This window comes from Capra hircus, chromosome 3 (genome assembly GCF_001704415.2).
Source record: "Capra hircus breed San Clemente chromosome 3, ASM170441v1, whole genome shotgun sequence".
NCBI classification, from domain to species: Eukaryota; Metazoa; Chordata; class Mammalia; order Artiodactyla; family Bovidae; genus Capra; species Capra hircus.
This window is the reverse complement of record NC_030810.1, coordinates 74,125,641-75,279,073: the sequence shown is the minus strand read 5'-3', so window position 1 is coordinate 75,279,073 and position 1,153,433 is coordinate 74,125,641. Positions and strand designations below refer to the sequence as shown.

The window sequence follows — 1,153,433 nt, the reverse complement described above, 5'->3', positions numbered from 1 at the left end:
TATTGAGGGACTTATGTCATATGCTTCTCTTTTTCACTGGGTTTCTGTTGTACATCTCTCATCATACCTCCTGCACGTTGACACTGTGATTTGTACTTTATTAGCTGTTTTGTGTATGTCAGTTCTTACCAATGAAGTCAAGATTATATTCCATCCTGGGTTTATAAACATATTATTTATTCTCACACTGTTTCCTCTAGAGGGCCAAAGAACACGGTTTTAAAAATGAAAGATAATATTTATAATTCTTTCATGAAACTTTTAAGAGGTCACCAAAGAAAAACTTACAAGTGTTTGAGTTTTATTTTTAAGTTTTCTAAAACTGTGAATGAGTTTATTTAAGAATGGGTTAAATTAAGAAAAAGGTAAGCTATTTTTACTACATATTTAGTATCATAAAATATTGATTTTTTCAGTTCCTTTCAGTCACTCAGTCGTGTCCAACTCTTTGCGACCCCATGAATCGCAGCACGCCAGGCCTCCCTGTCCATCACTATCTCCCGGAGTTCACTCAGACTCATGTCCATCGAGTCCGTGATGCCATCCAGCCATCTCACCCTCGGTCGTCCCCTTCTCCTCCTGCCCCCAATCCCTCCCAGCATCAGAGTCTTTTCCAATGAGTCAACTCTTCCCATAAGGTGGCCAAAGTACTGGAGTTTCAGCTTTAGCATCATTCCTTCCAAAGAAATCCCAGGGCTGATCTCCTTCAGAATGGACTAGTTGGATCTCCTTGCAGTCCAAGGGACTCTCAAGAGTCTTCTCCAACACCACAGTTCAAAAGCATCAATTCTTCGGTGCTCAGCCTTCTTCACAGTCCAACTCTTACATCCATACATGACCACAGGAAAAACCATGGCCTTGACTAGACGGACCTTAGTCGGCAAAGTAATGTCTCTGCTTTTCAATATGCTATCTAGGTTGGTCATAACTTTTAAGTCCTGATATATAATACTTAAAGGATATTTTATTCTTTGATTCTTGACAAATTCTTTTCAATAATGGGTTACTAACATTATTCATAATTACAATGACCAAAAACTTATATGAATGAATAAAAATAAAAGTTTATCCTAGTATTTTATTTATAGCCCATAGCTCATTCCCTCAGTATAGAACATTGTTTCTACTCACAGACAGCATTTTACCTATTGTAACACCTCATATAATCAGAATGATCTCTTTTCTTCAAAAGATTACAGGCATCAGAAGGCCAGAATTTATATCTATCTTATTCATTTCTTTACTTCCATACCTAGATCAGTGTTTAATGCAAGATATGTGCTCAACAACTATCTGCTGAATGAACAAATAGAAGAAAATTGTATTACTGCCTGAAGTAACATGCTAGTTCTTTGAAGCCTTTTCAGAATACCCATGGAAGTCATTACAACATGAAAAAACAATCAAGAAAAAAAAAAAAACCCTCCAGATTCATAAGAGCTGACATTTGAATCTAGGATGCTATACTATCTACTGTAAAGCATGGACAAGTCAACCTGAGTACCAATTTCCTTATCTGTAAAATGGGAATAGCACCATGAAGCTCACAGGATGGTTCTGAGGGTTAAAGCAGATATCCACATAGGGTGAGTATTTTAGATCTCTAAAAATTCTAATCTAATCTATTTGTTCTTCTGCAGTGGCAAATAAGGAAACAGTCTAAAGGGGCAGAGACGTAAGGAAATGAAGGAAGGCGTTAAACATTTCTGTTGACGGAATAGCTTGTATTGGTCTGAAGCATGAAGATGAAAATTCAAAAGGAATGCCATCACTAGTAGGTCATTGACCCATGCCGGTAATTTCTCTCTCTCTCTCTCGACATCATCAATATTTTCCTTTCTAATCTATTACTCTCATCACTAGATAAACCTAATAACATTCTTTCCTCATATCCCCTCCTAGTTTTCATTCCATACCTCTCCTCCCCTTTTCAACACAACTTTTAGAAGGTATTTTCTTTATTGAAATGTCTCCTTTACCAAATATGATGATCGATTTATTTCAGAGCTTATCTTAGGAATCTATTAGTATTTGAAAAAGCTCATCCCTCTCTCCCTCTTCCCTTTAAAAAAATAAGATTAAAATATCAAAGAGATTTTTATTTAGTACATATTTAAAACACCCACTCCTATCTCCATTCCTAGCCATCTGCTTCCATATCTGCCCACCAAAAACACTTTTACTATTTTCTTGTATATATTTCCAATGCTTATGATGTATACACCACTGTAGGTTTTCTTGTTTCTTCCCTTTAATAAAGATAAGCTTTTGTTGTTCAGTTGCTAAGTTATGTCTGATTCTTTGAGACCCCATGGACTGCGGCACACCAAGCCTCCCTGTCCCCCACTATCACCCAGACTTTGCCTAAATTTGACCTATTATAGATAAAACAGTGTACTATATATACTTTCATTTAATAATACAACATGGAATCTTTTCTTCCTAGTTTATACATAGAGAATTTCTTCATTATTTTCCAGAACTGCATAATATTCCATCATGTCGATGTACTATAACTTACACAGCCAGCCTACTTTAGATGGATCTTTTGCTATAACATAAAATGTTTCACTGAATACTCAGTATTCATACATAACTACTCATACATAATTGTGTTATAGAAAGTTTAAGTTCCTGAAAATGGGAGTACTGTGCTGAAAGATAAATGCATCTATAATTTTTACAGATATGGCTAAGTTGCCATCCAATACAATGGATGAGAAACAGTAGTCTTATTTTGCATTGCTCTTATTATAAGTCACTTCATTCTTATTGAAAAACAGTCTTCACTAGGCTTTCAGGGGACAGTTCTCTCCTGGTTGTCTTCCTCAGTCACTGGCTAATGATTCTCTTTCTACGAAGGCCCATCCTCTAAATGTTGGCATTGCTTACTGGCTCAGCCTGCCAAATCATTTTTCTTCCTAACCTTACTAATCTCTAGCTGAGCATTCAGGTTTATAGATTAGAAAACTATCTATATATTGACCACTTTCAAGTTTAAATAATCTAGCTAGGACCTTTCTCTTAAATTCTAGACTCATGCATCCAAATGTCTACTGAATACCTCAGAATAGTATAATATATAATTCAAATATAATGTGCCTCAAATCAACTTCTGATTTCCCTTCCACACCCAAACTTTTCACATATCATGAAATGAAAATGACATCCTTTCAATTGCTTAGGGGAAAAACTATTGAGATCACCCTCAAATTCTCTGTCTCTCAAATATCCTACAAACTGTCATCAAATCCTTTTGGACATATTTTAAAAATAAATCCAGAATGCAACCACTTCTCTTCACTTCTGTGTATAACTTTACATTAAGTTACTACCATTTCTAGCCTGATTTTTACAGTAGCCTCTTGAATGGTCTTTCTCCTTCTACCATTGCCAACCTGGAATATATTTTCAGCGTAGCAGCCAAAATAAATCGAGTGTGTCTCCTCTCTGCCCAAATCCATGCAATAATTCCTATCACATTCTGAGCAGCCAAATCCTTCCCATGGCCTATGAGGCACTAAACCATAAGAATCCCCACCCCCTTCCTTATTCATCTCTGACCATGTCTCCTACTCCTTCTTACTTATTTGCTTCTGCTCCACTGGCCATTTTTTTTTCCTGCAATCTCAGAATCGTATTTTTTTTTAATATAAATTTATTTATTTTAATTGGAGGCTAATTACAATATTGTATTGGTTTTGCCATACATCAACATGAATCAGCCACGGGTGTACACGTGTTCCCCATCCTGAACCCCCCTCCCACCTCCCTCCCTGTACCACCCCTCTGGGTCATCCCAGTGCACCAGCCCCGAGCATCCTGTATCCTGCATCGAACCTGGACTGGCGATTTGTTTCATATATGATATTATACATGTTTCAATGCTATTCTCTCAAATTATCCCACCCTCTCCCTCTCCCACAGAGTCCAAAAGACTGTTTTATACATCTGTGTCTCTTTTGCTATCTCGCATACAGGGTTATCATTATCATCTTTCTAAATTCCATATATATGCGTTAGTATACTGTATTGGTGTTTTTCTTTCTGACTTACTTCACTTTGTATAATAGGCTCCAATTTCATCCACCTCATTCAAATGTATTCTTTTTAATGGCTGAGTAATACTCCATTGTGTATATGCACCACAGCTTTCTTATCCATTCATCTGCTGATGGACATCTAGGTTGTTTTCATGTCCTGGCTATTATAAACAGTGCTGAGATGAACATTGGGGTACACGTGTCTCTTTCAATTCTGGTTTCCTCAGTGTGTATGCCCAGTATGCAACTGCTGGGTCATAAGGCAGTTCTATTTTCACAATTGCAATCTCAGGACCTTTTAACTTGCTGTTTTCTCTGTTTTCAATATTCTCCTTCACTCCCATCTCTACCCACCCAAATGGTCAGATCACTTGTTCCACTACTTTCCACAATTCTCTGCCCAAGTGTTATCTTATCTGACATTCTGAGACACCACTCAGTAGAAATAGTTACTCCCACCCTCAGCACATTCTACCCTTTATATTACTTCATTTTTCTCCTTAGTATCTATCATTACTATATACATAATATTGTATGTTTTCCCTATGTAAGCAATATAATAGAATAGCAGGGGATTTTATTTTCTCCAATACAGTGTACACAAAATCTAGAACAGTTCCTACCATAAAATGTGTGCCCATTAAATATGTGTGGAATCAGTACGGTATTTTTAGAATTCGATCCCCAAGAAACCTTGCAAAGTAATGAATAGTGATACCATTCTATAGATGAATATGCTAAAACTTAGTAAAGTTAAATAATTTGCCAAAATCCACTGTAAATGAGAGTGTCTGAGTATGAACCTAGGCCTGCCTGATGAATCCAAAGCTAAAAAAAAAAAGAAAAGTGGAAAAAGTGATAGTTACAAAGAAAGGTATTTCAACAATATCTATGATGAGCAAAACTGTTAACATCTAACATGAGGAAATGTTTAAATAAGCAAATATGAACTTGACTGACTAATGGATTCATTGAAATGAGCATCATAAGTCTATATGGCAATATGGACAATTCTGATATATTGTTAAATTTTGTATCTACATTATGATTATGAATGATTATGTAATTAAAATAGTATTTCTTTGGTGAGAAAGATTAACAGTGAATTTCTCCTTTATATTTGATTTCAGTGATTATAAAGTGATGCTTCTAGACATATATTAAGAAAATAGCAAAACCTTTAAGTCTGATATAAATATATTCATATTAAGATAAGATAGACTTCTGAATAATTATAGTCTTATAAAAATCTTTAATTTTAAAGGAAAGAATAAAGGTTGAAATCAAAATATAAACAAAACATGTCATTGCATATATTGTTAAATGTTTAGCAGATGTTGGCTTAGAGTTACCTGACAATTAACAACCTTAAATTGTAGGTCACATCCTATAAAAATTTTTAATGAATAATCACAACGTTATGTAATAATTTCCTTTGCTATCAAAAACAGATTTTTTGCCTTCATGGTTTCATTTAAACTAGCTTTAATTTGGCATCATTTTCTTCATCCTTTAATAGAATTTTCCAAGAACATAAAATAGAGCTTCAGTTGTTATTTAACTTAAAACTCTAAAGTTTTCTAAACTAGCAAAAAACATCTAGCTATTTAGAAATTAGTGATGATATCTGTTGTAAATCCACAATTTTATATGTATATCTCTGTTCATATTGTTGTTAAAATATAGCAGAGTGCAGATGGTGATAACAAAACTGATATTATCTGACATATATATATTTGTCAGACAAATATATATTTGTCAGACAAATGTGCTATCTCACACTGTATTCTATGAAATAGAGGAATAAACTACAGAGATTTTAATCCAATCAGCAAATGTTTTTAGAGTTATTAATCTCCAGTAGAGAATCAAAAAATTCAAATATTTAAACAAGTTTGAAATCAGTATGTTTATATGTTCCAAAATGAATCCAGTAAAACTGAGGAGAATGCCACTTTTCCAGAACTTGGCTTTTGAATGACACATAAAGGCAGCAAACACAAAAACTTAGACAAAAATTGACTCTGGCCAAATATCACCAAACTTCTCTTCCTTATTTTGTGTCTTAAATAATAATGGAAAAGACTATGGTACTAGAACATGGAAAGAGCTTAATAACTAAGGTAAAGACTATCTGAGCATAATTGCTTCATGAAACACCCAGTGCAAATGAGGTCCTAAAGAAACTGATGTTTTTCTACATCTTGAAAGCGATCCCATTATCTAGGCTCAAAATACTCTCCCCTCACTTCCTGAGAGATCTTGAAGAATGTTCATCCTCTCTTTATCTTGCATCTTGGATCTTTCCTTCTCTATGGGCTCCTCCTCCATGTTTCCAAACGTGCATGCATCTTCCTCATTCGGAAAACAAAATTCATTTCACTCAACCTTTTTAACTCTTTTAAACTATTAATAAACCTTTCCACAAATTTTCACATGAATCACTTGCATTCTATTCTGAATGAAAAACACTGGTGAGATTAAGCAACATTGCGTCTTTTAATTAATATATTTAACACTGGGCAAGATATTGCAATTTTTATATTCATTAAAGGAGGGCAGTAGCCTACAACACCTCCCCTTCCTTACTGGCTTCTTTAAACAATGCATCAGTTCTCAAGGCTTCTTATCTCTAAGTTTCCATTCTAACTAAAAATTGTTTGTTCATGCCTCATCTCTTCAATGGGCTTCCCAGGTGGTGCTACTGGTAAAGAATCCACCTGTGCCAATGCAGGAGACACAAGAGATGTGGGTTCCATCCCTGGGTTAAGAAGATCCCCTGGAGGAGAGAATGAGAAACAGTCTAATATTCTTGCCTGGAGAATCCCACAGACAGAGGAGTGTGGCAGGCTATAGTCTGTGGAGCTGCAAAGAGTCAGACAGGACTGAAGTGATTTAGCAGGCCCACATACACATACATCTCTTTAAATACACTTCACTTTCTTTTATAAAAAGAATGCTCTCCTGGCTGTCTTCCCCCCCTTTTTTTTTTTTGGAGTTCTAGTTCAAGATTACTTTCATTACTCTTTTTTCAGCTCTATCTATGGGCAGATGCCTCCTAAAATTTATCACTCTTTTCCCCTAAGCATTTTCTCTTGTGGAAAACTCATCCAGTCTCAAAGATTCTCACTACCAATTCATTCTGTGAACACTATAGAGTGCTTACTCTATTCATGTGCTGTTCTAGGCAATGGGTTCACAAGTATGTCTAAGGCAATGTTCTTGAACTCGAGGAGTTTAGAAGTGAGTTGGGGAAAAGACAGAAAAAACAAAAACAAAAACAAAAACAGGCACAGGTAGGACAGTGAGTCTAGCAGAGGAGATACTGGGATACCTGAGTCATAAGTCAGTAAGAAATAGTCAAATGTTTAAAGGTACACATACATACATGCACACAAACATATGATATATCTAGTATATAATAAATAACGTAAGGGCATTTCAGAGCGCAGAAGCAACACACAGATAAGAAAATTCTTAATTCTCCATAAGCAAAGCAGATTTTTTACACAAACTTAAACCTTTTCAATTTTCCCTAAGATTCCACTTAGCTGTCTTTTCACCACATTAAACTCAACAAGCCTAAACATACTTAAAAGCAGGGCTGTCTAACAGAAGCATAATGACAATCACATATAAATTTAAAAACATTTAGTATCTACAATTTAAAAAGCAAAAAGAATCATGTAAAATTAACTTGAAAGTCTATTTTACTTAAACCAATATATTCAAAATATTATTTCAAAGTATAATCAGTGTAAAATTATTAAAGGGATATTTTAAGTTCCTTGTTTAACTTTTTAAAATCCAGTGTGCATTCCTCAATTATTTTGTTGTTGTTGTTGTTCAGTCGTCCAGCCGCATCCTACTCTTTGCAACCCCACGGACTGCAGCATGCCAGGCCTCCCTTTCCCTCGCCATTCTTCAATTATAGCACAACTCATTTTATACGAACCCAATTTTGACTGCTGGTCACATGTGGTTAGTGGCTATCCTACTGGATAGCACAGCTCCAAGGAAAAAGTAAAATATTAAAGTATTGGCACATGAATTAACAGACAGATGAAATAAAAACAACCACAAAAAGCACAAATATAGACCCAAAGAAGAAATGTCACATTGCCATACTATTAACAGTTATCTCAAATCAGTGAGGAAGAATGAAATTTCTAACAAGTGACACTAAACCAAATGAATAGGTATCAAAAGACAACTTAGACCCCTACCAGATAATCTCTAAATTGATTAAAGATGTAAATGTAAAAGTAAGATCATAAAATTATTAGAAGAAAATATGAACAAACTTCTTTATAAGCTTGGAGGAGTAAATTCTCTACAATTCTGATGCAAAAAATCCAGAAACAAAGAAAAAATTAATATGCTATATTTCATTTTTTTAAAGGCACCATAAATAAACGCACACAAAAAAGGATAAAATGGGAACAAAAATGTCAACTGACATTAGAAACAAATAATTAATCCATTAATAAGTAAATGGCTTCAAGACACAGAGAAGAAAAACACCAGTAACACTATAAAAATTAGGCAAATGGTGTGAAAAGACAGACCTCAGTAACAGGAACAGAAACAGTTGTTAAGCATATCAAATTTTCTTACCTATCATTTCCTACCTATCATGTTAACAAAAATGCTGAAGTATGATGATATACTCTGTTGTCAAAGCTACAGGAAAACAGGCATAATTCTCATATACTGCTGATAGGAATATAAAGTGGTACATGCCTCTGGAGGGTAATTTAACAACACCCATCAAACTTACTAATGCTTTACTCTTTAACCCACTTATAGAACTGACTCAGATACCCTTTCACATGAACAAAATGGGCAACACACTAAGATATCACTGCAGCATTGCTTGTAGTAACATAAAGGTGGATTCAGACAAAAGTCCTTCAGTAAAGAACTGTCAACATAAACCTTGGTACATACATTCAACAGCATGCTAAGCAACTACTGAAAAAGCAAATAAGCAAACCAAAAGGATGACAATTTCTGTAGAGAGACATGAAGAGAAAGCTGAAACATATTTTGAATAAAACTCAATATGCAGAAAAACATATGTATATGTATATGCATATGTATCTTCCAGGAGAATCCTCTTTCTCTCCAAAAATATTACATATAGGTATATGCAAACATATATATGCATGCACATATATATATATACAAACATAGATATACAGATATATATAATGTTAATTCTTTGTGTAAGAAAAGGAGACAAAATATTTGCTTTTATTCACATATTACTGCATAAAGAAACCCTGGAAAAATGTCTACCTAGAGTGAGTAGGAGGGAACGGGGCAGATGAGGAAGGAGTTTTGATTTTTACTTGAAACTATGTCAATGTATCATCTATTCACATAAAATAACAAAAATGTCAAATATATATGCGCTTGTACATATTTGTACATGTGTCTGTGTATGTGTATTTGAGATAGTAAGGAAATGGAAATAACTTTTGACAACAAGGAAAGTTTTGCTGTAAGCCTGGCTCCTCTGCGATTTGCTACGTTATATTGCCTCCAACTTTTATTCTTGATTCTACTGAAATAAATATATATTATATCTTTTAACATTGTTATTATAGTAAGGTTATAACATTTTGTGTGATTATAACTTAAGATAAAATTAGAAATTTTAGAGTAAATGTAGGTAAAGAAAAAATGAGAATAAAGACATAAAGGAAGTAGAGGGTATTTGAAAGCACTGATGTGAACAAAGGGAGAGGGTGTTCAAAAGCAAAAGAGTGTATTTCTCAAAAACATTGAGGGTCCATTTCAAGTTGGTGACCATGAATCTGCCTAGTTGTGTGGTTTTCACTGTATTTGAGAAAGTGCATAGATAAGGTTTCCATTGCTGTTTTTGCTAGTCAGAAAAAAAGGAACAGGGAAATGGAGTATAGAACTTGATTAGAGACTGGCTGAAGTTTTTTCACTAGGGAAAGTAAGCTGAATGGAGGAGGGTGTACAGTGAAAATCAGGATTAGTGGAAAGCAAGAAAGGAGAGGGCCAGTGATGTCACTGAGTGAACTGGTTGTAAAGATAAAGGTTAGAATAAAGACTAGGTATGGAAATTTTTCTTCAATAACATATCAAACATGATGAGTTTTCCATTCTCCAAATTTCTACACTTCCTACATTCTACACTCCAAAAGTCAGGCTTGATTTGCTAATCCCAGACATTCCTGCTGCTCACGCTTCCTTGGTTGAAATTCTGGGTCTACCTTGGTGCCACTGGAAAAGCTAGTTAAACTTCTGTGTTTCAGTTACATCACCCGTAAAAGAGAAAAATACTGAGCCACCTGCTTGAGCCTGTTTTCATCTTTATCATTTTGAGTCAAGGACCATTAAACAGTTAAAACATGATAAAATGCTTTCTTACTAGTTGTAAGACAACTTCTGATTTCAGAGATGTCATGTGAAAAAAATACACACCTTGGATTTCATTCTTGAGTTAGTTTGTTCCTTTTCACAATGGAACCTAAGAATTCTAAATTAATATTTTTAAGGCCAGAGTAAAAATTTAGTATAACAAAATTATAGCCCATTAATGTTCATTACCAATCCACATTCCTCTCAGAAGTTATTCTGAAACAGTGATATAAATTGACCAAATTGTATTCTCTGAAAAGATATTTTCATGGTTTCTTTAGACAATACTTATTGATAAATATTTTTAGTAGAAAAATTACCAGTTACAATGTGCACTGCATTCTTTGTTTTTATTAAATAACTGTAGCTTGGTATGCCTGGTTATTATGACCCTTACAACACTGCAGGAAAATTAGGGATAATGATGTTAGTATTCCGCAAATCAAAATACTGTGTGTAATAGAACAAAATAAGGATTTGAATTCAAGCTTCTCTGTATCTTTTGTTATTTTATGTCTGTACAAATTTGGATAAATTACTAACCTCAAACTCTCAGTTTTCTAATTTGCAAAATGGGTATAATAGTACTGTTTAATAGAATTGCTGTAAGGATTAAATAACATTTTTATTTATTAAACATCTAAACACATTAGGCTTGAATATTTGTCCCTATCTATCTACATTGCTTTCTGCTCTGGCATCTCTAACAGCAGAAGGTTAAATAACAAAGGAATGCTTAGAAAGTTGGGCCCATTACAAAACAGCTCTACAATTACTAAGATTACTCTCCCCTTCTTCCTCCCTAGCCCCACACAATTTAGTCACTTCCTCTTTTTTCAATATTCCATTAAAAATAGCCTTATTCTCTTTAGTTTATGATTGATTATCTGGGAAAGGGCTGGTTATGCTCTTTGTGAATAAGCTACATATTGAATTGAGAACAAAATAGCTGAAAACAGTCTGAGGCAGTTGTAGTTGGCACACAAATCAATTATAGATCATCATTTAACAGAAACCAAAACACAGACACTCACTAGAGAATCAATTTTGCCCTCAACCTCTTCCTGAGAAAAATAAGAAATATGTATATGTATTTATAAGAATGTCAATCTACCCCCACTAACTTGTAGTAAGGGAAAAAATATCTTTAAAATACCAATATTGTCATTATTTTGAGTCAGAAAAACGTTGTCTTTACCCTATGTAACCATACAAGTTCTCAGTAAAACAAAAATAAATAGAAATTAGATTCTCTGCACAGTAAAGTATTATTTCATGTAAAATATGTGAAAGATATTCCTAAGAACTTTTGGCGTATACAGTAACCCATGGACTATAGCCCCACCAGGCTCCTCTGTCCATGGAATTCTCCAAGCAAGAATACTGGAGCAGGTAGCCATTTCCTTCCCAAGGGGATCTTCCCAACCCAGTGATCAAACCCAGGTCTCCATCATTGCAGGCAGATTTTTTACCATCTGAGCCACCAGAGGAGCCCAGTAACACAAGTTGAAAAAAAAAAAAAAAACCAGGAACGGTGCATAAATGCCTATTGTTTCTATGCACATGCAGTATCACTTTGCTGTTCCTTCCAGCAAAAGGTAGGGTCAATTTCTCTCCCTGCTTATGGGCCTTGTGACTCATTTTGATCAGAAAAATGTGATGAGCTTTATGTTATGGAGAGTTCCAAGTCTATGCCTCAGGAACACTTACAGCTTCCATTGTCACCTCTTTGCAAACCAACCACCATAAAAAGAAGCCTGAGCTAGACTTCTTGACATTTACAGGCTAAGAAGAGAGGAGTGGAGGGATTCCTATCAGCAGTCAGCTGTAAGACCATCTTAGGTCATTTCTTCTAGTAAGCCTCCATATTACTTCATTCACAAGAATGACCTCAAGTGAGACCCACAGAAAAGCCACCCAGCTGATCCCAGCTAAAATTTCTGAACAAGAAAATGAGGAGCAAATAAAATGATTATTTCAGGCTAGTAAGGTTTTTGCTCTAAGTTTCTCTGGAAAAAAAAGTGGCATATTTTAATGATTCTCAAAAAAATTCTCCCAAAGATTAATAATACAAGTTTAATATACATTATGAGCAATTATAACTTTAGACACAAGGAAAGCCAGGCTGTATGAAAATGAGTTAGCATCCCCTGATTCATCATCCATAATTAGCTGTACATCTTCTGCCTCTGCTGGGGCATGTCTTAAATTCTATTTTTCTGAGTAATGATTGGACAAGGGTAACTAGCAAAGGACTTTGGCATTTCAGGTATACAATGCCTTCTTCAAATTTTCTAGAGGTACTTCCTCTTCTTACAGAGTTGGCCATACTCTAGTTTCTAACAATTCCTTATTGTGGTCATAACTTCATGTCTTATTTTGTCCTGTTTTTTCTGATCCTACTTCAGAAGAGTCTTCTTCATAAAAGACAAAAGAAGCCCCAAATTGTTGCCTAAATATCTGGTTTCTTTCAATTCCAGTCTATATCTTTACTTTCATTTGTGAAAGCAATCAAATATGAACTAAAGAAAATATTTCTGATCCCTCTAATGCTAAATATCTGCTTTACCAGAGAGGAATAAAATGCCACAGCTGGTGTGGGGAAACATAAGGTCCTTCTCTCTAAAACTGGTTTTAATAACTTCAAATTGGTAGGGTTCAGGGTATTTTATGTTTGAATAAGCATATTTGATATGTAGTTCCAACTAATTAATGTTGAATCATTTCCCTGGTGAAACAGAAATTGAAACTTACCAATCATACATTTTACTTATTTGCTGTTGTTCAGTCCCTAAGTCATGCCTGACTCTTTGTGACCCCATGAACGGCAGCATACCAGGCTCTCCTGTCCTTCACTATCTCCCCGAGTTTGTTAAAATTCATGTGTGGCCTAGTGACTTACAGACCAGGCAGACAACTAGGAAAGAAGTCTTTACACAAATTGAAAAAGCTTTTTTCCATTGTTATGCAAACTTATCGTTGCGACAGAATCACTGACTTAGCCTACAACAATGGGCACAGCTTCCCCAAGCCACCATCATATTGGGTGATGTGTTATACAGCAAGAGACAACTGATACTAATCCACCAAGATGGAGTCACCAGATTTCAGAGAAAGAATGTTAAATAGAAAGACGGCACTCTGTCTTCAAGTCCTGGTGGCACCATGGATTAACCGTGTAAAACTGGATGAGTCTCTTAACCTCTCCAGACCACAGGGTCTTCTTGTGCAAACAGATTTCATTAGATTTATCTTTTAAGTCACCTCAGCCATAAAGTTTATGCTTCTGAATTACTATAGCTGACAGCATTTCTACAATTCAGCAATTACAAATTAACGGAAGCTTTGGTTTCAGAATACTGCTCATAACTGACTAGAGAGCCCAGATTCTCACCTGCTAAAGGAAGATGACATCTGTTATCTCTCTGAAAGCAATGATTCTGCCAAAAATCTAAGAGAATTTTCTATTTGGGGAGATGATAATTTTCTTTTACGAGTTGAATAAATGTAGTATGATCAGGTGAATAGTACTCACCTGTATCTACAAACCTAACATGAAATGTGAACTTACAGAACTTTGTAAATTTTTCCTATTTCAAAGCAAAGTTTTTTCTAAAAATCCTTAGCCACAGCAATAAATCTTAGCTAGAGGAATCTTCAGAAATACAGAAATATTTGACCGAAAATGCTGCACCAAATTTTCAGAGTTCTCATTTCTTAACGTTCTCATATCATTTATGTAGCAAGAATCAAAAATGAAAATTTTGTACTATCCAAAATTCAATTCCACTGTAGATAGACATCATTGAATCTACTTATTCATAGCCAGCTAAACATGAATCTAGTGTTTTAAGTGTAAACATTTCTCAAATAGACAAAATATTTGTGATTAGCCTCAGGAAAGGCTACAGTATCAGTAAAAGCGTGCCCTTAATCTGGAGCCAGATAGTCACAGTCCAGTCCACAATCTGTCCCTTAGTTGTGTAACCCTGGACAAACCACTAACTTCTCTGAGGTATAGTTTCTTCATCTATACAAAAGCAATGATGATACACCCAAATTGACCATTTCATAAAGATATTGTGAGAACCAAATCAGAAGCTTCAATGAAAAGGTTTTTCAAAATGCTCCATGGCTAATACCCAGAGGAAAGGAAAAGTAAGAGGCCTAGGCAATTCTCAATTCAGTGCAATGCCTGAGGTCTGCTGTGTGTACACAAAACTGTAAGGTTTTGGATAGGAATGATTAACACCAGAAGGAGGCTCTGTGTTTTCTTTTTTACAATCATTTTCTTTTGTCAGTTGATTTTTTTTTCCCCCATTTTCATTTTCTGCCCTTTTGCTTCTCATACGATGTGGCCTTCTCACTAGCATTCAGTAACTCAATCAACAAACATTTACTGAGCTCCTAGGGAATATGGAAGGCAAAGATGGTCAAGATTCGACCCCTAATTCCGAGAAGCTGACATTCAAATGGAATGTCATATAAACAACTCATCTCAAGGCACTAAAAACTGTAATAACAAATACATGGCCTAAACACTAAGAAAGCACAGAGGAAGAACAAGTATCCTTTCTGAGGTGTAGAGAAAGGACACTCTGGACAGAAAGAATAGAAAGGATACTCTCAAGGGAAGTGGTATTTGAGCCATATCTTGAAAGATGAGAATTTTTCTAGGCAGACAAGGGACATTTGAGGTAAATCATAATATCATAACATATGCTAAGAGCTGAAATTAATTATGATTAAAAAAGTAATTTGGAGAGCTAACATCTATCAAGCATTTGTTACATACTAAGGAAGGAGTTTGGACTCTTTATTTTAAAGGAAAGGGAAGATAACTGTTCATACTGTTTAGAGTATTTCACACATCAAATATTCAATTCCTGATTTTTTATTTACATAATATTTTGGCAAATTAATGCCTCTAATTGGCACCTCAGCACCATAAAGCCCTCCAATAAAAAGCTACCTCAAGGCTAAGATGCATTTAGTAGTTTTTAAAATGCATCCTTTAGTTTAATGCAAAAAAGAACATAAGTGATGATTAATTATTAACAAACAGAAGTCATAATTAAATAATAATACATTCTAGGAATCTAGTCTTTCTGTTTATAAGGTGTTTAATCTTTCAAAAAATTGAAAATAAAACTAGCTGTTGGAACCATATCAATTTAACTTGCTCTTTCTCTGACATCAGTGAAAGGGTATTATTTATCACACTAAGTATATATTATAATCTTCTGTTGATAGTAAAAGATCAGAGATTACCTTGCATCAAACAGAATTATGATGCCATAACATTTTATCTTGTTACAGCTGATATCAATCACTAGGTGACAGTGAGCCACAGAGCAGAGTTTTCAGTCAATATCCCTGACATGCTCAAACATCTAAAATACAGCAACCAACTTCCATGTGCTTTGGTTGTGAAAGCGAAAAATGGAGCATAAACAAACAAGTGATTGTAAATATCATATATGTTGCTCAATACCACTTGGTTTCTGAGCACTTAACTGGTATTTTTACCTAGAATTTCATCAAAGGAGAGAAAAGTCAGTGTCAATAAGAGAAAGCGGAGCATTGTTTTAAATGGAGACGTAAGAGTGGTAATATCTTCAATCACAAGATTAGGGCAAAGACTCCTCCTGGTGTAACTCTCTGGAGACACATATATTCCCACTGTTTCATCAGAGAGCTATACAAGGCCCTGGCTGAAGTCACAAATCTCCCAAGTAAATCCTCTTTCTCAGGAAGGGTCACAGCCTCTTTCCTGCATCTATTTTGAGTTATATCATGTGTTCATGCAATGGGTAATCTGGGCCAACTTTCCCCCTTCTTTGTGGTTTCGTAACTGTAAAAGACTATTCCTCCCTTCTCATTATGTTGGTGCCTTTGCTTTTTTAGAAAAAAATAATGCAGGGTCCTTGAGTTTTTGCAATGCTCAGTGTGCATTCAGTGTTATCAAATACTTAAGCTAAAGAAAGGAAAACACCACATTTGTAAAATCTTTGTTCATCTTCATGTGTAAATTTTGTAGCATGCTGATTTGTGTCAAAACTCAATACTATATTCATTAATCATACTAGCTTCTTAATATTTCTTTAACTGAAATGGCAGAATAAGAAGAGATTTATTGTAAATACCAAACTTTAACCTTTCCAAGAACCACTGTATAGTTTACTACATTCTTTAGAATTTAGTATTTTTATATTATTTAACACAGCAGTTGTTTACTCTGTGAATTATAAAATCATTTGCTTGAAAATTTTCTTTTCTCTTTTCTCCTGTGTTGAGATGGTCACACACTACATCACAGAGAATACAGCAAAATCCTCCCAAACTTGCAAAATTATTGGATGGGGCATTCATTTTTATGCAAGCTATATGCATATTCATACAAAACAGTCTGAAAAATGTATCTGATATAATTAGCATGTTTATGAATCTATTTGCTCTGCTATTAAGCAACAAATTTGTAGTAACCATGGCAACTGCAACATCACAAGCATAAGTTCTATTTTTGTAATAATATGACTACCTTACTTAAAGCAACATTCATGCTCAAGCTCCACATTTTAAAATTTTAAAAGAACAGCTTTTAAAATATCACTTCATTTTTCATTATATAACAATACATTTTGATTTTATTTTAAATTAAAAGCTGTTTCTTTTTTGTTGTGTGTGTGTGTGTTTGTGTGAGCACCAATAATACCTTTTAAGTGTAAAGGGAAAAACATGAATATTAGGCACACATTAACACAGGTTATTATAAGATCATTAACTTTTAAAAATTCCACTTCATTTGAAACAGTAAAAGCATAACAGTGTTCCAAATTTTTAAACGTCATATGTGGATTTCCTATTTGATTTTTATTTAAATTTTCGCCAGTACCTGGTGGTCTAGTGTTTAAGATTCAGCACTCTCATCTCTGAGGCCTGGGTTTGATTCTCGGTCATACCTTTCTTCTTCCTCTGCCCCTGTCACCTACCAACCTCTGATATGACCATATCACCCTTCAGGCTTCCCTGGTAGCTGAGCTGGTAAAAAATCGGCCCGCAATGCAGGCCCCTGCTTCAAATCCTGGGTCGGGAAGATCTGCTAGAGAGGAGATAGGCTATCTGCTCTAGTATTCTTGGGCTTCCCCGGTGGCTCAGATGGTAAAGAATCTGCCCACAATGCAGGAGTCCTGGGTTCAATCTCTGGGTTGGGAAGATCTGCTGGAGAAGGGAATGGCTACCCACTCCAGTATTCTGGCCTGGAGAATTCCATGGACAGAGGAGCCTGGCCCATGGGGCCATGGAGTTGGACACAACTGAGCAACTAACAATTTTATTCAATCTTAATAATTATCTTTTCAAAATGTAAGCAGTAACATTTTTCTCTCTAGTCAATTTGGGGAGGTGTTTTAGTTAACAATTTTGTTAAAAGTAATTAACTGAACTATTATTTGTTTTTATCATCTAAGTACTAACACTTCTAGAAATGTCACCTTGGGCCTTTTATGTGGCCATTTCAAACCTCATTTTGCTTCCCTATAAAATGGAAACAATAATAATACCAACATTATTGGATTCTTGGGAAGGTAAAATCTGAAAATGCCAGTATGATGAACATTCTCTGCTGTTCTTTTGAAATTACAATTTCATATTCAGGTATATTTTGTTATAAAAATCATATCTAATCCTGAAATGAACAGTTTCAAATAATACAAACCCTACAAACATTGGATTTCTGCATTTTCTCAAAAAGTGGCAAACATATAACTGATGTCTGAAGAGTTGGGATGGTGGGATTGGGTATAGAGGTTGTATGAAAGCAACTCTGACCTTTTTAAAAAATTTTTGGCATGGGTTTGAGCTCCAGGTCAAACCTCACCAAGACTCATTTCCCTCAACTATATATGGAAGAGTAATATCTATTTCCTTGTATTATTACATGCATAAATATAACATAAAGCAGCCATCATAATTTATGACATAATATGTCAATGAAAGTTGTTTTCTTAATCCACATTTCCTTTTAAAATTGTATAGACTTGAGAAAATTTACAGTGTTAAAGAGAAACTAAGAGTTGAGCCTTTCTAGAAAAAAACTGGAAGGGAATTTCTCTCCACAGACCCTGGTGGAGCTAGGACTTAGTTGGCTTTGAGAAGAATGTCTACAATTTGAGCTGAAAAAGTAACACTGTTGCTGGGAAGGAAAGGTCCTGCTCACCCCTAAGACAGGGGAGGGGCCTCAGAGTCAAACTAGAAGGTAAGAGGTAAGAGCAAACTGTAGACACAGGTCAGTGATTTAGAACTCTGGCTAGCAAGGGAAAGGAGAACCCAGCACAGAGAGAGTCTGTACATCTGTAATTGCCCTCATCTTACCTCACCTCCATGTTCAACACCATCATGACCATTCAATTTAAAAATTTCATCCCCTATTTAACAATCTTGTTTCCCCTTACTTTCTTGTTTTCTTCATCAGTTCAGTTCAGTCACTCAGTCATGTCCGACTCTTTGCGACCCCATGAATCGCAGCACACCAGGCCTCCCTGTCCATCACCAACTCCCGGAGTTCACTCAGATTCACGTCCATTGAGTCCATGATGCCATCCAGCCATCTCATCCTCTGTCGTCCCCTTCTCCTCCTGCCCCCAATCCCTCCCAGCATCAGAGTCTTTTCCAATGAGTCAACTTGGCATGAGATGGCCAAAGTACTGGAGTTTCAGCTTTAGCATCATTCCTTCCAAAGAAATCCCAGGGCTGATCTAGGACTTACCATATTGAAACATGCTCTAAAATCATACGCAGTGTCCATCTCTACCCTCTGAGATGTAAACTCCAGAGACTTGCAGTTCTTTCTTCACTACTGTGTGCTCAGTACCTGTCAGACCCTCAGAAAATATTTGCTGAATGCGTGTTGAGCATGATCTTTGGCACCCTGTCAGCACAGTCAAACCACAGAATACACATCTGTCATTACTACTATCCTCGTGTGTGTGCTAAGTCGCTTCAGTCCTGTCTGATTCTTTGTGACACTAGGGACTGTAGCCCTCCAAGCTCCTCTGTCCATGGGATTCCCCAGGCAAGAATGGTGGAGTGGGTTGCCATGTCCTTCTCCAGGGGATCTTCCTGACCCAGGGATTGAACGCATGTCCCTTGTGTCTCCTACATTGGCAGGCAGGTTCTTTACTACAAGCACCACCTGGGAAACCCACTACTATACTTATTCTTTGTTTTTTTTTTTTCCTCAAAATGCCTAAAAATAGTCTTCCTAAAGCTAAAGATATTGGAAATAATGAAGATCTACCTTATCCTTTTTATGACAAAGAAACTAATTTTGGTTAGATAAATCACTAACAAAAGATTCTAACATAAATAATAACCTAATCTTTGAAAAGACTATAGTCCAGATTGACAACAAATTAATCCATTAGATTATCTGATCAATTTACTTTCTTAAATCAAAAAATTATACCTGATTATCCAAACTGGATGATAGTTTGCTAAGATGAACATCATATTTGCTATTTGTTTGGATACCATACACATTTTATCTCTCTATAATGTGTTCTTTATTCACAAAAAACAAATAATTTGAAGTTTATCTCTTTTGTTGTATAATAACTTCAAGGCTGAGTTGCTTACTCTAGAATAGGTATACATTTTAACTGATTTGTTATCATTTAGAAATTTAGGGAGAAAATTAATGATGATGGTAAGTGTGATTAAGTCTAATTTATCTCAGCCAATGCAGTAGACATAAATTCTCTCTAGTCAAAGTCAACATTTGTCAAGCTGACCTACCTTGTCTTATTTTCCGTATTTCAGAGGCATAGAAATAGAAGTAATTTGCTGAGCAATAATGTAGTTAGTGATGTACTAAACAGGACTTATGATCTTCTTAATGACAGAAGATGCAGGCTGTGAATAAAAGGGGGAAGGAGCATTGCCCGTATCTCATGAAGAACTGGAAAACTGATCCTGTGGCAGGGTGCACTCCTAGCAGTTGGTGATACAGTTCAGATCCGACTGTAAGGTCAGTAAAACAACAGGACCATAAACCAATTAGTTGTATTTTGGTAGACTCCTTATAGGAAATTTAGAAAATAAAGTTGTTCCCTCTCTCTCTCTCTATATATATATATGTAGATAGATAGATAGATAGATAGATAGATAGATAGTTAGATAGATAGATATAGATACAGCAAAGGGCATGGGAAATGTCTGGATGCTTACAGAACTGTTTCAATTCAGACAATTCAGTTCAGTCTCAACAAAGTTAGGCACTGGCTACAAACCATTTATCATGATAGTTGAAAAGAATTATGTTTGGTTATACTGTATAGTCAACTGTTCTGATAAAAAAATATTTCAAATGCATCATGTCTCCATTTAATGTTTATTCCCTCCTTTTAGAAAAAAAAATGTGTTGGTTAAGGTTAAATTAGATAGCAATAATATAAATTATAAACAATCAATGGTTTCAAAATAAAGTTAACAAATGAAAAATCAGAGTATGAAGGGCCTTACAGATAAGGTAGAGAAATTAGTTTTAATTCCTTCTCATGCTGTGTTGAAGGCTGTCCTTAAAAATTTCTACCCTAGTAACTCCATTTTATCCTTCTTCTCCCTTGCCTTTAAATGAAGTTATTGCTGTGAATAAGATATGCTACTTCCAAGCTTCATCCTTGAAGTTCCCTAAACCAGCCCTCTAAGTTCTTCCCTCCATCCTATGGGTAGGAATGCCAATGACCTCAGATATCATGCATTTATGATGGTATCGTTGTTAACAGCCTGGATCCTCAAATGATATTCATTCATTCAACAAATATATATTGAGTACTTCATATGTGCTCTGTACTATATTTTTCTAATAATTTTCAAGATTATATTAATCAAGATGATAAAAATGTTTCAATAATTGAATGTCATCCAAAAATGTGATTTTATAATGTACTTAAGATGTGAGAAATGAATGTGATAAAGTTTAAACTCAAAAAAATACAAGACTTAATAAAATACAAAGTTGTCTATATAGTGTAATTCTAATTTTGTTTGATATTAATAAGGGTTGAATAGGCTTTCTCAGTGCCCACTCCCTTCAGTGATAGAGGTTCAAAACCTAAAAATGACCTGTTCCGTACCTTCTTGCAGCTTGGTTTCTCTTTCACTTGAAAGGGAGTTATGAAGTCAGAGGGAGAGGTAGGGCATGAGGCACCCATTCTGGCCGCAGGTGTGCATCAAGGTAGCAGCAGGGAGATGGCAGAGCCAGCAGCCAGGAGGAAAGCTTCCTTAGTGTGCAGTTTCCTGAGCTTGACACATACAGCAGTTCTCTTGGTTCGCCTCTGGTTTCAAGCCACTTCTGAAAGCTTAGACTAGAGGCTTTTTTTTCGCCTTCCAAAAATTGTGTGATCCTCCTATACGAAATGTGAAAGTGTGTCTGACTCTTTGTCACCCCATGGACTGTAGCCTGTCAGGCTCCTCTGTCCACAGGATTCTCCAGGCAAGAATAATGGAGTGGGTTGTCATTTCCTCCTCCAGGGCATCTTCCAGATCCAGGGATTGAACTCATGTCTTGTGCGTTACAGGCAGATTCTCCACCAGGAAGGTCTTTCTATGTTCTCTAGAAAAGTATTTCCTGCTTAAACTAGCTAAAATGGCACGTGTGTGTGTGTGTGTGTGTGTGTGTGTGTGTAGAGTTATTTATGAATTCTTGGATTAAGGATTTCTTAAAACAATTTTGTAGCCTAATCCATAAACTCTTGGCATTTATCATTATTTTGATTACATACAAAAGGCTCATTCTAAGTATGTTAACTACAAATTTAATGTCTTAATTGTTTCTGAAATTATTCTGTAGTCTTAAACCACTATTTTGATAATATGGAATTACTGAAAGTCTAACTTCACAGAAAATGTTGTAACATAAAATATTTATATTCACAACATTAACTACACTCCAAAAACATGTAGCTATATGCTTTACACTTTGAAAGTCCTTAACAAAAAGCATTAACACTAACTGTAAACTCCAAAGACTGGGTCTGGCATTGGTCCAGTGAAGTCAAATAAATTGACACTCTATAAATAATTTTATTTTTTATTAAAATGATAATTTTAATAACAATCATCCAGAAACCTTTCTAATCATATGTTTAGATATTATATGTGCATGGTTTTATAATAAAATTTAGTACTCTTGCCTGGAAAATCCCATGGACGGAGGAGCCTGGTGGGCTGCAGTGCATGGGTCGCAAAGAGTCGGACACGACTGAGCGACTTCCCTTTCACTTTTCACTTTCATGCATTGGAGAAGGAAATGGCAACCCGCTCCAGTGTACTTGCCTGGAGAATCCCAGGGACGGGGGAGCCTAGTGGGCTACTGTCTATGGGGTCGCACAGAGTCGGACACGACTGAAGTGACTTAGCAGCATTCTTATTAAACAGACATTTGTCGTGCCTAGGTCACTTATACCGTCAATCTAAACTGAAAATGTAATGGCTATCTTAGCACAATTATAGGCAGACTTCTTAATTAATACTTACATCATGCTAATAATATACTCGATTGGTATTTTCCTGTTAAAAATTGACAGGTGCCCCAAAGAGTAAATAATAATAACAATAATAATGATGATGATGACCAATTTCTTTTGAATAAGAAACAAAACCTCCGTACTATTTCTATTCCCATAATTCTATCACCAGCTTAAAAGAACTGATGTTTTAGGGGGAAAATGTTATAATTCATGATTATATAAAATATTGTATAACTAGAGTTACAACTATTCTATGTACATTTATTCGAATAACTGTCATTTGTTTAATCACTGATTATGCATTGATTGTTTATTTTGAACCTGTCATTTTGCCCTGTACAGGTTATACAGTGGTGAAAAAGACAGATACAGATTCATGGAGCTGACAAGCTAGATGGTGAGATGATAAACATGTAACAGGTGAATGAGTATCTACTTGCAAGCTCAGAAAATGCAGACATGATGCTGTGATAAAAGGAAACAGGTCAGGATCTACTTAGACAGGGTGACCGGGAAAGAGCCTCTGGGGAGATGAGACATTAGCCTGACGAAGACCTGAAGGATGGGTAGGAGCCAGCAATACAGATATGGGAGGAAATCCTGCAAAGGGAATTGACCTTATGGATTCTCAAGAATGAGTTAGCTTGAAGGGTTTGAAGAAATAAAATGCTATGTTATTAAATTATAAAAACAGGTATGGTTATTGTTGTTGTTGCTGTGCTCAGTCATGTTCAACTCTTTTGTGACCCCACAACTGTAGCCCTCCAGGCTCTGCCATCCATGGAATTTCTCAGGCAAGAATACTGGAGTGGGTTGCCATTTTCTACTCTTGGGAATCTTTCCGATCAAAGGATCAAACTTGTGTCTCCTGTGTCTCCTGCACTAGCAGGGGGATTCTTTAAGACTGGGCCACCAGGAAAGCCCCTATATGGCTATATATGTATACAGAATATACATCATATAATACGAAATGTTTGACCTCTGGTGCAAAATTTCCACCAACTCCAAAATGCTAAACTTGCATGAAGAATGTAACTTTCCTTGCCTATAGGCTTACAGGATAGGTTACTGTAGTTACAAACAAAATCTCAGAGTTAACTTCTCACTTTACCTGTCATGTATATGTGTGAGAGATGGTATTGGAGGGAGCTGAGGGCCTTGCTCTTCATCTCCCTCACTCTAAGACCCAGGTGAAGAGAGAAGTTTCTCAGGCAAAAAGTGGGGTGCATTGCACTCTGGCTCTTAATATTTCCATGGAGAAAGACACACAGCACTTTTGCTCACATTTCCTTGACCAACATAGATATCATGGTCACAACTACTCCATGTGCCCAAGCAGAACAAGAGATGCTTGGTACACAGCACTGGTAAGTCTGAATAACAGAGAGAAAAAGGGTGGGAAAAGATTGATTTTCATCATGTTATCAGAAAGCTCATACTTAAGAATAAAACATTAGGCTCTTCCATTTAAGGAGAAATACGTAGCTCTGAAATGAGATGAACAAAAATTCTCAATAATATAAATTTACAGTCTTACATTATCAAATTTTCTAATGGTCAGCAGTTTAATTTAATTGTGAGTTTGCTAATTTTGTTTCACTTTAATTCTCTAGAACTCTAAGAAAGCTCAGAACTCTTAAAATACCAGCAAATCAAGACTGATAGCACCTGAAGGATATCCCCTTTTTTATTTACTTTCAATTTACTTTCATCATGCTCTTTTGAGGGAGAACAATGTCATAATTCTTGTGACACATTTGGAGTAATTATCCAAACTTTCTAAACGTGTTTGTAGTCATTGTTGTGCAAATATTTTGCAATATAAAGCTATCTACCTTCAATGAATTTTATTTCCTTTCTTCCATAAACATTTCCTTTTCTTTGATTGAAAATGCTTAGAAAAAGAAGAAGGTCATTGATTACTGCAAATGGTTGTGATATACACCCTTTATTGCTCAAACAGGACCTGCTTCATCCAGACACACAAAATCAAAAGGAAAGAGATAAAGTGCATAAGACCAGTAACAGTAGTCTTGGGAAAGCACCACTTTTGGAAGTAAAGAGATCTCCCTGGAGCTTGAGGGTGTTGCAAAAGAAGCAAGCAAGAGATGGAAGTTAAAGGGCCTGAACAAAGTTACAAAATCAGAAGACAAATCATCCACCTCTTCAAGAGAAAAAAAAATGAAACCAATGAAAGAAAATTAATGCTATCATATCAGAAGAAGGAAGTACTCTTGAACTAGTAAGTTATCTATCTCCTTTGTCTGCATAAAACTTACCTCTGGTCTAAGAAAATCAAACACATTTAATGATGTCCCACAACATTCATACAAAACTACTGTATGATACAAGGAAAATGGAAAGTTCAAATCAAAGTAATTCAATTTACATTCTCCTTAATGAAACTACAATAAAGCAGAAAGAAACTGAATTAAATAACCTTAAACAAATTTACAAAATTTTTTAAAATTTAAATCATAGTTTATAAACTTTAAAACAGACAAAAAAAAAAGCATGAAGTAAAAACTGACAAACTCAAAGAAATGATACTTTCAAAATTACAAAAATCATCTTATAAATAAAAAATAAATTACAAGGTTCATAGGGAGAATGGACAAAATAATAATAATAATCATAAATGATATTAAAGAAATGCAAACATAAAGCCATATCAATGAAAACAAAAGAAATCAGAAAAAATGGAGAAAATGTAATGATATATAAAATATAAAACATTTAACATAGAAATAATCTGATATCCAGAGCATTTTAAAAAATAATGAAATATAATATATAAAGTGACAATCAAAGGAAGAAATTCTGGTAATAAAAAAAGATCTGACTCTCATATTAAAAGGACCCACTGTAACTGGGAAAACTGACCCAGATAAACTCTAATAAAACTAGTATTTTTTAGACTTTATACTCTAAAGGTGAAGAAAACTCCTCTGGGCCTAAGAAACACACACATATAACACCCACTCACCCACCCAGTCCCCCCCCACACACCTATCTCTCCATCAATCTAAATAGAAACAGAAAAGTAAATAAACAAAACATTACATGGAACATCCCTGGTGATCCATTGGCTAAGACTCTGCGCTCCCAATGCAGGGGGCTTGAGTTCAATCCCTGGTCAGGGAACTAGATCCCACATGCTACAACTAAGATCTGACACAGCCAAATAAATAAATAAATATTAAAAACAAGAAAATGCTTACAAAATGTTAATGATCAATGAACCAAGAACAAAAATATATGAGTGTCCACTGAATTATTCTTTCAAATTCTCTTTAAAAGTGAAGTGGCTCAGTTGTGTCCGACTCTTTGCGACTCCATGGACTGTAGCCTACCAGCCTCCTCTGTCCATGGGATTTTTCAGGCAATAGTACTGGAGTGGATTGCCATTTCCTTCTCCAGGGCATCTTCCTGACCCAGGGATCGAACCCAGGTCTCCCACATTGTAGACAGACGCTTTACCGTCTAAGCCACCAGGGAAGTCCCAAATTCTCTTTATGTTTAACTTAAAAAAAGAGAAAGAGAAACCATCGCTAGTAACAGAAAAAAGACAATGAATAGTTTTTATACAAGTAATTTCCTAATTTCCTACATAATATCATTATTTTAATGGCTGCATAATATTTTATAAGGATTATTACACTGCTTTTTATAAACCAATAACCCTTGTTTGGCATTTAAGATTTTTTTCAATTGCTGCAAATCTTCAAATTTTGAATATCAGTTAAAAATTTTTAACAAACTAAAAAGAGACCAAAAAGTAAAGACTAGCAGAAAGTAATGAGAATGACTTTTGTATGCGAGACAGTAAAAGAGACACAGATGTAGAGAACAGACTTTTGGATTCTGTGGGAGAGGGACAGGGTGGGATGATTTGGGAGAACGGGCATTGAAACATGTATACTATCATGTAAGAAATGAATCGCCAGTCTAGGTTCGATACAGGATACAGGATGCTTGGGGCTGGTGCACTGGGATGACCCAGAGAGATGATATGGGGAGGATGATGGGAGGGGGGGTTCAAGGTTGGGAACTCATGTACACCCGTGGCGGATTCATGTCAATGTATGGCAAAACCAATACAGTATTGTAAAGTAAAAAACATAAAAAATAAAGAGCAAATAAATAAATAAATAAATAAAATAAAACAATTCCAGAGGAGATGATCCTAAAAAGTGTTTTAATGATGTCAGCATGAACAAGATAAATATGATCATTTTGAGAGATAAAATTATATTTGCTGTGCAAATTTCATAGTTTTTTAAATGTTTAAGTAAGAAAAGAACAAAAAAGTTAGGAAAGAGAAAACATCACTTTATAGTCACAAAAAAGCAGAAAAAAATGATAGAATTATGGATATATCTGAAACGATATCACTACTTCCTCTCAGCTTACATTTTTTTAGGAGACAAGTACATATATATATGTATGAAGTGAAGTGAAGTCGCTCAGTCGTGTCTGACTCTTCGCGACCCCATGGACTGTAGCCTACCAGACTCCTCCCTCCATGGGATTCTCCAGGCAAGAGTACTGAGAAGGAAGTGGGTTGCCATTTCCTTCTCCAGGGGATCTTCCTGACCCAGGGATCGAACCCGGGTTTCCAGCATTCCAGACAGACGCTTTAACCGCTGAGCCACCAGGGAAGCAATATATATAATGCAATATAGGTAACATAGGCATGTACCTAACATCTATAATATAGGTAATACAGGCATGTATGTAACAGTTATAAAATAGGTAAAGTGTGATATATACATAATAGCAACCAAGAGAGTGATTGCGTTAAACTTCTCAGAGGGCTCAAGAACAGTGACAGAAATAGTTTCATAAATGAGGTAAGGCTGGAGACAAGCCTGAGGTGAGAGAAGGGCTTTCCCAGGGAATTACAGAAAAAGTCAAAAAAGAAAAAAAACAAGGGTCAGAGGTCTTTGAGAATTAGTGGGTGGATGCAAGACAAATATGTGGCAGCAAACATCCATAAAGTTATTGAAAAAAAATATTTATTGAGAATCCCACATGGTGAGCATTGATTGACATGCTCAGGACCCTGAAACTTGTCCTTAGAAAATCAGGACTATCGAAGGCTTTAAAACAGCTTGTAATGGTAATGTGATGGTCATGCAGAGGTTACACGGCAGATGAGGACCTGGTCTCAGTTCAATATCAAATGTCAAACCCTGCCTTGACTTTGTATACTTGATATGCCCAACTAGAGTATCTCTCACACCTGTGGCAACATGGCTACTGCCTTAAACACTCATTTTCAATCAAAGTCATAACTTTTCCTACTTTATACAATTATCCCTAAAGAACATTCCAATCAGATAAAAGCTATTAAAATATACAAATGAATGCTGATAAAGGAATGAACTGTCTTCTAAATAGCCATCTGTTAGTATAGAGTCAATTAATGCCAGTGATAGAGAAATGGCTCAGTTATTCTTTCTTCTTCTGTATGTTTGGCTTAAGAATGTGCTCAGGGCCAAAGGTTTCTCTAGGCTGCTAAAACATTCTGGATAAGCCTGGCAAAGATATTCACTTTGTCTCATATTTCTTTATCCCTTTCATTCTCAGGAATGAAGATAGTGTACTACGTCAATAATCATGACTTTATTGGAAGTAAACGTGATTTCTGGGTCTTCTGTAAAGTACTATATATTTAGTGGCTGTGTTTACATGATTTCAATTTGAAACCAACCTTTGAATGAATCTTCTCGAGCTGAACTGCTTTTAGTTTAGGCCTCATTTGATTTAGGCAGTAAAAGAAAAATCATGTACAGAAACATAGAGCCAAATTTTCTGTGCACAGAAGTAGAGCTGTTGCCCTGTTCTTCCTAAGGATTAAGTGACAAGGTACAACAAACACTAGATTGGATCAGGGACACTTGGGTTGCAATCTTAAGTCTGCCATTTTAATTCATTCACTCATTCATTCAATAAATATGTATTGAGCTTCCTATGTACAAAACACTGTCCTAGGTGTTGAATAGAACAAGATGGTATAGTATTGACTTTGGGGAAAGAACCTAACTTATTCGGAGCCAGTTAAAATTTTTCTATGTGTGACTATCTGAAGCGATAATCTTAAAATGATCTGAGGAGCTAAGTAGGGAATGTGTGGAAAAAAGATGAGAGTATGGAGGAAGTGGTGGTGAGGGTCAACGGTGTTCTAGGCAATCTATGCCCCACCTATAGGCATTCAAATCCCATTTTTCAAAATAAAATGTAATGGGGAAAAACCACACTGTGGGCCCTATTTGGAGGGCCTCTTGTTTCCTACCCTTGAACTATATGATCTCTAGGACATTTTCTAGTCCTCACATCTCTTTCATACTTTAAAGCAAATGAATGAATGGGTAGTTGAATGCACAACTCTAAGGAGTCTATTTCCTCAGAGTCTGACTTCCATTCCATTTTCTAGACTTCTCTACTTAAATTCACATTTTTGGCAGGAGTAACTTCTCCTGATAATTTGTTCTTTGGAAACAGGAAACATACTTGGGGGAGGGATGAAAATAGGAATGAAAAGCCACTAAAAACACACTTGGCCCACTTATTGATAGCATATTTGCTTTAGGTGACCCTACCTACATACTTCCCCACTTAGCCTAAATGCAGAAGTACCTTTTGAGTCAAAATTCTTGTCTTCCGTCTATGATTTAGGTTTGGTGCTAAAGAAGATACGTTTCACACCCTGTAAATTACTAAGGACAGTCTGCAACGTGGTAAATGAGACTGTGAGTATACACACAGCAATGTATATAAGAGCCTTGCCTCCCACGCAGAACTTGGTTTGAAACCAATTCTCACTTCTTACAGATGGGTGGGCTTGAACAAGGCATTCAGTCTTGTCTCAGTCCTCTCAGAGCACCTCCACATGGGGCTGCTGTAAGACACAATGGGCTATGTCACGTTTCTAGCACAGCGCCTGGTACTTAGCAAAAACCAAAGAAGCAGTGGCCATCTTGTCAGGATTCATAAAGATGCTGCTTTCTTTTTTTAATTCTCATTTATCTTTTTGTAAATTGATATATAAAATAATAGCACATTATTAAATATGCTATAAAATTATTCTAAAAGAAGGAAGCCTTATACACTTTAAAAATTATTTATACACTTTAAAAATTATTAACATATTGGATGGCTCTATGAAGAGTTAAATCAAGGCTTTATCTTTCATAAGCCTAGTGAAAACCAAATGGCACAAGGATCAATATGAAACTTAAAAAAAATTTTTTTTCAGATGGAAAATCTACAACTATAGTTCAGGCACATTTTACACATCAGTGAAGGTTCCAATCAATATTCCTGAAACTTGTTGGCTAGCATAGATTTTCTTTATAGTTGGAAAATTGTGAAATGTTTAAACAAGGGGACAGAAGTTGCACTGATATAAAAGCAAATAATAACATTCTAAATCTCTGTCACTAGCCAAAATTCATCATCTTTGTTCTTACCTGAATTTAGGGAAATGAATTTGGTTATTATAAGTACTATCTGCATGCATTCAGTATTCACATTCTATTCATTTCCTAGAAATCAAGTAAGGATATTTTATCCTTATGTGTGAAGACATTTTCATCAACAAACATGCATCACACTACCAATATTTTTATAAGTATCAATTTAAAACATAAAATTCTGTATTTGCACATTGTACGTTTATTTACTTCTATTTTTTAAAGCTTGGTTATGGCAGAGCAAGATCGTGTGTAGCTGATTCCTTTAAGCTGAAGCTTTTCATGATGACACCAAGGGCTGCTCACCCTTTCCTCCACCCTATCCATACCAATCATTGCTGTGCCTCAAAGCGATTTCTTACATGAGTAGCATCTCTTCAACACACTCTTTACCTAAACCTTAAAACTAAACACTGATAGTAAAAATAATCTCTCAACATTAAAAAAAAATCTTCACAGTGTCATAACGATAAGGGAAGACCTCATCTCACCCTGGATTTTATTTAACTTTATTCTGAGATGATGCTTTTCACAGTAGAAAGCAACTTCTCCTTTGGCAATATTCTAAGGAAATGACTTTATTTCAGTTATATAAACCATAAATAAACAGAGATAAAAGAGATTGATGAGCACCAGTACAACTGAGTGACAGTCATTAACTACAGTTTTGCTTTACTGAAAAAACTCTGAATTTTGCTCCATTAAGGCTCTATCCTAATTATCTCAGTTTCATTCTGCCATTAATAACTTTATTTTCTTGGAAACAGTACTGATGGAGGAGTTTTAAATCATACTCTCACAAGTAAGGCAGAGTACAATCAAGAAAGGGGTTCCCATGTACAGTTCTGTGGGAATACATATGAAATGATCACATTTCCTAAATGGTCTTACACATCAGACTTCAGCTAAATGTAGTACTCCATTATAAGGGACAGGGGAAAAAATTGAATGTTGGAGTTCAAATTCATATAATAATTAGAAGGGACATTTATTTCAAAATGTGGAAGACTTGACAGTAAGAAAATGACAGAAATTCAGCTCCACAGTGAATTATAAATGTCAAATTACTGGTATGCATGTAAAAAAGTATGTAGCTATTAGAAACCAGACTCTACATTCACGTGCAGTGCTTCTGCCTTTATCAGCTTCTTATATTCCTCTAAGGTGTTCTGTCATTCACTGTCATATTTCCAGTGTAAGATTATAAGACATACGTCAGATCAATGTCCAAAGCTTTCCAGGTTCTGGACACACCAATGCAGTCCCATATTTTACAAAATATTAAGTACATTAAATAGGAAAGCTGCTCAGTTATTAGGAGTCAGTTACAGAGTGTACTCTAGCATGTGATATCATCTACTCTGAGGAATGCAAAGTGCAGAGGATGGGGGAGCAGAGTGATTCTATATTGTGTGTGGACTCATGATGCTGTCAGAGTGTCAGCAGGATGAACAATGAAAAGGATGTTAACTAAATTTTGATGTGCAAGAACATGTGTTTAATTTGCAAGATGCTTTGTTTAATTAAAAGGTAAATACCATTTGCAATTCCTCTTGCAGACAAATCTAGAGCAGCAACAACACCTACAGAGTGTTCAAATTGCCGGCAGAATTTCTTGGATGCATCTGATCAATTAAAAGGGTACACATTTGGGGAAAAATAATTATTTTTTCCATTTGTTTTCAAATAGAAATGGCTTTATTTTCTATAAACAGATTATTCCTAGTGTTTAACGCCTAGCTAAGTATGGATTAAAAGATATAAAAACTATATTATCATATACCTAGTGCAGGGAAAATAAACCTGAAGTCTGAAAGTTTCTCTTGTCACTCAACCCCAAGTCAAAGCATTTTCCCCCTTCTTCCCTTTTTCTTTTTCCTTCCTTTATCTTCCCTTTTCCCTTCATCTCTCCATTACTTCCTTCCTTCTTCTCTCCTCCCTCCACCTTTCTTCCTTCCTGTCTTTCTTTCTACAGAGAGGAGGCTCCAAAAGTTGAGTGTTTCACAAAGACCTTTTCACCCCTCCAGAAAGATAACCTCAGTCACATCACTTGGGAGTGCCAACATAACTATTCCATAAGCTTACTCAGATCTCAAAGCAGATAAAAAAGGTCTGAGGTCTCATGTTTTCCTTTATTTAAGATTTGCTACTTTTTTCAGTGATCCTAGAAGAGGAGGATGCTATTGCTTCTTCAGGTCTGTGGGCAGAAAAAGTCAGAGGTTCAGAGCTCTTTAGTTCTAACTTCTAATCTCGGTGATAGAGGTAGTAGAGATAAAAATTCAACCATTTATCTCCAACACAACATTTCATGTAGTTGTAGTGTAATCTTGGTTACACTTGGAGGCAGGAAATAGATCAGCAACTCTCTGGAGGATATAATGTAATCATTTCCTTGGTTGATACCAACACGTGGCACCCAGGCAACAAGAAAGAGAAATTCTCCAAGAGTTCCTCGACAGTTCACAATACACTGAATTAGATTTCGGTGACCCTAACTATAGGGCTTCCCAGGTGGTGCTGGTGGTAAAGAACTGCCTGCCAATGCCAGAGACGTGAGAGATGCAAGTTCAGTCCCTGAACTGGGAAGATCTCTTGAGGAGGGCATGGCAACCCACTCCAATATTCTTGCCTGGAAAATCCCATGGACAGAGGAGCCAGGCAGGCTACAGCCCAGAGGGTCACAAAGAGTCAGACACAACTGAAGCAACTTAGCATGCATGCACAACCCTAACTATGAAATAGTCATCCAATAGTTCATTTTAGCCAGTCTTGCCTATCACATGACTAACACATAGATTGCCGAAATGTTAAATAGCCAAATTACCCTATTACTAATATATTACACTATATTATTAACTACATTACAACTAATGTGTTATATTATTGCTTTATTGGAACTGAGAACAAATACAAATTAAATTGGCAGGGAAGGGCACAAAAGGATTTTAGTGGATAAATGTACTTTTTCCCCTTGTTTTACCAGACAAAAAACTCTCTTTTCCTACCCCATCTTCACTCCCTCCAATTACTGAAAGCTCAACTCTGCATACCTGTCAAAAAAAAACCAAAAACCTTCATTTCATTACTAAGCAAAATACAGTAAAACCCTGTGGGGGGGGAGGAAGAAAAACCTTCCCCTCACTAGTGGTAAATGAATGTGGACATGAGACAATTGGCCATTGGTCTTCCGTGTCTAAACTCTGACAAGCAAAATTCTTTCAGGGGAAGCAGCTGGGAAGGGATTTTAGGAAGCTGCTGTATCTTCATCAGTCGGTAAATTTTCATTTCAACATCCAATGTATGTTTTGTTTGTAATGGTCTGTTCTATTTTCTGAAAAATATTTTTGATGAATCTCACAATGAGATCGAGAATTTTACAGGGCTGAACTTTTTCTACCTTTCCCTCCTCAGTTATTCCATGGTAGGTTTGAAGGGGCTACTATATATCATATTCTAAAGAGGAAAGTTGAGTTTATCACAAAAACCAACCTGAGGTTTTCTGCCTTAAACTCTCAAGATAGCACCTTCCTGGCCCTTTGCTTTATCTGCTAGGGCATCTAATATACATCCAAAAATGTGTCATTTTTAAAAACATCTTCTGAATAATTTCCTCTTTAATCTCTTTATTATTTCTTTCTCCCAGCTCCTGCACAAGTCCATTGGAGAAGGAAATGGCAGCCCACTCTAGTGTTCTTGCCTGGAGAATCCCAGGGACGGCGGAGCCTGGTGGGCTGCCATCTATGGGGTCGCACAGAGTTGGACACAACTGAAGCGACTTGTCACCAGCAGCAGGAGCACAAGTCCGTGCTATCTCACAGGCAAGGAATCCCAAATCACAAGAAGATTCTGGAAAAGTTTACACTTTACCAGTGAATGGATCACCTGAAAGGGCAGTGCCTACTTGGTTACAGTGTGCTTTGTCCACTCGCCAATTTCTAGTCCATTAATTATTTGGCACAAAGGGCATCCCCAAATTTCTTATACAGGAAATGTGTAAGAATATCAGCATACTTTTGCTGCCATACACATTATAACACATTAAAGGTAACTTTAAGAAAAATGTCTTTCCATAATTAAGATTGGCATTTGATTCTACCCACCATTAAAATATAAATTTCAACAAATTTAAGCCTTTTTTCTGGATTGTTTTATTTTTTCTTTTGTTGAATTTCTAATGCCTAGGAAAGCTGCCAAATTCATGGCAATAACTAGTTGTTGAATGAGTGACTGAATCTCTGACAATCAAATAAAGAAGGAACATGGGAATGTAGGAATGCACTTTCCTTAGAGGCTGAATGCAAAAAACCTGGGTTCCATTTCTCATACTTCCCTTAACTAGAGAGTTGACCTAGCAAATTCTGAATTGCCTCTCAGGACATCAATTTATCCATCAGTAAAATAAAATGATTAGACTAGATAATTTCAAAAAGCCTTTCAAGTCTAAAAATCTGTGAAAGTGTTTACGGTACAAATTCACACAGACAAGCAAGTTTTATTATATAACATAATAGTTCCAAACTGATATTGATAGTAATGGTTTTAATGAGAGGTAGGAGAGAAAAAATTCCCAACTTGACATTAACAATCATATTCAACTAAATTAAACCTTTGGAAAAAATCACAGATTCCCGATTTGACAGGAGGCCACACGGCCAAGTAATTTGCACACAAATGACTGAGAAAGATGAGACATATGGGCTGCAGTCCAGTCAGTGACTTAAGGCAGTTCATCTGGCTTCTTCTGATACTTTGAGCCCTACTGAAAATGAAGGAACCCTAAGACCATTTTATGAAGCACATTCGGTACTTGAGTTAACTTTACAACACAGAGTAAATCAGTTCTACACAATATACTTCACTACATTGTAAGTGTGCCTTAAAATGTGGATGCCAATCTAAAATCTCTTGTGAATTAATTTTATATATGTTTGTCATTAAAGTGGCCACCCTAGAGATCTGTTTTGACATTTTTACTGTAACCATTCACAGAACAAAGAAAAAATATATGAATGGAGATGAAAAGCACCAAAACCTTGTGCGTGTTAAATTCCTTCATGAACAGAAGCTAGCAGAAATGTAACGTGGAATGACTTAAGTGGGGTAGTAAGATATGTCTTGCGGGGTGGAGAAGACTAAAATTGTACTCAGGTCTTTCCGATATCATTTTAACTGCTTTTCAAGTAAAGCTGATGTAGTTTTTATCTCATTTAATTCACCACTGAGAATAGCACAATTTCTACACTTGTATCCTTTCAAGTCTAAAAAGGTATTCACAATTAAAGTGAAAGAAAGCTTACTCACTAAGATATATAGACTCTGAGCTGTCTATGATTTACTGTTCAGCATTTTGAGAAAGACCAAGGCTCTTTCAGTGTTTGGACAGTGTGGTTAAGTAGAAGAAATTGAGGGGCTGGAATCAGAAAATCTGGTTTCCAGGCCTGGCTGTGCACCTTGCCAGGGTAACTAAGTTGATTCATTCTCTCAGTTTTCTCATATGAGATAGGGATAGGGGATTGATGACCAGAATTTTTTTTCAACAAGTACTCCCATTTTATCTAGTGTTTTCTTTCCAGAAAAGATTATCTTTTTTTATGAAAGACTAAAATGTAGACCAAAAATATTAGTATATTACCAGCTTGAACTCAACACAACAAGCATCATTTCTCAAGCTCTCTCTCCTACTGCCTACTTTTCAGATCCCTGTTCTTCTGATGACCACTTGTTGTCTCCTTAGTCAAATAAAACTTTCCAAGCTTTACTTTCCTGTTCTATAAAATGAGAAACTGTAACTGGACCTTATCCATAAGGCTGTAGTGAGAATTAAATGAGTTAATGAAGGTAAAGGCTGCAACTTAGCACCTGGTAGTAAGTAAACACTCAACACATGTTAGTTTTTCTTTTCATTGTCATTGTTATCTTCCAGAATTCTAGTCCGCTACGACCTGCTCAGATCTTCTGTATTGTTGGCTATAAAAGAGGTACCAGATCCCAGTTCAAATCAGCCTTATTCCCTTTCCTATTAGCAGATCAAACATTCTGTCATCCATCTGAAAATACAAAAACTAAAAAACATGTACCATTTCAAAAGATACTTTCCTAGATCTTGCCTACTATAAACTAGTCTCCAGAGACAGTCAAAATCCTTAATTCTCCCCTCCAAAGACTGTGTGAAGAAAGAAGCAAACCGATCTTTTACTGGAGTTGTAACTATTATTTGCTTAAACTTATATAACAAGTTTTTTAAACTCTGCTCCTTCTCCAAAGACACTAGACATCCGGAGGCAACAGACATTACTGAAAGTCATAGAATAAGACATTAAGCCCATCTCTAAGTCAAGGCTGCCTGAATAGAGAGAAACATTATGATTTCTAATAACCTGTACCTAAGCACAGAAAAATCTGCCACTCAAAGCATAGAGCCTATTTCAAGGTTAAACTAATTTCAAAACACCATACAGAACTAAGTCATGAATTGTCTAGATACACAAAACACACACTTCCCCCGTTCTCTGGTGAGGAATGGGAGCAGGACACAGGAACTTCCCCCCCCCAACCCTCCCAGAAATGGCTGAATCTCTCTCTTCCTCCTCAGTAGAAGGATGAAAACTTTCCTGCCCACGCGAGGACTTGGGACTGAGAACAGTACTCACGTCCAGGTAGGATTAAACTAAGGGGAATCTTTCTTCCCCTTCCCTCCTCTTTCCAATCTATAGAATTACTGGTGTTGCCTACAACCTAAAGAATCAGTAAACGTTTCCTTCAACAGCTAATGAAGTGTTTCCAGAAACATGCACATCAGTAGCCCTCTTCCGGACTGGTAAGTGTGGGTTTGGTCGAGGGTGTGTATGTGTGCGTGTGTCTGTATGTGTGTGTGTGTGTGTGTGTGTGTGTATGTGTATGCATGTGTTGTATCTTGTTTAATATTGATGCTTGCAAAACGTGCTTTCAAAAGCAGCCATGATCTTGGGGGGGGGGCGATATGTGTGTGTGTTGGGGGGAAAGTCGCCCCTTTGTCTCCCCCAGATCTCAGCCCAGAGGACCAGAGGGAGGGTCAGAGAGGGGCGTGGGAGAGGCTGGACTCACACTTACCTTCAAGCAGTAGACGAGGTGAGAGTGGATTTTGGCGCCGTGTTTGTTTTGTTTTGTTTTCTGTTTCTTTTAACGCGCCCCAGCGCTGGGGGCGCAGAGGGTCGCAGCGGGGCGGGGCGCGGCGGGGCGGCGGGAACCGGGAGCGGGTCGCCGCGCTGCCGCGTCCGGCCAGCAGGGGGCCCCTTCGCTCTGCCTAAAACCGCTCTACCGTCGCCGGATCTCATCCCGCGCGGCCGGGGACCCCGGGAGCGCAGAGGATCGGGGGAGAGGAGGAAGGCGAGGGCTTGACAGAGACCAAACGGGGTGAGCCACATAGTGGCTTTCCCCGAAAGCTCGCCTTCTTGGAGCTTCTTGACACTTGACAAATTCTGGAGAAGCCGAGCGTTTTCAGGAACGGGGTCCGCGCCTTCGCCTTACTCCGGCTCCCGAGCGCCGCGGCGCCGTCTCGCGCCGGCCTCCTGCCCAGGTCGCCTTCGGCCCGGGGCAGCCTTCCCGGCTAGGGTGTGAGGGGGCGAGCCGACGTAGCCGGACGGGGCGCGGGAGGCCCCGGAGAGCGGTGGGAAGGCGGCGAGGGCGGCGATTCCCTCCACCCTCGTCTCCGCGCGGATCGCACCTGGCGCTCCTGGGGCTACAAAATGCAGGCCGACTCGACCCAAGAGGCAACGGTCTGTGTATCTTGTCCAGTGTAGCCACACCTTGGTTTGGCTTCCTTTCCTGGATCTGAGAGCCAGAGTGGAGGTGGAGTTTTCGTTCCCTTACCGTCCCCCAGCAGGCCCGGGTCCGAGCCAACGATGCAGGGCCGCAGCTGCTGAAACTAGAGTGGAGGCTGCTAAAACGATGCCCTCGTCCCACTCCGGGGCGTCGGGGAAAGAGAGCCGAGCCCGGCCCCGGGCGGCTGGCCTCCCTCGGCGATGGAGCACCGAGCCTGCCGACCAGCGCTCTGCCCTTCACCACACGAGAGTTGAGCCCCCGGCCGCCCGCGGGAACTGGCCTCCGGAGGTCTTCGGGACCCTCTCTACAAACGGCGCGAGTAGCTGGCCTCGGTCTAGAGGAGGAAGATACTGTATCTTTCTAAAGTGTCTCTCAGATCTACCTTGTTTTGATCTGCAGCAGAAGTGATGCCCTTGAATTTGTATAAAGTTACTGCCTGAGACACCCTCTCCCCAAATCCCCTCAACCCACACACCGCGCTCCACCACCGCTCCCACCACTCCCACTCTATTTGCATTTGAAAACCTCTGGAAACAAGCCCTTTCAGGATGAACACACACACACACACACACACACACACACACACACACACACACACACACACACACACACACACACTCCAGCCCGCCAAGTGAAAACTGAGTTGAGTCATAGGATGCAAATAAGTCAGGTTGCCTGGCCTTTCGCTTCTGAGGAAAACAATGACCAATAACCCAAGATTCCGGCAATAACAGAACATAACAAGGTTTCTAGAACCCTGTTCGGATCCTTTAGAAACAATTAGAATAATAGTGGTGAAAGTAAGAGGAAAAGAGTTGTGTTTTCAGGACACTTGCAGGCCATCTGCTGCATCGTATGGGGAGAACTAAAAATTATTGCCCTTGATTCAGACCCACAGGTCAAATGGCACCATCTCTCTTCACAGGAGGATAATTAAAAGCATCTCCATCCATAGAAATTTAATATCAAAATAGTTAAAAATTGTTCGACTCAATAGCAACGTGTCTACATATAAAATCATGTGTAATCATATCAAATATATGAAATGTAATTTTTAAAGAAAGGTAAATTTTCTTTACAAATATCCACTCAAATACAGCTAGATGTGTCAGCTGTAAGCAACAAGTCACTATTTCGACTACAAGTTATGCAATAATAGTCAAACAGTCTAGCCCAAATCCTCTCTTTGCTTCAAGAGTATTAATAAACTATAGAGGGAAAGACCTTAATTAAAGATGTAGTGTCCTTTTGAAATTTAACAAGCTTTAAAAATGTGATAAAACATGGATACGTTTTCAGGTTTTTTGTGTTTTTGGTTGATTGGTTGGTTGCTTGCTTGACTAGTTGGTTTTGCTTTTAGATTTGTTTAAGATATAACATAGTCATCACTGGTTCCTATCCCATGTTTTTATTCCATAGGGTCTGAAAAAAGTACCAGTGAGTAGGGTAAAAATTTCTCAAAAAAAGCCCTGAGTCTTGCCACTATCCTCATCTAAATCTTTTGTGTGAATTTCAGAATAGTTCTAGGATAGCAGAATGCATTTCATATTTCTAACTACTTTGACAAAATGTGTAAATAATACTTCTAACATTTGACTAGGTATAATTCTAATTATTGCTAATTTGGCATTAAAATTAATGATATTTTGCATAATGATATGTCATTATTCAATAAGACATGTATTTAAATAATAGGGAAATACCATTGCAGGGTTCTTTACAACTCAGTGTAAGTAGCTATATCATGACTTCAAAAACATAAAAGAATCCTCCCATAAACCTTCTGAAATCACTCTCATAAACCCGCTCCACTTTCTAACACTGTGGAAAAGTTGATTTAACTTAATTTCTATTCTGCTGACATTAAGTTTATTTCATCTTGGAGAGGTGCCTTGTTTGGAAAAAGTTGATTGTAAGAAAAGGAGGATACGGTGGCAGGAGCATGAACACTGAAATAACTTTCCATTTTATATCCAAGAAAAACAGTGTAATGCCCCATCACATCGGTAGTAGGAAGACTCTGAAAGGGTTTGATTCAAAGGCACTTCATTGAGTGTACCAAGAGCACACTGATATCAAGTAGTAAACTACCCAGGATCATTTCTTTATTGTTGAGAAATCATAATTCCAGTTCGGTTACATTTGTTTTTAAGTTTTGCTGGAGCCTGTGGGAAAAGGATAAGGAAAGAGAAAGAAACTGTACTGAGTTCATCAGGGTACTTCCTTCCTGTGTGACGACAAAATAGATAATCTGCTCCACCCAGCACTTCTCAGAAAGAAAACCCAAACCATCTGTCTACAAATATCATTTCAGTTTTTCTCAGTTTACTAGCTATTTCTAAACAGTTTAAACTATGGTATCAACAAACTTAAAGTTAATAAGTGGACTCTGCTTAAGTAATGGGAGAGAATGAGTAACATGACTACCATAAATTTACCAGAGGTGGCCAAATTCTGCCTGCACTTTCAGCCTAACCTGCAGGGGGCAATAGCTTGACACGAATAAGAACAAAGGCTGCTAAGCTATTAGACTTGGATTTCTGACTGTGACCCTGGAATGTTGTGTAGGTTGGAAAGAGTGCTTAATTAATGTATATTGAAACAAAAGATCAGGTAAATTGTTTGATTTGTCTTCAAGCTATATTTTTAGACTAATCTAATTCATAACTGTTAGGGTTTCTTTTTTTTTCCTTAAAGAGATTATCAAAGTTTCAGAAGACATTCAGCTATCTCAAGAATTATCCTAAACACTAATTGTTTACTATGAATATATGTAATTTATGTTCTCAAAGGCAGCCAAATCAAAATAAACACAGCTTTCAATATTCAAATGATGACAAAATTAAAGGAAACATAGATTATTTGGATATAGATAATAAAAGAATGTCACATACATAGATAATAAACTCTAGATTCTTTTTTAATTTTAAAATATAAATGGATAAGGGATAATCACTATTGTTTGCACTATTTTCTTTCCACACATAAGAGATTAATTTTGAAAACTGGTTTATATTTAAATATCATGGTAAGCAATTAGTAAGTGACCTCTTTTATTGCCATAGTTTTTTATTACAGATAAAACTGAATTTACTGGTTATTGATAATCCACAGTCTTCCTCCTCCCTTTCCACACTCTGACCCCATATCTCCACTCCCTCCCCTTCCCTATACCTCCCCCATCAGCTGATCAGGAAAGACTGGAAACCGACCAAAAGGAGTTTCAGCCAGAGGGAATAATTGTAGAATTAAAAAAGAAAACTCTCCCTATCTCCTCACTGCAATCACACTTAACATTCATTATGTCAATTTTCAATGATGCAAAATGTCTTGCCCAAGAGGCATCCTGCTTTCAGGAAGTCAAAAGGGTACGTGGCATTAAACAACATCCAGTCAATCCTGGTTGGATTAACTGGGCTGAGTTTCTATATGCTGCACATGCTATGGATCTACTCTAATTGCAGTAAGGAAAAAAATATGATAATAGATTTTTTTTTTTTTTTAGAATTGCTGCACAGAAGTGTTCCGTTTCTTTTATAAGGCAGAATTTACTCTTGATAAAAATCTTTTAAAACATCCTTTTTCTTCCACTGTGGTAAAGATATGGTATCTATTTTTGCATTTCTTTAAGGAAAGAAGATCAGGTTACTTATACTGAGAAAGAAAATTTTATTCTCCAACACCCACCCCCCCATTTTACTAAACCGTTTTAGTCGACATATGTTTGTTATCAGAGAGAGGTGCTGTGAACACACAGCCATTTTCTTAGCAGCTTTTTTGACTGTATGTTACCATAGTCCCACAAGGCATTGGTCCTTTCCCATTGGGAAGTCATGAATAAGAGACTATGAAGCTTGCACGTCAGATCTTCCTCAATTAATCCACCATTAGCATGTTTGGGATCCACTACTGGATGGCTAACAGCAGCTTTTGTAACTGTACGCCGACCATATCCAATTATGCTCTGCTAAAAATGAACTCTTTGCAGACCAACCCTCTCGGGTTGTCAGTGTTTTCCGTTTTCCTATTTTAACGTTTGTGTATAGTGGCAGGCGACAGATGGTGTAGATCAGATCGATTTGATTGCATTAGATGATTTTTTTTTTCCCCCTTCCCCACTCCTTTCTGGAAGCTCGCATCAGCTGAAGGCTACCGCCTGGGACTCCTCGGAAGCGTGAGCAAGCCGCCACCACGCGAAGGCACTGGGGCACAGCCAGCGCAAGGCACCGAGGTCCCTTCCCAGGGCTTGTTAACACTGTAACCCGGCAGTCCGAGGGAAGCAGCTCCCACTGCCCAGAGCTACCTCACTGCTCATCAGATGACTCTGGCTTCTACACACAGTTGGAGTTCCGCTTGAAACCTGGATTTAGAGGGTAAGCACTTCAATCGAGATGGATTTGTGACAGTTACTTTGCTATACCGCAAGACAAATCTCAGCAAACGGTAAAGGATGTAGGGTGTGTGGAACAGGGAGACTATGTTTACATCGATAAATGTGTTTCTTTTTGTCTGAGAACGAGAGTATTATTCAGTAAAGATGTGTATAGTGTTTTTCCATTGATTCTAAGAGTCGATGATCACACTCCTCCCGATTTTCTCCCTCTCCTCCGTGTTTCCCCCTTTCTACTTCAGAAGGAAAGAGAGAGGGTGAGGGAGGGAGGAAAGGGGGAGGAGGGGAGAGAGAAGCATTTCTGCTTTAGCTTAATTGGCTTATTTCCTCAAACCGATTGCTTTGTCGCGTTTCTTTATGTATATTTGGTTGCAAATTACCAAGCGTTTGCCTGGGATGGGTGTTGGAGTGTGGGGGATAGGGTGGGAAAGTAGTGGGGACTGCCATCAGTCGCGGTGGCCTTGAGAGATCAAAAGGTGCTGAAAGCCCTTGCCCTCAAAACACACCTCTAGTTATTGGGGAGCTAGGGAAATGTAGATTCTAATAAATATGGCTTGCAGGAGTCGATGAACAAAGGTACTTAATGCAGACCTAAGCCTCCGTTGATATTGCTCCGCTAGCAGTATCTAAATATTCAAAAGCAAAGTGTAAGTTGATCAACAAACGCCCTGGTGGTATTGGGCTTTTTTTTTTTTTTCCCCCTCTCTCTCTCTCTCTCCCTCTCTCTCTCTCTCTCTCTCCCCTTTTCCGTTTTTGTGTAGAGGGTGGAGAAGGGGGGGAGGGTGGATGGGTGGGGGAAATCCGACAGCTTAAGGAGGTTTGAATTGAATATGCACCCAGCGGCAGTGGTCTCGTAGGAAATGGTGTTCTCGTAAGTCAGGCTGCCCCGCTGAAGCACGAGAGAGCTTTGGTTAGAGCTCAGAGTCAGCTCTGCTACGAGTGCTGCCGGCAATCGGCCCGAGCTGAGCTGTCCACTCGTCCAGGTGCTGAAACTGGCAGAACATTTGGGTAGGTAGGAAAGGGCTGGCACTGGCTACTTGGATAAAAAGAAAGCATATTGACTGCGTTGTTGTAGTTTCTTAAAGCGTGTGAGTCTGTGGGTCAGTGTGTCTGTGTATGTATTATTTCAACTGTGAGGAAGCAAAACTAAGATTACTAGGAAAGCACTGAAAAGCTGTGTAGGTATTTATGCTGTGATTCTGATATGCCAGGTATTGTTGTGTATGTACATGTGTATGTATGTATATGTATATATGTATGTGTGTGTTTGTGTGTGTTGTGTATATATGTATATGCCTTGAAAATCCTTTAATTCAAAAAGAATGCTCTATTTACTAAATCAAAATCTGTCTGTATACCGTGTTTCTTATTTTCCTTTTAATGTTAGTTGATTTTAAATGGAAGAGTTCAGGAACAAATGTACACTTTGCTCATAGACTATTGCATTACTTTCCCTAAGGGCTTTTGTTTCTAGGAGTTCAAGCTGAAGAGAACCTGTCAGCTTCCTGTGTGTGTGTGTGTGTGTGTGTGTGTGTGTGTGTGTGCTTGGTTGTAGCACCCCCAGAGAAAAGCTTCACTCTATAGCAATGTTAGGTAATGGCAGAAAATAGCACTTATTAATTTGTTAATTGGCATCTGTCTTTTTGTGAAAGGTGCACTTAAAAGTCATCTGAAAATACTGTAAAATAGGCTAATAATTGGGCAATGCTGCTTTTCTTTTGAGTTATTTTAGGCATCAGACATTATATATTAAACAGTTGTTCCTAAAACCTAGAATTCATGTTGATTTTTCTATTTGTAAGTAACATGTCAGGAAAATGATGAGTTGGTGTGTCTGAAGAAATAATATATTTTTAAAAAATATTAGTAATAGGAGAAAGCATGACCTAAATGCCTTAAATTGCAACCAGGTCACTTAGAGATGAGTTGTGGTAGTGGGAGAGATTCTGTTATATAATTACCGCTTGATGAAGAGCTATTTGCACTTACATAATTTGAGGAATCATAATGTCTATTGCCATGTTTCCATATCCCCTCCCTATTCCACTCACATGGATGTACTTCCATGTATTTGAGAGTAACAGGGAAAGGAAATTGAGAACTTTCTAATGGAGCTACAAAATGTCTTGGGTAGTGACGTTGCACTTGTTCATTTTATTTAGTGAACAATAAACCCCTATTATCAGAATATTCACTGCAGGATCTTAAGACAAAGCTTTTCCAATAAGAGCCATATTGATCATCAAAGAATCACAGAGGTTCTCTTTCTGGAAGCCAAAATTACAGTCACTTTGCAAATGAGTTTTTATTGTTTTTTTTTCTTAAAATAATTTTTATGAAGACAGAGCTTCAAAGGTATTTCTGTAGAAGTGTTCACAACAACTGCACAGCAATGCATCTATACTGTATATTTGAAAGGTGGGCTATGAAATTACACACTGTGGTACTACAAAACGATGCCTAAATCATAGAAACTCTACCAGCTTGTCAGCTCAGTGAGTTCTGATACTGTAGAAAATGAGTTTAATTATTTTGTGCTTTGAAGCTTTTTTTTTCTCCTTTAAAAATCATTATGTTACATAGCTCTAAGGCCTTCAAAGGAGAGGTGCCTATTTTTGTAGATCTATAAGTATTTGATTTCAAGTAGTAAATTGAAAGAGTGTTTATTTTCTGTGATCTTGGGCTTGAGAAAATGCATTTCCAAAACACACTGCTGAAAATTTCACCCATGCATGACCCTATCTTTATTTGAGCCTCACTTCTTCTTAAAGCCGTCTAGGCAAATACATCTGTAATATTTGTGTGCTTAACTATGCATGTCTCTTACAGGGCTCTCTCGCTGCCATGACACTCAATCAAAGCACCTAGAGTGGGCTGGCCAATACCAGAGGGGGTACCAGGCAGAGCAAGGACAGAGAAAAGCACTGGGAGAGCACCAGGTAAACTAAAGGTTACTTGTCACGCCCACCCTGTGCCCTAAGAGCCTTCCCACATCCTCCTTCCTTACTGGGAAGAGAGCACTCTTCTGTGTTAAGTGCTTGGTTTTGTGATTTGTCTTTCAGAACTGGAAATAGAGCAGCCATTTGGATTTGGGCAGGAAGCAGCCGTGCACAGCTTTGGATCCTTCTTTAGGGAAATCGAGTTATGGATTTATGGTCCCGGTCAAGCTCAGCCCAGCCCCAGCCAGGGGCGGGCTCAGCAGCAAGAGTTCTGGTGGCGGCGGCGGCGGCAGTAGCGGCGGCAGCGGTAGCAGCGGCAGCAGCAGCTTGGTCCTCTGACTCTCTTCGGTGACGGGTATTCTTGGGTGGATAATACGGATTACGTTGTTATTGCTTAAGAATACGCGTAGTCGAGGAGAGTACCAGCGGCAGGCGGGCAGCGGCCGCCCCTCCCAGCCCACCAGCTGGCCTGTAAACGCCTGTGGTTGCCAAGGTAGCACTTTTTTGATCTTTTCCTTCCCTCGGTGTTTTCGCTCCGGGTCGCGTGTTAGGTGATTACAAGACACATCCCACCAGAAAGGCAGTGCGCACCGCGCCTCTGGTGACCCGGGCTGTAGAATGGGTGCGTGTCGGAGGGCTGCAGTCGAGGCGGAGGGGAGGGGCGGGGAAAGGATGGGGTTCTGTTCCAAGAAGCCTGCGGGGAGTTTCGGGGTCCCTGGCCTTCTAGTCTTCTCGTCTCCTTTCCCCCGTGGGCTCCGGCTGCAGGGAACGACACGGACTGGGCGAATCTCGAAAGTTGGGAGTGATTGAAAGGCCTTGAGCAGTTTGGCAGCGCTGCGAGTGAGGAACTGGCGCTCAGCAGAGGGTCGCTGGGGGCTGCCTGCGCAGAAAGGGCGTGTCCGTGGGCGAAGGTGCCCCCGCAAGCAAGCTGCGGAAGCTTGTGACTTCGCGAATCCCGGGCTGGGGCGGTGCCGGAGCCCCACCCCCAGCAGTACCACTCGGCTGCCAGACCTGGCTGCCGGGTGTGGAGCGGGCGTGAGGCCCGGGCCTGGGTCCCCCGGAACTTCCAGACTGGAAGTGTGGCGGGTCTCTCAGGGCCCTATATTTTCTTTTCGGATTCTCCGCGAAGGGGTGGAGAATCAGGATGGGAACTGGATTGGTTGCCGTGTGGCACAGAACTGGAACCTTCCTGAAAGTGGTGGGGCAGGCAGGGACTGTTCAGTCGTCCAGTTTCTTTGGGACATCTCTTCAGCGCTGTCCTCCCTGCCTCTGCCGTTAGGACGAGTATCAAACATCAACAAACCCAAGGCACGTTCCCTCTCTCAGGTCTGCCGCGATGGGACTAAAGGAAGAGCGAGCCTTTCCCTCCTTCTACGTCCAGTTGTTGTTTTGTTTGCTTGCTTCAAATATTAATGGAAGATAAAGCCCTACGGATCTGTCTAGGATAGAAAGGATCCTGGCGAAGAGCATTCCGCCACTCACCGACCCCCTCCAGCACACCGGGCATCCTGAGGACCACCGGGTGTGTCAGGGATTGAGATGCCCAAGATGATTCTGGAAAAGATGATCCAGCGGAGAAGGCGCGGGCCAAGGAGGCTCCAGCTCTCAGCTCTTGTGAGCTTAAGACGCGGCTCTGCGACTCTCCTTTCCCTCCAGGGAGGCGCCAGGACCCGCCCAGTGGCGGCGCTTCAAAGGTGGAAGGAGAAAATGCTGGGGACTAGAACTTACCAGGCACCCAGAAGGTTCCACGAGGCTCACCAAGAACCTCCTGACCCTAAAACCAAGTTTCCTCCCTGCATGGTGGCTGTTGATTGTGCACGGGCTGCGAAGACCACATTCCTGAGAAGTCCAAGCTGCGGGGGTAGGGGGATGGGGGGAGTAAGAAGCCTACAAAGCGTCTACCTCGCAGCGCTTCCAAACCGGCTCTAAGCCGAGCGACGCCCCAGACACCTTTTCCCTTTAGAGGATGGGCCTTTCCTGGGCGCAACTATGGTGCATGTACCCCGTTGACTTGTTGCCCAGGAGAGCAGCTCTGAGCCCTAGAGACGTTAAGAGCAAAGTGCCCCGTAGGAGGCAGGCACATCCTCACACTTCAATGTAGAATCTCGCCTTTCTTCCAGTACTTTGGATTCCTGGTGATGCGTGCACTGTGCCACTCCTATACCTGCCCCTATTCCTACCACGCCGCATCTGATCCCACAGTTACTTTCAGGGTATCAGTACTCACGGCTTTTGAGCTCAGGGAAGGTGGTTTGCAAGGCAAGTGAGTGGGGGCCCTTCTCAGAAGCTCCCAGGGCTGACAAACCCGTTTTAAGAATGAGTCTAAGTAGAAAAGGAAACACAGATGCTGTCTTTGCACTCGGAATTCTATCACTAGCAAAAGAATTTTGAACCACTGTTCTTTCCTTCATTGTTTCCCTTTCTCTAGGAGTCACTATTTGGTGTTTAAGGGCCTTTAAAGATTGCCTTTATTAATGTATTTAACAAAATTCAATATGTCTGCTGGTTCCCTGGTTTCATCTGGAAATTGGCAAAGTAGGGAGAAGCTACATAATCTAGTAATTTGGTGAGCTTTGAAAAGTTGGACTCATGCTGTTTGGCTAAATAAGTGTATGAGATTTTAAAGGCAGAAAAGCAACTGAGAACCCAGTGAGAGTTTGCAAGAAATGAAGGATGTAATACTCTGGCATTTGTTGAGAGAATGAGGAAAACTTCTGAAAAATAAGCTATTTCATTTAGTTCTTTACCACTGGTACTTTAGCTTATCATTATGATCGCTTCATAAGTGGATAATAATTTTTAGAGTGGAATAACTTTAAATGCTAGTGTTGAAATCTAGAGGAAACCTCTACTCATCTCATGGCCAGCAGAAGTATTTGGCGTTCTTGGTTCAAGTGACTTACATACTTATCTCATTGCTTTCTTTCCTTTGCAGAATTATCTCTTATAAAAGTTTCCATTAGGTGTCAGTCTGACTGAGCTGGCTCCTATTTAAATTTAGAAAACAAACAAAAAAAAACAAAAAAAATTATGGGTTTTATCATACTTTATCTTTTTAGATAAGGAGGAAAATTCCCAAATTATTAAATTGAAATTACTGTAGTTAATTGTTACTGTTATAAGGCAGCTTTTTTTCCCCCTCAGAAAACAGAATTTTAAATTACATCAGAACTAGCTTTTGCCTAGTTCAAAAGTTCTCACTTTTGCCATGTTGGTATCATCCATACAGACGAGATTAAAGAAGTAGGAAGTGATAGTGTGTTTTTTTCATGCTAGATACAAATGATTGTAAGTAATAATAATATTTGGATTGTTTTTCAATTGATGTCCAAATATTAGAAGCGTATGCATCCTTTTTCTAAAATTTGGTTTGCTTTACAAAAGTGACAGAATTTTTTTCCTGAGAAAAGCATATGGATATTTGACAGTAATACTTGAGGCACATGGAAGAGAAAGGAGAAAACTTGTGAAAATTGCCTTTGTCTGCTATTTTTACCTTAGTTAATTCTGCCTAAGTATTCAAAATTTTATGAACACAATTTATGGCTTTTATTAGAAAATTTTTGTTTTCTCATTGAAATTTATATGTCTACGAACACTCAAATTTATATTATAATGTGATATTCATTAATAGGTGTAAGAAATATCATCTTGGTTGATGGTTTACTACTGAGTCTCAGGTAAGGAGATTGACAGAAACTGAATTTTACAAAGAGTTTTCTGATTTTATTTTTTGTTTATGAATCACATTCTGATATTTTTGCTCAACTAGAACTGTAGGGAATGGCAGTTTTCACGGTTAAACATCCATTGAGTATCATGAAAACCTCTGTATAAATACAAAAAAATATTACTGTATAGATGATTCTGACCGAGTACATTTTTAAATTAATAATCATGTCCTGGAGCCATTATCTCTCTCAACATCCACTGTTAGCCCTAGAATGACGTGGTTCTTGGTGTCACAGCAGTGCCAGTCTAGAACTAGAATTGTCAATGAATGTCCAGGCAATGGAGTAGCATTTTGATGGGTAGAAAATTCCATAAGTCATATTATCATTTTTTATTAGATTCCACATCAGTACTGGTAAATTTTCAAGTATAGAAATAGACAATTTTTTGTCAGGGTGCAGATGATAGGCATATTTGGGAGTATTTTGTGTGTTTATGTAGGGCAGAGGAGGACTAAGAACACAGAAGGCAATATAAGATGATCATGATTATCCACCAACTTTTCAATACTGTACAGTGTCAGCTGTCACTGAATCGCAGAAATGACAGGATGACGTTCTTGCTCTTAGACAGTAGTGTAATCTGCATTTTAGACTTACTATTTGAAAGTAAATTTATTTGATGATAAATATTCTCAATAGAAACAAAACATATTAATGACAGAATACTTAAAGACTTTTGTTATTATATTTAGCTATTACATTTAGTTACTGGTAGTTATACACCCATAAACATAAATGCTCAATATGTTTTAAATGAGTTTTGTAGTACAACTTCTTTTTCAAATGTTTTGAGATTTTTTTTCCTCTGGCACCTGTACTTTAAATCATGATGTAGAATATTTAAATATAAATTTACAAAGCATTTCCTGTGAATATTTATTATAAGCTTTATATTTGAGAAGACTTTACAGTTCATCCAAAAAATGTAAGCCAAAGAGATGTGATGACATTTTAAGTTTCTTGAAATATGTTTAGTATGATTGAGTTTGCTGAGTATAGCTTGATGGTAGAACCAGTATGTCCCTAATATTTGTATTGTTGTCCCAAATTACAAATATGTGACCAGCTAAATCTTTTGCATTCTGAATTCTGTTATAGTCTGGTTAATAATGAGAGCTAAATAAGACAAAGGAATCTCTAAAAATCAATGAAAAGTATTATACCATGTATACAAGTGTAAACACATTTTCATTTGCTGTGTTTGTGGAAATGCACTTTGAGGTTTAGTAACAATCCACAGTATCTGAAAATTTATTCACATGTTACCTATAGCTAGAACTAAAAGTTTCAAAAGCTAAGAATAAACTATAAATTATAAAATACTGAAATGATTTTAAATAAGTTTTCTTATACATTTTATTAGCTTCAAAACAATACTGAATCTCAATTAAATTTCAAACTAGAAAAAAATTTATATTGCTGTAGTCCATTTACTCATACTATGTTTCTGGTTAAACTACAGTTTATATCATAGTACACTTGTTCCCCTGGTGACTCAGACAGTAAAGAATCTGCCTGCAGAGCAGGAGACCTGGGTTCGATCCCTGAGTCAGGAAGATCCCCTGGAGAAGGGAATGGCTACCCACTCTAATATTCTTGCCTGGAGAATTCCTTGGACAGAGGAGCCTGGCAGGCTATGGTCCATGGGGTTGCAAACAGACACGACTGAAGCGGCTTAGCACAGCACACAGCACACTTTTTTCAAGTTGACAGTTGTATTACAATAGTAGCATAATTGCATACTTTGAAATTAGTGTCTGTTTTTTAAACTTAAAATGTCTTAAGAGACACTGTTTCTAAAAATTTCTTTTTGTAACATTGATATAATTTAACTGGAAAACTGATATTTGTTGCAACTTAAAGAAATTTATATCCAAAACACAAGTAGAAATTGTTTGAGGTCTATTTTTATCTCAGTGAGCAAATGTGGCCAATTTTAAGAATTGCTTCAAAAAGGCCCAAGATAAACTATAGTTAGTTATTTAAGATTGTTTCCACATATCTGGCAAATATTCCATTCATTTTTTGGACCTCTAGAAGAATGAATGGATGAGTGAGTGTCATGCCTAATATTCTGTCAGAAGCATACATGCAAAAATATCTTTGATAATAACAACATTTTAGGGTAAAACAACAAATATTCTAGGAAATTTTATGCATAAATGCTAGGGAATTAAATTTAAGAATGGTTATTTTATGGGTCGAGTTTCATGCACAGTTTGTTTCCATAAACATTTTTTAAAATATGCTTTCACTGTTTACAAAGACAAAGCAAATTAGAATTGAGGCAGTTATATGGAAAAATTCTGAATCACCTGCTTTCCTCAATTATATGATACTTAATGGAAGAGAGTACATCATATGGTAGAAAAAACTTTGCAATAAAGGCTAGAAAATCTTATTTTGAGTACAGGTTCTGTTGTGAATTGTGACTAGCCACAGGGCTTGGCTGGCACTCAGTGTCTCATTTACAACAAGGAAGCCTGGATTTGCATTCTCTCAAGGCCTTCCTACCTCTTAGGAATTCCATTTCCAAAATAACCTTTTTGTTTTGGCCTGAATTCTACTCTTTATTTTAATGTGTAGATCGTGAGAAAATTGATACCACAACTAAGAAAGCAGCTTTTAAAAAATACAGGGGTCTTCCAAAGGTATTCACCAATGTGTTTTACCTTGATATGAAACAAGAATTGGTCTTCAAGCTTTTACATTCTTAAAACAAGCACATGGAAATATTTTTGTCACTTCTTTACCCTTCGATTTTTATTTTAAGTTTTAGTAGGAAAGAAAAGCACCACCAAAATGACTTACCAATTCATCTTAATGTGTTTTTGTGGGAATGCATGCATGTGTATGTCTCTATATATACGTGAGGCTCTCAAACCCTGGACACATCTTAGAAATATTTCAACTTAAGAACAAGTCACAGACAACTCTTTTCAAAGTCAGTGTATATGATAATTGTAGGTAAAGAATAAAACACTGGACCTTTTAAAATGTTTATCCTGTGTGTAAATGTTTATGCTATTAAATTTAATTACAATTTTTAGAGGAAAGGGGAAATTACTACTTTTCATTCTGTGAAAAAGAAAAGAACTAATACTAGTCTGGATATTTAATCCTAAAATAGCATAGCAAAGTACCTTTTAAAATACCTAGTCCAGTGCCTGGCATGTGGACTGGCTTAAAAATATTTATTAATTTAGTGAAAGCAACTATATTCTTTCAGGACATATTAAGGCAGAATTTTACATTTTTCTGTAATTAATGTCATTTTCAAAACTAGCTGTTGAACTGCATGTATTTAAATTTAATTTACTGTTAATGTAAACTCTAATTCTCAAATTTGTTTAATAGTAATTTATTCTGTTTTAAATTGTTTAAATTCAAGTATAGTTGATTTACAACATTGTGTTAATAGTGCTCTTTTATTCTTTGCAAAGATAAAAATTCATTTTCTCTGATTCTCAGGTGTAACCCCTAAATAATTAAAAAAACCTATGAGAACATTTAACTTGGTATTCTTTTTAGAACTGCAAATAACTATTTAATCTAGACTCATTTAAGTCCATGTGAATTTTGATGCAGAAAATGCTAATATATTTTATTTAATATTAGATCTATAAATACCTAAAAAATTCTTTAAAAATTTAAACAAATAATATATGGGAACTCACTTTTTTCAATATAATAATTATTGTAATAGATATGTTTATTTAAGGTCAGGATCTGTGTAATGTATTTTTTTCATTATTTACTAGCAAAGAAAATTTAGACCACAAGCAAACTTAATTTATACTTTTATTTGAAAGGTGTGACTCTCCTGGATGGTCCACGTATAATAAATATAAAATCACAAAAGGATACACCCATCCTCTTAAAATTAAAATATGACTTGTCAGCTATTGTTTTAACTAGACAACTTACGTAATGTTTCATTCACAGTTTAATGATCGGCATGACACATCATGTCCATTTAAAACTTTGAGAATAGGTTTAATAAAAGTTCTATAAAGCTTTCAAAAGCAGTGATTTCTGGTGATAAGAGTGTGAAGTTCAGAAGCCATATATTTTACACTTCAATTAAAATTTCTCATATTCCTCTCTTTTGCTGGATGTAGTTGTCCAAAGTAGTTCTGTGATTGTTTAATATTGTATATTAGAACAGAGTCAAAATATGAGGATTCTTGACCCCAAACAAACAGATTTTCATTAGTTGTGGCTGCTACATTAAGAATCTTTGTTGATGTTAAATTTTTTAGACAGTTTAACATTTAGATCCAGTGATTTGTGCAGATAGCAATTGGATCTGACAAGAGACACGGGACAGTGATAGCAAGTAACCATATTAAGAATGTGGACTGTGGAGAAGATTGTGCCGTTCTGGGTGATGTGTTAAAGAAACAATAATAAACTTATTTGTGGCTGTTTTATTGGCAGATCTAATAGCTAGTACCAATACACATTAAACAAATACCAATTTTTAGGAAACTTTACAAGAAATCTTGTTTATATAGTGTCTTTTTCCCAGTATATGGGAAGTTGACAATACTGATTTTATGTAGTGTACTATATTATAGGATTTCTTTCCTAGTAGTCAAAAGTTCTTGCTTTTATTTCAATAGAAAATCATGCTCTAGTTTGGAACTGGTGTAGAATCAATTAAAATAGAAATAGTGTCTGAGTAGAATGGTCCTAACTTATAGGTAGAAAACTGAGAAAGGCATGAAATCTGGATGTTTCAGAGGTCAAAAGAAAGAGCATCAATCTGGAAAGACAGACTTGTGGACAATTAAGCCTAAGGGGAACATGGCTTTAAAATGCCTTTTTAATCCAGTTTTCTATTGGAAAAGGCATATTATATTTGAATTCCCGCTTTAGAAATAAAGTTACCTAAGGGGGTTTGTTTAAAACTGTATTAGCAGTGTTTGTCAATATAAAATACAGACACTGGTGTCTAAGAGTCTGGCTTTTCCTCTTTATTGCAGTTTAGCTATTAGGGAGGAGGACTGTTTGTTAATTAATGATGGTAAAGTTATAGCAGATTGACACACTTGTTATTGTCTGGTTTGGCTCTTAGTGTCCAAAGACGTTCCCATTTGATCATTGGTTTTCTCTTGATGTAATTATTTTCCAGTACATATCCACACAGAATACAAAATTTCATGAGTCTTGGATAAGCTTACAGTAAATTCTTAACGATATATAGGTGTCATGATAATCTTCTATTTCAGATCCATTATTTGGTGTATGGTCATAATTCCACATTTTATACGTGAAATCCTTACAACATAGAGAATCTAAGTAAATTCCCCATAGACACCCAGATAATATTTAGAACCCATTTTCTAAGTCCTCAGGATATTTTCTTTCTAACACATCCAGTAAAACTTCAATATTTCAATTTTTCTTATAATTTTACTCTTCCTGGTATCTGACAATACTTATATTATTCTTATCATATGAATTCAATGATTCATGTGATTTAAACTTTTTCAAGCTCAAATATTGTAAATATAGACATGAATGTGAAAATAAATCCTAAAGGTCTATAGTGTACTTATACATAGATTTTTCTAAAAAATTAGGAAGATTTTATAGGCCAAATTAATGTTAATGCAGAGACAAACATAAATCATAATTAAAGTAATAGCTTGAGCTTTTGCCCAAGTTGCAGAGTTTCAGTAAAACAAGGAAAAATTTAATCTCAATTAAGTCAGGTCAATTTAATAAGCTCCCAGATGAAAATATTGGCTAAAAGATTGGAATGACAAATATTTGTCACATAGTACATTCAATGGAAAATTTTAAATAAGATTAGTAAATATTACTGAGTGAGTGATTTTCACACACCAAAGAATAGAAATCAAATCACATCTTTAGTATATTTAATACAAATTAAAATTGTATTTACTTTCTTTTATTTCAGCTTTTAAGTATTCAAAGCTATATTGAATAAAGAAAGACAGAATGACTCTTGAATTAGAATAAAGTCAAAGTAAAAGTCTCGAGTTTACTAAACCCTTGTCCACTGCTGTTATGATTTTTATGTAAATTGTGTGTAAAACTAGCCATTTAGGACCCCGAGAGGGTGATTTCTCACTGTGTAGTCACCCAGCTTATCAATCAAGGAAATATACTTCTTACACTTGAAGGATGACTGCTCCCAAATCAGACCTCACACACAGCACTGAGAGTTCACTTGAAAAATGGTATAAGTAACTATTACGGTCTTACAATTTACCCTTATAGAAACATATCTGTTGACCATTATGTTCTCATCAAAAGGTTTTCCTTTTTCATTAACCATAAACAGTAACTATAAATAATTGTGCTCATTATTTTCCTCAATTTTTAAAAACAAAATGTAGAAATAACTCTAAGAAAATAAAGAGTTGAAACATGGAGGAAGGAAAGTTAAAGAGGGAGAGTGGGAGAAGGAGGAGAGGAAGGGAGAAGAGGGAGAAGGGGAAAGAGAAAAAGAGAGCGAGATTTTCTTCTGATCTATTTTGGTGCGTAATTCAAGGTAATAAATAGAGTGGCAAAATTGACTCTGAGAAACCATACTGAAAATAATCAGCATTTTGTCCAAGGAAAGATGTCTTATAGATTCACATAATTTGGTCAAGAACAGAAGGCTTTAAAATTTGTAAAGGATAGATTTTAATCCTCAAAGTAGCTAATTAAGCTTCCTCTGTACAACATACAGTTTTAAGTTAACAGTAATTAATATAGCCAGCTTGGAACCTAAGGAAGCTAAAGCCAGCAAGTGCTTTTTGGTTCACTCGAGAGGATGCAGTTTGATTGCTGGCGCCAGTAAACAGGTTGGGAATTGTCAACATTGTAATTAGCAGCAAGTTTCTGGATTCTCAGCCTGCCAGACTAGTGGGCTGATGCTTGGAGCAGTTGCCCCAGGGGGGAGAGGGAAAAACAAAGGAAGGGAATTTGAGCAACCTTGCAATGCTCTGCCAGCATATGCCACTGGACCAATGTTTTTCTTGGCAAAGGTCTATTTTAAGACATCTAGCAGTGGTTTCCACAAAATATGAAACTCACCATAGCAACCAAAATGGCAAGTATCTCTAGGAACATTTCCTTGATTGGATATCAGGTCAAAATTGTTTTCAGAGCTACATTGCCTAATGCACAGTATAGGCTATGCTCTGCAAAATGTGGTTATTAGCAGTATGATTAAAAGGGTTAAAATCTGTTTTGGCAGCAATCCTGTAATACTCTGATGTAAAGCAGTCAAAGAATAAACTTATGCAAACCTTATTAACCCTTCATGTAGTACAAACAGAAGGAAATGTCAACCTTAATACCACCAAGAATTCAATCTTCAGTACGAAAATGATAATTTAAATGTAGTTTTCTTAGTTCATAGCCACAGGGTTGTTGTGGAGAAAGGTTGTCAGAGATTTAAATATCCAAACAAGGTCTGTTTGCAGGGGCTCTGAGACTAAAAGCTACATTAATAAAATTTATGGGTACTTTATAACCCAAATGAACAAAGATTAGACTAGCTTTTAGAACCTACTTGATAAAAGTTTGTGTGTGTGTGTAAAATTTCACTAATCATACAGCAGAATAGGATTTGAAAAGTGAAACTGAAAGTCACTCAGTCGTGTCCGACTCTTTGCGATACCATGGACTATACAGTCCATGAAATTCTCCAGGCCAGAATGTTGGAGTAGGTAGCTGTTCCCTTCTCCAGGGCATCTTCCCAAACCAGGGATCAAACCCAGGTCTCCCACGTTGGAGGCAGATTCTTTACCAGCTGAGCCACCGGGGAAGCCCATACAAGTAACATACATACTCTGAGTAGTCACAGAATAAGTAAGAAAGCTATCTATCTACCTATCTTGTGACAAAAGCATAATAACAAACACTTTTACTTTTTCTTTAAAGCAACTCTGCAGTGTATTAATTTTACCTTCCAGTTGAAAAAGGTCAAAGTTGCTGAGCGTTGCTAAAATATACTTTTTAATTTCACCCAAAAAAATGCTTGGAATCATTTCAGGGATATTTTTATTGTCACTTTCTACCTTTGCCAAAATAGAAGGAGACTTCAGAGAGGTAAACAGGATATAGAGAAACGACAAAATAGCTTTCTATACTGTAAAAAAAAAAGTCTCAAATGGATCAATGTGCTATATTAAGCAATTGCCATGTGGCAGTTTCTGCAGGTGGATTATCAAAAGGGCCCAAGGAATGGCTGTGTCTATCTGGCACCCAGGTGTCTGGCGTTACATTTAACAGATCTTTTGTAGAAGGAAGGATTACTCATATTTGTTGGAGAGAGTACAATTCTCTAATCCTCCACGACAGAATCCGTATTGGAGTCAACCAGCAACGCAGTTCTTAGCCACTTTCCTCTAGACTCACAGAAATTTTTCACAATTATTTATTATTTTCAGTGGAATTAGATGCCTACAGGTGGCCCCGTCTTACACCTCCTGGCAGAGAACCTGCTATAAGTTTTTAAGTTACTTTAACTTAGCAGTGTGTTGTCTTACAGCAACAGTTCGTTCAGTTTGTGAGGAAAGGGAGAAAGAAGCAGAGTCTGTCGTGTTAAGCAACATTACAGTCCTTTCCCCCTTTCGAAGGTGGTAGAGAGAGTTTCCCAGAAGCAGCCCTGCTGGCACTGGCGTGTGCGCGGGCCCCGTGTCTCCTCAGAGAGTCAGAGGGAGTGTCACAGCCAGCAGGCCTCAGTACTGTGTCCGGGGACTGGTGTGTTGAGTGTCAGTTTTAAAAAATAGAAGCAGAACAGTAGGACTTTTCCTTTTATTTCTTTTCTTTCTTTCTTCCTTTAAAGAGAGAAAAAGCCTTGAAATGACCTCTGTTATGAAAGTGTTTTGTCTTCAGTGGTTTCTCATAATGTGTTAGAAAAAATTAGCTCAACCTTATTCAGGCATTTGGGTTTATCAGATGTTATTGCAATTTCTCCCCTACCACCCATCCTATACACTATAATTGTTTTTCCTGGGCTTTTTGGTTACTAGTCAGTGAGAGGAGAACAGAACTCCTTCATAACTCTCTAGTCTTTGGGTTTCATGCTCATCTTTTCTTCACAATGATGTAATTGTCATTCGGTGTATTCAGTTAAATCCCCTTGCATATGCTGGGGTACAATTCTCAGAACTGAGGAAAAAACAAAGATAATATCTGTGTTACAATAATTACACTTTAAAAGCAAAAATTATATTAACATTTCAGGGGATATATACAGGTCTATTTAAGCCTCAGAAGTCCTAATTCTAGGTTATAAAACTCTTTTTCACAGCCAGAAAATCTGGTTTCCACCATTCTAGTCTCATTAAAACTGTAGCTTATACCACTAGCAGGCTTCCCAGGTGGCGCAATGGTAAAGAATCCACTTGCCAATGCAGGAGATGTAAGGGTTTGATCCCTGGCTAAGAAGTTCCCAAGGAGTAAGAAATGGCAGCCTGCTCCAGTATTCTTGCCTGGAGAATCCCATGGACAGAGGAGCCTGGCAGTCCAGAGGGCTGCAAAGAGTCAGACACGATTGAGCACACGCACACAGGTACTACAAGCAACAATGATAATATGTTTATTTTGGATATATTTATTTTGCTTGTCCAGAGTCATAGATGCTGTGTTAAAATGAGAACTTTTTAAATGTAGAAACAGGTTTTATTGTAATGCTGATAGCGTAGACATGGGCAAAATTAGTAACTGAAAGCTAATTTGACATTTATTAAGTCATCTGCCTTAATGCAAGGATATTTAAACCATCCCATGATTCATTTTACAACTTCTGACAAACACACTGAGATGAAGCAGCTTGTATAGTCAAAAGAGTAGGATGCCTGTCCAAATAAATTGGTAAATAATCTATCTTGCATGTACTCTTCATGAGGGATGTATTCAGGTCTATCAGCTTTTATTAAGCATCTACTTATTACCTGGCATTCTTCTAAATGTTGAAGTTACGTTGTCCTTAAACCAATCATTTCTTATGGAACATCTCACAGTTCAGGGTCTTAAGGTCCCTGTGGGGATTCAAAAGAAAGTAAAGTAATATCTTACTTTTCAAGAAGTTAAAAGATTGTGGTTGACATAATGAATATTACATTGTGCAAAGGTGAATGTTGCACTAAGTCGTTACCATTGTATCTATTCACCAGAAGACACTTACCCATCACAGATACTAATATAATAATCATCATCATCCTTTCTAAAAGGATTTTATTCCCTTAGCTTATAGACTACTTTTTAGAACCAGAGACCAAGGAAGCACCTGATAAGAAAAAAATTAAGTACACATTTTTTAACCTCAAAGCAATAGTTACTTTATTACCATTTCTAAGTTATGATAATAGCATTTATAACTACATAATTATATTGTCCTAGGAAAAATTGTTAGTGTATCTATGGTTATCAGAAAATTTATTTTAGTAACTATTAGAATAATATTGAATATAAGCAATTCCCAAATCTATTAATAATCTTAAGCTTCACAGTCAATAAATGTCTTTTGAGACTGTGATGATAGGCTTTCTCAAAGAAGGTGCTAAAAGTACTCTGCTGCGTTCAGATCAGTGGTTCTCAAAATGTGGTCTCTTGGTAGGTAATCTCAGCATCACTTGGGAACTTGTTAGAAGCACAGATTCCCAGATGGCATCACAGGCCCACTGAATCCAAAAATCTGGAGGTGAGGGCGTGCTAGTCTCTGTTTCAACTAACATGATTCTGATGCCTGCTAGAGCTTGAGAACTACTGCTTCCTATTCCTTAAAAATAATTCACAATTGAAGTCAGGTTCTATGCAACACTGACTCAAATAATTTAGGCTGTGTTTTAGATTTATAGTAATGATTTAATATTAATTACTGATTGTAGCAGATATTTAAATTCAAAATTCAGACTTCACCCCACTGGAAAATTCTGTAACTTTTGGGAAATATTTTAGGTTCCCAAATATTCCACTTTATTTGGAGATCCATTTATATAGAGCATACATAGTACTCTTATTAGTACTATATAATTCTCTTAATAGTACTCTTATTGCTAATAGATTTATAATTATGATAATACATTTTGAAGTGAGTTTCCCCCAAATTTAAACCTTTCTTTTGATATAAGTTATTAGCATTGTAGTAATTCCAATAGCTGCCTAAATTTTCCACTGGTATTAAATTGTGTCCTAGTCCCGAAGCAAGGAGAATCAGCTTCATTTTGTAAAAGACATAAAGCACCAAATAAGACCTTTAAATGCTGTTTGTGTGTGTTATTGTCCCGTGGATCATTGCTAACATTTTCTCATTCACCAATGACACAAAGAATTTTCATATAAGTGAACTGCCTGATCAAATTCTTTGAGCATTCACAAAACGTTCCAGTAAGTAATAAAATAGTATAAAATAAATTTCCTAAGTATATTTATTATAACTGCATTTGTTTACAAATTTACTTAGAATATAGATTATTATATAATAGTAAAAAGAATGTTACTGATTAAGCAACTAGATTGTATCAGTTCTCATTATGCCAATTGGAGACTTTCATAACAGCATGCTTGGGGCTGGTGCATGGGGATGACCCAGAGAGATGTTATGGGGAGGGAGGTGGGAGGGGGGTTCATGTTTGGGAACGCATGTAAGAATTAAAGATTTTAAAATTTAAAAAGAAAAAAAACTACAATATGTTTTTAGCTTGTCAGACCACAGCTTTTTAATCAAGCTTTCATGGAAATACTAGAAATTTAAAGGCTAAAATAATTCTGCTCTAAAGTGCAAGGAGTTTTTTCTGTTTATACTTTAAATTCAAATTAAAAGGACAACGATTAAACTGTATCACTCTGGATTGTAAGACCTGGAATAGTTCTCTGATACATTAAAAGTCGGCTTTTGCATTTAACACAAAAAATAATTTCAAACCACCTTTGGGTTAATATTAACTGACTGGCAATAAAACTTGAATTTGTCTCAGTTTAACATCTTCCTTCTATTAATAAGACGGTGTACTGGCTAATGACAAAGTATAAACTTAATCATATACATTATAGGATACCAGAATATATGATGAAGAACTGATGATAATATTTCTTAGTAGAAATACAACTATTACTAATATATAAAGAGAGAAGGTGATAGTTAATATCAAAAAAATTCACCTAGTGGAGAATATGTATAACATCGTATTTTACTTTATAATTTTAATGCAGTAATGTGTTCTATAGTATCCTATTTTCTCAAAATAATTTCTACAGTTGTTCCATTACTTGATAAAATAATAGAACTTTCTGTCTCTAAAAGTACATTCTGACTATAAGCAAAAGACTATAAATTCATTTCAGAACATGATCTTGTTTCTTTTTCACAGTAGAGATGAGCAACCCTGTCCAGACTTACACACTGGAGTTAAGAGAATCTTAGTGGTGGAACAATTTATGCACACCCAGTTTGAATAGAATGATTGACGAGATATGTTAGAAATCCAAGTTATTCTTATGGAGGAAAAAAATCCATTATTTTGACAGTTAACATTTTAAGATAAAGCACTTCAGACTAACTAGAAAGGAAAATGAAATCATTTTAGTGAGTCTGAAGTTTGATGGATTTAGTTATTAAATTAAATAGGCACTAATTTAAAGGTTAGTACTTTAGTCCTCAAAGAAGTTTTACTGTAAAAAGGATGCAGAATAAGTACCAAGTAACCTACATGTAGGCAGAAATGATACTGACAATACAGAAATGTCAAAAACAGTTTATTTTTCTCTTGTATTTTTATTAAATGTCTCAGCTTATTGTTGGTTCTAGTTCTTAAGTTATGGGGTATATTCATAGGTGTTCAGTTATTACATTGTTGATGTTTCACTCATTCATTTTTTAGGCAGCAAATCTAAACATTTTAAAGGAAAAATCAGTTTGAAAATTTTGTTAAAATTATAAAGCCCATAACAATCTTTCTCAAATGAGTATACAGATTTATTTTTTAGCCTACATCTCATATGATTTATTGTGGGCCTACGCCGCTGGTAATCTTACCACTATGGATTTATTCTTGGTATAAATTAATACATTGATAGCTGGAAACTAGCGGTTTAACATCTCTATTCTAAAATGCTTGAATCCTTCTGCAAAACTGACTTAGTCATATCTCTTGACCATTTCATTGCAAACTGCTCTCTGATGCTACTTAGAAAGTTTTTTAATATGCTTACAAAAGTAGGTCTCTGGAGAAAAATTTAAACAATTATTTACCTGAAAATATGTTTAGTTTTTGAACTCTAATTTTTAAATATGGAGAAGGCAGTGGCACCCCACTCCAGTACTCTTGCCTGGAAAATCCCATGGACGAAGGAGCCAAATAACGTATGTTTTAAAGTTTGTAGTAAATAAAATTTTACATTTATAAAAACCTAAATATTTAATATGTTACCATTCAAAAGTGAATGATGAATTCCATTTAGAACTGTTACTAGGATTTTTATTTATAACAGGAAACTATTGCAATTAAAATTATGTGGTAACTGTACACTTATAAAGTAATTATTAAGACTGTCTTAAAACTAATTTTAATTTTTAGACACTGGTTTCTAGAATAAGAGTTCACAGTCTTTCTGACATGAATAATGTTTTTTCTCCTAAAATACTCAAATGTTTGTGTAACAAAGATTTTCCTTTAAAGAAGATAATGTGATGTTTTTAGCCATACAGGAAAAGATACTAAGGAAATAAAAGTGAAAGTACACTTTGGACATGTATTAAGTCCAGGTATTAAAAGTAACATATTAAAATAGGAACTATTAGGTATAATATGTGTATTAAATTGAGTTATTTCAATTACCCATGCTTTCTGTTCTTTCTTTTTGATATATATTGATTTTAATGCCATGACTGGATCACTCACAAGAAGCCAACCAGATCACAATTTTAGCTTTTCCCTCAAATTACTTGAAGATAGAGTCCAAGAATGACTTACTGCAACATGGTCTATTTTCTTGGATCAAAATGAATTGTTGTGGATTATAAATCATACTCGATGATGTTTTTGTAATGATTCATGAAACTACAAGGCTGACATTTTAGTGCAAAGATTGCCACAGAATGCTAATAAAGCAGGAAAACTAATTGCAAAGTACTTCTAGATGATGATAAAGCAAAGTATTCAAATAGTTTAAATTCCTTTCTCTCACTATATATAATGCTTCTTAAAAATCTATAAATATAAGCCAAAATATTTTGGTGACTAAATTAATAAGAATTTTTGCTAATCAAAGCTAGGCCATTATAAAAGACCATCGCATGATAAAATTGCTTTTACATCTCTTTGAAAAACAAAACCACTTACCAAATGTCCAGTCTTTAATATGATTCAGTATCTTACTCTACTGTAGGAACAATTGTAATATATAAAGTTATCATTTATATCCTCTTAAAATTGTGCTTTATTTTTCTTAAAAAATCTTTATATCAAATATAAAATTATGTTCTGATTTATTAATTTTTATCCTAATTAATCTTGGTTTCTTAGTCTTTAGAAAGGAGTCCTATATATCTCACAGATATATCGTATCCATTAGTTAAATTTATGTAGATACATTTAAAAATGTAAAATAATATTTTAATAATCCTCACTTGTTAGTCATATTCATTTATTTGAAAAAACTAGGCTATTGTGTTGAGGAAGACACTACTTATTTTCAATCAAGAGATAAAAATCAAATTTGACTTAAAAGATTCTGAAATGATTTCCCAAAATGATATTTGGAGAATGGTGATTACTGTTTTCATCTTCCTCTCTTTAACTTTACATGTTGTTTATCAGCAGAAAGGACACTTACAGTAAAAATACATTTACAAAAATTTGTTTTAAAAGAATTAGCTTCATGCAATTTCTCTCCACTTTTTAGTAGGATGGATATTTATATGGGTTTGGTGTTTTACATTCAGGACAGGCATTTCCTTTATTTTATTTTCATTTTGCAATATACATTATTTCCTTCCTGTAGTAGATCCATATGGCTACAGAAATTAATTATTTTGAAAAAACACGTTAAATTCTAATGTTTTAGGTTCCTTTAGTAGTATATTTTTAATAACTATGAATAATTAAATGTTATACATACATATCTATATATTTGATTTACATTAATTTTTGAAGATTACTGTGTTTCCAATTTGTCTTTACTGTATTATTTTATTTTCCCCTAAGATATCTAATTTTAACCAGAAAAGTGATTTGTCATTGTGAATTTCTTGGTATAGCAAATTTAAAATTTAAACTACAAATAGAGGTAGATGGAAGTACATCTACTTCGTGTTTAATGTGGTCTTAATTTCTGTGAATTTCATGCTCTCTTATCCCCTTCATCTCTTTCTGCAAGTGACCACTTTGTCACATGCTTTAACTGAAGGAGAACAAAAAACTGTAATAAAAGACCCACCATCAGCATAAAGTGAGGCATTTTGAGCTCTGTGGTGCAAAGTGAAAGTATAATATTCACTGCAAAGAAGACTTAGAGTTCTATTATCCTGTCATTTATACTTAAAGGCACTTCGATTTCTAGAGTACGTTAAACAAAGGAAGTTTGGAATGGATGTCTCTCTTAAAATTTTGTAGAATCGGAATCCTGAGGCTTGAAGACCACTGAATACTTTCAGCCATGCTCCAAACAACATGGACAAGATGTTCCAGACAAGATGTAACAAGCTATAAGTGTCAAAATATGTGAGGAAAAGCAGGGAGCTGATTTTGTGATTTTGCTTATATCACAGCCACTGAGGGAATGGGTTAGTTAGTACGCTGCAACTTACTCCCCAGTTCTGGAGAACTGTGCAGTTCTGCTTCTGGCCTTGAAACTGGGATTTCCTGCTGAAGTGAAAACTAGGTTTATGTTGTCTTGAAGGGTCAGGAACAAACTAGGTTGTGATTATGGAAGCAGTATCTCTGGGCTCAGTCCTAAATCCTCTGATAATCTTGGGCATTGATTTGATTGATAAGAGGAACCTCACAGGGTGGAACATCTCCCCTCAAGCCTCAGTCCTGATGGATTCTGGGTACATGTACAGGATGAAAGACTCTGTCTTTGAATTAATGATAGAATAGTTTTCACTGTTTAGAGCTGAAAGAGACTTAAATGGTCATTTGTACAATCACTCGTTTTAAAGATGAGAAAATGAGCTTTAGAGAAATTACAACTTCCCATTTTAATACTGTTTTCTCCAAGAAAAGTCCTGCCGATAGTAACAACTCCAAAGTCGTGGATCAAGTCTAATCAACACATATGTGGTTTAACCTGGGCTCTGATCCCTGGTGGCTCAGATGGTAAAGAGTCTGCCTGCAATGCTGGAGACTTACGTCTGATATCTGGGTTGGGAATATCTCCTGGAGAAGGGAAATGGCTACCCACTCCAGTATTTTTGCCTGGAGAATTCTGTGGACAGGGAAACCTGGCATGCTACAGTCTGTGGGGTCAAACCTGCCTATATATATATATATTTAGTATCAGGAATTTAATCAGAAACCTGAAATGGAACCAATTGACTCACAGTGAAATAACTACAAAGTAAAGCAATGATTTCGGCTTGAGTTGTCTGGTTCAGTGGTCTGACAGAATGACGCAAACAAGCTGCTGCTGCTAAGTCGCTTCAGTCATGTCCGACTCTCTGCGACCCCATAGACGGCAGCCCACCAGGCTCCCCAATCCCTGGGATTCTCTAGCTAAGACATTGCAAACAATGGTTTTCTGGCTGTGACCACTGGCTGTTACTCCTAACATAGCAGAATCGTCTTGGGGGAATGGAAGAAGTGAGCACCACTTCTTACCACGTTCTGCCTCATACTGCCAGTCTCCCTCTGCCCCTGTGCTGGACGTAGCAGAGACCATCCGCCAATCAGACCAGGGAGGGTAGGCCAACAGGGAGGGACCAATCGCTATGTTCAACTACAGCCGGATTCACCCCCACAGCAGTTCCTGCAGCTCTAGCCTGGACTCCTGTACGGGAATCTGGCAGTGGCAGCTGGAGAGGGTAATAGGACCTTCTGCTGAATGAAGTTGGGTGAATGAATGGGTGAGCTGCAGGGTCACTTGCAAAGGAACCAAGAGTGATAAGGAAACAACTCAATTCAGGCATATGCTTCTAATACCTGACTCCCAAACTTGCCTGTGGCATGAGGGATGCCATCTCCCATGGGAGAGAAGAGTGCGAGTGCGGGAGGCCTTATTCTTAATACTGAGCCTTTCTAGGAGCCAGGGCTTCAAAGCACAGGCTCCTGGCTCCTTCTCTCCACCACTCTTTCTACTCTCCACTCTCACTCCTTGTGCTTCTTGCGCTGCTTTTTCTTCTTCTTTGCTGCCTTGCTGTCCTTTGACATGTGCCTTGCCCTCTCTCCTGCATCACTCTCAGAGTCTGAGCCGTCAGGATCAGATGACTTCCTGTCTCTATGTTTCTTTTACTTCTTTCCTTTTCTAAAAGAATTTCATGTGGGGTCAGGCTTTTCAAACTCTGCTGATTTTGCCTCTTCCTTCTCCTCTTCCTCATTGGGTATCAGAGAGTACTGGGTCCCACGTGGTTGCATGAAACAATCCCTTGCAAAGTGGCCTTTACAGCCACACTTCTTGCAGGTAGTGTTCAGGACAGACTCAAGGGTGATCTGTCCAGTGTAATCCTGGAAGGACAGCCTCTGCCTGTCTTCTTTCTCATTGATAACCTTGTTGGGATCAAGGTCCTTCCCAGTCCCTTGGTTGACAGCCTTCAGGGAGAGGGATACTTTAATCCTATCATTTTCCATCTTTTGGCCGATAAGCTTCACCCACACTTTGGCTCCAACATCTACTATCTCAGAGGGCTTATCCACGTGACAGGGTAAGTCTAGTTTGATGGACTAGACCTTGCTTCCGACAGCCTGGGATTTTGATAAAGGCTCCATAGTCTGTGAGCATAGCAGCCTCTCCTTGGAAAGTAGTGTAGAGAGCTGGCAAGTTCTCCATGGTCTTGGGTCTTCCTGAATTCATCCTTAATGTTCTGTGGTTCCTCCATTTCTCCCCTGCTAAAGCTAATTGAAGTGTTTGAGTGTCAGCCTCTGGTTTCACCTCGCAGCACTGCACAAAACACCAAAACCCAATCAAACCTGCCAATATTTCTATGATCATCTCTATTATTGTTACAAAAAACTGCTTCCTCACATAGTTTATCCTGATTGTTCCATTCTTTACTCAATCACTGAGTACTTTTCTGAAACTTATTTAGTTTATAAGCTATTTCTATGCCTTTATTTGAAGTGAAAATACTGTTTCAAACGTATCATGACAAATGAACATGGGATTTTTTTCTCTTTATGAAACAGAGAGACTAGAAAGACAATTGATATTTGGTTATTACTCTCAATATTTACATTAACATTAAAAATAACTGATTTTCACATTCAGCACATCTCATTGGCATTCCCATGATGGAACATCCCCTCCTTTTCTGTGTAAATCTGATTAAGGGGCTGTTCCTGCTGTCAAAACTTCCATTCCATTTCAACAACAATCCTATTTACACAAGGACCTCAAGGTTGAACATCGAAAGTACCTAACCATTACTGAATATTGAATCATTTCTCTCCACATAAAATTGCAAATATGGTCTGAGAGCCAATTTCCCGATTACCTTGGTTGAGTAGGACTAATTACTTCTAAACTGGGTGCAGCCACGGTCTGCCAAAGCAATGCTGGATTCTTCCAATATCAGGAGAGCTCTGCCCACCCAGTGATTGTCTCATACTGAATGCTTTAAGATTACTCATGCTCATAGTAATGCTTCACTTTTAAAATAATGCTAATTGCAAATAATCATAATAGTACAATTTATTTGAATGCCTACCACATGGCAAGCATCATATTAAGTACCTATTATCTCGTTTCATTTACTTCTGAAAATGTGGCAGGTATTATTATTGACACTTTATAAGCAGGAAAGTTGAGTTTCATAGGTATTGTCACATACCCAAAGCCACAGAGCTAATAAGTTCAAGAGCCTAAGGCTATTTTATATTGATGCTTCACTACCATTTCCATGTTTTCTTAAAACAACCAGTGAAGATAAATGATGCCTGAGAAGAGCATCAATTTGGAAATTAGTAGAACTGAGCTCTGTTCCTACTTCAGCCACTAGCTGAAAGGTGACCTTAAACCAGCACTTTCTCATTTCCTTCATTTGTAGATTTAAGTGATAGAACTAGCTTTAGCCTTCTGTGATTTTAAGTAATCTCAGAGAAATTTTATTATTTTTTGTTTGTTTGTTTTGAGAAAGAAAATTGGAAAAAAAATCATTCACAATAGTAATGCCATTGAACAATATTTCTCTGGTAATTCCAGTTTCTCATCTGACCTCATGGCTTCAATCACAACAGTTTTTTTCATATAAAAAGTCCATGTTCTGACCAGATCAGTGAAGCACAGAGGAAGACATGGAATCGACTTATCATGGGTTAGACTCTTACAAAGTTTGAATTTAGCTTCATGCACTTATTATGCAGCATATATAAAAAATTGAATGGATGATATGAAGCAAGGTGGGAATTTAACACAAGCATAAAGAATATTTACAGTATGTGTGATGAAGCATAAAAATACATTTATCTCCCTCCAAAAGCAAAATGTTGGATATATTCATGTGAAACACCTTAGGCTATATCAAGAACACTATACTTAAATACATTTACATACTATTTAAGTACATATATTGACTTAATCATAGCACCTCTAGGGATTCATGATAAGCTACAGAAATTGTTTTTCAAAGATAAGTGAATAAAAATTAACTATAGCACATCAGCAATTTTAGACACATAAACATACCACTTTGAAAATCTGTGCTCTTGAAATGTTAACAGTTCCTTATGTGTTTCTCACAATGATGCATCCATATCACACATACAATCACCTAAACATATTGTATTTTTCTAAGAACATCAAACATCATTATGTCCCATGTCAATTTTGTAATATTTTGAAAGAACAAAATATGGTATAGTTAGCTGACATATTTCCCTTCATTGAAATATTCTTTTGTATGTAAACTCTTTACAGATTTTTCTCACCATTTTATGCTTTTCTGAAGTTGATAAAAATGTAAATGATGGCAAAGTGGAAAGAATTATCATTTCTTTCAGCAGTTATTACTCTGTGCCCTCATGTTGGTATTGTGTAAATATAGACAGAATGCCACAATTTTGTATTACAAATAACAATAAATAATTGTTCCAATAATTTGCTACAAGAATTTAGAACAAATAATTGTTTGTAAAAAATAATTGTTACAAGAAGTTGTAAGCAACTAGAACAACTTCTTGGAATGTATGATTTTCACACACACAAAAATATGTCACTTTAGGCTATTTTTAGTTAGTAGACATTCTGACCAAACAAAAAGTGTGGTTAAGTTGGTTTCACTCATTTATTTATTTAACATGTATTTATTTGAACTCCTACTATGTGTCAGGCACTGGTGGTAGGAGGTTTTTTGCTAAAAACACAAAGCTGATGCTTACCCAAATCTCCCAATACAATAAGAGAGACCAATAAACAATTAAACCAATAGTTCAGTTCAGTCTCTCAGTCGTGTCTGACTCTTTGCAACACCATGAACTGCAGTGTGCCAGGCCTCCCTGTCCATCAACAATTCCTGGAGTTTACCCAAACTCATATCCATTGAGTCAATGATGACATCCAGCCATCTCATCCTCTGTCATCCCCTTCTCCTCTTGCCCTGAATCTTTCCCAGAATCAGGGTCTTTTCCAGTGAGTCAGCTGTTCGCATCAGGTGGCCAAAGTATTGGAGTTTCAGCTTCAGCATCAGTCTTTCCAATGAACACCCAGGAATGATCTCCTATAGGATGACTGGTTGGATCTCCTTGCAGTCCAAGGGACTTTCAAGAGTCTTCTCCAACACCACAGTTCAAAAGCATCAATTCTTTGGTGCTCAGCTTTCTTTACAGTTCAACTCTCACACCCATACATGACTACTGGAAAAGCCATAGCCTTGACTAGATGGACCTTTGTTGACAAAGTAATGTCTCTGCTTTTGAATATGCTATCTAGGTTCATCATAACTTTCCTTCCAAGGAGTAAGCGTCTTTTAATTTCATGGCTGCAATCACCATCTGCAGTGATTTTGGAGCCCCCCAAAATAAAGTCTGACACTGTTTCCACTGTTTCCCCATCTGTTTGCCATGAAGTGATGGGACCAAATGCCATGATCTTAGTTTTCTGAATGTTGAGTTTTAAGCCAACTTTTTCACTCTCCTCTTTCACTTTCATCAAGAGGCTCTTTAGTTCTTCACTTTCTGCCATAAGGGTGGTGTCATCTGCATATCTGAGGATATTGATATTTCTCCCGGCAATCTTGTTTCCAGCTTGTGCTTCCTCCAGCCCAACGTTTCTCATGATGTACTCTCCATAGAAGTTAAACAAGCAGGGTGACAATATACAGCCTTGACATACTCCTTTCCTATTTGGAACCAGTCTATTGTTCCATGTCCAGTTCTAACTGTTGCTTCCTGACCTGCATACAGGCTTCTCAAGAGGCAGATCAAGTGGTCTGATATTCCCATCTTTTGAAGAATTTTCCTCAGTTTATCATGATCTACACAGTCAAAGGCTTCGGCATAGTCAATAAAGCAGAAATACATGTTTCTATGAAACTCTCTTGCTTTTTCAATGATCCACCGGATGTTGGCAATTTGATCTTTGGTTCCTCTGCCTTTTCTAAAACCAGCTTGAACATCTGGAATTTCATGGTTCACATATTGCTGAAGCCTGGCTTGGAGAATTTTAAGCATTACTTTGCTAGCATGTGAGATGAGTGCAGTTGTGCGGTAGTTTGGTTATTCTTTGGCATTGGAATGAAAACTGACTTTTCCCTGTCCTGTAGCCACTGCTGAGCTTTCCAAATTTGCTGGGATATTGAGTGCAGCACTTTCACAGCATCATCTTTTAGGATTTGAAATAGCTCAACTGGAATTCCATCACCTCCACTAGCTTTGTTCCTAGTGATGCTTCCTAAGACCCACTTGACTTCACATTCCAGGATGTCTGGTTCTAGGTGAGTGATCACACCATCGTGATTATCTGGGTCATAAAGGTCTTTTTTTGTACAGTTCTGTGTATTCTTACCACCTCTTCTTAATATCTTCGGATTCTGTTAGGTCCATACCATTTCTGTCCTTTATTGAGCCCATAAACCAATAGAGAGAAAAGTAATTACAAATTGTGAAAACTTCCACTGAGGAAATTAAAACCTTGAGGAGACAGAGATTAACTGTAGGAAGTCAACTGAGATAAGGTGAATTTCTGAGATCATGAAAGCCAGGAATGAAACCAGTGCTTGATGAAGAGTGTTCTAAGCCAAGGCAGGATCAAGTGCAAAGACACTAAGACCTGTCGAAATATTTTAGGGATACATTTTCTGCTTTGTCCTTCACTTTCATTAATTACTATGATTCTCAGGAAAATTCCAGCTCTCTGCAGAAAGATTTGCTAAAGGGAGATGTTTTTTAAAAGTTGTAGTAATTTAGAAAAATGAAATTACTCCTAAAAAACAGCTTTAAGTGGGTGGATGAAGTACTGAATACCTAAAATATTATTACTTATTAGATGTTATAGCTTTAAGAAACATATCCCAGAGCAATGATCTCTGCTTGAACTTTCTGCTAACAATAATCTATATGAAAGATTTGGGTCTTTCCAGGTGATGTGACGTTAAAAGAATCCACCCACCAATCTAGGAAGTTCAAGGGACACAGGTTCGATTCCTGAGTTAAGAGGATCCCTGGAGTAGGAAATCGCAGTACACTCCAGTTTTCTTGCCTGGAAAATTCCATGGACAGAGGATCCTGGTGAGCTACAGCTCATGGGATCACAGAAGAGTCAGATACAAATTAGTGACTAAACAATGACAATAAGATAGATTAATGTGCTTTTACAAAACACGAAACTTATTCTGATGATTTTCTGGCACTAGAGGAGTAGCTGTTCTTATTTGTTACTTCTTATTTACAATGAATATATTTGAGTCCCAAATACACGCCATATTTGGGGAAGACAGAAGAAGCAAAAGGTTTTTATGAAAAACATCTAAAAATATTTTCATGTGTACTCGTTGTTTCAGAGAAAATACATGAACTATCTCAAAGATTGGTTTACTACACTATCCTGTCATTATATTATACACATACATGGTTGCTAGAGAGTGTTTTACTTTATTTCGAAATACATGGCACCACCAAAAAATTAATTAAATACATTCAATAAAATAAGTATAGATGTTTTTATGAAAATGAATTTTAATCAATTTTACACATACATTCATGATGATAATAACATATCTACTCAATGCCAAGACAATTTGATACAAAGTAGCAGAAAAATCAATTAAACTGGTTTCGTGTACAAAATATAAAGACTTCCCTTTTTTGTGATCATTCTGAAATTTGTGTAGGTCCAAATGTTCCTAATTGACTAGTACAAAGTGACAGTAATTAAATAAAAAATTGAATTAGTTCACTAATTTTACATTTCTCTATCAAATGATAATGCCATTTATTTAAAATAAATTAAAACGGGTATGTAAATCTTTAGCCTAGTAGTTGAAGTAAGCATCATTCAATCTTCAGATTATTTCTGATAATTCTCACTTAAATTAATTGTAAAACATAGATATCAGTTAAATTTTATTATTCAATCAATTTTAAAATTAAAACTTAATAGGGACTAACACATCTTTTCTGATATTAAAGAACAGTATCCAGGTTTGAAGAAGGGTAAATTCTAGAGCAAGCCTTTTGTGAAAGTCAAAAATACCAAGAATTTCTCAGAAAAGCTCATAAAATATGACGTGACAATCTTAACTAGAGGCAAAAGCTTGAAAGTCGAAGTTAAACTCTTGTCCCATTATAATATAAAACTTTACCAGAAGAATGAGTAGACACTGGGCACATGAACATGGAAAAAAAATGAACACGGAAAAGAAAGAGGGAATGATTAATTCAGAAATATTTTACACATGTATTACAGACATGAGGCAGATACGTTGGAAAGTATGTTTCAATTTCAATTGCAGTTTGCTTGTTAAGGTTTTAAGCTCACTGCAATTACTTCCGTTCATACAACAAATGATGTCATTGAACATGCTCCAGTAAATATTGTGTGAAAGATAAAATAAAGCAAATACTTATGCACAGATAGTGATTCAGGAAAACATGAAGATATGTTAATCTGGAATCCAACTATAATAACAATTAAGGGGATTTCTGTGGTTTCACATTTCACCTTCTGGTACTCATCATTCTTTATTGTAATTATTGGTTCACATACCATTTTTTCTTTCCCTCCTCACTAAGAACTGCCTGAGTGATTTTCTCTAAATCATCTGTTATCTTTCCTGAATCTTCGGTAGGTATTCAGTAAATGTAAAAGGAAAGGATAAATGAATGAATGAGACGAGAGAATGACAAATGTAACCAAGATGAAATTAAAATCAGCTAAGGGACTTCCCTGGTGGTCTAGTGGTTAAGAAATTGCCTTCCAATGCAGGGGACCTGGGTTTGATCCCTAGTCAGAGAACTAAAATCCCACATCAGTTCAGTTGCTCAGTTGTGTCCGACTCTGCAGCCCCATGGTCTGCAGCATGCCAGGCTTCCCTGTCCATCACCAACTCCCGGAGTTCACTCAAACTCATGTCCATCGAGTCGGTGATGCCATCCAACCATCTCATCCTCTGCCAACCCCTTCTCCTTCTGCCATCAATCTTTCCCAGCATCAGGGTCTTTTCCAATGAGTCAGTTCTTCACATCAGGTGGCCAAAGTATTGGAGTTTCAGCTTCAGCATCAGTCCTTCCAATGAATATTCAGGACTGATCTCCTTCAGAATGGACTGGTTGGATCTCCTTGCAGTCCAAGGGACTCTCAAGAGTCTTCTCCAACACCACAGTTCAAAAGCATCAATTCTTTGGTGCTCAGCCTTCTTCACAGTCCAACTCTCATATCCATATGTGACCAATGGTAAAACCATAGCCTTGACTAGATGGACCTTTGTTGGCAAAATAATGTCTCTGCTTTTTAATATGCAGTCTAGGTTGGTCATAGCTTTTCTTTCAAGGAGCAACCATCTTTTAATTTCATGGCTACAGTCACCATCTGCAGTGATTTTAGAGCCCAAAGAGATAAAATCTCTCACTATTTCCACTGTTTCCCCATGTATTTGCCATGAAGTGATGGGACCGGATGCTATGATCTTAGTTTTCTGAATGCTGAGTTTTAAGACAACATTTTCACTCTCCTCTTTCACTTTCATCGAGAGGCTCTGTAGTTCTTCTTCACTTTCTGTCATCTGCATATCTGAGGTGATAAAGCAGAAGTAGATATTTTTCCAGAACTCTCTTGCTTTTTCATTGATCCAGTGGATGTTGGCAATTTGATCTTTGGTTCCTCTACCTTTTCTAAATCCAGCTTCAACATCTGGAAGTTCATAGTTCATGTACTGTTGAAGCCTGGCTTAGAGAATTTTGAGCATTACTTTGCTAGCATGTGAGTAGCTAAAGGCAAAGAAGAACAGGAAAAATATACTTATTTGAATGCAGAGTTCCAAAGAATAGCAAGGAGAGATAAGAAAGCCTTCCTCAGGTATCAGTGCAAAGAAATAGAGGAAAACAATAGAATGGGAAAGACTAGAGATCTCTTCAAGAAACTTAGAGTTACCAAGAGAACATTGCATGCAAATATGGGCACAATAAAGGAAAGAAATGATATGGACCTAACAGAAGCAAAATATATTTAGGAAGAGGAGGCAACAATATACGGAAGAACTCTACAAAAAAGATCTTCATGACCCAGATAATCACAATGGTGTGATCACTCATCTAGAGCCAGACATCCTGGAATGTGAAGTCAAGTGGGCCTTACGGAAGCATCACTACAAATAAAGTTTGTGGAAGTGATGGAATTCCAATTGTGCGATTTCAAATCCTAAAAGATGATGCTGTGAAAGTGCTGCACTCAATATGCCAGCAAATTTGAAAAACTCAGCAGTAGCCACATGACTGAAAAGGTCCATTTTCATTCAGGTCCCAAAGAAAGACAATGCCAAAGATCTCACATGCCACACCGCAATTAGAGAGTCCAAGCACCACAGCTACTACAACTAGTGAGAATCCTGTGTGCTGCAATGAAGATCCCAGGAGCCATAAATGAGACCTGCTGCTGCTGCTGCTAAGTCGCTTCAGTCGTGTCCAACTCTGTGCAACCCCATAGACGGCAGCCCACCAGGCTCCCCCGTCCCTGGGATTCTCCAGGCAAGAATACCGGAGTGGGTTGCATGTCCTTCTCCAATGCATGAAAGTGAAAAGTGAAAGTGAAGTTGCTCAGTCGTGTCTGACTTTTAGCAACCCCATGGATTGCAGCCTACCAAGCTCCTCCATCCATGGGATTTTCCAGGGAAGAGTACTGGAGTGGGGTGCCATTGCCTTCCTAGTAAAGCCAAAAGTAACATTTAAAAATAAATGAATTTTTAAAGAAACTGTTACAAAATAAATTTGGGGGAAAAAAATCTAAGGTTTATTAAAAAAAATCAGCTAAGCATAAAATAGAAGTTGGTTAGAGAGAGGTAAAAACAATCTTTTTATCTCAATCCTATTTACAAAACGATGGAGAAATGGAACATGTTGAAGAATAAATTCAGAAACTATAATTTTTTGATGTTTCAAAATGCCTCAAAGATTTTGAATGTTTTGGTACGGAGACAGAAAAGGAGGTTGACAAACCAGGATCTCCCTTAGGCACATTTGTATTCACATAAAATATACATATAATTTCCACACATATTTACACTCTTGCTTCATATCACAACATAATGGTGTCATTGTGATCTGATTCCATTTCTGTTGATTGATCCTTGTAGTTCTGTGGGTCTGCCTCATTGTTGTACAGAAACTTCGTCTCATATGTTTCTTATTTTAATCGTTGTCCTTCAAGGAATAAAGATGGGATGTATGTAAGGATGCTGTTTCCACTAAAATGTCATCTTAGCCAGTATAGAAGGGTAAAAATAGAAACGATTTTGGATAACCAACAGTAAGAGTAGCCATCTGTTTCTCACAAAGATATGTGTTTTCCTGTTTCTTTCTTTAAAATAATTCATAAGATTGCATTCCTAAAATCTAAAATTATGATATTTCTCCAGATAAAACTTATAGTTTATAATCAAATAATTAACTTACAAACATCTTGGCTAAACTTTAAATAACTCATCAAATACTGTTGATGTGTACTTTACACAACTGATCCAGCAGCCATTTGAAGACCTGCTGAATGACTGAGCTACTGTATTCCAGACTGAGGAAGTAATCAAAATGAGGAAAATGGGAAGAGAACCATACCAAATGGTGTTCCAACTAAACAGTACAAGTTGGTACATAGCAAATAGTGAATAATTTCACCACTTTTCCAAATCCATATGGACATGGAAAGAGAGATGCAGACATCCGAGGAACACCTATGTCTTTAAAGAAAATGGAAGAAGATAAATTAGGATACTAAAAGCTACTGTGTTAACTGATAGGAAGTTACACTTAAATTATACTAAGTTCTCTGTTATCTAAAATAATTTACTTTGGGATATTATAACTATAACAATGTCCCATAACCTCATAAAGTGAATGAGATAATAGAATAAAAATAGTCTATAGAATATGTTGAAATACATTGAATTGATTTCAACTGCATTTATTCTTTTTTCAGGTCAAAGTTAATAAAAATGCAAACCTACTCCAGGTATTATCTAGTATTTCTTTATGGTGTAAATCCCACAATTTTATACTGAGGTCACAGTTGCTTTTTAAAATTTCAGTAGAGAATAGAGAAACCTAAAAATTTTTTTTAAAAACATAACATTTAGAACTTATTTAAATTATAATATTAGGTCACATACACCTGCTTCTATCATTGAGAACAATTTTAATCTCATAGAAATCTATAGAGAGATTTTGTGAGTATGTGTGTATGTGTGTGCAAAATATAGCAGATGATTTATCTGCTATTATCACAAAAAATCCTAGCCAATTTCAGACAAAGCAAGGTATTATATTCTTGCATGGTTTAGACCTCAGAAACATGTCAATGCCAAGTTTACTAATTGTGCACCCAGTACAAATATTGGAAAGCTCAGCCAAAACAACAGAAGTACAAAGTAAATGTATACATAAAGAAAAAATATTAGGGCAGGTTTAGATTTTTCCTTATCTATGTTAGCTACTCAACATTTTATTATGAAGCTGCTTGGTGGTGGTAGTGGTGCTTAGTTGCGTCTGACTTTTTGCCATGCCAAGAGTAGCCTGCCAGGCTCCTCTGTCCATGAAACTGCAGGCAAGAATACTGGAGTGGATTTTCATTACCTACTCCAGAGGATCTTCCTGACCCAGGGATGGAACCCACATCTTTTGCATCTCCTGTGTTGGGAAGTGGAGTCTTTACCACTAGTGCTAACTGGGAAGCCCCCGCTTGGAATATATAGTAATATAAATGATACATAGAGATAACTCCGATGATAATTGAATCAATGCAACTGTTTAAATCCATGCTGACTTTTGCAGAATATTATAGCATGCAGAGCTATATCTGTCTCCTGTCTCCTCTACACTGGTGTAGAATACAAGCTACAGGAAACAGAAGAGACTTCTAGACATAATTTTAGAAATAGTATCTTAGAAACGTGTATAAGTGGTTGTTCAAGTGCAAGGCAAACAACTGAAATTCCATATTTAAGTTTGCAGGGAAGTCCGAAACATGTTCTGTCCTTAACATTGTCTACATTTCTTAAAACCAACACTCCACAAACAAATTGCAAGTAAAAATGTCAAACTCCAGAGTCTTAAAATTTACCGACCAATTTATTTTTAAACCGAGACTACCTCAATTTTAACAGCATTGCTATAATACTGAAAAGGTATGGGGCATTTTCTATGTGTCAGGCACAGTGCTTAGTTGAAATGAATTCTTTTATTTAGTTCTCACAGCCACCCTGTGAGATAGGCATTATTTTTTCATCTTATGGATAGAAAACGGGCACAGAGAGGTTAAGCCATTTGTCCAAGAGAAAACATTAGCAATGTCAGAAACGGGCTTTAAAAAAAGCAATCCGACTGAAGAGCCCTTTCTGAAATTTATTACCATGCTTTGCTGCTTCTCTTAGAATAATCTACCTGAAACATTCTGGTACTTCTTATTTTAAGAAAAGAAGAAAACTCACAACATTTAAAAGGAGTTCTCTGATACTAACATCAAGATTTAGTTGCTTCAAATGACTTTTGATATAGCTGTTTTTTCCCTAAAGGCTTTGGTAAAAATTAATAGGCCAAGAAGTCTTGATTAATGTAAATCATTTTATCAGTTCAGTGAAAATTAATGTTACTTTTGTTTATAAACTGATCAATACATTTCTAAGATATTTTACACTTCACATTTAGCCTTTCTTTGTAGGAGAAGTATTGATAATGCCTTAGCCTGTATGAATAACTCATTTTGAAAATCAGAAAAACCTGTTTCAAGTATCAGTGTCAGTTGAAATTCTGAAAATTAATCAAAATATTGGCAATCACGAATATGTAGGTGTTTAATTCTTATTTGCTCTACGTTCAAATGGATGAAATCACTTATTCAAGTATTAAATCACCCTTTTCACCTGGAGAGCTAAGTCTCAGCTGTGAATGAGAAAGGCATACATAGATTGGATGTAGTAAAATTAATATGTTTATGCTGAGATATTATTACACTGATGAAATGAAAAATAAATTTATAAGCTACAACTATGAAGTAGTATACTTTTTTAAATTTATGGAATCTAGCTTAGGTTGAAAAACTGAAAACCACTGTGTTTTTAAAAAAAAAAAACTTTTTATTTTGTATTGGGGTATAGCAGATTAACAATGTCATAGTTTCAGGTGAACAATGAAGGGACTCAGCCTTACATATACGTGTATCCATTCTCCCCCAAACTGCCCTCCCATCCAGGCTGCCACAAAACACTGACCAGAATTCCATGTGCTAAACAGTAGGTCCTTGTTGGTTATCCATTTAAATTATATAGCAGTGTGTATATGTCCATCCCAAAGTTGTCCCTGTCTTTCCCCTCATCCTTCCCATAAATTGTTCTCTAAGTTTTAATTCTCCTGATAATCACTTGTTTCATATCTAAATATTTTACATGGAAGTGTCATAGGTCTAATAGACTCTACCTCTCCACTTGTGCCTGTGTGGATATCTGCAATTGTCATTCATGAAAACAAGGAGGGCACAAGTGTTAAACCTGATTGCTGTCTCATATCCTCACAGCCAATTCATCCTCAGCATGTAAAGTTACATAATGGATGTGTTTAGGGCCTTTATCTCCCTCCCTCAAGTTTCTATTATACATGGATCTCCCCAAGATCACATAGGGGAGAAAATTCTTACATGTTCTATGTAACAGTCCAATTTTCCTAACCTATGAAAATCAGAAGACTGCTTTTCTTTGTAGCTTTTCCCCTTCCACTTCTGGTTGTAAGGTTTATAAAAGTAGCCTGTTGGAGACGTAAATAATATACTCTAAATTATTCTTGACACCTATTTCCTTTCATGATTAACAGGTAAATGTTGTTGCGATGCTTGGCTGCTCTGTCAGGTGGTATACACATGTTAAATAATGCTGTTTACACCATTTACGAAGAATATGAATACATATAACCAACATCTGCTGCCTCTTGTAGACACACTTTGAAAAACTCTGAAATATATATTCACATTTTGAAGGTTTTTCAAATTTTCATAATTATGTATTTCACAGTTACAGTAATTCAAGTTCAATAACTATTTCAGATGACTGGTTAAAAAAAAGCCTTCCTCCCATTCCACTATAATGTTGATTTTAAAATAAATGATCAATTACTTCTATAATGGAGCTTATTTTTTCAAAACAAAAAAGCATTTGAATATTTTAAACAACCCACAGATTTTTAAATTTTGTATGTATATATATATATATATATGCATTCTTTTTCAAAATTGTGATAAGAAAACTTGACATGAGTTCTACCCTCTTAACACAACTTTACAATACAGTATTGTTAACTATAGATACATGTTGTCCAGCAGATTGCTGTAATTTATTTGTTTTACTTACTGGGACTTTATACCCATGGGTTAGCAACTCTTCATTTCTCCCTGTTCCCATTCCCTGGCAATGACCATCCTACTCTTGGCTGTTGTGGGTTTGGCTATTTTAGACACCTTATATATGTAGAATCATGCAATACTTGTTCTGTAACTGACTTATTTCTCTTGGTATAGGGTTCTTTTATGTTGTCACATATTGCAGAATTTCCTTCCTTTTAAAGCCTGAGTAATATTCCACTGCATGTATACACTTTATTTACTTTAAACATTCATTTTTAAATGGACATTTAGGTTGTTTACACATGTAATGAACATGAAAGTGCTAGTAATTGTTTGAGACAAGATCCTGATTTCAGTTCTGCTGGATAAATACCCAGGAGTAGAATGCTGGATCATGTTATAGTTCTATTTTTAACTTTTTGAGGAACTGCCTACAGTTTTCCATAGCAGCTGTACCTTTTTACATTCCCACCAACAGTGAATAAGGGTTTCACTTTCTCCACAATCTTCAGCAACATTGTCTGTTTTAAAATAATAACCATTCTAACAGATGTTAGGTGATATCTCATCATGGTTTTCTTCTTCATTTTCCAGATGATTACCTGTGTATATTTTAATATACCTGTTGGCCATTTGCATATCTTCTTTGGAAAAATGTCTATTCAGGTCATTAACCCCTTTTAACAAAATTTAATTATTAGACTTTTTTTGCTATGGTGTTATAGGAATTTCTTATGTATTTTGGAAATTAACTCCTTACCAGATACATATTTTGTAAATATTTACTCCCATTCCATAGTTGCTTGTGTTATTTTTGTTCCATAAATACACACACACAAAAACCTGTTAAACTAAGAACAACTATAGTAAAGTTGTAGGATACAAAATGAACATAAAACTCAGTTGCATTTCTATACACTAACAATAAACTATCTGAAAAGGAAATTTGGAAAGTAGAAAATACTTAGAAATAAACTTAACTGAGGAGATTAAAGAAGTACACTAAAAACTACAAAACATTGATGAAAGAAATTAAGGGATGAAGTCACAAACAAACGAGGAAATATTCTGTGTTAATGGAGTAGAAGATTTAATATTGTTAAAACGTCCATACTACTCAAAGAAATCTACAGATTCAACACATCACAATCAAAATCCCAATGGCAATTTTTTTTTAGAAATAGAAAAAAGAAAAAAGCAACTCTAAAATTTACATGGAATCTCAAAGGGTCTACAAGAGCCAAAACAATCTTGAAAAGATTAACAAAGCTGGAGGCATCACATTTTCTGATTTCAAAGTATATTATAAAACTACAGTATGGTACTGGCATAAAGACCAGTGTATCAACCAAAGGAACAGAACAAAGAGCTCAGAAATGAATCCACATGGTAGTGTATAGATGAATGTGTGCTCAGCATGTCAGTGTAAAGCAGATACCTAATGAGAAGCTGCTGTATAGCGCAGGGAATTCAACTGGGTACTCTGTAGTGACCTAGAGGAGTGGGCTAGGGTAGGGGATAGCAGGGGGGCTGAAGATGGGGGGATATATGTATACATATAGCTGATTCACATTGTTGTACAGCAGAAACTAACACAACACTGTGAAGTAATTATTGTTGTTGTTTAGTCACTAAGTCATGTCTGACTCTTTTGCCATCCCATGGACTGTAGCCCACCAGGCTCCTCTGTCCATGGGGTTTCCCAGGCAAGAATACTGGAGTGAGTTGCCATTTCTTTCTCCAGTGGATCTTCTCCACCCAAGGATCGAACCTGAGTCTCCTGCATTGGCAGGCAGATTTTTTACCAGTGAGCCACCAGGGAAATCCTAAAATAATTATATACCAATTAAAAATAAATAAATAAAAAACATATTAGAGATCCAAAAGGAAAGAAAGAAAGAAATGAATCCACGTGTTTATAGTGAACTGATATTCCACAAAGGTACTACGCATGCATACTAGGCATGGGATAGGCTCTTCAATAACGGTGTTAGGAAAACTGAATATCTATATGCACAGGAATGAAATTGGACCCTTATCTTACACCATGCAAAAAAAAAAGAAATCATCTCAAAATGGGCCTAAAGACTTAAATGTAAGACCTGAAACTGTAAAACTTCCTACAAGAAAACAGCAAAATCTTCATGACATTGATCTTAGCAATGATTTCTTTGATATGCCACAAAAAGTTCAGGCAACAAAAATATACAAGTGGAAGTACATCAAACTGTATATGCATATTCTGAACATATATATAAACATATATATTCCTAATTTACATAATGGGGTACCATTGCCTTCTCCCATATATTTTTAAATGTGGTTTTACCTGTAGTTATAGAGCATTAATGCTGTGTTTATGCTTAGAGTTTGGCAAGCATGTAAAGTGATATATAATCAAATTATGTTCTCAAATATTTTAAAACATGACCTCTATTACAAGGATTAGAAAAACAGGTCTTTAAACTTACCCTATAATCAAATAAAATCGCTCCTTTTTTTTTTTATTAACGTGAAGTAATTAGCTTCAAGTGTAAGATGTATGATATGTGATTAATAATTAGCTGGGCCTATTTACAACCACTTGATCACTTTTTCTATTAATATAATTCAAATATTTTCATACATTCTTACATACATATTTAGCATATGTAGAGCATTTAGGTAATATGAAAATAAAAATTACACAATATAATTATAAATTTGGAAAGATGCATTTCTTGAGAATTTCAAGCAGAACTGCACCAAAGTAAAAGTTATGAAAGTATTGTTTTATGACAATGAGGTTTATATTTTCATTTCTTAGGGAACTGGGGAATCCTGGAAATAGTGTAGTTTTATGGGAGTACAACTTCTAGGCCAGAAAAATCTTCAGATTATAGTCATGACTCTATTGCAAGAATAATTAATGAGGGGTGAGAGAGAGAGTGTGTGTGTGTGTGTGTGTGTGTGTGTGTGTGTTAGTTGCTCAGTCATGTCCTACTCTATGCAACCCGATGGACTATAGCTTGCCAGACTTTTTCAGTCCATGTAATTCTCCATGGAAGAATACTGGAGTGGGTTGCCATTCCCTTCTCCAGGGGATCTTCCTGACTCAGGAATCAAACCCAGGTCTCCTGCATTGCAGGCGGATTCTTTAAAGTCTGAGCCACCAGTTCAGTTCAGCCGCTCAGTGGTGTCTGACTCTTTCCAACCCCATGGACTGCAGCTCACCAGACTACCCTGTCCATCACCAACTCCTGGAGCCTGGTCAAACTCATGTCCATCGAGTCAGTGATGCCATCCAACCATCTAATTCTCTGTCATCCTCTGAGCCACCAGGGAAACCCCAATTAATGGTTTAATCTCTTTGAAAAGTATGTTGATCTAGGTGATCTAATATCACTTAGTTTGCAGTTGAAATTTTACTTTAATATGTGAGATTAACTCTTGCTCCTACAAATGTTTGAACCTTTTGGATTATTCAGAAAAGATTTAAGAATCTGATATAGCAGTTTTAGGAACAGGAATGGAGTATATAGAACTTTTTTCCTCTCTCTGATTCATACTTTCAACTTCATGTTCAGTGTGGTTTAACATTTTCTGCCCTGAGTCATTTGATGTATGGAAATAGTTACAGAGGCAAAGTTGAATCTCGGTTATACTCATTTGCTGTTAATACTTAATTGTTCAGTCCCATGTCTTGGTACTCTCTTGCCTAGAATTCCCTTCACTTCCTTTTGAAACTGAAGAGTGAAAGTGTTAGTCACTCAGTTGTGTCGAACTCACCGTGACCCCATGGACTGTAACCTGCTAGGCTCCTCTGTCCATGGAATTCTCTGGGCAAGAATACTGCAGTGAGTTGCCATTCCCTTCTCCTTTTATTTATCCTTGAATCTCAGCATCATCGCCACTACATTTTTATCAAGGCTTCAAACTGATACAAATGCCCTCCCTTCTCTGCTTTCATAGTGCTTGCATAAAGCTCTGCTGCTGCTGCTACTAAGTCGCTTCAGTCGTGTCTGATTCTGTGCGACCCCATAGACGGCAGCCCACCAGGCTCCGCCTTCCCTGGGATTCTCCAGGCAGGAACACTGGAGTGGGTTGCCATTTCCTTCTCCAATGCATGAAAGTGAAAAGTGAAAGTGAAGTCACTGAGTCATGTCCAACTCTCAATGACCCCATGGACTGCAGCCCACCAGGCTCCTCCGTCCATGGGATTTTCCAGGCAAGAGTACTGGAGTGGGGTGCCATCATAGTTCTTAAATACTGGCATTTTCTGTTCCTGTGTGTTTCTTCTCCACTTGATTATTAAATGTTCAAAAGCAGGAGATTTTTCCAAGTAATTTTGCTTGTTCCGGGGCCTAGTACTGTGCTCAGATGTCACAGCCTTAGATGAAAAAAGATAATGTTTGATCATAAAGTTATTTTATACAATCTGTTTTTCCTTTCCTTAAGGAAAACCTTGATTTAAGTCATATCTTCAGGTAAAAATGAATAAATAGGCCTGCTTTTTGGATATGTTGTCAGTATAAAAGATTCCTAATTGTAAAAATCAGCATTTTTCTGGGAATAATCTTTGTAAAAATTCTGAAAGGAGGTTAGACAAAATTAAGTAATTCTTTGTGAATAAAACAGTATGTTAAAGACCATTTTGTGTCAGGAGACAGAAATCACACTAAATAGAATAAATATAAAATATTTACATGAGACTCGAAGAGAGATATTCCAGATTGAATTCTTGCTTCATCAGAATTTAATAATTAGAATACTTATCAAACTAAAAAGAATTGTCCACATCTGGTATCTATATTATTTAATAGTATACTAAGAAAGCATGTAAGACCATGAAGACCATTAAAAGATAAATTACTGGCATACAGTTATAATTATATTTTTGAATGCATAGACACATAAATCACATATATGGTTGAATTTTATAATTTATGAATCTCTCAAGAAGATATTTTATTTGCAATTTTTAAGTTTAGAACATTATTGCATTATCCTAAATGTTTTATTTCCTCTGGATATGAAGCACATCTGGTTGAATCATTTTGACAAAGTACTGCCTGGTAGGCTCAGAATCAAACCCAATCATATGGTCATTGAACAAATGGCTACTGTATTTCTTGGATTTGATGCAAGTTTATTCTCCCGTGTAGTTGCTCTTTTCTCATTTGGCAGTGTACTGTCAGCTCCCAATTAACTGCACATTGATGCTCTGTGTATACTGAATACTGCTGCCTCTCAGCTTTTTCTTCCTTCCAGAACTGTATCACCTTACCTCATCATCCCATTCTTCCATATGGGCTTTTTTTCTCCATCTGGTTCTCCTAACTTTATCAGAAATTAAGTGAATGTTTACTTTCCTAGGCCCTTTGATGTGCACTAGGGACACCCACTAATTGAAAAAAAAAAAAAAAAAAAACCACGATCTGACTCCCTAATAAGTTAAAGTCCTAGTGATGGAGATACCAGCATAGACACAAGCACATAAATGGACAATCTCATTACAATGGGAAATGTCCTGAGAAATCTGTATAGGGTGCTGGGTAGGCTCAAGAAAAGATACTCAGCTCTCCTCTGCAATGTTTCATGGAGAAATAATCACCTGGCTGAGTCTGGAACAAATATAGCACTGAAGTATAGAGATCATTTAAGGGCAAATAAAAGGCATAGGCTAAGACACAGCAGAATGAAAAGGAAAGTGAATAATCAGAAGACCATACGACCAGATGGAGAAGGAAATAGCAACCCACTCCAGTATTCCTGCCTGGAAAATTCTATGGACAGAGGGGCCTGGCTGGCTACAGTCCATGGGGTCACAAAGAGTCAGACAAGACTGAGCCACTAACACTTTCACACGTTCACTATATGACCAGAAATAGAAATAGAAATCCAGAAGGATAGGAATATCTTTGGAAGGAAACCTGTTTGTAACAATGCTTTATTTTAATTTGTTAATCCCATAATCTGCATAAATAGGCATGCAGGGAGTATTTGTTTGTTTGACTGAATGAAGATTAAATTGACCTTTTAGCAAACTCAAATGTGTACATTGTTGAAACTAAGAGAATTGGTATTAAAGGGTATACCAAAATGGTGGTAGACTCCTGATATCTTTGATTTTTGAAATCTGAGGTTTCCAAATTTACAAACAGGGATACTGCTTTCAGTTTTGGATTATTTTATTTCAGAAACCCTTTCACCAGAAGTTAATCACTTTTATTTTTGACTAACTCCTCTTCTCTTTTGAAGACCTGTTTCTTTCCACAAATAAATAGTTGTGTTTTTTTTTTAACCATCCTAAGTGAGATGCTTTGTGTGGAGAGATTGAGAACAACAGACAGCATTGATGGCCAGTGCTTAACGAGGTTCATACTAGATGAGTGATTTTCTTCAAATTACTAGAACTGAAAAGAAAATAATTCAAATTTTCAGATTTGGAAAAATGATCAGTTTTTTAAATGTCAAACTTTTGGTGCAGTTTGTGAAAATACAAATTTCAAATGGTGAATCGATAAATGGCTAGATTCATAATAATGACAATGTTCACATTTTCAGTCTTCCTAAGTATTGGTTCTCTTGTTACCTATTTATCAGAATTATTTAATCTCTCAGTCTTAAAGACTGCTGAACCAGAAAGAAAAGTTCTCAATCCGTTACCCTATTTTTTGAGCTACTCTTGTTCATACTTCCATTAAGCTAAATATCTTAAATTAACTTAATTGCAATACCTAAAGGTAAGTTTGCAGTATGTGAAGGTGCTTTGGGGAAAAAAAAATGAAGTGCTCTAAAATTGCCAAGGCTGCTGAAAGATGAGTGACACATCAAAGAAATTTGAGCTGGCTTTTCATATAATTTAAGGGACTCAAGGTCCTTCTAAATCAAGTCAGTCCTGTAATAATACATCCTCTGGTCTAAGACTCAGCAAAACACTAGGAAAAGTGTTACGTTTATTAGCTAACACAAACAATTAAACCATAATATAGTTAATTTTTTTCTCATGTTGAAACTTCCTTCAAGGTCCTATAGGACTATAAGGATTTAGAATAACTGGAATACCATAACCTACTAAACCACTTTAATAATACTAGCATCATCATCACCAGATTGAAAAGACTAGAAAACAAAGAATTGTAAACTATGATGAACTATGTTTGTTCATTTATGTTTTGCTTGTTTATATTGTTGTTTCTAATTACAAGATGATATACAAATTTAATGATACCAAAATAATGAAAATAAAAAGAAAATTAATCTTCATTCCAACTCCCTCCTGCCTTCTTTCTTATAATCAAGATTAAAATTGCATTTAATTGTGGATGCCTTATTCACTGAAATACTATAGGGCTTCAGGATTTGGTTTCATGCTCAGTATAGGGTACTTGAATTCCATGCTGCTTGGTTGCTACTTGCAGAAGTAATTTTCCTTTGACCAACAGGCTAGAATTCAAGTCTTTTGCTTCTCTATGGTCAAAAGTATTTGCGTCCAGACACTTAAACATGGATTTTTATATTTATATAATTTTTGGAGTCACAGAAGCCTCAGTGGCTATCTTAAAGTGTATATATATCTCTAACAGACACTTTAGAAGGGGTGATTTCATTTTGCATTGTAACACATGATGCATCATTAAAAGTAACAGTTTCCTATAAACTTTAAAAATCTTCATACCAGTCTTCTGAGGTTACAACTACCAACAGGGGACAGGCAGGTATGGTAAATGGGTGAGATGGGTCTGCTGGGGGCTATGCTAAACTGGATAGTAGAAGTCCTATGTAGAGGGAACAGCTGCTGTTCAGGTCTAGCCAATTGTTTCCACATGCGGATATGGGCCCAGTGTTGTCAGAGCCTCCAAATTTCAAGAGAAGCTGTAAACCCAGAAATTCATGTAAAAAATAAATACCCTGGTGTTTAAATGCTGTCTTAAATTTTTAAAAAATATCATGCAGAGCAAACAACATTATTTATGGGTCAAATTCAGTCCATGAGCAGCAAATTTGCAATCTCTGCTATTCATAGAAAGCACATTTTTCATTTTTTCCACTGACTAATTTATAATTCACATGTTTGAGCATCAATCCAAGTATGTCTAGGAGTGATCTCAATAATCTGGATCTACACATTTCCATTCATGTCACCTGTTTGCCAATGCTGCTCAGTTTTCATGATAAAAAGTAATTTGCTCTACTCACCTTGGTTGTGGAGATATGTTTTACGTTTCTTTTAAATCCTAAACTTACTGAACTGTCCAGATAAAAGCTTGTTTGAGTAAATAATACTTTGAGAAACTCATGATAGGATGCTAGGATAAGTTTTGTATAGTTCATAACAAGCTCACTCTCCAATACGAAGAGAAGTAAATATTTTCTAAGGAACATGTCACTACCTTAACCCAGTGATTTTATTAACTTTATTCTATTTTTAATTGGAGGATAATTACTATCCAGTATTGTGATGGTTTCTGCCATACATCAGCATGGATCAGCCAAAGGCATACATATGCCCCTTCCTCTTAACCTCCCTCCCACTCTCCTCCCCATGTCACCCCTCTAGGTTGTCACAGAGCATCACCTTTGGGTTCCCTGCATCATACAGCAAATTCCCACAGGTGATCTGTTTTACATATGGCAATGCATGTTTCAATACTACTCTCTCAAATTGTCCCACTCTCTCCCTCCCCAACTGTGACCAAAAGTCTGTTCCTTACATCTGCGTCTCTGTTACTGTCCCGAAAATAGGAACATTAGCACCAATTTTCTAGATTTCATATGTACGTATTAATATACGATTTTTGTCTTTCTGACTTATTTCACTCCATAGAACAGGCTCTAGGTTCATCTACCTCATTAGAACCAACTCAAATGCATTCCTTTTTATAACTGAGTAATATTCCATTATGTATATGTACCACAACTTCTTTTTCCATTCATTTGTAGATGGACGTCTAAGTTACTTTCATGTCCTAACTATTTTAAATAATGCTCCTATGAACATCGGGATACATGTGTCTTTTTCAATTATGGTTTCCTGAAACTATACAGGAACTACATGGCATACACTACCAGGCCTGGTAGTGTAACCCAGTTTTTTTCAAACATTGTTTCATGAAACATAAAGGACCTCAGTTTCCTTAGAAATTGCATCATGAAGACTCTGTAGGTTATCATTTTAAATGAAGATTTTACTTAAAAATGAAAAGTTGCTAATATTTGTTTATCACATTATAGAATTAAAGGGGTGCTCCCTGATGGCTCAGATAGTAAAGATTCTGTCTGCAGTGCAGGAGACCTGAGTTTTATCCCTTGTTTGGGAAGATCCCCTGGAAAAGGAAATGGCTCCCCACTCCAGTATTCTTGCCTGAAGAATTGCATGGATGGAGGAGCCGGGTGAGCTACAGTCCATGGGGTTGCAAAGAGTCGGTTGCAACGACTGAGTGAATAACACTTATGTATCAAGAATTGATGCTTTTGAACTGTGGTGTTGGAGAAGACTCTTGAGAGTCCCTTTGGACTGCAAGGAGATCCACCCAGTCCATTCTAAAGGAGATCGGCCGTGGGTGTTATTTGGAAGGAATGATGCTAAAGCTGAAACTCCAGTACTTTGGCCACCTCATGCAAAGAGTTGACTCATTGGAAAAGACTCTGATGCTGGGAGGGATTGGGGGCAGGAGGAAAAGGGGACGACAGAGGATGAGATGGCTGGATGGCATCACCAACTCAATGGACATGAGTTTGAGTGAACTCTGGGAGATGGTGATGGACAGAGAGGCCTGGCGTGCTGCGATTCATGGGGTTGCAAAGAGTCAGACATGACTGAGCGACTGATCTGATCTGATCAAGAATTAAAAATCTATTTGTAAGGAAAGGTGTTTTATCTTCAGACCAATGGATTCAGAAGATCGATGAGCTACATGATACGGAAATGGACTTGCAAATTGTACTTTTAAAATGGCTTTTATCACATTCTTATAGGAATCTGTGAGCCAACAACATACGATATTTAGCATAAATAATTATGTGTGTTTGAAAGCATGGACTCTGAAATTAGACCTATGTAAGTGGTTCATCTGGGCTTCCCCAGTTGCTCAGCGGTAGGGAATCTGCCTGCAATGCAGGAGTCACAGGAGACACAGGTTTGATCCCTGGGTTGGGAAGATCCCTGGAGGAGGGCATGGTGACCCACTCCAGTATTTTTGTCTGGACGCACACACACAAGTGGTTCATCTAGGACTAATTGCAAATTTTTAACCCTCAGTTTTTTCATCAATAAACTGGGACTAAAATAGCATCTACCTTATTGTATTGCAATGAGGTCCAAATGAAAGAAGCAACATAAAAGGCCCAGTACAATGCTTTACATATAGGAAGAACTCCATAAACATTATTACTTTTGTTCTCCTTGTTATTATTATTTAGCAAACTGAAACTCATATAGGAAGGGTCATAAGAAATTAACATTATCGTATTTGTAAACAAAGTGATGCTGAAGCACAAAAGGCAGAATGACTATTTCTCCTGGATAAGTCAGTGTTTACTTTCAGAAGATGTGCCTTTTGATCTCAGTCTTAAAGATGAATAGGAATTTACCAAGAGAAGAGGTGGGAGAAGACATTTCCAACGAGAGGGCAAGAACAGTTTGAATAGACATAGAGCATTCATGGCGATTGGAGAGCTTGGCAAATGGTGAAAAGGTCAGTACAACTAGAAAAATATAAACCAGGAGTGGACAGGCAGGAAAGGAGATTAGAGAAGTTGACTGCAGTTAAAATATCCATGTGAGTTTAGTTTTTAAGCAATATGACTGCTTAATGTTATCATGAAGATTTTCAACAGGAGAATTTGATCAGAATGTAAAAGAAGATAATTCTAATGGTATTTTCTGGGATACATTGAAGTGAGTGTGTAAAAAATATTTGTATGTGTTTAATATATGCCAGGAATTGTGTTATATAATAATTTTCTCAACAAATTTGAAATGTTCATATAATTATTTTATATCATACATGAGAGACTGAAGCTTGGAGTAAGTAGTTTGCTATCCAAGATCACATAAATAGTCAGTGGTGCAGCTGTGCTTTTAATCTTTTTGAAAGATTCCAAAGCCCCTTATGTTTCCACCAGTCTACATGGCAGAGAAATGAGATATGAAATTATTGCCATTCATCCAGATGAGAGGTGTTGTAGGACTAAAATAAAGTGGCAATGAGGAATCAATATTCAGAAACCATTTCTGAGGAAAATAAGCAGACTTAAAAAAAAAGATTCAGTGTAAAAAGGGAAATGGAAAGCACTAGTCAGTAGTGTGTAAAGGTTATGAGACTGGTGAAGAATCGACACAGGTGGCAACATTCAAGACCAAGAATCTAGTAGACGAACAATGACTTTTTTCTGGTAACTAAAGTATCATCGGTTCAGAGAAAATTTAATTTGTGATGCGTTGAGTTTTAAGCGTCCAGAGGATATCAAAGAGAGAGGTCTAGTAAGGAGTTGGATACACAGCTGTTAGGTAAGTGTCAGGGATGAGCAGCACACACTATAACTGAGGTCTTGTGGATCAGTGAGATTATTTGGGTAGAGTATGCAGAGAAGCGAATATTGACATAATTCAGTTAGAAAGATATGTTTACACACTTTCTTCACTATTATAGGCCATGGTCTTTAGGATAGTGCCTTCATTGTAGGTACTTCTGAATACCTCAGAGATTTCACGCTGAAGTATACACAGTAAATGCTTCACAAATGTTCTTTGTATAAAGGAGAAGAGCATAGAGAAAGAGAATCTAAGGAATGGGAAAAGGAGAGGGACCCGGAAAGGAAATGGAGAAAGCCTGGTTAGTGATGGAATGAGAAGAGAAGGAGGACGGAAACCAAAGGAAAAGAGTGTTTCAAGATACAAAGAACTGTCCCACAGATTGAAATGCTTCAGAGACATGAGTTGGGACAAAGACTTAAAATCAGCCATTAAATATGACAATGAGAGAACACTAAAAAATGTGTTTCCTATTCCCAACTGATTGCTAGAACTATATAATATTTCACTGGTATTTTGGAATACATCCTTTGAAGCCTTGGGAGTCGATGTGTATAAAGAAGATTTCCAAACTCACAATTTAGCAACATAACTAGTAGTACAGGAAGTGTAAGAGACTAACAGGCAATTAATTGTGCTGATTTTCATTACAGGTGTCCTAATTTAAAATTCTTCCTGCTGATAGCACAAGCTAAGCATATATTAAAGGAAAAATGAAACAAAATGTATTTCCATTGTAATTCTTTAATAATTAAAACCCCCAAACACATTCATACTGTTTCAGAATGCATCGATTTGCCTAAAGATTTCAAAAAATTTGAGTCAGTTAACAACTTCTCACAATGAAAAATTGTGAGAAGTTGTTAAAACTAAGAATGCAAGAATAAAAGTATCACAATTCTTTGAGAAAAATCAGATGCCTTTGAACTGCTGTTTTTATGTATCATGCTTCCAGTGCTTGTATCTTTCCGTGACAAGCAAACAGCTATTTAACAATTCAGCCTAATAAAAATCAGTATGTTGTTTAGAGAAAATTAAAGACTCATAAGTATGCTCTACCTTCCTGTAACTCAAATATTTTCAGTATTCCTCCTAATCTGGTGCACTTTTTGGATAATAAGTATACAGACATATTCAATTATGTATGATATAGTGCTATTATAATATTTCATTGGAATGCTCTGGAAGAAAGGCACTGAAATATTAATAATCATTGTATTTCAATAGTTTGGGGGCTTCCCTGGTGACTCAGACAGTAAAGAATCTGCCTGCAATGTGAGAGACCTGGGTTCGATCCCTGGCTTGGGAAGATCTCCTGGAGGAGGACATGGCAACTCACTCAAGTTTCTTGCCTGGAGAATCCCATGGACAGAGGAGGCTGGAGGGCTACTGTCTGTGGGATCGCAAAGAGTCGGACATGAATGAGCAAATAAGCACAATATTGTTTTAGTGTTAAAAAATAATCATAGAAAAATAAGTATAGTTTCTTTACAAAAATTGGAGTAGGTATCCTCTGAGCATCAGATACAATTTTATTTAGGCAATGTTTTATAAAGTCTAAAAATAACAACTAAGATTTTTTTAACTGACAAGAGAATCTGACACCTCTGAATTACTGAACAATCATTGATCAAGAACTAGCATGCCCTCTTACAGCACGTAATAGCTAATGGGAAGTATAGCTATAGGCTATAGAGTTAGGGATTTTAAAATGTCAAGCAACCCTAATAATTCATGCATCTTGGGACCATAAAGCCAGTAGCATGTCAATAATAATGACCTGCTCTTTGGAAAATAGGTACAATTAATATGCTAGTGTTTACAAAATTTTGATTATAAAAAACGTATTTTCTCTGGCATAGAAGGTTGCTGATTTGTGTTTTCTGTGTTGTGGCTACTTATTATACCTCCTAGACATGTATCCCCAACACAAGGCTACACATACAGTCAGTTGACAAAGGGCCTGACATGGCCTAATAGCAAAAGGTATAGGCAATATACAAAATGGACAAAATAAATGTCAATACCTGAACAAATCATGTGCACTAGGGATTTCATATGCAGAAAACATTTAAGAAAAGAGATGATACAATAATGCAAGGTATCTTTAGAAAGCCTACTCTTTTGTTAAAATTTGCTGAGATTTGTCAGTTTTAGTTTTATTATTTCAAGACAGCCTATTTTAGAAGCCACACAACGCTTAGAAGCAACACTTCAGTTCCATGCCTTAAGAAGCTACTTGGCTCAACTGTCTTTCTTTTTTTTTTTTTTTTTTCCCCCATGGCATTTATTGTTGAAAGAATTCTTAAGAAAACAGCTGCATTTGAAGAAGAAGGGAGTACCGGACACAAGAGAAAAGGGAAATGGTGTTTTATTGAGCGATTTTTTTTTTCTCACCACTCTGGGAACCAAAAAAGTGACTATGTCTATCAAATAAGTCTCCCTCAAAAAATCTTTAGATCAATCTTTAATGAGAAAGAAAGGGAGGGGGAAAAAAAGATGTTCACCCAGGTCTTATGTTATGCATACAATTCTGTATCTTTTCCTAACTCATCAATACACTCATGGTTCTTAAATTTAGTATTTAAATTAAATGCCCAAGAGCCTTGAATGACATTCATCCATCCATTAAAAGATATATAGATCAATTATATGGCATCAATGAAATCCTTGATGTGATTTGCGACCCTTTAACTAACAACATTTCCTCCAAAGTGACAAAATCACAACAAAACATAAAAAAAAAGAGCACCTCATTACAAAGGAACCCGCCATACATTATTTAAATCTTTCCCTCTGAGAGGAAGAGCTAGAATGCATACTGAGTAACTGCTACTCAACATGAAATGATTCTTTTTCATGAACCCAGAGTACTGATTTCTGACTGGTCATTATGAGAAAAACAAATACCGTCTGCAAATAATAATTAGAATGTAATACTATTTAAGCTTCTGAAAAGAATATAAAATATGTATATAGAAGCTCTGAAGCTAATAAAAATATAATGTAGATTACTTCAAAGCATTTCACATTTATGTTGCTCAAGCACTAATAAAATGAAACAATGTTAAATCCACTTTCTTTAGTCCTATTAAAAAATCTCTCAATTGAATCAGGAATGGTTCAGCTCACTCGAAGTCACAGCCTGGTTTAGGAAAATTGCATTTTACTGCTCTTCTATTGATTTTTAGCAAATTTAAATCTGTCACTATCTGCTGATTCTGCTTATCTTTGAAATTCAAATGTCCACACTATTTACATAGTATTGAAAAATTACTGTTTCAGCGTATTGTATTTTTAATGCAGCTCTATTTTGTGGTTTACATAGCTAGTTTGCTACCAACAGGACACTTTGATATCATACTCCTTTTTCTCATACAATGAAATTTCATATATTTCTTTTATCTACAATGATATGATGATTGAGAAATAAAGCCATTTCTTATTTACTTCGTTTACCCCCACTCCTTTTTTTCCCCCAATGATCAATGTTTCAATTGTTTTGCATTGTAGTTTCAATAAAACTTGTATTTAGTATTACTGGGTAATTCAATACTTTAAAATTATTTTCAAATACATCTTCATCTTCAAATTAACCCAAGCAGAGATATCAAAGTTTTAAGTAGTTTCTTAGCTTACTGGGAAAAATTCTACCCAAAGATAAATATATTATTCAGTTTCTGCTATCTGTAAAACCACATATATAATAAAATATACGTAAAACTCAAATCACAAGGCATTTGCTGAATGCTGCTCCCATCAATTATGCTTTCTTTCCCTATGTTTTTGCAAATGATTTATTCAGAAGATGAAGTTGGGGGATGCTTAAATATTTTGGTAAACAGTGTGTATCAATCAACATAAAAACCAGAATTTTTTCTAACTCCTATTGAATTGATTTTCTTCCCTAAAACACACATTAACAAACAAAAGCTTTAGATTCAGTTGCTAAGCATCCATTAAAAATGTAATAGCCCACATTGATGAAAGTCAGATCACTATGACAAAAAATGAAATTTACATTCTTCATGCAAACTCATCCTGATATGCAGCTCTCAGCAGTACAACTGTAGGAGCCTATCAATAATTTTATTGTAATCATGAAGCTATATAGGGTTATTATTTAGGCATATATAAAGATTTCTACTTTCCAGAGATTGTAACTAAAAACCATAGCATTTTATCCACTCTTCAAATTTACTCTGGAGATTTAAAAATTTTCTTAATAAAATAAATTTAATATCACTGGGTTGTACACTGATAAATACATTTTTGTTTGTTTTAAATTGTTTTTAGCAATATGAATGAAATCTTCCATGCCACACTGCAGACTTGAATTTTTGACTCACCTATCAGTTAAGGAAGAAACAGTGATGACGGAGGAGTTCAGGGTTCATTAAATGCCTATCATTTATTCATTCATTCTAGGTTCTTTTCAGCTTGTTTCTATTGTGTACAAAATGCTGTGCCACAGCATGCCTGGTGCAGAGTAAACTTCATACATGTTAACTTGGTGCAGTTCATTCATAAACATTTTCCCCTGCCTGTATTTATTCGGTGAAACAGTGCTGAAATTAGGGGTGTTAGCTGTGCTATTTATCATGAACAAAAATCATCTCATAGCACCATTATTCTTCCTCAGACTTCTGTTACCAGGACAAAGTTAAGCTATTGTGCCTATTTCCAATTTATTCTTGTCCTATGACCATTCTTCCATATCTGTAGTTACCAGCTTGGGGGCAATATAACAAAACATAGTAATCGTTAGTATTATGACAAAGATCCTTTAACAACTCTAAGGCTTGGTTTTGAAATAATCAAGATAAAATAAACTCCTATTAGTTTGTAAACATTACAGACTCAAGTTCTCTAGTCAAAAGACACTTAAAGTATACATTGAGATCATCTCCTTAGTAAAAAATTAATTTTATGGTATATTTGGTGAGTTAAAGAAGTCTTGTTCTATATGATTTCTAAATGTTTTCTGTTATTATTTTTGCACTTTCTTTAGAGTTTTAGAACTCTCAATTCACCCTTGTTGTCTTACACTTGAAACGGGGAAGAATTAGAAATTCTACTATACATGAAGGTACATGCCTCAGTTATTAGTAATAATTATACAAACTGAGTTATCAAGTATATCCCAATTTGTCACCCATGAGTAAGTGAAGGGATGTTTCAGCATATGGGGACGATCTGATAGTATCTTTTTGTGCTGTCAGGGACACAGCAGTTGATGAAGTGCATTTTTTCTCCATTATTAGGGGTTGTCTATTTTTTAAAATAATAATTTTGTGATTATAAAATAGTATCTAATTTTATACAATTTTGAAAATGTGCAAAAGTGTAAAGAAATTTTAAAAGACACACAGAATGTTTCATTATCTCCTTAAGGAGATTTCATTATGCATTTTAAATAGTTGTTATTTTTGTTTGTCAAAATCATATCTGACTCTTTGTGACCCCATGGATTGTAGACAGCCAGGCTCCTCTGTCCAAGCAATTTCCCAGGCAAGAATCTGGAGTGGGTTACCATTTCCTTCTACAGGGAATCTTCCCAACCCAGGGATTGAGCCCGGGGTCTCCTACAGTGGCAGGTGGATTCTTTACCACTGCACCACTCGGGATGTCCATTTTAAATATAGTTAAGAAAGAAAAATGCAGAAATAGGTACAAAATATAGATATGCACATACCATTCAGATACAATTCCTCATGCATTTATGTAATCCTTTTTTTAGCAGTTTTTTTCAATTGTCATTTTTATTTATTTTAAAGCATTTCCAAAATTATGAATAATCTTATAAATAATTTTAGTTATTTGTACTCTCTTTTCCCTATATGAATGTATTATAATTTACTTATCCATACTTACCAGTAATTTACTTACCCAGTAACATTGTGTGGATGTATAAGTTATTCCCATAGTTCAATATCACAAATGTCACTATCATAAAAACCCTTCAATACAACTTTTAGTCAGTATTCAAATGATACAAATATTTTAAGGTTCTGGATGTATTTTTAGCCAAATTGATTTTTGGAAGGATTATCAATTCATTCCCACTCTTCCTGTTTTAAAATGTTGATCCCACTATACTTATATTATTTGTATGTTCCAAATTCAATAAACCACTTCTCTATTGATAGCCAGGAAATGGTATCACATGTTCCTTAAATATGTATCCTCCACCAGCTGAAGAGGAGGCCAGCCAGACTGCATTAAAGATACAGGCTCATGGGAGATGGTGGGGTCCCACTGGTGATCTGACCTCGCTAGAATTTCTCAAGAATAAATATGTAACTATACTTCCAGGTGACGCTCAGGGGTAGACAACTCCGGGAATTTTACACAGCACATGTGTTGGACTTGACCTCCAAACAAATGCCCTCTTTGGGGGTAGAAAGTAAAGAACACCCAAATCCCCTTTTGTCTTCATATTGTCTTCATATTGAAATATACTCATAAATTTATGGGTGAAGGAGATTCTTTGGTAGCCAACCAAAGACATAACCTTTCTATTTATGTTGTAGTAATAATTTTAGATGTAAGAGTAATAATTATCCTTGCAAAATGAGGTCATTCAAAATAGCAGTTTTCTAAGAAGTTGATGAATCATTTGGAAAGAACCTCCTGTGAATGTCTAAAAACACAAAGCTTCACCTGTAACTCTACTTTGCTTTATACAGTTTTAACTATAGAAGCTGGAAAAAGCACATAATAGTATCATTAGCAATCAGATAAAAAATAAGGAAATTTTTGACTTTTATACTTTCTTATGAATAACATTTTATTTATTAGTCCGTATAGTTGGCTATGGGCATTAGCTAATAAAATGGGTGAATGGAGCTACATTTCTGAAATTAAATTTTATTATCTAAACAGAACTCACAAAAGATAATTTAGACTTATTCATATATTGCAAAAATAAATGAAATTGGTTATTGAATTATAGAGAAAACTACCAAGTTCATATAAAGATAGTATTATAATTATTAATAGCTGATAGTTCAAATCAAGAATCTACAAAAAAATAGCAAAGTCTGTTTGAAGGAGTTAGGAAATATGTTCAGTTAGTACTTGGTAAGAAACTGTTATAGAAGAATCATAACTCAGAAATGGTATAATTTATATCAACTCAAAATTATAAAATGGTTTAATAGGAAACATTAGTTTAAAATGTTCTGGAAGTAAATTTAATGGTCACATAAATGTATTCATGAGTGAAAGATTTTTTTTGTGTGGGCATCTGGAAACTGTTTCTCTAACCAGAACTCCAGAGGTTACACATACATAAAAAGACTCCCTGCCCCAATCCATTGGTGTTCAGGATTTAATTAATTATCAAATTGGAAAAATATAAGAGTAAGAACAATTTCTAGATAATAAGTGAGATAACACCAACTCACTTTATCTTTTTGTCTAAATACTATAGAATAACAATAGTGTGTATTCCCTATGCATTTAATAATATTGGGACATTTTTACTGTGTGTAAATTCGAATGCTTCCAATAAAACTCTAATGAATAGTTAACATACTGGGTAAATTTAATACATTATATGTACAATTATTGAAGCTCATCAGAAACGTTATAAATGCATTAGAGATAGTTGATACATAGTTTTGTGTCCTTTGCATTTCAAAATGTCGAAAAAATGGATCCATTGTGCTTGGTAAAGATGGGGAAAAGTCCAGTGTTATCCATTTGAAGCACAAAACAAAAGGCACTGCCAAGGGACACATATATTGAAACCAACAGTTTCTCCAGAACTTTCTAGAAGTATGACAAAGTTCAAATGTACTTCAGTAAGTTCCTCAGAAAAGATTTGATGTTGAATAGGATTCTTAAGTTATTTCAAGTACAAGAACTGCCATTAAGATGTCTGAGACAAATAGTTACAGATGGTATTTTTCTGTAATTGTGATCCAATTTCACACTGGTTTTAAGGTCACAAAAGCTCAAAAGGTATTCCTGGTACATTATCTCGATCTCCAGAAGATGAGACAGCTCTCATGAGTGCATGCTACAATGAGACTGTCTTCAAAATGGAAGAGATTATTATGGAAGTATGAGCAGGATAGTGTGTTGGGAAATATACAAATGATTATTAATAAATCAAAATGAACATAGGAATCAATTGCTTAAGTGTCACAGGCTACTGACATCATCATAGTGACATACAACTTCTTTTAGACTTCACTTATGGTTTTAAAAGCTTTTGAAAGAAATACAATTGATGTAATCAGTCATGGGTATGGACTCATGATTCTTTTCCCTAGGACAAGAAGGCAGATTTTTTCTTTAATTTTCCACTATTGGACACTATTTCCAAAGTTTTAGGGCTTTAGAACAAGTGGAATAGCTTTCATTTTATAGTTGTGTCACAGTTACCCAATCACAGTTGTAGAGCTGGTATTTCTTTAAATTCTCTTGCACTCTTGGGGTCTTCTGCTCTCCAAGACATAAAAAGAGAAAATGAAGTTACACTGTAGTAGAAGAGATTAAAGCTACATATAACAATTTCTAGACAGAAAGAACTGTTAAATTTTGAACACACAAAAGGAAACTGATGAATCACTCTCTCTCCCCTCACTTTCTCTTACTCTCATCTATTTAACTGTGTTAAAGACATTTCTTTCTGAGATTAAGCTGGCTAACATGCTTAATTTTTTTTAGTGATTATCATTGTTATATACAATTTAAATGAAAAATCTTGTATTTTAAACAAAAGATAAAAGAAAATAAGTCAAGTTACATAGATATGCCACCTTAGTCTTTTCTTTCAAACCATTAATAATTACATTAGAAAAAAAGTTGCTTAGCAATCAATTTGCTACTTTGAACCCCAACTTTTGATTGAAAATTTCAGGAGAAAATAAAAACCCAAATCACTACAGATTTACATTTGCTAATTGCATTTATTTGAGACAAAACTCAAGTTCTTACTTATCATCATCTTCATCATTTTGAATATTGGAAGCAATCTAGTCCAGCAGAGAGAATAGAGAAATATTCCTTGCTAAAATTTAGGCTCAAGAAAACAGAAAAAAAAAGAATACATGGTCTTTTTAATATTACCATTTCTTTCAAACCAAACACAGAGCTCCCCAACAGGTATGCCAATCTACCCTGATGTGTGCAAAAGGGCTGCAATTGTGCCAAATAATGATGCCTGCAGCCCGCAGGGCTTCTGGGTTGGGCCTGAGGCCCATACCTTCCCTAGTTTTTAGGCTCTACTGGAAGAAGCCTTCTTCTTCTTCTTTTTTTTTTAACTTCAGTGTGCTATACAAATGCTACTTCCAGTGAGTGTTATGATGTGGAAAAAATTAAGAAACTCTGCTGTATAACATACATGGTACATGGTAATGTCAGTGGTAGTGTTGGGAATTATCCTAATTACAATGGTAAATGCATAAATGTGGGCTTAGAAAACCCCTGGAAGGAAAAGAGGTAGCTTCTCTTTTTAATCTCCTAGTTTTTAAAGTGATTTGTGTTTGATACCATCATCTTCAAAAGGTCCCAGGGAAATGTGAACAGTAAAATAAACTATTAAATGCTTTGACTTTCTTAAATTTATCCCTCAATCTAATAAACAAAAAGTCAGTTGCAGTATTCCAGAGACTTCAAGATCACTGCTAATACAGACTATTTCTACATGTTTTATTTTTGCAACTACAAGTGGAATTTTAGGGAAATTCTAAAAGTAAGGTAGTTCTTTTTGCTTTTTGGCAGGTGTATTATCTGTGTAAGAGCCCATGTTTCTTAGTTCCCAATTAGTGGCCAATATATTGCTTCTGGTCTTTTAAAATACACTCACAGAAATCACCATACCATTACTGACTCTTGTTGAAAATTCTTCCATTTTTCAAAGCACCTACACCTATAAAATTGTTTTGATTAAAAACAAAAACCCAAGCCCCTATGCTTATTATTTTGTTTTCAGTTTTTGTATTTGCAGTTGTATTTTTAAATTGAACTTATCTCAATATGGTCTTTTATTGTCTGTAGATCTAATTCAGCAAACCTTGTCTTTAGAATTTCCTTGTGAAAATTATACACTTTAATTGTAATGTTACCACAGAGAAATGAAGTACCAAGAAATCTAATCCTTGACTACCACACAGGATTTTAATAAATAGTAAGGTAGAGAGCACTGTCTCAAGGCCATCATTTTAACTTACCATATTTCATAGAAATATTATGTGTACTAAAAAGTTCATATTGTTTAAAGACACTTTTACTATCATAAATAAATAGTTACAAATCATCTTAGGCACCTCAAACTTTGGTTTCCTAACATCTTGTAAAATGCAGATAAATTACATAGTAATTTTAATGTATAGCTATTAATTGCTAATCAGTATAATACTCTATAACTCATTTCACAGCCTGTGAGGTAAGTACTAGTCTCCCCACTTCCATCCTGCCTCTAGAGCTTGAAATATTTATAGGATTTCAAAGTGAGCAGAAAAATGCCAGCTTCAAAAGATAAAATAAGAAATATGGTATATTTTTGCTTAAGATTATAGGGCACTTAGTAGTCAGAGACAGGGCTAGACCTAGAATAAACTCTTCAGTCAAGATATAAACAGGTTTCATAGCGTGAAAAGTTGTGGGTGATAACTGATTCAATACTTACATATGTATAACTGAATCGTTTTTCTGTATACCTGAACTAACACAACACTGTAAATCAATTATGTGCTTGTGTACTAAGTCACTTGAGTCGTGTGTGACTCCATGTGACCCCAGAGACTGTAGCCCGCCAGTTTCTGGGGTCCACAGGATTCTCCAGGCATGAATCCTGGAGTGTGTTGCCACGCTCTCTTCCAGGGAATCTGCCTGACCCAGGGATTGAACCCATGTCTCTTACGTTTAACCTGAATTGGCAGGTGGGTCCTTTACCACCTGAGAAGCCCAAATATTCCAATATAAAATAAAAAAAGTTTTTTAAACACACCTGAAATAATTTTTTTTTTTTTTACTTTCCTAAAGCATACATCTACAGTTTCAAATAGCTCTATTAAGAAACTTCTATGAACAAACTTGCCTGCCTAAATTTTGGCACAAGTGGACTATATGAGCCATTTTCATTTATTCATTCATGCAGGGTTTATTCAGCTATATATAATGAACATCATATGTGGAGCACTTCAGGGGAAAAAATGAAAAGACAGGTCTTTTCATATACTCCTGGAACTAAGTCTACATAAAATAGCCCTGAAATCTAGATTCACTGCGGAGTAAAGGGCAAGGATTGAAGAATTCAGAGCTTGCATGTGACATAATCAGGTTTGAGCGTTGGAAATATCACTCTGAGAGTGAAGTCAGACATAGAGTGGGTGGGGATATTGACTTATGTCAAGGAAGCAGTAAGAAGATAATTTCTGTAATCCAACCAAGAGAGGACGAGAACATACATTGGAATGAAGCATTTTAGATAGGAGGACGGCACAGTTTCAAATTCTATCCAATTTGAGAAAATGAGAATATTAGACCCAGATCGTCAATCACATTCAAAGTCATGTTTATAAAGGAAATAAGTAGATATTAGCAAGTATGTACCATTGATAAGTTATGCCTGTAGTCACTGCTTCAGAAACATGAATCAAGTACTAAGATGCTTTTGGTCAGGTCAGAGATACAAAGATGCATGCAATGCATATGATACAAACCTTAGGGTCCACTTTCGGCAAGAGAACCACAGTTATTACAATACAGTATTTAATACAAGAGCTATAATGTTATCATTTAAAAGTACCATCACATTAAAGAAGGGAGTGCATTTAATATCTTAGAGAATATTTATGTAGGACATACTGAATAAATTTATCCTTTCCGAAACTGTCATTAATAGTCTTCTGTAAATTATGGGAATTTTCATAGATTTATTTACAATCCATTCTCTGAAAAAGAATGGTGTGTGATCAAGTGATATTTCTGGTCACATAAACAGGGAGAGGTACAGAACTGCACCAGTAAAATTAAATGCATAAAAAGCACAGAAGACTTCCCAGCATATTATTTACAAAAATCACTATGTTTTGGATCAAACTTCTACTTAAAATTGCTTTTCCATATTACTCTGCTGAGGCTTCCTACTTAATGAGATGTCTGGCAGCGAAGATTTGGAGAACATTTATTTAAAATGCTAGAACTGCTTTCCGCTTTGCTAAAATGCTAGCAAGAAACTTTGAAAGTGGCAACACATTTGTGAGACATCATTGTCAAATTTCCCCTAAAGGAACAATGTGAAGAGATAGGAAGAGAGCCATGAATCAGATTGTCAATGCCAAGCTTATGCTATTGAATTTCCACGAACATGTCCCTAATTTTGCAATCACTTCTCCATTTCAGGAGTGGATTCCACTTCTTAAATTACTGTTTACTAATGTTTAATCCCATGTGACTCTTTATCATATCATTCATCACATTCTATCATTTGTCTTACTACTAGATAATATGTGTGTAAGGAATTAAAACAACCGAAAGATTAGCCAATCCAACACAAAAGTTAGTAAAACAAACTTGCTTGGCAACAATCAGAATGCATTCGAAATTGAAGCAGAAATTACATACATTGTCTGCCAGACTGCATTATCGACTGGGCTAGGTCGTGTCTCAATGACTCTATGTATTTCTATGATAGATCTGACTGCTCTATATTGGTGTTTATCTGTTTCCACATCCACGTATGGATGTATTTTGGAGGAGACTTTCTTTCATAATGGAGTATGTGATTTTGGAGAATTACTGTATTTATTCAACTATGTATCTACAAAAATTCTTGGCACAAGTTTATGCTGTCCATACTGTATAAATGGATGACTGACTGACTACCTAAAAAATAAACTAATGAGATTCTTCTCTAACAATTTGCATTGGGCTTATGCTCTTCCATTTATATTATTTATTTAGTTTTTAGATTGGCATAAAATTTAATTTTGAATTCTTTAAACATATATGTCTGCTGAAAGCCATGATATAAAAATAAGTACTATATTATTTTTTCATTCTAAAAATGAACACATGTATTAATCATTCTGAATTTCATGAATGTTTAATAGATAATATTTATTTGAATACTTGCACACTCCTGGAATATTTTTTCAAACGGGAAGATAAAAATTGCCAGATATAAAGCTTGAAAAACTATCATAAAAATGTAACCTAGAATAAAAATATGTGAAGGTAAGAGAAAACCATTGTTGACTTCCAGAAACCATATAATCAATCATCCCTTTCCAGTATTCATCTATTTGTTCAACTGCATTGTCTTCCAGTGTTCTTTGGGGGGTAATTAGGTGAATACTTAGCAGTCTCATAATAATAATAATAAAGGTATTCTGCTCAGAGAAAATAAACAATCCAACAAAAGAAAGAATGGTAAAGAAAAGAATAGTCATTGCAGATCTAAGTGGAGAACAAGCCTAAAAAAGCAAATAACTAAGCAAATAACTAATAAACTAAGAATTCAGAATGTAAATCAGTGGAAAATATAACTGTACTTTAATCTATAAATAAGACGATAGTCTAAGCTAATTTGTACTGTCTCTCCATGATCCCTGTTATTATTTGTGCTGAAAATAATGCTATATGAAATATTGTTGTTTATATATGAGGACAGTGCTATGGCACATCAATAAAATCTAGAGAATTGCTTTGTTTCGGGAGCAGGAAAGGATTGTCAATAAATTCATTCACACTCTTCTCTGGTCCTCTGTGAGCAATGGTGTTCATTGGCAAGTTGAAGTTACAGCTGCAGCTGGAGAGTCTAGAACCAGTGAGTGAAAAATTAATCAGATTGTAATTAGTACATAAGGGAGATTGAATACCCTAACCTGACATACTAGGACCAAATTCTGACCAACTAAGCTTGAATATCCGTATGGAGTCAAATAATACAGATACAGTTAGTCCAGTTTTAAAAATAAACTGATATTGGTATACCCTGATGCATTTCAAAAAGCATCCCCAGTTCCTTTTTATTGTATGGGCTTCAGCCTGTGCATTCAAAATAGAATGTCAGCAACAATCAACACTATAAGAAAGCAAAAAAGAAATGCTTTGTATGTCTCAAAATTTTTGGTGGTGAAACAACCCAAGAGATATTTTGAGTGGTCGGTTCCGACAGGCTGGGCCAATCACTGACAGGTGAGTTTGATGTCCCCACAAAATAAATGAATAGGGATAATTACATTATTGGACTAACTGTTTCATTAGAATATTGTAAGAAGGTGTGTTTAAGTGATATAAGTATTATCCAGCACAGGTTTTATAGCTAAGCAAACAAAAAAATCTATCACTGACCCAGAAATTACCCTATGCCATGTGCTATACAGTTCCCTTGAATTGTACATGATCCTGAGACTAGACTTATGTGATAAGTATCAACTTCATTTTCTAAGTAAGAAACTAAATCTTAGAGTAAAAAACTTGTCCAGAGTCAAAGATAGTGAAAGTTTCAGAATTTGGCCACAAAAAACTTCAAAATACCATGATCATTTTATTTAAAATAATATAAATATAACCATAAACTTGATAGAATTCAGATAATTTGTATTATTTATACTAACCAATGAATATGACTATTTGACCTAAAAATCCAAGGGGAGAACATGGAGTTTCAATAACTATAATTTGTGGCCAAGGGTTTTCTGGCTACAAGACATATTGAAAGAAATATCCTATTTTCTCAGTTATTCTAGCTTTATCTTAAAGACTTTGCTAGATTGGCAGAATTCCTGGGTAGTTTCAGCATTCCAGTGATTGTAATGTTTTAAGAGATGGTTATAAGCCAGAAACTAAACATCTGTTAGGCTAAAAATAAAAGCATTTCTTTTGTTAATTTATCCAAGACTTTTTAAAATGCTACTATCAGCATGGCTTATCAAGACCCCTATAAATATAGATAGCCCAATATTTATTGTATTAACCACATGTTCCAAGTCTAATCAAAGCAATTTTAATTTACCATTCTCTATGAAGTTTTTCTGTTTGAACATACTAGGATCATTATTTTATTTATAGGTTAGGTAGCAACTGAGAAAAAGTAAAGTTATATACTGTATATGTCTATACATAATGTGCAAACTTTCAAATAATTGATATGCATGTATGTAAGTGAATCACAGCAAAACAATAATTTCAAAACTAATTAGAAGGTTGGCTTAAAAGCTCTCCCTCTGCATTTCCAGGACTGCCTATGAATTCTGCTATATTACTGAACATGCTGTACTGTCCATGCCATTCTTCATAACCAGAGTATGATCTTTGTAAGGTCAGAGACTGTGTCTTTTTTCCTAGGATCACAATGTATAATGCAGTTCTGGTATTCAGTATTTACTTATTGAATAAATAAATGCATAATATAAAGTAAAACATCAAGTTACATAATGGCAACACAGGTTAATCCATATTTGCATCTATGGAAAGATCTGATTTCTTCTTGAATGCTTGGGAATACATCTTTAGTTCACCCAGGCACAAATTTTATAGAAGAAAGTTATATTTAATCATGTATAGATGAAATAGAATTATTACTCAAAAGCAACAGAAGCCACCTATAGTGCCCGTGACAGAAACTGAAAGGAGTTGACTTTCCTTGAATTCTAAGCAATTGTTGCATGCTGGTCCCTGGACAATAGCATAAAGCTGGTAAAGTTTGTATCTGAGGTGACCTTCACCCTGCATTGTTTGAACTTCTTTGACCTTTTACCTCTGTTCCCAGGCATCCAGAGTCTTGGGATGTGCTCTGACTGTCAAGACTCTGATGTTGGGGAAAGAACATAAGCTCTGCCTCTACTCAAACTAAGTAACCAGCTTGGGTGTGAGTTAATGTCTCTGACCCTTAGTCCCCTTAGTGTAAATTTAGAATAATAATGATGTTATCATGGAGAAAAGGTTTGGGCCTTATGAGAGGATGCAATAAAGAATACTCTGTGAATTATATGACATTGAGTAGACATTTAATATTATTTAAAATAAACTTAAAACAGGAGAATTTTTGATGTCCACTCTGCTCTGAAGTATCTATGACCTAAATAACTTCATTCTCTCCTCTCTCCAAATTCTCATCTACCAGTGCAATTCCTGGGATAAAAGCAATCTGATTGCTGTCTAAATTTATTCACTTTAACCTAGATACCTGATAAACATAAAACCACCCCAGCTTGTTGATATTATTAAATAGGAGACTGAATCCAGTTATTCTAGAGACTGCTGGGGACAAGTGCCACTTTGGTCTAATCTGATTGTTAATCCCTACCCTAAGACATACAGGGGTCAGAAAGGTGACATCCTAGAAAGAAAGGCTATTCATCTCAATTTAAGGCTCCAATACATAAAGGATGGTAATTTAATTTCCTGAAATGTACTTGTCTGAAAGTATAATTAAGACAAACCAAGTCACTAAATAGTTTTTATCAAATATATAGGATAGTGGTATTAACTACTAGATGACTTATGTTTCTATAGTGATTGTTAAAATTATATTTGTAAAAGAAGCCAAGTGTAACCATTTTAACAATTCTAAAAAGGCATACTCTAAGAGGTAAAATTAAAATTAGGGAAAATGAGGCCATTTATAATGGGTCATTATGACTCTGAATAACGATGATTATTGGTTCTGGTTAATAAAACTGTCATCTAACACAAAATAGATATTAAGCTAAATTACATTACATTATCATTCTATGATGCTACAAAATTCACTGCAAAGCTTTTTCAGAAAATAAATCCTCAAGAAAAAAGACTCAATATTAACCTTTTTTACCTATTTGCAAATGGTTTTAATTAATGAAGGAATCCATGTAAAGAATATTTTTAAATGTATGCTGTAAAATGTCCACTCTTTACTAGAGCGAATGATCAAACATTTATTATTTATGTATTTTTTTAATGGATGGAGCTTTGGTATAATATTTGATGAGGGTGGGATCAACCATTCTCAAATTTTTCTTCTGTTATTCAGCTTTATTGCGAAAGTCTTCTGTCCACTGTCCTTTCTGCTAACTAATTCATGTACAGGAATCTTTGGTCTAGTCAAAGCTATGATTTTTCTAGTAGTCATGTATGGATGTGAGACTTGGACTATAAAGAAAGCTGAACATCGAAGAATTGATGCTTTTGAACTGTGGTGTTGGAGAACACTCTTGAGAGTCCCTTGGGGTGCAAGGAGATCCAACCAGTCCATCCTAAAGGAAATCAGTCCTGAATATTCACTAGAAGGACTGATACTGAAGCTGAAACTCCAATACTTTAGCCACCTGATGGGAAGAACTGACTCATTTGAAAAGACCCTGATGCTGGGAAAGATTGAAGGCAGGAGGAGAAGGGGATGAGGGTGAGATGGTTGGATGGCATTACCAACTCAATGGACATGAGTTTGGGTAAGTTAGCACTGGCAATGGACAGGGAGGCCTGGCATGCTGCACTCCATGGGGTCGCAAAGATTTGGACACAAATGAGCAACTAAACTGAGCTTATCTGAACCTATACCACCATATCTAAATCTAATGGCACCCAGGTAATATGTCTCTAAATACTTTCTGTATTCCCAGAATCAAAATTAAATATGTGAAAATACAGACTTTTAGATATTTTCCAAACTTACCAATTCAGAAACTCTGTTGAGAGGCCTGTAAATCTGCATTTTAATTTTCCCCAAGGTATTTAAATGTACATATACGTATCTCTGGTTTGAGAATCGTACTTGAACCAGGTTTCCCAAGTGGTGCTAGTGGTAAAGATCCTGCCTGCCAGTACAGGAGACGCAAGAGACCCAGTTTGGATCCCTCGATGGGGAAGATCCCCGGGAGAAGAGAATGGCTACCCAGTCCAGTATTCTTGCCTGGAGACTTCCATGGACAGAGGAGCCTAATGAGTTATGGTCCACAGGTGCACAGAGAGTTGGACATGCATGAAGCGACTTAACATGCATGCATGTACTTGAACCAGGAATAATTAGAAAAGAGAACCTATCAGTGCTAGAATACGTTATTGCTGAGCTCAATTAACACTTCCGTTCAGTTCAGTTCATTCGCTCAGTTGTGTCCAACTCTGCGACCCCATGAAGTGCAGCACACCAGGGCTCCCTGTCCATCACCAACTCCCAGATTTACCCAAACTCATGTCCCTCGAGTCGGTGATGCCATCCAACCATCTCATCCTCTGTTGTCCCCTTCTCCTCCTGCCACCAATCCCTTCCAGCATCAGGGTTTTTTCAAGTGAGTCAACTCTTTGCATGAGGTGGCCAAAGTATCAAAGTTTCAGCCTCAGCATCAGTCCTTTCAATGAACACCCAGGGCTGATTTCCTTTAGGATGGACTGGTTGGATCTCCTTGCAGTCCAAGGGACTCTCAAGAGTCTTCTCCAACACCACAGTTCAAAAGCATCAATTCTTTGATGCTCAGCTTTCTTCACAGTCCAGCTCTCACATCCATACATGACCACTGGAAAAACCATAGCCTTGGCTAGATGGACCTTTGTTGGCAAAGTAATGTCTTTGCCTTTGAATAAGCTATTTAGTTTGGTCATAACTTTTCTTCCAAGGAGTAAGCTTCTTTTAATTTCATGGCTGCAGTCACCATCTGCAGTGATTTTGGAGCCCCCCCAAATAAAGTCTGACACTGTTTCCACTGTTTCCCCATCTATTTGCCATGAAGTGATGGGACCAGATGCCATGATCATTTTCTGAATGTTGAGCTTTAAGCCAACTTTTTCACTCTCCTCTTTCACTTTCATCAAGAGGCTTTCTAGTTCCTCTTCACTTTCTGCCACAAGAGTGGTGTCATCTGCATCTGAGGTTATTGATATTTCTCCAGGCAGTCTTGATTCCAGCTTGTGCTTCTTCCAGCCCAGCGTTTCTCATGATGTACTCTGCATATAAGTTAAATAAGCAGTTTAACACTTAGCTATATTTAACCTACACTGTAAACATTTATCAATTATATCCACTTTGTCAGGCTGTTTATTAGATACTAGGGCTACTAAAATAAAGATATATCCTTTCTCTCATGCATCTTGTAGCTTAATCCTAAGGTTTTCCTCTCTGGAATTACTATCTCAATATCTTGGCATTTATTTATTTGAGAAGTAAAGTATAAAATTCAGAGTTCTCAGCTTCCACAAGTACAAACCAAAAAGCATTTCAATCAAATAAAACAAAGTCATTGGAATAAAAGAATAATAGAAAGTATGTAAAGTAGACTAGTCATAGATGGAGAGAAAATGAGTGAATAGGAAGATTGAAGTATGCAAAATACAGCACAGAGAGAGATAGAAAGAAAAAAAGACACTAAAGAGAATTAAAAGAAAAGGAGACAAAAAACAATCAAGAAGCTCTGACATATGTCTAATAATAATTTCAGTAAGAATTAATAGTGTTCATAGGGATGGGGAAATAGTTGAAATGTTGGTTGAAAAAAATACTTTGAATTCAAGACAGAGATGAGTCCTCATATCCAAAGGTAGATAAAAATATACTTACTTAGTTTGTAGGGGATTGTAGAACATCAGGGACAAAGAGAAAAATCTTGGAATCAAATAGAGATAAAGGAGAAATAAGTTCTTTATTTAGAAAGGTATAATCAGACTGATAGCAGACTTCATCATCATTAGAGGCTAGAAGAGGATGGGGTCATATCTTCAAAGTGCTGAGGAAATAATATGCAAAGTAAAGCTAACATTTTCAAGGCAGAGTAGAATGAAAAAGGTTAAAAGCATACAATGACACACAAAGTGTGTCAATGCAAAGAAATACTAAATAAAGAACATATGTCATTAACAAACAAATCCATAAAGATTTAGGGAGCCACTGTGCAAATAAGTGGGTAAAGCATATTGTTAAGTCTACATTTTAGGTAGAAATGACAATAAAATTACAAACACTAAATTTTATTCTTTAAATAAAAACTGAAACTAACTGATGGATAATGCAAATCTTTCTTAACAAGGGATTTATAAAAATAGATTTCAATAGGCAGTAGTATAGCTTAAAGTGACATCATGAAGCACTTGAATTAACATTAAATGTGTAATCAAAAATCAGTTTATTTTCCTTTAAAGCATCAATTCCAGAGCAACTTCAACTCTATGGATTTCAAAATAGATTTTGTTTCTACTAGTTAAACAAAAGGATTGTTTTGGCTTAAGCAACAATCAGTTCTGTTACATAGTTTTGAACGTGTAAAATATGTTACACATGTAATTGCTGAATGATTAGCTCCTTGCAAAGAATGAAGACTCGTCTTAAAAACTGTTCTACTTATCAGAGACAGTCTGGTTTTTCAACTCATAGATATTATTAGCTAATATCTAATAATTTACTATTTAGAGTAAATTTTATCAACAAAAAGAGGATTCCCTGGTGGCTCAGTGGTAAAGAATCTGCCTACAGTACAGAAGACACAGGAGACGTGGGTTCAATCCTTGAGTCAGGAAGATCCCTGAGAGGAGAGCATGGCAACGCACTCCAATATTCTTACCTGGCAAGTCTCATGGAAAGAGGAGCCTGGCAGGCTGCGGTTAAAGAATCGGGTACGAGTGAAGTGACTGAGAACAGCACAGCAGCACACCAACAAAAAGAAGTGGCCTATGTGGTGGGAAAAGAGCAACTTACATAATGCAGATTTCTTGTGGAGTTGGAATGTACTGCGTATCAATAACTCTCATCTATATAGTAGCTATATTTTTAAAAATCATTTGTTCTTTTATTTTTTCACTCTTAATATAGTGTTTTTATGAGAATTAACCACCACCACAACAAATTTTTAGTAACAGTTCTTGGTAAAGTCAAGGAGGTAAGTTTCTTTTTTTTCTCTCTAAGAGATGTCCGTAAGAGTTTTTTCAAGAGTACAAGAAGGAAATAATATGAACTTTCATATTTAATGAAAAATTCAAAAGATAGTCTCAGTTCAGGATTTAATCACAAAAATTGTGGGCATGACTGACATCAATACACTGTCTATGTCCACTAAAAGTTATCAAACATTGTTGGTTCACTCAATCAGGAAAAAATTAGTTATTCAATTCACTGAAAAAATTAACTGCATCATTTTGGTGTGGATAATGCTTTTTGAATTTTTTGTGTAGAGAGTGTGAAAATACATTGATTAAAGTTTTCTTTCCTCTACTAATTGTTACAGAAATACAATTTTCAGTCTTTTTTCCTTAGGTTTTCTTCCTACTACATTTCCATGTAATTAAGAAAATGATCCATTTATTTCTCTCTCCACAATTAATGGGTGCGTTCTTCTTTGAGACTCCTCAATCTTATGTCCCTGATAAGCAGCCCTCCAGTTGCGCCACCACGACTTCCATTCCTGACTGCAGGTTGTAATTATGAAGCTCGAAGAGAGAAGTGTCCCTTTTATTTCTCATGCTGCAGCTCTGGGGGATTTTTTCTCTACAATTAAAAGGCTAGAAATACATGAAAAGCATGAACACAATTAGCAGAAAAACTACCATGGAAAATACAAACATTCTACACATAAAATTCTCCAAAGAATCCCCAAAAAGCTGCTATTAGTTGGGCTGCATAAAACGGAAGAAAACAGGTCAGTATAGCTTTGGGGGTCATATGCAGCCCTTCTTGCAGTAATCCAAACATATTAAGTATTATAATGTATCTACAGGAATCTGTGATTTCAAGCATCTAAGGAAAGAAAGAAAAGAAATTGTGGGAAATTTGAACATGCTATATCATTTTATGTGGAAGTAAGAAGCTGAATGGAAAAAGAATTGAGAAGTGCTGGGAAAAGTTAGAGAACCTGAAGAAATAGGAAAAAGAGAACAAGTAAAGGGACTCCACAGTGATGAAAAGGCATCGCTCAGTTTTGTTTATTTAGTTAGTTACACATTATCTCAATTTATCAAACCAGAGCACTCCCAATTTTTAAAAACCTGTGTTTGGTATAAATCTTAAAAAGCTATTTTCTTCAAATGTGAAATAATGTTTACACTGTTAGCATCTTCTGGTTAAATTTTATGTGAGCATATGTTCTAATATGAGCCTAAGATCACACACTGCCAAATTCATATTGTATAAAGAAAATTTCAGAAATATAATCAACTAGCTTGTTATTCGTTCATATTTGCTTACAGGAAGATAATATTGTAACTTGCCATAGTATAGGAAACTTGAATAGTGCATTAATAAGAAGGATTTTATCACCTACATAGTACCTACCATATCTAGGTAGTAACCATTTGTTATATCATTTATGCTCATATCTAGAGAACATGAGAAAAGAGATTAAATTTTAAGCACTATAGGGAAGTTTTCTCATAACATGTATTGTTAGTTGTTTATAAAATAATAGATATTTATTTTAGGTGGTTTAAGGATTTTTTTCTTCTGGAAACAGAATTTTAAACAGGTGGACTTATTGAGGTTAGTTTAAACCCAATAATTGTGCATTTGACAGATTTTCAACTGCTTTTTACTAAAACAAAAAAACAAAAAAGTTTTCTAAGTAATGATCACAGTCAAAAATTCATCACCATTTATAGTATGATTTCATTTTCACAGTAAGCGTAGCATTTTGTCAAATTGAAACCATATGTGAAACTCATTACATATTAAGATGATCTTTCATTGCAATAATTTTGTAATAAATTGTTGACATATAAAACTTCTGATTTAGTGTATTATTAAAGCATTTATTTTTCTCATCAAACATAAAATTCTTTTTTGAGGACAAGGGTAGACTAAACTGGACCACAGTGAATGGCTGTGCAGGTTGCCCACTGTACAACCCTAAAGGAGACATTCACATTGTACGCTCTGCAGGTTTAAGTATTTATTGCAAAATTTTTCTGCAGATGGCAGTATGATGGCTTTTTAAAATGGACACAAAGTGTTTTGAGTAAGAATGTCTTTTTCAAACTGTACAATAATGCTGTATGAATTAGTGACTGTCAGCCCTGTTAGACTGCTTAATGCTCAGCACACAGGAAACACTGGAAAAGTACTCATACGACACAGATAATTTGTTAATTTATTGAAGTATAGTTGACATGTTAGTTTCAGGAGTACAGCATAGTGATTTGATATTTTTGTAGATTAAATTCCATTTAAAGTTATTATAAAGGATTTGTTAAATTCCCCATGCTGTACATTGCATCCTTATATCTTATTTATTTTATACCTAGTAGTTTGTAGCTTGTGTCTCTTGATCCCATTCCCCTACCTCACCTGTTCCCCCAGTAGTAACCACTAGCTTGTTCTCTTACCTTGGAGTCTGTTTCTGTTTTACAATGTTCACCAGCTTGCTCTATTTTTTAGATGCCACATAAAACTGAAAACATGCAGTATTTATCTTTCTCTGTTTGATATATTTCACTAAGCATAATACCTCCAGGTCCGTATATACTGTTGCAAATGGCAAAATTTCATCCCTTTTATTGCTAACATTCCCTTGTATATATATTTATACACAACCTCTTCTTTATCCATTCATCTGTTGATAGATACTTAGGTTGTTTCTGTATCTTGGCTATCAATAAAGATAATTTGCATACAAGGCTTTAACCACAATAAACTTGACTGAGTTCTTAATAGTATTTTACATTATATGTAGGTATGACATTGTGACTAATATTTATATAAATAAATAAATCCACTGAATGCAAACACATTTTAAGTGTAATCTGACTGCTATAATGATAAAATTAAAGCTTGAAGATATTTACACCCATTTATACCATTTGTATTAATGAACACTTGGATAAATGTAAACTATCCTTAACTCTCACTTTCCATCGCGGTAAATTTCTTAAGTCACCACATACAGTTTGCTATTAGCTGGGTAGAGCATTTGATAATCAAACGGATTATAATAAGAAAATGAAGTTTTTATGGTGGCAAACTCCCCATCTATTGAGATGCCTCGCTCAATAATAAGTTGGGAGAAAGACTACTATGCAAAATAAATTACATTTGCTCTCACAGAGGAATGGTCAAGGAGAGGTAAAGATTGAGGGTATAGTGAGGAGAGTGGGGCGAAGTGGACACTGTGGACCAAACTCACTTGGAAGGAAGCCACGATCAGCCTCAAACTGAAGACAACACCTGAAGTGAGCCTTAACAATAAGTTTTTTCAGTAAAATAAGACAAGAGGTGTCAGATAAAGCAGAGGCAGTGCTGTGAACAATCATTAAAGATCCTGACATTTCTAAAATGTCTTATTCTTATACTGCAGACCTCGATTATGCTTCCAGAAATCACTGTCTCCCTCTGTCTTAGCATTTGCTATTTTCATTGAAATAAATATTTATAGCTTCTTCCATGGAGTATGGTATTCTGCAGGTCAGAAAAAATGCCCCCAATAGCTGGCACATCGCCAGGTGTCAGTGGCTGTTGAATGGGACTGACCTTTGCTATTGCCTCCTTCACCACACCCTCCATAGTCCCATTTCTGCCTTCCCTTAATATCTAACACATTTCTTGTAGAGCACGCATCACTTGGTGTTAAATTATTAATATGCTCTTTTCCTAATTAGACTGTGAGATCCTTGAGGGAAGAGATTAGATACTATTCAATTTATGATTGTCATTGACTGCCTGGCACGTAGCAGGATTCCTGTTTGTTTGTTTAATAGTGAACTCTCCTTGGTGATGGACAGGGAGGCCTGGCGTGCTGTGATTCATGGGGTCGCAAAGAGTCGGACACAACTGAGCGACTGAACTGAACTGAGCTGAACTGATCCTTAAGTATTTCTTTTTCTTTTGCCCACACATGTGGCATGTGGCATTTTAGTTCCCTAAACAGGGACTGATCTCATGGCCCCTGCGTTGGAAGTGTGGAGTTTTAACCGCTGGACTACGAGGGAAGTCCCTATCATTAAGTATTTCACTATTACTAGAAATGACTCTCCTATAGGTAGGAGTCAGAGGAGGGAAGATGAAAAAACTTAAAGTCTGTCAAAATAGGGGGATATTAATTTTGGGGATTAACTGATTAAAAATGAGAAGCCCAGGATGACTCCTATATTTCACATGAAGATAACATTTGCTCAGATAAGCAACATTAGAATAATAAGTTGGGGAGATAATAATGAGCTATCTACAGAACATCCAGGCATCTACTAGATGTATCTAATAGATACCTGTGTCAGTGCTCAAAATATTGGGAACAAAGACAGATTTAGGCATCATGAAGAGGCAATAAAGAGTAATAACAATCAGTTCAGTTCAGTCACTAATCATGTCCGACTCTTTTGCAACCTCATGGACTGCAGCACACCAGACCTCCTTGTCCATCACCAACCAGGAGTTTACTGAAACTGATGTCCACTGAATCAGTGATGCCATCCAACCATCTCATCCTCTGTCGTCCCTTTCTCCTCCTGCCTTCAATCTTTCCCAGCATCAGGGTCTTTTCCAAAGACTTAGTTCTACCCATCAGGTGGCCAAAGTGTTGGAGTTTCAGCCTCAACATTAGTCCTTTCAGTGAATATTCAGGACCAATTTCTTTAGGATGGACCGGTTGGATCTCCTTGCAGTCCAAGGGACTCTCAACAGTCTTCTCCAACACCACAGTTCAAAAGCATCAAATCTTCAATGCTCAGCTTTCTTTGGAGTCCAGCTCTCACATCCATACATGACTCCTGGAAGAACCATAGCTTTGACTAGACAGACCTTTGTTGGTAAAGTAATGTCTCTGCTTTTTAACATGTTGTCTAGGTTGGGCATAACTTTTCTTCCAAGGAGCAAGTGTCTTTTAACTTCACGGCTGCAGTCACCATCTGCAGTGATTTGGGAGCCCCCAAAAATAAAGTTAGGCACTATTTCCACTGTTTCCCCATCTATTTCCCATGAAGTGGTGGGACCAGATGCCATGATCTTAGTTTTCTGAATGTTGAGCTTTAAGCCAATTTTTTCACTCTCATCTTTCAATTTCATCAAGAGGCTCTTTAGTTCTTCGCTTTCTGCCATAAGGGTGGTGTTATCTGCATATCTGAAGTGATTGATATTTCCCCCAGTAATCTTGATTCCAGCTTGTGTTTCACCCATCCTGGGCGTTACTCATGATGTACTCTGCATATAAGTTAAATAAGCAGGGTGACAATAGACAGCCTTGACGTAATCCTTTCCTGATTTAGAACCAGTCTGTTGTTCCATGTCCAGTTCTAACTGTTGCTTCTTGGCCTGCATACAGATTTCTCAGGAGGCAGGTCAGGTGGTCTGGTATTCCCATATTTTGAAGAATTTTCCACAGTTTGTTGTGATCCACACAGTCAAAGGTTTGGTGTAGTCAATAAGGCAGAAGTAGATGTTTTTCTGGAACTTTCTTGCATTTTTGATGATCCAATGGATGTTGGCAATTTGATCTTTGGTTCCTCTGCCTTTTCTAAATCCATACCTTTTCTTGAACATCTGGAAGTTCACGATTCACGTACTGTGGAAGCCTGGCATGGAGAATTTTGAGCATTACTTTGCTAGTGTGAAATGAGTACAATTGTGCAGTATTCGAGCATTCTTTGGCATTGCCTTTCTTTGGAAGTGTAATGAAAACGGACCTTTTCCAGTCCTGTGGCCTTTGCTGAGTTTCCCAAATTTGCTGGCATATTGAGTGCAGCACTTTCACAGCATCGTCTTTTAGGATTTGAAATAGCTCAAATGGAATTCCATCACCTCCACTAGCTTTGTTCATAGTGATGCTTCCTAAGGCCCACTTGACTTCGCATTCCAGGGTGTCTGGCTCTAGGTGAGTAATCACACCATCATGATTATCTGGGTCATGAAGATCTTTTTTATATAGTGCTTCTGTGTATTTTTGCCACCTCTTCTTATTATCTTTGGCTTCTGTTAGGTCCCTACAATTTCTGTCCTTTATTGAGCTCATCTTTGCATGAAATGTTCCCTTGGTATCTCTAAATTTCTTGAAGAGATCTCCAGTCTTTCCCATTCTATTGTTTCCCTCTATTTCTTTGCATTGATCACTGAGGAAGGCTTTCTTATCCTTCCTTGCTATTCTTTGGAACTCTGCATTCAGATATCTATATCTTTCCTTTTCTCCTTTGCCTTTTGCTTCTCTTCTTTCACCGCTATTTGTAAGCCCTCCTCAGACAACCATTTTGCCTTTTTACATTTATTTTTCTTGGGGATGGTCTTGATCACTGCCTCCTGTACAATGTCATGAACCTCCATCCATAGTTCTTCAGGCTCTCTGACCATCAGATCTAATCCCTTGAATCTATTTGTCACTTCTACTGTATAATCATAAGGAATTTGATTTAGGTTACATCTAAATGGTCTAGTGGTTTTCCCTACTTTCTTCAATTTAAGTCTGAATTTGGCAATAAGGAGTTCATGATCTGAGCCACAGTCAGCTCCCGATCTTATTTTTGCTGACTGTATAGAGCTTCTCCATCTTTGGCACAAAAGAATACAATCAATCTGACTTTGGTATTGACCATCTGGTGATGTCCAAGTGTAGAGTCTTCTCTTGTGTTGTTGGAAGAGGGTGTTTGATATGACCAGTTCTTTCCCTAAGCAAAAACTCTGTTAGCCTTTGCCCTGCTTCGTTTTGTACTCCAAGGCCAAATCTACCTGTTACTCCAGGTGTTTCTTGACCTCCTACTTTTGCATTCCAGTCCCCTATAATGAAAAGGACATCTTTTGGGGGTTTTAGTTCTAGAAGGTCTTGTAGGTCTTCATAGAACAATTCAGCTTCAGCTTCTTCAGTATTACTGGCTGGGGCATAGACTTGGATTACTGTGATACTGACTGGTTTGCCGTGGAAAGAAAGAGAGATCATTCTGTCATTTTTGTGACTGCATCCAAGTACTGCATTTTGGACTCTTATTGACTCTGATGGCTACTCCATTCCTTCTAAGGGGTTCTTGCCCACAGTAGCAGATGTAATAAGGGTCATCTGAGTTAAATTTACCCATTTCAGTCCATTTTAGTTCACTGAGTCCTAAAATGTCAATGTTCACTCTTGCCATCTCTTGTTTGACCACTTCCAATTTGCCTTAAATCATGCACCTAACATTCCAGGTTCCTATGCCATATTGCTCTTTACAGCATTGGACTTCATTTCCATTACCAGTCACATCCAAAACTGGGTGTTGTTTTTGCTTTGGCTCCATCTCTTCAGTCTTTCTGGAGTTATTTCTCTACTGATCTACAGTAGCATATTGGGCATCTACTGACCTGGGGAGTTCATCTTTCAGTGTCCTACCTGTTTGCCTTTTCATACTGTTCATGGGGTTCTCAAGGCAAGAATGCTGAAGTGGTTTGCCATTCTCTTCTCCAGTGGACCACATTCTGTCAGACCTCTCCACCATGACCCCTCTGTCTTGGGTGGTCCTACATGGCATGGGTCCATAGTTTCATTGTGGTAGACAAAGCTATGGTCCGTGTGATCAGATTGGTTCATTTTCTGTGATTGTGGTTTTCAGTCTGTCTGCCCTCCGATGGAGAAGGATAAGAGGCTTATGGAAGCTTCCTGATGGGAGAGACTGACTGAGGGGGAAACTGGGTCTTGATAGCTAGCTTGGTAATAACAATAAGTAACCATTAAAGTACTTAGACCTGGTATTGTTCTAAATGCCCTACATATGCTATCCCACTTCAATATTCACATAAACCCTGGGAGACAGGCATAACTATCCCAGTTTTATAAATTGGAACCTGAGGCACAGACCTATTAAATGGTTTACCATGGGCCACACAACTCCCAGCCAAATAGGATTTAACCCAGGTAGTCTGGTTCTAAAAACCACACTCAATACAAATCCGGGGTGGAGATTCAGATTTCCAGCTTTTCCTTTCCCACCTACCAGCTATGCAACTTTAATAATGCTATCTACTCATTCTGCGCCTCAGTCTTTTTTTAATTTTTTTATTTTTTTGCAAAATGAAGGTAAAACTTCCATCTCCAAACAGTGTCTGGCATAGTGTGTGTGTGTGTGTGGGGGGGGGTGTACTCAGTCGCTCACTCTTTGTGACTCCATGGATTGTAGCCCGTCACAGCCCTTGTCCATGGAATTTCCAGGAAAGAATACTGGAGTGGGTTGCCATTTCCTCCTCCAGGGGATCTTCCCAATGCAGGGACCTGCGTCTCCTGCGTCTCCTGCATTGGCAGGCAGATTCTTTACCACTGCGCCACGTGGTCAGCCCATGTCTGGTAGCACTCAATTAAGTCATTATTTTCATTAGCCTGTCAACGAATGTTGGAAACACAGAAGAAGGAGAGACTGGGTTAATGTGGGGAATGAGCAAAGGAGAGGGTCCTTGATCGTTTAAGGTGTTGTTGGATAGATAGAAGTCTACTGTGGAAGCTGTGTGATCATTCCAAGAAGAAATATGAAGCTTCTGGACCGGGAGCCAGGAGAGAATCTCAGAAATCCGGTCCAGTGTGGCGGCAGTGTGTGCGCTCCACTCATTAGAAGCACTGTTAGGTACTGAGAAGATGAAACAGGAGGATGCCAAATTAAAACCCTGCTATGCCATCCAAGAGTATGCTCCACGTAAAGGGATTGAGCAAAGAAAGCTAAAGAGATCAGGTTAGAAGGTAGGAGGTAAAGAAGTGTCTTAAGTAGGTGGCAGAATCTTTCTAGGAGGCCTGTGACCTTAAGTGTTGGTCAGAAGAGAGCTCTTAAACACAGTGGTGTCACATGAGCCGAGTTTTGAGAGAATAGTCAAGATGGTAGGAAGGAATGAGGATGAAGCAGCCTCACAGAGCCAAGGGAGGGAAAAGATGTGACGTAAACAGGTGGGGAGCTGGGAGGTTAGAGCGAGACCACATCCTCTCGAACTCAGTTAATTCCAGCCACATTTTTATGAGGTAGGTACTTTATCCCCATTTTTTATAGTTCAGTAAATTAGGCAACACAATCATCAATATCTAGCCTGGGGTCACACAGTCAATGTGCAGAGCTGGGATTTGAGTACAGGCGGTCTGGCTCAAGTCCATGTTATTTCACACTCCTTACTCTTGCCTGCTGCACTGTTTCAGGCGGCCCACTGAATTTCATCTTTCCTAAACATCTAATGAGAGAAAATCTCTTTATGTCATTTCTCCTCCTCTTCCTTCATGCCAAACAAGCCTGGAAGTGGGTAGGGGGCACAATTTTAGTTTTCAAGGAACTTCCCTTTCAAATATGTACCTATATTCTGGGTCCTCTCCATACCTCCTCCAAAGGCTTTGATTTCTTTGTAATCAATTTCAAAATAAAAGAAAACCAAACTAAATATTTGTATGCATTTACCTCTGTATTATTCTGAAATAGTAACAGTTTTGGAGCAGAGTTAGGGTAGAGAAGGGAGAAAAATGACACAGGAGAAAATTATTAAGGAAAAAATTGGCTAGCATTTTAGAACTAGTTAGTGAATTACTGAGTCATCAATGGTGGTGTTAAAAACAACTAATTTCTAAAACAGTAAAGGTTAGATAAACAATACTGCTTAGCTGCTTGGTGGTATCTAAAATGTAAAACATAGTGCCAAATATGTGTCATATCTGTATTTAAAGAGAGTAAGGCAAAATAAGGGAATAATAACTCAGAAATGATTACATACTCTTGTCCTCTTTAAAGCTTAAAGGATTCAAAACACCCAATGAGCCTGAAGATCTTACCAGGGTCCCAGTAACTCCAAAGAGAATCAATACTGTTATTGATTACATATGATATTAGGCTTCCCTCATTGTTCAGGTGGTAAAGAATCTGCCTGCAATTCAGGAGACCCAGGTTCAACCCCTGGAATGGGACAACCCCCTGGAGGAGGGAATGATTACTCTCTCCAGTATTCTTGCCTGGAGAATTCCACGGACAGAGGAGCCTGGCGGGCTACAGTCCATGAGGTCGCAAATTGTCAGACATTAGTGAGCAACTAACATTTTCTCTCCTCTTTTAATGATGTATTAAGGATCAATAAACTCTAGAATTTAAAACAGTCTGATATGAAATTACTTCTATACAAATGAAAATTGCAATTATAAACAACCAAAACAGCTGAATTTTAATGTTGGTTGAATAAATAGATCACTACATGAATAGAAGAAAAGGCCCAGGCATAAATTATGACGGTTTACTTTCAGGTCTTGTAACATACTCTTTATGAATAGTTTAATCTCAGGTAATTACCTATAGATTTTAAAAGTCTAATTTTCTATTAAAATGAATTCCTTTTTCTATGTATATTTCCATTAGCTGTAGATTTATTAAGTATCAAAGACAGTGAAAGGATTCATTTGGGTGGATTTTATTGTCGGGGTAAATATAGTATGTGAAAATTAACCTTAAACTAAATTCAAAATTCCAGTTTCCCCAGCCTACACTTACTCTCAAACTCAACGGTTTTCATCTCTGAGCATACTTCAGATTGCCTGGGGAATGTTTAAAAAATACCATATTACTGAATCCCATCCAGGACGATTAAATGAGTGTCTGGAGGTAGAGCATTACTGTTTCTTACATCTTCCCAGTGATTACAGGGTATATCCAGGGCTGTGACCCACCACTCTGGCCTTTTTATTAGGTTTGATCTTAAGAGAATTCTATTGCTCATCTAGAATGTTAGAATTTCCATGATGAAGAGGTGGAGGGTAAAAGCTACTTCATTCATTTATTCATTCACAATGTATATTGAGATCCTAGAATACAATGTTGTTTGAAGGTTTAGGGGACATATAGTCAAATAACAAATAACCAAGCCCTAATTCTGAAGAAACAGTCTATTGCAATGGAAAAAAAAAAAAAAGGGAAAAGTATCATCTTAAAAGATACAGAATTTTCAAAAAAAGCTAGGCAAACATATTTGGCCAAATAGTCGAAGTTACTGAAATTTAAAAACAAGCAGTTTAGAATTCTCATAAAAATCATTGGAGGTTTACTGAACATGATCCGAGTTATGTTTTACAAGAAGGAAGTGAACATAGAAAGTCTAGTTATATAATTAATATTTTAGATCAAAGTTAGATGAGAGACTAATAGCAAAAATGAAAGTCCTGAGGGGGAAGCAGATGTTAGGAATATTGTGAAGGCAAAATCTACACAATTTCTAAACTTAAGACATTTGGTGAGGATAATGGGGTGGGGAACCAGACCCGAGTGCAATATCCCCGTCTGGTTTTCTAAGGTTATGGTCCTGCTACCCAAGAAATAGGAAAGTGTGTGGAGAGAGGAGAGAGATGTTTTTGGGTTTGAGGTACTGGTGGTACAAAAAGCCTCACAAAGATTAAAGTAAGGAGAGACAAGAGCTACAGTCCACAGAAGATTAGAAAAGTAAAGGGGAAAAAGTCTATCTTTAGGAAAAACTTGCATTCCAGGACAAAAACAAAACAAAACAAAACAAAACAAAAACCAGAGAAAGGTAAATTGCTAGCGTTAAAAGAAGTCAAGGAAGCCAAGAGAAATACATTTTAAGATGAGAGTGATCAATAATATAAAAAAGCCAAAGGTGATTCATAATTAGTTCTGAGGAAAGGAGTCTTGCTGTCTTTAACAGAAAAGTTGGGATACAGGATGCCAAGCTGAAAAGTGTGATGCGAAATATGTGGTGAAAATCATAACAGTGAGCACTGGCCATCCTCTGAGTCATAATTTTTAAAGACAAAGGTAAATTTTTATATTATATGTTATATGAATATAATATTTTTAAATTATAAGAGTAAGTCTAATTTCTTCTTTGAAGAGAAGTTTATGGAAAGGAGAAATTAGAATAAATGGAAAGAAAATAAAAGACATTAGCTGACTGACTCAAAATCATTCAACAACCATGATCTCACTACATCTTTTCCTTAGAAGGGGCCTCAGGTGAGGCTTAATTAATACTGAACTTCAATCGGGCTTCTCTGATGGCTCAGACGGTAAAGAATCTGCCTGCACTGCAGAAGACCTGGGTTCAGTTCCTGGATAAGGATGATCCCCTGGAGAAGAGAATGGCTACCCACTCCAGTATTCTTCCCTGGAGAATCCCATAGTCAGAGGAGCCGGGTGGGCTACAGTCCATGCGGTCAAAAAGAGTCGGACACTGAGCAACTAACATTTTCACTTCAATTGGGCAGGCAATTAATAGACAAAAATGATAAGGCTGACGCTGGATAATTTATTTGAACATTGTTAAAAAGTAATAAAAAAGCGTAAGTTAGTAGTTCATGGTGGCTCAGAGGGTAAAGCGTCTGCCTACAATGAGGGAGACCTGGGTTTGATCCCTGGGACGGGAAGATCCTCTGGAGAAGGAAATAGCAACCCACTCCAGTATTCTTGCCTGGAAAATCCCCGGACGGAGGAGCCTCGTAGGCTACAGTCCATGGGGTCGCAAAGAGTCGGACACGACTGAGCAACTTCACTTTCACTTTAAAAAGTAATAAAGAAGCGTAAGTAAGTAGTTCATACAATTCAAAGATAAACATTTACAAATACATTACAAAGCAAAATCAAGAAGAAAATATTGTTAATTTTTAACACATGGATATTAAACATAATTGTAATATAAATTTTCAGTCACTTAGTAAAAACATTATTAAAACACTTAAAAATGAAGAAATTTTAAGACAAATTGAAAGCAAATAAAATTCTTTGGCTTTATAAATTTGTGATCTTCAGTGGCAAAATTTCATTCTACCCATTTTGTATTTTTCTAACTGATTAGTAATCTCTTGCCTTATCTGTGGGGTCTGGGAAATGCTGCAGAAAAAGTTATAAACTATTTCTTCATATTTTCCTCTAATTTTTCATTTTCAAATAATTCTACCTATTATTTGATAAGTTTAAGATCTTTTAAAATTACCTTTCTTTCTTTCCAGGAACAGCAGTTTTAAAATAAAGATAGAACTGTAGTTTCATTTTCTTTTGTTTAAACATTTTCAGTTTGTCTTTACCATCTGTAATTTTATTTTATGTACTCGGAAATTCCTATACAGAGTTTCTCTCTCACTTTCAATAGTGTCTTATATGCCACCAGAGCAGGATAATGCTTACAATACATGTTTGCAGCAGCTTGATGTTTTTGCTCATTGTATTATGCTGTGATCACTTTAGGACTGCAGATTACTTTTCAGTTTGTCATTTTTGTATAAATTTAACAAATTGTTCACTTTAATCTTATAATGTAAAAATTTCAGAGTGAAAATAAAACAATATTATACAAATGAAGTTACTGTTATCTTGGTACTTCAAATTGGTGTCATACAGTTGAATGTGAAATACCAAAAGCCTGTATTGGAATCACTACATTGCTAATAATACATTAGTTCTTATGTTTTAAAATACTGATATTCATACTTGATGGATTTTGTAAGTGAGACACTATATGTTCAGTGGTTCAAATTTACATGATGCTCTGTAATATTCTGTAACTTAATTATCATGACCCTATTGTAAAGTAATACAATTGCTAAGGTAATAAAGCTGCTTATTAGGGGAAGCAATTCTGCCATTCAGTTTTTTTTGTTGTTCTTTATTTTAGACTGATATGAGATGTCCACAGGAAATTTTACTAATATTTTAATAATTTTTGTATTCTTTGTATGGTTATGGGTTTTAAAAAATTATTTAAAGTATTCTGTTTCACTTGAAGATTATTTGTTAAATTATTTTGCATTTTTAATGTTTGCATTTAATGTGTTATAAATGACATGAATGTAAAAGCAATTCTATTCAAGCATTCCCATTTTCATAATTTAATATCATGTTTCATGTGGGGAAAACTACAAAAAATTAAGATAGCCTTTGCAATTTAATGTTTAGAGTTTTGAGTTTTATTTATTTTCTGTTTCTAATTTCACTTATTTTCTGACATTTATCAATCTATTTACCCACTGGAACACCCATACATATTTACATACATATACATAAATGTTCTGGCTCTATAGTTCTGCTTGAAAGTTTTGTTATAGCTAGAATAATCTAGTTTGCCCTTCCCAGGTTTTCACATCTCATTATTCTTTAAGATACTGTACAAATTCTGTCTGCTCTATACATTTTCCTTAATCACAATAGCATAAAATCCTCTCTTCTCCCTTTGAATATCGTTGGTCTTTAATATTTATTCCACTAATTTGTTAAATATGTACCACTCTCTCATAGTTCTTAAAATGTTACACTGCTTAAATATTTTTGCTTTTTATTTATAATTCACTAAATTGTACAATTATTGAGAACAGGATGTTTCCTGTAAATCTTTACCAATTTGATCTCTGATTGCTTTCTTCAAAAACTAGCAAATACAAGATAAACAAGCAATGAAATCTCCACTGTTTCCATATTTTATACTTATATGGGAAAGTTACTCTATATATATATATATATATATATAGAGAGAGAGAGAGAGAGAGAGGTATGTAGAAACTTTAATAACAATAAAGTATAATAACAATTCTGATTAATCTATTGGAACTTTTCAAATTTATTTTCACGTATTACCTTAAGTGTCAGGAAAGTCAATTTCCTTACAGAGGAGGCTTATATTTGGATGACTATAATATGACTGCAAAGATTTGATCATTATTACTCAGTGAGGGGAAAGCCATATTTAGAACCTAGGAGCCTTCTAATCCAGTGCCTTTCAAAATATCTGCAGTGATACGTGAATTTATCACCCACTCTCAATCTGTCACATTATTTTTTAATAATATAAGTGAATTATTGGAAAAACAAACAAAATGTATACACAAATCTAAATTTTTTATTATTGGATTCAACAGCCATCAAACGACTTTGGGAAATAGCTATAAAAGTTCTAACATGGTTATCCTCAATGTGCTTGTCATTGGAGAAACAAATATCACAAGAACTAGCCCCATCTCTGGACCACGCTTTGATTACTGTCTGTGTCAGTCATGATATATTCCTTCTAAGAGAATCATTTTCATCCAGAACATCTGCCACCTAAGTGAAGATGTTTACTCACAAGTGATCTCTGTTTTCCATCATTTACAGGTGATTGACTTGGGACCAAAGGCTAGACTGGCCAGCAATCTATGAACAGTGGCCCGGCTTGAAAAGATGAGCTGGACCTTTTTTTTTTTTTTTTCCTCTGGATTATATCTAATAAGTGAAAAAAGGATGTTCTATGGTAGTCCGTGATTTTGTACATGCTTGTAAGAGAGGCAGGCTCAGTCCCTGGGTAGGGAAGATCCCCTAGAGGAGGCAATGGCAACCCATTCCAGTATGGTTGCCTGGAGAATTCCATGGACAGAGAAGCCTAGCAGGTTACAGTCCATAGGGTCGCACACAGTCGAACATGACTGAAGCCACTTAGCATGCACACACAAACTATGAGCTACTAGAAACTCTTAGTAAACTGTAAAAGTTGAATTAGGATAGAGAAGAAAGAGGAGGAAGTCAGATACAGCTGAGTCATATTAATAGCAGCTCACTAAACATTCAAAAACCACTGATGCCAAGGTACAGAAAATTGCCATAACTCTAGAATTGCCTTTAACTCTAATATCCCTCAGCCCCAGGCATAAAACAGCATTTTCTCTTGAATGTCCTAAGATTCAGATCCCATATTTTTGCGATTTACATATATAATCTAGCTGGCATAAATGGGTCTAAATTATACAGGAAACTTAGCTTATCAAAGACAAGTCCAAGGTTGTTTCCTTTATTTCAAATAAGCTCATTTCAAAAACAATAGATGCCATATTTGGAAGACAGGTTGTTAGTGTACATGTCTCTAACTGGCCAGTCTGCAATGAGATTGTAAGCCAAACTGGATTGGTCTGATGAAGCTTTTATGTTTGCTCTCTAATATCTATCTCCTACGTAAATACTTTTCAAATTCTTTGTTTCCAACATATTCCCTTCAAAAGATTGTTTACAACATTTTCCATAGTTATTTATAGTCTGATTTTTCTCAAGGAGGGAATCCTTTAAAGTTAATATTAAACTATTTTAGTAATAGAAGAGCCTCCATAGCTTACTTGTCTTCTGTAGGCCCTCTGATTTGCAGAGCTCTCAGAACCAGACCTCTGTCTAACGGACCAGGCACGTGCTTTTAGTTTGTATGAATCCAGACACATATCATTTGGAAAAGGAAATAGCAACCCACTCCAGTATTGTTGCCTGGAAAATCCCAGGGACAGAGGAGCCTGGTGGGCTGCCGTCTGTGGGGTCGCACAGAGTCGGACACAACTGAAGAGACACAGCAGCAGCAGTAGCCACTTATCATGTGCTAGCGGTTTCTGGAATCATCCCAGAAATCAAAGCTGTGGGTTTGAGATTGAGTGCACAGTGATTCTCAAAACATGTTTTATTGCCGTGATGCTTGTTGCTGTTGTTTTTCAAATTAATGCGTTCAGATTATTTTTAACTCCTTAGCTACATTAAAACAGCATACTTGCTTTGTAGTAAAGAAGTACCTTTTAGCTTAAAAATGGAAACATATCTTCTTTTATTATTCTCCAATAAATTCTAAATTTTAAATTGCTGCTAAATGTAATGCCTTATATCAGAAGGCAACTATGGGGTATTATATTAAAACAAACTCCATGTAATCTTATCGAGCCAGTAGGACACAGAAATAAGAGAAAATGTGTTTGAATCACAGGAGAGAAAGCATGTTGGATAGATCTGTAAAATGCTTTCTGTTGTGGTATCAGCTGATTGATAGCAGCGATTCTCAGAAGGGTTCCAATATTATGCCTTTTAAAAGCTGGAGATTAGTGCAACCATGGTGAATAGCACAGCGACACTCTGGCAAAGAAAAAGGGTCAGGGCTGGCAAAATGTGGCAGGTGTCAAAATAAAAGGTTAGGCTCTGTGCCTGGGGACCCATCTGTCAGATAGAAGTATGATAAGGCAATTAATGTATTTATTTATATTGCTCATGACAAATCATGTACTCCATAAAAATGGTCGATTTAAACAATCTCTACTGTTCTCTAGAAGTTCAAATTAATTAAAAAAATATCATTCAAAACAAAAAGCGAAGTCAAATAGTAAAATGCCTTGTTTATATAAATAAAGGTTTGATGAATTGTAGTAGTATACACTGAAGGATAAAAACCCGTACATATAACATCTCTTTTTAATACTTGGGTATAGTTGATTAATAATGTGTTAGTTTCAGATTGTCGACGAATTGATTCCATTATACATATATATGAATCCATTCTTTTTCAAATTCTTTTCCCATTTAGGTTGTTACATAATATTGAGCAGAATTTCCTGTGCTATACAGTAGTAGGCTTAGTTGGTTATCCATTGCAAATATGGATGTATGTACAGCATGTTAGATATAACATCTTGACAATACAGTGTTTATATTTAGGATAATACAAGATCCATGTTTATGTTGCAAGATAATTTCAGTAGTATTCTTTGTAAATTCTGCATAGTTATTATTCCATTAGGCTGGATTTCATAATCTAATAGTAAAATGAAGCTCAGAAAAACCATGAGGAAATAGAAATTTAGAAATCCAAGATATGTCTTGCATTTCCTTTAAATGTTTTGTTCACAACCTTGTCATTATTAGAGCTTTCGTTTTCACTTTGTGACTAATGCTGACTCCTCCTTAACTTATTATTTATTTAGCTTTCTCACTACTTCTGCTTTGCAATCTGTTTAAACAAGAATATGTTTAGATTCAATATTCATCAGTGATACACTTTTACATATAAAATAATTTATCATAAATATTTTAAATGTCATGCTATTTTACTAGTCAACAAAAATCTAACCCATGATTCTGAGAAAAATGAGACTTACTACAGTTCAAAGTATTATGCAAAAACTGACCCCCCAGATTTTCCTCTAAATAAATTTCTCAATTATCTTACTTAAATAAATGAAGCTCACACCTTATGGTAATATCAAAATTTGAAGAGAAATAACATGTAAGTCTATAGTATAATATGCTATACATAGAGGGAAAATTCAAGTTATTTAACTGTAGAAGGAAAACATGCCAATATTACTATATTACTGCCAAGTTGCACATTATGTCTGCTAAGCGATGAAATTTAACAAGTAAAGCCATTGGAATAGCGAAGAGAATCATTTGGCTTTGGAAAGAACAGAGATATTATAGTCACTAGATTTATTTTCTTCATGTCGATGCAGCATTTTTGCCCTCACGAGTACTTTTCATTTATAAGAAGGATATTGGTTAAATTTTGAGTCAATGATTTCTCTCTCCAAAATTCTCTTCTAGCCCTTGACATTATTGCATTATTAAACTACTTTCTATGAAACTTGGCTTTCCATAGTATGACAGCAATGTTAGAGTAGGGGTTGAGGGAGGAAAAGTAAATTAAAAGATATAAACACAAAGTTTTTATATTTTCCACTTAACGTTCTGATACATGATTTATAAGTTATGTTTGAAGTTTAATTGTAGTTAACCAGTACTTAAAATTGAATTCACTTATGGCTTCATTTCCTGATTCAGTGTTGTTCCTATTGCCTGTTTTATTTTTATTTTTTTGAACCTCAGTCTTCTTAATAAGCTCTGTTTCCTATCCATTTTTTTTTCATTTGCCTGGATGTACTTGAAAATGCATCAGGTCAAAAAGTTCTTATTTACCATTCTGTACACCTCTTCAAAACTCTAGGGTATGCTACATGATAAAATAATAATTTCATCAGAAAATCGTGATATCACTGAATTTTGCTATGGAGTAGCAAGAAAAATACATCAAACAGAAGGTAAGATTTTTGTTTTACTACTAGACAGTGAGAATTATCCATTTTAAGTTTGTTCTTTTGCAGCATATGTTCTATCTTTATATAAGAAAAAATATATAATGGAGGTCATTTTTTAAAAAGAAAAATCACCTTTATTTTTCTACAGAAGTATATGAAAAAAATTTGCTTGGTGTCCATTCACTTCAATTCATTTATTTGAATAAATTATGAAAATTCTGATGTTTTAAAATTCTCGTTTTCTCCAGCATGGTATAAAGATTTATTTGGTCTATCATCACAGGTATGATTTCATAAATTTCCTCTTACCCATCAGATACAAATTAATACCAATTTGAAACATTGTTTTCTCCATTTTTCATAAGGCTTAACACATATAAGATTATTTGGGGGAAAATTCATTTTTTTATCTGTCATTCTTTCAACCCATGGTAATAATAAATAGTATTCACGTGTGCCTTAATTATTTTAACAAGGATGTAATTTCTTAGTATAAAATCTGTTATACCCAAGTGCGCTTTTGTTTTATATTAGGAAAAAAAATACTATTGCTTTCAAAAGGTTTTTTGTTTACAGTCTTCGAAATGTGTTCCCACTAAACATTAAACATCAGCATAAAATGATGTTGGAGCTCATCCATTCTCAAAGCATCATCCTACCCCCCTCTCTACCCTCCATTTTTGTTCCTCCTATACTTCCTTGTTGGTTTGTTTTTTAAATGATCAACCGCTCATGCATCACGAGGTCTGTTATTATCCCCATTTACAGATGGGGATACTCTGGTATAAAAAAATTCTTTAAATGTGAATCCATCACATTTTAGTAATTAGATTTCTATCCATCTACTTATTCAAACAAGGAACGCCAGAATGTTGAAGAACTGAAGAACATAAGTGTGAAAGTTACACCATAAGGTAAGAAAAAATGTAATAAACTATGAAAATTAAAAAAAAACCATCCAACAGTCTGAAACAGCAAAAGAACTTGGGGGCCAAGCATAGGGATATTACGATGAAAAGTGGCAATGAAATATGGATAAGGAGCAACAGTGGCAAAATGTGTAAAAACCAAGATAATGGAAAGAGATGAATAATGGAAATGGTGACGGAGGAAGCATACAGCTTTTCTTTGCCTCTAACATGATTATTGAATAATTCTGATAGAATATTGCCTGTATTCATTTCAATAGAATAGAGAATAAAGAAGGATCTGTGTTTCTGGAATTAAAAATATTGTGGACGTCCCTTCATGATTTTTTGTGATTTGTCAGGTGAATAGTTTATTATGTCAGAAGGCATTATTGTATGATGGTGTAAAGAATGGACTTTGGAGACAGCCAAGAGCTCAAATCCTGGCTCTCCAACTTCCTATTATGCTTATGATCTTGGCAATGAAGTATCAGAGCCACCTCCTACTGGCTCATGATAGCTGATTATGTGCGCCTCTTCCCAACATCATGTTCACTGACATCACACTGGTAATTTGAAATCAGCCAAGTTGAGATTAGTTACATTGCAAAAACTGGCAAACCATAAAAATCAGGGCTTTTCCCCTCAATGTTCCAGCTTATCAGCACACCCCTGGACCTTGGGCAATTCCCTAATCTTTCTGAGCTTTAGTTTTTTCATCTGAGAAGAAAAAATAAATATGGCAAGTCCTCACAATATTCTGCAGACCTTTCCATGGGTGATATATTTCACATGATGCCTGGTAACTAGTATAAACATCAATAATGGTAGCACTCTAGTAATTTAATTCAGCCTGTTACACAAAACACTGAGCCATTTTGCCTTTCTAACACACTGGAAAGCATTTCAATTAGTTCATCAAAATTCCAGGAGAGAAGTATTTATAAAAATTATTCTACTGACTTTACAGATGGAAGGATTTATCCTATATGTTTTTAGATTTTGTAGAGAAGACAATTGCTAATAGTTACTTAGTAAAATTTCTTCTGTATGATAAGTTTTAAAAAGTTACTTCTGTTTCCTACAGTGACTTATATCTGAAGGGTGTCCTTTGGGGTTTTAGCCCACCATCCCCTAAATTAGATTAAATTCATGGCTTTAGCTCTTCAAAATTTGTTGATAAGGTAATATAAAGACTGATGTTGGTTGTATACCCCACTGTTTGGAAAGCTCAAACAGAAAATTCTGAGCCACAGGCCACTATGTCTATCAAGATGACAGGCAGTATGTATACCTTGAAACTTTGAAGGTAGGCACTGCAGGAATAAGGAATTTAAGAAAAGATTAAACAGCCTAGAGATAACCCTGCTTAGTTGCCTACTTAACAACTCTCTCATCTTGGTAGTCTTCAATATGGATTTATTCTTAAGATCTTTGCTTCATTTCTTCGGCCTCGGAATATAATTCTTCATAATGTTTTAAGATAAGTTATATCTACCCTGTTTCCACTATAGCCTACAAAGTATGAAGATCATTTTCCTATTAAAGTTATTAAGTTGAATTGTAATGTCCTTTAGTATTTCAAAGACTTCATGGTAAATTGCTTACAAAGATGACTAAAATAATCTCTCCCATCCCTGTCTGCACACACATTTTGTGCTATGATTTTGCTGTTTCTTTCATCAAGAGCTAAAGTTTCTCTACCCCTTCAATCCAGGCTTTGTCAAGTGGCTTGCCTTGGCCAATAAGACGTTAGAAAACAAGATGAACATAGAAATTTGACAAGCACTTGTACATCTAGGCTTACTGTTTCGCTGTCCTACAACTGACACATGAAGAAGCTTGAGCTAGCGTCCTGGAGGAAGAGAGACCACAGGATAGAGATGAGCCATGCCAGCTAAGGTTCTCTAGACTCACCAGCTTCTAAAGAGCAGGAAAAATGTGCAAGGCCATTCTATATTATGTAGCCTTAGATGACCTCTCTGCTAACTGGATAATCAACTTATCATTGCACAGAATCAGAAGCAAAATAGAATAGTTGTTGTATGAAGCCAGGGGTCAGTCAAAAAATGCATGCGTTTTTTCAGGGTCAATAATCTCTTTTATGGCAAAAACAATACCATTTCAGTTTGTATTTCTAAAGTACAATTATGGGCACCGCTAGCTGTACATCAATATTTCTTTTTCCCTTTTTTTCCATAGTAATACATTTGGTGTCAGGCTTAAAGACACTCTGTCAGAGATTACATCCACGAGCCAGATTCTCAGTTGTGTGTGACCAAAGGATGACGTTTTCATTTCTGAACTATGAATGAAAATGATGTATGTATTTACTGAGCTTTCTCCATGCTCCTATTTTCCCTTCCTCTTCCATTTTCCCAACTGGATCCTACAGAAATCTGATTAACCATGCAGACTAATGCAGCAGATTAATCTTATCTTAACTAATAGAATAGTTTTGTGCAATATATTTTGATACCAAAAATGATTTAGTTGGTAGAACATTGGATATTGGGTCAAAAAATCTAGGGGGCTTTGATAAACTTTGCCCCAATTTTTGGAACTGGCCAGAGGCTAGTCAGTCACTTACAGGAACTGTAATTTTGTCTCCCTAGATAACAATGTATAATTCCAGATAGGCTAAGCAGGAATTTTGAAAACTGACCTTACTAATTCCTATTTCTACCAAGTAAGAGGGCCACAGTAACTGGCGATTGCTCTTGGCATGTGTCATTTTAGTCCCAGGAAATGCTTATATACCAACAAAGTGCCTTAGGTAACATAATGGGAAATAATCAGGTGAGCTTTTGGCACTTGGACAGCTAGGGATAGTTCTCCTTGAAAACACAAATATACTCCATTTCGAGGTATTGAAATTAGAAGAAAACTGGGAAAGAGGATTTTAGTTACCTTCTGAATATACATTCAATGATGGTAGCCCCAAAGTCTCAAACTTTGCTGTGTGTGAGGGGGATTGTTAAGCAAACATATTTTAATACTCTCTTCCTCTCCTCAATCTCCCAGAGGTTATATTTCAGTAGCACTAGGAAGCTTGCTTATAATCTCCATATTTAAATACTACCGTTAAGTGATTCTAAGATAGGAGGTCTGTGGCCCTTTAGGAAACTACAGCCATAGCAGAAATTAAATTCATGTATTTATGTACTAAGATTCAGTTCCAGGAAGTGTAGAAATCTAGATGTGGCAAGTAAGTTCTAGAGAAGATGAGTTACAGTTTTCAAAAAAAAAAAAAAAAGATCTAGTTGTCAAATATTCTTTTATGAATGATTTTGTTAAAAAAAAAAAAACAACTAATGGGGAAGAATTACCAAACACAAGTATAAAAATGAAATTGCCTCACATTGCCTGTGAGTTTCCTACTCAATGTTCAATGTACGGTTTGAAAGTAACCACCTTTGGAAGTTACACTGGGCTTCCCTGATGGCTCAGATCATAAAGAATCTCCCTGCATCACAGAAGATCCAAGGTTGATCCCTAGGTCAGGAAGATCCCCTGGAGAAGGGAATGGCAACTGACTCCAGTATTCTTGCCTGGAGAATCCCATGGACAGAGGAGACTGATGGGCTACAGTCCATGGGGGTCGCAAATAATTGGGCACAACCGAGTGACTAGCAAATGGAACTCATATTAGTTCTCTCTGTCACGTGCCTTCATCACACTCCATCATTTCTGGATCAGAGCAAGAATTGCATTGGGTTTAGTTGTCTAGTTTATGTCTTCCCCAGTGGACTAAATGCTCCTTAAGGGAAAAATATTGTCTCTTCCTTGGTCACCAAAGTATCCCCAGACTTATCCGGATGCCAGGAATATTCCAAGCACCTAACCAATATTTATTAAAGGAATGAATCCCTGTATAGAAAATAGCTGGTTGATTTTACCAACATAGGAAATGGACATGAACTATAATGAGACAAGGTGGAAATTGCCTAAAGGGTATGCTTATATTAAATAGATATCTACTTAAGCAGTATAGACACAGCAGAGGTATATTCAGAAGATAATGTTGAGCCATGTCATGTTGAGGACATTCTAGCTTGGAGAAGGGAATAGATTTTAGTGCAGGTTCAAGCACTGGAGATAAAAATCCTTATTCATAAGAGCAACCTCCCTGTAAAAATGACACATAGTTTTGGGGTATAGACTGAATCACTTTGATTTTCTATTCTGTTATTCAATAATTACTGTGGTTATTTTTCTATGTGATTAAATACCCTTTTGAGTCATGCTGAGGATGGTATGCTTGTAAGGAATGGAACTGTTGGTTAGACACCACAGCTAATTAGAGAAGTAATCATCTCAGATATTAGAATACAAACTTTAGCAAAGAAATGCACAACTGAAATGTGCATTCTGAAAAATTCAGACTCATAGAAACAGAGTGGAATGGTGGTTGCCAGAGGCTGGGTGGTGGGGAAAATGAGTACTGTTGGCCAGTGGGTACAATGTAAGTTGAATAAATCTTGAGGTATCTGTTGTACAGCATGGTGACTATAGTTAATAATACTGCTCTTGTATACCTGAAGTCTGCTAATAGAGTAGATTTTAAGTGTTCTTACTACAAAAAAAAAAAACAAAAAAAAACCTATTTTAGACAATAGATGTGTTAATTAGCTTGATTGTGGTAATCATTTCACAATATATATCAAATCAGTACATCTTACACCTTCAGTCAGTTAGTCAGCTCAGTCACTCAGTCATGTCCGACTCTTTGCGGCCCCATAGACTGCAGCACGCCGGGCTTCCCTGTCCATCATCAACTCCTGGAACCTATTCAAACTCATGTTCATTGCTGTGGTGATGCCAGTCAACCATCTCATCCTCTATAGTCCCTTTCTCCTGCCTTCAATCTTTCCCAGCATCAGGGTCTTTTCAAATGTCAGTTCCTCGCATCAGGTGGCCAAAGTATTGGAGTTTCAGCTTCAACATCAGTCCTTCCAATGAATATTCAGGACTGATCTCCTTTAAGATTGACTGGTTGGATCTCCTTGCAGTCCAAGGGACTCTCAAGAGTCTTCTCCAACACCACAGTTCAAAAGCATCAATTCTTTGGCGCTCAGCTTTCTTCACAATCCAACTCTCACATCCATACATGACCACTGGAAAAACCATAGCTTTGACTAGGTGGACCTTTGTTGGCAAAGTAATGTCTCTGCTTTTCAATATGTTATCTAAGTTGATCATAGCTTTCCTGCCAAGTAGTGTCTTTTCATTTCATGGCTGCAGTCACCATCTGCAGTGATTTTGGAGCCCAAGGATATAGTCTCTCACTGTTTCCATTGTTTCCCCACCTTTCACCTTAAATGTATATAATTTTGTTTTGTTATTTCTATCTCACTAAATCTAAATCTTACCCAAGGGGAAGGAACCACAACTGACTTAAAACATAATCCATCTCTCCAGATTATGCTTTGACAGAATTATTTAAATTTAAGTAAAATATATTATTTGCCTGCTTTAAAATTCAAGTTTTAACTTTCTGTGTATTCCAAACATGACAGAGAAAAAAAGAAGACACAAATACTTGAGAGAAGAAAAAGAAAGAGCTTGCCAAAAAGATACAATTGCAGTCTGAAAAGAGTGCAAGCCAATCTCAGCAAGCAGTTGGCCAGCTGTATGAAATGGAAATAGTCACTTAACCTCTTCTCTACCTGAATCTCATTAGTAAAATTAGGAGAAAGAATGAAATAATTTATAAGGGTGCTATTAGCTTTAAAAATTTTATGAGTTCAGAGCCTTTAAAAACTTGGTGCCCTCAGCAAAAAAATAGCACTGAGAATTTTTTTTCAATATTCCTTTTATCTATAATGGAAACAAGTTAGAAATAATAGGCCTAATGTTCACAAATCATTAAATATTTACTGGTTACTCTCTTGATCACCATTTTGATTCAACAAGTATGTATAAATCATCAATATTTTCAAAATTCAAAAACATGCACAAAGGAGCTTTCTAGTTTCTGTGATGACTTTCAACTAAAGTAGGATAAACTTTCTTGTTTGTGTAAGTGTTTTTATGCTTATCATTTGTCAATAAGCCCTAGAATCTAAGCACAATATTATATATACATGTTAAGTGCTTTGTTTATCATTATAATTTTCCTCTTGAGTTACGAATTGCATAACTTTTCTAGTTTCCTCATTTATTTTTTAAAATGTTAGTGTCCAGGTACTAAAACAAATAAAAGGAGCTTCTCCAAACCATGTGATATGCTAATACTGGAAATAAAATGAGTGTTCACTCTCCTGGCTGTGTGCTAAGTTACTTCAGTCATGCTTTGTGACCCTATGGACTGCAGCCTGCCGGGTTCCTCTGTCTATGGGTTTCTCCAGGCAAAAATACCAGAGTGGGTTGCCATGACCTCCTTCAGGGGATCTTCGCAACCCAGGGATCGAACCCATGACTCTTTATGTCTCCTGCATTGCAGGAAGGTTCTTCACCACTAGCTCCACCCAGTAAGCCCTGTTTCTCTTGAGGGAAGTATTACTAAGGATAAAAAAGAGATAGATAAGGACATTTGTTTATACACAAATAATGTGATAATTCTATTTTATAATTCTATACACTTCTCTTATTTTAATTGAATCTATGTCCTTAGTAGTACTTTTGCTTTTTTTAAATAAAGAAGTATTACTTGTTTTTCTTCGTATGATATACTGCTATCTTTTTTTAACTTTCCCCAAATATTTATAAAATAATCCTCTATACTAGATATTGTACAGTGAATATTTGTTGATTGATTAACCTTCTCAGTGCTCCTTCCAACACCTCCTTTCCATCCTCAGTGTTACAAATACTGTCACTACCTACCTTCACAGCTCGCATCCCCACTTCTTCTAAGGATATGGGAGGCTGTTGTGGCCAATGAGACACAAGACAACATCATCTTGGAACACTATTTTTAATACTTTTCACAGAAATGAAAGAGACGCCTTTTCATTCAATCTTTGAATAGTATTTTGAGAAGCTATCAGAAGCTGCAGTTGCCTTCTTGAAAGGCTGGAGAGAGTAAACCGACATACTTGAGGATGGCAGAAGAGAGAGATTCTAAAACAACCATATAGGACCACCCTACATCTATAAAGAATTCTTGAGAGGTGACATAATAAATTTTCCTTATTGTTTAAGATACTTTTAGTTGGGTCTTCTGTATATTGTATCCAAAACTGATACACTCATTCCTTTATTTTTAATCTCCATAAGTATAAACATGATCTTACAGAACAAAGCTAGTGGAGGTGATGGAATTCCAGTTGAGCTCTTTCAAATCCTGAAAGATGATGCTGTGAAAGTGCTGCACTCAATATGTCAGCAAGTTTGGAAAACTCAGCAGTGACCACAGGACTGGAAAAGGTCAGTTTTCATTCCAATCACAAAGAAAGGCAATAGCAAGAATGCTCAAACTACCTCATAATTGCACTCATCTCACGTACTAGTAAAGTAATGCTCAAAATTCTCCAAGCCAGGCTTCAGCAGTACGTGGACCATGAACTTCAAGCTGGCTTTGGACAAGGCAGAGAAAATAGAGATCAAATTGCCAACATCTGCTGGATCATGGAAAAAAGCAAGAGAGTTCCAGAAAAACATCTATTTCTGCTTTATTGACTATGCCAAAGCCTTTGACTGTGTGGATCACAATACACTGTGGAAAAGTCTGAAAGAAATAGGAATAGTAGACCACCTGACCTGCCTCTTGAGAAATCTGTATGCAGGTCAGGAAGCAACAGTTAGAACTGGACATGGAACAACAGACTGGTTCCAAATAGGAAAAGGAGTACGTCAAGGCTGTATATTGTCACCCTGCTTATTTAAATTCTATGCAGAGTACATCATGAGAAACGCTGGACTGGAAGAAACACAAGCTGGAATCAAGATTGCCGGGAGAAATATCAATAACCTCAGATATGCAGATGACACCACCCTTATGGCAGAAAGTGAAGAGGAACTAAAAAGCCCCTTGATGAAAGTGAAAGAGGAGAGTGAAAAAATTGGCCTAAAGCTCAACATTCAGAAAACAAAGATCATGGCATCTGGTCCCATCACTTCATGGGAAACAAATGGGGAAACACTGTCAGACTTTATTTTTTGGGCTCCAAAATCACTGCAGATGGTAATTGCAGCCATGAAATTAAAAGAAACTTACTCCTTGGAAAGAAAGTTATGACCAACCTAGATAGCATATTGAAAAGCAGAGATATTACTTTGCCAACAATGGTCCATCTAGTCAAGGCTATGGTTTTTCCAGTGGTTATGTATGGATGTGAGAGTTGGACTGTGAAGAAAGCTGAGCGCCGAAGAATTGATGCTTTTGAACTGTGGTGTTGGAGAAGACTCTTGAGAGTCCCTTGGACTGTAAGGAGATCCAACCAGTCCATCCTAAAGGAAATCAGTCCTTGGTGTTCACTGGAAGGGCTGATGCTGAAGCTGATACTCCAATACTTTGGCCACCTCATGGGAAGAGCTGACTCATTGGAAAAGACCCTGATGCTAGGAGGGATTGGGGGCAGGAGGAGAAGGGGACAACAGAGAATGAGATGGGCTGGATGGCATCACCAACTCAATGGACGTGAGTTTGAGTGAATTCCAGGAGTTGGTGATGGACAGGGAGGCCTGGTGGTATGCTGCGATTCATAGGGTCGCAAAGAGTCGGACACAACTGAGCAACTGAACTGAACTGAACTATGTCCTCTGAGAAAGCAACTGGTCACAGGTGTAGCCATTATCTCAGCTATATCATAATTACAGTAGTTTATAATTATTGAGTACTTTCAATGAATAAAAAGGGCATTGTTCTATGAACTTCACATATTTTATAATCACAGTAAACCTTTAGATTGGGGGATAATATTATTCCTATTTTTTAAATGCAGCAAATGTGGCAGAGAGATAATAAATAACCAAGAGCTAAAAAGTGAATAAACTGAAGGTCTGTTTGGAATTAGCTAGTTATAATTAGTGTCCCTTACTACATGTGTATATTTAATATAAGGGATACATATGGGCTTTTGGTAGCACGTGGGAATAAAATGAAAAGACTAGTCCATCATCTTGGTGTTCTCTAAGCTTATCACTTATATCATGGCACTGTGTACAGACTGAGCTATTGATTTGCAGGTACGGGAGTGGGTATTTAGCACAGTATGTATAGAAAATATGTAATTCAAGGAAGAATATTTAAATGACATTTAATATCACTGATGGGCTTCCCAGGTGGCTCAGTGGTAAAGAATCTGCCTGCCAGTGCAGGAGACACAACGTGGGTTCGATCCCTGGGTTGGGAAGATCCCCCAGAAAAGGATAAGGCAACCCACTCCTGTACTTTTGCTGGGATAATCCCAAGGACAGAGGAGACTTGTGGGCTACAGTCCATGGGGTCGCAAAGAGTAGGACACGACTGAACAACTGAGCATGAAAAGCGCACACAGCAACACTATTTCTCTATATTAAGAAAATTTTATATGTTCAGCGATAATTTCAAAGTTACACATCACTGAACAAAATTAGAAAAACATGCTGAATTTCCCTGGTCATCCTCTTATACCTCTTCTATACTGAAAGAGTATCAGAGTGAATTGGAAAGCAGACCATTAAGCTGAATCAAAGTTTATCATTTTAACAATTACTCTTTTATTGACTTTGAGAATCTAGGAGACTCACAATATAAAGTATGACTTCTTCCTGAACAGACCACAGTTCAAGGTTTCCAGCGACTAAAATTTAGTAACTAAATTGTTAAAATTCATTTTCTTAAATAATTTTATCACTAAATAATGATACATTTTGCTCTACTCAATAGATGTGATCTTTAACTTTTAAATTTTATATATTATTTTATTATAGAATATGTGATATATAAAATTAACATTTATCGATAGAATATTTGAGATATAAAAATTATGACATATGAAAATAAAACCGTCATGAACCTTCCAGCCAGCTCTGGAAGTAGTATATTACCCATGTCATGCAGGCTGTGTGTGCACTTTCCTTCAAATTCTATCCCCCTCCCAATCCCCAAAGGTAACCAATATCTTGAATGTTGGTTTTATGCTTATTTTACTTTTCAAGTAGTTTCTGTCATAAATATATCTATTTTTAGATTTTGAATGTATGTCCTGTGCTGTGGTGTGCTTAACTGCTTAATCATATCTGACTTTGCGACCCCATGGACTGTAGCCCACCAGGCTCTTCTGTCCATGGGGATTCTCCAGGCAAGAATACTGGAGTGGGTTGCTATGCCTTCCTCCAGGGGATCTTCCTGACCCAGGGAACGAACCCAGGTCTCCTGCATTGCAGGTGGATTCTTTAACAGCTGAGCTACCAGGGAAGCTCTTTGAAGTGTGTAACACGATTTTATTATCTTCATGGTTTGCAACTTGCTTTTCTCATTCAAGGTTATGTTTCTTAGATTCATTGTGCTGCATGTAGCTGTAGTTTGTTCAAGACTACATGATTTTTCACTAAGTGCCTATATAGCAGTTCTTTTAAAATCCAGTCACTTAAGAAGGCATATTTTGATTTTTTCTAGTCTTTAAAATTGCTACTAAAAACATGTTGTGTGTTCAACCTTTTTCTATTTTTAAATTTCTTTCCTCTTACTGTATCAATAATTGAAAGGATGACTGCAAGTCTCTCTCTATGACTGAGGATTTATCCCTTTGCTCTTGTTTCAACCATTTTTGTTGTAGACGTTTTAAAGATGCTTTACTATGTGTACACAATTTAATTATTTAATATTTCTGGTATTTTTTGTCATGTATTTGGGCCCTTTATTCCTAATTATGCTGTTTTATCCATTAAAGTATATCTTTTAAGTCTTTGATAAAACTACAGTACATTTTTAAAATTAATATTTGCCTGTTACATATTTTTCTATATTTTTTCAACTTTTTCATGTCCTTATGTTTTACTGGTGACCACTTAGAAGAAAGACTCTAAAAGTGCCTTGCTAGTTGATGTTTAGTTCATGTCTTAAATAAACTTCCCTAGAAAATGCACCTTGAGGTAAAAGCTTATGTGGTATGACTTTCCTTGGGATGCAATCCCAGAGAAGCAGGAGTGAAGGAAAAGTTTAGTCTAATAAAGAGTGTGTTTCTGAGTTGGTCACAGCTTTTGCATCACAGTTGGTTGTTAATTGTTGCATTATATCCCAGAAGAGGTATGTGTAACTACTGTAACTTGAAACAGTCCAGTGCAGAGAAGGCAAAGCAAGCCGTTTATTTGTAGGATCCTTCTGTTTTCTGTATGCCCCATGCAGTAATAATGCCCTAGTTTCTGGGTCATTGACCCAGGTATACGCTGGGGAAGCCAAAGCCTCCAGACATCCAATACAGCCCACGATGTAATGTCTTTATCAGTTGGTGCAACATGTAATTGTTTCTAAATTTGTGGCAATGAAGGTGGCAGTGGCAGTGTCCAGGGCTTCATAACCAAAAAAGGTGTGAGTGTTTGCTAGAACCTCTCTCTCTCTACCCCAAAACTAGAGAAGGAAGTAGCTGAGGTCTGGAGATGTGGATGGTTTCAAAAAGCTCTCAGGTACTGCAAAACCTGAGCTCCGTACCATTCATCCATGGCATTGCTTGAATCAGCTTGCAGTCAATCTCGTTTGAGTGTAAGTGCCCATACTTTCTCTGAAAGCTGACAACGTGCAAGTCCAATCTGTTTAGGAGGTAGTGAATTGTAGGAAAATGAAAAAATTCTTACAGACTTTTAGCAAATCATAGTTATGGTCCTCACTGCTGCATCTGGTCCAGGGCTATAATTAGAGGATTTAAGGAATTCCCTGGTGGCTCAGATGGTGAAGTGTCTGCTTACAATGCAGGAGACCTGGGTTCGATCCCTGGCTTGGGAAGATTCCCTGGAGAAGGAAATGGCAATCCAGTACTCTTGCCTGGAAAATCCCATGGATGGAGGAGCTTGGTGCAGGCTACTGTCCATGGGGTCGTAAAGAGTTGGGCACGACTGAGCGACTTTACAAAGGAATAAAAAGTGCAGTGAGTAATAGAAATGTAGAGAGACAGAAGATGGCATTATGCTAGGTTTAAAATATTCAAAACTTGTAAGGATTCAGAGTTTATATCATCTCTAGTTTTTCTTATTTTCATGCCCCTCCCACTTGCTAGATATAAAATATTTTTCTTGAAATTATTTGTTCTAGTTCTGTGAAAAATATCGCTGGTAGCTTGATAGGGATTGCATTGAATTTGTAGATTGCTTTGGGTAGTATACTCATTTTCACTATGTTGATTCTTCCAATCCATGAACATGGTATATTTCTCCATCTATTAGTGTCCTCTTTGATTTCTTTCATCAGTGTTTTATAGTTTTCTATATATAGGTCTTTAGTTTCTTTAGGTAGATATATTCCTAAGTATTTTATTCTTTTCATTGCAATGGTGAATGGAATTGCTTCCTTAATTTCTTTTTCTACTTTCTCATTATTAGCATATAGGAATGCAAGGGATTTCTGAGTGTTGATTTTATATCCTGCAACTTTACTATATTCATTGATTAGCTCTAGTAATTTTCTGGTGGAGTCTTTAGGGTTTTCTATGTAGAGGATCATGACACCTGCAAACAGTGAGAGTTTTACTTCTTCTTTTCCAATTTGGATTCCTTTTATTTCTTTTTCTGCTGTGATTGCTGTGGCCAAAACTTCCAGAACTATGTTGAATAGTAGTGGTGAAAGTGGGCACCCTTGTCTTGTTCCTGACTTTAGGGGAAATGATTTCAATTTTTCACCATTGAGGATAATGTTTGCTGTGGGTTTGTCATATATAGCTTTTATTATGTTGAGGTATGTTCCTTCTATTCCTGCTTTCTGGAGAGTTTTTATCATAAATGGATGTTAAATTTTGTCAAAGGCCTCTGCATCTATTGAGATAATCATATGGCTTTTTTCAATTTGTTAATGTGGTGAATTACATTGATTGATTTGCGGATATTGAAGAATCCTTGCATCCCTGGGATAAAGCCCACTTGGTCATGGTGTATGATCTTTTTAATGTGTTGTTGGATTCTGATTGCTAGAATTTTGTTGAGGATTTTTGCATCTATGTTCATCAGTGATATTGGCCTGTAGTTTTCTTTTTTTGTAGTATCTTTGTCAGGTTTTGGTATTAGGGGGATGGTGGCCTCATAGAATGAGTTTGGAAGTTTACCTTCCTCTGCAATTTTCTGCAAGAGTTTGAGTAAGATAGGTGTTAGCTCTTCTCAAAATTTTTGGTAGAATTCAGCTGTGAAGCCTTCTGGACCTGGGCTTTTGTTTGCTGGAAGATTTCTGATTACAGTTTTAATTTCCGTGCTTGTGATGGGTCTGTTAAGATTTTCTATTTCTTCCTGGTTCAGTTTTGGAAAATTGTAGTTTTCTAAGAATTTGTCCATTTCTTCCACGTTGTCCATTTTATTGGCATATAATTGCTGATAGTAGTCTCTTATGATCCAAAACATTTCTCCAAAGAAGACATACGGATGGCTAACAAACACATGAAAAGATGCTCAACATCACTCATTATTAGAGAAATGCAAATCAAAACCACAATGAGGTACCACTTCACACCAGTCAGAATGGCTGCGATCCAAAAATCTGCAAGCAATAAATGCTGGAGACGGTGTGGAGAAAAGGGAACCCTCCTACACTGTTGGTGGGAATGCAAACTAGTACAGCCACTATGGAGAACAGTGTGGAGATTCCTTAAAAAATTGCAAATAGAACTGCCTTATGACCCAGCAATCTCACTGCTGGGCATACACACCGAGGAAACCAGAATTGAAAGAGACACATGTACCCCAATGTTCATCACAGCACTGTTTATAATAGCCAGGACATGGAAACAACCTAGATGTCCATCAGCAGATGAATGGATAAGAAAGCTGTGGTACATATACACAATGGAGTATTACTCAGCCGTTAAAAAGAATTCATTTGAATCAGTTCTGATGAGATGGATGAAACTGGAGCTGATTATACAGAGTGAAGTAAGCCAGAAAGAAAAACACCAATACAGTATACTAACACATATATATGGAATTTAGAAAGATGGCAATGACGACCCTGTATGCAGGACAGGAAAAAAGACACAGATGTGTATAACGGACTTTTGGACTCAGAGGGAGAGGGAGAGGGTGGGATGATTTGGGAGAATGGCATTGAAACATGTATACTATCATGTAAGAATCGAATTGCCAGTCTATGTCCGATGCAGGATACAGCATGCTTGGGGCCAGTGCACGGCGATGACCCAGAGAGATGTTATGGGGAGGGAGGTGGGAGGGGGGTTCATGTTTGGGAACGCATGTACACCCGTGGTGGATTCATGTCAATGTATGGCAAAACCAATACAGTATTGTAAAGTAAAATAAAGTAAAAATAAAAATTAAAAAAGAATCAAATAAATAAATAAATAAAATATTTTTCATATATTATGGAATTGATCTTAACATTTACCTTTTAGTGAATACTTCTAGAATTAAAAAATGCATTTTAAACTTCTAAATGAAATGAGAATGGATTTGTTGTGTAATTTCTAAACTTGATTCTCTGAATGGGATTATGAAGTTAAGCCACCATACAAAATGTAGAAACAGAACAGACTGTTCTATACCTAAGAGTACGTATTTAATGCAAAAATTTTTTGAAAGTTAACTAAAAAGTTTCCTGGGTATGACTTGATGTGATGCAACTCAATATTGGGATAGAGAGAAGGATAAATATATTTTTAAAAGTTTATTAGAAGGGATTCAGTTCAGTTCAGTCGCTCAGTTGTGTCCGACTCTTTGCGACCCTATGAATCGCAGCATACCACCAGGCCTCCCTGTCCATCACCAACTCCCAGAGTTCACTCAAACTCATGTCCTTTGAGTCAGTGATACCATCCAGCCATCTCATCCTCTGTCGTCCCCTTCTCCTCCTGCCACCAATCCCTCCCAGAATCAGAGTCTTCTCCAATGAGTCAATTCTTCGCATGAGGTGGCCAAAGTATTGGAGTTTCAGCTTTAGCATCAGTCCTTCCAAAGAACACCCAGAACTGATCTCCTTTAGAATGGGCTGGTTGGATCTCCTTGCAGTCCAAGGGACTCTCAAGAGTCTTCTCCAACGCCACAGTTCAAAAGACTCAATTCTTCGGCACTCAGCTTTCTTCACAGTCCAACTCTCACATCCATACATGACCATTGGAAAAACCATAGCCTTGACTAAAACCTGGACATTTGTTGGCAAAGTATTGTCTCTGTTTTTTAATATGCTATCTAGGTTGGTCATAACTTTCCTTCCAGGGAGTAAGTGTCTTTTAATTTCATGGCTGCAATCAACATCTGCAGTGATTTTGAGAGGGTAGGGCATAGCATTTTATGACAAAAAGATACTCCACACATATGTGGAAATCTCCAATTTTTGGAAAGAACAGAGGAATCAGGAAACAAGGGAAAGAGACAAAAGAAGTAAAACCTTTGGAGAATTTTGTAAAGAATTATCCACCTGCCTATATATAAAAAACAAAACATGAGTTTGACAAAATACATGCAGCCCAGCCCAGATATGGAAGCAACTTTTGTGACCATCGGCAGATAAATGGATAAAGAAGATGTGATACACACACACAGACACAAATACTACTTAGCCATAAAAGTGAATGAAATTTTGCCATTGGAAGCAACATGGAAAGACTTAGAGGGCATTATGCAAAGTGAAATAAGTCAGACAGAAAAAGGCAAATACTGCATGATGTTACTTGTATGTGGAATTTAAAAAATACAACAAACCAGTGAATATAACAAAAAAGAAGCTGAATCACAGATATAGAGAAAAAACCAGCAGTTACCAGTGGGGAGAGAAAAGGGAGAAGGGGCAATTCAGGGGTAAAGAAGTAAGTGGTATGAACTATTAGATATAAAATAAGCAAGAAGAATATATTGTACAACATTGGGAGAATATAACAAATACCTTATAATAGCTACTGTTGTTGTTGTCGCATAGTTGAGTCTGACTCTTTGTGACCTCATGGAATGCAGCAGGCCAGGCTTCCCTGCCCTTCAACATCTCCAAGAGTTTGTGCAAACTCATATCCATTGAGTCCATGATGCCATCCAACCATCTCATCCTCTGTCGTCCCCTTCTCCTCCTGCCTTCAGTCTTTCCTGGCATCTGGGTATTTTCCAATGAGTCAGCTCTTTGCAAAAGTATTGGAGCCTCAGCTTCAGCATTAGTCCTTCCAATGAATATTCTGGACTGATTTCCTTTAAGATTGACTGGTTTTATCTCCTTGCAGTCCAAGGGACTCTCAAGTCTTCTCCAACACCACTGTTCCAAAGCATCAGTTCTTCAGCGCTCAGCTCTCTTTATGGTCCAGCTCTCACATCCATGCGTGACCACCAGAAAAGCCATGGCTTTGGCTCTACTGAAATTCGTCAGCAAAGTAATGTCTCTACTTTTTAATATGCTGTCTAGGTTTGTCATTGCTTTTCTTCCAAGAAGCAAACATCTTTTAGTTTCATGGCTGCGGTCACTGTCTGCAGTGATTTTGTAGCCCCAAAAATAAAGTCTGTCACTATTTCCTTTGTTCACCCATCTATTTGCCATGAAATGATGGGACCAGATGCCAAAATTTTAGTTTTTTGAATGTTGAGTTTTAAACCAGCTTTTTCACTCCACTCTTTCAGCTTCAAGACCCTCTTTGCTTTTTGTCATGAGGGTGGTGTCCTCTGCATATCTGAGATTATTGATATTTCTCCTGACAATCTTGATTCCAGCTTGTGCTTCATCCAGCCTGGAATTTCATATGAGGTACTCTGCATATAAGTTAAATAAGCAGGGTGACAATATACAACCTTGACTTACTCCTTTCCCAACTTTGAACCAGTCTGTTTTTCCATGCCTGGTTCTAACTGCTGCTTCTTTACCTGCATACAGATTTCTCAGGAGGCAGGTAAGGTGGTCTGATATTCCCATTTCTTTAAGAATTTTCCACAGTTTGTTGTGATCCACACAGTCAAAGGCTTTAGTGTAGTCAGTGAAGCAGAAGTAGATAACTATATATAAATGGAGTATAAATTTTAAAATCATGAATCATTACATTGTACATCTGTAACTTATCTAGTGTTGTACAACTATACTTCAATTTAAAAAATAATTGAATTAAAAAAAAAAGATTTCCCTTGACACTCTCTTGATAAACATTACATGAAAGCAAGGCACAGGGTTTGTTAAAGAAAAACTTCATCTAACTAACTGAAAAGTGAAAATGAAAGTCACTCCATCATGTCTGACAGTATAGTCTATGGAATTCTCCAGGCCAGAATACTGGAGTGGATAGCTATTCCCTTCCCCAGGGGATCTTCCCTACCCAGGAATTGAAGTGGGGTCTCCTTCTTTACAGGTGGATTCTTTACCAAACTGAGCTAACTACCTGAACTCTCTCCCATGTTACTTATATTGATAATAAATGTATACCTAGAAGGATGCCAGGAAAGCAATGAATTAGAATTTCTGTTATTAATTTTCCTAAAACATAGAAAAACCAATTGGTGATACCAAAGTGATAGGACAATTAGAAAAATCATGACCGTGTAATAAACATGATTCTTCTCTATTTGCTAGTTTCTGCGTGTATCACTGACTGCTCATAGTTTCCTTTCCCAGCTAAAAACAAACTCTGAGGGCAATTCCTGTGTTGAAGTTGTGTGAGACAGGCCTGATCCACAGGACTAGGGTGAAATTTCTTTATAGATTGTAGAATATGGAGTAGAGAAACACTGGAAAAGTCAAGATCCAAGGGCAAGCCTGGGATCAAGCAAAATACTGTATTCTTCATCTGAGGAAGATGAACTGAAATGTCGAGACTGAGACCAAGTCTACACACCAGGAAAGTGTGTCCCAGCTAAAGAGATTTTTGAGAGCACTTCTAGAGTCACTGAGCTGGGAAAAGTTCACTTAGCTCTACAGATAGTAGCTGCTTCAAACATCAATCAATTCAAATTAGATTCATTTTTGGATTTTATTCTTTTTCTCTTCTCTTATTGCAAAATAAGTCATTCCAGTGATTTGGTGAATATATATACTCTGTTCTATTGTTTGTATGTCTAAAAGTAGAATTGCTGGTAGTACATATATGTAGCTTTAGTAGATATTTTCCAACCATTATTGAAAATAGTTGTACTAGTTTACATTCACGCTAGCACTGTATGGAGTTTCCGTTGTATCATAATCTTACCAACACTAGCAATATCTGTAGTTTTCATTTTACTTATTCTGATGGGTGAGTAATGGTGTCTCAGCCTGGTCTTAATTTGCACAAACTTGACAATCTATGAAATTAAGCATGTTTTATCGTATTCATTGGCCATTTGAATGTCCTCTTATGAGAACTGTCTATTCAAAACATTTGTCTGTGTTTCTCTTGGACTATATGCTTTTTTTCTTATTGATTTGAAGATATTCTTAGTATATTCTAGGTAGAAGTCTTTTGTCAGATATCTATCTATCCATCACCTATCTATAACTTTTACCATTGTGTTTTGGTTTTGATTCTATTAGTAGTGTTTTTGATATGTGGACATTCTTAATTCTATGCAGAACATTACATACTTAAATATTATCCAATTAATCATTCTTCCTTTTGTGTATTCTTAATTCTGTGTCTTGATGAAGAAATCTTTGCCTTTTCTAAAAACAACCAGAAGACTCCATTATACCTTCTCTTAATCTTTGTTGTTTTAACTTTAATGATTGGATCTACAATTCTGAAATCTACTTTTCTATATGTCATGAGGTAGTTATTGCATTTATATATAGTAACAATGAAACATCTAAAAATGAAACAAATAAAAGTATTCCATTCACAGTAGCATCAAAAACAATAACATTCTTATGAATAAATTTAACCATGGAGGTGAAAGATCCAAACACTAAAACTACAAAACATGGATGAAGGAAATTGAAAAAGAAGAAAAAACAGGAAGATACCTATATTCATGGATTACGAATTGATATCTTTAAACTATTTGTACTTCCCAAAATCATCTATAGATTCAATGCAGTTCCTATCAAACTTCCAGTGGCATTTTTGCAGTTATAGCTAGAAATTCTAAAATTTGTATGGACCCACAAAAGATCCCAAATATCCAAAGCAGTCCTAAGAAAGAACAAAGGTAGAGACATCATACTACCTGATATTAAACTATACTACAAAGCTATGATAATCAATACAGTATGGTACTGGCATCAAAAATAAACACATAGACCAATGGAACAAAATCAAGAGCCCAGAAATAAACATTTTCATGTTTGTTCAACTATGTTTCATAAGGGAACAAGGAATACTCGGTGGGAAAGGATAGTCTCTTGAATAAATGGTTCTGGGAAAACTGGATAACATTATGCAAAAAAATGACATCAGACCCCTGTCTTATACCACTCACAAAATTAATTTAAAATGGCTAAGATTTAAACATAAGACCTGAAAGTGTAAAGCTACTAGAAGAAAGCATACGGAAAAACTCCATGACATTAGTCTTAGTAATGATTTCACAGATATGACATCAAAAGCACATCAATGAAAGCAAAAAATAAATCAGACTACTGCAAACTAAACAGCTTCTGCACAACAAAAAAAAGTGATCAACAAAGTGAAGAGACCCGTGGAATGGGAGAAAATATTTGCAAATTATATACCTGATGAGTTATATTCAAACTATATTAAAAAACTCACACAATAGCAACAATATCAATTAAAAAATGGGTAGCGGAGCTAAATATTCATTTTTCTAAAGAAGACATACAAATGACCAACAGGCATGTGAAAAAGTACTGCAAATCATTAATCATCAGAGAAATGCAAGTCAAAACACAAGAGACATCACTACATACATGTTAGAATGGCTTTTATCAGGAAGACAAGAGTTAACAAGTATTGTTAAGGATATGGAGAAATTGAAACTCTTGTACACTACTGATGGGAATGTCAGTTGGTATAGCCACTAGGGAAAAGCGTATGGATGTTCCTTAAAAACTTAAAAACAGAACCAGCATATGATCCAGCAATCCCACTTCTGAGTATATATCTAGAGGATATGAAAATACAAAAACTGATTACTGATATCTGCACTCCCATGTTCATCACAGTATTATTCATAATAGCCAAGATATGGAAACAATAAATGCTAATGATAAATGAAGATATGTGATATATAAGATATGTCATATATATAATGGAACATCATTCAGCCATGAGAAAAAAGATTATATTGCCATTTGTGACAACACGGATGGACCTTGAGGGCCTTATGATAAGTGAGATGAGTCATACAAGGAAGGCACTGTATGCCATCAGTTATATGTGGACTCTTAAAAAGCTGACTTTTAAAATAAGATGAATAAGTTCTGGGGAGCCTAATGTGCAGCACTGCAATTATAGTTAATAATACTGTATTATACACTTGAAAGTTGCTGGGAGAGTAGATTGTAAATGTTCTCATCATAAAAAAGAAATGGCAATTATGGTGCATGATGGAAGTGTTAGCTAACACTATCATGGTAATCACTTTGCAATATATATCGAATCACCACACTGTACACGTTAAATTTGGAGAAGGAAATGGAAACCCACTCTAGTACTCTTGCCTGGAGAATTCCATGAATGGAGGAGCCTGGTGGGCCACAGTCCATGGAGTCACAAAGAGTCAGACACAACTGTGTGACTAAACAAAAACAACAAATCATCATACTGTACACCTTAAATTTACACAGCGTTCTGTGTCAAGTATATCTTAATGAAGCTGGGGGGAAAAGCATCAGTTTTTCATATGGATATTCAATGGAAGCTGTACCCCTTACACTCACTAGCCTGCAGTGTCATCTTTGTTATACATAAGAGAATCACGTGAGTGTGGGTTTGTTTCCCAATCCATTTCTTTTTCCTTTATTTTGCCAGTACCATGTGGTCTTCATTACTGCAGCTTGACAATAAGACATGATAACTGGCACTAGAAGTAAGTTCTTCCACTTTATTCTTCTAAAAGAATCTTGGCTATTCTTGGGCTTTTATATTTTGATACAAATTTTAGAATAAGCTAATCAATTTTCAACAAGAAAAAAAACTCTTCTGGGGTTTTTAGTTGGAATACGTTGACTCTATAGATCACTTATAAGGAAGAGAATAGTTAGCTTATACATGATTGTATCTTCCAATTCATGAGTATACTGTATCCTTTCATTTAAGTCTTTAATTTCAACAATGTTTTGTCATTTCCAGGATACAGAATTTTCACATATGGCAATCTATTCTAGAAATAGATTTATTTCTAGATACTTTATGTTTTGAAGTGAAGTGTTAGTCACTAAGTTGTGTCTGACTCTGTGATCTCATGGATTGTAGCTCAGCAGGCTCCTCTGTCCATGGAATTCTCCAGACAAGAATTCTGGAATGGATTGCCATTCCCTTCTCCAGGGTATCTTCCTGACCTAGGGGTCGAATCTCTTATGTCTCCTGCATTTTCAGGCATGTTCTTACCACTCACTTGGGCTTCCCTTTTGGCTCAGCTGGTAAAGAATCCACCTGCAATGCAGGAGACCTAGGTTTGATCCCTGGGTTAAGGAAGATCCCCTGGAAAAGGGAAAGGCATTTCTGCTTTATTGACTATGCCAAAGCCTTTGACTGTGTGGATCACAATAAACTGTGGAAAATTCTGAAAGAGATGGGAATACCAGAGCACCCGACCTGCCTCTTGAGAAATCTGTATGCAGGCCAGGAAGCAACAGTTAGAACTGGACATGGAACAACAGACTGGTTCCAAATAGGAAAAGGAGTCCGTCAAGGCTGTAGATTGTCACCCTGCTTATTTAACTTCTATGCAGAGTACATCATGAGAAACGCTGGACTGGAAGAAACACAAGCTGGAATCAAGATTGCCAGGAGAAATATCAATAACCTCAGATATGCAGATGACACCACCCTTATGGCAGAAAGTGAAGGGGAACTAATAAGCCTCTTGATGAAAGTGAAAGAGAAGAGTGAAAAAGTTGGCTTAAAGCTCAACATTCAGAAAACGAAGATCATGGCATCTGGTCCCATCACTTCATGGCAAATAGATGGGGAAACAGTGGAAACACTGCCAGACTTTATTTTGGGGGGCTCCAAAATCACTGCAGATGGTGATTGCAGCCATGAAATTAAAAGACGCTTACTCCTTAGAAGAAAAGTTATGAGCAAACTAGATGGCATATTCAAAAGCAGAGACAACTGTGCTGACTAAGGTCTGTCTTGTCAAGGCTATAGTTTTTCCAGTAGTCATGTATGGATGTAAGAATTGGACTGTGAAGAAGGCTGAGTGCTAAAGAATTGATGCTTTTGAACTGTGGTGTTGGAGAAGACTCTTGAGGGTCCCTTGGACTGCAAGGAGATCCAAGCAGTCCATTCTGAAGGAGATCAGCCCTGGGTGTTCTTCGGAAGGAATGATGCTAAAGCTGAAACTCCAGTACTTTGGCCACCTCATGCGAAGAGTTGACTCATTGGAGAAGACTTTGATGTTGGGAGGGATTGGGGGCAGGAGGAGGAGGGGATGACAGAGGATGAGATGGCTGGATGGCATCACTGACTCGATGGACGTGAGTTGAGTGAACTCCAGGAGTTGGTGATGGACAGGGAGGCCTGGTGTGCTGTGATTCATGGGGTCATAAAGAGTTGGACATGACTGAGCGACTGAACTGAACTGAACCCACACCTGTATTCTGGCCCGGAGAATTCCATGGAATCAGCACAGTGCATGGAGTCACAAAGAGTTGGACACGACCCAACAACTTTCACTCACTCACTCTTTACTGCTAGTGGCACCTGGGAAACCCCACTGTAAAAGTTATCTTTAACATTTTTTATTTTATATTTTCTGTAGTTGGTCGTTGGTATATTGATCTCGTTTTTAGTGATCTAGCTGAATTCACTTATAAATTTTAGTAACTTTTCCACATTTTTTATTTATAATATATGTAATTATATTGTTTATAATTGAGGACAGTTTTATTTCTTCCTGTAATATTTTGATGACTTTCATTTCTTTTTTCAGATATTTTTTCAGACTGAAACTTCCAAACAATCTTCTCCCCTTCCCAAACTCTGAAAAATGTTTTCGATAAAACAGAAGATCCCATCTGTTTCCAACTTAAAAAAATTTTCTTTTCATGAATTGTATTTTATTTTTCTTTACCTACTGATAAGATTGTATGTGCTTTCTCCTTTTCTTCCATTAATGCCAATTACATTGACTTATTTTTGATTGCTAAAACACCATTACAATTCATTGAATAAAACTGACTCATCTTAACATTCTGTACTGTTTGGTGTAGGATTTTTGACATCTGTGTTCATGTAAAAAATTTTATCTCATTTAAATTTTTTATAATATTTCCAGATTTTCTGGAATTATGCAGGCCTCATAAAAAGAATGGGAAGTGTTTCTTGTGCTTTTTTAAGTCTTTGGAAGTGTTTGTATAGAATTCTTGTTGTTTCTTCATAAACATTTTGAGGCATTCACTAGTGAAATTAACTTGACAAAATTTTGGGGGGGGGAATTTTGAATGGGTTCAATTATTAAAATAGACACAGAATTAATTTTCTATTTCTCTTCCTAACATCTTTAGCTGGAGAAGGCAATGGCACCCCACTCCAGTACTCTTGCCTGGAAAATCCCATGGACAGAGGAGCCTGGTGGGCTGCAGTCCATGGGGTCACGAAGAGTTGGACACAACTGAGCGACTTCACTTTCACTTTTCACTTTCATGCCTTGGAGAAGGAAATGGCAACCCACTCCAGTGTTCTTGCCTGGAGAATCCGAGGGACGGCAGAGCCTGGTGGGCTGTAGTCTATGGGGTCGCACAGAGTTGGTCACAACTGAAGCTATTTACCAGCAGCAACATCTTTAGAAAATTTTGTTTTTAAAGGTGTCTATTCCTTTCATCTAAACTGTCAAACATATTTGTGTCAAGTCATTACCTTTCGGATATTGATACGACCTACAACAGTGTTGTGTTTGTTCCTAATTTTGACAACTTGGTTATCTCGGTCTCCATCGCTGTGTGTCCCTCTCTTTCTCTCTTTTTTTCAACTTGATCAGGCCCATCTGTGGTTATCAATTTTATTACTTAAGACAACTTTGCACTTTGTTTTTTTCCATTCTGCATTTGCTTTCTACTTCACATATTTCTACTTTTATTTTTATTATTTCATTCAAACTATTTTTCTGTTTTTAATATGTTGTTCCTTTTTCTACCTTCTTGAGATGGAAACTTTGATACTGATTATTAGCCCTGTCTTATCCAATATAAGAGGTTAGAGCTATGAATTGTCTCTAGTGAATATCGCTGTAACTAAGTTTTCATGTGCTATATTTGCTTCCTAAGGCTTTCTGATCACTGTTGTGGTTTTTGTCTTTCAATCATGCGTACGATATTCCTTAACTTCCAAATGTTGGAGATTTTCTGGTTATTGGTTATTATTTTACTGCTTAATTTAGCAATGACCAGAAGCCTATATTTTGTATTATTCAAGATTTTGAAACATTTTAAAAATTATTTTTATGGAATTTGCTAAATTTAGGTTTTGGAATACATTCAATATGCATTTAAAGATAATGTACATTCTATCATTATAGTATGTACTGTTCAATTTATGCCGATAAGTCATTTGTTGTGCTGTCCAAATCTATATTCTTAAAATTTTTTGTCTGTTTTTCTATCAGCTATGAATAGTAGTGAGTTAAACTCATATACTTTGTATTTGTTTAATTATCTCTTTACTGTATCAACTTTCACTTCTATCTATCTGTCTGTCTGGGCTTTCCCGTTGGCTCAAAGATAAAGAATCTGCCTGCAATACAGAAGACTCAGACCATCCGGGGTTCAACCCTTGGGTTGGGAATCTCCTGGAGGAGGAAATGGCAACCCACTCCAGTATTCTTGCCTGGGAAATCCCAAGGACAGAGGAGCCTGGCAGGATCACAAGGAGTCTAACATGACTGGGTGACTGATCATCTGTCTAGTTCAACAGCAATGAGTTTGCCTGCAGCGCGGGAGACTTAGGTTTGATCCCTGGGTTGGGAAGACCCTCCCCCAACCAACCCAGCCCCCGGAGAGAGAAATGGCAGCTCACTCCAGTATTCTTCCTGGGAAACGGGCAGAGAAGCTGGTGGGTTGCATGGGCTCACAAAAGAGTCAGACATGACTGGGCGACTAAACACAACAAATATCTTCTATCATAACCTATATATGCTATGTTATTTGGGGTATACAAATTTACAGTTGTACACACCGTTGTTAATTCGACCTATAAGTATGAAATATTTTCTTTTTCTGTATGAATTCTTCTAGCCTTAAATTTTAGTCTATCATATTAATATAATACTCAGCTTCCTTTTGAATATATCCTTATGATACATCTTTTCATATCCTTTTATAGTCACGCTTTTTGTGTCTTTATATTTAAGATGAACCTCTAATAAGTAATATAGTTGTTTTATTTTTTCAATCTTTTAGTCAATATTTAATCCCTTTATATTTAATATTGTTACTGATAGAGGGTTGATAGGTATTATATTATTTCTTTCCTATATAACCCACATGCTTTCTATTTTATATTATCTCTTAACTTCTTTAGGACTAGTTATATTTTACTATTCTAGTCCCCACTATTTGTTAGTTCGCTATTTTTTTCTTCTGTGATTGCCATAGTTAACTAAAAAATGATCCTTGAGGATAAATGATTGCTTTTTCACTGCCGAGATGATTCAAGGATCTTGAAATGATTTTCCTCAATTTATTCCACTTTACCTTTTTAGGCAAAATTGTGGTATAAATAAAATTATAAGGTATTTAAAGTGTGTAGTGTTATGATTTATGTATGTATTATGAAGAGATTATCCCCATTGAGCTAATTTTTCTGTTACTGTTATGAGGCACTTATATATACATTGTAAAGCCCTCAAGACAGTACTATGATTACTTAATATTCATTTATGTTTACTCATACACTTACTTTTTCTTAATTATTCTTTCCTTATGAGATTATTTTCCTTCTGTCTGTCGACTTCTGTTTCATTTTTTTTTTTCCTTTTGTTTTTATGAGTTTAACTCTGCTAGGAACAAATTCTATCAGTACTGATTTGTCTGAAAAACTTTATTTCATCTTAGTTTTAGAAGAATTTTCTCTGGAAATAAGATTCCCTTCCAATACTTGGGAAACCATTTTGTTGTCTTCTGGTTTTCTTCTTTAAAGAATCTGCTGTCAATCTTGTTGCTCTTTGAAGGCTTTGTGTTTATTATCTTGATTGTTTTCATAATTTTATTTCTGTCTGTAGATTTAAGCAGTTTTACTGTGGTTTCCTTATGTGTGTTTTTGGCATATAGCTTCCCCAGATTTGGAAAAACTTCTGAACTGTATGGCAGATAGGATATCGCCCATTATTTTTAGAAAAGGTGGCTCAGAGGTTAAAGCGTCTGCCTCCAATGCGGGAGACAGGGGTTCAATCCCTGGGTCGGGAAGATCCCCTGGAGAAGGAAATGGCAATCCACTCCAGTATTCTTGCCTGGAGAATCCCATGGACGGAGAAGCCTAGTAGGTTACAGTCCGCGGGGTTGCAAAGAGTCGGACACGACTGAGCGACTTCACCTTCACCTTCACGTGACCATTTTGGGGAAGGCAATGGCACCCCACTCCAGTACTTTTGTCTGGAAAATCCCATGGATGGAGGAGCCTGGTGGGCTGCAGTCCATGGGGTCGCTGAGGGTCAGACACGACTGAGCGACTTCACTTTCACTTTTCCCTTTCATGCATTGGAGAAGGAAATGGCAACCCACTCCAGTGTTGTGGCCTGGAGAATCCCAGGGACGGGGGAGCCTGGTGGGCTGCAGTCTATGGGGTCGCACAGAGCCAGACACGTCTGAAGCGACTTAGCAGCAGCAGTAGCAGCAGCAGCAGCACCAGCAGTAGTGACCATTTTGGATTCAGTTATTTCTGCTTCCCTCTTCTCTCTCTCCTCTCCTTATGAGAACAAATATCTATATTAGACATTTCTATTATATCATCCTTTCCCTTATGTTTTTCTGGGTTTTCATTTTTTTCTGAGCTTCAGTATGCATGACTTCATGAACTCACTTTGCAGTTCATTATCCTCTCTGGTTCTGTGTCTAATCTATCATTGAGCCCTCTTTAAAGTTCTTGATTCATTATTTTATCTTTAGTTCTAAAATTTCTATTTATTTTTACATGTTATAATTCATTAAAATTCTTACTATTTTCTCCACATTTTCTTCCATTTAGTTTGAATCATATTTATACTTAAACATTCTAGCCTGGTAATTTCTAATATATTTTTAAATCTATTGTTTTTTTAGTGTTTTTTTTTTTTAGTTTTTATTCCTGTGTTCTTTGTCTTCTTGTATGTATAGTAATTTATAATTGAATGTCATTCTTACATTTTTGATACTGTAGCATCACCATATGATATTATCTTCCTGCAGAGAGTGTTCATATTTTCTCTTGCCAGGTAGGGGAAAAAAAAAAAATGAACATTTAATTTAATCAGGGACTGGACTAAGTCAATATTAGGTGTAACTTTAGTATTATTTTTTCCTACTTCTGGTTTGTTTATCTTCTGTATCATCTATCTACTATTTCCAAACTAGAAGTTAGTTTATTCATTTGGATTGCTTTTCCTGTTAGATCCTGAAATATTATGTTCATCTACTCATTTTGACAAGTGTGCCAAAACTACCAGTCGGTTTTTTAAAAACTACTTATCTTCCCAGTTCACACTGGTGTAGCTTCAGAAAGAGGCAAATATCCTGCAGGGAAAACTTGCCATGTAATGTGCAAGTTTTCTACCCCTCCTTTCTCACTAGGCTCCTAGCCCCATAAGTCCCAAACTTCATCTTTTAACCACCTTGCTAGTCTTAACTTTCCCTCTGTCCAAAACCTTGTGTCTCCCTAGTCCTGTTTACACCTGCAGTTCACCAGTACTTCTAAACACAAATATATATTTTTAAAGTAACAGACTTTATTTTTAGGAAATTTTTAGGTTTACAGGAAAATTGAATAGAAAATATGCAGAAGTCATATGCATTTTGAATAGCTCTTTTGATTTTTCTCAACAGGAATGCTGGTCCACTGCAAGATACTCTATCATACCAACAAGTGCATGTACCTCAAAACCAACACTTCTTGAAGGGATCAGTATGTTTAAAAAGAAGCATTAACTTAATATCCATGTTGTACAAGTTCTCCATGTTGTAAATAATATACTTATATATTTAAATAAAATACTGGGAAAATATTTTCAGCAAATATAAAAAGGCTGACTACATTTTACAAAAAGCTCATAGTTGGTAACTGGAATAATACCTCAGTAACTAGCTGGATAAAATTTATAAAAGTTTTAATGAGAAGCTAGATTTAACAGATTAATGCTTAATTTCATACACCTGTGGTGGATTCATGTCAATGTATGGCAAAACCAATAGAGTATTGTAAAGTAAAATGAAAAGAAAAAGTAGAAAAAAAAAGAATATTTAAGTCTTAGAACATTGCCTAATTTTGATGTGTGAATTTTCAAGTTAATCAAAAAATAAAAATAAAACCTATAAAAAATTTAAAAATAAACTGATTAATTTATCAAAATTAAAATAAATATTTTTTGTCCATTAAATCAGTTTTGGGGGCTTTTCTGGCAGTTCAGTGAGTAAGATTTTGCCTTCCAATGTAGGGAGTGTGGGTTTGATCCCTGATTGGGGAGCTAAGATTCTACATGACTTGTGTCAGAAAAAAAAAAAGCATAAAACAGAAGTAACAGTGTAACAGATTCAATAAAGGCCTGAAAAAATGGTCTACATCAGAAAACATTTTTTAAAAATCTATCTTAATAACTGGTACATATGACTTTGCAGGAATTGGATCCTGACCCTTAATGCTAGATGTTAGGTGGATTTTGCTTTAAACTGGAAAATGCTGTCTTCAAATCCTGGTGCTTCTATGGACCTGACTACAGGAATACCACCATCCTGAAATCCCTGCTGCTCTGCTCCAATCCACCAGCTTATATTTAGATATTATTATCAGAACAAATCAAATGAGCCTGACATGACATATCCTCTTCAACTATGATTTGGTTTCCTCACTACTCTCCTTAGGGCCCACCCAGTAATCAAATGAATTCCCTTATGCTCTTCTCCATTCATGACTTTCTTCCCTTTCTATACCAAAGTCCTATTATTCCTATGATTAAAGTATATATAGGTTACAACAATATCCACCATTTAAGAGGAGGAGGTAAAAATCCCAATTTCAAACATCATTAGTGTCAAGCAAGCTATTAGGCTATATTGAAAGTGAAAGTGAAAGTTACTCAGTCATGTCTGACTCTTTGCAACTGCATGGACTATACAGTCCATGGAATTCTCCAGGCCAGAATACTGGAGTGGGTAGCCATTCCCTTCTCCAGGGGATATTCCCAACCCAGGGATCAAACCCAGGTCTCCCACAGTGCAGGTGGATTCTTTACAGTCTGAGCCACCAGGGAAGGCTTATAATGAAAGCTACTAAATGTTAAAAAATAAGAGAATAGTTAGAGAAATTATCACCTTATATATTCTTATACAATCAACACATTAGTACATATACTATTCTAAATGGCTTACAAAAATTTGAAACATCAGGAGTTTAATAAACATTAAAATCAAACAAAAACTACCTATGGAACGAAGGGGAAAGAGTGGAGGGGAAGGGATAGTTAGGGAGTTAGGGATCAACATGTACACACTACTAGATTTAAGATGGATAACCTACAAGGACCTATTGTAAAGCACAGGGAACTCCCCTCAATAATATATAACAAGCTTAAATGGGAAAAGAATTTGAAAAAGAATAGATACATATATGTATAACTGAATCACTTTGCTGAAATTAATGCAATATTGTTAGTCAACTATTCTCCATTATAAAATAAACAGAAAAGTCAAGCAAAAACATTTAGAAAAAATAAAATCAGAGATAAATTTACTACCAAAAAAAAGCCTGAATTTTACAGGGTTTTAGAAAAAAAACTGGACTCTGTTTTTTGAGTTTCCTATAAAGCCAAAACTTTGGCTGCCTGATGTGATGAGCAAACTCATTGGAAAAAAATCCTGATACTGGGGAAGAGTTAAGGCAAAAAGAGAAGGGGGCAGCAGAGGGTGAGATGGTTGGGAAGGATCACAGACACAAATTTCAGCAAACTCTGGGAGATAGTGGAGAAGAGAGGAGCCTGGTGTGCTACAGTCATGGGGTCATAAGAGTCATGGCTTAGCGACTGAACAACAGGCCAAAAAGAAGAGAACAGTCAATTCCGAGACCAGTGTCTGAAAGATAAAAAGCAAACCAGTTGATTGGAAACAATATGATTTGTTCTGAGATCTGAAAGAAGCTTCTGCCTTAGGTACCTTCCCTCTTACCTAGATGCAATAATAAAAAAAAATCTTTTATATCAGTAAACTGCTTTTTCAAAAGAAGTTTTATACAGATCCCTGCTATTTGAAATAATAAACTAGATTAAATGGGACTGATTAGATACAAGGAACTTGGTGAGATTTTCCTGGCAAAGAGAAGTCTTAGAACCAACAAAGGTGCAAAGCAGTGGAAGGAATAGAATTTTTCAGGTTAAGTAGACTAACCTGTACAGATACCATTTCAGTCATTAAGGTTGTGTGACTGAACAGACTCCTATTGTTGGTGTTTATTTGCTCAGTCGTGTCCGAGTCTTTTCAACTCTAGGGACGGCAGCTCACCAAGGTCCTCTGGCCATGGGATTTCCCAGGCAAGCATACCAGAATGTGTTACCATTTCTTTCCCCAGGGGATCTTCCCAACCCAGGGTTCAAACCCACATCTCCTGCATTGCAGGTGAATTCTTTACCAGTGAGCCACCTGGGAAGCCCAAATAATTCAGGCTTGATATAATTTCATGGCATGCATACTCTCGCTTTACCCCTCTAAAACCAACCGCAGACATCACTAACGATCATGGCTCCTTTCTGCTGGCTCCCTACATGTCCTACTCAGCAGTCGTCTAGAGTCACCATCAAGCAGCATGTTTCTTGCCTATATAGTTCCTGGCCCAACAGCTGTAGTATATCATTCATAAGTGGGTTGCTATAATAGTAATCCTTCCTTGAAGGGTGAAAGTGTCATATCCAACTCTGTGACCCAATGGACGGTAGCCTACCAGGCTCCTCTTTCCATAGGGTTTTCCAGGCAAGAGTACTGGAGTGGGTTGCCATTTCCTTCTCCAGGAGATCTTCCCAACCCAGGGATAGAACCCAGGTCTCCCACATTGTAGACAGATGCTTTACCATCTGAGCCACCAGGGAAGAACTCATAGGTTGCTCAGTCATATCCAACTCTGTGACCCCATGGACTGTAGCCTGTCAGGCTTCTCTGTCCATGGAGTTCTTCAGGCCAAAATACTGGAGTGGATAGCCATTCCCTTCTCCAGGGAATCTTCCTAATCCAAAGATTGAACTGAGGTCTCCCGCATTGCAGGCAGATTCTTTACCAGGGAAGCCAAAGAATATAGGAGTAGGTAGCCTTCCTTATAAAGTAGTGAAGCTTAACTAAATGAGAAAAACAATGTAAAGTATCTGGACTATGGAATGCACTATGAAAATATCGATTTCCTTCTTCTCCACTTCATATTTCTAACATCTTAATGTTATTATTATAATAGATTGATATGTTAATTACTTTACAAAGAAGAGCTTTTTGTAAGCTGCTGCTGCTGCTGCTAAGTCACTTCAGTCGTGTCTGACTCTGTGCGACCCCATAGATGGCAGCCCACGAGGCTCCCCCATCCCTGGGATTTTCCAGGCAAGAACTGGAGTGGGTTGCCATTTCCTTCTCCAATGCATGAAAGTGAAAAGTGAGAGTGAATTCACTCAGTCGTGTCTGACTCTTCGAGACCCCATGGACTGCAGCCCACCAGGCTCCTCCACCCATGGGATTTTCCAGGCAAGAGTGCTGGAGTGGGGTGCCATTGCCTTCTCAGACTAGGGCCTATTAACTAATGAAAACTAAGGTCCTAATACCTGTGTCAGGTGCTTTGCTAGGCCCTGTGCTAGGTGATTATACACGCTTATAATTATAAATCTTCCTTGTATCTGTGATTATACTCTCTCTTTCATACATAATGTAAAGGGCTTGCATCTTCCTTTTTTATTGACTTGCATTTTCTGCAATTTGTCACTTTTAATGGTCTTTTGCAGTGCCAGCATTTACATTTATTTATCATTCTACTGTTTTTTCTCATTTATAAATTATTAACCTACAGTTTTTATCTTTATTATTTTTCCCTGCTTTACTTATACTCATTTTAAAGAATTATTTCTAGCTTCTTCACTTGAATGATTAATTCATTATTTTCATTTTCCTTGTTTAATACAAGATCATTTAAGCATTAAATTTTCCTCTGAGCATAGGTTTAGCAGCATCCCATCAGTTTTAAACATACTATAATTATAGTTTTGATTTCATCTTTCATCTGAGTAAAGAAAATATTTTCTTTTAGATTGACCAAAGCTATTGATTGCCTGAACATTCTAATGGGCTTCTCTGATGGCTCAGCAGTAAAGAATCTGTCTGCAATGCAGGTGACCTGTGCAGGAGACATGGGTTCAATCCCTATGTTGGAAAGATCTCCTGGAGGAGGATAATGGCAACTCACTCAAGTATTCTTACCTGAAATATCATGGACAGAGGAGCCCAGAGGCCTACAGTCCATGGGGTTGCGAAAGAGTTGGACACAACCTAGTGACTAAACAACAAATAAACAAACAAGCAAAATCCTAATAGCACTTCCTGAAAAGTGAAAAAGTTAGTCACTCAGTTATATCAGACTCTTTGCAGGTCCATGGGATGTAGACCGCCAGGCTCCTCTGTCCATGGGGTTCTCCAGGTAAGAATACTGGAGTTCATTGCCATTTCCTTCTCCAGGGGATCTTCCCAAGCCATGGATCAGACCTGGGTCTCCTGCACTGCAGGTAGATTCTTTCCCATCTGAGCCACCAGTGAAGACTACTATTTCCTAATTGCTATTGAAGTTAAGTGTCACCATGTAGCAGTTCCACACGGAGATGTGAGTGAATGTGATGCAATGATGAAGTGATTTAAACTCTCCCTCTGAAAATGAAAGTGTGTGCCTTCATTTTCTCAATGCCTGAAATCTACACATGAAAGAGAGAGGAGCTGGAGCAGTTAACTTGGACCACGTTGTGGAAGCGAAAGGTCAAGGTGTATAGAATAAGCAAGTAGAAGATGCCTGGGTCCCTGAAAACATGAACTGCCTATCTACCTTGCTGGGTGATTCTGGTAAACAGAATTGTTTACGGGACAAAAATAAACTTATAATTCATTTAAGAGCTGTTGTTTTGAGGCTCTGCATCAGCAGCTATAGTTATATCATAACTAATACAATTAATAATTTTTAGTTTCTTTGCATTGGTAATAAGAAATGTAGAAAGTATAATTTCTGCCCAGAATATGTTGAAATATTTTCAGTTGCCTAATAAATAAATGATCAAGTTTTGTAAACATTTTCTGTATTTTTTTAGTCTTCAAAGCTATGTAACTGTATGTGTATAAGTTTTGCTTTATATTGATGTATCAATCAACTACTTAATCATATTACCGCTTTCCACATTATGCTCTATAGAATACCACTTCTGTGGAATATTAATGGGTTCATCTTAAAATAAAATGTTTAATGGCCCCTATATGCCATGTTTCCTGTCTTTATTGTAGCGGTTAATAATATAGACTCTGAACTAGATTGTTTGAATCCTAGGTCCCCTAGGCTGTGTGAATTTACTCAAGTTATTTAATCTCACCTTTCCTTCCTTTCCATGTTAGTAAAACAGGAAAAATAACAGTACAGTACTTATTGGATTGCTACGAGGATTGTAAGATGAATATATTGAATATTTAGGACAGTGTCTGGCAGAGTAAGCATTTTTTAAAATAGTTCAATATTGAAACATTGGGCTTCCCTGGGAGTTCAGTGGTAAAGAAGCTCCTTGCAATGTAAGAGACGCAAGTTGTATCCTTGAGTAGGGAAGATCCCCTGGAGAAGACAATGGCAACCTATTCCAGTATTCTTTTTTTTTTTAATTTAAATTTATTTATTTTAATTGGAGGCTAACTACTTTACAATATTGTATTGGTTTTGCCATACATCAACATGAATCCGCCACGGGTTTTTGGACTCTGGGAGAGGGAGAAGGTAGGATGATTTGGGAGAATGGTATTCCAGTATTCTTGCCTGGAGAATTCCATGGACAGAGGAGCCTGGTGCACTACAGTCCCTGGGGTCACAAAGAGTCAGACAAGACTGAGCAACTAACACTTTCATGAACTAGATTATTCAGATGCACTGCCTAAGGGGAAATCTTCACCTTAATGTAAGGTATGTGAATGCAGTTTGGGAGGTCTTTAAATTGATGAGTTTTAGGGGTATATGAATGTGTACATGTTTCTGGGGGGAAAATCCATGGAATTTATCTTATTCTCAAATTTCTCCACATGCATATTGCTCAATTAAAACACTAGACACTAAAGTAGCAAGTAATTTTCTACCATTTTATTCTTCTTCTATTTCTTATTTGACTCAAGTTTATCATCATTAAGTTTTTTGAGATATCAATGGATTTTTATTCTTTTAATATAATTTAAAATTTTTAATTTCTTTGCAATTCTTTCTTAAGTTATTCCTTTACCATTTCACCTGAACATTGTCGCGTTCTAAATGACTTCTATTGTTTTGTAAGAGACAATGATTTCCTGCACACTTTTCAAATGCTGATTGTCTTCTAATATTTCATTCTGGTTCCTGAACAAATCATATTCAGAAACAAGGCCCTTTCACCATGTCATCCAGATGATACTTCTTCTCCATTGTCTTATATTGTTATTTCATATGTTCAGCTTTGGCTTTTATTTTCCGTATTATTAAACAGATAATATCTAATCTCACTTCAAATGCATCAGTTTAGATAGTAAACTTTCTTATTCCAGCACATTTTCCAACAGTGATTTTGAATAATCTTTTAAGATGTAAAGCTAATGGGGAGTTATATATGTAATTTATATAAAACTATATATAGAAAGAATATATATATAAAGAGTATATATTCTTTACTCACTGACCCACCTGGGAAAGCCCATGACTGAGCACAGCATATATAGATGTATAGATAGATAGATACTGTGTGTGTGTACCTTAGCTGCTCAGTCATGTCTGACTTTGTGACCCCATGGACTGTAGCCTTCCAGGCTCCTATGTCCATGGAACTCTTCAAACAAGAATACTGGTGTGGTAGCCATTCCCTTCTCCAAGGGAACTTCCTGATCCAGGGATCAAACTCAGGTCTCCTGCACTGCAGGCAGATTCTTTACCATCTGAGCCACCAGGGAAGCCCATACATCTCATACATTTCATAATTTCTATTAGATTTTGTCTATTATTCCTCCTTCATTTGAGAGAACTTTTCTATACACACAATTAATAGTCTGATACTTTAAAATAATGCAAATATCTTTACATAAAGTATAATTGAAGTAACTCAGTTTATTAGGTTGGCATTGCTCTGCCACACATACCAAACAATAACGTCGTAAGAATTTAGACATAGACCTCATAAATATGAATCTAAAAATGTGTAACAAACATTAATTACTAACATCTTTATTTCTTTTTTCTGTCCTAATATTTATTTGATTACACAGCATATATTTCAAGCCCTGCAACATGACCTACCATTCATTCTATTATTGTCCTAGTTCAGATCCTTAAGATGTATCACCTGGTTTATAAGAGTAACTTTCTTACCTGTCTCTACGCTTTTACTTTATTCTTTTCATTACTCTCTATCAGAATTTTCTTCCTAAACACTATCTTATCATGTTACATCAGGATTTGAGGATTGAAAGAGTTAAAATAGTTTTACAGATTTATTTAATACATTTAATACCTCTTATCTCAACATTTGAAATTCTCCATTACTACAGTCAACTAATTTTTTAAGACTTTTATACCACTATCTACATGGCTTCCCTGGTGGTTCAATGTAAAAAAACCTGCCTGCAGTGCAGGAGACCTGTGTTGGATCCGTGGGTGATGAAAATCCCTTGTAGAAAGGAATGGCTACCCACTCCAGTATTCTTGCCTGGGAAATCCCATGGACAGAGGAATCTGGTGGGCTATAGTCCATGGGTTTGCAAGCGCCAGACATAACTTAGCAACTAAACCACCATGACCACCATCACTACCATTATACAGGCGGTGCGATCAGTTAGTCAGCTCCACAATCTTCCTCATCTTTCTAACGTTAGTACCTTTGCTATACTGTTCTCTCTACTTGGAAGCTTAGTCTATTAAAATCCTATTTCCTTTTCTCCAGTTTTAATCTCTTCACCTATCATGCTCCCATGATACTTGGTTTTAACACTCAGCAGATTCCTCCTTCTATCATACCTGAATATAGCACTTATTATTTGTTACACATATCTGGAACACAGCAGATGATCAGTTCAATTCATTTGCTCAGTCACATCTGACTCTTTGTGACCCTATGGACTGCAGCACACAAGACTTCCCTGTCCATCACCACCTCCCAGAGCTTACTCAAACTCCAGTCCATAGAGTCAGTGATACCATCCAATCATCTCATCCCCTATTGTCCCCTTCTCCTGCCTTCAATCTTTCTTAGCATCAGGGTCTTTTCCAATGAGTCAGTTCTTCCCATCAGGTGGCCAAAGTATTGGAGTTTCAGCTTCCGCATCAGTCCTTCCAATGAATACTCAGCATTGATTTCCTTTAGGGTAGACTGATTGGATCTCCTTGCAGCCCAAGGGACTCTCAAGAGTCTTCTCCAGCATAGCAGATGATATCAGATCTTATTTTCATCCTATAGGTATTTCCTGGATTTCTAATAAGATTGGAAAACTTAAGGTTCTTAACTTATGTCTAATGATTCTCTGTCTTCTCATCATCTAACCTAATATTGTACACACATAACTGTTAGATTATTAGTATGTACTTAATGATGGTATCAGACACATTTGGTGGCATATTACAGAGTAAAGCCTGAAATGCCTGCCCGTTCTTCCAGAAGCAAGCCTCGTTTGGAAATATTTGAATTTGTTTCTTTTCTGTTTAGCAGCATCTTTTAAACTAAAACTAAATCACACATGTCAAAATGTGTGGATTTTCTGCTTCTTGATTCTGTAATTTTCTTGTCCAATGAATAATAAAAGTATTTTCACACTTTTGGTTAGCTCGTAGCTATTCTTACTTCTATCCTTGTTCATCTTTGACCATTTTTTTCCTCACTCAACTCCAAGCTTGCTGGGGGCATTGCTTCTCCTATTTAGTGAAAGAACTTCTTTAATGTATATAATCATACTATTGATTTGGAGTATTTAAGGACATTTTCCCCATCTAATTCAAATACAGCTTGGGGCACTAAAAATTCTCTTTCAGCCACAAGAATTATAATTTATTTTTCAATTTATTGTAAAATATACAGAAAACTAACACATATACATACCTACTCATATACACAGGAGCAACTCATTTTAGTATAATCTTTATGCTGCCTAGAAAATTCTTAACTTTAGTTTGAGTAGATATATGGCACCCCACTCCAGTACTCTTGCCTGGAAAATCCCATGGACTGAGGAGCCTGGAAGGCTGCAGTCCATGGGGGTCACTAGGAGTTGGACACGACTGAGCGACTTCAGTTTCACTTTTCACTTTCATGCATTGGAGAAGGAAATGGCAACCCACTCCAGTGTTCTTGCCTGGAGAATCCCAGGGACAGGGGAGCCTGGTAGGCTGCCATCTATGGGGTCACACAGAGTCAGACACTGCTGAAGCGACTTAGCAGCAGCACCAGCTTAAGAGATACTCCTCTAAACATTTTATTTAATATTTAGATATTTGTACTTTTCCTTTTATTGCTCAGTTGTACATTTTATTTATTTATTTATTTTTTCAGTTGTGTATTTTAAAAACACATGTTCAAGAGGCTCTACTGAAGAGATCAAAGCATTTGATATGCATACAAAAATGCCTTTAATACTTTCTAGGAATCAGATATTTGTATATTGGAAATATAAATATTGACTCAGAATGCTTCCAAGACACAAATTTGCTTCATAAAATCACCAAAAAAGGCATCAACACTTATATCTGTTTATTGTGTCTAATCTATAAAACAGAAAAATGAACCGAAGTTTTAATTAAATTCTAATAATGTCATGCTCAAAAGATTCATAATTAGTGGACATATTTGCATTTAGCACTAATTTAAAAAATATTTATTGAGTACCTACCATTTGCCAAGCATTTTGAAGCAGAGGATGAGTGTTTTCTTAGCAAAAGATACCAACAATTTCAGGGTAATTTTAAAGAGAATACTTTAGTGGGAAAATGTAATCAATAGTTTGTCTCAACCTCAGAACAATTAAGTTGTCCCTGTTTCCAAATACCCAATTGGAGGGTTTCCAACTTTCCTACGTCTCTATTGTACAATGAATAATGTTTCTAACTCACTAATTTTACTGCTAATCAAACACTAAAAAGAGATTCTTTATACTTTCAGATATGCTTTGAAAAAAAGCCTCCCAATGTATGCACAAGGGAATTATAAGTTCATTAGTATACAGCTTTTCAAATCTTAGATTCATGGTTCATTATGTTACCTTAGAGATAAAAATACAATTTTACACTTATATGACAGTAAAAAGAATTAGCATTAACAACTGATTATGAGTTTTAATCTTTGAAGTTAATATACAGGCATCTCTAATTTAAATATCTCAAATCAAAAGCTACCTTTAATATTTTATCACAAACAATATTAAAACCTAAATTAGATCCACTTAGAGTAATACTTTCCAAAAGCATGCAGTATTTCTAGATTTTAAAAGAATTTCCATATTTTACAGTATAGGTTCTAATATAGACAACTCTAAAAATATATGTAGGCTCAACAACAAAAATATATGTAGCTAAAAATATATGCATTTTAGCAACATTTGCTATGCTTCTTATTCAACTCATTCTTCAATCAGTTATAGTTTGTGGCTACACATTTCAATGGGAAATGGATTATCTGGAATCCAGTGATACAAAATAACAGCTTAAATCAAAGAAGTACATATCACATCATTTATGGCCAAGGAAATGTCTCAAGTTTATTATTACATGTCACTAAAGCTTAAATTGGCTCTGAGACCAATCCAGGAAATTTAACTAAATATTTAATACTAAGCCCTCTAAAAAGCTTTACATACTTTGGAAAGGCGGAGATGGGAGGGGGGTTCATGTTTGGGAACGCATGTAAGAATTAAAGATTTTAAAATTTAAAAAAATTAAAAATTAAAAAAAAAATTCTACGAAGTTGTACAGAATAGAACGTTTAGGTTGTGTGTTAGAAAAAACTCTAACATAGCTTATCCTTTTAGGAATATAAATTGGACAGACCTTACAGACCTGCCTTTCTAGCACGAGTTCTAGCCCTAACTGAATATTGAGCACAAAGCGTGTCCTTTAAAAAGTGTTTGCGTGCGTGCTCAGTCACACCTGACTCTTGTGACCCCACGGAGTGTAGACTGCCAGGCTGCTCTGCTCAAGGAATTTTTCCATGCAGGAATACTGGAGTGGGGTGCCATTTCCTCCTCCAAGGGAATCTCCTGCACCCACGGATTGAACTCATGTCTCCTGTGTCTCCTGGCAGGCAGATTCTTTTACCACTGGAAAGCCCCCTTTGAAAATTATTTTTGCATCAATAAATTATTTGGTTACAAATTTTATAAGGGTAATAAATTCCAACAAGATGTCTGTCTCAGTTCTTGTGATACTCCCTATACAATCAGAAATAATAATGTGAAATACAGTTATATATTGGATAGGATGATCTAAGATATTCTAAGAGATATTTTGAACTAAATTGAGAGCTAAGGGGAACAATTTTTCATTTTATTTTTCATCCTGCCTCAATTACTTCTTCAGAACCCAGCTGAATTTCTTTGTCTTGAACATCTTTCCTCATTACAAGAAGATACATTCACACTTATTTAGTGACATTTAAATGTGTAAGAAAATGTTCTGCTATTTAATGTTCTGACAAAATATGAAAAATCATGTCCAGAAAAAGAGACCAAAAGAAAAATATGTATGAAGTTTCTAAGGAAAGTCAATATAAACAAAGTTGCACCAGGATGACAATGTTCATGGTTGCAAAAACTATTATTGCCATTGTTGTTTAGTCACTAAGTTACGTCTGACTCTTTTGTGACCCCGTGGACTGTAGCCCATAAGGCTCCTCTGTCTGTGGGGTGATCCAGACAAGAATATTAGAGTGGGTTGCCATTTCCTTCTTCAGGGGATCTTCTTGGATTAGGGATTGAACCCTTGTCTCCTGCATTTCAATTAGATTCTTTACCACTGAGCCACCTGGAAAGCCCTGCAAAAACTAGACATCTCTTTATTTATAGTATTATGGGACAGCCCAGGGTGATCATTAATTCGTATGACCAAAGAATTAACTCTTTGATCAAGAATATATGACTGTCTTTCTAATTTGTTGTTACTCTGACATTGTATGAAAGTATTTGAGTAAAGTACAAAAGTACTTATTACTATTTATTGCAATTATTTTATATTTCTGTTAAAAAAACTCGAATACTAGAGAAAGTTTATGAAAATACTAGATGTCAGTAAGAATTTTCATGATTTTGTCAGACACCTCCCTCTAGTACTCTTCAGAATTGCTACCAATTTCCTAAGTCTAAAACATGGCATCATCATGTAATTTCCTTGCTATGTTACCTTTGAGTAACTTCTTAGAAATTCTCTTAACCTATCGGTATGATTCTAAACCAAGTCCTTATGTACCTTCTGAGACACATCTTTGCCCATACTGCTGTGTCTCTGAGCATGTCAGACCTCAGTTAGAATGTCTGTCTTGTTCTTCTACACCTGCCTCACTCCAGCTGTTTCCTTCCTATCAGTTCTGGATACCTAAGTGGCTTGCATCTTTCTTGAACTGCTCAGGCAGATCCAAATTTCTCTCTTTCCTGAATTACTGCAATAGCTGAAAATTTTACCTAGAAGTACTGTATGTGATAATATGGATGCTGCTAAGTTGCTTCAGTTGTGTCCAACTCTGTGCAACCCCATAGACGGCAGCCCACCAGGCTCCCCCATCTCTGGGATAATACCTAGTAAATTAATGTATTCCAAAACTTCATTTATAAGCTACTTATTAGAAGATGAAGACTTATTCACCCACAACAATCCTAAATATAATTGATATTCTGTGCTCTACGTTGGAAAACCTAAAATGTAGCTCAAATACATTACTGACAAAAAGTGTAATTTCTAAAAATTTCAGTGAAAAGATGGATACTATACTCAAGACTAGGGCTTCCCAGGTGGCACTAATGGTAAAGAACCCACCTGCCAGCGCAGCAGAAATAAAAGACATGGGTTTGATCCCTGGGTTGGGAAGATCCCTGGAGGAGGGTATGGCAACCCATTCCAGTATTCTTGCCTGGAGAAACCCAGGGGAGCCTGGTGGGCTACAGTCCATAGTGTTGCAAAGAGTCAGACATGAGTGAGAAACTTAGCATGCACACACACACACACACACACACATACACACACACACACACACACTCAGGAGTTACTAATCAGTAGGCATAGTTAGGCAATATGAACAAGTTCCAGAGATCTGCTATAGAACACTGTACCTATATTCAACAATGCCATATTCTACACTTAAAAACTGTTAAGAGAGTACATCTCTGGTTAAGTGTTCTTACTTCAATAAAATAAAATTTAAATAAAATAAAATAAACCTGGAAGCCAAACTCGCATCACTCCATGATCTATTCATGTACATCCTCAGCAAGCTATGCAGTGTCAGATATTTAGTAGGTGTTTTTCTGGTTATTCGTTGCTTCAAAACTAAGCATCTCAAAACTTACTGGCTTGAAACAACTATTTCGTTTGCTTACAAGTGTGTGGTTTGGGCTGGGCTCAACTTCCAATTCTTCCGATAGTTCTATTGCTGATACTTTAGTGGATGAATTCAGCAGGCAAGTCAGCTGTGGGCAGTAGAAAGTTTGAGAAGGCTAGGCATCTCTCTCTCCCATCTAGCCTCAGGGCCTCTCACTTTCCCTGATGCTTCTTCTCATGGCCTTTCTTAAAGCATAGCTGAATTTCTTGTCCAGAGGCTCAAAGTTCCCTTGACTGTAAAAGTGGAAGCTGCCCGACTTTTTAAGGCATAAATTGGAACTGGCACAGTCACCTCAGACCTATTCTTTTAGTTAAGCATATTATTTTTTTGTTGTGTAGTCTCTAAGTCATCACCTACTCTTTGTGATCCCATGGTCTGTAGCCAGGCTCCTGTGTCCATGAGATTTTCCAGGCAAGTATATTGAAGTGGGTTGCTATTTCCTTCTCCAGAGGATCTTCCTGACCCAAGGATCAAACACATATCTTCTGCATTGGCAAGTAGATTCTTTACCACTGAGCCACCTGGGAAGCCAAGCACATTATTAGTCCCGCCCATATTCACAGGGAGAGAATTGAATAAGGGGACAATACCAGCAGACTGATTATCAGGGGCCACCAACAGGATAGACTACCACATGGCTTAATCACTACTTATTGCAATGGCTGCTAGTAATATAAAACAATGTATTCCAAGCTCTAATCACTAGGAGGAAAATGACTTCCCCATTTGGTAATATGCAAAATTTAAATATGTGGAAATTAAATTCTTTAGTGTGTACAGAATTATTCTTCTGACAAAGTTCTACTTTAACCACAACTTAAGCTATAATCTCCAAAAAAAAAAAAAGAAAAGTGAAGTCGCTCAGTCATGTCCAACTCTGTGACTCCATGGACTGTAACCTACCAGGCTCCTCTGTCCATGGGATTCTCCAGGCAACAGTACTGGAGTGGGTTGCCAATTCCTTCTCCATAATTCCTACCAATGGCAATTAAATAGGGTTTTCACTTTTTTCTATGTTGATTCATGATTTATAATGTTGAATACATTACTGAAATATTAAGCTTTCTAAAATAACATGCCACACAGTGTGAGTAAGCTTGCAGAGTACTGGCTTTTTTTCTCCTTCCCAAATATTTGATGAGACTGGCTTCCATTTCATAATTTTGAGTATTCTCAGAAACCAATTTCGTAGAATCACACAGAAAAAAATATAAGTAATCAAAGTAACCCAAATAATGAATTTGCCATATTAATATTTAAAGATATCACAATTACTTGTAATGTTTTAACCACATGCAAATATTAGTCCTAACAGCTTGTAATGGATAACTTCAGAGTAAAGTGGACCTCATTCTTCAAATTCCAACCCTTTTCACATCTTTATGGAGAAGAAAAAATGGTATGTTAGTTAGCAACTCCTGATTGCAAAACCAGACACACACTTATGTAATCTACATAATCTTAGGTGGTCAAGATGAAGACATAAAATATAAATTAAAAAAAAAAAACCAAGAATCTCAAAGTGGCCTTGGGATCATCAAATGGGGACTATTTGTCCTCAGAGATGACATGACTCAAGGCATCTCTACGAAGAAGATCATATCACCTCTCAGTCCCAGAAAGTTGTCTTTAACCACTATTTTCTTTCCCTCAGTTGCAAATTTTGAGCTCTACTTCTCACTTTTCTCAGCCATCTGGTTTCTGCTGACTCATATGGCTGGCTGTGTTTTCATTTGAGATGTTCAGTGGTATCTGAGATGGGGTATTTCTTAACTGTGTAATGCTCTTTCGCACACTGCACTACATTCATTGAGCCTCAGACAAATGCCCGCAGCACATACTGGTCATCGTTAAAGCAAAGTACCCCAACAGTCTGCCAAGCTCTGCAGCAGGTGAAATATCTCCTTCCCACACTCAGGAAAGAACAACACAGGGTAATAGGTATTTTTTCTCTCCCCTCTAGCTAACAAATGGCTAGCTGCCATAGTCTATAACAGGTAGGAGTTTTTCCACAAATATCCATTGCAATTCATACCTATTTGGTTGAATAAAAATAAATACGCTGTAGTCTTAACACAAAATCCAGCAATAATGCCTCTAGGTATCTGCCAAATTAATTTGAAAACTATGCTTATACAAAAATATGCACAATGAAGCACAATAAAATATGCTCAACATCATCAGTCATTAGAGAAAGGGAAATCAAAACTCCAGTAAGATGCTACCCCATACCCCTTGCTGCTGCTGATACTAAGTCGCTTCAGTCGTGTCCGACTCTGTGCGACCCCATAGACGGCAGCCCACCAGGCTCCCCTGTCCCTGGGATTCTCCAGGCAAGAACACTGGAGTGGGTTGCCATTGCCTTCTCCGCCATACCCCTTAGATGGTTATAATAAAAATATTGGATAACGACAAGTACTGGTGAGGATAGAAAGAAACTGAAACTCTCATACATTGGTAGGGGGAATTTAAAATGGTATGACTACTTTGGAAAACAGTTTGGCAGTTCCACAAAGAGAAAAATATAGAGTTAGCATATGACTCAGCAATTCCATTCCTAGGAATAGACCTGAAAGAAATGAAGACATATATTCATATAAAAATTGTGCATAAATATTTCAAGCAAAACCATTCTTAATAGCCAAAAAGTAGAAACAACCTAAACATCCATCACCTGAAGAAATGATAAACAAATATGCTATATCCATGTAATGAACATATGTATATATATGTGGATATATACATATGGTGGAGAAGGCAATGGCGCCCCACTCCAGTACTCTTGCCTGGAAAATCCCATGGGTGGAGGAGCCTGGTAGGCTGCAGTCCATGGGGTCGCTAAGAGTCGGATACGACTGAGCAACTTGACTTTCACTTTTCACTTTCATGCATTGGAGAAGGAAATGGCAACCCACTCCAGTGTTCTTGCCTGGAGAATCCCAGGGATGAGGGGAGCCTGGTGGGCTGCGGTCTATGGGATCGCACACAGCTGGACACGACTGAAGCGACTTAGCAGCAGCAGCAGCATATACAAATGGATATAATGAACATATGGATATATACATATAATGAACCATTGTTTAGACATAAGAGAGCGATTAGTATTGATCCCTGGTACAACAGGGATGAACTTTGAAACATTACAATAAGTTAACGAGGTCAGGAACAAAAGGCAACATATTGCATGATTCTGTTTATTCAAAATGCCAGCTAGAATAGACAAAGCCACGGAGACACAAGTTAGATTAGTGGTTGCCAGAGACTAGGGGCAAGGGAGACTGTGGAGTAGCTTCCGGTACAAGTTTTCATTTTGGGGTGGGGAAATTATTCTGTAATTAGGTAGTAGTGATGGTTACACAACACTGTAAATGTACTAAAAAAACTTAAATATACATGCATTTTGTGATGTGTGGATTAGGTCAAAATTTTTTAAAGTAAGATAAAGCTAAAAGTCAATAGTACATATAAATGTTTCTAGAAACTTTATTCATAATCACTAAAAATTGGAAGCAATGAAGACGTCTTTCAGTAGGTGAAAGGTTCAAGAAACTGCAGTATATCCAAATAACGGAATTCTATTCAATGATAAAAGGAATGAGCTAGCAAGACATAGAAAAATATGCATGAGTCTTAAGTGTGCATTACTAAAGGAAAAATGTCAGTCTGAAAAGGCTACATACTGTGTAAGTCCAACTATATGAAATTCTGGAAAATGTAAAACTGTAGAATGGGTAAACACACCAGTAGTTACCAAGGGTTGCAGAAGAGGAAAGGTTTGAATAGATGAAATAAATAGGTATTTTAAGACAATTAAGCTATTCTGCATGATACTAATAGCATTTGAACTTTCCAACACAAATAGTAAACCTTAATGTACGCAAATTAAAAAGAAATTATTTAGGAAATCAAGAGGTCTCAAGATAGAATGCGGATTGTGACAAGGAAATGTAACTGTATTCCAAAGCACAAAATAACCTCACTGAAGGAAGTGGGGGAATAGGTGCTTACCAAAGCAACTTTGGAAATTAGCAGAGTCTGCAAAACTAGGCAAAAGTGACCGCAACAGTTTGCATTAGAGTTGCTTCTCACTGAATTGTGGGTTAGCAGTTCTCGGACTGCTATAAATGTACACTGAAATTGAACAATTAAGTAAATTGATGGTGGATGGTGGAAGCTATGTCTCTTACTATTGGAACAAGAGGTTACACAGAAGTAAGGGGAGAAGTTTAGATGATCAATTTAGTAATGGATTATAGTTGAAGATTTCAATATGAACTGATATTTAGTTTCATACAGTCACAGATGGATACACAGGAAGTATTTATAGATATTTATCTACATGAGAGTTGGTATTCATACACATGTTTTCTTGCTCTTTCTGCTGAGAAGGCCTAGAAGCAATGGTACTCCAGCAGCAGTAAGCACATCTACTGCCCAGATCTTGGTTAATATCGTTCTCCAATAAAGTGAACCAGGGCTCCTTGGAGAAATGGTTGCTTTCAGACTGTGCAGGAAATAAACACGATGAGCTTGCAGCATGTGTAGCGCCAGAAAGAAAGTGCTAAGACACACGCACACACTGTTAGGAACTGAATGTATCTCCTCCAATTGATATGTTGAAGCCCTGAAACCCAGTTTGGAGATGGAGGCCTTGAGATAATTAGGTTTAGATGAAGGTGGAGCCCACGTAACAGGATTAATCAGAGCTTGCTCTTTCTTTCCCTCTCATTTTCTATTTCTCTCTCTCTCTCACTCTCCACCATGTGAGCATACAATAAGAAGGCAGTCATTTGCAAACCAGGAAGAGGGCCCTTACAGAGGAACTGAATGAGTCAGCATCTTGTTCTTGGACTTTCAACCCTTCAGAACTTGAGAAATAAATTCCTGTTGTTTATACCATTGAGTCTACGGTATTCTGTTATAGCAGCCTGATTCGACTGATACGCACGCATGTGCGTGCACACACACACACACACACACACAAATGGAATTTCAAAGCAACACATAAGCCAATTGAAAGAGCTCCCAATGTTTAAAGTTGGAATAATTTGAGCAACAAAATAAAGTTGTATTGGATTATAGTCTAAAGTATTAAATAAATATCCATGAGTCCGTAGGAATATAAATAAATTATTGAATAAGTAAATACTTGGTAAAAAAATTTTAAAAGCTCCCTTGCAAAGCTATGGATTTCCCAGTAGTCATGTATGGATGTGAGAGCTGGACAATAAAACAGGCAATAAAGCAATAAAATGGGACAATAAAACAGACAATAAAACAGTACCAAAGAACTGATGCCTTTTAACTACGGTGCTGGAGAAGACTCGAGAATCCCTTGGACTGCAAGGAGATCAATCCAGTCAATCCTAAAGGAAATAAATCCTGAATACTCATTGGAAGAATTAATGCTGAAGCTGAAGTGCCAAAACTTTGGCCACCTTATACAAAGAGCTGACTTATTGAAAAAGGCCCTGATGCTGGGAAAGATTGAGGGCAGGAGGAGAAGAGGATAACAGAGGATGAGATGCTCGGATGGCAGCACTGACTCAATGGACATGAGTTTAAGCAGGCTCTGGGAAATGGTGAAGGATAGGGAAGCCTGGTGTGCTGCAGTCCATTGGGTCACAAACAGTCGGACACAACTGAGCGACTGAACATGATGCAGAAGAATTCCAGGTATTTAAACAGATCCTTAGCCCTCAAGGAGGAGGGAGCATAACTCCTCATCTTCTGTTCCTCCTGCCTATCCAAACCAAGCTCTGTTTCAAAGCATAGATCACACTCAGTCTCTTCCGATACATCTCTACTTATTCATTCTTACCCACTAACCACTGATCTATTTTCTAAATATCAAGTATGGACTTTTATAGTGACTTCATCACTCCATGCTGGCCCCCCACCACCAAATACAGTAAGGAAAAAGAGAGAAAAAATGTAACTTCACAATGGAGAAACTTGACAAATACTATTTCAATCAAATGATCAAGTTTACTATCAAAAGTGATGTCAGATTAATAACCTATACTCTTGATACTATGTAATGAGAATGGCACTTTATCACTGTGATCTCTGTTAAAATAATAAAAAAACAAGGATTTCTGAGAAACTATCAGAGCCAAGAAGAATCCCAGGAGACATGTCAACTAAATATGAACATGATATAGTGGATGGGGTCTGACAAAAGTTAAAAAATCATGTAAAAACTAAGAGAAGTTGAATAAAGTCTGAACTTTAATTAGTAATAGTGGACCAATATTGGTTCATTAATTTGATACATGTACCAGACTAATTTAGGATGTAAATAATAATGAAAACTAGACATGAGATACTTGAGAACTCTCTGTACTACCTTTGCAACGTTTCTGTGAATCTAAAATTTTTCTAAAACAAAAGACTTATTTAAAAAAATAAAGAAGCTGTTTAGAGTTCATGTAATGTCACCTAATAATACACTTTGACCTTTCACTGTATGCTGTGTCATTTTTATCAGAATTCCTGCGTAGACAGCATAGTGCCTTTGATGACTGTAGCTCCACAAAAGGTCAGCCTCTACTTTATCTGGCTTAGCTGTGGAGGACATTTGCCAGGATCCTAAAAACCTTGAAATTGAGTGCTCAGTCTTTCCAGGAACTCATGGGAACTTCAAGTTAAAATCCTGCCTATTCAGAGGGCCTCTACTCTATGGAAGCTGCACTCTCTTTTCTTTTTTTTAATGCACTTTCCTATTTCTACTCAGGACTGAAGGGCAATTCTCATTCTCACGCCACTCCCAAAACATGAGGCCTTTACTATCCCTCGCCTCTTCTTTCTTAACATATGAATTCATATCTCGAAAAGGGCCTGTTCAGCCAAAAATCTCTCTACCAGAATGACAACATCATCTATTTATCTAACTTTGGTTGATGGGCAGGGGGACTGGAGAATAATTCCTTAGAAACAAGACAGAGCTTCCTTCCCATGAGCCAGATGAAGCAAGAGGGGGAATTCACAACTAACTTACAATTAATGGATTCACATCCACAACTAATGGATCTCCCACCCACAGTGATAGACAGAATGTTCCTTCTAAAGCAACAATCAACCATCAAATGAACAAACAGCAACTATTCCTCATTTCACTACCGCCACTTCTAAAGATATATAATAAAATTTATTCCTGGGAACACTTGAGAGTCTAAGTAAAATTCTAATGTTGAGAATATGATTGAGCCACAAGATATTACAGGAGAATTTTGGCTCTAGGATCCCAAATAAACACTGGACAGTCAGAATTTATTAGATAACATAGCTGCAGGTGCAGACCATGGCCACCTTACTTGGAAGAAACCAGCTATGTGTACTTGGTCAGCAGATGACAATATAACATTTGTAGGTATTTTTCTTTTTACTTTCCTCATTTTTTTTTGTCTTTCCTCCATTTATTTGGTTGGATTATAGCCTCAAATAAGGGTTGTAAAAGATGAGTGCTGCTGCTGCTGCTGCTAAGTCACTTCAGTCGTGTCCGACTCTGTGTGACCCCATAGATGGCAGCCCATCAGGATCCCCCATCCCTGGCATTCTCCAGGCAAGAACACTGGAGTGGGTTGCCATTTCCTTCTCCAATGCATGAATGTGAAAATTGAAAGTGAAGTCGCTCAGTCATGTCTGATGAGTAAAACGAGTCAAATTTTATCTTTTTCTTTTAAAACCTGAGATCCAGGAACAAGGTTATGCTACATCATAATATCTGGGAAGAATATGTGATCAATTTCTATATTCCTTATCTTTCCTATCAAGAATGAAAACAAGAGTCACTTGTGGGTATCTGAGAAAAGAACCTGAGCTCTACCTCTTCTGCACCCACCCTCCCCCATCTCATCCCTGACACATTCCCAGTGTGGCTACAGAAGCAGAACAATGTGGTCCTGTTTGATAGGAGCACAGCAGTACCCGAGAGAGAGCAGATGCTTTGGAGGCCTTGTCTTCAGGAAAGAGAAGGAAACTTCCATGTATGGACAGTGAACAGAATAGATGATGGTCATCTCATTATTTGTCACAGAGAAACATAAAAATGACTGTGGACCAGGTGCCCACACTCCTTACTAGGCTGCTGGCCCTTTGTCAACTGCCTAGAATTTAGAAGCAACTCTATTTGAACGGGAAAAGAAATTTTACAGTGACTGAGATTTTGGTTTTGCCATTGACTGATTAAGAAATCAGAATAAAAACAGTTCTATTAGAGAATAAATTGAGCTATATTTTTGGTGAACCCAACTAAGTGTGAAGTCAAAGGTTAGTACCCACTACATTTTTATCAATGTTTGAAAAAAGAGAAGAAGGCCTTTTTTGATAATCATAACTTTGAGAAATCTTTGTTAAATACAAAACTGAAGGAATTATATTAAAGGAAAAAAGTGAGGATTAGTTATATAAAAATATGAACATAAATATATGTTTCCTTACACTTTTCAGCCCCCTTGCAATTAGAAGAGTAAAATAAACTCTTTTGGCTGTTGGACTATGAGCAGAAACTGATGTCTTATTTCTGGTTTAGGTATTTAATTGCTTAGATGAAAACTTCCTGTGTCTTTTTAAAGTGCTGCATGACTGAGGAGGTCACATAGTCCAGACGAGTCAACCAAAAGTAAGTAAAATCTCTGACAGCTAGGTCTCAGCGTGACTGTATGGAGCAGAGGTTCCCTGTACATGGGAAATGTAGCATGAATAAGACATAAACCTCTGTGGTTTTAAGCCTCTGAAATTTCACGCATAATTTGTTATCACAGCATAACCTAACCTATGCTTACTAGTGTATTATAGAACATTCAAAACACAGAATTACATGAATCGACTAAATATCATATTTTGTATTAAGTGAAAAAAAAAATCAGGTCACAAACCAAAGTCATTAAAACAATTACAACTGTGTAAAACAATTGTATAAATTGACATAGATTAAAGCATTGATGATGGAATTATGTGTTACATATCTTCTCCCTTATTTTCTTTTACATTTTTATTATTACATATTCAGAAAAAAATAAATTAGGAATAAAAAATGATCACATATCCCTTAAAACATCACTAGTGGACTGGATACTGTCTTTGGAACCTAAGTAGGAAGTAGGATACATTTTTCTTTCAAATAAAAAATTGCAAATAGAATTGCCATATCACTCAGCAATCCCATTGCTGGGCATACACACCGAGGAAACCAGAATAGAAAGAGACACTTGTACCCCAATGCTCATTGCAGCACTGTTTATAATAGCTAGGACAGGGAAACAACCTAGACGTCCATCAGCAGATGAATGGATAAGAAAGCTGTGGTGCATATACACAATGGAGTATTACTCAGCCATTAAAAAGAATACATTTGAATCAGTTCTAATGAGATGGATGAAACTGGAGCCGATTATACAGAGTGAAGTAAGCCAGAAAGAAAAACACCAATACAGTATACTAACACATATATATGGAATTTAGAAAGATTGTAATGATAACCCTGTATGCGAGACAGCAAAAGAGATACAGATGTATAGAACGGACTTTTGGACTGTGAGGGAGAGGGAGAGAGTGGGATGATTTGGGAGAATGGCATTGAAACATGTATACTATCTTGTAAGGAATGAATCGCCAGTCTATGTTCAATACAGGATACAGGATGCTTGGGGCTGATGCACGGGGATGATCCAGAGAGATGATATGGGGTGGGAGGTGGCAGGGGGTTTCAGGATTGGGAATTCATGTACACCTGTGGCATATTCATGTCAATGTATGGCAAAACCAATACAGTATGGTAAAGTAAAATAAAGTAAAAATAAAAATTAAAAAAAAATCAAACTTTGCAGGTTACGAACTTCTAAATTTTGTACGTTTATTCATTTTACTTGAATATCAGCTATAAGCACTTGGTGAATACTTATTCAGTGCCCAATAATGTGTTATGTGTTTTCTAAGACAAAAAGGAAATATATGTCACTTACTGGATTATTATACTCAACATCTATGGAGTAAAGACTTAAACAACCAAGAATTGGTTCACAATGGCTCATAAACATACTTCTCTTTGATTTCACCACATATATTAAATAAAGCACTGAGTTAAATGCATATGCTTAGTATTTCCTTGAAGCAAACTTGATATATTGTGGTAAATATCACTCTGGACCTTAGATGCTTAAATAGATGGATCAAATCACAACATATTAGAATTTGAAGACATTATGGGCAATACTAATGAAAGAAATGGTCTGTGAATTTGGAAGTACCTGTGTTCAGTCTAAAACTTTGATATTTCTGGCAATTTGACTTTGGTCAGGTACTTAAACTCCTGAAGGCCCAATTTCCTTCACTATAAAATAAGCATAATAATATTTCTTGAGATAGACTTAAGTATTGAATGAGTTAATATACATAATGGACTCAAAGCTCTGTCTAACACAGAGTAATTTCTCAACAAAAGATGGTTACCTGTATTACTCAGTCCCACTATGTGGTTTTACTCTGGTAATAAATATAGAAGTTAAAGAATTGGGGGATAACATCATAAGGCTATATGAACACATACTGTACTTGAAATGTAATATTAAGTGCACTAAAAACTCCAACAAACATATGACTCTAGTAAATATAAGAAAATAGACTATGAAGGGTAATCAGTATGTAATTTTCCAACCAGGGATGTTCAGAAGGTACCTACACCTTTTGATCTCGCCTCATGATTGACACTTTCCGCCTACTTTCCCCTTCATCTACTTTATCATGTCAAAGGGATGGGGACAGGCCTGGTTATAAACTTTTATTGTACCTTTCATGGCTTAGAGCAGATAGTACAGCAAGTTAAGATAGGCAAGGCAAACTAGGGGCCCCAGAACCTGAGTGAGGAGCCAGGTAAGATTTTAGAGTGAGAAACAGGCTATTGCTCCATGGGATATGGCTGATTAAGCATAGTGGAAGCTGGAGGAGGAGAAAATAGAGGGACAGAGAAGTTCAAGAAGAATTATGGGAATGATGGCATGTATTCGTCCACCTATAACAGTGTTACTTATACTGGTATATTTCTCATCAGGTAATGGATACCAAGGAAGGTTAAGAATGAGAAAATGAAAATAATAACCCTAGGATTATTGGGAGAAGTATTATGGAGAGGGAGAAGGAATGAGCTGAATGACTTGAAGGACTAGATTAGGTACAGTGAAAAAATGGACGATTCAGAAGAGGGCAACACACGAGAAAAGGAAGACTGAGACAAAAGGAGACTGGTCTGCACTGGGATAATGAGGACACTTATTAGTCCTTCTAGTCTCCTCTATGGAGAAGGCAATAGCACCCCACTCCAGTACTCTTCCCTGGAAAATCCCATGGACAGAGGAGCCTGGTAGGCTGCAATCCAGGGGTCGCTAAGAGTCGGACATGACTGAGCGACTCCACTTTCACCTTTCACTTTCATGCATTGGAGAAGGAAATGACAACCCACTCCAGTGTTCTTGCCTGGAGAATCCCAGGGACGGGGGAGCCTGGTGGGCTGCCATCTATGGGGTCACACAGAGTCGGACACAACTGAAGTGACTTAGCAGCAGCAATCTCCTCTAGAATTGTCAACACTGTGGCAGTTGAGAATAACAGGACTAGCTGTTTTATAACAAATAGACTTGACCACAAAGAAATGAACTTGAGAGTATTGACACAGTTTACATACGCCACAAATAATCACCTTCGGTCAGTGACACTACCCAACTGTACTGGACTCAAACAGATGACCTTGGGGTGAAAGGTTCTATTATCACAACATTTCTGATCACCAAGCTTTCCATGTTTCTTAAACTCCTTTCCTTAATATTCTACAGTGTGTTTATTTTTATGGCTATAAAGCCATCCTCAGATTTGCAATATTTACCACTATATTGCAGAGTATTTTAACTGATGTTAGTTCAAATCAATTCTGGAGAAACTTTCCAGCCAAGGGAATTGCACGCTAGCTGGTTGACATTGGAGGTCAAATACTCCAGGGTATGGGTCTCAAATCACTTAATTCTTCACAGCAAATTAGAAATGGGACTCCAGCTGGTGCTAACACGTAAGACAGACTTGCTGTATAAGGACTAGCTGCTGCTTGGATTTTAAGTCTTTATATTCCTAAAATAAAAAATATGAGACTCCATTTCCCTCCCCCAATCTCATTCTTTCAGGGTAAAAGCTTTCTTAGCAACAGCAAAAATCTGGCCAACTGATTTCAATACATAAATCTTGCCAAGGTATAAAAATAAAATATGATTTAAGCAGCAACCTGTAATCTCCTGTTGACGACCAGCTGTGCCTCCTATTAGTATTAATGGAAGTTACACAGGCATAATAAGAAGGAGGGGAAAATGCCACCTTATGCTTTTTGCACACCTTAACATTTTTATAGCAAGTCTGATTACAAGGGTTTACTTGAGCGGCAATTAAACACTGATTGATTACTAAGTACAATTTGTATTCCAGGCAACATGCAAATGGCAATGAAATTCTCAGATAAGGAATGGAATAAATTCTTCTCACATCTAGAGAGAGAATCACATTTTTTAAATAGCAAGTGTTTTCTAACATGGAGAAAAGTTCACTGTAATTTTTTTTTTTAACAATACATTTTTACCCAAAGACAATAAGCCTTGATTCATTTTAGGAGGAATAAATGATACAATTTCTGCAAATTATACTTCCCAGTTCACCTTTAGACCTATCTCTAAAGAAAGCTGTCTTGAACTATAGTACTCATGATAAAGGAGAAACTGACACTAAACAGGTATACAAACAGATATAACATCAGTGGGCATAGAGCAAAGAAAAAGTTCAGGAAAAAGACGGACGTTGCTGTGTATGTCTGTTTGTGCAAGTACAGGGGAAAATGACAGAAACGGAGCATTCAGGGCTTTTCACTGACTGTTCCCCGAGTGTGAAATGCCCTGATCCAACATTGTTGAGTGATTACCTGCTCAGCATCATTTTGGTATTAACCCAAAGACAAAGGCTAAGCAGAGCTAAGAAGTTGGTGTGCTGGATAAGTACAGAGTGGGTGAAGTGGTGTGAGCTAGAGAAGAATGAGAAGAGGTAAAATCAGAGAAATAGAACTTCAGATCCTGAAAAGCCTTGTAGTCCATTCTACAAAATGTGGATTTTACTTTAGTTTTAATGAGAAGCCATTGATAGATTTTGATCAGTGGAGCGTTACGATTTAACAATATTTTTCAATAATCAATCTAGTTTCTACGCATATGTAAAGAATTCATTTTAAGTGCATACATAGATCCCCTTGAAATCTGTATTTTTCCTGAAAAACTGGTTCACTTTATAAAACTGCTTTCACTTCTTGACAATGGAATGTAAAAGAGAAATGGCAGTTAACAGTCTTATAATCAGAAGTGTTTAAAAAGAAAAACCAGAAATTGTTACTGCTTAGGATATTGTTATGAATGGCAGGGAGAGATAGAAGAAAAGTAAGGGAATGAGTTATGATGTTTATAAAACAAAAGCTTTGAAAAGGCCGCTTGAGATCTTGTCCAGTAGCTTGCTTCTGGGCTTCCCTGGTGGTGCGGTGGTAAAGAATCTGTCTGCCAATGCAGAGAACACGGGTTTGATCCCTGGGTCAGGAAGATCCCCTAGAGAACGAAATGGCAACCCACTCCAGTATTCTTCCTGGGAAATCTCATGGACAGAGGAACCTGACAGGCTACAGTCCATGGGGTCGCAAAAAGAGTCAGACACAACTAAACAACTAAACAAAAGCAGCAAGCTTGCTTTGAGGGTCAGGATAGTTGTTTATGTTCTTTGTGCAGATTTCCAAGAATAAAGACTTCACATCCTCCTTAGTTGTTCATTCTAACATTTCATTACTTTGGCATAAAATTTATTTTCCTTGAAGCCAATTAAACTCTTCAGTAGTTTGTTAAATTCAATTCTTGATCTGATGTCACAATAGAAAACTGTTCACTATTCTTATAAAAAAAACATTTAATACAATTGTTTATTCAAATGTAGCAAGCTTTACCTTCTCTAGGCTAAATGATCCCAAATTCATTTATCTTTCTCTGTTTTTTGTTGCCTTAGCCATTTTTTTTGCTAGTCTCAGAACAATCTACTTTAAAATATGAATTACTTTTTGTATCATCGCATCATACGAGTTGTTTTGAAATTTGTGTTACACGTGTAGCAATCTAACTTTGTGCAAATGATGTGAGAAAGATGATAGAGTATTTAATATATTATGTTTGTGAAAATTTGTGACAGAGCTCATCACATAAGCATAGATTTATTATATATATATCAACTGCAAATACATATATTTACAGGGGACGTGGTTGACACATATATCTATCTTATATATTTATTTCTTGTTGTAGCACAGAAAAGCCACCATTTAGATAATATAATTCCCCAAACATCAGCATTATTATAGGTTACAGATAGACTAGAATAGAACCAAATAGAACTGAATAGAATAGAATAGATATATAATTAGGAAAATAGGTAGAATCTGCAGGGGGATGCCGCTCGAGTACTCTTGCCTGGAAAATCCCATGGATGGAGGAGCCTGGTAGGCTGCAGTCCATGGGGTTGCTAAGAGTCGGACACGACTGAGCAACTTCACTTTCACTTTTCACTTTCATGCATTGGAGAGGGAAATGGCAACCCACTCCAGTGATCTTGCCTGGAGAATCCCAGGGATGGGGGAGCCTGGTGAGCTGCCGTCTATGGGGTCGCACAGAGTCGGACACGATTGAAGCGACTTAGCAGCAGCAGCAGCTGCTGCTGCAGGGGGATGTCACTCCAGTACTCTTGCCTGGAAAATCCCATGGACGGATGGAGAAGCCTGGTAGACTGCAGTCCATGAGCCTGTGATGAGTTGGACACGACTTCACTTTCACTTTCACGTTTCACTTTCATGCATTGGAGAAGGAAATGGCAACCCACTCCAGTGTTCTTGCCTGGAGAATCCCAAGGAGGGCAGAGCCTGGTGGGCTGCCATCTATGGGGTCGCACAGAGTCGGACACGTCTGAAGCGACTTAGTAGCAGCTAACCAGGGGGATGTAGGTTACTATAACTCTATTTCAAGATGAAAGAGGTATTGAATGAAGGAGTCTTGGGCAAGAACCCAGGATATACCTAGATTCAGTCTTACCCTTACAAAGACTCTTTTCACTGTGATAATTAATATAAAGATAATTATATAAAGAAGCACTTTAAAAGTAGGTATCATTTTCCTTGAACAAGACTAAAAATGCACTTTATAAATTATAATGCATTTATAACAAAATCCACAAATTTCTAACATTGCTTTAATATCTCCTATCAAAAAAACTAATTAACAGAAATACCAATAAAATACATAAGCATCAGTTTCTCTATAAACTCTGATTGTTGTGATGATTACATCAGAAATTATATGCAATGTCCAAGGTATACAGTAGATGATGAATAAAGGCAGGTATTTTTATTAGCTCTAAGTAAAATTAATGACTAAGCATGCATGGTTCAACAGAGGACACCACACAGCAATCGATGATAGTTAAGACTAGTACAGATGGGAAGGTGGCTCTGTCCACACATTCTAGTCATTCATTGTCCAGCAACAACAAGTGTGGGCCAGGAAAATCTTTCCTTTGAACAACAGTGGATGCCAAGATTCTAACCGTTCAATACAATCTCTCAAAAAGAAACATTTGGTGGCCTTTAAATAGAAAGGATGATGCCAAAAGAATGCTTTTGGTTCCATATTTTTTAATCTCCAAATTACAAACAGTGGTGTTGAAAAATGTTTCTTGACTGAAAGATATATCATATTCATTAGGGAGCCAAAGTCAATCCTGAAATATGTTAATATTGTTATATCCTAATGATGGGGCTGAGGGTGACAAAAAAATAATCTAAAGACCTTAGGAAACAAACTTTTGTGTGTGTATGACACAGATGGTTGGAATAAATTATGGGACTCAATAAAAAGCAGTTTAATTTACTTAGTTTTAAAATCCATTTGGACACTTATCAAAGATCATGTTGTGAAATGTATTTGTGCTACTTGGAAGAGTCATGCTGATCAGTCTCCCTCAACTTCCATCTCTCATATCCAAAAAAAAAAAAGAAAATAATAGGACAATATTTAAAAGAAAATCTTTTAACTGAAGTCTAAAACAAGATAGCCAAGTTTATGAGTTCACCAATGACTAACCTTAAACAACTAATCTAAAACATATACTGACTGATAAAATACATCTATATACGCACAGACACATGTCACATACAATGGCACAAACATGTAATAACTAGTGCTTCTAAAAGGGAGTTAAAACACTTAAGGAGTAATAATTCTGCCTATGACACAAACTGCTGTTAGGTAGGAAGAAATTTTCCCCTCCCCTCCTAGGTTCTTCTGGATGCCTTAAGAATTAAACTGACATGAGACAGATTAACAAGAGAAAACCAAACAAAAATTTTGAACATGTATACATGGGAGAGACCCAGAGAAACTGAATAACTCTCCCAAATGGCTAAAGCCCTCAGCTTAAGCAGCATCTTCAACTAAGGACAAAGGAGGATGTTGAGGGTAAGGGTGTCAGTTTTAGGAGGTTATCAGGAAAAGCTTAGTAAGAAAAGTGATTGTGATGCAGATTTAAGTCACTACTTTCTCCACTGATAAAATAGTTGGTTATCCTCTTCCAGGCACAGAAATAGGCACCCTTAAAATGGACATTCCTCTTATAAATATGTTTCTTACAAAAGGGCACCTACCTGGTTTTCGAGCCCTTTTCATGTCTGCTGTTTCTCAGAAAATAACCAATTTAAAATAATATGCCAAAGAGACATATTTTGGGGTGGCAAATTCTGCTCTCCAACACTACCAAATAATTGTTCTCTTGCATTCTGCAAATTGGATGCAATTTTTTAAAAAGTATAATCTGATAACATTTTCAATAGATGGAGAAGAAACTATTCAGGATACCCGACAAAAAAAAAAAAAAAAAAAAAAAAAAAAAACTAATGAAACTTTTTGAATTGTTAAGACATGAAATAAGAAAATGAACAATATTTTCAAATGTACTGAAAAGACTACTCTAGGTACTTTATACATTGACTATATTTATCAAATATTCCCAAGTAAGTTGCTAAGGCAAAAATGAGAACAGGAAACATGTTTCAGAGTAAGCTACTAGCCTGGATTTTCTGTGATTGCCATGCATGATAAATTTCAACTTTTAAACGTTTAACGAAGTAATGGGGCAAGTGCTACTGGAAAAATACACAAACATGCTGATTTTCAACCCATTTATGCATTCGATCAACACATATCTGGGTGCATCTACTTATTTCTAGACACGTTATATAAGCTAAGGATTCAGTGGTTAACAAGACATAGTCTCTGCCCTTGAATAATTCTCTCTGATGGGTAAGATAGAAAAATAGATGTACAATATCAACATTAAATGCTAATACAAAATAGGAAAAGAATGAAAAGAGACCATAAGACACTAGTTGTATCATCCATTCACATGAAATATTTGTGGAGCATATACACTGTGCTGGGCAGTTAGTCCAGACAACGGGGGAACATCAGTGAACAAAACAACCTTATAGAACTTAAGGTAGATGATGAATGGACACATAATTAAAATAAATAGAATACCAGTTTACAATAAAGTAAGAAAAGAGGTATAGTGAATGGGACAAATGAGAGCTGCAATTTAAATGTAGTAGTCAGAATAGATCTTACCAAAAAGGTGAACTTTACGTAAAAGCTTGAAGCTGATAAGAGGCTAGCTGTTAAAACTGCTGGTAGAATATCACTACAGGCACAGCGAGTAGAAGAGCTGGAGTGAATAAGAACATCAGGAAGTCGGGGAAGAGGAATAAATGAGCTAGATCCCTGATGTCTTATAGGGCACTATGAACTTTACTGAGTAAACTGGGAAGCCATAAAGGTTTTGGAGCAAAAGTCTGACTAAGTATCACTTTAAAATTCAAATAAATCAATGCATTCAATTAATTATGTTATAATAGGATATTATTCAAATATTCAAATTATTTTGTCTTGTTAGATGAGACTTCCCTGGTGGCTCAGATGGTAAAGCGTCTGCCTACAGTGCGAGAGACCTGGGTTCAGTCCCTGGGTCGGGAAGATCTCCTGAAGAAGGGAATGGCACCCCACTCCAGTACTCTTGCCTGGAAAATCCCATGGACGGAGGAGCCTGGTAGGTTAGAGTCCATAGGGTCGCAAAGAGTCGGACACGACTGAGCGACTTCACTTTCCTTTTCACTTTCACTTTAAGTAGCGTTCACTGTGTGTCAGTTTCTACAATTTGGACTGCAAAGAGATGAAACCTGTCAATCCTAAAGGAAATCAATGCTGAATATTCACTGGAAGGACTGATGCTGAAGCTGAAGCTCCAATACTTTGGCCACCTGATGAGAAAAGCTGACTCATTGCAAAAGACCTTGAAGCTGGGGAAGATCGAAGGCAAGAGAGGAAGGGGACAACAGAGGTCAAGATGCTTGGATGGCATCACTGATTGAATGGATGAGTCTGAGCAAGCTCTGGGAGATGGTGAAGGACAGGGAGGCTTGGTGTGCTGCAATCTATGGGGCTGCAAAGTCGAACATGACTGAGCAACTGAACTGACAGAATGATAAAACTTGAAAATTGTAGCCAGGACCATGATATTATAAATCTATTTGCCAGTTTCTATAACTAGTACAAAATTTTAATTCAGGACTATGATATGAATAGTTATTTTAATAGAATGGGCTGTAGAACATTATAGATACTTTTGCATGTGTGCTAAATTGCTTCAGCCATGACTGACTCTGCAACCTTATGGACTGTAGCCCACCAGGCTCCTCTGTCTATGGGAATCTCCAGGAAAGAATCCTGGAGTGGGTTGCCATGCCCTCCTCCAGGGGTCTTCCCAACCCAGGGATCAGACTCACATCTCTTCTGTCTCCTGCACTGGCAGTCAGGTGTTTTTTTTTTTGTTTTGTTTTGTTTTTTTACCATTTTTAATGTAAAATATGAAAATTACAGTGAGCCTAACATGTGTCAAGCACCATGGTAGAAGTAAGGAAGGTCTTTCTTTCATGCACACACACAAATTTATAAAAGATATATGTGCTTATAATGCAACAGAGTTTTTATTTTTTTATTTTTATTTTTTTTAATTTTTTAATTTTTTTAATTTTAAAATCTTTAATTCTTACATGCGTTCCCAAACATGAACCCCCCTCCCACCTCCGTCCCCATAACATCTCTCTGGGTCATCCCCATGCACCAGCCCCAAGCATGCTGTATCCTGCGTCAGACATAGACTGGCGATTCAATTCTTACATGATAGTATACATGTTAGAATGCCATTCTCCCAAATCATCCCACCCTCTCCCTCTCCCTCTGAGTCCAAAAGTCCATTATACACATCTGTGTCTTTTTTCCTGTCCTGCATACAGGGTCGTCATTGCCATCTTTCTAAATTCCATATATATGTGTTAGTATACTGTATTGGTGTTTTTCTTTCTGGCTTACTTCACTCTGTATAATTGGCTCCAGTTTCATCCATCTCATCAGAACTGATTCAAATGAATTCTTTTTAACGGCTGAGTAATACTCCATTGTGTATATGTACCACAGCTTTCTTATCCATTCATCTGCTGATGGACATCTAGGTTGTTTCCATGTCCTGGCTATTATAAACAGTGCTGTGATGAACATTGGGGTACATGTGTCTCTTTCAATTCTGGTTTCCTCGGTGTGTATGCCCAGCAGTGGGATTGCTGGGTCATAAGGTAGTTCTATTTGCAATTTTTTAAGGAATCTCCACACTGTTCTCCATAGTGGCTGTACTAGTTTGCATTCCCACCAACAGTGTAGGAGGGTTCCCTTTTCTCCACACCGTCTCCAGCATTTATTGCTTGCAGATTTTTGGATCGCAGCCATTCTGACTGGTGTGAAGTGGTACCTCATTGTGGTTTTGATTTGCATTTCTCTAATAATGAGTGATGTTGAGCATCTTTTCATGTGTTTGTTAGCCATCCATATGTCTTCTTTGGAGAAATGTCTATTTAGTTCTTTGGCCCATTTTTTGATTGGGTCGTTTATTTTTCTGGAATTGAGCTGCATAAGTTGCTTGTATATTTTTGAGATTAGTTGTTTGTCATTTGCTTCATTTGCTATTATTTTCTCCCATTCAGAAGGCTGTCTTTTCACCTTGCTTATATTTTCCTTTGTTGCGCAGAGTTTTTAAAATATATTTTACTTTTTCCTATAATTAACTAATTGTGCTTGTTACTTATCCAAGTATATTCAGGCCATATAATCTCATATGTTCTTTAATATACTGTCAGTGCCCTTCACTGTTGGTGAAATTTAACTGTATCCATTCAATACAGTTATTGATCAGTCATCTTTTGTAGGACATTTATGATGTTATGTTTTTGCTTTTGCATAAACAACTTTGGAATGAGCCATACTTTATATATATTGTGCATAGAAGTATAACTTTTTTAAAGACACAAATATATCCAAAATGAAGTTGGAACAAAGATAATACACATGTTTAAAATTTTAATGAGGGCATGTTCATTCACTTCAGTCCTGATTGGCTCTTTGCAAACCTGTGGACTGTAGCCCACCAGGCTCCTCTGACCATCCATGGTCTCCAGGCAAGAATACTGATGTGAGTCACCATGCCCTCCTCCAGGGGATCTTCCTGGCCCTGGAGGAGGGTCAGGGAACCTCCTGCATCACAGGCATATTCCTTACCCTCTGAGCCACCTGGGAGGCCCTAAAATCTGGGTGTGTTTTGCTAAACGGCTCTAACTATATACCATGCAAAATTTTAGTAATTATAGAGTCTTATGAATCCGGTAACTTTCCAACACCTTGACCACTCCTTATATTTTCTTTGCCAGTCTAATGGGTGACAAATCATATCTCATTATCATTTAAATGGAATTTCTTTGACTACTAGTTTGGTTGATATAGTTTCACTTTTCTTTATCATCCACTTGTATTCTTGTGTGTGTGTGTGTGTGTGAATTGCCCATTATTACCCTTTATTTATACACTTATTACTAGAAATCTTTTCCTCTCAGGTTTTCTGTTTCCTCTGTCACATTTAGAAAGTAATGAAGTGAAGTCGCTCAGTTGTGTCTGACTCTTTGCAACCCCATGAAATGTAGCCTACCAGGCTCCTCCATCCATGGGATTTTCCAGGCAAGAATACTGGAGGGGGTTGCCATTTCCTTCTCCAGGGGATCTTCCTGACCCAGGGATCGAACCCAGGTCTCCTGCATTGCAGGCAGAGGCTTTGCCATAATTAATACTAATTTGAACATATTTGTATGTACTATTACTAGGTACTCTTTTAGGCATGGAGGATGACAGGATAAAACACACTCAAAACTAACAAGGACTTCACACTATAGAGGAAATGGTGATCATGAAAACAAACCAAAGAACAAGAATAGCCTGTCATTCGTTATTCAGAAGATTAAAAATGGATCTTTACAGTTTCATATTGGAAAGCAGAAAGAGAGTCACTGATTGAGAGGGGTTTGAGCTTTTCTTTCCAGACTTTGATTAAAATCATAGAGATTTTTTTTCCCTCCACATATAAGCAATAACATACAATATTTGTTTTTTCTATGTCTGACATTTCATGTAGCACAATGTCCTTCAAGCCCTTTTATGTTGTTGCAAATGGCAAACTTTCACACTTTTTTATGGCTGAAAGTGATAGTCACGCAGTCATGTCTGATTCTGCGACTCCATGGACTGTAGTCTGCCAGGCTTCTCTGTTTATGGAATTCTCCAGGCAAGAATATTGGAGTGGGTTGCCATTCTCTTATCCAAGGGATCTTCCCAACCCAACGATTGAACTTGGGTCTCCTGCATTGCAGGCAGATTCTCTACCACATGAGCTACCAGAGTGGCCTGGTAGCTCCCTGGCTACTCATGGCTGAATAGTATTCTATTCTATATATACATATATGCTTCATATTTATTCATTCATCTGATGATGGACAGTTAAGCCACTACCATATTTGGCTATTGTAAATCAGGCTTCTATGAACATTAGGATACTTATACTTTTTGAATTTGTCTTTTCATTTTCTTCAGATATATACCCAGGAGTGGAATTTCTGGATGACATGGTAGTCTAGTTCTAAGTTTTTGAGGAACCTCCACACTGCCCTCCATATTGGCTGTAATAAGTTACAAACCTACCAACACTGTACACGCTTTCCTTTTCTCCATGTCCTCACCAACACACGTTATTTGTGGTCTTTTTGAAGATAACCATTCTGAGAGGTGTGAAGTGATATCTCATTGGGATTTTGATTTTAATTTCTTTGATGATTAGTGATGTTGAGCATCTTTTTATGTGCCTGTTGGCTATCTGTATGTGTTCATTCAGCCCTTCTCTGCCTTTGGAGCCTTCTAGTTTATTTACATTTAAAATAATTACTGATAAGTATGTATTTATTACCACTTTCCTAATTGTTTGGGGGTTGTTTATAGCTCTTTATTGTTCCTTTCTTCTTATTTTCTTCTTTTATCTTGTGTCTTGATCACTGTCTTTAACGTTGTTTGCGGATTCATTTCTCTTTCTTGAGTGTGTATGATAGATTTTTGGTCTGTGGTTAACATGAGATATTTATCCATCTATCTAGATATATAATACATACATATAGTTTTTTTCAGTTGCCCATTTTTAAATTTCAAGTATTTTAACAACCCTGCATTTTTACTCCCCTCCCCCTCACTACTACTGTATTTAACATCATATTTTAGAACTTTTTGTTTTGTGTTCTTAAGCTCTTATTGCAGACATAGATGATTTTATTACTTTTACCTTTCAGTCTTCTTACTAGCTTTATACATGGTGGATTTACTACCTTGATTGTATATTTGCCTTCATGATTTTCATGTTTCTTGGTTTGTTTTTTTTCTTTTTCCCTCGGAGAAGTCTCTTTCAACATTTCTTATAAAACTGGTTTGGTGGTACTAAACTCTTTTTCTTTTTTCGTTGTCTGTAACACTTTTGATTTCTTCATCAAATCTGAAAGAAAGCCTTGCCAGGTAGACTATTCTTGGTTGTAGATTTCCCCCCTTGATCACTGTATCTTAGACCACTTCATTCTGGCTTGCAGAGTTTCTTCTGAAAAGTTGGTTGATAGCCTTCTGGGAGTTTCCCAGTACAAACCTTGTTGTTATACCCTTGCTGTTTTTAAAAATCTAGCCTCTTTTTAAGCCTTGCTTTTCATTCTAATTACAATGTGTCTTGGTGGGTCCTCTTTGAGTCGATCCTGTCTGGGACTCTCTGTGCTTCCTGGACCTGGATGCCTGTTTACTTTCCCAGGCTAGGAAGTTTTCAGCTATTATTTTTTACATATCTTCTTTGCCCTTTTATTTCTCTCTCTTTTCTTATGGGGCCAGTATAATGAGAATGTTACTATGTTTTATGTTGTTCTAGAGATCTCTTAAACAGTTGTTTCTTTTCATTCTTTTTTCTTTTTAGCTTCAGTGATTTCCACTCCTCCATCTTTCAGCTCACTAATTTGTTCCTCTATCATTTACTTTTGATTCCTTCTAGTGTATTTTTCATTTCAATTATTGTATTTTTCACCTCTGGTTAGTTCTTTACATTTTCTAACTTTGCTAAAAACCTCTGACTTCTCACTCCATCCATTCTTCTCCTGAGTTCTTTGTTCCTTTTCACGGTCATTACTTTGAACTCTTTATCAGGTAGACTGCCTATCTGCACTTCACTTAGTTCTTGTGGAGTTTAATCTTGCTCCTCTGTTGCTTCATTTTGCCTAAGTTGTTGTTTTGATCTCTGTGTATCTGATAAGTTGTTTATACTTCCTGACCTGGGAAAAGTGGCCTTTTATAGAAGATGTTCTCTGATTCCCAGCAGGCCCTCCCCTCTCTCTGGTCACTAGAACTGCATTTCCAGAGGTATTGCTTCGGCTTGCTGCATGAGTACCTCTGTGGTGGTGGGTTGTGGGTGGCTGCTGTCAGTCAGACCAAAGCATTGCTAGGCCCTGCTTTGTGTGGAAGCTCCTGGCCACCCTTTGGTGGGTTCAGGTCATGAGAAGCTGACTGTGGAATCCTGGGACAGGGGGTCCCAGGGTTAGTGCTGTTTCGCTGGCTGGAAGAGCCAGGTTCTAGGGTGAGTGGTTGGAAGATCAGAGTTCCCAAAGGTAGTGTTGGCCTGCTGGTGGGTGGGGCAAGTTCCTGACATGGCTAGCTATGGGTTCTATAGTATTCCAAATTTGGTGCCTGCCTGCTGACGAATAGGGATGGATCCTGCGACAGAATGAATATAACAAACAGAAAAAGACTCACAGATATAGAGAACAAACTAGTAGTTACCAGTGGGGAAAGGAAAGGGGGAGGGGCAAATAGAGGTAGAAGATTAAGAAGTACATAGTACTATGTACTATGAATCACTATGGCATACATCTGTAACTAATATTATAACTTCACTACATGTCCATGGGAAAAAAAAATACAGACCTGCTTTTTAATTGTTAGAAAATAATAAGTGAAAATGATATTGATACATGGTAGAAAACTCACTGTTTTGGTTTCCATGACAATGGTGACTATCAGCCAGGCTAGCATGTGGAGGAAATGACTGAGCCCAGAAATCACTGGCCTTTGTTGATTTTCACACATTCACCCAAGTGAGTATATGAATATGCAATTACACATATACTGCAATCAGAGTGATACTTCAAAATACATACATTTGATCATGTCATTCCATTGCTTTAAAAAACTTCCATGATTTCTCATTTCTTATAGGATACAATTCAAAATCCTAAACCAAAACTAAAACAGTGCAGGCCATTCTTATTTCTACTGCTTCCCTCTGGGATACTTCCCCCCCCCCCCCCCAGCTTCTTGATCTCCAGATATCAGAGTCTTCTTTCCCTTGTAATAGGATAACACTGCTGTTGGAGTCTTTGCAGAGATTACTTTCTCACCTGGAATGCTTTTGATCTCCTCTTTTTTGCCTTCTTAGGGGCTCCCCTGGTGGCTCAGATGGTGCAGAATCTGTCTGCAGTGCAGGAGCCCCAGATTTGATCCCTGGGTCAGGATGATCCCCTAGAGAAGGGCATGGCAACCCACTTCAATATTCTTGCCTGGAGAGTTCCATGGACAGAGGAGCCTGGTGGGCTACAGTTCATGGGTTGCAGAGAGTTGGACATGACAGAGCAACCAGTGCTTTCACTTTCAATACTTTTTGCTTTCTTAACTCCTGTTGTTCTTCAGAAATTAGCAGCAAGGTCATTTACTGAAGCTATCCTTCACTGATTTCCCAGTACTTCGGATGTAACAATTCTCTACATTTTTTGATATTGTTATTCATAGTAAATATATTTTTGTGTGACTACTTGACAAATGTTCATTTCTCTAACTTATCTGCAAACTGCATGAGCAGAAAATTCATTTCTTTTTTGCTCATCATATCTCTATTTTTTCACTATACCTAGTATATATTAGGCATATAGTTATTTGTGATATGAATAAATATATAAACAAATATAGGAATATCTCAGTATATGGAAAAAATTATGAGACTTTATTATGTGAGTCAGTTTTTCATGTCCGGACGTGTGGATAACTAAGTACATTTAAATACAATTTATTTTATCAGTGAAATAATGTACAGCAGTGATAATGCTGCTTAGGTCCCCTGGAAGTGAACCTAACAGAAATGTATACACAGGAAGTTTATTTGTTGGGAAGTGTTATCTGGATAAGGACCTGTTGGAGTGGAGAATGAAGCAGGATGGACAGAGGAGGCTGAATTCTTGGTAATTCCAACACGTGTCTCAGATTATCCCATCAGGGACCTCTGCAGTTGGGATGGCCAAAGATATCTTGAACTGAGGCAAGTGCCAAACCTTTATGGCCCTACATCAGTTATTGGATGTGCATTACCATTGGAAAAGACCCTGGTGCTGGGAAAGATTGAAGGCAGGAGAAGGGGACAACAGAGGATGAGATGGTTGGATGGCATCACTGAGTCAATGGAGATGAGTTTGGGTAAACTCCAGGAGTTGGTGATGGTCAGGGAGGCCTGGCATGCTGCAGTCCATGGGGTCATAAAGAGTCGGACATGACTGAGCGACTGAAATGAACTGAACTGAACCAAAGAAAGAGGCAGGATTCTCAGGTGAATTAGTCTCTTTAGCCAGGGGCAGTTTCCAGAGTGACTCAGCATAGAGCTATCAACCACCAGTAAGCCCAGAATGAATACCTTAGTCTTAACTTGCAGGGAAGGGTGGGAACCTATGGGGCACATGAGATGTCCATTGCAGGCAACCAAAATAAACAGTGAATAATTTCAGCAAGGTTCTGTCTCAATCCCAAATATAAACATACTTAAAACTACAAAAGAGTAAACTCTCAGCAAGAAAACCAAGAGACAGCTTTTTAACTGCCAGCTGCTGGAATTATGGTAAATTTTGATTGTGAGAGAGAAGCAACAAGCAAGAAGAAAAGGCTTTGCAGTAATGAGAGAAATTCAGGGACTATTCATTCTAGAGGATATTTTTTCCCTACTTTAAGTCAGCTAAGTCTATAAACCTCCTACTCACACTGCATTTTACCCTAAATCATTCATAGTCAATCATACTCCAAAGGTGTATTTCCAGAACATGAGCATTGGAGAACATATCTTTAAATACTTAATGTGTAACATTGCATGGCATTTTGCAATTTACAAAATACTATCATATACATTGTCATTTAACTCTCATAATAACCCCATTCATTTAAAACACTTACTCAAAATCATTGTGTGACAGTATGAGTTTCTGAACCAGTGGCTTAATTTTTGTGATGACAAGAAAATTGTCTTTATTATACACTGAGGTGTCACTAATGCCGACCTCAGTGTCTGAAACAGTAGCATTCAATAACTAATCACTGAATAAATTTCTGACAGGGATTTATGTTTTCTCTGTTATCTGTATTTTTTATGCCATTACATGATATATACGTATATATGTAGCACCCGCATGTATGTGTATGCACAAGCAGGTTTGTATAGAATACATGATACATGTAGTTGAATAAATTATACCATGTTTATTCCATAAAATAGGGCTGATATTCACTCCAGTATCCTTGCCTGGAGAATCCCATGGACAGAAGAAGCTGGCAGGATACAGTCTATGGGGTCACAAGAGTTGGACAAGACTGAGCAACTAATAAGCACACACACACATACATATGTATTTAGATACATAATTACATTTTTTGAGCAAGTATATTAGAAATATTTGAATCCACTGATTTTCAGTCATTATTCTCTTGGTAAATTTGGATAAGAGTTAATCTGGCTTTAGAAAATCAGAAGGGGAAGAAAAGTTTTATGATAAATCAGTCTCTAACGTTTGGGAGAAAATCACTCCCCAAAGAATTTTTTTTTTAATTGGAGGCTAATTACTTTATAGTATTGTGGGGGGTTTTGCAATACATTCATATGAATCAGCCTTGGGTGTACATGTGTTCCCCATCCTGACCCTCCTTCCCACCTCCCTCCCCAATCCCATCCCTCAGGGTCATCCCAGTGCATCAGCCCTGAGCACACTTCCTCATGCATAGAACCTGGACTGGCAATCTATTTCATATGATGACATATGATAATATACATGTTTCAATGCTATTTTTGCAAATCATCCCATCCTTGCCTTCTCCCACAGAGTCCAAAAGTCTGTCCTTTACATCTGGGTCTCTTTTGCTCTCTTGCATATAGGGTCATTGTTACCATCTTTCTAAATTCCATATATATGCCTTAATATACAATACAGTGTTTTTCTTTCTGACTTACTTCACTCTGTATAATAGCCTCCAGTTTCATCCACCTCATTAGAACTAATTCAAATGCATTATTTTTAATAGTGATATTCCATTGTGTATATGTACCACAGCTTTCTTATCCATTTGTCTGCTGATGGACATCTAGGTTGATTCCATGTCCTGGCTATTATAAACAGTGCTGTGATGAACATTGGGGTACACGTGTCTTTTTCAATTCTGGTTTCCTCTGTGTGTATGCCCAGCAGTGGGATTGCTGGGTTGTATGGCAGTTCTATTTCCAGTTTTTTTAAGGAATCTCCACACTGTTCTCCATAGTGGCTGTACTAGTTTGCATTCCCACCAGCAGTGTAAGAGGGTTCCCTTTCCTCCACAACCTCTCCAGCATTTATTGTTTGTAGACTTTTTGATAGCAGCCATTCTGACTGGCGTGAGATGGTACCTCGTTGTGGTTTTGATTTGCATTTCTCTGATAATGAGTGATGTTGAGCATATTTTCAAGTGTTTGTTAGCCATTTGTATGTCTTCTTTGGAGAAATGTCTGTTTAGCTCTTTGGCTCATTTTTTGATTGGGTCGTTTATTTTTCTGGAATTGAGCTGCAGGAGTTGCTTGTATATTTTTGAGATTAATTCTTTGTCCATTGCTTCATTTGCTATTATTTTCTCCCATTCTGAAGGCTGTCTTTTCATTTTGCTTATAGTTTCCTTCGTTATGCAAAAGCTTTTAAGTTTAATTAGGTCCCATTTGTTTATTTTTGCTTTTATTTCCATTACTCTGGGAGGTGGGTCATAGAGAATCCTGTTATGATTCATGTCACAGAGTGTTTTGCCTATGTTTTCCTCTAGGAGTGTGCACTTGAGAGAAAAGGTGAAATTCATTGTTTTGGGGTGAAATGTCCTATAGAGATCAATTAGGTCTAATTGGTCCATTGTATCATTTAAATTTGTGTTTTCTTGCTAATTTTCAGTTTAGTTAATCTATCCATAGGTGTGAGTGGGGTATGAAAGTCTCCCACTATTGTTGTGTTACTGTTAATTTTCCCTTTCATACTTGTTAGCCTTTGCCTTACATATTGCAGTGCTCCTATGTTGGGTGCATATATATTTATGTTATATTTTCTTCTTGGATTGATCCTTTGATCATTATGTAGTATCCTTCTTTGTCTCTTTTCATGTTCTTTATTTCAAAGTCTATTTTATCTGATATGAGTATTGCTACTCCTGCTTTCTTCTGGTCTCATTTGTGTGAAATATCTTTTTCCAGTCCTCCACTTTCAGTCTGTATGTGTCCCTAGGTTTGAGGTGGGTCTCCTGTAGCCAGAATATATAGAGGTCTTGTTTTTGTATCCATTCAGCCAGTCTTTGTCTTTTGGTTGGGGCATTCAACCCACTTACATTTAAAGTAATTATTGATAAGTATGATCCCATTGCCATTTACTTTGTTGTTTTGTGTTTGTGTTTATAAACCTTTTTGTGTTTCCTGTCTAGAGAAGATCCTTTAGCATTTGTTGAAGAGCTGGTTTGGTGGTACTGAATTCTCTCAGCTTTTGCTTCTGTAAAGTTTTTTATTTCTCCTTCATGTTTGAATGAGATCCTTGCTGGGTACAGTAATCCGGGTTGTAGCTTATTTTCTTTCATCACTTTAAGTATATCTTGCCATTCCCTCCTGGCCTGAAGAATTTCTATTGAAAGATCAGCTGTTATCTTTATGGGAATCCCCTTGTGTGTTATTTGTTGTTTTTCCCTTGCTGCTTTTAATATTTGTTCTTTGTGTTTGATCTTTGTTAATTTGATTAGTATGTGTCTTGGGTGTTTCACCTTGGGTTTATCCTGTTTGGGACTCTCTGGGTTTCTTGGACTTGGGTGATTATTTCCTTCCCCATTTTAGGGAAGTTTTCAACTATTATCTGGTTAAGTATTTCCTCATGGCCTTTTTTTTTTTTTTTTTTTTTTTTTTGGGTCTTCTTTTTCTGGAACTCCTATGATTCAAATGTTGGGGCATTTAACATTGTCCCAGAGGTCTCTGAAGTTGTCCTCATTTCTTTTCTTTTCTTTTTATTTCCTCTCTGCTTAATTTATTTCCAGCATTCTATCTTCCACCTCACTTATCCTATCTTCTGCCTCATTTATTCTACTGTTGGTTCCCTCCAGAGAGCCTTTGATCTCATTTATTGCGTTGTTCATTATTGATTGACTCTTTTTTATTTCTTCTAGGTCCTTGTTAAACTCTTCTTGCATCTTCTCAATCCTTGTCTCCCTACTATTTATCTGTAACTCCATTTTGTTTTCAAAATTTTGCATCATTTTTACTATCTTTATTTTGAATTCTTTTTCGTTTAGACTCCCTATCTCTTTCTTTTTTGTTTGGTTTTGTGGGCTTTTATCATGTTCCTTTACCTGATGAATATTTCTCTGCCTTTTCATCTTGTTTAGGTTGCTGTGTTTGGGGTGGCCTTTCTGTATCCTGGAAGTTTGTGTGGAGTTTCCTCACTGTGGGTGGGGTTGGACGAGTGGCTTGTCAAGGTTTCCTGGTTAGGAAGGCCTGAGTCGGTGTTCTGGTGGGTATAGCTGGATCTCTTCTCTCTGGAGTGCAATGAAGTGTCCAGTAGTGAGTTTTAAGGTGTCTATGGGTTTGGTGTGACTTTTGGCTGCCAGTATTTTTGTGCTCAGGGTTATGTTCCTGCGTTGTTGGAGAATTAACTTGGTATATCTTGCTCTGAAACTTGTTGGCTCTTGGGTGGAGCTTGGTTTCAATGTAGGTATGGAGGCTTTTGGATGAGCTTTTGTTGATTAATGTTCCCTGGAGTCAGGAGTTTTCTGGTGTTCTCAAGTTTTGTATTAAGGCCTTCTGCCTTCTGACTTTTATTCTTATAGTAGCCTCAAGACGTCTCCATCCATACAGCTCTGATGATAAAACATCTAGGTTAATGGTGAAAAGATTCTCTACAGTGAGAGACACCCAGAGAGGTTCACAGAGTTACACAGAGAAGAGAAGAGGGAGGAAGGAGATAGAGGTGACCAGGAGGAGAAGAGAGAGAATCAAAAGGGGAGAGAGAAGTCTAGCCAGTAATCAATTCCCTATTTGCTCTCCACAGTCTGGAACACTCAGAGAGGTTCACGGAGGTCCACAGAGAAGAGAAGAGGGAGGAAGGAGATAGCGGTGACCAGGAGGAGAAGAGGGGGAATCAAAAGGGGAGAGAGAAGTCTAGCCAGTAATCAATTCCCTATTTGCTCTCCACAATCTGGAACACTCAGAGAGGTTCACGGAGTTCCATAGAGAAGAGAAGAGGGAGGAGGGAGATAGAGGTGAACAGGAGGAGAAGAGGGGGAGTCAAAAGAAGAGAGACAAACTAGCCTCTGATCAGTTCCCTAAGTTTTCTCCACAGCCCAGAACTTCCAAAGAGATTCACAGAGTTAAGTAGAGAAGAGAAGGGAGAGGGAAGAGATAGAGGTGACCTGGGGGAGAAAAATGAGAGTCAAAAAGGGAGAGAGCAATCAAGCCAGTAATCACACTCCTAAGTGAAAATGGGTACTGAAGATTGGATTGTTAAAGGTACAGAATTGATAACAAATACCAACAAGCAAAGATTAAAAATCTAGAGGTTAGACTCTCAAAAATACAATATTTAAAAAAATCACAATAGTTATATAAAAAAATGAAATTTGCTTTTAAAATAGGGTCTTTTTTTCAAGGTAATAGTAGGTTTTAAAAATGAAAATTAAAGGAGTAATAAAGAACTTAAAAAGAATTTTTAAAAATTAAAAAATGATAATAGTCAAATATATCTAGGAATTTCTCTGGCACTGTTGAGGGCAGTGTGTGGTCAGTTCAGTTTCAGGTTGTTCACTGTTCCACCTTATACTTCTTCTCAAGGTCTATAGGTCCCTTTCAATGTAGCCAGTGCTAACTTCAGGGTTTTACTCTGTTGCCCCTGTCACTTCCAAAGCGGTTCCCTCTTCGTTTATTTTGGCTTCCTCTGTTTGCAAGTCACTTCAGTATCTAACTTCTACCCTGACACAAGGGGGTGAAGGTGGTCATTTATTTAGGCTCACTTGTTCAATTGTGCTGCAGGGAGGGAGGAACACTGCAAACAAATATCATTGGTGTGTGTGGGGAGTGCTCACAGTGTCTGGGCCACACTGGGTTTGCTCCCGCTCACGGCATGTGTGCTTTCCCAGTCTACACTGCTCAGGCTCCAGGTTGCTCTGCAGCGGAACTGTCTAAGGTGGGCCCTGGGTTGCGTGCACTTCTACATCTACACCGCTCATTTTCAGGTTCTCGGGTACTCCACAAAGGCACAGACTTCAGCTGGGCCTGAGTTTTGTGCCCTTCCCAGGTCCAAGCAGCTCAGGCAGCCAGGTGCTTGGCAAGCGCACTCTTCCCAGCTGGATGGTGCGTCTTATCACCTCCCTGGTCCCAGCCTCTTCGCTTCCTGGCTGTGCAGCGGGAGCACTGTCTCAGGTGTGCCGTGTGTCTCTTCTGGGGTGCTGATCTCCGGCTGCGACCCTCCTGATGGATGTCAACCGTTCAGGATCTCAGGAAGACTTGGTTGGCAACTGGAAGCCTCACAGTTTGGTAGGGGGTGCCGTCTCTGGGGCCAAGTTCGCCCCTTTCCTTTCGGCTCTGGCTGTTGCCCACCTGCCTCCCTGCCTCTGGCGGGGGATGGGCCGGTCTGCAGCCAGCTGACTCTCCTTTGGTATGGCTCAGTTCTTTGTTCTGTGAGCGGCTGGCAGTGTCTTAGGTTAGAGCTTTCCATGGGAAAGTTCTCTCTCTCTCTTTTTCCTCTCTGGCTATCCCACAGTTTGGGTTGCTATCTCATGTTAGCTCCCTCAGATTGCCCTCAGGGCATTCAGGCCCAGTCCTTACCCTAAGCAATGCAGCCAGCACCTCCCTGTTCAGCCCCCACTTGCTGGTGGAGGACACAAGCGTCTGGGCTACTTCTCCGCTGGGAGTTGCAGTTAGGCACAAAATCTGTGGGTTTTATTTATTTTTTCCTCTTAGTTATGTTGCCCTCTGAGATTCCAAAATTCCCCACAGACCCACTGGTGAGAGGGTTTCCTGGTGTTTGGAAACTTCTCTTTTAAGACTCCCTCCCTGGGATGTGTCTCCATCCCTAACTCTTCTGTCTCTCTTTTTATCTTCTATATTTTGTCCTACCTCCTTTTGAAGACAATGGGCTGCCTTTCTGGGTGCCTGGTGTCCTCCCCCAGTGTTCAGTTGTTTTGTGGTATTTGCTCGGTGTTCAAATGATCTTTTGATGAATTTGTGGGGGAGAAAGTGGTCTCCCCGTCCTATTTCTCTGCCATCTTGGGACCGTCCCCCCAAAGAATGTTTTAAAAATTGCTTAATTTTGGGGTAAAGCAGGGACATAAAAGCACGTGGAAATCTACATGTTTATTGTGTTTCTAAGTTTGTGGTACTGAATAACTTTCCAGAAATGAAAGATGACTCATAAGCCTTCCGTCTATAGTAATAATAGTAATATTAAATTATGTAATGTAAATTGTTAGGCTGAGATGCATTTTGGTAAATTTGCACCTTATTAGATGAGCTGTCTCACCAAAGCCTACAAAAAAATTAATGTGGAACACCTGATATTTGACTGTGTTTCCAGATGGAGGGACAGCTTGACAAATGCCATCATAATTTACAACTTTAAAAAAGTGTACTGTGAATGCATTTGCAGTAAGCTTCAAACAGCTTGTATTATTTACAGGTACAACTGTGTTTAATGTGGAATTTCAATGGATTTAAAATATTATTAGATTCAATCACTGATCATGGAGTATAGGTGTGGCATATGAGCAATGTGATTATATGCCTTAATTAAATATCTCAGAATAGAATACATCTGTTTGGTGAGGTTGAGGAAATGGTAAAATAACATTTAAATTTTATATTTGATTATTGAGTATCACTGAAGAATCTCTCATCTTTGGAAAGATAGCATATTTGGGGCTTATCCTGTATAGTGGTTTAGGAGAATAATAGTCACATAAAATAAAAATGGAAATACAGTTCTAACTCTTACGGATAACTTGGACACTTATACCTGTAAAACAACCAAAACAGAAGTATGGATTGCTAATTGATAAGATCTGTATTAGTGTGCAACCTAAAAGAACACTTAAATCTATATCTCTGTGGTCAGGACTATTGAAACTTTCTGGTTAACCTGGAGAAGGAATCATATGTATTACAATTATATATATGTCATATGTATATATATGCACACATGTGTAAATCCTCTTTATCTCTTTCTAAATATATGTACAATATATGTATGTATGGGCTCAGTGGTAAAGAATCTGCACCAATGCAGAAGATGCCAGTGATGCAGTTTCGATCCCTGTGTCGGGAAGATCCCCTGGAGAAGTAAATGGCAACCCACTCCAGTATTCTTGCCTGGAGAATCCCATGGACAGAGGAGCCTGGTGGGCTACAGTTTGTAGGGTTGCAAAGAGTTGGACATGACTGAACATGCACCACTACTATCCATATGCATGTATACATTAAAAAAAATCTCCAAGAAAGAGGATATAGATGATCTGGTGGTAAGTAGAGTATGATTGTAGGGAGATGAAAGAAACCTGACTTCGGAAAATTACTCCAGGAAAAAGAAAGTGGTTTGACACATTTTAACTAGAAAGTCGTTGATAAATACTATGATTTTACTTCCCAGGAATAAGTAGAACATTGAGAAGAATACATGGTAAAGTGAAACTACAGCTTCTGAAACAAACTGCTTAGTGTGTGAATCTACTTCAGGATCTACTGAGTTCATTCAGTCACTCAGTATTTCTCTCGTATGTTTCAGTCCTGGCCTAGAAACTGAATATTCAGTAAGCGACCAAGCCAGATATGGACCCTCACATCCTGGTGCTTACATTCATAAATAGATGCCACATATATTAAATCACACTCAAATAAATAGGCAAATAAAATCTGACAGGGCTATGGGGCTTCCTTTGTAGCTCAGTCAGTAAAGAATCTGCTGCAGTGCAGGAGACCTGGGTTTGATCCCTGGGTCGGGAAGATCCCCTGGAGAAGGAAATGGCAACCTACTCCAGAATCCTTGCCTGGAAAATCTCATGGACAGAAGAGTCTGGTGGGCTGCAGTCCATGGGGGTCATGAAGAGTCAGGCATGACTGGGCAACTAACACTTACTTACTTACTTATGGAGAAAAAAATAGGGTGCTGTGAAAGGATAACAGAGACAGGGTGGGTCTAATTTTGTTGGCGGTGGGAATGGGTCAGGGAAGGTTTCTTTGAGATCTAAAGTACCAGTGGAATGGAGGATATGTACAAACGGAGAAAACTGGTAGAAGAACCTAAGATTACTTTGTAACTGGAACACAGTGACTCTTGGCAAGAGAAGCCCTAGGGTGACGCTGCAGAAGAGGGGAAGGGCTGGTTATTCAGAGGTCACTATGAAGTTTGTATTTTCTTCTGAATGTAGTGGGAGTCACTGAAAGATTTATTCTGTGTGTGTGTTTTATGAGCCAATTAATACTTTTTAAAGCTTAATCTGCAGTGAAAAGGAGTAAGAATAGAAGTTGGTGGCTCTTGGTGGGTTCAGTGAACATGGAGAAATGAAGAAATGTTCCAAGATGTACTTAAGAGGTTGAATTCTGAGAGCTTGGGGATGCTCATTAAATATGGGAGAAAAGGGGAGTCAAGAAAGATTTCAAGGTTTCTGTGTAACTTTCTACCTTCTCTTAATACACTATTTAAGAAAAATGTAACCATCTCCTAGTAAATTCCAGGTTATGGAAGGTAATCTGATGGTTTGTTTAAAGAAATCTTCCCACTCACTCATGATAGTGAGCACTCAGACCCCATTAATTCTGCCCTAATCCTTCTTTTACCTTCCAGGCAGGCATCTCAGTCTCCTATTAGTTTGCTCATTTCCTTACTCTGAGTAACTTCCCATGATAGTGATGTTTCTTCTTGAAGACTATAGCCAGAGCACCTAACATAGCGTTTGGTAATGAAAATGTTCAATAAATATTTATTGAATGAAATGATGAACTAATGAAAGAATAATGATGAAGAGGAAATACTAGAACCCAAGGTGCTCACTGTCTAGCTAAGAGATCTAAGAAGTGTGATAAAATCCTTAACAGAAGTAAGCAAGACGTGTTTCAGGAGAAGAGAAGACGACTGAGGGAGACATCGGGAATACAGATATACTCAGAGGTGAGGAGAATATTTTCTGGATTGAAACCATCTCCAAATGAAATAGCTCCCTCCCCAGCAAGCTCTAAAACAAAACTTAAAGAACAACTCTTGACAAGAGCTTCACGTTTTAGAATCTTTTTTTTTAAGGCCATTAGAATGGATTGTCCTGCAAATATACAACCTTGATTCTGTACCACCTACAGGACTTACTGCTTGCAGCTTCTGATTGTAGAAATTTTTGCTCACCTCTATTCCTGGCCCCTCTTCTCCTCGACCCGCCTCGCCTCCGCCCCTAGGGACCGTCCATTTTCAGAAAACTCTTGCCCTTGCCAGTTCCCGCCTATTTGCTGAATGCACGGGGGAACATTTACTACCTTATCCCTGAGGAATTCTGAAGATGCAGTTGCCAAAAGACAATGTTTCTGCACCTCGCAGGGCTCCTGCGGAAGGAAAGAAAAGGAATAATTTGTTACTTAGGGAGCAGATTGTTTTACCTTTAATCCTGCGGCTCTCTCACATTTAGCCCCCACCTACTGCCTCGAACAGTTATAGAGCAAAGGCCAGTCCCGAACGCCAGTGCGCTCTCTCCCTCCCTTCCGGCTGCGAGTAGCAGGAAAACAAGCTGCTAGGTGGAGGGGCGGGGGCGGGAGCCGGGGCCGGGCTCCAGTCCTCAGCTCTGCCCGCTGTGCGGGGCTAGAGGAGCCGCAGGGCCCCGCGCGCAGCCCCGCCCCGGGGGCGTCACCGCCTGGCGCCCGCCCCGCCTCCGCGCCTCCGGCCCTCCGCTTTCTATTTCTAGGGGCGCTCGGGCAAGCTGTCACTTTCGTCTCTGGCTGAAGCCTGAGGACGCGGAAGGGTTCGTGGCAAGGAAGCTCCAGGCTCTGGGCATCGCCATGGCCCCTGTGCTAAGCAAGGACGTGGCGGATATCGAGGTACCGACTGCGCGCGGGCTGGCGAGGGGAGGGCGGGGAGCGCAGCTGGTGGGTGCCTGAAAGGCCGCTGCGGCCACCGCCGGGCCGGGAAAAGAGTGGGAGACTCGGGAAACTTTGCCTCCGCGGGAGGTCTGCGGACGAGGAGGAGGAGCAGCAGAGGAGCCAGCGCCCCGCGTGGGCTGGCGGGGAGAAGAGTGGGAGTCCTCGGCTGCAGGGGTGTCCTTCGCGTTGGGACCTGGCTGTTTACTTCGGAGTCGGGGTCCGAAGTTTCTGGGTGGCCGTGACTGAAGCACTAGAAGAGTTCGAGGGAGATGGACTTTACAATAAGGGCGTTCATTTCGCAGTCTATCGCGCACCTCCTCTTTTGCCCTGTAAGCGTTTCGGGATACCTGTCTGCTACCCCCACCTCCAGTCGCTGAATTTTGCCCATTTGCAAAGGTGGAGGATAGAAATAATGGAAATCTATATGTAAGCTACAGCAGCCACTGCTAGCCTTAGTATTGCTTATGAAAGTAACATAGGGAAGAAGGAGATAGGATATTGAGAACATGAAAAATACAGTGCCTTCAGAAATACAAAATAAACTGTATATTCCTCTTCTCAACAGTTTTTTTTTTTTTTTAAATTTTCTCTTGCACTCTGTCTCTGTAAAAATGTCATCTTTCTTCCTGTGAATAAAGCCCACCCTGAAGTAACATGACCGTTTCCTTCAATTTCTCCCTAGGACCTTTTGTATGCGACGAGAGAAATATAATTACAAGCCGTGATTTTAGACATACTAATCCAGTGTTCATAGTTCTGAGCTAAAATAAACTGCTTTTTAGTCTTCTGTTGTGTTTTGCTTGGGGCTTTTTTGCGCATGCCTGTGTTTTCTTAACAAATGACATTTTCCTTTCTTCCATCCTTTCAGTCTGTGGCTTAAGTAAAACTTTGAAAACCACCTGTTTGCAAAAGAGCTGCTTTGGCCACTGCGTTGCCTCTAACATTGGTTGTAGGAACTTGGTGTTCTGTTTGGGGGATGGTAGTATTGTTTTCTCCAGACTCCATACTTGGTTTGAAAAATCCATCGCAGTAATTAGAGCCAAATTATGACTGAGCACACACGCGCAAGCTGTGTGTACATGTCTACTTAATTTTTCTTGTGGTTTCTCTTGTGGATAGTTTACTTTTTCATATTGATCAGTGTGATATATTTAACCCAATATTTATTCATGCACAAAGTAAAAGATGATGGGTTAATGTTGTCCTTTTTGGTCCTTGTTACTTTGACTTAACCACCTCTCGCCCCCCCCCCCCTTTAAGCTAACTCAAATAGTAACCTTCTGACAGCATTCACGTAGTACTGATGTACTGATTTCAGAGTTAAGAATGTCAGAGGGCTGGCGGCTTTTGGAGTTTGAATTTCTTTATTGGTAGCTGTTTTGCATTTGTCCGTGAAATCAGTTCTTAACCACATTACACTAAGGAAAAGGTGCCATTGACACATTAATGACCAGTTTAATTTCACGAATTGTTTCAACTAATACTGTTTAAGAAAGTTAGACTCTTATATTTACTCACCTCAATCTAACCTTAGTCAGCCTGATATTACTTGTAATATGGAACAGTGGTATTTAAGTTTTTTCAGCTTTTATGTAGTTCACACATGCAACACACTTTAATCAATAACATCTTTCATCACACATAGTTATTTTCTTTTCCCTCAAAGTAATATCCAGGATTCCTGAGCTAGAGTACCATGAAAGAGCATGAAATTCATCATTAAAATATAATGCAATGTGGAAAAATACATTAAGTCTAGAGGAATACATTCAAGTGTAGATGTCTCAAGTGATCCTATTGGTTCACCAAAGTTCATTTTTTTGAATGAATTATGAAGGCTCAGTTTTCTATCAAATTTGAATGCATACATTGGATTTAGTTTTTTTGAATGAATTCATTAAAACCATTGTCTAGAAATTTATCTGCTTGTGACCATTGCCTTAGTCTCAAATATGTGAAGCACACCATCTTTAAAAAAAATTATCAGTGTAAAACAGAGTACATGTTCAATTGATAAATGTGAAAAGAACAGAAGGTGATAGTGACAACCCACTTAATTTTCCCCTTAAGCTACCTGCAGAACCTCAAGTTTCAGTGAAGCAGCCAAGAAATATTTTATTTCTGGGGCAAAAAGTTATTGAGGTTTACAGAGTTATTTTGTGTGCTCACTCCATATTTCTAACCTCAATCCAATATTGCATCTGGGTTTGAAGGGCTGAGAGCGTAAAAACCAGTCAGAAGGTCACGAGACTCCAAAACGAAAATATCCCTGGGTAGGAAGATAGGGATAGCAAGGACACAGTGGTAGATAACAGGTACTCGGCAATAGAACCTAGCTCACAGGCTCAAAAATTATTGTCATTATAGAAGATGTATGAGAAATCAGACATTTTTCCAGATATGTTAATGTGGTTCAGGACCACATTGCTTTGGAATCTGGCGCAAATTGCCTATGGTTGGGGTCTATTTCCATGCCTTTTTAGACAGGTGACTTTGTTCAAATACCTAACTTCTCTGTGTCACATTTGCATGATTTGCCAAGTAAGGAGAATAATCAGACAAGATAACATGTCACACCACATCTTCTCAAGAGAAGAACAAAATATGATAAAATGAAAAATTTTGAACAACTAAGGAAAATCACTGCCTATGAAATAACTGTTATTTTAAAGTTCATTAATGGTAGCTATAGACTTTTAAAAGATATTTTACTTTGTGGGCTTACTTTTAGGATACGACTGAATTTTATCAAGAATGACTTTTGAATACAGATTCTTTGGGGAAGGTTTCAAAAAAGGTGACTATCAGACATTGATCACTTTCTCTGACCTCAGCAATACCTTCCCAATAATTCACTTAGTTTGAATCGACAACTGGTCTAATGTCAGTATCTGTACTTTTAAAAGCAACTAAGAAGGATTTTGGAAGAGTTCACTTTTGTTCAGTGTCTTGTTCCTCTCCACTGACATGGATAATTGAGAATTTACTATAAAAGTATAGCTGAAGAAAAATGTGTGCAGGTACAGTGAGCTTTTAATTAACTCTTTGGATATTAATAATTCTGGTAAGTATTTATAACTGAACTGAATTTCTATATACCACTCTACTGTTTCCACAACCCCAAGTCAAGATTTATTCTTAGAATTATCAGTTAATGACTCTTTGGTAGTTATAAACTCATTTCAAATTTACTGTGAATTAAAAAAAAAAGATTTCAGTCCAGTATCCACAAAATCATAATACTTTTAGAGTTAAATAGAAATGGTCTTTGAATAACTGATCCTATAACTTTTATTCATTTGAGAAGACAGTTGAGAATTTTGTGTTTGTTAATTAAGAAAATAAGATAATAAAGTGATGGCTTTGGGAAATGGGAGTATAATGGTAACAACTTGGAGAAATTAAATTTTTAGGAGAGTTTTGAAAAAAGGCTAGTTAGTTGGTAGAGGTGGTAAAAGATATTGCAAGAATGCGCTTTATTATATCTGCTTTTGTCCCTGGGGAGGGAGGAGGTAGATCCCAAGAAGAAAATATGGACTCAGCTTTGCAGAAGGTATGCATTATTTATTTATATAAACCTAATTTTTTTTTTAAGTCCAGTTTTGTTTCCTTGATTCTATTGATTGGGTGTCACAAATCTCTGGGAATGCTATCTTGATTTGCTAAGGCTTTTAAAGCATTAAAACTAAAATTTCATTTTTAATTTGTTTTGTGAGTTTGCATTGTTAAAAATATCCTTGTTCTCCCTACTTTAAGCTGTCCTGTGGACAATACTTAATTTTAAAGTATTTCTCCTTTCTAAGGAATTTAGCAGGGCAGTAGGAAAATGCCTGATTACGTGATTTGGAAAGTTACTCCAAATTTGGAGTTATTTCAGTGGAAGCTCCTTGTAGCTTTAAGGTACTATACACATTTCTATAGTTAAGAATGGTCATATATATATATATTTCATTATAGTTTTTCTTCTAAATTCTGCCTCCTACACATGAATTCAGATGACTCGCTTTCAGTGATTTAATTAAAAACTGAGATTAATGACTAATGATGAATCTATCACTAGGGAGATTTTTAGATTGGATCTGCTTAATCTTAATCATAGCAGATAGTGTTGACTGATTGCTTAATTGTAAAAATGTGCTAAAATTCAATAGCCTCCTTTCTTATATTGTAGAATGAATATCCAGTTTTGGAAAGCTCCACCTTTGCAGTGAGGAATTAATAAGAATACTATGAAAACCTCTAATCAAAATGCTGAGATAATTGGATGATCATTAAGCAATCATATCTTTCCTTAACTATTTGAATACAATATTTTACCATACTCTGTATATGAACTGGCAACACAAGAGCTGAAAAATAGACCTTCCTATGGGATAAACAGGTGTGGTCACTTGTGGGAGAATTCAAATAATTAGCATAATGTTATGTCACAGTATTAGAAATACTAAAAAAGACAATGAGACTGAAAAATATTTCATGTCATGAAATAATGTGACAAAGAAGCCATAAGACGTTTGAGATAGTCTAGGCCTCAGTGTGGCTAAAGAGATTGAAAATTAGAACTGGCCAATTTGCCTTTCTGCTTCTTAGCTAAATGGACACAATGATAAATAGTCCTTAAAACTGTAAAGAAAATTCTGTGTCATTTATATCCTACCTTAATTAAAAAATACTTAATAAGGCATTCTAAGATTGTGAGTTTATCTCTAATCAGGATTTTGATTTTCAAATGTGACATGCTTGCCTTCTGGACTTCGTTTCCTCTTAATCCTCCATATTAAGACAGAAGGTGTTTTTTGGCCTCAAACATCAATAATGTGGGTGTTCACAGATATCCTGGAGCCAGTTATACTACTGATAACTCTTAATAGGATTATGTCTTTCCTGTGGTTTATAATTATTACTGCATCCATTGCTTTTAATTAAAATGTTATACTAGTAGATATGAAACATCTGTATTTAATTCAGCATATAACTTTTCTTTCAGACTCTTCACCATAGTTATCTATATATTGATGTTAGGAACTCATTATATTTATATAAAATTTTTGATTTTGTACTTCACAAAATTAAGCTTCATTTCATGGTTAGTTTAAAAAACAAACACACTGTGTTAAAACAGGTCTGTGTTCACATCCTGCCACCAATATTATATATATTTTTATTTGTAAAATTGTGGTCATTTCCTAAACTGTCATTTCTTTCTTGGTCAGTTGGATTTAATCTTAATTTATTTCATGTGCTAGATATAAGGATTAATTGGAGTCATGTACATACAATGACTCAGCATCTGTCACTTGAAATATATATCTCTTGAATAGTAGTAGTTGTTTTATATATTATTAATTGAATGTATGTTATACATATGTGTTATATAAATGTCATTTGGTTAGAATATTGTCCAACTCCAAGAATTAACTAGTGTTATCAAAAGCTGTTAAAATATGTGAGGAAAGATAGAGTTAAGGAAGTTAGAAGAATTATGAGAGAGGCTTATTATAGATTAAAATATGTTGGAAGACATGACTTATGAGTAAATTCCTGAATTATTTTTGTCAGTATTAACAATGAGATGGGGGAGTTTTTCAAATTCAGGTCAAATTAAAAGGACTGTCTTCATTTTGCTTTTTATTTCTATTTAAAAATGTTTTTAGTACCCGCTGAATAGCAAGCCCCAAAGTGTAAGCTGTAAAAGATTTAGAGGAAGTATGTGGTGAAGGCTTTTTCTATGCAGGATTGTCCACATCTAATACACTGTGGCAGAGAGTCAAATGTAGGAGTCTTTCTGCTCCTAACCCTTGCTGTTTCGCTGCCTTTGTACACGTGGATTGAATTGTTGGTGTTTTTCTGAATGTTTTTATGACTAGTTCAGGTCAAACCATTGGTGAAATTTACTTCTTGGCATTCTCAATGATATTCAGAAGGAATTATTGTTATTCTTCTGTGAAAAGAGATCCTTATGTATCATTATTTTAAGAAAAAGTGTCCAGCTCCATATCTCTTGTGTTTAACTGGACTAAACTTACAGTTTCTTTAAGCCATAATATTAGCTTCAAAGAAAGTTTTTCCTGGGCTTCTAAGCATCCTTACACACACTATATTTGTATAGTATTTTATACTATATTATATATTTATATATTATATATTTAATATATATGTTTAATATATATTATATACTGTATATTACTGTATTATATACTATGCAATATATATATAATATTATATATTTTGTAACTGTTTTATGTCCAAGGGAGGAGGGAATTGGAGATCAACCTATTTTGCACCAGGAAAAGGTAAAGTGTGCCTTTTCTAAAGGATGACTCAGATAATAAACTTTTTGCATTACATTATAATAATTTAATTTCTTTGAGGATTTCAGCTTGGTTGTGTAATAGCATTCTCACTATCCTCTACCTCTATCATAATAATTAAAGAGACAATCTGTGTTCCTACCTCCCAGGTGCTTGGAAATTGATATTATGAGTGCTTATGAATGTCCCCTTGAGGCAATCCTGACTAGGCCACTTTGAAGAAAAATCTCTTCATCAATAATGAAGCCCCGAGGGCCACTTCTCAGGGGACCAACACAAAATTACATGTCAACTCCAGGCCTGATTTATACAGATGGTGCTCAAGGATGGAGCCTGACTGCACTTCTCGCTCCCCCAATATTTTATTACCTCCCACTCTCTGCTCATCCTCCCCATGCCCCTTCCCACTTTCACTTCTCTCCCCAAGCCTCAGCCTCCAGTTTCACCTTGTTTTTACCTACTCAAGATTGACTCCTCTAAGTAGACCCACTTCTTTAGTCCTTGTGAAATCCTTTGAATGATATTAAAAATTGGCCGTAGTAGCATGTTAAAGCTTTAAAAATCTGAGTATATTTAATTAAAGGCCAGGTGAAGATCTTCAGCAAAACAATAGAAGATAATGTATATTTACTCTATGTTAATGAAAATAAGCATACTGGGATAGGGGCCACGGCTGGGCATATTTTTGCTCCACAAGTCAGATCTTTGCGTCTGACCTTGTGGAAGTCACTCAGCCTCTGAGAATAGCCTGCTGATTCCTCAACAAGTTTGTTATTGATCAGTCTTTCAATGATGGTTTGTAATAAAATATGGGATTGGTGAAATTGTTTGGAAACATGACCTGCTGGGTGATCATATTAAGGAAATGCAAGGTGGTGGTGTCAGAGCTAGTGTATTTTACATGCTATGTAGGATTAAGTGCACCATTTATACCAGCTGTGTGGATCTGATAGACATCTGATTTTTACTTTTTTCATGCTTGCATGCTTCCTTTTCTTTTTTAATCAAATAAGTCTAAATCTCCCCTGAGCATGCAGAAGAAGTCTGATTTTTCTATATATGGCTGGAGTTCTGTGAAGGTGATCTGGAATTCATAGATTCCTATTTTGTATGTCTGTAGGACGATGCTGTCTTTAGGGATTAAGAACAGAGATTCCAAAAAGGAATCATTTTGATTGATAACTGTCAGTGGAAATTAGAGTACAAATAGCTGGGTCCCCAGGCCCACAGAAATACAAGTTACTTTTCTTGGACTCTGCACCACAGTGTCTTCAAAATTTTGGGGATCTGCTGCTAAATATTCTTCCATGACAGATTTTGGGGAATGCTGGTGTAAAAGCTGCTCAGTAATTCAAAGAGGAAGTTATTCAGTTCTCCTTCACAGATCCCTGGGAATAAATCATGACAACTTTCACAGCAAAATATTCTTTTTGAGGGGTTAATTTTAATTAAAACATTTTTTCATTTCTCTAACTTAATTTAAAAATTATTTTTAGTGATCATTATAGAAGATTTAAAAGATACAAAAAAGGGTGAAAAGAAGACCCCAAACATACAGTCACACCACATAAAACAGTCATATGCTAATAGTAATTTAGTAGTATCCTATACATGAGGTTTTTTTCCCCTAAATATTTTAAGCATATACAATATTTATGTATTTATTGAGGTGTAGTTAATTTATAATATTAGTTTCAGGTGTACAATATTATGATTCAAAATTTTTGTATATTATACTCCATTTCAAGTTATAAAATATTAACTATATTTCCTGTGCTATACAATATAACCTTGTAGATTATTCATTTATACATAGTATTTTGTATATCTTAATCCACTACCCATATCTTGCCCTTTTTTCCTTTCTTCTCCCCACTGGTAACCACTGGTTTGTTCTCTGTATCTGTGATTATGTTTCTTTTAGATATTTTCATTCGTTTAATTTATTTTTTGATTCCACATATAAGTGTTAACATGTAGTGTTTGTCTTTCTCCATCTGACTTATTTCACTAAGCATAATACCCTCCAGGTCCATCCATTTTGTTGCAAATGACAAAATTTCATTCTCTGTTTTGACTGAGTAGTATTCCAGTGTGTGTACACACACACACACACACACACACACACGGCCCCATCCACCAGCAAGCAGGCTGCCTTAAGATCCCTTGAACACACAGCCTCTGCTACATATGGCTCTGTCCACCAGTGGGCCTGGGACTTGATCCCATGCATCAGGGAGCAGGCACTAGAATTCATATCCCTAGGGCCCTTCAACCAGAGACTCCAGAACCCAGGTCTTCCCTCAAGTGGGCAGGCAGTAATCCCAGAACCCGGTGAGTTCCAGCCCCATGTGCTAGTGAGTGGACGCCAGTGCCAGTTTTGTTACAGCTTGGTGGCCTGCCATGGCAGGGTTCACCTTACTTAGCAGCAGGCCGACACCACTCTGAGAAACCTTGGCCAGCTGCCCCAGGTTCTGACTCAGCAGTGAGTTAACACAAGCCTTTAGATGCCCTGGGGCCATACAGCCAGAGACCCCGGAAACTGGCTCTGCCCAGCAGTGAGCTGGCACTAAGTCTGGGATCCCATGGACCCTGGCCCCGGTGTCCCATGGAGCCCACCAGTGTCCAGCACCAACGTCAGACTCAACCAACCCTGGCCCGACCCACCAGCAGGCCAGTATCAGTTCTGAGATATCATGGACTCCTCAGCCAGTTGCCCTGACTTCCAGCTTCACTTATCAGCACCAAGTTTGGGACATCCAGAAACTCATAGCTTGCCATGGCAGGAACAGGCGTTATCTACCAGCAGACAGACACTAGATCCAGGAATCTTAACCCTTCACCCACCCACTCCAGAACCAGCTCTGCCTACCAGTTAGCCAGCACAAGTCCTGGGACCTCCTGGGGTTCTCCAGCCAGCTGCCTTGTGACCTGGTGCTGCTAACCAGTAGCTGGCAGCCTCTGCACAAGGCAAGACCTGGAAACCAACTGGACGAAGGAGCAGCCACATCTACCAGACCACCCACTGTAGTCAGCCTGCTGCAACAGACGTACCCATGCAGCCTTCATAGGTGCACCACTGAAGCATATAGCTCTAGTGATCCGAGGGGACTATACTGCTGGGATGCATAGGGCATCTCCCACAGAAGGCTGCATTTCTCAGGTCAGGAAATGCAACTAACCTGCCAGATAAAGAGAAATAAAAACAGCAATTTAGACACAATGAGGCGACAGAGGAACATGTTCCAAAGGGTCAAGGTAAACCCCCAGAAGGAAAACTAAGTAAAGAAGAGATAGACAATCTACCAGATAAATTGTTTAAAGTAATGATTGTGAAGATGATCAAAGAACGTGGGAGAAAAATGGATGAACAAAGTGAGAAGTTAGAGGTTTATAACAAACAGAAAATATAAAGAGAAACCAACTAGAGATGAAGAATACAGTGGTTGAAATGAGAAATACACTGTAAGGAATCAACAGTAAATGAAATGATAGGAATGGATCAGTGAGCTAGAAGAGTAGTGGAAATCACTGATGCTGAACAGAAAAAAAGAATGAAAAAATGAGGACAATTTAAGAAACCTCTAGGAAAACATAGTAAAAACTATCTCATAAAAACATAGTAACATCTGCGTTATAGTTGTCCCAGAAGAAGAGAGAAAATTAAGAGAACAAGTTTGAGGGTATTACAGGTGAAAACTTTCCTAGTCTGTGAAAGTACACAGACATCTAGGTCCAGGAGCCACACAGAGGCCCAAACGGGATCAACCCCAAAAAGATAATACCAAGATGTATTGTAATTGAAATGGCAAAAATTAAAGAGAGAGAATATTGAAAGCGGCAAGGGAAGAGTGATGAGTTACGTGGAATGGAGCTCCCATAAGGCTATCAACTAACTTTTCTGCAGAAACTCTATAGCCATGGTGTACTTAAAGTGATGAAAGGGAAAACCTACAACCAAGAATACTCAACCCAGCAAGACTTTCATTCAGATTTGATGGAGAAATCAAAAGTTTTTCTAGACAAGCAAAAGGAAAAAGAGTTCAGCACCACCAAACTAGCTTTACAAGAAACATTAAAGAGGCTTTCCTAAGCAAATAAGAAAAGGCCAGAACTAGAAACATATATAAATTACAAAAGGAAAAGCTCATTGGTAAAAGCAGATACATGCTAAAGGTAGTAAATCCACCTCACACAAAGCTAGTAAAAAGGTTAAGAGATGGAAGTAGCAAAATCATCTATATCTGCAATAGGAAGTTAAGGGCTACACAAAAAGATGTAAAATATATCAAAAACATTAGTAGTGAGGGAATGAGGAATAAAACTGCAGGATTGTTAAAATGTGTTTGAAACTAAATGAGCAACTTAAGAATCACATACATGTATGTATGTATATACATACATATATAGTTATGTATAGGCCTCATACTCAATATTAACCTCAGACCCAAATCTATAATATATACCACACAAAAGAGAGAAGGAATGCGGTCTTACATTGGCCTCTTTATTCTGTCAGAAGCATTTCCCTACATTCTTACTAACTTTTTAAATAGTTTTAAATAGCGGCATGATTCTCTGGGAGTGGAGATAACACAATTTATTGAAGATAAACTTCATTATCTTGTCATTCATGCTTTTGATCTGTGGTGGTGGAGAAGATTCTTGAGAGTCCCTTGGGGTTCAAGGAGATCCAACCGATCAATCCTAAAGGAAATCAGTACTGAATATTCATTGAAAGGACTGATGCTGAAGCTGAAGGTCCAATATTTGGTCATCTGATGTGAAGAATTGACTCATTTGAAAAGACCCTGATGCTGGGAAAGATTGAAGGTGGGAGGATAAGAGGACGACAGGATGGATGGCATTACCGACTCAATGGACATGAGTTTGGGTGGACTCCGGCAGTTGGTGATGGACAGGGAGGCCTGGTGTGCTGCAATTCATGGGGTCACAAACAGTCAGACATGACTGAGTGACTGAGCTGAAACTTTATTATCAGACATTTATTTTGTTTTTAGCATAGTTATGAAAAGTAATGCTTCAACAAATTTTTTTCTTAAAATACTGTAAATATTCTTGAGAGGGAGGCTTTAATGGTTTATAGCACATTTCAGTTACACTTACAATGATTCAACTGAATTAGCAACTTTAAAAGTTATATTTAAAATGGAAAAGGGGCTCATTATTGAGTGCAAAGACAGAAGGGACAAAATGGAATTGGAACCAATTACTCATTTGCTTCATCCTCATACCACCAATACAAGGCTATGAAATGACATCAGGCATCTGGAGGTCATTTCATTTGATGTGAATATGGTTTGATTTGGACTCGGTCCTGACTGATGCTTATTTTTAGTTTGTGGCTTTATTGCCCAATGATGGTTCCTTATTTTTTCTGCCCTGGGATAACAAGATAAGTAAGGGGGGGGGGTGTCTCAAATTGTTATTTTGAATGGATAAATCTCAGATTGTCATCTCGAATGCATATAATACCAAATGTCCCAGTTTGTGACTAAGGATAGAAACTCTTATATGGAAGTCCTACTACCAAAATCACTCTACCAGTCCAGATTCTCAAAGGATTCTTTCCCCTTAAGTCTTTACATCAAAAAATGAATAATATGTGTGTATGTGTGTGTGTGTGTGTGTGGGAGTGTGTATATATACACAAGCACATGCATGCTTGCACTTTTTCCCTTTTTCTTTTTCTTGTAGTACTCAAGATGAAAGGGGCAATTAGTGTAACTACTTTTGCCTCAACACAGTTGTGTCACAATGACAAATTTAATAAAGCAAAACATTTTTCTTCTGTCCTAGGTGTTTTAACCAAAATAACTTTTTAAAGAACATTTCTTATCTTTTTTTAATTTTTAAATTTTTTATCTTTTGACAATGCATCCCAGCATGTGGAATCTTATTTTCCCAACCAGAAATCAAACCCACACCCCCTACATTGGAAGCATGGAGTCTTAACCACTGTACCACCAGGAAAGTTCCAAAATAACTTTTGATTCATGCTTCACTTTAAAGCTGAAATTTACTTGCAACCTGAACTCTGAAGATTGGTATTCTTAAGCCTGTATGTTTTTTGAAAGAGATAAAGCATTCATAGAAAATTCTTAGACGGTTCATGAAAATTACTGCCCATCCCCTCTTCATCCCCAAGCTAGATGGTACGAGTTTAAGATCACATTATCATGAAAGGATGCCAACTGCAGGTAACCTATTGTAAGGATTTGAAATAGTTGAAAACTGTAGTAGAGTTTTATATGGCTACTACCAGTGTTTGAATGTGTAAAAAATGATACCCTTTTAAGGTTAATAATGATTTTTAATTTTTATTAAATTTTTAAATTAAAAAAAATGATGAAAACATCAAATGGTTTGATTCCTGGGTCGGGAAGATCCCCTGGAGGAGGGCGTGGCAACTCACTCCAGTATTCTTGCCTGGAGAATCCCATGGACACAGGAGCCTGGTGGGCTACAGTCCATGGGGTTTCAAAGAGTTGGACGTGATTGAAGTGACTGAACACACCTAACTGAAAAATGTGGGCAGTAATAGTAACATACCATAGGATTGTTGTATGGTTGAGGGAGACACTACATATTTAATAGTTTTGAACACTTAGTAGCTGTGCAATTATCAGCTATCAAAATATCGATGGCTACCAATTATTGTTTTTATTCTAAGGGGTTTTTATCCCTTTGAAAATATGGAATGGAGGGGAGGGAAAGAAACCTCAAAGTTAAATTTTCACTGAGTTTGGGCAGAGGGCAGTGTGGTAATCAAGGGGTTGGTACCCTGAGAGGAACATAGAGTTACAAGGAGTAGAATACAGAGGAAAGATGATGTGAAGATACATGAGAAAAGATTGCCTTATGACTACACAGGCTGAGATGGAGTGAAGCGTCTACATGCCACGTAATGCAGAGGATTGCCTGCAAACACCAGAGACTCCACAAGACACAGTTCCAGAGGAGACAGGGCAGTTGACACTTTAATGTCAGACTTACAGGCCTCAGAACTGTGAGCCTGTGGTTTTACACCACTCAGTTTGTGGCATAGTTTTTTAATGACAACCCGAGGAAATGAATACAGATTTTAATATGAATTGCAGAAAAGCAGGGATATTTGTGGAAGGAAGGAAGAGAAGGAGGGGTGAAAGTTTGGAAATAGAGATAGTGAGGCTAGGGTTAAGCTAAAGTTTGTAACAGGAGAGAGCTTTATAAATTCACATTATAGCTTAAGGAAGTAATTAAGGTCAAATGTCATAATATATTTTAAAGAGCCCTAAATATGCTATTAAAGTCCTGGTTCTGCCACTGTATGGCTTTGTCAAATTAGGCTAATTTCTGTTCGTAAAATGGAGATCATGATCCTTTTCCTGTCTACCTCACACTATAATTGATTGGAACAAATGAATTAAGAACAAATGCATCTGTAAGCTGGATTATCATGAAGTCATTTGACTTACAGACATGTACATACTTGTCTGAGGGAAAAGTATGTTATTATCAAATATGATAACCAAGTAGATAAATTCTAAAATCTACACAGAAAATTAAACATTTTTTTCAAAGCTAAAGTTATCAACAAAATATGTATCTTCATTCAATTTTATAAGTAATTGTTAAGTATCTGCTATATCCTGAGTGCTGCATTAAGTATTAATAAGATGTGGGGGCTGGCTAAAAAGATTAATGTGTCTTTCCTAAATGAGCTTATGACATCAGAATGCAATTTGAAGCAAATTCACAAATAAGTATAAATCAAGATAGAAGGTGAAAAGTGCTTGGGTATGATGGTTCAGAATTATGGTGTTAGAATTAAAGTATGCATATTATAAATCCACTTTCATACAGCTTGATGATTTAGTTTCACACTGCTATTTTCATTTTATTGAATAAATGATAATAGATTCATGTAAGCTTTGATATAATCTTCTCCCACATTCACTACAATCTCTTATAATTCAAGGGCCAAAAAATGAGTTAGGTGTCTGTTTCTAGGGATAGATAGAGGAGGACTGTCCTGACTGAATCAGGTCAAATGTAAGACAGGTGTTAGTGCAGGAGCTGGTAGAGTTAGTGGTAAGAGGGTGAAATGTGGGTCTGTGTACTCACAACACTTTTTCCCCCCCACCTTACTTAAAAGCATGTTTCCAACCTTTCAAAGATACATTAGTTTCAGAAGGGATGAAGCCAAGGGCATAGAAAGGTTAAATGGTATGACTATAGGCAGTGGTGAGCTGGAAACTAAAATCTATGAATATGAGCCAGTTTTACATTGCTCTTTATTTAGACATTAAAAAACATGACATGAAAATGAGGAATCAAAGTAGTATAGGAGTGAGGAGTCCTTCAGATGTTACCTCATTTTTTCCCACTGTATGCATTCACAAAATTTCTCAATAAGATGTTTTATATTCAGTTCTTCAAGGAGTCCTTCACATGTGTAAATGAAGCAAAGTATGAATGGCTTCTAATCCACAGACCAGATGGTTGCAGTGGAGGGAGCTGATGAGGCTTCATCAATCACTTCTCAACATGGTGTCAACTGACCAGTTTTGCCCTTTGCCAGGCTTCTTTGACCTCTGACAGGACACAGTCCTTATTTGTTGGAGAAATTAAGAAAAATCGGCAAAATGGACAAGAAAACTGGAATTGGTTTTGATTCTAAATATATATGATATATATGTTTTTTTTCTTTAGTTTCTGTGTATTTAGACATATGTTATAAAACTGATTCACTGGACCCCTTGATGGAGGACATTATTCTTTTGCAGTTCTACTTTATAACAGTAATGATGCCGCTGTGAAGACAATCACTTCATATTTGAGAATTAGAAAAAAAATGCATTACAAGGGTGTGAGCTGTGATTAATTTATATTAGCCTAACCATTGCCTCTTTTGTGTCTTTAGTACCAATACGATTTTGATTTAATTATGCTACAATGGCAAATGCTTAGAGGTCCATATTGTGTAATTATAATTTGCTCTACAATGTTCAAAACAAGGCAATTTGTCTAGTTCTCAGTTAATCTGAAAATGAAATAAATCAGGAATCTATGTAATTATTTCATTTCTCAATTTTAAAATAATATGCCTCCATAAGAACCTTTGGTTTAAAAATATAACCTTTGGGTTTGATAACCTTTATTCTTTGAGTCAACTTTTCTGGGGATATTAAATTACATTGACTAGTTATGCAAATTCTCATGCTATTACTCAAGCTCGCCAGTGCCTTTTAATACCCATGGGAAATACTTTGGATTAGAATGGACCTTTGAGTTCTTTCCATTATTATTAAGGTATTGTTGCTGAAATGTTATGATTACCTTGCTGCCCAGTGAATCCTATGGAATAAGCTCTGAATTATCCCATTGTTTTAATAAAGGCATCTTTAAATATAATTTTTTTATTAGTGTAACAAATGCACAATATAAAGATAAAAAATAAAGAAAGCTTTTAATGAAGTCAGTGGTTCTCTTTACTATTCCTCCCAGTGACGGGGGATTGGCAAACAACTGAGTGGGAGTGGGGAGAGGGGGATGGGAGCAGGGAAGCCATGATTTGCAGTGTTTGCTAATTACTAGGTCATAGGCACATTCTCTGTGGCAGACTTTAAACCCTAAAAACATGAAGTTGGGAAAAAAGAAATGTTAACTGTAGGCTCTCCAGTATCCACTGGAGCTGAGTCCAGCACAGCACTGACTTCTCAGCCGTCCTCCCATCGCTCCATTCCTTTTCTAGAGGCAGCACTTTGAGCTGTTTCTGTTTTTAATTCACCCACTGAGTCCAGTTTCTATTCATCTGTCACATTTTGGGACACTTTTCACTTTTTCTTTGGCTATTTGCCTAGCAGTTTTAGAAAAGTACAATATTTTAAAAGGCTGCCTAATGGTTAAATCAAGATTTTAAAACATTAAATATTTGAGTCTCTGGGTTCCTCTAATAGAGTTGAAACTACCAAATAACGGGCTAGAAGGTAGAAAACAATGAATTGTAAGATAGTTTCAAGGAAAGTTTTCTAAGGAATAATTTTTAAAAGCTATTGGTCCTAAACATATTTCCAGGTTAATAATAGAATTAATTTAATAACTATAGGAAATTTCTACAGCCTTGCTCATGTTAAGTATTGATTGATTTGCTAGACTAGAATGTTTTGTCTATTTCAAGATTCTGGTTATGGCAGAAGCTCTACTTTAGAACTGATTCATGAATTATGAGAAACACCATATATATATTTTTTAAAGTTATCAAATAATTTACTGCTGCTGCTGCTGCTAAGTCGCTTCAGTCGTGTCCGACTCTGTGCGACCCCATAGACGGCAGCCCACCAGGCTCCTCTGTCCACAGGATTCTCCAGGCAAGAACGCTGGAGTGCGCTGCCATTTCCTTCTCTGAATAATTTACTAGGAGGGTTCAATTTCATTTTAATGAAAATTTTTACTTTCCTGATAAAAATTATGTTCAGTGTGAAAAAAAAAGGCAAAGGAATCTGAGATCTCATCATCTGTGATAATGTTAAATAACTTGTTTCTAGTCTTTTAAGTTTTTATTTCACTTCATAATAAATACTACAAGAGATGTATTAATCATCCAACCTTGGTTCCTTAAATCTTAACAAGTGTGTAAATACCTTGACTGTTGCTCACAATCAATTCTGTCATTTAATTATGTAACAACCTTGATAATTTCCATCACAGTCTTCATTTAAGTCAAATTCTTCTCTATGCCAAAATAATAACCTTAATTACAAGTTAATATCCATCATTTTTGAGGAAAATGTTTATACCTTTGAATGAATTTAAATGCCAGGAAGGCTTATAGAATGTATGTGGACCTATACAGTGATGGGAAGTGCCTTTTATCAAGTACCTGGAAGTTATTATAGATATTTAGATTGAAACAGAGAACAATAGCTGATTGTTTCCTAGTGATATGCCCCATTTTAGAAAAGTCTTAAAAGTTAAATGGTTCTGTTTAGTTTGCTCTTTTTACAAAAATATTCTATGAATAAAATAATAAATCTCACTAGAAGCTGAATGCTACTAATTTGATAAAATTATTACTCATTACACAGCAATCTAACTCTGCTTAAAATTTATTTTCAGTTTGAATCTGTAATATGACAGCTGAAGTGTAAGAAGCTTTGTATTGAAAGTGATGGTGATAATTTACTCATCCTGACATGAAGAGTTATTATTCCATTGGCAATGGAAAACTTTTAATGCTTAAAGAATTGTTTAAATATAGGGATCGTGTAATCTTTCCTGTGGAAACAAAAGGAATCTAGTTTTATCCAAAAATTATGAAACACTGAACTTCTGACCTAGTATGCCTCTGTCTGGTCTTATTATTTATACACTTGATTGATTCTTGCTCCATTTCTACCTTTTTATATGGCTTCTAGTCAGACAGAAGTGACTGGGTCAGAGGCAATATGAAATAGTGCATAACTCAAAATATTTGGTAATAATATTCCTATAATATTATTATAATTTATAATATATTCCTATATGAATATGGTAATGTAATGAAATCAGGAGACTTGGTCCTAATCTTGACCACCTTTAACTTGGGGTGTCCTTTCACCTTCCTAGGTTCATCTGTAAGTGGAGGAGCCTTACAGCTCTAATATTCTAAGGAGGTGCAATTCAATTCATTGTAAACCTCCTTTATATTATGTCTACACAAGGTCTTGAAGACACTGAGATGACTCACAGCCAGTCATTATATTCATTATGGGCAGACAGGCACATAAGTAGACCATTTTTTACAGTGTGGATTTTACAGTGTGGATTTTACAGTGTGGATCATTGGAACACATGATCTAATAATACATGTAAAATTTTTTTTTATAAACTGAAAGTGTTAAGCATGTAATTTCTATTATAATGGGAGTAGTGTTATTTGGCATTTCTAAGTTGTAAACTATATTTTTGGTACCAGAGCATCTGTGATTTCTTCACAATTAAGGAAGCAGCTTTTCAGATAAGATGTCTGGACTTAATTCAAATTTAACAATTGAAAGGCACTGGTAACATGCTGTATTTCACTGTCAATTTTTTTTTTTTTTTTAGCTTATATGTCATTTGTAAGATGACACCAAAACTCAAGTGATGTGCCAAAATAAATTGAGCACTTTTTCCTAAGCCAGTTCTGTATCCTAACTTTTATTTTCTGTGGTTATCCTTTCCTTATAATCACAAATTGTTGTCAAGGGAAATAGACATATTTTTCCATTCTCTTGACAGTGTTCATTCATTGTCATCAGCTCCTTCCAGAGCTTCCTTAACAATATTTCTAAGATTTGCCTCTTTGTCATCATTTAACCCCCAAACAGGTAACCAGACATTTTGGTAGATGCTGTGGCTAACAGATAGATGATAGGTTTTTCTATAAGTCTGACTTATTTCATGTCTTGTTTACATTGTTATATGTCCTAAGGCAAAGTTCATTTTATTATTTATGATGAATATGCAGCAATCTTTGAGTTGTATACCTTAAAAAGAAATATGAAACTAATATTATTGGTGCCCATGGAGGAAGTACAGACTAGTGATTAACAGCATAGAGTCTAAAGACAAAACACATGTAGAATCTGTCACTTTCTGGGCGAGTTATTCAACCTATTCACAGGTTTGTTTCCTCACTTTTGAACTGACAATAATATTAGTAAGGGTGTCATAGGATTATTGTGATGATCAACTTTAAAAACACTTAGAAAAGTGCCTCACAAACTGGAAACTCCTATTTAGAATTAGCTATTACAAACAGTCATCCAGTGCAAGAACACTGGGAAAATGAATTTAAGTATTTCTTCAAATAAGAAACATTATTAAATTTTGAAAAAAATGAGTTAAACTGACTTCTTGTTTGAAATATATATTAGGCTGAGAATAAATCTTGAAATTAAATCAGAAAATATTGATAGAGATAGTGTATCTTGGAGCACTGAAGTGTGTAATCTACTACAGTCTGGTAAGTTGGGTTTAACACATCTTGGTTGGGAGTGTATATTGAAGGCAGAGAGTGTACAAATGATGATTATGGAAGGTTTCCAGAAAATAGTTTCTAAAGGAACATTGGGTAAATTTTTATTCACAACATCGTGCCATGCTGTAAAAAATTTATGTCCGTTAAAATGGAGAAACCTATTAACAGTCAGCCAATGGAGATTAAAATGAATCTTTTTTTTTTTTTTTCTGTGTTGGTGCAACAAAATTTCCATTGATCACTTCTTGAAGTGAGTAATTTTTGGTTTAGGAGTTTTGACACTGTGATGGATGTCAAGAAAAAGAATAACTTATGCTGATGTGATTTCCCATTTTTCTTTTAAGTACATAAGCCGAATGCTTTCATTTTCATGTTTATAAATATTCTGACTCTGGATATTTTGCTTGTTGATGGGCCTGTCAGTGCTTCCCATACCTGGTTGGCCAGCAGAATCACTGTGGGTGCTGCAAGAACCAATTTATGAGGCATATTATAGAAAAAAATGAATAAAAGTGGCTTAAACAAGACAGTGTTTTATTTCTTCCCCGTGTGAAGAAGCCAGAGGTACATTGTGCAGGGTGTGCAGTGCCTTTTTCTCGTCAACAGGTCTCTGTCTTTATACTCTGATATCCTCAAGTCCACCTCATGGTTCAGTTTGGAAGTTCAAGTTTCCAAAGGAGGGAGAAAGGGAAAAATAAAGGTGCACCCGTCCTTTTATTGAGACTTCTTAAAAGAGTCATATTTCTAAATACGTCTTACTGGCTGACAATTAGTTGAATATGTAAGTGGAGAAATCACTTTATTGCCATTTTGAGAATTTTTCTTTGTTTTTTTTTCTTGTGGTTTTTGTCAAGATGATTTAGGAAGTTAAGTGATGTGGGAGACAAAGTGAAGTAAAAGTGAAAGTCGCTCAGTTGTGCCCGACACTTTGTGACCCCATGGAGTGAATTCTCCAGGCCAGAATACTGGAGTGGGTAGCCTTTCCCTTCTCCAGGGAATCTTCCCAACCCAGGGATCGAACCCAGCTGTCCAACCCAGGTCTCCTCTTTACCAGCTGAGCCACAAGGGAAGCCCAAGAATACCGGAGTGGGTAGCCTATCCCTTTCCCAGCAGATCTTCCTGACCCAGGAATCAAACCAGGGTCTCCTGCATTGCAGGGGGATTCTTTACCAACTCAGCTATCAGGGAGAGAGTGGTCATTAAAATATGGTGTCTGGTCTGTATTTCCACTTCTGCTCAAGGTGGAGTATTAATACAAGGGTGTGAGTTTACCTTTTGTGTCAGAGGTCCCCACAACCACTCTGGCTCATTAATTCACTAGAAGTATTCACAGAACTCTGAAGTTACTATATTCATGATTACAGTTTATTATTTGAAAGGTATATTAGGATCAACAAAGAGAAAAGGAACATAAGTCAAATTCAGAGGAAACCAGGCAGAAGCTTTGAGGTGTCCTCTCTCAGTGGAGCTATGTGAGATATGCCTAATTCCCCCCATTACAATGTGTAGCAACATGTGTGTAGTGTTGCTCGCCAGGGAGGCTGACCCAAGCCTTAGTGTCCAGAGTTTTTATTGGGCATTAGTCACAGGGGCATATGGTGCTGCATGGCTGACTTCACTTATTCAAGCTCCAGACCACCAGAGAAAAAGCAGATGTTCATTATTAATCACATGGTGAGCTTAAATTATCTAGTCAGTTTAGCGTAGCATGGCCCAAGGCCTTAGGCATACAGAAATGCTCTGGTCAGAGCATTCTCAGCTTGGTTCCCAGGAGTGGGTCAAGGGCCACTTCTGAAAATAGTCCTTTTCTGGGACTGTGCTGGATTTGAGCAACTTAGGCCTACTGAATGAACCCATTCCTGCACGTATTCCCACCTGACAGGAAAAATAAATGAAGCATATGAAACAATGTTTTTAAAGAAACTAGCTATCAGGCAACAAAAGATGTGATCTCTGAGAGACAGAAAACAAAGGAGGAGAACCCCCCAAATTTCCCCAGCTTACTCTATTGAAAGAGTTTTTAAGCTTTAGCTTAGGAAATTGGAACCCACCCAGAGCCTGGTGGACTCTGGGGATCCCAGAACACTGGGCTTTGTAGAACAGAGTAACAGAGGAGAAAGCTTCTCAGAAGGAAAATCAGAGCCCTGCAGGGGCTTCCCCCTGAATCTTCCACAGAGGAATGATCAGCACATGAATGTGAGAAAAATTACCCAAAGCTGGGTAAAGAACAATCTGAGAGAACTAGAAGGAGTTCTGACATTTAATCTGGTCTGGGAAGAGTGCCTGCTCCCATCCAGCAGGACTGGACCGCTTCATGTCATAGAGCATTAGGTGCCTGCCTCAATAGTGAGAAACAACCCTGGACTCAATACTGCTCTGATACCACCTCTCAAAGCTTAGAAGCAAGGATCAAGGGGATCAAACTGTTTCCACATGACTCAACTATGTTTTAGAACAAAACTCAAGAATATATATTGGAGAAGGCACTGGCGACCCACTCCAGTATTCTTGCCTGGAAAATCCCATGGACCGAGGAGCCTGGTAGGCTGCAGTCCTTGGGGTCACTAAGAGTTGGACATGACTGAGCGACGTAACTTTCACTTTTCACTTTCATGCATTGGAGAAGGAAATGGCAACCCACTCCAGTGTTCTTGCCTGGAGAATCCCAGGGACAGGGGAGCCTGGTGGGCTGCCATCTATGGGGTTGCACAGAGTCGGACATGACTGACGTGACTTAGCAGCAGCAGCAGCAAGAATATATATAGGAACACAGGAATATCCCAACAAAGTGTGTCCACAGTGCTTGGCATCCAATTAAACTATCAGGCATTCTTAAGTAGGAAAATGCAACTCATCATGAAGGTAAAATGAATGAATTGAAACAAACTCAGAACTGGCACAGATGTTGGAATTAGCGGAGGACATTAAAATAGTGATAACATATTCTATGTGTTCAACAAGTTAAGTAGAAGCACAGAAGATAAGACAGAAGTGTAAATTGAACTGTAGAAATTGTGCCTACTATATTAAGATGAAAGATACACTGGATAGGATGAAACACTGATTAGATAGTGCAGAAGAAAAGATAGTGTAATTGAGGACATAGTCATGGTAAACATCGAAAATGAAGCACAGAGAGAAAAAAAATGAGCTACAAGTTGTGGGACAACTTCAAGTGATCTAATATGCATGTACATGGAATCCCCTAAAGAGAGGAGTGGAGGTGGGATGAGAAATCAGAAAACAAAAATTGTGAAAATAAATTCATAGGTCCAAAAAGCCCAATGAAGCCAAGCAGAAAAAATACAAAGAAAACCACAGTAAGACGTATAATGAAACTGATCAAAACCAATTATAAGGAGAAAATCTTCAGAGCAGCTAGAAAAAAAAAAAAAAAACAAACAGGCAAATTATGTACAGATAAGAATAAAGATAACAAAGATAAGAACAAAACAGATTTCTTCTTGGAAACAATGCAGGTGAAAAGACAGAAGAACAACAAATTTAAAGCACTGGGGAAAAAGCATACAACTCTCAAGCTAGAATTCTATACCCAGTGAAATCAGCATTCAAAAACTAAGGTGCAAAAAGATCAGTATCTGAAGAGAAGCCATCTGCACCTCCTTGTTCATTGCAGCGCTATGCACAATGGGTAAGATACAGAAACAGCCCAAATGATGAATGAATACCAAAAATGTAGTACACACACACAGGCACAACGGAATATTCAGCCATAAAAAAAGAAGGAAATTGTCTCATTTTCAATGTCATGGATGAACTCAGAGGACATAATGCTAAAAGTGAAATAAACTGGGCATAAAAAGACAAGCTAGGGGCTGGAAGGTGGGGGAAATGTAGAGATGATAGTCAAAGGGTACAAAGTATCTGTTACATAGAATGGACCTGTTCTGGAGATCTGGTATGTACAGCATGGGGACGATAGTTAACATAATTTTGTATTTCTTGACATATTCTGAGAGTAGACTGAAAATATCCCTGCCCCCCTCCCCCACAAACAAAAGGTTACTGTAAGGTGATAGATATTTTAATTGTGGTAACATTTCATGATGTATATATATATCAGAATCACATTGTACACCTTAAATAAAGTCCTATATATATACACATATATATAATATTTGTCAGTTATGCTGCAATGAAACTGGAAAAAAGAACAGACAAATCTGTAGTCAGAAAGTAGATTAATCATTGCTTGATGCTGGGAATTTGGGGGAAATGTGAAGTGACTGCTAATGGGTATGGAATTTTGGGGGGGAGGAAATTGATGCAGTGTTCTAAAATTGATTTAGATGATGATTATACAACTCTGTGAAAATATTTGCTTGCTTGCTAAGTCACTTCAGTCGTGTCCGACTCTGCGCGACCCCATGGACTGCAGCCCACCAGGCTCCTCCATCCATGGGATTCTCCAGGCAAGAGTACTGGGGTGGGTTGCCATTGCCTTCTCTGGTGAATATACTAAAAGGCATCAAATTGTATACTTTAAATGGGTAACTTATGTGGTAAGTGAATTATATCTCAATAAAACTATTATAAAGGTTACTTGAAAATTTTAAAAAGGGACAAAATATGAAAAAATAAAATGGGACAACAGCACAAAGAGAAGTAATGGGCAAATTCTTTATTATCAGAGACTCGAAAGAGTGTTTCTAATAGTGATAGGAACAGAGACTTATTTGCAATGGAAACCCAGGGAGTGGCTGAACATATCTGTTAAACTGAAAATATATATGCATTCCTCTGTGAAGTGTTTATGTCTGTTTTGTATTTTATCTTTCAGCATTTCCTTTTATTTTAAATTCGTGTGAGCTTTATATATGTTACAGACTAACCCTTTGTCATATTTCTTTGATAAATTTGATATAGTTCAAATGCCAGCAAATTTGGAAAACTCAGCAGTGGCCACAGGACTGGAAAAGGTCAGTTTTCATTCCAATTCCAAAGAAAGGCAATGCCAAAGAATGCTCAAACTACCACACAATTGCACTCATCTCACACATTACTTAAGTAATGCTCAAAATTCTCCAAGCCAGACTTCAGCAATACGTGAACTGTGAACTCCCTGATGTTCAGGCTGGTTTTAGAAAAGGCAGAGGAACCAGAGATCAAATTGCAAACATCTGCTGGATCATGGAAAAAGCAAGAGAGTTCCAGAAAAACATCTATTTCTGCTTTATTGACTATGCCAAAGCCTTTGACTGTGTGGATCACAATAAACTACGGAAAATTCTGAAAGAGATGGGAATACCAAACCGCCTGACCTGCCTCTTGAGAAATCTGATTTCTTGAGAAATCAGGAAGCAACAGTTAGAACTGAACATGGAACAACAGACTTGTTCCAAATAGGAAAAGGAGTACGTCAAGGCTGTATATTGTCACCCTGCTTATTTAGCTTCTATGCAGAGTACATCATCAGAAACGCTGGACTGGAAGAAACACAAGCGGGAATCAAGATTGCCGGGAGAAATATCGATAACCTCAGATATGCAGATGACACCACCCTTATGGCAGAAACTGAAGAGGAGCTAAAAAGCCTCTTGATGAAAGTGAAAGAGGAGAGTGAAAAAGTTGGCTTAAAGCTCAACATTCAGAAACCAAAGATCATGGCATCTGGTCCCATCACTTCATGGGAAATAGATGGGGAAATAGTAGAAACAGTGTCAGACTTTATCTTTTTGGGCTCCAAAATCACTGCGGATGGTGATTGCAGCCATGAAATTAAAAGACGCTTACTCCTTGGAAGAAAAGTTATGACCAACCTAGATAGTATATTGAAAAGCAGAGACATTACTTTGCTGACTAAGGTCCATCTAGTCAAGGCTATGGTTTTTCCTGTGGTCATGTATGGATGTGAGAGTTGGACTGTGAAGAAGGCTGAGCGCCAAAGATTTGATGTGTTTGAAGTGTGGTGTTGGAGAAGACTCTTGAGAGTCCCTTGGACTGCAAGGAGATCCAACCAGTCCATTCTGAAGGAGATCAACCCTGGGATTTCTTTGGAAGGAATGATGCTAAAGCTGAAACTCCAGTACTTTGGCCACCTGATGCGAAGAGTTGACTCATTGGAAAAGACTCTGATGCTGGGAGGGATTGGGGGCAGGAGGAGAAGGAGACGACAGAGGATGAGATGGCTGGATGGCATCACTGACTCGATGGACGTGAATCTGAGTGAACTCCGGGAGTTGGTGATGGACAGGGAGGCCTGGCGTGCTGCGATTCATGGGGTCGCAAAGAGTTGGACACGACTGAGTGACTGAACTGAACTGGTTTTTGGAATAGGATTTCTGAATTAGGATGGGAAATATTAATATCTAAAGTCCATTCCAACTCTAATGTACTAAATTCTAGATACCTTGAGAAGATGCAGAGAGTTCATTTTATTTATTCCTGAAAGGAAACCAGTTTAGGTCAAGTAGATACTACATTTTTTGTATGTTTGAGATGTCTGTATTGTGTAATTAAATCTGAAGTTTTGACCCTAGAACATTTTGAGTGGATAACAAATAATTCATTTGTTTTCTTGTCAGAAATTGTTGCTGATGTTATATTACCACAGATTGCAAGGTTCAGTTCAAAGTGTTTCATTGCTGTTTCAGCTAGTGAGTTGCATGATTAATCCTTCCAATGAAAGTCTGAAAACACTAACCTCCCATTTCTGAGTAGTTAATGATTATATGGCTTAAAAATCTTTGTGAGTGCTGACAAGTACTGAATGGTGTTCTTTGTCTTCTGCAATAGAATGAACACTAATAAGAAAACAAAATTGTTTGTTTTGCCGGTATTAAAGTCCATTCTCCAGTGGAAGTTTCTTGCTGCTTTTTCTGACTGTTCTTCTAAAGAATTATATATATATATATATATCTAATTGGAGGATAATTACTTTACAGTGTTGTGTTACTTTTTGCTGTACAACGTAAATCAACTCTATGTATCCCCTCCCTCTTGGATCTCTCGATCCCACCCATCTAGGTCATCACAGAACACTGAGCTCAGCTTCCTGTACTTTATAGCAGGTTCCAACTATTTTACACATCAGTTCAGTTCAGTTGCTCAGTCGTATCTGACTCTTTGCAACCCTATGAATCACAACATGCCAGGCCTCCCTGTCCATCACCATGTCCCGGAGTTCACCCAAACTCATGTGCATTGAGTCAGTGATGCCATCCAGCCATCTCATCCTCTGTCGTCCCCTTCTCCTCCTGTCCCCAATCCCTCCCAGCATCGGAGTCTTTTCCAATGAGTCAACTCTTTGCATGAGGTGTCCAAAGTATTGGTTTCAGCTTCAGCATCATTCCTTCCAATTAACACCTAGGACTGGTCTCCTTTAGGATGGACTGGTTGGATCTCCTTGCAGTCCAAGGGACTCTCAAGAGTCTTCTCCAGCACCACAGTTCAAAAGCATCAATTCTTCAGTGCTCAGCTTTCTTCACAGTCCAACTCTCACATCCATACATGACCACTGGAAAAACCATAGCCTTGACTAGATGGACCTTTGTTGGCAAAGTAATATCTCTGCTTTTTAACATAGTATCTAGGTTGGTCATAACTTTCCTTCCAAGGAGTAAGTGTCTTTTAATTTCATGACTGCAATCACCATCTGCAGTGATTTTTGAGCCCCCCAAAATAAAGTCTGACACTGTTTCTACTGTTTCCCTATCTTTTTCCCATGAAGTCATGGGACCAGATGCCATGATCTTTGGTTTCTGAATGTTGAGCTTTAAGCCAACTTTTTCACTCTCCTCTTTCACTTTCATCAAGGTTCCTAAAAATCTGAAAGTAAAACTACCATATGACCCAGTAATCCTACTACTGGGCGTATACCCTGGTAAAACTATTTCAAAAAGACACATGTACCCCAGTGTTCATTGTAGCACTATTTACAATAGCCAGGACATGGTAATAACCTAAGTGTCCACTGACAGATGAATGGATAAAGACAATACGGTACATATATACAGTGAAATATTACTCAGCCATAAAAAGTACTTTTCTTATTAGCAATTTTTTGTTTTGCATAATTTTACTAATGAAAAATTATGCTTGGTTTTGAGGATAGGAAAATATATAAATGACATCATTGCTTTTGAGGGTTTTACAGAGCAATTTGATAATAGAATACATATATATTAATAATTACTTGATTTCTTATTTGATATGTCCAATGATAGTGTCAATAGGATATCTTGAAGTTCACGGGTATGAGCTATATAGAGGAAGGGACAATTTTTCTTAATTTTTGGAGAAATGGATCTTAGATTGTAAACGAAAACTAGCATTTAAACTAACATAAAGAAGTTCCATCTTAGAAAAGTTATATGAGCAGAGGTGTAGATGTAGGATTGTACATGGACTCTATAAACAACAAATAAGGTGAGAGTGGAAGTAGTCTGGAGTGGTAGGTTGTACCACATTGAACAATTAAGTGGTAGTTTTTATTGTCATTAAGTATAAAACAGACATGTAAGCTTTGTCGTCTGTATATGTGTATGTGCACAAGCATTTATATGTGTGTATGGAAGATGTTAGTTATATAGGAAAGAAAGAAAGTACAGAATTGAGGTGAATAGTTTAATTAGGAGAGTACCATTATATCAGGCTTCCCTGGTGGCTCAGCGGTAAAGAATCCTGCAATGCAGGAGACACAAGTTGGAACCCGGGGTGGAGAAGATTCCCCTGGAGTAGGGCATGGCTACCCACTCCAGTATTCTTGTCAGGAAAATCTCATGGAAAGAGGAGCCTTGTGGGCTGTGGTCCGTGGGGTAGCAAAGAGTTGGACATGACTGAGACAATTAAGCCTGCATGCACACGCTATGATATCATGATCCCAGTGAACTGTAATAGGATCTGCAATAGTTTGTAGATGCAAGAAGTACAAAAGGACAGGCCAGATGTGAGTAACATTGACTGGCATTGTGTGACTTTAAGGAACAAAAAATAGTAGTTGTAGATTGACCACATGTGAAGTTCAATTTACTAGAAAAGTCGTGGTATTATTGACAGAAGTCAAATGGAGTTAAAAAGTGGGGGGGGGGGGGCGAAGAGAATGCATTGTTTTTTGATGTGAAGAAACTGAGATAATGATGGAACATGCAAATGGGTTATTTGGCATTCATTGAAGTAGATCACTGTAAATGAAGACAGAGAACTCAGGGTTTAGAATATAGGTAAGACTCAGTTGCAGAAAAGTAATCATTAGTAGAGGGGCATGCAGGAAAGGTCCAAGGACTCTTTATTTGTGATCAAGAGGGAAATAGAAGTCACAAAAGTAAAAATAGTCAATACAAAGGGAGGGCTCAAAGCTCTGATGTCAGGGAAATCAAAGAGGATATGTTTCTGGATAGAAGAGCCAAACAACAGTACTAAACACTGCAGAAAACCCATAGAGAGTTGAGAAGCAAACTAAAACATAGCATAATAATAAAAAATGTTTTCAAAAGTTTCATTTTCTTGATTTTAAATAGTTCATCTTCCCAATTGGCCATATCCTTGCTCCACTCCTATCCTTCTCAGTTGTTACCAGACCCCGCGTGGATCGGTTGGACTCCAGTTGAGTCCTTTCCATGCCTGCTGTTGCTTCCACCAGTTGAAGAAAAGCAAGTTCCTGCCAAGCAGAGCAGGAAATTTTATTTATTGATTAAAGAGTGAGGAAGGGAAAGCTCCATGCTCTAACCATCCCTTCTTCCTGGGGGAGGCAGGCAAGAAAATGTCAAGGGGTTACAGGTGAGTACGTCATCAATTTGAGAAAGGGGTGGAAATTTCCAGAAATAACCAGAGCGTGAGTAGCCCCTTGGGCCCTTTTGAGCACACTGTGTCTTGCCACGTGCGGGTCCCCTCTTTCGGTGGAGATCTTAGCGTGATAATGAGGCAAAGGCGACTTTCTCACACTTTGGCTCTTATCTACCGAGGTGCTGCTGTCGTGGTCTGGCTGCAGCCAGTTCAGGGCCGTGTGTTGCCATTTTAGCCCTTTCTGGTTCAGGCTGGTTCAACAGTTTAACCTTAGTTTATATTTAACAACTACAGCTGTGGTGGTTGGAAAAAAGGTTAGTCTCTGCACAGGTATTAATAAAATCAGGAAATTAATAGGCCATTTCTGATATAAATCACTTGCTATCCCACATGTTTTCTTTTAGCTGTTAACCATGTAAATGAAGGGCAACTAGTCAATCCTTGATTTATTATGTTATTGTGAACCTGAAAATCATGCTGCTTGCTCAATATAGTTAATTAAAAAAAAAATCTAACCTCAATTAACTAACTAAAGTTCTCCTCCTTTCTTTCCCTTTAAATCTTGTTTTTGAGCTTTCTCATTTGCTCATCAGTATGGCTTTATTTTTAGCATGCTGGTGGACACTTAGCCTCTCTTGAGCTAAAATGACCCTTGATCTTGTAAACACAGCTCTTTTAGGGGACAATGTGTCTTTTATTCAATAGTTAATAGGTTAAAGATAAATTGTAATAGTTTTCGTATTTCTTCAAGAGTCTGAAAAGCTGATTTTACTTTGAGGCCAAAAAATTACTGGAAAGCAAGTTTTGAGATAAAGTTACTAATTTTACTCGACTCTAAAAAAAGTATAAATTCTAGAGTATGAATTTTCTTAGTTATCAGTGAACTGATGAATATATTTTTGGAAATGTAATAATTCTCTTTAATTCTTTTCATTCATAATTTTATCTTTGGTTTCTGTCTATGCACTCATATATATATATATACATATATATTTCAGCTCTTGCAAACATCAGATATTTTTTAACATGAGTTTTCATAGTTATTCCTTTTTCAAATAAATATGGGTTATTTGAATATATAAAGCACAGATGCTTTGCAATAATATATTAAATGGAAAAATAGTTTATAAAGTAATGAAATTGTTTAATAAAATGGCTATAATACAGGTTCTCATCTTTTAAAATATTTTTGATACCTCTCAATAAGAGTTTGCATGTGATACTTCTTTTTCTCAATTCTTGTAAAAATATATCACTATGTAAGTTGGTACATATGCTATACAAATGGTTTAAGGAATAAAGATATATAATTAATGTTTAATATTAATTTCTTTGTTAATATTGTTTTTATTTTTTAAAATTTAAGCATACCATGTAATATCTCTTTTATTTATTTTAAAATTTCTTTTTGTCTTGATAAAATAGAAATATAGACTCAATATAGTACCATTTGCAATCTAAAGAGAAAAGTATCTTTTAAAGTAATGCCCTGGATTTACAGCATCTGCATAATTTCACAGACAATAGAATCCTTTCCATGGCTATTATGGACTGAATGTTTTTCCCTCTTAAATTTTGTGTGGTGAAGTGCTGACTTTCAATGTGATAGTAATTGGAGATGAGGCCTTCTCAGAACTGTGAGAAAGAAATGTCTCTGAGATTCCTTAATAGCAGCCCAAGTTGACCAATACAGAGTCTAAGTCAGAGTCAATCACCACCTTTGGGATGCTCCGTTCTGTGTTAAGAGTTACTAGAGTAATATCAGATGTATAAGTTAGGGTTCCTGTGTTTGAATTCTTAATCTTTTCTGAAAAACATTAAAAGTCATTTTTCAATTAGGGAGCACTTAAGTACCTAGTATGTGATATGTGTTCTGTAAGTGAAGGAGAGTACACAGTGGACCTTGCAAATACAGACAGCAGCTTCACGTAGAAGATCTTTGCTTGCTGAGTAGGAGAGTGCCATGATGAAGTTTTTTAAGATATATAAACTGTTTTATTTGTGTTACCTATGGGTTCAGTAGAAATAAGTCAAATTTCCCATGCAATGTAACTAGCGTGTGAAGGGGTTCATTCATTTCTAGTTGATGTTTTTTTTTTCATTTTTTATAAATTTGTAACTTTTTACTTGTCTTTCTTAGGAAGGAATTGTAATGTCAGTTAACCTAAACGTGTTAGGACCAAAGGTCCATAAGTTACATATAGTTATATGTGTTATAAAATGATATCTACATTGCTATATACATGTACTGGAATTTAAAAATCTATATTTGAATTTCATGACACTTCCACACTGCCATTTTAATTTGTGTAGAGCATATTGCATTTTCAGACAAAGTGCCTTTGAAATTGCAGGCTTAGGGCAAAAATAACTTCAGGAACCAATGATTTGGTTTCATCTGAGAAACATCTCTACTTACCATCTCTTTACAGTTACCTTTTCACCTGTTTTCTTCATCTTTTTCTATATTCCTGTACTTTGGGCTTCCCTGTTGGTTCTGATGGTAAAGAATCTGCCTGCGATGTGGGAGACCTGGGTTTGATTCCTGGGTTGGGAAGATCTCCTGGAGAAGGGAAAGGCTACCCACTCGGTATTCTTGCTTGGAGAATTCTGTGGACAGAGGAGCCTGGCAGGCCCATGGGTTTGCAAAGAGTCAGAGGACTCAGTGACTTTCACTTTTGCTTGTTTTCTTCATCTTTTTCTATATTTATACTTAAAAAAATGATTCATATATATATGTATTCAAAATGAACAATACAAGAATATGAATGCAGATTGGTTCAGTGGAGTCTAAAATCTAGATCCATCACATACTAATTGATATCATGTGTTAAGCACTTTCTGCATGGACAGTTCTAAGTTTTATATGTCATCCTCAAAATGATCTTATGTGGTAGGTACTATGACTAATCAACAGTTTATAGGTGAAGAAGTAGAGGGATAGAGAGTTTAAATAACCAGCAAAAAGCAATAGAGCTAAAATCTAAGCCCATTTAACCTCTAACACTGTGCATATTGTTTAGTAAGTACTTAGCACAATTAAAGTTGTAAAACTTAAGACTGTTAGAGACTCCATCCTTCATCAATTATGTATTAATAATAATGAATTAGTCATTGTGCATAAAGGAGAAAATATTCTTTGAATAGAGTTAATCAAATGAAAAATGTGGAAGATAAGTTATTTGGAAAGGTAGTACAGTCTAAAGGAAAAGAAATCTAAGCTTATACAAAGAATGAAAGTGCATTCAGTTCAGTCACTCAGTCGTGTCCGACTCTTTGCGACCCCATGAGTCGCAGCACGCCAGGCCTCCCTGTCCATCACCACCTCCCAGAGTTCACCCAGACTCACGTCCATCGAGTCAGTGATGCCATCCAGCTATATCATCCTGGGTCATCCCCTTCTCCTCCTGCCCCCAATCCCTCCCAGCATCAAAGTCTTCTCCAATGAGTCAACTCTTCACATGAGGTGGCCAAAGTACTGGAGTTTCAGCTTTAGCATCATTCCTTCCAAAGAAATCCCAGGGTTGATCTCCTTCAGAATGGACTGGTTGGATCTCCTTGCAGTCCAAGGGATTCTCAAGAGTCTTCTCCAACACCACAGTTCAAAAGCATCAATTCTTCAGTGCTCAGCCTTCTTCACAGTCCAACTCTCACATCCATACATGACTACTGGAAAAACCATAGCCTTGACTAGATGGACCTTAGTCGGCAAAGTAATGTCTCTGCTTTTGAATATGCTATCTAGGTTGCTCATAACTTTTCTACCAAGGAGTAAGCATCTTTTAATTTCATGGCTGCAATCACCATCTGCAGTGATTTTGGAGCCCCCCAAAATAAAGTCTGACACTGTTTCCACTGTTTCCACATCTATTTGCCATGGAGTGATGGGACCAGATGCCATGGTCTTCTTTTTCTGAATGTTGAGCTTTAAGCCAACTTTTAAATATAGGAAAATCTGAGAATTCTTGACTAGGACTGATTGCCATGACTTTTCAAGGTTTTCAGACTTCAAGGTTATTTATATTGATCTCTTAAGTGTGGGTGTAAGGTGCAAAATTGAGGCTGTGTTCTCTCTTCTACTCCCAAACCAGCTGGAGTTCTGAGCTTATCCAAGAACCAAAGGCACATTTGTAAATTCTTAAGTTACTTACTTAAACTGTCCTTACACTATGATCAGTGATAGACATGGCATAGGGTGGGGCAATTGGCTGAGACTGGGGTTTATAAGCAAGAGACGGTTAAGCAAATGAAAAGTTCAGTTCTCAACTGCTAAACATTTGTTAGATTGTTACCTGGATGAAGCAAGAGATACTTAACAAAAGGTTTAAGCAACAGCTATTTATTTTTCTGTTAACCAGGAGTATTTATTGAAGAAAAAATGCTGCCACAATACATTTTATTGAAATTAACATAGTTATACCAAATAATGAAAAAATGAGAGAAACAAGTTTTAAATTTTATTTACTTATTATTTATGTTTAACCAGGAAAAGTAGGAGACATTTACAAAGCACTTAGGATACATCATCAGAGACAAAATTTAAGCATAATTTAAATAAGACAAAATTTAATGAATTAATAAGTTCAGCTTGTAAATTGAAAATGTTGGTATATGTGTATTATGTTGTATATATGTATAATGGCTCAGAATTAAAGTAAGTAATGACCAGTACTGAAGAGGAAACATTTGCTTATAATTTAAAATGCAAAGGATGGAGGGAGCTTGCTGTGCTGTGCTGTGTTTAGTCTCTCAGCCACGTCTGACTCTTTGTGACCCCATGGACTGTAGCCCACCAGGCTCCTCTGTCTATGGAGAATCTCCAGGCAAGAATACTGAAGTGAGTTGCTAGCCCTCCTTCAGGGAATATTCCCAACCCAGGGCTCAAACCCAGGTCTCCCGCATTGAGGGCCTATTCTTGACCATCTGAGCCACCAGGGGAGCCTTAGAATACTGGAGTGGGTAGTCTATCTCTTCTCTAGCGGATCTTCCTGATCCAGGAATCAAACCAAGATGTCCTTCATTGTAGGTGGATTCTTTACCAGCTGAGCTACCAGGGAAGCCTGGAGAGAGCTTAATGGTGCATTAGGTTTGAATAATTGATACTGAGATGTAAAGCAAAGCTATGCTTTTAGAAAGAGAATATATTGGCCAAATGACTTTCTGCAGTTGGAATTCAAGATCTCAGCACTCAGTTCCAGTATTTGGGGGCTAAGACTTACTGCTTTTATTTGTGAACTGAGGCCCTGTGATTGTAGTCAATAAGAGCTCCTTTTTGTGTTCTCTATGGTAGTAGTACAGAAGGCCACTTCTCAGATGCAGGATTCTAGTTTGTGTGTTGTGGCCTTCTATCTGCTTCCCAGACAAGAACTGACAGACAGCACAGGGAAAACACATGCCTCTGATTTGATGTCGTGTGTGAATCCGTCTTCTCATCATATTCTGTCATTTCTTAACCTAAATAAAATTAGTGCAGTGAAATTCTCTCAGTTCTGTTTTTTTCCCCTCTAGAATCACCAGTACATTTTTATTGAAGTGATTGGGGAAGCCAAAGGCCAAATTCTTTGCATGGGAGAAAATCTTCCTTTATAAGTAATATGCCTTATTTCTGAAAGGGTTAATGGGTCTCTTAAACTGCTCAATTTATCCAGAGAGGGGACCTTGTGACCCTGTTAGGACCTGGCTTTGGTCATTTCTTAGGAAGAATGCAATTTAGAACTCTCCTATATTGTTCTGCCAGCTGCTTAGTTATTGATGATATTGACTTTTAGTTTCAAAAAGTCTTGCTTTGGAAAATTGTTTTTAACAGCTCTCAACCACTCATGTCTTGTATTTTTATTTTATATCACTTTTCATTTGGGATATTATTAAGTCAAATCCTTGGTAACCATTCTCCACAATCCAATTTATTTTTACCCAAGATCCATTGAATTCAACTCACTGCCTTTTTGCAAAAGGTTAACCCAATATTTCATGTTGTGTTATACTTTCTACTTATGCTGTGCAAAAGAAAAGTTACTGTGATAAGCAGCCAATAAATTGCATTCAGAATGTTTATTCTTAAAAGTTACATTACTGTGCCAACATAGATAAACATAATCATTTATCACAATATGAATTGTGGAAGTAAAAACTAAATGAAATACAGCTATCTTTCTCGCATATTATCTAGTTCTTTTTTTTTTCCTTTAAATGTTGGCACAATAACTACTTTAAAAAACGTCATCTTCTTATTTATCAGCTTGAATTAATGTGTGAGATGACTAATGGTTCAAATAGGATAACTAAACAAACAAAATTGCTTCTGTTTCATGATAAAAAAGGTTTTCTATTTTTTTTGTATATAAATAGGATTACTTAGTTTTCTATCGTTGGCTCTTATTACCAGGTTGCTTTGGAATTACTTAATCATGAGGAATATATTATTTAAACCTCATAGATTTATTGTACATTTGTTGTCCAGAACACAGATATCTAAATTGATCGACTGAAGAAATATCATGTCTAACATATATAGCAATTACTCAAAGTAATCTTCATTTATGTTAGGCTAATAAAATAAGCCCCAATAATGTTTATTAGAATGAATGCAGTATTCAGTGAAATTCACTGAATGTAGAATTTACTGTGTATTACTAATACTATTATTTAGTAACAGCTTTATTGAGATATAATTCACATACTGTACAGTTCACAAATATAGAGTGTAGGATTCAAAGACTTTTATTGTATTCATAGTTTGCTACTAAGACCGTGATCAGTTTTCATCTACGCAAAGAAATCATATACCCTTCAGCATTCATGCTGCCTTTGCCCCTAATCCCCCAGCCCCTGGCAACCACATCTACTTTCTGTCTCTATAGACTTCTCTATTTTGGACATTTTATATAAGTGGAGTAATACAGGATGTGGGATTTTGTAACTGACTCCTCTCAGCACAATGTTTACTATGTGCATGTTTCTTGTTTGTAAATTTCCCAAATTTCCTTCTGTTACTGACATCTGTATTCATTCCATTATGGTTGGATAGCTGCTTTGTATGATTTTAACCTTTTTAAATTTATTAAGGTTTGGCTTATGGCCTAGCATCTGGTTTGTCACAGAGAATATTTTGTGGACACTTGAGACATGAAATTAAAAGATGCCTGCTCCTTGCAAAAAAAAAGCTATAACCAACCTAGACAGCATATTAAAAAGCAGAGACATTACTTTGCCAACAAAGTTCCGTCTAGTCAAAGCTATGGTTTTTCCAGTAGTCATGTATGGATGTGGGAGTTGGACCATAAAGAAAGCTGAGTGCTGAAGAATTGATGCTGTGGTGTTAGAGAAGAATCTTGAGAGTCCCTTGGACTGCAAGAAGATCCAACCAGTCCATCCTAAAGGAAATCAGCCCTGAATATTCATTGGAAGGACTGATGCTGAAGCTGAATCTCCAATAGTTTGGCCACCTGATGCAAAGAACTGACTCATTGGAAAAGACCCTGATGCTGGGAAAGACTGAAAGCAGGAGGAGAAGGGGACGACAGAGGATGAGATTGTTGGATAGCATCACTGACTCGAAGGACATGAGTTTGAGCAAGCTCCAGGAGTTGATGATGGACAAGGAAACCTGGCATCCAGCAGTCCATGAAGTTGCAAAAAGTTGGACATGACTGAGCAGCTGAACTGAACTGAGAAGAATATGTATTCTGCAATTTGATGAAATGTAGCCATTATTTATTAGGTTTAGTTGGTTTACAATATTCAAATCCATTTCCTTTTTGTTCTTCTGTCTTGAATATAGTATTCTTGGTTGACAGTTTTTTTTTCTTTTAGTTCATTAAAAATCTTATCCTGCTTCTCTTAGACATCTATTGTTCCTGATGAGAAGTCAACTGTTAAACTATTGGAGTTGTACATTTGAGTATTTTTCTCTTGCTACTTTCAAGATTTTCTCTTTGGTGTTGACTTTTAGCTCTTTTGCCAGTGTGTCTACGTGTGGATCTTTTTGCATTTATCCTACTTAAATTTGTTCATCTTACTGAATATATAGTTTAATGTTTTTTCTTTTTTTAAAAAAAAAATCAAAATTTCAGTCCCATTATTTTTCTTATATTTTTCACCTCCTTTCTTGCCTTCCTTTCTGAAATCGTGCTACAATATCTTGGAGCACTTAACTGTGTTGGAGAAGACTCTTGAGAGTCCCTTCTACTGCAAGGACATCAAACCAGTCAATCCTAAAGGAGATCAGTCCTGGGTGTTCATTGGAAGGACTGATGCTGAAGCTGAAGCGCCAATACTTTGGCCACCTGATGCAAAGAGCCAACTCATTACAAAAGACCCTGATGCTGGGAAAGACTGAAGGCAAGAGGAAAAGGGGACGACAGAGGACGAGATGGTTGCATGGCATCCCTGACTTCATGGACATGAGTTTGAACAAACTGGGAGATGGTTAAGGAGGACAGGGAAGCCTGGGGTGCTGCAGTCTAGAATTGTAAAGAGACAGACATGACTGAGTGACTCAACAACAACAAATTGTGTACCATATATCTTTAAGGATGTGTTAATTTTTTGAAAAATATTTTTTGTCTTTGTTTTTTGGACTGCATAATATCTCTTGAGTTCTCTTAAAGTTTGCTGATTCTTTCTTCTGCAGATTAAGATATACTATTGAGCCCTTCTAGTAAATTTTTTATTTCAGTTACTATAGTTTATTATCTCTAGAATTTTAAAAATAATTTTTATGTCTTTATGAGTATTCTATTGGTGAAATATTGTTACCATACCTTCCTTATAATGGCTGCTTTGAAGTTTTTATTAAATGTTACACCTGAAACCTCTGAATGGCAATATCTGTTACCTGCTTTTGTTCTTGCATGGACCATATAATCCTGTTTCTTTGAATGTCTTTTAATTTTGTTTTAATGGAAAATGGAACATTTCAGATGATATAGCGATTCTGGATACTAATTTCCCTCTACCCCATCCCAGAGTTGGGGGCTGGTTGTTGTTAGCCTGTTTATTTAGTGATTTGGCGGACTGCTTTAGATATGTCTGTTTCCCTGATTTTTGATAGCACTCACATAGGGTGAGGCCATGGGCTTCAGTAACTGTGGTATGACAGTGCTTTTAGTGGGACTCTCTGTGCCTTCTCTTTGGATTTCATTGTTAAATGGTCCACCTCTGTGGGTATCACACCCAGTTCTTAGTCTCTTTGATTACTAGTTGATTGCTCTGTTGTTTTTGGCAATGCCTTGGGATGTATTAATAAATTACTTCACAGTGTGATTCAGTTAAATTTGGGCCCCTTTGCAAGAGTAGTTTTTAGGTGAGTCTTTGAGATTTCTTGTGGCCATACAGGAGCCATTAGGTATTCTTTCTGGTAAACTGTCTGCCTTGTGATTTAGTTTATTGCTCTCCTGAAGCTACGTCCTTCCTCTTAATTGCCTGGCATTGAAATCTTTACTGTTTTTGAGAGTACCCTTGGCCTTGAACTTCCCATGTATTAATATAAATGAAGTCAGTTCTTCTGTTTGTCTGGCCTCTTTCTCTGGGAAAAAAACCTCTGCCACAGCTCCAGATCTAGGGGTAGTTACAGTGGCCTGCATTTCTGGGAGCCACACTCCTGCTTTATGAGCAGGGCCCTGGTATAGGCAGTAACCTCTGGTCTCAGTTTGCTTCTCCTGGTTTGCTAACTCTAAGCCATGGGCAAGCTGATATAATGGTGATCAGGATCCTGTTATAGGCCTGTTGCTCCTGAGACAGAGCCTTTCTTCTGTGAGTGGATATGGGAAAAGCAAGGCGCTTCTGACTTCTCAGCTACACTTTCTGGTCTTTACTTGCTACATAGCTGGTAGACTGGGGAGAGGGGGTTAGGTATACTAATACCCTGCCTTTCTTTGGGAGATACCTCAGTGTCACCTAGAGGGTGGGGGGAGGGTCAGCCCTCTGTTCTTGGCTATATTCACCTGAGGTAGAATTCCTGCTGAACTGGGAGCCTGGAGGAGGGATACAGGACTGCACTTCCAATGCCACAGACCCTCGCCATTCTTACCAAGTTTTAGTAGGTTTTTTTCGATAACAATTTCTTCATTTGCTCTTTGACTATAAGAATTTCTGGGGACTTCAAAGGATTCTTATTTTCACTAATTTTTATCAGTTATATTGTTCTATTAGGGAGTTGATCTGCAGAGGTCCTCATTCATTCTTTCTGGATGAGTCCCAGTGGTCATGTTTTAAAGCCTTGCTTAAGACAGGCCTTTTGAATTAATTATTTCTTTAGTTATTCAGGTGCTGCTTTACACATGTGTTTAAAACGTTTTCTATTCTATTTTATACCTCAAAAAGTCACAATAAAATGTAGACTCCATCTTTGGATAAATTCACATGTAAGTCCGACACTCAAGAACTGAATTCTGATTCAATCGCTTCCACATGTTAATTATTAGATCTTGAACAGGTTACTTAACCACCCTGAATTTATTTCCACATCCAAAATTTTGAGATAACAGTAGCTATTTGTACATTAAATAATACATGTGAAAGCAATTGGTAAAGCTCTAAAAACTTAGTGGAGATTATTATTACTAGTTTAAATCACGTCTGTAATGAAGTGTCTGCCTCTCTTTTCATTCTTATTTAAGAATACTATTTATAAAATTTATCTTAAATTCAATTGTTATATTTTACATGTTTTTGAACTCCTTCATGTTATCATAAATAAATATTTGTATAAAGTGAACTGGGATATCACCTAGGAAATGATTTCTTTAGATAAGTTTGTTGTGGAATTACAGTAGTAGAAGGGGAAAACAACATTTTTAAAATACATCTTTGGAGTATGTGTGTGAAATCATAAAATTTTATTTTTTAAAGTCCAGCATATTTATGCTTATATTTTGTCTATGTTATCTTCAGAGTATCCTGGCTTTAAATCCTCGAACACAGTCTCATGCAACTCTGCGTTCCACTTTGGCCAAGAAATTAGACAAGAAACATTGGAAAAGAAATCCTGATAAGAACTGCTTTGTAAGTACCACTGATACATGGTTTCATGCTGAAAATTATCTCATTCTACACTGTAAGACATGATTTTATATATACTTAGAAATATAATTAAATATGTGTAAAATATAGCAGTAGTTTTTTATATTTAAATATTTTATATTTGAATCTTCTAAAATATGTGATTAATTTTCCTTCTTAAAAAATCTTTTGAAATAGATTAAAATCATATAAATTTAGTTTGTGCCAAATTTTATTTTTTGAAAATGAATAAAAACCTCTTAAAATAATTTTATAATAACACAATGATATAGAAGAGTTTCCAAATTTCAGACATAATTCAACTGAAGAAGGGTATACTAGTATACACAAACTGTTGTTAAATATTCTTTTGGGGAACATATAAACATTAAGTGTTCAATATGAACATCTTATATTTCCAGATGACATGCAGGTGGAAAAATCTGTGATTACTGACTGCTAGAATGTTATTTAATTGGGTCCATGAAATCATTATAGGGCTGGGATTATTAGGCTATAAATGGGGATTAAGTAAGTACAACTTTGAAGGCAATATTTAATATGCCATTGTATGAGGTATAAATATTTGTTAGGAGAACAACTTCCTTTTCACCTGATTTCCTGAAATTAATTTCTCCAAGGACTTCTCTGGTGGCTCAGATGGTAAAGGAATCCACCTGCAATGCAGGAGACCTGAGTTCAATCCCTGGGTTGAGAAGATCCTCTGGAGAAGGAAATGGCAACCCACTCCAGTATCCTTGCCTGGAGAATCCCATGGACAAATGAGCCTGGTGTGCTACAATCCATGGGGTTGCAAAGAGTTGGAGGAAAATTAATTTCTCCAACATTAATTTTCTCCAAGTGATTAGTGAGTGAGCCATTTAATAAGTATAAACTTATTTAACATTAGCTCTTTTGATACTTTGTGTATATGTTCTTTTTAAAACAATGATTTTTAGTTCATTTTTATGTACTTCTTAACTACATATAAACTCTTTTAGAGTAGGAATTGAGGGTATTTGTACATGTACATTTGTATTTATCTGATTTTTAATTTTTCTGTCACTGACCAACCAGCAAAGTTTTTTAGATTAAAAAAGAGAGATAGAAATACAGGGAAACAACATGATTTGCAATGATAACACAGCCACTTAACTAGAAGATTTGGATTTGTAATTCAGTTTTCCTTGCTCCACTTCTGTGAGCTTTGCATTCTACCATGACATCTCTCATAGAGGTTTCTGGAAGGACACTAGTGTGGTCCAAATTAGATCAAGGAATGAATCAGCTATCAGTTGTGATCCTGTATAATGATATAAACAGTTGAAGGACATTGAAAAAATAATCATGTAATTTTCAAACTTAGAAATCCTTTAATGATTATCAAGTCTCTCTCATTTGAAATGTGTGAGAATTATGATCCAGATAAATTAAACTCTCTAGGGTTTCCCCTTTATAGATTATTATAGAGATACCAAGGGAAAATTTTATGCAAAGATGGGCTCAATAAAGGACCGACATGGTAGGGACCTAATCGAAGCAGAAGATATTAAGGAGACGTGGCAAGAATGTACAGAAGAACTGGACCAAAAAGATCTTCATGACCCGGATAATCAGGATGGTGTGATCACTCACCTAGAGCCAGACATCCTGGAATGTGAAGTCAAGTGGGCCTTAGGAAGCATCACTACGAAGAAAGCTAGTGGAGGTGATGGAATTCCTGTTGAGCTGTTTCAAATTCTGAAAGATGATGCTGTGAAAGTGCTGCACTCAATATGCCAGAAAATTTGGAAAACTCACCAGTGGCCGCAGGACCGGAAAAGGTCAGTTTTCATTGCAATCCCAAAGGCAGTGCCAAAGAGTGCTCAAACTACCGCACAATTGCACTCGTCTCACATGCTAGTAAAGTGATGCTTAAAATTCTCCAAGCCAGGCTTCAGCAATACGTGTATCGTGAACTTCCAGATGTTCAAGCTGGTTTTAGAAAAGGCAGAGGAACCAGAGATCAAATTGCAAACATCCACTGGATCATTGAAAAAGCAAGAGAGTTCCTGAAAAACATCTATTTCTGCTTTGACTACACCAAAGCCTTTGACTGTGTGGATCACAATAAACTGTGGAAAATTCTGAAAGAGATGGGAATACCAGACCACCTAACCTGCCTCTTGAGAAATCTGTATGCAGGCCAGGAAGCAACAGTTGGAATAGGACATGGAACAACAGACTTGTTCCAAATAGGAAAAGGAGTACGTCAAGGCTATATATTGTCACCCTGCTTATTTAGCTTCTATGCAGAGTACATCATGAGAAACGCTGGGCTGGCGGAAGCACAAGCTGGAATCAAGATTGCTGGGAGAGATATCAATAACCTCAGATATGCAGATGACACCACTGTTACAGCAGAAAGTGAAGAGGAACTAAAAATCCTCTTGATGAAAGTGAAAGAGGAGAGTGAAAAAGTTGGCTTAAATCTCAACATTCAGAAAACTAAGATCATGGCATGCGGTCCTATCACTTCATGGCAAATAGATGGGGAAATAGTGGAAACAGTGTCAGACTTTATTTTTCTGGGCTCCAAAATCACTGCACATGGTGATTGCAGCCATGAAATTAAAAGATGCTTACTCCTTGGAAGGAAACTTATGACCAACCTAGATAGCATATTCAAAAGCAGAGACATTACTTTGCCAACAAAGCAGTCAAGCCTATGGTTTTTCCAGTGGTCATGAATGGATGTGAGAGTTGAACTATAAAGAAAGTTAACCCCAAAGAATTGATGCTTTTGAACTGTGGTGTTGGAGAAGACTCTTGAGAGTCCATTGGACTGCAAGGAGATCCAACCAGTCCATCCTAAAGGAGATCAGTCCTGAGTGTTCATTGGAAGGACTGATGTTGAAGCTGAAACTCCAAAACTTTGGCCACCTCATGTGAAGAGCTGACTCATTTGAAAAGACCCTGATTCTGGGAAAGTTTGAGGGCAGGAGGAGAAGGGGACGATAGAGGGTGAGATGGTTGGATGACATCATCACCTCAATGGACATGGGTTTGGGTGGACTCTGGGAGATGGTGATGGACAGGGAGGCCTACCGTACTGCGGTTCATGGGGTCGCAAAGAGTCAGACATGACTGAGTGACTGAACTGTACTGAGACTGTTTATTTAGAAGGGGAGACGTTCAGCATTATTATTGTTGTGTTTTTATTATTCTTATTTTATGAAAAATTAGTATTTTCATTCCATAATGTTAGCTTATAAATTGAGTGTCTCATATTTTCTTTTTTTTTTTTGGTAATGGACCAGGATACAGTAAAATAGGTTTTCTGCATTAAATACATATTGGCACAGATTTCTAGGAAAGCAGTTTGACAGTGTCTTTGTCAGTATCTTTGACAATATTTGTTAATACATGTGTTAGTTTTCTAGGACTGTTATAAAAAAATACCGCAGACTGGGTGGCCTGAAGAACAGTTTATTTTCTCCATGTTCTGGAGGCTAGGAATCTGAGATCAAGGTGTCAGCTTGGTTGATTTCTTCTGAGGCATCTCTCTTGATGATAGGTGGCTGCCTTTTCACTCTTCTCATGGTCTTCCCCCTGTGCGTGTCCAAATATCTTCTTATAATGACACCAATATATCAGATAAGAGGCATTCTGATGACCTCATTTTAATTTATTTACCTCTTTTAAGACTGACTCCAAATACATATACATTCTGAGATACTGGGGTTTAGGCCTTTGACAAATGAATTTGAGGGGATTCAGTCCATAAGAATATCTTTAAATTATCATACACTTAAACCTAGTAATTCATCTTCAGTAAACTATCTTAAGGAGCAAATAAGGAATGTAGGTAAATAATTAAATAGAAAGATTATCCCAATACTGTTTATTTGTAGAGAAAAATGTGGGTGGGAAAATGTGGGTTATAGCTAAGTAACTCAGGGCAGAATCTATTTGGTAGTAAACGGTGCAGCCATTAAACTACTATTTTTAAATAAAATTACTTTTGAAGTAATTAATAATCTGAAAAAGACTTATAATTTATATTATTAATTTATGGACAAGGTACAGAACAACACTATATTTCAGAATGGTTGTATATAGTTTTACAGAACCACACCTATACACGTATTCATACAGAAAAAAATGAAATGTTAATAGTAATTGTATTTGTTTTCTTAGCACTTTTGTATATTTTAGATTTGCTATAATGGCAAGTGTTAGAGGAAAAATGAAAGTTTTAAAGATATGTTAGTATTATCTCAATTATAAGATCAGATTTATTGCTCTGGATATATACTTGAAAACTCTATGTATTAACTGTATATACTGTATTAACAAAGAACAGTGAAACATGTTTCCAAAGAGGGAATATGGAACTAGAGTTGAAAGTTATCCTCAGTGTCGTTAAAGAATGCTGTTCTTCTCCTTTTCATTATTATTCTCTTTGTGCTTCCATGAAGACTTGAATAAAAGCATTACCACACGATATGATCTATTTTTTAATTTATAGATTTTCATACTTGAGTTTTATAATTACTCATCTAAATTAAAAACATGCATAAAACAAATATGAGAAGATTCTCTAAGGTGTAGAGAAGGCTAATTAACTAGGAATATGGAACCTGAAACATGACAGAGTGATGAATTCCCTGGGTTTTCTTTTTTTCTGCGTATATCTTGGAGCCTTGGAGCCCAAGAAGTTAGAAAACCAGAAATGTTAGCTGATACAGACACACACACACACATACCCCTCAACAAAAGTCTGCTCTTTCTAGCCAAAATATGAAGAAATGAACGGTTTCTTTTCTGTTCATAGTAAGACGAAAGACATTTAGATAGTAACAGCTATACTCTAGCTGAATACAGTAAACAACAAAAAGGTGACCTCATCCCAATGTATTCACAAACGCTGAGCAGGGAGCCTGGACTTCAGTCCTGTGATGAGATGATGAGATGCTCCAACCCCTCTGCTTGGTGAAAGGAAGGGAGTCAGGACTTTCATGCTCACCAGCTACTTGGTAACCAAGGCAGCCCACATCCCAGACCACTGAATTTCTACCTTTATCAAGAAGAGAAGAAACAGGCTGAGGCTGAAAAAAATACCCCAAAGGGATATAACAGGTAAAAATGTCCTAAATTTAGCAAGAGACACAAATCTACAAATTCAAAAACCTCTGTGAAACACTAGGGAATCCATATCAAGACCTATCATAATTAAATTTCTGAGAACTAAATACAAAAACAGTATCTTGAAAGAAGCCAGCCTGTTTCCCTTAAGGCGAGGGCAGCTCCTATGGTCAGTTGTGCTCCAGACCCTTGCCCTATGGCTCTAAGACTAGACACTATCACTGGCCCATCCTTGATCAGTGTTTCCTTTTCTACCCTGCTTCATCCCTCCTGTATTGTTATTTCCTGAAGAGCACTCACTCCATAAATCACGTTTCAAATTCTGCTTTTAGGGAAAAGTGGAAAGTGAAAGTTGCTCAGTCGTGTCAGACTCTTTGAGACCCCGTGGACTATACAGTCCGTGGAATTCTCCAGGCCAGAATACTGGAGTGGGTAGCCTTTCCCTTCTCCAGGGGATCTTCCCAACCCAGGGTCCGAACCCAGGTCTCCCACATTGCAGGCAGACTCTTTACCAGCTGAGTGACCAAGGAAGCCCAAAAATACTAGAGTAGGTAGCCTATCCCTTCTCCAAGGGATCTTCTCGACCCAGGAATCAAACTGGGGTCTCCTGCATCGCAGGCAGATTCTTTACCAACTGAGCTACCAGGGAAGCCTTTGCTAACTGAAGAACCAAACCTTGCTGTTAAGTAGCAGCAGCACTTAACATAAGCAGTCACTTTCTCCTTCCTGCAATTTTTCTTTTCACTTCCCTTCCAGGACCTCAAAGTCCTTTTTTCTTCTTTCCTCATTGGCGTCTTCTTCTCAGCCTCTTTGTTGGCTCTTCCTCATCTTCTCACTCCTAAATATTAGAGCACCCAGGGTTCAGATCTTTCTGTCTTTCTTTAAAGACTCAGTAAGTTGTTGATCACATTCTCTCTCCTCATTTTAAATACCATCTATATAGACTGATGGTTCCTGCCTTTATCTCTCTTGCCTGGGCTACTTTCTTTAATTCTAGACTTCTGTAACCAAGTGCCTAATGAATGTGTATTTGCACTTAGTTGCTCAGTCGTGTCTGACTCTTTGCAACCCCATGGACTGCAGCCTATAGACTCCTCTGTCCATGGGATTTCCCAGGCAAGAATACTGGAATGGGTTGTCATTTCCTTCTCCAGGGGATCTTACCAGCCCCAGGGTCTAGTGAATACCTTCACTTAAATCCCTAACAGGAATTTCAGTGTTCACATGTCAAAAATCCAAATTATGATCTTATATCCAAGATCTATTGTTCCTGGAGTCATCTCTATCCATCACTTTCTGAGAGCAAAATATTGAGTTTTCAATTTTATTTGTCTCTCCTCCCATACTTAATTAGAAGATCCGTTGGATATACTTTCAGTTCTATTAGCTAGAATCTGATTATTTCTCATCACTTCCACCACTTCCTGCCTTTCTAAACCATCATCATTATTTTTCATCCGGATTATTTTAGTTGGTTTGTAATGGTTGCCACGCTTATGCCCTTTCCTGGTAGAATATCTTTATAATAATACATCTTACAAATCCTTTTAATATTCCTGTGCTCAGAAAGTTTCAGTGATTTTTCCAGCTTGCTTGGGAGTTTGCAGAGTTTCCTTTGTCCACCTCAGCAAGGCTTTCTCCGGCCACTCTGTTTAAAACTCTAGCCTGCCACCATACTAAGCTCTTCTTAGACTTTGCACCCATCACTGATATATTGTTTTCTTATTCACTGATTTGTTTATTGTCAGTTTTTTCCCACTGCTAAGTCGCTTCAGTCATGTCCTACTCTGTGTGACTCCATAGACAGCAGCCCACCAGGCTCTGCCGTCCCTGGGATTCTCCAGGCAAGAACACTGGAGTGGGTTGCCATTTCCTTCTCCAATGCATGAAAGTGAAAAGTGAAAGTGAAGTCGCTCAGTCGTGTCCGACTCTTAGCGACCCCATGGACTGCAGCCTACCAGGCTCCTCCATCCATGGGATTTTCCAGGCAAGAGTACTGGAGTGGGTTGCTATTGCCTTCTCCATTTTCCCCACTAGCATATGAAATCCAGGTGGGCATGGATTACTATGTTTTCTTCGTTGTATATTTTGTTTCATAAGCTGTGTCCCCAGCATCATGAACCCTTGGTAGTCACTAAAAATGTGTTGAAAGAATTCAACCCTTCTTTTACATAGTCTTCACATGCTAGATGTAAGGATGACATATTTTTTTGGTATACGGTTTCCAGACTACTGCTGCATATTGTGTTTGATTTTAATCATGATTTAAATGAACAACCCAGATTTGTTTCTTCATTTTACTGACTATGCTGAAAATATTAAATTATTTACTTTAAACTCATTAAAATTACTTAGTTTTATAGCCCTATCTAGAATTCTGGTCATCTGAATCTTGTGTGCCTTTTCTAGTGTTTTGCCTCCTTAGAAAACATGAATAAGATTATTAGAAAATAGATACTTCAAAGTTAAGGAAAATGCAGATTGTAATGGTTGTTGCCATTACATTGAAGGAATCCTATAGCATTTATGAAGGCAGCTAAAGAGGTCACTTTGAGCCAACTCCCTGACTATCGAATGTAAAAGCTTGACATGTTTGTGTTTATTTTGTTTTATTTTCTAATTATTTTGCATTAACTTTACAATTTTCTATTTTAATTTGACTCAGATAATCACTGCCTTATCATTCTTAGCAAATCTACATTGGGGTCATGGTTTGGCTTTATTTGATTAGAGTTCTCTCTCTTTCTTTCTTTCCACTTTGGCCCTTGAAATAACCATATGTGAGGCACTGTAGTAATGCCACTCAAAGGTAAATAAAATATGCAAAATAATTAGTTTAAAATTGTCTATTAAATTAAATCACATTTAGTTTTAATAAACAAATATTTGTTTTTAGGCTTTATAGAAATTCTGAAATTTTTTACCCAGGAATTTCTTTCCTTGCCAAGTTAATATGATTCTAGTGATAATTAGAAATTCTGAATTCAGTAGGGGATTTAAACTGGCAAATGTGTTTTTACTGGTTAATGAAGCACAAAGCAGTTATTTCCAGTATCTGTTAAGCAGGTGTTCCATAACTGCTGTTTATTTTTGCTGTTTTTTTAAAGTGTTGAACTGTCCTAATTACATAAATATTTTGTACTCCTTTTCCATTAGCAATTTTTGAAGACCAGAAAATGTTACAAATCAGAAAATTTATCCTGGGTGAAAATAAAAAGGAAAGGCAATTAAAGACAGCCAGTTATTTGACATGATTTTAGAAATTTTAGCCAATTTATTTAAAATTCATGGCATGTAGTAGGTGTGCTCAAAATGAAATAATAAAAATAAGAATAAACTGTTATATATATTAAGAATTACTGAGTAGTTATATTTCAAAGTGCTTTTTGTGAAGTAACCCATTTAAGCCTCAGAACCACCCATACTATATTTTATCTTCATTCATAGATGAAGGAAGCTTAAGAAACTTAAGAGTCTACAACTAAGAGGCTGAACTTATGTAGTATGGTACCAGAGCTCTTTAAGCAGACTTTTAAAAATAATTAGATAAAAATAAATCATTGCCCTTTTTCTTCTAGAAAGTAACTTAAGTAATATATAAGTTTTAATAACCACTTTTTTTTCCCCTTCACAGTCTTAGTCACTGCTTTGTTTCTTCATTTATTGCCTATTTACAATGGGCCAGGCATGGTGCCACTCAGAACTCTGGAATGAAGATGAACATGATACAGGCCCTTCCAAGAAGGTTTCATGTTTTTTGGAAGAAGACAGCCAATTAATATGTAGTACTCTTTCAAAGGATGAACCATGAAGGAACTTTAATTATCAGTGTGAGTTGGTCAGATTTGCCTTGAGATGTATCAGTCTATAACTTTCAGTGTGGAAGCTTGGTTCAGTGCAGAAGGGGTGAAGCAGGGTCTCTGAGAATAATGTGGAAGGCTGGAAGACAAAATCATGAAGACCAGGGCCAGTGGGTATGTAGAAGAGAGGACAAGCTTGAATATAGTTAGGAGGTGTCCTAGTCTGTTTGGGCTGCTATAACAGAAATATCACAGACTAGGTGGTTTAAACGATAAACATTTATTTCTCATACTTCTGGAGGCTGGGAAGTTTAAGGTCAAGGCACTGGAAGATTTAATATCTGCTGAGGGCCTGCTTCCTCATTCATAGATGGATTTTTGCTGTGTATTCTCATGGCAGAAGGGATGAGAGAGCTCTCTGAAGCCTCTTTTACGAAGTCACTAATCCCCTCTATGAGGGTTCCACCCTTATGATCTAACACCTCCCAAAGGCCGCACCTTCTAACACCATCACACTGAAGTTTAGGTTTTTCAGTATGGAAATTTTGAGGGAACACAAATATTTAGTCCATAACAGGACATAAATATGATTTGGGAGTTGACTTTATGTGGACATTTTGTTCTGTATAGGATAAATTGAGAGAAATCTTGAATTCAGTTTGAGATCTTTTGAGTTTCTTGTACCTCTGGGACATCGTGTTTAGTTTAAAGCTTGTAGCTAAGTAAAGGGGTCAGGAATGCAGATGAAGAGTTTTCAATAATCAGAATACAAGTGGGTAATTAAAAGCCTGTGGGTAGAGATACCCAGGAAGGGTATGTAGAATGGGAAGAGTGTGGAGGTTAGACTTCGCGGGCTTCGCACGGGAATTAGGGAGAGGCGGGTTAGGCATTGGCCTCAGGTGAAAAATGTAAAAGAGGCACCAAAAGCCTCAGTAATCAAGGTAAATAATACAAACATATAGATCATACAAAATGTATAAATGATGCAAGGGTGTATAAAACACATATGTGGAAGCACATGCATGCATGCTAAGTTGCTTCAGTCTTGTGCAACTCTTTGAGACCCTGTGGATTATAGCCTGCCAGTCTTCTCTCTCCATGGGACTCTCCAGGTAAGAATACTGGAGTGGTTTGCCATGCCCTCCTCCAGAGGATCTTCCAGACCCAGGGATCAAACCCGCGTTTCTTACATCTCCTGCGTTGGCAGGCAGCTGCTTTACTGCTAGTGCCACCTGAGACGCCGTATGGGAGCACATTTCTTTCCTTTTGCCTCAGTCTCCAGAGTGGCTCAGCTTGGCACTGATAGCCAGACAAGGGCAGGCAGATGAGAATCTAGCCAAGAAGCACTGTAATGGGTGAGGTGAGGAACACAGAGCTTGGCGAGAGAGTTCTTACAGGAAGCAGGGCTCAATGTGCTTTTCCTGTAATCCCTGATTAGTCCATGTGGTTATTTTTTTTGTACTTCGAAAATTATCCTTCTAGTTTACCTTATCTGCTGAGTCCATTTTTCCATCTCAATTTTATGTGACTGTTAAGAGATGAAATCCAAGTAGTTAATAAAGTTATTTGTTAGCGAATCTCTTTCAGAAAGTGAAGGTGGAAGCTTGAATCCCCGGCTCTGTTAAACGACATGGGGTGCAGGCCCCAATATTGCTATTGTTGTTTTTATTTACTAAGTCGTGCCCTACTCTTTTGTGACCCCATGGACTGTACTGCCTGCTAGGTTCCTCTGTCCATGGGATTCTCCAGACAAGAATACTGGAACGGGTTGCCATTTCCTCCTGCAGGGGATCTTCCTGACCCAGGGATTGAATTTGCGTCTCCTGCACTGCCAGGTAGGTTCTTTACCACTGAGTCACCTGAGAAGCCCTAGGTCCCTAAATTGGTACATATCAAATTCACAATACGAATTTTTATTTTTAATCTCCAAAATTTAATGAGTTCATGATTCATAGTGAGAAAGCAATCTGATTCTGCCCTGGCCTCTTCTTAAACCATAGTTTGAAACAACTTCTCAAGCTTGAGCTTGCTTTTCTGATTGCTGACAATAGCTTTCTTCCCCAAATAGACTCAGTGCCTGAAGGAGTTTCTGGAATAAAGAAGTAACTGAAACCAAGATTCTTTGTGACTTAATGCCTTCTTCAATAGGTGAAAAATACATTGTTTGTGTGGAGAGTACAAATATCAGACTAGAAACTCAGGCATGCAAGAAATAAAACCTCCTTTATTTTTCTGTAACTAAACAATTTTTGTTTTAGAGTGTTTTTAGAGTGTTCTAAAATTTTTGTTTTAGAAGTTTTCACTTCTCTCAGAGTGAAAGTTTAGTCACTGTCACTCTGAGAATTCTTTTTTCTGTGTTCATAGCCCTCCCCCCTTCCCCCATTTCTCTGAGCTAATACCTGAGTTTCTGAGTATTTGGTGGCAAGTGTAGTAGGTGATCTGAGCCCAGCTGATGCTTCATAACATCTTTCTGCTAATATCGATCATGGGGAATGTGGAATCATCCTTTACTCCCATTTATCAAGTCCTTTCCTGTCCCTTACCTCTCTTCGACTTTGATGTCACTCTTGAACACATGATAGTCATTCTTAAGTTCTTCTCAACATTGGCGCTTGGAGAACTTCATGGTTCAGTTGCCTCTTCCCAGGGCTTCATCTAGTGAGTAACAGGTTCTCAAGCTCGTGATTTATATGTACCTTGCTAAAGTTTGTCATTCCCCCTGTCCAGCCTGAGGAACTGATCTGCTTTCTCTGGATCTAACAATATTTCTGGACTCGTCTCTTTCCTTTTGATCCTCATTTTGTTTCTCCATTCTTAAAATACTTACATAGCTTAGATGCAAAGGCAGGAGTGGAGGATAAATTTTGCTTTTAACTCATCACACATATCCTCCTAAACCCACACTGTCAATCACCCAAGTTCTTTCAGTTTCCTTGAAAACTTGACTTCTGAAATTTGAAATCTCGTAGTAAATCTCTTTGTGCCAGTGCTTTCTGCACTTGCGTTCTTCCCTTTAAGAAATGAAAATCAATGGCCTAGTTGGGAACATGTATCAACTTTAGAAGGAAGGAAACAAAGTTACAATAAAACATTCCTTATCCCACAGAGTCTGATTTTGAATTTAGATTTAACAGAATTGATGATTATCTCCCATCCTCCATCCAGCAGAGTCTCAAACGAGATCTGTTGGTGTGGGAAGATAGGGTAGGGTAAGTTCCTACTCTGGGTCGGAGAGACTATGAAATAAGGGATCTTAGCCTGACCCTTACTTTGGGTTAGACTAACTAAGACTAAGAGACTAAGAAAGAGGCCAGGGAAAACCTTTCAGAACTCTCTCTTGGGAAGCTGAGATGGTACTTGCGGGACTGTGAGAGTGACTGTCTCCTTAAATCTTGTGACATAGACCCCTCACTTACATCACCATAGCACTGGCCCTGAAAAGAGCTGCCAACCAAAGGGCTTCCACAGTCCTAGAGGCACCAGCCAGCCTGGGACACAGGAATGTTCTCATGAGTGTTTAAACTTGGGTAACAACTGCGAACCTGCAGCAGGGACTCAGATGGATTTGGATGGCACAAGTGCACCCAGAACTCCTGGCTGGCTCACTGAGGGGCTTCCCTGGCTATTACACTAATTTCCCAGTAATGCTACTGTATATAGTATGCATTGTGGGGTTTTTTTTTTTTTGAAATTATTAATCTGGTATAGTTTAATATATTTTAAGAACATTTCTCCTGATGAATTACTCTGTTGAGAACATTGTAATGAATTAGAAAAATAAATTTGTTTTTGAATGGTATATTTTAACTGATCTTTATTGGACAGTCTCTTGCATACTTCTAACAAGTTTAAAAATTATTACTGTATAAGTTTAGTACTTGATTTTATGTTTGTGTTAGGATAGATATTAACTAGAAAAAACTAAGTGATCCTTCAAAGAAAATGCAAGTTTAAAAGGTTAGCAGAGGCAAAAATTTGCAGTTAAAATATACGGTGAAATGTGACTACCTAAAAATTCTGTCAGGATATACATATATACAGGATATGAAAATTGTCCGGATATACAACTTTAAGAACAACAGGGATTCTGGGCCCAAACTCTTGCTGCATGGTCATTTGGACATATTTAGACCTTGTTATTTTGAAATTGGGATGAAGTCTTCTGCTATATGAATTCTGACACGCAACCAATATTTACTTTAATATAGAAGCATACTGCTTATGGGAAAGGCATTTTGGTAGAAGTCAAGGTGAGAGTTTCAAAAGGAGAATTTTGGGAAATCTCAGTTTCTTTAAGAATACAAAATATACTCTGAATTTGTAATTAAAATAGGAAAGCATTGGTTGCTGTCCGTTGTCTACATATGAAATATGAATTCCAAAGAACATCTCCTGAAAATTTTTGGGCATTAATCCAATGACTGGAAATATTTTCTATGGCAGTGAACTCTCTTAGATAATATATTGCATTGTGCTTTCCCATATTTATAAAACACTGTTACAGATAAATTATTTTACTAAATATTTATAGTATATGTGCTTGAAATCTGAGTTGTACAGTTTAATTAATTACCATATATTAATGGAAGGCCTAATATGTGTCCACCAATATGAAAAGTGGGGAAAAGGACAGGTGCTTTTCTTGCCCTGACAGCTTACAGTCATTGGAACAAGCATTAAACTCATTCACGACCAAGTGTTACGCATATAGCCAAGCAGGGGCGTTATAGCTGAAGTAGGTAACCTAGTTTCAGGATTTAGGGTTGAACTTGCCTGAGGAAACAGAATTTAAGTTGAAAATATAGATGAAGGAAGGAAAGAAGATGAAGAAGGATCCCACCAGAGTACAGACTATATATTGCAAACACTCAAGATGGGGAAGGATATTGAACTAAAGGTACGTTAGCAGCGTTAGTGCTGCATGCCTGAAGTGCAGAATATTGGTGGAAGTACCAAGTGATGAAATAGAAGAGGTCAGAGAAGAGTAGCACAAGTAACAATAACAGTGACAATAGTAATAATTATGTTTATTGAAAAGTTCTATTTTTTGATGCTTTCATTAAGAGACATTCATGCCATCTCATTAAGAAAGCACACTGAGCTACCTGCTATAATTTAGAATTTTGCAATATATCAAGTTCTGTCTTTGAAAGTATCTATTTTCTTGGTGCTTTATTCCACTCATAGAATAGTATTATCAGAAATTTATTCTCCAGGCAAAGTATGTAATAAAATGTTAATTGACTAAAGAGAAGAAAAGTGTTAACTCTTGATTTCCTGAGGCTGTTACAAGAAAGCTTTGCTTTAATTATTTATTTCAGACTGATCACAACTTTCTTCACGTCCATGTGACATACAAATTAAACTCATTTGTAATTGTCAGCCATTAGCCCTGTTGCTTTTATTTTGTTCTTCTTTAGTCTGAAATTTTAGAATGGTTAAGTGGTGGTTCTGCTTTTTTTTTTTTTTTAAACCGACTTTACTGTTGATTAGAATGCAGTGTACTTGTCTAGTCAGGGTTTAAACTGAACTGGAAAAAACTTCCTCTAAGTCAGGTGGGTTTCAGCTAGCTTTATGAGCAAAAGAAAGAAGTCTTTCTATTTAAAGCTAGCTTTCTGTTCTTTGAGGTTGGGTTTTTATGAAAGAAGACTGTGAAACCTGAAGGGATGACATATCAGCAGAAAGGCTGGTATAAGAATGAGTTACAGAGATAAACTAATTGGGTTCTGTTATTGGTTCTGCAATTTACTAACTGTGTGACCTTGAGTAAATTCCTTTATCTCTTCCTACCTCCATTTCCTCTTTTGTAATTTAAGGATAATAATAGCATCTACTTGATATAGTTATTGTTGGGATTAAATGAATCAATTTGCATACTATTCTTAAAACAGTTCCTGGTGCAAATATATATAAATCCTCTGTAACTGTCACTGGTTTGCACTGATGGATTGATGTTCCCAGGTCTGTTTCTGTTACTACATATGTAGGTCCATAATGACAGTGGGTACAGAACAGAGTAACTAAATATGGAAAGAATGTGGAAAGAGACAGGAAAATATTAAGGATGGTAATGGAAAACAGAACAGACATTTCCTGCATTGCTCAGAAATTTCTTAGCAGAAAATTGCATGTGTGTGGCCTCTGTGTGTGTATGTATGTGAGAGAGAGAGAGAGAAAGAGAGAAAAAGAGAGAGAAACAGGGAAACAGAGATACAAGATTTTTGAGCTCTGCCTAATATATGCATGGAGTTGGAATGAATTATCTTCCTGAGAATTTTTTTTTGCCATGCTTTGGCCTCTCCAAAAAGCTTCAGTATGACATCTTGGTCCTTCCCAGTTTCATTAGTCTATAGCTCTTCGTTGTCATGGGGACTTCACCGTGGTGGACACTCTGTTGTGTGAGTCCCTGCAGGGTACTAACTGTTAACTTGAAATGTTTCCCTCCCTTAAAAGGGCCAAGAGAGAGTGAAACATTTCCTCTAAACATTTGACAAGGAAGTTTCTCTTCGGAGAATTTGTTCATATAGATTACATATTAATCCAAGAATATTGAAAAAGGATCCTAAAAATCTGAAACCAAACTGATTTGATATGTTTATACAGACATTCTTTGCATAGTCATAAATACTAAACTGGAATTACATGATGCATTGTAGGTCAATAAGTACTATATAATAAAGCAGATGTATTAAGACTATGTCTGTGAAAACAGAATATGTATATTTTAAAAGATATTAATGAAGCATATTACTGTATTTGCAAATAAGAAATATCTTTGCATATGGGAAAATAGAATGCTCTCAACAAAAGAAATCAGCTGAATTGTCTTTAGAGCTTAATGGTATATTTTACCTTTGCAAAACATTTATTTGGTGCTCATAACAAATAAATATGCGAGGTTTGCTGTTTTCCCGAATGGACATACAATGGCAGCTGTCTTTCTAATCGCTCCCCTATTCAAACACTAATCGGTGGAACCCACGTAGAATGCTAGCCGCCTGAATAGGTAGACAATGGCAGCAGCGTTTTTAATCACAGTCCTATTCAAGCACTAATCGGAGTGATGATTAAGGGACATTAGAGGGAGCACTTTGACATCTGATCCTTTGAACTGGCGTCTGTGCAGGCTGCACTCCACAGAGCTCACTTGGCCAGACTGATTTCCTTAAATAAAGTGCAGTGATTTCCAGTGTAGGAAATATTACATTAGAGCCTATTGAAATGATTAGGAATTGAGGAGTTTTTCTTTCAGTGAGGATTTGCTGTATGCTGTATACTCACAAAACTAGAACATTAATATTGCATGTACTCTGGGTGTCAAGCACCGTAGAGACATAGCTTGAAAAAGGTCCTTCTGTAGTCACACACTTAAAATTGAATCTGAATGTGGAACTCTCGTATCGTAGTTCTCCATTATGGAAGTTTCTTTGAATTTTTATCTAACTCAGTCAAGATCAGAACATCCTAACTGCATTGCATTTTTTTTTTTTCTGTAGACCAGGGTATTTTATTGTTACCTCTCTTGAGTTGCTTTAATGACAACAAAAACAAGTATTGTGTTATATTCTATGCATGGTTATGTCTTTAATAAGACAGAATGAAATGTTTCTATTTTTACTCTCTCAGAATTTCTAATATCTATTTAGATTTTACTAACCGATTCTCTAGAACATTACATATGATTGATCCTGAAAACGTTAATATCTATTCAAAATTTGCAGATTGGATCAGTGGTTAACATTTCAGCACCAATATTTGAAGATGTAGCTTTATATATCTATATATTTCTATGTCTATCCATATTTATAATTTATGTTGAAAAACCTTTTCTATCATTTTATGTTCAGTGTATGAGGACTATGAATTAAACTGACAAAACACATTAATAGAATAAAAAGCATGCACATTTTATTTGATGTTAATACTTTATTTTTATGTCCATAAAGCCTTCATAGGAAAAAAGTGAAGACTCAAAGAAGCAGGTAGACTCATGGGCTTATATAGCATTTTAACAAAGAGTGGTGTATTGTGGGAAAGTGACCAGACAAAAGAAAAGGAGTTTGACTTCTAGGTGTGGTTAATTGTGGGAAGGTGAGTATATGGGGGAAACTAATGGATGAGAAGATTTATTTTAGTAAGGTTTGTTTGTTCATCTTGGTGTCAACTTTCTGTCTTCAGTGATAAGGATTGTTCTCCTGGTACGGCAGAAGGGGGGAGAAACACTTTCACAAGGGGAAATTTATGTCCTGCTTTTAGACAGATAGCAGAGGGCAGAGAGCTCTTTGTGAATTTGCTTTGTCTTAATTGCCTTCAGCTCAAAATAATCTTTCTGCTGAAGTAGTATATTTTGGGATAGCATACTCTGCCTTCATGTGCAGCCTCTTAGGATTGAACTTGCTGTATTTTTTTTTATGTTCCTTAGTTATAGGATTCTTTTTCTACAAGAGACAAATATGTATCATACGTTCTGGAAAAATATAATTGTGGTGTACACTTTTGAGGATATCTGCCCCCCAGTTTACAGACACATAGTGCGGGCCCTTGAATTTGTTCGTGCACCATCTGACTCTGAGCTCATTCTAGAGTCAAATTCTGAATCTGATTGAGAAAACTGATCCAACCCAGGAAAAGCAGATTCTCTCTTAGAAATCTGGGACAAGAGATGGTATTTCATTCTAGGCTCTTTGTGCAGAAAAAATATGAAACCTGGATGTTGTGGGGTGGCCATTTTCCACCTGACAATTATATTAAAAGAAGAAAAAGCCAGTCTGAAGAGAGAGAAGATTGAGGCAGATGTAGATAAAAAAGCTGCCTGGGTTACTCATGGCTTTTCATCAGGAGAGTTTTGCAGTTTTGTGTTTTCTGATATATTCTTGTACCCCAATATAGTCATCTTATTTTGGCTTAAAGGCGATGGCAATCCACTCCAGTACCCTTGCCTGGAAAATCCCATGGACGGAGGAGCCTGGTAGGCTGCAGTCCACGGGGTTGCACAAAGTCAGACACGACTGAAGTGACTTAGCAGTAGCAGCAGCAAAGTAGGTTTTAAGTATAGACAACCAAACAATCCTAAGGTGCACAATATGACAATTTCTCATATGTCAAATTCTAATGACTTAGAAAAAGATGTTTAATTTTTAGGGCATATACTAAACTTACAATTAAAGTAGGAAAAGAAAAACAGAGTAAGTAGTAGTGAAATTTTACATGTTGAGTGAAACAGTAGAGTGTAATGTGATCAACTCCTGCTCAGAGACAGACTGTGCGTGTGCTAAGTTGCTTCAGTCATGTCCGACTCTTTGAAATGCTGTGGACCATAGCCCATCAGGCTCCTCTGTGCATGGGAGTCTCCAGACGAGAATACTGGAGTAGGTTGCTTAGGTGAAAATCGTTTCTCTGCGTTTACTGACTTGATCTTGGATACAATTCTTCACTTCTATCAGCTAATTCCAATTTCCTTCAATAAAAAAGGAAAATACTAATAATTAGAGTAATCTAATTAAATTATTTTGAGAATTAAGTGAACTAATAAATTTAAAATGGTATAATACAAACATTGCGTGCATGCACACCAAGTCTCTTCAGTCATGTCTGACTCATTGTGACCCCAAGGTCTATAGCCCTCCAGGCTCTTCTGTCCATGGGATTCTCTAGGCAAGAATACTAGAGTGGGTTGCCATGTCCTCCTCAGGTGGATCTTCCTGATCCAGGGATCAAACCCACGTCATTTGTGTCTTCTGCATTTCAGTCAGATTCTTTACCACTGAGCCACTGTGGAAGCCCAATATAAGCTTAGCACCCGGTAAATGCTCACTAAACAATGTTATTTTATTTTTATGTGCATATGGGGAGTATCTCAGGCTCAGATGGTAAGACCCTTATCTAGTGTTTCTTTGAGGAATTGTATGTCTTCAGTCTTGGTGGTTGTTCCATCCCTACATTGTGTCTGACTCTTTGTGACCCATCTGCTATAGCACGCCAGTCTTCTCCGTCCTTCACTGTCTCCTGGACTTTGCTCAGACTCATGTCCCTGCAGTCAATGATGCCATCCAACCATCTCATCCTGCATTGTCACCTTATACTTGTGCTCTCGATCTTTCTCAGCAATGGGGGCTTTTCCAGTGAGTCGGCACTTTGAATCAGGTGGCTAAAGTATTGGCGCTTCAGCTTCAGCATCAGTCGTTCCAATGAATATTCAGAGTTGATTTTCTTCAGGATTGATCTCCTTACAATCCAAGGGACTCTGAAGAGTCTTCTCCAGCACTGCAGTTCAAAAGCATCAGTTCTTCAGTCATAATTTATAGATATTAAATATTGAGAAAAGCGATAGTACATTTATCTTGTGTGACTTTATTTTTCAAATGTCACATGCTTTTTTTAAAAAATGAGGTAAAATTGGTATGTAACATTATATAAGTTTCAGGTATAAAACATTATAATTCGACGTCTGTACACAATGTGATTACCACCAAAGGTCTAGTTACCATTCATCACTATACAATTGACTCCCTTCATCCATTTGGATATTTGGTTAACAAATTCAGGTTAATATAACCAGATTTTTATGACTAAATAGACCTTCTATCATAAACTCAGTGTTCTTTATTTTGTAAAAGACAAAACATACCCAGATGTAGTATTTTTAGTTTGTTTCCATGTTACATGAAGTAATTGTAGTTGGTTATTTTGGATTACTTGCATTTTTTCCTTTCAATAAGAATATAGGTAGTATTTATGGTATGACTTTGCTCTTATTATCTATTGGTTCATCCTATCCATATGCTTTTAAATTGCCACTCATGTGTTTTGAGAATTGGGATCTGTATCTATACCTCTATATGAATGTATCTCTCTTTATCTCTATCTATATGCCTTCTTTTAAAAGTTATACTTTCTGGCTTTAAAGCTAGTAGCTTTTTAAATTACAAATCAACAATAATCTACCAAATCTTTTCCCCACAGCACTGCCTAAAGTAGTTTGACAGTGTGGTTGTTTTTCTTGCACATATTTGGAATAGCTTTTATATTATCCCTGGGCTCTTGCCATCTTTTGTTTTAGTAGGACAAGATTTAAAAGAGTGAATAAAAGGAAGAGAGCCAGGAGGTCCAGCAAGGAGAACAGAGGTTTGAATGTGGAATATGCATAGTATATTTGGGAGACAAAAATCCAATAGATAATTCAAACTTGAAAAGGGATTCATGTCTGAGAGCAATAGAAGAAGGAAGCGTGAAGATGGAAATGTCTAGAAAGGAAAACTGTATTGAGCTTGTGAAAACAATTAAGTATACTTTAGGGATTTGGATGTTTCCCTTAGGGTAATAAGCTCATGATTTTGACTACAATATGGCCATCATAAAAGTAATGTTTTAAAATTAATGAGTAATCTTTAGAATATTAATTTGCAACTTTTTACTTACGAGCATCAATAAAGGTGGGAGTTATGGGAATAGAGAGAATGGGATTATAGATTCTTCAGATATTGTGAAGATTATTTAGAAGGAATGAGCAGCTCTCTACATTGGAAAGGGATGAAAAAGTTAAATAAGATGCCATTTATCATTCAATAAATATATACTGAGTACGATGGTGGTGGTTTAGTTGCTAAGTCATGTCCAGCTCTTGCAACCCATAGACTGTACCCTGCCAGTCTCCTCTGTCCATGGGATTCTCCAGGCTAGAATATTGGAATGGGTTGCTATTTCCTTTTCCAGGGGATCTTCCCGACCCAGGAACTGAACCTGGGTCTCCTGCACTTCAGGCAGATTCTTCATAGTAGGGGTACAAGAAGGTACCCATATTTTTATTAGGGAGAAACAGACAGGAGTGGAATGTAGCACTGATGTATGGTGAGAAGTACCAGCTGCCTTGGCCCATTGACTGGCATAGTGCCTGGCGTATAGTGGGCACACTCAATGACTGCTAGCTGTTATCTTTGTTCTTGATAGATCTTGATATCATTGCTGCTGATTTTTTCTTCTTATTGTTGTTATTACAGACATTCAGTGGTAAAATCACTTCTTTCTGATTACTGGTGATATTATACCTTCTGTGGTTCTGGCTGTACCACAGTTGCCTCTAGGCAGAGATGAAAAAAAGAGCGAGTGGAAGAGAAGATAACTTCCCTCCAATCCAGAGAAAGGCTGATAGAACTTATCAAGCCTCAAACTTTTGGGTATATATTAGACAGGTTATCTGCAAGGCAAAGTTTAGGCTTTATCAGATGTTCTAAGCTTTATTACATTGAATATCATTTACTTGTAATTTTTTCACTGAAAGTGTTCTTTTGAAGAGTCTTACTTATCTTCCCTATAAAAAGCATTATTCCTTTTTACTTCATCTTATACCCTCTTGGAAATGTTCACAGTACATTTTGTCTAGCATTGAAACATTGCTTTCCTTGTGATGAATGTCATCATAGTAATCTGGTTTTAATCTTTTGAATGGGAAATATTATGAATCAATTGAATAAATGTTTAATCCCTCAAAGACAGAAATAAATGGAAATGGTGGCATTTCAGCCTTTTCATTCATTCAACAAACTGAGTTTGGACTGATGGTAAAAAGATAAATATGATTTAGTCACTGAGTTGTGTCCGACTCTTTGCAATCCCTTGAACTGTAGCCTGCCAGGCTCCTCTGTCCATGGGATTTCCCAGGGAGGAATACTGGAGTAGGTTGCCATTTTCTTCTCCAGGGAATCTTCCTGACCCAGGGACTGAATCCGCATCTTCGGCATTGCAGGTAGTCTCTCAATTGAATAAATATTTAATCCCTCAAAGTGAAAGTGAAAGTGAAGTTACTCAGTCCTGTCTGACTCTTTGTGACCCTATGTACTGTAGCCTACCAGGCTTCTCCGTCCATGGGATTTTCCAGGGAAGAATACTGGAGTGGGTTGCCGTGCCCTTCTCCAGGGGATCTTCCTGACACAGGGATCGAACCCAGGTCTCCCACGTTGTGGGCAGACGCTTTACCCTCTGAGCCACCAGGGAAGCCCTTAATCCCTCAAAGATAGAAATAAATGGAAATGGTGGCATTTCAGTTTTCTTTTCATTCATTAAACAAACTGGGTTTGGACTGATGGTGAAAAAGAAATGAACAGAGAAGGTCAAAATAGAAAAAATTATATTTTAAAGATAAATCTTGAATAGATAAATTCTAAAACATAGAAAGATTCTAGAACATTGGATAATGCTGGGCATTCTATCAATATTTGTGAAATAAGTAACTGGATAATTACAGAACATTTACCTTTGCCAGGAGGGAGTGCAGTGAATAATTGGAGAACATGATGGATTATTTGAATCTTGAAGATGTAGCAGGCCTTTAAGCAAGCTAAGGAAAGAGAAGGGGGAAAGGAAACAATACAAGCAAACAAATGTCATGTGTAGCCTCACAGATTTATGGAACAGTGACATATTTCCAATGAACTGCAGATAACTGTACTATTACTAGAACAGACAGATAATAAAGACCAGCCTATGAAGGGCTTCAATTGTATGTTACTGTCCACCCATTTAGAAGAAGAAACTAAATAGCACTCACTTCATTTTCACAATAATTCAGTGATGTTAAGTACTAGAGTTGTCCCTATTTAAAGACAAGGAACAGAAAATTAGAGATGTTAAGTTCCTTGTCCAAGTCACATAGCTAGTAAGTAAAATATTTAGCATCTAGGAATGAAATTGACACCTTTAAATCCTAGCACACTTCAGAATATATAAAAATATATATTTTTTACAGGAAAAAATTAAATGTTTGGAATATTTTGTACTAAACTGAAAAAAGACAGGAATAGCTATTACATTTCTCTACCTTTTAAAGTTGTTTTTGTTACCAGTTTTTCATTATGCAAGTTTTACTGGGTTTTCCCAAAATTCAAATCAAATTTAACTAAAAAAAATCTCATTTCAAAAGAGTGCTCCAAGTCTACTCAGCGGCTTGATATCCCTGACAGAAAACTGTCTCAAAGCAATAATGTTATTGTACTGTCATGAAAGCAGTAACGGAAAGAGAAATAAAAACACTTTATTATGAATTAGAAAATGGAAACATATTTTAATAATGGGAATAAACATCTAGAAAATTACATGTGAAAGATCAGTAAAATTCAGTAATGTTGAAAACAGTGCTGAAAATAGTGATTTTGGTGGAAGAAAAAAAGTGTTTTGAGGTTTGCGTTGTATTTGGGTCTTACATTGGCAATTAACACAATGTTGTCATCAGGAAAGAATCTAGACAGGATATATACATTTAAGAAGTCATTTAAAATCTATCATGAATGTAATATCAAGACAGCAATTTCAGTTTGCATTTTTAGAATGTTTTCCTCCAAGGAAGTCAAAGCACTTGACATTTATCTTATTTCCATGGTGAAGTATTTCTGTGGTAGGTATTATTGTCCTGTCATTCCTCTCAAGAGAAAATACATAGAAAGTGTCAGGAGGTTTTTTAACAGTTACCTAAACTTTTTTCTGTTTAAAAGCCAACTATGTCTCAGTGAACGATAACTTTATCCACTTAATTCCTCTGGCCAAAAATGTTGAATTCCTTATTTCTCATTTTCTCCACACATTGTTTCTAGTCTGTTAAGAAATTAACTCTACCTTCAAAATACATACAGAAAAGGCAACTTCTTACCTTCTCTGCCTCACGAGAGCTTCATTTAAATTGTGATCGTGTGAATGGTTTCTCCTAGAATTTTGTGTACAGCTGCACAATCATATCTGGTCTTCTAGTTGTTACACTTGCTTGGACATTTGTTTGGCTCAGGCAAGAATACAAATAGAGGCCCACAGCCCTTCTGTCTGAATATTTATAGGCTATAATGCAAGACCAAAAAGTGTTAAAAAATTATGTTCTAGCATCCAACTTTAACAAATACATATTCATAATGACAATGTTGAAAAATATGACTTTTATTCATGTCTGTTCTGTTGGTGGGCTGCTGAGACTTAGATGAGTAATAAACATATGTATTGTTTAAAAATCATTATATTTATATTATGAAATTTATTTTTTCTTGCTTTTGTTTCAGCAGAATTCTACAAACTGTTGTGATAACTGAGGATGTCGTATAATTTGTATTCTAGTGACAATAATGTTTTAAAGAATTAAACTATAAATGCAATTTAGTCAAAACGTACAAATTTAAATATAATTCATTAAAATGTAAATGAAAGTTTTTAAACTATTTAAACATTTACAGACTATTTGCATATATTTAAAATTTATTTTTCTAAAATATTCCAATTATGAGAATGACATAATAAAATAATACAAACAAAATTATGCAATGAAGTAATATACTTTATAATTTTTAATGTCTCAAATTTAAAATGCAGATATTTAAATGAAGTTGGAATTTATATTCAAATTTTTTGTAAATATTATCAAATATTAGTATTTTGGTAAAAATAAATTAATTTGAATATAAACTTTAGCTTTCATGTATATGGTACTATAAAGAATTATGTTTCACATATTCTATCTAGATCTATATAGGCATACAAATTTAAGAGTAATATGGATTATTTAATATTGCAAGTTATTCTTTGGCTGCCAGAAGCAGATTTTTGTAAGGATTATGTAGATGGGGGTTGGGGGGGATGGGGGTGGGAGGAGAAACGCATTCCTCTCCAGGCCCTGCTGAGTTCCCTCTACCACACAGCACTTCCTTGTACTACTAGTAAATGATACATGAAGTATTGCATATATGCTATCTATAGGGAAGGACATTAATATTATGTTTATTATTTAGAGGCTTCTATGACTCACTTCTTCCTTTCATTACAAAGCAGTTTTGTCTCATATGTCAGTAATGGCATAACTCAAACTTGTTCATGTTGTCCTCTCTTTTTGAAGGAGCTGGGATGGAAGATGTAGAGAAATGTTCTCTGAAGTCTGAATGGTTGATTATGATAATGGATGTATAGAATTAGGAGAGAGGTTAGACCTGTTTCTGCTCCTAATATCAGTTTCAGAATGACAGAAGCAGCCATTTGTTCTTCAGTAAGTTTATTATGGGTGTTTATGTTTGAAATATAGAGATTCACCAAAGTGACCATCTCTTGCCCTGATCTAAAGCAACATTGAACTTAATGTATTCTCCTTGATAATCTTGTTTTCCTCTTGTCCTCAGCCATTAAAAAAAACCCCAAACCCCATATTATTTTTATCTTGAAACATAAAATCCAGCATGTCTTCTCACTGTCTTCCCATCACACTCAAGATAAAATGCAGTATTGTAAAACTTGCAACACTGTCCTTCTTATTCCAAGTTTTGTTGTTCTCCCCATGACGTAACTCTGTGGGATTGCTGTGTCATATGGTAGTTCTGGGGCTTACCTGGTGGCTCAGTGGTGAAGAATCTGCCTGCCAGTCCAGGAGATGTGGGTTCGATCCCTGGGTTAGGAAGATTCCCTGGAGAAGGAAATGGCTACCCACTCCAGTATTTTTAGCTGGGAAATCCCATGGACAGATGAGCATGGCAGACTACAGTCCATGGGACTGCAAAAGAGTTGGACACAACTTAGCGACTAAACAACAACCAGATCGTTCTAGTTTTAATATCTTGAGGAGTCTCCATGTGTTCTTAATATGGCACTATCAGTTTACATTTCCACCAACAGTGTGCGAAGAGTTCCCTTCTCTCATGCCTTCTCCAGCATTCATTATATTTTCTTTTTGATAATAGATGTTAACGTGTGATGTGGTTTGCATTTCCCTGATAATTAGTGATATTCACCTGTGTATGTACATGTTGGCCGTTTGTATGCCTTTGGAAAAATGTGTAAGTCCTTTGCCTATTTTTTAATTCAGTTATTTTTGCTATTGAGTTGTATGTGTCCCTTGTATATTTCATATATTAACCCCTTATCAGATATGTGGTTTGTGAATCTTTTCTCCTATTTCATAGGCTGCCTTTTTATTTTGTTGATGGTTTCCTTTGCTTTGCAGAAGCTTTTCAGTTTGATGTCGGCCCGCTTATTTATTTTTGCTTTCGTTTTTGGTGTCAAGTCCAAAAATTTTTTCTAAGACCAATGTCAAGGAGCTTTTCTCCTTTGTTTTCTTCTAGGAGTTTTGCATTTTAAAGCCTTTTGTTTAAGTTTTTTGTCAGTTTAAAGTTGATTTTTATGTATGGTGTAAGATAGGGGTCAAGTTTCATTCCTTTGCATGTGGCTTGTTTTCCCGTGATAATTTTCATTGCTTTGAAGTCTGCTCTCTCTCAAGTTAATGTATCTACTCTGGGTGGTGAATCTGACAGTATTTTGGAGGCTTCCCTATTATTGGGTTGCCTGGAGTTTTTCACTGTCAGACTTGTTCACATTGAGCCCCCAACAATTTATCAATTACAGTTTATCTTTTCCTACTCTGGTACTGCTTCCCGTGGCAATTTCCTCTCCTTAGTCTTTATGCTGGTATACTCTGACTCCCTGTGTGCACCTGCCTCTCCCATCTTGGGAAAATGCATTGCTCTGGGTCCTCCCCTCTTTTCCAAGTCCAAGAAAAGCTGTTGATTTTTCAGCTTGTTCAGCTTTTTACTTTTTGTTAAGTTGCAGTGGTGACTTCCAATCTCTTTACTTGCAGAACCAGAAACTGGAAGTATGCCTCCTTAATTTTTTGTGAAACCTCATATAGCTTCCTGCTTCATGGCATTAATCTGAGATGCTGCTGCTGCTGCTGCTGCTGCTGCTGCTGCTGCTAAGTCGCTTCAGTCGTGTCCGACTCTGTGCGACCCCAGAGACGGCAGCCCACCAGGCTCCCCCGAACCTGGGATTCTCCAGGCAAGAACACTGGAGTGGGTTACCATTTCCTTCTCCAATCTGAGATACTGCTTCCCATATATCTGCATAGCATACTCTCTAACTTCCTTCATTTATCTGTTCAGATGTGATCTAACTGGCAAGATCTTACTTGAGACTGAAAGTTATAATAGCAGTGTCTCCCATTCCAGCATTTCTTTTTTCCTCTGTTGTTCTGTCTGTCTTTCTATTTCTTATTATCTCTATTTACACTTAATTTTTCTCTATAGCATTTGTTATCACCTATATATTTGCTGATATTTGTTTGTTGACTTTTTCCTGCTCTAGAATACAAGTTTCTTGAAGGCAGTGGCTTAGTCAGTTTTGTTCACAACTATGTCCTCAGGGCTGAGACAAATACTTGGCAAGAGTACATGCACAAATTAATGAAACAAAAATTCCAGAAACTAGACCATGTTACTATATCAGATCTAATGAACAAAACTTAAATAGTCTCACATGTATCAAAATTGAAGTTCAAATTTAAAATTTGGTTTTCCAAATTCATTTGCCTTTGGACACCAATATTTTCATCTTGTATACATTTTGATGGATCAGAGTTAGAAATATTTAGCCCCAAGTGTACTCAATAAAAAGGTCTGTAGTAGAATGCCCAGTTATTTCTAACCATCTCTGACAATATTTTTAGTGAGCAATATGATTCTCAAGTTCTATAAGAATGCTATCATCCTGGCTTTTAACTGAAAAAACTATTTTAGGTCATAAGAAGAGAAATGTCAGATAACTTATATCTTTGGATTATTATGATGATAAGTTTTTATTTTTGTCTGGAATTATTCTCTAAAAGGACTTGAGGAGGAGCATTTTATGCTTTTTCTGAGTTGCCCAAATGAAATCAGTAATAATGGTTCTTACTCTGATGCACTTAAGACCTGGACAACTTATGAAATTGTGAGATCCTTTGAGGCATACTTTGTAATATTGTTTATAGGTTAAAATTTCACAAACAGAATAATCTAGCTGAAGAGAGCACCACTACTGTAAAGATAGGCCACTTTTTCCATCATCACAAATTGAGTAATCATTTAGTACAGCACTTTCCAACCTTTTTTCTTTATTTTTCTTCTGTTTTAGAACACCACGGCATGCATAGAAATATATACATGCCACAATGCAGTATCAGGGAGTATTTGGAGATGTATAAATGGGGCTTGCTAAATGAGTTAATTGCATTTCTGGATATATGTTAATTTATGTAAATAAAAGTTTTGTGTATAGGTAAATACAACATATAACATAAGTATGTCATTATATATAAAACATAAATATGTATGTAAACAGTAGAATGTAGTAAAAATCAAGTACAGAAAGAAGATATTAAATGTTTATAATTTATTAAAAACCTTTCAAAGGTTTTTAATATTGGTGTTTTTGAAATATATTAAGATCAGAAAGGTAACAGACAGACCTATATAGTGTTCAAATATGTTTTCAGATGTGGTAAATTCTGAATGCGTACAGATGACTCAGTTTTTATCATATAAAAATGCTATCACTTTACATCCATCAATATGTCTTGCCACACTTCTAAGCCACTCTCAGAGGCCGGTTAAGAATCTCCCTATGGAAGACATACTGAGTGCCAGTTGCCTGTGTGATTACTCTACATTTACCCTCCTGTGGCATCTTTTGATTGAATCATTCAAAGTTGGCAAGGTGATTTGGAAAGTAAGTGGAAAATAAAGGTTATTTTATATATCCTTTTGGAAATACTTCTTGAAGTTTCATCCTAGTTTTAAGGAAGGAAGATTTTATCTGTGGCCATGTAGCTGTGTGTTTCCCATGACTCCTGTTACAACACTGGAGATGACTCGAGCCTCTCAGTGACGGGTCTTGTGTCTTAGCCGTCATTGGTTCTTCTATGTGTGTGTAACCGCTTATAGCGCAATAATGAAGAATTTTAAAATGCAGTAATCACATTCCCAAATATTGTCACTTATATTAAAAAAAAATACAATTGCCAATTGTTACATTATAATATGGTCTTCTTCTTCTAAGTCACGTCAGCCATGTCCGACTCTGTGTGACCCCAGAGACTGCAGCGCACCAGGTTCCCCCGCCCCTGGGATTCTCCAGGCAAGAACACTGGAGTGGGTTGCCATTTCCTTCTCCAATGCATGAAAGTGAAAAGTGAAAGGGAAGTCGCTCAGTCGTGTCCGACTCTGAGAGACCCCATGGGCTGTAGCCTACCAGGCTCTTCCATCCATGGGATTTCCCAGGCAAGAGTACTGGAGTGGGGTGCCATTGCCTTCTCCATAATATGGTCAGGTATTTAATAATTTTGTAACTGATTTTAAAAGGAAAAGCAATGTACTTATATTGGTGTCATATAGGTTAATTTCTGGGTTACTTTTGCCATAAATTTAAGTAAAACAAAATAAATGCAATGTTATTGACTCATGCTCTTCTGAAGTCTATCTCATAATGCTATAATATTATTATTTATTATATTATATTGTCAGCAAATATTTCCTGACAATTAACTGTGGAGAGAATGGAACAATGTAAATAATCAAAGAGTGAGTGAGGATGGCTAGAAAGAAACAGAAAAAAATAAAATGAGAGAATGGTGATGATGAAAATTCTATGGTAATTTTTCATACTATAAATGAATGACTTTCCAGTAATCAATAAGTAATGAATTTTAGGTCTCAGTTATTTTATATTATTTGCAATAAACCATTTTTAGATATCTGCAGAAGTATTTTGATATTTTCACAAATACTATCCTAGAACACCAAAAGCACAGAGATATATAAGCTTGAGTACACTCCTGGGGAGAAAAACTAAATGCATTTCATGTAGTTCAGTCAACACGCTTACTTTACCCGTTAAAAATGTTTATTTTTCTTTTCACATTCAAATGATAGGCAAATCTTTCTCCCAACCAACCAATGTCAGTAAATAATCTTATACTGTTGAATTCTCAAAGTTCCTGGTCAGCATGTCTAAAAGCCTATGGAAGGAGCTAATTTTTTGAGTACAGTGCATGTTTTTCTCCCTCTGCCTCTGCAGCAATATTTCCTCTTCCACAGACAAACACAAAGCCTAAGCTTGTCACTTAAAAATAAATTGTTGAAGCATATATTATAACTAGAGGTATTCACAGATGTAATCAGATAAAGTTCCTTTTCTCATCCAGACCTCAAAATCACTAACCCATTCTCTGGAAAAGCCAAACACTCATTTCTCTTTTATTCCTAAAGCCTCCACAATTTAGTTTCTACTTCCTCCCCATAATGAAATTGCTCTCATCATGGTTACAAGTGGCCTTGTGTTGCTAAGTCCAGTGAACATATTTCCAATCATTTTTTTCTTACTAGAGCTCTCTGTATAATTTGATATATGTATCAAATTCTATCTATCTATCTGACATCTTAACCTGGGTTATCAAACAGGAACATTAGTTGCAAAATAAAACAATATTTTCACAAAAATCAGTTCCACTTATTTGTAAGAAGTCTTCTATTTCTTTGGTCAAGGACCAAAGATAACATCACACCATTCAGATATATTCATTTAATTCAACCTTGTTTTTAGGTCTCTTTGAGGTTTTATATCTTCTCAGAAACTTTATCTGATTAGTCCCTACTCAGTATCCTGAATCTACCTCCAGTGTGGCCCAACCTCCCTCCTTTCTATTTTGCCTTACTTTCTCTCCCTTGCTTTATTCAATTAACTAATCTGTTGAGAATTTATTAATTCCTTGGTACCACTGTAAGCATTTGGAATACAACTAGACAAAAATGTTTTCTTCAGGGCACTCTTACTCTAGTCATGGGAGATAGACAATAAAAGCTTACAAATAAGAAAATTATTTAGAAATTACTTACATTGTATTTGCATTGCTTGTTTGCTTGTCACTCTTTCCAATGATACTATAAGTTCTTAAACCTACTAAGTGTCCAGCATCTTATTAGATACTTCCAATTTTTATTGACTCTAAAATCTGCCTTTCCCACTAATTGGTGAGTTTGTTTCCCAACTCAATTAGCCTAGCCTTCCTTACTATATTCCAGGGTCTTATATCAATATAAATTAACTTTAGAGTAATGCCACTTTCAACCTTCCCTGGTGGCTAAGAGGTTAAAGCGTCTGCCTCTAACGCGGGAGACCTGGGTTCTATCCCTGGGTTGGAAAGATCCCTTGGAGAAGGAAATGGCGACCCACTCCAGTATTCTTGCCTGGATAATCCCATGGACGGAGGTGCCTGGTGGGCTACAGTCCATGGGGTCGCAAAGAGCTGGACATGACTGAGCAACTTAACTTTCACTGTCAATTTCAATGCCACTTTCATGCTTTGCTAGGACCCTAAAGAGAAGAAGTTCTCTTTGAGCAGATCTATACTACTATGTTACATGCATTATTATTTCCCTTTTATTCCAGTTTGGGTGTTTATGTGTTCATTGATTGCTTTCTAGAAACTTACTATTGTATGTACTCTTATATAACATTGTAACTTAAACTGTCATTATTGGATTGATTATAGGATTATAGACTTTTAGGAGAGTTAGTTGCTACATATAAAAACAGATTTTCCTGAATCCCGGGTAGTACACATTGATCTACTTCATTAATTTTAATGTCTACATAATCAGTTCAGTTTAGTTGCTCAGTCGTGTCCGACTCTTTGCAGCCCCATGGACTGCAGCATGCTAGGCCTCCCTGTCCATCACCAACTCCTGGAGTTGACTCAAACTCATGTCTGTTGAGTCAGTGATGCCATCCAACCATCTCATCCTCTGTCGTCCACTTCTCCTCCCACCTTCAATCTTTCCCAGCATCAGGGTCTTTTCAAATGAGTCAGTTCTTTGCATCAGGTGGCCAAAGTATTGGCTACATAATATTCTATTACATACACATGTAATTGCGTATTTAATCATCTTTTTTTTAAAGACTTATACCACTTCCCAGTTGTATACCATTACAAGCCATGCTGTAGTGAAACTCCTCTGTCTACCTTCTTTATGTATATCTGCATGTATATCTACATGTTTCTATAGTGTAGAGTCCTAGAAGTGAAATTGCTCGTTCTAACAATGAATGATGAAAATTTTTCCTTTATAAAGGGTTTACCAGTTTATACTTCCCCTAAGAGTCCTTTGGACTGCAAGGAGATCCAACCAGTCCATCCTAAAGGAGATCAGTCCTGGGTGTTCACTGGAAGGTCTGATGTTGAAGCTGAAACTCCAATACTTTGGCCACCTGATGCGAAGAGCTAACTCATTGGAAAAGACCCTGATGCTGGGAAGGATTGAGGGCAGGAGAAGAAGGGGACGACAGAGGATGAGATAGTTGGATGGCATCACCGACTCAATGGACATGGGTTTGTGTGGACTCCGGGAGTTGGTGATGGACAAGGAGGCCTGGTGTGCTGTGGTTCCTGGGGTCACAAAGAGTTGGACATGACTGAGAGACTGAACTGAATGAACTGACTCCCCCTGAAGTATAGATGCTGTTTCCCTTTCTTCTTTACAAGTCTTTCATCTCTGTGTGTGTGTATGTGGTGTGTATATGTGTGTTTTATTTCTGCATCTTCTGGTGATCATATAGCATTTCCTTATGAAGGGAAGGGGAGTTTGCCCTTTAATCTGTGGTGTAGGTCTTCTGTCTCTGCTGTATGCCCTTATAGCATGCTACATCACATTTCATCCTAATTATAATACCATTGCTATTATATTTTACTTTTTAACTGTTATTCTTGTTTCTTAACTTCTTCGGTTAAATATATCATTAAGGCTAAAAAATAATAATTATAACTTGGATAGATCTTTAGTATGGAGTTTTTTAGTTTTGCATATTTAGAACAAGTTTTTTTTTCTTTTTTATTTTTACCTAATATATGTTGAGAGAATGAAGGGTTCATGCATTTTCAAAATGATCATAGTTTTCTTGTTTTGCTATCATTTTCGGTTTATGCTTCATAGTAGTAAAAAAGCCTATATAAAAATTGGTTTCTAGAATTGACTGTAAAATATATTTTTAAATTTGTATAATATTCAGTTCAGTTCAGTTCAGTTGCTCAGTCATGTCCAACTCTTTGCAACCCTATGAATCACAGCACGCCACGCCTCCCTGTCCATCACCATCTCCCGAATTCACTCAAACTCACGTCAGTCGAGTTGGTGATGCCATCCAGCCATCTCATCTTCTGTCGTCCCCTTTTCCTCCTGCTCCCAATCCCTCCCAGCATCAGAGTCTTTTCCAAAGAGTCAACTCTTCACATGAGGTGGCCAAAGTACTGGAGTTTCAGCTTTAGCATCATTCCTTCCAAAGAACACCCAGGACTGATCTCCTTCAGAATGGACTGGTTGGATCTCCTTGCAGTCCAAGGGACTCTCAAGAGTCTTCTCCAGCACCACAGTTCAAAAGCTTCAATTCTTCAGCACTCAGCTTTCTTCACAGTCCAACTCTCACATCCATACATGACCACTGGAAAAACCATACCTTGACTAAACGGACCTTTGTTGGCTAAGTAATGTCTCTGCTTTTGAATATGCTATCTAGGTTGGTCATAACTTTTCTTCCAAGGAGTAAGTGTCTTTTAATTTCATGGCAGCAGCCACCATCTGCAGTGATTTTGGAGCCCCAAAAATAAAGTCTGACACTGTTTCCATTGTTTCCCCATATATTTCATATGCAGTGATGGGACCAGATGCCATGATCTTCATTTTCTGAATGTTGAGCTTTAAGGCAACTTTTTCATTCTTCTCTTTCACTTTCATCAAGAGGCTTTTTAGTTCCTCTTCATTTTCTGCCACAAGGGTGGTGTCATCTGCATATCTGAGGTTATTGATATATCTCCCAGCAATTTTGATTCCAGCTTGTACTTCTTCCAGCCCAGCGATTCTCATGATGTACTCTGCAAAGAAATTAAATAGCAGGGTGACAATATACAGCCTTGACGTACTCCTTTTCCTATTTGGAACCAGTCTGTTTTTCCATGCCCAGTTCTAACTGTTGCTTCCTGACCTGCATACAGATTTCTCAAGAGGCAGTTCAGGTGGTCTGGTATTCCCGTCTCTTTCAGAATTTTCCACAGTTGATTGTGATCCACACAGTCAAAGGCTTTGGCATAGTCAATAAAGCAGAAATAGATGTTAGGTTACTTTTAATGTCCTAAGAATAATTGAAAGTAAATTATGTCCCCTTATTATGGGCTATCAAGTGAAATTTGATATATATTTATTAATTTAAACTTGTTGGTTATGTTGTTTAAACAACACCATCAGGTTTCTGTTTAAATGAGACTGATCATATGGTGTGTACAATCTAGTTAGGAAAGATCAACAGTAATTAAACAGATCAGAATTTTGGCTATTATAGATACATTGTGGTGAATATAAATAGAAATGAGAGGAAATTGAGAGAGTCAATTCCTAGGCAGGTTGATAAAAAGTTCGGGGTCCCAGAGGAGGAGAAAGGGGTCTGGGGCTCTCAGAGACTCAGTCTTGTCCGATTGTTTGTGACCCTATGTACTGCAGCACGCCAGGCCTCCATGTCCATCACCAGCTCCTGGAGTTTACTCAAATTCATCCCCATTGAGTTGGTGATGCCATCCAACCATCTCATCCTCTGTCATCCCCTTTTCCTGCTGCCTTCAATCTTTCCCAGCATCAGGGTCTTTTCCAATGAGCCAGTTCTTCGCATTAGGTGGCCAAAGTATTAGAGTTTCAGCTTCAACATCAGTCCTTCCAATGCACAACCCAGGACTGATCTCCTCTAGGATGGACTGATTGGATCTCCTTGCAGTCCAAGGGACTCTCAAGTGTCTTCTCCAACAGCACAGTTAAAAAGCATCAATTCTTTGGTGCTCAGCTTTCTTTATACTCCAACTCTCACATCCACACCTGACTACTGGAAAAACCATAGGTTTGACTAGATGGACTAAAGTAATTGCTAAAGTAATGTCTCTGTGTTTTAATATGCTGTCTAGGTTGGTCGTAACTTTCCTTCCAAGGAGTAAGTGTCTTTTAATTTCATGGCTGCAGTCACCATCTGCAGTGATTTTGGAGCCCCCCAGAATAAAGTCAACCACTGTTTCCCCATCTATTTACCACGAAGTGATAGGACCAGATGCCATGATCTTAGTTTTCTGAATGTTGACCTTTAAGCCAACTTTTTCACTCTCCTCTTTCACTTTCATCAAGAGGCTCTTTAGTTCTTCTTCACTTTCTGCCATAAGGGTGGTGTCATCTGCATATCAGGAGAAGACACTGACAACCCAATCCGTACTCTAGCCTGGAAAATCCCATGGATGGAGGAGCCTGGTAGGCTGCAGTCCATGGGGTCTCTAAGAGTTGGAAATAACTGAGTGACTTCACTTTCACTTTTCACTTTCATGCATTGGAGAAGGAAATGGCAACCCACTCCAGTGTTCTTGCCTGGAGAATCCCAGGGACGGGGGAGCCTGGTGGGCTGCTCTCTATGGGGTCACACAGAATCCAACACGACTGACAGGACTCAGCAGCAGCAGCAGCATCTGCATATCTGAGATTATTGATGTTTCTCCCGGCAATTTTGATTCCATCTTGTGTTTCTTCCAACCCAGCATTTCTCATGATTTACTCTGCATGTAAGTTAAATAAGCAGGGTGACAATATACAGCCTTGATGTACTCCTTTTCCTATTTGGAACCAGTCTGTTGTTCCATGTCCAGTTCTAACTGTTGCTTCCTGACCTGCATACAGATTTCTCAAGAGGCAGGTCAGGTGGTCTGGTATTCCCATCTCTTTCAGAATTTTCCACAGTTGATTGTGATCCACACAGTCAAAGGCTTTGGCATAGTCAATAAAGCAGAAATAGATGTTTTTCTGAAACTCTCTTGCTTTTTCAATGATCTAGCATATGTTGGCAATTTGATCTCTGGTTCCTCTGCCTTTTCGAAATCCAGCTTGAACATCTGGAGGTTCACAGTTCATGTATTGTTGAAGCCTTGCTTGGAGAATTTTGAGCATTACTTTACTAGCATGTGTGATGCGTGCAACTGTGGGGTAGTTTGAGCATTCTTTGTCATTGCCTTTTTTGGGGATTGGGATGAAAACTGACCGTTTCCAAGGAGGAGATAGGGATCTGAAATTTTCAAGGTGGAGTAAAGAACATCATCTCTTTTCCCTCTATATTCCTTAGTCTTAGTTACATAAAATGTTTTTTGTTTTAAGCCTGGAACTGATGATTCTACAACAAATAACTCAGTTTAAACTCTTTACTAGGGATTATATAACAACAGTGTATCCCACTTGAGGACTGTTCCTCCTTCCTGAAAACCTTCTGACTAATCCTGATATTTTAGAATGTATATTATGGGAATGGGTCTGGTAAGATCTTTCTATTGTTAAACTCTAATCCTGTTACCTTAAAATGTAAATCGTGGATGTGAGTCTGGTGACATTTTTACAACTTTGAGACATTCTATTGATTTATTGCAATGACTAATTTAAAAAGTATGTGACTCCTTTATTTAGACTAGTGAGGGATCACTCTCTGTCCCTCTTCTCATGTCTGTGTCAGAGGCTTTCTCTGTCCCTTTTCACACTTTAATAAAAGTCTGCTACACAAAAGCTCTTAAGTGAGCAAGCCTGGTCCCTGGTCCTGAAGCTGAATCATCTTCAGAGATCAAGAATCTGACACTGTTCACTGTAAACTATCAAAATGACTAAAATGACATTGGAAATGAGAGGAAATGACTAAAATGACAGGGAATTTAGGTTGGATGACCTCTGAAGGGGTAGCATTTAAATTAGGCAGCCATATATTTTATCATGTGTTGAAACTCAATTTAAAAGTTTTACTTTTGCATTTTACTCTGTTAGTATGATTGTTAGTATATTATTGTAGCTGTTTTGTTTTTGTTTGCTTACTTAATATATTTTTGTCCATGCTTTTATCTTTAAAAAGTTTTCTTTTTTTTTTCTGGCATGTTTGGTTTTGGTTTCTCCTAAATAGTATGTTTGGATTTAATTATAATTCAAGGTCAAAAAACTTTGTCTATTATTGGTGAATACAAATAATTATAGATGATAAATTTGTTAAACACCTTCTATGCTGTGGTTTGAGAATCTTTTAACTGTTTTCTGCCTTTTAATGCATATGCTAAGCTATATTTACCTCTGCCTTCTGTAATATTTGGGTAGGAAATAAACATTTATTGGGGAAAAAGGGTACTTTAAAAATTGTATCTATACTGACACTGTTCTAATTTTAAAAGTCAGTAATTGGGTAGTAGTAGGAATGCTAGAGGGCTTCCCCAGTGGCTCAGTGGTAAAGAATCTGCCTGCAGTGTAGGAGAGGCGGGTTCCGTCCCTGGGTGGGGAAGATTTCCCAGAGCAGGGCATGGTGCCCACTCTAGTATTCTTACCTGGAGAAGCCCAGGGACAGAGGAACCTGGCAGGCTACAGTCTACTGGGTTGCCAAGAGTCAGACATAACTGAAGCGACTTAGCAGACAAGGATGCTAGAACCTGTAATTGTTTTCTAGCTATAAATATTTTAAAATGTGATCTCATAAAAATATTTAAAATTTCTATTGTCTTTCATAACTATGAGAATCTAAGATATCTTATTTAACCTACCAGAGAAAGATTGAAAAAAAAATTGTTTATAAATACTGTATTAATAGTGGAAGAAATCTTTGTCATTTCTATCTTTCTGTTTACCAGTGAGTCAATATATAGTGAAAGAAAGGTTTTCCATAGATTACTAAGGAGATAGAAAGGGAAGGAATCCTTGTTACTGCTCTGTGTTTAAAAGGGCAGTGGATAATGTTGCTAGACCATACAGAATTCCAATAGAGAGCATTTTCTTTTAACCTTTAATTTTTTCATTTAGAAAGAGTAATGCTTAGTGTCCTCTGGGTAATAGGCAAGCAGATTTCAAGGTGAAGAATAAAATACAGATAACAAAAAATAAATTGTTTGATATTTTCAAAATCAAAGAAATAAATCATCCAGAAGGGGGACAATGATTAAAAATTACACTGTGGTAATATGTTTATAAGCAAAAAAAGTCCAGTAAAAATTTAAAAATAGAAATAATTTCTAACTAACTATAGATCATTATACATGTGTAGAACATACAGCATATATTTTGATTCAAAATTAAGAACTGCTGTCACATAATATTTGTCACATACATTCTGCATTTGGCATTAAAGATTTCATGTATATATTCATTAAGCATATATTATGACTAGTATTAAAATTGTTCTGACCGTAGTTTAGATTTGATAATTCTTAATTGAAGTACTAGATGGCAATGCCTATTTTTCTTTCCTAAAGCCTAGATTTTTGGTAGTTTAGATTTTTTAAACCAGGTTTATTTTAATAAACTTGCTGGTTTCACCAATGCATTAAATTTAATAGCTGGTTATAGATGTAAGTTTGAGTTTCAAATGTTTCCATCACAGGGTATTCCTGGTAAAACTCTTACTACAGTTAAGTTAGGGAACACTTGTAAAACAGCAAAACAGAAATACTGCCTTTATACCATCTAGAAACAGAAGAAAACAAGCAATGTATCCCTGACATTCACTTTTCAATAAACTTCGTATATAAAACCTTATCCTAAGAATGGTAATTCTATAAGGTTTCCATGATCGCTTAAGTGATAGCCATAAAAAAGGGACAAATCCCAATTATTATTGAACAAAGACAAAAATACTTGCTGTGTTTCTGGATTATTTCAGTGGATTTAAAAACAAAAATACTGTAATTACAGTACCTACAAGCTGAATAAAAAGAAATCAATTTACTTATTCACATTTAAATTATACACAGTTACAGAACATTTTCCTATCGATTATAATCCTATGACGGAGAAGGCAATGGCACCCCACCCCAGTGCTCTTGCCTGGGAAATCCCATGGACGAAGGAGCCTGATAGGCTGCAGTCCATGGGGTCGCTAAGAGTCAGACATGACTGACCGACTTTACTTTCACTTTTCACTTTCATGCATCGGGGAAGGAAATGGTAACCCACTCCAGTGTTCTTGCCTGGAGAATCCCAGGGACGGGGGGAGCCTGGTGGGCTGCCGTCTATGGGGTCACACAGAGTCGGACATGACTGAAGCGACTTAGCAGCAACAGCAGCAGCATAATCCTATGAAACTTTCATTTGAGTCAGATCTTTTAATTGTAAAAATTTGAAAGAAAAAAATCAAAATTCCTTTAGTAGAGGGAGAAGAAAACCATCTTGCCATCTTCTGGATCTTCAGAAAGAGCTCGTGGGAATGTCAGATGAACTAGGAAATTGATTCATATCTATTTTCAAGCTATGTGATTTGAAGACAAAATTCAGTGCTTGGCATAGAGACCATTTTTGTTGTCAGGGGAGGATGTACTGAGTGAGGGAATTTCTTCAGGGGATTGGATGCTTCAGGAAGTTAATTTTCACTTTACAGAACTGGAGGAAGATCAAGAGTTCTTCTTCTTAATCCTGTTCCTGAGCACCCCTTTGTAACATCTGACCTTTGACAAATAGACCCCCGGAGTCTAGACTAGCAACTCCAAGTCAAATGGGAGAGTTGAGCCTAACGAGGGTCCAACAATTCTATGAGTGCAAGGTCAGTTTCACTTATTCAGGACCTGCTCTGTCAGAAGGGAGTTGGCTTGATGGAAGGACTGCTCATGTGGCTCTAATCCTGGGCTGGGGCAGGTGGTATCTGGTCTGTTCTGGAGTTGAAACTGCATCTGCACAACATCACAACTTGATCTCCTCCTTCCTCAGAGATCTGTTTATCTAGAGCATTTCCAGGTAGTCCTCTTTGGTCTCTGTTAAATGCCCCATTTGGAGTACTGAGGACGTTAATATAGTCAAAGCTATTGTTTTTCCAGTAAGCTTGTATGGATGTGAGAGTTGGACCATAGAAGGCTGAGTGCCAAAGAATTGGTGCTTTGAATTTATGGTTCTGGAGAAGACTCTTGAGTATCCCTTGGTCTATAAGGAGATCCAGCCGGACAATCCTAAAGGAAATCAACTCTGCGTATTCATTGGAAGGACCGATGCTGAAGCCGAAGCTCCATTACTTTGGCCATCTCACACGAACAGTTTATTCGTTGGAAGAGACCATGATGCTGGGAAAGACTGAGGACAGCAGGAGAATGGAGTGGCAGAGGATGCGATGGTTGGATGGCTTAATCAATTCAATGGACATGAGTTTGTGTAAACACTGGGAGATAGGGAAAGACCGGAAAGCCTGGTGTGGTACAGTCCTTGTGGTTGCAAAGAGTTGGACATGACTGAGCAACTGAACAACAGTATACTTTCAGAATATTTGATTTCTTAATAATTTGTCCAATGTGTAGGGATTTTGTTTTCTTATGTTATCAGGGCTTTTCCTCAGCTCAGTTCAGTTCAGTTGCTCAGTTGTGTCCAACTCTTTGTGACCCCCTGAATTGCAGAACGCCAGGCCTCCCTGTCCATCACTAACCCGAGTTCACTCAAACTCACGTCCATCAAGTCGGTGATGCCATCCAGCCATCTCATCTTCTGTCGTCCCCTTCTCCTCCTGCCCTCAATCCCTCCCAGCATCAGAGTCTTTTCCATGAGTCAACTCTTCGAATGAAGTGGCCAAAGTACTGGAGTTTCAGCTTTAGCATCATTCCTTCCAAAGAAATCCCAGGGCTGATCTCCTTCAGAATGGACTGGTTGGATCTCCTTGCAGTCCAAGGGACTCTCAAGAGTCTTCTCCAACACCACAGTTCAAAAGCATCAATTCTTCGTTGTTCAGCTTTCTTCACAGTCCAACTCTCAAATGCATACATGACTACTGGAAAAACCATAGCCTTGACTAGATGGACCTTTGTTGACAAAGTAATGACTCTGCTTTTGAATATTCTATCTAGGTTGGTCATAAGTTTCCTTCCAAGGAGTAAGCATCTTTTAATTTCATGGCTGCCGTCACCATCTGCAGTGATTTTGGAGCCCCCAAAAATAAAGTCTGACACTGTTTCCACTGTTTCCCCATCTATTTGCCATTAAGTGATAGGACCAGATGCCATGATCTTCGTTTTTTGAATGTTGAGCATTAAGCCAACTTTTTCACTCTCCTCTTTCACTTTCATCAAGAGGATTTTTAGTTCCTCTTCATTTTCTGCCATAAGGGTGGTGTCATCTGCATGTCTGAGGTTATTGATATTTCTCCCTGCAATCTTGATTCCAGCTTGTGCTTCTTCCAGTCCAATGTTTCTCATGATGTACTCTGCATAGAAGTTAAATAAGCAGGGTGACAATATACAGCCTTGACATACTCCTTTTCCTATTTGGAACCAGTCTGTTGTTCCATGTCCAGTTCTAACTGTTGCTTCCTGACCTGCATACAGATTTCTCAAGAGGCTGGTCAGGTGGTCTGGTATTCCCATCTCTTTCAGAATTTTCCACAGTTGATTGTGATCCACACAGTCAAAGGCTTTGGCATAGTCAGTAAAGCAGAAATAGATGTTTTTCTGGAACTCTCTTGCTTTTTCAGTGATCTAGCATATGTTGGCAATTTGATCTCTGGTTCCTCTGCCTTTTCTAAAACCAGCTTGAACATCTGGAAGATCATGGTTCACGTATTGCTGAAGCCTGGCTTAGAGAATTTTGAGCATTACTTTAGTAATGTGTGAGATGAGTGCAATTGTGCGGTAGTTTGAGCATTCTTTGGCATTGCCTTTCTTCGTGATTGGAATGGAAACTGACCTTTTCCAGTTCTCTGGCCACTGCTGAGTTTTCCAGATTTGCTTGAGTGCAGCACTTTTCCTCAGCTAGTAGATCTTTTATCTGAGCTTTTGTGATAGAGAATAAGTTGCCTTATATAGTAGCCAATGATTTTTTTGAAATTTTATTCTAAAACACTTTGGCAGAAATTTTTTAGATGTCTGTCTCTTTAAATGTGTGGCTGATCTTTCCATCTCTGTTGGGAAGATTGTCCTCCATCTTTACGGAATAAATTCACTCTAAACTGGATACTTTGTGAAAATGCATTTTTAAAACTTCAGTTCAGGAGAAACTTGAAGCTTCCGTCTCCTTTTCACTGTGTATATGTGTGTTTCTCTGACTGAAATGAAACTTTGCCGATTTGGAAAGTTTTGATTTAACATTTAAGAACATAAATTTTCTTATCTCCTTCAGTTAGCTTGCTACTGCTGCTGCTAAGTTGCTTCACTCGTGTCCTATTCTGTGCGACCCCATAGTTGGCAGCCCACCAGGCTTCTCTGTCCCTGGGATTCTCCAGCAAGAATACTGGAGTGGGTTGCCATTTCCTTCTCCAAGGCATGAAAGTGAAAAGTGAAAGTGAAGTCGCTCAAGTCGTGCCTGACTCTTAGTGACCCCATGGACTGCAGCCTACCAGGCTCCTCGGTCCATGGGGTTTTCCAGGCAAGAGTACAGGAGTGGGGTGCCATTGCCTTCTCCAAAATTTTTGTGTTATTTTCAAATGTACAACATAGTAATTTGATATTTTTATAGGTTATACTCTATAGAAAGTTATTGAGAATATTGACTATATCTCCTGTGTTGTACACCTGAATCCCTATCTGCTCAGAAACCACTAGATTTTTCTGTGTCTATGAATTTATTTCTGTTTATTTGTTCTTTTTTTTAAAATTTTTTAGACTCCACATATAAATGAAAACACACATAATTTGTCCTCTGCTGTCTGACTTACTTCACTAAGCATAATATCCTTCAGGGCCATCCATGTTGACAAAATTGGCAAAATTTCCTCCTTTTTATGGTTGAGTATTGGTCCTCCGTGTGTGTGTGTTTGTATGTGTGTATGTATCACATCTTATTTATCCATTCATCTGTTCATGGACACTTAGGATCTAATGCATTCTTTATATTCAGTTCCTATCTATTTTATCTTCTCCAAGAGCAGAAGCCCAAGCCCTTATTTTTATCTAGATCAACCCAAGACTTGAACTTTCTTTATCTTTTAAAAATTGTTTCATACACCCTTTAGAGTTTTCTAATGTTTTATTTTGTTTAATAAGTTTGTTCCCTTTCCCTTTCCATTCTCTGGCTTCTTGTGAAAGCAGTTTTGTGCTTCCCTGAAGATTGAAATTTTTATCTAATGCACTATTTACTGTTATCTGAAGTTCTTAATTCTTCTGTTGTATTTTGAAGGCTGTTTGATTGCAGCTACATGAAATTGACTATGTTTTGATTTGTTTTCTAAAGACTGAAACTATCTTGGAACTTCAGCTCCCAGCTTAACATATTTTACACTTAGATTTTTCTTCTGTCTTTTCTAAAAGGAACTTTCCAGCTGTTTATTAAATATTTTTAAGTGTACATATTTTTAATGATTTGTTCTTATATCTGATTTCTCTTAAAATTGATTCTAGTCCTCCAAATTTCTTGAGTCAGATTAATTTTCTCATAAATTTGTTCTTTCCTCTAGAATGTTTTCCCAGAAACAAACATTGTAATTAAGAATGTTTTCTCAACTTTATTATTTCCTGCTATTCTTTTATGCTTACAATTTTTGTGTGTGTGAGGATAAGACGTTTGCTCCCATGTGGCCTGGTTTGTTCTTATAACTTGGATTTTGAAGACAGTTTCATAAAGCAAATCATTGCTGGAAAATGGAAATAGACTATTCTTGCTAATTGCTCAATTTTAGATGAGTCATGTGACTCACATATTTTCTGATGCTTTCTTTGTATCTGATGACATCCTTTATGTTCACTTTCTAATAAAAGTGTATTCTGAAAATAATTGAAGACTGTGTATAATATATTTTGAAAGAAAAATTAAATGTTAAATAAATGATGGCTGTTAATTTATTTATACAGTTTAGTACATTTATTAAGCATTTTTACTCAGATAGTATTCTTATTTAGATTCTAGGCTAGGTGTGGTATAGTATGTCATATACTTGGATAGGAAAAAAATGAGCCTTGAAATTGTACTCAGAAATTTTATAAAGGTTACTGCTCCTCAGATGTGCCCACATTTGGCAGGAGAATCTTAATTATTCTTTTCAGAGTGATTCACCTAGTTCAGAAACTTAAGTATGACAATACCCAAGGATTTTATTGAGTCTAAAGTTGTGAAGACTTCACAGGACTGAACTAATAGCATGGAAGTTCCTGAAGAGTTGAATTAAATATAAATCAATCATTAATTAATCCAGTAAGTGGATATTGAGCACCTACTATTGACCAAACACTGGGTTATACATGAACTTTTAAACACAGAGGAATGCTTAGTCAAGTGAGAAAGAGAAACCCATTAATAAAGAACTGTAATATAAGGGAAATAACACGACAGACAGATGCTCAAGTGCTGGAAGGTGCTTCTATGGAATCATTAATCCAGAATGGGATTAATGGGTTTTAGGGAGGCATATGCCTGTAGGTGATGTCAAGATACAAAGAATGCACTGTGGGATGTGGGTATTGATGAACAGTTGGTTCTTACTAATAAGCTGGTCAGTTATTTCTGAGGGAAATATATGGGACTGGTCCTTGCTAACTTTCTGTGTACCAGTTTATTAATTTATAATGAGGAAAGTAACTGCCTGGGTTATGTTCTGCCTGGGTTTGAGCTACATGGGCTATTAAGTCATCATCAGAATTATGTTCTTGATTTAATTTGAGATGTCATCACCAGTGAGAAAGGAACTCCGTTGAAAGTCAAATAATAATCAGAAGGTTGCTGTGTGAGCATCAGGTCCATTGAATTTCAGTAAGATGAATAAAAAGTTGTCGTTCTGTGTAGCAGTTTCACAATCTTTTTCTAAAAGATTACCTTGTAGAAAATGCAGATGCTCAGTGCTCATTGGCTATAACTCTGCTTTTACAATTTGGATAACATTATCATTAATAAACAATAAGAATTATTATAATGCATTGCATTTAGTATATTGTGTTCTATTTTAAAGATGGGGAAATTCAGTTTAGAAAATTACTAGCTCTGTAAAGGATTAGGCAATGGCACCCCACTCCAGTGCTCTTGCCTGGAGAATCCCATGGGTGGAGGAGCCTGGTGGGCTGCAGTCCATTGGGTCGCTAAGAGTCAGACACGACTGAGCGACTTCACTTTCACTTTTCACTTTCATGCATTGGAGAAGGAAATGGCAACCCACTCCAGTGTTCTTGTCTAGAGAATCCGAGGGACGGGGGAGCCTGGTGGGCTGCCGTCTGTGGGGTCGCACAGAGTCGGACATGAATGAAGTGACTTAGCAGCAGAAGTAGCAGCTCTGTAAAAAATAAAAAGAAAATTGCTAGCTCCCTGATATTAGGGAGGTTATTTCCACTGTCTGGTGCTCAGTTTCTTCTTCTATAAAATGAAGATGATATTAATTTACACTAATATTGATAATACTAATAGCATATAATAATAATATTGTTAGCAAATGTGACACCCTATTGCACATAGAAAGCACCATGTAAGTCATAATAATACTTAGTGAGTATTATTATAACTAAGAGAAAACAGAAAGAAAATGAAAATAGAGCATTAGTTTTTAATGTGAGAATTGCTAACTTTAAGAAGCTAGCAGATAGTTTAGTTCCTAATTTTGATCCTTGAATGTTTGTTAAAACTGGCCCAATTTCCTCTTAATTTCTCCATTCTTCCATTTTTCCTTCAGTAGTACTTCCTGACTGATTCGGATATGCAAACTTTAACAACTGTTTCTTTCCAATATGCAGTTCTAGTGTACCTGAATTAAGCACAAACACACACACATGTAGACATACAATTCTTAGCAACAGACAGTTAAAATTATAGAAAGCCTTCATATTCATGTGTTTGTCCCCCAATTATATTTTTTTTCCTTGCTGCTGATACCATTAACCACTGTGAAATTTATAAAAGTAGGTATGGTCTGGTTTGATATTTGCAGAGTTTTGTGGACTAGAGTTGAATATCTAATTCTGATTTAGTCTCAGAAACTTTCTGTAAAATAGTGTAAATATATGTATATATATATGTCCAGTTCTAACTGTTGCTTCCTAACCTGCATACAGGTTTCTCGAGAGGCAGTTCAAGTGGTCTGGTATTCTCATCTCTTTCAGAACTTTCCACAGTTTATTGTGATCCACACAGTCAAAGGCGCTGGCATGGTCAATAAAGCAGAAATAGATGCTTTTCTGGAACTCTCTTGCTTTTTCAGTGATCCAGCAGATGTTGGCAATTTGATCTCTGGTTACTCCGCCTTTTAAAAAACCAGGTTGAGCATCTGGAAGTTCACGGTTCAGGTACTACTGAAGCCTGACGTGGAGAAGAAGCACTGTAGAAGTGAATAATGTCCTAATAGATAGTTTTAAACTTCATTTTCATAACTAAAATTTTAATTAACCTTAACTTACTTTGTTAATGAATACCTACTTTGCAATTTAAATAACAGAGAAAACTGGAAATTTACCATGCATTTTACCGTTTGTAAGAGAAGAAAATATTCTGTATCAGTTGTAATCGCGTGTGACTTTAATCAGATATTTGGAGGTCTACTTCAATTGCCTGCAGTGTTAGCTTTTCAAACTCAAAATATTCTGTAAGATTCCCTTATAACTTGAAAATCAGATGACTCATTTCCCTTAGATAGCTCAGCTTGTGCAGTTTTAGCTGTGGAGAATGGGCTGTCCATTACGCTTTATCACCATTCTCTGCTGAATGCATTTGCTCTTTCTTCCTTTCCATTGCTTGTGTTTGTTTATCTAATTTGGATTATTAGCATGCCATAATGGTCTGTAATTTTTCCCCTCAGTCATTTACTTCTCAGGCAGGAAATTTCTTAGTGCTCCTGAGGACAACGAGAACACGTGATTTTTTGTTGTTGTTAAAGGAAAGTCACAAAATTAAAAGTTTGGAGGAGATGCCTGTCTTTAAGAAAAGCTTTATTCAAACATTTCTACAGAATATTTGTCCTTTTTTTTTTTTCCCTGTAAAGATGCATGGGGATAGAACTGAGCTTGGTGATAAATGCAAGCATGGCAGTCTTTATATTCATCAAGTTTGTTCCTTTTAATTTTTAATATAGCTATTATAATGCCTTGAGAATTATAGAAGATAATTCTGTTCTTATTTGTGGAATGCTTAGTGTATAGCTCAGGATTTGATACCATACTTGTAAGGTTCAGATCTGAGTGCTGTCAGTTTCTACCTAGGAAACTTTAGGCAAGTTATTTAACTCCTTTACAACACTTCCCCAATCTGAAAAAACAATTTAGTAATGGCTTTTTTAAAGGGAGATGATAGGGTTTTAAAAAATTAAGCCATAAAAGAACTTAAAACAATATCTGGTACCAAACAAAAACTCAGCAAGTGTTAGCTATTAAAGAATTTTTGATAATGTAGAGAATTTTAGGAAATACATAGAACACAGAAAAATGGGATCACTTGAAATCCTACCCCTCAGAAATAAGTTCATAAATATTTTGGTGTGTTATTCCAGTCTTAGTTATCGTGAAGTCATATTATACTTCTAGATTTTTACGAAATATGGGATTATTTGTTTTTCAGTCGTTCAGTCATGTCCAACTCTTTGCGACCTCGTGGATCTCATGAACTGCTCTGCACCAGGCTTTACTTCCTTTACCATCCCCTGGAGCTTACTCAAAATCATATGTATTTAGTCAGTGATGCCATGCAACCATCTCGTTCTCTGTCATCCCCGTCTCCTGCCTTCAATCTTTTGCAGCATCAGGATCTTCTCTAATGGGTCGGCTCTTTGCATCAGGTGGCCAAAGTATTGGAGTTTCAGCTTCAGCATCAGTTGTTGCAGTGAATACTCAGGACTGATTTACTTTAGGACTGACTGGTTTGATCTCCTTGCAGTCCAAGGGACTCTCAAGAGTTTTCTCCAACATCGCAGCTCAAAGGCATCAATTCTTAGGCACTCAGCCTTCTTTATAGTCCAACTCTCACATCCATACATGATTAGTGGAAAAACTATAGCTTTGACTAGGCGGACCTTTGTCATCAAGGTAATTTCTCTGCTTTTTAATATACTGTCTAGGTTGGTCATAACTTTTCTTTCAAGGGGCAAGTGTCTTTTAACTTCATGGCTGCAGTCACCATCTGCAGTGATTTTGGAACCCAGGAAAATGAAGTCTCTCACTGTTTCCGTTGTTTCTCCATCTATTTGCCATGAAGTGATGGGACTGGATGCCATGATTTTTGTTTTCTGATTGGTTAGTTTGAAGCCAACTTTTTCATTCTTCTCTTTCATTTTCATCAAGAGACTCTTTAGTTCCTCTTCGCTTTTAGCCATAAGCATGGTGTTATATTCATATCTGAGGTTATTGATATTTCTCCCAGCAATCTTGATTCCAGCTTGTGCCTCATCCAGCCTGGCATTTCATATGATGTACTCAGCATATAAGTTAAATAAGCAGGGTGACAGTGTACAACTTTGATGTACTCCTTTCCTAATTTGGAATCAGTCTGTTGTTCCGTGTCCAGTTCTAACTGTTGCTTCTTGACCTGCAGACAGATTTCTCAGGAGGCAGGTTGAGTGGTCTGGTATTCCCATCTCTTTCGGAATTTTCCACAGTTTATTGTGATCCACACAGTCAAAGGATTTGGCGTAGTTAATAAAGCAGAAGTAGATGTTTTTCTGGAATTCTCTTGCTTTTTCAATGACCCAACGGATGTTAGCAATTTGATCTCCTGTTCCTCTGCCTTTTCTAAATCCAGCTTGAACATCTGGAAGTTCTCAGTTCACTTACTGTTGAAGCCTGGCTTTGAGAATTTTGAGCATTACTTTACTAGTGTGTGAAATGAGTGCAGTTTAGTGGTAGTTTGAGCATTCTTTGGTATTGCCTTTCTTTGGGATTGGGATGAAAACCGAACTTTTTCAGTCCTATGGCCACTGCTGAGTTTTCCAGATTTCCTATTCAGTGCGCATTTATGTAATTTTTTTAACAACTGATTATCAATTTATTAAAAAGGTTGATTTAGGCATCGGCAGTGGTGACTCCCACCTTGACTTCTGTCTCAGTACTGAAGGAAGTGATCTTCTTGACAATTTCAGAAGGGCTGTGCAGGTCAATAAGTCACTTGTGGATCATCGTTTGGAATCGAGCCCAAGTCTTAGAACCTTCACCACTAGGAGTTTTCCTTGTAGTTATTCTCAGAGTCTTGGTAGGCATCCGAACTTGTCCTTTCACTAGGAGATTCTTTTCCTTCACTCCTCTGATCAGGTCAGCACACACCTTCTCCAGAGACTTCACACTGCAGCTGGTGAGGGTGATCCTAATCCGGTGAATGGCCATGCCGGCTCCATGGGAGTCTTGCCAGTGTTTTTAAAGGCCGTGGCTGCAGTGCAGCTTCCTGACTGGAGTGTTCCTCCACGAGAACGAACAGCGGTGAGTCAGGAGCAGGAGTGGGCCTCAGGGAGTTCAGAGCAGTGGCAACAACATCTTCCTCAAAGAGCATTTTTTTTTTTTTTTTGCTGTTTCAATATACTTCTATTAGCAGTCATTACATCAAAATTCACATGTACAGAATCCGAAGGACTGTCTTAAAAATTCTAAAGTGTGTGTAATTAGATATATGTAATTGCACTCGTAGCAAGTCTATTGAGTATATGTAATTAGGTATATTGAGTGCAGCACTTTCACAGCCTCGTCTTTTTGGATTTGAAATAGCTCAACTGGAATTCCATCACCTCCTCTAGCTTTGTCATAACGATGCCTCCTAAGGCCCATTTGACTTCAGACTCCAGGATGTCTGGCTCTAGGTGAGTGATCACAGCATCATAGTTACCTGGGTCATTAAGGTCTTTTCTGCATAGTTCTTCTGTGTATCCTTGTGACCTCTTCTTAATATCTTCTGCTTCTGTTAGGTCCATACCATTTCTGTCCTTTATTGTGTCCATCTTTGCATGAAATGTTCCCTTGGTATCTCTAGTTTTCTTGAAGAGATCTCTAGTCTTTCCCATCCTGCTGTTTTGGGGCCAGGACCTTACAATAGTGAGAGGAATTCTTTCGTATTATTGTTCTCCAGTTTGTAGGTCGCCCCCCTGGTGGGTATGGGATTTTATTTAAACTCGATTGTGCGCCTTGTATCATCTCATTGTGGCTTCTTCTTTGTTTTTGTATGTGCAGTATCTTTGTTTGATAGGTTCTAAGGTCCTCCTGTAGGTGTTTCTTCAGCAACTAGTTGTGATTTTGGTGTTCTCACAGGAGAATATGAGTGCACTTCCTTGTATTCCACCATTTTGGTTGTATGAATTAGCCCAGCTCTGAATTTCTATTAATAAGTTGGAAATATAGCACTGATTCTAAGAGATATATGAGTGGTGCAAGTTAGATCTCAGGGTGGCTAACTAAAAGTGATGACTAGGATGTTCATTCATCCCTCCCTATTTATTCATCTTATTTAATTTTACAAGCTAAAAGGTCATTTATCTCTTGTGCAGTATTTTAGAAATCTGTATTTCCTGATGAATATGTGTATTCTAGAAGAGCATGATGAATTGATATTTTAAGAAGTTACAAAATTAGTAAGGAAAAATAATTAAAGAGGACAAAGGATTATATGATGATTTTCTTATGCTTTTTAAACAGTGATGCTGATTGTTTCCCCGTGTTCATGTTGTAGTTCCAGTAGATTACAAACTCCTTACCATAGTTTAGCAAGATTCTTTATGATCTGAGCCCTGTCCACCTCAACTGTTGTAATCTCTACCGTTAAGCACAATATCAAACTTAAAAGAACACTTTCTTTTACTTAGAGCTAGTCAAGTTCATAGGCATCTCAGAATTTTTGCAATTCCTTTTTCCTGTGTCAGGACCTTAGAAATTAGGCTATCCCTGACTATTCTATTTTCCCTCGGTCCCCATTTCCCTCGCTATCACATTGCCATCCTGTCTTTCCCTGAAGAGTTTAACAGTATATGAGGCTAACAGTATTGACATTTGAAGTGTGTAATTTACCATATTTTAAATAGACATTTTGAGTATATATTTATTTCATTTCTCTATTAAAATGTAATTTTTACAAAGCCAGAGAGCTAGAACATATAGGATAAACTCTAAAGATATTATCAATTTATTTCTAATAAATCTATACCAATAAAATACATATAAATGACTTATGTATGCAAATGTTATGATGTGTCTGTTTCAGAGTATTGCTCACTCAGTAGTGAACATTTGACTTTTTAAGGAGAGAAATGTGGATATAATTTAATCTAATTAATAAACTAAGCAAGGTAAGCCTGATTATATGCTATGATAAGTGTTTAAAAAATCAAGTTTCCAGTTCCACTTAGCTGAGGAAATAAAAGTTCTCATGTAGCAGATGTATTGTTCACTGGGGATTGTCAGAAACTTCCATGAGTAATGAATTTGGGGAAGAGGATGGAATTATTCAAATCCACCATGTAATGGCACATAAGTGTCACTTTTTACTTTGTTTTGTTGTCTTAAAATTGTATTTAGTTTACATGTAATCAGCTTGTGCTGAGGGAAATTGTGATACAACTCTATAGAATATACTGAAGAAAAACACATTAGTTACTATGAGTGAAAACAGCTTCTGCCACTAAGTCTGTAAGTTCTAGTGGGTCAAAGTATCATTTTAGTTCCTAAGAGCATCTAGATCAGCCTGTTTGAAAGGGAGTTATTGCTGTAGTAAGAAGCTCTAAAGCAATATTTTGTTGATTATGTTCAAAATTGGTTAAATGCATAGAACAGGTTGTCCAGTTTTGAGCCCCACTGCTAAGACGGAAAGTTGAGAACTGAAGTGGATTCCTGAGATAAGCACGTGTATAAATTGAGAGTTGGAAACAAATCAGAATGATGAAGCAAGGCTAAAGAATTGGATTGTTCAAACTTGAGACTGTAAGAGTAGGGAGTTAATAACAGTCTTTGAGCATGAAGGGTTCTTACAAAAGAAAGATGACTAACTGTTTTCCATCTTAGTGAGTGCAGAACAAGAGGATAGAGTTTAGCAAATATTTATTGAACATTTCCATTGAGGACAGAACAAGAGGATGGGAACTATAAGGGCTTTAGATTAGAACTAAAGAATATCCTAAGAGTGAAGATTTTAGTTCCTTGAGAGGTTGTGAGTTTTTTTTTTTTTTTTGGGAAATCTTTTAAACAATATAGATTTTTACTTTATAACTACCAATAGTCAGTAGTTTCAATTCAGCAAACATTTATTGCATTTTCAAGGACCTCTCCAGTTCAGTAGTTTCAGCAGCAGTCTGTCAATGAATATTAATAGAATATTGGGCAGATCTTTGTAGAGTTAGTAACATATAACCTACTTAAGACAGTACTAACCACCATCATGAAAATTATGATAATAATAATCCCATAAAATAAGTAAAAGGTATTAGTGGTATCATTTAGTGGAGAATTATACCAAGTAATTTCCTATATGAATTGTAGGATATGTATAGGTGTATGTATGTAATACATGTGCATGTAATATGTGTATAATGCTTAACTGAAGAATTAAGATAATTTGACAATTTAAATACATAGATATCTTCTAATAGAAATAAATAATAGAGAGGAAATCATTTGTTTCAGCATAATATGATTTTCCTTAAAAATTTCCATTTGAGAATTAAGCTCTAAATAAATTTTTCATTTTTTGCAATTTTAACATTGTCACTGATAATATTATTATACTTCTTATTCTATTATTTTAGTTCAGTTCAGCTCAGTTGTGTCCAACTCTTTGCGACTACATGAACCACAGCTTGCCAGGCCTCCCTGTCCATCACCAACTCCCAGAGTTCACCCAAACTCATATCCATTGAGTTGGTGATGCCATCCAAGCATCTCTTCCTCTGTCATCCCCTCCTCCTCCTGCCCTAAATGTTTCCCAGAATCAGGGTCTTTTCAAATGAGTCAGCTCTTCGTATCAGGCGGCCAAAGTATTAGAGTTTCAGCTTCAACATCAGTCTTTCCAATGTGCAACCCAGGACTGATCTCGTCTAGGATGGACTGATTGGATCTCCTTGCAGTCCAAGGGACTCTCAAGTGTCTTCTCCAACACCACATTTAAAAAGCATCAATTCTTCGGTGCTCAGCTTTCTTCACAGTCCAACTCTCACATCCATACATGACTACTGGAAAAACCGTAATCTTGACTAGACAGACCTTTGTTGACCAAGTAATGTCTCTGCTTTTTAATATGCTGTCTAGGTTGGTCATAACTTTCCTTCCAAGGAGTAAATGTCTTTTAATTTCATGGCTGCAGTCACCATCTGCAGTGATTTTGGAGCCCAGGAAAATAAAGTCAACCACTGTTTTGACTGTTTACCCATCCATTTGCCATGAAGTGATGGGACTGGACGACATGATCTTCGTTTTCTGAATATTGAGCTTTAAGCCAACATTTTCACTCTCTTCTTTCACTTTCATCAAGAGACTCTTTAGTTCCTCTTCACTTTCTGCCATATGAGTGGTGTCATCTGTATATCTGAGGTTACTGATATCTCTCCCTGCAATCTTGATTCCAGCTTGTGCTTCTTCCAGCCCTGTGTTTCTCATGATGTATTCTTCATAGAAGTTAAATAAGCAGGGTGACAACATACAGCCTTGATGTACTCCTTTTCTTATTTGGAACCAGTCTGTTGTTCCATGTCCAGTTCTAACTGTTGCTTCCTGACCTGCATACAGGTTTCTCAAGAGGCAGGTCAGGTGGTCTGGTTTTCCCATCTCTTTCAGACTTTTCCACAGTTGATTGTGATCCACACAGTCAAAGGCTTTGGCATAGTCAATAAAAGCAGAAATAGATGTTTTTCTGGAACTCTCTTGCTTTTTCAATGATCCAGCAAATGTTGCCAATTTGATCTCTCATTTCTCTGCCTTTTCTAAAACCAGCTTGAACATCTGGAAGTTCACAGTACATGTATTGTTGAAGCCTGGCTTGAAGAATTTTGAGCATTACTTTACTAGCGTGTGAGATGAGTGCAACTGTGTCCTAGTCTGAGCATTCTTTGGCATTGCTTTTCTTTGGGATTGGAATGAAAACTGACCTTTTCCATTTCTGTGGCCACTGCTGAGTTTTCTAAATTTGCTGATATTTTGTGTGCAGCACTTTCACAGCATCATCTTTCAGGATTTGAAATAACTCAATGGAATTCCATCACCTCCACTAGCTTTGTTCGTAGTGATGCTTTCTAAGGCCCACTTGACTTCACATTCCAGGATGTCTGGCTCTAGGTGAGAGATCACACCATTGTGATTATCTGGGTCATGAAGATCTTTTTTGTACAGTTCTTCTGTGTATTCTTGCCACCTCTTCTTAATACCTTCTGGTTCTGTTAGGTCCCTACCATGTCTGTCCTTTATCGAGCCCATCTTTGCATGAAATGTTCCCTTGGTATCTCTAATTTTCTTGAAGAGATCTCTAGTCTTTCTCATTCTATTGTTTTCCACTATTTCTTTACATTGATCACTGAGAAAGGTTTTCTTTTCTCTCCTTGCTATTCTGTGGAACTCAGCATTCAAATGGGTATATTTTTCCTGTTCTCCTTTGCTTTTTGCTTCTCTTCTTTTAACAGCTATTTGTAAGGCCTCCTCAGATAGCCATTTTCCTTTTTTGCATTTCTTTTTCTGGGGAATGGTCTTGATCCCTGTCTCCTGTACAATGTCATGAACCTCCGTCCATAGTTCATCAGGCACTCTATCAGATCTAATCCCTTGAATCTATTTCTCACTTCCACAGTATAGTCATAAGGGATTTGATTTAGGTCATACCTGAATGGTCTAGTGGTTTTCCCTACTTCAATTTCAGTCGGAATTTGGTAATAAGGAGTTCATGATCTGAGCCACAGTCAACTCCCAATCTTGTTTTTGCTGACTGTATAGAGCTTCTTCATCTTTAGTAGCAAAGAATATGATCAATCTGATTTTCATGTTGGCCATTTTGTGATATCCATGTGGAGTCTTTTCCTGTATTGTTGAAAGAGGGTATTTGCTATGTCCAGTGCGTTCTCCTGGCAAAACTCTATTAGCCTTTGCCCTGCTTCATTCTGTACTCCAAGGCCAAATTTGCCTGTTACTCCAGGTATTTCTTGACTTCCTACTTTTGCATTCCAGTCCCCTCTAATAAAAAGGACATTTTTGGGGGGTATTAGTTCTAGAAGGTCTTGTAGGTCTTCATAGAACTGTTCAACTTTATCTCTTTCAGCATTACTGGTCAGGACATAGACTTGGATCACCGTGATATTGAATGGTTTGCCTTGGAAACAAACATCGATCATTCTGTCATTTTTGAGATTGCATCCAAGTACTGCATTTCAGACTCTTTTGTTGACCATGATGGCTACTTCATTTCTTCTAAGGGATTCCTGCCTACAGTAGTAGATATAATGGTCTTCTGAGTTAAATTGACCCATTCCAGTCCAGTTTATTTCGCTGATTTTTAGAATTTTGATGTTCACTCTTCCCATCTCCTGTTTGACCACTTCCAATTTGCCTTGATTCCTGGACTTAACATTCCAGGTTCCTATGCAATATTGCTCTTTACAGCATCAGACCTTGCTTAAATCACCAGTCACATCCACAACTGGGTGTTGTTTTTGCTTTGGTGCCATCCCTTCATTCTTTTTGGAGTTATTTCTCCACTGATCTCCAGTAGCATATTGGGCACCAACCAACCCAGGGAGTCCCTCTTTTAGTGTCCTATCTTTTTACCTTTTCATACTGTTCATGGGGTTCTCAAGGCAAGAATACTGAAGTGGTTTGCCATTCCCTTCTCAAGTGTACCACATTCTGTCAGACCTCTCCACCATAACCTGTCCATCTTGGGTAGCCATACATGGCATGTCTTAATTTCATTGAGCTAGACAAGGCTGTGGTCCATGTGATCAGATTGGCTTGTTTTCTGTGATTGTGGTTTCAGTTTGTCTGACCTCTTATGCCCTTTTTCTGCGCCTATCGTCTTACTAGGGTTTCTCTTACCTTGGATGTGGGATACCTCATCATGGCTGCTCCAGCACAGTGCAGCTGCTGCTCCTGACCGTAGACCTGGGGTATTTCCTCTCAGCCGCTGCTCCTGACCTTCAAAGTAGGGGTATCTCCTCTCGCCTCTCTGTTGCTCCTGCGCCATGGAGCTGCCTAATAGCAGCCAATTCCTAATTATTCTAAGTATGGCATGAGCTACTGGGAAGCTACTCAATTTATCAAGTTTAAATATTAAATATTCTTAATAGAAATATTAGTCCCTCAAACTAATACTTAGTTACTCAGTTGTTTCTGACTCTTTGTGACCTCACGGACTGTAGCCCACCAGGCTCTCTGTCCATGGGGATTCTCCAGGCAAGAATACTGGAGTGGATTACCATGCCCTTCTCCAGGGGATCTTCCCAACTCAGGGATCAAACTCAGGTCTCCCTCATTGCAGGCAGATTCTTTGCTATCTGAGCCACCAGAGAAGCCTGCAATAAGAGAAATATTAGTTTATAATAAAATAAATAATGTACTATATTATGTATTACTAATAGTCATTAAAAATGAAATTAAGATATGCTTATCATCTTCCCCAGTTTTTAAGAACTGTATCAGTAAAGTAGTGCTTATTAAATGAGCTACTGCATAGTAAAAAAGGTCTGGCCCTTTAGCCCAGGAAAAATATCCATGAAGTCCTTCTTTTGTTTAATTTTAATACTTATGCAAATCTAAAGTTCTACATATAATGTGATTTTTATTCATTCATTGAGTGCCTGTTATGGTGAGGTACTGTTTAATGCCCTAGGAACACAGCAGAGAACAAAATATAGGAAAATTCCTTCTCTTGTGGAAATTACATTCTTGTTTTAATAAAAGTAACAGCAAACAAATAAAAAGTAAAATATGTAGTATGTCAGGTTGCTTTAAGATTCATTCATTTGGACATTAAAATATTTGAATTGCTTATTCCAAGGAACAATATTTTTTTCCCCAGCTATTCCTTTTGGGTAACCAGTAGAATGCTATTTCAGTGATCCTATCAGTGTTGGGAAGTTAGTGTATTTAAGAAGTACTTATATCACGCATTCATTTCAGCAGTGTGATTATTATTCTTTTTTAACCTTCTCAGCATTGGCAATTTCACAGTTATGTAGGGGAGAGATGCCATCACTTTCTTTTCTTCATTGCTTGCTAGGTACATCCAGATAATCACTAATAAGAGAGATCCAGAATCAAGTCAAAGAGGCCTTGCAGTGCAATATTTTCAGACTGTGCTGATGGAAATTTTGATAAGTGTATTTTCTGATGACAAGTTAAGCCACTTGTGGCTTGTGATGAGATGAAAGGGATAAAAGGGTCACTAATCTTTTGGTCCATCTTCTCTTGTCTCTGTGATAATCTCATAAAAGGACTGATTCAGGGAAATGTGATGATTGATAATGCCATTAATTTGAAAACGGATACTGTAATTTTCATCACATGTAAATTATCTGAGCCTTGCAATCTACATAATCAACACTCTTCATTCAGTTTTCAAATTTCATTTTCATTGCAGTACTTTGGTTATGTACCATAAATATATATTGTTTTCCTTATAATTTTTTAAATGAATCATCCCCAAACTTGTAAAAATGTTTAAATAGGCCAAATTTGCAAGTCTCCATGTTAGAGTGAGCAGTGAATTCAAGTGAATTTACCTTATTTCAGTTTTTAACCTCTGATGGAGCAGCATTTTTCCTTCATGAAGAAAAATTCGTGAACCAACACTTGTCTCACCAGAGAAAGCCAGCTATACACATTCTTATCTATTTTATTAAAAATTATCAAAAAATACGCTATTGCTCCTTCAAACTTTTAAATAGCCAAAACTATTAATAACAGTTTTACTGCTTAAGCCAGTCAAGAAGAAGAAGCAGACAAAGTATAAATTGAGAATGAGGCTATAACTCCTGGAGCATTCAAAGTGGCATAGCCCAGATGCATATGAATCTTCTTACCTTTCATGGATTTGGCATCATTGTACACACGACTCCGTTTATTTTTTCTAATTAATACAATATTAAAAAATAATAATAAAAAAAGGAGAAAATTCAAATAGTCAACTGAAAATTTCTCAACTGATTATTTTATCTTTAATGTTTGGAAAATGAACACATCATCATAAATAAAAGGGAGAAGTGGTAAACATGGAAAAATAAGGAAATTAGTAATGTTCATGCTTTCATTAAAAAAAATACAGTATTTTGTTCATCTCTATTCTCAACTAGTTATTCAGATGTTATTTGAATATATAAATGTTATAGTTTAAGCATAAATAACAAGCCTGTTTTCTTCTTCAGTGCTTCCTTCTGACCCAAAGCAGATCCAGCCAAAATATTGCAGTGCTGGGCTTCAAAAATTTACCCATTTCATCAGACAAGTGGGGAGGGATTCTCTTTTCTTTTTCTCTGTTATGAATTGTTCTGAATACTTTATAATTATCAATGTTTATGATTGTTTCCTATGTTATTTCTTTAATGCTATAAAATTTTCCCTAAAAATCCATTTTAGCTTAATCTTATAGATTTGGTCATTTTTTGGTCATTATTTTTAATGTACTTTAAAGACAAGCAACAAATAACAGAGAATGATTGTGTGGAAAAATGTATCCTAAACAAGCCAAAGATAAGCAATTATCTGGGTATATGTTTATAACATAAGTGATTAAGAAAAATGTCAAAGGATATGAATAGGTAATATCTACAAGAGAAAATATAAATAACAAGTAAACACATGAAAAGATGCTCAAAGTCATTAAGTGTCAGGTAAATGTGAAATGATTTCCAGTCTTAAGTTGGGAAACATATATGAGGTTAATAATATCCAGCATTAACAAAGTTTCAGGTAACGAAACACTTTCATATACTGCCAGTGAGTTGTGAATTGGTACAAACTTTTGGTGAAACATCTAGTTATGTATATTAAAATGAAAATAAGTCCTAACATTTCCATTATGAAGATATTTATCCCATAATAAGAAAAATTGTCATCATCACTCTTTTACAGTAGTATTTGTTTGTAGCAATAAGATACTAGGATAGAAACTGCATTTCTCTCATTAATAAAATTATTAAAATTATGAAATTTGATGTAGTTTTTGGAATTTTAGAAACATGTTTATTGATCTGGTAGGAGATCTACATATTCATGTTATGTGAAAAAAAATTACTGACTTTCTAAAAAAGTGGCCTCTAAAAAATACTCTCCACACACACACAAAAACTACAGCATCAAAAAAAAACAAAAACAAAAACTACAGCATCAAGTATATGTTTCTGTGAGCATGAAAAACTCTATAGAAAGATAGTAATTGTGCTTAAAATGGCTAGTACAGAAAATTACAATAGATGTTAGTGTAGGGTTGGAGATTATTAACTTTTATATAACTATTTTTAAAAATTTTACAAGAAGCATATATTACTTTTTCAATTGAACATCTAATTATTAACATTTGAAAGTAAAGAAATATTCAACTTAAAGATACAAATTCACTTATCTGCGGCATGTTTTTTAATTGAGCATACTGAGAAAGGACTGAGGCATGATAATTGTTTTTGTTCACTAGCTCAGTCATGTCCAACTCTTTCCGAGTCCATGGACTACCCCACACCAGGCTTTCCTGTCCCTCATCATTCCCAATAATTTGCTCAAACTCATGTCCATTAAGTTGATAATGACACCCAACCGTTGTCTGTTGCCCCGTTCTCTTCCTGCCCTCCTCCTTTTCTCTATCTTAACAATGTGTATTACTAAACATTTTTAAGGTAGATGTTGATGTATTTTGTGGTTAAGAGTTTTATCTGTTGATTGGTTTAATTGATGAAGAAAAAAGCCTGGTATCTAAAGTTATAAATTTACTTTTTAGGAAATTGAATCATGAGAATCTGCTGAAATCACTGGTTCAAGCTTCTACATTCTTTGGGCTAGCAATGGTCCTGTTAATCTGATGTGGCTGCAGGGTTTATAAATTTAAATTCAGTAATAATACTCAATTCCCATTATTTATCAATTACTTAACATTTTTTCCACTCTGAGATTTCATGGAAAGGACATAATATTGAATAAAATGGAAAATGTGACACTGTTGGTTCTAGTTTGATTAGCAGAATTTCCAAACATTTTCCTAAGATATCATTCATACAATTTATGTTCCAGGAAAAGATATCCCTTTTTCAGTAGTCTTTGAATACTCACAACTTTCAGCCCATGCCTTTAACTACTATTACAGCCAGTCATTTTGGTAAGTTATAGCATTGATGTATTCAGAGAACTTTAATTTGTATGTTTCTAATTCTGAAATGCTTGCTATGGTGAGAAATGCACTAAAACTACTCTCTGGTATTAGCTATTAATTAAGTGTAATGATAACTATCTAAGACTTTGGTTTCTGTTATGGTTACAAGCTAGGCTTATATCAAAACTTCATCTTTTAGTCCAATTTATTTAATAAAAAAATTAAAATGTGTAATTTACAATTATTGGAAGAAAAGGAATTTATTTTTCATTTTATACCTTCTGAAAATGAAGATTATATTTTTTTTACAAAAAAATAGAAAAATCATATATTGACAGATGATAGAAACTTGATACATATTTCAGATACACAATTACTGTCTTTCATATGTCTCTGGTGTTGAAATAAAAAAGGATATATGTCTTAGAATTTCAATGCAACTTTATACCTCTATGTGCCTGTTATCTGCTGTGTTAGAATTTTACCTAATCAGTATTAAAAAAAAAAAAAAACAAAACTGTTATCACATTCAAGTGCTTAGTTCCTGAGGATGGAATGTTCATGAGTACTGAATTTATGCTTTCCATATTGATCTACTTTTACTGATACTTAAAATTTTAGGACTGGTAATCACTTATTTTCTGGGGAATATAAATTATTTAATCAGTTCCAAACTTTTGAAATAATTGTCTGATGTTTTAGAAACCAGAAACAAAGATTATAATAGGAATTTAGACTATAATATATTGCTGCAAGGATAATTATTAAGGGAAAACACAGCTGACATTTTCTGATTTATGCACACAATCAGAGATGGAGTCCAAGGACTGTGACATAATTATCTTCATGCTAACAATTTTTGTAAATCTCTTGACAGAATTTTAGCTAATTTTAAAATGCCTTCTGAAGATTAGCACTTAAAATTGTTGGGGAAAATAGCACAATTTATTAGCAAGGGTATAATTGTAAACCTTCTAAATACTCATTGTGAATATCATTTAGACAGTAACTCCTGCTTTAGCAGCTGGTATATAAGACACCAGTTTATGGAGTCTTGAAACAACAGAGAGTGGAATCTAATTAAAGAGGATTACATGCCAACGAAAAATTATTAAAAACAGACTAATAGACAATTGTTATGAATTTAAAAGTCTCTGCCAACTTCTCTTTTTGATACAAATTTATGTAAGTAACTGTCAAGTAAAAGGCTTTATTTCTTCAAAACCAAAAGGATGTTAGAAGGTTTTATCTTTGTGACTTAAAAATGACTGCTTTTCTGAATTTTAACTTAATGCAAGAACTTAAATGATTCTATTAATCTTTTCTTACATATTTAAGATGAACATGTGCTTTTAAGGATAAATGATTAGAAATACTGTCTTAGGGTCTTTTGTTTGTTTTTTTGATATCTATCTAGCACTAGGCATTTTGTGTTCATAGAGAAATCTTAGCTATATATTTTTATAAGCAAAACTCAGTTTATCAATTTAGGTACTGTTTATGGAGACTTTTGTAGAATTGGATTGAATATTTTTTTTGTAATGTTCATTTAAAAATTTTGATGCACTGAAGGTTGTTCAGTTCCAGCACTTCCATCTACTGAATTTCTCCTTCCTGTTTAAATTGACTTATTTTGCTCTGACCTCAAGGGGTTTTATTCCAAACAAGAGAATTGAGATAGTTTAAAATGATACATAGGCAGCTTTTAATTATTGTTAATAGAATTTTAAAGTAACTGGTCCTTGTTAGCACTGGAGAAGAGTATGTTTACATCTCTTGAGTTTACCTGATGTCTAACTTTACATTTTGAATTCCCCATATGGTACTGTTATAATACATCATGCATTGCCTTACACAACCATATGGTCTGTAGATTTTTATAGACTTCTATAGATTTTGACCAAATTAAACATATTAAGGATTAAATGCTAAACCCTGAGAATCATGTGTTTTCTATGTAATTAATTAGTGCATGAATAAGCATATTGGATTCAGTAAATGAGAGCATCATTTACAATTTTTTAAAGTAGATGTTATTTCTAAAAATAATCCTCCATGTGAAAAGCTTAACTATCTAAAATTGTCTTTGAGATCTAGAAAATCACCATTGATGCCAGAGTAGTAACAATGGAGTTAATCCACTCCCCCAGTGCCATCAACCCTGACCTCAGAGTTTTCCTCATCTACCCAGATACACCTATTTTATTGTGTTCATAGACAGAAGATCACTCACTGCTTCAGAGATAAACTTCACAAGGAGAAGGGATTATTTAATTTTAAAGCCTCCAGACTACATCGAATGTTTAATTTTGAATAAGATTATTATTGTATACCCCTAAAGGAAATGACAGCCCACTCCAGTATTCTTGCCTGGAGAATCCCATGGACAGAGGAGCCTGGCAGGCTCCAGTCCGTGGCACTGCAGCACGGACACAGCTTAGTGACTAAACCATAAGCCATTATTGTATATGGGCTTCCCTTCAGCTCAGTGGTAAAGAATCGCCTGCCAATGCAGGAGACACAAGAGGGGAGAGTTTGATTCCTGGGTTGGGACGATCCCCTAGAGTAGGAAATGGCAGCCTACTCTAGAATTCTTGCTTTGAAAATTCCGTGGACAGAGGAACCTGGTAGGCTACAGTCCATGGGATCATGAAGAGTGCATGGACACACATATCCTGCATAGAACAACTGTGTGTCTGCGCCTTTCTAGTGGTGGTACTTACTTTAGTGGAGGCATACCAATGTTAGTAAAACTATTAAATAGTTTAATTTCAAGCTTCAACATGACAAAGGTAAATAGCTGTTTGATCATGTGGTTGATGGTTATTTTAATGCAGAGACCTTAGGCTATCCTTCTCTTTGATAAAAAAATCAGTCAGTATATAAAGTGCTTGGTACTCTGAACTTCCTAGTATATGAAATGCTGGGTATTATGAATTTATTAATATTAAGATAATGAATTTAATTTTGTCATTTGGTAGAAATACTTGTTTATTAAAATTAACCCATAAATATGTAACACTTATAGAACTTTGGGACATTTCTGATCTTCTTGGAATTAGGTTTTTCCTGTTGGCTTCATGAAGCATATCAGGGTTCAAAATATCCTCCAGAAGGGTATTTGAAGGTATATAAGGTTCTGTTATTCATTTGAAGATCACAGCAAGAAACTGCCAAAAAGGAGCTAATTCATGGTGAGCCGTGGTCTGCATGCACTCCAGTGCTAAAGAGGTTTTTAAATATGAGTGCACACACTCTGGCTTAGGAGACAAATATGGTAATCATAGCTTCTATTCCTCTGTAGCATTCTATCTTCCACTGTATCACTGAAGACAGGAAGGTCAGTTTGGCCAAGGAGTTTTTGCCATTCATCAAAAAAAATAATTATATAGCCATGCTATTTAGTAAGTATCATAAGTCTGAACTGGCTGAGAGTGCTGGAAATGAACTAGGATTGAAGTAGTGTTTTGAGAAAATGATACAAATGTAGATTATAATTTATAATTCAACTTTTCCCCCATTTATCTTATTCTTAGCAGACCGATTCTATAAACACCATCAGTTTCTGGTACTTTCAGTTTTTTTCTCATCTTTTTTTTTTTGCTTTCTCATCCACCTCCCCACCCCGCCACTGTTTTAGCAAATTATTATGCACCTAATTAGAAGTCCTTGTTTTCTTACTATGGTGACTTGCAGGTAGCTTTCTTTTTGATTTATGTTTTGGCACCACACAGAGCATTTTGTTGTGACTTAGGAGCATGTATATTAAAAAGTTATCTTACAGAATTCCAAGATTCATCTGGCAGATGAAGAGTTGTTTGGGTTAACCCTGCTTACATGTCCATTAGTATAATCATAGGATAAGATAAGTTGCAAAGCTCAACAAGGGCAGTGTCTATTCATGTCAAATAACATCACTGGTATGATCTCTTTGGGGAATGCAAGAATGCTCTATGCCATCTGTTTTGAAATAAATAATACTTTTGAAAGTCATTTCTTTTCATTAGAATCTGTGCTCACTAACAAACATTGATTTTTATATGCCATTCCATATTGAATTTCCTGAGAGTTAAATTTTACTCCTCATGTTCTCATAATAGTCTCATTCATGTAACAGTTTCATGTAATAAATGAGTGCATTTGCACTCTAATTTTGTATCTCTGTTTCTATTAACTTGGCTAATGTGAGATAGAATAAGAAAGGCAAACTCATTGTCAGGACTGACAAAATTAACAGTTAGTTTGCCAAGACTGAATAACCAAATTTGGATCGTGATGTATTTGTCAAGATAAGGCTACAGTGGAAAGTCTCTTGGAGGAAAGATAGCTACCTGCCTTCACTGACATCATTTAGCACTTTTAATTGAAGCTAGTGTCTGATTCATGTATGTGAAAGTTCCTAGACCATCCACGCAACAAGCCTTTAATGATTAACTACTATGTGGAAATATAGTAGTAAATAAATTAATAAAAAATGCCTCATTCCTTCATAACTACAGTAAATATTTATAAATAAAAATAATCCCTTGCCTTTATGAATACAGTCAGCCTTTTAAAAATACTGTAACATGTAATATAATATTAGGTATAATAAATGCCATGAAGAAGAATAGAAAGTAGGGAAAGAGGTAGAGAAAGTGGAGAGAGATTCAGTTTGGGGGACAATGGTTAGGATAGATGTTTCTAAAGAAGTGCCATTTAAACAGAGACCTGAATGAGATGAGAATGTAAACTCTATGACTATCCAGCAGGACACTTCAGACAGAGGGAACAGCATGTGCAAAGGACCTGAGGAGACAGTGTGCTTTTGTCTAGAAGGAACAGCAGGGAGGCACTGTGATCGGAGCAAACTGACTGGCAAATGATATAGCCTGGTAGCAAATGAGATGGGTCCTATCATACAGAACTGGAAGGTGAGCAAACATGCCTGGTTGAAATGATAGATTGCAGAATTTCAACTGCTGTTTGAAAGCCTTCCTCTGATCGAGATTAAGTGAATAAGTAAATAACAATGGCTTCTAGAAAGCAAGTATTAAGGTCTGTATAGCAGTTTGAGATTGGCAATGCCTGGCACATGGTACTCCACAATATTTGTTGACATGATGATGCTCTTTATCATTTGGTTATCCTGTAAACCATGTGAGATTCATTCAAAATGTAACCATAAATTATGTGAAGAACTGCATGGTAATTTGAATAAGAAATTAAGATTAAAAAATAAAGACTCTGTCTTGAATTTTGTTGACTTCCTTTAGATATAGGAATTGATGCTTAGCAGGTAGGATTTGCAGAACTGTTTTATTTTAACTTTTGCTTCCTTTGGGAGAGTACTAAAATATTACTTAATTCTTACCATGGATAAGAGTTAAAATCTTAAATACTTTAAGGTAAATTGTGGCAAAAATACATTGTGATTTAGTGTATGAGCCTGGAAATGAGATTTAGTCTGTCCATTAAAAAATGTATAGCACTATTTGAACAGTACTTTCTTGTTTATCTTTTCACATACATGATCTCATTTAAGTTATCTTCACAACACTTTTAATTATCATTACTTTTATCACTTTCATTAATGTCTTTGTTTCATGAGGGAATATTTGCAGATTGAGAAGTTAAACATTTTCCTAAGAACATATAAACAGTATAGTTGCAAAGCTGAAACTTAAAAACATATTTCCTGTTTCCACAGCTTCTCCGTCGCCTACTATATTATATTCCATTTCACTGTTACTCATATGAAATTCTCCTCAACAGGCCCCGATTGTAAGCTGGCCACCGTTAGTGAAATGACATTAGCTAAATATGATTATGTCTTAATGTTCACTGAAAGGATTAGACTAGTTAAGATGTACCAAAGGGAAAAGCAATTATCTATTGAAATATGAATCTCTTGATTAGAACTGGAAATCACATATTGGTATTAGAATATTCATCTGGAATTTAAAAAATCTGAATATAGTTATTACTTTTTTACTTCTGTAAAGAACTTCTGTGAGGTTAGTTCTGAGGCTTTTTGATGAGTGCCAAGATTTAAAGCAACATTTTACTGGAAGAGTAAGCTCAACTAATTGACTCATTTTTTTTGTAGAAACTTAGACAGTAGGAATTTCTAACTACATGAAAAAATTAGGCACTGGTATTACCTTTTCCCTATTTACCTTACTGCCTAAAGAAAATAATTAAATTAATCAATGTTAAATCACCTTAGAGTTGTAGCGGTATAACTTAGAGTGTGCTGTTTTACTTAACTTGTTCAGATTTTGAAATATAAATTTATCATTGCCTGCATAAAACTTGTGGCCTCATTGATAATAATCCCCTGTGAGTCCTTCAAAATATGGTGTCCTGCTGGCTTCCAGTCATCTGAGATTTGTAACGATCACAGTAATATGTGATTAATGTATGGCAAGGATTCTTCCACTGGATGTGGGACATACTTGCCTGATAACAGTTCCCTTATTGGATTGATACTGTGTTTTTTTAAATGAAGAGGTTTTTGTTTTTTAAAAAGCCTTTGTATCCTCAGTGACCAGTGACTATTACATATCTGGCATGTGTTAGAATCTAAATAAACTTTGAATGAGTGAATGACTTGCTTTTGTTATTAGCTTGGGAACAAGATTGACTTTTGCATCATATTTTTTATTAATAATTTGAATCTTGAACTGAGCATTATTATCAAACAATAGAAACTTGCCAGCTATTGGACCCCTTGCTTCTCAGTTTACTTGGACAACATAGTAGCTTTCATTTTATGTCATCTAAGTCCATTGCTTAGATGCTTGAGAGTCCCTTGGACTGCAAGGAGATCCAACCAGTCCATCCTAAAGGAGATCAATCCTGGGTGTTCACTGGAAGGACTGATGTTGAAGCTGAAACTCCAATACTTTGGCCACCTGAAGCAAAAAGCTGACTCATTTGAAAAGACTCTGATGCTGGGAAAGATTGAGGGTAGGAGAAGGGGACAACAGAGGATGAGATGGTTGGATGGCATCACTGACTCAATGGACATGGGTTTGGTTGGGCTCTGGGAGCTGGTGATGGACAAGGAAGCATGGCGTGCTGCAGTTCATGGGATCGCAAAGAGTTGGACACAACTGAGCGACTGAATTGAACTGAACTGAAGTCCATTGCAAAATCATGCTTCCTGATGTTAAAATTTGATACACAAGACATAGGACCAAAGATGGGCTTCAGGAGATCCATTGGCCATTGAAATTGTATACATAGCATATTGTGCTGGTGCTAGGTTGCTTCAGTCATGTTGGACTCTGGGACCCTATGAACAGTAGCCTGCAAGGCTCCTCTGTCCATGTTCTCCAGGCAAGAATACTGGAGTGAGTTGCCATATCTCCCTACAGGGGAACTTCTTGACCCAGGGATTGAACCTATTTCTCTTACACCTTCTGCATTGACTGCTTTGTGAATATTTAAGTTTTTAAGGGACTTCCCTGGTGGATCAGTGGTAAAGAATCCACCTGCCAATGCAGGAGACTTGGCTTCAATCCCTGGGTCAGGAAAGCACCTGGAAAAGGAAATGGCAACCCACTCCAGTATTCTTGCCTGGGAAATCACATGGACAGAGGAGCCTGGCAGGCTACAGTCACATGGGGCCGCGAAAGAGTCAGACACGACCCTGTGATTAACAGCAACCATTTTTTTAGGAGAAAAGGATCTTGATTTTTCATTATATTCTCATAGGGATCTTATGATCAAAAAGTTAAAAGTCTTGTTTTTTTTTTTCCCGTAAAGACTGTATTTATTTTGCTTTATTACTCATTACTATCACTTGGACAACATGAAAAGTACACTCTCTTCTACCTCACTCCATAACATCTGATCCATTAGTATTATGGTGGGGTTCATAGATACTCTTCCTCCTCTTTATCTTTTCCCTTCGCTTCCTCTGTTTATTGAAAACCTTCTATTTGTTCAGTGTACTAAGTGATTTACATACATTACCTCATCTAATTAGGCTGACAGCTCTAGAAGGTTCAAGTGTATTTTGCTCAGGATAAACGAAGTGCCCTGCCTAAGGACATATAACCAGTAGACAGTGATGCCAAGGTCTGGGGCTAGGGCCAACCCTGCTACCTTTCCCTCTCGCCCCTCCTTAGCCCTCTTGAACGTGAACGTGAAGTTGCTCGGTCGGGTCCAACTCTTCGCGACCCTGTGGACCGTAACCTACTAGGCTTCTCCATCCATGGGATTCTCCAGGCAAGAATACTGGAGTGGATTGCCATTTCCTTCTCCAGGGGATCTTCCCAACCCAGGGATCGAACCCAGGTCTCCCGCATTGGAGGCAGACGCTTTAACCTCTGAGCCACCAGGGAAGCCCTCTTAATCTGGAAAATTTTGAATCACTTCAAAGACATGTTTAGAAGTCATGAACCTAGACATCTCTACTCTAGGAGAATTAATTCCTCTCCCTTCTGTATATTATTATATTATCATTGGATTGTGATCAATATGAGGGTCTTTTCTTATTCAACTTTATATCCCTGATGCTTAGTATGATGCCTAAAAAATTGTAGATTTTCAAATTTCTTTTTTTAAATTGAAATTTAATTGATTAATTTCAGCTTTTGTTATTTAGTAAGTATGACACTAAAGTTCTAGTAGCTGTGCCATTAACTCTCTGTGACCTTAACAATATAGAACTGTTTCCTCATTTATTAAAATTAATTTACTAATTTAAAAAATTTAGGTTAATATATACATTTTAGATTCAATTTATTTAGTTCTGGTTATTGTGATTATTTCATAAAGGAAATGTAGTCCTTATATAAACTAAATTATATGGTAATACCATCAATTATTTTATTTAATAATGTAATTTGCTAACTTTTTTGCTTCTTTTCTGTCCTATCCAGCATGTGATTTAGTAGATATTTGGTTGAATTTATTATTGCTTGGTTTAGTTTAAGTAAAGATAATTCAATGATCTTGTTTAAATTTGTCAGCATTGAGAGGTATTCTTGTGTATTACTTTGCCCCAAGGTTGCTGTTGATATTCTGCTCATTTGTTTTGTTATATTTTATACAATCCTGAAAACAGATGAGATATAAAACACTGTAAAATTTATCACAGTTGAAACTTTAGACCTTCTCTCAACCCGTGGGGATTCATTTGGCAGGAGGCCACCAGAACCAGTTCTTTTTGATGCTTAGTTTCTAGTTTCCACTTTAATTGCTGCCAAAATCTGAGCACTTGGGAATTTAATTGCTCATTATATTTGTCACAGTGGTGTCACAGACCCAAATACAGACTGTTGCATGCACAATATTTATGGATATTAATTTGGCCTAAACATGTATACTGGATTCCTTTTTTTTTCTACATTATAAACTGTAGCACATCTAGAAAGAAGTCAGTCAGTATTGTGTATGGACTAATGCCCCACTTTACTCTCCAGTGCAGCATCTAAATCTAACAATGGAAAACTAGAGGAGGACCTATTCAGAACTTTATTATATTCACTTTATTCAGTTTACTCTTTTGAAGCAGTCTGAGGGGTTTGAGTCTAGCTTTGAGGACAGACTCCCTGGGTTCAAATCCCTGTTTTATCACTTACTAGCTATATGACCGTAGGCAATTTACCTTAATCTCCCTATACCTTTTTCCTCATTTGTAATATATACAGCTCAATGATTTTTGTGCCGATTAAAAGGGTAAAGTTCCTAGAAAAGTGTATAACACAGAGTAAGCCCTTTATGTTTACTACTTTACGATAATACATCCCTATATGCCAAAAAACTGTAACATTTACCCTGGTTGATGGTATGGATTTCCAGTTTCCTACTAATTAAGTAGAGATAACCTTTGCCAACTGTAGCAAATGGGATGCCTGGTCAGCACTAAATTCAATACTTTCATGTCCTTCCATTATTCCTGTGTGTTCCCACTTACTTGCTCAGTGGTGTTTAGGCTAATAGGCCTGTTTTTTTGTCCCAGTGTTTTATTACTAATCACTGATTTTTCTTGTTCTTGTGCTTTCTAATGTGAAGAGTACTTTGTTCATTTTCTCTGTGTGTCCCCTTTTCCTTTTAATATACTTTTGCCTTTCCCTTCCTTATTTCCTACAAAATTGATTGTCCATCTTTCCTCTGCTGTGATGGATGCAGCTTTCTTATGCAATTGTCTTGGTCAAAGGAAATTATGAGGCCCTTGAAAAATAGGAAGTATCAGTCATCAACCATGGGCAAGGTAATTTTTAGAACTGTTTGAAAGTTTTTACATCCTGGAAAGTCCCTTATGTCTTACTTATGCCTGAAATTGTGTTCTGGGATAAGTGAAGTCGCTCAGTTGTGTCCGACTCTTTGTGACCCCATAGACTGTAGCCTACCAGGCTCCTCTGTTCATGGGATTTTCCAGGCAATAGTACTGGAGTAGACTGCCATTTCCTTCTCTAGGGGATCTTCCCAACCCAGGGCTTGAACCCGGGTCTCCCACATTGTAGACAGATGCTTTACCGCCTGAGCCTACACTTACATATAAAATTCCCTTGAAACAGGAGGGAAGAGGGCAGGGTACAACATTTAAAAGAATGACATGGCCATAGGACATGACAAAAACTGGTTAAAGCCAACTAAGACCGAGATGGTGGAGATTTGGCTTCCAGTGTAGCTTGAGCCTCAGTATATGCTCATTGTAATACATTAGCATGCTAAATGACACATCCATCACTGCCATGACAGTTCTGAGACCAGCCAAAAAAGGTCAGAAAGTGGGCAGTGGCTCAGTTCCGGCAAATCCCTGCCCTTTCTTCAAAGTATTTGGAATAATCCTCCCACTCATTAGCTCATGAAATTATTAAGCCTATAAGAACTAATCATGCTATATTTGGGGGGCCTCTCGCCTTCTGAGATTGCCCATACTGTCTGTGGAGTATATTTTTCTCTAAATAAATCTGCTTCTTACCTATCACATTGTCTTTCACTGAATTCTTTCTGCAATGAGATATTAAGAAGCTGAGTTTTATTAAATCTTGAGACCAAGTGTGTGATCTCATTTAAAAGACTGTGGGGGTTCAAGTCCTGATCTGAGTTACAGGATTTTATCCTGGAGTAAACAAAATATTAAGTTATTTGTTACTTAAAAATAGGTTTGTAATTTTTCTCAGGTACATGCTTGTGTGCACCGGGCTGAGAACAGATTTTGATAGGAGGATGTTGGCTCCGTTTTACTTGCAGTTGTCCCTAATTTTATGAAAATGTTACTGATAGTGGACATGACGGTGAATCTCTTTGCCCCTCGTCTAGTGGCTCTGATGCTTAATTTACTTATGGAGAGGATGAATATATAAAGATGCTAGTTTCTTGAGATATTAACTTGATTCTGGAAAAAGGCTGACATTCGTCTAATTTAGATTTAACCCTTGTATCTCTTCTTTTGTACTTTCATATATTGTTCTTGAAAAAAAAAAAAAAAAAGCCTTGGATTTGATTTCCTCAGGACTTAGAGGTACTTTTGGTGAAGGTAACACTTAGACTGTTTAAATGTTTACAGCACTCACTTATTTCCTCTTTTTTTTTTTTTTTTTTTCATTCTGTTGGGCACAGTAAGCTTTGTACAGACGCAGGGATTGTGAAACAGCACCGCCTTTGCATTTCTGGTATTTGTCACTCACTTTGGGTTCTCTTTGCACTTTATGGCAAAATCTGTCAGTTTAACCACTTGCAGATAAAATCTAACTTTGAGGCTTCTCATCATTAAAGTGAAGAAATCCCTTCAGATGCTCTGGAACACTTTCTCAGTCAGCTCTGAGGTCTTTGGCTGTCCTCAATTCCCGGAGCCACAATGAGCTCAGTGGTGCTACTTTAGGCTTTTGTGTCCAATTCTCTCTCTCTGTCTTCAGCAGAGTGTTAGTTATCTCCTATCTCTGTGGCTGGTAAAACTAAACAGTCAAGTACTTTTCCCACTGTATTGTTTATGCTAGGAATAGGCCTTTAAGATCTCAAAATCTAGTAATTTTATTAGTTTCTTTTTAAATGTTCTTCATGAACTTGTTTCTCTGCAGCGGTGGTGGCCAAAATAAAGTTTAAAATTACAGTGAAGATTGCAAAGAGGAGGAAGGTGATGAGGGATGTCAGGTCCAAAAGAAAGACAGACAAAACAGTATTTTTTCTTCATGCTCTTCTTACCACATAGAAAGGAGGCAATTTTTTTTTTTTGTACTAACATCTAGACTCATTGGAGATTCTGAAGCTATCTATATAATTTTTTAAAATATAAATCTGAAAAAGTAAAATTTCCACAATAATTCTGTTTATGAATAGTTGTCTATACATAGATCTTACTGTGAATTGACCTTTTCCAAAAATTGATCAGATTAACATTTACTCTTTTGGAATGATTTTAAATTATGAGAAATGATAAAAGCTTATTTTTTATTTTTATTTTTGACATTTTATTGTACGGTTTTTTCCAAGGGACTGAGAAATGGATATTGAGGTGATGAGAGATTTTTATGAACTATGTCTGTTTGCTTTTGAGTCTAAGCTGCTGTGTCACATGGTTGTGGCAGGCTGCCTTAAAATATTTGTTATCTGTGACTTGTTTTGCCCTGGACATTATTGCTCTGGTCTAGGGAGTTACTTTAAACGGTATATTGAGATCTTAAAATTCTCTCTTAATTACAGTAGTGCGACTTTCTAGCTTTTCCATTAGATTTAATGAGTAAATCTCAGATGTCCTATAGATAGCGTGTCTTAAAGACAGTAACCTAACTGAAGACAATTATTTTCAAATAAAAGGATTCAGATATAATTTTATTTGAATTCATTAATCCCTGTTGGTGAAATCAAAGTTTCTAAGATAGTCTTAAAAACCAACCATGCAAAACAAAAATGCCTTGTCAAAGTACAGATTTATTTCTGTTAAATGACTCCATTTAGCAAACATATTTGTATGTATGTCTTTGTGTTTATGTATATATATATTCAAAGTAGATGGTTTATTAAAAATATGCCCATAACTATTAAATAGAAGTGTCTATTTCCACATCTGATTTATAAGCCACCTGTAGGGAAGCAACAGATACAGTTTTCCATATTGATTTGGTAAAGTTTGATTGAAAGAGGTTATGAAAACTTTTTCAATATAAGATTTAAATGTAAGACTTTTAGCAGTGATTCATTTAAATTGATGGTGTTGGGTTTATGGAAAACCTGGAAAAAAATAAGTATAATCCTGTGACCACCAAGAAAATGCACATTGTTTTCCATCAGTGGTTGAACTGGGAAACAACAAGAATGAAATTTAGAATCAGTCATCCTGAATTTGAGTATTAACTTTACCATAGTCATGCATTTTGAATATATTTAACATAAAAACAGTTTGAGTTGGATGGAAAATTATTTGGAAGGAATAATGCAAGTTAATGAATACTTATGTTTTTCTTAATACTTTTAAGCTTGTATTTCATTTTCATCCGTCTATTCCTGTTTTATGTTTGTAATAGCATTAGAAAGAAACAAATCAAACCAAAAAGGAATTAGCTAAATAAGTAATAGCACACGGATGCAGTGGAATATTATGCAACTCTAAAAATTGTATCGTGAAGTCTGTTTAGAATCATAAATAGATGCTAGTCATCTGTTATTAAGTTTGAGTATTTGAAACTTCAAAAAGTATATTGCAAATATTATATCACAAGTAATTATGTTTGGGTCTTTTTATGTATTCGCTTAAGTAGCATTCAAGTGGCATTATTTGAGTAGCAATTGTACACAGTAGGTTAAATATAGCAAATATATATAACTGATTTTATTACATGACTATTTTCTTTTACTGCTTTGTGTACATCCTAGTACCTCTTTTGGGAGTGCAAGATTTAAAAAATAAAACTGATTGGAAACTTTTTTTTGGACAATTTGAAATAATGGAACTTTCATGACTCATTGGCATATAGAGGAGTCAGAAATCTTATTTTGTCAAGGTCATATTTAATATAAAAAACAAATATTGGAAAAGTAAAGTTCTGTCTTAAATTTCTTTTGTTGCCATCTATTATTTTGTTGTATTCTACTTTACGAAGCACATTCAATATAGAATATACAAATACTTTCAAAACTTTAAAAACAATCTCTTGATTTTTTTTTTATCTCGAAGTAAAAAAAAGTAAACATATAACAAAAACCTTGGGAAATATTGAAAACTATAAGTAAAAAAGATGTCCTTGTTTATTTAACATTTTTAGAAAATCTGAGTTAATGTTTCATTGCTAGTCTTTTTTGGCTTTGCTTGTTTGTTTTCCATAATTGTGATTGTATCATATAATATATTCAGTTCAATAGTGTCTTTTTAAAAAAAGTACTCAATATTATTAACTATTAAATATTATTAAATATTAAACTATTAAATATTATTAACTATTAAATATAATTAACTATGTCCACCTAAACAGCATTTATAATTAATGCATAATATCCTTTAAATTTAAAGTGCTTTATTTAACCATTCTTTCATTATTGAAAATTTAGAATCCTCCCCGATATTTCACTGTCATAAAAATGCTGCATTGAACACCTATAAATGTAAAACTTCTTAAAAATATTATTGTTCCCATAGAATATTTGAAATGGCACTATAATCTGTACAGTTTAAACTTTACACCCCCTCCTGCTTTTCTCCCTTGATATCCAGTATTAGGCAAAAGATTGGAAAAGTCTGATTTCTAACTTAGAGGACCAGACTATAAATTTTATCTCAGAAGTACTGGGAGTGTTCTTCAAAGCCAAGCTATTTCAATAATTAGGTTATTTATCTTTGCGATTATAGTCATATAAGTGTCATTCTTTAAGACTATCACTGTATAGAGAAAACATCTATAATTTAGTTAAGGAGGTAGCAAAAGTTTATCAGGGTAAGTTACATGAATTTGATCTTTATTACAGAATTTTAGTAAATAATAAAATGTTATTTCATTATTAGCTGATAGCTAACATTTACTATGTCAGATACTTTGAACTTCTTATCTGCCTTTTTTTTATACAGTAGTGATAATACTGTTGCATTGTGATTCCTTCACCAGAATTCAAACTATCTTTTAAAAGTGTCTTATTGCAGTATCACATATGGAAAAGTAAACAGATCCTAAGTATTCAGGTCCATGAATTTTCACAAAATGAATTAAACAGTGCCCTAGAAGACTCTTCTGCCTCTTGTAGTCACTACACACTGCTTTCCAACTGATTAGTCTCGCCTATTTTTATTTATTTATTTATTTTTTAAAATATAAATTTATTTATTTTAATTGGAGGCTAATTACTTACAATATTGTATTGTTTTTGCCATACATTATTGCCTATTTTTAAAATAACAGCTGTATTGATATATGTACATACCATAAGGTTCACTCTTTTAAAGTGTATATAAATGGGTGGTTTTTAGTATATTCAAAGTGTTGCACACTGATTGTCACTGATATCAGAACTTTCATATCACCAAAAAGAAACCTCATTACCATTAGCAGTAATTCCTTCCCTCTCAGCAGCCACTGGCAACCACTAATCTCCTTTCTGTCTCTATGGATATTCCTGTACTGACATTTTATATAAATGAATTGATGCAATGTGGCCTTTTATGTCTGGCCTTTTCACTTAGCATAATGTTATTAAAGGTCATCATGTACCAGAACTTTACATCTGAATAGAAATATCATTATATTGGCATACCATATTTTTTATCCATTTATCATTCTATTGACTTGCATTTTTTTTTACTTTTTGTCTTCCGTTGTGAGTAATGCTGGCATGAACATTTGTGTGTGTGTGTGTGTGTATGGATATATGTCTTGATTATTGTAGATTTATAGTGATTTTTGAAATTAGAAAGTATTAGTCCTTCAACTTTGCTCTTCTGTTTTTAGGAAGATTTTGTCTATTCTATGTTCTTAATATTCTGATAGGAATTTTAGGATCAGCTTATCAAAGTCTGCAAAAAAAAAAAGTCAGCAGGGATTTTGATAGGAATTACATTAAATCTTTAGAGTAATTTAGGGGGTAGTACACCTGAACAATAGTAAGTCTTCTAATCCATGAACATAGGATGTCTTTCCATTGATTTTAGCCTTTAATTTTTTCATGATGTTTGTACTTCTCAGTACCCAAGTCTTAGGATTTTTTGTTGCTGTTGTTAAACATTCAGAAATATTTTATTCTTTTTATATTCTTATAAATGGAATTGTTTTCTTATTTTTGGAATATTCACTATAGCTTTGTTTATTTTTGAGCTTCATGTAAGTGGAATAATTTTCCTGTGTGCTGTTTTGTATGTCATTTAATTTAATGCTTGTGAAATACATTCATGTTACTCCACATAGTCATAGTTTGTTCATTCTCATTGCTGTGTATTTTCGACTGTGTTAATATAGCACAATTGATTTGTATGTTCCATATTTATGTGCATTTGACTTTTTTTTTTACAGTTTTGGAAAATTTGGTAGTGCTACAATTAACATTCTTGTATATGACTTTAGGTGAACATATTATAATATATATTTGTTCTGAGTGTATTCCCAGACATGAATGTTCAGCTTTTGAAAATGCAACCAAAAAGCTTTACAAAGTGGTTATAACAATTTGCAGTTTAGTTTTTAAACTACAAAAGCACTTTTGTATCATCTATCTTTTTCATTGTAGATTCTTCCAAAATGTGTGTGATATCTCATTTTTAAAATTTGCATCTTTCTCATAACTAATACTGTTGAGCATTTTTTAAAAAGATTAGTTACTTGTTATATAGTGTCTATGTATATAGTGTCTCTGTTATATAGAGTCTGTGTAAATCTTTTGCCCATTTTACACTGAATTATCTTTTTTTCATGAAGGCGTTCTTTATTTATTATAGATATAAGTCATTAAAGCAGTGTGATACTGGCACAAGAATAGTAAATTAAACAGTTGACCATTATGGACTCCAGAATCAGATCCCATGTATACTGTATCTTACTTTATGGGAAAGATGGGAAATGATGGTCTTTTCAATCAATAGTACTGATCTAATCACTGACCTATATGGTGTGATTTTGTTACATATTGTATACAAGTATCAATTCCAGATGAACTATTCATCTAAATGTAAAATGAAAATAATAGAGCTTTGTGGAAAAAAATATAATAAAATATATTTATAACCTTGAGGAAAATCAAAGATTTCTTAAATAGGACAAAAATAGCACCAATCATAAACCTAAGCAATAACAAATCGGGCCTTTTAAAAATTATGAATGTATGATAACACATTTACAGGAGGCTTGGAAAATACAGAACAAAATTGCATATAGTTCTACTATATATTATAACTAATTTTTAAGTAGATAATTTAAGATTTTTAATTGGAGTGCCAATATAAAACTCTCAAACATTAATAGAATCAATATACAGAAAAGTAAAAGGATACGTGGTGGTTTAGTTGCTCAGTCGTGTTCGACTCTTGCGACCCCATGGCCTATAGCCTGCCAGGCTTTTTGTCTATGGGATTTTCCAGGCAAGAATACTGGAGTGGGTTGCCCTTTCCTTGTCCATAAAAGGATATAGTAGACTTAAAAAACACCATGAACCAATTCGAGATCATTAAGATTTATATAATTTTAGCACGACAGTAGGATACAAATTCTATTCAAGTTCCCATAGATTAAATATAGATGCTGGAACATATTCAGGGACATAAAAGAAGGACAAGGTGCAAAAATTTCATGGTATGAAGGTACTGAAATCACACATAGTCTGTTCTCTTATCACCAGGGAATTATGTTAGAAATCAATATAAAAGATATTTGGAAATAACCCACATACTTTCAAGTGCAATGTGACATTTACCAAGAGAGATATTTGGCTTAGCCATTGAAAGCCTCAATAAAGTTTGAAGACTGAAAAAACACAGAGCATGATTGCAGAAAAGAAAGCATTTAAATGAGAAATTAATGTCAAAGATATTTAAAAAAACCATGTATTTGAAAATTAAATGTCTACTTTTAAATGGCATATATATCTAAGAAGAAATTGGGCCTCTTTAAAAATAAGAAATTCTCTTTATGAAAAGATACTATTAAAAAGTGAAAAGAGAAGACACAGAGCAGGAGATATTTGCTACTTACATATCCATAAAAGGACTTTTATCACAATTCAAGTTATTTTAGGTACAATTTTGTGATTTTTCAAGACTTTCATTATAAAACATGCCTCTGTGTTAAAAAGAGTGTTTGCCTTAATTTGGCCAATCGAAAAAAATCAAAGCACGATCATATTGATATATATATATTAATGGGTTTTCAATCAATAAATACTTACACACTGAATATTTTTAATCCAAATTCTGTGTTTTTGTAAAATCCAGCATATTTATTTACAATTTAAACAGAGCACACTAATGTTTAAAATTATGTTAGTTTTTCTTTCTTAAATTAACTAAAATGTAAGTCCAATTATTTTATTACCTAAGTACTACTAAATTATATATGAAATATAATGTGCCAAAAGATTCATATGGATACACTTTTTAGGCTAAAATTTAATCTTGTACGTTATGTTCTCATGACTTATTAGGATCGTGTAAGATTAAGTTAGTTTTACTTATAAAAATATTATTAAAATGTTTAAAAATCTGTTAAAAAATTCAGTCCAGTATTGCTAAGAGCCTGATACTGTGTCACTTGATTTTAATGATTGGACTTATTTATTTTCAAATATATATACATATGTATATTTGTGAACAGTTTGTATATGTGTTATTTAAAGATCGATTTCAAAATGTTTGAGCTTTATATTATGCTTGGGCTTTATCTTCCTGTTTTCAGTAAATACTAATTTTTTTAAATCTGAGTATTTATCATATCCAGTTTAATATGATTTCAAACTTTATTGGCTTTCTTTTGAATTCCAGTTGGTTTTGATATACTCAGATTATTTTAGAGAACTAATTTTTTAACTTCAAAACTCTAGAAGTTGTACTATGTTTATGTAATATTCATTTCTCCTATTTAGCCAATTTTCAAAAATTGATAAGACGAATTCTGTGACAGCTGTATCATAAGACGTTTTTATTTTGTTACTGTTGAATTCACACTGTCAATTTTAATGAATCCTACCCAATTAAAGTGGTGTACATATTTTTTGAGTCCATAATCAATATAATCAATTATATTTTTACATAATTGCATAGATATGATTTTATCTCAGGATGTTGGAGGATTAATGCATTTTTCTAATATGTTACAGAATTGCGAGAAGCTGGAGAATAATTTTGATGACATCAAGCACACGACTCTTGGTGAGCGAGGAGCCCTCCGAGAAGCAATGAGGTAAGTCTGAGTCACCATAGCAACAGTCACAGATGTGGTAAAGAAAAAGTCATTCTTCATTATTGGGGGAACAAATGAGTTCATTGCCACCATTCAGCTCTGTTCTCTAAGGTATTAATTTGTCAGCGGAGAGACTTCCCTTGAGGCTCTACTTTGGTTTTGAAGCAGCATAAATGTTAAGCCTCAGTGCACAGTAAAAAATGTAAATGTTTAATTTGTTACTTAAAATGCTTAAGGGGTGTCTTGTTTTATATTTATACTAAACTGTGTGATTGAATTGAAATATTGTTCATCTGCATTCTGCTTGTATAAAAAAATAAATAGTACAATGGTGTTTTAACTGAGTAGAATTTTCTCCTAATTAATATTTAATTAAAAAAGAGGTGCTTAAAATTTCATATTCTATTAGATTTTATAGGATTATACCATAGTATTTTTAAACCAATGTATAATTTTATACTGTTATAAAGCATACAGATTAACTTTTTTTCAAATACAACAGTCTGTAATGAACCTGATTTTTTTTTTCTTTTTAACATTCCTATTTCTGAATGTTTTTCTGAAATCTCCCCAAACTTAATACCTTTTTAATAACTTTTAGGAAGCAGTCTTTAAATCCATCTGATCAGAATCAATGAAGGCTTTTACTAGACATTGAAAATGTGTGAAGAATAAAACTTAGCATCCTTACAGCTGGAGAAACGACAGCAAATGATGTTAATCTTAAAAGTTCTGAGCTTGAATCTTGGAGTGGAATAATTTCCACTGAAAGATTTCTATATATTTGTATAGAAATCGTATATTTACCTTGAATTAGCCTGTGAAACTAAAATTGATTTTTAAAATATATCTCCTCCTATCAATGCTCATTATATTAGGGGCTTAACTCAAGGCAAAAGAAAATATTTTAAATAGCAGAAGGGATAAAAGCTATGGAACTCCCTAGAATGGTAGTTGGGGTAAATTTTGTTATTGCTGGCGCACAGTTACCATATACTTTAGTCTAGAAGCTGCTCTCATTTAGTGACCTCCCTTTTACCACGCAAGCAGCAGGGGAAAGTAATTAAATTTAATAGAAGCTGCCCTCATTTTGAAGCCACTTCTATTTAAAACCACAGGGGGAGGTAATTAAATTTAATGGAAACAGTAGCTTCTACACAAAGATACATGGTACTTCTATATAGATGATTATGATGTCACAAAAAGAGGAATAATATATTACTAGTACTGAGAAATTACCAGCTGGAGCAAGTGAGCCTATTTTATTGTTAATGTCTTTACTAATAAAAAAGGGGGGAAAATAAAACTGAATTCACAATAGAGAATTTGTATGTATATATATTGTAGTTGGACATTCTAAGAAAGTTAAAGTTATTGAGAATAGTAATTTAAAAATAAAGAATAAAATACATGTGGAAAAGGCCAAGGCAGGAGTTGTGACTGAACTGCTGTTTTTCAATATATTCCTTATCCTCTATCTAAAACTACCTCAGGTATACATTGAAAACATCATTTTTATAAATATTTATTGTAATATCTTTGAATATAATAAACATAACATCAGTATTTATTTAGAACATTACAGTTACTCTATGTGTTTTTATTTCTGTTCAATTTGAAGTAAGCATACAGACCCACAGGAAGACAAAGAGAATGGCAATTCTGAAGCTTTGAATAAAAGGCCAAAAACATAGAAAAGATTGCAAAGGGGCAATGTGAATGAAAAATGGATGTGAGTGAGGGAAATACGATGAACAAGGAAAGGACATGTAATTAGTACAGAAAATTTGTCATCAGGGGAAAAAAAAAACAATGAATTATGGGAGAACTGCATTTGAAGAGATGATTAAATTCTGCCAAATTTTGTAATACTTGTCATTTTAGGAAATACTAGGATTTTCTGCTTTTTAAACAGTAGAGATGAACTAATGAGAAAAACAAGTATTACCTGATTGGAGTAACCTCTCAACCACCCATGCTATGAGATAAAGCAATAGTCTAGGTGAATCAGTATTTAATATATGGTGTGTAATGTACTTTATTAACATAGGCAGCATATTTTACACACACACACACACACACACACACACACACACACACACACATGCTCATAATGTTTAGATTCGCTAAGCAAAATTAAATAATCGAGTTACCAAAAACATTCAATAATATAGCATACTATGGACCTAGCACTTTTCAAAAAATTTGGGGGTTTTGCCTTTAGAAAATCCAGCAGGAGCTCATTCTTTATATGGGAAGATTAAGGAAGCCTATAAACAAAAAGTTATAATGTTATGTGACAAATAGAATATGAGGAGAATGCATCTGGGGCAAAAACTTAATTGTTCTGTCATCTGTAATCACTTTTTGTCTTACACGAAGGATGTCAAATCAAACAAAACCATGGAAAAGGTAAGAAACTTGATCTAGGCCTTGAAGATGGCCAAGTTTGTAGCTAGAGGGAAAAGTACTGAGCAGAGGCACTGAGCTGCGGGTGCAAGATGTATTTCAAGAACAGTAAAGTGGTCTGATGTAAAGCAAAAATTTTTTCAGCTTTTTTGAATATATTTTCCTGCAAAACTCATATAGGCAGCAGTATTTGGTCAGTAATGTCTCTCCTTATATGTCAAGAATCCTTGGATATAAATAAAGCAGTTACAAGTTTGGCAGGATTGATGGGAACGATTTAGAATCTCAGAGTGTGAGTCGGGGGCGGGGGGCACTGGGAAACAAGTATGAATAATTTGGCAAAAATTTCAGTTACCTCAGGGGCTGGCCTCAGGACTCTGGTTGAAAATGTGTTTAATACCATATCCTGGAAGTCAGGCTTCCCTGGTAGCTCAGACGGTAAAGTGTCTGTCTGCAATGCAGGAGACCCTGGCTTGATTCCTGGGTTGGGAAGATCCCCTGGAGAAGGAAATGGCAGCATACTCCAGTACTCTTGGCTGGAAAATCCCATGGACAGAAGAGCCTGGTAGGCTATAGTCCATGGGGCCGCAACGAGTCAGACAGGGCTGAGTGACTTCACTGTCACTTTAGAGGTCAGTAACATAGAGTCTGAACTGCCAAGATCAGTTCAGTTCAGTTCAGTCGTTAAGTCGTGTCCGACTCTCTGCAACCCCATGAATAGCAGCATGCCAGGCCTTCCTGTCCGTCACCAACTCCCGGAGTTCACTCAAACTCATGTCCATCTAGTCAGTGATGCCATCCAGCCATCTCATCCTCTGTCGTCCTTGGATCTCCTTGCAGTCCAAGGGACTCTCAAGAATCTTCTCCAACACTACATCTTGCCAGGATAGATGGTTTAAATTACTTAAGGGCAAAATGGTGGGTTGGGGGCTTCCTAGATCCAACCAGTCCATCCTAAAAGAGATCAGTCCTGGGTGTTCTTTGGCAGGACTGATACTGAAGCTGAAACTCCCATACTTTGGCCACCTTATGCGAAGAGTTGACTCATTGAAAAAGACTCTGATGCTGGGAGGGATAGGGGGCAGGAGGAGAAGGGGACGACAGAGGATGAGATGGCTGGATAGCATCACTGACTCAATGGACATGAGTTTGGGTAAACTTTGGGAGTTGGTGATGGACAGGGAGGCCTGGCGTGCTGTGATTCATGGGGTCACAAAGAGTCGGACATGACTGAGCAACTGAACTGAGCTGAACTGAGGAGAAGGCAATGGCACCCCACTCCAGTACTCTTGCCTGGAAAATCCCATGGGCGAAGGAGCCTGGTAGGCTGCGGTCCATGGGGTCATGAAGAGTTGGAGATGACTGAGCAACTTCACTGTCACTTTTGACTTTTATGCATTGGAGAAGGAAATGGCAACCCACTGCAGTGTTCTTGCCTGGAGAATCCCCTGGACAGGGGAGCCTGGTGGGCTGCCGTCTATGGGGTCGCATAGAGTCGGACACCACTGAAGCGACTCAGCAGCAGCAGCAGCAGCAGGTGGCTCAGTGGTGAAGTATCTGCATGCCAGTACAGGAGACTCAGGAGACATGGGTCTGATCCCTGGGTTGGGAATATCCCTGAGAGGAGAAAACAGTAGCCCACTCCAGTGTTCTTGCCTGGGAAGTCATATGGACAGAGGAGCCGGGTGGCCTACAGCTCCTGTGGTTGCAAAGAGTCAGACACGACAGCACACACATAGCAGCAGCAGATTGGGGTTTTTAACAAAGGTGGTGAAAAGAATAAAAAGCATGAAGATTATTTTACAGCTTTTCAGAATTTGAATAAGATAAGAAAATACAATGTGGGGATAGAGTCAATTATTCATTATTTAATTAACATTTATTGGGTTTTAGTAATATACCAGATAATGGGGTTACAGATATAAATTAGAGAGTCTCTGTCCTCAAGGAACTAATGGCCTAGTGGGGGAGACAGATACAAAAATCAAATGCTTGATGTGAAGACTTGGAGCCCCAATACTTGAGTTGTTTCCCTGTAGCCAAAATCCTGTGGCAGTTTCCCTCTTGGCCCATTGGTACGGCATAGCTTGGCAGTGGAGCGTTCTGTTTTTCTCACTAACTTCACCTCTGCAGCAGCCCTCGGTGGGCTCTGAGCACCTACAATGGTACCCTCCTTCTGAGTGTGTCTAGCCTGGAGATGCTGGAGCAAAACTGGACTGTATGTGAAGTCTGACATCTTGTAGCTGCTGTGTTCAGGTATTATTGAATAGCCCCGGGTTTAAGGTTCTGCTACTTATGAGCCCAGAACAAAAAAGAGAGGTCTCTGCCTCTGTCAATACTCTGTCACCTCATCCAGTACTCTCTGTGGCCAGCCTTTGCCATGCGGTCTTGGACCTGTTCTTTCATCAGTGTCCCAGCTGAGCAATTTTTGAGGTCCGCTCCTGGACTTCTTCCTGGTTCCAGATGTGAGGATCGAATCCTGGGTGCAAGGACCTATCGCTGACTATTTAAAAAGCATAAGGGGTTACAGCCTAGGTTTTAGATTAGGTTTTAACTCATACTCAGAATGGAAAAAAATAATTTAAAAGCTTGTTTTGGCAGCATAGTAGAGGGTACAGTGAAGAGGGTGAGAGAGAGCAATCAGTGACACCACTAATATAAAGGTAGAAGGGGGCAGCAGGTAACAGAGGGGGAGTGCCTTTGAGAAATTTAAAATATTTAGAAGGTAGATCTGATGAAACTTTGTAATTTAATAGCCACAACAACCATAAACTTGCTCTAATTAGTGTTGCTCTGTTTATCACCTTTTAAAGTTTTCTTATGCTTGCAGAATAGTCTAATTTACTTGATATCCTACTAGATAGTAGAGCCCATGAGGGTAGGAGAATTGCTATTTTGCCCTCCTTTTTATTCTTAGCCTTACTATAGTATTAGTATATAGTAGGTACTTAAAATTTTTTTGTTGAATTTTTTATAAAGATTAAAAGTAAGAATAAGGATATTTATCAACGGCAAGTTGAAAAAAGTTTTTTGAGTTTGTATTCACCTGTTTTCTTTTCCCTTCCAGTTTTATTGAGTTATACTTTATGTGTAGAACTGTATATGTTTAAACTCAAATGTTTTAGAGTATTTGGATATACATTAATTGAGATAGGGAGAGAGAAAAGAAGGATAAAGTAAGACGATTTTGTTTTCCAGATGAATTTGAGATAGCTGTGGCAAACCCATGTGTACATGTGCAGTAGGCAAGAGAATAGACAACTCTGCAACTCAGGAAAAAGACTAGAGATTGAAGACTGGGATTTGTTGAATATTTTGATATTTGTAGCCATAGGAAAGCATCTGATTTCCAACAATAGGGCATGGAATCAGAAAGGAGGCAAGTCTAACCAGATGCCTAATGAAATACTTGGTTTAGGAAAATGTTTCAGAGAGAAATGTATTTTCAGATTTAAAATTTTTAAATAACCTTCTCCTATAGTGTGATGTGCCTGAGACACAAAGGATGGTGGCATTCTTGCCCCATGTTCTGTAGCTCATGGATTCATCTAGAGCAGTGCCACTCAGTAGAACTTTCTCGACTGTTCATTATGACCCCCACTGACTGTGTGGGGTTACTGAGCACTTGAACTGTGGCCAGTGTAACTGAAGAACTGAAAATTCAATTTATTTTAATTTCTATTAATTTAAATGTAAATTGTTGCATGTGGTTAGTGGCTCTGGTTTGGATAGCATTGTTCTGGAAGAATGTTTTTGTGTTGCTAACATGACATCCATCTTCCTCTCACTGATGGAATTCTCACCAAAGGAAAGTCTAGGGAAAGGCTAAACCATGTTCACACATATCACACATACACATCACACACACTCTCTCTCAAAAAATGAAGAGTAAAAGTAGATCCAGAACATAATAATGGATATAAAACCCAAATTAACAAATAAGATAAGGAGGAGACAAGGTGACTGTTATTCTCTGAAGGCATGATTTATATGTTATGGGGATGAGATGGTAGGATGGCATCACTGGCTCAACAGATAGGAGTCTGAACAAGCTCTGGGACATAGTTAACGACAGCGAAGGCTGGCATGCTGCAGTTCATGGGGTCACAAAGAGTTGGACATGACTTAGCTACTGAAAAACAGCTTCATAGTTGGTCTTAGTTATGTTGAGACAATTTCCATTCTTATCTATTTTATTTTTCTCATTTTTATTATCATATATGGGTGTTGAACTTTGTCAAATATTTTTGTCTGCATCTGACTACCTCATGCGAAGAGTTGACTCATTGGAAAAGACTCTGTTGCTGGGAAGGATTGGGGGCAGGAGGAGAAGGGGACGACAGAGGATGAGATGGCTGGATGGCATCACTGATTCGATGGACATGAGTTTGGGTGAACTCTGGGAGTTGGTGATGGACAGAGAGGCCTGGCGTGCTGCGATTCATTGGGTCGCAAAGAGTTGGACAAGACTGAGTGACTGAACTGGACTGAACTGAACTGAGACATCTCTATAGAATTAACAATAAAAACACTCTAGAAATTCATAAAAGAATTTAGTAAGGTGGTCAGTTTTAAGATAAAGATGGAAATTTGTGACGTTTTTCTGTGTATTACCTATTCTATGAAGATCGTATGAGGTAGTTATATTAGACCACCCCAATCATCCAGGACATGTTGAATCACTCAGCAGATGGTCTAAGAGGCAGTTATTTGGTTGTTTAGAAAAATAAGTCACCTTATATTTTCACCTCACAGCTAGCTGTTAAAGGAAGTTTCATGTATATTAAAGAGCTAAAGGAAATAAATGAGATAGCCAAAGTCCAATAAACTATGTGAGAGACTATCTCAGAGGTTTGGATGGGAAAAGAAATAATAATCTAAAAAGTTGGGAAATAACCAAGCTTTGATTACATTAAAAGAGCTTCTGTAGATGGAAAAATACAAAAATTTAAAGACATCAGTGTTCTGTATTGCCAAGTGTGTAAGAGATTCAAAAAGGTTTAGGAGATCAGTGCTTAATTGGCAGAGTATGATTAAGAAACCCTTAAAATAATCAACTGTAATGGCAAGCAAAATATAAATTACATTTAAAAGCACTAATTTCTTGGCTATTGACATTACTGCATTTCAGTACAGATGAGATTTTGAGTGCTGGAGATGGAGTGATAAGAGTCATTGTCCCATTCTCAGAGCTCAGAAAGAGCTGAGATTACTTGTGCATTGAAGGAAAGGAGTGCACCAATAAGTAATAAGAACCTTGAAATGAGCATCCCCCTTTTCACATAAATTTAACTTTGTGAAATATGTTATGCACAAGACATAGACATTATGGGCAATCTGAAACTATTCCTCAAACTGTAACTAAACAAATCAAAACAATTAGCCAAACCTGATGGTCTACTATTAAGGAAATATATAAGAAAATGCAGAAAATGAGGTTTCTAGAATATATTCATATATATGATATATTATAAATTATATACATAGTGGTAAATTGTGGCATATTTAGTTATACCTGGATATTAAAATGATCCTTAGCAGAGTGATTTTTAGTCACCCAAGAACCCTCATGTTATAATATTTCGTGAAAAATGCCAGGAAACAAAACTGGGTGTAGCACATGATCTTCATTGAATATTTAAAAAATGAAGAGAAAAAATAGGAGTAAACATAGTAAAATGGCTACTGTGTCTGGGTGGTGGACTTGCATTTTTCTCAGGTGCATAGCTTTCTGTTCTGAGTTTTCTATAATCGGAGCATATTATGAATGATTTAGAAAAATAGTGAAAAATTAAAAGAATAAAATAAGATGCAAATACTAGAATAAGTGGCAAAATCAGATTTTAGACTCCAAAACTTGATTTTAGATAAAGGCATGTTTTAAATCTTACTTTTTTGTAAGGTAAGGTTAAAATAGAAGTGATATGAAGAAAATAATAATGTAGAAGAGAATGCTTTTAAATTTATGAAACATTTAGAAAATGAAGATACAAAGTACTGTAATGTTTGTATATATCATTTTCATTTAATGGTGGATAGTGCTTATTTCAAAGAAAGTATATGTTGTGCATAATGGAATTGACTGGAAAACTTCAGTGTGGTTTTATAACATAGAATACTGTGCTAAGTAAGTTACTTCAGTTGTGTCCGACTCTTTGTGACCCTATGAACCATAGCCTGCCAGGCTCATCTGTCCATGGGATTCTCCAAGAAAGAATACTGGAGCGAGTTGCCATGCTCTCCTGCAGGGGATCTTCCCAGCCCAGGGACTGAACCCTCATCTCCTCTGTCTCCTGAATTGACAGGAGAGTCAGTGCAGAAGACAGCTCCGCCTGGGAAGCCCATAGAATGTAGAACACTACGATAATTTTTGTCTAACTTATCGAGTCCATTGTAGTTCCATGGCTCTGTGGAAATATTGTACACAATTTTTAAAAATGATGACATAAAAATTTTTTAACGATAGAAAAAATGTGTCATCTCTAAGTGAAATCTCTATAGTATGATAATAGTTGATTTAGAGGTGACATTTAGAGGTGAAATTCTCAATTTTTTCATCATTTTTTCCCTTATCTTGGTCAATCAACTCTCTTATCATGCCAAAATGATTTGATTTCTATATTATAATATTTTACACCTGTCTTAGCTCCTGTAAAAAAAATCTAAATATGAAGGGGAAAAGTGGGAGTTTTTTAACAACAATATCTCTTGTCCTCTTTTTACTTCCTGAGGCAGTAGTGGGCATGCATAGTAGAAATAATAAATTGGAAAGCATTTGAAGTTGAATAACCTGAGAAAATGGAGTGTCAAAATCTTAAAGAAAAAGGACATATAGAATATAGCTCATTAAGAAAAAGTGTTAAAAAGTGTATGAAGCTTTCTGACAATGACTTAATACACAAAAATATAGATTGGTGAGATCTATGGCTATACCTCTATGGTGAGAATATAAATTACATTTTAGAGTACAGACATTGCCAATTAGGGGTTAGTATTTTATTTGCTGGACAGACATATTCAGTGAGAGCTATTACATTTGGATCATTGTTACAGAGATGGACTAACAGGGCATTATATCTCTGAAATCTATTCCTTTTTGCTTAGCTTTGTCACGTGTTAGGAATTCTGTCACTAGATGGTGATGTTGAGTTGCACAGTTTATGTTCTTGCCTTTTTTTCTGGTGTCTGTAATAGTAATTGTAGGTATACTTACGTATCCAGAGTTTAAACTGAAAGTATAACTGTATAAATTAGGAGAATAATTTTAAGAGATACATTCTAAACATCATTTAAGTCGAAAGGTAAAAATCCTGTAAAGCTATTGCTTTACTTTAGACTCATAGACTTTGAGAGTTAGAAGGAATATAGATAGCAATCTAAACTTTTCATTGAAAGAGAGATCCGAAGAGAGATTCAAAGACATTAAAAAGAGGTATTTTTCAGTTTTTCCTTTCTAGATGTATTAGTTTATAAAGAACAATTTTAATTTAATTCCCTGGCTAATATGTAGTGGTACTGAGGCTGTTTGCCATCTGGTCAAAGGGTTGTGTTACTCCTGGTACTTCAATATTGTTTTAGTTTCTTATTGTTTTATTTACATTAATTTTACACTCCTTGCTAAGCATAATGGTCAAGCTACACTATTTCTTTAACTGGTATTTCTAAATGAATTGGAGTATAAGACCATCTGGTTACTGGAGTAATTTTGTCCATCTGAATAAGATTTGGAGATCATATTACAAAGGAGACCAAGCCAGTCAGTCAATCCTAGAGGAAATCAACTGTAATATTCATTGGAAGGACTGATGTTGAAGCTGAAGCTGAAATATTTTGGCTACCTGATGCAAAGAGCTGACTCATTGGAAAAGCCCCTGATGCTGGGAAAGACTGAGGGAAAGAGGAGAAGGGAGGCGGTAGAGGATGAGATGATTGGATGGCACCGCAGACTAAGGACATTATTTTGAGCAAACTCTGGGAGATAGTACAGTAAGGACTATGCCTGCAGTGTGGAAGACCTGGGTTCAATCCCTGTGTTGGGAAGATCCTCTGGAGGAGGGCATGGCAACCCTCTCCGGTATTTTTGCCTGGAAAATTCCCGTGGACAAGAGTCTGGTGGTTACAGTCCATGGGGTCACAAAGAGTCAGACAGGACTGAATGACTAAGCCATGCTGGGAGATAGTGAAGGACAGGGAAGCCTGGAGTGCTGCAGTCCATGGGATCACAAAAAGTTAGACACGATTTAGTGACTGAATAACAGTAACTTAACCTTACACTTGCAGATAAGTTGTCGTGGGTGTATGTGTACATATATTGTATACGTGTAAATGTGTGTTTGTTTATATATATATATGTTCATGTATATGTACTCTTATTTCCATTAATTTCAATTGTTCTCTTTCCAAATCTTCCTGTCTCAGTCAAGAAAACCTTGTGGTGTGATTGCATTTGAAATTTGAAGATTCCTTTGCTTTTCAGATTTATCTGTTACAATTACAGTTGTATGCACAGCAAGTTTCAATGAAATTCTTCTATGATGGTAACAAGAAAAGAGGAATGGGGGAAGAGCAGGCAGCCTAAACACTTATGAATAGTGAATTGAATGAGCAGTTTAGAAAACAAAAATAAGGCATGAGAAAATTTGAAGTGGCATTGAAGAAAAATATAAAATAAAATGAGAAATAATTATTAAAATACTTCTCATGCAATCAACAAATTGTTTAATGGCATGAGAAGTAAACACAAATTGTTTAAAATCCTGAATACATTATATCATGATGTCAGTGGCTGCATATGATTTAGTATCAGTAACATAATTTTATTTTCAAAGTTCTCAAAAATAAACATATCATTAAAGCCCTTGTATGTATGTGTGTTTTAACTATATGCAAAGTTTGACCTGTGAAACTGGATGCAGAGGCAGTGTGTAAACTTTCTATTTTAATCCTATTTCTTGATCCTATGGTAATTATAGTTGTCTAAGTTTTTTTCCACTAAATGGATCAGCAGTAATATTTGGAAAGCTCTCCCACCTATCCCCAATGATCAGGTCACAAGAGTATCTTCTTTTCTTCCATGCAGAGGAGAATATCTTGTCTAATTATCATTTCTGTTAGAGAGAGGCACACACTTTAATATGCACATAGTAGATTTTGTATAATATAAAGACAAAAGCACACCATCATTTTTTCTAGATAATGGTAATGCAACTACTTTGAGAAACATTATTGAAATGCAGCTTAAAAAACGTAAGTTAGGCATTAGAAAAATGAGTAATTGCATAAGAATATGTAATTAATTGAATTTTATTATATATTCAATGTAATTAAGTTAATTTGTGTGATATGAATATAAATGTATATACACACTTTACACATATGTGTGCAAATGTGCACATGTGCATGCACACTCACACATACATTTGATATTATCTGTTTACTGTATAACTTAAGAATGTTACTTTCATTCTCTCCAGGGATGAGTAAAAGCAAGATTCGTCATTCACTTTTAGATGAGCCAGATAATTTAATTTTTTCACCATTCATGGGAAATAGAAGGAATGTTCTATGTTAATTTTCACTAATGTTTAATAAATCAAATATATGCTTAATATTAATACTGTGGATTATTTCTGGATTTGGTAGCAATTGGGATATATGAATTAGGAACTATGTTGATTTACAATATTTTTCTCTACTTTGAACTTAGAATTTGAATGTGAGAAATACTGATTATGTACTTATCAATTATGAATTTTGTGAAACAGCAGCACAAATAAATCAGGAATGGATTAATACAATTGTATATTTATAAAATGCATTATAATGTTAGTCTGAGCACTGGTTCTTTCAACCTAGTGCCTACGGTGTACTAGACAATGGTTAGTTAAAGGAATATTTATAAAAAAAATAAAATTAGTATTTTAACTGCTATTTTATGACAACTGTATCATTTAGAATAATAAGACCCAAACAAAATATATATTATTAGTATATTCAGTGTTACTATTTATAACAACTTTAGCAACAACATAAATAAATAGTACTAAACTAAGGTAAAAAAAATTGCATTTTTCCCTTAGTAGTAAAAGATTATGTGTTAAAGATTGGAAAGAAAGGATATAGTTTTTGTTTTGCTGCCAAAGAAAAGTACAGAGCCAAGTCTTATTCTAGAATGTATACCATTTTAGATCCAGACTTTGAATTAGCAGTTAATAGCTAAAATTATTTAGGAGATAAAAATTGGTACTGTGAGGATTAGCTTTAAGTATCCATAATTGAAGTGCCACATTATGATTTTAATGTTATGATAATCTTGTTAACAAGCTGTTGTGTCTATACTATCATATTTTAATGTAGTTGCAAAGCTTAAGTAAACCATAAAGTAAATTGCTTTTTGAATCAGGCTTTTACAAGGGGAAAATTAGTGGTTTACATGTTTTGAATACATATTTTGTAATTATAGTTGGCATTTTCTACAACTTAAGAAGAGTAATAGAATGGGTTTATAGATAATTCATTATTGTTTATAAGTACATTGGTTTATTTTGTTACTGCTATTTCTAATTAATTTGGGTTCATTCCATATATAACGCAGTACCTGATTCTATATTTTTTCTGTATCAGTCTTTTCTTCTAGAAGACATACATTGCATTTAGTCTTTCTGCTTATTATTTCTCATTTTTCAGCACATTACATTTAAAAGAAATTTTCTGCCTTTCTTATCTATTATTTCTCTAGATTATTATTCTCTAGATTATCTATTTCTCTAGATTATTATTTCTCTAGATTATTATTATTATATGATTAATTATGTAATCATATTATTATTATGTGTGTGTGTCAGTTGCTATTGTGTCTGACTCTTTGTGATCCCATGGACTGTAGCCTGCCAGGCTCCTATGTCCGAATTCTCCAGGCAAGAATACTGGAGTGGGTTGCCATTCCATTCTCCAGGGGAACTTCTTTTTTTTTTTTTTTTTTTTTTTTTTGCACCCTTGTCTTGTTCCTGCCTTTAGGGGAAATGCTTTCAATTTTTCACCATTGAGGATAATGTTTGCTGTGGGTTTGTCATATATGGACTTCCCTGGTAGCTCAGAGGTTAAAGCATCTGCCTGCACCGTGGGAGACGTGGGAACGATTTCTGGGTTGGGAAGATCCCTTGGAGAAGGAAATGGCAACCCACTCCAGTATTCTTGCCTGGAGAACCCCATGGAGGGAGGAGCCTGGTGGGCTCCAGTCCACGGGGTCGCAAAGAGTCAGACACGACTGAGCGACTTCACTTTCACTTTCACTTTGTCATATATAGCTTTTATTATGTTGAGGTATGTTCCTTCTATTCCTGCTTTTTGGAGGGCTTTTTATCATAAATGGATGTTGAATTTTGTCAAAGGCTTTCTCTGCATTTATTGAGATAATCATATGGTTTTTATGTTTCAATTTGTTAATGTGGTGTATTACATTGATTTGAGGATATTGAAGAATCCAACAACATATTAAAAAGATCATACATCCAGGGGAACTTCTAAACCAAGGGATTGAACCTGGATCTCCTGCATTGCAGGCATATTCTTTTACCATCTGAGCCATCAGGGAAGCCCCAGATTATTATGATATATACTAAATTCCATCCATTAGGAGTGTTTATGTTGATTTTATTTTTTAAGGGGGTGAGGAAGTATCCCATTTTGACAGTTAGTGAAGATAGCTAGTAAGTTAGATATACTTTTCTGAATTTGTTGCTTCAGTTAACAGAACATGATATTTGATAGCCTAAAGCAGAAGTGAGCAAACAGTTTATGTAGAAGTCCAGATAGTAAATACCTTCAGCATTTCTAGGTCAAATGGTCTCTGTCAGAACCACTCAGTTATGTTGATATATTGCATTTGCAGCCACATAGACAATATGTCAGCTGATGGGTGTGGCTACATTGTTGTGGCTGTGGTCTAATGGAATTTTATTTACAGAAATTGGCAGCCAGCTGGATCTGTCCCATGATTCATAGTTTACCAAACCCTGGTTAAAAGCAAACTTGACATAGATCAATTAAATTAATATCAAAGAATTGTTTGGTATATATGTGATGAATTTGTGATTTTCTCTGGTAGACTATTACTAAAAGCACTATGAAGCTCTTCCAGTTTTATTAATAAGCACTACTTAGAACATTTACTGAGGTGTCATATTTCCCAATTTCTGAACTGTTCCTTGAAATTGAATAGATTACATTTCCTGATTACTCTTGCAAGTAAACAAGCATGATTAAGAATTAAATTGCCAACCGCAATTATAAAATCACCAATATGCAGTCAACAGGAGGTGTTGGTATCAATGCCACTGAATCAGTTAGCATCATTTGTTATGTTTGTGGTTGAAGAACCATGTACATTATAAAACAGAATAATGTTACTTTCCAGTTTGATGCTAGTTAACCACAGCGTGGTACCAATGAACATTGTGATAGTTTACTTATCAGTTATTCTTATAAATGGGTGATTTAAGAACTTATAAATTCTTATAAATCGTGGCATCTACTAAAGTACATACATGATATTTGATATTTATTGGAAAGTATTCATTTTGATGTGTTTTTGGTCTATTTAACTCCTTTATAAAGTTTTCTACCCATGGTACTATCTGAGGAACTGCCTCTATTTCAAAATTTAATATCAATATTTATTTAATAAATTGGTAAATAATGAATAAATAATGAATGAATGTTTTTCTTCTCATCCACAAAGATTCAGTGAGATGCCATATGGGATTTCTGAACTGTTTTTTTTTTTTTTAAATGCTCCTGATGTTTAAAGTTCAATCTTTCTAATATGTTTCAAGAAACCTCCTAGGAAATTTAGTTAATTTAGTATACATCCTAACTTTTAGCCCTATAGTTCTCTCCCATTTTAAGGGCCATTACTCTGACTAGCAAATAGGAAAAATAGTAGTAATCCTTTTATTTAGAAGTCTTCTCGAACATCAACTTCCATCAAGTTTTAGTGGAAATGGATGTTAGTCATTGGACCACAGAGGTGATAAAAGTCGATATCAGTGCTGTGTTTACAAACCAATTATCTTGCCAGTATCTCCCTCTATCTTTGAGGAGAGTTTAGAATAATCTTTTTTTTTTTTTTTAGATGGGTAAGAAAAATGATTTACAATAAGGTTAAATTACTTACTGGTATTATATTTGTCATTGTCACATTTTTCCTCTATATTTCATTTCTTCCTTCATTCCCTTAGATGTTGTTTATAATTTAATATTCTGTGAGGAAATATTGCTTTAGACATTTCTCACCCAGGGCTAAGAATTGTGCTGAAATTTAAACAGTTTGGATGAAAAAGCTTTTTGAGGAATTGGATTTCTTCTTTTTGAGATTGAAACAAGGAAAAGAAAATTTTTCATTGTAAAGAAATAAATTATTAGTTTTGACATGTGATTATAATGAAATGATTTCATATGAACAGAGTATATTAAATAATTTAAAAAGCATTGGTTAACAAGGTTGAACCAGTTAGAACCATTAATTGAAACCTGAGAATCTTTCCTTAGAGTGGGTCATTCTACTAAAATGAAAGTCTATTTTTATTTGGTAGTCATTCAAAACTTGTTCTGCAATTTATATTTCTTTAGAGTTATTTTGCTTATTTAAAATTTTAGAGTTTTGATTGTTCTTTCAGTACTCCACCAAAATATTTGTTTGCTTTTAAGGGTTATGATAAGTATTTTTGTCACATATATTTCTACAGATGATATAGTTATTCCAAAAGATATTTTGACTATATAAATACTCATACATACTATTTCTAATTTATAGCTAAATGAGCAAACTAAGATTATCTATATATACTAAATTATTCAATGCCTCTGATTATTTTTTTGTTTGCTTATATATAACAACAAATACAAGAAATAGTATACTTACACAAATTTCTAAACAGTTTACTTAGGCTATGAATAAATTCCTTAAGCTAAGTTTTATATTTTATATTTTCATAAGTATGTAACATGGTAGATTATTTGGATTTGACTCAATCCAGGAAGATCTGTTAATGTTAGAGTACTCATGTTTTAAAATGGACTTTGGAAAGAAACCCTCAAAATTTGACAACATATAAATATTAAATACACACACAATATGTATATATATACACATCACACACACACACACACACACACACACACACACAGAGCCACACTCACCTGTTCCTTGTAGCATTATTCAAATTGAACATCTCTGAAAGTCTTATCACATTATAGGTTTATGTTGTGCTCAGAAGTGCTAGTAGTTATCATGTATGTTTAAAAACAAAACAACCTTTTTCTGTTCTTTGCTATGCAAATTAATTTAATAATGGGGCCTGCCAAATAACCAGTGTAGGCTGAGTGCCAGAGTTGAGGGGAGAACAACACTCAATCTCTGCTTTCAGAGGACAGTGCCTGGAGATAGGTCTCCTGGTAAAAGAGGTGCTTTTATAAAGTGCTTACATAGAATCCAGTGATATACATAAAAATTTCATAAATCATTAGCATGTATTTATTAATTTTAAAATCATAAGAGAAGATTAAGTGATGAGGAGCAAGATACTGCTGCTGCTAAGTCGCTTCAGTCATGTCTGACTCTGTGCAACCCTATAGATGGCAGCCCACCAGGCTTCCCCATCCCTGGGATTCTCCAGGCAAGAACACTGGAGTGGGTTGCCATTTCCTCCTCCAATGCATGAAAGTGAAAAGTGAAAGTGAAGTCGCTCAGTGTCATGTCCATGCATGCATGTATGCTAAGTCACTTCAGTTGTGTCCAACTCTGTGCAACCCCATAGGTGGCAGCTCACCAGGCTCCTCTGTCCACAGGATTCTCTAGGCAAGAATACTGGAGTGGGTTGCCATTTTCTTTTCCCAATGAGGAGCAAGAGATGAAGCTAAAAACCTAGAAATAGTCACAGTACCAGGTTGTTGATAAGAAAACAAGTTACCATCAGCAAGAGATGATTTCCTTGGTTTATGAACTTTCAGTTTATATACTCAATGATTTTCTGATTTTGACTGCTATTCTTGAAATATAGTGTATCATGTATTTATTTGTTATTTAATATATTTAAGTTAGTCACCACAAGCTCTTTATATTTGATTAGAAATTAAATGGTATTAGGATTTACGAGGACTATCTATACTTAGAATTATAGTGAGCCTTAACATAAACTTAACAAAATGTGGTCCACTGGAGAAGGGAAGGGAAAACCACTTCAGTGTTCTTACCTTGAGAACCCCATGACAGTATGAAAAGGCAAAAAGACAGGACTGAAAGATAAATTCTCCAGGTCGGTAGGTGCCTAGTATGCTACTGGAGATCAGTTGAGAAATAACTACAGAAAGAATGAAGAGCTGGAGCCAAAGCAAAAACAACACCCAGTTTTGGATGTGACTGGTGATGAAATTCAAGTCCAGTGCTGTAAAGAGCACTATTGCATAGGAACCTGGAACCTTAGGTCCATGAATCAAGGCAAATTAGAAGTGGTCAAACAGGAGATGGCAAGAGTGAACATCAACAGTTTAGGAATCAGTGAAGTAAAATGGACTGGAATAGGTCAATTTAATTCAGGTCAATTTAACTCAGATGACCATTATCTCTACTTTAGTGGGCAGGAATCCCTTAGAAGAAATGGAGTAGCCATCATAGTCAACAAAAGAGTCTGAAATGCAGTACTTGGGTGCAATCTCAAAAATGACAGAATGATATCTGTTCGTTACCAAGGCAAACCATTCCATATCACAGTAATCCAAGTCTATGTGCCAACCAGTGATGCTGAAGAAGCTGAAGTTGAATGGTTCTATGAAGACCTACAAGACCTTCTAGAACAAACACCCCAAATAGATGTCCTTTTCATTATAGGGGATTGGAATGCAAAAGGAGGAAGTCAAGAAACACCTGGAATAACAGGCAAATTTGGCCTTGGAGTACAGAATGAAGCAGGGCAAAGGCTAATAGAGTTTTTCCAAGAGAACGCACTGGTCATAGTAAACACCCTCTTCCAACTATACCAGAGAAGGCTCTACACATGGACATCACCAGATAGTCAATACCGAAATCAGGTTGAGTATGTTATTTGCAGCCAAAGATGGAGAAGCTCTATACAGTCAGCAAAAACAAGACCAGGAGCTGACTGTGGCTCAGACCATGAACTCCTTATTGCCAAATTCAGACTTAAACTGAAGAAAGTAGGGAAAACCACTAGACCATTCAGGTATGACCTAAATCAAATCCCTTACAGTTATACTGTGGAAGTGAGAAATAGATTCAAGGGATTAGATCTAATAGACAGAGTGCTTGAAGAACTATGGAATATCAAGTCACGTGGGCCTTAAGGAGCATCTCTATGAACAAAGCTAGTGGAGGTGATGGAATTCCAGTTGAGCTATTTCAAATCCTAAAAGATGATGCTGTGAAAGTGCTGCACTCAGTATGCCAGCAAATTTGGAAACCTCAGCAGTGGCCACAGGACTGGAAATGGTCAGTTTTCATTTCAGTCCCAAAGAAAGACAATGCCAAAGAATATTCAAACTACCTCAAAATTGAACTCATTTCACATGCTAGCAAAGTAACGCTCAAATTCTCTAAGGGAGGCTTCAACAGTTCATGAACGTTGAACTTCCAGATGTTCAAGCTGGTTTTAGAAAAGGCAGAGGAACCAGAGATCAAATTGCAAACATCCCTTGGATCATCAAAAAAGCAAGAGAGTTCCAGAAAAACATCTATTTCTGCTTTCTTGAGTATGCCAAAGGCTTTGACTGTGTGAATCACAATAAACTGTGGAAAATTCTTAAAGAAATGGGAATACCAGACCACCTGACCTGCCTCTTGAGAAACTTGTATGCAGGTCAGGAAGCAACAGTTAGAACTGGTCATGGAATGACAGACTGGTTTCAAATCAGGAAAGGAGTACGTCAAGGCTGTATTTTGTCACTGTGTTTATTTAACTTATATGAAGAGTACATCATGAGAAATGCTGGACTGGATGAAGCACAACTGGATTCAAGATTTCTGGGAGAAATATCAATAACCTCAGATAGGCAGATGACACAACCCTCATGGCAGAAAGTGAAGAAGAACTACAGAGTCTCTTGGTAAAAGTGAAAAAGGAGAGTGAAAAAGTTGGCTTAAAACTCAACATTCAGAATACTGAGATCATAGTATCCGGTCCCATTCAGTTCAGTTAGGTACAGTCGCTCTGTTGTGTCCGACTCTGTGACCCCATGAATCACAGCACACCAGGCCTCCCTGTCCATCACCATCTCCCAGAGTTCACTCAAACTTGTGTCCATCAAGTCAGTGATGCCATCCAGCCATCTCATCCTCTGTTGTCCCCTTCTTCTCCTGCCCCCAATCCCTCCCAGCATCAGGGTCTTTTCCAGTGAGTCAACTCTTCGCGTGAGGTGGGCAAGTACTGGAGTTTCAGCTTCAGTATCAGGCCTTCCAGTGAACACCCAGGACTGATCTCCTTTAGGATGGACTGGTTGGATCTCCTTGCAGTCAAGGGGACTAACAAGAGTCTTCTTTAACACCACAGTTCAAAATCATCAATTCTCCGGTGCTCAGCTTTCTTCACAGTCCAATTCTCACATCCATACATGACCACTGGAAAAACCATAGCCTTGACTAGACAGACCTTTGTTGGCAAAGTAATATCTCTGGTTTTCAATATACTATCTAGGTTGGTCATAACTTTCCATCCAAGGAGTAAACATCTTTTAATTTCATGGCTGCAATAACCATCTGCAGTGATTTTGGAGCCCCCCAAAAATAAATTCAGCCACTGTTTCCACTGTTTCCCCATCTATTTCCCATGAAGTGATGGGATCAGATGCCATGATCTTAGTTTTCTGAATGTTGAAATTCAAGTCAACTTTTTCACTCTCCTCTTTCACTTTCCTCAAGAGGCTCTTTAGTTCCTCTTCACTTTCTGCCATAAGGGTGGTGTCATCTGCATATATGAGCTTATTGATATTTCTTCTGGAAATTTCGATTCCAGCTTGTGCTTCTTCCAGCCCAGCATTTTTCATGATGTACTCTTCATATAAGTTAAATAAGCAGGGTACAATATGCAGCCTTGACATACTCCTTTTCCTATTTGGAAGCAGTCTGTTGTTCCATGTCCACTTCTAACTGTTGCTTCCTGACCTGCATACAGATTTCTCAAGAGCAGGTGGTCTGGTATTCCCATCTCTTTCAGAATTTTCCACAGTTTATTGTGATCCACACAGTCATAGGCTTTTCAATAAAGCTGAAATAGATGTTTTTCTTGCTTTTTCAATGATCCAGCTCATGTTGCCATTTTGATCTCTCATTTCTGTCTTTTCTAAATCCAGCTTGAACCTATGGAAGTTCGCGGTCCACATACTACTGAAGCCTGGCTTGGAGAATTTTGAGCATTACTTTACTAGTGTGTGAGATGAGTGCAATTGTGCGGTAGTATGAGCATTCTTTGGCATTGTCTTTCTTTGAGATTGGAATGAAAATTGACCTTTTCCTGTCCTGTGGCCACTGCTGAGGTTTCCAAATTTGCTGGCATACTGAGTGCAGCACTTTCACAGCATCATCTTTCAGGATTTGAAATAGCTCAACTGGATTCCATCACCTCCACTAGCTTTGTTCATAGTGATGCTTTCTAAGGCCCACTTGACTTCACATTCCAGGACATCTGGCTTTAGGTGAGTGATTACACCATTGTGATTATCTGGGTTGCGAAGGTCTTTTTTGTACAGTTCTTCTGTGTATTCTTGCCACCTCTTCTTAATATCTTCTGCTTCTGTTATGTCCATACCATTTCTGTCCTTTTTTGAGCCTATCTTTGCATGAAATGTTCCCTTGGTATCTCTAAGTTTCTTGAAGAGATCTCTAGTCTTTCCCATTCTGTTTTTTTTCCCTCTATTTCTTTGCATTCATCGCTGAGGAAGGCTTTGTTATCTCTCCTTGCTATTCTTTGGAACTGCATTCAGATGCTTATATCTTTCCTTTTCTCCTTTTCTTTTCGCTTCTGCTTTTTTCACAGCTCTTTGTAAGGCCTTCTTAGAAAGCCATTTTTCTCTCATTACTTTATGGCAAATAGATGAGGAAACAGTGGAAACAGTGAGAGACTTTATATTTTGGGGCTCCAAAATCACTGCAGATGGTGACTGCAGCCATGAAATTAAAAGATGCTTGCTCCTTGGAAGGAAAATTATGACTAACCTAGACAGCATACTAAGAAGCAGAGACATTACTTTGCCAACAAAGATTCGTCTATTCAAAGCTATGGGTTTTCCAGTAGTCCTGTGTATATGTGAGAGTTGGACTATGAAGAAAACTGAGTGCTGAAGAATTGATGCTTTTGAACTGTCATGTTGGAGAAGACTCCTTAGAGTCCCCTGAACACAAGGAGATCCAGCCAGTCCACCCTAAAGGAAATCTGTCCTGTGTGTTCATTGGAAGGACTGATGCTGAAGCTGCTACTCCAGTACTTTGGCCACCTCATATGAAGAACTGACTCATTGGAAAAGACCCTGATGCTGGGAGGGGCTGGGGGCAGGAGGAGAAGGGGATGACTGTGGATGAGATGGTGGAATGGCATCACCAATTCAATGTACATGATTTTGAGTAGACTCTGGGAGTTGGTGATGGACAGGGAAGCTTGACATTCTGCAGTCCATGGGTTCACAAAGAGTCCGATACTTCTGAGCAACTGAACTGAACTAAAACTTTGAATTTCTATTTATAATTTGAGATTATAATTTAGGATATGTTTATGTCCATGGGAGTCTCCCTGGTAGAATACTGAATTGCCATGCCCTCATCCAAGGGATCTTCCGGATCCAGGGATTTAGCTTGTGTCTCACTGGCAGACAGGTGCTTTACCACTAGCACCATCTGGGAAGCCCCTGTGAGTATATTGGGGTGTAATTAAATATAGTGATTGATAGTATAATTTGTTGAATTTTAAGGATGAATTTAGGATAAAAACGACATGGTACATATACATAATGGAATATTGCTCAGCCATAAACAACGACACAATAATGTCATTTGCAGTGACTTAAATTCACCTTGTTATTGTCATAGTGAGTGAAGAAAGACAGAGGAAGATATTATGCTATGGTTTATATGTGGAATCTTAAAAATGATACAAATGAACCTGTTCACAAAAAAGAAATAGAGTCACAGTTGTAGAAAACAAAATTATGATTACCAAGAAGGCAAGTGGAGAGGGATACCTTGGCAGATTGGGATTGACATACATATACTTGTTGCTGCTGTCTTTTGGTTGCTAAGTCATGTGTGACTCTTTGTGACCCCCATGGACTGCAGTATGCCAGGATCCTCTGTCCTCCAACTACTATAAACAACATGGTACGGTATTTAATTCTCTGTGATAACCTATATGGGAACAGAATCTAAAGAAGGGTAGATACATGTGTGTATACACACACACACACACACACACCAGATATATATATATATATATATATATATATATGTAACTGATTCACTTTGCTGTACAGTAGAAAGTAATGGAACATTGTAAAACAGCTCTAGTCCAGTAAAAGTTATTTAAAAAATGTATTTTTGATATACTTCACTCAATAGATTCCTTTTGGCATTTTAAAAATCATAACTCAAGACATTTAAAAATATGAAGTTATATTTTACATACAAAATTCTCAAATCTCATCTATGATGTTTTAGAAGATTTGAATAAGGAAGAGGGCTTTGTTATTACACTAATTTTTTTTTATTGTTTTCAGCAATGTCTGTATTTGTGGACTCTAATAGCACTTATCTAAAAGGGTGTCTCTAAGTGTAATAGAGGCCACTGAAAACACAATGAAAGTTTGTGGAGATAGCTTCTCTTAGGTATGATTTAAATATTTATTAAGTTATTACATGTGCAAAGGGCAAGTAGAAACAAGAGTTACAATCTTAAGCAAATTTTCATGGCTTTACAACTATAGTTTAGTGAGAGAGGAGGTAGGCATTTATCAAATAACCATTCATAAACATATATTAAATTATAACTAAGATAATTCTGCAAAGAAGAGTTTTATTGGTAAGAGTGTAAATTATAGGATGTTTTGACAGGGAGGATTCCCGAAGGGAGTTCATTGAGTTGAGATCTGAAGGAGGGCTGGGAGGATATAGGCTAAGAAAAGTGTGTGTTAGTTGCTCAGTAGTGTCCAATTCTTTGTGATACCACAGATTGTAGCTCACCAGGATCCTCTATCCATGGAATTCTCCAAGCAAGAATGCTAGAGTTGATAGCCATTCCTTTCTCCAGGGGAATCTTCCCAATCCAAAGCTTGAACCCATGTCTCCTGCATTGCAGGCAGATTCTTTACTGTCTGAGCTAAGAGAAGAGGTGAAGACATAAACGGAAGATCTTTGTAGGAGATAGTTCTTTGGGAATATGGTATATGATTGAACTGCAGCCAACTTATAACTCTCCATTACCACTAATTCACTTTGTAGTTTAATAGAAGACAACCTAGTCTAACAGTTGAGTCATTCTTGAACTGTTTTTATTCTTTTTTTTTCCTCAAAATCTGCATTCCATTAGAATCCATCAGAAAATATTGACTTTAAAAATTTATCCAGAGTATTCAAACACAGTAGTTCTGAACCTTGGATGCAGATTGGAATCATCATGGGGACATGGAAAGTTTAACATTTTCCAGTTCTTAAGCCAAACTCCAGGCCAATTAAATGAGAAAAGTGTGGGTGGGGGGGTGGGGAGGTGGGGGAAGCTTTTAGTAAGCTTCAGTATTTTTAAAGCATCTCAGGTAATTCCTGAATGCAGCCAAGGTTGGGGACTATACTTCCATTGGTCTCCATAAAGTATGTTTTCTATGCAACAGTTAGAATGACCTTATTAATTTGTCAAATCATATTTCTCCTCTGCTCAAAACCCCTTTGGATTCTTACCTCACCTAAATTAAAAGGGAAAATTCGTACAATAACCCTTATATTTAACATTCTCTTAATTGCCTCTCTGACCTTATATTGGGTCCTCCAAAAAGGTTGTTTGGGTTTTTCCCATAAGATGGACTACCTTCTTGACTATCCTGATATTTTGTAACTCAGTTTCTCTCTTACTTATTTCCAACCAGGGTGGACTAACTATTTAGAAAGTAAACAACAAATTTAAAAACAACCATGTTTCAAAGGAGTAATCACAGGTGAAATTTAAAAAAATGAACTGAATAATAATGGAAATAAAACATCAAAATGTCAGATGCAATTAAAACATAATTTAGAGGAAAGCTTACAGCCACTCTGAAAGAAAGCTTCACAGTTTATTTTAAAAATAAACTACCCTTATCATTTTTGCTTAGTTTGAAAGAAAGATTGATTGACCATAGATTAGTGGTCTATTTATGGGCTTTCTGTCCTCTTTCATTGATCATATTGATATGGTTTTGTGCTGTTTTGATGACTGTAGCTTTGTAGTATAGTCTGAAGTTTTGGAGCCTTATTTCTCTAGCTCCATTGTTTTTCCTTCTCAAGATTGCTTTGCCTATTTGAGGTTCTTTTGTGTTTCCATACAAATGCAAAAACAAAAAAATTGTTCTCGTTCTGTGAAAAATGCCACTCTTAATTTAACAGGGATTGCATTGAATTTGTAGATTGCCTTGGATAGTATTACCATTTTGACAATAATGATTCTCCCATTGTATATCTTTCTATTTTTGTCTTCTTTGATTTCTTTCATCAGTGTCAAATAGTTTTAGGAGTGCAAGTATTTTGCCTCCTTAGGGAGGTTTATTTCTAGGTATTTTATTTTATTTTTTTGATATAATGGTAAATGAGATTGTCTCCTTAATTTATGTTTCTGAAAATATATTTGTGGTTTATTTGACTTTTTCTAGTTTTCAACAATTCAGGCATTAAATAGGCACCAACTGTGTCCTACTGCATTCTGTCTAGAAGATGAAGTCCCGCTCTGCCTACCTTAGTGCACTGTATTGGTTATTAAGTTTATGTACTGGTGGAATATAAGCAATTACATGTAATTATAACTTTAGAGAAAAGCAAATCTTTTTCTTGTTTTATTCATTTTAAGCAGAATATTTAATCCCCTCCCCCACCCATTCTAAAAATTGGGATATAAGAAGCTTTCATCTTGGGTCATCTTCTTACTATGCATTCAGACCTTTAGTGATCTCACCTACTTATTTTGCCTCTATTCATAGTCTGTATATTAGTTACTGTTTCCTAAATCTGTATTGTCTAGTTTTTCATAGCTTTCTTGCCAAGAAGCAAATGTCTTATGATTTCATGGCTGCAGTCACCATTCTCAGTGATTTTAGAGCCCAAGAAGAGGAAATCGGTCAGTGCTTCCACCTGTTTCTCCTCTTTTTGCCATGAAGTAATGGGGCCACATACCATGATCTTCAGTTCAGTTCAGTTCAGTTGCTCAGTCCTGTCTGATTCTTTGCATTCCAGAGAGTGGACTGCAGCATGCCAGGACTCCCTGTCCTGGAGCTTGCTTGAACTCATGTCCATCAAATCAGTGATGCCATACAACCATCTCATCCTCTGTCGCCCTCTTCTCCTGCCTTCAATCTTTCCCAGCCTCAGGGTCTTTACAAATGAGTCAGTTCTTCACATCAAGTGGCCGAAGTATTGGAGCTTCAGTTTCAGCATCAGTCCTTCCAATGAATATTCAGGACTGATCTCCTTTAGGATGGACTGGTTGGATCTCCTTGCAGTCAAGGGACTGTCAAAAGTCTTCTCTGACACCATAGTTCAAAAGCATCAATTCTTTGGCACTCAGCTTTCTTTATGGTCCAGCTCTCACATCCATACATGACTACTGGAAAAACCATAGCTTTGACTAGCTGGACTTTTGTTGGCAAAGTAATGTCTCTGCTTTTTAATATGCTATCTAGGTTGGTCATAGCTTTTCTTCCAAGGAGCAGGCATCTTTAATTTTATGGCTGCAGTCAACATCTGCAGTGATTTTGGAGCCCAAGTAAATAAAGTCTGTCACTGTTTCTTTTGTTTCCTCATCTATTTGCTGTGAAGTGATATGACTGGATGCCATGATCTCAGTTGTTTTTTTAAATATTTATTTTTAATAAATATAAATATTTTTTAAATTTATTTTTAAGCTGACTCTTTCACACTCCTCCATCACCCTCATCAAGACGGCATCACTGACTCAATGGACGTGAGTTTGGGTAAACTCTGGGAGTTGGTGATGGACAGGGAGGCCTGGCCTGCTGCAATTCATGGGGTTGCAAAGAGTCAGACGTGACTGAGCAACTAAACTGAACTGAACTGACCTTTCCCTTTCTCCCTTGTTTTTCACTTCTCTTCTTTATCTATTTGTAAGGCCTCCTTAGGTAACCACTTTGCCTTCTTGCTTTTCTTTTTCTTTGGGATGGTTTTGTTCACTGTTTCCTCTGCAGTATTACAGACCTTTGTCCACAGTTCTTCAGGCACACTGTTTACACGTTCTAATCCCTTGAATCTTTTCATTACCTCCACTGCATATTCATAGGGGATATGATTTAAGTTGTACCTGGCTGGCCTAGTGGTTTTCCCCACTTTCTTTAGTTTAAACCTGAATTTTGCTATGAGAAGCTAATGATCTGAGGCACAGTCAGCTCCAGGTATTGTTTTTGCTGAGTGTATACAGCTTCTCTATCTTTGGCTACAAAGAATAATCAATCAGTATTGCCATTTGATGATGTCCCTGTGTAAAGTCATCTCTTGTGTTGTTGGAAAAAGGTATTTGCTATGACCAATGCATTCTCTTGGCAGAATTCAGTTAGCCTTTGTCCTGCTTCATTTTGTTCTGTAAGGCCAAACTTGCCTGTTACTCCAGGTATCTCTTGACTTCCTACTTTTGCATTCCAGTCCCCAGTGATGAATAGAACTTTTTTTTTTTTTTTTTTTTTTTGTGGCACTTCTAGGAGGTCTTTTAGGTCTTCATAGAACTGATCAACTTTAGCTTCTTCGACCTTGTTAGTAGGAGCATAGACTTGGGTTACTGTGATGTTGAATGGCTTGACTTGGAAACAAACCAAGATCATCTTGTCATTTTTGAGGTTGCAGTCAAGTACTTCATTTCAGACTTTGTTGTTGATTATGAGGGCTACGCCATTTCTTCTATAGGTTTCTTGCCCACAGTAGTATATATAATGGTCATCTGAATTAAATTTGCCCATTCCCATCCATTTTAGTTCACTGATTCCTATGATGTCAATGTTTATTCTTACCATCTCCTGCTTGACCATGCCCAATTTACCTTGATTCATGGACCTAACATTCCAGGTTCCTATACAATATTGTTCTTTGCAGCACCAGATTTTACTTTCATCACCAGACACATCCACAACTAAGCGTCATTTCCACTTTAGCCCAGCCATTTTATTCTCTTTGGGGCTATTAGTAGTTCTCCTCCACTCTTCCCGAGTAACATATTGGACACCTTCAGACCTGGGGGTATCATCTTTTGGTGTCATATCCTTTTGTCTTTTTATGCAGTTTATGAGATTCTCATGGCAAGTATACTGGGGTGGTTTGCCATTCCCTCCTCCAGTGGATCACGTTTTGTCAGAACTCTCCGCTTTGTCCCATCTGTCTTGGGTGTCCTTACACAGTGTGGCTCATAGCTTCATTGAGTTATGTAAGCCCCTTTGCCACCACACAGCCGTGATCCATGAAGGGCGTGACAAATCTAGACAGTGTGCTGAAAAGCAGAGACATTACTGTGCTGGCAAAGGTCTGTATAGTCAAGCCTATGGCCTTCCCAGTGGTCACATATGGTTTTGAGAGCTGAACTGTAAAGAAGACAGAGCATCGAAAAATTGATGCCCTTGAACTATGATGCTGGAGAAGACTCATGAGAGTCCCTTGAACAGCAAGGAGATCAAAGCAGTCAATCTTAAGGGAAATCAACCCTGAATACTGGTTGCAAGGACTCATGCTGAAGGTGAAACTCCAGTATTTTGGTTATCTGATGCGAACAGCTGACTCATTGGAAAAGTCTCTGATGCTGGGAAAGATTGAGGTGAGAAGAGAAAAGGGCATCAGAGGATGAAATGGCTGGGTGGCATCACCAATGCAATGGATGTGAACTTGGGCAAACTTCAGGAGATGGTGAGGGGCAGAGAGGCCGAGTGTGCTACAAACTGAACAACAACAAAATGTGTATTATCTGGCACATCATCCTCTTGAACCCCAGACCCAAAGCTCTATATATTTATTTGACATTTGCGTGTTTGTCATGCAAACTCAACTGTTTAAACCCAAATTTAATTTGCTTTACCTGTCAAGATCTCCTACCTTTCCAGAGTTCTAGTTTTGACTCTGTCCCTAGGACTGATTGTAATTTTTAGTAAGCCCTTTAACCTCTATAAGCCATATTTTTCAAAACATTTTCATTTATATTTCATTTACATGAATCAGAATAGAGCCAGATCATTGCTTGTTTAACAAAAAATTTTAGTAAGTGTCAAGTTAGTGTTTGCTTTTTCAAAATCAAAGTAATATATGTTCAGGTTACCCCACATGAAAATGAAGTAACTCACTGCTTTGATAAGAATAAGTTATAAACTGGTCCTGTCATCAGTTCAGTGCTAAATAGTGTACATTTACAAATCCTAAGAGACAAAGGTTAATTAGTTTTAATTGGGCTTTTCATATGACCACTTACGCACCTACTTTTCCTAAAGTGACTGTTTTTACAACTATAATATGCAACCTGTTATCGTCTAATTTCTTTAATTCCCTCTTTACTCAGGAGGGAGTTCTGTATCATTGGGTATGCTACACGTGGGTGAACACAATCAAATGTCTTAGTCTTTGGTATAGGAAGATAAATATCAGTGAGAATCTGTAGGGATAGATTCAAAGACACATTGTAGGAGGATGTGTCTAATTAAAGTTTTTTGAAATAAATGCATTTACTTATTTTCCTTAATGAGCTGGTGTAACATGGTAAAATCCTCAGAAATAGTTTTAGGACAGAGTTTTAGAACATCATACCATACGATGTCATTTTCAAAATTATGTTTAGCTCCTTTTTTATTTAAATTATATTCACAAGTATCTGCTCCTGAAGAAATTCTATGTGTTCTTTTATGTAAAACAAGGTTTTTTGGTATCTTTTTATTCTGATCCTCAGTAAATGCTGACAGTACTTAAGGAACAGGTGGTATTTATATAAATTAGATGTTATATCCCGTTATATGAACTCCTTTATTTCTTCTCAATTATTTCTGCATTAAATAAGAATTAGGGTTAAAAAGACATTTAATATACTACCAAGTTTTTTTTTCTAAATGGAATGTGATAAGACTTTTTACTATTCACTAGAAATAACATTTTACTGCTATTAGCACAATTCATAAAGCTACTCCAGCTTAAACATCTTTCTAGTGAATTTTTTATTTCAGTGACAAAATTCACCTTAAAGGTGTTGTTAATATGAGGAACCCAGGGAGATAAAGTGGAGTTATCAAGCATTTTCTAAGCATTATTTATAATTTTTCTATAAAGATATTAACACTTCCATAAAAGTTATTTAGTTTGAGAAAATTAACCATGAAAAAACTGTATAATATGTAATAAGATTCATTGAATATAACCCTAAACCATAATCTCCAGATGTAAATTTTAAGACTGCTTTGCATACAAGGAGACTTTGCTTTTTAGCCATATTTTATTTGAAAATTAAAAGGAAAAAACAACTTTGTAATCTTTGAATAGTAAGATATATGCTGTTAATCATTTAAAATATTTGAAGAAGACATATATTTTTTTTTCTAGAATGCTTATCTCTCAATCTGTATAGTCTCATTTTAGAGTTATTTGGATACAAACATATGTGTGCCTGTGTTTTCACTGTCAAAAAATACATTCAGTCATGTTATTAGGAGCATTTGCCATTACAAGTAGTCCTAACACAACTTTTGATTAATATCTTTAAATTTTTGTGTCATATTATTTTTATCCCTAAAAATAAAATAATAATTGAGAAATCCTTATGTTGTATATAAGGAAGAGCATGAAACAAGATTATTATACTAACTCAGTGATATATTATAAAGAAGAGTATTTCCTGTAGGGTAGTCCAATTACAAAATAGTAAAACAGGAACAAAACACAGTAAAGTGGTTTTTTTCTATTTGTTTCAGTAAGTTTAGCACAGCAGGTATTGTGGTATTCCTCCTGGCTGATGCGTCAAATCTGCAGTTTGAAATGTAACTGCAAATGGGAATTATTTGAAAGACATATATAAGCTAATAACCTGAGTCATATAAATGAGATAATTACACAGCATTTAATATATTTAATTTGCTTTATTGTAATAATTTCATACCTTCAGTTTGAGAAAATAATGTGTTTATTTGAGAAGAATAATAAACTAGTATGTTGACATGTAAGAACAAAACTTTGAATCATTTAAATGTTGCTTTTGCCTGTATCAAGTTTCTTGCAGGTGTCTTTCTACCTGACTATATCTTGATGAGCCAGTTCAGTTTAGTCTGAGAAAAAAAAAATGTTACTGGTGGTGTAAATTAAACAACCATATGAAAGAAAAAACAAGCAAACAAACGGATATAGGATCCAGTAGAACGTATGAAGACCAAGCCTGTAACCATTTCAGGGCCAGACTTTATACTGTAGCCCGAGAGGGAAAAATATGTACATTTTGAAGAACTGTAGATATTTAAAACAACTTTTAAATGGTGAATGTTTTAGATTTCAGAACGATCAGCCAAAGCATAGAGGATAAGTAAGCAAGCTCTGACATCCTGCACTAAAGAGAATAATATCCCCAAAGACAGGATCTCAGATAGTGAGTCTTTCAAAGAAAAAGCTGGGTGGGAGTCTTTGTAACAGATGTATGTGAAGAATATATCTGGACACCTAAAGGACGAATGATCCTTTGATAGGGGAAATTGCTTATGACTCAGTGGTTCCTTCTATATTTCCTCAAGTCCATAATTCTTACTGGAGCCTGGATAGCCTTGAGCCTGTGTGAGAATGTGCTTAGTGGTTCCTGCTAGCACGACATGTATTTAAATGTGGAAACTGTACAATGAGTTTAGACAGAAACTTTTAGTCTTGCCCTCTGACATTTTAGCAGTTTCTTATTAAGGCGGAAGAAAGAGTTATCTTAATTAAGACTTCTGTTCATATGTTCATAATCAAATATTTTTAAAAACCTGAAAGAATTCACTAAGCGCCACCTGTCAGAAGTGTGCTGTATCCAACGACAAATTTATCTGAAGGTGTTTCACTGCCAACCTTTTGGAATATGTAATCTGAACAGTGTGACTCCATGTCTTTACCTCTCAGTCATACCTCTATCCACAACAATCTGGCTTCTTTACATCCCTTTTCTATTAGGCATAATGCTCTTTCTTTACAAAGTAAAAGCTCAGTTGACGTACTGATTATTTGAATTTGATTTATTTTATTTAATATTTATATCCTGCTTACTTATAAATTAGAAGAAAATCTGTTTGCATGAAGATAAGACAAAACTAGTCAAAAAATAATACTATTTATCACTTACTGGAAAGGAAAGGAAACAGGAAAGGCATAAGAAATTTTAAAAAATCCTTGGATAGTTATTATACATGGCTGAAAATTCGATTAGAAAGATATGAGGCAAAACATAAAAATTTTCACAGAACACAGGGAAAAAGGAAGAGAAAAGAGAAGAATCACCCTTGCGTATTCCATTCTCTTCCCTCTGCTTCCTCTCAGTCTTTAGTTCTCTTCTCTGAAGAACTGAGTTGTCTTTTGTGATCTCTCCATTTTCATGTCTAATTTTGTTGATTTGATTTTTCTCCCTTTGTTTCTTTATGAGTCTGGCTAATGGTTTGTCAATTTTATTTATCTTCTCAAAGAAGATAAAGCTTTTGGCTTTGTTGAATTTTGCTATGGTATCTTTTGTTTCTTTTGCATTTATTTCTGCCCTAATTTTTGTGATTTCTTTCCTTCTACTAACCCGGGGTTCTTCATTTCTTCCTTTTCTAGTTGCTTTAGGGGTAGAGTTAGGTTATTTATTTGACTTTTTTCTAGTTTCTTGAGGTGAGCCTGTATTGCTATGAACCTTCCCCTTAGCACTGCTTTTACAGTGTGCCATAGGTTTGGGGTTGTGTGTTTTCATTTTCATTCATTTCTATGCATATTTTGATTTCTTCTGTGATTTGTTGGTTATTCGGCAGCGTGTTGTTCACCCTCCATATGTTGGAATTTTTAATAGTTTTTCTCCTGTAATTGACATCTAGTCTTACTGAATTGTGAAATGTTACCTTCTTAGAGACATCTTCCTTGGCTGCTATATAAACGTTACCCAAGTTATATCAACAGTTCTTATCAATCTTCCCTAATTTATTTTTCTCCTGAGAACTCACAGCTATCTAACTTACTGTCTATATTACTTGTTTATATTTAGTGTATCTCCCTTGGTAGAATGAAGTTCGCTGAAGGCAAAGTTTTCTGTGTTTGTTCACTATATATCTTTACTATTTAGAACTGTTCCTGGGGCATAGCAAATGCTTAGCACATATTTGTTGAATTTCAATGAATAACTAGATTCAATAATTATATTTGACATACATGCCCAAAGGTAAGGACAGAGATGGGCTGTAGGGTGGCAACCTGAGAATGAAGGGCATATAGATGATAAGTGGGGAGATATAACTGAAGCCATGGAAATGAATGTGAAATGAGACAAAAGAGCAGAGTAGAATCTTGAAGAACTCCAATATTAACAATTATTTAGGAAAAGATGGAAAAACACAAATGAAAACAAAGGAGACTGGAGAATGATTTAAAAAAGGGGAAAACATAGAGTTTTTAGAGTGAAAGAAAGAGAATGCTTTAAGATGGAGAGAGCAGCCAACTTTATTGAATCCTTCCAAAAGATCAAATAAAAGGCTATCTGAAAAAGTATTCTGTGGAATGAGTGGCATAGACATACTGAGTAACATGAATATCATCCATGGAGAAGTAAGAGCCAAAGCTAGACTGGAATAGACTATGGAATGAATGAATAAACATTAATAAGTGGGCAGGAAGAAAGTGGAGATGGTCAATATAGACAACAAATTTCTTTGACTTTTTGGCTACAGATAGGGAGAAATGAGATGTAGAATTTGGGGAAGAATGTTATCACATTGGCGTGACTAAAAATAATTAGATGTGAAAATGGAGGTTCCAGGAGATGAAAGAAGAGGAGGTGAAACTTAAAGGCATGTGACTTTAGAGACAGAAGGAGATGAAATCCAATTACATTTGTAAGGATTCGTGTTTGATAGGAAGAGGGCAAGAAACACCATTGTGATAAGGGACAGAACAACAACAAAAAAGCAGGTTTAGAGAATTGTTGGCATCTCTGTTTCAGAGCATCAACTTAAGACTTTTGTCACAAAAATACAAAGAGAGATTATCATGCTGAAGATAAAGGAATCGAGCAAAAATGGCTTGGAAGTCAGGAGGAAAGATGAAAGTTTTAAGTGGTTGGAGAATGGAAGAATGAGAAATTGACCAAAGGTGCCCTTTCTATGGAGTCTTGAGAGCTCAGTTTATTGGTGACATTGGCTGTATTATGATGCTGATTTTCTGCATGTATATATGATTTTCTATGTGGACATGAAAGTTTTCATTCAGAATATAAATTTTTTAAGAATGGCATAGGGAAGAACTAAATAACAAGGGGATAGCCATCTTTATAGAAGGGTTTTAAAAATCATTAAAATTGAGTTCAAATTTAAAAAGGGGATCAACCAAAATAGATATAGAAAGTTGAAGGACTCAGTGATAATGGATGTAATTTTTTGCTTACTTATATGCCAAGAACTCTGTATACTTTATATGTGATTACTCACTTAATTCTTGTGACAATCCTATGAGGTGGATATTATTATTAGTTAAATTCAAGGTATTCTTACATTAATTTTACAGTTAAGAAAACCACGCCTAAGGCTTCACAGATAATAAAGAGGAAATCAGAGACTTGAACCATTTGATAATCAAGTTCTGGGTGTCTTCATTTTAACCATTTTGCAACATAGAGTATAGCAGAAACCTTGAAGAATGTAAAGACCTGTACTAATTGAGAAATTAAGTAAAAATGGGAGGCTAAGAGATCCATGTTGGAACTGTGGGATGTTTGAATTAGTCAGTTCAGCAGGAATACACTAAGTGACAACAAGGTTCTAGTTTTGGTGTGCATACTTGTATTTTTTCCTGCTTTCCTCTAATGGAACAATTCAACACTGCAGGTGTAAAATACTTTAGTCACACTTGCTGAAGATTATGTTTTTTATGTATTGTTTTTGAAACATGGGAGTGTCGGCAAATCATTGAGACCCTAGTAATTTTTTATGGATTTTTAAAAATTGGATTAAAGTATTCTCAGTGAAAACTCCATGGGAGAGCATCTTGAGGCAATAATCTCAAGAAATGGGTCAGACAGAGATAAAGCCTAAAATCACAGAGTAGCAGTATATGTTTATTTCACATTATGATGAATCACATAGTTTGTACTTCACCTTTGTCATTTCAGATATCTAGTATGGACTTTCAGAAGGTATTTTTTCTTTTTCCAGGATGAGAGCATATTAATGCAGGTATAAATTTGCCTCTAGAAGGCACTGTCATATAGTCAATGATTTCCATGAACATCTACTTATTAATCACACAAGTCAGGGTCACATTTTCTTGTAAAGCTAGGATAATCGTTGGTGATTCCTAAGAAATATTGAAGTTACTCAAATGTACAAACTTCCTAGAAACTTTATTTCAGTTGACATAATATGCCTAATCATTGTATAAATCCTCCATGCTTCCATGTTGCTTTCTATGGGTGAGTAGAGGTGTGGTACATGGGGTTCCAGCCCACTTTGATGCCAACCTTGGCATGCTTGAGGACTCTGAAGATAAAAGTGTGCTTGGAATTTGGAACAGAAAGATGAGTTCTAGGGCAATATAATGACCCATTGGCTGTGGGAAGGAGTATGAGTTTTATTTTAATAAGAAAAAAAAAACCATAAGCAAGTGGACACTTACAATCTCTACCCTTTTTAATAGATAATTCAGATTCAAAAAGCTTCAGTAATTTGCAGATGGGAACTCTCTTAGGTGGCAGAACTACGACTTACAGTCTTGTCTGCTTGATTCCAACGTTTGTTTCCAGTGCCACCTTTCATTCTTGGTACACAGAAGATTACTCAGAAAAGTTTTTGGAACATGTTTCAGCTATGTGACATGGTAGATAAAAATTCAATCACTGAAGTGAATATATCTTAAGTATTTTAGGTATGTTTAATAAATTACAGCTATAACATAGATGCTTATTATAATCTTTCTGTTTTTCAACACTATGCTAAATACTTTACGTGGATTATCTTGTTTCTTTCTAATAATAATTACATGAGGTAGGTACTATTATTATGCCCATTTTAAGTATGAAGTTGCTGAGATTCAAGTAGGTCAATAAACTTGCCTATGGTCATACACAGAATGGTGGTAAATTTATAATAGTAAAAACCATTGCTGTATTTATTGGGGTGGTTTATTACTTTAGTTTGTAGCTAGCCTTTGTGATTAGTTCTTATAAAAATAAAGTAAAATAAAATACCATAGTTCCCACTCACACTGATCTTTTCTAAGATATTGTGGAAAGAATATTCAGAGACCTAAAAATTAGGAGACTAACTCTAGAGAAGTAGGTGCCAGAGAAGATGACTCTAAATGTTGGTTAGGACAAGGTCATTATTGGGAATATGGCCAAATAAGGATTTTGAGAATATTTATTCAGTTATTCAGCAAAAATTGTAAACCTATTATGTGCCAAATAATTTGGGAAAAAGAAGTTTGGTGGGTAGGAGCCAACTAAGATTAGAACATTTATGTCTGTGATTTTAGCTTTTCTTCAGAACTACATTCTACATTGTCAGAATGTAGTAGTCTCTGAAGTTAGGCTGACAGGAATCTATGATATGCCAAACAAAAGACTTTCTAGTAACTATTGACCTTGCATTGCATATACAGGGAAAATATTACTCAGCAAAAGCTTATCATAAATCTTAAGATGCAATTATATCTCTAGGTACAGTTTGATCATTTTAAAAGCAAAAATAGATTTTAAAATAGACTTACTGAACTCTGAAGAATTCGTATCTGAATTTTCTATCTGAAAAATGACAAAATAGTGCCAATCTCATGATACTTAGTTTAGCACAGGCACATAGATGTTAGCTAATCTCAGCAGTGCACTCAGCCAATTTGTTACCATCCCAGAATGGTATTCAGCCTGTTTAGTGTTATGAAAGAAGGATGAGCCGGAGAATCTAGCCTCTACCTCTGGGCTGCTAAGCCATCCAAAGCTTGGGATGTATAGATTTTAAAATGCTGCTGCTAAGTCACATCAGTCATGTCCGACTCTGTGTGACCCCATAGACGGCGGCCCACCAGGCTCCCGTCCCTGGGACTCTCCAGACAAGCATACTGGAGTAGGTTGCCATTTCCTTCTCCAGTGCATGAAAGTGAAACGTGAAAGTGAAGTTACTCAGTCCTGTCCAACTCTTTGCAGCCCCATGGACTGCAGCTTACCAGGCTCCTCCGTCCATGGGATTTCCCAGGCAAGAGTACTGGAGTGGGTTGCCATTGCCTTCTCTGAGATTTTAAAATACACAGCTCTAATTCAGAATTTCTTATGGTATCATACAGTTATGCTTTTCCACTTGAGTGTATACTCTCTTCAATATTTCATGTAGAAAAATGAAAAGAGAAATGCAAGCTACTATTCTTTTGGCCAATCTCCTTCTATGACTTTGAAGATAGTAGGTGGCAGATGTAATGGATCTTCTCTTTTCAATGAATATCTTTAAGCAAAATTGTTTTTAAAAAAAATGCCTGGTATTCTGTTTGTAGCTAAGGGTTGCCTAGCTATCCGCAGTATGCATGCTTTTCTTAAGTATGTATATGTGTGTGTGTATCCATTTGGTATAGCTTCTAATAACATGTAATAATTTCAGGGGAGGAAAGACAAAAATAGAGCAAGATAAATGTGCTACATCTTTTACTTTCTTGCAGGTTTTTAAAGATAAGACTCTGTTACTTAGTATAAACTGGTAATTTTATTATTACCTGCTATTCATTTGAACTAACTACAGTCAACAAATACTGAACAGTGAATGGGAGGGAACCCTTTTGGAAAACCAGGTAGTTTTTCCAAGGGTGATTGCTATGCTATGTGTATTTAGCTAGACACATTCCCCTGTATAATCAGCTTGCTGCTGCCCATTTTACTCCTGCCCATCCCTTCTCTATCATAGCATAATACTGTTACCAAGGGAACAGCTTATAGACAACCTTTACAGTAGTGCCACAAATTAATTTCACAGTTATCAGGATGTAGGATGATAATAGTAACATGAGCTACTGTGAAATTACCATTGTTCCCATGGAGTTACAGTGTAATTATTACTTTTGTGGTAACTAAGCAAATAATTCATATCGCTACTGCTGGATATTTGTTCTTTCTTCTGTTTCTCTGTCTCTCCTGTCTTATCTCTCTTTCCTCTTCCCTTCCTATACTTTCCTGCTTGGTGTTGATTCAGAATTTCCCTGACACCTTGGAGTGAAAGCTTATTTATGTATGTCATGTGCATAATTACAATGTTTACTTACATCAAAAATATATAAGGACTAAAACACAGATTTTACTGGTGTATTAATGTTACTAAAAATGCATGTTCGAGTGTCTAAACAATATTAAAGCATTGGAGCTTGAAACAGAGAAAGGTATATTACAGGGCCATGCAAGGAGATGGATGGCTCATGCCTTAAGATCCCCAAAGTTACTGAAAGCTTTCATCAAAGCCCTTTTAAAGAAATTGATGAGGAGGGAGGTGGCTAGTTGCTGTGAACTTTTTGGTGTCAAATCCTTTGTTCTTGAGGTCAGGTCATGGTCAGATAACAATGTTCCTGTAAGTCCCTACCAAGTGAATTTTTATTCTCTGTCCTGACAAGAAAAGCAAGGTCCTAAGGCACAGCTTTCACCCCCCAAAGTCCCCATCCTAGCTAAAAGGAGGCAGGTCTCAGTTGGCAGCTCCTTCAGTGCTAGGCCCCTACACCCTGCCCAGCTGTCATCACTGAAGGAGCCAGGTGCCCAACCCAGTTGGCCCTCAGGCTCCTCAGGCCACTCAGAGGGGAGACCAGGTCCCACAGAATGTAACCCAGGCACACTGCCACTGCTGTTGGGTCACAGAGGCAAGGATGGGGGAAGAGGTTCACTGTTGCCTCAAGGCCTGGGCCAAGGCCAGTGGGTGATCTTGATGAGGGCTCAGAGCTCTGCAGGACACAGCCCCAAGCCCTTTCTCTGGGGCCCCACTCACCTGCTGGCCCAAGCTAGGTGAGCTGGAGGGCCTCAGGGAGAAGGCTGGGATCCACCTCTTACCTCACTCTCCACCTCACAGCCACCTCTCTGCTGTTATCTAGAATCCCTTCACTAACAGTCCTTTCTTGACCATTGGTTGCTTGTGGGCGGGGCTAACTGAGGCACCACCCAGTGGCTGAGCAGGACCACTAATGGTAGCTCAATGACAGTTGGTTGCTTTTGGGTGGGGCCCACTGAGGCACTGCCCAATGTCTGAGCAGGACCTGTTGTCTGGTAAACGGGGTGTCCAGTAATGATGTACTCACTGTGCTCTGTTACATTGAAAGGATATTTTAAACTTGTGTTTGTATGGAATGAGAAAGTTCAATCTTCTTTTCATAAAAAAATTAAATCCATATGTTGAATAGAGGAATCCACTTAATGTGATTAAAATCACTGAAGAAACATGAATGTTACCTAACTTCCTTAATTAGGTATGTAATTTGACACAAGAAAATAACTTCCTTAAGCCTCAATATTTCTGTCTATAAAACAAGGGATTAACAATAATATCTCCCTAACAGAACTGATATGTAGATTAAAAGAGAAAATGAATTTTAAACTATACAGTACACTGAAAGTTTTAAGATATCACCTTCATTACTATGTTGTTAATGAGGGCGTCTCTTGATGAAGCACTGTTTTTGTTGATAGAAGATTTATAGGGTGACTTTAAAATAATAATAATAACACAGGGAAAGATAATTTTTATTACATTTTATAAGAATAAGAAATAGCATTTCAGTATATCTGGATACAGCAAAATGAGACATGTAATCATCATTGTAACTGTAAATCCCTCAGAGAATGAAATTTGTATTTTATACTATCTTTATTGAACATGTACATATATTAAAGTTAAATACATCTATGCATAAGGAGTGTGTATGCTATGTTTGTTGTTAAAAAACTACAATGATGAATGTGAAATTTTATTATATCAAGTAAACATATCAAAATGTGAAATTGTTAAAAGTATGTAAGTCATAGTCAAATTTATGTAGAAATCCTTGTTCTTATTATTTGTTATAATGTAAACTATTCTTCATTCTACTTTAGTTTACTTTTAAAATATATTTTCTATATTCTATTAGTAGAACCAGCATAACATAATTTTTTAAACTAAATATTCAATAGTTGATTGCACAGTTATTTATTATTCCAAAATTTAAATTTGCATATCCCTAGCATATCCCTAGCATTTAGAACGGAGAAGGCAATGGCACCCGACTCCAGTACTCTTGCCTGGCAAATCCCATGGACGGAGGAGCCTGGTGGGCTGCCGTCCATGGGGTCGCGAAGAGTCGGACAGGACTGAGCGACTTCACTTTCACGTTACACTTTCATGCACTGGAGAAGGCAATGGCACCCCACTCCAGTGTTCTTGCCTGGAGAATCCCAGCGGCGGCGGAGCCTGGTGGGCTGCGGTCTATGGGGTCGCACGGAGTCTGACACGACTGAAGCGACTTAGCAGCAGCAGCAGCAGCAGCATTTAGAAAGTTGATAAATGATGGAATAAAATAATTTGATCATATTTGTTATAGGTAGATACATTTATTGAATGAATGAATGAATGAATGGTGATGAGTATATGGTAAGCTGCCTCCACTTGCTAAATCTTTTTTAAGATAGGGTAAAAAGTTACAAATAGAAACTTTTTTCTCTCCTGTATTCTTCTGCTAGACCTTTTGAAGTTGTCCAAGACTGACTAACTTACATAAAGGAGCATGACTTTAACTGAAGTTTCTGGTAATATTATTAGTGTTCTTACATTATTTCAATGACGCTTAAGGGTGGTATGACATAATTTAGGCTTAGTTTCATCACTGATTAAATGGAAATACTGCTAAAATGGTGTGGGACTTAGTTAAAAATATATATAGTATTTAGCACAAGGAAGGTCTGTTGTAGACTAAAGAGTCAGTAGCAGTATCTTTCCCTTTGTTCCTCTGGGAGATGGGCAAAGTCCTATAACTAAATTGGTGGCAGGGAAGTGTTCCTGATTAAGGTCTTCTGAGAATATATCCTTTTTTGTATCTAATGGGCCTTCTTTGTATCATATTATATGAACAATTATTAATTGAAGTATCATTACCCTGTATTGCATTATGACTGCATAACAGGGTTAACAGAGGAAGCTTCTATTCCAATGCTATTAAGAAGCTACAATATATTTCCTCATTTTTAAAATACTTATAATTTTTGAAGTCACTTTGTTAATTCAAAATATTGTAAACACTGGGCTTCCTAGAGCAATTAAGAATCAAAAATATTTTTTCTTTCTCATTACAAACTCCTTCTCTATATTCCTATTACATTTCTTCACAATTTAATACAACACTAATTAATGTTTAATTTAAGCATCTAATAAAACATTGATGTTCAGTATTTAACTGAACAAATTTCAGTGATCACATAGTTTTAGATGCGATGCTATGGTAAATTGCTTCAGTCGTGTCTGGCTCTGTGCGATCCCTGTTGCTGGGATTCTCCAGGCAAGAACACTGGAGTGGGTTGCCATTTCCTTCTCCAATGCATGAAAGTGAAACGTGAAAGTGAAGTCGCTCAGTCGTATTCGACCCTCAGCGACCCCATGGACTGCAGCCTACCAGGCTCCTCCGTCCATGGGATTTTCCAGGCAAGAGTACTGGAATGGGGTGCCATCACCTTCTCCGAGTTTTAGATAAGTCAACAAAATATTTGTTTTCCTTTTGTCCACAAATGTGCGACATTTTTAGAATGAATTAGTTTAGTTTATTGTGTAAGTGTTCTTTTTCTCAAAGAAAGGGAATTTTAAAGAAGTAAAAAGACTGTACCTGGGGCCAACTGATTCATGATCAGGCCATGATATAGTTGCTAGGCTTAAACATGGTTTTCCTGTAAGCTTTCTGCGGTACTGAAAGTGCAAATTTCCCACTCTTTCAAAAATGTTTAGCACAGCTACACTATAAATACATACTAGACCATAAAACTTGTTATAGTACTGCTAATGCTACAGTTGCAAAAACAGATTATTATGGTTTCCAAGTTAAGTAGATGTTTCATTGGTTTCAATTTTGTAAAAAACTTCTATTCCCTCCTGAATTCTAAAGTGAATCTATTAATTATTCTTAACTGGAAGAGTGGGTACCCCTCAGGAGGCATTTGAAAATGTGGGGAGGCATTTTTGGTTGTTGTTACAATGATGAGTGGGTGCTTTGGCATGTAATAGGAGGATATCACAGATCTCAGACATCCCCTGTATAAAAAAATAAATAAATAAAGAAGAGTTGTTCCTTACAAAATACGAATGATGCCTCTTGAGAGACTGTGGGTATAACTAATCTGTCATATTGGGTATTTATTTGTAATATATGTCTAATTCTTAGTTAGACACTTTGGATGAACCAACTGCCTATTTCCTGACTGAATGTATATCAATAAAGAAGTTACAAACTCAGTAGAGTAACTTATCTATTTATAAAATATTTTATGATACTAGATAGTTGGAAACCTTCTGACTACAGTTTATACTAAAGCAAAGAAGGCTACTTACCATGTGATAATTGTAGATAATCTTTAATCATGCCTATAAATATAATTAAATGACATATCAACTTTTTTCTAATTAAATAGTTTGAATTCTGTAGTAACTGTACTTTTTCAAATATAAATGATTATACATAAACCTACATTGTCAAAAATTTCAAAGAAGGGTAAAGAAGAGATAAAGAGAGTAACAAATAGTATTCAAATAATAGGAGAACAGATAAAATCACTTTTTACTTTTCTAACATCTGTTATTATCCACATTTTGCAAAAAATATATATTCAGGCAACTTCTCTGAAACAAATGTCAAAAAAGTAAGATAATCATATAAATTCCATTGTTGCAGAATATTCTGTGCCCTCTGTGGAAACATGGTACTTTTGTTTGAAATGCATAGATGCTGTAGAAATTCTTTTCTCTTCTGGGACCTGATGTGGAATCCCTCCAGGCATTGTACTATCCTTTTTAATATGTGTAAGAAAGAACTTTTAGTGACTAAAATGCTAATATCGTTGCTCCCCTCTTATGCAAGAGGAGTGGCCTCTTCCAAAATCACCTTCTCTGCTTAAAAAGAGCATAGTCTTGAAGTTAGTTGGATCTGTGAGTAGTGTCTCTATTGAGCCCAGACTAACTTTGAGACAGAACTGATCACTTTTTTTCCATCATCAGAAAGAGTTCTTAGAAATTGTTATAGTAAGCAGCGGAGAAATTACTGCAGATTTTCTGAAGGAGGTGATTTACAGCACACACCTGTCCCAAATTCTTGTTAATGTGGATCCTCAGTGGCCTGTGGCTTCCCTAGACGTGCGCCTTCCCTCTCTCAGGCATCCTTAGGTGCTACGAGTTTGCTTCTCTATGCTTTGACTTGATTTTCTCCTTTGTCCTGTAGAAGACCTCCCTCCTTGATTTTTCAAAAGTATCCATCTCTTAAGTCTGCCAGAAAGTTAAAGTGGTATTTTTGTTAGTAATGTGTTAAAGCTTTTTGCTAATAACTAGCAGATACCAGCTGTACTCAGAGGCTGAATGTGTTGACTTGGGGAAAAGAGTTGAGTGATTTGAGGACATGGAGCCCTTTGGGAAATGTATCTAAAAAGACATATTTATGCTATACTTAATTTTATTGTTTAAATATTGCTTTTTTGAGCATTGGAGAAAATTGTGGAACAGCAAAAGGAACTCAGGCTAGCATGAGATCCCATGTGCTGAGAAAAAAGGGTGGGAGGTGAGAGAAAAGCAGAAAAAAAAAAAGAAAGAAATAGGGCTATTTAAGTTTTTGCTTAATATCTATAATAAAAACTGTGATTTATTTTCTGGGAAGAAAAGCCTAAAATTCATTCCACAGACTATTTTCCCAGAAATTAAGCTACTTGAATTTACCACACAGATTTTTGTATCCTGGTGATCAATAGTAAGTATGTGAGTAATAGGTTATTCAGTTTTACAAAAGAAATGATGCTGCTGTTCAATGATTGATGCTCCCAGTACAGTCAGAAACCATCATTAAATCATACCTCAGATAAAGAATGTTTGAGGCAGGTTCAGCTTATATGGTCCTATTATATTGGTTTTTGAGATGTGGCTTTATCACTTTCAAAATTTTAATACTGAATAGCAAATTAATGGTACTATTTTTAATTGGGGCTGGTGCATGAACCTTTATCAGATTCTGAATCACTATGAGTTTATTATTGAATGAGGGTGTTGTGTTTCACTGATGTAGGTCATGTCTTGGCCTGGGTAATGTGATTCACATTCGGTCACAAGATTTTGTGTTCCACTTGAGACTAGAATTTTTGCCTTTGCACTTGTATTTTTGCCCTTGCACTATACTTTCATTCTGGGTGGGAATTCAGGGGAATTGGCTTTTTTCTCTTTATTAGCTGATTATTCTTAGGGAAAATTAGATTTTATAGATTATAAGGAAAATTCCTTATTTAACGACATTTATCTATTGTTGCATAATACCATCCCAAAACTTAGTGGCCTAAAACAACAACAGTTTACTGTTTCTTACAGTTCCTTTGGCTGGACTCAGCTGGGTGGTTGTGCTGGTCTTGCCTGGACTCACTTGTGTAGTTGCAGTCCTATAGACGCTCAGCAGGTGCTGCAATGCCAGGATGCTTTCACTTGCAGGAGGAACTGCATGGTACTCATCTTCAAGTGGGCTAAATTATCGTCATATAGCATTAAAGTTGCATTCTAAGAGAGCAAAAGTGAAAGCTTCTAGGCCTCTTAAAGCCTTGGTTCAGAACTGGTACTGGTACAGCAGTACTTCTGCCACAGTTTTATTGATCCCTGGAAGTGCTAATAGAATGTGGTCTAGTTTCAAGGAGGAATAGTTTCCGTCTCTTAAAGGGAGAAGGGGCATGCACATACATAGGCGGAAGGGATTGTTGGTACCCTCTCAAGAAAATCTATCACATATGAAGTAGTTGTTACATTGTTATTTCAACTTAGCCATACCTATTTCCCCACTGTGGTATAATTTTTTAGGGGAAGATGTATTATTAAACTTTGTCTCTCAAATGTGTACACTAGGTGAGCAGTAACAGTCAATGGCAAAGTGAACTCTGTGCAGATGGATTGATAATGATAATATCAGTGTTAATGCACACTTACATCTTAGCACTTAACATATAAATATCTTCTCTTTTCAGAAAAGAACATTCTGAGAGTCATTACCTCTAATTTAAAAAGTACTTTTATTACTATAATTTTACTCAGTTGAACTGCTGTTTGTTCGGAATTTCCCAAAAGACTTTAGCTTTTTTTTTTTTTTAAGTAAAGGATATCATAAAAATTGCAGGGGCATCATTATTTTGAATTTTGTATCAGACTTCTAACCTTTGCCAAGAACCATTCTTTAAAGTGTTTGCTGCTTCTCTGCCTAAGGGTAAGTTGAATCATGTAAATAGACCTCTTTCTTCTTCTTCATGTATTGCAAAGTACCAGGGGAACCTTGCCATGGAGGACTGCCACTGTTCTAAATGGATACTAGAAATGCAGGTTGACAATTTAAGCCAGCAGTTATGACATAGCATCTAGAAACTTCTTTCTTTCCGAAGTGTCATTATGACCTATTTCACTGTTTAGAATGAAAGTCTCACTTTTTTTCTATTTTACTTTAGATATAGATGCAATTATGGCTTATTAAGTTTTGCTTTCAAATATTTTTCCTGCCTTTATGAAGTATCCTACTGGGAATCTGTGAAATGAGAAAAGGAGCTTTATTTTCATGAATTTACATATTACCTGTATGCATATATAACTTGAAATTTTTAGTAGTCTTTTCTGTAATTGAACAAAAAGTTCAATTTTCTCATTACTATTGTACGAAGAATAGAAGGTGGCATGAATATTTTAAGAACTTCTCTTAGTTCACAGTGACCTGTGTATTTTTTTCCCCCAAAGCCAGAGAAATAAAGCATAAAATATGAAGCTGTGATTAAGTAGTCTAGAAGTTAGGGACTTCCATGCAAAAAGAGAATGATTTCGCCAATTTTACCCCTCAGCAGTTATGCCAACATTAGCTTTTCATTTCCACCCAGATTCTTGCAGGTAAATGCTGTATTTTAACAAACTTTACCTTTGTAAATTTTTGCTATTTTTAAACCAAACAAAATAAGTGATAACTGCATGTTGCCTAGATAGTGTAAATTAACTCATTGGCCTCAGAATGTGTAAATTAATAGCAGCCCTCAGGAATCACACTCTTTAACCTAAAAAGAATGCTATTCTTTAGGTGTAAACTTCTCAGTTGTCTATTCTAAGTTTCATTCAGAGACGAGAGCATAAAACGACTAATACTCACACCTCCTCAGGTAGGGCCCTAATCTTGTATGAGCATTTTTCCACAATGAGGAGGAGGAATATTTAATGGATGTTCCCTTGGTATAAAGTAAGTTAATCTCTGACAGATGGCGGTTTTAAATGAGAACATTATAATAATTCAGAGTGGATTGGGCACATTTGATCTTTCCGCTTTATAAAAAAAATATTTGCAATGTCAATGTCTTTTGTGTAGAAATGAAGGCTAATTACAAGTCACACATGTGAATATTTTTAAGTATCACCCTATTTTTTCATTTTTATGTTAAGAGACGGCATGGATTTCCTAGAAATAAGATCAAAGTTTTTGAGGCAGCAACCATCGTATTTGATAGGCTTGGTAAAGTAATGGTTACTAATAAACATGTTATGAAAAGAGAAGGGAATGCATTTTAGAAAAATTGTCTTTGTTCTTTTCAACGTAATAAGATTTAAATGTCATTCATCTATAAGATTGTCTTGAGAATTTTTGGAGAAATACTGAGCCTTCATTTTGTTTGTTTTTTAATTCTGTTGAGGCATATCATTGACCTAAGATTTAAAGGCCAAATTGGTCACACGTTATTTCAGTCAGGAGGTAGTGATCTATAAGGAAAGGTCATCTTTCTCTTTCAACTCATATGAAGATCTGTTAATAAACAAGGAGGTGTCTGATGTGTTTGATGCCCACTGAATATTTAGGTTCCCTTTGTGTTTAGAGAACTGCTATAAAAACATATGGTGTGAACGACTATTGATGGGTGGGTGTCATTGTCTAAATGAAACTTTTGAATCACAGGTGTGTGTGTGTGTGTGTGTGTGTGTGTGTGTGTGTGTGTGTGTGGTTATCTTCTTTCATTTGTAAAATGCTACTCTAAATATATATTCAAATTGAATAATATGCATAGTGTAAAATGAAGGCCCAAACTGGTTTATGTGATACTAGCAGAGGAAATGGGCCGGGGCGGGGGGGGGGTCCTATTTCTGGTACATACTCTGAAAGATACATTTTTGATGTGTCTTATATTCAGTAAAAGCATATTTCTGCCGCTGCTGTTTAGTTGCTAAATCGTATCCAACTCTTTGCCATCCAATTGACTGTAGCCCGCCAGACTCCTCTGTCCATGGGATTTTCCAGGCAAGAATACTGGAGTGGGTTGCCATTTCTTCTCCAGGGGATCTTCCCCACCCAGGGATCATACATGCATCTCCTGCATTGGTAGGAGGATTCTTTACCACTGAACCACCTGGGAAGCCCCAAAGCATATTAAAATGTGGTAAATGTTGTCACAATTACATATAGGCATGTTAATGAAATTCAATGTTTAGTTGACTTCACGGTGTTTGAAGCTTGTTGGAAAGGCCAGTATATATTTATATGCTGCTTTGTTTTTTCCCTTCTACAAAGTCTGAGTTAGCTATATTCTCATTTAATGGTTTTAATAAATATAAAAATGTAAATCTAATTCCCATTATACAATAAAAATGTTGTTGTGTTTACTAAAGTCAGAACACCGTGTAAATGATAGTCATACATTGTTTCCTAATGCCAAAGTTACAAACCCAGGAATTACTTTCCCATCTTCTATTGATGTTAAAATTCCTCTGGACATACATTTTTATGCATTGGATAACTTTGTCCTCATGTACTTAGCACTGTAAAAAATGGAGACATTAAGAAGTTGATATATATAACCATCAAAATCACAGTCTCAACATTGGCACTTTGGATAACATGTGTTAGCCTAGTTACTCAGGTAATATGAAATCTCTGATGTTTTTCAAAGAGGTAGTTAGAAAGGACATTCTGATCTGGGACTGGAGAGGGACCATATATTGGAACATAGGCCATCTGCGAGAGGCAGTGCTTCCCTAGTGCTCTTTTGAGTAAGAGGAGATTTAATCTGGTTGATTCATAGCCTACTGCAGTAAATGAGAACCGCCACCCCCGCCCCCTGCAGAAGACTGAGTGCTCCGTGTCTTGAGGACAGTGGTTTAGTCTTGTAAGATTGTGTATCTTTACATTGGATAGAGGAGCCTGGTAGGCTACAGTCAGTCAGACATGACTGACCCACTAACACTTTCACATTTTCGGTAACACACTTAGACACCGAAGTGTATTCTCTTGTTCTGTATGCCCTTTTCCTCTAACGAGCTCCTTCATGTATTCCCAGGAGCTTTTTACCAGGGAGACTTGCTTACTAAATAGATATCTGCACTTTCAAATGTTGATATGAATAGCTGAAAAAATGTTTTTATTTTCACTGTAAGAGTAATTTTTTTAAAGGAAAAGCATAGTTAATACTTAGGGAACCATTATTGCTTGGAGAGAGAATGATCACTGGGAATTGAGATGTCCTTCATTTTGTTTTTATTTATGATTCCTTTTATTTTGAACATTTTTAATATCTTGGGAATAGAAATTCAAATGAGATCAAATATTGCACATCAGATTGGATATGTTATAATGTGACTCACATTTGTGTAAATGATTTCTAATATCACTAACAAAACATAAGAAGATAATGGCAGTATAGTATCAGTCCTGTTTCTTAAACCACAATTATTTTTCTTATTTTTACTCTACACTTGCCTCTCCTAAGATACCATCTGCTGCTTTGAGAAGCATGATTTTATTAGAAGTATGAGGGATTGTGTAGGAAAGCTGATGCTTTCTATTACTGACATGAGGACAAGTTTGGGATTTAGGACAAAACATACTTAAGAGAAGTATGGCCTTTCACTGAAGAAGTTGTCATCTGGTTCTCTCTTTTGCTAGCTTTATGATTTCCAAGAAACGATGCCTTCTTATTCCTGCCTGAAAGTAAAATAGTGTAGATTCTTCCCTTGTTCATCAACATCGTGCCAGGATGACAACCCCTTCAACCTAAACCTAAGGATGAAAGCACATCTCATTTCCTATGGTCTGCATCCATTTATATAAAAACTTTTTTGTTTGCATTTTTTAACAGGATGATCAATATATGTCTCTATAAAGTTGGACCATGGAGTTCTTTGTATTGTAGAAGAAGCAAACCTTTTCTAGTCATAATTATTCAAAAATTATTTTGTCAAGATGGAAGTTTTTTGTTCTTTTTTTTTTGTTGTTGTTGTTGTTCAGTTGTCTGTAAGAACTAGAAATGGAATGTTTGAGAGTTGGGTAACACAGGAACTATAAATGGTAACATTATGTGCTTCTCCCCAACCCAGCCCTCTTCTACTCTTCAAGAGTTCTTGAGTGCCTATCACATCATTACACATTTTTCTAGGATTGTGCCTTCATCATGTTGATTCACATTTTGTATTTTTTAGTCACAAAGAACCATAGCAACACCGTTATGACAGTACCAGCTGACATTCAGAGAATATATTCTAAGGCTTGATTCATACGGACAAATGCCGAAAAAGAATTTAGTTGTCTGTTCTCTTTTCCAAATGTAGCCAAGGAAAATAGTTTACTTTTTATGAATGACTTAAGGCAGTTGATGAAACCTGTTAATGCTAGAGTGAAGTGAAAGTCAGTTATTTGTGTCCAACTCTTTGCAACCTCATGGACTATACGGTCCATGGAATTCTCCAAGCCAGAATACTGGAGTGGGTATCCTTTCCCTTCTCCAGGGGATATTCCCAAGCCAGGTCTCCCACATTGTAGGCAGATTTTTTACCAGCTGAGCCACAAGGGAAGCTTGAAAGGAAAGGGAGTGCTAGAGTGGGTATATGCAATAGTAGTATGATTTTTGTGATCCTTTTCTGAGAGGAAAAGGATCTTCCCTTCCTGCCCTTTGCCTTTGTAACATTTTGATGTTCCATGTTTTTGTTGGTAGCTTTAAATGTAAATAGGCAACTGAATGAAATCAGACTGCAGCTTAGTAGGGTGGGAAGAGGGCCACCCTGGTGGCTCAGCCATAAAGAATCTGCCTGCAATATAGGAGATGGGGGTTCGATCCCTGTTCCGGGAGAAAGAAATAGTAACCTACTCCTGTATTCTTGCCTGGGAAATCCCAAGTATAGAGGAGCCTGGCGGGCTACAGTGCCTGGGGTCACAAAAGAGTTGGACAGGACTTAGAGGCTAAACCATCACAGGGTGGGGAAAAAAGAGTGAGTGTGCATGGCTGCGTCGGGAGCAGTGCAGACATTTTACCTGAAGATAATCAAGAGGTCTCCGTGGCAGGCTTCCCCTCTTCAGAGAATAGGTAGTTGCCAGGAGAGGATCTTCCATAGAGCATGTGCCAAGCTAGGCTGCAGTGACTGCCATCCATTGTGTTGTTAACTGAAAGGAAACGTGAAGTAAAATGACTTGTAAAGAAGTGAAGACTGCAGAAGTAGTAGGGTTATGAGTATATCTTGTCCAGTGAGTTATGTAACTCACAGACACCAGGAATTATGAACTATACCTCCTACATAGAAATGCTTTGTTTGCAGTGGTTTAATTTTTCATCCATTAGTGGGAGAGGATGAAGAAGAGAAGAAGCAGAAAATAGTGGCTGGGTTTCCTGCCTCAACAATCTGAGTGCCATCTTTCTGTCCTTTAAAGTTACTTTACAACATATACTAAAAAACACAGTCTAGTATTTATACCTGAATACTTTGTCAGGAAGTAAGGGACTGGAAGGACACATGGGCTGTGTCACAAACATGGGCTGGACACAAATATGAATCAATTACTCAGAACCCCAGTACTCTCTCTTTCTGCATGATCTTAGGCAACTCTCTGAACCTTTGTGCATCTCAGCTTTCTCATCTGTAGTGTTGGGTGTAAAGATGCCTTGTTCTCATGGATGATGTGGTGGTTGTATGCAAATAATGTAAAATTATAAGCATTTGAAAAGTGGATAATATTGTTAATAAAATATAATTTCATGTTGATTACCCACATTAAGGTGTGTTATTACCGGTATAAAAAATGAGAGTTGACTTGCTAAAATCATTTATGTAATTCTTAGGCTTTATGTGGAAAAGAAGCAAACAATTTGTTTCATTAGGAGGCTGTTAGCAAATTGCTTATACTATAGAGTTTAGTGAGAAATGTTATGAGTGTTTATAGCGATTCAGTGATTGCTGTCATACCATTATTAAGACATCATACCCGATGGAGACTATGATGTGATTCATATTCTTGATATATTCTCTTTCAGATTTTGTAGAATATTTTTCCCACCCTAAACTAGATTCCAGCTATGAAAGAAATGCTTAGCGATATTGAAGGAATGGCTCCATGTAAATATAAGTGCATAGTATACGTTATATAGTAAGTACACAACTAATGTTTTTATGCAGGCATATGAGAATGATGGACAAATTAACTCATTCCCAGTGGCACTTCAGAAATAGTGAAGCTTGAACTCTAACTATTGTCCAGTTTTATGAAAAGCATCTCATGATCTTAAAATTATAAGTAATTTTTGGTGGCAAGAATATATCACAAAATTATTAGTTTCTGATCTTTGCATACATTCACAATTAAATCTGGCCACATTATATTTAAAATTATCATGATAATTTTGTATAATGGACTGTACTGGAGATGCAAGTAGAGGTTTAGCCATTCTAACACAACTAGGATTGCTATATTATAAACAATATAGCTTGTTTTCTGGTTTTCTGTGGCTGTGTGCTCCAAGCAGATTGCACCATTAACTGTTGTGAGAGACGGCTCACAGTCACAGTCATTCTGGACATTATTAAGCATCTAGAATGATGTCTTTCGTTTCTTCATTCTGTTATTATGTTAAAGATACAATCCTATTTCCATTGTCTTTACCTTTATCTTACTCACTTAGAGATGTGGTATAGTCTTTATCTGGAAAAGCATCCAACATCTTTGTTTTCATTTTAAAATGTCAGTGAAATTATTCTGAAATTGAGTGACAAAGTATTTAAAGCTGAACATAAAAAGTGACGTGAAGTACGATTTATACAAATTCTTTATTTGCAATTTGACAAGTTGCATATTTCCATCTGGCTTCTTTTCAGTTAAAAGAAGGGACAGAATGAGGTTTCATGGAATACTACTTGCTTGGTAGAACTTAGAATATACCTCCTTCTGAGTTGACAGCTGTTGCAGTATGTTTAAGAAGTATCCATGATTTCTTCCCTGTGGCGTCACCAGGTGCTGCCGTGCCTAGAGGAGTTAAACGTGGCACTAACTTTTACAGATGTCTCCACTGTTATCCACATGTAAGAACTCTCTTGATTAAAACTTTGGGGCAAACAGCAAATCAGTAATTAAACTAAGCAATGTGTTACTGTGCACAATTTCTTTTTTAAAGTTTTGATCCTTTGCTTAAAATTTTCAGCAGAAATGGAAAAGTTTAGTGAATTGTCAACTTTTTCCCCTTAAAACTATAATGCCAGAGTCTTTAGTACATCCATTTAATTATTCTTCATTTATGATTTAACTTCAGCTGAACAGTTGATTGAAATATTCTTGTTAATAATTCTGCTTAGTTCAAAAAGAGTATGAGAGTGATTATAAAAATAAACAGCAATAACTGCTTTTCCTAAATTCTAGGACATTGCTGGTTTAAAAATATCTTTTTTGAGAGAACACTACTATATTAATTGCAGTGATAAAATATAACGGTTTCAGAAGCTTTATTGAAATAAAAATGTAGACATTGTTATATGAGTAACCATTCCATATTAAGCACCCAACAAATATTAGGTATCTCTTATCATTGTCTCTAATGATTATGATAATTGTGCAAAGAAGGTATTTTAACCTTAAGTTATAAATGACAAATCTATAGTTTGCCCTAGAGATGGAGTAATTAATCAGGATCCTACAGCTAGTAAAAGTTAGAACTGGTTCTAGGTTTTCAGCTTCTAAAATCCATATTCCTTTCACAGTACCAAGTATATACATAAAAATGAAAGTATGGTACCGTCAGGCAAAAGTAAAAATAAGGCAGAAAAATGAGGTGTAATCAGGAGTAATAGTAGAGTATAAAATGCATACAATGGCTTCTTATATACTTGATAACTATGAATCATATATTTGTCTATAAGTACCTTAAGAGCTAATGCAAAAAAGGAAACAAAACCCAATACAAACATGATCCATGGATCCATAGAGAAAAATAAGCCACCTGCTAGGAAAAAGCTCTACATTTTCCAGTACGATAGGAATTTTACAATGGAAACAGGATTTTATGTAAATAGGTGCTTTAATTTGTAGTAGTAATAATACTTATTTTGTCTTATTGTCAATTTCGCACAATAAGGACTTTATTCAGCTTTACAATCTTTCTTAATTTTAGTGTTTCTTTCCCCTATATTCCAATCAGAACCATTGCAATTTTTATATCTTTTGAGTGTGTGTTTGCAGTATGATAGATACAGTAAGGGACTAATGCTTTGTATATAACTTCTGAAGCTATAATTGGAAAGTAGACTCAAAATTTAAGTCCATTGCTAACATGCAATCAGTTATATCTTGATCTCTTGAATTTAAAAATGTTTACATCGTCATCAAAATCACTGTTATCAAAATCTAAAAATAGTCTTTTAAGCATAGCATTTTTCTCTTGGTCTATTTTCAGTTGAGCTAGGGATTTTATTTTATTTATTTATTTTAAATTTGAGATAATTTCTGTACCTCATGGTCATACTCCTGGCAAAAAATTTATTTTTAAAACAGAGTGTTCTGAAAATTAAGATATAAAAAGAGTTGTCATAAGGTGGCAGTATGTTTCAATGATAACCATCAGTATAGAAACAGAGCTTGTTCCACCAAGTGGTTCCTTAGCCACTGCTGTGCTACACATTAAAATTCACTGTAGCTTCTTTTTTTTCCCCTTTGAAGAAAATTGAGCAGCTATTTCTTAGGGAACATGTGGAAAATTATCAAAGATGTCTACTGTTTTGAGTTTTACTGTTGCTAATTCCAAAGATGGTTAGATTTAAGTATTCTCTTCACCTTGTCTTTGCCCATATATAATGATGTAGCAGTGAAAGGGAATGTATTCTATTATATCATTGTTACATTTTAGTTAGAAGTGGTAACTAAGTTTACATGTTTTAAGAAATATATTTTAGTAATTTTGAATGTTGAGTGTAGTAATTATAATTTTCATTTTGGTGGTATCGAATATAGGAGTTTTTGGACATGGTTTAATAAACAGCATTTGTCTGTGGAGAAATGATAGAACGAATTTAAGCTTTTTAATGAAATAAACTAAGTGTAATTTCCTGCCTTCCCACTCCTTAGCTTTGAGACATTGAGCCAGTTACTTTGGCGCTGAGATTTTTCTTCTTCTTAGTAGTTTGGAGATAATAGTAATGCTTACTAAATAAAGCCATTGAAAGATTGAATGAGATGATATTATTGATATACTCACTAGACTTTGAGATATTTTAAAAATTATTATAGTCAAAGAAAATATTTTTTATTTCTAAGTACTTTCTGATGTGACACTTTCTGATGTGACCTTACTTTGAGAAAAAGTTTGAGGTTTGTCACACTATTCAGTTGTCAGATTATGATATGGTACGTAATTGTTACTTAACCATGTGGTCCAGCTGAAACAACAACAGAACAAAAGCATGTCTTGCTTATCATCCATCATTTATGAGCACTTAAGCATTTTTCACTCATACCCATTGTATGAGTATGAAAGAGGTTACTGGGACATAGAGGACACGATCTCTGTCCTTAAATACCTTCCCATCTGGCTAGAAAATTAAAACTGGAAAAGAAATTGTAAGACCTGTGTTCTAGCCTCAGTTCTGCCATTAGCTAGCTTTGCAATCTTGAATATGTCTCTGTGGTTCTGTTCTCTCATTTGTAAATTGAGCTTGATAATCTGTAAGGTCCCTTCTGGCACTTCTTTCTCAAGAACATTTCATACTATGAATCTGCAAATAATTAAGCACTAAATTGCATGTTAGTGAGTGAATGTGCAATAGATATTCAAGAGAGGAGAAATTAATGTGAGCTTGGGTGTTTGGAGTATCTCTGACACTATTTCCAAGGAACAGATTTATAGTTACTCATAAGCAAAGGGAAAGTCATTTTCATTACTAAATCATTTTCTATATTGCAAGTGAAGAATCAGAGATACATAATATAAGAAAGCCTGACATATATAAATTTTAAGATGTTAATATTTTAAATAATTTGATTTAAAAATTAATCATTATGGATTTTCACTATCAGCTTTTAGGTGACAAATAATGAGTACCCAGGGAAGAAAGACATATAAATAAATAATTATTAATTGTAGTTAGTAGTTTAATCATCGCAAATAGTATCCACATTTCATGTGGTATTTTAGATAATTTTGGTAGAAGGATATAATGTCTGTCAACAAACTGGAGTGCTGCTTTAATTAAAATGTATATAATGTAGCCTTTTCCAGATTTTATGAACTCTTAAAGAGATATACTAAAACTTTACAAAACACTGACAACTAACTCCTATGGACAATCTAATAATCTTAAAAAATTACATACTGCATATACATCAAAAGGAATTCCCCTAAGAGAACTTGGCCAGCTTTTATATTTTTATTGTGCTTAAAATGTGTATCGTAAAGATGCCTGAGACTGAGGGAGGCATCATTGCTCTAACTTCTGACCTGGAGAGTTTACACATGTGATTATGAGGAAGACAGGTGTCTGTTCCTTTGTATCCTTCTGGAACTTCTGTGGAACAAAAGAAACTCTTGCTCCTGTCCCATACCTGCCTCCTTCCTCTTTCTACGCATAGGAAGACCATGAAAGGACTAGAGAAACTGGATAGGAAGTCTGTAAAGTCTGATCAAGTCATAGAGTCTTCCATGAAAGGCAGTCCCAAGATAGTCACAGGACTTCATCGAATGATGCCGATGAAGCCAGTAACAATGTCTGTATCTGTTACCCATTACCTTTTGTCTAAAGACAAAAAATGCACATATCTTGGCAGAATTGTAGAACCTCAACACAGTCCAGAAGGCATGACTTCTGTGAAAAAAGAGTAGAAAAGGGAAGAGATAGACAAGGGAAAGAGGTAAGATGGAACTGCTGAGAATCTAAATCAAATAAATCCTACCCTGGAGACTGTAATGAGTAGAACTAGGGATGAAATAAAAATAAAATAAAATCTGTGATTAAAAGTAGACATTTGAGCAGCTTTTAATAATTCAGATGAAAATGATAATGTTTAAAATAATGTGAGACAAAATCAATTATATTTAAACTAAAATGATGACCTAATGTATGTGATTTCAGTGATTCACTCAGAACATATTTTATATTCTAGCTAGTCCAGATCTCCTTCAATTCTCTAGGGATGAAGGAATGAACAAAGCAGACACTGTACCTGCTCTCACAGAGCTGACATCCTATGTAGGGATGACAGATAATAGACATTGGGATAGGGAAATATATAATACATTGGAAATGATAAACACTTTGAAGAAAAAGAGCAGAGTAGAGATGGAATAGAGAGTAGAGGGGGCAGAAATAAATGTGTTCCAAAGAGAAAGTACAAAATGTGGAAATGAGACAATAATCATAGCCACAGTAGAAGAATATTTTATTTACCTAAATATGCAGCTTTCAGTAATTTCTTTCTTTTTTTGTTGTTGTCAAATTATTATACTATAATAATTAATAAAAGTTCTATCAATATCTAGGCCAAAGAAACAAATAGATTACATAGAGGGGGAAATGTCAGTCGGCTTCACCCATCTTATTTTCGATTCCACATGTCAGAGACAATGGAGAAATTCTATCTACAGAATTTTAAGGAAAAAATAGATTTGTGGTGTGATAGTTTTATAAACAGTCAGGATGTTCATCTGTGGTAGTGTTAGAAAAATATTCAGAATATGCATCATTTAATCTATTAGGGGCTTCCTGGATAGCTCAGCTGTAAAGAATCTGCCTGGAATACAGGAGACCCTGGTTTGATTCCTGGGTTGGGAAGTTCCCTGGGAGAAGAGATAGGATACCCAATTCAGTATTCTTGGGCTTCCCTGGTGGTTCAGATGGTAAAGAAACTGCCTGCAATGCGGGAGACCAGGGTTCAATCCTTGGGTTGAGAAGATCGCCTTGAGGAGGGCATGGCAACCCACTCCAGTATTCTTGCCTGGAGAATCCCCATGGACAGAGGAGCCTGGCAGGGTACAGTCCATGGGGTCACAAAGGGTGGGACACAACTAAGCGACTAAGCACAGCACAGCACAACCTATTAGGAAAAACTTCTGGAAAATGTATCCAACTGAATAAAAAAAGTTGAGAAATCAAGAATAGAATTTAAAATATCTGTGTACAAGTGAATGTAAAATACAAATATTCTTGAAAGAATGGATTACAATATAAACACGTCAATATAATTATGATAATCTGTATGTGAAATCCCAGGTGGCAATAATGAAGACTGTTTAATTATGGAGTAGGGAAATGGAAGAAATTAAAATATATGGTTTACTTTTAACTGACCAGGAGAGAAATAGGTTCGTTTATGCTATTAAATGAAACACAAAAACTAAAGAAAATCAAAGCACATTATGTGCCTTGTAAAACACTGGGGAGACAAACAAATAAAACTATTGCACTATTTATAATGAGAAAACTATTAGAATTAGGGTGCTCTATAGAAGCCCAGTGAAGATACACGATAGCAGTTGGGAAGTCATTAAAAATTAATGAAGGTATCAAATAAAAAATGAAAAAACTTATAATGCAATCTGAGCTGGTTTTAAAAAATACAAATTCATTATTTATATAAAACAAACCAAATGGATAAAAATCAGTAATATGAAACATAAATTTAGAATATTAGGAATGAGGAAGGAGGTGCAGAAAAATTACTAGTTATTGCTTTATAGACTCTAGACTACTCAAAATTTGAAACCTCACCTAAACAGGGTTTCAGGAAAGTACTAGTGAATTAGAAAATGTACATGGATTACATGATGTTAGTAAGTTAGAAAGTGTTAGTAGCATGTAACAATGGAAGAGTAATGAAGAGGGGAAAAAAGAAATTTACAGAAAGAAAGGAAAGAGATCTAAAAGCAAGCAGAGTTGCTACACAAATACAGATGAACTTTAACAATCTTAAATAATAAAAATTATTATATATATAGATAGCTAGTTATATAGCTATAAACATATAACTAGATAAATGTAGGATATATACATAAAAATACACAGGTAACTATATATACTACACAAATATATATATATATATGTATATGTATATATAATTCATTGCTATTTGCCAGATCCTATTGTAAGTCTTCAGCATATATTAACTCATTTAAGATTCTCAACAATCCTGTGAGGTAGATACCATTATTATCTCCCATTTTGCTAGTCCATAAGTCAGATACATAGAGGTTAAACAACTTGTAGAAATTCTCAATTATGCAATTTAATTTTAATCAAATATTTGAAAAATAAAGCTACCAAGTGTGAGTTAGATTAGCCTTAAAAATAGTAAAAAGTTTTAGAAATTAAAAAGAAAAATTAACAGTAGAGCTCTGAAAGGAGAGCTCAATGAAACAGACTCAAAGATATGGGGTTTATTAAGTACTTGTTTTAGGTGCTAAGCTTCGCATCTGCATGGACTGTAGCCTGCCGGGCTTCGCTGTCCATGGGGTTTCCCAGGCAAGAGTGTTGCAGTGGGCTGCAATCTCCTTCTCCACAGGATCTTCCTGATGCAAGAATCATACCTGTGTCTCCTGCATTGGCAAGAGGATTCTTTACTGCTGAGCCACCAGGGAAACCATTTTGTGTATTATAAAATCATAAAAATGAAACTTGGAATGCCATAGTGTGAACATAAGCAGTTATTCATATGAAGTGATCTCTTAGCTCTTTGTTCCTAATAATGAAATAAAAAAGATAAATATTTCATTTGTCCAACAGTAGGGAATTGTTTAAATAAATTTTAGTAAAGCCATGCAATATAATAACATATGATTAAAAATTATGGCATCATTTTTGTTAATCTGTACTCTATTTGTACTATTTTGTTGACCTAACTCTTTTTGTACTCTGTGTGTATTGTTTATTTCCTAATGTGTCTTATAAAAATAAGCTCAGAGGAAATACCTGTTAATGATTAAGGTAATAAATTCTGGATTCAAGTTCCATCACTTGCTGGCTTGTTGCCCCATATGTTACCTGAGTTAAAAATGGTGTTAGCCTTCCAGGATTGGTTTAAGACACAAAAGATGCTATAGTAAAGAGCATAGCAGGGTATATGGCACATGATAAAAACTCAGTGCATTTTCGAGGGCTATGGTTAGAGATAGAAAAGAACCTTTAGGTATCTTCTTCAGGAATTTAAAGAGTTAATTTAAACCAATTTTAAATTCTTAGCTAGTTAATTAGGTGATTGATATTCTGTTTTCTCAGGAGAACTTTTATTGTCCAAGTGAGTCTCCTTTCAGTTCAGTTCGGTGCAATCACTCAGTCATGTCCGACTTGTTGCAACCCCATGAACCGCAGCACACCAGGCCTCCCTGTCCATCACCAACTCCCAGAGTCCACCCAAACCCATGTCCATTGAGTCGGTGATGCCATCCAACTATCTCATCCTCTGTCGTCCCCTTCTCCTCCTGTTCTCAATCTTTCTCAGCATCAGGGTCTTTTCAAATGAGTCAGTTCTTGGGCATCAGGTGGCCAAAGTATTAGAATTTCAGCTTCAACATCAGTCCTTCCAATGAACATCCAGGATTAATCTCATTTAGGATGGACTGGTTGGATCTCCCTGCAGTCCAAGGGACTCTCAAGAGTCTTCGCCAACAATTCTTTGGCGCTCAAATTTCTTTATAGTCCAACTCTCACATCCATGCATGACCACTGGAAAAACCATAGCCTTGACTAAATGGAACTTTGTTGGCAAAGTAATGTCTCTGCTTTTTAATATGCTGTCTAGGTTGGTCATAACTTTCCTTCCAAGGAGTAAGCATCTTTTAATTTCTTGGCTGCAATCACCATCTGCAGTGATTTTGGAGCCCAGAAAAATAAAGTCAGCCAGTTTCCACTGTTTCCTCATCTATTTGCCATGAAGTGATGGGACCAGATGCCATGATCTTAGTTTTCTGAATGTTGAGTTCTAAGCCAACTTTTTTACTCTCCTCTTTCAGTTTGATCAAGAGGCTCTTTAGTTCTTCACTTTCTGCCATAGGGAGGTATCATCTGTATAGCTGAGATTATTGATATTTCTCCTGGCATTCTTGATTCCAGCATTCTTGATTCCAGCTTGTGCTTTCTCCAGCCCAGCATTTCTCGTGATGTACTCTGCATATAAGTTAAATAAGCAGGGTGACAATATACAGCCTTGATGTACTCCTTTTAGAGATTATTCTTATCTTTGAAGAATGTTGGTGAAAGTTGAGTTGTTTTTTTTAAACGTTGAAAAAAAACCTCTATGATTACTTGTTTGAAATGTGATGTTCTGTTGCTTTAGAAAAATTTGTATAATTGTGTCCAGCTCTCATATTCTTTGAGCTTGAAAATTTTATAGAGAGTGCTTCATTTTTCCAAAAAATCCTTTTCCTCCTGCAGAATAGTGCTAGTAAATGGAAATCAAGGCAAGACCAGTAATTTCTACTTAATTTGTAAGAATCTGGGACATTCTGTCTAGAGAAAGATGAATGGATACAGAAATTCTTGTTAGTTACAACCTAGTAAATGCTGTTTTTTTGTAATTTTATATGAAAAACTGAATAGAGTTTTCATGTTTCAGATCTAATGCTCTTTATTTTTTATTTAGCAAAATTATGTGATATATCATGGTTAATATAAGTATTTTATTTCTTAGCTTTTAATTACTCTAGTATGATAAATATTAATATTTATCATATCTGGATAAATATATCTTGCTAAAATAGATTGTATTTTGTGAAATTTCTTTGAAGAAATTTGGAAAGAGCCCTTATTTAATCATTGATAAGTGGCAAACTGATACGGACTTTTTCTTTTTAGAAAAAGATGAATTTTAAAACAAACATTTGTGATTTGGGGAATCCTACAGGCATAAAAGTTAGTTTTACTAACAGCCAAAGATGTTGAAAATTTATCCATCTTGTGGTAGGAATTTAGTTTCCGTAATTGAAATATTCTCATTTTCACATGACTGTGAAATAACTGGTCAGTTAAACTACAAAGAAATGACTAAATTTAGAATGTGAAAAGATAGTTGAAATTTTTATGTTATCATCACAGATCTTAATGTGTCTTCTAAAATGACAATAAAAAGGATGAGTGAGTTTCTTTTACTTTCAATCTATGATTTGAGGAGAAGTTCTTGCCTATAGAATTATGTTTGGCAATGCTTGCATGAAGTGTTAGTTGCTCAGTTGTATCACCGTTTGCAACCACATGGACTGTAGCCCACCAAGCTCCTCTGTCCATGGAGTTTTCCTGGCAAGGGTTTGCCATTCCCTTCTCTACGGGACCTTTCCCACCTAGGGACTGAACTGGGACTCCTGCCTTTCAGGCAGATTCTTTCCTGATTGAACCACCAAAGTATATATGAAAAGCATTTAGAATCAGCTAACATTTAAATAAATGCTTATAAGAGCACACTCAGGGTAAAAGTATGTTTTATGCTTCCCAATCCTATAGCTACATTATAGTGAAATTTTAAATTAATGATGTTTGACACACAGATAGACACACAGCACTTAAAAACTGTATATCATATGTCTCATAACATTACAGAATCTAGAACTCTTAAACATAAGAGGATCTCTTGAGGCCTAGGTTCAGAACTGGTACACCGTTTGCCACATTCTTTTGGCCAATTTATCAGTATCAGCTTAAAATAAAGGAGTATGGAAATAGACTCTACTTTTTGGTGAGAGGAGCTACAAAGTCACGTTGCAGAGTGTATAGATATGGGAAGGGGTGTAGAAATGGGCCCATTTTTCACTGGTCTTTTATAGACCAATCCTGGCTTCAGTTACACATATCTCTCCCCAAGGCAAAATTTTTTCATTCCAACTCAGCACCTTCAGAAATCCCATCCGGTTTTAGCATCATGTTAATTCCAGGGTCTTGTAAACTGCATGAATTTCTGATGTGTTTCCTAGAATGTAGTTCAAAAAAGGGGGAAAATGAAAGGTACCAAGCAGTCACTGGTCCATAGTAATTCTGAAACCATGCTGGAAAAATATTATCCTGTCCCCCAACTCCAAAAACAGAGGAAATGTTCCTTGATTAGGTCCTGACTTTTCCTCTGACAGTAACTTTCCAGGTCATTGCTCCCCATGGCCTGCTCTGTGGTTTTTGATCTGCCTGTGGTAATATCCTTCCTAATCTGTTGCTTTTCTTGGCTACTTTTGAAGCCACACTTTGAAGTTTTCTTAGACTTATTCCTGCTCATAGAAAGTTGGAGCCCCAGAGGTGTTTTGCAGTTTGAACAATTTAAATCTCTTTTATTACTGGCTGGTGGCTCTTTTACCTAAGAAACTTACTATAAACTTTTGTGGGCTTTCTCTGTGTCTGGTATAGTTTACTGTCCACTACAAAACCCAAACCACAGTTGTTTTCCAGAAATGCTTCTCTTTATACACTTTATTTTCCAGGTTTTTTTTTTTTTTCTGGTTTGGCATCTGTGAGACCACAACTTAAATATTTCTAGAAGCCCCTGTTCTCATTGCTTCTCTCCCCACTAGACTCCACATAATTCTTTTAGAGTTCTTAACGAAGGACCTTGCAATCACAGCCTTGACTTGATTGTAGTCCTTGGGCATCATTTCACTTTGCAAAACTTTTGCCAGCTGGAAAGACTAGAGATGAGAAACAATTTTATTTTCCATGTAGTTACCCTAGGTGTCTCTATATTCGCTCTAATATGACTTGCAAATGGACAAGTACTTTCTTGATTCTATCTTTATTAACGTGCCTTATCATATGTAGTAAGACCAATGGACATTGTGACTATATCATCTGAAAAGTCATCTTGCCAAGGTCCATAAATTCATTAGGTATTTATTATCTCACTTTAAATTTACTATAGGCCAAAGTTTTACATTTATTGCTACAAAACACATCGCCATTTTTTCCCCAGCATCCATGATAGTTTCAGCACTTTTTCAATTTTTAGTAATAATTCTCTTGCATTTGTCTATCTTTTGTAAGAACTTTCAGCCTCTGACTACCACCTCATTGTAGATCGAGTACCATATATTTTAGGTTTCTGTTATAATGATTAGTACTGAACTTCTAGGTACAGTTTTCATGTCAATTAGCTATTGTCACATAAAAAAGCCACCCCCAGCTCATTGGTTTAGAACAATATGCATATGTTATTGCTTCCTAGACTATGGTTTGGGTGGAGGGTCCTGTAGATTTGTAGTAGGTTTGATTGATCTGCCATCTTTTTCACCAGTTGTTACTATCTCCTTAAGAGTAAGGCTACCAGCTACGCCCCGCTTGTATTCTAAGCCTGTCTGAGAGGTGTGAGCTGTTGACTGGAGATGGAACTTGAAAGTTCTTGAGTGGTTATGTGGTATTACCTGCCACAGGTGTTTGTCTTCCATAGCTGATTCTGTGTCCTCTGAGCTTGCACCTGAATTTCTCAGATGTCCTTCCTAATCATGTAATGACTATTAAGTACAGTGATCTTGAGATGGTCTAATAGCCTGTCTATAGCCATGGCCCATAAAATGTAAAAAAACAAAAACAAAAACAAAAAATTCTGCAGACATTTTGCTGACACATGTTAAATATTCAATTTGAAACATAAACTGCAAAAACATTTCCTTCCCTCAAACTCTATAAAGATCTCCCTCAAAAAGTTTATGATAGTGTTACATACTTGAAACAAAAAGCTAAGAATCTCATGAGAGTGAAAGCTAACATTTAAATCTATCATTGAATGATAGAAAGCTCAAGGCATTTAAACTTTTAAGCCTCAGAAAGGATGAGACTTTTTAATGTTTTGAGGCAGGAGAATATCATCATGAAGTAAATATTTAAAGAAGATTAAGGAATCCCTGATGGTCCAGTATTAGGACTCCATGCTTCCGTCGCAGGGGCCACAGGTTTGATTGCTGGTTAGGGATATAATATCCTGCATGCTGCATGGCATAAAAAATCAATAATATTAAAAAATTAAAAAAAAGATTAGCTTGATATAATAGATAGTTTAGATAACATATTGAAAAGCAGAGACATTACTTTGCCAACAAAGGTCCGTCTAGTCAGGGCTATGGTTTTTCCTGTGGTCATATATGGATGTGAGAGTTGGACTGTGAAGAAAGCTGAGCACCAAAGAATTGATGCTTTTGAATTGTGGTGTAGGAGAAGACTCTTGAGAGTCCCTTGGACTGCAAAGAGATCCAACCAGTCCATTCTAATGGAGATCAGCCCTGGGCGTTCCTTGGAAGGACTGAGGCTAAAGCTGAAACTCCAGTACTTTGGCCACCTCATGCAAAGAGTTGACTCATTGGAAAAGACTCTGATGCTGGGAGGGATTGGGGGCAGGAGGAAAAGGGGACAACAGAGGATGAGATGGCTGGATGGCATCAGTGACTCAATGGACGTGAGTCTGAGTGAACTCTGGGACGCCTGGCATACTGCAATTCATGGGGTCACAAAGAGTTGGACATGACTGAGCGACTGAACTGAGTACTGAGATTGAAGGAAGTGATTAGATATATTGTGTCAAACATGAAAAGATTAGTTGACACGGGAATTAAAGTATATGTAAGCCATAACATTTCATTGGAATATTAATTAATTAGTTCGACAAACACTTGTTGAATGTATATAAATTTTTGGGCATTGTGCAAAGCATGAGAGCTGCAACATGAATTAGAATTAATATCATTTTCAAGAAGGAGAGAATTATAAAATAAATCTTATACACAAAATATGGGAAGCTACTCAGAAGTCAGCATTGTAGGTGACAATAAAGTACTATAAATATTTATTCTTAGGGAAACCAATCTTATTCCTAGAGTTTTATAATTATTATAAAGTGTAGGTTAATTATGAATAGAAACTGGTTTATTTCTTTTATCCTAATATATGAAAATACAAATTGATAGATAATTTTATATAAAGACATAAAATTAAGTTTATTATTTTCTTGAAGCTACATGACAAGTGGTGGAAAGTATGCACTGTTATTAATGTGAACATGTAATGTATATATAATGTCAACTTCATGATAAACCAAAACAGATGACTGTGATCTAAATCCAGATCTCATATTTAAGTGTTTTGGAATTGCACAACAATTTCTGGGCTGGAAATGTGCTAAATAGTTAAAAAGACATTTTGAGACAGCTGAGTCATTTTATCTTATACTATAGTCTAATTTCATAATGCTAGAATTTTATACATATGGATAGAATAAATATCTTATGCATCTAAGAAGTTTTCCCTTTCTATGCTCTTTGTTCTGTTTTCTTGTTTTTCGCGTTTTCACTTCTGTATTCCTCCTCCTCATTTCATTGTTACTTTTTTCACCCCCGTCAATTTTTCCCTTTTTGTTCTGTTCTTTTATCTCCTTTTTTCTCAATACTGTCACCTCTTTCTTTCAGTTTCCTATTCTTCTTTTTTCCCTTCTTTCTCATGCTTTCCTTCTTACCTCAAGATTGTCATTAATGTTCTCTTATTTTTTAAATATAATGATAGATTATGTCAATTCTAAATTAATAAAATATGTGGTAGCCATTAGTACAAGCAATTATGAACTGATTGGAAAAAAAATACTTGAGGATGTTTTCACACACAATAAGTGCATGCTAATTAAGTGGTATGAAGCTTGACTTTCAGAGAGAAGATTCATAATAAATGTTTGATGAATATTGAGAATCTTAATATCCTATATACATTTTAAAATCCTCATTTCAAGTTCTCTGGCATAAATCAAAACAATCAAGTTAATAAATCATGCTAATTTAAAAAATGCATTATTTTAATGATGCATTCTACTGCTGAGAAATGGCTTCCTAGGTAGTGCTAGTGGTAAAGAACATGCCTGCCAATGCAGGAGACGTAAGAGATGCAGGTTCAATTCCTTGGTTGGGAAGATCCCCTGGAGGAGGGCATGGCAACCCACTCCAATATTCTTGCCTGGATAATTCCATGGAGAGAGGAGCCTGGTGGTCTGCAGTCCATCTGGTTGCAAAGAGTTGGACATGATTGAAGCAACTTAGCATGGCAGGTCACTTCTGTGAAAAATACTTTTAATTTATTGGCAAGATTACTTAAGTCAGATTAACAAGTTGGAGCTCCTACCATGTGAGAGAAGTAGCCTACGGAACAGAATATGTTATGGGATATTACCCTTAAGAAGTTGATACTGTGAAGTTTTAGAAATCATTGGTTGCATGAGAGTGCACATTGGGGCATGAGTGGGAGATAAATGAGATGGTAACGACATTAATTTATGTATCTAATGTTTAATATTAAGCCTCCGCCACTTGCTGGGCACCATGCTAGGTATTAGAAGGATGCAGAGAGGAATAAAGGTGGGCACTAAGTGGAAAGTTTTACAGACTCACAGGGGGAGACAGCTGTGTATATGTTTAACCAAATAAAAAACGGAGAAAGATAGTCACCATGAGGACACTGATCTTTTCTGTATTGGTTAATAAAGAATGTTAGAGAATGCTATTGTTGTTAGGTATTAAAGGAGATGGGGAAGTAACATTTATTAAGCAGTTAGTACTTTACAAATACTTAGGTAGACTGTAAATATTTAATCTCTTCTGGTCCTCCTAATAACGTTATAAATCCACTTGTATAGATTCAGGAGGTGAGGTTCACAACAGTTGTGACTTGTCACATTAGTAAATGGAAGAGGCAGGATTTGAACCCAGATCTTTTTGACTTTTAAGATAGTATTATTTCTATTATTGTTTTCAAGAGTCTGCACTTCATTTGACTCTTGTTGGAAAATAGTATGCCTGAAATATAATAGTATGATTTGAGATATCCAGTCATATTGAAAATAAAATTATACTCTGGACAGTAAGTAATAGTAAGGTTCTATGCTGGGTATTTGAAGGAAAGAATGAAGATAGGAATACTGATGGAGAAGGGATCTAGACTCTAGAGGCCAAGAGATACAGGATGACAGAAATAAAAAATCTGACCTAAAGAGTAGTCAGTAGATCTTTGGAGTTCTAGGGCCTTAGGAAAGTTAGTGAGATATTTCTGAATACTAACTTAGCAAAAAGTGAATATCTGTATGATTCAGTAATTCTGGCTTATAGCTTGGGTAGCAATAAACAAAATACAAGCCAAAAGACTTAATCCCTAAGAGGCACGCACCAGGTAAGGAGGTGTTGGCGTGAGTAGGAACACCAGCAAGCAGAATTTGTAGATTAATGCATAGGCCTGTTTTGAATAGATATTTGGGCTTCAGCTCTTCATGGACATTATTCAATGCTCACGATTCTAAGGTAAATATTATCTCATTTTCTGGATGAAAGAAAGGTAGACATAGACGGATTAGGTGGATTACCCAAACCTACAGCCTTCAAGTAACAGTGACAGGATATAAGACATTTTTCTGGCCCCTGTTTTATTTCAGTACACTTTCAAAAAGGAGCTTGCTGTTTTCTGTGCAGGAGGCTAAAATGGCATGATAAGGATAGAAGTAAATGGGAATTTCTGGCTGAGGTGTAGGTAGAGGAGGTCAGTTTGTAACATTTAAAATTGGAGTTAAATAGCTTTCTTAATGACTTTTTAGTTCAAAATTAAGTCAGATTGCCAAGAAATACAGCATGAAGGAATTGGAAACATTCTATATCCTCATCACTTAATGTAGCTGGACATCTTGGACCACATGAAGGTTGTCAAATATTTTACCATTTTTATTACTGTGAGTTTGATTTCTTTCAGGTTCTTTACATTAAAATAAGGGTTTCCATGTTACTAATGAAATTTTAGGAGAGGTCTCACTATTGGGTTCAGACTCTGTTTCATTTATTGAAAGATTCACTTTTCTCATTAAAAAAAAATCTTTATTGTTTAAAATTTTGGTGATTCTTTATCAACTCCTGAAACTGAACGTGGCATTTATAATTTTTCTTAGGAAGTTTCCTTTGATAATCTCATAATATTTGAGAAACATGTGAGGAGGACACTGGCGCATGGCCCTTTTATGTTAGAAAGTGCTTTAGAGACCACTTGATCACATAACCTTGCCTTTAACATAAGAAAACAGAGACCCAGTCTGCTTAAATGATGGGATAGGGATTGCATAATTTGCTCCTAACATGATAGGAACTGGAAAGGCCTCTTTGTCCAGTGCTCTTTCAGTGCAGAGGAACATTGAAATTCCTTCTTGATTCTTGAATTTGTCTTCTCTGCGAGTTTATTTTTAGGTGTCTTTGCCTCATGACTGAATCATTTTGTGATGGGAAATGTCTATAATGATTTCATCAATCAGGGGGAGGTGTTCCTTTTTCTTGGGAATTCAGTAGTGCAGACAAAAGAAATGGTTAGTGCCAGGCTGTCTTTTGGGGCATTCATTTGGTAAGGCTATGTGGAAAATGAGGATCATTTTTCTCCTAAAGAGACTGTACAATTTACGTCTTCTTGGAATCCACAGAGAAACTTGGTAAATGTTATAAATATTTCCTCTGGAAGCAGATGTATGTAAAGATGTGTGTTTTTCAAGTTAGCTGCATCATAAATACTTAATATACTGTATTTAAATCTGAATTATAGTTCTCTAAATTACTTTTAAATATACGAAAAGGGGAAGGTCTTAACAAGGCAAAAATATTCCTGTTTATAGTAATGTGAAGTAAATTACCTTGTAAAATTTTTAATTTTCCCAAGATACAAATAACATAAACCCTCAAAAAGCAAGCAAGTGCATAGTATTTATTGTTATTATTATTCATTTATTTATTCAGCAAACATTTTTGAGCACCTGGTATGGCTAGCTGCTGGAAGTCCTAGGCTAAATCTGTAGACTCTCAGTCCTTGTCAGCCACCCTCCCCATCAGTTTCTGCTCCAGGCACCAGCGTCCTTCAAAGCCTTCAACCTCTGCGCCTCCTGCCATCTCCTAGCATTTGTACATCTGTTTCCTTTGCCTCCTCCCTTCTTCTCCTTGCTTGGGGGTAACTCCTACTCATCCCTGTGATGGCAGGAAGAATTCCCTGATCCCCCGATCCCATTGCTCTATGCTTCATCTTTAGAGTGAAATGTTTGTTTAACCCTAAGATGCGGGTATCTGTGTTTAACCCTAAGGAAGTATCTATGTCTGTTTTTCTAGCCATCAGTTTCTCATGACTTACAGATGCTCAGTGTTTTTTGAATGAATGAAATTTGGCTTCTGAGACATATCAGCTGTTTGGGGATGAAGTTGAAAAAATCTAGTAAAAGGTGAAAATGTGGGTATATGAAGTAAATGAATTACCTTTAACAGGGGAAAATGAGGTAGTTGAGGGAGGCTTCTCAAGAGGAGAGATACCTAAGCTCCATCCTGAAGAATGCCCAAGAATTTGCCAGAAGAGGAACATGAATGAGGAGTCCTGCATTTTATATTGAAGGGAACATAGCAGCAAAGGCAGAAAAATAGGAAGAATATGGCATGTTTACCCAAAGATACTGCTTTTGTATCAGTGTGGCCAAAATCAATACTGTACTGTCATCTTACATATAGAACTTTAACAACACCTCTTCAATAAAAAGGATTTATCTGAAAGAACAGAGTCATATCTTCTTAGCTTGTGAAGCAGTTTCCTCTCCATGAGATTGTTCTGAAAAATTTACCTTAAAAAATATCAAGAAAGGAGCAGGTGGGACATTTCACAGCTTTAATAAAAAGGTAGTACGTAAGAAAAATTATTCTATTAAAATATTTAAAAATGAGTTTTCTGTTTACTTAAAGTAGAAAATTCAGATATCCCATCATATGGAATGCCTTCACGTATTGAAAAAGTATCCGTTTTAGATGTAGGAAATAATAGAAGCAAAAAGTTATACCTCTATCAGAGGTGCTTCCTTTGATAAAGCAAGATTCATTTGCCTTCCTTCCCATTCTCACCACCCTAGGTTCCAAAGCCTTTTTTCTTGGTAAACATATACATTTGTCTACGCTAACTACACAAATAGAGAATTGGTTACTAACTGTCTCACTAAAGGTATTTATAATGAACTAAAGAAGAGATCGTTTGGACAAATGAGGTACGGACTGCCAAATCATGGCTGAGTTTGTCCCATCATGCTACTAGCATATCTGTAGAGATCAGTTTATGTTTGGCTTTGTTATGTGACTGCTGTTTTCATGATCAAACTTGTGGATATGCATAACAGTTACATCTTACATATTTGATTTCATATAATCTCATGGTTACACATTCTGTTTCTATTCAGAGTGATATCAGTTCACTTCTGTATTCCACAGAATCTTCTTGAATTGGTTTGGAAGATATTCATACTTTTAAAAATGTTCTCAAATTATCATTTATCAGGTTACTTTTACGAACATGACATTGTCGCCGGTCCTCTTCTTAATTGTCTTATTTTGTTTTTGCAGTAACCTGTGTAGTAGACATTACTTTACAGTTATATCTTACAGTTACCTCATAACACTGTGCTTTTCAGTAGCTGTGGAAAAGAAGTACTCATTTATTCCATTGCATTCTCTATTGTCCCTAGACAATAATGATTTACAACAGTGATTTGTATCACTGAGCCTTTATTGAGTGGCAGGCCCTAAATATTTTACATATTTTAATTTAAGCAGTCCTCCCTATAATGGTATAGTGTCTAGCTTATAATTAGCAAGTTGGATGAGGAAGCGGAGGGCACAGACTATTTAAATAATTCTTCTAAGATCACAAAGCTGGTGAGTGATAGAGTACAGATTTAAGTCCAGAATCCATCAAAGTATATTGTCTTTTATGGTATTGTATTGTCTTGCGATGACTACCTACTGGCTGGTGTGTGGTTAAAAGAAGAGAGATCAGATGAAAGAGATGATCTGTTTGTGACTGAGATGAACCTAAAAGTAATTGGACAGAGGGCTCTACGCTACTTTCATTTGTTGTTTTTATTTAGTTGCCTAGTTGTGTCTGACTCTTGTCACCACAGGGATTTGAGATCTTCCAGGCAAGAATACTGGAGAGGGTTGCCATTGCGCTACTCCAGGGGATCTTCCTGACACAGGGATCAAATACTCATTCAGTTCAGTTCAGTTCAGTCACTCAGTCGTGTCCGACTCTTTGAGACCCCATGAATCGCAGCACGCCAGGCCTCCCTGTCCATCACCAACTCCCAGAGTTCACTCAGACTCATGCCCATTGAGTCAGTGATGCCATCCAGCCATCTCATCCTCTGTTGTGCCCTTCTCCTCCTGCCCCCAATCCCGCCCAGCATCAGAGTCTTTTCCAATGAGTCAGCTCTTCGCATGAGGTGGCCAAAGTATTGGAGTTTCAGCTTCAACATCATTCCTTCCAAAGAACACCCAGGGCTGATCTCCTTTAGAATGGACTGGTTGGATCTCCTTGCTATTACCTGCCCCCATCTCCTGCGCTGCAGACAGGTTCTTTACCAATGAGCACTGTGGAAGCCCAGATCAGTTTAGTTCAGTCGCTCAGTTGTTTCTGACTCTTTGTGATCCCATGAACCGCAGCACGCCAGGCCTCCCTGTCCAACAGCAACTGCTGGAGTTTACCCAAACCCACGTCCATTGAGTTGATGATGCCATCCAGCCATCTCATGTTCTGTAATCCCCTTCTCCCCTCGCCCTCAATATTTCCCAGCCTTAGGGTCTTTTACAATGAGTCAGCTCTTTGCATCAGGTAGCCAAAGTATTGGACTTTCAGCTTCAACATCAGTCCTTCCAATGAACACCCAGAACTTATTTCCTTCAGAATAGACTGGTTGGATCTCCTTGCAGTCCAAGGGACTCTCAAGAGTCTTCTCCAACAGTTCAAAGCATCAGTTCTTTGGCGATGGTGTGAAGAAAGTGATTCCTCAGCTTTCTTTATAGTCCAACACTCACATCCATACATGACCACTGGCAAAACCATAGTCTTGACTAGTCAAGCCTTTGTTGGCAAAGTAATGTCTCTGGTTTTTAATATACTCTGCAGTGATTTTGGAGCCCAGAAAAATGAAGTCTGACACTGTTTGCACTGTTTCCCCATCTATCTGCCATGAAGTGGTGGACCGGATGCCATGACTTTAGTTTTCTGAATGTTGAGCCAACATTTTCACTCCCCTATTTCACTTTCATGAAGAAGCTCTTTAGTTCTTCTTCACTTTCTGCCATAAGGTCGATGACATCTGCATATCTGAGGTTATTGATATTGCTCCTGGCAATCTTGATTCCAGCTTATGCTTCCTCCAGCCCAGCGTTTCTTTTGATGTATTCTGCATATAAGTTAAATAATCAGGGTGACAATATACAGCCTTGAAGTACTCCTTTTCCTATTTGGAGCCAGTCTGTTGTTTCGTGTCCAGTTCTAACTGTTGCTTCCTGGCCTGCATATAGGTTTCTCAAGGGGCAGGTCAGGTGGTCTGGTATTCCCATCTCTTTCAGAATTTTCCACAGATTATTGTGATCCACACAATCAAAGGCTTTGGCATAGTCAATAAAGCAGAAATAGATGTTTTTCTGGAACTCTCTTGCTTTTTCAGTGATCCAGCAGATGTTGGCAACTTGATCTCTGGTTCCTCTGCCTTTTCTAAAACCAGCTTGAACATCTGGAAGTTCAGGGATTGCGTATTTCTGAAGCCTGGCTTGGAAAATTTTAAGCATTACTTTACTAGCATGTGAGATGAGTGCAATTGTGCAGTAGTTTGAGCATTCTTTGGCATTGCCTTTCTTTGGGATCTGAATGAAAACTGACCTTTTCCAGTCCTGTGGCCACCTGAGTTTTCCAAATTTGATTATATATTGAGTGCAGCACTTTCACAGCATCATCTTTCAGGATTTGAAACAGCTCCACTGGAATTCCATGACCTCCACTAGCTTTGTTCATAGTGATGTTTCCTATGGCCCACTTATACTTCACATTCCAGGATGTCTGGCTCTAGGTGAGTGATCACACCATCATGATTATCTGGGTCATGAAGATCTTTTTTGTACAGTTCTTCTGTGTATTCTTGCCACCTCTTCTTAATATCTTCTGCTTCTGTTAGGTCCATACCATTTCATTTCTGCCCTTTATCGAGCCCATCTTTGCATGAAATATTCCCTTGGTATCTCTAATTTCTTGAAGAGATCTCTAGTCTTTCCCATTCTGTTGTTCTCCTCTATTTCTTTGCACTGATCACTGAGGAAGGCTTTTTTAACTCTCCTTGCTATTCTTTGGAACTCTGCATTCAGATGCTTATATCTTTCCTTTTCTCCTTTGCTTTTTGCTTCTCTTCTTTTCACAGCTCTTTGTAGGGCCTTCTTAGACAGCCATTTTGCTTTTTTGCATCTGTTTTTCTTGGGGATGGTCTTGATTTCTGTCTCCTGTACAATGTCACGAACCTTCATCCATAGTTCATCAGACACTGTGTCTATCAGATTTATTCCCTTAAATCTATTTCTACTTCCACTGTATAATCATAAGGGATTTGATTTAGGTCATACCTGAATGGTCTAGTGGTTTTCTCCACTTTCTTCAATTTAAGTCTGAATTTGGCAATAAGGATTTCATGATCCGAACTGCAGTCAGCTCCCGGTCTTGTTTTTTGCTGACTATATAGAGCTTCTCCATCTTTGGCTGCAAAAAATATAATCACTCTGATTTCGGTGTCGACCATCTGGTGATGTCCATGTGTCTTCTCTTATGTCGTTGGAAGAGGGTGTTTGCTATGACCAGTGCGATCTCTTGGCAGAACTCTATGAGCCTTTTCCTGCTTCATTCTCTACTCTAAGTCCAAATTTCCCTTTATGCCAGGTGTTTCTTGACTTCCTACTTTAGCGTTTCAGTCCCATATAACAAAAAGGACATCTTTTTGGGGTGTTAGTTCTAGAAGGTCTTGTAGGTCTTCATAGAACTGTTCAACTTCAGCTTCTTCAGTGTTACTGGTCGAGGCATAAACTTGAATTACCGTAATATTGAATGGTTTGCCTTGGAAACGAACAGAGATCATTCTGTCGTTTTTGAGATTGCATCCAAGTACTGCATTTCAGACTCTTTGTTGACTATGATGGCCACTCCATTTCTTCTAAGGGATTCCTGCCCACAGTAGTAGATATAATGGTCATCTGAGTTAAATTCATCCATTCCAGTCCATCTTAGCTGGTTCCTAGAATGTTGATGGTCACTCTTGTTATCTTCCTGCGGGAAGCCCAGATACTAAGTAGCAAATACTTTCCTTTCTTTTATTTTATATAAGCCCTGTATTACTTGGCATATTTGTTGTTTAGTTGCTAAGTTGTGTCCAACTATTTGTGATGCCATGGACCACAGCACACCATGCTTTCCTGTCCTTCACTTTCTCTGGAGTTTGCTCGAACTCATGTCCATTGAGTTGATGATGCCATCCAACCATCTCATCGTCTGTCACCCCCTTCTCCTCCTGCCATCAATGTTTCCAAGCACCAGGGTCTTTTCCAATGCTCTTCTCATTAGGTGGCCAACGTATAGGAGTTTCAGCTTTAGCACTGGTCCTTCAAATGAATATTCAGGGTTGATTTACTTAAGGATTGACTGGTTTGATCTCCTTGCTGTCCAAGGGACTCTCAAGAGTCTTCTCCAGCACCACAGTTTGACAGCATCAATTCTTCTGCACTGAGCCTTCTCTATGGTCCAACTTGCATATACATACATGACTACTGGAAAAATCATAGCTTTGACTATTCAGTACACACAGACACACAGACAAAGATACACACACATATCCTAGAGAAACAAATCTGTTCATTGTGTCCTTAGTATTCTACTGGGAACTGAAGCTAGAGGAGTGAACAGTGAGGCACCTATATACATCCCTCACCTCTCCATTATCATACCTTCTCCTCATCTGATAATGTGTGCTCATTTGCCTGAAGTCTCCACTGTGACCTTTCTGAGGGCAGAACCCAAGTCTTACTTACCATGCTTACTCCCGAACCCAGCAAACTGGAAATCCTCAACAAATAACAAGTGCTCTATAGATATTTGTTGACTAAAAAAAAGGGAAGGAAGGAAATGAATGAAAAAACAAGAACAATAATGTGTTAAGATGCCATAGACCACAAACATTAAGTTCTATTACTTTCATTCAAATTCTTTATTTAAATTTCTTAAATTTAATGGTGCTTGTGACAAAGTATGACAGCTCTGGCAGTGTTATAACAGTCTTCATTAAAATTGTTAGCTCAGTCACTCAGTCATTTCTGACTCTTTGTAACCCCATGGACTGTAGCAAACTAGGCCTCCCTGTCCATCACCAACTCACAAAACTTGCTCAAACTCATGTCCATCAAGTGGGTGATGCCATCCAACCATCTCATCCTCTGTCATCCCCTTCTCCTCCTGCTTTCAGTCTTTCCCAGCATCAGGGTCTTTTCCATTGGAGCATCAGGGTCTTTTCCATTGGAGTATCAGCTTCAGCATCAGTCCTTCAATGAATATTCAGGACTGATTTCCTTTAGGATGGACGTGTTGGATCTCCTTGCAGTCCAAGGGACTCTGAAGAGTCTTCTCCAACACCATACTTCAAAAGCATCAGTTCTTTGGTGCTCAGCTTTCTTTATGATCCAACTCTCACATCCATACATGACTAGCCGGACTTTTAATGTCTCTGCTTTTTAATATGCTGTCTAGATTTGGCACAGCTTTTCTTCCAAGAAACAAGTGCCTTTTAATTTCATCTGCAGTGATTTTGGCACCCAAGAAAATAAAGTCTCTCCCTGTTTCCATTTTTTCCCCTTCTATTTGCCATGAAGTGATGGCAGTATTGCCATGATTCAGTTAATTAATTTATTTTAATTGGAGGCTAATTAGTTGACAATATTTTAGTGGTTTGTGCCATACATTGACATGAATCAGCCATGGGTGTACATGTGTCCCCTATCCCTAACCCCCCTCCCTCGTCCCTCCCTTTCTCATCCCTCAGCGTCATCCCAGTGCACCAGCCCTGAGCACCCTGTCTCATGCATCAAATCTGGACGGGTGACCTATTTCACATATGGTAATATACAAATATCAATGCTATTCCCTCAAATCATCCCACCTTGCCTTCTCCCACAGAGTCCAAAAGTCTGTTCTTTATATCTGTGTCTCTTTTGCTGTCTCATATATAAGGTCATTGTTACCATCTTTCTAAATTCCATATATATGCATTAATATACTGTATTGGTGTTTTTCTTTCTGACTTACTTCATTCTGTATAATAGGCTCCAGTTTTATCCATCTCATTAGAGCTGATTCAAGGGCATTCTTTTTAATAGCTGAGTAATACTCCATTGTGTATATGTACCACAGATTTCTTATCCATTCATCTGCCAATGGATATCTACATTGCTTCTATGTCCTAGCTATTATAAACAGTGCTGTGATAAACATTGGGGTACACATGTCTATTTCAATTCTGGTTTCCTTGGTGTGTATTCCCAGCAGTGGGATTGGTGGGGTCATATGACAGTTATATTTCCAGATTTTAAAGGAATCTCCACACTGTTCTCCATAGTGGCTGTATTAGTTTGCATTTCCACCAGCAGTGTAAGAGGTTTCCCTTTTCTCCACACCCTCTCCAGCGTTTATTGCTGGTAGACTTTTGGATAGCAGCCATTCTGACTGGTGTGAAATGGTACCTCACTGTGGTTTTGATTTGCATTTCTCTGATAATGAGTGATGTTGAACTTCTTTTCATGTGTTTGTTAGCCATCTGTATGTCTTCTTTGGAGAACTATCTGTTTAGTTCTTTGGCCCATTTTTTGATTGGGTCATTTATTTTTCTGGAATTGAACTGCATGAGCTGCTTGTATATTTCTGAGATTAATTCTTTGTCAGTTGCTTTGTTTGCTATTATTTTCTCCCACTCAGAAGGCTGTCTTTTCACCTTGCTTATAGTTTCCTTCATTATGCAAAAGCTTTTAAGTTTAATTAGGTCTCATTTGTTTATTTCTGCTTTTATTTCCATTACTGTGGGAGATGATAGAGGATCCTGCTGTGATTTATGTCAGAGAGTGTTTTGCCTATGTTTTCCTCTAGGAGTTTTATGGTTTCTGATCTTACATTTAGATCTTTATTCTATTTTAAGTTTATTTTTGTGTATGGTGTTAGAAAGTGTTTTAGTTTCATTCTTTTACAAGTGGTTGACCAGTTTTCCCAGCACCACTTGTTAAAGAGATTGCCTTTTCTCCATTGTATATTCTCGCCTCCTTTGTCAAAGATAAGGTGTCCAAAAAATATGGACCGCTTCACGAATTTGCATGTCATCCTTGTTCAGGGGCCATGCTAATCTCTGAATTGTTCCAGTTTTAGTGTATGTGCTCCCAAAGCGAGCACTGAATTTTGAGTTTTAAGCCAGCTTTTTGACTGTCCTCTTTCAGTTTCATCAAGGGGCTCTTCAGTTCCTTTTTGCTTTCTTCCATACAGTGGTGTCATCTGCATATCTGAGGTTATTGATATTTCTCCTGACAGACTTGATTCCAGCTTGTGCTCCATCTGTCCTGGCATTTCTCATGATATACTCTGCATGAGAGTTAAATAAGCAGGGTGACAATATATAGCTTCGATGTATTCCTTTCCTAATTTGGAGCCAGCCTGTTGTTCCATGTCTGGTTCTAACTGTTGCTTCTTAACCTGCATGCACATTTCTTAGGAAGCAGTTCAGGTGGTCTGGTATTCCCATCTCTTTCAGAATTTTCCACAGTTTATTGCTATCCACACAGTAAAAGGGTTTGGCATAGTCAATAAAGCAGAAATAGATGTTTTTCTGGAATTCTCTTGCTTTTTCGATGATCCAGTGGATGTTGGCAATTTGATCTCTGGTTCTTCTGCATTTTCTAAATCTAGCTTGAACATCTGGAAGTTCTTGTTTCATGTATTGCTGAAGTCTGGCTTGGAGAATTTTGAGCATTACTTTGCTAGCGTGTAAGATGACTGCAATTGTGTGGTAGTTTGAACATTATTTGGCATTGCCTTTCTTTCGGATTGGAATGAAAACTGACCTTTTCCCGTCCTATAGCTATTGCTGAGTTTTCCAAATTTGCTGGCAGATTGAGTGTAGCACCTTAGCAGTATCATGTTTTATGATTTGAAATAGCTCAACTGGAATTCCATCACCTCCACTAGCTTTGTTCATAGGGATGCTTCCTAAGACCCACTTGACTTCAGACTCCAGGATGTCTGGTTCTAGGTGAGTGATCACATCACCATGGTTATCTGGGTCATGAAGATTTTTTTTTTTAATATAATTCTTCTGTGTAATTTTGCCACCTCTTCTTAGTATCTTCTGCTTCTGTAACATCCATACCATTTCTGTCCTTTATTGTGCCCATCTTTGCATGAAATGTTCCCTTGGTATCTCTAATTTTTTTGAGGAGATCTCTAGTCTTTCCCATTCTATTGTTTTCCACGATTTCTTTGCATTGATCACTTAGGAAGGCTTCCTTATCTCTCCCTGCTAGTATTTGGACTCTGAATTCAGATGGGTATATCTTTCCTTTTCTCCTTTGTCTTTAACGTCTCTTCTTTTCTCATCTGTTTGTAATTCCTCCTCAGACAACCATTTTGACTTTTTACATTTCTTTTTCCTGGGGATGGTCTTGATCACTGCCTCCTGTACAATGTCACAAACCTCTGTCCATAGTTCTTCAGGCACTCTGTCAATCAGAGCTCATCCCTTGAATCTATTTGTCAATTTCACTATATAATCATAAGGAATTTGATTAGAAGTGTAGTCAATGGAATTTTCTGTGTTTACACAAATATATATGATTTATCTTTAGTTTTTTATTTTCCTGCTTTTAGAGTTTAAATAATATGCTGTAGGCAGCTAATTTTCATGACCGTGTTCAAGGTTTTATATCGGAACATTCCCTGGTGGCTCAGACGGTAAACCATCTGTCTACAATGCGGGAGACCTAGGTTCGATCCCTAGGTCGGGAAGATTCCCTGGAGAAGGAAATGGCAACCCACTCCAGTACTCTTCCCTGGAAAATCCCATGGACGGCGGAGCTTGGTGCAGGCCACTGTCCATGGGGTTGCAAAGAGTCGGGCACGACTGAGCGACTTCACTTTATTGTATCCTTTGGCTTCTAGGCTAATTTTTTTCAAAATAGTCTAATAATGATCAGACTATCATCACATCAGTTCATTTCCAGGCAGTACTATTGCCTGAAACCCTGGTCCACCTTAAGATATGAATTAAATTAAGAAGATTAAACATTTATATTCTTATCTGTTTTTCTCTCATATTCATTAATTTCCTAAAATTTCTCCATATTCTTCATGTGAGATGTCATCATTGACTCTTAGACATTAAACTCCCAAGGACTGAAATAGTGTATAAGTCACTCCATTCAAAACCTAGTGGGAAGTAATAGTGGACTGGATCACATCTTTAATGGAGCAATTTAGGTCTTACCTGGAGTCTCTTTGTCTAACATATAATGTTGCAAATGCTATATAGTGACAGAATTATTTTAGACTGGTTATGATTATAGATGTTGAATACATTTTACCTATTTTGACTCATATTTTTGATATCTTTAGGTTGTTTCTAATTGTTTTTTTTTTTTTGTTTATCTGGTATTTTTGTTGAGAAGATTAATCTTAGTGATCTCTGTAGGTAATTTAGTATAAAAAATGCTTTGTAAAGGATTACATGCTCTGTAAGTATTATTGCTGGGTACGTTGTGAAGCAGATAAGGAGTTTTGTTAGATTGCATTTGAAACCAGCCATGTGTGGCATATGTTGTATAAGAAGGTCTACAATATATATTGTTTTTTATATTGTATCAGAAACTTTCTGAAATTCTCACTGTGACTATCACTATGGAAACTACTGCAGAAATGAAATTATGATACTCACAGTCTTGACTTTGGAGAACATTAGACCGAGATAAAAGTCCTCAGTCTGGCTTTCCATTCCACAACCTGGAGGCAAGCCCTGACTTCACCAGACACTATTATGATTTTAGAAGAGAAAATTGGGAATCACAGGCCTTTGAGAAATCTCTGTTAACTTTGTTTAAAATTGGCGTATATTTTCCTTACAATATTATGTTAGTTTCTGCTGTACAACGAAGTGAACTAGCTATATGTATACGTATATCCTGTCTCTCGGACCTCCCTTTCCCCCATCTCAGCCTTCTGGGTCACCCCAAAGCGCAGAGCTGAGCTCTCTGTGCTGTATAGCAGGGCCCCACTAGCTGTCTGTCTTACACGCTGGTAGGGTATGTATGTCAATCCCGATCTCCCAGTTCGTCACAGTTCCCTTTCCCCAGCCCTTGTCCATATGTCCATTCTGTAAGTCTGTGTGTCTATTCCTCCTTGCAAATAGGTTCCTCTGTACCATTTTTCTAGATTCCATATGTATGCATGAATATATGATATTTGTTTTTCTCTGTATGATTTATTTCACACTGTAGAGAGACTCTTGGTCCATTGACATCTCTACAAATGACCTAGTTTCATTCCTTTTATGTCTGTTAGCTTAATGATCACCAGGATCACAGAAATAGACAATAAAATATTTTACACTTAAATCAGAGAAGAAAATTTTGTGCCTTACTATCTTTAAAAGGAGAATAAAAAGTTTCTACCACATCAGATTCTCATCAAGCCATAGTGAATTAATATTTAAGTCTTCCTCACTGAGTGGCTATGAAAATTAAATGGGTTAGTATTTATAAAACACATAGAACACAACTGGCATATAGCAACTCATGCTAAATAAATTAAAACAAATATAAATATCTTTTACTGTAAGCATATATTATTTATGTAAGTTTGAAAGGAAGTTATTAAAATTGTTTTCCGAAACATTAAAAGAAATGCCTGGTGCATTTCCAAAATTCTGGTTGGCTTTTTCAGCCAATTTAAAATTAATTTATTTCCAAGCAGACCTACCACAAAGACAAGGAACCCAATCATTTTCTCAGTGGAGAAGGATTCAGAGAGACCAGAAAATCAACTGTTATTATCTAGTGGGCTCATTACTTTCATAAAATAATCCACAGGGTGCTCTGGAAGATGAAAATGGTAAGAACCAGGGGGCGCCATGAGAGACATTGGAGATGAATTCTGCAGCTCTCAGGCAAGGGAAGATCATGTTGGAATACACAGAGGTTGAAAAATGATGACCTGGTCACAGAACTACAGAGTTCTAGAGTCGTTGGTCAGTTGTTGCAGCTGGAGCTGGAGGAATGCAGTAGGCAGGGGCCAGGTTCAAAGGCCATTGTACTGTCGGCCAGTTCTCCTTTTAAGCAAGAGAATGTCATAATCAGTTATGGGTTTTAAAAAGATCAGCTGGATTGTGTATAACACTTAAATTTTTTTTGTGTGCTGAATGCAGTTTTCTTTTACTTAAAATTTTTTTGTGCTGAATGCAGTGTTCTTTTACTTAGGGTAATCAACATAGATTTAACTATGTAAAAGGAATGAATATTTAAATTTGAAGTATGCTTTAAAGCTTCTACTTTTAAATAAGGAGGAGTGACATTATTTTTATAAAGCAAAGCTTTTAGACCACTTTTTATGGGCTCCACAGATGAAACTGAATACTAGTACCAATAGGTGGAAAATTCAAGGATGGTGATTGCTCTCCATATTTGTTCTTTTATCACTTCAAATATTGCAATAACTGTTGCACTTACAAAGACAAAAATACTGGACAAAATTATCTTTTACATGAAGTAAGTCTGGTATATTTTTAAATGAATATCTTCCATACATTTTTACACAAATGTTCTTTTTTCATGATCAATATATCCCACATATCTGGGAACTGTATTTTATTTATAGATTATACTGTTTGACTTTGTTTCTCTTTTACATGTTTATTAGAAATCAGATAAAAATCTGCCAACATTACTATTATTCTTATATTTTTTCTGAAATTACCTGCAAATTCACAAATTATAAAGCTTTCTCAGTTTTGAAATTTGCTTAAAGTTTTGCTTTAAAAGCATCTATGACTAATATAAATTACTCTTTTTTTGGTTGGCCTTCCTAAGGGGGCTTCATTGACATTAAGATAAACATATAACAGGTGTTTCAAAGTTTGAAAATATAATTTGCACATCATATGGATATGTTATGAAAAAGAATGTCTTCTTTCTAAGAAGCCTGGAAGGAGTCTCAATATAAATCAAAGAGTTTATGACACTACTGGGGAAATAGTCCAGGTGAAATAAGATTATTGAGTAGTAGGAAAGCTATAATAAAAACTGTCAGTACTGTCACCCAGTTCTCTCTAAGGTCTGTAAAGGATCAAAAGTGTATTGAGCATCATGTAACAGCTGTCTGGAATGTGAGGGGAACCACAGTTGTGCTCAGCAACAATATGCTGGTTTGGAAAATAATTACATATGGCTTGTTGTAGTTAAAACTAGCAGGTTAGACTGTAGATGTATTGCAAATCTTGGATTTTTCAAAATGACCACATGCTTAATTAAACATGTTGTTCTTGTTAGTTGGTCACTCGTGTTCGACTCTTTGCAACCCATGGACCACAGCCTGTCAGACTCCTCCATCCATGGAATTTTCCAGGCTAGAATACTGCAGTGGGTTGCCACTTCCTTCTCCAGACTAAGCATGTGATTGATCTTTATTATGAGTGTATGTGATCGCATGTATATTCAATCAGTTCAGTTCAGTTCAGTCTCTCAGTCATGTCTGACTCTTTATGACCCCATGGACTGCAGCATGCCAGGCTTCCCTGTCCATCACCTTATTCAAATTTAAATGGTATATAAATCATAGATATTTTCTTAATTGTAAACAGTTATCTAAGGAAATATTTTATTTGTTCATAGATAGCATATTTTGTTAGGGCAAAGTGCTACTCTACCCTGGAGGGTAAGAAATACTCTGTCACCATCTCTTCAGGTGGTATCAGTGGAAAAGGGAAATGGAGAAATATGCCTTACACAGGCATTGGAAATACAGAAGTACTGGTAGGTAATATGTGGTTCAGCAAGAAAGGAAAGTCTCTTTCACAAGGATTCTCATATTTACTCATTGCTTTCATTACTTTCTCAAGTATACATTCATAACAAGATCAGTTACACTTTTAGTTAGGATATATCCATTTTTTAAAAGCTCAAACCTCACAGTATATTGAATTGCCCAACCTATCATCTTTAATTTAACTTATTTTGGGGAGGAGAATATGTTTGCCTCATACTATTAGCATAAAGAAACAACAAGAGGCCTCAAGAGGAAAGGATTCTGTATAAATAACACTGGATCGCTGATGAGATTGACATGCATTTTAGCAGTCTGAGCCCTGAAGAAATGCAGTAACAGGAATTTTCCATAAGCATCTGTGAGCAACTGTACATGTGCCAGCTACAAGCATAGATGCGGAGAACCAATGGTGGGTTATTCTCGCTGCCCTGGTTGAACCCATACTCTGTTTTTTTTTAATGAGTGATATTAGGCAGTAGATGTTATTTTCCCCTCATTCCATCCCCTCATTCCTCTCATTCATTCTTGCCATATTACCGGGCAGGTAAAATGCCCATTGTATAGTAGCTGCTATGTGGAATATGGGGAGAAGGCAATGGCAACCCACTCCAGTACTCTTGCCTGGAAAATCCCATGGACGGAGGAGCCTGGTAGGCTGTAGCCCATGGGGTCACGAAGAGTCGGACACTTACTGAGCGACTTCCCTTTCACTTTTCACTTTCATGTCCTGGAGAAGGAAATGGCAGCCCACTCCAGTGTTCTTGCCTGGAGAATCCCAGGGACGGCGGAGCCTGGTGGGCTGCCATCTGTGGGGTCGCACAGAGTCGGACACAACTGAAGCGACTTAGCAGCAGCAGCAGCAGCATGTGGAATATGGAGAACCACATATGCATCCAAAACTTGGTCTCAAGATTAAGCTCTGGTAGACTCCTTGGTCCATGGTAAAATCCTACTTATTCTGCCGTCTCCAGTATAAGTATCTGTTTGAGAAGGCTCTCTGATTTTCCTGAAATGTAAATACTCTTTGCTTCTTCTGAAATCTCATAAGGAGAAAATGAAGATTTAAAGCATATGTTTATATTGGTCAGAAATCCACTGTGCTTAATATATGTAGATAACTATAAAACACTATACTGTGATTCTTCACTGACCCCTTTCACATTAAAGGAGAGAAAGCAATACGTAACTTTTCAGAGCATTTTGAGAATTATAGAGAATGACTATTAAATACTAAAGGAGTACATACTATTTGTGTGTAATATTTTAACATTCTCACAACAAACCTCTGAAGTACAAGTTATTATCTCCATTTGCATATGATAAAACGGATCCTCAGAGAGGTTAGGTCATTTGCCTAACATCATAACACAGGTAAAGCTAAGTCAGGAATTAAATGTGGACCTCAAAACCCAGAACTTGTTCTCTTACTCTATGCTGTGCTTTCTGGGTTAATATATTTAAAGGCTTTGTACAAACAAGCACATTTAATCACTTAGTAATTAATATTTGGGTACATGTAAGTCTAGGTGTTTGCACACACATTGTGTATCATACATATATGCTTTGTATTATCTGACTTGTTCATGCTAGCTATTTCCTATAAATAAAGTAACCCAGACCATCTGACCTGCCTCGAGAAACCTATATGCAGGTCAGGAAGCAACAGTTAGAACTGGACATGGAACAACAGACTGGTTCCAAATAGGAAAAGGAGTGCATCAAGGCTGTATATTGTCACCCTGCTTATTTAACTTCTATGCAGAGTACATCATGAGAAACACAGGGCTGGAAGAAGCACAAGCTGGAATCTAGATTGCCGGGAGAAATATCAATAACCTCAGATACGCAGATGATACAACCCTTATGACAGAAACTGAAGAGGAACTAAAGAGCCTCTTGATGAAAGTGAAAGAGGAGAGTGAAAAAGTTGGCTTAAAGCTCAACATTCAGAAAACGAAGATCATGGCATCTGGTCCCATCACTTCATGGCAGATAGATGGGGAAACAGTGGAAACAGTGGCTGACTTTATGTTTTGGGGCTCCAAAATCACTGCAGATGGTGATTGCAGCCAAGAAATTAAAAGACGCTTACTCCTTGGAAAGAAAGTTATGACCAACGTAGACAGCGTATTAAAAAGCAGAGACATTACTTTGTCAACAAAGGTCCATCTAGTCAAGGCTATGGTTTTTCTAGTAGTCATGTATGGATGTGAGTGTTGGGCTATAAAGAAAGCTGAGTGCCTAAGAATTGATGCTTTTGAACTGTGGTGTTGGAGAAGACTCTTGAGAGTCCCTTGGCCTGCAAGGAGATCCAACCAGTCCATTCTAAGGAAGATCAGCCGTGGGTGTTCTTTGGAAGGACTAATGTTGAAGCTGAAACTCCAATACTTTGACCACCTGATGTGAAGAGGTGACTCATTTGAAAATACCCTGATGCTGGGAAAGATTGAGGACAGGAGGAGAAGGGGACTACAGAGGATGAGATGGCTGGATGGCATCACGGACTCGATGGACGTGAGTCTGAGTGAACTCCGGGAGATGGTGATGGACAGGGAGGCCTGGTGTGCTGCAGTCCGTGGGGTCTCAAAGAGTCGGACACGACTGAGCGACTGAACTGAACTGAACCCTATTCAGGTACATGACTTACCATTATCTCATTACTGCAAGGTGGAGGAAGCTCTCTATCTTCTTTAATCTGGCCATCTTCTTCAATCACTTTGAATACTTTCAATCCCTACCATCTTTAAGTTGAATAAAGAATGGTTTTCAAGAGAGTTTTGCCAAGGACACCAGCCATCCAGGACATGAAGAAGGACTTTTATCTATAGTATTCTCTCTTTTTTAAATCAAACTATACCTCTAGTATAGCTTCAAGTGGCAAGGATCAAATTATATCATAGATTTTAGGGCCTAGCTATCTACTGGGCAGAGAAACATTTAATAAATACTCTGATTTGTTCTGTATTCATTTACTTAAGTGCTTTTGTGTTACTGACATATTTTTAAAAACTTGTAATGTGTAATATTACTTTTTAGTATTTGTCATATAATAGCATTCTTTATTCCATTTCAACAATTCATTTTTGTAAGTTATGACTTTGTACTCTTTGAATAACTTTGTAGCAGAGAAAAATTAAAAAGAGGGTCATTGTCCCTTCACTGCTATAACCTGCATTTGGCAAATACACATATTTTCTTTAGATTTTCAAGTGTATGTGCTAAGTCAGTTCAGTTGTGTCCAACTCTTTGTGACCCTATGGACTATAGCCTTCCAGGCTCCTCTGTTCATGTGCTTCTCCAGGTGAGAGTGTTGGAGTGGGTTGCCATGCCCTCCTCCAGGGGATCTTCCCAATCCAGGGAGCAAACCTACATCTCTGTTGCCTCCTGCATTGGCAGGCAGGTTCTTTACCATTCCTGCCACACCCTTAGATTTTGGTATGGGTATTTAAATCTTGACTTGTTATTTAATACTTCAATCTCTAGTGTCTTTAAGCCCCAGTAGATTCTGAAAACTTTAAGGACTGACTCCACTTCCTTTAATCATGCTTAGTTCTCTTTTCATACCTAATTAGTGCTGTCTTATGTATATATGCATGATATGTGTTTATTTCCTTACAGTGACTTTTCCTGCAGCTTATAATGTACATTGATTCCACCACATTCTTCTTATTCCACTTCTGTACAGCAAAAACAGAAACTTAAAGTCTGATTTGCCCTTGTAAGAAAGAGAAAAATCCAAGTTTAAGAACAATATTCTGAGATACTCATGATGATGGTCTCTTCGTGTAGTAAAATACAACAATATGTTTAAAATTTTCCAGGTGGTACTATGTGCTAAGTTCTTATAGAAGTGTCTTATTTGCTTACAGGATAAGATGCGTGCAAATTAATGGCTTCTTATGCTGTTGAGGTTTTTGTAGCATACAAAGCTTTTTAGAAAACTATCTTTTCAGTAGGTATGTCTGTATCAAAGATGTTTAAAGTTGTAATAGAATTAGCCTTCAAAATTGTGTAATATCGTAAAACTCTAATGTTTTCATCTTGACTTGAGAAGTCTCTTGAGAGTAAGGTTAAAACTACCTTCTGCTTTTTTCTTTTTTTTTTCCTTAAACTAAAATTGGACTCCGGGAGAGAGGATAGTATAGCTTTCTCTAGCTGAGACTTCTTAACTGCTTTTTTTCTCAGTCTTCAAGTTACTGTGGCAAAGAGGCATTGATGATGCCAAGGTATAAGGTCAGTAAAACATCATCTTTTAAAATTTTAACCCACCTTCATACATGAATGGACTAATCCTGAGTATAAGATGGTAAGTATGTTCTAGCATTTCCTTCAAATGCTTTAGCCACTTGTATCACTATGCCTCTGGGAGATTTCTGGAACCTCAATTTTTTCATTGATGAAGCAGAAATAAAAGTAATCATTAATATTTAACAATCAGTTACATACAAAGGGTAAAAATGGATATTAATTTTTTTACTTTAAGTTCCTTCATGTAATTCAAATTATACAGAAAATGTAAAATATACTGTTTTTAGCCATTACTATTAGAAAACCAATAATTTTCTGTCAGACTATAGGAAGATTATAGAAAAATTTATATCTATATTCTATTTATATATTCATGATCATCCAACAAAATGTTTTGAGCATCAATTGTGTGAATTGTGTATTATTCTAAATTTTGCTTCTTTTGAATTGTCTTGAAACACCAACATGTGAATGGAGATTTCTAGTGAATAAATAGCTTTACTTAAAAATATTTCTGTTGTTAGCCTATACAATCAAATATATATTAAAAGCCTTAAATCATGAATATCATTGGTGTGGTTAAAAAGGCAGAATGGTGCACAGGATGAAAATTTCAGTTACTGTAAGTAGTTTTGACATAGCTTTCCAACCCAGTGGAGTGTAGAAACTGGGCCAAGATGCATATTGCTAATTGCTAAGTTGCTTCACTTTTGTCTAACTCTTTGAGACCCTATGGACTGTAACCCACCCCCCTCCTCTGTCATGGGATTTTTCAGGCAAGAATCCTAGAGTGGGTTGTCATATCCTCCTCCAGGGAATCTTCCTGACCCGGGAATCTAACCTGAGTCTCTTACATCTCCTGTATTAGTAGGTGGCTTCTTTACCACTAGTGCCACCTGGGAAGCATATTAGGGGTATTAAAAAAGTTAGTTTCAAATATGCATGAGTTAATAAGAACTTGTGGTGTAATCAGAGAAACAGAGAAGTATAAGAATGGCTGTTAATGGAATACTGAGAAAGCAGAAAGAATTACTTTGATCTGAGAATAGCCCTTGAGTGTTTGATGTGTCAGAACATTGGACTGATATCATGTTTTAAAGATGCCAACTATCCTTTTTGGGGTCCTTTTATTATGACCATATCTGGGTTCCAGATATATCACTGGGTAAGCTGGGAAATTCAGACATAGGTATGACACGTTTAACCTTCATTTCTTGACTCACACTCCTTCCATTCAATCTGATACTCCATTCTGCTTGGTTTCAGTAGAAATTATTGTGAAGCTGGGGAAGGATATTAGACTATAGATTTGCCTACACTGGTATTATAGGGTAGAGAAGTTACATCGTGTACCCATTGCTGCATTTGAATTAGTTAGACCTTCCAGATAAAGCTGCTGAACGTCAAAGATCTGAGGAAAACCAAAATCAATATTAAAATAATTTTTAATGTAAATGCTAACTTCCTTGTTAGATTTGTATCAATTAATATAGATTATACATAATCTGATGAAACAATGCTGGCTTGATATAAATATCAAAGTATAGCAAATAAAACCCAAAGACAGTGCAATGTGAGGTTAAAGTCTTTCAAATATATTTGTGTGATTTTTTTTTTTTTTTTACTGGCAAAGAAATTATTTAGACTCAAAGATTAGAAAATTCTTTAACAAGCCTAGGTTACTATTCCAACTGTTATGGATGCTTAACAATAAAAGAAGCAGGTGTCTATTCTTAAATGTGTGAAAGACGAAATGCTGCTGCTTCTGTTACTCACTATAATGTTTTTGGTGTCATAATATAGAATAAAACTCTCCAGCCTCACTGATATTTGGGGAGAGGAATCATAGCTCTCTTTCCCTAGAGAAAGATACTGGATAAATATATCTTCAATAGTTTTGTCCCTTAAATAGTGGTACTAAATTTTTCATACATTTTTTATGGTGATGTTGAATCATGAAGGATTAACATTATTAAAGATTCTATATTTTGCTTTTTAATGAAATCTATTGTCATGTTCTCTATTAAATATGAAAATGAAAGAAGTTCATCACTAGGAAAAAATCTAAGATGTTTTATTGCTTTAAAATAACTTAATATACTCCTTATAAATGTAATTATTTGGGGATTAAAAATATTACATGAATGTTAATCTGAATTAACTTTTGCCTCTTACAATGCATTTCAAAATAAACGGCACTATAAAAGGATAACTTTGAAACATAAAAGGGGAATTAAATGACTGAAGATAAAAACAAGCGTAATTTAAATGTTAACTTCTAACGAAAAATTTATGTACAACTGTGGTTTACAATAATTGTTGACATATTCCCCTAAGTACTGTGTCTGTGGTTTTTCATGGTATCAATCATTTAGAGCAATTTAGGTAATACCATTCTGCCATGCATTTCTGCTGTTTTATTTGCACCATTTGCCTACATCAGTGGAGTGCAGTACCTTTCTGATTTGGTACAGTAAATGCACTCTGTAATATCTATTATGGCTTGGTCAAAGGATAATTTATTGTCAAATAGAAAAATAGGTCAACACTAATGTCACTTGATGATCAACCCCCCCAAGTTTAATAAAACATCTCACCAGTATGCATTCCACTGCAGTGGTTGATATTTTATTAGGACTACCTGGCTATAGCAGTAGTGTAATTACTGAGCTGTCAGAGTGATAAGTGGGATTAATGGCAGCCTGATGCACTTTAGTCTGCAGAGCGCTTAGAGAATTGCAAGATGGTATTATTATCAGAGTCTGCCCATTCTGGCATATTCATGGCACCAAAGAAAAAAAGAATGCTACAATTCAGGTTTGCGTTGCCCTGCCTCATTAACATCTGACATTTCCAACAGCTGTTATTTGTGAACTAGCTCAATAATAAAAGGAGAGTTATTTGGTAAAGAGGCTTAATAACCACAGCTAAAAATCCTTACGTTGTCAGTGCTGTTAAGTGAATCTGTTTATGTTAAATTTAAGATTTCTCTGGAAGAACAGAAAAATACACTTTGCATTAATTTGGCTCATTCATACCTGCTGACATTATAACTTTATTTTTTAATTGCCTTATATTTAAGTTGGGTGTTAGAAAAAAGAAAAGCCAAAAACTTGTGCCTTATTAGGGAAAGCCAGAATCCTCTATCTGTCTGTCTGTCTGTCTATATCTTTATCATAAGTATTTTTGTTGTTTTGTTCTTGTGGAATTGCAGATATTTAAAAAACTGTCAAAATGACTTTTACAAGTCAGAAGATATTTATTATTGCATATTATTTTATAGCTTTTTATTTTAGCTTAGCTACTTTATTTTGCCTCATAATAGGATATCCTTTCAAACACTATTAATCTACAACATGTTTATCCATGTGAAGCTAACCTATATGTTATATTTCAGAATCCAGGACCAAATAGACCTTTTTTTTTTTTTTAATTTCTTTTTAGATTGTTGTGCTACTGATCATAGCAAGAATTTCCAAGAAATTCTTTTTAAACTCAGTGACAATGTTTTAGGGGGAAAAAAAATCTTAAGTATTAGAAGATAGGAATTCAACTGAATGATAGCTGTGAGTCTAACAATGGCATTTAGAGAAATGATAGGGGAGAGGTTTAATGACTCCATTTCAGAGAGGACAATTGATTATGAAAAGCTTTCGGTCCTCATTGTGTAAAATTTAATTTAGAGAGAAGGCTAAGGGCACAAACCAGAGAAAAGAGATCAGATTTAAAAACAAGATATTAATTAGGCACTGAGAAATTGGTCCCGACAATGAAGAGGACTCTCTGATTGACAAAAGAATGACAAGGAGGCTGGTATTGTTTTCTCAAAGGAAATGAACCAACGTCTTTACACGTGGAAGTGGATAGAAAATGAGTTCGCTCGTCACCTTTGTCACTGAGCAACGTGGGACTCATTCTGAGGGAGATTCTCAGAGAACTCTCATCTTCTGACAAATGTGACAATGATGTATCTTAAATTTTAGGTTACCAGCCTAATTCCTCTCTATTCTCACTCTCACTTTATGCCAGACCTGACTCCATTAGTCTACCTACCCTGTCATGTTCTTTTCTCTCTAGTCCTTGGCACATACTGTTTTTATGTTTTGGTCATTCTCTCGAGTGATCTTCTGCTCAAAGTCCTACCCTCCTTCACTCGCCTAATGCCCTTTCATTTTTCAAGCATCCCTTTATGTATTATTTCTCCCAATAAGCTTTGCCTGACCTCTCCCTCCTGGACTGCTGTTCCTCTTATATGGTCTATTAGCTTGCTGTTTCTACCCAAATTCACACTGACCACATTGACACTACAAATGCCTTTTATATGTTTGAACTTCCTCCAAACTGCATGGTCCGTGAGAGCAGGGCCATGGTTGTCCTTTTCATCATTTTTATAACCTCATATCCCAGGTTCTAACATGTAACAAGGGTTCATTAAATATTTATCAAATGAATACACAAAAAGTATAAGAATGTAGAAATTAAAGACTATCCTAGCCAGTGGTTGCAGTCCTAAAGTAGTAATTATAGAATTGTGATTCTCACTGTGTGGCTCCAATCATGTTTATCAGAATCACCATAAAGGACAGTCATTTCAAGTGGCAGCAAAATGCAGATTCCCAGGACATTAACTAGAATCCGCCTGCCAATGTAGGAGACGTGGAATCAATCTCTGAACTAGGAAGATCCCCTGGAGAAGGAAATGGCAACCCACTCCAGTATTCTTGTCTAGAGAACCCTGTGGACATAGGAGCCTGGCAGGCTACTGTCCATGGGGTTGCAGAGTCAGAAACAACTGAGCGACTAAATAACAAGGGCCAATAACTCAAACTCAAGAGGGGCTTCTCTGTGGAAATTATGACATTTATCAGGCTTCCCAAGTGGTTCTTAGGCACATTAGAGTCTAAACATGTCTCTGGTTGTTTCTCCAGGAAGCAAATTCTGATATGAAATTAGTATTGCTATTACTAAGTCACTTCAGTCGTGTTCGACTCTGTGCGACCCTATAGGTGGCAGCCCACCAGGCTCCCCCATTCCTGGGATTCTCCAGGCAAGAACACTGGAGTGGGTTACCATTTCCTTCTCCAGTGCATGAAAGCGAAAGGTGAAAGTGAAGTCACTCAGTCATGTCCGACTTAGCGACCCCATGGACTGTAGCCCACCAGGCTCCTCCATCCACAGGATTTTCCAGGCAAGAGTACTGGAGTGGGGTGCCATTGCCTTCTCCAGATGAAATTAATATATGGAAAGTTTATTAGAAGATATACATTGTCTGACTCTTTGCAACCCCATAGACTGTAGCCTACCAGGCTCCTCTGTCCATGGGATTTTCCAGGCAATAGTACTGGAGTGGATTGCCATTTCCTTCTCCAGGGGATCTTCCCAACCCAGGGCTCAAACCCAGGTCTCCCGCATTGTAGACAGTCGCTTTACCATCTGAGCCACCAGGGAAGTCCATATATCTGTATAAGAGTGATGTAATCAAGATTGGACAGACATAGCCACAGTAAAGGCTGCAGTGCATCCCTGAAGACTTGTTCCCCAAGTAGGGGCAAGGAGAATGGGTCTTTACTTACTACCAGTGACCTGTTATTGGAAACTCTCTGCCCCTGGGAAGGTGGCATGACCTTGGTTCAGCCTGTTTTCTTAACCTGAGAGCACAGCAGCTGGGAGAATAAATGTTTCAGTCTGGAAGGCAGGGAATCTGGTCTATGCATTGCAGTATCTACTACAAAGCCCAATTGCTGTGTATATAGTGTGTATGTTAAAGAAAAAAAAAATGGAGAAAGGGTAGGATGATCAGAGAGGAAGAAGGAGTCAGCGAAGAGAGGTGGGAGGATAAGTGGAAGGGATAAAGAGAGGAAGAAAGGAATTTATAAGTGGTAAAAGGAGATCTTTTTCTTTGCATTTGTGTAATAACTGCTGTCTAAAAGACATACAAAACTGTCATCATAAAAGATTCTATTCTCAGGACCTCCCTGGTGGTCCAGTAGTCAAAACAATGTGCTCCCACAGTATGGGACACAGGGTAGACCCCAGATCAGGGAACTAAGATCCTGCAGTATGTAAATAAACAAACAGCAACAATAAAAAGACTCTATTCTCTAAGCATTATCAGTGCAATGAGAGATCCAGAAAATACTGATTTAGTAAATGGATGAATCATGTATCTTAAGTAAATATGATCTTAAACTCTAGGAGGAACACCAAGGGAAAGGGTAGCTATTTACCTGAATGGTGCTATATTATACACCTTAGGATGTGTGCAAAAAGTGAAACACAAGTACTCTTTGTTTATTGCTTAAACACTTTTTGTTCCTAAAAATAATATAGTTTTATTTGTTCTTACCAGATACTAACTCTGGATGTGTTTATGGTAGAGAATATATAGAATGTTACCTGACAGTTTCTTTAATTCAGTTATTTTATTCCCTAGATGCCTGAAATGTGCAGATGCCCCCTGTCAGAAGAGCTGTCCAACAAATCTAGATATCAAATCGTTCATCACGAGTATCTCAAACAAGGTAAATTTGGATTTAGCTCTGCAAATGAAAATTAATAACAGCCTTTGATCTTGTTCTCTATTATTACCATGATTAAAGCATAAAGCTTGTCTTAGTAAATTAAGTTAAAGTATTAAAAGTATGATTTCTGTAGACATGTGAGAATGTGGCACATTTTATTAATTAGTCTCTTCCTGGTTGTGATAATGATTATTGTGAAATCCGTATTCATTGTTTATTATCTTAAAAATTAGTTTGTGGTGAATTGAATCATTTTTTAATACAAAGCATTCACTGAATAGATTGATTCTAGCTTAAGCATGCTACATGCTTACAGATAGGAACTGTCTTTGACTATCAAAACACATTTCAAGTTTGATATCTTTGTTTTAAAATGTACTTTAATATTAACTCTGGGGCCCTGAAACAAATCAAAGGAAGTTGTCTAAGACTTGGAATAATTCATAGAGACTGATAGCGTTTTAACCAAAACCCCCACAACAACTAAAAAATAGAAAACAGACTTTTATGGGCATTAGTAGAAAAAAAGGAATTTTGATCTTTGTGTTGTTTTTTAAATCAATGTAAGGCTAAGCCCAGTTTTTAGTAAACAAGAGAATGGTTGATTGATTAAATGATGAATAGTATCTTTTATTTGTGAAAGAAGCATTATGAACTCTTAGCCAAGGATCCTATCCTTTAACTACTGATCAAAAACTGAAAGCATCTTCCCGTAAGGATGTAGAGATTGCTTCTTTTCACAGGATTTAGTACTTATTTGCTAAAATGCTGCTAAAATCCAGTGAGTGCCCCTTTAACTAACTGGTACCTTTTTACATATAAAGATTATTTCTCAGTATGTCAGTGATTTAAAAATGTAAAGTAAAATAAAGTAAAAATAAAAAAATAAAAACAAACAAAAGAAACAAAAACCAAAATACAGAAAATATTAAAAAAAAGTTAGGTTTATAATTTCAAAAGAATTAGAGGTTATTACTTAGATATAGGATGTGGTATTAATCTACATGGTCAGATCTGAAGTCCAGGTTGAATTTTTGCATTGAACCTCTGTGAACCCAAGGAAAATGACTTATCTCTTCACTTTCATTTATGAAAGAAGAATAGCATCTGTCTTACAGGATGGTGCTGTGAACTGAATAATATTTTCATGTGAAAATCTCTGATATGGCAATTATTCAGCAAATATTTTATTGATGTGGAATTATTATTATTTTTTCTATTCATCCAATATGTTAAATACTATACAAATGATTACTATTTTTATTTCTGGTATTACTTATTGAGCATCTACTATCTACCAAACTCAGTGATAGATACTGGGTGAAAAGGATCCCTGCTATGACCTTGCCTTCTGAAAATTATAACTCTGAGCAAAATCAGACACATTAAAAAAAAAAACACACACAAAAACCTACTGATAATTCAATGTGATTAGTGCTGAAACCATTCAGTTTAAGAAGATTATTCAGCATATGAAAAAGCAAGAATGTGGGCTATACATGGCATGTGTAGGGAAATATAATAAATTCAGTGTGGCTAGAATGGAGCCTTGATTACATAAAGAACAGTGATGGGAAAGAGACAAGGCAGTTAAATTGATTTTATTTATTTATTTATTTTTAGATTGATTTTAAGTTGTGAAAATGTTTGAATTCTATGCTCAATATTTGAGACAATTCTGTAGATAGTAGGAAATCACTAACGCTCTGTATTTGTTTTGTAATTAAGAAGATAAAATCTGAAAAGAGATCTCATTTATTAAATGAAATATCATAAACATTTATCATCACAGAATCTCTGACTTATATATGAAAATAAGTAATTTATGTGAAGCATGTATATGAAATCTCATGAGAAAAAGAATAAAATAAAATGTTCAAAATTTGAAGTAGAAAGAGTTTTGGCTAAAATTATATCTTAGATTGCACTCCTGGCTTTAAGCATGAGGCAATAGCATTGTGATCCATGCTAGCTAAATTTTCCCTAGAGAATCTATAATTTAGTAGTGCTTTTTATTCTAATTAGTGTATAGCATAATCATTCAAGCTATACAAAATTTTATATGAAAAAAGAAAATGAGAATAATGGTATTCTTTGAAAAACATAAAATGTCTAAGTAAGATCAGAATCATCTCTATTTTAGGATCATGTTGTTTCATTAGTTTGTTCATATTTCTTACTACCTGATGAAGCATTGCACTTTGGTATTTATTTAAATAAATTTCCATATGAAGAGAAGATATTTGGGGGTATTTAATTGAAAATGTAATCTTATGCCAGACATTTAAGGAACTCTATTGTAAGTAGTATTTCGTTGAAGAATCATTGTAGCAATCATAAAAGGTAAGAGATTCTTGTACTTTAAAGCCTGCAGCTTTTAAGATATTTACCAGATGTACGATGTAGGCTGTCCCACATTGCTCTACCAGTGGACCTCAACTCAGGAGGGGTTTCTTTCCAGGTTGAGAGGGTAATTGAATCACCAGACTCAATGAGCCTTGAGCCTTTTTGAGAAAATCATGTCACTTGGATTGTATTGTGTTAGGTTTCTGTGATTCAGTGGAGTTTAGACCAATACTTCCATTCTTTATTTTTTTACAAACTGGATTACAGCTCTAGTTTCTAAAGGTACACTCAGTTCTATTGTACCTCCTTGGTCAGTTTTTCTCTGTTTCATGCAGGTTGTTCTTTGCAATTTTATCTCTCAATGGAAAGTACACATTTCAGATTCATCAAACTGTAAACAAGGGTTATATTTTTGGATAGTTTTCTTTTGGAAAAAAAAAACCCACTACATTATGTAAGAATTCATAAGGTCAGCCTATAAAGGTAGTGAAAAACTGACTTAAAATTTTTTTTTCCTTAGTTACACAATCCTTTCTTTTCTAATAAAAAATATTTATTTTCTTTTTCAAAATTTTACATTAAGTTGTAAAGCAGTGGCTTCTCCACAGACTTGTACATTTTACAGAATCTGTATACATTTTGTATACAATCTGTATAGATTTTACAGACTCTATATAGATTTATTGGCTTTTATAGCTAGATAAATACATTTAATAATATACATTAGAAAAAAACTGACTCAGTGTCACATAAAAGGCTCTTATCATAGATTCCTATTGAAAGTAACTAGAAATCAGAGAAGCAGCACAATTTAACCAGCATTACTTATTGATAAATATTATTGATGACAATAGTTTTATTAAAAATGTTTTCTTGATATATGTGTGTGTATATATATGCACATGCGTGCACAGATATTATAAAGCAGAAGTGCAATCAACAGATTTAGTCCATCCTACTTTAGGGTTTGCTTTTCAGTTTCAATGGCCACGTGGTTTATACCATTATCAAATAAAATACTGATCATTTTCAGAATGATTTTCTAAAATCATAGCTTTAATTATATTGTACCCTTGTTCAAAAAGCTTCAGTGGCTTGCCATTGCCTATAAAGTAAAGCCAACTAGGTACCCCTCGTTTTTATGACAGAGAAGTAAGTAAATGAAAAAAGTATTAGGAAGTCTATAATTTACTAATCAGTAATTAAAAAAATGAATATTTTAGATATGTAAAACAAAATGTGATAATAGAGATTTCAGGTTTCCTTTGATACCCAAGGCTAGTTCCCACACTTTTATTGTCAGATGGTACTTGAAGCACCTCTGTGCACCCCAAGAAGACTGACAGAAACTTACCTACCTGCCGTAAGATGATGTTCAAGGGAACAGCTTTTAAAAACTTTAGGCGATGCTCCTAGAGAACTAACAAGTCATTATCCTTCAGAGTTCAGTCTGCCATTTGGTTTACATAAATAGTGCTGAACTTGTGTGTCAGTTCCCCTTACAGTCATGATGCCAATTTTTAAATAATGTAAAATATGTAATTTTTTCCTCAATTTTACAACAGCTAAATATTATGGGTCTGTGTCATTCCAGGGCCCAATCTGAGTGGGTCTTGTGGCATAGACTAAGGTACTGCAATTCTAATTAGCTCTTTCTTGTCTAATTAACATTGACTTTAGACTCCACTACAAAGCCACAGTCATCAAGACAGTATGGTACTGGCACAAAGACAGAAATATAGATCAATGGTACAAAATAGAAAGCCCAGAGATAAATCCACACACATAAGGACACCTTATCTTTGACAAAGGAGGCAAGAATATACAATGGAATAAAGACAATCTCTTTAACAAGTGGTGCTGGGAAAACTGGTCAACCACTTGTAAAAGAATGAAACTGGATCACTTTCTAACACCACACACAAAAATAAACTCAAAATGGATTAAAGATCTAAACGTAAGACCAGAAACTATAAAACTCCTAGAGGAGAACATAGGCAGAACCCTCTCCGACATAAATCACAGCAGGATCCTCTATGATCCACCTCCCAGAATACTGGAAATAAAAGCAAAAATAAACAAATGGGATCTAATTAAAATTAAAAGCTTCTGCACAACAAAGGAAAATATAAGCAAGGTGAAAAGACAGCCTTCTGAATGGGAGAAAATCATAGCAAATGAAGCAACTGACAAACAACTAATCTCAAAAATATACAAGCAACTTATGCAGCTCAATTCCAGAAAAATAAACCACCCAATCAAAAAATGGGCCAAATAACTAAATAGGCATTTCTCCAAAGAAGACATACAGATGGCTAACAAACACATGAAAAGATCCTCAACATCACTCATTATTAGAGAAATGCAAATCAAGACCACAATGAGGTACCACTTCACACCAGTCAGAATGGCTGCGACCCAAATGTCTGCAAGCAATAAATGCTGGAGAGGGTGTGGAGAAAAAGGAACCCTCTTACACTGTTGGTGGGAATGCAAACTAGTATAGCCACCATGGAGAACAGTGTGGAGATTCCTTAAAAAACTGGAACTAGCACTGCCTTATGACCCAGCAATCCCACTGCTGGGCATACACACCGAGGAAACCAGAAAAGAAAGAGACACATGTACCCCAATGTTTATCGCAGCACTGTTTATAATAGCCAGGACATGGAAACAACCTAGATGTCCATCAGCAGATGAATGGATAAGAAAGCTGTGGTACATATATACAATGGAGTATTACTCGGCCATTAAAAAGAATACATTTGAATCAGTTCTAATGAGATGGATGAAACTGGAGCCGATTATACAGAGTGAAGTAAGCCAGGAAGAAAAACACCAATACAGTATACTACCACATATATATGGAATTTTGAAAGATGGTAATGATGACCCTGTATGCAAGACAGCAAAAGAGACACAGATGTGTAGAGCGGACTTTTGGACTCTGAGGGAGAGGGAGAGGGTGGGGTGATTTGGGAGAATGGCATTGAAACATGTATGCTATCATGTAAGAAACGAATCGCCAGTCTCTGTACGATGCAGGATACAGGATGCTTGGGGCTGGTGCACAGGGATGATCCGGAGGGATGACGTAGGGTGGGAGGTGGGAGGGGGGTTCACGTTTGGGAACTCTTGTACACCCATGGCGGATTCATGTCAATGTATGCCAAAACCAATACAGTATTGTAAAGTAAAATAAAGTAAAAATAAAAATTAAAAAAAATAAAAACAATTGGACTATTAAAAAAAATACTTTCTTTTTAAAACTTGATCAATAAAATTATATGCTTTATTATTGTATGTTAATTACTATATACTTATTAATAGAGTTTTGGAATAGTTTTATTCAAATTGTTGGCAGTTTTCTTCAGTATTTTTCCCCCTTGTTGAGATTTCCATGAAAAAGCAGATTATTTGTGCTTAGAATAAATATCAGTTCTTTAAATCTTTTTTGGTAAGGATATGCTGTTAACCAACTCTTTTTTTTTCTGAAAATGTTCATACGTTTCTTAACTCTCATAAAATACTTTGTGCATAGAGTAGAGGATTTGCAGTTATTTTTTACACCTCTCAGAGAGTATCACTTTAGTGTCTGATGTCATGCATGCTATTTGAATGTCACCACCATTCTAGTTATTGCTCACTTCAGAATAATGTCTTTGGTGAGTGGCTGATTTAAAGACCTTTTAACCTTTAGTGTTCAACAGTGTTACAGTTATTTATATCAATATGGATTTCTTTTATTTATTTTGCTTTGTTTTCATTATGACCCTTAAATCTGTGGATTGATATCTTTCATCATTTGGGGGCCTGTTTCATTGTCTTTACTTCATTTTCTGGAGTTCTCATTAGATATATGTTAAATATTCTTATTTTATTGTCTATGACTCAACTTATTCTTCAAATTTTCATTTCTTTGTTTTTTGGAGGTTACATTTTAAATCATTTCCTTAAATTCTACTTTCTAATTTACTAAAACCTTCTTCACCAGTTTCAAATATGTTCTTAAAATTGTCTGCTAAGTTTCGAGTTACAATTTTATCTTTCATTTCTAGGAGTTCTTTTTTACATTTAAAAAGCCTGTTAGCTTTTTATTTACTTTTCAAGTCTACCTATAATTTCTTAAAGCAGATGAAATTACTTATTTTTATATTCTTGAGAATCCCGTGTCCAAAATATTTGTGTGCATGATTATATTGCTTATGATGTCTAGTGGGTCCAGACATAGTGTTTTGTTTACTTTTATTTTTAATTTTTAAATTATTATTGTTATTTTTTTCCTTTTGGAGGCTAATTACTTTATAGTATTGTGATGGTTTTTGCCATACATCGACATGAATCAGCCATGGGTGTACATGGGTCCGCCCATTCTGAATCCCCCTCCACCTCCCTCCCCACCCCATCTGTCTGGCTTGTCCCAGAGCACCAGCTCTGAGTGCCCTGCTTCATGCATGGAACTTGCACTGGTCATCTATTTTACATATGGTAATATACATATTTCAATGCTTGTCTTTATTGCAGTCCTTGTAAAATTTTCGCAGATAAAGCCTCAAAGAAAATGAGCAACCATAGTTTAAAAAATAAATCCTGTAATAAAGATGTTTATTTAGAAAAGGAATCTATATTTGCTGTGTTGTCAAAGACCCTGAAAATTAAAGGCTTTTTTTAACCTGGTTTAGCAAATGGCTTTAAGGTTGTTCCACTTATTTCTTTGCTTGCATCTTATCATTTTCTGTCCCTGAACATGAAAGTTCATGGATGCATTCACAATAGTTAAAAAATATATTTTACCTATAATTTAAACTTTATAAATTAGAAGAGACATAGTAGGTAACTACTTCTCAATACATGTGAAAAAGTGCCTATAAATATTTAAGATCTAGTGGGTAGTCTAGAATGATTGAAACCTACATTTTTATTGGTAAATTCTGGGATGGTAATCAAGAAGGCATATCGAAGAAATAGACTGTTGAAAATTAAGACAAAAATATTTGCCATGTCAGGTACTGAAACTCACTGCACATCCACTGTAGTCAGTATAGAATTGGTACAGGAACACACATTTCTGAAACACATGAAAGTCTGTAAATGAAACCAAGTAAATAAGAGAACACAATATATAATGAAGAGGATATTTTAATTCAGTGGAAAATGATGACTTCTTTGAACAGTGGTCCTGGCATAATTTTGTCTTTACCTTTAGAACACTTCATCACGCCATCTAAGATAAATTTTAGGTGTACTGAATTTTTAAATATAAAAAGGAAAAGGTTTAAGGGTAATTTTCAATCTGCGAGCTATGTGAGAAAAAAATTTACTACACACATTTAAAAATGTATTTTAAAATAAAATCAAACCAAACTTGAAACCGAGTGAACATTTTTTTTTTTTTTTGTTCTGCATGTTTAGGCTAAGTGGTAACTTCTGTTAAATCAGAGTTCCTAAAAATTTAAATGAGAAAAATAACACAACCTTGCATAGGCAGTGTTCTCATAAGCATTAAAAAAGAGGTCACGCAAATGATTAATGGCCATACTAGAGATGTCCTACTTCCATATTAGCCAGAAATATGTAAATAAAAGGGTGAGACCAGTTTTCTCTCATCATATTTTTAAAGTTAAAAAGTTAAAACCCTCCTTTGCTATCTAACAGAAAGGTAGCAAGAAATCTCATACAGTAGAAATATATTTGAAAATTTCAAATATTTATACAGTTGTACTAGCAATGCAATGGCACTCCACTGCAGTGCTCTTGCCTGGAAAATCCCATGGGCAGAGGAGCCTGGTAGGCTGCAGTCCATGGGGTCACAAAGAGTCAGACATGACTGAACTACTTCACTTTCACTTTTCACTTTCATGCATTGGAGAAGGAAATGGCAACCCACTCCAGTGTTCTTGCCTGGAGAATCCCAGGGGCGGGGGAGCCTGGTGGGCTGCCGTCTATGGGGTCGCACAGAGTTGGACACGACTGAAGCGACTTAGCAGTAGCAGCAGCAATGCTTTGATATCTGTTCTTCCTAGAGAAATAAAAGTACAACCTTATAATGGTATATGTACAGTAGTATTTATTACAGCAATCATAGCATGGTTTGAAGTAGCAAAAACTTGAGACAATGATAGTGCCCAACCTTAAGAAAAGTGTTTAAGCTATTAACCTGTTTTTATATTATGGAATGTTACATGGCTCTGCATTATTATTATATTTGTTAATCTAAAAGGATATTCCTATTAAATGAAGAAAGTGAGTTGCATACTAGTATAAATAGCATAATACTATCTTTAAAAAATTCTGATTTATATATAAGCTAAACATGGCATAGAAGGACTTAAACTTTAGATTCCTCAGTTGATTGAGGTTGAGTAAAGCGGTTATTAACATTTTTGCTAAAAATGGCCATATTATTTTACATCCTCAGTAAGGATGTATACTTTTAATAAAAATAATAGATTAAAATTCTATAGTAAAATAAGTAAAGCTAATGGGTTACAGAATAACATGTATAGACTTTACTCTTAGTTTTTATTTTGGTACAAAAAAATGAGAAAAATATTCAGCTTTTTTTTCCCTAAATGACTAATAGTTCCAAATCTGTTTATTGAAAAATATGTTTTCCCTCTATTCTGAAATGCCACATCTATCATATACTTAATTCTATATTTATGTAGGTCTATTTCAAACTCTTTATTTGTCCTGTCAATCTGTATATCTTTGACAGAACCAAGATATTTTATACTATGCTGTGTAATATATCTTACCATTGATAAAGGCTATTCCCCGATAGTATATTTATTTTCAGAATATCCGACTTTTCTCAACATGTAAAACTAGTTTCATGAAATGAAAAGAAGCTCTACAGAGTAATTACTGAATGCTGTGTCTGGACTATGCATGCATGTTAAGCCGCTTCTGTTGTGTCCAACTCTTTGTGACCCCATGGACTATAGCCTGCTAGCCTCCTCTGTCCATGGAATTCTCCAGGTAGGAATACTGGAGTGGGTTGCTATGCCCTCCTGCAGGGGATCTTCCCCACACAGGGGTCGAATCCACGTTTCTTGCCTCAGCAGGTGATTTCCTGCATCATCAGGCAGGTTCTTTACAACTAGCTCCACGTAGGAAACCCTGTGTCTAGACTGTGGTAATGTATTAATTTAAATTTAGTAATGCAAATTTATGCTTATGTTACCTCATACACTTATCAGCTGGTAACATTAACTCAATTTTCTAGAATTCAGCCTTGAATTTTAATATGTAACATCTCAGTTTTGAGACCAGCAAATTGTAAATTTACTAAGTGCTAAATTACCAATGGCTGTAATATTTTCAAAATGTCCCCTCTTTTCTAATGTGCTAGTGGAAAAGAGAGATGGATATTACATTGTTTGTGCTGTGCTTAGTCGCTCAGTTGTGTCTGACTCTTTGCCACCCCATGGACTGTAGCCCGCCAAGTTCCTCTGTCCATAGGGATTCTCCAGGCAAGAATACTGGAGTGAGTTGCCCATTTGTTTCTCCAGGGGATCTTCCCTACCCAGGAATTGAACCAAGGTCTCCAACATTGGAGGTACATTCTTGACCTATACAAAGGAATTTTAATCTGACTAACCATATGTGGATAAATATGAAATCCAAAAAGGTTAAATGGTTTATCCCAGATAACATAACCACTCGATAGTGTAACAGTATTTTCCTGAATTCTTGTCCAATGTACTTTCCTTTGCATCATACTGCACTATTTATATGAAAAAAGTATGTAAAAGTCACTATTAAAATATGAAGTGCTAAATAAGTAACATATTTTCTATCATGACACTTTTCTAAGTACCCAGTTAAGTTCAGTTCAGTCTCTCAGTTGTGTCTGACTCTTTACAACTCCGTGAACCACAGCACGCCCAGGCCTCCCTGTCCATCACCAATTCCCGGAGTTCACCCAAACTCATGTCCATTGAGTCGGTGATGCCATTCAACCATCTCATCCTCTGTAGTCCCCTTCTCCTCCTGCCTTCAATCTTTGCCAATATCAGGGTCTTTTCAGTGAGTCAGCTCTTCGCATCAGGTAGCCAAACTGTTAGAGTTTCAGCTTCAGCATCAGTCCTTCCAATGAAAACCCAGGACTGATCTCCTTTAGGATGGACTGGTTGGATCTCCTTGCAGTCCAAGGGACTAACAAGAGTCTTCTCCAACACCACAGTTCAAAAGCATCAATTCTTCAGCACTCAGCTTTCTTCACAGTCCAACTCTCACATCCATACATAACTACTGGAAAAACCATAGCCTTGACTAGGCGGACCTTTCTTGACAAAGTAATGTCTCTGCTTTTTAATATGCTATCTAGGTTGGTCATAACTTTCTTTCCAAGGAGTAAGCATCTTTTAATTTTATGACTGCAATTACCATCTGCAGTGATTTTGGAGCCCAGAAAAATAAAATCAGCCACTGTTTCCACTGTTTCCCTATCTATTTCCCATGAAGTGATGGGACTGGATGCCATGATCTTAGTTTTCTGAATGTTGAACTTTAAGCCAACTTTTTCACTCTCCTCTTTCACTTTCATCAAGAGGCTTTTTAGTTCCTCTTCACTTTCTGCCATAAGGGTGATGTCATCTGCATGTCTGAGGTTATTGATATTCCTCCTGGCAATCTTGATTCCAGCTTGTGCTTCTTCCAGCCCAGCGTTTCTCATGATGTACTCTGCATATAAGTTGAATAAGCAGGGTGACAATATACATCCTTGACGGACTCCTTTTCCTATTTGGAACCAGTCTGTTGTTCCATGTCTAGTTCTCACTGTTGCTTCCTGACCTGCATATAGGTTTCTCAAGGGGCAGGTCAGGTGGTCTGGTATTCCCACCTCTTTCAGAATTTTCCACAGTTTATTGTGATCCACACAGTCAAAGGCTTTGGCATAGTCAATAAAGCAGAAATAGATGTTTTTCTGGAACTCTCTTGCTTTTTCCATGATCCAGCGAATGTTGGCAATTTGATCTCTGGTTCCTCTGCCTTTTCTAAAACCAGCTTGAAGTTCACAATTCATGCATTGCTGAAGCCTGGCTTGGAGAATTTTGATCATTACTTTACTAGCGTGTGAGATGAATACAATTGTGCAGTAGTATGAGCATTCTTTGGCATTGCCTTTCTTTGGGCTTGGAATGAAAACTGACCTTTTCCAGTCCTGTGGCCACTGCTGAGTTTTCCAAATTTGCTGGCATATTGAGTGCAGCACTTTCACAGCATCATCTTTCAGGATTTGAGTTAGCTCAACTGGAATTCCATCACCTCCACTAGCTTTGTTCTTAGTGATGCTTGCTAAGACCCACTTCACTTTCCAGGATGTCTGGCTCTAGGTGAGTGATCACACCATCGTGATTATCTGGGTCATGAAGATCTTTTTTGTACAGTTCTTCTGTGTATTCTTGCCACCTCTTCTTAATATCTTCTGTTTCTGTTAGGTCCTTACCATTTCTGTCTTTTATTGAACCCATTTTTTGCATGAAATGTTCCCTTGGTATCTCTAATTTTATTGAGGAGATCTCTAGTCTTTCACATTCTATTGTTTCCCATTTTAAGTACTATTAAATCTTAAATAGTTGCAGAATATATAATACAATAAACTTTATCTTAAGGAAATTTGAGTTTCATCTTTAAACAACTATTTGATAAATTGAAGAATTTTAAGTAAATAATTGTAAACAAGTGAAAGTTGCTCAGTCGTGTCCAACTCTTTGCCACCCCATGGGCTATACAGCCCATGGAATTCTCCAGGCCAGCATACTAGAGTGGGTTGCCTTTCCCTTCACCAGGGGATCTTCCCAACCCAGAAATCAAACCCAGGTCTCCTGCATTGCAGGTGGATTCTTTACCAGTGAGTCACAAGGGAAGCCCAGGAATAGTGGAGTGGGTAGGCTATCTCTTCTTCAGCAAATCTCCTGACCTGGGAATTGAACCAGTGTCTCCTGCTTTGCATCTGGATTCTTTACCAACTGAGCTATCATGGAAGCCCTAATTGTAAACAAAACTAATTATAATTTTGAAATTTTATGGGCTTAAATTAATGCACTTTGAATAGAGACTTTCTGAAAACTGTGTTTGTATCCTCTGTGCAGATTGTAGCTGACTGGTGGTTTTATGAGCAATATAAATAACACACTATGTTAGACAGCAAAACACCCAGTTGATTAAGAAATCTCATTTCTGTCTGTGAAGAGCAAACCTTCATAAAATAGTCTTACTTTATTTTGTCTGGATAAAATAAAATAGGAGTGCTAAATTGTAGTCTAGCTCTACTATCATAAGTAATAATTCTGTCTTAAGTTATTATATATATACATATGTATAATGATGTCCAGCAATAATTTCTGAGTTTGTTTTTTTAAATCTTGTTTAAGGTAAGATTATTTGGAGTGAGGTAATTTGATCTCTTTCTTACCTTTCAGTTTTTTTCTTAATTTTGCCATTACTTATACTTATTATTGAAAATATAAACTTATTTTTAAAACTTGGCCAATCATTTGATTGACTTGTATTTTTTTGCCCTTCTTAATAACAAATGATTTTTAAAGAACAAAGAAACAACAGAATTTCTAGTTTTCTCTTTGTAGCCAAATATTAATTACCAGTATATTTAAATTATATCAAATGTGAAATAATTCTCAATAGTTTACCGAGTAGGCAGTAGCATATGTGATATAGTTTTGTTTTTAGTATAACATCTTTCAGAAGAGGGAGATATATGAAGTGCATTAATACATCCAGATACTAATTTTCTATTTCTGATGTTGGGCAACAAATGCCCTTTTAATATAGAATTTGTGTTATATTTTTGTTCCAGTAAAAATAATCTGATTTAATCTATATTTCTGGTTACCTTTAAAAGGATGTACAGTTTAGTTGGGTTATAAAGAAAAACAATCTTAGTGAAAGATGAAATTTATAATATCAGATTAGAGAAAAAACTTTTAACATTTTATATAGTATACGAATAGGTGATTCTGTCAATATTAATTTTACTTCTCCTTCAATAATTTGTGAAATTAACTTTTTTTGCTTGCAAGTTATGTAGTATTTATAAATGATAACTTCTAGATTTCAACTTTTGTGTATTTTTCATAGCTTTAATGATCATTCTAACATTATGATCTTGACTCTACAATATATATTTCTATGTTGGCGTAGAAGTTTCTCTGCAGAAAGGCATTCTATCTCCTTGAAGACAGTATACCATGAATTATTGTAACTTATAAGGGGGTCTTCCCAGGTGGTACTACTGGTAAAGAATCTGACTACCAGTGTAGGAGATGCAAGAGAAATGGATTCGTCCCCTGGGTTGGGAAGATCCCCAAGAGCAGGAAGTGGCAACCACTCTAATGTTCTGGCCTGGAAAATTTCATGGACTGTGGAGCCTGGTGGGCTACAGTTCATGGGATTGGAAAGAGTTGGACATGACTGAGTGACTTTCAATTCACCTGTCAGCTGTGTGACCTTAGGAAAATCACCTATCTTCTCTGAGCATCATTTTTCATTTCATTTTCAGTATATGTGTAATCTGGCACTCTAAATGAAATAACCTTGTATTTGGTTGTTTATTTCTGTGTTTCGTCATATCTCTCTAAGAATAAAAAATTAAACTTCTCTAAATTTCTTAGAAAATCTATTGCAAATTTCATTATTTTCTGTGGATAAAATGGGCATTTTATTATTTACAACAGATCATCACATTACTTACTTTGTTGTTATTGTTCATTCACTGAGTCGTGTTGGACTCTTTGCAACCCCATGGACTGCAGCACTCCAGTCTCCTCTGGCTTCCACTGTCTCCTGAAGTTCACTCAAATTCATGCCCTTTGAGTCGGTGATGCTAATGATTTGAATTTTATATAAATGTTTTTTTTGATATTAAAAGATAAATGCTAATCAATTAAGTTTCTAGTAGTAATTCTATTGCTTGCTTAAATAATATAGATTAGATATGGTCTCTGAACTTCAGAAAATTTAAAAAGCTAATAAAGACACATCAGAAAAATATACAGTTATCATAAATTTATATTAATAAAATCAATGATCAAAAAAGTATAGTAAAAACAGAGCATATTGTGGCATAATGTTTCTAGTTGGAAAATGGTGAAAAATGTAGTTTTTTAAAGGAAATGTTATTTGAGCAATGGTAAAGCCTTTGACTGTGTGGATCACAATAAACTGTGGAAAATTCTGAAAGAGATGGGAATACCAGACCACCTAACCTGCCTCTTGAGAAATCTGTATGCAGGTCAGAAAGCAACAGTTAGAACTGGACATGGAACAACAGACTGATTCCAAATAGGAAAAGGAGTACGTCAAGGCTGTATATTGTCACCCTGCTTATTTAACTTCTATGCAGAGTACATCATGACAAATGCTAGGCTGGAAGAAGCAGAAGCTGGAATCAAGATTGCCGGGAGAAATATCAATAACCTCAGGTATGCAGATGACACCACCCTTATGGCAGAAAGTGAAGAGGAGCTAAAAAGCCTCTTGATGAAAGTGAAAGAGGAGAGTGAAAAAGTTGGCTTAAAGCTCAACATTCAGAAAACGAAGATCATGGCATCCGATCCCATCACTTCATGGGAAATAGATGGGGAAACAGTGGAAACAGTGTCAGACTTTATTTTTTGGGGCTCCAGAATCCCTGCAGATGGTGACTGCAGCCATGAAATTAAAAGACGCTTACTCCTTGGAAGAAAAGTTATGACCAACCTAGATAGCATATTCAAAAGCAAAGACATTACTTTGCCAACTAAGGTCCGCCTAGTCAAGGCTATGGTTTTTCCTGTGGTCACATATGGATGTGAGAGTTGGACTGTGAAGAAGGCTGAGCGCCAAAGAATTTATGCTTTTGAACTGTGGTGTTGGAGAAGCCTCTTGAGGGTCCCTTGGACTGCAAGGAGATCCAACCAGTCCATTCTGAAGGATATCAACCCTGGGATTTCTTTGGAAGGAATGATGCTGAAGCTGAAACTCCAGTACTTTGGCCACCTCATGGGAAGAGTTGACTCATTGGAAAAGACTCTGATATTGGGAGGGATTGGGGGTAGGAGGAGAAGGGGACGACCGAGGATGAGATGGCTGGATGGCATCACGAACTTGATGGACATGAGTCTGAGTGAACTCCAGGAGTTGGTGATGAACAGGGAGGCCTGGCATGCTGCAATTCATGGGGTCGCAAAAAGTCGGACACGACTGAGCGACGAACTGAACTGAACTGAACTGATACGGTATGAACAGGATGGATATTGGTACGGATGAAAATTGTATTCCGTTTAACCAGAACAATCTACAGGCAAAAGCACTGCTTCTTCATGCATATCTAGTGCTCACCAAAGCGCCTCTCACAGAGTAGTGCTCATAAATACTTGGTGACTGGTGAACTGAGTACATGCAGACATGCACACTAAGTTATATTAATTAACTCAGGGAAAAGTATACATTCTCAAGTCAGTTAAACAGAGATCGGTGCGGATGGTGCAGAAAACTGGAGATCTAGAAATGAGATTTTTGCATTTCTACTATGTACATAAATTATTATGCCTTTACTTGCATGTTTCTCTGCCATTTCTTTTTCATGACTTAGTAGACTGTGGTAGTTTTTCTTTCCGTACTTTTTGCTCTGATTTGCTGTCTTTCTTAATCTACTTCCTAACATGAGGTTTCTTTAATAGATGTTAAAATCTTAAACTGTTAGAATTAATATTTTAGGAAAGCTTTTTAGGAGAAAAAGCCTAGGGGAAGGGGTGGGGACTTAAATTTATTAAATCTATCCTGTGCCTCATAATGTACTAGGCATCTTATCTGTCAAGTATTTTAAAAATATTTAACATAAATATGACTAATTAAAAAGGAATTTTGATCTGTATTTCTTAAGTGATGAAACCTGTGCTAAGAGATAATACATTTTTCTCAAGTCATATGCTTAAATATGATTCAAATTCAGAAGCATATGGCTCTGAAATGTGTGTGTGTGTGTGTGTGTGTGTGTGTGTGTACCTGAGTATGTGTTTTCTAGTTTACCATCTCAAGGTCAGATAAAAACTTTATTTCCTACAAGAATTTTATAAAAAAAATTTCCTTAAGTGAGACCAAAATAAATTCATAGTTCTGGTCTACTCTTGTAAAAATCTTATAAAATTTAGTGTATGTATTACAACGAAGGATTTTCAGAAAAAAAGCAGACAGATCTATTCTTCCATCCTCATTTGTCTTCACAAGAATGTGAATAATAGGAGGGCAGGAGGTTTTGTGTATTCTGTTCATAATTTATTCCCACCTCTCCTTTACCAAATACATGAAGATCCATAGATTATTTATTGAGGGATCGTGACTGGCAGAGATGTCCGTTGCCCTTTCTTTTTGTATGTACTACTAGATATATTTTCTATTCAACTAATGTACATCATTACATTCACCATTATATAGCTCCATCCAGAAATACAAGCAATGTTAATTCACCCTTCTCACACATGCAAACTTACTGGTTTAGCGCAAGTATTTTTTAAATGCAACAGATTGGAGTTTATCTTGGAAGGGTGCTTCCATCTGTGAAAACACTCATTGGAAGAAGGAAGAACACTTTAAAATAAATCCACCAGCTGTATTGATAATGGTGTAGTGACATGAAGGCCTGAATATGATAGAACTATTTGTTAAAATAGTTATACCATATGAGAGAATAGCTAGCTTGTGGGTTTTTTGTGTTTCTTGATACTGACTTTAAAAATCATTAAATTGTGGAGGGATGACACTAATGAGGTTTCAAGCTATAATTTTAAAATAAAAAAGAATAAAACAAAGTTTTCTTAAAATTAACTCACATAAATGGCACATGGGGTACCTTAAATTCTGCTCTAAAAATCTCAATGAGTAATAGAAAATTCAGTACCAGCAAGATCCTGGGTAAGCTAATGGCCTGGACAGCATTCAATGCCTATTCTTTTGTGTTGCTATGAAAGCAGCAAATATATCAAGCATCATTTTGCCTCTAGATTTTTGTTAAAGAAGGGTAAAAGCTGTCATCCAATATGTATAAAATAAATCTGTGCACAAAAGATTATATATTTATTTTGTATCCCCCCAATATAGCCTTCCTTCTACATTTTTTTTCTTTCATACAATAGAAGACTAATATACTTGTGACTGATTGAATAACATGAAGAAACTAGTGAAGTGGTTGTGTATTTTCAAGGGGACTGCTGGGGTGTCTTTAAAGTACCCTTCTAAATTTAAATTTTGTAGCTTTGCTATTAGAAAGGTTTAAGAGCTCACAGAATAAGAGTCAGAACTCTTATTTAGAAGGAGGGCTCAAAAAATCTTCCCACTTACTATGAGAGAAATAATTGATATTGGTCATAAAGTTCTGATGGGAAGAGTTGAGGAAGTGTTCTCTGTCTAATATGTTCCTGAATGTCTTTGACTCTAAATAGCCAGATCTCTACACACAGAGTTATCTGCCATTTCTTCAAAGTTATTTGTAAGAGGTGAATTGCAAAGATGACTTCTGAATCATTGCCTAATTTTGTTTCAGCCCATTTTCAAAACCATGTTTCTATGTTCTGTGATATATGCCAATACATTATTTTTTTAGGTTTAACTGTGTCTTCTTCGCATTCCCAGTATTTCTGCTCCCTTTTTGAGAATTTCCACATAACCTATACATAAATCTTCCCAGCTAGTCCCTTAGTACCAGTACCCTTCTATGAATATTAAAAAGCTTCAATTAAGTATCAAATTCTTACCCTGGCAGTGAAGGTTCTCCATAATATAGTTCAAGTATATTTTCCAAATATATCTCCTAATCATCATTTCCTGAACGAATGAACTCTTAGCCAAGCTGCCAAGTCATTACACCAAATTTTGATTATTTACTCATTTCAGTCCACAACAACTTGTATGTCATTCCCTCTCATCTCTTAGTTCTGTCAACTTGAGTCATTTGAATGCCACCAGTTTTAAAACTAAGTCTAAACCTTAGCCTGAAATGACCTCTTATACTGATAGCAAACCATTTTGATTTCAGAGAGTGAATATTCACCTTAAAAAAAAATTGTCTTGGTGATTTTTTTATTTAAGAAATGTTCAATAATACTTATTACTTTTTAAGAATTTTATAGGCTCCTACAGGTGTACTCCCAAGCTCATTCTGTGAGGCTACCATCACCCTGATACCAAAACCAAAGATATCACACAAAAAAAGATAATTATAGACCAATATCACTGATGAACATAGACACAAAATATCCTCAATAGAATGCTAGCAAAAAGAATTCAGCAACACATTTAAAGGATCATGCACCTTGATCAAGTAGGATTTATCCCAGAGATGCAGGAAATTTTCATTCTACACAAATCAATGTGATACATCGTATAACAAACTGAAGAATAAAAACCATATGATTGTATAAATCAATGCAGAAAAAGCTTTTGACAAAAGTCAACATCCATTTATAATTTAAACTCTCCAGACATTGCACATAGAGGGAACTTACCTCAACAAAATAAAAGCCATCTATGATAATGCCATAGCAAACAGCATTCTCAATGGTGAAAAACTGAAAGCATTTCCTGTAAGATCAGGAACAAGGGAAGGATTTCCACTCTCACCTCTTTTATTCAAGATAGTTTTGGAAATCCTATCCATGGCAGTTATAGAAGAGAAAGAATTAAAAGAATGCAAAGTAAAAAAATAGGTAAAACTGTCACTGTTTGTAAATAATAGAGTGATACTATACATAGAAAACTCTAAACCCTAAAGATGCTACCAGAAAACTACTAGAGCTCATCAATGAATTTAGTAATGTTGCAGTACACAAAACTAATACACAGAAATCTCTTGCTTTTCTATACACTAACCACAAAAGATCAGAAAGAAATTAAGGAAATAATACAATTTGCCACTGCAACAAAAAGAATATCTAGTAATAAGCCTGCCTAAGGAGTCAAAAGACATGAACTCAGAAACTGTAAGATATTGACAAAAGATATCAAGGACTACACAAACAGGTGGAGAGATATACTATGTTCTTGGATTGGAAGAATCAATATTGTGAAAATGACTCTACTACCCAAAGCAATCTACAGATTCAGTGCAGTGTCTATCAAATTACAAAGGATATTTCTCACAGAATTACAGTAAAAAAAAATTACAATTTGTGTGGAAATACAAAAGAACTCAGATAGCCAAAACAATCTTAAGAAAGAAAAACAAAGCTGGAAGAATCAAGCTCCCTGACTTCAGAGTATAAACTGCTGTGTCAGTTGCTCAGTTGTGTCTGACTCCCTGCACTCCATGGACTGTAGCCTGCCAGGCTCCTCTGTGCTTGGGATTTCCAGGCAAGAATACTGAAATGGGTTGCTGTTTCCTCAGAGGATCTTGTCGAGCCAGGGATCGAACCTATGCCTCTGTGTTTCTTGGATTGTCAGTCAGATTCTTTACTGCTGCACCACCTGGGAAGTTCATAGACTGAACTACAAAACTACAGTAATCAAGACAGTATGGTAATGGCACAAAAATAGAAATATAGATCGATGGGTCAGGACAGAAAGCCCAAAGAGAAATCCATGTGCCTATGGTCACCTAGGAGGAGACAAGAATACATAATGGAGAAAAGACATTTTCTTTAATAAGCAGTACTGGGAAAACTGAACAGCTGCATATGAAAGAATGAAACTAAAACCCTCTATAATACCATACACAAAAATAAACTCAAAATGGATTAAAAACTTAAATGTAAGGCTGGGCACTATAAAACTCTTAGAGGAAGCCATAGGCAGAATGCTCTTTCACATGAATCACAGCAAGATTTTTTGTAACCTACCTGCTAGAATAATGAAAATAAAAACAAAAATAAACAAATGAGACCTAATATAACTTAAAAGCTTTTGCCCAGCAAAAGAAACCATAAATTAAATGAAAAGACAGCCCTCAGAATGGAAGCAAATATTTGCAAATGAAGCAACTGACAAGGGATTAATCCCCAAAATATACAAACAGCTTATGCAACTCAATATAAAAAATGAAAACAAATAACCCAATCAAGAAAATGGATGGAATACCTAAATAGATATTCTCCAAAAAGACAGACAGATGGACAACAGACATATGACAAAATGTTCAACATTGCTAATTATCAGAGAAATGCAAAGCAGAACTACAATGATGTATCACCCAACACAGGTCAGAATGACCATCATCAAAAAATATACCAATAACAAATGCTGGAGAGCATGTGGATAAAAGGCAACTGTCTTGCACTGTTGGTGGGAATGTAAATTGATAGAGCCACTATGGAGAACAGTATGGAGGTTTCTTAAAAAAACTAAAAATATGATTACCATATGCCCCAACAATCCCCTTCCTGGGTAATTCTTAGATAAAACCATAATTACAAAAGATACATATATCCCAGTGTTCATTACAGCACCATTTGCAATAGCCAGGACATGGAAGCAACCTAGATGTCCATTGACAGATGAATAGATTAAGAAGATGTGGTACCTATATGCAGTGGAATATTACTGAGCCATAAAAAGGAACACAATTGTGCAATTTGCAGAGGTGTGGATGGACATAGAGACTGGTACAGATTGAAGTAAATCAGAATGAAAAAACAAAGATCATATAATATCACATATATGGAATCTAGAAAAATGATACAGATGAACTTATTAGCAAAGCAGACATAGAAATATAGAAATAGAGAACGGACGTATGGATACCACGGAAGGAAAGAGGGGTGGGATAAATTGGGAGATTGAGTTGATCTATATATATATATTATGTATAAGATAGATAACTAATGAGAACATACTATATAACACAAAGAACCCTTCTCAGTGCTATATGGTGACCTAAATGGGAAGGAAATCCCAAAAAGAGGATATGTGTATATGTATAACTGATTTACTTTGCTATACAGCAGAAACTAACACAATATTGTAAGACAACTATATTCCAATAAAAATTAATTATAGCATCCTATAATTTTATTTTGGTATAAGGGTTACACTTGAAGCTGTGAGATTGTTGATGAGTTACTAGACAGTTTTATTGTCAATGATAGGCTGTGATAGATCAGGTCCTAGTAGTTTGACAGCTGTGGCAAATTGTGAGCCATAATGTAATTTAAAATGTTTTGTTTCATTATATTTTATTTATTGTGATTATATATATATGTATGTATGTATTTCTCTCCTTCTGTCATTAATTTTTTGTGCTTAAAATGAATTTGGGGCTCTTAAAACAACCAACATCCTTATGGAAAAATCCTTCAGTGTTTAATTAGATTATGTTCTTTCTACATTTTTTTCCTTAAATATCCTGACAAGTTATCTGCAATTGACATTTTTTGCCATGACACTATTTTTGTATTATAAAAACTTCTAATTATGCAATAGGATATTTTACTCAGTGAGTCAGTCAATACATATTTGTTAATCAATCATGTCAAATGTTCCTGAGGTGACAAGTAAGATGAGGAAAGAATACTTAAAATGACTTTGAGATTTTTCTCTAGCAGTGATTTAACTGCTAGTTTAATTGTAGGTGGTGAGTTAGAGGATCAGTGGGTTTAAGTAGGAACTAAGGAAGTTTGCTTAGGAATAGAAGATTAATTTTAAGTTAATAACTGTTTGGTATAAACAGTTTTATGTTTGCCATTATTAGGTAAAATTATCCAAAACCATAACTAAGTACAATGAAATAAGTCTGTATCTGTTTGATGCTATACTGAAGCATTTTGTAAGTAAATATAAGGTGATTCCTAAGTATTACTTAATTTTTAGGAAAATAAATATGAACTTATTAATTAAAATATTAAACTGTAAATTTACATCTTTTCTTTTAGATTTGTGTACAGTAGAGATGCAATTTATCTTTTTTTAGTAGAAAAAAGTATTCCAAAAATTTTATTTTATTCCCTTCCAGGATACTGATCACTCAACTGATAAAGAATCTGCCTGCAATGCAGGAGACGTCCTGCAATGTAAGAGACGTCCTGCAATGTAGGAGACCCAGGTTCGATCCCTGGGTCAGGGAAATCCCCTGGAGAAGGAAAAGGCAACTCCCTTGGAAATTCCATGGACAGAGGAGCCTGGCAGGCTACAGTCCATGGAGTTGCAAGAGTAGGAAATTACTTAGAGACTAAACCACAGGATATTGTCCAGTTTTGCATCTAATTTAGCAATCTTATTCAAGTATCCCTTTGCTAAAAGTTTTAAATTTTCTACAAGAATTATTGTTATTGCCTTCCACAGTGCCTATATAATTTCCAGTCCTGTATGTATACTTTTAAAAAATATAACAGCTTTTTTGAGATATAACTCATTTTCCATACAATTTGCCAATATACAGTGCATAGTTCAGTGATAGCATATATATTTGCAGTTACACTCATTACTGCAATCAAATTGAGCATATTTTTATCATCCCAAAATGAAATCATATACCTATTAGCAGCTGTTTCCATTTCTTCTCAGAGTCCCAGTCATAGACCATTATCAATCTATCTTCTGTCTCTATATTTTTGCCTATCCTAGATATTTTCTATAAACAGAAACACAGAATATGTAGTCTTTTATGAGTAACTTCTTTCACTTAGCATAGTATTTTTAAGGTTCATCCATGTTGTAGGATTTATCATTACTTCATTACTTTTTATGGCCAAATAACATAATAATATAGATTATATGGATATATGTTTTTTTAGCCTTATATTAGTTGATGGATAATTGAGTTGTATTTTGTTTTAGCCTTAGAAATAACACTGCTCTGAGCATTAGTGTACAAAGTTTTGCATAGATAAATTTTGTAAATGTTCTTGAGTGCACACCAAAGAGTGAAATTCCTGAATCTCATGGTAACTTCACTCTTAAAACTTAAGAGCTGCCAAACTAATTTTCAAAGCAGCTACATCATTTTCCAATCCCATCAGTAGTAGATGAGGGTTCCAATTTCTTCATATCCTTGCCAACAGCTTTTACTGTATGTCTTCTTGATTATAGCCATCCAAGTATGTGAGAAATGATATGTCTCTGTCATTTTGACTTGCATTTCTCTGATAATATTGAGCATCATTTCTTATGCTTGTTGATCATTTGTATATTTTTGAAAGACTATTTATACTAATACTTTGCTCACTTTAATTGGGTATTTATTTTTTATTAGTTTTTAAATTTGCTTTTTATTAGTGAGTTGTAGATTTTCTTTATATAATCAAGTTGGAGATTTCTTAACTGGTTTCCTCCTGGGTTGTCCTTTAACTTTTCTGATGGTATTCTTTTAATTTTGATGAAATCCAGTTTATCTTTTTTTGCTGTTGCTTGTGCTTTGTTGTCTTATATAAAAACCATTGCATAACCTAGTCATGAAGATTTACTTGTCTGTTGTCTTCTAAGAGTTTTATAGGTTTAGCTCTAAAATTTAGATCTATGACCTATTTTTCAGTTCAGTTCAGTTCAGTTGCTCGGTCGTGTCTGACTCTTTGCAACCCCATTGACTGCAGCACACCAGGCTTCCCTTTCCATCACCAATTCCTGGATCCTGCTCAAACTCATGTCCATTGAGTCAGTGATGCCATCCAACCACCTCATCCTCTGTCATCCCCTTCTCCTCCTGCCTTCAATATTTCCCAGCATCAGGGTCTTTTCCAATGAGTCAGTTCCCATCAGGTGGCCAAAGTATTGGTGTTTCAGCTTCAGAATCAGTCCTTCCAATGAATATTCAGGACTGATTTCCTTTAGGATTGACCTATTTGATCTATTTTTAATTAACTTTTATCAATGGTATGAGGTGGAGATTCAGCTTCATTCCTTTGTATGTGAAATTTGGCTATTACTGCATCACTTGTTGAAGAGAATGTTCTTTACCTCTGGAATTCTAGGAATCCTTTTAAAAATCAATTGAACATAAATATAAAGGTCTTACTGGATTCTCAGTTCATTCCATTGAGGTATATTTTTATAATTTTGCCATTATGACTTTATCTTGATTACCATAGCTGTGTGATAAGTTATGAAATCAGAAAAATGTGATTCTTCTAAGTCTGTTCTTATTTTTCAAGGTTCTTTTGGCTATTCTGATTCCCTTGGATATTCACATGAATTTTAGGGTCAGCATGATCATTTTAGCAAAGTACAAACCAACTAGGATATTTAGAGGGATTACTTTGAGTGTATTACTACCCTGACAAGAAACTTTCCAATTTATTACCATGGATGTATTTTCCATTTTTAAGTCTTAGTTTTTTTCATCAGTGTTTTGTTGTCTACAGAATATATGTTTTACACTTTTTTACTTAATATAATTCTAAGTATTTTTGATGCTCTTCTAAATATAAACATTTTCTTTTGATTTTATTTTTGATTTGTTAATAGCTAATATATAGAAATACCAGTTAATTTTTATGCATTTATGTAATATATTTACGGTTGCTGTGTTTCTTGTGTGTGTGTTAAAAGTGTTAGTTGCTGAGTTGTGTCCAACTCTTTGCAACCCCATGGACTGTAGCCTGCCGAACTCCTCTGTTCATGGAATTCTCTAGGCAAGAATACTGGAGTGGGTTGCCATTCCTTTCTCCAGGGGATCTTCCTGACCCAGGGATTAAACCCATGTCTCCCACATTCTAGGCAGCCTTTTACCATCTGGGACACAAAGGAAGCTTATTAGTATTCTCCAGAGAAGCAGAATATATCATATATAGATAGATAGATATACATATAAAATCAGTGTATATATCGTTAATATCCTAGCTCAACCAAAGAGACAAGTTTATCCTTTCTCCACCATTTTTATGCTATTCAGGTCCTCAATGGATTGTATGTTACCTACCCACATTGAGGAGAGCAATCTACTTCTCTGAATCCACCAATTCAAACTAATTTCATATAGAAACACCTTCATATCCACGCCTCAAAGTGATGCTCAATCTAAGCATCCCAAGGCACCAGTTGATTCATAAAATTAAAGATAACAGTGCTAATAATTTTTAAATTAACTTTATTAGGATTTTCTATGTGAAATATTATTCTATCATTTGTTGTTGTTGATTCGTTCAGTCATGTCTGACTCTTTGTGACCTTATGGACTACAGCATGCCAGGCTTTGCTGTCCTTCACCATCTCCCAGAGCCTGCTCAAACTCATGTCCATTGAGTCAGTGATGCCACCAACCATCTTGTCCTCTGTCGTCCTCTTGTTCTCCTGCCTTCAATCTTTCCCAGCATCAGGGTCTTTTCTAATGAGTCGGTTCTTTGCATTGCATTAGGTGGTGAAAATGTTGAAACTTCAGCTTCAGCATCAATCCTTCTAATGAATATTTAGGATTGATTTCTGTTAGGATTGACTGGTTTGATCTCCTTGCAGTCCGAGGGACTCTCAAGAGTCTTCTCCAACACCACAGTTCAAAATCATCACTTCTTCAGTGTTCAACCTTCTCTATGGTCCAACACTCACATCCATACATGGCTACTGGAAAAACCATAGCTTTGGCCAGACAGACCTTTGTTGGCAAAGTAATGTCTCTGCTTCTTAATACACTATCTAGGTTGGTCATAGCTCTTCTTCCAAGGAGCAAGTGTGTTTTAATTTCATGGCTGCAGTCACCATCTGCAGTGATTTTAGATCCCAAGAAAATAAAGTCTGTCATTGTTTCCACTGTTTCCCCATCTAATTACTATGAAGTGATGGGACCAGGTGCCATAATCTTTGTTCTTTGAATGTTGAGTTTTAAGGCAGCTTTTTCACTCTCCTCTTTCACTTTCATCAAGAGGCTCTTTAGTTCCTCTTCACTTTCTGCCATAAGGATGATTTCATCTGTATATCTAAGGTTACTGATATCTCTTCCAGCAATCTTGATCCTAGCTTATGCTCCATCCAGCCTGGCATTTTGTATTTTGCATTCATCAGAAGTGGAAATAATTTTACTTCTTCCTTTGCAATCTGAATAGCACTTACTTCTCTTGCTTGTCAAATTATCTGGTAAGATTTTCTGTACTGTGCTAATAAGAAACACATCCTTTGTTCCTGATCTTTGGGAGGAAGCATTCAGTTTTCAGCATAAAATAAGATGTTAGCTGTTGGATTTACATAGAGGTTCTTTATCAGAGAATAAGTTGATTTGTGTTTGTGGTTTGTTGTAAGTTTTTACCATAAGTTTTGTTGGAGTTTGTCAAATGCTTTTCTGCATCTTTTGAGATGATTGTGTGATTTTTATTCTTTATTCTATTGATACAGTGTATTTGGCATAATAAACCAATCTTGCATTTCTTGGTTAAATTAGATATGTGTACTTTGGAGGTAATTGTTAAGAATTGATATACATATTTGAATATTTTATAGAATTCATCATTAAAACCAAATCATCTTCAAATGCTTTTTTAATCAACTTTGCTATTTAATGAGTTTTTATTTATTAATGTATGATATAATATCCTTGGCTTATTTTTTGTATATGCTCTTTCTATATGTTTAAGAGAGACCAATGTTAATTTTTGAAAATTAGAGTTTGTCACTTAAATGCTTTATTATCGGTCCTTATTAGTGATACTAGCATACCGTCACAAAGATATTGGTAAATGTGACCAAATTTAGAGAAAGAAGCAGATCTTAATCTTTTGAATTAAGAGTAAAAGACATACCTCACAATTTTAAAATGGACTGATGAAAGGATCAAAACTAAAGAAACTATATAAACAAAAATCATCTGATGAAGTATAAAGAATAATCTAATGGGCTCGCTGTTTACCTTCGTAATTATAATGAAAAGAGCTTTGTGTTTCTTTTACATTGTGGTATGTGCTATAATTGAATAATAATATCATAACTAAATTTTATAATCTATTGAGTAATAAACAATAGGCTTTCATATAAAAATATACCTTGGTACTTAAGAATATATAGCCACAATATGGCTTTGGATTCTGACTCTGCCACTTATATACTATATGATCCCTTGGCAAATTATTTACCCTTTATACTTCACTTTCCTTATTTATAGCTTGAATCTCATAACACATTTCTACTAGGTATTCAGAAAATGTGTATTGAAGAGGCATTTACATATGTTAGATGTGACTGTTGGTTGCTAAGTAGACACTGAATAAGAGAAATATTGTTAATCCACCATGGATGCTGTTAAAATCATGCATTTAGATCTATTTTTGTGTGTGTGTGTGTGTGTTGCAATTTTTTAAATTATTTTTCTCTTGCTAGCTATCACTTTTTTTTTTGCACTTGACTATTTATTTATTTTTTTCTGTTCTTTTTTTTTGTTTTTACTTTATTTTACTTTACAATACTGTATTGGTTTTGCCCTACATTTTTAAATGTTTCGTTCAGTTATTCAATATCAGTTTGATTCTTTTTTAAGTAATTATAATATTACAATTGCATTTTTATTGTTTCATGTATTTTGTGTGTCTTTTTGCCTGAATTTTTATTAAAATTAAATTAAAGGTTTTATCTGCTAGCATTACTTTCCGCATCATCTGTGGGTCTGCTTCATTAATTTATTTTTTATCTGGTTATCAAAGATTTAATTCTATTTTTTCTCATGCCTAGAAATTTTTTCTTGAGTGCTAGATATATTAAATAAGATGATTGATGTTAAAAACTTAGATAAAGACCTGGTAAAGTGTCAGAAATGTAGTACAGAGTCAATAAATAGTAAAGATTATTGCTATTCTTTATTATCCTCAATATTTTATCTAGAAATTTGTATTTATGATTGAAGTTAGTCGTGGAAATAATGTATGTTTTCAAAGACTTTCAAATGTACTTTAAATAAAAGCTGAAAGAAATAAATGCATCTGTTTCATATTGTTAAGTACATTTTTCCTTATCTTCTTTTAAAATGTATTTTAGAGTATTTTTATATGTGAAAATGGACAAAGAATTTTATTACAGCTTCACCTATTATTAACATATAACATTGTATAGCACATTTGTTACAACTAATGAAACATTATTAATGTGTTATTGGTGGTGGTTTCGTCGCTAAGTCATGTCCAACTCTTTCGATCCCATGGTCTGTAGCCTGCCAAGCTCCTCTGTCCATAGGATTTTCCAGGCAAGAATATTGGAGTGGGTTGACATTTCCTTCTCTAGGGGATCTTCCCGACCCAGGAGTCGAACCCAGGTCTTCTGCAGTGCAGGCAGATTCTTGACCGACTGAGCTATGAAGGAAGCCTAATATGTTATTATTATTAACTAAAGTGTATATTTTCTTCAGATTTCCTTCGTTTTTACTTCATGTCGTTTTTCTGATCCAGGATCCTCTCTAAAATAACAGATTGCATTTAGATGTTACATCTCCATGGGGATCTTTTGACTGTTACAGTTTCTCAAAATTATCCTTTTTTTTTGACAAAATACTTAACAGCTTTGAAGAATACTAGTCAGATTCAATTTTAAATTTTCATGAAAGGAAAACATATTGCTGAAATGTTCAATGTATTGTTCACTATTCAGTAAAAAATGATGTATTTGTATAATTTATGAACAAGTAGGATTCCAAAAATTCTTAATGAAATGCAGAAGATTCTAAACTAGTCTATAATAGTCAAATGTGTGGAAGGGAGTGATGAGGGATGAACTTTACAGTCTAGTCTTGTATAATGAGTTTCATCTGCATATTTGGTTAATAGGTTGCTAATTGAAGGATGATACTCAACCCAAGAATGTCACAATACATAGTATCCATGGACAAACCAGATGAATTGAATGGAAAGAGAGCCCTGGCCACCCTTAATATAGTTACATGGAGTATATCCTGAATTACCTGAGCATAATTTTTTTTCTTTACTTTTAAGGTTTCGATTTTGATCCTGTTCAAGCAATCTACTTAACTAACTTTTGTTAAAACAGAAAAGAAATATTTGTAGCAGAATAGAATTAGATGGTTTATTTTAAATTTCAATTTACCAAATTTCATTATTCATTATTAATATATATGTATTGGATACGTGTATATTTTACTATGCTAACTTGATAGCTTCTGATGCTAAAGACTATTATAACCTCTGCATCTTATACACTGATCTAATAGAATAAAGCCATCATAATTTGAATGTTAAGAGGTGCATTGTTACATAAGAACATTTTATTTTTGCAGAACTATTATGGAGCTGCTAAGATGATTTTTTCTGACAACCCACTTGGTCTGACCTGTGGAATGGTATGCCCCACCTCTGATCTTTGTGTAGGTGGATGTAATTTGTATGCCACTGAAGAGGGACCAATTAATATTGGTGGATTGCAGCAATATGCTACTGAGGTATGTAAGATGTACAATTGTTTTTTCTATCCCTGAAGCACGAAAATCTTAAAATAACTTTAATCTTTGAAGCTTTGTTGATATCCAGCATTTTTAGTGTGATATACAGCTACAGTTTAAGTATTTTGTGCCATAAACGATGTTTTTATTCAACAACTTGGCTTCAAAAATGAAATTTCTAAAACCATATGTCAAATTAATTGTAATCCCAGAAGGTTATTAAAATACTTTCACTGAAAGCTATATAAATTGGAGTATCTGAAAATAGAATTTATTCATTAACTTTACGTTGTAGTGTGGCTAGGGGGTCCCATTATGGAAAAAAAGAAACAAACTATCTTAACTGTTTTTTTTTTCCTGAAACCATCTTTAATCTTCACAGCTTGAAAGAATATATCAGCATTCTTCTGTAATATTTTTTGAGAAATAGAGGTTATAGAATTATCAAAAACCCTCAAACTGAATAATATTTTTTAACATTATATTTTGTGAACCTATGGATTGAAAGCAGGTGTGTTTATTGTATGCAAATTTATAATGGAATAATATGAAAACATTTTGTCCCTATTTTTCTTATAAGTTTGAGCCATGTCTTTCTTTTTTAATGAATCCTTTTTAAATGACTTTGAAGCTCTGAGACATCTTATTCTCTCTGGGGTCTCCTTTTTGGAGTCAACTACCAGATCAATTCCTGTGTATCATTTAAATGATCAGCTTATATGGAGGATACAGTAGAATTTTTGTAATCCATGGGGTCTGTTTGGCTAGAAGACCGAATTAAATAACCTGTCAGCACTAGATTTTTAATTAATGACTTCTCTGTCTGATGTTGTCAACTCAAACACAACGTATTCTTTCTTTTTAGGACCCTTCTCATAATATCCCTCAAGCTTAAATCTTACTTTGCTTTTAGTAATAAATCAGGTTTTTATTCCCTTCCTGCTTTCTGACAGGTTAATTCTAAGGAAGGGCTCCTGGGAGTGAGAAAATAGAAACAATTTGAGGTTGTGAGTTGTTGCAATAAATTCTTGGGTTTAATTTCTTTTCCTACCAAATTCAAAATTGCATTAGTTTACCTGACCAGTGCAAGGTATGATCTTTACAACCTGAGACAATCCCTAGTTGATGGAGAAGATTCACTTGAATTCTTCCACATTTTTCTTTGGGGACTCATTGTTTCTTCATTAAAGCGGGGCAGGCTTGCAAGGATGTAGTAAGTAAAAGGTCACACAGAATCTATATAAACTAACACTGCATTTCGAAGCAAAATCAGTTAAAATAATGTTATTTGTCTGTGGTTTGGACTAGAGAGGGCGGGAGGAAGAGGGGAGAAGGGGAAGAGAAAGGAAACAGTGAAGGTGGGTGGGGAGAGTGGAGAGAAAGGGAAACACCATTCCTCTGAGAACTCTGTTTTAATGACGTTGTACCACTGCTTTCCAAAGCAAAGTCTACTTATTTCAGACGTAGCATAGATTAGGATGGTATTAGATGCATTTTAAGAGACTCATGGAATTTAGATAGGAATGTATCTTCTTATTACATTCCATTTATGCTTCTCATTACTGTGGCTTCAAATATATCTATCAAATTATAAATAAAAATCTCCTAGTGGAACTACATAGGAAGGCTTTTCTTTTCTTTTTTTTTTTTTAAGTTGACCACTTAGAGCAATTTATTTTAGAGAGTTCCTTTAAAGGGTTGTTTACTTAAATTTACCCAACAGTCAAAGTTGTTGTGAAGGTAAGCAGTAATGGATTCACAGATATAGGAAACAAACTTGTGGTTACCAAAAGGGAGAGGGAATGGGGGTAACAAATTGGGGATATGGGATTAGCAGATACAAACTACTATGTATAAAATAGATAAACAACAAGGATATACTATATAGCACAGGAAATTATTATTTTATAATAACCTAAAGTAGAGTATAATCTGCAAAAATACTGAATCACTATGCAGTATCCTGAAACTAGGGCTTCCTAGATGACACAGTGGTAAAGAATCTGCCTGCCAATGCAGGAGATGGAAGAGATGCTTGTTTGATCCCTGGGTCTGGAAGATTCCCTGGAGGAGGAAATGGCAACCCATTCCAGAATTCTTGTCTGGGAAATTCCATGGACAGAGGAGCCTGGAGGGCTTCAGTCAGTGGGTTCCAAAAGAGTTGGACATGACTGAGCATGTATACACACACATAACCTGAAACTAACACTAAATCAACTCAATGAAAATAATAAGCATAATTCAGTGAATTAATTGACTGCCACTATTAACAGTATAACTTAAAAAAATAATTCTAAAATAAAAATATTAAATGTTATAAATAATAGTATGCAAATACCATTACGCTTTCAAACTGCTAAACTATTGATAGGAGTACTTAAGTAAAAGCTGAACGTGATGCAAATAACTTGTTTGTTTGATAAAATAATGATTGATTTTTGACTTTTAAAGAATTATAAATCTATTTTTCAACCAAATTAAGCAAAGGTTAGGAGAGCAGTGTAAAATAGTACGGTATTTTTCAAAAACGTTTTTCCTATAATTTATATGTGTATATATTCCTATAATATATGTGTGATTTCTGAAATATCAACCCCATAGTCTACCTTTATTATTTAAATCCATACTTTAGATGATACCTTTCCATTTAAACATGGGCATATGATTTAGGACATGTAACAGAAATGTATGTAGTATGTAGTAGGAAAGGAATAAACCACATAAAGGATAGCATGAGGAGGATCAGGAGACCAGCTACTTTAACTACTTTTGTTTTGTCCTGTATTGTCAATCCTATGCTGTGCCCACATCTGCAGTGACTTTGCTTCATACACTTTTGCATACATGTGAGACAGACAGGCTACAGAATGATTCTAGATCTCTCTAGGGGGCAGTTTTTTCTTAGTTCACTTATGTATAACAATAGTGCTTCAAATAAATAATTTGGAAATAATAGCTTGCTGTGGATTTTCTTATCAATTTCATCAGGGTCTTAAAATTTCTCTACATAGATATAATACTTGAAATTTTTATTTTGACATGTCTTTGATCATTTAGTTGACTTCTTAAGAAATCATATATTTATCACATTTAAGTAACTAACTAGACTCTCATTGCCTCTCAAATTTAACTAATGAATTGCTACAAAAGGATAATGAAGAATGCATCTTTCTACTAATTTCCCAAAGTTTGAAAAATAATTATAAATAGAGAATTAACTGCATGTCAAATCACTTCCTTTCCACTGATGTTAAAGAGTTTTAGGAACAATTTAGAAAAATTAAAATTCCGAGGTTCTAAAGTTTGACTTTAAATCTTAAAATGAATGAGGCTCAGAGGATTAGTACTTAAGGTTGCTGCCTCAATTATGAATTTTTAGGAATACGTTAGATTATGAAATTGGTATTGGAAAACAGTACTTGTTTTTCACAGTAAATGTTCTATGGGATTATATTAATACCCATTAAACATACTGTTTTGCATGGCATATACTCCTAGCACTGTACTTTGAATTTACTTTTTATACTTTTAGTTAAGAACAGAACTGAGTTATTCTTTAGATTTTTCTTTAACTGTATTTTTCAGGTCTTTTATGTCAGCTCTCATTTGAAATACCCTATTTTTTCCCATCATCATATGCTATTTATACACTATCATTTGCTATTTGTATTTATTTCTATATTTTATTGAATAGATGTAGTTCAAATCAAATTGACCAGTGCTTACAGTAAGCACTGGTCAAATAATAAAAACTACACTGATATAATTCAAACAATCAGATATTACGAGGCTACATTAAGAGGCTACATTAAGTAAACTAGTAAAATTATTTGAATGACATCAACATGTTTTGTTAACTGCTGCAGTCAATAGTTTAAAGAATTGTGAGTGAAGAAGGAACATGATTACTTGAGTTAGTGATTATTTTAATAGGATAAATATTCCTACGGTATCTTCAACTTGAACATGGAGTCGCTAGCAGCTTTAAACTTCTGATGTCCGCAGTTATATTGGCAGAGGATATAGAGACACATGTACACTAATAAACAATAGAATGTTATGTCTTTTTTCAAATAATGTATTTTTGTGATGCATCTTCCCATCTATCAAATAGATAAGTATAGAAGAAGAAAAAATTAGGTGTAGTCCTCATATTAAAATCAATTATTGCAAAAAAGCACATAAACTGAAATGTGAGATTAGGTATACTCTATGTCTTATGTCAGTTGCTTTATAAGTTAATCATGCAAAAGACTGGAAAATGAATGAGAACACTGTTAACAATTAATGCAGTGCAGCAGAAGCAAACCAGCACTATCCCAAGAAAACTGGCTTATATGAACACCACGTGTATTACACTCCCAGTAGGTGAGGATTTAATTAATCAAACAAACACTGATTGAGCATTGATTAGAATTAAGCATTGTTGTAGGCTGCTTCTACATACTACATGTCCTGAAATTCCGTAGTGACTTGATAAGGCATAGGCATTTACATTAGCATCTGTAGACTAATAATCCAATCTCCATTAATATTCCTTGTTTGGTTCCAGAGGTGAGTAGATCTTAGTACAAAAAAAACAGGATCAGATGGGGGAAAATGTAGAGTCATAATACTGTATACTTGCATAGCACCTCAATGCTTTTTTGTAATATCTCATTTAAAAATATTGATAACCATTAAGACATGTAAACTTGCTAATATTTTCCCCATTTTGGGCTTTAGGAAATGAAGGATCAAAATGCTTCTAAACTGTGGTTAATTAGACAAACTCCTTTAGTACTGTACTTAGAACTTGATGATACTCAAAATAACCCTCTAGATAAATGTTATCATCCTCATGGTATGTATGAGTAACAAGAGGCTCACACAAATTCACATGTAATAAAGGGCAGATATAGAGTAAAAAGCCTCAAATTCCTTTTATTTCATAAACCCTCACTTGCCCCACCTAATATTAGGTCATTATTACAAAGTCAAAGTAAACTTGAATTTTCTGGCTGCAAGCTCCCAGTGTTACACCTTGTTGTCTCAACCACAAATACCTCAGTTACTGTGCCTTGTTGCTGTTGTTAGTCATGTAGTCATGTCTGACTCTTTCGTGACACCACTGACTATAGCTCTCCAGGATCCTCTGCCCGTGGGATTTCCCAGGCAAGAATACTAGAGTGGGTTGACATTTCTTCTCCAAGAGTTCTTCCCAACCCAGCAGCTGGACCCAGGCTCTTCTATGTTGCAGAGGATTCTTTACTGCTGAGCCACCAGGGAAGCCAAAATGAGGTCATTACATCATTTTCTGTTATACAAGAATCAACTATTAAACTAGGTTGTGTAAGATGAATATACATGGCTTAGTAATTTTCTTTATTTGCACATGTTACCAAAAAGCTTTTGTTTGTTTTTTTTTTTCTTTTTTCCTTGCCATTGAAGGATTATTATACAGGCAGTATTCACGTTTTGTGGGGTCTGAGATGATAAACTCTGAGTCCCTTCCTTGAAGAATTACACAGAATAGTACTATCTGCATCAATGCAGGGCCTTGGAAGAGGCCTATGCAATTGAGAGTCCTGAAGTTTAAGCTTTTAAGTTCATTAGGACTTAAGTTCATGTTCATTAGGAAAACCTAAGCTTGATTTTGTGATAACTGGTCTGTAAGTAAATTTGAGAATGTGTCAGTCACATTTATGTCACAGTTTGGCAAAGTGATCAGTAAGATCTGCCAGTTCATGTGCCTGTTAAGATACGTTATCATGATAATGGAAAATAACAATTTTTGTGGGTAATGGTACTTATGGCTAATATTTTTGCAGTTCACCTATAAATGGAATATGGATTAGTAATAGTTATTAGATTGATACCTCACACTTTCTTTATTGTCCCAAACTTATATCGTCTTTGATAAAACTTCTCAATACTACTCTTATCTTAAAAGTGTTATAGTTTATGAGTACTGTTCACATAAAAGAAAAAAAAGTGTTTCTAAAAGAAATAAAGATGTACATGAATATACTTTAAACATTAATAAAATCAATAGTTCATATCAATAAAATCAAGAACGTGGCTCTTGGAGATGCAAACACAAGTAAAATTTGTTCAGGCCTCATTTGTGTCTCCCCTTTCAGTCTTAATGAAATGATTAATATGGAGGAATAATGTCTTGATAGATTTAAATATTTGACATTGTTTTCCAAAAATCTTTGGAAATCTGTTAAATATCCTCAATGCTGGCACAGTGATGGATAATAAGACTGCATGACTGGACAGATTGCTAGATGATTTTTATCACAAAATTTTAGTTTGACTTAAAGCTATACATTAGTATCTAGAATTTTAACACATAAAAAATAAGTTTCAGTGATTTAGTGCAATAATATTTGAATTTACCAAAACCGCATGGTTCTTAAGGTTATTTGCTATTAAAGTTTTTGAATTTTCTCTTTATACGTTCAAATATATATACTCTTGGGGGCACCTTACTGTGTAGATGGCTGGACTTTCACTGATTTGAATCTTAAGAACTTAAAATGTGTAGTTTTTCATAAATATATTTGATGAATAAAGCAGTAGTAATGTATCAGCATGAACCATGATGCTGTGAGTTAAAATTTAAGTACCCATTTGCTCCAAATGGTAATGATAAATGACACATGATAGGCACACAAGGAAATGAATAGCTGAAGTATAAAAATGTAGATAAATACCTTTTGGGGCCAGAAATAGTATAGAAATGTTGTTATTGTTGGTTAGTCACTCAAGTCATGTCCAACTCTTTTGCGACCCTGTGGACTGTAGGCCTCCAGGCTCCTTCATCCACGGGATTATCTCAGGCAAAAATTGTGTAGTGGGTTGCCATTTCCTTTTCCAGGAGATCTTCCTGACTCAGGGATAGACTCTGCATCTGCTACTTTGGCAGGTGGTTTCTTTACCACTTAGCCACTAAGAAAGCCCTGATATGGAAACATTCAATAGTAGATAGGGGACTTGGACCACTGCCTACTAGTCTCTACATAAGCAAACCATCAGGGGCTGCTGGGGAGTTTGACTGCTATGGGGTAGTAGGTACCAAAAGCTTTATGCATAGTAGAGACCTGGATTCAACTACCCCTGGGAGAAAGTTTGAAAAAAAAAAAAAAAAAGAATAGGGCTTGGGCTGGTATGAAGGTGCAGAGGGCTCTGTCTCAGTGTTTTAGGCGTGTGCCTAGTGGCCCGGTAACTTGCTTCTATATTGTCTGTAAATATTACCTGGAGACTGGAGCTCTGGGCCTCCAATAAGAAACTTGGTTCTGCAGTGGTGGAGAGGGAGAGGAGTGACACTGGGTGGAAGCTGTTGTGTACTTGATGTAAGAAGCAGGAGGGTAAGTGCAAAAAACAGAAAATTTTCTCTCAGTGTAAATCTAAAGCCTAAAGTTCAAAACAATGTTAGAAAAACTAGTTCAACCAGTTTAAAAAACTACTTAACCAGTGATAATCAAAAGACTCAAACTACAGATGATTTTATCCTAATGAAACCAAATAATATCATATTCAGGCCTTTTAAAATAAATAGAAAATAATATCCACATAAATAAGGTAAAATTATTAATAAAACTGAATTTGATATGAAATAGTTGATTAGAAATATTCACTGAAATAAAAATACTAGTAAAACTTTAAATTTAGAACCAGGTTAGAAATTGATGTAGAGCAGTCTTAAAGCAGTCTTAAGGCAGTTGTAGATGGTTTTCCAAAAGAAAGGAAAGATATAAGTTCCTCATTTAGAACACAATTGTATTATTGTGAAATGCCAAGGTTCTTGAAAGAATAAGCTTCTAGGGGGAAAAAAAAGATTATTCTAAAATCAACAATCTGCCCTCAGACTTCTCATTAGTATCCATAGATGTTAGAAGCCAAGAACACAGTGTTTTAAAGGACTAGTATTTCTAGTCCTTTAAAGGACTGTATTTCTCCCTCAACAATACAAACATAAATAAAGATATTGTAAGCATTTAAAATCTAAGGTGGTTTGTCACTCACCTTATTATAAAAATTCTTAAAAAAATTATTCTTCAGCATAATTGAGACAAACTTGGAATGAAAGAGGGATGTAAGAAATGATGATGCAAGGAAACCAGAAAAATATAGTCATAAATAAAATTAACTATTGACTGTAGAAAAGAATTACAACTCATTTTGGGGTGTGAAAAATAAAGATAGAGATAAAAGTTTTACATAAAATTGACAAGGAAGGTGTTTGAGGTGGGAGTCAGGGGTCAGGTAGTCAGGGGTGCTAAGGGCCTTTTGAGAGAAGAGAAATACTTGATAATGGGAATATGTTTTTTAAAACATTGAAATATCTGTGTTAAAAATTAAAAAAGGTAATCACATAAAATCAAGACCTACAATTTGTAATTTGTAAGCAGTCATAGAAACAAAGATGGCTGAGATGGTAGAAAACTTAATCCAGTGAGAGACAGAAAAGGGAAAATAAAAATCAAGAGCATGAGGAGGAAATACAAACCATAGGAAACAGGAAACACAAGGCAGATAGAAGAAATAAATGCAAATATATTATTAACCACAAAACTTACTTTTATCAAGTTTACCTATTAAAACATAAGAGGCTCTATTACAGATTAAAAATGAATACTTCAAGCAACTATAAGATGTTTAGAAGAGAAAGCCATTATTGTAGCAAACTTGAAAATAATGTGTTGAAAAAAGAAATACTATGCAAATACTAACCATGATAGTTTGCCACAGCTGTTAAATGAAGTTTCAGTGCCTTTTGTTAAACCTGTATGAAAGTACTCTTCATTTAACAACACTGAATAAAAGATGGTTAGCTAAAAAAAAAAAAGTTAATGTAGTGGTATTTATATGTAACAAAAGTGGACTTTCAGAGAAAATATATTAATAAAAATAAAGAGAAAAATAAATAATGAAAAGAAGAATAAACATTCTTAAAATTACATTACAACATGGCCTTACTTAAAATTTTTAAGAATTATTTGAATTAAACTTATTAGATTGATTTAATAAATGTATAAAAGTTTCTGTATCCAACTAACAGAGTGAGTGTGACCTTTTCAGGCACCTGTGGAAAGAACATTTATCCAAATTGACCATGTACTTTCAGAAATATATATATGTGTGTGTGTGTGTGTGTGTGTGTGTGTGTGTGTGTGTGTGTATAGTTTTCAGTTAAATACATACAGACTACATTGTTTTCTACCACACAACTAAATTAGATATAAAATATCAAAGACAAGAGGAGAAGGGGATGACAGAGGATGAGATGAGTGGATGGCATCACCAACTTTATGGACATGAGTTTGAACAAGCTCCAGGAATTGGTGATGGACAGGGAAGCCTGGCATGCTGCAGTCCATGGGTCACAAAGAGTCGGACATGACTGAGTGACTGAACTGAATTGAACTTAAAATATAAAAATATTATCAAAATGAAGGCAATAACAACAGATTTAAAGCGCATTTGTTGAAGAGGTTGTCACAATAGAAATTATAAAATATTTAGACTGAATAACACAATTTCCATTGACAACCCATAAAATGTAGCCAGTTATTTTTAAACGAAAATTTGTGATTTTACATGTTTATAACAAAAAAGATAAAGATAAGCGGGTTTCATTTCAAGATGCTGGAGAGAGAGGAAACAGGTTGGGGAGGGATGTTTTAGTGGTGGTGGGGTAGTAAATTATGAAAAAAAAATGGAAGAAAGATAATGCAAATAATACAAATGAAAGCAAAAATGATTATGGCCTACAAAGAAAACCTGACTCTTTGAAAACAGATCGAAGTGAAGTGAAGTCGCTCAGTCGTGTCCGACTCTTTGCGACCCCATGAACTGTAGCCCACCAGGCTCCTCCGCCCATGGGATTCTCCAGGCAAGAATACTGGAGTGGGTTGCCATTTCCTTATCTGGCCATATCATATAGTAACCTGTATATTTCAGTTACAGCTGCCTTCTAATTACTGTTCTTTTATTATTTTATTGAACTGCTTATGAGTAGTTAATCGTACTCAAGCAGTTAATCATTTTTCTAGGAAAACCATGTTAGCAAGCAATTGGAGCTGAATCGGGGAAGATCTCTCTAATCTACCATGTCTCCGTCACTCTCTGTTGCTTGCCTGCTCTCCTTTCATCCCCAGCAAGCTGTAAGATGGATTGCCTGGCCCCCAACAGGTTTATTTTCCAAACCCAGCATTGAAAATATATTTGAGTGACTAACTAGATGCTTGCAGTGTCTGGGTGCTAAGGACACAGTGATGAACAAGATAAGAATGATGCTAACCCTCAGGTAGCTTATTGCTTACTGAGAAAGACAAACTATTAGGCAAATTATAATGAAGTGCAGAGGGGAGCAGTCAGACAGTACTGTGGGAGCCAGTAGCTAGGAAACCTAACAGATTTCCTAACCTATCAGGGAGGGTAAGCTGAGTTGAGAAAGTGAAATTTAAACTGAGTCCTGAAAGGTATACATCATGTCCAGTAGAGTGAGGAATAGGTGAGAATTCAAGTCACAGAGAACAGCATGAGCAAATCCCTGAAGGCACATAAGTGTTTGTACTGATTAGTTTGAACCTGCATATGATTTTGGATCAGTAACGTTGCTCACAACCAAAGTAATCACACCTATGCTTTTGAATTGTTTTTTTTCAACCATTTATTTCAACTGTAGCCTTAAAGCATGAATAGAACACATAGCCTAATCATAATAAAAATATGAACTATAATGTAATAACAATAATTTAGGAATCAGTTCTGCTGTGCATAAAATGAACAATTGTACCTAACTTTGAAGAGTTTGGGAGGCTGAAGATATAAAGGGTTAAGCACTCAAGAGAGTGCCTTATAAAGAGAAAGTGTTAACCTCCAGAGGTTATCATCATTGATTTACTCAGTCTTCACAATAAATTGTTGAAATAATTATTACTCTCTGAATTTTAGAGCTGACATTTAGAGAGGTAAAATCTTCTCCACAATAACACGTGTCATTTTTTTAAAGATTTAGTTAAGGTGTTATTTTTCCTCCCTTCTCGGATAAGTTTTCTTTCTCACTGGTTCCAAGAGCACCGTGTATAAAAATGAACCCTACACATTGGCAGATTACATTGTAATAATTTTTCTGTGTTTAAGACATATGATTCTTCTGTTACCCAGGGAACTACTTACTGGAAGGTCTATGTTTGTCTTACTCATACTTGTGTCTAGAGGGCACATAAAGATATTTACTAAATTAAGGTGGAAATTGAATAGAACAGAACATTCTGATTTTGCATCATATAATATTTTTAGCATGCCAGATATGTATTACAACAATGACTCTTTTAAAAATAAGATAATAATGAAACATTTAAAAAGTCACTAAATGAATTGACAGTTAACTAAAAACGTACCATTGTATGAAGTTTTCCTTATTTCAGATATGTTAAAAATATACTTCCCACTTTTAGTGTCCCTTGTTTAATTATTGTGGAAAAACTGTCAGGTAGCCCAAGAATATTTCTTTTCAAGGGATGAGTGCAGGGCATACTATGTACTCAATGTTTCTTTTGACTTCTTTCACAAAAGGAAGCACGTTACCAGGAAAATTACATAGAAGCGTCTCCTAGAAGCCATGTAATTTGAGGTAACGTACTTTTGGATGCACAAATAACAATCTCTCTCCATTCAGGCATTCAAAAGGTAACCAGACTGGCATATTGCTAATTAAATAACTCAAAGAAATTGAAACCAGTGAAGTGAAAACCAGTGTATTATTTGTGTTAAGATTTCTCTTAGACCTACACTGATGAAATAATATCCCTTTTGAAATGACCAGAAATTATGTTTTATTCTATAATAAAATCAAGTTAAAATACTTGCAAAAATATAACACTCTTATGGGATGTGTAGGCTACAGCTAACCTTTTACCGTGTATCCTTCAAATGGTAGAGATATTCTGGAATTTCCAAAAATATTTTATTTGTCATGATTTCCCTATGGTTTACATGTGGTATTTCTTGGTTAATAACAACAAGTAGAGCAATTGGGGAAGAATTATAGCTACCAAATATTTCTGTTTGTTTTCACTATTTATCATTTTAGAAAGTAAGAAAGATTAAAATGAGGAAAAACTTACCCTCAGATTAGAGTTGGTAAATGTCTTTGCCTTTACCATATTATGTTCTTTTCCGTTTAGAGAGGACTATATAATTATTAGAAATTTATACTCTTTCTGTCTCCTTCATGTGAGGAGGCTTGGGGGAAAAATCACCCCCAAGTGAAATACTGGCATCTCTCTGTCTCAGTCTTTAAAATCAGGATAATTTCTCCCTTGCCTCAAAATGTGAAAATTATAGAGGAAATAATAATAAAGTCAATATGGAGTGATTAAAGGAATGCCCTTTCCAGATGGGTGAAAATTTAGAGATCACAGGACTATTATGCAAGGAGATCTATTTTAAATACTCCTCAAGAAGATTATTCCCTTACAAATAACAGATAGGTAACCATCCTTTTGTATCACTGAAAAAGAACTATGTGTGGTACTCATTTATTGAGGCCTATCACTGGAGTTCAGAGAACAGGAATTTTGAAATTAATCAAAATCGTGTTGGATGCCTACTATGTGTTATAACTCCACTATGGCCTGACATTCACTACAGATGGGAGGAAAAACACTCAGATTAGCTTTGCACATATTAACTCATTCAATCCTCATAGCAGCCTGCAGTTCAGTTCAATTCAGTTCAGTTCAGTCGCTTAGTCGTGTCCGACTCTTTGCGACCCCATGAATCGCAGCACGCCAGGCCTCCCTGTCCATCACCATCTCCCGGAGCTCACTCAGACTCACGTCCATCGAGTCTGTGATGCCATCCAGCCATCTCATCCTCGGTCGTCCCCTTCTCCTCCTGCCTCCAATCCCTCCCAGCATCAGAGTCTTTTCCAATGAGTCAGCTCTTTGCATCAGGTGGCCAAAATACTGGACCTTCAGCTTTAGCATCATTCCTTCCAAAGAAATCCCAGGGTTGATCTCCTTCAGAAGGAACTGGTTGGATCTCCTCGTAGTCCAAGGGACTCTTAGGAGTCTTCTCCAACACCACAGTTCAAAAGCATCAATTCTTCGGCGCTCAGCCTTCTTCACAGTCCAACTCTCACATCCATACATGACCGCAGGAAAAACCATAGCCTTGACTAGACGGACCTTAGTTGGCAAAGTAATGTCTCTGCTTTTGAATATGCTATCTAGGTTGGTCATAACTTTTCTTCCAAGGAGTAAGCGCCTTTTAATTTCATGGCTGCAGTCACCATCTGCAGTGATTTTGGAGCCCCCCAAAATAAAGTCTGACACTGTTTCTACTGTTTCCCCATCTATTTCCCATGAAGTGATGGGACCAGATGCCATGATCTTCGTTTTCTGAATGTTGAGCTTTTAGCCAACTTTTTCACTCTCCTCTTTCACTTTCATCAAGAGGCTTTTTAGCTCCTCTTCACTTTCTGCCATAAGGGTGGTGTCATCTCCATATATGAGGTTATTGATATTTCTCCCGGCAATCTTGATTCCAGCTTGTGTTTCTTCCAGCCCAGCGTTTCTCAATGTACTCTGCATAGAAGTTAAATAAGCAGGGTGACAATATACAGCCTTGACGTACTCCTTTTCCTATTTGGAACCAGTCTGTTGTTCCATGTCCTCTTCTAACTGTTGCTTCCTGACCTGCATACAGATTTCTCTAGAGACAGGTTAGGTGGTCTGGTATTCCCATCTCTTTCAGAATTTTCCACAGTTTATTGTGATCCACACAGTCAAAGGCTTTGGCATAGTCAATAAAGCAGAAATAGATGTTTTTCTGGAACTCTCTTGCTTTTTCCATGATCCAGCAGATGTTGGCAATTTAATCTCTGATTCCTCTGCCTTTTCTAAAACCAGCTTGAACATCACGGAGTTCATGGTTCACGTATTTCTGAGGCCTGGCTTGGAGAATTTTGAGCATTACTTTACTAGCGTGTGAGATGAGTGCAATTGTGCGGTAGTTTGAGCATTCTTTGGCATTGCCTTTGTTAGGAATTGGAATGAAAACTGACCTTTTCCAGTCCTGTGGCCACTGCTGAGTTTTCCAAATTTGCTGGCATATTTAGTGCAGCACTTTCACAGCATCATCTTTCAGGATTTGAAACAGCTCAACTGGAATTCCATCACCTCCACTAGCTTTGTTCTTAGTGATGCTTTCTAAGGCCTACTTGACTTCACATTCCAAGATGTCTGGCTGTAGATTAGTGATCACATCATCATGATTATCTTGGTCATGAAGATCTTTTTTGTATAGTTCTTCTGTGTGTTCTTGCCACCTCTTCTTAATATCTTCTGCTTCTGTTAGGTCCAGACCATTTCTGTCCTTTATCAAGCCCATCTTTGCATGAAATGTTCCCTTGGTATCTCTAATTTTCTTGAAGAGATCTCTAGTCTTTCCCATTCTGTTGTTTTCCTCTATTTCTTTGCATTGATCATTGAAGAAGGCTTTCTTATCTCTTCTTGCTATTCTTTGGAACTCTGCATTCAGATGCTTATATCTTTCCTTTTCTCCTTTGCTTTTCACTTCTCTTCTTTTCACAGCTATTTGTAAGGCCTCCCCAGACAGCCATTTTGCCTTTTTGCATTTCTTTTCCATGGGGCTGTTCTTGATCCCTGTCTCCTGTACAGTGTCACGAACCGCTGTCCATAGTTCATCAGTCACTCTATCTATCAGATCTAGTTCCTTAAAACTATTTCTCACTTCCACTGTATAATCATAAGGGATTTGATTTAGGTCATACCTAAATGGTCTAGCTGTTTTCCCTACTTTGTTCAACTTGAGTCTGAATGTGGCAATAAGGAGTTCATGATCTGAGCCGCTGTCAGCTCCTGGTCTTATTTTTGTTGACTGTATAGAGCTTCTCCATCTTTGGCTGCAAAGAATATAATCAATCTGATATCAGTGTTGACTATCTGGTGATGTCCATGTGTAGAGTCTTCTCTCGTGTTGTTGGAAGAGGGTGTTTGCTGTGACCAGTGTGTTCTCTTGGCAGAACTCCATTATCCTTTGCCCGTCTTCATTCTGTACTCCAAGGCCAAATTTGCCAGATACTCCAGGTGTTTCTTGACTTCCTACTTTTGCATTCCAGTCCCCTATAATGAAAAGGACATCTTTTGGGGGTGTTAGTTCTAAAAGGTCTTGTAGGTCTTCATAAAACCGTTCAACTTCAGTTTCTTCAGCATTACTGGTTGGGGCGTAGACTTGGATAACTGTGATACTGAATGGTTTGCCTTGGAGACAAACAGAGATCATTCTGTCGTTTTTGAGACTGCATCCAAGTACTGCATTTCAAACTCTTTTGTTGACCATGATGGCTACTCCATTTCTTCTGAGGGATTCCTGCCTACAGTAGTAGATGTAATGGTCATCTGAGTTAAATTCACCCATTCCAGTCCATTTTAGTTCACTGATTCCTAGAATGTTGACGTTCACCCTTGCCATCTCTTGTTTGACCACTTCTGATTTGCCTTGATTCATGGATCTGACATTCCAGGTTCCTATGCAATATTGCTCTTTACAGCATCGGACCTTGCTTCTATCACCAGTCACATCCACAGCTGGGTATTGTTTTTGCTTTGGCTCCATCCCTTCATTATTACTGATCCAGTTTACAGTTTGAGGAGTCTCATGTATGGGGATATTAAAGTCTTTATTCAAGGACTTTACCATGAGAATGATAGAAGTCAAGACTCAACCCCGAGAGTGTAATTTTAAAGCCAGTCCTCTAAATATATTGCCCTCTGAGATGAAGTTTACAAAGTTTTATTTAAATACTCACTTCATCAGAAAAAACTACTGCTATCAAACTAAGGGAAGGGGAGGAATCAGGTGCAATAATAAGTGGAAAAATAACAAAATACTGACCCATCTTCCGTTTATGAGTCCATTTTTGCTCAGCTGTTCAAATTACTGTTAAGGACATTTATGTTGGTTTTGATTTTAATTTTGAATTTCTTCTTTTTAAAAACTTCTCTTTTTTTACACAAATTTAAGTTTCCTGGTGAAGTCACATTCTTATAAATTCATTGTAGATTTTCTGTATAAAGTCCATTTGTGATAACAACATGTACTGAATTATGTATTCATATCTATCTATTTTCTGAGTTATTGGCAGTTCTTAGTTAATGATAGACCTGGGATTTTTGATCAGAAGCCAAGCCTTGTATATGAAAATTTGTAGACATTGTGGTTAACTTATTTACCACACAAGATTCCCCATTTCATCTGGTAGGTAGACAGGAGTGAGACCATATCACCCTTATCTAAATCAGGAGCTGAGCTGACTCAGGCTGGGTTGCATGTCTACCTCTGGTCTGCTCTACTTGCAGAGTATAACCCTCCATAAGTTTCATCTGTCTGCTAAGATGTTGACTAGGACTTTCTCTTCTTTAGCTACTCCTCTACTCTAGTTGTTTCATTTGGTCCATCAGAGTGCAGAAGGCTCCCTTCTGCTTTGCATGCATCCCAAGTTGCTTTAGTTGTGTCTGACTCTTTGTGACCGTGTGGGCTGTAGCCCTGCAGGTTCCTCTGTCCATGGGATTCTCCAGGCAAAGATACTGAAGTGGATTGCCTTGCCCTCCTTGGGATCTTCCCGACCCAGAGCTCGAACCCATGTCTCCAGGGCATTCTGCACTGGCAGGTGGATTCTGTACCTCTGAGCCACCTGGGAAGTCCCCCTTCTGCTTTATAGAGACTTTTCTTTTTAATTGTTATTTATATTCTTAGTCTTTTTCTTATGAAGTATAAGAATTGATCTTTTCTATACTTTCTGCTTCTGGTTTCTAGCCTCTTACATTCCCCAAACCCTGTGTCACTCTAGTCCTAGATTACCTAAGATCTCTCTTGCTCTTTCTTCTGAGCCTTGGTCTTCTATCTATAAGATTCCTCATTTTGCTAAAAAGTCAGCGATTCCCTCAGGATAAAAGTTAACTCCTATACTGTCATCTCACTTCTCTGATGTTCTCTTTTTTCCTGAGATCATGGCTCCTCTAGTCAGGGTTACTTCAGAGGCTATCCAGTGCTTCCAACATATTTTTGAAAAGTTATCCTTCAAAAACTAGTCTGTTACAACCAGAAACAGATGCCATAAATTATTTTCTGAATGTCTGCTTGCCAGGATAGTGCTCACTGCTGGTTATACATGGTAACATGTGTCTAAAATATTTAAAACAGTAAATAAGTTGTATGTGTACATTTTTATATCTGACCTATTCTCTGACTCAAGAACTAATGTTCTGCTGACTAACATGGACACATGACACATATGGTAGATGATTTTCTTAGTAGTGTACAAAGTGTGATTCAGGAGCTCAGAGGAGGAATGCTTAAGTTGGCCCAGATAGTGGAGTAGAAAGAGTGAGTCAGGAATGCTTCCCTGAAGTGTGACCTTAGGCAGAAATTTCAAAGATTGAGAAAGAGTTAGTCGAGCATAAATTGTCATCAACTGCACCCAATATGACTTCTAAATATCCTATGTTAGTACTTAAAATATGTTTATTTCTATTAAAAGCATAAGTGAATTTGAAACATTAAAAATACATTTGAGAATGTAAAAGCTATCTTAAAAATTTTAACCATGCCAATTAATTTCTCCATAGGTATTCAAAGCAATGAATATCCCACAAATCAGGAATCCTTCTCTGCCTCCCCCAGAAAAAATGCCTGAAGCCTATTCTGCAAAGATTGCTCTTTTGGGTGCTGGGCCTGCAAGTATAAGTTGTGCTTCCTTCTTGGCTCGATTAGGCTACAATGACATCACCATATTTGAAAAACAAGAATATGTTGGTGGTTTAAGGTAATTTCTACATTTATTTCATGTTCATAGTGTTAAAAATAATGGGGTAAAACAATTATGAATATTGTTGGTTTGTAATCATATAGGAACTTCAGGTTCACAGATGGTATTTTAACTTTTCTTTTTTCCAAATGCTCAAATTTTGATTTCATCATTCACTTTCAATTTGCAGTTGGCTTTAAGTAATATTTATTTTAAAATTTCTCTCTCTAGTTCTGTGAATTTAAGAAAAATCACAGCAAAATATTTTATGAATAGAGGAAACAATCATATGAAAGCTTATTTCATCCCTGTGAATCTTTCCCTTAATGGAGATATATGTGAGTTTTGCAAATTAGAGAGGGGGAAACCTACCTCCACAGAATATTGGATGATTCATTTCAGTGTGTATGTAGATGTGTTGTCTTGGTCATGTATTTTCATTCTCCAATCTCTTTACGTCTTGCGTTTGATTACAATTAAGTTAGAGACTACTAAAAATGTTCCATTTTAATGTACCTTTATGCAGTGTTTTATCTCATAACTACCATATTACTATTTGCTATTAAGCAACATCATTGTTGTAAACCAGGATTCATCACATAAACATTTATTCCCTTGAAGTTCCACACACTAGTATGGAAAATATTCACTGTGTATAAGTGATTTTCAGATATTCATATCGGGTTGGACAATGAATGGAGTTTACTTTATTTAAGATAAATGGACTCTGTAGAATATATAGTGGAAAAAAGGCAGTCTTTTCAATGAGTGATGTTGGGCAAGTTGGACAACTATATGTAAATCATTAAACTTAGAACACTTCCTCACACTATATATATAAAAATAAACTCAAAATGGCTTAAAGACGTAAATAAAAGACATGACACCATAAAACTCCTACAAGAAAACATAAGCAAAGCATTCTCTATCTGGTATAAATCTTACGAATATTTTCTTAGATCAGTCTCCCAAGGTAAAATAAATAACAACAAAAATAAGTAAATATAACCTAATCAAGCTTGAAAGCTTTTGCATAGCAAAGGAAACCATCCACAAAACAAAAATACAATCTGTGGAGTGGGAGAAAATATTTGCAAACAATATGACCAACAGAGTTTAATTTCAAAACAGCTCATACAACTCTATGTCAAAATAAAATAAATAACTCAATTAAAAAATGAGCTGAAGACCTAAGTAAACATTTCTATAAGAAAGACATACAGAAAGGAACAGGTGCATGTAAAGATGCTCAGCATTGATAATCGTTAGAGAAATGCAAATCAAAACGACAGTGAGGTATCATCTCACACTGGTCAGAATGGTCATCCTTCAAAAGTCTACAAATAACAAATGCTGGAGGAGTAGTGAAGAAAAGAGAACTGGTCTGCACTCTTGGTTGGAATGTAATTTGGTAGAGCCACTATGGAAAACAGTATAGAGGTTTCTTAGAAAACTAAAAATAGAGCTGCCATATGATCCTTCAATTCCATCCCTGGACAGATAGCCACAAAATATGAAAACTCTAATATGACAAAAATGCATGCATCTCAGTGTTCATAGCAGCACTCTTTACAGTAGCCAAGATATGGAAGCAACCTGTGTTCATTGACAGATGAATGGATAAAGTAGCTGTGGTAAATATGTATACAATGTAATATTACTCAGCCATAAAAAGAATGAAATATTGGCATTCACAGTAAAGATTATCACACTAAGTGAAGTTGCAGTAAAGATTATCACACTAAGTGAAGTAAGTGAGACAGAAAAAGACAAATATTGATATCACTTATATGTGAAACCTAAAAATAATTTAAATAAACTTATTTACAAACCAAGCCTCACATAGAAAACAAACTTATGGTTACCAGAGGGGAAAAGGAGGGTGAGAGAGATAAATTAGGAGCTTGGGGTTAACAGATACAAACTGCTCTACAAATAGATAAGCAACAATGATTTACTGTGTAGCACAGAGAACTTATTTCAATATCACGTAATATCCTATAATGGAAAAAAATCCTAAAAATTATAAACTAAATGGAACTTTATAGTAACGTATTTTATTTAGGATCATAAAAAATAAAATTTATTTTAAGCAGGGACTGGATATTCCTTAAAACATTTGATGTAAAAATGAGCAAGAATTTGCATGATAATTTGATAATATTACTCAGTTTATTTTTTTCCCCTAAGTGTGTCATTTTGCAAAAGAAACTCATTGATTATAAAAATATATCCACACAAAAAAAAAATTAAAAAAAAAATAAAAATATATCCAGTTGGCGTATCTGTTGCTTTACTTAGCATTTAAATTTTGATGGCTACTGAACTATTTTTAAGCAACAGATTTGTCATATTTAATAATCAGAATAAATTAAGTTGCAACTAAAATATATGTTGTTTTTACATCATATGGCACCTGTAAATATGTAATAATAGGTATATAAATATCAACATTGGTACAATGACAATATGCTAAACTCCAAGTAAGCTATTATTAATATAAAACTATTAAACTAAATCATCAAGCAAAAATATCACATAGTATGAAGACTCTTTAGAGAGGATATGAAGCTTAAACTGAAGAATAAATATCCTGATAGCCCAGAAGTAATTATTTTTCTGTATTGATGTTTCACTACTTTGAGTTTTAAGGTATCACACATACTTTGTAAATTTTTCTGCTGGAGAGTAAAATACCTAAAATATTATTTTTCTGGAATTATTTAGGCTTTTATTTTTAATGGCATTTTACCACAGCTTCATTAATTAGGAAAAACATAATCTATTAGCAACATATATATAAACACTGTACTTTTTTTCAGATATACCCATCAACGAATATGTGAGCTAGTTTAAAAAATATGAACTTAATTATTGGGTAGCTGTATAGACTAGAAATGGCAACCCACTCCAGTACTCTTGCCTAAAAAATTCCATGGATGGAGGAGTCTGGTGGGCTACAGTCCATGGGGTCGCAAAGAGTCAGACACAACTGAGCGACTTCGCTTCGCTTATAGACTAGAAATAATCTTTTTACACTTTAATTGCATTTGCACAAGCAGCTTGAAAAGAAACAATCCCTGTTTGTGAATTATTTTGTTGACAAACTTGGTAGAAGATTTTTGTGGTTGTTAGTATCTCTATTTTTTATGCAGAATCAGTTCAGTTCAGTTCAGTCGCTCAGTCGTGTCCGACTCTTTGCGACCCCATGAATCGCAGCACGCCAGGCCTCACTGTCCATCACCAACTCCCGAAGTTCACTCAAACTCACCTCCATTAAGTCGGTGATGCCATCCAGCCATCTCATCCTCGGTCGTCCCCTTTTCCTCCTGCCCCCAATCCCTCCCAGCATCAGAGTCTTTTCCAATGAGTCAACTCTTCGCATGAGGTGGCCAAAGTACTGAAGTTTCAGCTTCAGCAATCATTCCTTCCAAAGAAATCCCAGGGCTGATCACCTTCAGAATGGACTGGTTGGATCTCCTTGCAGTCCAAGGGACTCTCAAGAGTCTTCTCCAACACCACAGTTCAAAAGCATCAATTCTTCGGCACTCAGCTTTCTTCACAGTCCAACTTTCGCATCCATACATGACCACTGGAAAAACAATAGCCTTAACTAGATGGACCTTTGTTGGCAAAGTAATGTCTCTGCTTTTCAATATGCTGTCTAGGTTAGTCATAACTTTCCTTCCAAGGAGTAAGTGTCTTTTAATTTCATTGCTGCAATCACCATCTGCAATGATTTTAGAGCCCAAGAAAATAAAGTCTGTCACTGTTTCCATTGTTTCCCCATCTATTTGCCATGAATGATGGCACCAGATGCCATGATCTTAGAGTTTTGAAAGTTGTTTTTAAGCCAGCTTTTTCACTCTCCTCTTTCACTTTCATCAAGAGGCTCTTCGATGAGAATTCTTCATCAGGTTCTTCTTTGCTTTCTGCCATAAGGGTGATGTCATCTGCATATCTGAGGTTATTGATATTTCTCCTGGCAATCTTGATCCCAGCTTGAGCTTCATCCAACCCAGCATTTCACATGATATACTCTGCATATATGTTAAATAAGCAGGGTGGCAATATATAGCTTTGACATACCCCTTTCTCAATTTTGAACCAGTTCATTGTTCCATATCTGTTTCTGTTAACTTCTTGACCTGCATGCAGGTTTCTCAGGAGGCAAGTCAGGTGGTCTGGTATTCCCATCTCTTTAAGAATTTTCCACAGTTTGTTTTGAGACCCACACAGTCAAAGACTTTAGCTTAATGGATGAAGCAGAAGTATATGTTTTTCTGGAACTCTTTTGCTTTTCAATATAGTTTTTCCTATATAAAAGTATACAGTTTTTAGTATGCATTATCACACACACATACATATGTGTTCTATAATTATATAGAAAATATATCTACTTTTCTATATAGTTACTGAATACATATGTGTGTATGATGTACATATCAAAAACTGTATACTTTCAAATAATTTTTAAGATTTTCTTCTCTAAGACATTTATGGAATTGCTAGTAAATAGATCAAATAACTATTGTGATAAACTTAAATGTGTAGGAATTACTTTTGATGAATTCTCTGCTCAGTATTTGTTTTTCATTGTTTTTATTTTTACATCAATTTTTACTGTTTCTGTATAACCCATTCATATTTTGTCATGCACATAAAAATATGTATTTCCTCACACGCATCTTATACATTATGAAAATACCCTTTGAAGAAATACTTATTCCTTTAATACTGATCAGTAACACGTGTTGCATTTTTAAACTGCTGATTTTTCCACAAATGTTTCTCTCTTTTTTTTTTTAGTACTTCTGAAATCCCTCAGTTCCGGCTACCATATGATGTAGTAAATTTTGAGATTGAGCTTATGAAGGACCTTGGTGTAAAGGTAAGTGAAAAATATAACATTTATGTATTGCTTTAAAAGAAAGGAGTAAGCTCCATATTGAAGATTAACAGCAAAATGTCACACACTTTAGGAAAGAACAATTAAAAGCTACACCAGGCAGAAGCAGAAAGATGCTTCTCCTTGCTTAGGGCATTTGTCTGTCTACTGTCTGAATGCCACTAGCCTGGAAAAGGGCAATCAATAGTTCTCATCTGGCACGCCTGCATGTGATTAATTGTCTGTAAGAAACAAATTCCTAAATTGCTTTAGGGTTTCAGTGCAGCTAATAGAAGGATTTGGTTTCTTTAATCACATTTTTTTTTTTTTTTTGTGGAAGTTATGTGAACTCTGAAACATTTGTATTACACAATTTGGACAAAATTTCTTACAGATGTTTATTTTATTTTCTGTATGCATAATGTCAATAATGTTAACGTGATAATCCTTTTTCAATATAAACAGCAATTCAGCAAGGTAGAAAGCAACAATTCTGTATTTTAATTGTTTTGTGAAATAAATATTGTGCTGTTCTTTTAAAGATGATCAAAACTCAATACATTTTACTTTTAGATATAGCTTTAGAAATTTCCATTATTTTGTATTATATTTAAGAATATATTCTGGCTGTTCACCTAAATTTATTACTATTTTTTTTCAAAACTTTTACCTTTCCATGACAGATATAAAATAATAGATTAATGGAATATTATAAATTACACAATAAATTATTATAAGTATATATAAAAACTTTTGAAAAGTGGTTAGCAAACTATTCATGATTCTTGCATTTAGAAATACAAATTAAAATAACCAATAAAAAGAAAAACACTCTAGCAGTATTTTGTGTTGTTATAATTAATTTTATTTGGCAGTGGTTAGGTGATGAAATGTATATATAATCACCAAATAAAAAATCTTCTAGCAAATATGAAATACAAATGTGCACACCTTTATGAAAACTGTTCAAAATAATGTCCAAAATAGATTTAAGGGTGATTACTTGCTTCATATAAATATACCCTGAAAAGTTCTTTAAATGTCTTTCATTTTGAATGCAAGTTCTTACCTAAATCTCATTAAGTAAGGAAATGATTTTGAGACCTCAAAGTAATATATTAGGTGATACCTGAAGATAAATCAAAAATTAATTTAAGACACATCTAAATTCATCTTATAAATAATTATAAAATTGCATTCAATTTCTACCATACTGGATATGTTGCATAAAGTAGGGCATACCCATTACTCTTACTAGGAAACTCATCAAGACACAGTGACATAGTAGTAGTCAGTGCACTGACTGCCAGAAAATGTACATTTCAGCTACAGTTTTGTCCCTTACTAATTTTATAGTCAGATAACCTTGATGAAGTCAATTAATGTCCTTCATCTTGGTCAGTATTTGTTCAAAGGGAAAAGTATGCTATTACCACTTTTATAAACATATCTGCTTATATATGCCTGAAAATATATGTGCTGTGGACATGTGTAATAATCCAGTAGGGTAGACTGCCTTTGGGAAGGTGTAGGAAGTCATTTATCATCATTTTGTACATTTGAGGTTTAAACCCTATGAATTTATTATATTATCAAGAAGTAATTAGGACCTGAATTGAGGGGGTTAATACTATCTTGTCCATCACTCAGGTTGTTTTAAAATGTGAAGGAAATAAAGTATTCAAACTGGCTTTGTAAACAGTAAATTCTATGTACAATTCTGAAGAGAGACAGTAATAAGATTCGTTTTCAGCTTTGAGTGCTGGCATCCATTGATGAAGTACTTTCATCTTTTATGACGTATCAAACTTACCCATGAAAGGATATATCTTTTAAAAAATGGTCTACTCTTGTTACCACTTTTTCCTCATCATGACATTCTTCTTATAACCTGCCTCGTGTTTTTACCTCTCAGCTAACACTGTATATTTTAAAGTCAACAATAATTTACTGGCAATGAAGTGGGTTTTTCTCTGGATTTATTTTCTTTGGCTCCTAGGCACATGTGATATATTCTCATATGTATGTATGTAACTGTGCATGTATGTGCATGTATCTATATATGTATATGTGTATTTTTAGCTTTCGTGATCTAGCATTATCTTGGATATTACCTGTTTTTTTTCTCTATTAGATTTGTTTCAATTATTTGATAAAATTATTAAGAATTTACTTTGGCCAAGTTATATACTAAGGATTCTTCTAGTACCATCTTTCTTTTGAACTCCTGTATTCTTAGTAGTTTAATGAGCATATTTATCATCCAAATAACATACATTCATCATATCTAAACTTAGCATAATTATCTTCCCTCCCAACTATGTTCTTCTAAATTTCTTATTGAGTAATTTCAACTTATTTCATATCTAATAGCTGATAGATTAGTTATTATTTATTTTAAACTGAATTTTTCCAATCAAAGATTGTGTTACAATAAATCTCTATTTGTACATTGTATGTATATATGTACGTATATTATATATATATACATATATATATACATCCATATATATATATACACATACATACATATATATATTTTTTTTTCTTCCACTGTTTCATTGTCTGAAATCTCTAGTATATTGTAAATGTGATAATACATGGCATCTTTTCAGAACTATGAAATAACATTTTTATCATACTGAATAAATATTTTTTTCTAGATTTATTAATATAATAGTAACATTTCTGTAGTTATTTTTTGTTTCAATGAAGAAAGGGTATTAAAAATTTTAACTGCCAATTTAAATTGAGTTATATTCATTTTTGCATTACTGAAATATAAATTTTGCATCTGTTTTATTATATCTGTACATCTAGAACTAGATTTGTTTTATGAGTTTAAAAACATTTCTTTTGCATTCATGTATTTATGCACTGAATATTAAAATTGGTAATACAACAGAGAATAGTCAGATTCTGCTGCTTTCTTTGTAGTTTCAGAGCTACTGAAAGTCTTCATTTTGTTTAATTTTTTGTCATATTTGTGATTATGGGTTATTTTATCAATTTAGGTTATAGAGTTATGCTAACTTTATAAAAATTAACTTCTAAGCATTTCATTATTTTATTATTGGTAAGAATATTGTCTTGATTCTAATGTTTTTGCTAAATTTGAAAATTTTATCCTTATGATATCTCAAAGTGTTTTGGTAAGAAAGAGAAAATTGACTTTAGAAAAACTTTTTTCATAGTCTTTCCACCTATTTTATTCTCATGCTAATTTGGTCAATATATATTTTTCTAGATAAAATCTTTGTTTCATTGAGACTTTTGAATTAATTAGCATAGATTTACCATACTATTTCAATATACAGTAAAATACTTCATCTGTACCTGTGATGGTGTTTACTTTCACATTTTAATACTTATATATTGTGTGTTAACTTTTTTTGATATGACTAGATAGTGGTTCCTCTAGTTAATGTATTCTTTGAAAAAAACAAGTCTCAGGTTTTTATGTTTCCTTCTTCACAAATTGCTGACTCTGTCTTTATTTTTTCCCCCTGCTATCCTTACTCTTATTTGTTATTCTTTCTTAACCTTTTTAATTACATTCCTATTTAATTTTTATCTTTCTAGGTTGAATAAGTAAACCATTAAAAGTTGATAATTTCCCTTGAATAAACTCTTTTCAGCATTCACATGTTTTCTTTGGCATTATTATTTCAGTTTTGTTTTTCCTCTTTAAAACAGTTTTTAGGATAATATTTTTATGTGCTTCCATATTCTTGTGATAGAATTCACTTTTTTTTTTTTACTTTACTATCAGCAGATTATAGGATGTTTAACTTGTCAAGTATACTCTCAACTGATTACACATCAAAAGATCATTCCTAGTGCAATAAAGAAATATTCTTTGGAAGAAATAGCATCTAAGCTGTTACATTTTTACAAAACTCTTTATTTTAAAATAAAAGGTCATTATAAAACACTGTCAGTTGTTTCACCCTAGGTGGACTTTAGCAAAGTCTTCTGCTGTAATTGTGTGTGAAAATGTTACTAATCTTTGTGATTGAATGCTCTTTTTCTGTTTGTCTTGCAATTCAGAATTTAGGTAGATATAAATATTCTCCTTTCATAGTCTTTACAATATTTCTAATGATTTTGTAAATGCTAAAAATGTAAATCTGCATAAAGATTTTAATTTTTCTTAATATGTGTAAAATATGTATATTTGTCATTTCTCAATATTTTCATAGAATTCTATTTTGATTAAACTAAATTTGTAAGAAGTTGTCTTCATAATTTGAGTAAAAATGTCTAATATACCTCTTGATAAATTCTCTACATCATCATATTTGTCATTGTATTTAATTGAAGCAAACATTTCCATCATTATAGCTTGTTACTGACAGCTAACATAAAATCACGTCTTATCTCTACTGGAAGCTGAGGACCATATGCATTAATAGCCAACACAATAATTTTGTTTCCAAAGAGAGCTGAATTTATTTTTTAAATTATTTTATCTTATTTTATATGTTAGAGATTCTGGAAATACTTGGTCTATTTAGCCAATTTTATATCAGAAAAATGTGAAGAGCATGTACATTGTTATCTGTATTTTTTTTTAAATAACAGGTATCACATAGTTCATTTCAAAAAAGAATTCCACACCAAATATGTTGTAAACCTTAATCCTACATTAAAAACATTATACATATGAGGACATACTATATAGTTTTATAAAGAAAATATTTTCAGGTCTCAGAATATTAGGTGGAACTTTGGCTCAGGGCTTATTATATTCAATCCTCTAGTCAAATAGTGTTAATTCTTATACTTAAGCTGGCTTGAAACTCACTATTAAAAAACTAAGATCATTGCATCCAGTCCCATTCCCATGGCAAATAGAAGGAAAAAGTGGAAGCAGTGACAGATTTTATTTTCTTTGGTGAACGTCTTCCATCTGAGTCTGAACCCCGAGGCTCGACATCCCGGGGACGATGCTGTGGAGCGAGGCGGCCCGGACCGTGACCGCACGCCACCACCAGCTGCGGCTCAGGGGGGCGAGGGCGGGCGCGACGGGCTCCCCCTCACCACCCGCAGATGGTGACTGTAGCCATTAAGTTAAAAGACACTTGTTCCTTGGAAGAAAAGTTATGACAAACCTAGACAGTGTATTAAAAACCAAAGACATCGTTTTTCCAGTAGCCATATACTGATGTGAGAGTTGGACCACAAAGTAGGCTGAGCACCGAGGAATTAATACTAGTTATGGTGCTGGAGAAGATTCTCGAGAGTTCCTTGGACTTAAAGGAGATCAAACCAGTCACTCCCAGACAAAGCAACCCTGAATATTCATTGGAAGGACTGATGCGGAAGCTGAAGCTCATTATTGGAGCTTTTTCACTTTTGGCCACTTGATGCGAAAAGAAGACTCATTAGAAAAGACTCTGATGACGGGAAAGATTGAAAGCAAAAGGGAGACAGAGGATGAGATGGTTAGGTAGCATCACTGACTCAATGGACATGAAATTGAGCAAACTCTGGGAGATAATGGAAAAAAAAGGGCGTAACATGCTGCAGTCAATGGGGTCACAGAGTTGGACACAACTTTACGACTGAACAACAAACCAACAACTTACACTAAGATTGATGTGAAGTGAATTTTATCTGAATTTAGCTGGGATGTTTGAGTACTCAGGCATATTATGCTAAAGCCATTAGAGGAAGGTATAATATGTTCTATTATATATATATCTAAGAAAATCATGATGAAAAAATGTTAAATGTATAAAAAATATGGGAGTAAAGGAGCAAAAACACAAACAAAATGCCCCTAATGTGACTTACCTAACATCATATATATGTATTTAACAAGTAATGTTAGGACTTCACAGTTATATCAGCCAGAGAGTGGTTTTGATCTCTGTAGTTGTCATATAATAATAATCTCAGTTAAGTATTACACATCTTGATCCAATTTCCCAAGATATAATACAAGCAAAATTTTAACTATTTGTCAGAGAATGAGTCTCCTTGCTCTTCCTGAGAATAAGTTATTGATTTAATGACAAATATTTGAGGGTTTGAGGCTTTTAGAGAAGGGAAATTTGATCATATTCCCCAGCATAGACAGGGAAGAGTCCTTGTGCTTGTCACGCCACTAATTATTATTGCTTGGTTCTCATTTGTACAATGGGGCTACTTACTTCACAATGATGGTTATCCCCCACACCCTTTTCCATGTCTATCCACAGTAAGTAAAGACTTAATGGTCCTCAGTTCAGTTCAGTTCCTACTCTTTGCGACCCCATGAATCACAGCACTCCAGGCCTCCCTGTCCATCACCAACTCCCGAGTTTACCCAGACTCACGTCCATTGAGTTGGTGATGCTATCCAGCCAACTTATCCTCTTCTCCTGCCCACAGTCACTCCTAGCATCAGGGTCTTTTCCAATGAGTCAACTCTTTGCAGGAGGTGGTCAAAGTACTGCAGTTTCAGCTTTAGCATCAGTCCTTCCAGTGAACACCCAGGACTGGTCTCCCTTAGGATGGACTGGTTGGATCTCCTTGCAGTCCAAGGGACTCTTAGGAGTCTTCTCCAACACTACAGTTCAAAAGCATCAATTTTTCAGCACTCAGCTATCTTCACAGTCCAACTCTCACATCCATACATGACCACAGGAAAAACCATAGCCTTGACTAGACAGACCTTTGTTGGCAATGTCTCTGCTTTTCAATATGCTATCTAGGTTGGTCATAATTTTCCTTCCAAGGAGTAAGTGTCTTTTAATTTCATGGCTGCAATCACCATCTGCAGTGATTTTGGAGCCCCACCAAAAAAAGTCTGACACTGTTTCCCCATCTATTTGCCATGAAATGATGGGACCAGATGCCATGATCTTCGTTTTCTGAATGTTGAGCTTTTAGCCAACTTTTTCACTCTCCTCTTTCACTTTCATCAAGAGGCTTTTTAGTTCCTCTTCACTTTCTGCCTTAAAGGTGGTGTCATCTGCATATCTGAGGTTATTCATATTTCTCCTGGCAATGTTGATTCCAGCTTGTGCCTCTTCCAGCTCAGCGTTTCTCATGATGTACTCTGCATATAAGTTAAATAAGCAGGGTCACAATATACAGCCTTAATGTACTCCTTTTCCTATTTGGAACCAGTCTGTTGTTCCATGTCCAGTTCTAACTGTTGCTTCCGGACTGCATACAGGTTTCTCAAGAGGCAGGTCAGGTGGTCTGGTATTCCCATCTCCTTCAGACTTTTCCACAGTTTATTGTGATCCACACAGTCAAAGGCTTTGGCATAGTCAATAAAGCAGAAATAGATGTTTTCCTGGAACTCTCTTGCGATTTCCATGATCCAGCAGATGTTGGCAATTTGACCTCTGATTCCTCTGCTTTTTCTAAAACCAGCTTGAACATCAGGAAGTTCACGGTTCAAGTATTGCTAAAGCCTGGCTTGGAGAAGTTTGAGCATTACTTTACTAGCATGTGAGATGAGTGGAATTGTGCGGTAGTCTGAGCATTCTTTGTCAATGCCTTTCTTTGGGATTGAAATGAAAACTGATATTTTCCAGTCCTGTGGCCACTGCTGAGTTTTCCAAATTTGCTGGCATATTGAGTGCAGCACTTTCACAGAATCATCTTTCAGGATTTGAAATAGCTCAACTGGAATTCCATCATGTCTACTAGCTTTGTTTGTAGTGATGTTTTCTAAGGCCCACTTGACTTCACATTCCAGGATGTCTGGCTCTAGGTGAGTGATCACACCATCATGATTATCTTGGTCGTGAAGATCTTTTTTGTACAGTTCTTCTGTGTATTCTTGCCACCTCTTCTTAATATCTTCTGCTTCTGTTAGGTCCAGATCATTTCTGTCCTTTATCGAGCCCATCTTTGCATGAAATGTTCCCTTGGTATCTCTAATTTTCTTGAAGAGATCTCTAGTCTTTCCCATTCTGTTGTTTTCCTCTATTTCTTTGCATTGATCATTGAAGAAGGCTTTCTTATCTCTTCTTGCTATTCTTTGGAACTCTGCATTCAGATGCTTATAACTTTCCTTTTCTCCTTTGCTTTTCACTTCTCTTCTTTTCACAGCTATTTGTAAGGCCTCCCCAGATAGCCATTTTGCTTTTTTACATTTCTTTTCCATGGAGATGGTCTTGATGCCTGTCTCCTGTACAATGTCCTGAATCTCCATCCATAGTTCTCTTGTGTTGTTGGAAGAGGGTGTTTGCTATGACCAGTGCATTTTCTTGGCAAAACTCTATTAGTCTTTGCCCTGCTTCATTCCACATTCCAAGGCCAAATTTGCCTGTTACTCCAGGTGTTTCTTGACTTCCTACTTTGCATTCCTACTTTTGCTTCCTCAGTCTCACACTATTACTTGCTAGGGTGGAAACAGACTGAGAAATGCAAAATGTTTGTGCATCCTTCTTGTATGTTACATATTCAGGGGCATGTTTACACTATCGGGGTGGAAAATTTGGGATATTTTCATTCCCCTTTGATAAATCACATAACACCCCTATGAAACTACACACACCCATGCACACAAACACACACAGGCACACAAATACCGCCTCAGAGGGGGGGGTCTTTCTTGAATTTCTTTTGCTGAGATAATTAATAAACCAAACCTAAAGTCAAGTATTATGAGCAACAATTCTACTGATAAACCCGTTGACAGGGCATTCCACTGCTCAGCTTTAGAAACTATATGCTTACTCAGATTAATGAAATTTTATTTAGAATGTTTGCACCTGTAGTTTTCTTTTATGTCTAACCTTCATTATATATTGGGATTGAGATCATTAGAAAAAATTAGCACTAGAACTTTTATCATTCTTTCTGATCAGAAATATTTTAATAAAACATCTACTCTTGGCAAAGTAAATTGCAATTCTAAAGATTCATTATTCAACACTTTTAATAGCATCTAATTCCACTAACTTTAATAGTAATACCCACTGTTAGATACTTAGTATTATATACTTTTAATAATATGTGTTTAATTGTCCAGCTTATTTCGTGGTATTTGATGTATTCCAGAGTTCTGAGTTATCAGTTACTAATCTTATCTTGGTTGTCCCCTGCTTGTAAACTTTCAAATGGCTACTCTATCTGATAATAAAATTAGAACTAGTATTTTAGTTAAAAAAAAAAAAGTACTCTCTCTGTTATATTCCAAATCCCCTTACTTTCTCCTTCTATTCTTCGCTTTGTGCTTTATACTCCAGAAACACTGCATTTTCAGTAGCTCTCCGCATGCAGTATGTTGTTCTGTGCTTCTGAGGATAGTTCTTGCTCTGCCTCCGTTCTCCTTTTAACCTCAATAGACGTAAGCGCGTAGCTGTTATATGAGTTGCTTCTGCAATAAAAGTACATATTTGACTTTGGTAAAGGTTGTCAAAGCTTTTTTGTCCCTTAGGATCATCATTTGTAAAATGAAGATCATTCTGTCATTTTTGAGACTGCACCCAAATACTGCATTTCAGACTCTTTTATTGACTATGAGGGCCACTCCATTTTTTTCTAAGGGATTCTTGCCTGCAGTAGTAGATACAGTGATCATCTTAAATCCACCCATTCCCATCCATGTTCAAAGATGATCCCACTTCATAACACTATTGTGAGGATGAAAAAAGTCCTCTTTGCAGTACTTGAAGAGAGTTTTGCACTTAGTTAAGTACTCTATGCAGGTTAGGTGCAATTATTTTTTAATGGATAAACTTTGTTCTTCCACTATGAATCAATTTAGAGACTTTTGTTTTAGAAACATATTGCCTTCAAAACTCAAAGCAACCTACCAGACATTTTGCTTCCTTATTTAATAATGGTAAATGAGTGTAAAATTGCAGTAAATTCTTTTATTTTTGAAGTATATACTGGCAGATACCTGACAAGTAGACCTCATTAAAGTGGCTAGTCCCTGATCTTCATGAGGTTGATCTTTTGCCCTGTGGAAGGTATGCTTCTTAAAATCTCCAGCATACCAACTACTCCTTGCTTAAGTTGTCCAGTCTGCATGATCTGTTCAGTGTAAGGGATCATAATGATATGCTATGGTATGGCCAGATTGTTTCAGATTATATATAGTATTACAGAAGATAACTGACATATTCTTGAGGCAAACCAGTAACTGAATATTTGTATTTTTCTCCCATGAATGTGAACTGTTTCCGATCCCTTTTCCACAGCAACAGGATGAAAAGTACACATTCACCAAATCAATGGCCATGTGCAGTGTGCCTGTAGGCTTAACTAATCTGCAATAATACCACATTTGCCATAGATACCGCAGTCCGGACTGCACTTTGGTCAAATCTGCAGTAGTTTACATTCTCCAGGAATCATCTAGTCTCAGCAGGGCCAGACTGGGAAATGAAACAGAAGTAGAAGATAGGCAGACTATCACCATCTCTCACTATTCTACCCACTCCAGACTACGATAGTGTGTTTGATTTAGTCTCTTGACCAGGGTTTCAGAAGTTTTCTGGCCTTCCCAACTATTGTAGCTATAATAACTCTTACTTCACAGACCAGGGACCCATTGTGAGGGTTACTTCTACTGACACATTTAACATTTTGGTTATACACCCAGAGGGTTGGGTATAACCACTACCTGGGTTGCCAATGAATTTGAAGTTCTTTCTTCATCGCAAAAGAATTCAGAGATGAGGCAAAGAGCTTAAGAAAGTGAAAGTGAAGTCGCTCAGTCGTGTCCGACTCTTTGTGACCCCGTGGACTGTAGCCTACCAGGCTCCTCCGTCCATGGGATTTTCCAGGCAAGAACACTGGAGTGGGTTGCCATTTCCTTCCCCAATGCGTGAAAGTGAAAAGTAAAAGTGAAGTCGCTCAGTCGTGTCTGACTCTTAGTGACCCCATGGACTGCAGCCTACCAGGCTCCTCCGTCCATGGGATTTTCCAGGCCAGAGTACTGGAGTGGGTCTCCAGTGCCTTCTCCAAGCCACTTATGAGGGGCCTACAAATGAAGGGGTGGAATATTCACTGGGGAAGGAGGGATTTTTGTCGCCATATAGCTTGAGTTAAAAGTGTCATGGCCTCATGGTGTCCTTATACAATGATTACTTCTATTAGACTAATCTTATGGTAATAAAGGCACAAGGAGCAAAAGGTTGCCTTTGGATTCAGGAGATTCACCCTTTTCCCTACTTTTCTTTGTCTGTTACTTGGCCTCTTATCACCCTAAATGTATGGTTTCCTATCAGTCTGCAGGCTCCTACTTTACTTTGTCTGTATGGACTCCTGTTGCTTATAGGTTGGGTGGTTTAGGCCCTTGCCCCCATTTCTCTGCTCATACCTGGCTATTTACCTGCTGTAACACCTGGAGCTGTGCTTCACTTAGGCCCACTGTGAACTTTATCTAGGCCTGTTTTTCACCCTGTCTCTGTAGGTCCCACTCCTCAGATATCAAGTCAATGAAGAGCCTTTCCAGTGTCCTTGAAAATGTGTGATTTCCCCCCTTCCCCAGTTGTATACAGTTACGTTGGTAAATGGCCGTAATTCTCTTTGAAGAAGTAGAGGAATCTTCATAGTATTTACTTGCCAGGATGTTGCAGGGTGTTTCTTTCTACACGACCTGACCACCTCTTCAGTCAGCAAGTTCAGGATCTGAAAATTGGCTCATGTCTGGGAACTGAGCAAAGTATTGTGACTTTTAATAGGAGTGTCCACCCTCTGACTCCTGACTTTATTCATCTTCCCTGGACAGTGCCCACTATCAAAATCCTATTGATTTTTTAAAGGGATTTATTGCCTTGGAACTATATTCAGTATATTAAAATATAATGGAAAATAATTTTTAAAAGAATATAGATATACGCACATATATGTTTAACCAAATCACTTTGCTGTACACCTGAAACAAACAAAATATTATAAATCAACTATACTTCAGTTTAAAAAAAGGCTTTATTGAAATCCCACTACCTCTCTTTTTGCTTGTATGTATGACCTCAGCCAAAATGAATCTCTCTGTCCCCTGAATTCTTGTAGACATAATGCTGATCACACTCTGTTGCTTGTTATACTTATTTCTGTACATCTTCTGCACAGATCTTGACTGTACATTAGGTTGAAACTCTCATTTATCATTTTATTCTTTAAAATACCCCACATAGTGCCTTGAACATACTAAGAAAGCTGTGAAAATTTAATGACTTGATTTTAAATTGCTAACTTTTCTTCTGCCACTTAATTAAAAGGCAAAAATACATTTATCCATTAAGAAGAATATGTTAGTGTTCTATTTATATACTATTTTGTATATGTAAGCCTATATACTAAAAGACAAAATATTTTCATATATATATATGGAGTTATATATGTGTGTACTAAGCTAGATTATCTTTCATGTTAAAGATTAAGATTTTAACTATTCAAGTGCCAAAATCGAATTACTAAAATCTTTCTTTACAGATAATTTGTGGTAAAAGCCTTTCAGTGAATGACATTACTCTTAGTACTTTGAAAGAAGAAGGGTACAAAGCTGCTTTCATTGGGATAGGTGAGTAGCTTATTTTCAAATATTTTTCTTTGTAATTTTTTTTTTTACTTCCTGACAGTATTCAGAAGAATAAATACCTTCAGACATTTTTATGGTAGAAGTTGTTTCTGTTCAGAAAAGAGCACATAGAAATGAATGGCCAAAGAAAATTTTCTGTTAAATAATGAGTTGTGCTGCCTCACCTCATTATAGATTGACTTGGACAAGACAGTCTTTACCTTCCCATTCTCTCACCATATTCTCATCACCAGTAAACATCTAAGATGCAAAGTGTTTTCAGGTCATGCCACAGAAGCTCAGAACTCAGCTTAGAAATATCTAGATGCTATAGCTTTCTCTTTATGATAAAACAAATTAGTTAAATTGATATTAAGAGATAGCATTGGCTCATTTTCTTTCTTTTTATATTTTCTAAATACTTTCCATATTTGGCTGAATTATAAAGATGTTTGATCACAGTTCTGAATGTCACATAGTGTATAACTGCTAAGGCAATCAATGTGCCCTATGGTTCCATATTTTGCCCAAGTATCCCAGGGAGATTGAGTTTTCTAACACATTCCCCTTTCTCTTACTCTGTACCGAGACCAAAGAGAACACACTGTTGATATAATTTACTCTTTGTCTTGTGAACTTTGTACTTATTCCCTTATATGATCATAGTCTGAACAGTGAGTGGCCTATAAACTAAGTGCATCCTCAGGTCTTTTAGTTTGTCTGTCTCCTCTCTAGTTCACTTTCTTTGAATATAAATGTCTAGTAAACCTACACAGAGGTCAAAACTGTTCCATCTCTTTAAGTAATCACATGCTAGATAACATTTGTTTGGGGGCTGTCATTTTTCATATGTTTCTAGAGTAAAATCATCAGGAATGTTTTTTTGCCTACTAAATTTTTATCAAGATGGTATGTGTTCTCTTACTGGTTAGTTGATAGAAAGTCTTAAAACCATCTTGTCACTCCCTTTACTTAGGTGAAAAATTAGGAAGAGGCAGACAAATTTCCACTGCCTTCTAGCTCCTAAATGTCTTTATTCAAGCTCCTTTCTTTCATAAACTTGATTGCCATTGTCATCAATATTTCTGTAAGTTATTTAAGTATAATTATGTGAGATAAAAACAGGAAAGAGAAAATACATAGGAATATATTGCCTAGGTTCCATTTTTAGCAGCATTACCCTTGACTTTGGCTTTATTTTTCAACATTACATTTGTACTGAGAATTTTACATAAAGAAATAGGGAAAGTATTTTTTTCACATACCAATACCAGCAAAATTAAATCATTAAGTTGCTTTTACTTTCATCAAATGCATATTAAAATATGTTTTGTTGTTCTTTAGTTGCTAAGTCGTGTGCAACTCTTTGTGACATGGTGGACTGTACCCCTACTAGGCTCCTCTGTCTATGGGATTTCCCAGGCAAGAATACTGGAGTGGGTTGGCATTTCCTTTTCCAGGGAAAATGTGTTTAGTTAATAATAAATGAAAATTTAGTCAAGCAATAGGTCTGAAACATTAGCAATGTTTTCAGATAGCTATTTGAAATTCACCATTGTAGTTTCCTATAGCTGCTGCTACTAAGTCGCTTCAGTCGTGTCCGACTCTATGTGACCCCAGAGATAGCAGCCCCAGGCTCCCCCATCCCTGGGATTCTCCAGGCAAGAACACTGGAGTGGGTTGCCATTTCCTTCTCCAATGCATGAAAGTGAAAAGTGACAGTGAAGTAGCTCAGTCATGTCTGACTCTTCGCGACCCCATGGACTGCAGCCTACCAGGCTCCTCTGTCCATGGGATTTTCCAGGCAAGAGTACTGAAGTGGGGTGCCATTGCCTTCTCCGAGTTTCCTATAGCATTTGTATGTAAAAGACATGGAATTGTATATGCGAATGCAGTTTCATGTATCTCTATGAACTTTGTCCACAAAGAATCTCTGTACTGAAGAGATAGGGGCCAAATGAACAGCCAATACGTTGAAACATCTCCAAATTAACTGCTCAAGAAGCAAATTATATCAAAATTGGGAAGAATTGAATGTTTTATCAGTCTGAGTGGTTTCAGTTATAAAGTGATATCTTCCATCGCAAGAATCAGGAATGTTTCAGAGTTTTCTTTTATTCCATTAAGTCCCCTTCCATATGTTATTTGATAGTGCTACATCCCATTCACAAAACTCCATTTGACTCTGCATTGAGGTGTGAATAAAGCACTTAAAATGTGAAGTCCTTTCATATTTATGTTTCTGTGCATTTTCATGCTGAGAAGTGAATCTTTTGACATTTTAGTGTAGTGATGTGTAGAATGCAGTTATGTTCTCTTTGAGTATTCTGTATGAAATATGTACAAGAAAGTTTCGTCTTGTCAAAAAAAAAAAAAAAAAAAAAGGAGAGTGGTGTTCTGTGTATAGGAGACAAGTAGCCTTGCTCTCCAGGAAGTACTTCCTTGATACTCTTGATTGCCAAGTTGGGAATTTATGACCTTTCTGTTACCATCTGACAGCTTATTACTTAGACAGCCTCACATCTTTCCATGCTTGTCTTCATTCACCATGCTTCTATATTGTAATTAGACTTCACTCACTTTGTTTACCTACCTTTTCCTACTCAGGATAGAGAAGTAAATTTTGGAATAGGAATTCTCTATTACTTAGGATATAGGTTTGGCCATTTTAAGAAAGGAAAATAATAAAGACTTAAACAAGATATATGTTTAGTCCTCTCTCAGTTTAACAGTGTGAACCATCCTCAACACGTGTCTTCCATCTTTGGTTCTTAGGTGGCCAGTCTTTCCACATTCCTACTAATAAAAATTGGAAATAAGAAAGGGAGTTCCTTTCTTCTTAAATTTATGACCCAGAAACTGCACGTTACTTCCATTTTTATCTTATTGTGTACGCCCTAGTAATAGAAACATACCTGGCGGCACAGGTTGCTGGGAAATATAGCCTTTAGCTGAGTGGACATAGTGCTCCATTAAACTTCTATTCTTATATAGAAGGAGGATGATAGATAGATAGAGAGTAAAAAACAGAAGTCTCGCCCTTGATGTGCATCATTATTTGTATTTGACACATAAAATCCTTATTGAGAGAAATCGGTGAGCAGGTAATAGCCAAGAAAGAAACTCAGAACTTAGCACTTAACCTGTTGGTTATAATGATAATGGAGTATTTTCTCTTTCTGTCATTGCGAATATCATATTTTAGACCTATGTTTGTAACTATGTCTCATTCTCTGTTAGTCTAAAAGAAAAATAAAAACTTACATTTTAATTAAATGTAACTTATGAAGGATAGCTTTGTAAATCTGTGCATAAGTCCATAGCATGTCAGTCCATCTCAGATTCTGAAGTTAGTACTGATTTGTAATATTGTTTGTGCTATTGCTGGTGAAACTTTGCTCACTTTTAGGTTTTTTCCAAGTTCTAACAGAATCCATTAAGGAAATTGTCTCATTGTACATACATCACTGTGAGACTGAAAGAGTATATCTCTTTACCCATGAAAGGTTTAGTTTTTTCCAAGTGAAATAAAAATAAGTGAGATAAAGCTCTGTGCCTTATTCAAACTGGATTGAGTTATCTTTGAGATAATTGGTATTTTTTCCAAAGACTTTAAGTTTTTGGTATTTTTATTGAAATAAAAGCACTGGCACAGGGTGTTACTGTCAGTGTTTAGAAATAAAGTTAGAACATCTTCTGTACAAGTTTTTTCAAAGTATTGGATGGCTTTCTTTGGTTGGTATTAAAATCAATATAATGGATGACAATCATCATTTTTTTGTTATTAAAAATGAGCACAAAATAATAGAAAATATCAGGGTGTTGCACATCGTTAGGGTGAGTATTATTTTGAGAAAAATGTTTTTCCATCATATGTGTATTTGTTTTTGGTGTATGTGCTTGCACATGCATATTGCATTATATGGAAAATGTGTTTTTAAAATGGTTTTATTAGTCAATGCTCAAAACCCACTGTTGTACATTGTAAAGGACCTAAAGTACTAATTGCCTTTTCCCCATAGCACGACAACCCTCTCAATAAGCAGCTGCTGAGTGAATTAAATAGGTTTTGCATGATTACAGTATTCTAAGTATTTGTTTCTTTTTGTTTTAGTTCTTTTGGGTGATTATATTCTAGAGCCAATCTGAGTATCACTGTTCTAGGTGACTGAAGAATCAAACCCTTAAGGTTTGATTCAAAGTAGCCTATTTCCGCCCCCCACCCCCCCTTTTTTTTTTATTTGGCTACACTAGGTCTTTTGGGGGCATGAGCGCTCTCTAGTTTTGTTGCACAGGCTTACTTAGTTCCCCGACCAGGGATCACACTTGCATCCTCTGCATTGGAAGGTGGATTCTTAACCACTGGATTGCCAGGGAAGTCCCTCTCTTCCCATTTCTGATCGTCCATTGTATGGTAATTTACATCTTATATTCTCATAAAGCATGACAGTGATGAAAAAACTAAACAAGCATGTAAGGGAAGGAACATCCACTAAGACACTCTCAGAAAAGGTGTAATGCTTTATATATTCTTTTGACAAAGTAGTTTTCTTTCTTGAATTTTTGTTTCTAATATTTGGGGAGAGAAAGAATTATGGGGTAAATAGCAGTAAAATGCATAATTATAATCACAATAGATACAAAGGGAGCAGAGACTGCAGGAGGATATTAAAAAGCTGAATATCACCACCCTATGCTTTACTTGTGTCGACTCCAAAGATTTCTCGTGAGACTATCACTGTTCTCCTCCTTTCATGTTCCTACGCTACCCCTTAGCCTCCTAACCAATCTCCTTGGTCACTATTAACCAAACAACAGAAATAGTGATCTTTCTAAAATTAGATCTCATCACATCATTCTCTCATTTAGATTCCCCCATCCCCCCATTCAGTAGCTCCCAATTTTCTTCAAAATACAGGAAAAATCCCTTAAAACAGACTGTCGAGGCTTTTCATAATTTATTAACAACTTATGTCTTTAGTGACTTATTACATTAGGTGTTGCAGACATTTGAAATGTTTTCAGTTTTACCTCATCTCAATCTTTTAAAATCAATTTTTGGACCTGGTGTTGCTTGAACCCAGAACTGCCACTGTTTTCATATTTGTGTTCTTACAAGTCCTTTTTTCTACTTCATGTAATTCTCTTTGCTTGTAATGATCTGTCCCCTACCTTCACTCTTTACCATGGACAAATAAAGCCACTTCACCATCATCAGTCATCACACCATTATGTTTCTGTTCCCTCTCTGAATGTCCAGATCCGATTTTAGCATTTATTTCCATGTATCATAGTAGATTGGTTATGTATTTGTTTCCACCACCGGATGTTAAAACTCTTGTAGTCTGAAGAGTCTGTGTGCCTTACTCATTGATAAATCTTCAATGTCTAGCACAGTTCCTTGCACACAGTAGGAACTCTATAAGTATTTTTAAATTATTGATATTAATGCAGCTGTTTTGACTATTTGCCAAAATAAGTTGGTAGGATGTTAAAATATGTTGGCGTTTTAGGGTATTACAATATTAATCAAACACAAGGAGAAATAGCTACTACATTAGTTTTAAGGTAGTGTTATAATATAAATGAAATGAAAAGTAGGGACAGTGATATTAATGGTAGTGATAATGATAGTACTAGCAGTATTAGCTAAAATATTCTATTCTCAATCTTTAATATAATTTATGCCATTCAATTTTATGATGACCTTTGAAGTAGATATTATAAACTCTATGGATAAAAAATTAAGGCCAAGCAATGTTAAAGAAAACTAGTAAATAGCAATCAAAACATGGAAAGAGAATTTTATACAGAATGTAGAAAAAGTGTAATAAATGCAAACATCTATGTGTGTGACGTTGCTTCAGTCATGTTCAACTCTTTGAGACCCCATTGGCGACTTAGCATAGATGTTTGCATTATTTCCCAACCCTGGAATCAAATCCAAGTGTCTTACATCTCCTGTATTGGCAGGCAGGTTCTTTGCCACCTGGGAAGACTTTGGCATAAAAAGCTGTTGCAGCGCTTCCCTAGTGGCTAATGCAGGAGATGCCAGTTTGATCCCTGGTCCAGGAGATCCCACGTGCCACTGAAAAACTAGCCCAAGCACCACAGCTGTTGAGCCTCTAGAGTCCGAGAACTGCTACTACTGAAGCCTGGGTTCCCTAGATCCCATACTTTGCAACAACAGAAGCCATCACAATGAGAAGCCCTTGCACCGCAACTTGAGATTATGCCCTGCCTGCTGCAACTGGAGAAAAGCCTTCACAGCAGCAAAGACCCAGCATAGCCGAAAAACAAGAAAGAAAGAATAGAAATTTAAAAAAGAAAAAAAACCTATGACGGACACAATGACTGAAAATCAACATGTTAGTTGATGACAGCTGTTTATATTGAGGAGTTCTACTTAATGATCTTGAACATGAAACTTCATAATCTGAAAGAATTAGGCTTTATTCTTCACCTTACTTTTCTTATTGTTACCACCATTGAGTTTCTTCTGTTGCTATCAGAAAAGAATATTTTTTAAATGTGATGATGCCCAAATATTGTAACAGCTGAAGAAGAGATAATTACAATTAAGGAAATCCATTGAGAGACCTCGGTATTAAATTTGCTAGTGCGGCCTTTAGTTAAATCTCTTGTGCCTTCTTAGAGCCAGAATTCTTCTCTGTAAAAGTTATTCTTAGTTAGCTTCTTAATCAGGAGTTTCTAAATTGTACACAGTCACATATACTTCCATTTATTTAGAAGAAAATGAAATGGGGTTTTTAGACCACCCATTTCTGAAAAACTGAAGTTGTTTAAGAATTATGCACAATTCTGAATAGATTATTTTAAAATAATAAACCTGACTTAATTGTAAGTGAAAGAAAGGGCATGGATATTTTGCCAATCCACATTTTTTAATTTGCAGTAATGTCTACTCTAGTGTCATTTGTAAGTACTCTGGTATAATTGTGAGATGGCTCCCAAGAATTCAGAAATGAGGGAAATAGAATTCCAGCTGAGAGTTCATTAAATCATCACTTAATGGGTTCAAGCAAAGCCCCCAGAAGGAGATAAAATAGATGTAGGACAATTAGTCTTTGATCATATTAACATATCTATAGAAAGTACATCTTAATCTGCAGAAGCAGTTAACAGGGGCCAGTCAACTTTCCAATCATAGAAAAGGCGGTGGGGGTTGAGGGGAAGAATCTGAGGAAATTGGCGGTATCTTTTTAAAGGCACCTAAGTCAATGAACCTGGAGTTATTTGATCCCCTATCATGAAGATATATATTAAGTCCATTCTCCTCTATATTTCCTTGTTCTAAGTTTACCAAGCTGACCCTGATTCCTAAACAGTTCAGTTATATTAGACCATTCTAATCATGGCAGCAGGAGTAAATCTGGTCCCTAGGATGCATATCACTGCTTCTCTGAGTAATCTTTTTTGTTGTTCAGTCATTAAGTCATGTCTGACTCTTTGCAACCCTAAGGATTGTAGCATGTCAGGCTTCCCTTGTCCTTCTCTCCCCTCCAGAGTTTGCTCAGATTCATGTCCATTGAATTGGTGATGCTATCTAACCATCTCATCCTTTGCTGTTATATGATACTCTGATATGAAGAACTTTCCACCTATGGTAACACTACATAAAAATAAGCTATGTATGTCTCAATACTTTTTTTGACTGTCAGTACATTCAGAATAAGTCACATTTTCTTAGTATGACTTTCAACTGACTATCATAGCTGTCCAAAATATACCCCTTTTTAACCTTCCCACTACCACATTTCTAGCCATTCCTCATGGGTAACCTATAGTCTCCCACCATTATACCTTGGCTATACTCTGAGAGAAACTTTGTCTGTCTCCATATGGTAAAATGAATACTTATAATATTAACTTCAAATTATATTTCCTGCACGAAACTCTCATACTCATCCTGCTGAGATAAATGTTTGCTCTATGTTCACACATAGCAAAATGTTTTATTTGTTATTTATAGGGCTGAATTTATTTTTCTTATTTTTGGTTGTGTGCATATATTCACTCCTACACCCCATGCATGAATACGCAATATTAAAAACCTGTGAGAGCTGAGATTAGTTTTTTAAATGTACTCTACAGTTTAAGCATGTTTCTTGAGACATTTAGTATGTCAATATGACTTTTTGAAATTTAATGATCAAAATCACTGTGGAAAGGGACTGTAACCATGAAACTAAAAAACGCTTACTCCTTGAAAGAAAAGCTATGACAAACATAGACAGCGTATTAAAAAGGAGAGACATCACTTTACCAACAAAGGTCCATATTGTCAAAGCTATGGTTTTTCCAGTAGTCATGTTTGGATGTGAGGGTTGGACCATAAAGAAGGCTGAGTGCCAAAGAATTGATGCTTTAGAACTGTGGTGCTGGAGAAGACTCTTGAGAGTCCCTTGGACAGCAAGGAGATCAATCCAGTCAATCCTAAAGGAAATGAACCCTAAATGTGTTTTGAAAGGACTGATGCTGAAGTTAAGCTGCAATTCTTTGACCACCTGATGCTAAGAGCCAACTCATTGGAAAAGACTCTGATGCTGGAAAAATTTGAGGGCAAGAGAAGCAGGTGACAGAGGATGAGATGGTTGGATGGCATCATTGACTCAGTGGACTTGAGTATGAGCAAACTCTGGGAAATAGTGAAGAACAGGGAAGCCTGGTGTGCTCCAGTATGTGTGATCACAAAGAATTGGACATGACTGAATGACTGAACAATAATAAATTGAAAAAGTGAAAAGAGAAACAAAGGAAAAAGTTAAAAAATGGCATAATGACTTCTTAAGTTTGAAACTATACTTGATCAATTAACTTTTTTAAAAATTTATGTAGTTTTCAGGTATCTTATTTTTGACAAAATACAAAGATATGTTCATGATTTTAATTACCTGCTCAAAGGCGTGCATGCATACTAAGTTGCTTCAGTTGTGTCCGACTCTTTGTGACCTTGTGAACTGTAGCCCTTCAGGCTCCTCTGTCTATGGGATTCTCCAGGCCAGAACACTGGAGTAGGCTCCTATGCCCTCCTCCAGGGTATCTTCCCAACCCGGGGACTGAACCCCAATTCTTATATCTTGCATTGGCAGATAGATTCTTTACCACTAGTGCCACCTGTGAAGACCTATTCAGGGCAATAAGTTTCTAATTCTAACTGGTTTAGTTAATAACATTTTTACATTTATGCCAAATGATTATACCAAATATTATAATGTTGTATTGAATATTAGGTATTTTTGAACATTTTTAGTAAAGGCAAAGCTATTTGCTTGAGGGTGTTTAATAAGTATTTTATGGTGAAGATGATGATACAAGAAAATCTTTTCTAAAAAATAGATTTTTCTGCTGGTAGAATTCCTGGAATATTATAGGTGCTCAATAAATATCTATTGAACTAACCATTGATTTTAAGCATATTTACTACTTCCATATAGTAGTCAAAAAGGAAGTAATTTATTTAGCAAGAGGATTATTTTAGAATATTCTGTAGCTCATGTTCTTTTTATTTAAAATTTTATGAAGGAATGTAATTATATTTTAAATATTGAATGCATCCTTGGATTTCTTTGGATAAAGACATGGAGACATTTCTATTATATTTCTCTATGTATTTTTTATAGAATGAAAATATATTTCACTTACAGTAGTTGCTGATGTAACAGGACCCCATTGTTAAAGCACCTGCAATGCATGACATACAGCAGTCATGGGTTCCATCCCTGGCTCGGGAAGATGCCCTGGAGAAGGGCATGGAAATCCACTCCAGTGTTCTTGCTGGGAAAATCCCAAGGACAGGGCAGCATGATGGGATACAGTTCAAAGGGTCACAAAGAGTCAGACATGACAAAGCCACTGAGCACATATGCACACACTGGCTTATGACTGATGGTTACATCTTTTTGGTGGGTGAAAATCATCATCTGATCTTGGAATGGGATATTATTGAACTTTCACTATGGAAGTTAGGATGGATTTTCTTAAATATAGTAATCATCCTGTAGGTATGGGTTATCCTCTACAGGTAGAATTTTGATATTGGAAGATAAACTTTGAAATAATTAACAGAATTAGAAATCACTTAGATAGTGGATATTATCATAGAAGTATTAAGAAATGCCACAGTACACAACCTCCATTTCCAAACCTCCTGTTCAATGAATTTGTATCTAAAATTCACGGCTGTATCAAACACACATGTATAAAACATCAGTGATTTCCAGTTAGAGTTGAGGCATACTATTGGGGTAAAGACAGCTTTATTACAAACTACACAACTCTGTATATCTTACCCTTTTGTAAATCACTGTATTTAAAATTTGATAAAGGAGCCCATTAAACACTGAAAGATATAAAAGAGGCATGAGAAATGATATGGAAATGGCAGAGTTGATGTAAATTAGAGGAAACTAGGTATATTTCTACATATGCTTTAGCGTTCTATCAGTAGAAGTAAATTTTCCCAAAGAATAGAAATAAGAAAATTTGCAAGCTAATCTGTGTCTCATTTATCACTTATTTACTATTTATACAGGTTAGATTATACAGTCTTTGGCTAGAAGCACTAGATCAGATGAACAAATATTCTTTTCCATGGGCTTTTGAACACCTTCTTTGACATAAATGCTTAAAAGCAAGCAGTGTGTTCTAAAGAAGGACATGTGCTTTGAAGAGACTTCATTAAGACATTGTATTTTAAGTAATACATCTATTTTAGAAAGAATTCAATTGAAATTGGTATCAAATTGTTTTTTCTCCAGATCCTATCTTTGAATGGTTTAGGAGGCCTCAAGCAAAATCATTCTCTGAATTCCTCAAGGCTCTTTTGTATGACATAAATTTATTTAAATGAATAAATAGAAGTCAGTGGGGGAGGACTTAGATTGGTTACATTATTCTTTCTTGATTTTTTAATCTCATATTCATAATATTATTTAAGTTATATAAAGAGTTAATATATGAAGAAAACAGTACTACAATCATGATTAATTTATTTTATTAACTCAAAACAACATAAATCTTTAGAGAACACTTTAAAGCATATTTGCCATAGACATTGAAGAAACAAGTTTCAAAACAAAATTTTGATTTATTTACTTTTTTTATCTCAAAATTGTGAGAAACTTGATGTGTGTTATCTTCTGATTAGCCATGCAGTGCCACCTGGTGTGCAGATGGGAAGAACATTGCACATCAGAGGCTCTGTTCACACCCCCCCTCCCCAAACACAAACTTCCATGACAGGAAATTAACAGATGTTCACTTTGCTTGTGTTACGGAGATAAATTGTGCATCCAACTCTTAATTCGTAAGTTAAATTTGGAGAAGATGTTGATATTGAGTTAATTAGTCAAAGATTATGTCAGTACATCCAGTTTAGTGGAAACAAGTAATGTTAAATGGAAAATTGCTACCTTGGCTGTTTAAGTTCCTATTTTGTACTTCTTTCTTATGTACCTGATGGCTTTGTTTTTTAAGCCTTAATATTTATATTTTATTGATAAATGTATCAGTGCTGGGATAATTTATTTTAAAATTTACTGCAATTGATATCTCTATGACTGTTTTCCTTTTACTGAAAGAAAACAGTCTTTCTTTTGTATTTTATAAAGACCATATAATATTCAGGTGCATTGCCACTGTTCTTATTCTTTTAATCTTATCATCAGCTAATCATATTTCAAAGTATGTTATTAAACTTCTACCGTAGCTGCTAAGGATTATAGATTGCAAAATAAATATAGGGGTTTTGATTGATGTAGAAAATAATGTCTGCTGCTGCTGCTGCTGCTGCTGCTTCAGTCGTGTCCGACTCTGTGCGACCCCATAGACGGCAGCCCACCAGGCTCCCCCGTCCCTGGGATTCTCCAGGCAAGAACACTGAAGTGGGTAGCCATTTCCTTCTCCAATGCATGAAAGTGAAAAGTGAAAGTGAAGTTGCTCAGTCGTGTCCGACTCTTAGCGACCCCATAGACTACAGCCCACCAGGCTCCTCCGTCCGTGGGATTTTCTAGGCAAGAGTGCTGGAGTGGGGTGCCATTGCCTTCTCCAGAAAATAATGTCTACTTTAATGCTATTCATAAATAAGAATTGTGTACATGTGAATATATTGAAGGACTTCCAGTATCATTGGAAGGACTGATGCTGAAGCTGAAGCTCCAGTATTTTGGTCACTTGATGCAAACAGCCAACTCCTTGAAAAGTCCCTGATGCTGGGAAAGATTGAGGGCATAAGGAGAAGAGGGTGTCAAGAGGATGAGATGGCTGGATGGCACCACTGATGCAATGGACATGAACTTGGGCAAACTTTGGGTGTTGGTGAGGGACAGGGAGGCCTGGTGTGCTGCAGTCCATGGGGTCACAAAGAGTTGGATACGACTGGGTGACTGAGCAACACATATAAATATAACACACATAGCAGCTAAATTTCTTGAAGTACTGACTTCTTTTTAATACGAATTATTTTAATTATCTTGAAGTAATTTTAGATATTTTTGATTCTTTCATTTCATGCATACATAAATTGTGTCTGAAAGAAATTAAGTAATTTAGTCTTTACTAGAAGATTTGAATGCAGGTCCAACTGAAACCAAAGTTTTACCGTTAACCAATACAGTGAGATGGTATTGGTCATATATAATGATTTAAATTTTAAAATTCATTTACAAATTGTGGTGAAGTTCTCATAACATGAAATTTATTATTTTAACTATTTTTTACATGTACTGTTCAGTGGCATTATGTACATTCACCTTGTTGCGCTACGATCACTCACTACCATTCCTCTACAGAACTCTTTTTTTTTTTTTTTATCTTTTTGTGTCTTTGTTTTTTATTTATTTATTTATTTATTTATATTATTTTTTTTTAGTTTTTAATTTTTTTAATTTTAAAATCTTTAATTCTTACATGCGTTCCCAAACATGAACCCCCCTCCCACCTCCCTCCCCATAACATCTCTGTGGGTCATCCCCATGCACCAGCCCCAAGCATGCTGTATCCTGCGTCAGACATAGACTGGTGATTCAATTCTTACATGATAGTATACATGTTAGAATGCCATTCTCCCAAATCATCCCACCCTTTCCCTCTCCCTCTGAGTCCAAAATTCCATTATACACATCTGTGTCTTTATACAGGGTCGTCATTGCCATCTTTCTAAATTCCATATATATGTGTTAGTATACTGTATTGGTGTTTTTCTTTCTGGCTTACTTCACTCTGTATAATCGGCTCCAGTTTCATCCATCTCATCAGAACTGATTCAAATGAATTCTTTTTAACGGCTGAGTAATACTCCATTGTGTATATGTACCACAGCTTTCTTATCGATTCATCTGCTGATGGACATCTAGGTTGTTTCCATGTCCTGGCTATTATAAACAGTGCTGCGATGAACATTGGGGTACATGTGTCTCTTTCAATTCTGGTTTCCTCGGTGTGTATGCCCAGCAGTGGGATTGCTGGGTCATAAGGTAGTTCTATTTGCAATTTTTTAAGGAATCTCCACGCTGTTCTCCATAGTGGCTGTACTAGTTTACATTCCCACCAACAGTGTAGGAGGGTTCCCTTTTCTCCACACCCTCTCCAGCATTTATTGCTTGCAGATTTTTGGATCGCAGCCATTCTGACTGGTGTGAAGTGGTACCTCATTGTGGTTTTGATTTGCATTTCTCTAATAATGAGTGATGTTGAGCATCTTTTCATGTGTTTGTTAGCCATCCGTATGTCTTCCCAAAGAAGACATACGGATGGCTACAGAACTCTTTCAACACGCGAAACTGAGGCTGTATACCCATTTAACAATGCCTTATTCTCCCTTCCCCTGTTCTCTGGTAACTACTCTTCTACTTTCCATATCTATAAATTGAGCTATACTCGGTACTTCATATAGGTGGAATCATACAGTATTTGTTCTTTTGTGCTGACTTATTTCACTTAGTATAATGTCTTCAAGGTTTGGGCTTCCCAGGTGTCCCAGTAGTAAAGAAACTGCCTGCCAGTGTAGGAGACGCAAGAGACACAAGTTTGATTCCTGGTTGGGGAAGATCCTCTGGGGGAGGAAATCTCAACCAACTCCAGTATTCTTGCCTGGAAAATTCCGTGGACAGAGGAACCTGGTTGTAGTCTGTGGAGTCATAAATAGTCAGGCACAACTGAGTGGCTGGCCACACACACAGACACACGCTTTAAGCTTCATCTGTGCTTTAGCACGTGTCAGGAATTCCTTTTATTTTTAAGGCTAAATAACTTTCTATTTTATGTATTACCACATTTGTTTATCTTTTCATCTGTCAGTGGACCCTTGGGTTAGTTCCATCTTTTGGCTGTTGTGAATAATACTGCTATGAATATGGGTATACAAATAATCTCTTCAAGTCTCTGCCTTCACCTGTTTTTTGTATATACCCAGAAGTGGAATTGCTGGATCATGCAGTGATCCTATGTTTAGTTTTTCAAGGAAATTCCATAATGTTTTCTATAATGACTGCATCATTTTATATTTGCACCAGCAATGCACAAAGATTACAATTTCTCCACATTCTTGCCAACACTTGATTTTTTGTTAGCAGCCAAAGTAATGGGCGTGAGGTGGTATATAAGGACTTTTAATACTTTTATTTGCATCCTAACTATCACCAACAGAAACTTGCAGTGATAATATTAGATGTAATAAATGTTAAAGATATAGGTTAATGCAGAATTAATCCAGAGAATGAATTAGAAGAACCTCTCTGAGTAAAATAAAATTATTTTTTTGAACTCATGAGGACCTCAGATTATAAGCTGACAAGATGGGAAGACAGTGCAAAATTCAGCAAGAAGTTCAGTTTAAAAGGGGCAGGGAATATTAAAAGACAGAACTTAAATATTAATATCTATTTGAGATTCTAACTGGTAAAAAAAAAAAAGTCAAATGAGAAGTCATCGAAATTTTTCTCTAAAAAACAGAAATCAGTATTTACTTTTAGGTTTTGTAGGCCATATAGTGTCTGTCCCAACTACCAAACTCTCTGCCTTTATAGTGAAAAAGCAGGCATAGAATAGAATATATGTAAACGCATGAACACAGATGGCTGTGTGTCAGTAAAACTGTATTGTAGATAGAAGACCAGATTTGGCCAGCAGACCGTAGAATAAGGAATTACTTAAGAATATTAATTGCTTTATTTTCTCATAGTTTTGAGACAAGAGAAAGTTTTACATGGAAGTCTACATATAATAAAAATCAAGTTAACTTTTTAGTAACTTGATTTTTATCAAGTTATCTCAGACCACCTAACTTGTTTTGAGAATGTATACCTGTTTGTAGAATACTTCTAAGAACAGCAATATAAAACCTGTCTTTGAAGCAGAAGATGTATCTATCACTGTATATTTTGTTTGCTGTTGTTATTGGTCAGTCGCTCAGTTGTGTCTGACTCTTTGCAACCCCATAGCGTGTAGCCTGCCAGATTCCTTTTTCCTGGGGTTCGTTAGGCAAGAATACTGGAATGGGTTGCCATTTCCTTCTCCAGAGGATCTTCCTGGATCAGGATCAGGGACTGAACCTGCATCTCCTGCATTGGCAGGTGGATTCTTTACCACTGAGCCACCAGGGAAGCCTGTTTATTCTTTTAATGCTCTTTGAAATAGGCTACCTTAAGTGGGTCCCCACATTTTCTTGTTCATTAATGCACCTGACTTCCTCGCTTCTTGGTTACTATTTTAGCAAATAGATTATCTGAAAAGTGTATCCAGAAATAATTTTCTTCCTGATGCCACGCCTGTATTAGTTTTTTAAAAGCGTTATTACCATGGGTAAACTTGCTGTTTTTCTCAGGTTTATAATTTCATTCTTTAAAAGTAATCTTTGGTAAATGAATATATGCTTGGTTTCAAATCAAAGAAAAAAATAAAACCACAGCCAAGATTTAAAATCACATCAGGATTGAGATTGAAATTACTCAATGTTTGTGAAGTGACTGATGATTATAAAGGTGTAATCTTATAAATTGTGATTCATGGTTAGTTTTATGTTTTCTCATTGATTTTTGATAGGGTAAAAAGGAGCAAATGAAATAGAAATCTTCTTTGCTTTAGGTTAGGATATGACTTATAAAATCTATGTAACTTCTTTCTATTTTATTTTGTTTTTTCTCTCAACTCTCCATTATAATTTCTAAGAGTTAGCCCCTACTGATTCAACGTGGAAGTAGCAAAGAGCCATTCAGACCATAGTTTCTTTTATTTTCGGTACTCAGGGAAGTAAGCTGGTCATTATTCGGAACATACCCTTATGTTTTTATGCAGCTGCATCCGTCATTTTATTACAACAGACAGGTAAGGTGTTTGTTATATAGCAAAGTTTATTAAAGATTGTAGGAAAAGTATAAGTGGTAAATGAAGAGGATAAAATTAAACTAAATACTGAATATGAAAAATGTGGCTATTGAATTTGTGATTTTTCTTCGCTTTAAAGGTAATAAGATAAAATAGAAATGCATTCTCCTGTGCTACTCAGTGGAATAAAACACGTTTTATTTTAGTTCAGTATCTGTTTGACCAACTGTAAAAATATATTGAATTCAAGACTAATTTATTCAATTTTTGTTTTTTTCTTAAACTTGACTTAAATTGGATTTAGGTTTGCCTTTATGCTACTTAGAAAAATACCCTCCCCCAAGAAAAGCAAAAACTAAAACCCAAATGTTGATTATAATTAGTAATGAAAAAATCCTATTGTCATTTTGGAAAGGTATAATCAGTTGTTATTATAAAATTAAAATTTTTTGTATATAAATTTACTTCCTAAGGAAGAGAACTCTGACACAGTCAATAAATGAATTATTAAAGTTGTGTGGCCATATCTATGTTTTCCTCTGCTATTGACTGTAGAGATGCTTTATTAATGGGGGACTCTAGAGACAGTTGAATCATTGTTATGTATATCTTTTGTTCACCCTTATAATAAATTTTTGGTAGTGATTGACTAGAATTTCTAGGGGCAAAATTCTGGGTTATTATAGCATGGATCAAATAAGGACTAGAAAAGACTAAGTCTGTAATGATTGGTTCAACAGTGAATTTTCCTGTGAGAAAGGTATAGATTTGACCCTGAAGCTGTCAGGTTTCCTTGTGACTATTTTTCATCATATTTAAATATGTTCTTTTTCCTTCTACATATATGTGTTTGTGGATACAGGTATACACATGCTATAGACACATACACACTCGTTATGAAAACACCTCGGTTCTGGGCATGTGTTTTGGAGTGGAGTTGTTTGTTTCATTTTAATTCTGAACTACCATATTTTTGCAATTTAAAGTCAACTTTCTGAAAAATAGAAGCTTGAGGAGGATATGAGGAAAGAGTAATTTTGTGAAGGCAACATAATCTTAAAGTTATTTCTCTTCTGTCACCCCCTTTTTTCTGTTGAATGAGATTCAGAAAGCAGCCTAGGGAAACTAGGAGAAGCAAACCTCACTTGTAGAGTTTAGAAGTTTTCTATGTATCAGGACCTCTAAGAACAAAATAAGGTACAGTTTAAAAATGCTTTGATACAGTATCATATTAAAAATTAGTTTTGAAGTTTAATATATGTAGCTATATTTTTTACCTAACTCTGTCCATATTGGCTGAAACTGTTATTTGAAAAATCTAGTATTTTTGTGTTATTCTTCGAATCCAACTCTGGCATCACTGAAAAATAGCAACAGACATACTTAAAGTATTATCAAAAATAAATGACTTTCATTCTCAAATCTAGACATCATAATAAAAAGCAGAGACATAAAATAAAATAAATAAAATAAAAAAATAAATAAATAAAAAGCAGAGACATGCCTTTGCTGAAAAAGGTTTGCATAATCAGAGCTGTGGTTTTTCCAGTAGTCAGGTATAGGATGTAAGAGTTGGACCATAAAGAAGGCTGAGCACTGGAGAATTGATGCTTTTGAACTGTGGTTCTGGAGAAGACTCTTGAGAGTCCCTGGACAGCAAGGAGATCAAACCAGTCAATCCTAAAGGAAATGAACCCTGAATATTCATTGGAAGGACTGATGCTGAAGGTGAAGCTCCAGTACTTTGGTCAGCTCTGATGGGAAGAGCTGATTCTCTGGAAAAGACCCTGATGTTGGGAAAGAATGAGGGCAGAAGGAGAATGGTGCAACAGAGGATGAGATGAATGGATAGCCAACTCAATGGACGTGATTTTGAGCAAACTCAGGGTGATAGCGAAGCACAGGGAATCCTGGTATGCCATAGTACATGGAATTGCAAAGAGCTGGACATGACTTAGCAATTAAACAACAATCATTCTATAATTTTTATAATGCTAAATCTTTAACTCCCATTATTGCTTATATCACCTCATTTAGTTGTTTCATTCAGGAAATATTGAATTCTTAATAGGTGATTAATATGGCCTTGCTATCAAGAAGCTTGCAGCTTTGAGGGAATACAGACATACAAACATTTCCTGATTATTCCCCAGGTATCTGTTTCTTTCTTTCCTATGATATGTAACATGGTGGCACAGCATCTAAAAATTGTATTTTCTAACTTTTATGTGCTTCTATTTAATTCATCCTAGGCTATTAACCTCTATAGGAAAAAAACAAATCAAAGATTATGTAAGGGGCAAGAGATGAGAAGGACACCCAGATATAGGGAATATCATATGTAACAGCTCCTTATTGTTGCTGTAGCTTTTACTGCTAGGAGTCTGTTCTGGAAGACAGGTTCAAATAAATAGTCAGATTCTGCAGATGTTACATGGTTTGCACATGAGTTTAGTTTAGTTGGTTAGTTTATTTCTTTTGTACTGTGGAAGATGAAAGAATGTAATGTGAGAGGTAAGAGATATGAAAGACAATTTGGTGGCACTGTGGAAATGGATTGGGGAAGGTCAAGATCGGACACTCGGAGATTTTTACATTGTGCCTAATTCAGGTAAAATAAAATTGAAGGTCTGAAGTAGGGCTGTGAGAGCTGAAAGCAGGGAACAAACATGAAGAAGTGCAATGAGTAGGTGTTAACACCTGATTAGATATGATCAATGAAGAAACGGAGCAAGGATCAACAAGGCAGGTGCAGAATTGAAGGAAGAGCTATAAGTCAAGGATGGCTTCAACAATTCTTTTGACTGATTGGATGGTGATATCAGTTTACCAATGGAATAAGAAAGGAGAAGATTATGAGTTCTGATCTGACCTCTTCCATTTGGGATTCCTTGTGATATCCTGGTGGAAAGATGCAATACACCCTCATCTGTAGCTGATTATGTCTGTAAATCAAATGTGAAGTGTGGGCAGGAGAGCTGAATTTGATATTACTTGCTGTGTACCTTAGCAAAAATAAATGAATAAATAGATAAGCCTTAAAGCTGGTTATATTCAGTCAATATCCCACGATTCATAATTATTGGGAGTAATAGAACTAATGCAAGTTGTTTTTTCAGTGAAACTGGCATATGGTAAGGAATTAAAAAACGGCAGTCTTTACTCTTATCAGCTTATATGTGTTATATGAAGCCTTGGCATCAGTGGGATTACGTATTTGTTTCTTATAGCTGCCCTATATGACTGAGAAACTAAGGCCCAGTGAAACTGTATAACTGCCCACAATTAAGAGTGTGATACTCAGACACACTGCAATGACTTTATTCTAATTCTCTATCTATGAATATTATTTCAACATGACTTCTTCATAGTTATTTTTACTTTTGTTTCTGTCCCATTATTTTGTCCTTAGCATAGATTAGGTAAATCTTTGCTAAGAGGAAAGTTTTGTGGTTTTTAAGAAAAAGTGATGTTAGCTCACATAAAGAAGCTGAATTTCTTTAGTAGGATGTTGGTATTAGCTGTTGATGTACAGAACCAATATCCCCAAACCTGGATATTATTTGCTAAGGAGTTAGAAATGTTAGATATTTGTCAAAAGTAAGCTTGGGATACTAAATAATATTGAAAATATACCATTGAAAACAAAATTTTGTATAATACATATATATTTAGAGAAGAAATTGGGAAAGCAATTTTTTACTTAAAAAATAATCTTGGAGTCCTTACAAAGGACATGGTTAACAAGGGTTAACATGAGATATAGTTACAAAGGTTATTGATTTTTTTTCATAAAGACATGTTCATCACATAAAGTAAGATGTGAGTTTTCCACACAGTGTCAATAACCAATAAAATTATTTTGCAAAAAAATATTCATTTTTCCATAATTTATTTTTAACTTTGCTTCTTCCCTAGAGCATTGTTACTGGCTTTCTGTATTTTGTAGTTTACCTAAATATAGTACTACTATACACTTAATACATTTAGAAATTCTGTTAATTACACAACTATTAAGTATATACATCTCTAAAATTATCTTTTGCCATCATTAGGGTTTAGTATTGTATTCTCCTAATGTCTGTAAAATATGCATTATGTATTATGGAAATGTAAAATCAGTCTTCACAGATTCTATATGTTTTCACAATGCAGAATAACTGAACATATGCTCTTCACAAACCACTGCAGGTTGATTAGTATAGAAAATAGAGGGAAGGAGGAATATCTTAGGCAAGTCTTATCTCAGAGCTTATGTTTACCGTCTTAACAAAATGAATTTGTAGTAATGAGTTGCACTAAACTCTACCCAATACTTATTACTACAGATAATTTTTGTTAAATTTACTAAACAGATCTTTTAAACATTGGTAATTGTTGTTGTGTTAAATTATTTTCTCCTCAACATTATAACTTTTTAGAATACTGATAACAATATGTAAAATTATTCATTCATTATTTTTATTCAATTTTTAAAATTATACTGGTTTTATTTCTATTCAAAAAGAACTAATTGTCCAAAAATGCTTAAATTTGACATTAAAATCACCTACCATTCAGTTGAAAAGTGTTGTATATTTTTCTTATCAAATTGGTTGCAATGGACAGTTCCCTTTTATTTCTAGTAGGATGCTGAAAGGATTCTGGGATCCTGTAGGAATTCTTAACATGTTCCTGATCATCCCCACCATTGTAGATGAGTGCCAGGATACTGAACAGTTAAACACAAGCTTGTTGATCACAGATGTCAGCGCTCCTCAAATAGTTATAATGAAAATGAACTAAAATCCTCAGCCAAGTCACTTAGAAGGTTTTAAATGTCTATTAATCAGTCTAGAGAATGTTTCATGATTACTTTGTGAGGACTGTTTTGAAATGCAGCTTTCTATGGTGGGTCCTGAATCTGAGTTGTGGGAATTGTCTTTGTTGAGTATTTTGGAAAAAAAAAAAAAAAAAAAAAAAAAAAACACTTTAAAAGTTCTATCAGTAACTTGATAAACTTGAGAAAAACCATTCTAGAAAGTTCATTTGGTGTTTTTGAGAGGTTTTCTTATCTAATGCAAATAAATCTCATCTGTTGAATCATAAATGTCAAATTTGGCACAAATCATCAATGCCTAAGAGCTTTGCTAACATCTTCTTGAACGCCTACTATGTGTTAGAGGCTTTGTACACATGATCTCATTGGATCTCATGTAAACTGCACTATATTTCCATGGAGTATGTGTTTGTTACATCAGTTTTAACGCTGAGAAAACATGTCTAGGGTAGAAAAGTTACTTGCCTAAGATCACCAATATTCTCAAGAACTGAAGCATATATCCAAGCTTTATGGTTTTCTTACCATTCCACTATATCCCATAGAGTAATCATGGGGAAATAACTTAAAAATGGTGTATAATGGCTTAAGGGAAGAGGAGAGGTGAAAAAGTTATAGTTACTGTTTTAGTAGAGAAATCTGAATACATTTTATGGCAAGGCAAAGAAGAAGATGGAAAACAAAAGTTTGAAATGATGATATTTAAGGAGGAGAAGGTGGGGAAGAGTAAGAAGAGACTAGGAAAGAACAGCATAGGCAGATGTGTTAGCTTTTGAAAGTCATAAGGATGTTTTTCCTCACTGACAGTTTGGTGAAGATGGGAAAAATTCTGCGGTAGAACATGATAGCCAAGTGAGGGAGTGGGGTAGTAGGAGAGGGGAGAGAGAACCTTGTCTCCAGAAACACACAAACAGAAAATTTGAAGAAGGTAAAAGAAAAGAAACTGCACAGCAAAATAGAGATATATAGACATAGAACATTAAAGTGTTACTTAAGTACTTTTACATTTACGGGAGTCTTAACCAGTTTATTTTTATGGGATGAAAGGAAGAAAAGAAAAGAAAACCCTTTATTGTAAAAGAGGAAACACATTGTGTTGATACCTTTATTGAATATTAATTTCATTTTTTATTTGTATTTAGAACAAAAGTAATATCTCTTGAATTTATTACAGTGAAATAAGTTATATTTTCAATGGGATTGTAAGAGACCTACAAAATTATTATCCCTTCAAGCAGATGTATATATAAAGCCAAAAGCATGAAAAGCTGATTTGAGCCCGTTTGTCTATCTAGAAGTTATACTCAGCTATAAGTAATTTATTGCTTTGAAAAGGAGTTAATTCTATCAGGTCACTGAATAACCCCGACAGTAAATTATTATGACAAATATATTACCCTCAAAAATACAGTATTATTAGCCTTTAGCAACAATTTGTGTTTTGCTTGGGTACGGTGATGAAATATACCTTGCCATTAGAGAATATTTCTATTAGGAAAATGTAGGACATTTTGTAAGTTAAAAATTAAAGATAAATTCATCCTTAAGCATATCATGCTGTGTTACTGGAGCTTTGTAGGCTGGGCTTATGTGAAAAGCAGATGACTATGAATGTATAATATTCATGTATGAGGCAGAAAAGGAAGAAATTAAAGTATGAGGAGAGATGAGAGAGCAAAATAAACGTATGTGAAATTCAATGAAGAATGATCTAATTGAGCATTAATGTAAAAACTTGAGTTCTTACACTCTGTGTATATATTTCACTTTTAAATAATCTAGGTCAACTATAGAGCGTGAGTGAAAAAAATAACAAGTTAAAAAAGCCTTATTTGCTGACTTGAAAAATGAGGTAATTCATTTTGAGCTAAGCCTTTAGGCCAAACCTTTAGTCAAAAGAAAAGAGTGGGTTATGCCAAAGGCTTAATTAGCCATATGTTAAAGGACAATAGTTCAACATATGTAGTATGGAAAATATGTCTCATTATGGATTGATCTTTTTAAACTATACCTATTTGGAACACTGCAGATAACCAAAGAATTTCCATTATTGAATATGTAGATCAGATACTACCCATGTACTGGTGCACAAGCTGTATTCTGTGATATAAAAGTGATCATTGGAATATTTCTCCTGAATCTCCACAGTGCCAATTTACAAGCGGCCTATTTGGACTTATCTAATTATATCAAAATTATATATTCATCCTACAGATATTTCCCATGATCTCCTATAGCAATAAGAACCTTCCAGATTTTTAAAATGCATAGTCAGATTATCACCTGGGCTTAAAATTATAGAGGCAGTGAAGCAGTAAAGGATAGGAGCAGGGAATTCAAGGTTAAACAGACATGAATATAATCCCAATTGTGTTAAATATTCCTGGTTCGATTCCTGGGTCAGGAAGGTCTCCTGGAGAAGGCATAGTCTACCCACTGCAGTATTCTTGGGCTTCCCTTGTGGCTCAGCTGGTAAAGAATCCACCTGCAATGCAGAAGACCTGGGTTCGATCCCTGGGTTGGGAAAATCCCCTGGAGAAGGGAAAGGCTACCCATTCCAGTATTCTGGCCTGGAAAACTCCATGGACTATAGAGTCCATGGGGTCACAGTCATACATGACTGAGCGACTTTCACTTCACTGTTAAATATTAGCTGTGTGAAGTGAAAGTTGCTCAACCATGTCAGACTCTTTGTGACCCCATGGACTATAAATTCCATGAAATTCTCCAGGCCAGAATACTGGAGTTCCATTCTCCACGGGATATTCCCAACCCAGGGATCGAACTCAGGTCTCTCACATTGCAGGCAGATTCTTTACCAGTTGATCCACCAGGGAAGCCCAAAATTTATTTGGCTTTGCTGAGTCTTACTTGCCACACAAGGGATCTAGTTCCCTGACCAGGGATTGAACCTGGGCCCCCTGCATTGAGAACCTCAGAGTCTTAACCTTTGGGCTACCAGAGAAGTCCCTGCTTTGAATAAATTCTTTAACTTCTCATTGTTTAGGTTTCCTCATCTTTTAAGTGGAGATAGTAATTTGTCTCATGCGTGTTACTCTGATGATTATGTTAATTTAATACAGTTCTTAGTACCAAGAGCTCAATGGTTGTTAGTATAATTTTCATTGAAGTTATGGATTTCCCTTAAAATCCTTGTGATTATAAGATAGGTGAAAAAACCCCTTTTGAGAAAGAAATTTTAAAAATGAAACATTAAAATTTGATAAATAAATTGTACTTCATCAGAATTTTAAACTGCCCTTTAAATGAAATAGCAAATCACAGATTGAGAGAAAATATTTCATACATACATGTATATATATTTCGTGAAATATATATTATATGTGTGCTCAGTTGCATCCAACTCTTTGCAACCCCATGGAATGTAGCCTGCCAGTCTTCTCTGTCCATGGGGTTTTCCAGGCAGAATGCTGGAGCAGGTTGCCATTTCCTTCTCCTGGGGAGCTTACTGACCCAGGGATTGAACCCATGTCTCTTGCATCTCCTGCTAGTCCTAAATAACCCACCTGCCAATGCAGGAGATACAAGAGGTGTGGATTTGATCCCTGGGTTGGGAAAATTCCCCTGGAGGAGAGCATGCAACCCGCTCCAGTATTCTTACCTGGAGAATCTCATGGACAGAGGAACATAGCAGGCTACAGCATTGCAAAGAGTCAGACACGAAAAAGTGACTTAAGCATCTGTATATATATTTAAACCTAGACAGTATATTAAAAAGCAAAGATATCGCTTTGCTGACAAAGTTCGGTATAGTCAAAGCTATGGTTTATACAGTAGAAAGAAAGAAGAAAGAAGAAGAAAGTCACTCAGTCGTGTCTGACTCTTTGCGACCCCATGGACTGTAGCCTACCAGGTTCTTCTGTCCATGGGATTTTCCAGGCAAGAGTACTGGAGTGGGTTGCCATTTCCATTATACAGTAGGCATGTATGTATATGAGAGTTGGACCATAAAGAAAGCTGAGCGCCGAAGAATTGATGCATTCAAATTGTGGGTCCTGGAGAAGACCCTTAGAGAGCAAGGAGATCAAAACAGTCAATCCTAAAGGAAATCAATCCTGAATATTCATTGGAATGACTCATGCTGAAGCTGAAACTCCAATATTTTGGCCACCTGATGTGAAGACCCAACTTACTGGAGAAGACCCTGATGCTGTGAAAGATTGAGGGCAGGAGGAGAAGGTGGGGGGCAGAGTATGAGATGGTTGGATGACATCAGCAACACAATTGACATGAGTTTGAACAAACTCCGGGAGGTAATGAAGGACAGGAAAGCTTGGTGTGCTGCGGTTCATGGGGTCACAAAGAGTTGGACATGACTTAGTGATTGAACAGCAACATAGTGTTTATATATTTCCAGAATATGCTAGAAATTATTTATGTTATATAAGAAAAACAATCCAGCTTAAAAAGAAGCAAAAGCTTTAAACAGACAAATAAATACATAGGGCTAGCCAATATGTATATGAAAAAGATGCTAAACATCATTAGTCGTTAGATAAATGGAAATGAAAACTACACAGGAAAACCACTTCACACTCATTGGCATGACCAAGGTAAAAAGACTAATAATACCAAAGATTGCCAAGAGTATAACGCAACTGGAACTTTCGTACATTACTGGTTGGAGTGTAAAATGTACTTTGGAAAGCAGTTTAGTAAATTTTGATATGGTTAAACGTATACCTACCCAGTGATGCCAGTGCCAGATATTTCGCCAGGAGAAATAAGAATATGAACACAACAAAGACTGCTAAATGAATACTCATATTAGCCAAAAATGGAGATAAATTCTTCACAAATATCTATCAGTAGATAAATGGATTAAACAAATTCTGGCACATTCACCAATGAAATAATCCTGAACAAGAAAAAAGAATGAATTAGTGATACGTGAAACAACATGGCTGAATCTTGATGTTGTACTGAACAAAAGAAATTGTAGGTACTGCTTGTTAAGCATTCAGTAACCGAGAAAACGTACTTGACTTCAGGAAGACTAAAGACTCATTGTGTATAAAGTAACAGTTTCAAAACATCTTGATATTGTATGTAGTGACTGAAAGGTGCCCAGTTTTGTGGGAGCACAGTGGGGATGCCTGATGTTATCCATGACCCTGATGAATATAAGTGTAAGAGTGTTTTTTTTTGGGGGGTAGGGGAAGGGAGTCATGGATACTTCCTAGAGAGAATGGCAGCTTTACTGAGATGAAAGAATGATGAAGAGGTAGCAGGAAAAGAGAAGATGGAGGGAGAGGTTATTTCTGCCAGAAGGCTCAAGAGAGCAAGTTTTCAGTGAACTAGCATAGAAAATCCTGAGCACTTTTAGTGTTGTTGAAGTGTGTGAATCTCTTATTGTTGAATGTTTGGCTTGAAGAGTTAAGCAAGAAGCAGATATTAAAAGACTGCTTAGGAAGCTAAGGAAGTTGCACTGTTATTCTGTTGAATACAAAAGAGGATTAAAAGGTTTTAAGCAGCGTAGTCTATACAAATAGGATATGCATTTGAGAGTAACAAGACTGGGCATATGGAGACAAGTGGTCAGTTGTTATACAATCTAGATAAGATATGATTAGAAATCGAACTTGGGCCAAAGATGAGTTAAGTAATCAATATTTAGGTCTAAAGGTTTAGGTCTTTTTTAATTTAAAATTAGGAATCTTAACGAGAAGTTTGGGAAACAAATGACTACTTAGCAGCTATTAGACTTATATCTGCAGTCTTGCTCTTAAGTTCCTGTAGCTTCGGCTTTTCAATGTTGTATTAATCTCTATGTACATAGCATAAAATGTAACATTATCATAAAAGTGAAAATCATTATTTTCACCAAATGAAGCTATATTACCCTGGCATTGACATTGTTGAAATGATATACTTTGATCAGCATTTTCAGATTATGTAAAATTATTCTTATAATTGGTTTCAAAACACTTTTTCATATTTATCTCTTGGAATATTAAAGCTCATTAGGAAAAGTATATTTAGATATTCAAGAAAATTAATTTGTAAAGTTAAAATGTAAACATAGCAACTAATTGAAATGCTTAATAGAGCATCAACAAAAATTAAATTCTACTATAACTGAACAAAGTATTTTCTTGATGTTCTTATGGTTTATTTGATGAAAACTGCAGGTACTATCTATAGAATAAGAGCTAATAGAAATTTTGAATGGAAATAAGCAACTGAATTTCTCTAAGTTAATTTCTCTAAGTGTGGTCCTGTAGGTATATTTGAACCATTAATTGACCTTAAAATGTTTAAATTCTCATATGAAATTCAACAGCATTTGAAGAGTATCTGGTTTTAAAAGTCTTCAGGAATAATTCTAATTAGAAATTTTTATAGTTGTATCATCTAGAGAATGGTCTCTGAGAAGAACTGAGTAAGCAATCATCTTCAATATCCCTCATTAGTCATATAATAAATATATTTCTATTTGGAATATGTTATCAATGTTTATTAGTTTTCTGATACCATTGTTAGAAGAAAAATGCAGTATAAACTTAATTTTCTGGACAACTCATATTCCTTTGTTAGAGAACGATCTTTTATCAGATGTATCTGTAACTATAAGAAAATGGATAGTTTTTCATTTATATTCAATGTATTTAAAATAAAACTGGCTGCTTAATCTATAATGTCAATAGGATGTAATATCATTGATTGACAAAAACCCCAGCACTGTCAAAAAATAATTTGATTTTATATTTTATTAAGTCATATAAAATATTGACAGCTTTCTTTATAAGTCAGAAGCATGAACCAACTCATGGGCAAGACTGTATTTTGAATTTAGAAATGTAAATATACAAATACTAATACTTTCTGGAATTTTTAGTAAATAAATATTTATAGAAAGCCACAGCTGATTTTTTTTTTTTTGCCTTATGTCTTTCATACTTATGTGATGATTGTACAGTGAAGGTGCTAAAGAATACAGTTAATGCAATGATTTTGGAAATTACATTTGAACTTGAAAGTTCAAGTTAAGTCTGGGAATATGGACCAAAGAGAGAAAAGCTACACCTACGAATAAATTTTCTAGTTCTATTCAAGTTATTTAAAAGAAAATAGAAAGGTTTCCAAGCATTAACACAAAGTAAGATATAGTACAGAAGTTCTTATTTTTATAATTAGTTTAGTGAGACTTCCACTTGAAAATGTCAGGTTGAATACAAGCATATCCTTCTATCCTACACTGAATTGCTGCTAAAATAAAAGCTACAGAATTTTTCAAATGCCATAAGTTCTGCCCACCCCACCAAAAAAGAGTTGGAGAGGAAGCAATGATAAAATTTTAGAAGCTGAAAATCACTGGCTATATGAGATCAGAATAAGCAGGCCCCAGGAAACTGAGTCCGGAACTGGACAGACGAGGAGTATCATGATGTGCATCACTGGATCCACTGAATGTTTCATTATTAATAATACCGTGTAGCTGTAGGTGTAGGAATGAAGGAACTTTGCCAAAAGTCTGTTAAAAAGTAGCTAAATCTCTTGATTCCCTCATCTACCTTGGAATAGCTCAAGAACTGCATCTGTTTAGTTCAGTAAACTCCGTGCCTAGACTGGAGGACACAAGACACAAATGTACTCTAGTGAAAAAAGCGTATATACACCATATTATGTATAAAGGAGATAACTAATGACATAGTGTATAGCACAAGGAACTCTACTCAATGCTCTGTGGTGACCTAAATGGAAAGGAAATCCAAAAATGAGGGAATATATATATATATATATATACCTGTAACTGACTCACTTTGTTATACAGCAGAAAGTAATACAACATTGTAAAGTAACTATAACTGCAATAAAAATTAAGAAAAGAAGTATACTCTAGTGAGAAAAAAGGATTAAGCAAATTTCTACATTTTGAGTGAGTGAATTTTTCTATAAGTTATGATTCTTATTATCCCTCTTCTCACTGGGCTTTCAGAGCAGCCGCTTTGTAGGTAGAATATGACAGTCCAGCGTGGTTGTCTGTCTTGCAAGTTGTGTTGCTGTGACTTGTAAAGAGATTGATAGCTAATGGAAAACGGTACATTAAATTTATAAGAGAAATGGAATACAATAAAGTCAGAGCTTCAGGAGATGTAGCTATTTTGAAAAGTCCTTTCAATCTTCTAAGCCCTCATTCTTATAAAAAAAATAATGATATTCTTAATCAATTATTTTTCATTAAGTTAAAGAGGAAAATGTCTTTATTTTGAGTTTCCTAGGCCTGTTATCCCACTTTCAGCCTTATTTCATCTAAAACAGTGAAAGCTAGGTGACTCAAAAAAACACTTAAAAGTCAATATTTCTATTAATTGCTTTACAACACAAGTCCATTTGTATTTATCCCAAATGTGTACAGTTTTTAAGCTTTTGTTTCCTTGAGTGGCAGGAGATGCCTGTGCTTTGTGTATTTGTGTGTGTTATAGTCATTTGATTGTTTCTTCTATAAAAAGACTATTTTAAAGTATTTTAACTCTCATTATTGAGTTCTGAAGGTTTTATTTCCCTTGCTCTGGCTGAGTTTTAAGAATCAACTTGTTTAAATGAAAATAAACCATGACACTCCATAAGAGATGACCCCTTTCACTATGGAGCTGGGATGGCTAGATCTGTTGCAGCAGGCAACATGGGAAGAAACTCGCAAAAAACATCTGAGAGCTGAAACAGCGGTTACAAATGTGTCTCACTCTGACCATGTTTCAGCCTCTAAGGAAAAATAAATACATACTCATTTGTAAGAAAGTAATGTAGTAATTTGAAAAATCAAATCCATGACACTTCATTATGGGATCATGTAGGATTTTATTTTCAAGATGCCTCATTGCAAAATTAATTGTAAAGATATTTTTCTTAGGAAATGCAAGTGTTTAATCATATTTGTATATATTCAAGTAGGACACAACAGATAGAAATATATCCCTTTTATGGTAGCCCATTTTTTGATTCATTAGTTTTCAAGTTTTATATTATTGTTTGCTATTTAATATTTTGCTAATTTTTATAAAAGATATTTCTAATAAATAGGATAATATAGTCAATAAATTCCTTTTTCTAAGATATGTATTTGCTGCTCTAATCAGATAATATATATTAGTGATTCTATGTAGAAATGTTACAAGGATATGATATTATATTCTTATAAAGATTACAATAAGATATCTCACAAATTTAGAAAATCATATGGAACTCTGTATATGGACATTTTATTATACAATTCCCTACACTTCTCTGAATATTAAAAAGCCAAATACATTCTATTCCTTTTGTAAAGTTACTATTGAATACTGTTATATTGGTCAGTAAATTTTATCTATTGACTGGTAAGACAAAATTTCTTGCTAAAGATAGTCTCTCCTGATGCACTGGTAAATTTTCTTGCATTAGATATTGATATCTATGTAGTTTATAATCATTTCATTTTTACTCCATTGCCAGGAAACTCAGAGTTAATGGAGTATTCAATCAGTGTAATTATCTCAAATATTATATTATGTCAAATACAGTATGAAACCAGGAGAAAATATAGCTACATGTTTGCAACCTGTTTGGCCATATGCAAATTTGTGAATGACATCTCTATTTATCACCATTAATTTTTGATATTATTGGGTTAGTTGAGATAAGATAGGGGTTATAAACTATAGAGGACTTCTGGATAAGTTATTGTACATACATATGGAGAGCACATGCACAATAATGATCACTGCTAGACATCAAGTTCAGCTTTAAAAGAGATCTGATTCTGATTTCTTTCCTCAAACTCTTCTAAACCGAAATGTACAATTTCACAACTAAAGGCTTATTATTTAGCATAAGGACAACATTGTATGCTATCCTTGTTAAATATATATCTGTCCTGGAAGAATAAAATTTTAGCATTATCACTTATTTTAAACCTAAAATATTTCAGATCCTTTTCTTGCAGGAAATTAAAAAAGAATATAGAATGGGTAGAGAAAGAAAAGGAGGGGGGAGATTGGTCTTAGAAAAATGTAAAGACAAAAAAATTATCAAAGCGTAAGTAAGAAATTCAAATTCTGACTGCTAAAGACTATTTTTACTCATTATTTTATTCAATTATTTGTCATTTTTAACAAGTGTTATTGTTCAAGGTACTCTACTAGCCATTAGCAATTCTGTGATTATTTAGATATACTCTCTTCATAGCTAAACTCATAAATCTTTAAGGGGGGAATAATACTGTACTAAAATATCCATACAAGGGAGAACAGAGAAGATATTGAATGACTATCTAGGGTGAGACTTTAACTTGGTAGGGTGGGAGTTTTTTAGACAGAGAAGCTGATGTAACTCCACTACTGGCAGAGAAGATAGTGTCCCCCACAAGACAAGACTTGAAGGAACTGAGTGGAAATTGTGACGCATATTGAGTGATGTGTTCCAGGATTCATGCTGAAGGGTAGAGTGGATAGGGTATGAGAGTAGGGCATGAATAAATTGTCATGGGTCATATATGAAGTTAAGAAGTCTGTGGAGTTTGGATTTATCCCTGGGGCAGTGGGAAGCATTTGGATTTCTGGACTGATATTATTGGAGCCTCCATGGGGAAACAATGGAAACAGAGACTTTATATTTGGGACTCCAAAATTACTGCAGATGGAGACTGCAGCCATGAAATTAAAAGATGCTTGCTCCTTGGAAGAAAAGTTATGACCAACCTAGACAGCATATTAAAAAGCAGAGACGTTACTTTGCCAACAAAGGTCCAGCTAGTCAAAGCTATGGTTTTTCCAGTAGTCATGTATGGATTTGAAAGTTGGACTATAAAGAAAGTTGAGCACCGAAGAATTGATGCTTTTGAACTGTGGTATTAGAGAAGACTCTTGGAAGTCCCTTGGACTACAAGGAGATCCAACCAGTCCATCCTAAAAGAGATCAATCTTGAATATTCATTGAAAGGACTGATGCTGAAGCTAAAATGAAACTCCAATACTTTGCCCATCTGATGCAAAGAACTGACTCATTTGAAAAGACCCTGATGCTGGGAAAGATTGAAAGGGGGATTAGAAGGGGACGACAGATGAGATGGTTGGATGACATCACTGACTCTATGGACATGAGTTTGAGCAAGCTCTGGGAGTTGGTGGTGGACAGGGAAACCTGGCCTGCAGCAGTCCATGGGGTCGCAGAGTTGGGCAAGACTGAGCAACTGGGCTGAACTGAACTGATGCTTAGGAGCATTGCCATGCACACACACGTGCACAAATGCCATAGTAGTGTCACTCTCTCCTCTTCCCTCAAGTTAACATTCTATACGGTCAGCTGAGACTTGACTGAAATCATGGTAACATGCTTTTCATGTCACTTTTCTTACTGATTTTGAATCCCTCAGATTTGATCTGAAAAAAGATCTTGCAAAATTTCACATAATTTTTCTTATAGATTTACTGAAAAGGGACATATAAGAAAGTATGACTTTTTGCACCATACCTTAATGAGAGATAATTTATGAATAATTAGTAATGATATTGATTCATAATGATGAAATGAAATATTTATGAAAGATTTCCTTTATGTTTAATTGCATGGCAGTCTCCAGTTCATTAATTCATTGTAAGTCAATTTTGATCTTTGAATTGGTTTTGAGTTCTTATTGTTCAAGACTTACTAATCAAAGAGAATAAGTAACTTGAGACCATGTTTTTGAAAAGAAAATGAAAGTGATTGCTGAAATTCTTCTTTGCACTATCTGTATTACTGAGCTATTTTTAAGGCAGTAAAGAAATGCAGTTTGCATCAGTTATGTGTTCTTTAGGTCATAAGGATGTTATGGCGTGTCTCTAGTGACTCATGATCCATAAGATCATCTGTAATATCTTGTATTACAAGTCGATCCATTTTCCATAATGTGTTTCCTTAGGAAAAAATTGAGAAAAATTTTACAGTTGTCTCTAACTTTGCTCCAGTTTCTTTTGGAGGCTTAAAAATTATTGTGGGTAGACAAATTGCCTTTCATTGTTTCTTGAAATGATTTAAATAGCTTAAGCAAAAATTTTTAAGAAAGTGCATCCCTACATCTGTGTTCTAGAAATGTGATGTGTTAGATATATTCATAGAACCAGAGCTTACATTATAAATTTATTATTTTTGTGAACCTAATTCTGAATGGACATTATGACTGCATTTATTTGCCATTTTAGGTATGTAGTATGATTTCACTCAGGATAAAGCAATATAGAATCCAAATATATAATACCACATAGCATTTTAGCTGGAAAATCTATTACACCATAGGAGGTTTCACATTTCTAAAATGCAAGCAGTGAGTACTATGGGGTCAGGGACTAACCAGTGAATGAAAGTCAGAACTCAAAATGAAGTGCCTTTTCTGTTTAACACTGGGCAGTGATAGAAACTGATAATGTTTGATTAATGAACGGCAGCCTTACAGCGGGTGAAAACATCTGTGAGAAGTGATTTATTATTTCAAAGGTATTGGAAGCTTGCAGTATCTTGCAGATTTAAGTATGTGTGCCTGAGTAAAATAAATGAGATGCAACATGTGAAAAATGAAAACACATTACTTGTAAAGGATGTGTCACAAGCAGGGTATTTTTGTTCAAGTACACTTTGTCATGGGGACTTTTAATGCTGCTCTGAATACAAATCATTTAACTGGTTCATAAAATCGCCTCAGTTGGAATTCTTGCATCTATCATCCAAGACATAAATGAGGGTTAAACTTAATGTGGTGTAACATCCCTTAAATGTTCAAATTTTGCATCATATACCACTGTTAAAATTGCACATATGTTTTATGTATAAAGATGAATAAATTGTAGATACTTAAAACAACAGTCCCCAAACAGAAACAAGATGTGAAGTCTTGAGGTCTTAATTGAACACTCATCAGATACTCAGAGTTAAGGATTTCACTGCAACTATTATAGCTAGACATTCGAATAATCTATCATTTTATGATTGAACAGTTTTTAGTTAGGTGACATGTTTTATGATAAATAATAGAGTGCAATGAATGGAATGGTACTATTTTAAGCACTGTTGTTGAAGCTCTAATGTGTGTGTATGTGTGTGTATTGTGTATGTGAGCGTGTGAGTATGTTTTTATGTACACACCTTGAATTATTCCCTGTTACTTAGGTAAAAATTATACCTTTTCTATAAATGTCATTACCTTATATTTCATCTGTACTAGATCATTATTTCAGGAAATAAAATTTAGAATTCTTCCAAGTTACTAGTAACCTGATAATAGTGATAGTGGGTTAAATCCACTGAGAAATAATGTGCAAAGAAACTTGGCACAATGGGAGAATTGCACCTTCAGGACTCTTAATCCTTTTTATTGTGTAATATGTGAAATGTGTCTGCTTGTTTAACGCACCACCTAAAGATACTTTTGCAAAGTTGGGTATTGTCACAATAAGGAACATATTTTTCAGATCAACAGGATTTTAAAACATGTAATCACCATCATAAGCAAACTAAATTCTGTCAAACAAAAATGTTTCGATTTATAGAACTTACTACATGAGTTATTCTTAATGAATTAGAAACTGAAATGGGGCAAGGTTTATGCATCCATTTTGCCCATGGTAACTTTTGGACTGAGCATAAACTAAATCCTTATTAAATATTTTACTGAATGATTGAATACATGAAGGGATTCAGTTCAGTTCAGTCGCTCAGTCGTGTCCGACTCTTTGCGACCTCATGGACCGCAGCAATCCGTGCTTCCCTGTCCACCACCAGCTCCTGGAGTTTACCCAAATTCATGTCCATTGAGTCGGTGATGCCATCCAACCATCTCATCCTCTGTTGTCCCCTTCTCCTCCTGCCCTCAATCTTTCCTAGCATCAGGGTCTTTAGTAAAGAGAATATATTCGTTGCAAATTTATGTATTCATTTAGTAGTGTACTGGAGAAACTGCTTCATGCCAGGCATTGAGCTGGTTCTGGAAACATCAAGATAAAGAGAACACACATAATCCCTGCTCTTAAGGAGCTCTTAGACTGGTGGGAGACAGATATTAAATACAATACATATCACACTGTGAAATAAGTTGAAAGGTGATATAATGAAGTGTAAAGAACTCTGCGGGCTTCCCAGTTGGCTCAAGTGGTAAAGAATCCACCTGCCAGTACAGGAGACACAAGAGACGTGGGTTTGATCCCTGAGTCAGGAAGATCCTCTAGAGTAGGAAATGGCAACCCACTCCAGTATTTTTACCTGGGAAATTCCATGGACAGAGGCACCTGGTGGGCTACAGTCCATGGGGTCTCAAAGAGTTGGACACAACTGAATACACATACACACACAGCAGACTGTGTGACTGCATTCCAAGGACACCTATACTGAGTGGGCGATAAGGAAAGATCATGCTAGCTGAGTGTACAGGAAGGAAAGAAAGGAGACTGGTGGCCTGAGAGGTGAGGTGGCTGAGCTGGCAAGTGAAAGGATTCGATTTCCATTTTAAAGGCATTACTTTGGCAGCTATGGAGTGGGAGGAGTGAAAGTGGAAATTTAAGAGGCCTTAGTAATAGGAACACAAGATGACGACATTGATTTTACTCTTTTCAGGAATAGAGATGTTTACCTATTAAGGTCTCTCAACCTCTTCTCTCATTTCCTCTGTTCTCTGGGAGTGCTCATGGCCTGAAAATAAGGGGTTTCTCACCGTTACTTTTTGGTACCTCCCAACTCCCACTTCCTATATTTAACTTAGAATTATTAATGAAATCTTAATTACCATTTAAATTAAACACAGGAGCACTTGTCTGGCAATAAGACAGTCCCAGAAGAGTTTTCTTGTATTTTTTGCTAATTTTCAAAATGTCGACTCCACTGAAATGTCAAAAAATGTAATACCATCTTTCAATTACAAAAGTAATAATACATGATTAAGTGCATTGTGATCATATTTAAATACATTGCTATACACAACTACAGAATCATTCAAAACTGCAAAAGAAACATTTTAAGTAACTTATTCATGTGCAGACAAAATTATAACTCGAATAAGAAATATGAAGATTTAATAACATTCATGGAACAAATTTCTATAACTTTTATGTTTTCTAAAATTTGCTAACCTTCACTGTCAGGAATATTTTCATCTATTTTTTTTCTTATGAATCCGTTTTTAAGTGAAAATAGGCACGATCATCTTGAGAACTCCTTATGTAGCTGAAAATTTTCATTAAATTGACTTCTCCGGGCTGAATAATTACAGTTCCAATTAATTAAAGACTAAAAATTGCTTCCTCAATTAAACTGAAATATGTAGGCAAACATGTAAAAATATAAACCTTCTAGATTTAAGAGTTTTCTTAGAACTCCTTGCTAAGATGTCAAATATTAATATAGCCTAACATCCTTAACATCAAAGAATATATAGAGATATGTTCTTCTTCCTAATTATGTAGATATAACATATGTAAAACAAAATTAAGATCCAGGGCATACTTAGTATGAATCTAATAAGAATTCAGAATAAATACAGGTTTCTGGTTCTTTGTATCTTTACAACCTTGGACAAGTCACATCCTTCCCCAGTCCCAAATGCAGGGTTGATATGATGAAAAGAAATGACACATGTGCAAACTTGATAATTATGCATCAGCCTATAATCCTTATAAATTTTAAGTGTTGGTGCTGACAGTGATTCCCACTTTTCATCTCCTATAAAACTAGCACGGGTTCAGGCTCATATGAGTAGAATAAGCAAACTCTATGTCCTTACATGGGTCTTTCATAAGAAAATTTGAACACCAACCAATCCTACATTAAGATTATTTTTTGCAAAGTTTTGTATCTTCAACTTAACACTGTGGGACATTTTTTTTTAGGCTGACTTTGAGGGCAGAAGGTAGCACTTGGTGATTTAAACAACTAAAAGCTAATTGTCAATATTGAGAGATTTTTCATGATGGATGAAAATTTGAGAGTTTACACTTTCAGTAGGGTTTTTGTTCTAGGAAAGAATCCAAGGTAATAGCATAGTTTATGTTATTTTGTAATAAAAGTATGAAAGAAATGTATATATTCAAAAGGATGCCTATGTGCTTTGGGGAGATAGTTCAGAAAGTGATTGTGGCAGTGGATATTAAGTAACTGTATTAAATAGCTATTTAAATAGTCTCTCTCCATTCCTTCCTACATATACACACATATGAAGTTATCATATCACAATAATTTGGACTAAATGATTTTGAGGTTTGAAGAGAGAAGCTGAAGCTGAAGTGACACACAGTGTTGCTCTTACTCCATTATTTCGGTCAAAGCAGACCAAAGACTATCTTTGTCACAAAATAATCCAAAGGTAAGAGCAGGGTCATAGACTCCCCTAAGATTGTAAGGGGAGTAATGGCAGAGGGATCTGCAGTAGGACATGCGTGCCAGGGTGGAAGGAGTTATTATGGCCTCAGTGCAAACAATCTACCATCCAGATAGCATGTTATGGCAAGAAAAATAGCAGAAAGTTTTCCAGGTGGTTTCTCTTTTAGCATAGTTTTCCTACATTAAAATGTTCTATGGAGGATCTTGTGTGACTGAAATAAGATAGCAGGGGTCGTATGCTTATGCGTAGTTTCAAAGAATCGTGTATTCCGAATGATTATGATTGAAGGTTTCAGAACTGTAGTGCTTGGATCTAAAATTCGTTGTTTTTTTTTTTAAACAAGTTACTCAATGGCTCCTTGTTTCAGTCTTTTGAAATCTGAGAAATAATAGAATTTACACATAGGATAATAGGATTAAATATTTGGTAAAGATAGAATGTTTACAATAGTATCTGGAATAAAATAAATGCTTAACATGTTAACTATTGTTATATCTTAATGTCAGCTCTCTACAGTGAATAAAGCTATATGTGCTTATGATATAAACAAATGGAATCTCTAGTTTTGATTATGTTTCTACCTGTTTTCTCTTACTTTTTATTTGTATAGCTACTTTCAGTAATTATGTTCTAAACTTTATTCTCAAAATACTAATTTTAACAATAATCATATAACAGAAATAAAGTTTATTCCCTAAGTGTCTGTGTTCCTAACAAGCATAAGACATAATACCTAGTGAGATGATCTACAGACATTAAACTGCTTTTAAAGCTCAGCTCGCTAATTCCACTTCCTGTTACGTTAAGACAGTCCACAGCACCTGACGCACTTTTACCTTGATTTTAGATTAGTTTGCCTATAATGCCTTAGACGTTCTCTCTAAACACCAGATTGATCTCCACAGTTCTATGAAAGGTTGGGTTTTCTGGATAACAGCTGCTACTTGATTGAATCCAGGATGCATCTCATCACCTAGATGATTCCTTACAACTATTTCTGTTAGACAAAAACTTTATTAATATTCTCAAACCATCACCTAGTAACACCTATAATTAAATCCAGACCTGACATTTGGTAGCTTAGTTCTGATTGAAAAGTTCCTTTTAACGATAACTTTTCATGTTTCTATGAAGCTATCATCAAAGTGAAAGATAATGAAAATTTGACTTGGTAGTCGCAGCAGAAATGAAAATAAGACGAGGAATGAAACAGAAAGGGCACAGTTGACTCATCAATAATTGGCAAAATATCAAATATATGAATTGGAATACAATTAGAGGAGATTCTGAGGAGACTTTTGTTTCAGTAAGCTTATTGGACATGGTTTTGGTTATGATATAGTACTTAGCATGTAATAATTTTAATATTTTATTAGGAAAACAAATATATAGTAAATTTACATATCTTTATTTTCAGAAGTTATATAATTATACAAAGTATATAATTATACTTTAACATAAGTACCTTTGGCTTATTCAGAGATAAGTTTCTTTGGCTTATTCAGAGAAAGTATAAAGATGTAGCACTGTTGAATAAAGTTATGCTCAATGGTTTATTACACATTTATTACACAAGGGAGCAAACTTCTCCCTTTTTAACGTGTCTGATCTTGGATTTAATTTTCCTGCTTTTAGTAAGAAACACATACTATATATGTATATATTAGCAGAAAACCTATATATTATACTCTTTTGTTATCATAGTTCTGTACATAGTATATCTCACCTCTAGGAATTTCTCTTCCATTTCTAATCAGGTAAATAATTGGGCTCTGGACTTCTCATTGCATGGACTATCGATATAAGATTTCCTTAGAATAAAATATATAAACATGTTAAAAGTTAAGAATAATATATATTACTTTAATATTTCTTTATTTGTAAAAAGGAGACTAACATATTTAAACTTATATTTTCTAGTAAATTCACATTTCTTCTGAAAGTCAACATCAATAATACCAAAAACATCGAAACACATTTTTTTCAGTAAATCAAAATGTAAATATAATGTATGCTCCAAAGTATTTTACGGTTAATAATCTTGGAAGGTTCCTTTCTTTCACTGCTTAACCACCTCTGCAGGCTGCTGCTGCTGCTGCTGCTAGGTCATTTCAGTCGTGTCTGACTCTGTGTGACCCCAGAGACGGAAGCCCACCAGGCTCCCCTGTCCCTGGGATTCTCCAGGCAAGAGCACTGGAGTGGGTTGCCATTTCCATCTCCATGCATGAAAGTGAAGAGTGAAAGTGAAGTCACTCAGTCGCGTCCAACTCTCAGCAACCCTATGGACTGCAGCCTACCAGGCTCCTCCATACATGGATTATCCAGGCAAGAGTACTGGAGTGGGTTGCCATTTCCTTCTCCAACCTCTGCAAAATCATCCTCTAAATAATCGGTCTAAATGAATATCAAACGTTAGGTAATTAGTAAGATATTATTGTGGCATTAAAACAAAAACACTATAAGAAATTGTGGGAAAAAGCAAATGTATTTACCAATATATGAATCACACTCTGCAGAAACATATAAGAAAAATGTGCATGCTAAGTTGCTTCAGTCCTGTCCAACTCTTTGAGACCCTTTGGACAGTAGCCTGCCAGGCTCCTCTGTCCATGGGAATTCTCCAGGCAAGAATACTGTAGTGGGTTGCCGTTTCCTTCTCCAAGGGATCATCCCAACTCAGGGATTGAACCCACATCTCCTGTTGCTCCTGCATTGCAGGCAGATTCTTTACCGCTGAGCCACTGGGAAAGCCTTATAATAAAAATAATGACGTCGTTTTTGTTCTTTAACTGGTAAATTGTGTCTGACTTTTTGTGATCCCATGGACTATAGCCCACCAGACTCCTCGGTCCATGGAATTTCCTACAGAAGAATACTGGATTGAGTTGCCATTTCCTTCTGTAGGAGATCTTCCTGACCTAGAGATCGAACCTGTGTCTCCTGCATTGGCAGGTAGATTCTCAACCACTGCGTCATCTGGGAAGCCCCCCAAATAATGATTAATATTTTGCTGTTTATTTAAAAGAAGAAAACTTATTGTAGCATTAGTTCTATGAGTAAAAGCTATAAAACCTAAGTGCCAGAACAACACAAAAAAATAGGAGGAGCTAGAAGATGAGTTGACAGAATATAAGAAAGATGACCAAAAAAAACACACCAAAAATGAAAACAAAACATAATTACTGAAATAAAGCAGTAACAAACCTGACAAATTCTCCAATTCTCCCAAAAAGAAAAAAAGAAAAACCAAAAAAGCTATGTACCAGTCTTACCAGTCTCACTTATAAATTTTATTGTAAAATGCTAAATAAAATTTTGCAAGCAGACTCCACTAACAAATTTAAAGAATAACACACTAGAAAAAAGGGAAGTGTATTAGAGAATATGAGTTTGTTTGACATTAGGAAAAGTAGTGATATAACATGTTAACATGTCTAAGGAAAATATGATAATTTCTATCAAAATCAGGAGGTCATTTAACAGAGTTCAACAGTCATTATTGACTTTCAAAGAAATGCACTGTTAAGTAGGAAGATACGGATATATTCTTAATACAAACATATATCTATCCTAATGCAAATCTAACAGAGCATTTCTCTGATACAGAAAGAGTATCCTCATTCTCAGTAAAGTCAGGACCAAAGTGATGGTGTCCATTATCATTATTATTTAACATATATTGGAATAACTGTCAGAACACTGAGGGAAAAGAAAGGAGATAGAGATACAAGAATTGTATTGGTTGAGAAAAACTGATTCTAGATGAGTATCAGTGAAAAATCAACTGATAAACTTCTACAAACAAATTTCAGTAAAATTGGAGTTCAAAATTAATATACTAGAAAGGATGTTATTATAAGAGAACTTAAAATATATTGTGAGAAACCTAAAACATCACTGTTGCATCAATTAAAATAATATGGTATTAGTGCATGAAAAGACAGATCAATAGAATAGACGAGGAAAATCCAGAGACAGACACAGATGCACACAGGAATTTAGTGTACAAGGTAGTATTCCAAATTAGTGTGGAAAACCAAATTATTCATTATATGGTTTTGGTATAACTGGGGTATCCTCTACAATAAAGTTGGATATGTGTTTCACATCCTACACTAAGAATAGCATCTTTCACAGAAAAAGAAATAAAAAATGACCCTTACACAGTTTGAAAAAATACTGAACATCACTCATAATAAAAGAAATGCAAATTAACACTCCACCGACTTACCATTTTATCTCTTAGAGTGGCAGATTTTTGATGAGGCTGTGAGAAAATAGACACTCTTATACAATGCTTATGTAAAACCATCAATTCCACTTCTGAGAAATTACTTTATGCATAAGAAATGTTGTGTCTACTAGTTTATTAACTGCAATATTTTTTAGAGTAGTGAAGAAATGGAATCAACCTAAGTGTCCATTGGGAGAAACTAGCTAATAATCTACAAAAAAATTATGGTGTATTTATACAATATTAGGAAGCATTAAAAATATGAAGAAAAGCTTTATATATCAATTGGGAAATATCTCTGAGATGGATCAGTAATGTGAAAAATAGTTGATGTAAAACAGCATATGCTGTCATTTGTGCAAAAACAAGTAAAGCAATAAGAATATTTACTTGTGTATTGATGAAAATTCCATGTTTTAAATGCTACCCAAAAATAAACTTTAAAAAGACAACATGGAAAGGTAACTTTTCACAATGTACCATTTTGTATCTTATCTTTGAACTAAGTGAATGTCTTACGTATATCAAAATGTAACTTTAAAATATTTTCTTTTAAAAACATGTGATAAGTTTCACTCTCTAGTGCATTATCATCTGATATATATACACAGATATTTGCAACGTGTATAGACCTGATAGAACTTTTCTGGTGGCTCAGACAATATTGAATCTGCCTGAAATGCAGGAAACCTGAATTCCATCCCTGGGTCGGGAAGATCCCCTAGAGAGGGGAATAGCTATCCACTCGAGTATTCTTGCTAGGGGAATCCCGTGGACAGTGGAGCAAGGTGGACTACAGTTCATGGGGTAGCAGAGTCAAACATGACTGAGCAACTAAACAGGCATGCATATAACCCTGATAACCATGATAGAAAGCAGTGGGATGATATTTTAACATTACTCTTTGGTAGTTATACAAAGTTACAGTTCTGTTTCTTATATCTTAGAGATGGAGGAGCTTGAAAGTTGTAGTTCAAATTTTATAGACATTGCAATCAATAATAACAAATGTTTGTTTGTGTTATTCTCACAGGTAGTCTTCTTTGCAGAAAGCCACTGCAGCTAGCTCAAGTAAAGAGTGATTCATAGTAAATATAGGACGTGAAATAGTGCCAGGCTTTATGGGAAGTGGAAAGAATCAGGGATAGAAATAAAGCTCTTCATTTCTTGGTGGCCAAATACTCTTGTGTCTGATCTCTCTTTTTGTTTCTGATATCTTCATCCTTTACTTTTCTATACCTGGGCTTATTGTACTTGTCTCCAAAAGAAGTCCTTAACCTTCTATTAGTACATTACAAATACCAAATTCCCCGCTATAGATTGCATACAGTATTTGGATGGACTGGTCAGAGGTTAGGACCTGGATTAAGCATTCATCCCCCATCTAACCAGTTGTGTCCAAAGGAGGATCATTTGGTTTATTCCCGGTGCAAGACTTGGGACAGGCTAAGCAGTGCCATAGGTCTTTTATATTTCATGCGTGTGTCAGCTAGACAGTCTTAATCTTCATCTAAGAAAGACAGAGAGGCTAAAACTCACTTTTCAAACTGAAGAGGAAAAGTGAAGCATTGACTTCATAAATAAGCATTTTATGCTAGAAGACCAGCTGCTGGGATCGATCTCTTTAAGGGGTTTGACCTCTTAAAGTCATAGCAGGCAAGAATAAACAAGATATTTAAACTTACTTTCAGACCTCAGAGCTAGAGCACCAGAGTAAAGTATGAGTCACCCTTTTCGGCTATTACTCTATTGGCCTCTGTGCCTTTTCTATAAAAATGACCATTTTATTCACCAAGGGAAAATTTCCACGATACATGGCTGCCGTGAAAGGTCAGGAGCCTCAAGGCAGTGACCATTGTTGCAGATGGAGAGTCTGTCCTAACTTCTCTACAGATACCAGGGAACCACTTGCACTGGTTAGGCCTTGATGTTGTTATGCAGCCAGTACCATTACAGACACACAGAATCTTTTAACAAAATAAACATGTAAATAAACATACCTCTGCCAGAGGCTGAACACAATACTAAAAACAACCTTAAATGTGCCAAAAAAATTGAAAAATGCCTTTTTTTTTCCTCCTTAGGAATTTCTCTTTAAAAACAAATCAGTGAATTTGTACTCTTTAAATTCTGCAAGTCACTGTGTAACCTGACTTCATTCATATATATTTAAATATTTTGATGAGCTGTCAGTTATACATGCAGTCTAGATAAAGAGATTCTCTGATGACTGATTGCCCTTGGATTCTTCTGTTTTGATAGGTAACTCCTTATTTATGATACTATAAAAATATAGTTCTGTCCCCATGGTTCAATTAAGTTAAGTAGAATAAGAACCAGCTTTCACATGACTCTTGACCTTATCAGTGTCACTCAGAAATCACAGCAGCTTGCATAGGAATGTGAAGCATCATCTCGTGATGCGTACATGTGTTTGAGGATCTAATTTGGTTATATTTTGTTAATGGAACTTAAGCCTCCAGGGGGCTCCTTAAATTAACAATGAGATAATTGGAATCAATGTCATAGCTGAAAATCTTATTTCTTTGTTTACCTACCAATTATATGAAATTAAATACACAGACATACACCACTGAAACTCAAGGACTCAGCTTCATAGACTATTTGTAAGACCGCTGTCTTGTTTTTAATGAGACCATTGATTATTTGATATTGCATATCACTTTAATGATCATCAGGAAAGGAAATTTTTTAAACCTTCGGAACAATCAGCTGTTTCTTAGTTATACTTTTTAAAATGCATGGCGCTTGTAATTTCTTATTTCCAAAATGTATATAGTAGGAAAAGAACAGATAGGATGGGAAGAAACAGCCAAATATATATACCCAAAACAACAGCTAATGTTAACTACAGCAGTTTTATTTGGTGTATGAGCCATGGGACAGCAGATAACAGAAGATTATAGAACATTATTCTTAAATTCAGTACACATACATTTATATTACGATAATAGTGTTATCAATAAAGGGTAAGGAATGAACATTGATTGAATGTTTACATATATCAATCATATATAATGACTTCTTAAATCATTGTGGCAATTCTAGAATAGACAGTCTCATTCTCATCTTATAAATGGGGAGAGCAATAGCTTTGCAGACTAAGGGTGGTATAATAACCGGAAAAGAGGCTGCAGACCCAGGAAGCAATCCCAGGTTTTTGGTGAACGAAATTCCAGACTGATGAGTGGGCACTTAGCTTAAGGTCCACAGCACCTCATCTCTTGGAATACAGCCAAAAATGACCAGCACAGTGCCTTCTGTAATCCAGAGTCAGGGGCCCAGATAGCCTGGGCCTGAAGGCAGTTCTGTTCCAGACTCTCTCTTCAGAAACATATCACTCTCAACAGATCTCTCATGGTGCTTTGTGCCTCTTCACTTTAACACTCCATCTGAGTAAACAGAGCATAGACTGAACACATTCATTCTTTCTGGTTATTTGCATTTTAAGCCTTTTATCTCTAGCTATAGATTGAAAGGCTTTGTCTCCAGTTAAAGGAATTTCAGGCAATTGCAACTAGATGGAGGAGATTAGATTTGGTCCTGAGGGGCTTTTCTTTGTCCCTAAAAATCCTACTCTTGTCAGTTGCACTGCACTAGACAAGAATAGGTTTTGTTCTGACATTGTTCTATAAGCCCCGTGGAAACATATGTGCCTGCTTTGCCCACCAGTGTTAAATACTGTGAAATACTCACCTACTATTTTTTTGAATCATACTTCTCTGTTTTTCTATTTTATTCTTGGAACTTTAAAGATATCTGTTGGTATCTTTCATATCTTCTACCTGCTTATTCGTTATTTTCTCTTCTGCTTTGTGGATGAATTTTTCAAAATGACTACTAATTATCTTTTTGACATCTTCAGAGCAAGAGGGGTTTTTTTTGTCATTTATTGTTATGTTATTAATTGTATTTTATTTCTAGTATTTCATATGAATTTTTTTTTCAAATCCATTGTTTCATATTGAATATTCCTCTTTTTGTATTGGAAAGTTAATACTTTGTTAAGGAAAACCAATATGTAATATTCTATTCTGAGCATCCTGGACATACTTATTGTAATGTTTTTGTCAGATTGTTCCATAAAATTAGTTTATTTTTTTGTAATTACTGTTTTGCATATTGACTTGGATCATTTTCTATTTTAGCATTAGAATTCTTTATAACACTTAAGGTTGTTTTTGCAGATTTATTTTTAATAGAATTGAAAGTTTTTGTGTTGGTTTACTTTTGTCTTTCTCTTCATTTGTACCCTCTCTTCCCTATCCAGTGGTCTTGCAGTTTCCTTATCTGTTCTCTAGGATTTTAGTCTTGAATCAGATCTTTTAAGAGAATCAGAATATGCCACCACCAAATATGCCACTTAGGTATAAGGATTAATTTCAGTTGAAAGCAATTAAGAATCACAGATACAGGAAAAGTACTCTCCTCTTCCCTTTCTCCCTAAAGACAGGACATAAATTTCTCTTCATGAAGTCATACCCTACTCTAGTCATACCCCCCACCATGCCCACCAGGAAAGGAGAGAAGAGGAACTGCAAACCAAAGATTGGATTCAACACTTACCATGAGTTTGCATAAGCAGACTTTACTAAAATAACCCTTATCTTTATTTCCCCCATATATTTCTCAATTGTTTCCTCATAATTTATCTTCCTGTGTCGTTCAAACCTCTTTTCTATTGTTAAAAGAGTAGTGTATAAGCCTCCAAGTCTAATTGCCTCTTTGAGTTTTGCTTCTTTTCTGTGAATGTTAATATTAATGTAACTGTTTATGTAAATATTAGTAAACATCATACATATTTCTCTGTTAACCTTTTATTGACTGAATTCATAAGATCCAGATGCTGAATCTAAGAGGATAGAACAAAGTATTTTCCTTCTTAATATCTTAATAAGGTGTTTGGGAGCTTCTTGCTCAGTGATCTAATGTCTGAGGTGGTTGGCATCTTGGTTTGATAAATGTGAAGAGGCTGTATCTATGCCCAACTATTCCCTCTAGCCCACATTTTTAAATGGCATACTTCTGGTCAGCTGATTGGCAATGGTTTTGGCCACTTTTTCCTGGCAGGTTAGCCCAACTTCAGGCCTAGACTTTCAGGGGAAAGCTGGATCCAGATCTTCATCTCATTTTCAGTACCCTTTACTAGGGCCTTAATTTTGCTTGCTGTTTTATATTTCTATTCATTTTCTGGTCTAAGATGATTTTCATCTTTTATTTGACACTGAGTGTTTTCTTTTTAAAAATTTACTTGTTGGCATCATGATTCAAAATTCTCATTAATATGTTTGACCTCACATTTTAGATTTAGCTTTCAGACCTCTTAATCATTTTTTTTTTGAAACTTTAATCAAAAGCATGTAGTTAGCAATAGAACCAAAGAAGGTAGTGTGGCTTCAGTAAATTTATTAGTGTTAAAAAAGCATGTCTTACAGTTTTGTGTTAGAATTATTTACATTTTTGAACCTTGGAAAGAAGCCAGGAGCATTTTTTCTTAGTAATGTGCATGTTGCCTATATCCTTAGGCTTTAAAGACCAAACTAAGAATAACCACAGACTGCAAAAATGTTGACTTCTGTGAAACCATTTTGAACATTTCACCTAAAAAAAATAATAATAATAATGCATCCTCAAACCTAGTAATATAGTTTACACAAGTGAAAGTAATGATAGCTGTATTTATATTAAAAATTCTGGGACTATCATTATAAGACTAATGATAATGAGCAACCATTTCAATGAAGCACATACCACCCAATCTGCATGAGTTGAAATTATGAAAGTCACCAGCAAGATTGGGGCCATTATTTGGCTTAAAAATTTTCTGGTGAGAGTCAAACGTGATGAAAAGCAATGGGCACATATGACTTATATTCCAAAAGAGTTTTTTTTTTACATATGTGTGTATTAAAATATTTTGTTAATCTCATTTATGTCCAGCTTTTGAGTAAGTTATCTGTAGTCATCTGACTCATTATCTCTATATGCATTTATTATTAAATAAAGCTCACAGGAGATAGCAAGATTGTTTACTTAAGCAGTATAATACTGGAGATGGTAGATAGCTCTAGAACACAAGATTACATTGCCAGGATGGCACTATTTATTAAGCTATGATAACGCTAATGTTCCTCTTTGATGTATAGCATGTGCGACTTCAGCTGAACTTGTAGAGAGCCTTAAGGATGTTTCATTGAACATTTAGTATGGCAGCCAGCCAGAATACATTTAGCCTAAGCCCAGATGACGGGCTGGTAATGAGGTAGTGATTGATGACCACAGCTTCCTTATGAAAACCTGCTTGATATGCTGGGGGGTAAATGCATTGCCAGCTCTTTTCACTTCACTCCCTGTTATATTATTTATTTTTACTGTGGAGGGAGTTACATGGTCTTGCGCTTGTGTACCCTTGGCATTAGTTTTAGGTTACAATTGAGTGGTGGTATGGAATTTTAGATGTCCAATCCCATGGCTATATTTATGTATAATTCAAATCTCAATTTCAAAGGGGTCTTTGAAAGTCATTTTTAAAAACTATGGCTGTGTTATCCATAAAATGATCAAATATTCTTATTTTGCATCTTTTAATGGTTATGGTTTCTCTAACTCTTTTACTCCTGTACTGTATTATAAAGATCTCCACAAATTTTTTCCTGTTCCCTTAACTTTAAAGAACAAACATTTATCCAAAATTGCAAATTATGTTCAGTAATATTCCACTGTCATTTATTTTTAAGCTTTAGTAGTTTGCATATGTGTCCTTTTTCTGAATAAAACATAGAAAAGTTATTAATTCATATCCTCTTTTATATATGAAATTCCTTCAACTTAGTTCTGAATAATGCATTTCTTAGAAGCACATTTTTTTTGTCCATCTCTTTATTGTGTTATGCATTTGATCTCTTACTCTTTGTCAACATAAATCATTTCTCAGATTGGTTTCACATAAGTGCTTATGATTGCAAAATGCCACTTGGTAGAGTGACCACTTTCATTGCCTACTGACCTGGGACAAGGTGGAGCAAGGCCCAAGATTGACATTTCACCCTTAATAAATCTTGCTTGTTGAAATGCCAGCAACAAACAGGGTTTGCTAGATTGACAAGAGAAAATAAACTATGCTCTGAGCTGGCTTGAGAGTGGCTGACTGGGCTTTCAATTTTGCCGATCAGAAGAAGCTTGTGCCTTTTTTTGACTTGCGGTCCTTTGAGTGTGGAGTGACTAGCAGAATGCCCAGTACTCTTGATCCCAGTCCCATCACTGGGGTAGCTGAGACAATGACAGTCTGAGGAATGGCAAGTCTTTCTGGGATCCCTCTAAGCCAATCCCTGGGATACCTGTAAGCCACACTAGGTGTGATATCAGCAAAATGAGAATTGGTGAGCTGCTCTCAGAAGCCTGTTATGTACTTACCTTTTTGTTGTAGTTTCGACTACCTTCATTTCTTCAATTATTTATTATGGAACCTAGAATGAAACATATTGAGACAATAGGAGTATTATAGTCCCATTGAGGTTTGGCTTAGCTCTCGAAGCTTTTGATGATACTGCCTATTGAACAGGCTTTCTAAGGAGCAGGAAGCTGTATTACCACTGTGATTCTTTGCTTTGCTCCCCATCAAAAAAATCGTAGCAAGTAGTGCTGTACCAAAGTGGAAGGCTTATCCCTTCCTATTACAGAACTTATCTTTCATTAATAAGTTGCCTACTACTATTACCACCAAACCATACTGTCTTACTAGAGATAAAGAAACTTGTTATTTACTGGGAAAAGTTTCTAGTAGCAAAAACTTGACCTGAAATGAATTATTTACAGGTTTAGAAGAAAGACTTGCTAAGTCAATGCTACAGCTGAGAAATAAGCCAACACTTTCTCCAAAACAGCTTGAAGCTGACAAAACAGTAAGCTCTAAGGTCCTAGAGAAGCAGCAGTTCAGGGTCTTGTTAGCTTCAAGCGGCAGGAGAGACAATACTGGCAGAATGCTCAGAGGATGGAACGAGGCGCCCAGGAGGAGGATGTGAAGGGAGCTAGAAATAGAGTGACTGAGAAGTCATGGAGAAATAGGGCAGCGTCAGATTGACACAGGAAGAGATGTTGGGGCATACAGAGTATTCTAAGGGATTTAAGAAACAAACCAAACAAAATAGACAAAAGTAAGTGGTTCAGGAAGGCAAATGGAAATGAAATAAAATGAACTGTACAGAAAATTTAGTATGAAATATTAAGAAATGTTAAGTATAAGAATAATGTTTTTGTAGTACATTTATATAGTGCTTTATAGCATATTTATATTATTTCATTCAATTCTCACACCCTAGGAATAGATTTCATGATCCCCATTTTCTTGGTGACATATTAAGACTTAAAACTTACCATAAGATTTATATAAATCATAATGTCATCTAGATCCTAGTTTTTAAAATCCATTCATAGAATCTGCTGTGTATATTGATCTTGGACAAAAGATTGCTAATGTTTGAAATAAATTTTTGACTTTTAAGGGGAGTGGGGTGCTATTTTAAAATAGAATTATCAGAAATGGCATCTCTGAGGAGAGTCATTTGCGTAATTGAATTATGTGAGGATGTCAGTCATGCTGATCTTATTGCATTTGATAAAATATAGCTGTATCAATCTAAAATAAGGAGCTAGGATGAGATGACAGTGGAGAGGCGCAGGATGCACTGAAAGAAATAATGCCTCTACAAGCAGCCTTCAAACTGTGACGGATGCTCCCTGAATGCTCCAGTTACCAGACCCCTGGGATGGAATAGCTCTGAGGCAAGTATCCAACACTGCCTCTCAGAATCGCTGGCAAGTCTGAGCTCATTACTCACGGGTTAACTTTTTGGAAAACACCTCTTGTTTTTGTTCTTCCCTTTCCCAACTCCTGTCCTCAACCCCCAAGGATATAATCATCTCCCAAGTAAAGTACATGCAATTGATTTCTTGTCTTAGGCTTTGTTTCTGGGAAAACCTAAACCAACTGGTAGCAACCTAAGTGGTAAAAAGATGCTAGATCTAGCATGTGACTTAGAGATGGACTGATAGCTTTTACTACTAGAAAAGTTATGGAGTGGTAGGAAAATGGAAAAACAAATAAGTCAGTGATTTGCATTTTTTTTTTTTTACCAAAAAAGATAGCTATTAACTTAAAAAAAGCAGTAATAATATCTAGTATATATGAGAGTTTGCTAATTGCTAGGCACTCTTCTAATTCTGTTTTATGTGTTAATTCAAATGAATTATACTTATCTCCTCATGATTGTGATTCCTAGCTGAAAATCCATCCCAGGTTATTTCCTTAGTATGTAGAGGCTAAGATTTGAACACAGGTGTCTAGTTTTAAAGCCTAACTACGTAACCACTATGCTCTTTTGCATGTAATATATGGGCCATAAAACAGCACAGTCACACGTTAGTATTTACTAGTTCTGTTTGCATACAATGAAATGAGAGTCAAGAATTTTTCTTCTTCTAACCATATATTTTTGCATATATAAGTCATTTTGAAAATCTAAGTAGTGTTTGGCTACCACCTCCCAAATCATCGCTGTTCTAATCTCCTAAAAATTGTAAAGAGGTATTATTTATTATCATTATTGTTATTATTGGCAAGCTTCCTAAGTGGTACTAGATTTCCTATAATTAACTGTTATTTGATACAGTTGTTTGAGAATATTGCTATGTGCTTGATTGCAGGACCTACAGCAGCAGGCAAAACATAGGATGCCAAACACATTTTTCCATATTACTAACTGATTTTCAAATGACAATTTAACCATTAATGTCTGAGTTTTGTTTTTTTTTTTTTTTTTTTTTTTTACTCTTTGGCTTACACAGTAAAAGAATCACTGTGCATACTGGGTGATAACTAGGGATGGAATATGCATCAAGATTCATAGAAGAATAATGAGTATTCATTGGGAGTGACCTTTAGCAGGCTATGGAAGTAGATTCCTGGACTCAGATGATAAAGAATCCGCCTTTAATGCAGGAGTCCCGAGTTTGATCACTGGATTGGGAAGACTCCCCTGGAGAAGGAAATGACAACCCATTCCAGTATTCTTGTCTGGGAAATCCCATGGACAGAGGGGCCTGGACAGCTACAGTCCATGGGGTCACAAAAGAGTTGGACATGACTTAGTGACTAACACACACCTTAGCTCCTCTTTGCTTTCTGCCATAAGGGTGGTGTCACCTGCCTAGCTGAGGTTATTGACATTTCTCCCGGCAAATTTGATTCCAGCTTTCCTGATTTGGAGCCAGTCCATTGTTCCATGTCCAGTTCTAACTGTTGCTTCTTGACCTGCATACAGGTTTCTCAAGAGGCAGGTAAGGTAGTCTGGTATTCCCATCTCTTTAAGAATTTTCCACAGTTTGTTGAGATCCACACAGTTAAAGGCTTTAGCGTAGTCAATGAATCAGAAGTAGATGCTTTTCGAAATTCTCTTGCTTTTTCTGTGACCCAACAGATGTTACAATTTGATCTCTGGTTCCTCTGCCTTTTCTAAATCCAGCTTATACATCTGGAAGTCCTCAGTTCATGTACTGGTGAAGCTTAGCTTGGAGGATTTTGAGCATTACTTTGCTAGCATTGGAATGACTACAATTGTGCGGTAGTTTGAACTCATCAGTGACCACAGGACTGAAAAAGGTCGTGAGTTTGAGCAAGCTCTGGGAGATGGTGAAGGACAGGGACATCGATGTGCTGCAGTCCATGAGGTCACAAAGAGTCGGACACGTCTGAGCACCTGAACAACATTGGTACCAAGAAACCTGAGAAATCGAAAAGCAGGAGGGTGATCTGGAAGGATATCTGAAACAATGTGAGTTGCCACCAGCTGGCTCCTCATGCTGTCAGTTTATAATACAGCAAGGAGTGATTAGGTGGGTAACAACAGCTTACTAACCTGGAAGAGACAATTGAAATGATCATAGTTAATAAATTATTGTTGTTAATATTTAGATATAGAGTTTCATTAATCCTGAAAGGCAGTGTGTTGTAAATTAAAGGATATAGGCTTTGGATCCAAATCCTGGATCTGCCGCTTAGTGAATATTTTAACTTGGGAAGTTACTTCAACTAATTTAAGCTCCGATTTTTCCTTAAATAAACTAGAAACAACATATTAATATTTCATTAGATGCTATGGCTTCTAATGTGGCTTCCCTGGTAGCTCAGCTGGAAGAGAATCTGCCTGCAATGAAGGAGATCCTGGTGCAATTCCTAGGTCAGGAAATCTCCTGGAGAAGGGATAGGCTATCCACTCCAGTATTCATGGGCTTCCCTGGTGGTTCATACAGTAAAGAATCAGCCTGCAATGCAGGGGGCTTGGGTTTGATCCCTGGGTTGGGAAGATCCCCTGGAGGAGAGCATGGCAACCCACACCAGTATTCCTGCTTGGAGAATCCCCATGGATTCAGCCTGGTGGACTGAAGTTCATGGGATCACAAAAAGTTGGACATGACTAAGCAACTAAACATAGCACCAATTCTGCGGAAACTGAATATATGTCGTCTCGGAAATACCTAGGTCTTCCCAGATGGTACAATCATAAAGAATCCACCTACCAGTGCAGGGGGTGCAGGTTTGAACCCTAGGTTGGGAATATCCCTTGGAGAAGGAAATGGCCACCTGCTCCTATATTCTTGCTTGGGAAATCCCATGGACAGAAGAGCCTTGCAGGCTACAGTCTATGAGGTTGCAGAGTTGGACACAGCTGAGCAACTGAGCACACAGAAAATACCTGGCACATAATATGTATCTCAAGAACTATATTTAGTTCTCCTCCAGTCTCTCCCCTGTCTGTGTCTTTTCATTTTGACAATTGTCAAGCTAATACAGAAAGGAAGCACGATAAGACTTGATCCCTCTCACCTCTGCAAACCAGGCAAATATTAACAACTGATACCAATTTAACATTGTTTTAGAAGACTTTTGTGGATGTTGGAAATATAGACATTATATTTAGAAACCATAGACTGAAATAGAAATGTGAGAGAGAACACAAACCTATTTTCAGTTAGGCAGGGGTTTTTGGAGGGGCCTAGAAGCCATTCCTTGCTTTTTTTTTTTTTTTTTTTTTCCCTGTCATTTGTAGTAACCAGTGGTAGGCATTGAAAGTATTCACTCCCAAATTAAATCAAGATTAAAATCATCTTAAGCTAAAGTGCCTGAAGTAGCTGGATATTTGCATGATATTTTTCCCATTACTTTAATAATTGTTTTCTCATTTAAGGTATGTTGGTGTCATTGACATTTAAAAATAATTACAACTTTGACTAGAGCTTAAAACATTTTTTCCTATTGATTTGTTCCAACAAACATTAATGAAGCACTGACAAATGCAGGGGACTCTGGGCTTGGCACTGTGGGAAATATAAACTTATTCACTCAACAGTATTAGTATATTTCTTGCTATATTTCAGGATCACAGAGAGTGAAAAAAAAGAAGGAAGTGGCCTCAGATTTCACTTTGCCCTCAGGCTAGTAGGTGCACAGACAAGAGGATAAGTTTTTTTTTTTTTTTTTATCATTGATTTCTTAAATGACCTCAAGAGGGCAATGATTTATCTGTTGAGGGATTTATCATCTACTACAGCCTGCATGAGGTCCCTCCTCCATTTTCCCAGTAACTTTTGAGCTGTCAGGGTTATTGTACAAGTTTGCAAAACTTCAGAATCAAAAATTATTGTGTCAATTATTATTTTATCATTATATTAACTTTCCAAAGTTAGTGTGGTAACAGAGTACCACAAACCGGGTGGCCTAAACAGCACAGTGTGTTTTCCCACAATTTTGGGAGCTAGAAGTCAGATCTAGATGTCAGTATGGTTGGTTTCCTGAGTCCTGGCTCCATAGCTTGGGGATGGCTATCCTCTCCCGGTGTCAGTCTTCCCATGCGCTTTTCTCTGCACATTTTTATTGTCTTAATTTCCTTTTCTAATAAGGATACCAGACATGATGGATTAAGACCTATCTCATGACCTTAAATTCATTTTAGCTTAGCTACCTCTTTGAAGACCCTATCTCCAAACACAGTGGGATTTTGGCTATTGAAGTTTGAGACTTCAACACATGACTTTTGCAGCACAAAATTCTGGTCATTATCATTACTATCCTGGATATCATCTACAATTAAACTATCATAATTCTATACCCTTTTTTTCTTCTGTTTATCTGTTATTGCTCTAATCCAGATGTTTATACATGTTAATATTTTCTCTTAATGACAGTCTCTCTATATCACAATTTCTTCTTTTATTTTGACCGTTCAACTAAAATTATCTTCCTTAATAGTTCTTTTAATTATATTGTGTCCCTTACCAAAAACCCCCTCATTAAAATGCTTCTGTTGCCCAGGGCTGACTTTCTGGGGTTTTGGTAACAACTGAACACTCTATGGTAACAATTTTATTTCTAATTATTCTGTACTGAATCATCTCTACTCTTGATTGGTCATTCTTTTCATTTTCTGATATTCCACCTTCGAACTTGTTCTGGTCTGTTTGGCTAAAGTAGTGTATGATAGGTTTCCTTGCTATTAAGTTACTCTTTTTCTCTCTTTTCATACTGTTTGGAAGGAAGTCACTGTAAGCAGGCCATACTTAAAAGCTGAGGAGTTACCTTTCCCTTTTTGAGAATAGAATATCTGCATAAATTATTTAGAGTTAGTCTGTGTGAAGATTTGCCTATTCTGCCTGTTTATTTATGTACATAATCATTTATTTATATAAGGGTGGACTCATGGATACTTATTTTGTGCTCTGGGATATAATCTAATATTAGGTATATTATATAGAATATATTTATTTTGTAATTTTTCCATCTGTGGCCATTAGAAGTTCTTTAAGTTGGTTCCAGTGTTTCTTTGATATATCCCCATTATCTGGGGAGTGTGTGTATGAGTGTGTGTGTTTGTGTTTTTATCATTTAACTTCTAGCACTGCAAGAGACTATAGGCATTTCTTGTGTGATTTTTACCCTCGTCCTGGAATCAGCCATTTTGCCAAGGTCCTTTTACTAAAACCAAGATCTCAGAGCTAAGCATGCAAATTGCTATTGCAATCCTGCTGCTTCTAGGACCTCTTAACTGACAGAACGAAATAAGATACATGTGTATGCTTACCTGTGTACATACATATACCTATAAATATATAATCATCTGTATCTGTAAGCACTTTCCTGATGGCGCAAATGGTAAAGAATCTGCCTGCAATGCGAGAGACCTGGGTTCGATCCCTGAGTCAGGAAGATCCCCTGGAGAAGGAAATGGCTACCCACTCCAGTATTCTTGCTTGGAGAGTTCCATGGACAGAGGAGCCTGGTTGGCTACCCACTGTGGGGTCACAAAGAGTTGAACATAACTGAGTGACTAACACTCTCACTTTCATACTAATTTGAACATGAATATATATTCTTGCCTCCCTCTCTAATTCAGTGCCACTCAGTCATTTTAGCATCTTCCCTTTATTTGCCCATATCTTCCTACACCTCCTATGTGAGAAAGCTGACTCCCATCATCTGTCATTGATTTGCCTAATTGTTCAGTTCCAGTGTACATGTATGTATGCTAAGTCGCTTCAGTCATGTCCTATTCTTTGCGACTCTCTGGACAGTAGCTCACCAGGCTTCTCTGTCCATAGGATTCTCCAGGCGAGAATGCTGGAGTGGATTGATATACCCTCCTCCAGGGGATCATTCCAGACCCAAGGATCATCCTAGACCCCTGTTTCTTACATCTCCTTCACTGGCAGGTGGGTTCTTTACCACTAGTACCACCTGGGAAGCCCCAGTGTACATGTATAGTAGTATTCAAATTAACTATATCCCTATCGTAACTCATTAATATAAAATACTTTGTAAGTACCATGTACATGTGATTTCCCAGGTAGCTCAGTGGTAAAGAACCTACCTGCTAACATAGGAGCCACAGAAGACACGGGTTATATCCCTGAGTTGTGAAAATCGCCTGGAGTAGGAAATGGCAGCCCATTCCAGTATTCTTAGCTGGCAAATCCCATGGACAGAGGAATCTGGTGGGTTACAGTCTGTAGGGTTGCCAAGAGTCAGACATGACTGAGCACACACATGCACGTGCACACACCAGGTACCTATCATATTTCTGTATTACTCGAAGTTTACCCAGAAGAGTGATACATTTATAGTAAGTTCTCAATGTTTATGCTGGAAATAGTTAATATGTTTAATACTCAGAATTCTTTGATATCCAGAGACATTCAGCTTCTTGCAATGCTGGCATGACCATCATTATGAATTTAGGTACTCTTATACTGTAGATGTACAAATTTGCCAATTGTTAGATAATTGAATTTGAAGTAAATATGGTATGTCTCTTAATGGGATGAAAACTTCTAATTATCCAATTTCATATAAAACTATAATACTTTTGTAAGTGGGAGGCTGATTTTTTATTTAAAAATTATAGTAAAAATTGAACCATAAAGGTGTAATTAAAATGATTAGATAAAGGCAAAAATATTCAGGAAGCCTAAAGCTTAAATCTCCATGTGGTTGGAGACTAAAGAATTAAAGTGTATGCTAATAAGAGTCATACAATAGTGAATAATATAAAAAATAAATATGGATTTCTGGTCTGATGTGTGATAGTGTAAGCTATTTGAAGTTTAAGTGAAATGTTTTGGCCAATTTTATTTACCTGTTTTTAAGAAGATGATATAGAAATGTTCTTATAAACCATGAGATGTTACTAGTGAGAAATCTAAATATATTCAAATGGATCTGAGAACACCAGTACATAAAAACTATAAGATTAATGTCCTATAGGTATCCTGAGATAGTGATGTTGTCAAATAGCCCTGGAACCTGAGTTTGATTCATAGTAATAATTCCAGAGTTCCTGTATATTTTTTTACTTATGCTGGGGAATTTTGCCTAACTATAAAGTTCAATAAAAAACAGTGACTAAATCAGTTCTCATAGTGTTCAGCTATTTTGTGTTTAGAATCAATTGTGGCAATCACAGATGTTTGATTTTGATTTAACTTACCCAGATCTATTTTTCAACATGAGGAAAAGCTGTCAAACAGTATATAAACTTAAAAATGCTTTAAGTCTAGAAATTAATGTTGACATATTTAAAATATCCATTTTTAATGGATAAAAATTGTTTCTAAATTTCCTGGAAACTGAGTGAAATTAGACTTTGTATATATGTAAATGCTTCTTAGGTGGTGCTAGTGGTAAAGAATCTGCCTGCCAGTATAGGAGACACAAGAGACTCAGATTCAGTCCCTTGGTCTGGAGGATCCCTGGAGAAGGAAATGGCAACCTGCTCTAGTATTCTAGTCTGAAAAATTCCATGGGCAGAGGATCCTGGTGGACACACCAGGAGCCATGGAGTCACAAAGAGTCGGACACAACTGAGTATACATGCATACACGCACACACGTATATGTTTAAAAAAATTGAAAAAAATACCAAGATTAAGGAAGGAAACAAAAACTTTTTAAAGGAATAAGAAACACAGCTGCTGAATTGTTAATATGGGTCAATATTGTAAAAGTAGAACCAATGGTTCTAACACTATCTTTAGTTAGTTTCTCTTGCATTGATTAAAACATGGATATAGATTGAATATATGTAATATATTTGAAAGAGAAGTAAATTGTTTTTTCACAGTTCTCATGTGACACTCTGAACAATTAAGTACAAAAGTACTACAAAAGTAGTCTTAATTCCAATATAATGGAAAGTAGTTAATTTGTTATCTTTACATATTTCTAAATGTGTAGGCAAGTGAATCAATACAGAATACTGTATTTTATCATGACAGCCAGCATATCCATTTTGATTATAAACTGATAGTTGTCAGCTTGATATAAATAAGATTCTTGAATATAATTTGTTATCAATTGTCTAGGAATAATTTTATTAAGCATCTCTAGCAATTCTAAGAGAAATGCAAATATGTTTTGACTACCTAATTTTGATTGGGAATCAAACAATTAATTGGTTATGTTTCTTTATAAGATTAGATTTTGTAAATTAACAATATGTATAAAACAAAGTACTAACACTTTGTCAAAGAATCCATATAACAACCCAGTGATGTGATATATTAGTCTGTTATAGACTGGAGTATATATGAAGATGAATAAAAACATCTTCATTGAACTACATACTAGTTGTAAAGCTGAGACATAAAATTACATCCTCTGATGTTTCTGGGCTTCCCTCATAGCTCAGTCAGTAAATCATCTGCCTGCAATGCAGGAGACCCACGTTCAATTCCTGGGTCAAGAAGAAACCCTGATGAAGGAAATGGCAACCCACTCCAGTATTCTTGCCTGGGGAATCCCATGGACAGAGGAGCCTGGTGGGCTGCAGTCCATGGGGTCACAAGAGTCGGACATGACTTAGCAACTAAAACCACCTGATGTTTCTGGTCTGTTATGATTTCATCCGTGCTGCGCAGCCTATGACTTGATTTGGTTCACTGACAAAAACTAAGTACTGGTCTATAAGCAAGGAACCCTGTGCTGCAGGCTGAGCTGTGCCTTTCAGGGGTCAGTGATTATAGTACCGTGATGGAAATGGTGCTTCTGAAGCCTGACGATGTGAATTGAAATCTGTTTATTTCTGAAGTGTATGGCCACCTGGGTTCAGGTTCTGTGTGGTCTGTAGCAGTGCCCCTGACACTGTAACCATTGACTGGTGCCAGACTCTGAAGTAGTTGTTACCGACCAATGATAAACTGGTGTTTATGTTCATGTCTGATGAATCGAATAATAAAATATCAGTGCATATATTTGTATGCTTGCTGTTTTTTCAATTTCTAGTGATTTATTTTTATATTGTTTTACCAAAGTTATTTTTTGAAGTGGATTTGAATTAAAGACTGCCCCCTCACTGCAGAGAGTTTGAGAAACGCTGATCTAGAATGGCACTAGTGATGCTTCAATTTTCTCATCAGTGAAATGAGACAAAAGCAAACCAGGGGAATGACTTTCATGCAATTTAGGTGACAACATACAAAAGGGTCTACTGTAGCACCCCCAAATTCTTTCTCTGTATACTTCTCTATTTGGTTTCTTATGCAGTTATTAGAACGACAACAGATCTGGCCATGGTATGACCTATGTTTGGGTGGGAACAAGGGGCAAACCAAGAGTCTTTCAAGAGAAGGTAGGTTGAGACTTCTTTTTTTTATAAAAATTTATTCTTACTTCAGGGTGAGAACTAATGGTTTAATGCTGTGCTTAGTTGCTCAGTTGTGTCCAAGTCTTTGCGACTCCATTCAGGATTCTCCAGGCAAGAATACTGGAGTGGGTTGCCATGCCCTCCTCCCGATGATCTTCCCAACTCAGGGATTGAACCCAGGTCTCCAACACTGCAGGCAGATTCTTTACCAACTGAGCCACCAGGGAAGCTTAATGTAAATATGAGTTACCTCTTATCTGCTTCCAGCTGAGGGGCTAGGGTGGAGATTGGAATTTCTCTCAAGCTCTTATGTGATGCAAATACTTCAGATTTGCAGACCTTGCTTAGAGAAGCAAGGATTTAACGAGGATTGTTTCTCTGGTACACCTTTCCTCCTAAGTGTTTGTCAGAAGACACTCTACTCAGAGAAAGAACCTCCTGGAAATTTTCTGTAATCATACCTAGGTCATAAAACAATTTCATCCTCAGTCAGCCTGGTCATCCTCAGTAATGGTATTCTTCACTGGACATGTACACTACCAAAAGTCAAAGATCCAGCAAAGCTAAGGGTCTAGAAATTCTAGTGTAAACGTGACTTTATTAAAGTTTTTTTTTTGTTTTTATGCTAACTTACAGATATGGATAGGACAGGTCTGTTTTAGTCACCATATCTTACGGATCTAGAAGCCTGGAAAAGGCTTATAATTGTGCCTGAAATCAATCGCCCATTGTCAATGAACTTCATTTTATTGTGGCCTGGTTTACTGTTCTTGTGTAGGTGTTTTCAAAACTGAAGCAGCCCGGCTAGCTCAGTCGGTAGAGCATGGGACACTCAATCTCAGGGTGAGATTCTCTGGTGGCTCACCAGAGGGTGAAGTGTCTGCCTGCAATGCGGGAGACCCGGGTTTGATCCCTGGGTTGGGAGGATCTCCTGGAGAAGGAAATAGCAACCCACTCCAGTATTCTTGCCTGGAGAATCCCATGGACGGAGGAGCCAGGTAGGGGTCGCAAAGAGTCAGAAACGACAGACTTCACTTTCACTTTTCAAAACTTACTTCTTTGGAGTCGTGGGCTTGAGGTTTTAGTGAAGAAGAAGTATGAGAGCTGTAAACGTGCACATTGTGTATATGTGTGTTTCTGCATAGTTTAGCCTCATCTTAGTGTGTACGAATTGAGTCTTTGGATCATTTATGAATTATGAAAGGCAAGAAGGAATGGTGGGAGGGAGGAAGGAAAGGAGAAAAGATTGAAGGACGAAGGGAGAGAGAGAAAGAGGAAAAAAGAAAGAAAAAAAATTTCATAACTTTATTTTAGAACAAATCTCTGGTCTCATTAACTTAGGAATTTTAATGCAAGAGTGGGATATTCATTCTTCGAGCTTTCCTTTTGTCAATAGCATTAACATTGAAATGGAAAATTTAAATGTTGAAAATTGTGCCTATCATTCCCCTGGGATATATATATGTATACACACACACACACACATATATATAAATAATACAAATATATACTTTGTATGAATCAGTTTTCTCCTTATTGTGTCATCACAAAGTAATTTGAGCTGATATGTGAGTAGTGACATTTATTAATATTTCTTATTCTTAGATTTATAATATTGCCATGCTTGGAAATTTGGGTTCTAGCACAACATCCAAATTATTTTTATAAATAATTAAGTGAACAATAGGTAACTATCCAGAGTCTCTATATTGTCCCTCTGGTCTCTGAGTAGTAATCCCATTTTGTCTCAGAAAGATAATATTTTGAAGAAGTATTCTTTTCTTAGAATAATTTTGAATCTTATTATCCTAAAATTACATTCGTATACTTGAATATTAAAATAAAAAAGGATGAATCATTCACATATGTAGGGAGCTTTTCTTATATGATGCTGAGAAAAAGTGTGAAAGTAAATGAAAAATGAAGAAATAACTGAATTTACCGTTCCTTCATTAGACTAAAATTTATTGAGTACCTACTGTGTACTGAGCAGAAAGTATACAGACAATAACAAAGCAGGGACTTCTCCTTAAGGAATTCAAAGACAAAAATAAAAAAATAATTAGAGTGTAAAAATTGGTAAAATAGACTGAAACAGTAGTTATGTAATAATGAAGAGGGGGGATACGGAGGGGGAATTTCATATCTCACTTTGAGGTAGGTGTTGACACTGATCTATAAATCTTCTCAAAGATATTGGTTTATCATTTGCTTCTTAAAGAAAAGATAAGAAATAACTAGACAAAAAGGGAGGGCAAGACATTCAATCAGAGAGAATCAAAATAATATGTGGAGAAATGAAAAGGGATATTGTATTCAGGAGACTACACAATGAAAGTCAAATTGGTCTATAGGAAGTGAAGTGTAGTTATTAAAAGATTGGGAGATGTGAGACTAAAATTCAAACAACTTGAGTAAGGGTTTTCTATTCCATGCTAAGGAGTTAAATGAGGGGAGTCCCTGATCAGTGACAAACTTTCCATTTCTCTCTGCCAGTATTGAATGATTCCACTAAGATGAGCTACAAGCAGGAAGATCAGTTTGGGAGATTATTTCTGTCAGTCAGGAAACAGAGCCTGTACTATGGTAGTGAAATTGAGGTTAACTTGAGAAATTAAGTCAAAACAAGTAGGATTTTGTGATTTAATATGTAAAATGAGGTTTGATGAAGAAGGAGATGTTTAGGTGAATGATTCCTACTTTTTTGCATAGCTGCTGAGCTGGGTAGTTGGTGTGTACCTTGCAGTATCTTTTGGTTTTTTACATGAAGCCATGCATCAAATCAGTATTGGTCAGCATGAGTTCTCAGCACACTGTCTCATAGTAGGTGCTGTATAAATATATTTTGAATGAATCTAAGCTTATAGTTCATAAAAGGAAAGGTAGGATCAATATTATATTTTAGGAGGAAAATGATGGGTCAAATTGTGCACATAATGAATTTGATGTGATATTAGGCCAAGCAGTGGAAAATGTTCAGTAAGTAGTTGGGTGTATGGATATATGATATTTTTAAACAAGAATCATGTCTTAATCACATTTTTTCATTCACCAGAAAACTGTTTATATAGCTTTTTAAATGTCTGTTAACTTGAATCATACTTGCCAACAATATTCAAGTAGTATTTCAGAGTTTAGCAGCCTAAGCTATTAATCGTTCTTTGTGAACTCAGCTGCTCAGTCATGTCCAACCATTTGTGACCACATAGGCTGCAGCCTGCCAGTCTCATCTATCCATGGGATTTTCCCAGCAAGAATGCTGGAGTGTGTTGCCATTTCCTCCTCCAAATGGTTCTTTTAAGTACATATGAAATATCTGAAATGGTTTTAGATTTGTAGAAGCCTGAAATCTGTATCCAGTTCAGAAAGCAAAACTTAGAACTGGACATGAAAAAACTGACTGGTTCCAAATAGGAAAACGATTATGTCAAGGCTGTTATTGTCACCCTACTTATTTAACTTATCTGCAGAGTACATCATGAGAAACTCTGGGCTGGAGGAAGCACAAGCTGGAATCAAGATTGCTGGGAGAAATATCAATAACCTCAGATATGCAGATGACACTACCCTTATGGCAGAAAGTGAAAAAGAACTAAAGAGCCTCTTGATGAAAGTGAAAGAGGAGAGTGAGAACATTGGCTTAAAGCGCAACATTCAGAAAATGAAGATCATGGCATCTGGTCCCATCACTTCATGGCAAATAGAAGGGGAAACAGTGAAACAGTGGCTGACTTTATTTTGGGGGATTCCAAAATCACTGCAGATGGTGATTGCAGCCATGAAATTAAAAGATGCTTACTCCTTGGAAGGAAAGTTATGACCAACCTTGACAGCATATTAAAAAGCAGAGACATTACTTTGCCAACAAAGGTCTGTCTAGCCAAGGCTACGGTTTTTCCAGTGGTCATGTATGATGTGAGAGTTGGAGTATAAAGAAATCTGAGCGCAGAAGAATTGATGCTTTTGAACTGTGGTATTGGAGAAGACTCTTGAGAGTCCCTTGGACTACAAGGAGATCCAACCAGTCCATCCTAAAGAAGATCAGTCCTGGGTGTTCATTGGAAGGACTGATGTTGAAGCTGAGACTCCAATACTTTGGCCTCCTGATGTGAAGAGCTGACTCTTTTGAAAAGACCCTGATGCTGGGAAAGATTGAAGGCAGGAGGAGAAGGAGATGGCAGAGGAAAAGATGGTTGGATGGCATCACTGACTCAGTGAACATGGGTTTGGGTGGACTCCCTGGGCTTACACGAACTCATGTCCATCACGTTGGTGATGCCATCCGTCCATCTCATCCTCTGTCATCCCCTTCTCCTCTTGCCTTCAATCTTTCCCAGCATCAGGGTCTTTTCCAATGAGTCAGTTCTTGGCATCAGGTGGCCAGGGTATTGGAGTCTCAGCTTCAGCATCAGTGCTTTCAATGAACATTCAGGACTGAACTGCTTTAGGATGAACTAGTTGGATCTCCTCACAGTCCAAGGGACTCTCAAGAGTCTTCTCCAATACCACAGTTCAAAATGATCAATACTTCTGTGCTCACCTTTCTTTATAGTCCAACTCTCACATCCATACATGCCTATTGGAAAAACCATAGCTTTGACTAGCCGGACTTTGTCGGCAATGTAATCTCTCTGCTTTTTAATATGCTGTCTAGATTTGTCACCGTTTTTCTTCCAAAGAGCAAGCGTCTTTTAATTTCATGGCTGCAATCACCATCTGCAGTGATTTTGGAGCCCAAGGAAATTCAGTCTCTCACTGTTTCCAGTGTTTCGCTATCTATTTGCCATGAAGTGATGGAACCAGATGCCATGATCTTAGTTTTCTGAATGTTGAGTTTTAAGCCAACTTTTTCACTCTTCTCTGTCACTTTCATCATGAGGCTCTTTAGTTCTTCAGGCAGTCTGTCAGATCTACTCCCTTGAATCTGTCACTTCTAATGTATAAGTGTAAGGGATTTGATTTAGATCACACCTGAATGGTCTAGTGGTTTTCCTTACTTTCTTTGAATAAGTCTAAATTTGGCAATAAGAATTTCATGATCTGAGCCACAGTCAGCTCCCGGTCTTTTTTTTTTTTTTTTCGCTGACTGTATAGAGCTTCTCCATCTTTGGCCTCAAAGAATGCAGTCAGTCTGATTTTGGTATTGACAATCTGGTGATGTTCATGTGTAGAGTCTTCTCTTGTGTTGTTGGAAGAGTGTGTTTGCTATGACCAGTGTGTTACCTTGGCAAAACTCTATTAGCCTTTGATATGATTCATTTTGAACTTCAAGGCCAACTTTGCCTCTTACTCTAGGTATATCTTGACTTCCTACTTTTGTATTCCAGTCCTCTATAATGAAAAGGACATCTTTTTTCTTGGTGTTAGTTCTAGAAGGTCTTCTACAGTTTTATGAAGGTTCTGTGTAAACCTGTTCAACTTCAGGTTCTTCAGCATTGCTGGTCGGGGCATAGACTTGGATTACTGTGATATTGAATGGTTTGCCTTGGAAATGAACAGCGATCCTTCTGTCGTTTTTGAGATTGCATCCAAGTACTGCATTTCAGACTCTTTTTGACTATGATGGAAACTCCATTTTTTCTAAGGGATTCTTGCCCACAGTAGTAGATACAGTGGTCATCTGAGTTAAATTCACGTATTCCAGTCCATTTCAGTTCACTGATTCCTAAAATTTCAATGTTCACTCTTGCCATCTCCTGTTTGACCACTTCCAGTTTGACTTGATTCATGGACTTAACATTCCAGGATCCTATGCAATAGTCCTCTTTTCATTATCAGACCTTGCTTCCATCACCAGTCACATCTACAACTGGGTGTTGTTTTTGCTTTGGCTGCTTTTGTTCATTTCTTCTGGAGTTATTCTCCACTGATCTCCAGTATCATGTTGAGCACCTACTGACCTGGGGAGTTCATCTTTCAGTGTCCTATCTTTTTGCCTTTTCGTACTGTTCATGGGGTTCTCAAGGCAAGAATACTGAAGTAACTTGCCTTTCCCTTCTCCAGTGGACAACATTTTGTCAGAACTCTCAACCATGACCTGTTCGTCTTGGGTGGCCCTATTAGGTATGGCTCATAGTTTCATTGAGTTGGACAAGGCTGTGGTCCTGTGATCAGATTGGTTAGTTTTCTGTGATTGTGGTTTTCAGTCCCTCTGCCCTCTTTTGGATAAGGATAAGAGGCTTATGAGGGAGACTTGACTGAGGGGGAAACTGAAACTCTGTCTTGTTCTGATGAGTGGGGCCATGCTCAGTAAATCTTTAATCCAATTTTCTTTTGAAGGCTGGGGCTGTTTTCCCTCCCTGTTGTTTGACCTGAGGCCAAACTTTGGTGGAGGTAATGAAGATAATGGCAACCTCCTTCAAAAGATCCAGTGTCTTTCAACCCTGCAGCAGGCCACTGCTGACCCACGCCTTTGCCCAAGCCTCCTGGACACTCTCCAGCAAGTCTGGGTCAGTGTCTTGTGGGGTCACTGCTCCTTTCTCGTGGGTCCTGGTGTACACAAGGTTTTGTTTGTGCCCTCCAAGTGTCTGTTTCCCTCATTTCAGTTCAGTCGCTCAATCGTGTCTGACTCTTTGTGACCCCATGAATCGCAGAACGCCAGGCCTCTCTGTCCATCACCAACTCCCAGAGTTCACTCAAACTCAAGTCCATCGAGTTGGTGATGCCATCCAGCCATCTCATCCTCTGTCGTCTCCTTCTCCTCCTGCCCCCAATCCTTCCCAGCATCAGAGTCTTTTCCAATGAGTCAACTCTTCGCATGAGGTGGCCAAAGTACTGGAGTTTCAGCTTTAGCATCAGTCCTTCCAAAGAACACCCATGACTGACCTCCTTTAGAATGGACTGGTTGGATCTCCATGCAGTCCAAGGGGCTCTCAAGAGTCCTCTCCAACACCACAGTTCAAAAGCATCAATTCTTCGGCGCTCAGCTTTCTTCACAGTCCAACTCTCACGTCCATACATGACCACTGGAAAAGCCATAGCCTTGACTAGACAGACAAAGTAATATCCGTCTTTTTGGCAAAGTAATGTCTCTGCTTTTCAATATGCTAGCTATGTTGGTCATAGCTTTTTTTCCAAGGAGTAAGCGTCTTTTAATTTCATGGCTGCAATCACCATCTGCAGGGATTCTGGAGCCCCAAAGTCTGACACTGTTTCCACTGTTTCCCCATCTATTTCCCATGAAGTGATGGGACCGGATGCTATGACCTTCATTTTCTGAATGTTGAGCTTTAAGCCAGCTTTTTCACTCTCCTCTTTCACTTTCATCAAGAGGCTTTTTAGTTCCTCTTCACTTTCTGCCATAAGGGTGGTGTCATCTACCTATCTGAGGTTATTGATATTTCTCCCAGCAATGTTGATTCCAGCTTGTGCTTCCTCCAGCTCAGCATTTCTCATGATATACTCTGCATATGAGTTAAATAAGCAGGGTGACAATATACAGCCTTGATGTACTTCTTTCCCTATTTGGAACCAGTCTGTTGTTCCATGTCGAGTTCTAACTGTTGCTTCCTGACCTGCATACAAATTTTTCAAGAGGCAGGTCAGGTGGTTTGGTATTCCTATCTCTTTCAGAATTTTCCGCAGTTTATTGTGATCCACACAGTCAAAGGCTTTGACATAGTTAATAAAGCACAGATAGATGTTTTCCTGGAACTCTCTTGCTTTTTCCATGATCCAACGGATGTTGGCAATTTGATCTCTGTTTCGTCTGCCTTTTCTAAAACTAACTTGAACATCTGGAAGTTCATGGTTCACATATTGCTGAAGCCTGGCTTGGAGAATTTTGAGCATTACTTTACTAACGTGTGAGATGAGTGCAATTGTGCAGTAGTTTGAGCTTTCTTTGGCATTGCCTTTCTTTGGGTTGGGAATGAAAACTGACCTTTTCCAGTCCTGTGGCCAGTGCTGAGTATGTACATATATAAATAAACTATTACAAATACACAATGAAGTAGCATTCAATTGTGAAAAAGAAAAAAACAATTCTTCTATGTGTGAGAACAATGATAATCTGAAGGACGTCATACTAAGTGAAGTTAAGTCAGTCAAGAAAGACAAATACTGGGTGATTCTTATATATGAAACCCTAAATCGGTCTGACTCAGAGCACCTGAAAGGGGAATGGTGAATGCCACAGACTGAGGGGTAGGGAATATGGGGAAATATTTGTCAAAGGTACATGCTTTCAGTATAAATTAAATAAGTTCTGGATTTCTAATGTAGAGCACAGTGACTGTAGTCATCAATTCTGTACTGTATACTTGAAATTTGCTGAGAGAGTGCATCTCAAGTACTCCCCCGCCTACACACAAACTATGTGAGATGAGAGATGTGTTAATTTTGTAATGATAATTGTTTCATTCCGTATGTACGTTAAATCATCACATTGAAAGTGAAAATGTTAGTTGCTCAGTTATGTCTGGTTTGCAACTCCATGATCTCTAGCCTGTCAGTCTCCTCTCTCCATGGAATATTCCATGCAAGAATACTGGAGAGGGTAGCTATTCCCTTCTTCAAGGGATCTTCCTGACCCAGGGATTAAACTTGGGTCTCCTGCATTGCAGGCAAATACTTTACCCTCTGAGCCAATTATACAGCTTAAATATTTGAACACAGCTTGTTGTATAGTTGCTAAGTCATGTCTGATTCTTTGTGACCCCATGGACTGTAGCCCACTAACTCCTCTGTCCTTGGGATTTACCCAGGCAAGAATACTGGATTGGGTTGACATTTCCTTCTTCAGGGAATCTTTCTGACCTAGGGACTGAACCCATGTCCCCTGCATGGACAGGTGCTACCGTCCATGGGATTCCAAAGAGGAGGACGTGACTTAGTGTCTGAAAAACAATAATAATACCTTTGTTGTTGTTAGTCAGTTGCTCAGTCGTGTCAGACTCTTTGTGACCCCATGGACTGCAGCACACCAGGCTTCCCTCCTTCACCATCTCCCTGAGCTTGCTCAAATTCAGGTCCATTGAGTCTGTGATGCCATTCCAAATATCTCATCTTCTGTCTTCCCCTTATCTTCCTTCCTTCAATCTTACCCAACATCAGGGTCTTTTGTAATGAGTCGCCCCTTGCATCACATGTTCCAAGTACTGGAGCTTCAGCGTCAGTCCTTCCAATGAATACTCAGGATTGGTTTCCTTTAGAATTGATTGCTTTGATCTCCTTGCAGTCCAACGGACTCTCAAGACTTTTCACCAATACCATTGTTCAAAAGCATCAATTCTTTGGTGCTCAGCCTTCTTTATGGTCCAACTCTCACTCCATGCATGACTACAGGAAAACCATAGCTTTGACTTTATGGACCCTTGTTGGCAAAGTAATGTCTCTGCTTTTTAATGTGCTGTCTCAATTGTTCATAACTTTCCTTCCAAGGAGCAAGCATATTTTAATTTCATGGCTGCAATCACCATCTGCAGTGATTTTGGAGCCCAGAAAAATAAAGTCAGCCACTGTTTCTGCTGTTTCCCCATCTATTTCCCATGAAGTGATGGGACTGAATGCCATGATCTTAGTTTTCTGAATGTTGAGCTTTAAGCCAACTTTTTCACTCTCCACTTTCACTTTCATCAAGAGGCTCTTTAGTTCCTCTTCACTTTCTGCCATAAGGGTGGTGTCATCTGCATATCTGAGGTTATTGATATTTCTCCCAGCAATCTTGATTCCAGCATGTGCTTCCTCCAGCTCAGCGTTTCTCATGATGTACTCTACGTATAAATTAAATAAGCAGGGTAACAATATATAGCCTTGACGTACTCCTTTTCGTATTTGGAAGCAGTCTGTTGTTCCATGTCCAGTTCTAACTGTTAATTCCTGACCTATATACAGGTTTCTCAAGAGGCAAGTCAGGTGGTATGGTATTCCCATCTCTATCAGAATTTTTTACAATTTATTGTGATCTACATAGTCAAAGGCTTTGGCATAGTTAATAAAGCAGAAGTAGATGTTTTTCTGGAACTCTCTTGATTTTTTGATGATGCAGCGGATGTTGGCAATTTGATCTATGGTTCCTCCACCTTTTCTAAAACCACCTTGAACATCTGGAAGTTCACGGTTCACATACTGCTGAAGCCTGGCTTGGAGAATTTTAAGCATTACTTTACTATCCTGTGAGATGAGTGCAATTGTGCAGTAGTTTGAGCATTCTTTCGCATTGTCTTTCTTTGGGATTGGAATGAAAACTGACCATTTCCAGTCCTGTGGCCACTCCTGAGTTTCCAAATTTGCTGACATACTGAGTGCAGCACTTTCACAGCATCATCTTCCAGGATTTGAAATAGCTCAACTGGAATTCCATCACCTCCTCTAACTTTGTTCTTAGTGATGCTTCCTAAGCCCCACCTGACTTTACATTCCGGGATGTCCGGCTCTAGGTAAGGGTAAGTGATCACACCTTCATGATGATCTGCGTCTTGAAGATCTTTTTTGTATAGTTCTTCTGTGTATTCTTGCCACCTCTTCTTAATATCTTCTGCTTCTGTTAGGCCCATACCATTTCTGTCCTTTAATGAGCCCGTCTTTGCATTGAAATGTTCCCTCAGTATCTCTAATTTTCTTGAAGAGATCATTAGTCTTTCCCATTCTATTGTTTTCATCCATTTCTTTGCATTGATCTCGGAGGAAGGCTTTCTTATCTCTCCTTGCTATTCTTTGGAACTCTGCATTCAAATAGGTATATCTTTCCTTTTCTCCTTTGTCTTTAGCTTGTCTTCTTTTCACAGGTATTTGCAAGGCCTCCTTAGACAGCCGTTTTGCCTTTTTGCATTTATTTTTCTTGGAGATGGTCTTGCTCTCTATCTCCTGTACAATGTCACGAACCTTCTCCATAGTTCATCAGGCACTCTGTCTATCATATCTAGTCCCTTAACTGTATTTCTCACTTCCGCTGTATAGTCATAAGGGATTTGATTTAGGTCATACCTAAATGGTCTAGTGGTTTTCCCCACTTTCTTCAATTTAAGTCTGAATTTGGAAATAAGGAGTTCATGATCTGAGCCATAGTCCGCTCCCAGTCTTGTTTTGCTGAGTGTATAGAGCTTCTCCATCTTTGGCTGCAAGTGATATAATCAATCTGATTTCAGTGTTGACCATCTGGTGATGTCCATGTGGAGTCTTCTCTTGTGTTGTTGAAAGAGGGTGTTTGCTATGAACAGTGCGTTCCTGGCAGAACTCTGTTAGTTTCTGCCCTTCTTCATTCTATACTCCAAGGCCAAACTTGCCTGTTACTCTAGGTGTTTCTTGACTTCCTACTTTTGCATTCTAGTCCCCTATAATGAAAACGACATCTTTTTTGGGTGTTTGTCCTGGAAGGTCTTGTAGGTCTCATAGAATCATTCAGCTTCAGCTTCTGTGGTTCATGGGGTCGCAGAGAGTTGGACATGACTGAGTGACTGACTGAACTGAACTGATTTATAAAATGATACAGTGAGACCTGATGATATCTGGGGTCTCTGCAACCTGTTACATTAAGTAATTATGTATTTTCACACTTCAGCATGATTTAGAACTTCATTGAAAAGTGTGTGTTTTGGTGAGTGGGGAGGATGTTCGTGTGATTTATTTTGGTGCGTAACCATGATGCTTTCATTGTTAATGAACATATAGTGGCTTGAGATTTAAGTAATTGGTTTCAGGCCCCAGCTTGGTTACTTATTTGACTGTGCATTTTGAGCAAGTCAAGCCCCTTCTGAGAGAAAATCATCCTTGAAGTACCCTTAAATCAATTTTATCTGGTCTTATAAAAGCTTTTATGTTTGATTTTACTCTGTCAATCTTATGAAGGAAATCACCTTGCTGTGTTGTAAATACCATATGCTATATCTGGTGGTGCTAGTGATAAAGAACCTGCCTTCCAATGTAGGAGACACATAAGATGCAGGTTTGATCCCTGAGTCAGGAAGACTCCCTGTTGTAGGGAAATGGCTACCCACTCCAGTATTCTTGCCTGGAAAATCCCACGCACAGAGGAACCTTATGTGCTATGGTGCATTGGGCCACAAGGAGTTGGACAGGACCGAGGACACAAACACACACACATACAGACACACACGTTTTGTCATTTGGCCTAAACATTTATAGATTAGAGTTTATTTGTTGCATATGTTTATATTCATAGCCTGTGTCTTTAAATTGTAATTTTAATTTGTGAATGCATATTTAATAAATGAACAGATTTTGATACATATTGGCAAATCAGTGTTGGTAGCAGGAGTTTTGGAAGTTTCACCAATACCTATCAGTGTGCTCTTTCCTCTGCCTTCTCCTTTTGCCCTGCTTCCTTCAGGATCACTTCATCTCTCCTCCTTCAGTTGACTCATCCTTCACCTTGACGTGCTTCACAGTGAAAAACATTCTTGCTAGGTTATTCAATGAGAAATCAAAACTCCTAGATATAGTATCAAAATGCTAACATTTTGTGATTGATACTACCTAACCATTTATGTAAAACAGGTGATGAGCATTGTGTTAGAGGATGAACAATAATAAAATTATTAAAGATTTCAATGACATGCTTATTCTTTCTTAGTTTTTTTCAGAGAAGTATGATTGATTTCTGTGAGCACAGTGAACAGTGAGTTTGTCCCCTTGGATCATCAAGACATAAAATTGTTTCCTTTGAAAGAGAGTTTGCAAACTTAAACTTTGTCAGCTATTGACAGCTGCAATTATGCTTTGATTTTGCAAGTAGACTTTACACTAAATTTAAAGCAAATTTATATAACTTCTCAGAAGAGAACATCGCCTCTCATATCAAGGCCACTTAATAAATATTTACTGAAGGAATGAGGGAATATAGGGAAGGGGAGGAAGAAAGTAGGGGGAGAAGGAAAGGGGGAAGAAAAATACCTGCCTAATTCAACTTTAACCTTTATCACATTTTAAGGCACCAATGATAATTTGATTCATAACATTCACTGGGTTATTTAATAGTCTATGTTAATCAGTAAGGAAATGTCAAAATTAGATACAATTAGACTCTTAATGGAAAAACATTCATACATTGTTGTCTTGACCTTGATTTTTCTCAGTATTTCAGAGAAGTGCCTACTCATAAAAAGGAAGCTTGAGGTAAATTACAACCTTGTTTAGCCCCGGGGGTGGGCAGAAGGTGGGGGGTAGAAGAAACAAACCCTGTCGCCATGACATAATTTGTCCTGGGGCTGTGGAAGGCATTTTACATGTAATCATTAAAACTTAAAGATATTTTAAAGCAAAAATTAAAGATATAATTTGTGCTTAATAAATGATATATGTTTTATAACTTCATTAAGGATGCTACCTTCCTTAATTTTTGCAGACCATGAGATTTTAAGTGAGGTGCATATTAACTGCAGAGATAATAATGTTTCTATATGTTAATAATTTTAAATGAAAAACACTTGAGCTATTTTCCAGCCACATGGGAGGAATCATTTACATCTTTAAAGGCTTATTTTTACCATTAACCCCTTCATTTGAGTGGAGTGGATAGCCATATGTAAAGTATTAATTCTTTTTACATTAGTGCTAATAGCAAGTATTTTAGACCCACTGGTGTGAGAGGATTAAAAGCCACAACATTAGGCATGCACCAACATTTCTGAGATTAATCCTTGTTAGAGCAACCTAGTGGGAATATGTAACTTGATTTTCTGTTTATTGATCAGATGCTTCTTGTTTCTGTTATCATGTGAAATGGAACTCCACAGAGACAATATCATATTGCATTAATATGCTGAATTTTAAAAATGCAACACAGAATTGTTAGTCTCTTAATACTTTCTACTTTTAATGTCATTTACTATATTATTATTTCAGGTTTTAAGGAGAGATCTGTGGAAATAGGATATACTCTAAATATTTGGCATGGTGCTTTTTCTAGTTGTAAATTAATGCTTGAAAGCCATCTTAACAATACATCTCTGGGAATATTTACTTTTGTTTGATAGAAGGAGGGATTAAGAAGTCAGTGAAAAATAGATGTACTCCAAGATTTTGAAAGAGGAAAAGGACAATATTTCTGTGTCTCCTCATTTCTTTGTTGTCCAACCCCTACCCCATCTCATTCTATTCTGTTGCCGTGTTAGCATAGAAAATATTTCCTGGCCTCTCATCCTCATGCTCACTTTAATTTGGCTAGATTCCAGGAGTGACATTTATTTATATTAATTAACCAGCAGAGCATGACCAATCAGGAGGTGCATAGTCTATGAAGGACTTCGTGATGGATGGCATGTTGTTTGGCTAAAAATTAACCTGGTCTGGTGGATGTCTTATACCTGATTGGTCTGAGTGTCTTAAACCACATTGGATAGTGTGAATCAATGGATTCTTGGTGATGTCTATCCTATAGAAAGGTTAAGAGATAAAAGTAGGGAAGAAGAGAGGCTATTTTACCCAAAGCATCTAAACCTGCTTAATCTTGTGAATGATTTTCAAAACCATTAGAGGGGACCAGGTAAGCTAATTAACTGTGTTACTTTTTGATAGAGCTATACTATGTTTGTTGTTAACTAATACTTCTAAAACATACATATACAGCTGGATAAGTAGATATGGAGTTACCTGTGTATTTGTAGTTGTGAATGTTTGCATACATATATGATACTAATATGTTTTATATACACATATAGACACATATGCAAAATCTATCTTCCGTTAATGTGAGTTGGGCTCAAAATTCTGTACATAAGATGGCATTTACAGTAATCAATTTATAGCAGTTTTTTTCAGATAGTATATTACTGTTAGCTCAGTTCAGTTCAGTTCAGTTGCTCAGTTATGTCCAAATCTTAGTGACCCCATGAACCGCAGCACGCCAGGTGTCATTGTCCATCACCAACTCCCAGAGTTTACCCAAACTCATGTCCATTGAGTAGGTGATGTCATCCAACCAGCTCATCCTCTGTCGTCCTCTTCTCCTCCTGCCTTCAATCTTTCCAAGCATCAGGGTCTTTTCAAATGAGTCAGCTCTTTGTATCAGGTGGTCAAGATATTGGAGTTTCAGCTTCAACATTTTCCTTCCAATGAATATCCAGGACTGATTTCCTTTATTGTGGGCTGGTTGGATCTCCTTGCAGTCCAAGGGACTCTCAAGAGTTTTCTCCAACACCACAGTTCAAAAGCATCAATTCTTCTGCGCTCAGATTTCTTTATACTCCAACTCCCATATCCATACATGACTACTGGAAAAACCATACCATTGACTAGACAGACCTTTGTTGGCAAAGTAATGTCTCTGCTTTTTAATATGCTATCTAGGTTGGTCATAACTTTCCTTCCAAGGAGTAAGAGTCTTTTAATTTCATGGCTGCAGTCACCATCTGCAGTGATTTTGGAGCCCCCCAAAATAAAGTCTGACACTGTTTTCACTGTTCCCCCATTTATTTGCCATGAAGTGATGGGACCAGATGCCATGATCTTCATTTTCTGAATGTTGAGCTTTAAGCCAACTTTTTCACTCTCCTCTTTCACTTTCATCAAGAGGCTCTTCAGTTCCTCTTCACTTTCTGCCATAAGGGTGGTGTCATCTGCATATCTGAGGCTATTGATATTTTGCTGACAATGTTGATTCCAGCTTGTGCTTCTTCCAGTCCAGCGTTTCTCATGATGTACTCTGCATATAAGTCAAATAAGCAGGGTGACAACATACAGCCTTGACGGACTCCTTTTCCTATTTGGAACCAGTCTGTTGTTCCATGTCCAATTCTAACTGTTGTTTCCTGACCTGCATATAGGTTTCTGAAGAGGCAGGTCAGGTGGTCTGGTAGTCCCACCTCTTGAAGAATTTTCCACAGTTTATTGTGATCCACACAGTCAAAGGCTTTGGCATAGTCAATAAAGCAGAAATAGACGTTTTCCTGGAACTCTCTTGCTTTTTGATGATCCAGCGAATGTTGGCAATTTAATCTCTGGTTCCTCTGCCTTTTCTAAAACCAGCTTGAAGTTCACAGTTCATGTATTGCTGAAGCCTGGCTTCGAGAATTTTGATCATTACTTTACTAGCGTGTGAGATGAGTACAATTGTGCAGTAGTTTGAGCATTCTTTGGCATTGCCTTTCTTTGGGATTGGAATGAAAACTGACCTTTTCCAGTCCTGTGGCCACTGCTGAGTTTTCCCAATTTGCTGGCATATTGAGTGCAGCACTTTCACAGCATCATCTTTCAGAATTTGAAATAGCTTAACTGGAATTCCATCACCTTCACTAGCTTTGTTTGTAGTGATGCTTCCTAAGGTCCACCTGACTTCACATTCCAGGATGTCTGGCTCTAGATGAGTGATTACACCATCGTGGTTATCTGGGTCATGAAGATCTTTTTTGTACAGTTCTTCTGTGTTTTCTTGCCACCTCTTCTTAATATCTTCTGCTTCTGTTAGGTCCATACTGTTTCTCTCCTTTATTGATCCCGTCTTTGCATGAAATGTTCCCTTGTTATCTCTAATTTTTCATGAAGAGATCTCTAGTCTTTTGTATCCCTTTTTTTCCCTCTATTTCTTTGCACTGATCGCTGAAGAAGGCTTTCTTATCTCTACTTGCTATTCTTTCGAACTCTACGTTCAAATGGGTATATCTTTACTTTTCTCCTTTGCTTTTTGCTTCTCTTCTTTTCACGGCTATTTGCAAGGCCTCCTCAGACAGCCATTTTGCTTTTTTGCATTTCTTTTTCTTGGGGCTGATTTTGCTCCCTGTCTCCTGTACAATGTCATGAACCTCCATCACTAGTTCTTCAGGTACTCTATATATCAAATCTAGTCCCTTAAATCTATTTCTCACTTCCACTGTATTTGATTTGATTTAGGTCATACCTGAATGGTCTAGTGGTTTTCCCCACTTTCTTTAATTTAAGTTGAATTTGTCAATAAGGAGTTCATGATCCGAGCCACAGTCAGCTCCTGGTCTTGTTTTTGCTGACTGTATCAAGCTTCTCCCTAATTGGCTGCAAAGGATATACTCAATCTGATTTCAATGAGACTGACCATCTGATGATGTCCATGTGTAGAGTCTTCTCTTGTGTTGTTGGAAGAGGGTGTTTGCTATGACCAGTGCATTCTCTTGGCAAAGCTCTATTAGCCTTTGCCCTGCTCATTCTGTACTCCAAGGCCAAATTTGCCTGTTACTCCAGGTGTTTCTTGACTTCCTACTTTTGCATTGCAGTTCCCTTTAAGAAAAGGACATCTTTTTTTGTGTGTTAGTTCTAAAAGGTCTTGTAGGTCTTCATAGAACAGTTCAACTTCAGCTTCTTCAGCATTACTGGCCAGGCATAGACTTGCATTACCATGATATTGAATGGTTTGCCTTGGAAATGTACAGAGATCATTCTGTCTTTTTTGAGATTGCATCCAAGTACTGCATTTCGGACTCTTTTGCTGACTATGATGGCTGCTCCATTTCTTCTAAGGGATTCCTGCCCACATTAGTAGATATAATGGTCATCTGAGTTAAATTCATCTATTCCATTACTCTTAAGATATCTAAAATAATGTTTTTAGTTCCACAAAGTTTTCTTGAACCAGTGTTCAAGAAGTGGTACTTTATTTTTCATTGAATATCAGTGTCTCACCCTCTTTTCTGCCCTTTGCCAATCACTCCCAGATCTGGACTCTGAGTCTTATGCCCTTCCGCCTGAATCTGGGTGTCTTTTATTTGAACAAACTGCAGTTATGTTTATCATTCTATTTACCACTTGACTGGGTGTGTTATCTACCAACTTCATTACCATATAAGGTGCTGGTCCATACCTGGATTCTTTCTCTTTATACCTTTAATATAGCATGTCTTTGCCTAGGGAGAATATTACTTTCAGAGAACAGCTCATTGAAACTGATCAGATTTGAGCATACATGGAACAGAACTGGACTGATAGATAGTGATAACCTCACTGGATAGGGTAAAATGTTGCTATCCTTTTCAGATCAATATATGTTTTAACTAAGATTAATATTTATTTTAAGTAGAAGAATAAATATAATTTTCCACTACTAAATTTCACATAGAAAATTCACTTCTGTTGGCTGATGTGGCGTCATTTTTCTTAAAATAAAAATGTCAAAGTCATTCCTATTTCTGTTTTCTTTTCAGAGTTTTCTAGCTGTTCAAAATGTCACGGATTTCATTAAATATTTTTAAATCAAATGATAAAATAAATCACTCCTCCCTGTTAACCAGCACCACACCCTGCTTTATTGGTTTTAGAGTATCGACTGTGTGCGTGTGTGCTAAGTTGCTTAGTTGTGTTCGACTCCTTGTGACACTGTGGACTGTAGCCCGCCAGGCTCCTCTGTCCATGGGATTCTCCAGGCAGGAATAGTGGAGGCAGTTGCCACGCCCTCCTCCAGAAGATCTTCCAAAAACACGTCTTTTAGTCTCCTGGATTGGCAGGCATGTCCTTTACCAGTAGCACCACCTACCACTGCCAATTTGGGCCTTTTGAACTGTGAACCCAAACACAATAAATAGAGAAAAGGCAGCTCCTATGAAAGGAATCTGTATCTATCCTTTACATTTTTACTGAATGCTGATTTGTCTATGGGAGGAAACAGAACAAATGTGCTTTTTGCCAGGACTTCATGTAAAAGCCTTGTTAGAAATATTTTAAATTCACCTATAAATGTGTGCTCTGAGCTGATGCCTGACTGATTCACTCTTATTTCTTCTCTGCCTAAAGCATAACATATGTCTATCCATTCACGCATTTGTCCAGTTCTTTATTCCTTCATTCAATAAGTATTTATTGACTATCTCCTCTATGTAGCTGGTGTTATGATTGACACATTGCATAATTAATTTCATTTGATCCCTACAGCAGTCTTTCAAGACAAATATTAATATCTTAATTTTGTAAATAAGGAGGCTGATGTCCAAAAGTTAAGCAACTTGCAAACATCAAGTTGTTGAGTCTTCTGCTCATCTTGTTTCCTAACACACTCCTTGTTACATAATGAGCTCTTACTGGATGCTTATTAATGAAAGAATGAGTGAACTAGAATGTATTTTATTATATCTAGCAACTATTTTATGCCCATAAAGTACCACCTATACTTCCATATTTTCCTACATTCTCTCATTTTCTCCTTATAAAAGCCTTACTAAATTCATTGCTATTAATGACCACATACTTGCTTTACAGATGAGGGATCTGTGGCAAAGATGGTAAATTGATATGCTCAATATCAGACAACTGGAAGGTAGCACAGTTGGAAATTAAAACTTAGGCTCTGCCTCTAACACCTTTCTGGGTTTTTTTTTTTTTTTTTTTTTTTTTTGTCTAGCACAATATATGATGGATCGTTAATGCTCACAAACTGCTGCAACGATGGTGGTGATGATGTGGAACAGGAATTTTTATTTGATGTAGTGAAAATTCTATTCTATAGTAACTAGGGAATTTTCAAATATAGTTACCTTGACTGTCCCCCAAAACTTCTAGAACACTTTATATTTGCTCTATGTTTAACAATAAAATATGTAATTTATTATCTTTATAGAGAAATAAGAATGTTTCTGCATTTGTGTGTAAATGCATTATCATATATATTTATGTTAATATATATAGAGAGACATGGATGTAAAGATATAAAACTAATAAACTGGTGATACCTTTCTTATTCATATCAGTTTGCATTTAAAGTTCCCAAAATGTTACAGTGTACCTGAACATATGCATTTGGAAACAATTAATAATCATTTTTTCAAATGCTGATTTTAGTAAATGATACAGTCTTAATTGCTTAAACATAAAGATTTTCACTCAAAGAAGTATGGCGCAAAATTATGATGAAATTTGAGATATAAAAAGTGATTCCACTTTAAATGATATAGTAGTGAAACAAATCACTATAAAGTCTGTTTCTGTAGTCAGTTGATCACATGTCCACAAAGACAGCTTTGCCTTTTTAACCCATTGTGTATACATTTTTCAGTATTTAACTCTGTTGATAGAGAACCCTGGAAGCAGTGAGGGTAATGAGGAGGAATGATAGTTTAGATGTATTCTTTCCTGAAATGCCAGTTGAATTAAATCTTTCATTCCCACTGCAGAAGTACAAATCTATAACCTCCTTTTAAGATGAATCCAGAATCAGGAGTCTGCATTCTTTTATTCTTGGTCCAGAGATTAAAATTGATCACAGACCACACAAGGGAGTTGGCTGTAGTATCACAGCTCAATGTGGTTAACGAGGACAGCACTTGCCTTCTGTTCTCCTTAACCGTGCACTTACAAGTTACAAATATTATTGATTCCAGGGGTCATCTGAGGCTGTTGGGAGGTTGTATGACTTGACAATATTTTGCTGTTTTTAAAGGATAAGAGCTATTGGCCCTGATAGCAACTGGGACAGGGAGAGTTTAAATTTGACAAATGAAGATTTATACTTTTTTGAGCTGGCAAAATCCTTCATGTAGAAATAATGAATGAAAATTTGAGAGTTGACTTAACATAGGTCAAATGACTTGCAGTGAAAAAAGGAAAATAATGCTTTCATTATTACCCTTTCATCAAAATGAATTGATGATGGATTTGTCATTGTAGGTCTGAGCTTTAAACAAATGAATAATGCTTAGAAAATCCTTTTACAAGACATCATTTAAAATTAAGTAGGCATAGTTTTACTAAAATCTTTAAAACTGTAGTGTAGGTGGGATGATACATGAATAATCATCTACTAATCTTTAAAGCCTGTTTTTATCTTTCTTATGAATAAAACTACTGTATTAACATTCAGAAGATTTAAGGTGCTACAGATCGCTGAATGCTGAATTTATAAAGACTAACTTATCATTCCTTTTTTCCCCCTAATAATAAAGACTATATGCTACCCTAAATATATATTTTATGTAATGGTGGAAGAAACACTGTATTTAAGAGCTTTTGCTGGATTAAATCTGGCTTTAGCACTTATTAGCTATGAGATTTTAGAAAGCTTCTTTCACTGCCTTGAACCTCAGTTTGCTCATTTTTTCAATAGTCATAAAGATGTCTAGCTGATAAAGTTGTTGTGGACCTCAAATATACAAGAAATATTTTTTTAGGTAGTAAAACACTCTACAAATGTAAACTCTTAAAATATTTATTACTACTGAGCTTGTATGAAGTTGAGTCTGTATTTAAGACAGTTGTGGGGGAAGAGAGCTTCTGAACTACATCCTATCTGCTCTTCTTTGTAATCTACAGAATACAGACAGCAAGTTAGAGTTAACTGTGGCTAGAATGTAAAACTATTAAATTAGATTAGATTGCTAATATTGGTTTTACATGAACCATGCTCTAAGCAGCACAACTCAAACAGCTTAGCATTAGAATATGACTTTAAAAAAATATCTGAAAGTATTTACAATGATAAGAAATGGCCCTAAAATCATATTTCAGAGTAGAAATGACCTGTTTAGAAACTGGATAAAAAAAGAAAAGATCAAAACATTGATTGCTCAGTTCATTAAACCAAAGGCATTTGGGATAGAATTTATTATTTTATATGACTTTAACAAGTGTAATTTTTTATTGACAATGTCAAGATATATGTTCTATATACAATGATTAGAGTGGTTCAGGTGCTTTTGCATATAATTTAATTTTTGATTGTATGTGTGTTAATAGTTCATAGGTAATTTAAATAATTTCTAAAGAGCAACCCAGAATTTCAACTTGATCTCCCTGATTAATCCAGCATCCAGTTACTGTAGTTTGTTCATCTCATAGTAGTAAAAGAGATGAGACTCTTTGTGTAATAGAGTCCATTATAATGAAAGTATTTTCAGTGATTATTAATTACATTTCTTTTATTTGTATAATGCTTCATGATTCAAGTTCTTGGAAAATCTCAGGGAAGGGGTTGCTTAAAACCTTCAGTTTATAGAAGAAAAGGCTATGGTACAGAGAAATAGGCTAGTGTGCTGCATATCACATGCAAGGAGGTAGAGGAACTGACAACAAACTGTCACTACCTTGGTTGGCCATGTTTTTCACCTGTCTGGGAGTCGTCATTTGGTTTTTGCTTTCAGAGGTCAGAAAATTTGTTGCAGAGTCAACCACATATCAATAGCCACTTTTGTTGGATTTCCAAACCTACTGGAGGTGGAACACAGCTCCCTAATTCAAAGCTTCAGTTTTGACAAAATTATTTGAGAGAAATTCTTTATGAACCATCCTAAAGACTGTCCTTAATCGACAAATATTTTACAAGCTGTTATATCCATTACCTGAGAAATTCGTTCAGAATTTCATTAATGTAGAGTTGCCATTGTTAACTAATTCTTTCTTCTTAAGAAAGCACTTTAGTGTAAATATATTCTCAATTGATACTGATTCCTAGGAAGGCATGTGGTATATTCCTCTTCTAGCAAAATATTGTCATACTTTGGTGGGCATTGCCTCTGGAACACCTTGTAGTGTGGGTGTCAGCATAAGGTTTATCCTGTTCCTTCTGCCTCTTCTGATTTGCCTCATTTTTATTTATTTTTATAGTTACAGTAAATCTGTTTCAATTTTGTTGTTTCTGTCCTGCTCTGTCTCTTTTTTGAAAATATACTTTCATTATATTATTTCTCAAAATGATTAATTAATACTATTATACTAGTATAATGACCTTGTACTAAAAATTCAAGTAGGTTGAGTTCTAAAATCAAAAGTACTCTTTAAACACCTGTCTCTTGGTACATTTTTATACACTGGATGCACACACACACACACATATGTATTTTGTTAATGTTGTATATTTTCTTCTGCAGACAAGAAGGTATGGACTCACACCTCTCTTCTCTTGGCTTTCAGCATACTGCTTTCTCTTGCCCCTCCTGACTGATCCCTCTTCAATTTCCATTTGGGCTCCTCCTCCTCTTTCTTCCTTTAAATGTGCTATTGATATGTTATGTAGGTCTCCACCCTGGGATTGCTTTAGCTCAGGATTAGCTCATTAGCATTCAGGGCTTTCAGTACATTCTGTTGGCTGATACTTTTCAGATCTCTTGGTCCAGACCAGATTTCTTTCATGAGATTCAGACTTGAATTTTTACTTGTCTGTTATCTGTAGGATAACTTTACTGGTTGCCTGTACTCCATTCAATACGTTCCAAATGGGATAATATTGTTGCCTAGGATCTGCTCCTCCTTTGCTGTCCTGGCCTGTAGTCAGGCACCCTACTGTTGAGAAAGCCACCAGAACAGGAAGTTGAGGCACAGCTTTGGCCCCACTATTCCCTCTACGCCTCTCATCCACTAGGTGCCAAATCCATTGAAATTAACCCCTAAAGACTTTTAGGATATGTTTTTATTCTCCTGTATCCCCACTGTCAGTGTCTTAATGTGAATCCACACTCCCCCTTTTTTTTTCTCCATTAAAGTTACTGTAATAGGGGAAGAAAGAGAAAACATACCTCTAGGGAATCCTGAGGCACATTTTCAAATCCCACATACAGAATTTCTTTGAAGTATTAAAATTTTCTTCATAATTTGCATTTCATTCATCAGCATCTCCATTTTTGTCTTAATATAAACACCCTAATTTACATTACCTATCTTTGATTGAAATTGTTGCCCCAGGAAGGTAGACTGTGTTTGTACTGAGGCTGTGGACACTCCCTGCCATGCCTTGTTAGTAGAGATGACTAATAATCCAGGTTAAGAAGTACAAGGTTAGTGTTCCTTTCTTATCTGGATTTATGCAGCATCCCCTTACATTATCTAGTTCCTTCATTCTCACCACCTGCAAATCAGTTCTACACACTGCTACCGATTTGTCCTTGTTAATATACAAAGCTGACTATATTATTTCCCTGCAGTGTTTCCTCCAGATGAAATACAAACTCCTTAGTGTGGCTTGCATAGCCTTTTATAGTCTGGACCCTATCTGTCAAATTTCAAATTTTGCTATACCCTCTCCCCTGTTGCTAAAGCTGAAGCTCCAATACTTTGACCACCTGATACAAAGAGCCGACTCACTGAAAAAGACTCCAAGGCTGGAAAGATTGAAAGCAAAAGAAGAGGATGCAGAGGATTAGAGATGATTAGACAACATTACTGACTCAACAGAAATGAATCTGAGCAAACTCCTCGAGACAGTGAAGGATAGAGGAGCCTGGAGTGCTGCAGTATATGGGGTTGCAAAGTGTTGGACAAGACTTAGCGACTGAACAACATCAGCAACTCCCCTCTTATCTGGTCCCCTACCACACCCTCATTTCAGTCAGATTTAATGCTTGTCCCATTCACATCTTTGTATATGCTGCTTGTTATTCCTCTTTGTTTTTCTACCACAGGAAACATTCATCTTTGAATTGTTGTTCAGTTGATCAGCCGTGTCCAACTCTTGTCAACCCCATGGACTGCAGCACACCAGCCTGCATTTCACCATCTCCCAGAACTTGCTCAAACTCATGTCCATTGAGTCAGTGATCCATCCAAACATCTCATCCTCTATCGTCCCCTTCTCCTCTTGCCTTTAATCATTCCCAGCATCAGGGTCGGTTTTCTAATGAGTCAACTCGTTGCATCTGGTGGCCAAAGTATTGGAGCCTCAGCTTCAGCATCAGTCCTTGCAATGAATAGTCAGGGTTTATTTCCTTTAGGAGTGACTGGTTTGATCTCCTTGTATTCCAGGGGACCCTCAAGAGTCTTCTTCAAAACCACAGTTTGAAAGCATTAGTTATTTGGCACTCAGACTTCTTTATGATCTAACTCTCACATCCATATGTGACTACCAGAATACTTTGAATACTTAACATAATTACCAGTGTCACCAGGTCAGGTGAAGTGTGTTTTGTAAGGGCTCCTGTGCACTTACTTTGCATCTCTTTGTCATAGTACTTACCTTGCTTTATGACGTTGTTGATTATATGTCCTTTTCCCACTAGATTGGAGGCTATTTTTCTTTGTATCTCTAGTACCTTATGCGTCAGCTGGCACATGGTAGGCACTCAATATATATTAATGAATAAGTGTTTAGATAAATGAAACATCTAAGATTTCTATTTCCATCTGATCTTAAATACAATTAAAAATCACAACTAGTATCAAAATTTGAATGTTGATCATGATAGACTGTAGTTTTGCTTGACTTTTTTATGTAAGAAAAATTTTAGAACTAGCTATACAGTGAATATACATTTAATGTGCTGAGTTTTATATGGTTAATTACCATGCCTAAGGAAATGTTGATTGACACTTAAGTTAAAAATTATCTGTAGTTTTGGTAGTTGTGGGTTTTAGATTTAAATTATGTTAAATATTAAAGAAAAATATCAAGGAAGGTACAAGTTGAAAGTAGTAGGGTTTTTGAATTTGGAATATAATTGCTTTTAATGTTGTGTTAGTTTCTGCCGTACAGTTAAGTGAGTGAGCTATATGCATATGTATATCCCCTTCCTCCTGGATCTCCCTCCCACCATCCTACTCCATCCCACCCCTCTAGGTCATCACAGAGCACTAAGCTAACTAAGGTTCCTGTGTTTTATAACAGGTTCCCATTAGCTCTCTATTTTACACAGGGTTGTATATATGTGTCAATCTTAATCTCCCAGCTTGTCCCACCCTCCCCTTCCCCCCATGTCCGCATGTCTGTTCTTTATGTCTGTGCTTCTATTCCTGCCTTAGAAATAAGGTCACCTGTGCCATGTTCTGGATTCCATATACATGCATTGATATATCATATTTGTTTTTCTGACTTACTTCACTCTATATGACAGTCTCTAGGTCCATCCATGGAGAAGGTGATGGCACCCCACTCCAGTACTCTTGCCTGGAAAATCCCATGGACAGAGGAGCCTGGTAGGCTGCAGTCCATGGGGTCATGAAGAATCGGACACGACTGAGTGACTTCACTTTCACTTTTCACTTTCATGCATTGGAGAAGGAAATGGCAACCCACTCCAGTGTTCTTGCCTGGAGAATCCCAGGGACAGGGAAGCCTGGTGGGCTGCCGTCTCTGGGGTCGCACAGAGTCAGACATGGCTGAAACGACTTAGCAGCAGCAGCAGCAGGTCCATCCATGTCTCTACAAATGATCCTATTTTGTTCCTTGTAGTGGCTGATTTATATGATAGAATGGAATTATTATTCAGGTATTGCAAGTAATAGGATTTTGAAAGGTAAAATATATAAAAGCCAATTCTTTGATTAGTGTTACCACATGCCAGTCACTATTGTAAGCTCTTATCATATTATCAAGATATATTATCTCAGTTAATCTACCTGATTTCATAGATAAGGAAACTGAGAATTGAAATTTAAGTTGCTGTCATTATGTAAGTTACATGGTCGATATATAGTGGAGTAGTAATATGAACAAAGTTATGTCTGATGTCAAAACTGTTACTTAATTTTATCAGGCCTTAGTCTATTTACACATTCTTAGAGAAACTGGTATTCATTCATGGTGTGTAGCAGTTGTTAGGTGTGGATAATTACATTACATTTTGGCATTTGAGACCGCACTCCATGTGCTTGGAATGGCAGTTGGATAAATGATACAGTATGTGTGTTTAGACTATCAGTCGTGTCTGACTGTTTGTGACCCCATGGATGGTAGCCCACCAGGCTCCTCTGTCCATGGGATTTTCCAGGCAAGAATACTGAGTGGGTTGCCATTCCCTTTTCCAGGGGATCTTCCCAACTCAGGGATCAAACCCAGGTCTTCTGCATTGCAGGCAGGTTCTTTACCATTTGAGCCACCAGGGAAGCCCCAAATGGTATGATATAGTTGAATTAATCTTGGTGAATATGATTCTTTAAGCATTTTTGAGTTGCAGGCTCCTTTGGGTATGTAATGAAAGGTATGAACCCTCTGCACACATATATGATAAATGCACATATATACAAAGATACTTTTCATAGTCTTGGATTCTTTGAGAAACACAAGCAAGTTTCAAAACTTGGTTTCTAGATAATCTGCGTATTTTGTGGATGAACAAATTGAGGTTCAAAGTCAACCATGTGTTTCTGAAATGGTTGACCATGTCTATCTGTAAAGAATGTCCTTGGAAAATTATTACTTTGTGGAATTTTCTGAATTCCTAGAAAGGTATTCTAATTTCAAGACTCTTAGCTCAGCAATATACCAGTAGTACTAAACGCATTCCAAGTGCATTTAATCTTGGAAGTAATTTAATGTTTTTCCTATATCATATACATTTCTTGAAAAAAAATCTGAGGTAAGTGTTTCTTGTAAGATTTATAAAACCACAGTAGTGATTTAGAGGAAGATAAATAAATTTCCTCAGAAATATATCATTTGAGTAAAGAACAAAATGCATAATTAAAAGATTAATTATATGATAGCAAAACCAATATTTATAATTATGAATTGCTTTTCTACATGTAAAATTAAGTTGTTTCAGCAGTATAGAGCTGCATTATGCTCACTTGTCCATGTAGCAGGAAATTTCTGTAAGGAAATGCACTTTTGTGATTCTTCTGATTTCAAAGATAAGAAAACTGAGGTTTAAAATTTAATGATTTGGGCATGAGCTTATAGCTAATAGCTTAAAAGTAAAGGTCAGAAGTCCATTAGAAGTCTTTTGAGTCTGAATCAGGCAGCTCTCTATTGTTTCACAGACATGCCTGTGGAGAATTACATAGATGAAGAAACAACTTTCGGCAGCTGAGAGAGTCACCAAGCACATTTAGTGCATGGTCTTTATTTTAAAGTCTGCCACTTGCTTGCTTAAACTTGTATTGTTTCACTTTGCAGAGCTTTGAAGGCCAGGGCATACTTGAGTAATTCAGAATGATTTTTGGCTTTCATTTCAGTTTTAATCCATAATCCATGACCTCAACTCTTGCATTGTGTTTCACTCTTTATTTCAGTACTATAGCAAAGATGATTTTGGCTTTAAAGGACATAGTTTTACTGCATTATCTAAATGCATGTTATATTAAAATGTTTTGCATAAAGTTTTTGATAATACAGAATACGTTAGCCTCACAATATAGTTGTAAAATTCATTAGAAAGATTACAAATAAAAAGGTTACCGGTACCTATACTTAAGAATTTATTTGAATAAAAAGTGTAGAAATGAAATTAAAAATATCTTTGAGAAGGTAACTAATACAATACAATGAATGTGAGGTACATTTACTGGTGATTAACACATTAGTAATACTTTTGAGATTACGTTTTTAAAGGGGTCTTCTCCCTTCTACAGAATGTGTGTTTATGGTGGCAGCTTTAATGCTATTTCCTGCTGTGCAGTTCAATAGAGTATGTTTTTAGGTGGCTGGTTGAGGGTTTTTTTCGTTATGTATGTCGATGGAGATAAGTGTTTTAATTACTTTTTTAATGTCTGTGCTTTTGTATTTTTCTCCTCTCTTCTCTTTTATTTCCTGCTGTTGAGATTACTGCCTCATCTCCACAGCAGGTGGCTGTTGCAAATTTGTTTTCTTTGTAAGCCTGGTAGATTTATTTTGTAATATAACTGTTCCTTTTAGTATTTTATTATTAATGATTTCTTTACTTTGGACTATAGTATACTACATAGTCCTAAATAGTAATTTTCTAACACCGTCTAAGAATTCCAGTCATTAAGGAAAAAACCTTTGCCTGAGGCATGTTCTTTGAATTTTTCTGCTTACCCTTACTTCATGATGAGAGGATTAAAATTTAAGGAAATTGTTTCAGAGCAAAAGCCAAATGAAAATGAGAAACAGAGAAGAGGGAAGAGAGGAAAATAAATAGAAAAGGCCCAAGAGATAAAGCACACTTTAATAAATAATACCAAGAATCAAAGGACTAGGTATACTTTTGTGACAGAAATAGAAAATTACATTAATATATCTTTTCTGGAAGAGAGCTTTTAATGAGCTCTTATGTTCATATGAAAATTAAATTTTAATTAGTAAAATAATTTTTTCTAATTATAAGAAAGTTAGATTACAAAAATATAAAGAAAAATATTTCATCTTTTTTTTTTGTCCAAGATTTTGGTTTTTTCTCTTGGTTCCTTCATGTGTCCTTGTATATAGAGAACAATAGATACGGTAGATCCTGTCAGGAGAGTGTGTAATTTCCTCGGTTCTGTCTCGCCGCAGCAAAAATTTGAAGCGATGGATGGACCCAGTGTTACAGTTCAGTTTTATTTGGGAAGCAAATGAAAACACATCCTCGAGGCATGAGGGCGGGCTGTCCCAAAAGATGCAAAGAGAAGAGAGCCAGAGGCTCGATTTTGGCTCCTCTTTTTTTTTTTCCTCCTCCCCCTGAGCTTACCCTATGTAAGTTAGGCTAACCAGGAGGCTGTTTGCTTCACCTGAGGTCCTCACTCTGGTCCTCAGACCTTCCTTTCTTCTATTTTTGTGGGCTTTTCCCTTCTTTGTCTTTTAGCCACTGACATTCTGGACTCCGCACCACATTCCATGGCGGCCACACTGGCCCTCTGCAATGGCCCGCAACCTGTGGAGTGTGCTTCTCTCTAAATCTGAACAAATCCACCTCTCACCTATCACTGTGTCTCTCACTGAATTTTTTTTGCAACGAGACATCAAGAACCTGAGCCTCATTAAGTTCTAAAACCAGGCACCTTGGGTTTTGGCTGGGCTCAAGTCCTGGGAAAGCAGAACTGAAGGATGAGAGGAAAAAGCAGTGGGAAAAACGTGCCGAGGAATCATCTTCATAACTCGCTGGAAAACCTGCTAAATACCTGACCTATACTCACAGTTTTCATTGGCTCGATCCTTGGCACAAAGAAGATTAAAGACAGAAGAACCCCCACCCACTTGGGTAACAGCTACTAGAATGCAGAGGATAGTGGAGCCTTTAGGACACACTGGGGAGTAGCCTCTCCAGAGTCCCTCAATTACACCCACTGCTGCTTGCCCATGTGCGGGTGGTTCGAGGAAATAAGAAATGTGAGATTGTAAAGGAATTAAGATTTTGTTAGCCACATGTCTTTCCAGCCATAGGGGTGAGGACTTCTTACCCCAGCTGGAGGTCTTCTGGAATCTGAGACTGAGCTCCATGAACGTTCTGCCGAGTTTGTTTTTGCCGTCCCAGTTTCCAGCATGCTGGGCTTCTTGTTACCTCCCCTGTGCTGGGTTTTCTTCATTGTTCAGCTTCCACTGAGGGAGCTTTTGCTGAGTTGGGCTTCTGCTGTGCTTGGCCTCTGCCTCACGCGGCCAAGGTTGTTTCAGCCAGGTTAAATACGAGAAAGGGCACCACAGATGTCTGGGGAGTGTGTAGTTTCCTTGGTTCTGTCTCGGCATACCAAAAATTAGAAGCAATAGCCAGACCCAGTGTTACAGCTCAGTTTTATTTGGAAAACAAAGGAAAATCCTTGAGGCGTGAGGGCGGGCTGACCCAAAAGATGCAAAGAGAAGAGAGCCAGAGGCTCAATTTTGGCTCCTCTTTTTATGGTTTTTTCTCCTCCCCCTGAGCCTGCACTATGTAAACTGGGCTAACTAACGAGGAGGATGTTTGCTTCACCTGAGGTCCTCACTCTGGTCCTCAGACCTTCCTTTGTTCTATTTCTGTGGGCTTTTCCCTTCTTTGTCTTTTAGCCACTGCCATTCTGGACTCCTTTTTCCTATTCTAACTACTTAACAATCCTAAGTATAAGCATTATTTATCAGGAAAGTAAAATACACTCAAGGATATTTTATCCATCTTTGAATTCTTAGACATTATTGTATTAATGAAATAAAGTCTTCCTCTCTCTCTCCATTTTATCCAGATGTATAAAATGAGTAAAAATTATGAGAGTACAAATGAAATGCATAGTGAGCAGTATTCTCGTTGTGTTGTATGAAATTGCTAGATATTTTATAACAGGTTAAAAAATCTTCTAGAAGAGTTTTAACTCCTTGGATTCAAGTAGTTTACTTCATATGTGTTGATCTTGTGAATACAATGCTTTATTTTATGTCTTGTTTGTCACCCATACGAACTCTACATTGGAGCTTTATTTTAAGTTTTAATATGAAGTTTTATGTACTGCTATCATTGGTATAATAGAACTTGTAGATAGTTTCTACATGAAATCATAAAACCAAAGTGAAATGCATTTGTAATGTTGTAGGAATTATTATGTTTGTTACTTTATTCCCTTCTCCAATGCTTCTCCCCCCCCGCAGTAAAAAGATCTTAGTTTAGCCTCTATCCAAAATTATATGAAGGTTCATTACTTCTCTTAGTTCTGGATGTCATTATTGTTATATGTTTTTGTACAGAAAAAGACCTTGTGAAATGGGAAGAAATATGAAATGATTTCATTCATAGTATTTTTTGAAAGTCTTCATCTTGCTATGCTCTAATGAATTATGTGATCCATACAATTAATGCTTGTGGTCGGTCACATAGAGAAGGACTAGACTGTGGTTATACAGAACAGATGTTTAATGGGAATTTAAAAATCAGTGAAATGAATACTATTGTGATGCATGGTGATCTGATTTCATATGTATTATATAGAATCACTCCATTCTTTCTGAATTCAGTCTGAACACTCAGAGCTAAACATATTTACAGTGGGATTGCGGAAAAAAGAAGGGGAGTTTTATTGAGAAAAGAATCACAATAGGGCATCATTGATCTGTTCTCTTTCCAGTCAATATATAGATCCTAGAATGATAACCCTTATGGCACTGTTTTCCCTTGGAAATAAGATATAAATCCTTTGAGCCATATAAATGATTTTTAAGTGAGATGAAGACCTTTATAATCCATTGTGGAATTGTAAAATGCTTAGGCCCTTGAAAAGAATATTTTACTTCCATATTGTAATCTCAACTGTTCAGGCTTGATATAGAAATAGTTTCCTTTTTCTAATTATATAATTAGAAATTATAATTATATAAACATGTATGTCCACAAATATGCGAATTTATGACTCATTCCTACATTTACATATCTATATACAGCCATTTAAATACCTTCTTATAATTAACTACAATATTTTCTGTTTGTGAAAGTGTGTACTATGAATCTATTATAATATGAGTCTTCATTATCCACTGTTTTTGTATTTTGAAAGTGAAAGTGAAAGTGACTCAGTCATGTCTGACTCTTTGATCCCCCTGGACTGTACAGTCCTTGGAATTCTCCAGGCCAGAATACTGGAGTGGGTACCCTTACCTATCTCCAGGGGATCTTCCCAACCCAGGGACTAGACCCAGATCTCACGCATTGTAGGCAGATTGTTTACCAGCTGAGCTATCAGGGAAGCCCTTTTGAATTTTACTGGACAGTAATAATAGCTTACACTTGAATGTTATTTTAGATTTAGTCAGAGTGCTTTTTTAAAAAAAACCTTCCAAAGTGCTTTTATGCATAATTTTCTACCTCATTTTCAGAACAATCCCATACGTAAGACAGGAATATCTTCATTCTAAAAGCAAGGCAGTTAACTTGACTTACTGTGGTAATCATTTTGCAGTATATACAAATAATGAATCATGTTGTACACCTAAAACTAATATACTTCAATTATGGCTTAATAAAACATAGATACATTAAAGAAATTAATTTGAGAGCCATATAGGCTGTATATTGTCACTCTGCTCATTTAACTTATATGGAGACTATATTATGTGAAATGCCAGGCTGGATGAAACACAAGCTGGAATCAAGATTGCAGGAGAAACATCAATAACCTCAGATATGCAGATGATACCACCCTTATGGCAGGAAGCGAAGAGAACTAAAGAGCCTCTTGACAAAAGTGAAAGAGGAGAGTGAAAACCTGTCTTAAAACTCAACATTCAAAAAACTTAAGATCATAGCATCTGGTCCCATCACTTTATGTCAAATAGATGGAAAAATAATGGAAATAGTGACAGACTTTATTTTCTTGGGCTCCAAAACCACTTCAGATGGTGACTTCAGCCATGAAATTAAAAGATGCTTGCTCCTTGGAAGAAAAGCTATGGCCAACATAGACAGCATATTAAAAAGCAGAGACATTATTTAGCCAACAAAGGTCTATATAGTCAAAGCTATGGTTTTTCCAGTAGTTATGTATATAAGATTGTTGGACCATAAAGAAAGCTGAGTGCCAAAGAATTGATGCTTTTGAACTGTGGTGTTGGAGAAGAGTCTTGAGAGTCCCTTGGACTGCAAGGAGGTCAAATCAGTTAATCCTAAAGGAAATCAGTCCTGAATATTCATTGGAAGGACTGATGCTGAAGTTGAAGCTCCAGTGCTTTGGTCACCTGATGCAAAGAGCTGACTCACTGGAAAAGACCTGATGTTAGGAAGGATTGAAGGCAGGAGAAGGGGATGACAGAGGATGAGATGGTTGAATGGCATCACCCACTCAGGTGACGTGAGTTTGATTAAGTTCCAGGAGTTGGTGATGGACAGGGAAGCTTGGCATGTTGCAATCTATGGGGTCTCAAAGAGTTAGACAGGACTGAATGACTGAACTGAAAACTGAACTGAAGGATCTTCTAGCTGCCTAAGGTTCTGGAAGGGATTGGGGGAAGGAAGAGAAGGGGATGACTGAGGATGAGATGGCTGGATGGCATCAGCAACTTGATGGACGTGAGTTTGGGTGAACTCCGGGAGTTGGTGATGGACAGGGAGGCCTGGCGTGCTGTGATTCATGGGGTCGCAAAGAGTTGGACACGACTGAGCGACTGGACTGAACTGAACTGAACTGAAGGTTACTTGAGGAAGCCCCTGTGGTTAGTTTGATATTCATTGTGTGCCTAGATCATGTTCCGGAACTGGAAAAGTCTCTGTGGTTATTTTGTAGCATATCTCTGCGCTCTGCTAGGCCTGTCTGGGTTGGGATTAAGAGATCAATTTGCACCTTTTTGGGCTAGGCCACCCCTCGTTGCTCATGACTATTTTCTTACCTGATAATTCTAACCAATCTGTCCAGTACTGACAGTTTAAATGTGCAGGAGTGTTAACTGTGTATATCATGGATGAGATGAGCATTTAATTTATATCTAGCCAAATGTATCATTTGATTATATTAAACAAAGGCTTTCAGGGAAAGAATATAAATAGAAGGAAACATGAATTTCACATCTTTGCAAAGAGCTTTACATATATTGTTTTCATTTATTCTCCTAACAAACCCAAGATGAGGCTGCAGCTGCCCAGAAAGAATAATTTGCTTGCCCAAGGTCATAATTGCCAGTAAGTGCTAAAACTAGAATTTTAATGCAGAAATGACTTAGAAGTTTCACTCTTATTCGGTATGCTGTGTTTACAAATGCTAGAAATAAGTAAGTTGACGTTAAGATACTTTAAAAAGATTTAATAAACAGAAATAAAACCAGTGGTTACACAGGAGCAGTTCTTACAGAGGCACAGGTGCATAGCTGTGGTAGATAGCTTAGTGTCCCTTAGAGTTTGTTTAATGAATCCATGTTTAATCTTCACACGTTATTGTTCTTCCTAATGCAGCACCATTCTCCGAACCAGGCTTAGCAGTGAGGACTGAGATCACACAACATGCTTTCTTCTTTGAGAAGAAAACAAGGTCTCAGATACAGAAGTACTTGGTAAAGTCAAACACTTAGGATGTTCACCAGCAGCTACATTTTGCTATGTGCAGCCAGTAAACTTGAGAGGACATAGTCAGTGGGATTTTATGTGTCTACTAAAATCTTAATAACAAAGCACTTGTGTGAAATAACAAGACTTGAAGAACCTGCCGAGACAGTTCAGTATCATAGAGTATTGCCTCTTCTTGTAAACCACTTTTGCCAGGTACCTGAGGCAGTCTCACAGTGTTCTGTGCTGTCTTCTCCACTTCTGTGGGATGTGTGAGGCTGTCTCCAGTGACAGGTCTATCTGGTCACCATCTTTCCCATTACAGCTTAGCTGTCATTCGAATGAGAGGCATCACACTAATGCTTGCACAAATCAATTAACACTGAGTAAGGGACCCAGTAACACACGCAGATATTGCATATAAAATCTGAGAAATTCATAAACATGCGCATCCTACAATAGCTATGAAGACTCATCCTTTGCAACTTATTCCTCCTCTATTACCTACTAGATGGTAACATGAAACAGAATATTTAATATCATGTTAATGTTCATTGAATTTGTGTAGAACTTAATATGGAGCAAAAATAATTTACTGTATACCCTGCTGTTGTTTATCCTGTAGTTGTTCCAGAGGGAGATGCTTCAGAAACAAAGCAGAGATACAGATTTCACAGAATATCAAATCATTGAAAAATAACCAGTAGACAGCCAAGAGGAATACACTAAAGGAGGAAAACATTTTGGAAAGGAATTATGCTAGAGAAAGTAATCACAAAACAAAGACAGTCTAGAGAAGCAGCCAATCTTTTCTCTCCCACTAGAGAGGAACATTCTGTGTTGTATATGTATCCAGAGCTTTACAGTGAATCTTAACACAAAAGTTGAATGATTAATTTAGGTATCACTTGTTACGTAGCAACGCATTATAACACGGCCTAATTTATAACCTTGTATATGGCAAAGGCAGCATTTTCAAGTTAAAGCATACACACTCTATAGTCAGATCGTCCAGGTTAAAAACTGGCATTGCTACTTCCTTCTTCTATGACCTTCCACAGAGTTACTTAATCTTTATGTTCATGAGAATTCTCATATCTGCAATGCAGATAATAGAGAGTTGTCTTACAGAGTTGTTTGGAGAATTAAATGAGTTTGTATATAAAAATCACCTGCCTATAAGTCGGACACTTAAAACAGTGCATGTAAATAATCAATACATGTTAAGTCAGATTTTCTGTAATGTAAGCAAAATTTTCTGTCTTTTCTCTTTTTGGAGAATTGAAAATGATAATCTTTCAGTGTTTCTTAAGAAGGTGTTCCTTTGTATAAATACATGCTGAAAAACCAAAAACTTCTGTAACTATTCTAGGGGAACAAGGAAACTATCTGGCCTTATTGAAAGACAAAGAACACTATACATATATTATACTGAGCTGTTTTGTTTGTCAAATCTTTGTCAATTTCTCTTTATCCATAAACCTCCTTCTTCCCACTGAAAAATGAATTAAAAAGTCATTTCAGTGCCATTTTGAAATCATCTTAGTATAGACATGTACTTTATTTATTAATATGCCTCCTACTCTCAGGGAAATCTTCCTTTGATAGATGGGTATTTGCAAGTTTCATTATCTTTCATATTTCACTTAAGGTTGCTTCATTTTTCTTCTTTTGTAGCACTTTGTTTAAATTTGCTAAAGTTTAATACTTTACTTTGATTTAAGCTTTATTCCTTCCTTTCCACAAGATGTGGAATTTGAAAAAAAAAAATAGAAAGTACCAAATAATCAGTTCAGTCTCTCAGTCATACCTGACTCCTTGCGTCCCCATGCACCGCAGCACTCCAGGCTTCCCTGTCTATCGCCAACTCCTGGAATTCATCCAAACCCATGTCCATCAAGTCGGTGATGCCATCCAACCATCTCATCCTCTTCTCCTGTCCCCTTCTCCTCCTGCCCTCAATCTTTCCCAGCATCAGGGTCGTTTCCAATGAGTCAGCTCTTCGCATCAGGTTGCCAAAGTATTGGAGTTTCAGCCTCAACACCCAGGACTGATCTCCTTTAGGATGTACTGAGTGGATCTCCTTGCAGTCCAAGGGACTGTCAAGAGCCTTCTCCAAGACCAGAGTTCAAAAGCATCAATTCTTCTGCACTCAGCTTTCTTTATAGTCCAAATCTGCTTCTGTTGGGTCCATACCATTGCTGTCCTTTATTGAGCCCGTCTTTGCATTAAATGTTCCCTCGGTATCTCTGATTTTTTTGAAGAGATCTTTAGTCTTTCCCATTCTATTGTTTTCCTCTATTTCTTTGCATTGATCGCTGAGGAAGGCTTTCTTATCTCTCCTTGCTATTCTTTGGAACTCTGCATTCAAATGGGTATATCTTTCCTTTTCTCCTTTACTTTTCTCTTCCCTTCTTTTCACAGCTGCTGCTGCTGCTGCTGCTGCTGCTGCTAAGTCACTTCAGCCATGTCTGACTCTGTGCGACCCCAGAGACGGCAGCCCACCAGGCTCCCCCGTCCCTGGGATTCTCCAGGCAAGAACACTGGAGTGGGTTGCCAATTCCTTCTCCAATGCATGAAAGTGAAAAGTGAAAGTAGAGTCGCTCAGTCATGTCCGACTCCTAGCGACCCCATGGACTGCAGCCTGCCAGGCTCCTCCGTCCATGGGATTTTCCAGGCAAGAGTACTGGAGTGGGATGCCATTGCCTTCTCCCTTTTCACAGCTAACCCTATCTTAATAGCTAATATTTATTGAGCATTCACTATGTACTAAGTTATAGATAGGTAAATATTCCTTTAAATCTCACATATATGGGATAATATAATTACTATTCCTGTTTTAGAAATGCAGAGGTAGAAGATCATAGAGAGTAATGAATTATTTCAGGGCTCTCTCAAATGATAAAAACTTTAGGAAATATAAGATAGAAAGAGTGGTATGATTTATTTGAAAAATTCGGCTTATGCAGTTGTGGAAGCTGACAAATCCGAAAGGTACAGGTCAGGTCAGCAGACAGACAGAACTTCTTCTTCCTTAAGGAAACAACATTTTTGTTCTTAAGACCTTGAACTTATTGGATGAGGCCTACCCAGGTTATTGAAGTAATCTCCTTTACTTAAAATCAAGTGATTATAAAGATTAGCTACATCTATAGCCTTCACAGTTATACCTAGATTAGTGTTTGGTTGATACTTTCACAGGCATACTTAGCCAGGTATACATAAAACTAGCGTAGAAACTTAATAGAAAATCACAATCAGAAATATGGGAGAGGACGAACTCCGTCAAAGTCTGATGACAAAACCCTGTTTCTAATCACCCAACAGCCATCATGGTTAGCAGAGGATTAGGGTACTTCTGCCAGCTGGGCTGGACTACCTGAGAGTCTGTGAGAAGAGGTTCAGATACATGGTCCTATTGGATGACCTGTCACCCAGGTGGGAGAGAAGGGCTCCATGGACGTTGGGAATCTGAAAGTGTGCATGAACTGGGCTGTGGCTAAATAGGCTGCAGAGATAACCCAGTCATAATGACCCTGTCTAGTTACTGACTCATTTTTCCTCTCCTCAAGCCAATATCTATAGGTCAGGATATGTAACTGGTGCCCTCCTGAACATTTACAGGGAGAATCTGAGCTAGTAAATGTTAAATTCATTACAGTGATAAATGCAGAGTGGGGTGAAAACAGGAAACACAGTCATTTTTGTCAGTGTCCGATTCAAGTGAAAAAGAGAAATTTAAATTTTACCAAAGCTTTTTTTCTCATGAAATAATTTTCGTGGAGAGAAAAAAAGTCATCATCTCTGTGGGTCAGCTAGTGCACTTAATAAGAATGCCTTGCATTTCTTTATATAACAGTTATTTCGGCAGTGGGTCTGTAGAAATTAAGCACAGATGTAAATCTCCATTTTGCCTTAGTCCTAGCAGATAGTTAAAAAGATCAGATTAGGAATTAGTAAAGGAATGATCTTAGACTTTGTTACCAGAAACTGTGGATTTCTTATCCACCACTTACATTCTCTGTGCTTTGTTTTTGATCTGCCTCAAGCATTTTTCCTTATCATATCACCTTGAATTTGTAAAACACTTCACATTATTTTCCTTATTGTTTATTGGTTTTTAACAGGAAAATGAGAAAATGAGTATCATAGAACATACACAATTTCTGTGGTATAGTAATATAAGAGGGGTGACAGGTCATTATTTAAATATATATATGTCTGTTTATATAGATGTATATAAAATGATTTATGTTCCTTTGACTAATCAGATATAGCTTAAACTACAATCATCTTAATAACTTTTGAGAAAAATTATTTTGTTATTAGGATCTTCAGGTACTTAGTCACCTCTTATTTATGTAACTGTATCCATCCCATCTCAATCTTTCTAAAATAATTACATTAATAACCACACATTTATGTAATAGTTGCCATGTTACAAATAGACTAAAGTATATTCATCAGTGTCAGCAAATGAAGAAATAAACTTATCCTCCTTTCATTTATAGAGAAGTAAGACAAAGGCAAGTCAAATGATTTGTCTAACTTTCTTAAATAATTAAAATGACTTAAAATAATGCTTTTAGAATAATCTAAATACAAAAGGCAAATGTTTTGGGGGAGTAAATGGAGGAGGTGATGGACAGGAAAAAAAAAAATGTTTGGTTTAATTTGAAGGGACAGGAGTGGTTTATTGCTGGCTACAAACTCAATCCACAAGGCCCATTCAGTTTTCAGGTCAAATATAGTATCTACCTTATCTCACACAACAAAACTCATCCCTTGCACCATGCTTTTTGCTCTTTGTGTCCACCAACAACTACCATTGCCCTTCATTTAACTCTGAAATAAACTCCTGCTTCTCTGGAATGGCCTATTGGTCGACTGAATTTTAGATAGTAAATAACATTAAACTTAAATTTCTTCCTTACAGAATTGAGATGAAAAGCTTTCCTGTAGTGGAGTGAAAGCTATCAGATTTGTTTTAATCGTAGTTTGAAAACATTTTAGCTGCCTATTCATATTCTTTTCAAACTGTTGGCAATTATTTCCTAATTAGTTGATACATGAATATTACAGACCATTTGGCAAATAAGGAAAAAAAAAACCCACAATGGAATATCTTTAATCCCACTCCCAGAAATGATCACTATTCAGGTTACAAAACTTGAATATACAATGCTTTGTGTCCTGCTGGTTTATTTAAATTTTTTTTTTACTGCAGTCTGTTACCGCATTTTTCAAATGTTTGTTTTAATGACTACATTTTGTTCTATAATCTTTTTCTTTTCTTAAAATAAAACTGTATTATTCATTCGGTTGGCATTTTTGTATTCCACTATCCTTTCTTTGTCTCTCTCTTTGTTTTTTTTTTTTTTTTTGCAATTACCATTTTTGTACATTAAACCTTTATTTGCATGTCTTAGTGTTTTCTTATGATAGATTCAAAACTTTTTTTAGAAGTTGAACACCAGTTTCTACTAAATTTCTATCAAAGGAGCATAACGAATCCCATTTTTAACCTTGCCGTATGGTGTAGTTTTCTTAAATCTTTTACTTTTTAATAGAAGAAAAATCATATCTTATTGTTTTTAACTGACAGTTCTTATATTACTAAAGGGTTTAAGATTTTTGGTGCTTATAAGCTGTATTTTTTTATCCCATTTTTATTATCGTTGGTTTATTCTTCTATTGAGAATTAATATGTTTCTTATTAAAATTGAGAAATGTCTTTATATAGAAAAGACATTTTATTTGTCAAAATAGTCTTCTAGTTAATCATTTACTGTTTAATTTGTGTATATTTTGAAATGTAGAAGTAGTTGAATTTTTGTGGTAAAACTCTGTTTTCCTTTGAAATCTTTTAGTCTTTTTTTCCCCTTATAGTTAGCTTCCATATTCAGGAACTAGATAAATACAAATCCATATTTTCATTTAGTTTTTGTGATGAATTTTTTATACTTAGCACTTTAATACTCAGAAATATTATTTTTATTTATGTTATGAGGAAAGAATATTAGCTGATTTCTCTCAACACTATATGTGTACATCCATGTTTTTATGTGTATACAAATCTGTGATTTATGATGTATGCTTTACATATACATCAAAAGTACAAGTTATTTATCAAGTACAAAAATTATATATCAAACGTACACTCTGAGGTCTGTTACATTGTGTTATGTACACTTTTATGTTAATTTGCTTGTATTTTTTTTCTTATAGAACCACATCATTTTAATGACTGTAGCTTTCTACTTTCTTTCTAATGGTCTGTAAGAAAAGTCACTCCTCTTGCTAATAATATTTTATAAATTTGTATTACTTAGGTTTGCCAGAACCCAAGAAGGATCACATCTTCCAAGGCCTGACACAGGACCAGGGGTTTTACACTTCCAAAGACTTTCTGCCTCTTGTAGCCAAAAGCAGTAAACCAGGTATCACCAATTGTCTTCTGTTCCTAATATTGCCTATGTTGTTATATATATTATACAATTATGTTAAATCCAGGCTCAGTGGGAAAATTTCCAGATCTCCTTTCATGTTTTCATAATAGCAAGGTAAAAAAAAAAATCTGATATGATTGTTAGCCAGAATCACATAATTGTCCATCCTCCTAATCAAACATCATCAGAAGGATTTTTCACTGTATTATATACAGGTCTAAATTGCATTATGAAAAGTTGCTTCAAAATAAGAGTGTCTTAACAAACATCAGAAGGTGTTCTTACAAGAAACTGCAGCAACTTCACTTTGGGAACTATTTTTGTTTGTTTGTTTTAAAATGGGGCAAGTGATCGTGTCTTGCTTTATTTGTATCCACACAAGCAGAAAGATTCAGTCCCTTCTTAAACCACAGTTTTATGAAATTAGAGTAAAACATTTTGATGAATACCCTAATACCTAGTCTCTGTGAGCTATCACTTCACATACCACAGGAAGACGAACCGGAAGCTATGCTTGTCTTCTGCTGTGACTGGGCTGGAGTCATCATCTTAGTGAGAAAGAAACTACAGGGTATTCCCTAAAAACCAATAGCCAAACTCCTTAAATATATGCTTTTAAAGAATTCTGAACTTTAAGCTGTTCTAACATATAATTACCTACCGAAAACACAAGAACTTACATTTATTCTCCTAAAATTGAAAAATATAAGAAACTGCCTCGCTTAGATCAATCTGCAGAATTTTACAGCTAAAGTTGTGTACTCTCTTCATCTTTTTCTTCCTAGAGAACATGATGCTTGCTAGGGAAGCAAAAATATCTTAGCACACATAGTACGTATTTGAGAGTTACAGAGGGCTAATTATGTAATCCCAAACAGAAACTTTCAAACAAAATGATAACACTAAGTTATCTGTGGTACCATTTCAAAAATTATAGTAATTTATCTTGTCAGCAATTTTATTTAATCCAATAATACAATGCTACTAATATGTAGCAAACACCTGTCTTTCACTTTTTAAAAGAATCTTCATGTGGACATTGAATCTTTATATAAATGCTGTTGAAAAATGCTCGCTTGGAGATTAGTATTTTTTATTGTTCAATTTTACAAACAAAACCAGGGAAAAGCAAAAAAAATTTAAAAACAAAGGGAAAAAGTTTTGTTTTAACTATTTGAAGAAAATAATTCTTAGAAATTCTTCAGTTACATAAAGGGAACATACTCAGCATGTTAATTTTCAAAATTTACCAAATATAATATACAGCAGGGCTACACAGTAGAAATCTTATGATATCTAAATAAAATGTTGTAATGAAATACTGTAGATTATTAACCCAGATCATAAGGATCACTCTTTTCCTTCTTAAAAAAAACCTTAATGGCAGTAAGTTAAAAATACACATCACAACTTTGACAAAGAGAGTTTTAATTGGCTGATTCCAGCTTCTTAAGACTCAAACTCTTCAAAATGTGTTATAGATATCCTTCTAGAAAGAAAAAAAGAAAGAAGTTAAAGGTATTGACTATGAAATTACATATATGAGCATATTTTTAAAGTGGGAATAAAACTGTCTTTCAATGAAGCAGAATAATTTGATAGTGACACTCCATCCTGGAAAACTGCAAGATGCAATTTTACACTGCTTTGAGTACAAGTATCTTTTGAGCTGTCATGCAGAAATGGTTTCTCTACTTGAAAATGGGGTTTTCCTTTCATCATTCAGGAATGTGTGCCTGTCACTCTCCATTGCTGTCGATACGGGGAGCCGTGATTGTACTCGGAGCTGGAGACACAGCTTTCGACTGTGCAACATCCGCTTTACGTTGTGGAGCCCGCCGAGTGTTCATCGTCTTCAGAAAAGGCTTTGTTAATATAAGAGCTGTCCCTGAGGAGGTAAAAAAAAAAAAAAGTCAGAAAACATGGAGTTGTAATGTAACAGATTTTAGAAGATATAACTGTTAATGTGCAGGCTCTTAGTTTAAATCACTAGAATGTTCTTCAGATTGTGAAGTGCAAATTTTAAAATTTCTGAGTTACCCATAGTTGCTATTTTTTAGTACTGGCATTTAAAGGAAAAAAAATATTTTATAACACTGATTTGTATAAAATGAATTTATCTTTGTCATTTCACAAGTGCTTCTTATTCTGTGTTAATATCATTGAAAGATGTTGTATTTAACTAGTAACAGTGGAATGTGCTAAGTCTTCCATATACTAACAATAGATACTCTTCCCAAAATGCATGGATATTAGGAGAATGTGGTAATTAGAGACATTCAAAATTTTCTGTAAACCAAATTTACAACCTACATTCAAATATATATATATATACACATATATATATATGTCATAGTCAATTCATTATGCTATGAAGCCAATAGAACAAGGGGATTGCTGTTTATTTTTTAAAAGAACTCTAATGTAAGCATTATTTAGAATTAATAATTAGTTAACTACTAAAAATGACAGATTTAAAATCATATCATTCTTACAGGTGACTGGTGACTAAACTTGATTGAGACATCAGCTGGGTACATGGACCATAGAGTTCTTAAATTTTAATGTTAAGAAAGATAATACCTTATAAAGGATATTAGTTCTGAGAACAGGAACCAAATGTATTTATAGAGAGATAAATTACTCCTTTTATACAAATCAGTGTTATGAATTTGATTTGCTTTAGAATTCCTGAACATATGTGGAGTCTTTATACTGGGCAAGAATTATAACTGTAGTCAATAGGTAATTTGTCACATGTAGGCTAACTACATTACAGATTAATCTCACTGAAATATCAGAGTCACCATTGGTTCATGACTGAGTTTAAAATGTCAACTTTATTCTCCAGGGCTTTTCTCCATCCACTCTTTTTCAGACTTTCCCCCCAAATCTAAGGTGGAGATAGTCTTGTAATCCTAGGAGTTTTTTTCTGCAGCAGTATTTTAGGCATGAATTAGTGCAGTCAGGGAGACCTGGGTTCAATCCTTGTGTTGGGAAGATCCCCTGAAGAAGGGAAAGGCTATCCACTCTAGTATTCTGGCCTGGAGAATTCCATGGACCGTATAGTCCACGGGGCCGCAGAGAGTCGGACACAACTGAGAAAAAAAGAAAAAAAAAAGTGCAATCTTACATTGGTACAAATACAGGGAAAATAGTCATACTGGAATAAAGTGACTTGCTTAAGATGAGAGAAGACAGGAGCTAATGTTATTCATCTTTATATCCACATGTATAGCATAGGACCTCAGCAAGTAATAAGTACTTGAACAATTTTGAACTAAGTACTTTACATCTTATTTTTCTAAATCTAAAGCACCTTGTAATTTGGAAGGGAAGACACCCCTGAATGGCAATGTCAGTTTACTTCATGCTTTATATTATAGTCATCTTCCATTGGCAAGGGTCACTAGAAATGAGTGGTGGCTGTTTCTTATACATAAGTAGAAAACACTCACACACACAAACACAATGAGACCAGATAATTAATTACTTGAGAGGGTAGAAGTTTTGTTTGCTTATTTGTTTAATCAGCTTAAAGTTTATTGAGCATCCTTTGTGTATCAAGCACTGTTTTAGGCAATTCGAATATAGCAGTGAACATATCAGATAGATTATCTTGTCCTCATGGAGCTCATACCTGGTACGAAAAGATAATCAAGCAAGTAGATTGTCACACAAGTGTATGTTGAACAGTGGTTAATGCAATGCAGAACAAAAATTTAAATAGGACTATAAGAAGTGTGAATTTGGAGAGAGGTTATGGTGAAAGAGAAGGTGAGATTTCCATTTTAAACAGGGTGACCCAGAAAAGCCTTTCTATTACTATGACTTTTGGGCATAGAAATGAAGACATTGAGGAAATGTAGACATCTGGGAGAAAAATGTTCCAGATCAAGGCAAATGCATTCACCCTTGATTGAGGAAGTTTCTTGGACTTCTAGAAATAGGGAAAAAAAAAGTCAGTGTGATTGGAACAGAGTATGAGAGGATAATATGTGCCTATATGTGATGAGGTCTTATAAGTGTTCCAAAGGCCAGTATTTACTGAGGAAAGAGAAAACCCTTGAACTGGTTTGAGCAGACAAACATCAGGATCTGAGTTAAATTTTAAAAAGATGGCTCTATTGATAATTGACTAAGAGGGTGTTGGGTTAGATGCAGGGAGGCTACTCAGGGGCTAATTGTGAGAGTAGGCTGTTAGATTCTTCCCAGGTGTCTCAGTGGTAAAGAATCTGCCTGCAATGCAGGATATGCAGGTATGATCCCAGGGTCGGGAAGATTCCCTGCAGAAGGAAATGGCACCTACTCCATATTCTTGCCTAGGAAATGCCATGGACAGAGGAACCTGGTGGGGACAGTCCATGAAGTCACAAGAGTCAGGCACGATTTAGTGATTAAACAACAAGACTGTTAGTTGATGTGACTGGTTTATAGGAAGGAAAGGATCAAACTCCAGGCATTGCTCAGTCAGAAGGTCAAGCTGTGGTGGGATGAACTATGGTCATCAAAGTGTTGCAGGAAGGCAGACCCCTTCCAGGGCCTGAAACGGGGCTCTTGTCTAACACTTGGAAATAAACTGTCCGAGGAGACACATGTGCTGACAAAACAAGAGATTTTATTGAGAAAGAGCCCCCGGGGGGAGAGCAGTAGGGTAAGGAAACCCAGGAGAACTGCTCTGCCGCGTGGCTCGCAATGTCAGATTTTATGGTGATGGGATTAGTTTCCGGGTGGTCTTTGACCAATCATTCTAAGTCAGTGTTTCCTGGTGGCGCTCACATCACTCAGCCAAGATAGATGCTAGCGAGAGGGATTCTGGGAAATGGACGGACACGCAGTGTCTCCTTTAGACTTTTCCCGAATTCTTCCGGTTGGTGGTGGCTTATTAGTTCCTTATTCCTTATCAGGATCTCCTGTTATAAAACAACTCATGCAAATGGTTACTATGGTACCTGGACAGGGTGGGCGGTTTCAATCAGTGTACTTCCTGTAACAAAAGTATTGGGAGGAAGCAATGGGTTGGTGGGATAACTTGTTTTATTGCCTGCAGTAGAACTTAGTAGACTCAACCAGATCTAGGGTTTAATTAAAACTAGAAGAACAAATGTTTGGATGTTTATTAGTTTACAAGAAATGAAAACATTTACATTGTCTTAAAACCCCTGGGCTGTGAACTCTATGAGAATGATGCTATGTCATCATTTTTTTCTTCCCCTGCCTAGCCCAATGAATGTCACATGAAAAATGTTCAATAAATAATTGTGGAATGAATGTTTTCTGAAGAAAATAAGCATCCAGAGCTTCTATCATTAAAAAGGCTAACACTTACCAAGTTAGCTTAGTTGTAACAGCAGAAGGCATGTGAAGTTTCTTTTGCGAATTCTAGGCAAAAGTTTTCAGTGTTAGGGAAGGAATAACACAGCAACAGAAGGTGCATGGATTTTAGGGTTGGATCACTGGCCCGTGAATATGCATTTTTCAGACTGAGGACTTTCAGTATTTGTAGAGATGGCGAGTTAATACCTCTTGACCATTATTTAATTTTGCATACATCTAACAGGCCCAGGACATGGTAGTGATAATGCTTATGAAGCTGCTAGGTCAATATCATGTATCTACTTTAAGATAACAGATTTTGAGAGAATACCCTGAGACAAATTTTTAACCTATATGAAGAATGTAATACCAAATCTAATTTCTTTGTATTTCTTCTATTTCTCATATGCTTTCTACCCCAAATATACACAAACTGCAATCACACTTGGTTTCTCTGAAGTCAATGAAGATTGACATTTAGAGCTTTTCTCAAATATGTATATTGTTTATTGGGCTTTGACTCTTGGATGGAATTTGAAAATAACATAATTTGTCTGTTGGTAAAAGGCCTCACTGTCAGGCATGTCAGCATGTATATATCCAAAGCTGTGGTCTAATCCTCAAGTGATTTTTGAAAGAGGAGGGAACTAGAGAATAATATAAAGTTTTCTGACCATTTAGTGGCAAATATAAATGACTACATAGGCCGTTAGATTTAACAAGGAATTTTTACATGGTTAATAACAAAGAACCATATAATTAGATCCGGAAATGTTTTAATCTACTAAGTTAAGAATCACTACCCAATAGATGCTGTAGTGACAAGCGCATCCCACTTAACTAATCAGAGGTTTTCATACTTTAGTATGCATCAAAATAACCTGGAGGGGCTTATTCAACACAGCTTACTGGGGCCCCGTCCCAGTTTCTGATTTGGTAGGTGTGGGGTGGGCCTGAGAATTTGCATTTTTGGCAAGTTCCCTAGTGATGCTGAGGCTGCTGATCCACTGCTCTAATGTATCATCGATCTAGTTTCCCGCTGTCTAATTAGAGCCATAAGCAGTGTGCTGTTTTGGGGCATTTTCCATCTTAGTTAAGGAAGCATTAATGCTACAGAATATAAGGTTTGATGAAACGAAGATGTGGAGGCATCGTCAGCATATTGATGTAATTCTGATTCCAAATGTCTTTCAGTCTCCCCTGTGGCCTCACACACATGCTAAATAGGATGCTACTGAAAAACTAGCACTTCGCAGCCAAGGGTCCTTAGGGAAACCAGCCAATCATTCAGCACTACCCTCTAAGAAGATGAGGGAAAATCTGTTAATAATTCCCTCCAGAACTTTCTGCAAGCTTAAATAGGTGAGATTAAATTTCACAGGATAACAGAATCCCCCAAAATGCTGGTATTAAAAGCTGTTGACAGATCAGATAGAACTGCAGAAATGCTTTAGGCTGTTGGGAATCCCTAAAAGGAGGCATGAAGGTCAGGACTCAACAGACCCACTTGAGTTGATAAATTTAATGGATAAGGTTGAGGAAGGACTTTGTAGTTCTTATTAATTATTACTGAGAAGAATGCAGTACAAAATTATTTTAATAGCACAGTCCCACACACAGGGAACATACCAAGAAACATACTCAGTTTCCCAATAGCAGAAAAACACGATAGATCTTTAATTCTGTTGCTTTAATTTTTGGCTGCACTGAGTTTTGTAGCTGTATGTGGGCTTTCTCTCGTCCTGGCAAGCTGGGCCAGCTCTCTTGTTGCGGTGCATGGGTTTCCCATCGTGGTGGCTCCTCTTGTTGTGAAGCATGGACTCTAGGGAGTGGGGGGCTCAGTAGTTGTTGTGCATGGGTTTAGTATCCTGCACATGTGGGATCTTTCTGGACCAGGGGTTGAGCTTGTGTCCCATGCATTGGCAGGAGGATTCTTTACGAGTGGTCCCCCAGTGAAGTCCTCCGTGATTTTTAAAAATATTTTATATTATTTTTAATTGGAGTATAATTTTGCAGTTTTGTGATGGTTTCTGCCAATATCAATACGAATTGTCCATAGGCATACCCATGCCCACTTGCTCTTAAACCTCCCTCCCCCCTGCCTCCCCCTCCCACCCCTTTATGTTGTCGTAGAGCACCAGCTTTGGGTTCCCTGCATCATGCAGCAGATTCCCAAGATACATTACCTCTGTTATGTTTTATTTGGGCTCACTATTTTATTCCACCTGTTCATTTGCCAGAATAATAATTGATTTAACTTTGACAATGCCTGTTTTCATGTATTTTAGCTATACAGAAGGTCAGCTATTTTGATAATGCTGCTTTATTATTTTTAATAGTAAAATAACAGAATCAGATTGACTGGTCTGTTAGTCAAAAATGTCTTCATCTGTTACTACAACTCTGAAAAAAATGCATTTTATGTGAAAAATATATATCTTTTAATTGAATCCTTCTGGTACCACATAGCATTCCCCATTTTAGATCATTAATGTGGCATGATCTGCAGGTCTCCTCCGAAGTATTTTTAAGGTCAAATGATCATGTTGAAGCTACATCCATATTTTCTTTCATCATCTAAATATTACTAGCTAAATATACCGTTTCTTACCAGTAGCTAATGCATTCTAGTTTCTATTTAGTTTTAAGAAATATGACTCTGGGACTATTTTTAGAAAATAACCTTTATAAGCTGGCAAAATTAATCTTACTTAGTTAAGGATGATGCTTACAGCAGCTCTTCAATAGTTGGCACCTGCACACCATTTGAGCTGGTGGTCTCCATGGAAAGTAATCAGAGACCCACTAGCTAGGTTAGTGATGTGAAGATGCCTGCAAACAAACAAACATGCACAATTGTCCCCAGGCACACAAAGTCAATTAATGGTCGTTAGGACTTTCCTGCTACTAAGATATTAAATATGTCTTTAATAATTTATGATGATGTGGGAATGACATTCCAAGGATCTGTATGTGTTTACCTTTTCGAAAAGACTGAAATTTCAGAGAATGGAATAGTCACAAAAGGAATTAACCCAAAGTTGAAGTACTTGGGTCTAGGTTATATATTTTAGTCTGATATGCCCATCTATAAAATCAATGTTATAACTATATGCTTCTAAAATTTCTTCTATTCCCCAAGTTGTGTAGTTTCAACATTTAGGAAAGTTATGTGAATGATACAGAATGTGGACAGGAAGGCTTTATCTCTTCATGAAATGACAGGAAGTCTGTATTGAAAATTTTGGCAATATCTATAAATACTACACTTGAAACAAGTTGCAATTAATGTGTCCCCAGTCAGTTGGTGAGGTAAAATCTGCTGTAATCAAGACATGGATATTGAAGAAGCTGACAGGTGAGATTGTCAGAATTCTACACATGTGATAATTTAGATGGTAAGTGAAAAACAAGGACTGCAAATAGGCCAGAAGCCAAAAAACGCTTGTGCCCATTTAAGATTATATATATTCTAAATGCTTACTTATTTTCAAAAATCCCAAGGGATGGCTACATCGTGTTTATTTAGGAATATCTCTAGAGCTAAAAACAATGTACCTTTTAAAAAGGTTTACCAGCTTTCCCAGGTATGTATTGATGCCGTGGTTGTTCAGTTGGTAAGTCATGTCCAGCTGTTTGTGATCCAATGGACTGCAGCATGCCAGGCTTCCCTGTCCATCACTATCTCCTGGAGTTTTATATATAATATATATTATACACACATACATACACACAGATTCATTAACAGTGCACATTTTAAACTGGTGTCAATTCACTATCAAACTGTATTAAACAATGGCATTTTGTTATTACTCTATTAAACTTTATGTTGTTATTACTCTGTTAAATTTTATGTGAAATTTAGAAGATCCTCTTCCATTAATAATATTCATCTCAGCTTCCCAATATCTTCTTTCCTTTTTTATAAATTGAAAATATTAAAAACTAATTTGTGTAATTTTAAAAAACATATTTGTCATACATGCAGTTTAAAAGATAAAAATAAATGAAAAGCACATATGAGTTAATACAAGACCAAAAAAAAAATTATCATTCTTTTTAAAAGTGATTTTTTTTTCTCTTAAAAAAGATAAACTCATCCTTCAAGGTCTGTTCTAAATGTCATTTTCTCTTTGAAGGCTTCCTTAGCTCCATCCTAATTAGCCTCTCCCTCCTATGAGACCTTACAGTTCTTTATGCTTCCTATATTATGACACTGATAGAGTAGTTATTACTTTATACTCATCACACAAAGTGCAATCCCCTTCAAATGGTTTGGCTCATTCAACTTGAGTTTGACTGAAAGTATAGAATAGTGCTTGATCCAAGTCAACAGATCAGTGAAGCATGTTGAATAAAGTACTTTAGGGGCATTGAAAACCTTATAGGAAGACTTTAAGTAAATATTAAGTTATTAAAATATATAATTTATATTTTATACATATATATACTTCAAAATTACTTCTGAGAGCTTTTGAATAAATAGTTCATTCAATTATTTGTCAATATATATTAATCTAAATTTTAAAGTTTATTTGATTACAATATCAACCTAGCATTGCAAGTAGATTGAAAATGTCAATTTTCCTTGGCCTTCAAACTCTTAAAAGATAGCTGTGAATTTAGAAAAAAAGAAAGAAAAAAAAAAGACATTCAACTGAGCAATATATGAAATCAAAATTAAAAATCAGTAAAAAATGTAGAATCAGAGACGGTTAGCAAGTTGCACAAGACATAAGATCCTAATTTGTACAGAATTTGTATGAAGAGGCATTTCAAGGTTGAAGAAGGTATTACAAAGGCACCAACATAATACAGAAGATAATCTAGTGAGATTCCAACAATAGCTTGACTGTATTCCAACAAATATTCTAACAAATATCTTGTGAGATATCCCACTAATAGTTTGATTGTGGCAAAATCTAAGATGAAGATTAAAAAAGTTCATCAGATTTAAGAACATTTTGTCAGTCATAAATGAGTAATGTTTAAAAATACTCTCTCCTTTTAAAAATGATGTATTTTATAATACCTGTGCAAAGGCATTTTAAGCCTCTAAATTGCATCTCTGGTTTTTGTAGCTTAATCATGACACAGCATAGTTAAGGGGCAACTATATCCAATGTGTAGTACAACTCTCATGTGGAGAAATGTTTCTTTCTGTTCAAGATTCTTCAATTTTAAAATCTTACAGTTAAAAGATGCCAAATACTTGTAACACCATAGGAAGTACTAAAAAAGTAACCTCAACTTGTGGTTTCAGCAAACTTTTGCCTAGAAAAGAATAATTGCAGAGTTAGCTTGTATATTCCAGGGACTGGTAAGCACATCAATTGCTCTGCATTCCACCACAGACTGTGAGTCTGTATAAGTCAAAAAGTACAAAATATATTAAGCTGTTTTTAATAAATTAAAGGAGATGTGATCAGGAGTAGATTTTCAGAGTTTACTGTCTCTTTCTGTGTCTTCCTTTGTCTCCTTGGTAACCAAAACAACCAGAAGATTGGATTGTGAAGTCAAACTCACATGAATTAGAGTTGTAACTTGTATCCAGCTTTATTAATAATTTCAAGGATACAAGTAAACATGAAGTGTGCGGTAAACAAGAAAAGGTACGAGACTGCCATCTTGTTGCATCAGGGTATGCTTTTATCCAGAATAACGTAGTCTCTAAGTAACATTAGTAGCTCTATCACTTACACAAAACGAAGTTGTTTTAAACTATAAAACATCTCCAGTTTATATGCAGATAGTCACATAGTTTACATGACTGTTTAGAGAGAGCTATGCTGCATAAATCCCAGGTTTTGTTTACCTTAGCAGTCCTAGACTAGCAAATATACCTTGGCAAAAGCATTGCAAGGATAACTGCTCTCCCACTTGCAAATGCTGATTGATAGCTTGTTTCCATTAGCATGCTTACAAGGGGATTTGACCAGGTCGCTTTCTTTCTTGAGATAAACTTTTGCCTTCCTATATCTTCTCTCACGGAGGAAAATAATCTGTTTCATACCAGAATTTCTAACTAATTCCTGCTCATCTTTCAAGATTAGTTTATATTTTACATTTTTCAGGCAGCCCTTTTGTGACCTGCACAACTGCTGTTTAAAATAACCCTTTTATGTGCCATTAAAACAGAATGTGTTTATATGTTATCACAAAATATAGTTGCATATTTGTTTCTTTTTCTGAGATTTTTGAAAGTAGGAATTATGTTGTTAACTACAGCACCTAGCACCATTTTTGTACATAATAAGGACTTAATAAATGTTGGCAAGTTAATACATTGATAGTGTTCTTATTATATAGTATGAATAATTTAATAGTGATGAAATAAAAGATAATATTTTCCAAGATTATCACTGGCCAGTACAGACTATCAAACAATTTTGATTTGAAATAACATCTCTGAGGTCCTCATGTTCAAATATTGATAGAACTGATCACTTGTTGAACGTCTAGCTGTTAGAGGATAATCTTTACAAAGAATATTGTTTCTTCACATAATTTCTCCAACTTTGGCAATTAGAATTTAATGTATGCTGGTTTTGAGTTCTGCTCATTATGGTTTATAACCTATGCTTACTTTGTCTATATGCAATCTAAAAATGAGTTGACATCATGCTTTTAATTATAGTAAATTATGTTGTTTCATAATTTCCACAGTATGATGCCTGTAATATTAATCAGACCAAATCATCACATTACATAAAGTTAATCATTAAAATGATGATCTTTATTGCATGCTATAGCACTCTATTTTTATTTCACTCTGCATCAACCACATATTTTCCCCGAATATGGAGGTAAAAATCAAAGCCAAGAAGTGTTTTTCTTTTTTTCCCTCAGACAGTATGAAAAGAAAGTAGTGATTTGTTGAACTTCAAAAATGGAAACTTATGGTTGTTTTGTATCTAATTCCCTCGAATATTTATTGGTGGGGAAAAAGACAAGAGATATGTGTATATTTGCTTGGTATACCAGTTGTTCCTCATGAAAATAGGCTTATCAAACAAGTAAATAAATAATATGTGTGTCATGAACAGAAATGCCCATATACTCAACTCACTGAATTGTTGATTGTTAATGATCACTGGGGCTTCCCTGATGGCTCAGTGATAAAGAATCCACCTGCAATGCAAGAGAAGCAGGAGATACAGGTTCGATCCCCGGGTCGGGAAGATCCCCTAGAGGAGGAAATGGCAACCCACTCCAGTATGCTTGCCTGAAAAATTCCATGGATGAGGAGCCTGGTGGCTACAGTCCACAGGGTTGTGAAGTCAGACATGACTGAGTGATGGAGCACACACACAGTGATCATAAGCAAACATTAGGTATTAAAAGGCACTAACACTGACATCTGTGAACCAGTTATTAGCACAGGAGCCTGATTCATTTGAACAACAAAATGTTAAGACCTGCTTCATGAAGTTAGACCATTGGTCACTCTGGTCCATCGTAAACATATGGCACTGAAACTGACAACTGACAAGGAGTACCATTTGCTTTTTAATTTCAAACTCACAGTATAGGATGTTCTGGTCAGGTAGCATGTCTTCTAAATGTTAAGTGTTCCTTGCTTTAAGATGAATGTTTGGTAATTGTCGACTCCATTTACTGCTAGTCAGTTGTAATTTGGTTAGCTTGAATATCTTCGGGGTTTTCATATTAGTCATTCATTGTGGTAAACAAAATGTTATTCAGTGTCAACTGTGTGCCAGTCATTTTATTAGATACTGATAGGGCTGAAATCCACCTGATAACCTTTCATGTGGCATATTGGCTAGAATATATCCTGATTTGCCAGGCATCTGTCCAAATGTTCATTTTCTTGTACTCATCATTTCTTAAATATTCGAATGTCACAGCTGGATATTGGAGATAGAAAGTTAAGAAAGATATTCTCTTCGTACCAGTTTATTGTCTAACAAATAAATACATTTAAATTCTATTTTATTTTTCTATCTTTATATCTTTAGATAGTGTGGTCTATGTCTCTACTGTTTGCTTTATGAAGTAGTACTTCTTTGTTCTAAACTTACCCTTCCTTTGTATTCAAGGAGTCTCCATTAACTAATCTACAACATTGAGTTCATAAGTCCATCACCTGGTTCCTGTATTTTGTGATTACACCTCTAAACTTACTTAGACCAGGAAGCTTGGATTTCCTCTTTCCACTGGGGACAGCCTTTATCCAACCAAACCCTTACCTTTAATTTGCCTTTGGCTAGATCCTTTCTTTCCTATTCCAATTAGCCTTGTTTTGAAATTCAACAACTGTAGCTATACAAAGTCTCATTCTTTCAAATATACTAGAATTTCTGTCTTTGAATAAAATTGAATACCACAGGGCTTTGATTTAGCCATAGCATAATTTGTAGATGAACTTTGTCATTTCTTAATATTCCTTTCGTTTCTCTGAGCATCAGTTTCTCTTCTGTAGGAAGGAAATAATATTTCTTCCCACAATTGTTTGTTTGTGAGGACAGCAAGCAGGAGAATCACTGAGACTGTGTGATCAATCTGTAAATCATGATGGTACCCACTGTGTTTTTGGCTTTTTGAGCTGCAACAGAGAGAAAATTTTGAAGCTAAATACTTAAAATAAGCAACTAATATATAGATGTTATATCTCCTTTGTGAAAATTAAAATGAATTATGGGTTAAGCACTTAAAAAATGAATTATGTCATAAGAACTTAAAAATAAATATGAGTATTTATTATTATTACTTTTGTATTTTCAGATAGATTTCATAGTAATGGAAGTAAATTCCTTTGTTTTCCACAAATAAGTCATAGGATATTTCACTTAACATATGGCTTCACTTACTTTGAATTTCTCATTTTCCTAATATTTCCCTATTGACTACAGTAAACCTTATTATCTCAGTTCTTTTTTCAATATAATATCAATACTTTCCAAATAATTATATATGTTCAAGTCATGTCTTCCTATCTTTTCTTTAAAAGTTATTCTCTTTTATGTAAAATGGAAAATCTAGGTATCTAATAGGTCTGTCTAGTCAAGGCTATGGTTTTTCCAGTAGTCATGTAATGTGAAAGTTGGACTATAAAGAAAGCTGAGCACAGATGAATTGATGCTTTTGAACTGGTGGTGTTGGAGAAGACTCTTGAGAGTCCCTTGGACTGCAAGGAAATCCAACCAGTCCATCCTAAAGGAGATCAGTCCTAGGTGTTCATTGGAAGGACTGATGCTGAAGGTGAAACTCCAATACTTTGGCCACCTGATGCGAAGAGCAGACTCATTGGAAAAGATCCTGATGCTGGGAAAGATTGAGGGCAGGAGGAGAAGGGGACGACAGAGGATGAGATGGTTGGATGGCATCACCGACTCAATGGACATGGGTTTGGGTGGACTCCAGGAGTTGGTGATGGACAAGGAGGCCTGGCATGCTGCGGTTCATGGGGGTCACAAAGACAGGCACGACTGAGCGACTGAACTGAATATCAAAATAGCAGGACAGAGTGAGATTTATGTCTGCTGCTCAACTCTTAAATGTTTGAGAGACTAAATAACATTGTAAGTTTCAAAAGCAGAATTTTGGGATAGTCTGTTTGGCGGCCAGTGTGTATACCTTCTGACTTCTGTGCACAGTCAGATAGCTGGCACAAATACTGAATATTCGAATACAAGTTATAAACCCTGGTGCATTTGAAAAGTTATTATGTGAGTTGAAGACATGTTAAAATACAGTTTCTTCTTGTGCATAATTCTACATAGTTTTAAGACTATAAGTTTTACTCAAAAGCCATGCAAGAGTACCACTAAATCTTATTCAACCTTAATCTTATTGTAAATTCTTAAAAGTTTTGATTTGTTTGCAATGTTCAATAAGTTATATGCCAAATTTGGTAAAAAGTATATAAGATTATCTACATATAATAATTTATACTATTTAAGTATTCATAGAGAACACTAGAAAGGAGTGAAACACACCCTAAACGAGTCTGAGACCTGCTCCCAATATGTGGATTTTATTTTTGCCCTTCACAGAAAAGAGTACTATTATAAATATATATCATGTATTGACTTACTCAAACCATAAAGATTTGGCACTGTTCTCCAGTCAAGTTAGCCATTATCATTAAAATTAGCATCACTTGACATTTTTTGAAACACAATAAACTGGTTTATATTGGTGAGCTATAAGACACTCCCTTGTGCAAAGGTGACTAAAGTGATACAGAAAGCGTAGCATTATATGGAACTATATGTATTTTGTAATTTGAAGTATTTAAGGAATATTTTGCTTTCCAGACATCACACATTTTTGTTTTGTAGAAAGTTAAAGAGGAGTATAAGTTTTTTCGGCTTTTCCTTTTTTTTTTTTTTTTATTCCTTACCTTTGCTGTTGAGTTACCTTTATGTTGGAGTCATAATCTTACTGCTAAGTGTTACTGAATAGGTTGAAGAATGATTTGGAGGAAAAGTGAATTCAGAAAAAGACAACTTCAAATAAATTGCATTTATTTCACCTTCTACAAGTTAAGTTTGCTTCAGGTATTTTACATTTCTGAATTGCCTTAAGCAACGCCCCATACCAATTAATGTAGCTAGGTATTGTTATCCCCTTTTTATATGTAAGGTCAAAGTGATTCAGCAACTATCCCAAATAAGCAGTGGAAGTAGGTTTCAAACTGATTCAATTCCACTTCTCTCTCCCTTCTAAACCATGAGCAATTTGAGAGCCCTGGCTTGTATATTTACCACCCACAATACCCACTTATTATTGTTTTTGCTATTGTTAATCTCTTAATTTTATAATGAAAAGGAAAACTATTGTGTGACAATAGTTTTTGGAGCTGTTTTCAAGACTTCAAAACCAGTTTTCAAAAAATATCTTAATTAAGACATAGACTGAAATAACTTCATTCCAATATATAATAATGTGTTTTTCAAATAAAAAAAAAATCATCATCCCTTGAAGGAGTTGCTTTAGATAATTTTAGATTTTTATGACATTGTAATTTTCATACCATAAATATTCTGTATATCTGTTTATATGCCATGACTCTATGCTATTATGTTATGTAAGAATTTTTCTTCTCTGAGGAAAAAAAATTCACTCCCTTATGGGTGATACTAATCTCACTGACAGTTCATGGCATAGATCAATAGTCTAAAATGACGTGGTTCACAAAGTGTCACTTATGGAACAGCAGCAAAGCATCACCTAGCAATTTGTTAGAAATGCAAATTCTCAGGCCTCATTCAGTCCTACAGAACTGGGGGTAAGCCTGTGCAGGGTTTTATCAGGTCCTCTAAGGTGATTCTGATGTACTGCAAAGATGGAACCACCACTTGTGGATGGAGTGCTGAGAGATGGGTCCATGGCTTCATCGTAACATTGAGCAAGCTACTTTCTGTCTCAGTGTTTTCATTTTGTTGTAGACCAGATAATTCCTGGTTAGAAGCCTTACACATTCAACTTTCTCAGCCTCACTTGTCAACTGAGAATCTACCTTTCTTCCATCCGGTAGGGAAAGAATGAGACTAGACACACTCACAACCTCTTCTGTGGGATGTTTTTACATTTCCTGAAAAGACTAGTCAACATACTGGTTAGGATCACATTGACAAAGGCCTGGCCCCCAAAACAGTAAGTGGGAAAAGAAGTGAATAAATAAATCTTTAATATTCTATATTAATAGACATCCCATTATGGGCATGAAAACAAAAACTAGGGTGTCCAATTTTATGGCAGAATAAATTATGTCAGATACGTGGAATAACTGGGAATTTGTTAAGAGGAACATGTTTGTTTCTCTTTCTTGAAATTTTCTTTTTTTTTTTCCAAAAGTAAAAATAAATATTACATGTTTCTTGGTTCTACAGAATTTCTCTAATCTTTTCTCTTTCCTACCACTCTAATCAGTTACTTCCAGAGACTTGCTCACCCATGTTATGGACTTTTTTCTAGTTTAGATATATGCAGCCTGGTAATAATCAGAATTTAGTTTCATAAAAGGGATGATTAAAAAGAGAACTTAATCTACAGAAATAAAAGCGTAAGGAGACCACGCTATTATAGCGAGAAACCTCACACACTGCCGGCCATAGGGCATGTACTACCTGAAACTTCAGAAACAGCTTGTGATGTCATGATCTGGACTTCCCAGATGGCGCTAGTGGTAAAGAACTCACCTGCCAGTTCAGGAGACAAGAGACACAGGTTCAATCTCTGGGTCTGGAAGATCTCCTGGCGGAGAGCATGGCAACTCACTCCATTATTCTTGCCTAGAGAATCTCATGGACAGAGGAACCTGGAGAGCAAAAGTCCATAGCGTAGCACAGAGTCAGACATGACTGAAGCGACTTAGCATGCACGCACGCTCACCATGATCTATAAAATTCCACATGACAGCTTCAGTCCAAGACTTCCTGTGTCAGTGATTTACAAAATATGAACAGCTGATAACTGAATCTCATCTCTGGTGAAAGAAAAAACTTCATGTTGATTTAAACATTATAAGCTTTAGCATGAATAATTGAATTAAAAATCAGTATTAAATCGAGAAGAAACATTTTCAAGTTTTTCTCTGTTCTGTTTCATTTTAGATGGAGCTTGCTAGAGAAGAAAAATGTGAATTTTTGCCTTTCTTGTCTCCACGGAAGGTTATAGTGAAAGGTGGGAGAATTGTTGCCATGCAATTTATTCGGACAGAGCAAGATGAAGCTGGAAAATGGAACGAAGATGAAGATCAGATAGTCTGTCTGAAAGCCGATGTGGTCATCAGTGCCTTTGGCTCAGTTCTGAGTGATCCTAAAGGTAGAGTGCTTGGGAGCTGAAATGTGTTATGCAATTGTCTGTTATTTAACTGCCATAATGGTTTCCAGCTTTCAGGGAATTGTTTTTCACTTGAACATTCATTTCCTTCTTCTAGTATGGAATGCAAGAAACCTTGATTTGTAAGACTTAAAAAATGGTATTTAATACTTATACAGAATTATTTTTAAAGTACTGGGAATTGAAAACAACATTAATCTTTCTTTTAAGCTTATAGTCAAAATACATATCCTGCTTTGTAACAATGTTTGCCTTGTTTCCTCTATAAAAATCAGCTTTTTCTTCAATTAGACCTAGAGTAAGAGAACTTGTAATAGCCAGTCTTCAGTGATTCGAGCAAAGTAAGATCTAATGAATAGTCGAAAATGGAATTCATGTTTACTATTATTCGCATACCAAATTATCACTAGAAACAGCAAAACTGTCAAACTAGGAAGTCTGAACTGCTGTCATTTCATCTAAGTGGCATAAATGGACATGCTAAGAACAAAATGCTTTGAACAAGATATGAGATGAAGAAATATATAACATTCCAACTAAATAAGAAGTCAATCAACTAAGACTAGTTTGCGTTGTTTTCCTCGCACACAGTGTTTTTGTGGGCAACTTTACGTAAAGGCTTAGGTTCCTCTGTACCCTTCATTTTGCAAATCTTTTACTTTTTACTGCACACCATCAAAATGGCATCTATTTTATTAACTAAAAAGAAAATAAAGATGTTTCTCTAATTTCAAGATTCATTAGGAAAAGCAGTAAGTAAAATTTCTAAACCTGATGATTCCTATAGCTTCCTACTATATCCATGCTAAAATTACATTTTGTGTCTGAAACAGAAAAAGATAATGCTTGCAAATGTGCATTTTTATTCAATAGATAAGTAAAATGTTTAACCACTCATCAGGATATTTTATCTGCAGGACATCAAACATCTTGGTATTTGGAAACATCCAGATGTTTAATGTCATCAAGATAAATGTTTTCAAATAGTTGGATGATGGCCTGAATTTGTCACTTTTCATCTAGACATTTATGTGATATGCAGACATAGTCACAGTGTGCTTTGTTATTCATTGATGAGTTCAGGAAGGAAAAAGAGAGCAACATATAAACTGTATTCTGTTATCTAAAAAAAGATCATAATGTTCTTACTGCTCTGTATGTGACTGAAAACTGAGTAAAAATTTGAATCACTTAACTTGCAATTCTGTTGATTTTTGTCTATCAAAAAACAATTTATCTTACCACTTAAATTTATGTTCCATTACTGACAACTCTAATATTAAGAAAAATATATCTTTTCCCTAGCAAACTTAAGTAGATGTGACTCAGAAAATCACAGAATACAGCTTCCCAAAGCTTATGTTGGTATGTGTGTAAAGAGTGAAAGATTTAACTTAGTATTTAAAATGTTGAGTAGAAGAAAAGAAAATCTGATTTACTTGTGTTTATTTGACTAAATCATTTAAAAATTTGTGAATTTTGTTCCAAAATTTACTTGTGTATGTTTCTTCCAGTGCTTTATATGTTTCACCCCATATACATTAGAGAAATCAGGAAAAATGATTAGACCTTCCCTTTCCCCCTTTTTCCCCCTCCTCCTGACTTGAAAAACAAACTGCTTGAGAAAATTTTCCTCAAATAGAACTATTTGCTTTACGAGGACCTTCAACGTTGACATTAATGAGAGCTACTTTCCAGTTAGAGGGGAGCTGGAAGAGCTGCAATATTAAATAGCATTCACATCTCTACTGCTTTCTAAATATATTTAATATTGTTTTTTGAATGGAAAACATTTAAAAAATGGTAGAGAGAAACATCATTTGTGAAAAGTTGATCAAGAAGATCTTACCCAAGTGGTATTTAAAATCTTGAAACAATAATTTCAAAGAAAACTTTCATGTGCACATGTTATCAGATAGAGTGAAAATCAAACTGTAGGAAGTCAGTTTGGGTAAGAAGAGAAGCTGTTCATGTCTCTTCTGCCCTGAATCTTATCCTGTCGCGTACTCCTGTGATGTGATTTATGTGTGATGTTTTTGTGATTATTGCATACGTGGTATGATATATTTCAATATATATAACATCTTTCTTAAATCATCAATCTGCTTTTCGACCCTTCTTCTTTGCTCCTTCGCAAGCTCTCTTTGCACAAACTCCAGTGAACTGCACACAAAACTCAGTGTAATCTTTTCACTCCTTATTCTATTTTCTGCATTTGACAGTGTCAAATATTTCTTTCTGTTTGAAAAACTCTTCCACGTCACTTAACCTTTCTGAGCCTCAGCTTCTTCCTCTGTAACAAAACATGGATAATAATACAAACTCTTTCTACCTCTCAGGATGGTTATCAGAATTAAAATGGAGTAATGTGAAAGTGCTTTGGAATTGAAACTGTAACATATTATTATTGTTTATGACACTCCATTCTTTTTTTTGCTTTTTCTCTTAACTGTTCCTTTTCCACTGTCACTGACTGTTTTCTTCCTCTAAAGAGTTCAGACTATGCCCATTTTCTCTTTTCTTAATATATTTATTTCTTCAGTGAACTCATTCATTCACTTATCCATACATACATTAATTCCTTTTAAGAATATTTAACGGACAACCTCTATGTGGCAAATGGTAGCCAGACTTACAATAAGCACTATTGCACTTCTGTATAAAATGACTCTAAAGTCTCTTTCTCTACTCTTCATTTCTCAGAACATATTTCATCCTCTGTTTATGCTCATGCATGTAACAAGCATTTAGTGAGTTTCTAGTGAATGCCAGGTGCCGAAATGTATTCTGGAGGGTACAAAGATGAATGAGGCATTTCTTGAACTTAAAAATTTCACAGACTGGGGCTGGAGGCAGACCTTCAAACAAAAAGTTTGTTTTATAAAGTTTAGAATACATTTAGAGAGATATGCACAAAATAAGGATCACCTCATCAGGTTGCCCTAAGACTGATTGCCTTTCAAGTTTGCTATTATTGGAAATGGTACAATAGTTCTCTTCTCACTAAAGTTCAAAAATGATATCCCAGATTCAGATATCTAATTCCAATTTTGCTTTTCATTAAAGTCACCAGTGTTACCCTATACAAGAGGATGAAACTCCTACTGACTGGCTGAGAACTTCAGCAAATGATTTTATGTACTATGTGCCTAGCTTTACTTTCCAGTATTCCCTATTGAACTGTTCCTCCTAGTATCTAGTACAGGGTGGATTCCGTAGTGGTTAATTTGGAAAGTCCTTGGTGAATGTATTATGTAAATATATGCTGAAGAATTAAAGGAATGAAATAAACTTGACAGTACAGTGATAATTTATTCTCTCCACATTATCTGATTATAATAATATTTTAAGTGAAAATAGTGAAATGAAATTGTAGTGTCTCAATTAAATCAATAATAGGTGTTGGTAAAGGTAAACTAAATTGGGAAATTTGAAGGAAATTATTTGTCTAATTTTTTCTTATATACAACATCATTTTGTAAGTCCCTTAATTTATGTGTTTCACAATGGAGAAGGTAAAATAGTTTTAGTATTAAGCACCCAATGTATCTCTAATATTTATTTCATGTCATAAAAATAGTAACTGCCTCAATAGCTTATGGAAAAGAAAAATGTGTCAAATTTATAAAACAAATTTGTATAATATCCGTAGATTACAGTTGCTAATTATTTCATTCTTTCCAAGGCTTATGACAATTATAAGTAATCATCATTATTTTACTTAATTCTGTTTTATTTCTCTCTCTCTTTTTTTTTTTTTTGGATTATAGCAGTGAGTAGAAAATCAGCACAAAAGACTACATATTCCACATCCCTGTGCATGAAATTTATGTGTGCTTATTATAAGCACAATTTAATTGAATCCTTCATTAACTACTGTTACAAATTCTAAAGGTAGTTTGGTGTCCAATTTCTAATTTGATTGGGATGATAAATTCTTAGCCTTATTTAATATCTTTCCTATGAAAAACTCAAGGTGGTTCCACCTTTTCAAAATTCTCATCCATTTCCTCTAAGAATGTAAGATCCCAAATCATATTTAATTTGGATTTTAGTATTCAAGTCTGATTTTAAAGGCTGTCAGTAAATTAAGCACAGGCTACCTCTAACTAGCATTTCTACTCCACAAATATTGCTCTTCACTGGACATTTTAAAACATGTATTTATTTATTGTAAAAGCATATGTTTCATAATGTAAGAAGTCTTTTCTTCTGTTAAACACCAACATCAGTGTTTGGAGTTGAATTTTCCCTCTTTTTGTTAGGACAATGTCAAGTTTAAGATACTTTTTCCCTTATTTTATTCCCTTTTCTTTCTGCTTTAAACCAAACTACCAGTTATGAAAAAAAGGTACATATCTCTACTGTTAGTTTGGAATTGATAAGGAGAATCTGTTACCATTTTTACTGACCTCACAGTTTCATTGTTTCAGGGGAGGTGATAACATATGTCCTTGTTTGCACATTCCTAGGAGGTATAGATGATATTTTGTCTGCTTTTCGACAACTGAAGGAAGGCACTTTCAACTATGCCATGACCTCGGTGCCTCTTTCACACTGCACCAAGTCATCCTCTCATTCCTTTGAAATATCTACTTTGAAAAGACCCATATGCTTTGATGTTTCAGAACCTGTCACAATTTATCTTCGAGTTAGATTGTAAACCCCCAAAGGACAGAGAATGTATCTTTACAGTACATTGTAATCCCAATAATAGCCATGATAGGTGCTTAGATTATATTTGTGCGGTTGATTTGACTTGATTCTTGTTAAATTTTTACTTTCTTTATTTGTTGTTGCTCAGTCACTTGTGACTCTGTTGTGTCCAACTCTTTGCAATCTCATGGGCTGCCACATGCCCAGCTCCTCTGTCCTTCACTGTCTCCTAGAGTTTGCTCAATTTCATGTCCATTGAATCGGTGATGCTATCTAACCACTTCATTCTCTGCCAGGCTCTTCTCCTTTTGCCTTCAATCTTTCCCAGCCTCAGAGTCTTTTCCAGTTTTATTATACCTAGTTGTTATATTTTTCCTGTTGTGGGGTTTATTTTTCTTAGAAAACATAAATGTTAGAAAAGTAATTCTGTTTTTTCTTTGCTATTGATTTTTCCCTTGTTTTGGCATAAATTGTTGAATTCTTTATAATCCAATAAATATGACGCTAGTTAGAGTCCGTCTGGTGTAGCAGCTTAGAGCAGGGGCTCTGGAGCCAGGCTGCTCAGCTGGAAATCTGGCTCCCTTAGTCTCTTTGTACTTCATGGTTTTGATCTTTTAAGAAGGAAAATTATAGTATCTACCTTCTGGTGTTATTTTAAGAATAGATAAATTAATAATATATGTAAGGCACTTAGATACATGTCTAGCACATAGTGAGCATCTCTTACATTGTAGATGTTACTATCCTTGTGTAACAAAATCACACTTTGATAATTAAATTGAGTTATAGTTAAGTTATAGTACACCCTTATGATGGTATGAATCTTATCTAGGAATAAAAGCATTGAGAATTAGAACTTCATCTGGGGCCTTGCAGGCTCTGTCCACATTTCTTTGTAAGTGAGTAAAACAAATGCCCTTACAAATTATGAATTTTTAAATGAGAAAATGTTTTCTTTATTTCATTATTTTTACTTTGCAGAAAAAAATTACACAGTTTGTAACTGTATCATATGTTTTCAAAATGTTTTATTATCAATTCTGATGATTTTTATACCATTGAGAGGAATTTTCTTTCAACAAATTTTAGTAGGTAGAAATCTGTATTTTGGGTTTTCCGTAAATCAGATATTTAAAGAGCAGAGGATATGTTTAAAGTCTTTGTTTTCTCCTCTTGAACATTCAAGGTAAAGTCTGGGGCAAATTTTTGTTTTGTATGATTGCTCATTTTTATGTGAAAAAGGAAAGAGAGAAGCACTGTTGATGTTGCTAAACTGGAGCCTTTAAGCACTCGAAAATTATGGAATTAGATAACTAAGATTAAAAACCTTTGTTTTCAGAAGAAGATAGGATGAATGGCGGCAGTAATACCCACTCAGGAAAGCGCTGCGCAGCCTGCTCAAGCTTGCTAGTGACGAGGTGACTGAGCTCTCCAGCATAGCATGAGTGTGTAGTGCTTCTAGGAAAGGAGTTTGTGTACTTCACCCAGAGGCTACATTTTCTTCCTGCTCATCTCACTAGAGACAACAAGGAAATACAAAGCCCAGCACTTTCTGAACCTTTAATGCACCCCTCAGAAAACAGCTGCCTTCATAGCATTAATAGCAATTAGTTCCATAAGGAAGTGTTATTTTTTTGAGGAGGTAGGTTGTGGGGAGGGGCTGGCAGGATGGTGGGGAGGCTATAAAATGACTTACCAGCTCCTCTTATTAGAAGGCCCTCAGAAAGTGTTTTCAAAACCTCGTGAAAAGTAAATAAAAAATTTTGCCAGGAGTAGCTTCAAGTATAGTTTGATTCACTTGCTGTCACTCTGAAGAAAGCAGCAGTCCATAGGTTAATTTGCCTTATTCTGGCCTCAGCCAGAGCTTGGAAAGGCTAGGTATGTAAGAAATAGTGTGCATGAATCCATGACAATGCAGATACTCAGGAATTTTTCAAAAGGGCCCATTTCCCTCCATTATTTTAAGTGTTGGGAAAAACCTAGAAAAATATTTTAAGTTGAGCAGTACATGAGTCAAGTGCCCAATAGTCATAGTTATCTGTGCTTGAAAAGACATGGCATCAGTATGTTTAATTTGCTGTTTTTCTTATTAAAATGTTATTTATATGCTACTTCGCTAATGGAAGTGGGAACACTAGGGCATTTTAATAACCCACCCTTTTTAACAAGCATGTTTCATCTTTCAAACAATAAAACAGCTCCTTCAGAAGCCACTGATGGCACTTAGAAATTCATCAAACTTTTCTTTGAATAACTGTCTACTTTTTCTGGCTTTTAACTTTCAGAATTCCTTTTCTGCCTTACCAAAAATAAAGAGGAGAGGGATGGAATGAAATACCTAGTTGAGAATGTGTCATAATTGATCAGATTTTCCCTAGTGTACACATTTTTATAAACAGAAATGTTTATAATATAGTTTCAAATTACAGATTAAGGAATATTGTACTTTAATGGTAGCTAGGAGAACTTTTTGACTGATGGCAGAAATGTTAGAGGAAGGGCCTCACTAATGATTAATATGACTAGGAATGGATAAATAGAATTGAAAAATTAAGTAGCAGGCATACATGACAATATAGCTACTAGCACTGTTGTTTTCCTTACTTACATTCACAAATGTTGTGGAAGGGACTAGTATACTGTTTTTGTTTAGTGTCTAAGTCTTGTCTGACTCTTTTGCAACCCCACGGAGCTCCTCTGTCCATGGGATTTTCCAGGCAAGAATAATGGAGTGAGTTGCCCTTTCCTTTTCTCGGGGGTCTTCTCAAGCCAGAGATGGATTGCAGGCAGATTCTTTACCATTGAGCCACCAGGAAGACTGCTAGAAGGGACTTAAGAGATATACTCCAGACTCCTAATTTCACAAGCTTATCTGTTTAGCCAGTAGTTTCTGATGGCCTGCTGTTCCAGACACTGAGTGTGTTCTCGGGATAAAGTGGAGAACAGGAAGATGCAAACTTGGCATCCAGGAAAGCAGTTTAACCAGGCAAGACTCACATTCATAATAAATTGCGCTGAGAGAAGTTTAGAGTCCCCGGGAAGCAGAGAGAGAACAATCTGAAGGTTCAGAGAAGCTTCCTGGAGGAAGTGGGTTGTAAATTGAAGGCTGAGTGATGTGTAGGAGTTTCCAGGTGGAATGGGGGTGGAAGGGAGAGAGCCAGGGGGAGATTATGCAATTTGCTCAGCACCACACTGTTAGATTAAGTAGTCATTTTCCAGTCATTTTTAAAAGCTATATTAAAAAAATAGCATGTCTTTAGAAGGTTATCATCCTACGTATTTCATGCATGTTCTTTCTCATCATTATACATGAAGGTCTGAATATTTCATTTTTATGTCCAAAACTTTTTATTTTATGATTTCTATTATTTATTCTCTCATTATTTTTCATTATATTTCATTTGGGTATAACTTCTTAATACCCAAATATGTTATAGGGACTGTCCAGGCACTAAGAATACGAATATGAGTAAAAGGGAGTCTTTGCCTTTCAGGGATTCATATAGGCTAATGAGAGAAACAGGCATGTAAATAATACACGCACTGTGGCATAATGTGGTAATCTGAAGTGATATTTGGTCTGGGTTGTAGGGCTTGAGGAGGAGTTTCTCAAGCTCAAGCCTGAAAAGATGATGCTGTGAATGCGCTGCACTCAATATGTCAGCAAATTCGGAAAACTCAGCAATGGCCTCAGGACTGGAAAAGGTCAGTTTTCATTTCAATCCCAAAGAAAGACAACACCAAAGAATGTTCAAACTACCACACAATTCCACTCATCTCACATGCTAGCAAAGCAGTGCTCAAAATTCTCCAAGATAGGCTTCAACATGAACCAAGAACTTGCAGATGTTCAAGCTGGATTTAGAAAAGGCAGAGGAACCAGTGATCAAATTCCCAACATCTGTTAGATTATAGAAAAAGCAAGAGAATTCCAGAAAAATTTCTACTTCTGCTTCATTGACTATTGACTTCTACTCATTGAGTGCTTCATTGACTATACTAAAGCCTTTGATTCTGTGAATCAAAAGAAATGGTGGAAAATTCTTCAAGAGGTGGGAATACCAGACCACCTTATCTGCCTCCTGAGAAACCTGTATGCAGGTTAAGAAGCACAAGTTAGAATCGGACATGGAACTACAGACTGGTTCTAAATTGGGAAAGGAGTACATCAAGGCTGTATATTGTCACCCTGCTTATTTAACTTATATGCAGAGTACATCATGCAAAATGGCGGGCTGGATGAAGCACAAACTGGAATCAAGATTGCTGGAAGAAATATCAATAACCTCAGATATGCTATGACACCACCCTATGGCAGAAAGCAAAGAGGAGCTAAAGAGCCTCTTGATGAAAGTGAAAGAGGAGAGTAAAAAAGCTGCCTTAAAACTCAACATTCAGAAAAACAAAGATCATGGCATCTGGTCCCATCACTTCATGGCAAATAGATGGGGAGACAATGGAAAGAGTGACATACATTATTTTCTTGGGCTCGAAAATCACTGCACATGCTAACTGCAGCCGTGAAATTAAAAGATGCTTGCTCCTTAGAAGAAAAGCCATGACAAACCTAGACAGTGTATTAGAAAGTAGAGACATCACTTTGTCAACAAAGGTCCATTTAGTCAAAGCTATGTTTTTTCCAGTAGTCATGTATGAATGTGAGCTTTGGACCATAAAGAAGGTTGATCGTCAAAGAATTGATGCTTTTTGAACTGTGGTGTAGGAGAAGACTCTTGAGAGTTCCTTAGACAGCAAGGACATCAAACTAGTCAATCTTAAAGGAAATAAACCCGGAACATTCATTGGAAGGACTGATGCTGAAGCTGAAGCTCTAATACTTTGGCCACCTGATGTGAAGAGTCAACTCATTAGAAAAGACCCTGATGCTGGGAAAGATCGAAGGCAGGTGGAGAAGGGGACAACAGAGGACGAGGTGGTTGAATGGCATCACCGGCTCAATGGACATGAGTTTGAGCAAGCTCCAGGAGATGGTGAAGGACAGGATAGCCTGGTGTGCATCAGTCCATGGGGTTGCAAAGAGTTGGAAATGACTTAGTGACTGAACAACAAGGATTTTCTCTTTTAGAGGGAATATACACAAGGTGCAAGCTGATAAACGGCCTCAGGTGACCAGACCCTAGTGAGAAATTCTGTGTAGCTGGAGCACATGCTGCCTGTTAAAATAAGGTGGGAAGTGGATAGCAGTAAGATTGGAGGAAATTTGTCTACAGATTTAGGTGAAATTAGGAGACTTACATGCTAATCAAGGGGTTGTGAATTTTGTCCTATACACACCCAACTGATAAATGAGGAGGCTTAAATATTGGAGAGATCTTTATGTTAATGTAGCAATTCTGGTAGGTGGTGGATCTTCCTTCTCTCTGCTTAGGTTTGAACCATTTATAATATTCTTCAAATACTTGGGAAACCATGAAGTCACCCTTGAGGTGCTTCATATCAGAAGGCAAATGTGTTTCCTGCTATTAGATGCCTGAAGTAGGTAAGTTACTCACCAGTCACAGGTGTGATCCAACAATGCAGGTTCCCTGTTGGGAAGCTGAAGCAGGAAGACTTTTAGTATTAAGGAAGGGAGGCACCCTCAACTGGGCAGCTGTCAAGCTATACTCTTGGCAAGGGTGTGCTGGTGTTGTTCAGACGCCCAGTCGCTCTTTGCAGCCCCATGGATTGGAGTGTGCCATGCCTTCCTCTTCCTCACCATCTCCTGGAGTTTGCCCAAGTTCATGTACGTTGCATTGGCGATGCCACACATGCCTAATTTCTTCTTTCACATCTGCTAATTATAATTACTGATGCAGCTTTTTAAAGATAGGTAAGATACAGAGTGACACCACAAGATTTATACCAATATTTGTCTCTGTACATGAAAGGAGCATCAGGAGTGTGAAATAAACATGCTTCTCCAAGGTGGCAGTGATAGTGATAAAGATGGCCTTGGATTAAGACAGAATAGTATTGATGAAACCAGTTAAAAAACTGTCAATTTGCATGGTTACTGCTTAAGGCTTAAGTTAAGTTAAAGGACATAGCACTATTGAACATTCAGAATCCAGATGTATTTTTTACACAGACATTAATGATTTGGTCATCTGCTTGATAGAGGTGGAATATGGAGAATCTAGCGTGGGATCTGATTAGATATAGTCAGATATGTCCATATAGTGCCCGAAGAACTCATGAGTGCAGCAGATAGAACAAATAGATCTGAGGAAAGTGGTGATGTGTTTCATTTGGATTTGCTAATCCATTCAACAGCTGGAAATAGGACTACAACTAAGAAGTTTCAGATTCAAAAGAGACAGTTCAGTTCAGTTCAGTTCAGTCGCTCAGTCGTGTCGGACTCTTTGCGACCCCATGAATCGCAGCATGCCAGGCCTCCCTGTCCATCACCAACTCCAGGAGTTCATTCAGACTCACGTCCATCGAGTCGGTGATGCCATCCAGCCATCTCATCCTCGGTCGTCCCCTTCTCCTCCTGCCCCCAATCCCTCCCAGCATCAGAGTCTTTTCCAATGAGTCAACTCTTTGCATGAGATGGCCAAAGTACTGGAGTTTCAGCTTTAGAATCATTCCTTCCAAAGAAATCCCAGGGCTGAGCTCCTTCAGAATGGACTAGTTGGATCTCCATGCAGTCCAAGGGACTCTCAAGAGTCTTCTCCAACACCACAGTTCAAAAGCATCAATTCTTCAGCGCTCAGCCTTCTTCATAGTCCAACTCTCACATCCATACATGACCACAGGAAAAACCATGGCCTTGACTAGACGGACCTTAGTCGGCAAAGTAATGTCTCTGCTTTTGAATATGCTGTCTAGGTTGGTCATAACTTTTCTTCCAAGGAGTAAGCATCTTTTAATTTCATGGCTGCAGTCATCATCTGCAATGATTTTGGAGCCCAGAAAAATAAAGTCTGACACTGTTTCCACTGTTTTCCCATCTATTTGCCATGAAGTGATGGGACCAGATGCCGTGATCTTCCTTTTCTGAATGTTGAGCTTTAAGCCAACTTTTTCACTCTCCTCTTTCACTTTCATCAAGAGACTTTTTAGTTCCTCTTCACTTTCTGCCATAAGGATGGTGTCATCTGCATATCTGAGGTTGTTGAGATTTCTCCTGGCAGTCTTGATTCCAGCTTGTGCTTCTTCCAGTCCAGCGTTTCTCATGATGTACTCTGCATAGAAGTTAAATAAGCAGGGTGACAATATACAGCCTTGATGTACTTCTTTTCCTATTTGGAACCAGTCTGTTGTTTCATGTCCAGTTCTAACTGTTGCTTCCTGACCTGCATACAGATTTCTCAAGAGGCAGGTCAGGTGGTCTGGTATTCCTATCTCTCTCAGAATTTTCCAGTTTATTGTGATCCACACAGTCAAAGGCTTTGGCATAGTCAATAGCAGAAATAGGTGTTTTTCTGGAACTCTCTCTTGCTTTTTTGATGATCCAGCGGATGCTGGCAATTTGATCTCTGGTTTCTCTGCCTTTTCTAAAACCAGTTTGAACATCAGGAAGTTCATGTATTGCTGAAGCCTGGCTTGGAGAATTTTGAGCATTGCTTTGCTAGCATGTGAGATGAGTGCAATTGTGCGGTAGTTTGAGCATTGCCTTTCTTTGGGATTGGAATGAAAACTGACCTTTTCCAGTCCTGTGGCCACTGCTGAGTTTTCCAAATTTGTTGGCATATTGAGTGCAGCACTTTCACAGCATCATCTTTCAGGACTTGAAATAGCTCAACTGGAATTCCATCACCTCCACTAGGCTTTGTTCGTAGTGATGCTTTCTAAGGCCCACTTGACTTCACATTCCAGGATGTCTGGCTCTAGATGAGTGATCACACCATCGTGATTATCTGGGTCGTGTAGATCTTTTTTGTACAGTTCTTCTGTGTATTATTGCCACCTCTTCCTAATATCTTCTGCTTCTGTTAGGTCCATACCATTTCAGTAGGTATCATTATATATCATTTATCTTTTCACTGTCATAACCTAGTGTCTAGAATAGTGGTTATTCATTGGTTGAATTAATGAATAAAGACTATTATAACTTACAGTTTAGATGACAGTTTCTTAAAAGTATGAGTAAAGAGGACATGTGGCATTTCTTCTGGCAATCAAGAAGAATCTATCATATTATGAACAGGAAAATTATGCTGATCTTTAGATGGTAAATATTTTAGGAGGACATGGGCATCAAGACTGTTTTAGTCTGTGATTCTGCACCTCCCCCAGTTTTACTAATGCATGTAGTTCCTGATGCTACCTTTCCATTATCCTGAGAAATAAAACATTGTTATATCCTTTGTATTGTTGGCCCAGTGATGGAATGAATCCTTTTTTAGTCCCTGTACATTGTCTTGCTTTTAGCCCCGTTTTAGAAGAGTAGCATTCTCAGAAAACCAATAGTAAAACTGTACGTATTTTCTTAAAAATTGCCATAATTATCAGATTTTTTTTTCTCACTGAAAAATTTATTATCTTTTTATTATAGAATATACTGTGCAGAGTGAGGATAAAGTGGTAACATTGAAAGCAAGTACTGGCATTTCTGCAGAATAACCATCCAAAATAATGGAATCTTTGCACAGTTTTTCTTAGGAATTACTGTAAAGGGGTGGAGGTGATGAGGAAGGAGGTCAAACTGATAACAGTGTTGAAAGTGATTTGGAATCAACATCACATCACTTACAACTGCCTTAGACATCCATTTGAAGCATAACATGATATTTCTGTAATTATTTTACCTCCCTCTAATAACTGCATAGGAATAGGTTTGTTTCCCCAGTGAATAGCTCTGTTCAGAGCCTTCCTTTATCTTTATTTTCCAGGTTTCACTAGTGGTTGATATCATATGCATTCTTACAGGGAGACAGTGGATAAATCAGTACTTTTCCATCAAATCAAAGATTACATGCAAGAAGTAGAGCAGTGGCATGTAACAAGTTTTGCCGGGAAAAGAAGGTAGAAAATGGAAAAATAACATAATTGTTTCAGAGAACAGAAATCTTCAAATGTAGGAAAATGGTATTCAGCATACAGTGACTGTAATACATGTCAAGAGCTTTATTGACATAGCCTATTATATTTGTCTTTTAAATACTAGTTAGTCATGGTACACTAAAAGTTTATTCTGAAACCTGATATTCTTGTGAAGTGTTAAATTTTAGTAAGCTGCTATGATGTAAAATCAAGATACAAAATTTAGTCAAATTATAAATTTAGTAATGATGTAGATTTTATCCTAATGCTCTTAGTAGTATATATTTCATATTACAGATTATTGTTAATTACTTTGCATCTGTGTTCTTGGCTGAAAGCACAAAATAAAAATAACAATATACCTATTTTAGACAGATAAATTAGATATTGACCTATAAGTTGTAATTTTATGAGTTAGGAAATTACATTGAATCATATTTAATATGTGCTAACTCGCTTCAATCGTGTCTGACTCTTTGCAGCCCAGTGAACTGCAGCCAGCCAGGCTCCTCTCTCCATGGGTTTCTCCAGGCAAGAATACTGGAGTGGGAGTGGGCAGGAATACTGGAGTGGGTTTCAGGTGATCTTCCTGACCCAGGGTTTGAACCCATGTCTCTTGAGTCTCATGAAATGCAGATGGATTATTTACCAAATAGCTGCTGGAGAAGCATATTTAATATATAGCCCCCAAATATGGAAGCTACCTAATGCAAGTATAATATGTTCATATAATTTATTAGATTTCCCCAACATGCTGGTATTGCTGGAGTAGAAAGCCAGCTCGTATTTGAACATGTATTCAGAGGTCTCACTCAAGCTTTGTATGTTCTAATGCTATCTCATGCTCACCTTGTTTCCATTCCAACCATTCTTATAATATTTTGTAATTAAGAAGCTCTTTAAAATGTTTTCAAGGGACCTTCAATTACACGACCACTTTTTCCATACAAGTGCACGAAAGAGTACTAAGCATATTATATTCAGCAAACATCCAATGATTTTCCAAGTCCTCCGAAAAGCATAGTGATGATTCACTTGGTTTAATATGGCCCAGTGTTTTCCCTGTATTGGAACACTGATGCCAAATGAGCTACCAGATCATCAGTATCATTGCATTACTCTCATGCTTTAGAATCTAAAGTTATTCTTCCTGATGGTGGGATTGAAACCAAATGCTTCTGTTTAATTCTGACACCCTTCTAATCTGCCCTCCTACATACTTGTGGGACTTTATTTCCTATGCTTTCATTCTTGGTTTATTAGATTCTGTGTTAAGTTCTCCTGAGTTCACAAAAAGTGAATACATTGACCCTGTCTACAGGAGCTTGCAGTCTAAAAGAGAGGGAAAATGCACATTAAAATGCCATTAGGTAGACTCAAGAAGAAATAGATACACTGTTATATCCTGCATAACACACAGGATGGAGAGATGACTTCCAGCTGTAATCATCAAAGAAGGTTTTACGGAGGCAGGGGTATTTGTTTTTTTTTTTTTTTTTTTTCATTTTTTTTAAATATTTTTTTTCCTTTATTTTAATTTACAATACTGTATTGGTTTTGCCATACATTGACATGAATCCACCACGGGTGTACATGCGTTCCCAAACATGAACCCCCCACCCACCTCCCTCCCCATAACGTCTCTCTGGGTCATCACCGTGCACCAGCCCCAAGCATGCTGTATCCTGTGTCAGACATAGACTGGCGATTCAATTCTTACATGATAGTATACATGTTTCAATGCCATTCTCCCAAATCATCCCACCCTCTCCCTCTCCCTCTGAGTCCAAAAGTCTGTTATACACATCTGTGTCTTTTTTGCTCTCTTGCCTACAGGGTTGTCATTGCCATCTTTCTAAATTCCATATATATGTGTTAGTATACTGTATTGGTGTTTTTCTTTCTGGCTTACTTCACTCTGTATAATCGGCTCCAGTTTCATCCATCTCATCAGAACTGATTCCAATGTATTCTTTTTAACAGCTGAGTAATAATCCATTGTGTATATGTACCACAGCTTTCTTATCCGTTCATCTGCTGATGGACATCTAGGTTGTTTCCATGTCCTGGCTATTATAAACAGTGCTGCGATGAACATTGGGGTACATGTGTCTCTTTCAATTCTGGTTTCCTTGGTGTGTATGCCCAGCAGTGGGATTGCTGGGTCATAAGGTAGTTCTATTTGCAATTTTTTGAGGAATCTAGCAGGGGTATTTGTAATAGAGATGGGAACTGGGTTGGAATTAAGAGACTAGAGACAAGGGGAAAGCGCATTTTGTCAGAGTGAACAGAGTGGATAATACAAGAGGTAATTCCTTTGGCTAGATCATAAGGCATCCAACAAGAAAAAGTAAAGGTGGAGAAATATATCATTGCTAATTCACAAAATGTTTTAGTGTAAGACTAAAGTATTTGAATTTTATTCTAAAGTTGGTGGGTGCCTGAAATCTAAGGGGCCATGTCGATGAAACATGTTCCCCTCACCACATGTAATTAATTGGCTACTGGTCTTCTCTTGTTTCAATCCATACACTTTATATATTCTAATTATGTTGACAGTAGGACTGCAGGATAATTTATTCATATTTTAATCCAAAGTACCCAGCAGTCTCAAGGGATCACTGAATGAATGGATAAATGGATGAATGAAGAGATGGATAAATGTTGGGAACGAACAGAATGAAATGATTGCTTTTTTCTAAATGCCCCTACAGAAAATTCAAGGTAAAGACAAGAACATTTGAAAGTAATGTTTATGTAAAGTGTCACATGAAGACAAGCAGTCCTCCTTCTGCTGAGGCAATGGTTAGATGCTGGACACTGTCACTTGCATAGAAACTAGTAACCTTCTCACTGGTCACCCTGCGTTTACTCTTTCTTCCTTAAAATCCTATCAAAATCAGCTTTATAAACAGAAATTACATCATTTCATCCCCCTGTTCCAAACCTTCCAGTGGTTTCCTAGTTTCTTTAGAATGAAATACATAAATCAATTCTATTTTGTTCTACTTTATTTAGAATAAAATCCTTCCCAGCTTCTGAAGCCCTCTTCGATCAGCCTCTGCCTGTCTCTCGGCCTCCTCTCTTCTTGCTTGCTTCCTTCTACCCTCATAAGATCTCCCTTCAGCTCTCCAAATGCATCAACTTCAGCTCATTCTAACTCCTCTGTAATGGTTCCCTCTGCCTGGAATGATCTGCCTCAAGGTCCTCACATGCCATCCCTGTCTTATCCTTTATGTATTAGCTCAGATGGCATCTCATCAAAGAATCGTCCGTGCCCCTCCATCCCCACCGTACTCTACAGCACCTCTTCTGCTTCTCAGACCCCTCACCACATAACACTCTCATTCATGTCATTCTCTTCATAGACATTTTCACCATCATTTGGTTCACTTATTTACTTTTATGTATTTTATCTTCTACCAACTGAAATGTACATCATAGAAGGACATGCCCCTTATCTGTGCTTTACTACAGTGCCTACAGCTGGATTTACTACGCAGTAGACAATAAATAAATATTTGCTAATAGAATGAATGAATGCAAGCTACTGCCTTAATTTTTTTCCCTATGCAATCATTATTAAACTCCCAGAAGAATATCCTGTATGCACTGCCTTGCTGTCTTTGCCAGATCTTTTCTCCTTAACCCCTTTTATTCTGATTTTTGCCTTCATCATTTATCTACAAATGTCCTCTTTTTACTGCTCATTGACCTCCAGATCCTCAAATCTAGTTATCTACCTTACATTTCTCTTGTATTTGACATTTCTTAAAATTACCACTTCTTGGCTCGTGTGGCAAAGAAATACCTTGATCTTCATGAAACTCTGATGATTCCTCTTCTGGCTTTAGCTCAGGTAGTGATTGCTACTACTTTAGAAATAAATGGTTCATTCTATTTTTACTCAGACTTGTGCTCTTTCTCTAAGAACTTCTTCCATCCTATGACTATATCTAATCTTAAGTTGTAGAGCCCTCTCCTAAGGTTTAGTTGTTTATCTCCAAACACCCATAAAGAACTCCAGGTATTTCCACTTAGAACAGCGATAGTGGCTTGTAGTTAGGTTCAAATTATGAGATAGTAATCTGTGTAACTTAGTCTCAGTTTCCTCAACTATAAAATTAAAATAATAACTCTTCTGTCAAAATACAAAGAGATAACATGACTTGACTCGTCCAGAACCAGCTACATGTTCATGGGGCCACTCAACAATTGTTTGTCATTATTATCATCACAAATTCTACTTAATATATAGCCTTTGTCAGTACCAAAGATATTTATTGACTACATAGTAATACAATCAATACTCTATATAGAACCTATATTTTTGACTTTTGCATTTATTTACGTGCTAAAATTGTTTAAAATAAATTCTATTGTATGTTTTAAATTTGCACTGAAATCTGCCTGCAGCCGATTGACAAGGAAAAAAAGTCATAAGATGGATATCAAAAAATAACATTAATGAGCTGCTAAAGCTAAAATTACAGGAACTTATGAAATTGGTTAAACATAAAAACCATTAAACTGTTTACTGAAGCTTCACAGATATACTGCAGCTAATGAGCATTTCTGCTATTTAAATAAGCCCAAATTGAACACACATTACATGGATACATAATTAGTCATGGCAGTCAAACACACATAGACTTACTTTTAAAGCTCTGTTTAGGGAATCTTTTCCATTTGATTTATTTTGTTAATTAAAATATTTTTCAGTATTCACTTATATTTTAATAATATTGTTTTCACAAGTAGTGTAATTTACTTCTGGCTTTCTATTTGTTTTTATTTATGCTTTAAATGCAGCAAATGAGGATTTTATATTAAACATTTTTTAACCCCTTTCTGTAATTATTTCTAACACTTGATGATATCATTCAACATTTTAAAATGTTCTTTCACGGAGAAGTTATATAAAATATTTCAGCAGCCTTTCCACTTTTTTTTCACTGTCTCCTAATTATCAAGAGGTATTAAGCACCCAAATGTGCATAGAATTATGATGATTATAGTCCAAATCAGATTAAAGGATGGTCTATTCCTTCAAGGAGTTTGTAGTCTTAAGTAGATGGTATCATTGAATATAAATAAGCAAATCAAAGTGCAGCATTTGGGAATCCAACAGAGAATTTGAAAACAATCCCCATATATTTTCTTCAAGGACACTGACCTCCTTGAGAGATCTCTTCCAGAGAAAATGAAATCAAATCTTCAAGGAGTTTAGTGTTTTAAATAGATGGAATTATTGCAGAGAAATTAGCAAATCAAGGTGAAGTGCTTAGGCAATTTTAATTCTGAATTGATTAGTTGGTCAGTTTAGGAAATGAGAAGGAGACTCCCTGTAGAATACAAGTAAAACAAAAGGAGTTGCTACAGGCTATTATTGACATCTATGTTTTGTATTTAACTTGGGGAGCCTAAGCTTGTCCTGGGCAAGGAGGGAACGAAAATTAAATCTGTACTTTACATTGTCTGAGTTCTACAAGCACATCCAAATGAACATTTTTTTTTTAATATAGCAGTGGATAATTCAAATAGTTAAATCAATCAAAAGGTATTAGCCAAATGCTGATTCTACTCGTCAGCGTAATTGTCACATAGAGACTTTCTTTGTTGCTGTTTAGTTGGTTGCTAAGTCCTGTCCAACTCTTTGAGACCCCGCAAACTGTAACCTGCCAGGCTCCTCTGTACATGGGATTTTCCAGGCAAGAATACTGTAGTGGGTTGCCATTTCCTTCTGCAGAGTATCTTCCCAGTGCAGAGATCGAACATGTATCTCCTGCTTAGCAGGCAGATTCCTTACCACTGAGCCACTTGAGAAGCCCAGAGACTTTCTTTAGAAGCTTTTATTTTAAAGGGAAATATTTGGGCTTCTTCTTTACAATGAACTGACTCTCAAATTGTGGAAATAAGACCTACAAGAAAAATAATCACTGTCTCTTCAACTCCAACCTGCTTCATTTTAGTTATTCTGATTGTTCCCAGTAGAGAGACTGTTTTTGGCCTATCCCTGGCTTTTTTTTTTTTTTTTTTTTTTTTTTGCCCTCACACCAAGGATCGGTGGCAAAAAGAGCTTGGAAGTGAGAAATAACTGGTTTCATAGAAGCTGGTCTTGGACAGGGAAGCCTGGCATGCTGCAGTACATGGGGTCGCAAAGAGTCGGACACGACTGAGTGACTAAACTGGTATACTGACTTTGCCATCTCTTAGCTGTATTTAGGATGCTATTAATAATACCTAACTAAAGAATTGTGTTGTGGTATAAATGAGATTACTGTATGGAAATATCCAGAATCATGTCTGCCGTACACAAGGGATCAATAAATGCTAATTGCTTTTCTTAACATTCTTCATTAGGTGAGGATGATGTGAATGAGATGTAGGAAGTAACTAGGAGAGGATTTCTTTCTGTTGAGTTGTTAGAATATGGTAATTGGCCACATGATGAGATGACTGGGTAGAAAAGATTGAAAAATTACACCAAAATTAAGATCTATTTCCAGGTTTTTGCTTTTTGGGAAAGGAGAATAGAAAAAAACAGCAGTAAAGGTTAAAATGTGATCATGGAGGCACGTGGAAAAGCAGGAAGTGTGGTGTCATTGAAGCTGAGATAAGGGACTTTTATGAGGAAGTGGCTATCTGTTGAGAGCTCCTGAGAAGTCAAGGAAGGCAGTGCCATGCTTAGGTTGAGACAGTTGAGGCACTGAACTGCCTTTGCATGATCTTGTGCCTACCAAGACCTTCTTAAACCTTACTATTTGGGTGCCTCACCCCACCTCACCCTCGTCCTGGTCCTGAACTGGGGTGATCACTGCAAGAGTCTCTGGATGTGGCCCTCTGGATCATCATAGTGAAGAGAGTTTCAGTGAAGCTTCAGTGGTCACAAGGAGTAGGAGACATGAACAACCAAGCTTACTAATAATCACTGGTAAAATGTGAAAGGCCCAGAGGAAGCTGTTGAACTGGGTTTTAGATGTGATGATTTAGGAGGGACAGTAGAATATCCACATTGGAATCTCTAACAGGCAGGTGGGAGTGTCAGAATAAAAAAGGGGAAGGTAGCATTTGAGGTCACTTCCAGAGAGATGAAGCTTAAAGACAGAAGATGACTATAATTTCTGACCCAGTGAAATGTAGCAGACGATGTTTGAGAACTGGAAAGAGGAGGAGGATGAGATGAGGCGAAGCCAGATGGAGTCCATGGGCAGTTTAAAAAGAATGAGAGCCCAGATAGAGTAGCATTCTGCAAATCAGAGAAAGAGATCAAAATTAACATGATTCAGCTAATGGGTGCTATAGAAAGGCAAAAGCGAGGAGGACTGAGGTCATGGAACTTGGTGACAATAAACACCATATTTTCATAAGAGGGATAAACTGAAAGGAATAATTGGGTGGTGAAAAAGGTAGGAAGTCAGTGTCAATTAAGAAATTAGATAGAAGATGGAAGAATTGCAGTGAGAAGAGAGACTCAGGTTAAAACCAGTTATTCAACCTAGGGCTTCCCTGATAGCTCAGTTGGTAAAGAATCCACCTGCAATGCAGGAGACCCCGGTTCGATTCCTAGGTCGGAAAGATCCACTGGAGAAGGGATAGGCTACCCTTTCCAGTATTCTTGAGCTTCCCTTGTGGCTCAGCTGGTAAAGAGTCCTCTTGCAATGTGGGAGACCTGGGTTTGATCCCTGGGCTGGGAAGATCCCTTGGAGAAGGGAAAAGCTACCCATGCCAGTACCCTGGCCTGGAGAATTTCATGGACTGTATGGTTCATGGGGGTCGCAAAGAGTCGGACACTACTGAGCAGCTTTTACTTTCATTCAATGTAGGAGGTGAAAGAGGAGGATAAGAGAAAGATGATATTCTAAAAAGAACCAGAGTTACTTGAGGTCCAAGAGGGGGAGAAGGTACAGTATCAAGGTTGACTTTTAAGGGATTTACAGAAAGAAGTTGATGAATCTTCATTGTTCTCTTCGTTGTGTTTGGGAATGGACTGGATATTGATTCGAATACTTAGAGGAAGAGGGAGATTTGAAGACAGAGCTCATGCCTTCAGGACTTGATATTCTTAGGCATTCTGTGGTTCTGTCCCCTCCTCACCCCAGGTTATTCTATTTAAACAGCTCTGATATCCTGGCCCTGTAATTAGAATTTATTTGCTCTTGCTGATATTTTGTTTTCAGCTCTGATTTACTGAGATTATTGCCTCCGCTTGTCTTTTTGTTTCATTGTGCTTTGGTCCTATTGGCTAATAGGTTATGTACAATTAAGCAACAAGCACACAGATGAATTCATCTGTTTTCAAGATATCATTTTCTTATAAATGTTGGAATTTTTTGATTCCCTCCATTGTTTTATAGCATCTCAAATTCACTGAAGAATACTAATAATCCTTCTTCATTATAATTTCTGTTGTATTGTTTTATTTATGTATTGTTTTATCTGTTTATGGAGAATTAATTTATATTTATGTACTAAAATATAACATCTTTGACATCTTTTTATAAATACTGAGAAATATACTTGTCATATGCTCGTGGGTTTCTCTTCTACATATATGACAGCACAGCTACATCAGTTTAATTGACCTTGGCAATCTGCATCTGCTAGTGATGTGTCCCTCAGGGAGGGTTTCTGCAATTTTAAGCTGTGGCTTATTGAAGAACTTGTGTGTCACAATACAATTAAGTCTATATAAAAAAATCATTTCATGCATAACATTAAGTTGACTAAAAGTTCCTATTTCAAAACCGTTTCTTGTTTTAAAGCTACCTCAGAGTGTCTTTGTTTTTTAAATCAGCTCATTGGAACATAGTAGTAATTAAAGCCGAAAATTAACATAAATCTTGAATGTTTGGTATGAATAAAGGATGTTTTTGTTCCTTTTAAAGACTGCATAAAATTCCAGGCACCATATCATTTAACACATTTCTCTCCCATTTGCAGAATAATATAGGCTGTGAATAAGCACATTTTGGGATTCTTTTTCAAGTTCTTTTTCTGTTCATCTATGGAGCTACCAGGGCATATGCTGCAGTCTCCAGCAAGATGCAATCTCACGAAAATCTGTGGGGAAACTGTGTATGATCATAACAGAAAATCCCACTCTACCCACCCCCATTATTTTATAAACAAGAAAGAAAATAATACAATCCTTCTATTAATATTCATTTAACACTTCACAGGAAATGACAAGCAGTTATTTGGTTTGCAAATGTAAATATACATTTTTCATCCACTTATGCTTTCACTCTTTCCAAGCCAGATAAAGGCAGAACAGAAGATATCCTTCTGAGACTTATTTTTATTGTATCCCAAGTTAGACGTATCAGCAGAGATGTAAGAGAGCTGTGAGGAGTTCATAGAAGGATGGTTATAATGACGAGGATGAAAGTCTCCCTCGTAAGAAGCAGCTAAATAAATGAACTCCTTTCTGACAAATTATGAATAAAAGCACATGTATTTTTTTTCACTGAATCTTTAATTTGCATTCTAACTTAAATACTTTGGAGCTTTTAAAATATGATTAAATGATGGAAATAACTTCTGTCTTTCAAAAGAGTCATTGAAATTGTGAAAAGTGTTACTTGGATCCACAGTCAGAATCAACAAAATTTTAGAAAATTAATGATCCCCCCTCTTTCTCTCTCTCTTTCTTCCTCTCTACCTCTCATGCTTAAATATTGAGTCTGTTGTGCTTATAGGGAAATGATCCTAATCATTTGCTGTTCTAGTTGTAATGAACAGTCATTCCTGTGTTAGCTGCTTAGTGCCACTGATAGAAGACATTTCTGACTCACTTAAGGGTCACTTATATTCTTACAAGCTGTTCATGTTCTACTTTTTCAATGATAACGTTTGTCTAAATGATAAAGGACAAGTTGAACTATTAGATATTAATATGAAAAGAAATGATTTTTATTTTGATTGATGTACACTTTGCTATACTATTTTATAACAGCATAATCAAATGCTTGGTCTCTCAATGCATTCTATTTATTTATTAAAATGAAGCTATGAACATTTTAAACTTAAAGGCCTCTAAAAAAGAGTAGGGGGGGAATTAAGTAGATGATTTTTGAAAGAGAGCTGAGATAATTTTTAATATGAGACATAAATTCTCTTTCGGAATAGAGTATCAGGAAATTATTTGGTTATTTATGAGGTTAGTTGGATGTTGCAAATGATAGCATATAATTAAAACAGTTTATAGTCAGATCTAAGACTTCAAGTTATAATTGAATCAAATATTGAGGAAAAAGAGCATAATTTAAAAAGTAAACAAGAGTATATATATAAATGTCTAGAGACAAAATAATACAACGTGTATCTAACGGAAATACCTGTGAATAGAATTAGTGCTTTTGAATTCACAAATGCGTATTCCTAGGTTGGTTTATAGTGTTGGTGCTAAATATTTTGAGAAATGCAATAATTACTTATTAAACTTCTAATAACATCTCCTGACTATTTATTGACTGAATTAGTGATGGTACTCTAATATTAAAGTGAATCATACCATGTTCATTAAATCATAAAAAATTATAAAACACATTACTCATGAATTTCACTGTAATTCAAGCATTTATTCGACACCTACTATTTATGATTCACTGAGCTTGAATAGATTCAGATTTTGTGAGACCTGAATCCTATATAATTTGAGGGCTTTTTATAAAAAAAGAAACAAAATTGCAAATTCAAATTTAGGTCTTGAAAGAGGCCCATGCAAGTGAGGGACCCTGGAGCTTAATCTTCAATAACTTCACAGTATATATGTCTTTGACTAATAGCTGCTGTGGGAAATCAAAGATAACTAAGGCATAATCCCTGCCTTGCTCAAGCTTAAAGTGAAATCTGTGCTAACCTTCAAGAGTATTCCTATAAAAAATGAGAAAAATGTATAAAAAGGCTTTGATCTCCTAGTGAAATAGTTTCGAATGCCTCCTCATTTAAAAATCATCTTTATTTCAGATCTCTATACAGGACAAGGTTTTATCAAAGTCTTGGACAAATAAGGTCATTTCTTATACAGGAGAATTATTTTTTATCTCTTGCATATGTTTATGCTTATCTATGGGGCTTCCCTGATAGCTCAGTTGGTAGAGAATCTGCCTGCAGTGCAGGAGATCCCAGTTTGATTCCTGGGTCAGGAAGATCCCCTGGAGAAGAGATCGGCTACCCACTCCAGTATTCTTGGGCTTCCCTTGCGGCTATACCATTCAATGATGATGTGTTAACAGTTACCATTATTATAATGAGTTGAACAGATGAGTCATACTCACTATCAAAGTTTTGCAACTCAGATAACTGTCAACAGATGGTAGTGATGATCTGTTATGCAATAGGGAACAAATGTTAAGGTTTCTTTCCATGTGACCTTTAAAAACATTAGAAAAATCTTCTCATAATGCCATTCTGCATTGAAAACAATTATATGAATATTAAATTTTGCTCTCACTGAAAGGTGAAATTGCATCAGAGATAAAAACAGTAGAAGATTTTTAAATAGAAACCTGAGCATGATGGCATTGACCCATCTACTATTTTATTCATCCATCCATCCATCCATCCATCCATTCATCTGTCCATTGAATTGAGTGTCTTCCATGTTTTAAGTGATATACTAGGCTTAGTGACACAGTGGTAAGCACCACAGCATGGATATATTCTTGTTCTCATGGAACCTACAGTCTTGTGGAGAAAGCGCAATCAGCAATAGTCCCTTAATGGTTTTCTAGAATTCTAATTTGTTTCAAGCAGAAAACTACAAACATGTACCAAAGTTTATTTTTATATTTTTTCTATGATTGTTCAGGAAAAAAAAAATTAAAATAACTTTTTTTTTTTGTTTTTACACTTGGCTATTTAATTTTGAACTTAAATTGTCAATCTATTCAACAACTAACTTTTGCTCCAAGAACTTCTATTATCTTCTCCCTTAGTTTATATAGTTATATTTTCTTTTCATTTATAGTAAAGAATAGCTCCCTCTAGTATATCATGTGAACCTGTAGGGTTTTCCAGGTAGCACTAGTGGTAAAGAACCCACCTGTCAATGCAGGAGACATAAGAGATGTGAGTTCAGTCCCTGGGTTGGGAAGATCATCTAGAGAAGGGCATGGCAACCCACTCCAGTATTCTTAAGAATCCCATGGACAGAGGATCCTGGTGGGCTACACTCTGGTGGCTAAGAGTTGACCATGACTAAGGTGACTTAGCACATACACAGACACACGAGAAGCTCGCTTAAAATTTATCACATGAATATCTGAAAGGAACATTTTATCTTAAACATTGGCTCAATTTTCTCCATCATATATGGTACTATCTACCTTTCTTCATTTCTTCTCTAGATCAACTTTTTACCTAACTTACTTTCTTTTATCTCTTCGTAATATCCAGATCATGTGTCTAGTCAACTTCTTTAGAAATATTTTCTTAATGGGATTCAGTTTCTCCCTTTTTCTGACATGTTTAAATTCACTGGGACGCAACATATTTAGCAGAAAATTTAAATCTCTTTTACAGAGAAATTTCCCCAAAGAACTAATGTTAATGTTTGCATTTGTTGATTTTTGCTGGCTAATTTTAACTGTATTCTGGATTCGTTAAATCACCTAACATTAAGTGTAAAAAACTTGATGAAAATGTATAAGATTTTTTCTTGTTTATAAGACTTTCTGCGAATGGAAGATATTGGCAATTGACTCAGATTCATAATATAACTTACACTGGTGTTACACAGGAATAAATTTGGGGTCATATAAGTAATACATTTGTGAAAATAATGGTTATGGACAAAGTTTTAGAAAATGCTTTTTATAACATTTATGATATTTAAAGGACTCTAGTCTCCCATACTTCTTAGACAAAAATACCAGATCTGAAATATTGCCTGTATCTGTACATGTGAGTTTTATTTTATGTTGATTAAGTCAGTACACTTTGAAGGTATTGTTAACTCAGATATTTCATTAACTTTCCATTTTTATGGTTCATTAAAAACAGTTTTTTGAATCCCTAGAATCATAATTAAATCATAATTTTTCTTAATTTTCAAATTATTGTTATGTGTTGCACAAATTAGTCATTGCTTGCTTTCTTTCACTTTTTGCAGTAAAAGAAGCCTTGAGCCCTATAAAATTTAACAGATGGGATCTCCCAGAAGTAGATCCAGAAACTATGCAAACCAGTGAACCATGGGTGTTTGCAGGTGGTGATGTTGTTGGTATAGCCAACACTACAGTGGAATCCGTGAATGATGGAAAGCAAGCCTCTTGGTACATTCACAGATATATACAGGTAGGCGTTTACCATCAAATTCAGTTCATTTTTTTCCAGTGGATTAGTACTTCATTTATCTTTGGTTCTTATTCGTATGAGCATTTCTATAAGGTGTATAGGAACTATATCTGTGATATATGTCACATATATATTTTCTTGGATAAAAGTTTTTAAATGTGGACTGGTTAGCAGACCTGTTTAGGTGATTGAAAATTCATTGTGCGTTTCTACCAGTGAAATACTATGAAGTTATTTATCCTCTGTGTTTAAAGGAGTCATCAATGTTTTAGGACATAGATAATATATTTATCAAATCTGGATGATATGCAATATGAAATAAAATCTATATTCCTAAAGATTTATCAATCCAGAAAATTATATTGTCTGCCCATTTGAACAGGTGAACTCCTATTTACTTCCTAAATTTTATGCACCTAATTGAAAAGAAAACAAGTATTTTATCAATATACATTCTAATATTTTTCACTATTGAGTTTTGTGATACATAAGCAGAACATAAAAATGATAAAATGTAAAATAACTACTCTGCTACAGTAACTTTGTAGTCTGGGGGATAAAAAGCCATAGCTACTAGGTTTCAGTTGTCTTCCTTTTTGATGAAATGCTCTATTCTCTTGCTCTATGTTTTAACTAAATGTAGACACAGTGACCTAATTTACATAAAATGTATCTGGAAAAGTTTTTCTTTGCTATTCAGGAAAACTCTAAATTCAAAATATAATTCCTGCCTGCCTCCTTTTGGTATTTTTGGTTTCTTATATTTTCTTTCTAACAGGATTTACTTTGTCTTTAATGTTTCCTTGAATATTTTTCTTCCTCTTTGTCCTGACTACTTAGTCTGTTCTGATCGTTCTCCTACTCTTCCTGTAATTCATCCGTGACTACTTACTTCCTAAGTAGGGCTTGGACTTGGTACTGATTACATCATATTTTTATGTTCAGTTAACTTACTTATTTGCACCTCCCTTGTGGCTCAGCTGGTAAAAGAATCCACCTGCAATGTGGGAGACCTGGGTTCCATTCTTGGGTTGGGAAGATCCCCCAGAGAAGGGAGCGGCTACCTATTCCTGTATGCTGGCCTGGAGAACTCCATCGACTGTACAGGCCATGGGATCACAAAGAGCTGGACATGACTGAGCGACTTTCACTTTCACTCTCACCTCACTTTGGCGTCTCTGAGTAATGGAGCTTGAGATACCAGGATGTGGACTAGAGTGTGGTGTCCCAGAAATATAAAGGTCTAGTTATGGTTGTATGGAGAGGGCAATGGCACCCCACTCCAGTACTCTTGCCTGGAAAATCCGATGGACAGAGGAGCCTGGTGGGCTGCAGTCCATGGGGTCACGAAGAGTAGGACACGACTGAATGACTTCACTTTCACTTTTCACTTTCATTCATTGGAGAAGGAAATGGCAACCCACTCCAGTGTTCTTGCCTGGAGAATCCCAGGGACGGGGGAGCCTGGTGGGCTGCCGTCTATGGGGTCGCACAGAGTTGGACACCACTGAAGCGACTTAGCGGCAGCAGCAGCAGCAGCAGCAGTTACGGTTGTAAACCCTACTGGCTGTGCACTGAGACAAAAGTGTGATTTAGGAAGCAGTGTGTTTGCATGCATGCATGCCAAGTCGTCTCCGGCATTGCTGGCAGATTCTTTACACTGAGCCACTGGGGAAGCTGTTCAGTGTTTGGGGAGATGCATTGGTGGTGGTTTCAACTGCAGGCTCTGCAGCATCTGCAGTTTGGAGTGTCCCCATGACCTCAGAAACACAGCAGGAACAGTTCATGACAACTACCGAGGATGGACTCCTGCTTTGGCTCTTTTTGCTTTTTCTGTCCTCAAACCTATCACCCTTTTTTGTATTTCCTCATTCTTCTCTTCTTAGATTCATAGTATTCTCCCAGGGCACCCACGTGCTCGACTTCCTACTGTGTATCTCCAGTAGGAAATTCTGTTGGTCTCACTGGCTGCTAAACATCTTCACTTGTCTAAACTACATTTCAAATTCACTACTCCACTTGTATATATATTTTACCTACACTTCAAACTCACTGCTTTTAAAACCAAGCACAACCTCCTAAACTTGTTTTACTTCCCGTATTTAAAATTTCTGATTCCTAGACTCAAATCCTCTATATCAGTGGTCCTCAGACTCTGGATTCAGTTCAGATCAGTCACTCAGTCATATCTGACTCTTTGCGACCCAATAGACTGCAGCATGCCTGCTTTCCCTGTCCATCACCAAGTCCCAGAGCATGCTCAAACTCACATCCATTGAGTCAGTGATGCCATCCAACCATCTCATCTTCTGTTGTCTCCTTCTTCTCCTGCCTTCAATCTTTCCCAGCATCAGGGTCTTTCCCATTGAGTCAGTTCTCCTCATCAGGTAGCAAAAGTATTGGAATTCCAGCTTCAGTGTCAGTCCATATTCAGAACTGATTTCCTTTAGGCTTGACTGGTTGGATCGCCTTGCTGCCCATGGGACTCTCATGAGTCTTCTCTAACACCACAGTTCAAAAGCATCAATTCTTAGAAGCTCAGCTTTCTTAATGGTTAACTCTCATATCAATATATGATTACTGGAAAAAACATAGCTTTGACTATACAGACCTTTGTCAGTAAAGTAGTGTCTCTGCTTTTTAATATCCTATCTAGGTTTGCCATAGCTTTTCTTCCAAGGAGCATGCATCTTTAAATTTCATGGCTGTAGTCACCATCTATAGTGATTTTGGAGCCCAAGAAAATAAAGTCTGTCACTGTCTCTATTGTTTCCCCATGAAACACGGGGAAACATTTGCCATGGATTGGCAGATGTAAGTGATGGGGCCGGATGCCATCATTTTAGATTTTTTAATGTTGGGTTTTAAACCAGCTTTTTCACTCTCCTCTTTCACTTTCATCTAGAGGCTCTTTAGTTCCTCTGGGCTTTCTGCCATTTTCTTTCACTTTTTGACAGGAAGCAAAGAAACTCTGGATTCCTCAGGCTAATAAAACTTTCAAAGTCAATTTGGAAACCAAAATATGGTCGATGGCTTCTTATTTTGCTGAATAACAGCATTAAAATATACATTCAAACACATGAAATTATAATATTTACTTTCATTTATTAACAGGCTACTTCATGAGAAAAGTAGGAAACAGCATAGTCTCAGGACAGAGTTATTTCTTAAGAAAACACAGTTGAAAGAGTTACACTAGTATGCTTATACATAAATTTTTTTCTCATAAAACAACACAATTGTGTACACTCTTTTTTATGAGCTACTTATTTAAATTTTCTTTTCTTCCCTCTCTCATATATACCTGGTCAATTCGATCCCTATAAAGACTTTCATAAACTTATTTTAATTTCCTTATTTTTTATGTGAAATACAATTTTTGGTTGACCAGACATGTCACTGACTAGTCTGTTAGCTCCTTGAAGAAATGAGAGTGGACTCAGGAGAAAAGGCTTTTGTGCTAGGCCAGCCAAAAACCTATTGAAGATGTGAATTCAGTTTGCAGAAGTGAAAATGATGGGAAGGCAGCAATGCTAAAGAGATTTGAAAAGGTAAAATTGAACGCAGGCAAGTGGAGAACGGTTTGTGTTATTGTTTTCTATATATTTAAATCCATTTATAGCTTTTAAGATAAAGACATAGGAAATATTTACTATACTTTATGGAGGTGGTGGTTTTGTGGTTCTTCACAATTTTCATTAAGAGGGATTCTTAAGAGTATTTTTAAATTCATTGTTATCTTTCTACTTCCCTAAATCTGATAAATGTGAACTGATAGAAATGAAGTCGTTTTACTTAGTTTCCACTTACTCATAAAAGATATAGACTCAAGTATGATGAAAAAAAGTGCATATGATTTATATATATATATGTATATGATTTCTAGGGATGATAGTTTTTAATATATGAAAATTAAAAATTAGTGAGCAGTAAGCATTTTGGATTTGACTGTAGGATTCAGATCAGTCAAACAAAGTATTGAATGGCACTTTAAAACAGAGTTAAAATGGAAGGTAGGTAAAATCTCTCTCAGGTAAAGTTACCACTTCCACCTTTCTGCGAGGGTGCTGGATACAAAGTGTTAGCAATTATGAGACTAAAAAGGAATATACAGACGAAGTAGGATTTTTCTTTCTGTACTGTCAGTATCTTAGTTCTGGCCTCTGTGACCTCTTAAAATTGTCTCCAGTTTCCTCCTGTCAAATTCAAGGCCCCTGTTCTGAAGCCAGAGTTTTCTTTCTATAATACAAGTTCTTCTTTTAAAACCCTTCAGAGGTTCCTCTTTGTATTCAAGTGAAGTATAGTCCTCTTTGTGTGTTCAGTCACTCAGTAATGTCAGATTCTTTGTGGACCCCATGGACTGTAGCCCTCCAGGTTCCTTTGTCCATGGGATTTCCCAGGGAAGAATACTGGAGTGGGTTGCCATCCCCTCCTCCAGGGGATCTTCCCAATCCAGGGATCAAACTCATGTCTTCTGTGTCTCTTGAATTAGCCAGTGGGTTCTTTACCACTGAGCCACCTGGGAAGCCCGTACTCCCCTTTATACTCCTTAGCTCGTGAAGCCAACTTGAATTTCCCCTAACACATCAAGATTTCTCCTACATCTGGTCCTTTCCCAACTCCAGTCATTTCACAAGTTTGCATCCCTCTCGCCCTTCAGGTTTTGCCTTCTCCTCTTCTTCCAGGAATACATTCGTCCTGGTGTGTTCTTTAGCATCCTGTTTTTCCCCAATTGGAGTCTTCTTACTGGTCTGATACTGCACTAGCCAGTGGTGTGCTGTTTACTAATATATCCTCAAAAAATATATATTCATTTATTAAATAGAAAAAATATATAGTGATAATTGATTTTAAAGGAATTTAAAGAAGAGTTAAGAGAACTAAAAATTTGTTATATAATTAATTAGCACTGTAGTGTTTTCTTATGAATGTAAGAACTGTAGTATTCATTTAAAAAACTTTCTATAATGCCTGAAATATATTTATGAATGGAAGCTTATAATACCTTGTCTTATATTATGCTTTGTTTAGGGAAAAATGTAACACTGGATAATGGATTTTTAAAAAAAGATTGTGTATGTATATTATAGTCTTATTTCATGCGTGCAGTCATTGCAATTGGATAGACTTTCTTTGTAATATATTTTTTAGACAAATGTGGTTATTAAAGACACCCAAGTTGAGATTTCAGTATTCTCATAGTTATCTGACTGTAGCCTACCAGGTTTCTCCATCCATGGGATTCCCCAGGCAAGAATACTGGAGGGGGTTACCATTTCCTTCTCCAGGGGATCTTCCTGACCCAGGGATCGAACCTGAGTCTTCTCCATTGGAGGCAGACACTTTAACCTCTGAGCCACCAGGGAAGCCCTTGAAGTGATCTTTACCTATATTTTATTAGTTAATTTAATCAACTACCACTTATTGAGTACCAGCTCTTGGTCCAACTCTTGACTTTGGGAGGGTACCAAAGTGAGTAAATTAAGGGAAGTATAAAGAGTCATTAGATTTTTGGGTTGTGGATTGAACAGACCAGATTTCAAATCCCATTCTAGCAGTTTCAAACTGTATGACTTTGGTAAAATCACATAATTATTCCAAGATGTGGAGTTCTTAGAAGAAAATAAATGAACTATTAATGAATTAATATTAATAATTATTAATATCAATATCAATAAGTTATTAATGGTCATTAATAAAGGAGAAATTATAAAGTTGCTACTCTATTGGATTTCAGGGAAAAATACAGAAGAGAATTTATGGAAAGCTGTTAGTAAAATAATAAATATTTATTTGTAAATTATTAGAGATTGTTCCCTGTGAACAATTAAAATGGTATCAAGAAAAGTTATAAAATTGGAGATTTGAATAGAATGTGAAAGTATAGTATTTTAAGAGATGAAGAGTGAAAGAGACTATTTCAGATAATGATAAGAGCATTTTATCTAATAATTCACTTATTTATCCATTTGCATCAATCTGTCTCTCCATGTAGTCATTCTTGCATGGATTCATTCATTCATCCAATAAACAATATTTTTTTAAATGGTGCTTTAAGGATAGTTATGTAAACATACATGTAATACAAAACAGCAACTGCAATAATATTTAGTGTAAAGGCACAAGGAAGTGTGGAAGAGATGATGATTCTGTCTGGCTGTAGATATCAGGATATGGAGTCAGCAGACTTCATAAAAATCAAGATACGAGTAAAGAGGGAAGGTAAGAAAAGCTGGAAGAATATTGAGTGATTTGAATTGCTGGAACTTAAAGAACACTGCTGGATAAGATTGCATAGCTTGCTTACTGGGTAAGGGGTACCCAAACAAGGGTACCAGTTGGCTGAAATCCAGACCGAGCTGCACTCACTGAACAGTGGTACCTTTTGTTGTGCTGCTTCTATTCAGAGCAAGAGTGTCTTCCTTGAATTATCACAAAGGTGTTTTCTGCCTGCTCCGTAAACTTTGCACCTGTGCAGCAGCTTCGTTTTATTTTACCAAAAGGCTTTCTGGGCTAGTGGAGACCCTGAACATGGAGAATATATAGAAAAAAATAGGAGAAAGGATCTGTTATAATACTGGGGTTAGAAAATGGTGAAAATACCCAGCTTGGGAATTTAATTTGATGTATGCAATGGGGCAGAAATGTGGTAAGAATTGTTTGAATAAAAAAGTGCTCGTGTCAGATGTAGAATTAACAAGGAGAGGAATATTTTTCATTTTGTCAACATTTCTTCCCCCTTGTAAGTCATTATTTTAAAATATTAAACGTACTCTTCTTTGGTTGTATACTAATGTGATCCAATGTGACTTCACCTTACTTGTTTGAAATACTATGTTAGTGGAGTCCAGTATAAGTTTTCTTCTTATACTTAAGTAAGAATACTGACTAAGATAATTTTGACAATGTACCAAAAGAAAGAGTATGTAACTGAAAGAATGACTGCAGGTAAACAAAATCTATGAAATTTAAAATTTATACTTCTACAATATATCTTTTAATGGATTTATTTATTTAATGTGTATATGTGTATGTTTGTGTCTGTATGCATGTGTGCATGTCTGTTAACAGATGGATAGATAAAAAGTTCTGTACTAGGGAAAAAGAAAATTGACCACGTTAACCCATCAGCCTTTCTTCTCTAAAGGAGCTTATGATATTGTTTGAATTTAGTTATTTTATCCATGCGAAATAATTAGAGAAAAGTATGTATGACATAATAGAATCTAGCTAAATTTACTGCAACTAGTAAATGCTAATGTAGTCAAGTCAATATTGGCTAGACTTTGGCGAGAAGATTCCCCAGAGTAGTCCCTGGTTTTTATCCTCTTTGAAACATGCCTGTTTTATTCACTTGTCAAATGTTGAAATAACGACAGCTAATTCTTTAGTATCTGGGCTTCCCAGGTGGTGCTACTGGTAAAGAACCTGACTGTCAGTGCAGAAGACATAAGATATGGGGATTTGATCCCCGGGCCAGGAAGATCCCCTGTAGGAGGGCATGGCAACCCATTCCAGAATTATTGCCTGGAAAATCTTATGGACAGAGGAGTCTAGCAGGCTATACAGCCCATAGTGTTGGAAAGAGTTGGACATGACTGAAGCAACCTAGCACACAGTTGTTTAGCATCTATCATAAATTGTGCATTTTGGGATTAAATGACCCTGTTAAACAGGCATCATTATCTGTTTCATAGTTGGTAAAAATAAAGTCTTAAATGGTAAATCTTCAAGGTCAGTATCTTGTTAGAAATGAAGGCAGAATTTGAACACACAAGTGCCTGTTCCCTTATACCAAACTACTTCCCTGATACTTTTCAACTCTGAAATGTTAGTTTTCTTGCCAGTTAGCAGCAGTCCTTGATATTAACATCTTCCCCTTGTATGTGTTAAAATTTTAAAATAAAATAATGCAGTAGAACTTCTCCTGAGAGTTCCTCTGTAGTTTGAAATTAGAAGATTGTGATTGAAGGCTATAGTCTTTGTATAACTTAATTCTTATTAAAAATATACCTTAACCGGGAATGATTAACTCGATGGAAAATTCTAGGAATTTGAACTTTCCAGAGAAAGAAAATAAGGGGACAATTAATTAGTATGATTAAAGACCATTTACTTATTAATTGGGGTAAAAATTAAGCAATTATATAGGTAAATTTGGAAAATTTATTAATGGTAAATTGGTTAAATCCAGAACATTTATTTAAAAACACAAGAGTACAAAAATATTGTCTTGTCCTATGAAACAATAATCACCAATTTGTTGCTTAATCCAAAAAAGTTAAAATGGGAATATATAAGAAAAATATACATATACTTTAAGCATATTATTTTATTTTAAAGCATTTAGAGATTGTCTCATTTTCATTTCTATTAAAAGAAATAAGCAATGCCAGGATCTTTTCAATCTAGTCTCTGGAGTTCTAATATATTTCTTCTCTAAACCTATCTATAATATATTGTCTACAACTTCCTTTTTTTTTTTAATGGAGCAACATTTTCAAGGAACATACAGAGTAATTTTCTGAATGTCTATAATTGCCTTGAAGTCATTTCAGTTATTTCTTTCACACCTAATTTGACAGCTACTGTTTTTTAGTATCTCACCTTTTTATCATACCTTCGAAAATATTCAACTTAGTTTTTATAGAATCAACCGCTTTCTTTTCACATTCATACAGCTCATCAATTTATGTAATTTTTATTTAGACTTAGAGCCAACACAAATGGGATAAGAAACATACAACTCACTCTTAATAAAGCACACAACTCAATGGATAGAGTAGAAGGTTCATAGGCACATAGGGGTACCCCTCCCATTACGAAAATGTAGGTCTCCTTGGCCTTCCTTTGTATGTCTCAGAGAGGAAAAGGAGAGAAGAAACTAGTTCAGTGAATCTGTTTGGCAAAACCAACTTCATAAAGACGGTGTAAAAGGTGCTTAAGATCCTACTTTACCAAAGAGAGGAGTTACTACCAAACTTTATTTACAAAAGGCAATCGTTCAGAAGATTCAGCACTTACTTTCTTCTACTATTAACATACAAACAAAAATGTAGCCACAAAAAGTAGAGGAGGGAAAAGGCTATACGATATCTCATCATGTGCTATGTTCTTCTCTGAGAAACTGGACATAGAATACAAGCCAGATTCTTCTAAATCTAATCCTAGATCAGAAGATCGTTTTCCCTAAAGTATTCATGGGAGTTCAGAGAAGGCGATGGCACCCCACTCTAGTACCCTTGCCTGGAAAATCCCATTGACGGAGGAGCCTGGTAGGCTGCAGTCCATGGGGTCGCGAAGAGTCAGAGACGACTGAGCGACTTGACTTTCACTCTTCACTTTCCTGCATTGGAGAAGGAAATGGCAACCCACTCCAGTGTTCTTGCCTGGAGAATCCCAGGGATGGGGGAGCCTGGTGGGCTGCTGTCTATGGGGTCGCACAGAGTCGGACATGACTGAAGTGACTCAGCAGCAGCAGCATTCATGGGAGTTCTCAGAAAACGATCTTGTAAACATGAGCTGTGTGTGTGCGTGTTTAGTTGTGTCTGACTCTGTGACCCCTTGGTCTGTAGCTCGCCAGACTCCTCTATCCATGAGATTTTCAGCAAGAATACTGGAGTTGGTAGCCATTTTCTCCTCCAGGTGATCTTCCAGTCACAGGGACTGAAGCCATGTCTCCTGGTTTGCAGGTGGATTCTTTACCTCTGAGCCATAAGAGAAGCCCTATAGACATGAGACATTATATTAAATAAAGCAGTCTAAACATATGGAAGCTATAATCTCAAAACTCACAGTTTTATTACATAGAGTAACGATGACATCCCCTTGTCATGTCATTCTGTGACTCAGAATTCTATTTTAAATTCACTGTCTCTTCTGTGTGTCTGTGTGTGCTTAGTTGCTTAGTCATGTCCGACTTTTTGCGACCCCATGCACTATAGCCCTCCAGGTTCCTCTGTTCATTGGATTTCTCATGCAAGAATACTGGAGTGGGTTGCCATTTCCTTCTCTTTACTCTCTTATATGGAATATTAAAAAAAACCACAATATTTATTACTTGCACTGGAAGGGTTTCACTAAATTTATATGTTGCTGCTATGAAAGCAGTTATAGTGATACAAACATAAACACTGAACAACAGAAGACAAGAGTTACTAGTAGAAAGATAAATATGGAATGTATAGAAATTCAAATAAGGGAGAGAATTTGTGTAGAGCTTCTTGAACTATAGGCAAGGAATGGAAAAGATAATGCCTGGTTTCTTCCAGGTAGAATTCCTGAGAAACTACAAAGGATAAGGAAGGAGGCATTGGGTCATTAAAGATTAAATTAAAAAACAAGTTTTGGTTACTGAGTTTACAAGTGATTTAGGGGTCACTAAATAATAAGTTACAGGATAGTTGAAGTTGAATAGTTACAGAATATTGTTTATTGGGAATAAGCATTTGAGGTCAATTCTCAACAACAAAAAGTTAATGTTATTATTAGTTTCGTATTGATGTTCCTTCTATACACATGAATTTGTCTACATGCATGTTTGCAAATAATATGTTTTATTCTTTCTCTTTCTCAAATTTTACCCTTAATTAGGTATGCTCTATTCCTATAATGGCTTCTCTCGTGGCTCAGATGGTAAAGCGTCTGCCCGCAACGAGGGCGACCCGGGTTCGATCCCTGGGTTGGGAAGATTCCCCTAGAGAAGGAAATGGCAACCCACTCTGGTATTCTTGCCTGGAGAATCCCTTGGACAGAGGAACCTGGTGCCTGATACTGTTATGTTATTTTACTTATGATTATTTCTTATGTCATTCTTTCTAATTTGTCAATCCCTTCTGAAACTAATTCTTTTGGCAAAATTTTCTTAGAACATATGTACCAAATACACACATGAATGTTCTGGCATCATATTAGATCTAAAATGCCTTTCCTAATCCTGTAAGATCACAGAACACAGTTATCTTTTAAGTTTTAGCTTTCCACAGTGTTTTTCAGCTCAACTTTCTACAGTGTTGTGTGCCTTCCGTGACATTTCTATGATATTTTAGTGAAGTTTTAATGAAGTTCTCCCACAGTTAATGTGATTCTACTCAGTTGCATATAGTATATGGATCGATAATATCCTTCACAACTATCATAAATCCCTTTCACTGATGACCTGCTTCTCTATTACTTGAGGTTTTTGTGTATTTGGTTTTGGTTTGATTGAGGCACAAAGGAATCACTAGTTGTTGAAGGAACTAGATATCTCATGGGCTTGGTAATGAGATACAGAGCCTTTAACCTCTTGGTCACTAGTTCAGATCTGCCTTAGGTCAAGAGTGACAGAAAGTTATTACCATCTCATGTGAAGCAAATTTGTGATTTCAGTACCTAGTGGAGAGAGAGTCATGTCATAGTCCCACCATAGAATGAGTGAGTACAACATGGTAGTTGTGATTTTAGTTTGAAGAGAAAGACATCTTCCCAGTCATTGCTAAGTATTTAGTTTTTTCTGTGAGCTGAGAGCCTTTTGGTGGATTTGTTGATGGAATGTTTTGAGAAAGCTAGGTTTGTGTTTGTGTTGGTTTGTGATTTGGGGTCATGAGATGTCCATCCTGAGGAATCCCCATCTGTCAATGGGGATTGTTGCTAATTGGGTAAAATTCAGCATCACTAAATTAACTTTTAAAAAGTGATTTTAGCCTCAGATGGTGATTAGTTCAAGATTCAAATATCTTTCATGTCTCCTGTTTCTTCAGTGTCTTTCTGCATATATTTTTAAATGTTTCATTTTCCTCTTTCATCATATTATTAATTTTATCTGCATTTGAACATATGACTGAACATTTAGAGAGGCCTATTCAGTCTTGTCAATCTTTCACATGGGAAATACTGAGTTAACAAGCAAGAGTAGAAAATTGTAAGGACATTTTGTAGACGGGGAATTCAAAATTGAGCACAATGTGGAAGGATCATTGTCATAAAGCTAATTGAATTATGTATATTCATATCAATAAATGAAATCTTTCACCTTCTGCCATTTTTAGGATTTGAGATTATGTGAGGGATTTTGTCTTTCTAATATCTTTAGTGAACAGTCAGGTTATTAAAACTTTTGATTTGGGGATCTCTTTAAATGTTCCCTTTCTAAAGAGAAAAAAAGTCCTGTCTTTACACTTGAAAGATTTATAAGATCACAGCATTTTCTTAATACTGTGGTATTTACAGTTTCATTTTATATTTAGGTCAATGGTTTTTGAAACAAACCTGTATTGTTAGACTGTTAGAATTTTAAAGCTATTGCTAATAACTATTCTATGATGTGAAAATAAAACCTAAAGAATGGTAACAACAGGGGCCTTATGTTTAAGATTTCTACTCTGGACAAAAATGAACGGTTGCCAAAAATATGACAGTCTGGGATTTTAGAAAACAAACTTGGAAGAACTTATCTATGTCCAAGTCTCTTTTGCTTAGAAGACCTTCGGTGCCAACTTTAAATAAAAGGGACTTACCATCATCATTGCTTAAAATATCACTTTAATTCCACATCTTCAAAGAAATTATTTTGCCCTGAAATATACCAGTGGTTTCTACAATATCTGAGAACTATGATTTGAGAATTAGAAATTTAAATTGCACAGGCTTAATATTAGAGTATTTCCGTTACCCTTTGCAGGTTTTGAGGCAGCTTATTCGACCTTACAGTCTCACCAGGAAGCTAATGGGAAAGCCTTGCAGCAATCTTCACAGGAAAGTTTCCAAATGTCAAGTGTCATCTTTCCAGCTGTTAGATGAATGGGTAGCCAAGAGGCATTTATTTGGGTGTGCAGCCCCTGTGAAATCTGGGTGAGGCAGGAAAAAGGGCTATAATTTGGTGGTTAGTTTACCAGCATTGGTATAGTTGCAAATCTCCTACCCAGGCAAAGGACTTCATTTGTGGTTTAATGATTGACAGCCAACTGCAGTGTTCTTTCTACTTAGAGAATAAAAATGCCTTATAAAAAAGCATCATCAATATGTCATACTAATTTTTTTAATCCTCCACTGCTTCATATAAAAATGATCTTATCAAGGGAGCTGGCTTCTTCTCCTAAACCCTCCTTTACCCTTGAGAGGAGGTAAGGCTTTACAAATGACAGCTGTATTAAAATCTTGAGACCTATTGAAAAAGCATTCTTTAGTTTAAGATATATTTCAGACTCTCTAATTTCTGTGTTAAGAGAAAATTGATATAAATCATTGGCCACTGTCAGGTTGGAAAACAATGAATATCAATAAAAAGACAGTTTTAAATTATAATGGATTTAGTTTGAGATAGTGATAGCCTCCAAAAAATAATATTGAAGTATGTCATGGCTAAATCCTGTTTCCATGCTAAGTTTTTCCACTTGGTCAGAATCACAGTATTGTGATGACTTCAGCTCAGTTTCTCATTGGGAGACTGGACCTTTAGGCTGAACAAGAATCAGAAGTGCTTGTGATCTCATTTTTATCCCTTTCAGTGGGAAGTAGAAAAGTTAAATTGGCTTACTGTCATTGAGAAATGACACCTTTTGGTGGTATATTCCTGGTAATTTTTGGTGTATTCCCTAGCTAATATTTAAAGTAATTATTAATGATCAGAAATGACACTTTTTTATTAAAAATTCAATTTTAATAATGTATAGTTTTTGTGTATGACGAGGGATTTATTTTTTATATCATCTGTATGTTGTAAAAGTATATCAAAGAAAAAAATGAGGAATGAATCTATATCTAATGGAGCTATCAAAACAAAACTATGCAGTTGGTGATAGAAGAAAATGCCATGACTAATAAGTAATTTTAATGCCATTTATTGACTTTGTATAAGGTTCCAAGCCTTATTAAATGGCAGCACTTGACCTGAAAAGTAATTTAAAATGTAATTGTCTCCATAAAGGCAGAATATTTCCTTACCAATCTAGCAATAGATTGCTACTTCAGGCAGCTAACTCTAGAAGGGGTAGAAAAATAACTGAAAAATCTGATCCATGCCATATAGAACCTGATCTCAGTGTATGCTTCTGTTTTATAAAAGAACTTAGCCCCTTCAGTGTCACTTGGTTCAAATGCACTATATAGGTGTTAAGAATTCCAGACCAAATCTCTAACACCTTGATGCCTGGTGCTGTATGGTGCTAAGGACAGTATCACGGTAGAACAGAGCCCTAAAAAATCTTTAGCTTCCTGGGGAAAATTCACCTGCAAAAAACTCAATTGAAATTTTTACCTAGAATTTTGTTCTCTGCATTCAATGATTTATTAAAGTTGAATCTTTAACAAGTTGTAAAGCATTAGAGTTTGGGATTGACATGTGCACAATACTATATTTAAAATAAAAAACCAACAGAGACCTCCTGTATCGCACAGGGAACTCTTTTCAATATTCTGTAACAACCTAAAGGGAAAAGAATTTGAAAAAGAATAGATACATGCATATGTAAAACTGAATCAGTTTGCTGCATACCTGGAACTAACACAATATTGTTAATCAAATGTACTCCTATATAAAATAAAAATTAAGAAAAAATATCTGGATAAAGTGATGTAATGGAAGGCTAAAAGTCAGGATACCTGGGTTCAAGCTCTGACTTAATTACTCATGAATTCTGCCTTCAGACCTTTGGGAATGTCATGTTGCCTTTTGATCATCTCATTAATGGCTTTGAGGCAGCACAGTGTGTTAATATTTATAGATGTGAAATTCCTGGTTCAATAAAGTGTCCAATGTGTTATCTTGGCCTTACTATTTTCATCCATAAAAAGGACAAAATTAAATTCTTTATGGTTTGGAAACCCAAATAATACATGTTTCAAATAATCTAATTTATTGAATACCTTTATAAAAGCTTAGCATTAATGTTATACTCAAAAAATTGCCTCGGGAGTAAACAGTTTCCCCCATTTTACAAATTGGAAAACCTATGCTCTCATCTCACATGCTAGTAAAGTAATGCTCAAAATTCTCCAAGCCAGGCTTCAACAGTACGTGAACCGTGAAATTCCAGATGTTCAAGCTGGATTTAGAAAAGGCAGAGGAACCAGAGATCAAATTGCCAACATCCGTTGGATCATTGAAAAAGCAAGAGAGTTCCAGAAAAATATCTAGTTCTGCTTTATGGACTATGCCAAAGCCTTTGACTGTATGGATCACAACAAACTGTGGAAAATTCTGAAAGAGATGGAATACCAGACCACCTGACCTGCCTCTTGAGACATCTGTAGGCATGTCAGGAAGCAACAGTTAGAACTGGACATGGAACAACAGACTTGTTCCAAATAGGAAAAGGAGTACTTCAAGGCTGTATATTGTCACCCTGCTTATTTAACTTCTGTACAGAGTACATCATGAGAAACACTGGGCTGGAAGAAGCACAAGCTGGAATCAAGATTGCCGGGAGAAATATCAATAACCTCAGATATGCAGATGACACTATCCTTATGGCAGAAAGCAAAGAAGAACTAAAAAACCTCTTGATGAAAGTGAAAGAGGAAAGTGAAAAATTTGGCTTAAAACTCAACATTCAGAAAACGAAGATCATGGCATCTGGTCCCATCACTTCATGACAAATAGATGGGGAAACAGTGGAAACAGTGTCAGATTTTATTTTTGGGCTCCAAAATCACTGCAGATGGTGACTGCAGCCATAAAATTAAAAGATATGTGCTCCTTGGAAGAATGTTATGACCAACATAGACAGCATATTAAAAAGCAGAGACATTACTTTGCCAACAAAGGTCCGTCTAATCAAAGCATTGGTTTTTCCAGTAGTTATGTGTGGATGTGAGAGTTGGACTATAAAGAAAGCTGAGAGCCGAATAATTGATGCTTTTGAACTGTGGTGTTGGAGAAGACTCTTGAGAGTCCTCTGGACTGCAAGGAGATCCAAACAATCATTCCTAAAGGAGATCAGTCCTGGGTGTTCTTTGGAAAGACTGATGGTGAAGCTGAAACTGCAATACTTTGGCTACCTAATGTGAACAACTGACTCATTTGAAATGACCCCGATGCTGGGAAAGATTGAAGGCAGGAGGAGAAGGGGATGACAGAGGATGAGATGGTTGGATGGTATCACTGACTCAATGGATGTGAGTTTGAGTAGACTCTGGGAGTTGATGATGGACAAGGAAGCCTGGCGTGCTGCTGTCCATGGGGTCACAAGGAGTCAGACATGACTGAGCAAATGAACTGAACTGAATGCTGAAGTTGGTTGAGAGGGATACAGGTGTCATTTGATTCAACCCCTTAACACGCAGGGCAGGAAGTGAGGAACAGACTTTGAAAGAGTAAATTCAAGTAATAGAACAATTGAATCATAGAACTATCTTCTGAAAGGGTTTTACAATAAATACTTTAAAAATCAAAGAGACAAAAATAGCAATAAGATCTGCCATAAAAAGAAAAATGGCCCATGGGAATGTAGCCTTCAATATGTTTTTGTCAGTTTGTTCTTTATGATTCCTTAATGCCTAGAAAAGCTCTTATCTCATAGTAGGTGGTTGGCAAACAAATGCCGACCATGTGGTAGGCACTTGATAACTGTGGTTAAAAAATTGAATATGCTTAGGATTACAGGGCACATGAGGTTTAGGAAATAGATTTTTACAAATTCAGTCAGATCACTGGTGATAAATACTACTTTCACCTGCTAAAACGGGTGGTGGGGTATAGTTAATGTGGAAACTGAAGGGTGCTATAATTTTTCTCATTTGACTCCCACAACTGTGCTTCACAATTACTGGTTTAAAGATGAGACAGATGAGTTTCAAAGCAGCCTAACTGACCTGTTGAATTGGCAATGTGACCTCTGAGAAACCATATGAGTTTTCTCCCTGCATCCTACCCCCACCTTAACTTACATCAGAGTCTTCTCCTCTCAGAAATACAAGAGTTAATAGGTTAACACAAAAGCCTGGTAGGTTGTTGACTTACAATATTGAGCTTTTTATTCCAAGTCTTAATATTTAACATTGCTGCTGCCACCTTTCTTAAATGTCAGCTTCTTTCATTTGCCTTCATCCCTCTCGCCTTGATCATACTGACTTCTTTGTGCTACATGGATTTGCTGTCAGGCACCACCCTGTGCTGGTCACCAGGCTTTTCTTATACTAGTCATTGACATCTTGTCAGCAGTGTTGACACCTTTGCCCCAGGCCTGTGAATGTGGCGATTGTTACCTTCTTGACTGACATTTTTGAAAATTTGTCAACATGTTAGTTACTATTTACAGAGGGCGGGGGCAAGGGATCCTTCACTACTTTAGAAGCCCTTTCTTAAAGTACTATTTTATTCTTTTAACCAACCCTACGGTTGTATAAAGTAGAGGTTCTACATACCACATACTCTTTTCTTTTTTATAAACTAATTGATTAATTTTAAAATTAATTAAGTTTATTGAGGTATAGTTGATTTATAGTATTATTTAGTTTCTGTTGTATAGCAAAGTGATTTAGTTTATATATCTATAACTATATACATATATTCTTTTTTAAAATTCTTTTCCATGGTAATTTTTTATAAGATACTGAATATAGTTCCCTGTGGTATACAATATGGCATCGTTGTTTATCAGTTTTATATTAATTTACATCTGCTAATCTGAAACTCCTGATTTATCATTGTCACTCCCACTTCCTCTTTGGAAACCATAAGTTTGGGTTCTATATCTGTGAGTCTCTTTTTGTATTGTAAATAAGTTCAAAAAAGCAAGAGAGTTCCAGAAAAACATCTATTTCTGCTTTACTGACTATGGCAAAGCCTTTCACTGTGTGGATCACAATAAACTGTGGAAAATTCTGAAAGAGATGGGAATACCAGACCACCTGACCTGCCTCTTGAGAAACCTATATGCAGGTCAGGAAGCAACAGTTAGAATGGGACATGGAACAACAGACTGGTTCCAAACAGGAAAAGGAGTATGTCAAGGCTGTATATTGTCACCCTGCTTATTTAACTCATATGCAGAGTACATCATGAGAAACGCTGGACTGGAAGAAGCACAAGCTGGAATCAAGATTGCTGGGAGAAATATCAATAACCTCAGATATGCAGATGACACCACCCTTATGATAGAAAGTGAAGAGGAAGTACAAAGTCTCTTGATGAAAGTGAAAGAGGAGAGAGAAAAAGTTGGCCTAAAGCTCAACATTCGGAAAACGAAGATCATGGCATCTCATCCCATCACTTCATGGGAAATAGATGGGGAAACAGTGTCAGACTTTATTTTTGGGGGCTCCAAAATCAGTGCAGATGGTAACTGCACCCATGAAATTAAAAGACCCTTATTCCTTGCAAGTTATGACCAGCCTAGATAGCATATTCAAAAGCAGAGACATTACTTTGTCAACAAAGGTCCATCTAGTCAAGGCTATGATTTTTCCAGTGGTCATGCTTGGATGTGAGAGTTGGACTGTGAAGAAGGCTGAGCGCCGAAGAATTGATGCTTTTGAACTGTGGTGTTGGGGAAGACTCTTGAGAGTCCATTGGACTGCAAGGAGATCCAACCAGTCCATTCTGAAGGAGATCAGCCCAGGGATTTCTTTGGAGGAAATGATGCTGAAGCTGAAACTGTAGTACTTTGGCCACCTCATGTGGAGAGTTGACTCATTGAAAAAGACTGTGATGCTGGGAGGGATTGAGGGCAGGAGGAGAAGGGGATGACCGAGGATGAGATGGCTGGATGGCATCACCGACTCGATGGGCATGAGTCTGGGTAAACTCTGGCAGTTGGTGATGGTCAGGGAGGCCTGGCGTGCTGCAATTCATGGGGTCGCAAAGAGTCAGACGACTGAGTGACTGAACTGAACTGAACTGAATAATGAGTGATTTGTGGCATCTTTTCATGTATTTGTTAGCTATTTGTATGTCTTGTTTGGAGAAATGTCTGTTTAGGTCTTTTTCCCACTTTTTGATTAAGTTGTTTCTTTTTCTGGCATTGAGTTGTAGGAGCTGTTTGTATATTTTGGAAATTAATCCTTTGTCAGTTGTTTCATTTGCTATTATTTTCTCCCATGCTGAGGGTTGTCTCTTCATCTTGCTTATAGGTTCCTTTGCTGTGCAAAAGCTTTTAAGTTTAATCAGGTCCCACTTGTTTGCTTCTGTTTTTGTTTCCTTACTCTAGGAGGTGGGTCATAGATGATCTTGCTTTGATTTATATCATCAAGTTTTCTGCCTATGTTTTCCTCTAAGAGTTTTATAGTTTCTCATCTTACATTTAAGTCTTTAATCCATTTTGAGTTTCTTTTTTTGTATGGTGTTAGGAAGTGTTCTAAATTCATTCTTTTACAAGTAGCTGTCTAATTTTCCAGCACCACTTATTGAAGAGGCTCTCTTTGCTCCATTGTATATTCTTGTATCCTCTGTCAAAAATAAGATAACCATAGGTGCATGGGTTTATTTCTGGGCTTTCAATCTTGTTCCATTGGTATACATTTCTGTTTTTGTGCCAATACCATACTGTCTTAATGACTGTAGCTTTGTAGTATAATCTGAAGTTAGGAAGGTTGATTCCTCTGGCTTCATTCTTCTTTCTCAAGACTGCTTTGGCTATTCGGGGTCTTTTGTGTTTCCATATGAATTGTGAAATTTTTTGTGCTAGTTCTATGAAAAATACCATCGGTAATTTGATAAGGGATCACATTGAATCTGTAGATTGTGTTTGGTAATATAGTCATTTTCACAATGTTGATTCTTCCTACCTAGGAACATGGAATATCTCTCCATCAGTTTATGTTGTCTTTGATTTCTTCCATCAGTGTCTTATAATTTTCTGTGTACAGTTCTTTAATCTCCTTAGGGAAGTTTATTCCTTGATATTTAATTCTTTTTGTTGCAATGGTGAATAGGATTGACTCCTTAATTTCTCTTTCTGATTTTTGGTTGTTAGTATATATAAATACAAGTGATTTCTGTATATTGATTTTGTATCCTGCAACTTTGCTAAATTCACTGATTAATTCTAGTAATTTTTTGATACTATCTTTATGGTTTTCTATGTATAGTATCTGTCATTTGCAAACAGTGAGAGCTTTACTGTTTGTTGATATGCAATGTTAAATAGAGGTAGATAAAGGTAGATAAAGAAGATTTATATGCATAAAGATTATCTGTAAGGGGTAAAGAACAGTAGGAAAAGCAAACAACAGAATAAATGTAGAAAAAAATAGGTTTAAAACATTAAAAATTAAAATAGAAAAAGAGAAAAGAGAAAAAAAAAAAAAACAGGGAAACTTCACAAAACTGCAAAAGCCCAACATTGAGGAAGAGGTTTATAACAACAATAAAAAAATGTGACTGAGCAAAAGAAAAAAATTTCACAAGCTTAATTAGATTTCATAGTGCCAAAAAAATCAACAACTAAAACAGCGTGAAAAAAAAATAAGAAAAGAAAAAATCCAAGAGAATCCACAGAGCAAGTCAACATAAGAATAATAAATGTTTTTCTTGAGTCCCTGCTGTCAGTGTCCTTTCCCTCCCTGGGAGTCACAGTCCACCTCACCTCCCTAGGATGCCCTCTAACACTGTGCTGATCTCTGGACCTGCTGTGAGGGCTGCTCAGATTCTAATCTGGCCCTACTCCTGTGTGTTCTTGCCTCCAGTGTCCACAGTTATCAGAGCTAGTGTGTTTTCTTTTGTAGGAGCTTTCCATGACCTTTTATATATTCCATAGACACAGAGTCTGGCTAGTTGATCATGTGGATTTAATCTGCAGCTTATATAGCTGGTGGGAAGGTTTTGGGTCTTCTTCCTTAGCCACACTGCCTCTGGGTTTCAACTGTGGTTTTATTTCCACCTCTGCATGTGGGTTGTCCACTGGGGTTTGCTCCTGGGGCTGCCCTGGAGGGCTTGGGTCTGCCCCTAAGAGGACCAGGTGTGGAGGTGGTGCAGCTGCTTGTGTCGCAGGGGTTCCTTGGAGGGCTTGGGTCTGCCCCTAAGAGGACCAGGTGTGGAGGTGGTGCAGCTGCTTGTGTCGCAGGGGTTCCTGCAGAACCAGGTACTCAGGGAGTGGGGGGGTTGGAGGCTAGGGCAGCAGGAAATATAGTGCTCTGGAAGGGTATGGCAACCAGTATTGGCCAATACTTTCCCATTATTCTTGCCTGGAGGACCCCCTCCCTGACAGAGAAGCCTGGCACGCCATAGTCTACAGGGTCACGAAGAGTCTGTCAGGACCGAAGTGACTCTGTGTGCATAAACACAAAACTTTTCTCTTTTTTTTTGCCTGTGGCAGCTCTACACCAGTTGAGCATAAAGGTGGTGCAGTTGCTTGCCCTGCAGGGACTCTGGTGATGTCAAGTGTTTGGGACACAAACTGCCTCCACTGCAGGAGTTATGGCCCTATCAGAGTCTTTTTTTGAGCCTCTTAGCTGGCAATCAGAGGGCCTCTTTGGCCAGTCTTTCCCTGTAGCTCCTCCTGTTTAGGCACTTAGAAGACTCCCTTGCCTGGTGTCCTTCTCTGTTGTTCGGTGTATCCAGCACATAAAGGGGCCCTCTGGCTGGGGTCCTACTCTGTAGATCTGTGTGCCGGGAACTTAAAGCGGCACCCTGGGTGGGGTCCTACTCTGTAGTTTAGCGCATCAGGAGTTTGATGAGCCAGCCTGTCTATTGTTCAGCTGCCAATGCTGGTGGGGAGAGAGTGTGGGGAGAGAGAGGCTATCCTGATGGCTTCACTCCATGCGTAGACATGACTCAGCAGTATCTCCTTGCTTTCATGGCTGCCCGGATTTCCTCCACAGGCGTTTCCCACCACAGTCTCCTCCCTCACATCCCTTTGATCCGTCTTTCCTCAGTCAACATCAGCCTTCACGGTGGGATTGCTCCACAGTCCCTAAACTCCAGCTCTCAGCCGCTGCATCTTCCAGGGGACCTGCTTCCCTGTCCATAGTATGTATGGCAGCAGCAAGGACTATCTTATTCTCATTCCATTTAGGCTGCCACAGATCAGCTGTTTCACTCTCAGCCTTTAGTGTTTCTCTTCTGACTCACACAATTGCCCTGCTGTGGGGATCAGACCCCTGCTTCAGTTCCCCCACCTGCTGAGGCCATGTCCAGTCCTACTAACACTCCTGTTTTTCTCCCTAGTTCCTTTATCCTACTGAGTTTAGCGTGGTTCTATATATTCTTTTCCTCTGGTCAGGTCCTCCTGTCCACTCTTGATGTTGGTGTTCTTGCATGCACTTCTGTGCCTGAAGGTGTATTCCTGAGGTATCCATGTAGAAAGATGTACTCCACGTCCACCTACTCGTCTGCCATCTTGTTCTCCCCTCAAAACTTTTTCATAGTCTCATATCTGTCTAAAATTTTCATTAGAAATAAAAATTTCTCAAAATGGAGAAATGAAATCTGATTTTATGTTATAATCCTATACCTAGGCCTTTCCATCAAGGAAGCAGCTAATCCAAATAATTTCTGCTTTGCAAGTTCCAACCCCCTCCCCCAGATATTTCTTCAAAGAGCAAAGTTAGTGAGCTAGAGTTAATTAATGCATTAATCCAACCTATGAATTAATCTAGCTATAAATAGCTACACAATGTTATTTTTTTTGCCTTAAGATAATCTCAGAATGGATGCTTCAAGAGCTGTTGTACCCCAAGACAGGAAGCAATGTAGATATATCATAATGAAATATAAGTGAAATGCATGAGTGAAAGCTATTTGATAATTTTAAATTGCAAGAAACATAGTAATAGTTATTATCTCTTCTTTAGTCCAACATAACACTAGCAATAGTCTTGCTTTTAACAGTGTTTTTTAAAAAATCATTCTATTAAGGCAAATTAGGGAAAAATGCAGTTGGGGTACATAATTATTATGTAATTTGCTTTCCTCCCAGAGACATAACTGTTATGTATGCATGTTTTTCTGTCTATGAATGCATGACCCAGCCAGGTTAATAGAATACTAGTAATAAAGAGTAATAATATAATAATAAAATAGTTGGTCATTGTATTACAGGATTGTACTTATTTTTATTTCTATTCTCAAATGAAAAGCATTGTGATTGATTATCTCATTAATATCTGAATGGTATGTACTTTTCACAGTTGATGATAGTTTTCAATGCATGTGTACATATGCTATATGTGTGTGTTTAATCAAACCGTCATGAATAATTTTTAGGTCAGTTTCCTAATAAGTATTATTTGCTTATTCATTCAAGTATCTTGTTCATTTTGATTATAAAGTAAGTGACCTATTTTTACAGTGTGCCTTAACATTTTGAAAATGTATTGATGATTGTCAGAACTGATGCGTTTTAAGCAGATAAATGTCCCCATATGAACACTTTTTAAGAGTATGTGCCCAGCTTATTTGAATAAGGCAGGCATTTTAGATGATGGTGGCTAAACTTGAATGTCTCACTTGAGAATAAGAATTAGGAGAAGCTTTACAATGGCTAAAGAAATGATTTTCAGGCTTGGGTTCACAGTGCAATCTCTTGGAGACATTTTTTTTAAAGTACAGTGTTTGAGTCCTACTCAGAGTGATTCTGATATAATTGGTATGGAGTCTCTCTTGCCAAGACATTGGAATTAAAAAAAAAAAAAAAAAGCAAAAACCTCTCCAAAATTTTAACATGTAGATTTAAAAATGTCTGGGCTAGACCTATAAAATATCAACCATTCTGGATAAGGAAGCAAAGGAAGTCAATTTGCAGAGACAGAATAATTCTAGACAAACAGAGAGGAGGAGAAAGGAAGAGATAAATCATATGGCTTTTCAAGTGGAGTCCCAGCATTTCCTGGACACATGATGCATTCCCTCTGAGTTACATGAGATACTTCTATTCCATCACAATAACCTTCTGAACCTAGTTGTTACTTGGAACCAAAGGAGTCCATTTGAATCTGAAAGTTCAAAATCAGGGCAGGCAGAAATGTGACCCCTATGGACTATAGCCTGCCAGGCTCCTCTGTCCATGGAATTCTCTAGGCCAAAATCCTGGGGTGGGTAGCTGTTCCCTTCTCCAGGGGATCTTCCCAACCCAGGGAACAAACCCAGGTCTCCTGCACTGCATGTAGATTTTTTACTGTTTGAGCCACCAGGGAATCCCAAGGATACTGGAGTCAGTGGCCTATCCCTTCTCCAGGGGAATTTCCCAACCCAAAAATCAAACCAGGGTCTCCTGCATTGCAGGTGAATTCTTAACCAGCTGAGCTACCAGCAAAGCCTTATTTTAAACTGGATCCTGGCAAAATTGTAGGGTCAATTTTATGTCAGTTATTGTGACTGAATTAAAGAATACCTATATTTACATTGCCCAGAAAGTTATTTATCATTTCTACTAGGTAGCTCTTTTGAGAGCCTTTGCTAAATTATATAGTCTTCCAGAGGTAAGAGTTGAATGTTACTCTTGTTCACTTGCTAAGCTGTATCCAACTCTTTGCGACCTCATGGACTGCAGCACACCAGGCTTCCCCGAGTTTCAGTGTCTGCTGGAGTTTGCTCAAACTCATGTCCATCATTCTCGGTGATGCCATCCATCTGTCACCCCCTTCGACCGATGGATGGCATCACCAAGTGATGGACATGAGTTTGAACAAACTCATGAGTTTGAGTCGGTAATGCCATCCAACCATCTTGTCTTCTGTCCTCCCCTTCTCCTCCTGCCTTTAATCTTTCCCAGCATCAGGGTCTTTTCTGATGAGTCAGTTCTTTGCATGAGGTGGCCAAAGTATTGAGGCTTCAGCTTCAGCATCAGTCCTTCCAATGAATATTCAGGGTTGATTTCCTTTAGTATTGACTTATTTAATCTCCTTGCAGTCCAAGGGACTGTCAAGAGTCTTCTCCATTACCACAATTTGAAAGCATCAGTTCTTGAGTGCATTAATTCTATGGTCCAGCTCTCACATTGATACATATACTGTACATTAGAATAATAGAATATTGGACATTTTTTAAATATCTGAAATATAGCTAATGATTATTTCATGTAAATTGATCATCATCATCTTATGGAAACTGATATAAAAAAGAAGGTAAGTACTAGTATGAAGGTCACTAGGATGATGCATTCAACAAATATTGTAATCATTTTTCTGCCAAGTCTTATGCTAGGTGCTGAAAGTAAATTAGATGGGACACAATACATGTAAGCAACCAAGAAACAAGTATGATTCGGGAACAACTGTGCTTATGGATAGCTGCAGAAATGTCCTGGTGGAGATAAGACTGACTCTTAGAAGATTAGTTGGAATTTTCAGAGCAGGAAAACCAGGCAGGAAAAAACATCGTAGCAAAAAAAAAAAAAATCATAATGCATAGATGCATTAGTGGTATTGGTTTTTATGAGAAATTATAAGTGGTTCAATAAACTGAAGTATCAGATGTGAGGGAATGGTAGTAGGTGAGATTAGAAGGGCTGAAACATGTGATTAGAACAAGTAAGGAAAGGGAAAAACCCAGATCACAACTGAGATTATATAATAATAAAGAGATTATGCTGTATTCTGTATTCTGCAAGCATTGAAGCTCCTTGGAGGATTTTGGAGGAAATGAAATGAGAAATTTTAAGTATAACCTTTATAAATTTGGGACCTCTCATGGTCTATGATCAGAGAAGGCAATGGCACCCCACTCCAGTACTCTTGCCTGGGAAATCCCATGGACAGAGGAGCCTGGTAGGCTGCAGTCCATGGGGTTGCGAAGAGTCAGACACGACTGAGTGACTTCACTTTCACTGTTCACTTTCATGCATTGGAGAAGGAAATGGCAACCCACTCTAGTGTTCTTGCCTGGAGAATCCCAGGGACAGGGGAGCCTGGTGGGCTGCTGTCTATGGGGTCGCACAGAGTTGGACGCGACTGGAGCAACTTCCAGCAGCAGCAACATGGTCTATGATTGTCATGGAGTTATTTTTTTCTTTATTAGTTTATTTTAATTGGAGGCTAATTACATTATAATATTGTGGCAGTTTTTGCCATACATTGACATGAATCAGCCATGGGTGTACATTTGTCCCTCCATCACAAACCCCACCTCCTACCTTCGTCCCCATCCCATCCATCTGTATCATCCCAGTGCACCGGCTTTGAGTGCCCTGTTTCATGGATTGAATTTGTGCTGGCGATCTATTTCACATATGGTAATATGCATGTTTCAGTGCTATTCTATCAAATCATCTCACCCTCGCCTTCTCCTACAGGGTCCAAAAGTCTGTTCTTTATATCTGTGTCTCTTTTGCTGTCCTGCACATAGGGTTGTCATTACCGTCTTTCTAAATTCGATATGTATGTGTTAATATACTGTATTGGTGTTTTTCTTTTTGATTTACTTCACTCTGTATAATAGGCTCCAGTTTCATCCACCTCAGTAGAACTGATTCAAATGCATTCTTTTTAATAGCTGAGTAATATTCCATTGTGTATATGTACCACAGCTTTTTTATCCATTTGTCTGCCATTGGACATCTAGGTTGCTTTCATGTCCTAGCTATTGTAAACAGTGCTGCAGTGAACATTGGGGTACATGTGTCTCTTTCAGTTCTGGTTTCCTTGGTGTGTATGTCCAGCAGTGGGATTGCTGGTTTGTATGGCAGTTCTATTTTCAGTTTTTAAAGGAATCTCCACACTGTTCTCCATAGTGGCTGTACTAGTTTGCATTCCCACCAACAGTGTAAGAGGGTTCCCTTTTCTCCATACCCTCTCCAGCATTTATTGCTTGTAGACTTTTTGATGGCAGCCATTCTGACTGGCATGAGATGGTACCTCATTGTGGTTTGATTTGCATTCTCTGATAATGAGTGACGTTGAACATCTTTTCATGTGTTTGTTAGCCATCTGTATGTCTTCTTTGGAGAAAGGTCTGTTTAGTTCCTTGGCCCATTATTTGATTGGGTCATTTATTTTTCTGGTATTGAGCTGCATGAGCTGCCTGTATGTTTTGGAGATTTAATTCTTTGTCAGTTGTTTCATTTGCCATTATTTTCTCCCATTCTGAAGGCTGTCTTTTCACTTTGCTTATAATTTCCTTTGTTGTGCAAAAGCTTTTAAGTTTAATTAGGTCCCATTTGTTTATTTTTGCTTTTATTTCTATTAGTCTGGGAGGTGGTTTATAGAGGATCTTGCTATGATTTATGTCAGTAGTGTTCTTCCTATTTAGGAGTTTTATAGTTTCTGGTCTTATATTTAGATCTTTAGTCCATTTTGAGGTTATTTTTGTGTATGGTGTTAGCAAGTGTTCTAGTTTCATACTTTTACAGGTAATTGACCAGTTTTCCAGGACCACTTGTTAAAGAGATTATCTTTCCTCCATTGCATATTTTTTCCTCCTTTGTCAAAGATAAGGTGTCCATAGGTGTGTGGATTCATCTCTGGGCTTTCTATTTTGTTCCATTGATCTATATTTCTGTCTTTGTGCTAGTGCCATACTGTCTTGATGATAGTAGCTTTGTAGTATAGCCTGAAGTCAGGCAAGTTGATTCCTCCAGTTCCATTCGTCTTTCTCAAGATTGTGTTGGCTATTCAAAGTATTTTGTATTTCCATAAAAATTGTGAAATTATTTGTTCTAGTTCTGTGAAAAATACTGTTGGTAGCTTGATAAGGATTGCATTGAATCTATAGATTGCTTTGAGTAGTATACTCATTTTCACCATATTGATTCTTCTGATCCATGAACATGGTATATTTCTCCATCTATTAGTGTCCTCTTTGATTTCTTTCATCAGTGTTTTATAGTTTTCTATATATAGGTCTTTTGTTTCTTTAGGTAAATTTATTCCTTAGTATTTTATTCTGTTCATCACAATGGTGAATGAGATTGTTTCCTTAATTTCTCTTTCTGTTTTCTCACTGTTACTGTAAAGGAACGCAAGGGATTTCTGTGTATTAATTTTATATCTTGCAACTTTACTATATTCATTGACTAGTAATTTTCTGATGGTGTCTTTAGGGTTTTCTATATAGAGAATCTGTCATCTGGAAACAGTGAGAGTTTTATTTCTTTTACTATCTGGATCCCTTTTATTTCTTTTTCTTCTCTGATTGCTGTGGCTAAAACTTCCAAAACTATGTTGAATAGTAGTGGCATGCTTGTCTTGTTCCTGACTTAGAGGAAATGCTTTCAATTTTTTTGCCATTGAGGATAATGTTTGCTGTGGGTTTGTTGTAGATGGCTTTTATTATGTTGAGGTATGTTCCTTCTATTCCTGCTTTCTGGAGAGTTATTTTTTTTAGATTGAATTGTAAGTAACTAAAATCTTTTCTCAGTCTCCCATAAAAAGTTCTGAAGTGGAAAAAGAAAACTTATAAAAGTCATCTTTAGACATCGCTCTCATTCTCAGTGTCTCATGTCTGACAATGGGTTTTATAAAAGAAGTGTTACTTTGCTGTCAAAAAATCTGCTGAACATTTAGTCTCTCCTTTGTCTTTGGGTTTACTCTTGCCCTCCATCCTGATCTCAGTTCTTTATTACTTCACCTTTTTTTGATTCTGTTTTTCCTTTAGTTTTTTTTTTTTTTTTGCTGCAATATATATATTTTAATTCAAAGTGAATCGACAGTAATACACCATAGGTATCTGACTCCCATCAACCCTCCAAGCTTCTCTATAAAAAACAGACTGTATGACAGTGGGCACCTCATTGGACTTACTCTGTGCTAAATCCCCAGTGACTATACTAGTACCTGGCATATAATAAGCATTGCACAAATGCTTAACTGAACTCATTAATGAATGAATTCATCCGTTATGACAGTGGTCCTTAATCTTTTTAAAGTGCATTTTGAACAACTAGCGAGATTGTGGTGATGTCCAGATTATAAGATGATTCCTTCATTGGAGAAGGGAAAGGAGGAGGGAAATTTAAAATTCAGGTTTCTGTATTTAGCCCTTTTAAGTATGTTAGCTGGTTCAGCCATTTTAGAGCACAAAAGGTAAATGAGCCATCTAACAAAGTACAGTGAGAATTTTGAAAAACATTATATGTTAAAAATAATAATGAGCAAATAAATAATGAGGATTACCTTGAAGAAAAGTGATTTTATTTATCTTTTTCTCTACAAAGGGCAGAGTTGCCTTTAATAATAAGTGTTTTATATAAAATATGATGTAATATAAACATATTTTGCAAATATTTTTGATTCTAATGGAGATATTAATTTGAATATGCTACAGTCACTGCCTTCAGGGAGTATACGTTCTGTTTGCAGAGAAAAATCAACATGCACAGCCCAGTGTGATGACTATTGAGGTGGAGCCATATTTTAAATGATTAAATATCTAAGAAAAGAGTCAGCTACATTAGACAAGTGTATGGAATCCATTAAGGAAATGCCCCAGGAAGCATATGCTCGCATGAGTTGAGTTTCAAAGAATCACTAAGAGCCTGATGGGTGAAGAATGTGTTAGATTATATTTCAGGCTAATGGGAATACATCAGATAATGCATGAGGTAAAGGATAGTGTGGTGAATGATCTGTGATTTAAATTTTGTGTTCACTTGATTGGTTGGTAGCTTTCTTTATGTTTTTCTACATGCAATCTTCAGAGACTTTTATCTGTTTTCTTCACCACTATTTTTTACTTATTATAGGATAGACTGTCTTCTGTGTCAATATTTTCTTTTTCTTTGTGTTGTTCCTGATGCCAGTATAACATCCTTTGTACAGTAGTGTCACTGGGAAACTAATCCTCATCATTCAACATCTAGGTTGTTTCTTACATTTGTTCGGTGGCTCAGACAGTAAAGCATCTGCTTGTAGTTTAGGAGACCCGGGTTCGATCCCTGGGTTGGGAAGATCCCCTGGAGAAGAAAATGGCAACCCACTCCAGTATTCTTGCTTGGAAAATTCCATGGACTAAGGAGCCTGATAGGCTACAGTCCATGGGGTCACAAAGAGTTGGACACGACTGAGCGACTTCACTTCACTTCACTGGATGACTGGAAAAATAGTCACTTCATGGCAAATAGATGGGGATAATGAGGGAACAGTGTCAGATTTCATTTTTCTGGCCTCCAAAATCAATGTGGACAGTGACTGCAGCCACAAAATGAAAAGATACTTGCTCCTTGGAAGAATAGCTATGACAAACCTGGAAAAGTGTATTAAAAAGCAGAGACATCACTTTGCCAACAAAGGTCTGTGTGATCAAAGCTCTGGTTTTTCCAGTAGTCATGTATGTATGTGAGAGTTGGATCATAAAAAGGCGGAGAATTGAAGAATTGATGCTTTTGAACTGTTGGAGAAGAGTCCTGAGGTCCCTTGGACAGTAAGGAGATCAAATCAGTCAATCCTAAAGAAATCAAATGTGAATATTCATTGAAAGTGAAGGTGCTCAGTCGTGTCCGACTCTTTGCGATCCCATGGACTGTAGCCTACCAGGCTCTTCTATCCATGGAATTTTCCAGGCAAGAGTACTGGAGTGGGTTGCCATTTCTTTCTCCAGGGGATTTTCCCACCCAGCGATCGAACCCAGATCTCCTGAATTGCAGCCAGACACTTTACTGTCTGAGCTACCAGGGAAGCCTTTGGATGGACTGATATTGAAGCTGAAGCTCCAATACTTTGGCCACCTGATGTGAAGAGCTGACACTTGGAAAAGACCCTGATGCTGTGAAAAATTGAAGGCGGGAGGAGAAGGGGATTTCAGAGGATGAGATGGTTGGATGGCATCACTGACTCAGTGGATATGAGTTTGAGCTAACTCAGGGAGATTATGATGGACAGAGAAGCCTGGTATGCTGCAGTTCATGGGGTTGCAAAGAGTTGGACACAACTTAGTGACCAAACTAACAATAACAAATTACAACTAAAGGTTCTATCTTATCTGCCTATACATTAGTAGTATTTTTGTTGATAAAATAAAATATGCATTTTATGAAAAGTTATACCTCTCATTTGAAAAAGTTTTGTGTGTATTGATTTTTTTTGTTATGTGTTTTGTTGTTTGCTTTGCATTTTTGTTTTGAAACTTAAGAAAAATCTTGCAAAGTTTGCCCACATTATTTCCTTTCTAAATATTGAGGTAGCAACATGTTTAAGAATTTCAAAGCAATGCTTTGTGTATTTAAAACTACATAAATTAAGAAATGCAAGTTGAACTACACATATATGTCTACCTCCTTGGTCTATTGCCCAAAGCTGTATAACTATAATTTTTGACAAACTAAAATTCACCTGTGAGATTCGAGAGGTTAGTTATTTCAGTATAAAGCCACAGAAAGATGAGAGACTGTATCACTTCAGTGAACATGGAACTGGAAGTATTTCTATCATTATCATCAGATGAAAGGTTTCCGAAAGTTTCTAGGTTCCTCAGACATGGAAGGAAATTTTTTTGTAAAATTTCTCTGGTGTTAACCAAACTGTGGTGTCAGCAAATTCTTCCTTCATCTGATCCGAACTTCCTTGATTCAGTGTGAATTATTTAGAGCTAAGAAAGGGCTTCTCAGTTGGCTCAGTGGGTAGAGAATCTGCCTGCAGTTCAGGAGACGCAGGAGATGCGGGTTCAATTCCTGAGTTGGAAAGAGTCCCTGGAGGAGGAAATGGCAAAGCACTCCAGTGTTCTTGCCTGGAGAATCCCATGGACAGAGGAGCCTGGTGGGCTACAATCCATAGAGTTGCAAAGTGTTGGATACAACTGAAGCGACTGAGCATGCAGACACAGAGCTGAGAAAATCTAATGGAAGCTGTTTATTTCCTCACCTATTCCTGAACACACTCACACAGACACACATGCCTCAAATTAACACGCCTCAGATTGTCCCACATTTTGTTATATTATATACTATAACTTTTGTTTTTTGTTAATAATCCTTTTAATAATATTGCAATCCACGTGAGAACTGGAAGAATTATCCACATAATATAGAACTGCACAATATTCAGAAATGTACCTTGAAACCCAGAACATTCTTGGCAGAAGATGCGTGCCACAGCCGAAGTGTAGATGCCATCAGGCACCACTTTGCAGGCACCAGAGACACATTAGTCTTTCAGTTGACAAGTTTGATGCCTTTTTACATATTAAGTGAACTTTACTTTGCATTATAAATGGTGGAGGTCCAGAAATAATTTTTATGCAAGTCATGGCAATCTTTATCTACACAAGACACACTCCTGTAAAATTAAAGTTCTGCTCAAACAACTTTTGAGTGATTATTCACAAGAGAAAAGAGTTCTTACTTTAGAATTAACTAGACTGGTCTATTCAGTAACTTCTTTGGCTAAGAAAATTCATCTTCTTTATATTTGCCAGTATTATTTGTCTTTCAAAGATAAACAGAGAGAAAGAGAGGAAGGGAGGGAGGAAAGTAGAGAAACAGACATTTTATAAAGAACCCAATGAAAGCTTTAATAATCTCTGCAATCAGAGAGACGGCATTTGGCAAGCACCTACTATGTTGCAGTGGGCCATGCACTTTGTAAAGGATTTTTTATTGATTTTTTTCCAATAATTCAAGGTAGCTTTATACTATATCCATTTAACAAATATAATTTTACAGTTTGAGAGCCAATGGACGGTTTCGACGTTAACTGTTTGGTACCTGTTTTTGCTGAAGAAAGCCTTCCCGTATACATGAGTACATTATCCACTTTCCAAATTAGATGTCTCCCTATGGCTTATGATTTCCTGCATTTTCCAGTATCTCTAGGAGGTAGGAAATTAGGCAGCCAGAATTTGTGCTGCTGTACTGAAAACAGTAAAGGAGAAAAAGCAAGGATGTATTAGGTGGCTTTCCTAAAATCTTATAAATAGAATGAAGTTACTGGAAATTGAATTTAGGTCTCCTGACTTGCTGGTTTTTTGTTTTTTTTTTAACATATTTCTGAGCACTAAAGATACTTCTACAAATTAAGTACAAAAAGGCTAGGTTAATGGGTTCCGGGAGATAAATTTTGAAATTATTCTTTTTTGTGTTTGAATCTCAGTATATTTTAAGTATAGTTTTTTGTTTATTTAGTTGATATTATTTCTGTTAATATTCTCTGTACTGCTTTTGAAATAAGAAAAAAATGATTTATGAATTTTATTCTCTGCTAACTGACTTTATTGGCCAGTCTTAATCATTCCAAACAGACCAGTGTAATCTATATTAATATTAATGCTGTGCTGAAGTGATTTTTGTAAAAGATTATATGGAGAAATCAGATGTGATTCAAGAATAATTATTGCCTATGTGCCTTTTTTTGCAGTCACAATATGGAGCTTCAGTTTCTGCTAAGCCCGAACTCCCCCTGTTTTATACTCCCATTGATCTGGTGGACATTAGTGTGGAAATGGCTGGATTGAAGTTTGCAAATCCTTTTGGTCTTGCCAGCGCAACTCCAACTACCAGTTCATCAATGATTCGAAGAGCTTTTGAAGCTGGATGGGCCTTTGCTCTGACCAAAACTTTCTCTCTTGATAAGGTAAGAAATTATTTTTGAATTTGTTTTAAAATATCTATCATTTATTTTAATTAGGGTATAAGTATTATAATGCAAAGGTTCACCAAGATATAACAGTTATTAAACTATTGGGTAAGACCTATTATTTCTTTACATTTCTTCTGTCTCAGGATGAGGAATGGGTTAGATTTCTATTTCTCATTTGTCTGTGTGTGTGTTAGTCAATCAGTCATGTCTGACTCTTTAGGACGCATGGACTGTAGCCTGCCAGGCTCCTCTGTCCCATGGAATTCTCCAGGCAAGATGCTGGAGTGGGTAGCCATTCCCTTCTCTAATGGATTTTCCCGACCCAGGGATCAAACCCCAGTCTCTTGCATTGCAGGCAGACTCTTTATCCTGAACCAACAGGGAATCACTGTGTTTTGTCTAGGAAGTATCAAAAATGTAAATACTACAGAATGTCTATTTCATTTAATAATTGCAGACTAACTCTTATTTTGGCATTATTAATTGTTTTGTGATTTCTGAATGTGCGTGAATGAGAACACGTGCCTCAGCTCAGACAATGAATTTGATTTGTACATAATCCTGGAAACCAATTCATGTAAAGATGAATCACTCAGTATAACTTAATTGGTGCCTGGAAAAGATTTTTCTTGAATTTTTAAATACAGAAATGTTTCCCCAAATGCATTGACCTGAGCTTAATTTGACATTACGACTGTGTACTCACATTGCAAGTGGACATACTTAGTAGAAAATTAATTACATATTAAAGTTAAGATTGAGTCTTTAAAATATAGAAAGTATATAAGTGAACATTTTAAAAGTAGGATAATTTATGCAATAGAGGGTTGCATCCTCATATGACTTTGAATTAGAAAAGATCAGCAAAATTTAACATTTTTCTACCTTTTATTGATAAAATTTTAGATGATACACCTATTGGTTTATTTAATACTTACTGGTAGTTAGTAATAATGTATAAGAATGTGTGAATCTAGTGACTGAGAAAAGACTATTATTATTTAAATCAGCCTTATCCTTAGGCAAAGAAAATAATAGAGAACAAAAATGCCCCATTAAGCACATTCTCTTCTTTCTCCTCTTACTAGGATCAATAGCTGGCATTATTATGGCTAAAACATCTTGGCTGTCTCATTCTGACAGCTTCACAAGATGCTATGTATAAATGTGATCACGATTATCTAGAAATCCTCAAAAGTTAGAAACCTAGTGCATGAAAAAAATACCTAAATATTTTTATATTTAAATAGCTAAAGGAATTTTTTTTAATAAATTGGCTGAATTCTCAGAAATTCTTTGGTTAAATAAAGTGTAAAAATAAACAACATACTGAATTTAGCTTCAGAATATCCTTAATCAGTTGTTTACAGCTTTGTAGAATATTGACATTATATTTGTTTGTATTTCAATTCTTCCTTTAAGAATCACTCAGAAGCTCTAATCCGATGTTTAATCCATTGAGAAAAATTGAATCGCTGATACCATTTAATGACTAGTTGTGCTATTGAAAAAATTTTATATGTAAACAAAAATGGGTGGCTAATCAGGAATAAGTGAAGAATTGTAGGAAAAAGGATGTCTGCTTCGAATATGCTGGTTTCTTTGCTTACAAAAATTGAATTCTGATTAATCAGAGACATTTGTCTTTACTCCGTTGGTGACATGCGTTTGATTTGTGAAGCTGTCTCTCTCAGTAACCTGAGAGCAGTTGCCTTCATTAAGATCACCAGCAGAAATGAATGTGGAAGCTAACTTCTTTCTAGACCTCCAATTTGAATTTAATCTATCAATTCAGAAGTCTGTGATGATGTTTCAAAAGGAGAGTTATGGACAAATGCAAATTAAATTTGGCACATAAAACATAATGATAGGGGGTTTTAGGAAGCTTTATTTTACTTACTTTGATGATGGATATAACAAAATATTTGTGCAAAAACTATTTTAAATGCACTCATGCAGATTGTAGTGACATAAATAAGGATGCCACCTTGGGCTTCTGTAAGTCTATTTTAAAAAATGATTACTTCCCATATATGATTTTGCAACATAGTCAGTTTGTATCATGAAGATCTACTTTTTGTTTTGTTTTTTTATATTGTCTCTATTTAATGATTAGATATATTTCAAATATATTATTGTCCTATGATTTTTGTGCTTTCTTATTGGTGAAATGTTGTAGTATACAACTTGTGTTTTTCACAGCCTCCTACTAAAGACATCTATTCAAGTATTGTATGTACTACACATTTGTGTGACATTATAACATACCAATTTAGATTATCCTCATTATAATTAGTATGCAATTTCAAGAGTCTACTTAAAATGTATTAAAATTCAGAGTCCTGACATTTGAAATTTGGATGCTTTTAATATGACAAAGGTTATTCTATGGAGTTTTGTTATCATATGAAATATTAATATTTCACAATGCAGTTTTGATGAAGTACAATTTGCCAAGCTTGCATATGATAAAGAAATTAAATGCTTACCAAGGGAGTTCAGTAAAAATTAGAGCCCTGTCTGAACATCTGCTGGAAATTTTATTATCCTGTCCTACTGACAGTGTGGGTCCCTCTGTTTTTCTAGATTGACAGCTGAATATTACACTGATTTCTGCAGCAAGCATGTTTAGGGGAACTTTGTTTCCCTTGTTTTTTTTTTAATTTTTGGAGCATTTGGAGCATGCTTTGATTTTCATCATATATATACACACACACACACACATATATATACGCTTGACATTTATAGATGCCAGATTGAGGTCTAATATGCTATAGCAATGATAGACCATTGACTTACAGTGAAATGCCAGTTGATATCTCAGTAAACAGAAATATATTATTCTTTACTGTGCAGTCTATATAGAAGCTGTATGTGCTTTCTTTAGAGAGGCAAATGATCAGTCTTTGAATGTTAAATATAACAAAGACCTGTGTTTACTTTTGTGTTAAATAATATAAAAATTGGCCTTTATTAACTGTATTCTTTCTTCCCAAATCAGAGTTGCTTAGAGTTTCCCAAAATACCTAGATTGCTTTTCTTGAAGTCCTGTTTATAAAGACAATATTGGAAATATCACTATAAAATGATATTTACAAACTGATGTAATGCTCTGTTTAACTGGGAATATTGGATATTCTTAATATTTCATATAAAATAACCTCCTTACCTGTGTTTGCATTATACTGATAGAAAATAGATAACGTTTTGGCTTTGTTAATTGTATTTTATTTATTTCTCTTAGGTAGCAACATATTATGTACTTCAAATAATAATATCTAACTGCAGGGTGTATATATCTTTACTATACAGATAAACTCAGAAGACTTTACCACTATCTTAAATCAAATTCAAACCTAAGCAGAAGTTCTGTTCATTTATAAGCTATTCATATACACACACACACACACACACATACCTATATATATATATATATATTACAGTACACTTGTGATTGATTTTTTAATGTCTTGAATGCATATATTTTATTTTTTAAGTATCAAATAATTAGGTAAATAGATATACAAATAATGAGTTTCTCTCAACATAAAATACTGAAAACTAAAATCTGAGAAATATTTAAGGTTGTTCATTATTTCTTTGGCATCAAAGTATTGATTGTAACTGTTGCCATAAAATAGTCTTATACCACCCAGCACAATGCTTAGTGTATAGGAAAAGTTTGATAAATATTTCATAAATATTCTTTGGATAAATGAATTAGTAAATGAATAGATAGATTTCTTGGCAACAGCATATTGAGCTTTTTTTTTCTAGCCATATGAACAGATAGTTAACACAAAAAAATTGATTGTTCTGAGTATTGATCTCAATCAAGGGAGAAAAGGCCAATTTAAAATTTTCATATCCTAGGTTTGCTTTTATAGTTTATGTTTATATGTCTAAAAATGAAAATGTCAGTGGAATTTCTAAGTGCATAGACTGCATATTAAGTTTTAGGTTGTTGACTAAGCCTTTAAAAATACAGAGAATTTTTTAGAAAACAGTGTAAGTATCACACAGTATCAGCAAGGGAAATAAAAATTACCTGGCTGAATTATCTAAGCTCATGTGTCAAGAGCCCTGACCAAAAAAAAAAAAAAAAAAAAAAAAATGTAGCCTGTTCTTGAATCCTTTTAGTGACAGAACATGCTAGATCTTTAAGGCAATGCAGCCGGCTATAGCTATAGAAAGATCTAGTTTAGAAATATATTCCATTTATTGTCCCCAAATCAGCCTTCTCACAAGTTGCATCCATGTTTTATAGTTCTGCCTTCGGAGACATCATGACATAAATTAGTCTAACTTATTAACATAAATGAATTGTTGATTTTAAAATATGGTGTTTTTTTTTTCTTCTTCCAAGTAAATAAATACCCCAGAGAAAGGCTAACAAGTATGGACATGTAGTGCCATCTAGGGAAGAGAAATTTGACCTGGGCAATTCCAGTCTCTGTTCAAGGTTGCTTCTGTATCACCGTCTTAAACTTATTGTTTGAAATTGGAGGTCGTTGTTATGATTATTATTTTTATACATATTACTAACTACCATTTATTGAGTACTTAGAATGTATGGACGTGGACATTGCCAAATACTGCTCATAAGTTATTCATTGAATCTTCATAATATCTCTATAAGATAGATAGTGAAGTTTTTTAGATGAAATACAGTTGGACCCTTGAACACCATGGGTGGTAGGAGCACTGACCCCCTACAAAGTTGAAAATCTGCTTATAGCTTTATAGTTCAACTCTCTGTATTTGTGGTTCCACATCTACAGATTGGACCAACCATGGGCCCATATAGTGCTATAGTACTTAAGTATTGAAAAAAAAAATCTGCAAAGAAGTGGACTGTGTAGTTCAAATTTGCATTGTTCAAGGCTCAACTATAATAGCCTGAGAAAGTTAAATAAGGTGCCAAGGCCTTGGAACAATTGCTTTCTCACTCAGTTACGTCCACTGGTAGTTTGGTTGAAGGAGCTTCCCAGGTGGCCCAGTGGTAAAGAATCTGCCTGCCAGTGCAGGGGATGCAGGAGACACAGATTGGACCCCTGGAGTAGGCAGTGGCAACCCATTCCAGCGTTCTTGCCTGGGAAATTCCACGGACAGAGGAGCGTGGTGAGCTACAGTCCAAGGGGTTGCAAAGAGTCAGACATGACTGAGCGCACACACTTACACACACAGTTTGGCTGAGCTCATATGGGAAGTTCATCTGCATCACATGATGTGTGCTGGGCTCATTCATGCCTTTGCAGTCAGTTGGAGGGATGCCTGGGGACTGGCATGATGCCTCCACTCATGTGTCTAGTTGAAGTTGCTGTAATTGCTGAGATGGCTGGCCCCCATCCATCTCTTCATAATATCTCTTCCCTCTTGGTGTTCTAAGAAGGCAAGAGTGGAAGCTTCAAGGTCCATTGAGACAGAGACCCCAGTCACACACTGTCACTTCCGCTGTACATTTTGGGACAAAACAAGTTACAAGATGCAATATACATGCTGTAGGTGGTGTGTTTATAAAGACAGTTGCAATAATCCTTCCATGCTGCATGTATGCCCCTTTGTGATTTGATTTTGCTGTTTTTCCCACCATTGAGCAGATGGTATTTACCTATTTCTCGAATGCATGCATGCTAAGGACTGTAGCCCGCCAGGATCCTATGTCCATGGGATTCTCCAGGCAAGAATACTGGAGTGGGTTGCCATTCCCTTCTCCAGGGGATCTTCCCGACCCAGGGATCGAATCCAGGTCTCCTGCATTGCAGGCAGATTCTTTACCACTAGCACCACCGGGGAAGCCCATTCGACTCCCAAGTAGTGGTTCCCTAATCCATTGTTCCTCTCCATTACTGGCCCTACCTTCTGGGCTGTTGATTCTGCCTTCTGAGTTTTGTTTTGTTTTCTTTTATTGAGAAAGGACCAATCATGGCCCATGTTGGCAGTTGAGTAGCCTTTTCAGAATGTTTCTGCCCATAGAAAGTTAGGAATTCTTATTCTTTCCTTTATTTTGAATTATCCATTTTAATCCTAGATCATAGTGATGTCACGAAAAACTCTCTTAAAAACCTTTTGAATCATGCTCCAGAGCCACATCCATAATTCCTTGAGACAGACTTCTCTCCATTTTGAATATGTGTTGCTGCTATGACAGCATCCTAGAGATGCTTAGAATCGATATTGTCTACTTGAAAGAATCCACTAGGACTCCTGCAAAATCTTTGTAAGGTTCTAACAAAGTATCATCTAGCAAAGCTCTTGATGCCATCCTTACCCTGTGGTCATTTCTTAGTTTGAAAATCTCCTTCCAGGAGAGATAAAGTATAAATAATAGCTTTTTTTTCCAATCCAGCAAATGCTAGTCTCATTTGCTTTACTCTGGCAATCAAATATATCCTTTTTGGCTTTTTTTCTCTATTACAGTACCTTATTATACTTGGGAAGAAACACTCAACCAACACTTAAAGCATTCTGTCTAGAGATATCTTTAGTCGGATCTGCAAATGCATTATGTACATTTTCTGTCTTTTGAATTATCACCAGTGACATTCTTGCCAATTGTTCTGTCACTACATAATACAGTCCACTCTTTTCCCAGTCGCCAATAACAGTTTTCACACTGCATTCCCAGCTTCCGCTAGCATTCTCCCAGACGTTACTAGCAGACTATTCTTGAGTTTTCAAGAGAGGCTTCTGCCTGCCTCTCAATCTGAAATCTGTTGCCACATGTTTTAGCAAGCATTTCTGTCTCACTTATTTATTGCTATACATCAAACTGTCCCATAATTTAGTGGCTTAAAACAATAAATAATCTTCTTTTGATCCTATAATTTGGTAATTTGGTCAAGGCTCAGTTGGGTAAGCTTCTTTTTGCCCCATGTGATATGTTACTTGTTCTCACCAGTGCATCTGTTGTTTGACAGCCTTCTTGGTGGCTGACTGGTCCCTGATAGCTTCATTCATGTTCTTGGGTTCTCAAACAGGACCCAGGAGCATAGGTGTGGCTTCTCTCACTCAGTGGTTTAAATCGGCTATGCCTTGTTCTGAACCACCATCTATTTGATACAAATCCAGACTCTTTTGTCTATATATCCTCTCTGGATACATTCATGTCTAAAAATGAAGGCAGTTTGTCTCCATCAGCATTTGGAGTTCATTTGAACAGGTGCACCAAGGGTCTCCCAACCCCTTGCTTCAAGCAAAGTGGCACTTAGGAGTTTATGTGTATTTTGGTTCTTGAGAGGCAGGGCTGGCGGGGGAGAGATGGATTGATGAAAAACCTCTGGGAATCCATTTTCATGAAGAGCCAGTCGTCCTGCAGCATCTTTCTCCAACCGTGCTGTCCTCCCTCCCTGCCCTCTGACACGGGCAGCTCCTCCCTTTCTGAGGGCCGCTTACTTGTGTTTGCTCTGCCTTCACCTCTTTATACAACTGCTCCTGCTTCTCTTTCCGTTTTCACATGAAACATTTCCTCAGGGAATTCTTTGCTGACCACTCAAATCTCATTCTGTCTGTCCCACATTTCCTTGGTTGTTCTTTCTTCACTGTGCTTGTCACCATATGAAATTACCGTGTTCTTACTCTTGTATTTATGTGTCTACTTTCTGTTTTAGCCATTTGAAGTCAGCGTCATAAGAAGAGAGATGTTATCTTTCTTGCTCGCTACTGTATGCCCAGTGCCAAGAACCATGTCTGGCAGATAAGAAGGACGCAAGCCATACTTGTTAGATGAATGAATAATTATAGGCTTCTAATTTAAACCACAATTCCACATGACAGCTCTTCAGTTACTTGGAGACAGCTCTCATGTCCTATCCACAAGTCTTGTCTTTTTTCTTTCTAAATAGTCCTGTTTTCCTTCCCATAATAAGGTTTGCACACTTTTTACCATGTCGGTTGTCTGTTCTCCCATGTGGATTTCCAGAATCTTGTTTCAGTCCACATTATCTTAATTGAGAGGAAGTTGCCTGCATTTGCACAAATTGCTAGCACCTATCAACCAGACAAAAATTAGGACTAACACTGTCAGGACTATAAATACTGAAAATAATCTTTAACATTGTTAAGGGGAATTTCACAAATAAGTTACACAATAATATTTTAGTGCCTAGCTAATTCTCTTTGGATTACAATATAGAAAATCACAATTTACTCATAACTCCTTTTGGAAAGTCTTATGAGCAATGAAGATCTGTGTTTGTAAAAGATTATATCAAAACCAATATTTTTTTATTATTGCATTTCTAAATTATCTTATCATGAAAATCTGTGAAACAATAAATGAACAACGGTTCACTGCATTATTTTCACTGCTATAGTTCTGGCTTTAAATTTAGTACATAAGTAATTTGTTTTTACTGTATGATATTGCTTTCCTAATATAGATCTATACATTAAGTAAGGACTTAAAATTATTTAAACACATTCAATATAAACTTTTCATATGGGAAACTTTTAGCATGATAAAACCATCAATGATTTCTGTGTTGTAACAGTTTGATTTTCACATGGTTAATCAACCCAGGAATCGAACCCAGGCCTCCCTCATTGCAGGTGGATTCTTTACCAGCTGAGCCACAAGGGAAGCCCAAGAACACTGGAGTGGCTAGCCTATCCCTTCTCCAGCAGATCTTACTGACCCAGAAATCGAACCAGGGCCTCCTGCATTGCAGGCAGTTTCTTTACCAACTGAGGTATGAGGGAATTGAAGTGAAGTCACTCAGTCTTGTCTGACTCTTTGTGACCCCACTGGAGAAGGAAATGGCAACCCACTCCAGTACCCTTGCCTGGAAAATCCCATGGATGGAGCTATGAGGGAAGCCCTTTGTTATTTAGATGAATTATATTCATAAATTGACTGAATTTACAATTTGTAAAATTGATGCATCCTCGGATTATAAAGAACGCATTTTATTAAAGGCTGCAGTCCACATGTAGTAGTCCTATGAGAGATTTTCATCCAAGTGTTCACTTCAAGACAATTTAGCAAGCTCTCCTCTGATGTAACCTTGATTTCTCCAACAACAAAAGAATATTGCATGTCCATTATTGTTTACACTTGCAATGATGAAGCTAAATCTTGCAAGTTAGACCGAAGTTCTAAATGAATAATTTTCAAGCGTGTCATGTACGCCAGGCTTATTCAAGAATATATATAGATTGTGATGTTTCTAAACAGATTAACACACATCTAATATTAAGCATAAATCTTTCAATTATAAGCTAAGTAGTATTTTTAACCTGGTGCATTATTAAAGTTATTTAAGGTGTTCTCAATTTTTTGTTTTTTACTTTCTATTTCACCATTTGGGCTAGCTGACTATGGAGACCAATCAATTTTCCAATATAATTACGTCTTTTTTCCACCTTTTTTCCACTTCAGACTGTGATTTTACACTTGTTAATTAGTTAATCATTTTGGTAGAATGGGTAAAGTGAGACTCAAATAGGTTTTTTAATAATATAAATTGACGTGTACAATTTTGATCTGAGTTAGCTGGTAGCAGAACCTAACGTAGTGGAAAATACCTCTTATTCAGTTCCTTTTTTTTAAGCAAATGGCATCAAGGTTAATGGAAAATTCTCATAATTATGGCTAATGGAAATTTCCTCAAAGTATAATCCTGCTGTTGGGAAACTGATTTCACGTTCATCCTGTCTCAATCGCAATTGCAGATTTTAAATTTATCTAGCTGAAAAATATTCATATTCTAGGTGTATTTGAATGATACAGTCTTGGTTAAAGTTAAAATAACTTGAATTCCATAATACCCTCCTTGGATGTGTATTTTCTGTCTTGATTTTTCACAAGAGGCTTGTCATACTACATAAGGATACTCTTTATCCTTCCTTTAAGTATGGTAGTTGTTTAGTCATGTCCAGCTCGTTGCAAACCCATGGACTGTAGCCAGCCAGGCTCCTCCATCCATGTAATTTTCCAGTAAAGAATCCTTCATTTAAAATAAAACTTTAAATATAAAAGCCAAGTGGTTACCTCACTTTCAGATTTTTATTAAAAACATGCCTGCATTGGCTATTTTGTTATTTTATAAGAATGTGTTCAGTTTTAAATTGTAGTTGTATTTATGCTTCTTTTTCTTAGATGATTTGTAATGGGCCTTATATTCAGTATTCACTGCTTCATATTCACCACTGTTTCTGAAATAAGGTGTCACTACATGCTGAAGGAAGTAGCTGGTTTTTTAGAGAAACATTCAGTAACACTTTCTCTTTATATATCAGTTACCTTTACTTACTTGACTTCCCCATCTGATTCTTTCATTTCAGCTAAGTCCACTGGCCTTTTTATCCTGCTCTGCTTATTCATTTGCACATTTTTGCACAATATCCCATATGTTTGGAACAATTTATCATTAGTTTCTGCCAAATTCACCCTCTATTAAAGTTAAAATTTATCTAAAAGTGTCATAAGTGTCACTTTTAGGTATATGGACTAGACTAGATGTATTCTGAGAGCTGCTGTTAATTGTCTTTATATACACTTTTTTTTTTCAATCTTATTCACTCAGCATACATTTGTTAGGCACTGGCCATTCATATAGTGTGCCTCTCTGAGTATATGTGTGTGTGTAAATGGTTTTGCTCTAGAAAATTTAAGCTCGTTCAGAATATGCACCGAAGATGCAGGACTAAATGTTGACACAAGACAGCAGAGATTCTTAGACTAAAAATGTGACTTCCAAATAAGTATTTTACTTTTTTAAAAAGAAAAATGACTTCACATTTGAGCTGTATCTTTATTCTAGGCAGAAGGAATAGCACATGGTCATCCATGGTCTTGAGTGTGCCAAGCATATTTAAGTTTCAGCAGCTGAATCTTAAGTGAGATTCAGCATGTTTTGCAAGGTGGTATAAGTAGCTGTGGTGACTATGGAAAAGGCCTGTTGTGCTGTGAATTTAAATGTGATTGTATAGATAACAGGGACCTGAAGGAGTTTTAAGCAGAGGAATTGTGTAATTCAGTTTGGAAGTCACTATTAATCATGATGTAGCTTCCATTCACCATTTCAATGATTACTTCCACTTCCTCTCCCAAACAGACAGAGTCTCTCTTTTCTAATTAATCCATTCTAGTCATGGGGTTTATGTTTCCATTATCGACACTTTAATTTTACCGTTTCTGCTTACAAAGGCTTCTTCTCCTATTCTAATATTTAAAGACCAGTGATGATGCAAGTCCTCTGTCACTGTGTTGACCAATGGTTATCTTCTCTACATTCTTTAAACATTTATAATATTTTACTTAATTGATAAAATTGATTTATTAAATAAGATAGAATGGATTCTTTTTTGTTCCTTTTTTCCTTTCTTAAACGTGAGCCTCTGGAAGGCAGCTCCGAATGAAGGAGTTGGAAAGTACCTACTTATTGACTATTTCCCTAGTCTAATATGTTTCAGAATTTAACATAGCATTAAGCATTATTGTGAAGAATAAATTTTTAAATGTCACTACTTCACGATGGGCTTCCCTTGTGGCTCAGCTGGTGAAGAATCCGCCTGCAATGTGGGAGACGTGGCTTCAATCCCAGAGTTGGGAAGGTCCCCTGGAGAAGGGAAAGGCTGCCCACTCCAGCATTCTGGCCTGGACTATACAGTCCATGGAGTCACAAAGAGTTGGACATGGCTGAGCGATTTTGACTTTCACTTTTCACTTTCAGTTCATGATGAGTGATTTTATTTTCTTGGATAAATAGAAGTTTTACATCTATATTCTTCTTTAGGACTCATACTTTTTTAGGCTCACATGGGTTCTACAAAAATTCCTCTAGTCATTAGGGAATACTCTCCCCCATCGTTCTTTTGAGACTTCCCTGGTGGCTCAGACAGTAAAGAATTTGCTGCAGTGTGGGAGACCTGGGTTTGATCCCTGGGTTAGGAAGACCCCCTGGAGGAGGGCATGGCAACCCACTCCAGTATTCTTGCCTGGAGAATCCTCATGGACAGAGGAGCTCGGCAGGCCCCAGTCCATGGGGTCACAGAGAGTCAGACATGACTGAATGACTAAGCACAGCAATGGTTCTTTGCGTCTTTGGTTATTGCTTACTCCCTGCACAACTCCTGGGAGCCCATTGGGTTCATTAACTTTTCTCTGCTAAGACCTCTTTGCCTCTCTAGGTGTCCCTATTGGATAGAGCTTAAGTGGCCTCACACTGCCTTATTTTATAGGGTTCCTAAACTGCCCATAGTGCCTTTGCCCTGACAAATCCTAGAAGTACGGACTGGTCAAGGTACAGTTGCATCTCGTATAGCTCATCTTTCTGTAGCAGGCAGCTCAGGCTTTACCCTTCAGACATATCAAACAGAGTCAGGCACCATGCATTGTGCTTTTACCCTTCAAGAGGGAAATAAAATTGCAGGGAACACATATCAAGTGTTGTGAGAGTCTCTTTTTAACTACTCTCTTGGAGTTTGGTATGGCAATGAGACTCAAAACACACCATTAATGTCCTCCAAAGAAATAATTTTATAATTTCCAGAATGCTTTTGTATTCTGTTGAAGGTGAAGGGTATAAGGAAAACTTAAGCATATTTTTGTCACCTATTTGGAAATTTACTCAATGGGAATTTCTTTTTATAATTTATTTTAATTCCCCTTAAAATCTCAACCAAAATTTATATTTCAACACAGTCGCATTACTAAAGTCTGTGCCAAATTTAAATTATGTGAAAATTTTGTGACATTTTATGATATTAATTATGTGAAAATAAATTACAAAAATTTCTTAAATTTTACAAAATTTCTTTCATATTGAGAAATTTTTCTAGATGCTGTGGTTGTCACTTAATTGATTATTTCTGTTTAACATGGCATCAGAATTGTTTTAGTCCAGATCTTCCACAAAAGAGTTGCTGAGATGGGATTAAATGTGTTAGAAAGTTATTAGGTGAAATACCTGTGAGAAAAAATATGAATGAAGGTAGAGAAGACTGGGAGAGCTGTAAGACAGCAATGTAAAACTGGGCCCAAGTGGAGGAGAGGAAGGAAGGGTGAGTGGAAGCATTCTAGAGTACCTTGCAGTTAGTCAGTTTTCAGCAAAGCCTTTGTTTTCCCTTTTTTATAGTTTTCTAATGAAGCTCAGTTTGAATTAAAAAAAAGTAGTAGATGTAAAAAATGATTTGTAACATGTTAAACACCATGTCAGTAACAGTTGCGATTATTACCATCTTCAAGCCAAACTAAAACATTAATAGTTATGTAATCATTTATTAAAGCATAGAAAATCACTATAATTTTGCCCATCTCCTTGAAGGAGTTATCTCCACTAGTAAGTATTACCCACCTCTGGGCCGCCATCAGTTCTCACAGAAATACTATTCCAGTTTCCTACAAGAGCCTGTCTGCTTCTGCTCCTGCCTTTCCTTCATGCCAGTCTGCATACCATAGGCTAAAGGGTCTCCTCCGTACTGTAGTCTAACTGGTTTCTTACGACCTAAGTCACATCATGCCACTCCTTTGCTTCAGATAGTCTAATGGCTTTCATAGCTCTTAACTAAGATCCAAAATTCTTATACAGATCACTTTATCATATAGGTTCTGCCTGTCTCTCAGACCTCATCTCATTCTACTTTTACCAATTAAGCTAATGTACTTATTATGACAAATTTTTTCCTATATTATTTACATTTTCCCATTAGCAATGGTTTTCGCTTTCTTTTTTTTTTTTTTTTAATGTAAGGGCCCAAAAGTTCTAGGCAAGAAAAACAATTAGTGAAAAGCCATAGGTGAGAATGAAGTTGGCTCACTGGATTTTGTGACTTTTAAATCATCCCTAAAACTTCATCTTTAATATTTCTGAAAAGAAAAAAGGTAAAGAATTGTTGTTTCTTATGGCTGTTGGAATCCTACTAGTTTCTAATCATAAAATCCCCAGAAAAGGGAAAGTCTTTTAGAAGGGTCAGAAATTGCCCTGCAAAGAGCAGTGGATGTTATGTGACATACACATAGGCTCAGAGAAAAACATTTTAAAAAATGCTTTTTCATGTAAAAATTAATGTGTTAATGTAAATGTTAAAACATCAATATATGATTCCTTTCTGATTTCTGAACCTGTTCATAATTCACTGAGAACTAGGAAATGCTTCCCAACTCTAGAATACATTCTGTTAGTATGTGTGGGGTTTGGTCCTGTAACTGTTATTAACATTAATAGGATCTAATCGAGTAGTTCTCTTACACACAGAACAGAAAATTCACTCAAATTATTACAGGCATAGTCAATCATGGAGCATAATTCATAGCGCATGTAATTTACAGTTTTACATTAAAACATGAAATAAGATGTAAGAAGTTTGCTCTAACACCATTTTTGGAGTGGGTACTTAAATATCTTTAATATTGAACTTCCAGTATTAAATAAAGGACAAGTTTATAAACAATTCAATAATTGGACAGACTACACATTGATTTTTTTCCTTTGTTATATAATATTACCCACTTCTCCATCCAGAACCATGTCGTAGTGAGTTGAAGAGTGCTAGAAACATGGTTGCTGTTGTGTATTGGAATGTGGAGAGACGGAAAGGCTGTCACAGCAGTCAATAAGATCTGAGAGGTGTTGACTAATTGCCTGCTAATTACACAGTAAATTGTCTAATTAAGCTGATGGTTAATTAGGGTACGCTTGCACAGCAGTCTTGTGGAATTTGTGTCTGATGTCTGGGAAGCAGCTTGTGTAATTGGCAAACTGGTAAGGACTGGCAGAGAACATGACTGGAAAACTCACTGCCAGTGGATGACAGAATAAGGGTTTTGTGGAAACAAAAGGGCTTTCAGTTTTATATGAAAGTTTTGTTTCCGTTCTGCAGCTATTCTACTGTGAGCAATTGCGAAATACATTTGAAACCTAAATTATGTGAGTAAAGGAAGGCTTAAAATGTGCTTCAACATCTAAATATGCTGCTTGCCTGGAAGTTATCAACTCTGATACACTCTATCACATTATATTAATGTACACATTGTGTTTTTACAGTTCTTCCTTTTAACATATGTTATTTGGTATCATGTGCCAAAAATATCTCACATATCTAAGGAAAAAAATGCCTCTTTATGATAACATAAAAAATAGCAAATATGGCTGATGGAAGATTTGGAATCGAATCTTGGGTGAATTATTTAATATTTCATTTATGCATCACCAAGAACCATAAAATAGTAGACATACTACAGAGACAAGTTTGAATAATGCTTTAAAGAAATAAAAAATACTATTTGTAATGGGAGAATTTCAGTTTTATTATTGATGCAATTTTACCATGCAAATGGATTTTGCTTAAATTTAGTAAAATGTAAGAACAGAGCAGTCTAACATCAAATTATATGTATTTCATTTCCAAATGCATGTGAGTAGTGCTGGAGGAGTTATAAAATATTTTAGTACTTTAAAAATAAAAGATCTAGAAATGTGTTTTGTTGCTATTGTTGTTCTTTATAGCTGAGGAAATATAACTTTTCATTTCAGAAAGTTATCTATGGTTGAAATAATAAACATGAAAATTCTCCTGTAAGTAAATTAAACTAATGCTTTGAAAAATATAGGCCCTTTGTAAATGAAGTGAGGTATACATATACATCTCACCTTTAAGAGACCTGAAGTAAATGATTGTTTCTACCATTTGCCTCTAGATTCCAACATCTTTGAGGATTTGGAAATAAGATTTTGAATATAACATTAGGTTGCATTTGAAGCAAAAGGTCATAGATGGATGATAAATCTTGTATTTATACTTTTATGTTAATAAAGAAAGATAAAATTTTAAGTGTTTCAAAACTAGATTTTTGAAAGATAAGAAGCCCTTGATTAAATTAGAGTGTCAACATTTCTTTTTCTGATTTATTAGCAAATAAACCACATGTATGCATCTGATTCTGGTGGCTCAGATGGTAAAGCATCTGCCTACAATGCAGGAGACCCGGGTTCGATCCCTGGGTCAGGAAGATCCTCTGGAGAAGGAAATGGCAACCCACTCCAGTACTTTTGCCTGGAAAATCCAATGGATGGAGGAGCATGGTAGACTACAATCCATGGGGTCGCAGAGTCAGACACAACTGAGTGACTCCATTTTCACTTTAATGCCTCTGATTAAATGAATGTGTATGTTTTTATTCTCGCTGTTTTCCATGGAAGATTTGAAGTTGTGTTTATGCTATATGTTTTTAAATAGAAAGAAAGAAATATACCTTATATCTCTGAAAAATATCTTTGAATTAATATTAAGTTTGAAGTTGCATGCATCACAAATGCATTAGAAGTATCACTATAAACAAAGCTAGTGGAGGTGATGGAATTCCAGTTGAGCTATTTCAAATCCGAAAACAAGATGCTGTGAAAGTGCTGCACTCAATATGCCAACAAATATGGAAAACTCGGCAGTGGCCACAACTGGAAAAGGTCAATTTTCATTCTAATCTCAAAGAAAGGCAATGCCAAATAATGATCAGACTACCACACAATTATATTCATCTCACACACTAGCAAAGTAATGCTCAAAATTCTCCAAGCCAGGCTTCAACATTACGTGAACCATGAACTTCCAGATGTTCAAGTTGGATTTAGAAAAGGCAAAGGAACCAGAGAACAAATTGCCAACATCTGCTGGATCATCAAAAAAGCAATAGAGTTCTAGAAAAACATCTATTTCTGCTTTATTGACTATGCCAAAGCCTTTGACTGTGTGGATCACAATAAACTGTGGACAATTCTCAAAGAGATGGGAATACCAGACCACCTGACCTGCAGGAAACTTAGATCATGGCATCTGGTCCAGTCACTTCATGGTAAATAGATGGGGAAACAATGGAAACAGTGAGAGACTTTATTTTTTTGTACTCCAAAATCACAGCAGATGGTGACTGCAGCCATGAAATTAAAAGACCCTTGCTTTGGAAGAAAAGCTATGACAACCTAGACAGCATATTAAAAAGCAGAGACATTACTTTGCCACCAACGTCTGTCTAGTCGAAGCTATGGGTTTTCCAGTAGTCATGTATGAGTGTGAGAGTTGGACTATAAAGAAAGCTGAGAGCTGAAGAATTGATTCTTTTGAACTGTAGTGTTGGAGAAGACTCTTGGGAGTCCTTTGGACTGCAAGGAGATACAACCAGTCCATCCTAAAGGAAATCAGTCCTGAGTATTCGCTGGAAGATCTGATGCTGAAGCTGAAACTCCAATACTTTGGCCACCTGATGCAGAGAATGGACTCATTGGAAAAGACCCTGATGCTGGGAAATATTGAAAGCACAAGGAAAAGGGGACAACAGAGGATGAAGTGGTTGGATGCCATTACCGACTTGATGGATATAAGTTTGAGTAAGCTCCAGGTGTTGGTGATGGACAGGGAAGCCTGGGGTGCTGCAGTCCATAGGTTTGCAGAGAGTCAGACACGACAGAGCGACTGAACTGAACTGCATGACAAATGATACCTTTTGCTGCTTTAACAAATAAGATGTTTTTCAAGATATTTTGAACTGATACCTTAAAATATTAAGTCACAGATATATAAAAATATTCTTTATTTCAAGGGTAAAGAAAAATCATATTCACTCCATATGGAGTCTTAGGTTATGAAGTCTTTTTAAAGATATTATGCAAGATAGAAGAAAGGTGAATTTACCAAAGGAATACAAGGCTAAACATTGAAATTGCTTATTTAAAACTAGATCTCCTTAGGGAGAAAAATCATATAGAGGTCAGTGTTTCAAACGCCAACCATTCTACTTTTTGATTTACTCAGTTTTCCATTTTATTCCTTAGAGAGTAATATGAAAAATTTATTTATTGTTAGTGAGATAAGTTTGCATAAAAAGAAATCAAGTATATCTATCATTCTAGGTAAAGTTTTAAAAAACACTTTTTACAAAGTGCAAGCTTCAAAATAAGTTCCTTGTTTATGTTTATATATAAATTTCAAAGTTTTATCTATTATTTCAAAAGCTAGATAGTTTATATTTATATATAGCTAGCTGGGCTGGAAGAAGCACAATCTGGAATCAAGATTGCCGGGAGAAATATCAATAACCTCAGATATGCAGATGACACCACCCTTATGGAAGAAAGTGAAGAGGAACTAAAAAAGTCTCTTGATGAAAGTGAAAGATGAGAGTGAAAATGTTGGCTTAAAGCTCAACATTCAGAAAACAAAGATCATGACATCTGGTCCCATCACTTCATGGCAAACAGATGGGGAAACAGTGGAAACAGTGTCAGACTTTATTTTTTTGGGCTCCAAAATCACTGCAGATGGTGACTGCAGCCATGAAATTAAAAGACGCTTACTCCATGGAAGGAAAGTTATGACCAACCTAGATAGCACATTGAAAAGCAGAGACATTAATTTGCCAACAAAGGTCCGTTTAGTCAAGGCTATGGTTTTTCTTGTGGTCATGTATGGATGTGAGAATTGGACTGTGAAGAAAGCTGAGCACTGAAGAATTGATGCTTTTGAACTGTGGTGTTGGAGAAGACTCCTGAGAGTCCCTTGGACTGCAAGGAGATCCAACCAGTCCATTCTGAAGGAGATCAGCCCTGGGTGTTCTTTGGAAGGAATGATGCTAAAGCTGAAGCTCCAGTACTTTGGCTACCTCATGCGAAGAGTTGACTCATTGCAAAAGACTGATACTGGGATGGATTGGGGGCAGGAGAAAAAGAGGATGACACAGGATGAGATGGCTGGATGGCATCACCGACTCGATGGACGTGAGTTTGAGTGAACTCCAGGAATTGGTGATGGACAGGGAGGCCTGGCGTGCTGCGATTCATGGGGTCGCAAAGAGTTGGACACAACTGAGCGACTGAACTGAACTGAACTGAATACAGGAATAAATTATACGTATCCTGATATCATGTAATTATCTGCTGAGAACTTGTAATATTTTACTTTAGCATGTATATAGTATATAAAATATTTGTGTATATTTTATATGCCTAGATATTTGTGTATGTTATATAATCACATTTTTTTCTCTCTGCAATTAAAATACCAGTGTAAAAAATATAATATTTAGGAATCTTAGCTATCAATTTCATTACAGATTTTTTCTTTTACAATTTATACATCATAAAGTTTACTCTTAAAAAATATGGATTTTCTTAGTTTTTAGTGTACTCACAGAATTGCATAACCATCACCACTGTCTAATTAATTTCAGAGCATTTCCATCAATCCAGAAAAGAAACTTTATACCTGTTAGCAATTGCTCCCTATCCTCCCTTACCCCTCAGTCCCTAGAGACCAGTAATATGCATTGTCTCTCCATGGATTTGCCTATTTTGAACATTTTATATAAATGGAATCAAACAATATGTTACCTTTTGTGTCTAGTTGCTTTTATCTAGCATAATATTTTCAAGATATCGTTCATGTTGTAGCATGTATCCAAACTACATTCTTTTCTGTGGCTATATTAACATCTTGTTGTCCATTCATTGGTTCTTAAATATATAGAATCTTTTTTCTACTTTTTTGCCTATTACAAGTACTGTTTTCTTGAACACTCATGTATAAGTTTTTAAGTGGATGTATGTATTCAATTTTCTTGTGAATGTATCTAGGAGTAGAATTGCTGAGTAATATGGTGACTCTATGTTTAAGTTTCACTGAATCACCAAACTTTTCTCCAAAATAGCTTCACCAATTTGCAGTACCTCCAGCAGTATGGAAGGCTCTAATATCTTCACACACTAATCAACATTGTTGATTGTCTTTTTTTATTACAGCCATCAGAATGAATTTGAAGTTTTTTCTCATTGTGATATTGACTCCTAAGATAATTGGTAACTAAAATAGTAAAAGTATGAAGGCCTTATAATTGCATTAATATTCTTAATAACATGTCATCATGACAGCTAATACTAGCTGTTAACATAGCTGCCATTTTTCATTCTTTTCTCTTGATCTTCAAAGTATGGTCATTAGGAAAGGTTGATGCACTTCCATTGGAGACATAAAGTGAGAGCAGGTCTGAAAAATAAGAGTTTAGGGTGGAGGTGGAAGGCAACCTATAAAAAATAGCCAGTTTATATGGACCCCTGGCCTGTGGGAGATATTATTACAGGAGGTCATATACTCAAAGAGTAGTCTCTTATTATTTGGTCATTTATATAGTTCAAGGGAATGAATAAATATTCCAAGCTAAATTATGAGCCTAACTTACAAAATTAGACACCTAAGGAGAAACATTTAAATGCACTCTTGATAGCAAGATTAAAGAATATTGCTCTAGGAGTCTGGATCAAATGTTTTCCCCTGCTTTTGCTGCCCTACTTGGTAATTTTCTCAGTCTGTTTACAATAGCACAGATCATGAGAGTTAAAAAAAATACAAAAACTTAACCTTAGCTATAACTCTAGTCTAAGAGCTCCCATTTACAGATAAGAAGAATTAGTCTCAAATTAATTAGTTACCAGCTTTGTTCAAGTTCATGTAGATGGTATAGGGCAATCTCAGACCATGTATTTGATACTCTTAGCACTGTATTTAAAAATTTTTTAATGGTATTAGTTGCTTTACAATGTTGTGTTGATTTCTGTGGTACAGCAAAGTGAATTAGTTATATGTATACCTGTATCCCCTCTTTTTTATATTTCCTTCCCATTTAGGTCACCACAGAGCATTGAGTAGATTTCCCTGTTTAGCACTGTATTTTTAATAGAATTATATTATCTCTGTAGTTCTTTGTTCATTTTTTAAGGATTACAAATTGTTGAACTATTACACTACCCTTGCTCTTAGAGAAGTTGACATCTGGTGGTGAGATACACCAGTATCCAATGCACACACTTTGTAAAGCATGCTTACAGAGGTAGAAACAGGGAACTAGAAAAATAGTAGACCAAGATTGGAAGAAAGGGATGTCATTAGAAGAAAAGATGATATTTAAGAGAAATTCTGAATAGTAGCTGTCAGAAGAAAAGGGAACATGCGGTGCATGAGTACCATGTGCAAAGTCAAGTAGAGAGAGAAAGCCCAGTAGAACTAAGGGTTGAGCTTCCTCACAGGGATGATATAGTGAGAATCAGTTCAGTTCAGTTCAGTCACTCAGTCGTGTCCGACTCCTTGTGACCCCATGAATCTCAGCACGCCAGGCCTCCCTGTCCATCACCATCTCCTGGAGTTCACTCAGATCACGTCCATTGAGTCCGTGATGCCATCCAGCCATCTCATCCTCGGACGTCCGCTTCTCCTCCTGCCCCCAATCCCTCCCAGCATCAGAGTCTTTTCCAGTGAGTCATCTCTTCACATGAGGTGGCCAAAGTACTGGAGCTTCAGCTTCAGCATCATTCCTTCCAAAGAACACCCAGGGCTGATCTCTTTCAGAATGGACTGGTTGGATCTCCTTGCAGTCCAAGGGACTCTCAAGAGTCTTCCCCAACACCACAGTTCAAAAGCATCAATTCTTTGATGCTCAGCCTTCTTCACAGTCCAACTCTCACATCCATACATGACCATAGGAAAAACCATAGCCTTGACTAGCTGGACCTTAGTCAGCAAAGTAATGTCTCTGCTTTTGAATATACCATCTAGGTTGGTCATAACTTTTCTTCCAAGGAGTAAGCGTCTTTTAATTTCATGGCTGCAGTCACCATCTGCAGTGTAGGCCGAGTTAAATTAGAATCAGGTAACAAAGGGCCTTATTTGTTCATTGGGGAAGATTTTATAATTTTTTTTCTTTAAAGGGTAATGGATGGACTTCATGTGAAAATGACAAGATCAGATGTGTTTTTTGGGGAAAGATTTCTCTAGTATTAGCAGACAGTTTTTAGAAAATAGCCGTTTAAGAGTGGGAGGATCAATATATTCACTCCACAAATACTTATAACAAATACTCTATTTCCAAGCACTGTACTTGAGCACTGAAGATAGAATAGGGAGGAACATGACAAGGAGCTTCCAGACTGCATGTAATATATAGGAACATTCTATTAGGGAAGAAATGGTATTGGCCCATGGCTGTAGACTGAGTAATGTCAACTTATTTAGTCTGTATAAAGGAAACTACAGTAGTAGCCTTGGTGATTGATAGCATGAAGCCAGTGATGGGGAGGGACAAGGTAAGAACAGCTCCTGGATCTCTGACTGCAGCTGTTTACGTTTGTGCTATTTACAAAGGAAGCAAAAAGAAAAACCTGGTTTCTCTGTTCTGTGCCAGTCACTGAAGCAAGATTTTTCAATAGCAAAAGAAAATTGTCAATGGGTACTTTCATTCTCCAACTTAATTACTTCAAATATTTGGAAAGAAAAGGTCACCCTACTAGAAGAACTGCAGTTATTAAAATTGAACTGAAAATGTTAATAATTTTTCAGATGAAATATAGGTATTAATGTAGAGTTTGAAAGTTTGAACTCAATATAATTATTCCAAAATTAGATCTAAAACTAACATGTACAGGGAAAAGTTAAATAACAGAACAGGATTTTAAATCGATATGATTAATTAACTTGATATAAATAACTTGAGTATTGCTATGTTTATCTGTAAATCATTTATCATGGCACCAGCTGTAAAAGTAAATCTTAATAATAATGATAATGATGTGTGTCATCCTCCCACCCAGCAGAGGTGTCATGACAAATTGTTAACAAACTGTCTTACAGCACTTGACAGATTCAAATACTAAGGTAATAATAGTATAGTCAATAAAATCAACAATGGAACAAATCACTTGGATGCAGCTTAGGAAGGGAAATTTGTTAAAACTTTGGGTTCACAAGTGAATAAAGTACCACCAACAGAGCTCTTCCTCCATTTAAGTCCATATTTACATTTTGACTCTTAACTTTCTATGAGGGAGAGAGAGAACACAGAGAAAGGCAAGAAAAACATTTTCACAGTTTATTGAGATGGGGGAACTGATCAGTCTCTCTCTCTGTGTCCCTTTTCCTCTCCCTCTCTTTCCTTCTTTCTCTCCTTCTTTCTCAAATGGAGTATTGACTATTCCCGTAGAATCATTTTCCAAATCCAGAATACTCCATACACATGTATCTTACATCTGTGCACTAGCTTTCCTTGTTCAAGGCTCATTTGTCTTCACTTTGATCACTTCATGAACCCCTTAAAAGGTCTAATTTCATTGGTGTTTCCCAACAGAAATTAATATACTTATTTTCAACCGAATTTACCCACCTAAAGTAGATTTTGGATGTCACTATTCTTGTCTACCTGTAGGAGAAAGTTCATACTCCTTAGCATGTTGTACAAAGTCCTCTATCATCTTAACCCAGCTTTTTCTTTGCCTTAAGATGTCCACTCTACCGTTTCACAAAAGGAGGTTTAGTAACAGAAAGCCTAAGATTTTTTAAAATAGTAGTGTTCCCTTTGTAGCATTATACAATTTCTGAAACCCCGTGTGTCCTTTTTATTATCCAGTCTCCAGACTGTGCTTGCGCACAAGATTTATAGACTGCTCACTGCTGTAGCCACACCTGCCTAAGGGCACCCTCATGTTTCCCCAGCACTTGTTCATGCAGCCAGGTCCCGCCTGAAGAGCCCTCCCCATTTTATCCCCTACTAGAAACTTAATTTAGCCTTAAAGTTCCCTTAAAACTTAACTCCCTTAATATTGTGTTCCCATAAACCACTGGAACTCTAGAATTACCTGTTTTAATAGGAGAAAAAGACAAAAATTGCAATGAAATTTCAACACACTGTGTAGCCTTGTGAAATGAAGTGAGTGAACTATTATCCAGGTCTTTTCTCCTCTACCATGCTGAATGTTTAATTAGAACATTTAAAATCTTTTTAGAGTTACCTGAGTACCAGATTTATGTCTCTCTGAGAAACTAATATCGTATATTATTAGTTTCAAGTGTATAGCAAAGTGATTCAGTTATATATGTATATATATTCTCTTTCAGATTATTTTCCATTATATGTTATTACAAGTTACTGAATAGAGATCCCTATGCTATTCAGTAGGTTCTTGTTGTTTATCTCATTTATATATAGCAGTGTGTATATGTTAGCTTACCCGTTTCCGAGTTCCCTTGTTGTGTCTTCTGCCGTCATATTTCAATGCCACAGACACAGTCACCACTCAGCAAAGACCATAGTCCTCTCCTCTGTTCTCTTCTATTTCAAGTTAGGACTTTCTTAATTCTTTCCGGTGGCAACATGATGTAATTTATCATTTGATACAAACTAGTCAATAACACATTTGTCCTGATTTAGCTATAGGTTGAATTTAAGTTGCTATAAGTTTTTAGAAAAGAAGTGAGAAATTTATTAAAAGATTTACTATTGGCTCCTTTTAAGCTATCTTATTTTATGCGACAAGATTACTCCCTCTTAAATTCCATTCTTCCTGGGATCGTGTTTGACTATTCGTGAGTCATCTTTGTTTTGTTGGTTTTATCTCTCTGGCCCTTGGTCCAGTAAGTTGTTTTATATACTATGAATTCCCAGTTCTTGGACAAAAATGGCTCAACTCCAACATTCACCCATTTTACCAGTGAGGTTTTGTGTTAAGTGGGAGCTCATTTAAATCCAGTGCCCCCACAGGAAAGGCGATGACCCTGGAATCACTCCTTTATTTCTTAACGTTTTTAAGTACTGCAAATAATTTCAGAGGCAATGAAAAAGTTTCTTTCGAATTGAACTCCCCTGAGCCGTGGATTTCCATGGCTTTCTTCACTGCTGATGTTTTAGTACAGTGGTATGAATATGAAAACCGTTAGTACTAGGGGATTATCTTCTCCCTGGTGCTCTGTGCAATATTTTAAAGGTGTCCTGACATTATAGATTATGCTGAAATAATAGAGCCTACTTGGTATTACATTCTGTATTCATATTTACTATAAAATGTATTGCTATAGCACATTCCTTAACTTCTTATAGAGAAGAATATAATGTACAACAGAAAAGTGCGTTTTTTTAGAAACAGCAAAATGAAAGTTGTTGATTTTAAAAGACATTTTGTCACAGATGAGTGAGAGAGAAAGAGATCAAACCAGCAAGTCTAGACAATCCAAGGTTTCATTCATGCATCTCTTCTGCTTAGTGCTTTCCCCTTCGGTATCATTAGCATTTTCATTTCAAAAAATGACAGTCTGCAGTAGAAGCAGTAAAAATGTTCAACCTGTGGTTTAAATTATTGATTTTTTAGAATATTGAAGCAGTATTTCAAATGGATTTTGTTAGAGATACTTCTGGGTGGGGGTTTCAAAGGTAATTTGATATCCAAAAGCCTGTGTATTTCAAAGACTTTTCATTCTTTGAATTTCTTTAGACTCTGGTTGATTGGATAAAACTGTTTATTGTCTTCAGGATTATAAGTAGCAGATCATTGCTGCTTGAACTTGAAACATATCTTTGCAGGCTGTGTTCTTTGTGATTTATGCTGTATGTTCATACTATGATCAACTGGAAAAATAAATCTTCATTTGGAAACAAAACCTGATTTAAAATGAAGGGAAACATATTGTGATTGACATACATAGAAGGTCAACAGTCGAATGATAGCTAGTTTATTGTAATAAAGCATCCAAGGTATGGTTCTGTAAGGATGGATTTTACTGAAGCTCCTCAAATTTGTGTTATGCTCATAGGGAGTAGAGTGTGGCTACAGAGATTTTCCTTAAAATCTTTTTAAGTCTCTCACCACAGTCAACACTCCCATATGAACAGAAAATGTTTTGACAAGGAGTGAGATTACTGACTGCTGTGTGTATGCTGTGCAGGTAGTTTGCTATTCTCAGCATGTTTCTACTTATGGAGAAAAGCTACTTAAAAATTACATTATATCAAAATGCCTTGATCTGCAATCATTCTACAAGTCGAAGCTCTATTGAAGTCAATGAGGGCTTCGAGTGCAAATTTATGACTGTATTGAGCTTAATATGTGAAGAGTTGCATCATATTTTGTGATGTCAAGTATCGCACAGCAATGGGATGACACAAATTTGAAATAAAACCTGATATTCCCTTCTTGATAAGTGGAAATGAATTAAAAACACCATATCAGAAGCGCTCTTTTTGAGGCATTGGGACATAAAAGGGAAAGCTGCTTCTGAATACCGAATGCAGGAGCTGTATCCATAATCATGTATCCATAATAAGTCCTGTTGTTTCAACCAGTTTGCAAATGCATTCTCAATGGCAGTGCTGCTATGATAGTTGGGTGGATAATCTGCTGATGTTGCAGCTTTGAAAGAAAAATATTTAATCTGAGGGTGCAAAATTCTAGGATCAAATCTCCTACCTTCCTCTAAAAACTTTATACAGAGGAAAATATGACTGAAATAATTGACGACATTGATCATCTGATTTAATCATCATGATAGACCTTAGAAACGGGAATGTAGTATCTTCTCACATTATTTCATAATCCTATAATGAGGGAATCAGAATCCCAGAGAAGTAAGTAAACTATTCAGAGTCACATATCTATTAAATGATGAAGCCAGAATTCTTACTCACATTTATCTAACTCCAAAATAAATTGTTTTTCTACTATAAAATATCTTCCCTTATTCTTTAATCATGTTACTCTAAAAATTGTATCAAAAGAAACTTTAAAAAAATACAATGACACAAAAGAGCAGTGAGCCCTCACAATTGTGCCGTATGTATAATGTTTAATTCTTTTTGGTTTCAGGGGTAAAGTCATGCATATCTGCTCCATTCTCCAATTCATTAAATGTTTACCCAATTGAAAGCAATTCTTATTCATTTATATTCCAGGAACTGTGGGTTAACTGCCTCACTAAGTATCCACAGCAAGCCTATGAAGTATGTATTAACATTAGTCCCATACAGCAGACGAGGATGAGACACAGAATGCTTGCTTTCAGGGAAGCTATTAGTAAGTGGTAGAGCAGATGAGAGTATACACCATATGGAATTGCTGTGAGTAGGCACTGAGTTAATGATAGTGATGATGATGATAATGTACTACTTCACTCACTATATAAAGATACTGTAATTGTAAATACTTTATAGAAAGGGAATTAATACTTTATAGAAAGGACTCATAGAAAGGTTAGTGACCTGCCCAACCAGTATCATGCCGTGGTTGATCTGGCATAGTGATGAAAGGACTCAATACATTTCTTGGCATCTAGTAATTGCCCCCCAAATAATAAGGGTAACAGTACTAGGTACATATTTAGAGCATGAATCAAAATTTTGTTCAATTTTGAATTAATGAATAAAGCACTGTTGTTCTTTTTTCTGATTCACCAAGCAACTTTTCATCTAGCACTGCCATTGGGAATGAATTTTTTTTTTAACTTTTTATTTTTACTTTATTTTACTTTATAATACTGTATTGGTTTTGCCATACATTGACATGAATCCACCACGGGTGTACATGAGATGCTCAACATCACTCATTATTAGAGACATGCAAATCAAAACCACAATGAGGTACCGCTTCACACCAGTCAGAATGGCTGCGATCCAAAAATCTGCAAACAATAAATCCTGGAGAGGGTGTGGAGAAAAGGGAACCCTCCTACACTGTTGGTGGGAATGCAAACTAGTACAACCACTATGGAAAACAGTGTGGAGATTCCTTAAAAAATTGCAAATAGAACTGCCTTATGACCCAGCAATTCCACTGCTGGGCATACACACAGAGGAAACCAGAATTGAAAGAGACACATGTACCCCAATGTTCATCACAGCACTGTTTATAATAGCCAGGACATGGAAACAACCTAGATGTCCATCAGCAGATGAATGGATAAGGAAGCTGTGGTACATATACATAATGGGAATGAATTTTTAAGCTGATTTAAACATCAACGGGATGACTTATGCTTATATCTCTGGTATTCAGTAGCAAGTTTCCCTTTCATGCCCCAATTTGCTAGGGGACTTTGTCCAAGATATTTCAGCTCTAAGTTTCAGTTTCCTATTTCTACACGTGTTATAATGAAGTAGTAATAACTACAAGTTACTGAGTTCACCCATGGGTCAAGTACACTCCTAGCAAATAATAGAAGTAAAACCTTATACAGTGTTTATGACATAGCAAGTGCTCAACAAATGGTAACTATCATTAGTGATACATTTTGTCATCTTTGTGATAGTAGGGAAGGATTAACCAGGTTAGTAACCTCAGGTCAAGTCTGTGATAATATCATCGAGTAGTTCTGGCACATGTAGTTGTGGTGGAAATAGACTCAACAGGGAAAATCTGAGAATTTCTGAGTCTGGAATTTTTGCCTTCTACTGTACTAAATTCACCCAGATTTTAGCACTGGGCTTTTGCCTTGATGACAAGGTAAGAACATGGTTCCAAACCTTTTTTTTTTCCTTCTGTTTCATTATATTTATTTGTTGATTTTTGGATTCTACTTATTAGTGATATCAGACATTTTGATATTGTCTTGCTCTGTCTGATTTATTTCACTAAGCATAGTACCTTCCAGGTCCATTCATGTTGGCGCTAGTGCCAAAATTTCATTATTTATTCATAGGTGGATAGTATTTCGCTGTTAGTATACACTCACACACATACATACATACATACACACACCACATCTTCTTTATCCCTTCATCACTTGATGGACACTTAGGTTGCTTACATATCTTGGCTACTGTAAATAATGCTGCTTTGAACATTGGGGTGCATGTATCTTTTCAAATTAGTGCTTTCTTTTACTTCAGATAAAACCAGAAGTGGAATTGCTGAATCATGTCGTAGTTGTATACTTAGTTTTTATAGGGACCTCCATACTATTTTCCACAGTGGCTATACTAAATTACCACCAACAGTATAAAAGGCCTCCCTTTTCCCCATATCCTCATAAACATTTGTCATTTGTGGTATTTTTGGATGACAGCCGTTGATAAGTATGAGACGCTATCTCATCTGGTTTTGATTTGCTTTTGTCTAATAATTAGCAATATTCAGCATTTTTTCCTATAACTGTTGACTATCTTTTTATGAAAAATGTCTATTCAGGTATTCTCCTCATTTTTTCATTGGGTTGTTTGGGTTTTGATACTGAATTGTATGAGCTGTTTATATATTTTTGATATTAACGCTTTAGGGTGACACATGACCCAAACTCATTAGTTCCTTAAAAATACAGTTTTCATTATAATAATTTCTCCTAAAAATAAGGTTCCTATCATCAGCAAATGTAAATAGTTTATGAAGCTATGGTTTGTCTTTTCAACCAAGTTTTATGTGCTCACATCGTGGTGTTATCCTGTCATCTCCATTTTTCGGACATTACACCTGTAAGTCATGTCAGTTTGTGGTTAGCTCATGATTTAGAGATTAAATTTACAATAGACACAAATATTCTTTTGATATATATATAAATTATAAAATATGGGACATAAATTGAAATATTAGATACAGATTATTATGGGACCCCTTTTGAATGTCTGAAAAGGGACAATGGAACTTAGTATTCATGTCATATTAAAAACTTTTACTTACAGAAAATTTCAAAATGCAGAAAACATGCCCACTCCCAAGCTGCAGTAATTATAACTTTATAGCCAACTTTTATCCATTTTTGCCTCATCACTTTTTCTATTTTGGGTTGAAGTAAATATCAGTTGTTTTATGATTTAATTGGTAAATATGTCAATATATGTCCAAAAACACTTTTAAAATTAAAATGATACTAGAATAATAACTAAAAATAATTTAAAAATTCCTTCAGTTCAGTTCAGTCGCTCAGTCGTGTCCGACTCTTTGCAACCCCATGAATCCCAGCACGCCAGGCCTCCCTGTCCATCACCAACTCCTGGAGTTCACTCAAACTCACGTCCATCGAGTCGGTGATGCCATCCAGCCATCTCATCCTCGGTCGTCCCCTTCTCCTCCTGCCCCCAATCCCTCCCAGCATCAGAGTCTTTTCCAATGAGTCAACTCATCGCATGAGATGACCAAAGTACTGGAGTTTCAGCTTCAGCATCATTCTCTCCAAAGAAATCCCAGGGCTGATCTCCTTCAGAATGGACTGGTTGGATCTCCTTGCAGTCCAAGGGACTCTCAACAGTCTTCTCCAACACCACAGTTCAAAAGCATCAATTATTCGGTGCTCAGCTTTCTTCACAGTCCAACTCTCACATCCATACATGACCACAGGAAAAACCATAGCCTTGACTAGACGGACCTTTGTAGGCAAAGTAATGTCTCTGCTTTTCAATGTGCTATCTAGGTTGGTCATAACTTTCCTTCCATGGAGTAAGCGTCTTTTAATTTCATGGCTGCAGTCACTATCTGCAGTGATTTTGGAGTACAAAAAAAATAAAGTCTGACACTGTTTCCACTGTTTCCCCATCTATTTCCCATGAAGTGATGGGACCAGATACCATGATCTTCCTTTTCTGAATGTTGAGCTTTAAGCCAGCTTTTTCACTCTCCACTTTCACTTTCATCAAGAGGCTTTTTAGTTCCTCTTCACTTTCTTCCATAAGTGTGGTGTCATCTGCATATCTGAGGTTATTGATATTTCTCCTGGCAATCTTGATTCCAGCTTGTGCTTCTTCCAGCCTAGGGTTTCTCATGATGTACTCTGCATATAAGTTAAATAAGCAGGGTGACAACATACAGCCTTGATGTACTTCTTTTCCTATTTGGAACCAGTCTGTTGTTCCATGTCCAGTTCTAACTGTTGCTTCCTGACCTGCATACAGATTTCTCAAGAGGCAGGTCAGGTGGTCTGGTATTCCCATCTCTTGAACAATTTTCCACAGTTTATTGTGATCCACACAGTCAAAGGCTTTGGCATATTCAATAAAGCAGAAATAGATGTTTTTCTGCAACTCTCTTGCTTTTAATAACTAGTTTTTTGTTTGTTTTTAATTTTGTTTGTTTATTTGAATTAGTTTATCCAAATAAGATCCCTAGATAGCAGTTGTTTGATGTTTCTCTATATCTCTTACAAATTTTCCACCTCTTTAAAATTTTTAATTGAAATTTTTTTAGAGAAGCCAACTAATCTGTTCTTTAGAGTTTTTTAAAAATTTTGTTTGTTGTCTCCTTGATCTTTTTTAAAAATTATCTGTAGATTCTTAGATATATTGTAATGTATGTAATATATGGTTAGATCTAGAGAATTGATAGTATTTGTGGTGTTGTTTTGGCAAGAATATCTAATAGTTATCTATACTCATTTCTCAGGGTATACAAAATAGCCACTTTTCTGTATTGATGATGCTTGTAAGTAGCTATTGGTCATCTCAAGAGGTTATAAACCCCAAAAAGCCCCAGGTTACATGTTTTTTTTCTAACGTCTCAGTAGTACCCTGACTTGGAAAACAAATTTTGTCATATTACTCTGTTGGTTATGGGTCTGTTAATTTATTTGGCATTGCATAAACATAATAATTTATTTCTATCTTACATCTTCAGATGTTAACTAGAATTCTGTAAAGAGTAATTTCCTACCATGAATTATTTGATGACCCTGGAGCTAGAGTTCATATGGATAAGCAAGATAAATGCTTTAGTTTTTCCACTTATATTTATAAGTTTTCACATGACTCTAGTAGTGCTCTTGTATTTTTTGGCAGCTTCCTTGCTTTTTGATAGGATAAAAAGTTTTAGGCTCATTTTGCTTTCTTTCTGCCTTGAAATAGAATTAGTCATTTCTCTAAGCAATTTTAATTAAAAAAGTAGTATTTAGAGACCATAATCTGGATCTTAGGGCCACCCACTGATGCTAGGTTGGTCATTGTTTCTAGGCTTTAAAAAGGCAGCCATCTGAATATTAACTGTTTTAGAATAAAATAAATAATAATACAAATTATTTCCAATGCAAATTCAAAACTGCATGATTTTTAGTTAACATTGTCAATGTTACATTTATACTTTCTTTCTTCTGTACTATACACAGCAATCCCATTATCCCAACAAATTTAATACTGAAAAAATGTTGACATATATTTTATTTTGTTTTGCTTTACATTATGTTTATCCCACTGGAGATACACAAATCACAGTGTTTTAAAGTAGCTGTATTGTATAGCACCTCTCTGTGTGGTTATTCCACTAGCTGGTATTCAATTATACAAAATATGGTCCAGAGACAAATGTATGCAAGATATAGTCAAAGAAGTCAAGCTTGTATTTGTGTTCTTTCCCCCATTCTCTCTCTTTCCCAATCTTTACCTGACTCCAAACATAAAAATGTGGATTGGAGATTTAACTGAAAATCTGTTATGTTGGGAGGTTGGAGGAGGATGGATTTACATGACAGGTAATGTAAAAAGAACTAAAATCTTAGCTTCCATAATGGGAAATTACAGGTGAAAGCAGAGGCAGGTGGAGGACTTTTTCTGTGCAAAGATGACTGGCGTCTACTCAGTACCTATAAATACAGACTTTTAGTAACTACTCCTAGTAGGACAACTAAATTTGCTGTCTTTGATTCCCAATAAAATATGAAACATTCTTTCTTATTATCACTAATGAAACTGGCCTGCCCATAGCCTTCATTTATCCAAACCAGTTTTACCTGAATCTGGTTCAGCCTTCACCTGGTGGGGGGTGGGGCGGGGAACAGTGGAATTTAAGTGTATATTTTCTATTAGAGAACTCATGTGGAAACTATCTTTGCCTCAAGTTCTTCACCATAAATAGCCTAATGATGTCAATCAATACTTATAGAATTGTAGCAATCTTAAACTCTAATGGGGAAGGGAAAATATAGGTATCTATGATGTGTGCATTGATTTTTAACAGTTTATCCTTAGTGGAAAGTGTAATTGAGTATGTTTTCAGGTGGATAATACCACTTTAAAGGAGAAATAAGACAGTTTAATGCAATGGGATGAACTGGATACATCCACATATTAAATAACTGTATAGTTCACTGAATGACAGTAAATCTTTATATTTAGATTATATATGTATGTATCCCTAGACCATTATCTCAACAACAGCGCTATTTTCTTCAATTGTTGTCAAGTTGACATCTAGTATCACTTTCATAACTTTCAATGTGATACACCTTTCCTTCTCCCCTCACCCCCGTCACCCCCAATAGGAGAAGATAATACATTGGCTTTAATAGAAGCAATATGGAAAAAAATACTTGCAATGCAATAGTGATTTATAATCCACTATCACTACTTTCTTTCTCTAGGAATGTGTATGTGTGTGTGTGTTTAGATGAATCTATGTGTTTAAATGATCATACATATACAAAGAGAGAGGGAGAAAGTGGAGCTCACAAAGTTTTCTAAGAGGAACTAGTAATTTAAAATATTTGTTGGATAAAAATACATGCCAATGCAGGTATCAATTAGTTAAATGAAACAGCCAAAAGAACCATGGCTTTTTTACTTAAAACATAGCTTTAACTTTATCAAGATTTTAAGGTTCTAACAAGATAGTTATATTAATGCATGTGGTTTTATTTATCTTTTTGCAGTCTGCCTTAGTACAATGAGGTACTAAGTAAGCACCTCATTGGTATTATTCACTCATTTTCAAAAAATGACATCCCAATTCTCATTGTATGGATTAGATGTAGCATGATTTATTCAACTATATTTTTCTTGGTGGACATTTGGATTTTATAAATTTTTGTCATTAGTAATGTTCACATTTCATGTCCTGGACTATTATTTCTCTAAACTAGATTCCTAAAGGGGAATGTTGATTCAAAAATATCTGTATTATTTAATTTTGAGAAACACTGAAGATTAAAGTTTCAAAAATGTCCTAGCAGTTCACACAGCTGGTGATGTAAGAGTATCCATATTCACCATGAATTCTACCATTGAATGTTATATCAATCTTTCCTTTTTTTTTTTTTTACTTTCAATCTTTAAAAGATAAAGGAAAGCAGTTTAGCCCAAAAGGCATGTTTATTTGAGAATAGCAGAGGAATTGCAGTTTAGGACATGCCAACTATTACTGAACCACAAGTATATCTGAAGAACAAAGTAGAGGAACAATCTTTTGGAAAGTATGGGGTTGAGAGGGGCTGTTTGAAACTTCGTTGGAGGAAAGCAAGAGTTCAGCATAGTGGCAGCTTCTTATTGATTGAGCATCACTGTTTTTCACTGGTTGGGCTATTGCTGGGCAAGGAGAAAATTTTGAGAGTGCTGGTGCAAGAGAGATCCCACTTCAGGGCTTGGCCACTTCATTTAAAAAGAGGTTTCCTTTATTTGTTTTCACACACTGTATTGCAAAAATCCTACGGTTGAAAAATGATGTCTCCTGATTCATGTGCATTTTCCTGAGGACTGGCAAAGTTGAGCATCTTTTTATACTGTTATCTTTATTTGCTCTCCCTCCTCTGTGAAAGGACTGTGCACATCCTTTAACTATGCTTTTTTGTTTTTTCCTTTCTCCCGCAAAACTTTAATAAAGACTAAGGACAAATATTGACTTCTTTTCTGCTGAGTCATTTGTCTCTAACAATTGAGGGGTATTTTTAGACATAGAGAATAGTAATCTTTAACATAGTAGATTCTGTACCATATTTAAGCCTACTTTCTATAACTATTTTTAAACAAAAGTTTGTTGTTAGCAAAGTATGTACCCAGAGTTAAACCTCAAATAATACTGAAAATATTTCTATGAAATTCAACTGTACCCTGCCCCACTTTTTAGCACTTTCTTTTCTTGCTATCGCAGAGCAATTCTTTCAATTCTTACCATTTTTTTTGAGATTTTTAAAACATTGTGATTCTAAATAATATACTTACATTGCATTTTTTAGTTGGACATTTCCTATTGGCTTCCTATTACAGTTTCTAAGAATTTCATTCTCTTATTAATGTTTACCTTACTTTGTCTGTGTAAATATTGTTTATTGTTGACTCAAGTTGTGTGCAATGATTGTTTCCTTTGACTTACAAATATTTGTATTATATAGATTTAATAATTGCACCTTTTAAAAATGTTTTATTTTTTTATATAACTCTCATTCTTTTTCCTATGTATTTTACCTGATTTCTTAGATATGCATAAGCCATTTTTCCACAAAATGTTCCAAAATTCAGTCAGCTTGTTCTGACTTATGGAGACCACCCACTTCTGTTCTAATCTAGACTCTTATTTCTGAATCTTCAAATTATTTTATGCTACTGTGCATGTTTCCTGAATCCCATTTCTTCCTTTCTTGGTTAGATCTCTTATTTTCCTAAAACCAGTCCTCCAGAAAGCTCCTCAGAAAGGATGTATAGCAGGAACATTTTTAGAATTCTCCCTGATTTAAGATTTCTAGCTTAAAAGTTAACGCCTCTTCAAAAATTTGAGGCATTTCTTCTTGCTTTCTAGAATTTAAATGATGCTCTTGAGAAATAAGTTTTTTAGGCAGAAATAAAGGAAAAGCAGGGACGTGCAATGTCTATATCAGGAAGCAAAGCTTTTTCAGAATTCTCAGATTACTTTTCACTGGCCAGATCTATATCAGATGGCTTCCCTTAGGTGCAAGGGAATATCGGGAGGCAAGTCTTAAACTGGGCACATTGTTCCCTAAATGATATCTGGAATCTGTGAGTAAGAACAAAAGTAGAAGTGAACACTAAATAGGCAGTGAACAATGTCTGATGAATTTTGTTTCATTATAATTTTAAGGTTAATGATTTACTATTTGATATTTAAAGCTATATTTAGTTTGCTTGCTGTTACAAATAATGCTGTACATACTATATGTAGGCATATAAATTTATATTTTGTATGACTTACATTTGAAATAAAATCCCAGAAGTGAGACTGTTGTTCAAAAAGTACATTTTATTGCACCTCTGTTGCTAAATTCCTTCAAGTCGTCCAGTGTAAACTCTAATAATAGCCCATGAAGTTTCCTGTTCCCTCAAGTTTCACCAGTATTCACCAAGTTTTATCATTAAAATAAATTCTGTATTGATGGGCATATAATGAATAATGGGGTAGCTTTTAAACTTCTTTGATTACTAATGAGGTAACACTTTTTTATTGTTGCTCTTTTCATTTTTCTTATGAATTTTTATTTTACCAGCTACTTATTCATATTTACTGGTCATTTTTCTCTTAGAAGTTTCATCTTTTTCTTACTGATTTAAAACCTTTTATAATTGCACTTATATTTATTCTTATCAGCAGCAGTTGTCTTTGGATTTGGATTAGTAGTCTAGCTCAGAAACTCAGTATCAGCTTTACTTAGATTTGAAGAAGACCTGGGACAGGTCTGTTCAGCATCCAGAGTGGCAGCAGAGTGGCAGCAGAGTGAAGTGACACGAATCTCTGGCACTGTTTCCAGCATCCACAGATCATTCTGTACTGTGGATTTGCGTGGTTACTAGAAAAGAGGCTACCTGGGTGAAGACTCCCAGTTCAGAGCGACCATCACCTCTTTGGGATCCATTTAGTCTTTTTTACCTTGCTAGTTTATGGTTCTCTCAGTGGTAGGTATGTGGCTCCCATTCTTTGATGTAGCTGCATCTCATCAATTAATTAATGACCAAACTCAGTAACAAGGGGCAACAGTCCAATGAGTAGAGCATAATCTCAGCGGGACTCTTGTTTAAAGTAGATGGGAGATACATTATTTGAATTATTGTTGTAAGGAGAATTTGGTCAAAGATAAGTTTTTGAGCATCTCTGAAGCTAGAACAAAGGTCAGCAAAGTCAGGCCCATGGGCCAAATCTGGCCCCTTGCTTAGTTTTGTAAATAAAGTCTTATTGGAACACAGCCACATCCATTAGTTTATTTTGTCTGTGGTAGCTTTCATGGTACAATTGCAGAATAGTTATGACAGAGACTGGTTGAATCACAAAGACTGAAATATTAACTAAATAGCTCTTTACAGAAAAATTTTGCTGATACTGGAGCTAGAAGAGAGGCCACAACTCAGCTGTTGATCCTTCCCTTCCAACTGAGCAAGAGTATTAATCCAAGTTAGCCATGCTGCAAATATTATCCCAGGTTTTCATTTATATTTTTATAATTATATGGTATGAAAGTATATTTAAAATTTTTATTGTCTAGATTGTCCTAGTTGTTTGCTTTCATTGTTGTTATACTTAGAAAATTTACCAATGTGTAAAATTGAGACTCATATTAACATATATTTCTTCTATTTCCTCTTGTTTACTTATTTTACTTTATAAAATTTAATATCTTTTCTGGTGTATAGACAATCATCATTATTTTTAGCTTATGCATATGTGCATGCACTCTCAGTTGTGTCTGACTCTTTGCAACCCTATGGACTGTAGCCCACCAGGATCTTCTGTCCAGGGGATCTTCCTGGCAAGAATACTAGAGTGGGTTGCCATTTCCTCCTCTAGGGAATCTTCTCAACCCAGGGGTCGAACCTGCATCTCCTGTGTCTCCTGCACCAAGCAAGCCCATTTTTAATTTTTTTTTTCTCTAAATGATGTGTCAGTTGTCCTAGTACAATTGATGACTATTTCATAAATATTTCCCTTAAATTGGACATTAGGGTCTAACTATCCACCATCCTCAGGGCGTCCCTGGAGGCTCAGAGGTTAAAGCGTCTGCCTTCAACGCGGGAGACCTGGGTTCGATCCCTGAGTCGAGAAGATCCCCTGGAGAAGGAAATGGCAACCCACTCCAGTATTCTTGCCTGGAGAATCCCATGGACAGAGGAGCCTGGTGGGCTACACTCCACGGGTCGCAAAGAGTCGGACACGACTGAGCGACTTCACTTTCACTTTCACTTTCATCCACCATATTCACAAACATGCCCACATACACTGGCTTTCTATTTTGCTCCATTGTTCAATTTCCTCTTGTGATAAAACCATGCTGATAAAATTACTGATTTTTATTCCTGTGTTAATTTTACTAATATATATCTTGGCACTTTTCTTATTTTTTACACTTCTTTAGCTATTATCACTGCTTTATTTTTATAGGTAAAATTTGGAATCTTTTTTTATATAACTTCAAAAGTCAAAAGAATTTATATTCAAATTGCATTTTATTCACAATTTATTGAGTTCTGTAGAAAAAAAGTGATGTCCAATTTTCATTATAATTATATATTTCATTCAGACTAAATAAAATTTTAGGAAAGATGTTCAAAATGACAAAACTACATATCTGTATGCATTTTCTACATTATATACCACCATGAAACATTATATTCTGTATTCCTGAAAAGGTGATTTGAATACATAGATGATCTACACAAAAAAGGTCTTAATGACCCAGATAACCATGATGATGTGATCACTCACCTAGAGCCAGACATCCTGGAGCGAAAAGTGAAGTGGGCCTTAGGAAGCATCACTACAAATAAAGCTAGTGGAGGTGATGGAATTCCAGCTCAGCTGTTTAAAATCCTAAAAGATGATGCTGTGAAAATGCTGCATTCAATATGCCATTAAATTTGGAAAACTCAGCAGTGGCCACTGGACTGGAAAAGGTCAGTTTTCATTCCAGTCCCAAAGAAAGGCATTGCCAAAGAATGTCCAAACTACTGCACAATTACACTCATTTCACATGCTAGCAAAGTAATGCTCAAGATACTCTAAGCTAGGCTTCAACAGTACGTGAACCGTGAACTTCAGATGTTCAAGCTGGATTTAGAAAAGGCAGAGAACCAGAGATCAAATTGCCAACATTTACTGGATCATTGATAAAGCAAGAGAATTTCAGAAAACATCTACTTCTGCTTCATTGACTATACTAAAGCCTTCGACTGTGTGTATAACAATAAACTATGGAAAGTTCTGAAAGAGATGGGAATACCAGACCACCCTACGTGCCAAGAAACAACATATTCATCATCTCTAGAAATATCCTTTTTTGTGTGTGTGGATTTTTATATTTTGATAGGAACACTTAATATGAGGTTTATCCTCAACATATTCTAAAGTGCACAATATCGCATTATTATAACTATAGGTACAATTTTGTAAAGCAGATCTCTAAAACTCATCTTGCATAAGAGAAATTTTATACCCATCACTAATAATCAGAGAGATTTGGACCTAAAATCACAAGTGATATTACCTCACACTTGTTAGGTTGCCTTAAAAAAAAAAACCTATGAAACAACTGTTGGTGAAGATGTAGAAAAATTGGAACTCTTCTAAGAGGAACTCTGTACAAAGTATGGCCTCTTTAAATAGCTTTGGATATCAAAAGTAGAGTTGAAATCATTTTGAATAGTTCCTAGTTATTGGGCAAGTTATTCCTTCTTAGGATTATTTGAAAAATAGTCTAAACTTCCTGTGTATGACTGTCCTTCATATAAATGATTAACACTTTTATATATCATTTGTTTTCCCTTCTGTAAGATACTTCTTTTTTTTTTTCATTTTTTTTAAAAAATTTATTTATTTTTTATTTTTAAAATTTTAAAACCTTTAATTCTTACGTGCATTCCCAAACATGAACCCCCCCCCCCCACCTCCCTCCCCATAACATCTCTCTGGGTCATCCCTATGCACCAGCCCCAAGCATGCTGTATCCTGCGTCAGGCGTAGACTGGCGATTCAATTCTTACATGATAGTATACATGTTAGAATGGCGAGTATTACTCAGCCGTTAAAAAGAATTCATTTGAATCAGTTCTGATGAGATGGATGAAACTGGAGCCGATTATACAGAGTGAAGTAAGCCAGAAAGAAAAACACCAATACAGTATACTAACACATATATATGGAATTTAGGAAGATGGCAATGATGACCCTGTATGCAAGATACTTCTTTTAAGTGTTCCTCATGTGATATCATTTTAAGTCTCAACCATTTTTACTGTTTTTTAATGAAAGTACACTGTTGCCCCAAATTGATAACAGTACTCTTAACAGCTATAACAAAAGGAGGACGATCACATCCCCTTTCTAATACAAATTTACTATAAATATATTCACTGTTTCTGTGTGTGGCCTCCTTTTTTATAGCCATACAGAAATAAAAGCGCCATGATATTTTATTATTTTCAGTTGATGAACTGTTCCCATTCTGTCTTGCACTTGTGCATTTGGAGTGTTAGATCCAAAATACAATTACTCATCACATGCTATTTTAATAAATTAAATCTGTCATTCTGGCTCATCAGCATCTCTTTGGGATTTGATTCTGTGTCCAACATACTGGTCTCCCTTTCTGATTCTAGTGTTTTTTTTCTTTTCTTGTTGTCCTGTCTTGGGACAATCCACGTTAGTCTTTGTGATCTCCCTTAAAACATATTGAAAGTAGAGACAGTGTAATTTGTAACTACTGGGGAAATTTTACTGATCTCACTATACAGATTTGCATCAATGAAGTGGGCACCTCAAGCTTTGTGCAAAGTTTTCCTAAAAGGATATGTACGGTCTAGATCTTTTCTGCGTTGTAGCACTCACAGTCTCTAGCTTAAATTCTTTCCCTTTACCAGAACAAGCAGTGTGGCATGTTATCAGGAAACTCATTCAGAAATCTTAAAATCCTTTTGTGGGTACAGTTGTGTCAACTAACACGTGCAGCTTCAGTAAATTCTCAGAAGCCCTCCTAAAGACCAGAGTTCTCCAATATCTTTGTGCAGTTGTCCTACTTAGAACCGTGCACAACATCCCTAATACACAGTATCAATTCACCAAAATAAGATAGACATCAATATTAAATCAGTTATATTGAAACTATAGAAAGGGTAAAGCATGTTAATGAACAAAAGACCATTGAACTATAATAAATATTTATACTGTGTCACATACTATTCTAAGGTCTGCATGTACCTTGTTCTACCTTATCCAAGATAAGGTTTATTTTTTCCCTCCAAGATAGCTTTTAACATTTTTGTTTTTGTCTTCATGTTACCAATGAGGAAAGTGAAGTGGAAGGAGGTTGTAGCTTGTCTAGGTGCCACAGCTAGTATGATGAGAGAATTGGAGTGTGAACTCAGGTAATTTGACTTTATTTTTTTTAACCAATACACCATACTATTTCCTGGTATTAAAAAGAGAAGTCTTTGAAAATGCAGGACAAATGGATACAGTTGGATTAATGTAATCAGTATGGACCTGTGTCTCTTAATCTGATCTCTTACACCTTTGAAGCATTTTCTTCTAATCCCCCTCAATCCAGTCAGCACATTTAATAAATATGACCTCTGTATCTCTGTTAGGTCCTTATATATCCATCAGTTATTTATAAACATTACAAACATGACTTGGAGCCCTTTTGTTTAATATTAGAAATCCTTTTTTCATGTGAATAGCAATAATTTAAGTTTGTTTTTTTCCTTAGTTCATCTCCTCCATTTTATCTAAGGGAAAAATCAGATACCTTACTTGCTGTGATTTAGGTACTTGGGATCTTCCACATTTCTCTATATATTAGATTTGTAACCATTTCAAAAAGAAATAAGATTATTTTGAAATTAGCCTATTACAAAATGGATCCAAGACATTGCAATCCAATTATAGGATCATTATATGGTGCTATGGTTAGTATCTACAGTCTAAGTTGTGAACCATTAGTATAGCTTAATTTTGTTATAGAAACAGAAACTTATCAATATGCTAATGAATGAATTTCAACATGCTCTTGTTTGTTAAGTATTAAGCAGTGTTGCCTGTAAGTATTGTTTTATTTTTGCTACCAGAAATCAGCAATAAAAATACTATTTAAAAAAAAATCAACCATAACCAAAAAAGTTTGTGAGGAAATAATGGCATTTTATTTGTGTCCTTTGTCTTTGCAATCAGAGCTTCCCCTTAGGGCTATTTTATCACACAAATTGTACATCTGCAGGCCTGCAGTGTAAAAATTACTCATTCTTTAGCCTTTGGTTATCAGAACCATGGGTTTTTATTACATTTACGTATATCAGATAAAAGGCTTCTGAAGATCTATGATGTTTATGTAACCCTCACCTAAACGTGGAAATAATTATATGTAGTGCTATGAAACATTACAGATGTTAGCACAGCATTTTGTTCCTAATGAGGTTGATATATTAAAAGGCAATTCCTTTACATCATTTTTGCAAGGACCATTCCAGCTAATAAACATCAGTGCTGACTGTCCACAGAGAGCCATAAGGACCACGGATCCAGCTCTGACTGATCTTGGACTTTCCTGAAAACTTGTCAAAACTGTCATCATTTAAAAAAGTATTTTGGACAGTATTTCTCTATACATTTATGTTTTGGAATCGATTGTTTTATAGTGACTAGCTGTACTTTGTATTATTGCTTACTGTCAAACAGCTTATATGTCTTAAGCCTTCCTGAAACTTAAGAAACAGGATCATCTTTAACTAATTATTTGTATTTCGCCTTTTAAAGCTTTGCAGGAAAATCAGAATGGTGCTTTCCCTCATCCTCTGAAGTCATCCTTTGTTTGTTCTTTAATCTGCCCCTTTACACTTTGAACAAGAGGTCTGGGTACAGTGGCTGACTGGCTAAATCTGATCAGTCTGTTTTTATACAGCCTGTAAACTGAGAATGATTTTTACATTTTTAAATGTTTGGGGGAAAAACAAAGGAAAAATAACATGTGTAACTTGTGAAAATTACATGAAATTTATGTAAGTAGCAGTAAGAAATAAATAGTTGGCCAGTACTTAGCATGAAATTCACATTTTAGTGTCCATAAATACATTTTCATTGGAACACAGATTGCTCTGTCGTTATATTTTGTCTGTGGCTGCTTTCATGTGACAATGGCAGAATTGAGTAGTTGTGACAGAGATAGTATTGCCTGCAGAGCCTCAACTATGTATTACCTGACTCTTTACAATAGAAGTTCATTGACCTCTGCTCTAGACAATCTTCCTGTCCTTTGTAAGATTTGAAGCTTTCTCTCTGGACAGACTTCTCTTCTTTTTGTACTCCAGAGAGATCTTTTTCAGTGCCCTCCTGTCCATTGTGAGTTCAAAGGTCTCTAGAGCATTGAGATATAATGAGAAAGCATGAGAATATTTTATTTTTGTAAATGATTTATTTGGAGATGGATGGTCAAATGCTTGCTCATAATGATGGGTATGAGATAAAAAAATTTTAAAGACCGCTGCCCTATTTGTATGCCATAATCTATTTTCTATAAAATATTAAAGGCATACAGGATATTATTTGGCAATATATGAGAAAAAGCTTCAGAGTCTGATGGGTTTGTGAGATAATGAATTATAGAAAGGTTGACAGATAAGTTTAGTACTGGATATCTTAAGACCTTTCATATGGTTAGAGTGTATTGTGAATCACCAAGAAGAGGTATCACTTGATGTTATCCTAAGATAGTCTAGCAACAGAACTTTCCATCATACCCAAATATTCTAGCAAGTAGCTTCGGAAAAATGTTTCAGAGGATGTTTAAGTACATTAAATTTTATTGTACATGTGAAAGTACAGATAATATTGTAGACCACCATTCAAATATGAGCTATCATTTGGAGGGGCTTTTGCCAATCTTGGCATCTGGACAAGCATTTAAGTGACTGAATTCATTGCTACTTAAAATATATTCATTATCATTATTATTGTCATTAATTTTGAATATACTTAAAGTCAGATTGTGATTACTATCCAAAGAAAAACTGATCACTGGATTGTTCCTTCTAACCATCCAATGATCTCTAACACTACTTCAGCAAGCTAGTGGTAGAGTCTCAAATTAGCATTTTAATCAAAGTGATTAGAAGATTTTGATTATAACATCTCTACCTGAAACTAATTGATTTTTAGGTCGGTATATAAGAATGTTTATTTTATGGTTACCTCTAGCATTCTTATCTGCCCACCACTGTTTTATTATGATTTTGATTATACCATTTTCAGAATTAGTAACTATTATAACTAAAGTAATTCATTAAACAATTTAAGTGGTGAAATTCTCCATTTCATGCTGTCTTCTGAAGGATAAGTAAACAAGAAAGTATATCTCAGAACACTGTGATTGAAATAACTCACAAATCCATTTGTAGGGGAAGAAAAGTTTTCCTGGAACCTCATAGGGTTCCAGGCTGGGTTCTGAAAATTAAACTGACAAGACAGATTAAGAGGAGAAAAGTATCCACATTTTGTTGAGTTTTTACGTATACATGGAATTCTTCAAAAGAGAATGAAGACTCAAAGAAGTGACCACAGCAGGAAGCATTAATACCTTTCAGACAAAGAAACACTGTATTTTTGAAGAACAGACAAGACAGAGTGGTTTGGGCTAGGGTAATAAGTGGTGAAAGAATATCTCGGAAGATACGGATGAGTTGAACAAGGTCTGTTTGTACAGTTGTCTTGGGCCTCCCATTCCCCAGGTACAGGAAGGGTACTTTTTGCAGAGAGTTGTATAACATGTTTCAGGGGAAGAGGGTGAAGGGAAAGAGGTCCATATGACCTTTCTGCTTCTGCCTTTTTAAACAGATTCTTCACCTTAAGTTATTCAATATGCCAAGGTGCCATATTTTGGGTTAGCATGTCCTGAACCTGACAAAAGCAAAGATTTTGCCATTTAATTTTCCTTTTTACAATAATGCCTAAAAAGTGAACACATTCTGAAGTCCAGAATTCTCAGTTTCTTTGCTCAGTTTTTCTTCTTTTATTTTGATTCTGATTTGTAAAGCCTTCCCCTATAAAGCTGTATTGATCATCTTCTAAGAGTATAACTGCAACAAGATTATCTCTTATGAAACTTAAAAAAAAAAAAAAACTTGAAAAACTAGAAGACACAGACAGGAAGTTTTTCAAATGTCCTTCAGTTTTCTTGTTTGCATTTCCTCAAATGAGACTGCTGCAAAGCAGTTCAGAGTTTAGAATAGCTTTGAAAGCTTTTATTGTTCCATGGCTAATTTTAACCTGTGATAAAGATTGCTTTTTGTATTCAGTTGAATGTGATATCCAGTAATTGTTTGTCAAGGCTAAGTGCTGTAGGACAGAATACATTTTTTAAATGGCATTTTGTAATTATAATATAACCATCTTTATGGCCTAATATATGAAAGAATGTTATTGAGGAGGGATGTTACAATTATGAGAAAATAGACTTTAAACTTCATTATTTCAATTATTAAATCTTATGGCTGCTTAACTTACATTTAGGGAAGTCTGATTTTGTATATTTGCTCAGATAAATGATTTTTGGTTAGCTGAGTGGTTTCACAGATTCTTGGCAGTAATAAACTTCTTTTCTCTCTCTCTCTCATACTGTGCCTTCTTATTTTAGTCAGTAGAATATTGGTGGGGAGGATTCCCTAAGATAGCCAAAGCATGTGTGTATGTAACGTAAAGTGTTTTTTTCTAATAATTCAATGTATTTATTTATGGCTGTGCTGAGTCTTCCCTGCTGTGCAGGCTTTTCTCTAGTTGCAGAGAGCAGAGTCTACTTTCTAGCTGTGGTGACCAGGCTTCTCCTTGTGGTGGCTTCTTTTATTGGGGAGCACAAACTCTAGGGTATGCAGGTTTCAGGAGCTGCCGCAGTTGGTCTCAGCCATTGCGATTCCTGGGCTCTAGGGCACAGGCTTAAGAGTTGTGACACACGGGCTTACTTGCTCCACAGTGTGTTGGAGCTTCTTGGACCATGTATTGAAGCAGTGTCTCCTACATTGGCAGGTGTATCTTTACCACTGAGCTACTAGGGAAGTCCTAAAGTGATTTCAATATGAGTCTGACATTACCCCCAAATCATAAATTTGCATCATGAATTGAAAATATTCAGATAGAAATATTTATATGTTGAATGTGTTTTAGTTTTATAGATCAATGACTTTTTGTTATTCTAATCAGTGATGACTGAAAATGATGGGAAAAATCATGTCGTACAACGTCACTATTTTGTTAGAGGAACAGTAGAATCAGTGTTCTCTAAAACATCATTCAGGGCCATATCAACAGAGGTGGTTAAGGTTGAGGGGGAACATGCCAATCTCAGTCTTAGATGGCTTACTGCTTCTGCTGCTGCTAAGTCGCTTCAGTTGTGTCCAACTCTGTGCGACCCCATAGACGGCCTACCAGGCCCCTCTGTCCCTGGGATTCTCCAGGCAAGAACACTGGAGTGGGTTGCCATTTTCTTCTCCAATGCATGAAAGTGAAAAGTGAAAGTGAAGTCGCTCAGTTGTGTCCAACTCTTAGTGACCTCATGGACTGCAGCCTACCAGGCTCCTCTGTCCATGGGATTTTCCAGGCAAGAGTACTGGAGTGGGGCGCCATTGACTTCTCCAAGATGGCTTACACTAGAATGTAAATTCCGTGCTCTACAATAAAAGAAGCCACCACAACTTCCACCATAGGGTCTGCATCCTATCCTTTGTTTCCTACTGGATACATTATGCTTGCTTTTGTTTACTCTTTTTAAAACCATAAAATATACCAAAAGGTATGTCTAATTTAGATATATAGTTTAAGAAATAGTAAAATGAATATCTTTCATTTCACAAGTTAAGATGCAGAGCAGGACATTTCTGTACCTTTGAGTCTATGTACTCCTCCTCAGTGTGTCCGTCCCTCTGAAAAGTGAAAGTGAAAGTATTAGTCACTCAGTCATGTCCAGTCTCTGTGAACCCGCAGACTGTAGCTCCTCAGTCCATGGAGTTCTACAGACAAGAATACTGGAGTGGGTTGCCATTCCCTTCTCCAGAGGATCTTCCCAACTTTGGAACTGGGTCTCCTGCATTGCAGGTAGATTCTTTACCATCTAAGCCACCAGGGAAGTCCCATTCTTCCCTCTAGAGGTAATGAATTGAATTCTGTGATAATCATTTTCTTGCTTTTGTTTATGTTTTGCCACATATGCCTCCCTAAATAGTGTGTTGTTTAGTTTTGCCTATATTAATATTTTATGTAAGCATAATCAATTTATATTTTATGCAACTTGCTTTTCACTTCTTAGTGTTCAGTCTTTAGCTTTTCACATTTATTGCAGTTGAAGTCACATGAGTTCATTCATTTTCCCTGTTCATTCATTTGCTCATCATTTTTTTATTTGAAAACATCTTTATTTTACTCTTATTCTTGAGTTATAATTTTGAAGGTGTGCAATTATTCTCAGTCAACGTTTCTTCTTTAAAGAAAATAATTTACTCTCTTCTGACTTCCAGTGGCACGCTAAGAAGTTCACTATCAATCTGCTTTTTCTTGTAGATAGTCTTTTTAATCTTTGGTTTCTTTTAAAATCTCTTTATTTTTGCTACAAGGGAACTACATTTACTTATTTATTTTTGAATAAAATTGATGTACAATATTATATTAGTTTCAGGTGTACCACATAGTGATTCAGTAGTTTTACACATTATGGAATGTTCATCTTGATAAATCTTGTTACCATCTGTCACCATACAGAGGTGCTATAGTATTATTGACTATATCCCTTATGCTGTATGTTGCATATCTGTGTCTTATTTATAACTAAATTTTTTACCACCCAATCCCCCTCCACTATTTCGCCCATCTCCACATACCCCACACTTCTGGCAACCACCAGTTTATTCTCTGTATCTATGAGGCCGTTTCTTTCTTGTTAGGTTTATTGCTTTTTATATTTAACAAATAAATAAAACCATATGGTGCTTCTCTTTTTCTGTGTGATTTATTTCATTTGGCGTAGTACCTTCTAGGTGCAACCATCTTGACACAAACAGCAGAATTCGTTCTTTTTTATGTCTGGGTAATATTCCATTCCCCTTCATGGATCACAGCCTTGTTGTGGCAAAGGGGCTTGTATAACTCAATGAAGTAATGAGCAATGCCATGCAATGCCACCCAAGACAGATGGGTCACAGTGAAGGGTTCTGACCAATCGTGGTCAACTGGAGGAGGGAATGGCAAACCACTCCAGTATTCCTGCTGTGAAAACCCCATGGACAGTGTGAAAAGGCAGAAAGATGAGACCAGAAGATGAGCCCCTAGGTCAGAAGGTGTCCAGTATGCTACTGGGAAAGAGCAAGGGCAATTACTGATAGCTCTGGAAAGAATGAAGTGACTGGGCCAAAGTAGAGATTACAGTCGCTTGTGGATGTGTCTCTTGGTGGAAATAAAGTCCAACACTATAGATAATAATATTACATAGGAACCTGGAATGTTAGGTCCATGAATCAAGGTAAACTGGACATAGAAAAGCAGGAGATGGCAAGATTGAACATCAACATCTTAGGAATCAGTGAATTAAAATAGACTGGATGGAGGAATTTAATTCAGATGACCGTTATATCTACTAATGTGGGCAAGAATCCCTTAGAAGAAATCGAGTTGCCCTCATAGTCAACAAGAGTCTAAAATGCAGTACTTGGGTGCAATCTCAAAAATAATAGAATGATCTTGGTTTGTTTCCAAGCAAAACTGTTCAGCATCACAGTAAGCCTCTTGATGAGGGTGAAAGAAAAGAGTGAAAAAGTTGGCTTGAAATTCAGCGTTCAAAACACTAAGATATGGCCTCCAATCCTATCATTGCATCACAAATAGATGGGGAAAAATTGGAAACAGTGACAGATTTTATTATATTGAGTTTCAAAATCACTGCAGACAGTGACTACAGCCGCAAAATTAACAGACAGTTGCTCTTTGAAATGAAAGCTATGACAAGCCTTTACAGTGTATTAAAAAGCAGAGACATCACTTTACCAGCAAAGGTCCATATAGTTAAAAGTATATTTTTTCCATAGTCATGTATGGATGTGAGAGTTGGACCATAAACATGGCTGAGTGCCAAAGAATTGATGCTTTCGAATTGTGGTCCTGGAGAAGACTCTTGAGAGTCCTTGGACAACAAGGAGATCAAACCAGTCAATCCTAAAGGAAAGAAACCCTGGATATTCATTGGAAGGACTGATACTGAAGCTGAAGCTCCAATCCTTTGGCCACCTGATGTGAAGAGCCAATTTACTGGAAAAGATACTGATTTGGGAAAGACTGAAGGCAACAGGAGAAGAGGATGTCAGAGGATAAGATGGTTAGATAGCATCACTGACTTGATGGACATGAATTTGAGCAAATTCTGGGAGATAGTGAAGGAGAGAGGAGCCTGGCATGCTGCAGTTCATGAGGTTGCAAAGAGCCAGACACGACTTTACTGAACAACAACATATTCCATTGTATACACAGGCCATATTTTCTTTATCCATTCCTTCATCAGTGACTACATAGGCTGCTTCCTTATCTTTGCTAGTGTAAATAAAGCTGCAGTGAACATTGGGTGGGGGCAATAGGTTTCTGAATTGATGTTTTATTTTTCTTTAGTTAATGCCCAAAAGTGAAAATGCTGGGTCATATGATACTTCTGTTTTTAATTTGATGAGAAACTTACATATTTTTTTCCCATTTTGGTTGTGCCATTCTACATTCCCACAAACAGTGCACGAGGGTTGCTTTTTCTCCACGTCTTCACGAATACTTGTCATTATTGTCTTTTTGATAACAGCCATTCTGACAGGCATGGGATGATATCTCATAGTGAGTTTGATTTTCATTTCCCTGATGTTTAGTGATCTTGAGCATCTTTACATGTGTGTCTGTTGGCCATCCATACATCTTATGTGGAAACATGTCTATTCATGTCCTCAGCCCATTTCTTAATAAAGTTTTTTAAAATATAATTTTATTTATTTCTTTTTGGCTGTGCTGAGTCTTAGTTGCTGTGGTGGCTTTTCCTTAGTTGTGGCAACTGGGAGCTACTCTCTAGTTGCAGTGCCCGGACTACTTATTGTGGTGACTTCTCTTGTTGCAGAGCATGGGCTCTAGGGCACGTGGGCTTCAGAGGTTACAACACCTGCGCTCAGTAGTTGTGGCTCCCAGGCGCTAGAGCACAGGCAGTAGTTGTTGTATATGGAATTAGTTTGCTCTGCAGCACGCAGGATCTTCCCAGACCAGAGATTAAACCAGTGTCTCCTGAGTTGGCAGGCCAATTCTTTATGACTGAGCCACCAGCGTAGCCCCTCAAGTTGTTTTTTGTTACTGTCGTATGAGTTCTTTATACATTTTGGATATTAATCCTTTATTGGACATATTTTTGCAAATATCTTCTCCCAATCAGTAGGCTGCCTTTTCATTTTGTTGACGGTTTCTTTCACTATGCAAAAGGTTTTTAGTTTTATGTAGTCCTATTTATGTTTTGCTTTAGTTGCCCTTCCCTGAGGGAGACACAGTCACAAAAATATTGCTAATACCAGTGTAAAAGAGCTTACTGTCTGTATTTTCTTCTAGAAGTTTAATGATTTCAGTTCTTGTATTTAAGTCTTTAATACAATTTGAGTGTATTTTTGTATATGGTGTAATATAGTAAGTCTAGTTTCAGTCTTTTGCATGTAGTTGGCAAGTTTTTGCAACATCATTTATTGAAGGGACTACCTTTTCCCCATTGTATATTCTTGCCTTCTTTGTTTTAGATTAATTGACCAGATAAGTATAGGTTTATTTTTGGGCTCTCTATTCTTTTCCATTGATCCAATGGACTTTCCTTGAGTTTGTTGAGGTCCCTAGATCTGAAGATTGACATCTTTCTTTAATTGTATAATTTCTATGACAATATATATTGAAAAACTTCATTTCCTGATTCTTCCAATTATCTTCTTGTGAACTTCAGTCAGATTGCTCATTTAATTTCCCATTTTTCATTTCTCTTTACTTTCATCTCCTATGTCTGTGCTACCTTTCAGGTAATTTTCCCAGATATATAGTCAAGTTGACTACTTCTCTTCAACTATGTCTAGTCTCTTAATTACCATAAACTATTAAGATTCTTTTTTTCCCCCCAATTACTGCTTTTTATTTCTAAAAATTATTTTTCTGATATTTAAAATTTTATGGTAAGCTTTGAATTTCTTATTCTTTGATTATACATTCAAGCCTCTCTTTTATTTTTCAAACATGTTAAATTTTAGATTCCATATATGAAAATCTCAATATCTGTGTATCTGTTCTTTTTTTTTTTTTGGTAGATCTGACATTTTAGCATTTTCTTCCTACTGACTTTCACTTATGAGGCTTTTTGCCCTCATTTGATTGGTAGAATTCTATTGTGAACTCACATCCCTGAGGTAAAAATTTCTCCAGAGTAATGTGGACACTAGTTACCTGAAGACACTGTGAGCAAGAACTACTTTTAAACCAAATTTTCCACCTGTGGTTTGGGGCCCAGCCAAATTTGTATTCTTAGAAGAGATATTTTCTTTCTCACACAAAATCAGGGCTCAAATGGACACATCCCATCATTGCCCTATAGGAATTCTTTAGCTCACAAAATGAGATGAGAGCATCGCTTTTTGTTGGCCCTACCTATATGTGGAGGCTTCTTGTCACCCAGCTACAGCACTTGGGCCCTGACTTTCCCAGCTCTCTCAGACGTTTCTAAGCCATCAGAACCTGTGCTCTAGGCCACTTGGGACTGGCAGACACCTTGAGGGCAAATATCACCCTTCAACTGGTTTGCCTTGTGGATCTCTGCTGGGTTGTCATTTCTGATCCTTGAGAAACTTCCTTGTTTTGACACGGGGATGGTTGTGCATCTTTGGTTGTTGTTTTTCCGTACCATGTCCAGTCTTTTTAAATGTCCTGTGTTGTGAGGGTTTTCTCTCAGTATCTTGTTAATTATAATGCAAAAATGGAGAACTGCTGTCTAATTCTCTTGGATGCCCCCTTCCTTAAGTAATAGTCATTCCATTTACAGTGGCTTCTAGAGTAAGGCCACAATATTTATACAAGTTTTACAAAAAGTAAAGCTTTTTTAATGTTTATTATTTTCAGTGAAAATTCTGCTCTAATACTCGAAGATGTTTAACAATTATTAGAACTGACTCATGCTTACACCTTCACAGCTGCTGTTTTGGGCTCTAAAAGATTTCTTCAAAGCATATCACATGATCATCTTATGAGCAGGCCAGCAGAAATTTCTAAGTTAATTACAGTTTGGCTGAGTGTATCCAAAACCTCTTATCTGAACAGTGAACCCAATAATTTAATCAGTCTGTGTGTTGATTAATCACGTTCTAATCCATCTGATATCAGCACTGAAAAGCTCTTCATCTGTTTTTTGTAAAACTTACCTCTGTGAATGCACAGCTTCTATGAGCTATTGGTATTACTAACTTGAATAGGAGACAAAACACAAAAGATTCTCAAAGCCTGCATGAAGAATTTTAGACTCTAAAACAGTCATTCACGACTCTTTAAGCTGACTCAGCTCTATGCAGTCTTCCTATATCCTCATTTCCTGTTTCATCCCCAGCTTCAGCTTGTGCACTGCTGCTGCTGCTAAGTCGCTTCAGTCGTGTCTGACTCTCTGCGACCCCATAGACGGCAGCCCACCAGGCTCTGCCATCCCTGGAATTTTCCATGCAAGAACACTGGAGTGGGTTGCCATTTCCTTCTCCAATGCAAGAATGTGAAAAGTGAAAGTGAAGTCACTCACTCGCAACCCCATGGACTGCAGCCTACTAGACTCCTCTGTCCATGGGATTTTCCAGGCAAGAGTACTGGAGTGGGTTGCCATTGCCTTCTCCAAGCTTGTGCACTAGTTAAGGCCAGTTGCCTGAACTGTCACAATTTCTAGTTAGTCTCCAAAGTTGGTAAATTGATGAATGAATAAATATTATCAGATACCACATACCAGGCATGTGCTCTATCATTCCATATAATATCTTACAACCTATCTGTGATATTGTGAAGCTATTTTGATAGATGAAAAATTCAAAGAGCAGACCAAATTATTTTTCAATGTCCTGTTGGCAAAGTTATAAACTCCTTGAAAAGGGGCAAGAAGAAAGACAAAAGGCTACACAAGTCTGGGACCTAGAATTTTACCTATCAAACATGGCTAAGTTAAAAAATGAACCATCATGCTTGTGTAGTGTGAGAAACCAAATCCTCTAGATGTATGACACTATTCAGGAGGTGAAAGACATTTGGCCCAGGTATGCCCTATAGAGGATATAGACATATACATTCCTAGACATATACATTCAGAATATTTAGTTTCCATTTATCATTTCCCTTTTTAAGCTTGCTCACCTGTGCAGTCGCTCAGTTTTATCTGACTCTTTGACCCCATGGACTATAGCCTTCCAGGCTCCTCTGTCTATGGAATATTCCAGGCAAGAATACTTGAGTAGGTTGCCATTTCCTACTCTGGGGGATCTTCCTGACCCAGGAATCAAAACCTCATCTCTTGTGCCTCCTGCATTGGCAGGTGAATTCTTTTAGCAGATGGATACTTTTACCACTGTGCCGCCCCTTTTTAAAGCCTGATAAGGTTCTAAATTGCCTCCCTAATTATTCTACTGCACAATGCACTATTGCTGTTTGTTTGTTTTTCTTCTTGCTCCTTCCACTCTCTTACCCTCCTTACATAGAGTAGTCATTCAGTCAGTTCGGTCCAACCCAAGATTGAGATTAAATGCACTCTAGGCCATTTTTTGTTGGCAGTCTTCAGCACATATGTCATTGAAAATACAGAATTACCAGTGTGGTCTAAAACATGAGAGGGTTTCAAGGTTCTTAGAATTTTGTACTTGCAACCTTTGGGGCCACAGGAATAAGAAATGGATTATCATAATTGATTCAAGACTTTGGAAAGTTTAATTTCACTAAATGATAATAAATTTGTCTTTTTCCTATTTAATGAGGCTTTATCAATGCCCATATTGTAACTTCTTTCTAACGTGAACTAGTCATACTGTAAAACACTTGTTTAAGATTACTTATTCAGCTCTCAGTTACTCCATGTTTGGTTACATGAGCATCTATGTGTAAGTAAGTAAGTAAGATAGACAGAGTATCTGATGAATTGTGGACAGAGGTTCATGACATTGTACAGGAGACAAGGAGCAACACCATGCACAAGAAAAAGAAATGCAAAGAAGTGAAATGGCAGTCTGAGGGGGCCTTACAAATAGCTGTGAAAAGAAGAGAAGTGAAAAAAGCAATGGAGAAAAGGGAAGATATACCCATTTGAATGCAGAGTTCCAAAGAATATCAAGGAGAGATAAGAAAGCCCTCCTCAGTAATCAGTGCAAAGAAATTGAGGGAAACAATAGAATGGGAAAGACTAGAGATCTCTTCAAGAAAATTAGACATACCAAGGGAACATTTCATGCAAAGATGGGCTCAATAAAGAACAGAAATGGTATGGATCTAATAGAAGCAGAAGATATTAACAAGAGGTGGCAAGAATACACAGAAGAACTGTATAAAAAAAGATCTTCATGACCCAGATAATCATGATGGTGTGATCACTCACCTAGAGCCAGACATCCTGGAATGTGACGTCAAGTGGGCCTTAGGAAGCATCACTATGAACAAAGCTAGTGAAAGTGATGGAATTCCAGTTGAACTATTTTAAATCCTAAAAGATGATGCTGTGAAAGTGTTGCACTCAATATGCCAGCAAATTTGGAAAACTCAGCAGTGGCCACAGGACTGGAAAAGGTCAGTTTTCATTCCAATCCCAAAGAAAGGCAATGCCAACGAATGCTCAAACTACAACACAATTGCACTCATCTCACATGCTAGTAAAGTGATACTTAAACTTCTCCAAGCCAGGCTTCAACAGTACAGGAACCATGAACTTCCAGATGTTCAAGCTGGATTTAGAAAAGACAGAGGAACCAGAGATCAAATTGCCAACATCTGCTGGATCATGGAAAGAGCAAGAGAGTTCCAGAAAAACATCTATTTCTGCTTTATTGACTATGCCAAAGCCTTTCACTGTGTGGATCACAGTAAACTGAGGGAAATTCTTCAAGAGATGGGAATACCAGACCACCTGACCTGCCTCTTGAGAAACATATATGCAGGTCAGGAAGCAATAGTTAGAACTGGACATGGAACAACAGACTGGCTCCAAATAGGAAAAGGAGTACGTCAAGGCTGTATATTGTCACCCTGCTTATTTAACTTATATGCAGAGTACATCATGAGAAACGCTGGGCTGGATGAAGCAAAAGCTGGAATCAAAATCTCTGGGAGAAATATCAATAACCTCAGATATGCAGATGACTCCTCCCTTACGGCAAAAATTGAAGAAGAACTAAAGAGCCTCTTGAAAGTGAAAGAGGAGAGTGAAAAAGTTGGCTTAAAGCTCAACATTCAGAAAACAAAGATCATGGCATCTGAATCCATCGCTTCATGGCAAATAGATGGAGAAACAGTGGAAACAGTGGCAGACTTTATTTTGGGGGGGCTCCAAAATCACTGTAGATGATGACTGCAGCCATGAAATTAAAAGAAGCTTACTACTTGGAAGAAAAATTATGACCAACCTGGATACCATATTAAAAAGCAGAGACATTTCTTTGCCTACAAAGTTCCATTCAGTCAAGGCTATGGTTTTTCCAGTAGTCATGTATGGATGAGAAGACTTTTGAGAGTCCCTTGAACTGCAAGGAGACCCAACCAGTCCATCCTAAAGGAAATCAGTTCTGAATATTCATTGGAAGGACTGATGTTGAAGCTTAAACTCAAATACTTTGGCCACCTGATGCAAAGAGCTGACTCATTTGAAAGGACGCTGATGCTGGGAAAGATTGAAGGCAGGAGGAGAAGGGGATGACAGAGAATGAGAAGGCTGGATGGCATCACTGACTCAATGACCATGAGTTTGAGTAAACTCTGGGAGTTGTTGATGGACAGGGAGGCCTGGCGTGCTGCAGTCCATGGGTTCGCAAAGAGTCGGACATGACTGAGCGAGTGAACTGAACTGAAGTAAGTGTTAGTCGCTTAGTCGTGCCCGACCTTGCGACTCCATGGATTCCAGCCCAGCAGGCTCCTCTGTCCATAAGTTTTTCCAGGCAAGGATACTGGAGTGGGTCACCGTTTCCTTCTCCGGGGGATCCTCCCAACCCAGGGATCGAACCTGGGTGTCCTGCACTGAAGGCAGATTCTTTACTGACTGAGCTACAAGAGAAGCCCTGAGCATCTATGTGAATCTTAATTAACTCTACTGTGCTGTGTGTAAGTCGCTTCGGTTACGTCCAGCTCTTCGTGACTGTGTTTACTGTAGCCTGCCAGGCTCTTCTGTCCATGGGATCCTCCAGGCAAGAATACTGAAGTGGATTGCCATGCCCTCATCCAGGGAATCTTCCTGACCCAGGGATCAAACCTGAGTCTCTTATGTCTCCTGCACTGGTAGGTGGGTTCTTTATGACTAGCACCTCCTGGGGAGCCCTCCCTCTCACTGGATAAAGTTAACTATACAAACAGGACTCTCAGACCCAAGTTAAACACATCAGAGTCTCTGCCACCATGGTTGGAGAACCTGAGAGTTTATCAGTTTTGGGGAGAGACTATACGCACAACGTATAATCTGAGACCTGTCGCAGACTTGTGTTCTGTCATTAGCACTGAGATAGAGGAAGCCATCTGGAGGAAAGAAAAAGAATGAATAGATATACAAATGGAAGCAGAGAAGAGACAGAGAGTTAATTCCTAACTGAATATCCTTTCTGGCATTATGTGATATATTCCTTTTCTTTAAAGCACGCATGCCACATCCCACTTTTAAAATATAAGTTAAGTCAATTTATATTTCTTGCAACTAAAGTCAGTCCTAATCATTATCATATACATAAACATTAAATCACTAATAATTTTATTACTCATATAACATAAATACAGCTAGATTCTAGTCTCATTTCTAATGCTCACTAGAACTGTGCAACAGTGGGCAAATCATTAATTTCTCTAAGCCCTGATTGTAGCATTAACTGCACGGTGATAGAGTTGCAAAGATCAAGTAAATGGTCTAAGTGAAATATCTCTGCTATAAAAGTCTAAATTATTATTGTTTCTGCATTTTCAACACCACTATTTCTCTGATAAATTGTTTTGTGTTTTTAGGATAACATTGTTGATCTTGTTTACTGTGTTTAACCATGTGGATCAGTTCAGTTCAGTTCAGTCGCTCAGTCGTGTCTGACTCTTTGTGACCCAATGATTCGCAGCACGCCAGGCCTCCCTGTCCATCACCAACTCCCAGAGTCCACTCAGACTCACATCCATTGAGTCAGTGATACCATCTAGCCATCTCATCCTCTGTCGTGCCCTTCTCCTGCCCCCAATCCCTCCCAGCATCAGAGTCTTTTCCAATGAGTCAATTCTTTGTGTGAGGTGACCAAAGTACTGGAGTTTCAGCTTTAGCATCATTCCCTCCAGAGAAATCCCAGGGCTAATCTCCTTCAGAATGGACTGGTTGGATCTCCTTGCAGTCCAAGGGACTCTCAAGAGTCTTCTCCAACACCACAGTTCAAAAGCATCAATTCTTCGGCGCTCAGCTTTCTTTACAGTCCAACTCTCACATCCATACATGACCACTGGAAGACCCATAGCCTTGACTATACGGACCTTTGTTGGCAAAGTGATCTAGACAGATTCAAAGTTCCTGATGACAAATGGGTAAATATCACTAATTCAGATTTTGAGTGCTTTGTACAAGATACTAGGATGGAAAATCGATGTGTTAACAACAAATTCTCATACTACCCATGTCACTCATGCAAAACAACAAAATGGAAATTATTCTGACCATTATAAAGTTTATTTCAGGGACTAATCAAATATTAATAAACTAAGTTCATGAAGAAAATAAAATGTTAGAGAGTTCTTTCATAATAGTGGAGTTGCACTGGAAACTGGGCCGCTGTTGAATTTTATTTTACTTTTTGCTATTCCCAGGGTAGCAGTATGCCAGATTTATAATGATGGAATCATATTATGTAACAGGATGTTTGTTATTAGATTTATCTATAAAGTGAGTCTATGCTTTATGGAATAATGTATAGTTAAATCCCACTTGTATAGAAGGTGATATACTTGAAAGGACATTTTTTTCCTGTAGTGCATGGCATTTTGGAAATTCTATTACAACCAAATAAAAGACTTTTTTTGGATAGAAAACAACCAGTTCACAGCAGAATCTTGGAAATTAAAAAAGAATAAATACACCTAAGATTTATGTTACAGGTTTCTAGGTAAACCAAAAAATTTTATCAATAGCTTATAACAATATTCACTATGCTGTCACAAAATTCATTAAGGAAATTTCTTATTCTACCATGTGTTTCTGCAGTTCTAGAATAAATCTTCTTTAAAATTACATATTATGAATGCCTGTAGAAAACCTCTGTTGCTCCTCCACCCCCTAATTTCTCCCCCAACTTACTCCAAAAAGTAACAGTGGTAGGTGTTTTAAATTATTCTCTGAATTATTTTTTATATTTCATCACAGAAACATGTTTTAGGTATCATAGTACATATATATATATATATATATATTTATTTATATCTTGCTCTTTTCACTTAACATATTTTTAAAATTCCTTGTTGTAGTACCGTTCACTCTGCAAATTTTGTTTTTCATTTTCATCTACCATTTTTGGATGCCAGTTCTTCTAGTTTTTACCAAATCATCTCTGAAAAGTTTCCTTTTCCTTTTCATCGAGTGCATTGTGATTATCTTACTCCAGCAGTAACCATGGAAACAGAATAGTTGTTTTTTTTAAGCATAAAAGAGGTCAAGTAAATGTTCTTAAACAAAGTATAATCAGCCAGTTTACCATTTAAATCTCTTTACTAGTACTGAAAAATCACTATCATCACTCCGAATATTAAGAGGTCACTAGCACTCCATTTTGTAATGGTAATTACCGTATCAGATGAAACAGAGATATCACCTAATGCTTTCATATCAATAAATATCAAATTTAAAAAATTGAATATTTATAATGCACCAAACACAAGAACTATGGTAATTCATCTTCTTACGGACATTTGGACTCAGAGGGAGAGGGAGAGGGTGGGATGATTTGGGAGAATGGCATTCTAACATGTATACTATCATGTAAGAATTGAATCGCCAGTCTATGTCTGACGCAGGGTGCAGCATGCTTGGGGCTGGTGCATGGGGATGACCCAGAGAGATGTTGTGGGGAGGGAGGTGGGAGGAGGGTTCATGTTTGGGAATGCATGTAAGAATTAAAGATTTTAAATTTTAAAAAATAAAAAATAAAAAAAAAATAAATAAATGAAAATGTTCCAAAAAAAAAAAAAAAAAAAAGAAACTTTTATCTGTTCTATTTTTGAATAAAGTGAAAAGAAAGTGAAGTCACTCAGTTGTGTCCAACTCTTTGAAACCCCATGGACTGTAGCCCATTAGGCTCCTCCATCCATGAGATTCTCCAGGCAAGAGTACTGGAGTGGGTTGCCATTTCCTTCTCCAGGGGATCTTCCTAACCCAGGGATTGACCTGGGTCTCCCATGTTGTAGGCAGTCGCTTTACCTACTCAGCCACTGGGGAAGTTGTAAGTGCTTTGCTGGACCAGCCAAGGTCAGAGAAACCCCAGTAAGATGGTAGGCACTGGAGCAGCTGTGGGGAGATACCTCACGTCCAAGGGCAAAGGAGAAGCCCCAGAAAGATGATCGGAGGGGCAAATTCATGTTTAGAATCACACCCCATTCCCACCAGAAATGCTCAGAGGGCTCAAACAAGCCTTGTGCACACTGGGACCCAGGGACCCCACAGACACTGAGACAGAACTGTGTTTGAGCATTTCCTGTGGAGGTACAGGTCAGCAGTGGTCTGCCGCAGAGACAGGGGCTCTGGCTGTGGGTGTGGCATAAGTCCTCTTGGAGGAGGTCACCATTAACCGCGCCATAGAGGTGCTAGAATTTACATAGGGCTGGGGAAAGGACTCTTGGGGGGCACAACAGAACCTTGTGCCCAGGAATCAGAAGAAAGGCACAGTGACCCCACAGGAGACTTGCCTGTGGGTGTTCAGGAGTCTCCGGGGAAGGCGTGGGTCAGTGGTAGCCTGCTGCAGGGTTGGGGGCAAGGACTGTAGCAGTACATGCATGGGATCCTTTGAGGAAGGTCACCATTATCTTCATTACCTCCACCATAGTTTGGCCCCAGGTCAATAGCAGGGAGGGAACACAGCTCCACCCATCAACAGAAAATTGGATTCACTATTTACTGAGCATGGCCCTGCTCATCAAAACAAGACTCTGTATCCCCCTCAGTCAGTCTATCCCATCAGGAAGCTTTCATAAGCCTTCTATCCTTCTCCATCAGAGGGCAGACAGACTGAAAGCCACAATCACAGAAAACCAACCAATATAATCACATGGACCACAACTTTGTCTAACTCATTGAAAATATGACCCATGCCACGTAGGGCCACCCAAGACAAATGGGTCATGGTGGAGAGTTCTGACAAAATGTGGTCCACTGGAGAAGGGAATGGCAAACCACTTCAGTATTCCTGCGTTTAGAACCCCATGAACAGTATGAAAAGGCAAAGAGATAGGACACTGAAAGATGAACTCCCCAGGTTTTTAGGTGCCCAATATGGTACTGGAGATCAGTGGGGAAATAACTCCAGAAAGAATGAAGAGACAGAGTCAAAGCAAAAATACCATCCAGTTGTGCATGTGACTGGTAATAGAAGTAAGGTCTGATGCTGCAAAGAGCAATATTGCATAGGAACCTGGAATGTTAGGTCCATGAATCAAGGCAAATTGGAAGTGGTCAAAAGGAGATGGCAAGAGTGAACATCAACATTTTAGGAATCAGTGAACTAAAATGGACTGGAATGGGTGAATTTAACTCAGATAATCATTATATCTACTATTGTGGGCAAGAATCCCTTAGAAGAAATGGAGTAGCCATCATAGTCAACAAAAGAGGCCAAAATGCAGTACTTGGATGCAATCTCAAAAACAACAGAATGATCTGTGTTTGTTTCCAAGACAAACCATTCAATATCACGGTAATCGAAGCCTATGCCCTGACCAGTAACGCTGAAGAAGCTGAAGTTGAATGGTTCTATGAAGACCTACAAGACCTCGAGAACTAACACTCAAAAAAGATGTCCTCTTCATTATAGGGGACTGGAATGCAAAGGTAAGAAGTCAAGAGCTACCTGACCTAATAGGCAAATTTGGCCTTGGAGTACAGAATGAAGCAGGGGAAAAGCCAATAGATTTCTGCCAAGAAAATGTGCTGGTCATAGCAAACACCCTCTTCCAACAACGCAAGAGAAGACTCTACACACGGATGTCACCAGATGGTCAACACCGAAATCAGATTGATTATATTCTTTTTAGCCAAAGATGGAGAAGCTCTATACAGTCAGCAAAAACAAGACTGGGAGCTGACTGTGGCTCAGATCATGATCTCCTTATTGCCAAATTCAGACTGAAGTCGAAGAAAGTAGGCAAAACCACTAGACCATTCAGGTATGACCTAAATCAAATCCCTAATGATTATACAGTGGAAGTGAGAAATATATTTAAGGGACTAGATCTGATAGACAGAGTGCCTGATGAAGTATCGATGGAGGTTCATGACATTGTACAGGAGACAGGGAGCAACACCATCCACAAGAAAAATAAATGCAAAAAAGCAAAATGGCTGTCTGAGGAGGACTTACAAATAGCTGTGAAAAGAAGAGAAGCCAGAAACAAAGGAGAAAAGGAAAGATATACCCATTTGAATGCAGAGTTCCAAAGAAGAGCAGGGAGAGAAAAAAAGCCTTCCTCAGTGATCAATGCAAAGAAATCAAGGAAAACAATAGTATGGGAAAGACTAATGATCTCTTCAAGAAAATTAGAGATACCAAGGGAACATTTCATGCAAAGACAGGCTTAATAAAGGACAGAAATGGTATAGACCTAACAGAAGCAGAAGATATTAACAAGAGGTGTTAAGAATACACAGAAGAACTGTACAAAAAAGATCTTCACGACTCAAATAATCACGATGGTGTGATCGCTCACTTAGAGCCAGACATTCTGGAATGTGAAGTCAAGTGGGCCTTAGGAAGCATCACTATGAACAAAGGTATTAGAGGTGATGGAATTCCAGTTGAGCTATTCCAGATCCTAAAAGATGATACTGTGAAAGTGCTGCACTCAATATGCCAGCTAATTTGGAAAACTCATCAGTGGCCATAGATCTGGAAAAGGTCAGTTTTCACTCTAGTTCCTAAAAGGCAATGCCAAAGAATGCTGAAACTACTGCGCAATTGCACTCATCTCACACACTAGCAAAGTAATGCTCAAAATTCTCCAAGCCAGGCTTCAACAGTATGGGAACCGTGAACTTCCAGATGTTCAAGCTGGATTTAGAAAAGGCAGAGGAACCAGAGATCAAATTGCCAACATCCATTGGATCATCAAAAGAGCAAGGGAGTTCCAGAAAAAAATATATATTTCTGCTTTATTTACTATGCCAAAACCTCTGACTGTATGGATCACAATAAATTGTGGAAAATTCTGAAAGAGATGGAAATACCAAACCACCTGACCTGCCTCTTGAGAAATCAGTATGCAGATCAGGAAGCAACAGTTACGATTGGACATGGAACAACAGACTTGTTCCAAATAGGAAAAGGAGTATGTCAAGGCTGTGTATTGTCCCCCTGCTTATTTAATTTATATGCAGAGCTCATCGTGAGAAACGCTGGGCTGGATGAAGCAGAAATTGATCCAAGGAATCAAAATTGCCGGGAGAAATATCAATAACCCCAGGTATGCAAATGACTCCACCCTTATGGCAGAAATTGAAGAACTAAAGAGCCTCTTGATGAAAGTGAAAGAGGAGAGTGAAAAACTTGGCTTAAAGCTCAACATTCAGAAAACGAAGATCGTGGCATCTGGTCCCATCACTTCATGGCAAATAGATGGAAAAACAATAGAAACAGTGTCAGACTTTATTTTTTGGGCTCCAAAATCACTGCAGACACTTGCTCCTTAGAAGGAAAGTTATGACCAACCTAGATAGCATTTTGAAAAGCAGAGACATTACTTTCCAACAAAGGTCCGTCTAGTCAAGGCTTTGGTTTTTCCAGTAGTCATGTGCAGATGTAAGAGCTGGACATAAAGAAAGCTGAGCACTGAGGAATTGATGCTTTTGAACTGGGATGTTGAAGAAGAGTCTTGAGAGTCCTTTGGACTACAAGGAGATCCAACCAGTCCATCCTTAAGGAAATCAGTCCTTAATGTTCATTGGAAGGACTGATGTTGAAGCTGAAACTCTAATACTTTGGCCACCTGATGCGAACAGCTGACTCATTTGAAAAGACCCTGATGCTGGGAAAGACTGAAGGTGAGAGGAGAAGGGGACAACAGAGGATGAGATGGTTGGATGGCATCACTGACTCAATGTACATGAGTTTGAGTAATCTGCGGGAGTTGGTGATGGATAGGGAGGTCTGGCGTGCTGCAGTCCATGGGGCTGCAAAGAGTCAGACACGCCTGAGCGGCTGTACTGAACTGAAGTGATTTTTAATATGTTTGTTTTGTTTTGTTAACTCCCTTGCAATGCTAATATGATTTATCTATTAAATATTAAAGCAAAATATTACCTTATTAAATAATATATTCTAGTATTCCCAGGTCAAATGCTTTAGCAAGTTATTGCCCAATTATTGAAGCTCTAACTAATCAGATAACTAAAGATTATTGATTGTAGCCAAGTTTTCATTCATCTTTCATTTAATTAAAAAAGTCTGAATCTCCAGTCAGTGTAGAAGGTTTTTTGACAAAGCAGTGGCATATATGACTGAATTTGCAAAACAAAATCTAAAATAAAGTTTATGTTACTGATTTATGACTGGGTGTCCACATTGAAATTTTGGCACTTTAGATGATTTTGAAATATTCATATGCTGAATTTTTAAATTGCTGTGATGGTAACAATTGACTCATGGATATTTGAGTTCTACACAATAGGTGGCTGTAATTGGGGCAGTTATTCAGGATCTTCTATGCTTGAGTTAAGGAAAGAGAAAACTGATCCATTTAGAGGAGCACTATTGTTGTCCAGTCACTAAGTCATACTTGTGTGTGTGCTATCTTGCTTCAGTCGTGTCTGACTCTTTGGACCCCTATGGACTGTAGCCATCCGGGCTCCTCTGTCCATAGCATTCTCCAGGAAAGAATATTGGAGTGGGTTGTCATTCCCCTCTCCAAGGAAATTTTCCCAACCCAGGCATTAAATCCATGTCTGTTATATCTCCTGCACTGACAGGCGAGTTCTTTACTGCTAGCGCCACCGGGAAAGCTGCTTAGTCATAAATCAACATAAAGGAATAAATGATGCGTGTCATGAAGTAGACAAAATTTCCCTTGATTTGCCTTGTACTTCCTGTTGATTCTTGGTTAAGGAAATCATCGATAATCCTCAAATGGTATATTACAGTTTAACATTGGTTTATAGAAGAGGACAATGAAACACCTCCAACACTAACAATAAATTCAACCCATAGTACACAAATTCTCTAATGGAAGAATTTGAGGTTTTAAGGTATCACTGAGGCAGGACATTTGAAGAAAGAAGCATTTGCTTAACTTTCCTTCGATTAAATGTCACAGCTTATTGACCCTTTCGGCTGATTTTGAGTTCCTGGCCAAATTATCATTAGGAAGAATCCTGTAAAATAGCATATGGCGTGAAATTTCTGGACTATTGAATTTTTCCTTTCTCAGTACAGCTGTTATTCTTCTATTCATGTCTTTTTATTCTATTATATAAAAAAATCTCTGCACAGTCTGTGAAGATGTGAGCATAACCTAGGCACAAATAAATAGAAGAGGCAACTATAGTTGGTTTAGGTCTTGATAGGAAGAAATCATCTTCTTATCAGGACCTTACCCAAAGAAATCTCTTAGGAATTCTAATCCACTTGAACTGGAAAAGCATGAGTTAGTTTATATATGAATTGGATCTTAGAGATCTGATAATTCCAGCAATTTAGGGTCAATGGTCAAAAAGGTCTTAGAAGTTACAAGATGATCAAGTTCAATTACGCTTTGTGTCACTGAAGCTCTGCGGTAGGCTAGGATGGGGAGAAGTGGAGTATTAAGCAAATTACATGACTGCCTGCAGGCATCAGGAGGTAGTCATAGTGTCGGTTAGGGGACTGTTTTCAGAGAAAGTGTCTCTGAGGGATCAGGGTAAGCAAGTAAATGGACTAGTGTGCAGGCTAAGTCACTTCAGTAGTGTCTGACTCTGCGATATTGTGGACTGTAGCCCGCCAGGCTCTTCTGTCTATGGGATTCTCCAGGCAAGAATATTAGAGTGGATTGCCATTCCCTCCTCCAGGGAATCTTCCTGTTTAAGCCACAAATGAATGAGTTCCTGAATGTAAGTCCAAGCCCATTTGTTCACCAACAGAATAAGGCCAACAACGAATACCTTACAGTTCCCATACCTCAGGACAAGCCCTATTCTAGTACCTAGGGTTTTAGTCTAGGTTCCTGCTTAAAACATTATTTGAAACAACAAGGATCTACTACATAGCGACTGGCTTGTAATAACCTATAGTGGAAAAAAAATCTGAAAAAAATATGCGCACTGTGCATGCATGCTCGGTTGTGTCCAGCTCTTTACAGCCCCGTGGGCCATGCCAGGCTCTGTTGTCCACGGAGGTTTCCAAGCAGCAATGCTGGAGTAGGTTGCCTTTTCCTACTTGAGGGGACTGTTCACTACCCAGGGATAAAACCCATGCTTCCTGTGACTTCTACATTGGCAGGAGGATTCTTTACCATTGCACCACCTGGGAAGGTCACTCACACACACACACACACACACACACACACACGTGCACACACACATACATATGAAAGAATCATTTTGCTCTACACAGAAAGCTAACACAGCATTATAAATCAGCTGCACTTCAATTGAAAAAAATTGTTTGAACACATTAAAAGCTAGGCTAGAAGCTGGTTATATAATAGTAAACAGGATATAGTTCCTTCCTTTCAAAATTTACACTCTACTGGAATGTGCTGACAAGAATATAGACAATAAAAATGTAGAGTATTAAGAGTACCAATCGGGAAAGTTATGTACTGTGATGATGGTGTGAATAAGATCAGATTAAGACCTGATGGAGTTGGAGAGATCAGAAGGGATTCCTAAATAGACTGAAGTCTAAGCTAAGTCCTAAAGAGTGGGCAGGAGCATAAAGTCTAACGCATGAGTCAGTTTTGTTGAATAAGCAGAAAGTGCCACTTCCAGATGCAGGGGTTCAGAATTAACCTCCCCAAAATGTGTCACTTTTGCATAAAGGTTATTTTGAGCTAAAAGAAGTCAAGATGCTTCAGCTTCAAGAAAAACCATTGCCCTCCCTTAACTACATAGAGGAATTTAAATTGGGAATTTTTCCCAGAAAGAAGTTACTTACCTAAAGTGACCCCATCTATACAACAAGGCAAGCATCTGCTTACCAAATATTTACTTTTCTTATTGACCTATAATCACCCTTCTGTTCCTGGAAGCCCTGTTCCCCCTTTCCTTTCCTTAACTCTGAATGGCATGTATATTTCATTTAACTTTTCTGTCTCTGAACCTCTCATGTATGTGGCAATTCTGACACTGTCACGTATGTGGAATTCCTGCACATATGAATTTCATTTTCTGCTGTTAGTCTATCTCATGTCAGTTTAATTCTTAGACTAGTCTGAAAAATCTAGAAGCATAGAGGAAACCTTTTTCCTCCTTAACACAAACCAATACATTATAAGACAGTCATTTAAAACGTGTGGCCTTTCATTTGTGGAACTACCCAGTGCTAGGGCACATGACTTGATGAACTGAATATGAATTCTTGTCCTGAATATATTTGCTTCCTTGGTCAAATTCTCCTGTGCTGAGCACAGCCTGTGACCTAGATTGGCCTTATCAAGGTGACGAAAAATTAGAGTAGGGGAGATAGCAGAGGAAAGGAGGAGCTCAAAGCTTAAAATTATGGCTCTTGAAAATTGAAATATGAGAGAAAATCAGCCTGATTTGAATGAAACATTTCTAGAATTGTCCTCTCAGACCATGACAGCCTGAGAGTCCCTACCTCGATGAGCTACACAGAAGGTACCTGCAGAGATACACTCCGCACATTTAAGCATTTGCCAAGAAAGAAATTGGACTCACTAGGCATGAGCTTCCTGGAGTGACTATACATGTCATTTTACCCGTTAAGATTGTGTAACATGGTTTCACAACAGCAAATCAAAGTAAGGCTGCTGACGTTCCTACAGTTACAATAGAAGTGAAATAGCTTAATTAGTAAAACATTAACTGGCAGGATTCCTATAAGTAAAAACGTACATATTTAAGGCAGCTTATTGTAACATTTATACCATTTATTTTATAATATACTAATTCGAATGTAAAAGTGAATGTAAATTGCCAGAAATTAACATGCAATGTGTAGAAAAGTCCTTTTATCCTCTGCAACTGTAGCATTTGGCAGATTCAGGAATAAATAATCTTTTGTGGCAAGGGTATGCCTTATCAAACATATGCAGATCAGCACTAATTAATGCTAATTAAGGTTTCCTGTCTATCTAGTTGGAAAAACGTCCAAATGTTATGAAATCCAGTTAGTATGCCTATTACGCTAATTGTTTTATATGGGGTGGTTCTTAATTAAAATATGTAAATTGACCTTAATTGCTATATACTAATGGGGGTTCATGTTATCTCACTAAAAGTGACAAGATGGTGAGGAGGGGTACTTAAATGACTAATTCTGATAAATCCTTAACTAAATGACCTTTACTCAAAATTAATTTTAATTGGAAGTTGGCTAAAGAAACATTTTTCTTCTTTGTTTCATTTTGGTTTTTTGTAATGTAAGAATGTTCCTCTTCTTTGTTAATACAGCTTTAGAAGCAGTTATGGATTGTTAATTACACTTAACAAGCAAGTTAATTTGACTGTTTACTGTTTATAGTTATCAGGAAGTTATTGATATCCTCATTTCAGTTTTGGGAAAAATTGGTTCTTATTGAATGTAAATTTATAGTTAGAATCATATAGGTAAGTCAACCTAGTTTGTTAGAATGTGTTTTAAAGTGTGATGAGTCAGTGGTGCTAATATATACTCTAGCTGTTTTATATTGAAATTACTTTATAGAAAAAAGAAATTTCTTTGCAAACATTAACTCTTATTTGAGTTAAAATCTCACTAATGATACTTAGATTAAATAGACTGAAATAATATTTTGACATTTTACTTGATGTGTTTTTATTTATTATTTAATTGCAAACAAGTTAAAATGTATATGCCACAAACCAGTGTAAATGAATTTATGTATTTTTTCCACTGTCCTAACCTTTCAATTATAGGAAGTAATTTAAATAAAGCTAACAAATATTATATTTTACTTTTTCATTAAGTAGTTTATGTTCAGCTGTAATTTAAAATATATTAAAAATGTGAGACAGGACTTGGTAGAATGCTGTCATATGGAAATGAGCATAGAATGAAGATAACAGTTTTTCTTTGCAGAAACGAGACCCAATATCTTTACTCTTTCAACAGGATATAGTGACAAATGTTTCACCCAGAATCATCCGGGGGACCACCTCTGGCCCCATGTACGGCCCTGGACAAAGCTCTTTCCTGAATATTGAGCTCATCAGTGAAAAAACGGCTGCATATTGGTGTCAAAGTGTCACTGAACTAAAAGCTGACTTTCCAGACAATGTAAGTGTGATTTAACGCCTAAAACAAAAGAATTGGCATAAGTTGGTGAATGTTTATTTAAACATCCAATTCGTAGGCTTATAAATATTAATGTGTATAATATATTTTATTAAAGAATCTGCCAGTTGCTTTGCTGATGCATAGAAAGATAAAAAAGAAAGAAATGCTAAAGAACTCATAAAAATCCACACAATGTAAGGCTTTGTTATAAATGGGTGCCATGTAGATGAAAGAAGTATCTATATAAGCAGGAGGAAGAGAAATGAAATACTCATTTTATTGAGTTGGTTTTCACTGTATGTGGCTAGTATTTATGAAGGTGATGACCTTAGGAAGAAATTGCAGACTGTAAATCATTTTAAATATAAAGCTGAAGCAGATGCAGAATTTCTTATGTAGTTTGTATTTTTCAGTGGGAAATAACTTACCAAATATTTTAACACCTTTATTCTGAATGAGCAAACTAGTTTTTATAAAAACCTTTTTTTCCTTCTAAAGTACTATATACAAATATTACAGTCAAATCAGGCTTACAGATAGTATTTTGCTTCTTTGTGAATTTTTATATATTGCCTGTGGTTTCTTTTAGTCCACAGTATTTTTCTCTTCAATATTGGTTAGGATTGTCCTTAATGTCATTCATTCATTCTCCTCCTTGTCCCCTAGCCCCTTTCACTGTGCACACACTTGCACCCACACACACACATTTCTCTCTGTTTCTCTCTCAATGAGCTGTTGGTGAATTGATGTTGAGGTTTGGGGCAATGTTTGCATTGTAAAAAGATTTTTTCTGCGATGATCTTTTAGAGATAAATGAGAAGACTTCAAATATTCTAATAATAATAATAATAAATAATTTAAAATCCAATGAAATATGTGGATGTTTGCCCACAAATTGATAAATCAGAAAATTTTACAAAGAGACTTCAGCTATCACTCATTTGCCTAGCTCATCAGGTTTATTTTTCTGTTTTAGAAAGCTCTAATTGTTTCCAAATTCTCTCTTATCTTAAAACATAATCACGTAAGATACAATTTAGCTTCTTCAGTTCAACCCTTCAGATATGAAAGAAACTATATAAAGGCCATCTGAAATCAACAGCTTCTGCTTATTAGGAATTTTGTTAATTTTGGAGCTTGATGTTACAATTATCAGTTTGAGCATTATACAATCAACTCTAGTAACAATTTTGTTGGACTATATGTATTTTAAAGAATCCATATGATTTGGAAACCTCTTCTCATACTGCCAAGGACAAAAGTGGTCAACCATAAAAATAACTAAAAATAATAAAATAAATATTAATAATAATAAAATAATAAATAAATATAAAAATAAATAAATAATAAATAAATAAATAATAAATTTAAAATTATTAATATATTTGAAAACATAGTCTACAGTTTTATAAAATAAAATAATAATGGTAACAAGTAAGTGTGTTTGCATGCTTAGTTGGTTCAGTCATGTTTGACTCTTTGTGACACTATGACCCTATGTAAGAATGAGCCTTTACATGATAATCACTCTGTACTAGATATGGTTATAAATGCTTTATATATTTTGATACTCATTTGATTTTCTAATACCTTTATAAGATAGGTAGTACTATTCCTCCCATTTCACAGATGAGGAAACTGAGGCATGTGGCATTAGGTAGCATGCTTAAGGCTCACAGCTGTTATATGGTGATGCCAAAATTTGAGCTTGAAATTTGACTTTAGCATCCATGCCCTTTCTAGTAATAGTGTTCGATAGTATACTTGCTTATATGCAATATCATTTCAGGTCCTCTTAAAAGCTCAGTAGTACTTATTTGATGCAAAATAAGAATAGTATGAAATATTCCTTCAATAGTATTTAGACGAGTCAAAATAATTAAAAAAAAAACCCTTTTCTGGACAATAACTCCTATTAATAACTTGTCTTAAAGCTCATCTGATACTTTCTACCCTCTCTTGAGCAGGAATAAGATGTTATAATAATGGCCTCTAAGAAAGTTAAGACAAAACCCTTGCTTTGTGATTCTACAGTCAAGTAGAAAGACTTGAACGCATTTAAATGTTCTTTTCAATTTCCCTGGAAACAATTTTCTTCTCCTATAATGCTGCTTCTTCTGAGAAAACAATACATGCTTTTCTTGTTTCTAATTCTTTCACCATTTAGATTTCACTCATTATTCTTTTTCTGTATTCTTAGAACTAATTTCTAACATTTTTACTCCCCATATTAAAGTTAACATTTTAAATACAATTAAAATGGCATTCCCATTTGAACTCATAGAAATAATGCGTGTGCACCTAGATATTGCCATGCTGAGAGTAGAATATCCCCCACTGTTTTAGAATTACTCTGATGCCAAACCCAATGAGCTGCATGAAAGAAGGTGACCCTTCATTTTCCAAGTTTAATTATCACTCTCACTGGAGTTTTCCCACATCATTCTCAAGTGCGTGGCTGCCACCTTTAATGACAGGGATTGGATAATTCAACCCATTGTGGCAGCTTCTAACCAAGGGCTAACTTTTTTGAAAAAGAAATTGTGTTGGGGGGCTTATAGGTCAGCTAACACCCATAACCAGCATCTCTATTTCCAAAGACAGTAGGCACCAGTTGACCATGGACTAGAGGAGACAGCAGGAAGAACATCTTCAATATAAAGATGAAATGTCTTATAAGGGGGCTTGTTTCTTAACTGTCACAGAATTATACCAAAGCCTACACTTATATGGGCTTCCCCGGTGGCACAGTGGTAAAGAATCCACCTGCCAATGCAGGAAACGCAAGAGACATGGGTTTGATCCCTGGGTCAAAAAGATCCCCTGTAATAGGAAATGGCAACCTACTCTGGTATTCTTTCCTGGAAAATTCCATGGACAGGGGAGCCTGGCAGGCTGTAGTCCATGAGGTCACAAAGAGTTAGGCATGACTGAGCAAATGATCACCCACACCCACAAACACACCCACACACACCCACACACACACACACACACACACACACACATACTAGACTTCTTGGCTTTCAGGGTTTCCTTTTATTTATCTGTGAGTTAAATTTGGCATACTGATAATTGTATCAATCAATCTATTACAAAGGGTTTTTTTTTTTTCCCTAAGCTGAGATTTTTGCAATGCTTATTATGAAATGTATAATTAAGGCTTACAGAAATCAATTTTAAGTGAATCCTTTCATTCTTACTACGGAAACCTTAGAAATCATATATTTTAGGCTTACAAAAAATTTTACCAACAAATACCTGCTGCGTTTTGTCTGAAGGCACTGGATTAGGAAGCAAAGACTGACATTTTCTATCGTTTGGGGGGGTTAGAGTGAGAGTTAGGCAAAAGGTAAGGATTTGTCACTGAGTCGGCTAGTGAAGGTAGAAAAGGGAATGATGGCTTGGTTAGAGAAATTAATAAAGGAGGAACAATGGTATGTAATACTCCTGTTATAAGATATGTCATTTCTACTGAAGCCCTTTCTCAGTTTATGACTGAAAGACCAGCACTGCACACACTATGTTCAAAATGACTCAAGTTGCCCTTTGTCAGCATTCTGAAGATGCATTCCCGATTCGTAGCCTCTAAATACAGAGTTCTTAGGTTTGTGTGGATGCCATGACCTCTGTAGGTACCCTGGTGAAACCTAAAAGCCCGTTTCAGAATACAGTTTTGAATGCATAAAACAAAATTTGCAAGGTAATACAATATTCCCATTATATTAAAATGAAATTCTTGAATTATTTTAAAAAAATATTAGTAATATATAGTACTCTTTAGTAAGAGACTAAAAATACAGTCTAATGGCAGATCTAATACCTACTGCAGTCTCGATGTAATGGTGACTTCAAGTGACACCTTGAGCTATCTGCAGCAACTCTACAACTCAACAGGATTCTACATGGTTTCCTTTGGTGCAAAGTCACAGGTATTGATAGTGTTACACTGGTTTGTTGCTTCATGATAGAGGAAATGATACATTTGAATGCAAGTCTCAGGAAAATAAAGATCTAAATTTTTTTCCATCCAAGTTCATGAATTTACTATTTTCTATCAAGAGTTCTAAGAACTTCAGATTAAGAATGTCTGTCTTGCATTTCCTAATTCTAGTTGCCTATTAGGATCTCCAGGAGACAGTGTTCATTGCAGCACTGTTTACAACAACCAGTACATGGAAGCAACCTAAGTGTCCATCGACAGATGAATGGATAAAGACAATATAGTACATATTTACCATGGAATATTACTCAGCCCTAAAAAAGAATGAGTTTGAGTCAGTTGTAGTGAGGTGGATGAAGCTGGAGCCTGTTATGCAGGGTGAAGTCAGTCAGAAAGAGAAAAACAAATATTGCATATTAATTCATATTTATGGAAACTAGAATATTAGCAGTGATGGACCTATTTGCAGGGAAGAAATGGAAATGTAGACACAGAGAATGGACTTGTGGACACAGTGGGGAAAGAGAGGGAAGGATGAACTTAGAAAGTAGCATTCATGTATATACACTGTGCTGTGCTCTGCTTAGCCGCTCAGTCATGTTCAACTCTTTGCGACCTTTTGGACTCTGGCCAGCTAGGCTCATCTGTCCACAGGGATTCTCCAGGCAAGAATACTGGAGTGAGTTGGGTTGGGGACATGGGAGAGAGTACGACTGTGTGTGTGTGTATATATATATAAATATATAATTATGGCTGATTTGTGGTTTTGTACAGGAAATCAATACAATATTATAAAGCAATTATCCTCCAATTAAAAGATAAGTTAAAAAGCACAGTATGTTCTAGGAAATTTATAATCAGAACATGAATCTGAGATGTGTCCTAGTTAAGGAAAAATTAAAGGTGATAGGGAAAAATTAAAGAATTCTTTAGGCATCCAGGCAACAAGATACTATCAAAGGGGAAGGACAGTGATAAAAATTCTCAATATTAAAAATACTCCAGATATTAAATTAAAAAAAGAAATAAAAGTTCAGCACCAAGTCTTAGCTTGACTGAGATGATGTGACCAAAACGATGATGTGACCAAATGATGACTCAGTTACCAGTTTCATTGTGGGTGAACTTAACTTCACCAAGAAATTAAGTCCAGCCTCTTAGGAAAAAGAAAGTCACTAGAGAAATATTTAGCATCACAGACTTAAAAGTAAAGCCACACCACACTGCCTTGTTTTAGACTACTTTAGCAAGTTGTTAGAAGGGTTGCTTGCTGCCGCCCTAGACAGTGTTCACCCTCAACTCAGAAGGATGCTATAGGTTTCAAACAGAAGACCCTCTGGCCTGGTGTTTGCAGAGAGAGTTTTGGAGAGCCTCTCACAACTGAGCCATAGAAATCAGCCTGTCCCTACATCCAGAGCCCCTTGCAAGTGTCTGAAAAGAATGAAGGGTTTAAACTGTACCCGCTTTGTTGATAGATCATGTCAATGATCTAATGGGTATGCAGTTCCCCATGCCTCCCTCACTTTCATGCTCTTTGCCGCCCCTTCTCAGACTCCATGTCAAGAGAGCCCTCCCTGTTTCCTCTGGGGTTTGGCCAGGTCCTCTGCTGTGGTCAGAAGGTTTTCAGTCCTCATGACACTGATCACGGTGGTCTGTCGACATTTGTGCTATCAATGTCTGCCTCCCAGCAAAGGAGGACTACTAAGTCAGGTGTTTTTCTGGCTCTTAGCACACACCTGATGTGTTGGACTTCTAGGAAATTATATCTATATATTAATAAAATGGTCACATCGTTTTATCATCTTAAGTCATAAGTTCAGTCTTTAAGACTAGCCTCAGCATTAATATATGATATTGTTTCTCTCTCTCAGACTTATTTTACTCTTTATGACCTGCTCTAGGACCAAAGACTCAAGGTTTCAACACTATGTCAAAGTTTGTATCTTTTTCAGATGTATTTTTGTACAACATTAACTTGTTAATTTTGAAAATATTTCTGTGCTTTGCAGATGATCCATGTTGGAAAGTAAGAAGGAAATGAAACAAAAATGATTCAGTGTTTTTTTTTTTTTTAAAAAAAAAGAATCTCTGGGAGAGTTAGGCCCTATACTAGTTCAATCATTTCAGTAATTCTGGCATGGATAAAGTGAATATATATCTATGTGTATGTATATGTATGTATGTGTATAGATACATATTTGTGTGTGTTTAAAGTTCAATTAATTGTACTATGTATATAATCAATATCACTCATGAACTTTGCATACATCATTAAATATTTATAAAACTCCTAAACCAGAACTATTTATTGGGAGCTGTTTATTTGTGCCAGGAACTGTACTAAGGGCTTTATGTATCTGTGAAACAAAGATTTCCTCCATTTTACAGATGAGGGAACTGACATTAGCGATATTGCTTTAACTGTCCGGATCACAGAGTTAGTAAGTTAATGCATTGAAACTGGAAACCATCCCATTATACCATGCAGCGGGTTCCATTTGACTATAAAGAACCTGAGGAATTAAGAACATATGTGTTACAATCCTCCCTTGCTGATATGGGCCAAATAGATTGAGCTTTCTCAACTGCAGACTCCCAAAACCAATTAAAAACCCCAAATCTTTTCACCTGACAAAGAAAGTTCTGTCATTAGTTCCAGTGAAGAATATTTTATGGCTCAGCTCTTTTGGCTTTGCAGAGATGGAGGTGTATCTATAGAAAACAATACCAGCAACTTGGTGTGGACTGATTTGAACCGTTTACCCAGGCTCCTTTTAAGTTCTGTATTTGAAAATAGGAAGTTAAGAGTCAGATCTAGGTATCTTCCAAACAGGAGGATGCTCTCTGTTTATTCGGCAGACGTGCATCACCCCATCATTCCAGTACAGTCTTCTTACAGGGGTCCTGGAGGCTGACTCAGCAGAAGCGGGCTTTCTTTTCTTTGGCATATGTGTAACTAAGTCTAACTAATTAGAAATTGGGGGGGGGTGTTACTCATGCAATCTGGTCAGAGAAATAAAATTTAGTAACAAATAAAACTATAATAAATATATTATTAGCCAGCAGTGATCAGTACACACTCATTACTTTTGCTTTCCTATCACAGAGTTTATGAAGTACAAATAGCACCCTAGCTCTTCTCTCCTCGTATCCCAAGAAAAGGGTTTCACCAACAGAGATGTACGAACCTCGTATTTTTAGTGATTCTTCTGAATTTGAGTTACTTATACTTTATGTAGACTCTAAGGTCTTCTGATTTCCTCCTCAATGTTTTATTCATTGTACTTCTTTTCCTTAATATAATTCATTCATTTGCTCCATCCAGAATTATTTGAGCTTATTTTTCACATTTCTGTAAATTTCTACATGTTCCCATGCTGGTTTATTTTAAATAAAACTGGTTTTTGTTTTTGTTTTTTTCTCTTTGTTAGAAAATTACTGGATCAGGCGTTGAAGGGAAGCCTAGTATATCCTCTAGGAAGCCCTTCCCTTTTTCACACCATTGCTTAAGTAGTGATTTTGTAACGCTGTGAATTCCAGAAGACAGATATTTCCCAACTTCCTTTTTTTTTTTTTTGCTAAAATCTCAAACAATTTTCCAGTGACATTATTATTTTTTTAAAAAAGATCTATTTAGTGTGTATAAATAAAAATAAATCATATTTAAATATATCATAGTCTAAACAATAAATTATAAAATGGAAATTTAAAATATTAAAGTGGATGGGGCAAAACAGTCCATGTCCAGTTATCTTAATAAGTATCTGTTTTCACTTTTCTAGAGTATATGGAGTGCAGGGATGAAAGGCGTAGGGTTTAGAATCAGAATGGATTTAAATCTCAGCAGCTCCTCTGACTTGTTACTTTATTGATACTTAGCCTCATTCTTATCAGTATGATGATAATACCATCACTCAGAGTTTGTTGTAAAAATTAAATGAGATATTATAGGTAATGAGCTTGACATATTGCAAGTATTTGTGATTTTAAATTATACTGCAGAGAATGTGTCCTTAGTCACTCAGTTGTATCTCTTTGAGACCTCATGGGCTGTAGCTGGCCAGGTTCCTTTGTCCCTGGGATTCTCCCAGCAAGTATATTGGAGTGGGTTGCCATTTCCTTCTCCAAGGGATCTTCCCAACCCAGGGATCAAACCCATATCTCTCACATCTCCTACACTGGCAGACAGATTCTTTACCACTGAGCCACCTGGGAAACACTTCATAGAATAACTATGCATTTAGATTTTATTTCTACTAAAAATAGTAATTTGTTTTCATGAAATATTCTGAGGGGTAGATTTAGCAAATAAAAGGAAACATCATTTTTATAGCTCTTGAATCATATTGCCCAATTGATTTTCAAAACATTTATAAACAGTTCATATAAAAGATACTATTTCAGAAATAATTACCAATTAAAAATTAAATACTAAGTTAATAAATATATTTTTAGTGATTATTCTGAATTTGAGTTAATTATACGTTATGTAGAACGTAAGGTCTTCTGATTCTTTCCTCAGTGTTTCATTCATTGTGCTTCTTTGCCTTAATATCATTCATTCACTTGACTTAGCTTCTGATTAAAATAAAACTACAATAATGACAGTTATTTTCTTGGTTTCAGCATAGAAACAAAGAAAAATTAAACTATATTTAATTCCACAAAACAAGAGCAGCCAAAATTAATAAGAAAACATAATATAGCTCATAGTTACATGATTTGTTTCTGGCTCCATGTAGCCAAGCATTTTCTTAAGATAAGTCATTTCTAGTTCCTTAAAAGAAAACATTAGCAGCATCTTAGATGAAGCAATGGGATTGGATTTACTCTCAATTGAAATAGTAGCATCCAAAAACTTATATATGAAACAACAATTTTTAAGAGGAGAACATCAGTCAGTAAAGACAGTGGTCACTGAGAGATGGAAAGCAAAGGAAATGAACTCTGCCATTGCCCAAGAAAATTTCCAGGCTACAGGGCAGGCAGCAAAACCCAGTCAGAAATCAGAAAAGCAGAACTGAGAGTACAGAGAGAACAAGGGCGACTAGCATTCACAAAATAAAGTATCAGAAAGTAGAGAGCTGTATACAGAAAGACCTTTGGAGATTTGCAAAAGATCCCTTGAGTATTTAACAGAGTACAGATCAGCTCATGCCTGTTAGTAAATCAGACTACAAAAAGAACTTTCAGAATGGATTTGAGGGGCTATTACTCAATTTTCACATATGTCTGGAAATTATGACTCTTCTTGACAGCCAGAGTGAAAAACCTTATGAATCACAATTAGCCATAGGCCAAGCACTTGTTTAGGTATGCCCAACAAACCTGAAAGCCAGACCTGAAAGGATAAAAATATGTCTAAGTAATGTAACTGCTAAGAATATGAAGTAGAAGGACATGTGTTCATTCTCTCCTGTGAGAACTTCAAAATTGCGATTTGCTGCTGAACAACCAACAGGAGAATGTTGGATCCTACCAAAAAAAGATACCCCACATCCAAGGGTGAAGGAGAACCCCCTACATGACAGTAGGAGGAGCGAAATCTCATTTAGAATCAAATTCCATGCCCGCCAGATACACTCAAGGGCTCAAATAAAAACTTGTGTGCACCAGGACCCAGAGACCATGCAGAGACTGAGCCAGAGCTGCCTTTGAGTGTTTGAGCATCTCCTGCAGATGCACAGGTCAGCAGTGGCCTGCCATGGGAACAGGGGCTCTGGCTGCAGCAGATCTGGGAGGCAAGGTGTGTGGCTTAAGTCCTCTTGGAGGAGGTCGCCTTAAGACCTACCATGGAGCCACCCAGCAGACAACCCACAAACTGGAGAACAATTATACCAAAGAAGTTCTCACACTGTTACGCAAGTTCTCGGACCCACAACAGATTTCCCAAACCTGGGGATCTGACAAAGAGACTGAGAACCCCCAGGGAATTTGATTTGGAGGCCAGTGGGATTTGATTACAGAACTTCCACAGGACTGGGAAACAGACTCTTGGAGAGCACAGACAAAACCTTGTGCACACCAAGACCCAGAAGAAAGGAGCAGTGACCCCACAAGAGACTGACCAGACCTACCTGTGAGTGTCCAGGAGTTTCTGGCAGAAGTGTGAGTCAACAGTGGCCTGCCATGGGGTCAGCGGCACTGAATACAATAGTGCTGGCATAAGTCCTTTTGAAGAGAGAGAACAAAGGAAGGGAACACAGCCCATCAAAAAAATTGGATTAAATATTTACTGAACATAGAGCCACCCATCAAAACAAGACCCAGATTCCTCCACAGCCAGTCCCTCCCATCAGGAAGTTTCCATAAGCCTCTTATCTTTATCCATCAGAGGGCAGACAACTTGAAAACCATAGTCACATAAAACCAGCCAAACTGATGACATGGATCATAGCCTTGTCTAACTCAGTGAAACTATGAGCTATGCCATGCAGGGCTACCCAGGACAGATGGGTCATGGTGGAGAGTTCTGACAAAACTTGGTCTGCTGGAGAAGGGAGTAGCACACCACTTCAGTATTCTTGCCTTGAGAACCCCATGAACAGTATGAAAAGGCAAAAAGATATGACACTAAAGATGAACTCCCCAGGTCAATAGGTGCCCAGTATGCTACTGGAGAACAGTGGAGAAATAACTCCACAAAGAATGAAGAGATGGTGCTGAAGGAAAAACAACACCCAGTTGTGGATGTGACCAGGTGATGGAAGTAAAGTCCAATGCTGTAAGAACAATATTACATAGGAACCTGGAACGTTAGGTCCATGAATCAAACTAATTTTGAAGTGGTCAAACAGGAGATGGAAAGCATGAACATCAACATTTTAGGAATCTGTGAACCAAAATGGACCAGAATGGGAGAATTTAATTCAGACGACTATTATATCTACTACTACTACTTCTAAGAATCCCTTAGAAGAAACAGAGTAGCTCTCATAGTCAACAAAAGAGTCCTAAATGCAGCACTTGGTATAGTCTCAAAAATGACAGAATGAACTCAGTTCGATTTCAAGGCAAACCATGCAGTATCACAGTGATCCAAGTCTATGCCCCAAACACCAAAGATGAAGAAGCTGAAGTTGAGTGGTTCTATGAAGCCCTACAAGACCTTCAGGAACCAGTACAAAAAAAGACATCCTTTTTATCATAGGGGACTGGAATGCAAAAGTAGGAAGTCAAGAGATACCTGGAGTAACAGGCAAGTTTAGCCTTGGAGTACAAAATGAAGCAGGGCAAAGACTAACAGAGTTTTGCCAAGAGAACGCACTGGTCATAGCAAACACCCTGTTCAAGCAACACAAGAGAGGTCTCTACATGTGGGCATTACCAGATGGTCAATACCAAAATCAGATTGATTATATTCTTTGCAGCCAAAGATTGAGAAGCTCTATACAGCAGGCAAAAACAAGACCAGGAGCTGACTGTGGCTCAGATCATGAACTTATTGCAAAATAAGATTAAGTTGAAGAAAGCAGGGAAACCGCTAGACCCTCAGGTATTACCTAAATCAAATCCCTTATGATTATACAGTGGAAGTGACAAATAGATTCAAGGGATTAGGTCTGATAGACAGAGTGCCTAAAGAACTATGGAGAGAGGTTCATGACATTGTACAGGAGGTGGTGATCAAAACAATCCCCAAAAAAGAAACAAAAAAAGGCAAAATGGTGTCTGAGGAGGCCTTACAAATAGCTGAGAAAAGAAGAGAAGTGAAACAAAAAGGAAAGATATACCCAACTGAATACAGAGTTCCAAAGAATAGCGAGGAGAGATAAGAAAGCCTTCCTATTGATCAGTGCAAAGAAATAGAGGAAAATAATAGAATGAAAATGACTAGAGACCTCTTCAACAAAATGAGAGATCCCAAGGGAATATTTCACGCAAGGATGGGCATAATAAAGGACAGATATGGTATGGACCTAACAGAAGCAGAAGATACTAAGAAGAAGTGACAAGAATGCACAGAAGAACTATACAAAAAAAGATCTTAATTACCCAGATATCCACAATGGTGTGATCACTCACCTAGAGCCAGACATCTGGGAATGCAAAGTCAAGTGGGCTTTAAAAGCATCACTACGAACAAAGCTAGTGGAGGTGATGGTATTCCAGCTGAGCTATTTCAAGTCCTAAAAGATGATGCGGTCAAAGTGCTGCACTCAATATGCCAGCAAATTTGGAAAACTCAGCAGTGGCCACAGGACTGGAAAAGGTCAGTTTTCATTCCAATCCCAAAGAAAGGCAATGTTAAAGAATGTTCAAACTATGGCACAATTGTACTCATCTCACACGCTAGCAAAGTAATGCTCAAAATTCATCAAGCTAGGCCTCAACAGTACGTGAACTGAGAACTTCCGGATGTACACGCTGGATTTAGAAAAGGCAGAGGAACCAGAGATCAAATTGCCAACATCCATTGAATCATAGAAAAACCAAGAGAATTCCAGAAAAATATCTACTTCTGCTTTATTAAATACACCTTTTGACTGTGCCTTTGGACTATTGCCTTTGACTGTGTGGATCACAACAAACTGTGGAAAATTCTGAAAGAGATGGGAATACCAGACCACCTTACCTGCCTCCTGAGAAATCTGTATGCAGGTCAGGAAGCAACAGTTAGAACCAGACATGGAGCAACAGACTGGTTCAAAATTGGGAAAGGAGTGGGTCAATGCTTTATATTTTCACCCTGCTTATTCAATTTATATGCAGAGTACATCATGTGAAATACCTGGCTGAATGAAGCACAATCTGGAATCAAAATCCCTGGGAGAAATATCAATAACCTCAGGTATGCAGATGATACCACACTCACAGCAGAAAGCAAAGAGGAACTGAAGAGGCTCTTGGTAAAAGTTAAAGAGGAGAGTGAAAAAGCTGGCTTAAAACTCAACATTCAAAAAACAAAGATCATGACATCCAGTCCCATTGAAAGTGAAAGTGAAGTCGCTCAGTCATGTCCAACTCTTTGCAACCCCATGGCCTGTAGCCTACCAGGCTTCTCCGTCCATGGGATTCTCCAGGCAAGAATACTGAAGTGGGTTGCCATGCTTCATGGCAAATAGGTGGGGAAACAATGGAAACAGTGGCAGACTTTATTATCTTGGGCTCCAAAACCACTGCAGATGGTGACTGCAGCCATGGAATTAAAAAGATTCTTGCTCCTTGGAAGAAAAGTTATGACAAACCTAGACAGCGTATTAAACATCAGAGACATTTCTTTGCCGATGAAGATCCATGTAGTCAAAGCTGTGGTTTTTCCAGTAGTCATGAATGGATGTGAGAGTCAGACCATAAAGAAAGGTGAACACTGAAGAATTGGTGCTTTTGAACTGTGGTCTTGGAGAAGACTCTTGGACTGCAAGGAGATCCAACCAGTCCATCCTAAAGGAAATCAGTCCTCAATATTCCTTGGTAGGACTGATGCTGAAGCTGAAGCTCCAATACTTTGGCCACCTGATGCAAAGAGCTGACTCATTAGAAAAGATCCTGATGCTGGGAAAGATTGAAGGTAGGAGGAGAAGGGGATGGCAGAGGATGATATGGTTGGATGGCATCATCAACTTGATGGATGTGAGTTTGATCAAGCTCCGGGAGTTGGTGATGGATATGGAAGCCTGGGGTGCTGCAGCCCAGGGGTTGGTTGCAAAGAGTTGGACATGAATGAGAAACTGAACTGAACTGAGTATAACTGCAACTGAGAAAGAATGTTCAAGAATATTTGTAGGAATACAAACTATCTATTACCAAAAAATATAAAATTCAATTTTTGACATCTAATTAAAAAATTACCTAGCCTGTAAAGAAATCAGAACATAAACCCAAAATAAGAAAGAAAAAATCAGTTAAAACTGTGTTATGTTAAAATTAGCAGACAAATACATTAAAGCTATTTTTACGTCTATATTCCATACTTTCAAAAATCCAAGTTAAACTATGGAAGATAGATAAAAGACCTATATCAAAATTACAGGCCTGCAAACTACATTTCAAAGGGTAAAGAACGCAATAAATTTTATTAGGAGCATGTTAGGCACTGCAGAAGAAACAGTTAATAACTTGAAGATGCAGCAATGAAAACTATCCTAAATGAAGCACACAAAGAGAGAGAAGAAATTAAACATATACCTTGTGAGCTGGGGACAACTTATATATACTGGAATTCCTGAAATTTGAAGAAGTAATGGACCAAACTTTCTCAATTTCTCTTAAAAGAACAAGCCTTCCCCACTCCACAAACAATGCAAAAACAAACAAAAACAATAAAAAAGAAGCTTGATGAACTCCAAGTATAAGAAACATGAAGAAAATTACAGCAAGGTGGTACATCATAATCAGATTAATTAAACCAGTGGTAAAGGAGAAAAAAAAAACCTTCAAAGCAGCTAGGGACAGAAAGCATGTTCCATACAGAGAAACATAATGTAAGAAAACCATAATATTCTGCTGTAATTTATCACCAGAAGCAATGCAAACTAATGTCATCTTTAAAGTGCTGAAAGTTTAAAAAAACAAGCAAACAAAAGCTATTAATCTAGATTTCAAAATTCAGTAACATGTCTTTCAAAGTGCAGGTGAAGTAAGTACTTTTCAAACATAAAAAGAGTGTAAGAAATCACCAGGAAATCTGCACTACAGGAAATGGTAAAAAATGTTTTTTGTTAAGGAAAATGATGCCAGGTTGAAATATTGATCTATACAAAGGAGTAAAGAGCACTAGGATTTGTAACTACATGGATAATATAGGTTTTTTTTAAATCATTTAACTTACTTTAGAAAAGAATTTGTTGTTTAAACAAAAGCATAAGATAGCCATGAGGGTATATAACATACCTGAAAGTAAAATGCATGACAACAATAATGCAAAAGTTGTGAGGAAGAAATGGAAGTATACTGCTATAAGTGTCTAAAACCATATATAAAGTTTTATATCCCTTGAAGACAGACTATGATAATTTAAAGAGATATACACTAAAAGCTCTAAAAATAATTCAAATTATGTGACTGAGTTACAGATAAATCATAAACAATAAAGTATGAAATAGAGTCAAATTACTCAAACCTAAAGAAAGAAGAGTTAAACCTAACCATATCAATCTAGTCCGAACTATTGTTTTTCCATTAGTCATGTATGGAAGTGAGAGTTGGACCATAAAGAAAGCTGAGCCAAAGAACTGATACTTTTGAACCACGGTGCTGGAGAAAACTCTTGAGATTCCCTTGGACTGCAGGGAGATCAAACCAGTCCATCCTAAAGGAAATCAGTCCTGAATATTCATTGGTAAGACTGATGCTGAAGCTGAAGCTCTAGTACTTTGGCCACCTGATGCAAAGAGCTGACTCATAAGAAAAGACCCTGATCCTGGGAAAGATTGAAGGCAGGAGGAGAAGGGGATGACCGAGAATGAAATGGTTGGATGGCATCACCGACTCAATGGACATGAGTTTGAGCACCCTCCAGGAGTTGGTGATGGAGAGAGAAGCCTGGCGTGCTGCAGTCCATCGGGTCGCCAAGAGTCAGACATGGCTGAGCGACAGAACTGAACTGAATTGAACTGATATCAATAATTGCATTAAATGTAAATGGTCTAAACATCTGAATTAAAAAGGAGAGATGCCCATATTTGATAAAAAGTGGCATTCAACTATATGCTGCCAATAAGAAAACAAAAATGATTTTAAATATGGGGATACAAAGAGAAGACTGAAGCAATGGAAGGAGATATGTCATGCTAATTCTATTCAAATAAAATCTTGTAATATTGATAGCAGATAAAGTAGTTACAAAAGCAAAGAATATTATCAGGGACAAAAATGATCCTTTTATAATGATTAAAAAATAAATTCATCTAGAGTTGATGCTGCTGCTGCTGCTAAGTCGCTGCAGTCATGTCTGACTCTGTGCGACCCCATAGATGGCAGCCCACCAGGGTCCCCCGTCCCTGGGATTCTCCAGGCAAGAACACTGCAGTGGGTTGCCATTTCCTTCTCCAGTGCATGAAAGTGAAAAGTGAAAGTGCAGTCGCTCAGTCGTGTCCGACTTGGCGACCCCATGGACTGCAGCCTACCAGGCTCCTCCGTCCATGGGATTTTCCAGGCAAGAGTACTGGAGTGGGTTGCCATTGCCTTCTCCGAGTTGATAGCAGTCCTAATTGTTTCATTCACTTAATAGCAGAGCTTCAGGATGTCTGAATACAAAAAAATGAAACAACTTCAAAGAGCAGTGGGAAGAAATTATAAATGGAGATTTTCATACATGCTTGTCAGTAATTAATTAAACAATACCATGAGGCTATTGCGGATTTGAAAAATACAGTTGCCTTATTTAGTTGACATTTGTAGGACTAGCCATCCAAAGGAGGCAGAATACACAGTCATTTCAACATTTACTAAAATAGGCCATATTCTGGGTCATAAAAGATGTCTCGGTAATTAAAAAAAACTTAAGTCAACCAAGATATATACTCTTCTCAAAGTAGAATTAAATTTGTATCCAAAAATGGGAAAGTATTTGGAAAATCCTCAAATATTTAAAAAGTAAATAATATACCTCAAAAACTTAGATGAAAGAGGAAATCATAAGGAAAATTAAAAAGTATTTTTAACTGAATGAAATTTAAAACATGAAATATCAAAATTCATGGTATATCATAAAAACATTACTTGAGGGAAAGTCTATCACATCAAATTCATGTATCAGAAATTAAGAAAGGCCTCAAATACCTCAAATAAATGACCACAGCTTCCACTTTCAAAAACTATGGCAAGAGAACATTGAGCCCAAAATAAATAACATAATGGACATAATCAAGATCAGAGAAAGAAACTGATGAATTAAAGAACAGAAATGTAATAGAAAATATCAAGGAAGATAAATCTGATTTGTTAAGAAGACATAAAAGTGATAAACTTTAACCAGACTGACCTGGGGAAAAAAGGGAGAAGAAACATAAAACAATATAAGGGATGAGAGAGGTACCACCACTGCAGACTTTACAGATAGTAAAAGGAAAATTACAGGATATTATGAACAATTTTATAGAAATAAACCTGTCAACATAGGTGAACTGGACAAATTCCTTTAAAGATGCAGGCTTTCAAAATGCAGTAGGGGAGCAATGGATAGCATTAAGGAAGTTGAATTTCTGTCAAAATACTTGCATGGTTACAACTACTAGCCCAGATGGCCTCATGATTGAATTCTACCAACCATTTAAGAAAGAATAATGCTAACTCTACACATACTTTTTCAGAAAAGAAAAGCAGAGGAAGTACTTCCTAACTAAACTTATAACGCCAATACTTTGATATCATAACTAGACAAAGGCAGAACAAGAAAAGTATGGACCAATGTCACTCATCAGCACAGATGCAAAAGTTCTAAACAAATTTACAAATATTAACCAATAATATATAAAGAATATAATAGATTGTGAGCAAATGAGTTTTATTCCAGGAATTCTGGTAAGTTTGACATTTGAAAATAATGCTGTTCACAAAAATTGCAAACTAAATAATAATACCAAAAACACAAACAGAACAAAAACATTTCAAGAAATCCAAAAATGTATTCCTAATGTTTTAAGAAATTTCAGCAAATAAAGAATAGAAAAATAATTTCTTAAATTAAATACACTTAATTAATGCATTATAAAAATTATAAATTGTATTTTTTTTAAATCACTACACCTAGCATCTAAGTTAATGGTAGAAAACCAAATGTTTTCTTCCTAAGAAAAGTAAAACAACAATATTTGCTTTTGTCATTTCTAGGACACACTGTACTAGAGCTCCTACACTGTTTACTAAAGGAAGATAAAGAATAAGATATCCAGATTGCAGAGGAAGAAGAAAAACTGCCTTTATTCACAGATGACATAATTGCTTATCTAGAAAATCTGACTAAATATACCAATAAAAACCTTTTTATTTACAAAAGTAGGTAGCTAGCTTACAAGCTCTTGTTTTCACATTTGACTTTGAAAAAAATTACATTGAAATACTGTTTATTTTCATTACTGACTTTTCTTGCACTCTGTTAAATTCTGCACTCCAGGCAAATGCCTAACTTGCCTCAATCTGGCCTTGTCCTGCCAAAATGCAACTTTAAATAATAAATGAGGTTAGCAAGACTGCAAGATACAAGATCAACTTTTAAACATCATTCTTATTTTTTATATACTAGTAATTAACAATTAGAAGCTGAAATAAGTATATCACATCTATATAGCAAAAAAATGAAACTGGGATAAATTTGACATAAAATGTGAAATATATGAACCCTGAAAACTACCATATGTTACTGGTAGAAATTAAAGAAGAACGAAATACATGGGAGGACTTCCCTCTTGGCTCAATGGTAAAAAATCTACCTGCATTGCAGGGGATGCAGGTTTGATGTCTGGGTTGGGAAGATCTCCTAGAGAAGGAAATGGCAACCCCCTTCAGTACTCTTGTTTGGCAAATCCCATAGAAAGAGGGTCCTGGCGTGCGTGGGGTTGCAAAAGAGCCAGACATAACTTAGGAAATGAGCACACTGAACACGCTGTGCTCACTGATCAGAAACGTCACTACTGTTAAGGTGTCAAGTAACTTCATATTGATTTAAAGGTAAAATGAAATTACAATCAAAATATTAGCATGATTTTTTGCATAATTTGACAAATTGATTCTGAAATTCATATGAAAGTACAAAGGGCTTACCATAGCCAGAATAACTGGAAAAGAACCAAGTTGGAAATTTAAACCTTTCTGACTTCAGGACTTACAGTAATTAGAATAGTATAGTATTGGTGTAAAGTTAGATTATTGGAGAAAAATAACAAGTCTAGAAAGCAACATACAAATTAGTTTTATGAACAAATAATTTTTGACAGAGATACTTAAAGGAAATCCAGTGGACAACATATAGTCTTTTCAACATACGATGCTGGTAAAATTCTTTCCTAGAAAATCCTGGGGACAAAGGAGCGTGTTTGGCTATAGTCCATGGGGTCACAAAGAATCAGACAAGACTGAAGGGACTGAGCATGCACACATGCAAAAAAATAAATCACTCATATCCGACACAATACATAAAAATTAACTCAACATAGTCAATTGATCTATACGACAAGCCTAAAATTATAAAACTTCTTTAAAAAAATGAAGAAGGGAAAATGTCTCATGACCTTTAAGTTAGGCAAATATTTCTTGGATGCATACCAAAAGTATAATCCTTGAAAGAGAAAGATGATAAATGTGATTTCTTCTAAGCTAAAACTTTTGCTCTTCAAACCTGTTGCTAAGAAAATGAGAGTACAAACTACACACTGGAAAAAATACTTGCACATCATATCTGGTAAAGGACTTGTATCCAAAAATGTTTAAAGGACCTTCAAAACCCAGTAATAAGAAAGCAAACAACTCTTCCCACTTTGAGCAAAATATATAAAGAGACACTTCAACCAAAGAAGACCATAAAAGACAAATAAGTACATGAAAAGATGTTCAATATCATTAGTCATTGCAGAAATCCAAATTAAAGCCATGGTGAGATATGCATCTATTAGAGTGTCTAAACTTTAAAATATTAGCAAGGATGTGGAATTACAAGAACACTCATACATTGTTAGTGGTAAAACCACTTTTGAAAAAAGTTTAATAGTTTCTTAAAAAGTTAAACACACAGCTACCAAATGACCCAGATAATCCAATTAAAAAATATATATTTTAATTGAAGGATAATTGCTTTACAATATTGTGTTGGTTTCTGCCATAAAGCAATGTGAATCAGCTGTAAGTGTACATATGTCCCCTCCCTCTTGACTCTTCCTCCCACCACCCCTCCATCTCACCCCTCTAGGTCATCACAGAGCACTAAGCTGTGATGTACAGCACCCTGTGTTGTACAGCAACTCCCATGTAGGTATTTTACACATGGTGAGTGAGTGGAGTCGCTCAGTCATGTCCGACTCTTTGCGACCCCATGGACACCAGGCTCCTCCGTCCATGGGATTTTCTAGGTAAGAGTACTGGAGTGGGTTGCCTTTTCCTTCTCCAGGGAACTTCCCAACCCAGGGATCAAACCCAGGTCTCCCGCATTGTAGACAGACGCTGTACCGTCTGAGCCACCAGGTAGAGTATATAATTCAATGTTACTCTCTCAATTCGTCCCACCTTATACTTCCCCCCACTATGTCCACAAGTCCATTCTTTACATCTGTGTCTCTATCCTCAGTTATGAAGTCGTGTTCGACTCTTTGTGATCCCATGGACTGCAGCCCACCAGGCTCCTCTGTCCATGGAATTCTCCAGGCAAGAATACTGGAGTGGGTTGCCACTTCCTTCTCCAATGTCTCTATTCTTGCCCTGAAAATAGGTTCATCAGTACCATTTTTCTAGATTCCGTATATATGCGTTAATATACAATTTATGTTTCTCTCTTTCTGGCTTACTTCACTTCATGTAACAGGCTCTAGATTCATCCATCTCAGGTCAGCTGACTCAAATTTGTTCTTTTTTATGGCTAAATAATATTCCATTCTGCATATGTACTACAAATTCTTGTACCAAAATATGTGTCCATGCAAGGACTTGTACAGGTCTGTTCACAGCTGCTATAAATGTAATCATAATACTCTGAATGATTCAAATGTCCAGCTGGGTAGATCAACAAATTTGATGTATGTATACAATAAAATACTACTCAGCAGTAAGAAGAATGAGCTATTGATACATACCACTTGAATTAATCTCTAAAATTATACTGAGGGAAAAAAGCCAGCCTCCCTCCCTTCAAAAAAGTATACATTTTATAGCAAAATTGTAGGAACAGTTAACTAATCTATAAGGACACAAAATAAGTTAATGGTTACCTGATAGACAGGCGAGGAGTTGGAGGAAGGAATTATAACGAGTCAGAAGGAAATTCAGGGGCATGATAGACACATTCATTATCTTGATTCTGATAAGAGTTTCAAAGTATATACACATGTCAAAACTCAAAAAAATATGTTCTAAATATGTGCATAATATTGTATGTTATACTTCATGTAACATATACAATTATATTTCAGTAAATCTATTTTAACAGACTCAGTAGGTTAAATTTTAAATTACAAAAGTGCTTTTCATGGGATGTGTACTGTCAGTTAATCCCATGTTGGATTAAATGGCCAAACCTCTATCGCCCAATTGTTCAATACCTACCCACTGCCTAAGCCACCAGTCAATTATGACTTTCATGAAATTTTCTAGTGTTTTGATCGTATTCACTTTGATATGGGGACACGGGAATTAACATAAGGTTAAAGATGACCTTATGCAGTGTTCAGAAGGAAAAGAAATGTGTGCTTTTTTAAGTTTCTGCTTTGTAGGAGATTAAAATGCTAGTGCTTTGTCTCATTCAGTAAAGGAAAAATCTTAAGAACATCCATCAAAGCTTTTCAATCACTTTGTGTATACAAGCATTAACTGCCTACAACATACTTTTTCTCAAATTCTCCTCTACTTTGTAATTTGTCAGGCTGCCTTTTGGGTAACAATATCTGCCCATGGGGTGGCAAAGAGTTGGATACTACTGAGCACGCACCCACATGCACATTGCCTCCTCGGTTTGGAAGTACAGCATCCCACACAGTTAGCTCTGTGGAAAGAGACCCTGGGGATGGCGATGTTCCATTGAATTTAGACTCTATCCGTATAAGCTTTAGTTCATGAGAGGGACAGTGGAGACTGTTTGTAAATTATATATGTTTACAACATAATAAGACCGTGTCATAAAATACAAACAAAGTCCATACTGAAATAACTGCAGAGGTTTGTTCAGTGGACTCAATTTAATTAATATCACTTTGGTAATATTTCACATCAGTCAGTGTTCTCTTTTTGTGGAGAAGTCAACTCTAATGCATTCTTCTCTTAAAATATTAGGGAAACTAGGAGAAAGAATAAAATAAAACCTCTTACTGTCCCTGAACCTGTAAGTCCCCAAAATGCATTTTCTTTCCTTTTTTTTTTTTTTTTCCAATCTTAAATGGCCCATTTACTGCATTAATTATTTAAAAAGAACCAAGATTTTTATGAGAGGCTAGAAGTAAGAAGTTGTCAAATAGAGGCTGATATTGAACATAAGGTATGGACAGAGGCTTCCCTGGTGGTTCAGACGGTAAAGAATTTGTCTGCAATGCAGGAGACCAGGTTCGATCCCTGGGTTGGGAAGATCCCCTGGAGAAGGAAATAGCAACCCACTCTAGTATTATTGCCTGGAGAATCCCATGGACAGAGGAGCCTGGTGGGCTACAGCCCATGGGCTCATGAAGAGTTGGACACAACTGAAGTGACTTAGACACTTGCACTATAGTTATATGTGTTGCATTAACTTTGTTACAAACTACTCATTCTATTTTACTTTCCTTTTTTTGCCACTAGTTATTTTATTCTTTTATACTGTACCTTACAGAGAACATTCCTAGAGGGAATATTCCAGAGATTTATTTTTCACAAGGAACAAATTTCATATTTTTCCCCTTAGGTCTTCTGAGGTATTTACTTAAAAGTATTCTCTTTATTCTTTAAGACAGTTTTCTAAAAACTAAATACTTAGTACTATTTTAAAGATTAATATACTGTACTATAATAACTGTCTTTTATTTCAACCATTATTTATGGTTGAGTAATTGATTCAATTTGATTAGAATTTAAAACTATATCTGTGATGAGCAAATGTGATCTAATTAATTGTAAATAATCTAAAGGGAAATGGTCACAGAGGTACTGGACTAATTTAATCACCAGTAAAATTTGATACTTCATCCTTGTGTGTGTGTGTGTACTCAGTCATGTCTGACTCTTTGTTATCCCATGGACTGCAGCCCACCAGGCTCCTCTGTCCATGGAATTTTCTAGGCAAGAATACTGGAGTGGGTTGCCATTTTCTTCTCCAGGGGATCTTCCTGACCCAGGGACTGAACCTGTATTTCTTGCACCTTGTGTCTCCTTCCTTGGCAGGGGAATGCTTTATCACAAATGAGGCAAACTTAATAGAATAAATATACAGATATTGAACCCTCTAATTTACGTAAAATTTGTGTCTTCATTTTAACAATCAAAGTCATGAAAATATATTTTAAAATGAGGTCTATTTTGGTAAGACTGTATATTAATACAGGCAACTTGAGACTTTCCATTTTAATAGAAGATAGAGAAGAATTGGTGAGTGAAATACATTAGTAAAGATACGGTATTTTTACCAGTCACTTCTGGTTTTCTACCAAGAGTACAATTCATAACCATTTTAAGAGAAAAGAGATCTCAAAAAAAACAAGGCAGGAAGAAAACAAAAACACATTTTTTGTCAAGGAACCTTTTCCCAAGGCAAGCCTTGAATCTTAATAGAAGAAAAGGAAGCAAGAATTGACAAAGAGGCTTTATGAATTCAAAACCAAACAACTTATTAATTTTGTATAGCCATTTACAATAAACAAATTTGTGTTTCTCTGAGTTGATATCACAATAACCTTGTAGGGAATGCATGAAAATATCATCCCCAATCCATGTTAGAGTCTGATACCCAGATGAAGATAATTTCCCAAGGATACTTCTCAGACTGAGAGAGGTATAATTTCAAATTGATAACAGAAGTCTGATATACATACACTCACAATAGAATAAATATATCTGCATATATTTTTAAAAATCAAGCTTCACAGTACCTAAAATTGTCCTGTGTCTGAGTTACTTTTTTTCTTTTCATCTGGCTTTTCTTCCCTTTCTTGTGGAGGTGCTAATGAGCAGAGAAATGGGAAAGGTAATCAGCCAGAGGGAAGAGAAGAATCAAAGACCTAGATAATTTGCAAACTGGAAAATGAGCTTCTAACTAATCAAGATGGGATTGTAAATAGGATAGAAAGAATTTATGCATCCCTGGTATTGGCCTGAATAGCATTTTCACCCAATCCAAGGAAAGTATTTGCAGATTTCACAGTTGGGTATTTTTCTCCCTTTGAGATTTTTCCTAAACTAATTATCCATTATATACTTGAAGTAAAGAAATAACTTATCATTAAAGTCATTTTTTAGATAGATACTTCACTTCGCATGTTGTTATAGTGCCTAGAATATTAATAAGGAATGAGTTAACTATTAACACAGCTTCTTTCGGGAGTTTCTGATCTATGTACTGATCACTCAAAAGGAAATTTTGTATAATATTTTATTCATGAAAAATTTAGAGAAGTAACTAGATTGACTAATCTTTCCATACTAAATAATTTAATTTAACTTTGTGCTGCTTTTTACATTTTAATTTTTTCATAATATGTCCTTTAAAATCTCCAATATTAAAATGATCAGTAACTGTTTTGTGGTTGATTTAGTTAAAACTATATATTTAGTTATGGCTCTTGGATTGTTAGGTTGAGGGGAAATGTCTTAATATAAGAAATGAACACATTTATATATTGGAAAAACTATGTGTGCAATAAGTGTTTAGATGAATTATTAAACAGCTTAGAAATCAACATAAAAATGGTATATAACAATAATTGTCATTGTTACTATAATCATACCTCAAATACTTTAAATTTAATATACTTTTGTACTTACTGTTCAACTGCAGGGTTTTATATCATGTTTTATGACTCAGAATTGTTGCCTCATCTCTGCTTAACACCTTCCAAGACCTTCCCAATTCAAACTCAGCCAGGATAAATACAATATGGTTAGATTGTGACTTTGAATTTCAGGCAGGCCTTCTGCTTCTAGTTAGGAGATGGAAAGCCAGAAGAGATTACACTCCCACCCTAAAATCAGAACAAATCAGATAATCACCAAAAGTGGATTTTTTTTTTTTAAACCCATCCAGATTAACCCCAATGAACTAAATTCCAGAAAGCAATAAGCTCTTTTGGGGAGAGAAGAGACTCTTGACTGCCTTTCTTCTTAGAGGAATGGTGGGAGGGGGAGGAAATCACAATAGAGAAACCAATAAAGACTTAAAGAATATTTAGTGGATGTGTCTGGAGTGGTATGATGTTTGAGAACCTCAGAGAGCCCAGGCAGAGAACTTGTCAGCTGTTAGCAACCAAATCTTTGCCATGTCGTTTTGATACCGTTCACCTCAGATTGGAACTTGAACCCATGTACCAAACTCAAACCTGCCCCAAACTTGTGGTCTAAGATAACACACATGGTTTTAGGACTTAATGAAGCTCAGGTTCTTTGTGTATCAGTGCAGAAGGAATTCAGTGACAGGCAAAGTGACAAGGCTGTATATTGTCACCTTGATTATTTAACATGTATGAAGAGTACATCATGCAGAATGCTGGGCTAGATGAATCACAAGCTGGAATCAAGATTGTTAAGAGAAATAGCAATAACCTCACATATGCAGGTGATACCACTCTAATGGCAGAAAGTGAAGAGGAACTAAGAGTCTCTTGATGAAAGTGAAAGAGGAAAGTAAAAAAGCTGGCTTAAAACTCAACATTCAAAAACTAAGATCATGGTATCCAGTCCCATCACTTCATGGCAAATTAAAAGGAGAAAAGTGGAAGCTATGACCTAGTTGATATTCTTGGGTTCCCAAATAACTGCGGATGGTGACTGCAACCTAAAATTAAAAGATCATGTGTCTTGGAAGGTAAGCTATGACAAACCTAGACAGCTTATTAAAAAGCAGAGGCATCACTTTGCTGACAAAGGTCCATATTGTCAAAGCTATGGTTTTCCTAGTAGTCATGTACTGATGTGAGAATAGGACTATAAAGAAGGCTGAGCACTGAAGAATTGATGCTTTCAAATTGTGGTGCTGGAGAAGACTCTTGAGAGTCCCTTGGACTGCAAGGAGATCAAACCAGTCAATCCTAAAGGAAATCAACCCTGAATTGGAAGGACTGATGTTGAAGCTGAAGCTCCAGTACTTTGGCCACTTGATGGGAAGAGCCGACTCTTTGGAAAAGATCCTGATGCTGGGAAGGACTGAAGGCAAAAGGAGAAGGGGGTGGCAGATGATGAGATGGTTAGATACTATCACCAATTCAATGAATAAGAATCTGAGCAAACTCTAGGAGATAGAGAACAGGGGAGCCTAGCTTGCTTCAGTCCATGGGGTCACAAAGAGTTGGACATGAGTTAGTGACTGAACAACAGGCTTACATCATTAGCTCTTCCTTTCTTATTGGGCAGGAGGGTGTCTGACCCTATGATGCAGAACTAGGATTATCATAAATGAAGTTAAAGTGAAGTCGCTCAGTTGTGTCCTACTCCTTGCGACCCTGTGGACTGTAGCCCACCAGGCTCCTCCTTCCATGGGCTTCTCCAGGCAGGAGTAATGGAGTGGGTTGCCATTTCCTTCTCCAGGTGATCTTCTCAACCCAGGGATTGAACCCAGCTCTCCTGCATTGCAGGCAGAGGCAGGCAGAGCCTTTAACCTCTGAGCCACCAGGGAAGCTCAGGATTATCATAGCACTTATTCAAAATGGTAGAGAAGGGTAGTGACATTTTTCTTTCACCTAATGGCCTGGGGCATATCTTGTGCTTTTATTTATGGTTTTATAGAATGAAGCAAGGCTGCTTCATTCCACAACATTCCAATAACTTTCTTGAATATTCATTAACCTAAAGTGGTCTCCCAGAATTTCCTAGGTTTCTCTATTTATAGTCCTTTACTGGGACTTCTACTTGTGTAATGATCTGATTCTATCTCTATCAACTTCACTGAGCTGCTTAACAGATGTAGAGCCGAGGTAGGAGATCCCAGAGACTTTATCCCAAAGGGAAGCAGGACCTTTCCCAGTTACAAAGCAGAGGCCTGCTGAATTCTGGGGTAGGGAGAGTCCTGTGAGGTATTCTCCAAGGCATTCTAGGCCTTCACTGATTATACTGCAGTAGCTCTTTGAAGGTTTGAGGAAGGCAGGCTCAACAGAAAGATACTCTGAAGCACAGAAAGGCACTGTAGAACTAGAGAGCAAAGAGAACTCCCCAGCAACAGAAAAAGCTCCCAGCTGGCCTGCAAGCAGCTAGAGCTATCCCATGGTTTGAAATGTTGGAGGCTATACTAATCATAATAAAGAGACACTGGAGTCTTTCTGTGGCCCAGTTCCCAGGTTGTACTGAAAAGAAAGCTTTGATCCAACCCTCACAACATTTGAAGCTAGTGAACTAGATCTGGTAAAACCAACACAAAAAGTGAAAGTGAAAGTGTTAGTCACTGTCATGTCCAACTGTTTGTAACCCCGTGGACTCTAGCCCACCACTTCCTCTGTCCATTGAATTCTCTGGGCAGATATATTGGAGTGCATAGCTCAACTACAGATTTGAGCAATTCCGTCTCCTATGTTGTCATTGTTCAGTTACTCAGTCGTGTCTGACTCTTTGAGAACCCATGGACTTCAGCATGCCAGACTTCTCTGTCCTTCACCATCTCCTGGAGTTTGCTCAGACTCATGCTCCTACATTAGCAGTCTGGTAACAGAAGGGGATGCACCCTTTTCTGAGATCATTTTTATTTGTCTCTACTGTTCCTTTATATAAACTATCTGGCATACAATTTAAAAGTATAAGGTTAAAAAATGTGACCCAGGTCAAGAGAGTTTTCTTGTGAGTTGTCTATAGAAGCAAATCCAGAAATAGAATTGTAATGATCAGATAGAGACTCTAGAATTATCATAATAAATGTGAAAGGCGGTGGGGAAGGAGGGCGGTGGTAGGGGGAAATACAGTCATGGAAAGATAACTAGAATTTTATCAGATGGTTATAAAATATGAAAAAGATCCAAATGGAAATATATGAAGAATACTATTTCAGAAATCAATGATTCATGATATAGACTTGAGGGAGACTGAGTATAGCAGAGAAAAGAGTCAGTGAAGTTGAAGACAGGGTAATAGAAATTACTTGAACTAAAAAACAAAAATATGTTACAGTTTCACCAACAGTGATATTGTCTGTAGGACAGTATCACATCCCTTAACATTCATGTAATTGCATCTTATCAAGAAATGAGAAATTCAAGCACAAGTTATTAATTTGAATCATACCATTTTATAATAGTTTTCCTTGACCATCCTGTAGAGAGCATTCCCCATCACAAACTCCAGCAGCACTCATTACTGTCGAAATTGTTTCTTTTTTTTCATTCTACCAGTATTTTTTTTAATTGGAGTATAATTACTTTACAATGTTGTGTTAGTTTCTGCTGTACAATGAAGTAAGTCAGCATATGTATACATATGTCCCCTTCTTCTTGAGCCTCCCTTCCACCCCTACCCCTATCCCACCTCTCTAAGTCATCACAGAGCATTAAACTGAGCTCCCTGTACTACACCACACAAAATCTTTACAGAAAAGTAAAAGCTAAGAGAATTCAGCACCACCAAACCAGCTAAGGGAACTTCTCCAGATGAGAAACACAAGAGAAGAAAAAGACCCAGAGAAACAAAATTTTACCAATGCTATTGAATATATACTGCATGCCAGAAACTATTTTAGAACATAGTATTCAACTAGTCCCTTTTCTCATAAAATTTATTTCTTCTCTAGAGTGTGAATTTCATGAGGTTAAGGACCTTTTTTATTTTTTCTTTTTTGCTCTTGAATCTCAGTCTTGTAGAACAGTAGCTTGTGTATAGGAGGAACTCATTTAACATGTCTCAGGAATAATGAATAGATGAATATTTCTAAGGGTCATTTCTAAGGCCCTATTTTATACTGTCTGGCCAGAGATTGACAAAAATACTTTAGCTTGTTCTGTTATATTTCATTTCTCTTTCTTTGTTCTTTCTAACCTCCAGGCTCTACTTTTACATTCTCAAAAGGATTGATTCACACATAGTCAATTTTTAGATATAAAAGTATGTCAATGTAAACTAGAATTTTTACAAGAGAAACTAGTTATGGGAGGATAATCATACTTCTGTCTGTGCATATATCACTCTTCCTTATAATTATTTGCATATGTGTCTCTGTTCCCTCTAGATAATGGTCCCTCGATATTTCTAGGGCCACACCACATGCCCAGCCCAGTTTAATTGTTTTTCTGTCATATGTATCATAATATGTTATTTTCATATAGAAGTGAATATTTCATAATATTTTCAGTAATTTATAAAAATCAGACACATAATTAAATGACACATGCCATGAAAGCCTTTTTTTTTTGTTTTGTTTTGTTTGTGTTGGTTTAAAAAAAACCAGCTATCAAATACTTAAATTATTACTTATTTAAGAATCCATGTCCCCAAGCCATGTTGACTGAGTCTAACAAAACAGATGATTAAATCTGTCAAAATCTATTAGTAATTGATTACATGAGTGTGTACCAAGTTGCTTCAGTCGTGTCTGAGTCTTTGAGACCCCATGGACTGTAGCTCACCAGTATCCTCTATGCGTGGGAGTCTCCAGACACAGTACTGGAGTGGGTCGCCACGCCCTCCTCCAGGGGATCTTCCTGACCCAGGGAGTGAACCCGCATCTCTTACATCTCCTGCATTGGCAGGTGGGTTCTTTACCACTACTGTCACCTGGGAAGCCCAATTGATATATAGCACATATCAAATCATACACTTGACTTTTCCAGGAGTAATATTCCTTTATCATAGATATAACTAAGGAACTTCTGTCCATCTCCTGTGATTATCTGATTTGTGTTAAGATTTGCTTCCAATTATCACTGAAGCGGGCTTCTGATCTTAGAGGGAAAGCTGATGATGGTAGAAAAAATTGGAGTTGCCATTCTTTAGCATTCTCAATGAATGTAATTGAATTGTTAGCCATAGAGTTGTTGAATGCCAGATAATCTTTGTACCATTAATTGTCAAGCATCATCTGGCTCAGTCTGTTTACTAAGGAGAAAAATGCAGATTGGAGACTGATCCCAATGTCATACAAACTAGTGTTCAGTTTGTCCACATTTGTTAAGCACCTCATGCCTCTTTTCCTAAATACATGTTTTTGGTTATTACTAACGTTCCCTTCCCACCCCTCATTTCCCCGGCAAAAATAAGACACACCCAAGAAGAACTGTGCAAAAAAGATCTCATAACCCAGATAATCATGATGGTGTGGTTGCTAATCTAGAGCCAGACATCCTGGAATGTGAAATCAAGTGGGCCTTAGGAAGCATCACTATGAACAAAGCTAGTGGAGGTGGTGGAATTCCAGTGGAGCTGTTTCAAATCCTAAATGATGATGCTGTGAAAGCACTGCACTCAAAATGCCAGCAAATTTGGAAAACTCAGCAGTGGCCACAGGACTGGAAAAGGTCAGTTTTCATTCCAATCCCAAAGAAAGGCATGCCAAAGAATGCTCAAACTACTGCACATTTGTGCTCATCTCACACTCTAGTAAAGTGATGCTTAAAATTCTCCAAGCCAGGCCTCAGCGATACATGAACCATGAACTTCCAGATGTTCAGGCTGGTTTTAGGAAAGGCAGAGGAACCAGAAATCAAATTGCCAACATCTGCTGGATCATGGAAAAGGCAAGAGAGTTCCAGAAAAACATCTATTTCTGCTTTATTAACTATGCCAAAACCTTTGATTGTGTGGATAGAAATAAACTGGAAAATTCTGAGAGAGATGGGAATACCAGACCACCTGACCTGCCTCTTGAGAAACCTGTATGCAGGTCAGGAAGCAACAGTTAGAACTGGACATGGAACAACAGACTGGTTCCAAATAGGAAAAAGAGTACACCAAGGCTGTATATTGTCACCCTGCTTATTTAACTTATATGCAGAGTACATCATGAGAAACGCTGGGCTGGAGGAAGCACAAGCTGGAATCAAGGTTGCCAGAAGAAATATCAATAACCTCAGATATGCAGATGACACCACGCTTATGGCAGAAACTGAAGAAGAACTACAGAACCTCTTGATGAAAGTGAAAGAGGAGAGTGAAAAAGTTGGCTTAAAGCTCAACATTCAGAAAATGAAGATCATATCATCTGGTCCCATCACTTCATGGCAAATAGATGGGGAAATAATGGAAACAGTGGCTGACTTTAGTTTTCCGGGCTCCAAAATCATTGCAGATGGTGATTGCAGCCATGAAATTAAAAGACACTCCTTGGAAGGAAAGTTATGACCAACTTACACTGCTTATTAAAAAGCAGAAACATTACTTTGTCAGCAAAGGTCCGTCTAGTCAAGGCTATGGTTTTTCCTGTGGTCATGTATGGATGTGAGAATTGAACTATAAAGAAAGCTGAGCGCCGAAGAATTGATGCTTTGAACTATGGTGTTGGAGAAGACTGTTGAGAGTCCCTTGGACTGCAAGGAAATCCAACCAGTCCGTCTTAAAGGAGATCAGTCCTGGGTGTTCATTGGAAGGACTGATGTTGAAGCTGAAACTCCAATACTTTGGCCACCTGATGTGAAGAGCTGACTCATTTGAAAAGACCCTGATGCTGGGAAAGATGGAAGGCAGGAGGCGAAGGGGATGACAGAGGATGAGATGATTGGATGGCAACACTGACTCAATGAACATGGTTCTGTGTGGACTCCAGGAGTTGGTGATGGACAGGGAGGCCTGCTGTGGTGCGGTTCATGGGGTCGCAAAGAGTTGGACATGAGTGAGCGACTGCACTGAACTAAACTGAAGAGGATAGTATTAAAGCTCAGGTGCATGTCCTTTAGACTTACTTTTTGCCAGTATCTATTAGCAAGAGTGTCATAATTAATGATAAGTAAATTTATTAGTATTAGTAATAACTATGTATTATTGTGCCAGTTGCTATGCTGAGTAGTAGACCTACTTGACCACTAGTGCCCATCATAGTTTTAAAGAGAAAGTATTATTTTCCCAGCTTTGCAAATGTGGAAACTAATCCTAAAAAACAAGAAGTAAACTATTAATACCTAAGAAAAAAGTGATAGAACATAGCAAAGCCAAGAACTGAACTTTAAAGTTTTCAGTCTCTCCAATATACAGCAGTTACCTGTAACAATATCTACCTAGTCATTCTTCATCCAAAAACAAGACAAAACAATACTAAAAGAAGAAAAAGGAAAGGAAAGAAAATACAAAGGAAGAAATTGCAGACCACAATGATAGATATTTTTGCATATTTAGGTTTAAGGCAAACAAAATATGGGGTCACAAAGAGTTGGACACAAATGAGTGACTAACAGTTTCACACTTAAACAAAATATGCTGGATTTATTTCTTATATAAAATATTTTCACCAATGTTATTATTAAATTACTGAAATATAAAAAGCATACAAGTTAATTAAGTAGCATGCAAAATCAAATATGTGAAATAAAGTAAGCTATAAAACATACCAATCTTTACAATCATAAGAAAGTGAAGTCACTCAGTCATGTCCGACTCTTTGCTACCCTGTGGACTATAACCCACCAGGCTCCTTTGTCCATGGGATTTTCCGGGCAAGAATACTGGAGTGGGTTGCCATTTCCTTCTCCAGGGGATCTTCCCAACCCAGGGATCAAACCCAGGTCTCCTGCATTGCAGGCAGATGCTTTAACCTCTGAGCCACCAGGGAAGCCCTTACCATCATACACATAGTACAAAATGTACGGTCCTCATTAACTCAAATTTACAAAGATGTATATCATTTTATACTATTAACAGTTTGAGCTAAATATTTAACAGATTTCTCTATATAGTTACAAAATATGCATAATAGTTTGTATTAATTCTACCAAAATGCAAGTTATGTCTAATGTCCACTTTTAAAGACACATGCTGTTTTGCTACTTACGCTCCTAAATTTTCCTGAACTGATATTGTGATGTCATTTCCATCCTTGTAAAATTTTCTAAATGCTTTACAATGTTGATACTCTAGTTACCCAATATTCTGTTTAACAAAAGAAGCCGTTTTCTCAATTGAAATTAATACTGCAGTTTGTACTGCAAATTAATACTGCATGATTACTGCACATAACCATGTGCACACTTTGAAAAGAAACCTTTCTTACTGGTACTCACATGAACAAACTTAAAAACATCCAAACATACTCAAAAACACTTAAGGGCATGATGGATTTTGAACGTGTTAAATTTCAAATTATATGAATCACTTATTAGTGTAGGTGATGTCAAGTATTTTTTTCAGGACTGCGAGTTGATTTGCTTTTAGTTCTAGGTCCTTGGTTGGTTGATAGGAGGTCTGTCTTAGCTGCCTCCTAGCACATGATCCACCTATTTTAAGTAATGAGCTCAAACTGTAAAACTTCCTCATGTGAACAAAGCCTACTCCCTTTCTACCTCTAAGATTCTAGCTCATTAATTTTGTTCTACAGTATCTGGCACATGGTAACACTCAAGTATTTATTGGCTGTTAACTTTTCGAACTTGTGTCCTTTTCAGGTTTCACATCTGAAGAAGTACTTGTCTTGCTAAAATAATTTCAAGGAACTGATTGAAACTGAGATTAGGGAGTCTGCAACTTTGTGAGGGGGATGGGGAGGGGAGGAGGATGAGTTTGGGGGACAGCAATGGAGTTTAGGAAATAAATGAGCTGGGAACTACAGTCTTTTGCAGCTCTGTTGGCAACCATATGAACTTGGGCAAGTCACAGTCTCATCCATAAACAAAGAGCTTGAGTGATGTTATCACCACCCCAATAATACTGCACTTCTGACATTGATTTGATTAAAAAGATCTCTCACTGAGGCTGAGAAGTCTTATTGTATCATGTAGCATAGATTGCAGTAGTATTTGTTGCAGTGGGTATTGAATAGTAGAGGAAAGCACTTTTACATTTTAACTGAACCATAAACCCTTAGTCATTTTTTAGGCATCTTTGAATTGCACATAAGAGAAGCCAATGGGATCTCATGCTCAGAAAATATATGAGATCATTCCAGAGGTGAATACATACTCTTTTCTATTTCCTCTCCATTTTAGTCATGTGTAATGAAATAGTTTGATGGGAGCGACATAGAAAATTACTGAGAATTTTTATATTCGGAGGTTTTTTGACTATTGGCTGAGTGGGCAAAGGGGCAGGATTAATATCTATTTCTGGAAAAAATTTGAGATGGAGGTACATTTTCAGAGAGAGATTTTTTTTTTTCTTCTTGCTTCATTGGGCAAGAAAGCTTTATCTTGTCTGTGAGGTTAACTATGGGAACGGACCACTGCTGGGAGCTGGGGAACACACTGCAGAGAGAGGAAAGGAGAAAATGCTCTGTTAGTTTCCTGGCTAGACAGGTCACATTGCACTTGGGGCATGAAGATGAGGGTAAGAGTTTTAAATCAGCTGTGAAATTATTTTGGTACCTAGTGTAGAGTGAAGGATTGGGGTTATGTTTTCTTAGTAATTTCCTAGAATAGACAAACAGGAGTTTTGTATTACAGCTTGTATGTAATGAAGGTATAGGTCTTTGGGAACTCAAAAATGTCAATCATTTGACCAAGCCCAAACAGAAATAGGTTTGTGTTGGCTCTTGAGATAATAACCAGTAAAAGAAAAAATAAAAATAAAGGAGGTCGTTTTGTCTAATTTTCAAGATTTCCCAAATTAGAAAGCTTATATTTTGAATGGATTTATGAACAAATAGATAATTATTATTTCAAAAAACAAAGGACAAAACCTTGGCTATATGCCTTTCCTTTGGCCTCAGAGTATCCCAAGTCAGTGGGTATTGATAGAAATTTTCTCAAATTATGTATTTGAGGATTAAATATGAAATAGTGCAGAATTAAAACAACTTAGTTCATATATTAAATGCTGCATAAATGATGAAGTTCTACTGCCAACTCTGAATCTGAACTCTCTCGTGCCATGGGAATTGCAGGAACACGAACATCATATTAAACAAAATCCTAAGTGGTCAAAATGGCCTGAAGAGTGACGTCTATTAGCGTCACTAATAGTGACTGAACTCCTCCTCTTACTTTATCCTGAGTCCTGCATTGTTGCTGAAGGTGAAATCTCTCCAATTAGTTATTACTCTGTAGGACTTAACTTTATTCTTTCTCAGAGTACCTTCCTTCTAATTTGCTCTGCCCTGTGAAACCCATGTTCTACTATCTTCTGATAACGTTAATATTTTCCTAGGGTCTTTCATCTACCACTTTGCCTTAACAAAAATATCTCCTTCCCCTCAGAAAGTGGAGCATTCTTTAAGTCTCTCTCAAACAGAGGTCACCTTTCCCCTTTCTTCCTGCCTACTCTTTGCCATACCCCCTACACAGTCATGTCTCTACCCTTAGGCCGGTAGTTGCATTCAGCATTCTGCTAGCTTCCCACTACCCTTTCTAGTTGTCTAGTCAACTGTGCCTTATCAATGAACCATATTCCATGAAATTAAGCCACACTCTTCCTAGCCTATAGCCTTGTGGACCCTTGCTCTGTATTCCCTTTTCTTCTCCCTCATCTTCAAATATTCATGAGACCTTTAGTGTATGGCTTTTAACTTTCATCTGTTATCATTCTAGGCAACTTTTTCAGCATTGTTACTTTGTCTTAACTTTTTATCCTCTGGATAATTTTGCTATCATGTCTCACTAGCTTTTTTCCATGGACAGCACCTGGTTTTGTTTCCCAAAGAACTATGCGGCCTCTACCATCTTGAAGGCTGAGATCCTGTTTCTGAACAAAAGCCCTTTCCTTCTAAACCCCCTCCACATGTGAGAGGATATCTCCATGACTTCTTGCCTTTTAATTCCATTCCATTCTCTTCACCTCTCAGCCCACTCTGGGTTCTGTAGCTCTCCTTTTCTATAGTGTATTCAATAAGCATATTTCAATTCGTGCTTCTATTTTAGTATTTTTTAAAAATGAAAAATAATGAAAATTATAGAAAATAATGTAACAAACATCTTTGTATGCACTACTCACGACTAACAATGCTAAGATTTTTTCATATTTATTTTACTAGAGTTTTTTATTAAAGCTGTAAAGAAGACAGGTTTATTTTTCAGTAAGCTGAAGCCAATAGATATAATATCTGTGAAAGTATACAGCAAAAACCCTCTTCCAACAACACAAGAGAAGACTCTACACATGGACATCACCAGATGGTCAACACCGAAATCAGATTGAGTATATTCTTTGCAGCCAAAGATGGAGAAGCTCTATACAGTCAACAAAAACAAGACCGGGAGCTGACTGTGGCTCAGATCATGAACTCCTTATTGCCAAATTCAGACTTAAATTGAAGAAAGTAGAGAAAACCGCTAGACCATTCAGGTATGACCTAAATCAAATCCCTTATGATTATACAGTGGAAGTGAGAAATAGATTTAAGGGTCTAGATCTGATAGATAGAGTGCCTGACGAACTATGGAATGAGGTTTGTGACATTGTACAGGAGACAGGGATCAAGACCATCCCCATGGAAAAGAAATGCAAAAAAGCAAAATGGCTGTCTGGGGAGGCCTTACAAATAGCTGTGAAAAGAAGAGAGGTGAAAAGCAAAGGAGAAAAGGAAAGATATAAGCATCTGTTGCAGAGTTCCAAAGAATAGCAAGAGATAAGAAAACCTTCCTCAGTGATCAATGCAGAGAAATAGAGGAAAACAACAGAATGGGAAAGACTAGAGATCTTTTCAAGAAAATTAGACATACCAAGGGAACATTTCATGCAAAGATGGGCTCGATAAAGGACAGAAATGGTCTGGACCTAACAGAAGCAGAAGATATTAAGAAGAGGTGGCAAGAATACATGGAAGAACTGTACAAAAAAGATCTTCATGACCCAGATAATCATGAGGATGTGATCACTAATCTAGAGCCAGACATCTTGGAATGTGAAGCCAAGTGGGCCTTAGAAAGCATCACTACAAACAAAGCTAGTGGAGGTGATGGAATTCCAGTTGAGCTGTTTCAAATCCTGAAAGATGATGCTGTGAAAGTGCTGCACTCGATGTGCCAGCAAGTTTGGAAAACTCAGCAGTGGCCACAGGACTGGAAAAGGTCAGTTTTCATTCCAATCCCAGAGAAAGGCAATGCCAAAGAATGTTCAAACTACTGCACAATTGCACTCATCTCACATGCTAGTAAAGTAATGCTTAAAATTCTCCAAGCCAGGCTTCAGCAATATATGAACCATGAACTCCCTGATGTTCAAGCTGGTTTTAGAAAAGGCAGAGGAACCAGAAATCAAATTGCCAACATCTGCTGGATCATGGAAAAAGCAAGAGAGTTGCAGAAAAACATCTATTTCTGCTTTATTGACTATGCCAAAGCCTTTGACTGTGTGGATCACAATAAACTGTGGAAAATTCTGAAAGAGATGGGAATACCAGACCACCTGACATGCCTCTTGAAAACCTGTATGCAGGTCAGGAAGCAACAGTTAGAACTGGACATGGAACAACAGACTGGTTCCAAATCGGAAAAGGAGTACATCAAGGCTGTGTATTGTCACCCTGCTTATTTAACTTATATGCAGAGTACATCATGAGAAACACTGGACTGGAAGAAACACAAGCTGGAATCAAGATTGCTGGGAGAAATATCAATAACCTCAGATATGCAGATGACACCACCCTTATGGCAGAAAGTGAAGAGGACCTAAAAAGCCTCTTGATGAAAGTGAAAGAGGAGAGTGAAAAAGTTGGCTTAAAGCTCAACATTCAGAAAACGAAGATCATGGCATCTGGTCCCATCACTTCATGGGAAATAGATGGGGAAACAGTAGAAACAGTGTCAGACTTTATTTTTTTTGTACTCCAAAATCGCTGCAGATGATGACTGCAGCCATGAAATTAAAAGACGCTTACTCCTTGGAAGAAAAGTTATGACCAACCTAGATAGTATATTCAAAAGCAGAGACATTACTTTGCCGACTAAGATCCGCCTAGTCAAGGCTATGGTTTTTCCTGTGGTCATGTATGGATGTGAGAGTTGGTCTGTGAAGAAGGCTGAACACCGAAGAATTGATGCGTTTGAACTGTGGTGTTGGAGAAGACTCTTGAAGGTCCCTTGGACTGCAGGGAGATCCAACCAGTCCATTCTGAAGGAGATCAACCCTGGGATTTCTTTGGAAGGAATGATGCTAAAGATGAAGCTCCAGTACTTTGGACACCTCATGCGAAGAGTTGACTCATTGGAAAAAACTCTGATGCTGGGAGAGATTGGGGACAGGAGAAGAAGGGGACGACCCAGGATGAGATGACTGGATGACATCACGGACTCGATGGACTTGAGTCTGGGTGAACTCCGGGAGATGGTGATGGACAGGGAGGCCTGGTGTGCTGCAATTCATGGGGTCACAAAGAGTCGGACACAACTGAGCGACTGAACTGAACTGATATAGTTAAAATGCATGCACGGAGTGGAAGTTGTGAAAAGGGGAATCATTAAAAGAATACTGTCAAAGATTCAAGTAAGAATGTTTTTGGAATCAAATGTAAGAGGATTTGATCAGAATTGGGGGATAGGTGACGCCTGTCACCTATGTATGGGAGAAGCCATAGCATGTTTGGATGAAGCCTGCTTTTATAAAATGTCAAATATACTTTTATTTCCATTGAAGTTTTTCTGTTATCTAGGAGCATAATCATGTATGAAACCTTACTAATCATAGACATTTGTTTCCGTAAAATGTCCCTTCTAAACTTTCCTCTCGAGTAACGAAGAACTGAATCATTATAGGAGATTGGGATTTTCAGAAAGTTGTAGTCATAAAAGAATAGATTTTTCTGATTTTTTGTTTTCTTCTGATATCTTTATAGTGTTATTTTTAGTAACAGAATATTCCCAACTAATATTTAACTAATAAGACAATATGATAATTACACTATTTACTTTGATAAAACTTGTTGCCATACTAAAATATCTTGATTTGCCTAATTGTGTTCTATCAAAATGTACTAAAGAGGCAAATCATCAGTTTATTAAAATATCAGCTTAATGATCTATTATATTGTTACAAAGAGGAAAGAGATAGTTTGTTTTTCTTGAACTGAAATATTTTGGTAACATCTAGTTATCCTGCTGATTTTAATATACACTTAATAAAAGAATTAATTATGTATGCCAAATGTACATGTATTTATCATCTAGGGATTTCAAATTAATTTTACCATTTTTTTTTATAATACACTACTCTAAGCATGGTCATAATATGCCCTAAAAATTTTAAGGCAGACTCATTTGCCTTAAATCTAAATCTATATTCAATAAATGTGATTCTATTTTTATAACTTTATACATTTTTAATACAAGAAAAATTTTAAATCTGAAAAACTGAATCAGTTAGTAAATGCATTTGGAACATATTAGAATAAAGAGTTGGGAAACTGGGAACGGCCAACTAAGAACTCTTACTTGCTTGGTTTGTATATTTTAGAAAACTGTAAGAAAAGTTTAACCTTAATTAAAACAGCATGTGGAAAAGGGTTTTATTCACTGTGGCATGAGATGTCTAATACTCAAGGGCACACTAGATCATATACTCATATCAGTGTCAGGAGAAGAGGAAGACTCTTTTGAAATTGATCTTATGAAAGTGACAGAAGGATCTTGGAAGAATTACTGAGCCTAAACTCTGTAATGCTTGTTATGAAGAATTTCACTGTAAGTATTTGCATAACAAATAATAATTGATACATAATTTCATAGTCAATGTTCATTTACCCCTTACTGTAGTTCTGGTGATATAGTTTAACCAGTAGGGCCAAAGGATCTTTCTTTCACAAATCTAGCTGGTCTTATTTCCACATGACAGTTTTCTTTCTTCTCTGAGCCACATGTCTGTGTTTTCTTTGCCAATAGTATTCTGACTAACACACTCAGTTGTTTTTTTCTGCCCAAGTGATGAAAGACATATTTCCATCCTGTCTCCTTCCAGCAATGCAATGGCTGCCTCTGAATAAACCACCCTAGCAAAAGTTCTGAAGTGTTCCCATGTAACCACTGAATACCCTTTATTATAGGGACCACTTTTCCACAGGTATTTTGATTAAAAAATATTAAATATTTCCCAGATATGATTCTTATTAGTTTTATGAACCGCTCTGGAAGTATTTTTTAAACTCTCTTTGACTGTATATTTTTTTGGAATTATCTCTTATCATCAGTAGATAAAATTAAATGTAATATTTATTATATACTAAGAAAGTTTCACACAAAAAGACCAAACAGATATGATATAGTGTTCATTAATTAAAAAGCCACAAATCTTAGAATCAAGATGACTAGCTGTATTTCTGGTTGTGTATCTGGTTTTATTACAGACTTATAGGCAAGATTTTGTATTCATAGGCTAATAGAATGATAAGCAACACTATGTATATCTGGTTTTAAAATCAGTGTCAAAGAAGATTTTCAGTGCAAAATGCCTGGAAAGAGAAAAGGACTGGAAAGTAAAGGGCACATTAAGCTGGAACCTGAAGTGACAGGGCTGTGTCACATTGCAGAAATCGTACAGTATGTCAAAGGGCTGGTGATTTAATTGTCTGAATGCATGATTTGGTGAGTCGGTTTAGACTAGAGCAAACTGGACCTGTCACTGAAATCACAATGGGCCAAAATGGACCTATTCAATCTGCCTCTCAATACCCCAAATTCTTCCTGGTTGTAAATTAGAGCTTCTGGACAATACATTAACTCACTCGGGTCACCAGGGTACTATGTCAGCTCAGTGCTCACAATTGCCCATGACCAATTCTGCACTCTCCCCAGCAGGAGGGCTGCAATGTCATTTTGTACTCTCTTCTTCAGGATAATATCCGGTCTGAAAGGAAAGGAACAAAGGAAGTTGCTTCTTTCCTTTCACCCACCCCACTTAGCCATAATCATACCCCTCCTCCCACTAGGCCAGATGATGAACTAGACAAGAAAAAGAGCTTACAGTATGAATGTATGGTTACCTATAGAGTTGAATGAAATCAAGAATTCAGTGATGTTCAACTCCACCCTCGAGTTGAAGAAAATAGGAATATAGGCAGCATGGGAGAGCTCGAGAGTTTTCTAGCTCATTCCTAGTAAAATCATCATGATGTGGTTTCATTTGCTGAAACCAGCATTTTACTATGGTTCCTATTTGCTTACATGACAGCATCTAATACCATTTCCTCCCGTGGGTACCATCCAGTAACACTAGTCTTCTCACTGCATGTGGGTCTTGATGTATGATAGTCCACTTAGTTGAATTCGGCCATTTTTCACCCCCCAAATTCTACTTATCTGACAGATCTTTCACTTGCAAGTCACTTCTACAGGTAGACATTACCCGAAAGGATTATCTATATCCAGTTCAGTTCAGTTCAGTTCAGTCGCTCAGTCGTGTCCGACTCTTTGCGACACCATGAGTCACAGAACTCCAGGCCTCCCAACTCACCAACTCCCGGAGTTCACTCAAACTCACATCCATCAAGTCGGTGATGCCATCCAGCCATCTCATCCTCTGTTGTCCCCTTCTCCTCCTGCCCCCAATCCCTCCCAGCATCAGGGTCTTTTCCAGCGAGTCAACTCTTCACATGAGGTGACCAAAGTATTGGAGTTTCAGCTTTAGCATCAGTCCTTCCAATGAACACCCAGGACTGATCTCCTTTAGGATGGACTGGTTAGACCATATTAAATTCCCATATTAAGTTCTTGTTGTATATGTTTGTTTGGATACCGTAACAACCTACTTGCATTCATCACAGTTTGTAGGAATGTGAGTGTTTCTTTTCCTTACTGGACCGTAATCTTGAGTGTGTATGCTGGTATCACATATTTTCATGACTACTGTATACCTAGAATCTAGCAAAACTCCTGGCAGGTAGTAGGTACTCAGTGAATGAAGCACCAGAGCCCACCACCCTGTCTTGTGCTCAGAGTCTAGTCTGACCTGTAAGATCTGAGACAATGCCACTGACCTAACAGCACCAAGGAAGTAGGAAGTGAGATGTTGTAGACCCTAATGAGAAAAGTAGAGTTTATTGTGTTTTATTCCTCCTTGGTTTGCTGACTTCATGGTCTTTTCCCAGGTCAGCCTGCCTACCACAGTCCCTGCTCAGCAGTGGACATGTTATCAGAGGAAGTCTGCAAATGTGACCTCAGCCTATTCACTTACTGCCATTTGCCCTTTGAAGCTCTGTCTACTCATTTTCATGGTACATTGATAAGGACTAAACAACTTGTGATAGTCTTCTTTAATTGTAAAATCCTCCCTAATGAATATATTATTTTTTTAAAAGATGTGCATTTTCGTAACTGCAAATAATTCTTTATCCAAACACTAGTACTTTTCTTTAATATTGTAATATTATAATTTGAAACTTGGATTTTTTTTTTTTAGTTTTATAGTTTTTTCAGAATACCACTGAGACTTAATGGTGAGGATAATTCTTCCATATCTCTGCCTTTTCACAAAGATAAAACAAGGAGTAGAAATGAATCAGAATTCAGGAACATTTAACTCAGTAGCAGCACTCAGTGTGAATAGAGAGAATTTCAATCGCTGTTGTTCCTATGTTATGTATCTCCTTGCCTCTGTCCTCAGAGGCAAGTACATTGCCTTTCAGAACCTCATCTCTTACAGAACTTCTTCCTGCTTCTGCTCTTGGAAGCACTCCTCCTATTGATTCTTTCATCAGGTCTTCAAAGCTAAGGAAGACTTCCCACCAGAGATAACAGTTTTTAAGACCCTACATTGTTGCCATGCTTTTTGAATAGTGTTTCTACCCTCCTGAGGTGTTGCAGTAATTTCCCAGTCACTCAGACAAAGGGCATGAGTGTCACTTTATGTGATATGCAATTTGTGTCCCAATTAAGGTATATACATTCTTCCATTAAATATTATTATCCCCTGTTATATGCTAGACATGCTTGTATGCTATGGATTATACATTGAACAGTAACTGACCAAAAAAAGTCTACAGGTACCCAGAGATTTAGGCAGCCACCTGTTTCTTTTGTCTGTCCAGAATTTGATGCCTTCAGGAGTTTTAATGTCAGGCCCCAAACCTTTTCACATTACTCCAGGGAAATCTAGTGGGTTTTCATGCAATAGTTACTCCAAAACTCTTGGAAATGGAATCCTTGGTCATTTGATATGATACATAAACATTTGGAGCAAGCAAGACTGTGTGTGTGCTAAGTCACTTCAGTCGTGTCCAACTCTATGGACTCTAGCCCACCAGGCTCCTCTGTCCATGTGTTTTTCCAGCCAGAAATATTGGAGGGGTTGCCGTTTCCTCCTCCAGGGAGGGAGGAAGGATTCAATCCCTGGGGATTGAATCTTATGTCTTATGTATCTTGTCTTATTGTCTCTTATGTCTCCTGCCTTGGCGGGTTCTTTACCCCTAGTGCCATCTGGTAAGTCCATAGACAAGATTAATGACTAACAATTTATTGAGTGCTTCTATACCAGATACAGTGGTAAAGGTTTGGCACAGTTAAAACTCTTAACTCTCACAACAATGGTAAGAGCAAAGCACTATATTACAACCCATTTTGCAGCTAAAGAACTTGGAGAAAAGAGGGAACTTTACCATGTACACACAGCAAATTAGCGAAGGCTTCAGGATTCATGCTCATCAGACATCAGAATCTCTGCTGCATACCAAAGAGGGAGATAAATAAAGTGAGCAAGCAAGAAGCCGTTCTCTCAAGTTGTTCACAGCATAAAGGGGAAGATAAACAAACAAACAGGTTCAGAAAGCTATGAGCAGAAATGTACAGTGTCACATAGAGATTGAGAGTACTGAGTGTCTATCTTTGCCAAAAGAGAGTTGGTTGGGATGACCCTTCCAGAGGCAGAGCCTCTGGAGTGCCATCTTGAAAAATGAATAGGAGTTGGCCATGTGTGCAAAGGAGAAACTGGTTTTGCTGACCAAATGCAGTCACATACAAGTGTGAGAAAATGGTTCACAACTGAGAACTGCAAATGGCTCAATCCTGCTTGACTGTGTATATGCTCAGTCGCTCAGTTGTGTTCAATGTTTTGCAATCCCATGGACTGTAGCCTGCCAGTTTCCTCCCTCCATGGGATTTCTCAGGCAAGAATAATGGAGTGGGTTGCCATTTCCTTCTCCAAGGGATTTTCCTGACCCAGGGCTCAAACCTGCGTCTCTTGCAAAAACTGCATTGGCAGGCAGATTCTTTACCACTTTGCCTGGCAAGCCCATTTACTGCATGAGAGCTGAGTATAAATGGGCGTTTTTTGGCAGCAGGCATGATGGCTAGAGAGGTGGCTCCAGACCACAGGGGCCCAATTATGAAAGACATTTATTCTTGCCTAAGAATTTCAACTTTATCTGGGAAAATGAGAACTACTGAGAGATTTTATGCAGAGAAATTGTACAACCCCACTTGCATTTGGGATCGATCCCTAAGTAGCTCTGCAGAAACTTAATGGAAAAAGAGCAAGAGCAGAGACACCAAAACCAGTTAGCAAAGGAGTATTTGGTGGTTCAGAATGCAACATGGCAGAACAGAAATCCTCTCATGCCTCAGCATTATGCACAAACTCCTTCTAATCTTCAGCTCTGTGAAAAGACAAGATATGGTCAACATCTTCAGTGTGCTGCTCAAATCTGCTCTCCCCTCTCACACAGTATCTGTATTTGGAAAGCTGACCTGTGTCAATGGGTCCCCTTGTCCTCTGGCCTCCAGCTGGGCTCAGTCAGTGGGACCAGAGAGACTGTGGAAAGGTTGGGGAGATCCTTCCCTAAAGGGTCACTGTGAATGCCGCTAAATGTCAGCTCGTCTGATGGCCTTCTTCACCAGCTTTCAGGTCTTGGGATGTCAATAGCTCCCTACTGGCTTCTCTAGTATCCTCCATGGTCCCTTGTGGTTTTTCTACACAAGTCTATACCTTTGTAAATGGCCCTTTTATGAAACCTTACTCAAATTACCCAAATGAAGTATACCATCTGTTTCTTCCAAGACTCTGATTAATATAATAGATTATAAGAAAATGGGCATTTTCATACACTGATAGTATATGAATAGTGTATGTATTTTTTATACACTATTTCTACAGAGCACTGTGACCATAGCAATAAATTTTGAATGCATGGGCCCTTTGACCCAGAAATCTCTTCATTAAGGTTTTACTCAATGGATATAATCTCCAACATATGTGTACAAAAATATTTTTTGGTATTATTAAATGATTTTTTAAAAAACTAAGAAAAATATATAGACAGAGGCTGACTTAATAAATATCAAAGATAAATTTTGGGATTAAGTTCAAGTTGCAGAACCATCTTCATGATATGATCTCTTTGGTGTAAAAATATATGTTTTTAATAATAATATTCATATTTGTGGGAACAGGTTCTAGTGGCAGAGAATAGAGTTAGAGGTAAGTTTTTACTCTTCATATTGCATTTTTCTAAACTTTTAATTATCTAAACCTTAATACACATGAATTTTAATTTATCAAAAAAACCTTTAAAATGGGAATATTTGTACCTATGTCATAACATTGTTGTGAGATTAACACCATAATATATCTTAAGTAGCTATTAGGTACCAGATCTATAGAAGGACCTCATGTAGTTAATAAATGGGGATACTGGACAGCAGTAGTGGACATGGAAGAGGTGATAAATTTTAGAAACTGTAAGAATTAGAATTGCCAGAGATAGTGGCTATTCAAGTACTACTCAACTAGTGTAGAGTTTATTGCATAAAGGAAATAAAGTATAATAGAATGATTCTTAGTTCTCTTAACTATATTTGATGGCTCTATTCACTGAAGATAGAATATAGTAAGAGATACAGATCTGGGGAGAGAAATGGTAAGTTAGGCTTTGGGTACAGAGTGTTTCTGCTGCCTGTAGGATATGTGGTTGGGTTACCTACAAAGGCATTTGAACAAGAGCAGGTAGAATGATATCATGGCAAGTTGACCCTCTTTTCATCCTGGTATATCATCATCTGGGGTCGAGACAGTGGGAGTAAGAGTTCAAAACCAACTGGAAAGTTCAAGCAACTTTTCCAGAATCCCTACTTCCTTGAACTTTTTTGACCCCTTATAGTGTGTGATCTTCCTTTTGCAGTCCTTAGGCATTGATAATGTCATTACTTCTACGTTTCAGCCAAAACCTGTCAGTGTCTGTTAATGCAGTTTAACCTGCATCAGCAATCTAAGATACCAAAACATCTTGGTAAATTTACAGTACAACTGAACTGATTTCTTGCTTTCTACTTCTTTCAATGTATTTTTACATCAAGAAGATTTTCAGTCTTTTCTAGTACTGTATATGTGACTGATATATTTATACTTATGATTTTTACTTTTCTTGTCATATATTCTCATGGAAAAATGTATGTCACATTATTTCATCTTATATCCCTCTGAATTAGAACTAGAGGCAATTTTAATGCACCGCAACAAAGGTAAACTGTGTTTTGCAGAAAGCTTGCTAAAGCAAATAGCTGAATCAATAACCCTATATCTGCTTTTTATCTCTCTTATGTAATTGTAGTACTTCAACCATCTAAAACCTCAGAAACATATTTTACATGCAGATTATGCTATAGGAAACAAAGGAAGGAGGAGAACATTTGGTAAATTATTTACTAACCCTTCCACAAAATATTTTTTCAAATAAAAGGATTATAGATCAGTAATGTCAAGATATTCTGCATAGCTTGTCTTTATCAAAATAAGGAATCTTTTTATTAAGGCATCCCAGAAAGAGTAGAATTATGGATTGCAGGGAGTATGTTTAATATGTCCGTATCCATCTAGATTGACAGTTCTCACAGACATGAATTTCCCCAGAGAGGCAGTGTTACTGGTGTCAATGGATGGCGTCATTTACTTCTATGTTCTATTATTAAATTGATAACAAGATAATTCCTTTGCTTCTCAGAGACATGACAGGGTTTACAATGGTTAACACTCTTATTGCATGGGATTTGATATTCTAGGTAGTTTTTAATAAGAAGCATATTTGTATTTCAATACTGAAAAAAGTTAAAGTCAAAACAACACAGTAAAATAAAATAAAAATCAGATATATCAGGCAATAGAATGTATATTTAAAGAATGTTCTTCTTACTAATGTAGCTTTGTTTAAAAGAAATGCATTTTTTATATCACCTTCAATCATTCTGCTAATGCCATTCTCCTGCTTAAAGGCATGTGTTATAATGGGTTATTTGTTGACATTGAAATTTACATATTTGATTTAATATTTATATATAAGAAATATATGCTAATTTTACATAATTACAGAGGCAAAGGAGCTAGCTAATACTTTTGAGGTGTTTTATGTTTATCATTTAGCAATACAAGTATAGAAGCAGAGATGGAGATAGGATTAGAGATAGCAAATAGATATAGAAATAGACAAATAAATATAAATGCTTTGTAAAAAACAGCTCAAGAATTCACCAAGGCAGTTATTATTAATCCCATGTTACAGATAAGGAAACTGAGGCTCACAGAGATTAGTAACCAAGGAACTATGAAATTTACCTAAACTCCAGAGCTAATAAAGGTGGAAGCCCAAGCTCTTTTCACTACTTCATGTGACCTCCTTTGTAGACTTTAGGGAAGTATGTTTCCTGTCAGTGTTCAAACAGCAAGCAATGGAGCCAGTAGTCAAAGATCTCTCATACCCTAGAAAATATTAAATTAATTAACCTTTGTGACAATAGTAGAGGGTAAATGTTGAGAATGAATGGTAGGAAGATATGAGTCAATAAGAAATCCTTTGGGTTGGAGATGAAACCAGGACCTAATTAAAAGGGAATTCAGGGAGCACCTCTCAGTTAAAGATATCCTAGAGGGTGTGGATTAATTCTGTCATCCCAGTGATGAATGGAGCAGCACTTTCACGTTTGTTCACATTTGTTTAAAACTGTGTTGAGTTTGCAAAGTTTTATAGGACGTGGACCTCTAATGATTTCCAGACAGAGCGTTTTTCTATTTCGCCAAGAATAATGTGACATTTTGGCAACTGCTAATTACCACAAAAAGTACTGTGAGAGAAGTGTTATGCCAGTTGCTTCAAAGTATTCTAGAATCCATTTCTGATGGAAAAAAATGTGGCTATATACCTAGAAGCTAAAATAAAATAGAAAAGGCAAATCAGAGAGTAAAGCTTTTGCTCAATGATTCTGGAAGAATCTAGCACCGTGCGCAGTGACTGGATGCATTTCCTTTGCCTGTTCCAAATTACAGCTCTACATAAGCCACTGACAAGACAATCAGTTTCTGCGCCACATTGCATGAGAGGCTAATTCATGTGAATTTAGTCCTTGCAGGTGGATGGGATGACACACTTTGAAATCTTTTCAAAACTATAAGAAATTTGATTGCCTTCTTCTAGTTTTAAATACAAAATATGTGTCCTATACTTATACATCTATAATGTGGTTTAAGTGCAAATAAGGTGCTTTCTTTAGTCCTTCCAAAAAGGGCATTTTTAATATTTTTGACACAAATTAAATTTCATCCTGCCAACAATTCTAATTACAGTAGATATATCCAAACCTAGAGAGCAGCAATAAAGAAGCCTATATCCTACCATATTCTTCAAGTTCTCAACAAAAAGTAATTTAATAGCAAATTCTGACAAAATGAGAACTGAAAACGTTAACAGTCCTTAACTGGATTTCTCTCGCCATACTAATCATTTCCTCCATCTTTTTATAGTAAGCTAGGTGACATTGAATAGTTTTTATATCTGCTAATCAGGGGAATAGTTAATGTATGTAAGACACTATACATGGGAAAATACATATATAAGAATCTCTGCCATCAAAAGGGTATACACTTGGGAAGACAAGTCAAACACATTCAAGATAATTTATTTTAAAGAGACTATTTTGTAAAATTCATATCTTTACCCGCTATAAATGCTACAAGAGTAAACACACACACACATGCACACACACACACATACACCCTACTAGGGTATCTCTATCACAGAAAAGGGCTGATGCCATAGAGGTGTCAGGAAAAACTTTATTAGTAATAAGTCATGGAAGATGACGTATTGCTGATTAGTATCTCATTGAAATATAGACGACTCAGGAAGCATAGTGGTTTTTATTATTGTAAATGAAGTTTTGTTTCATCAAAGATGGAGACTATGGAAAAGATTATTTGATTAGTTTATTAGGATTGATGACTGCTATAACACTAGCTTAAAAAGGAAGTCCTTGAAAAATACATAGATTGATAGTTATTTCCCCATATTTTCATTCTAAAAGTCTCCTAGAGTTTTTAAATTTCTTTTTCTTAATTTTTTTTCCTTCTTCATAGCTTTAGGGAGGGTGGTTTCATATGAAGTAAAAACAGCCATGCTAGTGGCAAAGAAGTTTTAGTCTGATAAAGGAAAATTGAATGAAAAGTAAGGAATGTTGATGAGTTTATTTAACAAGACTGACATACCTAAGTTAATAAAGATTCTTTAGGGTGGCCTAAAAAATTTTCATCAACACAGTTATTTAAGATAAAATGAACAGAGGAAGAAGCTGACACTTTAAACCAGACCAGAGGCCAAGTCAGGCAAGAGAAATGCTTCAATATAGCTGGCTATTAGCGTGCACAAAGAGGTACAGGTTGTGAACTAAAATACTTTGCACCTACAGAGACTTGACTCTTTGCAATTTTATAGCTACAGCATATTCAATGGAGAGTGATAGCTCTACTGCAAATAAATAAGAAGGCAGTAAGAAAAGGAGTGGGGCAGAGTAATTCTACATGAGGAGAAAAACTGCCATTAAGGCATAAGTATTTTGAGAAGATGAGCATCTTGCTCTGACAGTTAAAAAGCCCAAGTTAATTTTCCACTACGGGTCCCTTCTGATGCACACTGAAAAATGACACCATGAAACTGACACCAGAGCAAACCACACATGTCCTTTAACATATGAAATGTAGCCACTGATTTGCTTTGAGTGAATTTATTCTGGCAGTTCTAAGACCATGTGTGTAAGATAGAAATGATACCCCATATAATGAGCTTCACAGCACCTAGCTTATTGGCTGTGGTATTTTGATACAATGAGTACTTTACCAGAAACTGCTTGTGCATTCAATCAAGAGTGATAACCTTAAATTGATAAAAAGACTTAGTGTAATAAATTACAATTCAAAAAGAAGGACTTTGCCTAGATAGGACAAAAACTTAAGGTTAAATTTGTATACAAGGATTTTTTCCTTTCAGTTCTGAGAATGGTGTGTGTGTGTGTGTGTGTGAGTAATAAAGGCTCATAAGTGGCTGACTCACTGTAGCGTAATTGGGGTAGTTGACTGAGGGAAAGTATGTCTATATGTATGCATATAATCTCTATATGATTTCTGTGCATCATGTGTGTGTGCTGTTTTGTGTCCAACTCTACACAACCCCATGGACCATAGCTCGCCAGGCTCCTCTGTCCATGGGATTTTCCAGGCATAAATACTGGAGTGAGTTGCCATGCCCTCCTCCAGGGGATCTTCCCGACCTAGGGATTGAACCCCAGTCTCTTATGTCTCCTGCGTCGGCAGGTGGGTTCTTTGCCTCTAAAGCCACCTAGGAAGCCCTCGATGCATCATAATATGTATTACTTACATAAATAATTCAGGGGAATATATTATACATTTAACCAGTGCAGTAAATATCTCTAGCTTGGCTGAATAATATCTACTGAGAAATAATACTCCAAGTCATTAAAATATTTTAAAAGAGGAAAGGGATTGCTTAACCTGATTCAGTAGGTGGTGTACACAAGAGTATCTTGAAAAGGGAAAGGAACACACACACACACACACACACACACACACACACACAAACTCTTGATAGTAACTTCCTATTGTGAATTGTTCCTTAAGAAAGAATAAAAATTCATGTTACTGAAAATATGCTGAAGGAAGCATTTAATACTATACTGTAGCAAATAGTTCTTTACTAAGGAGAAGATGGATTGGGTGACATACACGAGAGGTCTATATTTGTTTCTCCTTTCCTCCGTGTCCCTCATTGAACACTTTTTTCTCAAGAAAAGAACAGCATGGTGCCCAAAGAGGATTCCACTCAGTCTTTACAACTCTTCATTCCTTCCTTTATTTAGTAAAAATGTAAGAGGTTTTTGTTTTGCTTTTTATGCTTTTTTGTTCCATATACGAGTCCAGGAACCATTCACCCTTTGTTCTTGGTAGTTGAAAAATGTAGCATATGGTAAACCTTTTCACTGAATAGGTATTCAGGATCATGCATGTGAAAATGCATTAGAAGAATTTATCAGACATATGGGGACATGGGCTGCATCTGAGACTAAAATCCTGATCACACGCTTTTATGTTATCTACTATGATAACTTGTTTGATGGGGGAGATAAGGACAACTCTCCATTCCTTCCTCAAATGGTAGAACAGTTGGAGTTGTTGTAAATAATTGAAAAAATCTTAACAGGAATTTGTTTTTTAAATCAAATCATTCTAGAGGCTGTTCTTTGCAATATTCAAGTAATTAAAATAATCAGTGCTATAGTTTTATAATGTTTTTGAAATACAGTGGTAATTATCAAAACAGAAAATGCTCAATGACCAAATTTTAGTCTTATGACTTTTCCCAACTCTTAATTGTGTATATTTTATATAATAATTCCCATGACATGTTATGCTTATAAATTCATTTTTCAAACAAACTTTCAAGTTGGCAAATCTGACATAGTAGGGAAGATGTATAATCATCCCTTAATTTAGAGGACTGCAAACTCCAGCCTTACAATCAGTTTATTTTGAAAGGCTACTGTTGTCTTATTTGTTTGGAAAGTTTCAGAGATCACATAATTATATGTGGAATATAAGAGAGTAAAGATGATAAAACAAACACCTTGTTGTTACTTAAAAACAGCATTGTTATCACATCTGTGCAATCATGAGGAAGCTGGAAAGTATGAACAAGCAGGAAAAAGAATATTTGAAAGAAAATGTCTAATTTTTAAACTTTATTGTTGAAAACATCAAATTTTAAACTCTGAAAAGGTCCTTCAGAGTTTGCTTTGCATTGGAAGTCCTAGCACACTAATAATTGACAAATGTGACTTTAGCTCAGTAGTTGAAATAAGTACTACTGCTATTAGAAATATCTTATGAAATGATGAAAGCAAAGAAATTTGAGGATTTTCTCATTTGCTTAATGAGAGATAAACCCATTTCATTCATTGTAACTATTAGTGCATATGTGTTTTCTTAGAAGTATGGCTTGAATACCATTTCATGATTCTAATTAGGCTACACTGCCTTTTGGTATCTTCATTTCACAGGTAATGTGAATTTAACAGGGACTTTGCTGTGCTCTCTGTTGTATTTTTATAGTATGCAAATAAGTTCAAAATGCCAACACATTCATTATGCTGTATAAAGTTTATACTGGAAAGGTTCCAATCACTTTGAGAAAGATCCTGTCATTATTTATGTTGTAAATCCCTATGCCAAGCTTCTGAGAAGGAACATTTCAAACTGAAATTTGGAATGTAGATGAAACCCTAAGATGTTTACAAAATGTGGAAATATCTTTGATTTGATTCCCAAGTATCAACAGCATATGAAGGCAAGGGAATTATTTATTCAATGATACAAAGAATTTTATTAGCTGAGTATCATTCATCATTATCCTGAAAAGAGAAGCACATTAGAGGGTTTGGTTCTACTGCTGTTAACCAAGGTGCCCATTGTTGGCAGATGTGGCAGCTCCAAGTGGAGGAGGAGGACGCATATGGGTCCAAACATGGGAAAAGCTTCTTGTAAAGAAAGGTCAGATAAGGTGAGGGAAATTGTGGTGGGGTTGGGGTCTGATGAAGAGGAGGAAGGAAAGCAGAACAAAAGCAAAGATGGAATCATTTGTGTGAAAGGAGGGTGCACGGGTTGCTTCATTAATTTAGTCATCTGGTTTTCACTCAGCTCCTCTTCTGTGCCTGTTTCAAAGCAGGAGCTGAAGAGAGGTGGTCTCATGGAGAGAAAGGGAATGAATGAGTACCTACAGAAGTGCATAGGGGAAAGACAGGTGCAATGGAGGTGCATGTTTCTCCTGCAGAGCATGGGTCAGAAGAAATGCTTCCAGCTTTGTGGTCTAGAGTGCATGTTCCTTAGACTTCTCAGGGAAAGGGCATAGTTCCTAAGTCCTCTCCCACTCTTCAGACATCCTTCATCCAACATCACAACCGATTGCAGCATGCTGCTCTATCTTTAACATGGAATTTGTTTACAGTATTGGTCCTCTTTGGGTATTCCAAATAAGAAAACATACATGTCTGAAGATCAAAGTCCTTAGAATTGTTTCTGAGTAGGAAAAAGATTGTAATCTCAATTCTGATAAAGCAATTTAAGCCAAAAAATATAAAATTTAATAAATGGTATCCTAGCTATTAGTTGATTTCCTAGTATTTTAGTGAAATCTAAATAATTTTTAAATATCTACAAAATGTGAATTGATCTATACAATTTGATTCTGTGGATCTGCCCCCTTTTTTTTAAACTACGTTAATTTACAAATATGCCCACAGTATGATACTACTGAAAGATCAAAGGAGTGCATAAGATGATGCTTTCTACCTTTCTTTTTAAGTCTTACCTGTGGATGTTTAAAACCAAAGTGTTGCGCTATTTCAAAATGTCATAGTTTGCTCTCTAACTAAATTGTAGAAAATGGCAAATCTGAATATGACATTATTCTCTTAGTCATAAAAATAATTGAATTTCATTGAAAAGTATTTAATGTCAAATATATAATACTATGTTATTCTTGGAATAATCCCTATGAAATAAGTGTGGTAAATCAAATTATTCCCATTTTATAGATCAGGTAGCAGATGCAAAAAGATATTTAAATAATGTGTTAGTATTTGATTATTCATTTAACAAGTAAGTAGAATCGCTGTATGCCCTCACTGTTCTGTATCCAAACTCTTCCTCCAGTGGAGTGTGCATTCCCACTGAGGTGCGAAAGACATTAACTATTTTAAATAAAATGATATAATGCCATGGGAAAGAAAATAGAGCTGGGAGGGGATGGTTTGCATTCTTAAAGTGTCACTGAGGCAATGACATTTGAACAGAGACAGGAAGGAAGTATGGGAGAGTGCCTGTGGGTGTCTGGAGAAGAATATGGAAGGTTGAGGCAGAGTCAGAGTCCCGCAAGGGTGGGCAGCTTATCCCAAAGTAAGTAGGATTTAAACATTCCTATAGCTGAGAGCCAAAGAATTGATGCTGTTGAAGAAGATTCTTGAGAGTCCCTTGGACTGCCAGGAGATCTAACCAGTCAATCCTAAAGGAAATCAACCCTGAATATTCTTTGCAAAGCCTGATGCTGAAGCTGAAACTCCAATACTTTGGCTACCTGATGTGAAGAACTGACTCATTTGAAAAGACCCTGTTTCTGGGAAAGATTGAAGGCAGGAAGAGAAGGGACAGAGGATGAGATGGTTGGATGGCATCACCAATTCGATGGACATGAGTTTGAGTAAGCTCAGGGAGATGGACAGGAAAGCCTGGCGTACTGCAGTCCATGGGTCGCAAAGAGTCAGACGCGACTGAGCGACTGAACTGAACTGAACTGACAGCATTTCTCTGAGGTAATAGCACATAGTGGGGAAAGAGTGACCTGTGTGTTTTTAGAAGTCCCTGACTTCCTGAAAGCATTCACTTACTACATTTCAACTATTCTATTTATCTCTGTATTCAACGAATACTTTTGCGTTCCTAATATGTGTCAGGTACATTAGTACACAGAACAAGCAGTCCCAGCCCACAAGGGACATATGCTGAGATGGAAGATACAACCTACATCCTCCAGAAGCTTACCATCCCGTTCTTAAGACACAATACCACTGTCTTACACAACAGGATTATCTAATTGAACTTGCATTAAACATGCAATCATAGTTAATGGGAGCAAAAGAGCTACATCTCATAAAATAATTACAATAATGTTTAGTATTTACATAAAATTTTCATTTGAGATTTAAAGTCTTTAACAGAAAGTAATCTTTGTAATACCCAAGTGCTACATGTTTGGAAGTGCCCAAACTGTCTCATGTAGTGCATCATTCCAAGTAATTTTCTTGAGAGTGTCTTTATTACTATTTTATTTTTAATTTCTTTTTTACCTTCAAATTCCTATGTCACATTTTAACATAGGAATTAACCTTATTAATGTATGAAGGTATTTAATTAAGTGAATATTTATTTCCTCTAAATAGAAAGAGTTTTAAACTGAAATATAGAAACTTTATATTTCAAATCAACTCCTTTATGTGCCTTTGAAAGGCTAAGTCCTTGAGTGAACTACATCAATACAGCAACATATCATGACCTTTTAAATAGAAGAAAAATCAAATCTCATACACAGGTTTTATGTAGGTAACATTTTTGTGTACATGGAATTCAAATTTTATGACTTCAGTTGACTTACTGCAACTTCAGTGAAGGGTCAACAGTGATAGAACAACCTAAATCCAGTTGGACATCATAGATTAAAGCCAGTGTCAAAATCATGCTATGAAGGCAGTAAATGGCTTATAGGTATAAAAATATATAGTAGTCTTGGTAGTTTTATATATGCACTTTTTCTCCATTATTGCAGCAAGTACTGTAATCTTTATAGGAATAAACTAGAATTTTTTTTAAATTAATAATAAGTAACAAGAGGACATCCTTCCTTCCACAGACATTTGTTAAATTCATTAGATGCTATGCAATGCTGAACCAAAAGATAAGAAAAAAAAGGTGAATAAAAGGTAACATGTTTTTCCACTGAGTAGAGTAAGGGAAGACAGTGATATAAATAAGCACACATTTGTGATATAGTGTGACAGGAACTGGAGTAGAGAAGTAAATTCATGACTGAGATTTCAGTAAAGACAGTAGTTCTGTCTCTGAGCTCATTGAGTGCAGCAGAATAGAAGTGCTCTGTGTTAGAAACTTGGAGTGAATAGAAGATACATGGTCAGAGGAATGGAGAGGACTATAGCAAGAAGAATCCACACACAGAAGAGAATGGAAGCCTGAAAACAATCTGGTGGCCAGTATATATAGTGAACTCAGTTTGGTGGGTCAAGATAAGGGACAGCAAGATGATTTGGAGCCAGAGTATAAGGGGCCAGTGCTACCCTATTTTCATTCTTTAATGCTTTTAGGTGGTTAGGAAACAGCGAATCATCTCACTGGGTCTTTCTCACTAGATCTTCCTTTGACTTCATGATTTCCTAGGGAGTTCTACCTGGCTATCCTAGCTTAGCTGGCATTTATAGAGTTACAGTGAACTAATACATTGAGCAAGAACACAGTAATAATGTTAGTCTCTGAGAATGAAAGTAATAAAAATTGACACACATTGAATAAAATCTACTGGGTATAAAAATAAACCCACAAGGTTTTCTATAAATGTGTATTTAAGGAATACAAAAAATGATTCAGAGAAAAAAATATTGTAGGTAGAGAGTTCAAGATTTATAGTTACTCTTGTTGGCTATACAATCATGAGCGTTACTTAACTTCTTTAAATACATTTTTTCTTTCCTACATGCAAATCGGGACTGACAAGTCTCACTTCATCATGATTAGAGGTAATGCATGTGCTTGGCACATGCAAGTACACAGCAAGTGCTATTGTTGTTATTGTTACACTTAATAAAAGTGGTATCAGTTAACTTTGGCTACATAACAGAACACCCCAGACTTAGTTGCTTGAAACAACTATTAACTTAATTCACAATTCTGCATGCATGTGAGTGATTTGGGTTGAGGTAAACTGTGGTTCTTCTGGTCTCAGCTTGTCTTACTCCATCTATAGTCAACTTCCAGGTGGGCTATGGGCTGACTGGTCCCAAGTAGCCTCAGCTGGATGGCTTATCCCTGTTCCATGTGGTCTGTGATCCTTCAGCAGGTCATGCTAAGTTGATCATATGACTAGGCAGGATTTCAAGAGAGTAAACAGAAAAGGACAGGCCTCTTTCAAGTTGTGGCTTGATACTGGCACAACCTCACTTCTCATATTCTGTTGATTGAAACAAGTTACAAAGCCCGGATTCAAAAGGCATGTAAATAAATCCCCCACTTAAAGAGTAGCTGCATATTTACATTGCAGTGGCTTCCCTGGTGGCTCAGCTGGTAACGAATCTGCCTGCAATGTGGGAGAACTGGGTTCCACCCCTGGGTTGGGAAGATCCCCTGGAGAAGGGAATGGCAACCCACTCTAGTATGCTTGCCTGGGGAATTCCATGGACAGAGGAGCCTGCCTGGCTACAGTCCATGGGGTCCCAAAGAGTCAGACATGGCTGAACAACTAACACACTACATTGCAGAGGGGTATGAATGCAGAGAAGGGACACCTTTGTTCAAATGATTTACCGCAAGAGAACTGAGAACACAAAATCAGCTAGAATCTCTAATGTAAATTGAAAGGATGGGAAATCAATATGATATTGTCTTGATGTAGTCAAGAGGAACTTCAAGTCAAAAGACCAGAGCTTAATCCCTGCTTCTCCTATTGATTTATTTGACCCTGGTAAAATAAATTATCTGTGCTCATTATTCTCAATATAAGGTTTTCTACATTCAAAATTATTATGTTAAAGAAATTAGATAATAGATGTGAAAATGTGTATTAAGTGTAAAATATAAATAAATGATTTTTATTCTTTGATATAAAGTATATTTTATTAAATATGAGAGGTTCTTGGATACTCTTACTTTCAACCATCTATCTGTTCTCATTGTCTCTGTAGACTATAAAAATTTACTTATATTTAGATGTAAATGTAATGCAATGCATTATTTAACTACTTGGATTAGTTGCAAAGTGTGTTACTTTCAATCTCTTTTCTCAGTCACCTATTTCAGTATTCCTTTGAGGCAAATATTTTTTTAATCCAAATGGAATAGAAGGTACAATACTAGATGCTAGTATTTTCATTGGAAAAGACCCCGATGCTGGGAAAGGTTGAAGGCAAAGGAGAAGGAGGTGGCAAAGGATGAGATTAGTGGACAGCATCACCAACTCGATGGAGATAAATTTGAGCAAGCTCCGGGAGATAGTGAAGGACAGAGGAATCTGGTGTACTGTAGTCCGTGGGATTGCAAAGAGTTGGACATGGCTTACTGACTGAAAAATAACAACAACTAGATGCTAGCAATACAGTGATGAAAAATATGGGCTCTCACCCACTAAACTTTGGTCATCTTTTGAAAAACATAGAAACACCAATTTAATACAATATAACAAATGTTATGATAAAGAAATGCAAAGGATGCTGTGGGATGTCAGAAGAGGGGTGCTTGACAAAGAGATGGAAGGGTGAACAGATAAGCCTTCCTAGGAGAGGTAATGTCTAAAAGAAGAGCAGGGATTTGCTAGGCTGAATAATCTAAAATTCAAAGCCAAATAATAACCTGGTTAGAAACCATTGTTTTAGCCCCTTGCTTGAATAAACCTGATTTCTACCTATGTATGCAGCTCCATTGCCCATGAAGTGAAGCCATTCATTTCCCCCAAAGCTAACTGCACTCCTTGAGATTCCTTGCTGCTGCTGCTGCTGCTGCTAAGTTGCTTCAGTCGTGTCCGACTCTGTGCGACCCCATAGACGGCAGCCCACCAGGCTCCCCCATCCCTGGGATTCTCCAGGCAAGAACACTAGAGTGGGTTGCCATTTCCTTCTCCAACGCATGAAAGTGAAAAATGAAAGGGAAGTCGCTCAGTTGTGTCTGATTCTTCTCGACCCCATGGACTGCAGCCTACCAGGCTCCTCCCCCCATGGGATTTTCCAGGCAAGAGTACTGGAGTGGGTTGCCAAACAGAACATATTCCTTAAAGGCAACACCCCTTGCCTTTGTTTCTGCTGCTTAGTACAACTGGAGTACTCTTGGCTGTTTTATTCTAATCGGTTTCCAATAAATACTCATGTATGATTTCAGTATCAATTAAGAGTTACTGTTCCATGAGACCTTCCCTGATTCACACAGGTACAAATAATCACTCTTTCCTTTCTGCTCTCACTGTACACTGTTTCATATACTATAATTATTTTTGTATCAATTTACATATGTCTGCTTTATTATACCATATGCTCCTAGAGCACAGGGACCATTCCTTATTCATTCAGACAAAAAGAGTAGACATATGGTCAAGAGAATGCAGAATACATGTGATATTCAGGAAACAAAGTATTTAATTCTTTGTGGTTGGAGCAAATGTTGCATTGTGGTCTTGTATAGCATATTAAAGAGTTGGATTTTTATCTTGAAGTCAGATTTGAAGCAGAAGTGTGATATGATTAGGTTTGTCTCTTTAGATAGATCTGGCAGATGGCTTAGGCTGATATTAGAGATGGGAAGACTAATACGAATCTATTTCAGTAATCCAGGGGAGCAAGCATGAACATCTTAACTAAAACAGTTATGATGAAAGAGTCAGAGACACCTAGAAGAGATATTTGAGGAGTAAATTAGAGCATTACTTCTCAAACTTTCCTGCAGGTTAGAATTACCTGGAGGTCCTTGAAGAAACACTGATGTCTGGGCCTAACTACATACAAATGTAGGAGTTATGTTTCTAACTCTCCAGATGATTTCAGTGCTCAGGCAAATTTGAAAACCTGTGGACTAGAGCGTATTTGGAAATAGTTGGATGTAAGCAGTGAGAGAAATGTAGAAAGAAAATCTAGTTTTCTAACTTGGGACAAAAGCATAGAGTATAAGCATATTTAATGGAGAGAGAATGCAAATTCTGGGTGGAGAAGTTTAAGTTTGATTTTGGGCAAGTTGAATGCAGGTTCTTTAAGGTAGTTGTTGGATATGCGGTTCTTATACTCAGGAGAAAAACACAGATTGGAGGCTTTTCTGAAGTCTCTACATATAGGTATTATCTGAAATCATTATGAATATGATGTCTAAGGGATGTGCATGAAACAATGCTAAAAGAGGACCATGAGTACAACCTGGGGATGTTAACATGTAAAGGACCCTCGGGGCAGAAGAGCCTGAGAAGGAATAGCAAAAATAGGAACAATAAGGATAAAAGGTTGTATCTCAAGAGCCTACATGAGGAGGGTTTCAGTCAGGAAGCTGGAGGTGGTTAACCATCTCAGTGCTGGAAAGAGTTCTGGTAAAGGTTTGGGCTGGAAAGTATCTAATATTTTTGTAACTGGTGACCAATGGTAGATCAGTTTCTAGATACAAAGGGGATGGAAATTAGATTAAAAACTACAAAAGTGAAAGTGGAAGTCAGTCAGACATGTCCGACTGTTTGCGACCCCTTGCACTGTACAGTCTGTGCAATTCTCCAGGCCAGAATACTAGAGTGGGTAGCCTTTCCCTTCTCCAGGGGATCTTCCCCACCCAGGGATCGAACCCAGGTCTCCTGCATTGCAGGTGGATTCTTTACCAGCTGAGCCACAAGAGAAGCCCAAAAACTAGTAAGAAGTGATCAAAAGAAGAGGGAAAAAACAGCAGTTACTGTAGTTCCTGAGTAGTCTACAGTGGTGGTTTATTACTTGTTCTAGTGGAAAACATCTCTGATTTTCTTTTTTTTTTTCTTCTATCTTTTTTTTTGCTCATATTGCTTTATTTTAATTGGAGGCTGATTACAATATTGTAGTGGTTTTTGCCACGCATTGACATGAATCAGTCATGGGTTTACATGTGAACATCCCTCCTTCTTCCCTTCCCGTCCCATCCCTCAGGGTCATCCCAGTGCACCAGCCCTGAGCACCCTGTCTCATGCATGGAACCTGGACTGGCTCTCTGTTTCACATATGATAATATACATGTTTCAATGCTATTCTCTCAGATCATCCCACCCTCGTCTTCTCCCACAGAGTCCAAAAGACTGTTCTATACATCTGTGTCTCTTTTGCAATCTCACATATAGGGTTACCATCTTTCTAAATTCCATATATATGCATTAGTATACTCTACTGGTGTTTTTCTTTCTGGCTTACTTCACTCTGTATAATAGACTCCAGTTTCATCCACCTCATTAGCACTGATTCAAATGTATTCTTTTTAATGGCTGAGTAATACTCCATTGCGTATATGTACCACAGCTTTCTTATCCATTCATCTGCTGATGGACATCTAGGTTGCTTCCATGCCCTGGCTATTATAAGCAGTGCTGTGATGAACACTGGGGTACATGAGTATCTATGAAAACTATGTGCACATTTTGTAACTTTGAACATGGCTTTTCCATATTAGAAATAGTTGTATAAGTGAGATATGTGTATATCCCAAAATAAGCAAAGAAAGAAAACCCTAAATTTTAAAATAATATAAAGGAGAATTTTAAGAGTACTATTCTCATTTGCAACCATTAAGTTAGCAATAACTATATAAAATTTGAAGAGCTTGTGAGTTTTACTCTTAATGTTCTTCTCTCAATGTGTGCATTTCAGGAAAATTGTACCAATCTCATTTTCACTATATTCATATAATGGCATAAAGAACATTTACGATTTGAATATTGTACGATTAATTAATATTTAATGAACATTTTTTTTTTTTAGTTTAAATGCCTTTGAAAATCACATGTCCCATGTTATTTTTCCTCCTCAATGTAGTATAATCCCCATAGTGTTAGGAAAGATTTTGCTAAACTGTTTGAGAAAACCTAACTTGACTGCTTGTAATTTACACTGTTACCCTTTGTCATTTTGCACTTTGCCAGTTTTTCCCTACTAAAAACTTTAGGTTGTCTTGAAACTGGGCTGTTGACTAAATTTCCATTGTAGTTCACAGTATGATTACAGAATACCAAAACAGTATTTCCAGCCTGTGATGTAAGCATAGACTGCGCATGTTTGGAAATTTGATGAGACAGCAAAAGATGAAACTTGGAAGTTTTATATTGTTCTTCACCTTAATTTTTGAAGTGCAGACTTCGTTGTCATTCAGCTTGAAAAAAATGCTTAATAAAATAATTTTATTTATTCCATAAGGAAATGAATTATATAAAAAATAATTTGACTGGAAATTGTGATTCTTTAATTTAAAAGCTATGAAGGATGACAGGTGAAGCCATTTAGCACAATTTTTTTTCTTTCTGTAGAGTAAATGTCCTGTTTTTTTTTAACTTATGAAGTCTTTTTCAGGGAGAAACAACACAAAATCTGATTCATAAATTATTATAGTTGGCATTTTATATGCTTTAGAACATTAATGTTTAATAGAAATTGAATGTTTACACATTGTAATTTTAAGCTACATGCATTAGTCAAAATGAATGTCGAAACTATGTAAAACTGCAATTTAAAAGTGTTCTCTCAACAACACAATTAGATATAAGAATGCCCTTTTATGGAATGCATCGAATTTCAGTGACCAAAGCAACAAAAAAAATCTTGATAATATGAGTTTCAACTTTGAAGTAATCTATAAAACCTGTTTTATGGTCAGCTCTCTTCTTTGTTCTAATTTGCAAAATTATACTGTCCTTTTACTAATTTCATTTTACAAAAACATATCCTGATTAAATATTTTTGCCTTTCTAGCCTAGTAATCTTACCATAACCCCTTGGTAAATTTTTGTTCCCGTTTTCTTAGATGTCTAGGTCAATACTTTCATCCCCCTCTCATCCTTCTAAACCTCTGTCTCTCCTTCTCTTAACTGCCAGTAGGAGACCTCATCTGTTATATGGTAAAGAGAATCTAAACACCATGGAAGATAATTTCACCGTTTCCACACCAAATCTGTACTCAACCACATCCATTCCTGTTTTCTGTCTGCTCTGCCTTTCCACCTTGTTAGACTGGAAACAATGCCTCTGCTCCTTGCACAGTTTACATTCTCTACTTATGTGGTAGATTCATCATCACCTCTTGGCTTTTCAACAGTTTCCTCCTCTTTTCCATGTCACTTCCACCAGTATAAAAACATATGTAATATATAGCCCATTAAAAAAAAAGAACAAACTCTCACCTGCCCTCCCACAGCCCGTCATTTACTGCCTCATTTCTCTCTCAGCAAGCCCACCAAAACTATTAGAAGGCTTTGTGTACCACTTCCCTAACTCCTTCATGTTCTGTTTATTCAGTCTACTCTAGTCTGACCATCTGTCCTCCCTGCTTCACTGACGCTTCTCTTGTAAAAGTTACCAGTGGCATCTGTATTGCCAAATCCTGTGGACAGGTCTCTGTTTTCTTACATCAGCTCTCAGAAGCATCCATCCCCATAAATTTCTCCTTTCTTTATAGAACATTTGCCTCTCTTGGCGTTTGTGACACCACATTTTAGTGTGACTCTAGGTCAATCTTCATCTCTTTCATTTTGTCTTGTTTTATTCTATTCTGTTTGGAAAGTCACTAAGCCAAGTGACTTTTAAACACCATTAATGTTGAAGTCTCTGAAATATTCACTTTCAACCCTAACTTCTTTCAGTTCAGTTCAGTTCAGTTCAGTCGCTCAGTCGTGTCCGATTCTTTGTGATCCCATGAACCACAGCACACCAGGTCTCCCTGTCCATCACTAACTCCCGGAGTCCACCCAAACCCGTGTCCATTGAGTTGGTGATGCCATCCAACCATCTCATCCTCTGTCATCCCCTTCTCCTCCTGCCCTCAATCTTTCCCAGTATCAGAGTCTTTTCAAATGAGTCAGCTCTTTGCATCAGGTGGCCAAAGTATTGGAGTTTCAGCTTCAACATCAGTCCTACCAATGAACACCCAGGACTGATCTCCTTTAGGATGGACTGGTTGGATCTCCTTGCAGTCCAAGGGACTCTCAAGAGTCTTCTTCAACACCAGAGTTCAAAAGCATCAATTCTTCGGTACTCATCTTTCTTTATAGTCCAACTCTCACATCCATACATGACCACTGGAAAAACCATAGCCTTAACTAACTTCTTTAGTGAATTCTATACCCATGTATCCAGTGTCACAATTGATGTCATTGCTGATAGTTTTCCAAACACTTTATATGTAATGTATTAAGGTCGAACATCTTAACAGTTCCTGACTTATAATTGCACTAGGCTTTGTGCCATCTCAGTGACACATCTATGTTCCATTCAGTGGCTCAAGCCAATAATCTAGGGATCATCCTTAATTTCTTATTTTTTCTCACCTCCTGAGTATAACCATTGACGCATCTAGGTCAGATTTCCACGTCTGGCCATTTCCATGAATATTACACAAGTCACCTTATTTCAACTAAACTGGACTCTTTGCCTTTACCCTGCAGCCCCCTCATTCCGTTCCCTATAAAGTAGCCAGCATCTTTTAAAAAGGTAAATCAGATCATTTTATTCCTCTCCCTTAAACTTTTCAGTGGGCCCCTGGAACCTCCCATATGCATGCATGCATGTGTGCTCAATCATTTCAGCTGTGTCCTACTCCGCAACCTCATGGACTGTAGTCCACCAGGCTACATGGGATTCTCTGGGCAAGAATACTGGAGTGGGTAGCCATGCCGTTCTCCAAGGGATCTTCCCCACCCAGGGATGGAACTGGGTCTCTTGCATGGCAGGTGAATTCTTTACCACTGAGCTGCCAGGGAAGCCCCATTACCCCTATAAAAAAACCCCAAACTGCCACAGGTTTCAGCTCCCAGAGAAGTGACTGCTTCCTTCTCCTCTCATTTCCTTTTGCACTCTTCTTGCCCTGTCATGAAGCACCAATGACAAAGGCCTTCTGTTTTTAAGTGTATCATGATCACTCCTCCTCCTGAGTTCCTGCTTACAGTTTCCTCTACCTGGAATGCCAACTTTTACCCAAATCATCTAATGTGGCTTTATGCATCCCTGTGATTCTCCATCTTGCTCGCCTGTATTGTTTTTAAATCTTGACCCGAAAATAGTCCAAATAATGTATTCGTTAATGCCTTTTTCTTCCCCCTCTTAAAAATATAGGGACTTTCCCTGTTTCCTTCATCACTTCAGAGTTACAGTTACTGGCACATAGGTCTCCAAGAAATACTGATTGTTGAATAATCAAAGACTCTGAATCAGTGGCTTCAGCTTCTCTATATGTCATTTAGTGCCTACGACAGTAGATACTCAGTTTCTATATTAATGATTAACTAATATTGTTTGAATCTCTCACTTGACTCTTAAAATGTTCATAAAGTGTAGGATTAGTTAAAACACTATATAGTATTTGGTTTTTATGTATAAACTCATCCAATAATGTTTTAAAATATGAGCCATAAAAATGGAGCATTAAAAATGGCATAAATTAAATGAAATATAGGGAAATGTTGTTCTTTTTTAAAAATGTAAGAATTAAAGATTTTAAAATTTAAAAAATAAAAAAATAAATAAAATTAAAAAAAAATAAAATAAAATAAAAATGTTTCATTGGGTATTCATTTCTAGTAACTTTTCATGATGTTTCACAATATGAAATATACATTAACAGTTTTTTTTCCATAGGAAAAAAGTAACCTGTCTTCCTTTGTTTGATTAAAAACCAAGCACTGCAAAACACGGAAGGCTTTCTAATCCTCACAGAAAGATTAAATTCTGTTCAGTGTTCTTTTACTCTTGATGTGTTTTAGCTTGGCTTTTTGAGAAATCCTTATATCTTTTAATCAAGAATAAAATGATTTGGGGTCATCTTTATTCCTCTGAAATAGAATGTCAACATATATTTTCATGAACCATCCCTTGATTTTAGATAAAGATATTTACACTTCTTAGATAATTTAGCATTTAAAAATAAGGTATAAAGTTATTTTTCCTTTAAATTTACTTGACAGAAAAAAATGCTTAGGAAGTTATTTTAAAAGTGACAATTTTAGTTTTGCATGTAGTAATTGTCAAGACCGTCAGTGATAGAAACCAGAATATAACTTGAGTTTTCTTAAGTCAAAAGTGATATTTATTGGTTCACTCGGACAGGCATGTTAGTGGTACACCAGACTTAAACGTGACAGAGCTGTGTCTCCATCTTGCATCTCTGCTTTCCTCTGCCTCCGCTTTTCTTCATCCTAGCACAGCTAGCTTTGAGTGGGAGTGGGAGGGTGGGCTGGGGTAAGTAAGGAATCAGTCAGTGATTGCTAGCTGCTATGAACACACTTCATTCCAATTTAGGGACCAAAGAGGGAAAAAGTCTATCTCCCCAGTTCAAGTGAAGGACTTTAATGAGAGTAGAGTAGCTGATTACTATGATTAACCCGGTTGGAGATATTTTCCCAGCTTTTCGGGTAAGAAGGTAGAGCCTGTTTTTTGAAGATGAGAAACGAAGAACAGGATAGTGCTTAGCTGTTCAGAGCACACAAAACTTCTGTCTGCTCAGGATAATCTATCACTCCCACCTGTGGCCACCCCTCCCCAGTGACAGCGTGCCCCAAATCATACCCAGTCATTGTGTTCCTAGGCATTTGGTGGCACCAGTGTTCTCAATCTTCAGGACAGTTCTCTGGGTGTTATTTACTTCTCTCTATCAAGCCCAAATGTGCTCCTCATAATCCTGGGGACTTAAAAGGTAAATGATGATTCTAACCAATGCAGGCACAATCTATATATGTTCGAAGAAAAAACAGCTTTGTCAAAATAAAAATCACCGTTTAGTAAAGAGGAACTATGTTAGTCCCCACTTGAGAACATGTATCATACCCAGTTGTCAGGGCCAGTAAACCTTGCTTTCCTGGAAGTGGCTTTCTTGGTCAGCCCATCTGCCTACCTGGATCCTGCCCACTAGAAGGATCTTCCCCATTGCCCTCTGTGGCACCTGAAAGGGGCACGGGAGGAGGATGCCATCCTGATTTAGCAGTCACTTCCTATTTATATGGGAGGATAAACTTGAGGGTTAATTTATCATAACTGGAAGCAAGCTTTGGTTTTGTTTTTTGCCTATCTTTTCTTGGTTTTGAATAATAGAACTCCCTAAAAACCTAGGTCTACTGTTTGTCTCTTTTACCAGAGTCAGTATCTAATGCGAAAGTCATTTTTTCAGTCTGAATCTTTGGATCTAACCTTGCTCTTGACATTTTACCAGCAAGCTTGGGAAGTCTGCTCCTTCCCTAAATCCTTAGATTAACCTTTCTTTATAGAACAGTCTTTTGGACTCTGTGGGAGAAGGCGAGGGTGGGATGATCTGAGAGAATAGCATTGAAACATGTATATTATCATATGTGAAACAGATCGCCCGTCCAGGTTTGATGCATGAGACAGGGTGCTCAGGCTGGTGCACTGGGATGACCCAGAGGGATGGGATGGGGAGGGAGGGGGGAGGGGGGTTCAGGATGAGGAATACATGTATACCCATGGCTGATTCATGTCAATGTATGGCAAAAAACATTATAATATTGTAAAGTAATTAGCCTCCAATTAAAATAAATTTAAAAAAATAAAAAAAGGTGTATTTTTTGACTTGACCTCAAGGCCGCTGAGGACAATAGAATCTGTCCACCTGCCCCCAGCCTTCATCCCAATTGGTTTTCGTTACAAATGAAGTCCCCCATGCAAGGAATACTCAAGAGGAGGTAATAGTATAGTCCCTGAAGATCTGGTTACCTCTCTGGGGAATTCCTCCCTGGTCTGTTTTCTAACTGGAGGGTGGGGCAGAATAACGTCAAGATTTTATAGCATGTGAAAATGGCAGAAAGAGTGTATTGAAGATACATAATTATGCTGGTGACCCTTTCTTGCTTGCAGATGGGCAAGTTTGGAAGTTGACTTTTCACTTTTGATCAGCCCCAATAGAAAAGGCCAAGGGTCATTCTTACATTTTTTTTTTCCTCCCCAGTTCTTAAAAGCTACACAAAAGTGGAATCCTAAACTCAATAAAAAACAATCTTGCATTCTTAATTTTCCTCCTCTGTTCTTCATCTTCTTTTACTTTTCTCTCTTTGTTCCTCTCTCTACACAGGAATCTGTTTGAATACAGTTTCTCCTGGCTTCCTTTTTTCTCAGCATCATCTTACTTTTGTCTGACTAAAGTTGTAAGATTTTCTCAGTCACTCACAATCAGCCTCTCAGATCTCCTGATTCTTCTTTTTCAATCTTAATACACACAGTTTCTGTGTATTTTGACATCTGACCCTTTCTCTGTCACCAAGACCAGCATTCACAACTGTTCTGCTCACTCTTCTCTCTGAATCTTACAATAATCATTTGCCAAAAGTTTTCACCAATTGTTTATTTTTTCCCTTCTCTAACTCATGGTGTTCATTTCTGCTTAATCTTAAAAGGATAAACTGAAAATGTAACTCTGTATTCCTAAACCTTTAGTGACCTCGTACATTTATTCAATCAATTCTGCTATGTGCCAAACATCATGCTGGTTATTGTAGATAAAATGATGAATGGTGCAGAGCAGTCCAGGCACCCATGGAGGATTATAGTCTATCAAGAAAAAATTGACCCAACGTTAAGGACAGGCTTATTCAGTATTTAGAGCTCTGGTATTCAGAACTCTCTCCTGTATGATTATAGCTTATTTTCTTTCTTTTATTGATAAAGCATTCATCCGACTTGTTCGTCACATCTTTGTTTTGTTTTTTTAGACATATTGAAAAAAAAAAAAAGCTGTATGTGGTGAGAGCCCAGTGGCTTTTAGTGGACTCTTCCACTAGACTCTGTGGCTTTAGATTTGGCACAGACTTTGTGTCATGATCTCATAGTCTTTAAATGGTAATAATAGAAAGTAATTACTGACATATACTGACGATTTACATTAGGCCAGCAAAAACTAATGGTTAAAAACACAGATTCTCAGTTAAATTTCTGGGTCTGATCCTGGCTCTGCTCTTTATTAGCTCTGTAATCTTATGTCTCAGTACCTCAGCATCTTCATCTGTAAAACGGGGAGAATAATTTGAGAATGATTTAGTGAGTTAATAGGAAAAATATCTATTAAAACATTACCTAGTACATTATTAGAGTCATAAACTCTTAGCAATTTAATTATCACTCTTCTAAGTAGATAGTGGGTTTCCCTGGTGGCTCAATGGTAAAGGACCTGACAGTGCAGGAGACATGGGTTCTGTCCCTAAGTCAGGAAGATCCCCTGGTGAAAGAAGTGGCAACCACTCGAGTATTCTTGCCCAAGAAATGCCACGAACAGAGGAGCCTGGTGGGCTATAGCTCATGGGGTTGCAAAAGAGTCAGACACAACAGCAGCGGGTAGATAGTAATGCTATCCACATTTAACCAATGAGAAATTGAATGTCTTGTCCAGGACCACACAGTTAGTGATAGAGTCTGAACTCTAATCTAGACATTCTGGCTTCAGAGCAGATACTAGTAACTACTACGCTATGAAGCCTCCATTATAACATACTGTAATATAGTATTAATTATGTAGTTAAATAATCAACATTTAACAAACTTTAAAACTATAATTCACTCTGAATATGTAAGGTGTAATTATCCATACTATAATAAGATATGATTGAAGAAGACACTAATTTATTTCCTTTCCATACCTTGAAAGCTTTTAGCTATACCAGTAATTACATTAATAAATATTTCCACGTCATTATGGGCTTCCCAGGTGGCTCAGTGGTAAAGAATCTGCCTACCACTTCAGGAGATGCAGAAGACCAGGGTTCATTCCCTGAGTCAGGAAGATCTCCTGGAGTAGGAAATGACAACCTGCTCCAGTATTCCTGCCTGAAAAATCCCATGGACAAAGGAGCCTACTGGGGTCGCAAAGAGTTGGACATGACTGAGTACGCACGCACTACATCATTGTATTACTTAAACAACTCTTTGCATATGCAAATTCATGTAATTCTCACTATCACTTTTTGAGGTTGGCAAAGTCAGTATTATTATCTCCATTTTAAAAATGAGAATGCTGAGGATTGGAAAATTAAGTAACTTGCTCAAGCATTCAAAGACAGTAAATGAGAAAGTCTGTAACCTAAGTCTGAAGCCCCAGATCTTATCCTTTGCTTCACTATAATACCATGCTGTACTGTACTGATTTCTTTCAGCAGATGGAAAACTAATTTTTATGATATTATTTACCATTATAAACATATGTATGTAAATATTATAGACCCCTATGTATCAAGACATAACTATTTGAACTAATTTTCTTTCCTTTCTCTTTTTAAAGATTGTGATTGCTAGCATCATGTGCAGTTACAACAGAAATGACTGGATGGAACTCTCTAGAAAGGCTGAGGTAATTATTTCTTTATATTTATTTTCTTTCTTCCCTTCTATTTTTATTAGTTTTAAATAAAGAGCTGTCATGAAAAATAACCCAGTAGAAGAAAAATTGAGTGAAAAATGGTAACTTAAAACATTTATATTACAATTTGTTTACCCTGTGTTTTCATTAAAATGATGGAAATGTAAATTTAAAAGGAATCTATTCTATAAAAGTAGTCCCTTGGATTTCACACGCTGCCTAAAAATCCTTTATTCTTTGACTCCATATACTCTTTATTTGCATATTAAGCAAACTGTATATTATGATGGATGCCATGATAAAATTTAATTCTACCTTTGAGAGTCTAACTTGATCTTACCTTGCCTTTAGGCAAGCTAGTTTGACAGCAAGAAAAGAAATTTTGAATATAAAGCTCTTGAATATTTAAAATATAAAAGGTTCATTTAATACTATTCTAGTTTGAATACAGACATGCATAAAATGGTAGGACAGAATGCTCCTGAATGGAACACTAGTCAGCGAGCTTTCTATAATATAAATTGAATCTTACACAAATGCAAACAACTAACCATGTGCCTCAAATTTCTATTTCAAATAGAAAAATACATACTTAAAATTGTGTACTTCTGTCCATTGTCCTATCGCAAAAAACACTGTAGCTGGGGTTTCTTGAAAACCTCTAAGAATGAAGACTAAACCTAGCACTAATTATGAACTAACAGGTCTGCCTTATAAAATGTTATAAAGCTTTCTATAGCATTGAAAAATTGTGATTTTACAGTTTATTTGGATATCTTAGATCTGTGAGGGCAAAAATATTTTCTGGGACTTAGAGAGATGAAATTAAATATGATCAGTAATTGGCTTTGTGATCTTTGTTGCTGGGTCCATTTTACACATGTATTTACCTAATTGACCGTGAAATTTTCCACTGAGCCCAGGTTTGGCATGAGTTTTGCCAATTTAAAGCTGACTATGATGAATGGCTTTATCACACTACTTGCTCCTCTGCCTTCTGTAGAATAAAATACTGAAAGTATTTTGGTCAATAATAAGTGTTAATTTTTAGATGAGCCAATTTTACTTTTAAAAAGTCAAAAGCTTTTATATATGTATAAAGATACAGCTTAAAGATACATTCCACATCTAATTCTTTAACTGTAGTTTTATTCAATATTATTTTCTAGCTTCTCATTACCAATCAATCAAAGTAAAAGGGGAAGGAAGAAAAAAAGGAAAATATGTTTGAAAGAAAGAAAAGGAAAAAAATATGCCTTCCACTCAGTCAAAATAGTCTGTTAGGTCTCTCAACAGAAGAGCAATTTGCATATCAAGGAGTTCGATCTATAGTGTTGATTAAAAAAAGTTCCCTCTAATCTTTGAAATATGGACCAGCTCAGGGCATAACACATGAAGGAACTATCCCCAGGTCTTCATATTTCCCTGGAGGGAAGCAATAGGCAGCATGATTCCATGATAGCTCATATGGTAGACACCCAATAAAGCTTTGTAGAATGAGTATTTGGTTTTGTTTCTGTGAACACATGCTTCACAACAGATTAAAACAGATTTTCTTACAATGGAAGAGCCCACATTAAAACAAATCAACAAAAACAAAAGTGTTCAAGCCAAAGTTACTGTACTACTGACAATGTACATTTGTTTGGGGGTGGTGATAATGAAGGGTAGGAATCTGAGAGAACATACCAGCTGTTCTACAAGCCATTGCTTTTAAGTTCAGCAAATCACTTAATATGATGATGGATATACTTTAAATTCATGAAGTTCCTCTCCATAGAGTAGATTAATTCTTGAATTGCACAACAGGGAATTCAGAAAATCTTGCTATCAGCTCTTTACTGTTATATCTGAAAACAGAAATGCATGTGTGTGATAGCAGAGCAGATCCAGTTGTACAAGAACATGAAAGAACAGAGATTGAGAGAGAAACTCTATATCAGAATGAAAATTTAGACAAGAAGGAATCATTATTATTTATTTCATTGGAAACTAACATTTTATTGTATTATTTTGAATAAACATTTAAGGCCATGTTGGTGGGGGGGGAGTTATAAAAAAACCAGAAACCTAGTACATTCTTAAAATATGGTAAAATCTACCAGATGCTGTTTTTAAAAGTCAGTGTGCATGCAGTATACCATTTTTTTCACATGCATATTCTTGGAAATAGAACCATGTCGAACCAAACTTTCCTTTTCACTCTAACTCTCTAGAATACACATGCTTTTAATGTCTTATTCCTCAACCTGGTTTTAATTTGTCTTGTTTTTTGAGCATCATAAAACAGAAGCAGCCTCCAGAAAAGTTTTTACAGCTTGGTGTCAAATCAGTAGCATTGTTAGGCTGTGCTCAATTTCTTTGGTTCAGGTATCTGATCACATGCTATCCTAATTTTCTGGGACATTGATAAACTATTCCAGTTCCATGGAGGCAAGATCTCTGAAGCACTTACTATTTGCAGAGTACCTGGCCATCCAAAACAAAGGTGAATAAGGTATAGCCTCAGCTAGGTAGAACAGTTTAAATGTGTATACCAAATTGAACCATACCCCATAGTAGATCTTAAATAGATCTTGAACTCATTTGAATAGATTTGGAATCCATTTCTTTCTTAATGTGTGTTAGCTTAGAAAACAGAGCCTGAGTCAAAATTAATGTGAAGATGCTTCACTGAAGGATTCAATTCCAAAGCAATAAGATTAAAGGGGGTGTGAGGGGAGTGAAGGCAATGGGAAGAAGGGAAAGCAGATGGAGCGTGGTGCGTTCCAGAGCTGGCTGCCACTTCACAAGGAGATGGAGCCAATTGCTCAGCCGTGTGGGATGGGAGGGCTGTGTGGGATCATCCTGCCTCACAACAGTTTAGAGAAGAAGACGAGTGAAGGACATATCTACTGGTTCCTTCTGTTTCTTCTCTCTCACTCCTCACACTTCACACCCCAAAGGTTTACTTTCTTCTGCACATTTGGGCTGTGTGTCCTTCCCTCCTTAAGCAACTGCTTCAGAAGCCAAACCCCACGGCATGCTGAGAGCACTGGCCCTCCTGGAGCTCCCACTCTGACACATTCAGTGGAGAGTCCTGCTCTCATCCTGAGGAGCTATGAGAGCTGGCAATGACAGGAAAGCTGAGGACAGCAACAGGGACCAAGGTTCTTTATTAAGCTAGTGGCAAAAGCTTGGGTGGCAAGTAAGGCCATCAGATTTGAAGAGACATATAAATTAGGTGTGGCTCAATATGCATTGCGTTTGTGTATGCTAAGTCATTTCAGTCATGTCTGACTCTGTGTGACCCTATGAACTGCAGCCTGCCAGGCTCCTCTGTCCATGGGATTCTCCAGACAAGAATTCTGGAGTGGGGGGCCTTGTCCTCCTCCAGCGGATCTTCCCAACCCAAGGATCAAACCTGCTCTTCTATCTAACCTGCATGGGCGGGCAGGTTCTTTACCACTAGTGCCACGTGGGAAGCCCTCAATATGAGTTGCTACCATCCTAATCTGAAAGCCTCATTAATCTCTTTGCTTTCAATCAACCCCCAGTCTTCCCACTAGCTTTCTTACCATGTAAAACTCTTCACTTGACCTGTATGGTCTGGTACCTGGCCATTCCCCTGGTGTCCCCTTGGGTTTGTTCTTCACATTCCAGACTCCAATGGCCTTCTTTTACTCCTCCAACACACTTGTACCTCAGAGCCTTTGCCATTACCCTGGGCTGAAATGTTCTCTTTTCCTCTGCTCGGAGCTCCCTGACTAGTAGGCTAACCCGCTGTCCTACTCCTTCTGAAATCTTATCCTCAGAAGCTAGTTTATCGTAAAGTTAATGAAGCTTAAGCTTCAGAGCCCTTACTTGGACAAGCTACTTCCAAGGCCTGTACCTGATTTTCTCTTTTTCATTTTTAAATCATTTTTATTTTTAAAGAAGTATCTGCAAACTGTATGAACTTCAGGCTCCTCCCCCAAATCTGGGTCTACCTCTGCTTGTGCCTTTCCTCCCCAGAATTTAATAAAACTGGTGATTAACAGTGATGTCATCAGCTCTTTCACCTGTCTTATGACAAAGCAAACTGGGTGGAGACCTCACCCGGTTCACTGTTTAACCCCCAGTTCCAAACACAAGGCTTTGCTGGCCAGTGGATAGTCCTCAGATGTTTGTTGAATGAAGCAAAATAAAGGCACAGAGCTGATATACAGGCGTATGACAAACAAAAGGAAGCAATTACAGAGTAAATGGGAAGAATGAATTTGATTTGGCACAATGAACTTGAGGTGATTAAAATCCAAAGCTGAAGGTTTTAGGTCAGGGATTTGATGGGCGATTGCCAAGGGTCTGACTGTAACTGGTAGGCCGAGACAAGGAAGGTCCAGCTGAGAGGCATAGGTGTCAAAACCAGGTGACCATACTATTCCTAGCAGAGTGTCCAAATAAACCACTTTGAAGCCAGGTTCTTTTTTAAACTAGGATCTGGACTATTTATAAAATTAAATAGATGTTGAAGTTAGGAAATCTCAAATAGGCTGAGATACAAAGCAGACGGAGGTACATGATAGGAATACATAGGACCAGTTGGATATAAATTCCTGGACACTAACAGTCAGCAGGAAAGAATAGAATCAGGAAAGATAGATGTCTAGTTGGAGATAAGAGATAGTCACAGACTTAGTGCCCAGTGGGGCCCAAGCCAATCCAGTGTTTACCTGTCCCAGGTCCAATTCAAAGTGGTCTAAGATCCCAGAGAACTTGGGTCCCCAGTTTTGGATGCTGCTGCTGCTAAGTCACTTCAGTCGTGTCCAACTTTGTGTGACCCCATAGATGGCAGCCCACCAGGCTCCCCTGTCCCTGGGATTCTCCAGGCAAGAATACTGGAGTGGGTTGCCATTTCCTTCTCCAATACATGAAAGTGAAAAGTGAAAGGGAAGTCGCTCAGTCGTGTCCAACTCCTAGTGACCCCATGGACTGGAGCCTACCAGGCTCCTCCGTCCATGGGATTTTCCAGGCAAGAGGACTGGAGTGGGGTGCCATTGCCTTCTCCAATAGTTGAGACTAATTGACAGTGTTGCTATGTAGAAAGTTGGCAGTGGGCCTCATGTATTCTTTTCACAGAAGAAAATTAGGGAGAATCCAAGAAGTGTCCCTGGAGTAGGCAATGGCAACCCACTCAAGTATCCTTGCCTGAAAAATTCCATGGACAGAAGAGCCTGGCAGGCTATGGCCCATGGGGTCACAAAGAGTTGAACATGATTGAGTGACTGACTGAGCAGGCACCAAAAAAGGTAGCTTCATGTCTTGCTACCCTGCTTGGTCTCCTATGTCCTTACTTGTTCCCCTTGACCCGTGGGAGACTCTCTTCCCACTGGGGCTCTGATGTGCTGCCCCAAGCCACCTCCACGTGTCTGTCGTTCTCACTGTGCTCAGGCTCTGCCACCCCCTCTGCGCCCTCATGGCTCTTCCTCAGAACCTCCTAGTCACCTACCTTGCTCGTCCCCCAGCCAGTGACTTTAGAACTGCATAGATCGATAAGGAAGAGAGAGGTAAGGAAAGGGGAAGGAAAAGAACTGTGTTCCCCCTTTTGTCGGATAGATTGTACAAGGGTTTGTGGTTTTGCTTCCCTGATTTCTCCGAGAGGTTTTACAAAATGAGTCAGAGAATTTTAGAAATCACGTTTCTACCACTATGCTGAGAATTTCTTAGAATAGTTTTCTGCTACCCCTTTCCCCAACCTCAAATGTGGATTTTTGTTGTTCAGTCACTCAGTCATGGAATTCTCCATGGACAGGGGATACTAGCAAGAATACCAGAGTGGTTTGTCATTTTCTACTCAAGGGGATCTTCCCAACCTAGTGATTGAACCCTCGTCTCCTGGAGCTCCTGCATGGGCAGGCAGATTCTTTACCACTGAGCCACCTGTAAAGCCCCCAAAGTGTGTATAGCTACTTTATATTCTTTTTCAGATCAAAGCTGAGGAAAGGCAAGTTGGAGATTGTAACTGAATGGATAGACGGATGGATGGATAGATGGATAGACAGTGAAACAGGTAGTTAGATTAGATTAACTGCTTATACTTACATAATATTTACTGCAGTCCAGGCACTGTTCTAAGTCATTCACTTTTATTAAATTTATTTGTAACTTAGAAAAGCAACCTTGTGAGGTACTTTTCTGTATTCCATGTTTTGGAAATGAGGAGACTGAGGCCAAAAGTTGTTAAATAATATGCCCAAGTTCACACAGCTAGTATGTGGTAAAGTGGGATTCAAACCCATGAAATCTGGCTCTATAGTCCACACTATTAACATATCATTCTACTTCATGCTGATAAACAGATGATAAATAGATAATGTATGAAATTAGAAGCATCAAATTTTCTATGTCACTGCCTTCACTAGATTATTTTATTGTATAATCATTTAGGTGAGGCAGAATAAACTCTGGGCTAAATGACTAAACTAAAAAGCTTGTGACTAACAGGAGTCAGAATTCATGCCCAGTTTCAGTTAATTTAACATTTCATGGTAATTCAGCAATTAAGGCTTTTTGAATGCATGTGGTTGCTTGGAAATAGAATTAACTGCCTTTTAAGGTGGTGTACATCATATGACAAGAATATTGAAGCAGAGGCCAAATGAATATTCCCCAGCTCTTGGTGTTATTTTGAGCAGGATTATCTGTTTTTGAGGCCTAGATCCTTATTTCAAAGATCTTTATGGGTATGTTTAGTGGGTTAGCATTTGTATATGTGTATAGTGCTGGGAAAATTTTTAACAGTCACTGAAAAGACTAAATTTAATAACGGGTCTTACAAGATTTTAATATCTATTTAATATTTAGAAACTTGAAAGATGTCAAGTTGTAACATTTTGTTATCACGTTAAAACAATTCTAGCCATGAATTACCTGATTTCTAATAAGTTATGATAGTGACCAAGAATATGGGTTCTGTACTTAAAATGCCTGATTTAAAGATCCTATTCTCATTTACAAGCTTTAGACTAATAAATTAGTCACTTGAACTCTTTGGACCTTGATTTTATCAGTTACAAAATGGGAATAATGATATATCCATTATAAAAAGCCATCAGTTACAAAATGGGAATAATGATATATCTATTATAAACAGCCTAGTAAAGTGTCTGACATATTGTAAGTGTTCGACAAATGTTAGTTATTATTGTCTACTATGAATCTAATTGTAAGCTTGCACTTACATTTTAGAAAATATGTATAATATAAATATCAATACAAATGACACCTAAAGCTTATTCCAAAATGTTGTTGAATTGATTTGCTGTTAATTGCTGCATTTCAACTAGCAGTCTAAAGCAAATAAGTCTAAAAGAAATATTTGAAATAACTAAGACATAATAAGAAAAAATATATACTTGCAGTGTACAATCTTGTAATTAAGCTGCAAATTCTCACATGACACAGTTTTGAGATAGGTCCTATTGTCTCCAGTTTACACTTGAGTGTGTGTGTGCTTAGTTGCTTGTGTCCAACTCTTTGAGGCCCCAGGGACTGTAGCCCACCAGGCTCCTCTGTCCATGGGATTTTCCAGGCAAGAATACTGGAGTGGGTTGCTGTTTCCTCCTCCAGAGGCTTTTCCTGATCCAGGGATGGAACCCATGTCTCCTGAGTCTCCTGCATTTCAGGCAGATGGATTCATTACTGCTGAGCCATCTGGGAAGCCCTCACACTTGAATAGGTGGGAACAAAGAAGGTTAACTTACTTTCCCAAGTTCCTTAGCAGATCTAGGATTAGAACTCAGAGTTTAGCCAGTTGTGTTTTGTCTAAACTTACCACCAAACTGTGATTCAAATAATTTTCAAATAACATGAAGCATTTACAAAGACCATCATAAAACCATGTTAGAAAATAGGCTGAATGATTCAATGAACTTTCACAAATGTGCAGAAGGAAAAGCAGACTCACTAATGAGTAAAAGTGAGTAAGAAAGTCAACCAAGAAAGATATAACTCGATGGAATACTTGTTTGTTGAGGACTTATTTAAAATTAATAAAATAGGAAAAAATCTTGAATGATTAGGAAGAAAAGAGAGATTTGAAGAAAAGCTGTTGGACTAAGGAAAGGTCTGATATGCTTAGAAAATAATGAACTTTTAAAAAAGTCTTTCCATGATGTGATAGACATGTTATAATATTATGGAAATTGAGCCACGCTTACCTTACTCAAAAAGAAATGGTGGCATTGAAGGAATTCTACAAGTTAGGTTAAAGAATCATTAATTTATCTTCCATTTCTCAAATTTAAAAAAAAGTGTTTTAATTGTTCTTAGAGTTTTTGCAGAAGACTTCGAAAGAATTCTATGGTTCTCCAGTTATTTTAAGAATGCTTAGTGTGAAATATTTTGTTCACTTCTATAGGACCCATTTGTATAAATTAATGAGTTAAATAAGAAAGATTCCTACTTAATTATTAAATTAAAACAAAATTATCTGTACTTCATGTTTCTTAGGATGGATTTTTTAAAAATACAATAAGATTGATTCAGTTTAAAAAGATGAGAGAAATAGGTGAAGAAAATTAAGAGGTACAAACTTTCAATTACAAAAAAAATGAGTCATAGGTATGAAATGGATGATATAGTCAGTAGTAATGTAATATCTCTGTATGATGACAGATGGCGACTAGGCTTATCATGATGATTATTTGTAATGTATACAAATGTATAAAAATGTTGAATCACTGTGTTGTGCACTAGGAATTAACATAGTATATTGGTTAATTATACTTCAAAAATAAACAAACTTACAGAAAAATAGATCAGATTTGTAGTTACCAGAGTTATTGGGTGAAGGTGGTCAAAAGGCTTAAACTTCTGGTTATAAAAAAAGATGTATTAGGGATGTAATGTACAACTTGATTACTATAATTAATACTGCAGTTTGTAACAGAAAATCCTGAGAGTTCTCATCACAAGGACTTTTTTCTTTTATCTTGTGTCTATATGTGATGATGGATGTGCTCTAAACTTACTGTGGTAATCATTCCATGGTGCATTAAAGTTAAATCATTATGCTATACACCAAAAACTTATATACAGTTGTATGTCAGTTGTATCTCAATAAAACTAGAAGAAAAAATGAAAATATAAAGAGCAAAAGCAAGAAGAAAAAATAAGCCTGATACATGCGTTATATGTGTGCTTTGCTTCTTTTTTTAATATATAGAAAAAAGTAGAAAATTATACATTAAATTGTTAACATAGATTGCTTTAGAGGTATGAAATTGAAAGAGGAGGAGAAAAACTATTTATATTTCTATATATTTTGGTTTAATTTGAACTATTACCACAATCTTATTTTCCACCTGAGTTTTTTTAAAGCAACATAGAACACAATGAATGGTGTTCCCAGTTTGGGTAATTAAGATGCTTGAATGCCCCGAAGCATTTGAAAGCAGTATTAATAAATAATAAAAGTTAATTGATAAAAGAACATTTAAAATTTTATTCATATTTATTCCATCTAGCCTGATACATTTTTCTTTGCCCTGCTACCTTCAGTACCAATTATCCAGAATTAGTAAGATTTGTTTCTATAAAAATAGAAGCTGTATAGGGCAGAATCAACATGATATCAAACAGACCTGAGTTAAAAATCTCTGTTGTGTTACTTGATAACCAGACTGGTCATTTAATTCCCTTGTGCATCAGTCTCCTCATCTGTAAAATTGGTACCTGATTATTCCAAGAAGGATGAGAGTTAGAGATAAGAAATGCAACTCACAGAGAGTAGTGAGTGTCATAAACTCAATGCTTATTTGCTTTTGTTATTAGAACTGTGTCTGAATGTCTCCTGTAGAGGTACAGGTCATCAATGGCCTGCTCCAGGGGCTCTGGGGGCAGCAGACCTGGGTATGACATAAGCCCTCTTGGAGGGCACAAACAAAATCTTGTGTGCACAAGGACCCAGGAGAAAGGAGCAGTGACCCCACAAGAAACTGACCCAGACATGCCCGTGAGTGTCCAGGAGTCTCCAGTAGAGACATGGGTTGGTGGTAGCCTGCTTCAGGGTTGGAGGCACTGAGTGCAGCAGTGCTTGCATGGGACCTTTTGAAGGAGGTTGCCATTATCTTCATCACCTCCACCATAGTTTTCCCTCAGGTCAAGCAACAGGGAGGGAACATAGCCCTGCCCATCAGTGGAAAATTGGATTAAAGATTTACTGAACATGGCCCAGTGCATCAAAATGGGACCCAGTTTTGCCCTTAGTCTCTTCCATCAGTAAACTTCCATAAGGATCTTTTCCCTATCCATCAGAAGGCAGAGAGAATGAAAACCACAATCACAGAAAACTAATCAAACTGATCACATGGAGCACAGCCTTGTCTAGCTCAATGAAAATATGAGCCATGCCATGTAGGGCCTCCCAATATGGACAGGTAATTGTGGAGAGTTCGGACAGAACGTGGCCCACTGGAGAATGGCATGGTAAACTGCTTCAGGATTCTTTCCTTGAGAACCCTGTGAACACTGTGAAAAGGCAAAAAGGTATAACAATGAGAGATGAACTCCCCAGGTCTGTAGGTGCCTGATATGCTACTGGAGAAGAATGGTGAAACAAATCCAGAAAGAATGAAGAGACGAAGCCAAAGCAAAAACAACACCCAGTTGTGGATATGCCAGGTGATGAAAGTAAAGTCTGATACTGTAAAGAGCAATATGTATAGGAACCTGGAATGTTAGGTCCGTGAAACAAGGCAAATCAGAAGTGGTCAAACAGGAGATGGCAAGAGTGAACATTGACGTTTCAGGAATCAGTGAACTAAAATGGACTGGAATGGGTGAATTTAACTCAGATGACTATTATATCTACTGCTGTGGGCAAGAATCTCTTAGAAGAAATGGAATAGCCATCATCATCAACAAAAGAGTCTGAAATGCAGCACCTGGATGCAATCTCAAAATGACAGAATGATCTCTGTTTGTTAAGGCAAACCATTCAATATCACAGTAATCCAGTTCTGTGCCCCGACCAGTAATGCTGAAGAAGCTGAAGTTGAATGGTTCTATGAAGACCTACAAGACCTTCTAGAACTAACACTCAAAAAAGATGTCCTCTTCATTATAGGGGACTGGAATGCAAAAGTAGGAAGTCAAGAGCTACCTGGGGTAACAGGCAAATTTGGCTTTGGAGTACAGAATGAAGCAGGACAAAGGCTAACAGAGTTTTGCTACGAGAACGCACTGGTCATAGCAAACACCCTCTTCCAGCAACACAAGAGAAGATTCTACATGTGGACATTACTAGATGGTCAATACTGAAATCAGATTGATTATATTCTTTGCAGTCAAAGGTGGAGAAGCTCTATACTGTCAGCAAAAACAAGACTAGGAGCTGATTGTGGCTCAGATCATGAACTCCTTATTGCCAAATTCAGGCTTAAATTGAAGAAAGTTGGGAAAAGCACTAGACCATTCAGGTATGACCTAAATCAAATCCCTTATGATTATATAGTGGAAGTGACAAATAGATTCAAGGGATTATATTTGATGGAGTGCATGAAGAACTATGGACGGAGGTTTGTGACGTTGTACAGGAGGTGGAGCTCAAGACCATCCCCCCAAAAAAGAAATGCAAAAAAGCAAAATGGCTGTCTGAGGAGGCCTTACAAATGGCTGAGAAAAGCAGAGAAGCTAAAGGCAAAGGAGAAAAAAGACATATACATTTGAATGCAGAGTTCCAAAGAATAGCAAGGAGAGATAAGAAAGCCTTCCTCAGTGATCAGTGCAAAGAAATCGAGGAAAACAATAGAATGGGAAAGACTAATGATCTCTTCAAAAATTAGAGATACCAAAGGAACATTTCATTTAAAGACAGGCTCAATAAAGGACAGAAATGATATAGACCTAACAGAAGCAGAAGATATTAAGAAGAGGTGGCAGGAATACACAGAAGAACTATACAAAAAATATCTTTATGACCCAGATAATCATTATGGTCTGGTCACTAACCTAGAGCCAGATATCCTGGGTTGCGAAGTCAAATGGGCTTTAGGAAACATCGCTAGGAACAAAGCTAGTGGAGGTTATGGAATTCCAGTTGAGCTAAAAGATGATGCTGTGAAAGTGCTGCACTCAATATGTCAGCAAATTTGGAAAACTCAGCTGTGGCTACAGGACTAGAAAAGGTCAGTTTTCCATCCAGTTCCAAAGAAAGGCAATGCCAAAGAATGCTCAAAGTGAAAGTGAAGTCGCTCAGTCGTGTCCGACTCCTTGCGACCCCGTGGACAGTAGCCTACCAGGCTCCTCTGTCCATGAGATTCTCCAGGCAAGAATACTAGAGTGGATTGCCATTTCCTTCTCCAGGGGATCTTCCTGACCCAGGGATCGAACCCGGGTTTCCTGCATTGGAGTCAGACACTTTAACCTCTGAGCCACCAGGGAAGCCCGCATTGCACTCATCTCACACACTAGTAAAGCTCAAAATTCTCCAAGCCAGGCTTCAACAGTACATGAACCGTGAACTTTCAGATGTTCAAGCTGGTTTTAGAAAAGGCAGAGGAACCAGATATCAAATTGCCAGCATCCACTGGATCATGGAAAAAGCAAGGGAGTTCCAGAAAAACATCTACTTTTGCTTTATTGGCTATGCCAAAGCCTTTGACTGTGTGGATCACAATAAAACTGTGGAAAATTCTGAAGGAGATGGGAATACCAGACCACCTGACCTGCCTCTTGAGAAACCTGTATGCAGGTCAAGAAGCAACAGTTAGAACTGAACATGGAACTACAGACTGGTTCCAAATCGGGAACATCAAGGCTGTATATTGTCACCTTGCTTATTTAACTTATATGCAGAGTACATCATGAGAAATGCTGGGCTGGATGAAGCACAAAGCTGGAATCAAGAGTGCCAGGAGAAATGTCAATAACTCAAATACGCAGATGACACCACTGTTATGGCAGAAAGCGAAGAACTAAAGAGCCTCTTGATGAAAGTGAAAGAGGAGAGTGAAAAAGTTGTTTTAAAGCTCAACATTCAGAAAACGAAGATCGTGGCATCCGGTCCCATCAGTTCATGGCAAAGAGATGGGGAAATAATGGAAACAGTGTCAGACTTCATTTTGGGGGTCTCCAAAATCACTGCAGATGGTGATTGCAGCCATGAAATTAAAAGATGCTGTTCCTTGGAAGAAAAGCTACGACCAACCTAGACAGCATATTAAAAAGCAGAGACATTACTTTGCCAACAAAGGTCTGTCTAGTCAAAGCTATGGTTTTTCCAGTAATCATGTATGAATATGAGAGTTGAACTATAAAGAAAGCTGAGTTCCAAAAATTGATGCTTTTGAACTGTGGTGTTGGAGAAGACTGCAGGGAGATCCAACCTGTGAATCCTAAAGAAAATCAGTCCTGAATATTCATTGGAAGGACTGATGCTAAAGCTGAAGCTCCAATACTTTGGCCACCTGATGCAAAGAACCAACTCACTGGAAAAAACCCTGATGCTGGGAAGGATTGAAGGCGAGAGGAGAAGGGGGCGACAGAGGATGAGATGGTTGGATGGCATCCCCGATGCGATGGACATGAGTTTGAGTAGGCTCTGGGAGTTGGTGATGGACAGGGAAGCCTGGCGAGCTTCAGTCTATGGGATCACAAAGCGTTGGACACAACTGAGTGACTGAACTGAATTATCCTTGTATAGATACCCTCATTTGAGAGAGTCAGAATATACCTCATAAAATAGCTGTGGTGCAGAAAACAGTAGTTAAAATTTGTCAAATGTGACCTATATTGTATTATCAGTTGTGAAAGCCTGTTAGTACACAATTAAAGCTTTGTGTTTTCTTTCATTTTCCTTCCTCATCTTAAAGGCTTCTGGAGCAGATGCCCTGGAGTTAAATTTATCGTGTCCGCATGGCATGGGAGAAAGAGGAATGGGCCTGGCTTGTGGGCAGGTAAGGACCTCAACAGCTGCCGTTATGTATGTCTGTGACAGAGCAGGCCCCTGTATGGATACTCTACTTTAGGCAAGAAGATGGGAAGATCAGATGACTGGCTTGAGACTTCCAGGTCTGTATTGTTTAAATATTTAGTGCTTAAAAAGTAGAAAATTAGAGAAGCTGAAATTACAGCAACTGTTTAGTTTTTATTGAGGAAAATATCACATTATGTGCTTGACAGGAGGTAATATCATAACAAATAGTTTTTAAAAGCGCTGAGGCAGAATTAGCTGATTTCAAATGCAATGTTCTTTATTCATTCCTGATGCTGATCCACTTTCCCTGGAGCAATATACTGTACAAAATGCATTGTTCGTAGTGATTTTGTAGTAAATGGGGCACAGCACAAATTGCATTTTACATTTTTTAGCATATGATCATTATTCTCTAACTGTGTTTTGGGAGTTGCAAAAAGACTTTGATGATATTTTTATTTTTTGATACAATAAATGGAACCTTCATGCTAAAACTCTTTCAGAAACTTAATGAAAAAAATGTGGAAATCTGTATTAATATGTAGAAAATACTGCATCTTTATGTAACTAGATACAGTGTTATATGTTAAGGAACAATGTAAAAGTTTAATGCTAAAAAGGTGAGGCTTTTGCATCTAATTTAGCTTTTAAGCCCAGAGGGAATTGTTGTGAATTAAATAATACAAATTGTTGTAATTTATGACAAATTTCCTAGTCCTAGAAAGTTTAGTTTTATTTCCACATCTGACATGGAGCTTTATACATAGTAGGTAGTCAGTTCTTTTTTTTTTTCCCCCAAGTCATAGAATTATCTGAATTAAACTCAGAGGCCAGAGATGCTTAATTTGGACAGGCAGAAATTTCTGCTTATTCAAATGAACGTAGGTTGCTATTTTTGGATTAGCATTCCGGGAGGATTTTAAAATACCTTGTAAATATTTAATTAACATTCAGGATAGGTTTGTGACTGGGAAGAAACCATTCTTTTGTAGCAGCAGGAGAAGTCAAACGTTGTTCAAGTATACTCTCTACTCTGCTCGCAGCAGATTATCCAGAAGATCATTCAGTGTGGTAACAGAACAAGCCTCAGAATTACCTGTAGAGGGAAAACACCATTATGTTACATCACAATTTTTATAAGTCATGTGATTAGGCAGCAGTCAGTGTGTCATGACAGATAACTCAGTTAAAACAAGGAACATTCTTAAAAGGACACCTGGAGCAAAGCCCGAGGGAGTTGAGTTTCTCTCTTTACACCTTTCCCAAATATCTTTTAGTTACATGGATTAAAACAACTATGGAAAATTTGAATCTATTGACTAAGTTTTAACAGAAAGATGTATTTTCATATGTATTTCTTGCCACAAATAAGACGATTATTTTGAAAATGTTACTCAGCTTTAAGTTTATTTTTTAGAGCGGACTTCTGCTCTGTGAACACCTCAAAACTTACCCAGCTGTTAAATGTCTTAGGTGGATCCTCCCCAGAGTTATTTAGCTGCATAAAACAGCCTTTGGCTGAATGAGGATGCAAGTGCTAAAATTTTTCAGTCAGTTATCATTAAGATTTCTAAAAGTCATGGAAAACATATGTTCCAAAAACTATTATGTATTAGACTGAAGGAAACTTGGAAGCATTTACATTTCTCTTATTAGTTATAATCTCTAAAACTATAACCAATTCTACTAGCCAACTTTGGAATTTTTCTTTTGAATTATATTCTCTTGTACATTGTATAATTGAAAAATAAAGCTAACTTAATTAGTTTGCTCCAACATAATTTAAATGATTACTGTGCCTCGGGACACATGCATGTTCAATATTTTAGATATCGGGAAGGAAGAATATTAGCACACTGGAAAAAAACTTAACTATACCTCTGAATTTTTAGAGTGGGCGCGAAGACATCTGGGGCTTATTCATTTTCTCCTTTACTTCCTATTTCCTTTTCTCTGCCTCCTGTTCCCATTGCTTCTTTCTCCCTCCCTAAGGTTTATAGTCTTAAACACTCGCAAGTTGGTGGGATAGGGAATTTGTACCCAGTGTTGGGAGACTGAGGAGCCATTCCAATTTGTCTTCCTCATCATAGTATGATCTGCATCCCGTTTGTCCTAAGTAAAGAGCTATGTGTATCACCAGAGCCTGAGAAACGTTTGCTTCATCAATGAATCAAACTGACATTAGTCCCATGGCTAGAATATTTTTCCATTAGAAACACTCTCTTGTATTGTGACCATTTCTGGTATTTCTAGGAATCATAATGATTTTAGCTCCCTAAGATGAGTATAAGCAGAGTATAGTAATACAGTACATTTTCCTCTCTAAACATTTTTTTTGCTTCTTTATCTCAAATATTTTCTTGCAAATATCAACTAAGTGAAATACACTGCTTTTATACCTGAGTTTAATTAGCTGTATATATTTAAACATATGCATGTAAATTTAAACTCTATAATATGTTCCCATAGTGACTAAAAGTTGTGAAGTATAGGAATAGAAAAGGCTATAACCTTTATGACATAGAAACATCATATATATTTATGGAATTTATAGAAATAAATAAAATCTCAAGCTGACATGGGAATTTGAATTGTGTATTTCCTGCATGGTGAAACTTCATATAAAATCTTAAACACTTAGCAGGACACTTGCTAAGTGTTTAAAGGCAATCTCATTCTTTATTCTTTCCATCAACCATCTTTGTCACCTTGATCAAGCCACTTACTCTCCTGAAGCATCAGTTTCCGTCTCTCTAATATGGAATTTGAATTAGATGGTCTCTGAATCCCCATCCAGCTGTAATATTCTTTAAATGCTAACATTATAGGCAGCAAACTAATATGTCATTTTTAAACTATTCATAAAGACCATTGGTAAAATAAGAACAACTAAAGAAATAAAAATTACATATTATGTTATTCTTTTTAAAAGCATTAACATTTTCTTGGCTTGCATGAAAGTCAATGTTTTATTTAATTTCTTTTTTTTTTTTTACACAAATCAATTCTGCTCACTTTTTGGTATTTTACTTATTTGATGAATATCTAACTATCAGTTGTTTTAAAACACCTTGGTTTAATAGACATTTTGTACTTTACATAGTTAAAATAGAACCCTTGTACTTTTAGTATGTCAGCCTGCTCTTCTATCACATTTTTTCCATTTTAGTTAGTGGTTTCAACCGATAAACTTGATGCTCGAGCAAAGGTAAAAAGACGTTCTAGTTTGGGTGGCATATAGTTCAAAGAGTCAGAGTTATATTACAACATGAATTTTTTTTCCGACTTTTCTTCAGTTCATAACAATCCTCTGAAGTAGGATGAGTTTCCATTCCATTTAACAAATTAAAAAAGAAGAAACAAAAAACCTGATCTTCCATGTTTCCCAGGTCACGAATCTGTCAGTGGCTACGAGGCCTGAGCTTTAGTTAACATGCAAGCCTGAATATAGGGAAGGTGCAGAGAGCAGTTCCCAAGAAATCAGTATTCGAATGTTAGTATAAATATTATCATTATTAAATTAAAATTAAGAGCAGGATTAAGCTCTAAACTCCCAAACAAACCTGAACGTTCTATGTAAGTGTTCTGTCTCTCGGGAATGAGGGAGCTCTGATGTCTTGACAATCAAATTTAAAGTTGTCTACCTGCAATCTATGTAAACTAATTTCTGTGACAGCATATTACTTTATAAAAGTACTTGAACTATAATAAATTCTATAAAGTGCAGATGAAATGGCACCTCTCTGAAGTCTTCTTTTCTGAAACGCTAAGTGTCCATAGGGCATTAAGTAAATAGTCTTCTTCTGTCCTTTCGGAATTATGCTGAATATTTTTACTTCCACTTCAGAGAACCTCCTAACCTAGATTCACACAGGACCTGAAAAGGCCTTGAATAGCTGTCTATTGTTATTGTGTTTGTTTTTTAAATTATTGCCAACATTTTAAAAACAGGTGGCTGGACAAAAAAAAAAAAAATCCACTTCTCTCATCTCTTGAAATAAAGAAGGTATGGTCACACTTGACCTATACTGACATGTGGCAGTGAGGAACTAGAGCTTCATTAGGTTCCTTTAACCCTCTATGTGGTACACGTAAACAGCTGCAAACATTTGACCAAGGGTAAGTGCTCACTCAATACAGATTTTATCAGTATGTACCTCCCTGCTAAGTCACTTAAGTCGTGTCCGACTCTGTGCGACCCCATAGACGGCAGCCCACCAGGCTCCCCCATCCCTGGGATTCTCCAGGCAAGAACATTAGAGTGGGTTGCCATTTCCTTCTCCAGTGCATGAAAGTGAAGAGTGAAAGTGAAGTCGCTCAGTCGTGTCCAACTCTTAGCGACCCCATGGACTGCAGCCTACCAGGCTCCTCCATCCATGGGATTTTCCAGGCAAGAGTACTGGAGTGAGGTGTGATTGCCCTCTCCAATGTACCTCTCTGATTCAACCTTAAAATATTGAAACCAAGCCTTCCCAGGCTTTTTGCTAACTTTCTGGGTTCTTGACATTGAAGATTCTCTAGATTGCCTTCTTCAGCCAGAAGTACTTTTAATTCTTAGACCCTCCATCAGTTACCAAAAGAAAGATAGTAGGGAGTAGGGTGTGGAGTATGGGAGAAGTTGCCTTGTCTTCCTACCTTCCTATTTTATCTTCCACATAGCAAAAAAGAAGAGCAGGAGGCAACATGTTCCACAGGACTTTATAATACTAGTTACATAACTCCTTAAGATGATTTTTTGTCCTTGCCTTCAGAAAGCATACATTTTTAAAGCTTTTTCTTATTTTTCATACCAGCTGTTTTCTTCTTTGCTTTGAGTCAATGATGTGGCCCAGACTCTCAGAATTGAAAGGAACCATGAAGGTTTCCCAATTCAACCTCCTTATTTAGAGGACAGGAATATGGGACTGGGAAGTGATCTAAATAGCCTTAATCTGAGCTAACCAACTAGCGGAGCCAATGCCTGTAATGCCCTTGTCATTGACCCCCCGTGTTCTGGCCAGGATTTTCTACTATGTCATGTGGTGTAGTCAAATCTCCAGTCAACTGAACAAGTCAGTCAGTTGCCCTGGAAACTTCCTACTCTGTACCTTTTTGAATACTATTATTCTCTCCACCTGGAATTCATATCTTTTCAACTGAAATTATTCAAATAAAATTCACCTGTCTAATTCTATGTTGGATGGCCTCTAATTCATTAATTGGGTCAGTTCAGTTCAGTTCAGTCACTCAGTTGTGTCTGACTCTTTGTGACCCCATGAATCATAGCACACCAGGCCTCCCTGTACATCACCAACTCCTGGAGTTCACTCAGACTCACGTCCATCGAGTCAGTGATGCCATCCAGCCATCTCATCCTCTGTCGTCCCCTTCTCCTCCCGCCCCCAATCCCTCCCAGCATCAGAGTCTTTTCCAATGAGTCAACTCTTCGCATGAGGTGGCCAAAGTACTGAAGTTTCAGTTTAGCATCATTCCTTCCAAAGGAATCCCAGGGCTGATCTCCTTCAGAATGGACTGGTTGGATCTCCTTGCAGTCCAAGGGACTCTCAAGAGTCTTGTCCAACACCACAGTTCAAAAGCATCAATTCTTCAGCGCTCAGCCTTCTTCACAGTTGGGTATATATTATCAATTAAACTGTCCATGATAAAGAAAAAATAATATGTTATATATGAACATGTTAAAGATAGACACTATATACACACTCTCATTTCAATCTGTGGTGACCTAGAGACAGAATCACTGTCAATGAATTTGGATTTCTTTACCTGAAAATTCTAAGAAGTTACAGAGATGTTGTGTATCTGGCCCTTGAAGGATTCTCATTGTTCCATATTTGCAAGCCATGATTTGGCCTTCATCATAGGTGTGATTGCTAAACACTGCCCAACTAGTTCAGTAACAATTCCTTTGAATGGAAAATTCCAAAGTGATAGTATATAATTGGAGGGAAAACTGCTCTAACTTTACAGTCAGAGCAGAATCCTGAATAAAGATGGTGCACCACGCTCATCACTTGCTATGTCTTGCTTTCTCACAACCCCAGCCATTTGCTTACATACATTCTCTACATAGAATTTCTGAACACTGGAATATTCAACTCAATCTTAACAGTTGCCATCAGGAAATACACATGTACAGTCCTGCTTTTATGATGATTTAGCTAGGCAAAACAAACGGATTTAAACAAACAGATTTAAAATTGGTAAATCTTATATGTTCAGTGATCTTAAATAAGTATTGATTTATATTAATATCACCTAAAGCAAGATTTTGATATTTCCCTCATGATCTGTTCTGTGTCCAAATTTAATTTGCATAAACTTGGTATTTTAAAAAAAAAAAGAAAAAAGAATGTTTGTTTCTGTTACAACATGCCAACATTTTTTCAAAAAACACAGATTATTGCTCTTTCCCTTGCCAGAGAGCAGATGTCTGTCACCAGGAAGAGAATCCAAAACTAAGTATGAGGACCACATTGCCCCAGATGTGCTATCCTTTCCCTTGGGAAATAAAACCTTTTTCCAGCAGCTGGGCTAACAGTCCTTCTATCTCATATACTGTACAAGGTCTAGGGAACAAAGACCACAGCTCTGCCTCCATCTGGTTCCCATGGCATGTCTGTGGAGAGGACAGTATAAAGATACTACTTTTAAAGCCAAAACACCTGACTAGTCATGGCACTTCTGTATACCCCAGAGGGTAAAATGAAGGCACTTGGGAATATGAGAAATCTTAACAAAGAAGAAACAAACATAGAAGCCCCATCAGTGGTAAAAATATAACAAACTGAAGCCACAGTGCTCTCTCTGGTATGTCTTGGGGGATCTAAGGTGAGGATCACTGCTGAGTTAGATTTCCTTTTTGATACTGGTTAGATGTGTGCACACGAGACCTCCTCTATTTCAGGTTCTTGATTCTTCTCACCCTTTCTGACTCTAGCCTCCTCTAAGAAACTTGGGTGTCAAAGTGCTGCTTTGTTCCTGAATGTGATGCGTAATTTTGCTTTAATCATCATGGATGAATGTAAGTTCAGGCTGGAAAGTTGTACTTGAGGTCTGTGAGCTGATTGGCTAAACATGGGCCAGGCTAGGTTTGCCTCTGTGGAATGATCCCTGAGACATCATAGGTTTGGAAATCGCTGCACTGTAAAATAACCTCATCCTGGAAGAGAGACAAGAAATGGCTGCATGATTTAAGTTCCTGCCAAAAGCGACTAAAATCCGATATTACCCAAACACATTTTACTTAGCCTGCCTTCTTTTATTTTCCTTTTGGTGATACAATTTTGGAAATGCTTTAAAATAGATTATCAACTTGTTTATGAGAAAAAGGATCTCTGATTAAAAAGAAATATTTGCTTTACACTATATTATGTTGCCTAACTTTTTATTTGATTTTAATTCTCAGCCATTTGCATAGACATGGGTGCTTGGATAAGTAGATAACTGTAGGAGATCTGTAAGAGGCATTTCTACAACTGCCAATATTTTGCCTTAAGCTGGTTCTCTATGAGTTTTTCAATTTTAGTTATTAATACTGGCTAATGATATAAAAATGATTGCTGCTCTTTTAAAAATTATAAATGTTTAGGAGAAAGCAACATCCTTTAAATCTAACTAACTGAGATGTTAGTTCTAGATCAGGAAATATCATTGTTGCTATCTATAATAACAATCATGTATCTGTCATTTAAAAAATAATTATGTTATGCAAATAGGTGCACCACCTGGTGAATAGTTGCAGGAAGAACATTGAAATATGTGTTTTTAAACTTAACATGGTTTTTATTATACTTATGCTGAAATAAAGCAGCAATAGCGTTTCTAAATTTTTTTATGAATCACTTTCAGATGGTCACACCACAGTAAATTTGAGAGGTTTCTATATGTCTGTTGACTTGGGCACAAAGATGAACTAAAAAATCTTTGACCTATAGAGAGGGATGTGCGAGTAAGGTGAGGGAGAGGCTGTGAACTTAGTCTATGATATCATACAATTTGTAAAGCATAATGTCGTTGAAGAGTAAATAGGTATCAGCAGTGTGAAATGGAAACAAAGTTGGGAACCGTAATTATTAAAATAGAAATATTGGCAAAGAAATGGAGAGTCCAGTCATAGGATCCAACTAGCCTAGAATATTTGGAAGAACTAGCAAACAGGGCTTGAATTTGATGTTAAAATGGATGAAAGACCCAGGTAAAAGGACACTGAATTTGGAGTTAAAAAGCAAGATTGGACAGAAATCTAATAAGAACTCAGGAGCTAAGAGACTCAGAGGCAGCAGAGTTCAAGATAAGGCAAGAGAGAGAATAATAAATAAGGGGAATCTAGGGAAGGTATAAGAGACACCACTTCTAAGAAGACTGTAAAATTAAAGCAACTTCTACTTCAGAGACAGGTTTTACACATTTCTCATTGGGGTAGAAGTAATCTTTAAAGTACAATCAGTTTAAGTCTTCCAGCTGGGAATAGGGGAGCAATGTTAGGAAGGCGGTACATAGGTTTGTCTGACTAGAGGTGAAAATATTGCCCTCTTCCCACAAAAGTAAGTCAAAGAAAATGGATTTAACAAATCATAACATTTACAGCCTAGGAGTACTGATTCAAAATTGAAACGTCTATGGCTTTTGTTACCATCATTTGGCAGCTACATTCCCAGAGAACTGTTAGGCACCCCCCACCCCCAAACACATGAAGTGGTCCTTATTGGGAATCACAGATGCTACATAAACATGAAGTCTGTTTTGTTGTCAATTACGTTGCAGAAATCTTAATGACACTCATGTTTGGAGCTAATGATGCTTTTGTTCTTTCATCAAAAAAATTAATTAATCAAGTAACAATGTGATTAATGAATATATACTCTGAAAAAAAAGTTTTGTTTAAAGGGATATCAACTTTAAGATGACGGTCAATTTTAACCACTTTTAGATGTCTTGAATATCTTTAGTTCTTTTCTCATAATATTTGCTATTTTACTTTTTCTAGAGTTAATGGTTTGAGTGTTTATTCTTCTCTATCTGTTATTCCTGGGTGTATCCAGCTTTAAAAGTCTTGATAGATCAAGTTGCAAATTTGGTTACATTTTCTGTATGCTAATCACTCATCAAAAAAGAACAGACAGATGTTTTTGTCTTTTTTGTAAAATTTCTAGTCCTCTATCAACTGTGATTTCTGTTACCAGTTTTCAATTGCCAAGATTTTTCTCTTCTTAAGAAATTGCATGGCAACACCATAGTATGCATTCCATTCCTGTTTTCCCTATAGTTATGCTTTAGTGTGTGAAGGAGCAGTCAGTTCTCTTCACTTCTAGTGTGTGTTCTCTATTCCTCTTTCCTTGTTCACTGTTGATTCTCCTTCTGTATCCTGCACCTGTCTCAAACTTTAGAGAATAGCCTTTTTATTTAGAAGTAGATTCTAGAGAGCCTATTTGGCACTCCCCAAATCACCAACTATTTCTCTACTTTCATTCATTCAATAAATTTTTAGAGTATCTACTATGTCCAAGGGCTTCCTAGGTGGTACAGTGGTAAAGAATTTGTCTGCCAATGCAGGAGGCACAAAAGACGTGGGTTCCATCGCTGGGTTGGGAGAATCTCCTGAAGTAGGGAATGGCAACCTGCTCCAATATTCTTGCCAGAAAATTCTGTGGACGGAGGGTCCCAGCAGGTTACAGTCCATGGGGTTGGGGAAAGTCAGACATGACTGAGCATAGCACAATGTACCAAGAACTGTGTGAAATGCTAAGAATACAGTGATTAAAATAGACATGCTGTCTGTCCTCACATAGCTTTCCATTTAGTAAAGTAGAGATATATTGGATAAATAACCCCACAAATAATAAGTGGTGAGTTGACTGGTGACAGTGGTGGATATGATAAGCACATATTTTCATTTTGAAAGAACAGAATAGAGGAACATGGGAATAGATTTGAGAAGACAGTCTAAAATCTTCTACAATAAATAGTTCAAGTAAGAAATATCAGTGCTTTGTATCTTAGATTAGGAAAACGGTGGTAGAGATAGAGAAATACATATGCCAAAGATAAGGATCACACTGAACAGCATCTGAAGATAAATTGTATGGAGGTTCTAAGGAAGAAACAAGTGGAAAGATAGTTCTTAGCCTTCTAGCTTTTGCCAAAATTCTGGTATTGTAAACTAAGACAGATATATTCCCTGTGTAATTGATGATACAAGGTTAAAGTTGACTTTGTGATTGTCTGGATCCAGGAAAACAGATATTTTCAGCATTCTCACTCTCTGCCTCACTCTCCTTTGCTCCGTGATGTAGTGAATGATGCATTCTTACACAGAACAGATAAGCATTCTTTATTCATCTGATGACCTCACCTCAGACAAATAAATGGTTTATAATCCCACTTCAGTATTCTTGCTTGGAGAATCCCATGGACAGAGGAGCCTGGTGGGCTACTGTCCATGGGGTCACAAAGAGTTTGACATGACTGAAGCGACTTAACACTGCACATAAGCACACGCAATTCCAGCTCTTAGGAGACCTTTACCTTTCAGTCCTGGTCCATCCACTGATATCTGTGATTCTCGTATTTTCTCCATTTCTTATTATTAAACTCTTATTAAAAGCTTTCCCCTAAAGGGAGCCATGCTTATTTTAAACAATTAAAAACTTAAAGATGTATAAAATGTATCAAATATTTATTCTCTCAATAGAAAGGATAGACTTATGGTAAAGTGAAGTGTACAGTTTTCCTAATAGTAAATAAGGAATTATATTTTTGAGGTGGCTATAAAGTTACCATGATATATCTAGATATATAGATGCGTGTGTGTGTATGTGTGTGTGTGTGTGTGTGTGTGTGTGTGTGTGCATGCTCAGTCATGTCTGACTTTTTACAACACTATGGATTGTAGCCTGCTAGGTTACTCTGTCCATAGAGTTTTCCAGGCAAGAATACTAGAGTAGGTTACTATTTCCTATTCCAGGGGACAGGGTTCAAGCCCACCTCTCCTGCACTGCTAGGCAGATTTTATACCACTAATATGTATGTATGTATGTATGTATGTATGTATGTATGTATGTATGTGTGTGTGTGTATGTATACCAAGATAATCAATTCATAAAGGTTTTTAATGAACAGTAGAAATTGAGTTTATTTTACTTAGTGCCCATATTATTCTAGGCAATGTGCTAGGTCTTTCTATGCATGGAATCACATCCACTCCTCAATCAGCTTTGAGGGGGAAGATAAACATCTACATTACAGACAAAGGAACTATGGCTTCAGTGACTTACTCTACATTGAACACCCAGGATTAATGTCATTCTGACACATTATAGGTTCAGTAAATATTTTGGACAGGTTAATAAAGATATGAATGAATGAGTGAATGAATGAGTAATTTGATGAATTAAGCCTTCATGCAAAATGGATTTTTGTGCTATTCAGATTAAGAAGGTCTGAAGCAGAGTGATTTATGAATATGACTCAGTAAAGCAGTTCTTGATTTTTTTGTAGCTTAAGAACTTACATTTTAGGTCATTTTACTTGCCTGTAAAACCAATCACAGTTCCTTATTCTGATTTTTGTTGTCTTTGCACTGCAAATGTTTTAGGTTTCATGTGCCTGATTTCTTCAGTTCAGTTCAGTACTGTTCAGTCGTTCAGTTGTGTCCGACTCTTTGCAACCCCATGAACCGCAGCATGCCAGGCCTCCTTGTCCATCACCAACTGTGGGACTTTACCCAAACTCATGTCCATTGAGTCGGTGATGCCATCCAACCATCTCATCCTCTGTCGTCCCCTTCTCCTCCTGCCCTCAATCTTTCCCAGCATCAGGGGCTTTTCAAATGAGTCAGCTCTTCGCATCAGGTGGCCAAAGTATTGGAGTTTCACCTTCAGCATCAGTCCTTCCAATGAATACCCAGGGCTGATCTCCTTCAGAATGGACTGGTTGGATCTCCTTGCAGCCCAAGGGACTCTCAACAGTCTTCTCCAACACCACAGCTCAAAAGCATCAATTCTTCGGCGCTCAGCTTTCTTTATAGTCCAACTCTCACATCCATACATGACCACTGGAAAAACCATAGCCTTTACTAGATGGACCTCTGTTGACAAAGTAATGTCTCTGCTTTTTAATATGCTGTCTAGGTTGGTCATAACTTTCCTTCCAAGGAGTAAGCACCTTTTAATGGCTGCAGTCACCATCTGCAGTGATTTTTGAGCCCCCCAAAATAAAGTCAGCCACTGTTTCCACTGTTTCTCCATCTATTTGCCATAAAGTGATGGGACCAGATGCCATGATTTCTTCAATATGTCTCAAATCCATTCTAAACATATTTGTCTAGGAGTACATACTACTCACATATACACATTATTCCAAATTCCCTGTGCCCTGGGCAGGAATCTACCTCCTTTTCAAATATTCCATTTCTGGAACTCACTAATCATTTTGTAAGAATAAGCATTTCCACATGTCACTGTAGGTGCTTGAAAGATGAAAAATGTCAAAATGTCTGACTGCGACTTCCTTTGCACATTTGCTATCCTGTATAAACAAGGTATGTACCCAGGAAAGAGGGAAGGGAAAAAAAAAGTATACCACCTCAGGTTGGCCTCCAGAAGGATTAAGGACATTATTATCCCCTGTCTCCATGCCCACCACCTAATGATAGAAAGTTCTGGATTACAAATGCTTCCTGAATATCCCCCACGTTGAGAATAGGTACAAATCACACTGATTGGGCTTCTCTAGTGGTTCAGACAGTAAAGAATCTGCCTGTAATGCAGGGGACCTGGGTTTGATCCCTGGGTCAGGAAGATCCCCTGGATAAGGGAATGGCAACCCACTTCAGTTTTCTTACCTGGAGAATCCCATGGACCAAGCAGCCTGGTGGGCTATAGTCTGTAGGATAAAAAAGAGTCAGACACAGCTGAGCAACTGCTCTTTCACTTTCACACAATCAGTGAAACCTGCCTTGCTATTTGCCATGTTCTGACTCAAGGTCTAACTCATGCAATCCACACTGCAACTCTATGGTGTATGGATTATTAATTCCTGTTTTACAAAGGGGAGAACCCAGTGTAAGTAATGTGGCAGGGCCACACAGCACACAAAGGGTAGCATCAGGATCGAAATCCTGGGCATCTGATTCATGAACCTCTGCTCCCAACCTCGGGTACTAATGTCTTTCAAAAAAGAATTTGAAAGAAGTAATCCCTGGCTTTACTGACCATAGAAATGAATACCTATCTTACTGATGTATCTGTCTTTGAAAACCGTGCTATTTGTGAAAGTAATGAAAGCTCTTCTATATAAATACTACTACTGAAAAGGCCGTGTTCCTGAAAATGAATGGTAAAAGTGATTTTAATGATGTTTATTTTTATGTCCTATTTATTTTTCCTGAATCCAAATTCATTATAAAGAGGAACCCTAACAGTTCTTTGTTAAATCTCCAGACGTGATTAAAATATAATGCAGTATTACAGTCATGAATGCTAATTTCCAAGGACCGTTTTTATTCTAAAAATCTATTTTTTCATTATTCCAATTTTTACATCATCCCTCCCCTAAAGGAAGCAGTGTGTGATACCAGGCATTCAGAAACTGTCCCTGATAGATGGCGATTATCCAGGAGACGCTGGAGAGGGGTGAAACACCCCCCGCCACAGAGGTGCCCCCAGAGTTAATTCACCCTTCTTTCACATGGTGGAGAGCACTAAATATGCATAACACCATCCTGCCAGTGAGTGGTTCTCTCCTCGCCTGCCATTCCACAGCCCTACCCTCTACAAAGGGTAGATCATTAAGCCATCCAACGGTGGGGAGTATTTTCGTATAGCTGTTGCCCTTTATAACAGCCTGGCAGCGAGTGACCATAATAAATTATGCACTGTTCTGTGAGGCTGTGACACAGTGCACTGGCGGAACAGCGGGGCTGTTAGAAAATCCATTATTTGAAATTTCTGTTTCTTTTTCTTACTAGATTCCATGCTGCTCTGTTCCTGTCATCCTGTTCCTTTTTCCCTATCTATTGTTTTGAGGGCTTTGTGTCTGACAGCTCTTTTCTGCTGCTGGTTTTGTCCCTTTGTTGCCTTGCTTCTGCCTTAGCGGGCTCCCCCACCCCCTTTTCTTGGTCTTGTGTGTTGTGAGCCTCGCTCTTTTCTGTCACCCAGTCGTTGGCTTTACTTTTCTTTCTCTTTCTGCTTATTGTCTCATAAAATGCAAAAACAAATTCTCTTTTTTGTTGGCATTCTTTTGCGTGGTGTTATGTGGTTGTCATTTTCCCTTCAGGATAGGTGTACTTTACTGTATGTAATATTCATTTTCGTTCCAAGAATCCCACACATATGGCCAGAGGAGTGCCAAGGTTGGTGACAAAAAAAAGCAACTGAAGCAACCAGTAGAATAGTTCTTTGACAACAGTGAAGACCTATTTCTTCCCTGTAGATCAAGTCACAAAGAATCTGTATGTTTTTGTTCCTAATTTCAGATTATTCAGTGTTTTCATCTTTCTCCAAGAATAGGTCTATTATTCCAAAGTGGCAGTCATTTTGACACTATTCCTGGCAAATCTACCAATTTGCTTTTCCTTCATCCGTTTTTCATTGATGAACACAGCCTGAAATGATTGTTTGGTAGTTGAAACACCCATTTGCTTAATTAATTCATTAGTTATTAACTGAGCAACTATTACATGGCAGGAGTGAGGATGGTGTTGAAGATACTGGACACTATCAGCTTTCTTCTGCATTTTTGCGTTCTTTAATTTAGTTATGTCCCGTGTTCCCAATTTCTTTCCTCTTTCTGTGGTCACATATTGCTATATTTCATTCCACCTTCTCCATTTTCTCTTCCTTGATCATTTTGGATCTAGCACTCCTGTTTTTTATTCAGACTTATTTACAAAGAACTTCTGATTTTCTTCCTAAATTGAATTAGGAGGCTCAAATTTCCTTGGCAGTGAGCACTCAAGAATATACCAGATTCTCCAATCTCATTTTTGAGTTGCGTTTAAAGACAAATATAAACAATACTCTCACCTCTGCTGTGATCATGATTTTCTTAATATTTACTGTAGCTGAATTTAATGTATTAATATGTATATTTATTAAATATTAATGAATTAAATCAAAATCTACAAAACTTTTCCTTTTGCAGTATTTACTTCTTGTTTCTTTTAAACGTTTTCCCTCTTTTTTATTTCTTTATTTTTTTGAAAATGATATTCTAATTTGGTTTCTCCTAAATCACCTTTGATTTTATGTTTCTGTCCCTATTGTGTGTTTATATTTCCATTGTCTATTTATTTCATTGTATTCCAGGGTCATTGCTATTTTGAATTGTGCTTGTTATTTAAAATAAGAATTGTAACAGTAGCTCAAAAATAAGTATATTGCTCTTTGCCACTTAAATGATTTTTTTCTATCTCTATATTCATTTCCCTTATATTTTTAATCTCCCTACTCTTCCTCATGTCTCCAAATTTATATTTATTTTATTCTATTTTACTTTTCTTTTCATGCCACTCTGAATTCTGTCCCTTAACTTTTTTCTTGTATAATTTGTTTCAAGAAACACTGGTCCTATTAATATCATTTTACACATGCCATTGGAACAACTCTTATTTCTACTAATTGGGTTTTCAGTGTAAACTCTCAAACTTGTAATATAGTGTAGCACATAGTCCACGGGATCTGAAAAAGTAGGACACAACTTAGCGACTGAACAGCAATGTAGCCACAAGAATAAGTCAGTTGTCCTGTCAGCTTCCAGATGCATTAAAATGTTCATGTTATTTTCTCACGTATTTCACCCTTATATTTTTAATATTGTCCTTCTAAGTTGGGAGAAGAGGAGGGAGGAACATATATAAATAAAGAGCTGTGAAGATGTTGTGAAAGTGAAAATGAGATAATAGACTGAAAGTAAATAAGGAAATGTGGTAACTAGGACACTTGCATCCTTAACAGATGCCGCAGGAAAATATTTCTGGTGACAAAGTAGAAGAGGAGAAGTTCAGGAAACCTCCCACAGATTTGTTCCTAAAAAGCAGGGCTTTTATAACTGATTCATCAAACAAAACTGACTTTTTTTATTAGGTGAACCCATTTCACCCTCTAGAGTTTTAGTTGTCTCATTGCTAAATGGTTCTGCCTTGGCTGGGCATTGCTTCTGTTTTGTATGTCTATAGCACGATGCCCTAATTTGTAAAAATTGACAGTATCAATCTGTTTTGAATCTCCTATTGCATTTTTACCAACCAGATTCCACTCATGATATAAATAGTTGACTAAATGCTAACATTTTTTAAATCAGCATATAAAACAACAACAAAAAATTGTCATATATTTTCTCCTTATTTTGTGACTTATAACAGCACTAATAATTGAAGCTTAGTTCTTCCTGAGCCTTTATTGACTGGTGCCAGTCTTATTACAAAGCTTGTAGTCTTAAAACAAATCATCAAAAATAAGCTATTATTTTATCAGTTAGTTTATTTTGCTAACTCCTGAACCCAAACTTTCAGATCACCTTTGAATTTGTCAGGTGGAATAGTTGCCTACAAAAATCATCTACTTATATGTAGATGAGTAAATATAAAATTGGCGTGGGCAACCCACATTCTGGTATAAGTTGTGAACATAAAAATAGAGAAAGTTGGTAAATATAGAGGGCTATAGTATTATTTTAAAAATAACTTTATAAATATTATACAGGGGTACATTTCGTATTAGTAAGCTTTTAGGTAACATATTTTGGGCTAAATCTTATATTTGAATATTTAATTTCTTCCTTCTCACCACCAGTGCCCCAGTCAGTATTATAACAAAGTTTAATTTCCTTAGTTAAAAAGGAAGTTGTAATTTCCTTATGACTTCCTTTCTTTTTCAGTCACCCTTTCCTGTCATTCTTACCTTCCTCTCCAGCTCTCAAGGGGGGCAGCCCCAGGTCTGAGATTACTTTTATGTCACAAGAATTAAAAAAAAAAAAGTCTCACAATTTGTTGTTGAGTTGCTAAATTATGTCTGACTCTTCCTGACCGCGTAGACTGCAGAATGCCAGGCCTCCTTGTTCCTCACCATCTTGCAGAGTGTGCCCAAGTTCATTTAATTTCTTTTTATTTCTTTAATTATATTTTTCTTCTTTTTTTGATTCCTTAGCATTTTTCTTGTGTGACTGTGTCTCATGGTTTCTTATTCTTGTGGAATCATCACTTTTTTTTTTTTTTTGGCTGCACCACATAGCATGTAAAATCTTAGTTCCCTCACCAGGGACTGAACCTATGCCCCCTGTATTGGAAGTACAGTCTGAACCACTGCACTGTGAGGGAAACCCAAATCATCACTGATTTTTTTTAAGAATTTATAGTTTGCTATACATTGGCAGTAACAAATAGATCTTGTTTTTTATGAGATTTCATTATATACCAAGACATGTATTAACATTTTGCATAGATTATGTTAATTTTCAAACAACCCTCTGAGCTAGCATTACCATGTTCCTGATTTTTTCAGATACAGAAACAGAAGCATAGAAAGGTTAAACAATTTGTGCGAAATCCAGCAGCTAAAAACTAGCCAAGCTAGGCCTCAGAGTCAGAGTGTCTGTCTGCAGGCCTGCCCATTTCACCACTACTCCATAGCTCCTGCTTTTAAATGATGCCCGATTGTATTACTTTATTTTTAATTCTGATGTAAAAATAAGTGATTTCCTCACTGTATCCTTCTTCATCATTAAATCTGATGAGAGCAGCGTGTGTGTGTGCTAAGTCGCTTCAGTAGTGTCTGACTCTTTTTGACTCTATGGACTGTTGCCTGCCAGGCTCCTCTGTCCATGGGATTCTCCAGAAAAGAATACTGGAGTGGGTTGCCATGCCCTCCTCCAGGGGATCTTCCCAACCCAGGGATCAAACCTATATCTCCTGCAGCTCCTGCATTGAAGGTGGATTCTTTACTGCTTAGCCATGGGGGAAGACCCTGATGAGCGCCGAGTTGTCTCTGTATAGGAGCTATGAATCCTGTGGTGCTGACATCTTGATCCATACACTCCTTGACGTATTCTCCTGGCTGCCTTAGGCCCATCAACCAGATGAGATTAGTTTATGCATGAAAGTGACTCTTGTCCTACCTCCATTCCTAGAGGAAATATTACTTTACTTTAGTAAAGAGTAGATCTATATCACATTCCTTTTTATATCCTCCACCTTGTCTTGTACCTTAATAGCTTCCAGATAAAGGGTCAAAATTATAGAACCTACTGTCCAGGACTCATCGTATGACTGATCCATCTTTTCACAATACAGGGGAAAAGAAGGCATCATCCTTCCTTCAGTATAGGCCAGGCAGAGACATTTCAGAGTCTTTCCCAAGTGGTCTATTTGCTAGAACGCCATTCTGTTTTACACATTTTTATTTTCTTCATTTATTGGAATTGGGCACAAAAGAGGAAACGGGATAACTCGGCTAAGCAGTTAACTTTAGAGAATCCAAGAACCTCATGCACTTGAAAAGGCATTGTAGATTTTTAATAAATACTCCCAAAGAGCTTATGTTTTTATTTCGAGTTACAATTTGACAACATTTAATCCCTTGTTATTGCTTTGTCAGACTTTTAATTGAATTATTCAAAACATGAAACAAAAGGAAAGAATTGCAGATAGCACAGTAATATTAGCAGAATTACCAGAGTGCTGAGAATTATTAAAGAGGACATTATGTTTGTTAATCGGGCATTTAATTTTACTTCTGTTTGTTGATGGGAAACAACCTCTTGGAAAGGATTTCTTCAAAAACCTTAATTGTGACAATGCCATCCTAACATCCATGAATATACTGTGCAACCAAAAGCTGTTTGAAACCTAATTAGTCAAAAAGACTCCTAATTTCCATTTTAACTATAGAATTGCTAACCAACATTACATTCAGATTGGTCTTCAGTGCATAGGAAAAAAGCAGACCTTCCAAAAGTGGCTTTTAAAAAATGGGAAGTGTTTGGAGAAAAGGTCTTAAAATATAATAGACCATAGCAAAAAAAGGAACAGCCTCTCAACTCATTTTATGAGACAGGCATAACCTCAATATTAAAAGGCCAGTGTGAGAAATTATAGGCTAATCTTATTCATGAGCACTGATACAAAGCACCAAACAAAATATTAACGTGTTGAATCCTGCTAGGCCTAAGAAAGGTGAACATGGAATGACACTTGGGGCTTATCTCAATGAAGCAAGTTTGATTGAACCAGAAATATATAAATTACTGTAAATTATCATATAAACAGTTAAAAGGGAGAAAATTCACATGATCATCTCAATAGCTACAGAAAAACTGTGTGATAAAATTCAAACCTATTTATAATTTTAAAACCATCCTAGAAAACTATGAACATGAATGAATTTCCTTAAAAGTAATCAAACATGTGTGCAAAATAACTGCAATATATATCAGACTTAAAGGTAAGCATTTCTTTCAGGTCACTGTGAAACGAAGATGGTTGCTGGTTAAAATATCTGTTCTACATTGCACTAGAAACAAATGTCAATGCACTGAGAAAATTAATTTTAAGTAAACTAAAATATCAGTTCAGTTCAGTTGGTCAGTTGTGGCCAACTCTTTGGGACCCCATGGACTACAGCACACAATGACTCCCTGTCCTTCACCAACTCCCAGAGTTTACCCAAACCCATGTCCACTGAGTCAGTGATGCCATCCAACCATCTCATTCTCTGTCGTCCCCTTCTCCTCCTGCCCTCAATCTTTCCCAGCATCAGGGTCTTTTCAAATGAGTCAGCTCTTCGCATCAGGTAGCCAAAGTATTGGAGTTTCACCTTCAGCATCAATCCTTCCAATGAACACCCAGGACTGATCTCCTTTAGGATGGACTGGTTGGATCTCCTTGCAGTCCAAGGGACTCTCAAGAGTCTTCTCCAGTACCACAGCTCAAAAGCATCAATTCTGTGCTCAGTTTTCTTTATAGTCCAACTCTCACATCCATACATGACCACTGGAAAAACCATAGCCTTGATCAGATGGACTTTGTTGGCAAAGTAATGTCTCTGCTTTTGAATATGCTGTCTAGGTTGGTCATAACTTTCCTTCCAAGGAGTAAGCGTCTTTTAATTTCATGGCTGCAGTCAACATCTGCAATGATTTTGGAGCCCTGAAAAATAAAGTCTGCCACTATTTCCACTGTTTCCCCATCTATATGCCATGAAGTGATGGGGCCAGTTGCCATGATCTTTGTTTCCTGAATGTTGAATATTAAGCCAGCTTTTTCACTGTCCTCTTTCACTTTCATCAAGAGACTCTATAGTTCTTCACTTTCTGCCATAAGGGTGGTGTCATCTGCATATCTGAGGTTATTGATATTTTTCCCAGTAATCTTGATTCCAGCTTGTTCTTCATCCAGCCCAGCATTTGTCAGGATGTACTCTGCATATAAGTTAAATAAGCAGGGTGACACTATACAGCCTTGACATACTCCTTTCCTGATTTGGAACCAGTCTGTTGTTCCATGTCCAGTTCTAACTGTTGCTTCCTGACCTGCATACAGATGTCTCAAGAAGAAAGTCAGGTGGTCTGGTATTCCCATCTCTTCCAGAATTTTCAACAGTTTATTGTGATCCACACTGTCAAAGGCTTTGTCATAGTCAATAAAGCAGAAATAGATGTTTTTCTGGAACTCTCTTGCTTTATCCATGATCCAGCAGATGTTGGCAATTTGATCTCTGGTTTCTCTGCCTTTTCTAAAACCAGCTTGAAAATCTGGAAGTTCATGGTTCACGTATTGCTGGAGCCTGGCTTGGAGAATTTTGAGCATTACTTTATTAGCGTGTGAGATGAGTACAACTGTGTGGTGGTTTGAGCATTTTTTGGCATTGCCTTTTTTAGGGATTGGAATGAAAACTGATTTATGAGTCCTATGGCCACAGGTGAGTTTTCCAAATTTGCTGGTGTATTGAGTGCAGCACTTTCACAGCATCATCTTTTAGGATTTTAAATAGCTCAACTGGAATTCCATCACCTCCTCTGCTTTGTTGGTAGTGAAACTGCCTAAGGCCCACTTGACTTCGGACCCCAGGATGTCTGGCTCTAGATAAGTGATCACACCATCATGATTATCTGGGTTGTGAAGATCTTTTTTGTACAGTTCTTCTGTGTATTCTTGCTACCTCTTAGTATCTTCTGCTTCTGTCAGGTCCATACCATTTCTGTCCTTTACTGAGCCCATCTTTTCATGAAATGTTCTCTTGGTATCTCTAATTTTCTTGAAGACATATCTAGTATTTCCCATTCTATTATTTTCCTATTTTTCTTTGGACTGATCACTGAGGAAGACTTTCTTATCGCTCCTTACTATTCTTTGGAACTCTCCATTCAAATAGGAATATCTTTCATTTTCTCCTTTACTTTTCTCTTCTCTTCCTTTCACAGCTATTTGTAAGGCCTCTGACAGTCATTTTACTTTTTTGCATTTCTTTTTCTTGGGAATGGTCTTGCTGCCTGTCTCCTGTACAAGGTCACGAACCTCTGTCCATAGTTCACCAGGCACTCTGTCTATCAGATCTAGTCCCTTAAATCTGTCACTTCCACTGTATAATCATAAGGGATTTGATTTAGGTCATACCTGAATGGTCTAGTGCTTTTCCCAACTTTCTTCAATTTAAGCCTGAATTTGGCAATGAGGTGTTCATGATCTGAGCCATAGTAACCTCCTGGTCTTGTTTTTGCTGACTGTATAGAGCTTCTCCATCTTTGATTGCAAAGAACATAATCAATCTGATTTTGGTGTTGGCCATCTAGTGATGTCCATGTATAGAGTCTTTTCTTGTGTTGTTGGAAGAGGGTGTTTGCTATGACCAGTGTGTTCTCTTGGCAAACTCTATTAGCCTTTGCCCTGCTTCATTCTGTACTCCAAGGCAAATTTGCCTGTTATTCAAGGTATTTCTTGACCTCCTACTTTTGCATTCCAGTTCCCTATAAAGAAAAGGGCATCTTTTTTGGGTGTTAGTTCTACTTACAGAATTTTTAGGTCTTCATAGAACCTTCAACTTCAGCTTCTTCAGTGTTACTGGTCAGGGCATAGACTTGGATTACTATGATATTGAATGGTTTATCTTGGAAACAAACAGAAATCATTCTGTCATTTTTGAGATTGCATCCAAGTACTGCATTTTGGACTCTTTTGTTGGCTGTGATGGCTACTCCATTTCTTCTAAGGGATTCCTGTCCGCAGTAGTAGATATAATGGTCATTTGAGTTAAATTCACCCATTCCAGTCCATTTTAGTTCACTGATTCCTAGAATGTCAATGTTCACTCTTGCCATATCCTGTTTGACCACTTCCAATTTGCCTTGATTCATGGACCTAATATTCTAGTTCCTATGCAGTATTGCTCTTTACAGCATCAGACTTTGCTTCTGTCATCAGTCACATCCACAACTGGGTGATGTTTTTGCTTTGACTCCATCCCTTCATTTTTTCTGGAGTTATTTCTCCATAGATCTCCAGTGGCATGTTGGGCAACTACCCACCTAGGGAGTTCATCTTTCAGTATCCTATCTTTTTGCCTTTTCATACTGTTCTTGGGGTTCTCAAGGCAAGAAGTGGTTTGCCATTCCCTTCTCCAGTGAACCACATTTTGTCAGAACTCTCCACCATGACCTGTCCTTATTGGGTGGCCCCACAGGGCATGACTTAGTTTTATTGAGTTAGACAAGGCCATGGTCCATGTGATCAGATTAGCTAGTTTCTGTGATTGTGGTTTCAGTCTGTCTGCCCTCTAATGCCCTTTCTCAGTGACTACTCCCTTAGTGCGGTTTCTCGTACCTTGGATGTGGGGTATCTCTTCATGGCTGCTCCAGCAAAGCACAGCCACTGCTCCTGACCTTGGACATAGGGTATCTCCTTTAGGCCGCTGCTCTAGATCTTGGATGTGGGGTATCTCTTCTTGGCCTACCAGCACCGCGCAGCCACCACTGGCTGCTCCAGTGCCGCGCAACTGGATTGGTTAGTTTTCTGTGATTGTGGTTTTCAATTTGTCTGCCCTCTGATGGCGAAGGATAAAAGTCTTATGGAAGCTTCCTGACCCATTGAAGCTTTGTGACCCATGGACTGCAGCATGCCAGGCTTCTCTGTCCATCCCCAAATCCTGGAGCTTGCTCAAACTCAGGTCCATTGAGTTAGTCATGCCATCAAACCATCTCATCCTCTGTTGTCCCCTTCTCCTCCTGCCTTCAGCCTTTCCCAGAATCAGGGTCTTTTCCAATGAGTCGATCGTTGAGTCAGGTAGCCAAAGTTTTTTAGCTTTAGCTTCAGCATCAGTCTATTCAATAAATATTCAGGACTGATTTCCTTTAGGATGGACTGATTGGATCTCCTTGCAATCCAAGGGAATCTCAAGAGTCTTCTCCAACACCACAGTTCAAAAGCATCAATTCTTGTTCAGCGATCAGCTTTCTTTAGTCCAACTCTTACACCCATACATGACTACTGGAAAAAAAAACCATAGCTTTTTGACTAGATGGACCTTTGTTGGCAAAGTAATGTCTCTGCTTTTTAATATGCTGTCTGAGTTTGTTATAGCTTTTCTTTCAAGAAGCAAGCATCTTTTATTTCATGGCTGCTATCACCATCTGCAGTGATTTTGGAGCCCAAGAAAATAGTCTCTCAATGTTTCCATTTTCTCCCCATCTATTTGCTGTGAAGTGATGGGACCAGATACCATTATCTTCTGTTTTTGAATGTTGAGTTTTAAGCCAACCTTTTCACTCTCCTCTTTTACTTTCATCAAGAGGCTGTTTAGCTTCTCTTCATTTTCTCCCATAAGAGTGGTGTCATCCGCATATCTGAGGTTACTGATATTTTGCTGGCAACGTTGATTCCATCTTGTTCTTCGTCCATCTCAGAATGTGGCATGATGTACTCTGCATATAAGTTAAATAAGCAGGGTGACAATATACAGCCTTGACGTACTCCTTTCCCAATTTGGAACCAGTCCATTGTTCCATGTCTGGTTCCAACTGTTAGATTTCTCAGGAGGCAGGTCAGGTGGTCTGGTATTCACATTAGATTTCTTAGGAGGCAGGTAAGGTAGTCTAGTATTCCCATCTGCTTAAGAATTTTTAAGAATTTTAAGAAACTAAAATGTAAAAATGTTTAAATATAAGGATTTAAAAACTTATTAATATATATATTCTGATAAATGAAACTCTAAATTAATCCACTATAAATTATTAGAAATAAAAGGATTTTACAAAGTTTCTAGGGAAAAAATTCTATATACAAATATCAATTTGCCTTTATACACTAGCTACACAATGTTATGAATGTATTTTTTTAAACTATACACTATTAGAGTATTAAAATTATAAATAAATAGATTTAATCTAACAAAAGATGTATACAATCATTGTGTAGAAAATTTAAAACTTTTGATTGAAGACATTTTAAAAAGATGTAAAAAAATGAAAATTATCATCTTCTTCCCTGTGGCTTCCCTGCAAACCCGCTTGGAGTGCAAAAGACCTGAGTTTGATCCTTGAGTAAGGAAGATCCCCTAGAAAAGGAAATGGCTACCCACTCCACTATTCTCGCCTGGAGAATTCCATGGACAAAGGAGCCTGGCTACAGTCGATGGGGTTGCAAATAGTTGGACATGACTGAGCAACTAACACTTTGACTTTCGCATAAGTATTTTCACTTTTTTTCCAGATTGGTTTCAATGTTTATTGAACATCCAGTCAAAATCTCAGCAAAATTATTTTATTCATATTGACCGAGTCTAAAGTTTATATGGATAACAAAAAATAAATAAACAAACCCACAAAAATAGCCAAGACTTTTAATAATAATAGTAAAGATTCATATAACATTTATTCACTTTTAAACATTGTTCTAAGCACTTAATATATATTGAGTGGGCCTTAACCGTTATCAACAATTGTTATAAAGCTATAGCTCTTAAGATAGTGATTTTGGTACTGGCTTAGATAGTTGAACAAAGTTACAGAATAGGAAATTCATGGAAAAAAAAACAAACAAACCCAAATCATGTGCAAACAAATATGAAAATATTGAGTGAATAACTAAATAGTACTGAGACAATTCTTAGTTGTTGTTCAGTTGCTCAGTCGTGTCCAACTCTTTTCAGTCCCATCGACTGCAGCAGGCCAAGATTCCCTGTTCCTCACTATCTCTTGGAGCTTGCTTAAACTCATGTCCATTGAGTCAGTGATGCCAATCAACCACCTCATCATAAATATTCTTTTGTATTTATTCTATTTAAGTAATGAAAAAAGTCTCTATTTAAAATCCCTGCAATGTGTTGGGGGGAAATGGTCTTGAGAAAAATAATTCAAAAAACACCAATGCAAGTGCAAATAATTTCATTGGTGCTTTTGTACTTCCGTTAGGCAGACTGAACAGATACTAAGATCCTCGGACTAGATTGCTGCGTTCATTTCCTTTTCTATTAAATGGATTAATAACAGTACTCATTCTATGGAATTTCAGTGAAGATTATAATACATGTAAATATTTAGAAGAACAGAGCCTGTTTGCATACGTAATTGCAGTTAAGGTTCCTGTCAATTTTCTTCCTGCAGTTTTCCACTTATCAGCAAAAAGCCATGTCCTTGTATCTCCACAGTCATCATGATCCGGTATAAGATATGAAATCTATGAGAGGAAGCTGATTGAGCAGCTCTGCTTTGATTCACCATTTATTTTGAGTTGTGGATGAGTAGTAAAAGTAGAGAATAATGCCAAGGCTATGGTGCTGAGTGAATTGGAGAGGTGATAAAACAGAACAAATACAATTAGTTTATCTCATCATTGATGCTACTAACAAGATGTATGCCAAAAAAAAATTTTATCTCTGTGTGGGTAGAAATATGGACAGTTTTAATTTTGTTTTGCCTATATGAGTTTTCTAAAGTGAACATGCATTATCCATATAAGCCAGAGAAAAAAAAGACATAGAAGAAAAGACTTCTAGCCAATTAATAAAAAAAAGACAAACGACCCTATAAAGAATGGGTAGTGAATTCAAAGAAGCAGAATTGCAAATGGCCAGTAAACATGAAAAGATATTCAACTCACTGGTCAGCATGGAAATGCAAATTAAGCCAACACAGATATCAAATTTTTCATCAGTTAAATTGGCAACGAGCCTAGCCTTCTGTGCTATTGAGAGTGTGGGGGAAGCAGGCACGTTCCTGTTTTGTTAGTGAGGAAATAAATCGTACCACTCTTTGAGAAAGTACTTTGCTGAATCTAACTAAATTTCAGGGCATGAACTTTTAGGCCCAGTAATCCAACTGTAGGAAGCTATCCTATAAAAATCTTAGAACATACATAAACATGTTTAATATAGTTCAGTGCCGCACTATTTGTAAAAAGACAAAAACCAGAAGCAATTTAAAAATTCATGTTTAAGGGAATGGCAGATGCATACAACAGGATACTCTGCCATTATCAAAAACAATGAGGTAGGTCTGTATGTCTTAATCAGAGGGAAGAAGTGAATATTTCATGTATATCAATGTATGTGGTATGTGTGTATATATATGTATGTACGTGGTATGTGTGTGTGTATATATATATATTTCCATATATGTAAACACATATATATGTATTTATATGGTTTCCCAGGTGGTGCTAGTGGTTAAGAACCTGCCTGCCAATGCAGAAGACATAAGAGATGCAGGTTCTTCTATCCCTGGGTTGGGACGATTCCCTGGAGGAGGGCACAGCAACCCACTCCAATATTCTTGTCTGGAGAATTGCATGGACAGAGGAGCCTGGTGGGCTGCAATCCATAGGGTCACAAAGAGTTGGACACAACTGAGCACACACAGGAAAGAAAGAAGAAAGTGAGGCCGCTCAGTCACCCCGACTCTTTGCGACCCTATGGACAGTAGCCTGCACCAAGCTCCTCCATCCATGGATTTTTTTAGGCAAGAGTCCTGGAGTGGGTTGCCATTTTCTTCTCCAGGGAATCTTCTCGACCCAGGAATCGAACTCAGGTCTCCCGTGTTGTAGACAGACGGTTTACCGTCTGAGCCACCAGGGAAGTCCGAGCAAACCCATACCACACAGTATATACACAGATGCATGCATGGTAAATCGCTTCCGTCACGTCGAACTCTTTGTGACCCTGTGGACTGTAGCCGCCAGGCTCCTATGTCCACGGGGATTTTCTAGGCAAGAATAATGGAGTGAGCTCCATGCCCTTCTTCAGGGGATCTTCTCCACCCCAGAATGGAAGCCGGATCTCTTATGCCTCCTGCACTGGCAGGCGGGTTCCTTACCGCTAGCACCACCGGTGCATGCGGTGCATGCTAAGTCGCTTCAGCTGTCTGACTCTTTGCAACCCCATGGACTGTAGCCCACCAGGCTCCTCTGTCCCTGCGATTCTCCAGGCAAGAATACTGAAGTGGGCAGCCATTCCCTTCTCCAGGGGATCTTCCTGACCCAGGGATCGAACCTGGGTCTCCTTCATTGCAGGCAGATTCTTTACGTTCTGAGCCACCGGGGAAGCCCATTATCTGCAGGCAGATTCTTTATGTTCTGAGCCACCGGGGAAGCCCATATCCGCCTATATAAATATTGGATAAAAAGTGAAAAGAATACACACTAATGCTCATAGTGGTTAGAAACTGTGGGATTAGGAAGGAGGAAAATTTTTTAAACAATTATATAGGAACAATTGTTAATTCTTGTGTGTTTCGAAATATGTCAGATTTTAAAAGGATATTATTATGTTTGAGTGCACAAGATGTGACCCTGTAGTTAAAATAATTCCACTACCACTATTGTTATTAAGCTATGAAATATTTTACATGGCATTAAATCAAGCCCAATTTTGGTCTGCCTGTTCAAAGAATGCACCAGGTTTATTTGGAAATATATTGCTTCACTTTCAAAATTCCTTACAGTTTGGGACTGATAATCGCAGGTTAACTTTTGGCAAGAGTTTCATTATTTTCAATAATGATCTACAATAAATTATGCTAAACTCATTACTTGATCTAGAATTCTTGCCTATGAAATAGTCCAAAAATGACTAGTTTCCATCTAATGAGAATTATAATTTGATAATGCTCTATAACTATTTAATGATAATGTATCAGTCAAAAATAATTAAAATTATTGGAGTAATTTTAAAAACTAAGATACTGTTTAAAGAAAAATTCACAGTGGAAAGAGCACATAAAGCTTTATTTACCATTTATAAATAGGCAAACAGGTAGTAAGTTATGATACAAATATAAACAAGTTGAAACTGTAAAGACTTATAGACGTTTTAAATTTGCCATTGCTTTTGTGAAGATTTATAATATCTTACCAGCTATTTTTTGCCTATTTATTATAGAAAAAGGACTTTATTCTTTCATACCTGCCCATAAGAGAATGCCATTTGTAGCCTCAGCACTCGTATATTAAAGAAGTTGTATGCTTTCCTTTAAAATTTCTCATGGAAGAAATAAACCTAATCAAACCTTTCTCCCCTCTAGCCGGTAACCTCTGCATGAACTAAAGGGTTGAAATATTGTTTAATCATGCTACATACCACTTTTTACAGTTATGAGAAACATTTTGCTGCAATAGAAGCTGCAAAACAAAATGTTTTTACTCTGTGCGAAGAGAAATATATTTGTAAATTATTTATTATTTTAAATGGCTTGATTTCTTGTGAAACTACATTTTCTTTCTCTGGATTTCAAATATTACTTTGGGGAGAAAAACGCATTTTAAAATCGTGTTAATGTATATGTAATCTGTGAGACACAGACCCTGATACAGACTTGTGACTCAGAGAGGAACAACGTGCTAATTTCAGTTGGCAATCTTTACTTGATTCCTTCAGTCCAAACTCAACTATTATTAACCTTTGTTTGTGACAATTGAAGAGAATAATGGTTGAATTTGGGGCCTTTAATGTCACATTGAAATCAATAGCTGTAAATGGTAGTTGCCACAGTTCTAACTGATCTGTCACATTCAAACAAAAGAAGGTCTTTCTCGGTTCATAGAAGATAACTGAGACAATTAAACACACACACACACACCTCAGAAGACCTTTATAACGTTAAAGAAATGCACTGATTTTCAATATTTTTATAAGTGGGTTTTTAAAAAAATGTTGTTTGGTGTTATCTTTGTTTTTTTTTTAATGTGTGTGTATTGGTGGGGGAGTGGTTGGGGGGGAGTTCTACTTCTTTGTTTTAACAGTGTTTTAAAAATACCTGAAACTGTAAGTCAGATACAGGAAGTTGCTGACTTAATCCAGACCTCAAACTGGTCTCTGTCATAAAAGTAAATTGAGTTGTCCTTCTTCAAGTGGTGATGATGGTGAGTGGTAGGGGTGCTGATGATAAGCCCCTTCATGAGCTGGCAAGGACAGAAATTGCAAAGCCTGCTAAATAAAAACAACTCAAACCCCTCAGAGCCAGGGCTCTGCCTCCTCCTGACAACCCCCTTATCATGACTTCAGCTCCCAACACAAATCCATCTTTTAGACTTCTGCACATTCATCAGTGTTAAACTTTCAGTGCTCAATTTTGACCTTGTATTTACCTTTCTTACTTTTCTGGACATTTTGTGGATGAAAATTAAGGGATTTCAGTTCATGTTCCCATACATGACTGTGATTTGCATTTTTGCCAAGTCTGAACCTAATACTGGTTATAATCGGCTGGACGTTGATTAATTCTATTAAGAACATAAGTCCACTTCTGCTTAGCATTGTTAACTTGTATGAAGTAATAAGAATGTTTCAGTGCTTTATCAGAAAGAAAAAGCTTTGGTAATTTTTTCTCTCCATAGAGTACTAACAGGTCTCCAAGTTTTATTAAGGCATAATATGAAAAATTCTTATTCGCTGAAATGCCATTCTAACTGTCCTTTGAAAAATTAAATTAGTTGTTCTTGGAAGTAGAAACTAAAAAGATTCACTAGCACAAGAATATAAGAGATTAAAAAGGGAAGTAGAAAAGATCATGTTTTTAACTTGCCTTAAGCAAAAGTACAATTCTTTTCTAGCTTGTAATTTTATAAGATGATTTTTCAGACTTAACATTTCCTAAAATTATTAGTTTAAGGACTCCATGACTTTTTTTTAAAAGTTATACTTCTCAGAAATAAATTCATTTACTCAAGTGGAACATAATCAGTCTTTAATAGGCCTTTTCCACTTTTTATTTCTTCCTACTAGAGCATGAGATTCCAAACTTTGTCTAATCAACTACCTGGAACAAAATCAGTAGTTGCTGTTGACTAGCTGTATGGAAAATAAACCCCTGATTTGTAGTATTTGTGCTTTCTGTCATATAAATGCTTCCACTATGGCCAATTTCAAGCAACAGCTGATGTCACTGAATATAGAGAGTTGGCTCCAGCCCACAGAGTAGTTAGGCTTCATCTATGAAAGACTTAGTTCTGCAGCTGCTATTAGCACTGACAACAGGAAAAGACAGGCCAATTGTTATCAAGGTGAGAAACACGGAGTGATAAAACTGCTGACCAAGAAACCAGATGTCCTTATGAGATCATCATGCTTATCTGCTTTGAGCTAAAAGAAATGAGAACCCTTAACTTTGTAGGTAAAATGAAAAAGTCTTTAAGGTAAATTTCACCTTTTAAAATGCTAAGCCAGATAACTCAAAATGTTCATTTTTAGTGATGTAGTCTTTGTTGAGTGAAAGAATTTAGAAGCTTGAAAATTCCGTGGGTTCCCAAATATATTCTATACTCAACAAAAAATTTTTTCTTACATTATGCTATGCTGTGGAAGAAAAGAAAGGTTCATAAGAGAAATCTAAGTTGTCAAGCCTTCTGCATAGGGATATAAATCTGAGGATCGTGGTGGTTGTGACCCCATGGACTGTAGCCTGCCAGTATCCTCTGTCCATGGGATTCTCCAGGCAAGAATACTGGAGTGGGTTGCCAATTCCTTTTCCAGGGGGGTCTTCCCAAACCAGAAATCGAACCTGGGTCTCCAGCATTGCAGGCAGATTCTTTACCAACTGAGTTACAAGGGAAACCCCTAAATCTGAGGCACTCTGCATTAATTTGGGGTTTTTGCAGTTCTACTCATGTGAATGAAAGTGTTTATATAAATTTGGTATACATGTTTGCATTTTATGTGTGGAGAGAAAAAGAGAGAAAGAACTTTGAGTTAGTTGGCCCTTTTTTGGATGAAAATATAAAAGCTTAAGCTAAATGAGGGAAATGTTGGCTATAGCCAAACCACAGGAATGACAATACAGCTAACTTGGGGAAAAGTGGAGACAAGAATTTGATGCCTCAGTACCTTCTCTATCTATTGAATCAGTTTTTCTCTGTAACTCAGCTCTGTTGTCACTCTTCTACAATCACATCAGTGGATTCAGGACTGTGGTAGGTCATTAACTGGTGGTTAATGCCTAAAATTCTTTGGTTTCTAGTCAAAGAACTCAGTAAATAAGATCACTGTTGGGGGGTGGGGTGGGGAAACTGCTGAGATATTCCTCTTGTGGCCAATTGTAAGTCCAGGGTATTCACACTGCTAACAGAGAAAAATACATGGGCTTCATATGTTAAATAATTCCACAGTTATCTATCAAGCTTTTTAATTGTATCATTCAAATGATCTGTATCCTTACTTAGTTTTCAGTCAATATCTAAAAGATTTATTCAGATCTCCGATCATTATTGTTTTTTAAGTATTTTCCTATTTGTTTCCTAGAATTGTAGTGAAAGTTACCCAGTCGTGTCCAACTTTTTGCGACCCCATGGACTGTAACCTGCCAGGCTCCTCTGTCCATGAATTCTCCAGGCCAGAATACTTGAATGCGTAGCCATTCCCTTCTCCAGGGTATCTTCCTAGCCCAGGGATCGAACCCAGGTCTCCTGCATTGCAGGCAGATTCTTTACCATCTGAACCACTAAGGATGCCCAAGAAAAAAGGCTTCCCTGACCTGACTGGGAATTAAACCCAGGCTGCAGTGGTGAGAGTGCAGAATCATAACCTCTAGACCAATAGGGAACATCTAAGTGAAAGTTAGTCACACAGTCATGTCCGACTCTTTGGGACCCCATGGACTGTAGCTTGCCCTGCTCTTCTGTCCATGGAATTCACTAGGCAAGAGTATTGAAAATGGGTTGCATTTCCTTCTCCAGGGAATCTTTCTGACCCAGACCCAGGGACTGAACCTGGGTCTCTTGCATTGCAGGCAGGTTCTTTACCAACTGAGCCTTGTGCTAAATAAACTTTATGCCTTAAAGTTATATTCAATGCACTATCTTTCTTGGTGTATAGTTTATTAATATAGTTTTGGGAATATGTTAGTTATCCCTCTATAATATCACTCCTTATCCTCACTAAAGTTTTTGGTCTAGATTTTCACTCTTAAAATTAAATTACTATTTCTACTTTCTCTCTCTCTCTCTCTTTTTTTTCTATTTTAGCTATTTGATTTGATTTTTTAAGCCCAATCTGGATCTTTTTAAAATTTTGATAATGAATTCAACCTACTCACATATATAGTGGTAACTGATCTAATTGATATAATATTTCATATTATTTTGTGTTTACTATTTACTTTCTTTGTTGAATTTCCCCCCTTGTTTTCCTTTTTATATATATTTTTAGTCCAATATGAACTTCAGTTCGCAATGATATGTAAAGCACTATTTCTCAATTAGTGTATTCAATAATTATGATTACTCTACTAGAACAACCTACTGGCTTATTTTACCCCTGAGGCTCTCATCCTGTGTTTTTTAGGGACTTTATATATATATATATATATATATATATATATATGTATGAATTTTAAGAATCCTGTATTATAACTTCTATTCTAAATCTTAGTTATGGAGTTATCATCATATAATTAAAACAAGTTGCTTAACATTGTTTCATTGTTGTATTCTTCTTTCCTCAGAATGAAACTATTTGCTTCTGGTTGAATTTTTTATGAGGTTGGGAGTACTTCCTCAAGTATTTTCTACAGATAAGATATCAGTACATGGGTGGCATATTTTCTGAATCCTCGAATGTTGAAAACCATTGTGCTTTTTCCTTAACATTTGAGTATTATATTGGCTGGTTGAAAGATTCTTGGATCACAGTCCTTTTCTTTTAATAGCATAGTCAGATAATCTTTCCTTTGTAAGATAACTATTTTTTGTTCTGGGTAGAAGAAAGAATTTTTTTTTCATTAGCATCGGAGGTCAGACATTTCCCCTGATTATATCTAGGTGTGTGGCTTTTTGTAAAATTAATCCTGTCTGAGTCTTAGTGAGCCCATTCATTCAAAAGGCACAAGTCTTTCTTTAACCCAAGGAATTTTTATTCTATTATTTCTTTGATTATCACTTCTATTCCATGCTCAATTTTTCCCCATCTGGAACTCTACTTCTTTGCATATTCTATCACCTAGATCTTCCTCTAAGTCTCTTATTTTATTGCTAATTTTCTGCTCCCCCTCCCTTTCATTTGATCATCCAGGCAACTAATTCAGTTCTCAGCAATGGCTACTGTCTCTTTCAATTTCTCTGTTAGTTTTTAGAATTCTGAAAATCATTATTGTCAGTTCAAGTGATTTTTATTTTCTAATTGCAGCTCCTTGAGAGCACTCATTACATGTAAATTAACATTCTTCTCTATCTAATTCATTAGCTCTTCCTTAATAATAGCTACCTGTTCAGCTTGACCTCCTTCCCACAACTTACAGAGTCTACGGAATAGGTATTAATTCTTCTTTGACTTCCCTATGTCCTAGGTTTTGTCACTCAGGAACAGGCCAGGACTTGAGGTTCTCTGGAGCAAGTGGAAGGTTGTGGATGATGCACAGGTTTTGCTTCAGGAGCTAGTGATCACACAAACCCCTGAACCCCTTCTCTGAGAAGGGTATAGGATCAGGTCCTAAAACTTTAGAGGTACAAGTGGAAGAAAGTCAGTTCTTCCTAAAAGATGAATGCTTGGAGAAATTTATTCCATCTAATCCCCAGCCTCCAGCCCTTCCAGGTCTGTCTGCCCTAGCAGATCAGGTACCTTCCCAAAGGACAGATGTGCAAGATAGGAGCATCACTGGGATATGTTGGCTGAGCCCTCTCTAGTGGCAACAAAAATCTGCTGTATTAATTTCAGATCTACTGGGACTTCTGCTTCTTTCCCCTTCCCAAGGTTAATGAAGCCTCACACTTGCTGTCTTCTCTGGGGAACTCAGAGCTTCTTTAGGTGTTGAGTTATTCTGGCAACTTTCTATATTCCCAGAATCTGTTTCCACAGTTTTAAATATTGGCATCAAGTGTGAAGGTTTAATGTGTATGATTTTTCACTTTCACCTTTATTTTGTTTGTTTATTTTTTCCTACTAAGCCTAATTTCAGTCAAAATATTTTTGAGATTTAAATGGCAGGGCAAAATAACAAGATCATGATATCTTGTTACTTCATCTACAAAATTCTATAACAGAGTAATTGCCACATTTAATAAACTGACGTGGAGGAGCCACTCATTTAGAAAAGGAAAAGAAGGGAGTCAAGATACAGTTGTCAGTGGAGCTAAGCAGGGATCACCTTCTGCTTGCTGGTTTAGTAACTCTCTTCCTATGAAGTAAACCAAGTTCTTCACTTAGCCAGTCTGGCTGCCATGGATTCAGGTTCTGTTGCCGGGAGATAGCTCTTGCCCAGTATTAACTCAGCCACGCCTGTTAATGTGATTAAGTTGTGTTCAGCCATTAAGCTATCTCTTGCCATTCTGCTAGACTTAGAGATTCCTGGTGATATAGTCCTTCAAAATCCTACTCAGCCCCATACTGATTTCATTTGCAGCACTTTCTTAGCTGGACACCAATTTCCAAAACAATGTACTAAGTCAAAATTCTTCAATTTAGTAGTTTCTGAGCAAAAAACAAAGTTGAACCCCTCTGCTAATATGCCTTTTGAAGGTCTTTTGTCTCAGAGCAGTGGGAAATGGTAGGTATCTGTCCTGGGAGATCTAACTAAGTACATTATACCAGAGAGTTGAGCCCATGTGTGGTGGTCTGAACAAGGTACAATGAATACTTTTCCTGAGACACAGACTATAGTGGGAGGTATTCGTAGAGTCCTGAGAAATTCTGCCTTCTCATTGCTCTGACTCTCCTGGGAATATTTCTTTCTAGTTCACATTGTCCTGTAAGCTGAATATCAGACGAGTCCCTCCTCCTTTACAAGACAAACCTCCCTTCTCAAGTGCTCAATCCTAAACTTGCCTACTTCCTTAATGTCTCACTTTCTTCCCTATACTTATATTTTTAATTTCTCCCTTGCCCTGGTCCTTCCCCATCTCCAACATGCGTGATCAAAATCCTGAGATAAACCTGTTCAATCCTACCACTGTCTCAATACACCTGTCCTTTTTTTTTCCATCTCTTCATTTCCAGTCATCTAGAAAACTGCCTTCACTTCTTCACAGCTTACACTCCCCCAAACTTCTTTTGCCTGACTTTCCTCTCACTCTAGCCAAAATACTATTAGAAATAACACCAATGGCATTTTCACAATCATCTATTTCCTTATCTCCTGCACAAAATTTGACCTTATTTAGAATTGCTTTTTGAGATTTCCTTTCTTTTAAAAATTGTATTTTTATGGCTCATTTGCATGCCCTTAAGCACATGTTTTCCTCCTTTTCAGGTCCATTTTCATCTTGTTCCTAAGCTAGAACTCAGGTTTCCTGGTTTCTGGTTCAGCTCTCTTTCCTTAGCATTTAAGTATATTGGCACAGTCCTTCATTCTAAACAGTTATTGAGCACCTACTAGTCAGGCATTGAATAGTCTACAAGGTGTAATTGAGGAGGCTGTTTGTAAAGTCTTCATGGTCAAATGAATCTTTTCTACTATTGTGCCATGGTGTCTAAACTATCCACTATTACTAAGTCATTCCATGAGGTGGAGACATTATTTTATTGTTGTTTTCTGGAGTTACCTTTTAAAATGTGACCATTCTTTGTAAGGTAAAATCATTAAGCTAGTGGTAACTTCATGACAAATTTATGGAACCAGTTACCTTGAAGAAAGAGAATGAGATGTTAGAACATAAGGAAATGGATCAAGAACATAGCCCTTGGGAGTAAAGTGCGGAGGCGGTCTGAGTGGCCTCATGCCACTAGGAAGAAGACAGAGGAGGAGAAGACTATAGGAAATGAGAAAGAGTGCACTGCCTTGTGTCCTTGCCTCAAAAAAGTCCGTGGATTGCTTTTAGGAGAGAAGCAACTGCACTGTTGTACTTTCCAACATGCTGTTTTAAAATGTAAGAAATTTAGGGTTAACTTTGTGTCTGTCTGTTGAATTGGCCAAATGGGAGGTAATGCAGAAGACTGTGGGGACCCAGTGGGTCAGAGAGAGAGCTCTGGTAAATGAAGTTAGCTTTCAGGTATTGATATCTCTACAGTTAATTTCACAAGGTGACATATTCCATTATTTTAAGGAGAAAATATACAGTTATCCCAAGGAGAAACAAGGATACTATTATATCTGAACAGGTAACTATCTTTGACCCGCATTTTAAAGAATTGCTAAGAGAAAAGATATGACCTAAAAGTTCCTTCCCAACCATTTCTGAAGATTAGAATCACCGATGAAACTCTTTCCAAAAGATGCATGGGCCTCTCTTCCCTAGATTCTCCCAAAAGGCTGAGTCAAAGGCCTCTGTGTGTGTATGTGTCTGTGTGTGTGTGTGTGTCTGTGTCTGTTTAAGTGCACAAGTGATTCTGATGCACAGTGTTGAAAACAACTAAGCTGGAAATTTGATGAGCTGAGTTTGATTAGATAAGCTGCAATAAAGGAAAGAAGAAGGGAGGCTCTGCTTCCGCATTAGGAAGCATCTTCTAATTAAATTTAGGAAGCAGCCTCTACGAAGAGCTGACAGCAGAGCTTCCTGTGCATGTTGCAAAGGAAAGCATGATGAAAAACAAAGGAAGTTCCCTCTCTGGAAGCTTATCAGAGAGACAAGCAACCTGTCTTTCTTTTGGAATCTACAGTTTTGATCTGATTTCCCCTCACCCATCCGCAGAACCTCCATGGTACAGCATTTACTCTGCTTTTTCCACTATGAACGTGGCGTTCCTGTTCCCTGCAACACCTTTGTTTGTGTTTAGGTCACAGAACAGATTTCTTCCAACGTCTGCCCAGTCAAGCTTGTTCTGCGAGGATAGAGTCAAAATATCTACCAATCACTGTCCCCAAATGACTTTTCCCTTCTCTAAACTCAACAGAATTTCTGTTGCTTATCTTGTCTGTTGAGCTTCTAGTGTGTGCTTGGAACATGTCATGTAGCTGCTAAGTGACAGAGCCAGGAAAACAAAGGCTTAATTCATTCCAATCCCACATTTTTTTTTTTCATTCTGTCATCATGCTGCTTCCAGCACCCCAAAGCAGCCTATACTCTGATGATGTGCTTTGCTTCCCTCTTAGAATATAAACTATTTGTGGCCACAGACCATGTATAAATGGTAAAAACCATAAAACCTGCCATAGTTTTCAAAACTGAGTCGAAAAATGATCAAGCAGGAGCAGTCAACAGCAGTTGCATGTATAACTTTAACCATGGGTTATGCTGGCACCTGGACATTTGGAGAAATTGAAGTTCTTAAGGCATCTTAAGTCCTAAGTGTCTATCCATTGTATTGTACACCCGTGGTGGATTCATGTCAATGTATGGCAAAACCAATACAGTATTGTAAAATAAAATAAAGTAAAAAAAATAAATAAATAAAAATAAATAAATTTCAAGAAAACTCTGCACCTTCAAAAAGAGCTTCATAGTAAACTGAATAAGCCATATTTTAGCAATTATTGAGGAATTAACAAGAAATTATAGAAGAAAAGTAAATCTATAAGTGCTGAGACTTCAGTATTAATGAGGGACAGATCCCAAGATGGCCTCAAATCCCTAAGTATCACTGTGATATATAATCTTCCTCATAAAATGCAGTAAGCAGTTAAGTGTAACTGAAATATTTCAATTATCCCTATAGACCCTAATGATTCTATAGAAACAGAACTAAAGTCATTTCTAATGCTATTAACATAAATTCTGAATTGAGCACTGGCTGAAACATTTTCAAGCATCACTTTTTCTTGTTTCCCATATAGAGCATATGGTGTAATCATTTTTGCCTGAGTCATCACCAAATTTACCCAGAATTTCTATTTCCTAAGATGCATCAGCTTTATAAAACTGTTGCACTTTTTTCTTATTTCCATCATAATAATTAACTAGTGGGCTTCTTTTGGGGTCAAGTTTTTTGATATATTCAAAAATTATTTTGTACTTCTATGTAAAAAAAAAATGTTAAGCTGCACTGCAATGTAGGTGCTAACTATAAAACCTCTTAAAAATTAGGCTTCTTCCTAGCCAAGTGCCTCATTCGCACCAACCTCATGACATGATCCAAGTTTCTTTAAAAATTATATATGAATATATGTTTTATGGGATCATTCACAAACACTTGAAACTTCAGATATTTAGTCTATGAATATCAGAGACTTACTGTATGAAGGAGTAGTTTTAATTCTTGCTTCTTTTGTGTTTTTTACAGTCTACCAGTAATAATATGGAATTTATGCATTTATTGACTATTCACTTTATAATTGATTTCCCCAGAGTTTGTGATTTATATTATTGCTTGTGGTATGCCAGGATCCAATAAATGGTAAATATTTAGTCTCCGTCATATGATACAGCAGCACTATTATTTGTTGATGACTATCCTGGATTGCAGTCACGCTAAAGCCTGAAGACAGGGTACTCAGCTTGGAGCCGATGAAGATGCCTTTAAGACAGAGAACCAAAGAAAATGATCAGGTCTTCAGAGAGAGACTTCTTACTGCAAAGAAACTGCCAAAAATCTGCCTACAGTAGTGCTAGTCCTAGTCCTACTTTCATATCACTGCCACCATTAATATATTTACTAAATATATATATGCATGTGTGCTGAGTCTCTTCAGTCGTGATCAACTGTCTGTGATGCTATGGACTATAGCCCACCAGGCTCTTCTGTCTATGGGATTCTCCAGGAAAGACTACTGGAGTGGGTTACCATGTCCTCCTCCAGGAGATCTTCCCAACCTAGGGATCAAACCTGCATCTCTCTCATCTCCTGCGTTAGTAGGCAGATTCTTTACCACTAGCACTCCCCGGAAGCCCTGTGTGTGTATGTGTGTGTGTTATAAAACAGAAACAGGAAAACTGGCTCAAAGACCCCATATGCAGATAGGATGTGTCATCATTTTAAACAAACAGCTCAGACCTCAGAGTGCCACATGGGCTTCCCTGGTGACTCAGAAGGTAAAGAACTTGCCTGCAATGTGGGAGACCTGGATTTGATACCTGGGTTGGGAAGATACCCGGAGGAGAGCTTGGCAGCCCACTCCAGTATTCTTGCCTGGAGAATCTCCATGGATAGAGGAGCCTGGTGGGCTACAGTCTGTGGGGTCGCAAAGAGTCAGCGACTAAGCACAGTACAGCACAGAGAGAAAGAGCGCAGCAAGGTAAGAGGGGTGTGTCAAGGCCCAGAAACACCAGAGTGTTCTCAGTGTTCACCATCAGAAAACAATTGGCAGTGATTATCTCAGTAACATTTCAGATGGAATAAAAAGGACTTGGAAATATAGAACCTGAAGTTGGGAGAAATAAGGCATTCTTTCTTCTAATGCAAAGATTCCTAGGTAATAAATAAATAGTATGAAGAAAATTCCCTTACTACTGTGAAGTTCTATCTGAATGCCTGCTCCAGCATAAGTATTATACAGCTTTAAGTGGAATTTAATCAAAGTTATTTTCTTTTTTAAAATTAATTTATTTTTTATTGAAGGATAATTGCTTTACACAATTTTGCTGTTTTCTGTCAAACCTCAACAAGAATCTGCCATAGGTATACATATATCCCCTCCCTTTTGAACCTCCCTCCCATCTCCCACCCCATCCCACCCCTCTAGGTTGATTACAGAGACCCTGTTCAAGTTTCTTGAGCCATACAGCAAATTCCCATTGACTATCTATTTTACCTGTGTTAATGTGAGTTTCCATGTTACTCTCCATATAACTCACCCTCCCCTCCCCTCTCCGCATGTCCATAAGTCTCTATGTCTGTTTCTCCATTGTTGCCCTATAAATAGATTCTTCAGTACCATTTCTCTAGATTCCATATGTATGTGTTAGAATACAGTATTTATCTTTCTCTTTCGGACTCACTACACTCTGTATAATAGGTTCTAGGTTCATCCACCTCATTAGAACTGACTAAAATGTGTTCCTTTTTATGGCTGAGTAATATTCCATTGTGTACATGTACCACAACTTCTTTAACCATTCATCTGTTGATGGACATCTAGGTTGCTTCCATGTTCTAGCTATTGTAAATAGTGCTGCAATGAACAATGGGAGACATGTGTCTCTTTCAATTTTGGTTTCCTCACGGTATATGCCTAGGAGTGGGACTGCTGGGTCATATGGTGGTTTTATTCCTAATCTTTTAAGGAATCTCCATACTGTATTCCATAGTGGCTTTATCAATTTATATCCACCAACAGTGCAAGAGTGTTCCCTTTTCTCCACACCCTTTCCAGCATTTATTGTTTGTAGACTTTTTGATGAGGGCCATTCTGACTGGTTTGAGGTGATATATCTTTGTGGTTTTGATTTGCATTTCTCTAATAATGAGCGATGATGAGCACCTTTTCATATTTCTTAGCCATCTGTATGTCTTCTTTGGAGAAATGTCTGTTTAGGTCTTTTTCCCACTGTTTGATTGTGTTGTTTGTTTTTCTGGTGTCGAGTTGTATGAGCTGCTTGTATATTTTGGAAATTAATCCTTTGTTAGTTGTTTCATTTGCTATTATATTCTCCCATTCTGAGGGTTGTCTTTTCATCTTGCCTATAGTTTCCTTTGCTGTGCAAAAGCTTTTATGTTCAATCAGGTCCCACTTGTTTACTTTTGTTTTTATTTCCATTACTCTAGGAGGTGGGTCATAGAGGATCTTCCTTTGATTTATATCATCGAGTTTTCTGCCTTGTTTTCCTCTGAGAGTTTTATAGTATCTGGTCTTACATTTAGGTCTTTAATCTATCATGAGTTTCTCTTTGTGTATGGTGTTAGGAAGTGTTCTAATTTCATTCTTTTACACGTAGCTGTCTAGTTTTCCCAGCACCATTTATTGAAGAGGGTGTCTTTGCCCCATTGTATGAATATATTTTGCCCCACTGTATGAATATTCTTGCATGCTTTGTCAAAAATAAAGTACCCATAGGTGCATGGGTTTATTTCTGGGCTTTCTATCTTGTTCCATTGGTCTATATTTCTGTTTTTGTGCCAGTACCATACTGTCTTGATGACTGTAGCTTTGTGGTATAGCCTGAAGTCAGGAAGCTTGATTCCTCCATCTCCATTCTTCTTTCTCAATATTGCTTTGCCTATTTGGGGTCTTTTATGTTTCCATATGAATTGTGAAATTTTTTGTTCCAGTTCTGTGAAAAATGCCATTGGCAATTTGATAGGGATCACATTGAATCTGTAAATTGCATTTGGTAGTATAGTCATTTTCACAATTTTGATTCTTCCTACCCAGGAACATGGAATATCTCTCCATCTGTTTATGTCATCTTTTGATTTCTTTCATCAGCCTTATACTTTCCTGTGTACAGTTTTTTGTATCCTTAGGTAAGTTTATTCCTAGATATTTAATTCTTTTTATTGCAATGGTGAATGGGACTGATTCCTTAATTTCTCCTTCTGATTTTTCATTGTTAGTATATAGAAATGCAAGTGATTTCTGTGTATTGATTTTGTATCCTGCAACTTTGCTAAATTCACTGACTAGCTCTAGTAATTTTTTGATACTATCTTTAGGGTTTTCTATGTACAGTATCATGTCATCTGAAAGCAGTGAGAGCTTTACTTCTTTTCTGATCTAGATTCATTTTATTTCTTTTTCTTCTCTGATTGCTGTAGCTAGGACTTCCAGAACTATGTTGAATAATAGTGGTGAAAGTGGACACCCTTGTCTTGTTCCTGATCTTAGGGGGGATGCTTTCAGTTTTTCACCATTGAGAATAATGTTTGCTGCAGGCCTTCCATATATGGCCTTTACATTGTTGAGGTAGGTTCCTTTTATGCCTATTTTTTGAAGAGTTTTAATCATAAATATTACTAAATTTTGTCAAAGGCTTTTTCTGCATCTATTGAGATGATCATATGGTTTTTATCTTTCAGTTTGTTAATATGGTGTATCACATTGATTGATTTCCATATTTTGAAGAATCCTTGCATCCCTGGAATAAACCCAACTTGATCATGGTGTATGAGCTTTTTGATGTGTTGCTGAATTCTGTTTGCTAAAATTGTGCTGCGGATTTTTGCATCTATGTTCATCAGTGTTATTGGCCTGTAGTTTTCTTTTTTTGTGTTGTTTGGACTTCTGTGTTTCTAGTTTGTTCCTTCATTTGTGCAGTATTTCTTTGCCTTTTCATTTTTTATTTTAAGTTATTGTGTTTGAGGTCTCTTTTTCCCAGGCTTCAAAGAAAGTTGAATTCTTTCCTTGAAGAAGGTTAGATTCTTTCTTCCTTTTGGTTTTTGACCTCCTAAGGTTGGTCCGGTGGTTTGTGTAAGTTTGTATAGGTGAGATTTGTGCTGCATTTTTGTTTGTTTGTTAGTTTGTCTTTCCTCTGATGGGCAAGGGTGAGTGAGGTGGTACTCTTGTCTGCTGATGATTGGGTTTGTATTTTTGTTTTGTTTGTTGTTTAGGGGAGGCGTCCTGCACTGGGTGCTGCCAGTGGTTGGGTGATGCCGGGTCTTATATTCAAGTGGTTTCCTTTTTGTGAGTTCTCACCATTTGATACTCCCCAGGGTTAGTTCTCTCCTAGTCTAGGGTCTTGGAGTCAGTGCTCCCACTCCAAAGTCTCAGAGTTTGGTCAGGAATGAAGATTCCACAAGTGTTTTGTTATGGCATTATGGGAGAATAAAACAAATATCCAAAATCAAGCAACCAAAGATGAACCCCAGACAAATGGCAGTTACAAAATCAGGCAAGTAATAATTAAAATAATGGAATACACACATATACATATATACCCATGAGCAAAGTGAAAACAGTCCAACAAAAATAAAGTACAGTAGATTGATCTGGCAAACAAAGAAAATCAAAAATTATATTTACCAATGAAGAACAAAACTAACTGAAGCACAAATTGGAAAACAAAACTAAAGCAAGGTGCCAAAAGTGGGATAAAGCAGTGAAAACAAAACAGACAAATATGTTGAGAGGAAAGGAAAGAAAAAGAAAGAATAGATATGCAAAGTTAAATAGAGATAGATGAAGAAGATTTATATATGTTAAAGATTAATTGCAAGGCGAAAAGAACAGTAGGAAAGGCAAATGAAGGAATAAATATAGAAAAAATAAAATAGGTTTAAAAAGATTAAAATTATAAAAAAGAGAAAAGAGAAAAAAACAGAAGAAGAAAGAAAAAAGGGGAAAAAAGGAAAACTCCACAGAACTGCTAAAGCTCAATGTAGGGGCAGAGGTTTATGACAACAATAGAAAGTGTAACTGAATATACATATATACATGTATGCCCATAAGCAAAACGAAAATAGTCCAACAAAAATAAGTACAATAGATTGACCCGGTGAACAAAGGAAACCAAAAAGTATATCTAAACAAAAATAATAAAGCACAAACTGGAAAACAAAACTAAAGCAAGCTGCCAAGTGGGGAATAAAGCAATGAAACAAAACTAGCAAATATGTTGAGAGGAAAGAAGAGAAAGGAAAGAAAGATAGAATAGATATTCAGAGTAAAATAGAGGTAGATAAAGAAGATTTATATATGTTAAAGATTAACTGCAGGGGAAAAGAACAGTAGGAAAAGCAAACAAGGGAATAAATGTAGAAAAATAAATAATAGGTTTAAAAAATTATAACTAAAAAAAAAAAAAAAAAAGGAAAACTCCAAAGAACTGCAAAAGCCCAACATAGAGGCAGAGGTTTCTGACAACAGTCAAAAATATGACTGAGGAAAAAGAAAAAAAAAACAACAACAGTTCAAAAGGTTAATTGGATTTCTTAGTGCCAAAAAAATTGACAACTACAACAGAGGAGGGAAGAGAGGGAAAAAAGAAAAAAAAAAAGAATCTACAGAACACGTCACAAAATAAGAATAATAAATGTTTTTCTTGAGTCACTGCTGTCAGAGTCCTTTGCCGCCCTGGGAATCACAGTCCACCTTACCTCCCTAGGATGCCCTCCAACACTGTGCTGATCTCTGGACCTGTTGTGGGGGCTGCAGCTGCTGCTGTTACTGTCACTTTAGTCGTGTCCGACTCTGTGCGACCCATAGACGGCAACCCACCAGGCTCCCCCGTCCCTGGGATTCTCCAGGCAGAACACCGGACTGGGTTGCCATTTCCTTCTCCAGTGCATGAAAGTGAAAAGTGAAAGTGAAGCTGCTCAGTCGTGTCCAACTTGCAGCGACCCCAGGGACTGCAGCCTACCAGGCTACTCCATCCATGGGGATTTTCCAGGCAAGAGTACTGGAGTGGGTTGCCATTGCCTTCTCCAGCTGTGGGGGCTACTCTGATTCTAATCTGGTCCTACTCCTGTGTGTTCTTGCCTCCAACGTCCACAGCTATCACAGCTAGTGTGCTTTCTTTTATGGGCACTCTCGATGGCCTTTTATATATTCCATAGATACAGAGTCTGTTTAGTTGATCATGTGGATTTAATCTGCAGCATGTACAGCTGGTGGGAAGGTTTTGGGTCTTCTTCCTTAGCTACACTGCCCCTGGGTTTCAATTGTGGTTTTTGTCCACCTCTGCATGTGGGTAATCCACTGGGGTTTAGCTCCTGAGGCTGCCCTGGAGGGCTTGGGTTTGCCCCTGTGAGGGCCAGGTGCGGAGGTGATACAGCTGCTTGGGTCACAGGGATTCTGGCAGCACCAGGTACTCAAGGGGGATTGGCGGCTAGGGCAGCAGGAAATACAGTGCTCTAGAAGGGTATGGCAACCAGTATTGGCCAATACGCTCCAGTGCTCTTGCCTAGAGAACCCCCTCTCTGACAGAGAAGCCCGGCAGGCCACAGTCTACAGGGTCACAAAGAGTCTGTCAGGACCAAAGTGACCCTGTGCCTTTTTATTTTTGGGCTATGGCAGGTCTGCCCTAGTGAGAGTTGAGCATGAAGGTAGTGCAGTTGCTTGGCTTCCAGGGACCCTGGCAGTGCCAAGTGTTCAGGGACACAAACTGCCTCTGCGTCAGGAATTATGGCCCTATCAGCATCTTTTTTAGAGCCTCTTGTAGCTGGCAATCAGAAGGCCTCTTTGGGTAGTATTTCTCGGTAGCTTCGCCCATTCAGGCACTTAGAGGGATCCCTTGCCAGGGGTGCTTCTCTGTAGATCAGCACATCAGGCACCCTGGGTGGGGTCTACTCTGTAGTTCAGTGCGTCAGGCATTTGATGGGCCAGACTCTCTATTGTTCAGCTGCGATGCTAGCTTGCGGAGAGAGAGAGAGGCTATGGTGATGGCTCCACCCTCTACACGTGACTCTACAGTATTGCTTTGCTTTCCTGGCTGCCTGGCTTTCCCCCACAGGCATTTCTCACCACGATCTCCTCCCTCACATCCTCTTGATCTGTCTCTCAGCAGTCAATTGCAGCCCTTGCTCCACAATCCCTAAACTCCAGCTCCCAGCTGCTGGCGCTTCCAGAAGACCCGTGTTCCTGCCCAGTATATGTATGGCTGCAGCGAGGCCTGTCTGATTCTTATTCCATTTAGGCTGCCACATATCAGCTGGTTTCACTCTCAGCCTTAAACGCTTCTACTCTGACTCAGACAGTTGCCCAGCTGTGAGGATCTGACCCCTGCTTCACTTCCCCTACCTGCCGAGGGCAGGTCCAGTCCTACCAATACTCGTGTTTTTACCCCTAGCTCCTTTGGCCTACCAAGTTTTGCGTGGTTCTATATATTCTTTCCCACTGGTCACGTCTTCCTGTCCACTCTCAGCTGGTGTTCTGCATGCACTTCTGTGTCTGAAGGTGTATTCCTGATGTATCCGTGGAGAGATGTACTCCACATCCACCTACTCCTCCCCCATCTTGTTCTCCTCCCCAAAGTTATTTTCTGAATAAAGGCAGATATTCAGTTAATGCTATACCATTCTGTATCTATGTCTGAAAAAGTAAAATTACCCATTATTCTTACACAGATGGCACTATCACTTAATTTGTAACAAAAATAAAATGTCATGATGCTTTGGAGGAGTTAATTCAGTTTCTTGGGTTTCGTCTTCTTTAGCCTACCTGCCTGCCTACTTTCCTACTTTGCTTCCTTTCTTCCTTCCCTCCTTAAATCTCAATGTGTATGCTTAGTCACTCAATCACGTCTGACTCTTTGCTACCCCATAGACTATAGCCCACCAGGCTCCTATGTCCATGGGGATTCTCCAGGCAAGAATACCTAAACATAATCCATTTGAACATGAGTGTGAACATTTGCAGTTTTAGCTACTGATGACTAATCTCATACAAAATATAGCAGTATATAGTTTTCTAAGAAAATTGAGTCATACAATAAGGTTAGTGTAAGTGAATAACTTGGCTAAAATTAGTCTAACGTTTAGAAGCTTTTTACTAGCTAACATCTGCATCTCAGTTTCCTGTTATCATGTTATACATCAGTTCAGTTCAGTTGCTCAGTTGTGTTCAACCCTGTACAACCCCATGGACTGCAGCACGCCAGGCTTCCTGTCCATCCCCAACTCCTGGAGCTTTCTCAAACTCATGACCATCGAGTCGGTGATGCCATCCAACAATCTCTTCCTTTGTCGTCCCCTTCTCCTCCTGCCTTCAGTCTTTCCCAGCATCAGGGACTTTTACAATGAGTCAGTTCTTTGCATCAGGTGGTCAAAGTATTGAACGTTCAGCTTTAGCATCAGTCCTTCCAAAGAATATTCAGGACTGATTTTCTTTAGGATTGATTGGCTGGATCTCCTTGCAGTCCAAGGGACTCTCAAGAGTCTTTTCCAACACCACAGTTCAAAAGCATCAATTCTTTGGCACTCAGCTTTTTTTATAGTCCAACTCTCATATTTATATGACTATTGGAAAACCCATATCTTTGACTAGACATACCTTAGTCAGCAAAGTAATGTCTCTTCTTTTTAATATGCTGTCTAGATTGGTCATAGCTTTTCTACCAAGGAGCAAGTGTCTTTTAATTTCACGGCTGCGGTCACCATCTGCAATGATGTTAGAGCCCAAGAAAACAAAAGTCTCTCACTGCTTCCATTGTTTTCCCATATAATTGCCATGAAGTGATGAGACTGGATGCCATCTTCATTTTTTGAATGTTGAGCTTTAAGCCAACTTTTTCCCTCTCCTCTTTCACTTTCATCAAGAGGCTTTTTAGTTCTTCTTCGCCTTCTACCATAAGGGTGGTGTTATCTACATGTTTGAGGTTATTGATATTTCTTCTGGCAATATTGATTTCAGCTTCTGCTTCATCCAGCCCAGTGTTTCAAAGCAGATATATTGCTTTGCTGAATAAGGTATGTCTAGTCAAAGATATGGGTTTTCCAATAGTCGTGTACAGATATGAGAGTCAGACTATAAAGAAAACTGAGTGCCAAAGAGTTGATGCTTTTGAACTGTGGTGTTGGAGAAGACTCTTGAGAGTCCCTTGGACTGCAAGAAGATCCAGACAATCAGTCCAGCCAATCAGAGTACTTATGCACTCTGCATGTAAGTTAAATAAGCAGGTGACAATATACAGCCTTGATGTACTCCTTTCCCAATTTAGAACCAAACCATTGTTCCATGTGCAGTTCTAACTGTTGCTTCTTGACCTGAATACAGGTTTCTCAAGAGGCAGGTCAGGTGATCTGGTATTCCCATCTCTTTCAGAATTTTCCACAGTTTATTGTGATCCACACAGTCAAAGACTTTGGCATAGTCAATAAAGCAAAAGTAGATGTTTTTCTGAAACTCTCTTGCTTTTCTGATGATCCAATGGGTGTTGGCAATTTTATCTCTAATTCCTCTGTCTTTTCTAAATCCAGCTTAAACATCTGGAACTTCTCAGTTTACATAGTACTGAAGCCTGGCTTGGAGAATTTTGAGCATTACTTTGCTAGTATGTGAGATGAGTGCAATTGTGCGGTAGTTTGAGCATTCTTTTGCATTGCCTTTCTTTGGAATTGGAATGAAAACTGACCTTTTCCAGTCCTGTGGCCACTACTGAGTTTTCCAAATTTGCTGGCATATTGAGTGCAGCACTTTGACAGCATCATCTTTCAGGATTTGAAATAGCTCAACTGGAATGCCATCACCTCCACTAGCTTTGTTCCTAGTGATGCTTTCTAAGGCCCACTTGACTTCACATTCCAGGATGTCTGGCTCTAGATGAGTGATCACACCATCGTGATTATCCGGGTCGTGAAGATCTTTTTTGTACAGTTCATCTGTGTATTCTTGCCACCTCTTCTTAATATCTTCTGCTTCTGTTAGGTCCATAGCATTTCTGTCCTTTATCGAGCCCATCTTTGCATGAAATGTTCCCTTGGTATCTCTAATTTTCTTGAAGACATCTCTAGTCTTTCCCAGTCTATTTTTTCCCCCTACTTCTTCGCACTGATCACTGAGGAAGACTTTCTTATCTCTCCTTTCTATTCTTTGGAACTCTGCATTCAAATGGGTATATCTTTCCTTTTCTCCTTTGACTTTCACTTCTCTTGTTTTCTCAGCTATTTGTAAGGCCTCTTCAGACAACCAATTTGCCTTTTTACATTTCTTTTTCTTGGGGATGGTTTGATCACTGCCTTGTGCAATATCGAGAACCTCTTCCATAGTTCTTCAGGCACTCTGTCTATCAGAACTAATCCCTTGAATCTGTCATACATAATACTGCTGCTGCTGCTAAGTCACTTCAGTCGTGTCCAACTCTGTGTGACCCCATAGACGGCAGCCCACCAGGCTCCCCCATCCCTGGGATTCTCCAGGCAAGAACACTAGAGTGGATTTCCATTCCCTTCTCCAATGCATGAAAGTGAAAAGTGAAAGTGAAGTCTCTCAGTCGTGTCCGACCCTCAGCGACCCCATGGACTGCAGCCTACCAGGCTCCTCCAACCATGGGATTTTCCACGCAGGAGTACTGGAGTGGGGTGCCATTGCCTTCTCCATTCATAATACTAGGTCATAGAAGCTTGTAGTTATCAAACTCACAAATATGATATGAGATAATTTGAAAGTGTATTTATGTTTCAAAACTAGAGTAAAATATTTATTTAGTGTCCATTCATGTATACTGACTCAAAGGTATCTCTTACCCGTACCTGTTAGTAACCAGCAGAATGCTTCTCAAGTATCACTTTAATTCAAAATTAAATACTAGAACTAATAAATACTGGACATGTAACAACAGACTGGTTCCAAATAGGGAAAGGAGTACGTCAGGGCTGTATATTGTCACCCTGCTTATTTAACTTATATGCAGAGTACATCATGAGAAACGCTGGGGTGGAGGAAGCACAAGCTTGAATCAAGATTGCTGGGAGAAATATCAATAACCTCAGATATGCAGATGATACCACCCTTATGGCAGAAAGTGAAGAAGAACTAAATAGCATCTTGATGAAAGTAAAAGAGGAGAGTGAAACAGTTGGCTTAAAGCTCAACATTCAGAAAACTAAAATCATGGCATCTGGTCCCATCACTTCATGGCAAATAGATGGGGAAACAGTGGAAACAGTGTCAGACTTTATTTTGGGGGGCTTCAAAATCACTGCAGATAGTGACTGCAGCCATGAAATTAAAAGACTCTTACTCCTTGGAAAGAAAGTTTTACCAACCTAGACAGCATATTAAAAAGCAGAGACATTACTTTGTTAGCAAAGGTCCATCTAGTGAAAGCTATAGTTTTTCCAGTGGTCTTGTATGGATGTGAGAGTTGGACTATAAAGAAAGATGAGCGCCGAAGAATTGATGATTTTGAACCGTGGTGTTGGAGAAGACTCTTGAGAGTCCCTTGGACTGCATGGAGATCCAACCAGTCCATCCTAAAGGAAATCAGTCCTGGGTGTTCATTAGAATGACTGATGTTGAAGCTGAAACTCCAATACTTTGGTCACCTGATGCGAAGAGCTGACTCATTTGAGAAGACCCTGATGCTGGAAACGATTGAGGGCAGGAGGAAAAGGGGACGACAGAGGATGAGATGGTTGGATGGTGTCACTGACTCAATGGACGTGAGTTTGGGTGGACTCCGGCAGTTGGTGATGGACAGGGAGGCCTGGCTGCAATTCACGGGGTTGCAAAGAGTCAGACACGACTGAGTGACTGAACTGTACTGGAAATAAAGTTTAAAATGTACATTTTCCCTGGTTACAAGGCAAAGAGAAATTTACTGGATTTTAAATTTGCTTATAATATAAACAGCTCTTATAACTCCAATATGGATAGTCAGAGTTAATGTCTTAACCATAAAACTGAATGTATGCAGTATCCAATTTGGTAGCAATTCTGTATCCTAAAACATATTTTTTTAATGCTTATTCATATTTATGCAATTTTAGCAAAATTCAGATTTATAACTATTCTTCTTCTTTTCCCTTATTCTCTAATAGCTGTTTTAGGCTATTAATTTCATCCTGCCATAGTGCTCTGAAGTCTCAGAAGTAACATTTAAAAGTTGTCTGTTACTCAACTTGGGAAACATTTTCTTTAATTTATCACACTTAAATAAATTGTTAGCTTTAATTAAATGTTAAATAAAACAAAGGCATAAATTAAAAAGCATCTTGGGTATGAAGAACTGATATAATAAAATTAACCTAAGCATTTATAAATTATACCTCTTTTCTATAAAGATTGATTCCAACATAATCAGAATAAAATTTTGGCAAATTTTAAAGAAATTTAATTGTGAGAGAGTAAATATATGACTCTCAGATAATTAGCAAAAGATTACATAAAGATGCTTTTTGAAAGCATGCTGTATTTAATGTAGTTTGACTTTTGTGACTATTTTTTTAATTGAAGGTTAATTGCTTTACAGAATTTTGTGGTTTTCTGTCATACATCACCAGAATCAGCCATAGGTACACCCATAGCCCCACCTTTCCAAGCCTCCCTCCCATCTCTCTCCCCATCCCACCCTTGTTGATTGTCACAGAGCCCCTGTTTGAGTTCCCTGAGTCATATAGCAAATTCCCATTTTCACATATGGTATTTTTAATTTCCATGTTACTCTCTCCATACATCTCACCCTCTCCCTCTCCCCTTAGACATGGAGAACTGACCTTTTTTTTGCTTAGTAGTATGTAGTCTTTCTCTTTTCTAACTAATATCTCTTTGGAAATGTACAACCCCAAATCACTGCAGATGGTGATTGCAGCCATGAAATTAAAAGACGCTTACTCCTTGGAAGGAAAGTTATGACCAACCTAGATAGCATATTAAAAAGCAGAGACATTACTTTGCCAACAAAGGTCCATCTAGTCAAGGCTATGGTTTTTCCAGTGGTCATGTATGGATGTGAGAGTTGGACTGTGAAGAAAGCTGAGTGCCGAAGAATTGATGCTTTTGAACTGTGGTGTTGGAGAAGACTCTTGAGAGTCCCTTGGACTGCAAGGAGATCCAACCAGTCCATTCTGAAGGAGATCAGCCCTGGGTGTTCACTGGAAGGACTGATGCTAAAGCTGAAACTCCAGTACTTTGGCCATCTCATGCCAAGAGTTGACTCATTGGAAAAGACTCTGATGCTGAGAGGGATTGGGGGCAGGAGGAGAAGGGGATGACAGAGGATGAGATGGCTGGATGGCATCACCGACTTGATGGATGTGAGTCTGAGTGAACTCCGGGAGTTGGTGATGGACAGGGAGGCCTGGCGTGCTGCAATTCATGGGGTCGCAAAGAGTCGGACACGACTGAGTGACTGCTGAACTGATTGATATTTTAAATTATTTTCATTGTATTATCTAGTTGCATAATATTTATTCATCTATGTAATATATTTATACTGAGCCATCCAAATACAAATATATATAAAATCCTAAGGAAAAATAAATGACAAAATTAATTCTCTCAATGGTTCACACTAATGTGTGTGATATGAATGGGGAAGTATATTGTGGATGGATAAAACATATTAATAAATTCTGATCTGGTAGTTTAACATAAGTGGACTAATATGACTGTTCTAAAATTATATAGTGACTGTTTTTGACTACATATTATGGTTTATATGCATAGTATAGGTTATTGTCTGTTTCCTGACTATTTAGAAATGACTGTGGCTGCCATGTCATTTTATCTCTTAATAGTGATCTCTGTGGTATGTAGGTTCAGGAAAATCCCATTATGAATAACATTGGCTTAAATTAAACATTCTAGAGGAACCAAATTGTACATCTGCTAACTGAGGGGAGATCCATCTGTGAGTGAGACATGGAAGCCCTGTATTTTGGAGTGGAGTGGGGGTGCTAAAGGCTGATTGCTTGATTATAGTTAGCTTCCCTGGTGGCTCAGAGGTTAAAGCGTCTGCCCGAAATGTGGGAGACCTGGGTTCAATCCCTGGGTCAGGAAGATCCCCTGGAGAAGGAAATGGCAACCTACTCCAGTACTGTTGCCTGGAGAATCCCATGGACAGAGGAGCTTTGTGGTCTACAGTCCACAGGGTCGCAAAGAGTCAGACATGAGTTGGCCTCTCATTTATTTTGCATCAACTGAAAAATCCAATTTTATTGTTGGTTTTCTCGGGCTATGTGTATCTATAAATATAACTGCTTAACCCATTGTAATCTGCCTCCATCTCTATAATGTCTAGTTATATGTGCCATAAATCACCAATGACTCTAAGGGATATAATCTATTGCCTGCATTTCAGTCCTCATCCTACCTGATTTCTCTGGTGTATTTTACATCAAGAACCACATCTACATTTTCTTTATTGGAGTTGCTCTTCTTCCTTGGATTTTTCCTCATTGTTCTCTTGTCTCTCTGAAATAACAAAGGTTTCATAAGACTTCAACCACCAACTACATACTGCTGCTGCTAAGTCGCTTCAGTCATGTCTGACTCTGTGCGACCGCATAGACGGCAGCCCATCAGGCTCCACCATCCCGGGGATTCTCCAGGCAAGAACACTGGAGTGGGTTGCCATTTCCTTCTCCAATGCATGACAGTGAAAAGTGAAAGTGAAGTCACTCAGTCGTGTCCGACTCTTAGCGACCCCATGGACTGCAGCCTACCAGGCTCCTCCGTCCATGGGATTTTCCAGGCAAGAGTACTGGAGTGAGGTGCCATTGCCTTCTCTGAACTACATACTAACAACTCCTAAATCTATGCTCCAGTGATCCTGTGATCCAGATTCCTGTTGACTCTCAACTGGACTCTTTGAGCTAGCTGTCCTGTAGGGACCTTAGGCTCAATGTTATCTAAACCTCATTCATCATTTTACCCCTAAACCTGTTTCTCTAGTTTTTCCTCACTTGGTTGATGAAATTGCTATCCCCCTACAATGACAAACTACAGAATTGTTGTTGATTTTCATTCAACAGTTTGTTCTCACCTTAAAATTTTTAATATTCTTCTGAAATATGATATTACAGCCCACTTGGCTGTTCTTGATTTTCACTAGCGCTCCTGTACCGTAGGATCTCCCTGCTTGCACTGTGTCTTATCCTACCCAACCCATAGACATATATGGAATTATATTTCTAAAACATGGATTTAACCATATGGCTTTTCATATTTTCTGATTGCTTAAAGGATAAGGCACAGACTCTTTAGGAAGCTGACTCTAAACTCTCGTTGAACAGTTTAGACATATCTCCTCTCTGTTCCCTTCAAAAGCAATAATTTTGGATGATTTTTTTTCTCTATTTCCCATCACACCATGCATTCCTATGCTTTAGAGGCTTCCTAGGTATTCGTTATCCATGTGTTTCTCCAGAAGCCCTACTCTAGTTGTTGCCACATTGTGAATCCTTCAAGACTGCAGTCTTTCCCTTCAACCCCAAAGGCATACACTTTAAAAGTAAATAAAAGTAATCACTCTGCCACTAATGTCCCACCTTTTTTGTACACACTTCAAAAGGGAAGAAAATTGTTTGGAGTTCTTTTTATGTCTGTTTCTTATTCCAAAATGAGACCATTCATAAAGTCTTCATGGTTAGCTGCAGGGTGATTGCAAATGTTCAGAAAGGTTTAGATTCTGTAGTTTTTGAATTCCCACAGACACTTTATTGAGCAGGGACAGGACAACGTAAGAATAAGACTATTGCATTTGTGATTCCAACTGCCCCATGTTAAAAGCTAGGAATATTAGCAGGAATATTAGGAAATGCATGAGTAAAGTCTTTTTGTAATGCTGGATTCTGTCTTTGCCCAATATTCTAGAAAGCTAATTATTTGCTGCAGCATGTGAATGTTAATTGTATGATCCAGTAAGGTTTACCACACTTATTTTTAAGTGAAAAAATGCAAAGTAGAAACTATCTAAATTTAGCAGTCCTTTGGGTACTTTACATTTGTTGAATATTACAAAAGTAAATACTTATCTCTTTTTAATACTAATATGATTTTGTGCATCAAGCAGCTTGAAGATTTTTCCCTCATGCAAACTTCATCAGCTGTTTTATCAACAGTGTAGGCTACAGGCACGTTAGTAAAGTTGAGTTGGGATAAATGAAAGATCCTTGTCGAATTGGTAATCATGCAGGTATTCAGAGTGAAAGAGAGATCCTATTTTAATTTAATTTCAGTGCCTCAAGATATTTTTTTCTTATGGGCTGTATTACCAGTCTCTGTTTACATATCCATCTTTTAAGAAATCATAGCTACTCTTAATACATTTCAAATCAAGCTTCCCTATACCTAGGTGATATGTATTACTTCTTTCTGCAAGGGCCTCTTTAATAATATGATATCTTGCTTATCATGACATATTCAAATGCTAAATGATTTATAGACAAATAATGACATATAGTAATCCCAAAGGACATTTATATATTCTCTTGACTTTGAACAATTTTTAGTGCCCTAAGTGATTCTGATTGCACTTGAGGATAAATTAATACCTTATTTTTAAAAATAATTTCACATTTCATGGAAAGTTTCAGGTTAATTATTGGGGATTAAATAAAAATATTATTTATTTATACTATATAATCCATGCGGCTAAGGACCTGCCCCACCCAAAGCTCCTTTCTAAAGGAAAATTATCAAGAACAATATCTTGCTGTCAGAAAAGTATGTGTGCTAGATATCTTGACCATAATTCATTGGAATACATTTTGTATCCTGAGCAAAAAATGACCACATACAGACTAAAGAAGGAGATCAGCAGGCTATCAGGGAGTCTGGTGTCATAACTCAGGCAGTAAGGTACTCTATATCTGGTGCTGACTAACTATCATTTAGCACTCTTAATTGTAAGAAACAGAAACTGATTCTGGTCTCAGAAGTGAAAAGGAAATTTACTGGACGTATACAAGATTTCTAAGAGAACCAGAGAAGGCAGGAACATCAGGCTTAGAAGAGGGGCAGAAACCAGATGGATCCGGAAAACGGGCAGCAAAGATTTTCCCCACAATGCAGCCTCTACCAGGGCTGATATGTGCCACCAGTGCCTTTGTTGGGTACTGTCAGGAGATGTTGCACCACACACTACACAAAGAAACTTCAGCCGCTTTTCTGATTATTAGATGGGAAATTTTGGCTGGAACAGAACAGCAGTTGGCCATGCCTAAAACCGTATTATTGTTTCTTTGTTGACAGAAAATAGGGACAGAAAAATTCTCTCTTCAGTGTGTTCCATATTGCTGATACTTTCTGTGTCCCACCAAAACTTCATGCGATGAGGATTTAACAGAATAAATGAGAAGGGTGCAAAGTAGGAGGGATGGCCAAAAAAAAAAAAAAAAGAATTTTTCTGCTTGTATCTGTGAATCTTCTGTATGGGCTTGGTTTTGAAATATATAGATTCTGTGGCAGATCATAGAAAAATTGAATTGGAGAACCAAAAGGCAATATAGAAAAAAATAGAAAGGGAGTAGAAGTAGAAATGAAAAGATAGATACTGAAAAGTAAGAGCAAATTCATTAATATCACGGAATTTCTAATCCTAAAAACCATAGACACCAACTCTTAAAGGAAGGCAAGAGAGTAAGAGCTGCTCTTTGCCACTAATTTCACCAATGAGTCACCAGAGCTGCTGTGTGTCCTACAGACATGAAAGACATCCCAGACCCCAGAGGCCTGGCTCTTCCTTTGTCAAAAATATTTCACTTACCTTCTTACTTCCCCATATATACTTGTAAGAAGCCTCCATAATGGGGTGGGAGGGGGTAGGCTCACTATGGTTCCTTACCTTTACACTTGAAAGACTTTAAAATCGAGAATCTTTTTTTTATACACATAAGTTCATACATACACACATGCGCACACACATACACACAGCCCTTGTGATGTATATTCTTATAAACCATGAGTATAAATAGATAAATTTATAAAACTTAAATTGCATTCAGATTGCTCAAAATTTGGGAGAAAAATCTAAAATCCTTGAATTTTCTATCAAGAGTTTGTGAAAAATCACACTACCTACAGGTCACGTTCTATATCTTCCCCATCCCATATTTCTACACAAAAACTTTTCAATAAAGTCACCCTTCTTTTAGTTATCTCAAAATCTTTTTCAGCTCGTAGAGTGAAATCAGTCTACTAAACTGGCAAGACAAAGACCTAGCTAGATACCTCTTTCTAGCTCTCATAGCAGCAGTAGGAAGAAATCCCTTAAGGAACTGTACCAACTTGTTATGGATGCATTCCCTTAGCTGAAACCATTCATTGCCAAGGGATTGCAGTTTTCTCTGCTATGTTATTTAAAATTTCCTCAGCAATAATTCCTTCTTGCTTGGATTTCATAAAGTTCCCAGAACAGAAGCACGACTTCCCTAGACTCCCTTCAGCCTAAATGTATCAGCATTATGGGTGCTCCAGGGCAGAAGGCGGTTTTACACGAGCCTCCTCCGTGTTCGTTAATCATTCACACCAATATGGGGTTATAAAGATACTGAGGTTTTGTGCTTCTGGTTGTTTTTAACTCTAGCACTCAGAAACATGGGCTAAGTGAAAAGACCAACAGATGTATAAAATATCAATTGTTACACTGTTTACACTAATGTTTTGCATTAAGAAAACAAATGTCAAGCTGCCTGAAGTCTGCAAAGAATACAAACTCCTTGTTATACACTTAAATACTCACTTGCCCTTATCTAAAATGAATCCATACACAGTAGTGCAAGTGACTGCTGGCATTTCATTACCCACTGAAGCCTTTTGAGTGTGTTCTGAACAGTGATTGGGAAGCCTGCTGAGTTTCAGTTTGGCTCAGCTGGCCCACAGTGTTGAACCCCTACTGGCAGTATCAGCAAAATATGTGCATAGCCTATTTTTCCATAGAGTAAGGTTTTTCAGGTTACTCTGAGTAACCTCATTAACAAACTATGGACAACACTCTTTTTGTGTGATGGACAATACTAACCTTTGAATTCACAAATAATAACACCCTGCGTATAAGGAAAGATCAAGGTCTTTGCAGGGCCTCAGCATAAATAATGCTGAAAAGAATAAGCCATTTTCAAAAATGTTTTAATGTAGAGGATTTTGAAGCATCTCTATTTCTATGAACTATGGCCAGAATATGGTTCTCAAAGTGCATTTGTTTGCCTGTGAAGATAGACATGGAGCCTGTGTCATTCTTGATTTGGGTGGGGAGAGGGATGATAAACACTAAAACAAAGGAAGTAGTGATGGAAATACCCAGCATAGGCCAAGGAAAATCACTGTGAAGCAGAAGGGAATGACTGGCTGTAACTGACCAACAGGTCACGGATCAAGTCTGGGTGTAAACAGGGCAACTGCAGGTCAATTCAGGCAAGACTCAAGATCTTATCCAGAAAGGAGTGGGCAAAGGATAAAGTCCAGAAATGCAAGAGTTCAGGCAAGCAGAATGGATATGAAAGCAAAAGCAGACTTTAGGATAGAATGTTAGAGACCCAATGCACCTGTAGGAAGTTTACAAAGGTCTCTTTATGATATTATTAATTGCCATTACTTTCTTTTATCAACAAGAGACATGGCAGTGAGGTAAGGACTAGCATATACTCTGATTCCCCTGGCTGCAGTCCCCTGATGGGTAGACTTGGCCTTTCAGACACAAAAGTACCATCTACTTATCCATAGACTTCCGCACAGTCATTTCCAGTGTCCCACATCACAGCAACGACTCTTCCAGCAGGTTCTAAATCAAAGATGAAGTAGCTATCTACACTCTCCAGTGACGCCTCTGAACTGTCTGAATGGAGGACACCCAACCATTGTCTGCTACTATTCCCTTAAAACAGTCTTTTTCAGGAGAAAATTAGTCCTGGTTCTTGGTATTGGGTCTTTTCTTACTCAGGGGTGTATATATTGTCCATTGTTGAGTAAAGTGGCTTGATTTTTTCCAGGAGCTTCCAGGAAAGCTGAGGTTAAAAGATTTGTTGGGATTCCGTTTAGTTTGCCTGAGTTTCTCTCAGCTAGATACACTGGGGTCATTTGGGTGAGTTTCTTTTACTTCTTTGACTTTCTTAGAATTTACCCCAATCCTATCACAGAAAGAATTCAAATCCAAGTAAGGAATTGAAGCCTCTGGGAATCAGGCAGATAGATGGAGTTAGAAGTGCAAAAGAGTTCTTGAGGAGTAACAACTATGGAAAAAATAGGGAGGACTCAGGACTGAAGAAGGGGAGCAGTCAGACCCTGAAACAGATATGAGAAGAGTCTTCACCAGCCCAACAGAGAACTCTAGGGCAGAGATGGCTGACTAGAGGAATCCTGCATTGGATGGAATGGCTGGGTTCTTATACCATGGTTTTGTTGTCCAGTGCCTGAGGCCTCCCTAAGAGGACCCTGACCTCAGTTTATAAGCTGAAGGTAACTTGAAAAGGTGAGGAGTCAGCTCACCACACTGTTGCAAGTGAACACAAGTCTTCTCCTGAAGGAGGGTCTGGGTGGTGCCTGACTCCGTCTATCAGAGTTGCCAGCTTCCGTGTGTCTTCACAAGAACATTTCAGAACCCAGTTAAGTCACCTTGTGTATCTACTCATCTGTTCTTGTGAAAGATTAGACAATTTTTCAACAGTTCGAAAAGTTGATCCACTTACAGAATCTGAGTTAAGCTTGTATTTTTCTGTTTGTTTTGGTATAATTTGGGGTTCCTAGAATAGAGGGTCAAGGTATTTGTATAATAAGACAGCAATAGTGCTATAAGGAAGTTTCCATAAGACATTCATTGGCTAGCATAGCACATGGAACTGTGAGGAGATGTCCATTTTGATCAGACACTTCTTCTCCAGCTTTATTGCCATGGTCAGTAGAAGCAATGGATTTATAGTTGGGATTAAGATAGGATCAAGATAAATCAAAGAAGTCTGAATCTGCTTCCATAGGAACAAATTATGGAGGAGCAAATTTGAACAGTTTTCAAAGCTGACCTCCACCATTAACAATTGCCATTTGAAACAATGAAGTGAGCTGGTAGACCAGAGGGTCCTCAGATGAGATAAAAATAATGACTCAAATAACACTTATTTCTTAAGAATCACGTATAAATAGTCCATGGCAATTTTCATCCATCTGTTAAAAGTTTAAGCTTCTGAAACTAAGTGTGTGGGAATGGGGAAAAATGACACTAGAAACATCAGAGGAATCATATATGCTAGAGAAATGCTGTATGAATGGAAGAAAAAATAGCATTAAGCCCTAGTCACAGGGAATGGTATTTAAAGGAGTACAAGTTCCCTTTAACTGACAAAACTATGGATAGACTTCTCCACCAAACCCCAGGGACCAATAACTGGGTCTTGAGGCAAGGTTAGGGGTATAAACTCTGGAAAACCTTCAATATCCTAAAGATTCAGGCAGAAAGGGCCATGGGCAGCATGGAACCTCAGGGAGATTTTGGTGTGTTGCCGGGCCCACGAGGGCACAATGTCTTGAAAGCAGTTCACTATCTGGTAGAGGACAACAAAAGACTGCTTCCAAATCCCACTGGCTTGTGGAACCAGAGCTACGGATATCTCCAGCTTATTTTGGCTCCTTTGAAGGGAAGGGGCAATTGTTTTCTTTCTCACTGTGGAAAACTGGTCCACATTTAGGAGCTCTTCAGTCTTATGTTCAAAACAGTATTTATTATCTTTAGTATCTCAGACTTTATATAAAGTGATCAGGATAAAGGAGTATGATATATAGGACAAGAGATAAAGGACATTCTGGGCAGAAGGAGAGAAAGGCCCAAAGCTAGACTCAGAATGGAGAAGGCTGTGTGTGCCTGGGGAGGAGAGAACACACAAGCAGTTAGTTCTGTGCTTTCTTCAACTTAAGGCACAGGGGACATGAAGGAAGAAAAGTATACCTATAAAATATTTTATACATATATACATGACATGTATATACACTTATAACATTGTATGTCCATATTACATGTTTGTTATATCCTCCCATCAATTATGAAGTATTTTATTTTGTTTTGTTTTCAAGAATGGGGATAGTGTGTTATACATTTTTAACACCATTGTGTGACATAATTCATAGTGCCTGAAATGGTTATTACGTTACCTTGGACCAATAATTTTATACTCCCAATTTTCTTCTAAGTAAGTACAAATAAGAAAGTCAATGTTAATTTATGCAATGTGAGCTCTTTCAATTCTACAGTATTTAAGTGCCTGCTTTGTGCCAAACGCTGAGCTGCATGCTCTGAAGTATTCTGAAATGAGAGCATATCAGGATCTCCTTTTTCATACTTAACATCCATTGCATGTATGCTTAGTCATGTCTGACTGTTTGGAACTCCATGGACTGTAGCCTGCCAGACTTCTCTGTCCATGGGATTTTCCAGGCAAGAATGAATACTGGAGTGGGTTGCCATTTCCTCCTCCAGGGGGTCTTCTTGACCCAAAGATTGAACTCCTGTCTACTGTGTCTCCTGCACTGCAGGTGGATTCTTTACCACTTGAGCCATACAGTTTTTTGTGTGTGCCTGGACTGCACTTCCTAGCAGACTCTGCCTTCTTCATCTGACTCATCTTTGTCTCCAGCAGAGGCCAATTGCAGTGCCTTGTGGTCAGTAAATATTTGTTAAAATGATAGAACTCATATTGCCTAGAATGACCCTGGCTTTAATTTTCTATTTATGTTTAGAAAGTGAAAGTGAAATTGTGAAGTCGTGTCTGACTCTTTGCAACCCCATGGGCTGTAGCGTACTAGGCTCCTCTGTCCATGGGATTTTCCAGGCAAGAGTACTGGAGTGGTTTGTTATTTTCTTTTCCAGGGGATCTTCCCAACCCAGGGATCAAACCTGGGTCTTCCGCACTGCAGACAGATGCTTTACCATCTGAGCCACCAGGGAAGCCCTATTTATGTTTAAACACCCTTGAAATTATCTTGGGCTTCCCTGGTGGCTCAGTTGGTAAAGAATCTGCTTGCAATGTGGGAGACCTGAGTTCGATCCCTGGGTTGGGAAGATCCCCTGAAGAAGAAAACAGCTACCCATTCCAATATTCTGGCCTGAAGAATTCCATGGATTGTACAGTCCATTAAAATTTTAAATGAAGTTTGTAGTGGTATAATTTACTTAAAACAGAAAAAACACATTCAAATCAAAACATTGATACATATTGACAAATGTCTATACTCATGTGAGTACCATCACTATCAAGATACAGAGCACTTTTTAATTTACAAAATTTACAAAATTTCCTTACACCTTTTCCCATTTAGTCTGTCTCCCATCCCCAAACCTCAGTCACAGCACCCAACTCTGTGCTTTCTATCAGCATAGTTTTCCTTTGTGGAATTTCATACAAATGTAATCATATAGCAAATACTCCTGGTGGCTCAGACAGTAAAGAATCTGCCTGCAATGCAGGAGATGGGGTTTAATCCCTGGCTCAGGAAGACCCCCTGGAGAGAGGAATGACAACCCACTCCAGGGTTCTGGCCTAGAGAATTCCTTGGACAGAGGAGCCTGGCAGGCTCCATGGGGTTGCAAAGAATTGAACACAACTGAGTGACTATCACTTCTCTTTTTACTGAGAATAATATTTTCTTAATTCTGTCCAAGCTGTTGCATGATTTCTTAGTTGTTTTTTTTTTTTTAATTTCTTATTAGTATTCCATTGTGTAGACATGCCAATTCATTTTACTGATGGATATTTGAGTTGTTTTCAATTTGGAGCTATGTTGAAAAAGTTGCTATGAACTTTTGTGTGCAAGACTTTGTGTGCCTATATGTTTTCATGTCTCTTGGATATATAACTCAGAATAGAATTGCTTCTTAGATTGGTACATGTATATTTACCTTCATAGGAAAGTACCAAGTGATTTTCCAAAGTGACTGTGCCATCATTAGAACTTCTATGTCAGGAAAACTGGTACAAGAAGGACATATGCTAAAATACAAGTTAAATTAAAACATCTGCATCCCTATGCTTAGCTGGAGTAGTTAACTCTACCTGTCTTGCTTTATTAACATAGAAGGATAAATATATCACTTCTTCCTGTTATTCTGAACCTGCATCTAGTCTTACAGGTATAAATGAAGTAGAAGCCTTTTATAGTTCTCGTTTACAATTGATGGCTGCATTTTACTTTAGGGGACAATTTTGCTAAAGAAGATGATGGTTTAGGACATGATAATGGGAAAGAAAATTAAAAAGGTGAAATAGGTACTGAGATTGATCTTCTGGGCCCCAGTTCTCTCTGTCAGAAAAGTGGACATAATAAAAATGCTAGCTACTTCCTGGCATGTCATGTGAATTAAGACTTAGGAGTTCCTTAGTGGAAAACATTTCATAACTGGTAAAATTTTTCAGTGGATTCATTGAAATGCCACCTTCTAAGAAAGCCATTTTGAAAAGAATTGTACAGAGTGAAAATTACCAGGGAAATTGGAGAAAAATGTTTCTTAAAGTCAAAAATTTCACTTGTAATTTAGCTTATCAAGAAATTCTCAGAGTCTCATTCTCTAGTGCTTATTCCTTTGTACCAGGGCACAAAATCAATGAGATTTGATGTCCTAGGTAATTGGTGGAAATACCTGTCCTACAATGGAGAGGTCATTTAAGGGTCCTCAAAAGCAACAGGGTGCATCATTTGTAGAGCCTCCTTCGTGTGTAACTAGAGACATACTAGTTACTGGAATTAAAAATTATTATCTTGTGGCCCAGATAGAAAATTAAGCTTTTAAAAACAGCCAGTTTGGGACAGTGGAGATTTCTGCAACAGTCTTCTCAGAACTACATTTTTTGCTTTTTGCTATTATGATTGTTGTTTCATATTTCATAGGAAGCTATTCCAGAGTGTAGTAATTACAGACATAGGTCTGCTCCTCATTAAAATTGTCACAGAGGTCACATTTAGCTCTAGTTCGCTTTTATCCTCTTCTTAACGTCTCACAAGCTTAATCTGGTGCTTTTATGTCACATAGTACCCTCAAGACCACCAGGTGCTTTCCTGGTCTGTCATTCAATCCTTGAAGGTTTCATTGCTTTCCTGCTTGTGATAACACACACCTCTATCACAGGACAACCCATTCTGCTGCCTCACGATTTTCTTTGGTGAACACATGAATGACAAAGGGGTTAATAGATATTAAAGTAGCACACACACATATATACAAGCAGTTGCTGGGGGAGAAAATACAAATCACAATCAAGGATGGGCATTGTGAATATCTGTAGGAAAAGCCAATAAAAACTTGGTGATACAGGTGAACTTTCTGTGGACTAGACACCTTAAAAGATTTGTTCAATTTAGTTGTTCAGTCGTGTCCAACTCTTTGTGACCCCCATGGACTGCAGACATCAGGCTTCCCTGTCCATCACCAACTTCCAGAGCTTGCTCAAACTCATGTCCATTGAGTTGGTGATGCCATCCAACCATCTCATCCTCTGTTGTTCCCTTCTCCTCCTGCCTTCAATCTTTCCCAGCATCAGGGTCTTTTCCATTGAGTCAGTTCTTCACATCAGGTGGCCAAAGTATTGGAGTTTCAGCTTCAGCATCAGTCCTTCCAATGAATATTCAGGACTGATCTCCTTTAGGACTGACAGGTTGGATTTCCTTGCAGTCCAAGGGACTCAAGAGTCTTCTCCAATACCACAGTTCAAAAGCATCAGTTCTTCAGTGCTCAGCTTTCTTTACAGTCCAACTCTCACATCCATACATGACCACTGGAAAAACCATAGCTTTGACTAGACAGACCTTTGTTGGCAAAGTAATGTCTCTGCTTTTTAATATGCTGTCTAGGTTTATCATAGCTTTTCTTCCAAGGAGCAAGGGTCTTTTAATTTCACGGCTGCAGTCCCCATTTGCAGTGATTTCACAGCCCAAGAAAATAAAGTTTGCTACTGTTTCCATTGTTTGCCCATCTATTTGCCTTGAAGTGATGGGACTGGATGCCATGATTTTCGTTTTTTGAATGCTGAGATTTAAGCCAGCTTTTTCACTTGTTAGGCTGTTATTTTTCCATGATTATCAACCATTTTTCTTCAGAATCTTTCCTGATTTGTAAAAATGTCTTCATGAATTTCATCCTTTCAGACAGTGTCTATCAATGTATTTTTAACCTAGACATAATCTATAAATTTATGTATATATAAAGAAATCAATTGAAAATCTATGAAATTATCACTTATCCTTCTTCCATTGACACAACAGAAATTTTTGAGTGCCTACAGTGTTATATGCCTAGAATTGGAGAAGAAGTCCAAAACTGTCTTCTTTTACTGACTTTTTGTTGGTGTAGATAATGTTAAAGTCTCCATTTGTCTGCGAGACTGTAGTACCTTTGTATATTTCTTATCCTGAAAAATTTTCAGAGGGGCTAATTAGAAATTGTCTAAAGTTTATTCATCTCAATAAGATTCAGAAAATTGGCCTTTGAGGAAGGGCATCACCACCTGATGCTATCTGTAGCAAATGAGAAGATGCAGAAACACTATTCATTGCTTTTAAATCTTGATCATTCATAGCAAAAGTGAGAGGATTTTAGAAGTACGTGAATAGTTTCCCCAAAGTATACAGATTCATTGTTTTGTGTTTATTAGCCTCACCACATTTCTAGCAGTATTAGAATATTCCCCATTATGCCTGTCAAACAAAACTTTGCAATTTACAGAGTAGTCATTCAGTTTTATAATAATGTTGGCTAGAAGTTGTTTATAAAATTCTGACAATCAAATTATGTTTCAGCTTTGTATGAGGATTAGTAAACAGCTAGCTCAACTGTGTATAAGGATAGGTAACATGTATCTTACTCACCATAAAGTTAACATAAGGTTAACAGCATAAACCTTACCAATAGAAATATGGTGGGTTAGTTGCTAAGTCATGTCCAACCCTTGCTGCCCCATGAACTGTAGCCTGCCAGGCTCCCCTGTCCATGGAGTTCTCCAGGCAAGAGTACTGGAGTGGGTTGCCATTTCCTTCTTCAGGGGATCTTTCCAACCCAGGAATTCTTTCCAGGATTCTTCCAGACCCAGGATTCAGGAGTCTTCCCAACCCAAGAGTTGAACCTAGGTTTCCTTCACTGCAGGCAAATTCTTTACCGACTGAGCTATGAGGGAAGCCCTATTAGAAGTATAGGAGGATTAAATTATGCTATCTCAAAATAGTGGCAGATAATTCAAGTAAATAAAGGTGGTTAATGGACCATAGCTTAAAAAATAAACTGAAAAATTTTGAACATATTTCAAATTGAGATTAATAAAAGGCATTCATTCAAAGTATTCAGCTAGTGAGAATAAACAAAGAAAGTGTGACAAGTGTTCAAAGTAAACTATACAGGCATGGTGGTCAATAGTATTGAAAGCTACTTAGAAACATATATGATTATTAGTGTGTCCTGTATTTGAACCAGATAATATTTCAAATTCGTTTCACTAATTCTTTTCAGACTACCTGCCATGTCTTATGCAATTTAAAGATTTGATAATCTTTAAATTATCGGTAAATTCTGCCTTAAAGAGAGCTTTCACAAAGGACATGCAATTTGTATCATCTAGAAGTTACTGTCATTTCTAGGCTAAGTCCCATGGAAATTCAGAACTTAAAAATGAAAGTCACAAAGATGCAACTGCCTTCATAATGCCAATGCAGTGGTTATAAATATTTCATGAACATTGCATGGGCAGGGGCAGATCTCCATTTTCATGAGTTAGAATTTGTATGGTTAAGTCTCTAGATTTTACTATTCATAATGCACAGTATGCCCTGTAGAGCATTCTATATGGTGCTTTTTTAATATTTATGTTTAATGAAGAAATTACTGTTCTGAAAAGAGAACAAGCCAAGTCAAAGATTTCTTGTTAAAATTATTAGTTTGTTGAATAGAGACAATAACAATCTACAGAAATTACCTCATTGCAGTGTCTTAGCACATATGTAACTTTTAGAGTAATACAAGATGACTGATCAAGATACATTAAACCTAAATGAAAAGGTTCTTTCTAAAGGTTAAAACATTCGAAATCTCGTCTTAAAAGAATTTGAAAGGTTAAAATGCAAAAAACAACTTTCTTACATATAAAAATATTAATTACAAATGAAATGAAATACTTGCCTCATGTTCCATGGATTAAATATATGTCTGTATTTTTCTGGGTGGATCTTTAATTAAAAAAAAAATAAAGCATTTTAACTTCCTAGGATAATATTACCAAGTTCAATAATGAATTGCTATTGCATATTTTAATGTAATTTATCAAAGCACGTTATCATTACCTGTCAGAATAAATTTTGCACTAAAAGTAATGAAAAAAAGGACTATTGTATGTGTTGAAATCAAAGAACATTACTACTGCTAAGTTATTTTCAATGGAAAGGAAGGTGATTGCCCTCTAAATGATACTTGTCCCATGAGAAACTAGAAGCCTGAAAAATCACAAGAAACAGGCTCAGGAAAATGTCTATGCCTTGCTTTTAAAAATGAGCGTTTGATATTTTGTTTCATTTTTGTCATTTTGATCAATTCTTTCAAGTAGGTGAATGTTGAAAAGTACTGCAAAGATCTTAGTAACATTTACAGAAGTAAGCTAAAGTTACTGATCAGCTCGTGTATAACCTAAGGCTGAATTATCCCATATTAGCATATACTATATATCATAATTAGATTGACTAGGAAGTCACATATTTTCTTTTGAATATACTTCAACAAGACTAAGTCTTTTAATAATGAAAACAATAAGCTTCAGATTTCATATCATTCGCCTGGGAGTCAGCTCTTCAAATATTTTTATAGGCTTAAACCAATGAGGTCGTTAGAAATTCTGTGATGTTTCTCAAACTTACCTCCCCAGAAGTCTATGCTTTATTTCTAATATTATTTAACTGCAAGTGGGAAACACTTTCCATTTGGTTCTTTGTAATTTTATTTTCCAAAGGCTCCCTTGAGGAATTTAACCTTTATGTGATGAATTTGCAGTTCACTTGAAGTGTGTTAACCTTCGTTCCCTAATGAGCCTAGGTGTAATACTGAGGAAGAATTTGAGAAATTTATCATGTAGCTCATTGTCAGGTTGGATTTGTCTTGCACATCTCCAGCTTTGCTGTTGTTCCAGTACACATTTTGATCACAATTCTTTAATTATTTTCTATATTTAACTGACCTATTTGAACAGGATCCAGAGCTGGTGCGGAACATCTGTCGCTGGGTTAGGCAAGCTGTTCGGATTCCTTTTTTTGCCAAGTTGACCCCAAATGTCACTGATATTGTAAGCATAGCCAGAGCTGCAAAGGAAGGTAAGAACCCAACTCACGTCAGTTGCCTCCTTATCTTCTGGGCCTAAATTTTGTAGCCATAATAAAATGTATCTCATCTACCACTTTATGTGTACATCTCTGTTTAAACTTTAAGGAAGTTGTTAAATTGAGCACTTGATCTCACAAATGTAATAGATCCATACCTATACTCAACCTAGTGGGTAGACTTCAAACTTTGGCCCAGGAATCCAAGCATATCTATCATTTTTCCTAATAAGCACCTGCTTTACACACAAAGAATTAGGAAACAAAGCCACAGTCACAGCAGACCACTGCAAAATAAATGACCTCATAATGTAACAGTCCAGCAACAGCACTTGAACTTTTAATGAAATTTTTCTAAAAGATAGCTGCTTGCACACGTGAAATTTCTTATGATCTCCCTTTGTATTTGATGGAAGCTAGCACACTGCCTTAAACATACACTCAATAAATATCTTGAATACAACAATTGTACAATCAGTGCATGGTTTTACAAATCATATATGCTTGCATGCTATCCAATGGAAATTGCATCCTGATTTGTAAAGATATTGTAAATTACCTGGAAAATAACCCTGAGTACAAAACACAAATCTGTATAATAATTGGAAAAATAAAGTGGTGATAATTAAAAATTCTTATGTCTAGCATTTTAAGCATAATTATGGGAATGAAATTAGTGAATGCATTTGAGGAGAGGAAAGGCTGTCAAGAGAAAGTAGTGTGTGCATTTTCCTGGATTTTGTGGGTTTGAATGGGTTTGAACCATTGTCCCTTTAAGAGCTGCAGATGAATGCTGTGTTTTTCATAGGTGGGGCAGATGGTGTTACAGCCACCAACACTGTCTCAGGTCTCATGGGATTAAAAGCTGATGGCACACCCTGGCCAGCAGTGGGCCTTGGGAAGCGGACTACATACGGCGGAGTGTCCGGTAGGTGTTACCCTCTCCTTGCATTTCTGCTTCCTTGAGGATTGGTGAAAACTCAAGAGATCATGTTACCAGCAAGAATGCTGTGTCTTTTTTGATCCCAAATTTTTATAATGCACTGCTTGTCAAAATTCCTAATAGTTATGACAAATGGAATAGATCCATCAAGTGACTGATGGCACAAGGAGAATACCAAGATAGGGCTTCACACACATTCTGTTCTCTTGTGGTCTGTGCATTATTACTCAGGATTTCTCATTGTCACAGTTGTCTCATTACTAATTAGTAAAAGCTAATACCAAGGCCTTATAAGAAGAATATAAGCACAGTGATTTTAATACCTTTTTCCATCGTCTGGGTTAGTTTCCACTCTTCCTAGAAGTTTGAAATCTTCATTCTTCAAAAATCTTACTTTCACAACTGTGAAATAAACCATTAAAACATCCCATTTATAGCTTCAGCTGACAAGATACTTGCAGACCTCATACCTTCATGCACATTTTCTCATCATAAAACACTTGCATTTGAAACAGAAAGAGAAGTTTTAATCCCAAAGTCCCGTTCAGTGTCTTTGCTCTGTGCAGTCTGTTGCTGTGACAACATGAACTTGGTCATGCAAAGACGGTGCTGTGAGGTTCTTGACTGTACTGGTATGGGGATTAGTCTCCTTGGTGATAGAGACAGTGGTAAATATACATAACATAGCAGCGTCCCACTGTTCAAGAAAAGCATTGCTGAATCAGACCAAAATGTGCCTTTGGAAGAGGCTGCATAGACACAAATAAAGCTCTCTCCATGCTGAGGTATTATGTTTTGAGAGTGTGAAGTGTGGCTATAAGCCATGATTTTCTTTTAAGAGTATATTCTGCTTTTAATTGAATGCCATTCCCACAATGTCAGAAAGAGGAAGGCTGACGAGAAGCACCTGTTCAGGGTCCAGACAGAACTCCCTTTTATCAGGAGCTATCAAACAGGGCCTTAAATATTATTGTAATGCAGAATAAGGAGGGGCGAGTTAGCCTGTGTCTCAGAAAGAGAGTTGCAGGATTCCAGAGTTGGGCTCTAACGCGCACTATGTTTTCTGTCAGCCCATTTCAATTTTTCCAGCCTGCCATGTTGACAGCAAGAGAATAAAGGAGGTCACAGAGGGTACTGAACATTAAAAATTAATAAAAGAACTATTGCAGTAGTATTTTATATAAGTAACACCATTCACGTTTTCTCATTTGAGCTGCAGTTTCTGAATATTTTCCCATAGTATAACTCAGTCTAATAAAATGATGGAATTACAGCATTAGAAAAAGTCTTTTGTGTCGCAGTCTTTTAGGCATACATACCCTAGGAATTATAGTGGTACCTGCAAACAAGTTCAGCTATACCTCAGGGCCTGTTAACATTTCCATAAAACTCTCTTTCTAAGATTTATAAATTCATGTATAAATATTCACTTGGGCTATAAACTCAGCCAAGCCTGTGTGGAACTTTAATTTTAAATAACAAAATGTCCCTAACATTTTTAACGTTTTGTACCTCATTTCTAATAGGGTCTATATTCAGTCCTTTAACATTAAACAATTTGTTTTGAAAATAGACTCTCTCCATATTGACAGAATTAATAGTTTTTTCTCCTTTAAGGCAATGTTTGCTTTAATTTAAAGGTAATATAATCTGGAAAACAGTTTAAACTGGCAATGATAGTATATTTTAGGATAGAAGTCAGTTCTATAACAAAGTACCTTCAGAATGAGTTAGCGAAACCTAGCCTAGCAAAATGTGTTAAATAATAATGGCTTCAAAGTTTAGGGATGATGAAAATATCAAAACGGCTAAATACCGTTCCTAGTTTTATCAATTACTCTGTTTTGGTATAGAAAATCACTAAAATATGCCAGGTATTTTTACAAAATTAAAAAAATATATTCCCACAGCTCATTTCCAGTGCTAATACTTATTCAAGTCTTGTCTCAGAACACTGGAATATCTACTTTTAGAAAAACTGCTGGAATCATAGGGGTTTTTTTGTTGTTGTTTTGGGGCTTTTTTTAAAGTGAAAGCTGAAAAGGGTTCACTTTTGGATAGCCACCTGAAATACAAAACATACTTTTTATTGCCGAGAAAGGATATTTTTCTCTTTCAGTACGTTCTAGCTCTTGATCAGTTTTTGTTTTGTGTTTTTGTTTTTCCTCAGAATAAGATTCCTGTTATTTGAGATGGAGGTTTTGGTTTTGTTTCAACAGGGAAAAGCTGAGGAACTTGGAGCAGTGTACATGCTATAGAAGAATGTTGGCATTTCAGTAATGTCCTTCGTTTAAGACACGTTAGCTGCTAAGGGGCTAGCTTCAGAAATAGAACCTCAGCTAAGGAATGTCAGGTTCATTATTTTAAATATGATTAGTCTGGATTCTAGAGGATTCTAAAGCAATGTTTCTCAAACTTTGGTTCCCAGCTTATGAGTGTATTATGGAATCAAGCTTAACGAACTGTAATCATTTTTTTAAATGAAATTGGATAGAAAAAATGTCTGAATGCTTTGCTCATGAGTGAGATAAGCAGTGGTTAAATGTCTTTTTTAGTTATCCATGTAATGCACACATAGGTATATTTCAGTACCAGGTCATGATATAAAATGAATTTTTTTACTGTGGTTAATTCAAAAATTTTGGAAAGCTGCTGTTTTAGAGGCAGGTTTCTTTGTTAAATGGAAATGTCATTTTGCCTATGGACGTCATTAAGTGAGGTAAATTCTACCTGTTGAAGTTTAAAATTTATATCAAAAGGGAGAGTAAGGACTTCATCCCAAGGTGTCATCCTCAGCTTTGTTATTTTAGAAACTTCATTTGCCAAGTCATCTTTAGGTAATTGGAGTAGGGAAGGTGGTCAAACATATGAACGAATTCATAGTAAGAATGATGTATAAACCTATATTTAACTTATAGGAGAAATACCTGGTAAGATTCATGATAACAGTATGAGTCTATTATGGTGATTTCATAATGAGAATAGTATCAAAAGAAATCATGTTCAGTATTCATAAGGAATATTTTCATGAAACTAGGATGACTAATTAAGCTTTCCACCCATACAAGTACTTCTGTCCAAATCATTGACTCTAAAGGATCAATATTCTCTACCTTTCTTTGAACAGTAGAGACCTCAAACCCTGTTGTTACCACCCACTTTTCTTTATTCTAGAATCCACGTGAAACACTTTAAAAAATCAAATAGCAGTTACTTTATGTATTACTATAGAGTTGAGTAAATTACTGGATTTTCCTTTATTCGAAGGGAGGGGAGAAAAATCTTTGCTTCTATTTGGTCAGAAGAAACACTAATCTCTTCAGGATTATTATTTATTAGCTCTGTCCTCAGCTGAATTATTCATTATTTTTCTTACTCTTAGTTTGGTTATTTTTTTTCTTGATTTAGTTTCAAACTTTGACCTTTTTCTTGATCTTATCCCCAAATAATAATGATACTTAAGCCCACTCCTAACTCAGTGATTACTATCACCTATATAAATGGTTTTACACATCTGTGGTATGATGTTTTCACATGAAATCATCTCTGTGGATAAGACCACACTTTTAGAGATGGTTAAAAATTAGTCCTTTATGGCATAACTAAAGTTATGTCTTTCTTGCAACTGACTTCATGAGGATAACCTTTATTCATTTATAACTGCATCAGGAGAAATAGTAATCAAGGAATGGGGTAAACTCATTTGAAGGAGTCTTGTTATTGTTCCTTATTGTGTTTTAAAAGGTTCTTTTTATCAGTGGGGAATGGGCATACCCCTTAGGTTATTGTTATTCTGTTGCCCAGTACATGTTTCCTTTCTTTCACATGTAATCACATACACATACATACCCACATATAGGGAAAAGTTCTGAAAGTTATCTGCAGAAGGCTTGATAAAATTTACTTTCTACAGGCTGAAAAATTAACCTGTACTTTTATTTGTTTGCTGACTTTGTTTTATTTGTCAAAAAAGAGAAATTCTTGTTCTCAATTTAAAATTTTAGATATTTGAATTTATTGAATCTGTATCAAGTTACTCAGTTAAAACAATAGAACACTATTATTATTCACTACTAATACTTTCAATCTTTATACTGATTTCTGAATAATTCATCAAAGATGGCTTTCAAGATTTGATTTCTTTCCAGGAACCTAGATTTTTCAAGTCATATGAAGAATTATTACAGAGATTAAATAATTTTGTATTTCTTAGCAAGTGATAATGGTATACTCCAGAAATATTCTACAAATAAATGATGTATGATTTGAAATCTTGCAGTGTGGGCTATTGGACCCTAAACTCTTATATTTACAAGCCTAAAAGTATGTATGTGTGTGTGTTTTATTGTAAAATCAACATGGCATAGGAATTACCAATAAAAGAAGGTGTAAGTTAGAAATGTGCCATCAACTTATAACTCTGGGCCAATGTAGTGCTAGAAATGAGTACAAAGTGTATAGTTCAGCAAACTTGCTGGGATCAATGTAGTAGCTTAAAAAAGAATCTTAAGCATTGGCTCCACACTGCATATTTTATGTTTGTCTTTAAAATAGTTACTGAAAGATTGTTGGTACTGGGCAATGACCCAGCCGTATGCACTACTACCAGGCACTACATAAATACAATCCAGTGTAACCTGCTCTAATCATAAACTTATTTTGTTGTATTTATTAGTAACTATTGTGTAAAATGGGGAAGACAGCAAAACTTACACTAGATTGGAAACTCCAAAGTTTCAGTTTCATTTTCCTTTGAATAACTATTTTTATACGTGCAAGCAACTGAAAATTTTGGTAAGATTGCTTGAAGTTCTTATACTATACGTTAGGATTATATCTTAAAATACAGTGCTGGTATTTTTTTATAAGAAGTAGTTTTTAATGGGCTGGATTATTTTGTGTCAATCTCATGATTACTGATGTGCAAAATCCTTTCAGAAAAACACGCCTACTATGTCATAAAATCTCAGCTCTCTATTGTAACCATCTTTATCAATAAGAACTTAGCTTTTAATACTGAAATGTCTAAAATAGCCTGATAAAAATAATATTTAAATGATAAAAAAGTAGTGATAAATCATGCCAGAAAGAATAATTAAAAGAAGAACCTTTCACTTTATACTCATCTATTTCTTTTCTTTTTTTCGTATGTACCAACATAATGCAAAATAGTCTAGTCTGTTATTCACATATTTAAAAACATTGTTAGACTATCACAAGTTTGATCAAATTCTTAAAGCATTTGTTATAAAAATGTATGTAGTATATTTGGAGGATAGTCAAAAGGAGGCAAATCAAATAAAGATGCTGAATTATAATTTTCTTTATAAATTATCAGTTTAGTCGAGAGAAGCTCACCATTAGAACTCTTCTCATTTAAATCATGCTTATTTGAATATATTCATGTACAGGTTGACAAAGAATCTCCTTTTGCATTATATCGCTTTTTCTGAAGCCAGAGTTTCTCACTGTTTGGCCGTCGTTGGTCTATGCAGGAGATCAGAGCCTTAATAATAGATTTTTGACAGTGAGCTCGCCTGCTACCTGCCCTACACAAATCCTCACTGTTCATGTTTGCTTCATGGCAACAAAGCAGACAGAAGGAAAATGCCAAGTGCTGAGTTTGAGGTACAGCCTTGCCTTGGCTTGACATTTCAGCAGAATAGCAGTTTATGAGATGCATAATTTTTCATCTGGGACTCAGCTGCCATATTCATAGATGCTTACAGCTCATGGACGGACTGGAGCTAGGGCAGAGGTTTAAAGCATAGATCAAGGTCTACGTTATTTCCTTAGGTATTTTAAAATAACTGCAAAGAAATGATAAAAACAAATACTGTTTAAGAGCCAACAAATTCTTGGGTATCTGGATAGTATATATGTTTTCTTTGTTCAAAATTAGTAAAATAATATCTGTTACCAGATCCTAAGAAAATATTTGATAGACTTTGTAAACTAAAGGACCCTGACAAGCATATTAAGAAAACTTACCTCTGCAGTGGTGGTAATGAATTATTAAATTTCTTTCCTCCGTGTGTGTTTTCATAATGATTTCAAGCTTGAAATTAATAAAAAATGTTCTATTATGAAAGTAAAACTAGAGAGTATTGTGTCACTGTTTGAGCTTGAATTTAAATATTCACAGATTCATGCATATCTACTGTACTAAAAAATCGGTGTAGGTACACGTCAGTGACTATTTAATTTAGAGCTACACATCTCTGTAAGCTTCAGAAACAGTTCACCATGTCACAGTCTCATACAGAACAATGGTACAGTACATTGGATTAATTAAAGAAGCCTTGCAGAGAACTGAGTTCTCAGTATGTCAAGATTTCAGTTTTATGTTAAATATTTTCTAAAGGCCAGACCCTTAAATCTCAGGGGCTGTACCAAGCAGTGAGCTGTGAATTTAACCATAGGCTAACTGCTAATGATAAGGAAAAGAGTCCTAGTTGAGGCAGCTGTAATACAGTCATTGGATTAGGCTATCAATCACCCGGCTCCCTAAGGAAAAGTGGAAGACCAAACAGTGAAAAGGGAAATTAGGAAAGGAGGGCATGACTAGAATGAGATCCTTCGCCATCTTTATCCATGCGTTGGCTGAAATCCGTAAGCACTGGTCTGAACTCTCCAGTAAACTTTGACTATACAGCTAATGCATTTATTGCTTTCATCTAGAGAGCTATCAAAATTGTTCTCAGTAAAAGATCTTGAAAGCCTCTAGAAGCAAATACCTGATCACATAGTAGAAAATATATAGATTAACTCTTAATTGTTGGACTTAGGATTTGTATGTGTGATTCTTTTATGTACCAGGATTCATGTATGGTGATAAAGGAAATATTTCTATTTAGCTTCTAAACTGTAGCCAGTCTTTGCTTATGGAGTCCTGTTGGTGAGGTAAGACTCCAGGAGACCAGTGCTTCTCAAACGTCAATGTGTACCAGCACCTGGAGGACATATTAGAATACAGTTTACTGGAGGCTTCCTCTTGAATTTCTGATACATGAATCCTGGGCTAGAGAATATGCATTGAAGGTAGATGACATACAATTAGTGTCACTGAGCATTTGGTTTGAATAACTTATTTCTAAAATAACCTAAAAGTCTTTAATCCATGATAAAACTAGAGACTCATGTCACAGATACAAAAGTATTTGAAACAAACTGTAGTTAATAGGGTCCAAAATAATTTCTAGGAAACTTGCAGAACACAGTATTTGAGGTTTCACTATAGAAAAAATATCACCCCATTCCAGATTAAATGTTGAATGCAAACCACTGTTTATGCAAAGAGAATCCATTCTGAGTGCCACTAAAGACCATTTATGGATATTAGTAATCCTTTCAAGAGGAAACAGGTGTCAGAGGTAGACAAGGGTAAAATTAAGCTCATGATTATGAAATACTATGTTTTCCTTTTAGACTTTGTATAGATACTAACATACTGAATAATAACAGTTTTCTCCCAGGACAGGCTCTTAAATATCAATGAACTTAGTTATTTTCTCAGATTCTTAAAATATAGACGACAGCAGTATTGGTAGCCTTCTGTTCTCTCTTCACTTAGTTATTTCCTGTCATCCCCATACAGTGGTATCCTCTTATCAGTGAAAGGGAGGGGACACCAATGCTGTGGAGATGATCTGTTCCAGTGCACAGGATCTCTGTTGTTCTCAGGATTACACTGTGCACTGAGAGTCTCCCAGTCATGTTTATAGCCTGTTTGCCATAATGCTCATCAACCTTGGAAGCTACCTGCAGTCTTCTTGGGTGAAGGAGTGTCCTGGTGTGCAACCCAGACAACTGTGTATCATGTGAATACCTGATAAGTTCCAAGAGGTCCTTAAGTACAGGGCATAGTGAACCCCTTGAGGAGGCCTAGGCAGTATCTGATGTATTAAAGGTGCGGACTGCCAGGATGATACAGGAGTGATGCTACAGGAAGAGTTAAGGCTGAAATAGAGGAGGCAAAGGAATCTGGTCTCGCGGCTTAATTTCCTTTGCTATACTTTTACCAAAAATCCAGGACTTTGAACTAGCATTTTGATCAGTATTTCTGCACTCCTCAGCCCTGGCTATTCAAAAAATTAGTAACAGCTGTGTGGAATATCAAGGCTTTTTAATAATATGATCTTTATGTGCCCAACACTGTATTAAACACTTCTAAGTGCATTCTTATTTAAATAACCCTATGAGGTGGTTATTACTAGGCCCATTTTACAGTCTTAGAAGCTCAAATTTCAGATAGTTAAGTGACTTGCCAAAGTTTACTTAGCCAGGACATGTCAGATTCAAACTAAGATCTGTCTCCAAAGATGAACTGCTAGGCATTTTTATCAATGTTTTCATCCAAAATCTGCCACAATAAATCTGAATAGTATAAATATGGTATACTTATTAAATTCTAATAAGGTACAAATGTCACTTAGTAATCTAAAATTTATTCTATCTGGATTTGAAAGCCTGTGAACTTTGTCAAACCTGTGTCCCTTATCTGTATCACTTCATCTCCATATTGGAAAATTGAGTCTAATAGGTGAATTAGGAAAAAATCTTGAATTGAACGACAACACCAAAAAAGACAGGAAGCATTCAGGCATTTTCTTAAAGTGTAATCATGCAGCATTTGCTTGAAATGAAACTGTCATCAATATAGCTACAAATAACCTTATTTGTTACTGACTTAGATAAACTGTATGAGGGTTTTATCCAGCTATGATGCTGAGAACAAACTTTGGGTGTCCTTCCCAATTCCTTCTTTGTAATCTTCAGTCAGTTACAAATGACCATGTATTCCTACAACTGTCTCACCTTCATTTTGGACAGATCCATCTTTTTCTACAGGAGCAATACTGTCTCCTCCATAATTTCAACTGAGCTTGCAAAAAGCACTGCTAAGTAATTCAGAGATGTTTGTTTTTCATTAAATGGGGAGAGAGAAAAGGACATTTTGAAAATGATGAGGTGGGGAAGAAATTGGGCCAAAAAATCAATGCTAAGCCCTTTCTGAAAGGGAAAAAGTAAGCTACATTATTTCTCACTTCCCCTGGTTTAAAACAAAAGAAGATAAACATATAATTAAAATAATAAGGTGAGACATTCTTAGTATACATTGGGCATGATATGATATGAGAAATTTTAACCTTTGTTCATTAATTTTAAAGAAGTATATAGACATAAATCAACAGTCCCAAGGAATGTGTCTTGGACATCTTTGTTCATCTAGCATAGCTCTTTAATGATTGACCTAATTGGATTATAAACTTCTTAAAAGCAGGCATTTGCTGTTTCTTTGTCATCTCCACCCAAACATAGGAAAGTTAGAGGCAGCTTTTAGACCTGCAAAAGAATCTGCTTGCAATGTAGGAGATGCGAGTTTGATCCCTGGGTCAGGAAGATCCCCTGGAGAAGGAAATGGCAATCCACTCCAATATTCTTGCCTGGGAAATTCTGTGGGCAGAAGAGCCTGGCAGTCTACAGTCCATGGGGTCACAAAGAGTAGGACACCACTGAGTGACTAACACATTTTGCTTTAGACCTGCAAGAAACACTTTTTTTTAAAAAAAAGAAACGCTTGTCTTGTTCCTGACTTTAGGGGAAATGCTTTCAATTTTTCACCATTGAGGATAATGTTTGCTGTGGGTTTGTCATATATAGCTTTTATTATGTTGAGGTATGTTCCTTCTATTCCTGCTTTCTGGAGAGTTTTTATCATAAATGGATGTTGAATTTTGTCAAAGGCCTTCTCTGCATCTATTGAGATAATCATATGGTTTTTATTTTTCAATTTGTTAATGTGGTGAATTACATTGATTGATTTGTGGATATTGAAGAATCCTTGCATCCCTGGGATAAAGCCCACTTGGTCATGGTGTATGATCTTTTTAATGTGTTGTTGGATTCTGATTGCTAGAATTTTGTTGAGGATTTTTGCATCTATGTTCATCAGTGATATTGGCCTGTAGTTTTCTTTTTTTGTGACATCTTTGTCAGGTTTTGGTATTAGGGTGATGGTGGCCTCGTAGAATGAGTTCGGAAGTTTACCTTCCTCTGCAATTTTCTGGAAGAGTTTGAGTAGGATAGGTGTTAGCTCTTCTCGAAATTTTTGGTAGAATTCGGCTGTGAAGCCGTCTGGACCTGGGCTTTTGTTTGCTGGAAGATTTCTGATTACCGTTTCAATTTCCGTGCTTGTGATGGGTCTGTTAAGATTTTCTATTTCTTCCTGGTTCAGTTTTGGAAAATTGTACTTTTCTAAGAATTTGTCCATTTCTTCCACGTTGTCCATTTTATTGGCATACAACTGCTGATAGTAGTCTCTTATGATCCTTTGTATTTCTGTGTTGTCTGTTGTGATCTCTCCATTTTCATTTCTAATTTTATTGATTTGATTTTTCTCTCTTTGCTTCTTGATGAGTCTGGCTAATGGTTTGTCAATTTTGTTTATCCTTTCAAAGAACCAGCTTTTGGCTTTGTTGATTTTTGCTATGGTCTCTTTTGTTTCTTTTGCATTTATTTCTGCCCTAATTTTTAAGATTTCTTTCCTTCTACTAACTCTGGGGTTCTCCAATTCTTCCTTTTCTAGTTGCTTTAGTTGCAGAGTTAGGTTATTTATTTGACTTTTTTCTTGTTTCTTGAGGTATGCCTGTATTGCTATGAACTTTCCTCTTAGCACTGCTTTTGTAGTGTCCCACAGGTTTTGGGTTGTTGTGTTTTCATTTTCATTAGTTTCTATGCATATTTTGATTTCTTTTTTGATTTCTTCTGTGATTTGTTGGTTATTCAGAAGTGTGTTGTTCAACCTCCATATGTTGGAATTTTTAATAGTTTTTCTCCTGTAATTGAGATCTAATCTTAATGCATTATGGTCAGAAAAGATGCTTGGAATGATTTCGATTTTTTTGAATTTGTCAAGTTGAGATTTATGGCCCAGGATGTGATCTATCCTGGAGAAGGTTCCATGAGCACTTGAAAAAAAGGTGAAATTCATTGTTTTGGGGTGAAATGTCCTATAGATATCAATTAGGTCTAACTGATCTAATGTATCATTTAAAGTTTGCGTTTCTTTGTTAATTTTCTGTTTAGTGGATCTGTCCATAGGTGTGAGTGGGGTATTAAAGTCTCCCACTATTATTGTGTTATTGTTGATTTCCCCTTTCATACTTGTTAGCATTTGTCTTACATATTGCGGTGCTCCTATATTGGGTGCATGTATATTTATAATTGTTATATCTTCTTCTTGGATTGTTCCTTTGATCACTTTCACCGCTACTATTCAACATAGTTCTGGAAGTTTTGGCCACAGCAATCAGAGCAGAAAAAGAAATAAAAGGAATCCAAATTGGAAAAGAAGAAGTAAAACTCTCACTGTTTGCAGATGACATGATCCTCTACATGGAAAACCCTAAAGACTCCACCAGAAAATTACTAGAGCTAATCAATGAATATAGTAAAGTTGCAGGATATAAAATCAACACACAGAAATCCCTTGCATTCCTATACACGAACAATGAGAAAGTAGAAAAAAGAAATTAAGGAAACAATTCCATTCACCGTTGCAACGAAAAGAATAAAATACTTAGGAATATATCTACCTAAAGAAACTAAAGACCTATATATAGAAAACTATAAAACACTGATGAAAGAAATCAAAGAGGACACTAATAGATGGAGAAATATACCATGTTCATGGATCGGAAGAATCAATATAGTGAAAATGAGTATACTACCCAAAGCAATTTACAAATTCAATGCAATCCCTATCAAGCTACCAGCCACATTTTTCACAGAACTAGAACAAATAATATCAAGATTTGTATGGAAATACAAAAAACCTCGAATAGCCAAAGCAATCTTGAGAAAGAAGAATGGAACTGGAGGAATCAACTTGCCTGACTTCAGGCTCTACTACAAAGCCACAGTCATCAAGACAGTATGGGACTGGCACAAAGACAGAAATATAGATCAATGGAACAAAATAGAAAGCCCAGAGATAAATCCACACACATATGGACACCTTATCTTTGACAAAGGAGGCAAGAATATACAATGGAGTAAAGACAATCTCTTTAACAAGTGGTGCTGGGAAAACTGGTCAACCACTTGTAAAAGAATGAAACTAGATCACTTTCTAACACCGCACACAAAAATAAACTCAAAATGGATTAAAGATCTAAATGTAAGATCAGAAACTATAAAACTCCTAGAGGAGAACATAGGCAAAACACTCTCAGACATAAATCACAGCAGGATCCTCTATGATCCACCTCCCAGAATTCTGGAAATAAAAGCAAAAATAAACAAATGGGATCTAATTAAAATTAAAAGCTTCTGCACAACAAAGGAAAATATAAGCAAGGTGAAAAGACAGCCTTCTGAATGGGAGAAAATAGTAGCAAATGAAGCAACTGACAAACAACTAATCTCAAAAATATGCAAGCAACTTCTGCAGCTCAATTCCAGAAAAATAAACGACCCAATCAAAAAATGGGCCAAAGAACTAAATAGACATTTCTCCAAAGAAGACATATGGATGGCCAACAAACACATGAAAAGATGCTCAACATCACTCATTATTAGAGAAATGCAAATCAAAACCACAATGAGGTACCACTTCACACCAGTCAGAATGGCTGCGATCCAAAAATCTGCAAGCAATAAATGCTGGAGAGGGTGTGGAGAAAAGGGAACCCTCCTACACTGTTGGTGGGAATGCAAACTAGTATAGCCACTATGGAGAACAGTGTGGAGATTCCTTAAAAAATTGCAAATAGAACTACCTTATGACCCAGCAATCCCACTGCTGGGCATACACACTGAGGAAACCAGAATTGAAAGAGACACATGTACCCCAATGTTCATCGCAGCACTGTTTATAATAGCCAGGACATGGAAACAACCTAGATGTCCATCAGCAGATGAATGGATAAGAAAGCTGTGGTACATATACACAATGGAGTATTACTCAGCCGTTAAAAAGAATTCATTTGAATCAGTTCTGATGAGATGGATGAAACTGGAGCCAATTATACAGAGTGAAGTAAGCCAGAAAGAAAAACACCAATACAGTATACTAACACATATATATGGAATTTAGGAAGATGGCAATGACGACCCTATATGCAAGACAGGAAAAAAGACACAGATGTGTATAACGGACTTTTGGACTCAGAGGGAGATGGAGAGGGTGGGATGATTTGGGAGAATGGCATTCTAACATGTATACTATCATGTAAGAATTGAATCGCCAGTCTATGTCTGACGCAGGGTGCAGCATGCTTGGGGCTGGTGCATGGGGATGACCCAGAGAGATGTTGTGGGGAGGGAGGTGGGAGGGGGGTTCATGATTGAGAACACATGTAAGAATTAAAGATTTTAAAATTTAAAAAATTTAAAAAAAAAAGAGAGATATGTCTATACTGCAAAAAAAATAAATAAATAAAATAAAATAAATGGGAAAAGAATTTGAAAAAAAATAGACACATGTATATGTAAAACTGAATCATTTTGCTGTATGCTTGAAACTAACACAACACTGTTGATCAATTATATTCCAATATAAAATAAAAATTTAAAAAGACAACTATGCTATAAAAAAAATTAAAAAAATGAAAAATAATAAAAAATAAAAATAAAAAGAAACGCCCTTTGAGTCCTAATTTTCAGCTGTGTATAATGCAGAAAGTTTTGGAATTAGACTGCCTCTTAATCTCTGCCATCCATCTTGACTTGCTGGTGAGATTTTGGTACCTAAGAAATTCTAATAGACAATAGGCCATTTTACTATGCACCAGATACTAAAAGCTTTTCATATGTGATATTATTTAATCACTACGGTCTGCTCAAGTGGTCACAGGTAGTGACCTGTTTTACTGAAAAGGAAACCGAGGTGCAGAAAGGCCAAGTAAATTCTGTAATGTCACACAGCTGATACCTAGGCATATTGGGATTTATGTTGTCCTACTCTTGGTATTATGAATTTAACCATAAATTGTTCTGTGTTATAGCAGATTTCTTATTCCAGTTCATCCTGTATTAATTTACATTATTATGTTTTTGTAATGTTCTTAACATATTGTAGGCCAAAAATACACAGAAAACCACTTTTGTATTTCTTTAACAATAAAAAACAAATTAGGCTGAGACTAACCTATAAATATGCCGCTAAGATTAATCACTGTTTTTAAAAAAATCCACAGTAATGACAGGTCACAATTATACTGTAAGTGGTCTGGTAAACCTCTCAGTATTCCTATTAACCTCTGTGCTTCATGCATTTCTCATATTAATATACTGAGAAATAACACAAAGAAACATATGTACTTTTCAAGGCAGATGCCAAAGGTTTAATGGATCAAATTATTTCTGTGCTGGGTTTTTATTCACTAGTTCCAAACATTTTTTTCTTTTAATTTAGTGTTTAGTCCAGTGTTAAAATGGAATTATAAATTTCTGTCTTAAATAGTGTAAAATAAAACATAATAGAAATGAATTGGGCTAACAATAACAGTTTGTGTAGTTGAACCATCTTTTTGCCTCAGCTTTTCTAGCTTCCTAAATCTTTAACAGCAAGTTTATACTTGATGGGGGTATGATAACTTTTTTGTAGAAATAGTGTATGTGTTTGTATGTATACTTGCATGTTTATACCTGGTCCATTATTCTAAATCATTTCCGAAAGATTTTTGTTTAGTTTTACCATTTTTATATAGCTTTATAACAGGGATCACCAAAGGGTTTATTGTGATGTTGTAACCTAAGGGCTTTGTTGACTGCCATTTCCTGGGTGCAGAGAGCATCTCATTCAGTAGATCTGAGGTGAGGTCAGGAATACTTCCTTTTCTCAACAAGAATCTTAGGAGATTCAGCACCTGTGATCTTCAGTCCTCATTTGGCAGGGTTGGGAGGGGATTTTAATGTCACCATTACAGGTTATCATAATTCATATAAAAATTTGAGATGTTTGTTTTAAGGAAAATGAAATGAACCAATATATCTTTGATGGTTCAGTTTAGTCAATGATATTTCTAATAATAATTTAGATTTTAACTGAGTAGACCCACAGATAGATTCTCCAAAATTCTCACTGAAACAGGAATGAAAAAATAAAGACTGACAAAAATTCAAAGAAGCAACATAACATTGAGTTAACTTTTAGCCAGATGTCACACATGTCAAATGATTTTTGCTAATTTTCTGTTTGTTGAGCTTTACATATAAGTATTAAATCTGGGGGATGGGATACATCTTTAGTGGCTCTTCTTTGTCATTCCTATAGGACTCCTGACCTGGTATTTCTGAGAATATGCATAAGATTGAATGTATCAAAAGAGCTGTTTTTATGAGAATATTTTTGATAATTTTTTTGAGATTTTTCTAAACCAGGAGTAGACAAAAACAGAGCCAAGAAGTACTAAGAACGTTTATGCCTACTTTAAGGCAAGCAGAACTGCTGTTGTGTCAGTGCCATGGATGGATTCTAGAATGAATGAAAACTTCATCTCTCTCTCTCTGTGAGGGGTGGCAAGGAGGAGCTGGAGGCAATGCTTAATGCTTAAGAGCTCTAATCCTCATAAGCTAAGATCTTCAAGTAGAATTAGAAACTCCAAGACTCCTAGTATCTGTTCACTGGGAATTGTGTAGTTTTACATATATTCCATCTGTAAAGAGTGTCAGAGATCAAGGCAAGGAAGAAAAGATAAAACTTTCCTACTTGAGTCTCACAGACTCCCATGGTCTGCTAGAGCCTACCAATTTACCTTTGAAATATGAACATCGATGATGCATGTACCTTTAGTCCAGAAGAAGGGATTTGCCCAACCAAGCAGACAGAAAAAGCAGGGTCAGTTTATGTTGGACTGAGATGAGAAGATGCAGAATGGATAGGGAAATAGTTAAGAAATGGAAAAATAGTAAAAAAAAAAAAAAAAGGGAAAATATAATAGCACAAACAAAATACACACTGCTTTTATGACAGAGAAGAATAAAAACCATGGAAATTCGAATCAATGTTGTGAAGGGTAACCTTAGGAATCTCTCCCAGTGTAGACAGACTACAAAAAAGAAGTCAAAATCATGAAAGAGAAGGTGATGGACATACAGACAACTGAAACAGAATTCTTGCTGAAGGTAGCAAGATGGGTGTGGGGCAGCAGGCAATTAGAGAAAAGACACCAATCACTATTCTAAGTTTACTTTCTATAGTTTAGTTTCTTTAATAGACACCTTCCATTTGTTATTTCATAATGAAAGGCATAAATTTTTAAACTGTTAAAAGCCTTTCCTAAATTGAAAAATAATTATAAAGAATTCACTGATTACCAGAAAAATCTGTAAAGAGACTTACCTAGCACATTCTACAAAATATTTTGATTAAAAGAGTAGATGGATAGAATTAGGCTAACACCGGATATGGTCTCAGCAACACGAAATAGCCGAAGAAAATGGAGTGGCACATGTTAGAAGAAAGGGTAATCAAATATCCAAGTAGATATTAATGTGCAAAGATTCTCATATATTCCAGGGCTTAGAAAATATATCATTCTTTAAAAATATTCTTGAAGATATATGTACTAAATAACTGAGTGATCAATTACAACAGTGGTTTTCAAATTATGATTTCTGGACCAGCAGCAAGCATCACCTGGGAACTTATTAGAAGCACAGACTTTTCAGGGTAAACCCCAAGACTTACTAAATCAGAAATTCTGAAGTGTAGCACCCAGCAGTCTGTTTTAACAAGCCCTCCAGGTGATTCTGATGCACACTAAAGTATGAGAACCATTAAATTAAATTATGAATCTAAGAATTAGAAAGGTATTGCATAAATGTTAAGCTCTTAAAATATTAACCAAATATGTAGGCCTAAAGGAGAAGGCAATAGCACCCCACTCCAGTACTCTTGCCTGGAGAATCCCATGGATGGAGGAGCCTGGAAAGCTGCAGTCCATGGAGTGGCTGAGGGTCGGACACGACTGAGCGACTTCGCTTTCACTTTTCACTTTCTAAATAGTTATTGTAAACTGAGTTTTAAAATTAAATGCCTATGTCAAAACTTAATCCTGAAAATGAAGCCACAGATATTAGCAAAATTTTAAAAGGAAATAAGTTAGATCTATATTCCAGATTATTTTAACAAAGAATAATTTATGATAAATAATTAAAGCTGTTGGTGGAAATTCCAGTATTCAAACTTCTTATCCTAAATTGGAGATTGGGGTTTTTTTTTTTTTTTTTTTTGGCTTCACTTCGATAATTTTAAAAAGGTTAAACAACTCTTTGAAAAACTTAAGGGTAAATATTATTTGAAATAGTGAAATTTAAAAAGGACGTATACTATAAAATGCCTAGGAATAAATCTAAGGAGGTAAAAATCTATACTCAGAAAACTATAAGACACAAATGAAACTGAAGACAATACAGAAATGGAAGGATATACCATGCTCACGGATTGGAAGAATTAATATTGTTAAGATGGCCATACCACCCATGGTAATCTGCAGATTCAGTGCAGCCACTATCAAAATACCAAGGGCATTTAGACACATTTCACGAAAGTTTTACTTGCATATTATGTTTATGATCTGCTACTACTCAGTGAGTGCTTTTCAGGTAGGTGGCCCAGTATTAACAAATACAACTACCAATGAAAGAAATGCAAGAGACACAGTTTTGATCCCTGTATTGGGAAGATCCCCTGAATTAATAAATGGTAACCCACCCTAGAGCCAGACATCCTGGAATGTGAGGTCAAATGGGCCTTAGGGTGCATCCCTATGAACAAAGCTAGTGGAGGTGATGGAATTCCAGTAGAGCTGTTTCAAATCCTGAAAGATGACACTGTGAAAGTGCTGCACTCAATATGCCAACAAATTGGGAAAACTCAGCAGTGGCCACAGGACTGGAAAAGGCAGTTTTCATTCCAATCCCAAAGAAAGGCAATACCAAAGAATGCTCAAACTACCGCACAATTGCACTCATCTCACACGCTAACAAAGAAATGCTCAAAAATCTCCAAGGCAGGCTTTAGCAATACGTGAACTGTGAACTTCCAGATGTTCAAGCTGGTTTTAGAAAAGGCAGAGGAACCAGAAATCAAATTGCCAACATCCAATGGATCATGGGAAAAGCAAGAGAGTTCCAGTAAAACATCTATTTCTGCTTTGACTATGCCAAAGCCTTTAACTGTGTGGATCACAATCAACTGTGGAAAATTCTGAAAGATATGGGAATAACAGACCACCTGACCTGACTCTTGAGAAACCTATATGCAGATCAGGAAGCAACAGTTAGAACTGGACATGGAACAGACTGGTTCCAAATAGGAAAAGGAGTACGTCAAGGCTGTATATTGTCACCCTGCTTATTTAACTTATTTGCAGAGTACATCATGAGAAACGCTGGGGTGGAGGAAACACAAGCTGGAATCAGGACTGCTGGGAGAAATATCGATAACCTCAGATATGCAGATGACACCACCCTTATTGCATAAACTGAAGAAGAACTAAAGTTCCTCTAGATGAAAGTAAAAGAGGAGACTGAAAAAGTTGGCTTAAAGCTCAACATTCAGAAAACTAAGATCATGGCATCCGGTCCCATCACTTCATGGCAAATAGATGGGGAAACAGTGGACACAGTGGCTGACTTTATTTTTCTGGGCTCCAAAATCACTGCAGATGGTGACTGCAGCCATGAAATTAAAAGACGCTTATTCCTCGTAAGGAAAGTTATGACCAACCTAGACAGCATATTCAAAAGCAGAGACATTACTTTGTCAACAAAGGTCTGTCTAGTCAAGGCCATGGTTTTTCCAGTGGTCACATATAGATGTAAGAGTTGGACTATAAAGAAAGCTGAGTGCAGGAGAATTGATACTTTTGAACCGTGGTGTTGGAGAAGACTCTTGAGAGTCCCTTGGACTGCAAGGAGATCCAACCAGTCCATTCTAAAGGAGATCAGTCCTGAATATTCATTGGAAGTACTGATGCTGAAGCTGAAACTCCAATACTTTGACCATCTGATGCAAAGTGCTGACTCATTTGAAAAGACCCTGATGCTGGGAAAGAGTGAGGGCAGGAGGAAAAGGGGACGACAGAGGATGAGATGGCCGGATGGCATCACCGACTCAGTAGACATGGGTTTAGGTGGACTCCAGGAGTTGGTGATGGACAGGGAGGCCTGGCGTGCTGCAGTTCACGGGGTCGCAAAGAATCAGACATGACTGAGTGACTGAACTGAACTGAACCCACCCTAGTATTCCTGTCTGGAAAATTCTATGGATAATGGCGCCTAGCAGTCCGTTGGGTCACAGAGTCAGACATGACTGAGCATGCATGCAGACACTACTCAGTAAAATGTTAACTTCCCAAGAGCAGAGATATTTTACTGTGTTACTTAATGATATATCTTCTTTTGCTACAATGGTGGCTGGCGTATAGTAGGTGCTCAGTAAACACTGCTGAATGAGTGTATCTTCAAAATCACGATCTGATGTAAAGAATGGTAGTGTGGTAATATAATTAGAAAATTTTATTTTTGAAAGTCATGTTAAGCAGTGTAGTGTCAAAAGCACAGATTTTTTAATTAATGCATTTTGAGACCTTGGGAAATATTTATCTCCTGAATATTCTCATCTGCATAGTAGGAATAAGAATAATGCTTATTTCAGAAGCAGTTTTGTGATGGTTAAGCAAAATTATAATATAAAATAAATGGTTGCATTTATAAGGTGCTTCCTCTTTGCCAATACTACAGAAATAGTCCCAGAATATTTCTGTAATGGAAAAGTCATTATGAAACTCAGCATACTAAAAAGTTGATTTTTTTAAAGGCACCAAATAAAGATTTTTGATCAGTTTCAGTTGTGAATCTAAATGTATATTACTAAGAAGTTGAATTCAATACTATATTGAAATAATCCATCTTAACCAAAGAATGATGTTCCAGGAATGCAAGGGTGGCTTGATTTCATGAATATTAACTACATATTATCATCAGATTGTTGCTTAATATTTTTCTGGAAATTATGCATAACATGCAAAAAAGGATATAAATTTTTAGAAAATATTGTTACTTATCTTATAGGTGCTTTGCTTCTTTACCTAGGAAATGCAAAATGAAATATTAAATCTTAGTTTAGGACATTGTAATGACAGTGGTGGCACTAAGATATTATAGCAGCTACCTCTTATTCAAGGGCCTCTGAGTGAGTACCAGGAGCTGAGCTTAGCAGCCTTTGCAAAGAATCATTTCATAAATGAGGAAAATTGTGTCATAGACTCAGGTCATTGTTATTTGAGGCCAAGTCTGACTGATTCACAAGCCTATGCTTTTAGGGTAGCAGTGCCTACACCATACAGCAGGTATACAAGCATGAATTGCTTTCCTATACACTAGCATTCACACTAGTAAGGGGAAAAAAGCATAAAATTTTCAACCTTAACAGATAACATATGGAATTGAAAGGAAGAAACAATATAACTGCAGAGCATGGAAAAGCAGATTTGAAGGGCTTCCCCGGTGGTTCAGTGGTAAAGAACCCAGCTGCCAATTCAGGAGACATGGATTCAATCCCTGGGTTGGGACGATCCCCCTGGAGAAGGAAATGACAATCCACTCAGTATCCTTGCCTGGGATATACCATGGACAGAGGAGTCTAGTGGGCTGCAGTCCATAGGGTTGCAAAAGAGTCAGTTATGACTTAGCAACTTAAATAACAACAAAATATAGTATATTCTTGGAGTAAAAAACTCATTATTGTAAATATGATATTTCAAATAATGTTGTATGTTTAATGCAATTATAGAATTACAATTTTTTTTACTAAAACAAGTTACTGAGTAGTATTTTTAACCAGAAAGTAAGTTGAAAAAGGACATACACAGTTGATTATATAAGCCAATTGCAAAATTATGATGATTTTTAAATGTTTCCTACCGTAACAATCGATGACAAACCAAGGAACATAACAGAAAATTCTGAAACTCTGTATTCCAAACAACATAACATATTATGAAAGAAGACTCTCAAGTCAATTGGAAAAAGATGTTTTATTAAACATATAATCAATGGATAAATTAGCTCTTTGGGAAAAAAAAACTAAGTATATTCTTTATACTATATATCAAAATAAGTTTTATATTAAATACTTAAAGAAGTACTGTACTAGATTAAATTACTGAAAAAAGAAAAAAAAAAGATGGCTGTTTACCCTATTTGAAAATGGGAAAGAATAGCTTCCTAAAGATGAAGGAAATGAAAAATTATCACAGTGAAAACACTGAATGTATTTGCATGGAATTTTATATTTATTTTTTAAAAACGTGAACAAAATTAAAATGTGAATGTAAAAAGTTTGTGAGATGATACTGCAGTTGTTTCAGAATTAGGGTGCACGGCTTCTCACTAAGTGAATACCATAGGATATAGTAACTCCATCGTCGACAAAAGGCTTTAGAGCCAACATGTTATCACCAATGAGTTGGCTTTCTAATGACATCCATCAGTTTTTAGCATGATATCCAGGTATAATTCAATAGAAGCAGTTCTTTGCTGGTCTGGCTTAAACTAGAGGTACAGTTTTAAAGTTGTTTGAGAAAAAAAATAAAGAATAAGAAAAGCTCTTTTGACTCAGTTTACAGAAACATGCAAAGTAGCAGTGAGCTATTTTTAAGAATCAAATTGCTAAAATATTTTAAAGAGAATATTTGATTCAAAAGATGGTAATGAAGTAGAGAATTTGACACCCTATTGGAAGAATTAAAGAGAATTTGATGTATATTAAAAAAAAAAAGAAAACTATGCTCTATGTGTACATCTGGTATCATTTAGGAATGATACAAGTACTTAATTTAGTACTCGTATTGGATTCTCTATTTCTGGGTCCTCCTGTTCCTCATGCTAAGTTAATGTATTTATTTATATTTTTTTCTCAAACAGCTTGAGAACTTCCTGAGATAGTCTAAACATTCTCATAAATTTTAAGTTCATGCATATTTGAAAGTGTTTATTCTATCTTCATATTTAATAATTTGAGCTTAAATTCCCTCATTAAAGTAATTTTAGCTTAACATTTAAGACATTATTCCAGTTTATTCTGCCAGTTATTGAGAAATATGATTGAAGTTAATGCTTGCTCTTTCAAAACTCTGTGTGTGCATGCGCTTGCACAGTCTGACCCTTTGTGACCCCATGGACTGTAGCCCACCAGTCTCCTCTGTCCATGGAATTTTCCAGGCAAGATTCTGAAGTGGGTTGCCATTTCCTTCTCCAGGGGATCTTACCTACCCAGGGATAGAATCCATGTCTCTAGTATCTCCTGCAGGTGGATTTTTTACAAATCTGCCACCTGGGAAGTCCCATTTTAAGATACATATATTCCTCCTTTCAGATCTCTTTACCCCTTGTGATCTGATTTTCTCACTGAAGATTTTCCTTTTAATTTTCTGTTGAACTTTCAGGGCTTTGGTATCTGAAAATTTATACCTTTTCGATCTAAAAAATTTTCTGGTATTATTTTGTTATAATTTGTCTTCATTTTTTCTGGTATTTCTTTTAGTAATTTTCCTAATTTAAAAAAATATTGTTCTTCCATCTGAATCTTACTGTTCTCTCTTTTGGGAGATTAATTATTCTGTCTTTTGGGAAATATTTTTATATAATTTCTAATCTCCTAACCTATTATTTTATTGGTAGTTACAGCTTAATTTTCTTAAAATTCTTTGTTTTCTGATTTTTTTTAAATTGCATCCTGATCTTTTGAATGCAATGTTTTATCTTGCTCTTTCTAAGGATTTTAACGGTTTCCATTTTTTTCTTTCTGTTTTCCTTCAGTTCTTATATTCTTACTATTTCTTCCTCATTATTCATGGATTTATTATTTTGATGCTTTGTTTTTTTTTATTTGTCTAGTCCACGTAGGAGACTTTCTGAAATGCCTGAGGATCAAGGGCTCTTTTTCTTGATTCTGTTTTGAGCATGAGGCATTAAAAGCTGATTGGAAGCTCTGAGTTTGTGTGTGAACTTGATCAGCTATAGAATTTAAATGTTAAATGATGGGAAAATAAGCTTTCCTTTTTATTGGGACTCACAAATGTGAGTATCTTGAGGTCTTTTCTCTATAAATAAGTAGTTTCTTAGGAGAAGAATCCTCAAGTGTCCTACAGGGAAAGCACATGTCTTCCTGATATAAAAAGAAAGAAGGGTGAACGATAGTCTCAGTGTTCAATATGCAGGCTTTCATTTCATATCCCTACTTTTCATGATCATCTCAATCACAGCCTTCTACTAGTTTGATATCTGATGTATCTCTAGTACACTTTCTCCATAAAAATAAATCTCTGGTCTCTAGGGACCAGCCTGACTGCAAAGAGTGGGAGAGGGGACCTAAGGTCCTAGGGATTGATTTTACGTATCAATCTTCAAACAATAGTCCTATATTCAATCCCCTGTGATCCCTATATCCCACTCTCCTGAGCCTTCCTGGGATTTCCACACTATGAATGTTCATAGGTTTCTGCTAAGTCAGTTACTACTTTTCAGTTCACTTTCCAAGTTCCAGAATTTTTCATCTGCAGAAGTACCTTCCTTACTCTCCGTCTTCATACATCTGTGCTTATTTTCCTTTAATACTTACTTTCCGTCACCCAGGTGGTGTTTTCAGGAAGGACTCAGTAAATGTGGTGAATCTGCAGTTCATTCACATGTGTGTTACATTTCAGAATAATAAAGAAAAAATTATTTGAAAAATCTCAGAGTAAGAACCTTGATACTTAGAAACCTAACACACCACATTATATTAAAAGTAAATTCTTGCTATTCCTAAGCTCAAGTTTGGTGTCTACCAAGAGCTATGGAAATTTTTTCTGTGAAATACCCTGTGTGTGTGGTTGCATTGTATGTGTTTGTGTGTATGCATGCACACATAATTAAAGTTGATGTGGGAACTAGTAAATTTCCTTGTGCAAGGAAAATATTCTCAGCACAGAACTCAGGGTTTTAGATTTCTCTAGCTTTTTGTAGCATAACCAAATGACAGGAAATTATTTTTTTTCTTAAATGATGTCTTCTTTTCAATTATGTGCATCAAATTAGCCTGATTTGGTTGTCCTCATTTTCCTCTACACAGTTTTGAAACTTTTAGAGGGGAGCAACGGTAGGAAGTCTGCTTGGGGGTTGGTAATATCATCAGGTAATTCAGCAAAAGTGGAGCATTGGTCTGTCACTTTCTATATCCAGGCATTGAGTTAAGAATATTGGGGAACATTGAACTAACTCAGCTTAGTCATGTGCTCTTATATTATCAACAGCAATTGTATATCTCTTTCCCTATCCACTCACTTTCTGGAGGTTTTGGTTGTCCTGCCCTGAATTATGATGTGGTAAAGGGGCAGTCAAGTAGTAAATGTAACTTTTGAAAATTGGAACCTCAAAGCACATTGCTCTCTTATAGACTATTACACTAACTTTTGGCTTCGAAGTCCCTGAGTAGGCAGTCTTTCACTGACATTAGAAATTGTTCAAGTTAGAGAGGAATACATCTCTGAAGATGAAAAAATATTAAGCCACAATCAAAGAGAAATTAATATTTTTTTGATCTTTGCATTTCCTGGAACAGGTTGAGTCATGAGCTGAATGACAGTAAATAGTTATATGGCATATTAATCAGAGTTAGTTACATAAAGTGAACTGAAAAATTGCAAACTAAATACATGGATCAGTACCAGCAAAGAAAACATTTTGAAGAAAGTGCCTTATAGAGGAAACAGAAAAGGTAAGCTATCACTCATGAATGTTCAGTTAAGCTATGAAGAAGAGATTGGTGTGTCAGGAGACAGTTGAGCATGATCTTGATCAGAATGCATCCAAATGCTAAACTGGTCCATTACTTGAAATCAGCTATTCAAACCTATGTATGGTACCTGTTTTATTAAATATTTATTAATTGAATATTTATTCAATAAATATCATCTTACTATTTTCAATTGCTCAAGAATATAGGACTGATTAAGATAGATGAGCTCTTTTGCTACCACAAAGGTTAACATCTTAATAGGGGAGACATGGAATAAGTAAATAGGTAAATAGATTCCTAATGCAATGTGGTTACAAGTTCTGTAAAGAAAAGACAGGAGAAGGGGCAAAGGAAATATGTGACCACAATTTTATAAAGGATAATGGTAAAAAAAGACTTGAAGTACAAGCCATATTTCCACCTGCAGAGGCACGTACAGCACACAGGCCCTGAAACGGGGGAATGCTCAGGAGCATCAGTGAGGATGTGTGGTGTGAAGTCAAGTGAATGAGGAGGAAAGTGGTTGAAGATGCAATTAGAGGTATAGACAGAGATCAGGGAGGCCTTCTGTGTATTTTGGATTTTATCCTAGTTTTTAGGATGGCTGTATGACCTGATTTCCATTTTTAAGTCCAGTGTCACAGTAGCTCTTCTGTGGTAGAATGGAGATGGGGAGATCATTTTAATGGCTAATGCAGGAATCCAGGCAAAAGATGGTGGTCATTTAGACTAGTGAGGTAACAATGGAGAGTGGGAATATTGCATTCAGGGTAGGCTTTATAAGTAAATCAGGGTGATGGATTGGGTTTTGGAAGTGAGAGGATGGGATGTTACAGATGACTCCAAGTAGTTTGGGTCGAGGACCTGAATGAACAATGGCACCACTTAAAGTGATGGAGGACCCTGGAGAAGACCAGTCTTATGGCATGGGAGTGGGGAGGAAGATCAGTAGTTTATTTCAGATATGTTGGCTTTACGATGTCTATTAGAAATGCAAGTGAAGATTAGAGTCACTGATTGGATTGATTATGAAGCTCAGGGGAAAGGAAGAGCTTGAGACATACATAGAGCATTCCAACTATGATGGATGTGCAGTATTTAAAAATCATGGGACCTGATGAGTTAGACTAGATATGCATATTGATAAAGAGAAGAAGAGATCCAAAGACTGTCTCAACTTCTGTGTTCAAAAAGAGTAGGAGGATCCAGCAAAGGAATGTGAGAGAGGAAAGATTAGAAGGCAGAATACAGCAAGCACCATGTAATAACTGTGCACGTATCTATAAATCGAGGCGAGGGGAAGTAATCCTTCAGGCAGAGGGACAAAGCAAAAGTTTCGTGGAAGAAGTAATGATTGAGATAGATCTTCAAGGTTTTTGGCTTATAAATAATTGGCAAGCTACTGTCCACCCCTCCTAGAGTCTAAATCAAGTCCCCTTTAAAGGAGTGTGCATTCTTATAGGAAATAACATGATATATACTCAAATAACTCAAGTAACATTTCTAGAGTACTTTCATGTACTCACAGTAATTCTGTGTAGTAAATGTATGTATTGTTACCCAGAAGTAATAAGGTTAACAGATTTGTCCAAAGGCAGATAGACTACAGCTTTGTGACACAATTGAGGGTAGATCCCTTGCCTTCTGAATCCTACATCCCTCTTCTTTTCACTCCACCACCTATTGCAACAGAGAATGCAGGGAATGCCAGATCAACTCAAAAAGCATTCTGGAGGAGTTCCATGGAAAGCCTACTTTCTTTCTGGAAAGATCAGAGGTTTGTGGGAGAGGTACCATTTTTGACTAGAATTTATAAAACGGACAGAATTCCAGGATAAAAGTTGCCTTACCATGGCATTCCAAGTTCATGCATGATTCCGTCCCGCCAAGCCATCCTCATCTGTTTTCATTACTTACAGCTGCGGGATGCCACGTCTGACCATGCTGTACATCATGTCAACCTCTCTCTTGCTGATGTACCTGCAGTCACACTGCTCCCTTATATATAGAGAGGCATTCCTACTGTAAGAGTCACTCTTTCATGTATTGTTCCAGACAAAGTCCAGTGTTTTCCTTACACATCCCCCGAACAATTTAGAAGCCCCTCCTCCTAAGTCCATGCATACTGTGCGTCTCTCAAACTAGGTTCTACGGTATTCTACTTCTAATTTCTTATCTGTCTTCTTTAAACTGTGAACTTCAGGAGAGAAGGACTTGTCAAGCATGTAACTGATGCTAGTCCCACGTACCAAGGTACAATGGTCACTCACACTGATCACATCTTATCCCCATGGAGCTTCAAGTATAGCAATACTTAGTAAATACTCATAGTGTTCCAGATCCATATTTTATAAGCACATCTTGTGCTTAGATGTATTATCTGAACTGAGGTTTATTTTACCTACTTTAAAGTAAAGTTTATTTTATTTCACTTTATTCTTTGAAGTATATCCTTCTGAAGTAAAGATTGCTGTAACTTTATGGTGTATAAAGTCTCCTCTGAGCAAAATGGGCATCAAACAATAATTCACAGACTATGATGGTAATTTAGAGTCTGTGCTTCCTTCAAAAGAGATATTTTCTCCAACTTTGCCCCTAAAGTTCGATGGGAAAGTTAAAAAAAAAATGGCTTGTTTGTGTATGTATGTTTCATTAGGCATTATCTTATCCTTTGAATCATATTACTAAATAATTTTGTTCCTGAATTGTACAGACTGCAAGAAATCTGGGGGCTTCAGGGTTCCAAACAATGCAAATGACATATATCAGACAAGCAAGACACCTGCATTTTAATATGTGTGAATTCATGCAAGAAAGAAGACAAGATTAAGAGAGTGGGATAAGTGTTTTGCCAAAAAAAACAATACGTACAGAAATCCTCCAGGAAAAGTGGTGCAATAATTTAATCACATATTGACAATATATATTCCTAGGAAAATACAAAACACCTTCCAATTTATAAATAGCTTATCACCTTCCTTAGTCCTCTCCAACACTTTTAAAACTCTGGCTAGTAAGCACACAGAAGCACAGATTTACACTTTTTAAGCCTTGACTTCCATTTTGTAGTTTCTGTGGAGGTAACTAGACTACATTAAAAAATGATATCTTGTAAAAGGAAATAGTTTAGAGTATAGATGAATATCTATGTCATCCTATTAGCATATTAGCATAGTTTATAAATTTCTGTGTTGATTTTCTGCATTCATTTTTTGTAAAGATTTCAGAGATCAGAAAATACTGAGTTTTACCCTTAACCCTATTAGGCTCATGGCGAATCTTCTTTTGAAAGGCTTGATTATGTTAGAAAATTACATTTCTTAAGTTCATGTCTTTGCTGGAGACTGTTAGCTAATTTGGGCCTTCCCTGGTGGCCCAATGGTAAAGAATCCACCTGCCAATGCAGGAGACACAGGTTTGATCCCTGATCCAGGAAGATTCCCTGGAGAAGGAAATGGCAACCCACTCAGGTATTCCTGCCTGGGAAATCCTATGGACATAGGAGCCTGGTGAGCTACAGCCCGTGGGGTTGAAAGAATCAGACATGAATCAGAGAGATCAAACACACACACACACACACGTTAATTTGCCTTGAAACTGAATTTAAGTCTGAAATTGTACATTATGAATTTAAAATATAGTCACCTATGAGTTATTTTTGAAATAACTATTTTGTATTTAAAGAAGGGAAATTTCAAGTATTCTTATGTTTTTAATTTTGTGGTACCATATGTAAAATGCCCTTGTTTTCATTTCTGCAACGTAACTTCAGTGTTAAAATTTTGCAGTTTGATTTTGGCTCAAATATAATTTTAAAACTAATTGTCACTCCTTTAAAAACCAGTGAGAAAAATGTGCATTTTTTAAAAATTTTAATACAAGTGAAAATAAAGATCTAAGATCACACTACACGCAATTTATCTGACCTCAGGGATACCTTATAATCAAAAAGTTCAACATGTTTGTTGGTAAATATTCTAGAGAAATTATTCCCATAAGTCTAGTCAAAGAGATAGCTTGTAATAAAGTATCTTTTCCTCAGTCAAAGAAAAAAAAAAGGCTCGAAATAAGTAAAGATCACTACGTCATTAATCTATTTAAAGATTAACCTTTTAAACAGCCAAGATTTGTAACGTACTTGTTCTTATTCAAAGTTCAATTGTGCTCAGCACCATGGAAAGTTTTATGATTGAGTATATGTAATTATAGTATATGAAGATTTAAAAATAACTCAAGGGATTGGACAAAGTTTTCCAGCAGTTAATCATTAATGAAGATCTTAAATCTGTGCTTTAAATACAGACAAAACTAGTTATAATGATCTCATTAATGCCTTATTAAGGTTATCTATTTTAGTATTTGTCAGGAGAATTCAGATGGAAATGAACTCCTTAACATATTTAGAAAGGGTTGTTGATCATTTACTCAGATAAAAGACATATATAGTTGATTAATTATTGTGTAAATAAAGGTTCCAATAGAAGCATCAGAACGTAGCTAAATGTAGCATGCTCAAATAAAATAAGCTTATATGCCAGTGCTCTCTGCCGTCTGTCTTTTTATTTGCTTTTACTAATTTAGGAGGTAATTTTAAAATGTAGTGGAAGTTGGAGAAAAAGTAGAGATGAAATAAACATGAATGTGAGTTGGGTTTTCCTAGGACTTCAAAGAGTATCAAATGGAATCAAGACCTTTCAAAGATGTGTTCCAAACTTGAGTTTTAAAAGGTGAAAACGTGCTTCTTTGCCTTCGACAAAATCTGTTGTCCCAAGTTCAAACTGCAGAAAACAAGACATCTTTCAAAAAGCTCGCAATTATCTCTTGCTCTTAAAATGGAATACTGTGATATAAAGCCAAAGGAAACTGCAATTACTGATAAGAGAGAAGAATAGAATTAATGGTACAGGTGAAGAATTTCCCTGCAATGCAGGAGACACAGGAGACACTGGTTCAGTCCCTGGGTCAGGAAGATCCCCTGGAGAAGGAAATGACAACCCACTGCAGTAGTCTTGCCTGGAGAATCCTATGGACAGAGGACCCTGGCAGTCCATGGGGTTTCAAAGAGCAGGACATGACTGAGCAGCTAACACTTTCACTTTCAAGGGAGCATGCTTGAGATCAATTATTATTATTTCAAGTGTGCAAGTGATTCTATTTGAACAGTGTGATTCAGTGGTTCACCAAGTGGGGAACAGGAATCCAATTATTTTGGGATGTGGTGAAGTAGAAAACAGTGGTGAGTGGGCAATAGATTGAAAAAATGAACTGTATATTTGTGTGTGTATGTTATTCACTAAGTCATGTCTGTCTCTTTGTGACCCCATGAACTGTCCCACCAGGCTCCTCTGTCCATGGGATTTCCAAGGCAAGAATACTAGAGTGGGTAGCCATTCCCTTCTCCAGGGGATCTTTCCGACCCAGGGATTAAACCCAGGTTTCTTGCACTGCAGGCAGATTCTTTACCAACTGAGCTACCAGGGAAGCCCCATCTGTGTTATTGTTGTTCAGTCACTCAGTCGTGTCTGACTCTTGTGACCCCATGGACTGTAGCATACCAGGCTTCCCTGTCCTTCTCTGTCTCCTGGGGATTGCTCAAACTCATGCCTATTGAATCTATGATGCCATACAACCATTTCATCCTCTCTTGCCCCCTTCTCCTCCTGCACTCAGTCTTTCCCAGCATCAGGGTCTTCTCCAATGAGTCAGCTCTTCACATCAGGTGGCCAAACTATTAGAGCTTTTGTTTCAGTATCAGTCTTTCCATTGAATCTTCAGGGTTGATTTCCTTTAGGATTGACTGATTTGATCTCCTTGCCACTGAGGGACTCTCAACAGTCTTTTCCAACACCACAGTTCAAAAGCATCAGTTCTTCAGTGCTCAGCCTTCTTTATGGTCCAACTCTCACATCTGTACATAACTACCGGAAAAACCATAGCTTTGACTATATAGACTTTTCTCAGCAGTGATGTCTCTGCTTTTTGATACACTGTCTAGGTTTGTCATTGTTTTTCTTCCAAAGAGCAAGCATCTTTTTGATTTCATGGCTTTAGTCATCCGCAGTGATTTCGGAGCCCAAGAAAATGAAGTCTGTCACTGTTTCCATTGTTTCCCCATCTATTTGGCATGAAGTAATGGGTCAGGATGCCATTTTCTTAATTTTCTGAATGTTGAGTTTTAAGCCAACTTTTTCACTCTCCTCTTTCACCTTCATCAAGAGGCTCTTTACTTCCTCTTCACTTCCTGTCATCAGGGTGGTGTTATCTGCATGAAATATGAAATGAATATCTGAGGTTATTGATATCTCTCCTTGCAATCTTGATTCCAGCTTGAGGAATTCCAATAGGCGAAATCTTTACCACTAGTGCAACCTGGGAAGCTCACTCAATGCACATTACCCCTTCTAAAATGATAACAGCCTATGATAAATATTACCATATCTGATTGGTCTCTAAAGCCTAAAAAGCCTACTTAATGGATGTTTTTCTGAGCTTGTCTTTTTCTTCTAACCTCCAAGATTATCTTTGATTGGGAATATTAAAGTAAACTCCTAAGTGATTTTACTACCATGATTTCTCTCCCATCTTCTGTCTATTCCTTTACACCATACCCTACTTTCTTAATGTGCACAGACTTATCCTTAGTCATCATTCTAGCCTTAGGTTTTTTTTCTGTTGCTGTTGTTTTCCTACCTGTCTACCTCCCTAGACTAAGCTGTTACCCTCTGAATCTTATAATGTTCCCTGGTTCCCATGCTTCTTGCTTTTCTCTTGTTTATCCCCTGTCTGGGGAAATCCCAGTTTTTCTTCACTGTGCAAACAAATCTTTCCTGCAAACTCTCTTGCTAAATTAAATGTTCCCTTCAATGACTTCCATGTACTCTTGATGTGCCTCTATCAAAGAAATCAATCATTTTGTGTGGTTGTTATTTGTTTCTATCTCTCTCTCAGTAGTCTGAAAGATCTTTTAGCACAGAAATGCTGTATTGGTCATTTAAGGGAAACTCTTCTGTTAGAAGAGTTGCTGGTATGTAGTAGTAGTAGTAGTGGATACTCAATGACTGCTTGGGGAATCAATACAAGAGATGGATATTAATAACAGAAGTCATCCTTACTAAAATTACTCAAAATACATAAAAGCGTTTGTGAAAGTATATAACTAGTTCCAGGGCTGGCTCGTGGAGAACCTAACTAAAAGTTTTTGTCTCTCTTATTTTTACTTCCCCTTTTAGCAGACAACTTCCCAGTGCCATATTACCTTTCCTTGTTTGAGCCCAGTTTTTTGTCTCCCAAACCCCACCTTGGGGTAGTGATTGTTTATATTCTAAATATTTTCTGGCCCTCTACACACTCACAGCAGACTTTACCTCTTCTGTGTGTTATCCCCTCTCAGACGTCATAGCTGTCCATATGAATGAGAAATGGCATATGTGGCTTAGCTAATTAACTTCCACACATAATGTCTGTCTGTTTTAATTAGATTCTTCTGGATACCTGTGATGTAATCCAAAGGAGTAGCTCATATATGGGGAGTGACAGTACTTGGTTCAGAAGGGCAAGGAGGCAGTTTGGGGAAGGAGAAGGATGGAGATTTAGAGTCTGTGAACATCCTTCTGCAGTACCAAACTACCTTTCAACGTCACAGTAGCATAGATCCTTGGAAAAGCAAACCTCATTTTCCCACTGTTTAATAATTCAGGCTCCTAATGGGATATTATTAGGTGTTTAGTGATTCCATTGCCTTCTTGCCTTCTTCTCTACCCTCTTTCCTTCCTTTAATAAATATATATTCCAGGCAGTCTGCTGGAATGAAGTGAGGGAAACTTGTATGGCCTCAGGCCTTCAAGGTGCTTATAATCACTCTAGTAAGGGAATAACTGTTTAGCATTTAGAAGATAATTGCCATTGTGCTAAGTGGTGTGAAGAAAACTACCAACTAGACGAGCATCTGTCTTCAGGGTTTTAATGTAATATCCACAGTGTGTGTCTGTGCTCAGTCGCGGAGTCGTGGCTGACTCATTTGGCCTACAACAACCTGCCAGGCTCCTCTGTCCATGGAATTCTCCCAGCAAGAATGCTGGAGTGGGTTGACATTTCCTCCTCCAAGGGATCGTACCAACCCAGGGACTGAACCCAGGTCTCCTACATTGAAGGCAAATTCCTTACCATCTGAGCCACCCAGTATCCACAGAGTTAGTGTTAAAAACTATTTTGTATATAGTTAACACACTATAAGTTTTGTGGATTAAGTGTTGGATAAAGGCAGTTTCTGTCCAAATACACGGTGCCTAGGATTATAATGCAATCCTCCATTTTTCCAGTGAGATGATTGAGAAAAGAGCTCTCAGCCAATTTGTATAAATAAATTGTATGAATGTGAAGAAAATTTTCAAATGCTTAATGATATTATTTAATATCTTACTTTCATTACTCATATGTACATAAAAGTACATTGTATGTAAATAATGTTAATTTGGAAGTACTCTTTCTCATGTTCACTTCATAAGCAGTCTTATTCGGACTTAAGCACATCATCAATAACAGTGATTTATCATCAAGAAGCTACATTTTAGTTACCAGTTCAGTTTCCCCAAAGACATTTTTACTTATATCTAATAAACTTTCAATAAAATATTTTTGAAATCATACATATTTTGTCAGGGAAAATTTTATGTCAGACTACAAATGCCAGTTCACCTAAATTTTGGTCCTTCCCCCCTTTATCCTATAAGGATGCATTCATGATCTTGACAACTTTTCATTTTATATTGAATTCTATCCTAAAATACAGCCTTTTCAGTTATGAGGTTATTCTCCATTATGCAAGAATGACAATTAAATAATGATAAAAAATATTGTCTGCTTATTTAAAATAGGGCCTCCCTTGTGGCTCAGCTGGTAAAGAATCCACCTGCAATGCAGGAGACCTGGGTTCGATCCCTGGGTTGGGAAGATCCGCTGGAGAAGGGACAGGCTACCCACTCCAGTATTCTGCGCTGCAGAATTCCATTGACTGGACAGTCCATGGGGTCACAAAGAGCTGGACATGACTGAGCGACTTTCAATATTTAAAATAATCCTAGCAGATAAATACTGAAATCTCCAAAATATCATATTGTTTCTTTGACAGAATGAGTTTTTTGGGAAAGTACAACATGATTGAAAGACTTTAAGAGCTTGAATATAGATGACTTTATTTTCAGTGGGATTAATTTGAGGCGTTACAGTTTATCTTCCATTTGAATATTTATGAAAATATGAGTACTTTTGCTCAGTTTAAGTGAATTATTTAGCAGTGGACTGAATTACGTCCCCTCAAAATTCATATTCATTAGGAAGCCCTAGTACCTGATGGATTTGAAGATAGGACATGTGAAAAGGTAATAAAGCTAAATAAAGTCACAGGGGTGGTGGTGCCCTTATAAGAAGAGGGAAAGACCCCAGAGCTCTCTTTCTCCTGCATGAGGACATTGCTAGAAGACTGCTGACTGAAAGCCAAGAAGAGAGCCCTCCCCTCCTAAGGAACTCAGTGAGTTGGCACCTTGATCTTGAACTTCCCAGACTCCAGAACTGAGAGACATAAATTTCTACTGTTTAAACTACTCTGTCCATGGTGTTTTGGTATGGCAGCCCAATCAAGCTGGTTAAGTACAGTTACAGCAGGCAAGTATTAATAGTAAAAGGCAAGCTGTCATGGAATAGCTCTGGGAGAAGAGATATAAAACATTCTTCCTCTTTATGCCTAAGTATAGTATTCTTGGATGGCCAAAATTGCATCCCTGCATTGGTCCTAGTTGATGCTTGGAAAGGGAAGAGACTTGAACAGTAAGTGACAAGGCTACCAGTAATATAACAAATACCCATATACCAAATGATTTCAAATTGTAGCAATCTTAAATCCAATAAATTTGACACCTTCAAATGATTATCAAAACAAAGACATTATTATTAAAATTTTTATCTGGATAAAAAAATATATATTAAAAATATAAAATTCAGTAATTCTATGCTGTCTTCACTACTAATACAGGTGCATGCATGAATACATTGGTTTATATACATGTATGTCTATACACACACAAGAAATTTATATTTTATCATCATTAAAAACCACTGTATATTCAATTTTATTTTCATTCTTTTTCACTTAAAATTATATCATCATGTTTGTCATGCAATTAAAAATTATCATAATTATCATTTTTAATAGTTGCGAAGAGTTGACTCATTGGAAAAGACTTTGATGCTGGGAGGGATTGGGGGCAGGAGAAGAAGGGGATGACCGAGGATGAGATGGCTGGATGGCATCACTTACTCGATGGATGCAAGTCTGAGTGAACTCTGGGAGTTGGTGATGGACAGGGAGGCCTGGCATGCTGCAATTCATGGGGTCGCAAAGAGTCGGACATGACTGAGCGACTGAACTGAACTGAACTGAACTGAATTGATAATATTCTTAGCGTGTCTAGGATATAAGAAAAAATAGCAAACACATTGAAAAGTTATTATTAGTTCAAAGATCTAGTCTTTGGAGCAAGTGGTGTTCCAGCCAAAGCTGTTGACAAGTGTATTCTTCTTGAGGGACTAATGGTGACAATTCCCAAAGTAAAGCTGGATGCTCAGTCAGGTTTCTGCTTGGTGTGATTCTTGTGCAGAGCACAAACTTTGAGCTCCCCCAACAGCTAGTGGGGAACCTTGCTCAGCTAACAAATTTGACAGAATGGCCAAATAATGTGTCTCTGTGTGACACTCAGCAATCCCATGCTTTTCTCTCACTTAAGCCTCTGAAGAATCTTAGTGAACACTTCAAGAGTACCAAAATTTTGAAAGGGGAATCTAGTTGTCCATGTATGCTAAATGATGGGATCAGAATTAAAGGACTTTGTTATTACGTACTATATTCTTTCATTGACAATAAAACTTCTCTTCAGTGGCTTAGCAGAGAGCACACTACTGAAAAAAACGAACCAAACACCTGATTCTGGAGTTTGTGAAGTTGTGTTCTAACTCCACACTTCTTCAAAACCAACAGTCATGAAATCAGGTCTTAATCCTCCTTATCCTCACCAAAGCTGAAGAATGATCTGGAATATAATCCTTTGCAACCTACAACTTCAGGCTTCCTTGAAGGAAGGAAAAAAAGATATGTTCCCAGCTCCATCTCTCTTTTTAAATCACCATTTAAAATGGTGAACTCTTCAGGAACTTTCTTCTGAGGGTCAGATAAGTTACTCTGACCTAAATAAAAGTTTTCTTTCTAACTAGTCTTCTAAAGGGAAGGGAGAGCATGATTATATAGCTTTCATTTGAAATATTCACGTAAAAGATGAAGAAAATTGCAAATCCAGCAGAGGTCACTTGACAAGGTTATAATGAAGTATACCTAACTGACTTGCATGGGAAGGCCAAAGCTCCAGGACCCTGAATGGTAGGCCGCAGCAATGTTATTTAATCAGGTATTCGTTTGCCTTCCTAGAGTCTGTCTCGATGCCTCCTGTGCACTCTGACCATGGTGCAGAGCTTTCTTCTCCTGACAATTGAGTATTCTGGGCTCAACTGCACTATTGTTTATTCCCTGGCTGGTATTCTCCCTTGACATACTAAGCTGTCTAGGGACGTTTATGAATACCTTCCAAACTCAGAGGGACGAATCATACAGATTTTATGGCACAGTATTTCTCTGAAATTCATATTCTATTAAAATTGTTATGAGCTAATTTTGGGGAAACGTAGATTAAAGTTCTTTATTTTGGATAGCTCCATCTTTTTATCTAAAAAAGTCTGGTAATTGGTGATAACTTTATTCCATACTACTATTTGTCTAAATTCATATGACTTAAAAGTAATTTTCACTTTTACTCAAAGTGCAAAATGTTACTTTTCTCCATAAAAATGTTGTAGAATATATCTGATGAAGAATGTATAATTTATAAAATTCTGAGTGGAAGAATCAAACTTCTACTACAATAAAGGAATGGGATTTTCTTAGAAAATTGGTCATCTAAGTGGAGAATACTAAAATATTCTGATTTATGAATAGATAGGTGACATGTTTGAAATTGAGCTAGTTAATAGGAGACCTGAAATTATTAAGGAAATACTGTGTTTGAAAGCATAATGGAAAGATTAAAATACCAGATTCATCTTATAGTCAGTATTTATATTAAAAAATAAATTACATAATAGAAAATAGGCAATGAGGTTGTTTATACATCATAGTGACACAGCTTCCCAGAGATGGGGCCGATAATGACAAATGTTATTTCTTAAAAATATTTTTGTGGGATATATTGTATCTGGATATTAAAGAGACTGATTCAATTCTTTATTCTTCAACATATTTGTAAGGAGCTTATCATATGCTAGGTACTGTTCTAGATTCTGAGCAAACAACGGTGAGCACTCCTCTCCAGGAGCAGAAGGTGGGGAGAGGAACAATTAACAATTAGGAAGGATAATCTCAGAGTGGCTCAGTGGTAAAGAATCGCCCATGGATGCAGGAGACACAGGAGTGCAAGTTCGATCCCTGGGTTGGGAAGTAAGATCCCTGGAGTGAGAAATGGCAACCCACTCCAGTATTCTTGCCTTGATAATCCCATGGACAGAGGAGCCTGGTTGAACTACACTCCATGGGATTGCAAAGAGTTGGAGACAACTCAGCGACCAAGTACACGCAAGAGGATAATCTGAGAAACTTCCAACTGTTATAAATATACAAAAACTAGGTGGTAAAATTTTGTTAAAGAAAGAAAGGAGTGGAAATTTAGTTTGGGGTTCAGAGTAGGTATCTCTGAGAAATAAGATTTGAGCTGAGACTTGTGTGAGTAAAAGGTGCCAATCATGCAAGCATATGGATACTTAGAGCAGAGGGAAGAGGACATGCAAAGGACATACTACATGAGTTTAGGAATTTAAGAAAAAGTAAATACTAGTGAGGCAGAGATGTGGTGAACCAGAGCAAAGCAGTATGGTGTCATTTGTATCTAGGATTCCCAGCATCTAATAAGGCAGTGTCCATGGTGAAAAGGGATAGTGAAGAAAAACTGATTTGCCACTGTTATCTATCAGGGGGAAATTGAAGTGGTTTTCCAAGACTACACACAGTATAACTGAAACGGTTAGGTTTTTTGTTTCCCTAACTAAATCTTCAACACATGCTGGAGAGTCATGTTTCTCTTAAAATACATATACATATATATATATATTTATTTATTTATTTATTTATATTTAGATCCAGACATTTCATCATTGTTTGTATCCAAGCTTTCCTTTGATAGAGTAATCTCTGATATGTTGATAAAGACAGAGCCCCAAGGTTGTAATCAACAGACCCAGGTTCAAGTCATGGTTTAAGTACTTGTAACTTTCTGGTGCTACCTTGTCTCACTTAAGCCATCCAAGCCTAGTTTCTCATCTATAAAATATGAGGGTCAACTGACAAGGAAGCTAGTTAGGGACCAATTGTGGGAAGATATATCATTACATAAAAGTTCAAGTAGAATTTCAGAATGTAGCTCAGATATTTGTCATACCTTAGGAAAACAAGTATGATAAATCAAAACTGTATTGTTTCAGTCAATCATTTGAGTTTTCAATTCAGAAATTTATAGACTGAGAAAAAAATTTGCGTTTTTGTATTAAAGGTAAGAATCGTGCATCACAGCTGTCTGTAGCTAACTGAAAATAGCTGGATCATGGTCTGGTTCCTCTGGTGGTTTCAGCCTGATTCTTACTAATGCAGCATTGATCTGATTTCATCTTTAGTCATTAATTTGGATAAAACACTAAGATAAGTGAGATCAAGGCCATTTTCAGTTCTATTATGTAAGGAACTTGACATATGAAATTTTTTTCACAAAATGAAGGAGTAATTTTTCAATTATGTGAAATAGGTTTATCATTTTGTTTTTATTTTTGCCAAAATCTTCATCATACTGAATTTCATAAATGCTTTGTCAGGCTCAATAAAAGGGAAGTGTAGACTACTAACCTATATCTATTAAACCAGAAAAGTCGGATGGGAAACAGAAATGTAATAGTCTAGGACAAAATACTAATTTCCTTATCTTGATGTATTCTTAATCACCATAGAGGGTGTTGGTTTTCTTCATTATAAGATTGATCCTCACTATATTTTCTTAAATGTAAAGAATAATGGCTACAGAAGCTTAGAAATTTCATAGTATCTTTGGAGAAGAAGATTCTAAGTATAGAGTTATTAAAATTGCAAACTATCTGTTTTTAAGTTTGTAGGAGTGACTACCCATAATCTCATCTGTTTTACATTTATTTCTCAGTATGGATTAACATTTTTCCCAAACATTTTTCTGTATTATAATCATGGTGGGGAAATGTTATTTCAAACCTCAGATAAAAGCCTTATAGTGATTCTATGTGACAGAATTTTATCTGGGTTTCAAGAAATCCTAATAATAGCATTTACAATTCTTCTTTGCAATTTTTCCTCTTCTTGTTACTATAGAAATATGAAAAACATGTTCCTGGTTTAAAAAGCTAAAAGAAAAAAAATCAGCGGTTTAATCTGAGTCTTAGGAAAAGGATCACAAATCCTGGTGTAGTATTTTGTATTTAAGCTAGTTTCTGTGAAGACCCCTGACATGCCCCCTGGGAGCTAAATATTGACAAGCATGCTTTGGCAATCAAGATCAAGCTTGTTGAATTAACACAGCTCAAGTCTTGCATTGACACTATAACCCAAGACTGAGAACTCTTATCTCACCCCATTTATTTTGGCTTTATAGGTGATACTGTACACTTGAATTAGGGATTTTCACTGTATCTTAAATGCTACAATGTGGATTAATTTGATTTGAGAATATACTAGTCCTTATCATGTTCACAGTGGAAATTATAAATGAAGTGGAACATTCATTGTTTTCTCTCCCAGCATGGATCTAGAATAAAACTAACTATATGCCTAAGTCTGGTATCTTTTCTATTAGAAAATGTCTTATAATTTCCACCTCCTAAAAAAGAAAGAGAAAAAAGAAGGATAATATTGTCCTTTATGTATCTTCCAGGTAAAGGTTAATCTATCCCAAATTGCTAATTCTTTCAAGGCTTTGATCAAAAATTAAAATATAAATTATAAAAGAAATAAAAGTTAATTTATTTTTCATCATGACTCTTCAAACTCAAATGGCAATCTCCCAATGATGATTATTTTTGTAAAACTTAAAACTGTCTTCAAGTTTTAGAGGAAAACATAACCCTTTACAATCTTTCAGGAGTTAAGTAATGAATTTTATTAATAGCTAGGAATAAGGTTGTAGTGGTAGTGGTGGGAAGAACTAACACTCATTAACAGCTTACTGTGTGACAGATTCAATATGGAGCACTTTACATGCATTTTCCCATTTAACTCTATGGGGTGGTTATTTTCATTGGCCCTGTTTAACCCTTGAAGAAACAGACTGAAAAGAGCTTCAGAAACTTATCTGGTCATGCTCAATGTTTCCTAAAGCCTACTTTTCTTTTTTTAATTAATTAATTTATTTTAATTGGAGACTAATTACTTTACAATATTCTGGCACTCTTATTTTCTTTTCCATGAATATGCTCACAGTCAAGGTAGTAACTAGATTTTTCTCCTGCCCTTACAGAATGCATACCACAAAGGAAGAGTCATGCAAGCCTGTACTGCTGTCATTCAAGGCGATGACTGCTAGTGCTAGAGGGAACAAAGGGAAGGAACATGGTGACTGGGGATGACCCAAGAGGGCCCCCAAAGGACATCACATTCTGTAGGGACCTTAAAGGAAGAATAAGCAAACAAGGTGAAGAACATTTCAGACAGTGGAAATAACAAGAGAATTGACACAAAGGTGGGAATAAACACAATCTCTTCAAGAAATTGCTGATAGTTCAGTGTTTCAGGAGTTACTGGGTGGAGGCCGCATAAATGATGCAAAGAACTGAATGAGTTTAAACATCAAAGGCATACTTACCAGCTGATAACCTCTGTATCTTCACTGTGAATTGAAGATAATAACCCAAATCAGACCTCCCAGAGCTGTTATGAGGGATGAATGAGATAATGCATGCTGAATGCCTGGCTTAGTCTTACTTCTCAATTTTAAGATCATGGCTTCATTTTCTCAAGTTAAAATCACACTCGTCTCAACCTTCAGAAATAATTTTTGAACTAACTTCTGACATTAATTTTTTAAAATAAAATAGCCATTTGGCACAATTTTCCTACCTCCTGTAAGAAAGTAAAAGTTGCTCAGCCGTGTCTGACTCTTTGCTACCCCATGTAGTATACAGTCCATGGAATTCTCCAGGCCAGAATACTGGCGTGAGTGGCTGTTCCCTTCTCCAGGGGATTTTCCCAACCCAGAGATTGAACCCAGGTCTCCTGCATTACAGGAAGATTCTTTACCAGCTAAGCCACCATGGAAGCCCAAGAATACTGGAGTGGGTAGCCTATCCCTTATCCAGAGAATCTTCCCAATTCACGAATTGAGCTGGGGTCTCCTACATTGCAGGCAGATTCTTTACCAGCTGAGCTACCAGGGAAGCCACCTCTATAGGAAAGAGATGTGAATTGGGTCTTTCTTGATATATTGTTGTTGTTGTTCAGTCACTCAGTCATGTCCAACTTTTTGAACCTCTTGGATTGCAGCATGCCAGGCTTCCCTGTCCTTCACCAACTCCTGGATCTTGCTCAAACTCATGTCTATCGAATTAGTGATGCCATCCAACCATCTCATCCTCTGTCATCCCCTTCCTGCCTTCAGTATTTCCCAGCATCAGGGTCTTTTCCAATGAGTCAGCTCTCTGCATCAGGTGGCCAAAGTATTGGACCTTTAGCTTCAGCATCAGTCTGTCCAGTGAATATTCAGGATTGATTTCCTTTAGGATTAACTTGTTTGATCTCCTTGCATTCATAGAGACTCTCAATAGTCTTCTCTAACATCACAGTTCAAAAGCATCAATCGTTCAGTGCTCAGCCTTCTTTATGTTCCAACTCTCACATACATACATGACCACTGGAAAAACTACAGCTTTGACTAGACAGACCTTTGTTGACAAAGTAATGTCTCTGATTTTTAATATGCTGTCTAGATTTGTCATAGCCTCTCTTCCAAAGAGCAAGCGTCTTTTAATTTTGTGGCTGCAGTCACCATCTGAAGTGATTTTGTAGCCCAAGAAAATAAAGTATCTCACTGTTTCTATTTTCTCCCCGTCTATTTGCCATGAAGTGATGGGACCGGACGCCATGATCTTCGTTTTTTGAATGTTGAGTTTTAAGCCAACTTTTTCATTCTCCTGTGTCACCGACTTCAAAAGGCTTTTTAGTTCCTCTTTACTTTCTGCCATAAGGGTGGTGTCATCTACATATCTGAGGTTATTGATATTTCTTTATAAATAGGTTCTTTTATCTCTTTCTCAAAGATGGTTATCATAATTTAATCCCTACAAGCAAGGGTCATTTAGTACTAAACTTTCCCATATTTGTATGATTGGTTTTCTAAAATAATTTTGAATTCATATGATTTCAAATACCTATATTTGTGATAAAGTAAATTATAAAGATGTAATAAAGTCGAAGTTGTCTGTCACAGCGCCCAGCACATAGAGGCACCTAGTTAGTTCACCTTTCCTTTCTCTGCCTTCACCTTTATATTAAAATCTCCTTCGAAATCTGGCCAGTGCTACTCAGAAGTAACTCTGTGTATTATGCCAGTGTCTTCATTTGTCAAACTTCTTAGCCATCCTAGACTAAATCTCTGCAATCTAGCAAGCATCTGCTTCCCAATTTGCATCTCAGTGAACATTTTACAGAATGTCTACTCAAGTTGAACACTTATCATCTTGTTCTATGAAATCATTTATACATTCTCACTTCCATGCCTTCTTTCAAAACAATTTCTGAAGTTTGGAATGCCTACGGTCTATTTATCTCATTTTGCACTTTGCTGATCACCTTTTCCCAGCACATCTTGGAATTCACCTGCTCTCTGATCTACTTTGGAACTGTCCACAGTATTTCTTTGGCATTCAGATATGATACATTATATAATTATGTTCACTTTGCAAACCCTCTCTCCAGCAAATTATAACTCAAATTAGGTTAGGGACCTTCTTTCTCTGTATTTGACACAAAAAGAAGTTTTACTTTTGAAAAAAATACCATCTCTTTTTTTTTTTTATCAAAGAGCACATTCAATAAACTATTTCATAAATTACTTAATATTTTAAATTACTTAAATATTTTAACTTCAGATAATTCCAAGATATATCATAAACATTCTTATCTCAAGTCCATACTTTTGCAGTAAATTAAAATACTCTCAAATCATGTTTTAGTAGTTATTAAAATGGAAAACTCTTCATATTAAACTATGTAGTGCCATTGCATTGTTCCAGCATATTTTCAAGTAGTTCTAGAATATATTTCTATATCTTATTTCTTATGTCAGTATGGAACAGTGCCGTATAAATTTCGTTACAAAAAAGATACAGAAATCTTAAAAACTAAATATTTAGAAACTGATGTAACTAGTTATAAAACCATAATTATATAAGAGAGTGTTCTTTTATAACAAGAAGGCTTCACATCTGTCATCCCGTGTTTTAAAGCCTAGAGTACTTATTAGCTGACTATTTCTATTATTACCATTCTACAAGCAACTGCCATTCTTGAAACTGATTGATGTTCAGAAATAAAGCACATTTATTACATGTTGCCAACTTCAGAGGAGCAGTCTTATAACCTACAGCGCTTTTTGAGAAGTGATGATACCTTATATTTCTGGAACTAATCACTGCTAAAGAAAGTAAAGGGTGAAAACACAATATTTTTTTTCCTGTGAAGACCTTTCATTGCATTATATGCCATTCAACTATAAAATGATTATAGTGTTTTATCTGCCAAGAATGACAGTGGTGAAAGGCAGCTTTATATATATGTAGAGGCATGTGTACATTCGTATATATCCATACAGGCACAGTCTGTGTCTTCTCCCTATTTTAGTCTGGCTAGACTGCCTTGAACAGATATGGGGGAGGGATGAGAATAGAAAGCAAGAATTAAAGCTTGTTGAGTTTTAATGTGGACAAAAATTAATGATGTTCACATAATTATTTTATTATTTTACTACTTCCAAATTACTGCTGTAATTGCCTTCAATTGTCATCCTTTGAAGTTCTTGCCTTTTTTATACCACTTGAATTTTTGCACTGGCCTTGCCTCAGTTCTGTCACTTGCTCTCACCTACTGTCCTTAAGTCACTATCCCACCTTGACTGCACACTTTGGTCCTTGGTTCACTGGCGTTTTTATCACTCTGACATCAGCCATCATCATTAAGGGATAACCATGAAACAGTTGAAGATCTAGCTAGCATATAGTAAAGGTAATAAATTTTAGCTTTTATCATCCTCACCAGAAACAGAATTCATGTTGCCAAGTATCCATCAATTTTCAAAGACTTTCTAAATGATATGGTAACTGATATTTGTGTAACACTTTTACTGTTTTGAAGCATTTTCAGAATTTCATTTGATTCTCACAACAAGCTTATGAGATAGGTGTTGGTAGCTTTATATTTAGAGTGATTAAGATCCAGTTCACGGTTGCTATCGAGAGGGAAGCAGAATTTACACTGAGTTCATGACCCTAAAATCCAAAGATGATTTTTCAACTGGACAACATTTTGGGAAATGCTTTCCAGTAGTCAACACTGTCACACCTTCTTTCAGGCCTAGGCTACTCCATCTAGAGAAGACACTTACAGAGTCCTAATTTACACAGTGCACATTATACATGATAGACCAAAATATAAATAATAGACTGTATTCCATGTTCCTAAGTAGCTCAGATGTTTTCCACCTAGATAACCTCAGGTACTCACTCAATTTCAAATTATCTTCTACAAACCTATCCATCTATCATCTAGTTAGTAAAGGTAACCTCTTGAGTCTTCTGAATGCCTCTCGGCCTCTTACTCTGTATCTAAGAATGACAGGTTCCCATGTGATCCATCTCTGAATGTGACAGAATTTCATTTACCTCATTTTCTGTGTTTATAACCTTGATTTAGTCCAAGCCCATAAACTTACACATGATGAACTTCTTTTCTTTAATCATGTCTGTTTTAGATACTATCCAGTCAGATATCAGTGTGCATAAGTAACTTAATTCCACTCTAGTTACTATTTTAGTTGTTACTGGTTTTTTAGGAGCTTCCTGGGTAGTTTTTCAGAGCTCAAGTGAAACAGGTGGAGAATAATCAATTCTACATTTTTTTTCACCAGCAAACAGCTAAGTAGAAATCTACAAAAATATACTTATTTCTTATCTCACTAATTTGGGGTTCATTTGTTTGGATTATCTTAGATTCACAAAGATGGGTCTTTAGTCACAAAACACTATCATGATTGGTTCATGCATGCTACTCTTTTATTTACTTATTAATTCATTATTTCATTAATATTATAAGCCCATGATCCCACTAACCCAATTTAAGAACTAAAAGTTGCCCACAACCAAGCCTATCTGTTCCTCCCTATTCCTATTCTCCTGTCTCACACTCAGAGATAACCGCCATTCTAAACTTTATCATTATGGTTACCAAGTTCTTGTTTTTTCTTTAATTTTATTTTCTGTATATATTTGTCTGTGTGTGTATGCAATACACCTAAGCAATATGATATCTGATTTTGCTTGGATTTGCAGTTTATACAAAGGGCATGATACTGTATAGTGTATCCTTGGGGACTTACATCTTTTACTCCAACAGATTATTATTAAAAGGTCATCCAGTGACCTTTTAATAATCTCTTCACTTTCACTTTCATCTCCTTCTAATCCTTAACACCAATACCATTTATAAAGTCTGCAATACCATTGGATCTGGTGACCACTCTGCTCAAAATTCTCAGAGGTTTTCCCTGCTCCTGTGAGAAAAAAATCCAAAATGCTGAGTGGAGTGTAGGACCCTTCACAGACAGGCCCCATTGTAACTCTCAGTGCCATAGACTGAGTTCTTCTGAAAACCAAACCTGTGACAGAAACTCGGATGCAGCTAGTTTATTTGGGAAGAGGGAACATGAGGCAAAGAAGAAGCAAAAGCCAATGAAGAGCATTATTCTGAGACCGTAACTGTAAACTCCCAAGAAATATAGAGATGGCAAAGGTTCTTGCTGAATTTTCCACCTGAAGGATGAAAGCTGAAGCATTTATCCAGTGGCACCCATCACTCCCTACTTGAAAGTTGTCCAGGGAATTTTAACTGCTTGGAACTTCTGTGGGTGAAGTTGTGCAGATGTAATAGGCTTTTACTGTGCCAGCCTCAACCCTGGTGCATAAAGTTGAAAGAAGCCTTAGCAGAATGTGCAGTGGGCTTTTGCATTCTTGGGTTAGTAATAGCTGGCCTGGAACTCTTCAGCTATAGTGGAAATCAGAGGTAGTTGAGGAGATGAGATGGGGGTCCCAGAGATACCTGCCACACTCTCCTTCCAGACTATTCCCCTTCCTGTCCCTTCTAATTCACCTAATTCACCCTTACTCTAGGCCTTGTGACACACCTCATGTTCCAATTACATCCAGATCTTTGAACTTTTGCTCATGCACTTCTAGCTATAATTTCTTTACCTGCCTTCTCTGCCTTTTAAAATGACACTCATCCTTTCAGACTTAGCTCATATTATCTTAAAGATGACCCGACCAGACAGAGTACACGGTACCTTCCTCTGAGCTGTCATGGCCATTTGCTCAGCTGTTTCTGGATCCAGTAGTGTGTATTACAATAAGTTATTTCACCACCTCCAAACACAATAGCTACCTCATAGCTAGCATTCAAGAAACGTCTAGTGATTTAGTAGCTGAAAACATTTGCGTTCTTCATGTATACCTTTTTGTGTTTAAAGTCATGTCCAACTCTTTGCGACCCATGGACTATATCCTGGAAGGCTCCTCTGTCCTTGGGATTTCCCAGGTGAGAACAGAGGAGGAGTGAGTTGCCATTTCCTTCTCCAGGGGATCTTCCCCACCCAGGAATCAAACCCATGTCTCATGCATTGGCAGACATTTTCTTTACCACTGAGCCACCAGGGAAGTCTTATATATAAATTCATTTCAGTTCAGTCGCTCAGTCATGTCTGACTCTTTGCGACCCCATGAATCACAGCACGCCAGGCCTCCCTGTCCATCACCAACTCCTGGAGTTCACTCAGACTCACGTCCATTGAGTCAGTGATGCCGTCCAGCCATCTCATCCTCTGTCATGCCCTTCTCCTCCTGCCCCCAATTCCTCCCAGCATCAAAGTCTTTTTCAATGAGTCAACTCTTCGCATGAGATGGCCAAAGTACTAGAGTTTCAGCTTTAGCATCATTCCCTCCAAAGAAATCCCAGGGCTGATCTCCTTCAGAATGGACTGGTTGGATCTCCTTGCAGTCCAAGGAACTCTCAAGAGTCTTCTCCAACACCACAGTTCAAAAGCATCAATTCTTCGGCACTCAGCCTGCTTCACAGTCCAACTCTCACATCCATACATGACCACTGGAAAAACCATAGCCTTGACTAGATGGACCTTTGTGGGCAAAGTAATGTCTCTGCTTTTCAATTTGCTATCTAGGTTGGTCATAAATTTTCTTCCAAGGAGTAAGCGTCTTTTAATTTCATGGCTGCAGTCACCATCTGCAGTGATTTTGGAGTCCCCCAAAATAAAATCTGACACTGTTTCCCCATCTATTTCCCATGAAGTGATGGGACCAGATGCTATGATCTTCGTTTTCTGAATGTTGAGCTTTAAGCCAACTTTTTCACTCTCCTCTTTCACTTTCATCAAGAGGCTTTTTAGTTCCTCTTCACTTTCTGCCATAAGGGTGGTGTCATCTGCATATCTGAGCTTATTGATATTTCTCCCGGCACTCTTGATTCTAGCTTGTGCTTCTTCCAGCCCAGCATTTCTCATGAGGTACTCTGCATATAAGTTAAATAAGCAGGGTGACAATGTACAGCCTTGACGTACTCCTTTTCCTAGTTGGAACCAGTCTGTTGTTCCATGTCCAGTTCTAACTGTTGCTTCCTGACCTGCATATAGGTTTCTCAAGAGGCAGGTCAGGTGGTCTTAAATTTGTGTAAAAGTTCTTTTTCAGTTCAAACTGTTTTCCAGTTGAAGGTCTGAAATGTCTCTTAAATTGAGGAAAAGTTGTTAAGATATTCACACTCAGGTATATGTGTATATATATATGTGTGTGTGCTTAGTCACTCAATCGTGTCTAATTCTTTGTGACCCCATGGGCTGTAGCCTGCCAGGCTCCTCTGTTCATGGGGATTCTCCAGGCAAGAATACTGGAATGGGTTGCCATGCTGTCCTCCAGGGGATCTCTCCAATCCAGGTATTGAACCCCAGTCTCCCACATTACAGGTGTATTCTTTACCAGCTGGGCCATCAGGGAAGCCTTGCATATATGTATATATAATCTTTATTTTAGTCTCAGTAGTAAAAAACAAAAATCTGTTCTCAATAATAATGCTTAAATATCAGGTTTTCATTTATGAAAAGATGGATCTCATTCATCTAGTGTATGTATATGTACTATATGATAAAATGTTACCAAAATTATACTATTGAAATAGCTTATATTCTAATAATAGCATGTCAAATATAGAGATCATTTACATATTCAGTTTAGTTCAGTTCAGTCGCTCAGTTGTGTCCAACTCTCGCGACTCCATGAATCGCAGCATGCCAGGCTCCCTGTCCATCACCAACTCCCGGAGTTCACTCAAACTCACGTCCATCGAGTCAGTGATACTATCCAGCCATCTCATCCTCTGTTGTCCCCTTCTCCTCCTGCCCCCAATCCCTCCCAGCATCAGAGTCTTTTCCAACGAGTCAACTCTTCGCATGAGGTGGCCAAAGTATTGGAGTTTCAGCTTTAGCATCACTCCTTCCAAAGAACACCCAGGACTGATCTCCTTCAGAATGGACTGGTTGGATCTCCTTTCAGTCCAAGGGACTCTCAAGAGTCTTGTCCAACACCACAGTTCAAAAGCATCAATTCTTTGGCGCTCAGCTTTTAATATTAACAAACTTATTATTGGGGAAAAAATTCTGTATCATTTTTGAGAAATGCATTTTGTAATTTTGCTATACTTCAGTTTTCTCTTTTGAAATGACCCTTATCATGATTTAAGAAAATTTTCCCCCATTGTTGATAGGTTAAAAGTTTTTCTTTATATGTAACAGTGCCTTCTGTCTTCTGACTTCTTTTTACCAATTTTTGGCCTTGAGATTGTCAAAGGGATTGGTTGGTGTCATGGACAGAATGTTTGTGTCCTCCCCAAATCCATATGCTAAAATCCCAACCCCCATTGTATTTAAGAGGTAGGGCCTTTGGGAGCTGATTAAGTCATGAGGGTGGCACCCTGGTGAATGGGATTAGTCACATTATAAAAGAGACCCCAGAGAGAGCTTCAGAATATGAAGTCTACTACTGTTGGCTTTGCTTAAAAACGGAATTGCCAGTGTTTTTGTCTAGAGGCCATAAAAACATTGTAGAGGGAAATAATTTAGTCACTACCAGACATTCTCATTTTATTCATAGATGTTCAACCTTTTGTAGGAAAATGAAATTTTAATATAGGCAAAACAGAAAGAATACATAACTGTCATCAGTCATAAGTCAATATTAATATATTAATAGAAATATCATTAATGATTTTACTGTTGTTAGCTTATTTATAGAGGATAATTTTCACTGATTTAGGCTGGCCCTGCCTAAAGAGGAAGTCATGAACTCGATAACTTCTTAAACTTACATAACTTCTAGACCATAACACAAAATAATCTGTTATCCTATTTCCAAAAGGCAGAAGCCCAGACCAGGGGTGAAGTGCAAGAACTCTGGTGCAACTGCTTTGGCAAAATTCTGGTGCCACCACTGAATAGTTTCTCTTGGATAGGTTACTTAACCACTTAGAATTTTCTCAGGTGGGGAAAAAGTTGGCTAAACTAAGAGAACCCATTTTGCCAAACTGTTGGGAGGATTACATTGGTTGATATCTGTACAGCACTTAGGATGGAGATTAGCAGATAAAAAGTGCCACATAAGCACATATATTATGAAACTCTACCTTTATTCTTGGAAGCTCCGTTTCCTGGAGAGTTTGGGATACATCTGACTCTTCTCATTACTGGATTCATGAAATAGAACATATGTTTTCTTTGTAGAAATACCACCAAATGGTACATTTCATTTGTAATTTGATGCTCAGGCAGGCCTTGAAGTCTCAAAATTGGTTTAAATAAATGTGATGCCTAAATGAAGCCACTGTAGGTGATGCTGTGTACCACATTCTCAAAGCTTTTACCAGGTGTGAAGAATCAAAACTCCCATCACATCTTCTGATCTAGCCTTTCCAAATCAAGGACTCTAGCACTGAAACTCCGATATTAGCCTCTGTGTTTTGGCCTCTTGACATATCTTAGCAAAGGAAATCTTTCCTTTTTGTCTGAGTAAATCTTCTGAAGTAGAAAGTGTTGAAATAAATGGCTTATGACATGTATAGTGTTGAAATAAACGTTTATTTTAACACATCATAAGTCATGAGCCATTTATTTTAACACTTTTCACTTGAAGTGCTTAAATAATAGGTTTTATACAGGGATGTGTCATCCACTTTGTTTAATGTAAAAGTGAATATGTAAATATATCCATCTATCTAATCTGATTTTTCCACCCTTTGACTGCCAAACAGCCTGGTTACCATAGTTTCTGGAGTAATCTGAAATTTAATTTTCTGCTTTTTCTTTTTCATTTGATAGGCAATTTGGTGATACACAAGGTGATTGGACATCAGTCTATTAATGAACAAAGGCTAAATACGTCCTTTTTTTTAAAGTAACCTGAAGAATTGTCAGCAAAGAATAGGTAGTGAAATGTTTTCATAACTAGAACAGCTTTTACTAGAAAATATCAGAATGTTTCCTTTTGCTTTTAGGACAAATAGCAGCTTGTTTTCAGGGTTATTTTTGAGCTCTCTTTCAAATATGTAACCTAGAATGGTGCCTGAATCATATTAATATGAGCATAATTACAGAAAAATGCTAACTTTTTGAAGTGAGGCAATGTGGAAAGTGGCACTAATTTGGGAGTCAACAGATTTGATTGGAATCTAAAATCTTTCACTTATTATTACAGGGGAGGGATATTTAACCTTTTTGAGCATCTAAAGTAAAAACTCACTCCTAAGGGTTTGCTGAAGATTAAATGAAACTGTTTAAGTAAAAACCTTAATAGAGTGCTTTATATATACTCAGTTCAGTTCAGTCGCTCAGTCATGTCCGACTCTTTGCATCCCCATGAACCGCAGCACGCCAGGCCTCCCCGTCCATCACCAACTCCTGGAGTCCATTCAGACCCATATCCATTGAGTCAGTGATGCCATCCAACCATCTCATCCTCTGTCGTCCCCTTTTCCTTCTGCCCTCAATCTTTCCCAGCATCAGGGTCTTTTCCAATGAGTCAGCTCTTTGCATCAGGTGACCAAAGTATTGGAGTTTCAGCTTCAACATCAGTCCCTCCAATGAACACCCAGGACTGATCTCCTTTAGGATGGACTGGTTGGATCTCCTTGCAATCCAAGGGACTCTCAAGAGTCTTCTCCAACACCACAGTTCAAAAGCATCAGTTCTTTGGCGCTCAGCTTTCTTCACAGTCCAACTCTCACATCCATACAAGACCACTGGAAAAACCATAGACTTGACTAGATGGAACTTTATATATATATATTGCTGCTACTAGACAGCTTAATAAAAGATAGTTATTATTATTACTATTATTTCTTAATAGGAAATGGCAATTAATAAAAACAACTATAAATGCTATTTTTTTTAATTTTTAAAAACTTTTTATTTTGTATTGGAATATAGCCATCAACAATGTTATGATAGTTTCAGATGGACAGCAAAGGGACTCAGTCATGCATAAACATGTTGCCATTCTCCCCCAAACTCCCCTCCTTTCCAGACCACCACATGACGTTGAGTAGAGTTCCTTGTGTTATAAATGTTATGTTTTTAAAAACTATTTCCAGTATTCACAAATTTGTGTCTTCATTTCTGCCAAAGAGTATAGACAAACTGATATTTTTTGTGCAAGCAGGAAGAATCCAAGTGCTGTATAAGGGATTTCTTTTAAACTCTTTTTTTTTTCTGAAATGATTTTGGATTAACAGAAAAGTTGGCATTATAGTACATAGTTTCCATATGCCCATCACACAATTTCTTTTATCTTTAATTATAAGAAGTATTTTAATTTATAAATTTACCAAAGTAATATCTTACGGTAGAAAATATTTATGTGAAAGCCTTTATTCTGACAAGCTAACGAAGTGAAACTGGAGGCTGAGAAGGTCATAAGGGAAAGAAGCCAAAAGGAACAAAGACTAAAGGAGGAAAATTGGGGTTAACTTGTGTTCTCGTGAAGACTTGACACTTTGCTGTGCATCAAACAGCTCCCTGAAAAATCTGAATCTGTTGGAAGAGTTAACTGAGACATGAACGGGCAAATGTTTGCCTTTGCTTTTAGATACTAGGAAATCTTTTAAGAAATGACTAAAATCTAAATAGTGAGAATGTTCCAGAAAGAATACAAACACTGACATTCATTTTCCATTTGACATTTTCCAATGTCTATGAATGCTATTGATTTCAAATTCTAAATTATTTCACTTCTGAACATGCCTTGTAGAATTATTACAATGCTGTTTGTGTGGGCTTGTAATTATTGATTGTGGCATTATACTCTCCATAAATGTGCCATTGTGAATAATTAAACTTGTTAGCATTTTGTTTGCCTACAGTCTTTAGAGTGCTAGCCCTTTTTTTGGCAATCACAAATATGTTTCTCTAGTTCAGTGTGTGCTAGATATGGGACACATATCATTTTTTCTTGAAACTTTTTAAAAGTTTGCCATTTTAAAATTTCAAATCTTAAGAGCTGTTCTGTGACAATTTAGTTTTTAGTAAATAATAACTCTCGGAATCTTATGATTTGTATTTTGGAGTTTATAAATAAATGATCTTCTAGAATGTAAATAGGAGACCTTTTTCAAGCCACTTACTGCCAGTGAGCATTCTGTTTCTCACACTTTATTCTTATTGCCTTTGGGTTTCCCTGGTGGCTTGCCAGTGGTCGAGAATCTTCCTGCAATGCAGGAGATGCAGGTTCAATCCCTGGGTCAGGAATATCCCCTGGAGAAGGAAATGTCAACCCACTCCAGTGTCCTTGCCTAGGAAATCCCATGGACAGAGGAGCCTGGTAGGCTATAGTCCATTGGGTCACAAAAGAGTCACGCATAACTTAGCAGCTAAACAGCAATGACAATTACAATTCTTATTGCCTAGAATAAAACAAATATTAGTGTTGGAAAAGAGAAATATATTGTGACTGCTGGCCCTAGTTATAACCATTGCAGATATCCTTGAAAATATTAGAAAGATTGATATAGTCCTAGATGACTTCAGTCAGCTACTACACAATTACAGAGTCTTTGAGCTCTGTTGAGAAAATCAACATATAGCAATTTTGGCAAAGTCTCTTTAGAAAAGTATCTCCCCTTGAGGCATAGAAATTGTGTTCTAGCCATGCCTCTGGAACTGGATTTAGCACATCTGTGATGCCCATGCCCGATTCTGAGTGGTCCAATGCTATTTGAAATCATTATGCCCGATTTAAGCATTTGGATGATGAAACACTTATGGCAACAATATAAACTAAATGAGCATCTATGAATGAGGAAAAACATATGCATCACATTTCTGCTTAGATATGTGTATTAGATACTGACTATATATCCCTTTTCCACCAAGTTGGTCCTGATAATAGGCTGTCTCCTTTTCATGCGTGCAGAAGTTAGCTAAATGCCATTTGGCAATGAGTTGAATCATCCGGGGTTGCACACTTGCCAATTCAGCCTAAATAGCCATGCCAATCGACAAAGTAATGACCTCAATTTGACAAGAGCCTGAAATTTCATCAGAAAACATAAAAGATTGGAAAAGCAGCAAATAGGGAGAGGGTTTTTTTGTTTCAAACCCATCATAGACTTGACATAAGCTCTAAGCCAAATATTCTTTAAAGATTCAGCTGGGAAGATAGTTTATGATTACAAGGTTTTAATAGGAATAACACCCTCGACCACTCGCTCTCTTGTTTTGGAGAGGTAAAGATATACTCAAATAGCAATTTGGACATAAAGTGCAGAAACAGAAACTCTCATTATATGTTAACAATATTTATGATCAGTTGATGACATTTTTGAAATTTGGCTCTGGAGTCTTACTCAGTACAACAGTCCGCAAAAAGCCAAACAGCCTTTGCAGCTTACTGGAGTTGTGTCTTTCTACATGAAGCAGTGCTTAGCATGCCTGGCTAATTCAGGGGCTGTGCTTTAGATCTACAGCCTGGCCATAATACCTGTCTTTATATTTGCATCACTTTTATACTCCATTCATCTTTATTCTTAACAATCAGTAACATCACTGATAGTGTGTATTTGTTTGTGTAAATGCTTATATAGGATGTATATGGCATCTTTAAAAGCACTGCTTTCAAGAATATTTTATGAAGATTACAAGCATTGAAGAGGCCAAGAACATCATAAAAAGTACTTGTGATAGGTCATCTTGTTCTCTATGTTTCTCTTCTGTGAGGTACTGCAGATATGATTTTTAGTCCTGTTTAGTTTTAAAATGTAAGATTCATTTTCTCTCAGATGTAGTTCCTGCCCACTAATGGGAAGGATGCTCTCATATTTTGTAAAATGAAGTCTTTGAGTGATCTAACCATCTAAAACTTCTTAGATGTGGATCCAGCTGGGAGATGCGTACTTAAAAGATGGACATTTTTGCTACCTCTTATATATATTTACATATTTTTTATTTTTTGTATGAAGTATATTTTATATAGGATACAGTACACAAATGTTAAGTGTTCAGCTAAATTACCATTTACTACTGTCTACATTTTTAGTAACTACAGGGGCTCAGATGGTTCAGTGGTAAAGAATCCACCTGCCAATGCAGGAGACACATATTCAATCCCTGGGTCAGGAAGATCCCCTGGAGGAGGAAATTGCAACTCACTTCAGTATTCCTCCTTAGAAAATCCCATGGATAGAGAAGTTTGGCTGGATACAGTCCGTGGGGTCACAAAGCATCAGACACTGCAGAGCGACCGAGCAGGCATGGAGTAACTACAGTTTGAAATAGAATAGAGTATATTTCTTTCATACCTGAAAATTCTCTTGGTACTGCTTAACAATCAGTTCCTCCTCTCTCTCTCTCTCTCTCTATATATATATATATATATTTATATATTTTATAAATAAATTAATATATAATTATAATATATATATATTAAATATATAATATATTTATATATATATATAATATATATATATATATTTATGGAGAAGGCAATGGCATCCCACTCCAGTACTCTTGGCTGGAAAATCCTATGGGCGGAGGAGCCTGGTAGGCTGTGGTCCATGGGGTTGTGAAGAGTCGGACACAACTGAGCGACTTCGCTGTCACTTTTCACTTTCATGCATTGGAGAAGGAAATGGCAACCCACTCCAGCGTTCTTGCAGTGTTCTTGCCTGGAAAATCCCAGGGACCGGGGAGCCTGGTGGGCTGCCGTCTATGGGGTCGCACAGAGTCGGACACGACTGAAGCGACTGACTTAGCAGCAGCAGCAGCAGCAAACTTCATATCAATGAAATAATGTATTCATTCTCTCTGTCTCCCTCTTCCTAACACCCCTACTACTCGTGTGTGTGTGTGTGTGTGTGTGTGTGTGTGTGTGTGTGTGTGTGTGTACTTTTTGGGTTCATTTATTCAGCTATCACATTTTTCATATCCATCTATGTTGTTGTAGGTACTAGTAAGCAAGTCCTTTTTATTGCTGATAATTTTCACTAAATTAATTGACCACAATTTGTTTATCCATTCTCTTGTTGATGGACATTTGGGTGGGTTCCAGTTTGGGGCTATTATAAACATTCTTGTATGTGCCCTTTTGTAGTCTTATTTTCATTTCTCCCGGGCAAAAGTTTAGGAGTGAAATTGCGGAGTCATAGGACAGATATATGTTTAATTTTTAAAGAGATTTCAAGCAATTATCCAAAGTGATTTTCCCATTTTGTACTCCAGTTAGCTATATATGAGAATTCCACTTGTTCCACACTCGGGTCAATGTTTGGTGTTATCAGTCTTCTTTTTACATATTTTCTAATAAGTGTGAAGTGGAGGCTCATGTAGGTTTTGATTTGTATTTCTCTAACATGGGGTAACTTTCCATGTACTCATTGTCCATTTATATGTCTTTAAAAAAAAAAGTCTGATCAAATTTTGCTTATTTTAGTTATAACTCATCTTGTAATTATTGTTTTTTAGGAACTCTTTATACACTTTAGATATAAGTTCTTTTTAAATTTATGTATGTGAATATATAATTTTTATAGATTTTGGCTTCTTTGCTGATTTTTTAAATAAAATCTAGTATATCAATATTTTATTATTTAGTATTATTTAGTAACTTGTTTTAATATTCTTTCCAAAAATATCTTGCTTAACTCTAGGTTATAGAGATACTTTCCTATGTTTTGTTTGTTTGTTTGTTTTCCTAATTCATTCTGAATCTTTAAAAATTTTTTGTATGCAGTAAGAGAACAACTAAGGTTTTTTTAATCACCTTTTCTTACAAATATCCAGTTGTTCTGCACTATTTGTTAGAATGATTTTTCTTTCCCCCACTGAACTAACTTAGTGACTTGGTCAAAAATCAGTTGACTTTATAGTGGTGACTATTTTTGGATTCCATCCTGGTATATATTTTTATACTGTTATCACGATACTGGATATTTATGCAAGTCCTGAAGTGAAATAGCATCCTCAAATTGTGTTTTATTTTTCATAATTGTTTTGGTTATTCTAGATAGTTTGTATTTTTATATACATTTTAGAATTAACTTATCAGCTTCTTCAAAGACAGTTTGCTGGAATTTTATTAAAGACATTTGAGTCTATATTAATGAAGAATATTGGCCTACAATTTTATTTTCTTTTAGTATATTCGTTATATTTTGGTATCAGAATTATGCTGGCCTCATAAAATGAGTTGGGAATTGTTCCTTCTTGTTCTGTCTTCTGCAAATGTTTCCATAAGATTAATATTATTTTTTCCTTAAGAAAGAAAAATCGCTCAGTTGTGTCCAACTCTTTGGGACCCCGTGGACTGTAGCCCACCAGCCTCCCTCCATCCATGGGATTCTTCAGGCAAGAATACTGGAGTGGGTTGCCATTTCCTTCTCCAGGGGATCTTCCCGACCCAGGGATCAAACCTGGGTCTCCTGCATTGCAGGCAGATGCTTTAACCTCTGAGCCACCAGGGAAGCCCTTAAGTTTGATAGAATTTACCAGTGAAGGCATCTGGGCCTGCAGTTTTTTGTTGCAATTGTTTTATTATAATAATTATTATTATTATTACTAATTCAATTTCATGATAGTTATGAGGTTGTTTTTTAATTTTTATTTTCTGGTTTTTGTTGTTATTTTTGCTTAGATGTGGTTTGCTTGGAATTTGTCGATTTCATTGCAGCCTAAAGTTTGTTCACAGTGTCCTTACTTTATTTATATTGTTTTAAAAATCTGTTGTGATGGTACTGCTTGCTAAGCACTTCATATGCGCTTGTCACAGAGCTACCTGCTTTACATAGATTATCTTATTTGATTTTTACATGGTTCTAATTATGTCCATTAGATGTTCCTTCCCAGTATATGGCTTGTCCAAATAGCTGCTGTTTTCTAACTACTCACTTGCCCGAGGAGCATCCTTGCTTATAGTTCAAAGCACTAAAATATCAGGGGACACATGGATAAGCACATGTTGAGACTAGATGACCAGTTTAAGCCCCCAGTTGCCCTCTGGAATAAAAGAAGTTTCCAGAATATACCCATGATCTAACATAGTGTAAGAGTGCCTCTAGGTAATAGTTTGGAAGATCTTGTAAAGAAATGTAATGTTAACTTATTTTCCCTTTCCTAATTGCTTGATCGTGTGCTCTGTTTTAATGCTTGCTGCAGATTCCTGCAATATTTATGATGTTTTTTAAGACTGCAAATGCATTTATGAAGATGAAAATGTATGATACTAGTAACAGTTGTTGAATGGAGTGGAACTTGTACACTCTTCCATTACACAAGCTCCCTAAGTTGTAAAAAGAAGAAACATTATTTTAATTTTAATTGCAACTTTTGTCCCTTCTGATAGATAAAAATCCTTTTACTTTAAAAATCAGACTGCAAAGATCCTTATGATCTATGTAAAGGTTACAACCAGGGACATGTGTATGTGTTTGTCACTCAGTCATGTCTGACTCTTTGTGACCCCATGGATTGTAGCCCACAGGCTCCTCTGTCCATGAAATTCTGGCAAGAATACTGCAGTGGGTTGCCATTTCCTTTTCCAGGGGTCTTCCCAAACCAGGGATCAAACCCGGGTCTCCTCCATTGCAGGCAGATCCTTTTACCATCTGAGCTACTACATAGACTGTATATTCTGTTTAGCTTCCTTGGAGAAATATTTTTTATTAACAATGAGATAAATCTGGGCTTCTTTCATTTTATTATATCTTTTTTTTCAGACACTATTGAAATTCATAAGAATTCAAAAATTATCATGCCAACTCAGTAGTTTAAAAATCAGTTTTTAAAATAAAGTTATCATACAGAAATTCATAACAATATCCGGGGGAGTGGGGGTGTTGCCCTCTGCTCACCGGGCAACACCCTCATGCAACCCAAACTCATTGTATATAGTTCCCCAACCTGAGGCTACTTTAGTTTTGTTCTTAATACAAGAGTCTCAGAAACATGAATTATTCATTACTGTAACTGCAGTTTTGCCCACCTTGTCCCCAACCCTTGCCAGAATTTGAAATACCCTAGTTCTGAACCCCAAACCTACCTACTCGTCTCTCAAGAGCCCAGCTGGTATCCTGCATCTCTCATAAAGCCTTTCTGAACCACTTCAGTCTTCCTGGATCATCCTATTCTCTGAGTTTCAGCAATTCTTCAGTCTGCTTCAGATAATCAGGATGTGAACATATGTTGTCCGTGTCTTCATTATAGCTACTTAGTCTCATAAGCTCAATGAGAGGAAATACTTTTATTGCTTCCTTTTAGCAACTGACATCATACTAGGTACAAGAAATAATTTTGACTAACAATGATTTCTCATTTTTCACCCTGTTGAAATGTAGGAAGAAATTTTACTGTCAATTAGTTGAGAGGCAATTACTGGTCAGTAGAGCAAATATTGGTGAGTAGAGCTCCTACTTTTCTAAGTGCCTAGTCAGTTTACAGGAGCATTGGTTCTCAGAGGGTTCTGATAGGGTCCAGCTGGAGATGACCTTGTCTACATTATTATTTTTAAACACATGTCAGAACACCTATCCTCAAAAAGCTTATGGATAACAAATGTTGGAGAGAATGTGAGGAAAAAGGAACCCTTGTACCTGTTGGTGGGAATGTAAATTGGTACAGCTACTATGGAAAACAGTATGGAGTTTCTTCCAAAAAACTAAAAACAAGACTACCATATGATCCAGCAGTTCCACTCCTGGGTACACATCTGAAGCAAATGAAAACATTAATTCAAAAATATACATGCATCCAGTGTTTATAGCAGCACTATTTATAATAGCCAAGATATGGAAGCAGCCCAAATGCCCATCAATAGACTAATGGATAAAAAGGTGGGATATACACAGTGGATTACTACTCAGCCATAAAAAGTGAAATCCTGCCATTTGCAGCAATGTAGATAGAGATAGAGAACATTTTATTTATTGAAATAAGTCAGAGAAAAACGAATACTGTGTATCACTTATATGTGGAATCTAAAATATATTACAAATGAATATATGCAAAACAGAAACAAACTAATAATATAAAAATAAGCTAGTGGTTTCTGATGAAGAGAGGGGAAGGGCAAGGGGCAAAATAGGAGAATGAGATTAAGAGATACAAACTACTGTGTATAAAATAGATAAGCAACAAGGATGTATTGTATAGCACAGGAAACTAAGCTATGCTCTTGTGATAACATTTCATGGAGTATAGTCTGTGAAAATACTGAATCATTGTGCTGTACACCTGAAATTAATATATTATTATAAATTAACTATACTTCAATGAAAAAAATTTTAAGCCCATTATTATCTTTGAGAGGTGTCCACCCCAGAGAAGAGAACAAAACCTCAGTGCTTACTGTACAACCTGGGTTTCATCAGGCTGTGAGAAATACAGCCTTATCATAGGGCACAGAAATTTACACTGGCAATTCATTGTCAAGTAAAAAGAATGAGAATAAAAGGAAAATTTTGGCGGTAGAGCAGGTGTGACGACGGACACCCTGAGCATAGAAACACCCACAGTGTAAACTGAGGACAGAATTTCAGAGAGGAAAGAAATAGATGGCATTCCAAAGAAAGAGATGATATGATCCTAACGAATGTGAGAACTCTTTTTGTTATTTTTTACGTCTTCAGAAAAAGGCTCATTTTTAATTGCCCTGGGTCTCTAAGAGCAAAGCCTACTTCTAGTTATCAGCATTACCATCATTTTAAACTTCCTCTTTCTCTTCTTCAAATAACCATTTTGAACACACATAGACTGTGAGATTTTTATGTGGTTTCATAACATTTGTCCTGAGCATTCTTAAGCAAAATCAAATGAGAAATATTTATACACCAAATTTGCTAACTCATGGTTCCGAATCTCTTCACCAAGGAAATATGTGTATTTTTAAATAGTCATATATTTATATATATAGGTACATTTGTTGTATTTATAGGTTTATAGCACTGCCAGAAGTACTTAAACAAAAGGGACAGAAGGATATGGTAATCTGGAAATAAAGAAAAACCCTCCAATTCAAACCTATCAGTGTATTTTATGGTCACATTGTGAACTGTTTTATTGCTATGTTTTACTTCACTACATGACCCTGTCTTTCTTATGTACATTTGCTATTTAACTCTTCTGAATTTCTTCATCTGTACAGGGGGAATAATGCATATACAACTTGTTGTGAACATAGAAATAATGTGTAAGTAACTTGGTAGTGAAAGTGAAAATGTTAGTCGCTCAGTTAGGTACAACTCTTTGCAAACCCATGGACCGTAGCCTGCCAGGCTCTTCTGTCCATGGAATTCTCCAGTCAAGAATACCGGAGTGAGTTGCCATTCCCTTCTCAAGTGGATCTTCCCAATCCAGAGATCAAAGCCAGGTCTCCTGCATTGCAGGCAGATACTTTATGATCTGAACTAACTTAGTAGTTCAGCTTAGTTCAGTCTCTCAGTCATGTTCAACTCTTTGTGACACCATGGACTACACAACACCAGGCTTCCCTGTCCATCACCAACTCCTAGAGCTTATTCAAACTCATGTCCATCGAGTCTGTGATGCCATCCAACCATTTCATCCTCTGTTGTCCCCTTCTCCTCCTACCTTCAGTCTTTCCCAGCATCAGCATCTTTCCCTTCTTTGCATTAGGTGTCCAACGTATTGGACCTTCAGTTTCAGCATCAGTCTGTCCAATGAATATTTAGGACTGATTTCCTTTAGAATGGACTGGTTGGATCTCCTTGCAGTCCAAGGAACTCTCAAGAGTCTTCTCCAACACCACAGTTCAAAAGCATCAGTTCTTAACCGCTCAGCCTTCTTTATAGTCCAACTCTCATATCCATACATGACTACTGGAAAAACCATAGCTTTGACTAGACAGACCTTTGATGGCACAGTAATGTTTCCTTTCTAATATGCTGTCTAGGTTGGTCATAGTTTTTCTTCCAAGGAGCAAGCATCATCTAATTTCATGGTTGTAGTCACCATCTGCAGCGATTTTGGAGCCCAAGTAAATAAAGTGTCTGTTTCCATTGTTTCCCCATCTATTTGCCATGAAGTGGTGGGACCAGATGCCATGATCTTAGTTTTTTGAATGTTGAGTTTTAAGCCAACTTTTTCACTCTCCTCTTTCACTTTCATCAAGAGGCTCTTTAGTTCTTCTTCACTTTCTGCCATAAGGGTGGTGTCATCTGCATATCTGAGGTTATTGATATTTCTCCCAGCAGTCTTGATTCCAGTTTGTGCTTCATCCAGCCCAACATTTCACATGATGTACCCTGCATATAAGTTAAATAAGCAGGATGACAATATATAGCCTTGACATACTCCTGTCCCAATTTGGAACCAGTCTATTGTTCCATGTCCAGTTCTAACTGTTGCTTCCTGACCTGCATACAGACTTCTCAAGAGGAAGGTCAGGTGGTCTGGTATTTCCATCTCTTTCAGAATTTTCCACAGTTTATTGTGATCCACACAGTCAAAGGCTTTGGCATAGTCAATAAAGCGGAAGTAGATGTTTTTTCTGGAATTCTCTTGCTTTTTCTATGATCCAGTGGATGTTGGCAATTTGATCTCTAGTTCCTCTGGCTTTCCTAAATCCAGCCTGAACATCTGGAAGTTCTCAGTTCACACTTCAACAAAAGAGAATTTTGAGCATTACTTTGCTAGAGTGTGGGATGAGTACAACTGTGTAGTAGTTTGAGCATTCTTTGGCATTGCCTTTCTTTGGGATTGGAATGAAAACTGATCTTTTCCAGTCCTGTGGCCACAGCTGAGTTTTCCAAATATGCTGGCATATTGAGTGCAGCACTTTCACAGCATCATCTTTTAGGATCTGAAATAGCTCAACTGGAATTCCATTACCTCCACTAGCTTTGTTCATAGTGGTTTCCGAAAGCCCACTTGACTTTGGACTCCAAGATATCTAGTCTAGGTGAGTGATCACACCATCGTGGTTATCTGGGTCACGAAGATCTTTTTTGTATAGTTCTTCTGTGCATTCTTGTCACCTCTTCTTAATCTCTTCTGCTTCTGTTAGGTCCATACCATTTCTGTCCTTTATTGAGCCCATCTTTGCATGAAATGTTTGCTTGGTATCTCTGATTTTCTTGAAAAAATCTCTAGTCTTATTAGAGCACCTGGTATTCAGGAGACTCTTAGCAGTATTTTCTTTTTGCTATAAAATGATACAGCCATTGGTTTTGAATTCTGGTCTGGTTTTATCATATGAAGGCCTACAGCTTAAAATTGTGACAGTCTCAGAGAGTTTTATCTCTGGTGACTCAGAAACACACCATGAGCCCTTATCAGTAGGTCTTAGAATAGGGAGCTGAATAACAAGGAAGAAGCTGAGATCCAAACCCTGGTCCATTTTAAATGCTAAATACCAGCTGAGATGTAAAAGCAGTTTATAGTTTTTCTTGATAACTCTGCTTTGAAAATTTGCATCATTTTGTAAGTAAAAACATACTTAAATATTTTAAAAATGAGAGTAAGAAAAATTCTCTACTTATTTCTCTTTTGTAGAGGTTGCTGAACAAATAATATGATGAGTATATTTTGCATATTCATAGATTCACATGATTTTAATTAACACCAGCCAATTGCATGAACCAATTTGCAAAACTTTCCATTCTTGTTTCCAAAGAGAATACATATATTGTAGCATCTACTATGAAAACTAAACCAAGTTGGAAATAGCAGCAATGTACTTATTTCAGTAATCTTGTTTCTTTTGTCTGTGTGTCTTTACTCAATGTTAACATGTCTGCATACTGGATTTCTTTCTAAATCTGAATGTCCTTGCTGACCATATTGAAGAATGTGCTTACTGTACTGCTTCATTAAACCGCTGTGTTATCGGGTAATTGTTTAAGCATAATGCCATAGCACTATCAAAAGGAAAGGTGAACTAATGGCATTTGCAAATGTCAGGGATTATCTTAACACTTTTATTATAGTTTATAAAAAAGTAGGTTCAGGGCATTTCATGGCAATTATTTCTACAGAAATTGGTTATTTAAATAAATTGCTAATTATCTGAAGAGGACAGTATTGAAAATGCTACTAATGAGTTGTTTAATAAGTGTAGCTTGTGGTGGCCACCTACAGGTTGAAAATAGAAAGAACATATAGAATAATTATGCCCAGATATCACATATAAATACCCTATATTTTTCCTTCTAGTGATAAATTCAAGGAAATATGTCTCTTCATGCCATCCTTTGAGTCTTGGACTGTGTAGTCAGTACCTAATTTTTTCATAGATTATGATTTTTTTCTAAATCAAATTTCATTTGCTTCCACAATTATTTTTGTGCTATAATCCCTAAATGCAATTTCATTATAATTTGTAATCCAAACTAGGTGCTTTTTGAGAGAAAGAGGATGGTATTTATAATTACATCATGTAATTACAAATAAATATAGGTGTGACAAACTGGGACTTCTAGGCAAGCTAGGTCATAAATTACTATTGTTTCTATCTAATTCCTAGCCAATGATTATACTCGCATTCTTGCTTTTATCATATGTGGACAACAATTCTTTATTAGTTACAAAATTAGTTACAAAATTTAGTCTTATTTTTTTTTAATTTATTGAAGTTTATTTGACTTATCCTTCTCCAGGGGATCTTCCCAATCCAGGGATCGAACCCAGGTCTCCCACTTTGCGGGCAGACGCTTTACCACCTGAGCCACCAGGGAAGCCCATATTGAATGCACTGAATGTTAAAATTTGACTTTCACTTATAATCAATCCTTTTATATGTGAGCTTCATCACTGGTATCTATTGGGAAACCACAGAGCATATAAAATTACTCCTTAAAATACCATGACAAAGTTCATAGTATCCTGGAATTTTTAATTGGAAGAGATCATATAATCCAATATTTTCTATAGTACAGAGGTCTTTTCTACTGGCTACTACCTGCCAAGTACCCATTTAGTTTCAAGTGATAGGAGCATACCAATGTAGCTACTTCTGTCGCTGAATTTACAATTGGCAAATTTTAATGATATTAATTCGGAGAAGGCAATGGCAACCCACTCCAGTGCTCTTGCCTGGAAAATCCCATGGACGGAGGAGCCTGGTAGGCTGCAGTCCATGGGGTTGCTAAGAGTCAGATAAGACTGAGTGACTTCACTTTCATTTTTCATTTTCATGCATTGGAGAATGAAATGGCAACCCACTCCAGTGTTCTTGCCTGGAGAATCCCAGTGAAGCCCACCAGGCTTCCCTGTCTATGGGGTCGCACAGAGTCAGACACGAATGAAGCGACTTAGCAATGATATTAATTAATGATAAAAAAATAATAAAACCAAAAGTGTGTGCCATCGGTTCTAGTTACCTTTTGAGAAAAAACATGGAATCTTTCTTCATGATTACCTCTTAAAATACTTGAAGACAACCATTAGAGTATTAATACTTTCAGCCATTTTATACACCACACATATACATATTATTGTTTAAAATTTTTGTTTAAAAATTAAGTTTATTGTAGCCAAAACAGTGGAATTAACTTTATGTAATAAACTATTTGCATATAATATATATATATACATATATATATACACGTTTTAAATTATAGGGATAGAATTTATTTTCACAGATATTGTTAAAATTAAAATTGAATACTTTAGTAATATAACTCAATATCCTTAATTGGTATAAGTGTGATACATTTACTTGCTTTCTTGTGTTCTGCTAAATCACTGTGGCCTAAACTACTTCATAAAACTGACAACTAGCTTTACTGAAATTTAACTTTACTGATTTTGCTTACCCTCTGATTCCAAACAAAACTATTTATGTGCTTTTTCTATGTCTGGCTCCGTCTCATTATGTGTGTGTGTCTGTGAAAGAAAGACAGGGACAGAGATCACGGTCATCCTGTTCACCCTGTTTTGGATATATTCTGTTTATATTTTACTTAAAATATTAGATATAGAACCAAAAGTGCTCTTCTGAATGTACAGAGAGTAGAAGCACTGCACATCTTGTGCATAAAAGTTTCACAGCATAGAATCCTATTCCTGTATTGTTTTAGATGCATTATATAAAAAAAGAGTCATTTTTCTTTGCAGAAGTGAATCATAAACACTTTCTTACCTAAGAGAATCAAATAATATGGAAGTACAGATATCAAACGTAAAAGTTCTTCTTCAGCCTGTTACCCCAGAGATAATTATTAGCAATTTAAAACACAGTATTCTGTGCATTTACATGTCCACATACTAAGTGTAATCATATTTTTTCTTTACCTAAAATTGGGCCATACCCTATATATTGTTCTGCTCCTTGTGATATAACACATAACTACGTATCCTAGAGATATTTCCATGTCAATTTGAAAGGTTTCCTGCAGCATCCTACATGAATGAACTATAATTTATTTTCTAGCATAACTACTAGTGATTATTTAGGTTGTTTTTCACTGTTTTGTTATATAGAACAGTATTTCAAGAAACATCTTTGTACATGTGACTTTGTATCTATGCACTAATGGATTATATTTCTCAAAATGGGGTTTCAGGATAAGACATATACCTTTAGACATTGCAATTGCATTATAAATCTAATAAAAGTTCATCACACAAATAAATGCATTTGCAGTCATAGACTTAAACTATATTTTTTGGAAATGAAATGACTTAGGATCTCCAAATTTGCTATCTAGAATATTAACTAACATCCCTTAAGTATTAAGTGTTTAACCCCACGTTTATAGTGAATGCTTATTTCTCTGATCAATTTTTTGTGACTTCAGTAGTAATACAACCTTTATACACTACAAACCAGGCACTGGACTGAATGTTTTCCACAAACTGTGTCATGTAATAGTCCCCAAGCTGCTATGATATTGTTATTGATGTTCCTGTTTCACAGATACCAAAAACTGATGTTCTGGGAAGCCGAGGAGCTTGCTCAAAGTCACAATTGTGTAAAGTAATAGAGTCAAGATTTACACCTACTTGGGTGGACTTTCGAAACTGTCTGAGCATTAGACCACAGGCAGTACTGATACTGGCTTTCTGAAGGTGATGCTCATCATAATTGCTGCACTGTCAGTTCTCAGTTCAAAAGTATGGACTCCACACAGAGACTTGCTCTTTAAACTTTAAAAACTGTGACATCAAACAAGTTTTATTCAGGTTGAACTACCCTTTCTTCATATACATGATAGCATCTACCTGCACAGTGCTGCAAGGGTTAAAACACACGCTATATATGAAGCCCCAGTCTCTCTATCAAGTATCAGGGAATTTGGAAATCACTTCATGAGCAAGCACCCAGAGGTAAATGTCCCCTTCTTTGGTAAATAGTATTAATTCTATTGCTTTAAAATAAAATGTCTAGAACATTCTAGGTACCAAATTATTGAATATGAATTGACTATGACCATATTGAATATGTTATAAAGCAGATAAACAGTTATAAAGATATAAAGACTGGGAGAAATTTTCTTGGAATACTTAACAAAAATTAAAACATTTCATAAGAAAAATTTTAGTTTTTCAATAAACCTGAAATAACAATGTAAAACAACTAGTTTTCTCTCTCTCATTTCTCCTGTTTAGATTTCACATCTCTTGATATAACCCTGATCCTTCTAGTACTTCAGTTTCTGGTTGAATTATGCTAATTTTCTCAGGGGACTTTAATCCGTGTGTAGAGATGTATTTTTAATTAGTTGTGCTTTACATATTTATCAGTATATTAGGTTGATTAACATTTTAAAGTTGTTTTAAAATATAAATTTTTGGTGCTTGACTTATGTGTTTTATAAAAATCAATCTCTCAACTCCTAAATCCTTGAAAGTCTTGATTTGCTACTATTTTCTTTCTTCTGGGTGATGTTAAAACTGTTAACAATTAGGTAGTCAAAGTTTAATTTCTAAGGAATTTGTTATCCACTTAATTCATTATATTTTAATTAATGTAAGCAAATTAAAACTACATTTTCTTTTTGTATACACAGTGAGCACGAGTGAGTATTATAACCCAATTTCTGTTTTATTGCCTGCTAGAGCTATTATCCGGGAGTTTATTGTGGACTTAGCTTTAACAATTAATTCTGTAACAGTAGCTGTCCTAGAAGTCAAATGATTAAGGCAAAACCAAACAGAATTAAATTCAATTATTCAAAATTTCAGTTATCCAAAATTAGCATATGTTCTACACTATCTTGCCCATTAAAAAAGTCTTTTCTCTTCAAGGATTTAGTGATGCTAAGTAAAGTTATGCTTACTTCTCACAAATAAACTCAAGTTCTGATGGCATTAAAAATTTTGCATATTGATTTAGCGCATGGACCTTTTGATTCTCAAAAAAAAAATGCAATATATGGATGTCTGTGTTTGAGATTTTTAGCTATGGAGTCAGTTAATCCTACCAGCATCATGACGTCACTCAATAGAGATGGCGAAAAGAAGCAGGAGATGGTTCTTCTAAGGGAGCAGAGGTTATAAAGTTTCATCACCCTAGGCATCATGCTTTTGTCTACAGTAAAAAAAATTGCATTACTAAGCACACAGCAACAACATAGAAGGCTCGAAGTAAGCTAAATAAATGCTCCCTCTGAAATCAATTGTCCTTTCAGGGTAGTACAGATTATAATAGCAAACACTGTATAATATTTGGCACCTCCCTGGTGACTCAATCAGTCTGCAATACCAGAAACCCAGGTTGGATACCTGGGTCAGGAAGATCCCATGGAGGAGGAAATGGCAACCCACTTCGGTATTCTAGCCTGGAGAATCCTGTGGACAGAGGAACCTGGCAGGCTACAGTCTATGAGGTGGCAAACAGTCAGACACAACTGACACGACTTAGCACACACATATAATCTTTATCATGAGCTAGCCCTTTATATCGGAGAAGGCAAAGGCACCCCACTCCAGTACTCTTGCCTGGAGAATCCCATGGATGGAGGAGCCTGGTAGGCTATAGTCCATGGGGTTGCGAAGAGTCGGACACGACTGAGCGACTTCACTTTCACTTTTCACTTTCATGCATTGGAGAAGGAAATGGCAACCCACTCCAGTGTTCTTGCCTGGAGAATCCCAGGGACGGGGGAGCTTGGTGGGCTGCCGTCTGAGGAGTCGCACAGAGTCGGACACGACTGACACGACTTAGCAGCAGCAGCAGCAGCAATATATATATATATATATATATAATTAATTAATCCTCAGAACAGCTTTGTGAAGTTATTAAAATTTTATTATTTTATGGATTAAAATGTTAAGAAATTTTCACAAGATTACACAGCTTGTAAATAGTGGAGCTAGAATTTTAACCTAAGAAGTTGACCCTGTTGTTTCTTTGATATTGTAACTAGTTCATCTTCAAATTCCCTTCTTTCTAGGAGTAATTATAAAATATATGATGTTTAAATGAATGCAAAGTTTTCTTAATGGTACATGTCTTGGCATCAGTGTTGGAACTCACAGGTCTCGTTCACATTTGTTTGTTTCTTTGTTTGAACCTGTAGCTTTTTCAAAATGTGAGGATTCAGGATGGCTAACTTTCCTTGGCGCATCCCACACATTTGAGATGGAAACGCTTGATGTAACTGAATTCCCCATCAGGCCCATCTGGTTATCCCATGTAGATGAAGACTTAATTTAAATTGCACGTTGCCTAATAGTTAATTTAAGCTAATAGGATTTCAATTTTTTAAGTTTAAACCTTGTTGTTTCCTTTAGGATGGAGTCTACTTTTAATTCCTTGAGCTTCTCGAACTGGACTCTTCCTCCCTGGTTTTTGATCTAAAATCATTAATTACCATAGCAGTGCCAAAATTTAAAAAAAAATTATCTCAATAGTCGTGATTCTGAAAATCTTTATGCATTTTAATTAACATATGTATAATCTTGTGTAGTATTGATATATGTGACCAGAAGTTTTATTTTTATATTGAATCAATTATTCCTCATTTCTGTCATTTTAAAACTAAAAAATTTCTGTATAACAATTTGAGAGATCTTTTTATGTACCTTCAGTTTCCTTCCAAAAACCTTTCATGGCAGATAAAAGTCATTTTTAAAACCTATTCCCCATAAAAAATGCTGAGAACAGGTAGATTATATTTCATTTAAATCAAGTAATTAAGAAAACCAATCAAATAGAATTTATAATGGAAATTAAAACTAAATTTACTATTACTCAGCAACAGAAGGATCCATTTCTTCATTTTTGGATCACATTTCCTCAGAGAACATAATTACTCTTAATTTTTAAAAAGATACCTTTATTAGTTTGAAAGGTTTTCATGTTCATTAGGTAAATTAGAAAAGCTTTAGAAAAAGAAGGAAAACATCAAGTAGAAAACATCTTATTGACCTAACTGAACATTTTAAAATGCCACTGAGGGTTTGCTGATGTTCTTTAACACCTGTGTAATAATGTTGCCCTTTAAAAGGAACTGGTTAAATTTTCAAAGCTGTGTTCTGGGATTTTGCCATTTGATGTCCATTAATATCAATTGGAATATGTGGCCAAATCCCTGTGTACCACTTTGAAACTTTACCCCTTAGTGTTAATGATAGTCTTCTAACAGTGCAGTTAGAAATAAATTATTTATCTGCTTAGCACAAATTTCCTTTCCTCTCTAGGGTCAACCGAATAAGAAAAAAAAATAAAAAAGAATCCCAATATTTCTTTATTGCTTCAAAGCAACATGTGTGTAAAGGAGCCATCAACTTAGTATATATTGAACATGTCATTTATATTATGCCAGGATAGCTATATGTCTGTCTAAAAGATTCAAGTTACAAATTCCCTAAAAATGCTTCCCTCTAACCTTTACTCTCAAATTTCTTTTGTATAGCTGAAGATATGTTTTTATAAGTATGTGTGTGTGTATTCTTTCCATGTATCCTCCCGTCCACTGTGTTCGCCTTTTTCAGTGATTAAAATTTTCGGACTAAGAAGTCACTGCTAAGTATTTTAAAATAGAAATAGGGTTTTGATGCTCAGTTTCTAAATGGCCCTAACTTACTGCCTTGTATTTAAATGTCAGTTATGGAATTTCGAAGTTTCAGCATTGAATGTTCTTGCCTGCGAATGCTAATATCCAGCGGAAGATATTTTTAGGTTTGGGAGCACCAAGTAGTCATTTCCACAAACATTTTGGTGTTGAATGCAAAAGCATTAGTTACACATAAATTCAGTTTCATCTGAAATGAACAAGATGAAAAGAAAACCACTGATTTTATTTTTTTAATTATTTTTATTTTTTTTTTAATTTATTTCTGTTTACTTACTTACTCTTGGCTGTGCTGGGTCTTCACTGATGTGAGGGCTTGTCTCTAGTTGCAGTGAATAAGGGCTGCTCTGTAGCTGTGGTGTGCAGACTTCTCATTGCAGCCCATGGGCTCAGTAGCTGTGGTTCCTAGGCTCTAGCACACAGGCGCAATAGTTCTGGCACACGAGCTTAGTTGCTCCTCGGCATGTGGGATCTTCCTGGATCGAGGATAGAACTCGTGTCTCCTGCATTGGCAGGTGGATTCTTTACCACTGAGCGACCAAAGACACTCAACCCCTGATTTTAATGAAAGCTCTTTGTGCTTCCTTAATGGGAACACCAATAAATACATACTGAGAATACTGGTAAAGATGCTGGTGATGGTGGACAGGATGCCAAATACTCACCACAAAAGACTTGTTTTACCTTTCACTTGTTTAGTTGTTTGTGGGGGTCTGGTTGAAGCAATGCCACATTCTTGTACAAAAGAAACTACTTTTACTTCAGAAAATGCCTTTAAGGGACCATTGGCTTATGAGTGTACATCAGAAATATTAAATTATATCTATATTGTGAGAACATTAATTTACTCCATATTGTGTTAACCCTTGAGAGTCTAAGCAGCCTTATAAAGTGTAATCATGTAAAATATGACCTAAAAAATGATGTCTTCTGTCCATCCCTGCAGCTTTTATTACACTTAGCAAATAATGTATTGGTAATGTTTGGTTAAATAATGTGTAAAAAATCAAATATACACCCTCTAATTACTGAATTCTAGTAAATTCTCTTTAACTTGGTTAAAATTTTCTAACATATGAAAAATTAGACTAGGCTCACTATGTTTCGTCAGATTTGGGAAAATACATGTAAAATGCAATATGGAATCTGTAAGTTCATCAGCACCTTACTTGTTTTGCACTATCTCAAATCACACCAGCTGCTTTATACTTCGTGGAAACATAACAGAGCTGTATGTCTATTTATGCACTGTATGTGATTGTTTTTCTTTTACAAAATCTGCCATTCCTTGTTCTTTCTCAAACAGATGCTTGAGTGTTCCATACAATCTTTTACATGGTACTATATATCGAATTGTAGTATGTATGTATTTTATGCAGGAGTTTGCACTGCTGTACCCACTTGCATAACATTCCTGCATGCAATAATAGCATCAAAGTCCTTAAAATAAGAATATATCCATTTATAAATTAACATACTTTGAAACATAACAATGTTTCTATTTTGCATACTCATATATCTTAAGTAGAGATGAAACTGAATTTTGTCTAGTACAACACTGTAGTGTTATACCATCACACAGTAGTGTTATAAGGCAATATGCTCAAGTGGTCAATATTCTAACCATTGATCACCCTTATTTTCCATAGGCATAGCCATCAGACCTATTGCTTTGAGAGCTGTGACCACCATTGCTCGTGCTTTGCCTGGATTTCCCATTTTGGCCACTGGTGGAATTGACTCAGCTGAAAGTGGTCTTCAGTTTCTCCACAGTGGTGCTTCGGTGCTCCAGGTAATACTTGTGTTTGTCTGTCCCTTCACAAAGTTCCATCTAACAAATAAAGTGTAAATTATGTGACCACAAATATGTTCTTGTAGGGTCTCTTAAGAAAGAATCCTTGTGGGATCAAAATGGGTGGCACTTATTAAGTTTCTATTATGAGTTGAGAACAACCCTGAGGTTCATTTCCTATCATTTCCTATCCTTTTAAGAGCTTATAAACCCTCTATTTTATTTAACATATTTGTGCACCTGTATGTTTCTAAAATAAATGGGATCAGGTACCAAAATGCATACTGTGCTACTGGATAAAAACCAAATACATGAGGAAACCTGGGTAAAAGCAGAATCTTGACTGAAAAATAAAAGAAGCCGAGGGTAAGGCCAATACAAAATCTCTGCTGTATGGTACTGTAAGGATTGACCAAAGTGACTCTGAACTTCCTGGTAGCTAAAGCAAGGAAATCACAGTTTTTCAAAATATAAAAATAAATTGGTTATTTACCTTCTTGTGTATAAAGCTGAGGGAGATTCTTTCATTGTTTTCATAAAAGGATACTTTGAGATGTAGTGCATCATACTGTTATTAACCCTCTACAAATAACTTAGAAATCACTTTATTTTTTACTAATTATATACTTGCTTTTTACATTATAATCTTGTTCAGTGTAGATGCAATACAGTGCCCCCGCATTTTATAGTATAAGCATTACTCTCAGGGGCTAGATATGCAGGTTTCAGTGATGTGATGTGAACCAGAGGTAAAATTTTTCACATGGCAAGTAGGCTGTGACTTCTGTGGTCATATTCCTTTAATATGGCTTCTTACTACCTAGCATTGATGGTAATTGGGGAGCAGAGTGTTTAGCATCTCTTATACTCTTTGGCAAGAATGTGAAGTGTAAAATAATATGTTGCCAAATTGACAATTGGAGTTAACATCCCATTATGAAATATAAAGTGAAAACAACAAATATCAAAATGTTAATGGAGTCAGACTTCTGCTTCCAAGAAGATGGAGTAGATATAATTTTTCCTATGCTTCTGAATTTATATATAAAACTAACAAAGAGACTCTGAAATGTGAGGAGAAGGCAGTCTGGCTAGGAATCTCAGGACCCAGGGCACAACAGAGTGGAGAGTTTCCTGGGTTTTCTTTTTGCCTCATATAGCCAGACTTGGATCCAAAGAAGCCAGCAACAGGAAAACAACAGGGGTAGACCCTCCCCACACCAAAAAACAAAAAAGTATATATATACCCTTTGTAGCTAGAGAACCAAGAAAGGGCAGCCTAGCAGACAGAAAACTTTTAGACCATGACTGCTCTACTCCAGCCACATGCTGCAGCTAAAACCTGCAGTGCCAAACCTGTCCACACAAAGTACAAGCATGAGTCTTATACTTCCAGTCTCAGGAGGCTGTAACAAGACACTAGCATTGCCCGTGGGCAGTAATGATCCCCCCACATGTTGGAGGCATGGACTTCCACCACACTGACAGTGATGAGGTATCCCTTCTCCTCCCCTTTGGGACACTGTCAGAGGAAGACTAATGAGAAATCAGGACTTTTATCACCACCCAGTGGTAACAAGGCCACTCTGTCCCTCCCACCACAGTCCTCTGGTGCCAGCGGAGGCCTAGTGGGAAGCCAGATCTCCTATCCTATCCTGGCAGTAACATGGAGAATGTCCTTCAGAGTCAATGGAGGTCAAATAGGGTACCTGGGCAGTAAGGAGGCAGCAACCTCCCCCTCCCCTGCCAGAATGGTATTCAGAAAAGACCAGCTAAAACTGTTCTAAATAAGATGAAGAATCACTTAACATAGTACTCAAAATGTCAGTGTTTCAATTGAAAATCACTCACCATACCAAGACTCAGGAAGATCTCAAGGTGAATGGTAAAAGACAATTAATAGATGCCAATACCAAGCTAACAGAGATTTAGAGTGATCTGATGAAGATTTTGAAATCAGTCATCATAAAATTTCTCTAACATGGCGATTACAAATATGCCTGAAACAAATGGAAAATATGAAAGGTTTCAAAAAATAGAGGATATAAAGTACTTCAGTACTGAAAAAATGAAAACTTCAGTACTGAAAAATACAACAGCAAATACAAAAGTCAGTTGACAGCCTCAACAGCAGAATGGGGAGGACAGAGAAATTATCAGTGAAATGGAAGATAGAGAAGTAGAAATTAAGCCATCTGAAAAAGAGAGAGAAAAAAGACTGAAAGGGAAAAAACGGACAGAGTATCAAAGAACTGCGGGAGTACAGCAGAAGATCTAATATTCGTGTTATCAGAATGCCAGAGGAGAGATCAAGAAAAGAGGGGATGAAAAGGAAATAACATCTGAAAACTTCTCAATTTTTGCAAGAGACATAAACTTACAAGATTCAAGAAGTTGAATGAATCCCAAATTTGAGAGGCATAAAGAAATCTATACCAAAACATATCATCATCACACTTCTGAAAACTAAAGACAAACAACCCCTTGAAAACAACAAAACCATGACATTTTACTTATAAGGAACAAAAAATTCTAATGACAATAGATTTCTCATCAGAAACCATGAAATCCAGAAAGTGGAACAAAAGTTTTCAGTTGTTGAAAGAAAAGATCAACCCAGAATCTTATTTCCTTCAAGAAAGAAAGATAAAACAAAACATTCTTAACTCAAGAAATACCAAGAATTTATTTCCAGGAAGCATAACTAAATGAATGACGGAAGAAGTTCCTTAAGAAAAGAAAAAAAAAATTTTTTTAAAGTTTGCTAAATTTCACTACACTTTGTTATACTCTTTTTTTTTCTTTTTTTAAATGTATTTATTTATTTTTAATATAAATTTATTTATTTTAATTGGAGGTTAATTACTTTATAATATTGTATTGGTTTTGCCATACATCAACATGTAAAAAAAAAGAAAAAGAAAAATTATGAAAGAAGGTACTTTGGGGCATCAGGAAGGAAGAAAGAATACAGAGTAGATATACAGATATGTAAATACAATGCAGATATGTGAATATAGAAAGTGCTATGTGTCCTCATAAAAACATGTGGTGAAAGAATCACTCAAATTGCAGTTTCTGCTTAGGCTCATCTGAGATTGAAAAGCAAATAATCATTCAAACTTCCTGAAGAAAATGAAGCCTATTGTATAGTATTTATGAATGCAGACAGGAACTACAGGAACCAATGGGGCAGTTCTCTACCCAGAGAGGGCAGAGACCTTTGCCACCTCTCTTCTGTGAGCCATGTGATTTTTCCCAAAAGGAATCTATAGTTCTGTCTGTTCCTCTTTAAGACTTATTCCTCACTTCTGCCTCCTCTGAACTGCCTAGCACATGCTCATCATGGGCCATTCTACATAGTGATCCTTCAGTTCCACCTTTTACATGAAATACCTTACCAGCTGAGTATCTATCTCTTGGCTTAGATTTTCAAAAGAGGAAATCCGCTTGGCTTAATGTATCTTTTCATGCCAAGCATCATCATAAAACACTAGTCACCTGATGTATTGGCTGGTGTATAGAAATACAGTAAAATTTGTTGAATTAATTTTTTAAGTGCGTGTGCTTGAGTTGTGATTTTTTTTTACCAGATTGTGAAGAGGGGATGAGAGGGTCAACATGGTATTAAAAAATGGCCGCCAAAGTGCTCCTTCAGCTTAGGCTTGGAGACTTTCCAGCTAGGTAAAATATTGACTCCCAGTTGATGTTAGAAATGTAAATTTACACACACAGTTTTTTACTGGTGTGAAATTGCAGGTTATGTTATCAATTATGTGTCATTATGGACATCACCAGATGGTTGACACCAAAATCAGATTGATTATATTCTTTGCAGCCAAGATGGAGAAGCTCTATACAGGCAGCAAAAACAAGACCGGGAGATGACTGTGGCTCAGATCATGAACTCCTTATTGGCAAGTTCAGACTTAAATTGAAGAAAGTAGGGAAAACCACTAGACCATTCAGGTAGGACCTAAGTCAAATCCCAATGACTATACAGTGGAAGTGAGAAATAGATTAAGGGACTAGATCTGATAGACAGAGTGCCTGGTGAAGTATGGATGGAAGTTCATAACATAATACAGGAGACAGGGAACAAGACCATCCCCCAAAAAACAAATGCAAAAAAGCAAAATGGCTGTCTGAGAAGACCTTACAAATAGCTGTGAAAAGAAGAGAAGCAAAAAGCAAAGGAGAAAAGATATACCCATTTGAATGCAGAGTTCCAAAGAATAGCAAGGAGAGATAAGAAAGCCTTCCTCAGTGCTCAGTGCAAAGAAATAGAGGAAAACAATAGAATAGGAAAGACTAGAGATCTCTTCAAGAAAATTAGTGAAACCAAGGGAACATTTCATTCAAATATAGACTCAATAAAGGACAGAAATGGTATGGACCTAACAGAAGCAGAAGATATTAAGAAGAGGTGGCAAGAACACACAGAAGAACTGTTCAAAAAAGATCTTCATGACCCAGATAATCACTATGATGTGATCACTCACCTAGAGCCAGACATCCTGGAATGTGAAGTCAAGTGGGCCAAAGCTAGTGGTGGTGATGGAATTCCAGTTGACCTATTTCAAATCTTAAAAGATGATGCTGTGAAAGTGCTGCACTCAATATGCCAGCTAATTTGGAAAACTTAGCAGTGGCCACAGGACTGAAAAAGGTCAGTTTCCATTCCAATCCCTAAGATAGGCAATGCCAAAGAATGCTCAAGCTACTGCATAATTGCACTCATCTCACACACTAGCAAAGTAATGCTCAAAATTACTTATATAGTACGCTGCTATACCTTCTAGATATTATGTTGTCTTTCGATCTGAATTATCTAGTGTGGTGTGTATTAAAAACCCACTGCTCACACACTAGTAAAGTAATGCTTAAAATTCTCCAAGCCAGGCTCCAGCAATCGTGAACTGTGACCTTCCAAATGTTCAAGCTGGTTTTAGATAAAGCAAAGGAACCAGAGATCAAATTGCCAACATCTGCTGGATCATCAAAAGAGCAAGAGAGTTCCAGAAAAACATCTATTTCTGCTTTATTGACTATGCCAAAGCCTTTGACTGTGTGGATCACAACAAACTGTGGAAAATTCTGAAAGAGATGGGAATACCAGACCACGTGACCTGCCTCTTGAGAAACCCATATGCAGGTCAGGAAGCAACAGTTAGAACTGGACATGGAACAACAGACTGGTTCCAAATAGGAAAAGGAGTATGACAAGGCTGTATATTGTCACCCTGCTTATTTAACTTATATGCAGAGTACATCATGAGAAACGCTGGACTGAAAGAAACACAAGCTGGAATCAAGATTGCCGGGAGAAATACCAATAACCTCAGATATGCAGATGACACCACCCTTATGGCAGAAAATGAAGGAGAACTAAAGAGCCTCTTGATGAAAGTGAAAGAGGAGAGCAAAAAAGTTGGCTTAAAGTTCAACATTCAGAAGACTAAGGTCATGGCATCTTGTCACATCACTTCATGGCAAATAGATGGAGAAACAGTGAAAGCAGTGGCAGACTTTAGTTTTGGGGGCTCCAAAATCACTGCAGATGGTGTCTGCAGCCATGAAATTAAAAGATGTTTACTTCTTGGAAGGAAAGTTATGACCAACCTAGGTAGCATACTAAAAAGCAGAGACATTACTTTGCCAATGAGGTCCATCTAGTCAAGGCTATGGTGTTTCCAGTGGTCATATATGGATGTGAGAGTTGGACTATAAAGAAAGCTGAGCACTGAAGAATTGATGCTTTTGAACTGTGGTGTTGTAGAAGACTCTTGAAAGACCCTTGGACTGCAAGGAGATCCAACCAGTCCATCCTAAAAGAAATCAGTCCTGAATATTCATTGGAAGGACTGATGCTGAAGCTGAAACTCCAACACTTTGGCCACCTGATGCAAAGACCTGACTCATTTGAAAAGACCTTGTTATTGGGAAAGATTGAAAGCGAGAGGAGAAGGGGATGACAGAGGATGAGCTAGTTAGATGGCATCACCAACTCAATGGACATGAGTTTGAGTAAGCTCCAGGAGTTGGTGATGGACAGGGAGGCCTGGAGTGCTGCAGTCCATGAGTCGCAAATAATCAGGCATGACTGAGCGACTGAACTGAACTAATGTGTCATTAGTTTTAGTCACGTTTTTATTCAGCCAGAAAATATTTTAAACCAATTTTACCTAAAGTGAAAGTGAAAAGGGAAAGTGAAATCGCTCAGTCGTGTCCGACTCTTTGCGACCCCATGGACTGTAGCCTATTAGGTTCCTCCATCCGTGGGATTCTCCAGGCAAGAGTACTAGAGTGAGTTGCCATTTCCTTCTCCAGGAGATCTTCCCAACCCAGGGATCGAACCCAGGTTTCCCACATTGCAGGCAGACGCTTTACCATCTGAGCCACCAGGGAAGAAAAACAGTATTAAGATATATTTAGGACAGTTATGAGTGGGAAAATCCTTGAATTTACAATTTTGACCTGGCATTTGAATAGGGTGGAAAATGTATAATATTTCTATATCTCTTCCATTGTAGCTAAATTTTACCCTGTTCTACTTCTTAGACCTGGGTTAATCTAATCTTTCATTTGCTATGGTTCTGGGCTGCTGAATATTATTAGAGAAATTCAGGTAACTCTGTCAATTGAATTTTCTCCAAATTCACAATGCTTAATGTCAGCTGGGCCTTGGGTGATTGTAAGCATCAGTTTTTATTCATCTTAAAAAAAATTGCCATTAAATTCCCTCTGGCAATTTTTTGTACACTTCAAGGCCCTAAATCCCTCCATCATCACCCTCCCATTTTCTGTTGCCATTTCTTCCCTGGATCTTACTGCCTATATCATCCTCTTCTCTGGTTCTGTGATATTTCCTTTGAAAAGATCATCCACTTATATATCTTAAGGTGAACTACTATGAAATCTATTTTTCTAACTATTTCTACTCAAATGTAAAATGTGTACTGACAAGACACATTTTTTACAAGACACCATGATACAAATGACGTGTATTTAAATAGCATGATGGTGCTGATACATTGGCGTATAGAAAGAGAAGTAATAGGTACAGAATTGTGATTAAACTAAATTTAATGTTTAAACATTTGATTCTAATATTCTTGATACACATGTATAAACTACATAGATAGGTGAATTCACTGCTGGAATAAAGAATTAATTATACTCAAAGTTGCAATTTCAAATTCAGTTTTAAATGCATTCAATAACCATGACCTTCTAGGTGACTTTAGAAAAAGTAATGACATTTCAAAAATAAAAAATTAAAATTTTTTCCCTTGGTTTGATAAGTGTGACAGAACATGCATTTCTTGTTAATCAGTACATATCACAGAGAATCATTCATTTATTTATTCAATAAACATTTATTGAGAATTTACATGCCTGCATTCCTATTCTAGGAATTTGGAATACGTACTTCTGTGAGTAGAACAAGCAAAAGTTCATTGCCTCATGTCGCTTACATTCTAGTGAGGACAAAGATATGATAAATATGGAACATAAGTATATTATCTGATATGTAAGATGATACATGATGTGAAAAAAGAGGCTTCACTGCAAAGGAAACATTTGTATAAACAACTGAAGGTGGGGAGTCAGGAAAATTTTTATTGAATAAAAATATTTAGGTTGTAACATCACTTGCTTAAATTTTTGCCAATTGAGAGTTTAACTGAAATATTAAAAAATCACAAAATATTTTAGACCACCTTGCAGTTTATATAAATGGAAATTGTCTTTTAGGGTTTCAGAATTCATTGTAATAGGCAATTTTTTGCTTTTCAAAGTCTTTTACCATTTTTAAGAATGTGTCATTGGTGAAAAGCCTGCCTGCAATGCAGAAGACCTGGGTCAGGAAGATGCTCTGGAGAAGGAGGGCATGGCAACCAACTCCAGTATTCTTGCCTGGAGAATTCCATGAACAGAGGAGCCTTGCGGGCTACAGTCCATGGGGTCGCAAGAAATTGGACACGACTGAGTGACTTTCACTTTCACCATTTCTCATTGGCACTGTTTATTTCTGTTATCTTATTCTGCAACATGCTTTGACAAATATTTTAACATTTTAGTGGTAAAATATCCAGTTTATTGTTGTTCAGTTGCTAAGTCATGTCTGACTGTTTGTGACCCTATGGATAACCCTACTTTAAAAATGCTTCAGTTAATGTTGAATAGAAAAACTAAGCAGTTAGCTGGAGAGTAATTTCAATATTCCAGAGCATTTCCCTGAAACAATTTTGGAGTAAAAATGACTATTACAACAGAACAAGATGCAACACATTGGCCAAGAAATAAGGCTCAAAACTGATTATGGGTCTGTTTTCTTGGGTAACTGCTCGTATTAGTCAGTCAAGTCAACTAACTTAATTCATTTGTGAACCCCAGTGTCTTGAAATTTTATTTTTCATGTTTTTTGATAGGCTTTCATTAGTTTTAATATGCAAGTTAGATCTATAAAAATTCTAAATGAATATTATTAGTAAATTTCAGATACTGAGTGCTGAAATTTATAAATATCCCTTTGCTAAATTACATTTTCAAACTCTTCATAAACTCTTTCAGTCTTAAATCTTTCAAAGGGCTACTGTGAAAAAAAGAAGTTTGCTTCTGGAGGTTCATGAGTTATTTAGAAAAGGGATAGTAAATAAACAATTTGAATAATTTCCCTTTAAAATAGTTTGAAATGATTATGTTAATAAATTAACCCTGGCTTTTTTTTCTTTTTTTTTTTTACTTTTAGTTTAAATCATTTGTCCCAGATTTAGCCTTCAGAATTCTATATCCCCTTCATCTGACTTAAGTGTTAGTCTAAAATTTCTGTTAATAAAAAGCTACTTAGGAATTTCTATTACAACCAAAACCCCGACTGAGTCAGTTGTTTTTAGTGATAAGTTTCATCACAAAATGTTCACTCTCCTTTATTGTATATATATAGAGGATATAAGTACTATACTACCTTTTTTTCCCACTGAATTACTTTGATTTTCTATAATTTAATTTAATGATACTGCCATTACAATTCAATCTTCTAAGGACTTTGATTCAGGACATCAGAAATTATAGGAAGCCATCAGTTCATTCATGTATAATTATGACCTGTGCCTTCACTGAGATTGTATGGGTATTTTTTTAAAACCCATTTCTTTTGTGTGGGTTTGTCACTGAAATTAATAGAAAATCCTGAAATACAACAGAAACAGAGAGTGTAGTGGGCATTTGCTGTGAGTCATGGTCAAATGACAGACACTCACTAGAGTTATATAACCAAATCAATTTTTAACAATAATCAGCTACTCTGATGAAGCTAGTTCCAGCTAAATGGAATTTTTTAATGTGATCAAGAGATGTATTATTTTATTGAAACTAGAGAAAAAGGAGTAATTGAAGCAGCATGATGACACTATCTCCACGTGAATGCAGATGCGTAGCGGACATTCTCTCTTGGTCATAATGCACAGGAAGGCTTCAGTGCTTCAACCATTTAAGTTGGGGGTTTTGGATGGTAAAAATTTTGCCTACTGTATTCTAAATTCTTGTTGGGTAAGTGGAAAATATATTTTTCAATTATTTTGTATTTTTTATTTCATCATCATTCTCTTTGAAGTCAGGCTATATGATACCTGAAGGTAGTGTAGAATAGTTGATACCATTCAAAGTTATTTTAAATGGCATCAGAACTATTTCACACAGCTAGTTAAAATACACATATTAATAGTTTTCTTTCCACTGTGCAATTTCTTGTTTCCTAGCTTTAATGAGTGTTTCATTTACAATGTTAAGAACAATATGCAAGTAGTTATTTAAAAATAAAAGAAACCCTGTATTCTTAGGATACTATATAAGGAAAATATGCTCTTAGTATCCATTCAATAAAACTCAAATTACTGTCAATTATTATATTATCTTTAAATTACTTTAATAAATGGTTTATTTAATGGAACAGGTTGTAGTTTTTGAAAAGTATCTTGATTCCAGGGCAGCAATGTTTTTTATAAGCAAATAGAGGAAACTAAATGGAAGCCTGCTAGGCTTTTGAATTATTATACACTCACCACTTGATAGATTAATATCTACATTCAAAAGAAATTAATTGAAATTAAATCTAATCTTTTTGAATGATAGTATTACTATAAGTAAAAGTAACTATATCACACAATGACTATTTTATGTGAGAAAATAACCATGAATTAGCTAAGATGTTTGCAGATATAGCTATATGAAATTTCTGGTCTTGTGTGAAGTTCTTTGACTAAATTTTTTCCTGACTCTGGCCAGATCCTTTATGTTGTTTGTTCCTTTTAGCTTTGTGTGCAGAGCTATGGTTAACTACTAGTTTTACTTCTTTATCAGAGAATCTTCATATGTTTGACAAAATATTTTAAACTACTATTTACCTTTTTATTCTTCAGTTAAAAAAAATCCCAGTATTTTAGATATTCTTTTTCTCATATTATTGTTCAAACATTGTGTTTTCTATGTTGGTTTTCTCCGAATCTTTCCATTTTATGAATTTATTATTTGAAATGAATTGTGATTGAATGTAACTAATTTTTAAGTAATCATTTCATAACTTATCCACTCAAATGACTATTTAAAATAGTCACTTGGGAGCTAAGGTATTTTCAGTTCCATCAGTAACTACTCTTTATACTTTGAGAATGAATCTCATTTCCTATAAACAAAGCTAAGGAGATCCAAGTTGAGTGAACAAAGTTGGTTGTTGAACTGAGTTACATATACAAAATCACGAGTCTCTTTTTCTCTCAGTCCATAAACTGACTTTAATGAACAAGTCCAAAAGGGTGTAACAAAATTATTCTGAGGAGTGCCAACATCCACCAAAGTGATTATTTTGAAGAACCCAACCTAATTTAGATGTGCATAATTGTGTATTTGTTTAAAAATCCACCTTAATATTTTAGAAACTCATTTTGGTACTAAGTTAGGGTTCGGAATCCAGACTGAATAGAGAGTTAGAAAGCATTGCTGCTGCTGCTTAGTAATCACAACTATGTCTCCCATTTAGAAATTTTAAAAATCAGTGATAAATTTAAGGTGTTTGAGAAGTTGTAAAGGAAATTTCAGAGTCTCTCTCCGGTTCAAGCAACTGCTAATTCACAATTCAGAAAGCAGGCTAAGGCCAGATGACCTATGTCTAAACTAGGAGCATGATCAAATTCAGCATTGAGATGCAAGATTATAATCAGTTCCACTAAGTAGAATAATTTTTATCAATTGAATTGGACACGAACATGAGAAAATCTGGATTTTGTCGGAAGTATTCTGTGCAGATATCTATAAATATTTACTGGATTTTGGCATCTTCCTCTTGCACTTACACTCCTTAAAAAAATGTATCTGATAGAAACTGTTTACTTATATGTTAAAAGTTTGCTCAAGGAATGGAATTCACATCATCAATACTCCCACGTAAAATGCTTTTAGGGGAAACTTTTGAATATTTTATTGTAGACTGTTCAATGAATTGTAATTTCAGATAGAAGACCAAATGGATTTTGGTTTTATCTAAGTTTTTAAAAAATCATTCAAAAGCTTGCCTTTCTAAAAATATGTATCTTTGCATCATATATGTGTTTTATGGCATAAAAGTTACAGTTCAATAGATTTTGAAACAGCTTTTAAGGCAGAGACATGAAGTTTTACAGATTCTAATTACAAGTGAGAAGTCATCTCACTGTGGGAAATTAAAAATGGATACAGTTAGAGAAAATTCCAGTTGAAAGAGTGCATTATGGAAAAAGCAATAAAAGCACAAAAAATAGGAAAGTAAAATCACTTCTCAGTAGTTCTTCTATGATTCAACTATAGATCAATAGTGTGTAGTTAATGCATTACCAGGAGAGCATTAATTTACAATTACGGCAGGTGATCTGATCCTCTGTGTTCTGTCCATTGACACAGATGACCTTTTGTTAAAAGAGATTCTATGGTCATTATTTTAAATAGAGCAAAACGCAAGTATTCTGTAGGTGAAAGTAGGTCACTTTGAGTCGTAAGTATCTTACACACCACAAAGTGGGAATCTTTGTAGTACAGCCCAAGTAGTCTCATAAGGGAGAAGAATGAGCCTGGGCATATCTGTTTGTGTGTAGAATGGATATAATATGCACTGGATGATGGTGAGCAAAAATGATCCAAGGAGAATCTACAAAGTAAGCATAAAATAAAATAGACCTATAATAAACCTCTACACAGGAAGATATGAGAAACTTTGGTGCAACTAAATGTGTGTTTAGCGATGCTTCACTCTTCCCTGGTGGCTCAGATGGTAAAGCGTCTGCCTACAACGTGGGAGATCTGGGTTGGGAAGATCTCTTGGAGAAGGAAATGGCAACCCACTCCAGTACTCTTGCCTGGAAAATCCTGTGGACAGAGGAGCCTGGTAGGCTACTGTCCACTGGGTCACAAAGAGTCGGACGCAACTGAGTGACTTCACTCACTCACTCACTCACTCACTCATTTTGAACATGTGAGCTAGATAGCCCAGGAGGTAGAGTCTGATGCCCCAACAACCACATTCTTGAAAGGAAGTGGATCTCAGCTGTTCAGAGACCTTATTCTAACCATAAACATGTGTCAGGGGCCCAAGGGTCTTGTCCAGAGTCTGCTACACAGGCAATGATATCAGCCTCAGAATTGCCAGCTAGGCATGGGAGACCTTAGAAACTGCACCTTGCTGATAGATGTTTCAACACTAATGAAAATGCATACATTCTGCAGAGTGAAATCCTAGCTTTGCTGCTCACTAGCTGTGTGACCTTGCCTTTATTAGGTTTATGAACTTTTTACACTTCAGTTTTGTTGTCTATGAAGTGGGAATAATAGCAATACCTACTTGGTAAGATGGAGGTGAAGAGTAAACACTGTCAAATGTAAAGCATTTGTAATAGTACCTGCAACAAAGTACCCCACAAATGTTAGGCTTAAATGATCCTCATCATCATGCCCCCACTAGCATTTGTATGCACTGACAAAGAATTTTAAAACAAAGTTGACAGCCCTTTATTCCAGCATGTAGGCTTGCCCACTGGCTCAGCATTAAAAAAAAGAAAAACTCCTCCTATAAGTGCAGGTGATGCAAGTTTGAATCCCTGGGTTGAGAAGATTCCCTGGAGAAGGAAATGGCAACCCACTTCAGTATTCTTGCCTGGGAAATTCCATGGACAGAGGAGCCTGTGGGCTACAGTTCATGGGGTCACAAAAGAGTTGGACGCAACTTAGCAACTAAACAACAGCAACAACAATTCTTGCAGGTAGCTAATCTTAGTTCAGTCTAAGGGAAAGATCAAGTGCTGATGTTTTGTTGGAAGGTAAAATCTAGGATAGCAAGAGTAAAAGAAAATAGAAATGAGAAAGAAGATGCCATTTGAATACAAAGTAATGCGTTACTGAGTTGGCCACTGCTTCACAAGATGCAAAGACAAGCAAAGAGCAGTTGGCAATGTGGATTGCCTTCAGACACTCTCGATAAAAACCAGTGCCTTGAAGGAATTCCCTGGTGGTCCAGTGGTTAGGACTCAGCTGTTTCACTGAGGTGGCCCAGATTCAGTCCCTCACCATAGAAATGAGATCCTGCAAGCTGGTAGCACAGAAGGAAAATTAAAAAAAAAAGAAGAAGAAGAAGAAGAATGAAAAAAACAAATTAAAAAAACCCATGCCTTGGGACTTGGGACAATCTATTTCAGTGAAAATGAAGAAGAAATTTATCTCCCATTTCCTTCAGCCTTCTGTTACCCATTGGTTAAAGTTCATCCTTCCAGAGAGTTAACTTTCCCATCCTTCTGGGTTTTATCACCCTGCAAAAGCAAACTCCTATGAGCTGTACTGTGGCCCATTGTGGCATTTCATCCAGGATTCTAATCTCTTCTGCACATCTGGTTATCAAGCCTCTATATTCACAGTGACAGATAATTTATTACATTACAAGGTATCCAGTTAAAACTATAAGCAAGTTCTGCCTCATCTTTCCATGCCTTATACCTGCTTCCATGTATCTTTCATCCACTGGCCTTACTTCTTTTCAGACAGAATATATTCATGTTATTTTTCTAAAAGCATAGGATTTCAGAAAAAAGAAAACTCCTGTGAACAGTAATAGTGAAATATCATATTCATACTGTTCATATCTTTGCTTTATAAATGTAAGTGGTATTGTCAGTCAGTAAGTGAATTTTTAGCATAAGATCACTTATAAATGATGACTTCACTAGATCACTTCACTCCCACAATGAGACACAGAAAGCTAAGAAATTGTGTGATCTCAAGTAAAACTGGCTTGCTGTGAGAGAATTAAATGGTACCCCAAGACTCCCTATAACTTGGGGAAATTAGTACAGCAGTGACCTAAGCATGCAGAAGTGATCCCACTTCTATTAATAGCTGGAAACGCAGGAGAAGTGCTCTGAAATGCTCTCAGTAATATTTTAAAACTGAGTAACTTGCATTCAAAACATAATCTAAAGGGACTTCCCTATTGAGCCAGTGGTTAAACTCTGCTTCCAATGCAAAGAATGCAGGTTCGATCCCTGGTCAGAGAACTAAGATCACACACGCCGCACAGTGTGGCCAAAGGGGAAAAAATTTATTGAAAAAATGAAATAGATCTGAAGAGCACATGGGACTTCTGTCTGTCTAGAAAAGTATCTAAAATAGGTATTGTAGTGATTCAAGAAGGGGGACTCTCATCCTTGCTTCTTTCTCCATTCAGTTTTTGGGTGAAGCAGCAATGATTCATTAATCATCCAAACAGTCAAAGGAAAAGGGGAACAAAGAAACAAATACGCAGATAAAGAAAAGGGAGGAATAAGGTCAGTTCAGTTCAGTTCAGTTCAGTTCAGTCGCTCAGTTGTGTCCGACTCTGTGATCCCATGAATCACAGCACACCAGGCCTCCCTGTCCATCACCAACTCCCAGAGTCCACCCAAACCCATGTCCATTGAGTTGGTGATGCCATCCAACCATCTCATCCTCTGTCGTGCCCTTCTCCTCCTGCCCCCAATCCTCCCAGCATCAAAAGTCTTTTCCAGTGAGTCAACTCTTCACATGAGGTGGCCAAAGTACTGGAGTTTCAGCTTTAGCATCAGTCCTTCCAAAGAAATACCAAGACTGATCTCCTTTAGAATGGACTGGTTGGATCTCCCTGCAGTCCAAGGGACTCTCAAGAGTCTTCTCCAACACCACAGTTCAAACGCATCAATTCTTTGGCGCTCAGCCTTCTTCACAGTCCAACTCTCACATCCACACATGACCACTGGGAAAACCATAGCCTTGACTAGACGGACCTTTGTTGGCAAAGTAATGTCTCTGCTTTTTAATATGCTATCTAGGTTGGTCATAACTTTCCTTCCAAGGAGTAAGCGTCTTTTAATTTCATGGCTGCAGTCACCATCTGCAGTGATTTTGGAGCCCCCCAAAATAAAGTCTGACACTGTTTCCACTATTTCCCCATCTATTTCCCATGAAGTGATGGGACCGGATGCCATGATCTTCATTTTCTGAATGTTGAGCTTTAAGCCAACTTTTTCACTCTCCTCTTTCACTTTCATTAAGAGGCTTTTTAGTTCCTCTTCACTTTCTGCCATAAGGATGGTGTCATCTGCATATCTGGAGGTTATTGATTTTTCTCCTGGCAATCTTGATTCCAGCTTGTGTTTCTTCCAGTCCAGTGTTTCTCATGATGTACTCTGCATAGAAGTTAAATAAGCAGGGTGACAATATACAGCCTTGACGTACTCCTTTTCCTATTTGGAACCAGTCTGTTGTTCCATGTCCAGTTCTAACTGTTGCTTCCTGACCTGCATACAGATTTCTCAAGAGGCATGTCAGGTGGTCTAGTATTCCCATCTCTCTCAGTATTTTCCACAGTTTATTGTGATCCACACAATTAAAGGCTTTGGCATAGTCAATAAAGCAGAAATAGGTGTTTTTCTGGAACTCTCTTGTTTTTTCCATGATCCAGCGGATGTTGGCAATTTGATCTCTGGTGCCTCTGCCTATTCTAAAACCAGCTTGAACATCAGGAAGTTCACGGTTCACGTATTGCTGAAGCCTGGCTTGGAGAATTTTGAGCGTTACTTTACTAGCATGTGAGATGAGTGCAAATGTGCGGTAGTTTGAGCATTCTTTGGCATTGCCTTTCTTTGGGATTGGAATGAAAACTGACTTTTTCCAGTCCTGTGGCCACTGCTGAGTTTTCCCAATTTGCTGGCATATTGAGTGCAGCAGTTTCACAGCATATCTTTCAGGATTTGAAACAGCTCAACTGGAATTCCATCACCTCCACTAGTTTTGTTTGTAGTGATGCTTTCTAAGGCCCACTTGACTTCACATTCCAGGATGTCTGGCTCTTGGTGAGTGATCACACCATTGTGATTATCCGGTTGTGAAGATCTTTTTTGTACAGTTCTTCTGTGAATTCTTGCTACCTCTTCTTAATATCTTCTGCTTCTGTTAGGTCCATAGCATTTCTGTCCTTTATCGAGCCCATCTTTGGATGAAATGTTCCCTTGGTATCTCTGATTTTCTTGAAGAGATCTCTAGACTTTCCCATTCTGTTGTTTTCCTCTATTTTTTTTCATTGATTGCTGAAGAAGGAATAAGGTCCTTAAGGTCAATTGATTGGGAACTGAATCCAACTCTGTATAGGAAAACAACTTGTCTATAGTAGCTTTCCATTTTTTTCATGGATAGATACATTTTATGAATAAATGGTGAGTCAGTGAATAAATGCTTAAATCAGTAGAAGTCCCAGTTTTGGCCAGAGTTGTCTGGTAGGTCATTCTGGCCATTTGGGGTCTTACCCATTCTAATTAAATGTAAGATATTTAGTTCCATCTGTGTAACACTTGACATTCTAGTAACTGCATATTGTGATAACTATCTTAAGCCAACATCATATAAGGAACTGATAATGAAAAGAACATAAGTAGTTTACCAAAGCCTTACTATAATCCACAATAAGGATATATATACATTTTAACTCTGCAAATCTAATAACAAAACTATTATAATGGCTAGTGCTTACATTGAATTTCCTATGTGTCAGATGCTTTTGTAAGCTAATATTATACTAATTCATTTACTCCTCCAATAATCTTGTGAGATAGTTATTGGTATCATTCCCATTCTATAAACAGAAATATCAAATTATAAGATGATAAGTGGCAAAACTGTCATCTAAACTCACATGATTTGACTTAGCATATCTGATTTTAACCACTATACTTTATTGACATTTTGCCCACTCAGTTCAGTTCAGTTCAGTTCACTGGCTCTGTCGTGTCCGACTCTTTGCATTTGCCCACTAGAATAACTATATTTTCAAAAGGCAGACAGTATTAAGTGCTAGTGAGGATGTGGACAAACTGGAGCCCTCATGTATTGCTTGTGGGAATGTCAAATGGTGCAACTACTTTCAGAAACATTGTGGAAGCTCTTAGAAAGTTAATCATAAATTTACCACACAATCAAGAAATTTCACTTCTACATATCTATCCAAAATAAATAAAAACATACATCCACAAGAAGAGTAATACATATATGGTCATGGCAGCATTGTTCCTTACACCCTCAAATTGGATAAAGTTCAAATTACCGTCAGCTGATGAATGGATAAACAAAATGTGGTATGTCCAATGGCAAAATATTCAGCAATAAAATGGACTGATATCATAACAACATAGATTGTTTAGCATGTGTAAAACCTTATGCTAAACGAAGACCAGCAGACAGAAAATACAGTTCTATTTGTATTATTTAATTCTATTTATATGAAAATGATCAAAAGGAGTAAATCTACAAAGATAGAAGACTGATCAGTAGCTGCTGGCAGCTTGGGGAGGAAGTGGGAGAAAGACTAAAAGGGTACATGGGAAATTTGGGTGGTAGAAATATCTTTAAATTGGGCTGGCTGATGGCTCTACAACTCTGTAAGCTTATTAGAACTCACTGATTTACACACTTGTATAGATAATTGTTATGGTATTCAGTTCAATTCAGTTGCTCAGTCATGTCTGACTCTTTGCAACGCCATGAACCGCAGAACGCCAGGCCTCCCTGTCCATCACCAACTCCTGGAGTCCACCCAAACCCAGGTCCATCGAGTCGATGATGCCATCCACCCATCTCATCTTCTGTCGTCCCCTTCTCCTGCTGCCCTCAATCTTTCCCAGCATCAGGGTCTTTTCAAATGAGTCAGCTGTTTGCATCAGGTGGCCAAAGTATTGGAGTTTCAGCTTCAATATCAATCCTTCCAACGAACACCCAGGATTGATCTCCTTTAGGATAGACTGGTTGGATCTCAGTCCAAGGGACTCTCAAGAGTCTTCTCCACTACCACAGTTCAAAAGCATCAATTCTTTGGCTCTCAGCTTTCTTTATAGTCCAACTCTCACATCCATACCTAAATGATACTATTTTTTTTAATGTACATATATAGAGATGTATTATCGGGCTTCTCAGGTAGCTCAGTGGTAAAGATTCCATCCACCAGCGCAGAAGAAGTGGGTTCAGGCCCTGGGTTGGGAAGATCCCCTGGAGTAGGAAATGGCAACCCATTCCAGTGTTCTTACTTGGGAAATCCCGTGGACAGAGAAGCCGAGTGCGCAAGAGTCTATGGGGTCTCAAAGAATCGGACATGACTTAGGGACTAAACAACAACACAGCAAGAAAGAGATAGATTAAGATTGTTAAATACCATATGTAACAGAGTTATTAAATATAAAGTTTTGAAATTTGGATTAATAGTGATTCACAGTGAAAAACCTGGAAAGTAAGCAAGAGGGATATTGAGAACACTTCAGAGTTCTGTTTCTTTAATTTTACTGGGAAATAAGACATAGTACCTTTTAAAGGAATCCATTAATATTTATACTATTATTATTATCTCAAATGTAATCAAATTAAATGTTTATGAACCCTGCCTAATTTAAAAGTAAGCACGTTCACAAAAAGAATTATTTCATAAATAATTCGATGCATTAAAGTATTAAAATTAGACTATTTTTTACAAATAAACATGATCATACTTGATATAAATGCTTATGTCTGATGCAAGTATTTTAATTTTTAAAGCGATATGTTACATAGGAAAAGTTAAATAGATAGGGAGAGATGAACTTTGATGGGATCAATAAGTAACATCTGTTGAGAGCTTTAGTCATGAAAGTCATGTGACCAAGCAGTGTTAAGTAGTGGTTATAAATAATGCCCATTCATTCTCTGAATAGTTATTTAGTATCTGATAGTACCAAATATAGTAAAAAGAAGCAAACATATAAGAAAAAAATGCCACAAATAGTGATAAGTGCTCCGCAGTGCTCTTTAACTAGAAATTGTGATAGTGACTGGGTGGCTGGTTTGACTGGAGATCTGGAGAGGTGACATTTAAGAGGAGAATTAAACGAGAAGACCACCCAGCTATGTGAAAATACAGAGAAGAGTAAAATAGGCAGATAGTGCAAAAATAAAGGCATGAGTGACGAAATAAAAGGCATGTATAGCAGGCATGAGAAAGAGAGGTAGGCAGGAACCAAGTCATACGGAGCTTTGTCAGGTTTTATATCAGCTATTCCCATTTTTGAAAGTGAGATAAGACATTTCTGGTTTTAATCAGTGTTGAAATATGATCTAATTTATATTATAAGATAATTATTCTAGTTGTTGTGTAGATAATTGATTGGAGAATGGTCAACAGTGAAAAGTGAGTATTCTAATAGTCCAGATGAGAGATTATGATGGATTTGAATAACAAAAATCAATAGATATGGAGAGAAATGAAGTGATTCACAGAATATATTTAAAGGAGCGCAATAAGACTTTCTGAGAGGTTAGAATTTTGTGGGCAGGAATCAACAGGAATGAGAAATGATTCCTCAGTTTGGACTATTGGAGAATTAGGTTGTGAGGAGCTGGAAAATTAAGAATGCTTTTCTGGCCATAGTTCAGAGTCCTAGATACCTTAGTGGAGAAGTCAGATACTTGTGTGTCTCCTTTTCTTTATCCTACTTTGCAGAAATGTACCAAGCCTTCAAATGCATGTATAACCCATAAATGTTTGTCTTCTCTCTCAACTGGGATGTATATTTTTCCATTTCTTATGAATGCTTGGCAGTATTAGGCACACAGTAGATACACGGATAAGTGCTTGTGGATAGATGCTGAGAATTGAGTGACTGGGTAGATGTCTATATCAGTATATGTGTAGAAATAGACAATAAGCATCTAGTATTGAATAGTTCAGAGGGCAGTTTCAGTTACTCCTTTTTATTTATATATCCCAAAGGTGAGATCCAGAAGATTGTGTTAGAGGAAACAATTTAAAGAATAAAATTTGATGCAAATGTATATTTTTTAAAAAATAAATAAAATGTCTAAAGGGAAAAATGTCCAAAGGGGGGAAAAAGCCTAAATTTATCAGTGTTTGAAAACATTCTCATTCATTTTCTTAACTCATTTTCTTCAAACATTCAAGAAATATTGCTTCTCTGTTGTGTTTAAGTGGTCAAATTACCCACACATTTAATGTTTTTATGACTCGTGGATCTTTTGAAGACTTTCAGACCAGATTCTTCTGGTCTGAAACATACACATCCCTAGTTAAACACTTCTCTTACCCTGATTCCACCCCATGAAATCAGAGGAAAGAAAAATAGTGATGTTGTTTTTTTGTTTAAGCTGATAGACTTGAACCAAGAGGACCTGAAAACTTCTTGAAATTAGAAATTTGGGTCTGCAAATGTAAACCTCATTATCTCCGAATCAATTATGCTTTGTTTGTAACACAAAGACAATAATATGTCTAAGGATCAAAATATCAAACCTGTTTCAGATAGCTGGCTTAATCCTACAGTGATAGACATGTCAGATATTATAATATTTAGCATATTTCCTCATGTGGAAAATGATAGGATTTCAGTTGTCATGCTTTAAGGGCATGAGCCATAATCTCATTATCATCTCCCTAAATCAGTCACTACATCCTGGATGTTAACTCCATCCTAATGATACCAGATGCAGTAATATATATGAGGTGAGAGAAAAATTCCATGACTCATCATTGGGCTCAAAAACAATGATGCAAGCTAAAAATCAATTTAATCACTGGTGAATTCAGCACGGACAACATTGCACACGCCTGGTTTTACTAAATAAAGAATAATGTTGCATATTTATAGGACCTGATGTCTCGGAAACACACAAAGTAAATGTGAATAATCTAAAGAGAGTTAAAAAAAATAAGCCAGCCCTATAGCATTTTAGAGCATTATATAATTAGGGAATGTTCCTTATAACAACTTCAGGATGTAAGTAATACGTGAACTTATAGTGTAACATTTCATAGGAAAGACTGAAATGTAAAACACATAAAATTCACTTATCTGCATTTAACTTATTTATCTTTTCTTTAATTCATATACATAGTCTAGTTCATATTCAATCATTGATTTAAAACTTACAATGTATTGATATGTGGAGAGGGGATAACAATCAGATTTTAGTTTATGTTGTCAAAGCATAACAGTTGATATTCATTCGTTTTTTGGTCTTCACATTTTATTTTATATATTCATCTGTGTGTGATATGTCAATCACTTACTTAGAACATAGAAGTGATAATTTTAGTCCTGGGGCTCAATGTAGTAACTTGTCTTAGAAATTAATCATCATGGGAACAAAACTCAAAAGGCACTAGTTTCACATCAAGATACACAATTAAGAACTTGAATAGTTATACTTACCTCTAATGAGACCCACTGTGTCATACATATAGCAAGAAAGCCTTCCTGTAAATAGTACTTCATAATTTTCATCTCGTTTGGTCCTGACAGCATCTTTTTGAGGAAAGCTCACTGTGATAGATATAAAACAAACAGCATACTCTCAGGAGACTGCAGTCAGAAGTTTTGCTTGATAATAGAATTTGAAAAGAAACCAGATGACTGGTTCATAAATTAGTATCATTGAATGAAAGAATACATGAGTGAGTGGGTAATTTTTGAGTAACAGGGAAAAACTTTTTTTGAAGAAATGATGTCATAAAATTGCTCTCTTATGATCAAAATTCAGAATGATCTATTAAACACTCCTGGCTATGTCCCAAGCAAATAGAAAAGGTCTTTACTGGGAAGATGCAGCAATTTTGCAGGATACATATTAAAGGAGGGCAAAATGTATTAAATGCCAATATTTCCACAAATCTGTTCAATAGTAAATTTGATTATTTACCTCGAACTGTTTAGAGGAAGTTGATTAAGTTCTTAACTTTAAATTTAAGTATAAATTTGAAATAATCAAAGAGAAAGAATTCTTTAAAATGGAAATATTGGTCCTGGTCCAAAGAGACACTGGCCTGACCTGGATGTGTGTGTTGCAGAAGTGAAAAAATTAAATTAAAAAACCCAGGCACAGAAAAACACAGAAAACTTTCCCTTAACTTCTCTTGGCTCTATTTTACCTATTCTTCACCAATGGCTAAAATCTAGACTGCCCTATATGAATATTTCAACATATATACATATACAAGTGAAAATTAGTATTTTAGAACATTACATAAATTGGACATGATATATAAATTACATATGTATCCAGTTGTTATTATAAGAGACTACTAGAAGAGAAAAATTAAATGACAGCTGCTGTCAAGTTTCAGGTATCTAGAGTGGGACTCCCAGATAAGCAATAATCCATATACAGGCCAAGTTTGGCTGTGACAAACAGTACGTTGATTATCAGGAAGAATGTTAAAGAAGCAGAGCTGCTTCTTTGCATACTAGAGAGACACTGATACCTCCAAAAAGAGTTAAGTGATAATGCAAAGAAGTTAATGTTTAATGGGGCAGTGAATAGCACAGACTCTAATATAGTAGGAATTAAAATAATATCTTATTGTGGGTTGGTGTGAATTCTGAATTATGATGTATTTCTGTAAGTAGAGGAAGAGAAAATGTGTTATTAACAGAAAATGAAAGAGAACTATGCTCGTCATTGACTGCTATTACTCTCATATCTTCATCCTATTTATTTCATTCATTTATTCAATGAACAAATCACATGCCAACCACAAATCTTTATGTGAATGTGCAGTGATAAACCAAACAGCTATAGCACCTATCTTTTTACTGTGTCTCTGGAAGCTGAAGAGTGAGATCTAGGCAATGATACCTGCCATACATGTACTTTAGGTACTGAACTAGATACATGCCATTTTATTCAGTACAGTCCTCACAAGAGTTCTATTTTAGATAGATAGGTAGATAAATAGATTCATATTATATGTATATGTGTGTCCCAGTCGTTCAGTCATGTCTGACTCTTTGAGATCCCACGGGCTGTAGCCCTGCCGGAGTCCTCTGTCCATGGGATTCTCCAGGCAAGAATACTGGAGTGGGTTGCCATTCCCTTCTCCAGGGGATCTTCCTGACCCAGCAATCCAACCCAGGTCTCCTGAGCTGCATGCAGACTCCTTCCCGTCTGAGCGCACACGCACACAGTTACTTATTTATCCCTGTTTCTGCATGAGTTATTGTAGTGGTTACAACAGAAAAGCAAGAGTACACAGGAATTTTGAGAAAGGGGTCTAGAAGCAGAGAGACTCAGGATCTGAACTTTTGTTCTGCTATTTATTAGCTGTATGATCTTAATCAAGGTCCTTAGTTCTCTGACTCCCTGTTGTTGTTCAGTCACTAAGTCATGGTCCAGTGCTTTGTGACCCCCATGGACTGAAGCACCCCAGGCTCCTCCATGCTCCACTGTCTCCAGGAGTTTGCTCAAATTCATGTCTTTTGAGTCAGTGATGCTATACAACCATATTCTCTGTCATCCTCTTCCTCTCCTGCCCTCAATCTTATCCATCATCAGGGTCTTTTTCAATGAGTCAGCTCTTTGAGTTTGTGATCCATCCAGTCTGGCATTTCTCATGATTTACTCTGCATATATGTTAAATAACCAGGATGACAACATAGAACCTTGTCACACTCCTTTCCCAATTTTGAACCAATCAGATTCTCTGTTTCCCATCTGTCTATTGAAGAAAATAATAAAATTATTTCATGGTGTTATTGTGATATTTAAATGAACTTTTTTAAGCACAATGCTTGAAATGTACTAACTATTAAGTGAATTTTAAAGTGCAGTAAGCCTAAAAGAATTTGGGTCAAGTGTAAGGAAATGATTGTAAAATAGAACAGACTGTTAGATATGTAAAGTACATCAGATTTTTCCACCCTTAAGGATGGTTTTGTTTGGCCTACAAGATTCCGATTTAAGACAGTCCTTACTGTTTCTATACTTCTTGAGTTCTTTTTATGCCAAAAGACCCTTGGCAGCCAAGAGTGCCCCTTTATACCTCGGCTTCTCTAGATCAGATCAGGTATCCAAGATTCCAAAATCCTACCTAAGCATTGAAGGCCGTGTGACTTCAGTCCAGTGTTTTGTTCTGAGGTCTGCAGAAGTACCTGAAGGACCAGAATATTTAACCAAGCCAAAAGTGACAAAACATTTTAGAATGCGTTCTAAGAGGATAAGTAAAAATCTCCCTCCAATATAAACACAGGGAAGAAAGCCATCTAAGAAGTAAGAAAATCATAGACCTAGATTTCTCCAGGACAGTTTTAATTTATGCTGATTGTCCTGGAGTTTTCATTACTAATTTCCCCATTTACCCTCAAGTGTCACAGTTTTGATGGTAAAGTATCCTAAAACCCTCAGCCTAGAATTTTTCATGGTGCTGGTAATTTTCCCTCAGGTTAATTCTCATACTCCACACATCATAAAATATATGCCCTTTTAGTGAGAAATGCAGAAATAAAACTGCTTGTTTGATCATTTCAGTTATTCATCTGTAACCATATTCCAATGATCCATTTTTGGAAGCTGAAAGCCAGGCCTTTTGTCTTTAGGTTCTTGTCTTCCTTAAATTAATAATAATTTTTTAAAAACCCAAGCATTCAGTTTATTTCCCTGATTTTTCCACAAAGTCACAAACTCTGTGTGCCTCATGTTTTCCAGCTGTATTGTAAAGGAATTAAGAATGTCTTTAATGTTCTTTGTCTTTAGGTCTTTAATGTGTAAAAAGAACACATCTTTTAAAAAATATAAACCTTTTTGCTTTGCTTTTCCAACCTTCCATCAGTACATACAAGTGCTTTCACTAAATTAACTTGGATATTGGTAGGATTTTTTTCTATAGCACTTTTTAAGTACTTAGGTCTTCCCTGATAACTCAGTAAAGAATCCTCCTGAGTTGGAAAGATCCACTGGAGAAGGGATAGGCTCCAGTATTCTTGGGCTTCCTTTGTGGCTCAGCTGGTAAAGAATCCACCTGCAATGCAGGAGACCTGGCTTTGATCCCTGGGATGGGAAGATACCCTGGGAGAGTGAAAGGCTACCCACTCCAGTATTCTGGCCTGGAGAATTCCATGGACTACATTCCGTGGGGTCACAAAGAGTCGGACATGGCTGAGAAACTTTCCCTTTAAGTACTTACTCTTAATCAGCTGAACTTTGTCTAACTTTCTGTCCCAGACTACACAGGCAACTCAGTCAAGATTCTTGACTCATTGATAATAGTTACAGACCACTCTCACAAATTTGTGTTTTTACCAATAATAAATTAAGCATAAAATCAACTATTGAATTATGAATCCTTTGAGTTCAGAAGGGGACAGTATTATTTAATATGCTAATTTTCAGGTTAACATTTTTCTCGTTGCAGCCAACTAGTCCATTTTTCTTAGAATGATGAATGTCTGCTTATATTGTTGAGTATCCACATACCTTTGTTCAGAAAAAAATTTCCATGGGATAATTTGCCCAATAGACGTTTCCTTTCTTGGTTTTATGACTTATTCTCTTTCTGTCATCCAAACCCCATGTGGTATTTTAGTAAATGATATCGTAAGTCAAGTTTTCACAGCTGTGTTGACTCTGTTTAAAAAGAGAGATTGCCTAAAATTAAGGATTTGAGTCATCTGACAGCTATTGTTTAGATATTTAGTTTCCTTTTCTTGCCCCACTTTGATCATGGGAGGTGCTGAGCTTGCACAATGCTACATGAAACCCTTGTACCACCACTTGTGCTGCCGCGGAGTAACTGAAAATTACTGTGGTAACTGATGCTGCACTGCAGCGATAGCCCAGGATGGTGGGAAGTTTTTTAGTAGAAAAATCTACTGCTTCTGAAGCAAAAGTGACCAAGCTTCCTCAAACTGCAGCCATAGCACCTAACCAAAGAATGGGCTGCATAAGACCCTGATGTACAGAAGACTGCAGGTCTTACCCCAGTCTTTTTAGCCTTGTATTTATGTCTGTGAGGAAGCGGGGTCGTCACAGTAGTGTCTTGAAGAGGCAGGACAGAAGTCACCATTCTTTGGCTCTGCATGTTGTGCCTGATTTGCTCATTTTCTCTCTAGCCCCTCATAAAAGGCAAATAGAGGTGCTGTGTCTCTGTATGGTTCTTTTTATTATTATTTCTTGGTTCAGGTCATAATTGAGATCTGAGTTCACCTGGAACTGACTTTGTAATTGTAAGGGGGACAGAGGCACTCTCACCTGCAAGGCATATCCCTTTGACTAATCAGCTGAGGCTGGTGACTTCCCTGGCGCTCCAGTATAGACTCTGCACTTTCACTGCAAGGGGCACAGGTTCAATCCCTGGTCAAGGAACTAAGATTCCACATGCCATATGACATGGCATTAAAGAAAAAAAAAGTGGCCTCACATGAGGAATTAATCAGCCCAGGCCATCTTCAGTCAAGTTGTGTCATCAACCAAGTATGAGTAAGATCAGTTCCACGTGCTATTCTGAATAACAGTCAAGTGGGTGACCCATCACCTGTCCTGCCTTTGAGAAAATACTTCGAGAATAGATGAATATATTCTGGTTGGCAAATGTGGTCTGGATCCCAGTATAAAATACCTTGGAAACACTTCATACTCTTGGTCTGTATTCAGCTGAATTGTGGGTTAAGAAGTTCATCAGAAAAAGAATGACCACAGATGGACATTGAAAAATAACCTTTCAACTCCATAAAATTCACTCTTGACTGGGAAAGAGGAGGTATTTAGACACTTAGAATTTTTCAGAAAATATATAATTTTAAGGATTAGATAAGAGGATAAATAATGTAATCTACAATGAAATAGATGAATATACAAAACAAAGTGACTCATACCTTTAGGATTTATCAATGAGTAGAAGTTAACTGGAAAAATTAATAAGCTTAGCTTCTTATCAATTAGACTTTTCCTGAGTTGAAACTGAAAAAAACAATTTTTGTGGGACTATTTGTTTGTTGTCCTTTTTGCCTCCTTTCCAATTTGCTACGGTCAGAACGTAGAAAACTGAACCCAAAGCCAGATTTCTTAATAGGATGGCATTTGGACAGCTATTTTGCTTAGTGATCCTGTGCAGGTTAGTAACAAAGCTGAAATAAGCCCTCTCCTTTTGGGGGAAACAAAATGGTATTCTGTTGAATGCTAGAATTTTATCACTTTGAAAAAAAAAAAAAAAAAGCTGCTTGAGAGACCTAAGAGTATAAAAGCATTTGAAATCTCAGAAGGAGTTTAAATCAATGCATTGCTACAGTTACAGAGCAGATGAAAGAGCCTGCTGTCTCAATTGCCAGGAAACTACTTAGAAACTCTCACTTTGATTTCTTCACATAGTCTGTTACATTACTGCTAAATGCAATATATAGGGACATCACAACTTTGATGTCGTACAGCTCCAACAAATGGAAACTAATGTGATAGAACAACTAAGATTTGTGGTTTTATGTGGATATACAAATACATCCCTGTCTAGCTCCCTATGTACTGTGTGTCTCCAGGGGCTGTCTTTTCACCTATAGCTTTATAAAATTATAATTTTTGGTGTTTTATTCATGAATTCCAGTAAGCAGTGCCATGTTTATGTAGTACCAAAACCACATAGGGGGATATTATTATTCTGAATTATTACTTCAATAGTATGTATTGTGCCCCAGTTTCAAAAGTACACTGTAGTTTTATACATGTTTATCAGTACTGGTCAGAACCCAATTCAGTGAGGAATTACTTGATTCCATGCCTTCAGAAAATCTGGTGTTTTTAATCAGTGGGTGTGGACAGATGGAGCTGGAAACTGCATTTTAAGCCAACAACAATAGAGATCTGTTTTCCAGTTTCAATAGTAAACCTGCAGTAGTCATCTAATTATTAAGATCCTTATACAGATCTGTGGATTTCTGACATTATTCATTAAATAATAAATTTGAAATTATTTTTCAATAATGTGCTTCTTATGAAAATCACAAATATGAGCATATTTAACTCTGGAAGACATTACAATTAGGATTTTGGAATTTATAGAAATAAGATAAAAGCAGAGGTCTGAAGACCTGAATCTGACCATTGACTCTATCACCTACTAACCTTTTGAGTTGGAACATAGCATTCAATGTTTAGTTTCCATTTCTTCACTCAACTAAACATTTAATAGCACCTTCTCTGTCTTGCTCTTAGAATTGGTACATGGACTAAGTGCTGGTATTAAAAGTCAGTGCCTTAGCTAGAAAACTGCAGACTGGGTGAGAAGACCAACAGTGCCTCCAATTGTGTGTTCCTATGGACAGTTTAACCTTTCTGGACTCCTAACCTGTGACAAAAAGAAATATCTAAATTCCATTTTGTCTTTGAAAACAATAAAGCACTATGAAAATACTGCAGGTGTTTTACATTGCTTAAACAGATTAACCCTTTATCAAAATGGATTGGTAAAGGGAAATCATAGGATCACTTTTCTCCTTCTTTTTTTGGGAAATCTTTTAAGAATTCAGTAGATAATCCTTCTTATTCACTGTTTCACTGATGGTTTGTTTAATGGGAATATTCTTAAACTTCCTCCAACCACAGAAGACTCTCCTATTATTTTGGTATGTATTAAGCATTGCAGCATAATTTCCATTTTTACTTAAATGTAATTACTCTCCAATACTCCTCTTACTAATGAATTTACAGAAACTTTGAGACCAGTTTGGACTTAAATTGTAACCGTATATTTTGCAGTGTGGTGGCACACATTTCTGAGACCTGGAGTGTAGTTTGTCCATCTATGTGGTAAGAATGAAAAGGGATCATTATGATCATGGGTTTATCTGAATTGTGTCTAATACTCTAAGATCCCTATTTTAAAAATCTTGGCATTTCAAAATATCATTTGAAAGTTGTGCTACCCGCTACACTAAAACCCACGCCAGCCCCACACGTTCTACTTCTCTGGAACTCTTCTTTGCCAAATTAGTTGCCTGAGGTTAGTATTTTTAAGCCAGTTTGAATTCTGTTTGCTAGTTTTCTAGTACATTGTCTTTTACATTTCAAGGACTTTGGCTTGTTCTTTACAGGCAAAAGTTTCCATTTTGACCTCCACCAAGCCCTGTAACTTCTAGATTACTTGATGAAAACTGTGGAGTTTAATACCAGTCTGTCTAAATAATACTACAATTTCCACAGTAGTTCCACCTTCATGAGGTAATTTCATCCTCACAGTGATGAATCAGATATCATCATCTAGTGTTTTCCAACTGGAAGGTGGGAGAGGAGGACTCAAAAAGCTCAAAGACTAGTTTCAGTCCCACAGCTACTGAAGGACTTAACTGGGTCTCAAACATGTCTTTTGACAACAAGACCTAAGCTTTTTCTGAGATTATTGCTTAATGCAAATAAAAATAATATCCATGACCTTTTACTGCATTAGACCACAAAAATACAGATTTAAAAAATTATATTCTGCCTAATTCATGCTATGATGATTTATACATGTTATGAAATTTATGTTGGGGGCCAATCTAGCTTACAAAGTGCTGGCTACTGGCTCAGAGGTTAAAACATCTGCCTGCAATGCGGGAGACCCTGGTTCAATCCCTGGGCCAGGAAGACTCCCTGGAGAAGGAAATGGCAACCCACTTCAGTATTCTTGCCTGGAGAATCCCATGGAGAGAGGAGCCTGGTAGGCTACCTTCCATGGGGTTACAAAGAGTCAGACACGATTGAGCGACTTCACTTTCACTAGTTTATGCACTTTTAAATATGTTACCTTTTACTCTCCTATGTGCATAATATTTAATCTCCATTTTTAGGTGAAGAAAGTTGTACATACTTAGGCAGCTAAGATGTAGTTTAAACCCAATTCTGCCAAACTTCTACAGGCATACGCTTAACCCCTAGGCTATACTACTTGATCTGGCATAAAAACCACTTGATTAGATTTTAAGAAATAGTTCAAGTTCAAGCTCTTTCCATTGTTGAAGCACAAATATTGATACTATCCTCTCACCTGCCTAATTTGTAGCTTTGCATTGAGTATTGAGAATTTCTCTCAATGTATGTGAAGGAGATTTTAAACATATAGACCACCATAAATAGGTAATTTACTACTAATATGGTAATCTCATTTAATGAAAAATAATGAGAAAGAAGTAGCACCCAGCAACCCTCTGTCACCACCCAGGTATTTTTACATAGACAGGCTCCAATTAAATGTGCCTGCACCTGAAGTGAAAATTCAGGGCACTGTGTCAGACCTCTGGAGGGGACCGTTTGGTGGCCGTGGGAACTTTATGGCACACCTCAAATAATGCTTCACAGGGGGTCACCACATACTCAGCTTCTGCATACAGCTGGCCCTGCTGAGAATCAAGGGCCCCTATTTAGAACAGCTCACTGTAGGGAGATTCACGCTTATGGAAATAATTAATGGTGGCAATGATCCTTATAATGGCACCTGATGCCCTGCTGCGAAGAAAGATAAACCAGCCTTCACCATAAAGAACTTACAAATTATACTGAGCAAACATGTTAACAGCTATTAAGAGTCCTAATCAGAGCTGTTAAACAAACAATTAAGAGATGTCATATAAAATACACCCATTTAGGAATAGCAGCTACATGTTTGGAGTTTTAAAAGGAACCATTTACCTTTGAGATAGAGATAAGCCCTCAGTGCAGGTTAGGCAAGAACAAGGCACCTTTCTGAGCAAATCCATTTTCTGAGCATCAAATCCCATGGACAGAGCCCTGTTCCCTATGGTGTGCTTGCATCCTAAGATTTATTTCCAGTCTCATTACTGCTTCATCAGAAAACTACTCTTGTGTTTTCACAAATAACATTATTATAAGTAGAGCTTTAAGGGGCCAAAATATTGCAGTCTAATAACAAAAAGCAGGAAATTATTTGTCTGGAAGAAATCTACTTTGCAGAAGGCATTTCTAAGATAAGAAGAAATTCATCCCTACCAATGCTTGCTGCTAAATCACTTCAGTCGTGTCCGACCCTGTGCGACCCCATAGACCATAGTTCACCAGGGTCCTCTGTTCCTGGGATTCTCCAGGCAAGAACACCGGAATGGGTTGCCATTTCCTTCTCCAATGCATGAAAGTGAAAAGTGAAAGTGAAGTCGCTCAGTCGTGTCCGACTCTTCGCGACCCCATGGACTGCAGCCCACCAGGCTCCTCCATCCATGGGATTTTCCAGGCAAGAGTACTGGAGTGGGGTGCCATTGCCTTCTCCGGTGCTTAAATCTTTGTTATTCTAAGTGTAGTTGGCAACACTAGCACCACCTGGAAGCTTGTCACAAAGGCAGAAACTTGGAACTTGGAACTCACTCCAAACCTACAGAAACAGAATTTACAATTTAATAAGACCCTCTGATAATATATGTGTGTGTGTGTGTGTGTGTGTGTGTGTATGTATGTATGTGATATATATATATCACATTTTTCAAAGAGAGAGCAATCTAAAAGTTTCTATTACCAGAAATTCTTTCAGAAAATTAATGTTTAATCTTATGGGAAAAAAGTTAAATTATTTTACGAAAGTATATCAATAGTGTGACAGTTGCTTTATGATGAAAAATGTCTGAAGTTGTCCCTTCTGACCCAATGGTGGCGTCCAGGGTTTCCAGCATAGCACACCATCCCAGCCATGTTCAGTCACCAGCTGGTAGTCTCTCCTCCCTCTTCAAGTTCTATGTTCTCTCCACATGCTCAATGTGGCTCCCAATTATGTAAGCCCAGTAGAATAAAGAGCATACAAGAGGGTGGGAAAAAGAGGAGGTCTTTTTCGTCTTTAGCACCATGTGATCGTCCATAGTTAAAATACACAAGTCACCCCGTTCCCTCTGGCACCACTTGGTTGAGTCCACTCTATACAAATTGTGGATTAAGGGAAGTAGTGGCTTCTGTATCTTCTCACCAGGAAAGTTAGGGAGGACTAAGGCTAAACAATTATTCATGCATTGCAACGTGGCTAGAGTCCTTTTCGGAGTCCTTTCAGCTGCAGGTTTTCACAGCAATCGTGAACATCCTATAAATTACATGACATGATGTGATTTTCAAAATCTGATCTCTATGTTCACATGGGTAAATGTTTTAAGACTATAGTAAAAGTGTACCCATTAGCATATACTACAAAAAAAAAATTGAATGTCACAGTGAACAAAGAAGATTAAGTAAAGCATCAGTTGGCTTTTGCAGTTAAAAAAAAAAATCCCGTGGAGGAGATTATAATGATGTTCTTTATCATTGTTCTGAAAAGAAAACAACTCTAAGAAAGTTATAACAGGCCTAATTAATGCTTGAATTGTTCTTCCTAAGAAACAGGTTTTTTATGTGATATAAATGGACTTCCTAGAAAATATTCTTGTCTGTATTTAGTTATTCAAGGTTCTTTCCTACATTGTGGTAACATACAGCCCTTCACAGTAGGAAATGAAAGGTTTTTATTTCTGCTTTTGGTTTTGGCTTGTTGTTTTTACTCATACTATACAAGTAAGAAGTCAATAAAACATGAAGACATTGACAGTTTTTATCTACTGGTATCAGTTTTTCAAAACAATAGTTATATTTGGGTTGAAGATAATTGACCATTTGAAATATATATGCATGGTTTTGGTTTATGGAAAAAATAATTTTCGTTATATGAAAACTTTTTCTGCTGTGAATGTCTATACCTAAGTCACAGCCCGCATGGTCATGAATTATGTAGTATAATCCACTTTCTAACCATGTGGCCTGCCTGGGACAAGTCAGTTAATGTCTCTGCATTTCACTTGCCTCATCTGTAAAATAGGGCTAAAAATTAAACCTACCTCTTAGTGTTATTTTGAGGACTGCATGATATAACATATTAAAAAGTGTTGAACAGAGTATGTGGCCCATAGTAAGAGCCTACCTCATGTGATATATTGCATTGTTTTATTCTTACCACATCATCATTCAACCAAGTTTGACAGAAATTTAGTATACAAAAGCCATTCTGTTTTATTCTGAAATATAAAATGGCCACATTCCCTTAAAACATAGCCATTTTCATCCTTATAAAAATAGTACACAAAATTCTCCTACTTATACCACTAGCTCTGCTCTTTTTCTTACATGAGCCAAACTTCTCATCAGATCATTCCATCTTCATATCTTCAGTTCCTCAATCCTCATCTACTCCTCAATTCATCATAACATGCTTTTGCCCTATTGCATAAATTATCCACCATAAATGCTAATATCTTTTGATTGATAAATTTAATGATACCTTTTCACTTCTGAGATTATGGACCCTTCATGCAGCATTTGACATCTTGGGCGATGCTGTCTTGGGTCTCTTCTGAGTGTCCTTCATTGTCTTCCATAACCCTTCATTTTAAATGCTTCTATTCCCAGAATCCCACATTCGGCCTTTTTATATATACATCGTGAAATTACTACCACTCTTTGCTGAGAACTGCTAGGTATACATACTTCTTGCCCTTTCTCTGTTTCTATCTGTTTCCCATTCACTATTCTAGAGCCTCTCGGTATGTTTTCAGTAAATTTTCTCAACCAGCCTAGCAACAGCTAAGTATCTGGTGGTGTGCTAGGCATGAGGAATGTAATGAAATATATTAATTAAACACCCAGAAGGCTTTAAGGGACCTTGAAATAGAATATGGTTTATCCTTCTATTTTCAGGTATTTCCTCATCTACATTCACATATGACATGAGTTTTCATTGTTGTTTTTGTCTTTCAGTTGCTAAGTAGTAGACGATTCTTTGCAACCCCGTGAACTGCAGCATGCCAGGCTTCTCTGTCCGTCACTATCTCCTTGACTTTGCTCAAACTCATGTCCACTGAGTCTGTGATACCATCCAACCATCTCATCCTTATCACCTCCTTCTCTTGGCCTAAATTTTTTGTCATCGGAGTCTTTTCCAGTGAGTCAGCTCTTTGCATCAGGTGGCCAAAGCATTGGAGCTTCTTTATTGGCTGCTGTCACCAGGCACTATGATATATGCTAAGAATCTAACATCTGGAAAGATAGGCAAGAATTGAATTTTTCTTTGCTTACTTTTGTTTGGATGGTTGTGTTTTTGGATTGATTTGAAATATGGATGTGGAGAGTCATTGAATTCTAGGTGATAAATTTTCTGTTTAAGTGATGGTGGGCCATATGGATGAAGAGATCCTACCAGCAATGAGTAAATGTAATTGAGTTTCTGGAGTCTATGTGTAGTATAAAAATTGGAGAACTGTCTTTGTAAGTAATCAATCTGGAAGTGTTTCTCTAAATCCACTAAATTCAAGCTCTAACTCAAATCCTAACAGACTCCCAAATATGTTGTTTTAGAAGGATCCTAATTTCCCAGATTCAGACTTCCTTAACTCTAGAATTAAATCTCTATTTTCTAACAAATGGTCATGCAAAAAAAAATCTCCCCTGCATATGCATTCATTAAACATATCTCTATTAAGAGCAGAATAAGTGGCAAACTCTATGCTAGTCACTGGGGATAATATGTTGTCCAAAATAAATATAGGTTCTTCCCTCCTAAAGCTTCAGTCTGTCAGGGAAGGGAGCTGCCAATCAAATAATCTTGCAAAAGTTAGAAGTCAAAACTGTATGAGTTAAGGAGGCTTTAACCTATAGCTCCATATATGGAGCTCCTAGAGGCCTCCTTGAAGAAGCAATATTTCCCATGAGACTGAAGCTGGGGGGTTAGTCAGCCATGTGTAAAAGGCAAAGGCCTTCCAGGCAGCAAGGTTTTACGAGGTGTCAAGGTAAAGAAAGAATGTGGCAAATCTGAGGGAATGAAGAAAGACCTGGGTGATTGGAGCACAGTGAGTACAAAGAAGAACAACCATATATGAGGCTGAAGAGGTAGGCATTGGTACCTGAGGGCTGAGTTAACTGATGAGAGCACTCCAGCCCAGCATGACCACCTTCAAACAAGGTACATGACCAGCCTGGACATGTACCTCCAAGCAGTACATCTTAACAGAGAGAAAATGAGAGATTAAAATGTCCATTCTTATGTTGTGCTGAATTTAACTCCTTGGAAATTCTACCTATTGGACCTAATTTTTTACAGCCATACTGACTATACATGACATACAGTAAACTATACATATTTAAGGGTTTCCCTGGTGGCTTAGATGGTAAAGAATCTGCCTGCAATGCAGGATACCTGGGTTCAATCTCTGAATTGGAAAGATCTCCTGGATAAGGGAATGGAAACCAATCCAGTATTCTTGCCTGGAGAATTTCATGGACAGAGGAGCCTGGAGGGCTACAGGCATGGGGTTGCAAAAAGTCAGACACAACTGAGCAACTAACACTTTACACATATTTAAAGTATACAGTCTGATGTTTTGAAATAAGCATATACCTGTGAGACTGTCCCCACATCAAGCTGATGAAAGTATCCATAGTCCCTGAAAGTTTCCCTGTGCCTCTTGGCAGTTTTTCCTTCCCTAACACTCCCATCCTCTGCAGGCAATGACTGACATGTCATGCTTAGACCAGTGCCTGGCATATAAAATAAATTGTGTTGACTGTCTGAAAAGTGAGTCTGTTTGGAGAATTAGCTCTTGGTTTGACTGAAGCTGGTACTCCAATACTTTGGCCACCTGATGTGAAGAACTGACTCATTTGAAAGGACCTTAATGCTGGGAAAGGTTGAAGGCGGGAGGAGAAGGGGACAACAGAGGATGAGATGGTTGGATGGCATCATCAACTCAATGGACATGAGTCTGAGTAAACTCTGGGAGTTGATGATGCACAGAGAGCCTGGTGTGCTGCAGTCCATGGGGTTGCAAAGAGTCTGACAGGACTGAGCGACTGAACTGAACTGAACTGAACTGACATTCTGTTGGTTGCTCTACCTTTTCTAGGTATGCAGTGCTATTCAAAATCAGGATTTCACTGTCATCCAAGACTACTGCACTGGCCTCAAAGCCTTGCTTTATCTGAAAAGCATTGAAGAACTACAGGACTGGGATGGGCAGAGTCCAGCCACGAGGAGTCACCAGAAAGGGAAACCAGTTCCTTGTATTGCTGAACTTGTGGGAAAGGTATGTGGTCACCTCTCTTGGGTTGTCCTTGAGAACTCTGGCTTTTTCATTTTCCATGTCGGGTCTTGTTTGCCCTCCCACCACCCTACTAACAGGGGAAACACAGATGCCCCATTGGATATGATTGCATAGTAGAATCGTTCTGAAGGAGCCTTGATTACAACTATATGACAGGTCTCTGAGCTACATTTTTATGAAACCTGTATAACACAAGGTCATATAAAGGAGAAAGATTGAAGTTTATAGTATAAAATGCCTCCAAATTCTTGCTTACTGTGGTGATGACTGGCATTCTTTCCAGTGGGAGGCTGGAGATTTCTTTATTCTTTAACCAGCTCTGGAAATTATAACATTACCTTTCTATTTTCAGACAATCAAATCACTGGAGCCCTGAATAATATGATGAAGTTTTTAAAATTAAAATCTAATCAGTATCTTTTGTAACTGCTTCTGCTATGTGTGTGGTTAAATCTGGGCTCAAAAGGTTATGTCCCAACTTTCTCTCTAACTGCTATTTTCAAAGAAATATACACTACATTTACATTTTGTATAATACAGTGATTTTAGCAAATCTTTTCTGAAACAACATTCAGTATTTTGCCTTTGTATTTCCTTTGTATTATTCTAAATAGACAACCATTGTCAGAAGACGTTTCTTGAGTCCTGAATGAGGGGAGGAAAAAATTATAATTCTTAGTCTTTTCAGCTTGTCACTACATCAATAATTAACTTTTAAAAAAAGAGAGGCAAGTATAAAAAGATTCTTTAAGGAAGCATTTAATAATTCAAATGAATCTTAACTTGAAACAGGTCACATGAAAAAGAATGGAAAACAAAAACCCTGGGTTCTGTGCTTTCGATGGCATGGTTAGGGACTCAGAAAGAATAAGAGAAATATCATATAATGATATACATTTGGCTGGTTTTAATTGGAAATATCACTATTCTTCTCTGAACAGACAGCCAAAACTAAGAGCTTCCTATAGATTAATGTGTATGAATGACTGCAAGTCCAGTGATCAAAAATAAAAGGAGGGGGAAGTAAAATCTTGCTGGTTTCCAGGAAAATATCGTGATAATGACTCCATGAATGGCAATCAAACAGAAAGGCTGGGTGACATTAATATTTATAATATTATAATTAGCAAGACTGTGCCTAAGCAGTATTATTAGTGTAACTAATCATATTATCATAAACTGAGTCTGAAAGTATTTAGACAGTGAGTGTTCATGCCTTTATCAATGACCGTCAATATCCCAAGGTTGTTCATAACTAAAAAAAAATTATAAATAACTTTATGCTCATGCAATGTAAATATATCAAGTTAATTGTTTCTGACATGATAGTTTTGATAGTTTATGACCATCTATAAAAGCATTGTCTCAAATGTATGCAGTCATCGTGAGAGCTGAAATGGGAGAGGCTGCATTGCACTCTGTCATTCTGTCTCTAAAGGACTTCCACACTCATTTCAAAACTTACATATTCAAATAAAAGATAGGTAATGATGGAGACACTTGTGTCAATAACATAAGTGGAAACTGATTTTCAGATGGTTTGAATCTAGGTTTAGACTTTATTTTGGTAAGCCCAGCCTTCATCAAAATTGTAAGTGTAATTTCCAGTATTGTCATTTGTTAAAAAAGAAGATCTTGCCTATGTGATTGTATTACTAATTCATTTCTCAGCACTAAGTTGAGGAACAAGCAGATGGTCTGGTAAATAGATCTATGCCCCAGAGTCTCTGGTGAGGGCAGACATGACTCAAACAATAGGTGACTATCTCCTTTAGGTTAATATTCCTAATAGTGAATCAAAGCACTCTGGGTCCACAGTACAGGTGGCTTCCTAGCTGTTCTTTCCTGGTGTGTGTATGTGTGTGTACCTTTGACAGTAATTCATATTATATTCTCATTAGCTAAAGAGTAGGATGCTGCTTCTTACCATGTTTTCATGCTATAGGGAAACAAGAGAAAATGCAGACGCTTTTAAAAAGCCCCGCTAGAAGTAGCTGGCTTCTTTAGACAGGAAAAAAAATTTGTTTGGAAAGTATAATTGTTACTCTACTTAATCTTTCACTCAGAGGTCAGGCTAGAATAAATTAGAGTAGAAATTTAGAAGAAACCAATTACAGTACAGTGTTTGAAGATGGAGGAAAATGAGACTTGAGCCATGGAAACAAGGATTTGGCCAAATTAGTCATGTTATCTTTCAAGTAATTAGTATATTTAATATATTCTCCCTAATGCATGCCTCACATATTAATTGATTAAACTTCCCAAGCAATGTTTCTTCATGTGACTTTGGAAGAGCAAGAAGTCAGGCATTTATAGTTTGCTCTGGTCTTATGGTGCAAGTTGTATAAGTTTGTGCCTGCAAGCATGAGAGTAGATTCCATAGGAAGGGCAGTCATAGCTCTGCTACACCACAGAGCTGTTGATCTGGAACTCATGGTGCTTGAATACCATGTGGCATGCGTCTGACAGTGTAGATTCCCTGGCTCCACTCCTAGAGATCCTGATTTAACTGGTCAAAGGTGCGTCCAGGAATCTGCATTTTAACATCCTGATTCTGATGGAAGAACACAAAGATCCATGTTGCCAAGAGGAATGAAGAGAATAGCAACTGAATACAGTCAGAGACTGAGAAGATAGTGATGGACACAACACAAGCCTCTTTTGTGGGAGAAAGCTGGTAAGAAATGATTTTGAGCTGGAAGAGAAATGACATAGAGAATAGGGAGAGGAAATCCAGAGAAGCAGCACGCTGGGTTCTGAACGGCCAGTGGTTGAACATGCCCATTGAGGAACCAGGGAGTTAGTTCAGCTGTTGGATCAAAGGCACATAAGCAAGAAGAATTGTAAGGACAGAGACAGTTCTCAAAGGCATGACATTCAGAGTCCATGCAGACAGTCAGCAATGAGGATGTCTGTGAGGATTAGGAAGTTGAGACTATTCACAGTATCATCAAAAACGGAGGGGCATCTGTAGCCAAACCCTTTTATTTTATACTCAGTTACCTTAATTCCCTCTTTACCTGGCAGAAAACTGGCAGCTCAATAAAAGTGAAATGTTTGCTTGCTGCATGTGGGACAGTGGTTACTGGCAGAGTTCAGAGTAAGCCTGTGGGGTTTCTATGAGGCCTCCTCACTTACTAGCTAAGCAACTCCAGCAAGTTAATTAATCTCTCTAAATCTGTGTCTTAAGCTATAAAATGAGGATAACCACAAGTCCGCATTCTCTCATTAACAATTCTGAAACCCAAAAAACTCTGTAACCAAATGTTTCACATAACTCATTTGGCAGCAAACCTGGCCTGAACTGATATGAGGCTATTTATAATCTTTATTTATTCCTCTTAGAGTGAACATTTGCATGTTTACTGCAGAGAGACTAATGTGTTTGAGTCCAGGTTGCCACTTCGCATCTTGCTGGAGGTATTAGGTATAATGTAGTAAATGTACCATTTTTCTTTCCTAAAGTCCAAAAAAGTTTTTGAATTTTGAAATACGATTCGCCTTAAGTATTTTAGATAAAGTGTTGTGAAGAATACTTAAATGAAAATGTAACTGCGATTATATCTTTATCCACAAATTCTTCTTTAGAGTTGGAGGCGAAGTATATATTTTAGTGACATTAGAAAATAAAATGCTAATATTTGGCATTTTAAGATGTGAAAATAAGAATTATGTTGCAATTATTTGCTTGAGAAACATGGGAAAAATTGCATGCTAAAAGAGAAAACCAAAATTTTACAGTCAGAAAGCATGGAAGGAAATTACTGCACTTTTCTGTGCTTAGGATAAAAGCAGAATTCCTAAGCAAGAGCCCTTGAGAGAAAACAACACAGGACAACACAGCTGATTGCTTGGGATCTGTGTGCATTTTCACCTGCTATTCTTTACATCTGGAGTCTTTCCAGTTCACTAAAGAGTAATTAAAGCATCCTCTTCTCTTTGAGTTATTCTCTGACCTCTCTCACCAGGGTTAATTTCTCCTTTCCTTCTTCCATCTGAGTTGCAACCAGTATCACACAGCAGTTGAATTTTTGCATCTCTGATTCTTCTGCCAGACAGTCTTCCCCTTGTATCCCAATTCCTGGGTACCCACTGATACTCAGTAAGGGCTTAATAAATGATGCTTGAATAAGTAAATGAAGGAATAAATAAATGTTGTAAGAAAACAGCTAAGTGGTAGAACTAACAGTCGATATTTACTATGCCATCATTTTCCCCATTACATCAAAAATGAAAAAAGAAAAATAGTAACTTTGAACTTAAAAGTCCTTTATGGTGTATGAGTCTAGTAAAATGAGATGGAAAGAAGCCATAGTGAAAAGAATGAGCTATGCAAGTGAGCGACCTTGATTCCTTCTAGAATTGGCAACACGTACCTAGAGTATAAGCTTCTTGAGGGTCTAGACCACACTGTGTGCCAGTGCCTGACCTAATGTTCATCATGTAGGAGCAACAGCATGGTAGCTGAATTGCTGAATGACATATTAATCACTCTTTTTTAAAAAAAATCTTAAATGTGTTATCTGTCTTAAATGTCACTTCCTTTGTGAAGTCATCTATGACTGTCTTCCTCTCCCTCTAGGAAAATTGAGTCACTTCTTTGATAGCTCAGTTGGTAAAGAATCTGCCTGCAATGGAAGAGACCCCGGTTTGATTCCTAGGTTGGGAAGATTCCCTGGAGAAGGGATAGGGTACCCACTCCAGTTTTCTTGGGCTTCCCTTGTGGCTCGGCTGGTAAAGAATCTGCCTGAAATGCAGGATGCCTGGGTTCGATCCCTGGGTTGGAGAAGGGGAGGGTTACCCACTCCAGTATTCTGGCCTGGAGAATTCCATGGACTATATAGTCCATGGGGTCGCAAAGAGACACAACTGAGCGACTTTCACTTTCACTTTTCTCCTTCAGCCCTTTGTTCATATAACCAGTATTGCAGTTATTAGATGATCTTCTAGTTATATTATTTCTTGTCCATCACTGAGCTCATTATGAGCTTCTTGAAAACAGAGATCATGTCTCATTTATATTTGAATTTTCAAGCACCTCGCACAATGCTCCATGTTAACAGAATTAAGTTGCACAGACTATCTGTGGTGTCCTTCTTTAGAAGAAAAAAAGAAAGCCAGTTTATAATTAAAATTCCAGCCAGGCCCTTTCAAGAATAGCAAGCATTTTAGAAGAAAACAGTAAACGTGCCAAATTACTTTCAGTAGGTATTAAAATATGATGAAATACCTATCAGTGATATTAATAAGTGAACATAATGTGTACTTATTAAAAAGCTTTCATTAGGATAAAATCAGAAACACTGTCTGGTGCTTGTATAGTGATTCATAATACAAGGTTTTATTTTGATGATAAAAACCAAAATTTGTGCATCTATACGACCAGATGCATCATTCTCATGTTTTTAAAATCAAAAGGAATATGATTTTATAAAACTGCTGCTATTTAGTTGTGGTGCTTTATATGTAGATGTCTATCTATTTACTTGTCTCTGGTATGTTTTTCAATACAGGAAACAAAGAAGCATCCACAAGGAATATATAATGTCATAAGCATGACTATTGCAAAAGTCCTCATAATAACAGTGGTATCTCCTGTTTACTAAAAACTTTACAAGTTTTATGTCTTCATGCTATTTATTTTTTTGTGCTTTTCATTTTTCCAAATTGAAGTTTAATTTACATAAAAATGGACAGATCTTAAACCATTTGATGAGTTTTGGCCAACAAAACACCAATAAAATCCTTATATCTATCAAGATACACAACATTACCAACACCTCTTGGATTCCCTTCTACATTTTCCCAGTCATTATCTCTCTGCCTTTCCTACCACCAGAAGCAAACACTAATTTCCATCAACATAGGTTTAGTTCAGTTCAGTCGCTCAGTCGTGTCCAACTCCTTGCAATCCCATGAATCGCAGCACGCCAGGCCTTCCTGTCCATCACTAACTCCCGAAGTTCACTCAGACTCACATCCATCGAGTCAGTGATGCCATCCAGCCATCTCATCCTCTGTCGTCCCCTTCTCCTCCTGCCCCCAATCCCTCCCAGATTCAGAGTCTTTTCCAATGAGTCAACTCTTCGCATGAGGTGGCCAAAGTACTGGAGTTTCAGCTTTAGCATCATTCCTTCCAAAGAAATCCCAGGGCTGATCTCCTTCAGAATGGACTGGTTGGATCTCCTTGCAGTCCAAGGGACTCTCAAGAGTCTTCACCAATACCACAGTTCAAAAGCAAGTTAGTTTGCTCATATTCTTTAGCATGATACAACTAGAATTCCATAATGTATACTTTTTTCTGTGTGGTTATTCTCACTCAATACAGTGTTTCAGGGATTCATCCATGTTTTGGGGGGCTGTAAAGCAATTCACTTTTATTGGGAAATAATATTTTATTGTATAAATATGCCACAATTTGAGTATTCATTCAAATCAACATTTGGGCTATGTTCACTTCTCCAATATTATACATATATCTGAAATAGGCATTCAGGCATAAATGGTTTTGTGATTACAAATTTTTACATCTCTTGAGTAAAATCCAGGTGTGTAATATCTGCACCATAAGGTAATGTGTGTGCTTTATAAGAAACCTACAAACAGATTTCCAAAGTGATTGCAGCATTTTACACTCCTACAATGGCAGATGGGTGTTTTGGTTTTTCCACATTCCAGCCAACATTTAGCATTCTCTTTCTTTTCCATTTTAGACATTTTAGTGTATGTATAGGAGTACCATACTGTGATATTAATTTTCATTGCCCTGAAAATTCATGAAGTTCACCACTTCTTTGTGTTCTTTTTACATATCCATATATCTTCTTCTCTGAAGAGTCTGTTCAGTTCTTTCCCCTACTTAAAAGTTGGGTTGATTTTTTAAATTAAATTTTAGGAATTCTATATATGTTTTATATACAAGTCCTTAGAGGCAGAAGAAGCATTTGACAAAATCCAGCAACTACTCATCATAAAAACCTAAGCAATCTAGTGGAAGAAAACCCTCAGTCTGATAAGCATGTATAAAAATTCTATAGTTCATACTATATGTAATGGTGAAAAAAATCAACTTCCCCTAAGCTCAAGAACTAGGCATAAATATCTACACTCATTACTTATATCCAACATTATACTGGAGGCCCTAACTACAGCAATAAGGACACAAAAAGAAATAAATGGTATCCAAATTGGAAACAAAGACTATGAAGACTGTCTTAATTTGCAGGTAGTAATATTGTGTACATAAAACTTGTAAAGCACCTGTAAAAACACTATTGTTGTTCTTGTTCAGTCAATAAGTTGTGTCCAACTCTTTGAGATCCTATGGGCTGCAGCACACCAGGCTTTCTGATCCTGCACTGTCTTCCAAAGTTTGCTCAAATTCATGTCTTGAATCAGTGATGCTATTTAACCATCTTATCCTGTACTGCTCCCTTCTCCTTTTGACGTCAGTTTTTCCCACCATCAGAATCTTTTCCAAAGAGTCAGCTGTTTGCAATAGATAGCCAAAGTATTGAAACTTCAGTGTCAGTCTTTTCAATGAATATTCCAGGTAGATTTCCTTTAGACTGACTTATTGGAACTCCTTTCTGTCTAAGAGGCTCTTTCAAGAGTCTTCTCCTGCATCACAATTCAAAAGGATTCTTCCTGATGTAGCCATCTTTATGGTTCAGCTCTCATATCCATACAGGATTACTGGAAAAAAATGTTATCTTTGACTATATGGACCTTTGTTGGCCAAGTGATGTTTCTGCTGTTTAAAATGCTGTCTAGGTTTGTCACTGCTTTTCTTTCCAAGGAGCAAGGGTCTTTTAATTTCATGGCTGCAGTCACTGTCCACAATGATTTTGGAGCCCAAGAAAATAAGATCTGTCACTGCTTCCACTTTTTCCCCTTCTGTTTGCCATAAACTGATGAGACCAGATGCCAAGATCTTAGTTTTTTGAATGTTGAGTTTAAGCCAGCTTTTTCACTCTCCTCTTTCACCTTGATCCAGAGGTTCTTTAGTTCCTCTTCACTTTCTGCCATTAGAATGATATTATCTGCATATCCGAGATTGTTGATATTTCTCCCAGCAGTCTTGATTTCAGTTTGTGATTCATCCAGGCTATATTTCGCCTGATGTACTCTGCACAGAAATTAAATAAGCAGGGTGACAGTATATAGCCTTGACATACTCCCTTCCCAATTTTGAACCAGTTCTTTGTTCCATGTCTAGTTCCAAATGTTGCTTCTTGAAACCACATACACAGGTTTCTCAGGAGGCAGGTGAGGTAGTATTCCCATATCTTTAAGAATTTTCCATAGTTTGTTTTGATCCCCATAGTCAAAGGCTTTAGCATAGTCAATGAAGAAGAAGTAGATGTTTGTCTGGAACTCTCTGGCTTTCTCTATGATCCAAGGAATCTTGGCAATTTGGTCTCTGGTTCCTCTGCCTTTTCCATACCCAGCCTTTACATCTTGAAGTTTCAATTCACATACTGCTGAAGTCTAGCTTGAAGGATTTTGAGCATAACCTTGCTAGCGTGTGAAACGTGCACAGTTGTACGGTAGCTTGAACACTTTTTGGCACTGCCCTTCTTTGGGATAAAAAACTGACCTTTTCCAGTTCCATGGCCACTGCTGAGTTTTCCAAATTTGCTGACATACTGAATGTAGTACTTTAACAGCATCATTGTGTAGGATTTTTAATAGCTTTCAGCTAAAATTCTATCACCTCCACTCGCTTTGTTTATTGTAGTGCCTCTTAATATCCTCTTGACTTCATACTCCAGAGTGTCTGGATCTAGGTAAGTGATCACACCATCATTGTTATCCATGTAATTGAAACCTTTTTTGTATAGTTCTTCTGTGTGTTCTTGCCACCTCTTTATCCCTTCTGCTTCTGTTTAGTCCTTACTCTCTTTGTCATTTATCATGCCCATCCTTGCATGAAATATACCTTGATATTTTGTTTTTTTGAAGAGATCTCTAGTCTTTCCCATTCTATTGTTTTCTTCTATTTCTTTGCATTGTTCATTTAAGAAGGACTTCTTATTTCTCCTTTCTGTTCTCTGGAAATGAAAATCAATAAATGAACTTAGCAGTTTCACAGGATAAAGACAATATACAAAAGTCAGTTGTATTTTTATATATACAACCCAAAAATTAAATTTTAAAATGCCACTTACAATAGCATTCAAAATCTACTAAACACTTCAGTTCAGTCCAGTCACTCGGTTGTGTCCAACTCTTTGCCACCCCGTGAATCGCAGCACGCCAGGCCTCCCTGTCCATCACCAACTCCCAGAGTTCACTCAGACTCACGTCCATCAAGTCAGTGATGCCATCCAGCCATCTCATCCTCTGTCGTCCCCTTCTCCTCCTGCCCCCAATCCCTCCCAGCATCAGAGTCTTTTCCAATGAGTCAACTCTTCGCATGAGGTAGCCACAGTACTGGATTTTCAGCTTTAGCATCATTCCTTCCAAAGAAATCCCAGGGCTGATCTCCTTCAGAATGGACTGGTTGGATCTGCTTGCAGTCTAAGGGACTCTCAAGAGTCTTCTCCAACACCACAGTTCAAAAGCATCAATTCTTCGGCACTCAGCCTTCTTCACAGTCCAACTCTCACATCCATACATGACCACAGGAAAAACCATAGCCTTGACTAGATGGACCTTAGTCAGCAAAGTAATGTCTCTGCTTTTGAATATGCTATGCAGGTTGGTCATAACTTTCCTTCCAAGGAGTAATTTCAAGGCTGCAGTCACCATCTGCAGTGATTTTGGAGCCCCCAAAAATAAAGTCTGACACTGTTTCTACTGTTTCCCCATCTATTTCCCATGAAGTGATGGGACCAGATGCCATGATCTTTGTTTTCTGAATGTTGAGCTTTAAGCCAAATTTTTCACTCTCAACTTTCACTTTCATCAAGAGGCTTTTTAGTTCCTCTTCACTTTCTGCCATAAGGGTGGTGTCATTTGCATATCTGAGGTTGTTGATATTTCTCCCGCCAATCTTGATTCCAGCTTGTGTTTCTTCCAGTCCAGCATTTCTCATGATGTACTCTGCATATAAATTAAATAAGCAGGGTGACAATATACTTAGGAACAAATTAAAGTTTGTGCAGTAACTACCCACTGAAAACTACCAATTACAAAACTATAAAGAATTGCTGAAAAACTTAATGAAGAAATATCAATAGAGAGATATGCTAAGATGCAATTCTCTTCAAATTGATCTGTAGCTGTATGACAATCCTAATCAAAATCCCAGGACATGTTTTTGTAGAAGTTGACAAACTGATTCTAAAATTTATATTGGATTTCAAAGGTCCAGCAGTAGCCAAAAGAATCTTGAAAAAGAACATACTTAGAAGATTTGATCTATCTGCCTTCAAGATTTTCTATAAATCTGGAGTAGTCAAGCAAGTCTGTTTTAGTGTCAGGATAGACAAATAGATCAATGGAACAGATAGAAAATCTAGAAGTAAATCCACAAATATACACTCAATTGATTTTTGACAAAGACACCAAAGCAATACAATGGAGAAAGGAATGACTTTTTGATAAATGGAGCTGGAGTGAATGGATAACCATATATAGATATAGATATATAGATATTTAATGAACCTTCATATTATCCTCACACAGGACACAAAAGTAACTTTAAATATATCACAGATGTAAAAGTAAAAACAATACTATATAATTTTTAAAGAAAATGTAGGTAAATATCCTCTGGGATAAGAAAATTTTTTTATTTAAGATACGAGAAAAAGTAAACATACTAGAAAAAAATTAATAGTTGCACTTCATCAAAATTAACTTATGCTCAACAAAAAACAAGTTAAGGAAATGAAAATTTAATTGACAGAATTGGAGAAACTATCCATAATACTTGTATCACACAAAGAACTTGTGACCAGAATATATATATATAATACTTTATTAAAGTAAACTGGAATTACTTGAAACAATTTAATCTTATCACCAAGTATATGGAAACTTAAAATGAAAAATCCATGGTTAGAGACCTGCCTGTGGGCTGTTGCATCAATCAATTCAGTTCAGTTCAGTTACTCAGCAGTGTCCTACTCTTTGCGATCCCATGGACTGCAGCACGACAGGCCACCCTGTCCACCACCAACTCCTGGAGCTTACGCAAACTCACGTCCGTTGAATCGGTGTTGGCATCCAACAGTCTCATCCTCTGTAGTGCCCTTCTCCTCCTGCCTTTACTGTTTCCCAACATCAGGGTCTTTTTAAATGAGTCAGCTCTTCACATCAGGTGGAGTTTCAGCTTCAACATCAGTCCTTCCAATGAATATTCAGGACTGATTTCCTTTAGGATAGACTGGTTGGATCTCCTCACAGTCCAAGGGAACTCTCAAGAGTCTTTTCCAGCACCACAATTCAAAAGCAATAATTCTTCGGTGCTCAACTTTCTTTATAGTCCAATTCTCACATCCATACATGACTACGGGAAAAACCATAGCCTTGAATAGACAGACCTTTGTTGGCAAAGTAATGTCTCTGCTTTTTAATATGTTATCTAGGTTGGTCATAACTTTCCTTCCAAGGAGTAAGCGTCTTTGAATTTCATGACCACAGTTACCATATGCAGTGATTTTGGAGTTCAAAAAACTAAAGTCTGCCACTGTTTCCCCATCTATTTGCCATGAAGTGATGAGACCGGATGCCATGATCTCAGTCTTCTGAATATTGAGCTTTAAGCCAAGTTTTTCTCTCTCTACTTTCACTTTCATCAAGAGGCTCTTCAGTTCTTCTTCACTTTCTGCCATAAGGGTGATGTCATCTGCATATCTGAGGTTATTACTGTGTGTCCTGGCAATCTTGATTCCAGCTTGGGCTTCATCCAGTCCAGCATTTCTCCTGAGGTACTCTGCATATAGGTTAAATAAGCAGGGTGAAAATATACAGCTTTGATGTACTCATTTTCCTATTTGGAACCAGTTTGTTGTTCCATGTCCAGTTCTAACTATTGCCTCCTGACCTGCATTCAGATTTTTCAAGAGGAAGGTCAGGTGGTCTGGTATTTCCATCTCTTGAAGAATTTTCCACAGTTTATTGTGATTCACACAGTCAAAGGCTTTGGCATAGTCAAGAAAGCAGAAATAGATGTTTTCTGGAACTCTGTTGCTTTTTCAATGATCCAGTGCGTGTTGACAATTTGATCTCTGGTTCCTATGCCTTTTTTAACACCAGCTTGAACATCCGGAACTTCATGGTTTATGTATTATTGAAGCCTTGCTTGGAGAATTTTGAACATTATTTTACTAGTGTGAGATTAATGCAATTGTGTGGTAAGCTGAGCATTCTTTGGCATTGCCTTTCTTTGGAACTGGAAGGAAAACTGACCTTTGCCAATCCTGTGGCCACTGCTGAGTTTTCCCAATTTGCTGGCATATTGAGTGCAGCACTTTCACAGCATAATCTTTCAGGATTTGAAATAGCTCAACTGGAATTCCATCACCTCCACTAGCTTTGTTTGTAATGATGTTTCTTAAATACTTTGGCCACCTCATGCGAAGAGTTGACTCATTGGAAAAGACCCTGATCCTGGGAGGGATTGGGGGCAAGAGGAGAAGGGGACAATAGAGGATGAGATGGCTGGATGGCATCATTGACTCGATGGACATGAGTTTGAGTGAGCTCCAAGTGTTGGTAATGAACAGGGAGGCCTGGCGTGCTGTGATTCATGGGGTCGCAAAGAGTTGGACATGACTGAGTGACTGAACTGAACTGAACTGAACTGAACTGAACTGAAGGCCCACTTCTCATTCCAGGATGTCTGGCTCTAGGTGAGCGATTATACCAACATGATTATCTAGGTCATGAAGATCTTTTTTATACGTTCTGTGCATTCTTGCCACTTCTTTTTAATATCTTCTGCTTCTGTTAGGTCCATACCATTTCTGTCCTTTATCGAGCCCATCTCTGCATGAAATGTTCCCTTGGTATTGCTAATTTTCTTAAAGAGATCTTTAGTCTTTCCCATTCTGTTGTTTTCCTCTATTTCCTTGCACTGATCACTGACGAAGTCTTTCTTATCTCTCCTTGCTAGTCTTTGTAACTTTGCATTCAGATGGGTATATCTTTCCTTTTCTCCTTTGCTTTTGCTTCTCTTCTTTCCACAGCTATGTGTAAGGCCTCCTCAGACAGCCATTTTGCCTTTTTGCATTTCTTTTTCTTGGGGATGGTCTTCATCCCTCTCTCCTGTACAATATCACGAACCTCATCCATAGTTCTTCAGGCACTCTATCAGATCTGATCCCTTAAATCTATTTCTCGCTTCCACTATATAACTGTAAGGGATTTGCTTTAGGTCATACCTGTTAGTCTAGTGGTTTTCCCTACTTTCTTCAATTTAAGTCTGAATTTGGCAGTCAGGAGTTCATGATCTGGGCCACAGTCAGCTCCTGTTCTTGTTTTTGCTGACTGTATAGAGCTTCTTCATCTTTGCCTGCAAAGAATATAATCAGTCTGATTTCAGTATTGACCATCTGGTTATGTCCATGTGTAGAGTCTTCTCTTGTGTTGTTGGAAGAGTGTGTTTGCTATGACCAGTGCATTTCTTGGCAAAAACGTTAGCCTTTGCCCTGCTTGATTCTGTACTCCAAGGCCAAATTTGCCTATTACTCCAGGTATTTCTTGACTTCCTACTTTTGCATTCCAGTCCCCTGTAATGAAAAGGATATCTTTTTTGAATGTTAGTTCCAGAAGGTCTTGTAGGTCTTCATAGCACCATTGAGCTTCAGCTTCTTCAGCATTACTAGTCGGGGCATAAACTTGGATTACTGTGATATGCATGGTTTGCCTTGGAAATGAACCAAGATCATTCTGTCCTTCTGTCATTGAGATTGCATCCAGGTACTGCATTTCAGACTCTTTTGTTGACCATGATGGCTACTCCATTTCTTCTAAGGGATTCCTGCCCACAGTAGTAGATATAATGGTCATCTGAATTAAATTCACCCATTCCAGTCCATTTTAGTTCACTGATTCTGAGAATGCCGACGTTCGCTCTTGCCATCTCCTGCTTGACCACTTCCAATTTGCCTTGATTCATGGACCTAACATTCCAGGTTCCTATGCAATATTGCTCATTACATCATCGGACTTTGCTTCTATCACCAGTCCCATCCACAACTAGGTGTTGTTTTTGCTTTGGCTCCATCTCTTCATTCTTTCTGGAGTTATTTCTCCACTGATCTCCAGTAGCATATTGGGCACCTAATGACCTGGGGAGTTCCTCTTTCAGTGTCCTATCATTTTGCCTTTTCATACTGTTCATGGGGTTCTCAAGGCAAGAATACTGAGGTGGTTTCCAAGTCCCTTCTCCAGTGGGCCATGTTTTGTCAGAACTCTCCACCGTGACCTGTCTGTCTCTTATGGCCCTACCCGGCATGGTTCATAGTTTCATTGAGTTAAACAAGGCTGTGGTCCATGTGTTTAAGATTGGTTACTTTTCTGTGATTGTGGTTTTCTGTCTGCCTTCTGATGGAGAAGAATAAGAGGCTTATGGAAGCTTCCTGGTGAGAGAGACTGACTGAGGGGGAAACTGGGTCTTGTTCTGATGGGCGGGGCCATGCTTGATGGTAACATGTTTTTGCTAGTTTCTTGAATGATTTTTGCAGAGCTAACCAAGAAAAGAGAGTGCAAAGGAGATAAAGGTCATTTTCTTTCAAGTTCATCTTATGGCCTTGTATTTCTTATCCATGTTTTCTTCTCTCATTTCAGCTTTGTCCCTGCAATTATTTGTGTGCATGTATGGGATGGGGGGAGTTACGTTATATTGTTAAAGAAGTTCCAAATAGCATGTTACCTTATTTTCAGTTACTTGGGTAATGATGGAATTAGAAAGCAGTATTATTGAGGTCACTTTCTATGACTGATTATATGAGGCTAAATGTTTTTTATTGTTTTAGTTCATTTCATAGGACATGGCCAAAAAAAAAAGTGGTTCCTGGAAAATCAGACTTTCCCAAATTAGTAAATCAGTCTACCTCATGGTTATTGTGGCAACTTGTTTACGTCTCTAAATATCATCAGATGGTCTGAGTAGTATCTTAGGTAGAATGCTGAACTGCCAAGTACCCTTTAAGAATAGGGCAAGCGCCTGTTATAAATGGTGATTATTCCTTAGAAGCAAAAGCCGTTGGGTAAGTGTTGATAGTCCTCGATAGTCTTGTAGTCCTGAGTGTCTCATCATCTCATGAATGTGTAAGGATCCCGCAATGACGTCAGTGCACTACTGTAGTAAAAGCACCATGTTTGGAGTCCAGCAGGTCTGAGTTTGAATCCTGGTTCAGTGTCTTACTGCTGGATGAACTGGGGCCAGCCACATGAATCCTTTCCTGAAATGACATATTTAGATAATGATACTGATTTTGTATGTGCTTTGTGTTTTGTGAGAACTAGAAATCATATGTGTGGTGTGTATAGCATATAGCAGGCACTCAATGTGCAGCAATGGCAATTATTGTTATAATTAATTCTAACATAGCTAGCTAGATAGATAGATAGGGGGTAATTTGGATATATGATATATTTGTATCCAAAATATATGTATAATCTTAGTGTAAATATGAACATTTGAGGAATGCTTTATGAATTGGTTTCTCCTAGATTTTGTGTAGATTTTCCAGCTGATATTCGTAGATTATTTTTATACATTCTCTTGGCCTTCTATTGATAACATGCTCTTATTAGGTTCATTAGAACTGTTTAAAAGCTGGCAACTTTGTCCTTTGAAGCATTCCCTTTCATACCCATATAAAAAAGTTCCTGAACAAATCAGTGTTTGCTTTCCAGGTAAAATGGAAAGGAAAGTGAAGTGAATGAAAGTATCAGTTGATCAGTCATGTCTAATTCTTTGTGACCCCATGAACTGTAGCCCACCAGGCTCCCCTGTCCACGGGATTCTCCAGGCAAAAATACTGGAGTGGGTTTCCATTTCCTTCTCCAGGGGATATTCCCGACCCAGAAATTAAACTCAGGTCTCCCGCTTTGCAGGCAGACTATTTACCATCTAAGCCACCAGGGAAGCCCAAAATGGAGATAAATTTGTTAATTGGGGGTTTGGGCAATAAATTGGTTTGAATGGTTCATCACTGGTCCTAAAATAGGAAGAAGGGCCCACTTTTGCCCTCTATTTTGACAGAGTAACTGTCAGAATGTGAAGTGAACCATTAGGAGAGGGGCTGGTAGAAGTTTCTCATTTTAGGGAAAAGATAGTATTGCAGTGCTTATAACCAGAATAGCTCTTCCTCTATAAACCTTCCCTTGTTTTCTCCCATCCCTGGCATGGGTGGGCTCATTTCACAAGGGAACTCTGATCATTTTGTAGAAATTACTGGGAGCACTTTGTAGAGGAGTGCTAAGCCCAACTCAAAGCTAAGCCCAGCAGAGGTATGTGATTGAATGGAAATGCCTACATGGGCACTGACACAGGACAAGATGTTTCAGGACATGGCTTTTCACTTCCCAGAATGTGGAGCTTGGTTTAGGAATGTGGGCAACCATGAGCTCTCCTGTTCGTAACCATTGCACCCACCTTGTTGTAGTCTGCCATTGTAGGCCTGAAATAAAATATAAACCATATAACATTTTTACTGCTGCCAGAACTCCATCATGCTTTTAAAAAGTATGACTCCCTATTTTTTCTCACTCATTAAATTGATATCTAATTGCCAAGTACAAATGAAATTATTCTCTTTGTCACTTTCATGAAAGTAAGTGGTTAAGTATAATTCCTCATACTTCATCAAATATACTACTTTAATCAGAATGCATCTCATTAATATTAATTATATACTTAGAACTTGTGCAAAAGTGCTTTTCATCTTCAACACACGTTGCCCACATTAATTTTGATGGTACTTTTAAGCCAGGAAAAAAGACTAGGATTTCTCTTGTTCTGGGTGGGGACTGAGGATTTGTAAAGGAACCATTACTATAAGCATGTAAGATAAAATTTGAATTCAAGTACTATCCTTGAACTCATTCCCTCTCCTCACTCCTAAGAACTCTACAAAATCAGTGAACATTTATTGCAAACCAGTTAGCTTTGCTCTTAACTTTATGGAATATCCTGATTTTATGTAATAAAGCAAAATATCTCTCTGTAACTCTGAGCTGTGCCCCTGAGAGTCTCCCTGAGGAAAAAAAAAACAGGTATTTGTTATATGTCTGTTTGAGCTCTTCTGTCCACTTGAATAAAGGGAATATTAAATAAAAGATACATTTTTCTGATATTAAGGGAGTCAAAGGAGTCAGTTTGATCATGCAAAGAGCAAACAGAAATTCTAGTTATATTCAGCTTTATACCAAGTTGTCTTAATCTAAGATTTGAGAAAAGAAATAAAATATCTGCTCTTTGAAATTCAAAAGAGGGATCTGATTTACCTCCTCCCCAGAAAATCAAACAAGACACACCATAGTACTTTGCTTTTGTTTTTGTATTTTATTTTTCATTTTGGTTTTGTATTTTTTACCTGCAAAATTTTATGCATTGTGACTGCCATTGAATAGCGTTACTAAAACCCTGGAAGTTCAGGAAGGAGAGGCGAAGATATCTTCAATTGTACTGAATAATTGGCAATCAGTCTTTCAATTAACTAAATCTATTTAGATATCCATATGAAATATCTATCCCTTTTCCTCTTCTCTTCAGAAACCTGACAAGTTTGTTTGGTTGCCCATGTTGATCTAATTAACCATTTCATTTCTAAATCTTCTGTCTATTTCATGTTGTATAGACATTGGAAAGCAATCTTACTAGTGTCCGAAATCCATGCCCTGTATTAGTCTGTGCTTCATGGCCACCAGTGACCCCTAGAAATGTGTTTGAGAAGATGTGACTGCAACCTGCTCAGAGAACATGACTCATGCTACGTTAAGAATCCTTTGATTCTTGGAGCCTTTGATTTACAGCTTCAGGCTCTGTCTGTGAAGTAGTCTTATAGACCTGGAAGCACCTGAAGCCTCACTCCTAGCTCCTCACATCATGCTGGCCCATCTGCTGTGGATTATTCCTAGATAATCATGTCAAGACTGTGCCTCTTGAACTTCTGTTGCCTTTTCTCTTTAAATCACTTTTCTTGTCTTTCCTGCTTATCAGTTTTATTCTATTTCATCTCAAACTGGAGAAGCTTCTCTAGATCCTCTGCATGTGCCCATTTCATCTGAGCTGTACAATGGCACCCATCATCTCAGGGCTATCAAGGTGGTTACCTTTCAGAGCCTAAATGTTACCCAGTGTTGCTAAGTATCTCTTTAGATTTAATGTAGGTCTCAAGTGAAGGTTATGAAAGTAAACATGTAGCACTTGTGGTAATCCAGGCATCCTAAGAATTTTTCTAAGACTACTGTATACAGTCTTCACTGAGATATATAACAAGCATGCAAGCTGATTTCTCCTGTGTTCATGCCTACAGAGTTTGTGGTCAGCATTGGTGGTGCTCACTAGCATTTCAGCGGTCTGTATGAGAAGTAAACCTCTTTGCCTCTTAGATGTTCTGTATGACCAGGTGACATGCTTTTGTTGCTGCACTGTGAGTGAGATGTGGCATGTGATTCAGAGGGTAAGCATTTCACAGAGGGCGCTCAGATCTCTAAATTACCTGTCCTTTGCCATAGCAAACTCTGAAGACTCAAGTTGAGAAAGTGCAACATAAAATGGTTGGCCTAGATTGCTGAGTTGCTACATTGAAGATATCCAGAGACACAACAAACTTTTTTTTAATGAGTGAGAAATCAGCTTTTATTATATTAAGTCACTGACATTTCGAGTTTATTATTACCAGCCAGTGAGGATTAATACAGAATTGCAAATAACCTGTAGCTGTTGCCAGAGGATTGATAGCTCTGTAGCCCTTTGAAAAATTATAAAACGGAAGAGCTTTTCTTTAGTGACCTTCCCTTTTCTTTCTGCACCTCTTTCCACATGCTGGCAGCTGGTACCATAATGCAATTTCCCATTACATCACCCTACCCTGCCTGGGTCTGATCTCTTAGTAAAATGCCCGAAGATACTAGAGAGACGTTTATTCCAAACCACACAGCAACGATAATTATTCCTGTCCTGTACCTGGTTATAAGTAAATTGTTATGAAGAGATCCAACCATTGGCCTAATCCAACTGAGGAAATTGAGTAGAATGTGTGCCTTTCACAGAGCTTCTTTTTTTGTTAGTAGTAAGGCCTTGGGCAAATTATGTATTTGGTCTTAGCCACCATTTCCTCATCGAAAAACTTGGGATAACAGTAGGCATTCCACAGGATTATTGAGAAAAATAAACAATATTTTCTGAATTTTTTTCTTCCTTTCAGAGTTGAGATTCCAGAAAACATTGCCTCTACTCACTCTCTCATTCTTTACTTGCTTTTCGGTCTCTGATGCATTTAAATTAGATTTCTGTCTATCCCCAACCCCCCAAAATCGCTAGAACTACTCTTGTGAGGGTTGCATGATACAGTGATCACCAAATCCAGTCATTTCCTAGTCTTGTCTTCACCACATCTTGTCACATTCCATAGTCAACCACTTCTTCCTATTTGAAATGTCTTCTTTGATTTTTGAACACGCTTTTCTACTTGTTTCTGCCTTCCCTTTTATCAAGCAAACAATTGTTAGCACCTAGTATGTGCCAAGCATTATAATGTTGTCTTCCTTAAAAGGTTCACAGACTAGTATGGAAATCAAGCAATTGAAGAGTTATTAATATAATATGGTGTGATGATGACAGTGATATAGAGATATGCACAGGATAGCAGAGGTATCAAGGAGTTTGAGGGTGTTTCCCAAAGTAATCTGAAATGAAGGTCTAGTAAATATCGGAAGAATACCCCGGGCTAAGGCAGAAAGTCTGCAGAGGCTTGGAAGCAAATAACATTTCTGTGTGTGAAGAGAACCTTCCTGAACTTAATCTTTCAGGACACCTCTCCTTTTCCTGGCTCTCAAATACGAAAATTTGCCTATCCATGGCTCTCCTTGCTGTTATCATCCAAATTTGTACTCTCACCAGAGACCCCCCTCTCTGGACCCCACACACCCATCTAGCCAGCTTAATGGTGGACTTTGCCACCCAATGGTCCAGTTCAGTGCTCTTCCTGCAACCTAGGAATGAAATAACAGTAGTGATTATTTTTGACAATTATATAAGCACTTTATAATTTACAAAGCACTTTGGCATACATTATCTCACCAGCTGCTTCCTTAATGTAATAGCAGCAGTGGGCAAAAAACCGTGTCACTGCCAACAGCGCTTTTCTGACCTTGGTATCCCAGCCCCACCTACTGAACACATGAGAGCAGCTGGATGGGAGCTGATTAGAGGCTGGAAGCTGACCTTGTTTGGGGACCAGGGGAATGTGACAGCAGTAGTTACCACCTCCACCTTCTCCATCTCTGGAGGGGCTGTAGAGCAAGCCAGAGGTTTCGTAGCAAAATCTAGGAGGCTGTACAGAGAGCAAGGCTTCTCATGGGTTGGCTCAGTGCAGACTGAGGGTGGCAGGCATCAGCTTGTGGGAGGTTAAGCACTTATCCACTCTCCTCCTACATTTCAGATTTCTCATTTCTTACATGCATTAACTATCATTTTGAAAGTTTCAGTGGGTTAATTAAATTCTTCCAGTGTTGATGCTAAGAAAGCTGAAACATTTTCAACTGAGATTGACACTACTCAAGACATAGGCTTCACTGATGTTTGTTCAGTAACACTCCAATATGTCACAGGATTGCTGAGAGAACATCTGAGAGCTATAATGAGCTAAAAGTCAAGTACAGGGGAAAATATGTTCCAGACTGCTGCAGATGTTCTCAAATCAAATCATATTTCTGTGAAATGCCATATAGAATATTCAGCAGTTGAAGGATGCAACATGAAAGGACAGTTCAGTTGATTTGCACTGTATTCAAAACTTTTATTTAGCCTAAATTGTATGAAATGTGGTAAGTTTTTTTTTTTCTACTTTGAATCAATTAATAAGAGATACACTTGATTCTAATGAGCTTCAAGGATAATTTCCCTGGGCTAAAGAGGAATGCATTAGCTGGTTAAGTAGAAGTCAAGGCCTAAGAAAGAAGCAGTTGAATAAAAGAAACAAGGTAGAGAGCTCAATAACAGTTATTCTATAGCCCCACACCATTGCCTTTATTTTTTCATTAGTCTTTTGACCTCACAATTGAGCAGACCTCTGTTTAATTTAATTAGGGGCTTCCACTGTAGCTCAGATGGTAGAGGATCTGCCTACAATGCAAGAGACCTGGGTTTAATTCCTGGGTTGGGAAGATCCCCTGGAGAGGAAAATGGCACACCAATATTCTTGCCTGGAGAATCCCTTGGACAGAGGAGCCTGGCCTGCTACAGTCCACGGGGTCGCAAGAGTTGGGCATGACTTAGCAACTAAACCACCTGTTTAATTAGTTCACCAAAATCCTGAAAAGCCTATCTGTGATGCTGTGTTGATGGTGGTTCATTCTGCCCTTCCTGGGAACTCACAGGAAGCTTAGCAGGAATGAGTTAAGGAAATGTTTTGGTAGATGTATCTTTTGTCATCACAAACTTCTGTTTCATCACACCAGTGGTCTTTCACATCACTAGAGTTTAGGTAGACTGGTGATTAGGAATGATATTCTTTTAAGTAAAGGACAGCACTAGGTAAAAACAGATAAACCTGGATAAGAAAAAAGAGAAAAATGTTTAGGTGACTTTGGAAATTACAGCAAATTACTATAATGAGATACCGCTTCACACCCCCTTCACACCCACTGTAATGGTTAAAATGAAAAAGACTGATAACATCAAATGTTGACAATAATATGGAACAACTAGACCAGTGGATATATAAAATGCTGTAACCACTTTGCAAAACTCTTTGGCAGTTTCTTATGTTGTTGTTGTTTCCTCACTAACCCATATCCAACTCTGTGACCTCATGGATTGCAGCACGCCAGGCTTCCCTGTCCTTCACTGTCTCCCGGAGTTTGCTCAAACTCATGTGCGTTGAGTCAGTGAAAATGAAAGTCGCTCAGTTGTGTCCGACTCTTTGTGACCCCATGGACTATGTAGTCCATGGAATTCTCCAGGCCAGAATAATGGAGTGTGTAGCCTGTCTCTTCTCCAGGGGATCTTCCTGACCCAGGAGTCAAACTGGGGTCTGCTACATTGCTGACAGATTCTTTACCAAATGAGCTATCAGGGAAGCCAATAAGTCAGTGATGCTATCCAATTATCTCATCCTCTGCCACACCCTTCTCCTCCCACCCTCATTGTTTCCCAATATCAAGGGCTTTTCCAATGAGTTGGCTCTTCGCATCAGGTGGTTTCCAAGGCCAACCATTGAGCATCACAGTAATCCTCTATGTCCCAACCACTAATGCTGAAGAAGCTAAAGTTTACTGGTTCTATGAAGACTTATAAGACCTTCTAGAACTAACACCAAAAAAAGATGTCTTTTTCATCATAGGAGATTGGAATGCAAAAGTAGGATGTCAAGAGATACCGGGAGTAACAGGAAGTTTGGCCTTGGAGTACAAAATGAAGCAGGGCAAAGGATAACAGAGTTTTTATCAAGAGAACACACTGATCATAGCAAATACCCTCTTCCAGCAACACAAAAGACAACTCTATACATAGACATCACCAAGTGGTCAATACTGAAATCAAATTGACTATATTCTTGGCAGCTGAAGATGGAGAAGCTCTATACAGTCAGCAAAAACAAGATCTGAAGCTGACTGTGGCTCAGATCATGAGCTCCTTATTGCAAAATTCAGGCTTAAATAAAAGAATATGGAAAAATACTAGGCCTTTCAGGTACAACCTAAATACAGTGGAGGTGACAAATAGATCTGAGGGATTAGATCTTGTAGACAGACTGCCTGAAGAACTATAGATGGAGGTTTGTAACACTGTACAGAAGGAAGTGCCCAAAACCATCCCAAAGAAAAAAGAATGCAAGAGGGCAAAGTGGTTATCTGAGCAGGCTTTACAAAATTCTGGGAAGAGAAGAAAAAAGCAAGGGAAAAAGGGAAAGATACACCACCCAACTGAATGCAGAGTTCCAGAGAATAGTAAGAAGAGATAAGAAAGTCTTAAGTGAACAATGCAAAGAAATAGAGGAAAATCATAGAATGGGAAAGACTAGAGATCTTTTCAGAAAATTGGAGATATCAAGGGAACATTTCATGCAAGGATGAACACTTTCTTATAAGACCAAACTATTCTCCTGGGTATTTGCCCAAGAGAAATAAAAGCATATGTCCTTAAAGTTTGAGATAGACAAATTTCAGAAACATTATGTTAAGAGAAAGAAGCCAGACACAAAAGCATACTTAGAAAATAATTCCATTTACGTGAAATTTAAGTATGGGAAAAATAAGTCTATGTTATTAGAAATTGATACTAAAACCTCGGCCACTGTGCGCCAATGCTGAATCAAATCTCAGTGGTTTGGGTGAAGCAGCAAAGAATAGCTTTATTGCTTTGTGAGGCAAAGTTGGGGCACAGCAGGATGGTGCTCCTAAACTCTGTGTCCCAGCTGGTGGGGATATGGTGAAGAATTTGATAGCAGTGGTTCAAGAGTGAGGCTGCTGATAAGGATCAGGGATGTTTAGGGCCTACACTCCTTTAATCTGACCTCAGGCAATCTCCTGATGTGCTTCTGTGGTTCTTGAGGTTACCAAACTGTGACCAACCTTCTCTTTAGAATGAAGAATGCTTCACCAAGTAGCTAACATCTTCAGTTTGTTGGGGGGTTTATTTATGCAGATGGAGAAGGAAATGGCAACCCACTCCAGTATTCTTGTCTGGAGAATCACATGGGCGGAGGAGCCTGGTGGGCTACAGTCCACAGGGTCGCAAAGAGTGGGACACGACTGAGCGACTTCACTTTATTTATGCAGAAGAGCTCAAAAATATTGTTAAGTGTATCCCTTGAGGCAGAACCAGGATCCTGTCCCAAGGCTGCATGACTGTTTCTTGACTGCTCCTCCACTGTCTCTGCATCCCCTCCCTGCCCTGGTTAGCAACAGTTTGAACCTGCTGTTTGGAACTCAGAGAAGGTCATGGAGGCTGAGCCTATTCCCTACAAACAAGAAATGGGGACATAGAAAGGCTTCCATCCCCAGGAACCCCATAGGGTCCTGCTCAGTCTCAAAATCACAACAGTGATAAGTAGAAATTTACTGGAGTAAAGCATAAGGGAATTTTCTGGAGTGATAAAAAATGTCCTATACCTTGATAGGGTTATAGTTTCATGGATATATTTATTTATTCAAATTCCTCCAACTGTATACTGTTCGTGTGTATTTTTCTATGTGTTAATATACATAAATACATTAAATTACTTTTAAAAAAGTAAACAACTGGCCCTGAAAGAAACTAGAGAAGAAACATTCAGCAATATTTCTAGGGACAAAGCAAGATATATCTATCATACAAGAAATACTAAAGACATTTTTTGTGTCCAAATTCCTTTTAATCAGATAGCTTTTGGGAACTAAAAACCTTATGAATTTAACCATTGGAAAATAATAACTGGTACCTAGATAACAACCTTGGCTGGAAACTAGCTTAAAGAAAATGGATGGCTGGGGGCATAAACAAATGTATTTCCCTCTGCCAACTCCCCTGCAGCAGCTGGGGGTGGAATTGGAATACTTCAGGCCTTGCATATCAGGGAGGCTGGCTAGGTCTTAGAAATCAAGAAGGGGAACAGCTGGCTCCTTGACGAGTGACACAGGTAAGGGATGTGGCATCACAATGCAAATGAGAAGCTGTTTCGTCAAGATGGAAAATTTGATTAGGTCCTTTGGTAGACCTTCAACTTGCTTTGCTTTGTAGGATCATCCAGAGCCTGTAGCCTCTGTTAGTAAAAGCTGGCCTTGCCCGAGGCCACAGCTCCCAGAACAGAACTTTAAATCGATCGTAGATAGACTGTTACATGCAGGGCTGGGCTCTTTTGCCCTAATGTCCTACCCACCTTTATACAAACAAATCCAGTGGGACATCTGTCTGGAAATTTAAGCCAAATGCCTTTCTAATGCTTTAATATACGCACTGACATTTTGTCTTGTAATAGCACTGTTAATAATGGACAATAAAATTATATATAACATTTACTAAAATAAAGACAAAACTCTTGAGTTTGAATTTCCATTCATACAGGTACATTTTCTGCATTTTGTGGGGCATTACTATGGCAAAGTATAAATGGTTCAAAGCTATATTTTGATGCAGGTAGTTTTTTTTCTTTCAAATTCTGCTTTTGTGCTTCTTGTCATCTAAGTCTCATCTCCTAAAAACATATGGCTGGAAACAAATATCACATATCTTTTCTGAACTCATAACTTTTGTTGTCAGGTTTCATTTTGAGTATTAACTAGAATTTATTTTATGTCTCTGCCTAGCTCAGAAGCTTTGAGTCTGACTTTTAATCATTTAAATATATATCTGTTCATTCAACAAATATTGAATATCTGTTACATACCAGGCATTGTGGCAGATAATTGAGGTTGAGTGATAAACAAGACAAACACTTTATCATCAAGGGATGGTCAATTGCAAAAAATACGACAATAGTAATAAACTCATTAAATGCTTTACATAACTATACACACACATGTATATATGCATTTGCTTATATACACACACATATATTTATATCCTTATTTTATAAAGGTGAAAGCTAAAGCTTAAAGTCTCAAAGAGTTGGACATGGCTGAGCAACAGAACTGCCCTGAATTGAAGGCTTAAAGAGGTTTAGTTGTTACTAGTGGAAGCATGATACAAACCCATGTTTTGTTTATTGCAAAAACTGTGCCTTTAACCACTTAATTATACCTTCTTTCAGCATAACTGCTTTTATGATATCAGAGTTATAAAAGCAGAAAGTAATGTGTCCATCTCAACCTGGGAAATTAGGAGCAATTGAGAAGGGACAGATGAACTGTCTTGAGGGATGAAAATAGTAGTACAAGCTTTATGTAAATGTCCTCGTTAATTCCAATCTATACTAGGCAATGGCTGTGGCCAAGTGATCACGTGAAAATTCCTGTGTCTTTATTTATAGCAGAGAAAGAGTTACCTATCTGTTAGATGATTAATTCCATCCCCTGATAGGGTACAGGCTTCATTCTTAGCTTGTGCTTTTGGGTGCTGTTGTCTTTTAGCATAAATCCCATCAAATCTTTGTGAGTTTTGCTTTTACATTTCCTTCATCTGTGACGAGAAGATTCTATTAGCAACCCTGGCACCTTCCATTAAAGTCTACAACTTCCAACTGCCAGAAAGGGATAATGAAGTGATAAATTTAATTTGCTACCAAAATATGTAAGGCAGAGATATCTACATGAATTTATAGCATTAGCTGTGTCTTTCCTCTTAGCATTAACAAAAGTTTTATGGCAGGTTATCAAAATCATTGCGACAAAACAAATTTATATGAATTTTCACACACAGAAATCAGATCTATAACTCTGTATCAGATCATGCCTATCTTTCTCCTTCTTAGCATTTCTAGGCTCAGCAGAGCTTAATCCAATAAGTTTTAAGTACTTTATTTACTACTTGAAGGTTGTCCAAAAAAAAGTGTTAACCAGAGTAAGGCAGTTTTTACTCACTAATATACAAACTCTGGAGTTTATAAAATATGAATCCCCTTCTCCTACCCACTTCTAGAGTCCCTAAAGGCTATGAAGAAAGATAATGATAGCATCATCCACCTATGATTGTGACAATGTAGTGCTTTGGATTCTATGGGACACAGAATCTACTTTCATCTCATCTCTTAACTCCTGTGTCGTGGTCATAAATCCAGTGATTCCTTAGCTTGAAAATTTTCTTGTATCTTCTCCAGATACTAACATTCCAAGAGTTCATTTGTTCCAATGCACTTCCGTTTCCCTGGTCTCACCATTCCCTGTCTTGTCAGTGGGATCAGTCTTGTTATTCCTGGGATCCAGTGAGGCCCCTCAGCTGTACCCACTGAATACATAGCTGGTGAAGTCCTGTTTCTGCCATTCATTGATCATGTGTTCATCTTATAACACAGACTAAGCTGTTAGAGTCAGTGCATGATTTCACACTTGGTTCTTTGCCCAGTAATTACGATGATATGATAAAAACACTTTCAACTGGGTGTCATGTAGTGTTGTTTTGAGGGTCTGTATGTTAGCTACTTTAATCCTTATAATAATCCACGTAAAGTTTCAACCATTATTCTCTTTCTACTGAGAAAAGTAAGAGTCAGGAGGGTGAAGAAAGTCATACACATTCCCATGCTAGTGTAAAAACAAAGACAACATTAAGGCCTGGGTGTATTTGCTCACAAAACCTGCACACTTGCCTTCCGTGCTTCACTGCCTCTTATCACCCTGTGCTAAGGCAATCCTTGGTTTGAACACTTTAGATTTGATCCTGGTTTGACAGATAGCAGACTAGGATTCTATTAATCTGTGGGCAATGTGGTGAACTTTCCACCTCCCTTCCAGTGACCTGTGGTAGTGGATTGTACTGGGAATAACTTGACACCTGCTTGCTCACCTGTATTCAGTGGACTCAGGATAAATCATTACTTTTGCAGACACATCACATCCTTCCCTAGGCCCTTAACCACTAGCGCCAAGATTATCGGCCACATTGTCATCTTGCTTACTGGACTGATCCTCCGTGTACTCTGTTTACTGGCAGAGGTTGTGAACTCATCTCTCCCTTCAGTTCTGTCTCTTTATTTTGGATTTCTTGGCTTTTAGCTCCTCCACCTCAAATCCAGTTTGGGTTATGAGTTTATGTATTTATAGGCATCTATTTTCCCCACCAACTGCCTTAATGAATCTAGACCTTCTTGTCTGCTCATTTCGTCTTCAATCATGTTGAAGATAAAGGGAGCCAGAGTGTAATGGAGAAGAGAGAGCCTTCAGACAACAGGGAGGAGCCAGGCCCCGACGTCTGCAGAGGCTCCAGCAGACTGCTTTGTTCTCCCAGCATCAGGCCTCTTCTCCAGCAGCTGCCGTGCCTGTCTCGATTTGTGTGCATGTCTGGCTGGATGCCCAGCCAAACTGTGAACATTGCCGTCTTTCTCTGTTAAGTCATCTCAATTCCATATAAAACCGGCCATCTAGGCAGTAGCTGTATATTTGAATGGACTTGAGACTCTCCTAGGGTACACAGTCTCCTATGGGCTTCTAATGCCTGCCACTGTCCAGAGTACCAGGCAGTGACAGGTTTATACAGGTTTATTAATGGTATGCAAACCCCTCCATACACTTTCCAAGAATACTGAAACATTTTCATTATATTCCAGACGAAGCTTCCATCCCTGTAGTCCTTATTCAAGCATTGTGGGCTGCAGCAAACCAAAATTAAACCTACAAGTGGTACTTGAAAATTCCCTAGATCTGTATGTAGGTACTATGCCCTAGTTTTGCAATGCTTGTATACTTCCTGTATTTACTTCTATAAGGTTCTTTCTGCAAGTCCTAGAGAAACCTGGCCTTATACTCTTTAACCTTAGAAAAATTCCAGGAAAACAATTAAAGTTTTGCATTAATTTTTTACTTTTATTTTGTGTTACAAGGTATAACATGCCAGAGCTGGGTGGGGTGAGATGAAGCAGCAGCAGGATTTGGGGGTGGAGGGGCAAGCTCTAAAGGTGCATTTGAGATGTCAGTGTAGTGAGTATATAAAGTCAAGCAATAATCCCAGGCAGGGTGTAGCTGTGCATACAAGAGTTATATCACTGGTCAATGGTACCCTACTCCAGTACTCTTGCCTGGAAAATCCCATGGATGGAGGAGCCTGGTAGGCTGCAGTCCATGGAGTCGCGAAGAGTCGGACACGACTGAGAGACTTCACTTTTACTTTTCACTTTGATGCATTGGAGAAGGAAATGGCAACCCACTCCAGTGTTCTTGCCTGGAGAATCTCAGGGACTGGGGAAGCCTGCTGGGCTGCTGTCTATGGGGTCGCACAGAGTCGGACACGACTGAAGCGACTTAGCAGCAGCAGCATCAAAGGGTATTTTTTAACTTTTTTTATTTATTATACTAAATGTGTACAGAATTCAGGTTAGAACAATGTAGCTTGATTCAGTAGTGATAAACTGCTACAAGCTGAGAATAAGTTCATCTAAAGAGCAAAGTATGACAGTGTTTCAAGACTTAACCCAATTCATCCAAAAAAAAAAGAAGAAGAAGAAAATCTGGTCATCACCACAAGTATTTGTAAACACATATTCATACTAAGAGTATTTCCTTAGAAAGAAATAGATGCTTCATCTAAGACAAATTGTAAGAAGGATGATGATATGAAGCTATTTCAATTTGGAGAGAAAAGAATAATGTGGATGGTATCCATCTCATCAGTAATATATATACAAAGAGCTACCAGATGAAAATGCTAGTGATCAGATCATTTCTTAGGAAAGCAAATATAAAATTAGGTGTTCACTGGTGATACAAAATTGACAGGACTACTCAACTCCTATTTGGTTTCCATCTTCTCCACCAAGAAGGATCATCTCAGTCTGGAAACAGCAGAGCAAAAATCACTAAATCCAAACTGAAGCCCTGTTTCAATATGAACAAGTGTAGACAATGTCACCCCACTCCAGTACTCTTGCCTGGAAAATCCCATGGATGGAGGAGCCTGGTGGGCTACAGTCCATGAGGTTGCTAAGAGTCAGACACGACTGAGCGACTTCCCTTTCACTTTTCACTTTGATGCATTGGAGAAGGAAATGGCAACCCACCCCAGTGTTCTTACCTGGAGAATCCCAGGGACGGGGGAGCCTGGTGGACTGCCGTCTATAGGGTCGCACAGAGTCGGACACAACTGAAGCGACTTAGCAGCAGCAGCAGCAGCAGTCAGGTAGTACTGAACTACTTTAAATGTAACTTTCCAGCCCCAGACAAATTGCATCCAAGGAACTGAGTAAGCTTGAAAATCTGATCAAGCACAGTACTGGTCATCTCTAAGAAATTATCAGACACAGGGGAAGAAATCACACACAAATAACTTTGAAGATACATTGATTTTACCAAAGGGGGAAAAATGTGAATTTCGAAAATTTCTGAATATTAAAGTTGACTTTGGCCTTCTGGAAAATACTTGAACTCATTGGTTTATATATATATATAAATTGTGAAAAGAAAGACTATTCTTTTGGAAGCAGAATTTGTCTAAAACAATGCTCCTGGGTAGAGGTAGTTTTTGTTGTATAGTTGCCCAATTGTGTTGGGATCTTTGTGATCCCAAGAACTGTAGCCTGTCAGGGTTTTCTGTCCATGGATTTCTCCAGGCAAAATTACTGAGTGGGTTGCCATTTCCTTCTCTAGGGGATCTTCCCAACCCAGGCATCAAACTCAGGTCTCTGGCATTGCAGGCAGGTTTTTTACTCTCTGAGCCACCAAGGAAGCCCCAGAGGTAGGGAGAAATGAAAACTTATTAAAAACAATTCATGCCAAAAGAACCCAACTTCTTTTTTATATATCTCTAGCAAACAGATAACTATTGTTAACATTCTCCTGGCTCCTACAAAGTACCATGTGCTGGACTGAGTGCCTCATTTAAGCCTCAGAACAGCCTATGAAATAGGTCTTGCTGGCATCCCTGTCTTACAGATGGGAAGACACTCAAGGCTAGTAAATAGCTGAGCTGGGATTTGAACCCAGTTAGCAGGAAATCAGAACACAAACCCCAAACCATTCCACATCCCTCTCAAAAGAGAATGGCTGCTGGCAAAATGTACTTTGATTCCCAGAATGGATTTGCCACTTAACTATGATAGCCTGTTGAACCCTATAGGGGATGCCTATCACAGAACAAGATAGATATTAGTTAAGCCTCATAATATTCTTATTTCCCTGTGAAAAGCTTAACTTGCTGTCTGGAGAATTACCAGACTTATAAAATGTTTTCATATTCTCAGAGTTCTTCAGATTTACAATTAGAATCTGTGACTTTTGAAAGGAAAAGTTTAGGCTTCTCATGCATTATAGAAATCTGTCATCCAAATTTGAAAACCAAACTCAGAATATGATCATATTTAATTAAAGTTATATATTTATGAATATTAAATAAGAGTAGTGGACTTCTGAAAGAAAGGCCTCAAATTTTTTCAGAGACTAGTAATGGAAAACTACAAACTTGTAAAGTTTCAGTTCAATTCAGTTCAGTCACTTAATCATGTCCAACTCTTTGTGACCCCATGGACTGCAGCATGCCAGACTTCCTTATCCATCACCAACTCCCAGAGCTTACTCAAACTCATGTCCATTGAGTCAGTGATGCCATCCAACCATCTCATCCTGTCATCCCTTACTCCTCCCACCTTCAATCTTTCCCAGCATCAGGCTCTTTTTCAAATGAGCCAGCTCTTCGCATCAGGTGGCCAAAGTATTGGAGTGTCAGCTTTAACATCAGTCCTTCCAATGAATATTCAGGGCTGATTTCCTTTAGGATGGACTGGTTGGATTTCCTTTCTGTCCAAGGGACTCTCAAGAGTCTTCTCCAACACCACAGTTGTAAAGTTTAGATATAACTAAAACGCAGGATGTTTATTCATTAGTAGCTGTAGTATACCTTTATGCAGCAGCAGCAGCAGCTGTAGTATACCTTTATGCTATTTGATATAATAAATACTGCCTTGCTAAATAAATTATCAGTATAAACACATTTCCAGAAACTGTTTAACCTACTTAAGATAATTAACAGCTTTCAAGTATGCTATCAAAATTCTTAGGAAAACCAACAATGAATGTGCTGTTTTAAATGAGCATTTGTTAGCAATTTTTTTCCAGTGGACGTGTATTTCTTTCTCAATAATCTATAATTCAGACTTTTCACCAATTCAAAAGAACTCTTCACACAATTCATCCAAATTAGTGAGCTTTTACTGTAGACTTTATGGACTATAGAGAGCACCATATTCCCCTTGGATATAATTTGATCTCAGTTATGTAGTCGTTGTCTCATTCCATCTCCTTCTACTAGGAATCTTTCATTAGTTGCTTACTGATCTTACTCTAGAGACTCAGAGTAATTATGTCCAAGAATTGTACGGTGTCAAGAAGTGGCAACTTACAGGAAATGGAGTGATATGGGTTTTAATTTTTAAATCTAATACTAAATGAATTCAGGGAGTGTATGAATATGAGGAGGATATTCTGCAGAAGTATTTACCATGTTTTTCCTGTAGCAAGAATAATTTTAACTTTCGATCAGCATGAAAACTTTTGATAAATATAATATTTTCATGAATATCCTGTGAAAAGAAAAAGAAATTAATATATAAATCCCTTCTTCCACTTTTTAATAAATCTAAACTTTTGCTATCAGAAGCACTCCTATTTTCTAATTTACCATTAATATGCTCTCTGAAGTTGTTGAAAACACTAGTGGTAATAAAAGGCACTGAAAATAAAATATAAGGAAAATTTCCAAAATGCTCAGATAGTAGGGTACATAGGTAATTTTCCTGTTTCTGCATTAAATTCTGTTTGTTTTTTAACTTGAAAGCACAAGATCTGACCCATTTGGCAAATTTCTGCACTCTTCATTATGTTTGGAGAACTGTCAACACAAAATATAACTCCTGACAGGTAATTCCTAGTATCTGGGAATTGGGAGAATAGAGAAGTTTGGAAGGAGTAAATAGCTGAGTTGATAAGCTGCCAAAGGCTGAGGGAACAGTACAGGTAAAGCATCAAGCATTTGAAGAAAACCCCAAGAGGAAAGTATTTTTTTCCCCCATCTGAATAAAGACTCTGTTTTACTATACAGCTTTTTTTTTACCCTCTACATTTTTTTTTCAAGAATCAAACTCTAGGGACCAGAAGCAAGTGAAGGTCACAGCCTTACCCTCTCAACCCTGTTTCCAAAGAAGGGTCATCCATTCTTCTACTACTGTTCACAGTGTGTGGTCTTGGGAGGTTTGTTGTTTTCTTTCCTCTTGGAAAATCACTTTAACTACACATGGTTTGGGCTTCCCTGGTGACTCAGTGGTAAAGAATCCACCTGCCAAGGAAGAGATGCAGGTTTGATCCCTGGGTCAGGAAGATCCCCTGAGAAGGAAATGGCAACCCACTCCAGTATTCTTGCCTGGGAAGTTGCATGGACAGAGGAGCTTGGTGGCTACAGTCCAGGGGGTCGCAAAAGAGTAGAACAAGACTTATTGACTAATCAACAACAGCATGGTTTAGGTTTCATGTTGAATTTGAAATTAAGAAGGAGAATATCTCTATAGATACCAAATATACAACTCTTTCTTGATTGGCTTAGAAATACTCTCATATCCCTCATGATTGCAGATGCTTTCAGAAAGTGAGAGTTCTTTACAAAGTCTCAATTTATTGGAACATTGATACTGTTGTTTCTTATACTTGTATTCACGTTGAATAATGATGGATTACCCCCATAAAGTTTCCAGGCTGTTTTCTGTGGTAGAGCTTGTAACATTAAAAATGAAAGTATTCAAAGATAGTGGTGTATAATATATTGGGCTGTTTGAGACACTCCCTGCAGCTGTGTAGAAAAGATGCTTTATTTAAGGAAAATCCTTGGAGAAATTAATTGATACAAGCCAGAAGCTGTTGAGCCAATTTAATCACTAATCTGCTGTTGTTTCTAAATTGCATGAGATACAGGAAGTCTGCCTGCCTCTAAATCAGCCAATTCAAGATAGGAACACAGGATGAAATTTAGTCCACTATATGCTAAAATGCCTGCTTGAAATGATACAGACTTTGCTTGGGGTGGGGATGAGGGAGGGATTGGCCTGGTTGTTAAACATGCTAATTCACTTTCGAGGGCATTTTGCCAAGTTAACTAAAGCTATCCTGAAGCTATTTGAAGAATTAACTGGAGAACAAACAATGACTGAGTCCAAATTTATGTTTCCAGAATTTGTTAAGAACTGGGCTTTGGAAAAAAAAAAAAGAAGTAATTAAAGTAAGGCTTTTCTTCATATACCACATTCTTAAATTCCAGTAATGGTAGTGTCTATCATAAACAAAGTAAATAATTTGGATGGTACACCTCAAACTCTGACTGATTCTGTGTGTAAAGCTGTTGTGCTCCCCCTGAAATTCTGATGTTCAAGCTTTATGAAATAAGGGAAAGAGATATCTGGGCAAACAAGGAAGTCTGGCCTTGAGGTACACAATGAAGCAGAGAAAAGCCTAGCAGAATTTATCCAAGAGAACACACTGGTCATAGCAAACACCCTCTTCCCACAACACAAGAGAAGACTCTACACATGGACATCACCAGCAATACTGAAATCAGGTTGATTATATTCTTTACAGCCAAAGATGGAGAAGCTCTATACAGTCAGCAAAAACAAGACCAGGAGCTGACTGTGGCTCAGATCATGAACTCCTTATTGCCAAGTTCAGATTAAATTGGAAAAAGTAGGGAAAATCACTACACCATTCAGGTATGACCTATATCAAACCCCTTATAATTATATAGTAGAAGTGAGAAATAGATTTAAGTGATTAGATCTGATAGACAGAGTGCCTGAAGAACTATGGAAAGAGGTTCATGACATTGTACAAGAGGCACTGATCAAGACCATCCCCAAGAAAAAGCAATGTGGAAAAGCAAAATAGTTGTCAGAGGAAGCCTTACAAATAGCTATCAAAAGAATAGAATAGCAAGGAGAGATAAGAAAGCCTTTTTCAGTGAACAATGAAAAAAAAAAAAAGGAATCAATATAATGGAAAAGACTAGAGATCTCTTCAAGAAAATTAGAGATACCAAAGGAACATTTCATGCAAAGATGGGCTCAATAAAGGGCAGAAACAGTATGGACCTAAAATAAGCAGAAGATATCAAGAAGAGGTGGCAAGAATACACAGAACTATAAAAAGAAGATCTTCATGACCCAGATAACCACGATGGTGTGATCACTCACCTAGAGCCAGATATCCTGGAGTCCAAAGTCAAGTGGGCCTTAGGAAGCATCACTAGGATCAAACCTAGTGAAAGTAATGGAATTCCAGTTGAGCCATTTCAAATCCTAAAAGATGATGTTGAGAAAGTGCTCCACTCAGTATGCCAGCAAATTTAGAAAACACAGCTGCCAGGGTCCAGCCCCGGTGGATCCAGGGAATTCGAAGGGTGGACGGCGTTGGTGTGAGAAAAACTTATTTATTGATTGATATAAGATTAGATTAAGAAACAATAGTGTAGTAGGAAAATTAAGTCGAAGAAGAGGGCTGAATAACTTGGATTACGTGGAAGACCAATAAAATTCCAGACAAGGAATTTGCACCATCTATGTTGGGCCACCGGCGCTCGCTTGAATATCTAAGGGTGCCTCACCTTAGGCTCCTTTCATGCGGGTCTTAACAGCCAGGGCAAGTAAGAAGACTTGTCGAGCCTCCGTGCCCCAGATGGAAATTCAGCCTGAAATTAGAGTGAAGAGGAGAGGAAAGAGAGAGAGACACGGGGGAAGCCAGTCCAGCAACTAGCTCCGTCCTCTATTGTTCAGAAGGCCTTTTATACTTTTGATAAAGCATGGAGATCAATGGGTAACACAAAGTTATGCAACATTAGCAGTCCAAACTCTTATCAAAACCAGGCTTTTCTCTCTGCATACCTAATTGTATACACAAGTCTTAGGTAATTTACATCATCTTCCAGCCAAAAGGGCCAATTAACATTTCACAGCCTTTTTTCTGATAAGGGTTTGTCAACCAGAAGACTTATTTGTGTTGATCTTCCCAAGGTCTGGTGCCACTCTCAGAAAGCACTAAATAAAGTTACATTCTTACACAGCAAAGATACAGCAACTTATAACAAGTAGAGGGAGTACAGTGATTTACAGCAAAAGAGAAGCAATTAACTCAAAAGTCTAGTGTTGCTAACATCAAAACTACTATGTATCTTTTTCTACATCCTGCTTACATTGAGTAACATCCTTCCAGGTGCCTAAAAGATAAAGAATATGGAGGTCTGGCAGCAGTCCTTGAGTCAACAGTGAAAACCCATCACCAATATGATTTTTAACCCTTTAGAAAAGGCTCTGTATGTTTAAGATGCTTTTAAGCTTTGTGCCTCTAGCGGTTGGGGGGTTGTAAGCAAATTCACAAGCTGTAAGAGGTCTGGGGAACCTGTTTGGCAAGCTAGAGAGCTATCAGAGGGGTTTTAATTGAAACATCCCTTTCAAATGCAGAAGGCTAAAGCCCTGATTTGACTTTTTCCAGAGAATGTCAGAAGAGTGGAAAAGCAGGCAAATTCTTATTTTTTGAGGGGGGTGGATGCTCAGGAAATTCCAGGGGGAAAACCTGAGGTCTGATTAGCCTTGCCATCAGAGCTCTTGCCGCATGACCTTGTCACAGGTGGAATTCCTCACGCTGGCTCCCGGCACACAGCAGTAGCCACAGGACTGGAAAAGGTCAATTTTCATTCCAGTTCCAAAGAAAGGCAATGCCAAAGAGCACTCAAACTACCACACAATTGCACTCATTTCACACGCTACCAAAGTAATGCTCAAAATTTTTCAAGCCACACTTCAACAGTACGTGAATGGTGACCTTCCAGATATTCAGGCTGGATTTAGAAAAGGCAGAGGAACCAGAGATCAATTTGCCAACATCCACTGGATCATCGAAAAAGCAAGAGAGTTCCAGAAACACATCTACTTTTGCTTTATTGACTATGCCAAAGCATTTGACTCTGTGAATCACAACAAACTGGAAAATTCTTCAAGAGATGGGAATACTAGACCACCTGACCTGCCTCCTGAGAAATCTGTATGCAGGTCAATAAGCAGCAGTTAGAACCGGACATGAAACAATGGTTGGTTGGTTGGTTCAGTCACTCAGTCATGTCCGACTGTTTGCAACCCCATGATCGCAGCACCCCAGGCCTCCCTGTCAATCACCATCTCCTGGAGTTCACTCAGACTCACATCCATCGAGTCAGTGATGCCATCCAGCCATCTCATCCTGGTCGTCCCCTTCTCCTTGTGCCCCCAATCTCTCCCAGCATCAGAGTCTTTTCCAATGAGTCAACTCTTCGCAAGAGATGGCCAAAGTACTGGAGCTTCAGCTTTAGCATCATTCCTTCCAAAGAAATTCCAGGGCTGATCTCCTTCAGAATGGACTGGTTGAATCTCCTTGCAGTCCAAGGGACTCTCAAGAGTCTTCTCCAATGCCACAGTTCAAATGCATCAATTCTTCAGCGCTCAGTCTTCCTCACAGTCCAACTCTCACATCCATACATGACCACAGGAAAAACCATAGCCTTGACTAGATGGACCTTATTGGCAAGGTAATGTCTCTGCTTTTGAATATACTCTCTAGGTTTATAGATATGGTCATAACTTTCCTTCCAAGGAGTAAGTGTCTTTTAATTTCATGGCTGCAGTCACCATCTGCAGTGATTTTGGAGACCCCAAAATTAAAATCTGACACTGTTTCTACTGTTTCCCCATGTATTTCCCATGAAGTGATGGGACCAGATGCCATGATCTTCGTTTTCTGAATGCTGAGCTTTAAGCCAACTTTTTCACTGTCCTCTTTCACTTTCATCAAGAGGCTTTTTAGTTTCTCTTCACTTTCTGCCATAAGGGTGGTGTCATCTGCATATCTGAGGTTATTGATATTTCTCCTGGCAATCTTGATTCCAGCTTGTGCTTCATCCAGTCCAGCATTTCTCATGATGTACTCTGCGTATAAGTTAAATAAGCAGGGTGACAATATGCATCCTTTACGTACTACTTTCCTGATCTGGAACCAGTCTGTTGTCCCATGTCCAGTTCTAACTATTGCTTCCTGACCTGCATACAGGTTTCTCAGGAGGCATGTCAGGTGGTCTGGTATTCCCATCTCTTGAAGAATTTTCCACAGTTTGTTGTGATCCACAGGGTCAAGTGCTTTGGCATAGTCAATAAAGCAAAAGTAGATGTGTTTCTGGAACTCTCTTGCTTTTTCAATGATCCAGCATTTGTTGGCAGTTTGATCTCCAGTTCCTCTGCCTTTTCTAAATCCAGCTTAAACATCTGGAAGTTCATGTTTCACACACTGTTGAAGCGTGGTTGAAGAATTTTGAGCATTGCTTTGGTAGCATGTGAGATGAGTGCAATTGTGTGGTAGTTTGAGCATTCTTTGTCATTGTCTTTCTTTGGGATTGGAATGAAAACTGACCTTTTCCAGTCCTGTGGCTACTGCTGAGTTTTCCAATTTTGCTGTGGTGTATTGAGTGGAATACTTTCACAGCATCATCTTTTAGTATTTGAAATAGCTCAGCTGGAATTCCATCACCTCCCTCCACTAGCTTTGTTTGTAGTGGTGCTTCCTAAGGCCCACTTGACTTCACATTCCAGGATGTCTGGCTCTAGGTGAGTGATCACACCATTGTGCTTATCTGGGTCATAAAGATATTTTCTGTACAGTTCTTCTGTGTATTCTTGCCACCTCTTCTTAATATCGTCTGCTTGTTAGGTCCATACTATTTCTGTCCTTTCTTGTGTCCATCTTTTATATATATATATATATATATATATATATATATATATATATATATATATATATATATATATATAAATTTATTTTAATTGGAGGCTAATTACTTTACAATATTGTATTGGTTTGCCATACATCAACATGAATCTGTCACGGGTGTACACATGTTCCCCATCCTGAACCCCCCTGCCACCTCCCTCCCCATGCCATCCCTCTGAGTCATCCCAGTGCACCAGCCCCGAGCATCCTGTATCACGCATCAAACCTGGACTGGCGATTCATTTCACGTATGATATTATACATATTTCAATGCCATTCTCCCAAACCATCCCACCCTTTCCCTCTCTCACAGAGTCCAAAAGACTGTTCCATAAATCTGTGTCTCTTTTCTGTCTCTCATACAGGGTTATTGTTACCATCTTTGCATGAAATGTTCCCTTGGTATGTCTTTCTTATCTCTCCTTGCTATTCTTTAGAACTCTGCATTCAGATGGGTATATCTTTCCTTTTCTCCTTTGCTTTTTGCTTCTCTTCTTTTCACAGCTATTTGTAAGACTCTTCAGACAACCATTTTGCCTTTTTTGCATTTCTTTTTCTTGGGGATTGTCTTGATCACTCCCTTTTGTACAATATCACAAACGTCCTTCCATAGTTCTTCAGGTACTCTGTCTATCACATCTAATCCCTTGGATCTATTTGTCACTTTCACTGTATAATTGTAAGGGATTTGCTTTAGGCCATACCTGAATGGTCTAGTGGTTTTCCCTACTTTTTCAATTTAAGTCTGAACTTGGTGATAAGGAGTTCATTTTCTGAGCCACAGTCAGCTCCCGTTCTTGTTTTTGCTGACTGTATAGAGCCTCTCCATCTTTGGCTGCAATGAATATAATTAATCTGATTTCATTATTGACCATCTAGTTATGTCCATATGTAGAGTCTTCTCTTGTGTTGTTGGAAAAGGGTGTTTGCTATGACCAGTGCACTCCCTTGGCAAAACTCTGTTAACCTTTGCCCTTCTTCATTCTGTACTCCAAGGCCAAATTTGCCTGTTATTCCAGGTATTTCTTGACTTCCTACTTTTGCATTCCAGTCCCTATACTGAAAAGGACATCTTTTTTGAGTGTTAGTTCTAGAAGGTCTTGTAGGTCTTCATAGAACCATTCAGCTTCAGCTTCTTCAACATTAATGGTCATAATCCAAGGACATAGACTTGGATTACTGTGATACTGAATGATTTGCCTTGGGGTAGAACAGAGATCATTCTGTCGTTTTTGAGATTGCATCCAGGTACTGCATTTCAGACTCTTTTTTAGACTATGATGGTTACACCATTTCTTCTAAGGGATTCTTGGCCACAGTAGTAGATATAATGGTCATCTTAGTTAAATTCACCCATTCCAGTCCATTGTAGTTTGCTGATTCCTAAAATGTTGATGTACACTCTTGCCCTCTCCTGTTTGACCACTTCCAATTTGCCTTGATTCATGGACCTACCATTCCAAGTTCCTATGCAATACTACTCTTTACAGTATCAGACTTTACTTATCACCAGTCACATCCACAACTGGGTATTGTTTTTGCTTTGGCTTTGTCTCTTCATTCTTTCTGCAGTTATTTCAAAACTGATTTCAACTGGGCACCTACTGACCTGGAGTGTTCATCTTTCAATGTCTTATCTTTTTGCCTTTTCATACTATTCATGGGATTCTCAAGGCAGGAATTCTGAAGTTGTTTGCCATTGTCTTCTCCAGTGGACCACATTTTATCAGAACTCTCCACCATGACCCATCTGTCTTGGGTGGCCCTACATGGCATGGCTCATAGTTTCATTGAGTTAGACAAGGCTGTGGTCCATGTGTTTAAGATTGGTTAGTTTTCTGTGTTCGTTTCTATATATATGATTATAATAGTTGCCTTAACCTTGACCTCCAATTCTAATATCTGGATTGTCTCAAGATTGATCTATATTGACAGCCCTTTCTATTGAGAACTGACACAATTTCATGCTTTGTCATGTGTCTGCAATTTTTTTTATTGTTTCTGGATTGTATGAATGATGTGTTGTATAGACTCTGGACTCTATTATTTGCTACCTAAGAGTGGTGATTTTCATTTGTTTTAGCAGACGGTTAACTTATGTAAATGCAAATCTGGAACTCTGTTTTATCTCCACTTTTTATTGTTTGGTCACTAAGTCATGTCCGAGTCTTTGCGACCCCATGGACTGTAGCACACCAGGCTTCCTTGTCTTTCTGTCCACTTAGTGGAAATCGAAACATGTTTCTTAGTTATTTGAGCTTTAGTTGGGCTGCTTGAAGTCTTCGAAGTGTGTGCATGTCTCAGAAGTCAGTCAGAGATTTCAGTCAAGTATGTATGCAGAATCCTCTGCTCTATAATTTTCCCCTTTCCTAGAAATTCACCCAGTTTCTCGGGGCTTTGAGGGCACTAAATCTGGTTTCTCACCCAATTAGGACTGTGGATTTCTCTCTGTATTTTAACCTCTCTGATTAATACCACTGAACCCATCCTCAAGCTGAAAGAATGATGTCATCCCCTTCTTCCAAATGCCCACTTCCCTTCATTTTCCATTTTCTTTTAATCATTCTTCACTGCCTTTGGATGACTGTGTGTGTGAGTGTGTGTGTGTGTGAGTGTGTTTTTGTGTGTGTGTGTGCATGCACACGTGCGCTTGTGGTGAGTTACCTGCTGAAGAACTCCAACACAAGGTACTTTGCCATTAGCAGAAGTAGACTCTCCAAAAATCATCCCTAGTAAGTGAGGAACATGAAGAATCCTCATAAAAAGAACATTTACCTATATATAAAACTCTCTGAGATTGTGGATTTGTACAATTTGAAAATGTTTTCTGCTATTGTTGTTTTTAAATTATCATCCAATGTATGGCTATCTCTAAATCAGAGCAATGAATTCAGTGGTTGTGAGCAACTTGACATGATTTGTAGAAGCACAAAAGGCACTGGGGAATTGGACTTGGTATTGCTCACTTTTAAGCTAATAACGAGAAAACCCTACAATCAAATGCAGTGAAGGGTATAATTGGTGCAATACTGCTTGCTATCGGTGTACTTTTCAGGGTCATTTTTGTTAACTGAAGAATGAAGAAAAACATTTGTAAGCACCCAGCACTTCAATAAGAATATATATGGTTACCCTGAGCAGTCAAGTCCAAATACATGATGCCTGATTATTATGGAAGCACTTATTCAACACTGCTCATTGTAAAGAATCTTATTCTCTGGCTGCAGATATACATCACCTGAAATCAAGCCATGTCTAGAAAATATATCACTTTTAGCTCCATGTACCATTAAGGGTGAATAAAAATGTCAAAAATAAAGGAGAGCTTACACACATATTACAGGTATGGGAATGCTTGTACAATTTGAAAATATATCCATCAAGATGTGTGGGCAGTTTTCACAGAAAGTAAAATATTTCAGAAGTGATACTCCATTCTGTGCCATGGAATACACATTTCCTGAGTCTTGAGAAAGTTCAAGGCTCCTTTTTTTCTGTCTCATATGCTCTGGCTGGCTCCTTGTAATCACTGCTTTTTCATTCAGTCAGCATGGTAATGAGAGGAACTTTGATGTCCTCTACAGAGTACTGCCTTAATAATAGGGATAGCTAGGCATTTGTGTTCCTCAGGGGTCAGTAATGAAACCTAACTTATTTGAGGAATAAAATCTCACATAAGTAGATAATTCTCCCCAATAAGCAGAAGACAAGAGGGGGATAAGACTTTGAAAAGGGATCTCTAAAATTGAATGAATGGGCAGAAAGGTGACATATGTTTGAACATGAGTAAACATTAGGTAATATAGCTTACCATCAAGAAGAGCTTGAAAGAACCACATAAGCATTTTCTTACCCCAAAGCAGAACCCTAGATTCTGAAGAAGGGAAAACCAAATTCTCATCACCCTTGTAGGTCATTTTGAAGTGAGAACTTTTCTCTAATCCAAAGTCAAAGAAATTCATCTCAAATAAACACCATTTCAAATTAAAATCCAAGTGTAAAAAACATGAGCATTTTCATTAAATTTTTATTTGAAATCAGTTAGGTTATTTATGTAATTTGCACGAATTAAAATGGTCTAGATGAATGCTACTCAAAGCCTGGTATCTGAACCAGCAGCATCACATCACCTGCAGCTTGTCTGAAATGCATAATCTCAGGTCCAACCTCAGATCTACTGAATTACAACCTGTAGTTTAACAAGAATCCCAGGCGTTTGACATGTACATTAAAATTTAAGGAGTGCTGGTATAGATAATACAATAAAGTAAAATCTCAAAGTAAGAAGCACTTTCTAGGTCTTATTTAGAGATCTCATTGGAAAATGAGGCCAAAAAACAGTAAGGAAACTTGTAGATGGTTATAAAACTTGTAGTTTTCTGAAAAGTTTTCAATTTTCAGAAAAAGCTAACTTACACAAATGAATCTGAAGACATTACAAATAAGGAAGAAGAAATGAAATGAAACCTGGTTAAATGTAAGATATGAATCTGTGAAATAATAATGCCAAATAAGACATTTAATAGACACAGTAAGACATTTAATAGACACAATTTAGAAAACAGTAGTATCAGGAGACCTAGAGCTGGGATGAAAGTGAAGAACAAATTATAGTAAAATCAACTTTCAATGTATTAGGATAATAAAAACAACTAATGCAATTTGGGGCCTCCTACCCAGAGACAAATTATGGAAGAGGCAGATAATGGTTGTTTTTTAATGACTCCAGTGAAAATTCAAAGAGACTATTTGGCTACAAAAGCAGAAAGGTTCATGCTTCATACAGGATCCAGAGAACAACAGGTTATAAAGTTTGATAGATGAAAAGAAGTACGAATAGTTTAAATGATGATCCCAAGGTCAGACATCTGACAGCATATGGAAATATGAAATGTGAAAAGCCTTTGATTCTAGGAAGCATGAAATTTGAAGTATAGTAATGAAATCAAACAGAAAACTATGTCCCAAATGTACTTCTTACGTACTTAATAGTATCCAGCCCAAGTCTGTGTACTCAGATATTCAGGCAGGTAAGCATTCTCCCAAACAGAAGATGACTAGTTGAGGCCAACTCCCCACTTGAGCAAAGTTCAGTCTAACACAGCTCTAGCCTGTTCCACTCTCACGATGACACAGGTAGAAACGCATTTAATTTACCTAGGACAGTGGTACCTACTGTGCAGGTGGCCTAGACACATGCTCTTAGCACTGTCTTCACTATGTTCCGCAGCCTGCAGCCAGGCTTCAATTCACCTATCACACCATGTCAACAAATAGTCCACAAGCATGGTAATGGTGGAAAGGGAGTGCAGAAGTAGGGTAGCGGTTGTCCTGTTTCCCCCCAGCTGAACCTAAATCCTATTCCTCTGGATTGTAATTCTGCTCATTAGGCTCTAAATTAGTTGTTACAATAGTAATGCAAAAAAAAAAAAAAATTAAACAGGATCTTATCAGCTATCATCAGATTGAGCTACAGAGCATATTTAGGTTTGCCCTGCAAAATAGTACCTCTGTTATATGAACAACAGTAGTTAAAACACAAATAAATAAATTGCTGATTACAAAAAATTTTTCTCACATTTCAGAAGGCTTCTCTGTAGGATTTTTTTTTTTTAAATCGATCTCCTCTTGTGTTTTTAAGTGTTTTACAGATCATTAAGTACATGGCAGAGGGGCAATGAGAAGGGATTTCTAAATTTAATGAACTAGGAAGCACTCAAATTGAGGACAGATAAAAATAAAACAAGTCATATTTAAAATTCTACTTTATCAGTGGGAAAATACAACAAAAATTATCAAAGTGAAAGTGAAAGTGAAATCGCTCAGTCGTGTCCGACTCTTTGCGACCCCATAGACTGTCATGGAATTCTCCAGGCAGAATACTGGAGTGGGTTGCCATTTCCTTCTCCAGGGGATCTTCCTGACCCAGGGATCGGACATAAGCTTAAAAAAGTATCCATTTGTTAGTTATGCAATACCTGAGAAAGGAACAACTTGACAAAAAAAACTTGATAATGTTAACATCATATAGATAGTTACATATATTAATATATAAAATATTGTATGTTAATATTTCTTTTCTATTGTATATGTCAATATCTATTATATGTGTGCCTATCTACATATATAATAGCATGTATTATATATAACATAAATACTAAATGGGTATATATATATATGTATATGTGATATCCCACCATCATTTAATAATATAAATATGGGAATCTGCATATGTATGTGTCCATATATACGTATACATATTTGTGACTCAGATGTCACCTAACAATGGCTTCCCAGGTGGCGCTAGTGGTAAAAATCCCGCCAGCCAACGCAGGAGGCTTAGAGAGACGCTGGTTCGATCTCTGAGTCAGCAAGATCCCCCTGGAGGAGGAAATGGCAACCCACTCCAGTATTCTTGCCTGGAGAATCCCATGGACAGAGAAGCCTGGCAGGCTACAGTCCGTGGGGTTGCAAAGAATCAGACACGACTGAAGCGACTTAGCATGCACAGACATCGCGTACCAAAGTGAAAACATCAAACTTCCTACCTTTGCATTTTACACCTAAATTTGATACTGACAATGACCTTGCACATCTCATTCATCTGAATATCATGTAATCCAGCCATATATTCACTCTCAGTTTTTAAACTCTTAAATCTCATTTAGAGATGGTTTAGTCCAAGAAATAAATCCTTCATATCCCTGGAAACTTTGGACAAAATTGCATAGTATATTTTTCTACTGAAAGTATTGAAAATGTTTCCCATGAAGTAACTGCTTTACAAAGTTACCACAAGAGATTTCCTAGAAATACCATTTAAATGCATTTTGATGGGAAACCAAGACATCAAGATAATGAATACTTTATTGATAATATGAAATCAGGCTAGGAAAAGTTACTTCTTAAATAACTGTAATGTTAATTTAATACACTTCTGTTTTGATGGGGAAAGGTTGATGAGGGCTTAGTAAATAATACTAGACAAATTCAGATCATGTACTATGGTAAATCTTCATGAATTATTGTAAGACTCCCTCATGAATTAACTTTTTGCTATTAAGTTCTTCCATGGAATAGTAGAATATGTTCATCAGAACATTTTAAATTTAAAATACATTTTATGTCTGCTGTGTTTGTTAAATGTAGAATGGTAAAATAGAAAGAATAGGACTCTGAAGATCTGAATTCTAACTTTTCTGTTGGCTGACTGCGTGGTCATAGATAGTATTTCTGAGCCTCAATTTTCTCATCTAGAGAATGGAGATAGTTAAATCTTCCCCTACTGATTTCATAGAACTATGATAGAGAATCAAAAGAAATTTTACACACACATATATATATGTTTATATATTTAGTATATTTTTATATAAGCATAATATACATAAATATATACAATAAAAAGTTCCTAATAGGTCCCATATATATATATATGTTAACTATTTTAATGTGTTCTTAGCATTCACATTATAAATGGAATAAATTTCACAGAAGAATATTTTAAGAATGCAATGATTTTTTATTTTGACCATGAGATAGCTGGATTTGTTATCAATGTTAATTTTCCATGTGTGTACTGATTTTGCTGCCTATCTTATAACAAGATGCCATAATCCTAGCATAGTTTCATTCTACTGACTTTATTACTTTGTCAAAGCTAGTAATTATACTTCTAGTATTTACAGGCCAACAACAAAACAGTTGAACATAATACAGTGAATATTGCTATGAAAAACATTTGTCATAATAGTGTACTAGAGTTCCAGGAAGAAGCAGTATATTCTATTTGCATGTGGTTTCTTAAAAATGGTCCTAATTCTATTTGAAGCCAAAGAAAAACAAGATGGCTTATGAAAAATAGCAGCCCATTGTTCTGAAATAGAATAGAAAGTGAGGAGAAAGCCCTAGAAAGAGATATTATATCTCAGACCATCCAGGAGTCATGAAAGCAGATGATGTGAGAACATACTTAGTTTGGGGTCTTATTTTGTATAACAGAAATAAATATTGATAAATGCTCGTTGTTCTGAGAAAATAGCTTCTTCCTGGGTACAGAAGAGCCTAGTAAGTACCCGGCCCCCTCCAAATGCCAAAGTGATGTTATATTTCTGGATGCCCAAGCAAATTACATCTTAACTTCGTGAAAAGAATGATAATAATGAGAAAAGAGTCACTGAGCCTTTGAATGAACCTTGCTTTCATTCATTTACGCATTCATTCATTCAGCAAATGCTTATTAAGCTCCTGTTGTAAGCTAGGCTTTGTGCCAAATGTTGTTATACTGTAGTGAATAAGATCAACTGGGTTCTGACCCTCTTGGAGGTTATAATCAGATAATGGAGAGAATTTTAATTTTTTTTAAAGTTAAAGTTTGTGATACTATAATGAAGGAGAGAAAGATGTGTTTAGGAGAATGTGTGGAATGTGTAGCTACTTTGGTTTGGGGATCAGGAAATGGTTCTCTGAGAGAGTGATATTTGAAACGAGATCTGAAGGATGAGAAAGACTCAGAGAACAGCATTTCCTGGGAGAGAAAAGCATTTGTGATTTAGTTTAATAGACTGAAAGAAGACTTGTATGGCCAAAGTTAGAGGAAAAGGGTAAAAGTCACACTGCATAGGATTAGAGAGCCTGGCAGTGGCCACATTGTATAGAGCTTTATTGGTGATGATAAAGAATTTGGATTATATTAAATGTGCAAAGGGAAACTGTCAAATGGTTTAGCCCAGAAACAATGATATTATCTAAATTTCATTTTAAATACATCATTGTTCCGCTATGGGAAAACAGAAAATATGCAAAATCAAATCAGAGAAATCATTAGGAGACTATTATCAGGCCCAGCTCCATGGATGTGTGACCTGTGCAGTCTCACAGCTCTCCCTTCTTCAAAAGAGTTCTGCTCTTTGTTTACTGCCCTACTAACTCCATCTTGAAGTTTGTAATACTTTTTAAACTGAGCTTGCATTTTTATTTTGCATGAGGCAGGTGGGACTGGCTGTTACAGAAATTTAGTTGCAAGACAGTTGTTGCCATAGACTAGGATGATGGCACTGGGGATGAAGCAAGGTAATCTGTCTTTTGCAGGTGAAATACAGTTAGAATCCAATATCATTGCCACCAATTTGAGCTTTCAGTTTGGTCCAGATGGAGCATTTTATTTGTGCAATGTTATCTTAAGATAATGCATACCCTATCCATTTAATAAATGCTAGTTTTCAAAGTGAAAGTCACTCAGTCGTGTCCACCTCTTTGCAAGTCATGGATTATACAGTCCATGGAATTCTTCAGGCCAGAGTAGTGGAGTGAGTAGCCTTTCCCTTCTGCAGGGGATCTTCCCAGCCCTGCAATTTGAGAGACCTGGTTCTCTCCCTGGGTTGGGAAGATACCCTGGAGAAGGGAAAGTTTTCAAAAGACTGCTATTTATTGTCATCCTGTGTTAGCACATCAACATATTATGTTTCTATAATAGAAATGAACTCGGAGGAGGGTGAAACATTTAGATTTACCTTTCTATTCCACTAATAACTATTGAGCCCAAAGTACATGAATAGCTCTGTGCTGTGAACTTAGAATGAAGCAGATGTTATCTATTGAGAACTTATAATTTAGTTGAAAGGTAAGACTTAAATAGCTATAATGCAAGGAAGAATATACCAGAATAATATAAAGGAAATACAAGCAATGCACTGTAGGGGATTCCATTTATGCAGAACAATCATTAGAAGTTTTATCAAATGATTTTTCTTATGACGTCAGAATATGGAATGATATTATTGTGATGTTTCATTTTAATTAAAACCAGCTATTTCCAGAGATCTCATAGTAGACATGTCCCAGTATGTAGCAAGCTGTAAGATAGCCCTGGAGTATTTGAAGATTCCATTTAGGAGATAAATATTATTGAGGTCTTTAAAGAAAAAAATTTAGAATGCTTCTTATTCCCTACAGAAGGAAATAGAGCTGTGAGTAAAGTAATTCTGAATATTCATCATCAGAGCTGAAAAAAGAAAACTGGAAATTTGACCATTAGATGAAAAATCTAATGAAATTAAGAGATAGATGAAAGCATTCCAGTTGCCATGCAGTGTTATCGGTCTTCAGTTTAGCAAGTTACACTAATGCAGGCTGATGTAGATGTTTTTTCTATAGGATGGTGCTCTCCCCAGGGAACAGCCGGTTTGATGACCAGACTTCAAAGCAAATGTCCCAAAGGAAAACACACACACACACACACACACACACACACACACACACCTACACAGATACACACCAAGCAGAATCCATTTGGGCAATGGAGGGATATATTAGTACCGCAGAGACAGAGACCTCTGGCACTGAAGAGCTTAACTTGTCATGCATCACAGCTTTAAGACTCTAGACATTACATCCCAAGACATTTGTTACACTTTCAGGCTTCCGTGATTCAGCTGTGGGCAGAACTTCTGACTTCTTCCACCCAAAACAAACTCGGAGCTCTGGTTTGCCTTGCATTTATCTTCCTTTTCAAAGCTGCACCTGTAAAATAAAGTAGTTATGTCCCCAGAGTGCTCACACTTTTAAATATTAAAGCAAAAGAATAAATAGACTCACCCTCTTGGTCCTGAGCATTCTCAAAGTAGAGCTCAAGACCTGCTCTCCAGTAAGAGATGGCCATGGAAGCAAGAGAGGCTGGCGGGCTGAGGACAGAGAAGACACTGAGAAGTTACAATGCAACTTGGGAACTGTTATAAGTCTCACAGTAGGAATATTTCAAAAAGAACAGAAAAACACTTGGATCAGGCCCATTTATCCAACTCAAACATCAATATTCTAGTGTAGGTTTTTAAGACCATTCTCCTGCTCTGCAACTAAGAGGCTTTCTCCTCTCAGCTTTTCCCATTCCAGTCCTCTTACATATCCCTGCCAACTTACTGTTTCTGAAACTCATTTTCCTGTTCAGAGTCTCAGTGATACTGCATGATCAATAGGCAAAGGGATTCTTTCATTTGGCATTCAAGGCTCTTTGTGATCTTGGTGCAGCTTACTATACCAGCCTTACTTTTGTTATTCCTCTGCACATCACCTCTGAGTCAAGTGGTCCCAAAACATTCCCTGCCCCTTCTTATCACAATCGCAACATCTTGGCTTTTGACATGCAGTTAATCCCCCAGACTCGATTGTCCTTGCCTAATGAAATTCAACTCATCCTGATGTCATTACCTACTTTAGGAAGCTTTGTTCATTTTTCCTCACCAGCTAGGATAGTTCTCTCCTCTGAACTAAGGGACTATCTGGCTTATACCTACATTAACATTTACTATGTGTGTACCTATTTGTTTGAGTCCATCTTTCCACCTTCAGGCCTGTTTATAAACATCACAAGGACCATACTTTTTATAAATTGTTGTCTCTCGTAGTGCCTGCTGATCATTAAATAAAGGTTCAAAAAGATTTGTTTCAATGAGTGATTAGAAAGTAGTGTAACAATGGATTTTTGTTCTAGTCTACCACTGTCTTCCAATCTTTGTACTTCTGGCCAGAACTTATGGAGTATCCATTGGTTGAAGGCACAAACAAAACCCCTACATGTTTAATACAGACTGTCTAAAATAAGAGAATGTATTGGTCATGGTTGAGTTTCTTTCACATTTACCGATCTAAGAACTTATGGTTAGGAGGATCATGTAAGCCAGTTTGCATGTAACAAACCTGGCTTTTATGTTTCCAATTGTTGATACCCCTCTCTCTTTCATTCTCAGAAGAGTTCTGGTCTAGATGAGAAATTATACAGTCAGTCTCCTTGAGGACCATTTTTATTGACAAGTGAAAATATTTACCTTATACCTTGTATTTGTTTTCTTAAACTGGCTAGTATGGAAGCTTCAGGTTAGTCTAAAAACCAAACCAACCAACAGACAGACAAAAAAAGCAAGAAAGCAAGACACAGGGAAAAGAGCTACCAGGGAAGCCCCATAAAAAAGAAGACACCAACAGACAAAAAAAAAAACAAAACAAAACACTAGGAAAACAAGCAAACAAAACGCAAGCCCCAAAGGTTAAGTCATTTGAAGTAGGAAAGGATAAAACATAAAGCTTCATATCATTGGGAGAGATTTTCTTAGCCTTCATTTTTTTCTTTTGTCTCCAAGGAATTCTTCATTAGACTCAATTTAAGCCTTGAATTTGAGATTTTGCATTCTCCATTGGTAAGCACACCTATTAAAAAGCAATGTATTCACGTATACTCCCTGGCATCAGGAGGCTCTGTGTATTCACCGCTAGCAGTGGACACCATGCCAGGAGAACCTGACTCCGGGTGGAAAAGGATTAAAAAAAAAATTTGAGCAATGCCAAGAAAAAACAACAACATCAACAACAACAACAACAAAAAAAACACTACCACATGATTCTTTTCTGTACTCTGCGGTTTGTTTTACTTAGGAAAGCGGCCTGGTTTTACCCTGCAGCACGCATTCATTACTGTGATCTTTGAGTGGCAGATGCAGAGTAATAGGATGCATATTTTAGTGCTTATTATAATACCCTGTCCAAAAACAACTTGACAAATTTGTGATTTCGACAATATCTCATTTTGCTGGCTGCAGTGCTCTGTGATTGTCTGGCCCACGTGGCTTCCAGATTATGCATACCACCAATACTTCTCATTAAAATGGCCACAGTTCACCAGTTTCGGTAGCTTGGAACGAACTTGGAATGAATTATTATACAACAAAGAGGCTGCTGTCATGCAGAACAAAAGACAAGCAAAAGAGAGCTTTGGCTTAATGAGGCTAAGTGAGTGTCTCCCCTGCATCACAGCTACTTGACGGCCTTTGAGCATGGATTTTTTTCTCCACAGGCCAAAACCTTTGGTCTATTATTTTGTGTTTATGCACCTTGAGGCTAATATACATTTTAATATGCTTCACATGGAGAAAAAAAAATCAGCCATTAGATTAGAACATGTGCACTCCCTGTTAAATTAATGACAACCGAACATAGAGATAAATTTAGGTTTTCATATTTAATTATAGCACACTGCAGTACGTTTAGCAAGGATAAATTGCACTATTATTATGCTTCATTTTTTTTTGACATCTTCTCCTATTAACGGTGCATACTTGCCCCCACCCCAACACCCTGTACCATGCTAACATCTCTCTATACATCACCCTTCCCTCAACATGACTGAATCTTAGCCACTGCATCGAAAGGTATATTATTTTATTTGTTAAATTTGCTGAGAGAACAAATGCTATTTTGGCATATCTGTAAAATGAATAAGAATGTAATTTGTAAGAGAAAAGTGATAACTTGTCTAAGGCTACTTCAGTTGTCACTCCTTTCTGCTGCATCAAATTGCAGTGATGGAGTTGAGTCTTCTCTCTTTCTGATCTACCAAAGGCGTGCAACATAGCACGTGACTCCAAATAGGCAGTATTTCACCATGACTCAGAAAATTTCCATATAAAGAAGTAAGCGTAACAATCTCAAGAAAACCCAAGAATTTTGTCACTCTTTGGAACTTTCTCTGTTGATTTTAATCCATTTGTTACAGAAATGAAAACACTTTAAGTAGTGAGAAGTTTTAGGTTACTACCTTTCCAGTGGTCTTCAAAAAAATTAACAAAACTGATAGTAGAGATTATGAATATTGCTGTTTATTCTTCCAAGGCCACCAAAGTAGGAACAGATTGTTAATACAACGGAAATGTCAAAATGGACTTTTCATGTAGAATGACCTGATGACTCTTAGTTCTTTTTCATTTGGGGGCTGTGACTTTACCTTCCATTAATTGAGTGCACTTGTTCCCTGTTACATCTGGAACATATAGTTTACTTCATCTGCTAGTTAATTAAGTTCTGGTTGGTTGCCCAGAATCAAAAAATTCTTCTACTGCATTTGTGTAAAGCAGAAAGTCAAGAACTTGTGTAAGTATCTACTTTAAGGATGTAGATATAGCAGGTGCATTCAGTTGTGTTCAACTCTCTGTGACCCCATGGACTCTAGCTCTCCAGGCTCCTCTATCCTTGGGATTTTCCAGGCAAGAATACTGGAGCGGGTTGCCATTTCCTCCTCCAAGGATCTTCCCCACCCAGGGATCAAACCCGAGTCTTTTGCGTCTCCTGCATTGGCGGGCAGAAGGAAACATGCATGACAAGCATTTCTTATCCTTCTGCCTTAAAAAATTACTTGAATTATTATTGTCAAAGGCTGTAAAGTCAGAGAATATTGTTCCAAAATCTGAGAGTCAGAAGTTCAGCTCTGGGGTTATCCTGAAAGGACCGTTTATCGGATATTTGATTCATGGTTATACATATTGGGGTTTGATGACCAGAAAAGCAAATCAGAAATAAAGATTACCATGTAGGAAAGGTCTGCAACTGGGAATACTGTTATACACTAAAGGAGTCAGTCATTGCTGGCTGGGGGATACCTCATCTTGATGACACAGAAAGGCTGCCTATACATACTTCCTAAGAGTAACTCGAGCTTCCCTGGTGACTCAGTGGTAAAGAATCCACCTGCCAATGCAGAAGACACAGGTTTGATCCTGTGTAAGAAAATCCTACATGTTGTGGGTCACCTAAGCCTGTGTAACACAACTATTGAGGTTATGCTCTAGAGCCTGGGAACTGCAACTACTGAGCTCATGTACCACAACTAGTGAAGCGCATGAGCCTAAAGCCTGTGCTCTGCAATAAGAGAAGCCCGCCCATGGCAACTAGAGGGGAGCCCCTACTTGTTAGAACTAGACAAAAGCCTATGTAGCAATGAAAACCCAGCATACAAATAATTTAATAAAAGAAAAATAATAGCAGTCTCTTTGCCCAAATTCTGGTAGAACAAAAATCTGTAAGATACCGTATAAGAAAAGGCTCTACAAAGTTGGGTTATAAATTTTATTTTCAGAATGCTTTTTGGTTTATAATTTTGCTCATATCAGAAAATAAATCTATAAGGTAATGAATAGCTGTTTCCTGGTAATGTGCTATAGTTAAAAAAAAAAGTTCTTATGATTAAAAAGAACTAATTTTTAATCTGTGAATACTTGACAGACTTAAATTCTAAGAAAATCCTTGTAGAATATAGATGAAAATATATTTGCTCTTTTATAGTTGTTGATACTGAGTCGCTACATTCAAGGGTCTGCCTAATTGCTGCAGTCATTGGATGATGCTAAAATGTCTTGCTCAAGAGTCTAGGTCCATGCATCCTTGAGGTTTCTTTGGGTAAAAGATTCAAATATCTCAATCAGTGATGGTCATCATGTCACTTTTCTGGGTTTATTTCCTTTGCAGTTCAAACAGTTTACTCTAATTGGTTAAGTATTCTCAGTTCCAAATACTCACCATTAGTTATTTTGGTGTGTTTAAAGCAAAGGCTGAGATACTCCTCTTCTTATATAACTGTTCTACCAAGCAGGATTTCAAAAATATATCTTGTTATAAACAACTTTAGCAGAGTGAAAGTGACTCCTTTTTAAAATAAATACAATATTTAAAAAGAATGTACACTGTACCTAGGAAATGTACATATTAGGTTAAAAACCAGGAAACTAAATTATATCTAAATGTAATTCCAATTTTGTTCAAAAAACATGTATGTGGGGATAGACAGAAACAGCTATGATGATACCCATATATTAACTGGCATTTCTTAGAGCAAACATTTTGGGAGATTTTGGTTTCCTGCTTTTCTCTTTTCTGTATTTCCTCAATTTCCCATAGTGAACATAAATATTTTATAGTGACAAAGTCTAAAAATGAAAGTAGTAGCTATAGAATGTCTTGTAGGAGTCTCTAAAGAATATTGATCAAATATTTCATTAAAACGTCCTGGAAGAACCAAATTTAAAAGAATCAAGACTATTCAAGTGGCAGAAAGTACAATCAGGAAGGGTGTAAAGAACTGGCAGTATTTAGCTTGTAGAATAAATTGAACTTAGTTTAGCCACAGAAGAAAGTCTGAAGAAAAATTGCTACTCTTAAAAATATATATGTTATTATGTAAAGTTTTTTTTTAAAGAGTACAGTTTTCTAAGTCTACCACTGAAGAAGGAAAATTAAATCAATACAAAGAGGCTAAATCTGATAGGAGTTATGTGAATAAGCTATGTGAATAAGTTATGTGAAAAGGACTGAAAAAACAATCCCTAGAAACTATTTTTTTTATCTTTATTTTTTTCTTTGGTCTTTGAGAAAAAGAGGGATTCTCACGTATCTATAATTCTACAAACTATATATATTTATATAGTTTATTTGTATAAATATATATATTTGTATATATATATATGTATATATATATAGTTATGGATGCTAGTGTCTTTTCCTTCCCTAATGTTACATGAAGTTTTCTTTAAAATGCATTCACCAGAATTCTCATTAGCTATTCAAGGTAACACCAGAAATATTTGGTGAAATCCTACTGAAAATAGATTTATTTTTCCTTAATGTAATGTGTTACTATTTTTGGTGCACTTGATGTTCTCTGAATGCAAGTTGATTCGAAGAACTTTGTAGTCTAAATCCTGTTCTCTCCGCATAATATAGGGATAGATCTCAAATCTTGAGTACCTCAAATCGCTTCCAAACAACCAAGTAGGCGTCCAAAGCAGTTCTTCCACCTGCCATTTGACTTCAAAGCTCCTGAGTAATTCTTTTTTTCCCAGCTGTATTGAAATGTAATTTGACAGATAAAACTGTAAGATATTTAAAATGTACAATGTGATTATTTGATATTTGTATACATTGTTAAAGGATCCCTCCCTCACTGCAGAGTTAATTAATACACTTATCACCTCACATATTTACATTTTCTTTTACTTTTGTGATGATATTTAAGTCTTACTTTCTTAGTAAATTTCAGTAATATAATACAGTGTTATCAACTGTAGTCATCACTTATACATTAGTTCCTCAGACTTTATTCATTTTTTCAAATATAAATTTATTCATTTTAATTGGAGGTTAATTACTTTACAATATGTATTGGTTTTGCTATACATCAACATGAATCCACCGCAGGTATACACGTGTTCCCCATCCTGAACTCCCCTCCCTCCTCCCTCCCTGTATGCGAGACTTTATTCATTTTATCACTAGGTTTGCCTTTCACCAACTTCTCTCAATTTCCTCCTCAACCTCCTCCCAGCCCCCTGGCAAGCACTTTTCTACTCTGTTTCTCTCAGTTTGATTTTTCTTTTTCCTTTTTATCTAGAGTTAACATATAATTGATATGTGTAGTATTTGTCTTTGTCTGTCTTGCTTATTTTACCTGGTCAAATGCCCTCAAGGTTCATCCATTTTGTTGCAAGTTTCAGAATTTCCTTCTTTCTAATTGCTGAATAATATTCCAGTGTGTGTGTGTGTGTGTGTGTGTGTGTGTGTGTTTGAAAACTTCCGCGGGGAACACAGGAATGCAGGTATCTCTTCAAGAGCGCCTGAGTAGTATTTGAATGTGATTTTTCAAATACCCAGGATACTGGCTTTTGGTAGGAGGTCATGGATACACATTGCAGTTACTTGTCTTAGAGATCAGTAATTTCTTAGTTGCCCACAGTATATATATATTCTGTTGTATTTCAAAGGGAATTCAGTTAACATGGCACAGAAACCTCAGGCCACCTATAATCATTCTTCATCAGCTTAGGATAGCTATTGAATCCTTACTATTTGCCAGACACCACCCTAGACAATTCAGTTCAGTTCAGTTCAGTCACTCAGTCATGTCCGACTCTTTGTGACTCCTTGGACTACAGCACACCAGGCCTCCCTGTCCAACAACAACTGATGTTCATTGAGTCGGTGATGCCATCCAACCATGTCATTCTCTGTCGTCCCCTTCTCTTCCTGCCTTCAGTCTTTCCCAGCATCAGGATCTTTTCCAATGAGTCAGTTCTTCGCATCAGGTGGCCAAAGTATTGTAGTTTCAGCTTCAGCATCAGTCCTTCCAATGAATATTCAGGACTGATTTCCTTTAGGATGGACTGGTTGTATCTCCTTGCAGTCCAAGGGACTCTCAAGTGTCTTTAACACCACAGTTCAAAGCCTCAATTCTTTGGTGCTCAGCTTTCTTTATAGTCCAACTCTCACATCCATACATGACTACTGGAAAAACCATAGCTTTGACTAGGTGGACCTTTGTTGATAAAGTAATGTCTCTGCTTTTTAATAAGCTGTCTAAGTTGGTTATAGCTTTTCTACCAAGGAGCAAGCATCTTTTAATTTCATGGCTGCTGTCACCATCTGCAGTGATTTTGGAGCCCCCCAAAATAAAGTTTCTCATGGTTTCCATTGTTTCCCTATTTGCCATGAAGTGATGGGACCAAATGCCATGATCTTAGTTTTCTGAATATTGAGCTTTAAGCCAACTTTTTCACTCTCCTCTTTCACTTTCATCAAGAGACTCTTTAGTTCTTCTTCACTTTCTGCCATAAGGGTGGTGTCATCTGCATATCTGAGGTTATTGATATTTCTGCTGGCAATCTTGATTCTAGCTTGTGTTTTATCCAGTTCAACATTTCTCATGATGTACTCTGCATGTAAATTAAATAAGCAGGGTGACAATACACAGCCTTGACGTACTGCTTTCCCAATTTGGAACCAGTCTGTTATCCATGTCCAGTTCTAGCTGTTGCTTCTTGACCTGCATACAGATTTCTTAGGAGGCATGTCAGATGGTCTGATATTCCCATCTCTTGAAGAGTTTTCCACAGTTTGTTGTGATCCACACAGTCAAAGGCTTTGGCATAGTCAATAAAGCAGAAGTAGATGTGTTTCTTCCCTGGTGGGTCAGAGGTTAAAGCGTCTGCCTCCAATGAGGGAGACCTGAGTTCAATCCCTGGGTCAGGAAGATCCCCTGCAGAAGGAAATGGTAACCCACTCCAGTATTCTTGCCTGGAGAATCCCATGGACGGAGAAGCCTGGTAGGCTAAAGTCCATGGGGTCGCAAAGAGTCAGACACGACTGAGTGACTTCTCTTCACTTTCACTTCACTTCACTTCAGATGTGTTTCTGGAACTCTCTTGCTTTTGCGATGATCTGAAGGGTGTTGGCAATTTGATTCCTGGTTCCTCTGCCTTTTCTAAATCCAGCCTGAACATCTGGAAGTTCACGGTTCACATACTGTTGAAATCTGGCTTGAAGAATTTTGAGCATTACTTTGCTAGCGTGTGAGATGAGTGCAATTGTGTGGTAGTTTGAACATTCTTTGGCATTGCCTTTCTTTGGGATTGGAATGAAAACTGACCTTTTCCAGTCCTGTGGCCACTGCTGAGTTTTCCAAATTTGCTGGCATATTGAGTGCAGCACTTTCACAGCATCATCTTTGATAATTAGGACACATCAATAAACATAAGTCCAATCCTTTTAGAACTTATATTCAAGAAAGGGAACATAAAAAATGAACATTAAGAATAACAAGTGAAAGTATGTTACAAGACAGGGCTATGTAAACAGAATAGAGTAGGACAAAGTTGTCAAAAGTATGGGAGTGAGGAAACTGGTTGCAGTTCATTGAGAAGGTGACATCTGAGCACAGTTGTGAAGGATGTGAAGAATAAGCCATGTGGACACCTGTGAAGAGGTTTTAAAGCCAAAGGAGCATGCAGTGTGAGAGCCCGAAGAAACAGCAAGGAGCAGTGTGCTGGAGTAGAATGACTGGAAGAAGTAACAGGTAAAGTCAGGGAAGTAAGGCAGAGTAGAGCCAGGGTGCCCATCTTTATGCCCAACTTATTTCCCCTCATGAACCTACTGGTCACTTTCTGTGTCCATCTGCCCTGTTGTTTCTCAAGCTTCCAAGTTCAGTTTGACATACATTTATCCAGCTTCCATTATCTGTCAGGAACTGTGCTGGAAAATGCAAGCACCTCCTCCATGAAGCCAAGTCCCCACAGTAGCACCTCCCTGTTTGATATTTTAATGATAAGGTTTGCATATGTCATGTGTACTCAGAAGAGAGCCTTCCTTACCCTCCTTGTGTTTGCAAACCTACATGACTTAAGGCCGACTCTTGGCTCACACCGATGTTTAGATTTGTGGACACATGTGTAGTTGCTCAGTCACGTCTGACTTTTGCGATACCATGGATTATAGCCCGCCAGGCTCCTCTGTCCATGGGATTTCCCAGGCAATACTGGAGCAGGGCAGAAGGAAATGACACCCCACTCCAATACTCTTGCCTGGTAAATCCCATAGACAAAAGAGCCTGGTAGGCTGCAGTCCATGGGGTCACGAAGAGTCAGACACGACTGAGCGACTTCACTTTCACTTTTCACTCTCATGCCTTGGAGAAGGAAATGGCAACCCACTCCAGTATTCTTGCCTGGAGAATCCCAGGAACAGAGGACCCTGGTGAACTATGGTCTATGGGGTCGCACAGGGTCGGGCACTACTGAAGTGACTTAGCAGCAGCAGCAGGAGCAACTGGAGCAAGCTGCCATTTCTTCTAAGGGATCTTCACAGCCCAGAGAGTGAATCCATGGCTCCTGCATCTCCTGTATTGGTAGGCAGATTCTTTGCCCCTAGCCACCTGGGAAGCCCCATGGTCATATTTGTAGTATATCACAAAACTAAATTACTTGAGTATTAGAAAAACTGATACTACAGTTAACTGAATGAGCTGCACTTTCATGACAAGCCAGGAAAATCTCTATTCTCTCTCAAACCCAGTGGGTTCTCTTTTTGCTTTTGGATAAAACCCTGGGCAGATCCCAGAGTTCTTCTGGTCACTCATTTTCAAATGTTAAGGTTAAACCCAAATTCTAGGGAGATAAGTTTTAAATACTGGAAGTCCAAGATTTTTCAAATCCACAAATAAAGCTCAGTCTTTGGATTTGGTGCTATTTTATTGTTCTATTGCATATATGGAAGTTGTGTTATTGAGGTTTTCACAATGTTTTGAATTTTCTTTGATTCACCTTATGAAACCTCTTTAATAATAATTATTTCTATTTTAATAACCTGTTCCCAGTAGAATGAAAAGTACTTTGCAGCCTTCTAAAAATCCCATTTACTTAATCAATTGATTGCTGTAACATCAGAAATGAGGAAGAAGTATCTGAGGCACCAGGATTTGCGCAGCACTAATGAACCAAAGCTGGCACGGATCAGAACGGGACCAATGGAATTTCAGGATTCCTAATTAGGCACTATCTCAGGCTAAACAAGATTCATGAATCCACAAAGCTTCAGATGAATATTCTTTCTTTCTTTCTTTTTTTCAAAAAGATCAAACTAAATGACAGAATTTCCAGATTTCTTAAAAAAAAGTTGAAGTGGAATGACCTTGGTATTTTATTCTATGACTAATGTTACTGTATTACTGTCCACGAGTTTTTTGGTGAAAGTAAAATGTGTCTAACTAAGTCAGCCATGTGAGTAGGATCAGTGAAAGCTGGTCACTGCTCCTGCATAATAACCCACAAGTGGTCATAAAGTCAGACGGGCTCTCGGTTTTCTAAATCCCTGGAAAATGCATCGCCTTAATTAGCAGACACCAACTTGAGTGACTCCCTTAGAGACTCCCAATTAACTAAGCTTCTAGACTAACATCATTAATACTTCCCCCTTATTAGTTCATATATAGATAGATAGATACACACATATATACACATATTTTATATATATATCTGACATATATATATATAATCAACAAACATTCTCAACACTTTGTCACCCTAAAACCCAACCCATATGTATATTTTCTGGTAGTAAATGAGAAAGAATGAAAGTAATGCAGTTTATTAAGCAGTTAATCTTAGAGACAACACACCACACAATAGCTCACAAGCACATGAGATTATATTTGCTGCTGTTTTCAGTCACTTCTATTTATGCTTCTAACTGGATAAACTCATCATGCCCCCTACTGCTTAGGAGCAATACTACCACAGTGTAACACAACACAACACATCCTGGTATACTCCAGAGATTTATTCCAGGCCATATGCTATCTTTCAGAATGCTTGTTGAACAACGTTGTTTGTCTCCCCTTGGTCAGCAATGCCAGGATAAATCTGTGGAGTCATGCTGGCAGAAGAAATGGCCTCCAATCGGCAACAACAAACAAGTTCCTTATTACTGACCCCACCATCTGTCCCACTTTCCACGTGCCACACTTCACATAGGAACAGGTTTCAGCCAGGCCACATTCAGTGTGCAGCCAACATCCACCAGTAGGGTCAGTTTGAATACCCAGGTTGTATCTGTGCTTAGCCCCATACCTAGCTAACATCCTTCATCCAGACTGGAACGTGGTTGGTGGATACTGGAAAAGTCCTTTGAGAGCTCCACTGCCGATCTGAGAGTGTTCACTAACATCTTGGATCAGGCATGTGTAGTCAGTGAAGCCATCAGTCTCCCTGTGGGAAAGGCAAAAGTAGGCGTTACATTATGTTAAGGTGTATACCCACCGAGACCACCCTGCTTGTAGGCAGTGGGAATGAAAGCAGTGCTGCTTGGCACATTAACTATTAACCCTTTAAAAACTTGTGTAGAATAGCCAGACATATTCCCAAGATGAAGTAATTTCCTAAAGGCTCATTTTATAAAGAGGTAGGTGATCCTACGTGTTCTCCGTTATAGTCTCAATAGTAATCAGTCTCAGTATTTATCCCCACTTGCAGTGTTTCTTCAGTGCTGAAAACATCACATTTGGTGACAAGAATTAAAAAAAAAAAAAAGCAGTGCTCTCAAACCAGCCATAGCAAAGTAAGTGTGCCAAGAGCATATTATGGAAAAACTGATAGAGATACAGAGCTGGCAGAATGTCCTCAGAGGCACACAATGAGGGCAATTGTCTTTTCCTGTTAAAACCATAATGAGAAAGCTTACTGAAAAGTTCTATTAGGTGTTTGTGTATTAAAAAAAAAAAGAAAAAAAGAAAAACTCTTCCTCTGTCTGGAATTTAATGCTACACAAAGTAGTGAATAGTCAAGCTTCAAGACAGATTATAAACCTGGAAGAATTACATTACTACCCAAAGTATTTGTCATTGTACAGCAATTTAAAATTTAACAACCACATTAAACACCAAGCTAAATCAATAGTAATATGTTCTGTCTCTCCAAGGCAGATGTTTAAGTCCGCTGAAAACATTATGGGGTTGTGTAGCATGGTATTAGGTGGGACCTGTGTCACTGAGGCTGGCATCCAGCATAGTCAGCTCTGGGAAGACACTATAATCTTAGCATTTTTAAATGACCCACAAAAAAATAAATAAATAAATAAATGACCCACTATTCCACAGCTACAAAAGACCTCCAAACACTACACAGTGCTGTGTTACCAACAGCTGAACAATTAACATGCTTCAAAGTGAACCGTTTCATTTGCATTTGCTACATGATTCCTTACGCTTCATGAGAAAAATGAATAGGCAAATCACCTTTGGAAAATATCATAATTATGGATTTGTTAACTGAGACTTTCTTTGATTTGCATCACTTTTAAATATTACAGTGCTTATTGTCCATTTTATTCTTTCTATTCTGAGACAACCTAGTGAACTCTTTTCTGGTGTTCAGTTCAGTTCAGTTCAGTCGCTCAGTCGTGTCCGACTCCTTGCGACCACATGAACCACAGCACACCAGGCCTCCCTGTCCATCACCAACTCCCTGAGTTCACTCAGACTCATGTCCATCGAGTCAGTGATGCCATCCAGCCATCTCATCCTCTGTCGTTCCCTTCTCCTCCTGCCCCCAATCCCTCCCAGCATCAGAGTCTTTTCCAATGAGTCAACTCTTCGCATGAGGTGGCCAAAGTACTGGAGTTTCAGCTTTAGCATCATTGCTTCCAAGGAACACCCAGGACTGATCTCCTTCAGAATGGACTGGTTAGATTGCCTTGCAGTCCAAGGGACTCTCAAGAGTCTTCTCCAGCACTACAGTTCAAAAGCATCAATTCTTCGGCCCTCAGCTTTCTTCACAGTCCAGCTCTCACATCCATACATGACCACAGGAAAAACCATAGCCTTGTCTAGACGGAGCTTTGTTGGCAAAGTAATGTCTCTGCTTTTCAATATGCTATCTAGGTTGGTCATAAGTTTTCTTCCAAGGAGTAAGCGCCTTTTAATTTCATGGCTGCAGTCACCGCCTGCAGTGATTTTGGAGCCCCCCAAAATGAAGTCTGACACTGTTTCCACTGTTTCCTCATCTGAAGTGATGGGACCAGATGCCATGATCTTCGTTTTCTGAATGTTGAGCTTTCAGCCAACTTTTTCACTCTCCACTTTCACTTTCATCAAGAGGCTTTTTAGTTCCTCTTCACTTTCTGCCGTGAGGGTGGTGTCATCTGCATATCTGAGGTTATTGATATTTCTCCCGGCAATCTTGATTATAACTTGTGCTTCTTCCAGCCCAGCATTTCTCATGATGTACTCTGCATATAAGTTAAATAAGCAGGGTGACAATACACAGCCTTGACGTACTCCTTTTCCTATTTGGAACCAGTCTGTTGTTCTATGTCCAGTTCTAACTGTTGCCTCCTGACCTGCATTTAGATGGCATAAACAAAGAAAGGAGCCAGTTGCTTTCAGCTTAGATTCCTTCCTTTCCTTTACAAATTTGATTTCTACATTCTTCCAAGGTCCCCCTTAATTGTGGCACATTCTTTTCACATCTTTTGGGTGGAATTCAGACTATTCCTGCTTGACTTGTCCAAATACTTGATGTTTTCTTGGGTTCCAGCACGGTTTGTGACTTCAGTCATCAAGTGCTGAGTATAAATTTCTGTTCTGATGCGGGAAGTTTCCGGGGGAAAGGCCTAAGTGGGTAGGAAGTAAGAATTCTATCAGAGGAATATTAAGGTAGCTCAGTCTGGCCTGGTGAAATCTCTGTGTATCTAAAAAAGAAAGCAATGGATTTACTGTAATGGATTTGTGAGGCATTACTTGGGGTAAATGAGAGCTCAGCTAAATCTTGGTGCTAAGCATGGGGTCTGCTGCTCATTTTCTCGTCCGTAAAATGGGAATAATGGCAATGCTTACATCAGAGGTTATTGTGAAGATTATAGGAAATAATGAAACATGTTTAACACAGGGTCTGGCGCAATGAACACTCTGGATTTTGTTATTTATGTCATGATTCCTAGCACTTTCAAAGCTTAGAGGTTATGAATAGAGATTCTAATTAGGGTCATGCTTGATTTCAAACCTTAATGCAATCCATTTTTACTGTGTAGACACAGAAAGTAAATAAATGAATTGGCCTCAGCTGACTCAATTGGAAAATGAGACACCTCAATTCTAGTTTTGGCTTTCTAATGACTTAGCATGCTACCTTTGCAAATGATGTAAGCTCTTTGGGCCTTGGTTTCCTAATCTCTGAAATGAAGGAATTGGACTCTATCGAAATCCTTTCCAGCTTAAAGAATGGTGATCCTGGATATACTCTCTCTTACATATAGAAAATAACCATAGTCCATTGTGGAGGAATTTGAAAATAACAGAAAGCCTCTCTCAGTTTAATATTTCTCCTATTAACCTGTCATTTTTTAATGAAAATTCATTGGTAAAAATCCTCTCTAGATATCCTCTTTTAAAAGACAGCTGTCAATCAGTCAAGTTATTTATTGACTACCTAAAAGTGAATGGTATAGAAGGTATAAAACAAAAACATCCTGCTGTAGGGCCCTGAAATTTACTTGGAAAGAAAAAAATTACCACTGTCTTTTAAAATTTTCTTTTTCCATTTAATAAAGCCCAAATGGGCTTATCTGGTGGCTCAGTGGTAAGGAATCTGCCTATCAAGAAGGAGACTCAGTTTCAGTCCCTGAGTCAGGAATATCCCCTGGAGAAGGAAATGGCAACCCCCTACAGTATTCTTGCCTGGAAAATCCCATGGACAGAGGAGCCTGGCAGGCTGTAGTCCATAGGGTCACAAAAGAGTCAGACGTGACTTAGCAACTAAACAACAACAACAACATGCTTTTTAAAGCAGTTTACAAATTTAAATTATTTGAGACAATACAATTTTTTAAAAGTCAAGAGTGATCAGGAATCATTTAGGAAGTAAAAAGTACTTGTATCAGAAATCAAAGATAAGCTATATGACTAAAACAGAACACCAAGTTTAGCTCTGAAGTTAATAGTAGCAGTTGGCTTTGCAGTGCTTGTTGTCTAATAAAAGAGGATGACTAGGTTTGTCTTAAGAGACAACATTTTGTTCTTGGCAGGCACTTAATACTGGGAAATTTTGTTACATGGATCCATATTTAAGAAACATTCTTTAGTATAATGTACAATGCCTACAGCTGCTATTTTGTGAAAGAAACAAACATGTCTTTCAATTAACTACATCACTGCAATTTTTAGTAGAAGCTAAAGTGAAAGTATTAGTCACTCGGTCATGTCCAACTCTTTGAGACCCCATGGAATGTATCCTCCAGGCTCCTCTGTCCATGGGATTCTCCAGGCAAGAATACTGAAATGGATTGCCATTCCCTTCTCTATGGGATCTTCCTGACCCAGGGATTGAACCTATATCTGCTGTATCTCCTGCACTGCAGGCAGATTCTTTACCACTGACCCTAGCCAAGTCAGCTCAGTAAAAGTATCTATATGCAGAGCTGAGCTAATAAACTCTAGGATTATTGCTTCATGGTGGCCAAACTTAATGCTTTAGAGAAACCTAGAAAAATGATGGATTAAGCTGCCCTTTAGGAAGATTTTTTTTTAATATCAATTATTTCTGAGACACTTTTTAAATAAAAAATGTACATGAGATCCTGCCTATAAGAAGTAACCCACTAGCTACTGTTCACCTTTGTGTAAATTATTCTGTTAGATTTTTACCATTTATGCTCTCAACATTGGGTTAGTCTTCAATACTAGTTCTCCTGAGAGAAGATACATGTCAAAGGCAGTACTGACATACTTCATCATTAGGCCTAGGACTTCTTTGAAAAAGAAACATTCAGCTTGTCCCAGCAGAACTGGGCAGAACTTTCTAAAAGTATGTAGTAAAAATTCACTGCTAAATCAGCAACCACCAGCTTCTAAAACTTAATGTCAAAATGAAAAATTTAAGTAGTGAACATCTACTTATATTTTAAGATTTAGCCAAATGATAACCTTTTCTAGGAAAACTTTGTTAACACAATTTCCCCTTTTCCTCCAAAACTATGTAAAGTTTTATATATATACGTAAAGTTTTATATATATATATATAGTTTTATGTATATGCATATTAATTCTATAACAACCCCAGAAGTTAATGACTGTTATTGTTGTCATTTTATATATGAGGAAAATAGTACACAAAGAGGTTAAATAATTTGCCCTAAACTATCCAGCCTGTCAGTAGCAACACAAAGAATTGTACTCAGCCAGTCTGGCTTCAGAATCCATGCTAACAATACTATGTTGTGATACAAAATGCAATCTTATTTTAAACAGATCATTTACCAAAGGAAAACAAACATTTATACTCAAATTTAATGAAAATGGTTATTTTCATTTTGGATTGAATCATAACTTAGTTTAAAAATTGGAGGCAATAATCTTCTCATTTCTTGAAAACTTATGATCAGCCCAGCACCAATTCTATAAAGTTCTGGCTTGGTCAAAAGTCATTATCTATTAATAGAAGATAAGTAAATTATTATCAGTATTATATTGCTTCCCATAATTATATTATTGATGTAATTAACCCTTAAAAACCAGTCTCCACCTATGTAGAATATAATTTTAAATTAAAAGTGGAACCTAGAATGTATAATAAGTTCTGTGAATTCTGTGTATCACAGAAAGCTGCATACAATTGGAAAGTATTTTTAATTACAATATATTATATGATAATATATAGCAGTTACATGGAAAGAAATCTAAAATGTCTTATGCCATACACCAAAGCAAATTCCAAAAGGACTAAATAATTAGATATAAAAACAAACCAATGAATAGGTAGAAATTAAAACTGAATATTTATCAAACTTCAGCAATAGATTTAGGGAGAGTATAATAAACATGGCAGAGTTAATGTTTTTAAGGTTAAATTAAAATTTTAAGAAATATACCTTGATAACTCTATAATCAAATTCATGAACAAAAGTACAACTTATAAAGAACATATAAAAGATTTTTAAATCCACTAGTTTTTGAAAAAAATTGAAGGAAAATAGATATCATTTTTATATCACATAAATAGGCAGCAGAAAAATCATATTTATGTATATTAAGACAATATCAAGTATATCAGTATATAACTAGTGATATCATAAAAATCGATCACTTTGGAAATATTAATTGTTTCAACTCTTTGGAAAAGAAATCCTATGATCTGCGTGTGTGTATGCATGCTCAGTTGTGTGTGATGTTCTGTGACCCCATGAACTGTAGCCTCTGACAGGCTCCTCTGTCTATGGAATTTTCCAGCCAAGAACACTAGAGTGGGTTGCCATTTCCTACTGCAGGAGATCTTCCCAACCCAGGGATTGAAACTACATCTCTTGCATCTTCTGCATTGGCAGGCAGATTCTCTACTATTGCGCCACCTGAGAAACCCTTTTAATTAATTCTAAGGAAATATTCCCAACTACATTTTTTTAATGTGCACACAAGTTCACTTCACCATTATTTCATAATCAAATATAACTATAAAAACTTGGAAGCAATATGGAAAATTGATTAAATCATGGTGCATCATTGAATAAAATATTTCCGTTTCTAAGCAGTGTTTTGGCACACTCCACATGATAAAATGCAAAATGAGTAAATATATTCAGTCATTTTACATCATGATGACCTACACATGAAAAAGATGAAAGGAGGACCTATAAGAATGATAAGAATTTTTAGAGCATTAATTTTGTGTGTGGTGTGTTTTACTTTTCTCCATGTCGGTTTTTTCTATAGTATTATTTTATCTTTATAATTGAAAAATATAGAAACAAGATGTTTTATGCATATTTCTTCTGCTGTAAGGATTTCCTGCATCTTATTGAGTTTCTATCCCAGTAAACTATTCTATAGTCAAGTTAATGGATGTTAAATATATTAGTGAAATGATATAGTAGTTTACCTGTAGGGCCATTTTCTATATCACTAAAGGGAAAGAGTTCTTAGCATTATATTTTTTTATTAGTAGTAACAGCTCTTGCGCTGAAGTGTTAACCTCAATCATGGTGTTCCTTTTGATGAAAGCATTAGCAGAGATTTAACTGATTGAACTAAAGAATGCTGAGATGTAAGAAAGTCAGATGAAGATAATGAAGGAATTACATTATTTGTGTGTAGCTTTAAAAATATCTTTAAAAACAGGTTTTTTGTTCCCCTCCCCCCAGCCCGGGCTTCTTTCTCCACGTTCCTCCCAGTTTTAGTTGTGTTCACTCTTAATAATGTGGTAATTGTAAGGTCACAGAAATCTTTTCAAATGTATTTCAAATTATAGACACCTTAGCAACCAAGCCAAAGTAAATAAATGAATGAAAAGTTTTGTAGTATAAGAAAAAATACATTAAGGTAACCCTAGAAACTAGAATAATTTAGTTTTTAATGATCTTTCTTCATTGCTAGTCCAACTGAGCATAATATGAAAGGTGAATTTCCTTCCTGTTATGACTGTATCTCGACTTGTAGCCTCATTCTTTAGGAGACTATGCTTTGAACTTCTCAGTAGGGACATCTTGATTTCACCGTTGTATTGAGTCATACACAGTCATGTCATGACGACTGGCATCTGAACTCAAGTTTCTTCAGGTCCTATGAACATTCGCACACACACAAACACAAATAGTTGTCTCTTCAGCTTCCACTGCTCTTGACCTTCTCAGTGTCTTTCAGTTCTCTTGCTCTGACATAGATCAGGGACCAACCATCTATGCCCCTTGTCCTTCTTTTGTGCACATCCCATAACTAACATTTCTCAGGTGGAGGTAAGAGATATTGATGACTGTTTTTTATGACTGCTGTTTAACAGAGTTAGTGAATATGGTGGTGCCTGAGTATTATTACATATGTGAAGAGTAACATTCTGTTTCAGATCCTCTTTGTGAGGATTATAGTAGGGAGAAAATGCTGCATATTTTGCCTCACCCTTTCATGTAAAAATTATGAAGTATGCCTCACTGTAAACACATGAAAGCCAATAAGGATGAATACCATATTATTGTGTTTGTCTTCCTTCTAGTGAATGATTACATCTTACTTGTAATCTTTTTCTGTGGAATTTTTTCATGCTTCAAAATTCTTTGGGTTCTATCACAAAACCTTTGAGTACCTTCTATATATAAAGTGGCATCTTATGTACTTTGTATGAAGTTAAACTCACTAGCATATTTTCCTCAACTCTATTTATATTTTAAAACTTATCACAGTGATTTCAATAGGTAATAACTGGATAAGTAGGTGATAAACAATTGATAGCTAGATAGACGTTAAGGAGAACTCAAAAGATAGATATTAAAGTGAGGAAAATAAAATGGAAAAAGAATGGAGTTATTAGGCAAGGGTCTGTGAGTGGCCTTATGTTTGCTAATAAAAGAATGTAGAGACTGAGACTCTAAGCTGCCTAGCAACTAACTGTGAGACTATTTCTTATTGGAGAAATCCAGGAATATTACAAGAATCTTTTGAACCACAGTTTGACAGAGGAGCCATATTTCACAGAATGAAGAAGTTCAAGTTTCAAGTTTAAGGTTGAGCAGAATGTGCAGAACCTGAGTGCATTCGGTGCTGCTGTTATAAGGATTTCTTAAAGGAATAGTCATCCTATGGGTGGCATGTTGAAGGGTTATTTGAGTGGGTAAGGCTAGAGTCCTGTTGATTAAGATATTGAAGTAGGCCATGGGAGATAAGGCTTCCCAGGTGGTGTCAGTGATAAAGAATCCGCCTGCCAATGCAGGAGACACAAGAGATGCAGGTTCGATCCCTGGGATGGGAAGATCCCCTGGAGTTGGAAATGGCAACCTGCTCCAGTATTCCTGACTGGAGAATCCCAATGGACAGAGGAGCCAGGCAGGCTACAGTCCATGGGACTGCAAAGAGTTGGACATGACTGAGCAACTGAGTGTGCATGTGTGTGTGCGCATGCGTGTGTGTGCACACACACACACACACACACACACACAATAAGGTCAAGGCCTGAAACTAGGGAAGTGCAAAGAAGATAGAGGGGAGAAGTGGATAGGAGAGAATTGAGAGGATAAATGAGCTGTACTTGTTGATCAACTAGAAAGCAGAATGAGAAGTTAGAAACTGTGCTAAGATTTCTAGACTCTGTGTCTCCATGATTAGATCCATGATTGTGAAGAGGAAGACAAGAACTCTATATAGACTTCCCAGGTGGTGCTAGTGGTAAAGAACCCACCTGCCAATGCAGGATGGAGACGTAAGAGAGGTGGGTTAGATACCTGGGTGGCAAAGATCCCCTAGAGAAGGGCATGGCAACCCACTCCAGTATACTTGCCAGGAGAATCCCACGGAGAGAGGAGCCAGGCGGGCTACATACAGTCCATGGGGTCGCACCAGGTCGGACACAACTGAAGCAATTTATCATTTAGGAAGAAGCTAAAAATTTGAATCTAGAGCTCAACAAGTAAAGCGTTTTAAGAACACAGCAGGCTCTTTCAGAACCTTCTGTAGGCTTACAAGAATGATTACAGGACAACAGGTTCTCCAAGGAACTACCTGTGGCCTGCCAAAATCTGGATGGGCTCCAGTGGGAGAGGACAGTGAAATTGTATTTGGTTTCACACCTCTGTCCACATGCTAAATGTCTCCTCTTCCTGATAGATATTATTCTATAGCTTATGAAATTAAAATATTGTTCCAGGAACTATTGACTTCTATTTCCAGCAAGAAAAACAACAACAACAATAAAACCAAAACAAGGAAACTGTAAAGGCATCAAAGTTAGCATAGTACATTCCCAGACTTCTGTTCATTGCAGAAACAGACGAGCTCTGATTCAGGTTGCGAGAGTCTGATATATTGCAATGTTCCTGCCACGCAAGCAGGCAGCATTCCCTCCCCAAGTCCCGTAAGAGCACTTTACATTTTCTTCCCATCTTTCAGCTCATAAACATGTTTCTCTTCAGAACACACACCATATGCCATTGGAAAAGGGTTGTAAAGTTTTATAGATATATTTGAGAGTATTATAAGAGTATAATAAAGCAAAAGTAATGCAAAGGAATGGGAATTATTGAACAATGGAATTAAAATATTAGGCACGGATAACTCTAACCACATCCAGCTTCTGTTTGTTTGTGCAATCCATAAAAACCCAGAACTCTTGTTTAGTTCAAAGATATGAAGCCTTTGAGTTGGGCTTAAAAAAATCAGTAATGGCTATATTTTTTAAAGAGTATGTTTCTGTATTATCTTAAATACCATATATGAAGCTCTGTGTATTTGGAGGTGAGAAAATTTATTCTCTTTTGTACCTCTTTGGGACTTTTCCTTTTTCTGAAAGGATTAATTACATTCATTTAATTAGCTTTTATTGAGTTGTCTGTACCAGTGAGAGTGTAGGAGGGTCTAGAATAGAATAACTAATTCTTATTCCTAAGAAGCATGTATTCCAACATGAATCAACAGTCATTCCATTCATTTATTCACTAAGCACTTATTAAATACCTACTACTACGTGCTTGGTTCATCCAAAATCAGCTATACAGACAAGGTTTATTATTACAATATATAGCATCATGCGGGTGAGATTAACAGCTTCCATTTAATATGCTTTTTCCATAATCCAAGATGTTCAAGGAAGCTTGGCCACAAGTTAGTGTTTCAAAAGACAGGCAACACAGAGGTATATAAGACAAGGAAATGACTCCAGAAATGGCACAGTTGGAGTCAAAGTTCTCATAAGGACCAGGAAAATGTGTAGCAGGCAAATTATAATTGGACGGATGCCACTAAGAAACTGCAAAAGATGCTAATTATTGAAATTGTTTTAACCTAATGTGAGTAATAAAGCTGAATGGGGATGGGAGGAAATGGTTTGACAATGACCCTTCCAGCAGCCTTCAAATAGGGCTTTTAGAGGAATCAATGACTATGTCATAAAATAATAAGGAAAGGAACAAAATATGTATTTATGTGGCTTTGTAGGAAAAAAGTAAGCTACAGAAATATTATATAGAAAGATGAAGCCTGACAATGAGGGATTTATAGCTCTGCTCATAAGCTTCAGTTGTCCCCTTTGTCAACCAAAAATCTAACTCTGTAGCTTAGCACTGAAAGAGCTCCAGTATCTAAACCCAGGCTCCCTCTCAGCATACTACGACATTGTTCTCATTCATAAACCTGGAGGCCCAACTAAGCTTTTGCCTGTGTTTTAAGTGTTAGTAACTCAGTCATGTCCAACTCTTTGCAACCCTATGTACTGTAGCCTGCCAGGCTCCTCTGTCCATGGAATTCTCCAGGCAAGAGTACTGGAGTAGATTGCTATGCCCTTCTCCAGGGGATCTTCCTGACTCAGGGATTGAACTTGGGTCTCCTGCATTACAGGTGGATTCTTTACCATCTGAACCATCAGGGAAACTGTGTTATCTGTGTTTACGTACTCTATTTTCCTCTTTCTTCTTTGCACACATTATCTTATCGTTTGCAATGTCTTTTCTCTGTATGCCATAATGTCCAGACCCTGAACGTGCTTTAGGACCTCGTTCATGTTTAGGAAGACCTGCCTTATCTCTCCAACTAAATACATCATTTCTCTTGCATGGCACTCTATTTCAATGATAGTGTTCTTTATGCCAGTCTTTCCTTTTCTATTAGACTATAAACTTTTGAAGGGCAATACTCAAGTATGATTTCCCTTGGAGTTTTTTCCCACAACCTTGACAAATGACTTGTACACAAATAAAACTCAAAAATATTTATTGAATGAATAAATAACTGTTCAGGCAGAGTAGGTAAAAAAAGTCCCAAAGAAAACAAAGGATTTGAGTACATTTCAAGCTTCTATTTCCAGGGCATTAAAAAGAACTGAAATGGGGAAGTCATGTGCAGAAAGCACATCAAAGAAAAGATGATACTTTTACTATCTGCTGCTGCTGCTGCTAAGTCGCTTCAGTCGTGTCCGACTCTGCGACCGCATAGACAGCAGCCCACCAGGTTCCACTGTCTCTGGGATTCTCCAGGCAAGAACACTGGAGTGGGTTGCCATTTCCTTCTCCAATGCATGAAAGTGAAAAGTGAAAGTGAGGTCGCTCAGTCGTGTCCGACTCTTCGAGACCCCACGGACTGGAGCCTACGAGGCTCCTCCGTCCATGGGATTTTCCAGGCAAGAGTACTGGAGTGGGGTGCCATCGCCTTCTCTGTTTACTATCTAGTCCTCCCTATATTTACTCAACACACATATTTGAGCACAGCTGTGTGACAGGCATGGTTTTAATTAATACTATCATAGTCAGTCCTTGCTCTTCGAGAAACTAGCCTAGGGAGAATGTAAAGTACTCAGGGGAGTGGAGTGAATGTTATGAATGGGTTAACCTCAAGTGTTATGTAAATAAGTGTTGACAAGAGTGCTTCCTAGAGGAAGCAGCACGTGGTGCTAGTGGTGACGCAGGTTCCTGAGGGTGTAGCAACCCACGACAGTGTTCTTGCCTGGAGAATCCCTTGGACAGAGAAGCCCACCAAGGTACAATCCATGGGGTCACAAAGAGTCAGACATGACTGAAGCAGCTTAGAAAGAAAGAGCTAGGATTCACTAGATTAAGACTAGAAGAAAGATGTTTAGGGCCCAGAGAACAGCATATGTGTACATGGAGAGGCGTGAGATATAATGGAGCCTTTGGGGATTGAAAGGAATTGAGTTTGGTTTCAGTTTAAGTACGGATGATTGGAAGAAGGGCCCAGGCAGGCACGTCAAAGCGAGTGCTTGTTTTGTTAAGATCCAGAGCTTTTGACAAGACATCTATATACAAATGCTTCATAATCTACAGATAATAAAAATTACTAGGATAGAATCAAGTTTGCCAGATATTCACATTTGGAAGTTCTACTCAAGCAAATTTATCAGATTTATGTTTAGATATTAGAATCTAAAGAAAAGATATCCCAACTTAAGTCATTTGGGAACCTTCTACTAAAAGTGGAGAAATAGTAGCTACTGCCTCTCAATTTCTCCAGCTATTCATCACTTAATACCACATCGGTTAAAATGAGAGCCAAAGAACAGTTTTGGAAAAAGTCTCGCACATATAGTAAATTTCACTCGTTTTTATCCCCCAAATTGAGAATCTGTGACAGATCAGGCAAGAGCAAGGCTAAAGTTAATCCTTATTTTATTAATCTCAAATAGATTTATAAGCCATTAATAGTATCAGGAGAAAGAAATGATATAAATTACATCTCCACTAAGCAGTAAAGAATCCACCTGCAATGCAGGAAACATGGGCTCAACCCGTGGGTTGGGAAGATCCCCTGGAGGAGGATATGTCAACCCACTCCAGTATTCTTGCCTGGGGAATCCCATGGACAGAGGAGCCTGGCAGGCTACAGTCCATAGGCTCACAAGGAGTCGGACACAACTTAACAATTAACCAACAACAACAAACGGAATGAACTATTCCCAAGCATTTATATAAAAATAATTTATTGCTTATCATGGTTTGTTCTGGCCTATTCATTAAGTCAAAGCTTTTATTTTCTTTTGAATTTTATTTATTTATTTTTGGCTACACTGGGTCTTTGGTACTACAAGAGAGCTTCCTCTGGTCACAGCAGGTGGGGTCTACCCTCTAGTTGTGGTGCATGGGCTACTCATTGCCGTGGCTTCTCTTGTCGTGGAGCACAGGCTCTGAGGCAAGCGGGCTTCTGTAGTTGTGGTGCATGGGCTCAGTTGCCCTGAAGCATGTGGGATCTTACCAAACCAGGGACTGAACCTGTATCCCCTGCACTGACAGGGGGATTCTTAACCACCGCACACTGGACCACCTGGGAAGTTTTTTTTTTTTTAATGTCTCTTTTGGGCCATGCCACAAGGCATGCAGAATTTCCCTAAACAGGGATCAAACCCATAGCCCCTATATTGTAAGCATGGAGTCTTAACCAGTGGACCACCAGGGGTGTCCAAGGCTTTTAAATCTCAGGCCTATGTAAGTATTTAGCATGAAACTAGAGTTTTTCTTTCACACCAAGTAGAAAAAGTCAGGGTGCACAGACAGAAGGAGAATGCCTTTCCTAAATTCATAAAACAAAGATTGCCCAGCATTTCACTAAGAAAAGACCATGAAAACCACTCTATTTTCTGTGTGGATGCACAGACATTTGGAACAGGAGGCAAGTAAGAGATGGATCATACAGGATGTCCAAAAATGCAGGCAAATTTTAGTAACATCTAATTTTTCTCCGTGGGCCTCTATCTTTGGAAACCAAATATTTTACCTCTAGTATCTGTCCAAATATGGAGGAATAAATTCCGACTGGACCATGGAAAATATATTTTCCATTCTTGGGAGACACTGAAACAAGTTGAAGAAAATAATATAAAATGCAAAACACAAATTTGCATATGGACATTGACCTATTGAATCTGTGCTTGGAATAAATTTAGTTCTTTGGTTTCCCTTGGCTCTCTGCTGGGAAACTGTGCCTCTCTGTGATTTTAAAATTACTGAGAAAAGTTACTAAAAGTTATAATATTAAAACATTGTGACCCAGTTAGCATGACTATTTGCCTTTTCTCATAGCAAAGCATTAAGAGAAATAAATAAGCTCAGGTGTAGGAGAATTATTTTATTAGGGATTAAAATCTATCTGGTTCAACTAATGACATATTAAAATGCCAGAAATATGTGCTGTTGGGAGCAGGGCAGGGGAAGCCATTGGCTTCAGCAAAATTAGAAAGGAGTTCATTCTGAAATTTTTTTTCTGGTTCCTACACATCAGTCATTGTGTCATTTTAAACTGTAAACTCACTGATTGATCAGTGACTCTCATGCAGAGGTTTAAAGTGTAAACTACTTCTCTCAAAGTTGTTTAATGAAACAAAATCCAAGGAAAAATGAAACACAAGAAACTCCAGCATGATTTAAAATACAGGGATGGAACTTCACCATGGCAGACCATATTTGGCAGGGACCCAGATTCATTACTGCATATTGACTTCTGTGTGCTGAGGGCTCAGAACCTGCATCGTCCTGACAACTCAATAAAGGTATCCACCCGAGCCCAGCAGTCGCTAAATAGGAAATAGGATGCTTAGGATGATGTAATGTAGCGTTTTTTTGAAGCTGTTAGATAGGAAATAAAAGAAAAATTGAGGAACAATGAAAGAGTAAAAACCAAAAGTAAATATTGGTAAACTTTCATGTATATTTTCTTGGTGAATAAATACTCTCATCCATTTTTAAAGCATTTAGGTTTCTTATTTTCTTACATTCAAGGACCAATAAAGAAAAATTTCATAAATAAGCTAGTATATAAATGTGATGTCAAGGAGCGCATGTATTTTTCTTCATATATTTACTTTGTTTATCAGATTTAGAAAGTAGCAGAGACCTCTGGGCTATTGAAGGTGCCATATTTCAAGGTTTTCTTAAATTCATTTTATAGTACCAATTTCAGAGGGTAATAAAGGACCAAGTCTCAATGAACTGGTCAAACGCCAACCTTATTATTAGAGGCAGAATTTATTTTAAAAATACATTTTATCTACAGGAACTGTGATAACCTCTTGGTGTGTCTATCTTTGTCCTGGCTGGTATGCAAGGTAAATATGTTTCTGATTCCCAGTTTTCAGAACTCAAATGAGAACCTAAAATGTTATAGTTGGCATTAAAAATTGTAGTCTACATTTAATCGCCTTAAAACTGAGAGCTCTACCTTTCAAATTTAAATTAATATGTCAAGACTACATTTCCCTCTTATTTGGTCACGTGATAGTTAACGTTTACTCTGAAGGTAACGAAGGATGATCTGGCCTAACTAGGTCTAAGTATAGAAAGAAGAAAAGTCTGAGGTTATAGGCAATCTTATATTTAATTAGACTAATCAGAGCAATGCAATTGAGGAATAAAAAGTCAATCAGTGACATTAAACAGCCACCAAATGGTCATCTGCTGGTCTCTTCAAATGGCATACTCTTCAAGATACAGTTTTATTGTTACTCTTCAGAAGGAAATATAAAGACAGCAAAGAGACCTAAGACTTTTGCCTTTTTCTTTTTCTTTTTTTTTTTTTTTTTGGCTAAAGGTATAAAATGAGTGACATTAGGAAAAATTCTATCAACAAGGTTTTAGAGAACAGTAGATTATTTCAACAAAATGTTCTTCCTTACTCTCTTCAGGCATTTAGGAGGCTAACTTTTATATGGCATATGGTAATTCTCTGTATACATATAGGATGGAATCAGATAAAATTGGCTATAATGAAGGTTAAGCAGTTTGGTTTGAACATAAGAAAGAATTTCTTAACGGTTCAGAGTACTGGAAAGATTAGTGAGAAAAGTTGCAAAGTGCCTATCTAGGAAGCCTCTGAAAAACAAATGTGACTCTATTCTAGAATATTCTTTTATCACTTAAAGATTAGAAGTTGGATGAATTTCATAGTTTTTAAGTTTTATGATTTAACACTCATAAATATTTATTTGCTTAGCTAATTATGTTTACCACCACCCCATTACCCCCACAAAACCAGAATAAAATAAACTATCCTACCTAAAGCACAGACTTTAGGAGTCTGTTCTCTCCTTAAAAGATACTGCTGGTTCCCCAGTAAAATAATACAACATATAAAACCACATATAAAATCAAATCTCCAATATAATTAGCCACCTGTCTTTCTAGATTTATCTCCCTTTTCAACATCCCTCCAGTAAACATGTCTGCAAGTTAAGTGGACTACGTGAAGCTAATTGCTATTCTTCAAATGCATTCTGCTTCTTGGAACACCATTCGCATTGCTTTTAATGCCATTCATCTCATCTCTGCTGCTGAGAGCTTTGCCATTCTTCAAGATTCAAGGTAGTAAAACTCCATGTCCTGCTCCAGTCTTGAAATATATAAGCTAACTACTGTAGATCATAATCTACTTGTAGACACAGGCCAGATGCATCTCTTTCTCAGTGCCAGACATGGTAATGTAATGTAATGTGCTCTTTCTCTCAGTCATGTCTGACTCTTTGTGGCCCCATAGATTGCAGCCCACTAGGCTTCTTCACCCTTGGAATTCTCCAGGCAAGAATACTGGAATGTGGTGCCATTTCCTTCTCCAGGGGGATCCTCCTAACCCAGGGTACTTACACCATAATCACCCTCATTAAATGGCCCAATAGCTAAAGCCTTGTGAGATCAACCCTGGGATTTCTTTGGAAGGAATGATGCTAAAGCTGAAACTCCAGTACTTTGGCCACCTTATGCGAAGAGTTGACTCATTGGAAAAGACTCTGAATCTGGGAGGGATTGGAGGCAGGAGAAGAAGGGGACAACAGAGGATGAGATGGCTGGATGGCATCACTGACTCAATGGACGTGAATCAGAGTGAACTCCAGGAGTTGGTGATGGACAGGGAGGCCTGGCATGCTGCGATTCATGGGGTCTCAAAGAGTCAGACACAACTGAGTGACTGAACTGAACTGAACTGTGTCAACCTGAAACCAGCTAGTTTTGTGTCTACAGTTCCTAAGTCCCAGGATCTGATTGTTCACAAGTCCACACTTAGACTAGTTCATTGGTCTGGTGTGGAGTTGGACTTCCTCTCCTCTACTAGTCTCAGTTCTTATGGAATTTCTAAGGATTCTCAGAGTAAGAGGTGCCTTTCTTCACAGACACAGCCAGAATGTGTCAGCCTCCAGTAACCCTCTACAGCAGGCCTTGGTCTAGGATGAGAGTAGAGGTGCAGTGCCACCATTCCTACCTGCAAAGAACAAATCCGCAGATATGGCCTTGTAACATGTCTTTGGGAAATGATTACAAGGTACCTACAGTAAATGCTATGCCATGCTCTGAGGATAATTTAGTCAAGGCACTTAACGTTTTACCTGAAATGGAGATAGACAATGAAAATAAGTTATAAAAGAGGTTGAAAGTCACAAGTGTTGAGGAGAAAAAGAAGCCGTGTAAGTTGTACAGATAGGTGGAGCTGGGGAATGACACAAAGCAGGAAGACTTTTCAGTTTAAAAGGATGCTTAGGGAAGGTCAGGTTTGAACAAAGACTTGAAGAAGCGATTCATTTGACATGAGATTCCTGTTGAAAGGGCTTCCCTAGTGGCTCAGATGGTAAAGAATCTGCCTGAAGTGTAGGAGACCTGGGTTCAGTCCCTGGGTTGGGAAGATCCCCTGGAGAAGGAAATGGCAACCCAGTTCAGTGTGCTTGCCTGGAGAATTCCATGGACAGAGGAACCTGGCAGCCTACAGTCCATGGGGTTGCAAAGAGTCGGACAGGACTGAGACTGAGTGACTAACACTTTCACTTTCACTTCCCGTTGACCACCTCCCTTGTGGGGTTTGCTCATCCACCATGGCACTGGTTGCCATATGGCTTTGAGGTGGTGTCCTTCCCCTATGACAGTGCAATTTCCAAGAAGAGTAAATCTCTGTCTGCCAGTCATTCTGCTATAAAATACAGAGAGAAGGAATGAAACTGATGAGTCATTTTATGGTGGACAGAAAACGCAGTGTTGTTCACTTAGAACTCTCCCCAGGGATTAATTATGATTAAACAGCCCCAGTTTACTAAAAATGACTGGGCTTCGCTACCTCGTGCACATTTTAGACACTTGGCATCCCATTTTTACAGCGTTTTCCAAGCATCCTTAGCAAAGCTAACAAAGTGTAGGCCAAGATTTTTTTCTCCCTAGAGCTCTTCTACATTTCTCCAACTTGCTGTGCTCACATTGATTTCAACAGGAGCTTTGCATTCACAAGAAAATCACAGAGGGCTTAGTATGTGACCCATGTTTTACACAGCCATACTATTTTTAAAAAGAGAAGAAGCTCAAAGCATTTTCACGTTTTTACATTGACGGGAATTGGCTCTTTTGACAAGGGGAAGTCATGGCATAGGATTTTTTAGCTAAATTAACAGAATGAAAGTGCTAAATTAAAATTGCCACATTGATTTCCTTTTTAGCTCAGCTGTGCATTATATAAAAGGGTCAGAGGAAGGATTTATTATGGGCGATGAGTCTCTGTCGCCCACTAAGAGAGACCAGTGTAGAAAATAAAGTTGTCCATTTCAGACACCCTTTGTCTTCAAGGAATGCTGTCTAGGGGCCCACGGGTGGCACAAGTGCTGAAAGGAAATGGAAATTGATAATCGGCCCTGTTAGGCTGCTTCTCTGCATGTTCAATTCATATCCTTTTGAAAAGAAGAGATTAGGATGAAATTCCTCATTGAGGAATACACATTTTGAAGAAAATAGAAACAAAGGTTCTGCGAGGCTATTTCAGTTGGTGTCAAATGTGAGAACAAGGCGACACAAACTTATATGAAGAAAGGGCTTTAACCAAATCCCCAGACAAAGGAGGAGCTAATAGCAAATATATGCAGCCGTCTTTGTGGATGCTCACAGGAGAAGTGGTACAACTTGAGTTACAAAGGACCTGGATAATTATTTGTTACTTGGAGCCAACCCCGCTTCTCCTTCTGCAGAGGGCAGGCACTGACCATCTGCGTGTCTTAGTTTTGCTTTTGTGTGAAGGAGAATTAGCCACATTTTTGTGTCTGGTAAGCTTTGCATGAAGAAATGTTTGAAGCACTGGCTTTGTTTTGTTTTAAATCTTTAAACTGTTCCCTCCGCTTCGGTCAGAGGATTATTGCACATCTAACCACAAATAAATTGAAATATCAGCTGAAGAGAGCGTGTGTTGCTCGCTGACGGAATAATGGACGGCAGGTGGTAGAGGGTTTTGTTTTCAGAAAAGCACAGGAGGCTAGAAGTGACAAGAGTGATTTTGTGAGAGGGCTGCAACTGTCAGGATGAAGTCATGGGGGTCAGTAGTTCCTGAGCTGACCTTTTTAAACAAACCCTGAGAAGACCTTTCACTGGATCCTCACAGCAGTAGAGCATTCATGCCAGAAAGGTTGCCCCTCCCTCACCATACTGAGAATTTGAACAAGAAGCATATTTTCTATGATAGGGCCCGTGTTCTCGGCTTCACTCCCCAGGTAGTCTGACCCTCCCTCTGCTGTCAGCCTGTGACACACGACCCTAACTGCTCACCTATCCTTAACACCTTTCCGCAGGCTTTGATACCATCTTCCTGTCAAATCATGGAAATCAAGGGACTGGGCTGCAAAGCGGGACACGCAGTGTGCTAATTTCCATGTCACTGCCTTTCAGCAGTCTTCTCGTGCAGAGCTGTTACACGGGACTCTTACCTGACTTCTGGGGACACGCTGAAGGGATGAGATGTGTTGTCAATGGGCATAAAATTGACTTCCTAATGTTTGTGAACCAGTTATAGAATGCATGGTATTGGGCATTCTTTTCAAATACTGTTCTGGCCTCTAATGCACCACTAAAATTCACAATAAATAACACATCCAGTGTGCTTTTATACTGAAGGCCTTTTGTTCAAAATTGCCAGCACCTGAAGGCAAGAACCTTTTGTCTACAAAGCCTGTGAAAAACAATGAGGTTTTTTTTTTCCCTTTATTACTAAATAATAGTATATTATTTTTCATCTCATTATTTTTTTTAATGATGTAGACAACTTGTCTTACACACAGAAGAGGCATCCTTGTGGGAGCTGTGCTCCTTGCCCAGGACAACGTGCAAATAGCTTCATTCCAGAGTCAGAGATCTCCAAAGCCACGCACCTAAATTTAGAACTTTCTTTTCCGTTTGCAACTAGCACGGGAATGTTCTCACTCAACTTCAATCCTCCGATGACCTGGTCTAGACCACTGAAATGTAAAATAAATCATTAAACATAAGCAAATAAGCTTTTATAAGGTTTTGAAACAGATTCAAGGGACTGTAAAAGTAACAATTAATTTTTTTGGTTTTTATTTTCAGTTTGACTTTATGTCCTTCTCTAATCTTTTGAGTAAATAAAACAATTTTTGTAAAAGATCCCTTAGACTTCCCTGGTGGCTCAATGGTAAAGAATCTGCCTGCAATGCAGTAAACTCAGGAGATACAAGTTTGATCCCTGGGTCGGGATGGTAACGGTGCTTGACCTAACTTCCTCTAAGTGTCCTGTGCAATTATACGGTTATAATAAAGCTTCAGGCTACAATTCTGAAGTGATCTTTTAGTGAAGATTGTTCAGGAAAAAAAATCTGTGTTCATCAATACATTCACATATACTTGAAAGGTCAGATAAATGATTGACTTTTGATAATGATAAGGCATTCAATCAATAAAGGCTTTATTTGGGAAACCTGTAGTATTAGCACATTCAACCTGTCATTACACTTTTGTCCCACGGAGATGTGAGTTTTTTCTTCAAGCAACTGCTGGGATATATTTTAGAGGACAGTAACCAAAATTGGAAATTGTTGCTACAAAATGTTGCAAGAAGGAGATTGTGTACAGAAATGAATTTTGTGAGAACTCCCCTGGATCCATAGCAGACCCAGGACTGTCATTTCATACCAGTTGTATGTCTCTAGGCCTCCTAAGCTGGTGTCTCAGTGCAACACAACTTAGCCACCTTTAGAAGGTATCCATGGCTTCCCAGGTGACACAATGGTAAAGAACCCACCTGCCACTGAAGGAGATGCAAGAAACTCAGGGTCCATCCCTGGGTTTGGAAGATCCCCTGGAGTAGGAAATGGCAACCCATTCCAGTATTCATGTCTGGAAAATCCCATGGATAAAGGAGCCTGGTGGGCTATAATCCAGGAGGTCTCAAAGAGTCGGATGCATAAGAAGGTATGCACATGCACACGATGGTGCACTTAGCCTGGGTCTCCTTGCAGAACAGTGAATCAGTGAGAAAAGGCAATGCCTAAAATACTGTGGATTCTCAGTAAACATTGGTGTGCACATGTGCCTACTAAGTGGTGTCTGATTTTTTGTGACCCTATGGACTGTAGCCTGCCATGCTCCTCTGTCCATGGAATTTTCCAGGCAAGAGTATTGAAGTGGGTTACTATTTCCCACTCCAGGGGATCTTTCCAACCAAAGGATCGAACCTGCATTTCTTGTGTCTCCTGCATTCGCAGGCAAATTCTTTACCACTGTGCCACCTGGGAAGCCCAAACATTTGTTGCTGTTGTTCAGTTGCTCAGTCATGTCCAACTCTTTGTGACCCCATGGACTGCAGCATGCAAGGCTTCCCTGTCCATCACCAACTCCCAGAACTTGCTCACACTCATTTCCATTGAGTCAGTGATGCCATCCAACCATCTTCTCCTCTGACATCCCCTTTTCCTCCTCCCTTCAACCTTTCCCAGCATCATGGTCTTTTCTAACGAGTCAGCTCTTTGCATCAGGTAGCCAAAGTACTGGAGTTTCAACTTCAGCATCAGTCCTTCCAATGAATATTCAGGACTGATTCACTTTAGGATTGACTGGTTTGATCTCCTTGCAGTCCAAGGAATTCTCAAGAGTCTTTTCCAACACCACAGTTCAAAAGCATCAGTTGTTAGGTGTTCAGCCTTCTTTATGGTCCAGCTGTCACATTCATATATGACTGATGGAAAAACCATAGCTTTGACTAGGTGGACCTTTGTAGGCGAAGTAATGTCTCTGCTTTTCAATATGCTGTCTAGGTTTCTCATAGTTTGTCTTCCACTGAGCATGAGGTCTTTTAATTTCATGGCTAAAGTCACCATCTGCAGTGATTTTGGAGCCCAAGAAAATAAAGTCTCTCACTGTTTCCCCATCTATTTGCAATGAAGTGATGGAACCGTATGCCAAAATCTTACTTTTTGAATGTTGAGTTTTAAGCGAGCTTTGTGACTCTCCTCTTTTACCTTCATCAAGAAGCTCTTTAGGTCTTCTTCTCTTTCTGCCATAAGGGTGGTATCATCTGCATATCTCAGGTGATTCATATTTCTCCCAGCAATCTTGATTCCAGCTTGTGCTTCATCCAGCCTGGCATTTTGCATGATGTACCCTGCATACACATTGATGTAACTTAATTGAATTATTCAGACAGAAGATTCTCCAGCTTTCAAATCATGTCAGATGACTCAGCATTTGCAGAGTTTCAACAGCTACTTTTCCTGAACTTCAATATCATATACAATGGGAAATTAATGTTTTATTGATTCAATACTTTCCTTCATTTACCTTTTTTTAGATCATGTTCACATGCCCAATTTCCCCTTTATGTATTTGTCCTTTGCTTCCAGAGGAAGGTGGAGTTTCAATTACAGTTGGCTTCTCTCCATGTGCACTTACCTGTGTGTATGTATACATAGTGTGTAGTGTGTATAGTATATATTTTGTTTATACACGCTGTATATGTGTGTATAGCAGCCTGAGTGAAGTACAAATACCCATTTTTAAATGTTTGTGAAGTAGATATTGTCTTAATGGGTCTTCAATGTTTGTAAAGTACCAGTCTTCACTGTGTCTCATCAGCTATTGTTTATAATCCTCTCTCTGCTGCTGCTAAGTTACTTCAGTTGTGTCTGACTCTGTGCAACCCCAGAGACCGCAGCCCACCAGGCTTCCCTGTCCCTGGGATTCTCCAGGCAAGAACACTGGAGTGGGTTGACCTTATTTTTCTGCATCAATGTATTTGCTGCTGTGGCCTCTGATTTGTGTATATAGTCATTGTTTCATTTTTTTAAAAACTGGTTTTATTATTCATGGGGTTCCCTGGTAGCTCAGATGGTAAAGAGTCTGCTTGCAGTGTGGGAGACCTGGGTTCAATCCCTAGGTTGGGAAGATCCCCTAGAGAAAGAAACGGCAACCCACCCCAGTATTCTTGCCTGAAAAATCCCTTGGATTGAGGATCCTGGCAGGCTACAGCCCATAGTGTCGGAAAGAGTCAGACACAACTGAGCGACTTCACTTTTTCATTATTCTAGTGAAACTTCTCTCATACTCACTGACTTCTACATAAAAGTCTTTCTTACAAAAGACATCACTAGCCAGTAAAAAGTGTTCTTTTTCATCCACAAACAGTCCTATTGAAACTAAGTGTGAGGGTATTACTTAGCTTGATAGCGCTTCTCAACTCTGTTCAATGCAGATGATCAGTTCAGTTCAGTCGCTCAGTCGTGTCTGACTCTTTGCGACCCCATGAATTCCAGCATGCCAGGCCTCCCTGTCATCACCAACTCCCAGAGTTCACTCAAACTCACATCCATCGCGTTGGTGATGCCATCCAGCCATCTCATCCTCTGTCGTCCCCTTCTCCTTCTGCCCCCAATCCCTCCCAGCATCAGAGTCTTTTCCAATGAGTCAACTCTTCGCATGAGGTGGCCAAAGTACTGGAGTTTCAGCTTTAGCATCAGTCCTTCCAAAGAACACCCAGGGCTAATCTCTTTTAGGATGGACTGGTTGGATCTCCTTGCAGTCCAAGGGACTTTCAAGTCCCAACACCACAGTTCAAATGCATCTTCAGCACTCAGCTTTCTTCACAGTCCAACTCTCACATCCATACACGACTTCTGGGAAAACCATAGCTTTGACTAGATGGACCTTTGTAGGCAAAGTAATATCTCTGCTTTTGAATATGCTATCTAGGTTGGTCATAACTTTCCTTCCAAGGAGCAAGTGAATTTAATTTCATGGCTGCTATCACCATCTGTAGTGATTTTGGAGCCCCAAAAGAATAAAGTCTGACACTGTTTCCACTGTTTCCCCATCTATTTCCCATGAAGTGATGGGACCAGATGCCATGATCTTTGTTTTCTGAATGTTGAGCTTTAAGCCAACTTTTTCACTCTCCTCTTTCACTTTCATCAAGAGGCTTTTTAGCTCCTCTTCACTTTCTGCCATAAGGGTGGTGTCATCTGCATATCTGAGGTTATTGATATTTCTCCCGGTAATCTTGATTACAACTTGTGCTTCTTCCAGCCCAGAATTACTCATGATGTACTCTGCATATAAGTTAAATAAGCAGCGTGACAATATACAGCCTTGACGTACTCCTTTTCCTATTTGAAACCAGTCTGTTGTTCCATGTCCAGTTCTAACTGTCACTTCCTGACCTGCATACAGATTTCTCAAGAGGCAGGTCAGGTGGTCCCATCCCTTTCAGAATTCTCCACAGTTTATTGTGATCCACACAGTCAAAGGCTTTGGCATAGTCAATAAAGCACAAATAGGTGTTTTCCTGGAACTCTCTTGGTTTTTCCATGATCCAGCAGTTGTTAGCAATTTGATCTCTGGATCCTCTGCCTTTTCTAAAACCAGCTTGAACATCAGGAAGTTCACTTTTCATGTACTTCTGAAGCCTGGCTTGGAGAATTTTGAAAATTACTTTACTAGCGTGTGAAATGAGTGCAATTGTGCAGTAGTTTGAGCATTCTTTGGCATTGCCTTTCTTTGGGATTGGAATGAAAACTGACCTTTTCCAGTCCTGTGGCCACTGCTAAGTTTTCCAAACTTGCTGGCATATTGAGTGCAGCACTTTCACAGCATCATCTTTCAGGATTTGAAACAGCTCAACTGGAATTCCATCACCTCCACTAGCTTTGTTCGTAGTGATGCTTTCTAAGGCCCACTTGACTTCACATTCCAGGATATCTGGCTCTAGGTGAGTGATCACACCATCGTGATTATCTTATTATCTTGGTCATGAAGATCTTTTTTGTACAGTTCTTCCATGTATTCTTGCCACCTCTTCTTAATAACTTCTGCTTCTGTTAGGTCCATACCATTTCTGTCCTTTATCGAGCCCATCTTTGCATGAAATATTCCCTTGGTATCTCTCATTTTCTTGAAGTCTCTAGTCTTTCCTATTCTGTTGTTTTCCTCTATTTCTTTGCATTGATCTCTGAGGAAGGCTTTCTTATCTCTCCTTGCTATTCTTTGGAACTCTGCATTCAGATGCTTATATCTTTCCTTTTCTCCTTCACTTTTCACCTCTCTTCTTTTCACAGCTATTTGTAAGGCCTCCCCAGACAACCATTTTGCTTTTTAGGATTTCTTTTCCATGGGGATGGTCTTGATCCCTGTCTCCTATACAATATCACGAATCTCATTCCATAGTTCATCAGGCACTCTATCTATCAGATCTAGACCCTTAAATCTATTTCTCACTTCCACTGTATAATCATAAGGGATTTGATTGAGGTCATACTTGAACGGTCTAGTGGTTTTACCTACTTTCTTCAATTTAAGTCTGAATTTGACAATAAGGAGTTCATGATCTGAGCCACAGTCAGCTCCCGGTCTTGTTTTTGTTGACTGTATAGAGCTTCTCCATCTTTGGCTGCAAAGAATATAATCAATCTGATTTCAGTGTTGACCATCTGGTGATGTCCATGAGTAGTCCTCTCTTGTGTTGTTGGAAGCGGATGTTTGCTATGACTAGTGCGTTCTCTTGGCAAAACTCTATTAGCCTTTGACCTGCTTCATTCCATACTCCAAGGCCAAATTTACCTGTTACTCCAGGTTTTTCTTGACTTCCTACTTTTGCATTCCAGTCCCCTATAATGAAAAGGACATCTTTTTTGGGTGTTAGTTCTAAAAGGTCTTGTAGGTCTTCATAAAACCATTCAACTTCAGTTTCTTCAGTGTTACTGGTTGGGACATAAACTTGGATTACTGTGATCTTGAATGGGTTGTCTTGGAGACGAACAGAGATCATTGTGTCATTTTTGAGATTGCATCCAAGTACTGCATTTCGGACTCTTTTGTTGACCATGATGGCTACTCCATTTCTTCTGAGGGATTCCTGCCTGCAGTAGTAGATATAATGATCATCTGAGTTAAATTCACCCATTCCAGTCCATTTTAGTTTGCTGATTCCTAGAATGTCAGCGTTCACTCTTGCCATCTCTTGTTTGACCACTTCCAATTTGCCTTGATTCATGGACTTGACATTCCTGGTTCCTATGCAATATTGCTCTTTACAGCATTGGACCTTGCTTCTATCACCAGTCACATCCACAGCTGGGTATTGTTTTTGCTTTGGCTCCATCCCTTCATTCTTTCTGGAGTTATTTCTCCACTGATCTCCAGTAGCATATAGGGCACCTACTGACCTGGGGAGTTCCTCTTTCAGTGTCCTATCATTTTGCCTTTTCATACTGTTCGTGGGGTTCTCAAGGCAAGAATACTGAAGTGGTTTGCCATTCCCTTCTCCAGTGGACCACATTCCGTCAGACCTCTCCACCATGACCCGCCCGCCTTCGGTGGCCCCACGGGCATGGCTTAGTTTCATTAAGTTAGATTGACTAGTTTTCTGTGATTATGCTTTCAATGTGTCTGCCCTCTGATGCCCTCTTGCAACACCTACCATCTTACTTGGGTTTCTCTTACCTTGGACGTGGGGTATCTCTTCACGGCTGCTCCAGAAAAGCACAGCCACTGCTCCTTACCTTGGAGGAGAGGTATCTCCTCATGGCCACCCCTCTTGACCTTGAACGTGGAGTAGCTCCTCTCAGCAGATGATACACCAAAACTTCTTCCAGAGATGCAGTATTTTTAGGCTCAGGGACATTGAGGAAACTACAGTTGTTTAGCTATTAAACTCAACTTTGGAGGGACAAAGTTTTATTCTGAATATGATTATGTATGAATGTGAAAGTAAAAATCGCTCAGTCCTGTCCAACTCTTTGGGACCCCATAGACTATACAGTCCATGGAATTCTCCAGGCCAGAATACTGGAGTGGGTAGCCTTCCCTTCACCAGGGGACCTTCCCAACCCAGGGATCGAACTGTACTGCAGGCAGATTCTTTACCACCTGAGCTATCAGAGAAGCCAGTATGTGTATAAGTGCTTTATTTTGCATCTGTCTAAATGTATGTCTCCTTTCAGATATATAAAAGGAATAAATATATCACTGTAATAAAAGCTAGTATTAGAGTTAGCTTTTTAATTCTTAAAGTTTACATTACAGTTCAATTCTTTGGAAGCATATTAATTTGCCACCACCCCATAGGACAGATATTTAGTTATATATTCAGAAATAAACATTCAGTATCAATTTCAATTCAGTCGCTGAGTCATGTCCAACTTTGCGACCCCATGGATTGCAGTACACCAGGCTTCCCTGGCCATCACCAACTCCCAGAGTTTACCCAAACTCATGTCCATTGAGTCAGTGATGCCATCCAATCATCACATCCTCTGTCGTCCCCTTCTCCTCCTGCCTTCAATCTTTCCTAGAATCATGGTCTTTTCAAATGAGTCAGCTCTTTGCATCAGGTGGCCAAAGTATTGGAGTTTCAGTTTCAACATCAGTCCTTCCAATGAACACCCAGGACTGATTTGCTTTAGGATGGACTGGTTGGATCTCCTTGCAGTCCAAGGGACTCTCAAATGTCTTATCCAACATCACAGTTCAAAAGCATCAATTCTTCAGTGCTCAGCTTTCTTCACAGTCCCAACTCTCACATCCATCCACAACTACTGGAAAAACCATAGCTTTGACTAGAAGGACCTTTGTTGGTAAAGTAATGTCTCTGCTTTTTAAAATGCTGTCTAGGCTGGTCATAACTTTCCTTCCAAGGAGTAAGTGTCTTTTAATTTCATGGCTGCTGTCACCATCTGCAGGGATTTTGGAGCCTCCAAAAAATAAAGTCAGCCACTGTTTCCCCATCTATTTGCCATGAAGTGATGGAACCAGATGCCATGATCTTCGTTTTCTGAATGTTGAGCTTTAAGCCAATTTTTTTCACTCTTCTCTTTCATTTTCATCAAGAGGCTCTTTAGTTCTTCATTTTCTGCCATAAGGTGGTGTCACCTGCGTATCCGAGGTTATTGATATTTCTCCTGGCAATCTTGATTCAAGCTTGTGCTTCATCCAGCCCAGGGTTTCTCATGACATACTCTGCATTTAAGTTAAATAAGCAGGGTGACAATACACAGCCTTGACGTACTCCTTTCCCTATTTCGAACCAGTCTGTTCCTCCATGTCCAGTTCTAACTGTTGCTTCCTGACCTGCCTTCAGATTTCTCCAGAGTCAGGTCCAGTGGTCTGGTATTCCAATCTCTTGAAGAATTTTCCACAGATTGTTGTCATCCACACAGCCAAAGGCTTTGGCATTGTCAATAAAGCAGAAATAGATGTTTTTCTGGTACTCTCTTGCTTTTTCGATAATTCTATGGGTGTTGGCAATTTGATCTCTGGTTCCTCTGTCTTTTCTAAATCCATTTGAACATCTTGAAGTTCATGGTTCACTGTTGAAGTCTGGCTTGAAGAATTTTGAGCATTACTTTACTAGCCCGTGAGATGAGTGCAATTGTGCAGTAGTTTGAGCATTCTTTGGCATTGCCTTTTTTAGGGATGGGAATGAAAACTGACCTTTTCCAGTCCTGTGGCCACTGCTGAGTTTTCCAAATTTACTGGCATATTGAGCGTGGTATTTTCACAGCATCATCTTTCAAAATTTGAAATAGCTCAACTGGACTTCTATCACCTCCTCTAGCTTTGTTTGTAGTGATGCTTCCTAAGGCCCACTTGACTTTTCATTTCAAGCATCTGGCTCTTAGGTGAGTGATCACACCATCATGATTATCTGGGTTGCAGATATCTTTTTTGTACAGTTCTTCTGTGTTGTCTTGCTACCCCTTCTTAATATCTTCTGCTTCTGTTAGGTTCATACCATTTCTGTCCTTTATTGAGCCCATCTTTGCATGAGATTTTCCCTTGGTCTCTCTAATTTTCTTGAAGAGATCTCTAGTCTTTTCCATTCTGTTGTTTTCCTCTATTTCTTTGCACTGATCACTGAGGAAGGCTTTCTTGTCTCTCCTTGCTATTCTTTGGAACTCTGCATTCAAATGAGTATATCTTTCCTTTTCTCCTTTGCTTTTCGTTTCTCTTCTTTTCACAGCTATAAAATAAACATATGTAATCTCAAATTGTATTCAGTGCCTTGATAGGGTGGATGAATATTTCTGATTTAATGTGTATTTAACCATTTTTTTAGAACCTGGCCTGAGATCTGCTTATCATATTTAGGTCTAGTTATACTTTTGAGCTATGGTGTTGGAGAAGACTCTTGAGAGTCCCTTGGATTGCAAGGAGATCCAACCAGTCCATCCTAAAGCAAATCAGTCCTGGGTGTTCATTGGAAGGACTGATGTTGAAGCTGAAACTCCAATACTTTGGCCACCCGATGCGAAGAGCTGACTCATTGGAAAAGACCCTGATGCTGGGAAGGATTGAGGGGAGGAGGAGAAGGGACCGATAGAGGATGTGATGGTTGGATGGCATCACCAACTCAATGGACATGAGTTTGGGTAGACTACAGCAGTTGGTGATGGACATGGAGCCCTGGCATGCTGCAGTTCATGGGGTCTCAAAGAATTGGACACTACTGAGCTACTGAACTAAACTGATTGCATATGGTTTCTCCCACTTAGATTTACTTGGTAGCTACCATCCCAAATTTATGTTTGAAGCTTGTAGTTTTAAAAGAGAATAGCAATTTTTTTCCCACAATTTTAATTGTTATTTAATCCCACAAAAGCAATCTTGAGAAAGAAGAATGGAACTGGAGGAATCAACCTGCCTGACTTCAGGCTATACTACAAAGCCACAGTCATCAAGACAGTATGGGACTGGCACAAAGACAGAAATATAGATCAATGGAACAAAATAGAAAGCCCAGAGATAAATCCATGCACCTATGGACACCTTATCTTTGACAAAGGAGGCAAGAATATACAATGGAGAAAAGGCAATCTCTTTAACAAATGATGCTGGGAAAACTGGTCAACCACCTGTAAAAGAATGAAACTAGAACACTTTCTAACACCATACACAAAAATAAACTCAAAATGAATTAAAGATCTAAACGTAAGACCAGAAACTATAGAACTCCTAGAGAACATAGGCAAAACACTCTCTGACATACATCACAGCAGGATCCTCTATGACCCACCTCCCACAATATTGGAAATAAAAGCAAAAATAAACAAATGGGACCTACCTAAAATTAAAAGCTTCTGCACTACAAAGGAAACTATAAGCAAGGTGAAAAGACAGCCTTCTGAATGGGAGAAAATAATAGCAAATGAAGCAACTGACAAACAACTAATCTCAAAAATAGACAAGCAACTCCTGCAGCTCAATTCCAGAAAAATAAATGACCCAATCAAATAATGGGCCAAAGAACTAAACAGACCTTTCTCCAAAGAAGATATACAGATGGCTAACAAACACATGAAAAGATGCTCAACATCACTCATTATAAGAGAAATGCAAATCAAAACTACAATGACGTATATCATTTCACGCCAGTCAGAATGGCTGTGATCCAAAAGTCTACAAGCAATAAATGCTGGAGAGGGTGTGGAGAAAAGGGAACCCTCTTACACTGTTGGTGGGAATGCAAACTAGTACAGCCACTATGGAGAACAGTGTGGAGATTCCTTAAAAAACTGGAACTAGAACTGCCTTATGACCCAGCAATCCCACTGCTGGGCATACACACCGAGGAAACCAGAATTGAAAGAGACACGTGTACCACAATGTTCATCGCAGCACTGTTTATAATAGCCAGGACATGGAAGCCACCTAGATGTCCATCAGCAAATGAATGGATAAGAAAGATGTGGTACATATACACAATGGAGTATTACTCAGCCATTAAAAAGAATACATTTGAATCAGTTCTAATGAGGTGGATGAAACTGGAGCCTATTATACAGAGTGAATTAAGCCAGAAAGAAAAACACCAATACAGTATACTAACACATATATATGGAATTTAGAAAGATGGTAATGATAACCCTGTATGCGAGACAACAAAAGAGACACAGATGTATAGAACAGTCTCTTGGACTCTGTGGGAGAGGGAGAAGATGGAATGATTTGGGAGAATGGCATTGAAACATGTATAATATCATATATGAAACAAATCTCCAGTCTAGGTTCGATGCATGATACTATATGCTTGGGGCTGGTGCACTGGGATGACCCAGAGGGATGGTATGGAGAGGGAGATGGGTGAGGGGTTCAGGATGGGGAACACGTGTACACCCGTGGTGGATTCATGTTGATGTATGGCAAAACCAATACAATGTTGTAAAGTAATTAGCCTCCAATTAAAATAAATTTTGAAACGTTTTATAATATTTTCTACTAGTATATCTTTTAAGGCAGTATTTGTTTTAATAACATTTTTCTGATTATGAAAGTAATATATGCTCACTGCAGAAAATTAGCAAAATACTTTGAGTATAAAAAAGATCATTGCTAGTCTTACGACTCAAATACCCCAACTGTGTGTGCAGGTGTGTGTACACAGATATAGACAATAATTTCTCAAACTACTTTGGTATCATACTGCATATACTGATCTAATTCTACTTTTTATTTCTCTTAAAAATATATTGCGTAAGCATTGCTTATACTTCTTATATTCCTCCTGTATGTGATTTTCTTTTTAATGGCTGTCGAGGATTTTGAGGAATGAATGCAAGTTTAGCCAACCTACTGTGTTGGAACTTTTAAAAAATCAAAATCCATTTTGATGACCAACCAAAGAACTTACTGCAGCGAGTCCTGGCCCTCTGGGAATTTTCTCTCAAACTTGAAATGTGAGATCATATGAAAAAAATAGGAGCAGGAATAGACCCCCAAAGTCAGCACCCACCCTTGATTCTGTGTGTTGACAGGAAGCATTGCTGAGTGTGAGCGAGCCGTGAAGCTCCCCAGATTGTCTTATGTGTAATAGAACCTGGACCATTGTATAACCAGTAATGGCTTCTTTGGCCTTAAGTCGAAGACATCCTATTTACACTAGGGTCCTTTTTTCAATGGTGAATAGATTGCTTTTATATTATAAACTTGGAAAGGAGAAGTAAAAGTGTTACTGAGTATGAGAGATGAATGAAGAAAAGCAGTAAATCCTGTGCGATCAAAGGGATAAGTCTCACAGTTCATCTGACATAAGAGATGGATTACAATGGCTCTGAAGTGAGGGACGGTTTACTTAGGAATTTAGCAGTAATTTGCATTTAAGGAATCCATTAGTGCCATCACATACACAGTTCCATCACGCGATGACTAACAGGAGTCTATAGTATTTGCTTATGACTTTACTGATTCTTATAAATTAGGACATTACCGTTTTGATTCATTCTTATTCAGGGATAACCTACTTTCCCAGGACTATTGGCTGATGTAACCCACACCAGCCATTATAAACAGCATAATGATGCTCTATCTTTTGACACTGTCTTGTGTAGCTTTCTCCTGTGGCTCATTCTGTCCTAGAAAAAGTATCTCCAAGAGGCAGTGCTAGAATTATTCCCTGCACTCTGCTCAACAGACATTTCTTCTAGAAATAACTAAGTCCATCCACTGTTCAGGTATTTAGCTCATGCAGAGACATACATAAGAAATACAGGAGGTGAATTTTGCTCTTAAAAAACGATCACATATTATTTTCTTTGAAGGAGCACTATTGCCTATGACAATTTCTCCTTGAACTCACAGTAATCTTTGGGGAGGGAGGTAGGAGGGGGATTCATGTTTGGGAACGCATGTAAGAATTAAAGATTTTAAATTTTAAAAAATAATTTTAAAAAAATTAAAAAATAAATGGCATTACCTATGTCTAGATTAGATATGGGGGGATATAGAACTCAGGAAACAAAGATACCTGTCTCAGAGGTGTGCAGACCTGGAAAAGGGCTTCCCTGGTGGCTCAGAGGTTAAAGTGTCTGCCTGGAATGTGGGAGACCTGGGTTCAATCCCTGGGTTGGGAAGATCCGCTGGAGAAGGAAATGGCAAACCACTCCAGTACTCTTGCCTGGAGAATCCCATGGAGGGAGGAGCCTGGTAGGCTACAGTCCATGGGGTCACAAAGAGAGTTCTCCTCTCTGCCTTCTCTTTCTTTTAGATACTCGCATTGTTTGGGGGGATAAAGCTGGAAATAAAAAGTGTTTATTCCCTGCCTTTTTCTGATGATAAGGTTTTGTTGTGGTTTTATACTTCTAAAATTTGGACTCTTATTTATGAGTGGAATTTTAGGAATGATGATGTAATTTTCACTTAGCATTGCTCTAGGAATAATGAAATACCATTGTTATAGCTATTAACAGTGATAAGAAAGAAACTTAGAAATATTTGAGCCAGTAAATATTTGGGGAACATAGTATATCCCATAAGACAGGCTTTTTTTTTTTCACATTTTAATACCTCTGAATCTGGATGCCTTGCAATTAATTGATGGTATCTTTAAATTAGCAGACTCTGAAGGGGAAAAAGTTTTATTAACATTTTAAACAATTTATTCTGCTTATTTTTCTTCATAAGATATGATAACATCTTAAATGTGATTAAATATAATGCTGTGCTTTTAATTTGTCATAAATAAAAACAAAATTATCCAGTACTTTTAACTGGCATTCTAATACAGCAACATAGTCTCTGTCCCAAACTTCACTAGACAGAGAAAAACACATTTTCTTGGAATGATCTTCCACAAAAGGAAATTCAGAATCTCATCTCACCCATTTAAAAAGTCACTTTCTGAAATCTAACTAATAGAACACTGGACCAGGATGGATTAATTGATTCTATAGATAATCCCCCAAAACTCAATTTATTCATTAATATATTATTCCTAAGTATATTCCTAAAGCTTAATTGGTAACCAGATTAATTATTCTGTTACATATCTTTATCCTTCTCTTCTGATAGTCAATGAAATACAAGGACCCAGATAATTTCTAACTGGATAACCACCCCTGGACAACAGGGAACCTACTATGCTTTATGTCTTTCTGTTGAATTAAAAATATTGGATTAGAGTATGGATGTCTTACTAATATATATATGTGTGTGTGTGTGTGTGTGTGTGTGTGTGTGTGTGTGTAAGCACATACCTATTTAATTACATTTTGTTCTTGTTGTTCAGTTGCTAAGTCATGTCTGACTCTTTGTGACCCTATGGGTTGTAACACACCAGGCTCCTCTATCCTCCACTATCTCCAGAAGTTTGCTCAAATTCATGTCCATTGTGTCGACGATGCTATCTAATCATCTCACCCTCTGCTGCCCCTGCTCCTTTTGCGTTCAATCTTTCCCAAAACCAGGGTCTTTTCCAATGCATTGGCTCTTCACATCAGGTGGCCAGAGTATTAGAGCTTCAGCTTCAGGATCAGTCCTTCCAATGAATATTCAGGGTTGATTTCCTAAAATGACTTTGACTGGTACGTTCCAAAACCACTACTAAGAAAACAAACATAAAATGTACATGCTGAAACTTCTAACTGGTTTGATGAAATAAGAGGGAAAGTTATTGGGGGTTTGCAAATTTTTTTATAACATCATCTTTAAAAATATCCACTGACCTACATTTATGGAAAGAAAAAACAGTCAACTCCAAATGTAATTGTTATCTTGCCTGGTATTTATTAATAGACAGATGGCTGTTATCTTTGTTAAAATGCTCTGAGTTGACAGAATTTCATTTACATAAATGGGTAGAAAGTCCTTTTCTTACTTGTCCAACAAACTGGAGACAAAGTGCCTGCCAGTGTCTTAATTTCTTTTTCATGTTCTGGTTAGAGAGTGAGGAGAATGCTTTCACTCCACAGTGTCATGAATATGATAATCTATGGAAATCACGGAAAGCAGGTACTTAAGTTAAGCATATACTGTACTATGAGAATCCCTGATGAATTCAAGTCTCTTCTGTTTGGAGAAGATGTTGTTGCCTGTGAAGTGACAGACTGCCAGATGTTCATGGAGTAGCACGGTAATGGGCTCAGATCTGAGGCTCTTCCCCACCCCCACAGATGACAGCATTTACTTTAGGCTTCAGAATGGGCTTGTCTTCATTCTTTAAGCACTAGTGTTTATATTTACTTCTCAACTATCAAATCTTCATTTCCTTAATTTTACTTACTTAAACATGAAGAGCTTAAAGTTGTATGTGAGCGATTCTTACTCTATAGAATGTATGCAGTCTAAATGTAAAGTAATCTTCCATGATGTAAAACATGCTTAATCCATTGACTTCCTTTGTAAACACTGGGGAAAAAAGTTTATTGGAGGGAGGGAAAAATTAATTCTAAGGTAATATTAAGCACATAGCAAAATACGCTAAAGCACATGTAAGATAGTAATAGTAAAAACTGTAACACCCTGCCGGGATTTCTATAAAAATAATGATATTGAAGATAAGAGATAGTATTTATTAAGTGCCTAATATGTACAAAGCTCTGACTTTGTTTTATATACTAAGTATAAATTATATAATCCTTACTACAGCCCTATGAAAAATTATTCCCATATTATGAATTAGGCAACTGAGACATGAAGGTTAAACAAAATTTGCCTAGGTCAAAAACCTAGTAAATAATGGAACCAGGACTGGAAGCTAAGTTCATGTCAAGGACTGCACTGTTTATCCTACATGTACTATATACTGCTACCCAATACCTTCATTCACTAAGAATATTCAATAAGCCAGCCAGAGTTCAAGGTTCTTGGGAAATATCAATGAACAAAATTGATAAACAATTTAACCTGGTAGTCTATACCTTCTAGAGAAGATAGAGAAAAAATATTAATTAATTAATTATAGGATTATTTTTAAAAGTGAGATATGCAGAGTATGATTTGGAGGGCCTACTGTAAGTATAAGGCTCTAGGAATTTATAAGACTTGAGAAAAGCAAGAAGACCAGTATGGCAGCAGTATAGCAAATTAAGAAAACAAAGAAAACAGAACTGAAGTAGTCAGAGACCAGATAAATCTGCAGTTGTTATAAAGCTTCTATATTTTATTTTAAAGACACTGGGAAATCATTGGAGAATTTTAAGCAGAGGGGTGACCTGTTCTCATGTCTGTTGGAGACAATTGCTCTGGCTGCTGTGTGGAGAATACATTATAGCAAGTCAAAAAAGAAAGGAGGCAGATGAGTTAGGAGGCTACTGCTCTGTTCCCTGTGAGAGACAGTGAAACCCAGACTAGTACCTTATCAGTGAAGACAGTGAGAAGCGGAGAATTTGGGGATGTCTGTTGAGGGTGGAGCCTAGGTATTTTGCTGAAGGAATAATCTAAGCAGGATGGTAAGGGAAAGAAAGAACCTAGAATAACCCTAGGTTTTCCACTTGAGCAAATGGGTGAGCAGTCACTCCATTATCTGAGATGGAAAAGATTAGAAAGAAATCTATTTGGAGTGAAATAGTAAGAAATCTACTTAAGATACATTAATTTTGAGATTGCTTCCCAACATTTAATTAAATATGTTAATTGAGGTGCTGGACTTAAGAGTCTGAAGCCCAGTATAAAGAACAGTATCAGAGCTATAAATTTGAAAGCCACAGCTGAAATAATATTTAAGGCCATGAGACAAGATTAAATCACTTAGAAAGAGTATGTTGATAGAGGGGGGATAAAGAGTGTCTAGGACTGAGTCTTGGATATTCTAAGTTATAGGTTTCATAAAGAAAAGTTTAACCAGCAAAAGGGATACAGAAGTGATGTAGGAGGAAAAGAAGGGTAGTATTTTAAGAAAGAAGGAGGGGTTTTTCCTAGGTTGAATATTACTGAAAGATAAAGTAAAATGAAGGGCTTCCCCGATGGCTCAGAAGGTAAAGAATCTGCCCACCTGCAGTGCAGTAGACAAAGGAGATCCCTGGGTTGGGAAGATCCCCCAGGGGAGGAAATGGCAACCCACTCCAGTATTCTAAGTCACAAAGAGTCAGACCCTACTGAGCGACAAAGCACGCAAAGTAAAATGAGCACAAAATAATGGCCATGTAGTGCTTTTTGACCTCATTACCAAAGCATTTCCTTAGTTTGGAAAAGAGGACAGATTCCTGAAAGGAATATCAGTTCAGTTCAGTAGCTCAATCGTGTCCATGTCCGACTCTCTGCAACCCCATGAACTGCAGCACGTCAGGCCTCCCTGTCCATCACCAACTTCCAGAGTTTACTCAAATTCATCTCCATTGAGTCGATGATGCCATGCAACCATCTCATCCTCTGTCGTCCCCTTCTCCTCCCACCTTCAATCCCTCCCAGCATCAGGGTCTTTTCCAATGAGTCAGCTCTTCGCATCAGGTGGCCAAAGTATTGGAGTTTCAACTTCAACATCAGTCCTTCCAAAGAACACCCAAGACTGATCTCCTTTAGAATGGACTGGTTGGATCTCCTTGCAGTCCAAGGAACTTTCTCAAGAGTCTTCTCCAACACCACAGTTCAAAAGTATCAATTCTTCAGCACTCAGCTTTCTTTATAGTCTCTCACATCCATACATGACTGCTGGTAAAACCATAGCTTTGACTAGACGGACCTTGGTTAGTAATGTTTCTGCTTTTTAACATGCTGTCTAGGTTGGTCATAGCTTTTCTTCCAAAGAGCAAGGGTCTTTTAATTTCATGGCTGCAGTCACCATCTGCAGTGATTTTGGAGCCCAAGAAAATAAAAGTCTCTCACTCTTTCCATTGTTTCCCCATCTATTTGCGTGAAGTTATAGGACTGGATGCCATGATCTTAGTTTTTTGAATGTTGAGTTTTAAGCCAGCTTTTTCACTTTCCTTTTTCACTTTCATCAAGAGGCTCTTCAGTTCCTCTTCACTTTCTGCCATAGGGTGGTGTCATCTGCATATCTGAGGTTATTGATATTTCTCCCAGCAATCTTGATTCCAGCTGGGGTTTCATCCAGCCTGGCATTTCTCATGATGAACTCGGCATATAAGTTAAATAAGCAGGGTGACAATATACAGCCTTGACATACTCCTTTCCCTATTTGGAACCAGTCTGTTGTTCCATGTCTGGTTCTAATTGTTGCTTCTTGACCTGTATACAAGTTTTTCAAGAGGCAGGTAAGGTGGTCTGGTATTCACATCTCTTGAATAATTTTCCACAGTTTGTTGTCATCTACGCAGTCAAAGACTTTGGTGCAATCAATATAGCATATTGTGGGTTAATAGAAATAATATTTTTTTAAATGAGATTGAATCACAGGATGAGCATAGATGAAAATTACAGAAGCAAATTCCTTCAGATCATCAGGTGTATATGAGATAGAGCCCTCGATGAATTGTTGAAAAGAACCAGGGTGCTTCCCATCTTAATAGAAGAAAAGATGGAGGATGAGAGTACAAATGAGGTAGATTTATAAGATTCAGGATAGAAAAATCGCTTCAAATATTTTAACCAATAATGTAATGATTTTTAACTAAGACTATCAACTAACAACGAGAAGGAGTGGCACTTTAGATTTGAGAAGAAAGAAGGAGGTATAAAAATGTCATTTTGTAATGAGAAAGCCCCAGGTTGACAGTGGTAACATACCAAGGCTTATTGGACAGGACTGAGTGCCCAGCTGGGGACAAGGAGCAGTTATATTCTCTATCCATGTATAGTTTTCAAGTGTAAACATAAAATAATTGGGTATTTGGGTTAAATACAGGCAAAGATTTTGCTTGGTTAGTTCAACAAAGGGTTAGAAGTTGTTGTCTGATAGGATTAGACCTTAACCTTAAACAAATGGTTAGATAAATATATATCAATGAAAATTGTGATGAATGTTATATGTATTTATAGTATTATTTATTTATGTTTAATCCTATTACATGAAAAACTACTACAAACTACTAAAAATGCCAAAAACCTTGCAGTAGTTTTAGGTGAAATGGCAGCCAAAAAGCTTGGGAAGAACATGGTCAATGTAGAAGGCAATGGGGTTAAGCTTGGAGTTGGGAGACCAAGGTCTGAGTTTGCTCTGCTACCTACTGTTATGTGGCCTTGGGCATTAAGTGTTTGCCACATCAGTGGGCTTCAAGTTTCACCAGTATTATAACAATTATGTTATGATGGAAATTGAGATCATACACAAGAACAATTTCTAAAACTTTAAGATCTATAACCATGTTAATTGGTTTTAGAATTTGGTACTAATTCTTCTTGGGACAAGTGATATTCAACAACTGGTTGATGTCTGGTGAAACTCAGATAATTATGTAACTAATAGGTGATTTCTTTGCTGTCTTCATTTTGTAGTATTAGTCAATACCAAGCATTAGGCTCATCTTTAGGCCCAAGGGCTGGGGTAGGGGATAAAAAGAACCACAGCATGGAATACACAACCATCTGCCCTTTGTAAAGGCCACAGAATCAACTGGATTGTACCTTCAGGGATATTTGACCTAATGTGATAATTGCCTAGGTTCACAATTGTTTTAAGTAAATTTTCAATGAAATAATGATTTTTATAACTATGATTTATAGAATATTTTGTTGTTTGATATTTTTATGAAGAAGACATCAGGCCAGTGTATGCTCCTCGGTTTTTGTCTCATCACAACAAAGATTTGGAATGACGGACATTAAAGCCCCCTCGATGTGTCACAGCTCTCGGGTCTTGGACAGACCATGTTATAGCTCTCAGGTCTCGAATGGACCGTGTTATAGCTCTTAGACAAATCAGTGTTATAGCTCAGTGTTACAGCTCTATTTTAGTTAGAAGATAGCAGGAAAATCCATCTTCGAGGTGTGAGGGCACGTCGATCCAAAGACGCGAAGGGAAGAGCACCCCAGCATGCGGGAGAGAGAGAGCCCTTTGGCTCCTCTTTTTATATGTTTTTTCCTTCCCCCCGGCCTGCCCTATGTAAATTGGGCTTAGTCAGGAGTGCTGTTCTACCTGAAGTCCTCACTTTGGTCCTCGGATCTTCCTTTGACCTTCCTCCATTCTATTTTCATGGGCTTTTCTCTTCCTTGTCTTTTAACCACCGCCATTTTGGACTCCTTTTCCCTATTCTAACTGCCTAACAAAGAGAATGAAATAGTGGGTCATTACTATTTTCTTATTAAAAACTTAAAGCAAAGAACCTGGAAAATACACAGAAATTATTTGTATTGAGCTCTAAGCCTACAATACCTTATTACTTATTCAGCTATAGGATGTTTTCACAATTCAAAGTAAATGTTATTACCAGGGATTGGTTTATGCAATACTATGGACCAGGCCAAATATCATGCATGGATCTGGTCATTAAGTGTTAGGTCAATCCCACTCCTGCCAAACATTGTGCATAGAGGGAATCTTTTTGAATATTTTGTACAAAAGTGTTCAGACTAGATCACGTGTTGTCATCATGAAGCTGTGACCACTTAAGGTTAGCTGAAATTACTTGTCAGTATAGTTTTCTGTCAATTTTAATCCTTCCTTCATTCATCAGATATTTAATTAATGCCAACTAGATGCAAAGAATTAAGAGGAATGATGAAGAATCAGCACATTCTCAAAATGTTTATGATCTATACAGAAAAAAAGAAAATGCACAAATAATGGTATTATAGTTTAGAAAGTGATGTGTGTGGGAGAGACAGGGGAAAATCCAGATCTATGGGACAATGACTGCCTTCAGCAGTGACCCAGGTCTGGATGCAAGTCGATGTTACAGACAGACGTTAGCTAGTGTATTCTAACCTGCATGAAGAATCTGTTGTTTATAGAGCCCTTTGCCACTCATGAAAAAGATTCTTTCCCCCTGTCAAATACTTCCTACCCACATGGTAATTAATTATGTTACAAAATTCTTTCCTTTCAACTAAAAACTTGCATGCACTTTCATTTTCTCTCCAATATAAATCTCCTGCTTAGCATAGAAACCCTAAAAATTGACTTTCAAAATGATGATCATTTTTTTCAATATATCCTGAAATGTAACCACAATAGAGTTTTTGATTGAATCAACATGTAATACTTTATATCTTGTGCCACACTTTGAGGTAAGAAGGTTTTTAAAGCTGTCATCCAGGTGTTTCCATGTAGGAAAATATTAGGTATTGTAGTATGTAAATCTAAAAAAGATTGATTAATCTTCTAATGTGGCTTCAAATATAGCCTGAAACCTGAGTGCCTTTTTGCGTATGTAGAGCAGTCCCATTTTCTTCATCACTCCACTTTTCTGTTTTCCTTTACTTCTATCACATTGTATGAAATAATTTTTATTCCGTTTTCCCTCATTGGTTTTTGCCCTTGACATTCTATGCAATATTTTGCCATGAAAGCAGTGGCATTTTGAAGGTGGATTTCGAAACATATTATTGCATCCAAGTCCTCCTAAAGCACTGGAAGAACTATAGCTCAGGAAGTCTTTCTTCATGTGTAGTTTTTTGTGACATTTTTATAATTCAGCATACCCACTTCATCTTTATATTGTTTGCTATATTGAGCATAAATCATATTTATACTCAATATATTAAAATAACACTTGAGTTCTAGGCTGCTTTATAGTTTATAAAACAGTAAAAGCTCTATTTTAATAATCTATTAGTACCTTCCTATTTCAAACAATTGTGAAGAATGAGGAGGTAAGAGTAATCATTATTATTTCTTTTTTACGTAGATAATAACTGAGGCTCACAGAGGGCAAGTGACTTGTCTTAGAGACTAAGTGTCTTCGTCTCTGCATCCATGATGAGTGACCATTCTGTATATTGCACTGTTTTAGTGTTATAGGAGGTTCTATTTTCTTTGGGGCTTCCCATGTGGTGCAGCAGTAAAGAATCCACCTGCCAGTGCAGGAGAAGCAAGAGACTAGGTTCAATCCCTAGTTCAGGAAGATCCCTTGGAGTAGGAAACGGCAACCTACTGCAGTGTTCTTGCCTGGAAGATTCCGTGGGCAGAGGAGCCTGGCAGCTTACAGTCCATGGGGTTGCAAAGAGTCAGACACAACTGAGCACACATACTCACGCACTGTTATCTCCATTTAGCAGCCTAAAACTTCCAGTATACACAAATGCAGTCACAAGTGTATCTACATTTTATTCTTCCTTACTTGGCAAGTTCATGCCCAGTATCATTTATGCTGCTGCTGCTGCTAAGTCGCTTCAGGCGTGTCCGACTCTGTGCGACCCCACTAGACTCCTCTGTCCCTGGGATTCTCCAGGCAAGAATACTGGAGTGGGTTGCCATTTCCTTCTCCAATATTTATATCTACTTCTAAATGTGCATGGTTGATTTTGTAGACAGTGTGTCTCAGGTGACTTTGTCAGTAAACATCAAACTTTGTAAAGATAATTACAGTGTAGTGTTAGTTGTGATCTATAGGAATTTCCCAATGTATACAGATTATTTATAGCTTTCTTTGTAAAAAATGTTTTCTTTCTCTTAATTATCCATACAGACTTTATTACTTAATGAGATAAAATAGCAATGCTATATGTGGTTGTACCGATGAAGCCTAAAGCAGTGTAAGAACTCATCCAGCCTCAGGAGTTTGGTAAATATTAGCCACACTATCCATATTTTTCTACTTAAATAGATTCAGAATGTTCTATCATTAAGAGGGAAAGAGTTATGTAAGTTATGACTCAATCCAACATTTCCTCCACAGACTATGTGTTGCTACCTGGGCATAAACCCTGAGGATTTCTAACTGAATTTGAAAACAAAACAAAATGTGACACTGGAAGGAATATTATATATCATCTGGTCCAACCTCCTCATTTTATAGATGAGAAAACCGAGAAAGTCACTGCACTGTCAGAGGTCACAAAAAGAGCCGGTAGCAAGGTTACAGTTGGAGCCATATCTCCTAACTCTCAAGAAAGTACTGTTTGCAATATATCACACTGTCTCCCCCAAAAGATGCCTCCCATGGGGTGCTGTGTCTTGAGAGTGAAGGATATTAAATTCATATTTGGCTGCTAATCATTCTCTCAGCAGCTGTATGGTATTTCATTAACCACTGCATGTAACATGCTGGCCTTTCACCTGTATTAATGTGGGCTCATTAAACTTGAGGCCAGTAATAAAAAGGACTCAACTAATACAGATATTTTGCCTTGCGTGTGTTCGGCATTCTTTTGAGGCATTTTTCTCTTCACAGTTTGTGGAATAAGAAAAATAAGAAGCATAGATTTCAAGGAACGGAATATGTGTGCGGTATTCGTCTTTACATCAATCAAAAAGTGGAGTAAATACTCATTTAATAAGCTTTGTAAGGACTACAAAGAGGCATGAGTGACAGCACAGCACAGAGTCCAGCATCTGGCAGACTGGAAATTGAATGCTGGGTCTGTTGTTGACTAATAAGTAAGAACTGGAGCAGGTTATTCAGCCTTTCCAAACCTCAGTCTTCTCAACTGTAAGTGGGGACAAGAACAATACCCACCTCATGGGTTTTCAGTGAAGAAGAGTTGATATCCTCCTGCACTTTGCAAAGGGCTTGTTGTGAGGGATGCTGGATAAATATGTTGATTTTGAGGAAGATAAACCAATGGTGGTACAATTGCTTCCTGTATAGAACTTACAGTCACCTCTCAGCAGAGCTATTGTTGAGGAAGCCAATTTTCCCAAGCCTTCGCCCTCGACTTCATCACCAGTACAAAGCGCAAACAGGAGTTCTCCAGTGTGCAAGGAAAGGAACTGGAATCCTATTTTGTCCCTCCCAGATTCCCTGCCCACATTGTTTTATGTTCATTTGCATGAGGATGTAACTCTTCTGTGCAGTCACCCGTTAACACAGTTCCCACATGAGTTTGAAAACGCTTGAGACTCTGATTGAGTGGGGGACGGTGAGAGAGGAGAGGTCATTTGCAGGGAGATAAGCAGTAAAAAGGTAAAAGCAGAAGTTAGTCAGAGAGGAGTTCTGGGTCAGAAAGGATGAAAGCGATGTGGTTTCAGGCAGCAGTCACTGTCAGAGCAGGGGCGCGCAAGTTGGTGAGTTGTGAGGGAGTGAAGACCCATGTGAATTCTTGGGGTTGGTATGTGTAGTCACTATTGGGCCTCTAATTTTCAGAGTATACAATATTTAAAAGATATTTTCCTGTGTATAAAAATTCAGTTTTTTGATTGATTTTGCTCATTTCCTTTTTTTGTCCTTGCCTCCTTCCTTTACTTCCTCACTCCATTCTGCTCTTTTTTTCATGTTTTTTTTTCCTTTTTCTTTGTATTTAATTTTTTTTCCAGTGCTCTGGAATCCAATATACTTATTGAACTCACCATCTCCAACATTCTGGATCATTCTCCTCTTTATGCCACAAGCATTCTCCCAACAATTCATCCTTCTGTCTGCTACCACAGAGACCTGATTACATAAAAGCATATTAGGGTACATGTTTCCCTACGCCCTGAAGAATAAAAATTCAAACCATTTTGCCCTGAATTCAGAGCCCTCCATAGATTTCCCGGCTTCACTTGCTACTATTCTTCAGGTATTTACTATGTTTAGGTTGTCTAACGGAGAAGGCAGTGGCACCCCACTCCAGTACTCTTGCCTGGCAAATCCCATGGACGGAGGAGCCTGGTGGGCTGCAGTCCATGAGGTCGCTAAGAGTCGGACACGACTGAGCGACTTCACTTTCACTTTTCACTCTCATGCATTGGAGGAGGAAATGGCAACCCACTCCAGTGTTCTTGCCGGAGAATCCCAGGGACAGGGGAGCCTGGTGGGGTCGCACAGAGTCGGACATGACTGAAGCGACTTAGCAGCAGCAGGTTGTCTAAGAATGAGTTCATCCTGTAGTTTCTTACCTTTTCATCCCTTTACTCAACCATTCCTTTCTCTTTTTTCCCCTTTTCGAGCACCACATGCTATTTCTCCTTTTTATAATCTTTCTTCACAGCTTGAATTCCTCCTTTACTAGAAAGTGTTTAATCTCTTGCGTGCCTGCTACGTGCATGCTCAGTTTCTCAGTTATGTCCGACTCTTTTGTGACCCCGTGGACTTAGCCCTCCTCTGTCCACGGGATTCTCCAGGCAAGAATGCTGGAGCGGGTTGCCATTTCCTAGCTCCAGGGGATCTTCCTGACTCACTGATAGAACCCATGTCTCCTGCGTCTCCTGTATTAGCAGGCAGATTCTTTACCACTGCCCTTGCCTGGGAAGCTCTTAGTTGAAATAAAGTGCTCATTAGACCAGGATTATGTCAAACTGTGCACTTCTTCCTCTTCTTATCTCTTTCCTCCTTATAATTATCTACATGACCCAGATGTCAGCTGAGATCACCCAATCCCATCCTCTGGATTTTGCTACAAAATTCCTAGAGGTTGTGTTCTCTACATCACTTTTGGCAATAAGTTCTTACTCCCACTGATTTCTGAGTCTCCCTCAAATCTCACCTCTCATTAGTCTCTATTCTTGAGGCCACCCTCAGGAATTCTATAATCCAGCCATGAAACTGAATCCTATTTTCCTGACTTTCTGCCAGATTTCTCTCCAGGGCAGATAAGTGGGTCAGTCAGTCAGTCAGTTCAGTCGCTCAGTCGTGTCCAACTCTTTGCCATCCCATGAATCGCAGCTGGGCAGGAGATGTTATTAAAGTTTTAGGGTTCATAGAGGAGGATTTGGGCTGCAGCAATAGAAACAGCTTAAAGTTGAATATTAGCTCCTCCTCTTTATGAAAGTCCTCCAGCCATCACACAGTCAGGTTCTGCTCCCTCTCTCTCTGTCTCTCTTTTCCTTCTCTTAATGATCTATCCTCTTCCCTCTCTTCTCTCCTTTCTTCTCCCTCTGCTTCAGATTCTTCTGCATTTCTCATGCATAGTGGTTTGGACATCTCTTTGGTTTTATTTCTTTTCAATCACTACATCAGAACTTAATCTCCTGAACTCCAAGCTAAAGATACTGCTTTAAAAGTTATCACTGTAAGCAACAAGTTTGTTTCTTTAGAGAAATCTGCTATACCTCATTTAAATAATATGTCAGTATAAAACAGTAATGATCTTAACTCAGTTTTATCAAATATGAGTCAGTCTTCCTCACAGGCCATAAGCTGCTTTTGGAAAGAACCACATTGTCTTTGCAGCTCCAGCACCTGCACAATCTTTAGCCAAAAGCAAGTCTTTCCTCCTTCACCCTTTTCTGGCATTCCATTCATGTTAGATTTTCTTCTCTTGATTGACATTCTTCTTAACATACATCCCAGTGTCATCACTTCACAACAAAACATGCTCTGCTTGCCCTTCACTGAAGAAGCTCCACACTCTCTTATATCTTATGAAACACAGAGCAGAGCGTCAGCAGCCTCCTGGCCCCCCAGCGCTTCTTCCAAAATGTTACTCTTCTCCCCCTGGTATTTCGTTTGCTTGGAAGATTTTCTTTCCCTTTCCTAACCCTCATATCTCTGTCTTCACTACTCGTCAATCAACTTTCACTTTATCCTTCAGAGCTTAGCTCTAATGTCATTTCCTCTAGAAAAGTTTCACCCTCTCAGCCTGGGTTAGGTGCACATTGTCATTGCTCATCTGCCATCTGAGGTCACCTCTGCCACAGCCTTTGTCTTGGCGTACTGCTGTTGTTATTAACTACAGGTTCTTTAAGATGACAGATTGTTTTTATATATAAAGTAAGTGTCTTGCACTATTTTTTATTTAATTTGTGAATCACAGATGTTGTGTAAGTATATATAATTTTTAATTTTAAAAGAACCTATTTCTGTAAGTTAATTCCTTTCTGAAAGTAATTGTTTGGGATTGTCTGACATTTTAAACAACTAGCAGGATTTTTAACTCACATTCAAGATATTCATGCATGTATTCATTCAGCAATTTTTCAAGTTTGAAAAACTTATTGAGGAAAAAAAAAAAAAACTAAGCACCAAGCCAAAAACAAGGGGGAAGAAAATACACTGAGTAGCTAGATCAAAAACTAACCAGGACCACAAATGGGGAAGATGAAGTCAGAGGCTACTAATGATACGACAGTGGCATAAATGCAAGGATAGAAGTATCCAGAGTGCTTTGCAACACTTCAAGGGGCTCTTAATACTGGGGAGAGTGGGAAGTCAGTAGAGGACATTATTAAGATCCTGTGAATACTGAACTGAGACAAAACACCAAATGGACATATCCCAGGTTAAAATCAGAGGGTGGGCTCCTTCCTAGCATGAGCAAACACGGTCATACAGAGCATGGTACACAGTGCAATGTAAGCAGTTAAAGCTTGTGGGAATAAATTGGCAGGGATGAACTTTACAAATGTTATTCCATTTAATGCTTATACCAACATCGTGAGTTAGATGTTATCATTCTCATTTCATTGATAAGGAAAATTAGTAGCAGAATGGTTAAGTAATTGGCACATAGTCAATAGCTAATGGGTGTAAAACTGTGATTTTAATGCAAATTTGACTTCTAAGTCAGTATCCTAACCACTATTCAAATGTTGCCTTTCTGCTTTCACTATGAAGCATGAGTTATCATTGCTTTCGACTGCCATAGACATCAAATTTTTGATCATAAGTTGTCCACTTAAATTTATCAGGTTAAACTAATGGTTACATTTCACTGATATCATATATTTTGCATGTCCAGCCCCAGTGTCCCAATTTGTAATACTGGGCACCATATAGTATTATGATAACATAATGTACAGATGGTCCTCTCTCTTTCTCCTTATTGTTTTCCACTGTCCAAATTTGATAATATCTTGAAAAACTGTTTACTATTATATCAGTGATAAAGTATTACAAGCCAGTTATTCATGGGGAAAACCGAAGTTTCTAAATGTAAGCCACATTAAAGCAGATTATGGAATAAAATGCAGGATCAAATGTAAGCAATTAATTGCTATCATAATTGAAAGAAGGGAAGAAGAAAAATTAGTGAATTCAGACAGAACAGAACAGACCTCTCATTTCTGTTTCCCATACTGTCTTGCATCACACCAAGCACATAGTGATTTAATTAGGGTGTGTTAAGAACACGCTAAGAGAACCCAGGCTCCCAATCATTGTGCTCCTACATTTTTATTTTAGGTATCCAAAAGTACTCCATTGCCTTTCTGAATTTTGTTAAAGACTAAGTCTTGGAAGGTTTATTGTCTTTACTTTTTGTTTTGTTGATCATTTGATTGAGATTAAATAGTTTTCCAAGGATCTTCATATACAATGCCTTTCAGTTCAGTTGAGTTCATTTCAGTCGCTCAGTCATGTCCGACTCTGTGACCCCATGAATCGCAGCACGCCAGGCCTCCCTGTCCATCACCAACTCCTGGAGTTCACTCAGACTCACGTTCATAAAGTCAGTGATGCCATCCAGCCATTTCATCCTCTGTCATCCCCTTCTCCTGCCCTCAATCCCTCCCAGCATCAGAGTCTTTTCCAATGAGTCAACTCTTCTCATGAGGTGGCCAAAGTACTGGAGCTTCAGCTTTAGCATCATTCCCTCCAAGGAAATCCCAGGGCTGATCTCCTTCAGAATGGATTGGTTGGATCTCCTTGCAGTCCAAGGGACTCTCAAGAGTCTTCTCCAACACCACAGTCCAAAAGCATCAATTCTTCGTCACTCAGCCTTCTTCACAGTCCAACTCTCACATCCATACACGACTACTGGAAAAACCATAGCCTTGACTAGACAGACTTTAGTTGGCAAAGTAATGTCTCTGCTTTCGAATATACTATCTAGGTTGGTCATAACTTTTCTTCCAAGGAGTAAGCGTCTTTTAATTTCATGGCTACAGTCACCATTTGCAGTGATTTTGGAGCCCCCAAAAATGAAGTCTGATACTGTTTCCACTATTTCCCCATCTATTTCCCATGAAGTGGTGGGGCCAGATGCCATGATCTTCATTTTCTGAATGTTGAGCTTTAAGCCAACTTTTTCACTCTCCTTTAGATAACAACAAAACTAGATATGCTTGATATATAATTCAGTGTGACACTAGCCCTAATGAATGACAAGAGATACTTATAAAATTACTAGCAGTGATAATTACACACATTACGTATAGAAATTATTCAACCTTTAATGTAGCAAGGGACAGTTCCTTGTGCAGAATAGGCATTTGATATTGTATATGTTGAATAAATGACAAAAGATAGTGTAACTAAGTCGTATGTGAACATGTTTTTGTAAAAAAATTAATTCTTAGTCATGAAGCATACTATATCATTTACACTTAATTTATTCTTCAATCTGTCAGTGTGTATACACACACACACTATATTTATATATATATATGCACACACACACATATATATATGGATTTCAGGTTTATACTGAGTGCAAAATATATATGCCATTTGTAACACACACATATATATTGCACTCAGTGTGTGTGTATATATATGTGTGTGTGTGTTTTAACAGTATATGAAATGTATATATTTATATCACACTCAGTATAAACTTGAAATCATTTTGTCTTTTAACTTATTACCATTTGGTTATCAAAGAAATTACCTTTCTTGCCTTCATTGTTTCAAATCAGGTAAGAGGGTACGATTGAAAAATAGAGTTGATCTCTTACAGCACTGTGCTGCTGTTACTGCTGCTGCTAAGTTGCTTCAGTCGTGTCCGACTCTGTGCGACCCCATAGATGGATGCCCATTAGGCTCCCCCATCCCTGGGATTCTCCAGGCAAGAGCACTGGCGTGGGTTGCCATTTCCTTCTCCAATGCAGGAAAGTGAAAAGTGAAAGTCCCTCAGTCGTGTCCGACGCCCCCCAGGCTCCTCCGTCCATGAGATTTTCCAGGCAAGAGTACTGGAGTGGGGTGCCATTGCCTTCTCCGGATAGCACTGTAGACCGATGCTATTAGCCAACTTCCTGCCATTCTCATAAAAAATATGCAATTTAAACTGGGAGATACTAGTGCTTGCTTCTATTAGAAATAAGAATCCTCTTCTACTTCATAATATGCTCAATTACCTTTAGATTGATCCATGAATAAATTATAATCCAAATAGACTTCTTTACCTTAAAGCTTTGCTGGCTTAAGGTATCCTTGTTGATTCATTATGTTGTCACTTTTCTATCGGCAATGTAATGCTTTTAATATCTGGATAGAGACAGTTTTAGTGTGAGATACTGTTATCTTTAAATGAGTAGGATTTAGCTTTTCTGGTGAGGACAATTTCATCAATGATGAATCCCTGGAGAAACTATTGAAACAAAAATCACACCATTTCTGAGCTTTGTTCAGCTCATCAATTACGAAGCAGCTTTTGAGAGTCCTAAAGAACTTTTTCTTTTGTTTAAGAAATATAGCATGACGCTCAAACCTCTCACTTGGAGTTACCGCAGGCTACAACTTTTTCTGCAAGAAAATAATGAATGAAGAGGAAAAGCTCCTGCTGCTGGCTCTGTCAGGGCCTGCTGCTTCTCCTCCTGCAATAGGAAATCAATTAACTGTATGTTCAGGCAGAGATTTGAGCTAAATGCTTTATTAATCATCACTGATTGCACACATATACAGTGGCCCACTATGCCTTCACCTTCACTTTTTTTTTTTTTTTTTTTTGCTCTGGTTTGTCCCTTTGGCAAGATCTAAACACAGACATATGCCTAAGTGTAATATATGGTCCTCAGATGCAAGGGGCAATTGATCTTTTTATTTTCAGAAAACTTAACTTTTCAAATGTTCAGTTCTAGGCTATCTTAGAGGCATTTAAATATGAGCAACATAGTAATAATGTTTTAAAAGCACTGAAATTTCTTATACTAATGCAGAAAGCAAAATGACTATGTATGGCAACCTTGAAGTTTTGGAAGCTGCTCCTACAACACTTCAGTCTCCATATGGCAGTGAGAAACTACATGCGAATAGACCTTCATTGATTTGGAGATAAATAGCAGAACATCGAAGGGGCAGTCAGTGATCTGTGTGGATATGCTGTCAATTTAAAGAAAACTTTGACAAGAGTTTTCTTGCCTTTCCACTGTTTTCTTCAACACACAGAGAAAATCCTGTAAGAATCTTTATGTTAAATTGAGAACCTCTCCTTTGGATAAATTATAAAAGATTAACATTATAATTATAGCACCATTAGTCATGAAAAGGCTGCATTAGTTAAATATGGCAAATATTGTCAGCCACTGCAAAAAAAAAAAAAAGCACCAAATAACAAGGGGTTGGTACAAGCTGTATTCTATTCTGCATCAAATGATTTTTCTATTATTATTATTACTATTATCGTTATTGGAACAATTTAAATCATCACAGTTTAAATGTGACTACTTTATTTCTCTTTGGATAAGCAATAATTTAAGTGGAAAAGAAATATCTCCTCTGGTCTATGTTTAAAAGTAGATTAACAAGTTCCAAGAATGATTTCTTTTGAATAACTTTATACAACTTTTTTGGTGGAATGAGACAGTGTTGAATAAGGTAAGACCTGTCAAGGAAGAGGATAATGGGTCAGATTTTCATAAAACTTGCCTTCCTCACGAGGGATCTGCTAGCCTCAGAGGTCATGTGTTTCACACTAACAAATCTTGATAATCTTCAAGGATGTAAGATTAGGGTGCGAGGGTCCTTAATGTAAAAGTGTGGTGAGAGTGATATTCTGACAAGATTTGTATCAAGTGGACATGCATTTACCGCCTTCTGAGGTGTTATCAGGACCCTAAGGGGCATTGGCACCAAGTGTAATCCCTAACGCCTCATGTGACAGGGGAAGAGTCATTTCAGTAGAGGATACTCTAAGCAAGCTTATCTTTTCTATATTAAAGTGCCTTAAATATGTGATAATATTAAGGATTTTTTTATACTGTATGCATTTTAATAGGACAGCATCACTTATTTTATGATAAAATAGATACAATATATTCATATATTCTCTCCCTCCATCATATCATTTCACATATTACTGTAATCATTAAATATAGTAATTTAGGAAAGCATTAAGGTACGGAGATGAAGTGTATAGTTCAGGTTTAATTGTATGTAAATTAAATTGGCATTCATAACATTGTTTCTATTTGCTCGACTTGACATAATTACAGTAAATTGATAATGGAAGTAACAATCTCAGATAGTTACACATGAGTATTTTCTGCCAATATAAATTTCCAGTTGCAGTTTGGCTGAATTGTAGCATAGTTTAAGTTTGGTTTACCTACCCTATTGACATCTCTAAAGGGCCAGAGAACTCACTTTCCCAGGGCATTATGCAACCTGGCATGTAGAGGCCAGTGTTTTGAAACAACTATAATTTTGTACCAGAGTACTTGCTAGGGCAGATATCAGTATGACCTTGCAGTGCTGTAGTTTCCCAAGCCTTCCTCGGCTAGATAAATGTGCTTTATTCTGCAGAAGAGGTGGGAGGCGGTTATTTTTGCAGTCTTAGAAAAGAGACCTAGCAGTTCCAGGTTACAAGCAAACACAAAACATTTGGAATTCAATGGCGCCTATCCTCAGCAGTATATGTCAGTAAAAGTGAAGATCAAAGGTTCTAGAAGAGAAGGACAAAGTGAAGAGGAAATAATTGTAGGGTAATGAATAATAGGAGGGCATATTCATGTTAACTTGAAACCACTTAGCATTTTTCCATGACACCCAGGTATCTTTCTAAATGAACTTTGTAAAGTACAATTAAATAACCTTGAGATTTAAAACTACATAATGTGATTTTGAATACTGATGGAGTTTAAGCAATGTGATATTTCTTCTGCTTTTTGTTTCTATTTTTGCCACCTTCATGCAAATAAAGTTTATTTTCCTTTTCTGTACAGAGAAATCAATATTTTTACCATTCTGTTTTTCAGCTATTCCAGTAGACTGCAATCAACAATCTTAGTTACCATCTTTAAAGAGATGTAGTAAGAATTTGAACACAATAAAATAGAGATACAGATTAGAACTTTGGCAAAGTATCTTTGCTATTGACAAAAGCATTTGTCAGAGACTGGGCTGTGTCTATACTGTGCTAAAAACCTGATGAAGAGGAAAAAAATCATCAATAGGTTTCACCTTCTGTCTATATGAACTAAACAAATGGTCTGACTAATAGCTATTGTTTTAAGTGAATGGTCTGCTTTTGCCATTGTGAATTTTATTCTGTTTTTAGGGATGTATTTTAAATTAACATTTGTATATCTAACACATACATATTTGGTAAAGGTATTGTGATATTGTGTTCTTTTTAATAATTAATGAAATCTAATACCTAGAAGACTAATGGTCCAAGAATGAAGACCTTGTTGCAGTTTACCTGAACCAATCTGCAAACACACATTTTGTTTGTTCGTATATTTATGTGTTTATATTCTCACATTTTTCTATCCTGTGAACTAACATGCTTTGTTGTTTGTGTGTTTTCCTATTAGAAACTGCCAAGCTTTGGACCTTATCTTGAGAAGCGCAAGAAAATCATAGCAGAGGAAAAGTTTAGACTGAAAGAAGAAAATGCGACCTTTCCACCACTTGCAAGAAACCATTTTATCCCCAAAAAACCTATTCCTTCTGTTAAGGTAAAGATTAGGCTATGTGTGTTTATATATATATATATATATGTCTATTTTACTGTTTAGTTTGTGTTTATTTCCTGCTTAAATACATCACTGTTTTTGTTTTTAAAATATATTGAAAATTTAAAAAATTTTGGTCTCTGATGACAAGATAGCCTCTTTTGTATGCATGCATGCTCAGTTGCTAAGCTGTGTTTGACTCTTTTGCATTATATGGACTGTGGCCCACCAGGCTCCTCTGTCCATGAAATTTCCCAGACAAGTATACTGGAGTGGGTTGCCATTTCCTCTTCCAGGAGATCTTCCTGTCCCAGCGATTGAATCTGTGTTTTCTGCATTGCAAGCAGATTCTTTACCGCTGAGCCACTGGGGGAGCCCCGCATGATCAGTATGCACCATCAATACCAACATGATACTTTATATTGTAGAAAACCTTTCTCTGGTTTAGCCTGGGAAAGTCTGTTCAGATTTGGGTTTTATAATAATTTTCTGGATAATATCAAAAATTATTATTAAGATGGAATTATGTGTGCATTATATCTCTTGTTTTTCTTCAACTTTTTCATTTGAAACAGATGTAGATTCACATACAAGTGTAAGAAATAATACAGAGAAGTCTTGTGTACCCTTTACATAGTGTCTGCAATGTTCAGTTCAACTCAGTTCAGTCACTCAGTCGTGTCCCGACTCTTTGCGACCCCATGAATCGCAGCAGGCCAGGCCTCCCTGTCCATCACCAACTCCCGGGGTTCACTCAGACTCACGTCCATCGAGTCAGTGATGCCATCCAGCCATCTCATTCTGGGTTGTCCCCTTCTCCTCCTGCCCCCAATCCCTCCCAGCATCAGAGTCTTTTCCAATGAGTCAACTCTTCGCATGAGGTGGCCAAAGTACTGGAGCTTCAGCTTTAGCATCATTCCTTCCAAAGAAATCCCAGGGTTGATCTCCTTCAGAATGGACTGATTGGATCTCCTTGCAGTCCAAGGGACTCTCAAGAGTCTTCTCCAACACCGCAGTTCAAAAACATCAATTCTTCGGCGTTCAGCTTTCTTTACAGTCCAACTCTCACATCCATACGTGACCACTGGAAAAACCATAGCCTTGACTAGATGGACCTTTGTTGGCAAAGTAATGTCTCTGCTTTTGAATATGCTATCTAGGTTGGTCATAACTTTTCTTCCAAGGAGTAAGCGTCTTTTAATTTCATGGCTGCAGTCACCATCTGCAGTGATTTTGGAGCCCAAAAAAATAAAGTCTGACACTGTTTCCACTATTTCCCCATCTATTTCCCATGAAGTGATGGGACTAGATGCCATGATCTTGGTTTTCTGAATGTTGAGCTTTGAGCCAAATTTTTCACTCTCCTCTTTCACTTTCATCAAGAGGCTTTTTAGTTCCTCTTCACTTTCTGCCATAAGGATGGTGTCATCTGCATATCTGAGGTTATTGATATTTCTTCCGGCAATCTTGATTCCAGCTTGTGTTTCTTCCAGCCCAGCATTTCTCATGATGTACTCTGCATGTAAGTTAAATAAGCAGGGTGACAATATACAGCCTTGGCGTACTCCTTTTCCTATTTGGAACCAGTCTGTTGTTCCATGTGGAGTTCTAACTGTTGCTTCCTAACCTGCATATAGGTTTCTCAAGAAGCAGGTCAGGTGGTCTGGTATTCCCATCTCTTTCAGAATTTTCCACAGTTTATTGTGATCCATACAGTCAAAGGCTTTGGCATAGTCAATAAAGCAGAAATAGATGTTTTTCTGGAACTCTCTTGCTTTTTTGATGATCCAGCAGATGTTAGCAATTTGATCTCTGATTCCTCTGCCTTTTCTAAATCCACCTTGAACATCTGGAAGTTCACGGTTCACGTATTGCTGAAGCCTGGCTTGGAGAATTTTGAGCATTACTTTACTAGCATGTGAGATGAGTGCAATTGTGCAGTAGTTTGAGCATTCTTTGGCATTGCCTTTCTTTGGGATTGGAATGAAACCTGACCTATTCCAGTCCTGTGGCCACTGCTGAGTTTTCCAAAGTTGCTGGCATATTGAGTGCAGCACTTTCACAGCATCATCTTTCAGGATTTGAAATAGCTCAACTGGAATTCCATCACCTCCACTAGCTTTGTTTGTAGTGATGCTTTCTAAGGCCCACTTGACTCCACATTCTAGGATGTCTGGCTCTAGGCAATGTAACATGTTGTAAAACTGTAGTACAGTAACACAACCAGGAAAATGACAGAGATACAACCTACTGATCTTATTCAGATTTCTTCAGTTGTACTCTTCTCATTTGCATGTGTGCATACATGTGTTTTTAGTTCATGCAGTTTCACCCCATGTGCAGGGTGTTGTGTCCTGTGTGCACCACAGTCAGGTACAAGATTTCTATCAGCATAAAGATCCCTCAGCTTGCCCCTTTATAGCCACATCTACTTCACTCCTGCCCACCTCCCTCAAGATAGAATTATTTTAAAGCAATCATAATGAAAACAAAAGGAAACGGTGTGGTATTACAGGCCTATATTTTCTCTGAAATCACAGTCACTGAATGTGCTTTGCATTCACTTAAACCTGTTCTTCTCTGTTCAGTGACTATCTACTCCTACATCCCCATTTTCTGGTTGAAGCATCAGTTGAAAAGCTTGCTCTTAGGAGTTTTCTGGAATTCCTCTGTTACCTCTCTTTTGTAGTCAAATTGGAACCCTTAAAAATGTCTTATAACTATGAGAGGGAAAAAAATGTACCCTATAAAAAAAAAAAAAAAAACAGTGGAATTTTGACTTGATGTTGGGAGGGTTAAATGAGTCAGAGTTCTGAAACGAAATATGGAAGTGGCTGAACACAAAATCTACCAGCACTTCAATGCCATAATTCCAAATAAAGTGAATACTTGGGACTTTCAATAATAAAATAGCCCCAAAGAGTCTCTTGAGTTGTTTCCTCTAAATTATTTGTGTGCTACTGAAAGGATGATGTGGACACAGATGGTAAAGAAGAAGCTGGATCCTTCAGCTCTTCACAACTGCCCCCCATGTTTGACTGTAACTACTATATGATTTGGGGTTAAGTGGGAATTGTGGGTCTCTTTCTCTAGTTAATTAGTTTGAAGTAAACATAAGATCTCCATCTTTTCTGTATGTATAAAAGAATCAAAAGAAAAATATTATTTATATTTGAAATAAAAGAATTGCAATGTAAAAGCATTGCAGCTTTTTCCAGTCTTCTATTCCTTCATAGCATCCAATCCTATCACTTCATGGCAAATAAATGGGGAAAAGTAGAAACAATGACAGACTTTATTTTCTTTGGCTCCAAAATCACTGTGGGTGGTGACTACAGCCATGAAATTAAAGACACTTGCTCCTTGGAAGAAAAGCTATGACAAACCTAGATAGCATATTATAAAGCAGAGACATCACTTTGCCAACAAAGGTCTTTATACTCAAAGCTATGGTTTTTCCAGTAGTTATGTACAGATGTGAGAGTTGGACCATAAAGAAGGCTGAGCACTGAAGAACTGATGCTTTCAAATTGTGGTGCTGGAGAAGACTCTTGAGAGTCTCTTGGACAGTGAGGAGATGAAACTAGTCAATCCTGAAGGAAATCAACCCTGAATATTCATTGGAGGGACTGAAGCTGAAGCTCTGATACTTTGGCCACCTAATGCAAAGAGCCCACTCATTGGGAAAGACCTTGATGCTGGGAAAGATTGAGGGCAGGAGGAGAAGGGGGTGACAGAGGATAAAAGATGGTTGGATGGCATCACTGACTCAATGGGCATGAATTTGAGCAAACTCCGGGAGATAGTGAAGAACACTAGGGAAGCCTAGTGTGCTGCACTTTATGGGGTTGCAAAGAGTGGATCACAATTTAGCAACTAAACAACAACAAATTCCTTCAGGAAATATAGAAGCAAAACAAAAAGAGAACAATAATTTAATTAATCTTCACAATACCTGGGATAGGTATATATTATGTATATGTCAGTGACTCAGTCGTGTCCGACTCTCTGTGACCCCATGGACTGAAGCCCTCCAGGCTCTTCTGTTCATGGGATTCTCCAGGCAAGAATACTAGAGTGGGTTGCCATTTCCTTCTCCAATATATATTATGTATAAAGGTGTATATATATGGGCTTCCCAGGTGGGTCAGTGATAAAGAATCTACCTGCCAGTGTAGGAGATGCAGGGGATGTGGGTTCAACCCCTGAATCAGGAAGATCCCCTGGAGGAAGAAATTTCAACCCACTCCAGTATTCTTGCCTGGAGAACCCCATGGACAGAGGAGCCTTGTGGGCTACCGTCCATGGGATCACAAAGCACTGGACACAACTGAGCAACTGACCACACAACAACTCTGTGTGACAGAGTAGTTCTAGGCTTAATTCAGATAACTATTTTCCCATTAATGTAATTTGCTAAAATCTTACAAACTTTGCTATGTATTTCAATGAAGGAAACAGCTTCTTAAGAATTCCTTGCAGTGACTTTCTTCAAACATGGGCTACTTCCTAAAATGGCAATGGTACACCCAAATTCAATTTCATTAAATGTTTATGGCATTGCAGTAAGTAGACAATCTTAAGATATGTCATTGTTTTATCCAAGATGACTTCGTGTATTATCTGGACTCTATTCCTCCCTGACTTGCCAAGAATACTGGAGTGGGTTGCCATTTCCTCTTTCAGGGAATCTTTCTGACCCAGGGATTGAACCTGTGTCTCTTGCATCTCCTGCATTGGCAGGCGGGTTCTTTTACCACTGCACCACCTGGGAAACCCCTCTGTCGCACTGCTTGGGTTCAACTCATGGCACTGCCATTTAGCAGCTATATGAACTTGCCTCAGCTAACTAATCTGAGTCTGCCTCATGGAGTTATAAGTTAGGTGGTGTGTGAAGTGCATTTTAGTCTGTGCTGATGTGCTCAGTCATGGCCAACTCTCTGCGACCCCATGAACTGTAGCCCACCAAGTTTATCTGTCCATAGAATTTTCCAGGCAAGAATACTGGAGTGGAGTTGCCATTTCCTTTTACAGCTTTTTAGTCTATACCTAAATACATCCTAAATAAATGTTATCTGCTATTATTTATGATGTTAGGAATGGACAAGTTGAAGGAGGTAACTGGTTAGGGTGACTTTCCATTTCCTTATATCCAATAAAATGAGCTTAAGAGTGTAAAGCTCTGGAGGTCAACCAAGCTGGAAGTCTTGAATAAGTTCATGTATTTTTCAGGAAATCTTTATTGTATACTTACCATGAGACAAGCAATGTGCTAGGAATTGGACATCTATAGTACAAAAAATAAAGCAGACACAGCCTCTATCCTCATGAAACATATAGAACAGAGAAAGAAACATATAATTATGTTCATAGTACACACTGTAAAGAAAAAATGCAAGATGTATGCAGTCTTTTTCATAGCATGACCTAGTTTAGATTGAAGGGGATGAGGAAAGCCTCTTTAAGGAAGTGGCATTTAAGGACTGTCGACTGGGTAGTGACTAGAAGGTTAAGAAGAAAAGGGGATATTCTCAGTGATAGGGTAATGGAAACAGACACAGAGGTGAAACTGATGAAGTCCTGTTAATTCTTCTAAAACGTAGTGATTCTTTTATACACTGGGGTATAAGGAATGGTAAGGAGTTGCAATTAAGGAGATTAAGATGCTTAGATTATTGATAGTACCACTAACTAAACTAAAGAAAAATAAAAGATAATGAATCAGGGTTTTTTTCTTGGTGTTTTTAGGTTTGATGAGTTTTTTGATGTGGATGAAAAATATAGATTTGAACATACTGAAGTTAGTGAACTCAGGCTAATTATGGACCTGTGCCGGAGGATATAAAGAGAAAAGAACTAACATACTGACCGCCTACCAGTTGCCAGACACAAGACAGTAGCTTCTCATATATTTTCTTATTTCTTGCTTAACCTAATACCCTATGAGGGAATAAGAAATTCTGGGGAAGAAAATGGGATCAAGTGATCAAAGAAATAAGAGAATCACCAGAAGGAAATGGTGATGTGGAGGGGGTGGGGAAGGGGAAGTCTGAGGAAGCCGACCACAGGTCAGAAAGTGCTACTCATCTTAGCAAAGGTATCCAATACTGTTTTATTGTGTCTTTCACATGTAACCACTGAGATTTCAATTTCCAATTGGCAGTAATTGTCCTATATACCCACACATCCATTTTGTCATTCGTCCAATGACTATTAATATCCACTCACTATGTTCCAGCAATGATCTAGTCACCAGCAGTCAGTAGTGAACAAAACAAAAGCCCAGTTCTGAAGGTGCCTAGATTTTAGTGAGAACAGACAATAAACAAATGAGCAAGTGGATACATACTGTTATCAGATGGTCACAGCGCTGTGGAGAAGATTCAGCAGGGTTTGGAGAAAAGGAATTGCTGGAGAGGTTGGTCAGGGGTTGCCTGCCTGGTTAAATGGCATGAGTAGACACTTCACAGAGAGAGAGTGATAAATGTGGATAAGCACCTGAGGGTACAACATTCCATTCAGAAGCAACAGAAAATGCAAAGACTCTGAAGTAGGAAAGTCCTTGGCAGGAAACTATGGAGGCTTTTTTAAAGAATGAATGATGTAATCAGACTCACTTTTTCAAAGGATCATCTGACTGCAGCGTTGAGCGAGACCCTAGATGGGCAAGGACAAAAGCAGGGAGACTAGTTAGAAGGCTATTGCAACAAGATAGGGGAGACATTGGCAGGAGGGAGAATACATACTAGATGTCAGAAGGCCACAACTCCATTGTTCTAAATGAAGTGATGTGTGTGAAAGTATCGTACTAAGCATGCTTGCCCAGCGGCTCAATTGTGTCCAACTGTTTGTAACCCCATGGGCTGTAGTCCGTGAAGTTCCTCTGTCCATTGGATTCTCCAGGCAAGAATATTGTAACCGGTTGCCATTTCCTTCTCCCCGGCATCTTCCCGACCAAAGGATCAAACCTGCAGCTCTTGTGTCTCCAGCACTGGCAGGTGGGTTCTTTACCACTGAGCCACCTGGGAAGCGCCCTCACCTAAAGCATGCCACTGCTAAGTCACATCAGTCATGTCCGACTCTGTGCGACCCCATAGACGGCAGCCCACCAGGCTCCCGTCCCTGGGATTCTCCAGGCAAGAACACTGGAGTGGGCTGCCATTTCCTTCTCCAGTGCATGAAAGTGAAAAGTGAAAGTGAAGTCACTCAGTGGTGTCTGACTCTTCGCAACCCCATGGACTGTAGCCTACCAGGCTCTTCCATCCATGGGATTTCCCAGGCGAGAGTACTGGAGTGAGGTGCCATTACCTAAAGCATAGTTCTATTCAAATGTAAGGGGACACAGTTATTGTCCCTTTCATACAAACTCCTTGCCCATTCCCCATTAATTCCCACTCCATCTGGATGACATTGAAATTAATAGTCACATTCCCTTTAAGAGTCATTTTATCTCTGCATGTGAACCAGACACCGCTTCCCCGTGCTTTTACTGTCTCACTGCACCACACTTACCCCGGCACACTACGCTCTTCCCTCTGCTGCTTCATCATTACTTCCACGTTTTCTGTACAGTTTCTTCCATGCTTGACATAACCATTTTTCATTCTTCCCTTTTTCCTGAGGCTCTGGGTTATCTGTTTTCATGCTTAATATTTTTTCTGTCCACCCATCTGTTTATTTTAGCTTGTTTGTTCTCTCCTCTGCTGGCCTCTTTATAGATTCCTCTGTTCAATAGTTTAAACTCCATGACAATGCTTTGTTTATCCTCTCAGCTAGCACAGTATATTATTCCCCATCTGCTATAAAGAGGGCCCCAGTGCCCCACAAAGTTAACTAAGCCCCTCTTGTCTGAACAAGTTTTTCAGTCATGCATTCAAGTTTCTAATCTACCCCCATCTTCCCTGGTTATGAGTGTGACAATATTATTTCTAAGCAAGCCATGCTCAATAGATCTCATCTTTTGTTCTTCTTTTTCTTTGAAATACTTCAGATAAGAAGTAATGGTCTGCTGCTACAGAGGTAGGCAGTTTCAATATCAGTTACTCAGTAAATATTTATTGGGTATTTGCTATGTGACTGGCAGTGTGCTAAGGACTGGGTCTATTTCCAGAGACATGCAAGGTACACAGTCCAAGGCACCACAATTTTCCTGATCTCGGGGGAGATGTAGTGCTAACGTATGTTTATTATGCACTCACTGCAATCCAGGAATTGTGCTAGAAACTGGGAATACAACATGAATTTTAAAAAGAAAGATATCTATCTTTGTGGCACTCGTAGGCTAACAAGGGAGAAAGACACATGTTAAAAATTATTTACAGTTCATTCAAATGTGTACAAAATGCTCTGGGAACAGAGAGGAGTAAAAGGGATTAGTTCTGCCTCGGGTAATTGTGGAAAGCTTCACAGAGATGGTGATATTTAACATGGAGTTTAATAAATTAGTGTTAATTAAGCAGAGAATTAATAATAAAAGCTAATATTTAGTGAGTACTTATGAGGTTTCAGGCACTGTCTGCATGCCTGTGAATTAACTCATTTAAGCCTCACTATAGCCCTATCAGGTACCCATACTTTCCGTAGTTTACTGATTAAGTAATTAATAAACAGAGAGGTTAAATAACTTATCTAAGGTCACACAGCTAGGAAGATGTCAAAACTAAGATTTGATTCCAAAATCCGGCTCTAGAATTTGAGCCCTTAATCACGATCTTCTACTGTCTCTCATGAAAGGGAGGGGGAAAAAAAAAAAAAGGAAGATGGCATTTTAAGCATAAGAGTATGTTGGCCAAGCATAGTATTAATACATACTTGGAATAATTTGCAGCCATGAGATCTTAAATCCTATACAACTCATTCTTTTGTTCAAGAAGATTTATAGAAAGGACCAAACTAAGAGGTAATAATGAGGAAAATAACCCAGTTTTCTCCATTGGTCTTAATATAATGTGAAAGGGCAAGGGGATGTACTGATTACACTTCTAAGAATTTCAGCTGGAGCACCAGGCGTTACACAGTGGTACACAGTGACTAAGGGGTCCCTAAGAGCTAGAGGTCTTTGCTAGCCAACATGATGTCCAGGTTCTCCTTGCATCCTTGGAAGCTAAAAACTGGTCTCAGAGACTGTCAGTCTTACAGCAAGGAATAGTCTAGGGCCCTAGAGTCAGCTGGGCTTCCCTGATGGCTCAGATGGTAAAGTGCCTGTCTGCAGTGTGGGAGACCCAGGTTCAATCCCTGGATTGGGACAATCCCCTAGAGAAAGAAATGGCAGCCCACTCTAGCACTCTTACCTGGAAAATCCCATGGACAGAGGAGCCTGGTAGACTACAGTCCATGGGGTCTCAAAAGTCGGACACGACTGAGCGACTTCACTTTCACTAGAGTCTGCTTAGCATCCAGTCAGTTTCCTCTTTACCAACCCTACATCTTGGCTTCTACTTCATCGTGACACAGCCTTTATTGTACATATTGCCATATGGTGTGGCTTTCACTTTTGTGAAAGAAATTGAAAGAAAAGGATTCTGAGGAAGAGGAGGGTAATCCAAATCAGTATTGGAAGACTGAAGGGGACGAATGAGATAAAGTAAGCAAAAGAGAGCTGGCCTCCAGCAATAGAAAAAAGTCTTCCCAAGATGAACCAGGACCTTCTGAAGACGCTCCTGACATTCCACAGGGTCACCTGTGCTAGAGAAAAGAAGCCAAATAGGAGGCAGTTTTGTCTCTTGGCTGAAGAAAACTGAAGTGGCAGTATGCATATTTGGCCCTGCTAAATAAGAAACGTGCTTTATTCCCAGGCAGCGTGTAACAGAGATCTGAGATTCTGCCAAGACTTATGAAGTTCCCCGAATGCTTCCCACTGCTGTTGATATATATGAGAATGAATTCTCATTCTCTTTATGAAGTCAGGAATGTATCTCTAACGTCTTTGAATTTCTGGGAAGGAAAATGAATGGTTTAGGGGCACTAGTGACGTTTTCATCTCTTCTTCCTGCTGCTTCTAGTAAGAGATGGACTGCATCTCATAAGACTGGCAAGACTGTGGGCAGGAGACCAGTCAGCCTGATCGAGTGGTTTATTATTTCAACTGAGTTGTGAGGGGAAGGAGAAAAGTACTCAGAGAAAACTGTAAGGCCATATTATATACTATGAAGCATAAAAGGGATGGCAGAGCATGAAAAATACTGGAGGACTTCCCCAGCAATTTTCAGAAGATACCAGAGAAATGGGCAGGAGGTATTCACATTCTCAGTTGTCTGTATACAGACAAGTAGGAGATGAAAAATTGTCACACAGAAGTTTAAAACACACGAAAAGAATTTTTGGTAAAAAATCATCTCTTAAGTCTTGTGAGGATATTTTGAAATGTGATTCTTGACTGGAATATGATGATGGAAAGGTGTATCTTGTTTGAAATAAATAGGTCTAATCAAAGGGCTAGAGGAGAAGCAATATATGTCAAAAAGATGTGCACATGCATGGAAATCCACATACCTGAAGGTAAAGCATGGAGGAAGCAGCTGCAGGAGAGTATGAAAGGAGAGCAGAAGTGTTATCCTGGGATTACATCAGAGATCTCGTAACCAGATGGTTAATATGGACGGGCAAGATAGAGCAGCAATGTAAGCCTTTATAGACTTCAGATGAAAGTCCCACTCCACTAAAGGCAAAACATCGGAAAAATTATTGAATTGCCTTGTTGGAAATTTAATCTCACAAAAGAGAAAGAAGCAATGAGGGACTTACTGCACTGGCTTATTTCTGGTTCTTTATAAAAATCTGTTTGTGGAAAATGGCAGCTAAAAGAATCTTAAAGAAAAGTAACCATTCTATATCATCTTAGAGTTCATTAGGCCATATAAAGGAAGTCTGAGGTAAAATGTACAAGTATGCCACCTTAAGTGAATCTACTTTCAGGAAATTCAGAAACAACAATAGAAAACAATCCTGTACTCAGAGCTCTAACTTGAACATTGTAGAATGTAGTTTGTTAAATTTTTTTAAAAAAAGGGAAAGAGGAAACACCTATTACTTTGAATAGATGGTATATAATTAATTTACAGTCAGAACTGTTCAATTCCTATTATCTGTCTGCTGCTGCTGCTAAGTCGCTTCAGTTGTGTCCAGCTCTGTGCGACCCCATAGACGGCAGCCCACCAAGTTCCGCCATCCCTGGGATTCTCCAGGCAAGAACACTGGAGTGAGCTGCCATTTCTTTCTCCAATGCACGGAAGTGAAAAGTGAAAGTGTATCTGTCTAGCATCCCCATAAAGAATGCTCTCAGAACCGAAAAGAACAGGGAAAAAATATTCAAGAATTGAATAAGGTAAGGATACAGTAAAAACACATTATATTTAGCCTCATTAAATGCATTTAAATATAAAGTGTCTGGCAAGAACTTGCTACTTTAAAGCCTGAACCAACCCACATAAAAAGAATACAGTGATCAGGGCCACAAATCTGTACTGAACCAACCTTCACCACACATAAATCATACCCATTTGTTTATCTCCCACTCTACCCTCTCACTTCACCCACTTCATTTCCCAGATCATTAGCTTCTGGGCTTCCCTAGTGGCTCAGACAGTAATGAATGTGCCTGCAATACAGGAGACCTGGGATCAATTCCTGGGTCAGGAAGATCACCTGGAAAAGGGAATGGCAACCCACTCCAGTGTTCTTATCTGGAGAATCCCATGGACAGAGGATCCTGGCAGGCTACAGTCCATGGGATCACAAAGAGTTGGACACGACTGAGTGACTAACACTCCATTAGTTTCTATCCCATCTCTTGGTTTGCTTGCTTCTCTCACCTTCTCCACTAACCTACTTCTTTATTTCCTGAATCATGCTTTGTCTCTGCCCTCCCAGTTCACCTTATTCATCCTGAGTCCTGTTATCAGAGTTCAACTGAATTTAAACTCTAAATTTAAAGAATTTAGACCTCTTTCTCTAATTGTGCAGTCACCCTCCTTATCTCCTTCCTCAGAGGACATTATATAAGATATCAAAAATAAATTGTATGCAATATTTTCAAGAGTATTTTTGTATGATATTGCTCTATCACACTGCTGAAAAATAAATGATGCTCCGGGTTCTCTTGGGCTTCCCACATTCTTCCCAGTGATCAAGAGTCCACCTGCCAATGCAGAAGATGTGGGTTCCATCCCTGGGTTGGGAAGATCCACTGGAGAAGAAAACAGCAACCCACTCCAGTATTCTTGCCTGGAAAATCCTATGGACAGAGGAGCCTGGCGGCCTATAGTCCATTGGATAGCAAAGAGTTGGACATGATGAGCGACTGAGCAGAAACACACCAGGTTTTTTAGAAAAGAAAAAAGTGGATGTGGCAAGGAGAGTGAGGAAAAGATAGAAGTAGAAAAGCTTCATTAAGGATCATTGAACTTTTGATTTGAGAACATTAGTTATAGGAGAAATTATTAAGTGTCAGCATAAACTCGGTAGAAACAAACCAAATTGTCTCATTTCCTATTTTGATAGGATAATTAAGCAAGCAGTGAACCTGATATAAAAAATAAGAATTTGTGACATTGGTAACAGTACAGAAAAGGAAATAGTAAAGTAATTAAACACCTATGTCAAATAATTTAAATATTGGCTGTTTCGGATAGATGAGATGCGGGTCCTCTAGTTCTTCATTCTTTGATCCTAAAGTTTGTATTAAACAGAAATATTGACTGATCTGTTTTTACAAAATTCTTTTGATTATCCCAAACAAATAATTAATTGACAAAGATGTGATTCTAGAATTCTGTACTCTTTTCCAACATTAATTTTGGGAACAGATATTTAAATCAAATGTATCATCTATACTTTAGCATCACTTTTTCCCACATACACATTCATACATAAGTGAAGTCGCTCAGTTGTGTCCGACTCTTTGTGACCCCATGGAATGTAGTCTACCAGGCTCCTCTGTCCATGGGATTTTCCAGGCAAGAGTATTGGAGTGGGTTGCCATTCCCTTCTCCAGAGGATCTTCCCAGCCTAGGTATCGAACTCTGGTCTCCTGCATTGCAAGCAGATGTTTTACCAAACTTTTCCACTAATCAGGGATTACTATAGCATATCACGTGACCTTTGTATAGCCATACCTTACTTGTAATAATGAATGTAGTTTCCCTAATCTCCACAGATGTGTGCCCAACAGGGACTAGACTATCCATATGTGCTTCACTGATTATACGAACCTTTCAGCAAACTCCAAATTCCAGAATGTGGACTCAAGGGTTTTCGTAAGCTGACAGTACTACATGGAAGCTTTGATTTTAAACAAACGTCCACATTTTCCACTGCATAGAATGATAATTCATTTTCTTTTATGCTCTTTCCAAAATAATTTAAAATAGTTGTCATTCTTATATCATTTTTTAGATTAAAAGATATATATAATTTTCTTAAGAACTATGATGAAAGAGAGGTGATTTCTTTTTAATTGGGAAATAATTGCTTTACAATGTTGTGTTAGTTTCTGCTGTACAACACTGTGAATCAGCTATAAGTATATATATATGCCCTCCCTCTTGAGCCTCCTGTCCACTCCCTTATCCTACCCCTTAGGTCATCACAGAGCACTGAGCTTAGCTCACTCTGCTATATAGCAACTTCCCACCAACTATCTATTTTACACATGATAGTGTATATATAGGCTTCCCAGGTGTTCAGTCGTAACGAATCCACCTGCCAAATGCAGGAGACACAGGAGATGTGGGTTCAATCCCTAGCTTGAGAAGATGCCCTGGAGTAGAAATAGCCATCTGCTCCAGTATTCATGCCTGGAAAAGTCCATGGGCAAAAGAGCTTGGCAGGCTATGGTTGAGGGGGTCACAAAGAGTTGGACATGACTGACTGACTGCACGAACACAAATGTATGTATGCCAGAGCTGCCCTCTCAGTTCATCCCACCCTCTCCTCCCCCGCTGTGCCCACATGTCGGTTCTCTATGTCTGCATCTCTGCTTCTGCCCTGCAAATAGTTTCATCAGTTACTGTTTTCCTGGGTTCCATATGTATGCATTAATATACATTCTTTTTCTTTCTCTTTCTGACTTGCTTCACTCTGTGTGATGTACTCGAGGTTCATCACATCACTGCAAATGACTCAATTTAACACCATGTGTTAATAACTTTAGAGGCTCCAAAGTCTTTGTTTTATTTAGTTTCACATTTAAAAAATGGCGTTTTAATAAATGACAAGAACAATTCTCCAATAAAGTGCAAAAAACGTATTTGATATATACAGAATGTGAATTTTCTTCCTACCATAACATTTCTTAGAAATATGCATTGTTTCTTTGGAATAAACCTTATAGGCTGGATTGCTGTCTAGGGAGTTTCCTATTTAATCATCTTTTGAATATTTACTGATTATTTCAGTCAAGTCATGCTCTAATCCAGTGAAGCAACCATTTTGACTGGGTTGTTTACTAGACTGAAAAACTTATTTTCTATCACATATTGTCTTTTACAGTCATAGAAGAACCTCATCCATTTACTGACTTAAAATAGTATCAGAAAATATTAAACATACCCAGATTCTTTGACTATGATTATTTTGTTTTTAAAGAAGTATTCAAGATTCCTTAAGAAGCTAGGAAAAAAACTATCATATGACCCAACAATCCCACTACTGGGCAAATACCCTGAGAAAACCAGAACTGAAAGAGACATACGGACCCCAATGTTTGTTGCAGCACTTTTTACAACAGCTAGGATATGGAAGCAACCTAGATGTCCATTGACAGATGAATGGCTACAGAAATCGCAGTACATCAATACAATAGAATATTCAGTTCAGTTCAGTTGAGTCGCTCAGTCATGTCTGACTCTTTGTGACCCCATGAATTGCGGCACACCAGGCCTCCTGTCCATCACCAACTCCCAGAGTTCACTCAGACTCACGTCCATTGAGTCAGTGATGCCATCCAGCCATCTCATCCCCTGTCGTCCCCTTCTCCTCTTGCTCCCAATCTCTCCCAGCATCAGAGTCTTTTCCAAAGAGTCAACTCTTTGCATGAGATGGCCAAAGTACTGGAGTTTCAGCTTTAGCATCATTCCTTCTAAAGAAATCCCAGGGCTGATCTCCTTCAGAATGGATTAGTTGAATCTCCTTGCAATCCAAGGGACTCTCAAGAGTCTTCTCCACACCACAGTTCAAAAGCATCAATTCTTTGGCACTCAGGCTTCCTCACAGTCCAACTCTCACAACCATACATGACTACTGGAAAAACCATAGCCTTGACTAGACGGACCTTAGTCGGCAAAGTAATGTCTCTGCTTTTGAATATACTATCTAGGTTGGTCATAACTTTTCTTCCAAGGACTCAGCTATAAAAAAGAACACATTTGAGTCAGTTCTAATGAGGTGGGTAAACACAGCCCCATTATACAGAGTAAAGAAGTAAGAAAGCAAAAGACAAATGTTGTATAGTAATGCATGTGTATGGAATCTAGAAAGATGGTGTTGATGAACCTAATTTCAGGGTAGCAGTAAAGTATAGTGTAGTGAAGTTGCTCAGTCGTGTCCGACTCTTTGCAACCCCGTGGACTGTAGCCTACCAGTCTTTGCCGTCCATGGGATTCTCCAGGCGAGAGTACTGGAGCGGGTTACTGTTTCCTTCTCCAGGGGATCTTCCCGACCCAGGGATCAGACCCTGGTCTCCCACATTGGAGGCAGACGCTTTAACCTCTCCGCAGAAACAGAGAACAGACTTGTAGACACAGCGGGGGAAGGAGACGGTGGGAAAATTGAAAGGATAGCGTGGAAACATACACATTATCATATGGAAAATAGATAGCAAGTGGGAATTTGCTGTGTGACACAGTGAACTCAGCCCAGTGTTCTCGGACAACCTAGAGGGGTGGGATAGGATAGGAAATGGCGGTAGCGGGGGCGGGGGGGGGACTTCAGGAGGGAGGGGACATATGTATAGCTGTGGCTGATACATGTTAATGTATGGCAGAAACCAACATAATATTGTTAATCAAATAGCCAACATCCGTTCAGTTCAGTTCAGTTCACTTGCTCAATCATGTCTGACTCTTTGGGACCTCATGAATTGCAGCATGCCAGGCCTCCCTGTCCATCACAAACTCCCAGAGTTCACTCAGACTCATGTCCATCGAGTCGGTGATGCCATCCAGCCATCTCATCCTCTGTCGTCCCCTTCTCCTCCTGCCCTCAATCCCTCCCAGCATCAGAGTCTTTTCCAATGAGTCAACTCTTTGCGTGAGGTGGCCAAAGTATTGGAGTTTCAGCTTTAGCATCATTCCTTCCAAAGAACACCCAGGAACAATCTCCTTTAGAACGGACTGGTTGGATCTCCTTGCAGTCCAAGGGACTCTCAAGAGTCTTCAACACCACAGTTCAAAAGCATCAATTCTTTGGCACTCAGCCTTCTTCACAGTCCAACTCTCACATCCATACATGACCACAGGAAAAACCATAGTCTTGACTAGACAGACCTTTGTTGACAAAGTAATGTCTCTGCTTTTGAATATGCTATCTAGGTTGGCTATAACTTTCCTTCCAAGGAGTAATTTCATCGCTGCAGTCACCGCCTGCAGTGATTTTGGAGCCCAGAAAAATGAAGTCTGACACTGTTTCCACTATTTCCCCATCTATTTCCCATGAAGTGATGGGACCAGATGCCATGATCTTCGTTTTCTGAATGTTGAGCTTTAAACCAACTCTTTCGCTCTTCTTTCACTTTCATCAAGAGGGATTTTAGTTCCTCTTCACTTTCTGCCATAGGGTGGTGTCATCTGCATATCTGAGGTTATTCATATTTCTCCCAGCAATCTTGATTCCAGCTTGTGCTTCTTCCAGCCCAGCATTTCTCATGATGTACTCTGCATATAAGTTAAATAAGCAGGGTGACAATATACAGCCTTGACATACTCCTTTTCCTATTTGGAACCAGTCTGTGGTTCCATGTCCAGTTCTAACTGTTGCTTCCTGACCTGCATATAGGTTTCTCAAGAGGCAGTTCAGGTGGATCATCAAAAAAGTGAGAGTTTCAGAAAAACATCTACTTCTAATATATTGACTACGCCAAAGCCTTTGACTGTGTGGATCACAACAAACTGCGGAAAATTCTTCGAGAGACAGGAATACCAGACCACCTTACCTGCCTCCTAAGAAATCTGTATGCCTTTTGAGGAGAGTGAAAAAGTTGCTTAAACTCAACATTCAGAAAACTAAGATCATGGCATCTGGTGCCATCACTTCATGGCAAATAGATGTGGACACAGTGAGAGACTTTATTTTGCGAGGGCTCCAAAATCACTGCAGATGGTGACAGCAGCCATGAAATTTAAAAAATGCTTGCTCCTTCAAAGAAAATCTATGACAAACCTAGACAGCATATTAAAAAGCAAAGGTCTGTCTAGTCAACGCTATGGTTTTTCCAGTGGTCATGTTTGGATGTGAGAGTTGGACTATAAAGAAAGCTGAGCACAGAAGAATTGATGCTTTTGAACTGTGGTGTTGGAGAAGACTCTTGAGAGTCCATTGGACAGCAAAGAGATCATACCAGTCCATCCTAAAGGAAATCAGTCCTGAACATTCGTTGGAAGGACTGATGCTAAAGCTAAAACTCCAATACTTTGGCCACCTGATGTGAAGAACTAACTCATTGGAAAAGACCCTGATGCTGGGAAAGGTTGAAGGCGGGAGGAGAAGGGACGGCAGAGGATGAAATGGTTGGATGGCATCACTGACGCAATGGACATGAGTTTGAGTAAGCTCTAGGAGTTGGTGATGAACAGGGAAGCCTGGCTTGCTGCAGTCCATGGGGTTACAAAGAGTTGGACACGACTAAGCAACTGAACTGAACACAATATTGTAAAGCAATTATCCTCCCATAAAAAATGATTTTTTAAAAAGTACTCAAATCTTTTTGTGAACCTCGTATTAAAAAAAATTAATAAATTGACAAATAGCTATTAGGCCCATACAACTAATATTTTAGGTGTAATAAAACTAATATTTTTTAACCTAATATTTTGCCATATATTTAATATATAAAGAAATGAAAGATGCACTTATTTTAACAAATATTCAAGTACCCATTAGATTTCAGTGATCTCAGGAGCAAGATATACCACATGTGACACAGAGATGAATAAAGCCTAGTAAAAGACTGCATATAGGAAGCAAATATAGAAATATGTATACGGTGAAGCAGAATTTGCTAACCAGAGAAGTAGCAGGTAAGTCAGCATAACAGAGTGCTTACAATCATAGATTTTGAAATTAGGCAGCACTAGTCTGAATGCCTGATTTTTCATTTACTTACTCTTATACCTTAAATGTTAGGCACCTCATCCTCTATAATATATGTGAAATTTAAGTGAGAAAATGTTTTAAAATTATGGCACTGGCCCAATACATGGTAAGAACTCAAAGTAATCTATAATCACTAGTTCCACATAATAGATAAAATACTACGAGCCATTGTGGGTGTGTAGGAAGAAAAGAGGCAGGAGGCGAAGAAAAAGAGAAAGAGGAAAAGAGAGATCACACCTTTCTTGGTTAGAAAAGAAGGAAAGCTTGAGGAAATAGTCTTGGAGTAGTGGTGTGTCAGCTGTCTTTGAAGGATGGACAAGATTTTTCAAAATAAAAAAGGAAAGGAAGAGTATTCTGGACAGAGGACCCAAGATAAAATTAGGTTCCAGAAGAGTTGATTGATAAGTGTGTTCACTACAGGACATGTGTCCAGTATAGCTAAAGCACATGGTGTTTGAAAGTGAGAAATCAGACCAAAAAAGGCATGCCAGTGAAAGCCTTAAATGCTAGACTTAAATGTGAAACTGTATTTAATTCAGTAGATTTATTTTATTTTTAGTAAGGTAGTAGGAAGTTTAGCTTGTGCTATACAGCACAGATTAAGACGACAACACTGCATCAGATGGGATGGGAAAGGGAGAATATAATGATGAGACTTACTGTGTAGGCTCTTGTAACTATCTTAGAAGTAATGGGAAATTAATTAATAGTGGTTAAAGACTATAGTGGACATGGAAAGAATATTCGAAAGATTTTGCAAATCCAGAACTCAAAAGACTTGGCAACCATTGAGATATTGGAGTAGGGAGAAATAGAAGTAAAATGCAACTCTGAAATTTCAAGCCTCGGTGATCGAAGAAATCTTAACAGTGTTTCTATGACTAAGGAAATCAGAAGGAAGATCCAATTTTGTGATGTTGATGAAAAGTTCAGTGAGTGGTGAGTTTGTTGTACCAAATTCTAGGAATGGTGTTCATCATGCCACTGATAAAGATCTTAAGTTTGTGAGAGAAACTCAGGACGGAGATATTGATTTGGACCCCAGGCAGCCCCCTACAAACAGACAGTGAGATTGTTGAGATTGTATCTTCAGCACCCTGAAAAGAAAATAGTAAAAGACAGTAAGTTTCTGATCTTCTTATTCCTTGAGAGCTATACCAATAAACAGTAGATAATAATGTAAACTTTGTTTCAGTTTGAAAGCTCAAAGTCATGAGCATATTGTCATTTAGAGTGGAAACAGGAAAAAAAAAAGTTTAAAAGGGTAACCAAGGTCATAAAAAGAAGAGCAAGAAATAAAATACCAAAGAGAATATCAGAAGATGGCTTTAAATAAGAGTGAAACCTCCTTGAACATGGACCTTGAATTCAAACAAAAGATTGTCTTGTTAAAAGTTAAAAACAGAAGCAGAAAATCTTGACAGCATACTAATTTGACAAACATTGTTACATTCTCTTGTTTTGTTTTATGAAACAAAGTGTTTCTTATTGTTGATGAAACATCTTCTGTGCTTCACATATTAAGCACACTTCCAATTAATATGAAGAACAAAGATGTGTAACGGCATGAAGAATCTTCAACAGTGAATGAAGAAAATCCTAGTTCTTTAATAGTAAAAAGCATCTTATTTAGCTACTAGATTAACCTAATTAATTAACATAAATTAGAATTTTTAAATAATGAAATAACTCTTCAAAACATGACAGGTGGGTATGCCATCAAAGTATTTTTTTGAACTGAACTGAGACTTCAAATGCCATGCTATAAATGCATACTGTTCACGTTTTTATTCTCCTTCCTAACAATCTAACGTTTTCTAGTATCAATGCATTTCCCTTTGTTGCTCCTCATTACTTGGATCATTTAGAGTCCAAACCTGAGGAAAAGGAAGCCACAACCATTGAAAATGTGTCATTTCTCCTGCCCACAGAAACGTTGATTTAGATCATTTGTGGAAAACCTGTTGAATGCAATGAATTAAGTCTTGTGTTTCTAAACTAGATATAGAGAGAGGGTCCATCTTTCAGGAGACAGAATTATATAAGCTACAATTATAAAAAGTATATAAGCTACAATTATAAAATGTACATAAAAAGCTACAATTATAAAAAGTATATTGTAGCTCCATGAGAGCTACAATATCTAAAATCTTCTAAGTTAGATAATGCAACATTCTATAAAAACAGGGAGATTTGGACTGATATTAGTCATAACACAGTAATGTTTTAAAATGAGCCCCGTAAGTAATCCAGCGCCTATCTTTTAGGATGTGATTGGAAAAGCTCTGCAGTACCTTGGAACATACGGTGAACTGAGCAACATAGAGCAGGTTGTGGCTGTGATCGATGAAGAGATGTGTATCAACTGTGGCAAATGCTACATGACCTGTAATGACTCTGGCTACCAGGTAAGAATCATGCTGTTGTTAGGATGCTGTGAGGCATGTTTCTTCTGGCTTTTGTAGCAGAAAGCATCTTTTGTTGTGAAGTGTGGGATTCAGACCAGACATGCCAAACGTCGCTTCTCAGCAGTGACATAGCTTTCCATCCTCTCGCATTCATAGCACAGTGGTGATTTTCCTTTATAATTGGAGTAACAGTTGCTTTACAATGTCAGGTTAATTTTTGTTCTACAACAAAGTGGATCAGTTTATATGTACATATATCCCCTCCCTCATGGACCTTCCTCACACCTCCCCTGTCCCACCATCTAGATCACCAGAGAGCACTGAGCTGAACTCCCTGAACTGTAGAGTAGGGTCCCACTAGCTCTCTGTTGGACACGTGGTAGTACAGATACGTCAATCCCATTCTCCCAATTCATTCACCTCCTCTTTCCCCTCACTGCTTGTCCACACCTGTGTTTTCTACATCTGCATCTCTCTTCATGCCATGCAAACAGGTTCATCCATACCATTTTTCTAGTGATTTTTTTAAAAGGGAGCTAATAACTCATATGGCTGATGCCACCATTCAATGCACAGTATTGTTTTAGTGTCATTTCATCACTCATAAAATTGGAAGGAAAAATGCAAACAAAAATTCACACAATTGTGGCCGTAAGGAAGCATCATACCTTAAAGGAGAAAGAAGGGAGAAGAACCACCACTTATTTCCATGATCTTGAAAGAACCGGCTTCCTTCTGTGCTCTTCCATTCAGTGTCGATTGGGCTTTTACTACAGTTAGAAAGAAAAAGCATTTTACCACCAGCTAGTTGTGCTGGTTGGGACCTGAAATTCTTCTGTAGCTGGAAAAGCTGAACAAGTTGTGTTCCTACCGCATAAAGTGAGCCCAAAGCTTCTTCCCAGTCGCTGAGCCCTCAGCTGAGAGTCTGCCATGGAACAATGAAGAAAAAAGTGGACATTCAGCTGTAGGTTAAGAACTACAGAATAATAATAATAATAATAATATTTTTCATTAAATATTTCGCACTATAAAGAAGTATAATAAAGTAAAAATAAGATCCCTTTAAGATGATTAATGAATTTTCAAGATAGATAAAATGGCCCATTAAAAAAAAAAACACTATATTTCATTTACCTTATTTAGCTTGGAGAAAGGTCCTATTTGCTTGTGATATGATTTTAGGTATTCTTCTGACCACCTAATAGAGGTATGACAGACATAAGTTTCATTTTTATAAAACCTCTTCCTCCTTAATTTAACACTGTTCCATACCCAATTTTTACCCATTGTATTTACTCTTTTTTTACACCTGAAAACATCTCTAGCAGTTATTTTGAAAGTACGAATCATATCATATTCATTTTCATTTCATCTTTCCTCTCATTAACCAAACAGAGATAAGTCAGGAAGTTCTAACACTAAAATCACAGCACCAGAGTTCTAACATCTTAAATTTTAGAGGTCATGACTCCCACCTTGGAATTGTAGCCTTGGCAAAACTTCAGCAAAAATAATCTTATTAGTGAGGGGGGAGATTGCAGGTATGCATTCAAAAAAGATTTTTAAAAGCCTACAGTACTTGTTCAGATACATGGTTGTTTCCTTAAAGCTCAGAATTTTTAAAAAATATTAAGCACTCTGACATAATTTACTCTGAGACCATTTTAATTTGTTATGTTCATAAAAGAGAAAAAAATTAAGTTGCAAGGAACCTTATTTGAGGGAGGGAAATTCTTAAACATAACAAATACTTTAATTGGATTTTATAACATGTTGTATATGACACAGGAAAAAAAAATCAGAACTCAGTAGTTATTTGAAAATGTAAGATTTTGACCTCCAGGAGTATCTGGGGTGAGGTGGGAGCTTACTGACCCTCGTAATTTTTCTCAGCCCCCTCACCCATCCCTCCAAATTAGCACGCAGTCTGAGTAAAAACATTGACTTGTTCTGCAAGAGAGACTTCTCCATGAGCCCTCAAGTCCTCTCTGCCCCCCGTGTAGCTGCCCTGAAGTCTTTCCTAGATGGAAATTCTTGTCTGTTGTTTCCATAACAGGCAAACAGTCATCATGACTTTAAATAAAAATCTCAATTGTAAATTTCACAGTAGGTATTTTCATTGCATTTTACAGATTGTTGTTGTTCAATTGCTGCACCATATTATAAATTAAATCATGTTAAAAGAAAGGAAGGAGGGAAAGATGAGAGAGAAGCAGGGAGAAAGGAATAAATTATTGAGTTTCTCAAAATCCTGAGCAGTTTGAGAACTGAAATCTTTATCCTGGTTCTCCAAGCCGAAGAGTGTCGGGCCAGGACCAGAAGCCAGGTGTCCAGGCTTCTGTCTTTCAGTGCTTTTCCCCTTGGTGATGGAGGAATGCTTAGAATCAGCTTGGAAACCCTCAAACCTGGAAGCTGGCTCTTAAGCTAATTTTCTTTTTTCTATTGACTTTCTGTAAGCACTATACCCATAATGTAAAACCCAAACAAGTGTATTCATTGCCTCATCTGACAGTGACACTTCTCCACTGTCAAGAACCAGGAGTGTGAAAAGGTGTGGAAGCACCCTGCCCACAGCCCAGGTCATGGTCAGACTGGCAGGACCCACACTCTGCTCACAATGCAGGAAACTAGAGAGTTACTATGTTATGAAATATTTTCCTCGCACAAAGCAAGAAAAATACCTCTAAGAAATTCTAAACATCGTGTTTCTAATTTAAAAAGATTTTTTTTCCTGTCTTTTTCCCCCCTCTTCTCTAGCAGCTCAACTGTTGCTATAGCTGCACCACAGTCTGGGCGTAGCTGTCTCCAAGTGCAGCTCTCCTGCAGTGGAGAAAAACGTTGATGCTAAAATAGGGGCGTTCTTGCCCTTTGCGGGCAGTGACAGCAAGACTCTTTATTTCTGTTTGCAGGCTATCCAGTTTGATCCTGAAACCCACCTGCCCACCATTACTGACACTTGTACAGGCTGTACCCTGTGTCTCTCCGTCTGCCCTATTATCGACTGCATCAAAATGGTTTCCAGGACAACACCTTACGAACCAAAGAGAGGCTTGCCCTTGGCTGTGAGTCCTGTGTGTTAAGGTGATTTGTGAAACAGTTGCAGTGAACTTCGAGGTCACCTACTTATGCTGATCTTTTCAATTGTAATCATTATGCTCAGCTTTTTCTAAATTCAAACATATAATTTCTAAATTTAAAAAAAGATTATTTCTAAAGAAATTTCTAAATTTTAAAAATGTCTGCTTCCAGTGATCATTCAATTAATGGTCATAAAATAGAATAATTCTTTTCTGAGCAGAATTGTTCAGTATAACTATGTAGCAGTTAATTGGATGTTCACCATCAGTTGTCCAATATGAAAAAATTAACTTTTTTGTAGCAATTAATGCTACACTTTTCAAATTGCCCTATGCTGAGTTCTGTCTTTGATTTCTAATTGTAAGGGAAATTAAGTATTTTAGAACAAAGTACAATTTAACTTACAACAAATGTTTCCAAGGAAGCATTTTATAATTAAAAATTACATTTAATTTTAACTCTATTTCTAAGCAAAAGCAATTAGCTCCATAAAGCTCAGATGAAGTCAAATAATTATTTACTGTGGTAGGAAAAGAAAGCCAATGAGGTTTTGGGAAACTTTCGTTAAGGTCTCTTCACTGAAGTAACTGGATACTGAAGGCGAGAGTGTTCAGTGACCATTTGTATCAAGCTATGCTATTCACCACTCAGGCCTGAGATGGGTGTCCAAATGCTACCAATGAATCAACATGACATTCTTCTTTAAATATTTAAACTATGTTCCTAACAAAATAAGACATTAGGATGGAACTCTGTTTAAAGCCACTGTTTTGCTCTGCACAGATCTGTTCTATCTGCTTCTAATATAGTCACCTTCATGATCCCAGCAATTAATGTTTGAACACAGCACAGATTATACAGAAGTGGGGTCATGTGCTTCATTATTCAAGAATGAGAAATACAGTATGGGTAATATATATTATATGGGTGATACCACTTTACCAACTCTTTATTTTAATGTTCATGTTGAATTTTGAAAGTAATTAAAAAAGAAATGGTATTTTCTGTTACTGCCAAATAATATTTTTATATTCCTCTATTTTCAAAATCAGCAAATAGCATCTTATAAACTTGTTTATCTCTTCTTTGTGGCATATTTTAATATGAATCCATAAGTAGTAAATCTTCATGTAATCATCCATAGTACCTTTCTATGACAAATGCAGATCAAGAAAAAAATAAATGTTTGATTATGCACTTTTAGAAATGCACATTTACCACAAAATCTGTATGATCAAATAATATTAAATAAAATTTTATAAAGCATTTTAAATAACGTGGTCATTTGCTATCTCTTTTGCAAATACAATATTATGTCAACCATTTAGATTTTGAGGTAGAGTAGTTTGGGGTTAACTGTGTTGTAAATTCCATTCACATTCAGTAATACATATAATAAAGTTGGTTCAGATCTAATGAAGGTGTCCTTGAGACTTCTTCCCACTCCTCTACGCTGATTGATCACCCCTTCTGTACAGATGATGTTAACATCTATACCTCCAAGTTGGACTTCTATCTATCTGAACACTTGCTGTATTTAAGCATTTTAAACTCAATTTCAAAAGTCAAAATAGTTACTTCTCCTACTTTTTGTCTTCCCTGTTTTCATCCAGTCCTTTACCATGTCCAATAATTTTACTCCTAAAACATTCCCCAAGGCTTTCCCCAGCTTTAAATTGTAGAAACTGCCATAGTTCATTCCTCTAACATGTATTGTCCAGCTCTTGTAATAACTTCCTAATGGGTCATCTGACATCCCTGCTCACTTTTTCGGGTGTTATGCTACTTTACTTGCCAACATGATTGTCCCATCATATTTCTCCACCATCATAAAAACCTCCAGATCCTTTCATGTGTTAACAAATTAAATGCAGTCTCATTGTATCTTAGTTGGTAAAGAATCTGTCTGCAATGCAGGAGATCCAGTTTCAATTCCTTGGTCAAGAAGATCTGCTGGAGAAGGGATCAGCTACCCACTTCAGTATTCTTGAGCTTTCCTTGTGGCTTAGCTGATAAAGAATCTGCATACAACCCGGAGACCTGGGTTCGATCCCTAGGTGGGGAAGATCCCCTGGAGAAGGAAATGGCAACCCACTCCAGTGTTCTTGCCTCAAGAACCCCATGGACAGAGGAGCTTGGCAGGCCACAGTCCATGGGGTCGCAAGAGTCAGACATGACTTGGCAACTAAACCACCACCATTAAAATGGAATATAATAATCTCCTGCTAAGACACCCCCACTACTATTCCAAATATATGTCCCTTACATAACTGAGCTTTAGCCAAAGTTGGAAAATAACTACAGTTCCTGGAGTTTGATATCTGTCTGTCACTTAATTACTTGTTACCTCAGACAACCAACCTCAACTGTCTAATCTTGAAAACTGGCATTAAAACAGTTTCTAATTCCCAAGGTTATTGTAAGGATAAAAAAAATAATACTACAGGTTAATTAAACAACTCACTGAATAAGCAATTATTTTTACTTACCTAAAAGCATCCTATAATGAAACAATTTAGAAAATAAAGATATATCTTGAATACAAATCATCTTCTGTCTCTTCTCTTATGTGTTATTATTTTGAAATTAAAATGTTTATACTAGAACAAGTTGTAAATCTTACTGGTTCCCTTGTCAATAATGAGTTCATCAAATTTTTAACATCTGTTCACCTAAAAATATGTTTATTCCGGTGCTCATATAATCAGGTTATACTTTATAATCTATACATAATTTCAATAATAAAATGACAGTTAGTAAGATCTTCTTAATATTGTCTGAGGATCCATCAAAGGTCTGTCTTATATTACTCATGTGAGAGACTGTCATTGCAATAAAATAACTTTAAAATTCTTGTTGACTTGTATATTAACAAAAAAGTCACCTGTAAATATTGTTTACATCCCCTTCATGGATCACAGCTTTATTGTGGTGAAGGGGCTTTCAAAATTCAGTGAAGCTATGAGCCATGCCAGGCAGAGCCACCCCAACAGATGAGTCATAGTGAAGAATTCTGACAAAACCTGAGGAGGAAATGGAGAAGGAAATGGCAACTCACGCTAATATTCTTGCCAAAAGAATCCAAAAAACAGAATGAAAAAGCAAAAAGATATGACCCTGGAAGATGAGCCCCCTAGGTCAAAAGGTGTCCAATATGCTACAGGGAAGAGTAGAGAGCAATTACTAATAGCTCCAGAAAGAATGAAGTGGCTAGACCTAATCGGAAGCAATGCTCAGTTCTGGGTGTATCTGGTGGTTAAAGTAAATTCCAGTGCTGTAAAGAAAAATATTGCATAGGAACCTGTAATGTTAGGTCCATGAATCAAGGTAAATTGGATGTGGTCAAGCAGGAGATGGCAAGATTGACCATTGACATGGTAGGAATCAGTGAACTAAAATGGACATAGACGAGAATGGGCGAATTTAATTCAGATGATCATTATATTTACTACTGTGGGCAAGAATCCCTTAGAACAAATAGAGTAGCTCTCATAATCAACAAAAGAATCCAAAATGTGTTTCCAAGGCAAACAATTCAATATTACAGGAATCCAAGTCTATGCCCTACCACTAACGCCAAAGAAGCTGAAGTTGATCAGTTCTATGAAGTCCTACGAAACCTGCTAGAATTAACAACAAAAACAGATGTTCTGTTCATCATAGGAAATTGGAAAGCAAAAGTAGAAAGTAGACTAAATAATTCTTTATATGCCGCACATTTAATGCAGAGGAAGTTCTTTTACCATTGTTTTAAAACTCTATCAACCTCAAGATTGCTTTGGCTATTTGAGGTTTTTTGTATTTCCATACAAATTGTGAAATTATTTGTTATAGCTCTCTGAAAAATATCGTTGGTAGCTTGATAGGGATTGCATTGAATCTATAGATTGCTTTGGGTAGTATACTCATTTTCACTATATTGATTCTTCCAACCCATGAACATGGCATGTTTCTTCATCTATTAGTGTCCTCTTTAATTTCTTTCACCAGTGTTTTATAGTTTTCTATATATAGGTCTTTAGTTTCTTTAGGTAGATATATTCCTAAGTATTTTATTCTTTTCGTTGCAATAGTGAATGGAATTGTTTCCTTAGTTTCTCTATTTTCTCATTATTAGTGTATAGGAATGCAAGGGATTTCTGTGTGTTGGTTTTATATCCTGCAACTTTACTATATTCATTGATTAGCTCTAGTAATTTTCTGGTGAAGTCTTTAGGGTTTTCTATGTAGAGGATCATGTCATCTGCAAACAGTGAGAGTTTTACTTCTTTTCCAATTTGGATTCCTTTTATTTCTTCTTCTGTTCTGATTGCTGTGGGCAAAACTCCCAAAACTATGTTGAATAGTAGCGGTGAAAGTGGGCACCCTTGTCTTGTTCCTGACTTTAGGGGAAATGCTTTCAATTTTTCACCATTGAGGATAATGTTTGCTGTGGGTTTGTCATATACAGCTTTTATTATGTTGAGTTATGTTCCGTCTACTCCTGCTTTCTGGAGAGTTTTTATCATAAAAGGATGTTGAATTTTGTCAAAGGCTTTCTCTGCATCTATTGAGATAATCATATGGCTTTTATTTTTCAATTTGTTAATGTGGTGTATTACATTGATTGATTTGTGGATATTGAAGAATCCTTGCATCCCTGGGATAAAGCCCACTTGGCCATGATGTATGATCTTTCTAATGTGTTGTTGGATTCTGATTGCTAGAATTCTGTTAAGGATTTTTGCATCTATGTTCATCAGTGATATCGGCCTGTAGTTTTCTTTTTTTGTGGCATTTTTGTCAGGTTTTGGTATTAGGGTGATGGTGACCTCATAGAATGAGTTTGGAAGTTTACCTTCCTCTGCAATTTTCTGGAAGAGTTTGAGTAGGATAGGTGTTAGCTGTTCTCTAAAGTTTTGGTAGAATTCAGCTATGAAGCCAGCTGGACCTGGGCATTTGTTTGCTGGAACATTTCTGATTACAGTTTCAATTTCCGTGCTTGTGATGGGTCTGTTAAGGTTTTCTATTTCTTCCTGGTTCAGTTTTGGAAAGTTGTACTTTTCTAAGAATTTGTCCATTTCTTTCACGTTGTCCATTTTATTGGCATATAATTGTTGATAGTAGTCTCTTATGATCCCTTGTATTTCTGTGTTGTCTGTTGTAATCTCTCCATTTTCATTTCTGATTTTATTGATTTGATTTTTTTCCCTTTGTTTCTTGATGAGTCTGGATAATGGTTGGTCAATTTTATTTATCCTTTCAAAGGACCAGTTTTTGGCTTTGTTGATTTTTGCTATGGTCTCTTTTGTTTCTTGTGCATGTATTTCTGAGAAAGAAGAATGAAACTGGAGGAATCAACCTGCCTGACTTCAGGCTCTACTACAAAGCCACAGTCATCAAGACAGTATGGGACTGGCACAAAGACAGAAATATAGATCAATGGAACAAAATAGAAAGCCCAGAGATAAATCCATGCACCTATGGACACCTTATCTTTGACAAAGGAGGCAAGAATATACAATGGAGAAAAGACAATCTGTTTAACAAGTGATGCTGGGAAAACTGGTCAGCCACTTGTAAAAGAATGAAACTAGAACACTTTCTAACACCATACACAAAAATAAACTCAAAATGGATTAAAGATCTAAACATAAGACCAGAAACTATAGAACTCCTAGAGGAGAACATAGGCAAAACACTCTCTGACATACATCACAGCAGGATCCTCTATGACCCTCCTCCCACAATATTGGAAATAAAAGCCAAAATAAACAAATGGGACCTACCTAAAATTAAATGCCTCTGCACAACAAAGGAAACTCTAAGCAAGGTGAAAAGACAGCCTTCAGAATGGGAGAAAATAATAGCAAATGAAGCAACTGACAAACAACTAATCTCAAAAATATACAAGCAACTCCTGCAGCTCAATTCCAGAAAAATAAATGACCCAATCAAAAAATGGGCCAAAGAACTAAACAGACCTTTCTCCAAAGAAGATATACAGATGGCTAACAAACACATGAAAAGATGCTCAACATCACTCATTATCAGAGAAATGCAAATCAAAACCACAATGATGTACCATTTCATGCCAGTCAGAATGGCTGCGATCCAAAAGTCTGCAAGCAATAAATGCTGGAGAGGGTGTGGAGAAAAGGGAACCCTCTTACACTGTTGGTGGGAATGCAAACTAGTACAGCCACTATGGAGAACAGTGTGGAGATTCCTGAAAAAACAGGAACTAGAACTGCCTGCTGGGCATACACACCGAGGAAACCAGAATTGAAAGAGACACGTGTACCCCAATGTTCATCGCAGCACTGTTTATAATAGCCAGGACATGGAAGCAACCTAGATGTCCATCAGCAGATGAATGGATAAGACAGCTGTGGTACATATACACAATGGAGTATTACTCAGCCATTAAAAAGAATACATTTGAATCAGTTCTAATGAGGTGGATAAAACGAGCCGATTATTCAGAGTGAAGTAAGCCAGAAAGAAAAACATCAATACAGTATACTAATGCATATATATGGAGTTTAGAAAGATGGTAATGATAACCTTATATGCGAGACAGCAAAATAGACACAGATGTATAGAACAGTCTCTTGGACTCTGTGGGAGAGGGAGAGGGTGGGATGATTTGGGAGAATGGCACTGAAACATGTATAATATCATATGAAACAAATCTCCAGTCCAGGTTCGATGCATGATACTGGATGCTTGGGGCTGGTGCACTAGGATGACCCAGAGGGATGGTATGGGGAGGGAGGAGGGAGAGGGGGTTCAGGATGGGGAACATGTGTATACCTGTGGCAGATTCATATTGATGTATGGCAAAATCAATACAATATTGTAAAGTAATTAACCTCCAATTAAAATACTTAAATTAAAAAAATAAATAAAACTCTATCAACCAAACAACAGCAGCAAACCAAAATTGAAATGTAAATAAAACATCTCATTTAAGCATATAGTAATCTAATCAGATTAGAGGTTATTAGCCCCATTTCATAGATGAAAAACCAAGGCTCAAAGGGTTAATGCAATTTACCTAAGACCATACATTGAATAGGACAAAGTCCATATTTAAATCTAATACTGAGCTCCCCACACTACACAGCCTACAGTCCTTGTTCCCCATTTTCATTCGCACCTCTCAAACCTTCCTACAAATATGAAAAACATTTTTCATCTTAGACACGCTATTAGAACCTAAATCTGGTGCTTGCCAAGTGCATGAACTTGGATACTTTAACTGTACCACTGAACCTCAATTTCCTCATCTGTAATATGAAGATAATAGCTTTGCATTTAATACATTAGATATCATTTGTGTTAAACGTAGAAATTTATGTTTATGAACAAAGAAATTTCAAATACACTTTAAAGAGATAAAAGCCTTCTAGCAAAAATCTACATTTGTTAGACTCAAAGTCAGACTGTCTTAGTATTAACTGGTGGAATGACCTTCTAAGCATTCATTCATCATCTTAGCAATCGGGAAAAAGACATTCCAAGCAGTTGAAAAATCAATATTCTTTTAAAAAGAGAGTAAGATAACTAATAATACTAATAAAAATGAAAGAATTCAGTGATAAAACTTAACATATATCAGTTCAGTTGGTTCGGTCACTCAGTCATTTCCTGACTCTTTGTGACCCCATGGACTGCAGCATGCCAGTCCTCCCTGTCCATCACCAACTTCCAGAGCCTACTCAAACTCATGTCCATCGAGTCAGTGGTGCCATTCAACCATCTTGTCCTCTGTCATCCCCTTATCCTCCCGCCTTCAACCTTTCCCAGGATGAAGGTCTTTCCAATGAGTCTGTTCTTTGCCTCAGGTAGCCAAAGTATTGGAGTTTCAGTTTCAGCATCAATACTTCCAGTGAATATTCAGGACTGATTTCCTTTAGGTTGGACTAGTTGGACTTCCTTGCAGTCCAAAGGACTCCCAAGAGTCTTCTACAACACCACTGTTCAAAAGCATCAGTTCTTCAGCTCAGCTTTCTTTATAGTCCAACTCTCACATCCATACATGACCACTGGAAAAACCATAGCTTTGACTAGACAGACCTTGGTTGGTCAAGTAATGTCTCTGCTTTTTAATATGCTATCTAGGTTGATCATTTCTTTCAAGGAGCAAGTGTCTTTTAATTTCATGGCTGCTGTCACCATCTGCAGTGATTTTGGAGCTCAAGTAAATAAGTCTCACTGTTTCCATTGTTTCCCTATCTATTTGCCATGAAATGATGGAACCGGATGCCATGATCTTAGTTTTCTGAATGTTCTATTTTAAGCCAACTTTTTCACTCTCCTCTTTCACTTTCATCAAAAGGCTGTTTAGTTCTTCTTTACTTTCTGCCATAAGAGTGGTGTCATCTGCATATCTGAGGTTATAGATATTTTTCCTGGCAATCTTGACTCCAGCTGGTGCTTCATCCAGCCCAGCATTTCACATGATGTACTCTGCATATAAGTTAAATAAGCAGGGTGACAATATAGAGCTTTGATGTACTCCTTTCCCTATTTGGAACAGTCTGTTGTTCCATGTCCAGTTTTAACTGTTGCTTCTTGACCTGCACACAGATTTCTCAGGAGGCAGGTCATGTGGTTTGGTATGCCCATCTCTTTCAGAATTTTCTAGTTTGTTGTGATCCACACAGTGAAAGGCTCTGGCGTAGTCAATAAAGCAAAAGTAGATTTTTTCTGGAACTCTATTGCTTTTTCTATGATCCGACTGATGTTGGCAATTTGATGTCTGGTTCCTCTGCCTTTTCTAAATTCAGCTAGAACATCTAGAAGTTCATGGTTCACATACTGCTGAAGCCTAGCTTGGAGAATTTTGAGCATTATTTTGCTAGTGTGTGAGATAAGTGCGATTGTGTGGTAGCTGAACATTCTTTGACATATATATATATATACACATATATATATATATATATATATCCAATTGTCATATTTAGAAATGAAGCTCAGCTGACTTAAATTTCAGATGATGCTTTCTCTTCCAGCTCATTTTGTTAAGTGGATATTATCTATTTTTATACAATACGAATATTTGCAGATGCTTTATTCACTTTTTGTGGTCCTAAGGTGCCTTTTAATGACTTGAAGAAATTGTGTAATAACCATAGTCTGAAAGTGTTAAGATACAGTCCTTAGAAATGAGCTTATTACCTGGCAGGATCTGGTCTACTTCTGTCCTATGAAGTTAATTCATTAACAGGAAAGCCATTAGACACACTATTATCCACCCAGAGCTGTGACTTTCCCCTTTATCCACAGATGCACACAATTCAGCAAACTGCATGCAGAGTAAAAATTTGGACCAGATCTTTAATGATCCTGGGAGATTCATGTAGTCTAACTTTTTTATTAATTAATATGATAACATTAATTACTATGGTACCTCTTTCCCTCTTTAATTAACTAGTACAAATTTTCTGCTTAAATTTTTTAAATTACAAATGACATTTTTAAAGTGAGTAGTCCCATTTAGCTTGGAAACTTGCATGGCTAGTTGTCCCTCTAAGTATATTTGCCTTTCATTAACTGATCTACAGCATTTATGAACTGTGATATTGTTTATTGTTGTCCTCATATTTACTATTCTTCTAAATTCTACAGTAGTGAGTTATCTTAATTAATGTATCTGTACAGTTATTTATTTACAGAATTTGTGTAGTGCTTTTCCATATGTTGTGTTCTGTAAACATCAAGAGGCTTCCAGGTCCCTGCCTTCTCTATTCCACTATCATTAATGAATTCAAATTCATATACAGCTGGCAGTTTTTGAAGATTTTCTCCTCTTCTAGTCACTCAGGATTGCCCATTAAAATAACAATAAACTTTTCCTTTCCTTCCTGCCCCATGTCAGTCAGGAAGCTTAATTTCAAGTGACAGAAAACCCAATTCAAACTATTTTAGGAAAAGAATGTTATTGGCTTACGCATCTAAAAACACAGAGGTAGTGTTTGTTGGATGCAGAATTTCAAATAATGGCATTGACAGAACTCAGATTCCCTTCATCTCTCCATTCTGCTTATGTGGCTTTATTGTCAAGTTCCACATATGACCCCTGGAGCTCAAAGTTCACATCATCTTTGTTGAATCACAACAAATAATATCATGTGTGGTAGGCAAAATAATGTCCCCTCCCCAAACAGCTTATGTCCTAATGTCTGGATCCGGTGAAGTTATCATGCTACATGGCAAGTGATTGAGCGACTATCATGCTACATGACATGACTGAGCAACTATAACACTTGGCAAGAGGAGAAAATAAGTACTGGATAGAATTAATGTTGCTAATCTGCTGCTGCTGCTGCTAAATCACTTCAGTCATGTCCGACTCTACGCGACCCCATAGACAGCAGCCCACCAGGCTCCCCCGTCCCTAGGATTCTCCAGGCAAGAACACTGGAGTGGGTTGCCATTTCCTTCTCCAGTGCATGAAAGTGAAAAGTCAAAGTGAAGTCGCTCAGTCGTGTCCAACCCTCAGCGACCCCATGGACTGCAGCCCACCAGGCTCCTCCATCCATGGGATTTTCCAGGCAAGAGTACTGGAGTGGGGTGTCATAGGAAGATTATCCTAGACCATCTGGGTGAGCTGAATGTAATCACAAGAGTCCTCAATAAGTGGAAGAAGGAGGCAGAAGAGAAAGAATGTCAGAGTGATGCAATGGAGAAATACTCAACTGGTCACTTAAGGCTTTGAAGATGGAAGCAGGGTCACAAGGCAGGAAAAGAAAGCACCTCTAGAGGCTGGAACAAGCAAGAAAATGGACTTGCCTCTAGAGAATCTAGAAAGGAATGAAGCTCAGCCCATCCCCAGTTTTTAACCTATGGAGATACTTTTTAGACTCTGACCTCCAGAACTGTGAGATAATAAATATTCATGTTGCTTTAAGTAACTTAATTTGTGGTCATTTGCTATAGGAGCAATAAGAGAAATATATTCTGCAAGGATCAGGAGCCTTCTGTGGGCTCTGTCTTCTATGCCTCTACTGTTAACAAATTTGGGTGAATGGCTTGACCAAAAAATAAAAATCAGCTACAATCTGTCCCACATTATTCCTCCCATCCTTTGCCAATTTTTATCAATTCTGCTTCTGAAATAAGAATTATTTCTGTATCTACTTCTATTCTCATTGCTCTACTTCAGCTCTTTATCAAGGGATTTAAAAGTGATTTTTAAGGTCCATCTTATTTCTGTTTCTAGAATCTAGTACCTAAGATTTTTAAAGAAACTAAAGTAGAAGGTCATCTGAGTTTAGAATTAAAAACTAAACATTGATCTGTGCCCAAGAAATAGCCAATTACACTGATATATGTAGATGAGAGAATAAAATGTAGAGACAAATATTTCCAAAAAGAATTTTAATATGATTTTTATCTTATGTGCTAATTTTATTTTTTATAAACTTCTTTTATTAAAATGTAACACATGCAGAAAATTTCACAAGTTGTAAGTTTCAGCTTATAGCACAAAGAGAACAATATTCATTTAATCCCTATGCAAGTAAAAAATCTCCCTACATCTCTGAAATCCTCCTTGGGCCTTCTTATTTTCCACCAAAGTAACCATTGCCATGACCTACCTCTAACATCATACTGACTTACCTTTGTTTGAACTTTATATAAATGGAACCACACAATATGTTTTGTTTTTTGCCACATGTCGCTACAAGCAGGATCTTAGTTCCCCAACTAGGAATCAAACCTGTACCCCCCATAGTGGAACCTTAACCACTAGACCACCGCAGGAGTCTGCCACTATATATACGTGTATATATATATATATATATATTTTTTTTTTTAATGACTGATGTCTTTCACACTATATTAGCCTTTGGAGAGTCATATATGCTATTGGATGTAATGGTAATTTGATGATTTTTATTGCTGTGTAGTATTCCAGTGCATAAGTAAGTCATAATTTCATATCTATATTGTTATTAAAGAAAGTATAGGTCATTGGTAGTCTTTCTTACTATTACAAATAATGTTTCCATGAAGATTCATCTTGGTCCATATCTGTATGCATTTAATTTGAGAAATAACCATGAATGGGATTGCTTAATCATAGGAATTATGTGTGTTTGTTATTATTTGTTTTCTAAAATAGTTTCCAAAATGATTATAGCCATTCACACTTCACCAGCAGGATTCAGATTCCTCTTCACCCTAGTTAACATTTTATATTGGGGCATGGGTATTAGCCATTTTATGGATATATGGTGGTAAATGTTTAATAAGCAGGAAACAAAAATCCTAATCATGAAAGAAAAAGTTGATAATGACAACATTAAAATTAGGAGTTTCTGGGAATCCCTAGTGGTTCAGTGGTTAGGACTCCATGCTTTCACTGCCGAGGGCCTAGGTTCAGTTCCTGGTTGGGAAACCATGGTCCCACAACACATGAGGCATGGCCAAAAATAAATTTATTTTTAAGTCTTAAAAATTGGGAATTTCTTTTCATTAGAAGGCCACTAAGAGAACGAACAGGTAAGTCAGAGAGTGAGAAAATGTATTTGCAATACATATAGCTGACAAAGGACTCATGTACGAAACAAAACTCCTACAAGTCATTAAGGAAAACAGACTACCAATAGAGCAAATGGGCAAAAGCCATGATAGAGGCCACACAAAAAAAGGGTATTCTATCAGTTAATAAAATGTATGAAAATGTGTTCAATTCCATTGGTCATCAAGGTATTGAAAGCAAAAGTATAAGGTGCAACTCCACTAGATAGGAAAAAACGGAAAGAATTGTTGTTGTTCAGCTACTAAGTAGTGTCCAACTCTGCGACCCCATGGACTGCAGAACACTAGGCTTCCCTGTACGTCACTATCTCCCAGAGTTTGCTCAGATCCATGTCCATTGAGTCAGTGATGCTATCTAACAACTGTAGTAAACAGAAAATTCTGAAGCTGCCAGGCCCCTAACCAGATTGTGTAGCTGAGGAGTTAATAAAATCTAGCCCACAAGTTTAATGCTGAGGCAAAATGAGAAACAAAGTTTTCTTAATCTTTGTGCATTGTAAAGGATTTGTTTATTTAGGAAAAGAAGTTTATTACTTTCTGCATCTTAAGTGACATTTTAATGAATGAATGACTGTCAGTTTCAGAGAATTTAGAAAATACCTTCCTTAGAGAAGATGTTCATTACTATAAATAGATCCATATTGAATTTGTCAGGTGGTTGAAAATTTTAGATGCCTTGTTTGATACAACAACAGTAAAGAAAACCATCCTTTGCATATTAGTATCGTGTCAACCATTTTTACACTCAGCCAAACGTGTGCATGCTGAGTCGCTTCAGTCGTGTCCAGCTCTGTGTGACCCCATGGACTGCAACCCACCAGGCTCCTCTGTCCATGGGATTCTTCAGGCATGAATACTGGAGTGGTTTGCCATGCCCTTCTCCAACACTCAACCAAGAGGTGTTTACAAATCAACACTTCAGCACCATGCGTTAAATTTATCAAATAACCATTATTAAAGAATTTCAGGTGTCAGGGCTGCCCAAATTATGAAATAATTGGATCAAATGGTATATACATTTAACTTTCAGATCAATTTTATCGACAGGGAGACTCTAGGAGTATTTTGGTTGCACAGACAAAGGCTGACTAGGAGTATTTCAAACCACGAGGTATGATAGGTTTGGCTGCTGCTGCTGCTGCTGCTGCTGCTGCTGCTGCTGCGTCGCTTCAGTCGTGTCCGACTCTGTGAGACCCCATAGACGGCAGCTCACCAGGCTCCCCCGTCCCTGGGATTCTCTAGGCAAGAACACTGGAGTGGGTTGCCATTTCCTTCTCCAATGCATCAAAGTGAAAAGTGAAAGTGAAGTCACTCAGTCATGTCTGACTCTTAGTGACCCTATGGACTGCAGCCCACCAGGCTCCTCTGTTCATGTGATTTTCCAGGCCAAAGTACTGGAGTGGGGTGCCGTTGCCTTCCCCAAATGGGTATGGCAGCACAATTTAATTACAGTACTGTTGCAGCCACTCAAGAAATTTTGAGAACTTGAACTGATAAGACATCAATAGTGCAGTTAGGGAGGAAGGAATGGATTGAAGATATATTTAGCAATAGATTTGGGAACAACATGTATTTATTAATAACCAGTAGTTATCAGCCACTGTGTAAAGGGAAAAAACTAGAAATACACAGTAATTTTCTTCTAATAAAATGTTGATCATGCTACTGTGGAAATAATCTAAAGGCATCTTTAAGTCAATCTGGGGAAGACTAAGGTTGCTTCACAGCAAATATATACCAGGTGAACAGAATCTTGTGGACCAGTGATGTGGTGTACTGATTTAGAATGCAGATTCTGGAATCAGACTCCCCGTGCTTGAATCCTGGCTCCACCTCCTAGATGTGCCTTCTTGCGGATGGCACTTAATGAGCTTAGCCTGTTTTCTCAGTTGTAAACAGAAGGGAAAACAGGTTGAGATCATTAAGTACCCTGATGGCTCAGATGGTAAAGAAGCTGCCTACAAAGCAATGAGACCTGGGTTCGATGTATGGGTCAAGAAGATCCCTGGAGGAGGAAATAGCAACCCACTCCAGTATTGTTGCCCGGAGAATTGTTGCCTGTGGACAGTCCATGGGGTTGCAAAGAGTCAGATGTGACAGAGAATGAACACACAACATCCTCCTACCTCTCAACAATGCTGGAGCAATTGCCCAATAAAATGCTTTTTCAACTTCTTTATCTTTTCCTTTTTTAGCATAGAATTTTTAAAAATGAACGTTATACCAATATATATATATATATAAACACCCCAATACTTAAGCAAGTGATGTTTCCTCTTTATATATTGTTCTTCATCACATCACACTAAGAGTAAATTTCTTTTTTTCAAAAACTAACTCAAGAAGTTAAGCCCTCTTCCCAAGGGCATGCCCAGAGATGAGAGTTGATTATTCCCTCCTGATAATATCTTTGCTCGTTATGCATGTGCCTATGAGTGGATTGGGTTTCCCAGATGGCTCTGGGGTAAAGAACTGCCTGCCAATGCAGGAGATTTAAGAAATGCAGGCTCAACGCCTGGTCTGGAAGATCCTCTGGAGAAGGAAATGACAACCCAGTCCGTATTCTTGCCTGGAGAATCCCATGAACAGAGGAGCCTGGCGGGCTAGGCTCCTAGTCCATAGAGTCACACAGAGTCGGATGCAACTGAAGAGACTTAGCATGCATGCACACATGGGTCCTAATGGTTGCTAGCAATTGCCGTATGCATATCTGCGTTCCCATGACCAGGTTGAGGGGCTGGCATATTGTAAGTCAGGGACATAATAGATAGTTTAACAGCTTAACTGAGATGTAATTCACATAACATGAAAATTCAGCCATTTTAAGTATACAATTCACTAGCTTTTAGTATATTCACAGAGTGGTGCAACCATCACCATTATGAATTTTATCACCCCCAAAAGAAATCCCATACCCACTAGCAGTCACTCCCCATTCCTCTCTGCCCTGACCCCAAGCAAACATCAATCTACTTTCTGCCTATGGATTTCCCTATTCCAGACATCTCATAAATGTAATCACATAATATTTGGTTTTTTATGACTGGTTTCTTTCACTTTGCAAAATCTTCGCAAGTCCCACCCATCTTGTAGCATGTAGTTTATTTCTTTTTGTGACTACATAATATTCCATGATATACCAATGTTTTATTTACCCGTTATCAGTTGATGTACATTTGCCTTGCTTTCATTTTGGGCTATTATTAATAAAGTTGCTATAAATATTCATGTCCAAGTTTTAGTGTAGACATGTTTTCATTTATCTTGGGTGCATGCCTAGGAACAATTCCTAGGAGTGGAATTGGTGGGTCATATGGTAACTATGTTTGAGCTTTCAGGGATCTACTTGGTTTCTTTACAAAGTGGCTGCACCATTTCACATTCACACTAAGAATGTATGAAAGTCCAATATCTCCACATCCTCACCAACACTTGTTATTATCTGTCCTTTTGATTACAGTCACCCAGAAAAGTGAAATGGTATCTCCTTGTGTATTGATTTGCATTTTCCTGAAGGCTGATGATGTTAAACATCTTTTCATGTGTGTGTTATTATCTCTGCTTTGGTTGTTCAGTTGCTAAGTCATATCTGACTCTTTTCGATCTCATGGACTGCAGCACACCAGGCTTCCCTGCCCTTCACTATCTCCCAAAGTTTGCTTAAACCCAACTCCATTGAGTCTGTGATGCCATCCAGCCATGTTATCCTCTGTTGCTTCCTTCTCCTCATGATTCAATCTTTCCCACCGTGAGGGTCTTTCTAATGAGTCAGCTCTTTGCATCAGGTGGCCAAAGTATTGGAGCTTCAGCTTCAGTATCATTCCTTCCAATAAATATTCAGG

General features: G+C 36.9%; 1 protein-coding gene, 1 long non-coding RNA gene, 1 other non-coding gene and 2 pseudogenes across 3 annotated transcripts; 2 read left to right on the top strand and 3 right to left on the bottom strand.

Annotated features, from left to right (window-relative positions):
• MIR137 (microRNA 137) lies at positions 45,906-46,010 on the top strand. The gene has a single exon (NR_129586.1). It is a non-coding gene; the product is annotated as a microRNA 137 (primary transcript).
• On the bottom strand, positions 66,590-67,292 carry LOC102181090 (annotated as a pseudogene).
• Positions 205,029-211,280, bottom strand: LOC108635577. The gene is made up of 3 exons (XR_001917839.1): positions 211,160-211,280; positions 210,876-211,069; positions 205,029-205,350 (listed from the first exon to the last, which is right to left on the bottom strand). It is a non-coding gene; the product is annotated as an uncharacterized LOC108635577 (long non-coding RNA).
• On the top strand, positions 211,410-1,138,326 carry DPYD (dihydropyrimidine dehydrogenase). Its single transcript, XM_005678060.3, has 23 exons — positions 211,410-211,558; positions 251,555-251,665; positions 330,759-330,841; positions 424,692-424,779; positions 454,253-454,414; positions 472,066-472,262; positions 477,054-477,135; positions 489,532-489,619; positions 590,308-590,415; positions 592,151-592,320; positions 608,322-608,532; positions 635,312-635,496; positions 668,635-668,850; positions 736,979-737,143; positions 806,925-806,993; positions 820,835-820,918; positions 888,666-888,786; positions 889,601-889,720; positions 962,118-962,260; positions 998,476-998,655; positions 1,113,125-1,113,268; positions 1,133,839-1,133,979; positions 1,136,889-1,138,326. Exons 1-23 carry the CDS (start codon positions 211,520-211,522, stop codon positions 1,137,057-1,137,059), a joined length of 3,078 nt encoding a protein of 1,025 aa, XP_005678117.1. The 5' UTR covers positions 211,410-211,519; the 3' UTR covers positions 1,137,060-1,138,326.
• Positions 300,299-307,424, bottom strand: LOC102175079 (annotated as a pseudogene).

What these genes read in the sequence shown, in the direction of transcription:
- DPYD (XM_005678060.3), top strand. Translation starts at nt 211,520, where the DNA reads ATGGCCCCTGTGCTAAGCAAGGACGTGGCGGATATCGAG. An exon ending in ATCCTGATAAGAACTGCTTT is followed by an intron (nt 251,666 to 330,758) that starts GTAAGTACCACT and finishes AATATGTTACAG; the next exon opens with AATTGCGAGAAGCTGGAGAA. An exon ending in TGCAGCAATATGCTACTGAG is followed by an intron (nt 454,415 to 472,065) that starts GTATGTAAGATG and finishes ATTTCTCCATAG; the next exon opens with GTATTCAAAGCAATGAATAT.